Here is a 1,153,433-nt window from a genome sequence, read left to right on the forward strand (position 1 = left end):
AGTGCACTGTGTTTGCCATCTTTTGTTTTCTAAACAATGTGTGTTCCCAGTGCCTTAAGGAGAAGAGGTAACTTCCACAGTGTAGTGTTGTAAATGCATGCAGTGTCAGAAGCAGACTTTGTGAGTTAACTGGTCGGAATGCTCATTGCCATATTGATGTGCATCTGTTTTGAGAGTAAAACCAAGCCAATAGAAGAAAGTTTTGTGAAATAGAAAGAGTTTTACACAAAAAAAAATCTTTCTCTTACATTTGTTCTAGTCTTCTGTATTGTCAAATGAGGTTTGGTAAATTAAATCCAAGATTGAGATGGTTGACACTGTTATTTTTTCTGAAAATGGAATGAACTCGAACTTTTAACCTTAAGTCTTTGATGAACCCACACAGGACTCAAGAAAATCAAACATCATTGATTATCAATTCAGAAGAGCAGTATGACTAAAGAGAGGCATTTTTTACCAGGGACTTGCTGGATACAAATTTATCATATGGTCTTTTCCTTTCTAAAGAATTACATTCTTGTGAGCATTTCTTGACTGTTTATGGTTATGGAACTAAACTTTGAACCATTTTGGGTGTGGATCAAACCCACTTCAGTTGCAGCTGAACCCAGAATTCAGCTGGATGCACCTGCATGCTGCAGTTCCCAGGGTGCACAGCCAGGAGCTAGAAATGCCAGATGTCTGATCTCTCTGACTGAAAACACTTGAGATTACTGGCCACACTGCAGCAGTACCTGAATTCAGTAGACTGAGGCACCAAAGACAGTCTTTGTTCTGAAAAGTTTGCTTGTTAGCATCTGGCAATGTGCAATGAATAAATAATAAATGATTGAAGTGTGAACAACAAAAAGGGCAGCAGTAACCTGAGCAGACAGTTAGAGGTCCATGATGTGCACAATGTAAGATTTTTTAAGCAAGAATGAAGATAATTCTGCTAGAAATTAATGTCAATATCTGCAGAACATGCACTTAGAGAAAATGCAGAACCATCCATTTGATTTGGTCAGTCTTTCTATGATAAGCCTTTCAATTAAAAAAGTTGCATGGGCACAAATATGGGCACAGATTGGGAATGAGTAGTGAAGTTATGAGGGCTTTAACTCCCATATGTATATTTACCACAGATGTGGTAAACAATCCCATGTAGCCAGTGTAGACATGGTCCTTCCCACAGTGAACAGCTGGAGCCTCCTGTGCAGGGTGTGCTTTTTTCATAGAGGAGTCTGGACAACTACCTGGAGGGTGTGTGAGCTCCTGCTGATAGCCATTTTTGTAATCAAAGGAAAAAAAAATGCATACTTTGGTTTCAATTCTATGTCAATCCTGGGACATAGAAATCTCCTTGCTGCAAGGACTGTTAGCAGCTACCCTGGCTCTTAATGATGAGCAAGAGAGAGGGTCATGTTAGCTGACATCATACACATATATGAGAAAGACTGTACCAAAAGAGGAAAGGGCTGTAGCACTTGACAGGCCTGATTTCTTTTCTAGTTTTCAGTGTAGGGCTGGTGGAGATGATTGCTATTCTGTTAATTGAAGGTCAGAGTATAAGCCTGCATAGTATGCATGAACAGCTGAATGGGAAGAAGAAGATTGAGTCAAGGTGGTACAGACATTTAACTTTTCTCTTTTCTGTTTTCCAGAAAAGTGCATTTTACTTAGTTTTTGGGATATTGCAGTATTCTTCAAGTTAGCTTCAATTTTTCCTGAATGGAAAAAGAAATGTCATTTATAGTTATTCATTAGTATGAAAAACTGTAGTTTAATGCAGTTACTGTCATTTAACTGCAGTTAATGCAGTTTCTGCACATGTTAATCAAGCTCAGAGCTTGATTAACATGTGCAGAAAGAACAAAACCCATCAATGCCAATTCATCCCCTCTACCCCTAAATGGGAAGGCTCAGGGGCTTCTAGGCACCTCCATGGGCTTCTGCTTCTGCAGAGAGGGGTCTCAAGAGCAGTGGAGAGCAGTCAGAACTACTCAGAGCCATTCAGAGGAGCCACAAACTGGTTCAGGTTGGTGGGCACTGTGTAGTATTGGACTGAAAGCACTCTGATGCAGGCCTCTGGGAAAGTGGCAATCTGGAAGTAGATGGCCAAGGCTGGACCCATCAGGCACCCTCAAAAATCATCGGGTCCTGTTGTCACTTGGGGGTCATGAAAACCAGCCCTGGAAAGAGCAGAAGGGACAAGGCCTGATCTGACAGGGGTTGCTCCAGCTGGGGGCTTCCCATTGCAGTAGGATGAATAATATTTGGTGAATAGAGACCTATTTTTAGGGTGTGAGATATATGGGTATTGATGCTGTTCAGTAGTTCATAAAAATGTTTTAAATGTGCCTGTAAACATGGAATGTAAGAAAAACAGTTGTGCAAATGGGAAGACAGACTTGTGAATTTGGCTAAAAGCACATTGCGTACACACTGGCAGACACAATCATAAGAAGGATACTGTACCCTTTACCTTCCTGAATGGAAAAAGATTTCCTTAAAGAGACAATTTAATTAGTGCTCCAATTTGTTTTAATAGTTACTGTATTTAAGCCATTTCAGTAGCACCCTACGGGTCTATGAGGCTATAATCTGGTTCCTCAAAGGAAGAACTTTGAGGACAAATAAGACAGTGAAACAGGAGTACTATTCCTGGTGTGAAAAACTTCACATGAGTCTGTGCAAATAATTGACTTCTTGGTTTGCTCACTGAATTGGTGGGGACAGGGGAAAAGGTAGGCCAGCAACAGTGAGGAAAAAACCCCCAATTTACTTGGATCAACACATAGTGAGAGAACAGGGGAATGTAATTTCTTGGGTGAGCGTCCTCAAATGATGTTAAAAAAATTAAAACCCCCCTCTTTTTAGGTATTCCACACTATAGAAAAGATTTGACTAGACACTGAGTTGAGGGCATGGCACGGGTGGTTAGGACATTCACCTTGGATGTGAGCCATTTGAGCAGCTGTCTCTCTGCTAATGGGCCTTCAGTTACTGAAAGTACAATGTAACAACTTCAGAAAAACAAATTCTTCTGAGCTTCAAACCACTGGTCAGAATGAATACACTACCTACTTCTGGATTTTGCAAAGCTGGCGTTGAAATGGTTTCTATGTTTGGAGAATATCTGTGTGGGGCTTTATGTAGTGAAATTGTTTTTTGCTGAAAAAATATTTCCAGCATATTTCCTGTACACAGTAGTAAATACAATAGGGGAGAAAACTGTGAAGAAATAATTTTACTCCTGAATTTAGGGATTTCCTAGACTGTAGTCATACATTTAGAGGGAATGATAAATTCCCTCAAGAGGTTTATTTTTCAGAAAGTCCTTTGGTGCTTTGAACATTTTAATTCAGAGGTCTCATCTGGAAATACTCTGATTTGACCATAGTAAGATGCCTGTCTTTAACCTTTGAAATAAGACTTCTATGAATTCCTGCATTAACCTGAACTTTCTTTTTCAGCTGCTAAACTCAAAGTTAAACTATCTTGAACTTTTATTTACAACTCAATTTTTACAGATGTTCAAAGAATCCTGCATTTAATAAAGGTATTTTAGCTTTTCAAACACATTTTGAAGGGTTGCTCATTCTGCTTAAAGCAGAGTACAAAAGTATAAAACTGATAGCTAATTGAAAGATGTATATAATTAATTGCTTATGAAAAGGAAAAGCCTGCATAATGTTCTTGCCTAGAGATGGCTCCTCTCTCAGTCTGTTATTCCCATGCCATGTTCAAGTAAATCTTAAAATAGTCATGCTGGAAATAAGTAATTATCCAAACCAGTGGTGCACAGAGGGGGTTCACAGGTAATGTTTACCTTCTCAGGGAAACTGAGTTTATCTTTATGCTCGTTCTCCTCTTCTTTTCCTTTCCCTCTATTCCACATAGCACACCTGTGCACACCTGTGCAAAGGATTGATCCTTTCTCAGGGAGTCTTTTTTGAACCCAGACATTAAAGGAATGGAAAAATGTCCCAAGAAAATTCCATGTTCATAGGTTTGATTTTTTAGTGCAGTAGAGATCCAGAAAAGATGTAATTTCAAAACCTCTGCCCCTGTCATCTTAGACTTTGCTTTCCTCAATTCTAGCAGGTTCAGATTTGATCTACACTGGAAAATTTTGAATTTCATGATGAGGCACATGAGGGAGAAAGTCTTAATCCAATACCTTTTTACCCACCCACTCATGCGTGCACATGCATACACACACACACAAAATAGCCTCTTTTAATTTGCATAACTGCAATTTTGGGATTATGCCCTCGTCAATTCCTATTGATGAACGAATTTTCTGCTATTCTGAGGCTATGTATATTGATCTTGAAATAACCTACAAATCTAAGAGTATTTATTTGGGACCCAAGAACGTGAGAAGTCTGGTTTGCAGATAACAACAAGTAATTTATCCTGCTAAGTGTCTTCTTAAAGGTAATCTATAATGTCACTGGAATGAAGAATTACATTATTTTGAAAAGATCCTTCTGAACTGCTATGATTCATTGGTTGGTCCTGCTTTTTTTGAGTTGTATGGCACAACACTCTACAAGTCCTAGGACAGAGCTTACAAAAGGTTTCTTCCCAGCCTACACTTGACATGCATCACACCACTTCATTAAATTCAGTATTACTTTCCTTTTTCCAGAATAAGAGGTAGTTAAAAATAGATACTTGATTGAATTAGTTTGGTGTGTGAGGAGAAATGAGCACAGATTTTTGATCTTTGTGTGTTTGCTCTACATAAATGAGAAATCTTGTGTATTAAAGTAGTATTTGGACAGAATCATATCACGGACAAATGTATACATAGGTTAATATTCACACATCTCCTTCACAACAGGGTTACTAGCAGCCTTAAGAAGAAAGGCAGAAGACGAAGTGACAATGCTTTCACAGAGCTGGCTGCAAAATAGATTGTAAGCAGGCAAGCAGGGAATTTTAAAGACATTGAATGATACTGTGGAATGTGATGTGATATGGAAGATGTGATATGAAAACCTTAACATATGTCGGGATTTTTTCACAATAGTTACTGTAAAGACAGTTTCTCTTTTGGGAAAACTCACAACCCTGGAAGCATTTGTAACAGTATCAAGAACACTTTTTCTTAAGTAGTACTGTCTTGCAGCATAGATTCATCAGATCTTGTAAGACAGACAGGTTCAGGTTGTAAGATAGCCAGGTTCAGTATTTCACTGAGGAGACCCAGAAAGAACATTTATAGCTGAATGGATGTTAGAAATCTGTAGGTGGCATTTTTCTTCTGACACAGAACCAGCTGTGTGGTGGAAAAGTTATTGCACCTTAGCAAAGTATACAAGTGTTCTGGTTACAGGTAGTGTGCTTGATTTGTGGGGCGTTAATTGTACCATGCCAAAATTTGACTTCAGGAAATTCGGTTGCATCTATCCAGCTTTATTTGGCATTTTCAAAGCTCGTCTTTGCTCCCTTTTCTATGAAGCTTTCCAGCTTTCTGTTGTGTTTCTAAGGGCAGCCTCCAGCAGTGGCTTTGCTGTGGCAAACAAAATAATCTTAAGGTTGCACATCATTATATATGGTATTGAGTTTGTGAATCTAACCTAGGCACTGTGTAGACACTGCTGGTGTAAACCTAGCTTTGAAACAACTGCTTAAATTTAAACGGTGAGTTAAAGGAAAATCTCCCAGAAGGTGACAAAAGTCTTGCATTTTTCTGATAATGTTCCTTAAAGGGCATTACTCTCCTGTGGTTACAGGTACACACACATTGTATACACTGGTATATATATGCATATACAAATGCTAACACCAGATGATTATCATATGATTATAAGAAACTTTGGAAACCTGTTTGATTCATGTAGAATTTCTTTCCACTGTTTGATTCATAAAGAATTAGCTAAGCTGTCTCATGAGGATGAATAACAAAATTCATGTTTTGGGAACCAGTGTTTCATTAACTAAAAAATGATTTTGAAAGACACTCAGTGAAGAGTCAATGACTGGAAAATGGAAATCCAGGTGACAAAAACCATTCATGTGTGGAAGCTAGCTTCCTCTGCCTTCAGCTAAAGTTTTGGTGTTCAGACTTTGTTAAAAACTAGATTGCTTGCTCATAAGATGGAAGTTTTTCCCATTTCCCTCTCAGTGACACTTGAGTTTAGCACTCCCATCTAGTTAGCTAATTGCTTTTTTCGTAATAATAAAATATGCATTGGCCAAAGACAGGCTTTACTGGCAAAGAAGACAGGAAGAATGGGCTTGTTATTATAACTTCATATGAAAGCATTATAAAGAATATGTATAGTTTTATAACTTATTTGTATGTTTATTTCCAAGCTAAAGTATTGAAACTAACCTTTACTTGGATTTGGACTGGGAAAAAAATACTGATGCACTTTCTTTTTGAAAATCTTTGCATTCTCGTGGTAAGCATTTTTCTCCTTTTCTATATTCTTACATTTTTTCTCAAAACCAGAAGGTGCTTTCTTCAGTTCTCAAATAAAAAGTTTGAGCATTCCTTTTAACAAAACATCACTCAGTACACTTAGTAGGACTTTCACCGTAATTTCCACTGTGACTCGCTCTGTTCAGCTTTGCTAGACATAACCACCACAGTGACCCTGTGGCTGGAAATCATGTCCTAAGGCAGGGAGCTGGCTTTGATACCTCCAAGCTGCTCTGGCCCAGTCATTGTTGTTTAGACAGTCCCCTATGTAATCAGGTTCCACCTTAACCTGGAAATTAGGACTGATGGAAGCACATCTACTCCCAAGTCTCCATGCCTATATGGGTGATGTCTACTGGAGTTCAAATGTAATAAAGTCCTCAGTGCAGGGAGGATAGTGCTACCGGCTGCAAACTATTTAAACTGGAAATTCCTGTCCTTTTTAGGCTGTATCTTCTGTTTCACTGAGCAAACAGTAGAATTCACTCTGGTTCAGAAACCCAAAACATGATCTACGTCCCTTTTGAAGTCATTGGAACTAACTGCAAGGTAATATTTTGGCATTCTTTGGGTGTCTTAAGAATCTGGCACTTTGACATAAATGATATTTCTGTGGTTAAGGAAATATTCAGAATACATTCCCAAAGCAACAAGGCAATTTCCAAGCTCAACTTTGACAGAATATATCATATTCTATTCAGTTTTCATACACCTGTTAAATAGCATTCCCTTTAGATCTTCAAATTACTTATATGGCCTTCATCACTCTAGCATTTCATTACTATAAGATATAATATGAATAACTTTAATGACTGACTTCTTGGCTAGAGAATTCATGGAAATTCCAGACAGGTGAGATTAATAGTTCTTATAGGCTGAGTGGCTCAAGTGACTCTAAACAGGAGGTAAAGCTGGCTGCTGATTCAAATTCATCCTGGGTGAGTGGTTTCCAAAGTTCTCCTTTGACAAAAGAGGAACAGAATTCTCTACTGTGAAAGCAATAGTGATGAAGAGTCAAAAAGTTACTGGGAGCTGGCATGAAGAAGATGAGCTATAGCAAAAAAGGCTACAGGGAGTTTCAGAACAAACTGAGAATTATGGTGTGTATGGTAGAATCACTGGCGACCCTTTCACCTGGAGTAGCAAGGTGTTGTATAAGCCTCCTCTGAGACGTGCCAATAGGTCTGTGCCTGTAGGTGTAGCCAGAATGGATGTAGCAAGGGGCTGTGCAGGTCGATTTGAGCTGCACCAGCAGAGTGGTATGTGGGGAATTAATATAAAAACCTTCTCAACATGCTGCTGGCTTACTGCCAGCAATATTAAATCCTTGACTTTCTGCTCATGATATACACTCAGGATAAAATTTATGAACGCATTGCTGAGGAAAGAGTCCCTGATCCCCACACAAGCTGCACATTTCTTTTGGCATCTTAGTTTCTTTCAGTGCTTAATCCCTCCTCGCCTCCCTCCAGTGTTTATCTGCAGAGGCTTTTCAGCAGCTGAAAGAATATGGTTTCTGATAGTTTAAATTAAGTAGCACATTTACATTTTGGTAACTTTAGTTTTGTTTGGGTTTTTTTTCTGGTTTGGTTTTTTTTTTTTTTTGGGGGTACGGCTTTTTTCAGTGAGATGTCATCACCTCTTGGATTTTAGATTATGAAATGCAAGGGATTTTTTGCATGGATTGAGGAAGGATGAAATGTATGTTGACAAAACTGTACTGTGAAATTGGGGATTGTAAAGGTTTGTTTAACATTTATACTCATATTTTTTATGGCTTTTTGTATATTGGTTTCATATATATATATATTTATATATATATATATAATATATATATATAACCTTCATGCCTGTTATCATGCAAATTGTGACATTGTCAATTTCAAACCCCAGAAAATATATTTATGTTTTATAAAAATTTGAAATTGTCAAATTGTGCACAGTAAGTGCACACCTACATAATGAAGTGTTTTATGTGGACTTTTAAAGAACCTGGGAGAATTTTATTAACTCCAGTGCTGACTTCAGGATTACAAGGAATTTAAAAACAATATGCAGAAGCAAGCAACCCTATCTTTTCAAAAATCCCTGAGCTCAAAGGGAGACAGTAAGGGCTTAGCTGCACCTGTTGGATCTGGGACACCTCTCAGCTTCCATTGGGCACTCAGGAGCAGTGGATAGAGACTGCCGCACAGCTGGCCATGGGAATTTTTCACACACAGATAGACTCATAGGATCCAAGTGTGTTTTGCTTCCAAACTAGCTGTGAGGGAAGCCTGATGCATAGTGTGTGTTGTGGGAAGTGCAAAGAGGGATGGAGGAAAGATAGACAAAACTCTGTGTGTCTGTATAGGTGGACTCATAAGAGTTGACAGGTGGAAAATCAGCATTACAGCTGGCTACTCCCAGCTTTGATTATGTGCAGGTGGAACAGAGTTGGCTTCAGAAGGATTTTATTTTTCTAATTTCACATGGACAATAACAGGAATTTGAGCTTGCTGATAACCATAACTTTCTAATAAAAACCTGCATACAGAAAAGACAATATTATTTTGAGCTTGGTAAATGTTTGCCCAACCAACCAGCAGACCTTTAAGTTAGCTGAGTGTCCCAGAGATGTCATGAAGGTTCTTTATGGGTATCGGGTCCTTTTTCCATAGATGAGAAGGTAGGACTGGAACCTAAACCATTTCTTTTGAAATATTCGCCCTGTTCTGGTTGAGGCAAGCTGTGTAAGGAAGGCTTGCTCTGCTTCCATTCCAAAGTAGTAGTCTTTATCTTCACCCAGAACTGTCAGCCCTTATTATCCATGAATGTTATATGAGCTTAAAAAAGAACTTTTGAAGAATTTGTTTATTATTTTTTTATTTACAGAAATGTGTATTTTCCATCCCGTGAGAATGACTTTCAAATACCAAATCAAAGCATGAGAGCATGTTAGAGCATGTTTGAGCTGAAGTTCTGAGTATGCTTCAGACAGATGACAAAGTTTCTCATTTATGTAGTTCCTTTCATCACATAAAATGAATTATTAGCAGAGTTGATATTGATTTATACAAAAAACGGACTTTAAGCTTATTGTGATCATGTAAGACTGAGGTGTTTCACTCATGACAAAAAGTTACAGGAAAATTTTAGCAGTGCTCAGCAACAACCTAAACCAACATCTAGTTGTTAGGGCCAATTAAGTGAATGAAATAAGGAGCATCATTATACCATTCTAGAAACCCATGCTGCAGTTGTGTGGTGTGCAGCCCTATTCTGATCATCTCAAAAAGGATATAATAGAATTGGAAAAGATTCAGTAAATGGTCAGTAATTGTTTTCACATGAGGAGTGACTGTGAGTCCTAGGACTCTTGAGCTGGGAAAAGGCATGACTTGAGTTCATGAGTGTCACAGAGATAATGAACACAGGCCAGTTGTTTGCTGTGTCTTCCAAGAGATGATCTAAGAGTTGTCTAAGGACCTACAATCTGGCAGGCTTTAAACTTTCCAGTGAAGTGATTCTTAATGTGATGTAGGTGTAAACTTTGGAACTCATCTTTCAGAGTGCTGCAGATACTAAAACTTTATTCAGATGTGAGAAACAATCTTCCTTATTACTTCTACCTTTATCTACTCTGAAACTTTGGACATATTGTAAAAGACTAGGCATTGAACTGATAGCTCCCAGCTGGCTTGCTGGAGAGATTTGCCTGGAGCAGCAAGGACTCAGTAGTGAAAAAAAAAGATCAAACTAAAAACCAAAACAAACAAAAGCTCCTAAGTCTGTCAGACCACACTTCCCTTTGAAATGGACTGAAAGCAACCAAAGCAAATTGACTTGCCAGGGCGACTGGTGTTGGTGCTGAGTTCAGGAATGCTACTCAGGCACAGTTGATCTCATATTTGTCAGTCAAGGAAGACAAGAACAGGATGAATTCTTTGTAGCTATTGTTTCAGACACCACTCCTTAGGCAATGAGAGCGTTTTTGCTGACACTACTGACACTAGATCAGGTCCTTGGTAGGAAAAAAACAACATTTTATTTTGTGAATTATTATAGCTGTGGAATGAATAACTTCTGCTGTTTTGAGTAAGCTGGGGTTGACTAATGTCCACAGCCACAAGGTAGGAAGGTTTTGTAATCTATAGTCTCTCTCAGAAGATACAATTCCATCCACCATACTAAATCACAGGAAACCTTGCCTCTTGTTGAAAGTCTGAGATTAAGGCAACGACTGTTTCCCTTTCTTAACTCTGTTTCTTGTTCTTTGTGCATCTGTCTTTAAACAAACAAACAAACAACACCAAATAAAAATGAAGCAAAATAATAAAAGACCCTTTCTAGGACAACCTTCTCCAAAGCAATACTGTAATTCAGAGGTGTCTTTTTCTAGGATATTAAATGCAGTGAAACTTTACACAGAAAAACTTTATGCAAGAAATCTGTGTCTAATGGTTGTTGCTATTAGCCCATTTTTAAGGCACGGCTGAAGAGACTGGAATTTTACTGTTCAATAAACAGGACCACTGTTTTTAGCAGTTGTATAAAAGCGTCATTAGTTGCACAGAGAAGTAGAGTGCCAAGAGCTGATCCCAACCAATGGAGGGTGGCAGCAAGGAGCCCTCCCTTTCTCTGCTCTTGTAGCCTCAGTTAGCTTCAGCTGAGGGTTTTTTCCCTGAATTCCTGCCATCTTTCTTCAGGCATGAAGAGCTGTGTATTGCTTACCTTCTGTGGTGCACTTACAATCAGGGGTAAATTAGGCTTTCCACAGCAAATAAAATTAAATTGTTTCTCTCTGAAGAGCAAAACCAATGTATTTTCTTGAGTTATCATTTTTGTTACCTTAGAGTCTGCTTTCTGCCTGGTTTTCTTTCAATTGTGCACAGCAAACTGCTATGTTAGTCTGCAGCAGCATTTGGCCTTGACCACAACTATAACCCCTTTCCTTGAATTTTCACAGCCCATGATTACTGGTGCAAGTCTTGCCACAAGAGAAAAACTAGTCCAGTTTATTGTCAGTCTTTTAATCATAACACTTCCTGAATCAGATACTTCTCAGTAACACGAAGCCCATTCATGTTGCAATGGTAGAGTAGCACCAATGATGGCAATAGTATAACAAAGGCAACTTGTCTAGACAGGCACCTTCTCAGAGTACACTCCTGTTTTGCTTTGCTTTAACAGCCCTACATCCTAACTCTGAAACTGGTCACACCTTGATATATATAGTGGATTATCTTAAAGGGACCTAATAAAATCCCCTTTATGCCTGAAAACCTCTATATTTTTCAGGTTATGAACAGGTTTCCACCACTCTTCGGCCTGGAGGTCTTACAGAAGTTGAGGTCACATTTATATATATATATATATACATTTATATATATATATATGTATATATATATATATATACACACACACGCCTATGCTATATGGGTTGTGGTTTATGATTATAAAGAAGACTATAATTAAAGAGAGACTGTATTTTGTTAGGATCTACTGATAGCTAGAAAAATGAATAAGCTTACGATACACAAAACCTTTTGCTCATTAGAACAAAAGCAACAAACTTCAGAGTGTAAGCTGGGATCAGCGACTAACATAATTAAATTTTGCTAATCAGATTGAGAATTGGAGGGAAAAGGTGTCTGGTATCCATGGAAGGAAAGGTGCTAGCAAAAAGAGAAGTGAGAATGTTGTTAACCCTGTGGGGCAAAAAGAGAGAGGAAGATAATTATCCCCTCAGGAGATGTGTTATGGGAAAAACTGCAATGTGTACTACACAGCCATATATTTAAAACCAATAGCTACACAAAATATTTATAGTCAAACTAGGTTTAGGAAAACAAAGGTGCAAAGATGGGAAGTAACTCACTCTTTTTCTCTATCTTCTGCTATAACTTTCTGTGCAAATTGCTTCTCTCACAGATCCTCATGTACATCAATCTTCAACAGAGAAAGTGTGGCCTAATGAGATGAGGTTGCTTAACTCTGGCTGCCCCCTGAATAAATCAGCAACAGTTAGGAGCTGTAAACTCTCTCATCCTGGTGAACTTCCTTGACATAATTCCATACCCATGCTGGGGGCTGAAGTTGGATCTCAACTGAAGGGGGTTTTTTTCTTCTCTGTTATTGCATGTCTGAAAATGTTGTTTTATTAGACAGCTTTGCTTCTAAGAGAGAATAAAAAGCTGAAATAAAGGTCGAAGAATAAAATCCACCTCTGAACCTTGGAGCAGCATGAAAATGAAAGCTGTCATGAAGAATGTCTGTCTTTTAAATTACTTAAGCATCACTCAACTTGGACAATAAGCAAACATCTGGGTCTGGTGGAGCAGGTTCACTGTCTGGAGGAAAATGGTTTACATAGGGTGATTGTTTATATTTCCCATTTATTGTCTGACTGAACGTGTAATAAAAGACAGTCCAAGTGAGAGTGAGGTCATTAGCATCTGTTAATATGGGAGGATTTCACAATTTCACATATCCTGGCCAGAAGATGGGATGGAAAATTGGAGAGTGCGTAAAAAAGATAAATTAAAAATGACATCCACCCTAACTTTCATTACATTATTAAAGCTTTTTCCATCTGATCTCAAATGCCATGTAGATGGGTCAATTTGCAGATTGCTGTGGACATCCTAATGTTCATGTAGGCACTTCAAGACAAGCTGTCATAAATAGTTAAGTTGCCCTGGGAGCAGCGCCAAAATGCATTTCAGTGATGACTGCAGAGATGCCTGCTAAAAAGCAAACAGCACATTAGCAGCCCTCAGAGTTATTGTGCAAATGGAGTGTGAAATTCCAGTCCATTGCTCTGCACTATAACTTTTTGTCTCCTTGATGATGATTAAGAGAAGCTTTGCTTGATTTGATGGTGGGTGGAAAGAAGGGTGTGAAAAATGATAAAAAACTCCTTTGGATGTTTCACTTGACCTTCAGAAAACTCCAAGGGAGGGTTGATTGTCTGATCTACACACAGAGGAGTTAACTGGCTTTGTTTGTTCTAAAACCTGGTGCTGAATTTAGAAGCTCAGGGATGCATGGTGTGGAATTGCCATAAAATAAAATGTCCCAAGCAGTTATTAAATATTTAAAAAGCAATCTGAACATAACTGTTGGTTGAAATGAATGAAATGGGAAAGATCGTACTGTAGCCCTCGGGAAGAAATGCTATGCTTAAAACCCACAAGATTGGAACTGATCTGTAGTTCTGTGTTAATTTACTGGAAATTAGTCTTTTTACATTTTCATTATTATTATTAATGCTAACACTTCATACTTTTAGAACATCTCACATCTCAAAGTGTCTAAAATAATTAAGCCTCCTAGTCATAGACCGATTACTGCTGGTGGAGGATAAAGTGGAACCTTAAAAGGTGGGTAAGTATCATCCTGTTTTATCATCCACCACTGTGGTGGAGTGGGATGTAGTGATTGCATCAGTGGGATGAGCTTGCATCAATGAAAATGCAGGGTCAGAACATAAATTGTTTGACCTGTAGCTCCACATAACTGTGCTGCCTGTCCAAAGCATTAGTTTCATCTCCCTTCTGCTACCAACTGATAGGCACAGGAGTAATGGTCTGAGCAATTGACCCAAAGATTGCTGAAATCAGTGGCAGTACTTTGAAGGAGCTTTAGAGTAGCCTTAAAATTTGCTCTTTACCTGCATGTGCATTTTGTTTTCTGCTCACTAAACACAAGGACCCTCTATATTTTAAACAATAAACCCCTCCAAAATTTTAAACTACCTTTGAAAGCTCATTGACAGAACCAAACCAGAAAAAAACAGGGGTCTAGTCTTCTGCTTAAGCACTAGGCTAAACTTATTCCTGTAAATTGCTTTCAGTTTCACTCACTGGATAAAAGATATTACAGTGATCAAATGCATACACTAGGCCAAGCCAGATTTCTTCCAAAGAACAGAATTCAGGCAAAGCATTTGTGAATTTGTCTGTACCCCAATTTTTACAGAAAACAGGATGAACGTCTTTGATTTGCAGTGAAAAGCTTTTATCAGTCAACATTTCTTACTGAAAAAGAAAAATAAATAGAAAATAAGGGTCAATCAGTAACTGAAAAAGAGCAGGGAAAAGTTAACTGTGGATCTTATTACATCCTATGTAGTTTTTCAATAGTTGCTGCAAGTTTTGCTAGATTTAGAGGCTAGATTATCTGCCTCTGGAGAGAGAAGATAAGATTTTTTTTCTGCCAGTTGAACAGTTATGCTAAGTAGTATGGGAGAGGTCCATGAAGGGTTTAGTGAGGCTTTGAGAGTATGCTATGATCAATTAACTAGATCAGTCTAATACCAAAATTGAAGACATTATCCAGGGATCACAGAAGGCAAGGAAACTACCCCAAATGAGAGTCACATCCTATCTAAATGCAAAGAAACAAAGTAAGAAAAAGAAGACATGAATTATATTTTCACTGCTAAAGTTGAAGCAATACATTTCCAACTTAAAATTGGAACTCTATTGTATTGGAGAGCTTCATAGCTGTAAATAATAAAAATATTACCTTTCCTACTGCCTGCCGAGCATAAACAAAATGAAAAAAAAAGAAAAAGAAAAAAGAATGTTGAGTGTCATAGATTTTGTTTCACTGGCTTTGGGGATGAACTTAAAGGATACCCATGGCCTGTTTCTCTGCCTCAATTGACAGGTGGGAATAGGCTGATGGATACTTGCTTTCCTTCATAAGACGGTACATGGAGAAGCCAGTTTGAAATGTAGATGACTTTCACTGCACATTTTCATGCGTGTGGGACATAGCAGAGTATGAAGAGGGATTGTTTGGCTCGACTGACTGAGCATTGGGTCCAAGGGTCAGACATAATGAAATAGTCCCAGCCTTGCTCAGCCACAGAAGCTGAGATCCTCTTTGTTTCAGAGTGACTTTCCTTTGTTCCAGTTAAACTGTTCCTGTTGTATAAATAAAGGTGATAGACTGCAGAACCACCAGCATTTTGCCAGAGTCAAATCCATGTATAGATGCACAGAATCTTGGAGTAAACTTCTTTTCTCTAAAATTCATAACACCTTAATTATTCCCAGTATGGATTTTTTCGTATACTAAGTATATAAAGAAGACCAGCTGAGACTAACAGGCATTTGGAACAGGGAGTAGCTTTGGGCAAACACTGTAGAGTTAAGAATTTGTTTGACAAATTTAGCCTCCTTCTGTATTTGCAGATTATTCATGAACAGACTTTGATTTGTTCAAATCTGCAGAGCTGGTCAAACAGAATTTGCCAAATCCTACATTCTTTTAGCGGTGTCCTTGACCTGGTTTGGGAAATATATTTGTGCTTGAATATATCCAGCTAGTATCAGAAGTGAATATAGTTTAAAGGAGCATAATGAAATAAGATGGCTTTTGAATGAGTTTTCAATTCTGAACTTGACTTATCATCAAATACTTTTGTTGCTGATCACCTGACTGGATGAACAAGGTGTCTGCCTCACAGCAGGCTGGGTACTTACCTGAAATAAATATTTTGACTTTTCTACCTAGATAACCTTCAAAGTTTTATGAATATGAAAAGATATGAACACAGTTGAATACAACCAGAATTCTAATTGTTTTCAACATAGTTTCAGCTATGAACTGACTTTCAGCTTTGCTATATCTTGAAACAAATTCAGTGGTTTATTTGAACACAGTTTAGTCTCTTGGCTACTCAAGAGTGTCACTCACAGATACTGCTTGTTTTTTTCCACAAACTCACACAGGATTTTCAAGCCAGTTGCATAAATGGGATATAAATGTGTTCATGTCCCTTTCTTTCTATAAATGTTTTTGCAAGCATAAAAAAAATCTATGCACGTAATTACTAAATCCTATACAATTAGTCCATAGATCCTATAAAAGAGGATTCCTAAATTTTATTCAAGTAGTGTCTAAAAACTTTTAAAGTGTCTGTCTTGTTCTGTCTGTTCAGTGTATTTGTTTCATATGTGCTCTACGAATCAGAATAGAGATTTGAACTTAATATATAAACCTTTTAAATTATTACTACCTATGCTATGTGATTAGCATAAAAAATAATCAAGTTCTGTTGAACTTTTACCAGCTGGTGTGCTAAATCCCTGGGAATGATAAAGCTGCTACAAAGCACATTCAAATCCCAGCAAGGTCAGATCTTTTAACTTTCTGAGGTTCTGTTCCTAAAATGAACACTATAGTTTTATCCTACATGCTGTATGCTGTTTCATCAGGATAAGGTCTGGAGAAATGCTTTAAGAATGGGTTTCTGGCAGGTGTATATGACATTTAAAGAGGTATTTTCTATATTAGAAATTTACTGCATGTCTCTCCAAGTAAACTTTTTTAATAGAGCTTACTTTGTCTATGAACTTTGTCTATTTTAAACAATGAATCAAATTTACTAAGATAATTTCACAAGGTCCCTTTAAATCAATTTTGTTATTTCTCACACACAAATTCCTCACCCTCCATGACCCCCTCTAACTTCCATCCCGATTGAATAGAATGTGAGAAACTCTGCTGGAGGTTCAGAATTTCATAAATGCTCAGGATATAAGTAGGAAATGTGAAGACAGGTAACACTCTGGGTATTAGCGGCAATTGAATTTCCATGTGTTGCATTATTAGTTCTTTTGTAAACACTGTTTAATTAGAAAGTAAATCAGATGTGAATTGCAAATGATGGCTCTAAATACATCCCAGCAATAATTATTTAGAAGCTAATAATTTACAGCAGAAGTCTGAGAAATGTTTTAACTCTATGCGTTCAATATAATAATAGCCAATTTTGATTTATACTTGATGTTTATAAATGCATTAATACGTTGTTTAGGTGGCTTTTTATAGCTTTTTGGTTTTTTGGACTGTTTCAAATAAACTGTGCAGGAGAGTCCTTGATGGAAGAAAATCTTGGATAATAAAAACCAGAGCTGGAATTTCTTTGTCTTATAAACTGGACGGGTTATCCCCTGTACAGCTGGATGGACAATTACCAAGGATTTTGATTTTTAACACTATCATACATCATATAATGACAGTTTTTAGATTGATGAATATTATCGTGGTCTGGAACTCTCAAGATATTAAAGGAAAATACTGCGGATGGTGACATATCTCTCCAGCATGCTGTAACATAAGATAGCCTGAACCACTCAGAGAATTCATGAGTGGATTGCTACAAGGCGAGAAGAAAACAGGAAGAGTAGACCAGAGTGTTATCTTCTTGGTTATGGGACACAAACAGACATGTTGAGGAAAATGTTAGGTATGTAAGGTCTCACCTTTTTTAAGAGCTGAAGGAGTTGTAGATAACCCAGACAGGAGCACAGATCTTTCCTTACTGTGGAGTTTTATCTCTGAGCATGTTTCATTGCATACAAATCTTTCCAGCACACAATTTGTTTTTCTATAAGAGCTAGAAACAGAGCAAGTCTGTATAGAAGAAAATTAAAAATAAAATTTAAAAGTGATTCTGACATCAAATGAAACATCAAACTGGGCTTCCCCAGCATGATTCTTCTGACATGATACCTCAAAATTGGAATTTCTACCATCTTGCATTCTCCTGCAAGATGCGAGGACTGCTGGTCTCTTTTGTGATTTGCTTTTTAACCTCACCGAGGTTTGTCTCTGGCATGTTCTCTCTTTCTCTTGAATGGGAGAATTGATCTTAAGGGAAAGTTGGGCACAGCTGTGCAACTTGTGCTCTGGTCACCTGCTGACCCCGTGAGATGACCCACTGAGGCACGGTGGGCTCATCTGTAACATGCCTGCAACAAGAGAAGTCTCTTTTGGTCTCTCAGGTCTTGGCGTTGGTCCCCATGAGCAGTGTATGAAGGTCAGGGAACAAAACCTCTCCCATTGTTTTGGGACTGTATAATCTCTCCTCTTTATCATTTTGGCTCTTCCTCTTTCTGTGAAGAGGAGAGGAAAAGTGAAATATGCTTTGCAGCACAACTGTAATGGAGGCAGGAGGCTGAGGGTGTACCTCCAGTGGCTCTGACACTGACAGGAAAACAGGTGCTGACATGAAGACATGTCCCCTGTCTGGTTGCTGCCTTAAGAATACTGTAGGCTCCTTTCACAGCTTCTCAAACAGCATCTTTAGGACACATGTTCAAAGTGCTTCTTGCAAGAGTTGTAAGTATCAATTCGTTTCTGATGAGAGATTCTGTGTTTAGTCCCCATGTGGTTTTCCATAAGGTGTATAGCTGACTGATGTCAAGAACTATTACAATCACACACTCTAGAAGTGGTGTAATGAGATTTTCTTCCTTTATCTGCAGTGTTTCTCCTCAACATTTGCCATAAAGACACTGTTTATGATTAATTCATTCCTCTGATTATGATGTAATTTACATTTATATTATAAGTTAGAATTTTGAATAATAGATTCTAGGTTGTTTAAAACTTTGTGAGAAAATCTCACAAGTACGGATTAAAAAATTTGAAGAAGCCTTTTGTTTAACTAAGTAGGATTCTTTCTTATGCAGGTCAGTCCTTGGGTATCGTAAAAATTCTTAACTAAATCTAATATTTAGGTCACATTTTAAAACACAACTTTCCTGAAAGCTTAAAATAGACAAAAATTCATGTAAATACTGCTGCCCATGAATCTTGTAAAATATAAATGACTACAAGCATCTGTATTCTGAGAAGTAAGCAATATATTGGACTTGGTTATTTTCATTTTCTTTTCCCAAGTTCATTCATCATGCACCTGCCAGTGAAATCCATCTACTTTCCAGTCCATCAAAAAAACTTGTAATAGCATTTGGTTTTGACTGATTTTGAACAACTCTCAAAACAAGACGGAAATTTGGTAAACGTTATTTGTAAATCTGGTCCAAAACAGATGTTTACTATCAGGACAAAGCTGTTTTCAGTTCTTTTCTGCCCTTACCTAGTCATTCTTGCCCTGTGGTAGCAATGTCTTGCTTTTACACCCATCATTCTGATAGTAAAACTGTTATTTAGGGGTCCTCCATAAACCCGATGACTAAAATGTTCTGAGTTAAAAAAAAGTCAAACAGCAAAAGATTGTTTTAAAGACTTGAGTAATTTTGCAACCAATGCTAGCATTTCATGGAGCTATATTCTTAATATCCTGCAAGAATTGATTCATACGCAGGTAAACCCAGATGACCAAACCACGGCTAATGTATTAAGGAAAAGCTTATTCTGAAGTTGGAAACCCCAAATACACTGCTAAGTGAAAACTAAGCAGGGCCAAAAAGCAGCCCTGTGAGTCCTGTTCTGGTGCCTTTATAACAACACCTTTTGCATGTTCATAACTTCAAAGAAATAATCTCCTCTGTGTTTTATGGTTTCTTTCTCTCCCCGAGAGGCCTCCAACAAATGTGAGAACATTTATCTCTTCTTGCAATAGGGGACTTAACTTCTCAAAACAGACAGGCAAAAATAAGTAGTACTGTTCACAGGAAAGAATTTTCTCCCACAGTGGGTTTTTTCTAGGTCCAGTTTTCCAGCAGTGAAAACCTCCTTGAGCAAAATTCTTTTTCCTCCTCAAATAAATCTTCGGCTTTAACTTCCTTTCCCTACATATCCTGATTTTTAAATCAAGGGAACAGATGCCTTCGTGCTTAGAAGAAGGCATAAACTGATTATTAAATGACAGAATAAAAATTATGGCTGGGTTCCAAAAGTTAGACTTGGTGTTGCATGGTATTGTCTTAACATTAACCTTGATAGCCTGCAGGATGAAAGAGGGATTAATTTTTGCACACATAACAATTTCAGTGTTTCTTTCCTAAGAGTTACAGGTTGGTAAAGTAGCTTTGGAGTGGTAGACATTTGCCTCATAATGGAGGGTCAAACCCCACCAGTTCCTGCTACAAAGCAACAGTTATGCAACCATCAAGTAACAACTAGATGGTAAAATCCCTAATTTCATATGATTTGATTTCTACGATCCTCCATAGGTATGATCACAGAGGAATGGAAGACTCCTTGCCCCATTTCAAATAAAGTTGCCATGTAAAAGTGTGAAAGGACAGATCAGATTGTAGTCAGGTGGCAGACAATATCTTCCACACAGTAGTTCAGCCTAACAATCCTCAAAGCAACAGGTCAGGTTGCCTTGAACACAGTCTTCCTTCACTTTAGCACTCCCAACTCCATTACCTGTAATGCTGTAGTGACGGAAGACTGTTCAAGGGAACCTGACTTTTACCATTGACTAGGAAAACATAGATTGTTCTTGCAAGATTTGTTCTTTAGGATAACAGGCAATTTACAGCATGGATGCATTTAGCAGAAGGCATAATGGTCTTCCTTTTAAGGCTTTGACACTGCTGACCTGTGTACATTTTTATGCATACAAAACATACACTTTCAAGTCCAACCAGTCAGTTCTAAAAGCTGCTTTTCCATGTGCTTATTATTCATCTGTCAGGAAAAAATATATGTTTTGTAGATGAACTGAAAGGCCCGTTTTAAAACTGAGAAGCACGAGACTGTTTAAGATCAGTTTAATAAGTTAGCAGTATGAGTGCTGACATTTTAAATGACCTATAAATAAAATAGAGCTACAAGTTTGAAACTCATCTCCAGATGAACCCTTGAAGTCTTAACTTTGGGTAGAGCTGAGAATGCAGCCCAAAAAATTACCTGTAAACCCTGTGCTCAACTGCATTATTTTTATGGACATAAATGTCTTCAGATTCCCTAGCTTGTTTGTGCTTTTGTTTGGAAATAATTTAGGGTAAGGCAATTATCTCCTGAGTTGTCATAGAAAGAAATTCATGAACACTGGGCATGGTGTTTTCATATCTCTCCTCCTTAGGCTTTATAGTTTAAAGATCAGGAGGAAAGTCTGGAAAAGAAGCAGGACAGACAGGAACAACAGCCACATTGTGCACACACTGCTCAACAAGAGCAAGATGATGGATGAAAAAACAGCCCAATGCTGGGGGCATGGCAGGACCTTCCAGATGAGCATGGGGCATGGGCAGACAGAAAGAGCCTGAACAGTCAGAGGTACCCCAGATCTGAGGAGATGTGTAGGAAGGTGGCAACATGAAGGAGCAGAACCTGTAGGCTGCATCCAATGTCTGCATCTGAAAAATCAAACCTGTTTCTTATCAGCAGGCAGACCCTTGATGGTAGGAGGGTCTGAGAACTGGAGACCAGGACTGTCAATAAATGTACTAATAAGAGATGAGAAATATTGCACAGAGGATCCCACATTCCACACTAAACCCCATAGTTAAACTACTTGGCCAATGTGAAGGGTAAGGAAATTTTCTATGGATTAGAACAAACCTGCAGTTATACACTGAACAATGGAATTATTTTGTGAAAATGTAATGAAATAATGAATAATCATCCCTATAGGTACAATATGTCAGAATTAAATGCTTATTTATAAATATGTGGGTACTTATCTAAGAATAGAGTATTCTGTTAAGAAATAAAAAAAATATTATCCCTGTGTAAGTCCTTCTACCAGAGAAGACTGGCTTTGAAAAATGCTGTTGTTGAATCTTTTGGTCCACAATTAAAAAAAATAAATCTTTGTATTTATCTTACTCCACCAAAGTCTGGGAAGACTGCCTATGAAAATAAGACAGGCATTACTTTCACTTATTAATTCAGTGATGGACTCTCTGTCACATTTAATTTAGTTCCTCCAGTCCTTGAAGTATAACACTTCTCCTTTTTATTGAACTATAGCAAAAATGGAAATAAATAGGTATAGGAAGACATGTTTATCATCCAGCTGAAGCATTCAAATGTATTTACATTTGGCGAAACAAAAGTTTATACAGTAGGAAGTGTGGTATAGGAGTAGGGGGTGGACAAAGTTATAAGGCATGAAATCACATATTTACCTTTCAATTTCTTTTTAGAAAACATTCAAAAAATGTTACTCTACATTCCCCAGGTCTTGGCTTGAGAAGTGCAGATCCTGAAGACAGCACTGCCAAGTGCTGCAAGAAGTCAGGCGATGTTTTTGCAATGTCTGTGGATTGAAGCTGTTATACTGAGTGCCTGTAAATCAAACTCAGACTATGCCTTTTCATAAGGTCCTCTGATAGAAGAAAGTCAACAGGGCAGGCTTTGGCTTTGAATCTGCTTTGTTTTTTCTACAGTAAAGACTGTGTAGTTACCTAGTGCTTCTTTCAAAGTCAGCAGTGATATTTTGATGGAAAATGTGTTTCTCAGGACACTTGGCTGGCTTCTTACTCAGTCGATTTCTGTCTGCCCACCCGACTGTGTGTACCAGGGTCCTTACCGTGAGATCTTGAGTGCCAGCTCTATAGAAGAAAGTGACCTCTCCCCTTCACACCTCAGCACACAAATTGGCACTTGCTTAGGGCAAACACTCAGAAAGTATCACAACCTCATCAAAAGGAGTTTAACAACACAAGGATGGAAAAGGAAACAGAATTAATTTCTAGCAAACTGATTATTTAGGAGCTCATGATAATTCTCAGAAGAACAGAAAAGGAAAGGCAGACCAAGGAAATAGTTGAAGGGCATTTATTGTTTCAGAATGTTCCTATTCTTAAATGGAGTAATCCAGGATTTTGATTCATAATACACAAAACTCTGGAAGTAATAAATCGGAGTTCTATAACCTGAGAAAATTTCCAATTAATATAACAAGTAGATTGCTAGACATGCTTAATTCAAGAGCAAACAAACATTTAACATCAATATATGTTTTTCCTCTTCTGTAACTGACAGCCAGCTATACCATCCAGGCATCTTAAATACCCCTATCTTGTGAAGCAATAGCAGTGAGATCTTACTCAGATTAGAAAGTAAATGATTTTACCTGTCTTTATAAAATTTTAAATCACTACCAGACAGTGGAGCTAAAGAGCCACAGACAGCACAGAAATGGAGGTAAGTTTTCTTTTCTTTATACTTATGTGGAACATGTGAATTAACAAAAAGTCAAGCAGGTATAATTTATTTTTATATGCAAGTGTTAAATCATAATACATCTGATTGAATGCAAAGTAAGATATAAGTATGTTTTGGACTGAATTCAGTCCTGTCACAAAGGGAATAACTTCAGTGAATTCACAAGTGAATTTTGTCCATTGAAAGAAACACGGTAGCTATTCTTTCTGATTCCTTTGGAAAAGAAAAAGAAACTGCAGCTATAAAGTCTTCCCCATCCAATTTATTTCATGCTGCATACAAATGACTTAAGGCCAGTTCCTGATGAAATGGCAGTAAACTCGGCTCTGCAGCGCTTTTTGGGATGGGGAGAGGCGAAGTGGGGCAGGCTCATGCAGGAGAGGGGAGAAGCAGTAGTCTGTTCTGTCACATTTCTGAAAGCTTGAACAATTTCATAGAACATCTCCAGACTGTTATTTTAAAGGAAGTGACAGAGGGCTGCTGAGAGGAAATTGCACATGGACATGCTGTGTTGAGAAGCAGGAAAAAACCTATAATTTAAGGTCCACTCTTATTGTTCTGAAAGCCTTTTCTGGTATGAGGAACACAAAGTTTTCTGCCTTATTAGTGGAAAAATATGTGTTTGGAGATTTTTTTTTCTGTCCCAAAAGATGTTGGGCTCCTTTTTGGAGACTTGAGGATCTTTCTGGTCTGATCTGCAGCTTTTGTACTCTCTGGCTACATGTGTAGATCTCATAAATCAGTTCATCAACAGGCAAACTATCCTGCTGCTAAACTGCAGTCTTTGTCCACCATGTGAATTCAGATATGATGATGGTAAGTTTGGGAGGCACAGACAGAGATATCTGCACAAAACATGGATCGACTCTGCATTATTAGAGTTGATATCCTCTTTGTAGGGATTCAGCAACTATGGAGACAGAGTCACAAGCATGTGAGTAGTTTTGATTCACTGCCCTGCAGCTATTGTTGAATTGTAGCACATTCATTTTAAAAATCAATTGGTATCTAGTTCATGTTTGCAATAGTGAAACAAGATTGAGTTGGATGTTAAAACCCAGGGACATTGTACAGTTGGTGATTGAAAATTAAGAGATAATTGTCTTCACTTTGGCTGCCTTATACTGATACTATTCATATAAGTACAGGAATAAAAATGGTTGCTTTGGCCCCTCATTTCATTTACTAGACAAAATAGAAGCTTATTTCCTTTTCTCAATTGATAACAATTAATTGGTAAGCACTGTAGTCTGGTACAATATCTTGAGGAATAGTTGTTAACTGCACCTCTGAGTTAAATCCTTTGGCTCCTGAGCTTATTTAAGCAGATATCACTGAGAAGAATGCACCCTGAAATTATTTTCAAAATGGCTGCTACATGCACAAATCCCTTTTATCCTCTGCTCCATTATTTCTGTCTCTTACTGGAAAATATTCTTGGTATTGCTACATAGGTTTTGGAGCCATGCTTCCTACTATTTGTTCTGAAAAAAAATGCAATGTGTTTGCAAATGAGGTTTATCTGGAAACAATATGGTCTTGGGACAAACTCAGTGGTATAAAGCTTTGCTTAATTAGAGGCAGGCAGTATACAGGTAGCAGCATGCAGGCTTTCCTCTCACTCCAGTAGGTTTCTGTTGAGGACAGATGAGGCAGTTGTTCAAATCTGAGCATCCATGTTGTGTTTGGCTTCTCTACCATGACATCAAAATAGCACGTGTGACTACTAGTCTCACAGTGTTTCGCTCAAAGCACATTTTCCCTACAGGAGTGGGACAAATATGAGAACCACGTAAGCTTAATAGTATAATAATCATATAATCTTTACATTCATGGCTCCTTTCTGCCTAACTCGGTCAAAACTATCTGCTTGTCCTGCGGGCCCTCCACAGCTCATAGATAAGGTGATTTTCCTAGTTGTGCTCTCTTACTGCCTTCAGTTTATCAACGTGGTTAAGTTGGTTAGTGGCAACTGTGAAAACCTTGGTAAACATTAAATTGTTTCAGAATTTAATTAATGCTCAAAAAAGGTATATTAATCTCAATGAACATTGTGAGGATGAGCATGCAGGGCATTAAATTTAAAATGATACTGCTGTTCCTAAAACCACTAATAGTTTTTCCTATTATATCCACTGAAACACCTTGAAATTTTGTTGCATGAATATATGAGAACTTGAATAGTAATTGTACTCCTTAACACTGAGTATGGCATGTTCTGCCATTAAACTCTGAAAGCTTTTCTTGGTCCACAAAATACAAAGGAAAATGCCACTATTCCCACAATACAAAAGGTCTGTGGTTTATTTCTTAAGAGGGAAAAAGCAGTATGAATTAGTCACAATATATGAATGCAGATCAGGAGGATTCATCCTTGTGTTCTGGTTTATGTGTGCTAAGTGCTACAGGCCTCACTGGTAGTGAGACTATAAGGACACCAGCAGGGCATAATTGTTTGCTCTGCCTCTTCCTGCTGTCTTGTATCTGAAGAAGATGAACCAAGAAGAGCAAAAGGGTTTCCTCAGCTGCTAGCAAAAAAAGATTAAGTTTGTCAAGGTTACCTGACAACTTAGGTTCTTCATGTTAGAAAGGAGAAATTAATAAAAGCTACTTAACAATGACTGAGTGAGCATTCCATTTTACCACACTCCCTATCTGTGCTACACTCACCACACAGTTTGCACAGGCAGAGAAGGTAAATGTGCTGGCAATATTCTGTCTTGCAAAGCTGCAGGCTTCTGTGTTTTCAATGAACCTCACTGCAACTGTGCAACAAACTGTGAGTGAGATACAGGTTAGTGGTTTTGCAGTCCTTTGCCCAGTCACAACTTTCCTGAAAGCATGTCAAACCATCAGTGCTTTCTGTTCACAAATACCTCTTGGTTCCTGTTTGCAAAGGAATCAAAGAAGAAACCAAGGGCAATGTTAAAAGCCACATGGTGAGTCAACAATCACATGAGGAGAAGACCCTGATTTCTGATCTAACTGCTGCCCTGCCTTGCACCCACTTCGAGCAGTGATTGAGCACTGCCTGTCTAACAGATGAATCATCAGATACTCTGCTCTTGGACTATATAGATCAAACTGCCTGTTAATATTTCAGTACACCCTGTGGAATACAGGGCTGGCACAAATAAAAGATTTGTGGACAGATTTCTTCTTTCTCACAGAGCAACCTAGATCTGGGACACCATGCTCATTTCAGCTTTTTGTATGAGTGTAATAGCTCCTCGCTTTAGAAGTGGGGTAAGAATTGGCTGTGATGACAGACTGCCTCTGCACAGCTTCCACAAACAACTGACAGAGATTAGGAGGCTGATTTAAAGATGTGTAGGAATTACTGTCAGACCTGATAGTCTGAGTAGCTCACCTTGACAACTCCTTTATACTCTAGATTTATGGATTTTTAAAATGTACAGAGTTTTGTTTTCTGTGTTTATCCCCCTGATGAGTTGAGATGCTTCAGTAGGGGAATCTATATTACAGAAATTCGACAGCAGTTGTCTTGTGTTTTGTTCATTCTCTAGCTGGAGTTCCTTCCTCCTTCCCCCTTCTCTAGCATATTGGAAGCATAAATAGGGAAAAATCAATGCCTTGATCATACAGCAGTTATAGAAAAATTGTTTTAGGGAATACTCTCTTACATAATTTTCTATGCTCCTGACATGGAACAATGCTCTTAGACTTCTAATGAAGCAGCAGTTGCAATGTCCCTGAGCTATCTATTCAGGTACTTAACTTTTCTTAGGATTAGGAGGGTTTTCTCATCATCTAAGCAGAATTTTTTGGCTGAAATTTAGGTCTGGGACATCACCTCTTCCATCAAGAAAAAATGGGAATGGGGTCTTCTTTTCCTTTAGAGAACAGACATTTCTGTCTCTGGAGGCTATTAACAGGTCTTGCTCACTCTTCTCCTCAGGCTAAATAACTCCAACTCACTCAGTTTTTGCTCATAGATAATTTTTTTTCATATATTCATGGTTTGGGTTGGAAGGAACCTTCAAGATCATCTTCTTTCAACCCCCCTGCCATGGTCAGAGACAACTTCTACTAGACCAGATTGCTCAAAAGCCCTATCCAACCTGGCTTTGAACACTTCCAGGGGATGTGGCATCCACAGCTTCTCTGGACAACCTGTTTCAATGTCTCACCCGCCTCATAGTGAAGAATTTTTTCCTTATATTTAATCTAGACCTGTCCTTTTTCAGTTTTCCATTCCTTTTTTTTACTGCTTTCCTCTGGTTTATCTCCAATAGTCTACACTCTGCCAGAAGTATCAAGAGCTTACAGATATCTCCACATTGTGACAGGACAGAAATGGAACTGCAATGACATAAAAGTCTGCACTGAGTAACCAGGGACATGGCTAGTAAGCAGGGATTCAAGGTAACAGCCTCATGATGAAACATTTCTACATTCCTGAGGGTGACTAAAGAAGACAATGTGTGCCCACTTCCTCAGTGTGTCCCTAACCAGATCACCACTAAAGCTTTGCATTAATCAGCAATACATTTAGCACTAAAAACAGTAATAAGAGAGACATCATCTGGGTAATAGACTGATTCTGATCTCTTACCCTGTGGTTCCACAAACTTTTTGAAATCATACTTCATGGACAGAAAAGTAAGTGAAAGTGAGGTAAGACCAAAGCCCCAAGAAGGATAAAAGAAAGGTTAATTTTCTTATTCCTAGGCCTTGTCTACAAAATCATGTTGCATGAGTTTAATTCGAGTTATTTTTTAAATTGATGTAGTTAAAAGTAATCTAAATCCTTTACAGATCCAGTTAATTCAATAACTGAACTGAGAGAAATCCATATAAATAAGTTATAAACCAAACCAATTCATATGAGATACAAAGCAATTTAACTAAATCCATATCCATGTCTAGGTTGTAACCAAAACAATGTAAGTCTTCTGGGTCAGCAAGGTTGCAATAAGCCATTATCCTTTCAAATTTTTACAATCAAGCTCGAAGCTATTTTTGAAGCAAATCGGTATTAACGAAATGATTTTTTTAACTTAGAATGCTATTTTTTATGATGCATTTATTGTTTACATGAATAAAGAAAATATACAATTGAGATCTTTCTCAATGACATCTCAAAAAATGCAACAATTTTTTTAAACACAGTCCTTACAAACATCATGTTATGGACAATATTTTATCCATATTACAAAGTGGATATTGAAATACAGAAAAACTGCTACCAAATATTTCCAAAAGCACTTTTTTCTTATGTCCTGAAAGAGCTGTGTCATAGCAGGAGGCAAACTGAGAGCACAGACTCTTATACACCCTGAAATTCAACAGACCTGCACAACAGCAGCAGCAGGAGGCACTGCTACGACACAGAAAGGAACTGTGTTGCCAAGTGAATTAAGAGGGATAGGAGTTTTCTTTTGACCCTGCTCCTCAAGTATGAATTTCTGAGCTATTGCCTGTAAATTACAAAGCTTTGATTTTTCAGTGCACAATTTAATACACGCTTTGACCTTTCAACATGCCATATGAAGCTTTGATCCTTGCCAGCCAACTGTCAGGGTGAACTTTGCATAAGACGAAAACAATACGTTTCAAAATCACATCCCCCCTCCCTTTTAGAAAACCCATAAAATATTTCTGAGATGGAGAAAACTTACCTTTATACACTGATTTAGGGTATATTCTACAGAAGGTAGAATTAGACAGGTATGGTCAGAAGCCTTGATAATCACATCCTTTATGCAAGGATGATAAGAATCACAGATTGTCTAGGAAGAAGGTAGACTTCTAAGAAGAATGTAAATCAAGAAAGAAGATTCTTACATCAGCTTAGTCTTGGAAAGGGTGGGGAAAATGCTAACAGGGAAATTTACAGCTTAAAATGTCTTTGGAAGCAGGAGGTGGTGTACCACTTCATCCACTATGATAAGGGGAGTTCATAAAATCTAGCTTAGTTCAATTTAAGAAGAGCTGGGAGATATCTGAACTGCCTGCTTGAGAACAATAAAATTTCTTAAAAACAAAGTCCAGTGATATTTCTAGTCTTGTTAATGCTATGAAAGTGAACACCCCCCCCCCCCCAAATCCACAATATCCACCCAATGAAGAAAACTAACCCAAAAGCAAACAGAAAGAAAAACAACACACAAAAAAGGTGAAAATAAAAGTTTGTGGCAGAAAGTACTTCAATTGTTTTTCATTTCTATTGGGCTTTTTCTGTCTGGAAGTACAAAAAATCAAATTGCGATGTTTACAGACTAGATAATGTATTATGCAATTTGTCTTATGCATGGTAAAGCTACATAATTTTATATCACACCTATTTTCATCAATTTGAAAGACAGACAAAGTTCCAAACTTATCCTCAATAAAAATCTCTTTAGCATAGATGCATCCTATTTCTTTTTCTACTGAAGAATATCATAAAACCTCCCTATTTCAGAAATAAACCAAGATCATATATCCTATTCTATATATGATCTGCAACATTTACTCACAGAGTTGCTATGCTGCTGGTATTTAACTTCTTGTTTTACAGTGCACAGTGAAAACTTGCAATATCAATTCACACTCTTTTCTAAAATACCATTAAAAGAATATTTCAGACCTACAAACTTTGGATGTCTGTTTAAAGTTAGATTTTGTCAGTTTTAAGTGTCGTTTTTTTCCTAATCTGGAAAGTGACTCTAGAGGCAGCATCCCTGGTACCACAACTCTCCTCCTTCATCAGTGCTTTTTCTCAGAATTGTTGCTTTCCCAAGCCAAAAGTTTTCCTGACTTTCTTCTGACTGCTAGTAGGCATGTATTCCCCCACATTCACAGAAAGATCACTAGCATAAATCTCTTAGAAATCAGTACAAGTAATCCAAGAGCCTAGATTTCTCTGAGCCTTTTTTTTCTGTGGATATATGATGCCACTTAGATCACAGTTGACTTTCCTCCTGTATCATGATGTGGTCAATGGGACTGGAAAAATGTGCACAAATGAATTCAGCGACAGGACTGCACAGCCCAACAGGGGATTCCCCTTGTGCTTGTGCTCAGTGCAGACTGCAGATCCTGAAGGAGGGGACAGTATGCCCTTCTGATTCTAGACAGGCTGGGTGTGCAGCTTCTGGCATTAGGGCATAGTTGGCACGTATGAACACCCAAATCACACTAATTCCTGATTTTCATACTGTACAAAGGACTCCCAAGGAGGGGTGTTAAAACTGACTATACAGATTCTAAATCAGTCAGTATTGGCTTTTTGCCTCAGAGCATTCAAGCCTATTTTGCTACCAGTTTACACCAGCGCTGCTAGCTGACCTCCTCAACTGCTGGCATAAATTGCTGCAACACAACCCTAAATTTCCTCCACAGGGAGCAGATTTGTTGAATTAGAAGGTGCAGTCTTTAGATAGATACTTTTCTGGATGACATGCAGAGGCCAGGAAAGACAGAGAGTGCATCAGCTTGATCTGCGCTCAGTGAGGGACTGAAGTGTCACAGGAACCAGCCTGGCTGCTGCACTGTGGTGGCTGGGAGGAGAGCGGGAGGACTGCTTTGTAATTAATAAGGGGAGACAGACATGGGAAGGGAACAGAACTGTGATTACAGAAGAGAAATGAGAAGTTGCCTAAAAGTGTCACACTGGGAAAGAAAAGGGCAGGGAGGATTAAGGATCAGATCAGAAGATATGTCTTACTGCTCTGTGACTGCAGCGTGGCCCTGCTGGCAAATCAAGGGAGCGGGATGCAGTGAAAGAGTCCTGTCTTGGAAAGCAATGATGAGGGCCTCTGAATCACTTATGCTTTTATTTTGATTGCATTAGTTATATGTGGTGTTTCAGGACCTATTTTCAGTAAGGCATTTCCTTGGTAACTGCAATACATATAGTTTCAAATGCTTTTCATGTAAGACTTGGCAGTGCTAGAAACAGTCATCCGATATGTAAGCCTAGGATGAGGCCAGACAAATAAATGTAAGGCAAACTTCCCCTAACTCTTCTGTGCCATTATGAAAAGGTCACTAATTAGAGATACAGGATAATGCTCCTAGACTTTAGCCAGCCTCACTATAGTTGCAGTCGTATTATTTGGGAATGAAAGGGAGAAAGGATGAGATTATAAATGAGAGGGATCATAACACAGAGCTCCAACATCACCAGTTAAACTGTGCCTCAAGGACTATCTTCACATTTTCAGTCATTTGGAGACCTCATGATAACTTATAGGAATAAATCTCATGGCAAATCACGTGCTAACTCCCTTGTAACCTTAAGTGATTGAGACTCACTGGGATCAACTAAGGTCAGCTTAAGTAATTTTCACTTGGTTTCTAAACATGCATTAAAAATTAGCTTTGACTGAGCTGGAGAAAGCAAAGGAAAAAAACCACGGCTAAACAAACAAAACCCAACACATATATGTTCTCTCCAAGGTCTGTGTTTGCCTGACCCAGAGAGTTTACCCTGATTTTCAGTGTCTCCTCCAGTTTCTCTCTCACTGAAATTTGATAATTTTGCAACTTAATAATTATAATCCTGTCTTAAAAGATGGAATTTGTCTTGGCTAACAGAACTGGGGAGGATATATATACTTCCAATTCCAGCAAATATGACAACACAGTAAATGAGCATCTGCCACATCAGATAGGTCACATTTGAGTCATCTAAGTTCAAACACTGGAAGAACTTGGAATATTTGATCCAGGACCTGTGACATGAGGTTGGTAAGAGATGTTAGATAGCTAGGCGAATTTTATGTAGATGTCCAGACTTTCAAACTAGTTGCCTATAGAAAACTGTTTGGAGCAAATTTTGTAAACTTTATACATTACCTCATGTAGCTGCCTTGGCAGAAATTCTCCATCTTTTCTATTAGTACTATCCCCCTACACCATTAGCACAGTGAAATACTTACCTGTATGTAAAGGACTTCCTAGCGTGAATCACTATAGGCTACTCTCTTCTGATTGCTGAATCAAGTATGCATAAATAATTTTCTGAAGTTGCATTGTTGCACTTAGACAATTTTTGAAATTACCTCATGTAACTTCATTAAACTTCAAGTCTGGAACATTAATTCAAGAGAAGAAAAATAAGTACTTCTGTATTATTAGATCATTCAGGTAGTAAACGTATTCTCCAAAAAAGTAATCTGTTGAGTTTCAGTCAAAGGATTTAAATTGCAAATGGAATTGTTGTCTATGTATTATAAAAGCACATGCCATGTTTTGCTAACATAATCAGAAAAATGGAGCTGCCACAAACCCTTTCCCCATCTGCCAGTCACTGCATTAAATGTTTCTGCAATTTTATTTAAATTCTCTGTCTCTGCAGATCCTGCTCAACTGTGAAATTGGAATTGCAAACAGAAATATTATATTTCTACATATGGTAGTTGGTAAAAAGTCCAATTTTCATATGTAGAGAGAGAGAGGGGAAAGGTTTTTGTAAGATAGAAGAAGAAGGAATATCCCATCTCCCCCTCAGTAGGAGACAGAAGGTAAGAAAGCAGCTGTTTCCTTTTTATGTCATATTTTTATGACAGCAGGTAGAAACTGAGACATGCAGGAGCAGCTTTCTGGAGTAGTTTTAACTAAGAAAGGGCAAAAACTGCCTGTCCTCGTCCTTGGAATGGGACACCAGTTGAAGGTTAATAAGTCTGAGTTGTACTGGCTGCTGCAGTCACTTCCTCTTCTCAGACTGCAGAAGTGAGTGAGTAGATGTTGGAGAAGGAGTAGGCAAGTCCATCTGGTCTACAGGGAAAGTGTTTTTACATCTTTCTTAATAAAAAGTCTCAATATAAGATGTTACTCCAGTTCCTCACTCTCCTTTCTCCTTCTTCCCAGTTATAATTATATGTTATAATTTTTGAAGGGAATTTTATCAAGAGTCAAATACAAACACTTTTGCATTTTCAGTTTGCCTGCACAGCTCATTTACACCCCTTACGGAAAATGAGAAATATTAAAATGGAAAAAAGGACATGAAAAGACTCTCTCCTCGTTCAGCCCCTCTTGTAAGCACCTTGCCTCCACCATTCAAAACACAGGAGAGATAAGAAGAATGACCTTTGTGTTCTCTGGGAAAAAACAGCAGTGTATCTGTAGAATAGATTTTTTCTTTGTGTTGATTGCAGTGATCTCAGTCATGAAGTTTAATCAGTCCTGCATCAGCAATACTTGATTTTTCAGCTCTTTTCATTGATTGAAATTCACCTGCAAACAAAAGATAGGAATTATACACACTTAGTCCGGCATTCCTAAAAGACTCTGCTGTTTTCTTTCACAAGAATTAATGTCTTTGGTTTTTCTCTTAATATCATGTTCAAGAGCTGCTCAAAGATTTGTCTTTTTCCACAATTGTTTCTTCAGCAGTCTCTCTCCCTTCGATCAAGGTCTTGGTCTACTTTTCTTTCTCATCATGACTGGACTCTGGCATTAGGCATGGTTTCTTGATATTTCTATTTAGTCTATCTTACCGTAATAATCCATGGACAATGGCACTCAAAGGAGCAACTTTTTCACACTACCTGGCTGAGGACACAGAATGTGCAGCTGTCCTCAATCTCAGGTGTCCTTAGCAGGACTTCATAAATACTGCAAATCAGCCTGCTGCATTCATCTTTCTCCCCCTAATCACATTTATCCCCAATTATTTTTAAAGAAATCTCGAAACAGCTGCGTCCTCCTTCTATTTCTTCTGGCACTGAGCACAGCCCACAGGGTGCCTCTGTCCTCCCTGCTGCCAGCAGAGTCCTTACTCAAGACATGAGTAAAAGGCAGACTCCCTCCCTTCTCACCTCCTGGGCATCAGCACCTTTCACTTTGCTGCAGCCTGGGCCGACCCAACCCCTGCAGAACAAACTTGTTACGAAGCAGTGTCGCAGCTGGTTAGAGGACTCCTCTAGGCAGCCTCCATAAGTACTACCCCAGGTACTGTCTTATGAAGCTGCTTCTTTTTCTGTTTGCAATTTAAAGTATGCAGGTAGATGTTCGTGTGTTCACACATACAGAGATCGTCTCACAGCTAAACTCTTACAATTAAATATCACTACTCCATCTTGTAATAGATAACCTTAGGTACATCACTTTGTTGTGGCATCTTGAAGCAATGTAAGCTTGGTTCTTAATTATTTACCCTAGATTTAGTCTAGTGTTAGTAAGGTGCAACAACAACAATGCAAAACTTGTACAAACAGATAGGACAATAAGACCTCATGACACTCATTATAATTTGATTTGAATCAGCCTCCTCACAGGTTACTTAGAAAAATTTCTTCTTTTTCCCCCCTCTCATTTGTAGGTTCTACAAACTGTGATTTTGTAATGAGTCTTGTTTAATTAAGATTTTATTTTAGAATAAAGACATACTTCCATGAAAGGTTAGGGATGCATAGATTTTACACTCAGATGATTTTTTCAAATCAAATCCATCCAGGGATAAACAATGAATTCAGAAAAACTGTGTAATGTCCTTCTAAATGTCCCTGGATAGAAGCAGGGGCAACATATGAACAGCTTCAACATTTTGCAGTCACAATATAACACATAATCTAACAATTTTACAGAAGAGATTTTCATACCTCTGCAAACTTGTCTGGAATAATTTTAAAACCTGGACTTTCTTGACAAGACCTGCATTTCCTGAGTCCCATTTTCCATGTAAAAAGCAACTGGCACTTTCTGTATAAATAATTTCAATTTACATCAAAGAAAGTCAGGGAAAAATAAAAAGCAAACAAAAATTTGTTATGAGGGAGCATGACATAGGGATTTGTTTTTCAAGCTACCATCTTGAATCTCTTCACTGTAGCCATCAAGCAGAACTTCTTGCGTTTAAAACTGCTGCATAGAGAAAATAGTAATGAAAAACAGCATAACACTGTAATGAAGAAAGAGATTCTACCTTCACCTGCTTTTCCTTTCTTTCTGTGATGACCTTCTTTTTACTTGACAACCTGGAAGCAGGAAATGAAGCTTACCATGGTGTAAATTTACTGTTATGACCTTGATGCATAACTAAATCATAAAAATGGACGAAGCTAGAAGTTGTATAACAACAATAACAAATGAGAAAAGTCTTGAAGAGAAATTGAACTGATTTTCTGCAAATGTAGCTTGTTTCTTAGGATGTTGAACAGTATACCACAAAACAAAGTCAAAGAACCACAAACTGCAACTTGACAGATTTGACTGGAATTTACTGACTTTGAGTGAGGATGAAGATGTGGATGTTTCTGAGCTCAAATTGAACAAATTTGTTCAGTTTATAGTATCTGTATCTATCTAGATCTAGATCTATATCAACATTGACAGATAAACTATATTTTAGCTTGCAATCTTAATTCAGTATTTTCAAACTTTTTTATTAAGCTTAACAATTTAAAGATTTTATCTGTATCTGGAATAGTTACAACTTTGTAACAATCTTTTCCATTTTGTAAGAGATATGACCAATTACCACCCCTACAAACTGCTTTAGTCATTGTCATCTGCCTTGTCTCAAGCTGGTTTCCTAGTGGAATCCAAATACATACAACACTGCAGACTTCAAATCAGTCCATGACCAATTTACTCCAAGACCTCAAAATGACATGAAAATTTAACTTTTGCATCAGCTCTCGTTCCTTGCAAGGCTACCTGTTAGACACCCATTTAATACGGGTTTTTCTATATTTGTGGAAATACTATGAGATCTGTGAGAAGATGACTGTGGGTAAAATTGGAGAAAACTGGGAAGTTAAATTCACATCCTTGAGTCTCACAGGATGAAATAACTTGATCCAGAGAAGTCATAGATCTCTTGTTCCCACATTTCAGGTGCCAAACTGATGCCAAAAGTTGTAGAAAAATTCTCCAAACAATATTAGTATAGATAAGAGAGAGAACATCTCTTTAATGAAGGCCTTCAGGTGCACACAATACATAGGTGTCCAGGGGTTTTACAATTTTATTGTACTAATCCATCCAACCTGAGAACTATCCATCCCCAGATCTGCCCCCTGGCATGCCTCCCCAGAATTGAGTTGAAGGTCTCAAGACCTCTTTCTTCTTCATCTTCTTCCTCCTCACAGCATATGTTGTCTTTGGAGCTTTTCTAAGGTTTCTGGACCTTCAAGGTTGCTTTGGCTACAATGATATCTTATTGTTCCAGTCCAGGTGCATATGTCCTAAAGAAGATTTGTTTGCTAGAGTCCTTTCCCTTGAGAAGAACATTAAACAAACCTAAAGAATTTAGAAAATTTTATATGAAGAGTGAGAACTGGTTTTGGTAACTGCCAACTGCTATTCTAAAGTGTGAGATACTTTACAGCCACACTAAAAATCCATATTTGCTACAAATCTTAAAAACTCTTAAGGCATCATTCTAACAGAAGTAATTACGGAAATTATAGTGAAAAGTAGTTTCTACTTCCTGGATGGAATGCAGCTGGCGTGCACAAAATCTCTTCACCAATGATTCCCCACACAGACAGCCTGCAACCTTAAGCACGTGCTAAGAGGGATGAAACAGAGTGTGGAGTGGACTGGTGACACTGGGTACAGGCTCTGTTGTAATCCTTCCAGTGGTGGGAACTCAGTGGTACCATGTAGCTGATAAACCACACAGCACCTGTCAAGCAAGGGAGACAGGGGATGTCTTGCTGCTGAACCCACAACTGTGGCAAAATCACTCTCTTGGGACAAACATAGCCCATTATAATCTCATTGTAATACTAATGCACACCTTCATCCCAAAATTACCCACCTCCAAGATACAAATGTAAAGAAATAGTATAAAAGTGAGTTAAGGATGGGGAGAAATTAGGGAAGACTCCCTGATAACTTCTGGTATCAGTCGACAGGCTGAATGTATATTGTCCCCCACAGAGATGCTTATTGGGTAAGAACCTTACTTTGTGTACACTAAATGATTATCTCAAGCTAGCAAAATTTTGTATTGTCAGCATATTTATTAGAAAGGTGTGTTATTCTGTCCTTCAAGGATGCTAGCAGTTGCTGGCAGCAGATAACATACTCAGCTAAGAGTGGGGAGATCCAAGAAGTGGATGTCTCTTTCTAAATTGCAGTAAAGGATTTGCCTCTGATATGCTGTCAGTGCATGTTTCTGAACAAGTTTGTTGAACCACTCTCCGGTACAGCAAACTGTTCGTTGAAGTCCCAGTATCAGGACACTGACAGATTGATCAGCCACAAGGGTCTTGTCTTCCTTGGGATGGTGGCAGACTAGTCAAACACCAAGGGTTCAAGAAAAGCCCCTTTTCCTGTGACAAGATCCCAGCTGATTTTCTGCAGTCTATAAATCATTTATCAAATGGCAAGAACTGACATACCTTAATGCTGGTCTAATAACCTAACTATGAGATGAAAGGCTCCACAGTATTTTCCTCATGGTCTGAGCTCCCTTCTCTTCAAGCACAAAAAAATGAGTGTTTATGCACTGGAATTATTACCTATAGTGGTAACACAGTTATAATATAATATGACTTTGATTTGCACATATTTGTTTCTATGAAATCTAGCAATTCAAAAAATATCAACTAGGTAGCAAATATCCTTTTCTTAACTGATGGCAGATCAACTTGAATGCCACCTGGCTGAGGATCTAACACTGTCCAGGAATGCCGTACACATGTGCTCTCAGGTTTGCTATTTTGTTACTGTTTCACAGGTGGGCTCTGGATTGAGACACAGTAGGGCTGATTCAGCCTGCTCTGGCTTTGTACACCAGTCTCACTGTGAGATTGAATGCTGCTCTGGTATGAATAGGGGATGACTTTTTCGAAGTCAACAGAGCTGTACCCGCTTGTTCCAAATGAGAATCTGTCCCATATTGCTCTTTTAATTACAGTCATGTCAGAGCTGCTGTTTCATATGTATTGATTAATCAAAATGATACATGAAACATATGGCTACAGCAGGAGTAGGGTAAAGGACAACATCTTCCAGTAATCTTATCACATGAATATTAAGTCCTCATTGCTATCAGATAATACTTAATGCAAACATATTTCAATCAGGTGTATAAAACCGCAGGCTTATAGTCATCACTATTAGTTTGATGCAAACAGCTTTCCATATGGGCTAAATTTGATGACATACTCCAGATGCTGTTGAAAACTGGCTCCAGAAATCCAGCAACCTGCCACTACTCATCCTTCCAGATCCAAGCTCCCAGCTTCCAAAATGAGCTTTTCATCTTTTAACAGTGCTTAATGATTGTTGATCCATAAACAAATCAAGAGACATGGCCCAGGACCAAAATATTCTTTCCCTGGAGAGAAGTCTAGACACATTACAGCATTTTTTATTCTGCTGGCTATTTCTTTTAACACTGATTAATCCAACTACGCTGAATTTTGAAGCATCACCAGAGGCAATTTGCATAAGCTATTTTGTGTGCATGGTTTCTCTCCATCTTTTCAATGTCTTTGTATCAGAGGAATCACTCTGGTGATGTGGCACAAAGCAGCTGCTGCTCTGCCAGAGTTCCCATATTTCCAGAAGTATGCTACAAAAGTCCCAACCTTCTGTGATCATTAAAAGTAGTCCCGCATATGAATCAAGTTGTTTTGCTGGTATACCCTTGATAGAATGTGATCTCTGATAATGTGTCTGCCTTCATAAATTACTGTCTGCTTTTCAGTTTTACGCTGATTTTATGCTGACTCCATTGAAGCCCTTTGATGGTTTTGGCACTTCACTGCTCAGCTCAAGTGAAATCACTTTTTTAAATGACTAAGTTGCCACTTCTAGCATTGAATGTGGTAGCAACTTCAACACCATTCAAAGATGCTCAGTCTTTAAGAGAAGTAATGATGAAAAATGTGGAAAGTCCAGTGCAATTTACTCAATAAAAAATTATTGTGTATGTTGGAGTTTGGCCAGATTGGTTTAAATCCCTATTCCAACAAGGAGTGACAAGAAGGCTGCACTGGTGGAGGCTGGACTTGACACCAGGAGTTGTAACATGTAGGTAAGACTACTGATGTCCTGCAGTACAACTGCAGTGTATACTACACTTCTGCATGCAAAGCCAATTGCTTCCACCTTTTATCCTGATTCTTCTGCAAAATTACAAAGGAGGCAGCTTAAGTCCTGTTCTTCCTGAAGTAAATTTTCTGCCTGGGAAAGAACTTCTGAGTTTCATTCATGGCTTCATAAACCACAGTTTATGCAAGATAAACCATGAGTTGCAAGATAGAACTGCATCCTGTGCTCTTAGTTTTGCGTGTATTCCTGAATGATAATATATAGGATAGACATAACCTAAGAAAATGTCATATGCACTTTTTCTTTTTTTTTGCTGCATTTGCATAGGAAGAATAAACTGTTTACTCAGCATTTCAGACAGCATTATCACGAAATATCTCCACTTCCATTGAGGAGGCCCTCTGAACAAGATTTTCAAACTACAAAAAATAACATCTACATTATGAATCTGCATCTCAAGAGGATTTGGATCCAGAAACAAAATGTGTGTGTGATAAATGCCAAACGGAATGATTTATATTAGATACAGGAAATAACTGGCCTTAATAGACTGGACTGTGTTATCTGTATGACAACTGTATTTGTCTTATCATTTGAGAACAAGGACAACACAGGAAACTAGGCCCTAAACAGCAACTATTAATTAATTTCAGTATTATACTTCATCTGAAATGCTCAAGGTTCTTTTGTTAAGATATAAGCTGTTCATTTTATAATAAACTGAAAGGTATTTGTATCATTATGCTTACTTTCCTTTCCTGTCTCACAAGGAAATTATGCAATTTTCTGACTTTTCAAAAGATCCTCTAATCTTGGGCACCTTTTTTAAGACACTACAGACATTGATTTCATGGGCAGTTGCAGACATGCATCTGCTTAGGAAAATCTGGTCCCAAATCTGACCCTGCATACAGTGCTTGGAAAATATGTAACCAGGTGATTTTGTTGGATTGCCTTGAGAAGGGGTCAGACTTTTCAGTCACATACTTTTCCCATCAGCTGAGCACAGTAGAGAGGGAGAATCTTATTAAAATAATTCCTTCTAACCCTTTACTTATAGCCCTTTACTATTCACAGAAAAAATACATCTTTCTGTGAGTTATGTATCTTTCAATGTAGAAACATAATTTGCAATTAGTGAAATTAATAACCGGAAGACTTTACCACAGTACTGACACCTTTCAACAGCAATCTCCCGCAATCAGTGCTTCAAGCCTGATGAAGAAAACTGAGAGGGAAAAAACCCCAACACTCTGCCCCAGAAGTAATCACATACACCAATTAGAAAAGAAAGGCTGCCAAGGCTTCAGGAGCTCATCTACAATTTGTGAGCTCCAGTCACACCAGCCATGTCTGCGTTGTTTGAATTTCCACATCCTAGGAGAAAGGCAATTCAATATGTTACTGAATTCATATGCATGTATGCAAGGCCCTTCTACGCTTTCCTTAGATCCTCCCTGGAGAGATGTCTTAATACAGTGATAGCTTATCAAAACCTCTCACAATGTGATTTCAGAGAAGAGTTTTTGCAGACTAAATTGTGTTAAGGTAGGGCAGGCAAAGGGGATAAGAGAAAACAAGATACAACTGTTCACTCGTTATGTATTTTCTAATTTTTAAACATTATCTTGGGACTGGGTACCAGCAGCACTGAACAGTTTGACACAGGCTGTATGTTAGTTTCCATTCTTATACAGGGCAGGCTGACATCCTGGAAACTTGTCAAGGTTGCTACTGCCTTTTAGAAGCACGTCTATTAGCTGGGGATACAGCAAAGTGCTCACAAAAGTGTTTCAAAGGTATAGAAGTCTAATTGACATTTTTCCCATGACTTCAATGCATTCAACAAACTTTATCAAGCAATTTATAAAGTACAAAGCACAGTATGTATATACACAAGTCCAAGGTCATCTATGCATTATGTTTTTCTTGCATGGTAAGCACGTGAGCACTTTCATTCTGAATAAGCTCTCAGTTTAGTCATGGGAACAATGAAACCCAGAAAACAAGAAGTCAGCATACATCTCTTCCCTTTGCAATCATCTGCTTTGCACAGCTCAGTGCATAATGTGAGCTGTTACAGGCTCCCAGCCACTCATTATTGTTCTTCTGTTTCAGTGCAAAGTCAGCTGGCACAGTTTAGACAGCCTTCACTGGTGTTTTCAGCTAAAATGTTTTCCTTGCACTGTAGTACATGAGGATCATTCATAAAACAGGCTCTTTCCCTTCTTCTGGGTCTGCTGTGGGGTGGTCAACCCACAACAGAGATGTGGTACCAAACTAGACAAGGTTTAGTAGTGTCTCATACCTCTGCAGCTGAAACTGCAGGGAACATCTGAACACAGGCTAAATTGCTACATTAAGTGTCTCACAGAACAGCAGCTGCTCCTGTAGCTAGGATTACTTATGAAAATTTAAAGCTATGATAGAGGTAGCATTAGAGCCCTGCAGGGCAGAATTAAATCCAATAAAGAAAGTTCTGGGAATTTACACCCCAAGCAAAGGTGTGGATCTTTTGCTTGAAGGTTTATAGCTGCTTGAGAAGGGATACTTACAGTCTGTGAGTTGTTATTTTTCTGCTAATATAAAACTATGTTAAACTACTTTTTTTCACTTTTGAAATGATTAACTACTACTCCATTCTTTAACATGCGCCTGAGCAATTGAAAGCTCTATTTGTATTGATGCTGTGATTGTATCCTTAAATAATGACCATTACATGTTGATGAGGGATGGGCTTTAAAGCAGGTTAGATGTGATTAATTATTAGGTTTAACAGATGGAGGTACATATATTTGTTTCACTTTATATTTGTTTCATTTTATCTTTGTATGAGTGAAGTTGTGTTGAAAAATGGGTGGCTAGAGAAGCAGCTTTGTTGCCATTTGATGATAGAGAGAAGAAAAATATATTGACTGCTTCTTTGTAAGCACAGGAGAAGTGTCTTTCATTCCTCATCACAAAATGGCATTCTCTCTAGTCAGCAGTTACTTATGTCTCTGCAGTGAAGTTCGTGTTCATATGCTGTGAAAGGAAGGACTAGAAAAAAGGGTTTGACCAGAAAGGTCAGGCATTCACATAGAGAGAACTCTGAGCTTTGCTGCACTTATCTCAGTTAGCTGCAAATTCTTAACCACAAACTACACATGCCACTTCTTTTATACTCACTACTTTTAGGTTTCGATTCAAATGCAAACATAGGAAAACAAACTATTTCGTTTAGCTATACGTGAGTTTCTTCATGGAGACTTCTTGAGCCTTGCCTCTTTAAAGAATTGAGATTCGCATGTGAAAACAAAAAGAGAGGCAGATACTATTCTTCCCTGTAAAAGTAAAAATTAGAGGCCATTAAGAAGACTATAATCTGAATTGAAGGAGAAATAGACAGAACAAATGGTAGTAGGCAGACAGATATGACCTTATACTCAAGATATTGGGATCAAGGGGTAAGACATCTGAGTCCAATCAAAATCTGATGGAGTTTTACCCTAGACTTTCAAAAATAATTTTCAAATCACTTACATTTGATCTCTCTAACATCCCTCTCCTTTTTGGTGGGTCTTGCTTACTTGATTCAAAGTTGTTTTGCGTGAGCAGTGTTTCTTAATGTACTATTCTTAGATGTACTATCCTATATGTACTATTTCTAGACCTCAAGGCCTTTGGGATCACTTAGGGTGTCTCCTTTCAGTAGGGCCATAGGGAAGAAAGACAGGAAAAGCGACAAGACAAAGAATGGAATATATCGAGAAAGAAGGTTATACAGAAAAAATGGGGATGGGGACTTCAGAGATTGAGGTTACAGGACGGCAGAGCTGAGTACAGAGAGAAAAAAGAAGAGATAAAACAGAAAGAAAGCAAAGAGGAATAGGAAGGTGAGAAAGGACCTGGAAAAGAAAGAAGAATAAATGGAAGAGTGGAAAATCAATTAAATTTGGGACAAAATATTTAGAGGAAAAAAATACAGTACAGAGATAGGGAGAGGATAAAAGGAGGGAAAAGAAACATGGGGAAAAACAAGGAAACTCAGAGCACTCATAGCTTTGTTCTCAGGGATATGCATCCAGTGGATATAAGGGATATGGAAAGTCATTGTGGTCCATGATGTACTCTTTGATACTGTAGGATTATCATTAAATACCTGTGTACTCATTTGTGTGACTATCTCAGGCTAGAAACTACCTTATTTCATCACTGAAATAACAGGAGTTTTCACTGAAGTATTTGTCTTGGGCATTTACTAAATAAGAAGAGTATTTTAGCATTAAAAGGAAGGAAGAGTAGATGGAGGATGGCAAACTTGGAGAAGAAAGTGCAAGAGGCAGAAACTAAAAGAAAACCCAGGTTTAAAACTACTGTTGACATCTTGGGTAATTTTAAGGGTAGGATCATTCAGTCTCTGCTCTATTTCATTCAGCTGCCCTACCTCTTGACTTTTCCAGAATGTGTTCATAATGCTTACCTTGTTCCATCCTTCAGCAATGATTACTGAACAGTATTATTAGGATCAAGATAAATAAAGAAATATATCATTTTATCTTGTGTATTGTTTATAATCATTCAGATGCTCACTCTGACTACTCATTGCACTGGAATAAAGAATTGCAATCAATGAAGTGTTAGAAATTGCTCACATCTTTCCTTTCAAAACTGAGCATGCTGCCCTTTGGTTTTAATCTGCTAAATGACATTAAAACAGTCATTTGGAAAATGTTCTATGGGGCTTCTTTGTTCAAATGACTGTTCTTGATTAGACTTGTGTTAATAGCACTGAAAACCCCCTTTGTCATCTGGAAGCTGTATTAAGACTTGCTCTACTTTTATGTCATATTTTATATTTAACTATACTTAACATTATCATGAGCCTTAGAAAAGCTGTCCATATTATTTACTGCTGACTCTGAAGATTTACCAGTGCTCTGTGTTGAACAATAAAGCTTTAGGCGCAGGTTCTTTGTCTGAGCCTGTCTTTAGCTAAGTAATGTAGATAATTAAGGTATTTAGATAGATAATGGGCCGATAATATTGCTCATTCATTCAGTAACGAGTAGATCAGAGGATGCGTCTGGAATGGAATCAGAAATTATTAGTAGTAAGGTTCTAGATTGCTACTGGTTAAGGACATTCCTAAAATGGCAAAGGTTGATGACCCTTCTAACCTGAATTATTCTTTAATTATATGATAAAAGTGATGATATTCAGTAGCAAAGACTCTTAGAATATTTCCATCAGTTACATGAGACAATGATGTGTTTCTGAGGTCACAGGTGCAGAAAGGAGAGAAAACTAAACCTATCTGTAACTGCTCATGAAATAAGTGACTCCAGTCAGCTTCTGTTGTCCATGATGATACCTGTCTTTCTCTCCACAACAGGGATTTCCTAATTAAACTACATTAAGTCAAAAAACTTGACTGGGCTTCTCTTAAATTGACTTCCAGGTGTCTGCCATTTAAACCATGACTTCAGATAAAACACATCTACTTTTTTTGAAAAATAAGTTATGGGAGATGCCTATTGTGTAGTGCAAGAAACTTGCATGGTTTTGTTCCTTCTTTTGTTGTGCATTTTTAGAAGCTGCTTGGTTTCTGAGGCAGGAATTTTAAGAAGACAAAGTCTCACAGTTAAAACAGACATATGCTGAACTCAGGAAGTAGGTTTTATCCTCATTTTTCTGATGAATTCTTATGTGTTGCTTAGCAAGTGACTTAAAATCCAAGTGGGGTTTTCAGATGGGGTCATTAACAGTTTGTTCCTTGTTCCCAGGGTGCCCAGCATGAGACTCTTTTTCCTGATTGGCAGGAGTGTAAAATGTTCACAACTATAGATACAGTCAATCAGGGATGTGCTCTCAGCATACAAAATCAGATCGACTGCTAAATACTCTGAAAACTTAGGTCTACGCATTTCAGATAGTGTGCTTGATGGCAGTGGCTGTTTGACTTGAACTCCTCTGTGACTAAGTTTTAGGTCTACAATAAGACAATAATGACAGTCTTCACCTCACCTGGGTTTGAGAAGATAAATTCATTAGTATTTGCAGAGCACTTAGATACTAGTCAGCAACACCACAGAAAAGTCCATGAGGAAATGAACAGTTGTGTATTCAGAGCAGGGTTTGAAGGTAATGCAGTAAATAAGAACTGAGATCACACACTGAACAATAATAAGAAGAAAATCAAATATTAAAGAGCTGTTCATTAAGTGCACCCTGTCAATTCTGAGCACTGAATGAGACAACAGTTCTCTGTAAATAAATGCAGGTGATTATTGGATTAAGAGCTGTATCATAATGCATACATACTGGAGGCTAAACTAAATTTATATGCATTCCCTTAGTCCTGTCATTTCCTAATTATCAATGGTCGCCCTTGAAACTTTAATAAAATTCGTAAAATTGAACACATAATAATTTCATTTTGATGAACAATTATTAAAATATATACATATTCTTTCATAGACACACACAATCATGGAGCAGAATCTATCCGCTAAGTCAGCATAACTAAAGCAAAAGCCAATGCATTTTACTTTTCTATATCTTTCTGTCATTTTTCCACTTTCTTCTTATGCTATTTCTTCATCCAACTTGGTTTATAACTGTAAATATGGAAGTTGCATCTAATGACTTATATCTGAGTGTAAATCTGAAGGCTAAATAGTTAAAAATATTAATAGACAAAAGACTGAATTAATCTTTTAGGTGACCAAATACATTTCTCCAGACAACTTTTCATCCCAATATTCCAAATTATTAACCTGGCAGTTTCCCATATTTCTCCCTGATGTATACCTTTCATTGCTTTTTATGATAGAGCCAGGTTTACATTTGCAAATGAAAAGTGTTAGTTTTTTAAAAAAACTAATAATTTTTATTGCTGGACTGTAAAAGCACATTCAATGTAGGTAACAAAGACATTTTAAAAATACAGAGCTAAGAGAGCTGTTAGAGATGATGGATATTACAAAACTGCATTGTCATGACACAAAATGGAAAATTGAGAGTGAATCCCATTTATATATTAAGACAATGCTTATTTTGCATATACAAATAAGACAGAGATATAAGACATGATTTTTATTTAAAATAGATCTGAGTACTCCATGCTCTACCCAATATCTTAAGAAAGTCAATGACTTAGGACCAGTTTTAAGATGAGGTAATCTAAATTACCTCACTGCTGTTCGGATCTGATTTGTTCTGATTCCTGTTGAAGGGCAGCTTTTCAGGATGTCTTTTGGCATGTTCAGGTTTTCACGAGAACCAAAAAAGTGCAATTTTGCTGTGAAACTTAGACTGATGTGCCTAAGCTTTGACAAATGGGGGTCATCCATTGAATGCAGCTCTGAACAAATGCATAAAAATCTGTGGAAAAACTATATAAGTAAGAAACAGGGATCACACAGACCTAGCATGCATTCATTATTCTTTTAACCTATAATCTCATATGGTTCATAAGCAGGATGTAACATCTGTATAGAACATGAGGATGGGAGCATAGGTTGTGGGATAGATAATTTGAAAATGGTATGAAGTGCCCATTCTTCATATGCACAGCTAAAATGATAGCTGATGTTTCAACAACACTGAACATCAGTTGACTTAGCAAAGAGCTCATTTCACTAGAAATGCGAATCCTCCCACTATGCTGTGCAACAGCTATACAGAAGAAACAGTCCTGGGACCAGGCAAATCCTGGAAAGAGACTCAAGGATAAACATTTCAGTGTTGGTTTAATTTTGAGACTGATATAGTACAAGAGATGTAAAATAAATGTCAAGTTGTGATGAGTTCATCAGAAAGAATGTAATTAGAAAGTGCTGATTATGCAAACAACGTACCGTCTTTCTCTCTTGTATAGAAAAATTAATTCCACAGAATTAATTTTGAACAAGTGCTTCTCTCTCATAGGGATTTTTCCTCACATTTATAGCCAAAGGAAAAGTTGTTGAAATTTAATTTTCTGATACCCACATGACCAACCTTACTTTTTGACATTGAGGATTGCCCATGTATTCAGACTGGTACTGTTTGGATTTGTTTTTTGTTCAGAGTACACTCTACAGAAAATTTGTACATGAACCACAACTAACGAAAGCTAATTAGAAGTGGTCCAGTGTTCTGCTTAGAGAAGATATAGTGAATTACTTAATTCTAGGAAGTACAGATTTAAATGGAGTATTCCCTTTTATTTTCCAGCATTGATATTCAGGGCACAAGTGGAAAAAAAGGAACGCTTAGATGCTTAGATGCTGGACAATAACTCTTTTGGAAGGGCAAGAAATAATTTAGAGGTGGCTGAGAATTGCTGGGAAGAGTAATGGTGCTACTGTATGTACCATGGCTCTGTACCTGAAGAAATAATAGGACTTGATCAATGATAAGTTATGTAGAGGAGGGATGGGAGATGATGAAGAACCAGCAGAGGCATCTCTGAGAGAATAATGATATCTTCCCCCATGGTCCATATTGCTCTATGCAGCAGGTGTTTTTGGATTGATGAGAGCTGTGCCTAAGGCAGTCAGCAGTAATTTAGTGTGGTAGGCCATGCACAAACGACTTTCGTTACTGTCGACAGCTTCATTACAGCAGGCCCATCCTTCACTTATCGTAGACCTTCTTCCATCAAGCTGAAGACAAATGAAGGAATGACCGAGACCCTATATGTTTGCAATATTATCCTCTCCATTATTGTTCCCTGGCCTGTTTTTGTCTGTAAAATCTACAGTTGTATCTTTAAAATATACCACAAAGATTCAGAAATACCTCTACTGTTTCCATCTGCATGTATTTACGCGCTTACTGCATGTGCTCCAAAAGCTAAGGTAGGAGAAATTGAAAGAGGGGCTTTAACACAGCCAGAAGGTGCAGTCTTTTCTGACATATAGGAAATGATTTCCAAAGCATGCTGGGTTGCCATGGAGTCCTTTTCTTACTGGAATGGTATGAACTATCTTTCTCTAAAACTGAGTTTCCAAACACTTTTTCAATATTAATAGGTTTCTGTAAAGCAGTAAATGTATCCAGGCATGAGTCATCCTCCTTAGTCTTCTATGTGGGTGCTGTATGCCATGAGATGCAGCAAGGCTGTAGTCCAGTCTGGGAATTCCTTTTTCTCACAGCAAGTGACTCAAATTAAAAGAGAATTCATATCTCCTGTGAAAATAAACAGAGCAAAAAGGAAGCAAGGGGGCTGCTCATATGCCATCTACATACAAAGACTGCAGGAACAGAGAATGATGAAGTAAGGAATACACAAACTGAGTCTACGTAGAGCTAAATGTAAGAAATGAGAGGAATGAAAGTTTAAAGGATCTTGGACTGGAACATCATGTTATAGTCTTCCAATGCATGAGAGCAGGCATATTTTTTTTCCTGCTGATGAAAGAAATTTTACTAATGCTGCAGGTCTGATTGAATGGTTTATGTGTTTCTATAAGCTCTGTAAAATCACTCTTTATGATAGCATTTGCCTCTGGTTGTTGTCATCCCACTCAGAACTTCTGTCAATGCCAATGGAACAACTGAGATTTTTCCTGGGGTAAGTTCTAAATTACTTAATAAATTATACATTTAACCACATAAAAAAAGACCAAGATACAGTACATAAAACCATTAGACTCCACAATAATAACTAGAACACTGAATGAATATAAAGATCTATGTAAATGTCATATCTTAGATTCAGGTGTGTGCATTTATTATACTAAGGCTGTATACCAGATAAAAATATAAGTTTTTTATTGATTACAGTCTCTCCAACTACACTGTAGAAACTTTTATAGCTGTCCCTACTGGAGTCTTGGCATTGCATCATGCAAGCTCAGTACTTCTGTGTATGAATGATGCTCTGTGCATTTGTTGCACACAAACTACAAGTTCATTCTTACAAGGGGTATCTGTGTGTGTGTATGTCTGTAAAATCACAACACTCCCTGTCTGCTACAGGAGTTCCCTGTCTACTATGGGAACCCCCTGCTGACCAGGAATATGCTCATTCTGTTGTGAAGGGGGCCATCCATCTGGCACAGGCAGGCAGGATGAATGTGCAGCCTACGTAGAATTGGTAACTGTGGACTGTTACCATACTTTAATGGTAACTCAGGAAACACAGAATAAAAAGAAAACCTTCCTACTTTGTCCCAAAGACCTGCAGTGTGGCTATCAGACCAAAGGCAAGAGAATGGATGCACAAATGGGGTCAAATGCAAAGAAACCACTGGCACACTAGACTGGTATAAAGTGATCACATATTCACAGTTTAAAAATTGTTAACAATTATAAATATATGGCAAATAATATCTTCAAAGAAATACTTGTATGAAGATAATTAAGTAGCTTTGCAAATGTTCATGCTAGGGTTCTTGAGTCAGTACTCTTTGTTCCTTGTCTCTTAGGAAACAACTTATAAACACTCTCTGTAAGAAGAGTGTCTAGCAAAAAAAATCCCAAACAAACATTTCCTAATTTATTTACTTTTAAAACTATATGTTTTATTAAAAAAAAGCCCTCCACATTATCCATGATGACTTGTTTGCCAGGTGCAGAAGTGGCACATTTCATGAACCATCTGGACAAATATCTAGAGAATGTTTTTCTGGAGCTGTTGGTGAATGTTCATCTGGGTAACAGCAGCACTGGGAGAAGTAACAGTGAGGTTATGGGGAAAAACTGCAGCTATGAATGAGACAGTTGGTATAACATTAATTTCAAGTACTTCATGGAAGGTTAATAGATATTGGGGCAGTAGAAAATCAAGGAGCAAATTAGAGCCCACTACTTTATGCTGAAGAAAGCATAAGGGAGAGAAGGTCTGTGTGACTGGTGTGCGTGACTAATATAAATCTTTAAATTTGCATCACAGAAATTCTTCAGATTAAAATTTCATATTTAAATGCAGAAAACGTTATGAGTTGTCTTGACTACATGACCAGGAGGCAAATGTTGACTACGCAGTATTCTGAGTGATAAGAGAGCCTGTAAGGGCTGAAAACATAGCTGTAATGAGACCTCCCCTTTCCCCATGAATGTTAGCTAAGTGTCAAGGTAAAGCGCTGTGCAAAAATTACATTCTTAGAAGTCACTGATGAGTCTCCCTTGAAGCAACTATCTTCAAAAGGAAGAACAGTAACCACAGATTCAGACTAAACAACCTCACAGAAGTGAAAAAAAGTCACTACAGTAAAATTTTACTTCAAAACGGGAACTGTGGTAACCAGGAAACTATTTTAAAGGATGAAGGAGAGTCATCAAAAGGGTAAAACGTCTTCAAGAATATTTAAAGGCACCATATTGCAGCCTCAAAGTAAATGTTTATTCCTATTAAAAATAGTCTAAATGACCAAAAAAAGGAATGTGGTTAAACAGAGCAAATGAAACAATTGTAAATAAAATTACATACTTCAAAAAGCAGAATTTGTATACAAAGGTGCAAAACAGAAAATATATAAAAATTCTGATATGCAATTGTAAAAACATAATAACCTATATCAAAACTGATTCTGAGAAGCAAGCTGCTAAAGGGATGGAAATTGATAATACAGCCTCTCTAAAACACATGAAAACCAAGCATCCTTCCCAAGTCTGTAGGGCTGACAGATGGCTGAGCTATGGAAGCACTGGGGGATGCTGTGGTCATAGCAGAAAGGCTGAAAGAACTGCATACATTAGTGTTATCCACATGGGAGCTTAGAGACATTGTTGCCTTTACTTACAGGGGACGAGTCCGCAGAACTGTCTCAAAGTGAAGTGTCAGCAGAAGAGGTTTTAGAACAGATCAATAAAATGCATAATAAAAGCCACTGTAAGAAACAGATGGTATTAACCCAAGAGTTCTCAAAGTTGCTGCTGAACCACTAACTTCTCTGAGTGAACTATTGAATAAATAAGTCTTTATTCCAGAGAAAGAGCAGGTGGAAAGCCCAACGCTCATTTTTGAAGGACCCCCTGGGGTGTGTGCAGGTGGGGAATAAGCAGGCTGTGAGATCTATGAACAAATAAGTCTGATTTTCTTATCAATCAAATTGACCGAAGCTGTGATAAAGAATAAAAATAATAGATGTGGATATATATGACATTCTCAGGAAGAGTCAGTATATTTTACCGTTTTTTTCTTTAAAGAAACAGTAATCTTTGCTTGAGCTCTCTGGGCATCTCATCCCTTTGATATAGTGCATTTTGGTTTCCAAAACACTTTTTATCATGCTCTTGTCCAAAAGTTGGTTTTAAAAGAACACAGTCTCATAAAAAGAGAGACTGAGAGACTATGTCAAACACGTAAGATCACAAATAACTTGAAGTAGATAAATAGACCATGATTATGCACTGATTTTTATAACACAAGGAACTGTGATTATTAACCAAAATAGCATAACAATCCTGAAATAAAAGAAAACAATTTTTCACTCAATGTGCAATTAAACTGTTGAATTTGTAGCCATGGAATGAAGAGACCAAAATCATTACAAGGTTTAAAAAGTTACTGGAAAAGCTGATAGAGGATAGGCATACCATGAGCTATTAACCTAAAATGTGTATTCAAACAATGAGTTAATCTTTGGTCTATATACCACGGGCTGGGAAGGTATACAGTTGTCTACTTTTCATGTTCTTTCCATAAGCATCCTTTTCTGGTCAATGTCAGAGAGAAGACACTGTCAACTGCTGCTATTCTGATGCTCCTCAAAATATTTTTAAATGTCAATATGGAAAACAAGCTTTGTAAGGTGCAGTTTATGTCATAATATTAAATATTGCATGACTGAAAAAAGCAGATAAACTGAGAGAAACGCTATGGACAGAGACTACCACTAATTTTTTAGTTTAACTTATGTTAAAGCTTGAGAAATATGTTAATTCAAATGAGACACGGAACTGAGAGAAGTAGATTTAACATCAGAATCTCCAAAGGTAGGTTGGGAAGATTTGTCAGAAAGGATGGCCTTGTAACAGGGATATTAGATTGGATTTGAACTTTTACCAAAACCTTGGTTTATGCATTACAAAGATTTTTCAGGCTTCTGCTTCCCATCTGCAAAATTGGGTGATCTCCCACAGTAAGTCCTGATTTCCAGTGTTGCAAGGATAAGTACTTAATGTTTCAAGGCACCCAAAAAAGGCATTTGCGAAGGTTCCTAGCAAGTTGCAGTGCCATTAATCTTTGCAATTTGTTTATAAGCCTTCAGCCAGTTCTCAGTCCATGCAACAAAGGCTTACATCCAAGCCTATCTAAATTAATTCTGGTAAGACCTTTTGAGGCCTTGAATCAATATTGCATTTTCTGTTTAACTTACTCATTGAAGAATATTTTCTGTTAATATAGCTCTTCTCAAGCTGAATGGTCCTGAAGTGCTTCACAAACTATGTTAATGCAACTGCAGCACTAAAACGCTGCACTAGCAGAAAGTGTAGAGAGAAATAGAAGAAAATTACATCCAAGGACAACAGGACAAACTGTTGCTGCTATGGGAAACTGTTTCAAAATCTTTACTGGGCACTACCTGCAGCTTGTAGAGAGAAATTCTAGAATAGTCTGTTACTGATAATAGTGCTGCCAAAGCAAGGGAGAAACTGAAATATCATGGGGCACTCGGGAATTACGTGTGTCTCTTGGACTCCTTCCTACTACCATGGTGTCTATCACATGTTCTGCTCTCTTTTCTTCTCTACTTTCAGTGTGATGAAGGCTATGTAGCTATGAAACTACCCTGGTCACATCATCTCCAAATGCATTTCTCAGTTTTGTGCAGGTTAGATTTGCTTCAGAATCTCTGCCTTGCTGCAAAACTTTGGGGAATGGTTTAGCTTTCATTCAAAAGAGGGCTGATCCTTCTGCCAAGTAGGAAGCTGTGAGGCTAGAGGCAGGAGCGGTGCCTCTAACCACTAGTTTCAGTGCCTCATCATAAGTGCAAGTGTGTGAGAGTGAGATCTGGGATTTCTCCTATGTGCCACTAACTTCAGGACTGTTTCCATGCTTCTGTAACCTGTTCAGGCACTCTAGGAAAGTTTCAGATATTTGATTTTCAAACTCCCATTACCTGGGACTGCTGGGAGCTGTATTTTGTATCTTTCCCTCAAAGGGTCTTGGACTGAACTTCAGTATTTATCTACTTTTTTAGACACTCATAATCAGGTAGCTGGAACAAATGAAGGAGCTGGAGGTACAGACCAGCATACAGTGTGAAGTGAGGACTGAAGAAGGATAGACTGGATATGCATCTTGTCTCTGCTAAGATGAGAGATCAGCAACAGAATGAAACTTACTATTTCAAACCTGTCTGGGCAAGCAGAGAAGATCCAGGTCCTCAGGGTCACACTAATGGCATCTTCTCTGCTGCAGCCCAGGTGCCAGGGTTACATGGAGAGTGGATCCACAAGAACCTATCCATCATGAATTGTAATTGCTGAATTGTGTGTCTGTGGCTCTTCATTGAGAAGTGTCACCACAGTGGTGGGAGTATATAAGAAGAGCAGGAGTGAAGGCTATTTCAGAATTTGAGTTCTTACCCCAGACCTTGAGTCCTTGCTGCTGTTGAGTAGATGGCACTCATTTACCATAAAGTGAGACAAATGTCGTCTGGCATTCCAAGACTCTCTGGGTGCACCAATGCTACTAACTGTAGTGTGTTCTTTGATGGTCCCATTACTGAGACTGCAGTGGCTGCCAAATTGCATATCATTTTTCTTTATGCCATTTCATACCTACTAGAAAAATTCTTTCTCTCCCTTCAACACTGGATTTATATGACTGACTGGTGGGGGAAGACTGCTACTGACTCTGCTTTCTTCCTCCATTCCTTCCAGGGTTACTTGCAAAATTTTGTCTGATTTCAGAGAAACCAAAAATCTCAACCTGATTTTATCTCATGACAAAAAGAAATTTCCTTAGGTCCTGAAGTCAAGGATGGCTACACATGACCATTTTTTTTAAGGTTTAAGACAAATATAAAAGCCAGGTTATGAACATGCAACACCATCCAAAGTAATTTGATGCTTCATGGGTTGCCTGTCAGAAAGAAGCAAGTTGAGCTGTTTAGATTTTTTTTAATATGTAATTAGAATATTTTTTTTTGCTAAGATGAAGTTTGAGTCAGATTCCCAACAATAAATCTGATGGCATGTGAAGTCGTGAGAATTGCAATGCAAGCAGAAACAAGATGTAAATTGTAAGTAGGAATGTTTCACTTTTCTGGCCTCCAACAAACCTCACTGCTAACCTTTGCTGCCCATAAAAACCATGCCAACTCAGGTAGCTTACTTGGACAATAGGAATAAAGAAAAATAGCTGTAGTGTTTCACAATGGATAGTTATCATAAGCTCCTAAGAAAATAAGGATGTAACAAATAAGTTAGCAAAAGCTGCTTTTCCAAGCTAGATTCATTTTGCTATTGCCAAAATTTGACAGTGGTAATAAATTCCATGAGGTGCAGATCATCTTTTTGTTCTGTGCTTACAAAGTCCAACACGAGATCCTGAGCCACATCAGAAAGTCCTTGATCCTACCAAACTATAAATAAAATAATTATAAGCCTTTCCTTCTCCAGTTTCTTTGATATAAGCATAATGAACATGCTGTTCTGAATTCATTCACAAAGTAACTGCATGAGAGCTACTGAAAGAAAAGGCATTGTTATTTACTGAACTTATTACTGGACATTTCATTTTTGGATTTCACCTTTTTTTGTTACTTTTAAATAAAAATGTATTCCCTCTACCTTTTCTTTCTCTTTCTAAGAAAGATCCGAAACAGTGAAAGGAGAAGTGAGATGGGTAGAAAGAGAATGAAAAAAAAAGAAAGGGCTTATCAGACCTCCTGCTGAGATCAGAAGTGGAAAACCAGCCATGGTCATGTTACCTTCCAGCTATTCTTTGCTTGAGTTACTTAAATACTGGGCTGTCCACCTAGCACAGGCAGGGTGACTGTGTAACCCAGAGGCAGCTGCAAGAACAGGAACTGAGACGTGCTCTGTTCTGGTCACAAATTAGCATTTTAATTCATGTGGACATTGTGGCCAGTCCTAGATGACAGTGAGCATAGTTGCCTCTGTGCACATGAACAGTTGTGTCCTGTAAATAACCTCTCTTTAAATCAGCCTATTCATCTACTTGTTTCATGCTGTATTTTAAATATATATGGCTCTCAGCAGCTACTGTCTAATCTATAGGATCTGGGAGACCTTCAGATTTCTGCACCATCCAGATTTCCGGATCTAGAAATGTGTTCTAGCCACATTCAGACTCCATATGACACCTGGGATGCACTTTATTCTTTACCGTTGCCTTCTTACCCTGGGAAAGAAGCAGACCTGTAGAGCTCTCTTAGTTTCTCTCCTCAAACTGAATAATTAAGCATTTTTGTAAATATATCTACATATGTACAAGGATGCTTCTGCTTTTTCTTAGTACAAAGAAAGCTCATAACTAGAGCAAAAACACAGGTAATGTTTACATTGAATGCGAAACAATTCCACATAAAATTAGAAACAAATCACTTTTTCCTGCAGTTCAGCTTAAAAGGAAATTAACTTAATTGAATATGGACATCTCTATTTTGCAAAAATATTACAGCCAAAGGTAATTTGTTTTTTGAAAACATTTTGGTAGACTATTTCAATTTCAATGAGATTACTTACTAGAAAATTAAATACATTTTCGATTAAATGTAATAATGAATTCCATTGTCTGCATTGCTCAGGGAGAACTACAACACAATTAATGTCTTGTACCTAAGTTGCTCAGAAAATACATGTACATTATTACACCCTCATTTTGAACATTGCATCCTCACAGCTCTCCACACCACTATGTCTTGCTTTTACTAATTCTAGTGAAACCCTGTTGTTACCAGCTGGTAACAGACTTGCACAAAGTAAATTTAGTGCTTTTATCCCAGTTATTAGTGTATTCCAACCAACATGCTTTTCAAAGCTCTCGAAGTATTCCTCCTAAGTTTTTACCATTTCTCATGCCATTTAGCTAGAGATTTTATTGCTTAAGTATCTTTTAAAGTGCTCCAACAATCCTGAAAAGCTCCAAAGATCCCCCAGTGACAACTGTTATATACTCAGGTTAAAAAAGTATTTCTATTTTAAATTGCAACAATTTAAGTAATTTCTAATGAATGATAACAGAACCTGGGTGTTATACTAACTGATAAAGTAAGTTACACGTTTTGAGAAAGTAGTGCATGCTAAAAATTGTAGCGAGTTAACCATCAACATCTCAGTCACTCATAGCATCAGATCAATCTGTTGACCTGCTTGGCATCAATTCTTCTAGAAGCAGAACTAACCCTGTGCAAAAGAGCAAATCTAGTAAAACTGTTCTCTTATTTTACTTTGGTTGATCATCTAAATTGCATTTTTTTGTTCTTTCTGTTCATAAACATGAATCTTCTCTCATATGTCCACCAAACAACACAAGGAGAGAACTCCTTTTCCCTTTCCCTCCCTCTACTTTACTCCTGGTATATTCTTTTATCTCCAGAAGGCACTGAGGATCTCACTGGTGTAGAATCAATGTACGGCTGCATTGCTGTATCTTAGTTTCCAGCACAACTTTGACTAAATATGGAAAATTAAATTTTTTAACATTTTGAGTAACATTTTATCAATAAATAGAATTATTGCTAGTAATCCTTAGGCCTGGGTGGTGAAAAGAGCTTAAATGGAAGGGAAAATTTTTGATTCCAGGTATTTACTGCCTTAGTTTTGATTCCATGTCACAACTCTCTGCTTTTCATTGAACTTTTCCTCATACCTTTAGAGAATCAGCTTTTTTGGGGGTGGATGAAGGGTTTGTAAATTAGGGGTATAGAAACCTGCCAGAAGAAAGTACTTATGGATTTATATGGATTTTGACTAGTTCAATTTAGAAATTACACAAAACCTGAGAGAAGTGCCTACTGCAGTGTGGGCACCTCTCTGCTACTAGATCCATTCTAGCATTTCAATTTCAATTCGACACTCAGATTTTGTCCCATTGGAGATAATTACGGTTATTTTCATTACAATAATGCCTGGAGATTTCAAGCAAAATTAGAAAGCTTTTTCCAGGTAGTATTAAAATATATGGCAAGGCATAATTCCAACTCTCAGAAGTTTACAATTTAAATAGACAGGAAACAGGATGGGAGACTATTTGCATCTGCAGGCATCCAATCATTAGATCTTGAATACCAGACTGTAAGTGGCTTGCCCACATGTAAGTGGGATTTGATAATTCTTTTTTGAGTTCCTGGAAACTCTTTAAAAAAAAAATCTCTTGCAATAGCTGTATTGTGAACAATTATTTGCATTTTTCTGAAACTAAGTTTTGATCTCTAACTATTATTTCTCCTGTGTTGTGGAACTGGTTGTGTTCCAGCTCACTGCTGTACTCACTTTTAGGACTTACTGATGCAGCTGTTGTATTCACTTTGATAACACACCTCATTCCAGACCTGTGACTTTCACTGATATCCAAATACTCCCTATGTACTTAAACCTTCCAAAGTGTTATTAGCCTTACCTAAAAATTCTCATCTTCTAGGACTCCAAGGGATCTAAGGGTGATATTAGGATTGTGCAACTAATTCTCAGTGTGAATGAATAATGTTGATGTCATCTAATTCTTAATTTTGGTCATCAGCCTCAAGGTAAAACCAGCTACACAAATGTAAGACACTCAGTACCTTTTGCACAGCTCAGTTTTAGCAGCTTACTGCACTACAAGAGTTGTCTTACAAGAGTTTGAGGACTGAAAAAGACATGACAAAATAAGTATTTTAAGCCATACACCATTTCCAATTGGCTAAATCAGTCTAAGTGGAAATTTCATAGCCAATGGGGAAAAAAAATTAAAGAAATTCAAAGCCTTTTGCACTAGGCCTTAGTGTGTCCTTCTGTGCATCATAAAAGCAAAATGATTTTATTGCTGATTACTCACGAGGAGACTGAGACCAAACCATTTAACAACCTCTACTTATCTTAATCACAAGTCTTTCATATTTAGACTTCACAATGTGGCATGTATGTTTCTGTGTTTGTTTTTTTTGTGTGTGTGTGTTTTTTTTTTTTGTTTTGTTTTTTTGTTTTTGTTTGTGTGGGGATTTTTGGGGGGGAGTTTGTTGGTTTTTTTTGTTTGGTTGGTTGGTTTTTGTTTGGCTTGGTTGTTTGTGGTTTTGGTTTGTTTTTTTTTTTTTTTTTTTTTTTAAATTTGATGCAAGCATTTGCCTTTGAATGGAACAAGAGCAAAAACTGATTTCCTTACAAAATCTTTATGTTTTCGGGATGTCTACAGACATTGCCGGTAGAAATGAATTTTGTCTGTCTCTCCAAAGTCAATCTCTCCAAAATCTGAAATAAATCTGAGAACCTTTGAAAGGACAAAGTTACAAAAATCAGGGCTGTAAATAAAGAAGAGCCACCCAAACATCATCTGTTACAGACAATGTGTCCTAAATCATCATAGCGGTCTCTGGTAGTAACATAGAAGGAATGATTTTGGTGAGGCAAAAGTGGCTTTGCCTCTCTTTATAGTAGGTATTTATCTAGCCTTGTTACTACACCATCTGAGCACACAATAGTTGAAATACATTTATTCACCCAGTGCTACTGAAAATGGAAGTGTGATCTCTCAGGAAGCTCCGTGAATTGCAAGTAGACACAGTGCAAATGCAGATACTTGAAGACCCAGACCAATGCAGTAACTTTGAATAATCCTCTCTTTCTTGTGAGTGATCACAATTACCTCAGATCATGTCACTGTCCCTCTTATGAGGGAGAGGAGAACATTAAAGCAGTACTACTGTGGCTAATCCTACAGAGCCTGCCCCATTTCCTCACTAACCTTCCAATAACCAGGCTGTGGCCTGGTAAACATGATTTATTTGACTTCAGCAGATTTTTGACACTCACATCTCAAGAGTTAACTGAAACAAAGGACAACAATTGAGCAAAATTATGTGAGCTTGGCTTCCTAACATCAGCTATCCAGATGCTCCAAAAGTTCTGGATAGCCATCTGTTCCTTTGATCTCCTCTCAAACTGTAATAGTGGAGCATTAAAATAGCATCTGGTTTAACATAATGCAGTCACAAAAGTATTTTACTGAAAAATTACCTCTGAGACTGAAATTCTTCATATATATGAATGAGTTCAGGACTGTTTACAAGAACATTTTAGGATATGCTTCCTTGTATGCAGATCAAACTGGTAGATGAGAGAGGATGAGTATAAGCAAATAAGAATACCCAACATGGGTTTTCATTACTTTATATTTGTTATTTATTATTCATTCACTCATTAAAATACTTACAGCCACTCACTCAGAAACAGGTAACATTCCAGATGATTTAGATGGTAAAACCCAGTGCAATGACTGGACAGTGAACTCTTGCAGGGCATAGCTCTTGGGCTGTAGTTTGATTTACGGACCTTTTGCTGAATAGTCACTATTAGCAGAGACATTTAGGGATATTATATGCTTGCTTTGAAACATCAGTGAACAGAGCACAGGAAGAACACATTGAATTACTTGCTATGGGCACATTCACGAATCAAATTTGCTGGGGAGCCACGTTGCAGTTTTAGAGAGTGCTTTTTAGTGAGAATCTAGTGAAGCCACATTCCCCTACACAGATTCAGTTGCCCACTCCAGCAGAGCAAGGGACAATTTCTGATAAAGAGAAATACTTCTGCATTGGGAAGAAGAGTAAATTAGGTTGGAGTTTCTGTTTGATGTTGTTTCTTTGGACCTTTCTACCCCAACTTATAGGCTCATATGGTTTTCCAGGACTTCCCCTGGTCAAAATGCACTGATTGAAAAAAATTTCTTTCTCTAAATAGGCAGGAGCGAATGTGTGGTCTTAATGAAACAGGTCTAGTGAGTGATAGAAAACAAACTCTATATTAGATGCAGAGCCCAGATTCTGTTCTATAACCTCCTTTCAACTTGGTTCATGAGTAAGAGGTAGCAGGACTGAAGCAGAGAAGGTGGAAATCTCCTATTTGAAACAGATAGATATCAGTTACAAGGCAGAAGATTTGTACATCATCAGTGTTCATTTCAACATGAAGCCTTATTTGTTTCTCCTCAAGGAGCTTAGATCTTCTAGAAATAATCCAAATGCAGAATATTCCCATAAGTTAGCCTTGCCTTAGGTGCATATTTGTGCTGCTCTAGCTCAAGCCTGATTGCTCCTTGTTCAGTTAGTAACCAGAGAGATGAATTTCTGGTGAGTCTATTATACTAAACTGCCAGCAAAAGAAAAAGCTAAGTTTGGTCTTATAAGTCTTGGAACAGACCTCACTTAGAGTTTTGGCTTACCTATGTATTTCCTGATATGTGTATATTGGTGAAGATTTTTGGAGAGTAGGGATGTGGCAGACAGAGAAACAGCTGGTGAAAATTAAATAGATTTAGAAAGCAATAGAATAAACTCATGGAAGAAGAGTCCATCAAGGACCACTCAAAACAAGGAAGCCACCCCTAACTTTGCAAGTTTCTAAGCTGCAAACCCATGGATACTGCTCCCTTATTGCTGGTATGTATTACTTTGCACTTGCCCTGCTCTTCTATTCTGCCCTAGGCACCTGTCTGTGGCCCCATTGGAGATACTAGTCTGACTGGACTGTTGTTTTGAACTTCTATGGATATAGTAATTTTTGTGTGAAAAAATCTCAAATTTCAGTGGCATTACTGTGGACATCATTGCCTTGGAAACCAACTCTACTACAATTTACTTACTACACTTTTAAAATACATTAATGATGATGAATTTTCATCAAATCTTATGGAAATTGAGCAACACTTTTTGAATTTTTTTACACTTCTGTGTAATGGTCTTGCAATGAGAAGCTCTCAGGCTTGACTAGTGACTGACATAACATGCAGAAACATTATACAAACTCCATACTAACAAAGCTCTGATATCTGCATAGGGTCATAAGAGGAAGCAATTTGGTTTTTATAGTGTGAGACACAAGAGGGGAAAGCTCAGAGGGCTGTTTGGCCCAGAGCCTGTTTCCTTTCCCAAGGAGCCATCAGGAACAGACAGAACATGAATTCTCCAGAAGCTGCTGTTGCTACAACCACTGCGGCTCATCTACTGCTGTAACTGTGGTTTTGTTCTGGGAATTACACTGCTTGGAAGAAGTTCACATCTAACAATAATAGCTGCCTCTACAGTCCTTTGGTTCCACTGTTTCTAATGGGATTACAGGAGGGATCAATTTGTTCCATAGAGTTTATGCTGAAGGTACCATGAACTCAAAAATTTATTTCAGACACTCCTTCAGACTCTTCTGTGCCTGCTGACAACTGTCTCAGTGCTCAGGGTCAGTGCCTTTGTGCCTTGTAAGTCCTGATGGAGATACTTTAAGGCACTGAACTTTTTCCAGTGGGATTGCTGTGGTGTACCTACATCCTCCTACATACGTGAAAAAACAGGCATCACCTCTTCTCTCTCTAGCTGATTAATAGTGAGGATACATTATCAGAGCTAATAGGAGTCAAATGAAGAAAACTAGTCAAGTGAAACCCTGCAAATTGGTTCCTGTGCTTTCTCCATCTCTTCTAATACCTAATGCCAGGGATTTTCATTTGTGTCCAGCCAGAGCCAAAAGGGAAAGGATTAGAAAGTAAATAACTCCCACACCTGCAATAGGGGAGCAGTCAGCTGTTTCATTGGCCCATTTATTAGCAGGACAGAAATGTAAATCTACATCACAAATTTTTTTTTCTCCTGTACAGACTGTCATTCTTCTTGGAAAAGTAGATGTGCATACTAGCTTTCCACCTATATGTCCATGCCAGTATGTCTCTGCATCATTATTTTTCTCTTCCCTGAAATATATGACTTTTTAAGGTGGTGAAATGATCAGTTTTCCGTAGGAGTTTTGTTACCAGAAAACAGGCAAGATTTAAGCTATTCCTCTCAGATGTCCTATTTTAATATTTTGGGTTTAGTTTAAAATTCATTCTAGAACTCTCTCTGCTCTAGTGCCAGGTGACAAAAGAGTACTGCTAGCATAGACTAGGGGGTGGTGTTCTGAAGATCTAGTTTTAAGACCTACTGAGAAAACGCTGGGAGGTAACACTCTGTCTAGCTTTCCATCAGCCATTTTTAAGGACTAACAGTGGTGAGAAACCTTATAGGGGAAAGCTGCGTGGATAGGAGCAGTGTTCCTGGCTCTACTGATACTCAGATAATAGGCTGCTGTTATCACCTGTTTTCCTTGTTGCTTTCTGCTCGTCTCATTCTCCGTACCTCTACCACACAAATGAATTTGAAAAATCTGTAATTGCCATTAAATTTCTACCAAAAAAAAGGCAATAGCGACCAAGTGGAAACTATCGACCTGCTGTAACAGAGCAGGTAATGATACTGATCTTTGCATCTGTACTGCTTCCAAAGATAACATTGAGAAGTTGGAGAGATTTGCTGTACCAGTGAGCATTCTGAGTGCTCTCATATGTGTGTGCCTCTGAGACTCTTTTTGCACATTGGGTTGTTCCCACACTGTATTACCACAACACTTTCTGTAAGACATACTGCAGACCCTTAAGAATGCAGAATTGTTTCTCTGGACAAGAATAATGTCCTGGGAGATAAAGTGCAAACTCATTTCCTATGTGTAAAAAGATGAAATTTCTCTACATGCACATTGCTTATTGTCCTTGCTGTTGCTCTTTTCTCTCTTTGCTTCTGTCACCCTGGTGATGGTTATCTCCCAACACTGGTAGTCAAGGTAATCTCTCCACCTTGACGTAGACTTTGATTTGCTCAGCCTGTCTGTATAACAGCTATTGTGACAGAGCACACAGTTTCGAGCTTTTCTTACTGGATATTTCACTTAAAAGCTAAATTGTCTGTTTTCTTTATCTTCTTTTGTCTTTCTGTTTTAAAAACACTACATTAATAAAAAAAAAATAATGTAAAAAGTCCTATCTTCTCTCCCTTCTCCCCTCTCCTCTCAGTAGTGATTATTTGAAAGTAATGAAAAACCAATTTCCATGCATAATATTGTCATGTACATCTTTCCTTTTCCCCAGTTAAAGAATATTAAACTTAATATGTCAAGTGACAGGACATTATAACAAAACATCATAAATGCAATTGATTTTGTCTTCTAGTTTGACTAACATTTTTCTTGTTATTTTCCAGTTTGGATCCCTGGAAAACTGTAAAATTAGTTTCATTTTCTGTGTTCTATTTTTAAAGCTTTACTTACCTCCTTCTAAATAAAAAAAACCAGTGATGATATTTGAGCCACAACATCATGCTTTTCAACTAGCAAATAATTAGTGTGAAGCTCTGAATTAATAGGCAATATGAACATATTAAATCACTACATGTATCTAATTATGTATCTGACAAGCAAATATACCTCTTTCTGAACTGTAAACCTGACTAAGGCTGAATAGCAACAAGCGCAGTGGAACCTGACCCAGATTTATAGCTTTTGTTATTACAGCAGAAATTATATGCTAATTATAATATTATCAATGCACTCCCTTTCTCAGCAGTTCTGAGTATCCCAGATACACACTTGCATGCAAATGCCAAAAAGCAGCATCCTAATAACAAACTATTGTGTGTTCCACAACATTCCTGATTGCCTCTACTGTGATTTTATCTATATGTCTACTATTTGTAAATGATGGGGTAATGCATTGTTTTCATCTTATAAGCCACTAACAAACTTCATTATCTTCTACTAAGTAATAAAGGCAAATGTTTGCCACCTAAACATTTTTTTTTCTTGTCTGCGGTCCATGGTTGCAGGAATAACATACATCAGATTAAAAACAATGGCCAGTGATTACTGATGTTTGATGTCAATATAGATAATATACAGAACAACCAGTTTCCAAATTTTTTGTCAATATAAGAATTTTTTCCACATAAGATTTTGCAGCAATCACAAATATGATTCAGTTTAACAAACTGACTATTTTTAGAAAACAAAAGACTGTCTCAGTATGGTTCAGCTAGAATTGCTACATAACTTCCTCTAGAGCTGGAGTGGTAATGTTGTTCATTTACTGCTAATGACAGCCTGAGCGATCCAGTAAATACGGAAAATGAAACAGCCTGTATTTCCATGCCAGTATAATCCCATTCTTTCCTCTTCTATAATTCTATACCTCTTAGAACACTTTTTGTCCCCTCCAATAAAAGACCTAAAAGAAGGAAACAACAAAGGAAAAAAAATGCTGAAAATAATTTTGAATGCAACAACTCGGGAACTATAAAAACAACTGATCTCCCACAGGATGCTGCCATTACTTCTTTATTTGGGTCAGAACTGGACAGTCTTGACTGCTAAACACTAGCTCATTCATCCTTTATGGGGTTAAAATAATTTTTCACACAATACTTAGTAATTTCCATAAAAACGTGCTGCTCCTTCATGACCTAGCTGCTTTTTCTACTGTGAAGCTGCAATGTTGATACGAACAACAATGTGTAATGCTGATGTGAGCAACACTGTCTTTTCAAAAATTAACTAGTACTGGTCTAGTTGTCCATCAGTCATACAATTCTCAGTTTATTGCTGAGGAAAGTGCACCATAACAAATGGTGATGAGCAGATCAAAACCACAAAATGTCCAAGCTGAAGCTAGATTGGAAGAGATCCATCCTTACTGACTTGGGCTTATTTTTAAATACAAAGTTACCTCAAGCCTGGGACATGTATAGGAATACACAGATCTCCATGACTGAAGGCTGTAATGTCATGTGCATTACATGCAGAGTAATATCTTAATTTCAGTGTCAAAGGGGAAGTCAAGCTTTAAAATGTTTAGCAAAGATATGTCTCTGGACACAGTAAGAAATATTCCTCTAGCAGTCATTTCATTTTAGTCAAATGCTCCTTTTATTTAAAAAATTACTCAGATATGAAAGCCCTTCTTTGTTCTTTTGAGGATAACCTCTTAATGGCAATTCATCACAGCAGCCATGAAATCTTGATGATAAATCCACAAATTCTGAAAAAGATTGTAGGAGAAGTAATCTCCTAATTCAAGCATGAACTAGTCTTCTTAATATAAAAAAAACCCCAAGAAGCAATTTGCTCAGTAATGTGCACAGAGATTTAGTGCGGCTTGTAGTGTACAAATCTAAAACAAACTCCAAATCCTCAGCAGTTTAATTCCCCTGTGAAGCTGGCCCAGTCCTGTCTTGGATACTTCTGTGCCAGCTCAACCACCAGCCTGTATAGTCCTGCACATGTCAGGCTTAGAAGCAGGAACATTTCACAGAATCACAGAATATGCTGAGCTGGAAGGGACCCATAAGGATCATCAAGTCCAACCTTTAGCACTGCACAGGAACATCCCCAAGAGTCACACCAAGACTCTTGTATCATGGTGTATCATTATAATCCAAATGCTTCTTGAACTCTGTCAGGCTTGGTGCTGTGACCTCTTCCCTTGGGAGCATGTTCCAGTGCCCAGTCATCCTCCAGGTGAAGAATCCTTTTTGAATATCCAACCTAAACCTCCCCTGACACAACTTCAGGTCATTCCCACAGGTCCTGTCACTGGTCACCCCAGAGAAGAAACCAGTGCCTGCCCCTTTTGTTCCCCTCATGAGGGAGTTGTAACTGCAGTGAGGTCTCCCCTCAGTCTCCTCTTCTCCAGGCTGAACACACCAAGTGACTTTAGCCACTCCTCAAGGACCTTCACAATTTGTTACCCTCCTTTGGATGCTCTCTAATAGCTTAATACCTTTCTTAGATTGTGGTGACCAAAACCGCACAAAGTATTCAAGGTGAGGCTTCACCAGAGCAGAGCAGAGCAGAGTGGGACAATCCCCTCCCTCCAAACCAACGCAAAATCTGTTTCTATTAAACTAGTCAAATATCTCTCCTAAGATCTCATTAGGATCATTAAGTTCATTACTGAGCTTCCTCACAATGTCTGAAAGTGTTGGTCATCATAAATGAGAAGACTAGGAATAGGATCAAAGTTGATATCAAATTAAAACTGTATGGCCTCTCCATAAGATTGGCAAGGAGAGTCCTTTTCAAGTACATCATTTTTATGCATTTTTTTTCTTCTTATCACTGTATCATCATAGCACTTACTGGATAGAGTGAACTGTGAGCTGAATGCTCCTAACTGTGTTTGCAAATAGAAAGGCAGAGCTAGTATCTTAGAGAGGTTTTCCATTAAGTAGGTACTAATATGAGAAGGAAAATATCAAAAGATTAAAGTTTTAGATGCTTAATCTTCCCTTCTTTCCTAACATGTGACTCCAGGATAGTTCATATACACTGGGAAGATGCTGAGACCTAGAGTTGTAAATGGCTATATACGTACTTTGTTTCTGATTTGCAAAATTCAGTTCAAATATTGTAATTTCCTTTTGAAATTTATGAAATACATTAAAGTCTCAATGAGAAAATCACTTCAACAAAATGGATTATACGATTCATGCACAAGTCTAATTTTGTGGCTAATGCAGTCTCCATAGATGTATACATGTAATCTAATCGTCTTCTACACTATCTGTCCCCATGTGACATTTCAAAGTTTCTCAGTTTATACATCAATAAGCAGATAATATCAAAAGAAGAGACTCAAGAATGGGATCAACAAAGTTTGTCATTGTGCACTATTAACTACTGCCTATGGCAATACAGTTAGGTTAGGTTTAACAGGAGACAGTAATGTTTTTGAGTAAAAGCTTTGAGGTCAAAGCTAACAGGAAATCTCCACTTTTTCCTATTGAGTTAACTACTCTGGAAGTTCTTCAGTCAGTGGAGGATGACAGATACATATCTGTAATTAGTATTATTTTTTGTACTGAAGGAGGTAGCAGACACACAAATATACTGGTATTTTCTTGTTACATGAAGTTAATAATGCTAGCCTTTCTTGAAAGATTCACTCTCATTGCTCCAAAGGGGCTTTGGTTAAGGTCAAAGTAAATATATTTTGTTTAAATTTCCACATGATACTGAAATATGATTCTGAAAATAAAAGATCATTCTAATACAAATATGTGTTCAATTAACCCAATTGATACTAATGTAGCACAAAATTGTATCATCCTGTCAAATCTATATCTCTTGATCTTCTAATGTATTTAAGTATTCTTTTTCTTTTTTGTTTCCCCTTGCTTTTCATTCAAATTCATTTGTTGAGTGTTTCACATGGGTGATGTGCTCAGTCTTGAAGTCCCTAGGTGTGCACAGTCATGTGAACGTTTACAGAGAATACAATCAGCACTGTTGTACTGATTGTAGAGAAAAGACTGTTTTGTTACAGAACTGTGAGTTACGCATCATGGAGACATCTTTATCTCTGGGATGACAGGTTTCAGTGTGTTTGTGCAAAGCTGGAAATATGAAATGGAGGGATAAAGGAAAAGTGGAGCAGAGAAGAGGTGGTAGGTACTAAGACAAAAGCTACTTTCTTCTCTTAGTTCAGTATATTTGCCTCTGAGTTCTAAGGGTTACTGAAATATAACAATTTAAACGCATGAGTTCTTTACTGCGTTTAAGCTGTCTGACAGGTCCTGGCACTGGTGGAATTCACTGATATCTGAAAATCTATAAAGATTTAGTCCTGGTTGAAGCAATAGAGACCTGTTTTGTGATCTGGTGATAGATAGTGTGCTTAAGTGACCAACTAATAATGTTTTGTACAGGTGCCTTCTGAATGATTCACCTGTAACGTAATCTGAACAGGTCAGATCTGGGAGCACATGGATGTATGGAGCTGGCAGTGTACAAGGTCTACATAGAGAGCAAAAGTATACAAAGAAATTTGTCTCTGTGTTGCACGAGAATACCTGGGAAAGACAAACTTTAACATCACATTTTCCAGCAGTTCCAAATGATAGTAATGCACCTTTTACTACTAAGGTTCTTAATTCAAGTCTCAGTATATCTAGGAGTTTGAACACGTACATCACTTCTCCACTTGTGGGAACCACATTGCACTTTGCAGGACCACCTTGCAAAGACCTTTCACCAATCCTTTCCCTGCATCCTAGAAGACACCTGGAGGGGTGCAGGGGTATTATAGGGATCTTTAAGGTATAATAGGGAAAGCACGTGACCTGCAGCACTAAAACACTCAAGCTCCTGAAATGTCAATGCATATTTACTGGCATTTAAAAATGAACTATTTTATCATGGAGGGATCATTTTGAAACCACAGTGAAAAAAAGATGCTTTAGAGCTCTGGGGATATGGGAAGAATCCAGAAAGGAACATCTGCACTACCAATGACAGAACTCAGTGCAGTCATTTGGATGCAGTCTCCTCCTTTACATTATTTTTGTCCCTCTTTCTGTGCCACAAAAGCAGAGACAACAATAAATCTGGATCCTCTGCATTAGATTGTTTCATTGCTTTCTCCAAGAAATTTTCCTCTACAGTATAAATCTAGTATAATGTGTTCAGATTAGCGAAGTTACTTAAGAGAACAGACTGTACTAGTGGCACATTTATTAATACCATATATAACAAGGATTTAACTATGTAGTAACTTTAGTATCTTTATATTTACCATAGGAAAAAAAGGACTCCTCTCCCTAAAAAAACCACACAGCCACAAGTGAAGTTTAGAAGGTTGGCCTGCTGCCTTCAAAGATGAATATTATATCCAAATAGCTTTTAAACATATGCTGGAAGCTTATAAACCTCAGTTAACTGCACTCTGATTCATGGAATAAAAAACCCAGATCTATTTGTTTCAGATACAAGAGAATAATGAAAAAGAATTATAAAAGTCTACCTGCTACCTAGCAGAGAGGCAGAAGGATTCCTGCACTGATGCTAGGCAACACTGGAGAAAGAAAGCACTAACTTGGAACAGAGTCCTTGCAGAAATGATGTTACAGCAGAATCCCATCAGTACTTTCAAATCTGATGGAGCTTTCTAAAGCCACTGTGAGAATTGTCTATGACAGCACAAGAATAAGCAGTGACAGATATGAACTATTGATTTAGGATCACCAGGATATAATGACATTCTGAATGCTAGCAAACATGCAGTCAGTATGGAGAAGTTACTGTACCTTTGCTTATGAAGCTGTTCTGTAGGAATGCAATTGAAATTCTTTATTGGAAGAATCAGAAGAGTTATTTGGCACATGTTGTCAGGGAGAAATAGGATTCACCTACAGAGAGACTTATCTCAGATTTAGGAGATGATAAATTTTAGGGCAGATATGCAAACTTTCAGGGTGGTTTAGCATTTTTAAGGTATGTTTTCACAGAAGTCTTATAAGTGAATTATACTTAACTTTGGTTGGGTTGTTCGCTTGCTGCCATCACTGTGCTAGATGAAAGAGGAATTGCATTCTCTAAATTAAAGGGGGAAGTATTGAAATATTAGATATATGGGAAACTTTGGGCAGGGCCTTCTCCAGGAGTGGGACAATGACTTGGCTAAAGGGGAAAAAGATCACAGAGCATCTTTCACAGACATTACAGTCACCCAGGATATACTATATCCTCTCAGTTCTGGTTTCTTTTCTATTGGGATGATCCTTTGTTCTGAGGTGAAGAGTATATATTTCTGCACAGAACATACTTACAGTTTATACTTACAGTGTTTGCCACAATATCTGTTAATTTACAGGCTTTCATAAAAATATGTGCTGCTAGCTAACAGATTATACATTTAGAGACATAGTAATATCTAGTTTACTCCAGTATATATGCTAACAATATACTAGTTGGGTAAGGAAGATCAAAGGAAATTCTCCTTCCCTAGCATTTATGAAGATAACTTACAGTTTTCAGACTTTTAGTCTTTCAATATTTAAAATCTTCAAGAAAAAAACAACCAAACAAACATGATTTGTGACTCATCTGGAGTGCTTACAGGTCTAGAAATTTTTTTATGAAAGATTAATATATATGATTACACTTGTTGGTCGCTAGATGTAGTTCCCTTATGAAAGCTATAACTGCTAAGAGGCTCTTCAAAACCTCCATACACTGAAGGAAGCTGATTCAGTAGTTTTATTAAACATTGTCCTTAGAGACAATCTTCTGGTAAGTTTATACTCCCTTTCTCTGTTTTACACACTCATTGTCATGGTTTCTGACTACATTGCATTTCACTTATCATAGGTTATAAGTCTTTTTGTTTAATATAAAAGAAAAAAAAATCACTAACTTCTTCATGAATGTTACGTGATATTATAAATGGCTTGTAGAATACAAAAAATTTTAAGCAAGAGAGGTAGGGAGTTTTCTGTCATCTGACTCTGTCTTGAAAATTAATTCTAATCCCTTTTTTTTTTTAGAAAGGTCCTATGCTGATGTGTCACAGATGGGAAGGGAAATGCTTCATAAAATCAACGAGTTACTTCTGGTGTGTTGCCTACTCCTCTGCTAAGGTCACACCTGCCCAGCTCCTGCAGATCATCTGGTGGAGACAACACAATGTCAGTGGGTATCTCTAAGGGTAAAACAAAGAACCCTGCAACAGCTCACCTTTTTACTTGCTGTCTGTAAAAGGCATGATTTTTCCCTGGAAACTGGGGTAATTTTAGCCATGTCCTCAGGTTAACAGATACAATCTTGGAGGTCATTAGGCTGAATTTAGGTAAATAGCATCAGGGAGTATAAATGAGATGGAACTCCTTGTCACTGTTCTTTCTGGTAAAACTTTCTGATATGAGAAAAACCCACCAACTCTGTACCAACATTGCAGGGGATGTACACATTTAGTTGCTAAGAACTGATCCTAGACTGTTAATCCTGTATATTCCTGACAAATGTGCACTTTGGTGGTCAGATCCTTCCTGATCAGACGAAACAGCATACTTTCCCAAGCAAAGTCCTTTCTCAAAGTCCTTTTCCAACATAGTTGTTCATTCGTCATTGACACATCAAGTCGACGCAGCTTAAATAAATTCCAAAAAGACAGAAGCTACTTTTTAAACCTTTTGAGCCTGGGCTAATTTTAAACCTACTCCAGCTGAAATATTTACTGCATGTCTTCCTCACAAATTATGTCATATTCAAAAAGTGAAAATCCTCATTTCAGCATCATCATCTCAAGTGGAAAAACTGCAAATCCTCCAACAGAAAATTAGGGAACATTTGTTCTGTCTGTCACAGCTCAAGTGTGCAGTATTTTTTCCCTTGCACAGATGTATTTAGGTTTTTTAGCTGGTGAAACTATTGTAGCTGTTCTGCCATGTCCCTGAAGACAGGCTACATGGCTACAAATGACTGTATTATTTAATCATGAAAAGACAAGACTTTGAATAAGGGAAAGCATTTCTAAGAGAAAAGTTACCAAGAACTCTGGGATCTGACTGCATAATTCAATCTCATTCAATTTTTTGAATGAAAATGGAATGCTGCTGAAATGATGTACTTGTGCCTTGGGAGTACACTTAATGTACACTGAAATGCAATGATATATTTTTTTCCAGTCTCAGATAAAAATCAGCTTTGTAGATAGGAGAAAAGTAAAATATGTGCTCTGAGCATTTAACAAACTTTAATCGCTTCATTCTGCATTGGAAAAACATTTTCAAAGTAGGTAAGTGCTAACACTGTTTCAAGCTTTGGAGTGCATCTGCAATTCTTTCAAGAGGCTTGATTTTCAGTGAGTATTTGGTATTTTCTCCTGCAAAATACAGGGTTTTTTGGTAGTACCTCTATAGAAACTCAGTTTTGAGATCCAAAGAACATCAAATCATTAGGTATGTATGAATTTTCTTATTGAATGCTACCATTTTGGTCATGCAAATGCAAGACGCAGCTTCTGTAATTTACCCAGAAGTGACTTGGTAATAAAAACCCTGGAAAAACGCTTATGAAGCCTAAGCATCAAACACATATCATAACTAACTACTAGAAGGCACTTTGAGTGTACTTCATTTCTTCTTGCCCTTTACATTTTCTTTCATCTGTATCTGATTTTCTTTTACAGCAGTTTTAGCAAGTCCAGTTTTTACCTGTGCAGTTACTGAGATTTAAACCAGCTAAAAGTTGATACACTTTATAACAGTCTAAAAGAAGTAGCAGATTTAGGAAACGTGGCAAGCAAGGGAAAGTGATTTAAAAGTACATCAGCAATGCAAATATGGGAACCTTCCCAGAAATAAAGTAAAACTAAGTCCTACAGTTTTAAAACTGTAGAAAATTCTACCTTTTTGCTGTCCCTGAAAAGTGAAAATGTTCCTTTAAGTTGGAACAAGAAAAGAAGCTTCACTTCTACATTAATTTTTAAGATGTGAATAGATGTTTGTGAATGGATGGGGCTCTGTGGTGTTCCTAGCCTTGGTATACCTATATAAGTTCACACAAATGACTGGGTCTCTGCTATTGGGGATTAAAAGAACCTATGGTTAGCATTTAATCACCTTTCACTACACCTTTTAGTTAACACCTCTCTGTTGTTTTCCAGTCCCCTTGACAGTGGCTGTCATAGTTTGTTCATAGCTCAGACACAGAGACTAAATGTTGTACAAGAAAGTGGTAATTTCTACACTGGGGCCCAAGCAGATGACATTCAGTTTGGCATCCGACTTCAGGAGTTGATTCCAGAGCAAGTTGCATTTTGGTCTCTGTAGGTGTCACCAGTGTTTTAGAGGAAACTGTGCAGTGCAGTTAAGGGAAGATTCTCTCCAGGGGCGATGGACTCTCAGTACTAAATTGAACTGTTTACAAGTGGAGAGTTAAAATGTTCTGGCCCTCATCTTTTACAGCATTCCATATATAAAAACGGCACAAATATTTAGATTAACTGTTAATTTTGTCTATGACTTTTAAGACCAAGAACTCAAGTATAATGTATCTATGAATGAAATGGATACAAGAGGCCTGTAGTAATGTGTTGTCACATTTTGTGTACTACCACACTGATTTATATATGAACACAGAGAATTATAAATCCAGCTAGACCTGTGGCAAACAGCAAATAATATCATATAGTCTCATTTACAAATTATTGAAAAAAATCAGAAGTCAGCTGCTTTGAAGTTTTACTTTGATCTCACTGAGACCTACAACTTGGCTTGTAGCCAAAGAGACTCCACAAATGAAAAAGCTGAGCAGTAAAATTTTAGAGTTGTATCAAGAACACAGGCAGAGAGAAGACTGAGATTTCTAGGGAGTCAATTTTCATTTTATAATCACTAGACATTGGGTGGTACAACACAAGACAGATGAATAAATAAACCCCTTTGTGGTGCTGAATCCCATGTTATGCTTTGAACCTTCTATTAAGATTAGTCAACAATTATAAATAGCCTCCTGAGGTCACACCATTCACTGCACATTTCATGTCCAGAAGGAAAGATATGTAGATAGGCAGACTAGTCAGGAATGAACTCAGGTAAGCTTCAGCTTTAGACTGAAATTGTATGTAAAACAAGGACATTTTCCTCTCTCTCTTCAATTATGCATTTCAATGATGTTTAAAAAATAATCCTCAATTCACTATTACAATTGTCACTCTGATTTTCTTCATGAGGTGTCAGCTTTTTAACTCCTCATCTGAGGTCATTCTGTGTCCCAAGGGTGGAGGCGATGCACCACAAAACTTTCCCTCCCTTTTTGAAACCACTAGTATGTCATTTTACCGAACTACTTCAAAGAAAAATCAATAGTTCCTCGTGCCAACATGCTTGCAGTTTCATGATCTTGCTGGTACAAAATCCTCATCTCCTCATAGAAGGAAAATATTCTCATTTTTCTCATTGTATGCACACTACATGAAAACAAGTTTATGTACTTTTATAAAGTTACAGATTCTTTATCCTAAATTGAAATCCCTATGATAACATTCCTTTTTGTCCCTTTATAGGCTGGAAGATCTTTGTACAGAGCTTCCCGTTGCCCTTTCTTCTCATTGTCATAATTACCTCTGGGAAAGAGACTTCATTGTTAACAGGTCTGCTGGACCCTTAGTTCTTTAAAGTTACTCTCTCTTCCAGGTACACCCTTATTTGAAAGGTACTTAATTTAATACTTTAACTCTTTGCAAAGAGGTCGCAGAATATTCTGAGTTGGAAGGGGCCCACAAGGATCATTGAGTCCAACTCTAAAGCGTATAGTCTACGCAGGGATCTAACCCACAGCCTTGGTGTTATTAGCACCATGCTCTAACCAAGTGAGCTAACTGATTTGCTAAAGTGTGGATTACCAACAAATATAGCAAGTGTTAGTGACAAATAAACTGATATCAAACATTAAGTGTTCTGGAATACCACTTTGTATCTTGGGTTCAAGACCTAAGGCTAATTCAGAATAGCACTCCTGTGCCTTTTCTTTTCATGTGTAAAATGGAATTGTGACTCTCTTATAAATATATAAATATTAATGTCTTTGCTAAGAACTAAGACACAGCATTACGCATACAGTAGATTGGCCTTTAATTCTATGTTCAGTGAAAGTATTGGATGGCATTTAGTAGATAAAGCATGGGGGTCTGTGCATTAAATGGTGAAGATGAAAAGCACTATTGAACAGTTGCCATTCAGTAAGTACTATCCAACTGGTGCACTAAATGAGGCAGGGAACCTGTGGGAAACATTTGATTTTGTAATTAAAGACGATCATAAAGGCATATGCAGAGGGGATCTGGATAAAGCTTGCACTGGAAGTCTTAATTCTGGCATTTCCTAGCTTCAGAGTTTTAAATTTTGCAAACCCGATTTTTTTTTTTAATGTAATTTTCAAGAGATAGGTAACATATACTATACTTGCAGACTTTTATACTAAACTATGTTGCACTCACAGCTTTTGAGGGGAGGAATTTTATTGTCAAGGGCATCAGTGAATGGTAAAATATCTTTGAAATCACAAAGGAGAGTGACATACCCTAAGCAGGCATACTGAACATTGTCAGAATAGCGATAAGATGTAAGAGGGCCATGGCCTGTTCTGTAAGTGTAGCTGTTAAAAGAAAAGCTTCCTTCTGGTGAAAAGCCCCATTACGTAACAAATTTTAGGAGCAGGCACTGGAAAATATATGAACAAGAATGACCTTGCTTTGGCAGAGAAGGAGATAAGCCTCTGAAAGGTCTGTTTCTAGCATATCTCAGCACAGTTTCAATCCACTTCTGCCCTGGGGTAACTCACTGTTATATATGTTGCTGCTCTCTCTAGTATGGGGTTGAACTTTACCTTAAGTAAGTGTGGAAAGACTTATAACTAAGGGCTCTGATTCATAGCCAGGGAAGACTTTGCTTAGGATCACTGATGTGGCTCCTCTCAGAGGTTCTTTGAAGGTGATAGTTATTTGGTATAGCAGCTCTTGTGTCACAGCCTGAGGGTAACCTGTAGCTGGTTCAGCTTTACCCAAATGTTCAGGTCAGCTGCAGAGCTGGTTTAATAGGCTTCTGTTGTGTAAAATCTGGAAGTGGAATCTTAATGTGAATATTCATGTCTGAAATATGACACAAAAGCCTCATTTAGGATTGTGTCCTATTGGTTTCACAGCTATGCTTTTCCATGTTCCGAAGCCAGGTCTTGCCAGCAAGAACTCATCTCAAAATCTCAGAGTCAAATTGAAGAAACTATATACAGATGAAGCTATACCATTCCATATATTTAGGACTTGCCTACAAAGGCACCAGTGCAATCCGCATCATGTCCACTTCTCTTGGGACATTCACCTACAGTGAAGGAGGGTCATAGAATCACACATCACCATCCAAACATGCTAGAGAGAGCACTGAATTGCAGTAGACCTGTGTTGTTTCAGTGCTGGAACCATTATTTATCCAAAGATAGGCAAATTAGCTTCAGCGCAGTATTGTACTGATTGCTAATAGTACCTCAGAGTTAGTATCTTAGCTTAGGATTGTGCTGCATTATGTGGACACACCAATATATTTAGCAGTGGTTTGTCTCTAGAATGGTTTCTTGCTTCATGCAAGCACTTCATAAAAGTGCTTTTTTTTTCAGGCAGGCACACCTTCCATCACAAAAAGTCACTGAGCCAGCTGAAAATATGCCTTTAAGTAGTTGTGATTAATTAAGAAATTTTGTTCATAGTGTGTCTCTCAGCTGTTACTGTTAAATTGCAGTTCTACAAACCTATATAATATGATGTGCAAAATTTAAGGATTCATCATGTTCTTCCCATGCCAGACGTTGATATGTATCTACCAGGTACAACTGGCACAGCACATTGCAGAGCTGATCATTATATAAACAAACAAATTTTTGGGTCAGCAAATCAACACTTCTAGTCTCTATCTGAATGATACCATTTATTTCTTTAAACTTCTGCATTTAGTAATGAAAAGAAATATCCTGAACATTACAAATTCACAGGTATTTTAAAAACTTCACCATTTCTGCTTTGTACACATCATAGTTTATGACTTTGTCAGTTTGCTTTCCTTAAAGCCAACTAAAATGGCAAGAAATCTTGTCTGATCTTTCTAGTCAACATATCTTCAGACATAGGGAGACTTTTATAGTGTAAATAACAGCCAGGTTAAATTGCCACTATAAAAACTTTCTACTCATGATCAGTGCTTTCTACTTTTCGTAGAATGTATTTGCATTTTGACATTGCAAAAGCAGAATATATTTTTTTTTGTTCTTTTTGGTCTTGAATATATAAAGATCCCAGCCCAGTAACTAAATCAAGATAAAAGACATCACTATTCTCTTTTCCCTGGGATGTATCAACCATCATTAGGAATGCAGACAGTAAAAAGGCAATTTGGGACTCTGAGAGCAGGTTGCAAAAATAATTTACAGTTGTGTTCACTGTTGGCATAATGCTAAATCACGTCAAAACTCTTCATTTGTTCAGGCTGCATTCAGTGTGGTATTAAAAACAAGTCTTTCCATTGGTATTTTTATTGTTGTTTGTAAATAAGATATTTTCTCTAGATGTCTAATGTACCAATAGAGACATCTCTGCACAGATACCAATTAGTTACTTACATTGTAATGATAGACATTACAAAGCAGACATAGTGTGGAATGACTTATTAAGGCATTTGTCAGGCAAAGTTGCTTCTTTCTTTTCAATTATATGCTGGAGCAGTTCTATCAATGCTTATATAGTAAATATACTGCCAATTTTAATTACTGAAAATCTAGGACAAACACACTGAAGTAATGTATTTTACATTTTTTTCTTTCTGAAACATATTTCAACTGACTGCTGTCTTAAAGTGCTTTATCAGCTGTGAATTAATCAAGAGAACTCAGTGTAGCAACTAATACTATTGCCCCTTTCTATGAACAGTCTGTACTTAAATAAATAATTTTTACAACATCTCAGACTGAATCAGTGGAAAAACCAAAAACCCTCTCAGATTTTCATAATGACTCAGTTTGCTGTGTACCACGTAAAGCTACCTTCTGTTCCCTTCAACTATGATCTGACACAAAAGTAATTGTTTGAATGTAACTTCAAAATGCGATTACCTTTGATTTATGTTGTGATTCTCTTCTGTTTAGACAAATACTATCCTTTTATGCTAGACTCCCTAGTTTCTCCTTCCATGAGCCAGAGGCTGCTGCCATTGAGATTTTTGTCACTGCTGCTGCACTGCTATGCAAACACTCTCCTATCCCTTGAAAAGTAGTCTGTCTGAGCCCTTGTCCTGTCCTTGGCACAAATCTGATTTTTATATTGTGAAATATGTGTGCTAATACTGCTTATTTTCAAGGGAATTCTGTAATTCTGGGTTACGGACAAGAAGAAACCCAGTTAGTGCAGGCATGAGCCATTTCACCAAGATTTCAAGACTATCATTTCAGACTTCAGAGTAGTTTGGATCAGTAAATAACTCTCCCCTCTGAAAATGTTAAAAGAATGTCTTGTTTAGAAAATTTTAATATTCTTCTTCCTTATGCCTTTGAAAGGTTAATACTTTTAAAAAGAGAAAAAAAGGATTTAGCAAAAAAAGAATGTTTTAATCTAGATTCCAAAACATCTCTAATCCTCTGAATTTTCAGGTGCTTCTCTGAAGTGCCCTCAGATGCTGTCTGTGTCAAAGGCTGCCCTCACAGCTCTGAGACTCCCAGTTCTTTTCTCCAACATAAAAGCCTGCAGATTAATTCCACATTACTCATGCACTGTTGTGACATGCTTTTGTCCTTCCAAGCAAGGCTTTTACAGTGTGGTAACAGTGGTAAGAACCCATTTCCTCTGAACTTCAAATCAAAAAGAAGAGGCTAAGATGGCTTGTGGCACCCTGTCAAATACTGTAAATTGTTCTTGCAGCACCATATTTCAAAACTGATGGCAGTGTAAACTTATGGGTGGATATGGTTGGAAGGTAACACCCACAGTGAGACTGTGGGGTATCAAATCTACTCTCTGCCAAGGAGGTCATAACAAATTGGCTCACTTCAGGAGACAGAATATTTTTTCTGTCAGGTCTTCATAACCAGGCTAGATTCCAAATCCCATGTGTGTTACTTCCATTTCATGTATTAGTAACTGATGATATGTGAGAACAGAAGAAATATGAAAGAAGAAACATTTGAACTCCTATGTTTGTATTGTCTTTACAAGGAAAGTATAAGGAAGCTTTTGTCTCTATTAAATCTTATAAATGACTCTGACATCCAGCTTGTGTCATTCTTTGTGTGAACTATTCCCAGAGCTCCACCAAAAAAATCCAGTAGCACGGTAAGATAGACAGAATGTAACTATTAAAAAACTCTTAGATTAAAAAAGAAATCTACAACTATTTTTTATTTAATCATGAAGCTACGAAAACCTATAAAATGATTCAATTTATTGCTGTACTAAAAGCATATATATTAAATACTAATACAAAATGTAGTGTGCTTGCTGTCGTAGCGTTAATGCATATCAAACCACCAAGCCTGTAGAAGTAAATTGTCAAATTCCAAACATTCACTTTAATGACTTGCTAAGTCAATCAAACTGGTTGTAACCTCTACCTGTATTATAGAAAATAACTCATTATTCAAAAAGTATATTTCAATTACTGATTCCATTTAAGGGGAGAATTTTGGATAGACTTGATTAAAAGGTAAAAATTATGTTTCCTCTTCCAGCCCATGAAAAAAATCTGTGCATAAAAATGAGAAGATTAACTAGTTTTAGAAAGATAAAGGATCTGGTAATTAGGAACAATCTCTCCAATTCACTAATAATAGGTGCTGTTTTCTTCCCCTACTAAGAGATCTTTCTCAGTGGTTTGGAAAGACTTGCATGAGGTCAGACCTAAAGTAACTTTGCTTAGATTTAGAACAAAATGAAAAATAAACCCAAGATTTTAATGGCATTTCAATTTCCTTTCAAATGCAACTTGCCAAAATTTCTAAGGCAATCATTACATAATAAAAAAAATGTAGAATAATTTTCTAAAAGAAAAAATAAACGTTATCATTAAAGACTTTAATGACTATAGATTAAGCTTTCTAAATTATTTAAATCGATGCCCTTATTCTTACCATGTCCTCCTGCATCAGTAAAGACAAATGCCACATACAAGGAATGCCCTATAGAAAATAGGAAATTATATATATCATAGGAAAAATCTGGAATGCACCAATTGCAATAAAAGTTGAAAAGTTTAAAGTAAATTATCTACTGACTGATTTGAATAATGATGAAAATCCTGTACTTTTGATCTCTTTGAATCAAATCAGTCTGCATAAAGGCCACAACAAAGCAAAGAAAAGCATTGTTGTACAGATCACCTCAAGGACTCATAGCAGCTTATAGCATGTTAGCTATAAGCTTCGTAAGAAGTTTAGCAAGTGAATTTTGGGGAAGCCCTGAGTACCCCAGAGATTATTGGCCTGCGGCGATGAACCGATGATAAGAACACAAGGCATGCTAGCACTCCTGTTTTCTTCTCTGGCTGTGTGGATCTCAAAAGCTAGTTTATGATAATTCTTCTCTATGCCTCTTCCTCTTTCTCTTCCCATAAAATGCAGACCTAGTAGCAAATGTGAAAGGGTTCTTTGGCAGCAAACATGGCAAAATTAAACATGCCCAGCAGAGACAGGAGATTGGGCAGATGAGGAAAATAAATTTGTCAGTTCGTCCCATTGCCCATTGGTCCCACAATATGATTATTCGTTTTCTAAGGTAAGTGCAGTCATGCTAAACTACTGAACCTTTCGGTGAATAATGTTAGCTGAGTGTCAATACATGATTGTCTTTCATCTGCATGGAGAAATGGTAATTAGAATTTCCATTGAGTTTTCTGACAGAGGTAAAGCTGAATTAAAGCCTATTTATAAATGTTTTTATATCATAAAACAGCCTTAGAGCATTCAATTTGAGCAGCACTGTAAATACGCCCTTCCTTATGTAAAGGCTGGCTGTTTAATAACAAGATGCAAATTTCTTTGCAAGAGTACTTGCTTTTGTTTCTTCTCTTTCCTTTTAAGGCACAATGTTTCTCCCACTGGGGAAAGTGTGCAGACAACCCTACTATGACTTTCATTGTGTATTTGTATGTATAAGACTTATTTATGGTCTTCAGTTAAATCAAAAACTTATACTGCTGGCAGCTTTTTTCATTAGACCTTCTATTAAAACTTGCCTTAGTGCCAGGGGAATGTTCATTATTTACAAGTCAATGTCTAGTGGCAGAACCAGAAATTCAGACACTTTTCAGCCTCTATGAATTGTTGCAACTCCAATGCCTGCAGATGAGCATCTGTCCCATAAATCCAGATTCTAACTCACTCATCCATTTGGTCTGTTTCTAGACAAAGCTGATCATCTCCAAGGCTGAATTACTGCAGTCGTAAGTAAATGACTTTATTTTGAACTCAGATTTTCTGCCTAAAAAGTCAGAAAATAACTAGCTTATCCATGTGTTACATTTTCAACTCAGGAATTTTGCTAAAGTTAGAATGGCACAGAGACAGTAGAAGTGAAATCAGAGTTTGAATGAGTTTTAACACATCGACGTGGCTGAGATACCTAGTAAACCAGGCAACGTGAAAGGCAGAAAGCCGTCCTGACACACCAGGGAGGCAGATCCCAACAAGATAATATTCCTACTCACCTGCACAACCCCAACAGGGTTAAAGCCTATGCTCTGCAATGAAATAAAAAACATTCTGAAAATTTTACTGCTAGTAATTTATACAGTGTCAATTTTTTTTGTGTAGAATTGTCTTCTTACTCAGAAGAGAGCAATATTATGTGTTCTGCATATTTCCTCTCTTTTTTTTTTTTTTTTTTACAATGTAATTTCATCCTTAATTATCAACTTGTGGTGGTATCTTAGACTTTCAAAAAAATTAAATTCCTGTTTTAGCCATTATCAATACAATGCCTTTAACTCATCTTCCTGAATTTATACAACACTGACACCAATTTTTTCTTGTTCAGAAGTTTGTTGGATTGGCTGAAATCATACACAACAATTCATAGATCAATAAGTAATTTGTTTAGAATGCCAGGAATCATTTGTGATCTAATTTTTGTGGGGGGGTCAAAGTAAAACAAGCACAAAGCATATGTGTATGCTCTGAAAAATAAGCACAGACAATTCAGTTTGCAAAAGTTCTTGAGCAAGAATCACCTCAAGGAATCAGAGAGGAGAAATGGAAATGACAGACCAAAGTGAAGGTAATACAGAAATGTTCTTGATATCAAAATTGAATTTCCCAATGTGTCCATCACTGAAGAAAATTACAGAATGGTAGCTCAAAAATATTTGGAACTGTTAAACTACAAGAATACCACAAGGTACCACTTCAACATTAACTAGTGTAGCAGCAAAGCAATTTTGCACCTGAATTTTTAGTTACTGATTATGTAGTACTATGCTATTCTGGGTTACAGGGGAAAATCCTAGGTAGTCCAGTTCCTCTGTGTCAAGTGCACAGCTGTTTACCAGGGGAAAGTGAGACTTCACTTCTTGGGAGATTTGCAAATCTAGTACTTCGTAGAGTAACCTTTAGGATAGGTATAGCTTTACCTATCAGTGCTGTTAGGATGGGATCTGTTTTCTCCATTATTTCTATTTCAACTAGGCAGCTCTCTAGAAAATAAGGCAAGTTCACCAGCTTTATTAAAAACTTGGAAGTCACTAAATGTTTTGAAAATGCTGACACGTCTTCACCAGGGAACACCAAATGTGAAGCACAACTTATATCAGCAGTTTTGTGTGTCTGAACAAGACTTGGGATTGTATAAACATCTGCAAAAGAGCTGAAGTCAAATCTGGTACATATTGAGACAAATTCTCAAAATGAAAATATAGAAATCATTCTTTGAGGTAGATCTCCGTATTCTTCACCAAATACTCATCTTTATTATGAAGGTAATTTTAATAGGCTGTCTAGAATTGGTCAGCCATTCAAGGAAAAATGAAAAATACTCTTGGGTGGAATACTTTTAAGATTCTACTTACGGCTTACAGACATTTGCCTTCTGTCACATTTAAATGGTATTTCCCTTGGGAAAAAAATTTGCTTTTTATTTAATCTGAAGAAGGATACCGCTTACTGAATAGACAAGTTGTCTTCTAAGACTGCTTTGGCCTATCTGTGCTTACTTTATAAGAATTGACAACACTGAATTTCCAGTAAGCACACTTGGAAGAGACTATCCTTTATCCAAAAACCAAAAAGGAGGAGAACATTTAAACAGTTGTCATGCTATTAGAAGAACATAAGTTTAACTGCTCCAAGAAAATTATAATTTTTAAGATCACAAATTGTGACAGTATCAATTGAAGAACCAGGGAGGTTTCAAAGCTGTTTCTTTAGTTCTGGTCAGGATAAGGCTTTGATGTATATTTCCTGGGTGTCCCCACTTACTGCATTTTTGTCTATATCTTAGAGCTCATTAAGAGGCTTTCTGTCAGACTGAGGTAAACCAGACAACGTGCTCTAGCAAAGTGTTCTAGAAGAGAACCTACTGTGCTCCAGCTACTAATGGGTACTCAGGCTATCAGAAAAGACTAGATAACTAAGATTAGAAAAAACTGGTAAGTGAGTAGTGTGGATTCCAAGTCTTTGGCACCAGCTGTTCAATATCCACTCCTATTGAACCACACTATTTGCCAACACAGCTGTATCTAATTGTCTAACTGGCAGCTTTGCCAAGCGCTTTCTTCAGGTTGATCAAATGTACACAGGACACATTAAAAAAGAGTCTATGGTTTCATCCATAGGAATAGACTTTTCAAGTACTTAATTGAGGAATATGAAGATTTGGAAACATCTTTAAAACTGTTGGCACACTGAAAACTATTACAGGGAGTTACTTTCTATTTTAGTTCTCACAAGCAGGAGCAATAGAGAGAAAAATGCCAGCCATGTGCCACTTTCTTTCCACAACCAGGAAGAAAGAAGAGTTCTGAACACTATTGTCAATGTACATATAATTTGATGATTCTGTGCACTTATTATGTCATTTTTCATGAAAACAGATGCCCAAAAGGCTAGGTTTTGACTATAAGTAGATTTTTCAAAGATCAGTGGCTGTGCTCTGGGAAGACAGAAAGTATCTATCTTTCACTAAAATTCTGTAATAAAAATTTTCGTGTCAAGACTAACAGGGTTCAAAAGGCTAGATGTTAGTCCATTCTTATAATGATCACAAGACTACAAGGAGAGATGAGAACATCAGATCATTCCTACATGGATTTTTTATTCTTCCTGACTGAAGATGACAAGTAGACATGAGATTATTAGATGTGGGTCATTAAAGAGAACTAATGTACACCTGTAACAAAGGCTACTTAGTGATGGGACACCACACCTGAACACCAGGCTAAGTGCAATGCAAAACTGAACAACTCAACCTTGTCTCTACATACTCCACTATCATAATGCATGTAATTGCTAATGCACCATCACAACTATTAAAGCCTGTTCCAAATAATGCTTAATTGTCTTTTTGAGTCTACATAACACAATTTCTGGAATCTTAGATGAGTACTGAACAGATATTGTTAGGTTAACCTATGGTCTCAGAATTTATGATCAAGTCATAATTTATTAAATTATTTAACAGAAAATAAATTATGTACTCCTTGCACAGATATGCTGGACATTGCAAAGCCTTATATATGTGGATAGAGCATAGCAATTCTACTGGGCAAATTGTAGCATCAGTTCAGAATAAAACTTAATAGTACTTACTTGGAAATCAAAATCTTTATAATATTAACGAAAATTACCATTTTTTCAGGGGGAAAATATATAAATACAAACCAAATGTTTTACACTTGTTTGATGTTAAATCAAGCCAAAATAAGTACCCTTAGTTCCATATTTCAAGAGTTTTGCTTTCACTTCTTGCTGTTTTTTCCCCCTTGCCATTCTCCCTCAAGAGAAACCTTCTTTTGTTTCCTGTAGAATATTTTGTCTTTTTCTTCAAACATTCTGCAGTTTTCTGTGAGGTCTTTTATGTCAATTTCTCATAAAATTTCTTCCTGACTGTTAACCCGTAAGTAGCTTTTCCATATAAGCTTACCCTGAATTTCCCTGGGAGATGATCTTTATCCTATGCACATCTCAGAAGGACACACACATCTTGTCACATAATGGAACTCCAACGAATGTAGAACATTTTATGGACTTTCAGCCAAAACTCTAAAGGTGTAACCGTTGACCATAAAAATGCAACAGGTACCTTTAAGATGTTGTATCTATTGAAGACTCCACCAGCATGTCCTCCATCTCTGTGCTCCTGGACAGTGCTCTGCATCTAAGATTGAGAATTTGAGGAGGACCACATTGGCTCAGAATGCAGATCAGTTTTTTGTTTTGAAAACCGAGGTTTTATTGCAGTCTTTCAAATTAAATCAGGAGTTAGATTTCTTTAATTGTATTATTATAACTTCTTTCCTTTCACAAGATAAATTTGTAAATTGAAGTTGGAATCTTCATACTATTTAATAAGACCTGGAGGAGAGAAAACAATATTAAGAATACTATCCTCTACTGGTTGCATTAAAATCCTGTTAATGACAGTATTTTAAAAACACCCTAGATATTGTAGAGACCAGGATCTCTGTATGTTAATTGCCTTCGTGTAATAACAAAGGCATGAGAAATCTACAAAATATACCAAACAGGCAGGATAGATGAGTGTATGAGACAGAGGATTTGAGGAGGTATGGTTAAAAAGAAATATAATCAGAGAATATACTGAGTTGGAAAAGACCCATAAGGATCATCGAGTCCAACCCTTAGCCCTGCACAGGACCCTCCCCAAGAGTCACACCATGTGCCCCAGAATATTGTCCAAACTCTTCTTGAACTCTGTCAGGCTTGGTGCTGTGACCACTTACTTCCCTGGGGAGCCTGTTCCAGTGTCCAACCATCCTCTGGGTGAAGAACCTCTTTCTAATATCTAACCTAAACCTCCTCTGACACAACTTCAGGTCATTCCCTTGAGTTCTGTATACAGTCCTTAGATATTCAGCTGTAGCTGTAGCAACAGTTTTTCCAGGATCCTGAAGATCTGTCAACACAAGAGCTGCAATTTTCTGAACTGAAGCACAAGATGCCAAATTTTCCCATGAGAGGTATTTTACATATTGCAGTGACATAGTATAGGGAAGGTAACAGACTATATGACCTGAGAACTGTTTACTGTTTCTGAACCTTAGAAAATATCAGGTCTCCCTTTTCACTCAGGGGGAATTTTAATTTCAAAAATAAAAGTTAAAAGTATGTGAGAGTTTTGATTGGTGGCTGACTCAAAAAGTAGAAAAGATGCAGATGAAACAGAGTGATTCAGACAAGGGAAGAAGTCCTTAATATGGCTCGTCTAAAGACACACATTTCCTGAAGTAATAAATAAATAATAATAAAAAAATTACTCAGGACCAATCTCTCTTGCTGATTTTTGGAGGATAAACAAAGCGAAAACAGTGCAGCCACAGCAAAACCAGAAAAGTTTGGTCATCTCTGAAAAAGATCCCACCTGATCACCTCCTGTTTTCTTTTCCTGGGTGCTATAAAGCTTATTGTCTGCATTAGCTTGTGAAACCCAGAAGTGTTTTCAAGGTATGTATGACCTGTAAGTATTGGGTTGTGTTTGTGTCAAAAGAGAAGGGAAAGGGGAACTGACATATTTATTTTTTTTAATCAAAAGGTACAATAGCTTATGACAAGGTCTATTATCCCCTGGAAGGAAAAAATGAAATGCTTTTATGCTGTAACAAAAGGTAAATCACTTCAGATGACAGCCTCCATTAAGACACACCAAGCGGGGGCAGTGATTGCTAAGCCAATTTGTCCATCAGATTTTGAAAAGCACTAGCAAATATAAATAAAGAAACAGAAATTAATGCAAATCTATAGGCATTATTATGGCTGATTTCTGTAGACACAATCCACCCCTGCTGATAATTTCATGCCATTTAGGAGAGCAATGCTAAAATGTAGCTCCAGGATGCTGAGAAACATAAAATAGTATTGCTGTTTATGTTAATACATTCTGAAAAGTGTCCCTTCATCCCCAGAGGTTTATCCATCAAAGGACAACATCGGTCACTTTCATGAACCAATGTTTGATTTATGCATTGTCTATCATCTGTAAATTAGGCACCCTATATTAATGCAATTTCAAATATTGGTCATCTTACTGAATCCCACAAGTTCTCAAGGCAATTCAGAATGTTTCCATATAGTACTGAAGCAGTTTGCCTGCTTCTGGAAGAAAGTGGAAGCCAGCTACTAGACAGAATCACTTGGGCTGATGATTTGCCAGCAGGTTCTCAGCAAGTCCATCCATTTCCGAAACTCAGTCACTAGAATATATTCAATGTCCATGCTTCAGAGATTAGGTGTTAGCCAACCTGAGAATTTGTAAGGCTATATGGCATAGTGTGATGGTTTAGGCTGGGGGGGAGTTAATTTTCCTCACAGTGGCTGGTCTGGGGCTGTGTTTTGGATTTCTGCTGAAAACAGTGTTGATGTTTTTGTTATTGCTGAGCAGTGGTTACACAGACCCAAGGCCGTTTCTGCTTTTCATACTGCCACGCTGGTGAGGGGGCTTGGGAGATGAAGGAGGAATAGGGAGACATTTGGAGTGATGGTGTTTGTCTTCCCAAGTAACCATTCTGTGTGATAGGGCCCTACTTTCCTGGAGATGGCTGAACACCTGCCTGCCCATGGGAAGCAGTGAATTAATTGCTTTATTTGCTTTGCCTGTGTGCATGGGGGAATGACTGAGCATTTGTGTGGTGCCTGGTTGCCAGCTGGGGTTGAACCATGACACGTAGAAATCTAATCTGTTCCAAAAAGAGAGAGGGTGAATTTATTTTTTTTTCTAAGATGAAAATGTATGCTTTTTTGAAGGAGTAGATGGATTTTTATCTTACATTTACGTGTCTAGTCATTTGAGCTTTTATTAGAGCAGGTGGCATGGTTTGTTTGCCTGAGGTAGCTACAGATCATAGTATCTACCTATTCACCTTTCACCTTTATTTCTTTTTACCTACTTCACCAAGGTGGGTTAATATAGTTGCTTGAAACTGTCAAGATAATTTGAGTCTTTGAATTTTTCTCTTGGAAGTGTAGAGATGTATGGAGATGAAGAAACAGAGAAGAAAATATAACAAGAATGTTTTCCCAAATCTTGGAAAGAGGGATGGATGAGTGTAAGGGCTTGGCCCTGACAAAGAACAGAAAACTTTAGACAAGTTTAATGATACATTAGCTTGCTTAGTGCTAGGAGTAACAACTGGACACATAGTTTTTGCACAAGATGGCCAATACCCATGATACAAATATCAGAAAGTCCAAGCTCTCATCAAAGACCTGATAGATGTCAGTTAGCTCTCCAATCTATTTGTCTTTTAGTGTTATCTGTATGATGGGGATAATAAGTATAAATCCAATATAAACCCATGTTTGAAACTCCTATGGAGGAGTTTAAATCCTTTTGTTAATCACATTTTAGCATAGTCTTTTAATCAGAAATCTTATAATTGCTGTTTTTAGTTTTATGTTTGTTTCTGGTTTCATTAAAGGGATTTTTTTTCTTCAAACTTTTAGAAACTTAGTGTTAACAAGCAATAATAGCAGGACACAACTTTTAGTAATATTAATTAGCAGCACAAGGTTCACTGAAATCAATGGGAATTTAGTAATTGACTTCAAGAGTCCTAAAAGGACATCAAGGATGTTTTAGATGGAGAAATGTTACCTCTTGAAAGAAACCTGGAGAGATTTTCAGGCAAGGATTTTCTTTTGTTTGTAGCAACCTTACTGGTTTCCACAAGGATTTCTAATGTGGAGAAATAAAAAGGAAACTGCTCTAGCTGGGTCATCTACAGTATAAGACTGTATAATCCACTTTGAACAAATTAAAAATCAGGTGTTATCTATAACTGCCCTTCATTTTGACATGTAAAAGAGAATTTGGAGTCCTAAGAAAACTCAAAATACAATTAAAATTTATAGACGTAGGTTTTTAACATTACAAAAGCATTCATCATCTTTCAGAAGCATTTCAAAATCTAAAATCTACTCTGTATTACTATTCAGTTTGTATTTCTAGTTTCAGAGACTCATCTCCTCAATTTAGAACAAATTTGTATTCAGCTGTTTTTAAATCTTTGTACCTTCACAGAGCCACCATGACTGGCAGCTATGTAACTCTCAAAAGTAAGAAACTAGGGTAACTCTCAAAAGTAAGAAACCAGGGTGATATCTGTATAATCAGTTGTGAGGTCAAAAAACTCCTGATTATACCATATTCTACCAATTCAGAGCAACATGTATCTAAGTTTTGCTGCTCAGGGGATTTAATGAGAAAAGATCCTAGCATAAGCTTCTCTTCCTGCAAATTGGTGTTGTGAACTTGCATTATCAAGTGCCCAAATTGCGACTGATTAGCACTGCTAACATGAGCTCTTAGATGAATGACAACAGGCTCCTGCAAGAGCCTTCAGATGCAGACCTCCCTTCTTCAACTAAACCTAACAAAACAATGGTTATGTCCTAACCCTAGGGTTTGGTGTTCTCAGTCTTTATTGACTGATCCATTTCAGCTTTTCACTGCTGTGAATTTTGGACTTAGTGCCTTTAGCTTTGATGCTTATACATAACCATGCAAGGTGGCAATCTTACTGGATCACAGTCTGGATTCTTGTGACACTTGTACTATTTGTGACTATTTCCCACCAGAGAGGGGCACAGCAGAATGTCCCTGAGGTAATCGTAGTTTTCAAGACCCCAAATAATACTGAGGGTTTTTTTGTTTGTCTTCAGTGTTTCTGTATACTTCTATAAGTCTCCAAAGACTCTAGAATATATTTCTATCACTGAGGGAAGTCTTGTTTTCAGTTTTCTGTTCAATAAAAAGTCAGCAAGTCCCAGATGATGCTTTCTGATATAGAAATATTTTTGTTGTTCTTGTCTTTCACCCACTGTATTTTCTTACTTGGAAGTATATTCACTTCCATTCTTTGATCACTTTCCTCCTAGGAATGTGATATTTAGAACTTACTGCCCATATTTTAAAATTAATCCACATACGCAGTTTGTTTTAATGACATGTATGGAGAATGCCTAAAAGAAACTTCTCAAATTCTTAATTACTTCAAGTTAATTGACAAGATTTAATATGAAATAAAAAATTCTGGTGCAGATCAGTCCCAGAATTTATAAAATCTTGGGGAAAAAAGTCATGTAGCAAGCTCAGGGGCTTAGCATTTGCGAGAACCATTCTCAGCCCACGCTTTGGCAGCAAATTTTTCTTCCACACATCCACAATGTGCCGAGAACTTCTCTCTTGACTGTGACAGAACAGCATCTTGCAAACAGCATTTGACACTTCAGAGGCTCAGGATCAAGTGTTCCTCCCTGTATCTTTAGAAGTGGTTAGATTCACTGTCAAGAGGTGTCTTCACCTTCCCCCAGAGCATGATCCAGGCAGCTGACAGAGGAGTACACAGCAGTCTGCATAGGTCTGGAGCTATCAGATACTGTATGGAAAGTGAGAGGAAGAAGGATATTTCTGACATACTGAAACACTTCTATGGAACGGATCTGCTAAGACCTCCTGGGCACTGCTGCTATTATAATTACATGTTGATAATGGAGAAAATCCATATGTAAAGTAAAAATAATTGTATCATAACACCAGATACAAGAACCTGACAAGCCCCATTAATATAAGATAGCAGAAAAACATTTGTACTGAGAGGAGAGAATGCTTGACTTACATAATCACATTGTTCCTATTTTCCTCTGCATCCAAACTATAAAGAAGATTTTGTGGATATAAAAATTACACATACAGGCATGAAATTCCTTACCCAACTTTATAAGGTAAGTAACAATGCTGTATTTAGAGAAAGACTGTAGACAAACAAACAACATATATAGAGAGAGATTCTATAGGTGACTGGGTAGAAAGAAAGGTAAAAATTATTATGGAAATGTTTGGACATCTTAAAACAACAAACTGTTCAATAAGATTTATGTAGTCAGGGTAGACTAAAATTCACTGGTATAATAACAGAACCATTTGTCTTAGCAAGTATCTTGTTATTGGTTATCAATAATGTAGCTGAGATGAATGATGGCTTTGTTTTCCTGCAGTGCCTCAGCCAGTCTAAATTATTTATTTGACATTCTGCCTCTTGGCAAATGCTAGGAAACAGTGATAAGAAATTTGCACTCCTCAGATACATACCTTTGAATGAATATAAGATATTCCTTAAACTTTTGTTTAATGACATAAGGCTGTAGTTTGGGGACAGTTTTGTTGACCAGACATGCTTTTGTCTCCTGGCATGAATAGCAATGCAGACATCAGAACAAAAACCAAGGAGTTACCTTTTTTTGTTTTTTTTTTTTTGTTTTTTTGTGTTACACATGTCAGAGAAGGACATGATGGCGTTTTCAGAAATATCTAGAATTTGGATGCCTCTGAATACTCAAGTATCTTCCTCAGTTTGTCAGGATCTTTAAGTTGTTAGAGACAATTTTCATTAGTCTTGAGATGGGAAAAAAAGAAAAGAAATAAAAGACCATAAAAACTTTATAGCAGTACAGATAAAAAGTCTCCCAAGCTCACTAAGCTCGTTATACTGCCCCTGACAATGGCCAATGGGGGAAGTTGAGGTGAAGAATGAATATAAGGGTAGAACCAGTACAAAACAGTATGTCCCCTTTTATATCTTGCCATTTTTGCTCATCCATTCTCCATACTCAAGAGTTCTTTTATTAAATACATGCAATCCTTCAATAATTCTGGGCATTCTTGCTCTTCTTTGTGCGGCTTTAGCTGTGTTACAGTCTATTCAAGATATGGTAATCAAAACTGCACTCAAGGTATGTGTGGAAAAGGACTCACGCACATGTTACAATACTAATTTTTTATCTCTATTCTTTCTCAATAGATAAGTAATAATATTTTTTTTAATATTTAATTATATTTCATGGTTTATTTTAAGCTGTTATTGGGCATGAGGCTGATATTTTCAGATGCATAACCATAATAATTTCAGTGTCTCTTTCTTATGTGTTAAGAAAAATAATATAATTTAGAGATGGTCATTGTGCATTGATTTCTCCTTAAACATTACTTTGTTTTCTTTTATAAATTTAATTTAATTTGTTTTATAACCCAGTTGTTAGTATCACAAGACCCTTCTACAAAACTTCATTGTCTGGCAATCTCTTGAGTGGTTTTGTATTGTTTGCAGACTTTGTTTCCTCACTATTTACCTTCTTTAATAGGTCATTTAGGAATAATTTCAGCAGCACAGGTCTCAGAACAGAATCCTGTGCAGGACAAGAAAGTAACTCCAACCTTGTGTAAAGGTAGAATGAAAATACATTAATAAAGACAAAGATTAACCATGACAAGGCTGGAGAAACATGCCTATTTTTGATAGCTGTTCTGTAGCTCTCCTTGCCTTTGCCTTAACATCTCAGAAATGTCAAAGCTCTGCAGTCTAACTGTCCTACCAGAATGAATGTAATCTTCAATTCCACTATGAGCTCATGGGTGGTATTCTCACAGAGGCACTGCAAAGCACAAAATCTCTTCCATGCATGGAGCATTTCCAAAAAGTATTTCAGCCTCACACTGGCAGGTTGTCGACAACTCACACAGATTATGTTTCTTCATACCCCTTTCAGTGCAGAGCTGCATATTAACGAGCTCACGTCCCCTCCAAAAAGTGGCAGTTCTGGAACTGAACTTCCATAACACAAAAATGCCACTTGGCTATTCTGGTAATAGTGTTTTGAGATTTTTTTTTTGTCTGGGGCATATTATTAGAAATTATGCCAAATCTTTATATGAACATGACTGTTAATGCTATTTCACTGATGTTGGCAGTGAAATCCAAGGCAGGTATTTTCCTAATCAAAGGTCAGCTTCTATATACCTGCCATGTCAGAAGCTGGTCACTACAACTGGACAGAGTCGATGGAATTACAGTTTCCTCTGGGAAATTATAGAATCATAGAATGGTTTGGGTTGGAAGGGGCCTTAAAGATCCTCTAGTTCCAACCCCCATGCCATGAACACTAGATCAGGTTGTACAGAAATCCATTCATCCTGGCCTTAAACATTTCCAGGGATGGGGCATCCACAGCTTCTCTGGGGAACTTGTTCTAGTGCCTTACCACCCTTACAGTAAAGGATTTTTTCCTGATATCCAATCTAAACATCCTCTCAGTTTGAAGTAATTCCCCCTTGTCCTATGACTACATGCTCTTGTAAAAAGTCCTTCTCCATCTTTCTTGTAAGTCCTCTTCAGGTACTGGAAGACCACAATTAGGTCACCTCTAAGCCGTCTCTTTTCCAGGCTGAACCAACACAATTCTCTCAACCTTTCCTCTTAGGAGAGGTGCTTCATCCCTCTAAAATCTTGGTGGCTCTCCTCTGGACTTGCTCCAACAGGTCAATGTCCTTCCTGGGCTGGGGACCCAAGAGTTGGATGCAGCACTCCATATGGGGTCTTGTGAGAGTGGAGTAGAGGGGCAGAATCAGCTCCCTTGACCTGGTGACAAATGTAGACAGGAACCCATTTCAGGCTCAGGTAAATTAAAAATTCCCATTCTTGGTGCTGCTATGGTACTCTACCTGATGGGTTTTTTTTCTTCAGTGATAGAATGCTCGTTCCAGCCCAATACACTGATATCATCCTGGAAAATGTGCTCCTGGCACTATGGTTGTGCATTGCAGCCCTCAGGTCCTCCAGCATCCACAAACTGTGGCAAGACTTGTCATTTGCCTGGCTCTGCCAGGACATCTAGGGCTCAGTGCTGGAGGATGGCAGAGGGGTTTTGCTCTTTTGTAATTCACAACCAGAGACCACCACATTGACTTTCCACTGCAGTTTTTCCAGTATTAGAAACTAGCTTTGGTAGGTATGTTCATGTCTTGCTCATGACCAGTTTTGTGGTACATTACTTCCAATATCTTTGGTCTTGAGATCTGCAGCGTAGCAAGATGAATCTCTTGACTGCTGGAAAAACTATATAGTGTCTTGCTGTGAATCCTACACAGCAGTTAATAGCACTTTGAAACTTTTGTTTATTGTACCTATTCAAGGAAAATTAGTGCACTTTGAAGAGGTAAGGTAGAATGGGTGATTACTAATGCTACTGAAAATTATTAGTTCTCATTTGGTTAACACCATTTCCTAATGTGCGGCTCTAAAACTTTTCACAGGACCTTTAAAATACAATCAATTTTCCATGGCTATTTCCTAATAATTCAAACTGAGTGCAGAACCTGACATGCAATCAGGCTAATACAGGTCGATATTCATTTTCTTTCATTTAAATAGGAATTTTAACACAGTGACACCAACCATGGAATTGCAAATAGCTAGTGTATATCTATCTATCTGTCTGTTTGCTCAACATGCACAGTGAGGACATGACTCAGGTACCTTTAGTCATACTGAGTGAACCTCACCAGTATAGCTCATTAAGTAAAACAAAGAATATCACCACTCATTAAGCCAAAACTATCTGAGGACTATTCAAACTCAAACACATAATTTATATTTACATTTCATTTACAAAGATAAAACTCTTTACAAATTTGGTGTCTGATCTCACTCAGGAAAATGGGTTTGAGAAGACATTCTTCTCTAGCCAGAAGAGTTAAAACTGAATTTGTGAGATCAAAAACAACTCCAGGCATCCTTGCTCTTCTCTGTGCTGCTTTAGCTTACATAAAATATCCACAAAAAAGCCTGAAAAAAATTATACATTTGTCTGCAAAAGGACCTTCTGCTCTGTTTTTAGCACCACACAGTAATGAAAACTGATGGCTGGAATCTGCAGAACAATTCTACACACAACTGAAATTGCAACAAAGGCTTAGGATACCATGAGGGAAGGAACTGTCATCAGAAGCTTGCCTAAAGATCACAGCTAGCTATTTGTGAGTAGAAGTGTGAGATGTCCAGGATTTAATTTTACATGTCATCCAAAAAATGCCACATTCCCCCCAGATGACATAACAAATTATTCATGCATAAACTTAATTACCCATATGACATTTATCACAAACTTCTATCTGCATTGGCTGATTACGATAGTCTGAAGTCTGAGGTTTTAATGTTGCTCTGATGCAGTCATTAAAACAAATTAGGGACAGATAAAATTAATAATTGCTTCATCTTTTTGCAACTAAAATAGCTTTTGCTTTGGTAACTGTTTTCAAGGCTGAGTGACCGAGATTTTGCTGATGCATCACTCCACAGAAGTGTAATTTTCTACCTGAAAATGACTGGCTTAATTTTGCTGGATCACAGTTTACAGGATGCAACTAAAATGATTAAGTTCAATTTGTTGCTAGGTCTCAATATATCATTTGCTTGTGTTTGGAAAGAAGATGAGTGTTGGTGAGGGAAAAGGAGGAAAAGATGCATCGCAGAACAAAATTACTGAGGTGAATGGTGGACTATGTATAAAACTACACATACAGTTGCACGGAGAACAAGGAATCCAGAAAAATGGAACTGGGCAAAGATTTCCATTAGATCAGGATATGCTTTATTTTCACACACTCACCTGACTCCCTTTCTTCCTATTTCACTGAAAATCAATACAGGACTATTGCCAAAATAAGATGACTTTCACCAAATGTTTCCTTGAACTGATTCCTGAGGATGTCTTCCTCTATGACCTTATTTAATTCTTATTTTTCTGAAGTTTGAAATATGAATTAGTAAAGATGAAAGGGAAAGAGATATAGTGATAAAATAACATGAAAACCCTCCTTATTCTACATAGAGGAAAATTTAAAGTGCAAAGAGAGGCACAAAGACCTACCCTTTATTAATAGAAGATCTTTGGTGAAACTGCACAGATTTCTGTGGCTTGGTGATCTGTGCTGGCTACATTATCATTCTGACAAACTGGCCTCAGTGAACATCAATATTACAAACCACTCTGCATCTCGATTGTTCTCAGACTCAGTACATGAGTTAAGGACTTCAAAATTCATAGCAGGTGAGTGAAGGAGCTATGACAAAGTTGCATATAAAGAAATAATTGACTGTGAACACACAGACAGTTTTAAGTTCTGGGTATATTAAGCCAACACCTATGAAAATCCCATGAGACAACCCACGGTTGTCTAGAAGAGGGTGATGTCTAAACTAAGAGCTATGAACCCTAGTAAAATTTAACACTTGTGAAAGATAAAATCTGTATTTGCTCATGAGCCATGCTCATTTGATCCTTCCAAAAATACATTATCCATTTCTTCACCTAATAGGAACGAAGGCAAGGCTTTGACTTACATCTCTACTAGTAACTTAATGATTTTCATGTAATCTACCTTGCCAGGGTAGCTGGCATAGCTGCCTAAGCATGCACAGAATAATCCCAGATTCACACCAGGGCTGATTTGTAAGAACAGAGTGAGCCTGTAGTAGTTTCAGTATATATGAGATTCTTCCCATTTTCTTCATTAAAAATATTGACATGTATGTGAATTTGCAATGCTTGAAAGATTTAAATTCCTTCCTAGTGGTCTTGCATGGCTACAGTTATTTAAATATAAAAGCACTTATTTAAATATACATTTACCTACCACTGTTTGCCTCATGACACAAGAAATATGCTGGAAATGTAAAACATTAGTGTTTAAAGAACATTTCTCACTCCTGAGATGTGAGGCTTAGGGAGAGAGACAGACATGAAGCTTCCTGATCCTCCCAGTATATAAGAAACTGACTGCATCTCTCCCTTTTCCAGAAGACTCATGACAGTATACCTGATGCATTCAGACAAACTGGAAACATGATGGATTCGTACACATGCACAAGAACTACTTCTGCAAAACAGAATGCAAGAAGAAGGAACAGAGTCATAGAACCATGGAATCATAGAACAGCCTGGAACAAAATGGACCTCGAAAGATCACCTGGTCCAGCTGGGAAAGGTAGCATAACACCATTGAACAACAAGACTGTAAACTCTTTCCCTCAATCACACTCACAGCACACAGACACAATTAAGGGCCAGGAACAGCTACCCTTAGTGGTCATGATTTCCAAGGAACACATGTGAGGGACACGTTATTTACAAAGGGTAATTTGACCTTTAACCATAGACAGCATATGGTCATAGAGTATGATTCTATTAATCTGGATTCTACATTTTCTACATCCTCTTTAATTATGTTTATTTATTGTTTGAAAACAAACAAGGTCTGTTTTAGAGAAATTTTGCTTCCTCTTTATTGTTTTTATTTCTCTTGCTTTCATTGCTGTTATAATCCAAACCCCTTTTCTCCCAGTCTCTGAAGCAAAACTGAGGTTTTGTATTACACTCAACACAGTTTGCACAGAGAATGAGACTGACTGTCACCCATGGTTTGGGTCATCTGAAGGATACCATTTCTTGAAAGAGCTCTGTGAGCTTCACCCATGGAAGTAATGAGGGGGGAAAATTTAAAAGAGTTTAATTAATTTGCATCCCTAAAGGTGAGTTGTTAGCACTATTGAGAATTAGAGAGTTAATGTGATCATGAAAGCTACATGGGATGATTTGGTGTGTCATATTGAATTATGGCAGCCTGTGTCCATGTCAAACAATGTATCTCTGAGGGGAGGATGTGGAAAGTCAAGGATAATTTCTAGAGGTGCCCCAAATATCCCTGAAGTTCCTACTTCAGTGTTTGTTCAATATTCCAAGCAGATATGCAGTTGAGAGGGAACAATTTGAAGCCAAAACATTCAGGGACCCTGAAACAACAGAAAATTTATGTAAATTGTTAAAGGAGAGAGAGCGGAGACACCTCTATCACAAGTTTTTAATGGCTTAAAAACTGTTAAAATTACATTATTGCTTCATTTTACATTGCATAAAAGGTGGAAGATCAATGATGAGACAGATCAGCTACAACCTTAATGACTGACACAAATCTCTACAGCCAGGCACAGCTTCTTGCAAAGAATTTCTGGCTATTGAATATTCTGAAAATTATATATAGAGCATGAGTTCTTGCCCTCCCAGACATTATCGTGGAGTTAACACGCTCCTTTAAACAGACAATTTTCTGAGGATAGATAGATCATTAGACACATCTAATGATCTCATCTCAGCTGAACAATGAACCTAAAAAAAAAAAAAACACCCAAAATTCAGTATGCAGAAAAGAGCAGCAATGCTTGCCCCATGACATGCACCTGATGGATTGTTAAGGATCTAATAACTGTCCTGTCTGTCGTGATAAAGGTCTAACCAGAACTCCTCCTTCCTGCCCTCTGAGAACAACCTAGTTTTTGTGTTACTGCCATATACAGAAAGACCCATTATCCACCTGTTTGAGGACCATATCTGCTGACAGGGTAGAACAGTTCATTAATACTTCTAGTCTTGCATTTCCATTGTGCATGGATAACCTGAGAACCCAGTGTTTTGTAAGTGTTCAGCAGGTAATCTGGACTCGGCTGCAGTATGTTAAAAGATGTATTCAAGCTGCATCAGGAGAAAAAGTAGTCATCTTGTCCATCAACAGCACAGATAACTGTGCACTCACTTTCAAATCAGAAATGCAAAGCTGGAAGAAGGAATTCTCTTTGACTTTAGCAAGTCCATTCAACATATACAAGTATTTGATAGGACCCACTGGTAGACTTGTGAGCTTCATCAGAGTTTATTTTGGCATGAAAGATTAACTCAAGTGATAAAATCGTTTGGTGATAAAGGTGTTAAAAAACATGCTCACACATTATCTTAATTTTCTTTTAACTATTCAAGTAGTTTACTGGCAGCTGTCTTGCAGCCTCTACTATGACCTATTCTGCTCCAAAAGGACAGAGATTTTATAGACTACCATCCTTGTGCTGAGCGCAGCAGCTTAAATTCACTGGGTCTGCAGTAATCAGTAGTGAAAGCTTTAGTATTCCTCACAATATCATATCTAATCCAATTTAAGAGGTAACTTTGTCGTTTGCCTAAATACCTGATTCTTTTTGAATACTACACAATTGGATGAATATTCAGTGTCTTTGACTTCCCTTTGTGTTCTGGGTTAAAAGCAAATTTCTTCTTACTTCTTTTAAAATTGTTTTCTGAATTTTTATTCAGTTACTTTATTTTTTTTTTCTACAGAGCTGTGACAAAAAATAACTAGGAGCACTGGAATTGCCTCCTTTGCACAGCTCATTGCATCAGAATTTTTTCTTAATCTTTGCCTCTCCACTACAGTTTTGTTTGGCATCTTATGCGTGAAATGTGCACTTTGCATGAAATATATACTTGAAGTTTCTACTATTTTATTTTGTCCTTTGTGTTATTTTAGTGTTCACTGTGTCTTTGGTCTGTTTACGTAGATGGAAAAATACCTAGTGTATATTTTTAATAATTTTATCAAAGTTGCAGATATGATTAACCTGTCTAGGATTGGACTAGGGATCAAGATATTCTGAATTCAGTGATATTGGTTATTCAGACACTTAGTTCAGATACTGGCTTGTTTGCACCTGTAAAGCTCCATTTGCCTTGGAGGGGTGGCACTGAGGTTACCTGAGCTCTTCAAGTGCTCCAAGGTCCCACTGCCATGCATACTATGCAGCCATGGAGGTGGAGATTGAAAAAGTGACAATTACACTGTTTTGTGGGTTGTTAAAATCTGGTTTAGGGAAAGCTTCAGGAAAATCACTATCTCACTGATACTTCGACAAACTGTACTCCTGCTCTGGACTAGGAGAACTAGCAGTTCTACTCCTCCTGTGTTATTGGGTCCATGAGATCAGCCAGTGCATTTTGTTTTTGCCAGAGAACTCAGCCTCCATCATTCCCCTCTGAGACACTGAGAGGCTACATTTGTGATATTATGCTGAGGTTTTAAAAAAGAAGGTGCTAGATGAAGGGGCTAAAAGGGATCTCAGAAAGAGGATTCATTTGGGTCATTACACAGTGACAGGCACTGTGGGTCAAGCCAATGCCCTCAAAAGTGAAAAACAAATGGATTAGTCTAGTGCCTCTTGTCTGTACATCCATAACCATCATACCAGACATCAGCACCTCTACATTTAAGGTGAAGCATTATGGACACAGTTTCTTCCAGTTCCTGAAATGACATCTAGTGTCTTCTCTAGCGGTTTTTAACAAAAGCTCTTGGGACTCAGAGCATCTTTTTCTCCTTATGAAGCAGGGAACATTCATCCTACATCTTTCAAATCAATACCAAGGCAGTAGGGTGATCTGCATACAAATCAACTTGCGAATTTACACCCTGTCTGACTCTGCCAACAGGATTAAAAATCTTTCATGAAACAACAGCTCCCTGTAATCACATCCTGCCAGATTTCAATAATAACTCAGGCATATAAAAGCCTCTTGGTTTCATATGTATTAAAAATAGTTTCTTCTCATTTTCTACCTATTCCTTGGATAGTTACTTCCCATTTTCTTGAAAGCTTTCTACTCTGTAAGTATTTTATCATCCATGCTCCAAAAACCTCATCTACTTACTGACTGGAAAGATTTTTCCTGTTAACCAAAAGAAAAGGTGATTGTTTACGCCCCAATCTGATAGCAGACAGGACTCAAAGCCCTGAGTCATCATCACCACAGATCGCGGCCACTGCTGCCAAATTGTCACTAAATTTTGATGTACGATGAGCCTGGTAGTTATAACTCTGCTCTCTATGGACAGTTGTCTATTTCAGAAAATCCATCAGTATCCTCTTTAACATCTTACGAACAGTATTCAATCTTTAGTAAGCAAAGCAGTTAGACTTCTTCACTGGGCACCTTTGATTTCTGCTTCAGATTATGATGTGACTGTGTAATTAAATGTAGTGCCTGCTGTCTATTATTATGCTGCATTTGTTCTGCTTGACAGATCTATCTTGATACAATGTCATTTTCAGTTATTGTGAAAATAACCACAGCAGAGAAAAGGGGCATTTCTTGTAAATTGAAACAATACATAAATGCAAAAAAACATACTTCATCCTGCAGTTCCTTTTGTCCAGGACAGCTGAGACAGAACTTGGGAGCTGTGAACAATTTTTGTCTCTCAATAACAGGGCTGTGAAAGACTGATACCAGTGGGAGTTCTTGATCACCTCGTGGGGACGATCTGTCACCATTTGTCAAGGGCAATTTCTGCATTCACAGCTTTAGAAAGAGTAGTTACAGACTGCAGGTATAATAGGATGCATGAGTTTGGAGGGCAAAGCAAGGTTTTCGGCAAACATACTTAATAATCACTGCAGACTGAATTCAGTCTAAAGTGCCTGAAACCTATTTGTATCTTTATAGTCACTTAACCACTTCAGTGCTCAGAGCACAGATTTGAAACTTAGCCAAAATTGCCTCCAAAGTGATAGGATAAAAAAAAACTACAGTGTCTCTGTGTTATTTTTTATTACATTACTTTCTTTTATACAAACATAGTTATTAATTAAGTATTCTAGAAAAGCATTACTGTTAATTTTTATTTTATTCTCTTCATATTAGGAGGGCAATACACTAGCAATCACAGGACAAAGTATGCAAGAAGAGAGGAATAGACTGAGTTACTGAGAATGAGACAATACCTTCAATTAGTCACCTTCAGCAGGGGAGATCAGCACAGTCATTTGGTTTGCCTTGTGCAGATAGTAAAACTGGCCTTAGTACTCATGATATATAATGTGCAAAAGGCACAATGCTTGTGCTTCTTGAGTATTTTATGAAGAATATGTCTTGTAAACAACCAAATTCAAAGCAGTTTGAAACAGCAAAATGGATATGAAAGCAACCACCATGTGGTTGCTTTTTCATTACATATATTGCTGCCTGCTGGCAGGGAGGAAGAATTTCTCAGTCCTGCCATTACGTCCATTGCCATTACTTCATAATGCCACTATTTATATTTGCTGCTTCAACAGTGAGTAGTTGGGCTGCTGCAGGCAGGGGAAGAACAGATAGTGGGCTGTGCAGGTTAGGGCTGAGAACTGTAGTGAATGAGTTGCTCTTAGAGCTGCTGGAGTGATGGGTTCCAGAAAGAGCGTACAGAAATTACTGGTGCTGCTGGGAAGAAATACTCTATGCAACATCACCATCTCTAAACATCATCCAATCCTACTTCTGGCATCAGGAACCAATTCTGGGGCTGGCAAAGGCATTGCAAAGTAAATGGCTGGAATGTGATCATTTGCTGCTCTCAGTGTTGTGCTGTCCCCACCCACAGCCTACTTTTCTTTTATCTAAGGCCTTGGGCTCATCAGTCCCCATATGCTAGATCAACTCAGAGAATTAGCAGTGGTCAGGAAAAGCATCTGATTGACTTCATAGACAGTACATTGCTTTAGTCACTTAAAACTCTTGAAGAATGCTTTAGTGCTAAAATGAATCTGACTCAAGAGGCTATATCAGGAATAAGACCTCAGACTTTCAGGTCTTAGACCTGTCAGGATCTGGGGCGCAGAAGTCATAGAAAAGTTTCAATGCAGTTTGGCAGAAACATGAAAGAGATAAATCAGGCAGTACTAATTCAAGTGCTCACTTCCTGTATTTGAAGGAATAATAAAGTGATTTCTAGGTTAATATGTCCCACAACACCTTTAATTCTTTTGGTTTATACAATGACCTCTTAAACCATACCTATGCTGTCAGAATCAAAATAGAAAGCAGGTAGGTATGCTTAATGCATGACCCTAAAACTCACCTGAAAAGACTGCCAGTGCAGGCGATCAAAAACATCCAGTTAATGAGGCCATCATACCTCATTTTGATTTTCTGACTCTAGCTATTCATTCAAATGGGCTCCTTACACATCGAGCTCACTTAAAATGAAGACTTTCCCCTTCAAGGGCATTGAATTTATTTTTTTGCACCTAAGCAACTGCTTTTCATGTTTGCAACACATGCTCTTTACATACTCGCGTGGTCAAAATACACAAACCAGACTTACTCTCATGACCAAGCTATATTTGCTTAATATAATTTTTTCTTGTGGAAAAGGGCTATGACTGTGAGTATGTTATGGTAAACACAAACTCAATGTTGATAATGCTGTCTCATGTGCACTAGGAACACCTATGCAACACTCAATGTGGGACAAACCACAGATAGAGATTTCCTGTTTCTGCCCTGATATTGTTCGAAGATACTGAAGCAGAGAGATAATACAGAAATGCACAGTGCTGTACAGGTCTATGGATTTACATGACCACATCACTGGCCTTTAACTGAGATCAGCTTTTAATGGTAGAGCTGGAAGCAAAGCTATTGGGATGGTGAGGACGACAAGTTGTGAAATATCACAAGCTCTTCTCTGAAAACTGTCTCTACTAATAAATCCTAACATACTTGCTAAGTTCCAAGGACATTGAAACTTGATTGCTAGAGTGGCACCTGGCATTTGGCCCATGCCAAATAGCAGTTTCCCAAATTATTCCTGGGCTTTGCTTATTCTGAATAAGAACTTTGCATGCAGCACCCTCTTTCAGAAGCTAACAGAATAAACCAGCATAGGCATGGGAAATCCTTTGCCAGTTGGCATCAGTATCTGGGACCGTTCCTGCACACATTATATTTACTACCATGAGATGTAGCTAGAATGCCTGATGCATTGGGCGTGTTAATGAGGGACTGAAGTCCTCTTGGTCCCTTGGCACTTCTACACCTGTTTAAAACAAGCACTGTGTGTCATAAAAGAGAAACTGTAAAGAAAATAAGGAAGGGAAATGAAATTATTTCCAAACTATTTGGCTTGCACTATTTAATAAACTCAGTTTTGGAATATCTGCTTTGGTGTTCATTTTCTGGTCAGAGAGATATAAACATAAAATCCAGGCTCTTCAGGAAAACATGTCAAAAGACATTAAGGAGGCAACTGGACAAATGCCAAAAAATATCTACAGGACTTTGATAGGTATGCCAAATGGCAAACATCACACTCGCTAGTCATATTCCCTTGAGCCATCATGTAATTGGGCTGCGAAATTGTGTGCCAGTGCTAAAGGCTGTGCCCACCTCCTCAGCTATTACCAGGCAGGGAAAGGAGGGAAATTTGTCTTATGTTCTCCCCATACTGGACTATTGCTGAGCTCTAAACTATCACCTATTGAAAAGGTGGGCCATGTCTGAAAGCTACAGGGGCTGGTGCTCGATATTGGAAGCTCTGTCTCAATTAGGATTTATACTGAAATAGTGGTTACCACAGGAGGAAATGTTAATGCTGGACACACAGCTTTTCTCTTCCTCTGAGGAAAAGATGGGAGGCTGGATGGAGTATGCCAGGGGTGATATTTGATCTGCAGACAGCCAGCCTTACTGTACCTTTTTAGAAGATCCTGAGGGTTACTCCAAAATTCACTCCCATAAAAGGTCACATGTTGTTTAGGCCTAATTCTCATCAGTGCTGCAGCACAAAGATCCCAATTCCCCTTCACTTTAGCTTTATCAGACTATGGTCAAGAACCATCTACTTGATAACGACGAGGCACCATTTTCGTCATACCATAACTTCATCCCCTCCCCTGTTACAGCAGAAACTCTGAGATATGAATCTGGGAATGAAATACATTACTAAACAAGTAGAGAAAGTGAATGGAATATAATGTCTTCATTTCAGAGTTGCATTTACTTATGATGACACCTGTAGTGTACGTCAACAAACCATAGAAGAATGTTTTACAAGTATGATTAAGACTTGGTAATATGAGGTCACTAGACAATAACCACTGGGAAAGATGTGCGTAGAGCTGGGTTGAGTCTATGATGTATTTTCAGGGGACTAGAAAGCACTGATGTCATAGACTTAAGCATTAGAATCTCAATGGTTCTACTAATTCCCAAGAGAAAAAAAATTGATAAAATATTGCAACTAGAATGCTTTTCCCTAAGTGATATGCAAGACCACCATTTCGATATGACAGTTAAATGAGGAGACATTGATTTATACGGAGGTTTTATCACTTTGAGCTAGTTGTGCACAAACCACTATGGTTCTCCTATAAAATGCCAAAAGCTAGTACTATCTCTGGTGTAAAAGCTATTGTAATGTCATGTAAGAAACCAGGATAAATTTAGGTTTCTGAATACAACAGCAACTGGTATTAAGCATATAGGGAAATTTGTAAAGTACTTTTCTGATGGAGTGCTGGAAGTACTAATTCGTATGCAGACTATGCATTACTAATTTATGTGAAGATTATGTATAGGTCTCTATTCATTCTTTCTTTCTTGTAAGGCTAAGGCAAAACTTATAGTTGAAAAGATGCTTTCAAGAGAGTAAAGCAAAATCCTAGGTAAGGAAATTCCTCAAACATCACATGGTAAGTGTACTCTAACCTTGACAAATGGGTTTTTTAGACTCTTTTTACTGTTTTCATAGCACTGAAAATCTGAGATCTGATATTGTACCGTGTCTGTGTTACAGAGTGCTAGAGAAATTTATGTCTTGTTTTCCTGACAGATCAGATTGACAGAGCAGAAAAGGCAGAAGAAAACTGGTAAGGCAAGTATGGGCATGCCATAGCTGAAGTATCAGGTTTTGCCCCCCTGGATGTGGTAAGATAGCACACCTTCAAGCCTTCATGATTGTTTGAAATCTATGCCTTTAAATGCTATGTGCATTTAGGCAACGAGTTTGCCCTTGCCAGTGAATCCTATGCTATCTACAGAATTGTGAGAAAGAAACCCTGTGGGTGCAGAGCTCATTGGCACTTCTGAAAAAAGGCTGTTTTTGAACCCTACCTGCTGTAGGGTTTAAACTGGTGCAGTCTGGCCAGATGACTGCAGATGACAGACAGAACAGACTTTTTTTAATACTTCTTATAGTATCCACAACACTATCCTGGATAGAGACTATGCTATGGTAAGTGCAAAGTCACTCAATCCCATGCAAGACAGCAATCAGAGTGAGTGGAATAAGAGTACCTGAATTATGTTTTTCTTTGATGCTACATTGTGGAGTGGCAAATGGAGTAGTCATTTAATTTCATAAATCTCAGTTTCCCCTCATGTCACTGCACTATATTTTCCTTTGTAAAGCACTATGAGTCTTTAAATAAAAAGGACTACATAACAGTCATTTCCCCCACATAATGTCAGAAGCATGTCCAAGATAACCTGAGATTAGTAAGATTGTTGGGCTTTTCTCTGTACAATGAATGAATCACAGGTGAGTTTATATAAGTGTTTGATTATACCTAGAAGAGCATGATATGTATTTAGTCATCGTAGTTGGAATGGAATGCAAGCTGAAATATTGGGCACCTCTGTTTATGAGAAACGCAGACATTGCCACATGCATCCCTGAGCATAGTTATGTTTCTGTTACAGGAATATTGGGTCTGGGAGGAAGCATTGTCATAACATCGGCACTTTTAAAAGCTGAACTGAAAGCTCTGATTTATTCCAGCATTTACTTCTTTAACTTAGGCCATAATAAAACTGTGCTGGTTAGATTAAGAGGGTTTTATCTCTAAGATCTCTCTATAAATACTAAAGAAAAACCGAGTCCTATATAGGGTGATAGATAAAGTGATTTAGGCTACTTTTACCTTTCACTGACTGCAGAGGAAATCTATGGCTACCAAGGTTTTTACCAGGCTTTAATTCCATGATGATTTAAATTGAGATAAGTTGAAAACCCAGATTAATCGTTTCCTCCTCCTCCTATGTTCCAGCTATGATGCTCATCTGAGCCTATGGTGAACCTGTTCAATCAGTGAAACTGTCCGACAACTATCCTTACAGGAAAAAATAAAGAAAAATAGCAACCCAAAAGTAGCTTTCCATAAGTTTAATGAGCCCTATGTTGGCTCATTTTGTGATAGGAACTGATCTCTTAGGCTGCCCCAAGAGATGGAGCAAGAGTGCTTGTCTGGTGACAGGAAGACAGAGTTGGGATAAGGACAAAATCATGGCAACGTTAGCTTAGATCTGCATCCTGTTAGAAACATCTGGATTTAGCTAGAAAACAGAGATTATATACTGGAATTGAAAAAAAAAAAGGCAGAAATTCAGGAGCTGTAGATCTGTACAGAATTTCAGGCCTGTTTTTGGGCTTGGCTGAGATCTCTTTATGTGTTTACAGGCAAAGACAGACTTTATTCCATACCCAGTTACTTCTGTGTAAAGCAAGAGTAGAGTAAGTGCAAAACATTGTCATATCGGGATGGAAGCTGTGTCTAATAATTCCCTTGGTACTGTAGGATAATTTTCCATTGCATACTCAATAGTATTGTTTTCTATTGTGAATTTTAAATAATCTATCTCTTTGGGTGTCTGGTTTTTGTAAGAAAAGTATTCCACAGCTCCAAAACACTGCTGATGGCTATCCTTTGAATGACTCTTGATTTTCCTCAATTTATTCTTAGTTTCACTATTTACTACTGTATCAAAAGCAGCAGGCATATTGATGGGAAATAATGAACTTTTAGCAAGCCTTTATCTTGTCTAGAGGGAATGACAACATGCAAATCTAGCTAATTAATAAATCAAAGCAAACTACAGATCTGGGTTGGCCAACATAATGTTCCTTGGTAACCAGTTCTCAAGAGCAAACCAGCTCTGCAGCTGGAAAGGTGTGTAAGCTTCTCATAGCAGAGCTGCATGATTTTAGTAATGTGAGCTGTGCCTCAAATCCGGACTGCTTAGGGCTTCCATGCCAGCTGATGGCTGGAGGAGGTCAGATGGCTGGTAGGCTGAAGATGAGGCACAGCTTGAACTCTAACCTGGAGGCTTGAACTCCAACCCATGCAAGCAAGTTGAGTCACCTGGCACAGTGCATTGAAGCCGCAATCAGTCAGACATAAAAAGTAGAACTATACATGACTTCTGGATGAGAGGAAGAGGCTGAAAAGCTGTGTTACCTGCAAACTATCCTCGAGGGTAAGGACTGATAGACACTTGTAAGCTGCAACTGTGTCAATAAAGTATGTCTGTGGATAGTTCATCAGCTTCAACTTACTTAGCAGATAATAATTTAAAACTTTCTCTATTTGCAAGAATAAGAAGCACAGCCACTATCCCACTAAATTATGTTTTAACTGGATCACTCTCAGTTAACCCCTTTTTCAACAAGTCCATTCCATTTTTCAAGTGTCATTAACACTCCTTAGTGCACATGTTATGTAATGTGCGAGAAGAAACAGAACGAGCAGCTTCAATCCTCACCTCAGCAAAGCTTTGAGTAATTTCTAGTAGTGGCTTACACTGCTACAGTGTCTTTCATTTAAGAAAGCTGGGAGAGAAAATGACATCACCTTTCACCAAAATGCAGCCACTTCTGAGGAAAAACATTCAAGCTGTCAAGTGGCAAACAGAAGAATGATGGCAATCCCCATGAATAATGCTTTCTACTAGAAAAAGGACAAATTAATGGAAACTAAAATACAGCGTCCTGTCATAAACAGCATTTAAAACACCATTACTAGCATCTGTATATCTATGGGAAAAGTTCCATTAGTATTTAATAACAACAGAATGCTAAGGGGTTTTCTTGATTTTATTTTTAATTTGAAAAATGACATACCTAGCAGCATAATGTCTCATATCAAATACTGGAGACTTTTTATTATTAACTTGGAGTGAAAATTATTATTATTTAATACTGCAGAACTACATCATGCAAACCCCTTAAATTTCACTGGAAGTTTGCATCTAACTACTGACCCATGTTGTGACATCTGAAAAAAATCATAGACTGAGGCAACATAATAATAATGTTACTTGGCACTTTACATCTTTAAAGAACTATGGAAATGTTAATTAATTTCCACAACAGCCTAGGGAGTAAATATTTTCATACTGATTTTACAGATTAAGGGGATGAAACATAATGTGTGGACATGACTTCTCCAAGGCAATCTATCAAATAAGTGTCAGATGTGGGGCTGCAATGCAAAGATTTATCAAACCTTTAAACAACAGTTCCTGGGGCAGCCACTTATTCATTTATTAAAAGTAGCTTAAATCATTTATAGAGTCTCTTTCATATGTTATTGTAGTGTATTGATTATTTACAGTAGAAGCTGATGATGAGAATTTGTTTTGTTCCATTTTTACAACTAAATTCTTTATTTTTCATCCTCAACTTCAGTGTTATTTTCCATAAAATTAAGTACATTCTGATCCAGACATCAAGTAGGTTAAAAGATGCCCAGAGGAGATCAGGATAGCATCTTGGAGCAGAATGCATGTGTCAGAATTGGTGTGTAAAATTTGTCTTTCTTTCCACTGTTTAGCTGGTTCTATCTTTTTTAAAAAATGTATTATTATCATAAGTCCCCTGTACCCAAGAACTTTAGGATCTTTTGGAAAGCTTTTTAGTTCACAAAAACAAAGGCTCAGAAATTCAGATGTTGGTAACTTGTCCATCAGATCAACTGAATGGCCAAAATGCAAAGTGTCTGATCAAATAATAAACCTTATTCACCAAAGCAATACATCTGAAGGTTCATGTTAAATACAAGGACTAGAAAACAGATGAGGCAGTCATGCTACCTTAATGCGCAGAATATTTAGTCTGCTAAAAGGTATTAGTCTGGGACAGTCAAAGAACAAATCCCAAAGCTGAGGAGACCTCTTCCTCTGCTTGATCTTCTTTCCTAAGCATCTGAGGTCTGGTCTAACAGAACTAACAGATGATGTTTTCCTCATGCTACCTTACAGCATCACACTGCATATCTAGGAAAACACACTTTATAATACAAAAAGCCAAAGGATCCACTTCCAAAATAAACATGATTCTTTCCAGTCAGTGTCCCAGTTTTGTCAGTTTTAAGTCCCTGAATACACTTGAGAGCCAAGAGAGCAGAATTCTCCTGGCAGCGCTAGTCCCATACAAAATCAGCCTGTTTCATTTTCTCTTATTTAGAAAAGAAGCTTTTCGGCATCATCCTGCAGAGCATTCACCCGTCTGTGCCTAAATAATGCATTTCATTTCCAGATCACAAGAATTCATTTTTACCACTATTTGAAGACCGAGCCAATTGAATTGAAAGCTATATATTTTCCTATGTAAGAGAAATAAAGCATTTCTGTAAAATCCTTTGGAATGAATTCTGGTAGGAATCTGATTAGGAGTCCCACTCTACATTTTGTAGAACTCTGTGTATATTCTAATTCTGTTATAGCTCCAAACAGAGAGTAGTGTGGCAAATAATAACTTGTGGCAAATAATAGTGCCAGTTCCTTTGGTTTGTTGGCATGGTACTTGGGAAGGTGACCAGGACTCTAACATGCAACCAGACTTCAAAGGATGCTCCAGTGCAAAAAGGAGAAAGAAGTGATAAAAACAAAAAGGAGGGTAGCAAGAAGACTCTTTGTCACCGTTTGGGTTTACCCTTTTAAAAGCTGGTGAGCTCTTGAGTCTGAATGTAGTCAAGCCAGAGGGAAGAAATCATCTTCTAAATCCAACAGAACCCAGAAGAGAAACATTGGTAAGTGATTTAATTCATTTCAGCAACTGATCTCTTGATGTGTTATGTGATTTGCTCATTCTTTTCCCCCAGGAACATGTAGTAACTCTTGTCTTATAGGACTAGATGATTGGAATCTGAGACCAATCTAGAAATCCCATGCTCTGCAGGCTAGTGTTACTGCATGGGTGTAATAACTACTACCTAACAAATAGAGAGAACATGCAAGCACTCCTCTTGGAAGACATGTTGCTGGACCATCAAAACACTAAGCTGCTGCTAAGCCTGTGACAGATTACCTTCATCTTATTAAGATAATTAGCTGTATTGAATCTTTAATTGACATCCATATAAAAGCTTTTTTTTCTAAGAACAAACCCAAAATTTAGATCCTTATCTTCCTCAAACACTGCTGATGTTTACTATAACAACCTCCCACTGTGTGTTGAGCACATGAAATACTATCTGCACAATCTGTATGATTTCATAGCCACAATTCCAGAAGGATGAATATAGTGATAACATAGATCTGCTAGAGAAGCTTTCTGTGCCTTTAGCAGTCATTAAGTCAGTGGAGGAAGCTTTGCACTGACCTGTTTCTGCTTCCTTCTAGTAGGGTTCCTGCTTTTCAGCAGTCTTTATGCAAAGAACTTGTATTCTCCCCACTAATACTCACCCATACAGGAATATTGTCTCCTGTGTGCCTGTTCCTGCTGCACACGTATATAACCAGAAAGCTTATATAAGGCTCATAGCCCCATAATTCCCTGTAGTTAAAAGCCTGCAATTTGATCCATCCACTTGAAGTAACATAAAGAATTACACAGTGTCATTTTTATGCTTAGAGGAATTTTTACAATGCAACATTGCCTAAATTCTGGGCACTGCAAAGCTTTCTTCAAGCACTCTTGTACATGAAGGGACTGCAATACTGATTTCATGAGCTGTTGAGGGTCTATCTGGTTTTGTGAAAACTCTGAGCATCATGGAACTAGATAAATCTAGGGCTGGGGAAGCTGGCACAGCCTGCATTTGCTTGAACTATAGATCTTCTTAAAAATGGCTACCTAGAAATTACTCCAGCTGGTCACCAACTCTCTAGCACGATTCAAATCAATGCTGCTCACTGAGATTTCTGCGGGAAACTCACATCCTAAATAGGCCTATTCTTGTCTCCCTCTTAAAACACAGCTGTCCATTTTTCCTCTACCCTCACTGGAAGTGAGGATTACTGAGGCAGCAGCATTAAAATTTGGATTTTCTTTTCTACTCTGAATTTGCATGTCTCAAAGTCCATAATAAAAATTTTCTGGGAGAAGGAATCCAAGGTCTTAATCAACTATGGCTCCTCTGTTAACAAACACACAGCTGATAATGCTCTGAGATCCTCTAGAAATGCTCTCTTCTAAAGGTCTTCCCTTTGCAGTGTCTGGTCAGTTCAATACTCTTTTTCTCACCCTCCGCTATGGTGTGGGTGTGTACTCTTTCCTGTATAAAAAACCATCATTTTTTACCTTTGTGGTGGCTACTCTTCATAGCAATATCATGAAAAACTCTGCGAATCCAGGGGATAAGATTGTACAAAAGTATATCAGTCTCAGTACAGAGAACTGTCTCAATGTTCTTTGGATGCTTGAGGTTTTTATATTTAATCAAATGAATTCTTTAGAACTGGAAATAGGTGTTTTTTTTCATTGTTGTTTGCTTTGCTTTGTGCTTTTCTAAAGGTTTGTTTCAAAGAAAGTTAGAGCATTAGTCACTGCTGTCAGCTTCTGTCATTGTTCCCTTGTGACTGGATCTGAAGGCCTGTGTGCAGTGACATACCTATCTCTGTCCTAAACATGCATCAGTGGTTGCCTGAAAGGCTGTGGATGAGAAACTACCATCACCCCTTGAGTAATTGTAACAAGGAAGGAGGACACTGTGTGCACTGATTTGACAAAGGATTAACCTGTTTCCTCTACTGTAAAATTGTAATGGGCTCATTCATTACTCACAGAGTTTCATGACACGTCACATGTTAGGGAATGATGCCTCTGGTTCATTCCAGGAGGTGAATGGTTAGGAAAGAAGGGATGGGAGACAGACAGGAGCACTGCAGGAGGAGGGCTAAGTTAGGTAATGATATTAATACTGATTTAAAGTGTGATAACAGTTAACTGACTTGAAGCAGTGTTTTAGGGCTTTCAGAGTGCTATAAAAACATTATTAACCTTCACAATTACCATTCATTTGATGGCTAAATGTCCACCAGTACATTGTGATTTGCCTAAGATAACCACATACTTTAAGACAGTAAACAGGGGAAAAAAAATAAATCTCTGATTCTGATGTGTGTGTATATTGGAAAAATAAGGCTGTGCAAAAGTCATTCAACCCCATCCTATACATCTTCACCGTGCTGTAAACAGCTGTTGTTTTGGGGGCTGGCAGTCAGCACAGAATGGATATCACAAGTGGATGTGAGCTGATGCTGGCTTGGACAGTCAGTACTTGAATGCGTTGTCTCCCCTCTAGCACAGGCATCCAGCTCTCATAATTGCCCACACTCCACTCTGTCAGCCTCCCCATGTTAGGCGGCTGGCCCATTTCCCTCTGCTTAAAATTTAATCAGAGATTTTACTGCTCATCAACAGCTTAATGGGAGCAGTTAGAACTCTAAAACTTTGCATATTTTGGCTTAATTACCACTAACAGACAGATGCCACTTTCAAACACTCTCCTTCCCAGCCCTTCCTCCCTGAAGCTGCTCAAACCTGAAACATAAATTCATTGGTTAAATAACTGATAAGTGGCAAAATTATTAGGGATCAATGGAAAGACAGAAATCTTCTTATTTCTCTTTGATGTTTTAATTTTGGTTATCTCTGCTAAATTGCAGCCTGTACCTCCCATTTGGCAAGATAACAACTCCTCTTATCCCTGCTCTAAAGCAAGAATTAAATGGAGACAGTAGCACAGAACTGTATAGATTGTGAAGTGTCAGGGCCTACTCTTCCCGTGCGTGATTCATGTGCATAAATAGCAACCTATAACTAGAGAATTCAAATGTAATAAAGGAACAGCTCTGGTTGTCCTTTCTCTAGATAGACTGTTTCCATTAGTTTCTTTTTCAGGGTCTGAGTTTCTCGTTTGATGGGGGGGGAGAAGCAAATAATCGTTTTAAATACAGGAGAAAATGTCACAATGATCCAGGACCAGCAATTAAAATGCACATGAACGATGATGGCTGTTCCTGGGACAAAGGAGCTGTATTCATTTGGGCCAGACCTATTACCAATCTTCTACTCTAGTCACTTCCCATTGCCTCCAGGAAACCACATTTTAGGAGCACTTCAGTGGACTGAAGCAATAATGAAACCAGTATATTGAAAGAGAAGCCCAAGGCTCCACTTTTTTCAGTTCTTCCTGACTGGAATTCTGTCTACACTTCTTTTCAATTCATAGAACTATCCCTTGAAAAGGATGGAGAAGAAATTATCTTCCTTCAGATCTGAATACTCTGATTAAGGATTAAACCATTTGGAAGGCAGGAAGGACACTGTTTGTTGTCACTTATTTATAACATAACTTGTGAGGTTAAACTAGATCCCAGATTGAATGTATGCACTGATGTCTGCTTTTTCCAAAACAGCAGTCAATTTTGGATAGAGAAAATTCTGGTGAGCTTATAAGAAAAATACTAAGCAAAATACTAATTTCTATATTAGCACATGGTTGGATTCATGAGGAAACTGCAGACAAAGGATTTATCAGTGTCTACTGAAAGTTTGTCTTTGTTTTCTAGAAACCAAGGTTCAAATTTTCAATGATTTTTTAAGAAATAACAACAGTTAGATGAGCAGATTATTTTATGTCCATAAACTCCCCTGGGAAGTAAGGAAAAAACCCGTCAAAACCTAAATAAAAACCCAACCGTGAAACCCAGAAGAACTTTGAATGAAATCACACTCAAAACCTGATTCCCAATCCATGTGAGTTTGCAATCTTGCAAAATTTTGTCTTGCAACACTTTTTTTGTCTTGGCAGAAACTCTGAGAGGACAGAGAATGCGGCTTGTTCTGTCTCTTCTGCCTGACATTTTACGTATGCTGAAGAGAATAGACAACAGAAGTTCAGGATTAACAGCTCATGAAGAGCTCATTACTACATTGCCAGACAGATCCTGGATTCCACCATGCTACCTTTGTTTCACCTGACTGACTCAAGAGAGGATACTGCTTGTATCCTGCCAGTGCAGCAAAAGCAGCTTTCAGCACTTGTTCACCTGCCTGATTTAAGGGACACTTTGATGGCAGGACAGTCTCAAACAGGAATAGCCCTGATACTGTCCTCTGTTGACATATAAGCAATGAGTCAGCAAATAGAGGTCCAGTAGGTGGTGCTCAAGATTGCAGCAAAATCCTAGGTTTTGTAAGGTTAATAAATTTGTATACTTCAAATGGTTTTCACTGTGCAGCTCTTTAACCCACCTCTTATCCACTCCCCTCTCATTCCTAACTTTGACAGAGTCAGCCTAAATCTGACTAAAATTAAAAAAAACAACCATGTTTTTGGATGCTGTATTCCCAGGAAAGATTGAATATAGAAGAGGGTCTTAGTATTTTTAACTTCTAATAGAAATGCCTAAGGTTTACACCAACAATAGTTAAAAGCCATTTTGTCTCTGTTTTTCTACTTTTCTGGATTTCTTCCTGCCCATTGAAAACGTATTTTTAGAAACAGTAAGACAATCTTTATTCCTTACTCACCATGGCAACTGGTGGCTACAGAACATGTGCCTTTAAAGCTTTCTTTTCAAAACATGGTAAGGTTTAGTAGAAGTGTAGTAGGATTCTGCGGATTTCAGAGTACAACGTTTGTGTTGCATACTTATGGCTTCAGACTTGGCAAAGTATGTAATTTGTTGTTTTATATAGAAAAGAGATTGGGTTTTTTCTTTGAGTGATCGAGAAATTTGGGTTCATCTTGTATGGCCACAGACTTATTGCGTGACCTTGACCAAGTGGTTTAGTATACCACTCCTTCATCCCTGTTTGTAATGGGAGACACTTCTCTATCTTTCAGGTTGCTGAAAAGCTAGACTTGTTAATGAATGTGAATCCTTCTATAACTACAATATAAAAGCATTTAAAATGTCACAATATGTTTATTTATCTATCTAACTGACATCAGGTAAAAACATCCATTGATAGAATGGACATAGATAAGTCTGAGCATCTCAGCAGACTGTAACATCACAAACAGTTATTCATTTCCAAATATTTCATCTCCAGAATATTCTCCCTTCAACGAACAATAGAGCTTGTGAATTCTGCAGAAATTACTTGTTCTTTTGCAAAGCATTCTTGAGAGTTTTATTTTTAGATATGGGAATTAAATGACTCAATTTTCCCTCTTGTTGTCTCCTATCTCAGCAAGCAATAAAATGTCAGCACTGTGGTAGGTAATGGGAAGGAAAAACACCTCTATTGACCGAATAGAGTTATAGCTGAATATTTTCATGAACATTCTGCTAGTGCCTTAAGCACAACAAACGCTGCAGGTAAAAGATATCAGAGATAATAAAAAATGAACAGAATATAAATAAAATCATTCATCAGATGGTAAAATACTCCCTTTTAGAAGGGAGAGTTCTTTAGACTTCAGCCAGTTACCACACTTCTTTTTTTAATATTACTTTTGACAGGCTCAGATAGAAGACAAATGCAATGTCCAACAAAAAATAAGCAATCTACCTCTGCCACTGAACTTAAATCATGAAGCAAAGTGCGTGAAAGATTGTTATACTACAGGTTTCCCAATTTAGGTAAGGAACATAATTAGAATTAAAGAGATGAATTGCAGCTCATGTTCTGTGTTCTGCTTGGAGTACTGGAAAGATCATCAGAATATTTATGACTGTTTTAAATAAAGCCACAGTTTCCATAACCCAGTATTGTGGTGTAAACCCAGGTAGCAACTAAGCCCTACGCAGCTGCTTGCTCCCTCCCTCCTGGTGGGATGGAAGAGAGAATTGGAAGAGTAAAAGTGAAAAAACTCATGGGCTGAGATAAAGGAATTTCAGTAGGTAAAGCCAAACCATGCACACAAGCAAAGCAAAACAAGTAATTCATTCACTGCTTCCCATGGGCAGGCATGCTCAGGACAGCAGAGCTCCACCACTCGTAATGATTATTGAGAAAACAAACGCCATCACTCCGAAAGTTCCTTCCTTCTTCTTCTTCCCCCAGCTTCACATGCTGAGCATGATACTATGTGGTCTGTTGTGATCAACTGTCCTGTCTGTGTGCCCTCCCAACTCCTTGTGCACCCCCAACCTCCTCAATGGTGGGGTGAGGAGAAGAAAAGGCATTGACTCTGTGTAAGCACTGTTCATCAGTAACAAAAAATGTCCCTGTATTGTCAGCTCTATTTACAGCACAAATCAAAACCAGTTTCATAGCAGCTACTGTAAAGAAACTAACTCTACCCCAGCCAAACCAGCACACCAAGTCAGACCAATTGTGCCTCCAAGTAGCGTGGCCAGGATGAAAAGGTAGGTTCACCTTGCAATTGGAAAGAGGCCTCATTTAGGAACTCATGCATCTGGATCCAAATGCAAGTGCCTAATGGTAAAAAATCAAGAGTTGGCACCCACTACTTCTATTGTCCTTGTAAGTCTCTCACCCCAACCAACTTCTCACTGACCTATAGCTTCTTCTTTTTTATATATAAAGAATGCTAGACTTTTGTTATATGAAATTATCCCAATGCCCTGCTTTTGCTGAGTCTGGCTTCTCCCTAGGATCTTCTCATCTACTCTTTCTGATGCTCCTTTACAGCTGGCTGTGGAATTAGCAGCAAAGAAAGCAGCAAATCTCCCTCTAGCCTTTTCCCAGAGTGTTATGTAGGACATGTCCTTTCTTTGCCTGGTTTTCAGCTCTCAAACTGCTTCAGAGAACCCACAGCATCTTGCAGGAACTCCCAGCTATTCACCTATATTTTTCATCATATCTGCAAGCCCTTTAATTTGACCATATAGGTCAGAGGTTTAGTCTCCCTTTAAAAATTACCTAGATGTAGAGCAGATTCTGTCCTTAGAGTCTGAGGGTTGATGAGGTATGTCAACAGCTTTGAAATTTCTTGTCTAGAAACCTGACCTAACCTTTTCAATTTCTTTCATGTAGCAGCTGAGGTACACTTTAGAGATCAGAATAGAGCTTGCTGTATGCCTGATGGCATATATATTATACATATATTTAATATAGTATATATGTTATGTATATTTTATTTTTTATCAGTTTTTTTGATGAAGATGAGAAACAATTTATAAAGAAAATATAAAATGCAGGAATTTCCTATGGGGCATAGCTGTTGCTACTAACTTTTTTCCCCAAAGGCTGCTGGATGGCTCCATTGAACTCAGCTGGATTCTATGCTCATGATCAAAAGAGTAAGAAAAAATAGCTGGGAGGAATCAACAAAGATTGCCTGGTGAGTTAATAAGGATCCTGATCACACAGCAAGAATGATAGGGGGTAAGGGTGCTGTGCAAGTCTGCACAGCTTCTGCCTTCCAACTGAGTTGTACTCATGGAGTGTGTAATTAACTGTTACTGTTCATTTATTTGTGCAAATCAATGAATTTGCAAGTGTGTGCCACCCATTGACAATCTAACAATTGACACGAGACAGCAAAGACAAAGTTTCTTTCTGAATAGCAAAAGGAACTCCATCTCATTTTTCATTCTTTCAGCTCTGCCCACACTCACTTGCTCCAATCTTCCTAGACTGCACCGCCTTTCACTACATGCCTGGCTACTCAGGGACGTGCTTATTCAAGGAACTATATTCAAGCTTTCTTTGGTTTTGTTTTTGGGTTTTGTTTGTTGGTTGTGGGTGGTGGTTTTTGTTTGGTTGTTTTGGCTTTGGGGGTTTTTGTTGATGTTGTTTTTTTAAAGAAAGCAAAAGACTTCCTTAGTTTATTGAGGAGGATAACGGAAGAGATGTTGGACACAAAAAAATCTTTTCTTCATTTTTAGCAAAGATTATTGAATCTTGTTGCCATTGGCTTCTTACTGAGGCCTTCTTCTCAACCCGGGAGAGGAAGGAACACATGCTTAACCAGTGTTTAGATCTTTGAAGTTCAAAGCCAGTCAGTACTTTTCCACATATAAATTCTTTGACATCATCATCATGGCTCGGCTTCGCGAATGAAGATTTGGGAAGGACTCTACCCATATTTACTACAAGTGCGCTGGTGGCTAAAGAGGCCAATGCGAGACAAAGTCCGGTTGCAAAAGGCACAGTGGAAAGACTCCTTAGGTGGCATCGACAAGACACGGTTCTTTCTGCATTGTCTTTTCTCCTCCTCTCTTCTCTTCAGGGTTCATCTCTTGTGGCAGCCAGTGGCAAGTTCACCACAGAGCAAGATCTTAGGGAGACGGTGGTCCTTCATCCTTGAGACGTGCCCTGCCCAGAGCAGCTGTGTTCTCAGCAACATGGCCTCAATACTCGAAACTGCTGCCTGTTCTAAAACAGACATATTAGTCACATAATCTGACCAGTGGGTGTTTAGGACTGTACGAAGACAGTGTTGATGGAAGTGTTCTAAGAGTCGTAGGTGGTGGCAGTGACATACTGAAATATATACTGCCATTTCCACTATCAAGCATATTTGATGTGAAAATTTTTCCTAACATTTTGGGAATTTGGTTTTTTCAACTCTAATAAATGGGAAACATGGAATGAAAACACACTTGCAACAGACTGTTTTGGGGATTCTCTATAGGTAGCTGAGACTCCCTGAGTTGACCCAATTTCAATATTAACAACACAGAAAAGTTTTCCAGGGAATTAGAAAACATAAGGAAATATTAAGAAAAATGGAAAATTTTAAATTGAAAAAAATCAATTTAGCTAGAGCAATACTTGAGTATAATTGAAGCCTTGCTACTGAGTCACAAACTGCTCTTATTGAAAATGTTATATATCTCCATTTAAAATCCATAACTCTTATTAAGTTTAATTACTTTTCCCTGCAGTTAAAGGCTCTGTAGTTTCTGCTCCTGATTCACCAATGTATTAATCCAGTTTCATGCCAGCAAAACTGCATTGAAATTGATAATATTATAACAGCAATGAAACAACATAGTGTTGTCTGATAATCTGCCAATTCAAAAACTGCAGCAGCAATGATTTCTTTTGCTCTTATTTCTGGTAAACTAGGTAGTAGACACATGAACCTCCTCAAGCTTAGCCTGAGTCTCTGAAATAGCCACAAAAAGCTTATACAGATAAAATATCTTATGTAGACATATCTTATACAGATAAAATGCCTTACATCCAAAAGTAACTAAATGTACTAAGCAACTTTCCATGCTATCTAAAGGAAGAATTTTACCTGTCATTGAAGAAGAGTGTACAAAACCATCATTTTACAGCTTTGAATAAGAAGTTGAAATTCAGCCTAATGTTTGCAACTGGCATAAGGCCTACACACATCTGACATTTCCAGAATGGGGTCCCAGACCTTCTTCTTGCCTTCTGCAAAGGGCTACATTTCTCTTGGAGTAACACAGAGTATACATGAACTGAAAGGAGATAACATTTGGGTAAACTGGAGAAATACCTGAAATTATATTTGCCCAGATTGCCTGACTGAACAGATGGTGAAGTTTGAGATCCTTAGGGCACCAAGTAGAGTGCATAGCAAGCTCACTATCCTGAACTTCAGGAGACCATTGATGAGTGGCATTTTATAGGATTTGGTATTGGGACTGACACTGTTTATCATCTTGTGGCTTGGACAGTGGGACTGAGCACGGCCTCAGCAAGTTTGCTGAGGACACCAGGCTGTGTGGTATGATTGATGAGCAGCAGGGAAGGGATGCCATCCAGAGGGACCTTAACAGGCTTGAGAGGTGGGCCTGTGCAAACTTCATGAAGTTCCACAAGGCCAAGTGCAAGATCCTGCACATGGGTCAGGGCAATTCCAAGCCCAAATAGAGGCTGAGCAGAGAATGGATTGAGAACAGCCCCAAGGAGAAGAAATTGGTGATGTTGGCAGATGAGAAACTCAACATGAACAGTCAATGTACATTTGTAGCCCAGAAGACCAAATGCATGCTGGGCTGCATTGGAAGAAGAGTGATTGCAGGTAAAGCAAGGTGATTCCCTCCCTCTGCTTTCGTCAGACCCCACCTGGAATACTGTGCCCAGCTCTGGGGCTGGAGAAGAATGTTTTACAAGGGCATGTAGGACAAGGGTTAATGGTTTCAAACTGAAAGTGGGCAGGTTTAGATTAGATGTTAGGAAGAAATTCTTCACTGTGAGGCTGTTAAGGCCCTGGAACAGGTTGCCCAGAGGAGTTGTTTATGTCCCATTCCTGGAAGAGTTCAAGGCCATGTTGGATAGGGCTTTGAGCAATCTATCTAGTGGAAGGTGTCCTTGTCCATGGCAGGAGTGTTGGAATTAGATGTTCTTTAGGGTCCCTTCCAACCTAAACCATTCTGTGATTCTATGATTCTGTCCATGTAGAAGGGAATCACCTCACACTTTACCTATGGCTCAGGCTCAGCCTCAGGCCCTGGCTCCAGCCTTATTCCCAACTGCATCCCCTGCCCCCATGCTGCTGTCCTGGCTCTGATCCCTGCTCACATGGCCTCTGCCAGGGGCCTATCCCATTCCGCAACAGCGCCCACGGCTGCTACAGGGTCCCAGTGCTGTTTTTTCATTGAAAATTTCAGCCTCCATTACTGAAGAGAGCCACTTACCCAAGCTGATATAGATTTTAGCAGCTAGAGGACAAAAACAACAAACATATTTGGAGTACCTGGGCATAATATGAATAACAATAAGAAGGAAGTACTGAGTGAAGCTATGTGTTACGAAAGTAATGTTTTTGTTGACATATACAAGCCGAGGTGTTTATGATGCAAGTATTTTTAGTCCCTACTACAAGTGCTACTCTGGGAATTATATATTTCATTTTTTCTCAATAGAGCAAGCATAAAGTCTCCTCTGACTTTCTCTGCCTTCACATACATACTAATATGTAACTGTTGACTCTTAAATTTCCTGTTTTCTGGAGGTTGCTCCTGTCTTTCCCTGTTTCATAACAATTTGTTTCTTATTGGATTCACCTTTTCAACAACTTCATTTGGTCCTGTGCAATTTAATCCTGAATAATGATCTAAACCCACACCATGTGGAATATTTGTAGAAGAAAAAAATTAAATGATTGTATTCAAAATAGAAAGGATGCCCTCCAAACTAAGATTAGAAAATGTTTAAATATTAGAGGTAACAAAGAGATGAGCAAGGCTTCTGTGCATCTGTCTTACCAACTTTTCAAGTGGCAACTGGACACTGGTCCTGTGATAATTTCAGTTACAGTGCACTGGCATAAAGCCATTTGCTTCCTCTCTTGATCTTTTTCCATTACTATGCAGCTCTGAGAATAATTTTTAAAAGGTCACAGTCCAAGAAACATGTTGCAGTTTAGTCAAGTCAATATTTATGATCACTTTGATCTTGTCTGAGAGTGAACTTCTTGGCCCAAACACGGGAAAATGATTTTGCTATGTCCAGGGAAGCAACTTCATTATGAGAGCAATCTGAAAAGGCAGTTTTGTGGGGGAAAACTGCTTCCTGCATCCAATGAAACCAGTGTGGAAGTTTTTATGTCATGTTTTGATAACTATGTGTCAATGGTGAACTTTTAAGGTCTGTCATTTCAAATCCATGTACAGGGAGGGATCTACAGCAGTTAACTGAGGGTTGGGGGAAGGAAAAAGCTCAGCTGAAGGTGTATCTGAATCCAAGGACAAAGGTGTGTATTTCTCAGATGTAAGATCAATTAAAAATAGTGTGTAAATTCAAACACACATTGTTGATAAATCCTCTTTCCTGATTTGGACCTCAGGCTCTTTTTCCTTTATAAACCTTTCCTTTTCCTTACATTACTATCCTATCTTAATGAAGCATAGCCTTGACTTCACCTAGACCCAGACTTCTGGTGGATTATGTTTCCACTTCCCTAGGTATTTTTTTTAATGACCTTCAGTGAACTCCTAGATTAAATGAACCAGAATTCTCTTCCCCATCCTTAACATTTTAGTTATTTATCATACTATTTACAGTTGCTTTAAATATAGACTATGATCCAACTTAGAGGTCATTGTATAAATAAGGGGTGCTGTGTGTGTCAGTGTGCACACATTCATGCATACACCTAGGAAGCTGTTAAATCTCCATGACCCTCAGTGCAACTCACATGCTGAAGCAGTACTTGCTTTTCTGTGTCAGGCACTTGAGCATTTGGGTACGAATCAATCACCTAGCAGCTGGGAGTTGTTACTGAGATGTGATGGGCAACTGAGTAAGAGGGCAGATTAGTTCATGGGGCTGTTGGAAATGAAGGTCAAGATTTCTTTCCAAAGATGCACAATTAAACCCAACAATTTCTATGAAGAGAGAAATTGTTAAGGGAAGCACCTTTGACATATGCACAGAGAATACCACTTCCTAGAACATTGTATGACTCATGAGTCACTGTTGCAAGAAGCTTTACCCCCCTGCAGACCAATGAGTTTGTTATCAGCCAGCACATCTCTTAAAATGTATTATACTGTATAAAATTAATACATGCTGCCTTTTTTATTATGATTCACAATTGATTCTGGCTTATTTATGGCATCTGAAAGTAAAATGCTGTGGACTGTGTCCTAAATGTAATTACTTCCAAAGGCTTTTATCAGTGCACAGAAACTAGCTGTTAGAGAAATTGTGGGTACATTTCCTTCAGGGAAAATATAATCACTTTTTATTCCATTCTAAACCTAATTCTTGCACTATATCCTCACTGTAAATTGAGATGACAGACATGAGCTGAAAGGCTGTCAGAGCAGCTGCCATAATTTACTGACTTTTAGCAATAAATGTTCACCTGAAACGCAGTCCCCAGACTTAAACTGAAAGGGCCACATGAAAAAAAAAGGAGGAAACCTGCAGTGATGGCAGAGAGGAGCAATAAATCTCATGTGACACAGAAGCAGGAAAACAAAGTAATGACATTTTCTGTAGTGTTCACCCTTTGTTTTTCCTATTGATTATTAGGTCTCAACCTCTTATGTAAGTTCCTACAGTTTTACTGTCCTTAATGTGCTACTCATGAATTCGCTAAATTGGTTTTCTGGTTCACTTTCACCTCACATCACCTGTAACTAAGCAATAGCTAAACATTTGCAAAGATAACCCTGCTTTGCAAACCTTGTTGTGTTACTGGATTGCCACTAATCTGCAATTCTTTAGTATATCACATTGGATAATGAGTACGATCCAAACTCTGATTAAGTCATATAGAGATTACATCCATAAGAAGACAGGTTCTTCAAGGACAATCGATTCTACCTTGGGATGGGGCTACTGTTCTGAATTGGATTAAAGATGGCCTGGATACAATTTGGAGAAATTAAAGCTTTTTTCCTTCCCTTTTTTGGGAAGAGAGGGATCAAGATTTGTGCTTCTAATTAAGAGATTTAGAGCAAATTTTGCACTGTCAGTGTTCTATTTATTTTAATTTGTATATCTGCTGAAACTTACAGGGCAATCCTGACAGAGGAAAAAAAGCTCTGATTCAGGAGACAAGAATTACTAAAAAATAATTATGTTTTGATGCCAGCGTTGTTTATCATCTGCAACACAGCATAATCCTTTTGCTGTGTGTTCCCCACCACAGTGAGGACTATCATCTTGAACATACTGGAAATAATGCATTTTATTGGCTTCTCAGAGCAGATCATAGTTTTAATCTGATATCTATTTGAGATTAAAAATTACAAATTCCCACCTGAGAATTAACCGAAGTGCATGATCTACCCTGCATCGAGTAGCTTTGTCCAATGAATAAGTTCCATAATATGATGAATTAAGTTTTCCAGACACAGCTGGAAAAACGATGTAACATCAGATTATGCATTTGGTGCTGTGTAGAGAAACAAGAAAATGGTTGGAAGGCCCTTTAACAGGTGATGGTAAAGAAAGACACTCCAGTAAATACAGTCAGTACTGCTTTTAAAGTTATATAGTACATAAAGAAAGCAAGCCAAAATACATTTTGTGTCCCACATGACCACTGACTAGAGGGTCTAATAACTAAACTAACTTTATTTCCTTAGCACTAGAAAAAAACTTGGTGTTCTCTATAATTCCAAATCAAGTTCTTGCAAATACTGTTGGAAGCATCAGTTGCTACTTTAATTTGTCCTCTAAACTTTGGCTTTGCTGAATAAATTAGTAAAATTGGTATCTTCCTGTTTTTTTCTTGCTTGTTTGTTTAGGTTGGTTTTGTTTTCTTTTTTTTTGTTTTGCTTTATTAAAATGAATTAAACAAAATGGCACAATGAAGACCTTTTTCCCTCTCCCCCTCTCTACAGTTCTGTTGCTCTTGTATGTCTAACTCTACTCACATTTGCTATTAGCTGCAACTTTTAGACAACAGCATTCATGACATGTAGACCAAAAGTTTAATGAACTGAGCTATATCCTTTCTGCTATTATCAAAGACCTATAGAAATGGTAAGTCTGTTTTATAAGCAGACGAGTTCTGTATTTTACTTTGCAGACAAGAAATAGGAAGAGATAGAGGGACAGGTCAAAGTCCATTAACAGTACCACTAAATTCATGCTTTGAATTACAGTAAGACTACCCAACTCATTTAATTTGACAGCTAATATATATCTGTTTCTTCAAAGATAAAGCCTACATCTTTTTTTTAATATATATACTTTGCTACTAAGAAGCTTATGAAGTACCCTGAATGTCACAAACTACTGCAAGAAGTCTGTATTCTTTTATATTGGTTGCTTTTATAGAATTCCCTTCAAAAAGTGTGTATGGGCAAAATTCTTCTGTTTCCTGCTATTTCTCTGGCTTTTTATTACAAACACTGCTGGAAATGGATTCTTATTTACTGTGAACTTACACCAAGAAGAAAAAGAATCTACTTAATGCCATAAAATAGATCCTTTTCTATAAGGCTCTGACAATGTAAATAAAGCCATTTAAATTCTATCTTTGACAATTGTTAAGTTGTTTCTTCTATGGTTGAAGAATCCCTAGAGTGAATTATGTTTACAGTCATTGCTCCATTCTTACAGAGAAAGAACAACCCCAAACAAAAATCCTTGGGGGGAGGAAAAGAACCTTTTGTTTTCGTCATGCAGGAAAAATACATTAGATAGGAGCAGCTTTTCTTTTTTGAAAAACGAAAAACCAAAAGAAATGGAATGAAGTTTGCATTTACCAAGGTTTATACATCTTTCACAACCATGAATATAATTTTTTTCTATTGCATATCTCAGTGTGGTTCTAGTTGATTTTGATGAATCAGCATAATTGCCTCTGTTATTACCTAATATGAGCGCTGCTTCCCAATTTCCTTATATAACACCTTTGGGATACCATTATCTTACTTTACTTCAAAAGAACAACTAGTGAACAGCAACCCTTTGACAAATAAAGGACCACACATTTAGATAAAGGAAAGGTAAGTAAGATTAAAACACTAAGGGGTTAAACTTTTTTCATACAGTGAATGTATATGTATACATATTAAAAAACAAAACAAGACAAAATCAAACCCAATTTATAAAATGTCTTCTCACTTTATCTCTTTCCAGTAAAGGAAGATCTGCATTTAGAAAAGGATTATGTTTCAAAAGATCTATACTATATTGTCATCATGCCCAGCTTTCCCCTCCATATTTTATCTCCCATTAACTGGCATAGTTATGAAATTAGGATATTGAAATCAATGTAGTATTTTATGCATTTCAGTCTGTGCATACAAATCAACTCCTTTTCAACACTTATTCGCAATTTACCACCGCCACCACAATTTACAATCAAAATATGCCCTAATAGGGTTTCATTAGTACTCAACAGCTGTAACCAAGAGTAAAGTCAGATCCTAGCATAAATCATCCTTTGTTTGTCAGAATATGAATGATGTTAATAGTTGCCTTCTCCATAGGCATGTTTTAAACCTAAATTCCATTATATATATAGAAAAATATGAACTATTCATACTAAAATCTGAATTAGAAAGAAAAATATCATTGATCCACTAAAAAGGACCATACAGTAATATGGGGAAAACCTGTGACAGATGCCCACAAATGAAATGAAATGAAATGAAATCTGTGTTTGGGGAGACTAAGAATAAGTGCAGTTGCTGATAACAAATCATAGAACAGTAGGAGAAATTATGACTCAAAGATGTCTTCAGAAGATACAAAGGGCAAAGAATGTGTACGATCAATGCTACCACTTCCTTTAGGAAGAAGATATTTGACAGAATAATTGGCAAGTTGCAATATTAATGCAAAGATAATGGCTGATTAAGGGATGGATACAGAAAAGGAAGGAATTTTGCCTCGTACATGAAGGATGTTTGCTTGAGACATGATAAAAGCCTTCATGACATTAAAACAAAAGAGTCTTGCCACAGTGGAGCCTATAGATCAGTAAACCTAGATAATATTATAGGTGTGGCCTTTTGTGACTACTAACAAGTCATCTACAGTACAAGACTATATGATGACAAGGAGTTTCAAATACACGGATAAAGCCTGGGAAGGAAAAATGGCAGGATAGGGGGAGGTTATTTACCTAAATTGAATAAAAGAATTTCCCCAGGGCTATACAGAGCACCTCGGTTTGGAATATTCTATTGCTTTGTCCAGCCTTTTCACATACAAGTGATTCATCAAGTTCTTAAACTGTTCTAATAACTGTTTGTTGATAAAGGAAGATATATATGAAGGTGAGAATAAGCCCGACCGAAAAAGATAAAATGATTGCGTATTCCATCCACAAGGAAAGGATGAAAAAAAATACAGCAAACTTTAAGGAACTCAACGTGAGTCTGCATCACATCAGAGTGAAAGCTAAATGAAAGGTAAAATTCAGGCAATAGAATTTTATGTTTGGTGTTTTTCTACTTTCTCTTAGAGAGTTGACTCATGCTGTTGAGTTTCACAATAAATAACCTGGAGGCTGAAACAGCCTCAAAGTTTTAACTGTTATCTTTGCTAACTCATGCAAGACAGATAAAGCATCAGAAGCACAGAAAGGACACATCTTCAAGCAAGAAAAAAAAAAGCTCTGCAATGCAGCAAGCAGCTTACTCTCAGGTGCTTAAAGTACTTGAATGAATAATCAAAAAATAGTCTTCATTACATCAGAATTTTAGTCAGGAGATGAATGACAGCTAGTAAGCATGTAATTAATGCATTAAATCGCATCTACTTATGTATAATGTCTAACAAGGTAGTAGGCATTAAGAGAAAAGTATCAGAATTTGCACAGCTAGACTTCAGTGGTAGCTCTATCCCATATGGCTCTTAGTCTCAAAAACATGTTCTGTAGTGAACTGTTGTATGAGTGTATCACCTGATTAAAAAAAGCAGAGCTAGTGAGTGATCACTGAAGTCAGCTGCTCCTCAGGGTGTCAAACAGGATAGCACAGACAGCAGGGCAGGGGCCTCATCAGCCAGTCCTGGGACCAGCCCCAGAGCACCCAGGCAGGAGGGAGGCAGCAAGGGCAGCTAGACTCAGCCAAGGGCCTGGATCAGCAGCGATGCCTCTCAGGCAGGGCCTAAGGTCAAGCCAGGACATCAGTCGAGGGCCAGGGGCAATGAGGGTGACCAGGATCTGACCAGGACTCCTCTATCATAGCTCAGACAAGATCTGAAAGCCCTTGGATCTGTGGGCTGGAGTGGGGTGTAGGGAGGCCCCAGGTGAGGCTGGTCTCTCCAGTTAGTGTTGTTTGGCCTGTTGGTACCCTCACAGTTGAGATGTTTTCTGCCAAAATGTTAGGAAGCAGCATGTGACTGTATTCTGTCTTGCCTGGTATGTTGTACCTGAATGACTGACTAGAGAAAATCCTTATTTAAATTTGCACATAGTACTGTATCATGATGGTGATCAGATGAGAGTTCAAAACTTTCCTGACATACTGTGGGAATGGTTTGAAATAACAGAATGTAGTTTAACAAGGCCAAGTGTAAATTACTATGTTAATACACCTAATCTTCACCCTTGAGGAGAAAAGACAACACAGAAAGAACCATGCCTTGCTGAATATACCACCTAAGGAGTCTTTCTGCTGTGCCTTTTGCAACCGGTCATGCCTATCTCGTATTGGCCTTTTTAGCCACCAACGCACTTGGAACAAACGTGGGTAGAGCCCTTCCCAAATCTTCATTCACAAAGCCTAGCCATGAATGAGCACCTAATCTAAACACACAATCCTAGACTCTTGTTAAGGTCACCATAGGACAATGCATAGAAAACAGGGCTTGCAGTTGCTCGGTGTAATGAAGAGATATCACCCTGAGGTGCATCTTCTAGGAAGGCTAACTCCTTCAAATTTTTTAATGTAATGGCCATTTAATATTATTTAATATTCTGTGTCCAGAAAACCCTAATCTCAGATAACTCTTGTGGCTTTCAAAGAAATGTGTTAAAAAGAAATTGGATAATTTGCAATCAGGTAGTAAATATAAAAGTCTGGATTTGCAGTCTAATGACTGGACTTGTAGTCTAATGGTTGATGACTTGCAAACACCAGAAATACAAAAAGTGCTTAATTCTAGTCTGCCATAATTTCAGCTTCTTTTCTTTTGGTTGAAATATTTCTCTGAACAAAACCACTGAGGCCAACATTACTCCCTGTTTACCTCCCCATCAGTACTCTGCTTAAAAGGAATGCAAACATTTAAATTCCACTTCATTAGTCTTTTATCCCATTGTTCTATATTTTTCATTGTGCAGAATTTTCCATAGTGCTATCATGTCCCAGGCAGAGGTATATATAGGTGATGTTTTTCTGTGCCAGTGTTATGGCTGTGTGAAATGACAGGGACAGCCATGAATTGCATGCTGAATATTAGCAGTTGTAGACACCAATTGCTAGGGTTAGTTACACGGAAAATGCACATTTTTATTTTTGACACTGTTCCTGTTCTTAGAAGATGCCAAGACATGATGATACAAGGACAACACACTAGCTGAGCTACCAAGACTAGTTAGGATAAACTGTTGTGGAGGAAGGACTCTTATATCCTATAATGAAAAGCTAGTATCTTGTATGCTCTCATATTAATTTCTATTATCCAAGCTGGCATAAGTATTTTTAGTACACAGGAAACTTTCTCTCCATCTTTCTTAAAAAACAAACCAACCCTGAAAGCAGACTCTGTCTGGTCTTAAAATACCTCTGCAGTCACTAAGCAGTGGCCAGCATTTTGGATTCTTTTGCAGAGGCAAATCTGAAAACTCCAAATTTTTAATTTCAGACACCCCCATACACAGCACAATAATCACAACTCTGTCAGTCCATTTGCAATGTCTTGCTCTGAGGACATATAAAACTACATTCAAATAAAAGATCAGAAGATGAGTTCCAGGGATTCTTATGGTGAAAACAAGCTTTTAGTAGTATGAAAAATGACATATTGTGCATTGCTGTTTAATACACTCTCAGACTGCTTTTCAGAAAAAGCATGAAACAGACTACAAGCCAAGTAAAGTTCTATTAAAAATTGCCACATCACTTAAAACGAATTTAAATTTATTTCTATTTTTGCTATTGGACTGTACAATAAGCAACGTTCTTTCTAGATCCATACCTTCAGAGTCAGTGAGCACAGTTGGGGAACACGGCAAGGCTAAATGTCACACCATCTGGCACTTGCAAGTGACCTTGGCTACAAATTCAGATTTTTGTATCCTGTGTTCAAACCCAAAATCTCAGCAATGAATGCTTGAGAAACTTTTTACCCTTCTATTACTTTTATTTTATCAATACCCCAAATTCAACACAATTCAAGCAATAAAAAATCCAAGATAAATGAAAATTTATATTTCCACTTTGCATATCTATATTCTTTTTAGATAATATATATTATATGCAGCATTCAATTTGATACTATTACAAGGAAAATACAACCTTTTTTTAATATACGAGGAAACTACTTATTTTGTTCCTGCTGGTGTAAATGCATTGACTGTCATAGATTTAATACTGATCTATAGGAATTTATTGACTTGGGCATTTTATGTTAACACTGACAGGCTTCCAATACAAATCAAAGAAAGTCAGATGTCATACATTTCACTACAAACTTATTCATTACTTCACACTACTCTGAAGTCTAGTAATAGATTAAAATATTGGGGAAAGATGCTAATGCAAAATTCTTCTAGAAATGAAGACTGTTGTTTTATACCCAAGGCATTAGGGTTCTTAGGTTTGTAATTTACGCAACAAGAAGGGAGTCCTCATATGAAAGGCTAAACCTTACTCAGGGGCTTATTCTTTGTTTATGTCTTCCAGGACAAAATAACTGTACTGAAAAGCCATGCTATGAGTGGTGCACAATTTCACTGCCCTATGGGCTGAAAAAAAAAAAAAACCATGAAAAAAAGAGATCATTACCTCATTTTATTCCTTCTCAGGATGTTTCAGTGCTGCATACAAAGTACTTTATCCTAAATAAAGGAGTGTATTCAGTGATTCTTAAAAACACCACTGTAAAGCCAGTGCAAGCAAAATTTGCACATCTCCAGCTGTCTTACAACTTTACATATTTACAAGTATTATAGAAGGATTTCTCACCAAGTCCTAAAGGATAGCCAAGTAAAGACATCCCTGTTTTTGCAGTTGAAGAAACTATTTCCAGGAACTCAAGATTCATCATTTTAGAGTTTACTCCTACTTTTTGATTTCATCATTTCATAAATCGCTTCAAGGCACTCATTTTGCTGAAATGCAGAAAGCTGCTGAGCATTCAGAGTTCCCACTGAAGTCAGCGGGAAATGGACCTATTCAGGAAACCAGCAACTTTGGTCTAAAATTCTGCACCCAAAGCTAAAATCTGGCTCAGTAAGATAGGCCCTTTTTCTATTTTATACTCACCAGTAAAGCATTTTTTCCCATTTCTGGAAATTCATATTTCATATTAAGTAGACTATTCTGCCCATTGTATGTAGGTATAAACTTCCTTGGAGAGATTTTATAAACCATCTCACAGAAGAAGTTGTATGAGTCAAATTCAAATCTAAGATTTGTTAAAATTCCATATCTAATTGTTTTGGCTACCTTTTGGTAAAAAAGAATCCTAACACAAAATATATTTGTGGAGAAGAATAGTTAAATGCCATGGGAAGTTATGTGCTAACTGTATGCATCTTCATCATCTGCCAATTCATATTTTGAATGCCTCATCCGATTATTTCTTCTAGTGTCTTGATTATTATTAGAATGAAGATAAATATATTAAAAGGTAAAAAACCATACTGATACATGTCTTTACTTTTGCCACCAGTCTTCAAGTTAATATTGCTTATTCTTAGATTTTCCTTTCACTAATTTGCTTAGAATAGGTTTAACGTAAAAGCAGTGTGGTGTACAAGCATTTGATGGAGGACAGAGAGCAGGCTTTGTTGCCGCATGTTGAATGAAAAAGCAGGAGTAATATTTTCCAAGTCCCAGAGAGAAGTGAATTCAAACAAAGCTCTAATAGTCAACCAGTGTGAGAGCAAATGACTAATTTGCTGTTGATGATGGTGCATTGTTTGTCATTGTATCTCGCTCAGATTGCTGTAAGGCAATCATGGAGAATAGAGCCTATTGAAGCTGAGTTAAATCTAAAATTTACCTGCAACACTGTACAAAGCAGAATATACTCAACTGCTTTTTTACACTATGGAGATAATTCTATTCTTATAATTTCTTTCACTTAATAAAATAAACTGAGAGAAAATGCTGAGACTGCAGCACAGGCTGTAATACTGTTGTTAAGCTCTGTTAAAAAGATAGAATTTTTTTTTTCTTTGTTATCTGAATGAGAGTTAAGAGAAGTTTCTCTGTTTCAAACTAAACAGGAAGATTTATACAATTACCCATAAAATTTTCTTCACCTCTTGTCCACCTCTAAAACATCCACTTTCTGCAGCTATTCTCATGGTCTCTCAGTGACTTCAGGAGGTGGTCCTCTATTTGGTATTAGCCAGGGCTGTAGGAGGAAACCTCCAAACCCAATTTCCTGTTCTGTCATCAACTCCCTTAGTGCTTATGGCTAAATCCCCTGGAGTGTGCTTGCAACATATCAAGTACAGTAATGAATTTCTAAACTGATGAATTCACATGGCATTGCTTAGTAAAGAGCAGAGAATCATATGATCTGAAAGCAGTCTGGCCACATTTGACATTGCTATGCCAGACCTTGTAAGTTCAGTCTTTCATCATTACAGCGTATTTGTTCAGAGGCTGCACTGAAATTGTACTGCTTCTGGTTCTGAAGCGGTTGTGAGCATTGTTATCTCAAGGAGGTATGCTTCACACTCCATTGCACTGCACAGGCATGCCAGCAGTCTGCCTGAACCTTGAAATCCTACCTGTAACACAGGGAAAATGGTTTGACCTATAAAAGGTACAGATACAGTGAGTAATATATTTTGACAGTATTGTAAAGTTTCCCTAGAGCTCAGTGTAGTGATGAGGGCCAGATGAATAATGCAGATATTTGAGCACTCATGCAAAGCTGCACAACCCTTATATTTGTTTCCTCAGAGTTAGTGGATACTGATTTTCCCAATTTCTAAGGTGAGATAAGGGCACTGGTGTCATGTCCCAGAGGACACTCACAAGCCTTAATATCCCTGAAAGCTTTACCTGGGACCTCTATTCACCCTCTTCACCTGTTGCTGTCAGGATGAGAGGCTTTATTTCAGGTCAGGCTTGGATCTTCATCTCTTCCCTGGGCAGTGCTGTGGAGGTGCTTTTTTCCAGTTCCATCTGGGTCCCTCACCCTCACACTGCAGCTCTGTGTCCTGCAGCCTTTGCCAGCACTGCCCAGAGGAGGTGAAATCTTGGCCACTTGCTGGACCTGGAGCTGTTGAAGGGTCCTATCTCTGCCTGATTCAGCCCCTGTAGGACAATATCAGTTGGTGAGTGCACAATCTGTGCAGGGTTCACTTTGTCTCCTTCCCTGAATCCCTGGTCATAGGCAGCTAGCCCTTGCTGCTGCCTGCCAAGTACTAGACTAAGTACTAGACTGAAGAAATCTCGACCCTCCTGCTTCTTTTCTGATCAGGACAGGACATACCCTCACCAGGTGCCAAGCACAGCTACTGCTGGATTGTTCACAGTTGAGTTAGAAGTTAATGCTCTTATTCATAGTCTCAACTTTCTGAAAAGCCAGAATTATTCCTTTATTTAGTTGGAAATGTGGGACACTTGAGTGACTGATGACGTGGTGAGGAAGACAGCAACAGCCACCTGACTTTGGAGACAGGTAGAGATTTCACCAAAAGTAGTAGATGTTGAATTATGAGGCTACCGGGTGACAGAAACTTGGCATTAGCCTGCTCGGAGTATACGATACACTTGCAACCTCCATTTCAGCCGCAGGCTTCCAATGGTACTGTTGAATGCTTAACTGGGCTGATTCTGCTGTGTTCTAAATACTTAGCACTTGCACTGAGTTTTACATCTTCAAGGTGCTTTCTGGACATAAACTAATTGGTAGCATTTTGATAGTAAGAAAGAGGAAGAGAGAAAGATTAGAAAGATTAGAATTATATCAACAGCAGTGGATGAATGTGCCACATGTTTTTCTGATTTAGTCTCAAAGATGGCAAAAAAACAGGTAAAGCACAACACTGATAAGGAAAGTCTGTCAGTCTTTCAGGTTAGTTCTGGGTGATAGGATCTGAAGGAAGAAGGGTGAGAAGGAAATATAATGGAATTTCTACCCTACTCTCATGGAGCACTTTTTGAAAAAGAAGGCAAAGGACTTCTAACATTGATAAAGGTGCTGGGAATTTTATTCATGATGACTAAAGACCTCAAATTGCCCACAGAAAAATATAACATAGAATCACACCACACATTACTAAAAATTAGATTTCCTTTATGTGTTTTTCTTAGAAGTGATATGGCTTGAGATTAGATTGAAACTGTCTAAATAGTGTGCATAGTTCATCAGAAATATTTATGAAAATGTCTACTTCATCTGGTCAGAATTCCAAATCCATAATCAGGAAGTAAAATTTTGTGCCCATCTATTCATGCTATTCTGTATTGTTACATAATTTGTACTGTTGCAGGTGGGAGAAGATAACAGTGTTAGAAGATTTGCTTGCTAGTTGTTTTCCCATACCATGTATATAGTCACCTTCTCAAAGTGACTATTCCTTTGGTTTTAAGACTATTACCTGTATTTGCATGCACACATAAACTGTTCAATATGATAAATTTTACATCAAAAGCAGAGATTTTCACCTGTGTTTGAAGGAACTGTTTCTTAACAGGTTCTACTCTCAGTCTTACAGGTCAATTTGATCCATACTAATTGCACCAGTGATTTTAAGTGGAAGATACCCTGATGATGCTACTACTGTCACAGTCTGATAGAAAACCATTGCCATAAACTCCTAGGATTCCTATTTTCATATCTTTCTCTGCCTTGACTCTCATCTGCTTTATCACTAAAACCATACAGATTATTGCATACAGCTACTGCAAAGTTAACTCTTCCCACTGTTAGATTGTTTAGTTTCTCCATCTGGTGTTTTATGTCAATTAACAGATTAGAACACGAGTGACAGACACAGAGATAATAATTACATCCTATTTTCCTCTCCCTGGAAGGGCTCAATTAGTTTGTAATGAAAGTGCATACACTTTAAAAGCACTTTGATCGTGTTAGCTAGGTGATTCTTCCAGTATCTCAACAACTAATTTCACTATGATTTTCATTTTGCACATCAAAAGACTACCAAAATTGAATGTCTTTCCCATGGCCTCACACAGGATGAGGGTATGCCTTGGGGACCATGCTAAACATAGTAGTTAAATTTCCAGGATAGAGCCAGTGGCATTATAATGTAAGATTGACTCAAAAACATGTAATTCTTGCCCTTTCAAGAAAGATTTGCACTGTTTCTGCATAAAGTTGCTTACTCTGTGTATTGTTTTTCCTTTGCTAGTCTTTTACTTTGGCTACCTCAACATTTCTTCTGTTAAAACTCCTGGATTGCTTTAAAATGGAGAGGTTCAAAGTATGGTAAGTTCAGCAATAGTCCAGATCTTGTCTTCTCTGTTGTAAGACTCACTTTGTTTAAACTAACTCTCATTCAAAGGCAGCAATCTCATCCTCTCAATTAGGTAGACACTTCTCTGAAGGACTGTAGAATATATGCATCTTCTCTGAGCGAAGGTAAAGATCAGGACGGTATTTGGAAGATAAACCATGAGGACTAGATGTGTATTCATAGTTTCAGAGGAGAACTTCAAACTTGGTTTCTATCCTTCCATTAAACAATTAGGTTCCCAAATCCAGATGCCAAAAAAAGTTTTCCCTAGTTCATTTAAGAAGCTATGCACAGGGAACTGAATTATGGCCAGGGATTCACAAAAAGAAAGAGCTCTTTTTAACCCTCTGTAATGATCCAGTCCCTTTCCCTGTCTAGTTTCTCTTTCAGAGACATTAGTGCAACAAAGTTCAAATTCTCTGAGAAAAAACTAGGAATAAACCTTCCATTTTTTTGCATGATAGAATTACTCTGTTGTAAATGAGCTGTGAATAAATGTACTAAAGAAAAGCATCACTTTTTGTGGGTTCCTGTAGTATACAATAAAACTACATAGCTCCCCAGTTATAAAATCTATTGAAGTTTTTCAACAGCCCCATATTTTTAACATGCCTTCACAACTGCGAGCAGCTGCCTCTACATATGTTCCTTGATTTTATGCCCACATTACAATGGCATCAGAGCACTCCTAGTTGTGCAGACGCATTTTTTATCCACCTTCAGCCTTCTGTTGCTGCAAAGGTAAATGTGTTTGATAGAAGAGGGATGGAGGTGTGGGGATAATATAGAATATATGGCACAAAGTCTCTAATGGATGTAAGGAGAATTAAATCATAGATGTTTCCTACCTGAACTATGGCATGATATCCTGTAAGAAGCATTCAGTCAAATATATTCAATCTGTCAGGCCTGCTTTGTAAGAAAGCTCATTTATCTTTCATGATAGGACAACAATTTTATATAGAGGCTTTGATATGGAGCTCTCAAAATAATTAAATAGATTTTCTATAAATTAATGCTACTCTGGTCATAGCTGAAGCATAGCTACCCTCAGAAAAGAACTCTACAAATGCTTTGTAGTGGAGTATGTAGGGATACAGGGATATTTTTTCAATGCTGAGGAATCTGGGGACCTTTTAATGGTGTTTAGAGGGTCATTGCAAGAGCCATTAGAGTGAAAATAGTACTTTTCAGGTCTCATTCATACATCTTTTTAGTAAATTGACTTGGTACTGACTAGAGTGGTTTCTTCAGATTGTCGTGTAAAGAACAAAAGTTGCAGTAGTTTAGGACTGGAAGTGAAGGCATATTGTTATCTTCAGGAGAAAAGGCAAAATGCAATTAATTATTGAAATTTAATTTGCAGAGTTCTGTAACAATCTTCTCTTTCCTTTTTAAGGCAAAGTATCAAGTCATCAGCATAGTTTCACATGCAATGTTGACATAATAGAAAAATGCAACTATAAATTATTCTGTTTCATTTTTCCTAATGTTTTCAAGTTTCCTATTAACCAATCCTAGTTAAATTAAGAGAACAGAGTTGGCATACTGTGCCGTGCTGTGTCTGAACCTAATACCTGAAAAAAGGGAGACCTTCACTTAGGAAAATAATCAGTGTAATTATTTATTGTGTTATACAAAAACCTGGCAACAATTCCAATCCAATTTCAATTACTTATTCACATGTTTTTGTTGGCTCTAGAGAAAATTTGCTTATTAATACTTCTGAACCACCATAAACACATCTGGTCCCTCATGACTTAACAATATGAACTCCAGCAGGAGCCGAAGAACTTTTCCTGCAGGTGTCTCCCATGATGGCAAATTCAGAGCTTTGTCTAGTCTAAACAACTGAAGTAATGAAGTTTCACACATTTCTTCTTGAAGACAATTAGAACCTAATAAATATCTCTGATATGAAGTATCTTCTAGTCCAGCCCAAACTGTATAGGTACTATCTGTTGAGACAAAGAGAAAAAGAGGAGTGTTTTTATCTGTCTCTCCTCAAGCATCAGATAAGTAGATGTGCTTTCTTGCACTCTTAAAATTATTACAATGCTCTACCAATAGAATAAGCTCAACCCCTAACAGTTCCTATGGTGAGCATACAGTCATTCTCTTTTAGTTGAACAGACAACTTTTAGTAAGCTTATTCAGATGCAGGAAAAAATTAATTAGGGCAGATCATGTTGGTCACTGGATCCTATATGATACAGGGAATAAGAACTGTCGGGGAATTTATAATCCCCAAATCAGGAGAGCATGTATCCTGACACTTTGTATTGCTCCACTGAGTTGGGCTCCCATGTGAATTCAGAATTAAAAAAAGCCTGAGTTAAGAGTGAGGTGCGTCAGCATTTCTCTCCTATCCTGCCTTCCTTTGCTTAACCTTGTCTATGGATGAAACTTCAAAAGCTCATTTAAATTTCAAATGGTGACTTCCACTAGACTGAAATTACATCTTGTCATTGAGTATGGATGGATAGAGACACAGGGGGTGGTACAAAGCATGTACAGCAGTAGGAGTAAGCCAAAGCCAAAGAAATTTTCTGCTACAGTTCTGTGGCTGAGTGCCTGCCTTTTTAAGTTTGTAAAATAACAAAAAATAACCAAAGCCCAGCATAGGTAGTCTCTCGAAGGACTAAATTGGTTTTTGTCTAATAACAGAGTTCATCCCCTCTTGGAGTAGCCCTATTCAAGGTTTTAATCATGAAAACATATCCAGATATCTTTGCCAATATGTGCTGAATGTTTATCTTAAAACGAGTTAAGGATAAAATGAATTAAGGGAAGAAAAAGATTGGTACCACAAGAATCACATTTAAGTTACTGCAATTGAATCTCATCTGAGCTAAATAGTGCAGTAATTAAAGCAGTATTTACAATGCAATAAAGACAAAGCTAATTAATGACATGTATGAGCTAGATGATGCTTTTTCTTAGGGAAACTAGTGAAGAATTGAGCCAGAACAATAAATCCTTCAACAACCTTATTTGCTAATTATGGTCATAATCCTCTTGCTTGTAATGATTATCTAATTTATTACCACCAAACAGGAAAGCAACGTGAGGTGAAACAACTGAGGCAATCAAGTGAGTCAGAATTTGTAGGCCTAATTCTGCAAGCTATGTGCAGGAACCAGATCTGTGGGAAAGTGATTTTATATATTGACTAGTGCCATGGCAATTGAGACTGAGGCAGAATCTGTACAAAGGTAGAGGCTGCATATTTGATAGAGCTGTTAATTGCTGTTGCACAGCAGACATTCATGGAGATCTTCTTCTTAGAAGACCTTCCTACCACTATTTAAAATCTTAGGTTTCTTCACTCCTCTGAGTTTAAAGGCTTTCGGAGAAGACCAATAAACCAGATTATTCTATCAAGCAAACTGATAGAAACTATTTTAAGTACATAACTAGCCCCTAATTAAATATGGTACATTGCTTTTCAAAAACCACACTAAATAAACTCAGAGCTGGACTTGCTGTGGGTGAGAAAGAATAGTTGGTAAATTGACTCTTCTGATATACCTGTTTCTGAAAAATAAGTGAACAAGTTCCTTTGCCATGGGTTCTTAAATTAACAAGCCATAGGCAGAAGCAAAGGTCATCATAGTGTTGATTAACTGGTTCAAAAATAGAAAATGATGGGAAGAGATGGTCAGTGTGGAACAAGGTCACCCAAATGAATCTTTGCCATGTCTTGTATTCCTTGACAATTCAAATGCAAGAGGGAAGGTAGATTTTTCCCTCAGAGAGCCTGCAATTCTGATGTTGAGCCTTTATTGAGCAGGACAGTTCCCTGAGCTAACTCTTGAGTGAATATGGAGACTATTACTGTCCCACACAGATGTTATCTTAAATCCTGGAAGCAACTTTGTTGCATCAATGTGGCCTTGTATGTAGACCAATTTGTTCTGCCCATTGGCTGAAATTTATTTGTGGAGTTGTAATGCCATGGTGACACGGTTATATAGAATTAGATGATGATCTGTGGCAGCCACAGGACCCCTGTACCAATTCCCACTACATTTCAATCACACATGACTTAGGAGAACAGAAGGCAGAAATGCCCATGTCTGGGAACCAGTCTGACCACTTAAGAAATACTAGTATGTATATAAATCAGTAAAAATCTAAAATGTAAAAGTAAACACAGGGCAAACTAGGAAAATAATTACAAAGCAACCAAAAAATATCCTCGGAAAGACGGTATTGAGTCATGCTTTTGAAACTCCTGAACAAAGCATGGTATTGGTTTGTTATGAGTCACTGCACCTCAACACCAGTCATCCCAGGTACATGCTGTAGCTGTCAGTGACACTCCTGAGGAAAACTTGCAGTTGGTCAGAGTTGTCTGCAAATGTGAGTCTGAGTGGGACTTGCTGGTCACAGATGGTACCTGGCACAGTGCTTGGAGAAGAGGTAAGAGTGGGAACAAATAGAAAGAGAATTAAAATAATTTTTACAGGTCTGAGAGCTGTCTGACTGATATTTTACCTGAGCTGCTCAGACATACCATGGCAATAAAATATATTTTCTAGACAGGACATGCCAGGAGTGAATCACTGATGATGATGACTATTTTATCCTTTCTGCTTTCTAAGCCCCATAACATTATTACCCTTTTGCACTGTCAGATATTAAAATCATATTAACAATCAGGAACTGTATTAAACTGTCTGAAAATGAAATGTTATGGTAGCATATTTGAAGGTTAGAGACAGCCCTTGGGTGTAATTCACTAAACTGTAATCTACCTGCCTGGTACTCTGCAGATGAAGCAGCAAGTATTGTTTCTGGGAAACTAATTAGTGCCAAGATATACACTCCCCCGCTCCCAGACACGCACACAAACAGTATTCTGTACATCTCAAGCTGCTGTTTCAGCTAGAGAATTGGGAAAGGGTAGTCATCCACACACAAACCAGCTTAACAGACAATTTTCTTCATTGCACTGTCGCAGTCTTCCATACCATAGCCATAAGGAGAAATGTGTTGCTCCTATTACATGCAAAGGTATATGAGAAGGGGAAAAAAAATCCCCTAGGCAAACCATTGTCTAATGATCAGAGAAAGAATTAGAGATACAGTCCAATGCCACAGCAAAATAGACAGCTACCAAGAGTAGTTTAGGAGCTCTTTAAGAAGTGACTGAAATCCCCTAGAAGGAAATATTTTACTGAAGGTAACAAGACTCAGTCAATTCTGACTATTGATGTTTGTAGAAAGAGATTTCTGTGCCCCTGCTCTTACATTAACAAAACAATTATAATTATTGTTTATTCTTACTCCTCTCTATAACCTAGGTGAGCTATTAATCCAGATTCTAAAGAAAATATAACCCAATCAGTTCCTTATGGAAGTGTTGTACTGTGACAGATGCTCAAAACCTTTCTGAATTTTTATTGACTAATTTTATTGTCTCCAAAATGAAGAATGTCTTATCTGGCAGACAACAAAGCAAAGTCAACTTTACTAATTATGTTTATAACACAGCTGAAAGGAAAACATTTCTCCAGAATTTAAGTTTGTGCTAAAAGGGCCAAATAATTTTTTTTTTTTAATTTTGAGGGGACAGTAGAGGGAGAAGGAAGGGAAGGAAGAAAACTGTTGGAATATTTTTCCCCATAGCTTGAGGAGAATTTTTAAAGCTCTTGTTCCTTTGTGGTTCTGTAAAAATGAGCGACAAAATCTGTAAGAATGAAAGATTTTACAAATAAGGATATTTTACAAAAACCTTAATACTATCTACAGACTCTTTTTAGGTCTCCTTGTTGAACGAGATCACAAGTCCCACAGATGCTGCCTGCCAATGAGCTTGCTACTGAATTGATCATCTGGAATAATTACATGATGGTTTCTAAGTGACAGTTAAAATGACAGGAATATTCATTAGTATCTTATTTTTTTAAATGTGGAGGTATAAAGGTTGAAATACTTTGCTCTGCAATGAAGTCAAATGCATAAAAAGGACAGAGCATCAGAGGTTTATTGTAGGATTAAAAGGCAAAACACACAAACTTTAAGTGAGTACTCAGGACCCTCCCTATATTGCATATATATAAACTTTGACAGGACTGACTTCTATGCATTATTTGATGTAAATAATCTTGACAAAGAACATCTTTAACTGTCAGGACTACTTCCAGTTATGAAGTCAATGAATGTAATGTATAAGCATTTGAGATCAAAACTGAGAGCACAGTAACATGATTTCTTAGTTAATTGTGACAATTCTTTGTGTGTCAAAACAGGATTTTAATTTCACTTTTCTCTGTCCATCAGAGTGCCAGCCAGAGATGGTTTTCTTCAACTAAGTTACTCAGTTATTCATGGGTAAATACTACAATGGACAATACATCGGCCTCTGCATTTGCATTAATCTGTTTGGCAGTATTGATATCTCTTTGGTACTACAACTTACTGAGACAATATGTATTTCTCTGAGTAAAAGATGTCAGGAAATAGCTTTTTCAGGCTAAGTTGCTACCATCTTGTGTTGTTTCCTATGCCTGTCCAACTTTCAAATCCTCAATGCTTGTATCTTCTTTGGTTCTTTGCTACTATTGGCTCACAATGGCGAGAAAAAATGCAGAAAATCCTAGCAGCACTCTTTGTTTATCATTGAAGTCCTTGATTATTGTGTAGCTGCTATGGTGGGGGCCAGAACCCACTCATCTAGTCTTTCTTTCCTGGAAAAATCCCCATTTATCTACTACTTCCACCTCTTGAACCATGGGCAGCCTCTGCAAATCTGGAGTTATTAAATGACAGTCACACTTTCTCTGATAATAGAAAATTGTGGTATAATGGTCATGCTAAATAGAGGTGAAATTAAACATCTTAAAAAACTGAAGTGTATAACTTTTTAATAAGGAGGCATATGTGTCATTATATTGTGCTGGTGAGAGTAAACTGCAGGTAATGAAGTGGAAGGTTTATGTGCATTAGGATGAGGATCTCCATTGTTCTGTCCTCTACAGCAAACTTTATTTTAGGAAATCTCTCTGAGAGGACATATACTGCTTATTACATGTCAAATATATTTGCTTTCAGTAATCTCAAAATACATTCAAATACTTCTAAAAAATAGTCATTCTGATAGGTAAATTTTGTATTCCTATTTCAAAATTATACTTTTAAGTCCAGTTTCATTTGAACACTTAGAATGAGGAAAAAAATTACAGTGCTTTTCTATTTAATCCAGATAATTGGACTAAATAATGAAGTACTGCCTCAGATATTGTTGGGGTGTTAATTAGGTTAAGTTTTGACTGAATTCTATGGGAGATTCAGTTCTGAAAATATAATCTAATTGCATGTATACAGTAAATGGATAGTCTCAAAAGTATTTGTAAGATAGGTGCCAGAGATTCAGCTTATGTATTTGATTTCTGCTTCATTTCATGCTGTTGAATGTCATGCTTCAATTAAATATGGAAATATTATTAATATATGAAAACAGTTCATAAAGGATTATTGATAAGTCATTCCAAATCATGAAAAATCATTTGTGATACAACACCGTTTGCAGATTAGATTCAGGGACCTAAAACCCCTCATGTGATCTTTAGTACTGGGGGAGAATTATGGTGATTCAGCTCACTTTTGGCAAAAACCTGACATTTGAGTGCATGCTTTCCAGTCAGGATTACAGTCCTGGGAGAGACTTGGTTATACCATGTGAGAGAGCATCTCTGGTCAGTGGGGTCTTAGGCAGCAATGAACAGGCTTCAGGAGCATTTAGTTTCCCACTCTGCCACCAACAAATCCAACAGGTTGACGAAATAATACTGTGATGTATGCAGAGAAAAGTACAATTTAGTAGATCAAATATCCATTCTAACTAATAGCAGCCATGTCTCTTCTGCCTTTGAGGTCAGAATGTAATGCTGTTTTCTTCAATCTGCAACACTAGTTGGTATAAACTTTCCAATACTTCTGCTGCTTCAGAATTCTTTTTCCCTTTTTCATAACAATTGATTGGTAGACACTTCTCAACAGTTGCTGTATTGCACCCTGCAGTAGCTGCTTTTCAACAGTGTCTGTTCAGTATTACTTCAGACCTCTACATGCATCACTTACTTTGTTGTGAGCAATTGGTATTTTTTGGGATGACAGCAAAAAGATAACTCTGAGTTTTCACTATAGGGATATTTGAATGAGAAATGTTCTGTCTTTTGAAAATTTCATTTTGTGCTGCTTCACTTAAAATGATCAACCAATACTTTTCTAATTGCATTCTGCTTTTAATAAAAATTACTATAAAATAGTTTGAAATTATCCATGCCAAATGACTATTTTTCCTATGTGCTAGAGCTCTTCATAACTGTTTCCTCTGTGGGAACATAATTTGGAGGATTTTCATGTTGCTTTGAAAGTCTAGGTATTCCTAATTTGAAATTAAAAAATGGAAAGCTCCCATTCCTGTTTAGTTCAGTTTTGAGGTAGGCTCAAGGCTCTGTTGAGCTATTTGGTATTCAACCCTAGAATTCAGAAGGCTGGGGCTTTGGTGTAAAGGCTACTTCTAACATAAATGTCACTTCATCTCTCTGAAATCATACTTGCAAGCCATGAGTTATAACAAATGCATAATGTTATGTCTCTCTTGTGAGTCAGTGTTAATAGAGCATGATTTAAAAAAAAAAAAAAAAGAAATTTGCCTGTCAGATGCTTAGGACAGAAAGCAAAACTGCATCAAGAGAGGCCTAAACAGAGTCCTATTTGTCTGCTATCATGAATGTATTGTATTTACCAGCTGTCAAAGAAAGAGTGAAAAACAGTTATTGACTCTTCCTGCCAGTCAGCTAGTTTAGAGTTCATCCCAGTAGGAGATTGTGCTTCACAGATTTTACAGGCAGCATCTGCAAATGAAACCAGACACACAGAAAACTCCCCTCCACCTCTCTCTGAAGGAGATCCTGGGAGGCATTCACAGCCCAGTTGGCCATTCTGCAGCAGCATAGTCATCCCGGTGGTATGTGACCTGTAACATCTGTTCCTTCTCCAATTAGACCACTTCTTAAAGATAAATTAAAAACAATTCCAATTAAACACTATAATGGAACTATCAATCTGTGTTACTGAGGTAGAACAAGGATGTAATTAGTTATTGATACAAAAAGATTTGTTTAAACTGGTTTGTTGTCAGCCACCATAGGCTTTAAGTGAGCTTATACAGAACTTGAAAATAACCACAACTGTATATTTTTTTTAAGTTAAAGATACACATGATTCTTATAAACTACTCAGTTGTTCCATGTTCCTCATTATTTTAGGCAAGACATTTGCACATTTACTTGTAATATTATTTCTTTTGACTGATGTTTCTTTTGACAATGTATTGTCTCCACTATTCCAATGATCTATTTAACATATATTGTATTCACAACTTCACTGTATAAGCAGCCTTTTCTTTAATTATTTGAAAAGCTACAGAAGAACTGTTTATTTTTCAACATTTATCAACCACTGCTGTCTCTGTTACCAGAGAAATGGTATTTTAAATCCATACAAAGTCCTGAACATTCAGATTTAAAAGGAGAGTGTGGAGAAAACATGATGACACTATATGAAATGCAAGAGCATGTTTAGCTGAATGGAAAATGAATGCGAATGTCTCTTCCTTGTAACACAGAAGTCTGGTGTGTTTGTTTTTGTGGAGAGTCAAATGTGGAGAATGCACAATGTGGTGAATGGTTTTAATTAGTTTTCCTTCAGTATTGGCTCTGTAGATGTCCATGATGTTATGGTAAGACTAGTCCCTCTAGTTACCCACATTATATTGTTTGGGTTCTATCTTAAACAAAACGAATTATGCCTACTCCTCAGTTATTGTACCAATTCAGATATAGATAATTATAAAACTGCAAACGTGCACCATTTTTAAGTATGTGCCTTCTGCACACATCTACTGCACTCACAAAGGTTGGACTGTTCATCAAGGAAAGAAGCAGAGAAATTCTGGAAAGAGTTTGTAATCTCTGCTGTAATTTGCATCTTCTCATCCACTTTTTCTTCCCAGGCAATAGAAGTGAGGTTTTAATGGAAAAAAGATGTAAATATTGCAGTAGAGTGGTAACTTCATCTGAGTTCATCTAACCTGTGAACAGTACTTTTCCCCCAAATTAATTTTATCAGAGAATTAATTAAAAGGTGAGGGTAACCTGGTAGTAGTTTGTTTCTCAGTAAATAAATAAATCTAGAAAAAAATTATTAAAAACATATAATATTTTGCTTTTTGATGTGGGTTTTATGCAACCTTCAGTATGCCAGGTTGTCAATAAGAGATCTTATAAAAATTTGGACATTTAGAAAATAAGAATATAAAATTCTTTTTTAATAGATGGGGGAAGTGATTTGTTAAATGTAGGCAGATGGAGTTATTTTGTTCCAATATAAGTACACCTCTACTGAGACGAACACTATAGTCCTCAATCATGTCCTTAAGTGAAAACAAAGCCAGCACCAGACCACTGTTGTGTGGAATTTTTCATCTGTTACTTCTCTTCATACCACATGGAGGCTTATTATAAGACTTCCTTCCATCAACCTGTATTTGTTCCATTAAATCAAGACCAAACTGTTTTCTGCATGTTTCCCTCTGTCAATCTGAAGGAGAATTGCAACTAATGTGAGAGAACATTTCATTTCCAATCATAATTTAGGCACAGAGTCTTAGCTGTAATCCACATATAAGAAACCAGTGAATGACAGATGCATCATACTAAATTTATGGCATGGTCAAATCACCATTCTGTTTGCTGGTGTTCATCTATAAAGCTTTCAGATGGTGACCACTCTGGCTACAGACAACATAGACCTAATTTAAAAAAAAAAAATCCATCTACCAAGCAAGAGGCTCTTGTTCCTTTTTTTAAGTCAATTCCACTGCTCAAATATATTGGTTAACTCATAAGTGTTCCAGTCTGTGGGAACAATAGTAATTGCTAACACACTTTAAAAAGCAGCATGTCTCTGCTGCAAGGCTAACAAAGACCCTACATTACTGTATTTTTCATTTTGTTTTGCATTCCCCTTCCTTCAGTGAGGCTTAATTCAACCTGTGTAGAAAAAAATGGCATGAAAAAGATCTATATGGTTTAGATCGAAACAAAGATTTATGGCCTTATTGTTGCTTTTTACAATCTAATTATCTGAAGTTCATTCTTGCTTCTTTTAGGTCTCCTTTTTCAAGAATAAAGAGAAAATCTCGTAATTTTAGTCTGTCAGACTTTAATCCTTAGGCTATGTAAGAAGTGCTAAAGAATAACTAACCAGCTAATATATCTGAGATATCATTTGTTTTATTCATATGGATACATTTTCACAATAAGAACTGTGAGTTTTCCTGCCTATTGGAGAATAGTTGGTAGAGCATAATAGACTCTCATATTAACTCTGAAAACAGAGTCTAAGTTCTTTTCTTTTTTCTTTTTCAGCTTCTAGGTATAGTTTGCTATATGATTACTTTCAAATTTATAATTGTACTTGGAGACAAGAAAATAAGGAATCATCTTACAAATCACTACGAAGAGGGTTGCTTGATCGAACTAACACTCGTAGCGTCTTCATGCCATTCACATTGCATTTGAAGGCCCCAAAATCTCCAACAATCAGTTCTGGTGAGTAGTAAGCACTCCCTTACATCTATGGAGGTCATTTTGTAGGCCTTGGTACAATAGCACACTACATTTGTCACAATACACAAGAAACCGAGCACACAAAACATAGAAGCACGTTAGTCATGTAAATCACATAGGCACAGATGTGAAGCTAGTTAGCAGTGTCTTCATAGTGCCTAGACAGGTAGGATGAATCATAAACATTGTGAAAGATAAGTGAGAGAAGTTTATTCGGCTGTTCTTCATTGGGTCAGATTATATCTTAAAGCCTTCACCTTTCATATTGCATTTCACCAGCAAAAATTTCATGCATCCCACAAGCATTATGAATTTATAAGCAATTACTTCCAGGTCTTGTGCTGTTGCATGTCATTCATCATGAGTTTCATTAAAACCTACAGAAAGTGAATATTCAGAAGGTAAATGTTTTTGAGCAGATGTGGAATTCACAAGGATTAGGTTTTTTTGTTGAATGTGTAGATATAGCAAAAACAGCAACAGAAATCCTTAATAAATTAGAAATAGAATCTCCCCCACCACCAAAAAAACCCCCCAGTTTTGATTCAATAGGTAATTTAACAAAAAATGAAATTAAATCAATGCAATTATTAGTCCAGAAATATTATCTACACTGAGGTTTCTAACTTCATTACAAACATCTCAGAAAAGGGCTCATTTTCTAAATAGTAAATATGCCTTTGTGTCAATGGGTGCTATGGTGGCCTTAGCAGGAAAAAAACTACCCTGGCTAATTTATGTACTGGACCCTGTCCTAGTTTCAGCCAGGACCCAGATGTTATTCGATACCACCTCAGGTCATTTCCAGTGCCAGGGGAAAGGGATTCTCTCTGGCTACTGAGAAGAAGGGTCGAACTTCCAGTCGGAAAAATTGTGGTGGTATTGTCTGGCATTGTTCTTTGTCTCGGGGTTGGGGTGAGCATTTCTGCATATGAATCACCCTCTCTTTGGATATTTTTGTTATTGATATTGTTACTGTTACTGTTTGGGTTTTTTATCTCATTGCTGTTTCCAGTAAACTGTTCTTATCTCAACCCGTGATCTTCAACTTTTGTGCCTCCAATTCTCAACTCCATTCTGCCAGAGCAGGAAGGGAGAGAGGAAGTGGGGAGTGAGGAGAAGTGCATGTTTTGGGAGAGTCTTGGTGGGGGCACTGAATTGGAGAGTACCATTCCTAAACCACAACCCAAGTACAGGGCTTCTATATTTAGAAACACTGAGAATATACAGCCCTAGCAAAACAATCCTGCCCTTGTTAGAACAGGAAATAGCTTCCATATTTGAGTTGTGTTCCTCTGCTAACTTGTAGAACTGTAGGCTGTAGCATTATCACATTCTCTGCTAGTTTTGCCTCTACTGCAGTCTAAACTAGGAAAGACTAATATTTTAAAAAGTACCAATTCAACTAAAAAGCAAAATAAGAGAATAAGAAAGAGAAAATCACAGATTTGGAGCACTATTATGCTGGAGCTATTGTTGAATGTCCTGGATTCTCTGTAATGGATGGATAAATAAAGGTTTATTTCTATTGCTCAGTGACATTTTTTCGGGTGAGTTTTTTGTTTTAGTTTTGTTTGTTTGTTTGTTTGTTTTGTTTGGGGTTTTGTGGTTTTTTTTTGTTGGTTTGGTTTTTGTTGTTTTTCTTGGTTTTGGTTTGGATTTTGTTTGTTTGGTTTTGGTTTTGGGTGGTTTTTTTGTGATTTTTTTTGGTGTTGTTGTTGTGCCGGGCTATCTTTATTAGCCACAATGTGTGTGTAATTTCAAAATATGAACTATGAAATGGACTGGTGACACTGGGAATTATATATTGAGCCATACAAGCCATTGAAAATGGCACCATAGTGGACTGGTAAAGAGTGTACAATGAATCAGGGCCTATAGCAGTCCCATTAGGTGAGCTCTTGCACCTATTATTTGCTGCTAATCAAGAACATGGCTGGAACATTACAAAACATAGATGAAGTGATAACACTAGCTACAATGAGGTTAGAGTTGAAAAGACAACTGATTATGTTGCAGAACCACAGTGTAGGGGATAACTAAAAGAGAAACTTACTGTAGATTGATACCATTCTTTTTTCTGAGATACTGTCACAGTAGCGATTAGCTAGATAGGTAGAACTTAATTGTTTGGCTGTTAATTATAAGGGGACTGTACAGAGTAGTATTTTAAATAGGAGGTCAAATTCTGTATTAAAGGCCCTTTTTTAATGATTCTCTAACAATCAATAAATTATCAATAGATACAAAAACCAAGTCATAGACGGGAATATCAGTGCAATAGATTTCCAGCTAGAAATGAAACAGATTATTTTAAGCCATAGTTCTAAGCAGTGAGTTTGCTGTTTGGCTTTGGATCAACTGAATAAACATCCTGTTTGGTAAAGTACTGGAGTTTTGCTTTGGTAACTTTCTGTATACTTTCCATTGACTTTGTAATGACTTACAAGGGAAAGACAGCACATTTTGATCTATAAACCCTAGTGAGAATAGGGTAAAGTGGTGATTTGGACTGTTCAGAGACCTTCTTTATTAAGGTTCATTTACCAAGAACTGCAAGTGTAGCCTCTATTCTATTGTCTCCCCTGGAAAGAACACCCAAATATCCCAGAGCAAGGCTTGACTGCAAATCTACCAAGAGTAATGTATGCTAAATTATGATTCCCTTATGATACTTCCTCTGTCATTCTTTTGTGTAGAATACGTGGGAATTTATGTGATAAATCCATGGCAATTTGGCATTTGTTGTTCATTTGTGGTTTGGAAGTCTATTCTTTGAAGGTAGTTTGCTGTCATAAGGCAACTGTACACTCAGTTAAGTACAAGCTACTCCCACCTACTTAAGACTCAGTGAAGTGAGTGGATATATTTACATTATATTTAAAAAAAAATGGATTAGGTCCTCCTGTTCTTGCAAAATTCAGAACGTGAAGAGACTGAAAGGATTCTGATTTAATGTCACCTTAATTACTAAAGTCCTTGTGATAACAAATCCTTCTCTCCCATGACAAAGCAACCAGGAAGACATGAATTACGTACTTGAGTTCTCTGAAAAGAAGGATCAAGCCTATTAGTGCTTAGTTTGGAAATGACCTGGAAGACCATGTTTCCAGGTACTTTGGTGCTTCATTAACATTTTGGTTTATAGTCAGGAGTTTTTCAAGTGCATCATCCTGCTTCTATTATGTGGTGCCTTTGCTATATAGGGATATATGATTACAAAGGGAATTCTTGTAAAACATAACATATAATTTCATTAAGAGAAAACTTTTATAAATTTTTTTTCACTTTTCTTACAATTCTCAAAGAAAATGTGTCCTGGTTTTGTCTGGAACTGCAATTCTTTCTATATAAACTGGAGGCAGTTGGCCGGGAGGTACAAATTGCAGATCAGAGATAGGCTGGATGTCAGTCAGTGGTAGGTGAGCAATTGTATTGTGCACCACTTGTTTTTCTTGGGTTTTATTCCTCTCTCTCTTTTTCCTTTTTATTATTATCGAGTTTTATTTTATTTTAGTTATTAGACTGTTCTTAGCCCATGAGTTTCACCTTTTTCTGATTCTCTTGTCATCTCACTGCGGGTGGGAGTGAGTGAGCAGCTGTGTGGTACTCAATTGCCAGATGAGGTTAAGCCACAACAGAATGTTGTAACATTATTGCTAGTTATTGTGATTGTCAGAGTTAGATGCTTCACCTCAGATCTAGACCTCATTGTTTATGCACTGGGTTATTTTGCACTGATTACTGAGTGTTATTTTGCACTCCTTGTCTTAACTTGACATCTAGTACTGTGCCCATCATTTTATTTTCTTCATATATCATACCTGAAATAGCTCTTTTCTAATACTTTGAAAAGTAATTTCTGGATGTATCATTTGGAAATCCGTATGTATGCATTGTATAAATGGTATCATATAAATGACAGATTATAATGACATTGTTATAATTTTTTGATTTTTGGAGATGCTTTCCAGATTATTTATAAAACTACAGTCTAAAGTGTGTTGAATCACATCATTAGGTTCTTGTTGGTGTATCTACCTATTCCTAGTATGGAAGTAAATTAATTTTGTTCTAGTATACAGCTTTTAAAAAATCAAAATGCACGTCACACTGAAGAACACACCACTTCATCCAAGAGAGAAAAATAAATCTCTGCTTCTTTCAGTCTGATTACTTCTGATTGTCTCTTCAGTAAATATGGATAAGATCAGCTAGTTGCAGAGGATAAGGCACTAAGTTTCCTTTAATTCTTGTTTTAAATTAAATCTACTTCTGTGAAAAAATTACTTGCCCTCGAATGCATGTAAAGTAAAAAGCCAAATTTCTTTTTGAAAAATGCTACTTTCTTTGCTGTCACATTTCTCTTATGTAAAATACAACCCTGCAGGGCACAGAATAGAAGAGCCTGCGAAATACTCTGTAGGAGACTCTGTGCCAAGGGGTTTTTTTCTGTGCAGAGTCTGGTAGAAACTGTCTGGGGTAGATAAATATAAGTCGAAATCACGGGACATAACTGAGTTAACAAATATTTAGGATCAATAAAATATAAACAGTTTCTTAATTATATAGGATGGTGGGGTTATCACAAAGGGTTAGCATAAGGGTTCTCACAAAGAAAATGGCTTTGATCACAGATTCATTACTTGAATTATTTAACTGTTTTTGATTAACTTGTGGTAGCACACTGGAAATAAGCTGTGTATCTCCACAAATTTCTGAGAGGCCTAATTCTCACCTCTTCCAGTTGCTTACTTAGATGAGAGGAACCTTTTTTGTTTCATGGATGTTCCTAAAAGAAAGATTCTGTTCTCCTTTATTTATTTAAACTCTCTAACTCAGAGGAACTGAAGAAATGTATTAAATATAAATAGTTTGATGTAAATGCTTCTGTATTATCTGGAAATGAGAGGAAAAGCTAATTATTTTTAATGTGAAATTTCAAAGCAGAGCAATCTATCTCATTTCTTTTAAATTATATTAATACCTAAATCCCAAACAAAACAAGAAAATAAATCTAAGCAATAATATGATATAGTAAAATTGATATTGATTATTAGGAATAAATGTGCTGTATGAGAAATGATAACAACCTTTTAGGATCCCTCAGGAAAAAGCATTGTAATAAAACTAGAATAAATTACTACAATATAATCACCTTTTAAATAACTAGAATTCTTTAATGGAATTTACATTGTCAGAAGAACTGTTCTTTTTAAGCACAGAGCAAACAGCTGCTGCTGCTTCATGCAGTTACAGAGCATGCAGGACCTATGTCAACAATCTACCCTTCTGACTAACTATTCGTTGATTCATTATTTTTCTCTCTGAAGAATTTTTTCACACTTTTGCTTTGTCTTGAGTCTTCTACCTCTTTCTGTCCAACCCAATGGCACCTCTAAGGGCTCTGAGGAAAGTGGGAAAGTTCATGTGGATCAGCTCTCCCAGAAATGGCTTTTGGTACCACTTGTGCTAATAAATTAGGAGGATTAGGCAATACATTGCCCTTTTGTAATATGTATCTTTTCTCCTTGCCCCTCTTCTGTAGAAGGGAGCCTAGAGTGTCTTATCTTGAATGGTGTAATATTTTTCTTTAATATCTGTTAGAGAAGATAGATACATTAGAGAAGACAAATCAGAGAATTAAACCTTGTATTTGGGCTGGGAAAAGTAAGATTTGTGATGGCCATTTGTTCCTAGGACAGCTCAATGGCAGCTTTACACTAATTTCTAAGGCAGTTTAATCTACGCATATGAACTTTCCTGTCATTGGAAAGGGTACAAGGTCCTAGCTGTCATTCCTGCTCAAACTTCAGATATGCCAGGTCCAGAAGAACTGAATGCTTTTAGAGGAAGTTCTGACCTTGAACTCAATTCAGTATTTTATAGTAAAGAATTTTAGTGAGCAGAGGACAAATTTGATGTGCTTTCAGTAGCCTGTGTTGCCAGGGAGACGTGGCAACACAATACACTATTAGGAATCCAAGCGCACAAAGGCATTGTGCCTTGGTCATTCTGTCATGCGGTGAAGATGTGAGGAAGTTATGAACACGAAAATCCCATTTCTCAACCATTCTGATGTGACTATTTGAAATCTGTTTGGCAGATATGAGCCTTTTTGTTCCAGAGACATGTGATTAGTTGCTAATTAGAAGTTCCAAATATAACTCCAAATATAGCTCCAAAATAAGTTTTTCAGGATCAAGTACAAATTATTTTGTTCCCTCTGGTACTCATAACAGCTAGAGACAGGGGTTGGCTACTGTACAGTGTTAGGTCAGAGAGGTTCAGGCTGTCCCTGAATAAGTTCATCCAAAATGAGAGTTGGCAGTAAAGCACTTGAGTTAGTTAATGCCACTTCATCTGTCTTCACTTCTACCACTGAACCCCAAAGAAAGTGGTGTGGAGGGTGTCAATGTGATGTATGAAATACTGACATTGAAGAGCATTTTGCTTTGCATACTTTTGACAGCATTGCTGCAGTGATGAAATTCTGAAAGAGTAATCTGTATTATTTATAGCAAAAAAGATTTTTATTATTTTTACTGACATGTAGGATAAATTGAATACTCAGTAGATCTGCTGTTTACCTTCAGTTGTAGTCTCTGCTGAAAGGACCAAATACTTATCTGTGACTGAAAAAATGGTGCATTTCTTCTAGTTTGTTATCTGGTTATACTGTTTGTATATATACATGATTAGGTACACAAGTGAAAGGTGAGAGGACTAAATAAGTGTACCATATTGCACATTATTAGTATCAGGGACCTTCTTCCTGGCTTTCAAAGTCTCATATAAGAATAGCCTAGTCTCATGACCTGCTGCAAAGGAATATGTCCACAGTACGGAACCAAGCCTGAGGCATCATCTAGTGAGGAGGCCAAAGACTCATGAATTAGTACTGGGATTATACTTTTTCTTGTGTTGTACATCTACAGATTGGCTCGTGGCAGTCATGGGTCAACAGGAGGAACATCTGAAGCAGCAGAGAACATTTCCAGATTTTGAAGGATTTCTTGATTTTTCAGGTGTATAATTGAGTCCAGTTACATAAGAACTAAATAAAAATCAGAAAGCTAGTATTCTTTGAAAATGTCATCTTACTAAATTCAAAAAACTTTCAGAAACAAACAGATTTTTATGTGTTTGTAAATAAGAAAGTAGAAGATAATTTCTTCAGATTTTATTCTGGTTTTATACTACTAAAATTATTTAAAATTAATTCTGGAGTAATGTGCAGAGCTTAGTTTTAACTTCATGCTTTAGAAGTTCCTTTTGAATTTTTAATTATATTAAAATATTTATCTTAATTTTATAATATATATAATACATTATGTTAAATTACAATAGTCCTTATTTCTCTTAAAATGTTTCAACAAAGAAATAAAAATATATGACCGAACAATTTCAATTTTACTACAAATATTTTTTTAAATGTTGGCTTTCACTCCTGACACTGAATTACAAAAAGTTGGGACCATAGGAATTTCCTAGGAAGTGGAAATTACGTCTTCCAACCTGCTGATAAATAAGTGACAGATTTACATATGAATGGTCTAGTGGTAAAAAATGAAAGAAGGAACTGAGTGAATTAATATGAAGCTGCTTCAGTAAAGACCTTAAAAAATCAAAAAGAATGTTGAAATCCACAATAAATTTAAGGGAAATCTGGCACAAAAAGACTCAGTGTAAGTAATATTTATGCTCTACATATAGTTGACTCAGTTTTGTTTTCATAGAATCATAGAATCAACTGGGTTGGAAAAGACCTCTGAGATCAGCAAGTCCAACCCTTGATCCAACACCACTGGGGTTACTAGGCCATGGCACTAAGTGCCACATCCAGTCTCATCTTAAAAACCTCCAGGGACAGTGAATCCACCACCTCCCTGAGTAGCCCATTCCAATGTCTGATTACTCTCTCTGTAAAAAATGTCTTCCTAATATCCAACCTAAACCTCCCCTGGCAGAGCTCAAGACCATACCTGGGAGAAGAGACCGACTCTACCTGGCTGCAACCTCCTTTCAGGCAGTTGTAGAGAATGATGAGATCTCCCCTGAGCCTCCTCTTCTCCAGGCTAAACAGCCCCAGCTCCCTCAGCCTCTCTTCATAGGACTTGTGCTTGACTCCCTTCACCAGCCTCGTTGCCCTTCTCTGGACCTGTTCCATCACCTCAATATCCTCCCTCAACAAACTGAATCTGAACAGGCTGCATCACAAAGTCTCAATCTGTAATTCCCAGGTAATAATCCAACCTTGAAAAGAACAGGAAATATTCTTTACCATTGTCTTCAATTCATCTATTTACTTGAGCAGGTGGTCACAGACAAAAAGTACTTCTCAGATGCTACAGTCCAGATTCAGTGATGTTGTTTGGAGATAGGTCCAGAAATAGATCAGTGATATCACTATATGCAGACTCTTAATGTTTCAAGCTGCAGTCAAAACAACACTGCTGAATGGCATTGCCAAAGTTAGATCCATGACAAAAAGATAATTAGAGTAGGTAGTAACGTTTTGAGTTGGTTCAGATGATATTTTTGCAGTAAATACATATGATTTCATTCTTACGTATTTTGGATTGTTTGTTGCCTAAAATGGAAGAAAAGAACTTTCTAGACAATATTAATATAGATAAAGTGTAGAGCATTGTCTAATTAAAGAGCTATAAGGCTCATTAAATATGTAAGTGTACGATACAACATAGGAATACCACAATTTTATAACTAATTCATTATCATATCTAATGGATACATCCAACCTGAAAATTGCCCACTCCCAGAACCTCCCTCAGGTCCACCCCTTCCACGCTTTCCCAGAATTGAATTGTAGATCTCAAGACCCCTTTCTTCTTCACCATCATCTTCAGGTTACATGCCTTCTTTGGAGCTTCTCCAAGGTGTCTGGGACTTCTAGGTTGCTTTGACTACAATGATATCTTTCTAGATACATGTCTCAAACAAAATGTACTTGCTAAAATCTTTTTTAAATTTTTAATATTTTAAATTCCAAACTATATTTCCTACTTTTTAGAGTAAACAGACATTTGAAGAATGCACAATAGATTTTTTACCCATTATAACAGTGTCACCACTGACTGGTTGTATACAATAATTCTCAAATCAAGGTATTTGACTTGGATGAAAGTATAGTTTGGCATGAACATCATGTTTCATAATTCTATAAAAATCTCTTTTCTGGGCAATTGATTTGCTCTTGGAAGCTCCCAGGTCTACTTTTGAGTAAGAACTGGGTCTCATTTTGCTTACTTTCCTTCTTTTTCTGGGAAAGATTACAAAAGAGAAAATCAGTACCTTGAAGATACAATGACCTTCACACAAAAAATTACTTATAACAGAATTTAAATTGTTGATGACTTTCATAATTGCCTTTTTTATTTTATATCATTTTCAGTTACTTTATTATAAGACATTAATCCTTTCTTCACTTTAGATGCTTCATTATGCATAATGTCACACAGGAGTAAGACTTCAGTGACTCTCAAATACTACATTATTTCTGTGTAATTTTGATGCTCAGATTGGGTTTGCTGAGTTTGTAACTGCAGATTTCCTGCACACCATGAACACCTCCTGAACACCACCGTGCCAACTAAACCATAGCACTAAGTGCCATGACCAGTCATTTCTTGAACACTTCCAGGGATGGTGACTCCATCACCTCCCTGGGCAGCCCATTCCAATGCTGAATCGCCCTTTCAGAAAAAAAAATTCTTCCTGAGGTCCAGCCTGAACATCCCCTGGCACAGCTTGAGGCCGTTTCCTCTTGTCCTGTTGCTAGTTAGTTGCAAGGGAAAAAAGGCCAACACCCATCTCACTACAACCTCCTTTCAGGTAGTTGTAGAGAGCAATAAGGTCCCCCCTGAGCCTCCTTTTCTCCTAAACACCCTTAGCTCCCTCAGCCACTCTTCATAGGATTTGTGCTCCAGACCCTTCCCCAGCTCTGTTGCCCTTCTCTGGACTCACTCCAGCACCTCGATGTCTCTTGAAGTGAGGGGCTCAAAGCTGAACACAGCACTCATGGAACGGCCCTGTTAGTGCCGCGTACAGGACAGTCATCTCCTTCCCTAGTCCTGCTGGCCCCACTATTTCTGGTACAGGCCACCTGGGCTCACTGCCAGACCACGTTCAGCCAGCTGTCAGCTAGCACCCCCAGGGTCTTTTCTGCTGGGCAGTTTTCCAGAAACTCTTCTACAAGCCTGTAGCTTGAGAAAGCCTATGGCTGTTAGATCACTGTCTCCTGAGGATGACAGCAAGAAAGAAAGAATTTCACTGCATCAAGCAAAGGACAAGTAGCCCTGAAACTGGTGTTAGCATCCGATGGGAAGTGCTGTGCAAAAATTAAACCTGTTCTGAGTAATTCCCTCAGTTAAAGTTTACACCCTGATGCAAAAGATGAATGCATGTGTATTTCACATAACTGCTATGGTAATGTTATCTAGGTATCTTACTTCCAGCTAAACTTCACAGAACTATAATAATGTGGTGATTAGAAAATTGGATTTATGTTCTTCAGTACCACCAAAGTGCTGTAAGTCTGTTCAATCTGGCATCCTAAAGCAGTTTGTAAAGTGTGCACTACTTTGTTAAAAGGTTTACAACATCACTTTGTGCTTTCAACATGACAAATCTATGTCCTTGAAAAATTAGCAGGAACATTTATAATATGTACTGCTTTTTGTAAAAGAAAAGTCCACTGTCCAGTCATTGCTATGACTTCTTTATTATGGCCTTATCCACAGTGTTCATCAGGGGACAGTGCAATGCTTCTTACCTCTCAGAACTGGTGCACAGCTGTACAACTTGGGTATTCAAATTAGGTTGCATTGATTGTGTCTTTGACTCCTACATTAAAAATTATCTTGAGTGGTTTTAGCATAGTGACCCAGAAAGGTTTAAATTTAAAATGAATGACCGGGGGTTCAGCTTTAGTCCCTGTCATATTAGGAATTATACTGAAAAAGCTAACAGCCTCCCTGTGTGCTGGGAAAATCTGATGACACCTTGTCAAAATCCTCACTTTATTCTTACTAGTTTTACATTAAGTTGCTGTCTGCTGGAAACAAGTTTAATCACAGCTGGAGTTCAAACCAAGGTATATTTCAGAAACCCCAAGCAACCGTCCAGAGCTGTCATAATTACAGAGATGGGTACTCTTCTGCCTCTGCCCGGCATGGGTAGGGGGCAAGTTCCACATCCTACTGATTACAGGGGCTGGTAAGACATACTTTGAACTACAAGGCAGTCTGCATCAGTCTGCATGGGCTGTTGCAGTCAGAGTAGCTTCAGTGTCACAGACAGACTTGGTAACAACAGCATGTGGCTGACTTCTCTCTCTTTCCTTTTTTTCCATTTATTTTATTCCCAGTACACTGGTGAAAACTTTCTTGAAACTTTCTGAATTATATGCGCTTCTAAAGGTACATGATGTCCAGCAAAAAAACCCAGATTTGAAAAAATGTGTATATATAACATTATCTCATTTGAGGCTCTCAGGGAGAAGTAAGAAAAATTATCTAGAATAAGTACCGAGTTTTGTAGTTGACACAAACAAATTTATGCCTGCTTTGCTTCAGGAGGCATTTTTTTCATGTGAGAACAGTGTAGCTTTTCTGCTGTATTTTTGACATCTGTAATACACCAAACCATATGTAGTATTATTATTCATAAAAAGTTTCAGACCTTTTTTTTTTAGATTTTTTATTCCCTCAATGACCTACAAGATCCTTTTTCATTAGCTTGCTCCAATAAGTAATGTATCATGATCAAAGTAACATATCATATAGGGCTGGAACTTTGATTTGGGAAATGACCAACCAATTTGTGCTAATAGATTAAATTATTTCCTGGGGGTTTTCAACCTGAGCTGTTGTTTTGTAAGTCACAATGCAAACTGGCATCTTTCCACGTGGCTATTTTCAGTTAAGCATTAATTTCTCAACTCTCTTTCTTTTACTTGTTGGTGAGGATGGTATTCATGATCTCAAAATGATCAGGATTTGTCTGTGCAGCTCTCTACATTAACTCCAGGGTATACGTTTTCTTAGACTTTCCTCTCATTGGGGGTTGTTTGGGTTTTTTTAATCTTTAACCCTACAGCTCTTCCTCTCCCCCAAGTCCTGCCAGTATCCTCTAGATGTTGGCTTTCTCCCAAATAAAAATATCACTAACTCTTGTTAATCTCAATAACATAACAAATGTTTTATATTCTACAGAAACAGCTCACATCCCAAAACAAATCAAAATAGCAGTCTTCAGTAAACTTCTAAAGGTGTGCTAAATATTCTGAACATATACAGTGATGGTATGAGGGCAGAGGCTGATGTGTCTATTTTAAATAGCTGTTTGGCATCAGCCATATGGCCCAAATTTTATCCCTTGGTTGGTTGTTGAAACATGTTTTCTTTTTTACATCTTTATTTAATGCATTTGGGTTTCTGTACAAACAAAGCATTCTGTTAGTTTCTTCCTTTGTGTTAATCAATTCTCTGCTGGCTCCTATGTTTCCAAGTCAAGAAACCCTCAACTTGCAGGCAAAGAAAACTCAGGAGAGAAATTGCTGATTAATTGTGCTCTTCTGGATTTAATCTTTTACTCCATTGGAGCTTCTTTGTTCTTTGGAAGGTGACATCCAGCTCATCCACAATTGTACACAACTAAACTCTACTCTGTGTGCTTATTGCTTAACAGGGGTAAGCTGGCCTCTCTGTGACCTAAGTTTTTACTTTTATTTTCCTACTGCTGGGTTCTTTCAGAACCATCTTGCTCTGGCTACATACTGTGTGTGTTTTTAGGATCAAAACCTCCTGCAGGCTTAATTTTTGTGACGTATCACCCTGGTATTCAGTGTTAGGATGTGTGTGAGTGGTTCAAAGCTATACCATGGAAGGTTTAAACATGAGGAAACATTTTTTTACTGGGAAGATGGCCAAGCAGGCTTCCCAAAGAGGTGATCAGTGCCCCAAGCCTTTTAGAGTTTAAGAGGCATTTGGAAAGTGTCCTTAGCAACATCAACTTTTGGTCAGCCCTGAATTTCTCAGCCAGTTGAAGTAGATAATGTTTGTAGGTAACTTCCAACTAAAATTATTCTATTCTAAATTAAGAAGTAAATAAATACTCCTTAACAACTTATTCTCTGGAGCAACAAGAAAAAGTGAATACATTAAGTGAAGGTGTTAGCTAACAGCTGAGAGTCCACACAAATTACCTCAAAAGTCATTGCCAAAGTATTTATTGACCTGCTTTTTGCAATTGCTAACAAGGTAACCTTGTTATATTTTCATATAAGAAAGATGACACCTAAAATAACAGCTGGGTAACTGTGCAAGAGAACTTGCAAAACCATAATAGAATAAAATTTTAAAAAATTAACATGCTAGAAATACAGTCATACTAGTATACGAACAAAATAAGAAAATTAGATGAGAATAGAAAAAATTAAACAAAAACTGTCCATTGGAATTACTTGGGGCTGATAAAATATAGTTTTAAGATTCTTTAAAGACTTATCCTGAATAGAGATTCCTTAAAACCTACAGAAAGGACTCTGGGGGAAAACTCCAGCTTTTTAAAAATGGATCCATTCTATTTTTATTATTAATATTGGATTTTTAAAGATTTTTATTAACAATATTGATAAGAAATGCATTACCAGCAGTGATTACTGGGGGTTTAGATGAAGTGATTTTGTATTTATCATTGTTAACCCAACATGTTAAAAATGGTAAATCTTGCATCAATCATTTCAAATGAAAATGGGTCAAGAGATGAATTCTTTACATGACCTCATTTTACTACTCCACCTCTGAAGATAGAATCAATGAGAGCTTAAACATTCCTGAGCAGCAACCTGTCCAGTTTGCTCTTAAAAACCTTCAGTGGAGGAAAATCACAAGCTCTCTAGACAAACTGTCTTACTACTTAACTATGTTTAGAGCAGAACGGTTTCTTAATGTTTAACCTCAATCTCCCCTGCTGCAATTTTAATCCCATAAAACTGGTTTAAAAATCATGAGATTTTAAAAGTAATATCCCTTGGGATCTTTATATTATTTGCCTTCTAGTGTTTGATCCTTTCAGATTAACCTTTCGAAATATCTCTTAGCAGCCATGAGAACTTGAAGCTTATTTTCTGAAAACTGAAAGCTGAATTTCTTGTAATATAATATAACTCTGTAAAATGGGATTTCAACGGGGAAAAACCTACTGAAAATTGCAGGGCTCATAATAAATACACAAGAGCAAAAATGTGTCTGTGAGAGATATATGATGGGTGATGTGCCAGGTTCTGTTAGTCTACGTCATAATTAAGTATGCATTTATATAAATTAACACAAATTTAAGACCTATTTCAGAACTCCCTTAGACTGGTGAAGATAAGGAGAAGCATTGTTAAAGTCAGTGAAATGTAAACTGATGTAGACTAAGAATGGATCTCATCCTTAAAAGAGCAAAATTGTGGGCTTTTTTTTTTGTAAAAGAATAATTTTTAAGATGTTTTCTATTAACTGCATCCACTAAAAACATACCAGACAAAAATAAGCATGCTATGCATATTTAAGTATTATAAACCATATCAACTGGAACAAGCAAATTTGGAGCTAGATTAATTTTTGAAAGTATTTCTAATGTTAACTAATGTGTGTTCCTGAAACCTATTTATTAGACACTGTTATTGCAAAGAGATAACATAACTCTGCTATATCTCTGGGCAGTTAGACCTTTCTTAAGTTTTTTCTCAGTACAATTAGTTACAATTTTAACTGTTTTAGGTAAGGAAGAAAAAAAAATTCAAAAATCAAGTTTCAGTAACATTTTTAATATGCAATTTTTGACCTGATTAAAGGGCTATGTCTCTCAATCCTGCATTCGTTGTATTGTTAGGGAAAAAAATTATCAGTGTAATAGTGCATTTCTTTGCCTTTAGCAATCCTTCAGCTCAACACTGTTATGCACAATATTTTCTTTATCTGACATAGGACTGAAGATGAAGAGCTGTAAAATTCTTAGCTTCCTATGCCAAAATTACTTTCTTGTGTATTTTCAGATGCTAGTACAGTGCTGCTACCATCCATGCCTGAATTACTTGGGAATTGGATTACTGCAATACATTGTACATGGAAATAAAGCATAAATCAGATAAGAAGCAGAGCTGATGCAGGAGGCACTGAGCTGAAAAATGGGTGCTGTTTTTCAAGTGCAGTACAAATTATTGGTTTTGACCTATAAAGACTCTTCTAAATCTGAAGACCAGCAGGACTTTGCAATAATGTCACAGCTGCAATCAATGACCATGTTAAAGTACCCTGGTTTTAAAGGATCTTTGATCAACGCATCCTCAGGGAGTCATCCTGACTATCAGCTACCAATCCACTGATCTTCAGGACAGACTGCAAGCCATCTTTTCTGCCATATACTAGATGCCACTAGGGTATAGCAAATGTAGAATGTAAAAGGAGGTAATAGACTAGGAAGTGGAACTGTTTGTCTAGTTCTGTCACTGACATTCAGGGAGAAGTAATTTTCCTACCTCGTATCTCCATTTCCCTTCTTATCATTTGTCTGTGCAGCTAAAACAAAATCTATGAACATATTCAACTGTTAGTTTTACTTTTATATTGCCTACAACAAAAAGAATGAGAAGGGGACATACACAGACACTCTGTAGAGAAGTTTATCATTTATTGACTGAACCCTGATGCTCTTTTGCCCCATCATCTTTTCCTTGAAATATATCCTCCTCCACCTATAAAGCTGACACAGAAAGGGAGGACTGGGATACAGACTGACTTTATAAGCCTCAATATCCATGTTGGACTACTCCAATGAACAACTGGTCTGATGCACTTTCCAGGATATATCCTCTCAGCTTCTGACAGTCAATAGTCCAAGGAATCACACAATGTTTTGGGTTGGAATGGACCTTAAAGATCATGTAGTTCAAACTCCCCCAGACAGGAGCAGGGATAGAATCCCTGAGATCAGGTTGATCAAGTCCCATTCAGCCTGGCTTGACCACTTCTAGGGAACATCAACAGCTCTTCTGGGCAACATATTCCAGTGCCTCACCACCCTCACACTGATGAGTTTTTTCCTAATATCTAATCCAAACCTTTCCTCTTTCAATTTAAAGCCACTCCCCCTTGCCCATCACTATATGCCTGTATAAAACATCCCTCTTTGGTTTTCTTCTAAGCTCCCTTTATGTACTGGAAGGCTGCTCAAAGGTCTCCCTGGAGCCTTCTCTTCTCCAGACAGAACAACCCCAGTTCTCTCAGCCTGTCTTCATGGCTGCAGTGCTCTGACCTATTTTGTGGCCCTTCTCTGGACTCACTCCAACAGGTCCATGTCCTTCTTATATTGGGGACCCAAGAACAGGATGCAGTACTCCAGGTGAGGTGGATTTGAGGGGGAGAGTGCCAGAGTTTGTATCTAGATAGTTCTGTGGTTTTTGCCATTTGACTTACCCTAAATGCAGTTCTGTGATCCCTCTTTGGAAACATTCCTGCTTTTTGCTTCTGCTATGGTCTTAGAAAGAAAAACACAGTAGATATTAGAAACAGTACTGCTTTTTATTTGGTTTTGACTTCCTGCCTGGTTATTTCATTGGATTCCCTGTAGGTTTTTTTCTTTACATGAAAGATAAATTTTTGTCTTTTAACTTCTCTTGTACTTTCATGATTTAATAATTTATGATATTTCTCCTTCATTCATCTCTTCCTTTAGCTGAATATTCTTGTCTAACCTTTTTCTTCCATGAAAGCTGTACTTTTCTTTGTACCTGCTCAGACTTTAGCTGAACTCAGTTACGTACAATGGTTTTATGCAATAACATAGTCTCTTCCCTGTGAGAGCATTACAGAGATGGAGTGAAGGCCTGATTTTGAATTTGGTCTATGCACATTACAGTAACAAAATCAATTATGATAGTGGCTAGTGTATATATATATGCCAATTGATAAGAGTGACATGAATTAGACTTTGATTTCATTCAGATCATTTGTATTTAGTTTTCATCACATTAGTGCACACATTTTTAATACATAACAACATTGCTTCGAACTCTAGGTCTTTGCTTTAAAACTAGTGTTGATATAAATCAAAATAAATAAATGAATCAAGAAATAAATTAATTTCTTTCTTAGTCCTCAGCAAATGGCTCTGTTGTGCAAATTGCTAAAATACACTGATATCAAGATTTGATTATTCTGTGGAAGGATATTTATTCTATCTAATCCAAACCCTTGGAGGTGTGCCATGGAGCCTATACTGTGAGCATCACACACAAGATTCTTTTGGAAAGGAAAGTAGTGACCTGAAATTCATGCCAAATAGTCATTCAGATGAGACAGGAGTTGACTGTAAATTTTTGCACATTTTTGACCCTCTTGAAGCTTTCTCAATACGATTTTATACAACAGACTTTCAGAACTTCAGAGTTAAGAGAGAAAAGTGGAAGTTGTCTTTTTGCTTCATGCTCACCATGTTTAAAGAAATCAATCTGAACGAAGACCATAAGTGATGAAGATAAAGCCTATCAGGTGATCTCACTGTATGAAGATTCTAAATACATTGTAACACATGCACACAACACTGAAACAAATATTGTTACACTGTAACACTGCAACAAATGCCTCACACATACAGAGGCATTTGCATGAACACATATACATATATACCATGTGAACACATGGAGTTGGGGATGGGATTACAAAGTTGCACAGTCTCATTTTGTGTTATAAGAAACAGTCATTTTTCATGAGGACATACACCTCAGCCGTAGCTTCAACACAGACAGTTTGTAAAATGAACATCTGTGTTCCTTACCAGATGCTCAGCATAGGAACATGCTGCAAAGCAGATTTGATTGCTAGTACACTACTCTGTCTCTCACCTCTACCCAGGAGCCTATTTGAGAGTAAAGGCATTAAGGAATAAAGACAGGGCCTGATGTTCTCCCTGTGTGTCTGACTCTTCTTTAGCTGTGATTCAAGGAATCACCAGGAAAACATGACCCAAACAAAAGCAGATGCTCAAAGAGTAAGATTCTGATTGATTTTAATGAATCATTTTAAAGTTTTCTCTTCTGCCGGAGCACGCCTGTGAGCCATACCACATAGTAAACAAAGAAAAAACTGGCATCACAGATCACTAAAACAGTAGTCTTGCTATGCTGAATTTATTCGTTGACCATGATGCTTTAATTTTCTCTTTGCTGGAGATGTCCATTTTAAATCAGACATTAATAGATTGCAGAACTGTGTAATATTATTATTATATTATGTTATATTGTATTCTATTATTTTATTATACTAAATATTTACTATAATAATAATGAAGGACTACCAGGCTGGAATGTCTCCCAGGAATTGTGTTCTGATTTTGTGTTAAAATAAAATAAACCAAGATATTCTTGCAAGAAACTCACTTGTCTGGGCCACTATTGCCTAGTTAGTACAGGGAATTCAAATACGCGTAGCAGTACTTCTTTCTGGAATTTGCTTGTTCACCTTTTTTCCACAAAAGCAATGCAAAAATGGCCAGGACTTATACTTTATCACTCATAACAATATGACAGAGACCAACCTCTGTGTCATTAAACAAAAAGAAAAACATTAGTCTGGAAAGACCCCAACAGAGAAGTGAAACGCATTCCCTGCTGGAGCTATTAAAAATAGTGAGGCAAAACTTGATGTAGTCCAACCTCCTTCTGTACAGGCACACTCCATTTGTTATGAAAAATAGTCCAATTATGCTCCATTTCAGCATGCAGAAAAATGATCCAACCAGGTATAACCATAGATAATAAATCCAACATGTATAAATGGTCCCAGTGCCATTAATTGCTAGACTGAGGCAGTTTAGCCCAAAAGAAAACTAATAGTTTTAGCACTCACTGAGGAGAAATCCAAGACACTGTAGCATGACTATATCCCAGTTCAAACCCATTACTGAGATGAACAAAAGAAAAAGAATTGAATTTCTTGGTAAATATGTGGCACAAGCTGAAAAGCTCCTACGTAGCATAGCTAAACTGGAGAGAAACCTGTTTGCTTGACAGAGCTCAGAATCACAACTGGGCAAAGAGGTCAAAGTGAAGGCCTCCTGAAAGGGCTTCCACTTCTCACTTTTTCCAGGTACTAGCAGAAAGACAGGCTAGTAATCTGAGGTTATCCTAAAGCACATGTGGCAGTTGCACTTCTATAATCACAGAATATTCTGAGTTGGAAGGGTCCCACAAGGATCATCAAGTCCAGCTCTTAAGTGAATGGCTCATACAGGCATCAAACCCACAACCTGGGCGTTATTTGCACCAGGCTCTAACCAGCTGAGATAATCTCAGGATCATAAGTAGAAACTACCCTTCCAGTTCTTGATTTCAACAGCCATCCAGATCCCCACCATCAGCTAGGAACTGAAGTGTGAACTGGCTTCTCTTTAAGGATAAAAACTTAAACTGAATAGCGAAAGGAAGGAGGACAGAGTTTTTATGATATAGTGGAAGAAAGGCTATTACGGTACATTTCTAGCTTTCTTACACAGTTTTCCAGTCACCAATATGAGGTGTTCTCTCACCATTTTGAAGATGCTTTCCTGCCTAAAGATTCCTTTCTGAAAAGGAACATAATATGAAGTTTGAATCTGAAAATGCTTCATAGTCATATACCTTGTGATTTAAGATTGCCTTCACTTAGTGGAGAAGAAAGGAAAAGCCTTAAGAAATAATGGCTGCTGTGCTGTACAGTTGCATTGAACAAGACCCTGTGATTCCCAGTTCTGCTGCAAACTATGCTGAGCAGAGGTACACTGTAGACAGCATAAACACTGAAGAGATTCGAGTTTTGTTAAAGGAGCAGAGACATAATTCTCCATTACACCCCAGATTTTACATAAAGGAAATATGACCAAGTGATAGATTCTGGAAATATAGAAGAAAACTCTCAAGGCTTCTCCTGTCTGACATGGCTCTTGCCGCTGAGTTACAGAAGATGACCTAATCTATTGATGGCTGTGGACCTTTTGCCACATATCTGAGAAAGACAGAAGTAGAATAAGACAGAAAAAAAGCCTATCTGCTGCACATTGATCAGGTAGACAGAGGAGGACTGATATTTCTCTTTAAAGTCTAGTGCTTCTGAAGGGATACATTTAATTGTTCAGATCTACTATGACCCCCTGGAGAAACATTGGCATTTCTGGGTATGCACTCAGCCATGCCTTTTATGTTCTTAGCATAGCAATTACAGTAGTACACCAAATGCTACCAAGAACTTGGATTATCAGAGTGTTTGAAAAAATTTATAAACCTTACCATGTATGCCAGTAGTGGTGGACATGCACATGTATAGGGAATTGGAATGTCATAGAACCAGGTGTATTGGGGTCCTTTAGTTAGGCATATTTTGACCTTGAGGATTTAGTACAAAATTCTAATACCCTTCTGCTGTAAAGTACAACAAACTGCAGTCCAAGCTAATGGTACACATCTTTGAAATGTACTATATATTATAGACTAGCTGCATTGCTGCTGACCTCTCTCTGTAGCATTTCCACTACAGGCAGGAGAAAGTGCAATCTCCCTTTCTTTCAGTGTTATTTAAAAATGACATTAGAGGTTTTTTTTGACAGCTGCATTGAAAATGCCTCTTGATTATCCTATCATGATGCTGTTCTCATGGATGCTGTAGAAAATAATAACTTCTAAATTACTAAGTGTCTTAGTTCATAAAATTTCACTGTACAAGCATTCTGTATTCGTTATTACTCCTATTGGGAACTATATAGATTATTCTGATAAACTAAGTGGATGTCCTTATACATATTATGATAACATGTTACATCACTGTCACACAGTAGGTGCTGTTCTTCTGTTCCTATTTCAACTTTCAGAATCCTTAAGGGAATCATAGCTTGGTTTCTTTTTCTTCAGGAGTAGAAAAGCTCATTAGTCAAAGGAAGAGCAGCAACAATTAAGATAGTGCAGCCCACATGACAGGCCTACTTCCATTAGGGAGTATTTGTCTGATAAAAAAAAGGAGTATTTTCCATGTAGATCAGTACTCTTGCAGAAGCCCAAATAAACACCTTTCTTTCATCTTTGGTATTTCAGATCCAGGGATCCACTTTGGGGATAAGAATTAATTGATTGTAATAATGCAGCTTGACATAAAAAGCTGTCTTGAGAGATACCTCTGGCCTGTACATGACAGCTCCTGTTTTGGTCAGTTCATTCGGACTGAACCAATATTCAATCTTTCACAGATGTCTGAACCTCTACATATTGAACCACAGACAGAATTTAGTAGCAGAAACCAGAACAGGCTTTAATCTTTGCAGATGGCATTCAAGGCACCAATAAGCTACTTATATATATACTGCAGTGGTTTTCTTAGTGTAAGTGCTGCTACTGTTTGCATCTAACAGTGGCTCAACTGTATTGTTTGTTGGTGTTGGATGCTGGTTTCAATGTGATGTTACTAACATGAAACACTTTTGGACAGAATCCACTCACAGTATCTCTCATGCTCTTTTTTTGCCATTTGTTTTTGCTATGCTGCTGCTTTGGCCCTTTTCACATTAGTTATATCACATATTTCACTGAATTTATGTGGAGCTACCCAGTGACAAAACCAAACACAATACAGAATGTGTTCAATTCTCTAAGACTAACTAGATTATGTTTTGTTGTTTTGCTGTTCTACACACTGAAAAATTTTGGTAATGAGAAATATTGTTGAGATTTCCAGAAATATTATTATTTCAAGCAGATTTTAAAAATTATATAACTAAAGGAGTTATATTGTTTTGCACATATTTATCCTCTGGGTGCAGATCTTTGCTCACTACTTGCTTCAGGTGAACTTTAAAGTTCTTATCTTTGCAAAATGGGTTTCTTTAATTCATAGAACATGTATTTTCACTGGAATAGAACTTTATTCCACATGTAGTTTAAAACAACAAACTGCAAAACCTTCTTTTCCATTTGAATTTACAACAAAAAGTTTACAGTTTTCCACTGACTGACAGAAGAGTATTTAAGAAGAATCAAAACCAGGCTAAACCTCTTCAAAAATTAAATTTATTGTGTTTTCTAGTGATCTGTTGTGATTTTCAGGAGACTTTCAAATACCACCCTGGTGCCACTGTATATGTCTCTCTGAGGGGCACAGTTTATTCACTTCTGCTTATTCTAAAACCTTTTGATGTGAGCTGTGATAATTGGAATTGTTTGTGCTATATTAATCTAGGAGACTACAGATCAAAACTACCAGAGTGTGAGATTGAGCTGACTTGGAAGAAATGAACACTTAAAAGAGCAGCTGCCAAAATTGCCATAGAGACATTAGGAATAGAAGATATGCCCCATCTGATTTTTCTTCTCATGAGACAGAAACTGTCGTAGAGTTAGTCATGTTGATCCATGTCTCACCACTTAAGTGTTCTTTTTTCTCATAGTGTTTTGTTTACAAACTAACTGACACACTAGGACTACAGGCTCTTAAAGGCACTATTGTGGGGTTTGGCAGAACCTGCATACTGGTGAGGTAAAAAGCCTTCTATACTCTCCTGTGTCCTGGTAACACTTGGAGCCAAGCGATATTATTGTCACTTGGGTTGCAAAGCTCAGTTTTCCCTCTCGGGGAACCAAATACTGTCTAGCATCACAGTGTTAGAGAGAAGGAGAATCCATCTTCATTTCAGTGCTTACTGCCCCTAATGATAAGTGATTGCCTGAAGATGCAAGCAGCTTTTGGACAACTGAACTTGCAAAAGTTGCAGATGTAGTTAACCAGATTCCAACATTTCTACAGAAACACATGAAGACATGTGAATAGCTGGATCTCTGTAACTAAATTATTCCCTTTAGTTGTTAAAAATTTGGAAATTATACCTCTGATCAAAATGCTAAGCAAATTTTCCTGAAGTACATGGGAAACCAAAATATTTAGGTATACGTGGTTTTGAGTTTCCAAAGCATTCGGTAAAACAAAACAAAACAAAAAAAAAAGCTGTTTTGGACTAGAATAAACTTGAATAAAAAATTTTGAAAAAATTTTCAACATCAACTGAAAATTGAAAATTTAATATTTAATACTGAAAACCTGAACATCAATGCTCTGATTGGTTTTTCTTGTACCTACTTGATAAAAAAAACCCTGTATTTGATTTTTTCAGAGATGAAAGAACCAAGATTAGGTCTTTCAGCCAGGTACTCATCTAGTTTTACCAATCAAAGATGATATTATTAATTGGGCCCATCTAATCTCACAGTGAATCAGCCTTAAGAATTGCAGCTGTTTTAATATCCTGAGTTTTTAAAAATTGTTTAATGCCCCTTCCAAATGTCTCTTTCCATTTCTCTTACTTTTTCATGGTTTTAGTTCCTTTCATTGGTCCTCTACACTCCTTCTTCCTTTTTTGAAATAATAAAATGAAAAGACATCAAAATTGCAGGCATGCAATATAAATTGGGAACAGAATTGTAACAGAATTAAAATCAAGAAAACAAAATGATTTTTTGAGAGGAAGATGGATTGTAAAAGAATGTTCACACACAAATGTTTTCCTTTTTTTTTTTTTTTAGAAATCACACCAAGTTATCAGCTTTGCATTCAGACAACATGGCAGCTGTGAAATGTGACAGAATGAGTAAGAGGTAGGTGAGTTGGGGGAGCCTACATGAAATGTGGAGCTGGCTGCCTTTGTGAGAACAGCTATTTTACCATAAAAATATTTGGGTGATATTTTTGAAAATTGTTCTACTGAGGATCCTCCAGTGTATCACCAGAATTCCAAGAGGGATTAAATATGACCATGTGACCTGGAATATCTTCCCTATTGGTTGTCTAACTCCAGTACCTCTGCCCCAGAGTTCATGTGTTTTCTCATAGGTTTGAGCTCATGTGGGTAGCTAGTGCAGCTCAGAAGAGAGATTTAAACAAGCTCATTTCAAAAGGCAAAACCATAAAAAGTGGTAAAATATAATGTGGTACTTTTAATCACATTGATAGGACAGCACTACCTGAAGTTTGAGAAAGGAGAAAAATGGAGAGATTTCATTTGAATTTTTTACACTTTCTGGAAGTGGCCTTCCTGTGGATAAAGGATTTAATATTGTTAATGCTACACATTTTTATGTTCTACTCTACTCCTTGTCAATACAAAATTCTAATTCTCTTTATTCTCTCTCTCTCGTATGGGCCTAATTCATTTCCCCAGAAGAATGAAGTGCAGAACTTATTCTTTTTTCAAAACTGAAACTTGAAGGATTCATCAAACTGCATCTGGGTTTCTGTTTCTTGCCAAACCCCAGAATGTTTTTCTCTCTCTGGGAGCAACGCAGTGATAGTTATAGACCCAAAAATTGTGGTCTAAACTCTGAGTTTTATTTCTACATATCAATGTTTATTTAACCGTATAATTACGTGCAATAATGAATTAAGAAATATGCATTCCACCCTGAACAGAAAGCAGTGAATGAACTTTGTCAACAGGCTGTTTTAAAAGGGGGAAAAGCACTTGCCTGAATTTACACTCGGATAAAGTATTGCTTTAGTGTGATTTAATATTCTATTAATCAGAGTTATAACTTGTACAAGGAGTCCTCTTCCTCCTTTGACCTTTGGATTATTTAATATTGCTCTAACATGATAACCATTTGAAGTCAGCTCTTCTGGTTCCTCCATTGTACATCTTCTGGATAAATCTCCAGCCCAGTGTGGTACTCAAAAGGTTAATGCAGGTTAATTCAGAAGGGTTTAGTCAGAACAGAGCAGTTAGAGCACCTCTCCTTTTTTGTATTGCCTTATCTGTGAATGTCCAGCCTGCTCATCTTCTCTTTCATTATACAGCCTTGACCTGTCAATCTGTTATAATAATTTGCTTGGGCTGGAAGGTCAAAAGATATGTCTAGGTTGTAACTTCTACAGCGTTTGGCTAGTGGGGTGCCGAATATGGTTTCAAATCTGGGATATCTCACAAGACAGACCACTTTGTAATATCCAGCCTCCTTCAAATCTGGAACGTTAGACAATAGATGGCAGTGTTGTACTAAAAACTTTGGCTGGCAAGGGAAGGTGACTTCAGGGTCCTGCTGATGGCACCCTGTATCCCTGCCGCTAGAAGAGTGCGCCTCTTCCATGCTCAGTGCACACCCTTGCTGCGATCCCTACTCTGTCAGGGCTGGGAGGCTGCTCTGCGCCCCTCCCTGTGTTTATTGCCCTCCTCAATATCTGCCTCAAGGGAGAAATAGGCTCATCACTTCTCCTCTCTCCTTTTGGTCTTTTGTTTGTAGTCTGATGATTAATAGCTCCAGGTGAGTAATAACAAAAGAGAAAAGTTACTTGTGTGTGCTGCTGTTATTGAATAGCAGACAGATTAAATGCTGTATGATGCTGAGTTTTCTAAATGAGAGTATTTACTCAAATTTGCTTCCCTCTGTTGTGTGTGTATTTTTTTTATGCTGGTAGAGAGACTTCATTGATCAATAGGTTTTACAAGGGACTATGTATTTTAGCAGCAAATTGTCAGTTACAATTCTTTGCTACTCAGTTTGTCCTCCAGCACTGTTTCCTTCATTGTTCCCTATTAATCAATGCATCAGAGGCGAAGACAGCTAGGAAATCTTGTGCCGGATGTTTCTGTTCGTTCATTTATTCTTGTGATTTGTTAGTCTGCCCATCCCTAAGAGCCTTCCTGCACTTACTCAAGTGGATCTCCATCATCATCCCCAGGGATACACAAAGAAAGTGCTGATTTTTAATTTCTACTGAGTTGAAGTCTCAGTTATTTAATTACAACAATGAAAGCCTCTATTTTGCAGTTCTGAGTGGTTCTGTATCAAGATGTTAAAAATTGAAGCCCACAAACCCCTCAAAGGCAGGTCAGCCTTGTCTAATTTGGCAGTTGAAGCAATAAGTCATGGATATTAAGTGTCTCGTCCAAGGTCACCCAGTTGCTCAGTAGCAGAAGAGGGACTAGGACACAGAACCCTTACCTCTCCATTTTGTTTCTTCTCTTCTTCTTTATCCAGATTTAGTCACCAGACTGCAAAAAACCCCTGATTTTCAGGTACAATTAAATCTTAAAAGCTGCAGGCAGAACGCTGTTTCAAGTGCCAGTGATAAGGACAGTCATTGAGCAATGCTGATCGTTTTCCAGATGGAGAGACTGCATTTCCCTCATCAAAATTTCTTCCTTTATAAGGAAGTTTATGTGCAGACCTCAATGGTTTCTTTGTATTCTTATTGTCTTTCCAGATACTTTATTTCACTTTCAAATATGCATTTCCCTTTCAAATAATAAGTCTGTAGATGAAGAAGCTTCATTAGTGGAATATGGAGAAAGCTCAGATTCTTGAAACAGAACAGTCATACTAAAACTTCTAAGACTGTAGGGTTTAAGTATTATGGGATGCTGACAAAATGCCAGAATTTTTTATACAAAAAAAGAGGGACCAAATATTTTTGGTTTTATCAAGAATGCAATAATTGTGCAGTGATAATTTTGCTACATTGTTATTTCTTTCTTGACTTTGTACACTGGTCTCACTCCTTGAGGAAATATAACAGCACCCTGTAACTGTCCATTTTGAAATTGCTTCGATATGTAGCCTGTGAAAAATGTTGTCTGGCTTCTCCAATGTTATTGCTCTCCAAATCAACTAGAAACAGACTGAACAAGGATGACTGGTAGAAGGATTCAAATGCTTGACTGTGGAGAGAGACTAATGGTACAGCAAAAAAGCATTGTGCTGAAAGCTACCATAGATTAAAATTCCAATGAAGATGACTGTGGAAGGAATTAGAGTGACTGAGAGAAACATATGCCTGTGAATATATTGAGGTGTACAAACCAGTATTTTCACTCATATTTTAGCTTACTTTTTCTGCACCTGAGACCTCCACTTTTGCTGTATGAAATCATGTGAAGCAATCAGTGTTACATGACTTTTTTCAATCTCTCACAAATTAGGCAGGATAAATATTTGTGATCAAGCAGAGATTAACAGAATTTAAAATATATCAAAAGCATTCTGCTATCACATAAATTCAGTTCAAGATCTTCTTTCAAGTAATCCCCAAGAAGGGAAAAAAGCTTTGTTTGAGTGTATTAGTTATTGAAATTTACTTGCTTAGCTCTAAATGCCAGGTTGCAAAGCTACCAGCATGGCTTGATAAAGGAATGATTAGAAATGTTTGGGAAAGGGGAAAAAAGAAGGAAAGGAGAGGACTATGGAGTCAGTCAGCTTGTTGGGAAAATGACATCAAAAAAGAATTACCAAAATATTTTGTCTCTTTATAGAAGTTGGTGGCTTTGGTGAGTGTGTTGGGAAGGAAAAGGAGAGAAATGAAGAATATTCAAAAAGAGGATTAAATTAGTAAGGCTCTTCTCATGTCAGATCTACTGAGCTGACTTAGAAATTATATTTAATGATGCACCAAAGAAAATGAAAGAAGAATCAGAATCGGAAATTAAACGTCTGAGAGTTCTTTAGGAAAACTTTTACCTAAAAAGCCTGTCCACCTAAGTTTTGCAAGGCAATGGGTCTCTCTGAAACTACTTTTGTCTTTCTTCATGGCCAGAGTGGTCATTTAGATTTGAATTGTAAAACCTACTCAAAATATCCTTTGCCAATGAAGTGAGTAGCAGCATAGGAGCTACAATACTGGTTTTAATGTCAGATTCCAGTTTTTCTGTCTCCTTTTCCACAGTGATCAGTAACAGATGCATCAGAGAGACACAGGATCATAGAATGGTTTGGTTGGAAGGAAACTTAAAGATCATCTAGTTCCAAACCCTCTGACACGATCAAGGACACCTTCCACTAGACCAGGTTGCTCAGAGCCCCATCCAATCTGGCCTGGAACACTTCCAGGGATGGGGCATCCTCAGCTTCTCTGGACAACCTATTCCAGTTCCTGAACACCCTCATAGTGAAGAATACTTGTTCAAGCACCGCGCACTATAGTACCTGTATGCAGTGTAAAATTCTTTCCTAATCTGGGACTAGCTAAAGATAGACTTATATCCCAAGGAGTACAGCTTGAAATTTATAACTAGTAGCATGAAGATTTTACTCCATTTTTATCCCAGTAATTTTTTTGAAATGTAATGTTAAACAGGCCCTGATTCTCTATACTTGCAGTGGGGATATTCATTAAAAAATAATCAAATGCGTATGTTTGTAGGCTGGGCCTGAGGTCTTCAAGAGTTCAGAGCTTTGGAAAGCTTTCTGCCATAACTGAATTAGAGGCTAAGAATAATAAAATGGATATAAAGTTGCAGAGTGACATAGCAGTCAAGAAGAAAAATGGGATTTTGAACTGTATAGGTTCTGGCAGGATGTGGTAGCCTGAGCATGACTGTATTAAATTTCTTAGCAATATTCCAGAAGTTACTTTTTGTGTTTTGCATCAGGAACTATCTCAGCTTCCCCAACACTGAAATAAATAGCCACCTGTTCAATTAGTGAATTGCTTTCTGTAAAGAGTTCTGGTAAATGGGGAGTGCTTCATATTGGCAGTCAAGGCTATGGAATAATCATCTAGGAGGCTTTTCTGAAGGTCACATTGATTTAGTCATTTACAGCCAAATTGGACAAAGCAGAGGAGATTGTTTTGTCAGCAACAGTCCTGCACTAGAATGAAATTCAGCCATACATGGAGTATCAAAACAAAACTCAAGCAATCAAATCTTGTTTGGAGATGCTAAAGGGAATCTAAGTGAGGCATAGGAATTGAGTGGTACTTTTATAAAATTTACAAATATTATAGGGAAACACAGCCAACACCTACCTTATAACTGCTGAACGTTTTCTTTCTTCATCTCCATCCATTAATTATGGTAATATTAGAAGTTACAGTGATTAGACAACAGTTACTGCAGGAAGATAAAGAAACCTGGACCTACTATTGAGCAGGAAAGAAACCTTTACATTCATCTTACAATGCAACCAGTCAACATCTCCACTAAAAATAAATGCTTCTTTCTATTCCGTGTCTAGATATCTAGTCTTATGTTCCACTTTCTGTCTCTTAATTTAATATTTGATTCAAAAATTCCAAAGGAAAACTGAATGCTACTAGTTGTTATTAGGTGAAAAATGGCAGTAACTATTGACAGCCAAAAGTTAAATCCAGCTATTTTGACGAACCAGGAAATAATAACTATCCGAACCTCTTTATCCTGACATTAGAATAGGGCACTGGGCCTACAACCGTGTGTTGTAGGCATATATCTCACTTGGCTCTATGGTATGAGTTGAAAGACTTGGTACCCTCTACAGGTTCTGGCTTGATCCCAAACTTCATCAGTAAATTATACTATTTGTGCTTCTACCTTGCACCCACTGAAGGAGATGTGCTTTTTCCAAAGTTTATTTACTTCTAATAGGTACTTAAACGTACTAGAGCAGACTTGGTTTGTCCCTGGTCCATAAATATTCTAGTACCTTGAAGTCCAAAGCGAGTACTGAGTGACTCAAATCATAAGGCAGCTAGAAACTTCCCATAACGTTGTTTAATTTAAAATAGGGGCAATTTTTGGTCTGACGTAAATAATCATAAGAACTGTATCAGAAAGTATTGCATATTGCATATTACCATTGGTAAATGGTAATGTATTTTCCCACTAATAACATAGAGAATGAGGAGACTGTCTCTTTAAACGCAATGCTAATCCTTTTGCAGATCCAGCACTTTCTCCAAGAACAGAGACCAGAAGTTGAATTATCAGTATAGAAGAAACTAACATCTGTAAAATCAGCAGTTTTTAAAATAATGATACTTCTTTTCCTCTTTTGAAAAGTATTGATTTGAAAACATTAGTGGTCAATAGACTCCTATTTGATTAATAAGTATGTTTTTTTCTGGTTTAACACACAGAGAAACAAAAATCTTGACTTTCACTCATATCATAGGACAATGCTACTTTTTATGCAAAGAAGACCCCATCACTCTGCTACTTGACTGTGAAAAACTCAGTGGCACAGGGTCTCCTATGTGAGAAAAGAAATCTGTGTAATTCATATTTCATTGTGAAATTAACCTAACTATAACTTCTGACTTTTGGGTAAATCAGCTTCTGACAATATGTCATATTTCCACTGTCTCTTTGGTTGTAGGGCTCACCTTTGACAGCATTTTTGCCAACTAAAATACCAAGAGAGACAAAAAATGGGTCTGAAGCACCCCAGAAGTGTCTGCTTTCTCAGTAAGTTTAGAGGATTTTGTGTCATAAGCTGAGCCAGTGGGGTTTTCGTGATTGAGTAATCCTTCTTAGCCTTGTATCCTGCAGGGAAAGGGGCTTGGAACAACATCTAATAGCTCACAGAAATGAAAAGACTTAGTCAAAAGCAAAGTTGTTCACTCAAGTAGTTTTCTTCTCTAAAGTTCTACACTGGTTTTTAGGACTTTACTTTTAGAAGAACAGAAATGGTTGTATTAGGCCATCTATATCACATTCCTTCATGCTGAGAGTCTTCATCGAAAGAGGAAAGACTCTTAATGAAACATATAGTATTATAATGCACTATAATCCAAGAAAATAAAACCAATACAATGCAAACATGAACGGAGAGGAACATGAAGTGAAAATTTGAGCTAATTTTATTGTATTTGACAGGTCAGATTCAAAATCTATAGATTTCTGCAGATGAAGTGAATAGTTCCCATGTGCCCTTGAGAAACTATGCACTGGGATGTATGTACTTCTTTTTTCTCTTCCTCACCACGATTTCTTTTCTTAATTACATCCAATGTTTTCCTTTTTGGCATATGTAAGGATAAAAGAGGTTCTGTCTCAGGAGCTCCTTGTGTTTATTGGTGTTGCACTTCAGATTCAGGGATGGTCATGAGAAGAGGTAAGAACAAGTAATGAAATTCCTGATTAAAGGCAGTTTAAGAGTTTCGGAGGTGAGGTGTGAATTCAGTTTCTTTCTGTTTTCACACGATTACCCTAAAATGCATGGGGAATTCTTCTTCAGGAAATTTTTTACTGGTTATTAGTGCTCTAGTACAACAAAGGGATGCAATGAAGGAAATCCTCCTCCAGGGCTTGCTTGAAGTCTTTTGATCTTTTTTGAAAGAATATATTTTGCTCTCAAAAATACAATTTATCGACAGAATAACCATTAAATTTACACTTGGATAAAGACTTGCTGGTAAAACTTTTACATTAAAGATTATTTACTGATGCATGCCTCAGATTTCCATTAAAAAAATTGAAAAACCCAAAACAAAATATGCAACAACTCCAAAACCTAATGATTTATTGTCTAAATTGTTTATTGTCTTTATTGTCTATTTCTATTTTACAGTAATTTTTAACTGAAAATGAGTTTTACTATTGTATTTTGCAGCCAAAAAGCTAGCAAAAAGGCTTTCAGGATGCATAGGAGGATATTGTTTCAGATCATCTTCCTTAAAGAAGAGGAAATTGCTCCATATCATCTCTCCTTGCATAGGGTTATTTATCCATTTAAAAGATAATATTTTAACAGTATTATTAATATTAATATTAGTTGTCACAAGCCAGACTTATTTTCATTCTAAAGTGAGAATTTTTGAGAATTGCTGAAAGCAGCAAAACTAGCAACCTAACTTTTAGACTGCATAACAAACATGACTGTGATAAATATAGAGATATCCTAAAGTTTATCGATGCGATAGAAATGCAAGAGGAAACACCAGTAAAGAGAGAGCAGTAAAAGCCAAACAATTTGGAAAATATTCAGTGTGTGTTTCTTAGTATTAAAAGAATTAAGAGTAACTTTTTTTGTGTGTGTGTATGTTGTATTCAGGTATGTAGGACTTTTTAGCATGTTACAATTTACATAGTTTGCATCACAGAAACGCTTAACTGTCTCCTGTGTACTAAAGCACAGTATAACATCTCTGATATGTTTTTACGATTGTGTGAAAAAAATTTTGAGAACAGAATCCTAGGGCTGCTGAAATTGAAACACAAATGCTCTGAGCTTTGTCTCAGATATGTTAAAGTGTGCCTCTGGGCGAAACAGTATTGTGTATGTCCTTGAAGCATCAACTTTGGCTGTGTTCTTACAGGGCTCTTCTAAACACAGGAGGAGAATACAGTGGTGGCCAGCCAATAACGGCACTTGGTGCAAGAGACAAATTGAAAAGCTCAGGAAAGTACTCACTTCTTGTTGAATCCAAAGAAAAATTTAGAGAATGGAAATATTTGTGGAAAAAAAATCTACAAAATAAAGCAGAAAATTCTTGTCAGGTCAACTTTCTGACATTTGCCTTTTCCAACAAGAAATAGCTTGTGTGTTTGTATTCTAAATAACTTCTAAAATTCTTTTCGCAAAGAAAGAGTTCTTGAAATGTTTTATTATCAAATGACCATCAAAGCATTTCATTAATCGTTTAAAGAAAGTAATACTTTGACATTTTTAACATCTTTTCCCTATCTATTTGAGCAGGAAATATTTGTGGAAATTTACCTGAATTTTGTAGTTTCTGGGAGACTGAGACTTCATTTTTTTGCACTGCTTGTGCAAAAATGTCAACAAAACCTAGTCTTTAGCATTGCATTCTAAAAAGTGGTTGCAGCCTGTCCTCTGCTCGAAAAGCCTGATATATAGCTCTCATATCAAAGCAAAGGAAAGCAAAAAATTACTGAATTTGCTACTTGCAGTGTTCTAAGATTAAAGAAAGACTAGTTACTGAAACTAAGAACAAAACATATTCAGGAATAAATAAATGAGAAGTGTTTTTCTTAATTCTTCAAGATGCAACTAAAAGGGACTAAATTGTGTCTAAAACTACTCCACTGTCTGTTTCTGAGGTAAATGCAATTGCTTTTATTAGTTTTCTTAGCACTTTCTTCACAGTTTGTTGTATTTAATTACAATGTATGTAGAGGCTGACAGTAGGCAACAATCAACTAGTGAAATATCATTGGCTGATTTTTTTTTTTTCCAAATTGAAAATGTGTCAGCATTTCAATTACATCTACTGGGAAAAGAACTATCAAGTAAATTTTTGCAAATATGTTCTCATTTTTGTACATCCTGTTCTAGTAAATAAATGGTGTGAAATCCTGCCTGCTACACCTCAGCCCTTCTTGTTATAATCACAAGGTCATACTTCCTCCTGAACTTTGGGCCTTTCTTAAGCCTCATAAAAGTGGACATCTCAAACTAGTAGTCTGTTTTTGCAGGTGTAAGATCAAACTTCCACCAAAATTTGTAGAAAGTGTTGCTAAAAATACTATTCATTTAATAGCAAAATTGGCAATTCTATTAACCGCTGAGTTTCACTGGCAAAAATCAGGTGAAATAAAGCTTGAAAACATTGCATATATTGACAATAATGTCTTGTGATTGGAAATATGTGCTGAGGAAGTCTAGATTAAGTTGAAAATTCCTACATTTCTGCACAACCTTTGAAATTGCAGTGCTCCTATTATTCTGAATGTATCTGACTGGTTCATTTCCATTAAATCAGGCATTAAAAATATTAAAAATGTCTTGAAATTTAAATACAAATATTTTGATGCTCATTTGCAAGTAATGAGTATTTTGAGTGAAATTACCTATCACAAGCTAGTATGTGTTGGGTAGTGGCTGAAGTTCAGATCTCCTAATGGTTCTTTCCAAATCAAAAAATAGGACCCTGTCATTTGGCATAGCATGTGTTCCTATAGTAAAGAATGCAGTTTTAACTAAGAAGGAGCAAATAATTTATGAAGAAGATACAGTCTGGCCCTTATTAGTATCCCCAGAAACATACCACTGTGCCCAAGGGAACAACAAAAAATGTGTACCCCCATTAATAAAGTTCCTGATTAAGTACCGTGAATAAAATTAAGTATGCATATAATTTCTCTTTCTTTTATTTGTTTTGAAAATCCTCAAGATTTCCTACCAATGGCCAGAGGAAGTTTACATTTCATGTTTGGATAAAGTTTACACTTTATCTTTGTATAAAGAAGCTCTGATTTAAAACATATAAATAGAATTTTTGGTGTCTTTGTTTTAAAACAAAGTATATTTGGGAAGAAGGCTGAATCAGAGCACAAAAATGAGTAATTACTGTTGTGTTTACATTGATTCTTACAAATGACATTCTTTTCCACTGAACCTGGAGAAAGCATAATTCTCCTTCCATTGTGAAAATGAAAGTGGTGTCTCAGACGCCGAGAAATCTGTCCTAAATATATCTTGTGAGAACAGTGCATATTCGTCCTAGATGTGGGTGCATGTCTCTCTTGTCCTCTTAACATTCTTTGTAGTCTAGCATTTTTCTACAAAATTGATGTAGAAACTCCCTCTAAGTATTTACATCACCTTACTTTTATGGCAATATTTTTAATTGGGATCTTTCTCCACATAATTAATTAATAATTAAGCAAATAAACATTCCACAGGCCAACAATTAAGAAGTAGTTTGGATAGACTTACAAGTAAAAAGTAAATAGATTTTCTACTGGTGCACATTTGCAGCACAGCAGTCACTGAGATCCATTTGATCATATGAAATTTTGAAACCAACATCTACTAAAATGAGCTTAAATTTCAAGTAATGAAGATGTCTCTGTCTCAATGTCCTCTACAAAAAAAACTTAGTAATTTCACCAAGTTAGTCTAAGAGCTCTCTGGCAGCAAACTGATTTTTGCATGTCAAGTTTGGCTTCTCAAAGCACAAGAGAGTACTCCATCTACAAGTAGCACAATTGCAAATTTTACCCAGAAAAGAAGAATTTCGGATGATTCTTCTCCCTAATGAACACTTTCCCTGGGGTGGTGGGGATGGGGGAAGAGACAGGAGGAGTGAAGAGGGGAAATGAAATCATTAATTAGATTAACACACTTATAGATAGCTAGAACCTGGAATCAAACAATAGCCTTAAGTGTGACCACTTTGAAGTAATTTACTTGTCTTTAGTGTGTTTGTTAAAGGTTACAGGAATCTCCAGGGCACGGCTCTTCTTTTTTTTTTTAAGATGAGTTCAGTTCAGGGAATTAGCTAATAGGGGAGGACTAGTTCTGCTCCTCTTTTTCATCAACTGAGTATCACTGCATTCTGTGAAGTGTCAACGATGCATGATGTTTGAAATAAATGTCAGTTTGACTAAGGCCATATGTCTCAGGCTAGACGTTTGGAGATATAACCATCTTATTAACTTGTGTAGGAAAAAAAAGAAGATATCTAGACAGACATAAATGGCAGATTGATGTTAAAATATGAGTGCTGATTATGTTGGTCTTTATTGTCAAATTCCTAACTCATATGATGAATGAGAGGAGAGATAGGTTCAATTCCAAGCTTTTATATCGGTAAAGACTGTTTGTGGAATTTCAGCTGTCTAAATCTAGTGAGAGAACTATGTCTGTGTATACTTTAGTTATTTTGTATTTACTTCTATCAAGACTGTATTCTCAAACACATCACTGTTATCATGTTGATTTGCCACCAGATTAAATATTTTCTCTTCACTACAGTGCTTGAAGGAGGGAAGAGGTTAATTGATCCCTTCTTGAGAAAGAGAGCCCTGCATCATTTAAGACCATGATCCCTAGGAGATCCTGTCCCTTAGATTCAGAGGCTTTTTTTTTGTTCCTTTTGGTGGGCTCAGACATGCTCACTTAGCTCTGCAATATTTTCCTATTGAAAGTTGTTTTCCCAATACTCTGAGAGTCTGTGAGGAAAGAAGAGGTAGAGTTTGCTGAAGCCTGAGGAGGAGAGACTCAAGCTTCCCACTCTCCAGGGATGCCAGCTATAACAGACCTGGGCTCTGCAGCCCAGACTTCTGTGACCTTTTAGTTGTGCCTTCTGTGGCTGGGGACCTGAAAGCATCTTTAAATCATCCTGGAATCCAGATTGTGGTCATGGAGATGAACAGACCCCAAAGAAGGCCTTTGAAAACTTTCTGTGCCAACTTTTTTTATGCCCTTTAATCAGGTGCAGTGAGAAAATGTGAATTTATCCTTGATTTGCAGTCCTTGGATCCTCCTTTGGCAAATAAGACAATATTAAAGCTGTACTGATGACTGCACCCAGAAAGACTAGATACTTCACTGGCATAAGAATGAACACCTCTCACACCTTCTCACAGAAGGTCTACTGAGTGACAGACTAAGGACAATTTGCCCCAATTTGCCTCAGTCTACCACTAAATTTGTATGAAACACATTTCATGAAAATCCTTGTACTCACTGGATCATTCACTTTTACTTTTCTTATTTACTACATATTTCAGTGAGAGATAGACTTATTTTCAAGTGATACACTGACACAGCTACTCTATATAAATAAAGAGCCTTAACCTGAGCCTGCACAAACATGTCATCCACAGTTGCAGTAAATGTCTGTGAGGAGCTGTCATCCTGCAGCTCTGTTAAACTTTGTGCATGGACAAGTGTATACAAACACTGACCACCCTGCCCTGGTTTGTGAAGAGGTTTAGTCAGAAGACAGTATCTTATTCTGATGATGAATGGTAGAAGGACCAGTGGGAAAGAAATGGAGACATTTTTGCCTGACTTACTTTAAGGCTGACTTACTATCTGTAAATCTTATTGCTTTTATTCCTGACCATACCTGCCCACCACCATCAATATTAACCTAGTCCTCATTCTGCATTATATTTAATATATCTCAGGTATTATAGGGGTGCTTAGATATAACTACATAGCTTGAGAGACATATTGAACTGCTTTTTTTTTTTTATTTTTGAGTTGTTTAAGACAAATAGAACAGCATAGCTTTGGTGGCTTTTATTTTAGCAACCATAGGAGAGGAGAGAAAGGAAGAGTGATCCCTGATTATAGAAGATTTGGAAAGCCTTTAAACATTTCACTATGAGAGATCTAAACATTACTGTAAAAAGGGACTGCAGAGTTGCATTGCTATTTCTATATAAACATTATGTCAGTATTAATCACAAAGAGTAATAATTAATAGACTCATAAATGCTTTGTGAAAAACCACAAATCAGGAAAAAATATTATGCTCTGGTATTACTGTTTTAAACCTGTGTGAAGTTCCCTTTAAAATTGGGAGAATTTTCAATTTCTCTTTCTGTATAACAATGCTGCTTAAATGCCTGAGACTTGAAATAAGGACTTTGTTCCCAGTTCTGGCCATCAATAACACACAGTCTGTGCCCAAAATCACAGGCTGACATACTTGACTGGTATAAAAACCTATTACTGTTCGTCCTTGAAAGAAAAGAATTAATTTATCTGTCATCAGTCATGAACCCTGCACCAGAAACAGAACTTAAGTCTTAGTGTCGTGATTCATTTTTTCAGTCAGATAAAGAAAGAAATAAACCTGCAACTAAAAGCATGAAAATACTGAATTGTGTTACTTGGAGTAATCAGACTTCTTCTGAAGAAACTGGTAGAAGAATAAATTTCAGTATAACATCAAGGTCTATCTGAATTAACGGAATTTTTTTCCATTTAAAAATCAGGATCATTATGTGAGTGATTGAATATATGTATGGAAAGGAAAATATTGGGGCAAATGTTTGAGAATTTTTCAAGGTCTTCTTTTTTGTCTCTATTTCTTTGGGGCAAATTTTAGTGCTCAAAATTTCTTAACCACCTGGAAGTTGATTCTTTAATTTTTTTTTCCCATTTGTATATGTTAGCAGTACCATTGCCATCAATTGTTACCAGGTATGTGGAGTAAGATATATTTCCAGTGTTGTCCAGCGTGCTACAAAGGTTACTGTTAAAAAGCCAACATTGATCCACTGTAATTGAATCTCAGATAATATAGGCACTGGATCAATGGTTGACATTTTAGTGACAGCCATAAAATCTAGTACAGAGAAATACACTGAAAACCCCCTGCTCCAGACAAAGTGTATCTCATACACTACAGTACTTACCTTTAGATTACAAAGATTTTTTTTTTTCCATTCAATTACTATACAGACCTTTAGAAGTATTAATGTTATGTGCAAGAGTGGCATACAGTTTTACCACAACTCAGAACATCTGTGGTCTACCTAACTATGTTACTAAGAAAGATTTTTGGAACCAAAGAAAAAAATTCATGGTTTTAAGGGTGTTTGTGGGTGTTGGCTGATGGCTACCTGAACATGAGCCACAGTATGCTCAGATGGCCAAGAAGGCCAATGGTATCCTGACCTATATCAAAAATAGTGTGTCCAGAAGGATCAGGGCAGTAATCGCCTCCCTGTGCTCAGCACTGGTGAGCCAAACCTTGAATCTTGTGTTCAGTTTTGGACACCTCAGTGCAAGAAAGGCATTGAGATGCTGAAGCGTGTCCAGAGAAGGACAATGGAGTTGGTGAAGGGTCTGGAGCACAAGTCTTATGGGGATCAGCTGAGGGAGCTGAGTCTGGAGAAAAGAGGCTCAGGGGAGATGTTATTACTCTCTACAGCTATCTGAAAGCAGGTCGTAGCCAGGTGGGAGTTGGTTGCTTTTCCCAAGTAACAAGCAATAAGACAAGAAGAAATGTCCTCAAATTTCACCAGGGGAAGTTGAAATTAGATATTAGTAAAAATTTCTTCCATGAAAGGGATGTCTAGTGCTGGAACAGGCTGCCCAGGGAAATGATTGAGTCACTATCCCCTGGAGGTATTTAAAAGATATGTGGATGTGGCACTTGGGGACATGGTTTAGGGATGAATTTGGATGTGTTGGGTTGAGGGTTGGGCTTGATTATATTAAAGGTCTTTTCTAACCTAAACAATTCTATGATTCTATTGTAAAGAACCATAGCAGTTAACGAAGTCTCCCATTACTGAATTTAGAATAGGATCTTCACAATGAGCAAGTTGTCTCACAGATATTTGGACTTGCATAGTTTATGGCAACAGCACTGGAATCATCTAGGGATGGTAGGTATTGGAAATAAGAGAGCAAAAGAAGCATGCTTCAAACCAAAAAAACTTTTAATTTTTCTACCGTGATTATATTTTAAAGGGTACTCACTGATTTTACAGACATTAATTATTATGTCATTTATAATAGAACACCTAAAACAGCATGATAAAATCTCTTCTATCGCTGTATATTTACAGGGGAAGAGTGTTTAGTCAAAGACAAATGACCTTGCATTAGAACATAAGATAGCAACTATTGCTAGAGGCAATGAAAGAAACATAAAACTCGATAGTTCAGTGACATGATAAGGTACGAGAAATTATATATTCCAAGAATTTATTAAAGACTTAGATCTTTTCCTAATATGTCAAGCTTAGCCAGTGTTATGTTCTAGTGACTGGGAAAATGAAGAAGCAAATCAAGAGACTTTGTTGTACCTTATGTTGTACCTACATAATATTTAATTTCGTTTATGCTATCCCTTTATCACAGCAAGCAAAGAACCAAACAATCAGAAATGCCAGCAAGAATCATGAAATAATAAAAGAGTCACTCTGTAAGTATGTCATGTTTGTAATTGGGATAGTCCTTCCAATTCAACCAGCTGTTATTTGCTGGAATAGCAATTTCTTTTGGAATAAAAATTAAAGCTCCCTTAGGAAAGGCTGAAGCACTGCAGAGCAGAAAGAATTCTGGTGCTAAAGTGTGCCAGTGATCATTTTTCCTGTTTCCTATGGATAAATTTTCACTTCTGGTAATTGAAATAATGATACTGTCATTATGCTGACCCAGTTAACAAACCCTACATAAGATGGGAACTTATATGGTCATCTGTCTTGTTTTGTCAGAATGGATCACAAAATATTCTTCAAGGCTCAACTATTATCTAGGCTAGAAAGCAGAATGCAAAACATTTGTGTCTTTCGAGGTATCAACACTTGAACCCACTAAGGGCCAGAACTAAAATAAAGATTTAAAATTTAACATTTAAGTCTCCCTCTACTTCTGAAACTGTACTGTCTGATGAGATATGACACTAATGTCTCCCAATATTGACTGAAGAGCAACTTCCAGTAACAGTAATAGATTCATCTTGACAACATGTTATTCAGTGTCAAAAACATGCCCTTGACTCTGTCTGGAGGGATCTTTATGCTGTTTTGGGAAAACAGCACCAGAGAGAAAGTCAGGGTTAAAGTGGGTGTAAATTGTTTAGCAGGCTGCTCTGATGTTCTGCCTTGTTAAATGTCCCATTGCTTCAACAGGCTGGAACAGTTAGTCTCGTGTTGTGGAAAATCCCTGTGCATATGACATCCATTAAATATAGAGAAAAACTGGACCATGGTAACGAGAGTGTGGTCTCACATGTGCTGAATTGAAGGGAATAATCAAATAATCCTCAAACTACAGTCGTACTAATGCTGCTTGGTATGTGGCTGGCCTTCTTTGTCCAAGTTACTTGTAACTTACATTCAGTTTGTTCTTCATGAGCACCCCCCCTGCCCATTTCTGCACAACTTCTTTATAGTAACTTGTCACATAGCCTGTTGCTTAAAAATCCTGTAGGGGATTCTGCATTTGCCTTTTATGGACTTTATATGGCTCCTGTCAGTCCATGACTCCAGTCTATTGAGGTCTCCGAATAGCTACCACACACTCCAGTGTATTAACAGCTGCACACAGTTTATGGACATGCTGAAGGTACATCCATCTCATCACGAGGATGAGTAAAAAAGATGATAAACACTATCAGTTCCAGTAATGACCCCTGAGGAATGCCAATAGTAATGAGCTACCAGCTGGTAGGGGAAGTAGCTGGCATAACAAGCAGAGAATCAATCCATAATTCCTTCTAAAATGTGGATTGTGCCAATAGAAATCTCTTGATATTCAACAAGAAAAAGTGCAAAATTCTGTATTCAGGATAACCCTGTGCATCACTGTGGGCTGAGAACCAACTGGCTGATCATCAGCCCTGCCACAAAAGAACACGGAGCTGATGGTGGACATATCCTTAAATATCAGTCAACACAGCAGTCTCACTGTGAGTAAAGGAAACCACATACTAGACTGAGGGGACTATATGTGATTAGGGGACTTTGAGGGACAGTTTGGAACTATTAGGGACTATATGCCCATAATACATAGGCAGACCAGAGGAAAGTATTAGCCTTCTCCACTCAACATTGTTGATGCCATGTCTAAAATGCTGTGGCTATTTTTGGCCCTTCAATTCCAAAGGGATGTGGAGCTACAGGAGAGGTTAATTCAAAAGACAGTGAAGCCCAACCCTTCTCACTAAAGCCAGTATAAAAAGGTGAAAGAGCCACCAATTGTGTATGTATAATTAGAATGGACATCGGGGGAAAAAAGTCATCAGGAAGCTGGATTATGCTGGGCGAAATTACCCAGAGAGGTTGTGGAATTTCCATCCTTGAGATTTCAAGACCCTGCTGGACAAAGTCACTGCTAAAACTGATGTAGTGCTTTACCTGAGTAGTTTGACTCTATAAACTCAGATGTCACTTCTAAACAGAATTTCTGCAAGTCTTTGATTTACGTAACTCTATAATTATAAAAGTGTATTTTCTTTCTTAGTGTTCATTACTGTAAAATCAGCAAAACATAGTTTTCTAATGGAACTTTCTTGATCTCATACTAGTCGTGGAACTTTGCAAGGCATTGTGATTTAACTTCAGATTGCACCTAAGTACCACATAGCCACTCACTCACTGATAGACACACACATACACACCCTGGTGGGAAGGAGAGGATAATCAGAAAGAAGATAATATCTGTGAATTTTCATAAGAACTGTTTAATAACGGAAATATAGAATATAATAATAATGTGCTCACCTGGATAATGGCTGAAATCTTTTTACAGCTCACTCGGGGATAGAAATCAAGGTGTTACATCTTGTTCTACCTTATCCTCATTTTCTACTGATGGTCCTACTTCATCCTACTTTCGTGACCATTTCTTCTTGTATCAAGGCAACTGATACCGACTTGGGTTTGTTCTCTGGTTCAGCATAGTCCCTATTGCCATGATTGGAGTAGCCTCAGTGTCAGTCACAGAAACTGGAATACCTGCAGTGTCTCTCTTGTTGTTAGATCCAGAGACATTCTTTACCACTTGAGGGTATTGAACAGTGTTGAACAGAGCTCAGTGGGCATGCAATATATTGCAGTGATTTGTGTCTCTCTGAAATTTCCAGGATGACAGTATATTTTTTCCAAATATTTTACCAGTTTTTCAGATTTTGCACTTGTTAAGCAGTGAAGTTGCAAAAAATTGGAGGCATCCAGTCCCAGGCTTTTGCCTGTAGTATCCCTTGCACACTACCACTCATAGCTATCCAACCTACAGCAGATCTGTGGGTGATATTCTTAAATAGTTCTTTAACCTTAGACAAGATCTGAGACCCATTCAGCAACATGTTAGTTCCTAGCAATAGGACCATGCTGGATTCAACATCCCAAGCATATTCAAAATTTTCAAAGTTCTCAAATGCTACTGTAATTAGACTGGTGGGAAAGGGGAAGATGTGGTAAGATATCTCCTCCATAGTTTGGGCCTCTGAGGAGAAAAGGTTAAAGGTGTAATTATTAATAGTTTCTGATATATTGCTCCCAAAGTATGGAGATGACAGCAACGCAGAGTACAAATACCAGACTAGTTTCAAAACCATCAGTTGTATCATATCATAATCCCATGTTACAAAATACAACAACATGATAACCTTACCCCCATTCCCACAGGTAATAAACAGCACAATAGAGAGCTTATATGGTAAATAAGGTTTTATATGATGCAACACACAAACTTTGAGAGCAAACAAATCAACATTGTGATCAGGGACTACCATACTAATATAATGAATGCTTATAACAAATCCGTTCTAGTGTATTCCAGCAAAATTTGTCACTATCTCAACCCACTGTGCCTCACATTGTGTACCTAAAAGTACTGTCATGGTTTAACCCCAGCCATCAACTAAATACCATTGAGCAATTTGATCATCCTTCCTACTTCCACACCCTTCACCAATGGGGAGGCAAATCAGAAAGAAGGTAAACTCTACAGTTTGAGTTAAAAATGGTTTAATAATTGAAATAAAAAAGAACACAATAGTAAAAATAGCAATATGATAATACTACTAGGAGTAATGAAAAGGGAATAAACAAAAAGAGAGAAATAAAGCCAAAGGAAGAAAAATCCATGTGTGTGTATATATATATATATATGTAGCTATCTATACATATCTATATTATCTATAGATAGATTATCTATCTATCTATGTACACACACATATATATGCACAATACAACTGCTCACCACCCGTTGACTGATGCCCAGCCAGGCCCTGAGTAGCAATTGGCACCTCCCAGCCAACTGCCCTCAGTTTATAAACTAACCATGACATTCTGCGTTATGGAATATTCCTTTGTCCAGTTTGTGTAAGCTGTCCTGTTTGTGTAATATCCCAACTGCTTGTGCCTCTCTAGCCTTCTCACTGGCAGGGAGTGAGTAGCTAGCTGGAAAGTCCTTGACTTAGGATAAGTCTACTTAGTGCCAAGTAAAAACATTATAGTGTTATCAACATTATTCTTATACTAAATAAAAACCACAGCATTGTACCAGCTATTAGGAAGAAAATTAAATCTATCCCAGCTGCAACCAGGACACTAGACCAGATCAGCCTTCAGGGAATCCTCAAAATGGTAGAGGCAGTATCTGCTTCTTAGGAACATGAGAAAAAGACAGACTTCTTTGCTTATTATATCTAATCTTTACTATCATAGGCAACCATTTAATGACTATATATGACAGATTTGCTGCCTTTATTAACTGAATCATAGAATCATAGAATCAGCCAGGTTGGAAAGGAGATTACCTGAGATCATCAAGTCCAACTCTTGATCCACTACCACAGTGGTTACTAGATACTGTCTACACTAAAATTTTCACAGGTATAATATTGAAGTCCTCAGAATCATTGAGATGGAAGCACAGTTCACGTCAAGCAATACCCTGTTCTTGAGATTTTGCCTGCTTCCTAAATCTAGTGGATTTGTTTTTTGTTCCTACATGGATAGAAAGTATTCTAATTAAAGACTTTTGGGATAATTGTTAATTGGTTAATTTGTTGTGACCCTGGTTTCACAAAGATTTTGCCCAGTTTGTTCCAGGGAAGCAGATTCCCTTTGCAGATATACAGTGGTTACTTGCTCCTTCTTTGCTTTCTGAAGACATTTTTTAGTATCTTGTAAAGCCATTAATATTTCCAGCATCTCTAGACATTTCTAAAAACAGTCTCATAAGTGAATGTCTTATGCTAGAGCTCAACACGAACACTATTCCCAGATTCAAAACAATCTCACAGTTTAGAAGAATATGGATCTTGGTCCTGATTTGACCTTCACAAATGACTTTTTCATTTTAGTATTCAACAGCAACTGAGGCCCTATGCTGTATACCATTTACTTAGAGACAATTTAAGTTCTATATTTTTCATCTGATATTCAGTGTTGTGATATCTCATTTTACATGAAAATCTAGTAACTTAATGTGGTGGTAGATTTTCATGTAAAATGAGATATCACAACACTGAATGACTTAGTGCTACAAAGTAGGTCAGTATAAAAAGTTCATCTGTATACAAATGTAATTGGAGTTTTTACTACAGGGGCCAAAGAGTATATGATATTTGCCACAAAGCAATCCAGCAATTCCAGTTTCTTATTTAAATGAAAATAAAGACACAACATAAAAATTGAGTTTTGTATGACACTTAGGTTTTCCAGTGACAGATACAAAAAATTACACAGCCAGGTTTGTCATAGGAATATCAGGTTTACATACTTGGTTTAAGCTTAAAACAAAACAGGAAAAGAGGGAAGAATTTTTGCAAAATAAAATAAAAATAATATGTGGTTTTCTCTCTAATCTCTTGATGTGCACTTAGCCCCAAAACCTGCAAAAATACATAAGAAAAAAAAAGTCTATCAAAATGCAGGCAAAGAATCCCAAGAGAGTGACTAGTCACCTCTGTTGTGTCCTTCAGATACTTGCTACAGATAGGTGATTAGTAAGTAGAAAAGAAGGCTAATAAACCTGTGTTATTTATTCTGTAATGCAGTTCTTTCTAGGGCATGTTTTCTTAGAAGATTGATTAGTCTATGCATTGTGCAAACTTGAAAAATACAACATTTTTAGACACAGCAATTTTTTAAAATCCCATTCTTTACATCAACACTGCCATAGTCCTCTGGTATTGCCTATGCTAGTGTAAAAGTTAAAGTTGAGTCACCAGCATGGAAAAAAAACTTGAAGGGCAATTTGACTGCATTCTAATGAGGACTGGGAAAAAAAGTAAAGCTTTCTGCCTTCACAGTGACTCACAAAGTTTACAAAGAAAGTTCTACATGAGGGAAAAAAAGCTGCCTAATGCACAGAGTACTGCTAGTTACATCAACTACAGCTCCCATTGCTCCCCAGGCTGCTTAAACTAACGAGAGTGACAAAACTCTATTCAACTTCATAGTATTTAAGCATGAGCTCAAAAAAACTGCTAACACTGTACCTGTGTGAATGCTGTGTAGTGACTGCTATTGGGAGTGCACAGGAAATGTGTAAACTCCGTATCTGAGACTGAAATTTCTCTGAAGTAACTGTTTAAAATACTGGGGACTGCCTTCTTAAATTTTGCCCATTTTGATTTTCACAGGTACTTCTGTTGACTTATGTTGACTTAATCTGGAGTTCTGTTTTCCCCTCACACCTAAGGATCAGCTACCTATACTGAGTTTTTACCGTAAAGATCAGGGGTTTTTTTGCAAAGTAGGACTCCCGTATGACTGGTTTTTTGACAGTAGCTAGCAGAGCCATATCTAGAATAATAAGTCAAACTTATGCACTCCTGTCTGGAAACCATATTAAAATTCTCATCAATTCCCTTGGAAATCCTACAAGCACTGGTGATTTAGGACTTTATTCAGCAGTTGGTAAACCGAGAGATAATTGAAGTGCTTTTCATCCCTTTTGTTTCTTCCTTGGGCTAACTGGGAAATGAATTCTTAAAAATGCCTTAAGGGCAATCTGTTTTTCAGACCTGTCACTCCTTTCAAGACAGAAATTTCAGTACTAACAATATCTATGCAAGCAGAGTTTAGAAGCAAACCATTAGGTGATACTTCAAATGCAACTACTGAATGAACAGAATGTAACTTACTTTCTCTCAGGAAAATGTACTACCTGCACTTTCACTGATATGTTTTCTACCTGATACACAAGTATGGAGGAAATGAGAAATGAATCCTTTGCTCATTTCTGGAAGGCAGACTTACAGCAGTTGTGATGTGCACCATGCCTTAAAAATTATAACAATTACTTACCCCTAAGCATCCATTCCAAGCAGCAGAAATGACTGTGGTAGGGAAAGAGAAGGGACTTAATGAAAGGGACTTAACTAGGCCCTCTACAACACTCAGCTTTTCAGAGGACTGCTTGAGTTTATACCAGGAATGAATGGGCACAGTACAGAGGACTCCTTTCATAGATCTCTCAGTCAAAGGCATTGGAAATGTGTACAAGCTTATGAGATACATTCTGCTCCATCAGCTCTCAGCACAGAGAGATAAATTTTTCTCATTATCATTTGTACATATTTCTAGTATAAAGCATAGCAAAGTAGACTAGATCTCTGAGTACTAATTTTCCTTTAAAAGCATGAAAATATCTTACAGTAAGCAATAGCATACTCTGGCACTTTCCAGTGCTCCTTTTCAACTCCATTCAGTTTAATAGCTCTTGCTGATCAAATTATTCCCATAATGATACAAGGAGAGAAAGACGAGGAAATGCCATGACATGACTGAGTCTGATTCTACCAGTGTTATTGAAGACAGACTGATGCCTTAAGTGAGCTGACACAACACACAAATGGAGCTTTAATAATTTCTGATGAGTCAAGGTTGCAAGTATCTCACTTAACAATGGTGAAGATAGCAGGACCAAGTCCCCACTCACATCCCCAGCGTACTGTCCCCATTCATTTATACAACACCAGAATAGAAATCCATTGACATTGTAATGCACAGCCTGCTCAAAGGACCCACACCTTTGACATCTAATTCTGTGAGACTTTAGAGGGCAGGAGCACCGATTACTATTTAGCCCAAAAGTAAGATAATGAGCTCCGTGGTGATTTCACCTCTGCCACTCCCTTTGTACATTCTCTGACCCTGGACAAAGCATTCTATCCTTCTCTGTTGATATTTAGTTTTCACAGGTACAGTGAGAATGTTGTAAGAATGTAGCTTATTAATGAAAAAAAAATCTAATCTTCCTTTCAGGGATGGATAATAAAGTCAATTTATGACACTAAAACAAGCAAAATCCCTTGAAAGTACAATTTGATATGAATTTACATCTTGCTTGATGATTCATTTGAGAGATGAAAGCTTTTTTTTTATTATAGAAAAAAAGGAACTTAAAAGATAAAACTACTGAAAAATAAACCCTAAAAGCCTCAGTTTATGCCTTCCTCTTCTTGAGCTCTAGAAAATAAATATTCTGAACACTCCTTTTATCAGGGCCTCTTAAATGGAATAATTTAAGGGAAAAACAAACAGCAATTGTAAGATTGTAAAGAGAAATTAGCATTTTGCTCAAAAGGAATAGCAATTAGCAATGATGGCGTGATTTATACTAATTGAGATTAAGTCAGACAAAATGGCAACATTAGTAATCATTTGAAGTACTGTATTACTCATTATACTGTGCTTTGTAAACATCTCTCTTGAAATTAAAAAGTAATTAGTAGCATTTTAGTAATTTAATTCACTGTAATTAGGATTTTAGGGAAACTACAGTTCTGCTGTTGGGAGCCTTTAAGGTTTTGAATTGAGGGAATGGTGGGGTTTTTTAGATCAGCTTTTAGTGGTGGTTCATTTTCTGTGGTCCACAGAGGCAAAGGGTATCATTGAAAGTAATATGAAGGTATTCATCAGATATGTCTCAAAATGGACATATGCATCAATCTAAGTGCAGTGATGTGAACTCACTGGCTTAGAGAGATGTTAATAGGGTTACAAGGCCAAATCTAGATCTCAATTCAAAATCAGTCTGGACAATGAATAAGTAAAGTTGTTACTTTCAAGGGTATACTTTCAAGTACGTCCAGTGCAGAACAAGCTGTTATCTGAGCAGAATATGGGACATAAAATTGCCCTCTTTATATAAGATCCAGCAAAAGGAGACACCTGAGCTATATATCCACCAAATGTTTTAAACAAGCAAGCATTCACGTTTGAAGGTAAAGTGTGTCTGCAGAATTACCCTTCTCAGTGATAATAAGATAACTTGCAGAGTATGGTGTGTATTTAACACCCACTAGTGTGAGTGGTCAACTGGTTCAAGGAAGATGTGAAGCCCATATCCTTCTAAGGTTGGTATCCCACCAAGCTTCACAGAACTTCCTGTTGGTTGTGCTTAATAACAGTATATTAACAAACCGTGAAAGCAAAACAAAGTATCTAGTTTACCTTCAACATATCCATGCTATCCGTCTGTTCAAATAGGTATTTAGAACAATTCTGAAATTCCACCAAAATCTTTGTTGATGTCTGTATGACATTTTGATTATACACATCCATAATTAAAGTTTCTTTGCATTTGAACCACTAAGTTACAATTCAGAAAGACGTCTGAGGGAAAATTTTAGAGAATGTTTCAGGACAAAAGTCAGGACTATTCACTTATTTATCCTGCCTTTTTTAGAATACCTCTCATTTGCCATTGACACAGAACATTGCAGAGACTGTCTTGGAAAAATCTATGGTCTTCTGATATCACCTCAATGGCAAATGAGATCCCAGTATTTTGCACAGGGATGAAAGCTACCAAAATAAACTTAGCTGAAGCATCTGACATTGGTTGCTTCAGCCTCTTACTGGATGATAGCCCCTGTTACAACCTGCTCCTGAAGGTGAGGGTAACCCAGGCTCTTGTTAATAGATCCCTTGGGGCAGATTAGACTGAAACAACACTGAATGATCAGTGTTGAAAACGTATATATGTGTAGATATATAGGGTTTATTTTAGAACAATTTGGTTGCAATAGAAAGGATGTATGTAGCCATTTTGGTTATTATCTATAGAAATATAGCAATATAAAGATAACACTTAAGAAAATGTATAACAGAAAATAATGAAAGACAGAGAAAGAAAGGTTAAGGGTAGAAAGATTTCACCAGCCATGGACCCAGCAAAGAGACTTGACTTTTCTGATGTCCCTCAGTCAAAGTGATGGTTGCAGTCTTGATCTATCGGGGGAAGCTCATGAAACATAGAGTTCTGTGGGTTAATATATGCTTAGGTTTACATGGGAATACCCAAGCACCTCCCCTTGGGAGGCCCATCTTGTAGCCTCCAGTGGTGGGTGGTCATCTCCTCTGTCTTACTTGGATCAGAGGTTTCGCCAGCATACATCCAAAAATTCTTCTCCTCCCCTTTGGCTGTGTGTGCAAACTTGACCTCAGCAAAGCACCCTGTCACCATGGCCCATTGTTTTGAGTTGTTAACCATTAACATTTCAGTCTCTCACAGCACCCTAACCCCTCCTGTACAAAACTTCTAGAAGAAATTTGCTGGCACCACAATCTGATGGTTGGTTAGCTTCTTCCAGGATTTGTATGACCAGGACATATTCAGTCACTTCAAGTGAAAAGTTCGTCACATTTTGGGAAACACTGATTTATTTTGTACCGAAGCTTATTTCCACTGCAAGTTCCCAACAGGATTCTAGAGCCAGGGCTGTCCAGAGCAGGAAAGTTATGTTTTGTGAAAGAAATTTGGAAATTTGAAATCTGTTTATCTGTGTAATTGTCATGCACAAAACCAGCCTCATCCATATACAAAAGAAAGCAGGAAAACACAGAAAGACTAGTTACCAACAGCCCAGTGGCTACAGCAGTACTGGAATGCTGTTTAAGGAATCTAAAAGAGGACCTCGAAACCCAAGCAATGCACATCCAGCTCGGATTTAAGGAGATAAATGTTTTATTTCTCTGTGTGTCTCCCGTTGGTGCTATTTCAGTGGTACTAAATAATTTAGCACTTACTGGGGCATGAAACCAACTCACTGCTCTGAGTCATACACATGAGAAGGAAGGTGAGTTCAGGATTTGAACACTGAGACTTTAACAGGTCTCACTGTTGTGACTGAATACCTGAACAATAAACCTGTTGTTTAACAGGGTTGGCCTTCTTTCTGTCCCATTAAATATTATATAAGAAGCTCTAAATCAGTACGTTCTGTTTCTATTAAAAGAAAGAAATATATCATCGGAGTTTTGCTAAAAACATACTGTGATATCAATGTATATTAAATTATATTAGCAAAATAAAACCTAATTGTAGGACTGTAGAAAGCCAAAGGGGCTGAAAATTTAGTTTTGACTGTCCTCACGGGAGTGTTAAAGATGGCTCAAAAATGGAGATTCAGTTCTACTGTACTAATTACAAAATAATCACAATAAGGAAACTGAAGTGGTTAGTTTTCTGGTTTTAAATTCTGAAATTAAAATAGTGTTTGAGACACTGGTGTAAAGTATACTTGCCATATTTCCATTTGTTTACTTACTGAAGCACTGTAATTTCTTATAAATATACCAAAAAAAGCATCGTGGTAAGTGTTCTCTGACATATGTAAAAGACAAATTACCAATAAAAAAAAGACTTTTTTTTTCTGACAGATGGGTTGCAGTAAAGTAATGGCAGAACAGCATAAGACAGGGCGGGGGAAGAGGGGGAGTGCCTGTCAAGCTGGAGGGTGTTTATTTTGACATGACTTCTAAATGTAAAAAACAGATCTTATCAGATGATTCTTATAATATTTGAAGCTGTACAACTGAAGTAGTGGCAAGCACAGAAAATAATTTATACTAAGAATTGGAATTCCTTTTTTCTTTATCAACTGGATTGTTTTAATTTTCAAAAAGTCATCTACGAGGGTTACTCTACTGATCTACTTTTCATTACCTTTTTGTAAGCTTTAGTTTATTTCCTTTTTTCAAATCTCCATGGATTTGTTCTGCCTCTCAGACTCCATGCTCTCTTCATGCAATCCTTGCCCAATTTTCCTCCTTCTTAGATGTTTCTTCAGTGTACTTTTAGGTATGAGGCAGAGTGGAAGGAAAAGAGTCTAATCTGTGGGGCTTCCTAATACTGTCATCACAACCACATAGTGTTCTCATTTTACATGTGATCCCTTTTTACACTTATTATCTTTTTATTGTTTATTCACAATATATTTTTTTAAGTACCTAATTTGGCAGTTTGGCTCCACACTCTGAAATCCACTCTTGGATGTCTTGTCATCCATTTAAAATGTCATTTGCACAGAATCAGGCTCTTAAGTAATAATTGGTCAGAAATTTTAGTTATTTTATACCAAGAAAGAAAGTGGAAAAAGAAACAGTACCCTGGCATCTATTTTTATGCCTGAATTGATTCTGTAGAACAAAATGACCTGGTATATGTTAAAAACTACAGATTACCCAGCCTTCTTCTGGGATTATTTTGGTTATTATGGCTTTAAGACATGAAAGAATGTCCCTCTATCAAGGGGCTCTTCCTTTCATGGCAGATATCTACCTGATTTTGTTGCAGTCACTGGTAGAGGGGTGAGAAGTTAACCTAGAGTATTTTATACATATCTGCAGGATTCTGTAGGAAACAGGAAGACTGGGTAGCAGGCCAGGGCACTGCAGGCAAGCATATTTAAACAGGTTTCTGAATGAATTTAGTGCTAGAGGTTCCTTCTATCAATGTATTCTTCTGGTGCAAGGACTATCAGGACATGTTTCACCCACGCAGAGAAGGTAGACCTTGGGTGGGTTGACTATATATTAAACTTAGATAAACAGTTTTGTCCTCATTTTGATATTGTTGTATTACACTTAAAAGTATAGATTGATTTATGCATACCATCCACTCTATTATTTAGATTTCTTTTCTATCTCCTACTTCAAATTAATTTACTACCTTTTATTTCTTTAGATGTTTTGTTTTTACCTTTCCATTTTGTCCACTGTGTTCAGTTCCCATCCCATCATCTAATTCTACTAGATGGAACACAAGCTTTACAATTTGAAATCAAGCTACCACATTCAACACATTCAAGTACTTTCAGAATTAGATGAAATGAATCAATGTGTTTTCTCAATGTGAAAGGACTATTGAAATTTTTCCTGATTCTCCTGAAAGATAGTTGTTCCAAAGAAAAGTCACAAAACCTGTAGAAGTTTAGTCCTATGGATAGTAAATAAACAACTACACCACACAGTTGCAACCACCTTTGGAAAGACGATTCACTCAGTGACAGATGAAATCTCTTTCTGTTAATGTGTGCCTTATCCATCGGTGAGAATGTGCCTCTCTTTAGCTGGAGAGCTTTGTCTAAAAACATAATGTAAGGAAGACAAAACCTTATGATCCACCAGGGTCGTTCCATAGGATAAAGTATTTGGTAGTTAGCATATTGATAGTGCATTGGAATTAAGGAAGGCTTGTGTGCCACTTTAATTTACAGCATTGGTTTCTGTAATCACTAGTGATTCTACTGTCCAGATTGCTCTACTACTTCCTCAAGCTCCATTAAAAAACATCCTTTCTTCTGCACAGGAGGCTTCTTTTCTCCTTTTCCTTCTTCTTCTAAAGACAATAATAACTGACAACTTACTATCTAAATAATGAACATAGAGGAGGATGGGTCCCAGTTCACTCAGGGCTTTAATTGTCTTTAAATCAAACTATCTCTTTCCTCCAGAAAAGCAGCACTCTTATGATTGTCCCTATGCCCATTAACCAAGGGTTCAACTTTCCTCTGGTGCTTGTGGGTAAAAGGACCAAACTCATTTAGCAGCTGCCAAATATGCACAAACAGGGAACAAATAAATACAGAGGTCAGTGTATTTATGATACAGGAGTACTGGGAATTCATTTGAGAAGCTGCAGATCAATGGCATAATATGAGGGTCTGGGGGGTTGGGAATCTCTCTTTAAAAAAATGCTATTTCTGTTACTTTTTAAAAAAAATTAATAATTGATAATTGATGATGGTTTTATGAGGGGTGCTGATGTTCTCCTTACAGTTCACTCCTTTTTTACATATTTCCTCTTCCTTAGGGAAAGTTTTTTATATTACATCTGCCTCCCCTTATGTAAGAAGAGCTGAATACACCTCCTAATTCAGGGACATTTCTAGGTCAACTTTGCTTTACTTCTGTCAAGGAAAAAATTGTGCCATCTGTATTTCAGTCTGTACACTAGTCTTGTTTGGTTTGAAGTGAACGAGGTTCCCCAGGCAATAGTTATTAGAAAGAGACTGGGCACGTTACTTACAACATACACAAAAAAGTCAACCTGATCTTGAAAGAGGAACTCTAAATATGGCTTGAGAAGGTTATATATATGACAGGATTAAGGTTGTTAAGTAAAAATGAAGGAGTGGGCTGGATTTGAAAAATACTCCATCCAAAGTCCTAAACTACTATTTTAAGACTGTAGTTATTTAGAACAGCCAATTTAATGAGACTTCCATTATACTAAACTTTTATTTTTGTAACCTGTAAAATTTATTGTTAGTCTACTGAACACAGTGTAATTACTCTGCAATTACAGCGATGTTAAAAACTGTAAACCAGGCAATTAACCTTATGACTACAGGAGTGTTTTTGTCAGTAGAAGTAGCAAAACATGTTAGTTCAGAATAATGACGCTGCCATGTGCTGAATATGAAACTCATGAGATGATGAAGAATTCACTTCTACAGTTAACCTCCCTGTTACATGAATTAGCTGCAACTACTGCTATGAAACAAATTATTATTTGTAAATTATGTAATTGCATAGCGGTTCAGAAAAAGAAAAAGGTCTCTTAAGATTCAGGGACACAGTCTTGCAAACTGATTTACCTAGCAAAGCCAAATAATCTCGTTCCATAGGCAACATAAGAAGAAACCCCTTTCTGAAAAAATTTTTGAGACTGCCAGAGTTAAGAAGATTACAGTTCTCTGTTTCTGTCCTAAAATTTCAGAGCAGACAAATAGGTGGACACAATGTGTACTATTTGTATGGGAAGACCATCAGCCCAGATTACAATGTAGAGTCTGTTGATTCGGGGCATGCACAGTAGCTCTGTACTTCAATTTCTGAAGGACAGGTAGCTTAGTCAAAGCTCTATCTTGGTTTAGATGCCTGGCATGGAGACATCTCAGGGAAATGACAAATTTTCTTCCTTTCACAAAAATTCAAAGCAGAAAGAATGTATATGTCTAGAAATTCCAAATTGATAGTAGTACTGAAAGAGTTAGCTACTAACCCCTAGCTAAACTATATGTTTCAGGAGATTAAAAAAATATTAATTCTGTATTAATTCCTTCTATAATTTCAAATATTAATTCTGTATTAATTCCTTCTATCATTTCATATTAAAAAGCAACACAGAAAAGCTGAATGGATTTCTCCCGTGGCAGAGAAGTCAGATCTTGAAGTTTACAGTTGGATATGAGCCCTCTTGTAATGTGCAAGATCCAAGAAGTAACAGTAAAGAAATGCCAAGAGGTTCTGCAGGAAATCTGGCCCACGCATTGCAGAGTAACATTCTCTTATTATCTGTAAACTATATATGGTTCTTTACTCAAAAAAATCTCTCTCCACAGTTTGAATAGAACTACCAATACTACTACACCGCAACTGCAGCTGTTGTCATTTCTCCCCTTTCCCAAGTCAAGATCTTCCCATAGATTAGGAAGATGTGTTTCTATTATGTTTCGTGATAAGAAAGATACACTACAACAAGTAATTCTGTCTCCCTAAATTGCCTCTGTAGTTTAAATTCCTAGCTTGAAGTATTCATGATGTTTCTATGTACTGTTGCACAGCTTCATCCTTCACTTTATTAGCAAGTCCTTTCTAGTCATGAGTAAAATTCTACTTTGTATTATATAAGTAATAACTAATATGTTCCTTTAAATAAAGCACAAATAACACCAAGTACTCTTAATCAGTAGAACTCAAACTATTTTCCAAAAGAACTCACCTCTTTTGAGGAAACAGAGGTGCAGGCTTGTAAAATGAATTTCTAAGATTTTCAGGAATGGCAAAAATATCAAAGAAGAGAAATCCTCTCTCTTGAGTTCAAGGACAATACTGTGTTTAGTACTGTTCATTATAAAGGTATATTATAAAATATTCTGTTCAAAACCAGGAGTATGTGTATAAATACTTGTCAAGATAAAATATTCAAGAAAAATATAACTTTGCATGTTTCTACCATGGTTGATTCTGGGCTCATAGAGAAGGAAGATTAAGGATTTGGCAAAGACAGTTGCCAATTTTGCATTACATACTCCATGCTTTTGGCAGTAAATTTTATTTGAAAGAAGTATAATCCCTTAATAATCTAGGAACCTGAAGGAAATGAATGTTTAATGTAGTCTCTTTAATTCACAGTCAAGATCAGAGCAGGAAGAATCTCCTGGTTTTCACAGACAAAAGAAACTCCTCAATCTTAAAATCAAACTTTTTTTGCTAATCTGTACGAACCACAAAACAGATCACTGAAAACAACTTGCAGCCAAGGTATTTAGTCTCTTCATGTTATGGACTTCCAGCAGGTCTTGTTAAAATATGTAAATAAAAAATAAAATAGTCCATTATACACTAAATAACTGAAAATGGCAGAAAGCCCATGAGGTTTAATTAGTTAGGTGGATATGCAGGATTAAGCACAGACAGAATCAAAGAGCGGTAAACTCAAAAATGTAACCAAAGGTTTCATGAGGTGTACAGAGTTCCCTGGAAATAGAAGTTTATAGGAAAAAAAAAAGAAGGAAGTTTGGCTTGGGAATTAAAAGGGAAATGTAGGCCACAAACTCCTGAGCTACATAGGTGATTAAAACAATATTGTGAGAATTATATCAGAAGAAGCATGGTCCCAGAAACACACTGGTAAGAAGTAGTAAGACATTACTACTAACTACTAAGTACTAAGACATTGAAAGCCAAAGATTTAAGAGAATAAATGTAAAGAAGAAACCTTGCCAGGAGGGATTCTGGGAAACAAACAATTTCAGTTGAATGCAAAATCAGAAAATACATAACACTTATTTATCTCTTCTCCTGTTTGCTCAGGAATAAAAAAGGCAACTTCAGACTCTGATGAACAACTCCTTAGAAGTTCAATAGGAGGCACAGGAAAAGGTTAAACTAAGTTAAGAAGTCATCTTCATGTCTTTATTAGTGTGCTATGATAAAAAGATGCAGATACTGAAAAGAAGCTCTTTGAAGAGTCAATGGAAAGTCTATCAAACAAAAGAAAGTGAATTAAAAAGAAAATCAAACTTTTCATAGAGAAACTCTTTTCTTGAGAAAATACGGCAATTGGAAAGCATCAACCTTGTAATCTTCTCCTGAACACTGAATAACTTTCTTAGATCTAAGATTTAGTTGTTTGGAAGCTGTTTTCCCAGCCAGTTGGAAGGAACTAACGTACCCCTCTCCCTAGAGTCCCACTTCTTATTCACTTTTATTGTGTCAGCTTTGATTTACCATCTGCTAAAATGGAGAAAGAATGGAATGCAGCTCCTGAGGCCAGAATCAATACATGTTTCATGCTGAGTGGCAATAGAGTAAAACTTTGGGGAACAAATGTCACCAGAAATGTTTGTGTTGGAATTCATTGATTATTGTGAAGTGCATTTGCATCTTGAAAATGTGGTTTTGCTAAATGTATTTAAAAAAACTGCAGTAAAAATTTGTAAAATATAGCAAAACAATTTTTTAAATCAAGGAGGTTTTAAGAAACCCATAACATAGAAGGGAAATATTGTATGTGTGTATTTAGAAAATGTTTTAAAGTATTTTATTTGTATCTGTAGTTAAGCTATGAGAACCAATTTTTGCTGAAGACTTCACAGGACTGTGGCAAAAGTATCAAAAAAGTACAAAGTTAAAAATCCCTTTTCACTGATTTCCCCCCCATGACTTGCAATACCATGCCTTTTCTGGGCATGGCATCTACAAAATCTACAATGCCACCTACAGAGTTCCCACATTTTCCTGGACTTTCTCTCATATTTTACACTTTGAAAACACTTTGTAAAAACTACTCTTCTTTGATCATATCGGAGTCAGACTGGGGAATTATTTCAGTTTATCTGTCAGCTACATGGATTCTTTACTGGTTAACTCTCTTTCCCATCCAATTATTTACATATGAAATGAATAATGCCGTTCCAATTTTGTTCCCTTTTCTTCTTCTTATGTAGGTTACCTCCATTATGTATTTTCAGATCACAAAAATTTCAGAAGAGTGATCTCTGTATTTTTGTAAGTAGTACTGGACATACAAGAAACACTTATACATTAATAAAAGGAAACAGAATTTCACCCTTCTTACAAAACTGAGAATATATAACCACATGTTTTAATTCCTTGTCCAGAGAGATAGAAAGAAACCAGGATTGAACTGTCATTAAAGCCTCAGTGGATTAATTTACCAGAAAGTATCTGTGTCTGTGTGCATATATACACGTGTATGATCGCTATACATTTCCACGCAGAGGCAGTTTTTGAAGTGAAATAGAAATCCATATGGTATTTCTACATCACAAGAGGTTTCACAGATATCTAAAGTTCTCATAAAGGTGAAACATTATGATGTACACTCATAGAAGAACTCCAGAGGAGCTACAGTAGCAGTTTGTATTAGCTTTTCTGTGTGATATCCTATAGCATTTGACAGGCACAGAGAGCTTAAGACATTCCAAGATTAGAGGACAGACTGAAGCAGGGAACAAAATCTGTCCTGAAACTTTATTTCTTCTAGTTTTGAATAGAAAATCTTAGTGAGCTGAATATTATCTCTGTCAGAAAATCTGTGATGACTGCATTCTCATCCCTTGCACTCTCATCCACAGCATGAATGATTAAAATTGAAGAAAAAAATAGTCTTTACATTCAAGAAGCATAAAGAATGACTATTTTAATTTCTAAAGTAGAACTTAGAAAGAATCTTAACAAACAAGCCATAAAAGGTACTATCTATATAATTCAAAAGCTCTATACTAGGAAACTTATTTAACAATAAAGACTTGTAATAAGTAAGATCTTAGTGAAGTGTGCGAACTAACCATAACAAAGCTCAATGCGTTACAAGAGTTATTATTGTCTGCTGATATAGTCATGTTTCAGAGGCCATGCCACAATATTACTTCTCAATCAACTGGATATAGTATGTCTGATGAAGATTAAATGACAATTTAAGGTCTACAATAGTCTAACAGAGGTCAGAAATCTAGTCTTAAAACCTAACCTGCTTTGTATGGTTAATGGTGAAATGATTTTTTAAAATTCTTGAAAATAAAATCAAGTCCTTCAGTAGCATTTACTTCTCAATCCAAACCCCAAGTATGGCTTAATTTTCAGTTCTGTATTTTCAGGTAGGAAAAAAAATTCAGTCACCTCAAGAAATTATGTTAAAAATGTATTTTAACTAATGAATTTAGCTCTTACTTGGGAATTCAACATGATGAATGTATAAAAAGACTCACAGACTGGGTTGGAAGGGATCTGAAAGATCATTTAGTTCCATCCATCCTGTCCTTAAACACTTTCAGGGATGGGGCATTCACGACTTCTCTGGGCAACCTGTGCCAGTGTTTCATCACCCTCACAGTGAAGGATTTCTTCCTTATATCTGATCTAAAGGTATTCTTTTTCAGTTTGAAGCCATTCCCCCTTGTCCTATCACTACACGTTCTTGTAAAAGGTCCCTCTCCATCTTTCTTGTAGGCCCCCTTTAGGTACTGGAAAGCCACAATCAGGTCACCCCTAAGCCTTCCTTTTTCCAGACTGAACAAATCCAACTCTCTCAGCCTTTCCTCATAGGAGAGGTACTTCATGCCTCTTAGCTTTCGGAAGGATGTTTGGCTTTGGGACAGGAAAGCTCAGGACTGCATCATAAAACAGTTTATACAGAATATATATATAAAAAATCATTAGTAGAAATTAATACCATGTACAAATACTCAAAATCTGAAATAGTTAACAAGATAAAGACTTCGAGATAAGTGTGTGTGCCATAATGTGGATGGTAACACTGCGGTGATCAGGACTGCTGGGGTGCATTTGTTGCTACAGTTTGTCTGGGAAAATTGAACTCAGTTGTTTCATATTATTTTCCCTATTCTATACTTTTTGACAATTTCAACTAGTTCTCATCTTACTTATATACATAATAGACAAGCTTTTATGCACTACTTTTATTCTATGGTTTAATTAATTAAAATTTACTGGGGTCACCAAAACTCTTTGTTCTGAAAATTTATGGTACTTTATTCATTGTGTTGAAAGCACTCAGTCTTCCCAGTCTTTAAGTCAAAATACCTTAATTTCATGTAATTTATTCTTGCTTCATTTATGTTTTCTGGTATATTTTCCAGCTAAGATATTGCTGACAACACAATAATATGTGACCAGGTTTATTTATATATCCTCTTATCTCTGAGGATATAAAAAAGTTAATTCCTTTGACACTGCTAATAATGTATAAATCCTTGAGCATTGTTTCTAACTTGGTCATAAAATCTATGTATTGAGTAATATTCTGATGCAAATTCACAAAGCTAAGGAAAAATAGAACTGTAGAGTTCTCTGGGCATCCAAAGATCCAAAAGAATACTGAAATAGAATTATTCTTGATTCTCAGATAATTCTATACAGGTTATCTATCCAGAATGACGAAACTAGTCTGCTGAACCAATTCTGGGGGACCTTTGCCACATTTGTATCTCTTAAGTCTGATGCTTTACTTCAGTGATTGGATTTTAAAAAATAAATTTTTATAAAGATTTCATTGTATCTGACACACAACCACACAGCACTTCAATTTTAAATTAGATTAAATATCTTTAAAGATATCAAGGATTACAACAGAGGTTTCCATTTGGCAGTTCCAATATTTAGCCAAATATCCTCTGTTCTTTTCTTCATAATGGAAAAAAACACATACCTTTTAATTTACATGAAAATATCTATATTTTTAATATTCTACAAAACCTGGACATCTGAAAGCAATGATATATTTATAATGTTCTGGAAACAAAAAATAGTGTTTTGATCCACACTGTTAAAAATTAAAAATCTTGTTTCACCCCTCAGGTTTTTGATTTTTTTTTAATGTGTACATAGTAAAAATAAGAAAACCTTTTTTTTTACAAAAACAGGTAATTTTCAACTAGTTGAAAAAACAGTTTCTACCATCAAAACAAATTCTTTAGTAGAAATTTTTCAGTTAAAATAAAGACAGGATATTCTCCAGGTCTCTTACCCCACACTTACCAAATACACTGACTTGATTAAAATAATTCCAAGGAAAATAGAACAATGGCATTGATATTCAACATCTTTCTTCTTTAACTATAGCTGCCCACCCAGGAGCTGCTGCATTGATCTCTGAAGCTCAGGTAATTAGGAGAAAATTTTCAGTAAAAAACCTGTTCAGTGAGAGTCTCTCTCTCTCTCTCGGAGATTTACCAGGACTGAAGAGACATGACCACAAGTAATTGCTCTGTATACTGGAAAAAAAATTAAAAAAAAATATTCAGGGATCCTTTTGTTAAATTTGAGCTGGTCACTTACTACTGCTCTATTGATATGTTCTTAAGAGAATAATCTCAAGATATTCTCATTGGTAAGGGCAAACCTCCAGTTCTACCTTTCCTTTTCCTTCCCTTCTTGGCATTGATATTCTCATTAGTGCCTTTACTAAAAACTGAGATGAGTGTTAAATATGTTAATTGGTCTCAGTGAGTAAAGTCATGGTTTATAGAGATCACGTTTTTTGCTTCTCCATGTGATATTCAGGGATATGAAATATAGTCCTCAAATAAAATTGATTTAATTCTGAAAATGATAGTATATAATCCGAAATTTATTTTAATTTCAGTCTGGATTAAATATTTCACTGAAATTCAATGTGAAGTCATTAAAAGTCTTGATCATAATTTTGAAAGCAACTGTTGATATACTTGGAAAGAAGACATCCAAGTCAGGTTGACTTTTTTAACATTGACTCTAATATATTTTTATCTGAAATGGAATAAGAGAGGAAAAATGTTTAGATCCAATCTGGAGTTTGGATCGAAGTGTGCTCTTCAAAAAAATCCAAAGACATTTTTAGAAGACTTTCTAAAGATATTTTAGAGGATATGACATAAGTTAAGGAACAATCAATCTCAGCCTGGCACATAACTAAATGAAACAGTTTTGCATCCTTTAGGCTACATCTATACTTGTGATCTGCTTCAGGGAATAATTGCTGAATTACTGTTCCAAGTAATCTGGAGCAGTGTGCATCATCCCCATTCATGACTAGCCCCTTCTAAAACCAATTTGCTATATCTACACTGCATAGCACTTGGAGCATCGCCAGCTGAGAACATATTCCATAATCTGCTCTGCCAACTTAATGCAAGCACCCTTCAGCATGCCACGCTACCCATCTGTCTGTCCTCACGTGCCACATGCTTGCACCATCAAGTTTCAAGATTAGCCATATGAAACAAACCTCTGCTCGGAGGTCCTGGATACAATAGGCTGCACCTGCAGCTGCCACTGCTGCATCCCCAGTGTGATAAGTATTACCATCTTGTCAGGTCTGCCACTGGGTTGGCCTTGTCCTCCTATAACCAAGGTAAGCCTTAGGATATGATATAAATGATCCAAAAAATAGCTTTAAAGAAGAAATGATGTTGCACTGTGGCTCAAGGAGCCCAAACTTGGACATAGGACTTCAGGCATGGTCTTCTCAATTGTGGAGTGGAAGGATCACTTCCCTAGACTTGGTTTTCTTTGCTACCACCGTGCACTGCTGGCTCACATACAGATTGCTGCCTACTTAGACACTTAGGTCCTTTTCTTCGGAGCTGTTTTGAACAGACAGTTCCAGAATGCACAGTTGTGGTGGGTTATTTATCACCAACCACCACACCACCTGCCTCCCCCATGCACCATGTTTCCCATCAGATGCAGCTGCCTCATAACCTGCCATCAGTGTCCAGGAGGCAGCTTTCTTCTTCCGAGCCTACCCTCTCCCTGCTGAAAGCCACCCACGCCTTTCCTCCCCTGCCAGTGGTGGCTATCTGGAAGGGTCCAGGCCTGCCCAACCAGTTCCTAAATGACCATAGCCTGGGGAGAGCATGGAGGAGCCTCGTGAGGGAGCTTCCAGCAACACTGATGGGTATTGACCCCAATACTGGATGTGCAAGTCCCTGGGAGCCAGCCTCACAGAAGGTAGAGGCAGAGATGAGAGAGGGCTGGAGAAGGCAGACTGCTGTTGGTGGGTTTGTGAGGGACAGCTGGTTCTGGTTCCTGTCCCTCGTGTGCCTGTTGGATATGAGCAGGCTGTGGGATGTCCAGATGGCATTTCTTTCAACTACCTTGTGAGCCTGTCATATTTCTTCTGTGACAGGCAGGAGCTCCTGACATGCTGAGGAAACAATGCTTCCGTGGAACAGTGGTGTTGAACAAGGCTCATGGCTTTTTCCCACCTGGATCCTTGGCCCAGCTTAGTGTATGGGTGTAGCTGGCTCCTGTATGATCTATGTCCCCAATGGGGGTATGGAAGCCCACTCCCCTCCCTGTGGTGTACCATTGCGGGCAGCTGGATGACTCCAGTTATGACTTGGCAGCCTGTAAGCTGCTGGGAAGAGCCGCTCTGGTGGCATCTTCCCAGGTTTTCTGGGGAAAGGAAGATTTTTGTGAAAGAAACAAAACCTGTGAGAAGGTTTCTTGGAAGGGGATGTATAATTGCTGATTTACTAAGGGAGGTGCAGGAGCAGCAGCACTTTTTCTCCTGGTGCATATGCTTGTGTACGCTGAGGGGGAGTAGGGGTGAATGAAGTCTTTTTTGTCCCTCCTTGCAATGACATTTTGACAAGTCACTTATTTACTTCATTTGTAGCTGCCCTTATGAAATGGTGATTATTCTATTGTTGGATCTGACCACTTCAAATTTTACACATCCAGTTCAGGAAAAGATTTAATTTTTAAACAGAAATATCTATGCACTCAATGGTCTTACTTGTGTGTTTGTTGTTCAGTGTCTTACAGAGACAGGGACAGCAGCTATTTTGATTTGGTATATTTTTGACATTGCACACTTTCATTTTTCTGGCAGAATTTCAATCTTCTGGGCCCAATTAGGTTCTCACCTCTGGTGATGCTTACTTGAATCTCCAATCACTACTCTCTCAAGAACAAAGTGAAAGGAATATTGAAGTGACCTGACTTTGAGTATTTGTCAGCAGCTGAAAGGGATACCTGTTTTCTCAGGTCTTAGTCACTAACAGTGTCAAAGGCTAAAAACCTGTTTGAAACAACTATCTGGTTTTTATATACAGTATATTCTGTTTTGGATACGACTTTGTCATTTAACCGTACAAATTATGCTTTGCATTTCATTCTCTCACAGAGTTTTCAAGGTAGTTTCTGTGACACTAAAGATCAAATGCTATGAGTGACAGTGCTATTATAAGCTTTGCTATATTCAGGATGTATCTGCATATATATTCACTTACTATAACATCATTCCCTTTCTTTGAAAAACCTCAAAAAGTATATTTTTTCTTTACTAGTAAATATAATTGGTTTAGTTTATAAAAGCTTGCCAGTGAGTAGGTTGGGGGTGCACCAGAATCTGGGAGGAGATATAGCTGGGTCAGATGACCCCAACTGACCCAAGGGTTGTTCCATACCATATGATGGCATTCTTAGCAATAAAAGCTGAGGAAAAAAAAGAGGAAGGAAGAGACATTAGGAGTTATTGCTTTTGTCTTCCCAGGTAACCATTACACATTGATGAAGCCCCACTTTCTTGGAAATGGTTAAACATCTGCTTGCTGATAGGAAGTAGTGAATGAATCCCTTATTTTGCTTTGCTTTTTTTTGCAGCTTTAGCTTTGCCTATTACACTGTCCTTATCTCAGCACACAAGTTCTCTAAACTTTACCCTTCTGATTCTCTTTCCCTTCCCACTGTAGGGAGTGAGGGAGTGGCTGTGTGGAGCTTAGCTGCCTCCTGAGCTTAACCCGCAACAGAAGTTATTTTAAAAGGAGTGCAAGAGTTTAACATCTCAGTAAACTGCAAAATCAATACAGGATTGGACCTGAGTGTACTAAAGCAAGTTCTTCCTAAATCTGATCAGTAGTGAAATAATTCATATTAACTTATAAATGGTCATTTTTATGTTTCAATGTTAACAAGCAATAAAATGAATGAAGCAGTTTAACTCTGTTGTAGAGATTGCAGTGGATTAGCAGCAGAATTTGAATCAAAAAAAATCTATATATTAAAGTATGTAATACATCTATTATGCATTATGCAGTTCTTAAAAACAGAAAAGCTATCAACATGCTTGTTATGTTCTGAACGATTATTCTTACTGTGAATCATGAATACTCTGATTAGATGTCTTGCCAACAACTTGAAAAATATGCAGACTGTTTACATCTTAAAGACAGAGATCTTTTTTTCTTTCAGTGCCTCTCCTTATCAGTTGAGTTAAACAGTGAGGTTGGACTTCATGGGTCTGTAGTTTAAAGTATTATTAAGAATTTTGTTCTATTTTTGACAGTGTCTCTGGCTAAAGATCCATGTTATCTTCATTGGAATGCCTGGCAGGATTTCTTCATAAAATACTCCACAACAAGAAAATTTCAAAATGAAGTGTTCTTTGGAGACTTCACAGTCTCCAAGCCCTCATTACATTGCCATTTATACAATATGCTTCCTAATCACCAGGGTCACTTTGCTGTGAAGGTACATCACAAAGGGAAAGCAGTAAATCTCATCGAATATTTCACAACCCTCTCTGGCAATTAAAGTTTTAAATGGCATCTTCTCTGCATAGCCAGTAAAATGAGAATCAGAAGGTAACTGCAGGATTGCTCAGATAAAATGAGCCAACTACTCTCTCGTAATATTTCACATTGAGAGAAAGAACACACACTAAACTGAAAGACAATATACATTGTTATGGCGCCTCACTGCGCAGCAACAAAAGTTTCTATGGAGTTCTACTGGCTAATAGGACAAAATACTTTTAGGAGCTCATTTCAAATATACTGAATTTCTTTATCATCTAAGCATTCAGAGAATGAAAATACATTTTCTTTCTCTCTCTCTTTGAGAGATGCAGTATGTTACCAAGGATCACCCCTCTAACTGTGAAAGGTCTTCACTGAATTCAGTCTGGACAATCTCTCCAGTGCTCCCATTTTCCATTAAACTTGGAACAGGATTACAACGTATTTCCAGCCAATTTTAGAAGTTTTCAATCCACTGAGTATGCTAACACTTTTTGCAGGAACATCATAAATGAGGCTAGAGTCGTGGAAGCTAGAAGGTTGAGGATTTTCTTGAAAAGTACTTTTACTCCCTCTATTTTGCATTCTTCAAAATGCTACAGAAAACCATGTCAGTGCAGCTCTCTGTTTTAGCACAGAAACAAGACAGCCGAATATTGCAACTGAGACTTATGTTTCTAGATACTATTCAAATACTAGATACATGTACATAAAAAATGTTAAGAGTTGTTATATATTCTGTAGGGATTTTTTTCTGAGATAGCCCACTTAAAAATAGTGTGTCTCCCATAAGAAATTAATCTAGTTAAACAAAGCCATTAAATTCCCAAAGCATGTTAATTTTAAAATGTTAAATTAAAATTTTGTTCTTATCAATTATTTTTAATTGCAGTATTATATTCCAGAGTTTCCTAACCTTCTTTAATGTGTCACTTAATTTTGTAATGACACGTCACTTTTTGGCATGGCAAACAAATATTCCCTAACACTATCAAAGTTATGAAATAGTCAATAAAACTGCATCATTTTTAAGTATAGATAATAATAATGAATCTTGGGTCTTTGCATCTGTTACTATTGTAGGAAACTCCATGATGCATATGAAGAAGAGGAATAAGATGCTTTGTTGTACCACTGAACAGTTAGAAGTTACTCAAGACTTGAGCAAAGAGTAAGTCCTATAGAAACTTGTAGTTGGTAGAGAACTGATTTCAAGGTAAAAATGAAACACGAGGACTTTTCACATGACTCTAAAACACACTGCATGATATTAGCTTCACATGTATGATTTATTGGATACAGATGTTGTGGATGCCTCATCCCTGGAAGTGTTTAAGGCCAGGCTGGATGGAGCTCTGAGCAACCGGGTCTAGTGAAAGGTGTCCCTGTCCATGGCAGTGGAGTTGGAACTAGATGATCTTTAAGGTCCCTTCCGACCCAGTCCATTCTATGATATATAGCTATATATGCTCCTAGCAGTGATGATTAAAGCCATATTTTTCAAAAAGCAATCAAGCACTTACATTAAAAATCAAAAAACAATGTCATAAAGTTATGTTTTTCATTCAATATTTATGATCACGAGCACCTAGGACTCTTTAAATCCTTTGAAAAGCCATTTTAGAGTTAGCATACTCTTCCATTCCTCCTGCCACAAAATTTGAAAAAAAAGCTGAAGTAAAAGTGGATTGGCAGAAGAAAAGAAAGCACAAATTCTCATAAAAATATTCTAGTTTTTACAATCTTGTCTCGCAGGATTAATGACACATATTTTTAAGTGTAATACATATCTAAGTATCTTTGAAAACCAGAGATAACATACGCACTTGAACTTTGTGTTTCAAACTGTACTGCAAAGATATGCTACGGAGAATAGATGTGTGCTGAGTGCCAGCTGTGGTGGACACCAGTGTCATCAGTGTCATAGAGACTTAAGTGTCATGAAAAGTGGTACTTCACTGTAGTCTTTTTCTTCATCTGGTAAATCTGCAGAGAATGTTGAAAAACACTGTTCCAAAAATCTTGAAACAAATAAAAGATAAAAATGCTGAAACTGACAGGATATTTCACAGTAGAGATAATGAAGGATTTCTTTAAAAATTGTGCTTCATACAGTGAAGTTTCACTCATCTGCACACCAAGTCCTGCAGCCTCTGAACAGCCAACACATGCTGAACTACCAGACACAAGGAATACAGCAGACAAATTTCAATGAGATAGTCAAACCACGGTAGTTTAGCATTCTTTACTTGCAAAATTATTTCAACCGGCTTGACCCTTATCAAAAAACTTATTATACTTCTAGTTGAAAAAAAAATATTGGTAAAAATGAGGAAATTTAATTTTACTTCATTTTAACCCAAAAAGCATAGGTTTCAAAGGAATCTGCAAGCCAACTGACAGGCTGACATACATGCAGGGGCTATTCCTCAGTTGAGTTCCTTTGTGTTTTTCCTTTATGCTGTCTCTCTGACTACATGGGTGCTCCGCAGCAAAGTAGAAATTAATTAAAGGCTCATCAAATGTGTCTAGGGCAGGCCTTCTTTTTCCTCACTCCAGCAACATGTTGATGTGATGTATTAGAGGATAATAAATATGCTAGGGAACAGCATTACTTGGAAAGAATGCATCAAGTTTGTTATGGTGATGTTGCTTTGACACTTACAGCTTAACTTCCATATAAATAATCTAGTTTTTTTTTCTTGTGTACTGGACTTTTACAATATCCTCTTCATATACTTGATTCAGTATTCAGAGTTCTTAAAGCTTAGGAAAAGATGTCAAAAAAGATTCCTAGGGTTTAGTTCTTCTCTAGTTGTTGTTGTACAGAATATAGCATAAACTTTCTGGCAAAAATGATCTCCTCTTTGAAGGTGGAAAAACACAAACACTTAGTCTGACACTATAGGGTCCTGTGCTATTGCAATATCCCTCTGCTTCTTTGAAAAGTAAGAGTAGAATTTGCTCTACCTCTGAGTGGTAGCTCTTACGATAAATTTTGTTACTATAATGGTTATGACTGTGTTAAACACAGTGTCCAGTCTCACAGCCTGACACTTGGGGATCATAAATGTACCATCTCCAAGGAAAAAGCAAAGGCTATCATTGTCATTTAGCATGACATTAAGGTATCTGAAGTTACTCCTGTGTGAAAATGTTATCTTTTGGGAATACTCGGGAACGGTTGGAGAGAGAAGGAAGAATTTCTTTGTAAAATGGTTAATCATTACAGGTTTTGCTTGCCTTTGAGCATTTGCACTCATAATTTTGTAATTAGCAGATTTAATTGCTTTCTGACACTGAGGATTAAGTAGCCTACCCTGCTCTCTGCTCTCAGAGCCATTAGTGTGCCTGTTGCCAAGGTCAATTGAGTCCATTTCAGTACTATTTCTCATCTATTTCCCTCTCACTAAGTGAATACTCCAGGATGCCTAAGAACAGAGCATATATCAGGGCCCCATTTTGTCTGTACTGTCTACAGTAGACAATTTCAGGACAATCACACCCAGTTCTTTTACTCTGGAAGCTATTATTTATACTAAGATATCAACCAACAAAGGTTACAAATTTATCAGTGTTCAATACTTTTTTTCTGACACTGTGGCAATAAATAATAATTACAGAAGGCATGACAGAATCACTTGATCATAGAATCAGAAAGTAGAATTCAGCTGCAGAGTTAAATCCTATGTGGGTTGTTTAACTTTTCTTTAGTTTCCAATGTCAGGTATGATTAATTATATTTTCAATTTACCCTGATATTTACATCCATTTGCATGTTGTTTTCATTAGCCTTGAAGATGCTTGGAGCTGAGAGAAAAATTCTGGGGTTTAGTATGCTTTTTCTGAACTTCTTTGGTTAGCTTATTGAAATGAAATTCCTTATTACAGTGGCTCCCACATGTATGTCTCTGTGCCATGCTCTTTCGTATTGCCTAAGACATGCACTGGAGTTTAATACTGACTGTCTAAGTTTCTTACAATAAGAATGATGTCAAATTATACTATTACAAGGACTATTATCATTACCCTGAAACATATGGAGATATATCAAAACACAAAGTATTGAAATAAAAGCTTTCCACAGGAACAGCATGGCACAGATCATGATTTAATTTAACTCTCCAAAAATCAGTTCGAATTAGCACTAGGGAAAACTACAAAGGATTTATTATGCTAATGCATCACTTGAAGTGGCAAGACCAAAAGTAAAAACAAGAAAAATATTCTTTGCTCACAGGCAGAAAGGTAAAATTTGAGCCATTTTAATATATTTTTTTAAAAAACTTTCCTCAAATGTGGAGAAGTGCTCTGGGATTTTTAAGAAGTCTGTGGATTGTGAAAATTTACATGGATTTGGAAAGCAAACAAATTAATGGAAGAAAAATTCGTCTTGAACTCATGAATACAAAATCTTCACCTCTAATTGCAACAGTCCTCAAATGATAAACTGCTGGATTCTGGAAGAATATTCAGAGCATTCCTTCTCTTGTTGTTTTAATTTTATGCTCTTTCCACAATACTGTGGATTGTTTTGTTCAAAGAAAGTTTATTTAAATTGTGCCTGACACTATTTTCTTGCAAATTACCTGGAAAGGAGAATAAATCTTAAAATGATTAAGTTTGCTCATGACAATTTCAGAATAGTATAGATGTGGACCATTATCACAGAATGACAGACTTTATAAAACTCAGTGTGTAATAAAATGAAAAATCACGTTAAGTGTAGATGGACATAAAATACCATCAAAAAAAATAAAACTTATTTTCATATGTAAAATGATGGTTTCAGAGCTGGCCATTACCAGTCAGGACTGAGATCACAGTCTTATGAATCACAGCTTCATAAAAGCATCAGTTTAGTATTTGACAATTGTGAAAAAGCAATAAAATGTTAAACATTATTAGGAAAGAAATATATTACAAAATATGGTTTAACAACTTCTTGGATACTGCATGTATAATATAGGAAATAAAGCTCCGATTGACTTGTTCTTATACGGTCATGGAGAACAGCGCACATAATTAGATGATGCATTGATTTTTCCCAGTACTTCCCCATATTTATGATATTATCTTTGGATATTTAGATTAATGTATATACAGAATTATTTAAATTAAGTCCAATGAGCAATCAAGAAGAGCATAGGCAAAAGTCATCATAGTACTTATTAATGTAATCAAGAAATACTGAACCTCTTTTTTTAACAGTCAATAGAAATTTTGGCCCTGTGCATGGTGGCAGGTTGCTCTTGAGAGTTTGCCCAGTAGGTTCCATGAGGTTGCATTTTGACAGTTCTTTACCAGTGTTCAGGCTTTTTTAACTTTAATCCAGGTTTCAACCTAATATTGCAGTATAAATAGTTGGACAATAAAGACTTCTGTGCAAGCTTGATGGTGAGCTAACATGACAGCAAACCCACACTCTTTATAACAAGATTGTTTTTACATTGTTGAACTCATGCTTTAAACCACTTCAAATACAAACCTGGAGTTATATCCCAAAGAAGCACTCTATTGTTAATAACAGAATCTTTTATCTTTCATTTTAGACACTGTCAAAGACAAGTTGTAGCCATGACAGATATATGATCTGATTTAGGATATTCTTCTCTGGGAAATATTAGGACATATGCTTTCCCTATCCCAACCACCCACACACAATTGTCTCTAAAAGGAAAGAATAGCAGCAATGGAAGAAAAAGACTATTCAGAGCATTAGGAGATTCAGCTGATAGTAAACAGTAGTTTGCTTTGTTCCTACACTTATTTCATACACTAACATGTTTAAGGATATTGTTTTTGTCAATAAGTGGATGACTTGATACAATGTCTTTAAACATAACACCTATTTGTGTTTTGATCTAAAAGTTTATAGCAGCACAAGAACCCAAATGTAATATTTCAATCTCTTATATGGAACTGGGTTCATAATTCCTCCATTATTATTCTGATTATTATTTTCATCCTATTAGCTTCTTCACCTTTAGCTAGTGTGACACTTCCGTGCTATGGGAAATCAATGTGGTACAAATTTCTCATGCTGCCACAACAATGTTGATTAAGGTAAGAAGACTAAATATCAGATAGATAGAATGGAGAAAGAGATTAAAAGAAACAAAACTCATCTGGTTTTGGATGTCTACTCAGTTGTTTGTAAAAATGGGTGTGGTCTGTAGGATAGAAAAAGGCTTGTTTATTGAGTGCTTGTAACCTGAATATAGTTTTTTTTCAGCATAATTATCTGCAGCCCTGCATCTGACACTGGCTGCATAACTCAGGCTTTACCAAAGCTTTATATTGTCTTCACTTTAATATTTTTTGTCTCATTGTATATGTACATTTAAGTGTATGCTTCTGTACCTCAAATCCTTCCATTAATTTTTTTGTGTAACTTGTCACCCACTGACAGCAGATATCATATGCTACAAATAATATCTGCATTCTGATCATGAAGATAACCAGCACTTTTGCCTGAGGAAAGAAGATAGATATGAGGGAAGGAAACTCTTTAATCAGACTACTTTTCCAGTGCCCCTAGAGGAAATGGTGTAATTTTACTAAACAACATAAGATTTAAGGATGGCAAGGGTGTTAAGATGGATGAAATTGAATTTTGCAACTACATTTGGCAGTCCCTCTGTTGTTCGGGGTTTTTTTTGGTTGTATCAGAGTAAGTACTCTGAGGACCTTACATCTTCTGAGACGTCTGATTTATATTTAGTTTAGAAAATTAAGGTTATAAATTGACTTCAATGAGAATTCATGGGCTGCCATACACCTTTCTCATGGCTCTGGGTGTTTGAGACAGGCTGAGACAAAGCCATCCCCTAGCTTTATGGTAATTATCAGGATGACAACAAGCCCATGGCCCAGAACAAATTCTCATCTTTTGTTTCATGTTCAGAATACACTTTCCCTTGAGACCCTTCTTGCCACTCTGCTGCAACTGCAGTGCCAGCTTTTGTCTCCCTCCCAACCCTTGTCTAGTCCTAACCCAGTGCCCGTTGGCTGAGTACTAACCCAGTAACTCCCAACTACTGCTCAGAGGGAACTTTTCAAACATACCTGTCCTTTAGGACTATTGCTAATGGTGGCATTTATAGTTGGGGGTTTGAGGGACACGAAGTCTAGTGCATAAAGACTATGTTGGGGCTTAGTAGTATCCTTGAAGAAGTGACCTAAACTCTGTAAACTCACGTGATTAATTGTATATCTATCTGGATTATACTTTTCTTTCTTTTGCCCTGTAATTCCTGTCTTCATTTGTGCTTGTGGTGCAGACTGTTTAGCAGCTTCATCTTTCTGTTTGGGTACTTGAGAGAGAATCTGAGACATGGTAAATATGGAAAAACCTAGAGATTGTGCCTGAAATTAGATTTATTTGCATGTAACTGCATCCTAAATGAAAAAAAAATGTAATACCCTTTTTCTCTTACCAGCAGCCAGGAATGAAATTTTCTTCTACATTTTGCCATGCAAAATTCTTTTGCAAGGTCAGAAATAAGATTTGTCTAAACTTGACTTTAAGTTTCCAGAGTTCCTTTTTTCACTTGTTGAATGTGATCTTCTATGGATATCATTTGTTGACTATTATGTTGTAGATGGCCACAGTGGAATTGGCAGGGAAAATTCTCTCTCCTATTGCTCTACAACATTTACTAAGGTACAACTGATTTTTGCACACAAGTAATTTTCTGTATCAGTTGGATGTGATAGAATTTTATGCTAACACAAACTTATATGTATAATAAGCCTTCAGTACTTTAAATTTGAATAATTAATCATAGCTAGCAATTCTTTTCTATAGGACTGCAGGTAGTACAAGTGGCAGAAGTTTATATTGTTGAGGATTGATTTATGTGATAGAAACATATGAAAGGTAGCATGTTCCCTATGTACAAAGCAAAAGGAGTGTTTCCTTTCCTGAAGTACAGCTTTCTGATAAATTGATTTTTAGAATGTTATTTAGAAAAGACATCAGTTTTTTAAAATACTGCTGCCATGTTTTTTATTAGTCATTGATTTGGTGAATTGCCGTTACCTTCTACTCCCTTCTCTTACCTATCTATTTATTTTTTTTCCCTGTTGGAATGTTAAGAGAATGAATTTACATAGTTTGCCACCAAGAACCAGAGCAGTCCTCCTCATGACTAGGAAAGAGATTGTGTCAGCAACTTTTGACTTTTAAAATTTATTTTAGGTAGAGTTTGAACTACAATAAGAAGAGTTCTTGGACAGTAGAAAAATGTACATTCAATAGGATGTTTTGGATTGCTCTTTTGCAATTAATGAAACCTTTAATCTCATGTACAAAAGTTTATCATGGCAGGCAAATCAAAGAAGGAAAATAATGTAAAGGAAACAATAGGGCAAATCAAACCCTTAGTAAATATTAAGTCCCTGCAGACAAAATAGGCAGAGAAATTTAAAGATGCCATTTGTTTTGCTTTCTCCAAATGAGGCAGAGATAAGAATTACAGTAAATCAAGAAGCTGTACCAGCCTAGCTATAGAAAAAAAATTTTATTCATTCCTTGTTTGGTCTTGATTGTCTGCAAATTAAGGTTGGCTAATGCAAAAAAGTCTTCTCAAATGTGACCGGTACGCTCTATTTGGATAGATATCTTGATACATTTCAATCTCTTGCTCTGTTAAAAAAAAAAAAGAAAGAAAGGTAAGGAACAAAATCTGTTTCATAGGTTATCATCTCTCCTAGCTTCTCAGTACTACTATGGTCCCATAATATTGCAATTTTTCCCCTTTTTTCCCTTTAATTTAACATCTGTTTTTATTATGCGGGTAATTTCCTAATTAATATAACACTGTTCTCTAAATATTGTAGTCCATTTGAAAACACATCATAAAAAAGTGTTTACCAAGATGCATTTCATCCCACTTCAGATAAACTACTTACTTGTCAATCTTCCTTTCAGGTTTCCCAGCTTGATTTCAGCACCCCATATAAATGGATAACCTTAGCATGTTCTCAGTAGTTAAGCAATCAAAAGTGTTTTCCTTCTATCATTTTAGCAGCATATGCTACCTTTAAACCACGAGAAAATGAAGATTCAAACAATGGCATTAGAGATTTCTGTACTACAGGAGAGTTAAAGGACCCCAGAGTGAGGTATACTGAGAGGCAAGACTGAGACTGGGCTCAGAAATGACAGAGATGGGAAGGTTTATATTCATAATATGCACTCTATCAAAATTCTTCCTTCTAGACAGCCTCTAAATGACTATAAATCTATGATAAAATTATAACAAACCTTTGGTCTGTTCTAATGTACAGAAGTAGCTCCTGCAGGTGTAGGCCTATGAAAATTTAAACTACATAAATATAATCTGATGTTTCTTGTCATTCTGTGTTCTAAAATGATTCAGGTGGCAGGGATAAAAATAATATAGTTTCTAATATATATGTACTGAGTATGTTTCTACTCATCATTTTGCAACTGTTAAGGTGACAACAGTGAATTTTCTTTACTGACATTAAACATTCTCTTTTTGCCACAAATATTTGGAGAGCACAAATTCCTTCTTTGGCATTCTTACATTTTGATACTTGGGTTGGCCACATTATTAAATAACTGCTCATGTGTTTTGAGAATGGTGTGCATTCCTTCTTGCAAATCACAGGGAGCATTAAAACTTTAAGCTGTCACCTTAGAAACTCTCAAATGGGTTTTTAATCAGGGTAATTGCCAGCACATAGAAGCCGTCAGAAGAACTATGGCACCAAAGTGCTTTAAAATGGAGAGACGGGAAAACTGTCAGTCAGGAATTTGGCTGTAAAGATTTCTTAACTAATGCACTTGTTCAAATATGCAGGACTTGATCCACTGAATGCAAAGTTGCACCAAATGAAATCACTAAACACTTCCCTGGTTAAAAAAAAAAAAAAAAAAGAGAATATGTGATAGCCACTCTAAGTGTTTCATCTGAGCTACTTGCTTTTTTAGTCCCATTAAAATGTTAAAATATTAGTTGTAATATTTCCTGTTACATGATAAATCGTGAAATAGAAAAATTAAGAGATTACCAATATTTTCTCTCATGCTCATCTGTTTGTCTGACCTTCCCAGAACAGAAACAGCAGCACTTTTCTCCAGTAGCCCACATTCAAAGGTGGATTAGAGACAAAGCAACATAGTTAAGAACTCAAAGCATCAAAACAGAGCATTTATCAACCAAACATCCCTGTGACCTTGCACTTCAGAGAATGCAAGTCTGTTTGTTACATGTCTCAGATATGAACATAGAGTGTATACTCAAGATCAAAAGTGTGACCTGTGAAAACCAATTCTTTTATAATGGACCCAAAGGCATAGGGTTTTTTTAATATTTTCTAGTGAAATATCAAGGTTAAATTCACATCAAGATTAACATAGGGTTATGATCCTGTATCTCAGCAGCCACAAATCACTAGGATAGTTTTCTCTGCTAAGTAGCTGTCTGTCTCAAGAGATGAACAAAGTTGGAACAGCAAAGTATCTGCTAGATATGTTTCTGTCAGATATTTGTTAAACAACTAGAAATCAGTATAAATGGATAGTATTTATATCATCAACAATTTGATTTTCTTATTGCATAATGTACACTGCAGATGGGAGTATGAACAAGATGGCTTTTCTGTAGGACAAGAAATCAAGCCTTTCCAATTAATTAAAGTGTACACTAAGTCCTGCTGGTTATTTGAATGTTTCTTCCCTGCCAGGTAACTGCATGTTCTTAGGACTACATCTGCTATACAAAAGAACAGCTTTTTTGCCTCTGACAGTGGTGATCTCTTAGCTTTCTACCTTTCCACCCATTGCCAAATCCAAAGGCAATGACATGTAAGAGCTATCTGTTTTCACTAAAGGTACTTCGTAAGCAGCAGAGAAAGACATTTAACAGCTACGTTAGGAGTCTTGCCAAATAATTTTACTGCATCTCTGAGTGTAAATATTTCTCTCAGTGAATCTTAGTTTACTGAGAGTAGGAGAATCAGGGAGAGAAATCAGTGGGTGAAACTAAGAGTCTCCCTTTTCAGGCTTCCACTCGGTGAGTGATGACAATTTTGCAATGATATCTAGTATCATCTTTAAGTTGTAAACTGTCCGTGTAAAGGACATAATTTTGCAATGTTTCTGCAGCATTAACGAAAATTAATCAATAAAAACCGTAAGAGTTAAAGAGTTAAGACATTCAAAATTAGTACAGAGGCTAGTCTTGCAACCCAGGACTAGCTAGAGTCTGAACTAAAACCTATGTACATCCGTTATTTTTAGAAAGTTTCTGTAATGAGATTTCATTTGAGGAGATATCAATGTGTGTACTTGACCTTATTTGTTTCATATTGTGTGATCCTGTGTCTCAGCATAGATACCTCTAGCATTATCAGCCTTTCTTTATATTCTACACTACTTGAGGACACACACAAAGACCTCACGAAACTGCCTGATGTAAATGCTACTGAGCTGTCCTGATACTTGCATAGCTGGAGGCAGAGTTTGACGGTAACAGGCTAGATGACAAACGTTAATGCTTTCACTCTCATCCATGCTGCTGAAGGTGTTGAGCTCTTCTGGGATCTGTATTATATCATAACAGTCTATAAGGGCCACGTTAGAGGTGTACATGTTCTCTGTTGTCATGAGAGATGATTCTGGCTTTAGCAGTTTGCCAGTAATACCAATATGAACAGAAATACAAAACAGATGAGTGGAGGTTAGCAGACTAGACCTGTACATGCAGAGTAACACCACTGGCTTTCACATTATGCCTGAGGGAGCTGTTCAAGTGATTTGATTGGATCCTCGGATATGTCCAGAAGAATTAGATAAATCCATCCCATGTCTCCATTATACTCAAAAGTTATGCAGTCACTTAGAGGTAACATTTTTCTCTGCAATCATTTATGAGGTGATATCAGTGAATGAGATGGGTCAAAAGCATTTGTAACACCAGTAAAATAGTAAAAACCTCCTTTTTCATCCCCATTTGGACACTGTGTGGCAATATCAAATTTGCCCAATTTCCAGTGCTTGAGCTAAATAGCACAGTTTAGAGGTAAGATTGCTGCAGTGGAATCTGGAATTTTTTGAACTAGAAAATGCCAAATCAAATACATTCTTCAGAAACAACCAAGCTAAAATAAAACCCCTGTCACAGATATTCTCAAAAAAAGTGAGCAAAATGACAGAGCCAAATATTACTTTTCAGCTCTTATCTGTAGTTAGAACTGGTTTGTTGTTTAGGTAAGAGGGAAAGTATCTGTGAAAATATGAAGTAACACTTTCAGCATGATTAGCCCTGCTTGATAAGCAGGGCAAAAAGCAAGCTTCCTCTCACTCCATGGCTCCCATCAAATGCCTTTTAGCACTTCTGCTGCAGAAGAATTGCTTTTTTGGCAGACTTCTTATATTTTCTTGTCTGTACCAGCTGGCTCTAGTACCCAGGTAGACTGAACTGTGTGAACAGCCAGTACTTCTATATCTTTTTTTCCTAGGAGATCTTCTGTCCCTGGAGTCACCAGGGTGGTTTTGTTCTTCTAGAAGTCCATCGTATACTGCAAAAGAATGTAGGAGAAAAGTAGCCATATAATGAGAGAGCTGCATAACTCAGGCTTTCAATGCCTATTCAAGCAATCTATAGTTCTTGCTCTAATTCATGTCGTCTACAGAATGCTGACTTAACACCTGGTGATGAGAAAATGTTCTCTCTAACTGGCAGCTCTCCAGCTGCCTCTATAGGAGGTTAATGACAGAACAATAATCCTGCTTCTAGCACAAAGGGGACAGTACTTTTGATGATTATTCCAGGCATGAAGAGTTTCTGTCCCGCTGCATGGATCAGTCTAATTAATGTAGTTTTTTATTAGCTTCTATTTGTAGAAAGGTGATAGGGAAATTCAACATTGCTTCTCCCCTGATTATACATCTTCTGGTTTTGGCTGTAAAAATTCAGTAGTTTCCCTATCTAGGAATGCATTTGCCCTTACCTTTTTCCTCTCTTTGCATTACCAATCTCTCAGTATAAAACACTGTACTATCCTGGGTAAACCATTGTGGGCATTTACCAACCTCCTGGCAGTTTAACAAATAAATTATTGATTCAAAGACACTTAAATGGCATTAAACAAACACTTTGTTTGCCATTTTATTGTTTTTGTGAGGTTGAAATTCCAAGTCCACATAATCAAAGTCTCACAACAGTCTCAGCACATGGTAAGATTCATAGTGCATGCTAAGATGATCAATATAGCCTATAATTTGCCTAGAACATCTTAAAATAAACACACAGTTGTTAAAGTTGGCAATAGCTGGGCTCTAAGATTGGAAACTTCTTCTAACACAGGTGCAGAAGCATGGATATCTCAGCATTCATCCAACCTATTCACTAAGCTTCATCACTTAGCATCTTGTGCTTGCTAGAAGGCTGATGCTGTATGTTTACATCTGAATTAAGAATTATAGAAGGGAAATACATGTACGTGAAGGAAAGACTTTATTTGGGGAGCAGAAACCTCTATTTTATTTATATATAAGCTGTCTGATTGATTTTTCTAATCAAAGTCCTCACAGCAGCAGACTCCTTGACTATGTTTGACTTAATGTGACAACCATGGTCTGTTTTCATATTGCCAAGATTTTTCTGTGGTGTGGAATGGAAAAATCTCTCTAATCAAAAGGAATATATCCTTAATATACAGGCTTGAAAAATACAATTTCCTACTTCTACATGTCTAAGTGGCAGGATATTTCAGATAGACTAGTGAGATTGTAATGTTTGGTATTCCATGGCTAACCTTCCTGATATTAAGGTAAATATCTCTGTCATTATTACTCTGCCTAATTCTTAGTTCCTGAAGTTTTTACTCTATTAGGAATAGATTGTAAATACAGAACAAGAACCATAAGCAAGTAGAGAAAGTAAAGAATAATTTCATTTTGTACAGTGAACCCAAACAGAAAGATTCTCATTGTGGTCTCTTGAAACCATCAGCTTTTCTCTTTGCTTTTGTACTTCAGCTTTTCCTTTTCTGACGTGGTCTGAAGGGGGGACGGGATACGAGGAAGGGTGCAAGCAGAGTTCTTTATTCAGGCGTGCCCACTCTCCTTTTATCCACTCGGGAGCGGAACGGGCCAGAACATAGGGTGGAGTATGAGACCGACAAGCAGAGGGACAAATCAGCATAGGGACACCGGCAAAAGGGGGAGGAGTGGGGGCAAACTCATGGCAAGCCTGGGCTTGTCCAGGCTGTGCACTGTGCAGTGTGAACACAACGAAACCACATAATAACAGCAAAGTCCACATGACAAAGTCCCGCCAATCGCTGCACGCTTCTCTCCACGCCCGGAACTGTTCCCGTCCTGAATCGTGTTCCCTCACACTTCTCCTCTCACATTTCTATTCCCCAAGAGAGGAAAAAAACAGTTGTTTCTCCAAAGTGATTTTAATCTCTGTATCATCTCAGATGAATTACTAGAAGCAGGCGAAAGAGAAGTGTTATAAAATTATTTTCCCGTTTTTCATAATATAAAACTTGTTAGTGAGGTACATAATTAGAGACTACTCTGGAGTATTTTTCCCACCTGTTCTATTTTCACTCTCAGAGCCTCTCACATTTGTAGAAAACAAGGACTTGCCAGAGTGCTTTCAGGACTTTTACTCTTCTTTTCCACTCTGTTAGAAGAAAGACAGGATACTCTTGGGCAAGAGCTCTGGCCTTGTTGTGTGTTGTCCCCCTCTGTGTCCCTGACAGCTGGAGATAAAAATAGATCAAAACAATAAGGCTGACTAAATGCTCTTCTGTGGCTCAGTCCAATCAGGAGTTTTCTCAGCACTTCCAGTAATAGAAAAATCAACTCTTTGGCAAGGCATTTTGGAGACTATCCCTTCTTCCTCATTTATTTATGAATTTTGTGAATGAAAAGTGAACACTTCCAAGATAGCCAGGGTGCCTCTATCCTGTGCTTCAACAATTAATAAAACTGTCTGAATTCATTTACAATTTCTCTTTTAAGTGAAGCAGATAAAATGAGTTAAGTAGACCCCATATTCCCTTCTCCAATTCAAAATAAATATTTACAAGCATCAAAGATTTCTATCCTTACTTTAGCAAGTATATCTGTACATAAACAAGAGAGAGGAAGAGACAGAATAATTTGAATGAACACTGGTTATGCAAGACAAAATCAGGATTAGCTGTCATGAAGCTCATGCTTCCTCTACTTTAGATTTATAAGAAAGAAATAGGAAAAAGAAAAATAAACTTTGCAACCTTTTTAAGAACTTCATCTTTGAGGAGATATTTATTGAACATTTGGGAAGTCGGCATTTTGTAAGCCTGGTTTGGGTTAGCTAATCTATTATTTTAAGTATCTAATTTTCTTCTTATTTCTCAGCCATAACTTTAGTTGAGAGAGTTTTACCTCAATTGGGATTTACTTCCTTTTTTTACTAAAATAGTAGTAATCCTGGTAATAAAGGAAGAAATATAAACTGAGACAATGTCATCCTTCAGTAGTTAGTTTCAAATATTGAGATTTATATTCTATAAACAAGCATGTTTGTATTTCTCTGTACTGCAGCTTGCATCCCCTAAACTTCTGATTTTTGTAGTTGATTTTGTAGTTTAAGCACTCTGTGTGTTTGGAAACATGGTAGTTCTTTCCTGGTGTACACAGTAACATTCCAGCAATATTCAAAGCATCAATTTGACAGAAACAAGAGAAGAAGCAAAAAAGGAAAGGAAAATTATTATGCCTCCTGTTGGTGTGGTTTGCAACGTACTTTCCTTTAAAAAACCCACAACATTTTGTTTCTGAAAGATACCTTAAACAGAGTTGTATTATCTTATCACCTTAAAACACTATATAAACACACAGCTTGCATTAGATCTGTTGTACTGTTACCTGCAGTCTCATTTCCAAAGAGTGTTCAGTCTGTTGGAATAGAATCATGAGTGAGAATGAGCATTCTGTTCAAAAACAGAGGGAGAGGCTAACATCAAGGCTAACATCAAGGCTATCCCAACGGAACATAGGCTGGGGTAAATAAACAGGCTGACTTTTACTTCTTTTTCCTTAGCAACTGATTGATTTTATCTAGCATTTTACCTACTACTGAGTTGAACACAAATTTTTCATCCTGAAGACAGAGGCTTGTATATGAACTTCCTTACAAAAAGCACAGAAAGTCATGAAATATTTTTTTCTTGATATCACCTTGGAGACAGTTGGGGCCTAATGAAAATATATTTTAGGTCTTAATGTAGTAATCAGTATGAGCGAGTTGCACATTTTTAATCATTTAAAGATGTCATTTAAATATTATCTATCCTTTATGAATATTTGATGCTCATTAAATATTCCCTGGAAAAGTAAAAATAACACTTACATTTGTTAAAGGATTTTGGCAGCAGTAATATAACCAGAATGCTTTTCACTTCTAGAACTACTAATACATCCTCTTTCTGCAGGCTCACCTCACTCCTAAATATTAGAAAGATACATTCCCAAAGATGGAGGACAAACTATTTGGAAAAGGTCAGAGGAAGCAGAATCAGAAGATACAAGGGAGGAACCATATATTAATGTCCAATTTCTTCTATAAGAACAGTCTTTTGTGATACTTCACTTTAAGAAAATGTGTTCTGTATTCCAAAGAACTACAGTGCCTAAAAAAATCAACTCCTCTCTTCAGGTTGCAGAATATTTGAAAACTGAGATAGAGGAACATAACACAGTGGCAAAAATAATGTGTATTCCATTAATTCCACTCTCTTTCCTTTTCCTCATTCCACTATACACATGTGTGTTCAATCTGGGCAGGTACGAACGTACACACACAAACACCTGACTTTGTCTGAGTAGTTTAATTTACTTATATGTAGTAAGTCTATCCTAACAAAATCCTTTATTTAACAATTGCTATGTAAATCTGATTTGTATATATTTTAGGCCAGTTAACCTTTTGTCTTAACAAGTTTTGTAGCCCAAAACTTCACAGGATAACTGTCATCCAAAAAAGATTTTTAATCATTGTGAAATGTGTTGTATTTGTGTTCTAATGCTATGTCAAAACGTCTTCCATTTTAATTTATCTAAAACTGTTTATTATTTTGTGTAAGGCTGGTGTGACCTCTGTTCATTCCCCTCTAATTATAACAACCAAAAAGCAGTAGTTCTTCCACTGTCTGTTCACTTTACTGACATATTTTTAACTAAATAATTCATCTGCCCCCTACTTTTAAAATTGCTTTCTCATGATAGATTTCCATTCCAAGTAGAGTAGCACTGCTAAGAATTTCTTAGGTGCTCTATCAGTTAAGGATTTTCCCTGTTCAAATTCTCAAAAAAGCTGTAACAAGCTTTAATGCTCACAGTCATTAGCTCTGTGTCCTGTGTATGTGAATTCAGCAAGGCTTCCATTCGTCTCTTAACCTTTCCTGCAGAGTCTGTAGCATGAGTTAACACATAGTTATATTAGTGAAGTCAGGGAAATTATATGTTTACAACTGCAGCTCAGGAAGTGTATGGTTAAATGTCAGTTATTAGTATGGTCGTAAACCCCCTTTGCAGCATCAAAAATGGCATTTATCACCTTAGGAGAAGACTAATTAAGTTAGAGGACTTTGTTTAAATTCCCAAATAGCTTGCACTGTGTGAAGGTCCCTTGTGCATAATCCATTCTGATTCAAAATGCTACAGGAAAACAAGAACAAGATAGAAGCAGAATTGGAGGAGCAATGGGGCCATGGATTAAAGGCACATACATTATTCAAACTTTTCTCTGGTTGCAGTGGAGAATGGAATTAACTATTTTTGAGCTTTCATTGTTTAGATCTGAAACCTGGTTCTTCCTTCCCACGAGGTAAAAGCATCTTGTCAGAATGGCAACCTGCCAGTATGAGTGAGGTATATAAGAATTAAGTGAATATCAGCATTAGCTTGTTCTCCTTATAACTTGATACATAAACAGGTTGGGACCACATAAGGGTTTTTTTTTCCTGAAGGAACCTTTTATCAACCAGGTTTCTGAAAATCATAGCTCTGTTTGTTCTGTAGGTGTGGATATATGTGTAGTTGTGGCTCGTAACTTTCACCAGTGAGTGTAGCCATTCTGATGTGATGCTGGAATTGTAGCTGCAATGAGCTGTACAAGGGCTTACTTATGGATCTGGAAAAGACAGGGGCAGTCCCAGAGAGAAAACAGCAGCCCTATAGCAGTGAGAAGAATCAGAATCCATGCTGGGCCCAGTACCCAGAAAGGACAAGAGGTACCACAGTTTTTACAACAAGGACCTGCAGATAGAGAAGAAATTGGACATTAAAGATTTTGCTGATAACTCTATATGTTATAATAGCTTTAGTAAAAAAAAGCAAGCTAACTGTTTTACATGAAGTAAACCACCAGATTTTTAAAGGAGCTATAGAAATGACTGGGTTTCTGACAAGATGTGGGAACAAATTTAGCTACCACCTGTTTGAGAGGTTTTGAAACAATACAATTATGTTGAGAATATGCAGATTTATTTATAATAGCAAGAAGCAAATAATCCAGGGGATCCTGTTCTGAAAGCCAAACAATTATTCCCATTGGGAAGGATATATTTGCATACAAATGTGTACATATACACAGATGTGTACATGTAGATGATATATATTATTAGTAAGGGTTGAATAGTTGCCTAATTCAGATTTTTCTGCTTGTGAACTACTTTGTTCATTAATAGTTTATACACTATGCCAAGTGTATTGTGCCTGAGTTGGTAGCTGAATTGGTCAGTTTCCTGCATAACTGTTGATATATTTGGATTTTGTGCTTTTGTCAGCTAATCTGTTGAGGAGAACCCCGGCTTTGCATGCCCTCCTGTCTTTGCCCTTTATCCTTGAAGTTACACATACTTCCATCTTTCTTTACATAGAATTTAATTACTTTAGTCTCACACAATAATCTCTATTGATTTGTTTCTTTATGTTTTGATTGTGCTGAGAAAAATATCTTCTCTGCTTGACTGCTACTTTCATGGAAACTTAGCTACCAATTACTTTTCACATATTCCCCTTCATTGTTCTTAACAGCGATTGAGAACAAAACCTGTCTTCTTCAAACATGTATAATTATTTAGTTGGCTTTAGTTAGGGTCATACTGATGAACGTGCACCAATTCTTTGTTAAAAATTATTTCTGTTGAATTTAAAGGGATTTCAAGACATGCTTCCTTACTTTAGGGTCTTATTATTGTAAACGAGCCCACTGGAAGAGTGGCTCAGGTAATTCTATCATTGTATTCTAAATATAGCTGATGAAGAAATAGTTAATTACACAGGAATGCTGATCCAGCACTTTCACCAGGACTAAAACACACTAAACTAGTTTAACTTGAACTAAAAATCACTGATTGTCATGGTTTAGGAATGATATTCCCCAATTTAGTGCTTTCACCAAAACCGTGCTGCCCCTTGCTCCCCCCTCCAACTGAACGCACAAAAAGCCAATTTACTGGAAACAGCAATGAGACAAGAAAAAGAACACTAACAGCTAGAATACTAATAACAAAAGTGTACAAAGAGAGTATGATCTATATGCAAAATGCTCACCAAACCTAGGACAATGAAACAATGGTGGATGACTTCCCTCTACCTGTCATACTTTTGTTCCCCCAGAAAAAAACATGTCCTTCTTGAAAGTAAGAGTCCCTTTCCCTCACACCTGGCAATGACTTGAGATGATACAAAATAACATTAGGATCTTGACCAGGACCACACAGCTCTAGTCTCCGCCTCTCATGGCTACTGCAAAAAATTAACCCTGTCCCAGGACACATCTATGAACAGCTGGACTCCAGCACTTAGCAAGTATCTTCTAAAGGGCACGTATAGTTACAATTACTTTCAGCGCTCACAAGAAAAGAAGCTGAGTAACATTAATGCACATTCAGAAATGCAGTCTCTTGGACTAGGTTAAGGACAAAAACTGTTGGATCATTGATGCTTCAAGGCAATGTGTAAATATTTCAGTTAATACAATGATTCAACTATAATGAGCATTCTGTAGTATCACATCTCGGGTAAGGGAAAAAAGGCTGAAAGGTCCCAGTGTTTCAGAAATCAAGGCAATCTAGAGATAACTAAGAGAAACGAGAGGAGAAAAATGTAAAGGAAAAGGATAGAAATGAATTCTAAAGTTCAATAAGGCAGTGAAGTTTCCCATGTTTTGAAATAAGCTTTCAAATGTTTTCAAATACAAGTCTAGGCTGGGAATCCTTTCATTACTGTCACCTTTGCCCTCCTAACAGAGCTACCCTTCCTCCTTGGGAGAAAGATAACTTTCCTTAAGAGCAGCTGGAACTGTGACTGAAAATGCGTGTTTTTTTGATATCTTCTGAGATGACGGCAACTGTTCGCTCTTCTCTGTTATGCATTGTAAAAAAGTAACTCTTGGTAGTGAGATCTATAGTAGCTAGTAATTTAGTGCAGTAGCACTAAATCTGTAGGAAAAAAAGGTGTTGAGGCCCATACACCAACATTACAGGCAGCATGCGAATCTTAGCTGGGACTAGATCTATTCTTTTCTGCTGGATCAGTCATCTTCACCATTTAAAAGGATTGAAACTGTACAAAAGACAAGCCTTTGATTGCTACTCTGCTATCTCTGGGAAGGGCTGGAGACTGTGGTACATACTCAAATCAGAGACTTTGGTTTAAATTCCTTCCAAAAGAATCTATTTAATATGTACCAGAATTTCTTTCCAAAGAGAACAAACACAAGACAAACTGGGTTAAGTGAGGATTTTGCTTCAAAAGCACACTATCACTGCACTAAGGTACTTTCCATTCTGTCTCTGCATATGAAAGTAATGACAGTTTGTTGAAGGAGTGACTGAAAGAAGGGCTGATAATGGTAAACAAATATTACACGATTGTTTTCCCATTTTGACAATGTTTTTTCCAGCTTTGTGCTGTTGCTGACATTGAAGAAAATTAATTGCAAGCTGATTGAAGAAATCTTCTTCATAACCTTCTATAAATAACATGTTAAACAAATCCACTCCAAGCTTTAGTCTTCTGAAGAAAACTAGGAACATTACTGGGTGCTGTTTGGATGCCCATGCCATATAGGCAGGATCAATAATGGGGACAATTATTTTAATACTTAGCCATAAAATATTAACTCAGAGAGCAATTCTGTTGGGATAGAATTCCAAATTCCTTTTCCAAAGAATTATATTCTATTTTAGTTCATCCACAGTTTAACACATAACTACTGTAAGGAAATGAGCTGTAACATGCCTTCTTTCCCATTATGTGTCTCCAGAGACATTTCTGTTATCAAAAAGGTTTTCTTTACTGAGTATTACCACTAAGTGAATTTCATTTGGTCATAGTAACTTCTTCTGAGAAGATTGCGGGGTTTGTGTGGTTTTTTTTTCATTTGGATTGGAAATAAAGCATGTGTCTTCAATTATTTGAAATAGTTCATAGTATAGCATATATATCTATATATAGACAGCACCAAAGACACAGTAACGCTCTTCCAAAATGAAAAAGTCTTTATCCCCAATTGCTGCTAGAGGCTTTTGGTAGAAAATACCAAAAGAAACCAGCTGGAGCTACATATTAGAACATTTCTATTTGTCCTTCAACTACTTCATGTTCGTAATACTTAAGATTCTCTGACTGAAAAAAAATGCATTAACAAATTGAGCTATAGGGTTTTTATGAGGTCATGTTTTTCTATCATGGTTCTAGCATAGAAGAGAGAATCAGATGAGTGTTACATTTTTAATCAGAGTGCTATAGATTTCCTAAATACTTTTGAAAGATACTTTTAAAAAAGTTTATTTCACTTGCAAAGCTTAAAAGTTCTCTGCTGAAAAAAATGAGTACACTTCAGAATACCACATAAGTAAGTGGATGAATACAAAGTAAGCTGCTGCAAAGCAGCATGGCACCACTGCACTCCCTGGTGATATCACACTGCTGGTGTTCTCTCACCATAGGACAGGGGAGGGGAAGACACAACTCTATTATCTTAGCTGTTGTGATAGATTAAGCCTGACATGTTGCCAAATCTCATGTGTATTAATAAGTTTCTCCCACTGATCCCCAATGGCACTCAGATGGGTTCATTGGTAGATTGTGGCAGACATTTAAATGTTTGAGCTGGGCAATTTGAGATGAACTGTCATGATTCATTATCCCTATTGAGGGAACAGTGCCAGGAAGTATCTGGCTGATGACTCGAGAGACACCTAGTAAGCAGAATAAAACCCCAACTCACTCAGCAAATCTTGCAGCGTTGCTAAAGGGTCTAAACTCAATGACCAATACAAGACACTGCCACTGGTAATAAACCAGGAATTAAAAGCAGTTGTTATTAGGGATTTAAACTTAAAGGTTGGCAAACAATATGCTTCCAAATCACAGTCTATCAACAACAGACAACTACAGCCTGCCCTTTGCCTGCAGGGTGTATATGTGTGTGTGTAAACACAGATTGGAAGCCAATGAATTATTGGTTACAGGAATAAACGGTTCCTGATTTCTCTTAACACACAGGATTTTTTAAATGTCCTTGCCTCCTTGCTGATAGTTGACAGCAATGCAGAACTAATCCATTTTGCAGGACTAAGTAAAAACTTTTGACTAGAAGGTCAAGGTGACAATGGGAAGACTGACTAATTGCTTTTGAATCCAGCCTAAATTCTTTCTCCTTATATATTCCAAGTGAAGTTCAATTGTTTTACCTTCTTTAGTTTCTCTGGTAATACCCAGTATCTTCAGTGTGGTGATAATAAATCCTTATACAAATTTCTAGAGGATTTACTGTCCAGTAGGCTAACTATCATGGAATGTTGTGCTTCCATATTAAAAAAAAAAAAAAAAAAAGGCAAAATATCCCCAAAAGTTCTTTGATAGAACAAGAAGAATGTTAAATCTCTGGAGGATAGGAATCATATTTGATTTATAACCTAATATAAGGAGAAACAGATACATGCATTTTAACCCTACTGAAATATGATTTTTCTTTATTAATTAAGTACTTTCAAGAGACATTTTTTGTTTTTCATTGCCAGATAATCAAAGGTTTATTAGGTTAATAAGGTTTCTTCTCTAGACACACTCTTCTGTCATTGTAATTAAAAAAATGTTTGCATACTTTTGTGAAGAAATGAATGAACCATTTTCACCCAGTTTTATCTGAAGATCTGTGATTAACTATGCTTTAGCATCAGGACTGAATCTACTGGCAAAAGGTTAACCTTTAACCTTTAAATTTACAGTTGTTCCAATTGTATTTGAATGATCATTTTAGTCTCTACATGACGAAGTGCAAGCCACAGTGTCAATATCTAGACAAATACTTGAAGCTTTAGATGTGGGAGTTTTTAATAAACTGATAGATTCAAATGTTATCTTGTCAATTTATCATCATGTTCCCTGGTGCTTGGTGTTTTTTCTCGCAAGAAATGAGGCACAAGCAAGGACCTATGTTTTTATGGACTTTTCTTGAGTGCTGATTTCTTGAATATCAGCATACAGTCTATGTGGAAAAAAACCAAACCAAACCAACAGAACAAAACACGTGCCAAAAGTAGTGTTCTTCAAAGTATAAAAAGCTTGACTCTGAGGTGTGCTTCTTATTGATGTAATTAATACAGCAGCATATGATGTTAATGCAAGGTGGTACATTAAAATTTGTGTTTGATAAAACTGGTTATCTGCACTTTAATATCTTCTCTAAGGGTAGAGAACTTTATATATGTTATCAATTAGTGATATAAGCAGCAGGGAAATAGAAAGACTGACTTTCCTTTAACTTATTCTATAGAATCATGGAAAATTTTAGGTTGAGAAGGAAGGTATTTAGGTGCTGCCATAGCTGTGTTTAAATATAATTGTAACTTATCACATGTGTGTGAAAATCTGACATATATCAGAAATAAAAAATTCAATATAATAAGATTAACCCCGTTCCTTTATATCTGCAGTCAGCAGTGCAAAGCAGATTTCAGCTTGATCATCAATTTAAATCAGCTCAGATCAGAAAGAATAAGAAAGATGCCCCCAGATGGTTCCCTTAGGGCAGGATTTGCTAGTTTTGAAACCAGTTTCTGAGGAAAATATATTTGACTTTCAGACCACACCAGGGTAACTAAAACTGATTGTTACCCACTTTAGCATTACTGGGCAAAAGACTGGGGAGGAAAATAGCTTATAAAAGCAAGTAATCCTATATATATAACCTGCAGATGTCCTATTTTTAGACCATGGTACTTTCTAAGTAGCAACTTAGGAAAAAAAACTTGTAGTTATTCTGGATTTTGTACAGAGGATTCATTGTTTAGGATTGTCAGTTCAGAAGCACAAGAAACCATGATAAGAACTTACAATTTTAGCTGTAGACAGAAGCAGAAATGCTCCCTTTTGGGACAATGACACTCTTACAAAAGATTTTAAATGGAAAAATTTAGAATCTGTTCCTCATCTACAAGGTGGGTTAATGAATGTCATAGCATTCATTTAGACTCTGGGTTTAGATATGCTGTGACTAGGTCAAGTTTTATAACGTGTGTTGCACAGAATATAAACAGGATTGTTCAGGAGAAGAACAGATAAGACTGTACAGGAAAAATAAAAGAATGGGCTTTATTGTTTGCTAAATAAATGGAGTAGAAATTGGAGAATAGTTCTAACAAGTCAAAGGACTTCCTGTTTTATTGTCTTTCACCCACATGCATGAAATACAAATTCATGTATTTCAGAGGCTAGTTGTGGTTTTTTTCAAACGAACTTAGAGCATCCATCCATCCTAAATCTGCCCCCACTTCCATTATTCTGTAATCAATTTTGTCTTTTTTGCACCTGTTTCACGCACACAGTCATTTGGAATGGGCACCACTCCTCCATTCTGAGGGTTTTGTTGAGTTATATAGAAGTGGCTAGTACATAAAATGCATATTAAATTATAAAAGAAAGTAGGAATTTACATCAACAAACACAACAGGGTGTTTGTAATTTTGCAAGCAAATATAATGTGTCTTACGTCTTTTCTCATTCTTTTTTCTTTCTTACTTTCTGATCACCATTTGTATGAGTATAGAAGAAAGTTATCTGTGAACAACCAACTAATTCAAATTTGGTTTGCATGTAAACTTTTCTGATTTAATTTAAATCAATAGTTTCTTACCAGAAGGCTGACTACACATTACAAAATCTATTTGCAAAACAAAATTATATTTGACAATTTGAAGGTTCCTGACTGTCAGTCATTTTGTGGGGGTTTCCTACCTAGACACAAGAATGGTAAATCAAGAGTTTTTGACATGGCTGATTCCTTCTAGTAGAGTACTTAAATTACATCCTAACTCTGCAATAATATAGCTTTGGGCTGAAAGATGTAAATGTAAAATCCATTCAAATCCTTTTTGTAGGCTTCAGGATTGCTAAATACAAGACACATGGCATTTTAAGATCTCAGATCCTGTTACAATATTATCCTTAGTATATATAATTCTATTTCATTCAGTAATGAGTCTAGTTAGTGTAGGTACTCATTAACCATGAACTACTAAAATCTGTCACTGTTTTTTTGCTCCTATACTCATAACAGCACTAATGTTATGAGTATATGCGGTCACAATTATTTGTGATTTTAGAGCACAAGGATCTGGTTCATATTCCTATTAATGAAATTCTAGGTGACTATGAAGTGCTGCAGAGTGATAGCTGTGAAATCCTCGGTGGCCACAGATTTGTTAGAATGCAAAATAGTCAGAAATAGGGCACCTAGTGAGAATGGTCCTTTTCTTCTTAGATCTAGACACAACTCTTTCATCTACAATGTCAAGAAATAAAAGACGGAATTTTTAAAAATAGAATACTGTCATTTTCAAGATCCACTGAGAGCTGTTTCAGTTATGTTTCAAAATAAATATTTATTTTTTAAAAATCAGAAGTGTTAAACTGAAGTAAAAAATTACCTTAGATCTCCTATGAGTGAAAAGTGCTCAAGTTCTACACTGGGGGGAAATAAATACATTAAAATGTTTACCTTTGGCAAATCTTAGCTATCAATATAATGGTTAAGGCTGTAAGTCACTAGGTATTGTGTAAGTATGTATTTAGTCCATATAGCAAAGTTACATGCTAATAAAAAAATGTTGGAATATATTCCTGATTTCTCTCACTTAAGAGCCATAATCATAAAGAAGGTCCTCTTCCATTTTCCCTGTCATATTGCATAAATTTAAAAGAAATCTCTGTAATTACTCTTTTCCAAACAGATGAAACAGAAGGAGATGCCAAAAGATTTCCTAGGTTTTAATTTTAAAAACCCAAACAAACAAACAAAAAAACCCAACAAACCTTCTACTTAATATTTTTTTTTAAATCCTGTCTAGCTTTTAGGTGTTTCTTTAGTTTTCACAGCACAGCCCATCCCCACACTGGGGCTGTGTCTGACATATGTGTCTCTCACCAGGTCTGGTCCTGACCTGATGTGCAGGGCTGACGTCCTGGTCTGGCTTTGACCTGTCCTTGCTACTCTGACCTTGCCTGATGATCTGGGAGCCTGGCTGAGCCTGACTACAGTCAGACAGACACTGTGGGGTCAGGTCTCGGCTGGTGAGGTCCCTACCCCTCTGGGATCAGTTTACTCCAGTCCCTGCTTCCTGATCCATCAGAGGGCAGCTGGCCCTTGCCATGTCCTGGCAATAAAGCCAGTGGCATTTTATTCATCAGCTTTGCAGAACAGGTGATGTTTCAGTACTTTCTTAAAAAAAAAAAAATAAAAAAAATAAAGGCACATGTTTGAGTACATAATTACAACAAGGATGTTTTAATGTTGTTTACTTTATCAGGACTGTAAAGACACTCATAGCCAATCAAAGAAAAGTAATTCCTAAGAAAGCAGCTGATCATATTAAGAATACAAGAATAGTTATACAAGAAAAGATTTGTCTTAGACACTGTCTTTGAAGTATACTTACCTAATATATTATCATTCATTTATTAAGGTTTGACTAAAGAAGGGCCCACTGCTTGTTATTTCATCAATCTTAACAAATACATCCTTACCACTCCAGCAAAAAGGAGAACAGAATTGTTGTTCTTACATTTAAGTCTCGGGGACCGGGAGAGGCAAATGAGGTGTTGGAAGGTTGAACTAAACCTAAACTAGGGAATTTGAGAATGTTTCATCCCTAGACCAGTTAAGTTGTTCACTCTACTGACCGCCACTTTTATCTACCCACTGTCATGGGAGATGTGGGTTTCCACTGGAAGGAAACACAAGAGTGCAAGTGACTTCAAGAGTAATTTGACAACTAGGACAATGTACTAACTATGACATATAATCACTGATAGATACAACCACAAAGCCTTTGTTAAAGTCTGAAGTAGGTGGTTTTGAAGTCAGAAGATGTCTTCTCCTCTTACCACATTGTTGCTACTTTAACATTATGTTCAATCTCTTGTCACAAAAAAAAAATTAAGTGGTCGACTGGATTGTTTAAATTCCACTAAATGGTGTTTCTATGCTTACAGCATACTTATCTAGCATTGAAGAGCTCCACTGTAAAACTGAAGAAGCAGTACAAAATTCTACCTTGCACCACCTTGCCATTGCCAAGTCATCCTAAACTTTCATTTGATTTTCCTCTTCTGTCCCAATAAAAATGATACCTTCATACTCAGAAATTAATCCACCCCCCTCTCAGGGGCTACTGTCTCTGAGAGAAGCTACGCAACTCTTGAGGTGTGACAATTTCCACAAATTTCAAATCAGGGAGGAAAAAGGTGTAGGATGGTAATTTTTGTATTCTTATATTTGTATTTGCATTTGCAGTGATGCTGAGTGAAATTCTCCCTCTCACTCAGCATCTACATATTGTAAATTGTGTTTAAATACCAAAGTGGTATTTAATGTAGACAGAAGAAGAAAAAAAAAGAATTAATGGTAGCTCATCATTGCCCTGAGTTCAGGGTTATTCTTTTAGCCATGCCACAAGAATCACACAGGCACGACTAGTTTTTATAACCCCTTTAGGCAATGCTGAAACTATAAACATGATGCGAATGAAGTCTCGCCATGTGAATCTAATAGCACCAAGGAGGGTAACTACAATTGGTGCTGACACAGGATTTGGCTTCTATTAAAGGTTTAGCATAATACACAGATCCCCTTGGCTGCTTGGCTTTTAGATCTTTAGAAGAGGCTGTGGGAAGAGCCTCCCAAAATACATGCTAGTAAGGTGTCTACTAGTGCCATAAAAAAGCACATATACTGAGGTGCTTGTTAAGTTTGGACACAGATGTGGGCAAATAACACTGAGAAAATCCAGGTTTATCTATATGTCTAACTCCTGTTTATGTAGTAAATGGACAGCATGGAACAGTGAAATGCATATTACAGTAATGCACAACTATGTGAGATATAGACAGATAGATACATATGTAGATATATATATACATATATACAGATATGCAAATATCTGTGTAGATAATGTTGAAGTTTAATGAAACAAATGCACATTGACACACAGTTTCAGTCCCATTCAGAACTTTAGTTTCCTCCCTGTTAGCTGCTGTAAGAACAGAAAAACACCACTGAAATGAGAAGTTAAAGAGGGATATAATGAAATCAAGAGTATTAAAATTAGACCCTGAAAAATAGATGTAGTCATGCATCAGAACTTCTCTCTCTTATTTATTGTATTTAAAAATTCTGGTATAAGAAACACTTCATTACAAATGCAAAATATTCTAAGAATAGAATAATTTTCAAGTAAAAAAAATATTAAACTTATTCTAAGAATTGTCTGCAGACAGATCATTTCTCCTTGCAAATATTTCCAATGAACAATTTTGACTAGATTGTCTTTCTTCTTCAGATGTACACTACATGAGGAATTGGTTTTTTTCTTCGGTGAAATTTGTCTACCTTCTAAGAAATCTATTCGTTTGATAAATGCTCAGCAAAATTAGTCACTCAGACATTGAAATTACAAGAAAAGCAATTTATACACTAACAGACACAAAAAGTTTGACAATAACTTTTGTGTATATTTGTTCAGATTTAGTGCTCTTATTTCTTACTCTTCTGCTTTCCTATATGAGGATTTCTTTATTTCGACCTTTCTTGTGAAAAATTTCTCTTACTTTTTGACATTCCTCATTACTTTCAGTTTCTTTGCTTAGTTGCTATTTTATCTTTGCTATGAATTTTTGTTACTTGGGTTGCTTGGGCATTCAAGTAATAAGCCTCCCACTGGTTTTTTTAATGGCTTCTATAATTCATGATTTTAGGTAATATCAACAATGTCTCAGCTAACTATAAAAGTGAGTTCTTACTCCTCCCTGCTACCTTTGTTTAATAATGTAAAGCCTAAATTCAATGCAGCCCTAAATGATGAGTTCAGGTTTTGTCCCTAAAGTAAATCAGTTACCTTGCCAGCCAGACCAGAAAATTTCTCACATTGAATTATTAGTGAATTGAAGGTCAGCTGGGTTTATTACTTTATATTTATATTATCATGGGTACTGTTTAGTGATACTTAGCAAGCAACAGTTCCCCAGGCTTCAGTACATCCCACTTGACTCAGTTTGTATGTTTTCTTGTAGCCATTAAATGTTCTTAAGGATTAGTAATTAAAGTCTGTTTCCATATTACTGATAATATTTTATATAAAAGAAAGATATGATAATTCAGAGAATGAGTGTACAGTTGTGTACACTCTTAAATTCTCTAAGATATACCTAGGAGAAATTCAATAAAAGTGTATGTGAAAATTGCCCATCACATATGTAATTCCCTATTATACATCAGTGACCACATTTGCATGTACAACTGTAGCTATTTTTCAAAAAATATGTGCAGTATCATTTATATATGCAACTATATATAAAATGGTCTGAAAACAGTGCTTCTGGTGAACTGAGGCACCTTCCCTCTTTCCTGTGAAGGTTTCCTTATATCCTGTATGAGTACTCCTCTCTGGGAGTAAAAAGCATCTAGAAAGACAGATGGCTGATTGTGAATTTCGTGGGAATGGATGAATCCTCCGGAAGTTTGAACAGTCTGCGGCTCCCAGCAGAGGACATACCAGCTCATGTTGTAGTTCTTATGAACCAGAATATAAAGGCTACAACTTGGGTACAGGCAAGGGCAAGAATTTCAGACAAAAATTTCTTGTGTCATGGTATTGAAAACATCTAGAGTGTCCTAGCTTTCAGCTGAGACAGCTCTCTCAGAATCAGACTTCTCTGTAATGGCTGTAGCATATTCATTATGCATCCTGTCTATTCTGTGGATTAAATCAGGGCTGTTTAAAGTCTTATTTCTCTGTAATTGCTGCCAATATTTATTAAGTCTCATTGCAGACGCAGAGCAGGGTAGGGAAATCAGCCTCAATGGTGACAGTCTACATTAAATAGAAAGAGGTAATAGCCAGCATTACGCATATTTGCCATTTAAGACTAGGTTTTCATTTAAATGCTGCTGAACAATTTGGACGATCTCTAAAACAATGGCAACATAGCTGCTGTAAATTGAAATCTGGCACACAAATGTACGGGGTTTTTTTTGTTGTCCTAATTTGAACATCATAGCTCTGCCTCTACCTCTTCCCTCTGAGGGCTTGTAGAATCAGATCATACTGATAGAAAGATCCAAAGGTCTTTTTTTCTTTGCCTCTTTATAGCAACAGTGAGGGTTCTTCTCTTCCTCCTTTCTAAGGCTGTTCCCCATAGCAAGTTTCATTCATCAGTGACTAAATCTTAGATTATGCTTTTGTAAAGATGCTATGCTGTAGCATTAATGAAACAGTTATTAAGTTGTTAATGTCTCCCACCTCAACTGATTTACAATTGCATATGTACAGGGACAGTCATGGTCTTTAAAAATTCCTTCTTTTTAGTACAATATTGCTATGGTTTCCTGTTCAAAATTCCATTGTATTTTTATAGTTTTAAATTTCCAATTTCATTCAAACACTTCATCTTGAAATTTATATAAATTTTGGTCATTTTGGTCTAAAATTCTAGATGTTTCAAAGTAGATACTCTTTTGGAAAGCTCTTGAGTTCCTTAAACTTTTCAAGTGTCACAAATTGACAAACTTGCGCCAGAAATCTGATAATAACAATTCCTCTGTGAGAGCAAAGATACTTCTGAAAAGTCGTGTTCTTTCTGTCAACAGTGTGCTCTATCATGCTCATGAAATAATAAATGTCGATTGTATTTCCTGGGGAAACTGAGGAACTCAAAAAACTTAAGGGACTTTTTCAAGGATAAAAAATGTGTTTGTCCTAGTTTTAGAACTAGAAATAGACATGCGTATCTTGGTTCTATGTATTAAACCTTAGTTATAGCCCATCTGTGTGGAGTAGAGGGACTTAGAAAGCCACACCAGTGAGAACGTTTAAATTCAAACAGTAAAGAAGTGACCATCAATTCTCAGCTAAGATTCAAAATCAGAAGTTATATTGTCAATGCTGGCAATAAAGGAAAATACCTGCATTTTTGATCATAGGGGAAGTTTATAAATCTGGAAGTTAGAAAAGAACAGCTTTTGATTTTCATACAGTTTGGATGCACACTCTGATCACAGTGAGAGAACTAAAGCAGTTGGATGAGGTGATTATAGAAAGCTATTTATTTATTAAAGATAAAGGGTTCAAAAACAGGAATGGAAGGGACTTCAGGATGTCATTCAGTTCACCCAGCTTGAACAATGCAGAATAAATAAACCTGCACTATATAATCAACAGTCAAGTTTGTTCTTAAAGGCAGCTAGCAACAGAAATTTCACATCCTTTCTAATCCTTCTGGCCTGCTTTTCATTCTAATTCTTCACTGTTGTTACAATTAGAAAGGTTTTTCTAAATATTGCTTACCAAAAATTGAAGATATTTGTAGTCACAATCACACCATCAGGTCTTCAAGGGCCTTTAGCTAGAATCAAGAATAAAGAAGTAAAGGTCTTTTGAAAATGGAGGAGAGGTATTCAGTTAAATTTCATGCAAAATCACTAAGGAAAATTATGCTTCTTTGAACCTTGATGATGAAGTACAATGAGGGACAAGGTCACAGCGAAAACTGTAATTATTTCCTAAAGCTATTGATTTTATGCTAATGATTTTAAATAATGCCTATAGCTTGCATCTAATAATCTTACCTAGAATGTCAGGTGCTGTTTTGAGCTTTCTATGTCACTTGGGAGAAGGTTTGTTTGGACATATTTCATTGCATGTGTCTACATTGCTTAGTGCAAGGGTTGGTGCATGGTAGAGGAAGCTAAATACCAGGTCAAAGAAAAATTTTGACCTTTTGTTAGGGGAATTAAAAGATCCAAAACAAATGGAAAGAAGACAAGCAAAGAGAAGTGAAGAGAAGAAGGTAGTATGCAAAACAAGCCAGAATAGAGTATCTACGCCCACCCACTGAGTAGGACAGGTTTTTGAAATCAGGATTCTTGTGGATGAGACAGTTTCTCCTCGAGAACTCCCAATGTAGAGTTTCCCTGAGGTATCATATCTCAAGATTCCTTTCTTGTCTGTGTGTCTTCTAAAGGCTTAGCCTTTGAAAAATATGTTTATCTAAATCTTACAGTATATTTTATCTTCTTGATGTTTATCATCGTGGCTTTAAAACTGTCAGTTGTGCATATCTTCTCTAAAAATTGTGTATTTCACAGTCCTTAAGGTCCATGAAGAAGGTAAGAAGCCTATTCTATGTATTGTGAATGTGGTGATTTTGTGACTTTCATTCTTTTCAATTATCTGTAACTTAGATGAGCATCATCCTTACACTGTAAATTATTTTATGGCGTTAATGTTTATTGAAAAAATTATAAATTTGGGTATTCTGCTTTAGAGAAGCAACTCTTTTCTGAGAAGGGATCCAAAAGATTCTGTAGAAGTGTTCATGCTATTAGTTTGTGTATATCCTGGATCAAAGTTAAATTTTCATATAATCACATAAACTGCTATCATTATAGAATCTTTTACTGTGCCTGGGTAATAGCCACTAACGTGGGATCCTCTACAAGAAAAAAAAAGCAACCAAAACTGAACCAACCCCCACAAAACAAAATGTTCTTAATTTCACATTTACCAATCTGCACAAAAACAGAATAGGCAGTCTACTAATATTCAATCATTTATTGGCAGTCCTGGCTAACTGGGGAAGTTTCAGATGTCTGGAAGTCACCATCTACAAGCAGAGCTGGAAGGAGGATGCAGGGAACTACAGGTCTGTCAGCCTGACCTCACTGCCTGGGAAGGTTAAGGAACAGATTGTTGAGTACCATCACACAGCATGTGCAAGGCAACCAGGGGATCAGGTCCAGCCAGCATGGGTTTATGAAAGGCTGATCCTGCTTAAACAATCTGATCTCCTTCTATGGCAAGGTGACCTGTCTAGCAGATGAGGGAAAAGTTGTGGATGTTGTCTACTTACAGTTTAATAAGGCCTTTGAAACCATTTCCCACAGACTTATCCTGGAGAAGCTGGCTGCTCATGGCTGGGACAGTTGCACTGTTTGCTGGGTAGAAAACTGGCTGGATGCTGGGCCCAGAGAGTAGTAGTGAATGGATGTAAATCCAGCTAGTGGCCAGTCACAGGTGGTGTGTCAATCTCGTTTCATATCTTTATTGATGATCTGGATGTGGGGATCAAGTTCATATGCAGTTGGTTCTCAGATGACAACAAGTTGAACAGAAGTGTTGATCTGCTGGAGAGTAGGAAGGCTCTGCAGAGAGATCTGGGCAGGCTGAATCATGGGCCAAGGCCAATTGTGTGAGGTTCAACAAGTGCCGGGACCTGCCCTTGGGTCACAACAGCCTTGTGGAAGAGTGGCTGGAAAGATGCCCAGTGGAAAAGGACCCGGGGGGCCGGCTGACAGCGGCTTAGAATGAGACAGCGTGTGCCCAGGTGGCCAAGAAGGCCAATGGCACTCTGGCTTGTATCAGAAATAGTATGGCAAGCAGGACTAGGGAAGTGATTGTCCCTTTGCACTCAGCTCTGATGAGGTCACACCTTGAATCCCACTAGCACCTTTGGGCCCCTTACTACAAGAAAGACATTGAGGTGCTGGAATGTGTTCGGAGAAGGGCAATAGAGTGGTGAAGGACTTGTAGTACAAGTCTTTAGAGGAGTGTCTGAGGGAACTGGGTTTGTTTAGCCCGGAGAAAAGGAGACTCAAGGGAACCTCATTGCTCTGTACAACTACCTGAATGGAGGTTGTAGTGAGGTGGGAGTTGGTCTCTTCTTCCAAGTAACAAGTGACAGAAAGAGAGGAAATGACCCCATGTTGCACCAAGGGAGGTTTAGCATAATTTTTTAGCATAAATTTCTTCCCCCAAAGGGTTGTCAAGCACTGGAATAGACTGCCTGGGAAAGTGTTTGAGTCCCCATCCTGGGAGGTATTGAAAACATGTTTAGATGTGACACTTAGGGACATGGTTTAGTGGTGGACGTGATAGTGTTATGTTAAAGGTTGGACTTGATAGTCTTAGAGGTATTTTCCAACTTAAATGATTCTATGATTCCAGTATTAATAAAGATTGCTCATCATAGACCATCTTGCCATGTTCCAAAGGCACATAGGCACACATCAGGTTTTGCATTACATTCATCTTAATTCTGAAGATTGCATTTTAATTTGGAGGGATGGTAGTTGCCTGTATGCCTTTAGTCACATTCTGCATTGACCACATCTATCACCCTGATAACTCTCTTGATATTTAACTTTTATTTTGACTGAATCCAGAAAATGCTGATTATTACCATATTTACAGTAAATACTCTGCGTTCCTTAGTGGTGGTTGAAAGAATTAGCTAGGCCAATCAAGTAGAACTTTCTCACTTTCTGAGAGATTTGACTTGTCCACAACACAGGTGGACCAGGCTGACAGGCAGTACAAAGGAGAAAGTTTGTTTAGTTACTGCTCAGGTTGTGCCTATTGGAAAGACTAATGTGAACTTTAGTCACGGTATGTGTCGATTTCACACTTCCCACTGGCTCACAAATCAAAAGAAAGGAAGCAAGTAAATGAAACAGGTTCAAAGAAAACATTCTGGAAAATAGTGAAGATGTGAGAAGAAATTCCACTTATGCATAAGTGGAATAATGGAAATAATTCCAATACTCTGATTACTTAGTTGTCTGACAGAGTTTTACCCACATGGTGGTCTTCACATACAGATGTCATAGCTGAAAATATTTTTAGCATCACTTGGGCTTTCCTTGTTTTTTTATTTCTTACATTGCCCACATTTCAATGTCTGTATATCTCTCCATAATCACTCAGCACTTAGTGTCTCCTCTGCCATTTTCACTAATCATTACCTTTGATTACTAATGGCACCAAATCTCTCTGTGATTTGCCCTTTGTGGCCAGCTACTTTTAATTTGGTCTGCAGCAACAGCAAAAAATGGCAGAGGCCAATTACAGAGCAGAATGATGCTTGGCAATAGCTTTAGAGATGTATTTTTTTGGCAACTTTTAAAATAATGTTACTGCTATTATTTTTAAAACTATGTGACGCACTAAGATTTCCGGTTTGGGAAATAATTTAGAGATATTATAATTCCACTCTGATTTAAACTGCCATTAGAATGAAAGAAAAATACCCAACAAACCGAAAACATTTTATATAAAGCTTTTAAAGTTTTATGAAGTAGGAAATCCAATAGCCTGAATTGCAATTCTAGACATATATTAGACATGTTTTATGACAATTTATTTACATGAATAATACTGCTGCAGTGTTTATGTGAATAATTGTTAATCAAGAAGTAAAAAATGTTTTGAAATAAACTGTTCATAAAAATCATAAGGCTTTTGTTATAACACTCTTACTGGATTAGATTGCTACTAATCTTTGTTACACAGTGTCTGTAAAACCCCAGAATATAATCTTAGGAAATTATATGGTGTGAATAACTTATATTAGTTCTCATGAAAATTTAGCCATTTCTAATATATAATATAACTGTATTTAGTGGCTTAAAGAGCACAGCAATACTGTATTGTAATTTCACACAAGGTCAGAAAGAAACTTGTGTAAAATTCAAACTGCAGAGAAAATTGCTTTAGCTTTACCCCTGGTTTTTCGAAATGCCCTACATTAGTAAATATGCGGGTAGTAAAGAAAAGGGCGGATGATCTTTATTAAGCGGGAGTGGCTAGGTGGGTCAGTAATTCTTTATTTCACTGTTTTATTCCAAGTAGAACAACATCAACAACATAATGATTAATTTAGTACTGAGAAGGAGATGAGAATTAATTTAGTACTGAAAGAAGTAGTAGAAAAATATTACTTTAAATGATAGATCTTTCTTCACTCATTCCTCCATCAGCTTTGCATGAAAGCAAAAAACTCTGTTCTATTTTTGCTGTATAAGAGTTGGGTTTTGGTTTTGCTTCACAAGTGTAATCCTAGCATTTTACTCCCTTGCTTACATACACACACAATCTTCCTTTTTATGCTGTAAGAAGATGCCAAAATGAAGATGCTGAAATAATTTCTGTTCATTGTGCCATAGATATTTCTGTGGTATGGTATTTTCTAAGGCTAAGCCTGAAGGTCTTATAACCACCAACTCTACAACTAGTCAGTGAAACGCTGTCAGTCCCTTCCTTGCTTTTAGTGAAAATTATCTTTGATCCATCCTTTTACATTGCCTGCTATCTGTTACCACTACTGGTCAAGAGAATGACAAGCCTTCTCTCAGACACGGCTGTGCTATATCAAGACATAATGACAACTAATTCTGAAGAACATTTGTCAGCTGTGGAGGGAATGCAGAACCAGAAATAGTAGATAAGGTTACAGGATGAAGTTGAGATGCAGTAAAATGACTTTTGTATTGTGTTTACTGGCAAGGGGTTCTAATAGAGCACATGACAATTCAATGCTAGTGCTTGAAGAGAGAAATGTGCCTACATCTTTCCCTACATGATGCCTGCCTGAAGCTACAATTCTGAGTAAAATTCTAAATAAATTCTGAGTAATTCTAAATAAAATAAACAATCTCCTGGAAGGCAAGTCAAAAACATCAGAACAACAAAATTTTTATCAGTCTTTGCAAAAAACACCCAAAGGAGATCAATTAATTTTCTGTTTTCCAAGTATTGTCTGTAAGGCCTAGCATTTTTTGTTATTGCAAAAAGCTCTTACCAAGGAAACAAAGTCTCTGCCAGAATAGGAGACAAGTGTAAGTCTACAGCTATGACACTTCTAAGCTAAGATGACACTTTCACTAAGGATACTAAAATGCATCAATTGATGGTAGTAGATCATGTATGTATATGTTCTTGGCCACCCAATAAACCTCAAAGACACTGAGATGCTATCAAATAACCTTGTGAATGTGTCAGGTGATATTGATCCTCTCTTTACTTGAAATAATGATTGAAATTTTTAACATATATTTCATAAAGATTTAAAAAATCTGAAGCCTACTGAGAACATTTGTCATACCAACAGGACATTACAGTTGTGACTTCTAATGTATATAGGATGACGCTTTTTGATTCTGTCTTAATGGGGCCAAACTGATGACCTTGAAAACTCTGAGCTCTAAGCACTCCTTTGCTGAACACCACAGAACAGGCAGAATTTCTGAAGGCTTCATTTGAACTGCAGCACCATTTGTCTGAACTTTCAGCCTCCAGGGATCTGCTCTAAGTAGTAGTGGTGCACATTCATAAGGATGTCACTTTTGGTAGAAATTTTTATGAGAATGCCTGAGGAACTAGTTCATTTCATGTAAACTACTGAAAAGATCTCTGACAGATCTTTTCAAAAGATCTCTGACTACTTGTAGGGATTTGAATATATTAGCAGAGGCAGAGTCATGTTACCTAGAAGGACATCACATAGCACAGAAATACAGATTACTCAAGCAGCTCCTCTGTAAAAATTTCCAATACATTCTTGTAATATATGACCCATTGACTAATTTTTGAGTATTCAAGGCAGGACACTGATTCAGCTGGAGAATTCTCAGTGCACTAAAGTACATGAATCTTTAAAAGAACTCTGTCAAGAAATGTAACCACTAAAATTCTGACTCATGTTAAAAATAAATGAAGATGTGGTCCATTGCGCAGAAAGTCCATTATAAATTGAAATGCTTCCCACTTTGCTTGAACCATGAATAAAAGTAGGGAGATTTTTAACTTCCTGCTTCACTTTGAATCAAATTTTAGTAATGTTACAAACTTGTCTGAAAGTGAAACATAATATACATAGGATATTTGGCCAGCTTCATCTCACTGAATGTCTGCTTTACTCATTCTGGCATGTTATAAATAATAAAATATGAATAAGCATTTTGAAACTACTTTTGTTTCAAGAAATATTTTTATTGACAATTTTTTTAACACATCCGACCTTCTATTCATAAAATAAGTATAATTTAAATCAAGAAAATTGAAATTGAAGCTTCTGCTTTACCTAAAATTATTGCTTTGCATATTTGCCATAGGTTTTTCAATCAAATTGCTACAAAACTTGAGTGCTCCAGCTGAGACTCAAAAGACCAATTGAGTGTAACACAGAAGAGATAATTTACGCTTTTCCTGTAACTAAAATTTCAAGAAGATATAATGTAGATTCTATTTTTAAAAGTAAAAGCTCAATGGACATATTGAGATACTCCAACAGTCTATGGAACATTAACTTTCTACACTGTTAATGGCACTGGCAAGGAGTTGCTGATAGATTTAGAAACACTATGACTTTGACTCATAGATTATCGTTTGATCAAACTGAAGAGATTTTGTATATTTAGGAAGTAATCTGATGTAGAATACTTCTTTATTCCATTCAGTTAAGCGTGATTTCCCCTGTGATTTCCCCTTCATATACCCATGCTGACTGTATAAAAATTAAATCAACTAAATTTAATTTTTGATCCAGCTGGCCTACTGACCATATTTCCAGTGTGAATTGTCAGGAGAAACATTAAATATTTTGATGACTCATAAAAAAATACTCAGCTGGAGAACTTTTAAAAATGTGTTTCTCTTTTTATTTCTTCATTTTTTCTTGTTTAGGAGGTCTATAGCAGATATACATTATGACTGCACCCACTTTATTCTGCCTGCTAATCTTGATCTGTAAAATCTCTGTAATAAAACCTTGAGCTATCCAGCTTCACAGGAAAAACAGGTTTGGATTTCTTTCCTAGCTTGGATTTCTTTCTTCATTATTCCAGCAGTTTTGTTTATTAATGTGGTAGCTGACACAACATTAATAACTCACACTCATAGACAGATTTGCCAATAATGAAAGGATCAATGGTCTGAGGAAGCAGACTGGGTTGAGGTGTCAAACATTTTTAGTACTACTGATATTCTCCTGAAACCCTAAACTGTTTGGTCAAAGTTCAAAGATACCCAAAGAATTATAATTGAAGACAGTCTATTGGTAATAGAATTTCCCTCCCCTGGGCATTCTTAGAAGCTGACTACATGTTTTTTCAAAGTCAACAGCTGCACTTCAGTTGTTTCACCAAATCAATTAGGATGTTCAACAGAGTGTGGCTTAATATCTATGAGAAGAATATTAATATACCAACACATGTTTGGCATAAGAAGCCACTTTGGCTAAAAAAATGATAACATTTTAAGAACTAAATAGTCAAAATGTGCAAATAAAAAGTGGAGTATTAGTGCAGACGTGTAGAGAGTAAAGAAGTCTAATTCTCCATTAAAAGTGCCTTGTTAACATGTTACAGATTTTATAAGAGGCAGAGCTTGAAGCAGAACTAGATCAGCTCGTCTTCAAGACTCAGTTTACATGTCTAAGAGAGAGAAATAGTAGTGTGCATTGGGAACAAAATAGGCAGTGCTGCAGTGACCCAATATATTCCTTAGAATACAGATGAAACCAATGTAGTAAATAAGTTAAAATTAAATACACTAATAAATTAATAATTCATTCTATTAAAATTATCGAAATCATAGAAAAGAAAAATCATAGAAAATCATAGAAGAGCATCTTGGAAGACATTATTTCTTGTTATTGTCATAAGGCAGGGCCTATATCACTCCTGACAGACTTTTTCTTTGAGGCCTCTCATGGCCTTCAAGTAGACTAAACTAGTGCTCACTAACCTTACTGCTGGAACATATATCACTGACATAGCATCCATTGCTGTTTCTCTCTTTATGTACAGTCACCTCACACTCAGTGGTAGGCTCATATTTCATTTCTCTCATCACAGATTCAGCTACTGTACTTCTGATTATTTTCAATGACCTTTTATTTCTCCACATTTCTTTTCTTCTTAAAATCTATTCTGCAGAATTAGACAGGGGGCTTGGAAAGGGTGACTTTACAAGGGTAGAGACAGTTCAAATAATTACTTTATCGATGTAACATAGTGTCTCTGTATAAACTTCCTAGCAGGACTATTGGCCTTTCCAGTAGCATGGTATTGTTGGCTCATAGTCCACATCTGAACCAGTATAATCTTTAGATTGTTTTCTATGGAATTGCTGCCCACCTAGACACTCTGCAATAGCCATTGAAACACGCTGTACTACGTGTCGTACACTTCTGTTTTCAGAATAGCATTGTCACACTGCAAAAGAATCTTAACTACTTGCCCTTTGGTGAATACCTCAGTAATGTTTATGCTGGTAAGAAACATCAAATTGTTCTCCTTATGATAACTAGTCAAGATTTAACTCCTAAATACTTGTTGCTGATCCGTTTCCAAAGGATGTAATACATCACAGTATATATTGAAATTTAGCATCATATATGATGACAGAAGTAGTTTCAAGCGAAAAACCCAGGCTTACCAAGCAAGAAAGTTTATATTTACACAGAGAAAAAAAGAAGAGACTAAAAACACTACAGACATACAGGTAAAGGAAACTAACAGTAAAAAAATTCTACCTCCCTCATGGAACGGCATCTCAAACAGACGTAGCTCCCTACAGGGTCATACTGGAAGAAAGAAGAAGGGCCAAGTTAATTCTTCCTTCCGTCTTATAGTCAGACTGACATAACATGCTTTGGAATATCCTGTTCCTCCTGGAAAGAGGAAGAGTTATTTTACTACACAAACCCATTACCGCTTTCAAAAAAATATTTAGCTTCAGGAATTAACTAGTTTCTTCAAATTTTACTTTCATCATGATTTTTGTACACAAATGATGAGGATATAAAAAATCCTTTTGCACTGTCTGTACAGAAGCACTGTACAATTTGGAGAAACATGGAACTAGGAAGGCTGTACTTTAAAAACGATCTGATATAGAGGCATTGAGTTTTCAAGTTGCTAGAGTATGAATGAAATAGTAGGTATCTCCTATACACACAAGTGACATGGGGGACTCAGATCCTCTTTGATGAGCTATCCCAATCACTTCCTACTTGTGTTTAGTGTTCCTCCTGGCAGAGAAAGATATATTTGAAGAACCGATATTTTTCAATGTTGCATACTGTCAGTGTGAGAGGTCAGCTTTCTTAGATGCTGTGTTCCAGTTAGGAGTCTGGGAATCTTTCTCCCATGCTGGCTTGATTCTGTGATTGTCAATCAATCACCTTTTTTTATACTCAATAACATGTAGTAACGTAGCCAATAGACATGATGGTGGTTACAGTTAGCTGTAAAAGAGCAGAATGATAAATACATGGGACTTGCAGGAAAGTTAGTACTCAGAAGAGATTAACTGAAACATAAATTAACTGAAACATAAATGCTATATTGAGAAAAAACTAAGAGCTCGTTCAATAGTAGCTGATTTTAATGGACGTTTTGTATAAAACACAGAAATAAAGAAATAAGAAAGTGGAGGGTCATCCAGTGACTAGAAGGGGTATGAAACATGAAGAGGAGGGGGAAACACTATCAAGTTAAATTTGGGCCAAGAAAGCAGCTTTACCTTACAGATAACAATGTTGCTGGCTTTTTTCCTTAAGATATTTGGACTAAGTGTCATTGACTGCATCCAGCTTACTAGCTACTCTTTCTCAGAAACAATAAACTTCGAGTTATATATTGATTTGAATTTCCTTCAGTCTTGTCAAATCAAATAACTAATTTTTTCACCATTTCCTCATCAAAGATCTAGTACTATGAAAATATGAAGAAACAACAATATCAGCTTAAAATATATATAATTTTGAAAAATAAAAATCACACTTTTACATTTCTTTTTTGAACTAGAACATTACTCTGGATCTTAAAAAGAAAACTAAGATACTTCTTTGATCACTTTGTTGCAAAGTCTGTCTTAAAGACTTCTAGTAGAAATGTGAGATTTGTCAACACTTGCGTTGGTCTTTGTAGCAGCTTATTATTGCTACTGTTCATCTAAGCATTTTTAATGTTATCATCTTCCAAACATTTCTGAGCTTAAAAGTAAAGGTGATTTCCTAAATAAAGAAGTTTAGTAATTCCTTACTTGATTTTCTGCAGCAGCCTACTGAGAATGACAAGTCATTGACAGAGAAGACTCTTGCTGAGCAGAAACTGCTCCTTCTGTTAAATCTTGCTCGTGTCTGAGTCTAGACACAATATTTTAGATCTCCTTCACGATCAGCAGGGATAAAATGGCGATTGAGTTAAACAGAACAGCTGTGCAAGGGCCATGCACTTTTACAATGACAAGTATTTATTTGGCTGTCAATATAAAGTGCTGTTTTAATAGTTGTTCTCTGTCTTCTCTGAGGCTACAGCAGAATAGGTGCGGGACAGATGGAATGAGTCCATAGTCTGGGCATAATCTATTTTGACTAAATCAATGTAAGCAGTGGTAATAAATGGGAGGCAGGTGAGGGATGAATTAGCCTAAATAAAAATTAAAGTAGGATCAGTTTTTACAGCACCAAACTCTACTTTAGGAAAACAAAGCTAAATTTTCTGGTTTTGTAGTGGGTTAACCTTGGTTGGATGCCAGACACCCACCAATTCCCCCAAGAGGACAGGGGAAGAAAATAAGAAGAAAAAGTTCATCGGTCATGATAAGGACAGTGAGATCAGTTACCACCTACTATCCAAGGCTAAACAGAAATAACTTGGAGAAAATCAGTTTAATTTATTGACATTTAAAAATATAGTGGTATGGTGAAAAACAAAGACCAAACCAAACCCACTTTTCTCCCTAGGCTCCATTTCACTGTTTCATTCCTGACTCTTCCATTTCCTCACCCAAATGATCCAGTGGGATGGGGAATGGGATCTAGTCAGTTCATAACACTGTCTCTGATGCTCCCTTTTTCACATGCTTCACCTGCTTCATCATGGAGCCACTCCTACAGGATACAGACCTTCACAAACTGCTCCAATGTGGGTCCCTCTCCAAGAACTATTCTAGCATGAGACCGTTCCATGGAGTACTGTCTATTAATAATGGACTGCTCCAGCATGGGTCCTCTAAGCACCACAGTTACTGCCAGAAAATCTCCACCTGTGTGGTCTCCTCTCTATGGGCTGCAGTTGATTGCAGGAGCCTGTTTTGATGTGGGCTGCAGCTTCATTCAGGTCGTGTCCACCTGCTGCAGTGTGGCATCCTCCATGGCCTGCAGCGTGTTTATCTGCTCCACTGTGGAACTCCATGGGCTGCAGGGGTACACCATGATCTCCACAGGCTGCTCCAGCACCTGAAGCACCTCCTCCTTCTCCTTCTTCACTGACTTGGTGTCTCCAGGGCTATTCCTAGCATGTTTTTCTCACTTTCTCTCACAGCTGCTCTGCAGCATTTTTTACCCTTTCTTAAATACATTATCACAGAGATGCCACCAGCATCTCTGATAGGCTCAGCTTTGGGAACCTAAACGGAGAAACTGGCTCTAACTGACACAGGGACAGCACTGAAACCACTCCATCAACCCCCCTGCACCCCTGCTATCAAAACCTTGTTACATAAACCAGAGTCTTGAAAAAGTTTTTATACTTCAGTTCTTACTGAATTGACATTAAAAGTACTTCTCTGATTTTTAAGATATTTATGGAACCAGGAAAAAGAAATGCCCATATACTGAGAAGAAACAAGCTTCTTTTACAATGGCACAGAGACTAAAAAAGAACATGACTTATTTTTCTAGGGACTGTGGATAAATTGCTATGGCACTTAAACATTTTTGTTTAGAACACTTCTCAAATTATATTGCTATTTATATTCTGTTTTTTAGAACCATTTCAAGTATAAAATTGCAAAAAATTGGTTACTAAAGACAAAAATCCTACTAATCTAATATTTTTTCAAATTCAGATGTGGATAACACAAGGAATAAAAGCAGGTTATTCAATTAATATTATTGCTTAGAGTTTTTTGTTTTTTACAAAGTCTATAATTGAATTTTTTTTGACCCCTTTTTCATTTTACTTGCTTTAAAATTATAAAAAAAATACAAACCAAATACTACAGGATTTGTCATTTCTTCTGCCTGAATGATATAATCACTGTGTGCCACCCCAAGGTTTAAGGAAGCAGATGAAGCATTTTCCTTACTATGCTTGCATAGCTCTGAACCAGGAGGCAACACACAGTGTTGACAGGACAGGTCAAGTTTATGAAACATGTAAAACTTACCCTTGAGCATTGTAACCAAACATAGAAAGAACTTACATATTTGACAGCTTTTTTTAAAAATTCCTGTAAAGTGAGTCTCATTACCTTTGAAAGAAGATAAAAAACACAGACAGACATGGGCACACAAAATATTTCTTCCTCTGCAGGACTTCTAAAACTGACATCATGTTTTGCAAAAGACCAGTAGAACAACTGTTTGTGTGAATAATACTGATATAGAAAAAGTCAGCTGAGGTTGTTGAAGAAGGCTATGTCAGAGTCAGGGGATGAATCATTCCAGTTCTCTTAACATAAAGGATTGCAAAGAAATTCACCACATTACATGAGTTCCATAAATTTCTGCAAGATTGCTGTCAAGAGAAGTTGTGAATATCCAGGTCTATAACATCTTTTGTTTCTTATGCAAACTGAGGACAACACATCCTAGCAGTACATGTAAAAATAAGGACTCAGCCAGAGATGGAGTTTTGCAGACCTTACCCAGGGTCCACTGAGTGTGGCTTTCAGTCACAACTGCATAAGGGCGGGTTCCTGCAACACAGCAGCTCCCTGTCAGCATCCCGTAGAACCCAACTTTACAGTCTTGTTATTTACCATTGTAATCATGTTTTTCATTTGCTTAATATCTAAAGCTGTTTCTGCATTAATGTTGTATGGTTGTTTAACCATACTGGGAAAAGTCAGGCTTCTGAAACTTCAAGGTACTTTTTTTTTTTTTTACAGAGGTTCAAGTACCTCTCCCTGGCACTCACTGCATTTGTGTGCATTTGTTTCTTCCAATGTGAATTACTGAAAATCTCCAGGAGACAATTAAATATTCTCAAAATGTCTGTATAAATACAATGAGGGAAATGCTTGAGAAGAATTGTAACTTGTAATTTTTTTGAGATTTCTCCTGTACTAAGTATTTTACAGAATAAATAGAGACGTGGTTCTTGCCCCAAGGAACCCTGTATGTTTTACAGTCTTAATAAGAAATAAGGAAGGGATAGGATCAGCAAATTTAAATGATATTTTGCCTTCAACCCTGCTGTTCACTTAGTTAATTAAGTCAGTTTTATTTGAAGAAAATAAAAAACATTATACCAGTTATTTTTCTATCCTTAGCTAAGCAACAAACTCATGAGTATTTTAGGAACATCTATATGACAATAGCCTCCAGATACGAAGGCTGTTAACAAGCTGACATGGAACATTTCTGCTTCTACACGATACAAGTGGAAGTACTGCAGTGAAACTGCAATAATATAGATACATTTGGGAAAAATATGTTACAGAAGATGTAAGTATGACCAAAAAAAGAAGACACTAAAATGACAGTTAAACCAACTGAAACATCCTCTGAATTCATTAAGAATTTTATAATGGTGAAACCAGAATCTCTACATGATACTATCCTACTTTAGGTGTCACGTTGAAAAGAATGTGTTAAAGAAAACCAGTACGCACACTAAATTTTCAAGATGATGATGCTGGGTTAATTTTAAATATAGGTATATGGTAAATAGGCACTTTTAAATGCTCTTCTGATCAGAAGATTAATTATGTGAAAATTCCTTTTTCCAACAAAACGTGTTATACACTGTATTTAATCTGATCTATTTCCTTTTACATCTGAAGTATATTTTTAATAATATTTAATATTTAATAATAATAACATTTAGAGATTTATTTATAGATTTTATTTGATTTTCATCTAAGAAATACTCAACAAAACTTAGATTGAAATATAGCTGGAGTCATTCAGGATCTATTTTTATGACTACTAGAAAAAAAAATATAATCTTATTGTTTGAAAAACATGAAGAGATGGTGAAGTTGTTAAATTTCCAGATACTCTGTGGAGTAAACCTGAACTAATAATGAGCAATAAGCTCTACATGACAAAATGAACAATCCTCTCACTTCATGTGCCATGGAACCAAAGAAATACTGTACTGATTAGACTGACTCTTTAGCTATCGAAATACTTTGAAAGGTGTGTTATATTAGGACCTGAGTGGAAAGATCATGACCCTTGTATATCTGGACAGTTTCCAGGGGTTACTTTTTATGGAATTCTTATGAAATGTTTTAGCAGAAGTTGAATCTGTACTAAGAGCTACTGAGGGAACCATCCTCAGTAAATTTCTCTAATCCTGTCTTCAGCTCACATAGGTTTCTGGAACCTAAGAATCTAGGTGATGAGTTCCACAGATTAATACATATCACACAAGAAAGTACTTTTCTTTCTTGTCAGTAGTATTATTTCTGAACAACTTCCCTGACAGCTCTCTAGTTCCTGTACTGCTGTCTTCCTTTTCTGCTTTCCTTTTATGATTTGTAGACACCTAGGACATAGCCTATTCCAGCTATCTCTTTTCCAAACTGAAAGGTTTTATTTAGTCATTCCTTGTATGGTAGCTCTTTCCTACCAGAGTTATTCTTATTATCTTCACCTCTGTCACCTTTGATTTTACAATGATGTTTTTAAGATGACATACCAGAACTGAATGAATATTAAGCATGTGGGAAAATCTTACACAGAATTATCTAGTCAAATGTTCTGCTCTGTGAAAACTTCTGTCCTGAAAATACTACGGCTTGAAAAATCAAAGGACTGCATTTTTTCAGAATAAAAGCAACATGAAGAGTGATATTATGTTTGGTCACTTATTTTACAACTAGTCACTTTGCTAGGTACATGGGAACGTAAAAAACAAAGGCTTACTACTGAAAAAAATTTATTCTTTATTTTATTTGATTGCCCTCCTGAGTTTGTGTGAATAGCTCACAGACTTTTTGACTTTGTGAATGGCTGCTGTGGTATAATTGAGATATTAGGTCTCAACCTAATGGCAAAGTAAGTAAAACTGTTATACTATTCACAATATGTCATAGTAGCAGAAATACTGAGATGCTTTGGTAATATGAAAGAAGATAGTACACAAATCAATACTTTCTATTCCCCAAGGTCCATCTCAAGCTTAAGATTTTATACGGTATGTACTCCAGTGGTTTGTATTCCATTTAAAATGTCTATTTAAGAAATTGTGTGATTTATTTTTGATAGCCTAGATGGGTACTTGCTTCAGTTAATCTTTTGGCACTTGTTAGCATTTTGTTACCTTTTTCTCTAAGTGTGTGTTTTAATATCCGCATAGAAATCTCTGCTTTTCTTAAGTATTGTAATTGAAAATGTTCCTTAGTAAAGTCCTTCTGATAAAAGAAAACAAAGTATAAAAACAACGTTGGTGGGCTTTCTTCATACACGTCATGGACTGTAGTGATACAACAGTGATATCATATAAGAAGTGTACTGAGATTTGATTTATTCTATATTAGGGTCTTGGGTAGCAATTTTGTTCTGTCACCTAGTAGCTCAGCTACTAATGCATAAAATTAAAGTATATGCATATTGTTCTGATTTTGCTCTTCTTCTTTATTTTATAATCCCTTCATCTAATTCCAGGCATCTGTGACCAGTTTGCCTGTGTCAGAGAGGAATAGAAGGGAAAACATCTATTGGCATCACAACACTGTGAGCACTGAGAATGTGTTCTCTAATCAAAACACTGAAAGGCCATTTCACAGAGACAGTGCCAATGGATTTTGTATGCCACCATTGCTGCCAAAGTACACTGCAACCCATCAACTTCTTTCATATTGAGTTATCTGCAGAACCAGTGTGGTCTGTCAGCTATGATTCAGCTGACTATGTGTTCACATATTGTTCAATATGTTTGTTTCAGCAGAATAAAGTAAAAAATCAAGCTAATATTTCAAACACAAAATTTTCTCTTTTCAGTGGAAATCAATTTAAGCCATTAGGCTACCGCAAAAAAATTTCTTAGCTGAAATTTATTTATAATTGTTGGTCATGAACATAAAATATTTTACATGACTTTTGGAGCTAGTAAATTGAACCACTTCTGACACAATTTTGCAGGACAGCTGTGTATTCATATCTGTACTGAAAGGCAATCAATTAGGTTACAGAAAAAAACAGTCTTTGATTACATGTGTTAACTTTGATAAAAAAAGACCTGATAACTTGAAGTTTTCTTCCATTTGTTAAGATCAAAGGTGAACTGTACTACTGTGTTCAGTTGCACCCAATAATGCCTCTGCCACTGATGTCTCACTTAACTAAATGAAGATGGGCACTGACAGAAGATTCTAGTTTGGACAGAAAAGATTTCTTAAACTGCATTAGATTATTTTCATCCATCAGTCCAAGCTCTGGCCTTCCATGTCTCTATTGTCAGTCTAAGCTGACATGTTTGTCTGACCTCAGCAGATTGCCTGCTATCTGATTAGCAAAGTATTCCTAATACTCAGCCTTTCCTCTGCTTTTATTTCTCACATGCTTGTAGACTCCATGAGTGATCCTTCACCTCACGTGTTTTTCTTTTTTAAATTTCTTCTCATTATACTTTGCATGACAGAACTACTGTGCATTCTTTAATGAGTGCTTATTATGAAGTCCAGTGAATTTCTGTTATGAAGTAGTCTTTAACTAATCTTAGACTGAGACAGTTATCATGGGATGTTCTTGACCTTTCAATTTCAGAGAAAAATTCGCAGCTGGATACTTGGATTCAAGTGTTATTTAGCAGAAGAGGAATCAAAAAGTCATGAGTAGTTTCCTTGGCTTACAGTACCAAAATGTCAGTCAGCATTTTGTCCCAAAATCCATTTTAAGGGCTCTTTTCTTTTTTATTTGGGGCTTTTCTTTATTTTTGGGGTTTGTGCATTTGGTTTTTAGTGGTTTTTTGATGGGTTGGTTGGAAGGTTTTTTTTATCTTCCCTACAAAGTCATATGCACAGTTCAGGCTGGATTGAAACACTCTTTGTTTCTATGTGGTCCTTTCTCTTCTCATCCAGAGATAATGTTTCAGTAACATTCACCTTTTCCAAGTGTTCAAACCAAGTCCCCCTGTCTAGATTTTTGTTTCCTTGAGTATCCTTACATAAGGATATGGGCAGAAGTGTGTGTCTATTTCAAAAGAAAAGAAATATCTAAATGTAAGTGTCTATAAAATTCAAGGCCCTTCATTACTAATGGGTAATTAGAATCCAAAAAAGATCAACTGAAGTGAGGCACCAGGCTAATTGTGAAAAATCTCTCAAGCCCACAAGAATTGCAATAGCATATGCTTAAATCACTCACTAGAGATCTGCTAAGATAACTTTGAGAGAACATAGTTGTAGAAAATTCTTTGCAGAACTACACAGAGTGTGTGTTGCACATCTCACAGTTAAGAAAGTTATGATATAGAAGAAAGAAACCAATTATCTATTGTGAACACTGATCATTTTATAGAAACGGACTCAAAATCTTGTTTCTTTCTATACTATTTGGAGAAACTTTTGTCAGAATACTCCAGTCATGCAGTGGAATGTTGAAACAACCATGAAATTGCAGTTCACAAAATTTCTTTTTCTCAACTTCTGTAGGTAATACACCTTTTATTTCAAGATTTTCATATTCACAAACCAAGCTGTGAAATGCATAACCATTTACCCAGAACTTTCAGGGAGGTTTTCTTGCAACAACATCCACCCCAAATCAGAAATAAGCTTTTTTAATTCATAATTACATATTGAGCGGTAACTTTAAAAGTAATTAAAAAAAGGATGCAGAGGTAGAAGAAGATCTAAGTACGTCATCTGAAACCATTTTCTATATGTACCAATATTTATACATAGTCCTGTGTAATTCTAGAGTTTGCTACCAATGTAGTTGTAAGTATGGAATATAAAGGTTCAGAAAATTAGGGTTTCCAGTCTGCAAATTGGTGGAGCATGAGTGGTAAATAAATAGACAGGAATTTCTCTTCAGTTTAGTTGAAGGGGGGTGATAACCTGTGATTTAGAGTAAGGTGAAGGCACTTATCAAACCCTGTTAAGGAACTAGTTCCAGGTTTATTATCACACTATTCTACTTTCCTCTGTACATTTTGTGTCAGTCAATCTTTATTTCTACTATCTTGATCACCTTTCTCATCTCCTAATCTTCATTTTCCAGAACAATTACCTTTTAGTAGTATTTTTAGTACAATTAGAGCCTCTAAATATTGATTTTGTCTGAAAGAAACATCTTTTCATTTCTTATATTCCATATTAAGATAGTAGTTTTCAGTGTTTACTTTTAAAATAGAATAACATATTGATTGGAATTCTTTGGAGGGCTTTTCTAGATTTACTAGTCTTTCCTTATTTCATAAATGGTGCTATCACAGGTTCCTTAATGAACTTTTAAGCTCTTCCTGGGAAGAGCTGCAAGTAAATTGGGAAAGGGAGTACATGCAAATGATTTGCATCAGTTAGGGACTCTGAGAAAGAAAATAAGATCTCATGTAAAGAACAAGTCCTAAGATAGTCTAGAAGTAAAAAAGACAGCATATTGTAGTCAGAGAATGTTATAGGAGAAAAGAATCATTTGATGTATTTAAAAAATAGTTTTAAAAGAAAATAACAAAAGGTTTCTGACTGCTTAGCAATTTATTCCTCTAAGAAAAGAAACCAGATTTAATATTTATTATTTGCAGCGATATAGTGCCAACAAATAGGAACCAGAAACAGTGTCAGTTTAATGACTGTTACAAAGATAAATGTAAATGGAAAACTTCTTTCCACAACTGTCACCCCTAGAGGCAAATGCCTGTGAAATAGATGTCAGGCAGATATCAATATCAGTCATGATATTGATCACATTTTGTGTTTAAAGACAATAAAAAAGAAAGGTTTCACCTATTGAAGCATTCATGCTGAGATAGGTAAGCCTTAAAGCATGATAGACTTATAATTAGTACACCTTCTAGCTTTCTTTCTTATAGTCTAGAATTGTTTAATTCCAAACAGATCTATTTTGACTTTGGACAGGGTTTTTAGTTATACTCAAACATAAATATTTTAGGAAGTGGGTATTATTGTAGGAATTCAGCAGAGACAAAGGAAAGAGCAAGAGGATAGCACAATAAAGATCTTGATAGAGTTTCTATTGCCTCCACAAATTAATCATAAAGTTTCTATTGCCTCCACAAATTAATCATAACTACATTTGGGAATTCTTGTATTTCAAATTGCACAGTCTGTTTCATTATAAGTGAGTTAATTTTCAAAGAGGGTAAGCTTTTGATCAACCATCAAACGTCTGCTTAGCATTTTACCTGGGACTATTTGACTGTATTCAAACTAGAAAAAGTCGTATAGACCTAAAGAACAGAGTGTAGTCAAGAGCTGATAGAAAAAAACCAGAAGAGGTTATTCTGGTAAATATACTGATCTGCTTTCTCAGTGAACACTAACTAAATAAATAACATGTGGTCAGTGACAATACCACCGAATGAACAGCCTGAGGCTTGACCCCCGTGATCACAAAAATGGTTTTGCTGCATTTTCATGAATAGTACAAACCAATATGTCTTGGGAAAATAGAAAGCTAATTCTAAGAAATATTTCTTCTTCTCTTTAATTTTACTTGAAACTACTTCTGTCATCATATATGACACTAAATTTCAATATATATTGTGATGCAATAAACAGCTGCAGCACAGATGTGCTACAATTTACAGATGGAGGAATTGATTTTCTCACTTGATGGGAAAAATTTTACATTCATTAAGCAACCTCATGTTGCATCAGCCTCTAGGGAAACTTCATCAAAGCAGCCACTATGATGTTGCTATAATAAGTCATCATTTACAAATCTTGGGCAATAATAAATGATTCTTTTTTCAAGAGATTATTCTGTTCCTGTTTGTCTATAAATAATATTCACCGAGGACCTTGACATAACTGTGCAAAATAAAACTGAGATCCTTCAGCAAATTTTGGTCAAATAAGTCTTACCAAACCCACTCATCCTTTCCTTTAGCAAATGCATGAAATTATAGCATCACGAAAATGCCAAGTAATGGTATTTATAAGGATTGAACATGAAAACATATGCTAGTATTGGTTGTTTTTTTAAGCCTAATCACAACAAGAAATGTTTCAGCAGTAACTCCTTTTTGACAACTACTGAGGAAATTTTACACTAAAGCTCCCATATTTTCCGGGTATCAGATGAAATAAAGATGATTTCACAATAAACTTGAAGCCAGAGGTACCCAGATTAAAGGTTAATCTTTTTTTTAAAAGTTGACTAATAAGATATAACTTTCATATATGTTTTTTATGCTTATGCATATAGATATCATTTTAGAGATAAAGTTTGCAGGAGCATGTACATAAAGGATCTACAAATTATGACCAGTTCACAGGAATGATTTTGTGAAGCTGGTAGTGATAGTTGTTTGTCTTTCTGTACAGTCCTTAATTACTGCCAAATTTCTAATAAAACCAGTAGTTTCATACTCAAAAAAAAAAAAAAAAAGATAGAAATGAGAATTAACTATGGGCCTTATTTATCAAGGTTGACTCAGGGTATGGATCAAATTCCTATGAAAGAGTTTCAGATTTGATAATTAAAGTTGATCCCTGGGTGCATAAATTTACAACTATTGAATTTAAATTTATATAGGAAACATTAGCTTAGTTATTTCTGAAGTTCTGGGTGCTGTGCTTAGTAAAGAATATTTCCTTAAGGCTGATTTTAGAGTTCTGTTTTTCTTTTTTCTTATTCTGCCTATTTATATGTAGTATGCAATTAAAATTATTTAGAATTATAGACACCTGTACATGCACATCTAATATCTTCTAACAGGTAATAACTTCAAAGTAGTTCTTAGATTTCCTAGAGATTTACCACAGTTTGACTGAAGTGTAATTTATTTTTATGACATTGGTTTATGTTCAATCTAAAGTTATTCTCGGCTATCCTTCCCTTGCCACAAATGTTTCCTAATTAGAGTAGCATCACAAAGTAGAGATTTGAATGAAGAAATAGATTCCAAAGCATTTATTCAGAAATGAATATCTCATATAAAATTGAAAAGGAACAGGGCAATGAAAGATGGAAACATGCCTAGAGAAAAAAAATTAATTTTTCTTCCCAGACTCTGAGCTACTACTAATATATATAACTTCTGAGGTAGATTAATTATGGAAGAGAGTTTAAGGAAAGACCTCATTCCAGTACCTTTTGCCATCTAAGACTTAATATGCTCAGCTAAGAGGCCAATGGAAACTTTAAAATCACCAGGAACCCATTGTTGAATACATAATATTTTCATGCTTTTGGAAACATCCCCCATGAAGGGCATCTTATGTTATATTTTTATGTTGAATTATGAAATTTCCCTTATTCCTTGGAACTTTTCCTTTACCCTGCACATATGCTTAAAAAAAGAAAAATTTCTTATTCCCCATCTCTTCCTATCAACGTTCATCATTCTTATATGAGGACAAGAGGCTCTTGGTCTTTTGTCAGAATAAAAAAGATACTGTTTTTTATTCTCATCCTTCTTATACATATGCAATGTCTGTCAACATCTCTGTGCTGTGGCAGGGGTAACTGATGGTCATTTGTGTTTTACAGACAATACAATTCCATGACATTCATGGCACTCCAGAATCTATCCATACCATATCTCTGTCAAGGTATTCTAAATCTAAACTGACTTGCTCGCCAAAGGATAGATTCACTGATACTTACGAAAACCTACATCTTATACCTGTCTGATTTATCTGACACCACTCATAATGAAGGGCTTAACTATTGGAAAACATGTAACTATATTAAAGTAATGAGTTTGGTTCTAGTTGATAACACTTGAAACACAAGTTAAAAAAGAGAAAGCTCCAAAAAATACAATTATTTCTTTTCCTCCAGTCTCTTTGTAACTGGTGAACTGCAGAAGTTTTTGAGACTTCGTTCATTTAAAGATGCCATGCTCTGCTACATGGATGTTCTCCTTTTAAAATGACTTTCTTTATGCATCAGAATTGTCACAAATGTCTTGGAGTGTGTATATACCTGTGTGCTAGTCAAGGGTGAATGGGGGAAGGATGAATATTTTACTTGATACTTCCTACAGATGATATTTCAAAACTTGTTTCAGCTAATTCTTTCCTAATTTAGTATCTTTAGTTGCATTGCAGCTGTCATAATTTGCTCACTGCCTGAAAGAGCGAGCATTCTTACGTTTACCTGAAAATGTCTTTCCAGTGATGTGGGTATGAGTTGGACCAGCACTCAGGTTTACCTTTTTTTTTGGCTGGTTTTTGTTTTTCTTAAGGTATCAACTGACTTGTAATTTTGAAATTCCATGCAGTATTTCATATATGTGATACATTTGACTGTCTTACTGTGCAAAAGTTTCAATTTCACTTTGGCTTGGTGACTTTGTAGGGAGATCACATGTTGGTCTTGAAGAAAGTCCAATCACACTCACACAAATGTGCTGTTTTAGAATTTAAATCATGGCTACTGTTGTGCAAAATTAGAATTACTGTGGTGTGGTTAATACTTGGTTTAGACTATTACTCTGCTCTGAGTTTTTTGGTATAGCTGTCTGTGGTCCATAGTATCATTTGTGGATTCAACACCACTATTTTTCTTAGTTTTCCTACTGTCTTATCAGGCTTTGTGATAGATATCTCTGGCACAGAGGGAGAGATAACAGTCAGTAATTGCCAGTTGGAAGCCTGTGTGATTCACAGTTCTGTGTAAATCAATGTTTGTCAAATACGAACTTCAGGTACCTCAGATGCTGCCATTTATTACACTGTGTGTTCCTGGGGGCATTGTTATACCTGATCCTGTACAATGTCGGTTAATTTCAGCTTTCTGGGAGGGCAGTATAAGATTCTTCTCTGAGTCAGATTCGTGAGATGATACTGTCTCTGTAAATGTCCTTTTCACCTCTTATACAGTTATAACACCTTAGGTACACTTTGCTGCATCTAACATGTCGTGTGCTAAATGAGTGGTGGAGTGATATCTCATAAAAGATTGGGAAGAATTGATATAAGCTGTATATTTTATACTAGCATATAAAACAGATTAAAAAGATGTTTACAGATATATGTCAATACACTTTTATCTTTTCCTCACCAGTGATGAGTGGTCAATGTCATGAGAATGGAACAGTATGTTGTATATGCTCTCAGGAAAATATTATTCCATCATTCATGAATCTTAGATTCAGGCTCTGTAAATTTTTATGTCTAGAACATCTAAGAGCCAGAACTAAAACAGATTGTTTATTTCCTTTAATATATAACTTTTTTCCCTCTCTATATACCATATATATTTCACTGCAAATAATGCAAAATGCCACGTTTGAACAGGAAACAGAGAAAAATCACTACCTCACACAGGCAGATCATTCCATGGGATGCATTTTGACATTGTTTGAAAGTTCATCAAGCAAAGTTTAAAACAAAATATAATGCAGTATAGGTCCTTATTTCTTACAGCTGGAAGGGTGTAATGGTACAGCCAATAACGGTAGTTTTCTGTACTGTCTTGTTAAAATGTGCTTTACAAATACACTACTTTTAGTTATGTTTTACAACAGAGGCAATGTTATTGACATAAACCACATACTTTATGAAATGGAATTAATATTGGACAAAATAATTTTCTAATTGGATACAGCAAAATTCTCTTTATGACAGAATATAAGTTATCTGAACTTCCAGTTACTTGAAATATGTTTCCTTGTGATTTTTATGATGTTCCATATTAATAAACATATTTATCTTGTGAAAAAATATAAATCTGACTCTTGGCTAATCCTTTTAGCTATTTACCTCATGTAGAGATGAACGTATATGGAATTAGGAATGGTGGTGAAAATTGAACACTCTTTGTTTGTACTGAGGTGAAATTAGCCCATGAGCTGTGACTTGGCACAAGGTTTCTTTGGACACTTTAAGTCTGCTTTAAGCCTATACTTGAGTCTGTATCTCAGGACTTCAAATTTCAACTTTGTTGTAAATATTAATTGTATTCTGGCTTTGGCTTTCATTAAGTTGGTTTCCATTTGGTAAAGCAGGACAATAACAGTGGACGAAGTGGTCCAAAACTAATGAGAAGTTTAAATAAAATCTCTACCTCTAGTCTAAAATAAAAAATAAAAAAAGAAAAAAATCACTCTTATTTTAAGATATAAGCCCTAAAATATTTTTTATTCTGTTAATATAAACTGCTTGTTAGAGAATTAAGATGAAATACTTACTGTCTTAAAATCAGTGCTTGTATAGGTCTATTTAATTTGTAGGTCAGAATGGGTGAACCTTTATTTCAGAACTACCTGGGTATTGCAGTAACAGAAGCTATTCAAGCCCTAGTTATATTAATATCTTAAACACTGAGATTTTTTTGGTGTCCTTTTAAGTCAAAAAAATGGTGTAGATAAACTGCTTTTGACGAAATACTGTATTTTAATAGAATTCAGTTTGGTGAAAGGGCTAGGAAAGTAGAATGGAAGCCAGTAGATTTATACTGGGTAGCAGGGATTTTCTGTCTGTTTTCTCTGTCTTAAAAGTGTTGTAGTTCCATGATTCTTTGAAAAAGAAAGGCAACAGAAAACCTACACAAATTTAATCTAGCTAATTAAAAGTTAAACTGTATGCTATTTTGAAGAGTAACCAGAGAAAATTTATTTACCACCATGCTTTTCTTTTTTTCACCTTGAGCCCACTTTTCTTGTAGAAAATAGAGGGCTTTCTGAGGACAGAGCCCATACCTTCTTTGACAATAATGTAAATCATCTTTACTTTTTAAAGAAAATTACTTTTGACTTCAGATTTATGTAAGCATTTACATCACAAGTCTACTGGGCTTGTTTACACAGGCAGTGGGTGCTTAGAATCTGGCCTTTTGTGAATCGATGTGAGTATAACAACTTGAGTCTGCACAGCAGAATCTACTTCTGCAATGTTCTACTAAGAAAGTTGGTGGATAACGTTGTTCTGTATGTCACTTTACGTGTAACACCTCAACTGCAACTGCTTCTGTGCCTAAATGAAACTCTTATGGTTCTTTTCCAAAAGCACAGATATATATATATTATTGCCTGTTAGTCATGGGAAGTCCATAAACATGGTTAAGCAATCTTTCATCCTGAAGAAGTGTCGTGGTTTAGGAATGGTACTCTCCAGTTTTGTGTTCCCACTGAAACTCCAAATTACTCTGCTGCTCACTTGCTCCCTCACTCCTCATCCTCCTTTCCCCCTGTGGCTGGCTGGAGAGCAGAATTGCAGGCACAAAAGGTGAAGGTCATGGGTTGAGATAAAAACAATTTGCTGGAAACAGCAATGAGATAAAAATAATGAGCAGTAACAGCAACAATATTAATGATAGAAGGTACAAGAAAAGAAATTATTACTGTTCACTGCAGAACCCCCCGACAATAGATGACACCCGATCACTCCTTCTGTCGTGTTACCCCCAACTGCTCCCTCTCGCTCAGAACGGGGGCCACTCCACTGCTCCCTCTGCTTACTCCACCGGAAGGAACCCTTTCTCCCTGGTAGAGACTCCCTTCCCCCCACCACCAGCAATAAGGTGAGATGGTATAGTGTCCTGGCCATGCCCCCTCCTGGCTACTGCAAAAATTAACCCTGTCCTGGCCGGAACCAAGGCAAGAAGGTGGTAGTGCACGTAGTTAATATGAAAATGGTAAGACTCGTTTTGTTTGGGTTTTTTTGCAAGTAATATTCTGGGATGCATGGGGACACTGTGAGCATACATGCTATCTGAATACATGATATGTCTAAAAGAAATCAAATTAAGATAGTGGGAACTCTGGTGGTTGCTAGAACAGGGGAAAGGAGTCATCTATTTGCCATAGACCTAAGCCTTCTTATTCCTTTTATATGTGCATTAATTTACATCTGAAATAAATCATTGGGGAGTCTGATGCTTTCTGCCTAGACAGTAGATATTTTTAAATTCTGACTACTCTGAAATATCAGATTTTTGCTTGTTGCCCTCACTTTGAGTCTTCCCTGGAACACTTGTGACTTCTCAGCTTGGACAGTTTGGACTGCCCCTGGAATCCCAATTCATGATGATGGAACATGACAACAGTTTGTTCCCTAAATAATCCTATCATACTTAAGGAAAGTTCCTGGCGGTGGCTAATCTCTTAGTAATCCCATCATGGAGAAATTCTTGGCAGCCAGTCCTTAAAAGAAAAAAACAGAGAGACTTAGTTTAAAATATTAAACCAAATAAATAACGATCACATTTAAAAATAAAACAAGACAGGATTAAGTGAAGAGAGGGAAAAGACAGATCTGATTGGATTATTTCCATTGCAAATTAAAGTACAGCTGCTTGGGGTGGAGGCAAGATGCTGGGTTCTTTTTGCAGTAATTAGAAAGCCAGTGCTGCCAAAAACTGTTTTCCCATCTGCCACTCAGTTTGTGGGATGTTCTTAAAGCCTCTCTCAGAAGGCTGGTGTTCACTAATCCCAATCAGCCATGAAATGGAACCTGCACCACACATCAACAAAACAATCCGAGAAGAAATTGGGAGATTCACTCAGTAATCATGTCACAAAAATATTTGAAAATCTCAGAGAAAGCAAAGCCTTCATCTTGAAAAGAACAAAAACTTTGTCAATGTTAGCATTTCCCATGCAGAGGGAAGAATGGTTGCCCTTTCAAACAATCTTTAAAGTGTGAGGTGGCATGTTTTGATCTTTTTGTCTGTTTTGAGTTGCTTTAGAAACAGGCTTAGGATGTTTTGAAATCAGACAGAATTTGGGTTTGGAAAGATGTTTCTTGTTTTTATTTTAAAAAGGTCAAGATTCAGGATTATGAAGAAAAGGTACTTAGTAATTTCCATTTTTGTGATGAGGAAGTGATGGAGAATTAACTGAGTTTGGTATTGGTAGCAACAAAATGTTTGACTCTGTTCTGTAGCATGGACAAGTAAACTTGTCCTATACTCATGCCAAGGTGGTCTCTCAGTCTGCACGAGTATTCTGAATTTGCAGTGTGTGACAGTTAGACTCTTTGGAGCATTAAAGGAGAGAGATATTCTCACAGTTAGCTCCAAATATCTCAGCACTCTGCAAGTAAATAGCTAGCAGAACAAAATCCTTCAGCTGAATAGCTGATTGGACTCTTTAGTTCTGGCAAGACAGAAATCAGTTGCCGATACCTCAGATGGCAGAGAATTGCAGACCAGACCCTAACAGTAGACAACCATTGATCCTGAACCACACATTGGTTGAGCTGGCAGAGCTTCCTCTGACAGACAGAGGTCTTGGCACAGAGGTAGAGGTTGTTGCAGAGTATTCATAGTCATGGCTTGCTAGCCACTTTTGGAAACATTTCCTTAACATCTCTGCTGCTCAGAAGCATTATTTTTACCTGTTTCTGAGCCTTTTTGGATGTGCTAATGAGTCCAGCAACTCAAGAGTAGAAGAAATCCTATGACCTTCAGTGCATCATGGAATCACACGTCTAGCTAGTGCTCAGCATCATTAATATACAGAGGGAGAGAATAAACTTATTTCAAGCAGTGGCTTAAATCAGCTACACAGAATAACAAAAGTATATGTATTCCTTTGCCCTTTCTTTCTTTTTGCTCACATCAACGTTACAGTACAAATCACATGGTTAGACAGGGCACATCAACTATTGCTGTACTGTCTGGAAAATCATAGCCTCCACAGGTAAATACTTTTTGTGACTGAGTAAGTGGTTATAATAATTGAAAAAATAAATACTTGTAAAATGGAAGACACTTAATCATAATGAATAATTAGAATATATTAGTATAACCTGCTTAAATGTGTCATATACAGACAAGAGGTTTTGTTGGATGAAGTTAATAGCTGGAGTAACACTGTACAGATTAAGAATCTAAGTGATTTCACAATCAGAAGATACAGTGTATATCTGGGAGGATTTCCCAGTTATTTTAACAGATTTACTACTAGCTCACAACAGGATTCTTGGCAAATCATCCGGTATCATAGGCTGTTAGAGAGTTTGAATGGACCTTAAAGATCATCCAGGGGCAGAGACACCTCCCACTAGACTAGGTTGCTCAAGGCCTTATGCAACCTGGCTTTGAACACCACCAGGGTTGGAGCATCCACAGCATCCCTAGCCAACCCATTCCAATGTCTCACCACTCTCACAGTAAAGAATTTCTTCCTAATATCTATTTTAAATTTCTCCTCTTTCAATTTGTATCCATTACTCCTTGTCTTATCACTACAGTTCCTGATGAAGAGTCCCTCTCTGGCTTCCCTGTATGCCTCCTTCAGACCCTGGAATGTTGCTGTGAGGCCTCCACCCAACATTTTCTTCTTCAAGCTGAAGAACCCCAAGTTTCTCAGCCTGTCTTTATAGGGGAAGTCCCTTTATCAATTTTGTGTCTCTTCTCTGGACTTACTCCAACAGTTCCATGTCCTTCTTGTGTTGGGGGCACCAGAACTGTACATGATAGTCCAGGTGAGGTCTCACAAGAGCAGAATAGAGAAAAGAATCACCTCCCTCCACCTTCTGGCCATGCTCTTTTTGATGCAGCTCAGGATGTAGTTGGCTTTCTGGGCTGCAAGCGCACACTGCTGCCTCATGTTAAGTTTTTCATCAACCATCACCCCCAAAACTTTCTCTGCAGGGCTGCTCTCAATCATTTTGAGCTTCAGTTTACTCCCATGCTGATGATTGAAATCAGGCATATTTAAATGTTCTGAGAATCACATAGAGCTCTGATGTAAACTGAAGTAGCCGACATTAACTGCAAAGGAAAACATCTTTGGCTGTCCATATGGATGTTATACTGGCTGTTACAGAACTTACTGAATACTTTAAAGTGCTATAGAGTTACAGATAACAGTGCATGTAATAAAACTGAATTAAAAATGAGATACACCTCATAGCAGTGTTTTTAACCTTCATCTTAATGGATACATCATGAAAGAAGATGTTTACAGTACCTTGCAATAAGTATAATTTTGCCAAATCAGCAGAAAAATCAACTCAAAATTAATTTCCACTCATGATGCAGAAGCAATGGCATATGAATATATGTTGCAAAAAAGTAAGAATGCAATGGCAGCTTGATTTATGACATAAATAAATGTAAGGCATACTAGTAAAATTAGTGTATGCCTTGTTAGCATATGTATGCTAGGAGTGTTAGTACAAATCAAAATATACAGTACCAAATTCGATCGCTTGCTGCACAACAGAAATACAGTAGTCTAATAGAGAAGATATAGTATGTCATAAAAAACCAGAGTAGTTTCCAAGTATTAAATATATTAATGTTATTAAAAACAGGCTAGTGCAAGATCTTGAGCCTGTTCTTGTTAAATGTCCTCATTAATAATCTGAACCAAAGGGGTAGCATTATTAATGAAATTTGCTGCTACTGATGACTTTGTGAAATTGCTTACCCTCTCAAAGGATATTAAGACACCTGAAAAGCCTAGGAAAAGGAATAGAAATTTAATTTAGAATCAGTTTGGGAAATGTATGTGCTACAATTTTTCTATCTTCACTGCATACTTAACTGAAATTTAGGAATTCCTGAGACATACATAAATATAACTTGTGTATGAAAGGCATCCAAAAATGTGACTTCAATTGGAGAGGAAAGCTTGAGAAGCAGGAACCTGAAATTATAGGGTGTGATAGAAGAGCCTTTTGAAAAGTATTGTACAATAAAAAGGCAACATGGGTAGATTTCTGATGTATTTCGGTCTGCACATACGTATGTATCATATAACATATCTATCTACAAGCTTATGATGCTGCAAGACCCTTATCTTCAATATGTGTAAACCATCTCAGCCATGTGATCTTTAAGGTCCCTTCCAACCCAAACCATTCTATGATTCTATGATAAACAGATGTTTCTTACAGATCATAAACATCTCATGCTAAGCTGCTGCCGAAATAGTTTAACTGCTGTTAGTGTTTTAGGGCCAAGAGATGGGAAAGCACCCACTGGATTTTATTCTTATGTACTATCAAAAATAATTAACTGTAAGAGCCTGTTACTGGTTTTCACATAATATATTTTCTGAATGGGTTGAATGGTGTCTACAAACATGACAAATCCTTAAGTTGCCAGTTATGCTAATTTTACTGCAGTTCTGTTACTGGTTGCCTATGTCATCCTGACTTTTTTTCAGTTCTTTAGTGAAAAAGTGAAATTTTCCTTGTGCACGGTGAGCATTTCTGGTATCAAAATAAACTCTATATTGTAGAGTGAAGGGAAATAAATACTGTAATGCTAAGTTTAATATACAAGTATAAAAGGCATATATGCCAGTATTTCAAAACAGAGAGATGAAAAAGTAAATTGAGTTTGTTAAATGATCTTAAATATTTTCTGGCCTCTCAATTATGTTGCAGTAATAATGACTGCTCCATAAATCAACGATACCTTTCTCAGCAGATCAGAAACACAGGTGTGAATCAGCTAGTAACAGCTTGAACCTGGAAATTCAAAGGAAAGTAAAAGTAAAAGATTGTATGATATCATATTCAGTGTCCCACTGCACATAAAGACCAATATACTGTCATTCACACTAACAGCAACTACTGTAATATTTCATGTAAAAGAGTATATGTTTCTAAGGGATTGTACATTCAATTAATTAGGGATCAGAATCAGGAATAGGTTCTCAAATAATATCTGCTTTTCCCCACAAGATAATTTCAGAACTGTCAGTAATATAAATGAATAAAGGTAGCAGTGCTATCTGGCACTAATTATAGCACCTACCCCTACTGTGATAGTAAAGATTGCCTCTTGCAATGGTAATAGCTAACATTTGAATGGTGCCTTTCATCTCCAAAAATCCCCAAATACTCTTCAAATTAGAAATCTGATCTTTCTAGATGTATGCAAATCCTTAATGAAGGAGGTTTGAGACCGAAAAAGTATTACTTTTTTAACATCTACGTGTCTGATGACCCTGTAGTCTTTATCTAGAAGCGCACATTGATTTTTGGAGGTTAAATTACTCAAACAGAAAAAATCATTGAAACATCAGGAATAAAAACAAGTGTGCAAACCACACTTCCAAACCCCCAAACATTTCTCTATTGGCACAAAAATGTTCAAAGAATTGTACTTTGTAATAGCAGTTCTTTTCCTTCCTCCCTCTTTACATTTCTTTCATAAATGTAATTATTCTTTACTCAGTTACTCACATGTAAATACACAAAACACCTGCGGCATAGCTTACTATATATATTTGTTATACTTTTTACCAGTATTAATTCTACTGTTACTACTCAAGGATAACTCTCGTCAATTTATCTGAAACATTTAGAACTGGGAATTTGGTAAACAGACATTCTCCATTTGTCATGGAAATGTGGTAGCACTGAGCCAGTGTAGAAGTTAGGAAACTGTATAAACAAGCTATTTTTCCAGAATGAAATAATTGAAGAAATGAGCTATTCTATTTGGGCAAATGTGGCTACTGACAGTGACATCTGAGTGGGACATGTGACTCAGACATAGGCTCATATGAAAAGGTTGAGGGGCCCTTAAAGATCCCAAGAAGTGAGCAATCTGTTTGTAGGCTCAGTTGTGACTCAGTGGTAAGAATGCAAGTGCCTGTGTGTGTGCTGCATCTCTACACAACTGGTCTTCCTCACAAGCGTAGTTATTCACCCTGTTAGAGGAATGAAAGCTCATTTTACCCTAGCATTCTTTAATATGGGAGGCGTAAGACTTCTGATTTCTCTTTTTTAATGCTAAACTATATTTTCTTCATCAACCAATGAGATTTCATACGGAGGAAGAAAATGTTCTCATTCATTGCAGATGGATAACAACTAAGTTGGGGCTCCGAAATTCTCAAAGATCTTTAGAGAAAAGCCAGAAATGTGTTTGAAAATTTAGGCTTTATTCAAGGTGCTAGCCCATCTTTAAAAGAGCACTGAAGTACATTTTTGAGACTAGTTTACTTTGATGGAATATAAGCACCTGCTTTAACTGAAACACATATTTAAATAAGCATCTGCTTAAGTGATTTGCTGAAACCAAGTTTCCGCTGCTTTCTCTGGGAGAACCTTTATGCCCTTCTCAGCAGCAAGCATCAGTAAAGAGGCCTGATTACAGTATAAAGTCTCTAACAAACACTGTTTAATGCTGACTTTTTAGGTCATCACTACTGGGAATAGCAAATAGTTTTTTACTTTGCCAGGTGAGATTAATTTCTAAATAAATGAGGCTACAAAATACCCTACACAGCACTTGTGGGCTGTTCTGCTCCTGTAACTGGATAGAAAAAAAAATAATGATGCTTTTTAAAAGCTTACAGTTTGAAATATGTGGCAATATCTTTTGTTTATTCTTTCTCACTAAAAAAAAAATCCCAACTGGAAATATTATAGGTAAAATAATGGGCAACGAATTCTTCCTGCAGCTCTGCTTTGAAACAAAATGCTGATTTGTTTTTTCTGTCTGTAGTTTTAAAATATGCCAACAAGGATGTAAATGAAATGTACAAATAGAGGAAGATTGATCAGCTGTCTTGAGAGCAAGCTGCAAGTTTCCACTAAATATCTACAGGATTAGGACACTTGTTAAAAAAAAAAAAAAAAAGAAAACCAGAGTAAAGCTTCTGAGATGTATTCCAAATTGGGAGAAAACAAGAAGTCTATCAGCAAAACCTGACTGCTGTCAATACAGGTGAACTAAGGCTTACTAACGCTATTCAAATTCAATAGTCTAGTATGAATCTGCTCTACCAATCAGTTAATATTATTCAATTATAATTAAACAACAAATACTATATTTTGCTCTGGCGGTTTCTATGCATTTCCTCAGTACTGATATCACCTACTAATATGAATTTTTTTAGAAGATTCTGCTTTGAAATGAAAGGGTCATGATGAAAGAGGCTGGTAGTGGTCTGTCATTGATGGCCTGTGCAGACAGGCACATTATGAGATTGTACTGAAGTTCTCTGATTGAATGACAGGTACCCACTAAAGACGTTCTCTCACTCCCCTCTGCAACTGGACAAAGGAGAGAAGAAAACAGCAAAGGAGTCATGAGTTGATTGCTGGGAGAGGTCACTTACTAATCATCATCACAGGCAAAACAGACTCAAAGTGGGGATACTAGTTGAATTGATTACTAACAGAGTCAGATCAAAAGAGTGATAAGTAAAATAAACACATCTTCCGCCCACCCCTTCTTCCTTCCATGTTCTCCCTCCCCCCCCAGCAGTGCAGGGGGACGGGAAATGTGGGTTATGGTCAGTTGTTCTTTCTGCCCTGCTCAGGGAGAGGAGTCCTTTCCCTGCTCCCATGGGGGCACTCCTATGGGAGACAGTCCTTGATGGACCTCTCCAGTGTGAGTCCATCCCTTGGGCAATAGTTCTTCCCAAACTGCTGTCCCATGGGTCACTCCTCCATGAGGTGCAGTCTTTCATGAACTGTGGGTCCTCCACAGGGGCCACAAGTCCTACTCAGGAAAAACGTGCTCTAGCATGGCCCCTCTCTTCACGGGCTGCAGGTGTCTGACAGGATCCTGCTCCATCTTGGGCCTCCCATGGGGTCACAGCCTCCTTCAGATATCCACCTGCTCCAGTAGGGGCTCCTCCATGGGCTGCAGGTGGGTCTCTGCATTCTCTTGGTCCTCCATGGGCTGCAGAGGCCACAGCTCCAGCATCTGAGCACCTCTTCCTCCTCCTCCTCCTTCTTCACTGACCTTGGTGTGTGCATTGTTGTTCTCATGTTCTCACTACACTCTTCCCTGGCTGGAATTTTTTCAGTGCAATATCTTTCTGTTCTTAAATATGTTAAAACAGAGGCATTACTATTACTCTTGATTGGCTCGACCTTGTGGTAGGAAGCCCATTCCGAAGCTGGCTGGCTTTGGTTCCATGGGATAAGGGGAAGCTTCTAGCAGCTTCTAAGAGAAGCCACCTCTGTAACCCCCCTGCTACCAAAACCCAGCCACAGAAACCCATTACACAGAAACCCACTACACAGAATCCCCCTTTCCACTAAGAGGAAGTTACTCTGCCTCCTTGAATTATTGGGCTTTCATAAACCCATAAACACAAAGATGCTGTTCCCAAACCATTAAAAGGAAGCCTGATAGCAATAAGGAGGATAGAGAGGACTGAGTGCCTTTCCATGGGCTAAATACACATGAGAACAGAAAGGGTCTACTTAGGACAGATTAGTCTCTCCGTTTCTAATCCATCTCTAGAAAAATCTGTACTACTGGTGAAAGCAAAAGCTGTGTGACATAGGTAACTATTGTCAGCTTATTCAGACAGCCTTAGGTTAGTGTCACAGTTAGGATTTAATCGGGATTTCTGAGCTAAAATGCATTTAGGTCTGCCATACAAAATTTTAGTTTGTTGAAAAGGAATATGTTTAGCATTGCCCTAAAAACTTCAGTGATGTACACAAATACTGAAAAATTATAACCTTGTATAGGCTGGTGAAAGGTAATCTGGGGAACTGGTTGGTTTTGGAGGCCGCCTTATTGTGCAGATTCTAATATTCAGGGTTGTTTTTGTTGTTTGATTACAACAATGAAATCTCAAGGCTGCAGACTGCAAAAGAAAACCTTATTTTTGTAAGCCAGTTGTAACCTGCGGTAATGTCTTTCTCCCTGTTCAAGAGCCCAGAGAAATATAAATGCTTCAGCAGGGTGTTAACTTCTGAGCCAAAAAATAATGGTTAAATTGTCCAGTCATAATACTGTTACTTTCCTGCCAAAAAGGGAACTTATTTTTTGTTTCTATATGTAACTCTACTCAGCAGTGACAGGTAATTACCTCCATGTTAAAACTTCGAAAAAGGCAGATTAAAAATAAGAGGATGAGGCTAAGATGCAGAAGGATCTTATGTTCAACTGAAGGAATAATTTAATCCTCATAAATTCAGTGATAACAGAAAATATCAGACTATTTTCTTTTACATTTCCTAAATAGCTGTTGTAGGAAAATGAACCATATAAGACCATTTGTTTATGTATTTCCGTAGTCCACATCATCTCATTTTCATTTAAGAAAATACAAGCCTAGCATCTCACTTAGCCTCAAAATTAACTTCTAACTCAGAATCAAATTGCTCTACGCAGAAAAGCTACCAGCTATTTTTCTCTATTGAGAAAAAAACCCTCATCTATCCAGTATTTATGCAGCTGTATTTGTAACTTCATAGGTTGTATTGTTCATATAATAGAATTAATTTTTTTATCCAGAATATGTTATAAATCATTGAGTCTAAGACTTCAACTCTCAATTTTTCATGGAAATTAATAAACTATTTAGTTCAGAGTACTCATAGTTCATTCAGATAAGGGTCCCATGGGTTAGATCACTTTCTGTTGCCATTAGTATATATATGACATCTGTTGCCTTCCTACCTTTCTTTCTCTCTGTCTCCCTTTCACTTTTGTTATGGCAACAGGTAGGCTGTTTAAAGTATTCATGGCATATAAGGGCAACCCAATGGTATTTCAGATACAAGAGCACTCCACATTTGTAGATCTTGTCTCACAGTTCTGTGTCACAATAAAATACAAACTCTGCTTCATGTCTTTTGGCCACTAAATATATATGCTTTTCATATAAGGATAAAATTCTCAACAGATTTACTTTCTTGTGGAGCTAAACATCAAAACTCCACAATTACTGAAGGAAATAACAAGAGTTTGAGATTTCAGACTACTTCTTCAGTCTCAAATGTTCAGTTCAAATATTCATGAGTCTATGAGGCAGATAAGTTGTTCTGCTATGTTATAAAATTTGTCTCTGCTTTTCTTTATGTATGCATGCAAGAAACATTTACTGTGACCTAGGCAAAATTATTAATTTCCACTTGTACCAGCTGTTTCAAACTATTTCTGAACATTGCATTTACCAAAGCAAATACAAGAGTATATTTCTAAAAAATGTGTCATGGAGTGATTTTTACACTGATAACTTTTCCTTTGATTACTTGGATTTCATCACTTGAATGAAAGGCATGTGTTTTGAGTAGCATAAAAGTCCTTGACTCTATCTTTTTAAGCCCCGGTAAGAAGAAGTGTTGTTTGCCTTTTCCAATTGTTTGTTATTTCTTTGCTGTTTCTTTCTGCAGCATTTTGACTGGGGCTTCTGGGCTTTTGCCAAACCTCCAGCCCTCTTGTGACTTAAGCTGACATGAAATTGTCATTGCAATGCTTTCAGGTAAGAGCATGAATCAGTGTCTGAAACTCTCATGTTCTACTCTGAAAAAAACAATATGAACACTGTGATTCATGTTTCAGCACATGCCAAATAAAAATCAGATGCCTGTCACAATGCTGCATCTTGTGACTTTTCACTGTTCTGAAAAATCCCAAATCAACTCATGAGAATATGTGTTCCAATGACTTATCACCACAGCACTCCAAAAAGTGGCTATCATTCCTTGTGGCTTTCAGAAATAATTCCATCTTTCTTATAGGAAGATAATTTTGTGACAAAAAGAAGGTAGATCTTTTTTCCTTCACATAAAAAATTCAGCAGTTCACCTCTAAACTGATGCACAATTTCTTCTGTATCCTATCAGGCTTCCCTTTCCCTGTTTTAGAAACAGTAACTTACTATTTTGTTATATAATTCCATCCCATGTTTTACCAGAATAAAGGTCAAGGCCAAGTGTCTCTGGGTTGCATGCTAAAACCTCAGAAAATAAGACTGACCATGCCTGAGTCTGGTCTGTGCAATGGCATGTACTTGCTCCCTTCATCTCCAACAGCTGATACCCCTGATGGCCTATAAATATCCATTTGAGTGTTGTCATTGTTTATTTTTATTATTTTATAAACTCCCCTTGTCTTTTGTGCTTGACTTTACAAATGAGGCATAAAAGGTCAGGAGAGAAGTTCTTTCAGAGGAAGGGGAGTATTTTCCCACCTGGGAAATATTATTAACACAGTATCATGTAAAGCTGGAAAGCTGTTGAAAGATTGAAATATAGTTTAGAACAAAGCATACTTCTCATTCTTTGATGATAAATATTTTAAGAGTAATTTCAAACTGGAGGAGTTTTAGTTGAATCATTGTTTTTTTGCAAATTGGCTTCCCTACACAAGTAGAACATTTGCTCAGAAAATCTTGTTTCTTCAGAGAGTACATCACTTCTTTCACTCTGTACTGAACAAAAAGAAATCAAAACAAGGCAATGCACCCTTGGGCAGGTGATCTACTACTAAAGTCTTCAGAGAAATTTTAGTCATAAAAGCAAAAAGGAGCTTCTCTTCGCTTGAAGAAGAGCTGACCCTCACGTCGTTACAACCTCCTTTCAGGTTAGGCTTAAAAACATTCTGTACCTAAGGCTGTAACACAAATAGCCATATAACTGTCCTAGGAAAAAGAATAACCGGTGTCTTCCTCCAACACAGATAGTTTGCACTTCCAGCTATTCTCTGGCCCACAGGCAATTTGGAAGTCAGGCAGAAGAGTTGTTCATGAATTCATGGTTCTGACAGTGATAAGAGGCCTGTTCTCAGCCACCATTTTTTCCCAGACACTTATCAGAGCACTTGGAAGTGTGTAGCACATGAACAATGCAGCTCAGAATAATGGAAAAGGCAGCCAGGAACAGACTGTCACCATCAGAATAATTTATCTAGCCTAAAGTCTTTTGCCAGAAGGCCATCTCAAGAAAAATGGCATTCAAGGGCAGGTAGAGGGCCAGGTAAGTAGACCTAGTTGACCTCCTGTAACATCAGATAACTTATATAACTTATGACTTATAGGCTGATCTTGCCCAGTGTTAGAGAAGGTGCTTATTTTGCGGCCAGCACAGAACTTAATTCTAAATCATGTTTCCAAGTATTCCCTTCAGTTCATATTTAAGTCAACTAGGGATAGTTAAGAAATGAAATTTAAAATTCTCTCTCTCTGCCATGGCAAATTTTGATATTTTTACATTTCTTTTCATCCAAAATCAAGATGAAATACCTGGATTTCTTGTAAAACATAGTTATTTTTATATTTTGAATCAATAATATTAAATATATCCATATTCCATAACATTAAGCCGAGTTGTTGTTAATCTAACTGGAAGTCCTTCTTCAGGGAGGTGTGGAAATGTGATCAGAAACAGAGAGATTTCCCAGGGACACTGTGAGTACTTAGGTCAATAAACAGTCTAAAGGTAAATTACCCCCCAAAAAAACATTATGGTTTGCTTTTCTTGATAGAGAAGTGATCAGTTTGCAAATTTTGCTGAAAATGTTATCTTGTAGAGGCCTACATTTTACATGAAATCATCGTTATTATGGAAAAATGGCATTCCTTATATTTATAACAAATATCTGTTCTGACCTAAGGAAACCATCACTTCTATATGATCTCCTTACTAGTTTCTTCATAAGTTTACAATTGTATATCCATGCAACATACTACATGTTGATTTAGGAGCATCTAAATGGTCAGCAGATACATTTGAAAATGAGGTGCAGAGTTGGATGTCACTGAGAGATGATGCACAAGGGCAGATTAACTAACATCTGTAAGTACAAAAGTTCTCAATAAGCCCCGGTGTATGATAGGTACAGCAATAAGAAATGAGACGATCTCTCTCCTCATTCACCTCCTTTGAGGTGGTTGGACTTTTTTTTCTACAGACAATTTTCCAGGTGTCCCCACATTATTCTTATAGCCTCATATGAGGGAAAAACTTGGTAACCATCACCAACTAGCCACTATCTAATACTAATGTGAAAGTAGGTTAATTCTAGATCAGTCTCACTGAATACATGTTGCTTGATGTTAAGCAGCTGTATAAGTGCTTTGCAACTTAGGGCTCGTAAATAGATTTTTACTATTTATTCATTAGTAAAAAGAATCTTAAAGTCATTATTATGACAACTTATCATATATTCTCTGCAATACTTTGTTATTGTCATTTATCTCATTGCCTTAAATAACACTTATATGTATACAAAAGCACATACACATACAACCAAGGGGTTAAACTTCTGGGTTGGGAAACTGTTTAAAATCTCTGTCTGTAAAATGTCATTTTTTACTAAGGTATGTAGAAACTGTCTTTGAACAAATGAGCCTGTTGCTGAATATCAGAATCCAAATGGGAAATGCTATTTAGTGGTTAGAATAAAATGGTTTGTATGGTGAGGAATAGATTAGGTTGCCTCACAGTGACTGAGCAGAGATAATAAGAGATGATATGAATGTGGAAATAGTAATTTGCAATGGGCCTTGTAACACTCGTAGCAAGCATCTGAACAGTCAGAACATGGTAGAATGGTTCTACCTTTCATTGTTTAATAAAAAATATGCTCCAGACATTTGGCTCACTGAGCCCTTGAGCAACTATAAGTCTGCTGACTCTTCTGCTCTGCTGTTAGATTTAGGACAGACTATTTAAACAGTTGCATTAGACAGTGACAGTTTTCTTTTGAACAGAGAACAGGTATCTGTAGCCTCTCACTTTTGTGCCATCCTCTGCATTGTTTTATTTGACTCTTAAAAATAAAAAAAAAATTGAAATCTTTAAGTTTTTAAAAATACTCACTGTAGAATCATAGAAAATGCTGAGTTAGAAGGGACCCACAAGGAATCATAAAAATCCAGATCCTGGTCCTGCACACACCAGCTCCAAGAGTTACACCATGTGCCAGAGACTATTGTCCATACAATTCTTGGACTCTGTCAGGCTCCGTGCTGTGACCACTTCCCTGGGGATTCTGTTCCCAACCACCCTCTGGTTTAAGAACCTTTCCCATATATCCAGCCTAAACTTCCCCTGACACAACTTCATGCCATTCCTTTGGGTCCTGTCACTGGTCACCAGAGATCAGTGCCTGCCCCTCTGCTTCCTCCTGTTAGGAGGCTGTAGACTGCTATGGGATCTCCCCTCAGTCTCCTCCAGGCTGAACAAGCCAAGTGACCTCAGCCTCTCCTCATATGATTTTCCCTCAAGGCCCTTCACCATCTTGACTGCCTTCCTTTAGACACTCTCTAATAGCTTTATGTCCTTCTTATATTGTGGTGCCCAAAACTGCACACAGTATTCAAGGTGAGGCCTCACCACTGCAGAGCAGAGTGGACAATAATCTCCCTCAACCAGCCAGTGATGCTGTGCCTGATGTCCCCCAGGACACAGTTGACCCTTTTGGCTGGCAGGGCACACTGGCAATTTATTGTGTCTGTTCCATAGGTGAGCAAACTGAGATATGAGGATGACATTGCTAGAGAAAAACTTTTAGCATCTCTGCATGTTGAGCAGTTCACTTGAGGTTTTTCATGATGGACAAGAAAGAATGAGTGGTTACTTTTGAATATGCTGACTCATATTCAATTTGTCCCCAGGTCTCTTTCCACAGCACTGCTCTCTAGCCTCTTGTTCCCCAGTCTGTACATACATCCAGGTTTGCACCATTCCAGGTGCACAATCCGGCACTTGTGTTTGATAAAGTTCATATGGTTCTTGATTACCCAGCTCTCTGATTTGTCAAGGTCTCTCTGCAGGGTCTGTCTGCCTTTGAGGGAGTCAATATCTCATCCCAATTTATTTTCATTGGAAAACTTAGAATACCTTCAAGTCCTGTATCTGAATCATTTATCATCAATGTTCTGCAGGAAACTCCCGGACTGTGTGTGCCTGGCTGTGTTGTCTTTCCAGCAGAGATCAGTCTGCCTGAAGTTCACCATGAACACCAGAGCCTGTGACTGTTAGGCTCCTTCCAGCTGTCTCTAGAACTTTGTCTTCCTTATGGGGTGGCACATAGCAAACACCCACAGCAATGTCACCGTGTTAGTCTGTCCCCAAATTCTTACTCATAAATTTTCAACTTGTTCTTCATCCACCCCTCAACAGAGCATAATACATCCCAGTTACTCTCTCATGTAAGGAGCAACTCCACCCCCTCACATTGCTGGCTTGTCTTTACTAAAAAGTTCATAGCCATCCATGACAGCATTCCAGTCATGCAAGCTATCCCATCGTGTCTCTGTAACTGCAATGAGATCATGGCGTTGTGACCGCACAGAGATCTCTAATTCTTCCTGTTTATTTCCCATGCTGTGTGCATTTCAGAGAGGTAATCAAGTGTGCAGGTTTCCCAGTAAGGGTGCAAGAGGCTCCACCACAGCCATACACACTCTCGAGGTGGTTTGCCTTCTGGATCTCATTTTGGGAGGCAGATAAGGAACATTTGTCACTTCTCTGTTTGGCCTGGCTTGTTCCCCAGCCGGATTTGATGCTGTGAGCATTGCTACTTTGGACCCCACACCCTGAGTCCTTAGTTTAAAGCCTGCCTCACCAAGCTGGCCAACCTGTTGCCACAGATTCCCTTTCCTCTTTTAGACAGGTGGATGTATATTTGAAGTATGTTTGAAGGCATGATTCATAGGGTTGGAAGACTGTGTTCTAAGCTAGTTGCCAAAAATAGAAGTGAATGAAAGAGGTTTATCTGTCTTTGTCAATGCTACAATATTAACAAACTCAACAGCTTCCCTGGGGTACCCTGGGACTCTGAAGGACTGAGTTGTGTGAAGCTGCAAATTTTTCACAGTACTGCTAAGCACGCAACAGAGAAAGTCGCTCTGACAGCCAAGATTCTGTCTCCAGATATTTTTTTTAACAGATGATGGCCAGAGCAGCCAGCTGGACTTGAAGCTAAATCCAGATTTTCAAAATTCAAAAATCTGAAGATTAGTTATGGCATGTTATTGAAATAGTTTTATTGATGGGGTGATGCTCCAGATGCTTCAGAGACTGATTCCATTATTTTTTTCCAAAGAAAAAGAATCATAGAAAAATTAAACACATGGAATTATGACAATGACTCCATCAGGACCAAGGTGATTCCAGAAGTGCTCTCACAAAAAAAGTGAAAAAACCAAAACATGACAGAGGGCTCTCTGTCACTGTGGCCGCCTGCATACTTCTCTGCTTCTCTGACCTGCCTTTGGAGAAGGAGGCTTGACTTGTGGCACTTAATTGTCCATGATTCTTTCATGAATCTTGGACTTCTTTTAAAAAAAAGTTGCTTACAAGCTCTTCTGCTACAGCTTGAGTTTGGAAACAACAGAGAAACAAGCTACAAAATACTTTTCCTGTTATGGATTCATTCTTGATTTGGTGTATTAAGTACGAGAAGGATATTCAGTTTTATCTCTCTTAAAAATAATATTTCCACTTTCCATATATCTCAGAATGTTTAATAACCTGGATTCAGTATTGTCTAATTCCATGCTACTTTACACCAATGGAAAGGGAAACCATAATGCCACCAGATAAGAACAATAGTATTTCTCATATATATTTACACTCACTCTGTAGGAGAGTAAATGATAACATATTGAGGGTCTTGGTGAAAATTTCTTTCTAATCTTCTTATACTTTCTTAGGAACAAGCTATATTTAAAGCTGCATTAAATCTTAATTTCTGTGTGGCCTTTTCCTTCTATCAGCATTTTCCACCTGGTTTTAGTTAATGTTTGCACAGTTCTTTGGAAGAGCAAGCACCAAGTCTTGGTTTTTCTTTCCTTCTGTGTAAGAGGAAAAAACCTGACAGCCCTATACATAAAGATGAATGAATGACTTATAAATAATTTGAGCAATGACTGCTGCTACTTTATCATTCAGTTATATACTTTTCATTGACTAATGTGGAACTGCAGGGAGCCCTGTGTATAAAAAGAGCCATGTACTTTCATCTTCTTTAAGCAGCAGAGCACCTAACTGCTAAGTATATACGCATGCAGATACAAAAAATTATGTAAAGACATAGAACATGCCATAGATGACTTGTTTAGACTGATGGGCTTGTCATTTCTTTCAGGTGGGCTTGGCCTTGTCATTTCTTTCAAACAGGACGGAACAGTGTTGTGGAACAACAAACCCACTATCATTCAGATAGAGAGCTCACCAATCCTACTGACTGCAGTACACCCGTCAACTTATCGTGTCTGTTCCATTGGTGAACAAACTGAGATATGAGGACGACATTACTAGAGAAAAACTTTTAGCATCTCTGCATGTTGAGCAGTTCACTTGAGGTTTTTTATGATAGACAAGCAAGAATGAGTGGTTACTTTTGAAAATTAGATTAGCTCTTGCCCTAAGATTTTCTGACCTATCATCTCTTCCTCTTTCCTTAACTTCTGTACTATCATCTCATGTCTGAGATGTATTTTGGGGAGGCAGGACCTTAAAAAATACACATTGTATTATTAATAGTATCACCAAGTTTTCTCCCATAGGAGTAAATATTAGGTACTGAACATGAATGATGTCTAAGGAATTTTTATTGTGATTAATGATGTGACAAAGAATAACAAAATAGGCATTAATAGTTTGCCTCCTGTTATCAGAGATCGCTGCTTTCTTTGTACAGACTTTGCTTCATAATAATATATTTTGATTACATCTCTTGCCAAAACTAGCTTTCAGTGCTTTTGGATTTTAAAGGAAAACTTTTTAGGAATAGAACATACTTCCTGAATTCTACTTTGCCTCCTTTTTTTTTTTTTTCACAGCAAGTAGAATCTCTGTGGTAGATACAGTTCTTCCATGGAGAGTTTCACTGAAAATATAAGAACATTTCTAAGAAAAGTCTTGACAGCTATGTCATGAATAGAAGTGCATAGGACATTGGCTTCTTCAGTCTCAGTTAATAATGCCATATCCCTTAGAAATTTGCAACAGCCTGCTTTGATTGTTACTATAAGCCTTTAGGTGTCAGATGGCTCTCTCTTAGGAAGGTTGTACTTGCCAATTTTTTACAGAGTAGACTCAATTTCACTGTGTTGGAAAAGTCCACTCTCCCTCTCCTGGAGGCATTATTAATTGGCCAAACTTTGACATCACAGCACATGCACAGAGAAGAGAGAAGCTGCTAAGAAGCAAATGCACCTTGTACAAATAAATCCAACTTTATTGCCCCACAGGAAAGAAGAAAGTTGCGTTTTGTACACACAAATTACAGAGCTTTAGAGTAGCTTGGTAATATAGTTATAGTCAGTCCACCATAACTTTTTTTGCCTTCAATGAGTTAGAACCCATACAGACTATATGCCCTCTCTGCTCAAGTGTCTTCTGCCAGAAAGCAGTTGAACAGGTATGATAGCATACCAAGGCAAACAAAATGCTCAGTTTTCCCTGCCTGTGGCTTGGAAACAATTTTTACCATCAGAGGGAGAAGAAGGACGTCCACTGAGTTCTCTAAGACTCTCTGCCCCAGAGAGTCTTAAAGAACCTACTAAGGGAAAATAACATAATTATGGCTTGATTTGCTTACCTGGTCATGATTTAATCCTTGTGGATGTTTTATGGGAGTGGTTTTGTCTGTTTCTTTAGTCAGTCTCTAAGAAGTTGTGCTTACACTACACTGATTGCATATGTCGGATTATTCTGCTTTTAAAGATCACTGTTTTACTGGAAATCCCTTTCCAGGAATCAAGCAGTATAATTTTTACTCCTGTGAGATAAGTTACAATAGTGTGAATACCAAGCACATCCTTATGAATCTCAGAGCTCTGAAGGCACAGATATTGCAGCACGTGTCAGAACAAAATTATATTTACTATGTGTTCCAACATTTATTCCAGATCTAACCAGTATATGTCTTTTACTTCTTTAGGTCTGTGAAACTGCTCCAGTCTTAATAAAAAATTCCTCTTCTTGCTTTAGGACAGTGTCATTGTTTCATCCTGGCCAGCAAATACCACACAGCCTCTTGCTCGCTTCCCTCCTCACTCTTCCTCAGTGTAGAGAAAAACTGGAAAAAAAGAAGTCTTGTGCATTGAGATAAAAACAGTTTAATAACTGAAACAAATAAAATATTAAAATTACAATAATAATAATAATAATAATTTTTATTAAAAGAAGAGAACGGAATAACACCTCAGAAAAACAGGTGGTATACAATACAGTTGCTCACCACCTGCTGATTATTCCTAAGCAGTAATCAGCACCTTCTGAGCAACTCTCCCAGTTTATATACTGGGCATGACATTTTACGGTATGGAATAGCACTTTGGCCAGTTTGGGTCAGTTGTCCTGGCCATGCTCCCTCCCAGCTTCCTGTGCACGTGCTTGTTATCAGAGTCTGGAAAACTGAAAAGTCCTTGACTTTAAATAAGCACTACTCACAATAACTAAACTGTCAGTGGGTTGTCAACATTATTCTCATATTCAGTCCAAAATACAGCCCTGTACCAGCTACTAAAAAGAAAATCAACTCTATCCCAGCCAAAGCCAGGACAAGCAGTCAAATCACATGTTCTAAAATCGCAGATCCTTGCATGCAAATCTTCCTCAGCTACTCTGACTTAAAAATCTGGCATGAGAAATCTTTTCTGATATAAATTTATGAGACTTTAGTTCTAATATATTTTTTCTCATTCTATTTACATCCTCCTGTTTGTAGGAAGAGACAAGACTAAAAATAAAGTATAAGAGAAGTTAAATTAAATTTTTAAATATGCATAAGAATATCTAATGGGCTGAAGACAGCCTCAGGAAGTCATCAGAGCCCATATTTATCAAATTAGTTAGTGACTTTGACAGCTCAGCTGCAAGAGGGATGACCTTTTGCCTCATTTTCACAGATCTAATTTGTCATTTGGAGTTGATATGAAAGGAAGATGATTGAACCTATGTTAAATCTGTATATAGATTGCTTAGATTGTGTGTTCTTAAATGGAGGCAAAGTCTGTGCCCTAATTTTTGTCTATTAGTAATGACATTTTTGTTCTGCTAACCGTTGTCAAGAATTTGGAATTTGGATCCTCTGTTCTCTTGTATGAAATATGTTATATTGTCCATCTTGTTAATAAAATATAGCTGATGAACTCTATCAAAACTGAGTCTTGCAGATTAACAAAGCATAAAGTGCCATGCTCTGGTAAATTATAGTGATAAAATAGCTTTACTTTTTATTGATATTCCACTGTTCTGAAACAAAATAGCTATTAAGTAAGAAAATGAGAATGTTTTTCTCTCCTATAACTTACTCCACTGGGCAGACATCAAACAAGACCAATAGAGAAGGTCAGTTCATAAACTGAGGTTATGATGCTTTATTCACTGGCAAAAATTGCATGGTTTCTTGAGATCTTTTGATAATGTATATGCAGAAAGTGTCACTCTGCTTCTTAGAAACAATACCATACAGAGCACAGTACTGTGAGGAGTAGGTGAGGTCAAGAACAGTGTCTCTAGACTTGTGGCACAGAAGAGAGGGAAGAGGGAGAGTTAGCATATAGAGAACAAAAAAAGAATTGAAATAGTAGCAAAGTAAACAGTAACTGACTAATTTTTTCCCATCTCACATTTTCAGTTACCTAGTCTTGTAGACGTGACCTGACAGAAACAAATGTTTAGTTCGCTGTCCTGAATATTTTTTTCTTTGCTTTTCTGTCAGATGGGTACCAAATGAAGACATAGACAATAGATAACAATCCATCAAGACACAAAGGAACTTAGATGAAGATGCAGAGTGGAAACCTCCAGACAAAATCCTATTAAATACCACAGAGATTCAGTCTGATAATGCCTTAGTACAACTCAGGTTACTTTTCTCAGCTTGTGGATAACAGCTCCTATGGGAACTGTGAAGTAGAACCAGTTTTGAAAAAAGTGAATTGCTGAAAATTTTGCTAGAACTTACTATTTATAGTTCTGCTCTGCCCTTCAAGATTCAATTTTCTCTAATAATCCATTTTAAAATATAGACACATGGATTGTGCATTCTTGTCAATGACATTTCCTTCTTATTTAACAACTCAAGGGGGTTGCCAGCGAGAGAATGACGAAAAAAACTATCACCTCTACCTACTGATGAGAAGACATGAAGAAAGCGGCAGGAGAAAGACTGGGTGTTTCATTTACTACAAAGCTAGGCTTGAAAGTTTTCTCTAGCCTAGCCAAAAGACTGTCATTCTGTAACTTGTATTTCTCGTGAAAACAGAGAAACTGCAAAACTTTTCTTTTTCTGAAAGACTCTGCACAACATATTTGGCCTGTCAGCCAATGTTTTGAAACAGAAAATATGTCCTTAAGGACAAGGAAGATGCACCTTTCCTTGATTATATTTTGCCTCTGTCATTACAAAACAAGATTTTTACTGTTGAGTTACAAAATAAAGTAGGGTTTGAGGGAGCCATCTTAGTATATTTTGACAAATCCCTTCTTTCTTGTGCCAACTAAGGCATCACAATATAAATTAGTTTCTGCAAACTGCTTACTGCCGTAATTAACTCTGCTACGCTCCAGGGTCAGAAATAGCTGTTTTATAACTGTTGCAAATCAAACTGCTCTGCCATCAAAGTAGTCACTTGCCAAGAGACCATGACACCTCATCCTTTAGATGGATATGGCTTGAAAACACCCCATTTTATTTGTCCCTGTGAGACTGAATGGGCATCCACTATAAAATTGTAGTGAGGGAAATGGAAGTTGAATCAGTGACATGTTTAATGGTGCATAACCTTTATTATTCTGCTCCCAGGAGCATTGAAATTTGCACAGCTTAGCAAGTCACAGTCTGTAATGACAGCACTTAGTACAGACATCAGTAGCAGCAACAGAGATCCACTGAGAAGAGTAGACATAGCCCAGCTTCAGAACTTGTAGAGATAATGCAGAGTTGTTCAGCCCCTGGCTAATAGCCCCTAATTCCTCGGGAATTCTTTGTAAGACACCACTAACCACGCTGAGGGTCTTTGTTTTTAATATGGATATAATGCATAACACAATCAAGAAATCCAAGTGATCCAGCCATTGCATTTTCAATACTTTTTATCTTCATTACTATATTTCATCTAGTTGAAAGGTAAGAGAAAAACATACTGTATGATAATGTACCTACATCTGGAACAGCAAAAATGACTAGCTCTGGCATAGTGGCACAGCATGTCAGCAGGTATATTTCACATGAGCAGATGCATATAGAAAGATAAAGTCTAGCTACAGTTAAAATCAACCTAAAATATATGTGTTTTGCTCTAGCTAAAATACTTAGGTATTAATAATATACATAAATGAAATTTATTTCATATTGGTGTTCATTAGATGGTGAAATAGTATTTAACATATGGGAAATATATAACATATGAAATAAAAGTTCATTTTATTTTTTTCTGGCTCTATTAAAAAGATTTTGAAATTTGTTACAGCAATATATTCCATGAGAATATTTTGTATTTACCTGATAACTGAGCCCTTTTTGATTTCTCAGGGTGATTAGGGAAGGCAGATGTGTATGTGCAGGGTATTATTTTCACTTGATTGCTGGGCAGGATTGGTGGCACCACACACTATTTTAAACATTGGACTAGTTTTCCCCAATATTCTTTTCTGACACTGAAAAGTCATAGGAGCTGATCCTTGGGCTTTGCTTGAGGATAATAAAATACGAGATGTGCAACTGGTGATGGTACCTTCAAATACTGCATTCTTCCAGAAAAAGATGATTATGATCAATGGTATACCAGTTTTTTGCACCTAAACCTTACCAGAATATGGTAATATGGCAAAAAATCACTAATTGCACCTGGTACCAGAAAGGAGTTGGTGATTATAAAGGAGAAAGGAAGACAGGTAGAGGAAACAGGAGAAAAACTGGCTGAAGAGTAGAGATGTAATTCGCAGAAAAGCAGTGGGATGAGTGCACCCTGCCAACTACAATTGTAATCCTAAATCCAAATATAAACTCGAGTTATGAGACAAATTAAATAGATTATGTTTAGTATTCTTATAGCTGCCAGACGTTTGTACTGTCTCAGACGAAGAACATTGTGTTTTAATCCAAGGATTGACCTTTAAGTTTTAATCAAAGTTATTTTAATGGAGTATTGAGAGCAGAAGCAGACTAGTGATTTTACCAGGAAATATTAGAAATTTTCTAAGTAGTGGGAAAGCATAAAGAAAATATGTTTAGCTATTAACCTGTAACTTAACTCCTTTCGCTCTGTTAAAACATCAAGAAACAGATTCAGATTCTTCTACTTAGAACTATGGAGAAAAAAGGTCAATGAATTGAAAGTTACATGACGCACACTGTCCAGTAAAGATACGCCAGTACTTAAGTTAATACAATGAAATGCTGTTTTGCTAATATAAATTGCATTCAGTAGCAGAAGAAAGTAAATGATTTCAGTGTATCAGCCTCTGGAATACACCCAAATGTTCTTTAGCTGAGGCATTAATCACAATGAAAGGAAAATTCAAAGTAAGGTCCCTAAATATGTTCAGGTTGGGTTTTCATTGACCTCATCATCATTTATTATTAGGAGTTGTAATGAATTATTATATTTAGAATAGATATACAATGAGAAACTATATATAGACCAAGAATTCAGTTTGGGTTACTGGAAAATACTATAATAAATAAATTTTATTAATAAAAAGCAATGTGTAATAAATTAAGGTGGGTTGAAATGTAATTGTAGAGTTTTGTAGATATTGGGCTGTATTTAAAGTTACGTGTGGTGGAAATTTAATGACTCCTGGCTTTTGAACAGGGTTGTGCTAATTAATCAATTGGTAATTACAACTGTGATTAACAGCTGTGACCGTGATTGGTAACAAGTATTGATTAATTCCCCAATAATTCTGGTTCAGAATAAGAAGCACTTTGCAGGATGCAGGAAGCATGATTAACAAAAGCAATAATAAAAACACTTCACTCTCATTATAGGACTGTCTTGGTGGAACAAGATTTGTGAAAGTGGGAAACATAGGTAGATTCAGGAAGGTAAAACAGCCAAAATTGCCTTAATGAAAGAGAATTATTGCAAAAAATGGGTGAATTTTTTCATAATGACAAATTTGCTCCAGACTTACAGTCATTATGTCGCCACTTCTGAAGTCTTTTTTCATTACAATAGTGTGTTCATTTTGAACGGGACTCAGAAACTCTTTTTATTCCCATAACATTTACACACTTTCCACACTGCCATATGAATAGTGGCTCATTATCTGTTCCTGCAAAGGACTACTAATGATGGGCACAAGGAGATGAAATATACATCTGCTTATCAAAGCTGACAATTCCATTTTGTGACAATGCCTTCAGTTTTATTTTCTTTGTTCCACAGCAGAACTGAAAAGAAAGCTTTTGAGAATGTTTGCAAAAAGCGGGATTATGTTAACATATCTTTTCAGAACCAAAGTCTTAGTTTTATATTGTCAAAAATAGGTAGATATGTACGTTTTCTACTAGCTAGGACATTGGTATATACAGCAGAAAGCCAAGACTCCTATTCCTTTACAGTGGATACAAAGATTTTTATCTAAGACCACTGTGAACCAGGTGCAGAATGGACTTGAATCTGGATATATGTAATGCAAATCAGTTCCCTAACCATCAAAGCATAGAAAACCTTCTGTTTATAAAAACAAACAAAAAAAGTCAAACACCATCCCCCCACCCCCAACAAATAAAGCAACAAAAAAGGAGAATCAATACTACAGTTACTGTTAATGTTAAAAAGGATGTAGATGAAGAGATATTTTTGCCCAATTTGTCATTTATTGCATATCAACTTTAGCCACCATTCCTATGTACTGTGTATGAAAAGTGAGTATGAATGGTTACATTTCCCCTCTGAAAACCTATCAGTGACAGGTTGCTTTTTCCAGTGAGCTTCTATCACTAGGGAAAAGAAAAAATTATTTAAAATTAATTTTTAAATCCAGTTAGGAACAGAGACTTCTGAGTCAAAATAATTTCTATACCCTCAATTCTTACCATTTTATTATGATACTTGTGGTTTACTATGATATTAATGTTTTGGCTCTGAGAAGTTCAGTCAACTGAATATATGAGTACCTAACCATTAAAAAAGAAAAGTTATTATTTGATAAAAGCAAAAAGACCTTACTCATTCCCAGTAAAAAAGAAATTTACCTTGTTTTGAAATTGCTGGTCAAAAATTTTGGAATTGAAGCACCTGACTTTGGACAACATTATTGACTGCAATGAACCTTAACTCTTATGGAAATAAACCTTTTTAACAGAAGGTGTCTAGATCCTAGATTTTTTTGCCTTTTCTGCTCTCAGCACAAAACTACCAAGTGAGCAGCAAGTGGGCTGCCCCACAAGGAAAGGTGAGCTGACAGCAAGGCAGCACAGGGACCTCTCTTGGCAAGGGCTCAATCCCATGGGGTCCACAGTCAAAACATGGAGCGAAGTCAAAACAAGGTGAGAACTGGTAAGGTACATGGCCAGACATGACATACCTATGGTGTATCTCAGTCAAGGACCAGGGGCCAGGGCATAAGTTCAGGTGTCACTCTGGAGCCAAAGGATGGCCATGGTGATGGAGGCCTAAGGTGGAGCTTCTCTCAGTTTTTTTTCACAGCTTATCTTTTCACAGAAGCCTGGTTCAAGGTGTGCTGTAGCAGGGCAGATCCCAATTGTTGTGATGGGAGAGGGAAGAAGTTGCACAAGAAGACTGAAAAAGAAGGTGTGTACAGACTGGTCAGGGCAGTCAGACCCTGTTGGTGCACTCAGTGCTTGGATACCTCAAATGTATGCCAAAGTGTACTCAGTACTTACAAAGATGGGCAATAAACCTAAATCAGCAAATTCCGATACTTCATCTGTATATTTATCCCTAAAAATGAGGGAAAATAAAAGGAGCTGCTGTGACTTTTATTTCTGTAATAAATTTAAGCATTGCTTAAGATTCATTCAAGTCCCCATTTTAATTCTTTGGTGGCTATTTATAGTCTTCTTTCATGCATGAGCAGTTAGAGATATATGTCAGTGTTTAATTCTCCACGTGACTAAATCATTATAGTATAACTCATTCTCTATGATACTGTGGTATGTCCTAGTGAAACTGGAAAGCAAAATGCATGTCCACAGAGAAGGATTAAAGCTTCAGAATCACAGAACTGTTTAGTTTGGAAGGAATCTCTTGAGATCATCCACTCATGTCCATTCAGGAATCAAATACCTTACATTTGCTTTTGGATAGAATAACTCTTTAATCAATTACATTTTCCCTTAGGAATTCTTCTTGCTTGGTTACTTTTTGCCTCTGCAAGGTTCTTAGTTTTCTCTACTTTTACTTCTATTCTTAGTTTTATTATGTTCTCCATCCACTTACAACTGTTCCAAAGTTGTTTTCATCTATGCTAGTCACTCAAATGATGAACCATCCATCTGTCCACTGGGGTAGTTTTCTTTACATTTCTTTACATGGTTATGATGATTTTCTCAAGTTTTTGTAGCTCAATTTCATCTCATGAATTATAGTAGTTTTAAGGGGGAACATTTTGAAGTTATATTCTCTCTTCTCAGATGCTTCTGACATCTTATTCCCAGCATTCTAATATATCCAGGAAGACATTGAGTATAACAACCAGCTGAAAGTCTTCATAGTATTTCATTTATAAGTATGTCCAGCTGACAACTTCAAATAATGTTATCTCTATTTAACTAGGGATGCCTAACACCAAGCAGCATTAGGGCTCAAAATTTGGCCCTGTTATTGTTGTAAATTTTCTTCAGAAAAATCAGCTTTCCTATCCCCTCCAAATCACAATTGTTCTTAAAATTCTTTCTACTTTGCCTCATATTTATTACCTAAATAAATGTAAAAAAAGAGATGTAAAATAGGACTGATATCAAGCAGGGTATTATTTCAGGAAGAAAAATAATTCTTTTCACAAAACAGTGATTAGAAGTATTCAAGAATGACTTCTGTGATGAACAGAGCTGAGACAATAATGCATAAAAATTTCCCAGAAATTTTCATTCATATTTTCAAATGGATTCATATATTCATGTGCCTTCTCCTCTTGAGCTCACTTCTGCATGTATTTGTGTAATTAGACCGAAGTAATGTTAATTTCCAAGTTGTGCATATGACAATGCACAAAAGCAGAAGATTGCATTGACTGTGGAGGTACTGCTTGTACAAATGCTTTTATAATCTCTGAGAGGAAAAAGCCACCATATTGCAAAGAGCAATGAACATATCTTTGTTTTACATGTGAGTCAGTGTATACATACACCCTGTTGAACATTTGTTTGTAGGAAAATGAATTTTTATGAGTAATTTTAATAAGGAGTTCTTGCTCTATGATGCTGTCTTTATGCAAAAAGGCAAATGAGAGAAAAACAATGGAAAAGAAAAAGATATTGACAGCAGCTCAGAGATTAGCTCAGAGGGTTAGAACATGGTGCTAATAATGCCAAGGTATTGGATTCCATCCCTGTATGGGCCATTCACTTAAGAATTGGACTTGATGACCCTTGTGGGTTCCTACCAACTCAGAATATTCTGTAACTGAACCCAAGGTTTGTATTTATAAAACATAAAACTGGCATAAGTAAAAGTAAGAAATTAAAAAATGCCTTGACTGACTTTTTTCTGCTGGACTCAGAAATGAGTGTGAGGAGCTCCATTAAACCCCAGTGAGAGGCAGCTTTGAAATGCCTCCTTCTCCATCCTCGTTCTGGTCCTTCATCAAACCATTATTGCCTTCAAATCCACCATCTGTTTTATGGAAAGGGAGAGGACCACTGCTGGAATGGAGTTACCAGGCTCAGATGATGGCTCAGTACAGAAACATAGGTAAGGGAAAGATGTTCAGTCACAATTCAGACCAATGAAGTAAAACAGAAAGTGGCAAAATCACAAAAGACTCATGAGGTGATGGCACAGGACTTCTATTGTAGATACAAGTCTTGCATGTGTGATGGGGTGACTGATGTGATGATATCAGTAACTATTAACTATGGTGTAATTTCACATTGTATGTATTCAGAATCATGACTACACTGTAGTATTAGTGGCTCATTCACAGCTAGTTTTATTCTCTGTATAAGCACTTCAGTTTAGTTCAGCTAAGGATTCTCTCAAAGTAATGCAAATTAAACTAGAGAAAAAAAAACACATACAAGAAGAAGCGAGAGTTCTATCAAGATAACTCAAGGACTTCATTACCCCTCTGGTAAACTTTGGGCATTTTTAGGTTTGTATTGCTAATATAGAAGGTTGCAACAAAAAGCCCAAAAGTTTTCCAGTGGGTATATTTATTTGCATGCAGATCATCATTAACATCATAGAAAGTTCCCAGTAAACACACCAAGTATCCTACAGGGATTTTTGCATTTTTACATGAACAATTTAATGAATGATGTCATACAGCAGCGTTAACTAATTACATTTATATTTAGTCTCTGAAATTAAAGTGAGTTACATTTAGAACTTTTAACATAAAAGAGTCAAACTACTTTTAATCTGTAATGTAGATATTCTCAGAACTTTCCGCTCTTTGCTCCACCATAGGCATAATTAATAGGAAGGTTTTCAGTGCATTTTCAAGAAAAAAAGGCAAAATATCTTTTCCCTTTCTACTGATAACCAGCAACCTCAGCTCCCTGCACTTTTAAAGTGGGTAGGAAAGGAATGTTTATTATTCAGCACAATATGCCACAGTGACATTTCTTATCATTACAGCACGATAGGACCAGAGGGTGCATAAATAGTGTTTGCCTCCTGGTAAAATTTTTCCGTGATAATATCCTTTTGATGCTGGGGCTGTGCATAGCTAAAAGAACCCCTGGGCTACCTCTGTACTTCCAAAAGTTGGTATAATGCTTCCCGAAGAAAACAAACTAAATAAGAATTAATAAACAAACCGTGCAACAAAACAAAAATTAACATTAATTACCACACTCATTTGGCTGTAACAAAAGCAAAAAAGATAGCTTAGAGGTTAAAGAGAATCACAAAGGGAGAATACTAACCCACAGATTCTCTTCCAATTGTGTGTAATTATATTAAATCCCTGAAGATAACCAGGAACAGCATTTCAAAATTCAGGATTTATTATTCAAATAATATAAAGCCTGCTTTCATGAAATTCTGAATCCATATGGCTCTTTCTGAAGAGGTTTTGATTTACTTGACATCTTTGAAAATCAAAAATATTTTCTATAAAATCTTTTTTGCACTGCAAAGAGAGAGAGCTTTTAAAATCTGCCACTTGTCTTGACTTCAAAACTAATATTATTTATCACCATTTCCAGAAATGTTCAAACACCTGTTAGAGGAAAAAGGACAATTCACATCCAAAGGTGTTCTCAAAAAAACCAACAAGATTCAAGGTACTTTAAAATTACTAAGGTCTGCAATTATCTTGTGTGCAAGGGCATTCTATGCAAGGCTTTCTGGTGTGTGACCTCTACCTCCTGCTTACCTGTGCAGTCTCTGGCACTGGAATTCCTTTTGTAGAAACTAGGGCACAATAAAAGAGGAGAGTAGGTGGTATATTTCTGGCTCTCCTTCTGGTAAAGATTTCGGAAGTGGTTGAGACATGATCTCAGACTGCCTTACCATGAAGCACCCACAGAAACTCTGTAGTTGGAAAGACTGTTGTATACTTGGAGTGAATCAGAGTGTGAAAACCTAGTCCCCAAAGGCCACAATGCTACAACACTGCACTGGTCTAAATGGAGCCAGTGTTTTATATCTTTTGTAGAAGGCAGCTGCCAAGGTAAAACATTATGTGGTTACATGCAATTTAACAGATGCTACCCTCCAAGAAAGAAGTGCATATGCCCCCCTAAATGGTTATATAGTTCTTGGATATAGGAGGAAGTCTTTGTAACAAGAAAGACTACAGTGTGAAACTTAAGTGTGCGAAAGTCGCTTTACTGTAGCTTCTTGGAAGGCCTTGTAAACTGTAAGGTGTGGTGATGATCCCAAATGCATGGAAATTAACCCTATACAAGTAAATACTTCTGCTGTACTGCTGCTGATTTCAGAACCAAGTATTTACAGTATTTAAAAAATAATTTACACATAATTTACTTTTCTTCTCTTTTTTTCCCCACTTGAAAACTAGCAAGCAGCTGTTATTCATGCACATACACTCGTTTACAGGCAAGACAGGTTGCTTCAGCTGATGATTTAAAATAAAACCCTGCATCTTCTCACAATGTTCTCTTATTCTGTTAAATATAGAAATGGCAAGGGTTTATTTTCTCTTTTGTTTCTTTCTTTTGGCAGCGCTTTGTCCCCAGTTAATATTAAGGCATCTTCTCTCATGAAACAGAGGAGTAAATCAATGCAGTGCCTTCATTTTTTGTCTGCATTTGTGGCTATAGCAAACCTAAGAGTGTCTTGGGGCAGCCTCAAAGCTTGTTTTCTACTCAAAGAAAAATTGCACAAGACAAAAAAAATGCCACGGAGGTTTAATTATCCTTCTTGGTTACCTCTGACTAGAAAGAAATGTACTCTAGCTCTGAGTTCTTCCACGGTCAAGATACCCATACTTGTTGATTTTTTCGTTGCCAGTGGTAAATAGGTTTTTAAAAATTAGTTGTTCCTCCTTCATTTTTTTTGCCTATATTCTAAAGAGTTTCTCTCTTCTGCACAGATGTGCAAATTTGGTGATGAAACCTAGGAAAAAATTGATCTAATACTTTCTGTCTCTGTTTGTCAGTTGATGTATTCATATTTGATGCCTGATTTTTCTCTTACGGGGATAGAAGTCTCAATTATGGCATGGTTTTCCATCTTCTCATTTCCTGTGGAGTTGCCTGAGTCATTTTAGGAATAAAACTGCTAGAGGGACAGTTTAGAACAAGATATGTCTTAATTCTGTGATACTGTTGAGTGACTGGTACCTTCTGTTCCTTCTCCATCTGGTACTTTTAAAATTTTTACCAAATAGTCCTCATTTAACTACACAGGTCCCACAGAAAGACGTTTAGTTCACCTGCATAAATGAAAATGAAATATGAAAATCGACCTTGTCACATTGTGAGTGTCGGATGCAGGATGTTTCAGTCCCACTACATTTGTTATTCCAACTGACTGGAATCTTTACAATCATTCTGCACAATTTGAGGCTCCTGAAACTGCTATATACACAATTATATTTCCAGCAACATTATGCAAGGCCAGGACAGAGGCCTCATTAATGACCTGGAAAGGAGGTGTAGATCTTTGACCAGTTTTCCAGCTGCTAACATGGCTTGTGCTGTGGAGATGTAGACTGTTGCACAGCACATGCATTGTGAAATTGCAAAAGGACTGACCTGGCAACCTGGATTTACCAAACATAATTACCACATTTTTGCAAAATAGATTCTATACAGTTTTATGAGGCATAAATAATGGATATATTTTCTCCCACGGGTCTACTGAGATAGTAGTTAACTATGTGGTTTTTAGAAGGGTCCTCCTGTTATTATACACTAGAACTAGCAACCTTAAGTAATGTATCATACAGCCACAAGCAACAGAACTCATAATAAGTACCTTTCAGCCATGATTTTAATTTACACAGATAGTTTTAATGATAGATGTTAATTAACTTTATTCAGTAACAGTTTTGCTCATACACTTGACTTTCTTCACCTGTAATATTAAATATAGAAATATTTAAGGTTCTCAACCCACTAGAAAGATGATGAAAATCTGAAGCAAGTGTCAGTTCAGGTAGATTATAGCAGGAAAATTAAGGCCTGGGTTTTGAACCCCATTCTTACACCCCCCACTCTCCCTTTTTTTTCTCTTTTCTTCTTTTTGGCCAAGAGCTAGTGGGGTCCTCTCCAATTACTTTTGGTCTAATAGGTTTTTCCCTAGTTTTGGTATCATTCTGTTCTTTGCTTGAAGATTTCCAGCCTCTCCCACCAGAAATGGCTGAATTACATGTGCTTGGAGGGAGAAATGAAATGAAAATATCTAGCACTATAATAAAAAGACAGCATCATGAAGAAAGGAATATTACCCAGGTGTTTATTATCGTACAACACAGTACAGATAGTTTTTGGTTTGCTAATTAATGACAAGTACTTATTGGATTGGAATGTGATAATTAAAATTACTGAGCTGGTTCTGCCCGATTCTGAGGCTGTTTGACTGTCATTACCTGCTGGACAGGGGCATCAACGGGGGTAGGAACAAACAACAGAAGGCATCAGGGCCATGGGTGCTGTTGCTATCAGCCTGTGGCCCCACCTGAGCTGGGCCAAGGGCACTGTCACCTCACCTGGGGCTGTCCTGCTACCCCCTGTGGGGGACCAGAGTGGGTGAGGGTGAGGGCCCAGTGGGGCCAGGACCAGACCTGGGTCACTGTCTAAAGGGGCTTGCACAGGGGCCAGGGCAGTGAAGGGGCCAAGAGAAGCAGGGTGAAACTATGGCTTTTGGCAGCCGTGTTCATGGACAGCTCTTCTGGCCTACTTAACCAAACATTTCAGTGATGTTGGTTTTTAAGTGCTCCTCTCAGAGCAACAGATGTGTTCCAACAACACTTGGTATTTTATTGTTTCAGAGACAATACTTTTTTTTTTTTTTTCCTGAAGGGGAAGGGATAAACTGAAATTATTTCCAAGGTTTAATATGACATTTTGGTACTCAGTGGTTGCTTTCTCCATCTATACAGTGCCTGGATTTGCAGTTCAGGTACATATATCTAGCTGTATTGTTTTGATCTTGCCTCAGGAAAATGGCATTTAACAGTGAGTATCTATTTGCAAAAGTGTATTGTCTGCACTTCTTGAAGAGCAAAGCAAGATAGTAATTTTATTATTATTTTTTTAAACCAAGCATAAAGGTCTGAAATTTTTTTGAACATTAATTTCAATGACCTATCAGAGCCCAGTGGATTTAATTATGACGAAAAGAAGAATCATCCCATAAAGAACTTATTTTCTTGATGTCCTTTCCCATGTGTTCTTTGGTAAAGAACGATGATTTTGGGAGTCTTGGCTGCAAAATGGATTATGGTGACAGAAAAGAGTAGTTTTATATTTGCTGAGGAAGACCATGCACCTAAACTACATGCCAGTTGCATCAGTGGAAATACTTTTAAATTGTGGCCTGTTCTTTTGGTGTTGTATAGAGAATGTGAAAAGGTAGCATGAGATTGAGGAAGAAAGATAAAAGGAGACTATAACAGATGGATTAGTTAAAAGATAGGCTATGTATACCAACACTTTGTACACCAAAGTAGATGAAGAATTATCTGTGGTGGTTTAATGAGGTTTTGCTAGCAGTAATACATAGATAAAGATCTAGCTTGTGCATCAAATAATTTCCTAATCATAGGAATTTTTTTGGTTGTGGAAAACTTTAAGTTTTTTGTCTCTGTACATTTTAAAATCAGATAACAATAGACACTCCAATTTTTGGAACAATTTCTTCCTATGTTTAGGAAAAGTGCTATGTCCTTTAACAACTCTTTCTGCATTTAGTTTCTAGGTTATTTCTAAGCACATGGTAATTTTCAGGGAGCTGTTGGTGAGTGTACAGGATTGGGGATATTAGAGTGCTGTTAATGAGTGTACTAGTCTGCTGTAGCGAGTATGTAGCCATTCTGTTCAGCTGCACTGTATTCTAAGATTTTGTGTGTTCTGATACCTCTAACAACTTCAGAACATAATCATACTGTGAAAGTATTATTACATACTTTTACTGAGCTTGCAATAACTGGGAAAAAAGGAAGGGTTTGTGCTTAGGGAGCCCAGGTTAAGACATGAAAGGTAGAGTGTAGATGCCAGGGATCAACTGAACAGTCAGGGTTGCTTGTCAAATTCTGTGAAATATCAGGTGAAATATGGATCTAGTATTTGCTGTGATGGTGAAGAATCTGATCAAGCAGAATGCTTGTATGTTAGCTTCTCTCAAAAGCACTTGTAACTTTTGTTACACTTGGACATCGCGAGGAGATTATTCTTTAATTGCTGGTAGACACTGTTTCTCTTCAGTCCCTGTTGGTAAAGGCCTTCTGCTCATAAACACAGGCTAAGGTGAGGTAAACACAGGATGTTTAACAGTGGTGAGTTAAACACAGGATGTAAGTACCTATGGGAGACCTATTTCTGATAGAATTGCTTTTATTGTAACCAGCACAATAGTAAAGAACCTATGGCTTTAGGCTTTTAGTCACATTTGGTACAGTGTCAAAGTTTTTTAGGGAAGTAATATAGGAAATATTTCCCTTTATTTCTCTTTATTTAGACTAAAACTGGATAGTGTCCCAGAAAGACAAACAGTGAATAATGTAGTAAACACACACTAAAACTCTATTGTCTGGGTTATGCAGTCATATTAAAGGAACATAATGATTCTTTTAATTTGGTCCTATGAAACTCCATGCAGATTGACATTGACAAATGCACTTGCACTGGTTTGTTCTGCTCAAATGTCAAAGTGGGTAGGTGTAACCTAACTCTCATCCAGGAGTGTATGTAGTAGAGTGTCTGGGCAAATGTTTTATTTACTATCTTTAAGTACCCTATTAGAATGCAGCAGAGGAAATGCATATTCATTGTTCTGATAATACAGCTGTATATGGCTTCTGGACCAGAGTTAATTCACATTAGCAACTGGAAACGCAAACAGAAAGAATTCACACATGTGCACACACCTTACAAGCCCTCTGTCTTTAGCTGTGCTTGAAAGTCCCATCAGATTAGCGAATAGAGGTAACAATTCATGTATCAAATATTGATATCAAAACCACTGAATCCTAATTCTGTATTAGAGACTTATCTGTTTCACCTCCTGTTTTATGAGTCATCAACAAAATAGAATTCTGGTTTGCTATTACTTTCCTAAAGTGGGAAGGGATGATAGAAAAATAAAGCCAAATAATTATATAGAATTTGCAGCCCAGTTAGTTTTAGGATCTGTGTATGTGTGCATGTCTAGCACATCTTCTGACTTCTAAATTCAGTCAAACTGTACACAAACTCATTGGGGAAATAGAGCTCCATGTTATTTTTATGAACTGGGTTTTGTAACTGGGCTTGCACTTAAAAGTGCAAAGAGTACATAGGATTCACAGGATGCTGAAAAAGCATTAACTTTTGCAAAAACTTCCTTACCCATGTTAAACTTAGTTTAAATAATATTACCTTTAGTGTCATCGTTTAAAACTGATATAATTAAGTATTTTTTCAAAGAAAAATACATGCTGATGTCTCTGCATAGTGTTAAATATTTAAGTGAACATCATTTCTGAAAATTTTGTGATGGAAAATAACTTCACCAAAGCAGATCAAATGAGCACATCATATCTCCCTGGTACTAAGTGTATCCTGCTCTTTGAATTATTCACCACTATATATCTATATATATACATAAAATATACATGCAGTAACTGTACAAAGCAGAGCCTGGATGAGTCTGTTGAAAGTATGCCTTGAATATGCTCCGTAATATCTCAAACCTTAGATCAAGCAGAAAGCAATCTTAGCTCTGTGTCCTCCATGGTAAGCATTTTCCTGAAAATTACTAAGTGCTCCAAGCTGTGGTGAGAGGTATAACGACATGGTGTATGTGTCTGTCTCTTGGGGAGAGTTCAACTGATCGAGTATGAACCGAGCAAATAAATATTGTGCATTGTTCACCTTAGCCTTAATATAATGCCAAAATTTAGTTATGTAAAGCATTGAAATATAAAGCTGCTCTGAGTTTGATACTGTATGTTCTAGATGAGAACTCTGCATTCTACATAGGCATTAACCAGCTGGTTTGTTTTCAGCAGCCGTATACAGCCATAGCTTAAGCAGACAGTGCTGTCACAAAACAGCTCCTATGTTGATTTGCTGAAACAAGTGACAGTCTCTCCCTATTCATAGGATACATGTATTCTTGGCTTTGCCTACCAAAACTAATCTCTGAAAGAAAGATGGATAAATTCTCCTGGCTTGTGTAATCTCCTGTAAATATGCTTTAAACCGAGCAGATGTCAAACTGTCATGCTTGTAATGCCATACGTGTATGAAAGTTTATGACATGCATGGCAGTATGCTCCAGGAGCAGAGCTAATGCCATTAGTAACACAGTAGTCAAACAGCCCTGAAGTGGAAATAACAAAATTGGTAAGAGGGATGTGTAAGAGGTCAATCGTTTTAAATCAATCCCACCTCACATGGCAGAACAGGACTACATCGTTTTAGACCTCTTAATTTTCTGCTTTTCTAGGTCTTACCAGTAAAAGCATAAATCACAAGAAACAAGATGCCTTGAGGTCTTTTCTTAAGCAATGAAGTCTTATTCCCCCCAGACCTACAAGATAACAGGAAGATGCTGACCATCGTAGCTGTGAAAAGCAGTTTCAGTAATAGCCCAGTTTCTCTGTTTGAGCAATTCTGAACTAACACAGTATAAACTAGGACACTAGAGACCACAAATAGAACTATGATGGTCTGTCAGACATGGATACAGAGGTAAAAGTATCTTCTGTGCCATCTGATGGTGAAATGTGCTTTTTGTACTTAATTCTTGTAGGTTTTTTGGATTTGTATAAGTTTTGCAGACAGCTGGGATTGATGGCAGCAAACTGCAGGAATACCAAAGGAAATCAGAAAATGTCAATACCTTCTAAATGCAGACTATTAATTCTGACTCAGCAAGCTCAAAAGCAGCATAATTTTTGTTCCTGCCAACTCGCCCAATCTAGCCACAACGGTCAACATACTGACACAGTGAAGTGAATAGAGCTAATTTGTAAGGTTTTGTCAGCAACCTCTACAGATTTCTTTATCAGAAAGAAGGACAACAAGGTTTGTTTTTGATGTTTTTTCAGTACAAACCCTTTATTTAGTATGAATGTGCAAAGAGTTCAAAATCTTTCCCTGAAAACTTTCTACAGCCATATGGATAACGAGAAATGAAACTTGTCTCTGAGAAGATGTACTGGCAATTTCATTCCCTTCAGTCCATGCTTGATTCTGGCTGTCTGCTATGAGAGGTGTCAGACAGCAGAGCATCAAAAACATCTCATGCTGGCCGTACTCATGATAGGCAGGTACCACATGTCACCTTCACGTTCCCTAACACAAGGAGACAATGTCATGAGGAGCCTCAGTGAAGATTTACAGCCTGTTGAGATTCCTTTTTCTCTTCCCAGGAGCTAATATAAGTAATAAAGTACATAAGCTCATGGAGCTACATAACTCTTTTTGTCAGCTGTGTCATTTGGATTCAATATATCCCACACTAGGTGACAGGAGTGTCTGCTATTGTGTGGTGAATGTTCTGAAAAACCAAGCATAGCTCTCATCTCCTCTCTTACCACAACCCAACAAACCAAATCAAATCTTTAGACCATAGCAAGACAAGTCTTGCAGGTGCATTAATCTGTCTTACCTCCTGAATTCAGTGCTTTCCTAGCTAGATCTGCTTTTGCTTTCATGTGTGCATTCTATTCTCTCATTTCCCCCCTTTTCCTCTCTACAGATACAAAAGAGGCAAAGTGCTGTCACATCATCTGTAATTCTTGACAGCATAATTTTCCTAGGTCAAAAGCAAAGCAACATAACTGTGAGGAAAGAGGTATTCCCCTCCTTTCCATAAGGGCAAAGTGAAAGTTCCAAAGAGATTTGTCACTTTCAGGAAATAAAAACTTCTGATGAGTGTTTATATAACTTGATTTAACTTATGTCAGTGGTTTTTTGATATTTATCAGCACTATTGCTAGAATAAACAGCAAGCTGGGACAAACTGGCAAGTCTGTAAGCATTCTGCTACTTTTTCGCGAACTGAAGTGTGGTACTGCCTATCAAAAATCTGTTTCACTGAAAATTAGGACAGTCTCTTCACTTGTGGGGAGTTGTGAAGAAGGAGAATTATGCTGGCAAAAAAATAGCTAAAAATAGCTATGATGTGACAGGTGTCACATGCACTGCCATGGGTTTAGGAAAGGTAAATTTCTGTTGTAGTTGTTACTGCAGAGATTTGAGTTGCTACTTAGGTGACCAGAGCTTTGTCACAATATCATACAGGCTGACAAATGACTTTGTGCAAGAAAGGTTTTCTGCTTCCTTGGTGATATTTCAGGTGACATTTATTAGTTAACAATAATAAAATGCATTTATATATACCATCTGTAGGAACTTATTCACTGAGTTGCACATGAGAATCAGTGATCCATTCCAACAGAATCCATTTTCCGCAAGTTAGGCATCCTTGTTTATATCTAAAGGGAAAGAGGCAAAGCAAAATAGTATTTTGTTGGCCATAGTCAATGGATGAGGGAAGTATTTGGACAGATGTTATCCTAATTCAAGAGATTGATGTAACTGGTCATACCAGTTATCTGAAAAAAGTACCTATATTTGATCCCTGTTAACAATCTGAGCTTAAGAAATACAGTAAGAACAAGATGCTTCAAGGCTCTTTTCTCTTTATCTGGAAGACTTATCCAATTAGTCAAGTCTATTCTTTGTCCTTTTAAACTGTAGTCAACTAATAAACACTTGTGGAATATTTTAATCATGTGATATCTGCTCTTTCTCCATATGTATACAGGCCCTTTGCATCTCATTACTTTGTTTGCCTTGAAGAAAGACTGACATTTTTTGCAAGGGCTGAAATATGAGATTTTTTTGAGATAATGAAATCTGTGTCCAAAAAAAAAAATCCCAAAACCCAAAGCAACTAGGAAAGGCCTGAATTAGAAAAATTAATATGCTTTATGCCTAGTTAATAATGTCAGCATTTTTGTATGGTTTCTTTTTATTCAGGCACCAGCTAGAAAGCTGTGAGCTACTGCCTTATTTTTCCTTCTCCACTTAGCACTTGAAGGAAAGGAAATTATGGTTCTAATTTTGTTTTAATTTTATTGTTTTTGTTCTTGTACTCATAATTAATATGTTTTGTACTGCAGTAGGGTGAAATTATATTCTCATTATAGAATTAATTAAAGTCAGATTAAGACAATTGATTCCCCACAACCATCCCTGCTGTTATAACACTTCTGGGGGACTTTTGCCACTAAGGTATCATTATATTCTCTTATTTCCACTGGAACTAGGCAGGAACTTCTCCTTCATCCTAAAAGAAGGAATGCAATTGTACCCATTTGTTTTCAGTTCCATTAGATCTACTCAGTGTTTCAGTCTTGCTTAATATGTGAACAATTTTGAGTCAGTCTGAAGCCAACTTTTTACTTGTTTTTTTGTTGTCATTTTTTTTTTTTTTTTTAGTTTTTCCTGACAGATTCTTCCCAAGGGCTGTCTCAGAGTCTCTGATTCGACTGACAGGGATACCTATGTGTCGATAAATAAATCATGTAACTCAGTAGAGAGTTTCCTTAGTGACTCCATGGACTGTTCCCCCCAGCCTGTTTGTTCATCTCTCCCCTTTGTAATTCCTAGATGGAGTTCAAGAGCTTACATCAAAGAGATGACTATAGACATGTCATTGAACATTTGGACTATGGTCTCTAGGGAGATAACAGTCCTGATTTTGTTATTTTATTTCAAGCACAAACAGAATCTACTCTGAGTAACAAAATAATAATTTGTATTGTAGTAAATGTTTATGGTTTAAAAGATATCCAAATAAGAAAAAAAAGTTAAAGGATATTAACATTCCCTACAGAAATGTAATTGAAACACTGAAGTTCTTACTTGACTCCAAGACTGAGAAAAGCAAGGACTAAAACCAGAATGTGTAAGTAAGTGAGAAGTTCGAGCAAGTGAGCAAGCACTTCCCTTGATGGGATGCTGTAGGCAGAAAAAGTCTTAAAATTTGTGTGCCTTACACTGGCAGGCAAGTTCCATGCTTAAAAGAAGTCAGTGATCTGTGGCTACACTGGAATTGGAAGTGTTAAGTACATATGGAAAGCAGTACTTTCACGAGCAGTATGATGCTTCCAGTATGAAAAATCATAAGGAAAGATACTGAGTATAAAGATAAATTTTTAGAGAATTAAATGACATCCCCAATACAATTACCTGAAGTTCTTAGCAGGCGCAACACTTTTTCTTTTAATAGTGTTCTTTGCCATTTAAAATATCAAAATCCATCTTAAAAATGTTTAATGAAAAGGATGTAATCTGCTGCAACATTAGCAAGCACTTCCCAGCTGATGATCTGGAGAAAGTGTTTGTATCCTCAAATTTTCTCATTTGTACTGTATTCATCTTATAGTTTACTTGAGTATTTTGTTGAGGGTGAATGGCTTATGCTTTTTGTCTTTGTCTTTTTTGTGGTGAATTTTATATTCTTTTTAATAAGAAAGTTATTCTGCTCTGCATTTGCCAAGGGAGTCATGCGGGTTCATTCTGCTTTGTTGAAGTGTCTTTTCTGTTAGAACAGCAGATAGCTGTTCTAACCTACTAATTGAAGTAAATGGCACACATTTACTTCATGGTGCTTTGTTTATTTCAGATTGATATTTCTTGCGCAGCTATTAATTCCTTTGATAAGAAAGATACCTGTGCTCTTCATTTACTTGTGTAGCTTTGCAGCATTTACATTGTTTTATGAAATATAACTAGACTGTCATGAGATTAGTGATCTTTGAACTGTTTTCTCATTTCTAAAACCGGTTTTGTAAGTGATCTGTGCAAGTCAGTGACAAGTAATTGCTACTTGAATTGGTAGTTTTGGATATTCAGCATTGCTAAAGAAACTTGCTGAGATGGAAGTTCAAGATGTTTGCATATATTATTCCGCATCATACTAAAATCACTGGAATAGTTGAACATCCTACTTTAAGGTTGCTCAGATACCTCATAGAATAAACCCTCTTGGAAACAATGCCTTGGTGTTCCTTACCAATTACTGAATTTCAGAAATAGTCCTTCTTTTAAAAATGGTTTTCTCAGTGAGGTTACTAAGGTGATGAGCTACTTTGGAATAGCCAGTTTCATCTTCATAATTTTAATACTTGCTACACAGCTATTTCAGAGGCAAATATGATGGAAGATGTCATGAGTTTAATAGGCTTTTCATTGAAACTATTACTCAGAGTTGGAAAGGTAAGTGCATTATTAGTCTGTCAGTGCTACAGACTTATTAAAAAGTGAGCTTACTTCAAATATAAATTTAGTATTTGTTGCAGGACATTAAAGAAGTGTGATGAAACTGACATATTTGTGGAAAAGTAACTTAAGCCTATCATTCTAAAACTTATTCTGCATGATCATAGGAGATTCTTAACGACATAACCACAACTAGAATACTGGGATTTCTGATTTCTCTCTAGCCTTCAATGTCCTCGTTTTGTAGACAGGTAACTGAAGTTTAGTGATTTCCTCAGTCTTACAGGAAATCTGTGATGAACAAGGACTTCAACAGAGATTGCGTAATACTGCCTTACCTCAGTGAGCATCAGTAAGTGCACATGCCCTTAAGAAACTTGCCATTACCATTAAGTGTATTCCAATTTATTAGTCTACCTTTAATTAGATGTGATGCAAGTGATTAAGTTGTTTAATCCTACAGGATGAGCTTGGAAATGCTGGTGCTGATTTCTATTCCTAGCCATGTTTTTCAGAAAGGGAGGAAAACCTGGAGACTCACAAGATTCATGAATAACAGACTTTCTTGACTGATCCCAGCTCTGTCAGGTCCTATTTGCAACTCTTTATCTTCCATGTACTTGCATTTTTTATCCCTTTCTAGAATACTACTTTATTGTATCATATGAATCCCCTTTTTATCACTAGGCCAGAAGACACCTGACTGCAAAAAAACTTGGCTGGATTCCACAGCTGGCAAAAATAACTGCATGCCAGCTACTCATCACAGTGTAGAATGAAATGAAAGTAAAACACTTGTCAAGACATGAAAGTCTAATAAGTCTTCTAAACCTACATATTGAGATTTATATTCTCTTCTGAAGTGGATACAAATGTGTCTGACATGCTGTTCCTTGTTCAGGTGATCTTGATGAATGTGGCTAATTGTTCTACTGCTGTTATCTGTTGTAGGTTGCCTAATAAGTCTTCATAAAATGCCTGTGCTGTTACACTTTTAGTCTTTGAAAGGATGCTATAAAGTGGAACTATTAGAGTCACTCTTCGAGATGCCACACTAAAGACTGATAACTAACACTAACAGTAAGAGGTGAAAGAAGCATTAGAGTCACTAGCAGGAATGAACTCAGGAGCTTTTATTATTTATAATTTTAAAATTATCAAACTCTAATGGAAGTTGTCCCTACCCATGGCAGTGGAGGTGCAACTGGATGATCTTTAAGGTCCCTTCCAACACAAATCATTTAATGATGATTCTTAGGATCAAGAGGAAGGTAACAAAGCTTTTCTCCTTTCTTCCTTCTCTTCTAGCAGGATTTCTAGCTGACTTTGCAAAGCCTGGCAGGTTTAAATGGGAGGCAAAGGAAAATAGCCAAAAAAAGGCTGAGGACTAAAGGTAAGATTTGGGGTTTGTTTGTATTTCTATAATGCTGAGGCACAGCTGAAAGCCTTTGATTTTGATTTAGCCCTTTGGACAAAGTCAAAAAGTTCTCTGAATTAACGTGTACTAAAGAGATTACTATAGATCAATCCTGGGAGAGTTAAAAATAGTTCTCTAAGCGGATGCTGATACAGAAAATAAAGAAGTGGATCTCAGAAGAATTTAACTCTGCTCTTTAGAAAATTGATGATGCTTTATCTTCATAAAAAAAGACTCCTTTTTTTCAGAGGTTATAAGGCAGATGTGAATCAAGTCAACAGAAGACTGCAGAGGAAAATTAATGCTACTATGCTGGTCAATAGATTGGGAAACTAAAATATGCACAATAGTGAAATGGATTTTCCAAGGCCTTTGGTCTATAGGATTCAGGAGGCTTGATGCAGGTAATCAATGATCTGGAAAGGAAACTATCGACTACACAGATTCTATCAGTATATTTCAATGGGAAGCCAGGGCTTCCAAGTGAGCCCTAAAATTTTTCAAGGAAAAAGCACATAGGAACCTCATTTGACAGGTATGTTAAGACTACTCAAACCTGTCAATATTTCCTCAGAAAATTTAATGATAACAACAGTGATTAGCTCAGAGTAAGTCTTTTTTTTCCCCCAAGTTGTTCTATTACAACTAAATTTATCTCAAGCCATTGAAAGGATTGTTTTAAAAATTAATCATTATGTTTGGTCTTTCTAGATTTTCTGTAGCTAAAATGAACTTAGTTTTTAGACAGACATTTTGTGTGCATCCCTTCTGGGCATTAGCCTCTGGATGTACGTAGCTGAACAGTTAGTCAACATCTCTAAATAGTATAAATATTGACTCTTAAAGGTCATGATGAAGATATTTTCAATGGCATTACATTTCAGTGTAAAATTTTCTCAAATAAGAGGCTTAGAGCTTATCTTTTGTATTAATATAGTTTTTGGGTTTTTTTGGCCCTATCCATATGTTGACCTTGGTGATTTTACTTTCTGGGAGAACTGAAATATATTGTCTTTACCGCGTTTTTACCTCACATATGTCAGCTCCAGAGGCTCAAAAAACCAGCTATTTTTTAAAGTAACAAAGCTTTGCATTTGCTAAAGAAAAATCTTCAGGAGTAGTTCTTTCACTTCTGAAGGGTCTCACTGGCTTTGTAGAAGTCAAATGTGGACAGATTTTGGCTTCAGATACAGAAATCTCAGAACCTTTTAGATAAAGAAACATAAGAGTCTGCAGATATATATATATATTTATATGTAACTAACCATGTGGCTTTATCTAGATTGCAGCATCCCACATAATATTTGACATTTCCTTAGCACATTCTGGGTTTATAAAGCCTGAGAACACCTCAGGAAAGTGGGAGAATGTTAATCTCCCTGCTTTCATACACTTAGAAACTAGGTCATGTTATTCATTCATTTCATAAAAAGATTTTCCTTCTCTTTTGTTCCACAATGATGTACATTTTTTTTGAACTGTCAGTCAAAACAGAATGTAAAGACCACATTGCAGGACAAATGCTGTATAAATTAATTTTGTAAATTCTATCATATCTATGCAAACATAACAAAAAGTAAGTATCCAGGTGCGGATCGTTTAAACACAGTATGGTTCACAAGCTGATAGATCAATCTCTCAGTTGCAGTCATCTTCAGTATATTGCTTTTGAAAGTTAAAATACAGGAGAATTTTTCTTACACTAGATGTTAATCCCATTTCACTACAGAATGGACCAGAACTTGGAAGTATGGTAAGTTAAGATGTGCAAAAAGGTGCTTTTAGCACCTTTTTGCAGCTCAAATTCCAGTGTTGCTCTGTGCCAGAGAGTATAACTCTTATCCAAGCCCAAGGGCTGCCATGGTCACAGGAATGAATATGCGTCAGCTGGGTATGAAATAGCTGGGAAATTCTTATCTTGGCTCCATAAATGCAAAGTTTGTTCCTCTGGATGGATTAATATGTACATTTCTTTCCATTATAACCTATGTTTTTCATCAATAAAATACTTATGTGGGTATGCAACCATTTCTACTGGCTTTACAAGAAGCCAGCAAAAGTGTAGCAGAGTTATTTTGGATATTCTGGTCTTATGTCAGGTTGTCCTTAACAAATACCATCACCATCCCACTTTAACAAAATTCAAGCCATGTACATAGCACCTTTTACCATTAAAAGGACTTCCTTAACAATACAGTTACTGCCACTGTTTTGTCAGGCTTAGTTGCTGATTTAACATCAGCGTGGCCAACTGATCATGTTAGTAAGATTTATGCATACCTTGAAGAAATTGTCTTCTGTGTTCTCACTAAAGAGGATCCAAGCACAGGTGCCAATACAACAGCTTGTGACTTCCCTGCTCCACAGACTCAGATCCAGAATATTGGCATATTAAAAGAATCCTAATGTGCACAGTAAAACTGTTATAACATTGAGTTATACACAACTATCCTCTTTGTTCTTCCCTCTTTCACAGAGATTGAGTGAATAGATCCGAAGTGCTGGAGCATCTAGCTACAGAAATGTCAAGGACAGAAAAAGCCAGATTTATTTTTTTTTTAAATATTTAACTTTGAGAAATTCTATCATTTCAGAGTAAAAGATTAAAAAGGATATAAGCTAGTCGAGTTGATAAGATGCCTAATGGATATCCTAAGAGATAAACAGCTTTATTGTGCATTTATCTTGTAGAGCCTAAATTTTGTCCTTACTGTCTTCTCTTTCTACATTTATCTTGGAGTTTCTTTACAGGTCAAAATTTTATTGAAAGCTCCTTAAGAAGGCACAGTTCCATATCCTGCTGGGAACTTTTTCGGCATATCATTAAAACATGTTGATATACAAAGAACAGAGACAGGAACTGAACAAAATCAATGACATTCAGTCCAAGAGGAGACAGAGAACAATGCAGTTTCTAATATGTGAAAGAGGAATGACTTTGAGTGCCACAAGCTTTTCTCAATGGTGCTCCAGGAAAGGTATTTGAGCCCTGAAACAGTACTGCTTATGGTATAATGGACTGCAACCTACTACTGAGAGAAAGAGAGTCACCAAGGGACAAAAAAATCTTGTCTTTTTATAACCAACCTCAAGGTTTTGAGCAAGCTGAAAGCTACATAACCACGGTTTACATTCTGTCATATGACGCTATCATTAAAAGTGGAGGCAGGTTAATTGAAATGGCAAGTCAGTATATGGAGAAATCAAAAGCAACAATTAATGTGTCCTGAAGCAGCTGAGCATCAGAGAAAACTCTCTGGTAGTTGTTAGTTTATTGCTTTTTCACTCTCCTTTTGTTACAGGCACAGCTACCTTAGGCATCTCAGTGTATGACTACCTGTTCTAACATTGCTTGTATCATCATAATTCAGAGTCCCATGAATGCATGGAACCATTTCTTGTGATGTACTGTAGACTTGTGAAATCCACATTTAGGTGGCTCTGAGGGCTGAATCAGAGGTAATGAGACAAGGCGGGCTCATTTTTACCAGTGTTCAGGGAGTGGAAGATTAATTAGTTGGAATAGCATCCCCTTGATTGTGACTGTAAAAGGCAAAATATGTTGAAATAAAGTATCTCAATTCTACCCTTTTTTCTCAGTGACGCTTGGTAAGTGCCCTAAGACGTGCATGGGTGATGAGTGCTGTGTGGTCCCAGGCAATATGGCTGCACTCTTGCACCATCAGGATGTTGCTGACAGTCCTGCTCTTAAGCAAATAAGTATTATTTTCCTCAGTGATCAAATAAAACCAAAATATACAGATTATGTAGGGTTATATTATGTGTTTTGAAGGGATCAGGGTTTAGACTTACCATTGTGACTTATAATGACCCATATAACTTGTGTTGTTTCTGCCATAGCAAAATGACAACAGGGTGACACTGATGCCATGCTGACCACGCTATTCAAGTACCACAAGTATCTTGCTTGTTTTCCCAGTGGATGTAAAATTTTTCCAGCTACTGTCTCATGAAGACTTGGTCAGCAGCTACACTTCAGATCCAAGCTTAGTAGTGAAATTCTTGCCTGGTATGCAGAAAACTCAGTCAATGTTGTGCTATTAATATTTATACTTTGGGTTTTCTCTCTCTTACTATTTTTCCACCTCTGTTAAAGACCTGTCTTTTCACTATGCCAAGTGCAGCTCTGCTTTTCAGTTTGCAGTGCCTTCACACACCCTGGGGACAGCACAGATAGTGCTAACTGACAGTAAGCTGAACACAGTAACCACTTAAGGAGCTGAGATTCAGAGGCATCCTTTGTTCAGTTAAGTATTTCCTCTTGTTGGAGCTCTGTTGAATTTCTGAAAACTTATTTGCTTTCTCATTATTTTTTAAATTCGAATCCATAGTCTGAAATTTTCTTTTTTGGGAAGAGAAGGCTCTTCCTTACACTTCCTTGTGAGCTTTGGGGATTCTAGCAGTTTGTTTACTGCTGGTAGGTAAAAGCAGACAGCTTCACTTCTGTTCTTCCTAATTAAAATATACAATGCTTTTTCATTTCTTTCACTGCTCCATAGATATCTCTTCAAATTTTATTGATTCACATTTTTCTTATTAAATTTGCATTGCTCGCATGTTTTTCTTAAAAAAAAAATCCAGCAAATCACAGAAATTTTTAGGTTGGAAAAGACCTCTAAGATCATCAAGTCCAACCACTAACCCAGAACTGCCAAGTCCACCACTGAACCACGTCCCTAGGTACCACATCTATACAAATTTTAAACACTTCTTGGGATAGGGACTCAATCACTTCCCTGAGCAGCCTATACCACTACTTGATAACCCTTTCAGTGAAGCATTTTTTTCCTCATATCCAATCTAAACCTCCCTGGCACAACTTGAGGCCATTTTCTCTCCTCCTATCACTTGTTACATGGGAGAAAAGACCAGCCTCCACCTCACTACAATCTTCTTTGAGGTGGTCGTAGTGAGTGATATGTCTCCACTGAGACTCCTTTTCTCAGGCGAAACAAACCCAGCTCCCTGGTCCACTCCTCATAAAACTTGTGCTCTAGATCCTTCACCAGTTTATTGCTACAGCACCTCACCGTTCTTCTTGTCGTGGGGGGCCCAAAACTGGACACAGTATTTGAAGTGTGGCCTCACCAGTGCTGATCACTGCCCTGGGCCTGCTGGCCACACTGTTGCTGATACAAGCCAAGATGTATATGTTTAAGGTTCTGTGAATTCCATTTGTGGGATGGTTGATTGTTTTTCCTGGAACAGAAGAGATTTTGGCAGGAGATAAAATGAGAATATTTATCAGTTGTTCCTTCTGAAATCCTAAATTATGTGTACACTTAAATAAGCCGTTAAACTCCTTTGGGACTGCAATAGTATAATTTATCTCTGCAAATTTCTACTCTGTGTTTCTAAAGCAGTTTGATATTGTAACTGTTGGTCTGCTGTAAACATTCATGTAAATACCTTGAATGTGTTCTTATATGTAATTAGAATTTCAACAGGTAGCTCTTAGGGTGTTTTCCTGTTTTTCTGAGCTTAACATTGTCCTTTGCTATATTAAAGGGTGATAACCACAACTAAAAAGTGTAGGTGTCCTCTGCTGTTACTACACTCACAACAAACAGGAACGCTACTCGCATCCTGCCTGTTACATGGCATTGTCCAAAGAGTCTTGAAAGCAATCAAAAGTGCCAAAGTTGAACTGTTGCATGTTATCCCTCAGTATTCACATTCCATAGCACGTGGTAATCTTCAGAGATTTTGTTTGTTCTAAAGTCTTTCCATTAAGATAAATCAATTTCATATCTATGATCAATTCACAGTAAGTTTTTAAATTACTGGTGTTAAGAACACATATTTATTTTGCTTCTCTGGTGACTACTGCTCTGAAGTATTAAAAGAGTCTTCTATGCAAATTTATGTCTTTATCTTTTCAGTAGTCAAAACCACTCGTGTGGAATGCTTAAAAGAAAATTCACACAGTGGCATAGCATCTTTTATGAAATATTTTGCTCTTTCCTTGGCTTTTAGTACTTGATAGGGACTGCTGGATTTACATGCCGAGAAGTAAGTTCAAGAAGCAATGTGGTGGATCTCTTGAGCTCTTGCCATGAAAAATCAGTAATTGTGAGCTCCCTATAACATCTTCTTTAGTAATGAACTGTTTCTGATTTTATCCACCACATCACAGACTCTGTGCTCTATGGAATTAAATATTTCAGCCCATTAGCTGACACCCCTGAGCAAGTCAAGATGCCAAAAGGCATGTGTAATCCTTGATTTCCTATCATCTATATCCCAAGATTATTGAATCAGCAAGTAGATGAACTTTAGTTCATGGTGCTCTGGCATGATTCCAGATACTGTAATATCTGAGATAATTTGCAAGGCATTTGTACATTGAAAATTCTCTAAACAACTCCAAATTAGCTGAAGAACAGAAGGAAGAAAATCCATGAATTATTTACAAGAGAACACATGCTTCCTTCTATTCTTTTTTGCACATGACTTGTCAAACATATTTTTTTATATATTTGGAAACTCTAAGAAAAATAGTATTGCTGCAAATGTACATACATCTAGATGTATATAGGCAGTCAGGTGCAATAAAGCAAAACCTCTGATAAGATACATCACAGAGAGAATGTGCATATTATGATTACATGCTTAGTACTGATGTTTTTCTAATGCTACTTAGTCATGTGCCTGAACTGTGAGTGCATACTGAGGGAGCTGTACGTAAGATAAAGACTTGCATGTAAGGGTATGGTCAACAAAGTGCTAACCATCATAATTTCTGAATATTAAAGATTTTTTTTCCTTTTTCCATTTTCCATTCCATTTTGTGAGGGAAAAACATGTGGTTTCTTTTCTCATCTGGGTAAGAGTTTTAGATAAGTGTTGAATAACCTAAAGTTCTTTAGGGACTTAGGCCTAAAATTCAGTGCATTTTGACTAACATTTAAGCATTTAAAGGGATACTGTAAAAAACACCAAAGTTACAAATTCTCCTAAAGAACTGAAAGCATCACTTCCCCTTGCATAGACACTCCTGGCTTTTTTCCCCTGTTGTTGATGAACTTCATCTAAAAAGATGTATCTTAAAATGTGCCCACATAACACAATGCAGTACAATGGTCACCTGAATTATCTGTGGGACAGTCAGCATGAAACAAGCCACAACATGAGATCATACAGAGAAACTGCCCTGCAGCCTTGAAGCAGTATCACTCCATGTCAGTTAGCTCTGTATCCCAGCAGGGTGTTCTTGAGGCCCATACTAGTTAGAGTTCCCAAGCCAGTTCATTGGGCATCAATATAGATCCTCTGGTTGATGCTCAGCTCATGCTGTAAGTATTCCTGCTAAGTGTCTTTGAGAATTTTACTGTTAACCATTCTGCTGCAGGTCAGGTTACCTGTCTGTAAAACAGAAAAGGTAAAAATGCAATAGTACATCTTATCCTTTTGTTAACTATTCTATCATCTATTAATGAAGAATTTATGTAACTAAAAAAGCAACGTTAGAAACTACTCCCCAAAAAATTACAGTGTAGCAAATTTCTCCACAGAAGCCCAAGACCTATCCTCATCTTTCAGATTTACCTTCAGCAAAGCATTTAGATTTTTCTGCTTCTTTTTTTTTTTGTTGTGTGTGCCAGTGATTATGATTATTCTAGTAATGACACTATGTAAGTGACATCCTGGAGTTCTCAAAGCTTGCTATCATAGCCAACAGCCCAACAGCTATCATAGCAGAAGTGCCACATGTTAGCTTTCCTAAGGGAAATGTCAGTCAAGTTTCCTTCTTGCACTTTACTGTTTCACATTAGGTATGTGCATGCACACGTGCACACACAGCTTCTGGGAACTGAAAAAATAAACCCTTTGCGTTAGGTGCCCCAGAAGAATTTCACAGTAAAATTCCAGCACAGACACCAAAACAAGTCCCCTATTTCCCTCTCTCTGATGGCCACCTACCCCACCTGTTTACTGTTGCTTGCATCTGGCTCGGGGAGATGCAGGTACCTGGTTATCAGTCCAAACCATACATGCTGCAGCTGCCATCTGGTTTGCTAAAACTTGGAGAGCTGTTTCCCATATATTGGTAAGCATTTGTTATGATAGAAGTGCTGACATAATTACAACATGAAGCAAGTTAAAAGTGTCAATTTACATCAAGAACATGAGTCAAATGCTTTTGTAAAAAAAAAGAACAAAAAAATCTTTGTGATGCTTTGATTTTTTCCATCCTGTATTAAACAGAAACAGTAAGTGGTCCTTGGGAAAAGCAGATTTCAGATTCTGTTGCAGAGCAAAAATATTCTGTAATCTTTGCAGTTTCATAGAGTTTTGCAAAGTAAATATCAGAATAAAAAGTCATTAATTTTCATATTTCTGTGGATCACTATAAAGATAAAAAGTAATTACCACCCTTGTTCTGCAGAGGAGTTGGCAGAAATAATTATTTACTTTTTAAAAATAAGATTGTTTGTATGAAGTAATTGTTCTGCAGCAACCTGCTTCTGCATAAAAATAATTACCATCATATTAAAGTGTGAATAATTTCTATATTAAGTAAATAACCCAATGCTAGGAAAATTTTTTAGAATTGATCCATATTTGTGTAGAAAATTAGGATTGTTTTTAGTTTATCTACATCTTAGATGAATGTCAATGTTTTATGATCATACCTTTCACAGCTACTGAAGAAAATCGATATGTATTTTTACACTACTACATTTTTATAGAACACCTCCCACATAAAGGTTTTATGAATGTTTATTCATTTATTCACGACTTAGCAAATCTAGAAACAAATGGTTAAAGAAAACCTATTTGGAGGTTATGTGGCTGTTCATTTGGAGGAGAAATATTGGCAGCTGTAAGAGAACTTGAGCAAGTACTAAAAAATTTACTTCAAGATGTCTCAGGTTAAATACAGAAGAGACTGCCATATACTAGAAATGGTATAAGTGGCTTCTACAAAAAAAACCCAAGAAGATTTAAACTGAGAATAGTTTCTACATCCTCTGACTCAGTTTTGTATACCTTGAATGAAACCAGTTAGAATTTTATTTCTCCTGTCTTCCTGAACAACTTAATGAAGTAGAAGAAAGGAGAAGTGTATATTAACTGAGAAAAGAAGGAAGGCAAAGATTTACCAGTGAAGGCCACCTGCCATCATGATGCAGAGCATGAACTTAATGGGTGTTTTAATGTTCAGTGCTTCAATAAATGACATACCACTCCTAGCTCGCTTTTCTTACATTTTATCCTAATCTACATTGCTAGATTGCCAAGTTTTCCACCTGTGCTTTCAAACAGATCATATTTATTTCAGTTTCAGAACTGCAGGTGAGGCAATGATGAAAGTAAAATTCCTGTGAGAAAATGCAACACTGTTGTGTTGCTTCTGGAGGAGTGTGCAGCTTTCCTCAATTCAAAATTATATTCAGCTTTGGAGTAGAGCAAGGAGTTTCATAAGATCAAAACCGTACCAGTTTGCATAAGCTATATATGTGTCGCAGTTCAAGCCCAGCTGGCAACGAAGCCCCACACAGCCACTCACTCACTCTCCACCAGTAGGATCTAGGAGAGAATCAGAAAGGTAAACACTAGAGAAATTGTGGGTTGAGATAAAGACAGTTTATTAGGGAAAGCAAAAGTCATGCACACAAGCAAAACGAAACAAGGAATTAATTCACTGCTTCCCATGAGCAGGCAGGTGTTCGGTCATCTTCAGGAGAGCCAGGCCCCATCGCCAGCATTCCATCATGCATAAAGTTTACTTGGGAAGACAAACACCATCACTCCAAATGTCTCCTTCCTTCCTTGTCCCCAGCTTTATATACTGAGCATTATGTCACATGGTCTGGAATATTTCTTTGGTCAGTTGGGGTCAGCATTCCTGGCTGTGTCTCCTCCTAGTCTCCCATGCACTTCAGCCTCCTTGCCAGTGTGGCGGGACAAAAAGCAGGAAAAGCCTTGGCTCTGTGTAAGCACTGCTGAGCAATAACAAAAACCTCTCTATATTATCATCCCTGTGTTCAGCACAAATGCAAAACATATCTCCACATTAGCCATGGTGAAAAAAGTCAACTCTACCTCAGTCAAAACCAGAACAATATGCTTACCTTGGCCATGTGATGAGAATCACTCTAAGAATAAAATTAAGTAGAGGTATTGTGTCTACATCATAGAATCTGTTGAGGAAACTTCCCCTTCTGACCATTTGGGAGCACTCTGGCAGTCATATTCCCACCATTAGGGAATTTCAATGCTGAGACTGAAGCCCCTTCACAGTGGGTGGGTCCAGTGACAAAACGAGTGCCCTGCTTGATTCCCTGCACACCCCACTCTCATACAGTCATGGTATCCTCATCAGCTTGACTCTGGGTTTCCTATAGCAGAGTCTCAGACATCTCATTCCTTAAAGCAATTTAATCACAGTGTAGTACCACGGATCACATAACAAGGGTAGCTTTCTTCTAGCTTTTTTTCCATATGGGATCACTGAATATGAGCACATGAACACACAGGATGCTATTTTTTTTAATTTTCTGCAAGTCCGAATCATTCTTCCAACTTAAAATTAACAAAAAATTCAATGAATTCTGGAACGTCAAAATAATACATTTGAAATAATGTCTGAAAATATTAGCTTTGGGATGATCAAGGAAGAAATAGATGAAAGAAATGTGTTATGATTTCTCATGTAGTTTTTTTTTTAAAACATCAGTATTGTAAAACTAGTGTAGCAAACATCAGTATTAGACCCTAAGCTTGTAAACCTCATCCCTTTCGTCTTACACTGGTTTATGTATCATATTTTGGTTTTGATATTTCATTGAATGTTACATGAGCTTTAAAAACTTTTGAGTTATAAAAAAATGCAGCAGACAAACACTTCTCATTTAATTGTATCAATATTGAATGTCAATCATGGCTTCCCCCAGATAAGCCCACATGCTGCTTGTTTATCTGTGACTTTCCAAATACTAAAAATGTACCGTGAAGTAAAGCTTTATCTTCTGTGTTCATTTATTAAATTAGTTCATAGCATCTGTATTCATCTTTGATGCTTTAAGTGCAGTCAGATGAAGTTACCAGTTCAGTAAGTTTATCCAGAAGCAAGTTTTTACTGGAATAAACAGGAATGAGATAAAATGGAAAAGAAACATGTACTGGTGGTTCTTTTGTTTAGTTGTTTGTTTTGGGTGCTTTTTGTTTGTTTGTTTGTTTGGGGTTTTGTTTTGTTTTGTTTTGTTGTTTGTTTTTTTTTTAGTTGGTTGGGGGTTTTCTTGTTCGGTTGTTTGTTTTTGTGGAGACCAGAAACCTTAATATTCTATTTTAGTTTAAAATATTTTCTAATCTAATGACTATGACAGAAAACTTTTGAATTCTACAGTTATACCTGTACTGTTATCTGATGTGTTCTTTAAACTGCAGGAATCTTACACTGTCTGTGTCAGCCCCACTGAAGTCTGTCTCGGTTGCCTAAAAAAAAGCCTTTTTGGGTTTTATGCAATGAATAATTGCCAAAAGTAAGGAAGGACCATTTATATGAGCCTATTTTTATAAGAACAACCATATACAAACCATTTACATGACAAAGCACTTGTATTACAACATATACCTAAAAAATTGAACCTATTTCCAAAATCTGACCCTCTTGGGCAAATTTACCCATTCAACCAATCTTTTTGTGAATTTTGAGGTGGGTCAACATTTCTCTATAAAGATTTTATTTCCCCTCAAACAAAAGTACAAATATCAAGTGTATGCAAAATTTTAGTTTTTTTCAGAAGTCATTAGTGCCTGAAAATGAACATACAGACTGATACACAACAGTGAATATATATTCATAGGGAGAGAAAGGGATGGCAGGTTTCAGTTCTACTACCCACACTGTCAGCACTGGTTCTCTAAAAGAGTCTGGGCAGCTTCTCAGGCTAATATCAGGTCTTGATGATGGGTAGAGACTCACTTCTTTTCAGAGCACTAGATTAGCCTGACTTATAAAACAAATAGTTGATAAAAAATCCTGTTTCTTTCACATGCAAAGTTTCTCAAATGCTTGTACATTCTTCTTTTGCTGGTAGATCTAATCCAAAACCAAGTTGAAGGGTTTTAGCTCTGTAAAGCATATACAATAGAATCATGTTGATCATGGTACAGACACTGATGTAGTTAAGCATTATGCAAATTTCTGACTGTTATCACATGGTTCACGCAGCTATTTTCAGACATTAATGAACAACTAGGCACCTTATTTGTGCAACTGCTAACTAGCTAGGATTGTCTGTCTGTCTTCTATTGGAAGATACTAAACAAGGTAGCATTAAGTGTGCCTGCTGTCTGCTTTAACTTTCTCCAGGAGTTGGTTTGGGTTTTTTTTCTTGTCAATTTTGACAAAAATGCAAGAATTCTGATATTTTCATCCTTTTGGAAGTACATTTTATACTCAGCTCTTTCCCGGGTGATTTCATATCTACCCACTTGAAATGTTCTGTCCGGTAATACAGACTTCTGCTTGTGTATTTACCATGGCACCTTTAAGTGCAGTGTCTGTCAACTGGCTTTTTCTCTGCATTTTGCTAACAGTAGTCTTTTGAAATAGTGTCTGAAATTAACCTCTGTGTGTGGTGGGGTTTTTTGTTTTTGTTTTGGCCCTTCCGTTCATTGCAGACCTTCTGAATTTTTAAGTGAAGCACTTGATTGATCATTTGTTTGTTTATTTGCTGATCTAACAGGGCTAACAACTTCCTAAAAATTGGATATTGTACTTTCCCATTTGGTGTATTATTATTCTATATCACTTACTATTTGTCAGGTAATTAACTTCTAATTACATTGTTTAAAGCAAAAGACCTTGTTGTTTTTTCACTATTTTGTCAGCTCTATTAATTTGAAATAAAATCTTAAAATACCACTGTATAATACTTAACACATTTTTTCTGCTTGAGCACTTGAAAAGTCAGAAGGAAGGTCATCTTCATGGAATTAAAAAGAAAGCGAAACTTGGATTAAATTAAAATATGCCTTGCACCCTAGTCCTTGTGGAAGGGGAAATTGGGTGTCTGGTCTCCAACCAGGTAGCAAGAATTTCACTAAAGATCTAAACAGATAAAATAATTTCAGAAAAGTTACCAGATCAGTTTACAACAGTGTGTTTACCATTGTTTCTTATGTCTAAGAACAAATTGGTAGCTGAAACATAGGCAAGTCCAGCATCAACAAATGCTTACAGGTCAAAACTACTAAAACCTCTCTCTTTTTTCTGAAACCTGATGATAATAGCAAAAAATCCCATTACAGACCTGTCAGTCATAATAAGATGCATTATGCTGAAGCAATGTAAAACCACAAATAAACCCCCTCAATAATAGCTACAAAAAATGAAAGTATCTTCTGCCCACATAGAAGCCCTTTCTGTGTCACCCATGTCACTGCTAATGAAAACAGATTTAAGAGGTGGGATATTTATTATGGAAGCAAGTTAAAAAAAAGACTTGTCAGTTTGATGGAAGATGTTATTTCTGAAACAAAACCAGAACATGATATAAATTGCAAGTAAGACTAATTCAGGAAGGGTCAACCTTACATGAGTAATATTTATATTGTATATGCATAATAGTTATATTTGTTCTAGTTCTTGTAAATAACTTGTTATCATTCTGGACTAAAAGATAACAGAAGATTGAACCCAAAGAAAAGATTATGTGGAATATGTCTTGTACAATTCTTACAAAATACAACTTGCCATGAGTGAGAAATTAAATTGTTCCATACAGCTTAACTGATATAATCTTGGAAGAAAAAGATTTTTTCCTATGTGAAAATACTGTTGGGTTTATCCTAGTTTTACCACAGAAGGGCAAGTCATTCAGTCATTTGCTGGAGTGTTTGAACATTAGTTGTCTATTGCCTCTGATGTATGAAAGAGAGGTCAAGCTGGTCCTAAGTCTTGACTTTTGTGGTCTCTAGTAGTACTTAGATGGATTCTCAGACTTACTCCTTCTAAAAAAATGCATAACTCTGCAATACAAATGAGAACCAACTGTTTTAGAACCAATTTCCAGTTGGATGCAAGTCTGATATACTGATTCTTTGCTCATTTACAAGTTTATAGAGAACCTGCACCCTGATTAAAAATCTGAAGCCCTGCTGAGTAAATCTATCGATTTTATCACAAGGCTATCCTCTATATATGCTCTACATCTAATGGACTATCAAAATCAATCATATAGTCTTTGCCAGTATGAAAAAACTGTGTACAGAGAATAAAAGAAAGAAGAGAACCTATTGTTAACAGAACTCAGTTTAGAATGTATTTCAACGTAGCTGGGGAGAGTATTCACATGTTAATGAAAAAACTTATGAAGACAGATCATGCAGATGACTGACTGATATAAAGATACATCTCTGCTGGTTTTTTTCCTGCTAATCAATCAGGAGAAATATATGTAGAATTCAAAGTTTTACTACAGTCATAAAAATTTAGTATGTAATTTTCCAGACACTTCCTATCATTTTAAAAAGAAAAAAACCCCTAACAATCTAAATTGTTTTCTTTAAATGTAAACAATGAAAGGCACCTAAACTAACACAAAACTGTCAGTGTAAATAACCAGAAATAAACGTTAGTTAGGCATACCTGCGACTTGCTATGGAAGGTTTAGTTTTATATGTTTCAAAAACCAATAAAATCTTTACTGGGAAAAAAAAAATCTGTTTTTAAAATATGTACATTCAGCGTGTGTTTAATTATATTAATTACAAATGATCTTTCAGTAATTCTGCTAAAAAAAGCCACCATAAAATACAGGTAAACCAAATAAAAGACAGTAGTTCTCAAAGTCAATAAAAATTTCAAGGCAGTTGGCACAAGTACTTCAGTATAAAAGGAATGCCACTAGGCGACAGCAAGTTTTGTTCAGACAAATTCTGTAGTTTATCTTGGAAAAAACCCCATAATATTACTTTCCAAAGTTGTTATTCATCACATCAAAACCAACAATATTTTATATTTTCAGTGGGAATCTGGAGAACTCATGGGACATGATCCACAGTTCTTAAAAATCAGAGTAGTCAGACATTAACTTTCAGCTTTAAATTAGAGAAGTAAGTCTTCTGTTCACTTTGCACAGTCATGTAATGTTAACTGAAAATTTTAGGGCCTGCTTCTATTTTGTATTTGTATTGATTAACTCTGGCATAGAGCCTTAGCAGGTGTCATTAAAATTCTTTTCTGCACAGGAAATGAAGAGGAGGTCTGTGCAAATCATATTCCACCGACAATATACAAATATATTATATATCTTGTGTCTTTAAAAAAAAATAAAAAAAAAATCTGTTTATTGTATTCATGATTGACCCAGCAATTTCAACAAGAACTAATATGAGCAGGTGACAATTAGAAAATGAAAAACACCAAGGCTAAAATGTTATCTGAATACAGAAAAAAACCTGGGTTAATTTTTGAAAAAATACTTTCCAGGAGCCAGCTCCAGGGGCTGTGAGCAGAGTGTCAGTTACAGCCAAGCAAACACAAATAGTGTGCTAAGTAGAGATACAAATCTTGACAGTCAGAAGGAATGAAAAAAAATAATTTACTAAAATAACAACAATGTTTCCTGAGCACAATCCCGCAAAAATAGTTGTATTTCTAATTTCCACCTATTTTAAAATTAACAGAAGCATCACAAACATGTTTGACTTAAGCTTTCTCCCAGTGTTAGGGATTCATACCATCACACAGCGTACCTATGAACAGGCGTGGGCTGAAGAGCAAACCTACTTCGAATTTTTTCTGTCATTAAATATGTGAGGCAATCTTAAGTGAAATTAAAACAGCAAGAGTACAAATATGCCTCTGACCAGTCTCGCATGACCTGAAGTGAGAGGAGGGGACACTGTTTCATCACATAGCCAATCAAAGGGGTCAGCAGGCCCTCCCTCCACAAGTCTCCACTCTGGTACTTTCCCTGTGCAAAACTCCCTGTGGTCAGGGAGACATTAAGAGGTGAGCGACTAGATATCCAGTAATCAAATAAATATCTAGATAAATCAGAGAATTTTTTTTAAAGATTAAAAACATGTGACGGGATAGGGCTAGGAAGCTTGCTGAAGGAAGAAGAGCAGGTAAGGGAATTATGGGTAAGTCATATGGGAGAAGGAATGGACTTTCTGATAAATATTCCACGTAAGGAATGCCTAGCAGGTAAAGGTTGCCACATATATAGATCTACATTTCTTTATTTTAAAATATCCTATTGAGGAGGCTTGTGTTCTATGAGTTATACTTAAAAGATATTTGAAAACCTTTACTCCTGGATGTTAAAGGAAAAGATTAACAAATAACTTGAGACAAGGTAATAACCTTTTTCTCCTCTGCACTTCATTTATTCTGTTTGGGGTTTTTTATTAGATGAATACTACCACAAAAATAAAATAACATCAATAATTAAGAAACACCTGTGATATTTGTGAGTTTTAACTCAGTGAATAGTAGAAACATAGCAGCTAAATTCAAAGACAATACTAATACAGGGGAAATCTGTGTCCATTCCCCACAGAAGCAGCAATTCTGACCTCTCAAGAAACCTGTGTAATTGAAATCCACTTTTCATGAGGATTTTGTGTAGTTAAAACAAATGCTACATGAAGTGTTGGTTGATCTGGATTGAGTTTTGTCAAATGTATAATTTCCTTGGATGAATGTCAGTGAGAGATCAATGTACAAGGTGCATTGGGTTGAATATGATGAATATACCAACTTTAAATCAAAATGGAAGGCTGAAGCCTGGATTATGCTGTCACTTTAATGTTTTTCGCAAGATGAGGTAAGAGCATAAGCCTCACATCTCAGTTTAAAACTCTTTTTGGAGAACCTGCCTCTGACTTTCATAGGTAGGATATACAGATTCTAATAGCTATGTCACTTGCTAGAGCTCAAAATCCTTAGCTCACCTTTTCATTTTAAATATATAAACTTGTCCATTTTAACAAAGATTTTGTAAAGAAAACAGCATTCTGGCAATGTAAAGTATTTCTATCTTTCAAGAACCAAAAGTTCTCAATTTTATTCTGCCTGACAATTTGACATTAATAGGATGAAGATGCTACATAAGGTGATACAAAGAGTGATGAATTGTCTCCTACCTCTGGGTAGAAATCAATCATCACCACTAAACATTATACATCAATTAATTTCAGACACACATATTGCATGCTATGAATGGGTTCTCATTTAAAGAGATTTGATAGTCTGTGTTTATATTAAAAAGGAGAGTGTTTAACGTTGTTTGTGTTCCATCAATGCTGGCTTGGTGGATCAGAATTATTGCTCTCATTGATAAATCAACATCAGGTCAGCATTAATTTAAAATAAGGGCTATATTATAGAGGATTGACTTTTTCCAGAAATGCACCTGAAGGGCTGGGCCCTGAGCATATCCACCTTCTCCCAAGGTCCTGGCAGCAGGGAGGTCCAGAGGCCCAGAGCTGCTCCCTTCCTGCTGGTGGTCTTGGGGTGAGGCTCCACAGCAGCACTGTGAGGAGGCCTGGGACAGGGCTGACCCCCATCCCTTGGAAGCTGACCTAGGGTGAGGGTGCAGGATTAGACCCCTCTGGAACTCCTGTTCCTGTTGCCTCACAACTGGGCCACTGCAGGGTCCTGGCTCCTGGTCTGGACCCTTAATATATCTGAGATTTTCATTATCTTTTAAGATGAAGAGTAACAGAACTGCTCCCATAATATATGAGTATTCTTCTTTGGTAGATGAAAGAAATTAAGAAAGAACCTTTGTTCTCTCTCTCAAATACGTATTTTGATAACAGGTTTAAGTGTCTCTAGACATTTTACTACTCCTAGGTTTACTTAGACATACAGATACATTGCAAAAAGGGCTTTAAAGCATTCACTTCATACTCCTGATGTCTGTCTGTACATATAATGTGCATCAGGTTTCTTCATTTTGTCATCTCAGTTTTAATCCCAGTGCAACAATGAAAGTGGTGTGGGAAAATACTTTAGGATATGCGAATAGTTCTGAAAAGAAACCTAAAAACACCTGGTTGTTTTTTTCTATTGGAACTGGTCAGGACTAGTTGACCCACCAACTGTATGGCTATGAATCCCATGAACATGTCTGGAAATCCCAGATCAGCAGCTAAAAGAGGTCCTAATCTCCTGCCACAAACTGGGACTGAAAATTCCAAAGATGAGGAATGTATAGAGACTTTTAGCTCCAAACCTGTGCCTTGAATTTGATCAAGCAGTGGGAAGGGAGCAGCAGGTATTAGGAACCATTCTACAGCTATTCCTAACATGCATTGTGCAGCACTGTAAGCCATTATAGAAGTACAAGTATTAATTTCAGGTGTAGCTCGGGCAACTCAAAATTACATTTGTCATGATACATAAAAGGGGAAGGGAGAACTGAGATCTAACATAGCTGCAGTTTAAAAAGCAGATATGTCCCAGGAGATCTTTGCCATATGAGTATTAAGTTGACTTCTGTTTCCTAAAATGTCCTGTGTTTTCTTACTGACAAAGTCTATGCTAGCTGTCTTATATATGCACAGAAGCCAAGAACTGAAATATTATGAATTCAGAGATGGTTTACCCACACTGCCATCTACAGAATGTTACACAGATCAGCAAATGATGACAGGTGTTATGGTAACAGGTGCTTCTTTTTTATTTTCTCTTTCTCTTTTTTTTTTTTTTTAAGTGCATATAGTTCACTCACATAAGTATTTGCTTTTTACTTCGATTTACAATGGTACACTACAACGTTGTACTGTGAACACCTTTACAAGTGTTCCTGTCTAACAGTTCTACAGCTCGTTTCATCTTATTGAAGTCTATTTTGTGGCTGGTGTGCATTTTACTGCAATTTTCTCAGTTTACTTGTGTTACATCAGGTCATAGTGTGCTACCTTAACATATACTCTGTGAGGTCTGTTCCACAGTACTGTAGTTCAGAACATGCACAGCTCCAGGGTTCACTGGAGCTCACTCACTGCTGCCTATCTGGTTAGTTATTCTGTAAAGATCCCAAGGAACCTTGTTTTGGTTTAATTGTGATAATTCTGTACTGACATACGTAGCCAGTTTACTGAGCAAATGAGAAACACCAGTATCCAACTAAGTGCCTTTTTAGTGTTTGGCCAGTAGTCACAGCTCTGCTGCATTCAGGACCCAGGCAACATTTAGAGTAGAAGAAAAAGCTTCAAGCTGTTTTATTCAAAGTACTGCACTGGGGAAGGAATAGCAAAGCGTGCAATCTCATCAGCAAGACTTGGCAGTTATATGAGAGATAAAGGAGGCTGAAAAGCATTGTGTGTGTTCAAGAATTCTCTAAATATACTATAAAAATACACCATTTGTCATTCTTAATGATTCTCTGCTGCCACTTACTGTGATTGGAGTTCCATCTACAGTTTTTTTCATTTGAAAGCATTTCAGTCTTGGAACAAATTGAGTAGATCACAGAGAGTTCACATTTCAAAGTGCTGAACAGAAACTTTCCTGCTTTGGATGGTTTTTGTAATTCACTTCTGCCAAGATTTTTTCCCAGGCACATAATATGCTATATTGCTGGTATACAAAACTTCGACTTCTGTAAACAAACGAGCCACAGGAGGAACTGCTATATTCTCCTGTTTGAATGATTCATGCACATACAGCAGTAGGAAATAACATACTATACAAAATTGTATAGAAGTAACCAGTGTTGCTGGCAGAACAATGGGATGGGATGCCTAGCACTGAAAGATAATGAGATTTCCTATGAACTGAATATGTATAGTAAGTCCTTGGGATTCAGTCAAAGCATGAAAAATAGACAGCGCATTATGAGAAGAAAGAAAGATGAAGATAAACTTTTAAGATCATTCTTCAAAAAAGTGCTTAATTTTGAGCATTTACAATACATCCTCCAGAGAATTGTTCAAACATTGTTCTTCATATTCAGAAAGTATTACCTCAATCCTGATCCACCACTCTGCCCTGATCTTTTCAAAGGCTGCAAAATTTCTTTCTGTCCCTCAAGAATAAATAAAAGGAATGAAAATAAAATCTTCCCTGACTTTATTACAGTTCTTATATACTTTACCAGCAGTCATCTTTGGAAGCATATATTATTAGTCTCTTTCTTTAGAAATGAGGGAAGTTGTTCTCATGATGACTTCTGTATTTTGTCTTGCAAAGAATGTCAGCCTTCAAAGATTCTAACAAACCAGCTTTTTACAGGGATTTATAAGAAAACTCACTGCACTCAACAGGGAGCTTGACACTGACTTCAGAGGGGCCTCATGTGGACCAAGGCCAATAGTTGATCTGCTGTGAATGGGTGAGAGTGACTGGGAAACAGGAACTTGTTTGAATAGTCAATCAAAAGTTAAATCAAATTATTTTTAATTAAATGTAAAATAATGAAACAAATTTTTCTGTTCCCTATTTTTTCTCTCTCTTTAAAAGAAATAGTGCAGGAGTAAACTTTGAGAAGAGAGTGTTCTTCTCATGCTTTAAGCAGCTGGAGCACCTGTATCTACCTCCCAATATTTGCATCACAGTCATGCTTGTAGCTACATCTAACAGGACTGTGGAAAGATTCATGGGCTAAATTTTCTAAGTACTCTAATTTTACCAGCTGAAGTTTAGGGAAAAGAAAAAGAATAATTTATTTATCCAAATACTAATTCATCATAAAGAGATCTTTATGAAAACTGCTAGGAAAAATCTATGTTATTTCTATAATTTTTTTTTAAATATTCAAAACCAACTTTTTAAAAACTTAGGTTTTGGCCAACCCATAGAATCACAGAATATCCTGAATGGAAAGGGATCATCAAGTCCAGCTCTTAAGTTTGGTAGTTTTAAAATGAATGAAAGTGAAATATTTTATCAACTATACTGAACCAAATTCAGCTTGGGCCTTTCCAGGAGGGATTTCTTTTACTATTTTATTTATATTTATTTATATATATTTGAAAATAAAAAGTCAAAATATTCATATTTTGCAAGCAGCAGAGGAATCATAATATTAGAGTGCTCCTACAAAGTCACATGACAAAATTTGGATCCTCTGTAAAGGCAGTGAAGCCCTGAGATGAAATGAACAGCAAAAATGGGAACAGATCTCTCTCTTCTGTCATGTCTTTTAATTTTTACATGTGTTTTCAATCCCTCAATTTTTGAAATTTTTTTAAAAATCTCTTGTAAATATTGTTTCCCTGTGTCCCTTGATTTGAAGAATGATAACAGAAGTGTTGCTGGAAGCTTTTAGTGTTTTTTTTTTAAATGATTACTAGTAGTAATGTCTACAAATGGTAATCCTCTTATAAGCAAAAGTAGTTATGATTAATCATACGCTAAGACTGAAGCAGCAGGCAAGTGATTGAATTTCAGACTCATTCTCTAATTTCTGTGTTGCATTACATTGGAACACAATTTCTAAGAAAATTAAAAAAAAAAATCAGAAATCTCTAATGGGAAATGATGAACCAGCCTTTATTTCTGAATTCTGCTGCTTCACCTGTCATTTGTGTTTTACTTGGTTATGACTGCTACTTTCAGGGCATGCGGAAAGAGATTGATTACTGGAAATATTTTTTCCTTTTTTTTATGATAAACGAATAATTAATGAGTTATGTGGTAACTTAGCAATAAAAACGTATTATGAAGTAAATGATGCTAATTAACAGAGTAATTTTCATATTCTGGAAAGCTGCTCTTAGTCAAGGAGAAAAGATTCTGCAGAATGCGACACATGGATTTGCCAGGCTCATGGTTCCATCTTTCCAAGATAAAAATTTACACCAAAGGCAATACTGGAGAAAGGTATAGAATACACCCTTTTCCCCAAGGGTGTATTAGAATTTGTCATAGAATGAAAATGTAATTTTTCACAGAAAAAAAATCAATTAAGAAAACTTGACTTTTTTCTTTACATTAATTCAGAAGGGCTCAATGATTTTCTTTCATAAGAAATCTGTCATCAGACTACCAATATCTGTTAACTGAGAAAGGTGCTAGTACTTATAAAAGTGTAAGTGGTATTATGCACTCATTGGATCAAATTATTTTAATAGGATAAATTAAGGCAAAGGCAGAATTAGACCCCTGGTGTTCAGTCATGATTCTAAATTGTAACTCACCATTGCCTCTGATCTGTGTTGCACACTCCAGTCCTTCAACAACTACAATGACACTTGGTCAAATCCATCCCACAAACATCACTGACAAGAACATTACGTGTCAGAGTATTCTCCATAAGTAACAAGCAAAAAACACTGACTGTTACAGATGGAAGAGCAGAACCATTTCCAAGAACTGGGAAGTAGAAGCAGGACTTTGCTGTTAGTGCCTTTTCCATTTCTTCGTTCTGAACAAGCAAAAGGAACCACAATATGTCAGACTAATGGAGCTGATTTTCATCACTGTTTTTGCTCTGCTTAGTTCCTTGAAAACAAGGAGATTGCTGGCAGAAACTTTATTAAAATCACTGTGAGATTTTCTTCTGACTATTTTAACTTAAAAATGGTACTGAGATAGAGAAAACTTTAAAAAGATGGTTTACTCCCCCTTTTCCCATCATATGTATCCCCTGATGATTCAGATGTATTCTGTGTCTTCAGATCACAGAAGGAAGGAAGGAAAAGGATGCATATCTGGAGAATAGAATCAGCATTTTGATAGGGGCACACAGGGTAGGCATGTAGGCTCATCCCTGAGACTTATTTGCAGCTTCTGTCTTTTCCTCCTCTATACAGCAGAGGCATTTCGCAGATTCTACTCTAAAAAGAGCTAAGTGATTTGGGGGTTTGTTTGATCTTCTTTTTTTCTCTTTTTTTTTTTTGGAAATAGCAAACTTTCAGGACTCAGCATCCTCAGACTATTTGCAATGTCAAAATTAGTTTCCCATGTAATTTGATTTGATTACTAAATAATGCTAATGGAAGATATAGTAATGAAATTGGAAGTGTTTGGATTTTGGTTGTTTTGCCAACAGTAAATATAAAATATTTTTATTTTAAACTGACTGGAATTCATTACAGCAGGGAGGGCAGAAGCTGTCTAATGGAAAAAAAAAAAAAAGAAAAAGAAAACATGCCACATTTGGTTCAGATCAAAAGTTGTGGGGTTTTTTAAGTTTAGCTGCTGAACTAAAAAATCAATTATTTTCACAGTTCTTCCTGAAAAGCATTACCAAGCAGTACTTTTCTTCCTGAACTTCTCCCACCATGGAAAATCCTTAATAAATCCTAAACAAAGTATGGTCCAATATAACACCAAGACCATCCCCGGAGGATTTTTTGACAAGGCTGTGAAACTCAGTTCCCTGCCTGCTCTCTCAGTGTCCAAAGGTGGACTGTGGACTTTATAATTTTTCAGCTGCAACTGAAAGGATTTCCTGGCAGAGCTCAGCTAAGATAGTCACATGCCCAAGAGGGGGTCTGTGGTGGTAGTCACTTCAGACGTGGGCAGGGAATGGTGAGGAAATATTCTCGGGATGGAGAGGCAACCCTCAGATGTGTGTACAGAGAAACTGCTTGCTGTCTCTTGAACTCCCATCATCTAAGTCACAGTTTAGGACTAAGGAACAAACTGTCTTTTCCAACCTGTGCTTTGGTTGTGGCTATTGGCTATTTAATTTACGTGTTGAGCTACAAGCCATATGTAAGCTAGTGCTGCTTATAGATGTATGTTTCAGGAATGGACAAGACACGGACACCTGATTTCAAAACAGCCAGTTATAACTGTGGGGAGACTGGCAAGGAGACAAAAAAAGGAAGTGATTAAATTTGTGTAGTGAGCTTTATTTGGTTTATTTGGTCAATGACCAGCAGTTATCAATAATCAGCTCTTTGTATCAAATGTGCTTCAGTATGCACTTCACTTACACCTAAAAATATGGTGATTGAATGTTAAGCAAAGAGTGAACAACTATGAAAAATATGTAGAAAAGAATTTAGAATAATTTTACCAATTTGGAAACTGTCATGAAATTAGTTTGGAAACTCCTCACAGTCTTACTGTTTTGCAGTGTGCAATGCATGGCTGGAAGCTTTTTTCCTCTTGCTCCTTCAGTGAAAGAGGCATGAAGATAGTTGGTAGTGATCAACAAAACCACTACAGCACTTGCGGTGGAAAGCATGGTACAAATTTAAGTTGATGCTGTCCGCTGGCTATGTGCAGTGCAGACCTGGTAAGAATCTCAGCAGTATCAATCAGAGAAGTATCACTCTCCCATCTGGCAAAAGAGCATCCCCCTATTAAGACTATATTGAGTAGCAGAAGCTTCTTCCCAGAGAAATACTTCCAGGACTTTAGAAGGAACAAGTTCAGAGAGAGTGGAATGTAAAAGTGGGAGTGCTGTATCAAGTACTGAAGACACATCTAATCATCCTCTGTCCATGCCAGTAGCTACACTTGGACTGGTTCATGAGCTGCTAAACCCTTCCTGACTCATTGCCAATCTTTGCATATACTGATGCTGTTCACTTTCCTGTCTTGCGCTTGAAAAGGACCCCAGGTCAATGTATCTTCGGTTTGTGAATCTGCTGATTTAACACTAAGGTTATGTAAAAACTACAAGGTATATTTGGAACTGGTCCTTTTCTTAGTGTTAGGCAGTTAGCTTTAGGTGGATTATCCAAGTAGCAGTTAAGGCTGTTGCATAGTTTGCCCTAAGCAGGATCAGTGTGTTGATCTCGCACAATAGTCCAGGCACATGAGTGTTTCCAGGCAACAGCCCTCCCTGAAACGATGTCTCCAGCAGCACAGCAAGCATCTCTGACCTGCCTTGCCCAGCAACTGGCCAGGCAGGGTGGCCAAAGCCTTGTCCTCAGCGTGCACCTCAGTGTGGCTGAATCCAACGACAGTCACTATTACCCTCTATAACGACTGCATACAGCATGTGTATTAATACAGTATCTCAGAAGACATCTATTAAATAGAGCTGTTATCTTATTATTTTAACCATTAGGAAACCGTAACAGAGAAATTATTTGCCTTAGGTAATTCAGGAATTTTGTAGAGGAAACAGAAACTAATTTCATGTGTCTGGACTCAGAGTACTGTGCTTTACCTACAAGACCATACGTGGTTTTTTCAATCTCTTATAAAAAGAGCAGACTTTTTAAGAATATAGGCTGGTTTGCATATGGATCCCTAAGAACCACAAAGTTTGGATCTCAGATTTGGAGTCAGGGCTGTCTAGGGTTATTTAAATCATTTAGAAATGGACTGTTGCACATAGCTGTACATAGCTGCGCGTAGCTGCACATAGCACATAGCACTGCAGTGGCTATTAATCACAGCACTGTGTAAACATGTTTTCCATTCAGAATTTTCCATACACTTAATCCTTCAATTCTGAGAAATGCTGATAACAAAGAATTTTCATCTGGCAGATTAATTTCTCTTTTATTGCCTCTTCAGAAATCCTACACTGATATCTCATCTTCTCTCTGAATAAGAGAGTACAGGGAATTGGATATACCTATGGTCAACAGTTGCAGAAATCTAGTTTGTAGCTAACAGACAATCATCCACAAAAGTAACTGAAAATGTTTGTATAAGACATTGAGGAAAAAAGACATCAGAAAAAATAGAGTTGTAGGAAAGTCTTTTTACATCTTTAGGTCAAGGTGTTCCCCTTTGTGATGTTAAAAGACACTCCTAGCTTCTCATAAGCATTAAGGAATATTAATGTTGTTTGTGGCAGTTCATGAGGGCAGGACAGCAAGAACATGAAGCTAAATTTTACCAGAAATTATGAAGTTCTTCTTCAGATTGGTTTGTATTTCTACCCCTGAGGAATGGGCTGCCTCTGAACTGAGGAAGATGAAACTTTCATGAGTGTGTCTTCCGTGGATACTACTTAGTTTCCTAAACAGAAATAAACTATTGTATTAGTAGTACAGTCATCAATACAGTTGTACAGGCAATTAAAACCATCAACGCAGTATACAGATCTAGAGATAGCAACACTATAGCATACAAAATAGCATAGTCAGACCTCTTTTTTCTGACACAGAGTGTTATACGTCTGTGATTTGCCATACATACTGCATTATGTCTTTCCATTTCTTTTGCAGTGCAGTGTGGTGCTGTGAACTGTTAACTGTTGCCTTCATCTTCAAGGAAAAACTGTTTAGGTAGCAGATGAGGTAATACTTTTGCATAGCTTTGTCAGCAGTCTAGGAACCAACAGGAAAAAATATGCAGCTTATGAGACAAAGTACTTTTAAGAGCTTCTAAGTCTCTGGTTTCTACTACCACTTAGTGACGAAAACGGCCAGATTTCCATGACCATGACCCTAGACTGCACCAAAGCTTTTCACATGCAGTGCTGGACGCATAGAAAGTTCACACAGAAAGTTTCTAATGGACCTTCAGTGTTTGAAGTGCTGAAGCAGAGCAAAATCAGTGCCTAGGCAGCAATATCAATCCCCTGTGGCATGGCATGCACTCAAACACCAGCGTGGTGTTGTAGAGGAGAGAGAGAGAGCTAGAGAGAGGATAACAACTTTATTAAAAATGACTGCTCCTGCTAGAAGAGAAGGGAGATATTAGTGGAGCTGCTGACTGTGCACAGAGAGAACAGATGTTGGAGGTTAATGGAACATTAGCAAAAGAAAGAAAATCAAAGTCTCCTAATACCTGGTATGGTTATTTTAGTCAGAAGGTTCTTTACAGAAATGCACAAGGTTTAATTGTGGTTGAAATTTAAAGTAAGACACTGCATGGCCTTATTTAGCACAAAGGGTTTCAGCAGAGCTATACTTGGCTCCAGGATTGTCCTCTGTGATTTTCTCACTTCAGAAGTATTACCTGCTGCCATTGCTATCAAACTTATTTAACTGTAATCATCGCCTCTCCAAATACACATAAAGTTTGGAACATTCTTTCTAATTAATTATTTTGTATAATGAGGACAACTGATTAAAGAAAGAAAAAAGATACATTAAGGAAAAAATATTTGTGTAATACATAAGCATATGATTATTTATATTTTACAGTTACAAGACATATACATGAACAGCTTGTTTGCTGTTTTATCAGCAGAGTAAACTGCAGAGATAAGTGATTTCCAACTGATTTGTAATAATTACTTTTTCTGGTAATAGTAAAGACCCCATCTGACACTGTAAAAATATAATTTATAACTTCGGGATTCTATTTTCCTTTAACAGACAGACATTTAATCTCATGAGCTTCCAAACTTCTTATGAGAATAATTTAAAAATCTCTATGTGCATTTCATTGCTAACTAAAATAACTATGTGTTGATAAGACTTAAAAACTGAAATCAATAGTTTATTGAAAGAAGCCTTAAGGTAGTGGAAAAAGATGGAAAAGTATCTTCAGGCTACTCAACTTAAGTGTTTCAGAGTTCAGTCTAGCCACATAACCTGGCTTTTCAGATGATACTTATTTCTCCCAGGGACTGCTTTTGGTACTCTGGAAGTGTTCAGGATTCCAGTTCATTAGAAAGATGTTTTTGATTTGTAACCACAAACTATTTTCTTTTTGCTGTGCTGAAAATTACTTATTTTATTCAGTGTCTCATGACAAATTCATTCAGACAACAGGTTACTAGGAAAGTTCTGTATCTTGAGAAACATGAGTATATCACTGTTGAGATACTAGCTGACCATAGTGATGCTAAAGCATTTGTTTTAAAGATACTTCTACATGACTATTACATTTATTTGAAAATATCACCCAAAGTGAAGTGAGTAGTGTGTTCGTTTGTTTTAATAAAAATTTTTACTGAGTGATAGAAAAATGGAAAACAGGTCAGGCTTATTTTAATATACCTGTTCAATGATCTGTCTGCTTGTAACCATAAGGTTACAGCCTATACACTGAATGAATGAATGAAGCTGCAAGCCATGTATAGGCAATGGGCTGTTGGTCTTTAGTTAGCTTTAGAATTAATGTTTAGCTCGGATTATACTGTAATAAGCCCAGTGTAAAGTGGAAAGTGTGTTTGTGCTGTCAGTGTATTTCTTCTCCTTTCTCAGTCCAGAGCCTTGTTGCCCATACTGTCTCTTCTGTACACACCAGTCTGCTCCCAGGTTCCTTCTGGAGAGAGCCATCTTGGCTCCTGCTCAAGAAGAGGATGCACAACTTACAGGACTGTTTTCTCCTGTCTTGAGTCCAGATTATACAAACACAGACTGTATTGTCTTAATGTACCTCTATGAAGGACAGTCTTCCAGTGCCATCCCAGAGCACTTGCACATAACACACAGTCCCAACATGCTTTAAAATCACCACTTTGATGGCTGCAATTAAATCTTCTCTGTAATTCTGGTACTTGGCAATGGGAACACACAGATGGCAACCATTTTGCTTCAGGGCCATCAGAATTCCTGATAGGGCCAGAGTCTCCAGGGCTGAGTGTAAGTCTGTATGGATATGGGCACTCCACTGTCACTGCGAGAACAAGCCAGTCTGTACCAACCAGCCTTGTTTCAAGAGCTCACTTTCTGGCTAGATCAGCAAAGACAGTTTAGATGTGATATAAACAACTCTGTGCTTCTCAAGTCTCCTACATTAGCTAAGCCATCAGGTGTACATGTGTTTGCAAGTGATGTATATGTATATATAAAGTTACCAGTGTGAATTACTTAATATGCCATGCATGACAAATATTTTCTATAAACCTAGGCTTAAACCAGTAATATCAAACTAAATATCTTATGGTGCTGGTGAACTTCTTTTGGCTGTGAAAATCTCCCAGATATTTTCCCTTTTTTGTTCTGATGTTCCCTTCTGAGTCTTGAAGTGTTCTTCAGTCATGTATGCCTGTTTAAACACTTTAACTCTTAGCTAATTAGGATTCTAAGACCTTGAAAATTAATACAGAAGATTTTTTTTCCTTTTTCAGTCTTTGAATTGCAGTTGTATCTCAGTTTTATGGAAAGAGATAAATTTTTATAATATGTTGAAGTCTTAGCCCCAATAAGAAAGGAAGATGGCTACTCGGTATATATAAACTTCCAATTAAATTGTGATATGTGGTGAGGCACCAGTCCCGAAGTATTTTGATAGTATAAAGAACAACAAAGAAAATTAGTTATAAATGTCTGGGTGTATAAGTGCAGATATTAGACTGAGAAAAGAAAAATCTAAGCTGAATAGCTGAAGAGTTTTCCTGAAAGGGAAGCATTCTTGACTGTGAAGAGAAGAAGCAGAAGCCTCATCCCTTGGGGCTCTAAAAGCACACCAAAGTGGAAAAAATGTTCAGAAATACAGTTTTTGTGAAAGGCAGATGAATCTTATAGGATTATTTCAATGAGGAAAAACTTTGTGGAAAAACACAGTATTAGTAGTATAACAAATAGAATTATTTAGTAGTGTTTTCCACATGTAATTCATTAACAGACAGTGTTGTTAACTGCATGTTATAGTGTCCTCCCTAGAAAACCAACTTCTTTTTTTTTTCTCTCACACTCTCCATGATAATAATGGAGGTATTGTCAAACAAACTATTGGCTCCTGCTATTTCATTCTCTGCACTGACTAATGTCAAACCCTTCAGAAGAGCATAGACTGCCATACTGGGCCAGACCAGGGTACTCTCCCAGAGAAAGACCAGCAGAATGTTTGCTCCAGAATATTTATGAAGCAACGCACAGCACAACAGTATGAGCTGTCTGTTGGGACATGGCTCATGATCCCATTTCCTGATCTGGCAGCTGCCTCTAGACCAGAAGAAGAAGCAGGTAAAAGTAATCTTTTCACGTCCCTGCTCTGACATGAAGTTTTACAGTTGATAAGTATGAAAATTTTTATTCTGTTAATTATAATTGCAAATAGGAATTGTATTAATATTGAAAAGAAATTATCTGTGATCAAAACTTTAAGGTAATTTATCTGTAATTGTGTATTTTGTGCATTCTTCCTAATTTTAGTGCTCAATGCCATTCAAAATCTTAATTATCAGCTATAGCAGAAAAATATCTGTGTTTCTTGGTGTCAACAATATCTTTCTAAAGAACCATTATATATATAACAATATATACAGTGTATGTATGCAAACACATGATCAATAAATGAAGCAGAGCCAGGCAGACAGAATGTGAAATCATGGTAAATTTAAGAGTTTTATAACTCCTTCCTTTGTCAGATGTAAAAATTACAAAGAGACAAGATGAGAAAGTAAGTGGGAAATTACATAAATGATGGAGACAGTGTAATTTTTGTAACTCTCATTTCAATTCAGACTTTGGACTCACATATTTGTCTAGTTACTGGTGCTCTTGCCTCTATACCAACAATGGCATTGAATCATCAAACAGACAATCCCAGTTGTACAAAATTCCCCCAACTCTTTTTCATGCCATTTCTTTTACAGAAAAGTAGAACTGTTCAAAAGAAACTATGCCACCTAATATTATGCTAACCATTACAAACCCTAAAGTTACCTACAGCATATATAACTAATTAAATACTGCCATTTACTTGTAAATTAAACAGTGTCCTAGTTATCTTTGTAGGCATATCATGGCTGAAATATCAGTGTGTCAAGGTGGCAACATCTATGTGATGCAGATGACTTTTCAGTAAATTCTTCCAATTGCCTCAGCCATCACTACTTCCCATTCTTAGCAATGATCAATTTTTCATTGAAATCATAGCCTCAAGAATCAGTGTATAAGCTACTACTTACATTTTATAGGATTGGTAATGAAAAGCAACACCAACACTCTTGCTATACAAAAACTTTAAAGACAATAGGGGATTTTGTACACAAGTAGCAACGTTAGACCCTCATCTAGGCAACTGTTGGCAATTGTATTTTTTTTACATAAACCTTCATTTGGTCAGATACACAAGACTTGGTCACTCCCCATCCTAATCATCTGTTCAGAGTAGCTGCAAGAAATTAAACAGCTGATGTTTCCTACCTGCCATATTAAATAGCTGCATTGCATTAGTGAATGCAGTCATATGTTTCACCCACTCACTTTCTCCAGCTTTCTTTTTCATTGTCTGCTAAGGGAAATTTTCTCTGAGAACAACAGGGAAAGGTGCAAGTTTAATTTTCTGAAGTGTCAGGGTCCCACAACTCCAAAATGAAGTCCCTATAATTTTTTCGGTGTACTTTGGCTTCCTATCAAGATGGAAGATTGTGTAGAAGTGTGAAAGATCAATTTAGTATTGCATTTCTTTCAGCAAGAAAACAAATATTTTTTAGATGATCTGGGACATAGTCCTGGCAACTGAGAGGAAGTAGTGTAAGATACTGAGGAGTTCTCCATCTCTCTTAGTTTAAAATTACTTTTTAGAAAGAAAACTGCAGATTCAAGAAAAAAGTTTAAACTGACTGTTAGTTTTCTTGTATGAGCTCATACATCAATTGTGATGAAATGGAGCTGTCTTGGTGAAGTGTATCATTAAAAGAGTCCCTCACTTATATCTCACTCCTCCTAAATGCTCAGCTGATTTTCCACCTGGCACTGGAAAACCATCACATAGGGAGTGATTACCAAAAAAGAGTGAGAGAAAAAAAAGACATACTGCTTATTTAAATTTGCTAAGAACACCTGGTTTTTGATAGAGTGGTAGGAAATGACAATAGAAGGCAGTAAAATAGCATAAAAAATTAAGAAAGGTGAAGTGGCTCTGAAGAACAATTTGGATTAAAGAATATCTGAAAGCTAATTCGTGCATTGTCATTCCATCCATTTCACACAAAAGAGCTTCACAGAAGCCATGGTGTAGAGACACATTTGTTCTACATGTGATTGTCTCTAATGAAGATTATAGCTCAAAGCATATTTTATCACAATTCCTCCAAAGTCAAGAGATTTCGTTAAACTTCCTTACAGGGAACTATAGCCAAATTGCTGCTACTGTCCACATCAACAACAACATGGCTAGGCTTCGCGAACGAAGATTTAGGAAGGCTCTATCCACGTTTGTTACAGGCACACTGGTGACTTATGAGGCCAATACGAGACAGACATATCCGATTACAAAAGGCACAGCAGAAAGACTCCTTAGGTAGTGTATTCAGCAGGATACGATTCTTTCTGCGTTGTCTTTTCTCCTCGAGAGTGATCCTGCGTGTGTTCACAAAGGAAACGGCAGTGTTGTAGATGGTGTGTCTCCAGACCTCCCGATTTGAGGCCAGAGTAGACCAGTTATGGTGATCAATATGGCCAAGGCTGAGATGTTGTTTCAGGGAGTCCTTGTATCTTTTCTTTGGGGCTCCTCTGTTGCGGCAGCTGGAGGCCAGTTCACCGTAAAGCAAGATCTTAGGGAGGCGGTGGTCCTTCATCCTGGAGATGTGCCTTCCATCATCCCCATATCACCATTGGCCAGTCAGAGCTTAAATCAGTGCAGCAGTTTACTTACCTAGGTAGCCTCATCTCCTCAGATGGTAAGATTGATGGGGAGATAGACAACAGGTTAGCAAAGGCATATAGTGCTTTTGGAAAACTCTATAAAAGAGTACAGCGTAATAAACACTTGAAGAAAAGCACCAAGATCAGTGTTTACAGAGCCATAGTGCTGTCTACTTTCTTATGCAGTTCCAAATCATGGGTCATCTACCGCCACCACCTGCGTCTCCTAGAACGCTTCCATCAACGCTGCCTCCGTACAATCCTAAACATCTGCTGGTCAGATTATGTGACCAATACATCTGTTTTAGAACAAGCAGCAGTCACAAGTATTGAGGCCATGTTGCTGAGAATTCAGCTGCGCTGGACTGTCCACATACACCCTCTTGATATAAGTGTCATTAAAAGTAAAGAACAAACACAAATGTGGCTCATGCCAAAATAGGTGAACTTGACTGGTCACAGTCACCTCACCACAATCATCAATTATCAGTGTTGTGTGTTCCATGGTCATGCCTAGGACACCTTTGATCTTATGAAAATAAAATTTCCTCCATGAAGATCATTCTGGTAAATAATGCGACAAATGGCATAGCTTGGTACAGCTACTGTGGTTCTTTGGGGGAAATGTAAAGCCATGCTCACAATAGGGAAATCTTGCTGGAAGTATCTATTACAAGATGAGACTACACATCAGTGCCTGTAAGATGGATGGCATAATAAAAAAGCAAAAGAGGGCACTTCTCAATTCAAATTGACACAGCGAATCCCAGAAAACCTCTTTTAACAAGATTCAGTGACTCCAGGACACAATTGTTATTACTACATTTCTAACTTTTTCTCATTTTCCAACCAGTTATCAATACTGGCAGGACTTATATGCCTTTGCTGTGGGTAGGAGCTGATAACTTGGGAATTCAGCCCAATTTAGGGCTGTTGAAAGTCTATGTCTGTGATCTGAAACCTGTATTCAAATAAGGTGGCTTGTTTGGACACATGTTGCCTACAGCAAGCCCTGCTTTCCACATCAGAAATTAAAGCTTGCATGTATTTTAGACTCAACACTTGGAGCTGGCTGATTAAGCACCACTAAGTGAAAAACCATATAAGAGCAAAAAGTTGAGAGCAGTAGAAAGAACTTAGGGGCAGAGTCACAGGCAGAGACAAAGTGGCCATCAGCACAATTAAAATTGAATTTTTATTTAAGAAAACCCATAATATTGCAGAAGAGAGGAGTTTACTCCCACCTTCTACTTTGCTGCCCCTCCTATTATCTGCCCTCTATAAATCCCTTCTTGCAGACTCCAGTGAACAGGAACAGAAATCCCAGGAACAGACTCATTTTTGCTCAAGCCGTTTAGCAATAAGGCTAGCAATACGAATTGCCAGTCACATCAGGCTATTCTAGTAATCCTTTTTAAGAAGAAATTGGACCATTTTATAGGTCACATCACTTTTTAAAAAATGTAACCCCTGCAACACTGTTTTATACTAGTATGAAAACATAGATCTAAAGCCATTAAACCAAAATGACAATTTGGGGAATGGAACAGAGTCAGACAGGGGCTGGAAACAAAAGATTATTTCTCCTGTGTTTTCTTTAATTATGAAGCATAAGTAAAAAATCCGTTGTAGCAAGTTCAATAAGAAAATCTAGTGAGATTAGCAATTAGCAACATCAGGGTCCTTTTAAACACTGCATCGTCCACACAGAGCCTTTGGGGATCAGAGAGAGAAATCTGAGTTTCTGCTCATTGCTGGAGTCCCATGTGGGGAAATTAGCAAGTAACACATACTCATAGGCAGTACCAGCACTTCACAAGAGCCAGCCTAATAGCCCACTCACTGAGGCTGACATAATATGCCAGCAAGAGTCTGCTCCTGAAAGACACATTGCTGTGGCTGCTGCTGTTGCTGCTATCCAGTTAAAATAACATGCAAGGACAAGAAAGAGCAAACAATCCAACATGTACAAGAGTAAAGTGGGACAGAAGTTTACATCTTTAACAAGAGTTTTCTGGAACTTCTTCATTGGTAAAGGTTTTATCTTAAAATTAGAAAACAAAAGCTTTGGCTTGGCCAATCCATGCTGGTGTAAACAGGAAATTTTTAAAAATCAGATAACAGACATGCCATTTAGGATTGGCAAAGATCTAATATTTTTCTACATATCTAAGTGGGACTTATCAAAAGCTAAATTCTACTTAGTCCCTTTTTTCGGCTGAAGAATTTTTAAAGTAGTAAAGGTATTTCACAACTCTCAGTTTCTTGAGTGCAAAACTACTACATAGTGAGAGTCAGGTTTGCTGCATTTTCAGGAAAGAATACAGGAAGAATCAAGGGGATATTCTATTGTGGAGACCAGGGAAAGAAACAGATACAGTCTTGTTTCCCTCCAATTCTAGGGCTGCCAAGGACCAGTATGACACCTGTGATGATAGCATCTAAATTGGCTGGAGACTTTTGTAGTGCTGAATTGAGGAACTCCCTGCATGAAGTCTGTTCTCACTGTACAGGGTCCTTGTCCTGATTTACCCCATTTAGTCCCTTTCTACTCCACCTACCAAAGCAGTTTCTGGACCTTCTGGTTGGTCTTGGTAGGGAAGGGAGACACAGTATGATTCACATCATCTCAGCCACAAACGATAGGAAATTATCATATTCTCTATACAACTGTCATCTGTAAATACACTTAAAAATCTTAGACATCAGTTTCTGGGTATAGATTATCCTAAACTTTGAATCAAACATGTTAGAGATGGTAGAAATTGTTCCAGAACAAGTGCTAGTTCTTTGAAATGTCATTTTCAGCCATGACATTTGAGTTTGCTTTTGCTTTTAGATCATGATACATACTATGAAAACTTTTCCTGAAGAAAGAGATATGGGAAGACAGTGGGAAAATGACAGTTCTTCTGAGTCTATCTCTCTCCCAGGCATGCATATTAGAGGCATTTCTTCTTTTGTTTTTCAGAGACATTATCATGTTTTTCATAATTACCTGATTTTGTTTCCCAACTAAAACCACTCTGGTTGTAGCTACAAGACAATGGGATATGAGTATTAATTAATGAGGAAAGTGGTTGGTGGAGAATAAATTCAGTGACACTTAAACAGATGTAGGAAATGGAAAATATATTGTGAGTTAAAAGAACAGTAAATCTTGCATAGGAAGGGAGCAGGTCTATTATGAATGGGTCTGAATACTCCCTTACAACTTCTGTGACGACTGCAGATGGTGACAAGGTGACATTTTATGGTTGCTCTCCTGACCTAGACATAAACCAAACATTAAGAGGCTATTTGCAGAAATTGTCTTTCTCTTGAGGCTCTCAGCTGTCTTCGTGAATGTTTTGCCCCTTTCTCCTTCCTTCACTTTTTGTTCCTATAGGCAAAGATGATGAGTTTTATACCCTCCGATGTTCCTCTGTGGAATGTCAGCCTCAAAAATTCAGCTTGAAAGTTTCTTTCCTCCCCCATCTATCTTCTCTCTTCTGTCTCAGGGTGACATCTGGTGTATTGGCTGAGGTCTCCAGGCAACTTTGTATAGCTCCAGACTCGCCTAGGGCAGCTGGCTAGAGTGATCAAAGGGGACAACTGAGTTGTTTTGTCTTTGCTGAATGTCGGTTTCTTTAAGTCACATTTGGGTTCTGGAAATTTTCAGAGCAGCTTTTTATTTGTGAATCACTTTCACACAGTCTTAATGTTGGAGGAATGGAAGCAGATTTCAAAGAAACCTACAGTTCACCTTAGTTCTTGAATGTGCTCTGCTTCCCCATCCCCCAATAAACTAAATGGAAGACATTTTCACCTTTGGAAACAACAGTGCTTCTTTTTAATGGCATGTTCTGTTGTGTTCTGTTGTGTTCTGTTGTATATTCTCCACATTTGTTAAGGGGAAGTGTAAAACTGGCTTTATTCACAGCAAAGAGTATTTTCATCAGAAGTGAAGCAAATTTAATATGCTTCTTATGTGGAAGATCTTAGAAAGAAGAATGTGTGTAGCTTAATATTTTGTGATTATGAAGTTCCACTGTCTTGCCAGATCTTCCTCATCTTTTGTCCCATCTTACTATCAACTCCTTACCTGCTTGTTTCCTTGACATAAATACCAGTGACACCAGTCTTTCGAATACACAGTTTCTAAGATAACTTTTTTAGTTTCTGTTCTACCACTCTATTTCTTTGGGCTTTGTCCATGATATTCAAAAAGATGGTCCCTTTGTCTACTGCTTAATCCTGCCCTTTATGTCCCTTGTCTATTCCGTCTGAATTGACCTCTGAGGCTAATGTTCCTTGAGCCTTTGCTCTAACTGGACAGGAGGCAGAATGGTGACTGTTGTGAGCTAATTCTAGTGCCAAATAGCTCGAAGGCCAGGCAGTCAGCATTTGTGTTCTGCTAAATTCACAAAAAAAGACCTTTTCATGCAGAAAATCGAAGTACAGAATCATTCTGCTGACCATTTCATCTAATCTGAGGGGTAACTGGCATAAGAGATATTTTTGTCACCTCTGCCAGTTTTCCAGGAGCAAAGCATTTCCGTGCTGAGGGAAATGCTTTGGAAGTATACGCATATCAAAATGTTTGAATCTAAGGAGTGCAGTCTTATGACCCAGCTTAGGGTTTGTACCATTTTGTGGACTGGCTCATAGCAGAAAATCCACCAGCCATGGTGCTCAGTTTTACCTAAAATACAATTGTGCTTTAAGGAGATCCTGATCTAGTGGGTTGATTGTAAAGTTTCATGTTTCTAGCCATCACCTGTGGCTTGAATGCATACTTGCGCCCAATGGCAACAGCCTTCTTCGAGTAATAACAGGAGTAATTTGCCTTCATCTCAGAGGGTGCATGCTGAACTGCCCCCTGAACATGTCACCCAGTTACCTCACCTTTCAGCCTGGCAGTCTCCAAGGTTCCTCAGGACACTTTGGACATCCAATGTACACAAGAAAATAATTAGTTGTGAATGCATGAGCCTCAAGCTCCACTGAATATCACAGCTTGAAATGCAGGATATGCCTGCTAGTTGAATTCTTGCTTAAGAGCACAGTACAGTGTTACCATGTGTTCAGTGTGAGCAATCATTAGATGAGACATGACAGTCTGCTCAGTCATTCAGCTCCCTTCAGTATTAAGGGAGCTGGAGATAGTGTACTTCAAAAGAAGATAAAATCCTAGAGTGTCTAAGGCTATCTCTCTATTAACAAAGAAAACTCTTCAAAGGAGAAACTGGGGTCTTTGCACGGTCCGAAGGTGAAGGAAAAGAACATTGGTAAAGGCAGTAAAAATATTAACTGGGAATAGAAAGAGAGATTTAAATTGAACAAAAAGAAGATCCAGCAGTCAAGTTTATTGGTAACTTCTCTGGTAGTTGAGTTTATCAATGAAAACTAAGATCTGCAATCCTGTTGCCCTATTTCAGTCTAGTGAAAAGTCAGGCCTCTTGCTTCTACAGAGAGAAAATAATATTGCTGTTTAGGGAGTCTCGTTTTATTCACTCTTTTATGCTGTGGTTTTTAGAGCAAATTATATACTTTCAGTCAACAGAACAGCACCCAAAATCCCTGTTTGAAAGTGCAGCTGGAAGGATGATTTTTGTCCTAAAAGGTGATAAAATCTGAGTGAATCCCAAGGAGGTGGTTGTGCTTCCAGGGACAGGTTGAAGCCTGTTTTCACACATCATACAAAAAAATAAAATAATAAAGCAGACAGTTGGGGAAGGAAGAGCAAGGCTTACAAACATAAGATAATGTGATTTATCAAAGAAGACATGTGAAAAACAGAGTCATCTTTGCAAATTAAAAAAAAAAATCAGAATGACTGAATGTCTGACACATTGTCTTTATAAACAATATTCCCCAGAAAAAAAACAGTGTATGGTTGGTTTTTTTCCCCACACACATTAGTCAGTTATCTCTTGAGAGGCAAAACACAAATTTCTTTTCATTTCAGGTACTTCCCACATTAACATTACCATAGAAATTATGATTATTGGTTTTCCCCTGGCAAAGGCTGATTTATGAATATTTCTAAAGGACTCAAACATTTTTCTTGCCTTGGCAAAAACGCGGTTCTTTCCAGGTTTCACATTGTTGTCTGCAAATAATTCACAAATACTAGTTTTTCTGCCTGTTCTGGTTACAAGTAATTGAATTGAAAAAAGTCCTTATTGAACTATTTTAAGCTCTTTTTCAGCTTTTAGCAAGTCCATAAACATTTTGTTGAAATGCACTCCTTAAATGTGTTCTGTGGGCACCTCCACTATACTTCAAGTAGTCAATTCTTATCGTTAGGAAATGCTCTTTATTGAATCCACTCTCAGGCAGTAGGGAAGTAGAAGTGGAGAGAATTTTAGAATTACCTGAGTGAGAATTTCTCCATGTATTACTTTCCTTAAAACTAAGGGAATCCTACAGTTGTTTGGCAAGATATGCAGTCTCAGTTTCAGTCTCTAAGAATGTTATCAACTCAAAGTAATTGCCTGGACAGTAAAGTTCGTAGCTGAAATGTTTGCATTCAAATCCCTAATTTAATATTCCGTGGCCAGACTCAAGTGAGGTATGGATTTTTTGAGGGTTTGGGGTTTTGGGGTTTTTTTTGTTTGCTTGGTTGGTTGGTTTTTTTGTTAGTTTGGGGGTTTTGGGGTTTGTTGTTTTTCCAATGAGGAAAGACCCACTCTTACAGTTTTGCATAAGTTGCTAGGACTTTAATGTTCATTATTCGGTTTGGATTTTGATTTCACACATGCTTTTCTGAAAATCAGTTGCTCAGCTCTGCATAGATAGTGTTGACAAAAAAAATTTGTTCTGTGATATTTTTATGATTTTTTTTCATAAAGCATGATTACTCAAAAGTGTGATATATTTTAATCACCAGTTGATTAAATACGTATGAGACAGGAAACAGTACTGGGTTTTGTGCTCCAGGGCTTTCACCAAATGGGGAAAAGTAGATATTCATCAGCTCTCAGTACTGGTAAAAGTTTGCATCATCTCTGCAAGACTCAGGTTTCTCTAAGAAAAAAACACAGATAGCTAAGCAGAGCTATAGCCATGCTTAAGATGGCAGTATTGAATACAGACACCATCCAGCTCTGGGAATCTCACGGAAACTAAACATTTTTGATGGAAAGAGCAGTGGTGCATATTAGAGAAAAACGTCCAGAATGGCTTTAAAATGCTGCTAAACTGAAGATCTGACATGGGCTACATTCTGGCTGTGCTGAACTACTTCAGCAGTATTAATAAGGTCAAAGCAAACAGTGTGAGAAACTAATGCATGAGCTTCTCCAAAATGCCTTGCCTTGTAGAGGTAGAAATTACTTCACAAGATGTGAGAGGAATTTAACATGATTTCAATCCTAAATCATACTGGTGAATGATGTTAGAGAAGTCAAGTAATGCCAATTAAGACAAAGGCATCTCTAGTGTGAGTATTTGGATCCAGCACACTTTTGTCTAGATTTGTGAGAAGTAAACAGAGTGGTAAGGGCAACCACAAGCGTCAGTGGCTACTAAGGACTTCCTTGTGGCAAAAACATGATCCGTGTTGTGGATCCAGTTCAAATATGTGAGATTAAATACAGTTTTGCTTCTGACTACACTTCTGATAAGGTGTCAGAAGAGAACTCTGTGGTAAAGGTGGAAATAAGTGTTAAGAAATATATGTAACAGCATCATAAAACAGGGATATTAGCCAGTCTTGTGGAAAGTATGCCTCCATAAATTCAAGTTTTAGTGTGCTCTGGAAAGAACTGCTAAACATTTGGGCAAAAATCTGCATCTAAACCTATAAAACGAATCTACGTCAGTGGCCAGATTTGCCTGCAATAAATATGGAGCCATAACAGTTTGCAGAATTTCCAGTTAAAAGGATGCATTGTCATTACCCTGGTTTCGGCCAGGACAAGTTAGTTTTTGCAGTAACCAGAAGGGGGCACAGCCAGGACCCAGAGGTTATTCTATACCACCTCACCACATTGCCGGAGGCAGGGGGAAGGGACTCTTTTTATAGGGAGAAGGGGTGGGGGGGGGTGGTTGTGGCGGAGGTGGTGTGATGGGAAGTGGTGGTGGTGTGTGAGGGAGTGTGTTCCTTGTGAATCACTTTTTTCTTGTACCTTGTCATTAGTATTGTTGCTGTTACTGTTCATTTTCTTATCTCATTGCTGTTTGCAGTAAATTGTTCTTTGTCAGGGGTGACAGCGGGTCTGTCAGCACCTTGGCACATACTGACGAAGCAATAGATGTTGACCAAATCAAAGTATACCCCTGAGATGGACTGAAAGAGAGGACTGAAAATGGAGGCCCTGATCCTGACAACATACTGATGCATCCTGAAGAAGCTGTCCCATGGGAACAGAGAACACTGTCTCATGAAAACAGGAGCACTGTCTCATGAGAACAAGGATCTGTTTTGAATGAGAGTGGTTGGGAAAAACATCAACATGAGAGAAAAATAAGAACAGGTGCTCGGGACTGTTGTGGGAAAGAACTGGGTTGTTTTGAGAAAGAGCAAAGTTGTTGTGAGAAAGTAGAGTTTAGAAAATGCACCTATTAGCTGTAAGAATTCTGGTGTGAAAGTTTGAACTGTCCTATCCGTGTGCATTACGTGTGTTCAAAAACTGTACTTAAGGGGCTGCGCAGCAGCCCCGAGTGGCTGTCCCTGCTTTTTCCTTGGAATAAACTTTGCTGGAACCTTTTTTCGTGTGGCTTTGGCCGTTCTGACATTATCAGCGACAGATCTTATCTCAACCCATGCTCTTTACCTTTTGTGCCTCCAGTTCTCCCCTCCGGCCACCTGCAGGGAGAAGGGAAGGGGAAGCAAGTGTCTTGTGGTTTGCAGAGTTTCAGTGGAAGCACTAGATTGGAAGCACTAGTGGAAGCACCATTCCTAAACCATGACAGTCATTTGTAACAACTGAAATCATTTTGCTAGAACGCAGTTTTCAATACAGTTGCAAAAAGAAATGTAAAATCAAGATGTGGTTTTGGAAAGAATTGACAAACTTGGTCGCTGAAGATCTGAATTTGTCTCAGAGTTTTGAGGATATGTACATTACTAAAGCCAAAGGAGAAACCCACTTTCTTTCCACAAAAATTTGCCTTTTGTTCAGGAGCTCTACCAATTCCTTGATGAGACCTTGCTGTAAAATTTAGCTTTACTGTTTGTGGATGAGTATATTTGTGTTTAGGAAATACAGGGTTTTTCCTCCTTCAACTGTGCCTCAATATCAGGTACAATAGTAAAGATTCTTCATCAATAGGAAATTCATATATAAAGCAGGTTTATCAGTCAGTCAATTTTAAATTAAAGATGTAATAATCACATATTTCCAGTTTTAAAAACATCTTGTATTAATCAGCAGCAAGTAGAGCAGCAACTAATGAGCCAGAAGCACTTGAGCAAATGAAGACATTTAGAATCCAGTTCAGTGAAGATTTCATATAAAAAACCCTGTCTCAAAAAATCAAAATAACCACTGTCTGACCAGATAACTTTGAGGGATAAGAATTCCTATCCTCAATACTGTCTTATCTGTTTCAGAAGCAACAGATGCCTTAAAAGTTATTACCTGCTAAGTGGAAAATTACAGACCAGATGGAGGTAATTAATTTGCAATTAAAAAATTGTCACAAACCAAATTATATAATTAATTTTCTGCAAGATATGGTTACACAAAAGATTGGTCTGCTGCTTTTAAGACATCCAAAACATTCATAACAGTTATATAAGCTGATGGATGATAGGGAGTTGGATAAGCATCTACAAATTCCGATATGTAGCAAGCTTCAGCAGGGAATTGCAAACCTGGACAATAAACTTTCAGAGCTCTGAAACTTGGTGTTAATCTGGCAGCTTTTTGATTTCAGCTGAAACCTCTGGTTAGAAAGAAACAGAGAAAAAAAAAGTAAAAGTTTGTATAGCTACAAACCAAGTTACAGAACAATTTTTCCAAATTGGAATGTGCATTTCTACAACTGACGTGAAGCTCTGTACCATGTTGGAATCTGCGCTTCCCTGTAAGACTCCTGTACCTATGCTTTGACTCCCCAATATATTAAAAGAGCTTTCTTACTGCAGAGATGCATAGCAAATTATCAAGTGATTAGAGGACTCAACCTCCCAAAATTCACTAATAAACCTAGAGCTATCTGGAGCTTTTTTTATGTGTGTACAAGTGTGCATATATGTATGCATGAATATGTATTAAATAAAAGTTTCAGGATCAAGCTTTGCTAGATTGTTTTAAAAAAGAGATATTAATCCCCTTGATTTTTACTCAGTTTAGATATTTTTTATACATAAAAAAATTTAGTCATGTTTGTCAAGCCATATTAAAGCCTTCTAGCTAAACCCTATGGGATAGAGGGACAAAAGATTTAAGTTATTTCTCCTAAGAACAACATGCTCAGGACTCTCACCCTTTATTCAACAGCATCACCACTTCCTTAACATGAAACAGACAAGGAAACATTTCCAGCCAGCTAATGCACTTTGCACTTGCGGAAACCTCCTCTCAAAGGGATGTCAATGTAGAGAATTCCCACCGCTTCTCTCACCACTGTTCTGCACAGCTGTGGCAGCCACTTCACCACAGTGCACTGTGCTACTTCCTGGGCACTGGTGAGTCACACTGTCACACCAGGGCTCTCAAAACCTCTCCAGAGACTGGTCACAAGGCACCACACGCAGTAAGTTATCTAAGAGAGTAGAGGAAGAGATGTGAAAGGTTAACTTGGAAACTCCTCATGTTAACTAGGCTCCTTTTAAAAATTTATTTATTTTTATTTAAACATTTGTGTGGAAATCAATGAAATCAGGCAAAACCACTAGATGTCATGCAAAGTAGGAGATAATAGTGAAGAAACCAAAACAAACCCCAAATCCAAAACTGAAAGCAAAAGAACTTAAATTAGAAGAAATTCCTGAATTAGAGGTCCTATGTTAGCAAAATTTGCAAATCGACTGTCAAACTTATTCTTAAAGCTGCAAGAACCAGACTGGAACAAAACATAGAATAAAGCAGGTATGGCCACAATGTTATTGATTGTAATTTCTTCTGGAAATTTAAATAACTTAAGAGATAATTCAATTGCTTTCCACTTCTGTGTTCTGGGTAGTAGTATGAAGAGAGCCTTATAAATGCATAAATGCATATACAGGACACCCTTTAAAACTGCAGCAAGTATAATTTAATTTGTACTTTCTTTTCCTGGCACATGACACCACATTATAGCTAAGAATTCTGTATTTGGCTGCTTCAGGGATGTTACAGACTGATTCTAATGAAGAGAAAGATGTATAGGTGACTCCACTGCCCTGCATCCTTTGTAATGTTTTTTTTTCTAAAAAAATTGCATAGTTAACCTTCACCTTGATCTTTATTTACTTTAGTATCTTTGAGAAAAAGTAACTGTGAGATTCTATCACACTAAATCCTGACCACAGGCTGTGGTCTAAGGACAATCTAAATCTTCTTGGAAAATACCAAAGGGCATTTTGCAAGGGTGGAAAGAGACCTGACCCAGAGATTCATATATAGAATCATTCTATCACAGAAGTTTTTCCCCAGAAGATGTACTTGGGAGATTTTTCCAGCACTTCATTTCACATAACCTTGCTTACAGGAAAATGGCAAGAATAGCTAAGAGAAGATTTAGGGATTGCAGGATATCAGAATCATGGTAAAACTAGGCAGAAGATGCCCCCACAAAAAATCTCACATTTAAAATGTTGAAATTGTTGCTATGTTTGGAGTTCTCTCAGTCTGCTTGATCCTTTAATGAAATAATAGAATGTTTGCCTCACAGTGGTACACTCATACACTTAAATGCAGAATTAGTTACAGTGTAAGAAGAAAAACCTATGCAAATTTGCTGAGTTCTCTTTTTGGCTGTTCAAAAAATGCTTTTTTCTTTTATCTGATGTTTTCAAGAACATTTAAATGCATTAATAATTATTTTAGCCTTATAAATCAGGTACTGTAACTGTTAATTTTCTTATTTAAGCAAAAAGACAGCATCATAAGGCTTATTTCCAGGTGTTATCCAGTGAACAAAAGGAATAATCTCAGATGGAAACTGATGATTAAGTATCAAAATAAATAGAAAAATTGTCATTAATTTCAGTTATATATGCTCCTTCTCCAGCTTTAGGGTTTTGTGGTTGTTTTTTTTTTCCATTTAACTTCCTCAGCATATTTTGAATTAGTATGTTAAAAATGGAATAAGGAATACATTCAGTAACCAAACACAAGTAGAAAGTTTCATCTTACTCTGCTTTCACCCACACAACACTTCAGAAACTTCAAATGTATCTACATACCTAGAGTGGACTACAGGGATTACTTTTCCCCAAGTACCATTTAATAGGACAAGTGCAATGATATACACAGGAACCACCTGCAATGATTCTGAGGACAAACACGGACTATGCTCATGACAGCTAAACTTCATAAATGGGTGCATCACATTTTAAACTCAGAGCTATTAAACCCAAAAAATTAAGGATACACTTGAGTGAACAAATAAATTGCATTGTGGGAGGACTAAAGGTGTTCTAAATGTATCTTGGGCAAACATGACAAGAGCTAAAACGGCAGCTTATGACAAAATCAGACCTATTCTAACACACCCATCTCTGACCTTCAAGAACTCAATTATGCAAGAAAAATGACTGATCCCAGTCATTTTCACAGAAACATAGAAAAACCCTCACGATGGCACAAATCACAAAGCCAGAAGTTGATTTGCATTATGCGTCTGTTTCTGGCTGCACCCTTTTCTCTGACTGATAAAATAGAAGAAAAAATTACTTGGGCACCAGTATTTTTCACTTGCACCTCCAGGACTTTGTAGTCTTCCTTGATCCTGCCCAGGTTCTGACTTGCAGTGTCATTTGTGCCCCAAGGAAAGAGTATAGCAGTGGATAGTGTAACAGGATCACAGAATATGCTGAGTTGGAAGGCACACATAAGGGTCATCAGATCCAACTCTTAGCCCTGCACAGGACCATCCCCAAGAGTCACACCATGTGCCTCAGAGTATTGTCCAAACGCTTCTTGAACTCTGTCAGTCTTGGTGCTCTGACCACTTCTCTGGGGAGCCTGTTCCAGACTTCATCCTCTGGATGAAGAACCTTTTTCTAATATCTAACCTAAACCTCTCTTGACAGCAGTCTGTGCTCTTGACGAGTTGTGGCACCCTCTCTCAGCAACATCTCAGGCCTTAGCTCCCAAAAGGCAGCACATCTCACCTAACTCCCTGTCAGTCTGGCAGATGGGCACTTCAGTGCTCTTTAGCAGTGACCCACTGTGAGTACTCATCTCTTTTTGCAGTATCCACAGTGTGCTGCTTGTACAGTTTGTCCTTGCAGACCGTGTTTGTGGGTGTCTGTAGCTGTTAAAGCTTCAGATCTGGTTTTGGTTGTGATGCTGGAGGGTGAGGACTGAAGAACAGACCTGATTTTGTGGGTCACCAGGATCACCATTCTCTGTGGTTTCTGCCACAGAAGCAAAGTTCTGTAACCACTGATCTATCTCCTCAGCTGCTCTAATGCTCTGCAGCATTTAAACTGCTTCCTGCAACAGATCATCAACCTGTGCACATCTTTTGCAAGTACTGACATTTTCTCCAGGAAAAAGGACTGAAAACTCATTGGAACCTGCCGCGGTCCAAAAGGGGGATGGGGGCGTGGCACAGCATGGGTTCAGGAGACAAGGTAGGGTGTAGGTAGAATGCTTTATTGAAGTGTGCACGCAATTTTTTATCAGCCCCAGAGGGGAAAGGGCCAGAACATGGGGAGGAGCATGAGACAGACAAGCGGGGGAACAAATCAGGATAGGGACACAGGCAAAAGGGGCTGGAGTGTAGGAGGAACTGGGAAGGAAAGGGCAAATGGAGGCTGTCTCCTCTCTGCAGCTTCTCCAGCCAATCAGCCGGGAAGCTGGAAAGCAGGAAAGTGAACAAGCCTGGACATGCCTGGCAGATACAAATTCTGGGGAAACACAATGTGTATACACATAATAACTGTAAAGTGCATCATTAAGTTCTTTCAATCGCTGTACATTTTTCCACTTCTGAAATCGTTCCCATTCTGATTCTTGGTCCTCGACAGCAACCTACCAACTATACTGAAATATCCTTCCTTACCAGTTCAGTGTAGGTGGAAGCCTCAGACATCTCATGGGCTTTCTCCATAGAAACATTGTTTTCAACTCTGACAAAAATACCTACCATCCTGGCAGAGACCTAGACCACTTCCCTGAGCTGTAGATCTACAGTCAGGGAACACGGCCCTTCTTATGTGACCTTCTGTGCAAAATGCTGTGCAAACTACTGCTCCCTGTCTCTGAGCCCTCTCAATCCCTGTTTGCATGTCTTGCAGAGGATTAGAAGGTGATTTATCCTCTAACACACCCTCAGCTAACTGATCCATCAAGGATGGCCTCTGAGCCCATCATCAGGGAACTCAGTGGTAGAGCAAAATAAACACATCTGTACCCACCCTGATCTTTCTGGACTCAGAATAAGCACTTAATCCCAGTTTTCTAAAAGCTTTTAGAAAGTATTTTGACTATATGTATTCTTTTAAAAATATTTAGAAAAGTTTTGCTACAGCTAAGTCTTAATCGTGTTTCAAGATATCCATTGATGAAATTCTGCATCTCAATGAAGTTCTCTTATTTCTTCTTTTCATCTTGCAAGTGGTAACTTGCCAGCACTCTTTTTGCTGGTAGACCGTCATATGGTGATGATTAACTGACACTGATGATTTATTTCTATTAGTCCTTTTCCTCAGGACTTCCCAGCTTACAACTTTAAACAGAAGAGAAAGAAACAGGTGAATTATTTCAAGAAGTATGAAGAGAAAATACATTCCTGAGATTTTTGTTTGTGTTCTTCCTTTTGCAACAATTTTAGTAATGTAGTCCCATTAAATGCATATATAAGCATGTAAGCATTAAATACTAATACATATAAGCATTAAATATTAATGCATATAAGCCACACCTACTTACTTGTAATTTTGATAAGAAAATATATCCTGCAAAGTCAATGACAAAACCAGAATTACATCACAAGATCAGGGAAATACTTGTCAAAAGGGGTCTCTAGAGGTCAATTAATCCACTAACAACTCACTCAGGAACATAAGACCATCTTTCACAGGATCTCGGGATCTGAATTCTCACATTAGCAGTATATTCAAAATGGAAGAAATACAGGGGCTAAAAAAATGGGAAATTCTTCAGCATGTCTTTTTTTTTCCCATTCTGTGCTATTCATACATCTGCTCCTTACAGACCTAGCTAAAATTTGTAGACAGAAAGGTATAATTTGATAGTATTCCTGACAGAAGTGAAATAAAAATTGGGATGTGAAGTTTTGCAGCTGTCCACCATTAAAAACACAAGTTATAAATCATAGATACCTACAATGAAATTATCAGTTTGTGTTGCTTTGTGTTGCACTGCTTTTCTCAATACATATTCAGGTTCCATAAATTTCAAATTTCCAATGTGAGATGAGAAATGTCTTACATCTTCCCCCGATTTAAATTTTTTTAAACCATGTTTTGCTTTTATTTTTTCAAGACTGACCAGTTAATTTATAAAATGCATGTGTTTTCTGGCAGACTGCACCTGGGATATGACTAAAATATTATTACTGAGAAAGGTTGATAATCAATCATAGGAAAAATAAGGCTTACTGTACTATTCTACTTGATGATTTGTCCCTCTCTAGGGTTGAGATGAGTTCTAGATGCTCAGACATGTTCACTTTAATGGTATTATTAGTCAGGAATTGTCTGAAGAAAACAATATTTAACTTAAAGGTTAAAGTACTGGTTTCTTTCTCTAACTGGAAAAACAGTCAAATTGGATTTACATTTCAGAAATTGGCAAGAAGCAACAGAGGAATAGAACTGAGGCTAAGTAATAATGCATTTTTTTCCTGACTGGCACTGATTTCCCTTATGACTCTCCTCACTATGTTGTAATGATGAAATTAATGTGCACGTTCACTCTGTAAAAGGTCAGCGTGTCCAGAGAAAGAATGCCCTAAAGTGAAGCTGTTCTAGATTTATTATCAGGCTTCCTGAGGAGCTCACCCATAGAATCCAAGAATAATACTGAAGTCAAAAACAAACATGAGATGGCTATTTTCTCCTACACATTGCAGACTGTCACGGACTTGCACCTCTGACTGTTTTGTTCTCAGAATAAATTATTCAACATCTCCCTGAGTTACCCCAGTTCAGCTATAACTTTGTAGCGCTCCTTTGTAAGGACAGGCCACCCTAACTAGTTTGACAATGGGTAGACCTGAGCTCCTGAATTTGGTGATCCCTCCAGGCTCTGCAAAATAAACAGAAGCATTCACAGACATTTGGATATCATCTGGGTCTTTTATGCAAAGCAGCATTTATTGGTTGTCCGGACAGGGCTGAGCAAAAATGCCATTTTGCAGACTCCTGGCAGTCACACAGCACATTTACTGAAGTACTTTCCTAAATCTCTTTCTCAAGGTGCTGGTGTCTGCCTTCCTCTCCCTCTCTGACTCCCCTGCAGTTTTTCTCAATTGCTATGTTTCATGTGATTAATCTGATCTGCAGCACAAGGCAGGTAGATATTCAGTAATTTCTGGAAAGGTGCTTTCTTCAGGTTATTATTGTCTCAGTTTCTGAATGACCATTTGACTCTAGGTGAAACCTTTAAATGAAGAACCCAAAGCTATATTTTAACCCATTCTGCCTCTCAGAAATCGTCCTCTAGAGCAATTAGCTGATGAAAATATCTGTGGGAACTGCTCTACTCTACAATCAAACATCACAAAGGATTCTTAAAATAAACATTGACGTTCTCAATGTTAACAAGTAATAAACAATGCTTTTTATTTATTTTTTCAAGGTGTACAAATGAAGAAGTTTTCAGATATTGTGATTTCCAGAGAAGTGAGATTATTTTTTTAGGGAATGTGTATATAAATTCATATATCATTTAGTGATTAAAAAGAACTACGCATTTGAGTCTGGGACAGCATCAGTTGTCCTGGCTTTGCGTAGTTCAAATGGTTTTAAGAAAAACTTTTAAAGTTTATTAATGACCTTAAAAAAACTTAAGAAATAACTTTTCCTTGTAAAATGAACTTTTTTTGGTTTTGTAAATAAATTTTCTTCTGATGCTCAAACAAGTAGAAACTTTCAGAACTTGACTGTTACTCACTATTATGTTTTTGCAGTATCTTATAACTTCTTACAGAAGCATAAGAGGAAACCCAGTTAGGGAACAATGTGTTAGAGCAGAGATTTTTCAGCTGTAGAAATTATTGTAATAAGGATAATTCTTTACTCGTGGGATGGTGCAGAGTGAATTTTGATAGTATTGGAAAGCTTAATTGACTGGTTTTGGGCATATAGGCTTGTTGATTTGGGAGAAGGAAGAGAAAGAATCATTAATGTTATACAAAGTATTCCTATGATTTTTGTTGTAATTTATTATTTATTGCCTGCTATGTGCATAAAGGCTTTTTCCTACTCCACCTGCTTTTGTCCTGTAATAGTCATCAGCCTCCAAGCCTACTATTGTTCATGCAATATTAACATTTATGATCTTGCCAAAATGTTTAGAACAAGAAACCAGAATACACTTGCCTGCTTGCACATAACAGGGATGGCATATTTTCAGATCACAGAGGCAATATCCCAAGCATATGAATGCACTATGTAAGCAGAACTTGAGGGATTAGAAAAACTGGAGAACTTGGCTGCAATTGACTGTATGAGTAAAAGGTTAAGTAAAGCCTTTCCAGAAATTTTTCTCAGCATAATTACTCAATGAACTGCATTTCACAGGGTGGAATGACTGACTCTGAGCTAGACCTGTACTTGTAGTTCAAGGTGATTTTTCTTTTCATAGAAGCCAGTATATTTACAGAAGCCACAAGGATGGTGTATATAAATGTGTGTTTAAAATCTTATCTTCTATTTGGAGGTAGAAGCATGAGCCAGATATTTAGAGTAGGGAGAAACATATCTACTCTTTGTCTGAGAGCAAGCTATATGAGCATTACAATAATTTAACAAACATTATTTTTCTCATATTTTAATAGATACAATAGATGAATGAACAACCTCAGTTCAAGCAATCTCTGCTAACTGGTGAGAAATGTCAGTGCATACAACCTCATGGACCATATAAAAAGAGGTATCCTCATTAAAGTACAATGAGGTTGGATCTAATCCCTCAAGTGTCTCATGAGGCTACATCCATAACACTGAGCATTTCAAATTCATAGGAAACCAAAAAAAATCCAAAAGGCTTAGCACGAGAAAAGGTGTTTTATTTTCACTTCAAAAATCATTGGAAGTTCTAATTATACTTTTCACTTTTATAAAGTTATAAATCATATGATCTCAAAAGGCATTGCAATCCCTGATGAACTTAATCTCATAATGCCCAAGAAATAGAAAGCTTCTTTAAATTATATTTTATAGGGCTCATGGGAAACTGTTAGCTTAGCCAAGCATAAAACCAGATCTCCTTACCCCTTTATCTCTGCTTCAGTCATCAAAAAAACTGTCTAACTAATGGCTCTCACTTTGCATTTTATTTTCTTAATTTTCTTTTCAATGAGATAACTCTGGTCTTCTTAACAGGCCTCAAAAAACTGTGACCAAACAAAGTCTAATTTGCTGGAAAACCAGAGTACTTCTCAGCTAGATCTCACTTTTTCAAGTATCTTTATAAAAGGTTTATGCTTTAATTAAAATAAGTAACAACAAATTACAGGGAAGTGTTGTTTAAGAAGCCAAATATAATGAATTTCATCTCTATTTAGTGAAAATTTGCATTCAACTATGTCTTGGGTGACTTCACTGAATTTGATCAGTGGAACTTCTCTTCCCCCCCCCCCCCCTTTTTAATTTTCAACCTTCTCATCAGTCTCTGAAGCAAACTGTTCTTTTTTACCTTTCCTTTCTATATCACAGACAGAAACAGCAGAGATTATGCTTTTTTCTTTTTTAATGGTAGAAATAGATCTTCTTAAAGGCTTCTGAAATTTCTCCTTTGTATCTCAAATCAGCAGAATCTGAGAACTATAACGAGAAGGTGAAGCATAAAGAGAAATACTTTAGACATAGAAACACATGTCCCACCATCTAAAGATTTCCATTCCCTGAGCAGCAGCATGGAAGATGAACCCTGCTATGTTCTGGGCTGCAGTACAAATCCTTTGTGAAAAACGGGAGAGATCCAAGGAAAGAAAACATATAGACAGACCAGCTAGATTTAAAGAAAGAGGGAACCAGACTGTCCAAGTATAATGTTGAGAATCCCCAAAGAAGGAACAAACAATATCTTTTTCTTTGGTGTAAATTACCAAAATAATATGAATGAGTCAAGCAGTCTTTTGCCATTTACAAGTGAGATATGAATATGTATCAATAATAGAGATACAGTCAACCTGCTATCTAAATTACCCAAGTAATTGCTATTGATGGGCTGTAATGTAGGTGGTAGATGTGATTGTATGATGTAGCATGTTACTTTCATTACATTTTTCTTTTTTACATAGTGATAAAATCTGAAAACACATTTAACCAAAACACTTTTAAATCTTTTTGAACCTTAGTTGTTTGGGAGTGTCATGGTTTGAGATGGCCCCAAAATCCAATTCCCTAGCTCTATTCCCCCTCCCACATCTCAACTTGATGTGAGATGGGTCTTTCCAGACAAAACACACCAGACTCAAAGTGGGGGAAAGGGAATATATTACAATGACTGTACAAATAAATACCATATCACATTATACACATGATCACAAACTATCTCTACCATGACATATGTATTTACAGTGGATCAGATCTCTTCTCCCCTCCAAATAAAAGTCCAGGAGGGAAAGAAGGACAGATCCCTTTCAGTCTTTGAACAGCAGCATCTTCTGAGGCAGCAGTCTGTCTGTCTTCTCCACATGCAGCAGCTGATAGCTGGCTTTCTGCCAGCACTCACGAGGGAGGTATCCAAACCTCTCTCGGCCCCATCGCCTCCAACCGAGGGGTCTTCCGTGGGCTTCGTAACCCCAGACAAGGTCGTATCACCACGTCATATCACGAAGACACAGGGGGGTCTTCGTGACGGTCTGGTATCTCCAGGAGACTCAGCTCCTTTGCAGGGCCTCTGTGCCCTGTCTCTCAGGTTGCCACCGTGGCAGCAGTGCAAGGGGGGGGAGAGCCAAGGTCAACTCCCCCTGCATTCCATCTGGCTGTCCCGGTCCAGCTCCGGGACGTCTTTTGAGCTTCTTAGCTCCTCTCTCTCTCCAGTGCTGCATGTCTAAAACTCTTCTCCTTAATAGGAGTCCATCTCCCTCTTTTCTCAGAGGGATCTCAAAGGAGTTTTGGGGGGCTGGTACAGTCTTACCCCCAGAACTCTGTCTCTCAGCTGCTGGCTCTCTTTCTCCCAACTCTGTCTTCCAGGAGTCTTCTCTGCGGTGCTGCATGTTTCTGTTGCTTCTTGGTCTTATCTCTGGCTCTCTGCCACCGTTTCTCTGGTCAGTGCCTGCTGCTGCTCTGCGCCCATGGAGAAAACATCTCCCGGCATAACTACAGACACTTAGTCCAGTCTAGCACTGTTTCAAGTCTTTGCAGCCCACCCCAGCCAGGGCTGGGGGGCCCAGAGGGCCCAAGGGGCTCAGAGCCCCTTCCTCGTGGCTCTACAACATGGCCACCTCTCCAACAACAACCAAAACTACAACTCATCTCTTCTGGTGAGCTTGTGATATGTTTACTTCTTTGCAGGAGCGCCCATTGGCTAGAACTCCAAAACTTCCTGGCGTTTCCACCCCTTGGGGTCTACCACTTTTCTTAGCCTCTGGGGGAAAACAAAATTCAAACCACGACAGGGAGCAATGATTGCAATTTAGATTATATGTCTGAGTTCTGTAACCTTTGCAAAAATTCCAGGAATAACAAAGAGGTTTGAAAGTCCTAATGTCAGGAAAGTTTCATTTTTTCCCATGTGCTTGTTTCATGACTTTCTGCAAGTCATCCATATCACACTGAATATGAATTAAATGCCATAGATACAAAATCTGCGTTTTATCTGAAAACCGAACCCAAAATTAAAAACTAGTGTCATTTTGTTAAGCTAGAATAGGTAGCATTTAATAACGGAAAAGAATGTGCACACTCAAGGAGAGAAAATGGGTGTACCATGAAATCTGGACCATTTCTATTGGTATGTGCTACAGAGATGTTTGATTTCTGACAAATGCTCACTGAGAGATTGCAGCTCTTGGTGTCCACATCTTCACAAAACCAGAAACAGTCTGCTGCTTGACCATTTTTCAAAAGACCAAAAATGAATATATAATTTGGATCAAGTAAAACCCTGGCTATCAATAGAGATCAACATAGGAATATTAGCTTGAACTACTGGGTTGAATTTAAAAGGAATTAAAAATGGGGTGTATTTCATAAAAAAATTATACTCTAATAATGAAGTTTTCTTAGACTGTGGAATAATCCCGGGTGGCAGTTGTGGACCCAGGTCAGACAATCACAAGCAACCAGGATAAAGTAGCAGCTATAAAACTATAGGAAGTTTGTTGATTTCTGATTTCTACAAGTGCTTTCAAGATTTCTTGCATCTTGATCTTACAGAAAATCTTGTCCTATCCATTCTGTACTGCACATGTGGTATTCTTTTTGACTTCAGTCTTTCATATTAATCTAATCCTTAGCAACTCCTTTGCTTCCTATTGTTGCTGAGTTGTTGGCTTATTGTTTTCAACTGCTGCCCTTTCGCTATTGCAATTGCTCTCTTACCCTTATGACCTTGGCAGGCAGTGAACACTTTTAAGGAGTTAATCAGTATTGGAGTAGCACACATCAGGCAATGCTAAGTGGACAAACCTTACTATTTTATGATGCTTTTTCTACACTTGTTTTTATACACACAGATGTTTGTCCACGCAGCTGACATAGATACATACAAGTAAAAGTGATTTATGCTTAACTGTCTTCTACAGCTTGTCTGAGCATAAAAGTCTTTCAAAAATACAACCCCCAAACAAGGACTCTGGGGAAACATTTACAAAACGAGATAAAAATGTAAAAAGCACAACACAATTACTTAGCAAGCGAAGTTCCAATTTAATAATTCATGCCATTCCTCCATGCCATTAGTTGAGATGAGGAAGCAGGGATAGTGACAAAGTGTTTCGGAAAAGCCTTCTAAATGTACACTTTGGTCTTTCTGAATATTTAGCTTTTTGTGTGGGTCAACAGAATCAGTTCTTTGAGAAGTGCATACCCATCCTACAAATTATATTTTGATTTATTAACCATTTAAGCTAACTTCTAATTGTACGTGCTGTAATTCGTTAGAACTGCATTTTCTCCATGATTTGGCCCAATACCTACTTCAAAGTTTCACTCTTTCCCCCTTAATTCACACTCCATTGAAGAAAATTACCTTTTTTTTTCCCATTAAACCTTTACTTATATTTGTATGCTCATATAAACCAAGACAAAGACAGAGTATGAAAACATCATCTGAGTCTAATCACCGTCAATATACAAAATATATACACTACTTTATCCACATTTTCCCCATAATAAAAAGTAAAATATCTACTTTCTCTATTTCATAGTTGCAGAAGAAATTTTTCAGGTAACAATCAGGTAAGATCTCTTGGGGAGAGTCCCAATCTGCCCATTTTGACTAGTGAACAACACTACTTGTCTTTTAGTACTAAGTATACAGTGTCATGCTGTCCCCAACAGGCATTACAGATATGTCTTTCATTTGTTTTGAACAAGAGAAGCAATCTAGCTGGATAAAGGTCTGAGATCACTAGTCTACTATGTGTAATATTCTGGTACTGGAAATAGAGTTGGTTGATGTGTCCTGAATGACCCTTTATTCCTCATGATATAGTGGGTTAATCATGTGATGTTAAGGATGATGCTGGAGAAGAGGAAGAGTAGATTAAATTTTACTCCTCGTGGTATATTCTGACACTTCAAGGAGAAAACATAGCCCAAACTCATATAAGGGTTATACAACTATTCCTTCACAATCCAACTGCCTTTTCCCATCAAGGAACACTGAAAAGAAATGTGAAGTTCTCTCATGGTGCCATTATAATATGCACTTATATAAAACTGTAGACGGTTATAGGATTATACATTAAAAGTGTAAAAGCACATTTATTTTTTTAAAAATATGGTTTTTTTACACCATTCCACTGCAGTTAACTATACCCACAACTCACCTCTGAGTGGTAAGAGCTCAGTCAATTCGTATCTTGAGACTACGAGAGTTTGCACTCTTGAAATTGCAAGAGACTGCACCAAGCTTAGTGGCTCTGCCACAATACACCTCACTGTGTCCTAGTTTTCTGATTCACCTAAGGAAAACAGTTATTCCAAATGAAGATTAGGATGGATTGATGTCCGTTAAGAACTTTTCATCAGCCTTAACATGTCAGTGTGTGTTTCTGCTGCTCTTTGTCACTCCTTTCTGTTAACCTCCTGGCAGCAGGCTGTTCCCCAGCATGTTCTGAGGACACAGAGCATTAGGGTAAGAATGAATGGAGAATAGGAAAATCTGGGTTTGCAAAATGCTGAAGGAAACGGTGTGAGGGGAAGCTAATAAGAGTAGCAAATATTGATGGTACAGATATTAGCAGGTCATCAGAAGGCCAGCAGATGAGGAGAGGGGGCGGGGAAAGACAGGAAAAGAATACTGATGACTCACAGCAGTGGACAGGATAAAGAGACTAATGACTAGCTAATTAGGAAGTAATAATTTTTAAAAAAAAGTAGGAGAGATTCCTTTACTAGCTGTCATCCATTGTTGCTTGTTTTATACCAAGAAATGCTGTACAGATCACCTGGGTACAGTCTTGGTTTCATGATTGCTGGTCAGGCTATTTGGATACACATGTGTAGTGCTGGAGTATAAAGTATAAAGGTATCAATTTTAACTAGTGAAATCGGCTTTGATTCCAAATGACATTATCCTCTCCTGCTATGATATTGCTTATTGAACTTTGCTACCCTGTTGCTACAGTGCTGCATCAGTTTCTCACAAATCAATAGCTGTCAAAATACAGTAATACAGCCAGTCAGGGCTCATCACTGAAACAGAGGTCTGGGCAAAGAACTCTATCCCATAGAATTAAAGTAAATACAGGTAGCAAAGGTGCAAGTGCACCACTTATGCTGCAAGAGCATCAATAAAGCTGTTTCCTTTCTCTCCATGCTGAGCTTTCTTCTATTTTCCATTTTCTAGAAGATGAGTCACACTCAAGTTACATTTTGTGGCCAAATGCCAAACATGCTTTTTCTCCTAGAAGTAATGTGGAATAAGTTAAGAGTTTTAATCATCATTATATTAACATAAAAGCTTTTTCTTCCCATTAAGACTTCCTCCTCATTTTTCAAATGTCATTTACAACAATTGATTTGTATCTTGTTAATTTGAAATAATTCATTTGAGATTGAAAACAAGAATTAAAAATAGTTGCGTAAATGACACTTATTCTTTAATAGGATTATTATTTCAAGACATTTGTCTAAATGGGCTTCAATGTATTATTGATTTTTTTATAATTGCATTTTCTAAAAATAGAATGATTATTTCTTTCATTTTTGTCATCATCTCATCTTGTGTTATGGCTCTCTGAAATTGTCAGTGCATTATACTATGGATCTCTGTACTTCCTTATACTGCTGTGGTAGCATACAGCTTTCCTCTGTAGCTCAGACTTCTTGTCTTTTACTAAGCTGTATAGAAATGTTATATGTGCTGGCAGAGTCAAATAGCAGATCCAAGTCAGCTAGATGGAGGTTGAAACAAAGATGTAACAAGAAAAAACAGGCAGCAGGAGAAGACAAATAAAGGCTGAAGAAACATAACATCGCAGGGTAACTGATAGCTGGGAATTCAGACCTGAAATTTCTTATTCTACCATTGATTTTCTGTATACATGTCTTAGGCTCCAACTGGATGGTAGTGGAAAAGAATCCTAGATTTTCGTTTTACACCTCTTCCTTACAATTCATACTGGAGGAGAGGTGACCAAAATCCATGTCCCAAATGACACCTACATTAGCCAGCTACAGATAGCTTTGACTGTCTTAGTACGAAGAAACATATAAGCTAAACTTGATAGCCAAGAAGGTTGTAAACATGAATTGTTAAAATCTTGTTAACTTAGTAATTAAACAAGATGGGTCACTGGATCATCTACACTCAATAGATAGTTTTTAATATTAAAAATGTAGAAAACATTTACATCTAATTATACTTTCTAAAGTTTTCATAGATACCATAAACCAAGCTGCACATAATTATTTCTTGTTTTTTTAATTGCATGCATGTGAGTCTTCTCTGACTTTTCATCATCTTGGTTTCCCAGATTTATCTCAAAATGAGATCTTATTGTCATGCAAATTCAGTCAATAAATTGTGAAAACCTTTGACTGAGATTTACAACTGTCACAATCACCTTTCTAAATAAAATGTTGGGCAGAAGAAGACAGGAAAGCAAGGAATGAAAAATTTCCTGTTGAGATAGAGGAAGAACAAGTTAATCAGTCCCTTTGTATACTTTTCCTCAGGTCTAGTGCATACCACCATCTAGTGGCGTTGAGTATAACGTGGAAAATGACACCTATCTATAGTATAATTCTTTTTGATGTTTGAAACTGAAAATTCTCAACTAAACTTTTACAGGAACTATTATCAGTGATGTAACATTTCCTGCAGCATTACAATCCATCAGAATTACATGTGAGATTGCAAACTGTCTTGGCCTTGACTAGTACATAAGTGCCATGCCGGAATACAAGACAACAGAGGCAGGAGATAAATATCCCCTAATCTTGTTCTTCTCTCTTCTTGGCAGAGGGAGCATCTGGAAGAGAAGATATAATACTAATCTATAGAGGGGAGAAACTTCTGCCTTTAATAAGGAGGATTGCAAACACATAATCTGTAATATTGTGTGAGTAGTCAATTAAAAAACATGACTTTGCATCTACCTTGGAATTCTTTTTCAAAAGTGTTTCAGTGGTATTTAATAGTAGAACTTCCTGCTGCAGTATATATAAGGCAGTAGGTAAAAACAGTGCTATAACATAGGGTTTGTAATTATGGACTTCAAGACCTGAGGTAAATGGCAACTCTTTGGAATTATGTTAATCAAACCAGAATATTTTAGCATAATTTAAAGTGTATGAGCTGTGTAGATCCTGAAATTGTTTCATGATCAGTAAGGCTTTATATAACAGCAATAGATGTTTCTCTACATAGAGAATGGTCATCAAAATCTGATCTTGAATTCAACAATGCAAAAGTAGTCCCATTGGACCAGGTGATGAACTGTACATATGGAAGACATGGGATAGAAGATGGAGAGAAGAAAAGACTCACGGACTAGATGTTGCATTTTTATTTTATCAGTCAAGTGGTAAATTATAATTTCTTCTTGTCAGTTCAGACTACATTGGAACTAGGAATGACTCATTCAAGAGACCTGGCTAGAAGAGGGACTGGAGGCATTTTCCCATGTAGTTCAGAGACGGGAATTGTCTTGGCAGGTGAATTTCCCATACAAAGTGACAAATCATGAAGGTGGGCAGAACTCTGAACAATAAGTAGGAGCAGAAAATAAAGAAAATGGAAATGCTGTGGAAAGTATACAAAAATAAAATGAAGGTCAGATGGCCTCTCCCCTATTTATGCGCATATCTGTCAACAATTCATTAGGTTGTTCACAAAGCTTCCAACAAACTCAGATCCTCTTCCATAATACAGTGAAATCGCATAAGTTTATTCTGAGACAGATTTGTTAATAATTTTGCTCAAAAAAATGAGCAATACATTAAAATAAAAAACACAACTTTCTCTCCTAGCAGTATGTGTTGGGTTTTTTTCCTATGAATGTTAACACTTCTGACATATAACTCTTTGCTCATGGGAATCATAGGTTGTGACTGGACATACCAGATTTTCTTCCATTAGTGTTCCCTGTGGTGATAATGGAATCAAAGAAAACAAATCAACTTTATCAGTCAGCTTTTCAGAAAGCAATTTTGGAGAGAACATTCCTATCAGGATCACATGTAGGTTTGTGAAACAAGAATACTTTCCAGCAAAACTACTGTTATTCAATATATTTATCTCTTTTTTTTCCTTTTTTTTTCAGTATCTGCAGTAGAAACCATCAAAAATGCTTTGAGAAGTGCCAGATATCCTGCTGGTTACTCACAAAAAGCACAGTTTAGGAGAAACATTATAATGGCATTTTAGCCAAAATTCTCTTTCTTTAATTATTTTTGGTCCTTTTCTGCATAATCAAAAGAGTTTAATATGTGATGGAGAGTGTGACACTGTGTTTAGTATCTAAAATTGTTCATCCTATGTATCCAAGATCAACAATTTATATTTATTTGAACTCTTGGAAACTTCTTACTTTAAGGTTATTGCACAAAAGGGAACATAAACTTTGGATATGTAAGAAAGAGTAATTAATAAAGGAAATTAAATTATTTTACTACTGTGCTTATCACTCATGAATGTAATATTAAACACACCTTCTTAAAAGAAAGGCAGTTAAAAAGAGTGAAGGAAATACAGAAGTTGAAGAACAAAGAGAATAGATAGAGAATAAAAGTATTCACATGCTTAACTTATTAGAGAAAAAATGAGAATTGATAAAAAATTGTATAGCACCTTCACTGACAGAAAAGTATTAGATATTGAACAAGGTCCACAATATAGTGCAGGCATATGTAGCAAGGAATTATGTCTATAATTTTAGGAATTGGAGATGCAGCCCGTATCTTTAGCTGTGAGGGTAATTAACCATTACAAAACATTACTTAGGAAAATTGTCCATTCTTCACCTCTTCAATGAAAGCACAAATTATTGCACTGCAATCAAGATGACTAGATGGAATTCTATGGTCTGTTAGACAAGAGGTTCAATTCAGATGATAAAATTGTATTTTCCTGACCTTAAAAATCAATAAAAGGTTTGTAATTTTAAGCCCTAAGTATCATAAAGATAACTAATCAGGCAAATCTGATTTGTCTGTGTTGTAATGGATCTTCATACTGAGAAAAACTGTCAGAATAATGTAGTGCAAAAGGAACATTCTCTTCTGCTGCTTCTTCTGCCTGTCTCCATATGGTCACAACTTTGGGACTTGTCATCATATCCATTTCTTCATTACATGTAACAGTTCTGGATTGCTCCTGGAAATAGTTGTTTGCAGCCAAACCTAATGTACTGGAATTAAGTGCAGTGTTTTCAGTCACGAGATCCACAATTTGTGGGCAATAGTTCTTAGTTCACAGCTATACTCTGGCAACATTGAAGGGAGGGCGATGGGGAGGAAAGTGTTGAGTACTTCACTTCATGTGTGAAACTGTAATATTTGCTTCTAATAACATTGCTCCAGTCTGCATCAGCCCACAAAACACATGGAATTGTGGTGTATTTTCATGCCAGCTGATCTGTTAGATAACTGTATTTGCAATACAAAAGAACTCTCTGTTTTAAGTAGATATCATCTGTCTCCTCACCCTTTTTGTATGGCTTCTTTAGCAACAGTGTTAAAAGTTACACATGATGACACAGATTTAGGGTGGAAGGTGCTGTGTATGGGTGCAAATGATTGCTTCTGTTTAAGCCCCACGGAAATCTATCTGTGATGCTCATAAACAATTATAGGAGGAAAAAAAGACATTCCTAATTTCATTCCTCCGGAGAAGGGGAGAGAAATGACTTATAAAGATAATCAAATAGACAAAGATCAGCCAATATTAGCATCCTGAATAATTATAATACAGATATTGACCACAGAGATTTAAACACTTTAACACACCCTAGAAAAGAAAATCCATTTTTCTGATAAGTTATTGAAGCTGAGCTGTGGCAAAACATAGTTTACAAAATGAATGAGCAACTACAGCAGAGGAATAAAAAAATACCCTAATATACAATCTGGAATGATCCTTTTAGGGCAGACCTTGTTCAACCCATCAGTTCAATAGCTATCTGTAACACCCATCTTCATCACGAGAGCCAAGATTTGTTTCTAGCGTATTTGCCCTGATAGCCAATTCTTAATCTGTGGTTCCTTTTATACACTGTTTTGATCGATTCTAGGCATGAAACATGTTTGTTAAAGTCACATTATTCGCATTTGTTGTGCAGGTGCTTCATATAAATCTAGGGTCAAATCTAGGGTCTTTTATTGACATGAAGTTAGTTCTTCTTGTTTAGACTCAAGTTTACCACACCAAAGTCAAGTGGATTAGGTCAAGTTAGTGCACTCTGTACATCTTTTATTATTTTTTATTTTTTTTTTAGTCTCTGATAATTGCACTAAATTGTTGGCATAGACAAATGTGTCAAATGACCTTAAAAAAACCCAGACCACAGAAATGTTAGACATGAAATAACTTGGACTTCCCGTTGTTCATCGCACCCGTTTCTTGAGCCTTCATCCACTTGAAAAGCAAGGCACATAGCTAGTTTTGAATTTAAGCAGTACCTTCTTTGCTTTTGGCCCTACCTGCATGGCACAAAGTGAGTCAACTCACAAATTTAAATAAAGAGGGTTTTTCTCTGCAAAAAAATTATTCAAGCAAATGTTGTGGCAGTAAAAATGCTTTATCTTTAGTCAGGGCAGTGGGGACATAATTACTGAGCAGTCACTTAAATGTACTTTGAGTCTAATGGCTGATTTCCAGTTGCCAAACCTGTAATAATCTTGCCAATTTCTATTTGGTTTTTACTCATTATGAATATCACAAAACATCCCTGAAAATCCTAGCTTTTAATAAGTCAAAACTCACCTCATCAATAGCTTATTTGATATAATGCACTAGAATAATATGAATCATCCAGTTACAGACCGGTTTTTAATAGCACAAAGCCCCCTTGGCTAATCACATATGATTGGTTTGTTTGGATTAAACATTTTCCCCGCATTTATCCATAGTCAATCCCCACAAACAAATGCCTTTACAAAGATCCCTATTTAGGGGACACTTTTGCATAAGTTACTGATGTTTACTTTGGGGAAAATCTCATGTTTCTTTTGTTTCTATAACAACAAGGGCAGTGTTCATAAACACCTCAGGACTGAAGAGTGGTGTGGGGGTCCATTACCTCACTGTTCCTTTGTCTTGAGCCATACACAGTGAGGCAGGGAAAGTTTTACAGTGTTTTTCTGCTGCCTGCATCTCTTTCCTCCAACTCATTATCTTTGGTCTTGGTTCTAATATTACAGTGTCATTTTCAGCTAGTATCATTCAAGATTTTTTTCACCCTTGTAGAGTTTTATTGCCAAATTAATATAGCCTTATGATATCTTAGTATATTTTTGAATTTTACCACAGGTATATTAAAAGAGCTTAGGTTAGTTTTATACAAAATGTAATGATTCATAAAAACTACAAATTGCTGTATATGAAGTTTCATGTATAAAAATAGCTGAATAATTGATTAACGGAACTTTTGGAACAATATTATTTTGTTAGTTTCAGTGTGATCTGTCATTGTTCCAGTTGTTATCTGTCTGGTTACACATAAAAGAACAGGGATAACCCTGCCTTGTCAGGAGTTTAATTATTTTCTCATCCATACTTGGTTTTGAAGCTTTGAAGCTTACCAAAGCAAAGTATGTGGGCAGCGCAGCTGTCACCATTGTTGCTGTAGCTCCAAGTACCGTAGTCCTGATTCCCATTGTAATGCAATTAATCTTCTGCTTTGCACTACTGGATGAACAAGCATATTTACTACAGCATAAAATCCTAATTATTTCCTGAACAGATGAATAAAGGGAATTTAAATTAATGGCAAGTGACAAATGTGATAAATGTAGATAACATCTTTAAATACTAATATTCTGCATTGCAGACATTTTTTCAATACTCAGTTTCTAAACCTCCATAGGATATCTTCCCCTTTGTAATGAAGTTGTCTCACAGACAGATGGTTCAGGCAGACAGATGTTTCAGGCACCAGGTAACTCCCTCTGGGGACACCTCTGCCCAGCAGTCATGGTTGAGTTGTATCGGATTCACCAAGATTTCAGTAAGGTGTTCAGAGTCCTTTCATTTCAACTCCTTTGCTTTATAGTTCTGTAGTATTTCTGGTCACAAGCTTATGAGCAAGGTCTTCATCCTCATCTTGAACTGCCTTTAAGTTTAATGTATTACATAGAGATAGAACAGATTTGGGTTTATTTACAAAATTCTTTACAAAGTAAGTTTGCTAGATGACCACATGCAGCTGTCACATTAGCAATGTGAACTTCAATAGTGTAGCACCCAATATTTGCCGTGGTTCCAGAGAAGAATAACCTAAATTTTCATCTGCAAGGCTTCCAAGGACCGTCACTACATGACATACAACTCTGTCTCATTCACAGAGCACAGACATATTCTAGAATCTGCTTCTCCAGATGCATCAAGGTCTAACTTGACTTGACAAAGTACCTCTTATTTTTATGTCTTCTATGTTCTCAATTTTTGTCAAGGCAAACAAGTGTATTGATTTGCTACTTTACTTTAGCAATAGCAACAGCCCAAAGCCTGTTAATGAATGCATCCTGCAAGCTATATCCCTTGCTGAAACAAGGGTAGCATATGGCCTGTGTAGCCATACTAATGCTTTCATACAATAATATTTTTGGGAGGTAATGAACAGCTTTAAAGTTTTTCATATTGCCCCTGTTCAGATTTTTCTCTGCAGTTGTTCCCATCTTCTTTCATCTAGTCTAAGGTAACCTTTGACATATCTGTGACTTCAGAACTTCACATAGGTTTCCTTTTCCTCCAGTATCCATTCAATTTTTTCCCCACTCTTTTAGGTCCTCTTGTCCAAAAATGTCATATCTGTGCCATTTTTGTCGCTTTCCAATTCTGTCTTCTGGCTGGCCATGTTACTGTTCCATCTTGCCCACTGCTGTTCTCAGCTCCTCACAACTTCTTTCTCAAGTGTGCATTAGATTTAGATATCAGTATAATATACAGCAGAGACTCCAAAAGTGCCACAAATTAGATTTGAAAACATATATTAAAATGAGCTCTCTCTTTCTCTGCATACCAAGGGGGATATTAGGAGAAACTGGGAAAACTGAATATTTACTGCTCCCTGGAAATTAATGGCACAAGCAGAGTAAAAATGTAGACAAATACAAAGGAAAATCAGTGTAGATAAAAACCGTAACCTAGGTTTTAATCAGAATATATTTGTCATAGAACATTGTTAGAAGCATTCAGGTTGCTACCTTTTAACAGTTAACTTCTGCCCTTAGGTACGAAGGTTTACATTCTACATTTTTATCATGCCCAAGTTCTGATTATCCATGTAAATGTATAATTCTTTATTAATTCCATTTAAGCTCTTAACCTCAATTATTTCCTGTGGCAGCAAGTTCCACAGGTTAATGATGCATCATGTTTAAAAAATTTCACCTTTCATCAGCCTTATATTTATCTTTTAACAGTCCTTTCTTTATGACCCTATTACAATTTACGTAATTTCTTAGAAATTGCCTTTCTTGTACTCCAGCTCTGGGTTGTTTTTTTTTTGTTTCCTCAAGAGTAGAAAAGTTTGACAGCTTACCTTTTTTGTTATTTTAAACAAGGCAGCTCTAAAATAATTAAAATATGTGAGACCAATGTCAGAATTTTTTCTTTGACCTGGGGGTGACCTGGCAGAACCCCTTCCAATATTTTATTTGATAAATAGAACTAATCCAAAAAGTTATCAAACTCAGTTGGTTAGAGCATGGTGCTTTTAACACCAAGGTTGTGGACTTGATCCCCTTATGGGCCATTCACTTAAGAGTTAGACTCGATGATCCTTGTGGGTCCCTTCCAGCTTAGAATATTCTATGATTCTGTGATTCAACACGTAATTTCTGAAACCGATACTTTGTGTGGAAGAAATAACTCTTCACTCAAACTATTGTGCTTGTTAGCGAACTTGATACTGTGTTAATTAATTTTTTCAAACTGCATATCAGGAATAAAATAACAATAAAATCACCTTTTTTCTCAAAAGCCTAACCAAACCAAAGACTACAGATGTTATTAGATGAGAACTACGACAAACATTTAATTGTGCCATGGAAATGTGTTTCTCAGGTTATATTTTTCAAATACAGAAACACAATATGTGCAAAGATAAAATCTGTGGAGATAAGCTTTATGTAAGTAGCATCTTTTCTATCTTTTTAAGTGTTAGATATAGCCATATTCATAACCTGTTGTCTTACAGAGTCATTGACTGATATACTCAGTTTATTGGAAATCTATCTTCTAAATATGAGAAATCAATGTTGCTAAAATATGATTATATTTCTAGACCTCTGTTTCCTAACTCCCATTTTCAGAAGATCTTATCAAAGGAAACCTTATGACATATTTAATGATTTAACTCAATTTTATCAGATTAATGCATTCAGGTTTTTTGCGTCTCAGTTTTCCCATATTAATTCTGATATGTTATTGTTGTTTAAATTTTGTGATGAATCATTATGAGATTGGCTACAAAAACATTGTCTACAACAGGGTCTTACCTTGTGGTTCTTCAGGACATATGTACTTCTGATAGATAGAACAGAAAAGTTTTTAATATGTATTAGACATACAGATCCAATACAGATGTGCAAAAGATGTTAAGCTCTTCTTTGCTTTGTTTGCCCTAAACAGATAAAAGAAGTTCCATTTTGCTTGACTGAGTTCCTTCCTAGCACAAAAGTCTGTAAAAGGGCTTGTAGAAATTCACTTCACCAAGGAAAACAACAGATTTGCTGAATGATTTGGAGTGTGTCATCAGGATGACACTTCCTTCCAGCAAGCTCACCTCAATGTCTTTAGAGTACTCTGTAAACTTGAAGAGGTAAAGAGAGACAAGCAAGGAGAGGTTACTCTTGTGGCCATCTTCTATATACATAAGGGAATAACTCTTGACTTTTGAACTGGTTCCATTAATATGAAACTGTGGGAAGAATCAGCTTGGAAACTCACTGGCCCATATTTTCTGTGATTGACACTTAAAAGAAGAGTTCTTCACCCTTGTCAGTTCTACATTTACACAAATATAGAAAAATAAATCCTTAAAAATGAGCTGAGACTCAAATTTCATGAATCCATTTTTCTGGCACAAGTTCAATGGACTGAGTTTTATGAAAACTCCAGGAAGAATGAAAATAGAGATGAAGGTTAATTTTTAATGCATCTTTCTTTGTAACTTTCCCAGTTTCTGTAGACTCTGTTACATAAAAATCCCAAACAATTCTTAGGGTTTCTGAGTTGTGATGACCTTCTTTCTTTTGCATCTATTCTGTATAACTACGAGTGAATTACAGAATGTCATCAGCCCTGTAGCTTATAGGTATTTCAACACAAATTCTCAAAGAATAAGTATCATGCCTCTTGCTACAGTGCTTAATTGTGGAAACTTAACTAAATCACACTTGGTAAAATCATAGGAAGTCTAATGCATCTCATTTGATAAAATTTACAGTAGATTTATTAGAAATCTGACATATGTATAAAGTAAAAACATTTCCTAAAAGTAGAGTAATATCAGTAATTTTGTGTTAGATTTGTGGAACTGTAAGAATCATCTGTCCTCCCTATAGTCAGGCTCAGAGAAAATGACAGGCCTGGGAACAGAACCAAATTTTCCCATGTGTTATCCCTGTGACAATATTGCCTTTCCCTGCATGCTATGTAGTGCTCTCAGGTTTTGGTGTTCAAGGAATGGTGGGTGAGTCGTCTCAGACTGTAATTATACCTAGAGTAGAGTGCTGGTAATACATGATACATTTATTTTCTCTTTTGGTAATCTGTCTTCTATTAATAATTGTAAGAAACGGGACTGTATAGGAAAAAAAAAACCAATTAGAAAGACATTTTTCATTATAAAGTTTGTTTTATTTTTACTTCTCTTAACATAAACTTTAAAATGAAAGGTGACTTCAATATTAAAGAAAAAAGAGAAAACTCTTTCCCCAAAAAGATTAGAATTAAACAATTTCTCTTATGAAGAAGACTTTTTCGCTTTTCCTTAGGAAAGAGCCAATCAAATTGACATTTCCATATTAAAACTTGGTTTTTTTAACAAAAAAAAATATTTTATAGAAGAAAAGAAAATGGTTTCACTGTTTCGAATGAAGATTTTGTGTTTAAGACAGGATAGAAAATTCAATAATTCATGCAGTAAAATAAGACCCAGATAATTCTAGATTAGTTGTCCTGCCCTTCAAATCTAATAGAGGGAAACTTGTTCAGTCACAAAGTCAGAAGACAATTCAAAGATACTGTAGTGAATATTTACACAGATAAGGAGTAGCGGCTTTGTACGGGCATGTTTTCTGACCATAAATATACTTTAAAACTATTCTCCAGGGCACCTGAGTGTTATCAGTTACATCACTCTTATCAGTTCCAGCTGAGCACGTAAGGTTGGTATGGATTGGGGGTGTCAGAATAATCTCATTTCAGATGGTGATTTTTATACAATTCTCAGGTTGTACTACGTGACACTCTGCAGCATGACATAAAGGAACAAATGTAGAGTATTCATTACTTGTTATAACTGAGTGAAAATGACAGCAAGTTATAAATGGGCACATATAAAATCTTTACTGTAAGTAGAGATTGCCATGGCCCATTATGGACCCATGTGCATTGAGGGACAGCTGTTTATTATGGTACAGATCATAGTGTTGGGCCTTTGCTCATCCACAGCTGAATGGTCCTGGCTAGAGCATGCACAGGCTTTTTTTTTTCTTACCTAAATACAAAAACCTATTCTTTGGGAGAAGAGAAAGGGTTGTACTAGCACCATTTTGCATTTTGGATTTCGTGGTGCCACAGCATGGCTTTGGCAGACCAGGAGGATGGATTATTGCAAAAGGTCCATTGGTTTATATGTGGACAAAGACCACATTACTCTACTCAAGTAGCTCATGGATGACTTTATAGGCCTCAGGGCAGCCAGTACAGGAAAAAACCTTGTTCAGGGACATTTTTGGTGGCAGCCTTGCTTCAGGCAATTTCAGAACTTCTCATGAAATCTTACTGTGAAAAACTCTTTAGGGAACCGTAAGAACAGCAGCCCATGCAAAAGCTGCAGAACAAATCTAGCAGATCAAACTTTCTATCAGGTTGGCCAGCTGACCATCAGTTTTTATGGCTCCTACTGTCTGTCTTTTTCTATCAAAAATGATATGTGCTAGAGCAAAATTTCAGAACTGAAGACCCCACTGAAAAAAAGAGATTGTAAGGCCCCTAGTATCTTGTGAAACAACTCTTCTTTCTCAGAGACAAATGGTGTCCAATATGAGCACTTGTATTCATCCGCCCTATAATGACAGCTAAGAAAAAAGTCATATATGTAGAAAGATGATAGCACTTGACAAGCAAAATCTGTAGTTTATTAATAATTAACAATTATTCCCATGTTCTCTTACTGATTGAATATTTAATCATTTGTTCAGTCAATACCAATGTCTCATTTATTATTCATTAAAGATAAATACTGTGTAGTGCTTCTGGATTGAAATGTGCTATGCTAAGATTATTAAGAGCACCCAGAGTTGATTTATTATTTAGAAATCGATTAAACTTTTGTACAGAATTTAATGACTTAAATAACCTTTCAGTTTTTTAAAGTTAATAATAAGTTTTATTTAAAGATTGGTTATGTGAACATAAGCAGTGATAGTGAAAAAAGAAATTCTCAGACCTAAGTTTAACAATTAAAGCGAGATTGTTTCGGAGAGAAAAATGTCACTAATACCAGGCCTTCCTCACATATCCACAAGGACTTCCTTCTATTTTTAATGTGAAAGTACAACACTACATGCTGTGCCATGAGCTTGCCACAACCTAGTCCAGTCGTCAGAACTCCACTCCATCCCCTCACCTTCTATCTCCTTCACATTGTGTTACTTGGCTTTTTTGAAGAGACTCATGTATGATTTATGGCAGTCTTGTTGTACCCCTTCTTCTTAGTCTGTATTCTGAATAAAGCCAAAGATCAGGAAAGGAGAGTTTCGTCTCTTCACATCCTCTCAGTGGTAACTTACCACCTGAGGAGTATAAGGAGATGAGATGCTTCTTTCTTCTCTGCAAGTGGACAGTCAGACTAGCAACAAAAGGTCTGCTGGCTCTCTTTCTAAAAGGTTTTCTAACTTGACTTATGATGACTAACTACTGAGTGAAACCAGTCTCGAAAATGAAAAGTCTTTGATTTTTAACTCCCCAGCTGCTAGAGCAAATTGGAGGCTGCAGCCCAGGTCAAGGAATTGAATTTACTTGAGGAGAGTAAGAAGAAAATAAGTCGTACCTGAGTGATCAGACAACAACTGTGGTATTTATTATTTATACCTTCAGATTAGAGATCTCTGGATAGAGTATTTTATGCAAAAATTTTGGAAAAAATAAAAACTTCAGTTTACAAGTTTTTCGTTAAAAAAAACAAACAAACCCTTGAGGTATTAACATAAAAAGTGAAGGGTTTCCTGTTGTATTTTCTTTTCAAGTTCATTATTGGAGCTCTTTTTCCTTCCTTCAAATAATGCAGACTTTCCCAACCTCACTAAAAGAAATTTTTCTGGTCATTCTTTTCTCAAACATGGGGCACAGCTTCAAAGACTTTAGCTACCCAAAAATATGTATTGTGTGGACTTACTGATTGTAAGGGTAACTGATGTAGGTACCATATGTTTTCATTCTCCCTCCATCAATCTGTATTTCCTAAAGTACCTTTGCTCCCCCATGCTTCTCAGTTAAGCACATGCAGATATCAGTGTTGAACCGGGCACCAGAGGAAAGAACCCTGGTAAATCATAGCTGTCCCCTTCATCTCCCTCAGAGAAGGAATAACAATGCCAAAGAGACAATGTTTATTAAAATTCAGAGATATTCTCTCCCATTCTGGCTCATCCATACTCAAAAAGAATAGAGAGCACCTCTGCATCTCCTACATAAATTTACTCCTCTCAAAAGCTGATCTTCCTTTTTTTCTTGTATATACATTGCTGAGGTTACTGACGTGCATTTTCCATGCATGCATTTTTGGGAGAAGAAGGATATTTCTCTGCACGTATAAACCATGCTTTATTTCATAAAGAGTGCATGCAAATGTCAAACAGAAAAGGTAGAAACATTTAAAAATAATTGTTGAAAAAGCACCCAAGTTGTTAGTGCAGTAAAGAAAAGGGTCCCCTGTGTTCTGTGCAGAGGCAGTTGTAGCAGAGCACCAGGGCTGGCAGGAGTGATGGAGGCTGCTTTGTTATGGAAAGACTTGGTGGAGAAGAGAGGCTTGAGGAGATGGAATTGTTTGTTCAGAAAAAAATGTAGCCTTTGGCTACATCCTAACAAACTAGACAATTAACAGTTAGTGCCCTACCATGGAAAGGAGCAATATCTTCTCATCTGTGATATGAGAGGCAAGTTAAAATAACTCCTACTCGGTATGTGTCCACAAAGGCTTGTCACAGGCTTTACCCTGAGAGCATTCCCTCATTAACAGTGAAGGGTAGCGATAGCGTAAATACCACCACTTTTATGTAGTTCTACCTGATGTTGGTTTTATTGAATCACAGCCCTGCTTTTCTTTAAATTCAGATGGCTGTAAAGGGAGTATGTCTGGGTTGAGAAATGGTGCTTGGCATTGCTGTGAGACAGTGTGGGACTGGATAGAGCAGGGTGAAATTCAGGAAGAAATGTGATTTCGTGGTGAGCTGAGGATGAAAGTGCTGGTCTGGGAAGGACCTCAATAAAGACAAATTTGCTAATTTTTATAAATGCAAGGTATCTATCAGCATATTTCTAAACACACTGTAATTACGACTAGATTACATATACCAAGTGTTATAATTAATTTCTTCATGTTATAATTATAGAAACCAGAAGAAAATTAAGTGATTACAATATAATTAACATAAATAATCATTAGAAAATACACTAGAAAGACACTCTTGAATTCTTCAGGACAAATTTTGCTTTTAGGTAAAGAGTTTTGACTCTTCTTTAATTTCTGGTAAAAACTAGAACAGTGCCACTTAATACATTATATCAGAAAGAAAGAGTCACTAAAAAGACAGGACTTTGACGCTTTTAAGAATGACTTTTAAGTAGCTTTTAGTGAACAAGATTTAACCAGCTAGGAAGAAGGAAAAGAAGAATTTAAAATAAATAAATCTTTGGAAATGTGGAAAGGATTGTGTGCTGTAGAAAATTCTGGTAACTTGAAAGCTTTGCACTTACAGAGACCCATCTTAAAAACTAATCACATCAAGAGAAACACTTTCATCTGAAAATGACTTTGCTGGGCCTATTTATGACAGACTTCATGGATCAAATTCATTGAAAATATAGTTAATGAGATTTTTAGTGGAACTTGGAGCCAGGACCTGAAATTCATTTGAAATCTTTTACATGTTATAGCTGGAATATTTTTTCAATGTTTCAATGTTTCAAAAAGAGATGTGTTTCTATCAGTTTATAACTAATCGGATCATTAGCATGAAGACTTTAGGGCTTTGTACTGTTTGGGTATTTATTTTGCCTTTACATCTATTGGGAGGAGTGTAATTCCATCAACAGCAAAAACAAAATCCTGAAAAAACCAAAACTCAAAACTAAAAATGCATTTTTTTAAATTCCTCAAAATAAAAAAATAAAACCATGAATACATTCTTCTCTTAATAGGATGAACTTTTCAAATGCTTTGGTTTCAATGTGTGGGTACAGCAGAACCCAATATGTTATGATTTATATGTACATCTGAAAGATGCTCAGAATATATGAATATATGACATCAGACACTTATTGTGATTTCATCCAGATCTGTAAGCTACTAGTTCTGGGCATTGCAATTACACTTCCCACTGGTTCTACTGTCTCTAGGGAATATTTTTCTAGGTTGGAATCTTTATTTTGCTTATGAGTCTACAATGTTAAATTTTGTTAAATATATTTTTTAATAATTAGCATTATATCTTCAAACCTTACACTGTTACAAAATGTTAAAAAATATTAGAATTGTTTAAATATAAATAAATATTTCAATATAATACACATAAATGAGAAGGTAGCATGGAAATACTGCACTTTTCCCCTTCCCTCCTCCTCATTTCTAGATAAAGTCTTACTCAAGAATAAGGGAATGTGTGTAATATAAACAGATTTATTTCCATCCTGTCTTCATTTTGGTTGTAAAAAGCATCTTTCATTAACTGTGTGAGATTTCCAGTTTTCATCCCTAGAACTCTATTCATCCCTGTGCAGTTCAAAGTCTTAGGAATTATAAATTCCATGACAAAAACACTGGAGGCTGCCAGCACTTCCCTCCTATGGAGTAAAGACAAATGATCAGAAGGAACGCAAGGTTTGAGGTCTTGATATTTGGCAGGTTTCTTTTACTTGACTCTTTCCCGGCAAGGAAACTCCTATAAACAGAACTGTACAATGAAGCAAAGACTAAAGGAAATGGAGATTATTGCTGGCTTAGGCCATTAGAAGGTCTTTTTTGGTTCTGAGGCAGGGATTTTACTCTCCTAAAGGAGACAATTATTTAGATGCTCAGTTTATTCAAACATACTGAATGGTTTACACCAAATATTTTCAGTGTTGCCATCATATAAGTTATCATTTAGATTGGCTGTGTAACAGATCTGTGAAAACTAGTTTGTAGGGAATCTTCTTTCTGACGGATGATGGACAAAATGGACCTGGATCTGCTTCCAACTTTAGTTGTTGGGAATCTGTAAGAAGCCAAAAGACAACAGAGCATGCAGAGTTTCACAATTCTGCCTAAGGCAAGATGCTTCTTAATTAAAGTGTCATAATCCATCAGAAATTCTTGACCACTGTATGAAAGGGTCAGACAATAATCTTATGAAGGCAGGACAATTAAGACCTTTTGCAAATTCATTTAAAAAATATAATAAATTGTTTGTTTTCCTTTTCTGAATTTGATCATACACTGTTACACTGTAATCAAATTACCAGGAGACTATTCTTCACTGGGGAGTAAGCAGCTGACAGAGTTTTCTGCCTCTGAGATCATGGGAAGGCTTAAATAGGAAAGAGATGATCATATATTGTATATCTATATATATAAATAAAATCATATATAATATAATATAATGACTCATCCAGTACCAGACAATGCTGGAAAAGAGGAAATGGACTTTGAATATTACAATTGTGCCCATCTTCATACACTGGGTCCAAGGTATGAAGTCTCCCTTTTAAATGGATAGTTCTCCATTTTCCAAAGTTTATGAACAGTGTGGTGAGAGCGACAATTACATTTCAAGGATGTCAGAAGTGTAACAGTTGGATGAACAAACAGGTGGTATTACAACAGAAGTTTATCTTAGCAGGAACTGTATTTTGGTAACAAATCTTGATGCCCTGTTGCAAACCAAGGCCAGCTCTGGGTATGTCTACCTCAGTTATTATACACCAGTGTTTAGGGGATCTTGGGCAAAACAACATTTCTCTTCTCTGAATGCTTTCCACATGAGATTTTATGGTAAGGTGTTGCCAGTAGCCAGCCTTCCCAAACGCCCACAACAGTTTCAGACTGTGCTAACCACTGTGGGGTGATGGAAAGCCCATCTGTTCATTCAGTCTTTTGACTGTTGCACATTAGTTGTGATGAGGTTTTGTTTATAGTCTTCCTAATATAATAGGTTGGATGCTACCCTTGTGTTTACGTTTTTATAGCATGGACTTGCAGTTATAAATTTACATTCCCTTCCTTTGCAGGCAGTTCCTGGCAGTATGATGCTGAATGGAATCTAATTGCAAAATAAATTCACCCAGAGGGACATTTTTTTTTAACAAATTAAAGCATTCACTTAAAAATAAATCTTTGTAAAATGGCATTAGTTCACAGAATATCTGCCTCCTAAATGTTAAACGTGACTAAAAAACCTTATTCAACATAAGCACTTTAAGAACTAGATCTGATTTGATTCTAGATCAGCAATGGACATTCTGATGTTGCAAGATACTTACACTTTTTATTGTGTATTAGATCTTCTTTATAGGTGTCCAATCTGTTCTACTGCAATTTTGACATCAGCAGAAATCATGCAGACTCAAGAAGGTTACTTGTCATTTTCTGCTGTATGAAGTAAGAATTGTATCTTTACTGTTCAAAACATGTACAAGAGCCCTACCAAAATTATACCTGAAGGGCTGCTGTGAATATCAGAGAAGACAAATACACACCTCTTAGGAGAAATCCTGCAGTTATGAGAATCTCATGCCGATTTAATGAAGCTGCTGAGACATTCAGGTAAAGTTTGGAATACTTATCTTAAGCTGTTGTGGATTGTCTTATGCCTCTCTATTCATTGTTCATTTAAATGGACTTTATTCCAACTCCAGCTTTTGTTAAGAGTGATCTGAATAGTTGCTATTCTACTGCTCTAATATTTTTCTAATAAAAGAATTATTGTGGTTGAAATGTCTCTCTTGATATCAGGGAAGCCTTCCTTCACTTTTTTTGGCTTATCGCCACTGACAACATTTCAGATGATGGACCCCCTTTATAATTTTGCTAATGCTGCCAAAGTCCAGTGAATGCATTGGCTAAGTACCAATAGCCATATTTCTCTCACTAGGTGCTGACTTTAACAGTGAAATCCCTAACTGGTGCTCAACACAACCCTTCTGCTTCAAGTATGTTGGCACTTGTTAGGTGGATGAAGTGATGTAAAGGAGGATGGTGCAAGTCACAGGTAGCTTGAGGGATTTTCCTTTTTATTTGAAAATATTTTGGTTCTTTAAGAAGTAAAGCTCTGATCTATCAGTGTGAAGAAGACTAATTTTTGTCTTGCAAGTTCTTTCATTCATGAACTATCTCTGCCTGGCATTGTTGGGTCTCACTCAGCTCCTGTTTAAAATACCTCTCCAAAGGTGCTTATCACATCATGGGCTAGATTATGCTGAGGTAATTTCACTACCAGCTTGGGAGCTACTTTCTTATTACAATCCATCTGTACCCACTCTTGTACTAAAGATCTTATTGAAAGCTTACACTTGGTGGATTGCAGACTGCTGAATTAAATCAGAATGCAACAGGCATGTTCTGCATTTGTTTTTGAAAGGCTACACTCCACTGATTTTCACAGAATCATAGAATCAGGTTGTAAAAGACCTCCGAGATCATCAAGTCAATTTTGTGTGTGATGTTCATTTTTCTTCCTATACTGAAAATATGAAAAATTCCAAAATAACAGAAGCAGAGGTTTAGAATAAAGAGTTGCTGACAAGATCTACATTTTTGTAATGCTTTGAGACATAAGTCAACATAAATGAGCAAAAATTTTGTAACTGTGTCCAGGGTCTCTTGAAGATTACTCTGAAACGTGGCACTACTTCACCGTGGGGTCAGAGGTTTTGGCTACATGGGAAGCTTATTCAATCCACTCATGTGCTTTCTATGTTTCAGGCAAATTAATAAAAATGTTGTTGCAATGAAAGGATTGCCGAATTGCTGCAATGAAAGTGCAGACAAGTCAGACACTAAGATGTCACAACAGTTCCATTCTTTGAAACAGTTCATCTATGCAAGGTTTCACCACAGAAGGACCTCTTGGAGGAGTACTGGAGGAAACAGTGAGTTACACAAATTAATTCCACTAGGATTCTTAGTTAGGTCACATATAGTTTGTTTCTCTACTACTTTACAACTTGAACAATTAAACTTATCTGCAAAGAGCAAGTGAAAAGTAGATATAAAATACAGCTCTTCTACCTCTGGCAAAATTGTATACAGTCTGCATAGAGGCAGACTACAAATGGCAAAGCAGCAGATAATTTAGCCTGTGTGCTTCACAAAACTGTGTTTCAAACCGAATACAAGATAGAGGGGGCTTGCAAAATCTAGACAAAATCTCCTAAACAAACACATCAGATTTACAGGCAGGTTCCAGAGAATATAGTGAAGTACAGAAAAAAGTATGTTTGCCTAAAAAATCTTGATTGAATATTCATTCTATCATAGTTTTTCATTTATGTACCAGCAACTCGAAGTAACCTCAAAGAAGGTCTCAAAAAAAGTTTCCATATTAGAACTGCTGAGTAACCATACAGTTATTAGCATCAGCATGAATGCAAACTATTAAGCTTGTGCTGTTAAAATTTAAATTGATCTGAGATGGAATAGTTTTGAAATGACGGCTTGCTACAATAAGGAATGGATCTTTTTCATCATTTGCTATAAGTGATTTCAAATCCTGTTCACTGTGCTGCTATTAATTACACATTTTCCTGAGACATTCTAATGGAAGATTTTAAAAATAGAAATAGAAATTAGATTTACCCATATAATTAATTACTCACCCTTTCCAGGCTGTCACTGAAGCTGTCCCTGTCTTCCTCAAACTGTCAGTCTGAGTTCTTTTTCTGAGGCCAAGGAACAGCAGCATCAACAGTCTAGTGGTAAAAGAATATCTAAATGGAAAACATTTCTCTTCTTGATTGCTCAAAAATTTCTTATATCTGCCTTGTAGATTATTAGCAGAGGTGATTGTCAAGGCTGTGAAAATGGCTGCAAATGTGGAAGATATACATATGTATTAGTGACTGAATGAAAAAGATGGGTAAAAATGTGCTTTTATTCTGTCACTGATCAAAAAGTCCTGTTTGCAAAAATACTTCGAAACTTCACCTGCCTGGTGTTTCCAGAGCAGCATGCTCCTAGAAAAGCTGACCTGGCAGTGACATCCTCCCATGTCTCACATGGTGGAGCACTCTTGATTTTTCTTTGCAGAATTCGTGTTCTGCCAGTCTATCTCTGTCAAACAACTCTTCCATGATTAGACAGGCAGCATTGCTGAAACAGGAGAGGACGTATAATTGAATCCCTGGGCTGGAGAAAAAGGACATGATATTTGCATTAGATTTAGAATGAGCATGGACTGTCATGGTACCTAAAAGTTAGAGGAAATGGAAGAAATTTAGGAAAGTGGAGTAAGAAAATGAAAAAAAAAAACAAACCAACAACAACAACAACAGAAAACCAAATTATGCCATTGATTATGTCTATGACTGTGTTATTCTTGCAAACAAGGAATAAATTCTGGTACTGAGCGTTGCAAGCCATATTATTAATTCCTGTTCTGAACCGAACATGCCTTCTAAGTATTGCAAAAGACCTGAACTCCACCAAATAATCCATTTTCTTACCACGTGTGAATTTTGACCAGGAATAGAGCCTGGAATCGTTGCTTTATCTCTAGCATAGCCTGGAGGTGAAAGTGGCAGGAAAAGTGCTGGACTCTCAGAAAAACCTATAGATTCTGAGAAACTGCCTTCAGCTGTTAGACCCTAACTTTCTGTACTTTGTGCAAGGCTACCAGGACTTCAGAAACAAGTTCTTCATAGTCCCTTTTTTATATTTGGCGCATAACTTGGGATCAAAAATTGCCTACAAACAAATAGAGACAATCAGTAGTCTAAGACTATGGAATGTCAAAATCCATAGGGTATGTGAGCAAACCTTAAAACGAGCGATGTTATTTCAGAAATCAAGTTCTGTTAGGGGATATTTTCAAATAGAAAAAGCTGCAAATGAATAATTTCACTGAATTTATTACTTTCTCCTCTTTTTAAATAATATTCCCGGTAGAACCAATAAGACACAGTGTAAACATTTTCAAGAAAATAGACTTGACAGCTGATATGCAGTAATCTGGTAGCAGAAATAGGAACGGTCTTTAGAGATCTTTAGAGTCAGAGGTCTGAAGAGTTCCAGAAAAAAAAAAAAAGAGGAAAAAAATGCTTACAAGATTTTGGTGAGGTAAAACTAGAAACGCCATGGGACAAAAGAAAAAAAAAAAACAAACTTAGGGATAAAAAAGATTTTTCAAGGAAATTCTAACCATTCTGACCAGTGGAGAAGATGATGTCTGGAAACTTGTCCAGCTTCTGATGGTTTCTTCTGATTTGGAGGCATTTACTGTCAGCTGAAGGGATTACTGACCAGTTCCTGGTCATGAGAACATAGAAGAATGAGCAGGAAAAAAATTATCATCCTAAACTGTTGTGAACATTAGACTTCATTGTTAGCTTTGGTAGAAATTCTACTTGTCTGAAAGTTCTCACATTTTGAAAATAATTTTCATCTTCAATCAAGTGGAAAAACTGACATTTCAAAACATTTCATAGACATACATTTGGTTTCCTGATAAAAACAAAAAAAATCAAACATTGAAATACTTTTTTTTTTCAGTTGTTTCACAAATAATACGAACAAATGAGAAGTTAGCATAGAATGAAACAACACTGCATTCAATTCTGCATTACAACATTGAATTTTTTTTAGAAAATGTTTTATAATATTTCTAGAATGTGCTCACTCTTCTGAAATATTTTTTTTACATGAAACAGCATTGTCCAAACAGAATACTACTTTTTGTAACCTCTTTTTATAATTTTCCTTGCGACAGATGTACAATAAAAATAATATAATAGCTAAATAAAGAATGGTTGCCATCTCTCTTTTCATGGGTTGTTTTAAGAGATAGTGAAGTGACTAACTTTGTTTATCTGAATAAGTTTTTACAAGTTTTTCATGCTGGAAAATAATTTGCTTATTGATGTTCTCATAATTGCAAATAATATTTGCCAGATAATTTTGAATAAACAAACAATAAAGGAAAATGCCAGTGAAAATTATAAACTGAATTGGTAATGAATTATAGCTTATCTCTTGTTAAGTGTACCTATTTCAAAAATTCATCCAAGAAATATTATTTCTCTTTCTGGAATGAGTCAGACTGACATCCAGGTGTTCTTCAAGTTCTCATGCTTTGTTATTACAAATGTTATGAAAAAGATATTTGAGGCCTGAATAATTATATTTTGTTAAAGAAAAAGTGAGATTTTCATAAGCTCATTTTAAAAGTAGCAGTTCACGTACATTATCCTGGATATCTTTCTAGCATCATCTTTATCAAGAAATTGCACTCTAAAATCCCATATACAATGTGAAGACTAGAAATGCTGTAAAGATGATAGTTTTATAATGTGACATAACATCCCTTACTGATAATTCCTTCTATAAGCTTCATAATACAGTTACTTTTCAGATTCATAAATTGAATCTCAACATAGGACAAACATTTCCAAATTGAGGGATCTAAAGTTTTGGTGACTAAGTAGAGTTCTTTGTTTTCCCCATATCTCCACAGTCAGTGCTATGGAGCAGAATGTATTTCCTTTAAAGCTGAGTAGCTTAGTTCCAGCACTCTTTTGATGCATAGTGATGTTTAATATTTGGATATGAACAGCTTGACTTCGATGGTGAGAGCTTATCAAATCCTAACTCTGACATTAATCATAGGAATTTATGCCATTGATCTCAAGAGAGCCAGTCTTGACACTTTTCTTCATCCATTGACAAGAAAAATTTCAATTCTGTGTTCAAATCAGCTACTGTTGCATATATTTTTGTAGTATTTAAAAACAGAAAGTTAAGTGAATCCTTTTTTCTTTTTTTTCCCTTTTCTTTTTTTTTTTTTTTTTTTACTTTCAAAATTCTGAACATCAAACAAGAATCAGGCACTCCTTTGGGTTGGAAGGAACCTCCTGGGGTCTCAAGTAAAACTTCCTGTGCAGAGCAGAATTAATATGGCTTTATGTTTAATGTTGTTTAAGATTTTGTACATTTGGGTTTCATTTCACAGTGATTTTTGTTTTTTTTTTTTTTTTGAAGTAGTTATACAGGCATGTATCTATTCTACTTGACTGGCTGATGTGCTAAATCTTTCCCTTCTCTCATATCCACAGTATGATGCTATGGTAAGCCAAAATATCCCAGCATAAAGTTTTGTGAGAAGAGAAATACCACACATTGAAGCTGAACTAGAATAACTGGTCAGACTTTGACATTTTCATTGAGACTTGAAGTCTTACAGTTCCACTAATTAACAGGGGAAATGAGATTAGAAAAACTGAAAAATCCTTAGGATTCGAGACTTTATAAAATTTCTTGCAAGACTTCTTAGGGTTTCTAAAACTCTACCTGCTGAAGTTTACGGATAATATTTGTTAAACAAGGATAGTTGTTTTTTATTTTTACTCACTACATTAAAATATTTGTAATTCTCATGTCTTGTCTGAACAAAAAATTGACACCATTTATATGTCAAAACGAACACTGAATATTAGAACCGCTTGCTTCTGGACCATTTGCTTTCCATGCACTGTCAGTCAATGAATCTGAAACTGTTATCGGTCTAGCTCAGTAGCTTGGCTGTCTTCAGATAAGACTGCACAGAGGTTGATTGGTTATAGCAAGAGAACCCAATACTTCTCGTCTCTTGGAGTATAAAGTAAGTATTATCTCAGAATTTCTCTTGTTCTGTGTCAGATGTAGTATGAGGTGTAAGTTATATTTCTGAAATAACACATAAGAATGCCAGTGTAGGACACTGTTCTTTGACATCTTTATCTGGTACCAAAATAATATTTCCTAGATGTGTTATGATTCATGATACAGAAAGTGTCATAATTCAACATACAAGATGTTGGTTAAAGTGGAACATTCTTGTTAGAAGATGTCAGGTTGTACCATATTGATTTTCTGTGTGTGTGCTGTGTAAGACAATGTTTGGCTTGTTTTCTGTTGTATGGATTTGAGTTAGAACACATATGAATGCATATTCAGTGCTGTGTAAACCAATTTTTGGTTTGTTTTACATTATATTGATTTGAATTAGAACAGATGTGAATGCATATTCAGTTAAGGTTATTTCTCTCTATTTCACCTTCACAAAAACTGATGCTTCATCATTTAAACTGCTCAGAAGATCATTGAAATAATCTTTTTATGATGGCTAAGTTGTACACATTTTCTTTTGACTTCCCTATTCAAATGAAATGACTGACATGCTCCTGCTCATATATTTCTACTGTCACGTTGAATATCTAAAATCAGGAATATTTCAATCACTAGAATTTGCATTTGAGCAGTTTGAGTGGTTGAAGCATGGAGTTAGAAAGAAGCCCTTTTCATATATAATTTTGGTTGTCACTGCCCTCCTGTCTTTCACTCAGCCTGAAAATCTTCAGATTCAGATTTTAACTGTGAGCTTGGGATGTGTTAATATATGTACCTGTCACTGTCTCAGCGTGACTAGGTTTTATAGATATATTAGCCATCTAATGGTGGCTCACAGCTTTGTCTGTGGGCAAATCCACTCATCTTTACAGTGTGTTTGAATCACAGTTTGAATCGCCTCAGAATTTTATCTGAGGACAGGTTCCCATCTCATTTCCTGCAACTAAGGTAAACAACTGGCTGGGGCTGAATGCAGAAATCAACATCTTTAATGCCACCAGTGTAAAATAGGGGTCACATTTATTTACAGAAAGAAGGCTAAGTTAAATAAAGGAGAAGGATTTCAATTTCATGTTTATTTGTTATGGGCTTTTTTTCCTTCTTTTTCTTAGAAGACAACCAATCTTCAAGTAAAAAATAAAAGAAGCTCCATCTATACTTGCTTGTATATTCATAAGCAGATCTAAATAATTTAACAAGAGCTTAATCCTTTTCATTTTTAAATACATTATATTAATCCATTTGTATGAGATCATTATTTCTAGCTCTTTTGTGAGACAGAGACTCATTACCTAACATAGTCTTTTCAGTGAAAAAAAGAAGAGAGAAAAAGGTGGCAAACTTCCATGGATATCAACAAATACAAGGTTTGTTCCCATTACAGTTTTCATACTGGTAGCTTTTACCCTGCTCACAGATATTTAATACTAGTCCACAGTGTGAGGCCAAACTCAGTTTTGATTTTCACACATAACACTGCCGGCTCAGGTTCTACTTCCTGTGCTTTTCCCTCTGTTCAGCTCCAGGCATTCCCTTCTTTTGGTGGTTCTTCCCTTCACCAAGACTGTCTGTTAAGGAAGTACCTAAATCCAATACAGGAGCATATTTACATTCCACAGCTCTCATTTCAGGAACTTTGCAGATATCTAGCCCCAGATAACATACAAGATGGCATTTATAATCATTAAGAGCCCATTACAGTAAATTCATCCAAAATCCTTTCCAAAGGCCAGTCTATCTGTGAAATCTCTTAGGAGCTAAGTCTGCCCTTTGCAGATCAGACTTTCTGTGGTCCCACAATGCATAATTAAGCTGAAGCACTGCTTGCAACAGGGCGCTGTGGATGCTTAAACATTTACATAGTGTCAAAAAGCAATTAGACAAATTAGAATGGAAAATAGATCCATGAGGGTGTTATTAAATACAGGGATAATGTTTTTGGTTCAGGAAATCTCTAAGCCTCAAACCCTGGAGCTGGGAAAGTGTATCAGAGTCATCACTATGTGACCTTTAGATAGGCGCTCACATATGGCCATCTCTCATAGCAGGATGCCAGGCTAGATGAACTTTTATGCTGATCTGCTACAGTCACTTATCCAAAGTCTGAGGACTACAACATTTTGAACAGATGCTACAGAGAAAAGCCAATAAAACTTCCCTAATGGAAGGTTAGATCTGGGGGTTTTTTTAGTGATGACAGCTTTGCTGAAGTCAGTGAACCAATGAGGACATTTCATCTAAGGTGGTTCCAGGTCTGACAGGGATGAAGACACTTGTATGAATGTGGCTAATCTATGAGGAAAGGGGTGAGTGTGTAGTGGTGCTAATTTCTACAATATTGCCTGTATAAATGAAGACTGATTGAAAATTACTTAAATTTGGTTAACAAAAAAGGGCCATGGTTGGCTGATGCTCATATGCCTGACTAAAACACCTAGAAGGCTATGGACTGTTCAAAAGAGCTTTACAAAGAATAATTGATTTTCAAACATTTTTATTTTCTTTGTCACTCACATGAAGAGAAAAGAAAGTTTGCTAAGTTATAAAGTTTCTGGGATTTATTTTTGTCTCATAACAATAGCAATATGTGAAAGGAGGCTGAGTAGGATATAGGAAAATACTCACCTGTTCAGATATCTGTATTGTGATAAATGAATTAAATAAATGAGATTCACTGCATAAGCTCAATTTCTATAGCTCCTTTCATCCAAATGTGTATTCCCTAAGCACCATTCAGATTTACTGGATGGATATATAAACGACATACAGAAAATACTGGCATTTCTTTAGCAGTACAAAGCAATCCGACCTAAATCTGCATGACAGGAAGAGACTTGTTAATATTCATTATTCACACGTAGATATCTCCACTGAATCAAGTGCTGTCTCTGCACGTTCTTTGCAGTGAAATTTGGAGTTACATCATCAGCTAGTTCTGCCCACAGTCCCAAAAGCAGCACAGAAGTGTGAGCTGATGGAATAGTACAGGTGTTACTGATGCAAAATTTAAGGAATGATTAGAAGATTCCCAAATGACTGGGAAAACAATTACCAAGACCATCAGCCTGCATGCTTAAGGGCATTTAACTTGCCACCAAATAGCTCAGAAAAGATTTACATATGTTATGTTACAAGGCTACTCCAGTTGCATTTTCTTCTGCTTTCCAGTGAAGCATTGGATAAAGGACAAGCTGTCTGCCAAAACAGTTGAATAATTTATTTCACAGAAGCATTTGCTTACAGAATTCATTCACTATATTTGCATAGAATATTCTCATGGACTCATAGTGTCTAAGTTAATTGGTCTTTCTATATGTATACAAACCTAATAAACAGTACTAAAAATGCACAAAAATACAATCTGAAATTCTCCCCAGTAGCTAGTTATGCTGCATATTTTATTAAATCTCTGCAGGTTTTTTTTTTAACGTTGTTTTCCTAAAAGTGTCATAAAAGGACACTTTAAGACTGGTTATCCATGAAACAAATGTCATGGTAGTATCTGTAAAAAGTTTTACCCACCTAACAATGAATGGGGACATTGAAGAACAAAAGGTAGGCTCATGAATTAAAATTATGTATCTTATTTCATTATTTCCATAGCTGTTAGCATGATCACAGTTGGTGGTCCCAAAATTAAGATTTTTTGTGCATTTAATTTTAAAGGATGAAAACATTCTTTTTAGTTCCAGCAATGAAAACACATTTCAAAATTTAATGTTCTTTTATTATACTCTTTCATTTAAAAAATCTTATTTCTTTAAAGATTATTGTGAAGGATAATATGTTTTCTTACAATTCTAAGCTGATACTATTTGGAACTGTTGTATGAACACTGGCATAATAACATTTGTTTCACTTGCAGGGTTTAGCTAGAGAAAAAATTTACAATTGCTAGATGCTTTATATCAAGAAATAGGTATTACCAATATTTGCATACTGTATTCCACTAATTGCTCATGGTTGGTAGTTGGTCCCATTTACAGTAGAGATTATGTGCTGAAAGACAGGGAGCATTGATCCGTTTCAAAGATTGCTTACATTCCAGACTGTACCAGTCCGTCTCATTATGTTTCAGTTAAACTGATTTTCATGTTTTTCTGAGACTGAGTTGAAAATCAGTTGTTTTTTTGGTCTGGGGGTTTTGTTTGTTTTTGTTTTGGGGGGGAATTTGTTTGTTTTTAAGGTTTTAAATAACATAACAACTGTAATGTACAGAAACATTTCAAAATCTTAACTTTTATGCCTTTAAAAACTATGAAATATCCTATTTCTTTAAAGATTATGTGACAAATAATGAGTTTTAATGCAATTCTATATGCATGGTTTAAGTTAGAAGTACTGAGAGGGAAGAAACTAGGTCTTATCCATATTAGTTCATCACCTCTTCCCAACAGGAACCAGACAGGCCAGATGCCAATGAAAATGAAAGCCATTTCAATTTTTTAACCCTCATAGGCCAAGTCAGGTTATTATCTCCATCAAATCAGTTCAGTACATCCACTGGGTTAGATTCTGACTGTCTTTCTCCAGTTCTATTTGCATTGAAGTATTACAAAAGCATAATAATGTTGAGTATACTCAGACATGGGAGGTTGAAGTTAATTCTTTCCAGATTCAATTTACAAAGTGTCCCGTGTAAGGTGTGTCCACACCATGGCTTTTAGTTTGCCTTTAACATGTCTGCACTGTACCTGAAGAGAAACAAATTTTGACTTGCCTTTTGGACCCCATCACAAGGAGTTTTTTAGCACAAATACAGTGCCCTACCTCACCAGTCTCACAAGACCCTTCAACATTACATGAAGAAATATCTAACTGAGCATCCATGGTAGTATTTATACGATGTTGCTTGGTAATGTTCCTGCTGTTAGGCTGCACAATATCTGCAACACAATCAGGGAGACCCTTCATGGCTTTCTGTGGTGAAGCCACAGATACTAGGAGGTGGAAAGGTGCAGCCTTAAGGAGGAGAGTTGTTATATCTCCTGACTATAAAAATTATTCTAAGACCCCCTTGAAGGTGAACAGAACTGCTAGTGTGTAGTTTTTCTAAGACAGAGACAAAAGCTGCTGATGGGATCATATTAACTCTGTATACCTGGTATATCTCATAGCAGAAATAGGCTTTAGGAAGGTAAAATACAACTTTCACTACATTGCTGTGTTTACCTTTCTCCATTTATCTGTGATAAATTGTGCCCTGTTCTATATTCTCGCAACTGAGGACTTAGATTACTCTTTTTCAAGTAACCCAGCCTGATGACAGAGAAATTATTCAGGAAAAAGTTGGGATGATTTCATATGCCAAATGTTCAGTGAGCAGATTGGCGTAAGATAACCTAACACTTAAGGATATGACAAAGTGTAGAGGGATGCAAACCTAGAGAGATTTCGAGCATGATAGTGTGGGATGCTAGGCTTATCCTGCTGTATCCATACCATGAAAATGAATGGTAAAATGAGGTACTGAGAAAGGACAGTGACAAGATAACTTACCATTTGTATGCAAGCAGACTGAACAAACCAGAAGCTTTTCTATTTGTTTGTTTGTTTGTTTGTTTTACATACTACTAGAAGATACATATTTGTTCCTTATCATCTCTGCTCTACTGAGTGATCCAAGCTATCTGAAGATGCATACCAAAGGCTCTGCCTAGAGGCAACGGAATATACACATATACTTTTGGTTTTGTGTATTTGTGTTTTTATCAAGCACTCTGGATAAGATCTCCTATCTCATTAACAGAATCCCTTGTGCTGTGGTTATCTCCATTCCTCTTAGAGGTAGACCCTGTATGACAGAAACAGAGATATATGTAATAACATTGAGAATACTGAGAGGCAGTAATGTTTATGAGCACTGATGGCTTTGTGTGACTGCATCAGTGAAGGAAGTTACTGTATATTGTATATTCTATGTCTGTTTATTTGCCTCTCCCTTTGAGAGGCTATGAGAAGTCAGAATGGCCACAATTGTACCCTCCAACCTCCAGTGAAAATGCCATTGCTTTCCAATCCTTTCCAAGTCTGAGAATAGCTCTCTGTGGAATGCTAAAGAGCCACAAACCTTTTGAAATGAGGTGAGATATTATATATTGTCTGAAAAACATGCTAACCAAAACAAATTTTGTAGAGAAAGTCTGAAGAATTTCAGACTACTTGTATCCCAAGGATGGTACTTTTCACAATCTAGACAGTCTATTGCAGTGAGTTTTGTCTTTTATCCCCAGAAATACTTTTGTTCTAAGCAAAAAATATTTTATTTAGGGCAGAGACAATTTAGCCACTGTGATTGCATGGTCCTGAAGGGAAGAGGTTTGCAGGGCACAAATAGAATCAGACCTACTGAGCTTGATATGAACTGGTATCACAGGACTCTACCCCAATGACTCAATTAAGAAAGGAAGAATCTTGTGATTAAACCCCCAGATACAAGTGCTAATTAGTAAATGAAGAAACAGACTCCATCAAAAAATTAGATGAGGTTTTGTTAGACTAGGAGAAAGACAAAACTATTGCCAGCTTAGCTGATCAGTATTTTTAAGAATAAACTGTTTCTGTCCTGTACATTTTCATTTGTCTTTAACTTAGAAGAGAGTATATGTTTTTCTCTCTCCCTCTCATTCTGTTTTGGGAACTAACTTCATCATGTAAAAAGTGTGTATACTCATATGAATGTTGGGAAGATAATAGGTGTTACCATATGTGACAATTGCCTTTTGTCAGTATGAGGTCTTGAACTTGTTTCAAGAATAGTAGGAGTTCTGGGGAGCCAATTTACCTTTCAGGATTCCTGGAGTGAACTCTGCTGAAAACATTAGGAGTGGCTGACTTTTCAGTCTGTGAGGTGTCATGTGCATGTATGCATTTAAAGTTTACCAGGAGACCAGATACAGCAGCTAGAATTTCTTTATGTGTTCAGACAGGTATTACTTGGTTATCAGCAGTGAAATATTTTCTTTAGTTTGGATGATACAGAATGTCTCAATACCTAAGAAACATTAAAAATCATGGCACATTTTCAGTCATCTGACTTTAAGTCTTCAAAGTGAATGTGAATATGATATTTTTAATCTTGTCACAGGTTAGGATTTTAATGCATTGACCTTGTCACAGGTCAGGATTTCAATGCATTAACACAGGTGTGTTTAGGAGAGCTTATTGAAAGCATATGGTCCATGGCTCTCTAAATACAGTCTTATCAGGCTCTGGTTCCTGAAGCACAAATGTTGCATCATGTATTGTATTTGGAATAACCTTTTGTGCTTTTTCAGGGAGGGGAAATGGAACAGTGGAAATTTTGTTACAATATTTCATATTCAGAGTTAAATCACGGCACAGAGAAAACAATATAATTGTGATTGAGCAAAAAGAAAAAATGAAAATATTAATTAAGAATTTAAGGGCACTTTATTTATCTTGAATATTAAACTAATGCAGTTATTACAGACCTGGAATCAGGTACGTACTTTTCCTCTACTATTCAGAACTGATAAATAGTTAAGGAAAATTCCCTGAATAATTCCTCTGGAAGCACAGGCCTCACTATGTGCTGAGAATAGACTTTGGGAATTTAAAACCTAAATAACAATGCTTGGTAAAGGGATTAGAAGAATTAGAGTCAGTTGGTGAGGTGAGTGGTGACAGCAGTGACAGAAGTGCCAGCAGTGACAGCAGCAACAGCAGTGGCGGCGATGTGAGTTCTGGGGGCTGAGCATTAGAACGAGCTGGACGGGGGTCCTAGAGGCAGAGAAGCCCAAGCAACAGCTGAGGACCTGCTAGGAACCCGCCAGGAACTGGCAGCCGTCTGAGCGAGGCTGATGTGGTGATAATCATTGCCAGGGGCAGCTGTAGCAGATTTAAATGGCTTCTTTACTGTACAGTGACTGCGCACTGGGACAGATTGCCCAGAGAGGTTGTGGAGTCTCCCTCACTGGATACATTCAAGAACCATCTGGATGCGATCCTGTGCCATGTGCTCTAGGATGACTCTGCTTGAGCAAGGAAGGTGGACCAGATGACCCACTGAGATCGCTTCCAACCTGACCCATTCTGTGATTCTGTGACTAATACCTTGAGGTTTACTGGGCCTGGGAAGTAAGGAAGGGCTACTGAAGGACTAATGGATTTGAAAGGAAGAAAATACAAAAGCAATGGATATTATGATTTGACCAGGGTGCAGAAAGACTGTAGACTAAGACTAAGGACTTCATATACATTATGCAAGAGAATTTTAATTTGAAATGAGACAAACAAAAAATTTGGAAGCATGCCGTCAGGCAAAAATACATACATGGATAAAGTACTTGTGCACAGCTCAGTAGAACTGGGTGATTGTTCAGTATTCACAAGCAATTCATTTCTGCTAGTAGCTTTAAAATGCTTCTTTCATGTTCATAGACATATATGCCTATTTCTCAGTTCTGTGTATACTTGACCAAAATTATAACATTTTCCTTTCAGCTAAGACCAATTATATATGTAAAAATGCAAATGTAAGAATTTTATGCCCCTGGCCTGAATTTTTATTCTAACCAACCCTTTTCTCCTCCTTCACAGCACATCACACTAGATTTTATATGCAAATGTATTGAAACTGTGCAGCTTCAGTCCCTCCTCTGGTGGGAATGGGTAGAACTGCAGATGCTACAAAAGTGTTTTGTAGCACATACTGGTCACCTCAATTGCCCTGGAAACACACCTTTTTGTTTCTTTTCTGAGTTCTTGTCTCATGCATTTTGTTTTGTGTTAGCTATGCTTTTTCTTTATTCCCAGTGTTATAAAGTTGCTTTGCAAGCTAGTGACAACAAATTAAAAAAGGCCTGTGGTGTGTAACAAGGATAGAACACTTGTATTCTTATGTTGTTATTCCAATGACCTATATAAAGTAGTAAAGAACTCTTTCTTTTCTAATTCTTAAATTCAATGGACAGTGTTAGTGAAATTTTCACCAAGAAACCAAGTCAACAGTAAGGTCAAGCCCAGAACATGGCAGCAGGCAGGTAGTAAGGGCAAGCTGTCTTCCTATCTGCTACTTCCATCATCAATTCCCTTCTGAGAACAGTGTGTAGTGTATTCACTCCATTTTAAGATAAAGTGAAGAGAACTGTCCTGAGGTTAAGCAACAATCATTTACTAAATTAACTGGCTGTGAGAGACTGGACTGTTAATGGTTAATGGCTCAAAACAATTGTGGAGACACCAGTGTGCTTTGCTGAGGCCAGATTTGCAGCCCTCAAGGAGGGGAAGGCTACCAGCTGGGCTTTGGGGCTGAGAATAAGCAGATCCTGCAAGGCAGGATGGTGTTTTTTATCATGCTAATCGCTCTCCCTAAAACAGCTTGTTCAGTTGTAAAACTTCACCCCTTCCTCTGAGGAAGGTCTAATGGGGCATAATTGACTCAACTACATTGACAGAGAGGGAGCTGTCACGTCTTACAAGGTATCATTAGCCATCAAAGACCCCCAAAGCCCTCCCAGACTCCCAGGCCTTCCATCAGAGGACTGAAAGCTCACCCCCCCAGGGGAGGTGTCTCTGTGTTCCTACCTGGCCTGAGTGTATTAACCCACCTGACTTTGTGTTGAGTGGGCTTTCTCTCCCACCCCCTGTGGATCAAGACTTTTATGTTTTCATATTGCCATATTACTATAGATAATAACTGAAACGGCTACATGCCTGCTTTCCATTGCAGTCAAATTGTTCCAAAATAAATGCTACATTTACCAACACCAATCATTACATGTTTCATTCTAATCCACCCCAAGGGATCTACTAACAAGAACCTGGGTTACCCTCGACTTCTAGGGCAGGTTATATACTGGCTTCCAACAACTGCCCTAGCAACAGCTGACAAAAAGGAACTTCAGCTGAGGCTCCTAAAATTCTCACATGTCCCAGATCCTTTTGTTGAGCCTCAAAATCTTGCATTGAACCGCACAGGGAGCTCTTTCTCAATCTTGTGGCTGTTCTGTAACACTCAGGCACCTGTCAATCTTGAGAAAACAAGAAAGGAGGTCAAACAAAGTAGTATCTTTGCAATAATAAGGAACACGAGTTATGTTACCTGCTTCAGATGGTTTTAAGTACTTCCAACAGATATGAACTAGTTATCTTATGGTTTCATGAGTCCTAGTAACATGCAAGAATGAGTACTCCTAGGTTTAATCCTGTTTTAATAGGAGTCCCCTTTACCATCTCAATGTATAAGATGATATCCCTGACCTTTACCATAAAAAGACTGGTAGAAATTTACGTATTTGGCTGTAGTAAGTGTACATATGGATCTGTTTAAAAAATACAGCAAATTCTTTTTCCTTTTTTAAGTTTTCACAAGGAGGTAAAATTAGGGTAATGTAATAAGACTCAATTAAAGTTTGCAAATAATAAAAGATGTTCCAGAAAAGAGTAGATAAAGTTCTGCTTTTATTTTGCGACAATCAAGATTTTAAAGAATTAGGAGGTAGACATCAGAAACACTTGTTCAGCTGGATATTATATAAATTAATACTACAATAATAGCTCTTGGGTTCTTTTGTGTTTTTTTTTTTTTCTTTTACAGGACCCATATTCCTTAATAGTTAAAAATGATATGTAATACAAGAGAAACATTTACATGGAAAGCGAATTTGCAATTACTGTATTATGTAGAGGTTATGCTGAAATTAATGTCTACCTTATTCTTGAATTATCAAAGTATGTTAGCTTCCCTGTGTCTAGAAATAAACATTTTAATGTAATGTGAAGCTAATGTTATGATTTAATTTCCTCTTTTTTTTCCTGAAAATTAGACCAGAGCTCTAATCCAGAGTCTTGACAGTGAATAATGCTCCACGAGATGCCCCACTTATATTGTAGACTTCTGAAACTCAGTGACAGAGACAGACTTATGAAAAAACAAACAACCCACCCCCTCAAATTCAAACTTAATACTTTTTCTGCTATTAAAGTGTCTTTTCAATGTTGTAAACTTACAACATCCCTTTGACAAAAAATTTCAGACTACTGTTGAATCTCAAAAATATTTCTGGCTGCCTTTGCCTATCTCTGTAGCACTCTGCAATATTACCTGTACCTGTAGTTATTTAAAACTGATCTTAAAAATGGAGGCAGTGTTTATCCAACTGTGTGTTGGGCATTTTGTCCAGAAGGATCCTGGAGAGACAGTATAGAAAGCTTTATTGAAATCCAAAAAAGATTACATCAACTGGCTTCCCTTGACTAGGGAAGGTTACTTGACTAGGTGGGTTACCTTGTCATAAAAGGAAATCAGGCTGGATAAGCAGGACTCTCCTCTCCTGAAGCCATTCTGGCTCAATACATTCCAATTGCACTCTCACATAAAGAGCAGCTCCACCACTTTACCTTGCTGTCTTGTCTCTCCTAAAATGTACATAGCCATCCATAACAGCATTCCAGTCATGTGAGCTATCTCACCATGTCCCTGTAATTGCAACGAGATCATGGCCCTGTAACCACAGATGTCTAATTCTTCCTATTTACTCCCCATGCTGAGTGTGTAAAGCTGCGGGTGGGGATTCGACTCAATGTCCTTCAAACGAGCATCCTACGACCTGGCCTCTTGTCTGAGGGAGGCCTCTGAGGCTAGGCTGTGCTTGATGATATTATGAAAATATTGGTTTTAAAGAACTCCTATATATAAATTATTCTTAGTTATATTTATCCATGTGTCAGTTTCACCACTGCAAATGCTGCATTATGAAAGTCCCAAGAAGAATGATTGTTTTGGGAATTATTCATTTCAGACTACATCTTACCATACAAGACAGAATGCTTTTCCCCAAATATTTTCCCAGTGTTGTCTAATTATGATATAACAAATGTTATTCTGACCTAGCTAAATATTTAATTAATATTCAAGTAAATATTAGTGTAGGTCATGGACAATGCAAAGATAGCTGTCAAACTATTGAAATATTTGGTGTGTAAAGAACCAGGATCTGTTCTTTGCTAACATAATTGCTATATTTCTTCTGTGATTTAATGCTGACATATATAGAGAAAGCAATAGATTCTAGTCTGGTGCTTGTGGTTTTTTTAAAATTTATTTTCCTTTGTTGTGCGAGTTCATTCTCAGATATATAGCATGAAACATCAATAACAAAGAGAAAACAAATAAATTAAAACACTTTTTGTTTAACTATCACCTGTCAACTAGAGGATCACAACACACTTTTTTAAAAGTATTGTGTCTACTGAATACACACTGGAGTCTTTTCACAGACTTCCCTGTGCTTTGGATCAAGGCTTAAAGAATTAACCCTATTAGCAATCCAGTGAAGTAAAATATGCTTGGGGAAACTCAAAAGTAGAAGAGATACTTAAGTTATACACGCTGAATTAATAATATTGTGAATAGAACTGAAAATTATTTTCAGTCTTATGTCATGTACCTCAGACACATTGCTAGTCATCAATTGCAATCATTTTAAGACTTATAGGTTCTATGCAGAAATACATACTTCTAGTATTGTAAGAGTAATGAGAGTACTAAATGCAGCAGAATAGAGCAAAGTTAACCTGTTGGACTTCTGTTTGCACAACAGTATAAGAGAAATAGCAAAGACTCCACCTCTTCCCCTAAATGAAACTTATAACCTTTTATTTATCACCTTGTAGAAGAAAAATCACAGTTCCTCTTGGGGAAAATACATTTGGTAATTTAAAACAATTTACTTGGAAATATCTGTGAAACATTAAGGACAACCTGAAAAAGAAAGCTTTCTACTCAACATCCTGTCAGAATTATCTGATTCAGTGGTCAAATGAGCTTAAAATAATGGCCTTCAGAAACATTTTATTTAATTTACAGTAATTTTCTTCTCTTTTCACTCTTTAAAAAAAAATAGCATATTGACACAGTTTAACATTCTGTGGTTCAAAACAGTTCCAGACATTCTATGAAACAGTCCAAATCTATAAAATATGGTCTTCTCTAAACAAATCATTACATCCATGAGTAACTTTATGTCCATGAGTTATTCCAGGGATTTGCAGGGACTGTTTACACCTCCTTCCTTAATCATTCACAAAGTGTGCACATTAAAGGCGCACAGGTAAATGCTTGTCTGAATACTGCATCAAATCAACAGGCTAGGAGTGACAGGGTGTTTCAAATTCACCTGTAATTTTCATCAAGGTACTGTGACTTCTTAAAATCACACCCATGATAATGGTCACAGGATGCAATAGAATGTGTAGCAAGTAGAAGTCTGTACTGAAGACAAAGCATGGAGAAACATGTCTGGAAGTTATGGTTTGTTAAACTGTGTGCATGATATTTCACACCAACAGTATGAGAGATGCGGAAATCAATTGTATAGTACCAGGACTATGAAGAGTAAGGAGGACAGCTGGAAGTGACATGCAGGAGTTGCTTAGAAAGAGAAGAAAGGGGGTTATTTAGTAAAGCATTTGACTGTAAGAGGTGGTTCCCCATGTCAGTGCTGTAAACTGGGCCGTAGATAGCTGATGCAGTGATGCTGAACTATGACAGTGACTATGGAGTTATACTTTGGAGTGATTGATGTGGGAGCTCTTGGCACCACTGACAGATAATTAGGGAAATTGGCAGGGCTAGAGGGAAGAAAACTGAAATCTACTGTGAACATAAAGAAGATGAAAACCTGTTGTTGGGAGGAATATAAGGGCTTTTATCTCCAGTAAGTAAGGAGGGAATTGAAAGCTCTCTGATGAAGGTAGGAACTTAGTGTCAGACAGTGGAGGATAACCTGAAGGATGATAATTTGCCAAGCTTGAGCCTGCTGCCTTGTTGAGAGCTTGCCATTTGTAAATGAGAAGCTTTTGACGTGAGAGAAATATAGAGACAAAAGTACTATCTGCAAAGGTGGATGTTACAGAGATTCATGGAAAACATTGACAAAAAATGCAGTGTAAGGCTGAATGCTGTGATCTTTTTTAAGATGACTTGGAACTTAATTGAAGTTAACTACAACAGTTCAGTGTTAGCTGTAATAATAACAAGCAAGGCAATGTACCTTAGAGTCTTTCAGTCAGCTTCTGGAAATCTCATGCCCTAGATGCCTGTCACTGCTGAAATCTGCATTAAGCAAACTCTCCTTTGGACTCTATATTCTTTCACTCCAGTGAAAGTGCATAGGAGTGCTCATGTAGATTGGAGTGTCAAATACTGAAAAAAACACAGAACCCGAGAATAGCTGTGCTTGGTCAGACTAAAGGATCCTTCTAGTCCGGTATTGTGCCTCTGATGAGTGGAGATAGGGACAGGGTTGCTGGCAGGCATAGGAGAACCTAGAGATAATCGGTTACTATTATGGCGTTAAATCAGGTTACTTTCAGTCAGAGATTAAAAAGTTTTTATAAGTGTAGCCAGGCTTTATGGCAACAGATGTGCATTTTCTTCACTCACATAAAGTATACTTAAGGGACTTCATTTACCCCCTATTTCTTACCTGGGCATTCATTGTTTGACTGATAATTATAATGACTGCTCTTTGTACTTGGATTCTTTAGAGAGTGGGCTGTAGATAAAGTACCTTATACTCTTTAGTTGTTTATATCCTATTAATTTCATTGAGAGTTAGGCAACTAATTAGAAGGTACATGCCTGAAAACCTTTGATAAGGTAGGTCTTTGTCTCTGCAAACAGATGCTATACTGCTGATAGTATTGCAACAGTGTAAAGCTACAATGTGGATGGCTTTGTACATAAGCAAGGAACTGGACCTTAGAAAATCCAAGACTCTTTTTTTTCTGAATGATCTACAAAGTACTCTGCAGTTTAGAGAAAGTTGTTCAAGCTCAGCAGATCCTAGTTCTTCTGTAGCCACTTTCAGTCACCAAGATCTTTCTTTTTTCAAGACACAATTAGGACAATGTTTTCAAGACATTTATGGGAATACAGGACCAGATAATTAAAAATTAATAGAAAGGTAAAAAATCGATTTCTGTACAGTCTACCTATACATTCTTCTTGGCTAGGTAGGGAAACAAAACACTTTCTTGGGATAACGTGCAGTAAAGATCTGTTTTCATGACTATCTAAATGTCTTTGTCTCAGTAATATAGATCTCCTCTACACTGTATTATGGTATTATGGTATTCCACAAGTCCAGACTGAAAATGAATCTCTTTGTCATTTTGTTTTTGTGTCTTATTTCTGGCTTCAGATAGCAAGAAGTGTATTTTAAGGGAGATTTTGGTTCTTTTGGGGTGTTTAAATATACAGGTCAGCCAAAACATGCTTGATCTAAACAGTAATCCCCCAGGAAGTCTGTGAGACTTTGAATTTTATTATCGAAGTGAGTCTACAGCTAAAATGGTCTCCTTCCTTCTTATGTGCTATTTTCTCACAGTTACACTGGGGAGCAGAACCTGATTGTATAATAAAATTTACTTAGTATGCAAAATTCCAGATGTGGAATCAATGAAGTGCTCAAACAGAATTTAATGATGATGATGAGTGACAGATGAAAAATGAGCTCTGTCTTCTAAACCTGGACTAACTCAATGAAGCCATTGAATTGTAGGTGTTCACTAATTTCAGAAATGCCAGTAATTGCTTAATTTTAGTAAATTCAGTAAAAATCCAGTAAATGCAGCTTTAAAAAATGCAAATCATGAGCTTTCTCAGGAAGAACTGCCTCAATGTTTCTTTTTCAAAGAATATATTGTCTGTACTATTTATGCAGTCGATACTACACAGTGTGACCTATGACCCCAGTGGCCGACTAACAGCAAGGTGCCGGTGGGTTAGTATGAATTAATTGATAGTGAGGTACATACAGTGTTCTGGATTCTCTCAAGGGCAAAACACAATCAACTTAAAGAATTTTTACTGTATCTTTTACCAACTAAAACTAGCTTCTAGTTGCTGATTTGAGTATTCAGAGAGAAGGAAAATGTGCACAACAAGACAAACCCTAAGGAAAAGACTTGTCCCCTTTCTCCCAGATACAGTTTAAGTGCAATACCTCTCCACCCCATTTCCTAGGCTCAACTTCCCTCACTTTTCTTTGCCTGTAGCACCCAGTCCTTCCCAGTTCCTTTGCAGAGGTGATGGGTAGCACAGGGGGCCAGAGTTAGTGCAGAACCATTTATATCTGCTTCTTCTCAGGTCACCCATGTCTGTAGTCATTTGGAGGTGCCACTGCCCCAATTCATGTCCTCCCCTGGGCACTGCAGCTCCTACTAAAACTTGTTCAGGCCAAATACACTCTTCTAAACTTTAACAGAAACTGACAACTTCTTCAGAGGTTCTTTTTTTTTGTTTGTTTGTTTTTGTTATTTTTTTTTTTGTTGTTGTTTTTGTTTGTTTTGTTTTTTGTTTTGTTTTTGTGGGTTTTTTTGTGTTTTTTTTTTGTTTTGGTTTGGTTTGGTTTTTTTTGTTTGGGTTTTTTACAACCATCTGGCAGAATTTCAGAAAATTAGGAAATTAAATCCTTGCTACATATGGTAGCCAAACAACAGCTACATTAAGAAGTGATAATGTCGTGTCTTAAAAGATGACTGTCGTACGTGAGATAGGAGGGTCAGTGGCTCTGAGCTGGTATGAGAGCTCTTCACACAACATGTGAATACAGCAGCAAGAAGTTTCAGTCACTTTCTAATAGTGAGATTCTCTTTGTATCAGTGCATGGAAAGGCCTTTAGGTGTGCAATGGGACGTCCAACCTCTGGGTGGATATAGGTCATGACAGAAAATATACTGTTAGAGATCTCGTTTCAATATTTTTTTTTTTTTTTTGAGACTGAGAATGGTAGAAGTGATAGCTGCAGATCAGGTGGCAGTGATTACTCTGAATATTTGGTTCTGGTTAGTTCTTCCTCAGTTCTTTTTCAAAACTGCTACTTGGGCTGCACTGTCCATCGCTAAAGTAAATTTGCACATAAAATTGAAATTCTAATGAAGACAAAGTGATACAGTGATACCAAAAAGTGGCAGAAACAAACTTCTTAACACCAATTGGGAGATGTTAAAAAGGGCATTCTTCTTTATTCAACCTGATGGACGTTTACAGGATAGCTCCTTTAATCAAACATGCCAAATGACAGATGGACAGGGTTTTTTATTACACATATGTTTACATATTCATTAAATATTATCATTTATTTAATACATATTCATTAGTTTGTTTACATAGTCACACCGTTACTGGAAGTCCTTTTTTCATTTTTCTATGTCTTTGTCGTCTTGACGTCAGTTCTTGAGTAGGCACACCATCATTGTGTTCCACCAAAAACTGTTAGGTTTGTTCTTTATTTATCTTATTTGGGTACACAGAGCTTAGTTTACATCCTCTTTGTTTGAGTACATCCTTATCTAATTCTCTAGGACTTCTCTAAGATTATATTGTTCCTTATTTGGAGATTCTGGGATGCTGTGAGTAAAGTTTCTATTTCTTCTATCAACAGAGTATATATATCACTGTAGTCAGTTTAGGTAGATAAGAGGCTATGTGGGGATGAACATTATTTTTATTAGTCAACTTTTGAGTAAAGTCTGCACCAGGTACAATTCCAAAAAGTTCACTGCATCAGTCAATATATGACAGATATTTTTTTCCACTTAAAACATAGTTATTATTGTGTCTGCTTAAACAATAGCAGCTTTTCTCTCTTTTGAGGGCTGCTTTTTCTTTATACTAAGAAAAATAATCTGTCACCCTAACTCTCATTTAAAGTTCAGCCTGTTGATTACTCATAAAGAGCTTGGAGATGCTAGGATCAGGATCAAGGTCAGTATGTGTGTGACAACAGCTTGCAGAAATGGTTATTTTAAAAGCCTGAGGTGAAATACATATAACCAGTATTTTTCTTCTGTGAAATGATAAGCATATTTCTCCAGTTAATGAGAAACACAATCTTTCTGAACTTGAATTTTATCAACTGGATATGTAGGGTTTTCTCCCCACCCTCCAGTTGCTATCCTTCTTTTAGACAGTTATGCAAAGATTTTCCTTTCATTTTGCAACATGTGGTAATGAATAAATACCTTTCTTTGGCTAATTATCAAAAGTTACACTAACACTTATGCATTCAGGAATATTGTTCCATAAAATCCTTTGATTTATTTAACTAAATATGCTCTTTCCCTTACTATCTGTATAAAACCCTCCAATAGTCCTAAGTTTTTATAGATTACACTGATTTCTACAGTGACATTTTGATTATGAAACCTTTTCTGAAGAGAACTCTTGAACTAAGACTACATCTTTTCAAAGATAATTTGCTCTCAGTGCTGTACAGACAGCTGAGATACAGGAGTCATCTATACACAGCTGTATTGTGGCTTAGCAGATGACTATGGATGCAAAACAAGTTCTCTTGGTACAACTCAGTAGAAGATATTTAGGCTGAGGTATTTTATCTTTCATTTGTAAAGGGTTAAAATATTTCTTCTCAGCTGCACTCAGTAACTCATTAAAATGTTGTAAAACCTTCACAAGTCTGAGCCCTCTGTGACATCTTACTCTGAGCACCTCAGTCCAGGCGCTTGTATGTACAGGATAACAATCAAGCCAATGAAGTCACAGGCTTAGTCTTACGTGGCTCCTGCTATGTGGGAATGAAGGTGCTTATATGTAGGCTCACAGAATTAGCTGATAAACATAATTTTATATTGGTGAGTATTAGAGGCCAAAAGAAAAGCTTATCAGTATGGCTTTCTTGCAGCAGTACATGCTGCATACAGGGAACCAGTGCGAGTTTGTGTGTGCACAGACAGCACAAACACGCAAGTTTCACTGCGAAATCCCTTAAGGTCAGTAGTGAGAAGATCATTCAAACACTGATTTCCTAAAAGAACAGGAATGCGAGTAAGTCCTAAGAATGCCTCATTAGAACCAGGTAACACATGCATAACTGAAGCACATAAAAGTTTTAATGACTTTCCTAATGGGTGGAAGCAGCAGGTGCAGAAAACTTGCCTATTAGGCCACAAGCGATGAGTAGCTCTAATGCCCCAGACCTTTAGAGGTTTCGTTGTGTCTTGAAGCTGTAGGAATAACCTTTGTGTGTTTTTATGCCAGTGACTGCATCACTCTGTATGCTGTTAAACTTGTGGTTTTGCTGTGCATGACCTTGCGCCTTATTTGCTGAAAGTGTTTTGAGTGCTTTCATGGGAACAGAATTATTAAGCAATAGGCTTTTCCACGGAGTTTATCCTTAAACCATCTGAGAGTTTAATGAATATTAATATTCTACTGTTTTTTCTTCTGTTCTTCTTTAATAAGGAGGTAATATAATCCCCATTTTACATATGGAAGAGAAGTTCAGAACATTTCACATTAAAAAATGAGAGCCACAGTACAAGGAGACCAGGATTTTGGATTTCATGCTATTTGGTACATGCTGATTGCCAGCAGCTGTGAGGAGCTGGTGCCAGGCTGGTGGGGCACAGTTGTTTGGGGGTACTTGTGGCAATCAGTGTTCAGCTGGGTGGGGCAGGTGGAGCTTTTCAGGTGCAACCTGGGAGGAGCTTTAGGAGGCGGTAGTAAAAGGGGTTTGAGGTAACAGAGAATGTTTGGGTTTTTTTCTCTTCTGTGGAGCTCTCTCTTGTTCAGGAGTGCTAGTTGGGTTATGGGGAAAGACTCCTGATTCTGAGTAAGGGAAAACTGCTGAGAAGTGCCTGAGGAGTCTGAATGCAGGACTAGGGGGGAATGCATATGTGATGTTATGTTTAACTTGCCTTTAGCTAGCTGATGGGGAATACTGATTATGGGATAATGTACAGAAACAAAAAAAGATGAGTGTATAAAATCTTCCATTTCTTTAGGATTCCTAAGCTTCTAAACTCAGGGAACCTTTACATGGTTTGGAGCCCTCTTCTGAAGGTAAGTGTCCAATGTTCAGAGAATGTGCAAAACTTTATTGTATTTGCTATAATGTACAAAAATAACTGTGTGGAAAGACCACGTGAGAAAATGTTTGCTCTTTCTGTGTAAGGACACTGTTTGGGTTAAACATTTGATAATGGGGACCCTGGCTTCTTTCTTTCTGTAAGTTTTTGTCTGCTTCTAGTTCTTAGTGGAGTAGCCTGGTCTCTTGGACGTGTGATGTTTGCTATTTCTTTCCTTTCAGCACTTAGTGCAAATTAAGCTCTATACTCCTGCAGTTTTTGGTTCTTCTTGCCTCCCTGTATCTTCAGCCAGGCTGACCTATGCCCTTTATTAGCCCAGCTGCCAGCTCATAGTAACTCTCTATTGTATGAGTGTATTTAGGTCTTGCATGCTTGTCTTACAAGTTCACAATGCTTTCAAAATATGGATAACAGAAATTTTATGATGCTGGTGAGAGCTGCCTGTGAAATTAAAAGTCTGATTCCAAAGTCCAAGTATGCTAGAAAAATTCAGTGGATTAGCTATTACACTGTGCTTAGCAAATCAAAGTATTTTTTACTGGAATTTTTGCTTTCTGAAGTTCTGGAATTAATTTTTCTGAAACATGTAGCCTGAAGGAGCTACTCGACAGATGTATAATCTACAGGTGCTACAGTTCTGCAAAATTCTAAACTGTCAATGAGAAAGTATTTTTAAGGTTTTTTTTTTTTGCTTTTGCTTAGAGTGGCTGGCATAATCAAGTAACCTTGATTATGCATGATAAAATCAACACCTTTTTAATAGTTTGGTGCACAGTCCTTTGGAAAAGGCAAAGAAAAACGAACATTTTCTTGTTGGAGTCTTTCTAATACTCCACATGGAAACAAACGCCCTTGTTTTTCTTCTCTATTCATGTCTTTATGAGGAACTCAATCAGCTGTTTGGGTTTTCTTTGTTGGAAGTTAGCAATGGAAAAGAATTCCTTCATTAGGTGACTTAATGCCCCTCACCCTCAGTATAAGATTATTCTCTGTTGTACACTTATTTTGTCTAGTCTTATTTAAAGTGAGAGCTATGCTAGGACTTATGCTCTTTCCTCTGAATGACATTTCTGAAGCTGAAAATGATTAGATTATCAGGCATGGTTTTCTGCTTTACAAACTAAATTTTTATTTACCTTAATTTCATCTAACAATTCTTTGTGAGAACTTCTTTATTATGTAAAATAACTTTCAGCTCCTGAATAAAAGTTAGTCTGTTTTGTTTCCATATGTTTACATATGTCTCCAAGAGCTACATTTTCTATCAGTCTTTTGTTTCCATCTAATGGACCTAAGTCAATTTAAAATTTAAGGTTTTCTCTTCTTACTCCTGAATTAGTCCAGGAAACTTAGCAAATGTTCTTCTTCCCCCACAAAGTATTTGCAGATGGAGTTAACTTGTGAGTAGCTTGTATTTATTAGTTCTTGAACCAAAGTCCTGTAACAAACTGTCAGTGATAGCAACTGGCAACAAGTGGATCCCAGTGAGTCTTAGAATGTACGTGACTTATTTTTGATGAATGTTATTATATGGAGTAGTGTGCTACTGAAGAGGGTGAGTTTTGGTTGGATTGTTTTGAGTTATTCTAAACAAGGGTGTGCTTCTGGAAGTTTTCTGGAAGGTATTTACTTCCTTTCCTGTACTGTAGCTTAAAACTCTTCAGTTGTACTGTCTCTTGCTTAATCCTTCAGCTTTCTGTTCATCCGAAACCTGGAGTTGTTTTTTTCTCGAAGTTTTCTTCTCAGTTACAATTTTTCAAGCTTGCCCTATGTCTCCCTGACACAGTGTTCATTTAAAGATATTATTACTCTTATTTCAAATGATCTGTGGAGAAGCTTTTCTTAATTGATACTTTCTTCCCATCCCTTGCTCTCTTTTCATTCTTTCTCCCACTCATGGCAGAAAGAACAGGATCACCACAATGGCAGCTAATAGAGGTAGCTCATACCCGATTCCCTCAGTTTTCATTACACCTCCAAAACGTATTTGATGGACCTTTTCAGGCTCTCTTAACTGTGTTTTAGTAATTGCAGCAGACTCTAAGGCATGCAGGTGATTGAGGCAGAAATGGAATGTGAGTCTGCATATTGACTGCAGTGCAGAGAAACTTTTATCTCTGAATCATCCAGGCCAAGTAGGTATAGAATGAAAATTTTCAAGCAGAAGATGACATGTTCTTGCTCTAGGACTACGGAGTATATGGAAGTAACATTAAAAGAAGTTTTTAAAACACATCTCTCTAGAGTTAGACTTCAAAGAAATATTTATTTCTTATGGTTGGCACCAACAGGTCGTTGGACTTTTCAGTGTTGAGATGGAGCTTATCCATTTACAAATCAATGTACATGCAGGATATTTTCTGTAATGTGATTGCAGATTAATCCTTGGTAACAATCTGCTAACAGAAAATAAAAGCACCTCCATGAATGTTATCTATGTCTGAGCTGCTCACTCAAGCACTTCTGGGCCTTGGAGGGTTTGGTCTCCTACTCCCAAATGTAGATGCCTAAAATGAACTAAATTATAGTGCCCTGAGGTATGAACTTTTGCTAGCAGTGACTATAAAGGGAGTCTGAAAGAACAAACTTGCATAGAGGTGTAAAATCATAAGTAAAAGGACTGCTGTTTTAAGAATAGGTAGATACTATTTTTACTGAGATCAATAAGAAAGATGCATCTGTATGTATCATAATATTATTAAAATTAATATTGCTAAAGCATATACTTAGAAATGCTGCACTGATTTGAGTGAGGAGGAAAAAACCACAAAACCACAACCTTAACTTTAAGTCGAAAATTATCTGCTCTTATCTGTCATCTGTAAGCTTAAAATTTAACACAAGAAAAGCTATCTTTTGCTGTCTGTTGCCCATGGTGATACGTAGGTGCTAGTAAGAAGAATAAAGGAAAATCTTGTGGAAAAATATGTTTCACTGCACGTGTGGAGCATGGCTGTAATGGCTGACAGAAATTGTTTAATAGGAAAATGAGTCATCTAAGCCTGTAACAGCCTCTATCAGCATATGCATTTCTGAGGTAATAGAACTTGGTGCTCATGCAGTGGCTTTTTACAGCATTAACTTTGAGACCTATTAGGCTCTGGAACAGTCTCCCATGGAAAGTGATAGAAACCCTATTGTTCAAACTTTAAAATGAGACTGCAAGGTGGTGAATGTATGTTAGAGAGCAGTAACTCAGAGATTAACTTGGTTGAAAGAGATGGACATAATAAATCGAATTCTTTGGTCAGGCTAAACATGTAACTTTTTCTTCTTTAGGTTTTCCACATTAATGGACCAGCTTTGTTTGTCATGGAGTGCGCTACTCTAGCCCTTAAAGTCTTAAAAGTACAGTTGTGTACAGGGTTTTATTAATTTCTATACCAATAGTTTTAGCTGCTCTGTTTTGAAGCTAAAGTAGTTTTTATTTTGCAAATTTTGCAGTAGCCGTGACCTCTTAAACACTTACAAGCTTTTGTCTCCATTGTGAAGTCCACTGCACAGTCATAAACATAGAAAAGGCTTTACGAACTCTCCTGATAATCTTGGTAGTCAACTAGAGTCAGTCTACGATGTTCAGATAAACATATACACCTTTTTGATGAAAGAAAACTAATTTTACGCTCATCCTGATATTTTGCCTTATTTAGCAATGCCTGTCCCACTATTGCTCAAGCTGGTTTGCTGAATTCCTGTGCTGACAAGCGAGACTTGAAAGGAAACCTGGAGCTGGGGCTAGAGGGAAAATGGCAGTCTCTTGAGAGAAAGAATATTGACAAAACCATACCTTAAGCATTCTTAATTGTAGTCAGTAAAACTTGAGTCAGTGTAAATAATAAACTGCTGATGGGCATAAAGGCTACAGAGAGGTTAGTCAAAGCTCCTGGAGAATTAAAGCATTTGAGAATTGAAATACTGATTCAAGATATATGTGGTAATCACAGCTTCTAATTTTTCTTTCTGTTTTAATTTTTTTTACCTGAATGTATGTTAAATTAAAGGTCATTAAAAGATTTATGACCAACTAAAAAAAAACGAAGTAAAACCGTCTTGCTACTTAGAAAAGAAAAATCTTCTAGGGAACGGAAATGTAACAGTGTAATGCCCTGATCATTTTGGTATCAGATAAAGAAGTCCAAGGTGTTTAGTTTTAGTTTAGTAACTTTCATCTTGTTTCTTAAACAGTGATGCAGTATTTAAGGCTACCTGTATACTCCAACAATTCAGATGTTTTTAGTAAGTGCTTAATGATGTGAAAATAGAATCCAGACAATTTTTTAAATCTTTTTGGTAAAAGGCATACTGTACCCTTTAATTCTTGCAACCCATCTCTCTAGAGAGAGGAAGAAAGATAATGACTGTCACAGATAAATGCAAGCAAATGTAAAAAGCATGCTCATATTAGCTCAAGCTGAGGTTCTGTGTATTGGAGTATCCTGCTTGCAGCAGTGGCTACTGAAAGCTGAAAGAAGAAAGTACTTCCTCTGCTCTTTTGACCAGAAAGGCAAGAACTGTCATATCCTTTTGGGGGGGGGGGGGGTGTGTGCAGGAACAAGTATATATCAGAATATAACACCTATGTAGGATTTTATGGGTTGGAGTCTGTGGGCATGTTTTTTTTATTTTATTTTTTTTTTTAAATTTTTGTGATAATGAGTTGAACTTCTAAAATAACCTTTCTTTTTAGTGCTTTCAAACAAGCCTTTAAACCTTTTTCTTTTCTGGTAAGAAAACATGTACTTATTTTTTACTTCTGATTTTTATCAAATTGTGTTTTCTGCCTAAATCAGGTATAAGGTTTGAAAATCTGCCTTCACATAATAGCATCCAAATAGCAGAAATCAAGGTGATTTTGACTTGTATTTCAGCATTGCAGGATTAATTTGAAATCACAGCCTTGAGGTAAAAAATTAGAATAAATTTTTTAGGCAGAAGTTTGGAATCTGATGGTAGATCTCTATTGGAACTAAAAATACCTACAATGTAAACTGCTCAATTTTCCAAAGTAGTTGGTTCAAAAAACAGGCTACCACTATGTGAAATGCCTATCATTATTTTAGGGCAATAAATATAATACCAAAATATAATAGTGTGTTTCTCAAACTCTGAGTTTTAAGATATAAAGAACATGAAAAATCTCTGCTGCAGTTATGTGGTTGTGGTTTTTTGCTGGAGGAGAGGTTTAGCATGAAAGAATTATTACTATTATTCATATGTCTGCTGCAACAGTACTGGATAGACCTTGACCCTATAATTTTTACACCATGCTCAGAACAGTAGAGATCTGTTAACCCCTGTCTTGAATATAAACTTTGCAAATATTTCATGAGTTAGCCAGCAATTAATTTTTCTTTCAGATAATGTGTTCTCTTTTTGCTTGCTTTTCTACTTTCTTTCACTGTTTGTCTCCTGAAAATCTTTGTGGTTAACAATAGGCTTCACAGCTCCTTGGAGGAAGAATACTGTGATCACTTTGCAAAGAACCTTCATATTGTACAGTTCAGCTCTGAGGGTGTCTCAAGTCAAACAGTGGCAGTGGGTGCTGTGTTTCCTCAGGAACTGCCACTGCCCTCTAACAGAGGCAGCAGAAGCCACATGTGTTGCTTCACAGTCCCTGTAGTTTTGAGGCCAGTGTATAAATTTACACCACCTGTTGATCCTGGCTTGAAGTAAGGACTGGACCAAAGAAAGTCATGGCTGAGAAACTGGCGTGTATTTGCTTCTGATGATTACTAGGGTGCTCGTCAAGGTAGTGTATGCCCTGCTAGTAGTACATTCTGGCAGTAGTAACTCCTCAAACTTCATCAGCCAGAGGCACCTGGTCATACTGGGTCACAGCCTTAACCTGTCTATATAAGCCTTTCAGGTCTTCTTTCACCCCTGCTATAGTCTTGCCAATAGTTTTCTCAGTGTGGAAATTATAGTCTTAAATATGACTATTACTTCATAAAGAAACTGAAAATTAAGAGGAAGAAAGGGAACTTGTTGCAAATAGCATATGGATTTGGGGTTCACTAAATCAAATGATGTTGACATAAAAGTGAAACACTGCAGAAATATTTGATGGACTTAGGAGGCTTTTTGTGTTGGGTCAGTACTTTCTCTACTGAGGGCTTTGCTGAGAAATAAGCTTGTGTGCTTCACTTGTGCTGAATTTAAGTTTTTAGAGGTGTGATATTGATATTATCTGACAGGTCATCAAGTTCAGCTGAATGAGGTGAGGGCCAGAGTGAGAGGGACTTTAAAGTTCCATTTTTACTTTTTTGTTTGTTGGGTTTGTTTTTGTGGTTTTGGTTTGAGTTTTTTTGTAGGGGTGCGGGGGGAACAGGGGGAGTCATGGGAAGGGAGTGATATATCTGCCAAGTTTATGTTTTTGTAACCTGCCTTTTTTTTAAGCATAATGTAGGAACATGAACAAAGATGATTGCAAGACTGTAGTTGTCAGGGAAGTGATGAGATGTTTGGTCTGAAGTGCAGCACGTGCTGCCCCCTGGGGGAAAAACCAAAATCAAAAAGCAACAAACTCCTGGAAGTGCAAAGGATGTATTTTCCTTTTGATTAATGAGAAAGTAATTAGCAGGTAGTATGGTTTTAAAAAATTATGTAAGGACAGATAACAGATGAAAAATGTCCTTGCATGTACCTTTGGGATTATGACGAACCATATTTGGAAGATACCATTAACAATAAATTATTCTTACACAACACAATATTTTTCCTTTTCTTTAACATGTATTCTGTGTCATGGAAATGAAAACTAAAATGCAAGTCAGTTTATTTATTTTCCTGTTGTTCCAGTTCCGTAGAATATAAATATTAGGTGTATGAATAGATTTAATTACCTTTGGAGTAACCTTTTTTATGTACTCAAGAAATTCTGACTGCAGCTTGAAAAAGGTGGTGGAAAAAGCTGTCCACAGTGGACATGAGTCTAGACATGAGGTCTTCCTTGCAAAACCTTAACTGACTAGTTAGAACTATAAATGTTATGCCATTGATGAAGTTAATATTCTGAGAGTAGCCAAATTACTCATGCCACAATCTTAGAAAGCAGAACGTGCCACTAGCTTCATTAGTACATGCTCTAGGATGACATGTTCTCAAAGTAGAAAGTATCAGTGAAGTGCTATAAGCTTGTGGCATGCCTGTGGCATTTTGGTCACTGTACAAGGTGAAAAAGGTTAGTGACAAGTGTTCAAGCGAATAGAGCAAAGTCAATATGAAGGGCAGTTAAATACATCAGGGCTTGTCAGTGTGAAGAAAGGAGTCCAGACTGCATATAATAGAAGACTTTGAATCTGTGAGTGGCATACTAAAGTGCACAGAGTGTTCCTGTCGCTGACTTTGCAACTCCTCGTGGTAGATAATTAAAGGTTGGCACAGTGTACTTGGGAAATACCACCATTTGCTTCCCTTGATCTGATGGTGATCAACACAGGCAAAATTCTGGCTAGATGGATCTTCATTCCAAGCTACTGTATCTGCTCACATTCCTATGTGGATAGGCATGGTTATGTTTGCGGATGAACAAGAATTCTACTTAAGGTCCATAAGTCAGAAAAACAGAAATGCAAGGTCTAATGCAGTGTTGGGAGTAGGGTTGGGGAGAAGCAAAATAATTTCAGCAGAGAAAAACAGTTACCATTTACAATGTCTTCTGTTAGTTCAGTAGACTTTCATATAAATAAATAATTTTAGGTTTAAATTATAATGCAATTCAAGCTGAAAAAGTGAACAAAAGCCCAAGTGACTGTGTGATTTGTGAAACAGTACAGGTCTTCCATCTTTTGAAACAGTCTCCTACAGTGCCCTACATTTCTCTTTCCAGATACCACAACCTTCTCATGCTGTGTGATTTTGCAGGTTCACTGGCTGTTGAAACTGCAGGATTTTCTTAAAAGTAGAAGAGTTTTACTCAATGTCAGTGTTGTGGCCACAGTTCTTATGGACAGTGCTGTGTTACATTACAGTCCTCTGTGCTACATGAACACTGTCACGGTCAGCTGGCTGGGAAGCCGGGATGCACTATCCTATGGCTGGAGTATCTAAAACTCCAGAAGCATTTCCACCTTGTTAATCACACTTTGGTTGCTGGAACTTGTGGTGGTAGCTCTTTCTGTTACATAAAGCATCAAACCAATGCCATATAGCTCTTTCTATTGGCAGCTCTGTCAAGTGTGTTTGGTTGCTCTGACCTATGAACTGGTTCCTTAACAGTCACATGTAGTTAGAGTTTAATGTACAAATCCTGGAACTGCTTCTGAGGAATAGTTTATTTTTGCTTTCCAGTTCCTAAAGGAGTCTCAACCTCCAGTCTCCTGAAGGAGTCTGAAGTGTCATCTGCTGCAAAAAGTTGAAATTATGAATGACAAGTGGGGCAGCAGTGTTTGCATCCTGAACCTGATGGGGAGGGTCTGAATTACCTGTGGGAAAGCAAAGGCAGTATGACTGCTTTCAAATTTCATGAGTGAATTACAGCTAGGACTTATACTTGCTACAGCAGAATACCTAGGTTCATGCACCAGTGCAGGTCCGCTCTTTAGATGTTACATGGAAAATCTGGTTTGGTTGTCAGACTGCAAATTCTAAACTCATTTCACAAGTGAAAGGTTTCAGCAGAGTGATTCTCAGTAAAGGAGGGAATTTTGAGCACCTTCATAAATGCAGCGCTGGATGTCTGCCTCCACTGATGTTCTAAATTTTTCTTTTCCTGCCAGAAATCCTTTCTTTTCTAAAAATATTTACTTGACTCTGCATACTGCTGTCTAATCTAGAGATGGATAATATAGTGCTGATTTGAAAATCCCGACTGGTATAGGACATAAGAATGACCTTTTAAAACATGGCTAAAACGAGTTGCTTTGAAACAAATTTTCAAATTGAATATACTCCTCTGGGTATAGTGTGGTTTCTATACCACCAACCCCTACTCCTTCCCCCCTGCCCCCCTTCCCCTAACCACTACTGCTGTCCTAATCTTCTAGACCATTTTGTACCCTCCTCTTATCCTAAGTAAAATACAATTGCTGGCTCTGATATTCATTAAGTGATAATCCAGATTAATTCAGACTTTGATGTAGAAACAAGTCCTATTTCAGCTGCCAAGAAATCCAGATCACCCCATGGAAAATGCACGCACAGATGCACGTACACATACACGCACACACAGTATGTAGAATGCCTTAAAGAAACTGTAGCTAACCACCTTATTAGTATTCCTCCCTCCTCTGTGTTTCACTTGCAGCAACAGAGGGCTGAGCAAAATGCAGTAGAACAGGGACAGAGACAGAGCTGGCAATCATCTCGGTGCAGGCTGCTGAATGTAGGGGGGTGGGGGGGATGCAGCAAAGCAAGATTAATAACCTTACCATAATCCTGTGCACCCTGGAAGGAGATACCTCCGGTGACTGAGCTGTTCTTGTCTTGATTAATTGGACTGAGTGAATGAGTGGCTGGCAATCCACCTGGTTTGAAGGCGACCCCCTGGATTTGCTGATCTCTGAATCCTCTACCCATCTGGGAAGGTAACAGTGAGACATACCATCTGCAGCACACAGAGCAGCTATTGGAGGCTACTACTGACAGTTTGCACTACAGTTTTTTGGTGAGCAAGAAGCCAGGTACATTGTACAGTAGGATATTTCTGTGCTGAAGCTACTGAATTTCACAATCTGGTCTTTCAGCAACCCCCTACGCTCCGTTTTCCAATTGCCTTTGAGTTCTGGGCTTACTTTTGGCATCGTCTCCTGGACGCATTTTGCTGGGGATGGAAGAGCAGTAAATGGAACCTTTGAAAACTAATTGTTTTGCTTCTGTGTGACTCGAAAAAAGCTGAAAGAATCAAATCCAGCTAGAGGAATTTAAATTTCTTTGTGAGAAGTTTACAGAGGGACTGTATAAAAGGTAAGTCCAGGGGGTTGTCTACCCCTTCTGTTTTCTTGTTTGTTTCCTGCTTGTCTGCTTGAAGTGGGGGAAAAAGGCAAAAACATTAGTACTAGGTGCATAGGAGTGTGGTGTTTGTAAAGTCTTCTTGTAATTTGTATCTCCTTTTTATATCCTTTTCTGTTCCTCCCCCCCCAGCCCTGCCTTCTCCCCTTGCCATTTCCACAGTAAAAATGCTCGCAAAATAATGATCTATAGGGCTGCTGGAAAATGTTAATTAAGTAGCACTAGAAAGCTCCTTTCATTTCAAAGGTATTACAATTTCTAGGAAGAGAAATCTTTTGTATTGAACAAGCTAAAATATTTGGAAAGTATTTAGAATGGGCAAGAAATATAGCTCATACAATATCTTCAGTAGAAGCCTCCATATTTTCATAAATCTTGTCTAGTTTTTTTCTTTGCATTTCAGTCAGCTCTGGAATGATGAATATGTAAGCAAAAAGCTGCTTCTGCTGCTGTTAGCCGAAGTAGAAGGTGGCAGAACAGAAATTTTAGGATTTGTGCATGACTTATGTGAAGTTCATCTGTTTGCTTCTCATTATCCTTTTGAATCCTTCTTCCTTTTCCTTTTTTTTGACTACAGAATTTATGAAATATGTAGAACCAAACAGTAACTCATACAGAACAAAGTGCCAATCTCAGATGAGTTCTTGTAGGCCATTAATTTTTGGGATGGAGGTGCTTCTAAGCACTCAGGTGACCAAAGTAAATTACTTATCTAGCATTGCTCATGGCACTCCAGATTTTCTGGAGATCTATCAGTCATATTGCTCTGGTGCTACTCAGTGTTTAAACCTGGCACTTATCCTCCCACCCGCACCCCTTTCCACCAATGCAGTTTCTGCAGGACCAGTATGACTGTTGTAGCCTTTCCCATCTTTCCATTGAATAATAGAAATAAAATACCATTGTATTTCAATAGAATCAGAGCTCTTGTGCTTTGTTTTCTGTTTTTTTTTTATTACTGCACTGATAGTACTTAGCATTCCCAATGAGGTAAGAAAACCATCTGTAAATACATTTTGAAGGTGCTTCATTCTCCAAATGGAGTTACTAGGTACTCACACCTCCTCAATTACATGAATATGAATGACTAATATTGAAGGATATGGTATCTCTTTTAAATATGGCATAGCTGGATATTTAGTGTAAAAAGATGTGGATCAAAATGCAGTTCTACTGAATAAGCAGATGATGAGGGGCTTCTATGTGTAAGTATACATATGTAATGTATGTAAAGAAATGGGGAATTACGTCATATTTATAAATACAAGGACACATCAAATAGGATGATCCATTTGGTACAAAGAAGTATAATGACCCTTCTTGTAATAGATCCTGTGCTGTAAAGCTTAAAACTTAATGAAAAGGCTCTGCTTCAGAGTAATCAAATCACTTTATGTTATTGCATCCTGTCAGTCAGTCCCTCTATTTCCCACTGGTTTTGCATAATAACTTTAAAGATAGATTAAGGAAGAAAAGAGAACTGGTCATAGGTGTGTTTCTCCTCATTTTCTGGAAGTGATGTTTCTGTGTTGCATGTGCATTTACTGGATTATGATTATGACAAGCAAATCTTTCTGAGCAGGATGCAGTTTGCCATAGTTTTCCCTCACTGTACTTTCCTCAAGCCCCCATTGCATGTAGAACAGCAATCTCTTTCATCAGGCAATGAGCTATGCTCTCTTTTAACTATGGGGAACAATCTACATGTAATGAGAGCTAAAAAAAAAAAGCGGGTGTGTGTGAAGAAATGACAACTCGTGATTTTTGAAGCCTTATCCTGGTTTTAGATTTGAAGTATGGAACGAGACCATCAAAGCAGAGATGTTGACTGGATGAAAGCATGGGAGAAATGTTCTGCCTGGAGATGAAACTTTCATGTTCTGGTGCAAAAGACAACACATTTGCTCCACTAGTACTTCTATGTATTCTGATGTGTGAAATATAATTTTAGAAGTGATGCCCTAAACCAAGTAGAAGGGCAGTCACTTGTATGCTAGAAAACTGTTAGCACTCTCTTCATGATGTCCAGATGTTATTAATCATCTATCTCTGGTTTTGCATGTAGTATTATCTCCTTATATATTGCAGACTAAAACAAATGGTGGTTATTTGGCATTTTAACAGATTCACTGAAGAGGAAACTTTGTGCTTTTCTCCCCCTGCTTCCCCAGTTTTGTTGGTTTATTGGATTTTACTTAGAATTTTTCCTGAAATTCAATTCTGATTTCCTAATTAAACTGTCACATTTGAAATTTTTTGACTTTGTTTGTACATTGTGTACATGACCTTAATATATAACATAATATGTTATTACAGGATCAGTTTTGATTTCTAATACCATTGTTATTTTTATGGTAAGAATGGAAATGAATACTCAGTGCTAGCAGGTTTTATGTGGGAACAGGCTTTAGCACCAATTGGACTGTGTGGTTTGTTGTTTTTGTTTGTTTGTTTTTGTTTTGTTTTGGTTTTTTGTTGTCGTTTTTTTAGAGAAAAACACCAGTAGTTAAACTGTTAAAAGAATGTCAAGTGTTTCATCTTAGTGGTCCTTCAATTTCAATTGCATTTCATAGTGTAATGCCCCATATACCTTTAATCTCACCTAATGTGGAAACTGCTTTCTCCTCTGTGCTCTTTGGTTGCTTATATGAGCTCAATCCACTACTCAAATATCTTGTTGAAATGTGAAGGGATGGCCTGCACAGATCTAGTAGTGTATTGTAGGTAAAGTCTCTCAGTAGGAATGCAGGTACAATGACATTCATATGAGCTGAATTGTCTAAATGTTCTTTTAAGAATAAGTGGAAGATATAGAAAACCGAAATTTCTTTTTCACTTAGTTCCAGTTAATTGAACATCTTCCTTTCCTTGTTGCTGAAGTCAGCCAACCAGGCACTAACCTTCTCCAGCACATGTTTCTGTGTTTCTAAGACCCAGGGTACTTTACACATGAATTCCTTCTTCTTTCTGAAACAAGCTGGGCTGACAACTGGTAAGTAAATCTTGAAGCAGTGTAGTGGCATGCAAGCAAGAGGAGGATGGGAGAGAGGAGATGTACCAGCAATTCCATGATTTAAACCAAAAGAACAAGCTCTGTGGGATTGCAGAACATGTCGTTTTGATTGCTGACTCATTGTATTGGTCCGCAACATTGTCTTACACTAATGTAATGACACTGGGCCTGGTTTTGAAATAATGAGGAGGAAAAGAATAGTAAACACACATTGCTTATGGTTGTGTACTTCTTTGACAAACAGTATGATTGTTGGAAATTCGTGTACGTGGAGTTAGGGTTCTTAAATCTTTAAAAGAATTAATAAGTAAAATTTAGTTTTTGCCATTTGAGGAAAAAAATGAAGTTACAAATATATCTTTTCAATAGACAAGTTAGTCGGCTGCAATAAATTACACTTTTCTTGTATTACTTTCCTTCTAATTTCTTCTGATTCTGTGTCAAAGGATAAAAGTTTAGGATCGAAGGAGTCCAAAATTCCAGTTCCTGGGCTAGCAAACATGGTAGATAATCTGCTGCTTCAGAGTTTTGAGTTTAAAGCCAATTAATTTTCAACTTTCAGTATTCCTAGTTGGAAGTGTGAAAATTAACTTTGTTTGGGAGATTGTTTAATCTCTTAGTTTTTCAAACAGATAGGTTGTTTAGGGGAGACACCCATTGTGGTGCTACCTGTTATTTGGCCTTTCACAGATTGAGGTAGCCAAGAAAGCATCTTTTGATAGGTAAGAGTTCCTTATATTTTTATCAAATTAGCACAAAAAACTCATGTACCTTTGAGGTGTATAACAAAAAAAATAAATATTTAAACAATGTAGCTTCCAGGAGTGGTCTGAAAGAGTTGTGTTGATAGCATGGTATACATGCGTAGGTATTTGCTTCTAGAGGCTGTTACTTTTCATGCTGCTGATGGGATGGAGTTCTCAAAGTTAAGATTCAAATGACCCAGTAGTATGCTCAGTTCTCTACAGCCATTTCATATTGCGAAGGAGGAAACTTACTGCTTCTATGTGCTCAGAATCTGCAAGATGCTGCCATGAAAGAATGCTGGCTGCCAAACTTAGAGTAGTTATGTAAGGTAGAATCCTATTGATCCTGGAGGAGGGTGGTGGGCAGAGGTTTCTTCAGAACCTGGAGACTTTCTCAGAACATGTACTGCTAAGGCAGAATTGTAGCAAGAAATCTAGGTCTCTTCCCAGTGTATATTGAATAAACTTTTTGTACAGACAGCCACTATTCTGTAATTTGCCAAAGTTTCTTTACTCAGTTGACCATCGATGGTAAGTATTCTTTTGTATTTTACGCATTGCAAAGGTTAACAAATTTTTAAAGCAAAAGTGTGTTTAAATGAAGCTCATAACTGCAGACATGAAGGACTTCTCTTGCTGCATTTTTGACGTATCTTTGAGTTTGTGAACTCTGGCCAGGAAATTTTCCATGAAACCCATTCTAACCTCTTTGATAATTTAAGATGTTGTTTTGGTAGGTTAAATTTGTCAAGGGCTCGTGAAGTCCAGCACGTACTAGTAATTAGAGAATCAGTTCCAGTCCTGTTGTTTGTCCTGTTTTTAAGAGTAAGAACAGGATTATATAATTCTTTGTTTAGCTTCTCTGAAATTGCTGAGTTAGTGTGAAGTAAGGGTACAGACAGAGGTGGGAGGACAGTAATTTTTATGGAAATGTTTGCTTAATTTTATTTAACTCCCTGTGGGAGCAACCCCTCCCCCTTCTCTTGTTTATTTGTAGGAGAAAATACTGGAGCTATCAAGCAGTGCACTTATTTTTCATAGAATCCTGGCTTGCTTTTTTTGAATTTGTTTACCAGTATATAATCTTTACTGTTTTTTCTGCTGTCTCAGGAAGAAATTGGTTAAACGAGAAAGAAAAGCAACACTTCTGCACTAGAAATGTGATGGTTCATCAGCTTATTAAACTAATAAGACATTTTGGTATTATTAGGTAAACCTAGGGATGGCACTTCTCTGGGTGATTTCCATTCCCCCCTTACTGTTCTTCAGTTAAGCATTGTTGAAAGCTTCACTAGGAGCTTCTAGTTGAAGGAGCAAAGACAGTGAATGTTCTGAGGTTAGGCCTTTCTACAGAGGCTCTCACACTAAGGCTGCATTTGTTTCAACCTATTTTTTCATGTTCTGGGGAGCTACTCATGATAATAACTGTGAATTTCACATATACCTTTAAATCTTCACTATACCCTCAGTTATTTCAGGAAAAAATTTATGTACTTTGAAGCTAAATGATCTACCTACTTAACCTGGAAGAGTAGCTTGCTTCTGAAAAGCAGAAAATTCAGTAGTAGAAACTGGAAAGAAAAGGGTGGAATGGGTGAACTCAAAGAAAGAAGGAAAAACACTGCAGTGATTACCCCAAAGACAAAAGTAGCTTCATATTCTTGAAAAGCATAGGCAGTGATTGCATCACACAGACTGCACGTGGAAGAAAATTTTAATTTTGCATGCAACCAAAGTGTATTTTAGCAGTTTGATTGGGGGGGGGGGAAATGGGTTGTAGAATGTTCTTTTTAAGCACCTCAAGCGTATGTTTCAGAAATAACACTTAGTCAGGATTCAAGTCCACATTTTTATTTTAAATGGGAATGGAGAGATTTGGCAAGGCTAATAACAGGAGTGGCATTATTAAAACTCCATAAAGGATTTGGAGATCTCTCAGAAAAAGCTTTGAAAACTTAAACCTTGGACTTGGCTAGTTGCTATCTATTTCTGAAAACAAATGAGCAGAGAGATTAATTTGGAACATGTTTGAGTGAAAGGAATGTGTGGACTAGAGAAGAGTGCAGACCCAGAAAAGCAAGATGCCTTGTGTGGTTAGAAATTTTTATAGGTATGAGCTAAAATTGAGATTAGATAGGATTTTGGGGAGAATTCTAGTGGTGGTAGGTTAACAATAGTTAATGCTAGGATCAGTTTAATTCAGGAAGCCTGAAGCAAACTAAGACATCCAGAAGAGATAATTTAAGTGTAGGTATGGAAGAGCCTCAGTATCCAGAGATAAGATTCAAATAAAGTGATTAATGCATTGAAAATTTGTATCATAAATTATGAAGTAATATAACTGAATGGGAAAGTATTTTAACTTCTGGAAAAGAAAGTATGATTTCTGGGGTTCATGAGTTCAACCTTAAAAATTGCCACAGTCTATGTAATCACCCCTGTCTTCCAGTGAAAAATGTAAGCCAAAACTGTTAGTTGTGACAATCTTTAGTGACTAAAAAAGTCATGAATGACTTTATATTTTTAGCTCTAGAATATGCAGAGGAATTTGGCTGAGTTAATGTATAGTTGGATTAACGTAACCTGGCTGTCAGGTGGTAAATACTTTTCTTTCTCCTCTTTAAGTTGCATGTCACACCGGATCCACATGGGGGTTTTGCCACTGAAATTTCGGTGGATGCTTGTAGTGGAGTGGGCTGTGTATGGCAGCGCTGCTCAGAAGCACCTCTTGTTTTCCTGTGACCTGTGGGAGAGTATCTGTGCTATTTACTGGAGAGTGAAGAGGCCTCAGGGAGCAAGGACTGCCCTAGCCCTCCTTGGCTCTGTCCTGCCTTGCAACTACCCTGTAATTTAGATGAGTGGTAGGGGAGAGACAGTACAGCCTGACTCGTTAGCTTTTCTTTTTCTCCATTGTCAATGACAGTCAGGGCTAGCTACAGTAACCTGATGCCCTCCTTTTACAGAAGTCACAACCCTTTCAGGCCGCAAAAGATCCCTTCAGACTGGGATTCCCTTGACAATCAGCTTTATAGTTTAAGCAGCTTTATGCAATACTGAAAACAGTGACAGTTGAGAGAGGTAACTAGGAGACTTCTTGTATTATAAATACTTGTCTTGGGAATGTGTACTTAAGGGTATTAAGCTGCCTGAAAGAGTCGCTTAATCTGCCTTAATTCTTCTTATTATATTCTTTTTCTGAAGTAGGCGGAGATGCAAGATCTTTTTCATTTAGGTGAATAGAGAACTTCCACACCTGTGGAACACACATATGTATGTTTCTACTAGACATGTTTACAGAATGTAGAAAGACAGGAGAAACTGAGTAAAATGTCTGCCCAAAATACTTACTTATGTAATTTCCCATTTGAAATCAGAGCTTTACTGTGAATCATGAACATTTCAACAATTTTTCCATCTGGAATGTAATAGAAGATTTTTGAGGTCTAGCAGTGGAGAAGCCTAACTTTTTTCATTACCTTTTATTTGTCAGTGACATAAACTTACAACTTTGTCTCTGTCTAGGAATGAGCCAGTTTGTAATGTTTATGGTGGTATCAGCAGGAAATATTCTTCCCCAACACCACCTTTCTCTTCACCCTTTTGGATACTGAAAGGGAAACTTCAGAAGGAGAATGTTATAAAGTGATGGCCTTGAGGATGCAGATGAAGTAGAGATGGATAAAACTACTGCTCTGATATTCATAAATGTTTAATTTGCTAGTGGAAGTGCATTTTTTGTTATTATCAAGGGAGGAGAAAGTGCATTTTGGCAAGTCATGATTTTTCTAAATCTATGAATATTTGGAAAATACCACACATTTCCAAATATAACAAAAGTAATTATTTTCTAAGGTTATTTTGTCCAGGTTTAGTATCTATTGTACAATGAGAGTCCTCTCCTATTTTTTGTCAGAAACCATGCCTGAGCTTTTAATACTTAAATTCTTTTACTTCTGAATTTTGCTGATAATTGTCTCTTTCTTCCTTTCTTTCTGTATTGTTTAACTGTAATTGGTGTACTAGAAGGCTGCTTTCATGATCTTGTCCAGGCCCTCAGGCAATGGAAATGAGTAGGTAGTTCCAATAGGGTTGTCAGTTTATGAGAATAAACATTTGGCCTCCAGTTGTTCTACAAATTATTGTCTAAATAGTACTTTTCAAATGTAGGTACATTTCTGCAATCACTTCAGGCTTAGGCTTTTTTAGTTATTTAAGCCCAGTGGTAAGCACTACAAGAGGCAGTGGAGAAAAGGTCACCAGAGCAAGAAGATCATGTCTTCTACAAAAGGCCCTGATGTTCCATTTGATTTTAGTAGGATAATGCAGAGAGTAGAAAACATTAAGATTTTAAGGTTACATGGGCTTTTTACCATTGTTAGTAATACGACTGGTAAATGCCCTTTGTAACTGTAATACTCTGTTTGAATTTTTAATATGACAAAGGAAAAGAAACGCTTTGTTTTGTTTTCTAAAACAAATTATGAACATGCTCATACACTAAAAATATTTTGAGCAAGACTACTAGTGTCATACTGTGGTGGTTTGGTTTTCTTTAAAGATCTCATCTCAAGGTCTGCTGCTTGAGCTGTTGGGTTTTTTTCTCAGATCTCTAGAGCCTCAATTTTACTTTAAAACTTGAGGTTATTGAGAAGTTGATGTGTGGGTGATATGAGATGAAACTAATGATTTTTGTCCTTGCTTTTGTCCCAAATGGGAAATCTTTGTTGAATTCCATTGTTTATGTAGACAAAAGAAAATAATATACCTAATCAATGCTCTTTTTGCCCTATTCATTAGACATACTAATCCTGAATAGCACTGGGATTATGTACTGCATTTAAATCGAGGGTCATGATCTGGCCCTTTTAGAGGGAGCAGGCTCTTTTTCTGTGGCTGTTGACATAAACAAAGTTCAAGTAGGTATGGTCAGAACAACAGTCTTATATTTGATATACTATAACCTTATGCAGCTACTTTGTGATCTGTTTTAGTTGCTTTTTGCTTTCTCTATGACCAGTTTTCCTGTAGGGTAAAAAGTGTATAGATTTATATACTGTATAGACTACTAAAACTGTTATTGAGCTATTGCATTAAGCTGGTAAATTGTTACCCCAGTGCATGGCTACTACCCCTCAGAACAAAAATGAGAAGCTTTCCTGTTACCACCTTGTGTACTTCTGACATTTCTACTATTTCTGATTAACTTGCTTTCTCTATATTATAGTAACAAATATCTTTAATGGCATTTCATTATATATGTGATGCCCTGAGTTTCATGAGATGAAGAAATACTTTTGCTTGCTTGAGGCTTTCAGTTTCTACTTGCAGGCACTCAGCAAGCAGTAATTTTTTGGAATTTGTTGTTGAATGGTCATTAAATGCAGTCATTTTGTGAGACAAAGCAATACCTCCCTTTAGAGATCATGCTATTTAAATTGGCAGAACTGGAACAAAATAGGATGCACAATCAACACAATGCTGTAAGGGTCAAAGCTGTGGTTCAGATATTTGGTGTTTTACTGCCTGTGACCTTTAAAGCCAAAATTGTTTTATTAAGCTGCTCCTCCACAGGCAGGAGTGAGGATCAGAACGCTAGAATTGCCTTGCTGCTGCCTTTTGCATTATGTTCATTGGATGAATAGGCTTAAAACTACACTGCAGTAGTGCAGGATGGATGGGGAAATGGATCATGTTGGAGATGCCTAACTCTGAACTATGTGCAATGGAACCTGTCTAGAACTGATGCAACTGGTATTCATATTGGAGAGGGCAAAAAAAATTGGTCACTATGTCAGGATAATGGGCAGCTTTTGTGCCATTTTAGGGTGTAAGGAGGAACTAGACTATTAGCAAGGCTAGTTTTGGTTTTGTTTCTAAATATTGCTGTTGTTAATTATTTTTCTTTGGTTGTTTGCATGGCCTGTGCTGATAAGTATGGAGATGAAATACAGAAGCAACTTCTGACTCATTCTCTTCCACAAAGGCTAGTTCAAGAATAATTTGAGAAGCATTAGGCAAGAGTTGAGTCACTGAATCAACTATGAAGTTCTACTTGCTGTATTGGAGGCTATGTCTTCCTTTCCATTGTTTTGCATAGCTCCTGGTTCAGTAGTGGGTGTGAAGATCCAACCATAGTCTGTACAGCAGTGTATGCTAATATGTCGTGTTACAGATCTTGCTCTGGGATTGCAACGTTGATTGTGTTTCCGTCAAGGGTAGAAACAACGCAAGTAGAACTCTGGGTTCAGTTTGAACAATAAAGATGAATATTACAAAACCCACCCAGGTTTTGAACTGCTTTAATTGCCTTGTAGAGGTATAGGGAAACCTGAGGACAGACACCTCTTTCTGAGAACACTGACTGGTAAAACGGAATAGTCAGACTGTGCAGCAGCTTTGGGGCTTAGAGATCCTGCAGCAGTCCAGTCAACTGATCCCAGCAAAGCATCTAATTGCAGTGTTTGGTAAAGTAAGTCCTGTAGCAAGAGTTTTAAAGAAGGTAAGTCTGTGATGCTTGAACCTGTAGTCACAGATTTAGAGGAACCTCTGCCCCCTGAGGATGATCCATATGGCATTTGAGTATCAATATTATAGGCTTCCATCAAAAAAGTAATAAGACTCCATGGTGGTCACTCTTAAATTTGCAGAGTATAATAAAACATTAATAGAGCATATTTCTGTTGTACTTGTTGAACCATTCCATAGCATTTAATGTTTGGGTATAATTTTCTACTGAACTTGATTGGAGGATCCAAAATTAGGAAACTATGATTAAAAAACAGATTTCCACAGCTACCTGACTTAGTATATATTCATTTACAGGGCAAATACATTTAAATTTAGGATTTTATCTAGATTTGAAGCACAGAAAAACAGTGAAACATTTTACCCTATCACACCTGTTGTGGTATAGAAGATGTGTTTAAAATGTTACTTAAACTTGCTGTTAACATTATTTCTATATTTGATACTTTATCTATATTAGGTAAAACTAATATCACAGCATTGTAATCAGCAGAGGATTTTTGTGTGTGAAATAGGGAAGAAAGGTGCACAAAGATGGTGGCTTTGACTCCTGTTTTTGGAAATTAATGCATTAAGAACTTAAAAATTGGTAAGAGGTGATGAAACTGTGTGGGGCTTGAAGTTTTCAGTTCTCGAATATGGCAGAGGCAAAATTGAAACAAAGCATATGCGTTCATTAGTATATACATATTCTTCCTCTAGAAAGTGTAAACATAAAATAAAAACAATTCCAAATCTGAATAAGATGAAACACTGAGTTCAAGACAGTCCCTACCATCCTCTGCATAAATATGGTTTAAATAGTACAATTAATAACACTTCAGTCTTGTTATCATATGCTGTCCCTGCCAGAATGAGGTTGTGTCTGTATCGAAATACTTGGGCTACTTTCTTTCATGAAATAATTTGAATTAACTTTGTGTTTCAACCTCAAACCTTCATAAATATGGATACCCCTCTGTCTCTGCTGCTTTTCTTGTTTTCTTAACACTGCATGATTACAACTTTTTCAGACTTTATTCAGAGTAGCAAAGTATTTCTTTAGAAGCGCATTCCTGTTCTTTATATATACAGCTAGAAGTTATATGTGTATATATACACACACACAGAGCTATTTCTTCAGAAGGTTCAAGTGCTTCTGTCATAATCACTTCTGCTACAACAGAAGCTGATTTTCTGTTCAAAACATTAAAATCTCTTGTACCTGTGGGGTGAACAACAGCTTTTTGGATGACCTTTTTGCTTTTACTTCAGTCGGTGGAAAGAAGGTCAAGTTTCATCTTTAGTTGGAACCAGTCTTCCTTACCCTGCCTTGTCTCCAAACATTAGTCTCATGTTTGCCAAACCATAGCCATTTCCCTCCTCTCCCATAGAATTGTGTTTTCTCTGTAAGTCTTTTAGGAAGACTGCATCTCGAACCCAGCATTAAAAGACCATTTAAGTGAACCCTATCTCTATTTCAAATCCTTTAATCTTTTCTGTTTGTTCCTTTTTTTTTTGTTCTGGGCTTCTTACTGAGTTTTATCGTGACTGAAAATAGACAGTTTAAAAATTGGTTTGTTTCCTTGGTGACCCGGAACTGCATGAATCATAGAATCAATCAGTCATAGAATCATTTGGGTTGGAAGGGGACCTTGAAGATCATCTAATTCTAACCCCCCTGCAGAGACACCTTCAAGTAGACCATAAGTTCTTAAAGAAGTGCCACTTCTGAATTCAATTTATCATGGTGCAGTGTGAGCCTTGGGAACACCGAGTTGCCAGCAGGGCTCCTGAAGCACCAGTTCAGCTGGTTTCTCTCACCTAAATGCAACACGAAAGGGGACAACGGGGTGGGGAGGCAGCCTCAAGGTACTGCTGCAGGGTCATGCTCACGCTGGGCAGGGCAGGGCCCCTGCGGAAAGAACCGTGATCCCCGCCTGGCTGAGCTTGTTAAAGCAGCTGGTAAGCAAATATACAGTGGTGGTGCTAACAACTCATTATTTCATTAGCTGTGTGTGTTGTCATGGCTTAGTGGGCTTACAGGCAAGCACATAAGTTCAATAAAAATTAGGTAAATTGCGCTTATTACCTCTCCCAATCTCCCCCATCCCTTTTTCTATAACTGTAACTTCTTTTATACAGAAATATAATTTATTTTTTGCCCACTGTTGATCTAAAAAGCCAGTTGAAGTTTAGGGTATTAAGTACTGCGTTAAGAAGAGATGATGATGACTAATTTTGCTGAATCAGTTCACTGAGTAGGGAAGGAACCGAGCAGTAGAACAATGACCTAAGCTTACTTCAGACACTGATCAACCAAAAAAGAGAAGGCCTTCCTATTTAGAGAAAGTGTTGTGAGGCTGCTGTTTGTGGTGTATTAGTTTCGATCACTCCTGCTGATCATTTTGTTTATTTGTATGGAACTGGACTGGCTAATGTAACTACCTCTGCCCCTGTCTGTTAGAGGTGCAGAGGTTGATGTTTAAGTTACTTGGTTTGATAGAGACTAAAACAAGCCTGTAACTATCATGAATAATGGTTATTTTCACCATGGAACAATTGAAGTTTTATAAAACCCATTTCTTTCCTAGATGAAAGAGCACAGATGCTCCATACCTGTCCCCTTCATATTTTTTAATTATTTTTTTTCTGCACTGTTTTCTTCACCACAGGGTTCTTTTGCTAGGTTGGATTTAGTTAGTGTGGAGTGTCAGAAAAGAAATGGCAGTACTTTGGGTCTACCAAGTGCTTCTTGAATTTCTAAATGAACAAACAATATTTCCTCTTGAAAGAGAGAGACTGTTTATATGCTAGAATAGCTGGTAGGGTTAGAGTTATCCTCAGGAATCAGAGTAAAATCCCATTGAGACAAATGTCAAATGTTCAGAACTCTTGTTTCAGGTTTCATGTAGATTTAGGTGTGTATAAGCACATTACTTTTACTTGGGTCATGTTTTAAGGTACTTAAGTCATAGGGTCTTAAACTTGGAAGAGCTGAAGTATTCAGTTCTATCCTAAATGAAAGCTCTTTAGCAAAGTGCTCTGGCCAGGAGCTAAACCTTGTGAAAATTCCACAACTGTGAAGTATTGAAATTTTCTGTAATTATCTCAATTTGAAATTGGCCCAAATAGAAGTCATGACTGTAAAAATTAAGCCCATGTTTTTATCAGGAAACCAGTCATGTCCAGATTCTAATGGTTTGGAAAGTGATCACAAATCTGAAGTGTACCTCACCAACAGTATAACAGAGTATATAGTGAATTGGAATAACATTTTCCATTTTTGTGTTAATCCACTCAACTCTTGAAGTACAAATCTTATTCTTGCTTGCCATATAGAACTAGCCTTGCAGTAGGAAATTCAGCACCTTAATTTACAGATGGGCTAAGTGATTTCATAAGTCATTAATACTTATGAATCCATAAGTGGGGAAAAAAGCTCACTATTCTACTTACTCCAAGTGTGTGTGCATGATTAATTTTAGATTCAACCTGGAAATACGAAGTGGTCTCTTTTTCTTTTCCCTGCATTAAAAAAAAATAAATCTGCATTTGTTAAATGGAAGTGTCTATGAAGTTTTCTAAGCTTAGAGTAGGAATAGTCCTTTCAGGACTATCTTGAAAAAAATTATGGAAATAGATCTATTTTTCTTGTGGATTTCTTTCAACCATCAGATTTTCTTTGAGAACCACCACCAGTCTTTGCTTTTTCTACAAGCATTAGTCCTTGTGGCAGCTCATTAAATGGCAGTTGATGCTAAGACTACATGTAAGTGAAAGGTGCAAATCAAACCTATATGCATAGAGGACTGTAATGCAACTGTTACCGGTAATAAGATACATTGAGATGATGGAAGTGATCTGAATTCTGATATACAAGTGGAGAAGATGGATGCTCATAGTAAGGCACACTAGAGATTTATATTTTTAAAACACTCTATAACCATTTAAAAATATTTCTCTCAGCACCTTTGTTATAAAAAAACAGTAAACGGTCACTTTCCAAACAGAAAATAATTCTGAAATATTGGTAATTTTGGTGTGTTTTTGTTGGGGTAACACTTCTAGAGCATCTTGCTACTAAGCTAACTCTCACTCATCCACTAAGTTTTCATATGGGTGAGCCTTTTGGACATACAGTGTATTCTGGGGGCTTGAAACCCTGTGCAACATTGGGTATTTCAATCAACAAAATATTACAAATGCTCCTTCAGAAAAATCCATCTGCATATTTAAATTGTGCAAATAAAATAAACTTGCAATGAAATGTGCTATGCTGTACTCTGTGACACAAATAAAGGTATTTTTTTGTTTAGGATGTTAAAGAATGAATGAACAGTTCAACACATGGCAAGCTACTTCTGTGTAACTCTTCAAAGGATTAGAATAGAGGTGTGAAGTAGAAAAAAATAATTACTGTTTTCTTGGTTCCTTCTTTAGCTATAGAGTAATATCAGTGTCCAAAAGATGCAATTTACAGCATTGTAACTGATTCCTTCTCCTGCTTAGAACTGGACCCTTATTAATAATTTGTACAGTTGACAGTAGTTTTAGAGCTTTTTTGAAAACAGTTATTTGCTTCCACTTCTATCTCACTTTCTTTTCTTATCTGTGTAAACTTTGTCCTTTTCTGGGAAGAAAGGCATTTTTCTTTCCCTCTGGAAATCTCACTTGACATTTAGCAAGGGATGTTTGTAAGAATGTCAGACTGATGAGAGCTGTTTGCTGAAGTCTCATCATGTTCATTCAGCTGAACAATATCTGTTGTTAACAGCCATAATTATTATGAACAGGTTTAAAAGGACAAGCTTATTGTTGTACTTTGGCAACATGCTTTTGAGCTGCTGGTTACTCAATAGTAATACTTGGCACATGACATCGCTTTTTATCATCAAAGTGCTTACAGATATTGACTAATTAAATGCATTAGAGTCTATCTGTATGTCCCTTGGTTGTGAGGAAGTAAATAACTGCTTCTTCATTTATATTGTACAATTTGTGAGTGTTTGGGTTCATAATGGCAAGTACTAAACAGAGATATGACACTTGTGGTTGAATTATGACTCTCTTGTTGAAGTTTTGCTTGAAATTTTCAGCCATCATTTCCATTACTGTATATGCTATGGGATTGCAATCATAGAATCATTAAGAGTTGTAGAATCATTGAGTTTGGAAAAGACTTCTAATATCATTGAGTCCAACCATATAAACCTTTTCATCTCTGGTAAGGCAAGACAGTATAGGTGTGGCTATGCAATCAAGATGAGGCAGCGCGGTCACCTTACTGAAGGTGCTGGAAGCTGCAAAGAGTAAGAACTTCCTTGAACCTTAGGAAAAGCAAATAAGTTGAGCTTTGGAGTTGTAGATGTGCAGTATTTGCAATACAAGCGATATGACCCACTGGTTGCATTACTGAATCTTACCAGTCCGTTGGTTTTTACCTGGGATGTCTTTCATCATGCAAGTTGTTAGCGAGGGCTGTTCTGCAGTGAAAAATGAAACTAAGGCAGCTTACTGGGCATAACAGAATTGTCATGTGTCTTCTAATGTTTACTAGCTAGCCAAGCATGAGATGTGTAATAAATAAGAGATTCTTGCACTTGATTGAGTATATTTTACTTTATTATGCAGACAGCTCTGGGAAGATATGTAATCAGATAAGTACTTGAGCTCAGACTCTGGTGACTATTTGTGCTAATTGATAAAAAGGTTGCTGCATAGTAGCCTAAGTGGTAATTGGGCCATATGTTAGGAAAAGGAAGCACACATTTGGCCCGCTGACTCTCAGTATTGAATCTGCCTGACAGAATGAGACAACGTCTTACTTATGTATTTCATGTATATGACACATGAAACTAGAAATCATAATGTAGCTAAATAGCTACTGCAAATGCAAAACTCTTTTCCCTATGGTTTTGAGAAAGCATTGCATTTGTGGAAGTATCTTTGTATTGGTCATCCTGTCAGTTTGTGGTAGAGAAAAATATCTACTTTCCTTAAATTTCTTTTACGATTTGGAGAAAGGTGATTGCAAGTGATTTTCAACACGTGAATTCATCATAAACTGTGTGATTTGCTGTTGGGGCATTATATACATCATTGCAAAGAAATAAGAAATGATGTTTAGCCTATTAATAGTCCTAGTTAACTGAAGTGTTCTCAAAAAAACTGTACTAAGCTTGAAACTGTGACACGTTTGAGCTTTTTAGACTTGAGAGCAGTTATCAAGAGATCTCAAAGATGGATTTTCTTAGACCTTGTGTGCCCTTTCTGCATAAGCAAGCAGAATTCACTTTGAAAAGTCCTGCATGGTTACTAATTCTTATTGTGGCATTAATAGCTATATTTGTTAAGAAGGCTTGCATGTATAGTAGTTGACTCTTTGTAATCTGACATTTGGACACGTGAATCAGGATTGAGCTTTTAAAAATTCAGGCCTTGGTTCCCTCTGCTGTTGTTTAGATTCAGTTATCATATTTTAGCTTTAAGCCCTCTCATTCCCCACTTTATATATCTGCAGTTTTGAACAAAGTGATCATGAGACTCTGGTTGCTTGCTGACATTGCTGGGAAATTGTAGTCTCTGTCTCTCTGGGCTGATTTTTTTAGCTGGCCAGGTGTTGTTTTTCAAGTCCTGAGGCACTGATATATAATTATGGAGAAGATCATTCACCTTTCTGTTGGCTTGCTAGCTTCCTGTGAACCTTAGTTCCCACTTTACAGTTTCTCTTTTGGAGAAATGGTCTGAACTGCCCCGGAATAGCAGTGTTGACTTTGTCTCTCAATTAAAGATATGCAGTTTGGGAGAGTAGAGTGATTCACAAACCTTAAATACACAGAGCTTCTGGGTGCACTTTTTAGAATTTCTGTCTACTTACCTATTTAGTAAGGTCTCATATTGAGAATTATTTCTGGTGTAATGGAGCTTATGGAGGGAGAGACCAACACACTTTGAGGCTAAAAGTTAAGTAGTTCAAAGGACAACTTGTGTGGATTTGGAAGGATGTCAGAATGGTTTTTGTCCACAGAATGATCAGCTGTGTACCTGTATAATTTTTGGCAGATGTCTAATTTATTTTTTTAAAGGCCTCCAATGATGAAGATTACAGGGACTTCCTAGGTGAATTTGTCCTTTACACAAAGCTAGTGAGCTGTCATTGAGAAGTTGGCTGTAGAGCTACTATAGATACAACTGATAGTATTAATGCTGTTAGTGCCCTCATCCATGTACCAATATACTCTTTCTTATTCCTATTAGAATGTGCCTGATGACTTCACAGATTATGGTCCTTTAATTAGAGCATGGCAGATTCTACCAGAGATTGACATTTTGAGGCTCAGTTTGGTTTTGTGTATTCTGCCAGCCTATTGCTGGGAGACCTGGGGGTTTGGTTTTCCTTGGGACTGGTTCTGGGTAGATTTCAGGCATTTCTTCTGGAACTTGATTCAGTAAACAACCAGCTGCTAAGGACAATCATGTGAAGAAGTTGTATGTAGGGTTTAGTTTTTTCCTAGTATCTTGTGGTTTGCCGTCTAAAGTCACTTTCCTTGTAACCATGTGATCTTCCCTCCAGCAAATATGTTTTCATAAACAGAACATAATTGATTTGATAATGGTTTATGTGAGTAGGGATCTTTCTGTACCCAAAAGGTAGGGATACCAGATAAATGATAAGAGCAGATGGCAATGTCATTATCAGAGGAAAACAGCTAAAGAAGTTCTTGAGACAGGGAAATTAATCAAAGAATACTGTGCATAAGCATGCTCTCAGCTGTCTTTGCATAGTTACCATTTTAGATTCAGCTCATTTTGCTTTTGCCACTTTGCTCTGTTTTCAGTTAAAGGGAGGTCCTCTCTGCGCTCTGTAGACAAAGAACTGTGGCAGAGCTGTTGACCTGGGAAGCAACTGGATGCAGGGACATAAGACAAAACTGGTCTCCCATGGCTAGAGTCAGTCTCAAAGTGACCAAGAGGAGGAACAGAGATAGGACAAGATGGGAATCATGCCAGTTCTTGAAAACAAGCCTTGCACAAGCACCTGAAGCTAAGCAATCTCTTTGTTTATTTTTCCAAGTGCTCAGTCTGGTTTGATCTGCCAATTGAGTTCAGTTGCTTGCAGTGCTTGCTTGTTGAGATTGATGAAGTCTCCATAATGTGGCTGCATGTTGATCATCTTCCCTTCTTAGAGCATCGAATTCGTGTAACTGCCTATAAGATGAACCAAGTCAGCATTGAAACTTTGGCTGTGGGGAGAAATGCAGTCCAGTGGTCTCGTCTTGGGGCTAGAAACTGAAATTTGTGTGTTACTTCCCAATTTGTAAGTTTTTGTCACAAACCCTGCCCCCAGCAACAGGAAAAAAAATCCAAACCCAAAACAACTTTCTGTAAAGCTGGGTCTGGGAATGAAGCATTCTCATGTCTTGAGAGATGTTTGCTGGTTGGAGACCTTGGTACACAACTGTAGTGCAAAATATTTTGTCATAGTGTCTACTTTGCATGTCACTCTTAAAATTTTTATTTTATTTCTGATTATCATCCAGGTGTGGATTTTTTTTTTTTTCTGGTGTGAATCCTAGACAATAGAAATGCTTCCCTCAGACTTTTTTGTTTGAATTTTTAAAAATATAATTGAAAATATTAATTTCCCCTCTCATGAATCCTTATTTTTGTTTTGTGGGTGTTGAGTTGCCTATTTCATATATCATGTGTTACTGCTTTTCTAGTTATTTTGTACATTAGTTTTTAGGCTCTCCAGAAAGTAATTCTATTGTGCTATATTCTGTGCAAATGTAGGAGAAAAATGATTTCTCTCTGCGAGATTCTGTGCTTTGATGTGTGAGATGGTGACCAAAGATTGTTTAGACACAGAGAGAAAAAAATGTAGTGTGCGAAGGGTTCTTAGTATATTAAGTATGATGTAGGTAAAGAAAAAAAAATCTCTTTTAGTAGTTAGGTTCTCTATTTATAGTCCTTTGCACACCTTTCCAAGAGATACATTAAAACTACATCACCTGACATGATCTAGCAATCAGATCTCTGAGAAAGTGCTCTTTGAATGAAAAAGCATGGAGAGGCTATGGAAAACCGAAGACCAGGTTCCTTAGTGGCACCTTATTGTGCTAATTAAAGTCAAACCCCTTTCCTGCCTTGCTGTTCAGCTCGCAGAGGCAGAACGGTGCTGTTTGCCCTTCGGATGCCGCTCACCGCTCCCGCCGAGGTGGATGCCCCGCGGCGACGCTCCCGGCGCGCTGCCGCACTCGCTCCTCGGCAGCGGGCCCTCTCCCGGGCAGTCAGCTTCCAGGATGCTGCCGGTAGCTTGAGAGGAGCTATGGAGTCCCTAGTGGCAACGGGAGGGAAACAAACAGCTCGTTCTTCCCTTTTTATCCCTGGCAAAGAATGAGACAGGCGCCGCAGCTGCACCGCGGTGAACATTATCCGGCGGCTGCTACGGCATCACTAGCTTTCCTTGGTGCCCTCTGCTGACCTCCTTTTTTTTTTTTTTTTTTTGGCATGCTGCCTTTACCTCTTTAGTCGTGTGATTGCTGTTTTGTGTTAAGCTTGCAGTAAGTTCTTAGTAGGACTTCTCTGTACCCCCAGTTTACTTGTATAATTGTATTGCAGTGCCTTCGTCCCGAGGGAACTGCTGTAAGAACAATGGGAGTAAGTAAGTTGCATCCCGTGGCTTGCTTGTTTTCCTTTTGCCTTTGGGCCGAGTTCTTAATAGTGCAAAATGGAAAGTTTTCCTCTATAGTCTGGCAGAATCCGTGAGCACTATTTTTTTATGCTAATTTTAGTCATATTTAGTGCTAATTTTAGTGTTATTACCGGTAAGACTTCTGACTTGATACTATCAACCTGTGTACCTTCTGGGAAAAATGCTTATGAAATGTTGTTGTGGATGTGCTGGAATATTTATTGTAAAGATGACAATATGCCAGCAGTACTGTGGGATGCTAGGTACTGCATATCTCCTCTGTGGTTTTCCACCTTTAAGCTGAAGTATCTTGTCTCTTATCTACTTCTCACTTTATACTGATGCTTTTATGGAATCTCTTGCAGTTCTGTAGGTGTTTGATCATTGGTTTGGTCTGAAATACATTCTGCTATTTCAATATACACCACCTCTTGCCCCTTGCTTGTGACTTTATACAGAGCAAAGAACAGTTTTGCAATCTGGTGTACGCCAGTGGCACAAAGCCTGGTTGAAACCGCTCCAGTGACAATTACTGACTTGATTTATCTTGAGTATTGAATGGGCAGAGTAAAAGTGTATGTGTTTCACCAAGTGTGAAGTAGGACATAGCAGATTGTCAGAATCTGCAGCAAAGGACAAATGTAACCTTAAGTGGGACTTATATCTGTGTATCCGGGTTGCTTTCTGTCATCATGTAACCAAGGGCTCAGAAGTCACGTGTCCCTTTCTGCAGTGTTGTTGCTGTAAGTAGAGTTGCTTAAGGCTGTATATAAAACCTCACTAAGGTATAATTTAACTATTCCCCCTTCAATTGTGGAAGAGTGAAGAGCACTGTCTCTGTACCTTGTCATCCTGCATGTGCTGCAAAAGATTTTTCTGTCGTATCTATACCCACATGTATTGCCTTCCTCTTGCATAATTCATAGCTGAAGAATTTGCATTTCCCTGAAGTTGAAAGTTCCGAGAGTGCATTGTAATGATGAGAGAAATGGGGGCAGAAGGAGCTGACTGGGTTTGTTTTTTTTTTTTTTTTTTGACCTAGCACTTTTACAAATTTATTTATTGTACAAAAACCTCTTAACTAAGAAGCAGCTGAACTGGTGCCAGTGGAATGTTTCAGACTTAAAAAGTGACAAGATCCATTTATATTTTTACTTGAAAAAGCATTTTCTGAGCTGCCTCAGCACAAGGTGACCATCTGTCTGTGTCCCTTGCTGACCTAACAGTGAGGGAAAGATAAACCTTTGACTATCTCTAGATACAGAAAAAATCAGTAGTTTGCTCCATCTTTGGTATGGGGAATAGTCATGGGCAAATGGGCAACTGTTGTGGGCAGATATATAACAGCAGGTTTTTCTTGCTGTACCAGGTATGGAGCTGTTGTCACAAGTGTAATAATATATGAGTAGCTTATACTGAGAAACAGTCTCTAGTAGATGGGCATCTGATAAATGCATAGAACATAGGTTGGGAAAGCTACAGCAAGTTGAAAGAGCTCACTATTCTTGAATAAGAGCTGAACATGTATGCTAAAGTATACATGTGGCTTTCTTCACAGATCACCATGTGAGTATCTTTCATGTGGGAATCTTTCCTCTTGAAGCAGATGAGCAAAGGACACTTCCAAGATACCCTCTTAATGACATTTTAGTAACTTAGTTTATGTTGTGGGCTTGTTTGATTTATTTATATTTTTTAATGTATGTAACAGAGCATATATTAATAAGGTTTTAAAGCACATAATAAAAGGAACTTGGTGAGAGAGCAGTTAGATGTCATTAGGGGTACTCTTTGTTATGCCACATCATCAGGTCATGGGAATACCAACCTTTGTGCTAGTTGTCCCCAGTACCATCTTTTCCTTTCCAGAATGTCACTCTTAAGGTTTCAAGCTCTATTGTGATTTAGGACCTTGAATGTGTGATGGAGGCCATATCAGATTGGGATGTGGATCATCACCATACCAATAATTTTATTGATGCCACATGCACTACTGCTTGACGGAATGATGCAAACGTAAAAGACAAAGTAATCAATTGTAGCTGAGAAGTACTTAGCTGGGAGAGAGAGGGCATGCTGAAAGGCTGGTATGACCTTTCCAGATCATTGCTCTATTTAGTATAATTAATGAAAAGCTTCCTGATGAAATAAAATGTGTAGGTGCTTTTTTTGGGCAGGGGAAGGGAGCTTAGGAAAAGATGAAGATATAGCTTTTGAAGAGCCCAAATGACAAAATCTTGTTGTGGAAGAAGGAAGATTGTAAAGAATTAGGCAGCTCAGGTATGCACTGTTTCACTGTCAGATTTCTGAAATTAATGCCTGTGTCACTGCATCACTCCAACATGTCTTCAGACACCTCTGGCAATTTCCCTCTTGACTGAGAATCATTTTTTATCTTCATGATGCACCAGGCATCTTTTATCAGTGCTCCAGAAGTGCTGTATAGCTTGGGTTTGAAAGAAAAGCTTTTACAATGGGTTAAGAGCTCAGGCAACCATAATTTCCCTTTTGGCAATACTCTGTTTGATCCTCTTTTACAGATCAAAAAAGTACACTGGAAGTCAGGGGAAGTGCTTAGTGTAACAAACCCAAACCACTGAGTGACACAGCCTAAAAGCACCCTATGTTAGTTGAAACTTGTATTCAGCTAATGTTGCCACTGGTTCCCTGTTTAAAAAGAAAAATGTCTTCAGGTTTCTGCCAACAACAAAAGCTGTCCAATTTAAATTTAATCAATTATTTGTCACTGTCTGGCATACTTTGTCTGAATGGTTATTATACATTTTTTGGCTTTTTTTCCCTCCCGTGTTTTGCTGGAGCAACAATAGCATGGAGACATTTGTCTTGCAGAAAAAGAATCTCTCAGAATCACTCAAACCTGTTTCATTTGTCATAAAAAGTTTGTATGCCTGGGAGGTAAAAGAGACTGGTCACTTGCTGTATTTTCCTCTTCTGCTCCTTCTCAATGGTTAGTTACAACCTCAAACTGCTTCCTTTGAGAAAAAACTAATGTTAGTATGATATTTATTCCTTCCACAACCAGAAACAACCAGAGTTAATGTAAAATTTATGTAAAATAGCTTTTGTTCAAAAATATTCTGTTCTTGTTGCATGGTGAATAAATTCTTCTATTTAAGACCAAAGTGATTTTAAATTTTAGAAATAACTCTATGGGTTTTTTGGGGGGTTAGCATTTTTTTTATTGCTTTTGAGACTGCAAAACTGCCAGGACTCTTATATAAAAGTTTATTTTTAAAAACTCCATCTAGTACACTGGGAACTGCAGAGATCACTCCTGTAAGGGCTAGACACTCTGTAGAGCAGAGTGATTATGAAGTGAATTTCTTAGGAAAGAAAACTGCTTTCCAGTTATCCAGACCTGTAGTCAACACATCCATTTCTTCTCATTTCAAGAACATGGTTTCCATAGTTAAATACTTGGGACAAGTATCAACAGGTTGTCTTTAACATGCGGCAGAAAGAGGGCTTTCTGGCAGTAGTTGCTTTGAAATATTGAGTTACTTTTATTATGGGTTGTGTTGTTAGTGCAGTGCTTCCTGTGTACCTACTGCAGCGTGACTCTGAAAAATTGAAAAGTATTCAAAAATGGCTCACTTGGTTGCTTTCAAAAGTCACAACCACCTTCACATCTTATGATGAAGACAAATCTGGATGCAAACTGCTGAACAGTTTCCCACAGGCTGTGTCACACCAGTGTCTTAGTAGACAGGTCCCATGGCATTTAGAGAGTTTGGAAGGAAAGCTAGAGAGATCCAAGGGTTTCGTTTTAGGAAAATGCTGTTCTAATTTCAGTAAAATAAACCATTTATGAATGGCTGGCTTTTTCAAAACACTTCCAAAAGCAATAAACAGAGAAGAATATACAGAAAAGATTTTTATCAGTCTTTTTTTTCTTTCAATAGCTACAGCTATGAAAGCTGATGACATTTTTTTACAGGAGAAAAATCTTGTTTTGTTCTGAATGTTTATTCTTACATACAAAGGGGAAGGACCGATGCCACTGTGAAGTCTTCATGAAATTTTGGAGAAAGACATAGTGATAACTTCTGGAAGAGGAATATTAACAGTAGTCATCTTGCACAATATTTTTAGTCTTAAGCCTCAGTACTTAAGTGATTTCTCACAACTCATGAAAACTGATGTAAATGAAACACTTCTGCGGTTAATGTGAATCCCATAGCATTTTGCAAACTTTTAATTGTGTAAAGAACTGGAGCAAAACCATTATTCTTTAATTTGACAAGGGAGACTTGCCTTGTTTTTGAGCAGGATGTGGGGCCTCCTTTAACCTTTCCACCTGTAAGGATATCAACACATGGAAACAAGCGGATTTTTTAAAGACATATTGTGGTCTGTTTCTTCCATTTGCTGCTTGCCTGTGTTACTCAGATCCAGTTCAGAGATGGAAATCTGCCTCTTGAATTTGGAAATATGCACTTTTTGCCTTTATGGCTAGTGGTGGAGTAGACGCAACTTTTTGGAAGCCAATAGGTAGCACACTTGTTTAATTGATTCTGATCCTTCACTCTTATCTGCCCAGTGGGATGTTTGCAAAGGAGCTTGTTCTTCCGCATGGTTTGTGTTGAACAGTGAAGTTTTGCTTGATGCAAAAAACTATTCACTGCATGTCAGCCATCTGTTCTCTCAGTCTTTCAGTGGTTTATCTGATCAGTAGAGCTCCTTAATTTTTCTAGTGAAAAAACCTCGAGTGAGAAAATGGCATTAGTGTTTTATGCCACCTTCTTTTGGCACAATAAACAATAGTGAAACATACGAAGGATTAATAGATCCCTCCTGTTCAGCCTAAGCTATCTTATCTAGAGGAATTTTGTCTGCTAAAATATGAGCAGAGTAACTCTACTGGCATAAATTATTTGACTTTTCTTCTTGAAGTATAGCCTGTCACCCTAAAGGCAATTTTAAAAAAATTTACAGTGTACTGCAACTTTCATGTTCTTTCCAGTATGTGCCCCCATATGCAGCATGTTAGCTTCCTACATGCATTCATGTTGGTACATTAAAGAAACAAATCCATGCTTTTCTGTAGATGACAGAAGGCTGGTATTGTGTAGAGCTGACAAACAGAAAATATAAAACATAGTAATTTACAACAAAACCCAAGACCTACCATGAAATGTTTGTGCCTTTTTCTTGCTCTCCATGTGAGATGAGGGTATTGCTGTAGAGTATGGGAGCTTGGGGTTCAGGTTCCTGTTTTGACTCCTGGAGAGTGATTTGACAGATGAAAGCTGTTGGACTCAATTAGGCAAAACAAGGACCCAAATCTGAATGTTGTGCCATGAATCTCACTAGTGGCCTCTTGCTGAGAGGGCTGTACTTTTGTGTTTTCCTTTTTCCAACGATCAGAATTGCCAATCAAAGTTGATTTAACACTTTTCAAATGTAATTTTGTCTGAAATTGCAGTAGGGCAGAGTGCATATTGAAATCTTCTTTTCCTACTTCTAGGCATTGCAAAAGCTAAAAAGCTTCACTTCTGCTGTTTCCCTTCTAACACTGACAATTATATTTACTTTTGTATACGGTAGATTCAATCCCACTTGAGTACTATGAATGTGTGTATGTATGAATGCCTTTGCAGGGTTGTCTTCTGATCAAGACCTAAGTGACTCTAAGGTAGGCTTGATGCTGGCTCACTCCATAGGATTCTGTTTTATTGCATAGAAAAGTCAAAGTGCGCAGAAGTTTCAAACAAGTTAAATCTACACGAGCCTCAAAATAGCATGTGTTCATGGTGTTATATATGCTAACCAGATGTTAAAAAGTTGTTGATTTATCAGACAGCTGCCTATTTCTTCAGTATGCTGAAGAATTTGTAGCTTGTTCCTCAAACCTAATCTTGGAGCTAGGACTCCTGTGGCATTGGTCTTGCCTATCATACATTAGCTTGTTGTTTTTTTCAGATCTGTGTTTGCACTTCTAGATTGTTTTATAGTCTATGAGTTTATAAAGCCTCTGAGGTTTTAGTGTCGAAAGTATTGGTTAAAATTTCTATGGATAATTTCAGACTATGTTCTTACTTTTGTAAAGATTTCACAATTCTAACGGTTTTTTCTCTCTTAATCTTTCTTTTTTGTTGCTGTGATGCCTTATCTCTAAATATGAAAATGTGACTTCTGTGTACAACTGGATTTGTGTGCTTAAGGTCAGCAAAGTTTGTAGAAGTCTCCTCTAGTACAATAGAAAAACAAAGCACAATTTATTTATTGCTCAGAGGGCACTGTTACACTCGTTAACCACCAATACCTGTTGTAAACCTTTGGGGAAAGAAGCTGTTGTATTAATTTAACATGATCCAGATGAACTAGCATGGTTTGTATTAAGAAAAATATTTTAACCAACCCATTATAATGTTTCTATCAGAATCAATACACTAAAGAAAGCAGAGTTGGGTATTATATTTTGGACTAAACTTCTTTAAAGTATGCTTTCTATAAAGGCTTATTAGGGGAAATAAATTGCTTGTATTGAAGATTTGTTGATTAGAGCTGGTTGAGAGACAGAATAGTGTTTGCACTTGATCAGTTTTCCATAAACCAAGAAAAAAGCTGCTAGCAGAATCTTGTCTTAGAATTGTATAATATGGTGAGGTGCATGCTACTGAAGTCATAGAATCATCAGGTTTGGAAAATAACAAACATTCAGTCCAACCATTAACCCAACACCACTGTGTTCACTGTTAAACCATGTTCTCAAGTGCCACAGCCACACATTTTTGTTGTTGTTGTTGTTCACTTCCAGGGATAGTGACTTAACCACTTCCCTGGGCAGCCTTTTCCCTGCTTGATAGCCCTTTCAGTGAATAAATTTATGCTAATATACAATCTAAACCTCCCTTGGCACAACTCAAGATTATTTCCTCTCATCCTGTCACTTATTTCCTGGGAGAAGAGACTGACCTCCACCTGGCTACAACCTCCTCTCAGGTATTTGTAGGGAGTGATAAGGTTTCCTCCAGGCTTCCTTTTCTCCAGGCTGAATAACCCAGCTCTCTCAGACACTCCTGATAAGACCTGTGCTCCAGACCCTTCACCACCTCTATTGCCCTTCTCTGGATATGCTCCAGCACCTCAAAATCCTTTCTGAAGTGAGGGGTCCAGAAATGAACACAGGGTTTCAAGGTGTCTTCACCAGTGCTGAGAACAGGTAAATGACACTGCCCTAGTCCTGCTGGCCACATTATTTCTGATAGACCAGTATGCTGTTGGCCTTCTTGGCCACCTGGACACACTGATGGCTCGTGTTCAGCTGGCTGTTGACTAGCACCCTCAGGTCCTTTCCAACCAGGCAACTTTCCAGCCACTCTTCACCCAGCCTCTACCACTGAATGTGGTAGAGCTGCTGTGACCTAAGCGCAGGAATTGGCACTTCACCTTGTTGAACCTCCTACCATTGACCTCAGCCCACTGATCCAACCTGTCCAGATGTCTCTGTAGAGCCTTCCTGCCCTCCAGTTTGACACTCCTATCCAACTTGGTGTCATCTGCAAACCGACAGAAGGTGCACTCAATCTCCTCATCCATACCATTGAAAAAGATATTATACAGGACTGAGCCCTCGGAAACACCACTTCTGACTGGCTGCCAGTTGGTTTTAAGGCCACGCACAGCCTCTCTCTGGGCCCAGCTGTTCAACTACTTTTCTACCCAGCAAAGAGTATACACCTCCACACCATCGGAAGCCAGCTTCTCCAGAAGAATGGTGTGGGAAAATGTTTCAAAGGCTTTACTTAAGTGCAGGTAGACAACATTCATAGTATTTCCATCACCTGCTAAGTGTGTCACCTTTTCATAGAAGGAGATCAAGTCAGTCAAACAGGACCTGCCTTCACAAACCCATGCTGGGCCTGATCCCCTGGTTGTCCTGCATGTACTGTGTGATAGCACTTAAGATGATCTACTCTAAGACTTTTCCTGGCACTGAGGCCAGGCTGAAAGGCCTTAAAAAAACCCCTGGGCTCATTCAGGATTTGAATCTGAGACCTCTTCCCTTAGTGAGAATCATATCCCTAGATCAACAAGGTACCATGGATGTTAACACTTATTTCTAATTATTTTTCTCATTCCTGAATATTTGAAAATAGGAAAAAAAACTAAAATCGAGACTTTCATTTTCAGTAAGAAAACCTACAAACCCCTGGAAAGCAAAACCAAACTTTTCTCCTGTTATTTCATTGAGATATTCTGAAAGAAGAAAATGGAGGAAAGGACACAGGTGACAAAAGGCATCTGAATTGGCAAAAAATTGAAGGATAAAAAAATTGTTACATTCAAATCTCTTTTTAAACTTCCAAATGGCTTTTAAAGAGCTTATGGAGTTGTTACGAAGCTAATTCGGTAAGGGCAAGGTAATGAACTTTAGAAAGAGCAGTTTAAAATGATCAAACCCATTGATAGATTCAAGGTTAAATGCTACTTTTCTCTCACACAAAATCTTGGGCTTTGTTATTGGATTATTGAAAATATCTGCCTAGTAGTCAGCTGTGGTCAAAATAATGTCAAAATTACACTTGGCAGTAGTCTTTTAATAAGAAAGGAATGAGAATATACCAGAAACATGCTGTTGCTGTTTCAACAGAGGATAAGTAAAAATATTTCCTTATTTTTTTTTGTTTGTTCACTTTTCATTTTAGAGAAGAAAGAACACAGGCAGGGCTAGGAGGAAAAAGTTAGAAAGCAGTAAAAGCCCCTGGATTTTCCTCTAGTCTTAGTGAAAAAGCTTCTATTAGCTTCAGGGGTATAGTAGCAAGGCTTTTGTGTGGAAATTGTGATGAACCTCTTAAGTAGGAAAGAATAAAGACAAGAAGAACACTGAACTCCTAAGTGTTCATAAGATATTACAAAATGACGAGAAGTTAAACAAATAATATAGACTGTGTCATGTGGATTTATTAATTTCTGCACTTGGATAAGTAGGGGTAACATGCTTATTTAATGAGCAGAGTGAAAAAATAGTCTTTTCAAGCAACACATGAAAAAATTAATTTATTTGCTCCTGAAGCATAACTAGTGAGAATCTAATGGATTTTTTTGGAACCTTTTACTAAGAATGACAAAAAGAAAATAAAGAAAATAAAGAAAATGTGTGGGAAAGACATGTCTTGTTTCTCTCTCCCTCACCCCTCTCCCTAAGAAGAATAAATGTGATTAAGATAATTTTTTTGAAATTGGAAAACTAGAGAAAATCAAGAGATTTGTGCTGTGGTGGGTTTTTTTTTTTTTTTTTGGTGGGCTTTTAAGGCAGTCTGTAACAGCACTACAAGAGGATGAAATAGCTTTGATATTAAAACACAAGAAACTAAACAGGATTTGATTGAAGAAACATTTCCTTAAAGAGAAACTTTATACCAAAATGCACTGATTTTAAAATGAAGATAGGACTATAAGCAAACTGTAGCATACTAACTTTTGTTCTTTCAAACATGTACCCACTGCCGGCCATTGGATTTAGGAAGATACCTTTCCTAAATGAAGGCACTTTGAGCTCTGCAACCTTCCTCTGCTTTAATCTAGAACCCTATTGCTTGTTGCGCTCAGATCAGGTGAAGCCTGGGTCAGTAAGCCACATCTTGCACATCAATACTTATGGTGGTGATTGCCTGTATCACATATATGATTTTTGTCTAATATTATTTGGCTGATCTGTATCCCTTTAACTGTTGTGTCATGAGCTAAAAAAAAATTGCCTTGTACATAAAAATACTGAAGAAAACATCCTACAGAATATAGTGGCATATCTTAGAACTGCACTGCTTTTTAAAAGATTGAGAAGTGAAGAGAGGCTCCTGAGACGTGTTACTTGTACATTCTTAAAATATGCATAAATTATGTCTTGAATTCTGTTACAGGAATCAGTGACACAACTCCTGTGGTTTATGATATGACTGGCCTAAGGCAACAGAATTTAAGAAATAATGTGTTCCATTATTGTCTGCAGTGAATTTAGCACACAACAGGAGTGTGTACTAGCTGTTTGCTAGGACTGTGGTCTTCAGGGTACTGGGTAACTATGCACTGAGGAATTCTATGAATTTCAGCTGTGAGCATTATTAGGCATTGAAATGACTGAAAATAGACTGTGTCAGCAGTATAAATCTCTGTTAACATTTTCTTGAATATGAAGTGTGAGAATACTTATTTATTTGCTTTCCAGTGTTAGCAGTATGCTTTCAACCAGTGCTTTGGGGTTTTTTATTGCCAGTGGCAGAGTTGGTTTCATTTATGGGTACGGTAACTCTTACACATACTTGCACGCATCTTTATCCTTAGGATTTTTTAGATAAAATATTCTCATTTGTCTCTTAGGATTTTTTCTCTCCTTTTTTTTGGAGAAAAGTTAAGTTGTCCTGAAAATGTTAAAACTCCTGAATCTTGAACCCTTCTCTTTTTTTCCCCCCCCCCCTCCTTTTTTTTGTGTTTGTTTGGTTTTTTTTTTTGTTTGTTTTTTGTTTTACAAAACCTGATCTGCCAAAGCAATGGTAGCTTAAGCTGAATTCACCTAGTTTATCTACAGGTTGTCCTGGAAAGGCTCTCTGGGAACAATTTCACTAGTTCAGTGCTGAGATGAAAAAAGTATTGTAAACTTTTCTGTTAGGACTACTGAATATAATAGTAGACCTTTGGATGGGAACAGGTTTAGTCTTACTTGGTTTTTAGTACTTGGCACAAACTATATAGAGGATAAGCACTAGACAGTTGTAAGAAAAGGTCACTAGAATAGATTATATTTGCAAGAAGACTATCACTTTCATTAGAATGACTGATGTCTTTGATTCTGCCCACTCCATCAATTCTTTTGCTCAGCTTGTTGGAAAATATTTCTTACCCAAATAAATAGTGTAAAGATGATGTAATAATCATAGTAGAGATGAGGTAGTTGTTAAATTAACCTGAAATATTTTGTTGATTGAGAATTTGTTTTCATTTAGAATGTGTTGATATTTTTATGCCAAATATTATAATGGTAAATTCCAGTTTGTTTTCAGGTGTCACTTTACACTTCTTGAAAGCCATGGGTGCCGTATATTACTAGAGACAAAGGGATTCCATGTAGGGCTAGTATAACATTTTTTCATTCTTTCCTGCTATATGAATTTTTCTGCCATAACTCCACTCTGGGGAGTGCTTTCTGTACCAATGACTATTTAGAAGGTATTTTCACTTCTGTTATTCACACCTGGGCAGGACAGGGAAATTCAGAGAGAACACAATAGATCAGAGTACTAAAGGAAATCTGATGGAATAAGATGGTATTTTTCTATGTGTTACTTTGTTTTCTGTGAAGAAAATTATTATTAGGCAACTTAGGTGTACAGCATCGAGGAATCTAAACCCAGAAATTCTGTATAGCTCCCTAATACCATGTTTAGAAAAATGCAATTTCAAAATGCATCAGTTCTTAAGCATGTAGAAAAGCAAGTTTATTCACTGTTTATTAATTCTGCACGTTTGCTGAACTCGGTAGTTTTTATTTTGAACACATTGAAGTTTCTGGTTATGAATATAATATAACATATGACATGTATATGCTAATTTAAAAATATATTTTAGCTGATTGAAGTATTTATGTTAGTACTTAGCACAATTAGAGATGTTCGAAATAGAACTCAGTGTTAACTGTTGTACTGTAGCAAATTAATATTGCCAATTAATTGCCCCTCTGCATGCGTGACTGCAGCATATGCCTGCTCAGGGTTCAACATCCTGAACAGTATTACTTCAACATGGGTAATTGTTAGAGAAAAGTAATTATTTAAACTTTCCAGTGCATGTTTGGATTCTAGTTGTTTCACTGTTGTTCCTCTGCTCCAATTGTCTGTCACTAAATTTTTATTTATGTTTATTTTTCCTACTAAGTTAGTAATTCTTTGAACTTTTATTTTTTCAAAGTCTTGGTGGAGTTAGGCACATAGCATACCATTCATAAAAGCATGTCTCCACAGGCACTTGATCCACCCAATATTGTTATTTACTGCACCTAAATATGCTAAAAAAACATATTTCCACTGAATGATTTATAAAGGGAACTGCCTGTAAATCCTATCAAATTTTGACATAATTTTATCTATATCTAGATCTTTTCTGTATAATCACAATTCCACGATTGTATTCTGAAACTTATTTGCTGTGTCTGTCAATGAGCAAATGGTGTGTTGATCACTGTGAAATATACAGTGATACATACAGTCACTTGAGATTTTAGAATATTTTTTGCTCATTGCAGTTAGCAGTTGTATATATTCTGCATATGACTTTATGGATAAGAAATTAGCATAGAGATTAACACAGATGGTGGCAAATGGTATTTACATTTAATATATTATTTACACTTATAGTCCATAAATACATTATGTGAAGACAATGCCAGAGCTTAAGAAGTAAAGATCTCATAACACTGTAATTATTGGAGTTTTTGAAATGTGTCTTTAACCTTCTTGGATCTGGGGCCTGAAACTTAAGATTCACTAGCACATATGTGGTGGTATGCTCTTTGTATGTGCTTTTCCTAAATCATACTTGGTTTAAGTCTGAACCAAACTGTAAGATGATCTTGAAACCCATAATTTTTAACTCTGAGAGCAATCATTTACCTGGCATAATTCTCCTGGGCTTATTCTGTTACCCTGCCTGGTACCTACTCAAAAGGAAAGTGTAAGTATGTACATAGGAGTAGGATGAAATTGCAATTTCTCCATAACCATAGCCAGAGAAATTCTTAGTGAAATCTATTTATGATGTTTGCGTCAGGATGATCATGTTGTACTTCTAACAGGTGCTGAGAAGTAGCTTTTCCACCCATTCAGACTTAAGAGTTACACTTCTCAACAAGGGAAACCACGAGTTCGTACACAATGTGAGGTGTCTGCAGCTGCCTAACGTGGGTGACCCCTTGCAGCAGCTGCAATTTGAAGGTCATGGTAGTTACTAAGTGTCAGTAATGCCAATCATAGAATCATCAAGGTTGGAAGAGACTTTAAAGATCAGTACTACCACTCTAATCCTTAAACCACTCAACCATATCATTCAGCGCCAGATCCAGATGGCTCTTAAACACCTTTGGGGATAGTGACTCCACCATCTTGGGTGACCTGTTCTGATGCCTAACCAGCCTAACAGTGTAAAATATTTTTAATATCTAATCTGAATTTCCCCTGTCTCAGCTTAAAGGCCATTTCTTCTAGTCCTCTCACTGCAGGCACAGTAGAAGACACCAGTCCCCACCTCGCTACAACCTCCTTTCAGGTAGTTCTAGAGAGTGATGAGGCACCCCCTGAGCCTTCTCTTCTTGAGACTAAACAAACCTACCTCCTTCAGCCATTCCTCATGATGTGTGTTTTTAGATCTTTCATGAGCTTTGTCGCCCTTTGCTGGACTCACTTCCCTAGTCCTGCTGTCCATGCTGTTTTTGGTACAGACCAAGATGCCATTGGCCTTCTTGGCTACCTGGGCACACTGCTGGCTCATGTTCAGCTGCTGTCAACCAGCACCCCAGGTCCTTTTCTGCTGAACAGCTCTCAAGCCACTGAGATGCATGGGGTTGCTGTGACCCAAGTGCAGGACCCAGCACTTATTGAACCTCATGCAGTTGTCATTTGCCTATTGATTGAGACTGTCCAGGTCTCTCTGTAGAGTTTTCCTACCCTCCAGCCAATCAACACTCTCACCCAACTTTGTGTCGTCTGCATATTTACCGTGTATGCTCTCAATCCCCATGTCCAGATCATCAAAAAAGATGTTAAACAAATACGGACCCAAATGGAGCCCTGGGGAACACCACTAGTGACTGGCTGCCAACTGGATTTAGGTCCATTCACCACAACTCTCTGGGTCCAGCCATCCAGCCATTATTTTACCCATCTAAGAATCCACCCATTCAAGCAGCGAGCTTCCAGTTTTTCTAGGAGAAAGCTGTGGGAAATGGTGTCATATGCTTTGCTGAAGTCTAGTTAGACTCCATCCACAGCCTTTCTCTCATTTACTAAGTGGGTCACTTTGTCATAGAAGATCAGCTTGTTCAAGCAGGACCTGCTTTCATAAATCCATGGTGATTGGGCTTGATCCCCTGGTTGCCATTACACAGCACATGCAGGACATTCAGGGTGATCTCTTCTATAACCTTGCCCAGAACCAAGGTTAGGCTGACAAGCCTGCTGTTCCCCAGATCATCCTGCCTTCCAACCCTTCTTGTAGATTGGCATAACATTTGCTAATTTCCAGTCAGCTAGAACTTCTCCAGTAAACCTCAGGACTACTGGTAGAAGATTGAAAGTGGTTTGACAAGTTCTTTTGTCAGTTCCCTCATTGCTCTGGGGTGGATCCCATCAGGGCCCATAGACTTGTGAGTGTCTGATTGGCATAGCAGGTCACTAACCATCTCCTCCTGATTATGGGGACTTCACTCACCTTCCTATCACCAAATTTCAGCTCAGAGAGCTGGGTATCCAGAGGACAACTGGTCTTGATATTGAAGACTGAGACAAAGAAGGCATTAAGTACCTCTGCCTTTTCCTCATCCCCTGTTTTAAACTGTAATGGCCAAATCAAGTTCTAATTGGACTTATTATAACCCTTATTATCTTCTCCCAACATGACCTCATGACATCCTTATAGTCCTCCCAGGATACCTGACCCTCCTTCCAGAGGTGATTAGATTCTCATTTTTTTCCTTACGTTCTAGTCTAAGTTCTGTTTAATCAGTCTGGTCTTTTTCCTTGTGTGGTGGTTTGGGCTAGGCCTTCCTTGGTGACTAGTTTGTAACCAAGGAAGGGTCCAGATTTACCCAGTATTCCCTACGATTTTTACGTAAGCTGGGCTATAAGAAGAAAGGAGGGAAGGCCTTCGTCCTTACCACCTTGACAGCTTATCTCTCTACACATGGGGACAACCTTCTCCTGAATAATTAACAAGTCTTTTTTAGAGCACATCCAGCCTTCCTGGACCCCTTTGCCCTTCAGGAGTGACTCCCAAGGGACTCCCAAGGTACTCTGTCAGTTAGTGTCCTAAAACAGACCAAAGTCTGCCCACTGGAAGGCCAAGGTAGAAGTTATGCTGGTGCCTCTCCTTACTTCGCGCAGTATAGAAAACACTAACATTTTTTAGTCACTATGCCAAGACAGCCCCCAGTCACCACATCACCACTGTTCACAAACAACAGTGCACCTCCCCGGTAGGCTCATTTGCCAGTTCTGTTAGGAAGTTGTCTTCCACGTACTCCCGGAACCTTGTAGACTGCTTCCTCTCTGCTGTGTTGTATTTGCAGTAGATATCTGGCAGGTGAAATCTCCCACAAGTACAATGTGTTTTTCGATGATATTCAGAGATATTAGTGCTGGATGCTTAAATGGCTCCTCTCTCACAGTCAACTTTGCTTTAGCTGTTGTTCAGGGTTCAGCCTGAGAAGTGACATCAGTAATCCCTCCAAGTCTTGTTCAATTCGTTTGATTTTGTTAGATTAAAACTTTAGGCTTATAAAGCTCAGGTGTTGGAATTGTATACTTAAGGGTTTGAACTTTTATAGATGTTTTTGTGTGGTGCTAAGACTTCTTGTCTGAAATACTTTTCCTAATGCACGATCTGTGATCTGAACCCGATCAAAGTACAAAACAAAGGATGAGACTGGATCTGCAGGCTACCAAATTGATTTATGGTGACCTTGATTCCTCAGATTTATTTGTTTTTTTAGAGTAATTCTTGAAATTAGTTTGCAAGAAAGATTCATGGACAGACAGCAGGGAGCAACTTGTACCATAGTAGCTGCAATCACTTATCAAATGTATTGTGCTTATTTGGAGAGGATAAATTTACTATTTTACCTCTTAAAATGCCATCACTGTGTTATAGGAATTAAAAACTGTCTACTTTTTTAAAAGTGCCTAAGAAGTTAAGCATCTCTGTGGGCCTCTGCCTGAAAGCTGAAGGCAATACTTTCAGAAAAGCTCAAGCCTCTTAAATAATTGTATCAAACTAAAATAGAAATGGATCCATATTGTTGTAACAGTCATTATATTCTTGAACAAACCGTTATATTGGGCAGCACTGGAGGCAGTATAGGTCCTTCATATCCTGTATTTACCTGCTCATGATAATGTTTGAATTATTCAATGTCTCTTCATTAACACTTTGTAGTTCAGGGAGAATATCTAGCCCCAATACTCTTTTGGCAGAACCAAACGAAATTGTAGAGCTAAGTGATAAACCATGGATTTATCAATAGCAGATGTAGGGAATATATACTTAATTTAGTGAAAATAATACACTTCAAATATTTGTATTACCGGAGAAGTTAACTTCAGAGAACTAAATTACTGAAAGTTGTAAATCATGCAAGTCCAGATAAAGTTTCTCAGCTCAGGATCTCTAGTTTCTATTTTGGAAGTTTCTGTAGATTTTTTGGGGGAGAGGGCAAATAATACAAGCTAATGTATGAATTGGAAAGTCTTGTGTACATTTTTAGAGGAAAGTTGTAATGGTAAAATAAATGCAGCCTACTTACAGAATAGGGGATGGTGGTTTACACTAATAATATATGTGACCATTTATTAAGGTAAGGAGTTCTCTTTCTGGGCCTTTATCCTTATTATTTTCATTAAATCCTCTTCTACTAAGGATATAGTTAATTGGAGTTCCATATAATTTTTTTGTGAACTTAATATTTCTTGCACCATCAAAAACATGCTGAGCAGAGCATTGATATATGAGCCAAGAATATCCACTTCCATTGGAAATTCTCTTTTTTTTTTTTTTATCACCTTCCCCTGTTTTTTTTGTCCTCTACATATCTTTTTCTGAGTTCCATTCCAGTTACAGCCTGTTACAATTCCTCAAACATTTGTTTCTCATTTGTTTCTTGTTTGTGTGATTTGGATCCGTATCTCCTCCGACCCTGCTCCATGTTGTTTTACTTTGTGAGAAAAGTGGAGCAAGGAACTGATTGCTCTGTTTTCTCCTTGTGGTTAAGTGGTCCTTTGTTGCCACTAGTCAGAGCTGGATTGCTAAAACATAACGTGGTTCAACTTTGTTTCATTGAACTTATTAAAAAAGAATCTACTGTTGTTTTTTTTTTTCTTAAGCCTGGTTTCTTACAGTAAGCACACAAACTTCCTTCTCCTATCGACTGGTCTGTACCTCTTGGTCATTCAGTTGGTTATCACTGGTCTTAACTGAATAGAGAACATAAGTGAAATCAAAGGTACTAGTTAACAGAAGTTTGGGGTTTTTTGTTTTGTTTTGTTTTTTTTTTTTTTAAATTAGAATGTATACGTAAATTCAGACTAAAGAAAAACTTGAGTATTGATGGAAGTACTACATAGAAGAAATCCAACAACAAAAGGTATTTCTATATTTCTGGGAGGGGAAACTCTGATCAAAGCTTGGGAGTTATTAGAGACAGGCATCATGATATCCTATACTTTTTTTCTGTGTATTGATCTGTTTTGAATGTGTAAGAGAGCACTGTCACAGAATATTTTGTTAAATCCATTAATGTGTCAGTTTGCTTGCCTTGGTGACTTCAGTCTTCTCTATTCTCTAGTTGTCTTATTTCTTTGCTAAGCTTTTGCTATGTATAGTTTTGCTGTGCTCATCGTCACAAAGTGCTGCAGGTAATCCTTCAAAATCATTTTTTAGACTCACAGGAGGCAAAGTACATGCCTTGTGACTTCTCCCTTTGTGACCAAAGGTATCCTCCTGTTCAGTGACCCAGTGAATGAGAAAGAGAAACAAAAGGGGACTTTAGTTTTCATATTCTACTCTGCTGGAATGAAGGAAGCCCAGCTGCTTTTAGACAGCAAGACTGAGGAGAGAACCAGATTACACACTGAGAATAATTAGAACAACATGGATTTAATATCATTATTGCCAGGCATTATTGTAGTCACTGCATTGCAACTACTTTCTTCCTGGTTTCCATATATAACACAAGGTCCTAGTTTTCATAAATAACACCAGGCTCAGGGCAATCAGAGAAAACAAATTCAGATTCTGTTACCTAAGTTATTGCTCGTATACTTCTCTAGCTTCTCTTCTGCCTCTTCAATATAACGTTTTTCTTTGACCTAGATAACTTCTCATTTGCTTCCTTGAACATAATAACAGAAATGTTGAGAATTTTCTCCTTTCATTTTAGATGACTTTGAGAATCCTTTATGGATCGTCTTTCCTCATACTTGTCATTTCAACAGCCTTGTGGCACGTATGATAGATACTACCTTCTGAAGGGCGAAAAATAAGAATCAGGAGGAAGTATGGGGGGAAGAGCAGAGGGAGAAGAGGCTGTACGCTTATAAAATCAGAGGTGGTGTTCGTGACTGCAGTAACTCTGGAGGTAAACTCAGGAGTTTTAAATGTGAAATTCTGGCTTCTGTGGGATGTGACAAATGAAAAATTTGAAAGACTGTAATCTGTGACATTCACTGAGAAGCCATAGGGCTGTGTGCACTGAGTAGTGGAGGTGTCTTCTGGAAAATAGAATAATGGAATTTAAGGTGTGTAATTAAGAAGTCCAGAATAGAAAATTGGGACATAGCTTTATAGAAAAAAATATTGAGCTAATAAAAAGCTTCCTGGTTATATTGTGGACTTTGAGATTTTTTTTCCGGGGAAAAAAACCCCATGGAAAACTAACTTTATAAAGGCAATTTCACTATGGAAGTGGTCACTACATGTATTAGCACAGCTGAGTCAGATTTACTTATTCATTTATCCCTAAAGCAGACCATACCTGTGTAATTTGACATTCTACAATGGATGACGAATATGAGATACTGCCAGTAACTTGCATATGCAAGCCATTGGCTTTGGAAAACATCCATTTTGTGATGCTCTGACTTCTAGTCCCACATAAGCTGGCCAGATGTCAGTCAGAACCTGTGTCCATGTCTTCTGCAAGGGATGTGATTATACTAGTTAGCTGATTTACATCAGGACTGTGATTTTGATATTGGTGCCCCAGTCTTTGTCACCTGCCTTACTTTGGCTTATCTCATAAATCGGTCATGGAGCATAAAATCTGACTTTTTGATGACTCTGTCCAAGGCAAGCATGTCTCCTGTGTTTAAGCACTGAATATGTGCTCAGTTCATGGGATCAGACTGGGGATAGTCAGAAGTACATGTTAAGCACACGTACCATTTGAATGCTGAGTTGCTCCTACTGGGCTGTAGCTCCTACTTGGCAGAACTACTCACCAGTGCAGCCGTAGCTTTTGGCACAAAAGCTGTAGGTTACTGACTTCTGTAGCAACAAATACGATGATCACTAGGAGCGAGTTAGATTTGAACAGACAATCTTAATAGTGTCTCTGTCTGACTTGAGTGCTTGACCTAATGATCACTTCACATCTGTTTTTGTAATGTATGGATGGAAGGTGTTTTTCTCCAAGACGTGTAATGCTTTGGATTTACTTATTTTTTAGGTGACAAGGATCTGATTTTTCACTTCAATTTTCTTTTTATTGTAAGTTCCTTATTGCTGAATTGCTGCATATGTTTCCTTTTGTACCACAACACATTTTCTGTTATTTTTCAGTGTTTCTTTTGTGTAATTTTAATTGACTATTTCCCTCTTAATTAGATGTGTGGCTGCAACTTCGAGGAAAAGGTCCTGGCAATTGTTTTCTCTCTCTAAATTCAGGTTTTGTTTTTGTTTTTTTAAATTGATACAGTGCTATTAAAACATAGCAGAGAACTTTAATATCAACCTAGCTTACTTAGGTGACTTTAAGATAGCAATTTTTTTTTCTGGTATACTTTCTAATACTTTGGTCAATGGGTAGAATAATCCCCCAAGCCCATCTGCTTCTAGTATGTGAGTGAAAATAGATCTGGGTTTACATAGAATTTGCAGATGGATAATCCCTGATGGTTGCTGTATTCTCTTAGGGTATCAGCACCAGAAAAAGTCATAAAACCAGCTGAGCTAGGAAGGTTAAGGAAGGAGCTACTCTCTATCTATGTAGTAATCCCATGGAAGTGAGACTGCTGGAGAATCAGAAACATTTAGGGTGAGGGAATCAAATGGAATAAGCTTTTTAAAAAAAAATACTTTGACTTCAGCAGCCACAGTACTGTGTGCTATTTCCATAAATTCTTGCAAACTAAGCAGGAATTGGTCAAGTTAGTGTAAAACATTGTAAAATATTTTTTCATGCAAGACCTGTTTTCCAGAATTCTTCAGGGTTGAACAATATGGTGTTATTCTGGCACTGAAATTTGTTACACTGATGGAGGTGAGGAAAGCAGAAGGTATTGCACGGCGGGGGAGGGAAGACGGGCTTGCAGGTGAAATTATTTTTTTTTTCTCTAATGAGAAGGAAAATTGATGAATCAAATAGATACTTTGGTACTTTTGGGGGAATTAATATGGACAGGAGATATCAAGGTGCTAAGATGACTCTTCTGTACATGTGAGAGGCAGGTAATACATAAAAAAAGGAAAAAGAGGAAGAGGATATTATGCCTCTGGACAAGGATGAAGGCAGTGCTAGCAGAGACTGCAAAAGCGCATTCTAACTTTGAGTATACATTGAATGAAATATTTTATTTACAGGGAACATCTGTTATGAGCAGAATCACAGAATTTTTAGGGTTTAAATGGACGTCTGGAGAATATCTAGTCCAACTCCTCTGCCAAGCTAGGGTCATCTAGAGCAGGTGACACAGGAACTTTTCCAGGTGAGTTTTGAATGCCCCCAGAGAGGAAGACTCCATGATATCCCTGGGCAGCCTGTTCCAGTGCTCTGCCACCCTGAAAGTGAAGTAGTTCTTCCTCATGTTGAGGTGGAACTTCTTGTGTTTTAGTTTATGGCCATTACTCTTCATCCTGTCACTGGGCATCAATGAAAAGAATCTGGCACCATCCTCTTGGCATCTGCTTTTACATATTTATATGCATTAATGAGATGCCCTCTCGGTCTTCTCTAGACTAAACAGGCCCAGCTCCTGCAGTCTCTCCTCATAAGAGAGATGCTCCACACTCCTGATCATCTTTGTGGCTTTCTGCTGGGCCCTCTCCCATAGCTCCTTATCTTTCTTGTACTGAGGAACCCAGAACTGGACACAGTACTCCAGATGCAGCCTCACTAGGGGTGAGTAGAGGGGCAAGATCACCTCCTTCAACCTGCTGGCAATGTTCTTCCTATTGCACCCCAGGACACCGTTGACTCTCCTGGCCATGAGGGCACACTGCTGGCTCATGGACAACCTGTCATCCACTCCCAGGTACTCCTCTGCAGAGCTACTTTCTAGTAGGTCAGCCCCCAACCTGTATTGGTACTTGGAATTATTCCTTCCCAAGTGCAGTACCCTACACTCCCCCCTATCGCACCTCATTAGGTTTTCTCTGCCGAACTCCCCAGCCCATCAAGGTCCTTCTGAATGGCAGCACAGCTTCCTGATACATCAACCACTCCTCCCAGTTTTGTATCATCAACAGACCTGCTTAGGCTGCATTCTATTCCTTTGTCCAGGTCATTAATAAACAAGTTGAGTAAGGCTGGACCCAGTATTGATCTCTGGGGAACACCACTAACTACAAGCCTCCAATTGGAATCTGCTCTGTTGATCATGAGCCTCTGAGCTCTGCCATTTAGCCAGTTCTTGATCCACTTTACTGTCCATTCATCTAACCCACATTTCCTGAGCTTACCTAGAAGGATGTTATGAGAGACTGTCAAAAGCCTTGTTGAAGTCAAGGTAGATAACATCCGCTGCTCTCCCCTTGTTGACCCATCCTGCCATGTCATCATAGAAGATTTTCAGAATGGTCAAGCATGATTTCTCCTTCGTGAATCTATGCTGACTATTCCTGATGACCTTCCTTTCTTCTACATGTTTGGTAATGACCTCCAGCATGACCTGTTGTGTCATCTTCCCAGGGGTGGTATTTTCCTGGGTCCTCCTTCTTTTCCTTTTTGATAGGATGGTACTAAATGCATTTCTCCTTCTGTGACAACACTATCTTCAAAGTAGCCTTCAGTACAAGTGCTTTCTATGTTAGAAAGTAGAGCAAACATGACAAACTAATGCGCTACTATTGAACATCCCTTTTTGTACATAATGGTTTTAACTGGTTTTGTTAAATAGTTACTTCAAAATAACAACTAAAAAAAATTTCATGGCATCTGATTTCAGTGTTCTCTTTTTATATGAAACATCCTGATTTCTTTTAATCCTTCTTGGAAAAACCGGAAGATCTTACATTTTTAAAGGTTAAATTATGTTTCATCTCATGTTGAGAAAAAATTAATTTGATATGAAACTATTTGCTTGTTTTTTGGAATGACTTAAAAGGGCTCTTTCTTGTATATGATACACCTTTTTATTTTAGGTGGTCAACATGTGATTGAATTTTGATCTTGAATGCCTTGATCCTTTCACTTTAAATTTTCCCATATAATGCCCATATATTATTTTTTTTAATTTACTTGTAATCTTGAGTACTTGTGTACTCTAAATATTTTCAGGTTTTCTTCTTCAAATTGATCATATTTAGTGCACGGGTGAAATCTCTTTGTGTCCCTGTATAAATATTTTGCCATGTTTGGGATATTTCTGATGGAAACCCAGGTTGCTAGCAGTGTATTCCTTAGTAAGGTATTCGGGATACAATGAAATAGCAAAATCCCCCTCAAAACACAGTTCTTCTTATATTGGGACAGCTTCTGTATAGCTTTCAAGGCCAAAATGGTGGATCTTTACATAAAGAATGCAAAGATAGTTGCAGCACCGTTTTCAACTGTCCTGAAACAAAATGAAATGCCTTGGGGCAACGTCTCTAGTTACATGTATTTTAAATCTTCCGGTAAAGACATGCATGATTATGTAACTAATATTAACTTTTTCTGACCCTTTTGTTGCACCAAAGTGAAATTATACCAGTCCTTGGAGCTTTCTGTACCTACCGAGTTGAGAAACATAGCACAACCTATGTTAGTGGGTTGTAGATGGTATGGTTTAAACTTGTCTCACAGCTCCACTAGGTTTTGATATGCTTTTCTGCCCTCATAAATATTTACACCCATCCATGCTTAAACAACTGAGAAAAGTCTTTCCAAGCAAACCTTTTGGCCTTATCAATGCAACCTTATAGAAATTCTCTTTTGCAGTGCTAAAGGCAGAGAAAACATCTGGAACTCTGACTGTGGAGGTCTGAGACTTAGCCATGTGTGTCAGCAGCAAACTGACTCTCGTGATATGGGAAGTGAGAGTGGGTCAACATTCCTAATAGTCTGAATGAACTAAATGTTTATAGTACAAAAAAACTTCTCTGATATGTTTCCTGCCATTCATTGTTAAAACTTTGAGGATTTAAAACTGTAAAGATGTACCAAATTCGTGAATTGGAATAGCAGATCTTGACTGTGCTCACTCCTCTTCATCTGTGGAGCAGTATCTTTTAGCTCTTTCCCATGTTATACTGTTGGTGAGAAAATATATGAGTTCTTATGGAAACTGTAATATAAAAAAAAAAAAGAAAATCTTGCTTTCTATTCTGGGGAGACACAGTGAATGACTAGGAAACCCTGAATTTTAATGGTGTGAAAACAGTAGAAGTTGCCTTATAATAGATTAAGGGAAACTAAGGAGAGGAACTTAGTTTTGGATAGCATATAGCTTACTTGCAGGATTGTGTTTGAACGATATCTAGTCCTTTTTAGGGTTTTAAGGATATCCAATTATTGCAGGCTCTACAGATAATGGTAAAGGTGGTATAAGCTCTCAAGGATTCTTGCTGCAAGAAAATGAGATTGTGTGAGAATATGGGTAGCAGACTCCTATAACTTCTAGCTCTTTTTGCATCTCATAATGAGGATCCAATGTCTGTTGGAAGTCAATGAGTTTTGAATGTCTTTCTGTTTGCAGCAACTTGAACTGAATTTTCTCTGATTAAATGTGTTGTTCAGATGTGGAAGTTGCCCTCTGGGTGCTTGAGTGCTGGTGAGAGGAGTAGAGGTAGGAGCAGCTGGAGACATTAGGCTAGCTGCAGGTTTTGCAGATGCGGGAAAAGAGACTGCATGTCAGTGAGCATGTAAGAGCCCTCCCCTCTGGCAAGCTGTCAGGATCCATTTGGCAAACTGATGCTCAGCCTGAGCGAGGGCTGAGCCTGCCCTGGAGAGCCCAGCTGAGGCAGGTGCTTGTGCACTTGGCAGCAGTTTGGGCTCTGGGCTTTGCTGTCTTGGGAAGGAGGGGTCTACTGCAAGCTGATAAATTGCTATGACAAAGAGATTCTTGTGCCTGGTGATGATGTTATGTAGTAACTACAGTGTAAGTGATTGATTTCAGTGTATATTCAGCACAGCTAGTGTAGTGCATAACAAGGGTTTTTCTAAATTACTTATGGGAGAGAATGTGTTAATGTCCCTCACTGTTTTTTTCTTAAAGCAGTTAGGCATAAAACTTTGAAATAAGTGTTTTAAGCTGTTTACTTCAGTCAGGTTCGCTTCAGACTTGCTATGCCTTGTTTATATGGCTGTACTACTTTAACCCTGCAGAGAATATTGCACATATATAACATGGTGGCTGTGATGCAGATGATCTGAATATGGAAACTGCCAATCAATACTGAAATCATTACTTTATGGGATATGATCTATGCCATGTAAATATGTCTAGCTCAAAGTTGAGCATTTGACCTAAACTACAGTGCCATCCCTCCTTTTATTCTTATAGAGTCAAGGTAGGGAAAAGACTTTTTCTCTCAAATAATTATTCTATCTAGATCTTTTAAGCAAATAATTTTAGGGTGTGTGAATTATATTTGTGGCAGTAGATATTTATTACTTAAAGTACCTTCCAAATTTACTTGTCAAACCTAATAAAGTTAAATGAGTTGGATTCTAAATTGTTGTTTATATCCAGGTCAACTGATGTCTTACAATTGGTTTCTTAAAGATGTGAACATAAATACCTAGTACGGCTCCTATTAACTGTTTGATGTTAACCTCCTCCCTTTTTCTTTCAAAAATACATAAAAAATAATTCTAATATTAATTTGCTAATTTTCACTGGGTGATTTCAGAAGCCAAAACAAATCTGAAAAGTTGAAAATAAGAATTCAAGAATTCCAGTCTCTAAGTCTATTCTTTTCTAATTGTGGCCTAGACAACTGAAGAAAAACAAGGAAAAAATTTTATCTTAGTAAATGTTGCTTCTGTAGTACGCTTAAATATTATTGAAATGGTAATCTTACAGTTAAAAACAAATTGAAAGAGGAAAAAAAAGCAGAAAAACAAGCCTGTGAGCTATGGATGTTTTGCCTTTGTAGACTGGGTACATTGGTTGAAGTTCTCGTTAGATAATATTAGCTATAGAACATTTTTTGCGTTTTTTACACATATTTTGTGGTGCGTTTTGGCATGTGACCAGACAAAATAAGACTTCCATTTAGAAGTTTGGAATAAAATCCATTTGGAATAAAATCTCTTTGGCAACGCTTGTTTGCACAAATTCTCCATTGGATTTAGCCAATTGAGTGATGTGGCTATAATCATTTTGCTTGCTTAAGCATGTGTGCTATAAAAATAGTGTTTATAATGCAGTTGTCATGTTGATGCAAAAGGATATGCTAGCTCAGGGAGTCCATTGCTGCCATCTGTGGAGATGTCTGCATGGTTTCGTAGCTGTATTTGTTGAGGGGATATATTGTTAGTTAAGATTTTTCCCAGAGAATTAATGTTTAGAATCTTTAGCAATATTTGGGAAAGTCTGAACTCCATTCCTGTCCATTTGGTATTTCAAATGGCCAGGAACCACCAACTTTGTGCATTTAAATGGTGTGGGGGAATGGCAAGCTTACAAGTCTACTAATATAATAGCATGGCAATGGGATTAGTGTTGATCACTCTATTCAGGACAGAGGCTTGATTGAGGGTGATGTCTGGTAATATTACGTTAGGTTTCTGTGTAATCCACTCTGTAATAGCTACTGTCAGCTTTGACTTTGGACATTAATCACAGTTTGTCCTCCACACGTACTCAGCAGGGGTTGAACACCGTGAGCCTTCCCTGTACAGCTATCTGTGATTCAATATCAAATTCTAGTCACAGTGTGTCCCCCTCTGTATCAGCAGTCAGGCTACATCAGACTGTCTTCAATCACAGAGAAATGTGGAGCTAGAAAGGACCTCTATTCCTATCTGTTTTCAAGTACTTTTCCAACTCTTAACCTTGACCTAGATTTGTCTAGCTCTCCCAAGAATATATTGTTCATCCAGAACAATATCTTATACACAAACATTCCTCATATGTGCTATACCTATCTAAAATTAATGGCAAATGAGAATCTCACTCTGAAAGGTTATTTTGCTATATATTACCTTACTGCTGATCAATTATAATCTGCGAATTTGACATGAGGGTATTTTTTTTAAATTGGAAACCAGTTTATTTCTAAAAGTGATCATGTTTCTTGTAACTTGCTCTAATAATCCATTCTAATCAGATATAATAACAACATCTGATACCTCTTCTACCAGGGGCAGCTTATCTTCATCACAACTTTGCATTTACACAAAGATAATTCCCTAAGATTTAAGTTAGTTAATTTGTGTCTCGTTTATGTGAGGCTGTCTGAAGACCTGAGTGTACTTATTCGCCGGTTCTTTCCCTTTCCCAAAAATTATTAGTCAGAAGGAAAGATAATTACAATGTTGAAGATGAATGGTCTAATCCCCCTCTAGAACTTTCTCATTTTCCTGCATTACTCGTATTTTTTGGCTGGATGTAGGAGGTACAAGCTGAATGCTGATGCCCATGCTGGCTGCTGTCTGTCCACTGCCACCTGTTTCTTTACAGGAGAATACCTCAGGTGAGCACCTGTTCTCCAGCTCATGATTTTGGGGATTTGCATTTTTGAGTCTCCAGTATCTTTTAATTGTCTACATACTGTGTGCTTTTCAAAAACTGTAGAGCAAAGAAGTTTTCCAACTGTGAATGAACATAGGCAGCTCTATTGCCTGGTGTCTTGAAACACTAGGGAACCTGAGGAGTTTAATCTCCTCTGCCCAGAAATGAACTACTTTTGTCTGTTACCTCTTGACTCTTAATGCTAAAGCATTCCTGCTTGGCAAAACTGCTCATTCCCCTCACACTCCAGATCTTCTGAAGAAAACCAGCTTTCTTAGCATTTGAAACTCTGTGTTTTCTCTTATTGCTGCTTCTGAGTTAGCAGCCCTTCAGACTTAGCTCTGTATTGGTTCCTCTGGTCAGAAAATCACTCTTTCACTTCTGGGGCTTGGGTGAAAAAGGACGGGTCCAACTGAGAAACTATTTGCTATAAAAGTGGCCTCAGTAAAAGGCCCTTATAGCCCCTAAGTTGATGAGAAAGGCTAGGGTTCAATGCAATGAAAAATATGAAAATTTAAAGCCAGCCTTTTGGAGATCTGAAAAAGTTGTCTCTGTTAGTACCTCAGTGATAAAAGTTGATGGGACTTTCACTCCTGGCTCCACCCAATATTTTTTGTAAATCTAGATCTGAATTATTTGAAGTGATTTTACAACCTTTGCTTTGCCATTTATGATTTTTTTTCTTTTGAAAGTAATTATTTTTAAAAGCAAAACATACTTTTGTAATGTGGATAAGAATCACCAACATTGCTCTGGGATTTATTCTATTATTTTATTGAACATAGGTCGGAATTTAGTTACATTTGTGAGATTAAATTCCCTCTGGAAGAAAACTTCAAGTTACAAAATAACATAATGATGCTCTGGGACACTCAATACAAAGGTTAATGTAGCAAGTGTCCTAATCGTTAATGCTCTTTCATGCAATTTATGGTTTTATTGTATGATCAGGAAAATGTATGCCAAAAAAGACAAGGACATCCATTGCCTAATTTGTAGTGACCTGTGTGTATTTATTTTGTATCTATCTTAGTTAGTTCCTCTGGTAGCTGCACCAGTTGGTACCTAAACCAAATGTAGTTTCAAATGTAATCCTAGAGAAAATATTAAAAAGGTAACATGAAGTGAATTCTGATCTGTGCCGTGCTAGAAGATATTTTCGCTTAAATAAATAAATTGCCATTTAGATTGACTCAGTTTAGAACGTCTTCTGCTGTTTCCGGTCTGTAAGTCTATGAAGCCTCTGCAATGCTCTGAGAAACAGGACTGGGATTATGAAGACTTTTTAACAGAGAAGTTTCCAAGATAGACTAAAATAGGGGATATTAATTGCAGGATGAAACCACAATCTTTTCATCTGTATGCCTGCTCCACTGGGGAGAATCTTCGCCATGTAAAAGATGTCAGAGAGAGAAAGAAGAACATACAGCAAGCAGATAAGGACCTACAGCTCCAGTCTCATTCTTTCCACAAAGTACAAAGTAGATGGGAAGAGATAAGAGTTAAGCAGGTATGAAATCAGATGCCTGAGTCTGTTTTTGCAGGATCATGTAGTCAGAATGATGAAGTTATTTAAAATACCAGTGCAGGAGTAATGGAATAGGGACAAAGGCAAAGAATTTTTCTATGGAAAGGGAGGTTGTCCAGGAGGTGATGATGAATAATCATTGGTCAGTGCTCAGAGGCTACATCAGAGCTGTAATTGCAATCTGAAAGTGAAGCTGGATTTTCATGACTGTCACTTTACCAAGTGTTAGAGGAACTGTAATTGGGGATTTCCTCACTAGCTTTGGTGAGCAGGAAGAGAACAAAATGCTGGTTTAAGTGACTTTACTGTATCTGATTTTAGTTTTGAAAATTAATCTAGATCAGTGTGAGTATCTTTATCTGTCATACCCTTTGTAGTGACTGTGCTGCTGCAGCCATCCTCTGGAATCACTAGAGAAATGATACAAGTTTATATCATCTGTGCTAATGCTGCAAAAGTTCTGCTGGCTGCTGGACACTTGCTTTTCCCTGTATTTTAATTCCATTCTCTTATAGTGGCAGTTTGAAGCTGTTTCTGTGCTAGGAAATGGAAATTTCAGAGTTGTCATGTTCATTGACTTGTTTACATTTGCCAAACACTGATTATGTTGGGTTTTCTCCATATGATACTTTCCTTCCATGCACGGGCAGTTTCATATTCTGTTCTGCTCCTGTAATAAGTTGATTTGTCCTTTGCACTGTTTGTTATCTCCCAGGTCCAATTTCACCTGTTTAATTCTATTTATTGTTGAGTGGGTTTTCTTTAACTTTTTTTTTGTTGGGGGGACTTGTTAGGTTTTTTGTTGTCAGGGACAGTTTCTTATGGTTTGGTTTTTCTGCTTGTTTTTGTTTAGAAAGCCACCTGTTTGTCAGTTTGAATTCAGTTTGCTTAACGAAAAGAATTTTTTGGAACAAAGTTCTGAATGATCTTTGCCTCCTCTGCTCTGCGACTTTGTCATGAGGAAGAACTGCTGTTAGTAGTCCATTAAATATTAATGGCTCTCGTTGCAATTTCTCTCTAATGTACTTTATTTTGGTACTAGTCCAAGCTGTGGAAATGAAAACCCCCTCGGGACCTTACGTAGAATGTAATTTGCTCTGCAGTTTTGGCTGTAAACATGATAATAAATTAGAGGATGTAATGAATATTCATTGAAGCGCACAGGGGTTTTCTTCACCAATGTCTGCTTCTTGGTTTTCCTCCGAACTAAACCTGATAAGAGGTTTGTATGGATGTTGGCAGCCTCAGTGGTTTGATATGTTCACTGTGTTAGGAATGTTTTTGCATTAGAAAAGTATTTACTAAAAAGAGGCCAAAAGTGTTTGTCCTCGTAAAATCCATAGGAAAAAAAAAAAATCCCTCGGTCTTCCAGTCTGTTTAATAGGGGTTAATAAGTTTAGAGTCATAAATTGTCCTTTAACTGTATGTGGATGAAGCTTCACTGCCTTAGTTATCCTTGTGTTGGGATTCAGATCAGCTCCTCACTGGAGCTACTTGATCAGCTTTGTCAAGTTCTACTGCTCAGCAGGATTAGGCCAGGTCAGTTCATATAATTCAGTCATAGAAAAAAAATATTTTTTTGCACATTTCAATGTTATTTCATCCTTTACAAGTAAACTTGTTCCACTCTTAGTAGTAATTCTCATTTTATTCCTTTGCAATATTGATTCTCTTTTGAACTATTTGGAAATTTATTGTGTGTGGGAAGGATTAGGAAGAGTTTGTAACATTAAAGTTACTTAATTTGTGGAGTTGTCATGAGAGCTTGTCACATTGTAACTTCTAAAAAAAAAAAAATCTGAGTAAACTGTTCCCCTAATTATCTCTCAGTATATAACTATTTATAGAATATACACTCAGTATCAAGCATGCTAAATATACTACAGAACCTTTGGATGAGGAAAGCTGCAGTTTAGGAAAATTCATACTGTTAAGTGGTCTGAAACCTTTTCTATTTATCCATCAGCATTGAACAACCATTATGAATCAGTTACCTTTTTCTTTAGCGGAGAGTACCTAATGCTTCAGCATTCATTTAGAAATTGCATAAATTTTCCTATAAAACATTTTGGTTAAGTAACAAGTTTTAATGGAGACTTTTTTTTTAATTTTGTCAGCAGCTTTGAGAGGAATACAAAGTCATGGTTTCATAGTGTATTGGGTACTTTATTGACTTGGATTTTCTGAGAGAATCCAGGTGATCTGTGGTCTGATTGAGACAAAGCAGCATGTTGAATCTGGATCTGTTACAGCCTGACCATGGACTTTAACACCTGTTAGGCAGTTGAGTGTATATTTTTTCTATATGCTGGATCATTTTGGAGTATGAATAAAGATGAATGTTATTCCATCCAGAATAAGTAATTTCTTAACTCTCTTTGCTCACGCCTTTTTTTTTTTTTCATTCAGTTTGATGCTTTTTGTTGCTGTTTGTGTTTCTTCATGAAGAAATTCAAATTTGATCAGGAATTTCTGTGGTAAAACAGTTCTGGTGTCAAGAGTGTACATGCAGTGGGAATGGTCAGGAAAACCAGTGGACTAGTTTCAACACCACTTTATTTACTGCTGTTAATAATATGCATTACCAATGGCTACCTCTTAAGCATTACCACTACATAATCAAGTATTTAGTCTATATCACTGGATTACCAGCTATGAGTATACAGTCAAGCAGAAACGATGACACTTAGTTGGCACTGATAGCTGCAAGTACTTGACTGTCTTATTTGAAGGTGGCAGTGATCTTCTTAGATGTTCTTTTGAAGAAGGAAAGGTTGAATGGAAACTAATGTAATGTTGTCTTTCTTCACATCCTTTCTTGTTCATTACTGGTATCTTATCTTTCTCTTCCCTAAATAAGAGTGTGGTCCCATTGGCTAGCTTCACTAAACAACTTTCCCATCTGTATGGTAAAGGCAAAATAGTCCAGCAAAACATCTTTCATGTCTGTTTGACATCTTTTTTGCAGATTTTACTATTTGCACATCTTACTGTAGCTCATTCGTGCAACTCCATAATAATTCTGTTTGTCCCATTGCAATTAATTTTATTTATGTTTAACTTGATTAGAAGTGCTGGGTGCTGGTTATATGATTAGTGATATAACAATGTCACACAGTACTTATCTGTTCTTCCTGGTTGTGCTGTTTTAGTTTGCTTATGCTTGTGCTCGAGGCAGTTGAATGTTAATTATGTCTTGCTGAATATGATTTTACTTAAAGTGCAACAGGTGTCTCTGCTTCAGAAGCACCAATTCTCTGCTGGTGCTGACAAAACCAGTCTTTTGAAATGTTTATGTTTGTGACACAGATGCCAAAGTTGCTCATTTATTCTTTAGTCCCACTTGGTGGTGTAAACAGAAAAAAGAGAGTATTGTGGGACTCCTCATTTGGAATGTTGACTCTGATTATCAGAAATTATTTAAGATACTTTCATTAGGGATACACTATTGCCTTCCTAAAAGAAACTCATCTAATGATTTTTAATGTCTGATCACTTAGTGAATAACTCATCTTAGCATCCGTTCTCTCATCAGTAGCTTATGTAACCGGTCATTGCTGTTATCATATGGATAACTGACTTGTTACCATCCAAAATGATATGAAATATGAGCTGAATTATTATTCTACGGTTTCTGAAATGCGGAATCCCCAACAACAATGGCTAATGCAGAATATTTGGCTAAAATCTGACTTTCAACACTATGGGATTGCAACTTCAACAACTCATTGAAATCCCTCCTTGAAATATACCCACTGCTGGTAATTCTGTTCATTGGCCTGTAATGACTTTGAAGGAATTGCTTCAGCCTCAGCTGGTCAGCTACTTTGTTTACTTGATTAAGTAGGAATAAACTTTGGAATACTGGACTAAAGACTGAAACTAAGTGCCAGTGTTTTCTGACTATTGTAATGTAATGAGCTAGTAAGGAATCTGGCCTTACTCAGAGGATATCATGGCTGGTGCTTCTGATGGGCCCTGTTCTGGCAGTGCCTTTGAGTAATGCTTCCCCCTTTTTTGGCATACATGTCTCTTGAAACATGTGCACACCAGAGCCTTGTGTGTTCTGCTGTTGACCATGCCCAGGTCCCTTCCCAGGTCCCTTAACTTCTAGCTTTGATGTGGCTAAGACAAATTCCCAAGCTGCAGCTGTTGAACTCTTCAACCTGCTTCATTCCGGGATGTGTTGAAGGAGCCTATGGAGCTCTTACAGCTGTTTGGACTGTACACAGTCCTTTCCTGAGAGTTCTGTGCAACAAGAGTATTCCTGGACCATCCTTGATGTCAGTGATTCTATCTTAGAAATAATTTCTCAAAGTTTGAACTGTCGGTACGTGGCGAAATTATCTTCAAAGCAGCTGTGTCATTAAATAGTGATCTTCGTAGTCACTATCATCTAATTAGATCATCTTCTTTCATTTCTGTAGCTAATAATCTATTGCTAACATTTCCCAGTATATATATTTCTCATCCTCATACCTGTACTGTAGTATGTTTTCTAATATTTGTTGTCATAGTATATGATTTAAGATTTGTTCAACATTGTATTTAAATAAAAAAAGTAAGCTCCTAATAGTATTCACGGCTTAAATATACATTCAAGAAAAGGGTATTTTTCTAATATCCTACCTTGTAGAGGACGAAGATCCTGTAATAAAAGTAAAACAGAAAAATCATGAAACAGAAAGGAGAAACTTCTTCAGAGACATGAGAGAAGCAAAATAAATTGATGCTCATACAAACAGCTCTGAAATTGTAAAACGTTTTTAGTGCCTCTGGATATTTCTTATCACTAAAACATAAAATGTAGCTGCTTATTTGAAGTATTAAAGTGGGTACTTCATCTAATTAGTCTCCATCAAACAGTGGGAATTTATTAAGACCAAAGAGGGACATGTTACCTTCAGAAGAAATTATGTGCAATGGCAATAATAGTATTAATTAAAATAAAAATCTATAAAACCCAGACGATGAACCTCAGATTCCTGATTCAGTTCATACTCCTTGCATGAAGATATATCATACCATGACTCATCTAAAACATATCAAAAGAAATCATTAATATATTTGGATGTAGTATTTGCACTTGTTCATATGTGAGTCATAAGACGTAGCTTTTATATCAATCTCCTCTATATTTTAGTGAGTGTTTGTGTTACTTGGAACTGTTTGAAAAAAGGTCATAAAGAATGTGTGATTATATTGGCTGGTCTTTCAGCTCAGTCGGATTTGTGTGTTGTCATTAATCTGTGATTGATTAGCAGATGACTTTAATGTCTATATATAGCCTGGGATGTAAAAGGATTATGCTGTTAATGTGTAAAGAATATGATTTTGAGATATTAAGTCCTCCTTATTACCACAAATTATATTTGATCTTCAGCTAATATTCTGGAAGAAATTAAAAATAATAATAAAGAAGCCTATTCTTTGCCAAAATTCTTTCAAATATCTATAGATATATTTTTTTATTATTAGCCACTTCATTATCTTTAGGAAAGGACAGCAAGATTAACCAACATGTGGTAAGGGGTATGTGAACATTGGATCTCTGAAGTTTTGTAGATTAATATGTCTTCACAATAGTTGTGCTTGAGTGTAGGCACTTTTATTTTGAAAATGGCAAAACTAAAAGAAGTGAAATGTTTTACCTGTGCAAAACTTCATCAGCAAGGACATTGGAAGGATCAAAATTTAGCAATTACTCTTACAATTTTTTAAATGCCATTGAAGATTATTAAAAATCAAATTCTTTTACAGTTGACTTTAGTTAAATTTTTTGAAGACAAAAGATTTTAGAACAGGCTTTGAGTTAAATACTGTAGTGAACCTGTTTTTTTTTCTTGTTGTGGATTTTTGGTTTTATTTGTTTTGTTGTTTTTTTTTTTTTAATTTGGGATATTTCTAGAAACTTGAGAACTCTCGAGTTTTTCATCATTTTCCCATGAAGTATTGAAAATAACGGCACACACAGGGATTGTGAATAACTTGATAAAATTTACTAAAAAAATGTAAGATCTATTTGGCTGTTTACCATTTCTTATCATTTACCTCTTTTCTTTCTATGTCTAAGATAGATGTTAGAACTAATTTATTTTTACATAAAATAATGTGCACATTTAACCACCAGTTATTTTTCTACTGTTTCCTGGTTAAGAAATCCAGGAGTGAGAATTAATAAGTTAGCAAGTGTCATTTTATTATTGTGATTATCACTCACTTATTTGAAAAAATAGGCTTTTTTTACTAGAAATATATTTATAGTTTGCTTGTGGTCACAAATAGACAATTAAAGTTTCCAGTTAGAATTTAAAACTAGTTTTCCATTATTGACTCCAGAAATATAAGTGAAAGCTGATTTGTGCAAACAGATTATGGTGCAAATATAGGTAAATTTTTGCCTTTTTATTTCTGGTCAATTGAGAACTAGGACCTTTTCTCAACATTTCAGAAAATGGATGCATGTTTACCTTGTCCGTTAATGGCTTCCATTAACTCTTCAAATATCAGTATAACAGCTGTTGAATATGTAAAGCAAGGGCCAACTATAGTGCCAAAATAAATATCTTGGAAAGAGTTATATAGGAGCTATATTGTTATTAAGGAATAATTCAGATCACAGAATGATTGTGTTGAATGACCTAGCATTGTATATTTGCTTTGAAAAGTGACAATAAAAGTAGGTATTTTTCTTTATCACACATACCGGTAAAACATTTTTTTGAAAGTCAGTGACTCTGTCTTCAGCAAGGTTATAACCCCTGGAGGAGTTTGATTCTATAAATGAAACTTAATTAGAGATGAAGCTACATGAGTCAGAACAGAGTCCAGCTGGCTCACTTGACTTTAGAACTAACAGCAGTGAAACCAATGGAAGCTTTTGTCAACAAATTCATTAGTGGAGACTGTGATGGCTAAAACCATCCATTTTTAATATATTTTTTATTAAAACCTCCTCTTGGACTTTGAATTAATGTGAAGAATAGATCATAGTGTTTGATACAGTACTGTTTAAAGGATATTATGAACCCTAATGAGTTGCTCATTGACTTCTTATCACTTGTGTTTCTCCAGTGAGGACAGAAAAATGCTTGTTTTGCATGAATAGTACAGGACAACATATAACTGTTCACACTCTTTCCAGATCATCACTTGACTGTCTTTTCTCAATTATCTCAGCAGTTTGATGAATAGGATCGAAGGTCCGGTTTCCCTATTTTGTATTAAGTACAAAAAAGATACCCAGCAAAAGTTTGGATAGGAGAAGGATAGCTCCTGTATACTGCAGTCAAACCAGGGAAGGACTTTGGCATAGGTATGTTTCATTCAGACCTGTATGTTTAGGCCAGTCTTTAAAGGTAGAACTTAGTGTTTTAGCCCTACTTCTGTCCCTTTGCCTGACAAGGCACTTAATTTTACTGCGAGTGTTCAATTGTATTGAAGATTATTTTTTTCTCTGTTTTGTTCCTCCCCCCCCCACGATGGTTAATACAAAGTAGAAACCCGCTGCTGTGTCACTGTCTACTAAAGATTTTAAAATAGAAGAGGCCAAATCCAATGACATGAGTGTTTTGGAGAGGGAGAGAAGGAGAGGGATCTTTCCTCTGGAGAAATTTTTGTGGGGAAGCTTTGCAGAATGGATTTCTTCTGTCTTTTTAGTGGGATGGGCAAAAATGTTGGGGGAAAACTAAAAAGATAATTTAAAGCGAGGCAGAAAATCTCCAGTCCAGAAATAAAATCTTCTGCCTTGATTAAAAAAAAAAAAAAATTATGTTCCTTGGTTCTTGTTCCTGCGATGCCAAACTCGCTGTAAGGTTAGCATCTCCCTCACTCTTTCTAAGAATCAGTGAGAAATCTGAATGTGATGTTTGTGATGGTGGTACCAAGAGTAATACATAAACTATAGGCTGTTATTATAGCCTTACTTGGGAAAATGGGGAATAATTTGTGAATGTAGGAATTGGAAATGATAGGCATCACTCTTCGTCTGAATTCATATTGACATTTTTTTTTTTTGCAACTGCTATTAAGAAGGGGGCACAGAGACCAGAACAGGGATCAGGTATATTCTACATTTTGCATTTAAAAATTCTGTATGCTAGAGTTGGGGTGGGCAGGACTTGCTGGCTCCACTGTTCAGGAGGACCAAAAATTAGGACAGTGGAAATATGAGGAAGGGGAAGCTCATATGGACTGAGACTTCATGCTGGGACTGATTTGGTGTGGTTCTGTTTTGTTTTGAGGCATGTCGGATAGAGGCACCTTGTGTAATGTAACTACTGATTTATTGGAAAAAATTGTAACGTTTAGCTCAATTTTTAAAAAAATAAAATATGACTGGTGCGTATACCATGAAGTGAACATACTGTGCCCTCCCAGAATATGCCTTCATGAAAAAGAATCAGCAAGGAGTGGGGAGACGAAAAGGTGGTCCTGTGTGTGTGTCTGTGTAATTGAATGTCTGTTGCTTTTGACCTGATTAAATAGTCTACTTTATCTCCTTCCGCTCTTGGCATCTGCAGTCATAAATAATCCTTGGGATCTGCACAATGACAAGGCTGCTGTATGCAGTGGGTTTCATGCCCTTGCTATTATGCTTGGGGATGTAACCTGTGATGTCATGCTGCTGGTATGTGGGTAGATATGTAGGAAATTTGAAGATAGGCTACTGATTGTTGATATGCCAAATATAAGCAGAGTAGTCAGATTTTTAGTTCACCATTTGCAAAGTCTTGACTGTTATCTCTATTAGAGCTTAAGCAAGATTTAGTAAATAGCTTGAACAGCACATAAAGAGGGCAAATTTTTGGCTTTTTTTTTTTTTAAGCTGTATTTAAACCCATGTTTAAAAACCCTTGTGCAATTGCAATTATACTACAGAATTGACACTGAAGGCTGGTCTTCTGCTGTTGAATGCAATCCTCCACCATGGGCAGTGAAGAAGAGAGAGAATTTCTGTGTGCTTTTTGCAGACTAGCTTTTGCAGGGTAAAATTTGAATTGACAAATTATGTTCCTCTCCCAGGTAGCAAGCACTTAGACAGCAAATGTTCCAAACCTAGAATAATATTCTCTTTCAAAGTCTTTGCTATAATGTATCTTCCACCTTGATAACCTGCTTAATCTCTCCTGCCCAAAGTGCTATGTTCTTCTCTAGTCCAGTGTTTGTCCTGTCCAACTTAAATAGATGGGCAAGTGACATATTAGACTTGTATTGAGAGCTTTAAAGGAATTTTTCTGTGTGTCAGGCTGTGTTTGTTTAGGCTATATCTGTGACACAGTAATTGGATAGACATGGGAAGCTTTTTTTGGTAGATGCTTGGGGGGGATTCAAAATTTAATGTAAAAGTCCTTTCAGATCAAGGATTAATTTCTAAAAGGCAGCTGTAATTTCAGCTTCTACCACGTCAGTTACCCTGTAACTCACCTGACTACATCTCATGTATGTACTTAACAGATCTGCAAGTCCTGATACACTACATTTTGATTAATCTTTCTTTTTCAGTCATGCTGGTAGTTCTGAATTTTTACCAATGACAGTGTAACTTATTTTAAGTTACAAAACCATTCCTTTAATTATGCTTTGGATTTTTTTTAAAGTACTATTAACTAACTGTAAAGGACTTTATAAATGGTCGTATTAACAGCTGGAGTAAGCTTCCATTGCTGCTTTGAGCAAGTAATTGCTTTGACTTAGTTGGACTTACTGCAGTTTGCATCAGTTGAGAATCTTGCTGAAGCTGGAAGCAGCAGTTCTAGTGATTGCTTTCCTGCTTGTTCCTGTACGTAAATGAAGCACAAGCTTGTATGCATTCTTTTTCTGAAATTTATTCCGCTTATATTTTTTAGGGTTGGTCTTCCTGGATGCTGATGGAAGCCACACCTGTCTGCTAAATTTAGAACAAAGAATGAAGTTTATTTCCAATTCATCAAAATTGGTGTTTGCTTTGGATGAAAGCTTGTGTCTATCTGTGCCAAAGGGAGCCACCTGCGTATGTCTAACAGCGTAATGTAGACATTGGTAATATGCTGCAGAATAGGAAAGGGATAGGAATTGCTGTATACCAGGTGGAATAAAATCAGAAAAACAGTAGCGTTAATGAGGCAGATGACCCTGTATGATGAAATTACTTTTTCTTCCACTTGCTGAATGTGGTGTAATGTAGTAATTTCCAAGTCCTTGTATACATTGCCACTTCTGCTTATTCAACAGTAAATGCTACAAAGAATCATAGAACAGTGTTAAAACATTCTAACCTTCATCTCTTTCCTTAGAATTGTTCTTTAAAATATAGTAATTTAAGCAGAAAAGGAATAGCTTGAATTTAATAATGATGTTTTGGTTATTGCAGAATGTGCCACAAATTTCTTAACTTAAGCTGTAAGTTTAAGTATAAAAAGACTTAGAAACCTAAACAGGTAAAAAAACATTGGTTGCCATCTTTTATTATATACAAGTCTCAGCATTACTATTCTTTATGAGTGCTAGTAAAGTGGCGATTTCCATTAATAAGAAACTTACCACTTGCAGCATAACAGTGTAATGTTGCAGATAACTTCTTTCTTGACAAAATTGCTGTGGCTGAATTTGCAATTGATTGGTCTCGGTGATATCAAGTGGTGTACTCGTGGTAGTGAAGTTAAGATGAAGAGCTTAGAGAATCAGCTGCCTTGAATCACTAGCAAATAAGAATTCAAAGCAAATTTCAGAGCAAAGAGCTCATATTTAAAAAGGTGATTTTTTTTCCCCAGTTGTTAGTTTGGCTATTAAAATGTTTTCAGGTTTGTCAGTCAGGTATACAGAAATATGTTGTATATTCCTATGAATGAGGCTCTTTGGTTCAAAATAGAAAAAATGAAATAAAAGGCTGCATAGTTTCTTGTCTTAAATCTAACTCCATCATCATGATGATGATATATGTTTAGGAGAACTCAGCTTACTTTGTGCTTTCATGTGCAATACTCGTGTCTGGCTCTATTTTTATCCTCTGAAGTGGCTTGTTACATTAGCTGCAATGATTCTTATATACCGTCAAAGACAAATTCTGAAACAACACTCTGAAACAAATTATAAAAATGTGATGGAAAAAATTTATATGGAGAGATGACTGTTTTTTCAGTTACTAAGATAGACTTTTATTGTCCTGAACAGCAATAGGCTTCTTTGCCACAAGCAATGATTGATCCTGTATAGTGAAAATGTAATCGAGGTTAATTGTAGGGAGGTCATGGAAATTATGATAAACCACAGTACTTATAACACTAAAACTATTCCTTTCAAAAGACAAATATATTATAAATATTTAGGATGGAAGTCATAAAAGAAGTGTAGTTGTTTTGTGTTGGTTTTGTGGTGTGTTTATAGTTATTTTTAAAACTATGATAGTGTATTTATGGCAAACTCAATGTAGTGACTCCCCATAGGAACCATCAGGATGGCTTGATGCTAGAGCTTTTCAGTGCTGTCTGAGTTTCTTTTGTGTTCATGTAGTACAAGGGAAGGGAAAAAGAAGCAGTGAGTGGAAAACGAATGCATCCTTGTGAGCACCTCTGCTAGCAAGGAAGGGGAGTTTTGTGTCCACTTGTTGAACAAGATTAGGGAACTGATGTGGCATGTTAAACATTTTGTTTTGCTTTGTTAACTCTCAGGTGGATTTGTTCCAGAGTCTGAAAGATGCACAGGAATTGGTAGGGTAGAAGCAATAGGTTGATTGCTAGTTGACAGGTTTTATGTCAGCTTAATGCAACAAACTACAGTGTTTGCACACTTGAGTTAAGACTGACATGCAACTGAAAGGTGGGCTTGCTTTTTCCTTTGCTTGTAGCTCTTTCTACTGATGCTTTTTTGTGTATGTGTGGAGCGGTGTTTAGTTTTTTTAGTTTATGTAGCTGCATAAAAATATTTAAACTAATTTGCTAATCCAGTAATGGATTCATTTATTTAATACTTTGCAACAAACTGAACTTGCATGTCTTTACATTGCTAGTATATAGCTTGCAGCTAAGTACTAACCTACTAAACCTATGGTTTGTTGATCTAAGGCAATCATGACCTCATTTTTAAAGACAATGTGCATGCAACTCCTGTATTTATTTTGAGATGCTGGCTTTGTAAGAGATGGATACACCTAGGTGTAGGTGATAGCTTTTGACCTGTAAACTGATGGAGAGCTGTTGTTTGACTGCTGCCTTGCTACACTCACCTAATATCAGGTACTTCATCTCAGAGAATGACTGATAATCACCAATATGATTAGTGCCTGGTGCAATAACATGCATTCTAATAAAGTTCTGATTTAAATCTCTTATCTACTTCTTATGTAAATGACATATGATGCTGTACAAACAGATGGCAGACTTGGTAACAAAGTCCTTTCTATTTTCTGTCACCTACTGTCAAGTTTAAGGTTCCGGAGTGTCACTTCCATATACTTGTTATTAACTCATGTGAAGAGGAGCTCCACATACTCTTGTGCTGTTGGATCTTTACAGTTTAGTTTAGCTGCTTGTTAATCTGACAGAGCACTCAACATTTGATTTAATAATTCAATCTCTCTTTTTCTGAACTGCTTCCTGTGTTTCTGAGGTGGGAGGCATACTTTAAGGATCTTATGCATATTCAAGGTTTTAAGATAATTCAGGTTCTTTTACATTCCGGACCGTGCATAGTAATGAAATAGAACTTTTCACTTAAGCTGTAGCATCAAACAAATAATTTTTAGTGAATTCCTGACTGCAGAGGTTATGGATGTAGGGTGCGTATGTGTCTACATGAGTCGAAGGAGCAAAATACAATATGTGAGTGGTGTCTGTCTGAGATACATAATATTTCAACAGCAAGCAAAACAGGGCTATTTATGAGCTTGGAACTGCAGAGCTTAGAAGTGCTGACATGTGTTTTAGCTTTATGATTTTGTCCAGCAAATTTTTATCAGATACTGATTTGGATATTAAAATATTACATCTGGTTTACAAAGTGTTAAATATTCACTGTTTGAAGTTAGACCTTGCTGAAGGCTTACTGACCTTGAAGAGTACAGAGAAAACAGTACTGTTTGCATCTTGGTGCCAGCAGTGTTGGCTGAAACTAGGTGTACTGAAGTGGTTGTTTTTTGAAAGCAGCTTCCGGATGAATGAAGCTAGCCAACAGGATTGTCAGGGAAGCAGGTTGAAGGATGTTTGGAAGAGGAGTTTGAGAGGCTTGTGTGGGTACAGGTTTGTGCTCAGTGTAGTTGTAGCATAAATAAAGATCATGACTTCTGTTTGATATTTGTGCCATATTTCCTCTTGTTTTGTGGGGAAGGGGGGTAGTGGTGGCAGGTTTTGTTTGGTTTTTTTTCCGGGATGCTGGTTACTGTAACAATTGATGTACTGTGTAGTAGTATTGCACACAGTCTTCCAATTTAAGACATATTGTGCCAGTATATGTACCCAGAAGACAAATAGTCCTCACCTGAATTATTATATTTAAGTAAATAAAAGAAATATTTTCTAAGACAGAACAGGAGAAATTGTTGTCTGGTAGATGTGAAACAGCTTTCTCAAAGAACAGAGGTTGCTTGTGACTTGTTGGTGAGATTTGATGAACAGTGATAAAAAGCAAAAAACCAGCCACAAACATTTATGGACAAACGGATCACTTAAGAGATCCCAGAGGAAACAGGAGAAAATTGTCCCAAATATTCTGGATCTCTTTTCTGTTCAATGAATAGAGGATGATATTTAATGTAAATCACTAAGCAAGTACACACAGGGTACCAGTGTGTTTTGCTTCATCTTTAGTGGAAGGATGGCGCTGTACAACTTGTGATTTTTGCCCAGCATAGAGGGAAATTGTGTTCAAAGAGTGAGACTTCTAAATACATCAAAATCTCTTTAAACTCATGAGTGAAATGCTCAGGGAGTATGGAATGGGCTAGAGCATAGAGTCAAAATGGAGAAAGACAATAATCAGGCTACCAGAATACGAAAAGAAATCATGAAACAGTCAAACTCGGAGTTAGGATCTCAATTATTGTTATTTTTAAGATTAATTGGAATTGTTCATTTTCAGATTTGAACTTGACAATGTGGTAGCTAAAATATGGATATTTCAGTCCCTGGAATTGAAATGTTAAAATAAATATTTAAGACCTTATTAAGAATGACTAAGTGGGTGAAAAAAAAGTTGCACTCACATAAAATGGTGTCACTTCTTTCCAAATTTCTGGTAACTCAGAGTAAATGATCTAGAACACTTGCATGCCTGGGATATAAAATGTAAACATAGTAGTTATCATTCTCCTATTAATTACCACATCACACAAGAAAATAGAACATTCAGTTCATGGCCATTTATAAAATGATGGGAGAAAAATGCTTTAAAGTAGATGATTTCGACTTGGATGGCATCTGCTGGAGATGTTGCCAGTAATGCATGCTGTCCCCTGCCCTCACAACCCAAACAACTTGAGCACTTGTATAGACTACAATTCAAAAAACCTTAAATACAATGTAGAGTTTTACAGTGGGCATAAACCAGGTAGAATAAAACATGACAGAACTAAAAAGTATATCATATAATAGGATTATGACAAATGTGCAAAAAGAAAGTTCCAAGTCAGTAGAATCCATGCCAGGTTCTCAGTGCAGCTAGGCAGAGTCAAAAACAGATGAGATTCCTGAACTAAGAGATTGGGTTTGGAGAGAAGACTAACTGATGCTTAGGAGCTGTTTTCAGAATGTTTTATAAAGCATGCTCCGTGGGTCAAAACAGTTTGTAGAGAAAATGAAATTAAAAAAAAAAATCAAAAGATTGATCTTAAAGTACTTTTTTTTTTTTTTTTTTTTTTTAGAAACTACAGATGATAATACAAAATGACACAATGGGGTGTCATTGTGTAATAGACAAGAGTAATAGACATAAGCATGATGCATAAAAATTGTGTTTAAAATATGTGTATTAATAATAAAATACATTACATATTTTTATAAACAAGTATGTATGTCTTAGGGACAAAAGGAAATAAGAAGATATGAAGGTATAACAACATGGATCCAGTGGTACTACCAACAATTCAGAAAGATTAGCATGCCCTATTTTTGTTTTGCGAAAGTACCAATTTATATAGCTAACTGACAGTTCTTTTCCAGTTTCCTAGTAGTATTAATTGAAGCAAAATATTTTTAACCTCTGATTTCCATCAAGTTATTTGGATTGAACCTCTGACAGATATTTTAAAACTTATCTGGACAAGTCATCTGTAACATAGAGATATCTTAAACCTTGGAGCATTAGGGAAAATCCAGAAGAAGGCTAATAGCATTGTATCAATAATTAAAACCAACAAAGAATGGACGCATGTCCAATCTAATACTTGTGTCTTAAATGTAAAAAGTAGTGCAATTATTTCTAATCAGTAAAATAAATTTTAAAAAGCATAATCAAGCTAGCTTTGTATTTTTAATTAAATTCCAAATGCATCTGATAGTGCTTTAACTTAGAACCTTCTCAGTTCAAATAATCTCTCTGGAATGCATGACAATCAACAGCAAATGAGATTCATAATTAACACAAAGTTAAGAGATCTGCAAGATATGCAGAACTATGTCTGAATCCTGGCTTTTCAGAGACCCTAAATTGGATGAGTTTGGGATTCCCATTCTGTGCTCCCTTCCTGACTTGAAGTTTGGGTTAGAACTTTGAGTTTAATGACTTAGTTGGTTCTTCTAATGAAAGTAAAAGTTCTGTAAAGTGTTCAGACTTATTGTATTGGTGTGCTGATGTAGTAATGATGGTATATTCAGTGCTATAATGGCGGTTGCTCAGGTGTCTTGATATTACAGATGTATTTCTACTAAAGTCCACTGGGAATCAGTTCCACCTGGAGGAAAGCTAAACATCAGTTAAGATCTCTGGTGACATACAGTAAAATAAGCACTTTTCAAAAATCAAGTGAAGGTAATGATATTTTTAGGAAAAGGAGATACAGTTTGTGAGCTGAAAATTAGCAGAATTAAGCATTTCTATTGTAAATAGAAAGAAAATGCAAAATTAAATGTTGAGATACTGTAATGGTAGATAATCCAGAAAATTCATTACAAAAATACTGCTTAAGCATGTTTCATTGTAAAACAAAAGCAGGAGGAAGACAACAGAATGGCAAAGAAATGTTTTTAAATAAGATTTAAAGTGCCTTTTCAGTCAGGAAAATATGGATAAAAGCTGCCACCAGGCAACAGGAGAAAAAACTGATGAAGCAGCTGTGGCAGAATACTATCCGAGAGTATTTACAGAGAAAAAGGTTGTGACAGGAAGATAATATTTTCCATGCAGTGTCTTTGAAGCATCTGTAGCTTCTGGTTTTGTTCTTGTTTGTGTAAACTTTTGGCATTAGGGCATGTTGTTGCATCCTACTTTAGAAAAGATAAAAAGAAGAGTAATGTTTAATTACTTACCTAAAGGATGGAAGCTAAAAAATGCTATATTTTAAGTTGACATCCTTACATCCTATTGGTAAGGTGCCTCAGTTTCCTCATTTGAATGAAAGGCTATGATGGTGCTTCTGTAAGAGATTGAGTTTTAAAATACTTAAATCCTGTGAGATACTTGTAGGCAGAGTATTTCTAGATCTAAATTAGTAGTATAATGATGAAAGACAAGCATGTATAATCTGAGATGTATCACCATTGTATATTTTTCAAGGTAATTGATTTTTAAAGAGAAGAATCAGGGGAAAATCCATCTTTTATTGGGTAAACTTCATTAAAGATGTGCACACAGTTCATTAATAATGAGATTCTTCGTCTCCATGAGCTTCCTTGTCTATTCATTTTTCTTTCCCACCTGCACTGACAATGGTGGCTGTTTGTTCCCACATACATTCAACAATGCATCATTTGTAAACTGGCCCTCATTCATTTCATCCCTGTTTGAAAGGCCTGACAGAAAGCCCTGTGAAAAGCCTTTCAATGCAAATGCCAGTTTAATGACTTGGTTCATTCAGCAGAGGGGAATCTGAGATAACTTGACTTCTTCTCACTGCAAATACAAGAAAATGTTTTCATAAAGCCTTGGACGTGTCATGCTTTTTAACAAGATGCTTTCAGTTTGCAACCAGAATCTGATGGGTTTAGTTTTTAGTTAAATAAAATCTCAGAATTTTTCTGCAATGTCAACCTCCCACACCTCTGCTTGCATTGAGGTGTCATGAGAGTGCAAACTGCCCTTGCTCTGCACCCTCAAAAATGCATCTGCCTTTGAGAGCTTTGATTTGCTTGATTTCCTTGGCAGAGCAGTGTTCTCCTTAAGGATAAACCCTTGTTTAATTAGCTCTTTCTGAACATGTTCAAATATCAAATTCTTGGGAAATTACAAGTGTAGTTACTTTTGTTAAAGCCAAAGAACAAACACATTTAGTCTGTTTCATCAGCCTGCATTGCATTTTGGTCTTGGGCCACATATTCTTCTTAAATTAATTCTCATTCATTTCTAAATCATTTGTTTACTGTTTTTTCTCACAGAAAGAGGAAATTAGAGTAATGATAACAAAACAGTGTACCTCTCTAGGCAGCCTGTGTGTATTTGGTACAGAACTTGAAGACAGTGGTTGTAGCATTGACATTGTAAAAGAAATTAATGACTTTATTTTCTGTTTAAGTTTACAAACCCACATTACTTATTGGAAAGCTGTGAGGATCTGACCAGGGATAGAACTAACAGGGTTTACACAGACTATGATAAAGTTTTATCAAAATTAATCATGACAGAGAAACTAATAGTGACTGTCTTTTCTGTAGATTGGCTGTAGGATTTTGAATATAGTAGTGGTATGTCTTTTATGTGACAAACTTCTATGAAGTAAGAACATAAATTTCTCATTTCAAGTTGGATCACCATTAACAGTGTTGCAAAAATGATTCCAGTAAAATACTCATTTCAATTGCCTCCTCCACTTGCACATTAACCTTCCATAAAGAGTATTAAAATATTTTGAATGGTATTCTGTTTTAATATTATTTTTAAAAAGAGATGCATAACTAATGGTTTCAACTTCATGGATGTTCTCAAATCTGCAACAGAATATGCCACAGAAGTGCTGACTTAGCAGTTTCTTGTCCCTGCTGAGCAATATTAGACACAAACCACTCATCCTGACAGTAGCTCCTCTGACTAACCACTTAGAAATCAGGTTGGAAAAGTGGAAGGTAAGACTGAATATTCTAGGAAGGAGGAGAAGAGTGAAGAAAAGAAAACTACTCTAGTGTTATCAAGTTCCATGTAACTCTTTGACGTCTCATTCTCCACTGATAGCTCTTAAAATCACAGAAGCCACAATATTATAGGTGTCATTCAACTAGGAATATTTCTCAGCATCATAATACGTGGTAATTAGGTAATTACACTTTCTATGTTCACAGTGCTTTGGAAATATATGCTGGTTACTGATTCATAACAAGATTATATTCAGTTTTGTCCCTCTTTTACAGACAAGAAGACTGAATCAAAGAGCCAAATCTCCAGAGTGAGTTGGTTTTGGAACCAGTAGTGGTTCATGCTTCTGTGGCCGGAGAACTAAACCTATCTGATGAGTCTGCCTGCCATTAAAAACTTGGGGGAGGCACTCCCCATCTCTCCTAAGTGCAGCAACTTCAAACCCCTTCCCTTGAATATCTTCAGTTATGTGTTTCTCATAAAGATTCAAATATGAACCTCTTGAGTGAGCTATTCATTGTTTCAAATACCCTTTTAAAATTAGTACATAATGACATATCAGCTCAATTAACTTCAACCTCGTTGATAGTATTCTGTGCTGTAGTAATTTAATTAGGATAAATAACCATGTACCATAATAAATACCCATGGATCGTACTGCGCTTTTGTGTGTTGTATTTGGTTGCCCTTGACACACACACACGGGCAAATGAAGAATGAAACACTGTAGCCTCTACTATTAAAAGATGTGGAGGAGAGGTGTTTTAGGAAATAACATTCATATGATTAAGAGCAGAAGCATTTTACAAAATATATTACATATAACAGAAAAAAGTACGGATATTGAAAGTGACAAACTATGTCAGTTTTTCCTTGAGTCTAAACTTGATCATTTCAGTATGAGTGTACCTTTTTTGTGGGTGGTAGTTTGTTTTGGGTGGTTTTTTTGTGTTTGTTTTTAGTTTTTTGTGGGTTCATTTTACTTCATGCACAATGTGTTTCATTGTTTTTCCGCTGGACCAAAGGAGGTCTTATGTGACTTTCATTAACAAGTGATCAGATTGGTGAATGGTGTATTGGTCTAGTCTCATTTGTGTTATTAAATGTCTTGAGTAATTTACAAAAATCCAGGGCTTTTTTTGCAGCAGGAATTATATTGCCATGTGTGGGAGGAGAAATAGCTGCTGCAAATATTTCATATACTGTACAGCTAAATTTGTGCTCACTTGCCCAAAGTGAGAAAGCAGGCTACAGTGATAGGACCACGAGTAGTGATTCTTGAGCTTATAACTTTAACTTGGTGTTGGAATTTGATCTCTTTTTCAGTGTACACTACTGAGATTGCTCTTGTGGAAGGGAAGAATGACTCCTGTGATGGAGCTATTGCTGATGTGAAATGTAATGGATCTGAATACCTGAAGTCTGTCTGACCTTCCCTAAAGCACATCTTGTGTGATTTGAATAAGCAGCAGACAGCTACAAGAGCATGTATAACTTCTGTCATTTTGCTGCTTCCTGCTTAATGACTCTAAGGCAAGGCAGATTTGAATTGGGCAGCTGGCAGTTTATCCAAAAGTATGTGGCTATATGTATCTCTCCATTTGTGAGAGAGGAGTATGTGCCTAAATGAAAGTTCAGTGGGAATACTGTGAATTTTTCCTTGTTTGGCACAAATGAGAAATTCCTGGGGTAGGTGTCTCTGTCCTTGTTGTTGTTTTTTTTTTTTTGTTCTCTGAATAATATCTGCTACTAAGAACAAAACAAACTCCGATATTAAACTAAATAAAATTATGATAAAGCTAAAAGATTCATTAGGTGAATCTTTTAACTCCCCAGAAATGGGAGGATAAGTAAAGATCTAAAGAACTTGTCATTATCTGGCTATTATAAATTGATTTTAATTGAAAAGTATATTAGATTCTAGTAATAGTTCTGAGGCATGTTGCATTTTCAGTTGGTTTTGTTTTGCTAAGGGGATGCTATGATAGTGTATTTCAGAAATATAAACTCACTTGAGCACTCATTACAGGATTATCCAAATGTTGGACTTGTGTCTGGACCACAAGTAAACTTGTTGCTAGTCCTTACCAGTTTCTAGGTGTTCTGTTCTTGTGTGACAACCTGTATTATTATTTTCCTGTCTTAAAATCCCAGAATCACAGAATATGCTGAGTTGGAAGGGACCCATCAGGATTATTGAGTCCAACTCCTGACCCTGCACAGAGCCATCCCCAAGAATCACACCATGTGCCTGAGAGTGTTGTCCAAATGTTTCTTTAGTTCAGACACGCTTGGTGCTCTCACCACTTGCTGGGGAGCCTGTTCCAGTGCTCAGTCACTCAAAACCTTTTCCTGATATTCAACCTAAACCTCCCCTGTCTCAGCTTCATGCCTTTTCCTTGAACCCTGTCACTGGTCATGAGAGTGAAGAGATCTGTACCTGCTCTTCTTCCTCTTGTGAGGATGATGTAGACTGCAATGAGGTCTCCCACTGTCTCCTCCACGCTGAACAAACTAAGTGACCTCAGCTGCTTCTCATCAGGCTTCCCTCCAGACCCTTCACCATCCTTGTGACCCTCCTTTGAACACTAATAGCTTAATGTCTTTTTTTATATTGTGGTCCGCAAAACTGCTCACAGGACTTGAGGTGAGGCTGTGCCAGCACGGAGTAGAGTGGGAGAATCACCTGCCTTGACTGGCTGGTGATGCTTTGCCTGATGCACTCTTGGACAGAGTTGGCCCTCCTGGCTGCCAGGGCACTGACGACTCATATTCAATTTGCCATTGACCAGGTCCCTTTCCACAGTGCTGCTCTCCATTTCCCGTTTCCCTAGTCTATACATACAATCAGGTTTGCCCCATCCCAGCTGCAGAATCTGGCACTTGCCCTTGTTAAACTTCATACTGTTGGTGATTGATCATCTCTCTGATTTGTCAAGGCCTCTGCAGGGCCTCCCTGCCCTAGAGAGAGTCAACAACCCCTCCCAATTTATTGTCATTGGCAAAGTTACTTAGTATTCCTTTAAGTCCTGTGTCCAGGTCGTTAATGAAGATGTTGAAGAGAACTGGGCTGAGAATGGAACCCTGTGTGACTGGATGCCAGTCTGATGTTACCCCATTCACTACAACTCTTTATGCCCGACCTGTGAGTTAGTTGCTCACCCATCACATAACATGGTTATCCAGCTGTGTGCTGGACATTTTGTCCAGAAGGATACTGTGAGAGACAGTATGAAAAACTTTGCTGAAGTCCAAAAAGATTACATCTACTGTTTTCCCCTGATCAGTTAGGTGGATTAACCTGCCATAGAAGGAAATCAGGTTTGATAAGCAGGACTTCCCCCTCATTAAGCCCTGCTGGCTGTAGCCAGTGGCTATGTTATTCTCCAGGTCTTTTTCAATGCTTCACAGAATAATCTTTGCCATGATTTTACTGGGCACTGAAATCAGACTGACAGGCCTACAGTTTCCAGGGTCCTCCTTCCTACCTTTCTTGAAAACTGGGACAACATCACCGGCTTCCAGTCAGCTGGGACCTCTCTGGATTCCCAAAACCAATTAAAAATCATCAAGAGAGGCTTTGTGATGACATCAGCTGGCTCCTTGAGGATTCTTGGATGAATCCCATCAGATCCTGTAGATTTGTAGAGATCCCTCTGGAGCAGCAGATCCCGCACAAGTTTGGGGTCATCTGGGAGATGATCAATCTCACAGTCATGATCCTCCAACTCAGGGCACTGAGACCCCCTTGGTCCCTCATTGATGTTATTCTTATCTTAGGGTACAGCTAGGTTTCATTCTTTGGGTTACTTGTAAAGATGGTATACCAACACCAGAAGGCACAGAGATGGTTTGTTGTTCCTTCCTAGGGATCTGTAGCAAAATTACTTTGCAGGCTTTGGAAAAGTAGTTGAATTGCTATTGTACAGTGGAAAAAAGGTTTGCGTATATTTTATCTGGGGGAAATAAAATAAAGGTCTTATAAACACCTAGTATGAAATTCATGCAGAAAGGAAATAATATAACTGAGGAGAAATGGAGTATGCAGGTAGAAATGCTTGAGTCTCAGTAATACAATCAATTTAACTTATTTGTCTCTGCTCAAAGTGTGCGTGCTCATAGCATAAAAAAGTGAGTCTCTATGACAGAGCAAAGGAAGTAATAGTCTGCTTACTTTCTTAACAGGCACGTTATGTATATATATTTATATATACCTAGACACTCATGCCTATCTTTCTATTAAAATAGGAAAAGAAATGCAGACATTTGTATACAAACCATGAAAAAATCAGTTTTGCAGACGGGACTGTCATACCAAATGCTGATCCTGTATATATCACTGAGTAAAAGGAGTCACACTTCTGCACACATAGCTCTGAAAAGCCTAATGAAAAGACCCCACAACATCTCAAACGCATTTTTGTAACAGAGACTAAAATATACTAGTATAAGAACATTTAATATAACCCATTTAATTTAACCCTGCCTTTAACAAATTTATAACATTTTGCACCTTTGGTTTTAATTCTGAAGGGATTTCTTACTACAGAGTTATTTCAATTACAAGATATGTTGAACTCTTAAGCCATCAGCTAAAGGCTTGGAACAGTAGTTGCAGGAAGGAAACAGTCTGAAAATAATGTAAATGGAAAGAGACAGGAAATGAAGAACAAGCTGTTAAGCAAAGAAGCTGAGGGGAACAGGTTGGTGAATGTCTCAGTAGATGTGAAAGGGAAAAGGGGAAATATTTTTATCTAATGAAGAAGCAAAAGTAAATAGTCAAGAAAAACAATACTGTCACTTGTGGTGTGCAGTTGTTTTATCAATGTCTTAAACTACAGAATAAAATCAGTGAGTGTTTATTTCTGAAAGATTTTTGAGTGGCCTTTACCTCATATCTTAGTGATAGGAGGTAATATAAGGAAGCCAGAGAGTTTTTCTGAGTTTTCGTTTTCAAATTCCTGATTTCTTCCAAATACTTCTTTACTGGGAGCTTGTCAGATGTGTAATGCATCATTAGACACAATCCTTCTTACTGTGTAAGACTTTAAGAAATAGTTTGCCCTGCAATAGAGAGATTTGAGTTTTTATGTATGTTCCTCAATGAAAGTGATTATGTTTGATAAGGTCCCAAGAATGGTTTTTAGGATGTTTGGATAAGCCAGGCACAAGGCTGCTTCTCATGTAGTTTGGTTAAGAAATATTTTTATTTGACTCTCAAGACTATACACTGAGTCTGAACGCATTTAATCAAGTCCTCCCCCCCCCAAGCAGGTTCTTTGATTCTGTATATGTGATTCAACATTCTTGAGTGAATCTTGGGTTTGATTCCTTTTCCAACAGGCTTGATGGTAAATTCACCAAAGCTATGTAATATCTTTATGGAAAAGATCTGGAATGTTTTATTTCGACAAGTTCTAATTTTTTTTCTTGATATACTTAAAAAAATCAAATGAAAAAACCCCAACAGCCCCCCCTCCCCCCAAAACCAATGAACCAAAGAAACCCCAAACACACAAACAAAATATTTTTTTTTAAATTAGTCAGTGAAACTGGATGCAGCAGTCAAGAACTTGAGTACTGTGTGTGAATGCTGGTCACTAGTGCGAGATAGAGACCCAAAGAGAACCTTGAAAGTCTGAAGTTCTGGAGTACAGACAAAAGAGAATTTTCGAGAAAAGTTAAGTTTAGGCAAGTCAATCTAATTTTGTTTAGAGTGGACAAAAGCTGTTGTTACAGAATGAGATTCTTTTTCAATTCTCAGGCCAGGCTAGAGGAAAGACTTTGTGCTAGAAATTTTTGAACGGTTTCAAATACTGTCAAATTCGGATAAGCATGTAAACACTGAATTGTGATCACTGCTATACTTCCATTTCAAGTATCTGCATAAGCGAGACCTCCATTGAAAGCTCAAGATGCATTTTTAGGTTTTTATGATACCTTCCCCCTAATATTGCAGGCCTTCTAGCAAAGTTTTCTGAAGTCAGAAAAGATATTTATTAGCTATCCAATTCGTCAAAGCTAATGGTAGTTGTTAAGAAACATAGAGATCTTGACATTGTTCATTGTTATTCTACAGAAGACATACGTAATATCCAACTCCTTACCACATATGATTTTGCAACTTCCCAGAATCTGGTCCTGTGAAGAGTTTAGCTGCTGTTACGATTAGTAATGTTATTTATCCTTCCCAAATGTAAAGTTTTTAAAGGTATTTATTGAAGTGATTTTTTCCTGTTTTGTTTCTGTACAAGTCATGCACTTTATTTCCAGGATTTAATTGCACCACTCTTTAATTTAGTCTTCACTGGCATGTCAAGTGTATAATTTTCTTCACCCAGGGGGTGGTTGGGTACTGGAACAGGTGCCCCAGGGAAGTGGTCACAGCAACAAGCCTGACAGAGTTCAAGAAGTGTTTGGATGATACTCTCATGCACATGGTGTGACTTTTAGGGATGGTCCTGTGCAGGGCCAGGAGTTGGATTTGCTGATCCTTGTGGGTCCCTTCCAGCCTGACAGATTCTGTGATTTTCAAAACTTGCCTGTAGCACTATTTCACATTTGATACTTTCCTTACTAAGAAGGAAAGCTGTATGGTTTTCTTTCATATCTGACATGAATATTTATACTTTGTCCGCATCTTTATAAATTTGAAAGTGGCGAGATGAATGAAAGTAGTGAATCAGAGAAGACAATGTGTGTGATACTAGCAGAAAATTACTATTCAGTTTTTTCTTAAGACCTGATGACTTAGAGGAGGCAGTCTACATTCACTTCTGTCAGATCTGTAATGCTCTACAACATTGGAGGTTTAAGTTTTACCATTTTGTTGGAAGCCTTTTGGTTTATTCCCAGGCTCGTGTATAAAACCTGTAAGAAAACTTATAAATACAACTGTCTTATTCTGATCTTTCCCTTTTTTTTTTGTTCCAATAATGCCTCTCTGGCAATAAATTGCACTATTTCCAGAAATTGTATTTTTCTTTTAGATATGTCTGGAAAAGTTCAGCTTTTTGTACAACTTTCTAGACTACAGTACAATAAAGACCAAGCTATGTGTCTGGTTTAGAAATTACATCATGATGATGAATTCAAACTCTTATCCGTATTCTCTCTGCCCTGTCGTAGCTCTGATTCCATTTTACAATTTTTTCTCTACTTTTGCTTTATTGCAGTGACTCCTCATGTCCTGCCTAGTGCTCCCTGAAGCTTAAAACTTGGTGCCCAATTGATTTATCACAATCATGCATTTCTAAAAACTAGGTTCTGATGGTTAGTCAATAGAAGAAAAGCTAAAGAAAAAATGTTGACAAATGAGAACAGTTTTGCATGACCACTGCTGTCTTTGAGAATCATCTTGGTATCGTCACTTTGATCTCTCTCTCTCTGTCTTTTTACACAACAGACCATCATTAAGAAATGTCAGCTCAAGATATGTGATAATGTATCTTGACTCTTATTAGTTTCTTGGAACATTTTGCCTAATTATAAAAGTGCTGACGAATAGCTTACATTAAAAATGTAGGGAGATCCCATGGCTGTAGGAAACCTTCTCCGATAATTTTGGTATTTAATTTAAGATACAATAAAGAAAATGTCTTGAAGGTAATGTTACATATAACAAGCAAACAGGGTCAGCATTTCTACATGTTGTGAAATGGCAAGATGAACACAAGTAAAGTACTACATGAGAAAAAAATTCTTTAATATTGTCTTTTATATTGATCTCATGAATGAAAAACACTGAACCTTAGAAATAAAGTCAACCATGACCTAACATTTAACAGATCAGAAACCAGGGTATTGAATAGACTTCTTCCTCTCCATCCCCATGATTGAAATTTTTTTTAACTGCTTAATTCACTCATCTGGAGCATTACATATACCTTAGCTATTACTTTATTGAGCAGTATATGCTATGTCCAGGTAGTATACTGAAGAACTAAAGAGGTTTTACATGTCTTTGATCTTAATGTAACCCTTTATTTGCACAGACTGAAAAAAATATTATATTTTCAAATCACTGTATCACATTAAAGATTTTTTGTTAATAAAATCTATCCAAAATTTCTTATACTTTTTCTGAATTCACCAGAAGGCAAATTGGATCATGCTGAAAAGGCACAGGTCTTCAGCAGCGTAATGTTCATTATTGCCATCAGCCTCTTAGTATCAGCTAGACTAGTGGATTCTGTAGTTGGTCACTAGTGCTTCCTTTCCCACTAGATCCCTCTTTTGAGGTTGAGTAAGTATTTTAGGATTATATTATAAATCTGCCAGTCTTCTTTATGAAGTGGGATTGGAAAGCAGAGAGAAGGACTATGGAATCCAAGTAAACCAGGAATATAGTGTACAGTTACAGAATGTGTTCTTTATGTGGAAGGAAAGACTTGCGTGCTGCCTCCTGGAGGAGCCCTTATTTTTGAGAAGGATGTATTTCTTTAAAAAGATCTGTCTCAAAAAGTAGTTTTCAAACTATATTCAAATATTATCTAAAGGTGTAACTTCTCTCCTTGTTTTGTACTGCCCTCATTTGTGGCTTTCAAATATTGTGGATTTAGCAGTTTAGTTTATTATTATGCAGAAAAAAACTTTGCAAAATGTTAATAGCTTATCCGGCATATAAGATATGGTGACTTTTACTACCCAGATCTGCAGAGAGTTGAGTCAAATTTTGTTAATCTGTGGACACTTATGTGTTTTGTATTTCATATAACTCATGGTCGGTAATGGGGAAACAATAATACTGCTAGTTTCTGTCTGGAAGACAGAGGCCCAAGGACAGTTCAAAAAACCTCACTTGACTTTCATGAAAAGAGGCACCTTTAAAATCTGAAAATCATTAGAAATCAATAGATCCTTTTCCAACATTTGCATTTCCATTCCAAGGCAAACATTTTGCAAGGTTGCAGTAAAATTAGATCATTGCTCTCTTTTTGTCTGTGGTCAGTTTCATCTGGTTTGTGATCTTATAATAATATAACAAAATTCAGTAGTAGAGTTCATGGAAGATAGTTAAATGAAGGCTGCTTAATGTATTGGAAGTATATTCATTTCGGTAACTGTCTGAGGTGAAAATAGTTCAGAGTTGGGAGCATATTGACTGGAAATATGATCTATGCATTCGTTGAACTTGTTTTTTCCACAGGCAAGTGTGCAGCCACTGCTGGAGATTGCTGCATCCTGTTGCCTTAGTATCGCTTAGAATCACTAATTGACCATTAATAAAAATGGTCAATAATCCACGATGTGGAAGAATAGTTTCTCAAGATAGTCAAGTAAACAAAAATCTCTGAAACTATGAAATCTTGGATTTGTGAAATCATGGCTGCTAAGACTGAGTGAATAAATCTAATGAGGTTTTCAGTGTTACTGTCTTAGTAACTTTCACTGTCCATGAAATGTCCATGTTGCACTGAAGGTATGCCTAAAGCAGCATTCAGAGCAGACAGTTTTGGGGTTTTGGGTGTCTTGCAATTTTAAACTCCTAGGCTGACCAATACGTGAGTTATTTAAAAATGCCATATTCTCTGGAGCTAGCTCCAGCACTGTCCAGACCATGAGACATTATTGGAAATCCCTGCAATATCAACCGTTAGAGAAAATATTTATCATCATCATATAACCATAGAATAGTTACCATAGTTTGAGTTGGAAGGGGCTTTACTCGCCCCACCCCAGGCAGGGAATAACTAGAGGAATAAATTTGCTAATAACTGATGTTACAGGGCCCTTTGTCTTGCTTAAACTTTTCATCATTTATTTTTATGTTCTTATGCATATGTCAGTAGGGAAAGGAGAAAGGAAGACTTAATGGCAAAATCATTTCTTATCAAACAAAGATAGGCAATCCTAGCTTTGTGAATTCAGGATGACAAAACTTGGTTTTCATGTAGCAATCAAGAAATGTGTGCTTAGACACACAAAAGTTTGCGATTGAAGCTAGAACTGAATTTATGGCATTACTGTTTATTCCAAAGATGATAAAATATAAATCAAGATTTGTATCTTGCTAGGGGGATGTCTTATGAAGATATGTTCTTCTGTGTTCTTTGCAGTATTCAATGGATCATTCCTATTAAAACCTTTTCTGGCTAAAGTTCTGTAGAGCTTTTCACTCTCATTTAAAGAGTTTCTATTCTTTGACTAGCCAAGGATTTCTCAGTAGGATTGGGAGCAGTGGGTCCACTTTCTACTTAGATTTTTTTTTTTTTTAATGTAGGGTAAGAGGTGCACATGAATGCATCTATTGCTCGAGCTTTATAGAATTATCTTTTTCCTTCAAAAATACTGCATCTTTCCTAAGAATTTTAAATTCCACATTCATATGGCACAATCTGAGAGGAGCATGAATATACCTTTAGGTTGGCTTTTATGTAGAGCCAGCACAAGGCACATGCAGTGGCTTTTGAGAGCAAGTTTGGGCCTATGTTACATCTGGTTAAAAAAACTCCAGATATGTTCTGCATGAAATTTCAAAGAAAAAGAGCTCTCTTTCTCTTGTGGTCTATAATAGAGAACCATGTTTTGTATCTATAATTAGAATCATTAACAATATAAATCATATAGGGAAGTTTGTATGAAATGCTTTCATGGGAGGAATAAAAGGTATCACACAGAGCATTGACTCAATTGTAAGCAGTACCTACTGTAGACAGAGGTTTTTTTTTTTTTGCCTTTGTGGCTAGAATATGATTGGTTAATGCTACTACAGTGAATGCAGCTGCTTCGAGAAAAGCAAATAGAGACCACAATAACTCTTCATATCGATATAAAATGCAAAGCACTGTGCCAAAAGAGGCCATTTTTATTTCTCTGCAACTGCTCTCAACTTTCAGTAACTCTTTTAAATTTAAAGGAGTTGCAAGCAGCATAGCATTCCCAAGATATCTGATGGGTACTACAGTTGACTCCAGACTTTTTGTATGTTACATTTACATAGGCTGAGCAGGGCCTGCGGGGACCGAGTGGGACATCAGCCTTACTTTTGCTGGTTTTCTTTGTGGAGTCTGAATGCAACAGTTGGTGTCATCTCACACCCTGGTCTTGCATCAGACAGCAATCACTGTTTTCTCTCTCTTCCATTTCACAGAAATAAACACTCGTTTTATCCTTTCAAATTCCCATTGTTTGCAATTTAATGTTCAGTACTGATTCTTTGCTCTATCTGCCAGGTAATTGAGTATACCGCACAACGGTTACTGACAGAAATGATTGGTTTGAATGAGCAGCCTATGAAATTTGTTCTTAGACAATGTAATGCTTATACTGCAAGGAAAAAAGGCTCCCTGATGTCAGCCAGATGTAAATTCTAAATTTCCATAAGAAAGGTAAATATCTCTGTTTTCACAAATAGGTAGAATTTTCATAAATTGATAAAGAACATTAGTATACTCCTGCTGTGACAAGTATCATTTTTTTGTACTTTGTGAGTATGTTTCTAATTTTAGATCATTAAATATGATCTTAATGTTATTTTTTAATTTTGATTTTTAAAGATAGGCTCTAATTTCAGGGATTAATATTGGTAATTAGATATAAAAGCAAACAACTTTTCTCTTAACATAGCATTTTGCATCTTCTTTGCACAGAAGAATTGTATGGGCTGAATCTATGAATTTACAAATAAGGAAAATGTAGAAAAAGAATAGGAATGAAAATAATCCCTGATAGCAGAACTGCAAAGCTGGAGTGACTATCTAGGATGCCCTGTCTTTTCAGAATGTCCATTTAATCCACTCTGTGCTTTCAAAATGTCCATTCCTTCTTTTCAACATTTTATTTTTTTGTCTCTCATGGTTGTTTTTACAGTTCAAATAATCTGGGATAAATACATGCTTCAGTTTACAGGTGATTGAATAATCCAATGAATGATACTTAATAAAATGTTCATTTTGAGCTTAAGGTACAGAAGGCTTGATATTTGGTAAGCAAGAATGTGCCTATTTCTAACAGCAGAATATTTTTCTCTTTTCTGTCCTGGTTATATTCAGTAGATATACTTCTAGTACAATAAGAAGTACCTTTGGGGAATTTAGCTTCCCCCATTTTTCAGATATAACCATTACTTGTAGATATAAGCATTATCCCTAACCTTTAATTTTTGTAAATGAATGGTTTGCTAAGTATAATTTCAAGGACACAGTACATGAACTTCTGATTAACAGTTGGTTAATTAGTTCAAGGATATCTAAGGTGTGAGTTAGCTTACGTGCAAAACTATTCCATTATCAGAAGTCAGACACTTTTTATTTTTCTCCCTCCTGTCTAAGGCATACTTTTGCTGAGAGAAGTCAAAGACAAAATTAGCATCTGTAAATTGAGAATGCTGGCATTAAATTTAAACAAGCAGAGTACAAAGAAAGTTTTTGGTTTTGAAAACCTTACAAAAGCAGTTGCCTATGATTACTGCAGCTGAGAAGCAGCAGCTGTACTGACTTTATGAATTTAAAGAACTAAACTGCTGTCAGCATGTTCTCAAAAAACCATAAGGACTCAGTGAATGTTGACTTTTTTGTATGCTTATAAAGTGCCTAGTTACTTCTGATAGGTCCATGTTTGTTACATCACTAGTTGACCTGTGGAATGGAATAATGGCTTAGAGCAATTACACTTGATTCACATTTTGATGTCTAATTGATATTCCTAAATTATTCTTAGATTTCCGAATTAAAGAGTCTATGGTAATTAATTTTTATTATGTGAAAGAACTACTGAAGTGCCAGAGGTAAATAAGACTGCCAATGCAATGATGGGATGTCATTCTAAGAGCTGAGTGTTATTGCAGTTCTGTTTTGTCTGCATCTCAGCTCAACTCCATGAAGAGAAAGCCTGAACTCTGCCTGTTAGGGAGTTATCAAGAACATTAAACTAATATTATTGTATATGCAGTCTTGAAAAATAGGTGACGATAGTTACTAACCATCATTAAAGACTGGTGTGGGGTACCTGTGAATAGGCATCTAGGCATAGATGGAAGGAGTACAAAATGGAGACTCTTACTATTTTGTAGGACAGACACTTAAAACATAATTTGTCTCTGATCTATTGCATGCTGACTTTTTCTGGAAAGAAGATATGCCCCGAGAGGCAGTTTGCTTGAGAGAAGGTTTAAGCACCTGGAGCCTCTGAAGCCCTTCTGAAAGAGTTGTTTTTGGCTGTTGCTTGCAAATGTGCAAAGATGTGGACCACTTAAGCAGACCTCTGTCCTCCTTACCTATGGCCTACTTTTTTCTCTTTGTATTGAATCCTTCCAAATTCTGCAGCATGAAATGAGAATTAACAGATATATCTGGAATTATATATTAATGATTCCAAGTATAAGCTTCTCATACTAAGACTTGACTTGCTTTTGCGCATGTATTTGAATTTCACTCTAAACATGATAGCTTTTCTGATTTTATGTACATGCATTCAGGTATTATAGTCTTTATTCTTTGAATGAATACTGAGAATGAGGACATGTCAACTGTCTTCCAGAGGTCAAATACTCAAATCTTGTTAATCACAGTTTAAGTGAGAAAATACACAGTAAGAAATGTCATGCTTTGATCTCAAGAATGTCATCATTTAACTGTTGAATAGTTTAAATAATTCAGTTTCAAAAATTTTCCTACCATAATTTCTTTCATATTCTCTCACTAGAGGCTTTTGTTTGGATGTCTAATAGAATAATTTTGTAAAGCTATTTTGTACTGAGACTGGTACTCATATGTGTCCTGTGGAGGGCAACAAGAAATTGCAGCTCATACAGGCACATCCATATGACCTTTAAAATGTCAGTGTATCCTGTTCATATCAAGCTTGTTTGTATCCTTTTTACGAATGAGAAAGGAGAAGGATATATAAAGTGTCAGCAATTATGTACTGGTTAATAAGAACAATAAATAGGTAGCATTATCAAATTTACTAACCCTGATGGGGCAGCTGATAAGTCTCTGCTGGTCAGCAGTCCTCAGGGATGTGAAGAAGCCAAGCTTTATTTTTCTTTGAATTAGGCAAATCTTTTATCATTTTTGCTTTGACTTTTTAAAGTCTTTTGTGGTCTTAGCTCCTGCACTTCCTCATATCTTGAAATGACATTTTCAGCAAGAATGAGCCAAGGTCATATCTTAGTAGTGCACACAGTAGGGCAAGGCCTGAGTTTTATGGTCAGGCACAGAAGGGATCTCCAGGTATAGTTTTGGAGTGCTAGTAGAGCTGTTGAACATACTGTTGAACCAGCTGCTCTCTGGCTACTTTGTCAGTTATACCAAAAGTACATTAAAACATCTTTGGTATTTCTGTGTGGGCTAAAATGCATACTTGGTAGATTAGAAGCCATTATGTAAATATGAACATCACTCTAAAAGAATAGGTTTAAAAATTTAATGCCTTAACAAGGGATAAACAGTGTGATTAAAATTAAGAAATTTTAATGATATTTCATAAAAAAACAGATGTGTTTTTAGTATCAAAAATATAATTAGCAAATTGCAAAATATGGAAATGCAAGTTTTTATTGATGCAGTTTGTGGAATTTAGGTTTACAGTCTTAAAGTCTGCTTTTATTGCTTCTGAAAAGTTTGCAGCTAGGAGTTAACATTAATTTAAATTAAGTTAGTACATAGTACTAATTTTCACTTATTTTTTGTATACCTCAAAATGGTGGCCGAGATAAAGCTAGTCTCTTTAAATAGCTTTCAAACATATCTGCGAAATAAATTTTGCCTTGGTGGTCTCTAAGTGTCCTGTTCAATTGTAATGTATTCTGGGATGGGGGGTGTCTCAGGAAGGATACTTAGCAAGAAAAGCAGAATTTTAAGAATAAACTTAAGAAAGTCAACAGCAAACAGGTTCTGAACAATAATGAGTAGAATGCTTCTATCTATTTGATCTGATTGCACAGAATGAAGGTCTGGGCTACTGTGTGTAGTGGATCATTAAACCCAATGGAATGGACTGTCTTAAGTCAATACTGGTGTTAGGTCATTCTCGTTATTGAAACATCAAATATTTCATGGTGTCCTTTAAAATTAGAACACTTTGACTGTAATTTTCCCCCCTTCATTTCTTTATTGATAATCAGGAACATGTTTGTCATAATGTCCCAGAGCTTTCTTCAATTTGTTCTTTAGATTTTCTTTAGAAATTCTGCTTTAGACTGACATTTTAGTGTCAGAGCGAAAAAAGATATTTATGGAAATGGGTTGGGAGACTTATTTACTTGCATACATGTGGTGAAGCAAAGAATCCAAGAGGGGTTTTGGTTTCCATAAACTAATTTTTTTTCTTAGGTGTCAGTAAATCAAGTACTACAACTGGAGACTAGTTCAAGTAGAACACTGAATTTATTAATTTTAAGAATTTCTAACAACTTTGCTTAAGACAGTAAGTATATATTAAACAGACTTATCATAAACCTTTCCATAGTTTTCCAAGTCACTTATATATCTTACCTACATCTGGAAAGAATGTTTTTATAATTTTAAATTTATATTTTAATAACACTGCACATCAGCTATATTTGCTTTCTGCTATTTCATTTCTTCTTGTGTTTTGTTTATATTGTTTCGATTTGTTTAGATTGTTAGAAATTTTGGTTAAAAGTTATCTCTCTCAGTCTAAGTCTGTGAGGGTGGATGTTTCAGCAGCTGCCCCTGGGCAGCCCCACCCGCCTGATTAACTTGTCCCTAATGTCTATTCAAAACCTTCCCAGCTGTGAGCAGTGACGACAGGTTATAGTTGTAGCATCATGAAGTATGGAGAGAAGCATCTCTGACTGACGTAAATTCTAACTCCCATTGAAATAGTTGTAGGCTGGTATTAAATTTCTGCTCAGCTTCCCTTTAGCCCAGCTAAACCAGTTCAGCTCAGGTTTTATGCCCAAAGCATTTAAACTATTTTAAGATGCTTATGTTTCCTGCAAATGAATATCCTTCTTCATCTGTGCCTTGTTTTGTTTTCTGTTTTTTTACAGGCTCTTGCGTCTCTTCCTTCCAACCTTTTCAGACAAAGTTGAACCATAATTCTGTACTTATATCATTTAGTCTGGCATGTCTTTGAAAATTGGTTGTAATCTTTAGGGAGGTAACTCTTATGGTAGTCTTGATCAACTATAAACCATCCTTTTGACAGAATAGATATTTTGTCTGTAATGTTACCTTCATGGGTAGGTATTAATGCAGAATATTTAGTGGATTGTGGGAAATGTTTTTAAGTGAGCTATTTTGGATGTTTTAAATTATCATAGCTTGCTACTAATGAGCACATCTAATAAATTGGCAGATAAACAGCAGCTAGATATTTTTCGATGTGTATTTAAAAACCTTCCTTATAAATGTCATAAAGATTTTCACAACAGTGTCTCAAGTGCACTGGCATATTTGTTACGCAGAGTCAGTAGCTGTCAGATTGTTTTCTTCCAGCACTTACTTTTCATTGGTTGGGCATGAGCTTTCTTGGGAGATAAAAATCTTCTTTAGGAAATATTTCTGTTGTCCCTTTTATGTTTGCTATGAGATAATGCAGTGAAACATTACCACATAAAATTCTCTAGCCTATGCTTCAGATATTGATGGTGGAACTAGGTTTCAGCTGACCTCTAGTTCTGTGGAATAAATATGAATATAACATTTTGTTTATGCAAGATGCCATTTAAGGAAAGATGTAGTATGCCAGGAAGAACTGAGAATATACAGCAAATGAGCTCACAAGAGGTCATTTTTTTACAGGCTCTTAAGTCACAAGAGCTCTCATTTTAACTGCAATGAATATGTTTACAAACTCAATGGCAGTGATTAGGAATTTTCAGTTCCAGTCAAACTCTGTTTGGTACACCTTAGGTACTAGCATAACAAGAACTGGCTGACAGCAATGTTTCCCACTACCTGTACTATAGGCAGCCAGTTCATGTCATTAGCAAACAGTTTAAAAAGGGGCCCTAAAGAATAGTACTGTATGTTAAGATAAGGGAATAAAAAATAATCAAAACAGAAAGCTGATGATGGAGTATGTGTAGTGGGCACATCCCAGAGGGAATATTTGAAGTTCTTAAAAATCTCGGTGTGTTTTTCCTGGGCAAATGTCTGGAATGTCTTTGCCGTGTCTGTTAGGTCTGAGTGATGAATATCTAGAGTAAAATCTTTTAAGGAACACAGACATACAATTCGCTTTGGGCTTCCACGTTATCTTTTCCTGCTATAATGCTGTATTTGTTGTTTAATCACCAGTGTAAGAAGACCAGTAATTTCAGTTAGCCATAGCAGAAGAAAGACTACTTTAAACACACCAGGCTGCTTTGTAGTAGATTTAGCTCTAAAAACAGTTTGTGCTTTTTGCTTCACTCCAACATTCATTGTATTATCTATTGTAATGCTTTTTTAGTAGGATATCACTGATGTAACTTTATGCACTTTGGTGAGATTTTTAGCTACTAGATATATATTAGAATAAAATTTTGTATGTACTTTTTAATCTGTTTCTTTCATGGTAAGAGATTCAGGCTGTTTTATCTGCTTAGAGTGGCTTGGAAAAATTAAAAACCATAGCTTCAAATTTCAAGGTTGATGACAACATTATAGATAATTGCTTGGCATTTAAATATAGTTGGTCAGCTTTTCCATGCTGAAGATGGAGGTGCATTCCAGTGGCACTATTGAGGTGAACAGCTGCAGCTAGCCTCCACTCTACTTACAAAAAAAAATTGAATTTTATGCATTAGGTAAAAGATTTACTTAAGAAATAAGTAAATTCTCCGGAAGTAAAAAATACAATGTCTTAAAACGTAGGCAGTGCTTTACCTAATTTGACTGTTTACAAGTTATTTAGTTTACACACTTGCCCTTGTAAACCTGATCCACACATATTTTGACAAAAATATGTGTTTTGCCGAAAATATGTTTCAGGACAGATCCAGTATACTTGAATATCAGATGCTGCTCAAGGTTCCTATTACAATATCTATGGCTCCACAAATATTGAATGAAAATATTAAGTTGTTGAATTACTGCTTAGCTTTTCAGTCTGAAAGCTTTATCAGTGATTTGATGTGTTCTGTTTCTTTAAATGTTAGAAATAAGTTAGTAAACTTCCTTTCCTCCTCCAGTGAGAGAAATTAAAAGCAATTATGAGTATAGTAGACCTGAATCATAACATTTAAATATAATTGAATTTGAATCAGTTTGGTTGGTTCACTGATTTGTTTCCACAAAACTTAAAGAAATACGTGCCAGAACTATATGCAACAGTTAAGCCTTTGGATGAACTACTCTGTCATATTTTAGGACAAATGGCTCAAAGGCAGGATGGGCAGCAGAGGACTGGCCCAATTCATAGGGCACTACGGAGACTTAAGCAGATTCCATATAGTCCAAAGTCAGGCTCACACAGGTGGTGTTTCTTGGGAATGGGAAAATCTTCATTTTTATACCAAAATCTTTGTTCTGGCATTTTTGGTTTTCTTATCCTTTTGAGTCTGTATGTAAATGGTAATTCTTATGGAAAATAAAAATGTAATTTGATATGTATTTTCTCAAAGAATAGGAATTATTATTTTTCACCTTTTTTTTTTTTTTGGTCAGTTGTTGGACTTTTCTGGATAATTTGGAGAATTATTATCCCAAGAAAGTAAGAGCTGAGAAAAGTAATTCTCACACCATGCTAATTACTTAACTTTTTTGTTATTTTGTACCTTCAAAAATAATGAGCATGTATTACAGCTATTTGGAAGTCTTAGCTGATGTTTTGAGGTGAGAAAATTTCAGATTAAATGTAACACTTTAGTTTCATTTATTTTTATGATTGGATAGCTGTAAATTAGAAAAAAGAAAGAATGGGATTGGAGCAATCGTTTAGGAAATGTGGTCACATCATGTGTTCAAAACATAAAGACTTGGTAAACCTGGGTTAAATTTCACCCAGGAGAAGAATTTTGTTAACAGATTTGAGTTTACACCCTTATAGGAAACAGACATAATTGGCAGTGGCAGCTGCAATGCAGTTTTGCTGGCGGGGATCCCCTGTGCGAGGGCTGCTGCACAGATGAAGTGCATGTCCAGCTCCTGCCTGTGCTGCCTCCTCCGGCATTGCTGCAGGGCTGTACCTGGTGATAAGGTCTGTATTATCCATGCTTGGTGCAGGAGGGAAATAAAAGAAAGAGTTGAAGACATAAAATTTATGGTGGAAGTAACATGGTAACAACATCCCTGGTTATTAATGGTTTTGTAGTGAATTGTCTCATGAGAAGTGTTGATGATAACCGTTCTCCCTGCATATGAGAAAAGACCATTCAAATAGGAAGAAGAAATGGAAGGTTGTGCTTTCTTAGCCCTCATATAATTTTTATTTTCCTTACTTGTAAGGTTATTTAATGATGCTATTATAGAATTTATTTAGTATTTATTCCCATCCTAATCAAGTTATTGCCTATCTGTACTCCATTTTTAGTTGCATGTAGTGACAGATAGCTCCACTCCGCAGAGTATTGGTGGAGGTGATTATTACAGATAATTTTCCAAAGCCACAAACTCAGAATGAATAAATAGATGAGGAGGGAACTGCAATCTGAAAGGTTTTTCTGCAAACCAGTCTCTGAATTCTATCATAACAATTCCTTATGTTTGTTTCAATTTCTGGTGGAAAACCTATGCACATATGGCAGTCATGTACAACTTAGCCTAATATGTAGAGTATGCTGATTATTTTTGTATGTTAGTACTTTACCAGGGGACTTGGGCAAGCCTTTTGATCACTAGTGTGGGGGAGGAAAAAAGGAATCCTTCCTCAGAAGCACAATACAGGGAAATTTTGTCCTCTCTTATTGTTTATGCATTTCTTGTTTTTCCATTTCACAACTGCACATATCAGTATTGGCCAATTACCTTGTACTTCGATTCATAGTTTGAACACAAGATGTTACTTTTGCTTCATGTGATCAATAGTTAATTGTTCTTGATAGGTATCTAAGATGGATATCAGACATTCTTAGTTTTTATAAATTGCTTCTTTAAACAAATTGTTTATTTGTGTGGTGTGATTTAAAATAATCTATTCCCTGCTTACTTATGCTGGGCTATGCCATAGCTAAGGCATTTTGAGTCTTGCTTCATGCTAATGTTATTTAGTATAGTCTCTTTTATTATGTGTGTTATAGCAAAGTTAAATCCCTCTGCTTTTCTTGCAGCAAAAGAAAAATTAATTGAATTAATTGAACTCTACTGAATAAGGTGTCTCTATGTTAAAGATTTAAATCAGGTATGGTGGAAAGTGGAAGAATTCTCTTAATTAGGAACTGCTTTAAATACTTTCTCACAGGGATTATCAGCATTTTAATGGGGTAGTTTTTTCATTTCCTTACCAATACCTGGATTTGTATATCTGCCTGAAGTTTTTATGACTATTAGTTCCTGTGACAGTGTCTGTGAAATACAGTATTTGGTTTATATGACTCACTACCTTTGAATAATTCATTTCTTCATTGTTTACATATATTCTCATAGTACTTTAAAGATTTTTGTCTTCCTAATGTTGATTAATTCATTACCTTCCTTATTTTGAGACAGTGAGAAACCAGAGAATTTAATCTATGTATGAGGTTGTTTTTTTTTTTTTTTGTTAAGTTCAGGTAATAAAGAGAAGAAGGAAGAAGGTGATATAATTCATGGTACCTTAGTTCACAGATAGGAAACAAATACATGGAGCAATTCACATATAATGACTTACAGTGCAGGTACTTGGTTGTACCTGCTATGTATGTATGTATCTCCTAAAATAAGAGTAAGATGCTCTCCATGAGGGTTGTGCAGGATGTCTCCTGTGAGCTGCTCTGAATATGAAGGTTACCATGTGTTATCCTGTCGAGTAGGAGCTGCTTGTGAAACAAACATGCAAAACTTCAGATAATGTTTGGATCAGCATGGCTGTGGGTGGTAGAATCAGGAACCCTGATACATACTGAAAAAAGAGCTATAAAAAACCCTGTCAGCTGAGGAAATTGAGACAAGTCGTATAACATTTAAAAGAACTTACTGAACTGTGATGACTGATATTTGCATCATAAAATCAGGCTTTGTTTAACTAAGTTAATGCACTTGAAGCTTGCTCTGTCTTTTGGCTTAATAAATAGGAGCAATGAATGATTCCAGAATTAAAAACTTGTTGGCTCCCATTTTTTAAGCCATGTCAGGTTTAATTTAGTAGATATATTAATTTTGCCTTTTTTAATAATTGAAAGCAATGAAAGGCTTTCATGAACAATCTGAGTTTTGCTGTGCTTACGCATGGCACCAAGTTTGACCTTCAAATGCAAGTAAATCGAATTGTACGTTTCCTACAAAGCAATTCTGGGATCCTGAATGGAGTGTCCCTTTCTTCCTACCTCCTTTCCTTCTACAAAACTAAGGAGACCTTTCCTCCCACCATTTCAAACTAGTGGTTTACACTGTTGCTATGAAATTACTGAATAGCTTGGGCGATGAGAACAATACCAAATTCCTCTTGTGCTTTCTCCTCTCCCACTAGTTCCTCCATCTCAGCAGCAGCCATTTCACTACCCTATTTATGCTCCCTAAACATCTGCTGTGATATAGCTCGTTTGCATGAAAAGTCATGTGGATTCTTTTTTTTTTTTCATTTAGGTAAAATTTTTTTCTAAACTAGATTATGTTCGTGATTCATTAGGTGGGGTTTCCATGGTGTCTCTGTTTCACTGACATAATACCTCTCAGGTGATGAGAAAATGAAGATGCTTAAAGCAGCTAATACTTCAGTTGACTGATTTCCACATAATCAGACAACAGTTACCTGCAACTTACTTGATGCTTATATCTGCATCCATGATCCTGTTCTAGTCCCCAGCCCCTGTTTTTTTCTATTCTTTACTATCCTTTTGTGCAAGTGCAATTGCTTGTTTTGGCTGCACAGTGAATTAGATCAGGGAACTAATAGGTTAGAAAAAAATACTTGGAAAAAAAAAATTACTTTCCAAATGAATCAGTGAATAGGAAAGCACATCTGGAATAGGTGTGGATAAAGTGTATAGGTAGGGTTGCACCTGCATAGGGTGCAGTTCCTGTTTCTTAAAGGTATAGAAGAAGTTTTAAAATTTTAGAGTCAGTCAGGCCAGGATTAATTATAGTACATTTTAAACAAGTCTCCTAAAAATTAACATCTGTACATATAATTATCATTTTTTGCAAATATAAGTCTAATTTCATGTTTTTAACATGATGATTAGGAAGTTAGGGATAGAATGAATTTACTTGGGTAGTTCTAGAGCTACTGAATGATGGAATAGTTGCATATTAGGGACTTTTTTCTTCTTTTTAATGTATAGTTTTAGGTTTTAAGTTAGTCTGAGGTTATATTGCTATATTCTGCCAATAAAACCTATAAACAACACTTTGGTATTACTAAAGTTACAATCAGTGATAGTGCTTGAACTTATATAAGGCAAGTCTTATCTAAACCTTGATCTCCTTTTTGCTGTTTCTTATCACATGTACTGTACAAGAATGTCTGCAGAACATAGGCTTAATAGGGTGTAATTGATTTAATGATGCAGAACTGTGACTCCAAGGACAGACCAATACATACCAGCCCAAATCTAGAATTAAATACTTTTAATATTGGGAAAAACATATTGAATTTGACGAAAAACATTTTTATGAGCAAAGCAGTGAATTTGGATTAAATTCAGTGGAAAGTTTAGATGCTGGCCTTTTGCTTTCTTCTTTTGAAGTTTTTCTGTGAGACAATTTACTTGATTGAGGGTGGGGCAAAGGCTACTTATGCAAGGCTACTCATGCTTCCACTCTGTATATGGCTTTGGGATGAACAAAGTATGTTTTTCCATTATGAAAAATTTAATTTCTTTTTTGTTTAATTTTATAAAAATAGCTTCATACATCTGCACCTTATTTTCCTGTCCCCGCTTTGGTCATCAAATGAAAAAAAAAAAAGTTTTATGAGGAGCTCTAATTTATATTTCACTTAAAATGTTGCACTGAATATGCACAATGCATTCACATGACACTGCTTGCTCTAAAGCCACTTTGCTCACTGCTGGCAGACACCAACCATGTTACCTGTCTTTCACCACCTGCAGCTAAATGCAGTTGTTCTTTATCTTAACTGGTGGATGCTACAGGGTCAGTAAGGAGCACACAGTCACCACAAGCATCTCTGTTGCAGGGACGTTTAGTGACTATTGTGGCATTAAATTATATTATATTAGTAATTATATTATATTAGCAATTTTGTTTATAATGGTAACAAGCAAATCTAAGCCTCCAAGGACAGAGAATATTTAGGAAACTTCAGCAAAATAATTGAAAAGATATCTTGTGGGGCAAAATAAAATGACCAAAAATATATTTTATTTTCTCCTTAACACCAGTATTTTGTGGCTGTATCCATTACAGATCAGAAGCCTCTCTTTGGCTTCAAGATTGGCTAAAACCCCCTATGGATCAAATCAACAAAATGTCCAAATGATCACACTGGCTAAATTATGGTGATTGCCAAATGCTTAGAATGCAGCTTCAAAAGTTCTTAAACTTGCTTTGTTAGGGGTTGCCAAAGTTTAGAGGCGTAGATTGACACCAGAATTTTCTGCTGACCCCATTAGTATAGCCACTCGGCCTATTTTGTCCTAGAGTAGGTTTGTTACAGGTGGTTAATTTTGATAATTGTGGTGTAGTGTTTACGTTATTTAAGAATTGTGTAATATTTAATTAACTTAAGTAATTATTGAAAAGATACTAATTAAAACACCTTTTTCTTTTAATGTATGTGAGTATGTAGAAGTATGTGGATATTTAATTTTAATGATTATAAATATAAAGCTTTTGGCTACCGGGGTAAAAACGATTGTGATAGAATCCTCATAATGTGGGTTACCTCTGAGACCGCAGGACCAGAAGTACTCTACCCTCATGTAATCACTGTTGAATTTTCAGTAGGCAAGTTGGAGTTGCAGTGCTTAAATTGGTTTAGGTCACTGGGGAAGACCTTTTAAACATTTTAATAAATAGGAAGAACTTTAATTCTGTTTTATACCTATACCGAAAGATAAATTTCCCAGTGAAATTACTTTCTCTTATGAAGTGGAGAACACCATGTTCATCTTTGCATGGCTTCTCAAAATTGATTTTAACCTTCCATCTGCCTTGCATAGCAGTCCACCAAATTGTGCTTTGCCCAGCTTACCTATTTCAGCAAGACAAATACCTGAGACAGTATTGGCTGTGTTTTTCACAGCTTTTTGATTTAACCTAGGTTTTCCTACTAAACTGTAGTTTTAGGGAAAAATCAGCACTTAATGTCCATTTTCTGTACTTCTTTTAAATATTTAACATCTTCACCACTTTTTTTTCTTTCTAGTTATTTTTCCCCAGCAGCTTCCTTTCCTCCTCAGCAGGTGCCAACTTGGCACCATGCGGACTTCCTCTGAACTTGGTGCTGTGGCTGTTTCCAAGGCTGTTTAACAGGGAGCTCTTATGTGAGCAAGTGCAGCTGGAATTTTGCTCTTCCTCCTCCTCTCCGCAGTGCTCCCCCCGCTTTCCCCCGGCTCACTCAGTGGCAGCAGTGCCCTCGCAGCCTGGTGAGCTGGAGAGTGAGAGCATTTTGTCTCCTACCAGGAGCAAGCCTCACACACGGCTAGGCAGCCTGCCACAGCGAGCTTGGATAGATGCTTGGTTCAATTAGGATAACATGCACCACACGGGTCTGTAGCTGCGCATAGCTGCCATGCATCTTTTCTAGCTGAAATGGCATACAGAACAGCCACTAGTCTGCCCACTCACTTGGATTTCCTTATGCAGGAGCTTTAAAATAAAATCCAACCTTTTTCATGAACTACACAGGGACATTTTTTCTACCTTTCGTGCTTTAAAAGGAATAAACTTCTGCCATAGTTGATGGGGCAACTGAGATAATTAATCTGTTCAAGAAGAAATAACAACAGTGATCTTGGAATGGATTACTACTTCAGTGTTAAAATGTAGTAAAATTGCACTACTGCCTGTTGTTAATTTTATTGTTCTCTTATGGTATCTGAACTATAAAAAAACCGGCACTGTGAAGTTTATCTTATTAAGGAAATAGGCTGTTCAAGCACAAGAAAGATAATGAAAGGCAGATATATTATCACTTGTTGCAAATTGTCTCTGTTTTAGAGCAAAATTTTGTTGTGCCTTAATCATTTTTAACTAAAGTATCTTCACAGTAGATCAGTAAAAGTTTATTAGAAAACTGTAAATATTAACGTTAATGTAAGCACTAATATTAGTATGAATTGAGGATAAGCATTTGATATTAACATTAATATAAGCTTTAACATGGAGTTCTGGAGATGATAGAAGTCATAGGGATGTAAATTACTTACCCAAGATTTTATAGTAAGTTGGTGGTAGAGAAAGAACAGATGAGCATCCAGATACTGTCGATACTTTGTATAGAGATGCTGGAGAATGTCTGGAAAGCCAGTCCTTAAACAACCTGTTTTTTGTAATCTCTGGATCTTCTTTTCTTTCCCACACAGTAATTCTGTGAGAAAAAGAAAGGTTTAGCAACCTCAAAATTTACTCAGACTGCACTGGTGCTGGTGCTATGCTTACATAGACGTAACATGGGGAACCAGTGCAGTCTCAGTGAGAAAATATGCAACATCATAAGAAACCCCAATACCAACTAAAGTGTATGTTAAAATGCAGCTCATGTATATTGTGTGTCTCTGTATGTAAACGTGTGTGTGTTGTTGTCAGTGATAGAGAAGGACAAGGATATGCAGAACCTCAGCACACTGTCTCCTGCTCTGCAAAAGTGGTTGTACTGGAGGTGTCTGGCCTAGACTTAGCTTCCTGGGGTGGCACTGAGTGTCAGAAACCCACAGACGCATCCTGTTGAAACACAACACAACTTTGCCCTCAAAACAAGTAACATGCTGATGCGGTCAGTCTACCAGCTGAAGCATTCTGCTTTAGACATGCTCACACTTTCCTAAGGAACAGAATCACTATAGCACTCATTTATTATTGCTTCCTTGGCTGCACATGCAAATTTAATCCTCTGAATTTCTAAGTGGACAGAGTGAGCAGGGAATCATAGGGTGCTTGGGCTTGCCAGTTTACTCCCTCAGACTGCATCTCCCTCACTGTCACTCTTCACCACTGCTCTATTTAATTTTCTAGTTTTCTTTTCTGCACCTGATTAAGTAGAGAATTTGCAACGCTGTATTTTAGTCTTAGTGTTGTCTGAACTGACTGTTTAGAATGTGTGGGAAGTTAGTTAGGGGTTTGCATCACATGCTGTACTGTTTTGACTATGTGGTATTTCAAAGAAGTTACACAGTTTAAAGTAGGAAGTGATTAGGATCAGCAGGATTGACCAAGAAGGCCAAAGGTATTCTGGGCTGCATTAGAAGATCACTTCCCTTATTTCTAAGAAATAGAAATTTGCTTCAAGACTTAATTTTTTCAGTTATGCTTTACTACTAAGAACAGAAAACCTCCATATGACTGTGTGTTTTCCATTTATAAGTCTGTCTACAGACCCATGAAACTACTTCTTAGCTTGCTTTTGGTTCAAATGGAGTGAATACAAGCAGTGCTGGTCAAAACACCGGTACACTGTAGTACAAAGATCACTTCCACATTTAGTAGTCTCCTTTTACACAAGATATGGTGACTCTAAATGCCTAAGTCTGCAACTTCAAGGCAAACTACAATTACCAGATACTTGAAGCCATTGTCTTATGCTAGGTTGTATTAAAGTATGAGGGGGTAGGGTGGTGGAGACTGTTTACTGAATTTTTGTATTCTAATCCCTGTGTAAAAGTAACTATTCTCATCATTAGTATCCTGTTGGTCTCTATGTTGTTCTGAGAATGTACTTGAAAATATTTTTCGTCGTAGGTTCAATAATCAAAATACCATACCCTGTTTGGAATAACACAAGAATATCTGCCCACTAATAGGTACCTTATAAGACATCTGTTAATCTGCATTTAATCTGTCTACTCAGAGAGAAGAATTGCATAGGTTTTCAGCAGTTTTACAGTCATCATGAAGCATATACAAGTTATGCATATTCCATGAAGGAACAGAGAGAGGATAAATGACTACAAGGTACTATTATGGTATAATACAATGGTATTTCTCCTAGGCTTTATACCAGATGTACTACTTGGTTAAACTTTCATGCTCTGTTGAAGTAGTTGTGGCAAAGAATCTGTTTTAACAGCTCTCCTGGAATTTTCTGAGAGCCAGAAAATACTGCACTCCTTTATCACTGCTGCCAAAGAAAGAATAGATGTCACTGATCTTGATAGTGGGCATCACTTACTTGAAAAGTTAACAGATTTTCCCAGTTCTTTCAACACCTGTCAGGAGGACTGTCTAAATCAATTCCTAATAGGCAGAACGTAACCAACAAGTTAAAATTATAGCTTATTTGGTTGTTCTTGATGTATTCCTTTTTTATCTTTTATATGTTTCACTGCTTTTCTTTCTGAAATTCATTACAACCGTAGCAGCAAAGGGTCTGAATGAAAGGACAGTTCACTCTGATTTAATTTCTAGAGAGTTGTGTATTTGTGTTTTCCGTTTCACAAAGCAAAATAAATAATAAAAAATACATTATAATGTGTTTGCAATAGATTGAATCTCCACTGTAAGAGCCAACCTTATTTCGCAACAGAAGTCTAACCTATTCTCCTGATAGACATTGTGGAAGTAGATAGTATTGTTGTTGTTATTGTTGCTATTATTATTATTATTTTATTAGATGTTTTGTGCCTTAGGGACAAGACGACGAGGTGGCAGTTGCTACGGAAACTAGTTTGAAAAAATGTTATCGAAAATCCATGAATCTGCTTCTAAGATAACTGTCAATGTGGATGTAAATTAGATCTATCCTCATTAGTTAGGTGCTCTCTTTCAGGGGTGGTGGTTGTTAATCTGACTTTTTTTGTATTTGAGAGAAATATTTTCTTATACAATTCTCCTTATTTACAAGAACACTATGGCTGTTAATGGAGTCAATGTTTTCATTAATTTCGTCTTGTTATATATCCTAATGCTGAGTCAAGATGCTTCTTTTCCCAAGATGTTACTAAGGAAAAGAAGCTACTTGTTTGTTTTTAATTCTGCAGATACTGGTGGCATATATTATACAAATACAAGGTTGTAAAATCATATGACTGAATACAGACTTTTTAGTGTGACTAAACACTTCTTCCTTATAGGTTGGTCCTTGGGGTTATAATTCAGCTATACGGTTTTTTCATAGCTATAGCTATTCTGCCCCATTGGTCTTATACTCCAATCTACTCTTCCTGTAGCTCCTCTATGCATAAAATAGAGAATCCATTTTAATCAACTAGTGTCATCTTAGCCAATTGCTGCCTTTGGGGAACTAAATGCAGACTTAACTCTGCTTTTTTCAGCAGTTACTTGCAAGGCATTTCAGCAAGTATACAGTTTTCTTCCTAGGGAAGTGGTGGTTATTTTGTCTTTATGTCCTCTTGTGGTCTGAAACTTCTTATTCATATGCTGCTTATTTTTTATTTTCCAAACACTCTCTTAAGGGGCATTTTTTTAGGACTGAACCCATATCATGTAACTTATAGATGCTGTTTCCTCTATATCTGCTCATTCCAAGAAGAGTTTATTTGGTTAGTAGTTTATGATCTTGGCTAGACGGACAAGTATTTTCTGTGTGATATCTGGGTGTATTTTGAGTCCTTCATTCTTCATTCTTTTCGTCATTTCATTATACTTGAACCTTCTGGTTAATAGAATCAACATGTTGATAGTCAGAAATTTTCACTGTGAAGGAATGGAATACTGAACTACTCTTTAGTTGGAAGGGTCTTGTTACAAAATACTGTAGGGCTTTCTAATCAAGCTGGGAAAGAGAGTAACTGCTTTCTCCTTTTCTGTGGAGATAAAAGGAGATAATTACCTTAGAAAGTTGAGGCCAGCCAAATTTAAATTAGAAATGGGTACTTTTTAACATGATGAACTGCTAAAACAAACTGTCATAGAAGTTGTATTTTTTTATCTTTTGATTTAATTTCTATCACTTTTAGAAAATATGCCTTAGCAAAATACAAATTAAACTTTCATTAAATGCAAATTAATGAGCTCAGTGTAAAGGCAAATTAGTGACAGATAGAAGTTGAATTAGACAGAATGCTCACGACATTCTCAACTTAAATCAATCAATAACTGTACAGTTTTCCGTTATTTCTATTTTATTTATTACATAATTCACGATATGAAACTGACCATAAATAGTATTTTTGTATAATAGTTTTTTATTGCTAGCTTGTGTAAAAATTCATGAGAACTGAGAGAAAAGTGCTATAGCAACTCCTTAGTGCAAATCTGTAGGCTACGAACAAAGACCATTGTAGCTTTACTGCCATGCTGTCACTTCATTAGGCCTATGTATGTCCTGTTTTCACTTAATCTTATCATGCCATTTGAGATCTCATTCCCATAAGCAGGATCTGGTGTTGCATATGATGATATTTTTCAGGATGCAAATACCTGCTTACTTGAAGTAACCAGATCTGGCAAAGTAATTTCATTATGAACAAGCTAATAGTAATGAGATTCCTAAAATACTTCATTGCTTGGTAAAGTATTGGACTAGGTTAACTCAACCTGAACTGCTCTCTCTCTCTTTCTAATACTTTCTACTAATGCAGTCATTTTGTTTTGGTTTTACTTGCCTGCACAAATAAATGTACAAGTCTTCCTACCCTGTTACATTTTTTTTCTGTGTTGATAAGGTTGCAAGAGAAAAACATTCTAATTTGCAAAGGGTGGAATTGTATAATGGGATTAAGTGGTTTGTGACATTTGCATTTTAGACCGTTATGTTTAATGACTTTATGAGTAGGTTCAATTTAACTTTCATTCAAGATGAAACTTACTCATTATGATTGTTCAAATGTCATTTCTCTACACCTGTGTATGTATAATGTTAGCTGATTATAGTTGTTGGCTGAAATTTGATCATCAGACACCCATTTCATCTATGCTGTTTTTCATTTTGGAAATTGATTGGAATGATTCAGACTTGGGGGATTTGTTTGTTAAGCGTAGTTTGGGTCATTCAGTTCTTGGACTACATTATGTCGAAGGTTCCTAGGGCTGCATACCACAGCTAGAAATCTGTATCTGATTGCAGCACATTTCTGATGCTTGTTCCAACACTTCAGTGCAATGTATGTTATTAGGAGATTAGCAAGTAAGTGAAAAGAGAGTTTTGTTCATTATATTATATTTTGTAAAATAATTTTATGGGATTTCCATGTCTATAGTTTTTTTTAAGAGCAATAGAATCAAAATAAGGAACACTACTGATTTGACAGATAAATGCAAACACTAAATAAAACTTTTCTCTGGTAACATTAAAATCTATATAGGCAATTGCTTTCAGTTGGTATTTGCAGAGGAGCCTGAGATCTTAATGAGTCTTTTAATACAAATTTATTTATAGACATACACGCATACACATATGCACATACAAATATGATTTTTAAGTTAATACCTTTTTTGAATACTGCATACTGAATAGTGGCTTAGTTATGTATATGTTTTGAGGAAAATTACATTTAGGAGTATTTTTGTGAGAAAAAACATCTACTGTTTTGCTTAAAATGCTTCCTCAAATTGATTACAAAGGACAGGCAATATTTATCTCTAGATTTTATTCAAATTCTTTGGCTCAGGCTTTTTATTATCTGTTTAACTAGTGATTAATGGTCCTTGATATGTTTTGTGACTTATCTCAAAATCATCCACATTTTTATCTGGAACATGAGGCTAGAAAACCCACGAATACAACCTTTCATCTACTCTGTGCTTCCTATTAATAAAATTATTAGGAACAACGTTTACTCCTATTGTAGTCATGGGCTTAAAGCACTGCAGAGACTTCCTACATAATTCTATTTATGCAGGGATTTCTGATGGATTCTTGAGGGCTTATAAACCCAAATGTCACTGGAATTCTGTGGAAGCTTCTGAGAATCTCAGATAACTCAGTATGTCCCACTTTACTGTCAGTTTAAAAGGTAAAAAAAAAAATAAATAAAAAAGAAGAGGGATACAGAAAACCCCTCTCACTTGGTGACTTGTGCTTGGTTACTATAGTGATGAATTCTGTATGAAAACCCACACAGTTCTGACTGGAATCCAGACATGCAGATACTTGTCAGAAAAGAAAACAAAGGAAGAATAAATTCAATAGTATAATATTGAATTCTGGTGTGAACCAAATTTTTTTGGATGAAATTATTACCTTAATTTTAATCTGGTTCTTATTGTTTTAGGCAGTGATGTTAGATAATTCTTTCAGACTGATTTTAAGCACAGAAAGTGTTGGCACTTAGTGGGGCATGGTGAAAGTAGGCTAAAATTAAATTCGAAGTATAGTCCTGGCTGACATTCCAGGGTAGTATAACACCTTCAATATTTAATATTTTCTCTTATATGTCCTTTATTTAAGTGTAGGGACCATAACAATTAAATATTTTCACAACAGACTCCCTTGTGTCTTCAGAATTCTAAGACATTTATCTTCTTGGATTTTTGGTTTCCTTTTCTTTCTAGTAAAATTAGGTCACCTTCTCTTAAAGTAGTTTCTGCATAGGCTCTGAGATTGGCTTTTGCTTCCAGACTTGACCACCCTGTAGCTTCCAGGTCCCCATCTGTAGACTTGGGGTACTTCCACACCGTCTTCCAGCTGGGAGAATTCCTGTAACTTATGTCCAGAGCATTTTGTCCCTGAGGCAGTGACGGGAACCGGATGTTCCTTTAGCTTCCCCTCCAAAGGTATCCTGTTCACATTCTTTTTGTTCTTATTCAGTTGAGTTGGGAAATCCACTGCAAATTTCATTTTTACAGATCCTTGTATTCATGTTTCATAGAAATACAAGGATTTTGTTGAATTTATGATTAAAATTATGCCACAATAGCTTATCTCTTTCTTTTCCTCCCGGTAAACAGAAGCTGCAGACAGGCCTACTGCCTTGACTGATTCCAACTCTGGAATGTGCCAGACCAGTATTTTTGAGTTGGAGAGAGCACTCAACCTCAAACAAAGAAATTCTTTAGTTTGTTGAGATGTCAGGACTCTTTAGTCTGGAAATCCATGTATGGTCTTTTAAGGCTTTTAAGCCCCCAGATTGACGCTAGGACTTCTAGGACACTACTAGTGAGAAAACTATAAAGGAGATCCCTTAATTTAGTGTTGTGTGTGTTTTCTCATTTCTTATTATCAAAACTTTTCTGATCTGGGAACTGTTGCACCGGCGGGAACTATTGCACCCAGAGATCTCAGAGTCAGCCTGTGAGCAAGAATCCTGGATCCTCGCTCTGCAGCAAATCCTTGGCAGTCCTGACTCTGGGTCCTCCTGCCAGTCATCTGGCAGGACTACAAGCAAGGAGAGACTCACCAAAGCCTAGGATCTCAGTTCTGGGCTCTCAGGTCACCTTCTCTTTAAGGAGTGCTAAGGGTGTGATACACCAACGATTTCACTATCTTATTCATGAGCTCCAATTTTTTACTCTCTCTACAGCTCTGAGATCATCCCAGTTCTGGGTTTAATATATATAATATTCTCTGTTTTCAATAAATAGTAAAATCAAAGAGGATATTGATCTTGAAATTTCAGATTAAATTTTACAACTAGCCCAATTTTCTCATATTCACACTCACTCTAATTCTCCACTGTGCAGTTGTCATATCTGAACTTTTTAACACAGGTTTACACTACTGCATCTTCACAGCATATGCTATTCAAACTTAATAAACTTCCTGCTCTGAGTGACTGACCATAGTGAAGCAAAAGTCACCTTTGGAGTGTTTTAATGTATATCTGTTTTCACAAGTCAGAAAAATAATCTCATTAAAGATGCTAATAAATTAAGCTAATTACTGCATTCCTATCTATTAATGACTACTATATTACATGGATCAGAAGGTTGACTTCAAAATGTTTATATCTCATTATTAATAATTACTTTTATTAAATTTTTACCTTTAATGTTGTCTCAGTGCCTTATCTGAGCAATGAAAATGCTTTAAAAAAAATGGTAATTTCATTGTTGCTATCTACAAATACAGAAAATACCAGTTTGGCTTTTAACAGTATTTGCAAAGCTTGACTGTTACTGGTAACAGCCATGTATTGAAAAACATGCAGAACTTTAATAGATGACTTATACAATGTCACATGCAAATGATCCAGACCTGCATTTCCTGTGTGTTAACATGTACTTGTACAAAGTCACCTCAGTGGGATTTGGTGATGAATCTTTTATCTTGAAGCCAGTTTTACCAGGATTATAACAATTCAGTCTTCCGTTGTCACTATGCTGAGAGTGTCCTTCTCCACGATCTGAAAGGTCACTCATAAATGAGATCAGCAATTTCTGTCTACTGAAGCTCTAACTATGGTAACAACAGCGGTTACAGTGAAATTTGATTGAAACAAGCTTACCTCAAAAAACCCTAATCAATAACTCCTCCCCCAGTTCCCCCGTGCCCTAGGCAAGTGAGAGGAACAGCAAGTCCCCTCCTTTATGGTCACTCAACCAGATTTAAGTTAGGAGCATATCTAGGAGCTGCCCTATCTTGTCAGACTACTGACACACGTACCTATTTTGTCTTGAGGCCAAACAATGTTTGTTGTTTTTCAAAGTGTACAGACCACTCCAAGCTAGGGAGGTATTGATCTTTGAAAAATTTCCTTCTGTAGCCCACATTTAGTTTCTGCTGTGAAACATAAATATTGAACTGCATTATGCCTATAGTAAGTATACTGAAATAATTAATTTGATTGTCTCTTAAACCTTTTTACCCCTGCCCCTAGATGGTATATAAAAGTAAATAAAATTGAATTTTTTGACTCAGTTCTTAGGCTGGAAATGAAAGATTGTATTCTTTGGCACCTAAAATACATTTTTGGTATGTTACTTAATGGAATAAGTCTTACCAGTGCTGGGGGAAGCCAGTTGTTTTGGTGTAGGTTCACTCTGCCACGGCTGGAGCAGGGGCTGTTAGAGCCCCTCACTATCCCTTCTGAAATTCTGATAGGTGCTGTACCTACAGTCAGCAGAACATCACTCAGATGAGGGCTCCTTATCCGCTGAACTGAAAGTCAGTCATTTTAGCTTAAATAATCAAGTAATATGGGCTGGAGCGTTACATATCTGAAGCAGTTAAAATGTTGTCCTGTTGTATTTAACTGGCTGAGTTGTAAAACTGCTGGGTTCTGACTAATGGCTGGCTGATGGTAAGGGAGACTAATGGAATCCTCAGAAAGTGTGAGTCCAGAGAGGTTGGAGAGAAGTCTGTTGGTTTGTTTTAAGAACATGAGGTTTTTTTTAGTTGTTGTGACACAGGTGAATGATGGTAGTTCATTAAGCTTACTATACTTAGTCTAAATGCCTACGCTTTTAAACTGCACTTAAATGCAGTGAACAGTGCCTTCTGAAAGTGGGACTTACTGCTCATATCTTGCTTAGAGACTTGTGAAAAATTGACTTTTACTTATTTTCCTCCTCAAGAAATTCTTCATGTGACACCAGTTAAGTATTTTGGTCGTGGTGACTCATTTGATAGAGGTGAAGTCCAGATGGTAAAATCACTTGGCATTAATTTGAAGTAAAAGGAATTGATCTGGAATAGGTATCTCTTGACAGGTCAGCAGTTTGCTAAAATTATAATTTAAAAATAGACAATTAGGGAAATTAGGTGAGCTTATTAGAGAGTTAACCAGCTCATATATTGAACTAAAAATAGTCGTAAATGGTGTTAATAGTCAATTTCTTGAAGATTATTGTTTCATTAACTATCCTATATCAGCATTTTTGTCTTACCAGAATTAAAGTATTCTGTATGAGACTTTTCCTACAGATATATACTTGTTCTTTTATAAAAAAATCCCAAAATACATTGTACACCATGCAGATTTTGTTTTTTAAAGGTTGGATCAGAAATGAAAAGGTTTGGGTTCTGCTTCTAACTTCTCTTTTCTCTGTTGGAGGTAATGAACATTCAGGGGAAGAATGATTCAAGTTGTCTTTTTTTTTCTTCAGACATCAGTATTTGGTCACTGTTCAGAGATAGGACAGAAAGTTATATAGCTATTTGCATGTTCTTTTGCATGCAAATATATAGCATATTTGCCTGCATATGTGACCTGAAGCAAAACATTTTTATTGCTGTTGTGTGATCCTGGTTTATGTTTCTCTTCTCTCAGTTCCTGCTAATTAATTTTTTTTCTTTTAGACAGTATGTATACTTTCAAGGCAGATGCTGCTTGTGAAGAGTATTTGACATGTGGGATTTTGAGACTTCTCGGAGCCTCAATAAATTTTTTCAATATCCATAACAATAGTAGAATTATTCCTTCCTAATAATTACAGTTTTTTGTAATTTCTCAAGGAAAATAAATTAATAAATTTAAAATCATTGGTATATTACAAGAAGGGGATTCTTTGGAGTCAGGAAGATCAGGTCTTACTCTTGGATAACAAGCTTGCTTGAAAATAATTTTCATATCTGTGTCAAATATAAAGAAGGGGAGGCATCAGTCCTACTGGAAGTCTGTTTTAGAATATAATTTCTCTCATTATTAAAAAACCTTTTTAATATTTATCCTCTTTGCAGTTTATAGAATTTCTTAGTGATTGTAATTTGTATGCCTAACCTTTGTAGCAACTTATTTAGAAAGGCAGCCAATCTTCCTTTAAAGACTCATTGTGAAGGATCTATTATTTCCCCAGTAATCCAGATCAATGTAGTTTCACTTGCTGCTACTATCTATTTGCATTGTTGCTTTTTTTAACGTTAGAATGTTACTGACTACTACTTCCAGCTGTTGAAGTTTTTATGCCTTTCTTTGTCAGACTGAAAAGTCTTTATAATATCAAGTATTTTCTGGTTTTGTACATCACAAGACCATTAACGAATTGACTGTGTTCTTGCTTTTCTTAAGCCTTCCTCGAAGACTGGAGAAAGGTGTCCCTCACTACCTAGGCAATGAAGCCACATGAACTCCAGAATGCAAGCAGTCTGATGAGGCACAGGGTTCCTCTGAACCTGTTACTACTGCATGTCACAAATTAGGATAAAAAAGGCTGATGGACACAATTTTGTGTAAATATTTTTTAGAGATTTGTAATTCTTACGTTTGAAGAAAACCCCCACCCACCCCTTCACGTACCTGCCCCCTTCCCGCAACAAGCAAAAAAACCTCTCACTTGGTTTATTTTGTGCATTTAGTGCTCGGGGGTGGTAAAGAAAAATGAAGAAAATACCAAAGTGCTGATTTTTAAGACATTTTTAGTTTATTTTTTCTTTCTACTCTGTAAGCATATTTGCATATATTAATAGGGAACGTTGAGCCTCAAGGACATAACTGCAATCTAAAAATGCATTTCCTCAAATTTGAAAATGTGTTGTTTGAAATTGTTTTTCTATATTAAGTCCTGACCTGGTGTAGAGAGAGTGATATTTTGAGATCCTCTTCTTACCTGGAAATTTAGTGAAATTAATGAGTCTTGTTTTAGTGCTGATGTGATTTTTGTTGTTGTTGTTGTTGTTGTTGTTGTTTGTTGTTGCCTTTTTTTTTTTTTTTTTAATTTTATCTCTGCAACAGCCTTTTGCTTATCCATATAGCTGATAGGAGCAATATGGTATCTAATAGAAATGTGGTGTATTGACCATAGCAGAACACCAGGTGCCCTCAAACCTACTCTATCATTCCCCTCTTCAGATGTTCAGGACTGAGGAAATATAATGAAAGGCTCTTGGGTTGAGATAAGAACAGGGAGAGATCACTCACAAATTACCATCACAGGCAGAACAAACTCGACTCAGGGAAATGAATTGAATTTATTGCCAATCAAAATCAGAGTGGGGTAATGAGAAATAAATTCAAATCTTAAAACACCTTTCCCCCACCTATCCTTTGTTCCTGGCCTTAGCTTTATTCTCAGACTCTCTGCCCCCTCCCACCAGCACTACAGGGAGACTTGGAGTGGGGACTGCAGTCAGTTCATCACACATTATCTCTGCTTCCATTTCCTCCTCAAAGGGAAGACTCTTCCCACTCTTCCCGTGCTCCAGCCTGGGGTCTCTCCCACAGGAGGCAGTCCTCCATGAACTTCTCCAACATGAGTCCTAGCCACGGCCTGCTGTTCTTCATGAACTCCAGCAGTCTTTCAGGAACAGGCTTCTCCACCTTGGGTCCCCGCAGGTCACAGCACAGGCTTCCCACAGCCTTTTCTGGGGATCCACCCGCTCCCATGGACCTCCATGGGCTGCAGGGGCACAGCCTGCTGCACCAGGGGCTGCAGGGGAATCTCTGCTCCAGCACCTGGAACACCTCCTGCCCCTCCTTATTCACTACCCTGGGTGTCTGCAGAGCTCTTTGTCTCACATATTTTCACTTATCTCTATGCTGCTGCTTTTGCTCCCCCTTCTTTAAATGTGTTATCGCAGTGGTGCTACCAGCATTGCTGATGGGCTCAGCCTTGGCCAGCAGCAGGTCTGGAGTCAGCTCTGTCAGACATAAGGGAAGCATCTTGCAGCTTCCCACAGAAACCACTCCTGTAGGCCTCTCACTAACAAAACCTTGCCATGCAAATCCAATAAAACAGACAACACAATTATTATTTCATGTCAAATAATAATGGCCTGACATTTTAGGGTACAAACTTTCTGTCTCTTCTTATCATTTGTGGTCATTCTGAATTTGTATTAATCTTAGAGATGATCACCATCATATGAGTTCTATGAATTATTTTTCAACAACAGGATTAAAAATTAGTATCAAAATACCAGTTGGGGAGCAGAGTAGATATTGGACCATATGAGACAATATTATTATTGTTGTTTAAAAGATTACAACCTTGAGAGTGTATGTATGATCTGGCCATTATCACTAATCTCTCTAACATATATGTTCGAGGTAACACCTGTAACACCCATCTGTATAAATTATGGTTTACATACATATATCAGTGTGCTATATTTCATACTGCACATCAGGATCTCCTGACTTAGTGAGACAGTGGGAATTGCCTAAATATTTTCATAGATCTCAAGTTATGGAAGCAAAGCAGTATTTAGAAAATCTGCATGTACTATTAAACCTCAGCATGAAGAGAGTATTACAGCCTCATTAAGGCCATTTAGTTGAGCAATTCCTGCTACTGAGAATGTTATCAGAAGCAGAATTTAAAAAGTTATGAAGAAAAAATAGATATTTGATTGTCACTCATTAATATTTTAGAAAGACTCCTGATATGTCTCAGCTATTTCTGTCCAAGAGGGGAGAAAACAAAGCAAATCTATGATTTTAAGAATACCTAGGCTTTTAATTCTCTTGTGAATTCAAGATGTTGTGTGTAAGTTAGAACAAACTTAAAAATAGGTGTGAATCTTTTGGAAGCAGTAAATAACCTTCTGAAAAGGCACTGACGGGGTTAAAAATGCTGCTGCCACTAGGTGTCATGCTGGGATCATCTCTCGAAGCATGAGTGATTACCAGAGGTGATGGATGAAGGAACGGGATCTCCTTTATGTATTTGAGTATCTAAAATGGTTAATTTTGCAGGCTTTAATTGATACATGTACCTACACAGTGTATGTGGAACGTTCACACATCGCTGGGTGAGAAGGGGTCGGTGCCACACAGCCTAAAGCAATACAGGTGCCGGATGTTTGCTCTTTCTTTTCAGATGATAGAGATCTATCACAGAGATCTCAAGTCACACAGACCTCTTAAAATTGCTTCACATGGGCGTACTTTGTAATATGGGGAAAAAAACTTAGGATTTTTTTTTTTTAATCCTGCTGCAAGTTCACATAATGGATTCTCTGGAGTTTCTGTTCTGTACGTGTCAATTCTATCAGACTATGATGTGCTGAAATACAAAAAAATTGAAATTTACCTTCAAATATATTTTTTTGACTGTTGATCTGTATCCATTTGTTGTCTTGATGCTTTTGAGCTTCTGGTTTGTTGCATAGTGTTTAGCACAGTGAGACCTTAATCTGTATTCTTTATGCCTAGTCAACATGGTGGTGAAAAATATATTACTGGTAATTAAAGAAGCTGAAAGGTTTCTTATTCCTTTGATTTGGTATTTTCATTAAGAACATGTGTGAAGTAATAATGAATAAACTTGTATATTACATCATCTTGGGAGGAAGGCCTGGGAAACCAGTATTTGAAAGTAACATTTTTACAACATTTATGGGGAGAAATGACCTAAAAAAAATCCATCCAAAATTGTGTGAAGATAAATTGAAAGTGCTACAAGTAAAGGAAAAAATGTGCGTAGGTACCAAATATATAATTGATTAAGCAGTACAGTGTTTAGAAGCACATTCAGAGTTACAGGAGACAAGATCCTATAGATAAACAAGAAATATTTTGCTGTTGCAGGATAGTCAGATCTGTTGCTGTTTATGGAACAATTATGGAGTGGTTTGGCTTCATCTGGTAGTGATGAGAATGAGGACTCATGGAGTACTATATGCAGTGTAGATTTGGCAGTGCAGTAGGGAGATGCAGGCAACTTGGAGAGGGCTGTATTTGGAATATGATGAATTCATAGCAAAGCTTGTTGATTGTATCTTGGAGATAAAGAAGGAACTGTTAGACCTGAATGAAAAAGAAAACAGGGGAGAGGCTAAGACTTTAAAATATTTTCAAGACTTACAAAGTATTTTTTTGATATAGGACAAGTATGCAGCATTTTAATTCTGGTTAGGTAAAAATGTTGAAATGTAATAATGAAAAAAAATCTCAAAAATTTTGCCCTTACCACCATTTAAGACTATTTTTAGTTCCAACAATATCTCAAAATACGGAGATAAAAGAATAGCCCCTTGAGCAGTTTGGTGACTGGACACCTATCTTGATCACTGGGTGTCTGCCAGCCTGGGCTTCAGTTTCGGTCAATCTAGTCTGTCAGAGAGTTCTCATTAGTAAAAATAAATACCTCTTAGATATTATTATTCTGAACCTTGAAATTTAGGGTGGTGATGTAAATAATGTTTGTTTCATCTAGACTGTTTTTAGACTCTTTTATACTATTATTTAGACTTACACAATCTAATTAATAATTGATAAGGTCTTTTCCCTCTTTGAACTTTCACAGTAGAGTAAAAAACGTATTCCACCTATCCCCAAGGCTGTGTATGTAGTGTATGGGATTGTGGTTGATAGCACTTTAAACTACTATTTGTTTGTTCCTTCTCATAACTTTAGCAAAGATGGGTATTGACAGTTGATCATACATTCACATAGTTTGTGTTCTTCCACGTGTTCAGATTTGTATTCATTTTCCTTTGGGCAGATGACTAATGTTGGGCAAGAGTGGTTAATTCATTTTCTAGTTTAATGAAGAATATCTGTGCAAGTGGGTAGTAATTAATGGTATTGCAATGTGACAAAGATTTTAAAAATAGTTGCCTAATATCCCTTTTTGGACAGGTATGTACTTGGCTAGCATTTAAAACTTCTTAATAGCTACTACTATAGTAGACTTAATATTCCTTATTATTATGAAACATTTTTAGGTATCTTAACTGTGAATTTCAGAACTTAACCTTTTTTGGTATTAAAGTTGCTGTCTAGAATTTTTCCACCATAGAATTTAACTTGCTTAAAAAAAACCCCCAAAAGCCAAAACCAAACCATAAACATTTAGTGAAGAAAATCTGATTTATGCCATAGGCCCTATTACACAAATACAGTATGTATCTTTTCTAATGAAGAGTTAAATATTATACCACTATCCATATTAATAGAGGATAAAAAAAGCTGCTTATCAGTACGTTTTGTCTTAGCTTAATGAATGATGAGACAGACTGAGTAATGGTTCACTTAACTAATTTTCTATTAACTAATTTTTTAGCTCTCGGTCATTGGAAAGGCCTCATTATTGCGTATTCTGGCTGCTTGTGGATTGTCCTAACAAACTGGAAGCAAGTTTTGTAAAAGGTAAATGTTGTATATTAACCCAGCTTCAACCTTTTGAAAAAGAGACAACTCAGGAACTGAAAAAATGTAGTAAATAATTTATGTTTTCCAGAATAATACTGATTAAAGGCATTATATTGACCACAATGTTCTCTCTTTAGACAGGGACAGTACCAAACATCTCTTGCTACTGAGTTTCCAGGGGAATTGACTAGGTATTCATTAAAGATTCCTTCCAACCCAAACCTTTCTATGATTCTGTCATAATAGTTCTAAAACAGACAAAACCCAAGCATTGCATTTCTAGTAAATAAATTCTAATATATTTAGTTGGGTCCCAGAGTGTGTGTCATTTTATTCAGCCATATTGGATGATGTTCACATGGGCCCTTGTTAACTAATCAAATCTGCTTGCTCACCCCCAACCGCTCAGTGGGATAAGGAGGAGAATTTGTGAAAGGTAAAACCTGTGGGATAAGAAGCATTTTAAGAATTGAAATACAATAATATTAATCCTAGTGATGAAAAGAGAGACAACAAAAAAGAGAGAGGAAAATAAAACCCAAGAAGGACAAGCGATGCACAGTACAATTGCTCACCACCCAGTGACCCTGCCCAGCTCATCCCTGAGCAGCAATCAGCATCTCCTGGCCAGCTCCCCTAAGTTTATGTACTGAGCATGACGTTCTATGTTATGGAATATCCCTTTGGGTAGTTCAACTCACCTGTCCTGACTATGCTCCCTCTCAGTTTGTTGCACATGTCCTCACTGGCAGAGCATGGGAAATTAAAAAGTCCTTGACTTACAGTGGGTACTCTTTGGCAATAACTAGGACATCAGTGTGTTATTGGCATTATACTAACTGCAAAACACAGCACTGTACCAGCCACTGGGAAGAAAATTGCGTCTATTCCAGCCAAAACCAGGAGAGGTATGATCCTCTATGTAAAAAAAATAAAATAAATAAAAAAATAAATTATTTCACAGTTCTGATTTGGGTGGCTCTCCAGCTAAAGGTAAAAATGAGTTAGGCGGAATTTCTTGCTTTGAGAGTCTGTGTTTAGTTAGAAAAGTTATTTTTAGCTAACACTACTTTACTCATACTAACGTGTAATCCTGACATGCCTCGAGCTCTTAATTCTCTTTACCAGCCAGTACAGGTTGTTATACTCCACTGAGCAATGCAACTGCTTTTAGACCTATGTTCTAAAGTAGGAAAAAATTTAACTTTGGAAAAAAAAACTTTTGAAAAAAATCTTTTATGAGAGGAATTTTCTTTTTTCTTTCATATCTTTCCTTCAGAACTCCATGATTAGTGCAAGTCCTCTGAATTTTGAAAGTGCTCACTGTAATTTATTTGCTACTAAAATATAATTAATTGTAGACAAAGAAAATGGAAGGTCTTGTTTACTAGACACCTTGTCTGTGGTGTGGTTCACTTTGGAACAAACTGTTTAAATAGAAGGGGTTTGCATAGTCTGAATGAACTTTGAGAAGACATTCAAATGTCACATTTCTCTGAGTCTTGTCACAGTGCTCATCCCTTCAGAGACTTATCTTCTGCTAGCTATTTACTCAGAAAAGTGTGTAAGAAGCTGCATTTTAACAATCTTTTTCTTGGGGATTTTCTGACATTGGTGTGTCCTTGTTTCACAGGGCATGTCTTCATTGAATGGAATTAATGAGTTTTATCATAGGCTATGCACTGCAAACATCTAAGGACGATTGCCTGTAAAGCCAATTATTAGGAGTTTACTTCTCTCTTAGTGTTTGGTTGATCTGGAATAGATTGAATGATCATAATATTGTTTACACTGTAAGGTACAAAAGACCACTGGTGTCACATATATATCACACTGCATATATAACAGTGTATATGTATCATAAATTGTGTTTAGAACCAGGGGTCTTGGTTTTCCCTGCCAAATCCATTGTACTTTGTGTGGCCAAGGGACTTACCCACAGACATGTGGTCCTCATTGAGGGCATTGAATTCAGTTACTGAATTATTTCATCAAGTCTAGAAAAAGAGCAATAACGTGTTCCTTCTTAAAGTCTTAGTACCTGCTAGAAAATTTACTGTTTTTTTTCCAGTTTTGGTTTAGAAGCCAACCTTTCAAACAGAGTAAGTGTATCTATGATTTTCTAGTGGACTTCAAGAGGGGTAGGAGTGAATGATCTGAACGTGGAAACTGGCAGTCCCATTTACTTTTACTAAAATATGAGTAGCTGGACTAGGGCAAAAACAACAGAGTGGGAAAAGTGGGGAAACAGTGATTTCTGTAACTTAAAATTTAGTACACCTGGGAGTGATAAGGCATGAAAACTGAATACAAGCAGAGAAAATGTACATCAGGTTTTGATGCTGGCATGTAGAAAGCATGGATTATTTACGTTTCTCTCTCTCAAAGAGGGAAAACATTTTCAAAGTTTCTTATGCAGGGCCTCTAATTTTTTCCTTAGAAATGTACTATATGAGACATTAGACTATTTTGAAGAATTTTAATTACAGGTGGGTTTTGGGAATGACTTTATATGAACAGTATTTATATGAACTTACTATATGCTTTTGTGTGTTTGGAGTTCTATTTTTTTAATATTCTTAGACTGATTGATATTAATTTTGGATGTCCATAATTTCAGTTTTCCTTAGTATATATGTTCAGAAACTAAAGCAACACAGAAGAATATGATACTTTTACCAGGATATTGCAATAAAAATTGCAGTGGTGACTGAGGGAAGGAATTGTCATAATTCTTTTTTTTTTTTCTTTTTAAGTAAAGAAATTGAAATAAAGAGGAAAAGGACTGTTTCATACTAGTTTAAATATTCTTATGAATTAAAGCTGGTTTTGGGTTGGGGACAAGGCATACTTAAGAGAAGTTCAAAAATGTTACAAACATGTTTGTCCTGTTCAGTAAATCATTGAGTAGAAGGATATTATGTATTTTAGGACATTTTGCTCTATCCCCTGAGACTGCAAGGTTGTTTTATCATGAAGAAAAACACTTTGAAAAACCACTGACTCCAGAATTTTTTAAAACAATGTTTTTATATAAAGAAATTTTAAGCAAGAATGTTTCACTTTAAAACCTTCATCTCTTTTGGGGTCAAGTCAATAAGGTATTTGTGGAGAGCCCCAGAAAAGGACTTTTCACCATATCCAGAAAGCATTCAGTGATGTGTTGTACCCTTGCTAGGGGGAACAAGAGCTCTTCCCTTATTTTTTCCAGACCAAAGCTTTATGTCACCTTTCTGCTGGACATCTGTACAGCATGTTTGGATTTTTTTCTTAAAAATATGGTAAGTACCAAGCTGTAGCACAGTATTTTTCAAATTGTGAATTTCTTCCTGCTTTGTCAAGTTGATTGGTTTCCATGACTTCACTCAATGTTTTGAGCACACACTGGAGCTGAGGTCTCACTTATTTTATAAAGGTGACAAGCATGATAATGACCTATTACAAAGTAGATCTTGGTTGCATAGTGTTAACCTTAAACACAATAAAAAATATTTTGTGTATTTGGCTGACAATTGGTCCTTGTGCAGTTAGCAACTACAACATAATACGAACAATTTCCCATTTGTGGGGAATTGTGTTAGTGGAAATTACTGAAAAGATGCAGTCCAAGAGAAAATTAAACACAGTATATTTACCATAAAATGATTCAGACTCATTAAGTAGATAAGATATATTTTTGAGCGTGACTGTCAGCAACACTGAGATAAAGATGAGAAAACAGATTTAGAGGAGGAGGTAGATATTCCTTGGAAGATCGATGAAAAGAGGTATGATGACACATGCTGGCTTAGGGCTCTTATGTCTAAGTGATGGGGGTAGGAGTAATGTTTATCAAGCACAAGGTGAGTGGGTTGTCTGCTTTTGTACAGAAAAGCATTTGTTTTGTTGGCATTGTCACATAATGTGTAGTTACACGTGCTGTTTGTGTGGACTTTGACTTCTGGGCTTCACAAATTTTCTGTCTGTGTGTTTTTCTTGCATCGTTTTGAAATCTCTATCATGACAGATTGTAATCTACTCTGTGTAAGTTACAGTTGGAACTGTGTCATTTCCCTGCTTAGCAGATTCCTATTGGTTTGTTGATGGCTTATTCTGTATTTTTCAACAGTTTCTTTCAGAGTTTTTATTCTCAGACTGCAGTTACAACCTAGTGTGTTATGCTAATCTCAGCTTCTGAAAATAGTAGGAAAGGTCTTTAGCCTTATATAATTTACATTTATCTTTTTTATTCTCTCATATAAACCTCATATTCCCTTTCCTGCTTTTTACATTAAGTGCACAGCTCAGAATTTGTTTTCATAGTCCGTTTTGCCCGGCTTTAGCACTTTCTATGTTCTTCAGCTGTCCTGACCATACAGAAGCTTTATTGTATGTCGGGACTATTAAGCATTCCAGACTCTCTTTCAGGCAGTCCTTTAACTTGATTTGCTCTTGGTATTGTGGTAAGGTAATGAGAATGACCAAAGTGTATGACTTTGGTTCTAATTAACTGGTGCTGTAGAACACATATACCACAATCATTCTGGATGATGTCTAACAAATCCTACTAAAGGTGCGATTCATAAGCAACACTACCAGGTGCCTGGGTTTCATATATAATAGTCTGCTACTGTTTCTGAAAATAATTTCTGATTGTGTATGTATGCAAATCAACTCTACCATGTGTGCACAGTGATTTCAGTGCGTTGAAAATATGTCAAGCTTATTAAAACTCTTCTCTACAGGAAATCTGCATGAGGAATGTGGTGTAACCACTCATTCCTGACCAGGAAATCTGATGACTGAAGTAAAGGGCATCTGCTACTGTGTTTAGATACAATAGAGGTAGATTTCAAAGTAGGTGTAGCATTCCCATTGTTGTCTGATAGAGATAATTACATTTAAAAAAGTATTGATACGAAATTTTAAAAGCCCTGGTCAGGGATAACAGAACATAATTCTGTTGTGTCTGATGTTATTTCAGCTTTTTGCTGTTTTCTTCTCTTTGCCTAATAGCTTGCTCAAATAAATATTTTCTGTGTAGCTCCCCCTGCTGCAGTTTGGAAAATCTGATAAACATGATATAGTAGAAGAGGAAGAAAGAAATACATTCAGTTTGAAGACAGAACTGAAAAATAATGGAAAGAAAAAGATTGTCTCAGGATCAGCCAAAACAGTTCCTCCATCACACCTGAAATGAGACATGTAGTGTCAAGTCATTCTTTTAAATATTTTTGACTACTCGATTTAACCATTTTTCCTCATAACTCAGGTAATTTTAAAAAAAGTTATGAATGAAATACATGATTTAAAAACTCTCTTAATGCAAAATATTGGGGTGTCTGAAAGCCTCTTTTGTAAAGAAGACGATCAGTATTTGAAATGCTCCCTTTTATCTCAAAATATTACTTTAATTGTTTTGAATTGAATATTTATAAATTGAATTAAAATTAACTTTTTTTTTTTCTCCAAGAATTAATTTTAATAAATGTGCTGCTTATCAGCAAATTTCTAGCGTACAGGGTGATGATGAAAATGAGAAAAGGAGGGCAAGGAGGAAATCTGTTTCTGTTACGGAGAGTATAGAAAAAAAATAAAATTTTCATGTCAGAATTTCTTTACAAATCAAGCTGAAGACAGAGGAATTGCATCTGTGAAAATTACTTGTAACAGCAGTAAACATGATGCCTCACAGTGGTTTAAATTGCAGGAGTATGTAGCACAGTGGCCTCTGACATTTCAGATTGTCCTTCCATCATCCAGGCTGTGCCTGCCATAGGTTATCAAATTTTTTAATGCTACCAACCCATATATTTTGTTGAATACCTGGAATTATCATGGAATGAATAAGAAAGCCCTTTTTTATTTACAGTTGGTATTTACAATTACTGTGGCTTGTGCTGTTCAGGCTCACTGAGTGATTTCGTTTACACCCACTTACCCCACCCCAGTGGAAGGACATCACTTTTCTGTATGCACCATTTGTGTATTAATGACAGAAGTTAATCTGTTCAACTTCTGCAATTAGCTTCCTTCCAAAAGTCATCCTCTTTCTCCTTGTTTTCTTTTTGCTATTTCTCTTTTTTGCTTCATCTTTGCTCAAGACTTTGTTCCTATTGGCTGAATATATGCCTCCATGTCAGAGAATTGACTCTTAAAGGTACCATACTTTTGTCCTTCCTTTTTCCGTCTTCTAGATACAATTTTTCCTATGACACTTGTTGCTGGACTATTTCAGATCTTATTAAGAACAAAAGAGAGTCAAGAATCCAGAATTTTTGAGCATCATAACTTTTGTTGTGTTCAACTGGAGCTGCTGTGTATCCTTGTGCCAAAACATTAAAAATTTATGTTTATGGACTTTGCAAACAGTTGTGCACTCAGTCCACAGCACAGACAGAAATACAATTGTTTGGTACGTCCTTACATTTCTTTCTACAAAGCTTTCTTTCCTTACATAAATTTACAAAAAGTTATGTTCTACTTTAGAAAGATTGAGTTTAGGAACTGATTAGGAATCCATCTGTGTTGTTCACACAGAGGCAGACTAATTTTCAATTACCACTAAATACATTGCCTTTTTAAAGTGCTGAATTTTCAAAAGTTCTGCTGAAATTAATTGAACCACAAAATGCCCTGGAACGTGGAAGACAGCTATTATTTCCAATTTCTTATTTTTCCTTCACTTTGTTTCATCTCCTCTGTATGTTCTGTGATTTACATTAATACTTGATAACTCCAAAATTTGAATACACACATGACAAACAAGACAAGACCACTTGTCTTCACTGGCTGGATGGCTTTTAAGCTAAGAAAGCCTTTCCCTTGGCTCTGGGAAGTCTGAAATGGGTTTGCTTGTTCTGGGGCTGAAGCTAGAAGCAAAAGAATGCAAAATGCACAAGAGAGAAAATAGATACTCAAATGATGGTGCTGAACCAGAATGGTTAAGTACTTCCCAACAACTCCACAAGTCGGGGAAAACTCCATTATTTCTGTGCACTTGGTAATGAACTGTTAATGATAAAGTAACACATGGTTTTGAAAATTATGTTCTTGACTCTTTCATCATTGCTGTACTCACAGGATGGGTTTTGATGGGACAGTTTTAGGATCTGCCATCAGATCTGGGAAGGCAACGTGAAACACATAGTGGAGGCTGCAGTCAAGCCTGAAACTCAAGTGGCTGTTTTCACTCTGTGAAAGGTGAGGGGTCACAAGACCTGAGCAGGATTATAATGGGTCTAAGCCATCCTGTAAACATGTTAACTTATTTAGTTGTCTTTCCTGAGTCTTTGTCCATGTTGTGCTATTTACCTTAACCTACAGTCTTGTGATTTCTGTTTTGCTCTTGCCCTATCCTTCAAGAATTTCACACACACAGAAAATTGCAAATAAGAAAGTGTTACTCACAAATAATAACACTGTTTATCTTGTTTAATAAATAAAACTACTTGAGGAAAAAACTACCACTCAACACAGGTAACAGTATAGATGTGACCCTTGAAATTTTCCCATTTTGGTGAAAAAGCAAAGACAGTTTAATATTTTGAGATAGGAAAGACAATAAGCCACCAATTCAATGTGTGAGCTCTCTGTAGTGTAAATTGTGAGCAAGATGAGCAAAACTTCTACTGTGAGAAGGAGACAGAAACTGCATATTTCAGATGATGTTATTAATATTTCATAAACTGATAAAACCCAACTCTGGATCAGTTTCAGTTTCTCAACTCATTAATAGATATGCTGCTTATCAGCAAATCTCTAGCATATAGTTTAATAAAGAATAAAGGAAATGCCATAATGACAGGACTGTAGCAGAGTTTAAGTTACTTGACCATTGGGGTTAAGAGCTAAAGCTACATTTGATGTGTGGTTTATGTGGCTAGGTATTTATGAAGGCCAGGAAGCAGGTAGAAAGAAATAATTTAATAGTGTCACCTCTTTCAGCTCAGTGCTTATTTGAGTAAAGTCAGGGGCAATGTAAACTGCAAAGGTTTTAAAAACAAATTAAAACTGAACAATTGGATTATGTAGAGACCAAAATAATGGCATACAATTATTTCTATCAGGTACAGGAAATCTTTTAATAATGATAATACCTTTAAAATATTAATCTCTGATATATTCTTCTGTGAAATACCTAATCTATCTCGCATGTAAGTCTAAAGGGCCCAATTACATATCCCCTTTACAAAATAGCCCATTACAAAATCAGTTTGTTCTTAGCATAAACATTTTATACTACAAATTTATTTGCTTGTGATGACAAGCAGAGAAAGTACAGATTGCTGTTGGTCTCTCTGTTATGTGATACAAGCATACCGTGTCCTGCTATCATAGAATGGCCTGGGTTGGAAGTGTAAAGTGTCTACAAAAATCCCAGTGAACACTGGGTAGGCGAGTGACAGCTTGCTGAAGAAATGAATGGAAAAATGTAAAAGGAGAAAAGGAATTCAGAAACACATGGTCTAGAAGAAAGAAGGATGCAAAATTTTGGACAAGAAGAGTTTAAGAGGCTGGCAGACTAAGCAGGATTAGAGTCTAAACTTTGAGCAGGAAAAGATTGTTCAGAAACATAGCTGGAAAATTGCCTGTATCTATGCCACACAGATGTTTTGTGTTGACCTAGAAAGGAACTGGTACCACACACCAGTGGTGAATGGAGTCCTTGGGCTCACTGCTGAAATCACCAGTGGGGAATGTATTTAAATGTTATGAACTGGTCTAAAGCCCCTCATTCATCTCTTAGAAGTCATCAGATAATCTTTAGTAATTGTAGTGTCTGTAATAAGTAATATAAATCTTGAATGGTTCCTGCTAGAAGGCAGGCTTGATTCAAATCTATTTCAAAAATATATATTAGAGGGAAAAAAATTATAAGCCTTTGTTTCTGACATATCTAAATATCTTCTGTCGATCTTTGGCACTGAAAAATCCCTGCCAATTTAGATAAAAGGTTTATGATTTTTTTTTCCTTCAGATGCTTTTAAGAAAATCAAATACTTTTTTGGGCACTGGAACTTTTTTTGAGGCTTTCAGAACACATCTACCAGTAAAAAAAAAACCAACAACAAAAATGATTGATAGCTATTGTAGAGCCTTTAAAGATGTTTGGTTCTGTTCCTGCAGATATAACTAGAACTTTCTCAGTGTTCATCAGGGAAGAATGTTTGAGAAACAGTCTGAATATTTCACCACAATTTGACTCCAAGAGTAGAGCTTTGAGGAAAACATTAAGGTACATTTTCAGAGCTCAAGGGGAATAGTTTGACCCTGTCATAGCCTCAGCAGAGTTTTCTCATGAAAAATTCATTCTCCATTCCTAGCACTTTGTCACTGACAGAGAATATATTTAATGAAAAAAAGTATAAACTTTTCTACACATCTAGAGAGCAGAATAAATATAGTATAAAATGCAGTGGAAATACATTATCCTGTAAAAATTTTGCACTTTAAACATCTTTGTTTTTTCTGATGGTTGTAGTTCTCTAAAGTTATTTTTTTCTTAAATATAAAACTTTTACAAAACCATCTCCAAAAATAATTGCACATTTTTGCCTGAAATATTCATAACAAAATTTTTCTTCTATTGAAATATAGAGGGTATATCAACCATATCTACTAGCCTGACTTTTGAAGAATTTCTTTTGATTGGAGCACTGTTTGGTGATTTTCAAAACTATTTTGTTCTTCACAGAGGAAAGCCTGAGGCTGATTTTTCAACCTTACGAGGAATTCCTATTGTGTTTTTGGGATGGAGGGAATAACAGCCTATTTAAAGAATTGGATTAGGCTTACAGACAGCAAGACCATATAAACTCTGCCTGACAGCTTCATTAGTCTTAATAATTCTGGTTTTAATCCAGTAAGGTCAGTATTCTAGCTTGGTAAATATTTGAGTCATTTGCTAAAACTATCACCTCTATTCATTGAGAAGAATCTACTTTCTGTTTGTAAGTATTGCCATAGAGATGTGGGGCTGCATAAGACCTCAATATACAGCAACTCATACAGATTTACTTCAATGCAAAATTGGGTGAAACTTATCCATGAGAATAAGGAGGCTCAGAAATTCTAGGAGAAATCCCTGTAGACCCTTTCCAAAATTAAGTGTAAGTAGGATGAGGGAACCTAGAGCCATAAAAAAGAAAAGGAAGGGAAAAACAATATTTTTCAACTTGTGGAAAATGTAACATACTTCTTATGCCAAGTATGCTGTTAGTACTGACTCATGTTGACAGTCATCGATAGATCAGAATTTGTAGATGCCTTCAGGGTCAATTGTTGTTATATTAACATTTGTATGTCAGATTATAATTCTGTGTGACATTTGGTATTAAAGCTACAAATCCTGATCTAAGGAGCTTACAAACTAACTTAAATCATTAGGAAAAAATAGCATAAAGTGACAACAGTCCAATATTTTGTGTCTCTTCCATGAAAGTTGAAAGACTTTCTTTGCCAGCAAGTAAAGTGTCTGCTTTGATTCTAATGACTGAGAGAACCTGAGTATGTGAATACTGGTTCAGGTAGGTAGTGGCCTTACTGTCTGCCTGCTTAAATATATCACACAGCCCTCTTGTCTGTAAAGGTAGTCACTGGAGGCATATGAAGATTAAGAGACTCTTGTTATGGGGACTGCTGTCTTCCAGGAAGCAGAGGTGACTGTGATATAATCTGAGAGAATTTATTCTGTGAAAAGGTCTGGTTGCCTCAATAACTTGAAATTGAAAATTATTTTGGAATTTTTTCAGTCAAGCACATTATATTCCCATTGCACATGCATTAGTATATTATCATGGGATTTTACATTAAAACCCAGAGGATGCCTAAATAATTGCTAATTCAGGAAGATCTTCTGCTAATACCTTCACTTGCTGAGTAAACTACTCTCCTGCCAACCTGACCTGCAACAGAGAGGGGGATCGCAGCCAACAGCAAGGCTTCCTGAGCTGGGAAGCCCTCAGGGAACACTGAGACTTGCAGGGAGCTGCAGCTGCCAGGGGGCAGCTGCAGAAGCACAGGTGGAGCCGGGTGGGACAGCAGCCACTCCCACTCCCACAGGAAGGGCATGGTGCTGAAGTCCTGCTAGCTTGACTGGTTTGGATATTAAGAAAACATTGTTTATTGGAAAGTGTTGTCAGCCATTGGAACAGGCTGCCCAGGGAAGTAAGTGAATCACCACCCCTAAAGGTACTTATTAGCCTCAGTGTTTCAATGATTCTATGATAATGCCCTGAAGAGCACCCATGACTTGAAAAAAAATTAATGTTGGGTGAAATATCCTTGAAGCTTCATGGCTATGAACATGGTTATTAAAATGAGGGATATTTTTTGAGGAGGTAGGAGGGTGAAATGTGAAAACAATCACTAACTCAGAAGTAACTTTATAATCAAGTAAACAAATACTGCAGTATCCGCATCTCAATATTTGAGTAGGTGGAATAAGCAATTTCTAAAGTAATTTTTCTGAATCTTCAAGTTTGTCTCTCTTATACATTGTTTTCCCAACTTAAGGCTAGTCTAAACTTAGTATATGATGCCCTTGACATCAGAAGAGAGTATTGTATCCAGGGGGGAAACTGTTTTCACCAGTTTCTTCAATGTGTTTTATTTCAGAAAGGTTCCCTTTAGATTATCCCAGTTGTGATCCCCTGTCAGAGACCAATGAATCATACTATGATTTATTTTACCAGGAATACTGTCTAAGCTAACCAGGTGGTAGTCTGTAGTCAAGATAGGCAACCTTATTTGATTTCCTTGGTAGTTCTAGAAGTCTTATCCTGGAAAGGAGTTCTTATCATTAGCCTACCTGACTATCCTATCAAGTGCTATGGAACGTAATGTCTGAGCTTTGTGGAGAGAAAGGATGAGTTGTGGTGTGTCCTTGACAAAAACACATCATCCTTCCCTGGAATATTGCATAATATTAAAACAAACACAAAAGTGTGTACCTACCTCTCTCTCTATGAACTGCAGACTCTACATTTCTCATTTTACTAGCACAATTGCCAGTGACAGCCTTCCTGCAGGGTGGTACTCTGTGAAAGATATAGATGCCAGTGTAAGGCATCCTGAACTTTGGAAGTTTCTTTGTTCACTCTTTAAAATTTCACATGGTTTTCAGTAGAGCTTCGTGCTCTAAGCAAATATGTCACAGGTAGTAATTGGTGCAGTGTGGTCTTAAAAACAGAGAGAAAAAACCTCTAGTATACTGATAAATATTTTAAGATATTTCCCTAAGTAGAAACTGGTTATTGAGAAAATAATGTCTTGTTGAGTTGCCAGAAATCCTGCTCTCTTGGCAATAGCTTTATATTCATTGGAAATTAAATGCAGATGCTAATGCTCCATAGCTTTAAATGAAATGCAGATAAAAGATGCAAATTATAGAAATATAATGTTCTTGTCTTCATGTCTCTTTATACATTTAGAATCCAGTATTGCTCATGTCAAAAACCAATAAAAATAAAAATTAAAAGAACTGAGACACATGGGTATCACTTGGATGAAATGTTCTTCTTAGAAAACTTGAACGTGAAAAGAATGATTAAGAACCAGGGATTCTGAGAAGACTGAATTAGAGTTAGAATAACTGCAGGGAAAATAACCTACACTTGTACATACATAAGAAGTATGGAAAGTGAATGCTTATTTCACAGTTTGTTCTCATTGTCCATTTTAATGTATCCAGGGTATTTAATTAGAAAAAAAAAAAAGGTAATTTAAATTAAAATAGTTACATAACAGTTTTATTGGTTTTATAAGTGGATCTGTTTGCTGGTTTGGGAGGCTGAGAGAAGAAAACAGAAATAGGGAAGATGAGGGAAAGTTCATATTAAAAAGAAATATAGTATGTGAGGAAAGGAGCAGTTTCTCCACAATAGTTTCAGTTCAGGGAGGTGTGTCAGAATTTGAATTTATATATGAACACATTTCTTACACTGAAGAAGAGTACTTCCTCTGCTTTTCTCCATTTGGATGTATGAACTCTGACAACCACATTTCCATTTTATAAATAAATTTATGTAACAAAGCTCTGAAAAAAAATACTTGTGCTTTTGTCCTGTTTCTTGAAGAAAAGAAAGAAGGTAACAGAGCGTGTTATGAACAGTGGCGTTTAAGTAGCAACTTCATGTTTTGACTGCTTTACAATTTATAAGTGAATCCTGTACACTCTTGAGTGCTCATCCCTAACTACCTAAAAAGAAAGCTGAATAGTCCAGTTAAAGGGAATAACGTACTCCTTTGATCATTAAAGACTCAGGCATTTGAACAGCAGTCTGACCATCACTATTTCTTCCAGCCATTCTGGTTATCAAATTGGAAATGGTTCATTGCTTCATTTTGCATCACTTCACAATTCATAATGATAAATGTTTTTTAATGGTCAAAGATGTCAGGCCATAATAATAAAGTGGAAATATAATGAATTGGGCAATGAGCTTCTAGGCTAGGACTCCTAAGATAAAGGCAAAACAGAAACACTATTAAGCAAGATCTCCCCTCATTCTCTCTGTCAAATGAAACTTCCTGCACGCCCTTCCCATTTTACCTTGATTGCCAATTGATTTCCAAAATTTACTTCTTTGAGCAGAGTTAGTTCTGAATTGAACCACCAAATCCAGGCATGTCTGAATTTCGTCTTCTAGGCAGCATGATTGAACTCTGTGCCTAGGCTGTTTCCAAAAGCAGTATGAAAGACAGGTTATTTACTCTGTGGCATGCTTCAGCCTTAGCATACTAAAATGCCAACTATGGAAGCAGTTTCCATTGTGTTTTTTAGGTGGCTACCTTCCTCAAAATAGCAAGCTTAGTTCAGTATTCAAAGTCACTCCTGACATTCAAATACTAAAAGCACAGGCAACTAATTTAGAGGCAAACTAATTGTCAAACTGGTTAGAAATGTAAATGTCTACCCTTGGGCAATCCTGGAAGTCATACTGAATTCCTTGACTGATTGTAATTCCAAATACTTTTACTTAACATATTCTTCTTTTTCAACCCAATAATTAGATTTTTCTCTCTCTACTGAATTCTTGACTGCCATTTAATTTTTGGAGCTAAATTTTGAAACAGAACAAAATGAAACATCCTAACTACTGGTGTGCTGATCAGTTCAAGATTGAATCCTCGGTTTTATGACTGCTGTATTCTAATTTCTTATAGGTAGATTAAAATATTAGTGCTAGAATTAGTCTTACTTTTGACCCTTTAATCTAAAAACTACTTGGTTCTAGAGAGCTAGTATTGAATCCTACAGAATTTTTCTCCCAAGACTAAGTTGTGTCTAAATTTCCGTTTGGTCATTAACTGTGTTTCAGGTTGTAGTGGTTACTGAATAAGTCCTGTTAGAATCATGGCCTACCAGTGGTGGCAGGTTCCAGGAGAATAATAACACCCTACTGTTCTCTAACCATTGCAGTTATGTTTCAAAGTTCCCATTAATCATAAAGTCAGAATAAGTATGCTGGACTGTCCATACTATTTGAATATTCACAAGCAGTATCCTTTTTTCAGGAAACTTTTTCAACTAGTTACCCTTTTATTTCTCCCCTTCTTCTTATGTAACTCATGAAGCAAGAGTAGAAGAACAGAATACCAAAGAGTATGGCAAATAAAATATACCTATCATTTCTTTTTTTCTTTTTGAACCTCTTTTCGTAGTGCCTATAGCAAAATTACAGTGCCCCAGAATCAGATAATATAAAAGGAAAATGTGTGGACAAGTAAAATTTTGTAAGATCTATAGCAGTGACTTCACTACAAATTGATGAGCAGATCATTGGCTTACCAGACTATTACTTGATTTGTTGCTGTTATTTTTATCTTTCGACAGGTCAAAAGATGTTGACCACTCACTGCTCCTGTGAAATTAGTGGAAGCTACAGATATTTATCAACTAGAAAAGTCTCTATGGTTCTTAGTATATGAAACTTTTTATTGAAAACAAAATTTCCTTATATTGTGCATTTGATAATAAAAATGTGGTAATTACGGTAAATGGATTACAGAGCTCAAATCACAAAACTGTTCATTTAGCTTAGTTGATGCTTTTCCCTTTGAAACTGTACATGAATGAACAGATGGCCAACAATCCAAATCCCTGACTGTTCATGGAGTACTGTCATTTCAGATCAAGATTGAAGTTCATTAGCACAGAAGAAATAATATGTGCTTTCTGTAATGGGACATCTTAGTATCAGGCTTGATCAGAAAGATTCATTTAATAGGTAAAGTAGCAAAGGAGCTTCTGTTGTTACTAACTGTTGATATTGAAGTGTATGACCTAATGGATATAGTAAAGATGGGTCATCTTCTTGAATTTACCACTGAATTACTTTGGACAAGTGACTCAATCATTCATTCTTGATTTCTGTATCTGTGAAATGTGAAATTCTTCTCCAGGGTAGCATAAAATCTGATGAATACTTTAAAAGCACTGGTAGTTTCTTAGGCACAAAATGCTTGCCCATTGATATGTGTTGTGTTCTATCTACTAATCTGGGAAAATAGAGAAGGAGCCTTATAGCCAAAACCGAGTATGCTTTCTTTTCAACAGTGGAAAAAGATAGGCAATGATATCTGACAACAATAAATCTTTCAAAACCCATTTTCCTTTATGTGTGCAGGGAAAGGAGTGACATAAACAGAGCAGTGACTCTGCATGGACAGAGGCAAGAGATTAACTACTTTTTTCAAACCCACTAATAGGTTCAAATTCTGCTCCTTTGAGTAGTCCTGATTCTGTGAAAGACAAGATGACACAGGAAGTAGTAGGCAGCAGAAAACAGGATCTCTATTAAGTGGACTGTTTCTCAGATTCCATAGATGTTAAAATAATCACAGGACAGCTATGAATCATGTATAATAACTGCATTATGAGATGGAGAAAATGACATAGGCAGGATGGGAGAGGAGGATATTTTTCAGCTGATATCTAGAAAAGGTTTTGTAATGAGGAGGTTATTATAATTGGAAGTTGAATGTAGAAGAAAGGTAAAGCAAGTGCTTCTTCCTTCACACTGACTTTTTCTTTTCTTTCAGTGTGATGGGTGAAGGCTTCATGAAAACTCTAGTAATTATGAGGATGGTACTTTTTTAATGCAAACTTATTTTCATTACAGACTTGAAAAAAAGTTAAGTCGAATGGATGCTTTGGCAAAGATTTTCTGTCCTTTAACTTTGATTATTCATATTCCCAGGAAGAGAACTATGAATTAATTTTTCGCTGGTGCCAAGAGGCATAGGAGAAAGATCCTTAGTCCTTAGATATTTCAGCTGAACTTATTTGCAACCACTGCAGTGCTTCAGTTCAGTGCAGTATTCAGTTCCAAAGCTGCTCTCCTTTAGCAAGTTAAGTAGTACTTCAGAGGTAAAGTTTTAGAGTTGTTACATGTAGGAGCTTTTGGTGAAGTAGAGGACAAAGTGAAAGAACAATGTTGTGTAGGACACATTCTTGGTGGACATAACTGGGTCCAGAGTTTCTGAAATAAGCAGAAATATGACGGTTTTTCAAACTGAATTTTGAGATCCTCCTTGACTAGTAAGCATGAACTGACAGGAGTTTTTCATACTTGTACTCATAGAGGATTCAGAAAAAAAAAATCTATGTTTTATGGCATATGGCACACCTGATATGGTGTGCTTTTGGGGTTTACAGCTACCTCTCAGCATCTGTTGCAAGTCTTACTGTTATCAAGGAATTTGTGTTGGGTGAGTCACTGATACTTTTGGAATGGATACTACCTTGTTTCTTAGTGGAACTGTTGGAGTTACCGTTTTAAGGTCTTCATCTCCACAGCTTTCCAAATGATCCCTGTTGTTGCAGGTATGGGCTTTGACAAGTTATGCTTGATCCTGAACTTTACAATGTATTTGTTTTTATTAATGATGTCTTGTGTTTGTTGATGCTTGTGTAATTCTCTCACATATCCCCATGTCTCATATGGAGTGAAACCATATGGTGGCTTCTAAAAATTTTACATTTTTTTTAAAATCTCTGCGTAAATGTGATTTGAGAGTTAGTACGCCTATTAGCAGTACAGAGATTTTCACCTTTTTCTCCCTAGTATACTGGAATCAACCTTGAATTCACATTGATTTGCAACAAATAATTAAAATTCATTTCCTAACAAATTGATTTGGGCTGAACAGCTCCTGAACTGCTACAAATTCAGTGAAAAAAGTGAAGACACAATGAGTTCAGCTATCAAGCTTTTGTCATTCATCAACAGGCTAATCTGAGACATCATTTTTTGCTCAGCAATAATTGTTCTCATTCATCCTTTGTTCTGCCTTTATTGTTTTTCTATTTCACTTCTTGTAAACCCTTCTCATCAAGAGAAATAGTTGGTATTTGAATGTTGAAAATGTGCCTTGGAGCAACCCATGAGCGATGCTATAGCACAGCATATACTGCGGTCCTTGCTTGGTAGAGTGTTCTCTGGAGGCATCTATCAGAGCTACTCTGTCTTAGCTTGCAGCAAGTGATTAACATGCTACCTGTGGAGCACAGACAATTGATTTGTTCTTTCTGCGAAGAAGCTTCAGTAAAGCTTTTCTCACGACATGTGTCTCCTTCGTTGAGGTGCAGAAGAACTGTAAGACTGTCATACTTCTCTGACATGAATGTAACTTTTTCCCTAATGAAAGATTAGTGCATATTCACAGTACATTTTTTTACCCTGATAAGAAAAATGATTTTCTACTATTGCTTGTTCCATACACATCATTTAAAAAGCATACCACCACAAAATGCTGACTTCTATGTTTTTTGTGACTTGTATCATCTTTCCACCAAGAAAGGAAATGATAAACCTATAGTGTGTGTGCGTGCGTAGTGTGCTTATTGTGACTCCCATAAAGTAGTAGAATTATTTTACATATTTCTTTTTGTTAATTGTCAGAATATAGGCACCATACATGCACATATGCAGTACATTTACTCTCATGATTGCCTTTTGGCAGATATGTGTATGTTCTTGCTTTAGGAAGATTTTTGAGTTCATTTCATAAAGAGAGGGTTCATTCAGATCATTAAATCCTACACAGTTCTAGTTAATAAAACAAAATCTGCCCTCACAGTGTTAAATTCTCCCTGTGACTCAGACAACTTCACCTTCCCCCAGCTTGTTGAGTCACTCAGCAGATTGTGTTTTTAACATTAAATTTATTTGAATAGCCTTGATTGTATACAGTATAGATCGTACATGGGATATAGGTGGTGCATTCCTGTAGAACCCTTTATTTCAGGATGATGTCAGGATGTTGTATTTCTGGGAAATGTAAAGTTGCTTAATAATTAGATCATTATTTGTGTAAATAATAAAAAAACCTTTCTGGTGATCAGTTTTGAGGACTTCAGAGTGCCTGGCTATATGAGGAAACACTGTTCATAGGAGGAAGCTATATCTTTTCTGTACTCATTTTTGCCCTACATGATTTTTTTGTCTTTGTCTGATATCAAGGAAGCTTCTGTCTGTGCTTTCTTTCAGCTTTTTTTCCTCCTTATCTGGGTGTTATCATGTTATGCAAAGTCACGAATCCTGAGATACTCTAAAAAAATTATTTAATGTGCTGATCAATTAATTTGACGTTTCTTTTTTATAGACCATTTAGGGGGTCTGTGTCATTGATTTCAAAGGTTCCCCTTTCAGTTATTTCATTCATTAATAATGTTAATTAATGATGTTCTGCCTCCAGTTGTAAGCAACGGGGAAAAAGGTAGGTCTTCTTTTTAATATTAAGTATTAAAATAATGAAAAAGATTGTACATTTTTTCTGACCCTTGTTTAATTCCCAACTGCTTCTTCAGCACAGTTTGAACTGATTTAACTTGTTACTATGGCCCACAGTAATGCTTATAGAAGTAGTATTTTAAGCTACAAAATATGATCTGAATTTTTTTTCACTCCAATCTTCCATGGATTTTGTCTTAGTGAGAAAGAAATTTTTAAAAATAGAGAGCTTTTCTGGCATATTTAATTCTTTTTCTAATGCTGCAGTTTCTTTTCATCTGGCCCCTATTTCCCTGTTTTACATGTGATATAGAGCACTAAACAAAGAAATCAGAAACATATGAAGGAAAATTAAAGTAAAATAGACAAAAATGTTATGTTTTTCCAATAAAACAGCCAGTGTAGTTTTGGGATAAATGTTTATCTTTTTATGCTACAAAGCATTGATTTAAAATGAACAGTATAATAGATTTGGGTATTTAATAACACTGTTATATTGTTTTCAAAACAGGACTGTGTTCCCAGAAATACTTTATTCTTTGAAAAGGTGTTTGAAGATTTGATGGAGTAAGCAATCTTTCAATCTCATAAGAGAGAGAAATAAAAATGGACATGTTGGGTTTATTACATTTCACTGAAAGATCTTCTGGTAAATACCATATGCAAACAAATCCCTGTCTATGTGCATTGATCTTTGAACAGCTTTGTATTGTTCTGCCTTTTCACCTGTTATGGGTATAGAAGCACAAACCTGTCAATCTGCAAGCATTTTTTGACTTTTGGACAGAATGTGCTCCAAAATCACTATCTGGCATCATAGAAGGCTTGGATCGAGCTGTTGCTTAAATATAGTTGCTTTGCCAAGTGAGACCTGATAAAGGGGTAGGCCTGTTCTGTGAATAATATTGAGATAATGGAAAGTGATACATAAATTTCTGGTTTCTTTTCTAAGTGAATTGGAATTGTTCAAAATTTAATGAATTATCTGAAAGTCCAAATGAGTAGAGATGTATTAAAGGATGACTTGAGACCAGTATTAGATTTACAATTTTTCTTTACTAGATGCTTTTCTTATCCCTTATGTGATCTGGACGTGCCTGTGTTTATCTTGTAGCATTTGCTTTCTATTGTTTTCCCTTGTGGAGTTATTCTTACCAAAGTAGCCAGAGAAAATACATTGCTGATAAAGTATCCCTTTTTTTTTCTTTAAATGATCAATGAACCTAAAATTTTTCCTTTCTCTTCCACTGAAAACATACCAAAAATGCCTCTTTTCAGACAATTAGACAATCGGTTCCTAGATTTTGGTGGAAATTCCCTTGCTAATTATACAGATGTCTGGAGAACAACACAGGTCCCTGTGCTTGGTCTTTAAGGCAGTGGCCCATGGCATTGCCATCTGTTGTACAGGTGCATGATATAAGCTAAGGCTATAGGGAGAACCAAAAAAAGCTCACAAGTTAGAGCAGCACTGATAGATTAATGTGTTGGACTTTCGTGAGACTGTAGATCTCTGCATTTCAATCCTGCCTTTTGCTTTGATGCCTACTGAGTGAGTTTAATACTTATTTTTCCATTTCTTCTACCCTATGTGGAAAAGGTGATTTTTTGTTTGTTTGTTTAATAGATGCAAGAAATGCTGTTCTGAAAAACAGAAGTATTCTCACATTGGGGTGTATGTATTTTGGTATATGATTTAAAAAAATATTTTCACTAAGCTATTCATGCATTCTGATTAACAGACTTCGTATGTCACTGTAAGAAAATGTTACTGTAAAGAGACTCATATCTTGGTAAGAAAACTGGCATATGCATCTGTGTTCCACTGCTCATGTCTATGACTAGTGCACGGTTAGCTTTTCTGTTGTTTTTCTGTAATGAGTAGCAATTGCATCAGTATTGAAATACATTAACAAAAATGAAGCTAAATTTTGAAATTAAAATCAGAAACTTTCAAAGAAAAGCAATTCAAGATTTCTTTTTAAAAAGTTACTGAAAGGAATAATCCTGACACAGTCTGACATTTGCTTCAAACTTCTATCATATATTTCTGGATCAGTCAAGACTGGTTTAAAATTTAAAACCATTTTCTGTGTTCATAAGGTTTAGAATCTGTGTTAACAAAAACCACATGAACTCAAAAGTGGTACGTTTATGGGCACTAATTAAGCCAAAGGTCTGCTGTACTTTGTAGTAAATCAAAATGAACTATTTCAAATGCTAATTCTAGAACTTTTTTGGTTGGGGGAAAATAGTACAAATTTTAGGTGAAACATTTATAACTGAAATAAGGTTTTGAGGTTTGATGAGAGGATGTATTTTTATCCATATTCTTCCATCACAACATAAGTTTGCTATTGTTGTCAGAGCAGTTTCTTCCCTTTTGCCCCACTTTTTTGCAGCTAGAGGAACAGTAAGGAAGATTCACTGAAACTATCAATTTTTGAGTGCTTCTGCAATCTGTAAGGGAGAATTTTGTCTTGCTTTAATTTCTTCTGCTGAAATGGTTAGTTCTTTCTGTGTGTGTGTCTGGAACAAGAGAGTAGAGTGAGAAAAGAAAGTTTCCCATATGTGTTTAAACTCCTTATTCTTCCTTTCTTTGTTTTCTCATCTCTGCTCTACTGTTTCTTCAGAATCAGAAAAAATTTGTTTCCTAACAGGATTGTTCATTTATTTTAGCTACAAGCAATTTCAAGTCAAATCCCAAAGTACTCACTAGTCTCTCTTTCATTTGCACACTGTCACTTTTTGCAGTGAAGTTCATTTCCTGAAGTATTTTTCTTTTTTGAGGTAATTTTTCTTCTTAAGAAAATCTTTCACTTACTTTAAATTACTCTGGAAACCAATAATATAATGTTCTTGCTTACAGTAATCATATTTCCTATGTGGGAATATATGGTGACTTATAAGGAAAGTTTTGCTCTTTAGTAGCTTACAGTTTTTAAAAGTTGTATTTTAGGTCTTGGCTCCTTTAGGAACTCTTCTAGATTCTGTATGGTCAATATTTGCCACTTAGAAGCAAATTCTAAGTGTTTGAATTCCACATACAGATTTAGATTTCAGTGAATTTTTTTTCTAGTTTTTAACTTTGAAAAGTTTCCTTTCACTTGTTGTTGTGGTAGTGATAGCAGAAGTTATTTTTGTTCACTATTTTTTTTCTGGATGCCTTATTTTACTGGACTTGCTGAATTTCAGAGTCTCTCAATGGAGTATATAAAGTGAATATTTGGATATTTATGTAATTCTTGGAGAGCATTGTTTGGGATGGCAGCTGGATATATCTAGCCTATGATGTCTTGTGTGTGTGTCTGTGGGATGCTTATGTTCATGTAGGTATTGCACAGATTGGATTAATTCTCTCTTAACCGAGAATGGGAGATTTAGGCTGAAATTTTCAAAGATGCCAGGTGAATCCAGAAAGACCTTGCAATAGTGGCTTCACTGAATGTCAGATTAATGTTTTTTTCATATCATGACCAAACTGAATCTAATTCTTATTAGCTATCCAACTAGGTCTTCAAACCACTATTCATATGCCATCTTGAAATACAATTTCACAAATGACATTTTTGTTCCAAGTTTTGTGCTGATGTTGAGTCTGAACACAAAATATTTGGGTTTAAGCATTTTCTCTTTTCTCCTTGAGACTTTTAATGCATGAATAATTGTCTTTCTTTGTAATGTTAATTTTTTTAATTGAGTTTTCATATGCTAATGAGAAATTATTTTGTCTTTCACTGCTTTTCCTTTATTTCTCAGGTAGCTTTTTTTCTGCTGACTTTATATGAATTAAATAAATTCTTTCACTTTGACTAGACCTTAACAGAAGATTGGAACAAAAGTGCCTGGTATCCCACTTTTCATATTTCTTCTTAACTAGATCATTATAATACAACAGGCAGAACCACCCACAAATCATTCTCCATCCAATCATTTCTCATTTAAACCACTACTAATTCCCTGATGAGACCTTCAGAAGTGAAATGGTAACTATAGCTAGTGCTTTCTTTTTGCTGTCTTTTGGCAGTTTATTGTCTCTCACATCTGGCTCAAGTTCAAGTACTGAGCATTAAATCATGTTTGCTTCCTCTCCTTTAGATTAATCTTTCTGCTTTTTCCCATTCTTTCCCTTAAGTTTGAAAAAGATCTTCTCTAACTCTTTCTCACTGATTCAAAGCTTTTTTTTCATCTATTTCATCTGAGTGTTCCTCTTCTGTCTGTTTTCCTTTGTGCAGAAAGTTGCTCCATCCATGAAATGAATTTTTGAGTCTTGCTTTGGAACAAGTTTTCAAATATTTGTGCATTGAAAATAGTGGAAAAAAAATCAGAAATTCTAGATATACTTTTTACCCCTCCAAAACAGATTCAGAGGGAGTTCTGATAAATTTAGGAAAAAGAATTTGGAATGTCAGGATTGTTTGATAATTTTCTGAATTTGCATGTTGCACACAATGAATTATGAGTTTATGGAAGCATTATTCTTAGAAATATTAATATTAATTTATTCTTATAAATATTAATATTAATTATTAATATTAACAATATCTTCTGAGAAGAGGTTCACAAAAACTGCTATGTAGAAGAAAGAGAAGTTTGATGTATTGTTTCACTGTTTTTGCTATCAGCCTCATTGATACTACCCAAATAAGGTTTTTCACCTTTTCTTTACCTTTACCTTTCTTGTGGACAGCTGAACGAAGGAAAGAAGGTCGTTCATGTGAGTGAGAGCAAAAACCCACATCATTTCTAACATGGACAGTGCTTTAGCTTTTGTTTGTCCTATTACACCATCTTTTTTTTTCTGGAAAGGAGGAACCAAGATATTTCTCTGCTTTTCAACAAAGCAAAATGTTATAAATGTTTGCTAAATCTTACATCACTATTAGGATAGAAAACTCTTCTGAGAGCTTTAGAAGTCTCTCTTCTAGGAAGTCTTTTGTTTCAGTTTCAAATAAAGTTTAATTACAAAGGAAAGCTTGACTTCTCCCATGAGCATTTTCTTGTAATAATCTATCTAATGTAGTTATCCTCTTACAAATAAGAAATGTGGAACACATGGATATTTATTGAAATGTGCACACTCCCACTGAGCTGTAAAATACTTGTTCAGGGATAAAAATTGATATATTCATGATGTCTGGCATCTGTTACAACTGGATATTTACAGTTTGTGTTCCCTTGATAGCCTTCAAGAGATAATGGAGAGGACTACTTTTCCCTTTTTGTTTCTATGCATCTGTAGATGGATAGCACATTACAAATACATTATTGTTAATAGTCATTGTTTTGCTGTCTTCAAAATTCTTGCAGTCATTAAAAATGTAATGAATGGCAGTTTAGTAGTTACACTTTATATTTTTGCTTCAATATTCCTTGTACTTGGTAGTACTTACACTAGCTGGTATCTATTCCGTACTGAATAGTATCTGTGTTCCTCTGGAAAGGCAGAGCTTCAGTGGGTGTGCTGCCTACATAGCTGTGAACTTTGGGCTATAAGAAATAGTACTATTTTCAGAACCACTTGGAGAGATCAGTTATCCTCATGGTTAAATGTTGTATCAATTCACCACTAGAAGCAGTTCAGTCCTACTATACCACTAGTAGCTGTTCATGTTGTGCTCAGTAGCCTTTAGTCCCTATTTTTGGCCATGTTGCCATGCTCTACATAGTCTTCTCAGCCTTGGATCAATAATGCTAACAAAAGACTGAACCTGAAAGATTTAACAAACCAGTCACTATACTCTAGTGCATACCTAATCATCTTTGCTCTGGAAAACAAGGTACAGATAAAATGTTTGAATGGTAAATCTGTCAATCATCACTTGATACTTAGCTTCAGCTTTCAGAAGAATCCAATATGTGAAGACCGGGTAAATGGTAAGGAATATCATGGCATATTTCATTGAATTAAAGTGGAAAGCACAACTCTTGTCAGAAGGTGGATAAGATCTTTGAAGTTAGCAATGCACTTCTGTGATGTTGTGTAGTTTGCTTTTCTTGACTGACCTGGAAGATAGATGAAAAGAGAAATTCAATTTTCAGGAGAGACTGGTTATGAATTTGAGATGGTCCTTCCTCTTTTTTTTTTTTTTTTCTAGTAGGAATTAACTTTCACTTTCTCCCTTTTCCTGGTCTTATTCTCTAGGGTGAGGTCATGCTGTTCCCCTGACAACATATAAATAGTTATAGTTATGAAAAAATGAAAGGACATTTCCATTTTTGGATCTGAGAGAGAAATTAATTTTTTTACTTTATTATTCTCTGAAGTCCTGTAAAATTACACCTTTATTAAAGTTTATGAGTGGAGTCCCTGTTGTTATGCCAAATGCCAGAGATGCTTCAAAAATGTATAACACTTGATCATTTTATTGACCTTGAAATGTGTGTTGAAAGGAGTCTGCTAAGCTATATTCCCAAAGTAATTTACATATTAAAAAGAACATGTTAGTTCTCACATTAGTATGTACAAATGGCTACTTAAGGGCACAGGTGACCTCCTCCATCCCAATTCAGCACTATCTGAAGAACTGTGTATCTTTTGGTCTGCCTAGTAGGTGATATTTTTACTTGAGGATTTTCTGTGGACATTTGATTTATGGGTACTACACATACCCCGTGAAAAATCATTGTGGATCATTAAGTGGATAAGTGAATATGTAATTACGGTTTGCTTCAGGGACAAAATACTTTGCAAGATATTTTAATAGTAGAAGTTTCTTGTATTTTTCATTTGAGTGGTTAAGATAAACACTCTTTGACAATTATAATAAATCATGGAATTGATTAAGGTTGTACAAAAAGATTTGAAATCGTGATTGGAATGTCGGTGGAAGATTAGAAATTGTTCATACATATTAGATGGAGAAATGAAATTTTGTTAAAATTCCCTGTTTCTGCAATGTTTTGAGTTTACATCACTTTTCTGGAACAAGCTCTCCTCACTTTAATAACTTTTCCACTATAAAAAAAAAATCTAGTAACTTATCCACTAATCTAGTAGTGTTGGTGAAACAATTTTGTCTGTTTCATGACATAGTCTACATAGTAATGGTTTTACACTGGTAAAGAGAACATGAGTGTGTCTCTTTAGCCCAGGAAATAAACAAACAAATAAAAAAAATAAATTACACCAGTCTGTAATTTTCTATCAGTGAAATTTCCAATTAAAAAAGTAATTTACTCCATTTAATTTTCCTTTCAGTGAAGAATTACCTTTTAAAAATCCCAACCTTTCCTCCACACATAATACAGTTACTCTCTGATCTAGGTGTATAAATGTGATATTAATTCCCAGAGAGTAGGATTTGCATTTAAAGGTAATATTCTGTATTGAGTCTTATAATAAAATGTCCAATTATAAGAAGGTAAATGCTTCTGAAAAAAGGCCTTGCCTGCCGAGAACTAAACCTCCAATGTTTTCACATCTCCCTAGTGAATGTTTAAAAGCATGAAACAAATGAACAAATTGATTTAAGTTTAGATGTAGGAAACGTTATGTATGTGGTAGGGGATTAAATCATTTGGTATGAAGGCATAAAGCATCCATTTTTAATATTGCTTACTGTGTAAAATATGGCTTTTAAAACACCTTTTGATTTCAGATCTAAATAACTACATTTAACAGAATCACGGGATGGTTGAAGTTGAAAAAGGGAAATTCCATAGTTGAATGTACATTTTACATATATTCAGGACTGAAAGACAGCATGAGTTTAATGTACACAGGGGACAGGTAGCATGTGTTTATAAGACTGTGTATCTTTCATGATTGTAAAAAATTTGTATTGAATTAATGCATGTGGTTTAAAAACCTCTAAACATTCTTAGGCTTTTAAAGTTAGCTATACTGTAACTTTGTCTTCTTTTCCTCGGATAAAGTATTTACCAAATTTTTTTGCCTCATTGTTGAGGAACTATTTCAAAAGACAGTTTTTATAGTCACCAAGATGATGGTTTATTATATATTTAGTACTATATGAAATTCAAAAGTGAGGAAATCAAGTGCAGAAATGGGATGGTATTAGATGCAATACAGGGGTAGAGTTCGTAAAATGTTAAATGGGAGGACAAATGAGTAGGAAGAATATGAGAAAGAAATGAAAATGTTATGTGCAGTCACAGATGGAGGGCGTGGGGGAAGGAACAGAGCATAATGAAAGTTTGATAATGAGGACTGAGTAACAAAGGGACCAGGTTTTAAACGGGAGGTTAGGAAAGCCCCATATGAGGTAGAAATTCAGGGTAAAAGTGCAGATTTCTTTGTGAGGATTCTGTCCAGGAAGTATAAACACAGCTATCTGAAAGACTCCTTGCCTGCTAAGAAACAAGAAAAGAAAACAAGTAATGCCACTTTAATTCCTAGGCAGACTGTGCTCTTCAAATGCCATGAGGTTCAAATCAAAATGAACAGTGGGAGGATCAGTCCCAGCACCTGGCTTCTTTAACACTTAACAGTTTAATACAGGTGAGATCTGTAATTTCAGAGAATTGAGTCCAGCTATCTTCAGAGTGTAAATTGCATGCTCTTTTCTAGACTGTAGCTCTCAACCTTTGATGCTGTCAATTTAGTCCATGTCACATTTTCTGTGTTAATTTAGAAAGGCCCACTGAACTCTTAAATTATAACAGTGTATTTCAGAAAAATAAACCATTTCTACAATTATTTTTCAATAATTTTAACTTTAGCAAGGGCATTCCTTGGGAATTCATTATCATAGTGAATTCTTTCTGTAAAAGGAAGAAAATCAATTATCTCTGTTAAGATAACAGTCTTAAGCTTGGATGAAGTCTTAATACTTTGAAGATGAACTTTGACTTGCGTATGAAAAAAACAGAGGTCTTTAAATCCGTGTACAAAAGGAGGTATTCCTCAACTGACATAGTAATTAAGCTAGTGGTAGTAGTGCTAGTAGTGTAGTGTTTATTTATGTAGTTTCTAAGCAAAAATATAGCACTTGTGGGAAATTAGACCTTATTTGAAGCTCATCGAGATCAGTGAGAGAAATCTCCTTCAACTGACAAATGAGTAAGTTCATATTTTTGCAGATTTGACACAATACTTTAATACCATAGCATGTCTCTGCTTATAGATCTTAGAGCAGTTTACAAACTTTAACTAAACAAATTCAAACATAATTTTGGCAAAAGTTTTCAGGAATAAACTGACTCAGTAGAATACCTAACCAGAAAGAAATGTAGGGACAGCAAACATTGGGTTGTGTTTTTGAATAAGAGTTAAGCCACGTTTGTAATTAGTGTTATTTGCTCATTTCTGCTGGCAGAGTGTTCTACTGTACTTAGAATTTTCCTGGTATATTTTTATTAGAATAGTAGTAGTTCACCAGAATCTCAGAAATTGCTTGTTTCCCCATTGTCAAATTCAGTGGAATTCCGATCTCGTGCATCCTCTCATTTCCACAACATTTTGCGCATTTTTACAATCAAGCAATTTCTGAAATTCTTTTTAAAGTATATTCCTATGAATATTTGCCTAAGAGTTTATTCATCAGGATTAAAATATCAGAGTGGCTGGAACTGACTCGAAATCTCTTAAACTGAATTTGTCAACTATGAGATTGCGGAAGTTCTGATTGAGCAGGACACAACTTATTTCTGCTCTGGGTTGTGCCTAATCTAAATAAATAGCAGATCAATATCACTGAGCTTGAGAACACAACATTAAAATAATACTGGTTGATTTGATGGGAATACTAGTTTGAACGCAGTGACAGCAGACTGACTATTAACAGAAATTAGTGATTCAGGAAGCCCTGAAATGAACACAATCAAAGAAAGGGAGATGGTAACATAATGTGCATTATCTCTTTCCAGAAGCTTATTGCTATGCTATACCCACACTACCCACTGCTTTTCTTAGACAAGAGGAGCTTATGTGTGTGTTACTTTGATAAACTATGGAAAACTGTCCAGATGATTTTTAATGTTCTAAGTCTGAAAGTCTTGAACCACGTACACCAAGTTCTCAGTTATTAGTAATTTACTGACGTGTATCAGTATCCATATTGTTTTTTATCAGATAGTTGGGTTGTAGTGGTTTTGTTTTTGATAAAGGTTGAACTTGTAAGCTTAACCTTTCATTCTTATAAGATAAATGAACTAAGCCCCAGATAGCTACTTTTTTTTGCATGTTTTTTTCCTAATGAAAACTTTAAAACTTCCTTTGGCTTTACTACGTATGGAAAGGAAAACCAGATAGCTCAGGAACACAGGCAAAAGATTAAGTAGGGAGTGTTGCAGCAGTGTTGCATTTTGCATTCTGTGATACATTCCTAATATAGTTAGCTCTTACCTTGAAAATTTTAGCATTAATTCATGCAGCAGTAATTCATCACACCTTTCACACACCATATACTATGCAATATTCAAGGCATTACACTTCTCAACACACTTACTTGTTTTGAAAGGATCTAAGTTCCAGAGCAAACAGACCCTAAATGTTTCCATCTTCAGAACAATATTTCTAACTGTTTCTTCTTTTTCCAGAAGTTTTGGACGTATTTTCTCCTGAGGGATTAGTGCTCTTTATTATTCTGATATTAGAGGGATGAAAATGCAAAGCTAACTCTGGTGCAGAACAATGATCCCATCTTTGGTTTTATCAAAACAATAACTTGATTACAGTCAGCCATAATCAATTACATGTAATTTCCAGTATGTGCCCTTTAAACAATATAATGTCTAGAATCAAGCCGGATATGATAAATTAAATGAGAGCTATTCTCTGTGGTTTGCTAGTAAGGATTATTTCAGAAAAGAGAATAGCAAAGAATGTTCTTACTGGCAGAGCCCTATATAAAAACAAAAAGTATAACTTTGCTAGTATTATGTTTTCCTAACAGTAAGCTATTCAAACAAAGTGGATTTTTAAAATGACATCAAGCTAAGAAATTTATGAAAAGCACTATCAAATAGAGAATTGGAAACTCACACCATGGTTGAACATTAGGAAGACATATAACCTTATTTTTGAAGACTTGACTGGAATTTGATACAAATCTTACGCTAGATTTCATGATGGTGCACTGTAGAGAGGTGAATATCATCACCTTCCTCAGTGATGGGGTAGTTTCCAGCTGCATGAGGTTTTCAAACATATGGAGCAGGTAGGCAGTTGAAATTAAATTTATAGCACACCTGAGGAAGGCTAAAGAGGAATTATTTCTCAATTCTTTCTTCCATAAACACAAGTGTTTCTGATGGGGAAGTGCACGAGAGTGCAGTACCTACAGAAGGCACCTTATTAGCTCAAACCCATGAACAGGTCAGACAAGACGTGTTGTATCACAGAAACCAGGTAAGTTTTCCTTGAAATTATATATTGTCTCCATCCTGAGGCTGGAAGAGTTTTCTGCAATTGCATAACAGGAAGGTGAAAGGTCCTTATGGGAGAATCATGGCACGTGCACCTCTGGGCCAGAAAAGCAATGGTCAATCTGGATCAATATTATGTCTCTGAAAGGATTCATGGGAGCCCTGAGGATGGGGAGAGCTACAGGAAGAGCATGCCCAAACCTGGTCCCTTCTCCTCTACTTCCCTCTCATTTAGAATTTGGGGTGTTAGAATGTACATTTCTCCCATTCCTAGGCATATCAGTGCCTACTAATTGTTGGTCTTTCCTAAATTTATGATCATATCAGAGCTATGGCATCAATATACTTTCTGAGTTGGCAAATATAGTCTTTTCTTAGAGGTGAACAATACTTAAAATAGATGTGGTATATTTAATAATTCAGTTCTGTGGTGCTAAATATGACTTTCACTTAAAGAATCAGTTATAAAAATATTTTTGTAGAAATACATTCAGCATTCCCATCTACTCCAATATTGTTTTTCATTAGGAGAAATAAGATCTTTAATATAATCAGAATTTTCAGTTGTGTCTCATGTATTCTAAATGTTTGACACTGTAAGGGCAAATTCTCTCTCTAAAAACAAGTGAGTCTTTTTTCTCCCTCCTATATTCAGGTACTTTTTTTATCCTTCATATGTCCTGGTTTCAGATTTCACTCTATTCTAGTCTTTGTGTTGGAATTTATTTCACACAGTTTTCTCACCATAATTGAAAATGGCTTCACTTTGAGACCTGAGGAGTAGTATGTCATCACCTTTAGGTAATGGATATAAGATTGTAATTTTTTATTTCCCTTACTTTAATGCCTTCTTAAAGACTGATATGATCTATTTTTGAAGCAGCAGCTTATTGCACTGACCCATTACCAGGTGTTCCTGGATCAAGATGCTGCTAGAGAGGCACGTCAGGGAAATATGCAAGCTGTAGCTTCTCTCACTGAATAATAATAATAATTTTGAATTTGTATCTTGGTAAGTAATAATAGAAAAAAAAAAAGAGAGAGATTATCTTTTGCAGTGTTGATTCTTAAGTGATTTTCGGAAGCCTCTTCTGCCTCTGGCAATGTATATTAAAACCATTATCCTACCGTACAGTGTAATAATGACAGAACACATGCTGTGTAATGTAAACTTATAATCCAGTTCTAGGCAAATCTTATTAGACTGTCATCTCTCCAAGTATCAGTAGTGGAATTAAAAAAAAATAAAACAAAAGAACCACAGAAACAAAACACTCATACCCCCTCCAAAAAACCCTAAAAACTAACAACACAAAAAAACCCCAAATACCCTTCTCTCCCTCCCACTCCATCCATTCCAATAGCAATGTCTGCCAAGTGATTTTGCATTGATCAAGGTTTTCCTCCTTTAACAGATTCCTTTCTATTTAGTTTTGTTTTGCTTGCCTCACGAATGAAGGCAAATTCAATCCAGACCATATGTAATCTAGTGAATGATGTGACATCACTATATTTTTCCTTTGAGGAGGGAATTTGTTTTCTTTCAAAACAGTCCATCTTAAGGAATATATGAGAGTCTCTGGAATAGAGATATTAGGAATGAAACATATGCCATAATCATTCTGTGCGTCTGTGTCTGATTTCATAAAAAGGAGTGAACCTGCCTTTCATTTGGTCTGTTTTAAACTAGGACTACATTCAAAGACTTGGTGCCTAAATATTTCTCAGCCTCTAGCAGTTTTTTCTTCTATGGATGTTTGTGAGTTAGGGAAGCATTCTCATGGCAGCCATGCAGATAATTAAGTTCTCTGTAAAAAACTATTCCAGGCAGTGGGGAAGTATACGCAGCATTTTTTCAGCACTGACCTGAACCTCAAAGTTTTTACAGCTTTCACTGACACAACCTTGTGGTGACAGAGGAGGGCACCCTAAGGGGGTGCTTCTTGCAAGACCTTACTATTACAATGAATTTCTTTTTCCTTGGCGGTTCAGATTCCCTTCATTTAAAAACTCAATTATGAAGCTACATTGACAGAAAACTGTCTGTTTCTTGGTGGTTCTGTGTAATATTGTGCTTTGTGGTAAGAAAACAAAGAAACAATGTACATTTCTGAGCTGATCTCTATTCTGTGATTATCACGACACTGAGCTTTCTCTCAGCTTTGCCCTGCAGACAAAAGAAATCTGGGGCATCAGAAAGGGGCATTATGCCTGCTTTAATGCATGTTCAGGTGACAGTCTATACCTAGGGTGCTGCTTGCTATAATTACCCCTTGAGATCCTCATTAGCAGTCTTTATGATGAAACAGTAGATGGAAACAAGCATTTCAGTTTCTTCTTGCTACAAGACAGTGATGTGACCCTTTGGTTACAGCAGCATCACACTTTTATTACTTTATTTTACACACAACTTTATGGGTTTTTTTTCATCTTTCCTGAAATATCACCTAGCTCATTAAGGAGCAAAGACAAAAACTCCCTTTCTTCAAATTTCTCTTTATGCAGCTTGTTTTTGATAATAATTTGCTATAAAATTTGCATCTGGTACTTTCTTTAGTCATAAACAGAGAAATAAAAGAAAAAATTAATTAACATGAAATAATGAATAAAACATCACTCATAATGATGAGTTTTCTCTTATACACCAGTTTGGTTCCTCCCCACACCCCCAGGGAAGGACTTGTGGATCTTGCCATCTTGAGTGTTTGGTAGGTACCTTGCACTACAGAAATAAATAAATCCAGCAGCTTGGTTTAATGTGTACCCATCAGCTGAGACACAAGGAAATGTGTTGGATATGTAAATAGTTGAATAGTGATTTTATACTGTTCCTTAAATTGCCATTATGTGTACCTCAACATTTTGAAGAAAATTTTCTGATGCAATATATTTATGAATAATAATGTGAAAAATCTGAAGGTTAATTAATCATTCACAGGAAATCCTCCATCTTTCATGTGAATGGTGTGTACCTTAGATGTTTCCATTGAATTATATGAGCAGAGTTCTCATGCTGAGTGCTTTTCCTAGTCTCATAAAACTGAATTCTCAGACCCACAAGGATCATTGGCTGAAAATCATATCCAAATATCTTAAGAATGCGTACACCTGAAGGATTTGATTTTTCAAATCAATTTTTGATTTTGATCTTCCTGTGACTAACTGCTAGAAGAGAAAGTTTGGATTTCGACTCTTCCCTGCCACAGTCTTGTTTACAGGTACCTTTTGCCTGCATGTTTCTGCCATGAGCAGGGTTACATGCAGCTTCCCTACATAAAAGTGATGTGCTGCAAGTGCACTGCTCAAGGCTGAGCTCTTTATTGGATTATGTGGCCAACTGAGCAACCTGATGGACCAACAGTTGTTGGTACTTTACAAAGAATGCTTTATCAGGAATTGAATCTTAGAAATCAAAGATGAACATACTGGGAATGAAACAAGCAAATTAGTGCTGCCAAGAGAATATTTGGTAGTCTGTGGGATTTGTCAATAACTTTCAATATCTTGCCCAGTAGCAGGGAGGAATCAGACAATTTAAAATTAGGAAATCCTCTGGCACAGAAACAGGAAGAAGTTCCAATATTCTGTTCTGAAACAGCCAAATATCAACAGTGTTAGAGTGAAGGAAAAATGTTTATTATAAGTTGTTTATTGCCAAATGATTATTTAATGTTCTAAATATCCTGAAGAAATAGGCCAGGACTTAAATCTCTGTGATAAAATATTTACAGTTGTCAGACCAGTTGAGGTGTATGGGGGAGTAGATGGAGTGTTGTATGCGACCTAGATATATCTGAAATCTTGCTAGGTGGCAGAATATGATCTGAGAGGGATGATCCCTGAAGATTTCTATCACATGTCAAAACCAGGGTGGTTGTGAAATTTTTCTCTTGCTGAGATGATCGCACCTGAAAAACCTGTTCTCAAGCTATTCACAAATTATTTCCTACATCTAAAGTACTTTGAATGGACTTGCTTCTGGTGTATATCACCTAATATTCTATAAACTGCAATAGTACAATCTTCTCTAGTTTATCAGTTAGAGAGTTGAATTTTCTGTGTGCTGTGCAAGTGAAAAGAACACAAGGAAGTGGGAGGGCCTGTGAGACATAATATAATTGAGGTTTACAAAAAATTACTGATTTTTCTCTCTTCTTGGGAGATGTGACTCTTTGGATTTTCAAAATCCAAAAAAGGTTCTCTTTGGGCAAGATGATTACACAGTGGCTAATTTTGAATGGGATGTTAAATGGTAAAGGGCTTGTGACCTGCCAGTTTTAGCTAAGATAACTGGTTTATAATTTAAAATACCCCTACATTATAATGTAAAATTATATTTTAAAATAGCCCTACAGCTCCTCTCCTCCTTTTTCAGCAAGTCACTCATATCCTGCTGGGGGTGAGGTTTCCACTACATGATTTTCTATGTCCTAATATGTTGCAATCTTGTAAACTGATCACTTTGCACATCTGAAGAAATGGAAGGCTTTGCAGGGGGATAATAGGGATATGCAACTGGCTGGTGGGGGAAGGAGGAACTTACCACAGTGACCAGTAGAGTTGATGGAGTAGAAAATTTTGGTTAAAATAAACTGTATTAGTGGAGGGGTTTTTTCTGCTTCTTGTCTTCAATGATGCTGAGAAGGTTATAATTCCACTGGGAATGAAGCACATACACCCTTCATTGCTCCAAAAGTAACTGCTAACTGTGTGTAAAACTGTAAATGAAGATTTTCTAATATTGCAAACATTATTTTCAGAAGACAGGACTATAATCAGCTCTCATGAGGAGTTTTTCAATCAATATTTATTTTACTGCAAATATTAATGTGAACATCTTTTTAATGCAAGAATCTTATTTTAATTATTTCATACTTTTGAAAAGGTATGATCTTATGTTATGTAGTTTAAATAAATTTACACTAGAAAAAAACCTGAGAAATGGGAGAAAAGATATAAAAATAAAATACTGAAGTTGTACGATTTTCCAACTGGCTTTTTGGACCATTAGTAATGGATAATATTATGTTTTATTTCATTAGTAATAGATAATATTGTGTTTTATTTTTTTTCCCCACAAAATAAGTTGGACTTCTTTTGTCTTTAAGAATTTCAGCATGTAGAAGAAGTTTACTTTATCCTTTCCTTATGGATGGGAGTGACCTAGTTCAACTTATTGAGTCCCTACAAGACCAAATATGGTTCCTAAGGGGAAGTAAAGAACCAATTTTTTTTTTAATTATTTTGAGGTGAAATGGAAGATACAGTAAGAGATTCCACATTTTTTCAAGTGAGAACTGGGTTGATTTGATGAAATTTGGTAGTCAGTGCTTTCTAAAATTTAGTTCCTTAGAGATTCTGAATACCAACTCCAGTAGTGTCCCAAGTCACAGAAGTGTTGCAAATTGACTTAACCTGGAATCTGACGTAAGTGTGCGCTTTCCAACAACTTCACCCAGCAGTAGTTCACCAATATGGTTGAAAAATTATAACTATTCTTAGGCTATTTTACGTTAACCAGGGATGCTTACTTAGGTATCTATTTTAGTGCTAAGTGTTTAGGAATGTTTCTTCATTATTAACTTTTCAGTCACTTGTTGTGCTTGAGTTCTTCCATCATAAGAGTAGTTTAAACTTACACTGGCCTTTGCCTTTGCAATTTAGTTAAAACACAAAAAGAAGTTTTAACTTTAACCAGCAAGAGTTTAAAATGTATTTATTTTTTTCTTGAATAAGGATATCAGATATATATAATAATATTGGTTTGTTTCATGGTTTTCATTTCTGTATATCTAAGTAGGTGACATTAAAAAATATACCGGAAATACATCTACAGTGTAACCATAGATGATATTCTGTATCCTGATCTTTTCAGTTGCTGTTGAACTCTAACATACCAAATGTCAGTAATATATACTTTTGGATTTTGATCAGTTTTCATCTTTTATGTTTGGAATCAATTAATGGACAGAGTTTAAATTAATTAAATTGAATTGGTGTTCTAGACATTAAGCCAACTTATAAGTTCCAACCGATAGTCAACAAAGTAAAATGAAAATGTTAGCCTCTTGGTTTGTAAAAACTCTGCTGGTATTTGTGGTTCTGACCATTTTACTAAAGATGCAGATATTACAATGTCAGCTGTTGACTTTTGAATAACCCAGAGGAAAAAAACCCGAAGTACTTATTATGCAAAAACTGTCAGGAAAAACAAAGAGGCATCTGAATTCTGCTCAGTTATTTCAGATAAAATTTCAGGCTCCAGTGAAAAGTAAATCTCCAGACTATTTGTTTCAACTTTTTACCTCCACATACTACTGAGTGATAATGTTTTCAGAGCTGATGCAAAACTGATCCATATGACAGAACTTTACATGTCTGTCACATCTCCCTAGTCTTCTGGGATGGGGAGCATTTGAGCCAAAAGAGCATCAGGGATCAGATGAAGGCTCAAGGGGCAATGGGATTGTTGGGGATAATGTGAATAATGGGATTATGTGTCTCAGTACTTAGAAATTCATGCTAGGATACCCAAAGTATGCTGTGTATCCTGGGCCAAGAACAGCATGTGGATTTCAACCACATGTTGGGGACCAAAGGTCGGAACTCATCCTGAAAGCCTGCCCCCAAAAAGGGCACATAACCAGATCTCTGAAAGCAGCATTGTTTGTCTTAAAGCATTTTTGGCATTTTTCTTTCTACTTCACTGGAGGAAGATGGGTATAATATCCCTTACTCTCCCTCTGGTCTTACAGGAAAAGCTAAAGATAAACAAGAGAAATGGCTCAATTGTCTGTAATGAAAAAAACACGCTCAGTGGACACTTTCATTTTACAGCTATTACCCTTAGGGCCTTCCTTGTTCTCTCAACTAGCTTTTGCTGATGATTAAAGTCTTGACTGATCATTATTCTCTGAGGTACTTTGGTAGGATTTATGGCTTTGAAGTGGTTGTCACATGTGCCACTGAAGTACTTCACTCTTTTTTTCCCCATCCTGACACCTACTACAACTAAAAAGGTTTGGCTGGACTGGAGCTTTAATAAAACTGAAATCATAGCAGCATTGCTAGTTATAAAGGGTTTGAGATCAATTTAGTACAAAGAAAAACTGTTAGAAACAAAATCACAGTGTTTCAGATGAGTATTTGTGGGTAAAATTTAATATTGCTCTTTGTGAAAGTATTTTCTGTTTTTTGTGTTACTGTTCAGTTGATTAAATCTTGGTCAAATATGTAAAAGAAGCTATGTTTGTGTTTTGTGTGGACAGCATAAGAAGGGAAAGATTTTTTTATTGGTTTGCTTTAAGGAAAACAGTAAACCTGAGTATTAAACTGTTCATTTGTAGAGTTGTTATGTACAGAAAACAATATTACAGGTACTACACCAGTTCAGTGGAAGATACACCATTTGGGAACCTGCGCATATGGTTAAACCAGAACAACTCAGATGTGAAGCCAATAAACTGAATCACAGAGTTTATAGAGCTGAGGCAAATCCTTAGTGGAAGAACTATGCAGATCCTCATCAAAATGATTACTTCGGAAATGTCGAACAATGAAGTATAAGGCCATCATTGAGTCAATACCCACTGTATGAACTGCGATTGGTAAAATGCTAAAAGTACTGCGAAAATTCAGATCTCTAAGTAAGAAAAGCTCAGGCAGTATGAAATAACTGATCTGGAAAAGCAACTATTGCTTAGAAGAAAAATTTTACTGTACTCTAATTTCAAGTTTTTCATGTGGAAAACAGTTGAAATACAGGCTTTATCTCCTCAGCAAGTGGAAGAGAAAAAATATGTAGGCTGTAGGACAAATAAGAGTCTGTTGAGGTCAGGGCAGAAACTGGCATTTTCAAACTCATTGACAGAGTACTGTGTATATATCTGTGTGGTAGTTTAGCTAGATCTGAGCTCCAGAAGTGCCTGATGTTACCATTTGAGGAAGGACTATGCTCGTGATCTTACTTTACTCTTGTGATAGTCACTCAAGAAAGCAAATGCCAGTGTTATTTCTCAGTGTAGTTGTGTGATGTTTCTCTAGTGGTTGCTCAGTAGTTTCTCATCTGAGTTGTCAGAACTGTTTTTTCATGGACTCTGTTGTATGGTGTTGCATGATCTAAGTTAAACCAAAAACTTCTTTCAGAGGCAGTAGGGCTGATTCTCCTTACAGAATATAGTTCTACCACTATAGGTGTGTATTATTAGCTCAAGTAGTAGAGGTGAGGTGATCTCTGTTGGCTCACCCCCGTGGGACACCAGTGAGCAGTGTTACCGGTTTACTTTCACTGTATGCATGGGAAACAGGGTTGCTTTCTTAAAAGTAAGAAGTAATACTTAATATCACAAATCCTTAAAAATGAAAGTAAAGAATATTTTAAGGATTTAGTCATCAAATGTGCAAAACATGAATCTCATGGCTACAGCTGCTTGTGATCTTGGAGGTGAAACAGTAGACAGGATAAGATTTCCCTACACGATATCTATTTATCACACATTTTTTTGCAAGCCACCAGAGTACATTTTGTATCAGTCACAGGCCCTTAAATTAGTTTCCAAGATTATCTAGTCATCTGATTCTCCACTGAGACTGCAACTGTGAACTGGAAAGAAAAATCATGTCCAGATCTGATACTAGGAAACCTTTTAAAAAAAAATCTTGTTTTTCTGACTGCTTAGGAATGACAACTTTAGTTCTGACAGTTTCAGGGAAAGGACAGGAGAGAGAATTATCTGTTTCCTTGTCAAGTGTCTTACTCTAAATGTACTTGATGCAACCATTAAAAGCTGTAATGTCCATATAGCTTCTTTTGTTGTCAAAGTTTCCAACTCAAATGCAAAGGTGAACTGTTAAAAACTCCAACAGATCTAGGCTTTAGCTTTCTCCTGTAGTACATCCCCCCTCTCCTTTCTTCTTATCTTCTTAACTGTATCAAATTGTGTCTTTTTTTCTTTTCCCTCAGCATGCTCTCTGCCATTGACTGTCCCTCAAATGAGGCAAGGCTCCAAGACAGAATCCCACAACTAACCTGCAGGCCAGCATATCTACTGCAGGGATAGAAGTACCATGGGGTGTCCAGCTAAGAGGCAGCCAGCCACTTGGACTAGGTGGATGCCATCTGGCTTCCCTGTCAGCACCTACCTATTTGCTGGCCAAAATACATGATCTATCTGACTGCTTAGCTGTGCACCCAGAAGGTACCTACTGCTTTTTTAGCTCTCATGGGAAGCTAAATGTCTCAAGAAGTATATCTGATTTGGATTGTATTTTTTCGAAGTGGATTTGAGGAGGGTCATTCATTAGATGAAAAAGAAATATATTTCTGTGTTGCTATTTTACTATTAATTTAATAACTCTGAACAGATTTAATAGGATACAAAGTGAAGACAGATGACAGTGAGACACTGAGAGAGAACATGAAGCCAGCACTTTAAATCTTGTCTACCTCTTTTAACATTAAAAGATGGAGTTTGTTAATATGGTTCTGAATTACAACAGAAAAAGAACTGATGTAAACCCTGTGCCATAAACTGTGTTGTTCTGCTGTTAAGACATCCCCTTGTCCTCTTGTTGTCTTGTTGCTGCTCACAACTAACTTTCCTTTACAGAGAATGTGTCTCCTAACAGTTTCCTTCTGTGGAGGAAAAGGAAATAGATCTTTTGCCAGTAGACTGAAGCTTTTCCCTTTTTTTTTTTTTTTTTGAGGGTCTTGTTTATATTAGAAAGGTTGTTTGTTATGTGCTAGGTTCAGTTTTAATAAATTTATGGTCCCCTGCCATGACCCCTTTTTAACCCATGAAAAACTTTCCAGGCTCCTTCAGCATCTTGATGTTAATTTTTGTTGTGTCTTTTGGAGAAAATTGTAAACAATTGTAAACAAAAAAATTGTGAACAAATTTACTGATCTTTTATCAATGGAATATATTTCCTTATGTCAGAAATCGAAAAATTTCATGTTTCCTCATATCCAATATTTGAAATAACTACAAACCTAGGAAATTAAGTCAGAGAATACAGGAGAGAAATTACTGTCATCATAGCAGACATCTGCTAAATCACCTTAGTAATTGCTTGCAGTTGGACTTACTCAGTTCTCAGTGACCATTACAACATTCCCATTAATTAATTGTTTCTGTTTATTCTCTTAAACTTTTGTTTGACAGCTGGATGTTTTAGTTTCATGACAGCTAATAATAAGAACTAGAAAAGAGAGGATGGGCATTGTGCTCAGAAAGTCTTGCAGAACAGCAGTGGTGAATCTGTCATGGGGAATACAGACTCTGCTTCTGAGATGCTTAAGAGACTCTAACGGTAGTGAAGGAAAAGGAAACCAAAGGGACCCCTATAAGGGACTTGGAATGAGTTAATGGGAAGACAAAGATGAAGACTGAAATGATACAATAGCAAACAGTATGAAGATTGTGTGGTGGGAAATGAAAAATGGAAGTGAGAAGTGCAGCAGAGGGCAAACTGAGAAACTGATACTTCTGTTTGCATTTTGATGATAGAGGTTATTCCTACTTGGGGAAAAAAGGACATAAATGGGATCAGCAGTGCTGTGACGGCTAGGAGTAAAAATAAATAGGATATGGAGGGAGTCTTCAGAGAAATACAGGGCTTGTAGAAGTTGGGGACTCTATCCATCATGACCAAAAGGCCAGGAAGTTTTGATAGCTAGTAAGTATACAGGTGGTATAAACATACGCACAGAATACAAAAAAAGGAAATTGATGATTGACTGGATAGAGTCAGGGCCTTTTCATTTCTTTCATATGGGCCCACACTGCTTATCCTGTACCACTTGGGAAGGGAGGTTCTGGGGCTTCTGACATGGAAAAGGCCAGGACAGAGAGCTGAAGTGCTGGAATAGCAGAGATCATGGCATGCAATCACTGTGTGTTAAATGAACTTGACTTTCACAAATACTGAATGTTTCATTTCTCTGAAAATGTTTGTCAAGTATATAATTTTTGAGCATCTCTCAAACAAAAATTGATTTATTCTAAATGATACAGAGTTGGTACGTTTCATCACTACTTTGATGCAAAGATGGCATTTGTTTTACTCTTGTTGTGTTCGCTGTCCTATTTATTCGACCAAAAAGTCTTTAGTGATGTCCAGGCTTTTAAAAATTCAAGGAGACATCTGGAAAGACTGGTTAGAACAGTCATTTCTACTTTGAAAGTCTCAGCAGGATGATTAGCCAAGGGGTGAGATTAAATCCATTTGTGTTTGTGAATTTGAATTTCTAGTGAAGCACAGTTGTAAATTGCATAGGCCTGTGGTCATATCAATGTTTTGATTTGTATATTATGGCTACCATAAAAGTTTCATATGGCTAGTGGTAGAGTAATATTTTGTGCCTTTTGTCAACATTTGCCATCCAAAAGACTAAGGAGACACAATCCAAGTGCAGAAGTATTTTAATCTTAATGCTTTGCGTGTTTTACATATTCCAAAGTGGAAAAATAGTTCAGTTCCCACGGTAGAAGCTTTGGGTTTGGAAGCCCACTTTAAAAGAGTAAATTTGGAAGGCTTTCTGAATGGCATTTTTATTTATACATTACCTGATGCCAATGATGTGTGTGGTACTGACTGTTACCAAGCTCTGTTAAGACCAGAAACTTGGATAGCACATTTCTATTGACGTTTTAGTGACCTTTTTTTTAAACATCTTTGAGTCTGTCTGACAAGGCTGAACATTCAAAATTCCAGCCATACATAATGAGTGTTGCTTTTGCAACCCTTTTCAAAGCTGAGCTCTTAACTGCATATACAGGTTGCATTTATCATATCATCTTATATTCAGAGTCAATTTTTTAACTTTCTTATTTTTTTTAAGTCTACAATATCTCATTTGGAGGTGGTGTCACTCCCTTTTTGTAGTATGCAAATAACATTGAAATCTTTCCTGTGAATCTGTGTGTGGAATAAGGGAGTATTTCATCTAAACGTGAAAGAGAGAACATATATGCAGTAAATGCAGGCTGGAGTGTGACAGATGAGAAGCTGTGATACTGTGGGGAGGTTTAAATTATTATTAGCAAAAACGTGCTAATCTTCATGAGAAGAAAATTATTACAGGCAGAGATTCTGGAGACTGCCAGGATGGCAGTTTCATCTGAACTGCCTCTAAAATCCCGTGGGAAATGAGATAGCCAGCAAGGACTTCAAGTTGGCTTATTCTCCAGCATTCCTAATCTGCTTACTTTATGATGGGGTTTGATGCAATAATGTACTTTTCCTCTGCATTGCAAGCTGCTCAATTTGAGTCCTTAAATTTATATTTTGGCATGAGAAAATAGAAGAATGCTGTCTCAGCTGTCCCATCACAGTGACTTTGCCTCTCTGTGACAAAAAATAGAGGTAATAGAGGTCTGCTGAGAAGGTTTGACAGTAAGATACTGGCAAGGGTTATATTACTCATAGAAAGAACAGCATGGTAAAAAAAATAAAAAAAGGAAAAAATAATATAGAGAATAAACTTTTCCCCATCCTTTAAGAATATCTTTAGCAAACCCAAATTTGTTGACTCTTTCAAGAAAGCCTGGAGCACTAGAAGAGTGGAGTTCATTGCCCTTTGACAGGTCATTAACCCATCCTGACAGTGAAAGGCAGACAGAGGTAGAGGCATTAGGATGAGAACAGATTTTTAAGAGTTGAAGTGCAGAGTCCTGTTTTGAAGAAAAATGAAGGAGGGGTGTTCTGTCCTTTTCTCCACAGATTTTGTGACAGGAATTTCACAGATAGCAGTAGTTATTCCTTCAAATATATGTGTCCTGTAGGAGTAAACAATGATAAGTATGGTTGAATAATGGAGAAATGACCAGGAATACTTGTAACCGAGAAGTAGGTGAAAATCGGGTATCTTTCTCACAACTCTACATCGGGTAGGTTTATGTCAAAACAAAAAGAAACAGAGGCTTGTTGTTATCTTCTGTCAATCTATTTATTGCTTTTACTAAGTTCAAAAGTAGTGGCCCACATAAGTCTGAAGACATTTGAATTCTGATTTAAATCTGTTCCCTTTCTTTGCAGAACCAATTCAAAGGGCTATTTTTGGTTAATTTGCATTTATTCTAAATTACTTGTGAGCTACCTGGTCTTGAAAGCCTGTATAGAAATCTAGTTATTTGTACAATTTGGCCAATTTGCAATTGTATTTTATATAATTCCTGCCCACATACTTCCTGCCCAAACTTGTCTGCTTCTGTATTACTATGCATTAACAGTTTTGATGTAGTGCCCTTGAATATGGCCTTGAACATATATACTTTCAAATATTCACTCACATCTGCTAGTCTTTGAAATCTTTAGGTGCTCCTCTTCTCTCGTTTCCCACAAGGAGGCCTCTTGAATGCCGTTGTATTAAATCTAATTTTAAAAACAACCAATAGACTTTGCCACATGTTAAGCCATTATGCTTCTTTCTGACCTTAGTTTGCAAGAGCAAGCATCATATAGGATTTATGCTAGTTAGTTGGTATTGCTCTCTGCTACGGTGTCAGAGTGGGCTGGAAAGCAGGTTTTTGCAGGTGGTAGCAAAACTTATTAGGTTTACATTCAAGGGAGTTTCCAAAATTCAGGAAAAAGAGATTTATCAATTGGTTGGTTATGACTCACAGTGATCTGGAATAAACTCTTGGTTAAAAAATCAAGCTCAGCTCTTTTCATTTGTTAAAGCCTTGTCTTTTGTGAAACCACCTTGTGAAAAGATGTGTTGACTAATTCCTGCATGAATTCATTGTGGAGCATCATGTAACTTTCTGTGAAATTCAGTGAGGGGGAAGGTGTTGGAGATATTTCATACATACTCTTTCCTTATTTAGGAGTGTTCAAAGTTGGTGTCAGTTGCATAGTAGATTTACATGTCAGCTTGCTTGTTTAATTTGTGGTTGATTATATTTTAAATCAAAAAATGAGTTTGAGTGGCTGCTTACATTTACCATACAGGAAGAAATGAGTGCCACACATATAAAATGAAATCTGGGAACTTCTTTCCTGCCTCTGAGTCATGGAGCACATATAAGACAACCTTCTGTCGAAAAGGCTGAGTACACATTATAAATAAGTACTACCCTAAACAGTCATAAATAACATTCTTAGCTTTTAATGTATAATTAATATTGAGTACTAACTAGTAACACAGCTGAATAATTATGCTACATTTTAAGACTGTTTCTGTCTGCTTCAGCCACACAGTCAAGCAGTTAAAATATGGCCAGTTCTTTGGTGTTTGACACAGTAATTTTTAGCTACAAATTCCCAGTGAGCTCTTTAAAATTCTAATTAGTAACAATCATTAGTGTTGGCTTATTGCTCTGTTGTAGAGACTAAATAAGCAGCCTGCTTTAGTAGGGTAAAGTCCTACAGTGTACTCAGAGTACCGACTGCAATGGTTCATTTTCTCCTTCCTCCTAAATCAGAGCACCTAAAGTTATCCAGTGGTCCGAGTGGCTGAACTCAATAATGCGTCACTCTCAGTTGGGTACCAGACCAGATTCATGTCCTGATCCTTGTGACCATGGCACCCTATCCTGCAGTAGGAGTTGAAAGCCCACCCTAGCTCACATATTCAGTGTGGACCTGTGCTAGGTGGTCTGCTTCGAATAAATACACAGAAGAGAATGATTAGCTGAGCTGCCCATATGAAATCTGACTGAGGTTAAGTGAGAAGACTGATTAGGGAGGTTGGACAGTCCAGTTACTTTCATGAGTTTCTTCTCAGTCCTCTACTTCAGGATTTCATTAGGTCACAACATGCAACCTGGCCTGATTCAAAGGAGCAGACTACTAGCTGCAGTATGACGTAATGTATGCAAATATATCATCATAAAGCTGAATTTTAAATAAAAAACCTACACCTTTATTTCTGTTATTTAGCATGTAAGGTGACTAAATGTTTAATGTGCTGTCAAAATTTAAAAACCATTGTGTGCCTTTGTTTCCTCAATTGCAGCAAGTGTTACCTCATGTGACTGTAGTGGGGTTGACCTGAGTTAATATTACAGAGTTCTTAGAGATACTTTGAAGAGAAAGTTTCAGTAAAAGCAGAACAAGAGCAAGATGCATGTCTTTACAATTATTTAATACAGGAACTATGCAACAAAAGAATGTTGCATGTACTGGAGAACCATAGTTGTACAGTGAATTGTTTGTAAAGCCCACTTTATGCTTAATACCTGCATTTTGTCAATACTTTATGAGTAGCTGTTACAATTTATATTATATACATATATTGATAGTATATTTCACATTGAGTTTACAAATTGTGCATGGATTATGCAGTGTAAGGCCATGGATATCAGTGCAGTTCTTGGAAAAAGGAAATATTTCAAATGCTAATTATCTTATTTTTAAAGTAGTTTTATGTAATGCAGTCAAAAAAGGGCATAGAACTTTCAGTGCTAAGTAAAAGTATAATGCTTTCAAGGCTACTTAGGACTTCTGCCTGCCTGCTGCTTCTGCCTATAGTAAGTGTTATTAAAAGTGATTATTTTGTCTTTTAGGGGTTTATCCTTTAGTCTCTTTAATCTGTGAGGTTTTAGATTTATTGAAAATAGTGGTTGTCTATTTTGATGATCTCTGTTTCTTTACTGAAGAGCTGATTTCCAAGATAATTAGAACTTGTTCTGATTGGATTTCATGTAGGATTTGATGGCTATTGAGTTACCCTTCCTCTATGTAAACATTTCCTTGAGATTTTATTCCACTCAAATCACTATCTAATGTCTATATGCTTTCAAGGTTATCAGAGTACGTATAACGATTTGTTACTGTGTAACAAATGCTATTGGATTCTTAAAAATGATTATGATAAATCATACTTTTCAATGTAGTTGCATTCTTACTATGTAGCTGAACTTTATATATTCATATAGGTGATGTAGTTACTGTTGGGCATACTGGGACATTGCAGGAAAGAATACATACTGAGTTTTCATGATTTTTTGGAATTTCCTTATTCTCCCTTGAATGTGACAATTCACCTGCTTCTCACCACATCCTGGTATAACTAGAGAGAAGGGTAATGTGTTTGCATGAGTTTTTAACTGATCTACTGGCTCTCAGATTGTCTAACTAGGAGTTCTCAATTTTTTCCTCCGTCTCTCTTAATTCTATCACTTAATCTCTTTATAGGACACTTTGTCCTTTCCCTTGCTTTGTTTACCCAGACAGGTGATGGGAGTGACTCCAGCAGGGACACTGAAGGCATAATATATCCCAAATTCATTGCAGAAGGCTGAGGCAGTGGCCTTGAAAGACATCTACTTCATTTCTGTTCTCTGCTATGGATCCAAGCAATTTTCACTGCTGTAAAACTGTTTGCTAATGCAATCCAATAACTGATATTTCTGGCATGAATTAATCCTTGCTGGAAATAGCCCCTTTGCTTTCAGTAGAGCTATTTTAGGGATGGATTTAGTCATCTAGCTTGTTAAATTATGCTCCTTTCTTTTCCTTGATTTCCTCCGTTCCTACAATGTGAAATCTATAGTCTTCTCTCTTGGGTCAGCATTTTATCTTCAATGTGAAATATATATCCTGGCTTCGAGGCCATAAACTATTCAAAGAGATTCTATTTCATTAAGGAGTAATATGAAGTATTTATTCTACCACTGAGTAGAAGGAGCTGAATACTGGAAGGTCTACTATTTTTGCAAAATGCATTTTTTTACAAGAAAGTGCCGGGCTAATAATGTGTAAGATTGCATTTATACTATGCTGTACTTTGAATTTCAAAAGGAAATAGAAAATCAGGTGGGGAAAAAGGTGATAAGATGAATGTGGATTATGCAGCTGACATCCAACAGACCTGAGAGCATCTGAGTAGTAACAGGGAACTGACTTACCGTGAGTGATTTTTGTCCGTGTAAATTCTTGACCTTTCACATCTGCAAAGCTGTTTTGCAAGTTCTACTTATGATTTAGTGTAGTTTTTGTTGAGTTTCTTTTTGATTAGGTCCATTCTATTGTAGCTCTGAAATGTACTCTCTAAAGGAATGGGTATAATTATGAATCTGTACTTTTATTAGTCCTTCAAAGACTAACAGGCTGTTCAGTGCACGTCAGAACACCCTTTCTGCATCTACCTCAAAAGAATTTAAATTCAAGAAGATGTTTTATGTTCTGTGCCTGAATTTCCCATTGATTAAAACAGTTATACCATCTATCCAGAAAAATATCCAGACCGATGAAATACTTTCTTGGGTATCTGAGGCATCTCTTTAATCAATTTGAGTTTTTTTCCCCCCACTTCTGAACAATGCATACCTAAGACTGAGTCACACATTTGTAAATATATTAAATGTTAAATCTAAATTACACGAAAACTACATTATTATATTGAATATTAAAATAAGTAGTTAAATGTATTATGGAAGTGGTACAGAAGAAAAAGATTGGTTATGTTGGTGGTGGGGTTTTTGGGTTTTTTTTTTGTCCTGTCCGTAAAAGTTTGCTGTGACTGATTGTGTATCTGGATTTGTTTCTGGCTTCATTAGCAACAGTATTGTCTGCACAAAACATAATTGAAGATCTTTGGCACATGAAGCTAAAAGGAGAAACACCAATTAGTGATACTCAGTCTCTATGGATAAGCTTTTGTTCAGGTTTCAGGGCATATTGTGATCAGTACAAAATGCTTATGATAAAGCAATCTAAAAATGGGGTTACTGAAGGACAGGCTGTATTTCCTTCCTTGGTCTTCCCATGTTAGTGACAGATTTTGAGGTCTTAAAGTGGATGAATGCACTGAAATGTCCTTGCAGAGACTAAACATCATCAGCAGTAACGACTGTGCAACTGAGAGTTGAAATGGACAGGCCAGGACCAGAAAATAATTCAGAAGGAAAGTAAGGATGTATTAGTCAAACTGCACTACACATGACCAACAAACGTGGTTTGTGTGCTCTTGCTTCCTGCTGCCTAGGTATTTGAAGGCTGTGAAGTGCCTGTGGGTTGAGGTTCCTAAGCAGAGTTCCAGGAAGATCTGAAGAACTGTACATGGGGAATTGCTAGAGTATGTACAAAAAGCAAATGGCCTTGTGGATAAATACACTGACAAAGGGTCAACATAACTTCTGTACAGTGAATCACTCTGAACAAATGTACAAAACAATGAGCAGAGAAGTCCTTGAAAGGGTAAATCAGTGATTTAAACATGGGAAACACATGGACGGAACAAATGATTGATTCCCTAAGTCACCAGTGGAGCTCAAAAGTATTTGTGCAGGGACCTGGGCTGTCTAGCATATGTAACAATGTGCAACTGGTAGAGTAAGAAAGCTTATTGATGGCTTTAAATGGAAATACTTCAATAAGTTGAAGAACTAAAGGAGGATCCTATGCAACTCAGTAGCTGCATAATAAAATGACAGATGAAATTTGGTGAAGGTTAAATTTTCCACATGGAAAAAGTAAATTTTGATGTTATATATGAAATTATGAATGCTGAGATGATTTTTAGTAGTCATAATCATGATTGGTGAGGTTATACAGCAAAAAATTCATAGAAGTATCAGTTTAGTATCTGCTAGCAAAAAAAAAGAAATAGAAAAACAAATTAACTGAAAGGAATTATTAGAAAACAGACAATTTGTGTCACTGCATAAATCCAGAGATCACCCATCCCTTGGATATTTTATATTCCCCTAATTAATTAAATCAATATCTGCATATGCAGATATGAATAGCTAGAAGTTGGGAGATAGTAGGGAAAACATGACATGATTGCTTATGACTTGTATTCTGATGAGGCCAGCTTTTGGCCACTGAACAGGGATGGAGTATTTGGAATGAACCAGTATGACAAATCATACGCTTTTTTCTTATGGTACAGTGGAATAAATAAAACATCATCTGACTTCTGTTTCTACAGTCCTTCATTTTATTCTTAAAATGAGAAAATTGCCTTCTCATTAGTATATGTGCTGAGTCCATTCTTTGGCACTTCACATTCACACAATAGCATTTAGCATCTTGGATTTTTTCTAAATTTTAAAAGTTTAAAAACGTTTCTAAAAAGTTGCCATATCTAACAAAATACCACATTTTACTCATGTATTCTTTCCTCACATTTAGAACTATTTGATTCTAGTTTGCGAGAATAACTACACCATTCATGCAGATTTTTTTAAAAAACTATTTTTCTTCTTATTTTCCTGTTTTTATTCATCTCTTCTTTAGCATCATGCTTTTGGTATCTCAATCACACCATGAGAAAACTTCCTTTGAAGTGCTCAGCACTTTAAAAGCAGGATAGGAGAGAAGAAGGTCAGAAGTTTCCTCAGGTATCTGCTGAGACTTGCTTGTTCAGAAACTGAGAAGTACTGACCAAAAACTGAGACTTTTCCAGAAGGTGTTTTTAGATCCAGTGTGCACTGGGTTTGCTGACAGGCGTGAACAAAACAACACGTAGTGGTAACATCAGGTTTAGAGCAACAACACTTCTTTTAGCTATACTTGGTGTGTGAAAAAAGGAATGGAGAAGTCAAGTGTAGCACAGGCAACAAAAGGACTGAGACTCATGTCACCTCTGCACACTTTTCATTTAGGTGGTTGAAAACACTAGAACCTTCTGAATGCTTTGTAAAAGCTGTTGCTGTTTCCTTATCTGTTTTCCATTTGTACCGTTAGACGTGAAATTGTAACTTCAGGTAATTTCAGACTCAGCAATCTGGTCACTTGGAATAAAATGCATTACAGATCAGACTAGTTAAACTATTAATTACCAGTGCTATTAATTACAAATGCAGTATCTTCTTTCCCTTACCTTTGAATACATCCCTATTTCTGTGATTGTCATAATCATTCATAAATATCTACTATTTTTAGCAAACAATTTTCAACTAGTGGCATGAAATGAACCACTGAAAATGAGCAATTTATTTGCTTCAGTTATTTGTTATTCACTGCTTGGGGTATAGCTGGTCTGTACATGATTTGTTATTATTTTTTAATAGATGACTGAAAATTTTTAATCTGGCAAATGATGAATGCAGTGATGGAGAGTTAAGTCTTGTTCTGATTTTAAGCATTTTTCACTTATTGAAGTTCTTAACATATGAAATTAACTAACTAATACTGTTTAACTATAAATGTAAAAAACCTGGAGGTGCACAGTTCTTCTACCAGTGATGGATAAGTAGATAAGTGGTAGGGAAGATCACTCCTGAGGAGAAAAGGAGGATTTATGAATTGGAGAAGTGTATGCAAGACAGCCCCTTCACCAGGGGATACAGTGTATACAGTGACAAGATGCAAGAATGCATGTTTTGTACTATAGAGATTTACTTTAACAGCTGAGTTTGTATTTAGTGGATTTACACTAGTCCCTGCAGTGCTGCTAAGTCATACCAAGAATACCTATACAAAATACTGTGTTTGATCTCTTTTACTTTTACTTTCCCTGTCTTACGTTTTCTTTTCCGTGCTGCTGTTATTTAATATACATTTGCTAAGAGAACAAGGGTTAGATTTACTTACTAGTTCCCTGTTCCCTAAATCTGATAATTTACTTTACCTGGCTTTTTTTTTTTTCTTCTGCTGGCACTAAGGTGTATAACAGAGAGCACTGCTTCTATAGGCCACTTGGAAAACTAACTTAAGGCATAATGGCTTTTTGGTGATTTGAGAGACATTATGTTAAAGGCAAAATAATAAACAATTCCATATACTCCAATTCTCCAATACTCTGGAGAAAAGATAGGAAATAGAAATGAGAATGGCATCATCAGATGCATTTTGAGAAAAAAATCAGTGACTGTATAAAAAAAAGGAAACAAAAACCCATGACATTCAGAGGCAAACTATGGAAATGAGATCTAAATAAAATCACTACTATGCAAGTAATGACTATACATAATTTATAGACAACCTAGAAAGCAGAAAAATTATGTTCTGTAGGTGCCATGTTAATTGACACTTTAGAAAGGTGGCTTTGATCTGCATCTTCCATTCATATTCTTACTATTTTGATAGATAGTAATGTTAAGGGTGATAGTCGTAGTGAGATTTCATTTGCATTTGAAGCAGTCTTGCATTTTTGTCTCTTGACTTTCCCACATCCCAGCAATCTATTTTTTTTTTAAATGTTAATTTATGTGTGCAAAAGCTAATGGGATATTAGACCATTTTTAAAGCTCTGGAATGTGAATAGAGAAGATTTTAAATGTTAATTAAAACTGGTAAGTGTGGTTGAATACCAGAAAGCTATTGTTAAAATTAAAAGGTCTAATTTAGAAAGAATACTTCTGATAACAAGATGAGTTTGTGCATAGCTACATTCTATTGAGTGTTGTACAGACCACTGGCTTGTGGAGAGGAAGCCATATGAAGAGATGTGTAAGGATCTTCTGTTAATTCTGTTGAGATGTACCATGTTGTAACTGTGAATCTGGGATTATTTGAGGAAGGAGCTTCCACCTTTCTAGCAGAGTGAGGAAGTTCTTTCCCCTCCTGTTAGACCTCTAGCCATGTGCTAATTTGCAAAAGGAACTGTGAACCCCCAGTCATGTCTTTAGCTGGATGTTTACATGATGCTCAGTCCTTGGAAATAGGAGGGAATAAAACGACTGGATCAAACAGAAAATTCAGTGCTAATCTTTTCCTTTATTAGCTCAATATTTTTTTTTCTTCTGTTTTTGTTGGAACTGCTGTGCTGTGACTTCCAATATCTCTGTAGGGAGGAGTCTGAAACAGGTGTCAGAAGCTCATTGCAGTGCAAAAGGGTTCAAACCCCTCTACGTGTAGTTTATAAGTAATTGTATCAAGCTCACAGAAAATTACCAATTCATGCCAAATTAGCAAAAGATTGATTTTTTTTTTTTAAATTTTTATTGTGTTTCTTTTTATAGCTTTGGAAGCACTAGAAGAGGCAGCAGCAAAATTTACTATTTGTTATGTACAGATTCTCATTAAAATATAGGTCAGCATGCAATTTTTGGTACCATTGTGTTCTCCATTTGCAAACTGGAGGCTTCATTTATGCACTGAAAAACACAACAATAAATTAGGTGGGTGACTTTACAGAAATATTAGAGTGAAAAGATGGGTGAATCTGGGAGGTGCAATGGGGAAATACATATTATAAAATAAATGTCTCCATTTTAATATTTCCACCTACTCTCCTTATGGTGATACCATGTGGCTCTTCTCAATTTTGTCTGCCTTCATAGTTTCAAACTTTTGAGAGAAGGAATATTTGGGACAATGAAACTGTGAAAGAAAGGAATTTGTCTGGTTTTTCTCCACAAGCTGTAGTTCCTGCAAATATTTTGGGTGGAAGGTTAACTTTCAAATCTTTCTGTCCTTGAGCTTTGCATCTTTTTTTTTATGTCCATAAAAGCACAGCTACATTTTATATCCCTTCCTGGTCCAGTTCATCAGAAATGGTAATGAAGTAGTAAAAACATGTTGGAATGGCCTACAAGCTGTAAACAAAGAGCAACTTTTACCAAAGCATTCTCTTGTGTAAAAGAAACAGTGGGCTCTGAAATTACTAACAATGACTGTAATGGAGACAGGTATTAACCTCTTGCCTAAAGGACACATTGCCTTCCTTTCATTCATGTGCAACTTTGAGCACTCTATCTGCATCTTTGAATGTTTGTACAAAGGAGTTTCAGAATACTTTCTAGGATTTTCTAGTGTTTCTACATCCTTCCAAAAGTTTGTGGGAGATAGTTTCAGCAACCTTTTGCTTTCTTCATGTACTGACTGCTAGTAAAAGACCATCGCTACTAAACCACTTCAAACTGCCCTCTGTCTTTTATACTGTTAACTGAAATATTTTGGTTGTAAAGCTACAATCTGACTCACAGAATCCAATATAAAAATATCAGCAAAAGAAACAGAACAATATTGAGGAAAATGTTAGGAGGGAAAGAAAAAGAAAATTCTGGGGGAGGGGAGAAGAGAAAACCAAAGGAACACAAATTAAAATAACCCATCAAGAAAAGGAGTCAAAAATTATGCATTCCTGGAATGAAGCAATTTTGAATGAAACCAGCAATGAGCTGAAGTAATTAAAACCCCAGCAGATAGAGATGCCTGTGTTTTATTTACCAGAATTATTTTTCTATAGTAAAACGATAGCAGGAGAGGTGAATTACTGAAACCGTATTGTCAGGTTTCCTTCTTTTTTTCTTTCCACCTCCAACTAGTTTTTTCTCTTCTCACCTCTTCTATGGAGGTGAATGGGTCATGACTTCTCTGCTGCAACTCCTCTCCTTCTGTTTTTTATTATCAAAGAAACCTAAACAAACTGTCATTTTGTGTTGACAATATCTCAGCAGAACTTTGGGATGTTAATAATAGGAAGAAAAGGAAAATATGTAACATTAATGTTCATATATACATAATGAGCATAGTGTAAAGTTAATTGTAATATTAATCTAAATGAAAACTGCAGACTTCAAACCTAAGCATCAGACCTCTGGATTTTGGCCATATAGACCATATAGATATGGTTTGGAGTATGAATAGTGGTCTATGTCTAAAGTCAAGATTCAATAACAACTATATCAGAAATGTGTTTTTTATTGTAACACAAAGCAAGTAAAAGTAGACTGTAGAAAAGTCAATTTGAGCCCATCTCAAATTTGAACCCAACTCAGCAGTTATTCAGTTTAACATTTTGAAAGGGGAAGAAACCTCTGTCTGTTCCTCTTCTCTGATATCTGCTGTTTTATAGTCTGTTTTTGAAAACCTTTCAGTTCTGTCAGATTTATGGGTTCCATGACTGCTCTTTCTATTTGTGTTATGGTTGTTCCTCTCCCTCTCCACAAATTATTCTTGTCTTATTTCAGATGAAGTGCCTGAAACTGTGGGCCTCCGTTGAGAAGTGCTCTTCATAAGAATCTACATATTAACAGTTTTATATGCTATTGTAATGATAATTGAGAGGGACAACTAATGCCATATTACTGCAAAGAAAAACTTAGAGAAAATTAAGGGAAGAATGAAAACATTTACAGTGCTCTTAAACCAACTGTGGATCTCAGGAGAAATAGCTTAATATTTTTATATTTAATGAAAACCTAAATAAACTGTAGGTAGCAAAATAACTGTGCATTCAGGCAGAAACTGCTATTGGCTCTATAGAAACACAACCTATTCATTGCTGGATTTTAAGTATTGGACTACTGAAACCTATTGGTATAGTTCCTTGAATTATATGGAATTTGGCCTCTGTAGGGATTGGATCAGTTGAACTCTTAGTACTGTTAAGAAGTTTACACTCAGCATTTTTGCCGATGCCACAAATGATTGCTGTCTTGAAACAATATGATAGAAGAAGAATGGTTTGGGTTGGAAAGGCCCTTAAACATCATTAAGTTCCAAGCCCCCTGACATGGGCAGGGAACCTTCCACTAGACCAGGTTGCTCCAAGCCTTGTCCCACCTGTCCTTGAACACTTCCAGGGATGGGACATCCACAGCTTCTCTGAGCAACCTGTTCCAGTGCCTCACCATCTTCATAGTAAAGAATTTTTTCCAAATATTTAATCTAAACCTCTTTTAGTTCAAAGCCATTCCCCCTTGTACTGTCACTACATGCCCTTGCAAAATGTCCCTCTCCAACTTTCTCTTTTTAGTTATTGGAAGGCTGCTATAAGGTCTCCCAGGAGCTTTCTCTACTCCAGGCTAAAAAAACCTATTTCTCTCAGCCTTTTTTCACAGGGAAGATTCTCTGTTCCCCTGTTTCTTTTTGTGGCTCTCATTCCTTACTATGTGTAATGAAAACATAAATTAAAAAATTGAATTCTGGTCAGTTCCTTCAGTGACTTTCTTCCATGCTCTTTATTGACTAATGGCATTACTATTAAGAAGTTACGCTCCACTGAAGTTGGTGAAACCACCAACTTTCCTTAAATCTGCTAATAGTATAATCTTTTATATTTTATTTTTTTTGCATTACAGTAAGACTACTTCCACTTTGTCAAGTATGAAATGTGATCTTACTAGCATGTACCACAACACTATTTAAGTGGCATTACAAGGCTTCATGATGTAGAAAAGATGTGAGAATCCTCTAACACTCTGCTAAGGAAAATACCTGGAACTGCCAGAACCTACTGGGAAATTCACATACAAAATGTAAATGATGCTGGAGGATCGAAGCTGGATTAGCAGACTTAAGGGGATTTATAATGAAATAAAGGAAAAGAAAGCTAACACCTTAGCTTTTTTCCCCCTAAAAATCATTGCAACCATGTTTTAATTTTACTGATGCTCCTCATTTGAACATTTCAGTGTTTAGTAAAATATTTTTAATAATATTGAAAAGTAACCTTTTTTTCAGAAGATGCATCCAAATAAAATTAATGGCATGGTTATAGTAATGTTTCTTTGAAACGTTAATTTAATCTATATCATAATTTGAAGTGTTAATGTTCACAATTTCTTGGCCAAAATCCAATCATAGCAATTACAGTTAGTGGTTCAAATTTCACCTGGTAGTTTCCAGCAAAGAGAATTGTTTTATTTCTTTCCTGCAGCATTACCAGGGTCTCTTAAGAGCTGTCATGTAAAACCCTGGAGAATTAGTAATCAGAAAGAATCTTAGTAATATACTGAAGTGGAAAGTGTAATTCAAGGATTCAAATTTTAATTTTCAGATTATTTTTTAGATTAATGTTATGAATAGGAAAAAATAGACCTTTCGGTAATAACTTATTCTGGTTTTCAGTTGGTAAGGCAAAGAATTTCTGCATTTTTTTACTAACATACTCTAGACAGTGGGTTTATATTAGACATTCATTTTGCAAGGTAGTATGTGGCTTACTTCAGGGAGTCTGTTTACAAATTTATCTTTCTGGGCTTGTGTCTGGGTCTTTTTAACCATGCAGCCCAATGCAGTTTCAGAAGCTATATCACTAGAATAAGGATTTCACTTCTGAGATAAGATCTGGTATATAATCTGTGGCATAAATGTTTTTTTTTCAGTCTTCTGCTATTTGACTCTTTCTGCTCTTTCTTTTGGTTATTTCTTTTTAAAATACAGATGCACAAACTGAGGTGTAAGGCATGGGCAATTTATTCTCAGTGATTCCATATTATGGTTTTATAGGATAGGAAAGTAAATTAATATTTTTTCTTAGGAGAACCCATACAGTTGTTTCCAAAAATGCAAAAGATCTCCATCTTGTCAGAAATATTAAATACTAATCACATAAATTAAGGCCTCATTCAGGACAGTTGTACAATATATGACAAGAACCTGTGTTTCTTAAGAAACATTACAGTTTGCTGTTAGTGAATCACAGTGGCTTTTTGGAGACACTAGAAGGCTGAGGTTACGCTACTGCTTTGTTTTTCTTTTCATGATGCACTCTGAGTGTAATTGAGACTATTTACGGGAAAATCACTTTGTTGCAGCATCCATGATAGAGTCAGTGCATAGTGAAAAGCATGGTGGTTTCCTGCCCTCCGTTTAATACAACTTGGTAACATTTAAAAACAAGACAAAACAACAAAAACAAAACAAAACAACCCCAAAAATCCCAAAACAAAACCCCAAAAAATCAAATTAGAAAAACTGGAGTGGTTTTCTTTTTTTGTTTGGTTTGGGATTTTTGTAGCAAATATTTATATATATTTGTATGATACAAATATATATATTTGTATGATGGAAAACATGACTTGGTAAATGCAGAAGATCTCAAATAGTATCTTTGGAGGAAGAACTGTGCCACTTCATCCTCTTGAGCAGGACTTAACTGGTACATAGTAAAGGAGGCAGTACTATTAGCTCTCAAAACCTTTTTTTTGTGACTAACAGTATTTAGGGTGTTTCTTCAAATGCCAAGTTCTAAATCTCTTCAATTGCATGAGAATCAAAACAGGAAGTTGAAATAGAAGCAAGTTTCTGATTCTCTTGATTGCAGACATGAGCTTGATAGCTGAAAGGGAGTAAGCCCAGACTTTAGCCATAAAAAAAAAAACCTCTTGATTATTTTAAACAATTCATTATTATTTTAGAATTTGAGTGATGAACTCAGAATTTCTCGACAGAGTGCATGTGCTTCTTTTCCTGTCCTATGTGCTGCCTGAAGCCACTGTCTGCCAAGGTACTGTTTATATAGACCTTTGGTCTAACTCAGCACTTAGAAAACATATTACCAGATCTATTTAAAGTATCTTTTTCTCTTTAAATAAACAAACAACTTCAAGAAAAATATGGTTCCTCTCTTTTGCACCTTTCTGCCCCAGCTGCATTGTGACCTTCTTCCTAATGCTTGCAATGTAGTGAGTGTACAAGAACTTATTATTTCATAACCGTACTGAGTACTGAGTTTTGGATTGTTTTTTAATTAACATTTTAATTGCTCATCAAAGTAAATTAAAAGCTATGTTGGAAAAATTGTTCATTTACTTATCCCTTTGGTACCAGTCAATACTAAGCTTTTCTCAAGGTCAAATGTGTGTTTGTGATGGTGGGATTTTTTTTTGCTGATGTAATGGCAAACACTTGGTGGGTAGAGATGTTTTTACCATGCCTTGCAGTCTGTCTCTCTGTGGTGGGGGAACAAAGAGGTATTACTCTGTGCATAGTTACTTAAGAAAACTTGCTCTGAGAAGATGTATTACCTTACTGCTTATCAAAACCAGCCTTCAGTTGTAAACATACAAGATGTGTCTTAAGTGATTAATGCTGGTAGGCAAACTTTCGTTTATGACTGCTCTTGGACAGTGTGTGCACTCAGGGATGCTCCTCCCACTGCTGAAATATGATCACTGGAATCTAAGCTAAGGCTCAGTTCCTGGAACTGTCTAGGGAAGACATTGAACAGGCAAAGATTTAAGTATTAAATCCATATTAAGCTGGAAGCTGTACTTAAAAGGGTATGAAATAATTATTTAGATATTGTTTAAACAAGCTGTATAAGTCCTCACTAATTTTTACAGGAAACAGTGAAATGACCTCACTAATCCGTTTGTCTTACCTTAATTTGAATGTGCTTTGGAAAATCCTGCTCATTGTCTTCTCTCCTCAGTCTCATGTTTTACCTTGCAATGAACTTACCCTTCTTCAGCTACAAGATACCTGCTGAGAGGATTCCAGCAGACTTTCAACAGGGGGCTCAGAAAGAATATTGAAATATTAGGTTTATCTACTTTTGCTTTAAATCTGTAGTTTCAAATGATTAATGTGATGTACTGGGAATTATTTTGCCATCCCACTTGTGCAAAGGCAACACTGTTGAATGGTCTAAAAATTGGTGTGTGAAAAATAAGAAATGTGATATGAAGCCATCTCTTCTGTTCATGTATTTTTTCCACACAATTTCCTCAAACTTCCCTTTTGTTTGTTCCTTTTAAAAAGGATTTGGGCATCATAGTCTTCATAAACTGTATTATATATCTTTATGCAATACAAGGCAGTGCAATTCACAAGTCTTCTCATTGGTTTTGTAGGATTATTTTCTAATTTTTTACTAAAAATATTTTGTTTTGAAATGTGTCTCAATACACTCCTCTGAGAAATAAAAATGCAATGAAATGGAGAAAAAACTTTTTCTTTCAGAATTAGATTTTTGTTCAAATGTGTGGTTATATTTTTACAGTATTTGTGGTTTCTTGCATAGCAGAGTTGCATACTTATATTGTAAATCACCTCTGGAACAAATTTTGGGTCTAGACAAACTCAGGTTGCTTTCCTCCAATCCAGACCCTCTGCATGAACTTAAAATGGACTATTTGTTATTTAATCTGTAGAATTTTTAACATATGAAAAATTGCTTAGATAAATTCTGCACTTGAAAGTATTGTCCTTTTAGTGAAAATTTATTCTAATTTTTCAGAGCAGTGAAATGGTCACAATACTTGGTAAAGTTAGCCTTTGTTGTTTTAAACCCACATAAACCCATGTTAAGAATTTATTTTTACATCTGTGCTAAAATGTAGGCCTTCATATTTTCAGTGAACCAGTTTCTGAAGCAGAGGTATATTGGAAATTGAGGAAGAAGAAAAAATAAATAAATCATTGAACTAACTGATGAGCCTTCAAAGCTCTATTGGGTATCATAATGGTCACAGAACATTTGAAGTCTTAGAAAAAGCCTATTTTACTTTGTGCTCATTGGTAAATTAGGATAAATTGCTAGCTGAGCTTGCAGTTGAAATGTAATTGGCTCATTGTCACTGGAAAGGCTTAAGACAGGAAAGTACACTGCTTATTGCTTTGGATGTTATAAAAAAGGAAGTCTCTACTATGTTTGAAATAAAAATAAAACAGCTAGAGATTGACCCATTGAAACACTTCATACTTTTCATTGCTAGCAGGAGATCCTCAGTGAGGCAGATCAAATGTAATTATTGAGAGAACATAAAGAAAACATCTTTGTTTGCCCTGTTGTAATGAGGACAGCTCAGCAGGATTGGTCCTGAGTGTGCTGGCTTCTGACTGGTGTACAGGCTTGTACGCTGCAGAATTAGCAGGGGTCTTAGTTGTTTAATTACACAGAGATATTTTTGCTTTTGCAAGCACTAGTAACTTTCTTTTGAAAAGAGGTAGGAGCTTGCAATACTTAATATGCACTTCATATCCTAAAGGTGCTTTACAGTTACGAAGCAATTAGTGTGAATGCCACTTGGGTGTACTTCTATCCCTCCATATGTATGTTGTAGTGATGGATATAACCTAACCCCAAATATGTCCATTTACAGAGGGAGAAACAAACCAAAAACGAGTTTTTTGTTATGTCTGAAATCAGGTTCAGAGAGTTAAAGTTGTTTTCCATGTGATAACTAATTAATGATCCATTTGGAAATATGGTTGATCATCTTGTACTAGATAAGTGTTTCTTAACTCTAGTACTGGTGTCTGAGCCTTGGCTTCCAGTTCTTGTATCCATCTTTTTCTTTTATGCGTGTGAATTTTAACATCTTTTAAACTGGGAGAAAGGAAAGGATATCTGTACTTCTTTGGTTTAGGTGAGAAAGTTCATTTCTTGAAGGTATGTTAGTTTCATCTCCGAGAATTCTCCTGTATATAATGAGGACAAAGAGGATCTTTCATCAGGTGACTATGAACAGAAACCTGATCGAAGAGGTGTGAGTTATTCTCTGAAGAATTCTCTTGCTCACTATGCACTACACAGAGCCTCAACAGAGACAAGTCTCTTACCTTCACTATCTGATATTAGGCAGTTAATATGCTCTTCTGTCTTCTGAAGTCCAGTTGTGAGTTTCTTATAAGGAATGAACACCTATATACGTAAAAGGATAAGGCTTTTAAATATAAAATTAGTGAGTGATATATGTGGAGAATATATAAATAACATATCTAAAAAGTAAGTCATCTTACACTGCAGTTGATAACATTTTTAGTGATCACATCTTGATCTTTAATTCTTTGCGTGTTGACCACCACTGAAGCTGCAAACATTTTATTAGTGGCTACAAAAGTAGTGAGACACCCATGTTTTATGTTTATATATGCTCAAAGTCATAATTTTCTTAGGTTTCTCAATGTGTAGTATATTTAGTCACAAACAACCCCTTGAACAACCTTGAATTATCTTTCCAATGGGAAATCCCACAAATTGGCATTGTTTTGTTTCATTTCCAAATTGAAATGGAAAACTGAATTTCTTGTTTCTTAAAGAATTGGTTTTGATAATATCAAGAAATGTTACTTAGTGCATACAGTTTTCAAATAACACCTATAATGTCATAGTTTAAAACAAAAGATATATTAAGGATTAATATTTACCTCATTAAAGCAATATTTTAAGATTATTTAAATTCAATGGAAATGTGTAGTGAATGATTTTGACAATGCTTTCTATGAAATTCTGTCCACAACAATGCATTCCTGCAAAATGCTGAATTTTCTGATGGAAAATCACTTTCTTAGTTTTTACCAATCCTTACAGGAAAGTAGTATTCTCAGGCATGAACCCCTGGGGCATTCCATATTAAAATATGTCTTTGATTGCAATCTTAATTTTTCTCCCTTTGCATTAAAAAACATTTTGGATCAAATGTGGCTGAAACTAGGAAAAAAAAGTAGGGAAAATTGGATGGCATCTCATTTCATCACATTAATCTGAAATACTAAAATAATGCTTCACTCATTAAGTAAAATCACTTTTCGCTGTGATAAGATAGATTGCAAGTGGGTCATTTATTGAACTGAAACTTTTAAAAATTGTGTCTTGTGTCTGAACCTGGCTCTTGTGTAGCACGTATGCTACAGGTTCACTGGTGTGCTCTTTCAAGTTCTTTTGAACTCCCTCGAAAAGAGCAACGGATGACTGAGTCCTTATGTCCCAGATGGTCAGTATTAGTTTATAGGTCTTAAGCATTTGGTCTTCCTAATTTATTCTTCTCCTTCTAGGTTTTTTCCTTGTGATTACAAGTACGAGTCAGAATCTTTAATCCCTCTGGAATGATTATGTGCTCTGCATTTTCAGTTTTAATAAGCATGGGATCAAGTCCTTTTGAAAGAAGAATATTTTTGCAGAACTGTCTTTCTGCATGCAAATCATGCTGTTTCTTCCTTTGGTTTACATTCTTCAGAGATGTAGTTTTCTCACCAGATTGATCTGTGTGTGCAAAAAAAAAAAAAAATATACAGCAATCTGTTTTTTTTTTCCCAGTTGTATTACTATTGTTTTCCTCTGATCTACTCACCTGGAATAGGAAGGAAAATCTTACAAGAACTTAGCAGTAACAACTATTGTATTAAGAAACAAAAATATCAACATGAAGATAAAATATTAAAATTATTTTTTTCTGTAAGGAAAACATGAAGAAGATTAATAGTTCTGTGTTACGATACATAAAAAGATTGTGTCTTGGCTGACCGTGAGTACAAGTTCCTGCTTTTGAGAGTGTGATAATGGGGGCTGAGCTGTCTTAATATAAAATTCCAAAGCATATAGAAACATTTATTTCCTAAGATTTTATTTTCTTTGTCTCTGAGTTTAATTTGAGTGTTTAGGGTTTTATTGACCAATCCAGAAAATTGACCTTTTCCTTCTGATAGAATATTCTCTCCTAAACTGCATAATCTATATATGTCACTGCAATACATGTGTGCAGTAGGGATTAACATTTTACACATGCCTGGCACACACATCCTCAGATAGAGAAGGATGAAAAATCTTTTTTGTGGGTTATTTCCCCTCTTGTTGTCCTCTCTTATTTTGCTAATAAGCAGAATACAGGACACACCTATGAGTTGTGACGTTTCATAGCATGTGAGCTTTTTACTAATATTTTGTGGATGTGGAGTGTTAGAGACCCTAGGTTTATTTGGTTTTTTTTTTTAATATACATAATAAGTAATGAGATTTCCATGGAAAGGAAAGTTCAAGAAAAGAATACAAATGTTGCAGTACTTTAATTACTTTACATACTTTAATTACTTTGCGTATTTTAATTACTACTCTAATCACAGGATTATTGCCTATTCTGGAGTAAAAATTATCTTTTTTTCCCCTCAAAAGAACCCCCAAAATATGGCACTATTTCAGCAGAGTCTGATTTTTTTTGTTGCTGTTTGTTTTTTGTTTAATTTTCCGGTTTTTAGGATGGAAAACAGGTGGATCTGCTTACTCAGACCTCAAGTGCTCCAGTATTCAGCTGGTAAAAGCATTGCTTTGATGGTTAAATCAATCTCACTGAACTTTAAACCAACTATACATGCTTTGCTTTCATATATACTCTCTTCCTTGAAGGATGAGAAGGATAGGGAAGGGCTGGGTGAAGTACCTCTCCTGACAGGTAGTAGAAATTAGCATTTGACTGTTAGAGTAATGGTTACTTCATGCATTGGAGCTAAAATTATGGGGAGACCTTTTAATTACTTGATGTCCCTCAAAACCAAGAATGACTTTTGAGAGAAAATATGTGGGACACTATATATGGTATGTGTAAAATATGACAATAGAATTAAATAAATAAAAAAACCGTCAAGTGAGGAATATTTTTTATATTAAATTTCATAGACTCATTAAGGATGAAAAATACCTCTAAGATCATCCATTAACCATTGACTACATCATCCTACCACTAACCTAACACTGCCAGGTCCACCATTAAACCATGTCCCTAAGCACCACATTGACACATTTTTTATGTACTTCCAAGGACAGTGATTCCACCACTTCCCTGGGAAGCCTGTTCCAATGCTTGATAATCCTTTCAGTAAAGACTTTTTTCTTCATGTCCAATCTATACCTTCCCTAGCAAAACTTGAGATTGTTTCCTCTTGTCCTGTCACTTTTTGCCTGAGAAGAGACTGATCCCTGTCTTGCAACAACCTTGTTTCAAGTAGTTGTAGAGAATAAGGTCTCTGTTAAGGAAACTTCCCTGTCTGATCATCCAGGAGCCACTCTGGCAGTCACTCTCACACCTGAGCTGGGACCAAGGCCCCTTCACAGCTACACAGCTCACACTCACACAGTCAGGCCAGGTTTCCTTACTGACTTGACCCGAGGTCTCTCATAGCAGAGTGTCAGATGCAGATGCCATTCTCATAACTTAGGGTGATATGTGCATGAGCAGTTGCTTCCTTTCCCACAGTTTGCTACAGTAGGAATTTTTGTCTGGAGGTAGTAACAAGGATGTGCTAACCAGATCTTACCTCAGTCAGACCTGTAACTAGTGCCTTCCTGTTGCACATTCCTTCTTTCTGTGCTTATCTCAATTTCCTGCTTATGGTTTTGGCTTATCTTAAGGCAAGTTGCTTCTGTGGCCTTGACAGAGTTTTGAGATAGGCAACTGTATTCTTTAAGTCCTTACAACAGGCCAGGATGCCATTGGCCTTCTTGGCCACCTGGGCACACTGTGATGCTCATGTTCAGCCAGCTGTCAATTTATTATTTCTTTATATATTATTATTATTATATATAGTGCTGTATATATTTGTATGAGTATATTTGTTTATATACCTTTAGAAGGGGTCAGTTATGTGATCATTTGATCTGGCCTGTTAGTACTTATAGCAATGGGTCTATTTCTGGCAGTTATATGAGTAATTAGAGTCAGTGCCTGCAAGACAGGGTCACCTACTGGCAGCAATGATATTAGAGAAAGTATGAGCTGCTGCTGTCCATGATGTAGTTGTATTGCATAGTTTTAGTTTTCAACTTTCTTGCATTCCCTCACCCTCAAAACAGTTAATTTCTTGATTCTGTGTATTTTTCTGGCTTTTGATTTATGCTATTTATTAAATGCTTTGTAGTTACTAACTACTTGATGCTTTGATTTTTCCTTATAATATTGTTTGACAGTCTTTTTATTGAAGGAGAAGATGAAGTGATATAATGTAGGGATAAAATAAATGCATTGAGATTTCTCAGGTTCATTTTATCATCTGATGACTCCAGAACATGGTTTCAGCAATGGGGAGGTGACTGAATTTGCCTCCATCCTGTCCTCATCTGGATTGTAAAAGGAGACTAGTGTGTTGATTTTCCATCAGGAGGTAGTAGAGTGTAGGCACAAAAAGAGCAGCAGGATTCTCCAGTGGTGTTCAATACAGCTAGGGAAGCAGAATTTCAGGGTATTAGAGCACATTCAGCAGGCAGTGTAGGCAAAGCCTTTATGTGCTTCAGCCTCTAGACATAGTAAAGGATAACTAAAACAATTCAATATATAAAACAGTATCTTTTCAAATATTGTCTCATCCTTAATGTCTTTGTTGTAAGTATACCATAATAACCTTAGAGAAAATGAAAGGTATTGAAGGAAAAAAGAGAAGATATATTCTAGAAAATAGCCATTTTGTCTGTATGTGTGTCCTTCTCTTGGACAGCTAATAGGAAGGGAGGAAGTTAAAAAAACATTTTACTTTTCAACAATAATCAAGAAATAGGAAATTTTGTATTTTCTTTTTTGTTGACTTGGTTTTCTGCAAAATGAAGCAGTTTCCTTTTCCAGAGGCTGGGAGAAACAAGCACTTCACCAGTTTTACACGATTTTGCATTTCCTCCTGGCTGATCTTTTATAGTTTTTTTTCTCTGACTCATGCCAAGAGCTATTTCAGCTTGACATGCTGTAAGTGCATTTTCTGTCTATAATGAAATGGAGAAATGTGAATGATGGATGTGCAGTAGGCTTACTCAATCCTGTATGCCTTGCTATTGATAAGTAAACTGGGGTAGCCAGAAATGAACTTGTATTTACTTCAAAGCCATCTGGACTCTCTTCATTCAGGTTGTCTGTGGCACTGTGGGTGTCCTCTTGTCCTTGCATTGATTCATACCTTGGCTACAGAAGATTTCCACTTTCTTCTTTACCTCAGTCCTTGTAAAAAAGTCAAATAAAATAGGCCACTTCTTTACATGGCATCTTTTAAATGTATGATCTTTCCTCTTCCACAGACAGCTAGAACACTCTTTGGTAGCTCTATTAACTTTAGAAGTATGTATTTTCATTTGATTTCTGTAGTGTATACATACTGATATTACTATAGCCAGATGCTAACCTGTTGTGCCTCAGTTTTACAAGCGTAAAATAGTGTTTCCTTACACCATAAAGACTGTTTTGTAACCTTGCTAATTAACATCAGTAACATTTCACATAGTGAGGGTCAGTTGCTGACAGCAATAGTCAAGCTTGCTGGCTTCTCCATGAATAATACCTTTTTGATTTTACATTGTGCGTTTCAGATGTCCACACTGATTCACTGGATTTTGCATTCCCAGTTGTGCCCTCTGCCACTGTTATATGGCATTCTAACTCCTCATTATCTGGCTCCTGTGAGGAGAGGCTGATAAGAAGATTATGAGTGCTGTAATCCCACATCTAACTGATGCCAGTTCAGTTTGGGTGGCAGGTTTGTCATTTCATACCAATTGGGTGTTGATCCCTCATTCAACTTTCAGATACACATGAAATTCTTATTTCACAAAATGAAGATGAAGTTGTCTTAAGAGTTCCTATATCTTACTTCTCCCTTTGCTTCAGCAAATAAATTTCAAGGCATTTTGAGATCTGACTCAACTTCTAAATGCCTGAATTAGGCAAATCTGTAATATTTTTTTTTCCTCTATTTGAGATAAATTTTTTATCTGTGAAAGCAGTCAGTACAATTAAATCTCAGTCATGTCAAGGAAATGGGTAGGGAAAGCAGGTCAAAGTTCTTAGTCTTTTCTTTATCAGTGTAGGAAGCTAAAAGTTGTGCTGGTGCATCAAACAGAACATTGGGAAATCACAATAACTTGTGAAACCCATGGATTCTGTGGCATGTAAATGGAAACCCCCAGTCACATTTCCATGCATTCAACAGAAATTTAAAAAAAACCAAAACAACAAAACACAAGAAACAAACAAACAAATAAATAAATTCCCAGACAGTTACTGTTTTGGCCACCTGGAGATGTTGCTACTTCAACCTTGGTTCACGCATTAGTATTCATTTCAGCAATCGTTAGATTTGAAAAAATATCTTGAACAAGATAACCAGAAGTTCTCCATGTATCCAGCCACACTCAGTCTTCAAATTGACAATACTAGTTATTTTATATAGCTGCTGGATTTTTAGGAGAAATGAGCAATCTACCATTTCCAGCAGGAGTAATGAAGACTTTTGATTTATAGTCCTTTCTTATATTCCTCTACTCCTTCTGCAGTAGCTTCCGTAATTTGAGATATTTTAAAGGATCTAATTGCTTTGTGCTTTTACTTTCTATTACAGATAATTTTAAAAGAATGATGGCTAGAAAATTAACCTTCAGAAGCTGAATAGTGGAAATTTAATGGGCACACAGATATAGGCTACCTAGTACCCAGTAAATTCTTAGTTCCTAATTTTTACCCTTGTCAGTGTTTTCAGCACCAACTGTGGAAAGAACATAGTAAATCTAAAGTTGTATAATTCATTCTTTTTGTTACATTATTTACTATTTTTTAAACCTACAAGCAATTTGAATCTTGATCATCAAGATTATCTTTTTTCTCTGCAGTAATTAACAGTATCTTCTCAATTCAGCTGTGAGATATGAACTGCTTAGGAATGATCTTATCATGTGGAAAACTTCAAATATTTAAAATCAAATATACGAATGTCCATAATGTAATTCTAGGAGGGAAAAATAATTTTGAAGTAAGTCCTAGCTTAAATTGAACACGCTGATTATTCATAGGTTTAAAACAGACTTAAGTTATTAATGTAAAATTTCAGGTCATTAAATGTGCATTTTTCCTTACTCTGATCTTTAAAGTGGATTGTTGCTTTTCTTCTTTCTTGCTGATAATCTTAGAATTCAACAAAAAACATTCTATCAAGACTCTTTAAATATAAAAAATCTGACCATGTTTACATTGGGTTGGTTTGTGGCATTCTCTAATATCATTTACACATAACTATTTCTGAGGAGAGACCTTATTGCAGTCTACAGCTTCCTCAAGAGGGGAAGTGGAGGGGCAGGCACTGATCTCTTCTTTCTCATGACTGGTGACAGGACCCAAGGGAATGGCACAAAGCACTATGAGGAAAGCTTTAGGTTGGATATCAGAAAAAGGGTGTTCACCCAAAGGGTGGTTGGGCACTGGAAAAGGGTCTCCAGGGAAGTGGCCACAGCACCAAGCCTGACAGAGTTCGAGAAGCATTTGAATGATACTCTCAGGTACATGGTGTGACTCTTGGGGCTGTCCTGTGCAGGGCCAGGAGTTGGACTTGATGATCCTTGTGGATCCCTTCCACCTCAGGATATTCTGTGATTCTCTCTTATTAGATGATAGGGATCTCTTAATTGACATGAGTCTTAAAGACCTCCTTGTCACTTTCAAGTGAACTTTAAGGTTATAAAAATTCAATAGCTTGAACAGATGCTCCAGTAAACATCTGAACTTGAATATTAGGTAACCACATTTTGATGAAGTGATGAGATGAATAATTTATTTAGTGTTTTCCAAAAGAGGGTACTTCAGTTCTGCAAGTCTTACTTTTCAACACTGCTGATAATTAATGAAAAAGTACCACTTTGGATTAAAACCATCTTTTTTTGTTGTTGTTGCTGATTTGGATTTGAATTACAGTAGAGATGCCTGTGGTGGATTTTACTGGGGAAGTTTTGTATCTGGGAACAAGGGAAGTGAATTCCAGCTCCATGCCACATTTCTTTTATATATCATTTTCTTGTCCTGGACAATGTCATTCAAAATTGGCACAGTAGTTCTACTGCTATAGTGTAGACTTTAATGTGATTGCACATTAGAATATGTAACTTAAAAAAATTGTATGGGTTAGAATCACAAAATAAATCTCTTTTGTGTTTATAAGAGCATGTATTTATCCACTAGGCTTTTCAGTGAAATCCTAATTTTGAGCTACTTCTTGCAACATGCTTCGTGTCTGCAAGTAATTGTCTGCTTATCCTTTCAGTGGAAGAGCTATGAGTGGCCCAATGAATAGACAGTTTGCTCGTCTTGCTTCCTTCTTTTTATGAATGGGTTGGTACTTGGGTGCCCCACTTGCTGAATATGTCCGTGTTGTTTTTTAGTTTATTGCATTGCCATTTACAGTATGCTTGTAGAGCAGCCCAAAAAGATATTGTTCTTGATGCCTGAATATAACAACATACCTTAGAAATGGGAATAGTTTATTTTGCTGCTTGATTTAAATATGTATTATTAAATGACTTTTAAGCTAAAATTTTCTGAAGAGCTATTAAATGGTGTAGCTGCATGATGAATTTTCAAAGCACAAGACTCTCTTCAGCTTAATCACAGGATCTCTGATATTTTAATTATGTTTTAAGACCTCTCGAAGTGACAAGGTTGATATGAAAAAATAACATGCAATCACAAAATAACTGCATGTTATGTTTTGCAAAACACTGAGGTAGCTACACAATAATTAGTTTTGAAGCTATTAAATGAAAACGCGCAGCAGTATTCAGGAATATGTGATTACTCAGAGGATTTCTTTATTAAATCTTTAACTTGTATTAAACAATAGGTGTCCCCCTTGCTCCCTTTATGCAACACCTTATGCTTGATGATGTTAAAGTATTTTCTAAATTTGGTTAAATTAATTTATGGGGCAAATCTGCTGAAAGCAAAGGCATATCAGTGACTAAGCATGGACATTACTTACAACTGAGTGATGCTGTATAATTGGAGGAGGATGGATGAAAGAAGGTGTAATACTCTTTTTTGAAATGGAGATTTTCAGTGCAAAGAGAGAAGCACTTCAACAATGACATTGTCAGTTCTGAATCACATATTTGAACCTTGTGGTCTGAAATTAAGCAAGCCAGTTTTCTCTCTTTTGCAAATGTTAAGTAATTTTTATAGGTTATTAATTCTTTAGAGATAAAATAGTGTTTTCTTGAACAGACATTAAAAAGTAACACTTCATTCTAATTTATAATTCCTGATTAAGTTTCTTATTTGCATTTCTTCGTGGTAGACCAGCACATTAAGAGTCACTACACACTCCTTTTCTCCCCTGCTTCCCTCCCCACAAAGAGTAATCAAAACCCAAAGTAGGACACTTAGTTGCTGAAGGACAAACACATTGGTGGAAATTTCAAATGCCAAGCAGCAAGTCTGAAAGAAGGATGTTTGTTTCCAGACAGATTCAACATCTGTGTAGCAATGGTTTGTAGTAAAGCCTATAGAAAAGCAAGAAAGAGATATGTTTGCATCTAAAACCTCAGCTTTTACATCAATACTTCCTTCTCTTTATTATTACTGTAATAATAATAACAGCAACAGCAATAATAATAATAATAATAACAATAATAATAATAATAGTGATGATGACGATGATGTCTTCTAGCATCTGTTTTACAAAACAGTTGAATGACCTGTGGGAACTACAAGGACAATAATGGATTGAATATATCTGGATGTGCATAATAATATGTAGTAGAGATGGAGTGCATGCAAAACAGGCACAAACAGACAGAAATCTAAGGCAATTGTGCTTTACCATGAGAGGTGCAGAAGAGGTGTTTAATAATGAATAATATCAGAAGGCAAAAGAGGAAAATTCACAACAAAGTAAATTTTAAAAAGGCAAACTTTGAAACAGTGTGTGTGGTTAGGGTTACTGAGAAGAAAATTGTAGCTAGGGTGCTTAAAGTTTAGAAAGGAACTAAATCAAATTACCAGACATACCAGGTGGAAGTAATAATTGATGGCAAACATGACACAGGATTGCATTTGCTCTGGGTAATGTTTTGCGGACTGCACTGTATTCTGGCAAGCATAGTTAAATGACCAAGCTCAAGTGCACTGAAACCTGCTTATATAAACATCTTTTGAACACACAGCTCTGAGAAATTCTTTCTGTGGCTGAATTGCCCATTTTCATCAAACCTTTCAGGTGTAGAAGGCCTTGTTCTTTGAGTAGGAAAAATGATGGGAATTATTTATCTTGAGGGAAACAATGCACTAGAAAAGGTTCAAGTAAACAGATATTCTGGAGAGCATTGTTAACAAGGACCATATAATGTATTACCATAGTGGCTGACAGCCTGAAAGTGAAAGATAATTAAAAATGCTTCTTGAATTACAGGTTTTATTATAAGTGGCAGAGTTAGCAGGAAGATTAATCACTTTTGGCAGCAGCCAGTTTTCTATCCATTTTTGAAAGAATCATGAAAGTATTTCCACTCTTATATATTACTATAACTATTAAGAAGGTTTTTACCATTCTCTGAGCCTGAGAAAATGGGCACAGCATATACATGAGTTTCTAAGGTGACAGTAAGCCATAGATGTAATTTTTGAAGGTATATATATTTGCTATGAACTTTAAAAGCTTCATTCTGAATTTAGAAAAAATACTCTGATTAATAATTGAAGTCTTAAAAAAAATCCATCCTTTTCCATTAGTTCAGGAATTGAGACACATGGTGCACTATATTTTTATTTCAGCTTGAAATAATTTCTTTTCAAAACCTTTTGTCGGTTAAAGTAAGTAAAAAAAATAATTCCCCTCGCCCCTCCTTCTGCTCCCCTCATTGTTCCTGCACATTTTTACTTGTGGCAGATGAAGGCAGTCACTGCCTGTATCTGTTAGGTCAGTAGAATTCCAATAAGATTTTCCTTGTATTTTGTAATGTATAGAATAATAGAGGGTAGAGCATGGTCTCTGTATTTTGGTACAGGAAAATCTCAATCTCTAATAAATGATGTGTTAATGGAAGTGAAGACTTGAGAGTTTGGATTCTTTTGTTCCTTTCCCTCTCAATGATCTTTTTTTTTTCTTTGTTTTTCATTCCAAATGTTGAATAAGATTATTTGGTCATTTCACTGCTGACAGAGAACAGTACCATGTCTCTCAGATATTTTTAAGAACATTTAGTTCTTCATTCATTGGCATAGAGAAAAAGTAACAATGAGACTGTTCTCACTTGAGGTACACTGATTTTTTTACAAGATTTTTTTTAGGACCATGAGTGAATTTTCATGATACTGCTTTTGCTGGCCTGCACTTTGGCAAATTGGTGCTTTGTGGCAGCAGAAGTGGACTAAAACATCCATAAAACTGAGTGGCATTGACTGGTCTGACAGTATGATTAGTCTATAAAAGAGAAATGTCAGAGTATGTAATTGTTCATTCTAGATCCAGTCAGGATAATATCCTAACATTTCTAGCTTTTAAAAAAGCTCCTTAATGACCAGCACCTCCATTTCTATATTCTATTCTGTATACAAAATAAAACACGTGAATAAGACATCAACCTTGTCCTTAGTATGCAGATATAGATGCAATCCTTGCAGCTTATTGTGAGGTGACAGGTGCTTGATAGAGCAAGCAGCACAAAGGTAGCTGGAGCTGTTACTGCATATGGAGCTGTCTGCTAACTGTTCAGAATTAGAATTCTCTGTTTATGAGTCTGGCCTCCCTTGAGGTTTTTTCTAATTTTAACAGGAGCTGCTCAGCTGAGGCTGACAGAATTTAGCCATAGATACAGTAGCAAGACAGATAACATGTAATCAGAGAGTAACACTTAGGGAGAACCTGTGGTGTCCTCATGCCAGCATAATGACCTTGTGTTTATTAAAATAAATATCCTCGAGCAAGACAGTGCCAAGGAGTTCAATAACAGAAACATTTGCCTCTCCTCCTGCTGCTGAGTGAACATGGTCTGAAGGTGCCACCTCTAATTGAAAGCAGTCTGCATGATCATAACAGTTAAGGCTAATTTATTTGTTTATGACGAATAACTGCATACAGAGTACATGGGAAAGGGGTGGTGTAAGGCAAAATTGAGTTAAATTTTCCAGCTGTGCTGAGGAAAGATAGCAAAATCCCTGCACTATTATTATAAGTGATGATGATAATGATCGTAAAAATAAGAAAATAAAAATGTGTCAAGGCTGCTGCAAGCATTTTTCTGATTTATAGGTAGGTTCATTGTTCCAGCAACACTTTTATCTCTGTGGGTCGAGTAGAAATATGTGCCATGAAAACTTGACTTGCTGTGTGAGACCTGAACTTGTAAAACAGGAAGGTAGGCTCCTCACCAGCAGTCTTCTGTACTTGATATTATCTCCATCCAGATCTATATGGTCCTGATTGAACTGCTCTAGTTGACTGAGTTTTGAGACCAAGATTGGGCTTGGATGATCTTCAGAAGACCCTTCCAGCTTTAACTATTCTATCATTCTGTGAAATTGTCTGCTGATAGATCCTGTGTTGTCAACTGACATATCCTCAAAATACCCCTGCAAGATGGAAAATTCTAGAATTATAGAACTGACATAATTGCTCAAGGTGATGCAGTCATCCTTGTGATATAGGATGCAATCAAGCATGCTTATGTCGTTCCTGATACTGCTTTATCAGGAGGATATGATTTCATGGAATAACCTGACAGCAGCTGTGGAACTCATGTAGTGCAGCTGATAGTGTATGGCCAGCTAAGATCAGATAGTTGAGGACTTTGCTCATCCAGGTTTTTTATGTCTCCAAAGATGGACATATCACGTCTTTCTGGGAAATCAGCTGATTATTTGACAACCTTCATGGTGATTTTTTTTTCTTGCTTGCATCTAAGCATATTACCCTTGTTGCAGTTTGTGTTAATCTCCTTCCATGTATCTCTGGCACTGTTAAAGAGTGTTTAATGCTCTCTCTGTTCTTGACAGCTTCCCGTTAGGCAGTTAAGTAAGATGACCCATGAAATTTCTCTTCTGGACTGAACAACCCTGTTTTTTCACTGCCTCCTTGTACATCATGTCCTCCAGACTCTAAATCATACTGCGCTTCAGTACATCATGTCTTGTAATCTGTGTTTTGTACAAGGAGTACACATGGACCACAGTTGAGTCTCACAACTGCTGTAGTGGGAAATAATCACTTTCTTCAATCTGCTGGCTGTCACTTTGCTAATGTAGCCCCGTGTGCAGTTGGCATGGGTTACTCCATCCCAGCGGCAGGACTTTGCATTTGCCCTTGTCAAACTTCATTAGGTCTCTGTCAGCCCAAGCCTGTGGAAGGCCAAAGTCTCTCTGAAGGGATTGATTGTGGGGACAGAGGCATCACAATGTCCATATTATATTTTATTGTATTATTTTTCACATGGATAGATATTTTTCCCTAGGACTAACTTGGTTTTTCCTTTTGATGCAGTTTAAATCTGTTACTTTGGTCATGTAATCCCTAGGCATTGAAAATTAATTCATGCTATCCACTTTGCACCAGCTCTTTAGATATTTGGAAACTCATCATAACCTTCTATTACTCTTTTATAGTTTTCTCTCCTCCTCCCTTTTTCACAACTCATAATCTCTTTGTAATTTTTTTGTTTCCCCTGGACTATCTGCAGTTGACCCTAATCTTCACTGAAATGCCTGAAATTTGAGGTGATAGTCTGTGTGAGTCTTTATCCTTGAAAGAGGATAATTTCCTACCTTTTCAAGGCTGTGTATTAGCAGGTACATCCCAAATACAATTTACTGCTTTTACAACAGCATAAAATTACATTTAGCTCATGAACCACAAAACTCTCCAAATCCTTTTCTGTGAAACCATTTTTCCACACTTCTACGCTACTTGGGTAGCAGGTTGCTGACCCTAGTTTCAAAATATTCTCCATGTTTTTAAGAATAATTTGACTTGGTTCAGTTTGTTTTTTCAATGCATAGTTCCACATTGTCAAGATAACTTTCAGTTCTAGGCTTGTCCTTCCAACTGGAAGGTTTTAGCTTTCAGTATCCTTATCATTACGGAAAACACTGAGTAGGCCTGAATAAATAGTAAACATCAATAGATGTATTTGTTTCATTTGATGAAATGGCATTGATAATACCTTTTGAGAATTCTCTCTAAGCAACTGTGCCTCTGTGATAATCTGTTTTTATCTAGGTTGTGCTTTTTCCATTGTTTATGAGCATGTCAGATGTGGCAGTGCCAAAATCCTGAATTCAAGTACTGGTATATGAAACCGTCATAAAAACTTTTATATTGTTGTAGAAAAAAATTACTCATTTAATTGTTTTGATGCTTATTTTTTTCTCCTAGTATTTTTCTGAGAACTTAAATTTAGTTAAGAACCTGAAACTCCCCAGCTGTGTTTTGTTCCAAGTATAGAAACAGTTTTTGCCCTCCTCTGTTTCCACCACCACTCTGTGTAGAAAAACTGTCATAAAATAACATATCGAGTGTCAGAAAATTGCCACAGGACACTGCATATGATGCTGAGCAGTCTGCTTCACACAGAATTCCTTTCCCAATAGGCAGCTTTTTAGTTAAATTTCTTAATTATCGTGAGGCCAAATTCTTTCTGTTCACCTAATTTTCTTAGTTTTGTGATGTATACTAGGTGACTAGGTCCTACTATAGCCTGGTACACCTTTATGATACTTGGATTATTATGTGATCAACTTAGAGGCTTGGCATGCCTATTCAGTGTCCCTCTTTTCTTCCTTGCTGCAATTATTCCACTTCCTAAACTTTTAGGGTTAGTCATAATTTTTCTACCTCTCTATGCATTTCTGTTACTGTCTCCTCTAATTATGAGGAGACTTATAATTTGGTAAGCAAAATATTTTTTAATCTCTCTGGGCTGTATTATGTTGCCATGAAGCACATCCTACAGTCAAAGGAGCCAGAGCCTTTCTGGACCCTCCTCTTCCCAAGCACACGTCATCTTCAGGATGCACCAGCTTTCACCCTGAGCCCTGTACTTTTGCCTGAAGGTACTGGAAACCCAAAAGTTAATTATGTCAACCCTTACACCACTAATTTGCTTTATAGGCACCTATAATTTTCTTAGAGAAGTCCCTGTCAGTATCAGTGTCTGCATGATTTGTTTATGTTCAACAAAACAAGTCAGTAGCTTTAGGGAAAATTTTCGAATACAGTTTCTAAATGATGGAATATTTCCCAGAGCTGTGTATGGGTTGTATTAAGAATATTTTGAAATGAGGTTTAAGAATTAAAGTATCCTAATTTCCAAAAGAACTGGAAAGCAAATTTCAATCTGATTTCTTCTCCCCCCCAGATTCTATATGGCTCCATATTGACTGTGGATACCTGCCAAGCTAACTTTGATTAGGTCATCTCATCAATAAGCAATGTCCTTCCAGGAAACCACTTTAATTCAATTAATGTGGCAAGTCAAGCTAGGTCAGAATTGAAATTCAGTAGATATTTGTATTGCAGAGACATTTGTTAATTACATACAATTTTACATAAGGGACCTCATCAGATAAAGGCCTTAAAGAGCAAAACAGAAGTGTCCAATTGTAATCAATACATCAGTGCACATTCTGTAGAGGTAGAGGTAATTAATAGTACATGTGTCAGATACTCCACTGGAAATTTAAAAAATTTTACCAGAGAGGGAGGGGGGGAGGTGGAGGGAAACAGTCAAGTGGATGGTATTTATGTGGAACCTCATAGATGAATACAAACCCCAAAGAGCAAATGTAGTTGAAACACTCATACCTTCAATGAAATAGGATCAAGATAAAACTCTGTGTATGATTACATGCAGTAATTGCTGAGGAAATACTAGAATTTAATGCAAGTCACTTAACAACAGTATTCGTGAGACTATCTCTACATGTCTTCTACTCTTCATATTTAATATATGGAAAACAGGCAGGCAACAACATTGTACTTGATCACAATTTTACTTTAATAGCAAACTCCTGACATGACATTTTAAAGTCTGTCAAATTTAAACAAAAAGATAATGGAGAAGATGATAATGTACATCATGTACTTTTGTTAATTGACAGTATAAATAGAGTTAGATCATCCCTGGTAGAGACAATCACAGATTGCTGAAGTGAATGGTTAGTTTTGTATGTTCCAACACTAAAAGAAAAAAGCAGAAACTATAAAACATGCTAATGTCTGAATTATTGATTTTTGCAAGAAATATGTTTTACTTTCTGTGATTTTGTGCTGGTTTCTCAAGAGCATTGTAGATATCCTCTATCCCAAATGTATCATGGCACAATTGTTGAGTTAGAAGGTAAACATCAAGCAAGATCCTGAAGGGTGGTACTGCTCTTCTGTACATCAGTGTAACTGTTCCATATATTAATGTCCAGATTAGCTATGCTTTTATGAAAATGTGCAGTGCTGAGATGAATTCAGAGAAGAGTTTCAAGAAAGGCCTGGGAACCATTACCAGCGAGAGACTTTAGAAATTCAGTCTGTTAAATTTGTCAAAGTGTTGATTGACAGATGATCTCATATTAACTTTCAAGTGTGTTCTTAAGGAAGAGATCGCATGTAGATTGTTCTTTATCAAAAAGTTGCAAATGTGACCTCACCTTTCATATATGAAATGAACTGATGCTATAAAAAAACAGTGTATAGTGGCACAGTAGAATTTCTCCTTCACTAGTGGTGTTCACTTTAAGGTCTCAAGACTTTGCATGGGAGGAAGACCCACTGATTCCAGTCTCCCAGTGATGGCAGTTATTATATTTTGAGGAAGTCAATAACCTTACTAAGCGTAAAGTAGCACTTTCAAGAAGACAACTGTCTCTAATCTTTTTCAGCCCCTGATTTGTTAGCCTTGCTGTTTCTATACATCTTCAACTGAAGACGCAACTCTTTGAAACATACAGCATTAAATCAGTAACAGACATTTGCTAAAATGAAATTGGAGTGGTTGGTAATAACAACAGGCAGGTGCTCAGGCAGATTTATTGATGTGTTATAATGATGTGAAGTGAAGAAACCACAGCGGGAGAGCAGAGACCTGCTTCTTCTGTTTACTTAATGCAGTCTTCTAAGGAAAACATCACATTCCTAAATTTGGGTGGTTTTATTGACACAGTTGCTACCTGAATGAAGTTGGAATTGCAGCCACCAATCTGATTTTTTTTGTCAGATTTTGAAGCTCCAGTCTTTTTTAACAAATAAAACACAAAATAGAAGGGGGAGGCACTGGTAATCTTACTGCTCTGTTCAACCACTACTGCTGTGAAGAGATGAGAAAAACCAATATCCAGGTAGGTGGCTGGTTTGCCTAAATCACATTTAGAAGCATGGTATATACAACCAACAAAAGATTTGATCACACTGTGTTTTGTGAATCCTACATGGTAGTGGGAAAATAGTTGGTTGTCATCATTACATGTCCACCCTACCAATGGCAGAGCTGTCATCCAGAGACATTACCCTAATGCAACAGAAACTGCAGCAGAAGTGTCAAAGTAATTTCAGTAGCTAGAACAGAAGAGTAACTTTGTTTAGGAAGTTTATGACTGATTTAGTAAGCTAGCATTAAGTGTGGGGCAATAAAGATTTTCCACATAGGACTTTTTTTTTGGTAATAATATGTGCTGATGAAAATTTTTGTCTAAATACATTATTGGGTTTTTTTCAGAATATTATTTAACAAAAAGTTTTAATCAATTTTTAACACATTTTAAAACAATATATTCTTAATTCAAAAACAGGGGTTTGAATCCGATTCAAACAAGGTGTCACAGTTTTTTTTGTCTGAAAAGAGAAACAATTGAGATGATTTGTGATGTAACCAATGTGGTTTCTGAGCGAATATAATACTTGGTCCCATGTTTCTGCATGTGAATTCTAATAGCTCCTTGACACATAAGCCCATTTTATCACCAAAATCTTACTTTATTTGTTGTTGTAAATGGACTGTTGCAATGGACACAGTTTCAAAAATGAAAAGAGATTTGGACCTTGAAATATGTTCTTTTAATGTCATATACTATTTAGTAAGTCTGTGAAACTAATGAGAATATTACTGTGGAATAAAGCTCTTCTTAGGTCTCAGGTTCATGGATTTTATGGAAGAATAACCACATCCTAGATATTGTGAGATTTCCATACCTATGCTGCATTATTTCTAAGTAGATGTGTTCATAGCTGCTAATTTGCAATGCAGATGAAAGAGTGCTCCAGCAGCAAGATTTCAGTCTTTTGCCAACAGCTTAAATTTTCATTTAAGACAATGTTTAAGAGGTACAGAAGATAATATAGCAGAACTCATTAAGAGAAGACAGCAGTGTAATACACAAGATCTTCTAATTACTGCTACTAACTACAAAGAGAAGTTAAAAAAAAAAGTATTTTCAGAAATGTCTTAAATCAACTGGTGTAGGACTAATAATACTAAGTGGGAAGATTCTAGCTTCTCAGAACTAAGATAGGCTTTAAAGGATTGGTAGAATCTTCTAGAAAGAATTTTACATATTATGGTATTATGAAAAAGAAAGAAATTTTAAGAAAGGAAATCATATTGGCCTGTAGCTGTAAGTTGAAAGTGTGGTGCTTGCATTTAGAGAAAACTAGCAGTTCTTTAGGTTTGAAATAGAATATGATCTCACATAAACTAAACATTTGTAATGTCATTTTTACAGGATAAAATTTTAGATCAGACCTTTTTCTTTAAGGAGATAAGAAAAAATAATCTATAAGTAGTGAATCTGTCTCCAAAGAGTAAATAATCTTTCTCCACAAAGAATCCTTCATCCTAGCTTCAGATCTGTTTACTTCTGATCATAGAAAAGGGACAATTGCTCTCAGATTGTTTCAGCTAAACCATTAAGGAGATGGAATTTTATAATTTATAATATGCACATATTAATATAATGTATTTAATATAAAAAAATTCCATATATATAAGGCATTAGAGGGTAGTTGAGGTTGGAAGGGAGTACTGGAGGTCAAGGCTCCTACTCAAAGCCAGAGTACCTATAGAGTTGGACAAGGTTGCTCATGGCTTTACCTAGCTGAGTCTTAAAAACCTCTGAGTACTCCAAGACTGTAGTTTCTGCGGGCAACCTGATCTCATGCTTGGTTTTCTCACGATCAAGAAGTCAGAACCTCTCTTACTTCAACTTATGTCTGTTCTTTCTTGACTTTCTTCCTTGTACTGTGGTGAAGATATCCTCCTGTGGAAACTACCCCTGCCACCTCTCAATCCCTCCCAGTCATTTGTTTTCAACAAACCCAGCTCCCTCCCTTTCTCCTCACAGGGCAAGTGAATCCAACCCTGACCATCTCAGTGCCTCTTCGCTGGAGTTCCTTCTGTTTATTCTTGTCCTTTTTTTGTATTGGGAAAAAAATAATGTAGTTTTTTTCAGTGATTAAAAACTAACAAATTTGCTTTTGTGTAACATTTTCTTACAACTGTATTTTGAGATATTTGTCCCCCGGTTCTTTGGGGGCACACTGTTTCTCAGTAAAGTCATAAGGCTTCCTGCCAGACTTGGTAGTTTGTCTTTTAGATTTCACAGGAGATCCCAAAATGGAATATAAAAAGGAACAACAGAGAAAAGACCTCACCCTTCTCTCTACTGGAAATCCCACCATGTGGTACAATACTTCTTTTTCTTTAAGGTAAAGAAATATTTCTTTAGAGGTTATTTGGATCAAAATTTTTATTAACTCAAGACTGCAGAAACACATTGTTCTGTGACCCAATCAGCTGCTGTGCTGCTACCCTGGGAATGCTTAAAATCTACTTAGTTCCAAGCAAATTTATTTTGATGTGATTGCAGCCCTTTTTTTCCTCTTCTTCATGGCAAGTTGTTGATACATAGGAGAGAAAGGTTGCTTGTCCAGTCTGAAAACTTAAAGCCTGCCATTTGTATGGTATGACAGAAGAAATTAGAAAATTTATATTTGTTACCATAGCAACAATAAAACTCTTCCTCTAAATGCATTCAAAACCAACATCTCTCTGTCCTCTCCTCCTAAACTCTTTAGAAATTAAAACCGAAGCATTAGCTGTGGGATATTCTACACTGAACTGAAAAACATGTTAGTTTATGAAACTGAGACCTCCACCCACAATAAATCCTCATATTCATGCAAGGATATGACAAAATTCCATTTAGTTTCCACTGGAACCTTCTCTAAATTGAATTTTATTAACAGTGTTTTAGACAGAAAAATATGATAAAAATCCTCACTGTGCATTGTATTCCACTGTATTTTTTGTCCTTGTTCTGTTTCTGAAAGCCTAGTACGGAGATAGTGAAGTTTTTGCAAAACTGAACAAAAGTCATCCCTGGTACAGTGGTATTTAGTTTCCTAATGAAGAATGTCCGTTGTCAAAGGGACTAATACATTATCATCATAATCATCATCATCAATAATAAGAAGAATAAATCCCATACTTTTTGATATCTTGAAATTTTCCCCTTATGTGAATCATTTTGATATTACAGACAGTACTGCTTTTGAATTTGATATTTTATGCTTTTGTTATTCTACTTCATTTTTTTGCCAGTTTATACTGTGCGTTTCAAGTTTGCTCCAATATATTATGAAATATATTGTGGCTTGGGTAATGATGCAGTGGCACATCCTTTTAGATAAAATTCTTTTAGCTGCTCTAATTTCAGGGACCGAGCTTGATGGTCCACTCCTTAAAGATGATCACTTTCAGCCACCTGCCTTAATACTTCCAGCACATCTGACAGTCTTAGCAAAAAGTATTTTGAGTTCAGGAGGCTCCTGCATTACTTTATACAGTCTTCAGCAGAAGTATTTAATTTTATTCCTGTTTCACATGTAACACAAAGAGCTTTATAGTCAGTCAAACTGAGGTAACATGAATTAAACAACTTGTGAAGGAAGATGTTTGTTAGGTTTGGTTTGGGTTTTTTTCTTCCCTAGATCAAACTTTTCTTTTTATTCGTAGATTCCTGTGGCAGAACAATTTTCTCTTGAAATACTAAGTGCCATTCAAATAAAATTGAGTCAATTTTGGTTTGTTTTTTTTTTTTTTTCTAGAAAAAAGGGGTTGGTAAGCATCAAAGTGAAGTTTCTGTTTATTTTTCCTTTTTTCCTCTTTTAAATTTCAAAATGTGCTTATTTGACTTCAGAATATTTTGCATTAAAAACCACTGAAGTTCCTAATTCCCTTGGCTACTTTAAAAAAAAAATCTTTCTAATGTTCTCTTTGTCTTTTGAGGACAGAGAATTACTGTGCATGGTAAATACATACTAGAGTCAAGAATAAAACTTTTTGAAATATCAGACTTGCATTTTAATCATTGTACACTGTGATGTGTCACAATATTTCACCTTTAAATAGTGTCTGTAGTTAAAAATCCAATCTTTGAACAGATTGTTCTCATTATTATCTTATATTGATATTTAATTCCTAATGCTGTATTTTTGAATACTGTTTGTGTTCCATTTTTAGTAGGCTGACATTGTGACATCCACCACAAATCTACACATTTTAGTGACATCATTGTGCCTTCTAAAACAATTCTCTACTCTCATTTAAGGAAATTGGCTGGCACTCCTGTGCTTGAGTGACACCTTCTGCTAGAGTTAATTTCCGTTCTCCATACATGTGGTAGTACTGACTTGGGGTTATATAGTCATGTTCAAGTTAGTGAAACAACTTAGCCTGTCTCAAAGCTGCACAGAAAAATGGTTGATAAAGGAAACAGAAATGTATTTTCTTTTATTTCCCATGACTGGACTGTTGTAATTATTTAGCAGGCGAGTAGGGTCCAGAGTGGATCTGCTGAGCAGCTTATATAAAGTGAGTGAAAAAGCAGTTCAGTGCCACAACTGTAATACCTAAATAAATGTACCTGTTTGCTGAAAAATGACTTTGCCACTGTGTTCCACAGACACAGAGTGCTGTTTTCTTCCACTACTTCTTGCTTTAACCGCTTTTTCTTACATATCCAGAAACTGTCATGCATTTTGATTAGCTTCTGCTTCTGTTCTGTAATTTTTTGAGCATTCTTACTTAACCTATAAGGTTTTAAGAAAAAATATTATTTATCTATGTTAATTATGGAAAAATAAGCAGAAATGTTTCCTCTACATATTTGTTGCTTTGAACTGTATAGTTTGGACCTATGCTGTGGAATGAAAAATGTGGGTTTAGACAGTAGACATGAAGTATTTAGTGTACAACCTAGAAGTGGCATAATCATTCTTCAGAATATAAGAAATAGTACACCTTTCAGCAGCTGCTGGTCTCTTTCTTGATAAGCTTCTTTTGCATATTACTTAGAGATTTTTTTCTGTTCTTGTATTAAGATTTTGCTGTCAGCAGTGACTGTCTGCTCTTCTTTGCTGACCCAACAGCAAAGTGACCCTCAGCCGGACATTCACCTCTGAGGCTCTCTGTATGCCAGGTCTACTGTGTCTTTGTTATTCAAGACATCTTCAAAGCATCAAAATTCACCACCATTCTGGAAACATTTCCTCTCCTACGTCTCACACTGTGGCTTTCTTCCCCTTTTCGCTTTTGGTGTAGTCCTCATCTTTTTTTCTGATTAAAATCCTTTTTATGGATTCCCTTAGAGATATGGCATGTTCAGAAACTTTCCTAATAATAATACTCTTCCCACAACATTATGTTAATTCTAAATCATATGTATTTGGGTGGGATTCTTTCAAATTCTCTGACAAAATAGTTTTGACTAGAACTAAAATGGTATACCCAGAGATGTTTCTGCTCCAACTATTCTTTAGAAGGTGTTTCACAGAGCTGCAGAAGTGAAAATTCATCTTTCTGAAAATTGCCAATATCCATCAACATCGTAGCTGGCTAGCAAACTGTTACCAGGGCATATAAAATTAAACAGAAAGAATCTTTTTCCTGACCTTCAAAGAGGTTAGTGTTACTAGCTTCCAGTGAAAACACAGTCGATGTATTTTATAGAAATATATTTAAAAATTATATATTTAGGCAAACAATATTAGCAATGCTGAGAGTTATTAGGGTCCAGGACATTGAAATTTCTCATAACTTTTATATTTATCCTATCACTCCACCAGTTAACAAACAAGAAAATATATTCTTAGAGACAGCATTGACCAAAAAGATAGAATTACAGAAGCTGAATTAGTCTGACCTTGTGTATACATACCCTAATCTTCTGTTGCTGTACTGCTCAGGCCAGCAGTGTACAGTCATCTTATGTGTGGGATCTCTGAATACTGGAGAAGTTCAGTCAATTTACAAGAGTAATAACCTCCACACTGTGCCATACAGCCCATCCATTTTTCTGCATGCTGTACTGCTTTGATTTCTTAATAAATAATCTCTCCCAAAAATGAAATATTTCCATTTACTGCTTCTGCTACCAGTTGTGTTGATTAAATAGAATGGAGTATTTGTGGTCTTTGGTGGTTTTGTTTTGATTCTGCTTAAGGACTTTACTATCATCATTGAAATTGAAACCATGGTAAATGAAGTATTCTGATATAAAGATGCAGTTAGTTTTAATATTTATCTAAAAAATCTCAGAAACTTTTTATTTTGACTAATGCATATTTATGATGCCTAAAAATAATTATTCAGAATATTGCCTTGTTCATTTATTCAGTACAGCATCCATCAGAGCTTTGAAAGTGACCAGGTAAAGGTTCTTGAAAATAACATTCAAGAAATGCTATTAATGGTATGCACTTTCCCAGAGACCTTCTCTGTCTCCCTTGCTCTTAAAAATTAGATATTAGATACAGTCTTGAAACATGAAGTTTTTGGTCTCTTATTAAACACTCCGATACTTGCCACAAGATTTTAATACAACTTTATAAAGAGTTATTTCTATAAATCTCCAGTTTATATTAAGGTTCTTAGTGTGAGAACATAAGCACATGTCTACTGAAAGTGAGGGCACATTATTTGGCTCTTATTTGCTTCCAAAGCATCTAGTGACCATATTCCACTGGCTGTGTTGGAGACCGTTTTCTTCTCAATGTTTTATACTTTTTATTGCTGAAATAAGTCATGTGTCAGGCAGGAGAAGAAAAGGGAGTTATACTCCTCTGATCACTTCAATGTTTAAATGCCTTCTCTATGTAGTCTTTACTATTTGATTAAGCGTTCATCAGTTCTGTGTGTCCTTGACTGAAGTTTCAAATTATATGTCTTTAGGAAGGAACTTCTTTATACTTCACTGTTTTCAGGTCTGACTGTTTAGGTATAAAAGTTGTTTTCTGTCTTTGCAGGAATAAATGAGATCCTGAACGTTTGAGTTTTTCTTCAAAAGAAATACATTCCGTTACAAAGTATTCTTAGTAAAAGTCTGACAATGAAGGGACCCTGTGATGTAATCAGATAAGATGACTAAAATACTGTCTTCTGGCCTGGAATTTAGGGTAACATGAGAAGTTAGAAATGAAAAGTGCTGGGAATTTGAGGTAGTTGTTATATAATGTATTTGCTACGTGTGAATCATATATTCCGTCTATAATTGACAAATAGATATAAATGTGGATACAGGAGCCCAACGGAATGGAATGGCAGTAAATGTCATCAATGCTGGAATCAAACATAGATATAGAGAATCCAACAAAAGACCAGCCTTCCAAAATAGTTTCTCAGGAGCTGATGGTTTGATCTGGATTGGATTTGCAGCTATGCCCCAGCAGAGGTTCCAGTACCAGAACTGTCAGAAATATCCTAATGGTCCAAGAGTGCAGCAATACTTCTTGAGACCACACAGTACCTGTCATCCATGCACATCTTTGTTGTTATTCTCAGTATCTAAAACCTTCAGATTTCATGCTGGAGCAGATAGAACTTTTGTGATGAGCAGTAGAGAGACAAGAGCAGGGCATTAGGCTTCTGAGTAAGCTTTTAAAAGGCTAACTTGAAGGATGAGGGGGAAATTAAAGTGTTGAGATTGACTGTGTTGTATTTACCCACTGGTTATTGGACATTTGGAGCTCTGGTGTGCATGGGAAGTTAGTCACATATGTGTTTAAAGCCTTTGTGTCATGCCACAGTACCTGAGCTTTGAATCAGGATGCTCCTGATCAAGGTGCTTTTACTGATTACTTCTACTCAAGAAGTTTGACTGAGCATGACTCAGGAAATCACAGTTTTCTTTTGTGGGTTGCTACTGTCAGGAATTCAGGTTAGTTACTGCAAAAATATTGCTGAAAATTTGCAATTTATACCCTTGCGATGTTGACATTGATAATTACTGGCATACTGTAACTTTAAAACTGTGCAGAGTTTAGCACATTTGTCTGTCTGACTCCTTGTGTTGCAATTACTGCACTGTAAGTAGATTCCTGGCCTGACACTGGCTGCTGTTGTAATAACAACCATTGTCATAAGAAAGCAATATTCAAACCTGAATTGGTTCAATGCCTGACTTCTGAGAAAACACAACTGACACTAATTCTACAGTCTCAAAATATACTGGCAATTCCCATTATTTTACCTAATGTTTCTCCAGTCTGTCCCCTTGAGGCAGTAAGAAGGGAAAAAATGGTGTAGAGAAACTGATATGTCTTGAGGAGATACAGTTATTTCCTAAAAATTTTCTTAGAGAGGCCGCTCATCTTTCAGATGTTCACAACTGAATGCAGTAGGCGTGAAGAGACCAGAGCTCTGTTCCACCAATTTACTTTTTCCTGTAATTTTCAGTATGTCAAAATTATTTAATTTTCATTCCCTTCTTCACCCACCATAAGAAATTAATCAACACTAATAATTGTAAACCGTTCTGATTTAGGTGCTTCTTTAGTTTTAAACCAATTGCTAAATAATATCTACTAATTTCTATTTTCCTACCTTAAGTTATCAGCATTATTTGAGCCCTTCATTTGAGTTGTTCTTCCATTTAATCATTATAATTCTTGAATCTATATCTTACTTTCCCTTTGTAAAATATGTCCATTATATGTATTTTGAAAGTATCATATTTGTCTGAAAGTTTTTCTCAACTCCCTCAAAGGACAGAGGAAAATAGAACATAAATAAGTCTCAGATATTGATGTGAAATAGTTTTCTGGGCTGGTATCACTTCAACTTGAGACGGATGTTGCCTGGGAACTGAGAACCAGGAGAAAGATTCTCACTTACTAATGACATAATCTTCTTATCTTCCACCCTTGCCTTCAGGTGTTCTCTGCATCTAGAGAAGCTGGTCTGAAAATTCATAATCCTAGTTGTGATATCAGAGTTAATAAATATTTTCATAGGAATGTTTAAGCAGAAAAGATAAAGGTGGCCAGGATTTGGCGATATTAGTAAAGGACAACAAATAGATAAAGTAAGAGTCATTAAATTACTTTGACGTGACAGTTAACTTAGAAAGTATAAAAGCAGAAAAAATTGAGTATGACTGTAACTAGATCTTGTACTAAAGGCCTACATTTCTCTGCAACCAGAGCAACCTGCTTCAAATAGTATGAGATTTCAACCATGATCAAATATTGCATTTTTACATTAAATCAACTACACTAAAAAACCATTCCCAAGTTTTTTCAAATATTCTAACACTATTGAAAATTCACAAAGTTCAGTTTGTTTAAATTCAAAGGTCGTTCAGGTTTTTTAATTCTTTTTTCTGTCATTACATTTGTCAAAATGTGACTCTGAAATAGAAGATTAACAGAGTTGAAAAATACAGAAGGTTTTGCTTTGTATTCTATCCTCATAGAATTTGAATATGAATACAGAAATGAACTATGAAGGTCAACTCTGTGTTGATGAAAGTATATAACAAGTGTCATATTTAGTTTTGCATTTGGTATCAGTCTGAGTTACCAAATTTTTGCAATTTATATACTTTTTTTTTTAATTTTACATTTTTACTTCATTCTTAATCAGAGAAAGACAAGGAAAAATCTGTGTAAAAGGCAATAAGTCATTAGCAGTATACTGATTTCTAATGTGGGAGTTTCAGGTTTGAGATGCTGTTCACTTGTTCCCAGATTCCAGGCAAAAATGTTTAAATTAATTAGGATGTTGAATATTTGTCTGTCTGGTGTTGAACAAAAAATATATCATTAATATTAATAATTTGTCATTCTAAAAGTTTTCTTTGAAAACTGTTTTCTTTCCTCTAAAAATCAAAGGAATGGAAGATACAATGATAATTATAAACTAGATTCTTTACTGAAATATCTTTGAATTTGATAATGTAAGATCCTAATCTGTGGCCATTTTATTCTTTCTATTGTTAGGAAAGAAACTGAGAACATACAACCTGGGACATACAAATAATGATAATTATAATTATTAGCTTTAATTAGATTCTTCACTGAAATGTCTCTGAATTTGATAACATAAGGTCCTAATCTGTGGCCATTTTATTCTTTCTGCTGTTAGGAAAGAAACTGAGAGAGAAGTCAGTGCTATCTTATCCTGTAAATGAGAAACGGGTGAAAAAAAACCTTGTTAAGTTCTTTCTGCCTATTTGATGATGATGTTGGATTGTTCCATAGCAGTAAAATCTATATGGATGAGGTTGTTTCTGCTTTCTTTTATACAAATATATGGCAAGTTTTTACTGAAAACCACACTTTCATTATTATACTTTCATGCTAGCCAAACTAATTTTTGTTCATTTTCAGATTAAATTTTTAGGATAATGATTTTCTAAAATCCTGCTGTATTAGAACCTTTCTTTCTCTCCTTCCACTGATTTTAAAATGCAGTCAAAAAGGACTATCTTTCAGAATCTTTCCTGTAATATGTATACAAATTGTTTGTAGCTGTGCAATTTACTGAAATTGTGGAGCTTTTTTAATTCAGCCTTACTGTTTGCTCCATAGTCTTCTAGGAATAGAGAGCGGTCTTACACATTTGGAATTGCTGTTGTGTTTTGTTCTAATTACTGTTAATTTATTCTTATTTTCTAAAGTTTGGAATCGATATCAACAGTCTTTTCCAACCTAAGCAATTCTATAAAATGCCTTCTCTGCATCTGCAGAAGTTATTTCCTTGTACTAGAGCACCTGAGAAAATGTAGTTTATATAAAATTCTGTAGAATTCTGTAGAATTTTATATGGGTATATTCCTAAAGTCACTTTAACACCATGTTATGTGGATGGGAGAATGGACTATGCTATTCACAATGAGATCATGACTCAGAAAAGATAATATAAAACCAGAATGGCCATTATGCCCTTGGAGTGGAGCAGAGAGAAGGGTGAGAGGACTTCTAAGTGAATCTGAATTGCAAAAAGACTGATGTGTAAGAATTATGGACAAAAATTCAAAACAAACAGCAAGTTGTCTTCTCCATAGATCAGCTGTATCCTATAAAAATAATAATGTTAATTGATATTCTCCTAGTGTAATTCTAGCTACTTCCCTTCATGGCCAGTAGATCTCTCAGCAGGTACATGCCAGAATCAATTCCCTTATTGTTTGCCTAAATTCACCTCACAGCATCTGTCTCAAATCCCATCTGATCTCTAGCCTTATACAACCTGAAGTTCACCTTCAGAGTTCTTTGCAGTTCTTAACTTCCCTTGTGTTTCAGTGCTCAGGTCTCTTAGGTCTTATCCTCTGAAGTATTTGTACCCATTTTGGATGGAATAGCATTAATTTTCCTCAGAGCAGCTTGTACAGATCTGTGCTGAAAACAGTGTAGATAACACAGGGATATTTTTGTTATTCCTGAGCAGTACTTACACAGATTCAAGACCTGCTCTTCATCTCACACTGTCCCATCAGAGAGTAGGTTGAAGGTGCACAAGAATTTCAGTGGGAACACAGCTGTAACAGCTGACCCCAAGTATCCAAAGGGATATTCCACACCATATGGTGTCATGCTCAGCAGTGAAAACTCTGAGGGTGGAGAAGGTTTGCAGGGACTGCTGTTGCTTGGGACTGGCTGAACATTGGTCAGCTGGTGGTGAGCAGCTGGGTTTGGTTAGATTTTTTTATCACTTGTTTTTCTTGGGTTTATTTTATTATATTTTTTAGGACCTGGGGGAGGGTTCTCCCCTTTTTTTTTTATTAGCCAACTCAACATATGAGTTTTTACAGTTCTCTTGTTGCAATTCTCTCTCCCATCTCACTTCAGGGTGAAAAGTGAGCAAGTATTTGCGTGTGCTTAGCTGCTTACTGTTTTTAAAACACAGTATTAATTCCATTATACATGTAAGTTTCTTTCACTTTCAGCTCTATACATTCTCTCCTTCTTCTTTTAGCACCTGACTGCATTAAGTTTCCTTTTTTCTGATCATCTTTCAAACTTTCCTTGCATACCCTTCTGCAGAGACTTCCATTGTGGATTGTTCTCCAGCTGTTGTGACTTAAAATCAGTTAGCAAAAAAATTATTCCTATTTAAACTCTAAATTAAAAGAAGATGACACAAAAATATAATGGTAACCATAATTTTATTTTGTAGAATTGCTTTATTTGTTTGACTGTTAGTCTGGATTACTAAAGCTTCTGCTCACATGCTGCTACAAGGTTTCCTGCAGTGCTTTATAATTAATGTGCTGATAATACAGTGTAGTATTCTGAATCTATAGATGAATAACTAGCTCTTTTTAAATGTGTAATCTAGGCCAACAAATGGGAACACATTTTTTATTAACAAGTTGATAATTTCTTAATAATAATATTCTATTACATATTTGTTAATTTCATATTCATAACAGTTAATCTATAGATAATTCACAGATACTTTCAAACTCATAGCTAACAGTTAAAATTTGATTAGTTTCAATTATCGCCATAGTTTTATATCTGCATGAAGAGGTTATACAACAGTCAATGCAACCGAAAATTTTGATCTGTGTATTTTAGGAGATGAGTAGGCCTCACTTAAATTCTTTATATTTTCCATGTGGTCTTCAATTTACTTCAGTATGTATTCTAGTATTTGCTTTTAGATTTATTCATGGTGGCTAGTTTCTTCCCTGATAATACTGATCTGAAGCACCCTCAAAAATTTTATTCTCAAATGTAACCCCTTTCTGCTTTAGAAAGCCACATAGGATTCATATTTCAGTACAGTACTATGCCTTTTCTCTAGCTTTTTTTACATAACTGGTATACAAAGCTCTTATGCCTACTCATAAGACCATTTCTATTCTTAACAAAATGTGAAGGTTTGATTCTGTTTAAAAACAGTCATTATAAGCAAAATTTTAATTATATTTAAAGATAAATTTTAACTTCAGCAAATCTTTAAGTTTTATTATGAATATAATCATCATATGTGCAAGCAGAAGCATGAGTATAATGGTTGCAAAAATGGTTTAATTGAACATAATTACTATTTGCTTATTGTTTTCATGAATGTTATAACCTTTTAGATACTATTGTAAAAAGCATCTATCTCAACAACTGTCAGGAACTTTTGAAAATATTCTGTATTTTTTTTATCAGTGTGTTTAACAGTAGTCATATGGGAACCACCACCCCATGTGATCCGAAGAACTGATCACTGTATGGCCTGCTGCCTCACGTAGGTCTTCTGCTTTTCTTATAACTGACAGTTCATTGTTACTTTCTTGCAGTCACGTTTCTTGTTTTTTTTTTTAAGTACTCCATCAAATTTATGTGAATGACATTGGGTTCCCATGGCATTATCTGGACTGCTTTTAAGTTTTCTACTGTTTTAATGCTGTTTATAGCTTCATGCAAGTATTTTGATATTAAGGAAGTAATCCGTGTCTGAAGACCTGTTGGAAAGGAAGCACTTTGCCGCATTCACAAAATTCTAAGAAATTGTCAATGACTAGATTACATGTTTATAAAGACAACAAAGAGAGTTAAATAACATCTTGCATTTTAATTATGAGACAGTCTCAGAATTGAAATGTAACATGTATTGATTCCTCAATTCTGTTTTAACTGATACGGTGGGACTCCCCTTTCTACTTGATTTTGAGAGTGTAGAAATACTGCAACGAAACTGGCTTCAGTTTCTTTACATGTAGAGCTACAATTTCAGGCCTGAAAGCATGAAAAGGCTGTTTAAACTTATTCTCCGACTTAATTCTTTCTGAGCTGTGTACCTATTTTCCATCACTCATCCCAAAAAACTTTTATTTTCTCCTCACTAAGTTGGAAGATTAAGTAACGTGACAAAGTTCACGATGGAGATAGAGGAAATGAAGCAAATCTTGCATGTATTAACCTGTAAATTTTGAGTGTTCCTTGTAAGGGTACCTTAAAAGTCACTGATTTAAAATAGGTCTCATTTCTGTGAGTGACCAGGATTCACAAATACCCAGCCTGATTCTCTGTTATTTTTTCCCCAGTAACACACATACTGCCAGAAATGAAGAAGAATTTGCTTTCTGTGTCTTCTTTTTATCTCCAGAGATTTGATCCTCCACTTTTGAAACATGAGAAATAGAGGAATAATGTTCAAAATAGAATAGTAAAGCATTTAGCTAAAATAGAGAAAACATTATCTAATGTCTACAACATATTTCCTCAACAGCCAGGGTGCCAGCTTGAGATAGCTCTTACTGGGAGGCAGCAGAACTACTCTGGGCTCTGAAAAGATTCTGCATTTTTTCATAATGTTAATAAATTCTGGAAATAGATTGATTACAACAGTGTCTTGTCTGGGCAGTACTTGGCTTTGTTCAAAGCATTTATTTTAGGAAGGAAGGAGAGGGGGAGGTTGTATTAGGAAAGAGTAAGTGTCTAGTGGTGTTACAAAAGAAAAATTCCAAAGCCTTTGTAATTTAGTTGGGAGATACAGTGCAACTGTTAAACCCCAAAGCAACATCACCTGATGTCATGAAGATCCCTGCAGCCACAGCATTTCTTGCAATAATTTGAGTAATTACTCACAAGCTCTATACACACCTGGAAACTCAAAGTGCTACTCAATTCACTTCCCATGAGCAGCCTTCACTGACTATTCCTTATGCTGCAGTTGTAAAACAAACAAACAAAATGTGTAAGGAGATAAGCTTGTGAACTGTAGCCACTACTGTAACTTAATGGCTCTGTGTTGAATCAGTGCCTTAGAAAGAGAGTTTGAAGCTATCACCTTCTCTTCTGGATAAACCATAAAACTAAACCTAAATAAAACTGAACTAATTACCATAAAACTAAACTAATTACATTATCTGTTCCTTGGTTTTTGAGCAGTAGAAACTGATCAAAACCTGAGCTCTTACAGTTAATTCTGCATAGCTGTATAAATTGTGAAATTTCTGGTTTAATACCAACAGCACTCAAATTGTTTTGTACTGCACTTGTTTTGCCTCTTAGATAGTTGCGTTCTGAATTCTCAGAGGGATTTTTGATTGAGTGCTTGTCCATGACAATTTGCATTCTAATGTTTTTAAGGGAAAGAAATAATTTGAAATGTAAGAGTGATGTTATATAACGTTCAGGTATGCTAACCCATTTTCAAGATGAAAATTGAACCTGAAGTAAAGTCCTTAATTGGCCCTTCTGTTTACCCAGTACTACTGAAATTAGGCATAGTTCAGTCTTTTTTTTTCTTTTCATTTTTTTCAGCAAAGAAAGCTCTCTTGTTACATTTTCTTCCTATTTTCTCATTATAAGCATTGTTTTAGTCTCCTCTACACTATTACTTTATGCTCCTGTAAGTTAATTTGGGGGACTGACTAGCACTGAACACATTTTGTTGTGGGATAATTGGCTGGCCTTGCATCAACTCTGCTATTCTTTCTGTCATCCAGAAAACTTCATTTACTTTGCATGGCTGTGCTAAGGGTTGCCTTTGTGACCAAAAAAAAAATAAAATTAAAAAAATTAAAAGGGTGTGGTAGAAACACATAGAGATGTAGTTTTGTATAAAAAAATGCCTTTGTAAGGATAAATTTGGAAAGACTGGGTCAAAATGTGACTTATAAGTACAAAAAAGGTTATAAGACTTTGTAAGGCAAAGGTTTTGGAAAAAATATTAGATTTAAGAAAATATTTAATGTCTTGTGTGATATTATTGAGGTGAACATGTAACAAGTGCCTGAAAAGAAATGTATTCAGTGATCTATTAATCTTCACCAAAAAAATTAATTAGAAGCCTATATTTAATAATAACAAAGAAAAATAAAGGTAAGAATAATTGAAAATGAATTAACACAAATGTAAGTTTTATATTTATTGTATCCTGATATCCTGGGAGTAGTTAAGTAACTTGGAACTGTTAATGTTGGAGAACTTGCAGGGTAGATGGCTTGAAAAGGGTCAACATTGCACCTAGCTGGGGCTTAGAGCAGACTATAAAGTAAGTACATTTGATACATTATCCTGGTGTTGAAGCAGCAAGTCAAAATAAAAAAATGTACAAATGCAATAGGAACGTATGTATGACATAATAATATTTCCACTCCACTTAATTGTGGATGGGGCATTTTGTTTGCATTTGGATGCTGGAGAAGTTTTGATCAATATGAAAGTTCTGATAATACGAAAAAAATGCCGGTGAAATTCCCGAAGGTTTATAGTGTTGGTTGTAACACTAAAGGCTGAGATCAGTGGTTTTCATTCTCACTGTAGGTGAGACAAGAAGTTGTGGTTTCTATTTCCTGCTTTAGAACACTGTGAATATGATATTAAGAGTAATAGAACAATGGAAAAATAATGCCATGGATGCTTTTTGCTAATATTTTCTAGAAGTAACTAGAGGGTAAGCAGGCAGAGCAATGTCTGAAGATCCTTGATTCTATTTCAGTAAATTAGTGTGTGTGCTAGATGATTAGTTGAATTCTCCTGAAATACTGTATTTGTAGGATATTAATAAAGAAATGTAAATGGCATAACTTTGGGGATGTGGATGTTGAAAAAACCTTACATTCTGCTGTCTCTAAACTTGCCATATATAATCATTATCATTTTCTTAGCTACCATATTTCAAGCAAGTCCCTCTGTGCTGTAGGCAAGACTAATTATATAGTATTGACTAATGTTTGTGTAAAATGTATTAGTACAATAGCAGCACAAAAATTTAATAATTACAGCAATATTGCATCATGGTGAATAAATGTGTTTTCATCTTTAGATTATCTCACTTTAATTTTCTTTCTTCCTTTACTACTTTTGCTACCTTTAACTCATAGTACCAAACTTTTTAAAATAGAAAAATATCATAATATAAAATGTTTTTAAAAAGAAGATAATTAAGTTTAGCTCTTTATGTTTATTAGTGATAGTTTTGGTCACTACTGGAGACTGGGCTAGGATATAAAATATTTTGGAAGACTTCATATTTTTACTGCAGATGTGTTTCTTAAAACCATTACACTCTCCTTCTTCCCTGAACTGCTTTCTATGATGTCTCATACAGATGTCTTCTTAAATGTCAGTAAATGGATTTTTTTCCCAAAATTTTGCATATCTCTGGTTTAATTTAATTTTTTTTCTCTTTCAAATTTGTAATATTTTTATTCTAGTCATCTTTGCTTCCATATATTGTATATTCATAATATGCAGATGATACCAGCAGCCAGGTATTTCTATGTGGTCACTGCAGGCATTGACCATGCCTATACTCTTAGGTGGCAGTCCTAATACTGTGTAGCCACATACATGTGTGTGAAAGAAAGCTGCACTATACTATCCAAGGCAGAGAGACTGCACTGAACTGCTGCATTCTTAGGCAGGAATAAATTGTCTTTTGCCTGATCCTGTGGAGACGTCTATGAGAGTCAGAGCAGGTAAGCTGCATATGAATGAATCTTTGGAAATTTTTTTTATAGGAGACCTAGTTTGGTGAGGGAAAGGCTACAGTTACCTTAGAAGCGTAAAGATCCTTTTACTGTGTTTCATATGATGCGTTCATCTACTCTCTGTGAACCCACACATGACTTTTGAACAACTGGAAGTCATCGAACCAGGCAAGGGGTTATTGAGAATAACAGAATTAACTCAACTAGGTTGAGTCAGAAGGGACCTTTTACAGGTCTAGTTCAATCCCTCTGCTATGGGGAGGGACACCTTCCATTAGATCAAGATGCTCAAAGCCCCATCCAATCTGGCCTGTAACACTTTCAGGGCTGGGGCATTCACAACTTCATAAGAGATGTACTTCAACTCTGATTATCTTCTGACCCTCCTTTGGTCTTTCTTCAGCATGTCCAGGTCTTTCTTATGTTGGGGACCCCAGAGTAATATCCTAAACAGAAGACTTAAACTGTATGTCTATTTTTCCCCTCTCATATACTAAGACTTAACTACTGCTAGATGTTTCTAATACTGTCAATTGTACTGTTTCTATATCTGTATTTGCAACATTATAAGCCAAACTAAACTTCACTTTGTGTGCTTATAGCCAGTCTGTATTCCTTTATGGCTTGATAAATGCAGTATATCAGAATCACTGTTCCATGAAAAGCTGACAAAACTGGAAAGCTGTATCATGTTACCAGCACTCGTTCCACGAGCACCTGCATCCCATCACTTGTTTCTTTGTAGGAATTTGATAATGAGTGGATCACTTATCAGACAACCTATTGTATTCTCTCACTTCAGCTCACCCTCAGCAACATTTTCAATCTTGAAAGGTTAGAAGTTATAAAAGCTTCTAAGTAATTTTGTTCTCAGTGTTCAACATCCTTATCTGTAGGATGGCTGAGGACTGGTTCACAAAGGGGCACAAAGAGTAAAGAGAAAACCTCTAATAATTTAGTTGTTTAGTTAAAAAAAAGCAACCTAATAATTCAGAAATCTGCAGGAATAGTCATTTATGAAAAATGTTTGAAATTTTCTGTTGACAGCAAGGAACATTCCACAATGCTGATGGAAATCTTACCAGGTTTTGTTATTTTAGGTTAAGTAAGAAACAAAACTTACTAACTAGAAGGTGTTTGTTTACAGGTGCAAGAGACAAACATTATTAAAATCAGTTTGATTTTCTACTAGAGGGAATATTATCCTCTCTTAAACTTCTCTCAGAACAGTAGAAATGAACTGGTTCTCATAAATTGTCCTATATTAATCTATAGAGTAGTCTTCATTTACTTGCAAGTCTACTTCACTGTTAAATTGATTTCACTATAAGAGTATTTTTCAGTCTACCTGTTTCTTTTCTTCATGTGTTCTCATTAATACATATTGAAAAGGGATAAAGGGAGGTACTCTGGGATATAATATACAGGATTTTCTTCAAATCCTTCTCACATTAATATTCAAGGGAAATGTTATTTTTTTTTTACATAAGAAAAATGTCAGGTTTTTTTGGACAAGATTCCATTTTCTGTTAGTCTATTTCTGAAAGGTATTTTTGGTTGCTGTGGTAATACATTTTCATGTATTACCACAACGCAACTACTAAAAAAAACCTGTAAGTAATTTAACCTCGTGTTTTGTTTTGTTTGGGTTTTTTTTTGTCTTTCCAGAAATGAATTTCTTTTTTGCAAGAAATCATGATTATTTATTGATGCTGAAAGAAAATGTGCTGATGTTCTTCAGGGTGTTCTGAATAACATGTAAGTGTAATATGTTTACTGTAACACTGATTATGTGTTCAATTTAGGTAGTAATTATGATTTGATTTTAACGAAGAAACCATTGGTTAGAGATGTTTCTTTGTTTTTTCACAACAGTAGATAAGCTATGGTGACAGATTGTCTGAGATAATACCTTTCAGAAGGTATTCTAATCCCCTTGTTTTACTTGGAACATTAATATTTATCAGAATCTACTGATCATTCATAAGCTTCACGGAGGAAAGTTCATAGCAACAAAAGTCAAAATAATGGTAATTGATAAGCAAAACTCTAAAAAAATTATACAGGGCCTACCTGGTCAGCAAAATGACCAGATATTAGATAAAGGTCTTTATTTGTTAGCCTCTCCCAAAACAGCAGTATCGTGACCTTTTCCAGTAGAAACTGTGAAAACACAACTATACAATGGCTGACAGAAGTGTAAACTCTGATTAAAATCTCCAGTTTGGAGGAGACACTAAGTAATATTAATGACCTTCTCAGATTTAATGTACTAGTACAGAAGAGAAGGCAAAAAGGCCATTCGTTCTTTCCCACAGCAATGTGTGCCGAGCACTGTCGGTGTTCAGTAACAATATTGTTTTGGATATTGCTAGTGGCATGACATCCCTAACTTTTTTTCTCTTTCTGTTTGATTTCATTGCCATAAACATTTCTTGCCCCATGAAAGCACAGTTCTTGAGACTGATGTTGGATCTCCGAGCATCCATTCTACTTTTGAAAGGCTTATTGATTCAGCTTTGTTCATGATGTTGTTTCAGTCTTTTCTATGCACAGACATTTGTGGGGACAATTTATGGGTGCCAGTGTTTGAACACCTGTCATTCAAACAGTCATGCACTCACACAGAAAAAAGGATTTTGAGCATCCTGTTATTCAGTGTTTTCAGTAGGATTCCTGTCACTGTTTTTAGAAAAGCTCCAGTCCATGGGTAGTAATTATATCAGTGCGTGAGGTGGTGTGTCATATATAGTGACTAGTCAGAGCCTAAATGGGAGGTTTGACACACAGCCAGTCAACTTGGCTTGGTTCAGGTGAACTTTCCAACAAGTCTAAAAAATAAATTATTTAATAAAAGATGGTATTTTTTGCAAATAAGCTATCAATTGAAGGAAAGAGGGGTTTGAATCTGTCTATTGAACTGAAGAGTAAGGCAGTGGTTCTCAAACTGGGATATAAATGCTATACAATGGGAACTGCAGAGTGTATGTGTTCTCTGCTGAAAGACTGACTACAAAAACCTGTAAAAATGGACCTCTAGTGGAAAAAATCAGAGGTATGGTGTTAAAATTCTTGTTCTGTCTGGGAAGTTGACACAGATGTTTCTAATACTCTATTCAGGATTAGACTGGGGGGGAAATAAAATCACCAGGCATCCTTTACCAACACCTATATAGGTTTTTTTTGTTCACAAATACTTTCAGTGTCATGATCATAGGATTTAAGATCAAATTCTTCATTGTTAGGGAAAGAAAATAGATTCTTCATTACTGCATTGTGAAGATGAATTCTTTTACTTGATGTGCTCATTAGATTTTGTGATAGAAGAGATCAATTTGAAATAAAAATTGAATGTCTTAGTACCATTTTATTATCCAGATTAAAAGTTAGATTGCAGTTGACTTAGTATGAATGTGTGCCTATTGGCTAGAGCTGATAAGGAAGCTTCAGCTTTCTGTATGTGACATCCTATCATTTACATTTTCTGCTATTAGAACCCTTATAATTTTATGATACCCAGTTCTTCTCCATGCTTTTTGGAAGGGACTCCTAGTCCCTGTTGCTGTAAAAGGGAAAGATATGCTACCCACAGTGCTTATTTATTTATACATGTCCCGGACTAGTACCTAACAAGGTAACTAAACACATCTACAGCATGTGTTTGATATTCAGCACATTCAACAAGCAAAGGTATTTTGGCAGTAGTAGGATGGTGTTGGTACTGATGAGAACTGATCTGCATTTTTCTGGAATTTTTTTTCACATCAGAAGATGCAGATTGGTGGAAAATAAAATATCAGTCCTCAGTCTTTCCTCCCAACTGGCCCCCCTGAGAATTTTTAGGAATACCAGTGCTTTTCCGCTAAGGGACAAGCTAATTAAACACAGTTCTATTACGGAAGTTGTCTGCCACAAAGTCTAGAGAGTAGAAATTGAACTGTGCTCCTAGTTGTGGTGTTTTGGTGCTAGGAGTAGCCCTGGGACAGGGAGGCCTGAAGGCCTGAAAGATGGGATTGGGGTTGGAGCTGGAATTTATTGCTGTGTGATTTGTGTGTGGGGAAATTAATTATGTGAGTTGCGCTGATAATAATCCAGGTATATATTATTTTAAAGGGATTTTATGTGGATATTATTCTTCAGCTGAAAACACTTTTTGGGAATGATTGATTTAATTATTTCTCTCATTAGAGAATTGGCTTCTAACAAAGCATTTTATACTGTGTAGTTACTTGAGGCACTGCTATTTTCAATTCAACAGAAAATGGCTCTAAGTAAGAACATAGAAATGACTGACATTGTGTTAGGGGACTGTGTATCACAAAATGCACAGCTTCAGCTTGCATGCAAAAACACCATTTAGCTGTGATAATAGAAATTAGATTTCAATCAGTATGCTCTTTGTTATTAATCCATTTTTCTCCTTTCATGTGAAGAGGTCCTAATAACACGTTAGACAAATCATACTCTTTAAAAACTGATTTGAAATAAAAACACTTTTGAAGCCTTGTAATTTTGGGCATGCATTTTGTAATAATAATATGTTTCCTTGCTGCTAATGTATTGATGCGTACTTGTAAGTGTGCACAATGTTGTTCTTTTATTTTTGGTCCAAGCTTATTATTAGGAACGAAATCGTTCTTCCAATTTAAGCAAATTTGTGAGGAAACTGTGGCAGGTACACTAAGAACACTAAATTTGAAGACCTAATAAAGACCTTAAATTATAAGTGGTGATTATTAATATTGTAGAGTTGAAGTACTAAGAGTAACCTTTTCCTTTGGGGTAAAAGTGGTGGTTTTTCTAGTAGTTGTAAACTTTTAATGTTTCATAAGTTTCAATTACTGTCTGAAGTTGAGGAATTTGTAGTGTGTGCACCTAAGCAACACTTCTGTGCTATGCATTTGCATAGCAGAACTCTCATATTGATTAGGTTGCTATTAGAGTCTCAACTGTACATCTTTATGAAGCTTCATTCTAGCAGGCATTTTTTGTGATACACAGAAAGACACTGATATACGAGGGCTTCTGATCAGCTACTGTGATTAACTTTTTGGTTTCTAGGGCCAGCTTAAAGAACAAAAGACTTATTGTCAAGATGCTGAGAAATTACTGCTAATTTAGTAACATTTCTTAGTTTCTTCTGCTGCTTTTGGTCTAGTAATTTTTATCTATATACCTTTATAATACACCCTTTTAGAGGGAAGGAGAAAAAACAACCTTATTGTTTTTACAGTAGTTTATCTTGTTGAGTCAGAGATCCATTACTTTATAGTCTGGAAACTCCAGCGCTATTCTTGTTTCATAAAGGAGCATCAGTTTGGTTTGGTGGCAGTGACTCCTCCACAGTTAGTGTCTGTCTACATCTAATGCTCATAGCTTCTGTGTGGGCTACTTGGATTAATGCTTTTATCAACTGCATTTGTCTAATACTGGAGCACTTTATCTAGTTCTGGGCTATCCAGTTCAAGAAAGATGACAAACTACTTAAGAGGGTTCAGTGGAAGGCTCAAAGATGATGAGGGGACTGGAACATCTCTCTATTGAGGAAAGGGTGGGGGAGTTTGGCCTGTTTAGCATGGAGAAGAGAAAACTGAGAGGGAATCATATCAATTCATTCAAATATCTTCAGGGCAGGTGTCAAGAGGATGCAGCCAGAACCTTCTCAGTGGTGCCCTGTGACAGGGTAAATGGCAACAGCACAAACTGAAATACAAGAAGTTCCATCTGAATATGAGGGAAATTTCTTCATGTTGAGGGTGACTGAGCACCAGAACAGGCTGCCCAGAGAAGTAGTTGAGTCTCCTTCTTTGGAGATATTTAAAACCCACCTGGATGCATTCCTGTGCAACCTGCTTCAGGTAAACCTACTTTAGCAGGGGAGTTTGACTAGATGATCTCCAGAGGTCCCTTTCAACCCTAAACAGTCTGGGATGCTATGATACTAGATTCTAAAACAATTATTCAGTAAAACCTATAGCCACTAAAATGTTACCCAAAAATGCACTAAAAATTGATTGAGGGCAAAGTGTATTGCTTTCAGTGGATTCTGTGAAGTTTATAAAAATGTCAAAAATAATAGCATTGTATTTTGAGATTGAAAATTTTGTTTTTTGAAATTGATTTTTTTTTTTATTTTCTGTTTGTTTTGTTTTTCTCATCCAAAATAAACAGGACAACATTACTGATGAGCACCACAAAAGAAATTACACAGATTACAATTGTTTACATTGTGATGATCTCTGTGGAGTATTGAGAGTGAAAACATTAATTTTTCAAGCAGAGGTACAGTTTCTTTTTCAAGAATGTTACTAAAGGAATCTATCTGAAGAAGGGGAACTTTTCCACCTCGTCAAGCATTATTAATATCTTGCTTTTGTCTTACCACTGTAACTGCTCATCTTGGCCTCCTCATCATAGGAGACCTCAGCTGGAGCTGCATGGTCTTTGCTGTCCACTGACTCTGTTTTCTGATAAAACTTTATTCATGTATTTTGTGATTTTACATAAAAACTTTTATATTTATGCAAAGATAGAGCGGCTTCTTTCAGACATTTATAGGGTTTTACATAAAACACTTCTAATTTCTTTTCCTTCCCCCAAACGGCACGTTTCTCTCCAGTCATCTTACCATCATGCATTGCCAAGGAGGGTGCCAAAGGAACAGCTTCACTTTCTTTTACAGTCTTAGCCATGACTGAGCTTAGTCAGGACTCAGTGAAGAGAACATGAGATTCATGCAGGAGACTCAGTTAGGTACTATCCTTCTTTATGAGAGGACAGAAGTTGACTTCTCTAGAAGCTCTTTCCAAATGAGTTTTTAAGACAAATAAGATGAATTGTCTCATAGAACTCAATATTTTTTTCCCATTAATTTTAAGGAAAGTTGACATGACTTTTTCAGACTTATGCAACATACTTGAGATATTTAAATTTAAACTAGAAATCCCATTCTTTGTGGAATGCAAATTTACCTTGATGGACTGACAATACTTAAGTCAGTCAGTATAAGAAATCTTTCCTACCTTGTGATGTTCTACCAGAACACTTAGTTTTCCAAATTTTGCCTATGGTGTTAAGTATTTTGCCATCTTGTATACAGCATGGGAAAGAATTTTGAGAGATGGTTTTTCCTTTGTCCTTCAAGGTATAAACTATGAAAAAATCATCACATTCTATCATGACATGATAATTATTCCCAGAGAGTGGCAGTACTAGTTATGCAGAGCTAGTTTGAAATTGAATCTCTTCAAATGTGTGCTGTCAGTTAGGTGCCTGTAATGCTGTGTGACATCATCTCTGTGTTACTTCAATCAGGTAGTTTTTTTGTTTTTTGTTTTTCCCCATAATCTTTCACTTTCTTGTAGAGTGATATCAATGATCTTCTTGATAGTCGGCCTCTTGGTCTACTAATTCTCTTGCTCTGAATTTGTATGCAAAGTCTGATCCGGGAGCATGCAATTACCAGTGGCAATGTATAAAGCTTTTGGAGGCATTTTACTGGTATTACTGCTATAGAAAAAAAATATACTTCATTTTCTCAGCCCTTTATGCAGGTCACTTAAAATATATAATTTTCAGCAGCTTGCTGAGGGAATTTACAAATTTTTCCAGTTGTTTTTCCCCATCCACCATTTAAACTGAATCCTTTTAAACTTAATACAGCAAAACTAATGGTTGGAATATTTTATTCCTCTTGTACGCTCACCATGATCTAATCTAGTTATGTCTATGGGTAAAAGAAAAGCATTCAGGTGATGGAAAAATGTGACACTTTAAGCATGTTCTCTGTATGGTTCTGTTAAATTACTCAGTGGCTTTCTGACAAAACCCCCCCATGCTTTCCAGATTACAAGAGTGCCTGGATATGTCTGTTGATGTATGGGGCTTATAAAAATGGATTTGAAATGTTTCAAACATTAATGTCCCCAGAAAAATATAGTTAATATTATTAGGTATCTGAGCTCCTTCCACACACCCAGAGCAGAAATTGAAAGAATAAAAAAGAAGTATTTGATTAGAGTATGTCAAGACCACATTCAATTCCATCTAGGTGTTATAAACATACATGTATATTAAACACAGCTATTTATGTCTTTAAATTACATTAACTTTAATTCTATTAGTTAAAAATATTTAAATTTCTTAGATACTGTCATCCTCAGCAACCCTGTACACGGTGTATTATGTATACCATGAATCACATGTTAAATACAACCCTAATCACAAAAATATAAGGTCTACCGACTCATTTGTATACTTTCAATTATCAGACTATGACAAAAATTATCAGCAACAAAGGTTGCTTTGTTGTCAATTTGAAGGTCCCTTTGGAACAGAAATCAGATTATGTCCTGTGCATCACCAGTTTATGGTCTTGGAATTTAAAATGTTTCTGGTAGATATGGCATGGTTGATGCTGATCAAACTAAAGCTTCTTAAGTTATACCCTAAATGTTGACAAATACCAAGTTTTTTTGCAGTGTCCATAGAGCTTTGATAAACTTACATATAGCCACTTCCTGAAGATGAAAAATAAAAAACATGTGATCCAATGTTATTCTCCATTACTGCCCTTTAAAATGCCAGAACAATAATTCTAGGTTTGAATTTACTCAAATTGGAGTGTCCTTGGTTTTGCAGAAAGGCTTGAAGGAATATTTAACTGTTAACTCTTTTCATTATACGGTCCTGTTTTGGACCAAAGAATTAAAAACTTTCATGGGTGACTGAAAAATAGGAAAATACTGTTTTTGTATGTAATTGTTATGGGCTCTTTTTCTGGTAAACAGAGAGGTTTCCTTGGTGCAGACTCAGATGTGCTTTGCTAGAGAATTTACCATACTTCCCTTGTGTTTAGAGTTGTTATTTGCCCTGGCTAGAGCAGAGGTGCAGCTGGCAGCTTGGCCCTAACACAGGTAGCAGCTGTCCATGCACAGTGTGTTAGCTGAGAGGTTACAGTTTGTTTTGGAGGTGAGGTGTGTGCCAACACAACACACATGATGAAATGATCTTATTTTGAAGGAAAATTTTGGTAGAAAGTGTTACAGTACTTTGAACTTTCTGCACCAAAGGAGCGTGAGAGAGTTGCATTTCTCTCCAGTACTAAAAAGTGATGTTTGAAATTCCCCAGTTTTGAGGTATTGATATCAAAACAACTGCTGCATGCTTTTTTGTTGCTGCTGTTTTACTGGCATCCTGCCATTCCTTATCTTTGTTGAAGTTTCAACCTGCTGCAATTCTTCTGTTTGATAAATGTTCCAAACTGCTTTATTAAAAGAAAAACCTGATACTCTTGTGAATCTTATGAACCATATCCTGCATTTGTTGAAAGTTGACCAAAGGGGCAGGATTTATATGGTAAAATTGTATCTATGGTGTGAAAAATGGATACCAAGATTTTCGACCATGGTTTTCTTCTCTAGGAAGCTGCATTATGCCTGAGAATAAATTCCAGCTCTACTTTATGCATTTATTTTGTGACCATAGTAACTATTCCTAATGTTTTTCTCATAAAAATGAAGGTAAATATATGATAGTAGAGTTTGACACTTGCTATGCAGTTATTTTTCTAGTAGATCTGCTTTCCTTAAGGATAAGATGCCAGGCTGTGATTTATCTATATGTTTGTCTACATGACCTAAATATTGATGTCATAGAGTTCTGGTACTCATTCCCAGTTTTGTTAGAGAACTGTCAGTTCTGTAAATGGAAATATTTCAAATATAAGGAAAGAGTAATTAAACTTGGATAATGCTGTTTGACTAAAATAAAACTAAGCTAATTTTTTCACTGAACTCAATTCCAAATCTATTCAGAGTTCTGAAATGTTAATTTACCGATATCCTAACCATCATACACATACTCAGTCCTGTTTGATACTCAATTCTGTTTTGCTTTGTAGGATAGATACTGCCTGCAATCAAAAGTATCTGTCTCTCTTTTTTCATTCTCAGTTCTGGTGGTCTGTATGTGTATATTTGATCTTATTATTTAAGGCAGCATGTCTTGTGATTTGAGAAAATAAAAGTTTTAATTATGGTGTTGGCATGACCACATACTTCTACCTGAAGAAGCCATATGCTTTCCTTGCATTGACTTCCACTGTAATGAAGATTGTAGGATAGGAAAATAAGAGCTAGTAAAAATGCATGTTATGAGAAATATCACCTACATAACTTCATTTGTAATAGTAAAATAAATTCTAGTGAAGAAGTTTTCTTACTAGGTGATGTTGTTAAAAATACATGGTAAATCACAGATAGTTGGGTAATGAATAGAGCATATGACATAAATAAAACACATAGTTCTCTAACTTATCTTCTTGCATTTATGTCCATAAATATATGGTTTAAATATACAGAGAAAGACGAATGTGCATTAAAATAGGAAATACCTGACATTTCACAAGGTGATTAGCACAAAAGAATTAAGTACTATAAATTGCTTTAATAAGCACACATTTTTTGTAGAAAGTCACCCCAATTTGGTTGCTGGCACCTATGTAAGCTTAGAGTGCATTAGGCTCTGCATTGGTATCTACTGTATATGCTATGGATCTGAAGTCATGGTGGGACCTGTGACTAGAGTAGTCTGTGGGTGCTCTATCAGGTAGTATGAAGGATACAATTATTGCCACCCTGTGCACATTTGAGATGAGTCAGAGCAGCAGTGTGTCTTTAGACATCTCTGCTGTTGCACCATGAACCTGACAATGGATCACTTGCATTCTCCAAAACACAATCAAAATGCTCTCGACGAGAGAATGGGAGAGCTATCGCAAGCTCTCTCAAGGTACTAAAGGAAACCAATTCTTGGAAACCTCCTTGGCTGAGCCCAGAGTAGAAAACCTTAGTAGAATTTTTGATAGGAGTCTGCAGAAGTCCTTTTCAAAAAGCCTGTGATTTTGGAGTGAGTCAGTAATAATGGAGGGACAGAATGTGTTTTTACAGTTTAAGGGACAGTTGGCAAGGACACCTTTTTGGGCACAGAGAGCTGCATTAGGTGAAGGAGCTGATCAAAACCAGGTAACAGTTCCAGAGATACAGAGTGATCTGTTCTACCATTCAGATCTGAATTGTGGGAGGCAGACATCTGAATGCAGGTGTAATCCTCCATGATATCTGCTAGATATTCCTATACCCTTCTCTTGTTTTTTCTCAACCTAAGTTCCATTTTCTGTATTAAAAATGTTTCACAAAAATGCTATTTTTCTGTGAGTTTTGAGTGATTTGATTGGGGAAAAAAAAGGTCAAAAATTTTAAATAACCTGAGAAAAATGGATGTTGAAGTAATCCTTTTGAGAATGCTGTGATTTTTCCTAAGGTAATAATTGTGTTTCATAGTCCTATAAGACAAAACTATCACTTAGCAAAAGATGGGATTTTATACAAGCTTCATGGTCATGGCATCTCTATTAGAAAGTACTTAGATTATTTTCTATTTCAAATGCTCTTAACTTGGATAAATGCCCATGTTTCATGCTCCAATTACTGTATGTCTTTTAATGTTAATATCTTAGTAAAAAAATTCGTAAAAATACTGGTGTAAAACTGGTGAATGTGCTACTTAATTTATATTTCCTAAATGAAAAATAGAAAATATAAAAGAAAACACCTCTTGTTTTCCTGTCACTGTATTAGTACCATTTGAAGCCACTTTTCAAGCTTCCACAGAAGCATTAAGCCAGAGACATGGAAAAGGGATCAGAATTACGAGCAGCAAGCCCCGACTTCCTGCACTTTCTGTGCCCTTTCTGCCAAGCCAGAGCAAATGTTTATTTGTTACTCCTCAATGCACGTTATGAATCAGCAGCAAAAAGGAGGACAGATACAGAAAGATGTCATTCAGGGTGAACCAGAGTGATATTTTTGTAGTCCTTGCATTATGCCTTCTACTTTCTTGATGTTATTGTCCTCATAGGTCCTAAAGCGCTTTAAGGAACAAGACAAAATAGCTTTGGTAGCATACTGAATTAATTTTAATGTCATTAACTCCTCTTCCATCTCCTAGTAATTCTCACATGGTATTCTGAACATAATTTCTTCAATTCTATTTCATTTTTGTAAGCAGCTATCTTAAAGGCCAACAAAGTGCAAAAGTCTCTCTTTCTAATAGGTAGAGCCAGAAGACACATACGACATAAAATGGACTGAAAAAGTCTATCCAGTGACACTAAGTGGCAGTCGTCCATTTAGAAAGATAAAACTCTGTTGATACAGTAATGATGGAGATGTATTTCATGATATAACCAAAATGAAATCTGTTTATCTTCACTTCCTTTACTCCTTATTCATAGTTTATGTTGTGTTTTCACTAATGGAAAGGCTTTGTAACCTTTTGCTCTGTTTGAACAGGGTAATTGATGTTGAGATCTGTGATATATTTACCCTCTTTAAAAAAAAACAAACAACAGACACTTCCCTGAAAATATTTAAGATTTGCAGAACTAAGACATGCTTTACAGAGTGTAAGCTCCTTATCTTTACTGACAATTTGTCTATATTCCTGGTTTGTGTAATACTTCCCAGATGATAATTCTTTGTCAAACCCTATCAGTTGGCTTGATATTATCCAAAGAAGACTTTATGTTTCTTGCCGTGATGGCATTTTAAGATCTATCTTTTGATATATTTTGTTCTATCCATTCTTTTGCTGCTAGAACACAGGAAGTGTTTCCTTCACATAGAAAAAATCCCAAAAAACACCTTTAAAAGCATTCATGTTCTTTTTGAACGTGAATGTTCATGCGTGCTTCCCCACAATCGGAACCAGCATTTCTTGAGTTTAAACGTAGCTTTTTGGGTTTGTGGTTGGACTTTTCCAGTCTAAATGATTCTATGATTGTTCAGCTTACAGTTGTCAGTTCTGTCAGAGTCAAGTGGTGTTTTAAGGTAAAGAAGGATTGCAGATGAAACCCATGATTTTGTGTTGGGGATACTATCCCCCCCCAGTGTCCTGACTTCTGCTGGCAGCACAGCTGTACTAACTGCCCCAAGAATTTGCTTGTATACAGCATAGGAAGAGAGATGCATCATCAGTCATGTGTGTAATATTCCTTAACATGTGAAAAAACTTTCTTTATTAAAAGAAGTCTTCATACCTGCTTAAATATACTGCATCAAGGTAACCTGGTGGACCGAAACACGGATGTTATTTCCCAGAAAAAGAAAAAGAAAAGAAAAAGCAGCAGTATAGTTAGAAAGTCAAAGTTAATGGAAGATTCTGTGAATCCAGAGAACTTTGTCACAGGTACAAAAAGATTCAAAGAAACCTGATAAAGAGATGGTAGAAGTAATTAAATATATTTAAGGGAAAGAATTGGTATCTGTCAATATATTGACAAATTGGCACACTAATTTATCCATAAAGTGATAGAGGAATGGTGGGATGATCATATGTACTAATAGATTAGATTGTCCCACCTCTTAAATTTTCAGCACTGGATATATGCAAAGGACCTTCACTGAAAAATAAGCTTACAGAAATAAATCTTACAGAAACTTACAGAAATAAAACTCCAAATGAAAGCTTGAAGTATACAACAAGAAAAGAAATAACAACAAAGAATTTTTGTAGAACATGGTATCTGGCTCTGAAGAAATAGTGTAAGATAAATAAATTGCAGTTTTTACCAAGAGGGATATTACTTTTGAAATGAAAAATTAAAGGAAGAGCTGACAGCAGCATTTCTTTCCTGGTAAGGCTTGCTGGGCTCCAGAGCCCTACCCTTAGGAGAACTTTGGTTTTACATACAGAGGCTATTGAATGAGAGCCTGATTTTTCACAGGACAGATGTAAGGCTTGTCTGCTACTGTAGGGAAAAATCCATAAAACTCAATTTTTCCCTCTTGAGGGGTTTTCTTCTGTGCTGCCTTGTGTATAGCTTCTGAGAAAATCAGAACAACTACTTTAGTGAATACAAATGTTCCAACAAGCTTCATTGGTGTTACTTTTTAGGTCAAGGAGAATAAAATGAAAAGGGGTACTAACAGTAAAAGTCTCACTGAAAGATCACAGAGAATGAGGGAATGTAGTCTGAATACTAAAAAAGTAAAAAGCTAGGTACCATTTGCAAATCACAGTTGTTTAATTACAAAATTAATCAGCCTATTGTCTTTGCACATACTCAGTAAACTTTGCAGTGTATCAAGAAAGCTACACCACCTTCACATCAAGCACTTATAAAGGGGAAAAATTGTCTGACGTTCTGATAAGGTAGCCTGCATATATTCTTATGAACCAAAAAAAAAAAAAAAAAAAGGATGTGTGCTTCTTTAGAAAGAGAGAGAGATCTAGATGCAGCAAAAAGTAACTATTAGAATACTGGTAGGTGGCAAGACATAGGAACAAGTCACGATGTAAACTTATATTTTTTTCTTTTATTTCTTAATTTAGCTTTTTATGCAAAGTTATGAGATAGTGACAGTTAATTTCAGAAGTCTTTTTCATTTCATCTTTGAAATGTTCGTGTTTTGCTAATGTAATGAAAAAAGAAATTGTGAAGTTTGCAAATGAATAATTCTACTTAAATTTCTTCAGTGGTGCAAAAAGTTGTCAAACACAGACCTTTCAAGATTATTGTGCTGAAAACCAAACAGCATTCAGCAGTTATATCATGGCTTCAAAGATTTTCTCTTTTAAAAAGCCTGCATGTATTTTGTGTATATGCAAATAACAAATTTCTCACATGCCAGATTTATTTTAGAAATACAAAATTCTTGGTCTGTCCATTATTTGAATTAACCATCATTTTAAAATCCCAGATAACAGATGCCTAAGTCAAGAAAAAAACCAAATAAACCAGAAAACAAGAAATGAGAGCACTTGATCAGCTTTAGGTGGCAGAAATCAACTAAGCTGATAAACTGAATTCAGCTCCAGTCTGAAGGAAGTGATGAATCATTAACTGATAGCCTAGGCACAAACAATCTAAATAAAAGGCATAGTCCACTCTCATACTGTGAGCTAGAAAAACATAATACGTTCTCAACTCACTAGTGGATTTCATTAGTGGGTTTGTGATTTGTTATCTTCCATGTTCTTTCTTTCCTTCAACTTTAAAAATGAATACTATAATTACTGTTTATTTATTAGATACTTTAAGATGAAGAATTTTAGGGAAGAATGAAAACTTGATATGTATGTTTCAAGTAATTCTCTACCTTTGCTCCTCTTTGGTCCCTCTACAAACCAGTTATGAATATAAATAAGTTTTTCTTATTGTTTATTATATATTTTAAGAGACCTAAAATTCAGCAAATCATTATTTTCCAGTGAGACTTCATTTCACTGGAAAATTTCTGGGCAACTATAATTTAAAGTGTTAGTTTATAAAATTGTTCATATTTTAACTGAGAGAGCAAAACTATTTCTTTTTTACTTTGTCTCCTTGTTATATTTATCCAATTGCATGGTACAGGTTATGATCAATCATGATTCAAATATAAATTTAGGCTGTTTTCTGAATCCTGTTGCCTTCAGTCTGACAGCTGTTCCCTTGACATCTCCCCAAACTAGTCAGACCTTAGAAGTAAATAATGACAGGCAAACTAAGAACTGTCTCTCATGCTGACAGTCATTTTTCATTACTGTAAGATACTGTCAGTTTCTTGGATGACTGGTTGTGCTTCTTGGGCTGCAGCCACATTTGTTTTTATTTTTGAGAAGTTCAAGAGATAGCAATGTGAAATGAGTGACCCTTTTCATCCTTCATCTTGAAAAAAAAAAAAAAAAGAGAAGAAAATGACCAAGTTGTTTCTATTTCAGCACAAACTTAACTTTTTCTCTTCCTTTCTTCAGACAAATTGAAAGAGTTATTCCAATTAAAATGTTTTGAGCAACTCAATCCACTGATTTTTTGCAGTATTCAAACTGGGTAAACATGTCACCAAAAGTATTTATTCTTGTACATGCAGTTTGTTAATGTGTTTGACTGGTATATCAGACCCCTTCAAATAAGCACTGTTGTGAAAAAAAAGAAACACAGGAAAACCAATTTTTTGTTAACAAAGTAGTCATGGGATGTTAATGAATAATTTCTGAACTAAGGCCAGATTTTTTTCTGCTCTTATTATTTCAATGAGAATGCAGTGCCGTAAGAGCTATGGAGTCAGTCACGTGTACATGAGGAGAAACTCACAAATACCGGGAATAGAAAATGCCGACTGACCCATTAGTTGAAAATTGTTCATCAAATCTGTAAACAAAATAGATACACTAAATAGTGTCCTTTTTCTTTTCCAGTCCTAGAGGGCAATGTGTACTTTTCCAGTGAAAATGGAATGAATGAAAGGCAATGAAATGTTCAGTAACATTCTTCACAGAGGGGCTGGAAATTAAAATATAAATAAAGCCCTTTCATGATGACAATGCATCCAAAAAACCCTTTGAATTTAGGCCAAACAACTCTAGAGAAAATGAGAAATTCCTAATGCTTCCTGCCAAACAAAACCAAATATGTTTTCAAATTAAAACCTATGAGGACAGTTGTATACTTGGGCTTATGTTATACAGTAGAAGTGTTGTTTATTGTTTGAATACATAAATACCAATTGTAGGTCATGGGTTTTAACCCTCAATACAAACAGAAGTTATGATATTGATCTTCTAGCCTCACTTCATAATAGAGTTTTCCAAAAACCTGACAAATTGCATCGCATTTCATTTAATAAACATACATAAGAATTAGTGTGGCGATACATCTAAGTATGATTTCATCTTTTGTTGCTTTCTGAAAACTCTCCTTTGGAGAGTTAGACTATATATTTTATCTCTTTTCAGATGTAAAGTATACATAGGTACAGGTATTTAACATAGAACAGGTATAGCAAGCTAATTTGTAAGTGTCTTTGTCATTATATGGAAAACCTTGATAGTATGTCTGGTTTTTCCTCAAAGGAAGGTATTTGAAATGTTTCTCCAAAATTTCATATCAGAAGAAATAAATGTGGCATGTTAATAAAGTGAATGTAGAAATAGCAGCAAGAAGGAAATACCATTATATTTTGTGCATAACTAACCTGAATAATCTATATAATTACAGAAATTATGGAAGTCAGGTATTCAGAAAGAGATTAGACATGTAGAGATAATATCTGTAATGGTGTTAGTGAAAGGCATATCTGTAAAGATTATAATATTTATTATTTCAGGACATAAATTAAACAAATCCCAGGTATTAGAGATAAATGTGCTCCTTTGGTTAGAATATAATTGTAAAAGAGTCTCATTTCACAGTTCTAGTAAAGTTAAAATAATGGACCAATTCAGATTTAAAATGGCATTCAAAATCTGTAACTCCAAATTCTTTTGGAGTTACATTACAGAAGTACTGTAATGTTGAAGGCAGCAGAAATAGAATGGGGGGAAATTCTAAATACAGGAGGAAGAAACTTCAGTGACAGATGTCTTTGTCTTGGCAGCACAAATCGCTGTACAAATTTTATGGTATATAATTATCATTAATTATAGAGGTATACAACCATTATTACGCTGAAAGGAAGATGATAGTTGTGCACAGTCAAACAACCTTCCACTGTATCTTTTTATTTTCTAGAAGAGATATAGGTTTATAATACTCATAGGTGTTTCTTCTGTCAGTTTTGGAACAGTATACATAACAATTATTTCTATTATCAACTTTCATCACTCATTAAACAGCTTTGAAGAACTGGGAGAAATATCCTGCCTTGGAATTACTTGTCAGTAGCTGGCAAAGTAAAGTTGTAGAATGGCAGCAGGAAAAAAGATGAGGCTATAACTGTATTGGTGTTTCACATTCTCCAAATGATCCGAGGCACTGGTCTGTGCTGGGGAAGGGTATTCCTCTGTCACCCAAAATTTACCATCATTGCCCCCCAGTCAGGAGTGACTGAGTGGTTTCAAGGTCAGGAAGGAAATACTGTTAACCCTTGAAAGATCCAAAACAGGCTTTGGATAGCAAGTAATCTGGAAATGTGTCTGCATACTGCTTTAATGTAAATTTGCTGCTCCCTGAAGGAAAGAAACTTCTCTGTCCCTCTTAGACCATATTGAGACTATTCAGTGCTGTGAAAGTACTCGATTACACAACTGGAAATGAGTTGCAAAAGGAAAAACAGTACATCTCTTTTTGAAAATTTAAGTGAGATATAGGTTTGCTTCTGAACAAGCAGGAATACATCATGGACTATATTTCTCTCTGTCAAAATTGGTAATGTAGTTCCAGATCATACTCTTGGGTATTATTTGTCAGATTAAGCTTTTTTCTGGAGTCAGGACTCCTTAATTTATCAAACATCAGGGAAAGAAACATATCAGTGATATATAATCAGATGATGAATTGCAGTTTTAATAAATGCACATTTTGCTGATATTTCTTTTTACTGAAGGAGGAGACAAAGTAAGGGGAGTATTGGAAATTATATATTATTATGATTGATTGTATATTCTTTGAAATATCTTTATTATATAACAGATATGATTTCTTTAGGATTGAAGTCTGCATGTCTTTTAAGAGCTGTTAAACTAAAAGGAAACAGAGGACAGAAGTGTAGAGAGATTTGCACGTTTGTATCGCTTGCTGTAATATAGCATGTAAGTGTAAAGGCCAAACAGAATGGTACAGGGTAGATGGATGAACACTGAAGAGAAGGTAATCTCTAAACAACAATTTTCCATAAAGTTAGTTATTGGTTACCTTGTATATGTAGAGAGTTATTAGAAAACTAGAGTATGAGTGGGCACTGTGTTTATAAGAAGATTTTAATTTCACATACAGAGGTCACTGAAAAAGTACTAGTAGTGGTAAGGCCAAGGTGTGAAAATCAAGAGCTGTGTTCTCCAAAAGTCACTAAGTTAGAAATTATGCAGTTCTGTCATTCATTTTGATGTTTAAAAAAATATTTTAAAAGCGGTGGGCATAGTATATAATACCTCAGACTGAACAGCAATTTGTTGTTTCACCTTATATTGAACAGAAGAAATTCAAGGATGACAAGGACTGGGATTTGTTACATGAAAGTATAAATTGAGGCAAGTTACAGTTTGGGCTCCTCAAAATTAGTCTTTGAGTGTATTTATATCTGACATTATCAATAGCTCTGTCATAAAAATGTTAGTCAGTGTGCTAATGATGTGATGATGATATAAAATTAGAAAAAAAAGTAAGTCCATCTAGTCAGCAGAATACTGATTTAATATAGAGAAATAATCCAGTGATTTTACGAACTGGAGAGACATAAATGGGATGCAATTCATTAACTTTAAAAGCAAGTCCTACACTAGGATCAAAGCGAATAACATTTTTTGCTAAAGCTTTTAGTCTGTTGTGACAGAGAAAGATCTGGGTCCATATGATCAATCCAGTATAAGGAAGACTTTCATAGGACATTGGTGAGATTGTATATATGGAATATTGTACAGTTGTGCATATTATGAGCAATAAAACCTAACTATATTGTTAGAAAACTGTTAGAAATGGGGCAGGTTTTTGTAGTGTCAATGAAAAGTAATAGCCAAGTTCAAAACATAGGAGTGCTGAAATTTTAAAGGAAAAAGTCCCATGATGACTCTTTAGATGAAATTACAGCTACTCAGTTGTATCTTCTTTGAGTACAATTGAAGTGATATCCATTGATTTTGGATTGGAGGGTTGGTCCAGAATTTGAAGCTGCCTTCTGCAGATTTTTTGACCGAAGAAGCATGTGACTTTTATTTATATGCATCTTTTGCAGGTGGAGGTAGGTTAACACTACCTGCTTCTGAAACTATCAGCAAATATTTGTGCCATCTGATTGTGACAAACTATTTAAATACCAGAAAGAGTGAGAAAAAAAAAAGAGAGCAGAAAGTAAAGTCGGAATACTAAATGAAATCACATAATGCAAGTTACTTAATAATTATTTGGGGTGGATGGTGTCATTTTAGTTTCCATTCATATTAATAATAGTAATATTAAGACTTAAGAATGAAGAAAATAAGACTTAAGTCTTAAGACCTTGAGATCTAAAGAGCAGCAGTCTAGTGAAAACGGTTTTAGTGCCAACATACTAATATCCCCAGGAAAGATGAAATACAGTGGGACTGCTGTCCTGGCTTCTTTTAAAATGGAACTGGACAAAGCCTTTCAGAATACATAACAGTGAATACTGGTTTTTTAAATGAACTAGTTCTTTTCCTGTAATTGATGTCTAGGCAGAATTAACACTTCCAGAAAGTGAGAGGTTGGTATAAAAGAACAGAAGCTTGCTTTATTAGGAAATTATGCCCCTTTTCCAGAGCTGTTTAGGCTGAAGAAGTGCGTATTTCTTAATACTCTGTCCCATTATAACAGTTGGAAAAAACACATCTGCAAAAGAATAGGTCTTGTTGTTAAATTATTAAAACTAATAGAGAAATATTCAATGCAACCAAGATAAAGAGACTTATGGGTACCCACTGCATCTTTTTACAAATAGAGCAATGGTTTGTCATCACTTAAATAATGATCTTCAAGCAGAAAATAAGGAAGAAATTTTATTTTATAGAAACTGTAACATTCATAAGAAAATATACTAAAAATTACACATCAAGAGCTTCATATAATGGAGGTCTTTAAACCATCCAGTTTCTCAGGAAACTTATTCCTAAGGCATTTTGGAGTAGTAGATAGGTTACTTGCCCATCCAGCATTTATCTTGTGTTTATTGTGCAGAAGACACAGATACGATGTTCACCAAGTGCTCAATGTTTTTGCAAGGGTTATTGACAAGAACTGTAGAAAAAAACACCTTAACTGTGCTGAACCTGAGGAAAACTTGATTTAATCAATTGAGAAATCCTAACAAAAATATTATCAAATCGTAGTTTACATTTCTTTTTAAATATATACTTATTCAATAATATTTTGTAAAAATATAAATAAACAATAATATTTGTAGAGATACAGGACTTGTTAAATGATAGAGGTTAATGTGACAAATTTCTCTTTCTTTGAAAGTTACTAATTATTATTAGTCACTAATGATATTTCTGACATGGAATAAAACAGTATACTAAATCCTCAAAAAGTCTTTTGCAGCAGTTGATTTAAGATTTGTAATGTCTAAAACTGTTATATTTCACATAGCTTTTGTAGCTCTGAAAACAAATAGTAGAGTTGTAAGACCTTGTGGATAGATAAGATGGCAAAAATGGAACCACTGACAGTCAGGTCCTTTGCTTTTAACCACAGAACACTAAATGGCAGTTATTTTTGTTTCATTTTATAGGTCAAGGAAGAGCATTCCCCTTACTTTCATTCTCAGATCACCAGCACCCTTCTTCTGCCATCCCACTTTGTCATCTGAAAGATCTGATCAGAGAAATACTCATGATATCTTCCCTTTTCAGGCAAAACTGTGACATATTAAAAACATTATGTTCATTCTGAGGAAAATTGCTGCTATAATGGCACAGATCTGGCAGCTTCCCAGTGGCTTCCTACACCTTACTGCTTGCTGTCTCCCATGTGGACTACAGGGGAGTGACTGCCCTGTCATAGTAATATGTGTGAGGTGTGCAAAGACCAGATACACAGTCAGGTACTTGAATGGTGACAGGTTTCTACATGATTAGATTTAAGTTCTATCTAAATACTTGTCGGGTTGGATTTAAATCTGCTTTCAGTTTCACCTGTTAATGCTACTCACACAGTTCTGTATAAAACTTGACTTAACGTTGTTAACAAAACAGTGAACTTATGAAGTAGAGGGATAAAAACCCCACACTATTAATAAATTTGAGAAAGGAATTTCTCAAATAGCTTAAGTATTCTCTACTTTCATCACAATTACATTATTTACCTGAGATTACATGTGCTTTTTCCTTTGAGGGGCTACTTTTGTTTGTTTTTAAATTGTTGTATTACAAGCCCTGGAGTCATGCATAGCATGACTTCATGCTTACCCAAACACTTTGTGTCAGAGATACTTAACTGTGGTTGAGGTTTTGTAAGTAGAGGAAATTTTACACAAACGTATTTCTGGTTTTTGGTTTTGTTTTTTGTTGGTTTTTTTTTTTGTCTGCACAGACAACAAAGGAACTTTGTGCTGTTTGTGATATGCTTCATTGGTGATCTTCTTATTCAAATATCTGCCCAATAGGGAAATCCTTGCTACCCTAAAAGGCATTTCAAAGAAACAGCTGAAAATGCATAAAAATACTTTCCCTTAGCCAAAATAGACCTAAAGAGCAGCAGCCTAGGTGATTCCCATTTCTCTTCCTAATTCCTGAATAGGTTATTTTTGATCTTGTAATCTTTATTGCCTGTAGTTAATAGTAGCTGACCAACTTTCATATCTTGGCTGAATAGAACTTTTACTTCATAATACAGTACAATTTTAATAGAGCAGTTTAAAAGAATCCTGATTTAGAGATACTTTTTACATTCTTAGAAAGAGTCATCTTTTGAATATTAACTATACCAGGTAATTGTTATTCAGTATTTCTTTTTCATTTATGGGATCATTATTCACTTACTGTCGAGGCAGGCAAAGATTACCATCTGAAGCATGTATATATTGCTTGATATGCAGAAAAGTCCAACCATACTTTTCAAGAAATCAGCATTAAAGACATATAATTCAGTATGGCTATGTATGGTTCATGGGAGTATAAATGTTTAGAGATTCTACTGGTTTATTATAGTGTGATTTGTCTGCCTTTTTTTTTTTTTTTGCTTTTCTTTGTTGCTCCTTTTTTTCTCAGCTAATATCAGCATGTATAATAGGGCAGCAACTTGGAAAATTGTCACTTTGTTGAGTGGCACTTAGGTGATTACAAGATCACCCAAGGCAAATTGAATCTTAAAATATTCTGGGCAGTGAAGGAGAAATTCCCAGTGGGGATAAGAAAATACAAATTCAGTAGTAAATTTATACTGTAAAGGTTTATTTTAAGTGTTCCATATTCAGGTGATGATTTCAAATTACAGTAAACAATAGCATCTACAATACTCAGAGGAATAAAGGCTTCTGTTATGAGAGAGACCTGGAAGAGGATTACATTTTTAATGTAGAAAAAGGAGAAGTGAGAGGGTACCATGCTTATTTTCTCTAAATACATGAAGACAAAAGCCAGAGCAGGAAGAATCTATTAAAACCCAGCACTGGCAGATAAATAAATGGAGAAATTAAGCATGAATATATTTTAGTGAAATATTTTTAAAAGGAATTGTATAGTCTAGTTTGAGAAGAACTAACTTTCTGGGAGAAGGAAGAATTCTTTTCACAATTCTTGACAACTTCTGATAATTATGACTGTGGTTGCTTGACAGCAAGAAGTTGGATCTAGTGACCTCTGAATTTTCAGGTATATTTCTGTTGTCTACTTGCCTCCCTTCCTCCAGCCCCTGGCATCTCAATATGCAGAATCCCCTGGCATCTCAATATGCAGAATCCCTTGTCCTCTGTCTTTGGATGCCTGTCTACTTTTCTGAGAGAAAAGATTTGTCATCTTTTTTTCTCTTCAGCCAGCAGGTCTTACTTAGGAGAACTACTGAAGGAAGGCTACAAACATGAGTAAAAACAGTTGTTCTGCTGAGTGCTTTCATGGAGAATATCAGAGCAGTTGGGACCAACTTCAAAGTGTTTCTGTCAGATTCAGAACTTCTTGGTAGACAGACCATAGGAAAGTGTAAATGGTCTATATAGTCCTCTGTGGGTTTGCCTGACAGAGAATGATTTGAAAAGGGAATATGGGGAAGTCTGTGGAGCAGTGGATCTTTATTCCATGTAGGGACCACCCACTGAGTATGGCATTTTAATAACTTTCTTTTAGTCTTGATGTTCAAGTCACATAAAATAAAATTATTAAATTAAAGAGCTTTATAGTAGAAATGGATGTAACAATCTGATACCATGTAACTGTCTTGAATTTCAGGAGGAGTCAGTCTTTAAAGCCTTTGCTGATAATGTAAATCACTGTAAAAAACCTAATATGCTACAGCAAATCCATTATCCAAAACTGAAACACAACCATTCCTCTGGGGTGATGTATGGCAGCTCTTCAATAACACATACAAACACTGAAGACTAAAAAGAGATTAAAAGGACAGGATTGTAACCATATGGTCAGCACTGCTGTAAGTACATAAAAGGGAAAAACTGTTTCAGATGAGTACTGGAAATTTTTTTTCTTTACTTCTACTTGCAGAGGTTAATAAGGAAAACTGAAGAAGGTAGTTCTCCTCAGAGAACCCATTGTTCACAGGGTTGAATTATTTTACAAATACTGAAATTCAAATTTCTTCTGTTAATAATTCACTTCAGAATGCATTTGAAAAGGCATAATGGGGTGAACTTTTACATCTAATTTTAGTCTTCAGTTATAACTTTTTTGAGAACTATTGAATTGTTGGAATTTTCAGAGAGGAAAAGGAAATTTTTAAGTGTCAACAGTGTATATTATGGTTATTCTCCTTGGTGTTTCCCTTGGAATACTGGAATATTGGAGGCTTGGTATATGAGCAGATCCTGTATGGTCAAGATTTCATATACTGCCTTGCTCATGTTTAGCATACTTCTGCTAATTTGAAATCTGGTGAAAAGGTTCTTGGATTCAGTAATACCTGAGAATTAATTTTTTTATTGATTTTAACTAATTTGGGAAGGCAGAAGCAAATATAGACCAAACAGATGTCATATATCAGACAAAGGTCTTTCCATATAGTTTATCTGCCATTGAAAAAGAAAAAAAAAAGCCTCTGTTTAGGTTCTTTAAATACTGGAGCATGCAGAAGAGGCTGCTTGGTGCAGAGAAAGGAGATGATCATGGAAGTTCATGCTCACAACATGAACAAGTGATGCTTACATTAATCACAGTCACAGAAGGGTATGCTTTATAGTTTTATCTCTTTCATTAGGCTCAGTAGTTCTGTAATTATCCTTCCTTTCTTTTATGATGACTTTTGTGCTGGTGAAGGCTATCAGTTGACAACCCTGAAGACAGTAATCTTTTATTGGCAGATTAGATATAAGGTATACATACTCAGTGCAAGTTTTTTTAAACTGTTAGTGCCCCTCAAACCTCACCCATTGAAACCCTTTTTATAAACTGAGGAAGCTTTGTCTCCACAACCGATTTACTGAAGAGTTTATAGGCATTCTTCATCCTTCTGGTTTTTCTATTTAGGCAGCACTGCAATCACCAGATGGATACATTAGCTTGTACCATACAAATGAAGAAACTAAGAGGTTGATAGACTGACTAGAGCTCTTCAGTGAATTGATTATACTCTTCTAATGCTACTATACTGTGTTTCATAATTTGCACTGTTCTTTTTCAGGCTTGAATTTGAACTAAGTTTAACTTTTAGGTTTCCACCGTATCTAACTTTGTTGTGGACTTTATTTATTGATTTAAACAACACACACAAGTACACACATCCTTGATCCTAGCAAATTTTTGCTATTCCCAACCATTCAAAATTTCATGATTCAAATTAAAAAACATACCTCTTGTTTGTCTACAATGTTTATATATGCATTGTACTGGTTTTGCATCTGGTATTTGAATTTGTTGCTTATGTTATTTGAGTTCAAATAGGAACAGCACAGTTTCTGGCACTGTAAGTGTTGCAAGTTATTTACAGATACCAAAGTCAGTCATAGTGGCTGACTGCTGCATTTCAAGTAATTTTTTAGTTACTTTGAATGCTCACAAAGTTAATAAAAATAATTATTACAAAGCCAGTCAAGGCCCAGTGTAGAAAGAATCATACTTAAAGATATTTTACCCAGCTTTGCTAAAAGAGGTGTGCTTTGACTTAAATTTTTTATATAAATTCTGGCATAGTTTATTAAGTCACTGTGACTTTAAAATGCTCACATTGAAGAAAAAAAAAGATGAAAAAATGAAGTTTGTTGTTCTAATTCTGGAATGTACTTTAGACCTTGAAAATAGTTTATACACAAAGCAGTACTTTCTTTCCTGCATTAATACTGTAGGGAGAAGGAAAGGCCATGCAAATTAATACTAATAAACCCACAACATTCAATTCCTTTACAAAAAAAGTAAAAGCAGCACAGCTTAAATAGTTTATAGAGCAAATAATCTAACAGTCCATACACTATTCTAGGAAAAAAGAATAAGTTTCTAAAGGGAAAATATTTTCAGTGGACTTGATATTTACCTGAAGACAAACTGCAATAAGCAATTAAAAAGCAACACTAAGTTTTGATTAGAAGCCATTTAATCCTTCTAGAATTGTTGTAGAATAATGGAAGGGTTACTCTGTGTGTGTCTGTGCTTGTGCAGAAGATAAAATTACAAACACAGGTTTTCAATTCCTAGGGATGCAGAGAGGCTTCATGGCCCCACTGAACAGTACACACCGCACTGAGGGGCACTAGTGAATGAAAGAATGAGCTCTCTTTCTGCTCTCCCACAGCAGGTCTTTACTGAAAAAATTTGCCGTGCATTGGGGACTTTTTATAGTGCTCTGTGTTGTGCACTCTGCTGGTGTCTGGCTGCAGCACTGAGATATCTCCTAATTAAAAATTTCCCCAAAGCAAAAACTTGTCCTTGGTGGTAGGTTGTTGTTTTGTTTTACTTACCTATATGCTACTTTATACTCTACACTACTTCAAATTTATCCTGAGTTTCTGTGTTCAGTATTAAAGAGTATGATGCAACACATTTCTGAAAGGGAAAATTACCACTCTGGGTAATTTTTGAGTTTGTGGTGTGTTACTCCCTAAAGACAACCTTCTACAAAAAGCAGCCGAGGTACTTAGGTTACTTGTACAAACATGTTGCTAGAATCAAGAACAGGAGATATTGAGCAACATAACAGGTAATGTACTCAGCAGTACATAGTTGCTGCATTACCTTTGTGATCAATTTGCAATATTTTGCATTTAAAATAATAACTAAGGAGAGTAAGGTAGCTAAGCATCATTGTTCTTTTCATTTTCAAATAGCACAGTTGAGATGCTGTGATGTTGAGGTACTGGATAAAAGTTTACATAGAGAATGAGTATCATCTTTGGTTGCTAATACCCTCATATTACTGGAAAAATAGTGGGCAATATTTTTATTAAGCACAGATATAATCTTTAAAGAAATAGCTTTTTTAAAAGTTTCTTTTACAACTACAATCACTTAACATGGCCTATGAAAACCAGTTGTTTCAGGACTTCTCCACAAATAAAAAGAGAACCTTAGAGTTTAGGTAAAGTAGTTTGATTGCCTAAAGATTGATGGATATGTGCATATTTTACAACAACTTTTGAATGAAGGCAACTTCAGCTTTATCATCTTTTATCCAGCCCTTGAATTCATTTCAAAGGTAAGACAGATTATTGCTAAATCTATTTCTTCATCTCTCTAATTTTAAATTATAAGAATTATTTTAACACAGTTAAAAATTATGAAAATTTTTCATACTCATTTTAAAAAAACATCTAAAGTTTGACACACTAAAAGAGGTTTTTATAGATCGAGTTCATATGACACACAGTATACTGAGGCTATGGGAAGAAGTTTTTATTGTGTCATTTGTCCTTTCTGTAACATTATTTTCTTATACATATTTACACAGGAGCTGGAGGCAGGTCTCCTCACCTTCTTATCAGTATGACGAGATTCGTGAAATACTTGCTGAAATTAGGGAAAAGATAGGGAGATAAAAAGGAAATAATAGGAGAAAATTTGGTGTTGAATGACTCAGACAAATTAGCGCTTCTAAGGTGTTGAAAAGGAAGCAAAATAAAAAAGAAAAATCCTAAGTAGCAAGGTAAATTAAACCTAAACCACTTTTTCTTTAATTCTTCACACAATATTTAACCTAAGGACCTAGGCTCCATGGCTGAACAATGGACTGCTAGTACTTCTGCAGTACTTATTGTATTTAGAATAGAAACATTTAACTCTTAAACCTCTTAAACTGTCCAAAATAGGAGAATATTAATTGTATTTCTTCTATTTGTTACAGTAGTCTTCAACTGTCTTTACAAAATTATGAAATTGAAATATTCATCCTTGTGACTACAATCAAATATGTCTTCAGCGTAGTTGCACTCAATTTTGAACAAATACTGACCAAATTATCTTATCAGCTAATGCATGTAATGTCTCTTACGTGACAAATATAGGTACAATATTAAACTATTCCTACTAATTATAAATGTCTGGCTAATTATAATGCAACCTCAGATTCTGATGATGTAATTTGTCAAGGGCACACTTTCCAACCAGAACCAGACTCACTTTCTTCGCCAGTGAAATCTATAACTTTTAACGGACACACTTGTAGGAAATCCTTCCAGTTTCTAAAAACAAGAGAAATTTCTATGTTAGCACTTTGATAAGAATTTGTATCACTAGATAAGATAGGAAGAAATTGTAGGAAAGAAGTGGTGTATGTAGCACCAGCTTGCTGCTTTTAAATTTGCAGTGGAAGCTTGATTTAGTTGCCTAAATCTAGCCTCCAGCTGCTTTTCCAGATGGGTATGAGTCTCCCATAGATCCTGTTGTATCTGCCAGACTCCTGACAATGTCTCACATAATCCTGGAGCATGGCAAATAGCATTAGACATTTATATTTAAGCAACAGATTGAGCCCTCTATGTTTAAATACCAAGAGTATGTGTCACTTAAGCTTCACTGAGGGACATCAAGAAGCACTGTAGAAAAGTAGAGCATTTCTGAGCCGGGATCAGAACAAATTCAGTAGTTTACTTCATTGTGAATCAGGATTTAATTGCAGACCATCAAAGGAGACAGTAGTATGAGTTCAGTAGATGGAATTAATTTTGTCTAAATGCAAATCAAATTCAGTATTCATTTGAAATAATGCTTTCTAATGATTCCACATTAAAAACAAAACAAACAAAAACCCCAACAGCAACAAAACAAACAAACAAAATACACAAAAAGAAAAAGAGGAATACACCTTCAAAAGAACAGGAACATTATTTCTGGTTTCTTTTCTATTTAGAGTTTTGGCTAATATTACTCTGTCTCAAAGCACCCTATGGTTTTTAAATGGACAAGATATTTACATCTACCTACTAATCTAAAGGGCTGACAGTGTTCATCTGTGCTGTTAAACCACTGCTGTGTTCTGTCTCATAGTTGGCTGCACTTCAGTAGTAAATGGAATTAGTCTATTATTATAGAGTTGTGAAGTGCTTTGAGGTCCGTCAGGATGTATGATATTTTGTGGCTGCTAGCCAAATAGGAAAATATCTCAATCATTTTATACTCTTAAAAAAAAGAAAAAAGTTAAACTATATATTTTCATTTTCATTAGCATTATGAGTTCTTTTTAGCTCCACAGGAAACAGAAATCCTGAGGAAGAAGTGTTACACTGAGAATTATCCAGTCACTTTTTTTTTTTTTTTTTTCAGAAATATATAGTAGGTGTTTGAATAGCAAGGAAATATATTTGCTTGGATTTTTGGGGAGGTTTTGGCTCCTAATTGCTAAAATGTTGTAGGTTGCTACTAAGACGTTGCAGTATCATCGATGATACTGTAGGTCAGTACTGGAGATCTGTTTGGAGATCTGTGTGTAGTGTGTGTTCTGCCAGAATCTTGATTACCACTAAGATTTTTTTTTAACTAAAGTTTCTTTTGTTTGTTTGTTTTTTTGTTTATTAAAAATGTAAAAATATAGGATAAATGAGAAGAGAGGTATTTTAGGAGGGCTAGCCCCAAGTACATAACCTTGAAATGTTGTCACAAACTGCTTTGGAAACCCCATTAGGTAAATAAAGGGGAGAAGGAAAAACCCCACAAGACCCCCTACCCAAACCATTAAGGGAATATACCAGGCCAAAAAATCCTGTACTTGCTTCAAGATGGATGACCAAGAAACACCAATTACATTTTGTTAATTCTTCATGAAGAAACAGAGGATAGAATTGTCAGGATTTTAAATTTCTTTTCAAGGCAAACCAGTAGCACAGAGACAGCATAAAAAATACAAGCAAATTACAGACAGAATGATTAAAAAACTTAACATAAAAAGGATATAAAAGATTTATTTTTGAACAGTAGGAGTGAAGGTATTTTCATTGCTTGGACACTTACATTATTCTAAATATTTGGTGATTTTTAAATAAAACTACTTAATGATCTGAAAAAACAATTGGCTACAGAAAGGTGGGCTGATAGAATATTGTAGTATGGTCTTTACAATGCCACAGCATTGGAAAAGAGTCAGATTATTTTCCGTTGTAAAATGAAGGGCAAATATGAATCACCAGATGATAAATGGATTACTGTTGCTTCTAATGATGTACATTATATTCAGCTCTATGCAATTTTTTTTAGTATTTAGCTTTCAAAGAATGATTTTATTCATGTGAAGAATCTACTGTGAACTCATTTAAAATATTTCTTTTGATGTTCAAATCCTAGCAGAAGGAATCTATATGAGCTGCCAAAGACTTGCATTGAGGTGCACAGATTTTAAATACCTTCTGTCAAGTAATTGTAGAAAAAAGCCCCTTTTATGTCAGATCTTTTGGGTTTTTTCCTGGGAGTGCACTGATGAGGAAGTGATTGGAGAACACTGAAACTAAATGGAAAACAAAACAATAAATGTGCTCAGCAATAATAAAATTTGGCTTCCAATACTGACAGTGCCTAATCCTTTTCACCATTGCTGTCATTTATGAAACAAACATAAAGAAATACAAAATAAAAGCAAGAGTACTGTTCAAATTGGTAGAGAAACTCCAGAAGAATGACACTGGGAGTTCATGAATTTTCAGTTCTTTTTCCACAGTGTATGTAACTTATTGACAAAGAAGTAAATAGGCTTCTCTACAGCCCAGAAATTATGATTCATGGTAATGGCAAGGCTAAGTTTTATTACAGTCTAAAAAGAGAAGGCAGCACCGGGTGTGTTTGAATAAATAGATTCCAAGTGGTATAGTCTCCAAATATTGGATGCCACATGGAAGATAAATTTTTCATGAACTGTATCCCAGTATACAAGATAATCTAAGAGATGAAACATTTGTACTGAGGTTACAAATACTAAAGAATAAGTGAAATGTCAAGTACATTTCTAGCTGTTATTTCAGTTAGCAAAAGCCATTTCCAAATCTCTTGACAAACATAAAGAAAAACATGTGTGCATGAATTCTGAATAGGTCCCCTCTTCCCTGATTCCATTTTAAAATCCTGAGAACTGCTGGTTATGAATGGTTTTTAACAGCACACACAGTATGGATCACAGTTTAGCTGAAATCCCAAGATTAATGCAAAAAAAAACCCCAAAGGCATCGCTAGCTACAAAGTCCCCTGGTTGGTGATTACATATGCACATTTTTGATTACATAATGCACATATAGCACTCAATATGCATCTGTATAGATTTTGTTCCCCTCGATCTGGAAATGACTAAATACACAGTGTCTTTTCAAAGTGACAACTTGGAAAAAATGAATAGGTTTTAATGTCTTAAAATTCTTTTTTTTTTCTGTAAATTTGGACTTAGATTCTGTTTGAAGCTGGCAATAACCCTACTGAGTGAAAACTAATGTGGGATCATATTCCTTTCTCTCAATCTTGTTGCTGAACCATATGGACTTTGGATTCCCTTTAGCTCTGAAAAGTGTCTTTCTGTCACCACTTTGGTTTCGCTTGCAGAACTCTATTTTGAAATTATTTATGTTGAGTTATTTTTTTGTGGTTCTTCAGTGCAAAGCATCACAATCAACATGGATATGGTCATTCTACCAGCCTCTCATCATTCCTGGTAGTAGCAACAGGTGCAACGTATCACTGACACAACAGAACACAGGATTTCTCGTGCTCTTGTATGTAAATTTTGTCTTGGTGAACAAAAGTAACCACAATGTTATCTGTTATGCTGTCATTACTACAAAAACATGTTTAAGAAAGAAACAGGCAGCTGAGGGTGTGGAAACACCTGTCTACAGAAATGCTCTTGGAGGGAGACACAAGGAACAGCCTTGAAGGACTGTGGCCCACAGGTGAACCATGCTGCAGCAAGGATGCTAAGAAAAAGAGCTGAAGAAAAGCCTGAAGAAGCAAAGAACACCTGAGAAAAGAAGCAAAATATGGGAGAGTAAAACAGGAAGAAGCAGAAAGCATTTGAGAGAAACCATTGTGTACATGACCCTGACATCCTCTACTGCTTATTGCCTGCTGGGGGAATTGGGGTGAATTTGGTAACCTTCAGTGAAAACAAGGTAAGTTTAAACTAGAAAGTAGAGACGAGGTGGGTTTGAGTTAAGTTGAACCTGGGGAAGGAAAGCTGTTTATTAAGTGTTTGCTTGACTGTGTTTTGTTTTTTGCTCTGTAACTGACTTGGTGATCCAAAGTAAGTGTTAATTAGCAACAAATTAAATCAAGTAAAAGTTCCCCAAGTTGAACTTGTTGTTTGTTGCATATACACATAAGGCTGAAAAAGGAGGTTGCATATGTAGCACTAAAATAAACCAACAGTGACTGAAAGCCTGTACGGCCTAAATTCTAAAACTAGATCTGATATTAGGCATCCATATTTTTATTAGAACATCTGTATTTTAGCTTTTCAGCCTGGGAAAGCAAATATTTACATATAACCACATTTATGGTAATTGTTTCTACTACCTGCCTAGTACAAGGTTAAATACTCTCACATAATAGGCTTTTCATGTAAAGGATAACCAGGAGGTAGTGCTTACACTACTCTCTTGTGATTTAATATAGTCCTAAGCATTTGCTTCATTTAAAAGAATTAGAAATTATGAAAAACATTTCCAAAAGCATGTGTAAATGTTTTTGCTACATTTTCCCTGTCAGCGTGCATTTAAATAAAACACCCTTCCCCCCCCACACACCCACATACAGAAACTACAGGAACACCCTTATGAATTTCCACCCTCTGCAAACATCCCTTCATCCTTAACTTTTATGTTTAGTGCTAGGAACACTGGTTTTAATAGTGCCACTCAAATGCATAGTTATGTTTACATGTACTTTGAGGCTTTTAGCCCCAGGGTTTTCTTTCTTTGTGGAATTTAGTGAACACAGATCACTGAAGTAAATCCATTTTAGTAGGTATTTGAGGAGAGTAATCTGTTGTTATGTCTTCAAATGTCAAAGGAAATATATGCCCCACTCCCACCCCACCCCATGCTCAACTTCTGCAAACAAGATTGGAGATACACATTCTTCCTTCAATGTGATTTAAGATCTGTGAGCTCAGCCACCAGGAATGATAAAATTTGGTGTTGACATTTTCTTTTTCCAGGTGAACATGTTCTATAGAAATGTCCTGTGAATGGAATTATGGCATCTAAATATCATTGTATCTGTCTCAAAAAAAAAAATAAATCATGAGACATATGGAATGGTTTGGGTTGGACCTTATAGATCATATAGTAAAGATGATCTCTAGAAGATAAAGAAAAGCACATATGTAGAATCAATTTAGAGTCACCAAGCTAAAATATTATTATGCCTTCCCTTGGTATACTTTAGGGTAGTATTAATTTTCCTAACAGACAACTTGACAGATAAAAAATACTAAAAAAAGGCAATTATTTCCTCTCCCTTAGCCTATTTTCTATGGCTTTTAAACAAACTTTATAAGAAAGATCCCTTATTTCAAACTCAAAACCTGTGTTTTCTATGCAAAATGCATACCAGTTACCTCTAAAATTTCATTTACTCTATGTAATTGCACAGAAATTATCTCTTTACCTCATATTTTCCTCATGCTTTTATTATAGGACATAGAATATGAGGTCAAAGCAGTGAAAATCTTACTGCTTCCTATGCTGTCACTAACATTTTTATCACCAACTTCTCTGACATCTTAGTAACAATCTTCTGTGTGATGCTAGGAGTGACAAAAGCAAGCATCTAGTGAGCAAAGGTCAACAGAAATCCTTGGGTTGTGTGGAGGGACTAGGAGGTGAAAAGTGTCCAGCAGTAAAAAATTGTGATTCTGGGATTTCTTTCTCTGACCATCATCTCCACTGTTCTTTACAGTCTCCTCTAATTAGTACTGTTCTTCTAATGTTCAGTCTGGAGGTCTAAGCCACTGAAGAAGACTGTTGGGTTGTGTCTGAAATAAAAGCATGCACTGTATATTGGAATGGTTTAAAATATAGGTCACAAGATATCAAGCTGAAGGTTAGGAAATGCTGTACAAGAAGTCTGGCATGCTGAATGTGACTGCGTTATAGAATATGACTTAGAGATGCAAGCTACATTTTAAACTTAGCAGATAGTGCAAAGAATATCTAGAAATAAGCTATCTGTTTTTGTTGAAGATCTTTATCTTTTGTGATTGTTATAATTGTTTTTAAAAAATTATTTCTATAATAGATGTTGAAATATGTATAAAAGAACATTGTAAACACAGTATTTCTTTTTTTCTTTACCACTAGATTTGTAGATGTATCATAACTTGGTGTTGGTTATTGGTCTTCCTTCATTATACTCATTTACTAAAGTTCCCAATAGAGCTCTTCAAATTTGTTGTCTGAAAGTTATTTTTCTAGTAAACTTATTAATACAGCTTTACAGGGAGTTAACCTATTATTTTAGCCATCCGTTAACTACTGTGAAAAATACGGCAATAATATGAATGTTTTCTTAATGTTTCCTTTTGAATTAAATGATATATATGTCATAAATTTATCAAACTAAGTTGACACTGCTTAGATGCACCTCTTAAGCCTTATACTGCTAGTAACTAACGGGGATTTTTATTGGAAATAATTTTTTAGGGAAAAGGAATTTGAGGTCTGTTTGTACATTCACCCTAAAGTTCCTGAATGAGTGTATATTTGTTTTTCCTTATTTTGGCAACGACTTAGTTTTTCTTTCAAGGGAAAAAAACCCCAAGCACATAGTAGCGTATCAGGTAAAACAGAAACTCTAATCAGTGATTCTTTGGACATTGCATATATTGCAGATGTGTGATTTTGGAGGAGTTCAGCAATCCAGATGAAATGGGCAGCAGGTGTTGGAAATTTGGCTGCTGTTTCATTTCCTACTGTTTAATCTGTATGTTTTAGTGTCAAAAGGAATTACAAGATAGACCAATCACCTCAGTGACATTAAGAAAATCTGTTTTTTGTTGCTCTGCCTGATGATTTATCAGGTGAATTGTGGCAAATATTATTGCATCAACTAGAGTAAGCATTAGGGTCACTGGAGGGTCAAGTTTTCCTTCTTTGACTGAATGTGCTATACTGCTTTCTGACCCTCCAAATGGCCTAACATCTCCCTCACTTATCTCTTACGATAAAGGCATTTTTGACAGAAAATGAAATCTCTGCTTCTTTCTGGAAGGACACACTAAAGATACAAAGGAGCACACGCCTGTCATTCTGTTGAAGTACCCCGTTTGTGAAGAAGGTGATAATGTCTTTAAGTGGCTTCAATTACCTAGTTCTCCTAACTCTCCCTGGCAAAACCGTTTGAAATTATTCTGCTCTGGAAGAGAGCTGAAACAGCTAGAGCTTGAAATAGCTCTAAAGTGTTGTAGTTTAGTTACATAAATCCTATAGAAACAAAATGCATACTGATATTTTAGGTTTACTGAATCTGCAAAACTGGATGTGGAGACAGCAACTCAAGTATATCTTGAATTTAGGACTTTGTTTACATTTGAAACAAATGTAGAAGATTGGTCTGTGGGAGAAAGATGTTAATGAGAAAATTCAGAATAGGATTTGGTCTAATTGCTTTATTTTAAATGATTTTTAGTAGTATAATAGCATATAATATATAGTAATATAGTAATTATTTTGTAAAATCTTACCTCCAGTTTAGCCAACAAATGAAGGATTAGTAAAAAGATAAGTGAAGATATTGAACTTCCACCACAGCTTTAAGGCATAGCAAGTTAAGGCTAGTTCACAAGTTGTAGAAATGGGAGTTGAAAGATTAGGGCCCCATTTTTGACTGCTGTAAATCAAACTCACTTCACTGCTTCATCATATCTGTCCTTGGCCAAATCACTTAGCCTTCTACTTCCTCCTTTTTGCCATATATCTCACTGCTTAAGGATCTCAATTTTCATACATTAACACAGACAATCACTGACAGTGATAACATCTGAAGCTATCTGTTATTTCACTTACACAAGCATGTGAGAAATTATGTGTTTACAGTTTGTGTACAGTCACACACAGTTCATCAGGAAACTAAAAGCTGGGTAGTCAGCACAGATGTAATATATTTATGAAAATACAACTTTATGAGCTTGATATTTTCAGTAGTCAAACCGTACTGAGAAAACCAAGTAGGAGAGAATTTAGCCTCAGAATTTAGATGTGGGAGAGGTTTATGGAGAAGTTGATATGGTTCCATTTCTTCAAGGAGGAAGAGAAGATTTTAGAGAGGTAAAGGGTTTTAAGCCATGAATTTCAGGCTAGAGTACTTTTGATGAGTTCATCACCTGAAAATTTTTATTTTTGGTCCCCATGAGCATTTGAAAAAGATAATTTGCAATAAAAAGTCCCTTCTATGTGAGATATATAAAATGCTTCATCTTAGATGCCATGGATCTGTGTGTCCTCTAGTTATTAGCTTTTACCTTCAACCCCTTTATATCTACTAAATCATATATTGAAATAAAATATAGATTGCTATATTTTCTAATTGTTACTTTCCTTTTGAAAAAATGTATATGTTAAAAAATGTTCAATCTCTATATATATTTAATGGTGTGAAATATGATGATAAAATGCCGAGACTGTTGATTTTGATTACATTACAGTTCTTTGTCTCTATAATAATCTCTAATCTAACAAACTTTTCTAATATTACTGGTAATATACTTTTAGATATTTCTTATCTTTTTGTGTCTTTGTAACAGTTTCTGATATCCCTTTCATCAGAATCTGTACCATTCTTAGCAGTAGAATTTTGACACCTCTGTCCACTGTAATATCTCATTTTTCTTGTATTTATCAAAAGTGAAAATTGTCAAAAAAATGTTAGTAGTTTTCACTGTCTCTTTGAGAGGTGTTATGTGCTCTGTGGAGACTAGCTCAGAGATGGAAAAAAAATGTTCAAGGTTTTGCTGCTATTCTTAGAAAGTTTTCTTCTTAGAAGTATGATAGCAGGAAGTTATGCAACTGATGTTTTGAAATGTACTGATAAGATGTTATCAGTAATGGCACCATGATATCCACCAAAAATTAGTAAATAATACTATTCAAAGGTAAAAATGTGGAGCCATGGGAAAACCACAGTAAAAACCAAACCAAACCAAAACAAATACATGGAATTTATCTACAATGTGCTTTACTTGTTTTATGAAACTTGTCTATTTTCAAGGGTATTTAGTTTCAATGACAAAACAGTGAATAGTGGTAGCATACAGAATCAACAGCTGCTTCTTGTTGAGTGCTAAAGTAGGTATTATTGAATCTTCATTTAACTACAGTGAAAGAAAAGCAACTTTTACTCCCCTGAGAAGACCTTGATAGGAAACAACCTGTCAACAAACACCAGACTGTACCTGGCAGAGACACAGGCATTTTTCATGGTGGCTATAGAGGCCCTCTTTGCCATAGCTGGCTTTCAGTTATGAACAACAGTATGTTTGGTGTGAATACTGAAATACTGACATACTACATTTGTCACGCTTGTTCTAATGTTTCTCTGTTGTAAGGTAAGTTTTAAGAAAAGAGTGTTTTCTAAGTATAATGAAAATATTCTATGGACATACATTCATGAATTCTGTGACAGAAACTGATAGTTTCCTATTGAATGTATCTCATAAATGAAAGTAACTCATTACTTTAAATAACACGTGAATCTGCTTAGAAAATGTAAATAGTCATGGAAGAATTGTACCAATACAATACCTTTTGTGCCCTGAAACTGCTCTGTAGGAAGGTTTAAAAGTTGCTCAACACTGAACACTGATAGTAATGATACAGTACTTAGGCCTATGGCTTATTTTCAGAACTAACTGTAGTACAACAAGAGCTTATGGTTTGCCTGAAGGTCTTGCAATTTGAATTATTTGCTACTCTTCTGTCTTTCAGTGAATGTGTTAAAGAATAGAATGTACATGGGGAAAATAGATGTCACCTCCTTCATGGTCTCGTTGGCTAATGTGGTAGAGATTAAAGATGAGACTTGTTGTATTGGGTTTGAGTGGAAAGGTTTTGGTAGTTGGAGCATACAGGGGAGGCTTCTGCAAGAAGCTATTACAACCTTCCCATATATCTGAAAGAGCCACTGGCCGTAGCTGAGCCCCTGTGATACCATACTCAAGAACAGGGGGGAAATCCTTCCTAGAGAAGAGCAGCCAGAGAGGAGTGTGAATATGTGAAACAGCCCTGCAGACACTAAGGTCAGTGAAGAAGGAGGAGCAGGAGGTGCTCCAGGTGCCAGAGCAGAGACTCCCCTGCAGTCCATGTTGAAGACCATGGTGAGGCAGCTATGCCCCTGCAGCCCCTGCAGGTGTGCCCCTGCAGCCCACAGACATCCCTAGCGGGGCAAATATCCTTTTTGAGGATGTGGGAGGATCCACATCCACTTTCAGTGTGGGAGGACCCCATACTGGAGCAGATGGATGTCCAAAGGAGGCTGTGACCCTGTGAGAAGCCTGTAGTTGTGCAGTCTCCTGGCAGGACCTGTGGCCCATGGGGGACCCACACTGGAGCAGGATCATGGCAGATGTGTGACTCCACCGGGTGCTCAGGCTGGAGCAGCCTGCTTCTGAAGGACTGCATCCAGTGGAAGAAACCCATGTTGGAGCAGTTCATGGAGAACTGCAGCCTGTGGGAAGGAGTCATTTTGGAGAAGTTCATGGAGAACTGTCTCTTGTGGGGGGTACCCCATGCTGTAGCAGAGGAAGAGTGTGAGGAGTCCTTCCTCTGGGGAAGAAGGAACCAGGGAGATGTGATGAACTGATCATAATCGTCATTGCCTGTTCCCCTGTGCCACTGGCAGGGAATGGTGTAGAGAAAATTGAGAGTAAGATTGAGCCTAGGAACAAGGAAGGGGTGACAGGAAGGTGTTTTAAGATTCAGTTTTTATTTCTCATAATCCTACACTGATTTAATTGGTAATAAGTTAAATTAATTTCCTGAGCTGAGTCTTGTCCGTGACTGTAATTGGTGAGTGATCTTTCCCTGTCCTTATCATGAATCTTTTGCTATACTTACTCTCTCCTGTCCAGATGAGGAAGGGAGGGTGATAGAACAGCCTGCTGGGCACCTGTCATCCAGTCAGGGTCACCCCACTGCAGTCGTGTAGAGTTTACAAATAGGTAAAGTAGATGAGCTCACCCTTCTGCCCATGTGTTCTGCCATGGTAAACATAAGTGTGAATTCCCAAGGTTCCTTTAAAGAATTACTGTTTTGTAGTTATCCTACTCATGCATCCTAACTCATTACACGAAAGGAAACCTTGGTGATGAAAGATGACCCCTCACAACAAATCATAGCTGAAAAGCCAGACCAAACACTGAAATGTGAGTTCCCACAAGTCACTACTCTAAACAGCAATTGAAATACTTCAGGGACCTGTATCTGACAACCTAATGTTCAAGAAAGATGATGAATGAAAAGATAGATAATTGCAAGGAAGACATTTTACATTTTCATTTAGTTAGGATTCTAACTGCAGTTATTTGTAAAGGCCACAGGTTTGTTTTCTTTGCAAGGGGTCACTTGTAGTGCAGGATGTAACTCAGTAAAAAAATGCCTAGTTTAACCTGTGATATTGACAACACCATATATTTTACCAAGAAACATGAGTATACTAGCTGTGTATCACAATTGTTAGCTTTACTGAAGGTTGATTTTGAATTTGGATTTGATTTTTATTTTTACAGTGAATACGATTCTCTATTGTCTTCTTGATATGTTTGTAGATCTGGACTTCCCTAAAATAAATCAAAATGCAAGTATGAATTCACATAACTCTTCACCTCTCTGTTCTAGAACTGATGGAATCATTCTAACTAGTCTGAATCAGTTTGAACTAGTATCTTTGTTTAACATAGTAAATTCTGCCATTTCTTGAGGGATTGTCTGTGAACTTTCCTATTGTGTGTTCTGCTGTATGCAGTCTAGTGTTATGTTACTCTCAGAGAGGGATCACTCTTTGAAATGGTGCTGGTTTTGCTGTATGTTGTATTTTATCCTGTGTAAAGCATTATTCTGAGCTACAGGCATGTGAGCATCCAGCTGTTTCACAGGGCACAACTTTTTTGGGACAGTTCAGTGATAGGGATAGGTTTCACCCTGACTGCTTTTGAAAGTAGTATTACTGCTCTTCATTACTATGGGTGTATTATTGTTTTCATTACTTATGGAAGAAGCTATGTTTCTTTCCTCTTGTAATGCTATCAAATACTTAGCAGGGATATTACTGAATATAAATCAATAGCAGTAGTGCATTAATGTAAGTGCTTCTTTTTTTTCTGAGAAATAGAGACTGGCAACGTTATCAGGGAAGGATACAGGAGTCACATCTTGTACATATCTCACTGGATGTTGTACTCAAGAAATGCATTTAACACTTCTACCCATTTATTGTTATAAATGAGAATTGTTGCACTGTACTAAGTAAATCTAAATATGAGATAAAGCTGAAATGCAATAAGAAACTCTGAATTTCTTACACTGTTTTCAGAGAGTGAAAAAGCGAAACATTACTTAAAAACCCTATTTTTTAAGGGGCTAAGTTGTTAAATGAAATATATACATTTCAGAATTAATAGTATAATTGCGTCAAAAATGAAGACCTTTTTTAACAGAGTATAGTAACAAGGAAGGAGAGAGAGGAAAAAAATCTGCACTGTTGATCATTCCAAATTTCACTTTCTGAGACTCTTAAAATTATATATAGTCAAACAAAAATTATCATTTAAATAAGATTTTAAACATCAGAAAATGCTCTCTGTTGCATAAAAAGGTACAAAAGGATACCAGAAGGTCCTCCTGCCCGTCTCCGGACATCTCCCTATCCTCCTCCTCTAGAAGAGTACACCTGCAATACTTCCTGAAACATGATAATCTAACCAAATTTCAGAACATTAGTGATCCAGAGTTGTGTATGTGTTCTGGTGCTTACTTACAGAAATTATCCTAAAATGTGTCAATTATGTAATATTTCTTTCTGAGCTACCCAAAATGCTTAGTAGAAAATAGTTTAATCTCTTTGCAATGGTCTTTTACAGTCCTCAGTCTTTTTTAAACTGAGTAACAGCTATTTGTTTCATCTGCTGTCACAGAGTACAGATTCTAGACCAATGTTCACTGTCTAGCAGTGAGACTTCCCATTACAGAGATAATTCTGAATTGAAGCCATTTTCCAGAGCAAAGTAGACTAAAAATGCAATTTTGCTTGTCTCACAGACAATTTCTAGTCTACGCTTCAAGGTTTCATAATTACTTTTTTCATTAAGCCTGCTTATTTTGACTTGAGGTCAGTTTCTGACCTGCAGTATTCCATTTGCAGCTGACTTTTACAGGTCAGTGCTTTCTGAGAAGACTTCAGTCTGAATTATTTAATCATAACAAATAGTCTTTTTTATCTGTTGGTACATCTTGATAAGATTAGTTTTTATGCTCAGAAATGTGATGAAAGTCTTAACAGTTCTTCTGCATGTGAGAGTTTAAGCTTACTATTCATGAAGTATTTCCATTACCAGGAACTGCTTTACTTAAAGTACCGCATTGGCTGCTGCACAAATGCTGGTTTTGTGCTGAGCCCTTTCGAGGCAGTCTGCTAGGACATAGTCTTACATCATAGAATCATAGAATCATAGAATCATAGAATCAGCTGGGTTGGAAGGGACCTCTGAGATCATCAGGTCCAACCCTTGATCCACTACCGCTGTGGTTACTAGACCATGGCACTAAGTGCCACATCTAGCCTCATCTTAAAAACCTCCAGGAATGAGAATCCACCACTTCCCTGGGCAGCCCATTTCAATGTCTGATTACCCTTTCTGTAAAGAATTTCTTCCTAATATCTGACCTAAAGCTCCCCTAGCACGGCTTAAGACCCTGCCCTCTTGCTGATAGTTGCCTAAGAGACCAACCCCCACCTGGCTACAACCTCCTTTCAGGGAGTTGTAGAGAGTGATGAGGTCTCCCCTGAGCCTCCTCCAGGCTCAACAACCCCAGCTCCCTCAGTCTCTCCTCATAGGACTTGTGCTCGAGTACCTTCACCAGCCTTGTTGCTCTTCTCTGGAGCTGCTCCAGCACCTCAATATCCTTCCTGAACTGAGGGGCCCAGAACTGGACACAGCACCCCAGGTGTGGCCTCACCAGTGCTGAGTACAGGGGAAGAATCACTTCCCTGGACCTGTTCACCACACTGTTCCTGATCCAGGCCAGGATGCCATTGGCCTCCTTGGCCACCTGGGCACACTGCTGGCTCATGTTCAACTTCCTGTCAATCCAAACCCCCAGGTCGCTTTCTGCCTGGCTGCTCTCCAGCCACTCTGTGCCCAGCATGTAGCGCTGCAGGGGGTTGTTGTGGCCAAAGTGCAGGACCCGGCACTTGGCCTTGTTGAACCTCATCCCGTTGGAATCAGCCCAACTCTCCAGACTGTCCAGGTCCCTCTGCAGAGCCCTCCTGCCTTCCAGCTGATCGACACTCCTCCCCCAACTTAGTGTCATCTGCAAATTTGCTGATGATGGACTCACTCCCCTCATCTAAATCATCATTAAAGTTATTAAATAGAACTGGCCCCAACACTGACCCCTGGGGGACACCATTGGTGACCGACCGCCAATTGGATGCAGCACCGTTCACCAGCCCTCTCTGGGCCCGACCATCAGCCAGTTCCTAACCCAGCACAGAGTGCCCCTGTCCAAGCTGTGGGCTGCCAGTTTTTTCAGGAGTATGCGATGGGAGACGGTGTCAAAGCCTTTGCTGAAGTCCAGATAGACGCATCCACAGCCTTCCCCTCATCCACCAGGCGGGTCACCTGGTCATAAAAGGAGATCAGGTTGGTCAGACAGGACCTGCCCTTCCTAAACCCGTGCTGGCTGGGTCTGATCCCTTGTCCATCCTGTAGGTGTTGTATGATTTCACTTAGGATGATCTGCTCCATAACCTTGCCAGGCACTGAGGTCAGGCTGACAGGCCTGTAGTGGCATGACATTTGCCAACTTCCAATCATCTGGGACCTCCCAGTGAGCCAGGAGTGTTGGTAGATGATGGAGAGTGGCTTGGAGAGCTCTTCTGCCAGCTCCCTCATCACCCTAGGATGGATCCCATCTGGTCCCATAGACTCGTGGGGATCCAAGTGGCTCAGCAGGTCGCTGTTTCCTCCTGGATTACAGGGGGGCTATTCAGATTCTTATCTCTTTCTACAAGTTCCAGAAGCCAGCTGTCGTCAGGACAACTTGTCTTCCTGTTGAAAAATGAGGTAAAGAAGGTGTTAAATACCTCAGCCTTTTCCTCATCTTTGATAACTGTATTCCCACCCATGTCCAATAAAGAATGGAGGTTTTCCTTGCCCCTCCTTTTGTTATTGATGTATCTGGACTTTTTGTTATCCTTCACAGAAGTCGCGAGATTAAGTTCAAGTTGTGCTTTCATCTCTCTAATTTTCTTTCTACATGACCTAACATCATTTCAGTTGCAATAGCTTCACTCACTGACTTATGCATGTTTTTCCTAGAACATTCTGAGAGTATCTGGTAGTGTACCAACCTGCCCCTGACTTTTCATAACATGTCTCTTTTGGTTGTCTTGATCTCATCATCGCCTTTCATGTAGTGTCTCAGTAAATGGATATGGAATTCAAACTCTTTTTCTTTGAAATTTGTTGACTTTTAGTATCCTCAATTAACACTAAGAATAAAACTAAGGCCTGTTTGGAATGAGAACTTCAGGTTATTAGCCATCTATACTAGAGACATTAGTTTTTGGTTTGCTCTGTCAGCTAACCTGTGGAAAAGAAAAGAAACCCAAAGTGTAATCACTATATATACACATAATTGGATTTCATTAACTTATGCTTGTGATTACATTTTTTGTGTATTTATATTCTTGTTCTTTAGGGAAAGATCTGCTTTTCCTCTAGTTGGAAACTCTTATATACATAATGCAGGTCCCCCGCATATCATCTATAACCAACAGCAGAGATTTTCAGTTTTAGGATGAGTTTGCTCATTCATTTTGCTTTGTGTGTGTCTGTGAATAGATTATTGACCCAGCATGGCATTTTAGGGATTTATCAAACTCTACTGAATTTGGTAAACTAAGTCAATTTTGAGAGTTTATATTTCTTTTCTCATATTTGAAATTGGAACACCAGGAGTTTTGCAATATTTTACATTTTCTTTTTCTTAATTTTGTTCATTGATAGTTATTTTAAGGAATAGAAACACTTCATTTTCTCACATTTTCCTCCATTTCAGTGAAATTCATATTCATTTAGAGGTTTGATTTTTTTATGTTAGTTGCTTTGTCAGTTCAAACAGATGCATAAACACAGATTAATACCTAAAACCATCACTGAATCACATGTGTAATTTTTTTTTTTGCATATGCACTGACATAAGTAAGAGGCAACCAGAACTTGTAGAATACCTGCTACCTTTATTTGTTTGTTTGTTTACTGATCTAAATGTTTAACTGTACATCCACAAGAAAAATAGACATTTTTTCTTAGGGCTAACATATTATCATTTTGGACTTCTCAAGTTCCTTCAGAACTCCATTCAATTTTTAGAAATGGCAAGAGGACAAAAATAGCTTACTGTTCTGTTAGAGAAACTTTAATCATAGTGGTTGCAGGGGGGAAGAGAGACAGTAGGTCATGTCTTTATTAAAACATATCTAATTAGATAGTGTAGATAAAGCTGTCCCTTCTTACAGTGTATCTCATTTTTGATAAAAACCCAACAGCTCATTGGGCTGGAGTTAAAGAGTAAGTTTCAGGTCAACCTGTGCACTCAGATGTTGCTTTCCCATTGGAACCACACTCAGTCAAGGCAACAGGAGTCAGTTTTAATGAGGCTGGAGCTGCCTGTGAAGGAGATAGATCATAAATTAGTCATACAAGAAAAAAAAGGCATAAAAGGACATACAGATGAGATAAAGTAGTTTTGGCAGACAAAGAAACGTGATTTCCTACAGATGGCACTCACAAGTCCTTCAAAATGAAAGTAGTAGATGGCAGGGGTATTGTCACTAAGTTGGGATGACAATTCTTTAGAAACTAAATACTGCGAAAGATATTTCTCTGATGAAGAATCAGAGATGGGATTTTCTGAATTTTGGTTGCCATCTCCTATTTGCCCCCATGCAAGACAGACCACTTTGGACTGTGTCAAGGTTTGCCTCATCCCATAACAGTGATGGACATTTTGTGTTTACAACTACATGAGCAAATGATAACGTCAAAGTTGTGAATTTTGATGGAAAACCTGAAGCCTGGATTTATGGTAAATTAAGTTAAACCCTGAAAGAAAATCTATTCAGAGAATCTGGCTTCTTATATGTGAAGGGCCTATAGTTTTCTTTCCTACTTCATCCTGGAGTGTGTCTCCCAAAAGTTAGTAAATATATCCTTTATGAAATGATAATTTAATAAAACATGGTTAAGTCTGTTTACCCACAAATAACTGAGACAAAATTTGAGTAGACAGGCCTTAATGATTGTATATTCCTTTTATTTTATTATTTATAATTATTTATTATTTATTACATTTTAACCACTAGCTTCTTAGACCTTTTAAAAACCCAGTTGTGTATTTAGAGTATGTATATTGAGCAGCTGTGTTATATTGATGTTATTTTGTAGTGTTCAGGCATGCAAAACCAGCAAAATTCTTGTAGAAGCAAATTACAGATTTTGCATGGACAAGATCGGAGGAAACTGAGGCCCCTATAAAGAAGCCACTTGCCTAAGGTTGCATGAGTAGTCTGAAGTAGAGTATAGATGTGGAGGAGTTTTATGACTGCACCACAAGCACAAGACCATTCTTTTTCCTTGTAAGTAGTGTCTCTGGGCAGAAATATATCTGTTTCGTTGGTGGTTTTAGATAAGAAAATGGAAGTGTCATGAATACACTTACTATTTTTTTCAGCAAAGTTCAGAAAATATGTCTTGATATTCTTTATATGTACAAACTGTCATTATAAAAGGTATGCCAATATTGGCTTTTCAGCCAATTTATTGGTTGGATACATCATGAATCAAACAACCTACTAGGTTTATTCACTATAGGTAGAAATACTCAACTCTTCCAGTACAGCTAATTCTTGCAATTCTGCAAACCTTAACTGCTGTGAGTGGTTCCAGCTAAGTCAATTAGTTTAATGAAGCTTACTTAGAGGAATAAGAATTAAGTCACTGTTGAAAAATAAGCTACTACAAACTATGTTCTTTGCGATAATTTATGCAAAAAACACTGTTGATTCTAAGGATACAGTGGCAAAATATTTCAGTAATTAAACATGTCAGAAAAAGCCATATTAAACTGCTTAAATGAAGAACACTTTCCTGGCACAAGATAATATTTTACTCTTTAGGTTTTATTTGAGCATGGAGAAGCTGTTTGCAATCTGTGCTCAACTGAATCAGCACAATTGAACGTTCTCACTGTTTGGAGCACTTAAAACCCTGAATCAGATCCTGAAAACCTCTATTCCCTTGTTTTCTGAATCTCTAAGTGTTTGGAGAATATTTGAAGTTTTGTGGTTTGCTTTGGTTGTTTGGCTGTTTGGTTTTTTCGGGGCGGTGGGTATCTTTGGGGATTTTGGTGGGCTTTTTTTCTTTCTCCTTTTTATATGTGTAATATTAGAATCTGGTTACTGAGAAAAGCATGCAAATTAACATTTTGCAAAATAGATTAGTTCTTGAGTAGTACTTTAAAGAGAAACCTAGCATAACAAAATATCTGCTGAAACACTAGAACCTGTCAGCATTACTAATGATGTAAGGCTTTTTTCAGGCAATCTGCTTTCTACAAAATGATTGGTATATTTGGTCATGATATGTAATTAATTGTCATTTGAATGAAAGACAAATGATATATTAGATAGTCTTTCTGTGCCAGTGTGAATTTTAAGAAAGGAGTCTCAAAGCACTTTTCTAATAAAATTTGTATAGACTGACAGCACATCAGGAATGGCAGAAACTGGTTTCTTAAGGGATCAGGGCTCAGAGGCTGCAGACCTCCAAAAGACACCTGAATATTTCCTTTCCATACTACTGTTCTGCTTTACTTAAAAACTTAACAATATATCAGAATGTCTTGACTTTTCTTCTGGCTATCAAAAAAGAAGTCCATAGAGATAATCCCCCCTCCTTTTTTACGAGAAATACACGCTCACCAAAAAAACCCAGGATATACTGTCGTATTTATTTATTTATTCAGTTTTTGATGTCTTTCTCTTTATGTTGATGGTGTCTCAGAGATGATAACTTCACTGTTAGGATCAGTGAGCTATGAAACTGTACTGTATATTTCTAGGCTTTCCTCTGACTAGCAAAAAGCTTAGAGGATTGTAATTTCCTTTCTACTCTGAAAAGTTTTCTTTACAATTGGAAAATGACCTTTAATTGTTTAGGAGGAAAACAACATGTTTACTGGAAGAAAGTAAGGTTCCACAAACTTTTCAGACCTTTTCCCTTATGTTTTCTTTCAATGTCTGATTATTTGATACAATTTTTTAAAGGTACTAATTTAACATTGGAATCCAAATTTCAGGGGAGGAGCATAGAAACAGGAAGAGTAAAATACCTGTTCTGCCTAGCCATAGAGCTGAGCTTCAGTTCATTGCAGCATGTTCTGTGCCATCTGCACACACTGTTCTGATTGTGTCAGTCAGGACAACTGACTGCTTCCCCAGTTTGGCAGATTTCAATAAGGCTCCTATTCAGAGATGTGTGGGGGGATAAAAATTGAAGACTTCAGTATACCCATAGGTACATTTGGAATCCAAGAGGATGATTCTTGAAAACACCATCCTGGGTGGCTTTGGTTTTGTTCCTGACACTTCCCTGAACAAAACTTTGTGTGCTCAAACTTCTAGGTTGTTGATAGGACTAAATAGTGTCAGTTTTGTCCTAGGTGCTGATAGTAAAGACTTTTTTTATTTTTATTTTATTTTATTTTTTTTGTTAAGGGGTGGTGTGAAAAAAAGATTAATTTTTCTACAGGAAGGCCTGCATTTATTAAAGAAGCATTCTAGTTCTCATCGTGTCTTCCTAACACCACAATCTCAAACATATGGATACATTTTAAATGTTTTAAACAAAGAGCTAGAGATCTAAAACTTAGATTGATCTGAAAATGTTGTTGAACCAAGGTTCCTTATTTCCTGGAGGGCACTAAGGTCATATTAAACAATACCTATCAGGAATATTTTAAGAATAAACATACCTCATGAAGATGGACTAGGTGATTTTTTTCTCCCTCCTGGACTTGTATTCTGTGTCTAATAAACTATTTCACTTCCAAAAATAAAAAGTCTTTTAGAAATCTTAGAAATCTTCAGGTATGCTCTCCAATTATGCTGTCAGACAGCTTTCCTGGTTTAGCTGTTTCTCCAAATGTTTTCTCTTCCTAGACTTTCAAACAGGCCTGAATATCTTATGTTAAAACATACCAACTTTATCTTTTAAATGCTCAGGAATTTAAAAACTATGTAGGAGTTTAGGTCCTGCTTGATTGTCCTAATAAAGCACTTAAAAACCTCTTGATCAGCTGTTAACTAATGTCTAAAAACCCACAGAAATTCAAGATGACTTGAAGTGAAAACTGACAAAAAAGTAGTAAGTTTTGCTTTGAGTTTACCAAATATGAAACAAGGAACACAATTTCTTCAGTTTGGTAAAGACAGATTTACGTCATTGTAAAGAAACAAGGCTGTCTTTGTGTAGCATTTAGGTTATTTTCAGATGTTTTTGTTTGGCTTACTTCTTGTACTCTGTTCTGTGGAGAACCATATTCTGAGTATTCCTCGACTACTTCACAGCTGTGTTCACAAAAAAAACCCACTGCAAAAACCTTGGTTAACTTGACTGAGAGTCTTCTATGTACTTTTGCAGTTTCCTATTGATTTGATCTTATTTTTACTTGATTATCAAATGTATAAATCAATGATTATTCCAAACAGAAAAATAAAACTCTTTTATTTGCCATATTGAACATCTGCTGGTGAAGATGACCTATGTGATCAAATGAAAAGAACTAAAATATATGCACTGGTCTGATTGGACAACAAGCTTATAAGCTATAATGATGCTTATATTTCATTTCTTGGTGATTGAAGTTAAATCTTGTTGATTAAAATTTTTACGGGGTCAGGGGAGCAAAAATAATTAAGAGAAAATTACATTGGAAAGGCTGATATTTCAATAACAATCAATACCCTTAGCACATCAGAACAATATACCTGCTTGGACAGTATGCCAGAGTCTATGTGGATATAGTGTTTTTTTGTAAGCCAGACTAGGCAAGTCTCTTAAAATAGTTAATCTGCTCTCCAAAACACTCTGAAGCACTACTGAAATAGGGCTGAACTCAGTTATGTTTCCTCAGTACTTTCCTATACAAAATTTATTCAACTCGAGGCAGGCTGCCTTTACAACCCTCATCATTTGAAGTTGCAGACAATGCAATACTTTCTGTGCAAACGAGCTTCAGTGGATTCTGCAAGGTTCTTATTCTTAGTAGCAGTGAAGTGTGAAGATAGGCTTGTGACTTTCGCATCATATTTCTCAAGTAACTTATTAAAACTGACTCATGTTTTAGTGATGATTGTTAATGTGAACAGCTCCATTGAAATGAATGGGGAAAACATCTTTTCTCTGAGGTATTTTTGCTGTCTTTTCAGACCATCTATTTGCAGCACAACCTGTTATGAAGTTTGCATACAAAAAGTTGTTTTTGCAGTCACAAGTTCCAGCTATATTTTCTTGACTTCTACCTTTGCTGAAGTTACAGATCCAATACTTCAAAGACTGATAAATTTGACTGGAATCAACAAAAAAAGTCTTTTTTTTTTTTTCAGTTCTTATCCTTATTTTCAAAAGGTAACAACAATCATTTAACTTGTTAATCTGTTAGTTTATTAGTCAAAATTTGAAGTAGACTAGCTTTTCTTCCAAATACTTACAATCACTTGTAAGCTTGAAAGATTCTAAAGGGGTAACCTAGCTAGAATATAAACCTGCTTTGTTTGCTATCAAGCAGCAAACTACTTGTTTGTTCATTTTGATTACTTATTATCAAAGTTGATTATTTATTATCAGATAGCTATTACCTGCTCTTGAAAAAAACCCCAACTCCTGGTTTATTCAGATCAAGTGAAATGACACTCCCTCCTGCCCCTCAAATTCTCTACATATTGTCTCAATAACATGTTGAGTTAGGCAGATAATTCATTCACAGAATGTAATTCTTTGTTCAGTAGCCAAGTTGAAATTAAACATAAATTAAATGTATTTCAGTTTTCCAGCATGAAGATTTTCCATTTGTGATGTGAGGTTGAATGGATGCATCAGAAATTTTGAATTTCAGAGGCAGGTTTTTTTGCACAAAAGCTGTGGAATTGTTGAAATTAATTCCTAAATTGCATGAAGAATTGAAATAGAGCAAGAAGTAATGGTTGTGCTGATGACACACCTACTATATTCCCAGAAAATGGTATTTAGAAAGCTCAGCTGAAACAGGTGAAATAGTATGATTTAGCCTTCTACTTCTTAATATAAGTTTATATGGGTATCCCACTTCCGTAAACAGCACTCTTTACCTTGTATGGCATGCTGTAGTTCCCCAAGCTGAGGGATAGTTTAAGTTACTCTAAAATTTAATCACTGTAAAAATGTGTTACACAACATTAATTATTTTTAACAATAAACATGAAAAACTTTTCCTGAAACCAAGATTATGATTTAAATGGAACTTTTGGCTATCACTAACCATAAATTTATGGGAATATCTTTACCTAGAGCCAGTTACTACTCATATATATTCACGTATCCAGTATATTTCTTTAAATGCTTGAAATAAAGTATCCATGCCATATAAATGTGACAAATATATCTGGGAGACTGAACGAACTGGTGCAGAGGATGAGGTAAAAGCATGACTCGGTTAAATATTAAGGTCTCATGATTTTACTTGTAGCTTAATTTTACACTGTTAATAAGAGAAACACACGTATTGTTTACATTTTAAATTAGAAAAATTAAGGAGACTTCTAAACAACTTCCTGAAACTGAAACAAAATAATTTACAGGACACATGCATTAAAGAAAGTAGACAAGTCCTAATTACTTGTTTTAGTTAAAAATGTTTTGAATGTAGTTATAGAAAATTCACTTTTAAGGACAATCTAGGCCAAGCAAGGAACAGTAATTAGATAAACAGCAAAGCTTTCTAATCCTAAAATACATTTCAGCCTCTTTTATGTGCAAACCACAAAAGAGCAGGCTGTAATAGCTGCTAAGAGTCCATCTCATTAGCATTTCTGCTTTTTAAAAGAACTCTTTTCTCTATCAGATCAGTACCTAAGGAAGAAGTTTGTACAGTACTGAGGTAGTTGAATAGACGTGAGAAATTAAGCTGAACAGATTAAGCCAGTGCCCTTCTTACACCTAACACGCAGTCTTTCCTAGAATGCTAAGTTCAGACAAAACTAATATATCTTTTTAAAGCAGGCAAGTGAGCTGTGAATTTGACTTACAGCCTGTGCTTTCTGCCTTCTCTGTGTTTGTCAGTACAAGAGTTACAGTGTCATAAAGAGAAATTTCCATTCTGGTTCTAGAATTATTACCAGAAAGGGAAGTCAAAGGAAGTGAAAGCTGCTTGGTTTGTTGCTATTGTAGAAATTCTTCATTTAGTAAGGAACAAGAAAACATAAGCAACTGCCAGAATAGTTGGTTTGTGTGTCTGTGTTAGTTCTGCATTACTCTTTTCTGCAGTGAACAATATCCTTGTAGTGTACATTTTCTGAACAATGAAAAGAATATTTGTCAGTGGTGTCTAGAGCTCACTTGCTACATATAGCCATTAAACATATTTCTCATTTTATGGGCTTCTACCCCCAAAACAAGCTTTTTAAAAAAATTTGGAATGAGCTGTGTATTCCAGTGAATTCAGGTAAGAATGCGGGGATGAATTCTACCATAGGTTGGAAGGACAAATAATGCAGCTGAGGAAATCAGATTCGCTATCATCAAATACGCTCCATGAAAGCACACTTATGCACACAGAACCAAAAGGGAATATAATGCAGTTGACTATAGCTATACAATAAAATCTATTTAGGTACTGACAGTATTTAGAAATTTGTAAAACTTTTGTGGAAAACAGACGTCAACTATTGACATGCTTTCTAAAAATCTTTTCTGTACACCTAAGCATCTGGTGTCAACTGCTTTATAGTATCAAGTCTAAATGAAGTGAAATGCATAATATCCTGGGCACTAAGAGCAAGTAGCAACTTGTATTTAAATGCAAGTTGAAAACAAGTGGTTTAAGTTTAACTTAATTTTATGCCATCAGCTAAGAAAATGTGGTTGTCGTCTATGTGGTAGAAAAGCCTGGGGAACAAAAAGTGGTTCCCTAAAGTGCAGAAACTATAATGTTTCATAAAATTAAGCTCTCTAATGAGCCTGTATGAGTTTTTGTTTCTGGCCTATATCTTCGAAGGTGTTTGATGGTGTTGCCCTAACTATAGAATCAAAATTTCAGATAGACTATAGAATCAATAATTCAGAGTCTCTCATGTTTTGGGGGGAAGAATTCTGTGTCTCCAGTCCATGCTGAACTTAATGTTGTGTAAGTCCAGGACTACCCAAGTATTTGAGGGATTTGAAAGAATATTTTTAATTTACTACAGTATTTTAGAAGGCAATTAATAGATTTGCTAAGTATCATTTAGTGATTTGCAGAGAATGTGTGTCTGGGAAATGTGTTTGTGATATTAAGGGCAGAAAGTGTGAGGAGATTGAGAAGAAAATGTGTGCACTGGAAACCATTACAGAGAGTCAGGGGATATATTTGATAAGCGGTGAATGCAAAAGAGTTGCTGAACTGTACCATTGTACATAGCCAGGTAACTTCTTAAAACTATATCTTATGCTCTGGAATGTGCTTTAAAACACTGTTGTCATAGAAAGGAAAAGGTATCTTAAAATCTTCAGTATACGTAGGCATAAATTACTCAGTTAACACTTACTTATTTTTTTTAAACTCTATTAGATTTGAATTGAATCATTGAGGCCTGAGATTTTTACCAGTTTTGTCATTTGATTCATCTTCAGTTTTCTGATAAAGTGAGATACAAAACATTTTCTATGTCTGGGGTTTTAAACTAATACTCAAGAGAGAAAAAAGTACATTCAGGAGAAATTGAGACATCTTGCTTGCTTTATTGTACCTTTGTAATTTTTGGTATAAGTGAATTCAATTTCCAGATTTGAAGAAAGCCAGGAAATGCTTTGAGACAGTTTTTTTTTTTTTAATTTTAATCTTTGTATGCTTTTTAGGAAGTCAGAGGGTAATATGCATAATTTTCTAAAATAATTCTTTGTATCATGCATTTCACCTCATTGGCTTAGTTGTTTATAAAATGTGCATTCCTAATGATTGTTTTTAATCTAGGATTCCTTTTGTTTGGGGTTTAGATCAGTTTAAAGGAAGTACTGAAAATGAAAGACAGAAAAAATAATTTATCAAATGAATCATATGAGAAAATTCTGTGCAAAAATTCAGCAGTCCTCATTTAACTCCTAATTGGAATATTTTCATGAAAGATTGTCTGCCTCAATTATTCTAGTTTACTAGAGAACAAATACAAAGAAAACTTACGTGGCTGATTGTGTTTGATCTGCTGTCATTAAAATATCTGTACCCAAATGTAGTTCCTCATGTGAAAATACAGATTACAGTGAAGCTGGAGAGAGCATGAAGAAAGTAAACATAATGAGAGGATCCTTTGTTAAGGTCTGAAGATCTAAAATTGGCTAGAGTTTATACAGAGTTAATTTTCATCTCTGCTAAAGAAATTGAAATAATGCAGTCATCCCGAGCCCTAAAAATCATTGGAAATTGGTTACAACTAGAAAATAAAAAGTATACTGTAGAATAATGAGTTATATTTCAGCAGGGAAATGTTACTCATTTGACTTTTTTTTTTTCTTTTTTACAAAATCACATAGTCTTTAGAAGAATGACTATTACCTTTTTTTAGGGGAACATTTAATGTTATGTTTCTTTGGGAGAATAAATTTTATAAAATTGCCTTTTGAGATGTTCTGCTGAAGTATCTCCTGTGGATTATAAAGCAAACCTGAATATTCATGTTGCAGTTAAGTGTCTAAGTCAAAAGATAGGACTACAGTGAAATATTTAAATCTGAAAGTGTATTAAAATGAGTTTTCTGGAATCCTAGAATTAGAATGGTTTGGGTTTGAAAGGATCTTTAAAGTTCATCTGGCCCAACCCTCCTGCAGTGAGCAGGGGCATCTTCAACCAGAGCATATGGCTCAGAGCCCCGCTCAATCTGACTTTGAACACTGCCAGGATTGGGAAGTTTTATGGCATTACTGTTCAGGGTCAGGAATCCAGAAATTCTGTCTAAACTAGATCTTTTGCTTGTCGTCAGCACCAGCTTTAAGGTAATTTTTAAGTTTCATGTTGCATCTATGTTATCAACATAAACGTTGTGTCTTGGAAGTACACGGATTCCAGAATTTGCAAATCAACTGAGATATCTGCAAAGGAAGTATTTTACTTTTTTTGACAGGAATTTCTCTATCCAAGTACTTTCAGCTGTGGAAACACAGTACAAGAGAACTTAGGAAGAAAAACCAAACTGTTCTGCTTGACTGTGAATGTTAGGCAATGATAAATTAAAAGCTGGTGCTGCAGGCACCATTATTCTGATGATCCCTCACAGAAAGAGCTACAATATCTCAAAATGCTTTGAGGTTTTGGTCTGTTAGTTTAGCTTTAAAAGAAGTAGATGCATGTATCACTGTATTATAAAATATATTTACAAGTCAAGGAAACATAATTTAATATTATGAAAGTTGAGAGTAGCCTTGGCTGTAGAGACCACAGAGTTGTGGACTTCAGTATAGGGTGAGGAGGAAGCAGGGCACCAAGTAAGATTACAACCATGGATTTCAGGAGAGCTAACTTTCCCTTCTTCAGGGATCATCTGGGAAGAATCCCATAGGAACAGCTTGTGCAGGGAAGAGGTGTCCAAGAGAGTTGGTTGATATTCAAAGATCACTTCCTCCAGCCTCAAGAACAATGTATCCTAATGAGCAAGAAATTGGGCAAAGGGGGCAAGAGACCTGCATGGATTAATAAAGAACTCTGGTCATTACTCAAATGTGAGCAGGAAATACACAGGAGATGGAAACAGGGTCAGGCCACTCGGAATGAGTACAGAGAGATTGTCAGAGTAAGTGGAAATGAGACAAGAAAGGCCAAGGTGCACCTGGAATTAAATCAAGATAAGGATGTCAACAACAGCAAAAAGGGCTGCTTCAAATACATCAGTAACAAAAGAAAAACTGAGGATAATGTGGACCCATTGCTAAATGGAGGGGGGACCCTGGTGACAGAAGATGAAGAGAAGGCAGAGTTAATACACACCTTCTTTGCATTAGTCTTCACTGACAAGACCAGCCCTTGGGAATCTCTAACACATAAGACCAGCATGAAGTAATGTTGGAAGAAAGACTTTCTCTTGGTCAAGGAGGATTTGGTTAGAGAACACCTAGGCAAACTTGACACCAACAAGTCTATGGGCCCTGATTCAACGTATGCCCAAGTGCTGACAGAGCTGGTGGACATCATAGTAAGGCCATTCACGATCATCTTTGAAAGGTCATGGTGATCAGGAGAGGTGTCTGAGGACTAAAAGAAAGGAAACATTACCCCAGTCTTCAAAAAGGGCAAGAAAGAGGACCCAGGAAACTACCGGCCAGTCAGCCTTACCCCAATTCCTGGACCAAATGATGAAGCACCTCATTCTGGAGACCACCTCTAACCACATGGATGTGAAGAAGGTGATCAGGAGTAGCCAGCATGGATTCTCCAAAGCTAAATTTATTCACTAAAGCTAAATCATGGTTGACCAACTTGATTGACTTCTACGAAGAAACAACTACCAGGGTAGATGAGGGGAGAGCAGTGGATATTGTCTACCTCAGCTTCAGCAAGGCTTTTGACACCATCTCTCACAACATCCTCAGACAAACTCAGGAAGTGTGGGTGATAAGGTGGATTGAGAATTGGCTGAATGGCAGATCCCAGAGGGTCATAATCAGCAGCACAGCATTTAGTTGGAGGTCTGTCACTAGTGTAGTTCTCAGGGTTCAATACTGAGGCCAGTCTTGTTTCAATTATTAAAAATGACTTGGATGAAGGGGCAGATGCCTCCTCAGCCAGTTCACTGATGACACAAAGCTGGAAGGAGTGGCTGATGCCCCCAGAGGGCTGTGCTGCCATTCAGAAGGACCTGGATAGGTTGGAGAGATGGGCAGTGAGGGACCTTCTGAAATTCAACAAGGGCAAGTGCAGGGTCCTGCTCCTGGGGAAGAATAACCCCAGGCACCAGGACAGACTGGGGGTTGACGTGCTGGGAAGTAGCTCTGTGGAGAAAGACCTGGGAGTCCTGGTGGACAACAAGCTGTCCACAAGCCAGAAGTGTGTCCTTGTGGCCAAGAAGGCCAATGGTATCCTGGGATGCATTAGGAAAAGCATTGACAGTAGGTCGAGGAAGATAATCCTGCCCCTCTACTCAGCCCCGGTGAGGCCACATCTGGAGTGCTGTGTCCAGTTCTGGGCTCCTCAGTACAAGAGAGACATGGAGCTCCTGGGGTGGGTCCAGTGGAGTGCAACAAAGATGATTAAGGGACTGGAGCATCTCTCTTAGGAGGAAAGACTGAGGGAACTGGACCTGTTCAGCCTCAAGAAGAGAAAACTGAGAGGGGACGGCATCGGTGTCTATAAGTATCTGAATGGAGGTTGTCAAGAGGATGGAGCCAGGCCCTTCTTGGTGGTGCTAAGCAACAGGACAAGAGGCAATGGGTAGAAACTGATGCACAGGAAGTCCCATCTAAACATGATGAAGAACTTCTTTACTGTGCAGGCAGCCACACACCGGAACAGATTGCCCAGAGAGATTGTGGAGTCTCCCTCACTGGAGAAATTCAGGATCTATCTGAATGCAATCCAGTGCATTGTGCTCTATGATGACCCTACCTGAGCAGGGAGGTTGGACCAGGTGACCCACAGTGGTCCCTTCCAACATTGCCCATTCCATGATTCTGTGATTATATTAGTATTATTCTACTATTATTAAGACTAGTGAATCATCATTCTCCATCTAAAATGTCCGTATTTTCTGCTAGTGCTCTGAAAAGTTGAATAATTTAATATATTGCAAAAATGCAAGAACCCCAAGACAGAATCATAGTATCTGTTTAAAATGATGGATTATATATCAGAGAAGGTGTATGAACTTCAGTATAAACTTTTACCATGTTTAATACCAGTGAGACTGATGCACAAGTACAGTTTTTACATACAATGGAAAGTGTTAGATTGAGTAGGAATAATATCTATTTGCAACAGGTGTGGCAGTCTTAGAAAAGAAGACTGTAGTTACTTAAACTCGATTTAACCAAATTGTGAAAAGCAACACATACTGCCTCGTAAAATGATGTACTTTTTACATCAAAGTGGTGTCTTTTGTTCCAGTAAATAACTATCTAATTCTCTGCTCCATCCCATGATGAAGCAGAAGATTTACTCAAGTTAGTGAAGTTGAAAATGGCAAAGAAAGATTGTGGAGACAGGAGGCTGTTAAAACCCGTCCCAGAAGGCAAGGGTAATCCAGGTTCTTGCTAATAGATCCCTTGGGGTGGATTAGAGTGAAACAACACTGAATGATCAGTGTTTGCAAATATATATATATATGTAGGGTTTATTTTAGAATAATTTGGTTGCAATGGAAAGGAGGTATGTAGCCATTTTGGTTGTTATCTATTGTAGTATAGCAATAGGAAAGCATAAAGATATCACTAAGGAAAATGTATAAGGGAAAACAAAGAAAGAAAGAGAAGGAAAAGAGTAGAAAGATATCACTACTCCTGGATCCTGTGATGAGACTTGATTATTGCAGTTCTAGGTTTAGTCCACTGGTCTAAGTGATAGTCACAGTCTTGCTCTGTTGTGGGTGGGTGAAGCCCACTAAACAGAAAGTCCGATGCGTTAATATACACTCAGGGGGAAACTTTCAATCCTCTGGTGGAAGGCCTCAGAAATGAGTCTGAGGGCGCTCTGTGGGTCTTTTACGGTTTATGACTCCTTCTAAGATGTGACAGCTTCCTCTCACATCAGCTTAATTAGACCAGTTATGCCCCATCAGAAGGGATGAATATCCTCAGGCTGCATGTGAAAGTGAATAGGAATATCCCATGGGAATGTGACGTTCTTTGGGGGGTGAGATGAGGAGTGGTGTAAGAAAGGACAATTGGCATGATAAAAAACACTATCCTGTCTCCACATGATCTGCTTCTTATCTGGCTCAGGGCCCAGCTTGTATCTGGTGGTAGGTGTTCAGCCCCACTGCCTTATGCAGATCAGAGGCTTTACCATCACACATCCAAAAGCTCACCTCCTGCCCCCTGAGGGGTGCAAATCTATCCTCAGCAAAGCTCCCTGCCTCCTCCACAAATGGGTGCAGGGCTAAGGGTTGGACTCAGTGATTCTTGTGGGTCCCTTCCAACTTAACATATTCTGTGATTCTGTGGATTGGGATGAAAATACTCATTGCTTTATGAACTGTCTGCACTGAGGTAAAGGTGTCAATCAAATATCAGTGTTACATCTGTATGGTAGGTTCCTGTGTAAATGTAATTCAGTATGATATTTGGCTCAGATTATTGACATAGTTTGGATATTTGGGGCTTGCAATTTTGGAATTCCTCTGCCACTTCTAATTGTATTGTTTTGAATAGTTCCTCCATTACCAAGGGGAAAGGTAGATGATTTCTTTGCCACTTAAATTAGATGAGAGAATGGCAGGTTGTTTGGATTTTTTTATTAAGTATGAATAAATGTGTCCATGCACTTTAGCTCCCTACCCACACACACTACTTTAGGAAGAGAAGTAATTGTTCAGGGCCACTCTGACTTAACCAGAGGATGTGACAAAATGCTACTGTAGTAAGGTGAGACGTGGCTAAAAGCAAATCTGCCAAAACTATAATTAAGGTAGATGGAAACCTATATTAATGAAACTCATTAAGAAGCTGATGCAGGAAGAAAATGTGGTTTGAGAATAATTATTTGAAAGCAAAATCATCAAGGCTTATTCTGTGAAGTAAAAAACAGTTATGCATTTCATGACAGTTTGAAATTAAAAGAATGTAAAGGATTGCAAATCAATAACAATAAAAAGTGCACTAAGCTAATGGATCCCTTGTTTCAAATTGAAAGTGACAGTTTTGAATTCTAGAGTAAATCCTTAGTGATGGCCCTTTTCATTACCACACAGCAGCCCTTGCCATTTCAGCTTCCACAGCTGTACTCACTCAGCTACGTGCTGCTTTGATCTATGACTCTATTTGCCATGCCTTTCAGGGATAGGGAAGTGGGAACTCATTACTGAAAAACACCCGAGTGATTTGGAAGATAGATTTTCGTGTCACCAGCTGATCCCTGAGGCTCAACATCCACCCTTTGAACAGAAAGTTAAGTAAAACCTGAGAAGATGTTTTCCATGTTGTGCTTTCAAAAGAGACCTTGCTGACTAACTGATTTAATGGGCATATCTGTTTACAGGCACTTCTCTGTTTTCCAGTAGAGTAAATGCTTTTCCTTGTAGCAAAGAAATAGGTTGGTGGGTTTCTTTGGTCCTGTCTCCTGCTTTTAGCTGTGTGCTATTCCAATTATACTCTGGATTGCTGATGCTTGGCATATAGGAGTTGAAATAATCAGAACTGATTGGAATAATCAAGAGGAAATAATGCAGTATTATACCATAGGAAAATATTCTGTAGATAGAGGTGCTTTTGCCTCCCCCTGTCTCCTGAATTTTCTTAATGCTGCAATCATCCTTTCCTGTAAGACATTTTGATAGTTTTTCCTCTTAATTACTTTTTAAATATTTTATTCAGGAAAAAAATCAGAAGTACCCCATGTTTACTGGTATATTAATGAGTGTGCTTCAAGACAGCAGCTGGGTTGTATGAATAATTAGTTTTGTTTCTCAAGATAAATAAAGGATTACTCCAACAAAAATCACATAAGGCTTCCTTTTTAATATTATTGAAAATATTCTTATTTTATTTATGTTTTTAACAAGAACATTTTAACATCTAACATTTTTGGAGTGAACACATCTGGAGAAAATATAGTTGCAAAAAGACAGAAACAAGTTTGTACTAGTAAAATATTAAAAGCCTTTGAACTAAATATTTCTGTGATCATTTTTCCAGAGTGGCTATAAAATAATAATAATCCATTCCATATTCCAAACAGGATAAATCTTCTTTTTAATATGTGGTAGACAGCTGTTCTGCTATCATGTAAAATATTGGAGGAAGTGTTAATTTAATGATTAGTGAAAATTGTCAGAGTCATTTTGATATTGTCCAAATTGCATTCAGATAATTGGAATTGTTTGGACATTTAATAATTGCTAGAATATATTTTATGCCTAATTTCTTCCTCCTCAGATTTGGTGTCTAATCCTCTGCCTTTGTAATTAACAGAAAAAAAATTCTTAGCTTCAGTTTTTAGTTTTAGATTATTCACACATCAATTTTCTCAGAAAAACAAACGGTAAAAATGATCCAAGGCCAAGAGAGTTGGGACTGTTTAGCCTGGAGCACAAGGCTCAGGAGGCATACTTATTAATGTCTATAAATACCTGAAGGGAGGGGTGTAAATAAGACAGAGCCATGGTCTTTTCAGGGTGCACAGTGACAAGACCCGAGGCAATGGGCACAAACTGAAGCACAGGAAGTGGCCTTAGAATATCAGAAACACTTTTTTCACTGTGAGGGTCACTGAGCACTGGAATAGATTGGACAACTGGAAAAGAAGTTTGAGTCTCCCTCTTTAGAGATTTTCTGGGGCCACCTGGAGATTGTCCACTTATGTGTTAAGATGTTAGTATAGTTTTGGAATAGTTTAGTGATACACTTGAACTTCCACCAATGAAATCAGCAGTATTGCTATTGATTTCAATGACAGAAGTACTGTTTTTTGTTAGAAGTATTCATTAATATTAATGTTATGCATATAGGATTAAAGAAGAAGAATTAAAACTGGTAACTTCAAGTTGAAAGTTGTATTTCTGGTTTAGTTGGTGGCTTGCTCTCTGACCTGGGGCAAGCTCTTTTAATTATCTGTGCCTTCATTTTCCAATTTGTAGAACCCAGAAAATAAAATGTAACCACCTCGCAGGGATTTTTTTTCAATTAGTGCTTGTAAAGTGCTCTGAGCTCCACAGATAAAAGACCCCATAGCAGTAAGAACTATTTTTATTTTTATATCATTATAATACATGTTAACTCTATGACATTAATCTTCATTTATCAAGAGACTTATAACTAATTCCTGGCTAGCTCTCTTGTGGATTATAATTTTCTCTAAATACTGAAGATTTATGTCACATTGGTATATAATGATGCTAAATTTTATATCTGTATGCACTGTATATTCATGAGATAATAGATATTTTTTAAGGCTGCTGGAAATAATTTTTGCATATTGACTGTAGTGATTTTACACTTGACTGATGTTATATTTTTACTTGTTCTTATAATATATTGTAATTAATTAATACATATTTTTTAAGTGGGACTAAAATGCAGTGTTGTGTCGTGTGGCATTATTGCACTTTTTTGAAGTGTACCAGTATGAAAATCATTACGTGCATTTGTGCACTTGCTTTGGTAACTGCATTATTGCATACCAAACCTCAGGACAAGGATAACACATTACCCTGAAGGATGAAACTTTTTTACTGCACACAATGTCTAATATATTACCTGAAATCGAGAACCTATAGTATCAGGGTTTGTTACATGACATTTGCTTGCAGAGCTGTATCCCTCAACTAGTAATCAAACATATTGCATAATGCCAAAAGAGTTTTAAAGGGAAAGAGCTATGTAAAGAAATATTAATAGGTGATGTGGTATCAACTAACTGATGTTCTTACCTTATGCATCAGAGAAAACATGGTAACATGGTGAATTATGGTAGAAGGGCCTGGAGGGGAAACCATATGAAGAGATTGAGGTAATTTGATCTGTTCGGTCTGGAGGAGACTGAGGGGAGAGAACTCATTACAGTCTACAACTTCCTTGTTGTAGAAGAGAAGAGGAGGGGCAGGCACTGATCTCTTCTCTGTGGTGACCAGTGATAGGACCTGAGGGAATGTCATGAAACTGTGTCAGGGGAGGTTTAGGTTGGATATTAGAAAAAAATTCTTCACCCAGAGGGTGGTTGAGCACCGGAACAGGCTCCCCAGGGAAATGGTCACAGCACCAAGCCTGACAGAGTTCAAGCCATGTTTAGACAATGCTCTCAGGCACATGGTGTGATTCTTGGGGCTGTCCTGTGCACAGCTAAGGTTTGGACTCAATGATCTTTGTGGTTCCCTTCCAACTCAGTATCTTCTGTGATTCTATGGATCTCTCCATCATGTGTAAATAATTAGGTTTAAATAAGCAGTATCTTCAATGTTTTTTCACTTTATTTCTGTTTGTTTTACATGCTTTATAGGTAATTTTTTGCTAATGCCCTCCTATTGTTTTCAGTTACTTGACATTTTGAGAAAGTTGAAGGGTAATTTTTGTCTATTAGTATTGTTTCAGATACCTTACTGATATAAGTGAATATGAATATAAAAAGATAATGTATATAAATATTATCAATAAGTTTTATCAATTAATATTAATTATGTTAATTAACTAATATTAATGGTATTATTAATTATTTAAATAGTTTCATGTAAAATTATATTATTAATCAATAAATATTGTTATTTAGATAACATAAACAAGTGAATATGTAAATTATATATTTGATTGTAAAATCTAGTACAGTTTTTGTTGTTTTGTTGTATATGGTTATCACATGGTATATAATGGTCAACAAAAGTTATTATTAGGTCATAAGGACAAGTAGATGATGGTCGAGGGGTTGCTGTAGAAACTGACAGTGATGTTTAAAGTGTTCTTGCTTTAAACTGTATTTTTAAGGACTCAGTCCTCTCATCTCTTGGACCATAGGACAGATTATTCAGTTAATGTCAGAAGCAGTTCAATGTAGTTGGTGTGGTTTTGAGTTTAAACACACTATATGCTTTCACAGAGTAGTTTGCACTGACAAAAGAGGAGTGTTACTTCTCTTGTGAGGAAGAAGGCTGTAGGAAGGAGATTGTTAGGGTGAAAAATAGAAATAGACAGCCATAGAGGCTTTTGCAATTGTTTGACCAAAGGTACACTTCAGCCCATTTGCTTTAAAATAAAAAGTCTAGGTTCATACTTAAGTACAGTGACATGTTTAGGTAATTATATGTGTAAATTTAGGCATCTATAAAACTATTTGCACTATTAAGATTGGATCCTGAGTTGAATATTTACAGACTGAAGCGACTTTTTCTGATCTAGATTAATTATTATGCTATTTCACTTTTAAGAGTATGATTTTTCATCAAAACCTGTGTCATTTTACAGACATGTTAAACTGGTAATAGTGAGTAAGAGGAGATTAATTAAGTATCATTTCTGTCACAAACAAATATTATACCATATGTTTTTCATTAGTACTTCAATTCCTTCTTTTGCATTTATTGATTTTACATATTAACACAAAAGAAACCTTAAATAAAAGGAGTCTCTAATTGTATTAGTGTTGCCAATTTTATTTAGAATAGATGTTTTGCAACCATTTTAACTCCAAGCAAAGAAGCTATTGCCCCAACCAGTCTAATTTAATTGATGTCACAACTGAATAGAAGGGATTCATCCCCAGCAATTCTAATGTTTTCATGAATTAAGGTACATAATGAGATAAAGGGTACATTCATGTCATGCAGAGTATTTAATCTGGAAGTTAAAGTGTCTATTCACAAAATAAGACTTTTAGCAACTTGATTTGATTTTGATCTTAAGCACTCTTTCTTCCTAGTTACAGAAACATTGAAACATTTTAATGTTCTGTAGTTATATTTTTCAAGACTTCCTTTAAAAGAGAATCTTTAGTCTATATGTAAGAAAACCAGATTGTGAATGCTCTGAAGTAAAAAAAAGTTTGATTAATGTCTTCCAGAATACACTTGACAGAAATATTATTCTCAGTAGAAGTTTTGCCTTGGATTGAAATGGAGTTGGAGTTCAACCTCTTAAGTCTCAATACTTCTTTGCACTTTATCTGGATGGAGAAATTCTGAGGTTAACAAGTCAGACATTGAATTTGTAGTTTTGCTTTTTCTTCTAGCATGGGAAACAGTCTTTATTAACCACATTTCTTCATTGATTTTTCTGGTATAGTTTTAAAATCCTTCCCTAATCATCATTGCGTGTCTTTTCATTAAAATAGTTGACCTTCACAAAAATGAGTTGCTTCTTTCTTTCCCTCTTTCTCTCTTCCCCTCTTTCCTTCTTTTCCCTTTCTGTTGCCAATCATATGTCAAACTGGTGAGTATCATGTCACATGTAATGTATGAATAGTTTGGCACAGTTGTCCTGCAGCCTTTTATCAGTGTTTGCTTCCAAGTCAATATTTTTCATTGGATGACACTAATAAGAATGCTATTCATTGCTGAGCTCCATGTACCATGTATGTGGCTTGCTGTCCTTTTTCTTTCTCCCTCCTAACTATATTCAATTGAAAAAAAAAAAGTTTTTTTTAGCAAGTTATTTGATTGATTTTAAACCAATAATATGGAAGACAACTTGTCAAGCTTAGCAGGTTTCTGAAAGTACTTTGTGGTTGAGTTGTATTTGTGAAAACAAAACTATCGAGAGAATAACTATTATTATTCAATAATAATGAAATTATCTATTTTAGTTGTGAATTGTTCATTAAAGAAAAGTCACTTTGCTGCTGCTAAATCTTATTTTGAGGCACACTGTTTTAATAATTCTTCCTAGGGATGTTTTTTGTTGAGATGTTATTAAGCCAGAGATGCAGTTTTGATAAGAGACAATTGTCTGTCTGTGCAGAGTTAGACTGTCAGCTTCCCCAGGTTGTGAGAGATACTGAAATCATGCTCAAGTGGGACTGTGTTTGAGCTCCGCTAAAGAAGGCTAGAAAAGATACTGCATGCAAACTGAAAAACAAATTTGGGAAATATTAAAGGAAGAAAGAAGGGAGAACATAAATGGAATGTATGCAAAGTTATTTGATAGAAAGGACAGAGAAAGGTCAACTTGAAAAATTAGATCTTGTAAGATCTTTACATGCGTTAATGTTAGTGAATTACTATCTGATAGTACACATGGATGTTGAGCCACAAACAGGATGATGAACCAGATTTCAAAATACTGAGTAAACTTTTTAGTATAGCTAACTTTATCATGCTGTTGGCACACTAATTTATACAGAGCTGGTGATTATTAAAATGATAATCAAACTTTTGAATCATATATGCTTGCTGAAACATTTGGTGTGAGAAGCAAGTTTGTATTGAAATGAAAGTCGACATTGCAGAGTGAAGGGAGTAGCCCACCATCCCCACATTTCTGAGAATACGAGTTAAAGAAAGAAACTCACAATTCTGAACATACGTGGTATGGTCTTGCTTGTTGTAATTGAGATCATTGTTACCTTGGAAGGAAGACAAGAAAATCTGTATAAGTGTTTATGTGGCCAAGAGAAAGTACTGCAACTCTCATGTTAAAAGCATTAAATTAAAATTAATCCTGGATTAATTTCATGATTGTGTTATTGGGAAAACATCATGTTGTTTATGGTCACAGAAACATGGTCATACTGTTCTTCAAAGAATACATTTGTTCACATTCATGAATAAATTTCTAGTCTTCTTTAGCAGGATATTTGATCCTGATCCTAAAAACTGCTGATCTGCTGAAAAATTCAAATTATTTTACTGAATTTTGATAATCTAAATTCATGTCAAGATTAAGCTTTTTTGGATGGTTAAATGCCCTTTCTCTAGAGTATGTACATCTAAATCACTCAACACACACAAAAAAAATCCCTATGGAGTACAGAATTTTTCTTATGGAATATTTTTTTGCCAGTATTACATGAGAGAGGCAACTAAGAGACTACCTCTTCCTTTGAATGATGGAGTATTTTGGTTTCCCTATTAAAGAGAGGCTATCCATTAGAGTACAGTCTGGGCCACCCATTGTGCATAAAAATAGTCACATAATTATTGTTCCTAGAGCAAAATTAGAGTTGGATCCTGACAGAAAGGAAGTAGATTTTCAGTTTTCAAGTTATTATTGACAAATGATTTACATAGGCTGAAAAACAGGATTACTGATTTCAGTAAAAATTGCTGTAGGGAGTTTTCAGATCATCTTGAGGTATGCTGCTCTGTGAAAGTACTAAGTACGTTATCATACTTATTCTACTTGTGATTTCTGTGACATTACATCATATAATCAGGGATACTGCTGATTTTTCTCTCATTATATTTAATAAAATCTGAAATCTCCAGCATAAAAACAATGCATTCCTTAAATAGCAGATTCGTTTAGAAGTATGAATGCTTGTAGTTGTGGTCATTGGTCATTAACAGCAGGCAACGGCAATTCATTCGTGCTTCTTTGTTTTTGTTTTGGGTTTTCTTGGTTGGGTTTTTGTTGTTGGTGCTGTTGTTTTGGGTTTTTAGATTGATTGTGTCGTGCTTTAACCTCAGCTGGCAACTAAGCCCCACACAGCTGCTCGCTCACTCGCCCCTGGTGGATAGGGGAAAGAATTGGAAGAGTAAAGGTGAAAAAACTTGTGGGTTGAGATAAAGACAGTTTGATAGGTAAAGCAAAAGCCATCTGCACAAGCAAAGAAAAACAAGGAATTAATTCACTGATTCCCATGGGCAGGCAGGTGTTCAGCCAAGGTTCAGGTGTTTTCTAGGAAAGCAGGGCCCCATCACACAGAACAGTTACTGGGGATAACAAATACCATCACTCCGAACACACCTCCACTTCCTTCTTTCCTCAGATTTATATGCTGAGCATGAAACCGTGTGATCTGGAATATCCTTGTGGTCCACTGGAGTCAGCTGGCCCAGCTGTGTCCCCTCCCACCTTCTTATGCACCCTCAGCCTCCTCGCTGGGGTGCGGTGGGGTGAGAAGCAGAAAAGGCCTTGGCAATGTGCAAATGCCACTCAGCAATAACAAAAGCATCACTATATTATTAACCCTGTGTTCAGCACAAATCCCAAACACAGCCCTATACTAGCCACTGTGAAGAAAATTAACCTTACTCCAGCCAAAATCAGCACAGTTTGCTTTTTCTCTGTATTGGTTTTAAATGGTGACCAAGAGCTACACTGACGAATTGGCTATACTTCTGTCATTTGTAGAATTGGTTAACACTTGTGAACACCCCCATGCATTGCTAATTTAGGTTGTAATTTGAAGCTGGGGCAAAAAAAAAGAGGTAGTTTAAGGTTAGACAGAACCTCTGTGAAATATTACTAAACAGTTTCATATATTTAGATTGAAGTTTTAAATGAGTGTTCAAAATTCAGGAATCATTGTCCAGTTCTTATTTCTGATAGAGGTATTGTAGAAGTACAAATGTTTCATCAGTTGGAGTTATCAGATAATGTTTCCTCATGTTCACTGCTCCCTGCAAGCCCCTATTTCACTATTCTGCTCACAGAACTGCTTTCATAACTTAGCTGACAACAGTGTGGATGATTTCAGGAGAGGAAGCTTGGTACAACACACTTTACTCTCCAGTAGTGATATTTACTGTGCAAAGTTCAGAGAATCAGAAAATTACTGTTAAAAGTGGTTGAGATATTCCTCTGAAGATAGGAAGGGAGCAATTGTATTAAATGTCATATTTTCCATTATTGCTTTTCTGAATATGGCAGCACCATAAAATGCTGCTAACATTTGCATGGTACCCTATAATGTATCTAACAACTGGCCTTCATCTTCTCTTATAACAATACATGAATTAAGTATGTTTACAGTTGGTAGCAATCCATTTCAGTGCTGGGATCTAACACTGGAGTTGTGTGTTTCTCTCCAGCCCTTTCTCTTCTGCCCTTTAAAGAGCATGATGACATTCTCACAGTTTAAAAGGTATTATACAGAAGAAAATTTTAAGCTTTTGTCTTCTGACAGTTGAAGAGAATTAGTGACCATTTAAATATGTGCTTTGTCCAAATAAGTGATTTATATTTGAGTTTTCATGTCTTTTGTTAGTTTCAGTGAAAGTGAAGAACAGCATGCAAAATACAGAGAATCACATTTTTAAAAATTATTATTCAATTATATGCTTTAGAGTAAAAGCAAACATCCATCTTTGTTCCTCCTTTCCTACAGTGTTTCTCTAGTAATTCAAGCCCAAAAAAAAAATAAACAAAGGAGTAGTAGGCAAAGTCTTAGATTTTTACATTGTTATTCTTGTACATTTAGTGTGGCAACATTGAGCTGCTGTTGGTTCAAATAGTGAGATTCATAGTTTTTTTAGATATTTATACAACTTAATTAATATGCAAAAATTATGCTAAAATTTTCATCAAATACTGTGCAGTTGCTGTAAAAAATTGGAATGCAATTATGGTGTTATGAATGATTAAAGTGTTTGCCACATGAGGCATACCATGAAGAGACTAGTATAATTTGTGACAAGAGAGCAGGAAAAGGTCCTCTGGAGACAGTGTCACACTCTCTGGACCAATCTGGGTGACTTACGCTACACACAAAGAGGCAGCAAGCAGGATATGCTCCATTTAAAGGTAAAAAGCAGTAATTTAGTGACTGAGACACAAAGGAATTAACTAGAACTAGGGATAAACTAGGCTAACCACTAATATGCTTCATCACTCTTGATGAGACACTTGGGGATGAAAAAGGGTCAGCTGCTACTGCTCTTTGGAACCGGGTGATCTGTGATGTTCCTGTATTGCCATGTTCCAGCTCTGTTTTTCCCTGTAGAATTTTTATACCTTTTATCACATCCATGTTTTTTTCTCTTGAATCCTCAAGCTGCTTGACAGTACTTATCTCCTCTATTTTACCTCTGCAGTTTTACCTTTTACGTCTTGCATAGCTGTAGGCTGTGTAGTTTGTCACAGCTCTTTCTTGTAACCTAGTGGGTTTCTAAAAAGTCCTAGCCAATGTTATACACCTGCTTTGTGTCAATACTAGGGTGGAGTGGCAGAAAACTGAATCTCTACAGAGAGAAATAGAGATCTTTTTATTTTAGGTGCTGATGTGCAGCTCAAACCTGAAGCGATCTTCGTTCCATTAAGTCAATACTCGTGTTACTTTTGAATTAAGGAGGCCTAAAATTTCCTCTTCAGTCTCTAGATGCTCAGTCCTGAGACTTTTCAGCAATTACTCTGCTTAACTACATTTTAAATCAATAATGGTGATTTTATTTTGATATTTATTTCATACATAATCCTGCTTGTTCAAAGATGACGTACATATATTTTTTTTAGATGTACTCATTTGACCAAGAAAAAAGATGAACTTTTGTCCCAAGAGCTAACCTGATTTTTAGAGGAAGGATTCCATAAATATTTTAAATTCTTCGGGAATCAGAGGAAAGTAACATAGAAAAACTTAGGTTATAGAAAAAATTCATTGATACATTTATAAATGAAGGTTTGCAGTAGGGTTGACAAGGATGAAACACAAGACTTCTGTTTTGCATATTTGCCTTCTGATTTCTGGAGTACTATAACAGATGAATGATAAGGTTGCCAAATGGATCACTTTTCCTTGTCTTTCATTTTCAACACTATACATCTCATTAATTGAGTGTTTCTTCAAAATTTCTTATCATACCCTTCCTTCTCAACTTTGAAACAGTACCAGGAACAGAAATAAGTGGTTGAAGAAGACAAATGATTGGAAAATTACCAACAGAGTTTATTAGGAGGATGAAAAACTTGTCAGGCTCTTATCCAGCCATGACCTGCTTGTCACAGTGTAAAGTTCTTCCTTCTAATGTGCTGACTCTAGTGTGTATGCATAAGAAAAAAATAATTAAAAAAATACTTTAGCTCTACTTCTAGAATCTATCCAGAAATATTTTCCCCTAAGCTTCTAACAAACAGCTGCCAGGACTCCATGAGTCCCTAAACATACAGTAGTGAGTACTCCTCATGAACACTGCATTAATAATGTGCTTGGTCACCAGTTTCATCGAGGACTGATGCAAAGATATACAAAGAAGAAACAAGGGCTATAGTGACATTGCTCTACTTTCTGCCAAAAAAAAAAGAAAAAAGAAAAAAAAGAAAAAAAAAGAGAGGAAAAACATAAAAAATGTCTTTGTTATGCTTCATTTCCACGGCTTATTCAACTGAACAGTTGTGAAAGTGGAATATGCTGTAGATATCTCGTTTCCCTTGTCTTTCCTTTTAATATGTTGATAACTTTGTTTGCAAGTCTGAGCTTTACCCCTCTGTTATAAACTCATGGTCCCAAATCTTCGTTCGCGAAGCCCAGTTATAATGATAAACTCATGGCTGGACAAGCCCAGTCTCTAGACTTATACTTCAGATGCATATTTCTAAAAAGTTTAAAGTTATCATATTGACTTTTAAAACTCAATAAAACTCAATAAAAGTTATACCAGTATCCATGGTATCTGAATTTTCATCCATGAAAGAATGGTTAACCGAATGCAGGAAGAATTAGGACACAAGGAGGAAGTAAAAGGGTTATAAAGAAAATTATGTGGTCTTAATTGTCTGACCTGAACCAAGTCAACTTTCATGTGTGTTTTGGAACAGAATAAATTGTGTATTAATAGCTTGTAAAAAAACCACAAACCCCATTGGATGGTGAAACTTTAAAGAGAACTAAAATTTACTTATTAGTGGCATATATGATTCAGTAGGTGGTGCTCTTCCCTACTGGGGTTCATATCATTTATGAATGGTTCATATCATTTATGAACCAAACATTGAGGCTGTGATAGAAGACTGCCTCATACACTTTGACCCTAGAGATCTATGGTTATTTGGTTATTGTTGAGAACATGTCACAATAATAAGGACAGTAAACATTAAGATCACGTTTCAGATGAAGTTTCCCTGTTTTCCCTCTCCTTTTGCTCCTTCCCCTGAACTGTAAGTGTGGACTGGGGCCTGAATATTCTCATAGTTCTGTGACCAAAAGCAGTATTCAGCATTTCTGACTGAAGTAACTATGTTGACATGTTTCCATCTCATTTGCCCAGTAAGTTTCTTAATCATAATTAGTCATATTTCTTATATGTTCTTCACTGGGGGATCAGCCCTTCCATTGCTAACAGCTAATAAACACCCCTGCCCCGTCCCATCACCCCCACCAGAAAAACAAACAAACAAACAAAAAAGGTGTGGAAAACCAGAAACTGTCATAACTGTCCCAGGTATGGATAACAGACAATCTCATGGGTATTTTCAAGTGGTAACTCCTTGTCCTTACCTTCTTTGCAATGTTTTACCAGTAATATCCCTCCAGCACACCATTCAGAACTCAGGAAGGTAAGACACTGCTGGAGTCTCAGCTCTTCCTATACCATTAATGCATTAAAAGAAATTCCAGATACTGGGCTATTAAATATTCATTCCGTCAGTCCTTTCTCAGGCACCTCAACTTCTTGCTGTAATGCACGGGACACTATGGACTGTTTCAAGTAGTTGGGGAAGAGACATCAGAAGACAAATCACAGTGCAAAACTGCGCATGAGAAATTTGTTCGTTCCTGTTGATACTCTTTTGAGTGCTATCACAAAGCAACCAGTGAGCTGTACTTGGCTTCTGGAATCTAAAAGCAATGATGTTGCACTTCCAACTTGCAATTTGGAGGTGCCAAACAGGTACCACTGAGTTGTCAGACCTTGTCTGACCTTACCAAGCTATGTATCAACATATAATATTGACTCAAGTTTTTCTGTGTCAAAGTGTAACTTTAAATAAAAACATATGGCAGTATTTGGTGAGTTAATAATATTCCATTCTCATGTCCTTTTCATTTCTACTTCAGAGTCTCTGCCATTGTGAAAAGACAAGTTGCTTCTGTTTTTCAACCATTAGAAGTGATCAAGATCTTGTGATCAAGTGATCAAGGCTTGTCTGTCAGTGTAATGCAAACTTTTACACATGAAACCATATTTCTGTAGGCCTATGAACATGAGCTTCTATGGACATAATTACTATAGGAAGACTGAAATTTTTTTTCTATGAAGAATATGAGCCTATCTTAAAGTCTCATATAAATTTAGGTTGCTAAAGTACTTTAATATTAAATGAATCCTGTTTGTTTACAGTGGTCATTATAAAAATGTGAACTCTTCCCAGAAAATCATTATAGATTCAATTTTTTTTTGTAGGAAAATTCTGCTGGATTGTTGACATCCATATGTCTGTTGGTGGTGTTTGCTTTTTAGTAATTATTGCATGTTTCTACTTTTTATCATAAGTTCTTTTGTTTTGAATCTAGTTAAGACATCATGTTTCCATTAATGTTTGTTTTAATTGAGACTAAATGTCTAAAAACATGGTAAAAGGTAAGTAGGTCTTTGAGATTATTCTAAGCTCTTCTTTTGTATGATATATGATATTAATAATGCCCTACAGGAAAATAATCTAAGAACTTTATTATAATAGTGTGGTTCAGAAAGGAAGCATGACAGCTGTACATTACTGATAATTGAATTTACTGAGCTTCTTAGCACTATGCAGGTGAGTCTTTGAAACAGAAACTATTCAATTTAGATCATTTGGATTATAATTAAATCATTTCGCATTTACCACAGGAGATGTCAGAATTTTAATTAGACTTTTTTACAGAAAGGTAATAACATTTATCTTTGCATCTATCTGTCTATCTATCTATCTATCTATATCTATATATATATTCTATTAATCTAAGTTTAATCTTAAAATAGATAAATATGGCAGCATTTTCTCTACGTAAATTTTACTAGTTATGCACTTCCTGGTTTTGAGATACAGATATTTTTCTTCCAAATATTTTTATGTCCACAGTTTTAAGAGAGTGATACCAGATCATTTGCCTAACTGAATGGTACTTTGACTTGAACATTCTTGCAAGAGAGTGGAAGCTTCAGTATGTATTGTTAAAATTACAGGAAACTTGTGATTTTTTATTGCATTAGGTGATTGAAGTGAAGTTGGGATTGCAGTTGCTTTCACTGTTATTTTCTTATTTCCTTTTGATCTCACTGAAATCTTCCATAAAGTTTTTATCCACTGTGTCTTATTCACTTAACAGTGAGAAAGAAATTGCCAACGTGTTAAAAAATCAATCTAGGTGATTTGTTAGTTGAACCAACACTGATAAAATTTATATTCTGTTTTTTAAGTGTTCTTCCACACAGTTACAAAATTTATAAAATCAGTTTCTTTTATTATAATATGTTTTCAAAAATCTTATGTTTTCCCCCAAGTTTCAAGTATTAAGTATTTAATAGCAATTATTTGAATGACTTTGTTTTGTTGTTATATTTAAGAAACATAGAATTTCTTTTTAGTTACAAGATGACTGCTAATTTAAGATCCTAGAATATGAGGTGCCTCACCAGTACAACAGGGACTTGTCTTTCCTCTTTCCATGGATTCAAGTTGTTCTTAATTTTTTTGAAAGTCAGTTTGAAATGCAGGTGCCTATCAACCCTTTAAAAGAGGCAACAGATGGCTCAAGGCTGTAGGCATTATTGTGTAAAATTAAGAAATATTTTACCTTTAACAATAGTCTCTCTGAGTGGGTGGATATGAGAAAGAGCTAGTAATACAGCTACTTACACTGTTTCTGCACTGTGGATGAGAAGAAAAATTAAGTCTCCAGGGCTGTAAATCCAGCATGAAATTCAGATATTTTTAAAATTATTATTTTAGCTCTGTGAGTCATTCTGTGATACATAAGGATATGTGCAATAAATAGATAATGGGTTGGATATAGCCAAAGTGTTTCAGTGTAACACTGGAGATGCACTTGTTATGCTTCTTTGTCTTTGTGTCATTTTTTAGCAATATTTCTAGGTACGTAAAAGCAATGATTCAAGGTGAGGTAAATTCTGCTCATTATCTTCATAATAAAAAAAAAACAACAAAGAAAATATTGCAGAAGTGTGTGACTGTAATTTCAGACACATAGATTCACGTCTCAATCTCTGATTCAGTTCCAGTCATCGTATCTGATCTCTCAAAACAAGTCCTGCAACAGAGCTGATAACACATAATGTTGTATGAAAACAGAAGAACTTGTGAAGATCTAAAATTCTCCATAATTCTAGTAGCAGTTAGTTTGCTGCACAAACAACAATTTTGATCATCATTGCTTTAGCCTTAATGAACACAGATGCATTTAGTCATGCAGTTATTCAGCATTTAGATATCTAGCCATAATATTTGACTCAGTGTCAGCATCGATGCTGGAATTTAAAATGCTAAACACTGATCAGTGTACTCAGTAGTGTGTGGAAAAGTTTGTTACCAATTGGTTGGTGTTTTTTTCCCCCAGTGGAATGTGTTAAAGAACTATAAGGGAGAATAAACTATATTCAGGGCTTCTCTGTTTAAAACCAATTAAGACTATGATTTTGTAGTTGTAATACACTTTACTGACTCTGGTTCCCTCTTCTACGAGACCACCATATCATGTATTTCCTTTCTTTCAACTTGTCTTAAGAAACAAAAAACTCCCTGAATTTAGTTGACTGTAGATTAGAAAGGACAGTTGTCCCACTTCTCTCAGTGTACTACAGAACCCCCACAATTTTAATGTTCAGAAGCCTTCTGTTTTTATTAAGAAATGCATCATGGTATGCACATTTGATTTTATGACACTGTCCTTTACATTAAAAGTTTCCTCTGTCTTTCTACTTTTAACCAGCCAATATATTTACAGACTGTAATCATACCTTCTCTTAACCTTCATTTTTCTAGAGTAAATGAGCTAAGCATTTTCCAGTTGCTCTATAATCTATAAGATTGGATTCTGTTCTTTTGATGATGATCCTATTATCTTCTACAGCTTGAATTAATATTCCTTGAACATGGATTGTCATCTGCTGAAGCCCACATTAGGTTTTGTGCAGTTGCATTAAAAGAGGAATAATACTACCTGATGCATTATGGGGATGTTCTCTTGGTTATCCAACTGTCTAGTAGCATTAAACTTTTCACCTTAGTCCTCCCATATTTGATGTAAATCATTTTTACTCAGTGAGTGAAAGACCTTGGATGTACAGTTAAATGTCATCCTACTTATTTTCTCCATTTTCAGATGCTTCAGTGAAGACAGATAAAATAATCAGACTTTATATGCATGGAAAAAAACCAGCTGTTTTCTTACTACAAATATCTGCCAGGTTAGGGATGGACAATGTACCTTCAGTCAAACTACATGGCATTGTATTACATTACATTGTATCTCCATCTTGTATAACTTTACTCTTATGATTTTTCTCTGAAAATTCGCAGAGCTGCAGCTCTTGGGAGCATTGCTCCCACTGTTTTTGGGTAACTTTAATATTTATTCATCTATAATCAAATATGTATATATACATATGTCTGTGATAATAGATTTTATAAAAATTTTTGATCTTCCTTTTTCTCTTTCTTTTTTCTCTGAGACCTTGGCTTTTGCTATGTTCAAATCAGAAATCATAGTAATTATCATGAAAAAAGTTATTGTTTTCCAGCTGAATCTACTTAAATTCCTAAAAAGTCTGAATTAAGAGGAGATAATAATCTTTCTTGGCATCAAAAGATAATGCTCCCTGTATGGATATCCAGACTGCACAGTCCAGCCGCTTCACCATTGAATATCCCTGCCATCTACATGCCTGATTAATGGACTCTATGCAAAGAAGCAATGTATAGTTAAAATTTTTATCCCCCTACAGGGCTGTCTTGCTTTCTATGGTTGTAAACACATCTCCACACAGGTTTTTTCAATACGCCAGTGATATAAGATCATGCCACTGCATTATTGGTTGACTGTTATAAAAAATAATAAAATTGGCTGCTTTCAGAATTGCTGTGTTTTAACACAGTTCATAAAATTTCTAATGTCCTGCCAAGGTTAACTTTAAGGTTAATTCAAGTTTGCTTACACAGGAAAAAGTGTATCTTTGACTTTTATTCCATCTAGACTCTGGATGTATTTGTAATACTTTCTCATTTTTGTTTCTTTGCATCCATCTCAGATAGTGATTTATTCTTCTTTTGTTTTCCTTCTTATGCAATGTATGCAGTTAGAAAAGTCGTGTGCTACTGGCATATCAGTGATTATATAATACTCATGGGACCTTACAATATTTGCAAGTACAAATTTTGACCATAAAACCACTGTGGATTTGCTGACTTCTTCTGAATTTAATTAAGAGAGCAAGAAGGGTGACTATTATTACAATAAGCTATTATAGCATTTTACAAAGTAGAAGTGTTTTTCTGATTAATGGAGTATTTTCATATTATCTGTGGACAGAAGGTCAAAGAAACTACTGTGATCAGAAGTGACATACCATCCTTGATCTCTGGCCGTCTGGACATGTATGTGACTAACGGGGGGTGATCATTAAAGCAGCAAACAGAGGTGATAGAGAGATGATTTTTTATCGTAACTCTCTCTCTTATCTCTCTATCCACTTAGTTGCAAAAGTTGAATCTCAGATTGTCAACAAAGCCATTATTCCACCCATTGGTCAATGTGTGTTCATTTACTGCTGACTGCTGCAGGGATTGATGTACTGTATGCCGATATTTTTCTCAGATTCATTTTTCCAAGAGCAGTTATGTGTAATCCTCACAGATTCACAAAATATTCTGAGTTGGAAGGGACCCACAAGGATCATCAAGTCCAACTGTTAGTGACCCATAAGGGACCCACAGGAATCATCAAGTCCAACCATTAGTAAATGACCCTCACAGGCATCAAATCCGCAACCTTGGCATTGCTAGCACCAGGCTCTAACCAACTGAGCTAATCTCAGGGTCATACTCATATTGTGGTTTAACCCCAGCCAGCAACCAAGTACCACAAAGCTGGTCACTCAGTCACCCACCACTCCATGGTGGTATGGGAAAGAGAATCACAATAGAGAGGGTTGAGATAAAGACAGTTTAATAGATAGAGCAAAAGCCATGCATGCAAGTAAACCAAAATAAGGAATTCATTCACTTCTCTGGATTTTATTGTGCATAAAGGTTACTTGGGAAGACAAATGCCCTCACTCTGATCGTGTTTCTCCCTTGCCTCTTCCTTCTTCTACCCTCAGATTTGTATACTGAGCATGATGCCATATGGTATGGAATGTCCCTTTGGTCAGTTGAGGTCAGCTGTCCTGGCTGTGTCCTCTCCCAGCCTCCTTGCTGCTGGAGTGGGGTGGGGTGAGGAGCAGAAAAGCCCTTGATTTTGTGTAAGTGCTGCTCAGCAGTAATGAAAACATCATTGTGTTATCAACACCGTTTCCAGAAAAAATGCAAATACAACCCCTTCATAGCTGCTGTGAAAACTCTATCCCAGCCAAAACTATCACACCTCAGTTCATCTGTGTCATAATAACAAGTCATAACTTATGATTATTAGGTGAAAAATTACTTAAATAATAATTCACACATGGGGGAAATCAAGGACAAAGGAGTGATGAAAATTTACATTTCTTCTATATGAAACTATTGTAGTGGTTGTTATGGTTTGTGTGCTAATTTTTGCTTTATTTTTATTGGTCTGGTAACTTTATTTTTTCTTTTTAATTTGTTAAAAGAGGTCATATGTGTGTTTTCACACACTTTGGGGGAGGTTCTGTTCATAGATGGATCTAGGAAGAGATGGAAGAAAAAGTAAATCAGTAGGTTCTCAGGAAAAAAGTCAAACTTTTGTCTCCCATTTACCTTAATATGTAGCCTAGAGGGATGCCTTATTGCTGAAATATATAACTGCTACTAAAAAACATCTCGGGTCTTTCACCAAAAATGTTTGCTGTTATTTTATGATGTGAAAAATGTCTTTTAATTGAAATTAGTCTCTGGAGGGTGAAATGACCTATGGCAGTATTTGGAAGAAGTACCTTGATATGGCACTCTGAACCGCATATAATGAAATAAATCAAACCATACTGAATATAAACAGAACCACATGGCAACTTTCTGTATATTGCTGTTTGTGAAAGGCCCATATAGAAGATATGTTGGCTCTATCTAGTTAGGGATCTCTGTTTGGATCAAAAGTTTTTGTGGACACTGAGGTTTAGACTGATGTTTACTTGTTGTATACTATTTCTAGTAAATATGGATTGGTTTCACTAGGAAATATCAAGAACTAAATCTGTAAATCTGCAAAGGACAGTAAGGAATATATATTTCTATAAAAGTTTAGATTACAGTTTTTTTCAGGTGTTTTTCTCTTTGTTTGCTTATTTCATTTTTAATTTCAGTCATATTTAAGTTATAATGATGGCATGATTTCTTTTGACTCTCTGAGGGATAGGAACCTGTCATATTCATAAATTGCAGAATGTGTATCAGCTTATCTTTAATTCTGAGCAAACACGAAGGGTAGTATGATGCTTTTTACAATATTATCCTACTATGAGGCTCAAATTCTGTTTCTAAGACATTTGTAAAATATAATAGCAATTCCATAGACTCAGGCTAGTCTGATTGTAGGATGTTATTTATTTCAATAGTATTTATCCATATCCATATATTAATGAGAATAGTATGATTCTTTTTTTATATGAATTAGGTATGGACTAAGGTTTTAAGATGTCTATGAATTCTAAGTGTATAAGAATAAATTCCATGACTTAAATTGTTCAATTGCTAATGAATAAATATTAAGTTTATTTTTTAAAACAGCATAAATATGAAATCTTTCTGGTTTAATGATCTTTACTTTTCTGATTAAAGCTAAATATTGTCCTGTCTTGATAAATTAAATCGTTGGAATTTGCGGATCACAGTGTGGAAAATAGTTTCATTTTCTGCACATGTAAATAGTAATTATAATAAGTCTATTCACTGTGTGCAGAAGCTACTTTCCCTTTCTGTGGTAAGGGAATTCTATATCGACCTTCTTAAGTGAATAGCATCTGTCACAGGGTATATTAAGATAACTTAAGTCCAGACATAAATCTGTACTGAAACCCTGTAATGACTCATAGCTTCAGTTCTTTCACTGTAAGCCCCAGTGTAGACATCTATGTTCCAGGATGTGTCATATCTTGATTTAGTTTAAGCCAGCTAAAAATGACTAAGATCAGTATAATGCAATGTTAAAGTTAGGAATGTTTACACAAAGGCTTAAATATATGAGTAGTCTTTACATTGAAATTTTGTGCCAAAAAAAGGCTTTACAACCAGTAAAAATTTCTGCTGCACTGTCCTGTTTCCTAGTCTATCTCAAAGCTATCACATCTCAAGCTGTTTCTGTTACGTTTAGGAGGTGAAGGGACAGATTTGAACATGAAGCGAGAAGGGTTTCCTCTCAGGAAACCTTTTGTGCCTGAGAGAAGGCACATTGAATCAGCTGATGGTGCTCCTTCCCACTTTTTTTGGACCACGCCGCTTCCCTTACAAGGATGAGGGGGAGGTGTTCCTGCTCCTGATGTCTTTTGGAAGCAAATGCATCTGGAAGCAAATACATCCTGGGCATCCCATAATTAAATAAAACTATTTTCATTTTGCTTTGCAATACATGTAATCTTTTACACCTGTGTGAGACAGGTATGAAACATTCCTATTCTGATTTGCTTGCAGCGTGTGCTTTTGTAGTGTTCATCCTGGACAGGTGTTACTGATTCCATCAAAAGCCAGACAGTAAAGAATGAGTTGCAAAAGGGTGGCTCATGGCAGGGAAAGTTATTTACCATTGTGTTGACAGTATTTTTTCTTTTTTTAGGACTGGAGAAATAGTGAAGATTTTATAGAGAAGGGAAATGAAATTATCATTAAGAATGGAGAAATACACCCTCAAAATAAATCAGGTAGTTGAAAGCAATAACAGAATAAGAAAACATCTTTTTAAAAAGTTCTTTAAGTGTGACCTATAGCCCATGCAGTGGTAAAGAAATAGTTTATCAATCTCTTTAATTAATCAATCCATTTTACATGGCTGGAAAAAATGTACAGTAGTTCATTCATTCAAAGCATTTTTTATGTGTGATACGTGAATGTTGTTTAAGAATGAAAACAATAATCTTAATTTAAAGCATTTTTTAAAATTCTATAGTTGAATGCTGAGTCAATTTACTTCACTGAGGCTACTAGAAGTCCCTTTCAGAATTGGAATACAGGAAACATTTTAGTCTGTTTTTTTCCCCAGGTGATAAGTAAGAGAAATAGGTGTGCCTGTTTTATGCCACATCCTGTGACTATGACTACACCAAAAAATTGCATGATTTATTGGCTTAGTAAGAAAAATCGAGTTCCATAAAATCTCAAGTGTAAATCCAACCAAAGACTCCTACAATGTGGTACTTTGATCTAATCTATCATCATAAAACTATCTATCATCATAAACCAAAAAAATTCTTCTGAATGAGGTATTGAAAATTTACATAATTTAGGAAATTCTGGATAACTATATGAGCTTGCAGAATAAATTTTTTTTCATAACATTATACAAGAGCAAAGCAAATCCATATAATTAATTCTCAGTCACCACTCATCAGGATAGGATAATACAATGGATTTTTTCCTAATTTTTCACGTTTGTAATGCGAAATAATTTGACCTTGATATTTCTGTGAGGGATGAGAAGGATTGTGAAAATAAGGTCTTATTTAAATACAACATGACAACAGATGAGAGAATTTGTCCTTTCCCAACCATATAGTCTTTGCTGTGGAAACAGAGAAATCACATCAGACTGAGAAATAGTACTTTTTAAGGAGAAAATGCAATGTAGTGATACGTGCACTGTCAAACTAACAGAAAGCAGAACCCAATCTGAATTGAAATTAAAGGGTCAAAAAATGCATTTAAAGTTTTGAGTCACCAACAGGTTTTTGAAATACAATAGCACGTGGTGTTTTAGCAAGAAAATATTGTGCTGCTAGTAGATGAAAGATCAGTCTTTTCTTCCGTGGCCATTGTATTATAGGAATGTGTTCAGGAAATAGGATTCTGAGATGTTAGGGTCAGTATGAGAAACAAACAAACTAATGCTCGCTTTAGCACATCTGTAAAACATTATAGATGTCTTTGAAACATTGCAGTAGATGGCCTCACAGGTCCCTTCCAACCTCAGAGATTCTGTTAGTAATTCCCAAATACAGAACAAAAATATTTCAATAATTACTCATATGTGTAATTGTATTTATAGTCCAGGCAGTTCCTCAATTGCAATTATTATGTAATACTTGTTTAACTGTAAAAAGATTATTGATAACTGTTGTTATTACTTTTATTATGAAAACGTCAGCATCAGGTTATCACTGTTATATACATTTTATAAATAGTTCTGTCTATTGCTTACAGATAAAAATATAAAGTGTATGATGAATTACTGTTGCCACTCTAGAGATAGAAACACAGGCCAAAAGATAAAATGCTTATGTTCAATGCTTTTTTAAGCATAATGCCCATTACCACCATTGATGACCCATTTCAAATATATGGCTGAATTAGAAACTGAATCTCACTAGTCAGAATTCCTTTGTTATCAGTATCTCTTCTGTCATCCATTTCCCTGAATTGTGTTTGAAAGCAGAAGAGGAACTCAATGGTGATAGTTACCACTGTGCACAGTGCATATGTGAGTATGAACTCTGTGTTGTTGTTGAAATACCTCAACTAACTACTGGTAAAACTGGATTATTGTTAGGTGCTAATTGATTCCGTGATATATTCAAAAAGACAGGACAGATTAAGAAAGCTTTTCATTGAAGAAATACCTTAACACTTTAATACAAAGTGGCAGTTATTTCTGTAATTACTGAATGATATTCACTGTCTTGTACAAAGGAGAAAAGTATGTGATCTAGTTTGCAGACTGGAATGCCCTCTGATCCATTCATCTACTGCTGCCAGTGGTAGTTCATGTCATCCTTGTGAAGGATAAACTATTGATGGCAGCCAAAATATCTGAGGTTCATTCAAAATTCAGTAATTTATAAATTGTAATAGTAATTTGTAAAATGAAATGTACCTCCTGTTCTCCTTTGACAGAGTGGCTCTCATAGTTTTAATGGTACAATTAGGCCAAATTCTGGTCTTCATGCAACACAGGAGGAAAATCACTTTCTATAGGGGAGTTTTCAAATGATCCTGGTGATTAAGTTTCAGAAGAGCTGTAGTCTTTTTAGCTTTCCTTTATATAATAGTAAATTAAGCTGTAGTATAATCTGTGACTGTGAATGTGTCTGATGCATTTTTCTCTCGAGTGTCTATTTTTGTCCCCTGATTATTCTCATTTATTATGGAAGATGAATAATATATCAGTGGCGTAGGTGTATGTATAAAGCTTTTTTTTCCTGTTTTAAAAAATAACACTTTTTTACTTTTATATTCTATTTCCTATAAATTGTATTAATATATTTTTCTGTAAGATTCAGTATGTTTCTATTTCTATTTTTATATTCCATAAATTTGAGGAAGAATATATTTTTAACAACTGTGCCCAAATGGAAATTCTGATGGTAAGAAACTATTAGACCCCTCTAGTTAAGTTTTAAATAATTGTTTATTGCTTTTCTAGATACTGAAGCTAATCTTTCTTCTATACGTAGAAAGCAGTCAGCAGAGACAAGAAGATGACAATAGAGTAATTTAATTACAGTTAATTAATAAATCCACTGGGTCACAAAAAGCTAATGAAATAGCTTATGAAATAGCGATAATGTATCCTTGGGATAGGAAATCGCTGTTTGGGGAAAACAAGATGGAAGTGATCAAAATATTCCTTTCATTTCCATACTGCCTATTAACTAGATAAATCTTTTTTAGTAATTCAGAATTATTATATATGTAACTGATGAGATATGATACACAAGAGAAACTGTAAATATTACAATATCTCAAATTCAGCTCAGTATTAGTTATAATGTGATGTTACCACACTTTTTTCCCTGAGTTTTCCTTCACACATTACTTTCAAACATAGAAATGAGCCTTTTGGAATTCAAGTGACTTCATATTTTCTGTGCACCTATTTGGTGTGTGGCATGAACTTGTCAGATACCATACATCTGTGATCTGTTGATTAATTAGGGATCACCGTATTTACTACCAGATGTTTTTCAATTCAAAAGAGAAATTACATGTCCAGGTATTTGAACAGCTACATCATGTGCAAAACTAGCATGGTACACACCTGCCCTAGAATTTTGGTGTTCTTCAGTGGAATAATATGAAGTAGTTCCAGATGAATAAAATGTATAAGTAACCATTAATGTCTGTCACACATATATAAAACTACAATGAAAACAGACAGGTGAAAAGCTTATCTTAAGAGATAAAAAAGCCCCATACTGTTCCAATCTACAGTTAGTAGGGAAGATTTATGTATGTCATGGTGGTACTTGGCATTTAATTCATGTCAGGAGGTAGCTCTACTGTGACAGACAGTTTGTGAGTAAAGAATACCCAAGTTCCCAGGTGCTGCCTAGCATTGTACATTTGGCATTGCTGAATGTATAGTTCCTACCAAATGCTATAAAATGCTATAAACATTGAAAAAAACCCAAACAACAAAATAACCAGCTGCATTTCAATGTATGCAGTTCAGAAAAGGATGCCGACTTTTCTTTGCCATTGAGTTATGGTGTGAATTGGTGAATTGTCCAGTAAATGGGATAATGGCTGTAACACAGATTACCCACAGTGTGGTGTCTCAAGAACAAGTTTCACATTATTATTAAAGTTGTTGTTGATTAAGATAAAGAGAACAGAATACAATCTCTAGTCAAAACCAGATGAATTCTTTCCTTTTCTATGTTTATAGATTGTATGTTTTCAATGGTCTGCCTAAGAAATTTTAACTGCTTATACTTTAGAGGTTATTTCATTATTAATTGTGAGATTTCTCAGTATGTTCATTCTAAAGTACATGATAATCTCATGGTCTGTCAGTGTTAGACACACCACACCATGAAATGTTATCTTTTTTCCCCTCAACACAAATAGGTTGCCAGAAAAAAGGAATGTGAAATGGAGACTGTTAATATGGACATATCCTAAGATACAGCATACCATTTGAGAAAGTAAATACACTACACTTTGGCATGAAGGAAAATTAACTCTGCCATGAATTAGTGAAAACAGGTAAACTGAAAATTACTTTCCTTCCAGTCTTTCATTCATTAATATTGTGTGTCTACTAAGGTGTGTTATTACCTTCATTCAAAACTTTATTCTTGGCTATTCATATATAACATTTTTTATATTCACATATGGTTGTATGAGAAAAAAGTGTTTAAATGTATGATTGGTGAACAATATTTAGGACAGATCTCAAACTGACTTTTAAGATGGTAACTCTAGGCTCTCTATATACAGCAGAAGCAAATAGGGTATGAATTTCTTGTGACTCATCTATGTCAGTCTTGTAGTCATGTTTGTTTGTGCTTAAAGCATAAAGCAAAACTAAGAATTATTAATTAATAGTTTAAAAAGTCTGCATGCCATCCAAGGCATGTGGGATGCAGCAACCGTAAAGCCTTTTATTCTTGATGTGAGCACAGTCTTGTATTTTTATTTGTACAGAGGAATACTGAATCACAAGAGAAATTTAGGGTATAGAAGACTTTTCAGTCTGATTTTTCACTTTGTTACATTTTTTGTACAGTCATGATTGCGAAAAAAGAATTCTAATGGCTATGAGCACTAGAATGGGAATTTTACATTTTCACTTTTCATATAATTAAATAGGTTTTGGAACTTTTTGGTGGTGAAGGAACAGTTTTGATTTTTTTTCTTGTATTAGCATTTTCTGAGACTTTTTCCTACAGGCAAGTATGCTATTAGGTGAGAATTATTTTGAGTTGTGAGTTTTATAACCATCTAGGTCTTAAAGAAAGCTTTTGAGATGAAAAAAACCTGACAAAATTAGAAATAATGATATTATAAGAATATCAAGACCATTTTTTCTGTTATCTTTTCTCCCCCCACCAAAAAACAGTCTTTATAAATCAAGGAAGAACGTTATTTTCTTCTAAAGAATAATTTGTTTTCTTTTTGGTATTTCAAATGTATAGAAAATCATTTTACTGAAGAGCAGTTTTTAGTATGCCTTATAGTAGAATGTTACTATATTCTTTGATAGCACTATTAGAAATTTATGGGCAATGATGAATGTCATGTTTTGAAAACCGCTAAGGGGTGTTTTGTAAAAGTTTTTGGTGTGTTGATGCAATATAATTGGAGAACTTGCAGTAATGGTGATTAACTAATTTTGAATACATTTGCATTAGTTGGTATTAATTGAGAGGCAAACTGAAGATAGATAGAAATTCTAAATTTTCTAAGTATCATAAATGTGAAAATGTGATGGATGTAGACCTGCCTGAATTGATATTTAGTCTTTATTTCTCTTCCTCATAGAAAAAAAAAAGAGTAAAAACTAACTTTGTACTATAGATATTTATTCTGTTACTGCCACTTGTCTTTGAGACTTCCTATCTCCAATCTGTGTACCACCTGTAGGGTGGAATTCTGCTCATTTATTTATATATGTCTTAGAGCTTCAGGGTTTTGGAGTTTTTGGCGTACTATTGGCTGAATGGTAATATCAGGGAGTTTTTTGGTTAATATGTAATATTCCTCAAGTCATATGTCTAGGTACAGATAGTACCACTGTCAGTCTTATAGTTACAGAAATATTTTTTAAATATATTTTGGAATTACTTTTTTATTGCAGAAGAGATTTTTTGTGTATGAAAAAATTTCATTCCATAAATGTCTGCTTGAAATCAAAGTTTTTCATAATGCTTGAGGAAGCACAAATGGCATATATGGTGTTTATATTATCTAACTACTCATACTATTATCTTCTGAATAAAATTAGAAATTCACAGGCTTGTATATTCAGTTTGCATGGCAAGGGTTTGGTAGTGGGAGCGCTACAAGGGTGGCTTCTGTGAGAAGTTGCCAGAAGCTTCCCCCATGTCTGATGGAGTCAATGCCAGCTGGCTCCAAGATGGACCCACCACTGACCCCTCAGTGATAGTGGCAGCGCTGCTGCCTGCACAACAGCAGCAACAGTGAGAAGAGGGAAGTGAGAGTGTATGAAGGAAGCATCTCTGCACACCACAAAGTCAGGAAAGAAGGAGACGGATGAGGTGCTCTGGGCAGCCCATGGTGCAACCATGTTGAGGCTGGCTGTGCCTCTGCAGCCCACAGTGAAGCAGAGATCCACCTGCCCAACTGAGGAGAGGAGTGACAGAAAGGTATAGGGGTATCTGGCATCAAGCCAGCATCAACCCACCACAGCTTGTCGTGATGATGCAGGTGTGTAGTACAGCAGTTAAACTTTTCTTTTCCTCTTCAGCTCAAGTGGTAGGTTTGCAGGTTTTTCAGGATCAACAGGACCTCATTATCTAATATTGAACGTGCATTGGACCTATAGCATTTAAAGTACTGTGTACTAAATACACTTGTTATGATGTTGCCATTTTTTCATGGGTAACTTGGCTTTAAACAATATCATAGTATCTAAACACATTTTGTTGTAATGGACAGAGAAATTGGAGTTTGTGACAGACTTTAATGCAAAAAAAATTTCAGATGCATTACAAGTAATTTAGCAACAATCCCTTCATAAAAGCCTTAACAGCAAAAAGTAACTTTATCTTCCTCAACTGGTGTAGTTTAAGCAAATGTAAGGTTGTAGACTCGAAAATTTTCACATCTTTTGAACAGGAAGGGACTTGTATAAAATGTAACTCCCTTCTGAAAGAGTTGACCCATCTAAAATTTAATTACAACAGAGCAAATCTTTTCAAATACGTCTCAGAAAATCCTTAGACTGAGCTATTCCTTCCATTACTTAAGGAGACAAATAGATGTGCTTTAGTCATTTTGCTGTTGCAGGTCAAATTCTGCATTGCATCTCAAAGTTTAGGCAACCAACCTTTTTTGAGGAAAGAGAAGACAAACATTCCAAATAATAGCTGTTATAAACCACCAACAGGTGATATATCAATAGCATTTATTTTCAAAATTTTATACTCACCTTGGGTAATGATTTGGACCTACTGAACCTTTGTCCTCTCACAATTTGTCATCTGCATCAGCAAAAATTCCTTGGAGCTTTTCCCAAGGACCATGATGAGAACCAATGCACTGCGAGAAAAGCATATACTATGCTTGCAGGTTCTCCAGGCTTTAAGTACAAAACCACAATTGAAAGTAATGGCACAATATTTTGTATCTTTTTGACTTTGTAATCCAGATTGTATGGTCCTCAAAATCCACTACTATAAAATAATGAAAAATATTGTCAATATTTAGGCTTTAATGTACTCCAGAAGGAAAAGATTGATGATGTACTATGCTGAAAGTTGCTTGAAAAATCTATGAAAATGGTAGCCTTGAAGTCATAAATCCATTTATCCTGAACTTCTTGGAAAACTGTCATTCCTGCATAAGGTTTTCTAACTGACCAATGAAATTTCAAAGCAACAGGTGTTTTAGTAACAGCTTTCATTCTTAGGTGAGAAATGTTGAAAACTTCAGTATTAGTGGTTACTGATACTCTTTTACTTCTCGTACTAGATGCAGAGAGAGATTAATTACTGTGAGACTAACAGGGGAGGGCAAAAAAAGCAAAGAACGGAAGTCCAAATGACAAAAACTAGAAAATATATTTTTAAATATTTGAAACCCTTTTGGATTTAAGAGTTTTTATGTGACCTGATGTGACATTCAGGAGGAGCAGTTGTTACTCCAGAATGACGAAGAACTGTTTGAAAGTGCTCAGAGTTAGTCCTCAAGGAACTGACCTGCCATCAACAGGTAAAGGTATTTTGGAAGATAATATAAACTCTTGCAGCCAGTAGCTAATGACAACTGCTTCTTACTGTTCATCTGCAGAAAGATGGATCTGCTTTGTACTTGGGGACTAGTTCACTGCTTTTACTGGCACATTTCACTTCATCTCATTTTAAATTAAAAATGAGGCTACAATAATTGTGGTTAAAAGATGACAGAAATTCCTCTCAGTATGTAAAATTATGTTGGATTAAAGGATGTCTTATAAAGACTGAAATTAATTATTTTGGAAGAAAATAATTAAGGTGACACATCTATTGTAAACATCAGTTTTTTTCAACCATCTTCTTTTCTTTATATCCTATTTTTAATGTAGGCACAGAGTACATTTTCACAAGTAAAAATTTGAGCACAATTCCAATTGAAATACATAAGAATAATTTTTCTCATTTCCCACAGTGTCTGAAATATTTAGCATAAATCTGTGAGTATTGTGTCTTCCCTAAGGCATAGGAAGTTTATGGACAGCTCTACTTCTAATTCAAAGTGTACACTGTATGACCTGGATTATACTGTGAACTGTATTGCCTATACTGCCTAAGCAAACAACTTTGTGACTCCAATGACTGTTTCTCTTCACCCTTCCTGCTGCCACCACAGGTAGTTTCCATGTGGAGCTACATCATTATGTTGCTGATCAAACATTGCACCGAAAATCTCCAACAGTTTTAAATTCCCTATAGGATATGTCACTGTTATTATGGAAGAATCCTCTCAAGCCTGCTTTTACTAGGAGACAAATAACATTGCTTAGGAAAATGATCAGTACTGAAAAAGCTATTGAATATACTGATATGAGTCAGAACTTGTACAGTTCTTAATAATTTCTTTAATTTCCAACTCTCTCCTCACAATTTCAAAAAAAACCATCAAAAAACTTAATCATGTGATTCAACATAGATTCAACCAGGCATCCTCTTAGAATGTAACACATCAAGTAACAAAATTATTTTATGACTACTGTTTCTCTTATCCATCTGCATATAGATGTTTTACCATTCAAGATCCCTAATAAATCAGTTGAAATGGATAACTTCTTTCTCTTTTGCATATGATCTCTTTTTTTTTTTTTTTTACCCACAAAGCTTCATATATTAGTGCCATGGTCTAGTAACCCTGGCGGTAGTGGATCAAGGCTTGGACTTGATGATCTCAGAAGCCTTTTCCAACCCGGTTGATTCTATGATTCTATGATTATGGGATACCAAAACTTAGAGATTCAGGACTGAGTATTTCCCACATCTTGGGACAGAGGATGAGGCTCCGTCTCCATTTCTTACTGAAACAAAAATAATGAATATGAGACACTGCAGGGGCTTCTGAGACATTCGTATAGACTGTGAAGATGAATTAATGAGCAAAGTGGAGAGCATAAATGAAGATCAAAGTTTCATGGTTAAGTGCATTATCATAGGAACATCACACAAAATGGTATATAATCACATGAGTAGTTGCAAGGCTAGAAAGGTCTCTAAAAAGTATTATCTCTTACTGTCTTGATTCACATATCTGGCTAAATGTGTGATTTAATGAAAATTAAGCACTCTTAAGTTACTGATACCATCAAGCCTCTGTATTTTATATATTATTGTGTGTTTAACTGCATGTTAGAAGTCCACATTTAATTAAAAAAATAGGAATTAATACAGAAAGAAATGTTCATAATTTTCAGTAAACACCAGAAATATGTGTAGAATTGCTCGAGCCATGCATGAGAACCCCCTGAGCAAGGCTGACATATGGCTGGTGATATCCTATAGGGAAATGTAGAGTGGAAGGAGGTAATAATAATCCTTCTTAGAAAATAAAGGTCGCAAGTGATAGTAAATGCCAAGAAATCATCAGGGATATTTTTATAGCCTATTGGGTCAGTAAAACCTCAGTAGGCCCATATATTTCTTTAACTGTAAAAAAAAGATTCAGTTTGGATTAGGGAATATAAGGGCTTGTAAATGAAGTAGAAAAACTGCATTAAGGGGAATTTGATGACTCCATGATAGATAAACTTGTCCATACTTTAATTTCAAAATGGACTCTGTATATATAGTTTAACTTACTTTAACTAGCTTTAATTCACTAAACTACAGTTCGGCTATCCAGTTTAACTCACCCATCCATTTAGGCCAGGCTTTATAGTGAATTTTTGTGTTATAGGAGTCATCATACAGGAAAATTACAAGGTTTTCTAGTAGACATATAGATAACAATAACAAACTGAATTACAAAATAAATTACTGATTTAAATTCAGTGAAATTTATATGTCTGTAAAAATACTGAACTTTATCAAAATATTTTATTGTCTACTAATCTATTTGTCGTTTCCAGATGTAAGACTTTAATCCAGTATGCTTTTTACATCTAAGCAAGCTGTTACCAGATTACTTGAGAAACCCTACGAATATAGTTTTGCATTTCATGCTAATATCAAAATACAGTGCTGCATTATATTTTAGTATTATTATTAATCTGATTCCTTCTAGTCATTGGCAAATGAGAGTTAGTTCTCAATATGGTTGGGATTCTGTGTTAACAATAGTTGATAGCATTAGATAAGTGCATGATTCTTTAGCAATTGCATTAATAGGAAATTCTCAGATGCTTGTAGCTTTGCATATTTGGGCCATAGGAACTTTGGCTTTGTAAACATGTTTGTAAAAATAAATAGGGAAGCTAAAACCATAATGATGCTGTAGTGTGTTTTTTGGATTACTGCCACTATGACTGGGAAAATCATTCATGAGATTATTCTGGCATTATACAGGACTATAGATCCAGTAAAGTGCATACCTTATATTGTGAAACAATAAAAAACCAAAATAGCAGAGTGAAGAGCAAGGGAAAGTCATTTCACTGTGGTTTTGTCAAATGCAGCACTGTATTCACTCATTTGATATGGCATCCAGCTCCTTGGTCTCTTTGTCATCTGTCCTTCACACTAGATATATAAGTTGTACAAAGAGAGTGTGTGGACTTAGTTGAAGTCAGTATTCTTTAACTATTAGCATTTTAGTGCTTTGAGGAATTGCCCTTTCATTGAATTCGACTACCTTCTGCCCTTTAACCTCCAGTGATGCAAGGAAATAAGGAGTAACTGTGAAACTGAGTGTAATTACTGGGGGACTGTATGCAGTTTTTTAACATTAGAACTCTTTTTAGAGTAACAAGCAGGTATAATGATGAGGAAGAAATAAATGCTTTTGTTTAGCTTTTTGCATTTGCATTGGCTTTATGGAACCTGTAGATATAGCTTAATAAACAAGTTGTACTTCCTAAATGATTTTACAAAGTAAGATTTAGGACCATTACACTTCCCTAAAACAGCAAGCTTTGCCTTTTTCTTTTTTCCTTTTTTTTTTTTTAATCATAGATGCATGTCAGATCTCCTATCCAGGCCCAAGGTTAGTCAAGTGTCATTGGATTTTTATGCAATTAACTGACAATGAGAGGTTCCTATACTTAGAATGATAGGGAATCAGGGTGTTCTAAAAGAAAAGACAAAGAATGAGAGAAAGATAACAAAACTACAAATTTTGTCATGGTGTGGACTGTGAGAATGGCTCTTATATGTCATGCTGTCAAAATGGATCCAAATGCAAGGAGGAAGGAGGCAAGAGTAGTAGCATCTTGTCTGGGGCTGATCAGTCTGTCTGTTTCATTTGTGTCTGTTTTGTTTGCCCAAGGAGTCTTCAGTCCTGTTCCCACTTCTGTCATTTCAGAAAGAACTTAGATTTCTTTCTTCCAGCTTCATGCTGCAAATGTAAAGTATTTTACACTTACTGTTCCTGTATACAGATAAAGAAAAATGAATGATGATTTTAGAAACTCCTAAATTCTGCACATGAGAAAAAGTAGTTTCTGCCCTCTCTCCAACGCTGCTCTGTAGAAAGATGGAAGGGTGATCAGCTTTGAGAAGTAAAATTGCTTTAACACTACTGGATTTATGAAAGGTTTACATCACATTAAAACTTTCATGTTTTTACTGAGTTTTTTGAAGAGTGTGGAGAGTAAAACTGTATAATACTTTTTTCTACCTTTGTCTTCAGATATAAGGAGGAGCTTTCATACAGCCAATTGTGCTACTCAGTTATTTTGTGGTGGAAGATAGTGGTAACATAAAATGTATATTTTGAAAAACTCTTTCTATAGAAGGGATCGCAAATTTTCTGATTCTGTGACCTCCAGTGCCAAAATCTTCATATGTCTGAGAGGTGCAAGATGTATGCTGCATACCTCAGAAAAGTAACACTAGCGAGTAGTTCATAGATGGGGACAATAGCAGCTTCTTAGGGGTTCTCAGTTCCCTGTTAAGTGATGGGGCTCAGCCTGCAGATGCAACTGGACTCTTAAGCTACCCTGTGGTGTTAACTTGCAGTTCCTTCCACAGAGATTCACATAGCTCAGCAACACCTACACCGTGATTGTTTTGCTGTCTGGATGCTCTCTCTGCACAGGAGAGAAATAGTGGCTTTGATGGATTCAGTGGCCCTCTGGAGAGGTACTTTTGCTTGCCAAACAAGTGTTAAGGCTGCTCAGGTATGTAGTTTAGACCAGCTATCTGATTTTTAGTTAAAATAAATCCCATTGTGGGTGACCCAAATAAAATTTTGTACCCACTTCCAGCTCAGTTTGCTGGATGAATCTTTTCTATTGCCAACTCTGAGGAAAAAACACCATGCAATTGGCATAACCATACAGGAACAAATAAAACACTAAGGTGGTTAGTAACTACAAGTGTTTTTTGAGGGATATTATGGAAAGTTTGAAAAACTTCTGGAAATTAGCACAGCTTTCCTGAAGTCAATAGATTTAAGCGATCTGAAAATTTGTTCCATACCTTTTAAATACTAAAATTATGTGTCATTAAGGATGTTGGCTTGACCATGTTTTTGTTGTACAGATGGGATGACATCAAATTTCCCAGGTCACTTTCCCCTCAGCAAATGCATTGGAAACCTGTTATGATCTTACTGTGCCCATTTAATCATTATTTTTTGCTGCTATTGCAAAGAATGGTGCCCATTTTAGTTTGACTGGTGATTTTTCTGAACATCAGTCTGCTATGCGCTGTACTGAGATCCACCAAACTTATTTCAAATTACAAGTGAGAACATCCCACCTTTTACTCCTCCACACACTGCTCTTAATATAGGGATTGTATTCACATCAAAGCTGTCAGAATGTTTCTGTGATCTCATTAGCTATACTTATTTCTACCTACAGAATAAATGAATCATCAACTGAAACAGCACTAAAGACCAACTGCTAAAACTCACATGGCTATATGTATATCCATGCTGAGAATAGATATCTTCTCAAGTCTGTAGATTCAAGTTGTTAAAACTGCCTGTTTTGCAGACCTAAAAAGGGTTAAGTCATTTTTGAGACGGATTTGAGTCTAGAGTCTTTAACATGGAAACAAAATCATTAAGCTCATTAAAAAGTAGTTTTATAATTTCATATAGCATATGAATAAAAATCATTTCTGTTTATAGAACACTGAAGGAAGTGAACCAAAAATATGTTTTAATGTTTGTGGATTTTTTTTCTCTGTTTTTGTTTATGTAGTTAAAATTCAGAGTCATTTCATTTTATGACTGTGTGAGGTAAATTACATAGGTGGTACCAAACAGAAATTAGCTGAGTGAGTTCAGCCAATTTAAATGCTTCTGAATATAAGCATTCACTGTAGGGAAGTGAGATCATGTTAAATGAGAAAATGAAGAGAAATTGGATTTAGATAGAAGCTAGGTGTTAAACAGGCGAGGTAGGTGTGTTGGTGGTGGATGACAGCAGGTATAGAACCCTCATAGTGAAAAACTAAAAGGAATCTAATGTCCAGCTACTAATTACTTACATACTATTTGAGGATAGTTTTAACAGCTCAATTGGGAAGTGTGGTGACTGGAAACTAAAATCTGTAACAACCAGCAGCCATTTGCCTAGAGAGGCTGGGCAATACAGAGTGTGTCTGTCAGCAAGTTGAGGCAGGTACCTCTCTGAAAGTTGGAGACTCTCACTCACTCTTCATGGACAAGAGAGAGAAATAGGTCTAGCAGAGAAAAGAGAGAGTTCAGTCTTGGTTTGTTGGACATGGAATTCTTCTCATTCTGTATGCTCTTTCTTTACATCTACAGACTTGACAAAGTGAGATTTACTCTGCTGACAGGGAATGTAAAGTGAAGGAAAACATAAAACATTACATTTTCTCTTTCTTCTTTGGTGAAACAGAGATATGCAGTCTGAAAGAATTTTTTGTACAGAGGCACTCCATGTATCACTGCCACACACAGCTCCTCTCTGTCTGTGCAGAACCAATCTAGTGGAATAAGTGAATGTCTGACCAACGAAAACAAATCTTGCACTAGTACACACACACACTAATATTCTGACTTGCAGGAGAAACAGCTTTTCCCTGTAGAGCTTTGACAGGAGTTTGTGTCTGCATCTGTCTCATTTCCAGACGCAAGAACAATAAATCTGAACTAGAATTAGGAATTCCTACCTGTGCAACTGAAACTCCATATTTCCAGAATTCAATACCATATAGTTTTTGAGTTATAAAATTCTTACAAATGAAGGAATGAGTTTTGTAAAGAGTCATGAGTAGAGAATAGTGTCCTTTGTGAAGGGGAGGAATGTCCCAAACTATCAGTTTGAGATCGAAGTACACTGCATCAAAATTGCATGTCCTTAATAGTCTTCTGCAATCATTCAATCATGTCACCTTATTATCAAATGCTGGAAAACCTCTGTAGAAATCCAATTCCACATCATGCTATATTGTTCTAAGACAAATTTTCATAGGCCAAAATGTAAACCTAAGTACCGATAAGCTGTATAACTCCAAAAGCAAAAGATTACTGTGTAGATTCAGACCTCGTCAGACAGGGAAACATTCTTCTCAGGTAAATTGGCTGAATGTTATGAAGTTTTACATGAACAGTGACCTTCAAAAATCTGGTATTTCAGTATTATGTAGTCAAGTAATAAATAATGTGATACAGTATAGCTGATTTAACTGATTCTGTTCACTGCCAGTCTGCATATCTGTATGTCTAGATCAAGGAACTAAGAATTTCACTGCAAAGGCTTTGAATGTCCTGCAGTCAGCTTGTGTCCAGTCAGGCTGACTGCATTTGGAAACCAGGGAGTAAGAAGGAGTTGGCAGTGGCATCCTGCCAAAGGCAAATGAAGAAGGCAGCATGAAGAATGAAGCATGAGCTACAGGAGAGGACGGAAAGGAGTATATGGGAGGGAGAAGTCTGTGACAGTCTAATTTGTCTATTTTAATCTATTGTCCAATTTATCTCATTCATCTATTTTATCTCTATATTTTTTATTTATCTTACTTCTAACTGTTTTAGTGTAAGCAGAGAGGCTGTAGAATCTGGAAACACAGCGTGAGAGACACAGCCTCAGCCAATATAAATCAGGGTACTTCCTTTGAAGACTGAGAATCTAGCCATTAATATCATGTAAAGTTACTGGGGTTTGATTTCTAGAAGAGTTGACAGAGCACACACATCTCAGGGTGAAGTAAATGGAAAAGACAGGCTCAGTATCTCTGAAAATCAGGCCTATGATTTCTAATAGGTCATAGGAATTTATAAACAAAAGATTAAATTATTCTGCTATATTTTACAGCCTGCAAGCCCACCACCCTAGCCATAGTTACACAACTCTGTGTGGTAAACAAGTATAATTCAGTTTATGAAGAATCCTGGTTTTGTTTTTTTGTGTGTGGGTTGGTTTTGGTTTTTTTCACTCTAGTTTAATTCTGAAAATACTTTTGCTTCCAGATATATTTTCTGTGTTATGAACCACCATTTTGTTTACAGATTCCAGTTTTTTAAATTATGTTAATAGGTCTCATAAAGAAACATAGTACACTAGGGCAGATGGGAGAGGCTGGGTAATACCTATGAAACATTTGAGGAAACTGAGTACAGGCTTTGCTACAGGGATCCACTGAAGCTTTAAATACAAATTCTCTTTCAGTAGGGAGTAGGCAAAGTCTAGAAAACTACTTTGGAATTCACCCCCTTTCTAGTTCAGGCAAGTAGCATTAACAAATATCAGGTTCAATTGAATTTTGCCTGTGCTATGATCTGTCCATCCTTGAGGCAGCATGCTGCCCATGAAGGTGACAGAATAAGAATTATTTTCTCCAAGGAGTTTTCACACACATTGGGAATCCTGATGATTCACTGTACAGATGATCATTACCCACAAAGTGCTATGCTAAAACCAGATTTTAAACTGTGTGACTGTGTATGTTTGTATGGATAAAAAGAAAGGAAGCATGGGGCATAAGTCAAAAACCTGAAGTAATGTAAACTTCTGTTACACTTGACATTTGAGCTTTTCCAGTGAGTTCTTTGTGTAAAAGTCCATTCCTGGGCATTACTGTCACTTCTGCTTTCTCTATGGAACATTAACTCTGTTTTCATTGCTCACATCTAGCAATGATCAGATGAAGCGTGGCATATTCAAGCTGATAACCTATGATTTGCTTTCTTTATATACAGGCATATACACATATTTCAGTACCATCCTTTTCCTGCTGGCTTCTTTTGTTACTATGCTAGCTCTTCCATATAGAAAATAAACCCCAAAACCAAAACCCAAACAACAAAAATCTCACTTTTTTTTTTTTCCTTTGCTGATGAAACATTTAAAAATGTACTTATGAAATGATACAACCTACCCATCAGGTTGGATCTTAACAGGCTATAAGGTATAAATAAGGCTCTAGCATCATACCTGCTATGCAAGTTGATTAATCTTTCAGGATTGTTTTGTTTAGAATGAAAAGAATTACAGGAGGGACGTAACTCTGCTACGCATCTAGTTCTGTCTTGGGGAGTTGCTAGTGAAAAGCCTTGCTTTGGAAACTAAGACTGATGAAACAAGCTACTTCTCTGATCTTCCATTTCTGGTGATATTAGTGTAGTCTGAGATACCCAGTGAAAAGTGTGGAGATAAACTGTTTTGCAAAACTGTTGGTGTAGTGGCTTGAAAGGAATATGCATAGCACAACTGTCTGGTGTAGGCAGAGGTGGTGTGTTAACAGGAAAACTGGAGACTGAAACAATAGGAAAGTTGTTAATCTGGGATGTAGTGCAATAATTTATTTACAGAAGCCTACAAGATTTAGTTTTACATGGCTTTCTAGTTATCATCTGTTATTACATCCACTGACCTGTTAATAACTCTTATTAACTTTAGGATGATCTGAGCTAGGGTGAAAGTTTGGTTCTCTATGCATTTTAAGTGTTATGGTATTTTCTATAGCACAGGGCTATCATGTAACTTGTAACATAGGTGATAGCCTAGCTATGCTAGAGAGAAATGAGGAATTCTAGTAGGCAAAGTAAAGAAGAATATGATGGGGGCAGAAGTATAGAAAGAAAAGTATGGTGATTATATAACGAAAGTGATTGCAACCATATGTTGTATTAAACCTTTTGAAGTGTTAATTTTCCCTTACCCCTGCAGGGTCTCCTAGTCTCCATAACAAGAGAGGACAAAGATGAAACAGATCATACAGAGACTTACAAAGGCAAGTGAGAGTTAAGCCATTGTCCACAAGGCTTAATATTCCAGTGGTCAGTATGTTGAAAAACAGTGGATTAAGTAAGAGAAGGTGGAAGAATCTTGCATTTGTATTTATACTATATTTCTTCTCTTGAGCATTGGTTGTTAGGTAACTTTGAAAAGTAAAAATGCCAGTATCCTGCAAATTTAAACATCTCCTGTACCTAAAGTCTCTAACCTGAAGTCACTAACTCACTAGGAATATCTTATATCCATATGTGACGGTCATTAATTTTCAGAATTGCTCAATTCTTCGTGCAGATCTGTGACATTTTCAGATTTAGAGGCAGACAAGTGCATGAACTTTGCTAATTTCCATATTGTGTGTGGAAAATTATCCAGAATTTTTTACATTAAAATTCAAAGTTCATACAGCACACCTTCCATATAGCATTGCTGCAGATTAAATTCACTTATGCATTAGGAAAGGTGCCAATGCAATTATAATAGAAGGCTGAAGTGCTGAAATGATAAAGTAGTTCTTTTGCTGCCTTGGCACATGTTCAACACCCCACTTTGATTCAGACATCATTCCCCATTTGGTAAGACTCTTGAGAGTAATAATAAATTATGTATTATGAACCTGATTTGTTAGGAGAGGATGTGAAGCACACTGGAAATCTAGTACTAAATAGCTGCAGGTTTTTCAGATCATGCATATAACAGTTCTGGAAATTTGGTTCTTATGCCTGTGCACTTCTGAATTAAGGACTTCCTCACAGTGACTCTTCAGTAAATGTCATAGGAATGTAATCCTTGTTTGGACAAATGCCAGACAGAACAGCAGCCACTCCTCCAGTCTCATCAGCTGGACTAAGTGCATTGAATTGTTTTGTTCCTGAAGCAACGTCATCTGTGTCAAAATCATACAGCATGTCATTTTCCTGTGCACTCAGACTGATTGATTAGTTCCCAGTCATTCTAAATGTATTTCTGTTAAATAGTTTGTAGAGCTAATAGCTTTTGAAAGGATTCTTTTTCATAGAAAAAGGTCATTAGTCCCAATAACACTTTTGAAAGGAGCTGCTGGTTTTGACATTTTATTTTTGTTTCAGCATTTTCCATAGGTATGCTGTTTGCATTCATTTTTATTGGAAATGTTATGAAAATATTTATTGACATTTCTAACTTGAGGCTGATCTGATAATCAGTGAATGATAAAGATCATTTTGATGACTTCCTAATAATTCCCCAAATACTCAAAAGGACAAAAAAGACATTTCTTAAAAACACATTAATATGAAAACAATATTTTATACTGCTTAAAAAATGTTTTATGCATTTTTACTTGTTTAAATTTCTAATGTATTTTAATGCTTGAAAACATGTTTTCGTCTCCAGTAATTTCAATTTTAAGTTACCATTCGGAGACACTCCTTTTAAGTTTCATAGGAAGGCATTAAACAGATACTGTGTTCCACCTTCAAGTTGTAAGGATTGTGTCTGTTGATGTGGCAGGCCTTTTGAAATATATATTCGTATAGGCAAATACATATATATGGGTGCTCAAGTAGTTCTATTAAGAATGAGTCATGATTTGTTATTGAAGGACAGATAAATAATGGTAATAACATAAAACCTTCGCTTTTTCTTTCTGGTTCAGAAGTGTAGGCAAAAATATGACTGAATATCTTTTTTAATAAGATAAATTGTTTCTTAGACAAGGCTGCATTCAGAAGGGCAAGAGCTGTAATTAGGCACAGATTGATTGTATCATTCAACGGTGAAAACCAGGGGGAGATCTTGTTCTGAATAATTGCTCTAGATTAAAATCCAGTAGTAAAGTCTGGCATGAACAGACCTCTACTAGGAATTTAGGTATAATCTGGGGATTTACCATCTGGAGGTGGTGGGAGAATCTGAACATATTGGTCAGAGAATGACTATCTGCTGACAGTGTTAGGTAGCAGGGAAATGACAAAGCAGGTTCTAGAAGGCATTAAGTGAGAATTATTAGCAGCCTTAGAGGAACACTACTGCCATTGCTACATAAGCCATATGTACTGTGACATATCAGATACTATTCTAAGAAATAATGTGATTTCAAATATACTTAGTCAGGAGAGCTGTAGTGTTGTTTAGAGAATATGAAAAGACATGGCCTGTGTAGTGTAACCCAGCTGAAGTTGAGAGGTGATTTTCTATAAACATACTGGAGAGGGAGAATAATTATGTTATAAGTAAAAATTAGGACCACATAAATTATTATTAACCAGTCATAAATAAACTGAGAATAGATTTGAAGAAGGTCTGCAATAAGATGTGAAGTGAGATTCTAAAATGATTTCTAAGTAGATTGGAGTCAGAGCAACTAAATGGTTTTAAGGTAAAGCTTGAAATAAACCTATGAAACAGGTTATGTAAATATGTCCAAAAAATTCCTAGCTTAAGATATCTGATGTTCGGTATATCTAAAGAGTGTTGGAAGAAGTCTTTTCAGCCTCTAATTTGCACTGTTATTCGTGTTAATTTTAATCTTCAAAGCTTTCCTGGTCATTTAATCTGGTCAGGAAAGCTTTTTCTTCTCTTCTTTCTCTTCTGTAGTTGTAGAATTCAGTGTTTAAATGACTAGAATTAAAACCCAAGGGGAGATGATATGGTAGCAAGTTGCATTGGAATTAAATTCTCCTAAATATTTCGTTGGCATATCCTAATAATATACTTAGGTTTAAGTATATGATCTTCTTCTCCATATTTAAGATCAGAATGAAATTTAATCATTTCAGTTCAAGTTAGTACGACTATCAAGTTAGTATGTTAGTAAAGCTGTCTTTCTTTTTGGTGATCTGGAAATTGTGTGTAAGAAATTCCTTTCTGTAATTTTTATATAAGATATGTATGATAGTACAATCATCTTTGATCCCTTCAGTTCTCTTTCTATGGCTCATTATCTCTTTTTATCTCTTACTGTGTTACATACACATGGATAACCAAACAACCTTAGCAAAGAATTGCAGAAGTCATCAAAAAATAATTTTGACAAAAACATCCTTTTTTTCCAGTAAAGAGTTGATTTTTTAGTGTATGTGGAGTATATGTGGACTAAAAGTCGCTGAAGGAATTTTCTAGAGTATTAATTCTTCAATGGGAGAAAGATAATTGGATGAAGACACATTAGATTCTCTCCATTTTGTTTGTACAAACTAATATGGCTGTTGTATGAGCCCACATAAAGTGACAGCTTGAAAGGTAGAACTTCGATATGTAAAAAAATTACTTTCAAGCACCATAAACATAATTCTTATTTAGAATTATTTAGAATTTACATATACATTATTGAGAATTTACATATAGAATTAATAACAGCTGCTTGTATGTGCAAAGTTTTGTACTTCTAGAATTACATAGATATTCATAGTTTTCAATCTTATCTGCATGTCACAACTGAATTTTCCTTCTCCCTAAGAATTTTTCCTGCTCAAATGGAAAAATATTAGGCAGGTAGAAAACTAAAAATCTCATTAAAGTCTGTGCCTGGCTGCTCAGAAGTGCTGGTAATAACATAACAACAATTACTGTTATTTCACAAAAGAAATACAACGAACACTGTCTGGATCCACAAGGTTTTGTAATCTGGGAGGCAGCAGTTGTTTTAACTTAGAAGTGTCTCCACGAGATTCTGATAGGGTCATGTAAGGAGTGGGAATGGCCTGGAGTAAAAGCTGTGCATGAAATCCTTGCACTGTACCCTGACTGGAAGATGTACTAGAGTTTTAACAGAGTTACAGTAACCTGAAGTGGACAGTGGACCTAGCATTTAAGTAGTATGATCAGACAAGCTTAAAATGAGTAGTCTTGAAACTAAAAATGGTAATCTTGTAGTCAGGAAGGGATGAGTAGATGAGTGAAGGACGGGAGTGTCAACTGAATGTTCCAACCAAAATTAAATCTGTGGGTTACTTAAGCAGAGAAAACAATTTGTCAAGCTGAATAGATGTAGTGGGAGTGGAGGGCTTCAGTCTGCATGGGTGATGATCATTGTAGCTACAGAGCTTTTGGATTTTACCATCAAATTGTTAATTTCATTGCTCACCTAAAAGGTGGAGATTTAATTCGATTTAATGCAAAAAAAGAGAGCATTTATCTACATCCCCTTTATGTTCATAAAAGGTGTCAGGAGCACCTGGTGTGTAGGTACTGAAGTGTGCAGACTGCAGTGAGCCAATGGGTAGCAGTGCAGGGCAACACTGGTGTATGGGGCAGGGCAGGAGTGGGGACATTGTGGCAGCATCTGCTTTACAGGTTTTTCTAACTGTGTATATGCTTTTCTCGCTTTTCACTACTTAGGGGATATAAGGCTACAGAAAATCTACTCTAGACAGGATAGTCATTTGCTTTGTGGCAGTCGTGCTGTACCTTATGAAATCTCTCCTCTTGAAAATCTTGGGGTATTTATTGATATTCTTTTGTGTTGCAATCATGGGAGTGAATGCAAGTCTTCCATCTGCTAAAAACAACCAGTAATTAGGAATGTAGAGTAAAATATGCAGAGTACACCAGATATGCAGAGAAGAACAGCTGAATATAAAAAATCCTCTCATCACACAAGAAATCAAATATATTAATATTTTCTAGAAATTTTCAAGTTTATATGACTAAAATTTATTATATAGAACTGGTCTAGAATATTTTATAGGTAAAACAATTTTTTTTGTTTTAGTTTGAACTCGACATTGGATCCCCCTCAAAATTCCATCTTTAATTTCTATCTTCAATGAGTAATGGAGAACTTTTTGAAATATAACAAAGGTAAGGTGGATATCTATGTATTAAAATAGTGTTTGGTTGGCTCGCTATAATCTTGAACTTCAAATATCAGATTATTTGAATTTTCCAGGGATACAAAACTTTTATAGTGACAATGACAGATCCATCCAATGTATTTAAAACATAGCATGTGTGTGTATGCATAGAAGTGAAAAAATTATATGTGCAAATATGTGTGTATGAATGTGTCTTCTCATTCTGTTCTACTGTGGTCTTAAGTTGCTAACGCTATGCAAGAGGCATTATGATTTTCCAGGTGTTCATATTTTTGTAGCATCAACTATTAAATGTGGTAAGGTGTTACAGTAGTTGGACAAATAAATACTGATTTCAGTTACCTATTATCGGTGAAAATTTTCAGTCATGGTTTTGAAGTGACAATTATTTGGGTTAGATTTAGCATGTAAGGACAATAATTTCTGTCAATTTTTTGACAAATTCATATATGTTTTCATTCTTTAGAGGTATTTTGGGTGAGGTGCAACAGGATACATATAAAAGTGTTGGTAAAAAAGAAGATAAAATTATATTTAATACATTAAATAAACAAGTGGTCATTAAGAGAATGAAAGTTAATTATAATTAAGAAACTGTAGGAATTTAATCAGATGTTCATAATAATTTTGGATTTTAATATAATCCTGTGTTTATTTTTATTTTTAAACTTAATAACAAATATTTGTGTGTGCAAACACAGGCCTTAAAAACCTTTATTTTAACAATTTTAGATAAATAAGAACTTGCCCAGGACCAACCCTCCCAATCAGGATCAGCAAGCTGAGGTGGACAATGTTTGGAATAGAGTATCTAAAATTTACCAGAATGAAAACTACTGGGCGTAAACAAAGAGATATTTTCCTGTTGTTTTTTACCTCATTGTCATTCAAGTAAACAGCTGCTAAATTTTGTGTTATTCTAGATTCTTTAGTGCTAGATATTATACTTTCTGTGCCCTAATTAATATTAATGATGATAATTTTTGAATGTTAAAGATGTTAATTTAACTCACTAGGTCTGCTGCTTCGTTGATGTCTTCCATACTCTAATTTAGAAGAAAATGCTTCATCAAACATTAGTGCTTCAATCATAAAAAGATGTAATAGCAGAAGCATCAGAACTCATGTGATCCAGAACCTATCAGTTTTTCTCATTTTCTAAATGGAACCAGTCATTATTTTTCTTATCTCATTTCTGACAAGCTAAACAATCCTTTTCTTTCACACAGAATCTTTTATTGCTTGAGGATACCTAAAGGTTGTTGTGTACAAAATTTATAATTTTACCTTCAAATATGCATTCAACTTTAGGCTGGAACAGTCGAATGCTTAAAGGCTCAAAATTTTCTGCTCTTTCAGGATGACAGTGGTTCTTTAGATTGCCTCTGTAATGAGAAAGCAAATGGTGCAACCTGTTCTAAAAGCCACCCACAAATTATGCCAACAATGGGATCTGCAGACTCAGCATCTCTTGGGGTATTTTATAGAATATAACTTTTTGTTCTCTTGTTGCAACTTTCAGCTCAGGACTTTCTCATGTCTCTTTTTGTCTTCAAAAAGTTATCTTCAAAAGTCTGCTAACAATGCATAATTTTTTTTTTTTACTTTGCTTGATTAACAGATGTATCTGAGGGATATCAAACTATTAAACTATACATGGCTATAGGATAATTCTGGATACTCTCAAATTATATGTTGTGTTCTCTTTTATAAATTTACATGTATAATTGTCCAACTTGTGAAAAAGGTTGAAACATTATCCAGGAGTTCTCATTTCCAGCTTTCTTGTCAACTGATGAGTTCATATTCTCCAGCTTCTCTCTTAATTATATAGTGAGCACTCTGAATGAAGGCTTAAAAAGGCACCCACATTCAATTTTTATAAGGTATAACAGTACTGCCAGGCAATCTCCTTCTAGGTTTATGATCAGGGAATATAGAGGGAAAAGCAGGTCCTCTCTGCGTGGTTTGGATAAACCTTTTTTATTCACCTTCCTGCCTCTTCCCCCATGCAGATTAAACCAGCTCAGAGCTGTGTAAACTGTTCATTTACAGACTATTTCAGCTTAATTTCAAATCCCACTTTCACTGGGCATCCTGTGTTTTACACTCACAAGTGCTACAGGTGCTACAGGTGCTAGGGGATAAATTCGACTGGAGTGTATTCTTAGGCAAATCAAACCATTCTTTTATGTGTACTTTCTAACATTTGGGTCATATAAACATCTGACAATCTTCCTAATACTAGTCAGCTGCATTTGTGCGCCAGTGTATGGACAGCAATTTGGAATTTATTCCTATCTATAACGCTTTTGATTTGCCACCTCCACTCTTCTCTCTAATTTTTCTGCCCACCATGTAAAATGTCTATCTTTTCTATATCATTAGAAACAGTTTACATAAAAACCTGATTGCTAATATTTCTGGAGTGAGTGGTATTTGATTCCATTATAGGACTAAGCATCTCCTCTGGGGAGGGTATATAATAACTCGAACACTATTTTCTGAGAGGCTTGAAATTTGATAAAGTCTGACTGAGTCCCGCCATGTAACCTTACCATAAATGCAACAATTTTCAAAAATCTGAAGTTAATTTTCCTTGGTTTTTTGTTTGTTTTTCTTTATGCAAAAACATAAAAATATAGTAATGTTTTTGTCTACATCCTTCTTTTTCTCTATTGAGGTATAGACTGGGGAATCAATCTGTGAACAACCTGTGAATTACCTCTGATATTGTATGTCAATCCACTATTATTATTTGGTCATATTCTTGCCCCTTATGCCTTGTATTCAGAAGAGAGGAAACAGGTTACATGGTATGGAGTTTGGAAGACTGTTGAAACCCAAAGAGCTGTTGCCGAAAAGGAACAATGTCATGGCTATATGCCAACTATTTTTATTCAGACTAAAAGCAGAAAATTACTGTTTTACAGAGGTAGGAAAGTCTTCCAAAAAATGGATACCGGAATAGTTGATGTAAGAAGTTAGAAGTCCAACAGAGAAAGTTTGCTGAGAAAGCCAAGTGAAAAAAAAATGAAAAAAGAAAACAGAGGGAAGGAGGTGTGTTTAGAAAGGACTAAATACAGCTAAAAGTGAAGGCTACAAATTTTACAGAAGACTTCTCAGTCTGAAGATGTGTGATTGAAGTAAGGCTAACTACCATAATACTGTAAATAGCTAAAGGGCAGTGGGGAGTCTAACAGAAGAAACAGTAGAAGAGAAGTTGTATTTCATTTGATTGAGTAGAAGTTCTATGTGTTTTAAAGGTGCTTAGTGTTAGAAAATGTTTACAAAGTGTATTCCACTTTCCTTAAACTAACATTTCTATATGAAATTTTATACTGTGAACCAGCATCCATGGACCTAGAACTCATGTAAATCTGTGTGTTTAAACTAGTGGCATTTGTTATTTCATTGTCCAGTCTTCTGTCATCACTTTCTGTTGGGAACCACTGTAGACTGAAATTGAAACTGTATCATGAAATTACCTTGCGGTCAATGAACTTTCAAGAAATCACAGCCAAACCTTTCTGTGACTTTTCTCGGGGACCATGTTTCCTGGGTGCACAGTTCTGGGTAGCCAGTTCTCCATGTTCTCCCAGGAGTGTGGGAGAAAGACTCTGTTGCACTAGAGTGGGAAGCTATGCAGTTGTCTAGGAGTCCTGCCTCATCTGCTCCTTGACTAAAGTCAGGAATGAAGCTTGCTAAAGTTTTCCACTTCGATAGAGGCTTTCTTGAGCCTAGATTTCCTAGGCTTTCAGGAAATCTATTGTTCTTCAACAGTAGACTTCATGTCTAAATTATTTATTCTTGATTTAATTTTTTCCTAGTTGAATCTTGAATATAAACCTATAGGTCACTTGCACATACATGTACACGCACACACTAATATAATTTTTATATCTCTATACATTCTTGTCAGATAAAACAATTCCTTATTCCTTTTAAGGAAAGTTGCATTTTTGATGGAATGTGAAACTGATGGTTATGTTCAAAAGGAAAGAAATAATGCATTTCTAAAAAATTTTGCCTGGCAATTTTTTTTTCAATAGCAATAAATACGGATAGAATTCTAATTTTTTTAATGGTTACTACTCATTCAAATCTATCAATTTCCCTGAGGTTAAGGATCCACTTAACTAAAATATTATGTAAACTTTTATTCTCCTTCTTTGTCTCCTTTTTTTGGTCATTTTTGCTTTTTGCTTCTTTTTTCTTCTTTTTCCCTCTTATTACATTTTTCCTTTTTTTTTTTCCATTTCTTTTTTTAAGGCATTATTTTACCTTTTTAATAGTGATGACTAGTCTGCTCAGTAGAAGTGGTGTGGACCCTTAATCATAGAGTCACAGAATATACTGAGTTGGAAGGGACAATTCTAATTTTTTAACTTTTCAAAGTCATTACAGGCACACTGTGAACTAAATCACAGCAAAATGTATAGAACTTTAGATTTTACTCATCTGCATGTGAACAGGTCCATTTAGTTACTACTGGGTCTGAATAAAATAACATCCTATTTTATATCAGTGATATAACTTTTTTATACAGTTATGCAATTTTAGATCCTGTTCTTCATACCTTAAAAAAAGAAATGAAGCCTGAAATTTGTGAAAAATGTATTCTCATTTCAAGGCTGTTCTTTCATCTGACTTATTATGCTGCCATCATCTTCAAATCATGCAAAAGCTGCCCTTTTCATACTGAAGTATGATGAGTAGATATTTAATGAAGGCTTATAAAACAATTGTACCAGAATGCAGTAATATCAGCAAAATATTAGTGTGCCAATATCTGGTGCATATACTAGCACAGTAGATGCTCTATATGGACATAATTAGTATAGTCTTTCAGCATATGGACTGACTTTTTAGAGGAAATGCAACCCCGTTCCTAGAATTATATATTCAGTAACATGCTAGTCACGTTCAAGGGGGACATGCTGCAGTTTTCGGAGCTGAAGTAGATGTGATGTTTTGTTGTACCTGATATTGAAGCAGCTGTGTTCTGAGATAAAGTATGGAGTATGTTCAGCATCACAGCTGCTGTGCTGTGCTTAATTTGACAGTGAGAAGGGGCTTCACAGTAATCCTAACTGTTTGCCATAAAGATAGTGTACATGGAAACCATGGGCAATAAGACTTTACATTGACATCCTAGCCTTTACTATTCATAGCTACATTTATCATTTATCATTACATTTATCATTACAATTCTCATCTGGAGTTAGATCTGATTTTCAGCAATAGCATTAGAATTCTGCTATTTGGTGAGTTTTGGTTGGGATCTCCACCTGATAGCAAACTTAAATAACAGTTTTCTGGTTATAAGAGTTTTCTACCATGTAAGAAATTACTTTTGCTCTCTGACAGTATTTGGAGGAGCTGAGCTGGAATTATCTTAGCATCTCACTGTCCTTATCGCTCAAGAAATACTTAACATAAAGCTTCTAGCTCCTTATCCATTTAGTACATTATATCTTCTAGCATTATATTATAACCTAAAGAAGAAAAGGTTGTTTGGAAAAAGGGTTTTAGAAATTTCAAATTGCCTTTTTTCATCTACTTTATAAACTTTAATTAATATTCACCCATCTGTCTCCTTCCACTTCCTGCTTCTCTACTTATGCAAATAAGACTATCAGTTTAGTGTGGTGGCTGGCAGGCCATTAAGGGGAGTGCAGATGCATTGGAAAAGCAGAGTTTTCTTGTTTCTTATAGTTAAGAGGCTGGCTTTGAGAAACCATTACTCCAAGTATGGATCATAAATAAAATCTAATGCCACTTCATCAGAAGTTTCTATTTCAACAGTTTATGGGAGGTGTGCCAGGGAAGAATGAGGTGTATTTCTGCAGAAGTCTGCATCATGAAGTGAGTCAAGGAACTGACTAAAAGTCAAATCATGTAGGCTGTTGATGAAGCCAACACAGGATCAAGACCAGTTTCTTAAGGCACTTTGCAGCCCAATCACATATAGAATCACACAGCATCATTTAGGTTGGAAAAAACCTCTGAGATTGAGTCCCAGCTGTCAACTAGACCACATCACTAAAACCCATATCCAGTCATTTCTTGAACACTTCCAGAAATGGTGAGTCCACCACCTCCCTGGGCAGTTTGTTCCAATGCTTAACCACCCTTTCTGTGAAAAAATTATTCCTGATGGCCAGCCCTGCTGCAGTTTGAAGCTATGACCTCTTGTCCTGTTGCTAGTTGCCTCGGAGAAGAGGCTGACATCCACCTTACTATAACATCCTTTCAGGTAGTTGTAGAGAGTGATAAGGTCTCCCCTGAACCTACTTTTCTTCAGGCAAAACAACCCCAGCTCCCTCAGCCCCTCCTTGTTAAGACTTGTGCTTCAGACTCTCCACCAGCTCCATTGTCCTTCTCTGGACACACTTCAGCGCCTCAAATGTCCTTCTTGTAGTGAGGGGCCCAGAACTGAACACAGGTTTCAAGATGCAACCACGCCAGTGCCGAGTACAGGAGGACAATCACTTCCGTGGTCCTGCTGGCACCACTATTACTGATATAGGCCAGGATGACATTGGTCTTCTTGGCCACCTGGGCACACTGCTGGCTCGTGTTCAGCCAGTCGTGGACCAGCACCCTTGGATCCTTTTCTGCTGGACACTTTCCAGCCACTCTTCCCCCAGTCTGTAGCGCTGCTTGGGGTTGTTGTGACTGAAGTGCAGCGCCCGGCACTTTGCCTTGTTGAACCTCATATCACTGATCTTGGCACATGATCCAGCTTGTCCAGATCCCTCTGCAGAGCCTTCCTATGCTACAGCAGATCAACGCTCCCACTCAACCTAGTGTCATCCAGGCAACTGTATCTTCCTAAGGTTGCACTTTTCATGATTTCCTGATCTTAATCCCCTTTATAAGATTTTTTTGTTTTGTAGGTAGGAAGGGGAGGATGATGGTTGAAAATTGGTCATTGGAGGTCTGCATGTGCTTTGCTGAATCCTAATGCAAGCCTTATTTGTCATCTGCCATGATATCTTTAATATCTCCATCCATCATAATTGTTAATATATTCATTATACAGTGAACAGATATTATACAGATGTTATTAATGCTATTGCACAAATGAGCAAATAAGACACAGACTGAATGCTAGATCCACAAAGAGAAATTCCTGACTCTTGGTCTAGCAATTAAATTGGGCTTCTGAACTGTAGGGTTTATGCACTATCCAAAGAGTTATGATGAGACTAAGTAGGAAAGGGGGGCTATAAATACCCTCCAGTATGAGAACAGTTTTTATTGCAAATACTGTTCCTTTTACAAACTGAAGAGGGCTCTTTTTTCTCTCTTTATTTTTCAAGTGTTCATTTCTGACCATACCTACTCTGAAAAGTAGATCATAATGGAACGAACTTTTTAGCTTCTCTCATTTCCTGGTTGATATATGGCTTGGAGCTTGAGGTCTTATAACTCTCAAAAGTTGTTCTATTTCACATGTTCTTATTAAGCCTATTAAGTTCTGTTTTCTGTGCTATCTTAGCACAGCTAAAACTACACACTGAAGGTGCTTTACATTTTAAACTAAAAAAAAAAAAAATCTTTTCTAAAAAAACCCCTACTTTTGGCTATAATTGCCCTGACTGTGTTCTTCTTTGAGTGGTAAAGATAAGAAACTCCAGGGAATTTCTCCCAGTGAGGGTCTGGAGAATCTCTTTTGCGTTGGCAGTATAACTACTTGATAAGCACGGATTTTTTAGATTATCTCCAAATCATGAGCAAGTGGCCAAGATCCATGTCATTGCACTCTTGGTTGAACCTGGCCTTGATCTCTGGATCTGCTCCACCTCTGTAGGGGTCCTGCCCTGCTAACCTTTTTATCTCATTTGACTTCTGTCTCCTCATCATTTAGGGAGCAGCTAACCCTTGCTATGCCTTGATGATCATTATGGGTTCAGACATGTGATGAGGAATGATAGATTTACTATCTGTAGAATCTAACTCATCATACTTTGTGACATGATGATCAAATAGAGACTGAGGAAGCAAAGAGTTTAAAGTACAGGCATCTTTCTGAACCCTCCTTAGAATATTCTGAAACCATTCTTCATGTTTAAGTGGTGTCCTCTCTTGCACGATACATAAGCAGAAAAGTGCAGTTCTGAAAGCTGGTGGAAGGACTTGCTGGGATTTCCTTGCTCTTGTCAGAGCAGATCTCATGGTAAGGCCTTTGAGTATTCTGCAGACAGGCCTTGCTGTTCCTTTCCACTGTAAGTTCATCATATGAGTATCAACTTACTTGAGATCTCTTTGTTCCTGGTACATGGTTTCTAATAGGTAGTATAATATTAGTGTCTAATACATAGTCCTAAATATCTATAGATAGTATCTAAAAGATAACCTTAAAAAATAAAGGGTACTACTCTTGCTAATAGGTGTTGTAGTTGTTGACCTTTGCAATGACTGTCAACCAAAAAATTTTCTGGTACTAGAAAAACAGACTTTGATTAAAAATATGTATGTGGAATATATTCGTGGTATAGTATCTGTGGTAAAATATTACTTAAAGATTCATACCTTTGTAAATGGGAGAAGATCTTAAAATTTCTAAGTTGTCCAGTAGGTGTTCTGGCAGGCACAGAGCTGCTGTCTTCACTTGGTCATACAAATACATCTCAAAGCTATTTACAGTGCCTTCATATCCTGAGTTTTTTAAAAAGTCTTATCTTTACAAAAGAAGTGAGATTATCACTGAGGATCCTTTCTAATGTCATACAATGAAGATAGTTTTACTTTCTGATATGTTCAATACTAAATTTGGAAGGATAGCTCTGAGGTTTTGCATCATCAAATGTTAGGTTACGGTGTGTCCAGAAGTTGAAAGCATTGTAGAGGAGGCAATACTGGTATTCAGATTGCATGGTATGTCATTTAAATATGGTTTGGATTTTAAAATGCTTTCAGAAGAAGGACAGAGATTCTTGTCCTTCCTTTTTCTCTTTCAAATGGTTTGTCCTAAAGTGCTTCTGAAGCTCCTCTGATACAGCTAATACCTGAGACAGTCTTAAAATGTTCAGTGATGCAATGAGCAAAACAAAACATTTTGTTGGAAATTAAAGATCAGGTAGTGCAGATACTGATCTTCATTAGATAGCTACAGGTTTAAGTAATTAAGTAAACATATCTGAAAGCAGCTCAGACATGCATGTTTCTTCATTACTCAGGTATCGACTTACTCATCAGAATGGTATCATGCCTGTGCTATATTTGAGAGAGCTGGTACTGTAAGCTGATAGAAGCATATTGCACAATGTATTAGCTGAATTTTTTGACTGCGTGGTTCTAGGATATAAAATTCCAAAGCTTAAGGGTGCAATTTTCTCAGTTTAACTTTTACACTTCTATTTCCTACATTTATTTTTAGTAACTGAAATGTTCCCCTAGAAAATACCATAAGAAGACAAATGAGAATGTTGAGATTGGAACATGAGTTGTAAAATTATGCAGCCCATTTTAGGACTTGCATCTCAATTTTCTGAACTATAGAGCCACTCACCTTCATGGTTTTTAGTCCATGTATATATGTCTCTTTTTTCCAGATGTAACAAGAAAAAAAGTCAGCGTCAGCTTTTCATTTTTTCTAGCATTCAAAATGAAACCTCTATAAGTCTCAAGCTAAAAAAACTAATGGATTTTCAGTTAGCGCAAAAAACTACTTCAAATGAGCATTTAAAAAAAAGGGTCCTTAACAAAATGTTTTGGTAACAGTAACATTTCTTTTAAATTTAGTTACCAAAATGGAGGACAGATCTAGACTAGGCTTTTGAAATTTATTTGAAATAGAAGAAAATTTTATGAAGTGGAGTTTATTCATTGCTTATCTGAAAAGCTTGTTTTACATAGAAATGCCTCTAAAAGAAGTTTCCACTTGTAAACAAGCATCTTTGCTCCTGAAGTAGTTATCTCCAAAGACAGGTTATATGTTTTAACACAGGATTTAGACCCACTTGACAGCTCCATCAAAGGGCACTTTTCTTTGCTCCATAGATAAAAAAGTTTTGTGTTGCTAGTAGAGAGCTAGCAGACAGTTCTTTTTTCACTTCATTTTTGGTCATTTTTTTGAGTATGTACAAGAAAAGGAGACAGTTGGAATATTAATGCAATATAATATTTTCCAAATAAAAACAACATTGAACTGTGTCAGGCATTAGTGCCCTTAGTGCAAAACACTGATGCTTAAGTTAAAAGTTTGAGCACCATTCAGGAAAGCTGACATGGTGTATTGTACGAAGTACTCTGCATACATTGGGTACACAGACTAGCATTCAGTTGAATCTCTAGTTCAGGGACTGAGGCCAAATGTGAAAAAAAATAGATTGGAGTTTTTTCCTGTTGTTTTGTTACCTGCTGTCCCTTATAGTTCCAGAACAGCCTATTAACCTGAAAATAATCATTCTTCTCTTTGTATTTTATATAGCTTAGCATTTTGGCTTACCTTTACCTGAGGATTTGGAAGACTTTCTTCCATATTTCTGACAGCAGACAGTCCAGTCAATATTTAAACTTACTTGACTGTAATAACTTGATATTCCAGTGTTTAAAGTAATATATCTATTAGGAACTATCCTCTGGTGGTCTAAAAATTGTCTTGAGTGTACAGGTAGCTATGAATCATAGTTACTGTGTTGTTCTAATTCCTACTCTGGAGGAAGCTTTTAAGGAGTTATAGATCAAGTCCACAAGTGTTAATGGGCTCATTCACTGCAGCAAACACTATAGCTTACATGAATCTTAAGCTGCACAGAATTTTTGAAAGCTAACCTTTCATGTTATTGGATAAAAAGTGTAAACAAATACCAATAGCTTATATGGCAAAATGAAAGAAAAGTGCTAGCTTTCTAACCCAAAAGTCACACCATGTGCCTGAGAGTATCATTCAAACATGTCCCGAACTCTGTCAGGCTTGGTGCTGTAACCAATTCCCTGGGGAACCTGTTCCGGTGCCCAACCACGCTCTGGGTGGAGAACCTTTTTCTAATATCCAACCTGAACCTCCCATGACACAACTTCAGGCCATTCCCTCGAGTCCTGTCACTGGTCACCACAGAGAAGAGATCAGTGCCTGCCCTTCCTCTTCCCCTCACAAGGAAGTTGTGGACTTGAGTGAGGTCTCCCCTCAGTCTCCTCTTCTCCAGGCTGAACAGACCAAGTGCCCACAGCTGCTCCTCATATGGTCTCCCCTCAAGACTCTTCACCGTCTTCGTTGCCCTCCTTTAGACTCTCTCTAATAGCTTAATACCTTTCTTATATTACAGTGACCAAAACTGCACACAATATTCAAGATGAGGCCACACCAGTGCAGAATAGAGCGGGTCAATCATCTCCCTCAACTGACTGGTGATGCTGTGCCTGATGCCCCCAGGACATGGTTGTCCTTCCTGGCTACCAGGGCACTGCTGACTCATATTCAACTTTCCCTAAATCAGGACCCCAGGGTCCCTTTCTGTGGCACTGCTTTCCAGCATCTCATTCCCAGTCTGTCTGTACATCCAGGATTGCCAGGTACAGAACCCGGCACTTCCCATTGTTGAACTTCATTTGGTTGGTGATTGCCCAGCCCTGTAGTTTGTCGAGGTCTCTCTGTACGGTCTCCCTGCTTCTGAAGGAGTCAACAGCTCCTTCCAGTTTTGTTTTGTCTGTAAACTTGCTCAGTATCCCTTCCAGTCCTGCATCCAAGTCATTTATGAAGATGTTGAAGAGCACAGGGCCCAAGATGAAGCCCTGTGGAACCCCACTAGTGACAGGTCACCAGTCTGATGTCACCTCATTCACTGTTACCCCTGTGTGCTTAACTCGTGAGTCACCACATGATGTGTTTATCCAGCTGTGTGCTGGACATTTTATCCAGAAGGGTCCTGGGAAAGACAGTATTGAAAACCTTACTGAAATCCAAAAAGATTTCATCAACTAGCTTCTCTTGATCAACTAGGTGTGTTACCTTGTCCTAAAAGGAAATCAGGTTTGATAAGCAAGACTTTACTCTCCTGAAGCCATGCTGCATGTGACCGATGACAACATTGTCTTTCAGGTGTTTTTCAATGCTCCCCAGAATAATCTTCCCCATAACTTTACCAGGCACTGAAGGGAGACTGACAGGCCTGTAGTTTCCAGAGTTCTTAGTCTTGTACTTTTTTAAAACTGGGACAATGTTTGCCAACTTCCAGTCAGCTGGGACCTCTCTTGTGTTCCCAAGACTGTTCGAAAAGCATCGAGAGAGGTTTTTCAAAGACATCAGCCAGCTCTTCAAGGTTTCTGGGATGAATTCCATCAGGCCTTATAGATTTGTAGGGATCCAGCTTGAGCAGCAAATCCCGCACAATTTCAGGGTTGACTGGGAGTTGATTATTCTTGTAGTCATGCTTGATCAGCTCAGGGCACTGAGACTCCCTTGGTCCATCATCCATGTTAAAGACAGAGGCAAAGAAAGCGTTGACAACCTCTACCTTGTCTCTGTCCCTGTTTGTCAGGTGACCATCCTCATCCTGTAATGGTGATGATTTTTCTATACTGCTTATTACCATTAATGTATTTGAAAAAATCATTTGTATTGACCCCCACATTTCTGGCCAGCTTCAACTCCAGTTGAGCTTTGGCTGTGCAAATTTTCTGGTCTGTCATCTGACCCTATGGAACCCCTGTCCTGGCTTTTTCCTGCTTGCTCTGTGGGATGGGCAGTGGGGGGCCAGGACAACCCATGATTTCTGCAGGATGCAGACAGACTGCATCTCGTGACACTGTAAGGCAGCCTTTCACATCTGAGGTAAACACCCTAATGTTTTCTGGCCAGTTTGTTTTTCTTGGTTTTTCCTTCTGAAGTTGTTTTACTCTGTTTCTTCTTTGATAAATAGTTATTTTTAGTGAGTCTAGGAATTATGCATCTGATCTGGATAGTATACATTTTGATCTGTTTGTTCTGGAAAGCCTTTAGATATTTTGATGATTAAATCACATGCATATTCTGGAAGACTCTTTGAATATATATTGAAATGAGATACTTGGATCAGCCAAGGTAGGAGAAAACACTGAATGAACTATTTCACATGTAGGTTATATGAATATAATACATCGGGTTTATAAATCTGGAAGACGGCATTGGTGGTAATCTAGTGTTTTCTGAAAGTGCTTGAGACTTTTCACTGAAGGGCAAAAATTATTATTATTGTGTGTGTATATTTATTTTAGACTTTACAACACAAGTAGTTTCAAACTTCAGTTGGGTAGTCCAGAGCTGAACGAGATGTTTCTTCTAATGAAGTAACTGAAACTCTTTTCAAGGTAGTATAGTTTACTCACACCCTCCAAAGATCAACTCAAAAGGCTATGAAGACTGATTTTATCAGTCTGACTTTACCTCTGAATCAAAAGGACCTTTTACTTAGCACTTTAAGAAATACTAAAGGCACTTTTATATTTACAGTTTTTGACAATGCAGGCAGCCTCACAGGCCTTTCCTCCTAAATTAAATAAAATCTACAGTGCAAACTATGCAAATGTATTTTGTCATTCTCTCCCCAGAGTTGCCTCCTGGTATTTTATCACAGTGAGCATGATTAGGTTAGAATAGCAGTTTTCCTACAAACACCTGTTGTACATCTAAAGGGAGAAAAAAAAAACTGAAAAAAAAAAAAAAAACCAACAAAAAAGGAGGGACCAAAAACCCTAACCCATGGCCTTATGTCAGGGAAAGTGGTGTCTATTTTCTCCTCAGAAAATGAGATTAATGCTGACAGCTATAAATGTGAAATCCAACATTAAAAGAGTGTTTCTGATCACTTCATGTGTGTGGTTTCTCTAGCATAGCCTAGATTTCTTTTTCTGGGTAGATATAAAAGTTAAGATTGTCAACACTTGAACTGACTAGATCAGTAATCCGTGTAGCTCAGATAGAACTTTTTCCAGATGAAGTCTAGGGCTGAGGGTTAGAAATTCAGAAATGTCTTTCTTTGGTTTCATCATTCACTAGCATAGAAGTTAATTGTGGAAAGGGTGATGCCAATTCCCATCAGCAGGGCCTGAATCTAATTAGCAAAAGGAATTAATGTTACAGTCTGTGAATTTTTGATTACTAGACGAAGTGTAGTAAGGAGGAAGAATGGGTTACATCCTTTACAGATAGCAGATGTGTACAGAGTGATTAGTGCCCTTGTCAGGTAATGGTGTTTGTCATTGCCACAGATGCCAGTCATGGCATTCACTTTATGTGCTTTCCTTTCTCCATGCTAGCAAAAATACCCCAATTATTTTGTTTTAACTTTAATCTGTCATCTATGAAGGTGTCAAGTCATTCTATATCAGGACTTGTGTTGCATTTTAAGTTTTTACATAGCTTAACACCTTGTAATTTTGGGGCTATCTAAATCTAACTCAGCTAGAGCAAGTGAAGGTAATAATGAAGTGACTGACACTACTGAAGCCTTTCAGGTAGCATTTTTATTTAATCAGTCCTCAACAGTCTGACTACTCTTCAACCAAAACCACTCAGCACTCTCTCAGAACCATTAGAAGTAAGGCAATCCATTTCCTTAGCAGAAGCAATAATCTGTCATTTAGAGACTGTCATACCACAGTCAAACAAGTATTGCAGAAATAGAAAATAGGAAAATACAGCCACATATTAGATTCAGCTCTGAAAATAATGAGAAATACCATCTTAGATGATGTACAGACTTTCCTAACAGTAATGTAAATGTGTATGAGTATTGCTTAATAGATAAAGATGTATTATTTAAAATGGAATTGTCTAAATTGAAATTCAGGAAAGAAAGAAAAGAATGAACCTTAAAGTTGTTCTGGTGGAATAAGTGGCTGGAGACACAGTAGGTGTCTTGTCTGTTTGTCTCCTACAAAGCCTGATTGTTTTTTCCTACATTTTCTTTTAATTTCCATAGGTAGTTGTCCAAACAAATCAACCATGAAAGGTGTATGAGTTCAGTGAACAAGCAAAAAGCTTGAGCTAGTAAATGCACAGCCTCAAGCAATGCTTCTGGGCCTTTTTCTTTAGTTGTCTTAGTAGCTTTATGTATCTGTGATGAATGATGTGATACAGCATACCGACAAAACTCTGGGTGTGAGATGTTCAGACATCTCCAAGACTGTAAAAGCTGTATATGTTTGTGAGTACACTTGCATTAAAATTAATATTCCCTGAGGAGCATTTTAATGGTTGTATAAGTCGGACCTGCAACAGTGTAGGGGTCTAACTTTACTTATGATAAGATTATCTATATATACATGTGTAAGATATGAGTCTCAGGTGGTTTTAATGCCAACAATACTTCTCTTGTATAGCGTTTTCTAAAAATACTGGGGAAAATCTACATGTATAAGACAAAATATATGTCAAGGTTCTGAGAAACCTAAACTAAGGTAAAAAGTAAGAGTAAAGTACTAGTACAGTAGTACAATAAAACATGTAGTTATCCATGTCTGCTTATTCTAGAGCAGTTGCCATAGCTTCTTTGAGAATCAAACCACAGTAGAATATCTCCTATTAAGAAACTGAGATGTTAAGTAAGCAGTTACAATTAAAGAAATAGTTGAACTATTCTTTCAGGTTACTGGTTTGTCACCTTGGCATTCAAATATTCCATGAGTAACTAAGCTGAATAACTCTGTTACAGAGTAGGTATTTGTATTTCCACTGTAGAGGTATAGAAACTAAAATAACTTTATTGGCTGCAGAGGAATTTTTCTCTTTTGAACCAGTTAAGGCAGAGCAACATGGATTTCAAGTGCAATGGCAATGCCTTTTAAAAGAGGATGAGAAGCTGACGAAAGATTTCAGAGCTGTATGTTCTGCAGTTAACGGGCAATTGCACATCTTTGCTGATATTTTCCTGAAACCTTCCCTATGTTTTCTTAAGAGAAAAGGAGGGTTGGATCTTTTTCTCTAAAACTAAATAACAAATGATGTTTTCTCTGAGGTACACAACTAGGAGCTGTGGAAACCTTTATATATATATATGTATATATATATGCATGTGTGTTTTTATATCTGTGTGTACATAAAGAGAGAGTCAAACATGGGGGTGTTTGACTGGCGGTCTCCAGCATCCCTTCCACTCTCAATAATACTTTGACAGATACAATCTGAAGATGAGGGAACATTTGCTGAAGGTAGATAACACATTGGAGTGCAGTACTTCAAAAGATGGTGCAGTATTTAGACAATTCTGGAATTTTTGGCTCAGTTCTTTACTGGGAATTCAACAGTCTCTCCATAGAGAAATAGGCTACATCTCCATGCAAAGTAGTACTGAGCTTCTCATTAAATATTGGGACTTCATTCTGCTCTCATGAAAGAAGTCAGAATAGCTCCATTGAAATGTTTTGAGTTCCTTATTTACACTGACTATAGGACCTCACTGAGACAGGCTGTTCCTAGAAAATTGAGTAACTTTGAAGTGCTGAGTACTCAGCTTACAGTAATTGAGCATTCCTGAAAGTGTTATCAGTACAGTTTTTATCTGCAAGTAAATTCCTAAAATATCTGCATATATTTGTTCTTCTTACACTCTGATTTATATAATTTTCTTGTTTTCTCTAATTGCGTAATAGCCAGTAGAAATTTTTATCATTGGGGTATCACTGTTCAATTAGTTTTATTGGTGTGTGGTATTTTTTTAAGTGTGACCTTGATAAGAACAAATAACATGTAAGAGGTAATTTATTATCTTTTTAAATGAGGGTTAAACAAGAAAACTAAAATTTTATTTTGTCATGTTAATTCAATCTTAAAAGACAGGTCTGTACACTGCAGAACTCAGATAAAACCAAAGGACCACCCCGAAATTAATGTTAGTGTTCTTTTTCAAAATATAAAATAATAATATTATAATTTAAAAGTATATTCATGACTGTGATATAGTCCATAAAAATTATCAGTAGATTGATCTGAAATACTGGCTGCCTTGGGAGACTTATTGTGTGCAGTGGTCAGTGGTTTTGTTTAAGCTTCAACATTATTTGTTTGCAGGAAGAAACACAGATTTCTCAAGATATCATTACCATCCTGGGAAGAAATTTATTTTGTAACTTACTTTTTTCCTCATCCAAAGAAAAACTAATATTTATATTTCTTGTTCATTGTTTTTCTGAAGCATTTTTCCTTTTTTTTTTTTTTTTTTTGTTTTGGGGTGGTTTTTTTTTACTTACTTGAAATAATTATAACTAGTTCTGTGTGACTATACCTTTCAATACAAGGTTTACATTCCCAAAATCTTCTTTCATATCAAAATGATTTAACTTGTGCATGTGACATTGATTTAATCAGAACTGAATAAAAATATTGTGGTCTGATGCATTTGGAGTTTTTTAGAATTGTTATCAAAAAGATCTTTATTGCTATCAAAATCTTTATTGACGAGATTTATTTACAAAATATTCACTTAAGCCTAACACAAAGATCAGTGTGGCACTGAGATGATAGTAATTTACAAAGCAAACATGTTGTACCTAAAGAAAGTTAAAACACTTGTCATCATGCACTTCAATGACATCGAACTTATTTAAACAATAATTTTATGGTTCATGCTGGCATAAAAGCTTTGTGCAAGTTGATTCAGTTCAGCAGTGGCTTCAAGGTCGGTGTGTTTCTGATCTATACGAATAGAAGCACAAGTAGAAAATTCTTGCCCTGGTTTTAGAATTAAAATATTCTTATATATTCAGATTGTATATGTTACACTTGAAGGCATACTTGCCAAAATGTGTAAATGATTTCTGAAGAAGTTTACAAGGAAATTACGAGTAAATCAATGATAAGGCTGATTGCAAAGACATGTGGGATGACAAAGTTGCTGTTTTTTCCCTGCATCTGTCTTGTGCCTCTGGTGCAGAAAAACTGAAATGTAAACAGTAAACACTCTCTACATGGATCCAGATCATCTCTGGTATTTTTGCAGTCCAGCCTCTGGATTTGGAAAGTTACTGCTCCCAACATAAACCATAATTTCAAATGATTTACTAAGTTTATGTAAGGGCAGCTCTTTATACATGCCTTTCTTTTTTACTAATGAAATCTGAGGGTTCTATTGAGACAATGGCCTTTCGTATCCTATCCTTCTCTCAAAAAAGCAGTGTAAAACTGTCAGAGACCATTTCTGTGCAAGATAACTGTTAGTTTATAAATAATTTGAGTTGAGGTAAAAAAAAAACAACAGAAATTAAACTACTTCAATCTAGTTCAGGCAAATAAATACAGATGTGTTTGGTTCCTTCTTTGATTTTTTAAATGAGCTATCTTATTGGCTGCTCAAAGCCAATGGAATAATCTGAACCCAAAACAAAGGACAGTTGATGTGACAGAAAATTGAGAAAAGTGTGTAAAAGGGAGGAGTCCTGAGGCCTTTCTTTTTTTTGCCTTCCTTTCATTCATGGGTTCAGCAGCCATGTAGTGAATGCATAGAATCATACAGACTTATTTCACTTAGTTTTTCCTGGGATTGCTAAGTTCATAGACCAGATACAATCTTGAATAGATATTGTCATTATATCTATATCGATCTCAGGTTCAGCACTCTGATGATGTCTGCTCTGTGTGATGGAAACAGTTCACAGAATGCAGTTGTGTTTTTCAGCTTAGATCATTCAGCAGGTCTAATTTGAGTTCTCACTGTTTAACTCTCCACTCCCTGGAATTATGACCATGATAGTGCATAATAAAATATTTTTTTCAAGACAAAGCTATATTTGTTTACTATGAAAATATTTTGGAAAAGCATATCTTAAACAACTACGTTATACTCTGTTTGCCTGTAGGTATCTTACCCTTTATATGAGGACCTTAGACTAACCTTCTAAAGAGATGCTTCCATGCTTTACTCTCTCTGCTTGTCTTCATGGCAGAGCTCAATGATATCGTATCTCACAGACCCTGACAAATCTTACTGGAGATGAAATATCTTTTTAACTATTTTCATGCTTTGCTCTTCTCTAGTAAAAGACAGCTTTTCTATTCTGTGTATTAATGATTTTAAAACTTAATAACTTTCTTATTTTTAAACAACTCCCAAGGTTGCGTACTCTTGTACAGGAAGTATTTATCTTCCTCTTCTTTTAACTCCAAACCCTAGTAAAGCTAAGGTACGAAGAAATAAAAGAAGCAAATGGACATAACTTTACAATACCTTCTACTTCCTGGTCCAACCATATATGATGTTTGTAAATTTATTGTGTCATTGTATTTAGTATTATATATAAATTATCAACTTGAGAAATGGATTCCACACTACTGACACGTAGCATCTCTACTGCTTTATTGCTGTACGACAACCTATCATAGTTTGTAATTGTGTGTAGCAGAAGGAAGTCATTAATATATGAGAGAACATGGTATTTTTGAAAGACCTTTCCTCTTAAGATGAAAGAGTAAAACAGAAGTTAATGCTCCCTTTGGCCATGTTGCTGCTGACTGCCAAAGCAGACAGTCTAGACTCAAACAACTTGTCGCTGTAGTTACTTATATTCATTAGTGAGTGGTTCAGCAATCACTGGGAATTTGCATGGAGTGAAGTTGGCTAATTTAGTTACATAAACCTGAAATTTTTTTTCCTATGTCCTGCTCTCTTATATTTTAAGGTAAAACTCAGATGAAAGGCAGACATACACAAAACCTTCATGCTTCTAGAAGCTTGATTTATCATGAAAAGATTAGTCTAGTAAGGAATCCTACCCTATTTATTCAGAATCCTACTGTGAGATAGCATTCAGAATAGCATAATAATAGGGATTAGTGTCTCAGGGAATTGCAAAAGTGACTATTTTTTAGTCACTAGCATAAATCTATTCTAGTTGAATAACTGACAGAATATATTCTAGCAGGTTGTCTCAGTCCATTTGCTCAGTAGACACAGACATCATGGATACTGCCAGTTGTCAGTTACACAGGCAGCTAAGTCATCTGGAAGCCACAAAAGAGTGTAATAAAGACCAAACTATGCTTTAATTTCTAAAAACAGGCTCTGATATTCTCAAAGTGCAGGTGGTACGGGGCAGTTTTGCAGATGCAGCACTATTTCTATTGCTAAGCATGGTGTCTGTACTCTCAAATGCTAAAAACTCCCTCATAATCTTGTGTCTATGCATTCTAAGTTTCAAAATCACTTAAAACTTTAGAACAGTTCTTGAGTGTGGCTATCTGCAGTATGGGTTAGTGTGAGAGTTTAATCTTCGTTCTTCATACAGTGCATGGAGATTTCTAAAGTAGTATTTATATCCTAAGAAACAATCCCTGATCTTGCTGGCTTCATATGGGCAAGCAGGTTCTATATATTATTTTCTCAGAGGAGAAAAGTTTATTCTTAAAAGCAGAAAATTACTCTAATTTTGAATCTCCGCCAAAGCTGTTTATTTGCTGAAACTAAATTATTCACAGTAGAAGTAGTTTTGATGAATCAATCAACTTGAAACAATATATATAGTGGAAAGGAGAAAATTTCTACAAGTGTTGAAATGTCATCTTTCAAAATAATATTTTTTTTAATAGCAGTTTTTTTTAGTTTGAAATAGTGGTAAATTTAGCTTAAGAAAATAAAAAAAATAAGATCAAGACTGTAAAATTAAATATTTTACCTAGCCTTAGCTGAACCTGTTGAGAAATTCTTGACTGTGTGTTTAAAATTCTTTTGAAATAAGAAAAGTAATATATTAGTAGGGAAAAAAGTATTCTCATTCAGTTTTTGCAGTTCCTCTGTAACAAGATGATCTAGTACTTTTTCAGGAGATGGACTGAAACCCAAGGGAAGGAAATGGCCGCTTGGGTCTGGAAAGTGAAGCGACTACCTGTTACAGGGTTAGCAAACATTGGTGCATTCATTTAGCTATAGATTATGTAAAAAGTACATGACATAATTTAGGCAAAGTGATATCCTGAAGTACACATTTAAAACAACTTTCAAGTGTTCGTGTGAAACACTGATTTGATATTTTAAGTGCATGACACAATGTTCTTGTAGGAAATTCTGGCAATAAAAGGGTCTGCACTTTGCAGCATATAGCATCTAAATGAAATTGCAGATCAGAATTACTTAGTAGTCCTGCTTTTGGCCATCTTTGCAAACAGAAAATCAAAGTAAAAATAGCCTTGACTGACCTTTTGCACTTTGTTTCCCAGAAGTTTCTTATATTTTCAGAACTTAAATCTAGACAAACTTCTACAGAAAATAATTTCAAAATAAGAACCATTTATAATCTCAATCTGAAAAATACTTATGGTTTTCAAACATTTGTGGATTTTTTCCAATTAAAAATTAACAGCTGACTTCCACATGAATACACCCCTTCTCTCCTGCCAAATTAATATACTGTCCAACTAAGAAAAAAATTACAAGATCTTCTCATGTCCATCCTCTTTCCTTCTAAGAATGTACTGTAGATTTAAAGTTACTCATCATAGAGGAATTGCTTAACATAACTCACCATGCTTCCTGTATTGAACATAATGGAGACATTAGTGTGTTGACTGACCCTATAACAATCTGCATCCTGGCAAAAAAAAAACGTGGTACAGGTGTACAAGCTAAGCATAAATAATTCTGCAATAATTTGGACATCTAAATATGGCATTTATTAATTTATTAAGTGTGGAAAATGTTTTGAAGTAAGGGGAAATATTTTCTTTGTCTGTTCATCCTTTGATGTTGGCTTAAAATATCTTTCATGAAATACAAACTTATCTTGGTAGAACTTTTTTTAGGAGGCTAGAAATACATTTAATGCTCAGAGACACAAAATAGGATGAAACCTTAAACGCCTTATGATCAGCTGTTATGAAATTTTAATAGAACATCATATGTTCAATTGGCTCAAAAAAGTTGCAGCAAACTATTCTTTACTCTGACTTAAGTTTGGATCATAGATTCTGCAAAAATTGAATTTAATGGTAAACAAGAAATCTTAACCGTATGTTTTCCATAGTGCACATTTTTGTCAGGAGATTCTTATCTGAAGATGAGACAACCATAGTGAGATGCCCCAGTTGCATGTGGAGCTTTGACAGCATATTTCTTGGGACCGTAGGACAAGAAAGTGCTATTAACATAAATGCTGTCAGATGCTGCACCGAATCTGTATTGACTGTGTTGATTGCTGACATCTCATTTTCTCCATCTCTCGTGGGGGGAAGAGGAAGTGTTGTTGTCTTGAGCATTGAGGCTGCTTAAAAAGAGCTTCTGAAATGACCATTTTGCAGCGTAACTTTTCTGACAGGTGTCATGGTTTGCTGTGGCTAGGTTCCAGTGCCACAATTTATTCTAATACTGGTTCTTCATATGCAGGCATTCAGAATTCATATATACCACAGTTTTGCACTGCTGCTTTATTTAGAATCTTAGAATAATAGAATCATAGAATTGTTTGGTTTGTAAGGGACCTTTTAAAGATCATCTAGTTCCATTCTCCCTGCCATGGGCAAGGACACCTTCCACTACATCAAAGGTTGTTCAAAGCTTGGTCTTGAAGACTTCCAGGGATGGGGCATCCACAGCTTCTCCGGGCAACCTGTTCCAGTGCCTCACCACCCTCCCAGTAAAGAATTTTTTCCTCATATCTAATCTAAATCTGCTGTCTTTCAGTTTACAGTCATTCCTCCTTGTCCTATCACTATCACTACACTCCCTTGTAAAAAGTCCCTCTCTAGCTTTCTTGTAGGCTTCCTCCACCATAACTTGGAAATAAAATAATATTATAAAGTACTTTTAGGATATTGTTAAAAAAACCCAGCTCTAGAATTCATAGCTGGTGACATGTTTAGCAATAATGTTAGAAGAATGTTATAAGGGATTTAAGAAAAGGGTGAAACAGATTGACTTGAGGGAAACTTTGTGACACACAGAATAAATAAAGAATTCGGAAAAGTGAGAAAAGAATTGCTTCAAACCAGTGGTCTTCAAGAATATGCTGTAGTTCACTGAACTGGACCAAATTATCCAACAAATTGTTGTGACTAAGGGCAAAACAGAATGTTTACAAGAAGTGAGCTTCTTGAAGAGTAACAAGAGTTGACTTAAATTGAGGAAACAAGTAAGGTGCTGGTAAAAAACAGAAAACACAAATAAGAAGACAAGTTGTTGTCCCTAGCTTTCACAAAAGCCAGAATCCCCCTTAATTGAAGTCATTGGAACTCAAGCTTCCTGCTTGATTCCTTGGTAAGCTTAGACGTAAGCTTTAGTGCACCATCAATTATGGTAGCTTTCATGCTTTATTTCATGCTTTTAAAAAGTTTTGACCTCTCCTCTGGGGCAAGATAAAGACTCCAGTAAGCAATATCCATCATATTTTTTATTTGGTCGAAGATTAAGTTTGGTGCTGTAGGTTTCTCTGTGGTGCCCCTGTGAACCACGATGGAAGAGGTATTCTTAGTCAGAGGTTTGGCTTCCACTGGAGTCCAGACAAATCTAGTATTATAATTATAATTAGGAAAAACTGATTCTCATCCTTTCTATTCTAAGTTATCCACCCAGCATTGCTGACAATGGCAAAGGAAAAAAAACCCCCGCCATTTTTACTTCAACCTCACTGCATTATCCCTTCCAGCTTTTAACCTACAGCAAGATAAACAATATCATAGCCATGGTGAGATTTTGCTGTAGCTATTGATTTTTCTGTTTAAAGCCCTTGGTGGTAAAATTGTGACAATATAAAACACCAAAATAGTTGTATAAGAATAACGTTTTGTCCTTGGTGGATTTAATACATTATCTTGATTAATGAAATTTCTTTTTGGTGTTTCATGGGACATCTGAACCTGAGGGAATAGAGTGAAATATGTTTAATTTCAAAGGCAAACACAGTGGTAAATCAGAGATTAGTCCCTAGGTGGTGTTTAAATAGGGTGAAAATAATCCCACTGTAAAGTTTTAAGTTATTATGGAAAGTACTGGCTACTTCTTTCCTGCCATCTGTAAGTGAGAATTGTTTCATCAGGTTTCTGAGTGTATGTTGCTATTGGCCAAAGCACATGTATATTTTTAGCAATTTGCTTTCTGTCTGTAAACTACATTTACCAAGATTATTTTTCTAGAATAACAGAAAATCATAAAAAGGACTATTTACAATGACTACCTATATTTCTTGAGGCTTTTATACTCATTTCAACAGAACCATCTGAAGTATTCCTTGCATGAAGAAATGACATCCAGACACCCCTACTATTATCACATCCTCATGATGAATACTGTCCTTGTCACAACAAGCCAAGCTGGTATGTCAAGAGAGATTTTTCACCTTTTTTTAACTATAAAACAACAACATCACTGACAGTGATGGCCTCTACCTCATCCTTCTGTGTACAGTCTGTAAAAATTTTCAAACTGTTTTTCTTGTTTTCTGTCTTGCAGTTGTTTCTTGGAAATGGGAGTGGGAACTATTTCTTCTCTCCAGAGTCAATCTTATTTTTAATGAACTCTGATGGGTTTTTTTGAACTCCATCATTATGCAGATGTATAAATAGTAAAAAAAAAAATAAAATTCCAGGACACCTGGAATTATTTAAGAATGGTGGACTATAAGTAATCCAGGTGACACAAAAGCGACTTTTCTGACAGGCTTTCAACAGCATGCTTTGAACTTTCCTTTCATTATCATCTGCAGTGCAGTTGATTATAAGTTCATAATTTGATACAAATTTATCTTACTCAGTCAATAAACCTTTCAAAAAGGCTTATTTATGTGGCCTGGTGAAAGAGAAATTGTTACAATTCAGTGTCTTCTACTTACTTTTTCTTGCATTGATGTAACTCATCTACTGTATGGATCCTATCTGCCATTGCTAGACAAAAGTGTGTTCTTAATTTTTTAAGAATTCATGAGGAAGGGAATAAAATTTCTTTATTTCCCCTCATAAATTAAAAAAACCTAACAACTACACTCATTGACCACAGGAAAAAAAGATTGACTGACTGTTACGTTCTCATGTGAGATTGCAGATGTGAGTCTATTGCTGTCAAGCGCTAGAGGAAGAGATAGTAGTGTTGAAGAAATGGCACTAACAGTTTACTTTGGAGATGAAATGGAGGAAACAAGGATATTCAGTATTAGCTGTATAGAATGTCTGGGTGAGGAATATTGAACAGGATGGAAAAAAGGATATACAGCTCACATACATCAAAAAGAGGGTCATGCTACAGGTTGTTCTGGAGACAATCGTAATTGCATTAGCAGTGCTGAGTTTGACATTAAGTGTCATGTTCAATTCCAGCTTATTTAAGGTGATGTCTCTGGCTGTAAGAGTGGTGAAAAGGCAGATGAATGTTTTATCTAATAATAACTGGGAGATCGATGGGAGTTTGGCCTAACACTGATGAAAGGAATAGAGAAAAATGTATCTACAGTGTTGTGTTATTAAGCAGTACTTTTCTATGTGAATCTTTAATTTAGTTTCGCTCTCTTTGCCCTTATCTTATTGTAACAGAAATACCTATGTTTACAACTGCTATTTCCAGTCAAAAGATTCTTTCTGTGCCTGTTTCAGCAGAATTTAGGTGTGGTCTGTATCACTGGACACTGCAAAATCAGTGCTAACATGTAATTTGATACTCCCTATCTTTTTCATTGGCTTATGGTTTTTAACCACTCCAGATTGTTTAAAAAAAGCATTATTTTCTTTAATAGGTCCAAGACAGAAATAAATGTAATACTCTGATTTTCCAGTTAACATTAGAAGTGAATTGTGGGCTAGATAACTTACATGTACAGTAGATGTCTTCAGAATGTCCAGAAGTCTCTTAGGGGTTTCTGATACAAAATTTGACATGTAGAAATCATGGATAAACACAAAATATTCTTTGTATTATACTTGGAGTAATATTGCAATAGAAATAGAAAAATATTTCTGTAAGCAAGACATATAGACTAGCCCTAAAAGAAGGTCTGAAATATGGTTCCATGCTTGATGCTCATCTACTTTCATGACAAGCTAAAGTAAGATATCTCATTGTTTTTCTCCAATTCCCACTGAAATAGAGAATAAATGGCAGTGTAATGTGTGAATGCATTCTGAAACTTCTTCAGAGATCTGTCTTGAATAGTCATTTTTAAGTTTATGGTGCTGGTGGTCAGGCATAATCGTGGCATTTTATGTCATCCCACCTTAGACTATATTATTGGCTTGTGTGATCAGGCACCTTCATGAGTCCCTGAATATGATTTGGAATTAGGCAATAATCCATCACCAGAATGAAATTTCTATTTCTGCTGAAGTATTGACTGAAGAGTCAAATTCCAAAAAGGGCTTCATTATACTATGTACTGGATAGGAAGAGAACAAAGATGTTCCCTCCAAAAAAGAGCTCCTAGTCAGAGCTTTAGTTAAAATATGATGTTTGCTCCATCCCTGGAAGTGTTCAAGACCAAGTTGGATGGGTCTCTGAGCAACCTGGTCTAGTGAAAGGTGTCTCTGTCCATGGCAGGGGGGTTGGAATGAGATGGCCTTTAAGGTCCCTTCTAACCCAAATTATTTTGTGGTTATGATTCTTGTCTTAGTTGCACTAATCACATCCTAATGTTATTCTTCCAATAGCAGAGTAATTAAGTGTGAAATTCATGATGATTTATATTTACTTATAGGAGATTTTGTCTTATATTGTATTTATATTGAATATCAGAATGCTTAGCTGAAATGTACTTTGAGTGATATTTTTTTGGCCTCAGTGAGTTAGAGAAGCAACTATTAGTTGCAACTGTTTCAACTATTAGTACTGATTTCAGTGTGGAAAAATGTGAGCTAAGTAAGTATGTTTTGTGTCACTAAATGCTGAATACCCTTACCTACAGAATTACTCGAATTTGTAGTCTAGAGAGTTAGTTTTTTAAGCTACATTAAATATATTATTGCTTCCTTTTATTAGTGTAAGTCCTCATTTCATAAAAGTGCATTTTTGCTTAATTCCTGCGTAATATATTAATTGCCTTTTTATGTGTGATAGTATATTTCAGACTTTCAGGTTTTAACTTCTTTTCTTTTATTCAGCAAACTAAAAAAAAAACAAACAAAAAAAATAATTTTTCATTTCTTTATGTTGAGAGAAATTGATATTCAAGGGTATATCCTTGCTATCAATTTTAGGTTACTCAGGCATCTAATTAATAGACTCTAATGTGACTCAAAGCATTAAAATTTAAACCCTAATGTAGTCCCTGAAATCAGTTAGGTGTATCCAAAAGTTGATTTAGAGCATTTAAATTATGTCAGAAAAAAAAATACCATATCTGACTTACATAAGACTAAATAATTTTATGTGAAAATACACTTTAAAACTGGGCAGTTTTTTACTTATTTGCTTAAGCCAATTCTTAATGCCAATCTTAAGCAACCAAACACATTGTACTATGAAGAAGTGATTCTGTTCTTTGAGTCTGAGGAACCAATAAAGTAGCAGTTTCTACAGCAATGTAAAATATTTGCATTTCAATGTATTTTTTGGTATTTTGAAACCAGTAAATGATCTTGATTTTACATTCTTAGTTTTTATCTATGGGAAGAGTTTAATAATATGTGATGCATTAGCAAGTTTTTTAAAAAGCAAAAATACTGCATTAATCCAAGTACATTATTAAGAATCTTCTAGAAAACTATCTAGTAAGTACAACTATGTAAAAAAAAAAAAAGACCTTTTTTTATCCTGATTTGAGAGTTATGTTATTAAAAAGAAAAAAGAATGTAGGTAGTCTCCAATATCTTTTACAGAACACTTAATAACCATCAATGTTTTATTGAAATATAAAGGCCTGAAGGAGACTAAAGAAAAGTGGTTTTCAGTTGAAAATATTTTGCATTTCTGACTGTGTTTAAGTTGGACAAAAGAGAATAAGTGGACAAGTAAAAGCAGATAACAATTATAAAAAATTCATTATTTAAGATTCTGTGTTATTAAAAAATATGCATATTTTAGCCAACAGTCATTTTTTGACACTTCATATTTCCCAGTAGGTGGCAGAAAACAAAACCCTCTTGGGGTCTCTTAAAGGAAACAAGTTATCTCAACAATAGAAATAAACTAATAAAGAAAACCACATCCCTCTAAGAAAGCATTTCACAATTGCATAATTAATCGTATGCTAACAAGGATAGTGAAAATAATTTGTAGTGAGCTAATGTAACAGAAATAAATCCACAGTTCTTTGAACAATAAATACCTTAATGAAATCTTGGGTTTCCTTCCAAATAGTTTTTGGACATAGTAAGTTTTTGTAGATAGTTTGTTATTTTGGTTGTGTTTCTCCATTTCTTGGAAATTTTGATTGATGGATCATCAACTGATGATTGAGGGAAACATCAGTGTTAATGTCATCACAGTGTCACCCTCTGACATGAAGCATTGAATTAGTACCGAGAATGAAAATATTACTGCTATTGTTGTTTTCAACCTAAGCTAAAATAGTCTAAAAATACTTTGGAAATGTTGACAGAAAGTGATGGCAACAAACTTCTGATTTCTTAATCCATTGCAATACTTAAAATAGTATAGATATGATATAGATATATGATATAGATAGATATGTGTGACATTTTGGGCAGACAAAAGTAAGCTCATTTCATTTGTATTAATTGGAAACCACGTGAACTTAGTGTGCTGTTGAGCCCAAACTGCTGCAATGTATGTTGACTCTCAGAAGGGCTTACTGTCTTAGAATGAGTATCACATTAATTCCATTTTCATGTGTGGGAAGAATGAGACACTTTTTTATAATCGTCGGTGTTTCTAGAAAGAGTTTTATAATACTGATGACATTCATGTGTGAAAAACAATGCCTAGAACAGGGTTGTAAGTGGGAGGAAGGGGGTTGAAGTGAAAGAAATGTGAACACAGTGTTATGCTCTTGGGTCTGCTGTCTTATAGATGATGTAGCCTCTGTAAGAAGGGGAGATACTCTGGGTCAGATAGCACGCCTGATCTAACCTACCCCAGAGTTCTCTCAGGAACAAAAAAGGAATGTCTTGCCTTCTTTTAGTGAGTTCACATGAACATACTCAAAACAACAATTTTTAGGTTTTTTTCTCTTACTGTGGTTTTGTTTTGTTTTGTTACAAGATGCAGGAGTTATGATTGTTTACTGCTCATCAATCCAATTGATGTTCTGGATATATAGAGAAGAAACCTCTTTAGCCCACAGCTATGTCTGTGAATCATTCATATTTGATGGTATAACCTTTGTCTCTAGTTGCACTTATTCCTAAAATGGTGATTGTAAGACTTCAAATTTTTTTTTGACTGTAAGGCACTGGAAAATGAGAATCCTCCTGACACTTCTAGTGTGTTTTAATATAGTCTGAGATGCTTACCTACCACCATGTCAGCCTCCAGCTGAGTCACTAAACAGAATGATCTAAGATTCTATGACTTCTTTGCAAGCTTCCAGTCACTTACACTTAAATCACGGTTTGTAGTGAGACCAAGAATCCCCTAGATGTCTTGATTTAGATTTTAAGTTCTCGATACTGAACTGTCATTGTTTCCTTAAATAACAAGGCTTGACAGCTATGGAAATCATACTACATACATGTAGGTACCAGAGCATTTAGATAATCTGAATTCAGGACAATTTTTTTAATGCAAGTTGGTAAAAAACACTGAGAGGTACCTACAGATATGGTGATTATCAATCACTTCTTAAATGAAAATATTAAAATATAAACTACAGCTGAAATAGAACTACAAAGACACTGGGTGAAATACATCAAGATATTTTGTCTAAGATGTCCTGGTACATAAAAACAGTATCACCTGCTCATAAAGTCTTTGCTCATGTGGTCAGCACTTTCATATCTGCATGTTTAATCTTTATCAGTAGATCTTGTCAGTGAAGGGCTCACAAGATTTCAAGTAAGAACTTTTTTTTCTTCCTTTTGTTGTTGGCTAAATCAATTAATTAATTAGTTATGTGGATTGAGGAGGATTCTTAATTCATGATTTAGTAAATTTTTTCTTTGTTTCTTTGCTCTGGTTTGAACAGCACCTTGTTCTGCAATATTTATGTGTTTGGAAGGAGGTCACACAATATATTTCCTCCCATTGCACTCAAGAAGTGGTTACATGACTAAGAACCACTAGGCTGATTCTGCTTGATTCAGGTCAGGGAGGGGGTGGGCACCTGTGTTTCCTATCTCAGCAGCATGACTGGAACACACGTTATACAATACAATTTGTGAACATTTATAGGATCTATACACATATCTCATGTATACAGAAATAATAGTACTAAAATCAAGATGGATGCATAATCTGAGCTCCAGACAGTTCCTAGCACCAAAATCTGTCCTTTCAGGATGCCTGTGCTTGAGACTGAAATTAGATTACTACAAACCTGATCATTACTTGTATTTGGGGACATAGGTCTTCCTTCAGAAATCAGTGTAAGGAAGGCCTTTGAAGAGAAGAACCAGTCTTTTTTTTTTTTTTTCATCTCGTTTTTTTTGCTTTTAGTGCAAAAGCAGTGGGCTTTGCAAGAGGATGTATAGCATTTGGTTTGTGAACTCTGGGGTGAGCATTTGGAATAACCACTGTTTCTTCTTTTAAATATAAAAATGTGTATGCCAGATCAGCCCTGTAGATTTTACTTGAGTGAGCAATGCTGGCAGGTGACTTCTTTGCCCTTCAGGCTGCACTCTGGACCTCCCTGCACAATGCATTCATATATTCTGTGATGTCTCTGATATTTAAAATTAAGTACATATTTAAGCATGATGCTGGATCAGAGCTACAGTGCAGTGCCAGCACTCTGTACAGCACAGCACAGTGAAATACTCTGCTGCAGAGCATGCTGAGAGGAAGAGAGGTGTGGTAAGCACAGTAAAAAGGATATTATTCTTTGGTTCTGTTTACCTCACCTGGGCTGAATGACTTGATGGCAGTACACCTGTGTGTACCTCCTGGAATGCGGGCATGAACATGTTATCAAAGGTCCAGATCATGATTAGACCATATTCAGATGTGTTGTAACATTAAGAAAATTTTGTTTGGGACTTCAGTAATTTTAATTACCTATTAAAAATTTGCATATTGTATTTGTTTTTTGTCTTGGATGGTTGTATTCCATTCCTTTCTCATCCATGTTCCAGATTCCATCAAAACTGTGTGTATGAGGCAGGGAGATTAATACATTTTTGAAAGTAATTAAGAGGGGGAGGTAGGTAGGGAGAAGTAATATGTAAACAGGGTTTATTGTTTTGAGTTGAATTCTTTTTTTTCCACAAGCAGAACTGAACTAGGTAATCTCTATTTAGCATCCAGATAATTCAACTGGCTGTAGTTAACTCACACCACTTGCTGTCTTCAGACACAAAGACACATTGTGATTCTGATGAAGACTCTACGCCTTTAGTTGTGGTATTTATTTGGTACAAGCTAAGCCTCAGTGAGGGAGTTCTAAACATTTCCTTGTGCCTAGGATGAAATAAAAGTTAAAGGCAAGTGATGCAGAAAGGCTTATGTTCATGTAATAGCCAGATGATAACTGAAAGGAATGTGAGGGTGATTTAGAAAAAAACTTTACTAGATAAAAGCACCTTTGGGGTAGTTTCCATGCTACAGGGAATGCAAGGAGAAGTATGGCATGAGGAGATGTCTGAGAAAGCAGAGTTCCCCTAAATATGCAATTGCAATTTGAGAATGCACATCTTTTCTGGACTAGCTGCTCCTCCGTGTATTTGATTCTTGCCTAATAAAGCCCTATAAGCATAGGACTAAGGCATAGCTGTGAAGTGTGTAAAAACATAGATGAAAGCCATGATGATGTGGGAGTAGAACTTAAAGATTGTAGGGACTGAAAGTAATAAGTGAAGTTTCAGGAACCTCCTTCTCCAGCTCTGGACTATTTTTGTGATTCTCTTCTGTGGTGATGCATTTGTATTTTGTTTAAGCTCCATATATCAAAGACTGTGGGTAATAAAAAGAAGAGAAGAGAAAAGAAAAGGTTAATGTTCCCTTTCATTCTTGTAAACCTGATAACTAGTTTGTATTTAGTGTGTGAATGTTAGAGGTCAGATGTATTCAAAACAAAATTGACAAATTCTGCAGCCACACACTGTGGTCATTAGATTAAGAAGAAATTAACTACTTCTTTTCCCTGAATTGCATGGTGGCAGAATTAGTTGATTGTCTCTGTTATGTAGCACGTACCATTTACTGTTTTAAGTTGCTTCAATGTGTGACTAAAAAATGGAAGGTCTTCATAAATAACAAATAATGTGCTAGCTATGTGCACTATCCTGTAGCTTAAAATCCTGGCCCAAATGCTACAGGATTAAAGGATTACTTGTTTTTCAAGAATATAATTAGCTCCTACACAAAAGCGTTTTGCTTGGAAATACAAATTATTGACAGGAAAATGTATATATAAAACAATCAGTAATGTTTATTTGGCAAATTTTGTTTTTATAATTAAGCCATCTGGTGTATCTAGTAAGGTTATATAAATATCAGTGTATAGGTGTCCTAGAAACACGTTTACAGAATACCTGTTGTGCTTATTAGTAGAAAGTTCTCAAGAAATAAAGAGAAATCTAGCAGAGAGAGTCTAGAAGGAATGATTTCCAGAGTAGGTAGAGCTCTCCAAAATTAATAGTTGAGAAAAAGTATCTCTGCAGTGGGATATCTACAGGTAGTTTGACTATTGGTCACCTCATCAAAAACCAGTCACAGGAATAAAGGAAGGTAGGCAGTGAATGACAACATCTCTGTGAATGACTTGTAAATTATTCAGTTACATATAGTTGGCTAAAACACCGTAGTTGTCCCCTTCAGGTATTTGCGTCAGTGCCAATTGTTTTGATAAAAAAGAATAGTTTTGGTATGATATTGAATTCTAATGCAATGGTGAAACTAGCAAGCAGCAAACCATAAGTCATACAGACAAGTCTAGGGTGCCAGTTAAATGGTACAATGAGAACAGAGATAATTTATACATGCTCAATAATTTCAATGTTTAAAAATTATTACTGAAACCTTGTAACATTCAAGTAAAGTAGATACTATTACTCATTTCATTCTTTTCTATATGAAAAACTTCTGATCTTGCGACCTGGAAGTTCTGGTATCTTTGGGAACTGGACTCTGGATTTCTCACTCAGCAGTAAGTTTTAGATCACACTTTATCCAGCTTTGCTTTCCCTTGAATCTTTTGCTATAATGCATACGAAGAAAAATGAATGCAAATTGAGTATATAATACTGCAAAAATAAATTCTTTACTACCTTGTGTTTGTAATTGAACTTGCACATAAGTTTTGTTCTTACTGACTCTAGGGGTTATTACAGATTTTAAAAAAGGGGCATAAAATTTTTGTGGTGAATAATCAGACTTTATTTATTCATTGATAGTTTGAAGATGAGGTCCAAAACTCATGAGGTCTAAACAAAGCTGTTTGTATCTGTGGTATTTAATTAAGGATGATAATTATTCCCACATTCTATATAATAATACAAAATCTTGAGGAATTTATGTGCATGCTCTTAAATTACTGACATTCTACAGAAGCTCATTATTTGAATAACCGTTCTGAACAGGACCACTGTGCTCTCACAACACCTTTTGTACCTAATATTGAACTTAGAACCTGTTCTAAAGAGAAATAATATGAAGCAGTTGAAAATAAATTACTTTTTTTTAATCTAATATTTAAGAAACATAAGGTTCACTTTTCGTCTTAGAAATCATAGAACCATATAATCATAAAATGGTTTGGGTTGGAAGAATCATAAAATGGTTTGGGTTGGAAGGGATCTTAAAGATCATCTTGTTCCAACTCCTCTGCCATTGGCAGAGACATCTTCCACTAGACCAGGTTGCTGAAAGCCCCATCCAACCTGACCTTGAACTCTTCCAAGGATGAGGCATCCGCAGCTTCACTGGGCAACCTGTTTTGTACCTGACCACCCTCACAGTAAAAAATTTCTTTCTAATATCTCATCTAAATCTACTCTCCTTCAATTTAAAACTATCCTCCCTTGTCCTATCACTACATGTCCTTGTGAAAAGTCACTCTCCAGCTCTCTTGTTGGCCCTCTTTAGGTACAGGCTGTAGGCCCTCTTTAGGCACAGGAAGGCCACAAAGAGGTCTCCTAAGAGCCTCTTCTCCAGGCTGAACAACTTCGACTCTCTCAAGCTGTCTTCACAGGAGAGGTGCTCCAGCCCTCTGATAATCTTCAGTGTGTCCTCTGGACACACTCCAATAAGTCCATGCCCTTCTTATGTTGGGGGCCCCAGAGCTGGACAGGTGGGGTCTCACAAGAGCAGAGTAGAAGGAGAGAATCACCTCCCTCGACCTGCTGGCCACACTTTTAATCTAGCCCAGAATATGTTTGGCTTTCTGGGCTGCAAGCACACACTGCCAGGTCATGTCTAACCTCTTGTCCACCAGCACCCCCAAGTTCTCAAGGCTGCTCTCAATCCATTCTTGGCTTAGCCTATACTTGTGATTGGGATTGTCTTGACCCAGGTGCAGGATCTTGCACTTGGCCTTGTTGAACTTCATGAGATTCACATGGGCCCACCTCTCAAGTTTGGTGTCCTTTCCTTCCAGCATGTCAACTGCATCACACAGCTTGGTGTCATTGGCATACTTGCTGAGGATGCTCTCAGTCTCACTGTCCATGTCACTGACAAAGATGTTAAACAGTACCAGTCCCAATATCAAGCCCTGAGGAACACTTCAGGAACACCTGAGCACCATTACTGTCCAGAAGGGTCTTGGGAGAGATGGTATTGAAAACGTTACTGAAATCCAAAAAGATTACATCAACTGGCTTCCCTTGATCAACTAGATGTGTTACCTTGTCCTAAAAGGAAATCAGGTTTGATAAGCAGGACTTTGCTCTCATGAAGTCCTGCTGGCTGTGACGAATTACTGCATTGTCTTTCAGTGCTTTTCAATAATCTTCCCCATAACTTTCCCAGGTACTTAAGTGAGACTGACAGACCTCTAGTTTCTGGGGTCGTCTTTGAAAATCAGGAAAACATTCACCAGCTTCCAGTCAACTGTGACCTCTCTGGATGTCTTGAACCACAAGAATCACTCGTGCATCATGTTCCTGATCTTTGCATGTGTAGCATGTCCACTTATTGTGGGACCTGCCATGATGATTGGGAACATACTTTGATTTTTGCTTCCTGACTTCCTTATCCTTTTGAGGATATGTGTTTGAAAAGGTATCAGCTTTTCCATATGTTAATGCAGCAGTAGTACTGATCTACTTTCCTCTGAGTAGAGATATTAAAGAACTTTGCAGAGAAAATTATACCTCATGCAGTACTTTGTCATTTACTGTACATTTGGAGCCAAGTAAATGAGTTCAGATAAAGAATTAAAATCTTCCCCACGGCACTTTATGTTGATGTTTAATTTTGGAATGTGGCTTGTAAAACTGGGATTAGAATCAGCTTTCTGCAGTAGTAGCAGGACCACTCTTTGCATTAGAATTACCACACGGTTTTATTTACCACTTAATGGCCAGTGGAGCTTCTTGTGTATGCCACAAAGGACCATTTGGACAGCAGCCATCTTCAGCAGAGCATGTTGACTGTCAGGGCTGTAACAGCTGCAATATTTCTTGAGTTGCCAGAAAACCCTTCAGCTCTGCGCTCTTGATCATAACTTCTTTCCAGATCAAGCCACACTATTAGTATTAGTTATGTATCCATTTTTCCACTGGTCCATTAGTGTCATCTGTATGTCCCAAGATGAATTCACACCACCTCAATGAAAATAACTTTTTGCTAGTTAGAAGAGTTCTGTGGTCCTCTACGTGATGTCTCATATTTCAGTGACCTTTTGCTTTAGGAAGTGTACCAGCTTGGACTGTTGCTGGAATATGAGATACTGATCTTGTTTTAACTCTTTAGTTAAAGGTAGGGAGAGAGAACATTTAGGATGTTTGGCCCCAAGGAGACAAAAAGGCTTGTTCCAAATGCTAAGGTTCTTATCAGTGTAACTGACAGTAGAACTCAACTAAAAAAAAAAGAATTTTAAAAAATATTCTTTTTTTTGTTCACACTTTGAGCTCCAGAGCAAGGTCCAGATGATTTTCTTCCTCAGAGAATTGTGCAGAGAGAATATGAAACATATACTGACAGAAATTATAATAGTGCATATAATAGTTGAAAGTAAGGCAAGGGAATGCAGAGAAAACAACAGCAAAAGTTAACATCTTAAAGAGTAGACAGAGAAAGAGGAGAAAATAAAGGTAGTCATAAATGAAAGCACATGCACTTATTGTGAAGATTCAAGTCTTTGATAAAAGTTCTGAATATTTCTACAATAATAACCTTAAAAGAAAAAATACCCTGAAAAGTCTCACTCACATATTTCCCTTTGATATTTTTTATTATATTGTTCAGTGGGTTTTGATTACTGAAGCAGGACATGAAAAACAACAAATCATCAGCAAAGGGTGTTTTCATGTTTGTTTTTTTTTTAGTGTTCATAAGAAGTACCTTAATGTTTCTGTAGGAAAGACCTTTTGTGCAACTTCGGGTTCATATTACTTGATTTAAGCACTTTAGCTAAACATCTGCACTTTTGCAACCTCATCTGGAATAACTGTCTATGGACAATCAAAATTATTACATTAATGACTGTAACTAATATAAATACATAAAGAAATAAAATGCCCATTATACAGATCCCACTGGGTATACCTTCTCTATCACCAAGAACAGAAATTTAAAATGGTTACTATTTGAAGAATTTCTTGGAAAAAGAAATTAAGAAAATCAGTCAAGTTAAATTTGAGGGGTTTTTTCCATCATTGTCCCGTGAAAGACTACAAACAAAACCACCCTTCAAAATACTAAAAAGCTACAAGTTATTTAGAAGCTACAAGAGATAATATTTCATTTTTTATGAACTTATTTATCCAAGTAAACTAGAGAGTTCTATCATAAAGCAGAAATTGTGTGTCTCCGCCCTTTGGACAAGCTTTGCTCTTAAAAGTGCTATCATTTACCTCAACATGTGCAAATTTAGGATGTCTTCTCACTGAAAGCAAATTGAAAATGAAGAATCTAGTTGAACATCAAGCAACAGGACAGACATAAATTATCATAGGTTCATAAAGTAAATTAAAAATTACACCTTCAGGGCTGTGACTTGAAAGTTCTATAATGCAAATGAAATAAAGAAAATTAGTGTGAGAAAATCAACAAATGCTCTACCCAGAAAAAAGTTAACCCTGTCACGTGATGCAGAAGGTAGATGACTTCCCAAATTCTGTTTGAATCCTGTCTGCCTCTTCAGAAATAAAAAGAATTTTAAAATGATGCTTCACCTAACTGGCGAATAAGCATGAAGACTATTCCAAACTTTTGTTTAGAAAAACTTTGGTTATTCTTTCAGATCTGCAGTTTGTTTTCTGAACTGTTATGTAAAAAAAACAATCACACAAGTTTTGGATAGAGCACTTTTTAGTAAAAATGTAAATGCAATAGCAATTTCACAAACTCTGGAGGGATTTGTCTCTGAGAGGTAATAAAAAAACCCCAAACCATATAGCCATTGCATAAGAAGAAAATTAAAAAACTTGGGGAAAATCAACTTCCCTTCTTTTAAAATAACCATTTTAAAGAGTTTTGCCAGCCCCTCCAATTATATTTCCTGTCTAGTCTTCAGATTTACTACCTGAAATTACTTTAAAATTTTAATTTGATTAACATACAAACAAGCAAACAAACAAAAACCAATAACCAACTCTAAAAGGTACATTTCTGGATTTATGGTTGCACAGATATGAAAAGTTGCCATCTGGTAAAGAGATGAAAGTATTTATTGCTTTCAACTTGTGTTGTCCCTATACTTTTCAGAGTAATGCCATATGCTTGTTTGCTTTTTAATGTATAGGGCAATATATAAAAAATATACAACAAAATGGAAAGGAAGTTCCTTTTGCTAAAGCCTCAATGAGAATGAAAGTGCCCCAGAAATAACTGGGTTAATGCTGTCTTAGTTCAAGAACCTAAGTCTATGTGTCTGCATGGCCAAGGTTCCACACCTAAATTTACCTTTCTAACTAAGATTTTGCACACTTGATTGGCATGATAGTAGTGTGTATATACTTTTGAGACCTAAGGTAGGATTTCCCAGTAAATCCTATTTTACCAACTGTTTAAATCTTGCTCAAAAGTTTTTTACACAGATTATGTGCTTAAAAGCACAACTTGCCATTGGAGTACAATGAGTCATAAAACATCACCTGCAATTTTAAGCAGTCAAATCAAATAATCACTTTCATAAATATTGTGTGTATGGGAAAGGGTAGATTTATGAGAAGTCGATGCATGAGTGGAGTGATTAACTCGACTTGCAGCCAGTTGTCCTATGGAGCTGGTAAGAAAATTGGATATCAAAACTTGGATGTTTTCCTTTAATTGTCATATTAATGTGTCGGAATTTTCTAACAATGCTAGGAAATTACTGGGTCAATGCTGTTGGGGAGGCAATTATTATACTGTGTTTTGTAATGGGAATCTAGATATGCTTTCTGAGATATTTTTATGAATTTCTGCTTCTTTTATAAATTTTTTCTTAGTGTGCTATCAGCTCCTCAAAGTCCTTGCTCACTTAAGGCCTAACCACAAAACAAGCACTCAAGTCCACTGTTAGATGTATCTGACAGGAATTTGACTAATTTTAGTTAGGATACATATAAGCAGAGATGTCATACTATGTAGAGTCACTTTTACACCAACAGCCTTTTAGACCATACTCCTGTGCACGAGAATTCAGAAATTTAGTTACTGTCTCCCTGAGTGTCTGTAAAAATAATGAACTTTAGATTCTATAAAACAGAAAGGATTTTGAAAAGCCATGGGAGGTTATTAGCCAGTGTTATTTTAAAATTAATTTCTCTTTGAGTTTGGGATGAAGGTTCTATTTGTATTGTAATTTAACAAGGCATAGTGCTTTCTTTTTGACACATGGCGACAGAATATGGGAAATTGAACAAGATTGGCAGATCCCTGAGAAATGACAATAGGGATTTGTGTAAATGAAGACTATTATGGTGCAAACTTGTTTCAATGAAAACAAGATATATTTTAGATTTCCAAGGGACATAACCGGTTCTTTTATCTGAAAAAGATCTTATTTTTGAGTAGAAGATTAGCTTACCATAAAAATATATGTTAAATTATAGCATAAAAAATATGGAGAAATTATTATTGTTTTTTCTTTTAAAGATAGACTGGCTATTTCTGAATTCATATGACATTTCTATATTAAGATCCTGGATATCACTTTGAACTTACTGAACACATCATAGCTAAAATTTTGCATTCTTTATTATACGTGGATTTGAAAACTTTCGTTAGAAATTATGAGTATTTTCCAAGATTGATATGGATTTGATCACCAACTGCTAAGTTTACTGTTGTCTTTGTGTCTTTCTATATTTATTATATATATGTATATTTCAGACAAATCACTCTTGCTTTGCCTGTACCTCAGTAAAAAGAAGTTTTGTAACTAGTGTGCTCAAGCTAAAGCCAGGTTAATAAAACTTTCTGCATATATGAATCTATAGAGGTTGCAACGTGGATAAGCTACAGCTGCCTTCTTTTCAAAATGTGGCTGTGGAAAAAGGTAATGCAGCCGTTGCCTTTCAAAGTACAGATGGATAGCTAAGACACTCAGTTCAGATAAAGAACACCAGGGCCTGTGCCTGTTGGATTTTAGATCTATTTGCATTTTTCTGGAGAGAGAGGTTACATGGCAGCTGAAAGTCATATTAATATGTCATAACTGTTACAGTTTAGGGTGATATCTCTTTGTGCTTGCTATTAAATTCTCACATTCATTTTCATCATTTACCCTATGCATAATAACAAACCAGATTCAGTTAGTAATTCTTTGCAGACGACATTGAAATATGAAGCTATCATCTTCATCTGCTTGAAATTATTCCAGAGCACATCCTCAAGGTTTATATGGATTAAGAAGATCCTGGAATGTCTGGAGCTATAAGAACTTGATGTGCTTATCTTTTTCTTTTCTTCTAAAGGAAAAACCTGTGATGCAGAGTACTGCAGAACAAAACATGGTATAGTTTCCCAAACAGATGGGGGATAGCAGTTGATCATGCATTTCTATTTAAACTTTCTCACAAGACTTTTGATGATTATATAAAATCATGGTCTTTGAGATAGTATAGATCATGGCTTCTTTTAAGTAAAAGTTAAAACACTTCTTACCAAAATGCATTTAGTATTTCCTGTTAGGAAATTCATTAAATAATACAGTGTAATGTATTATTGCTTCATAATAGTTTCTTATGTAATGTCATGAATGAGTAGTTAAGGTCAGTTAAAGATGCACTAGCAAAGGTAAGTTTAATGTAGCAAGAGCCAGTTTAATGTAAATTTGCAAAAGCAAAAATTGGAGATAACCAACTTATGGAGTTCATGAGAGACACAAAATTTTTGAACAATTTCAGTTACAGGGAAAAACCTCTACATAACAACTAGAACATACTAATGATTGACATTATCCTGTTGCTATCCCCACGTATGTTCAGCCCAATAACATCTTGTAACAGAACAGGAAGACCATTGTTATAGGCTGCTTATCAACTGCTCCCAAAGCTCCCCAGCTACTTGGTAAATCTTTGGAGTCATCATCAGACTATGAACACCATATAAGTGAGATTCTTCTGAAATGTAGTTAACCCAAACCCAGGGCCTCCAGATTCTGTTGCTCTTTAGGAAGGTACTCCACTCTTCCCTTTCCATTCCCACGCCTGAAAATGGATTATATTAAGAACTAAATTAAATTGATTGTTTCCAGGATAGGAATTTAGTTTGTGGGATATTGTTTTTGTAGACAATGCTCAAGTTTTACCTTGTCTATCCCTCAGCTTGAGAGACACACTATGGCACCATCTCGTTCTACCAGTACTACCATTTTTAAGGAAATAGTGATGACCTCTGAAGGTATTTCTTTCTAGAGGAGTATAGCAAAATGCATTTGATACAGCTATCATGTGAGTGCAAAATTTAACTGCTTGCTTGACATCAAACAGAATATTCTTATTCCATACCTAGAGACTTTCTGTAAATTAAAATTTGGATTAATCCACTGTAATGGATATGGGGTATGGAGATACCATGAAGGAGTTGTTCAGCAACAATATGACACACTCGTTGTTCTGTTCCTTTTGCACAGATGATTAGCAAGAAGGTTTTTGTTCACTAACATTTCCACTGAAAATCTATACTTCAAAACCTGAAAAAGCAAACTTCCCATATCTTTTCATTTTAATGTGGTGACATGTAACACAGAGTTGTTGCTGAACTTGTTATTGATTCAGTGTTGTCCTTGAATCAGATATTTTCACAGTGCTGAAGAAGCAGAAAATATATTATTTGGCTAGGAAAATACATTTCTGTAGAAATAACAGTGTTCAAAAAATTTGAGGTTAGTTAAAAGGGATGTAAGTTGACTATAAACCCAGGTTCCAAAGTACTATATTTTGTCTTACCACAAGACTGAATCTATTAAAGGAATAGAATTGTCTTTTCATAAAAAGACATCTTATACACTTCTTATTATATTAAGGGTTAAAGAATAAATTAAGAGTTAGGCTTTTGATCGCTCTCTTCTCTTTTCTCTTTTTTTTTTTCATAAAAGACGGTAAAAAGTAGCAACAAATATTTAGATTCAGTTTCATAAAATTGATGTACTTGTTTTTTAGGATATCCTGTTGTTGCCCACATTGATCTTTAGATCAGACACAGCTTGCATGTGTGTATGCATGCTGCTTCCTATAATGGCATGAAGGTGGTAGCAGTTGGGTGGCATATGTTGTTAGTCTCTGCATTGTTACACTGAATTTGCCCATCAAAGCTATGTGCAAGTAAAACTCTATGATGATTGATAAGGCTGGACATTTTCATACAACATATGGCTATGGATTTCCAGGTATTTTGATGCCTTTTTTTTTTTTGTCTGTTGAGAAAGTTAATCTATTTCTGATTCAATTCATCCTGTTACCATAGAAGATGCTGTGAAAGATTCAGAATCTTCTGCAGGGTTAACCATTTTGATACTTGAGATACCATATGACTGAGTAAATACCTATCTGGTGTTTTTCTGAAATAGCCTTTAAAAATAATAGGAAACATGATATTTATTCTAAATTAAATTGAAAGCCCAGCCTTTGTAAGGAGTAGGAGTTGCTTGTGTTCATTGATACTTTCACATAATTTTTGTATTGTTTTTGTTGTTATAAATTATAGTATGAATTCTGTTCAAATTCTAGTGTGGCTAATAACTATTCTTTTTTTCTAAGTACTTTTACTTGTATTTTTTCCAATTACAGGGTTTCTTCTTAATTTTTGACTTGTAATTGTTTTGCAATGTTTTCACGAGTACTTTACTCAAATTTTGCCTTTATTTCATGACCAATACAACAATTTTTGATGTCTTGCTCTGCACTTTATGAAGTCATTTGAAGCTGGTTAAAATGAAAACAAAAAAGAGTCTGGAAATGAGCCATAGTAATATAATATAATTTTTATTTTATTTTGTATCTACTTTGATTCACTTAACTTCCACTTTGTCATTAATAATTTTTGAATGATAGCACTGTCTCATTTTGAAGTATTCACTTTTCTAGCTGACTGTGAGGGCAGATTTAAATTGTGGGGGTTCCAGACAAGAGAGAACAATATATGCTCCCTGACAAGTTCTGACTGTGACAGTGCAAATGGGTTTTTAACTCTTCTTCACCCCTTTACAGAACTGTACAAACCATAGGGGGTCGGTGCACAACAATCATGAAAAATGTAGGACAAGAGGAGCATCAGAGACAAGTATGCAGTCAACCATAACAAAGGCCATTTACTTAAATTGTAACATATTGTCTGAATAGGTGGAAATTAATTTATTGACTATAACTAAAGTTTATCCTACTGCCTAGATTTTATGCTGATTAGAAACTTAGTGGTCATTTCTTTTAAATTACTGATCATCTAGAAGACCAATGATTCAGTCTCTGATAGGGACAAAACTAGCCTGCCCAGCAATGCTTATCCCTCTTAATAGAGTATGGATTATTTTTATGGGTGCTACAGTTTCAAGTCAGTATCCATAAGGCATAGCTAGAAGCCAGATTCTATTACTTTAGCTCTTTTAATTGCCTGTGTGATCTGTCTGCATTTTCTTTTTCTAGTTGTGGTGACTGTGTCAGAGCAGCCCCTTCAAAACCCTGAATTCGTTCCAAAATACTGCAGAGCCCTATAGTTTAGTACTCGTGCCCATGCTAGAAATGGGGGGTTGGAAAAGGATGGCTAAGGAAGAAGAAAAGCACTACTCCTTCTACTACCTAAAAGACAGTACACCTTCATTAGGTAATGAGAAAGCTTTTTTTATTGTCAATATGTTGAGTAAAAGGGAGATGTCTGCATCATGCAATTGATTTTTTGGATTTATTTGAGGGAAATTGTGGGGAGAAACTACTGAGACAGCCAATGTCATTTCAGGTGTTTTAAATATCAATTTGTCTTTACAGAAGGGAAAAAGATATAATACAATGTATTGTAACACAGTAATACTTTGTTATTTGCATAACACCTTGGAAAATGAGAACTGAAATGGCCTGTTAAGCCTGTGGTAGGATAGGTGAGGCCAGAGAACTCTGAGTCAGTGTTGTTTCTGACTGGATATAGTACAGAAGACAAATAGCAGCAATACCATTACAAAGCAGAGTGCTTACCAGGCTGTATGTGCATGGTGATTTACATTCATGCAGAACCATTGATCTGTGGTGATCCATGCAAATGTCCATCCTGTGGCCAAAGGTGCTGCCTGAGGTCAGGAACCATAGGGCAGCTGTGTGCAAGAACCAGCAGCGTTGTTAGGTTTGAATAGCTTGAGTTCAGCTCCTGCCTTTGGAACAAGTTCTCTGTGTAGTTTGAGACAGGTAATTTAGACTTGTTTGCCTTTTTTGGGGGTGACATTTTGTCTACTCCAAATAGACAAAATACATTTAGGGGCTAGAATATATTGTCGTACTAGCATAATTGTAGAATCATAGAATCATTTAGATTGGAAAAGACCTTTCAGATCATCAAGTCCAACCCTTAACCTAACACTGTCAAGTCCACAACTAAACCATGCCCCTCAATGTCATGTCTACACATCTTTTAAATATCTCCGGGGTGGTGACTCAACCACTTCCCTGGACAGACTGTTGCAATGTTTTACTACCCTTTTGGTGAAGAAATGTTTCCTAATATCCAATCTAAACCTCCCCTGGCACAACTTGAAGCCTTTTCCTTTAATCCTATCACTTTTTATTTGGAAAAGAGACTAACACCCACCATAATAAATGGACACCATGCAAGATGATTTTTATGAGCTATAGGTATCATATGGAAGCCATCTAGCTGCAGCCTCTAAAATGCCTGCTGTGGTGTTTGGGACTGTCTAACTACAGAAGAACCATGGCTATGCTAGATGAGATGTGGTCACTTGATTACTAAATAATTTATTTTAAATGTAATCTGGTTTTCCCAAGCTGTGTTCAGATGAAGTTCTGTGTTCATCATTCCTGCACAGTTAATCAGCCACCATATTTTAGTGTGCAACATGGATTGGGATGTAAATAACATGAATACATTCTTCAGTTGAGAAAGGTAAGTTAAGGGAACCTGACTAGGGAATTCAAAAGTTTGGCAGAACATCAAGAGTGAAATCTATCTGCTCATGAATGGCATCATGAAATTCTTAAAAACGAATGGTTGTGAAACCTAATTTTACAGTTCATGCTATAAGATCAACTGCCATGTAAAAGTGTAGCAGGTTAAGGAGCAAAATACCATATGATTTATAGAAGTAATCTAACTGCAGATGTTTGATAATTTGATTTCATAGTTGTATTTTAGAAACATTCTACAAAGTGAAGTATCAACTCTTTCTTTATATTTCTTTTGTAAAAAAACCCTGATTTAAACTGTTATTCTGTATAACAGACAGTGACTGGATTCAAGTATCCATTACAGGATATCAGCAAGCATTCATCTTATTTTCGTGTTCCTTCTATAGGGCTACCTCCCATACCAGAGAGGATGCTATCACGTTGGGTCACAACAACAAACCCACCACACTATCAAGCCAGAAAGTGGAGTTCAGGAATCTAAGAAATCTTTCATTCCTTACATGGCATGCATCTAAAGCTGAGACTCATAGAAACTTAGTTTGATGTTAACTCTACAGGTTCCTTTATAATTTTACAGCTCTTAGTTTGATCAGTAGTATTTCACTATCTTTACACATTTTACTGAATTACCCTTAATAGTGTCTTACAGCTGCATCCAAACAGTTTCCAAGGCTTTAATGATCTGGCAAGAAGATGTGAGTTGTTCAGCATTAGAGTAGTTGCCTAAATGAAATATATAAACAGTATGTCCTACTCACAAGATTTTTGTACTCAAAATTGTCTGACTTGTATTTTTGAAAGTGCTATATTCAGTTTAAAAACCTGACATGTTGAAAGAAAATCTGCTAATGCAGGAGGTAGTGTTTATCACAGTGAATTCAATATTACTTGAAGTATTTTGATAAAATAATATTTTTATATATACATACACACTGTTAACATGATTGAAAAATCTCTAGACTGTTATCTAAAAGTGATTTTATCACTTTATCCCAGCTGCCCTCATCTGACCTTGAAAGAAGCCCAAAAATGAACTTTCAGTGACTGTATAAAAGCAGATCCCTCTTTCCATTGTATCTGCCATTTAAGAAGAAAGTCAAATATTTACTGTTTGTCATTAGGGTGAATATCTAATCTAGTAGCTGAGAAACTCAAAGGTGAAAAGAATGGGTTTTTTCTAGGTTTCCATGACTTAGTATTATCACTCTACTCTGAACTGGAAATGAAGGGTGTACACACCTTCACTGCATAATGCAAGCAGACTCTCCTCTTTTGTAGCTGCTGCTTCTTTGGAGGTGACAAAATAATATTTCAATTTCTAAAGGTTCCCAATTTTTAAAAGCAACAGGCCAGATACATAAAGGTATTTTGGCATCCAGGAAAACAGTTGGTAAGAATCAATCTTATTTATTTCATCAAGGTCTTAGAGATGTTAGTTGTTTTGGATCTTTTATAAACCTCACTGGGTTCCTGTCTTGTTTTAGCTGACTAAATAAATTTGATAATATGATCTTCATGTAGTAAAAATCAGAAATTTTTACTGATCCCCTGCCATGAAGTTGAACTAGAATGAACTTAAGGAAACAATTAGCTTTAAGGAAATGAGATGTTTAAATATTGCTACATTCAGATTATGAAGAATACATTGAACATATATATTGTTTTAGCAGTTACAGTAATGTCTAATATATGAATCTGAAACATTTTTAATTATTCTCTCTTTTATAGTTATTTTTCAGATGCAAGAAAGTATTTTTTATATTTTTATGATGGCTTATGCCTTTCAAAACCAATTAATTTCTTTTTTAAAGATGATTTTTATGTTAAATATTTTCTTAATATAGAAAAGAGTTAATTTTACCCTCTCTGTTAAATTGTAAAAAGAAACTCTAAAAGTCTAAAAAAATAGCAAGCAGAACAGAAAAGATCAGCAAAACTGATATAAAAGAAAGGAAAAGGGTAAGTTGGTTGTAAAAAGATCACTACATTTTTTAAGATTGATTATTTAGTGCTGGTTAAATAATAGATTTTTTCCAGATGTGATTTTTAAAAAAAGTTATTTTTGTTACAATTGATTGGAAAATTTCAAAAATAGAAGGAAAAAAAAAAGCTAATCAATTGCCATTATATGGCAGATATTTTACCATCAATATGCTTGATTTTGTGATATACTCCACAGTTCCAGTACATTTAACATATTTTATTCCTCCCTGCACACCTTGTCAGTTTTATTTTAAAGGTGTCAAATAAAATGAAAACGTAGTTGTCTGGAAAAAGCATATATATACCCTTTGGGTATTCTAGAATGTCTTACCTTTCTGACCAAACAGAGGATGCCTGGTCAAAAGTGAAGAGTAATGGTGGGTGCAGCAACAACTAACTTATTTGCACCAACTGACATCTGAGTGACTCTGAGGGAGTTCTCTCTTCCTTTTTTACTTCTAAAATTTTCATCTAATAGTTTTGACATTTTAAGAAAATTATCATTTCTGTCTTTTTTTTTTTCCTGATAAGGCACTTTTGATACAGATCAGTGCATCTGAATGTCCCTTTATTTTTAATGGTGCGGCAATGTTAGATGCTGACAGCTGGAAACCTTAATTGAGCAGATGACAGGAAAGTAATGGGCATTTGCAATCACTTATTCTGTCTGACCTTGTATTTCATATCAAAGGGTAAATGTTCATTTTTCTTGGAAACCTTGAAGAAATTGAGGGAATACAGAGGCAGGTGAGAATCTGATTTTTCTTAGAGATACAGTAATATTGTTACAGGAAATATGCATGTCACATTTCACCTTGTCTTTTATAAAAATAAGGATCCTTCTTTGTTTGTGGTGATTATACATAACATTTTTTTATGGATGCCTATCCATAATTATTTTAACCCCATAAAATACTTTAACAAAAATGAGGACAAAATAAAAATCGCTCATGAAATTTTCCTGGATGGAAATTGGTGATGTAACTACAAATAATTCATTATTAGATTTCTGATCAGTCTAATGACAAACATAATATCTAAAAAGAAACTCAAAGCATTTTGCATTTTGGAGGGGTTTGGGTTTTAGGGTTCTGGGTGTTTTTTGGGGGGGGTTGGTTTTGTTTTTTTTTTCAGGCGAAGGTAAGATTCAAGCAATCCAGCACCTATCCCTGCAAGTTGTGTACTTCTAATCCCCACTGATGCTCTAAAAAATAATCTTCTTTGTGACCAGCAGATATTAGCAATTTGTATTCCTGAAGTATGAGGGATCATTACTCCAACTCACACGACTACAAGAATGCTCTGAAAATCAACTTCAGTAATTAGGTTCTATAGGTTGACTATACACAGGATATTTAAGTATTTTCTTCTCTCTTATAGTGCAGTGTATGCAGTAAAATTAATAAAACCAAACTTGCATTTTCAAATCTTAAACAGATCTTTAAGATTCTGGTGCTGCTATGATGATAGTTTCCTACTTTGTTTATATTTTTGTAGACTAAATCTGGATTTATTCTAATGATACATAGAGGCAGTTTTCATTCTATATTAATGCTAATGTCTCTGATGTCTGTTCATAGATGCATGAATATTTAACAGAGAAAAAGCTTTCGCTTTCTTTTATTTGGGTAAAACCACTTGTCTTTCAGTCCAGTATTCACATATTCATTGTACCTGCATATATTATCTCCTTTATTTCAGTGAGAGTAGAGTTAGGAACTTGTTCCATGAAGGAGTTTTTAAAAAGGCTTATCTGTCAAAAGAAAGCACTGGAACTGTGAAGGAAGCTAATGATTTACCATTTGGTATGATCTCAACAAATATTCTCAGGAGTTCTCTTGCTTGACATCAGAGATATTGCCTAGAATCTCAGTTATCTGTTGTGCAAAAAACCCCAAAAATCAAACATAGGTCTACAAAAACTGGTCTATAAAAACTGATCAGCAAAAACTGATGTTATTTTTTCTTAGTTCATATGACTTTTACAGAGTCAACTACAATGATTTCTCTACCAGCAAGGATGGCCTAATGAGAACATGAAGCTGAGCAGGCAAAACTTGGACAGTAAGTGAAAGAGACATGGGGTGACAGGGAAAGGGGACGGGAGGGAACCCAGACTTCTGGAAGTTATAAGGATATTTCTTGGAATATTGCTGAAGATAGTTCTGAAATATTTCCAGAAAGTTGTATTTTGTGCTTCTAGAGATACAGATAGAGAAGATCTTTACCATGTTCTTTTAAAGCTCTGAAAAAGACTCTGATACTGTGAACGTCAGGTTGGTAACCTTCATGTCATAGTCAAATAGGATTTGGTTAATCATATTTCACCTCTGCGATTTTATTCTTCTCTTTCCATTGGTTACAATGAGTGACGTCTTTCTTCTTTTGCATTCTTCCCTTCCAAGCAGTCTGCTTGGTCAATGCAAAGTGAGTCTAAAAGACTCCCAGTCAGAGAAGTAGTTTTCCCCTTGTGTTGCTCTGTCTGGTAGAAATGTCTATGTCGGGTAAAAGCTAGTGAAGAATGGCTGAACATTAAAGGTATTTACATGCTTCTACCATGTCCAGAGCCTTAGTTGGAAAAAGGGTACATTTTGATAGCTTGTACTCATCAGTGCTTATTACCACAATTTAGGCACATGGTGTGTTGTCTTACACCACCTCTATGATGTAGGGCACACCTTGCTGTATAGAGAGTTTTGTATCTTCCTAAAGTGTTGGCATAGGAAAACACACCCTTCCAGCTGTGGTTTTTGCCTGTTCCTATAGAAACTGAAAAATGTGTGGTTCTAGGAGCTCTAATAATCCTGTGCTCAGCTTAACTTCCAGTCAGCTTCACTGCCAGTCCGTGTTTCACTGGGACAACTGAACCCTTAGAAAATTAAGTACCGTCCCCAGAGTTCCCTAAAAGTTCTTCTTATAAGGGAAGTATGTGTTAAGCAACTACTTTCTACATCTCCATTCTTATTGTTTCCTGCATCTGTGACTGTAAGGACAAATTTGGCCAATGGTCTGACAAGCTTTGAGAAACTTTTTGGAAGTTGGGTAACTATATAATGTGAGATGTTGTTATTATTGCAGTTGATTTTCCTGTGCAAATATGTGTTTGTTTTATGCTTGTATCTACAAAGTTTGAACAGAACCTGTTTGTAAAGTTCTAAAGAAGTCGCTAATTCTCTGGGGAAGCAGGGAGAAGAACGTTACATTGCACTTCTCTTCTGAAATGCATCACTGACATGCAGTGGAGGGAATAAGAAGTAAATTTAATTAATAATGGATTTTTTCACCTTTCAGCTTCCAAAAGAGAATGTTTCTTGCATTCTGTAGAGTTTTATTTTATTAGCCACACAAAGAGAAATAATGCTTCATTTAACTATGTCAAAACCAATCTAAACTCTCTGCTATTTACTTTCCTTTCTATAAATTTTAATGCATTTTTAATTCCACACCACTGGTTGGCAAACCAACCATTGAAGTTATTGCTGCCCTGTAATGTATTTCAGTCATTTCTAATAAACCTGGACTTTAGGATGATTTATTATTATCTCTGTACACTATGAAAATGGATTTGGTGCCTATGCTGGTTTTCAGCCCTTTCATTACTATGGGTAGATATAAATAAGATTGAAGAAACAAACAGAAATAACTAATTGGAATACAGACAATTTCTAATCTTGGCTTCTTTTGTGAGGAAAAAACATGTTTGAGGGAGTAAATACAGAAAATGGATTAGTATTTTATGCGTTTAAAGGAAATTATCTTGAAATTAGAGCAGCAAATGAATTAAAAGCTATTTCAACAGAAGTTTTTTTCTTCTCTTTGATATTAACCTTGACATATTCTGTAGCTCCCCTCTTAAGCTATTATGGAAATATATAAATTTATGTTGTAAAAATCTGTATCTTAAATATTGATTTAAGATTTCATCAAGAAAGTTGGAAAAATATTCAAAAATAAAATTACTGAAGTATTCAAAAATAAAATTAAAATATCCTATCAAAATTCTGTATCATAAGCCAACATTTTCCTTGGAATTTGTTTGTTCAAATAAAATATTTATTAACAGTTCTAATTTTCTGGAAGTCACATCAAAATTGCCTTTATCACATCTATTACAGGAAACTAACTACTATAAAATCAAAGCATACTTATTTGTGTTAAGTTTTGTACAAGTCAGAGTGATATACAATTGAGTTCAGATTATTCTCATCCTTACTTTCTTAAGAGTTTTCTATGTGTCCTTAAAAGTTTTTCTGGTTTTAGACTTGTTCTGTTCCTTTGTGTGACTGTTCCTCGTAATCCAGCATTTACATACTGGGTGTTTTTCATGGGTGAGGAAAAAGATTTTCAGCTACTGTTATGACTGGCAGCTGAGCAGTTTTTTCAATTGCTCTCCTTCAAGTTGAGTTTACTTTATTCAGAAATTGTCCAGGGAATGTCAGGTGAAAGTGAACAAATTTATCTATTCCTTCTTTTTTCTTGCTTGTGGCTAGAGGCTCTCAGTTTCTAGAGCAGATAGTATTGCAAATTCCTGCCAGGTCTTTTATAATGATTCACCTTTCTAAAAGAGCTTACAAAACCTTTAAAATTACTTTCAGCATATAAGGGAGGAGCTATTTCAGGAAATGATGTCTTGCAAAATTTCCTTGAAACATTCACTTTCTACCTGTACTCGGCTAAACTAATCATGTTTGTCTTTAATAACTACACTGTATGGCCTATTTACTGGAATTTTGACCTGCTGAAATATGTCATTAGGCAAGTTTGATTGCTTCTTAATAGCTCACATATTTAAAAAAAATTCTACTTTATCTTTACCATGTTGCTTTGTAAGTCGTCACAGCCTGCACACAGCCAGCTGACACTAAGGACAGTTTTTGTAGGGACTATCGTATCTTTATGTATCTTCATCTATGTGGTAAGTCTCATTTGTGCAGGATTTGAGTGTAAAGTACCCACATGGTACCTTAGAGCAAATCTGTTTCATTTTGGTAATGTAAAAATACACTTGACACTTTGTGAATCAATTTATCTATTTTTAAAAAGTAGATGATGACAAGATATGTTAATCATTATTTTATGCTTCTACTGTTACTAACAATAATTCTACTAGATAGGTATTTAAATATATCAACTCTTGTGAGAAATTCACGATCTAATAGATGCAAATGTGCTAAGGTTTATAAAACATCTTGAAAGGTCATGTATTGATATTAGATTAGTCCCTCCTCATGATAGTCTGCGACTTCTAATCAGTGGAGATACAAGATAGATTGCAGATGGAATGCGATTATAAACTAGATCATAGAGGAAAGGGATCTCGTAGATTTTATTGGCATATGTCAGATGGCTTTTTCATAGCAACTTTAAAAGTCAAATGAAAATTCATACTTTCTACAGCAAATTAAAGAATTCATAAAGGGCTAATTTGTTCATTTTTTAATTCTAACTTCTTATTGTTCTGTTTGATTTTCTGTGTCTTTATGATTAGGTGTCATTTTCAAAGCAGATGACAGTAGTTGGTAAGAGGGAATCTCTGCCTGCATTTATGCAATTTTTTAGTGTTCTTCTTCACACTGGTGACATACTTCCCCATATGTTGAACTTTATCAGTACTTGACCGTAAAATCTCAGAAGAGCAGAGAATAAGACATGGATAAGATGACAAGAATGAATAGAAGTCAGAGGATTAATTTAAAAATAAAGTTTAATTGAGCTTAATTTGTAGTATATAGTTTAGCGGAATTAATTGAGTTTTGGATGGATCAAAGGGACAGTGATATAACTATCATAATGTCTCTAGAGGATATAAACTGCAATGGCTGAAATGTGGCTGGAACTCAATCTGGACAGTGCAGAGAATTATTTTCAGAACTCAGGGAATAGAAAGAAAAAAGTTATGGTGTCTTTTAGTAAATAGAGGGCAGGTCTGTTTACCTTGGCATCAAAAAACAAGTAATTTTTTGATTTATATCAGACCTTTCACACTGGCTAACTTGAATACAGACAGCTATTTTGCCTTCTGTATTATGAGTCAGGCACAGTCGTGCCCAAATACCAAAACAGTTTAACATGAAAATTTTATGTAAGTACCACTGCTAAATAGACTGATAGTGGAGCATAATTGTGATTAACTGGTTTATTGGATCCTTTGGAACTGGACATAACTGAGTCAAGGTCCAAATCTTAATTCAATACTCCAGATTTTTTTGTGCAGAAATTTTATGTCAACTTTCAGGTTCAAAACTTTTCCCACACCTACTAGAAGACTATTCAAACACCATTCTTCTAAATATCCCCTAAAAATGTCAAATTTTCTTCTCAGATTTGATTACTCTTTGAGCTCGACATTTAATCTTCTTTCTTCACATTTTCTGAAGCACTTGGAAGCCATTTAGGGCACTTTTCTTCCTCTTTCTGCCCTACAGCATTTTTTTTGCTCTGCAAAATGTTGTTTAAACATTGGAAAGATAAAAATCCTACTGTCAGGATCGTGAAACAGTGGAACAGGTTGCCCAGAGAGGTTGTGGTGTGTCTATCCTGGGCAATCTGCTCTGCTTGACCCTGCTTTGAGCAGAGAGCCTGGATGAGATGATCTCCAGAGGTCCCTTTCATCAAGTATTTTGTGATTGCACTTTGGTTTCCCTAACTGAGTAATGATTAGAAACTTATATCATGTTTTGCAATATAAATTTTTTATCTAAAGAACATTTTTTGCAATAAATCCATTGCAACCTTTGCTTGAAATTATTTTTTTTTAATATTTTACTATTAATTCTCAGGGCTGAGTAAACTTCAGCATATATACTTTAAACATTAATTGGACAGTCCTATCTTTTTAAACCCTGTTGAACTGTAACACAATCATCATTCTTATTTTGTCTGGCTAATAAATTGGTCTGTTTTGTTACTGGATTCTCTGTAGTAACCGAGTTTATAAATTGGAAATGTTCTTGTGCGTCAAAGTAAAATTATAAAAGTACTACTTACTAATAGTTTTATTTTAATTGTATTCTTTATGTAAATAATCTACATACTTTTAGTTGCTAATAAGATTGAACTAGTTTCTGACATTCCTGACTCTCCACCTGTTTTTTTCTCCTTTTCCCCTCCCCACTAGTGAAAGTGTGTAGAAATACTTTTTGCAGTGAATCTCTAGTACTGGTATTTATTTTGGTAGAAAGAAAAGAAATCTAATAAAAATGGATGACCAGTTTTCCCTAAATTGATGACTTATAGAGGTTTCCTTCAATCTAGCACACTGAAATGGTTGATTCCTGAAGAATTAGTTTAGCTATAAGAAATCCAGAAATTAATGCTGCACACCTCAATCAATCAAAAGAATTTAAATACCTGAAGGGAAAGCTGAAATGAAAATAGATAGACTGTTTCTAAATGCTGACAAACAGGAAAATCAATATGACAGGCTTGGGCTTTGCCTCCAAGGTAGTGGATTGACCCTGGCCAGATATCAGGTACCCACTAAAGCCGCTCTCTCACTCTCCCCTCTACAACTGGACAGAGGAGAGAGAAAAAAAACCCTAAGAATTCATGAGTAGAGATAAGAGCTGGGAGAGGTCAGTGACTGATTGCCTTCATGGGCAAAACAAGACTCAAAGTGGGGATAATACTTATATTTACTACTCACAGGATAAGAGCCAAAGAGTAAGAAATAAAACCATATTAAAGACACCTTCACCCCACCCCTCCTTCCTTCCATGTTTTCCCTCCTCAACTCAAGAGGGTTGAATTTTATATTTATGGAGATTAAGAATTAGTCAAAGTATATATCACTGCATAACTCAGATTTTCCACCAAATTAATTTATGATTGGAATACTCAGACTCACCTGCTGACATAAACATTGTTGTTTTTTTTTCACAAGCCACAACAATAATTCTCTTCATAGAGATCTTATTTATGTTTTGCCTCTGTAATTTTCTCTGCACACTTATAATAAAAAGATAAAATGTGATTACACTGAGTCGGTAAGTCATACTTTATTTTCAACATATTTTCACTAATCTGAAATCAGACTGGTATCTTCTTCAATGTATTGATTATTTGCAAATATTTGATGTTTAAATTACATTAATAATTCTTCTGTAGTCCAACAGGCAGCAACTTACTGTGAATTTTTGAATTTTAAAATATGAAAGAAATTAGTTTTTTCTGATACAGTGCAGAGATAATCCTCTCCTGTCTTATAGTCTCTGACTTCAGCTTCTGCTCTGAATATATACAATGAATTGAAAATATTCTACTGCAGATACCTACGATCTACCAGTAATTTTTGAGAAAGATCTCCCTTAGTAAACAAAATTACTATACTATATCCAGAGAAAAAAAAAAAACAAAACCAGAAATGATATGAGTTAAAAACAAACAAACAAACAAAACAATTGGTGGGTGAGCACTGATAATTCCTAAGGCACAAATATTTGCCTAACATTAGTAATGGTATGATGTTGTATTAACAGCCAAGCAAATACGCGGATTTTTTTTTTCCCTTGAAACACCTTGGTCTGTACTAAAGAAAAGTATAACTCTACAGAGTTAATTTTGCTTACTTTATTAAAAAAAAAGTTTACAGTCCCCTATACAGTGGATAAAACTATTTCAGAGACCAAGATTCAAGTCCTCCCTTGTGTTTGGAGAGGTACCTTCATCAGTTCCTGTCTTAAGTAGAAGAAATAAGGAGAAAAGTCTTTCTCAAAAATTCTGTCCTTCTTGGAGGGAGGGAGCCATCTGTCAAAGAGCTGACTTACTGAGTGTAGTTTCCATGAATGTTATGCTACTGAGCAATAGGCTTGCATCTGTTAATTATAATGACCAAGATGAATGGCCTTTGCCTTTCTTTAAACCTACTTTTTCTAAAACCAAGATCTCTGAGGATGTAGATAATCTTAGTGCTTTAAGTAATGTCCGTTGAAGCAACCTGCTAGAAGATTTCATTCAGTTCAGACTGAGTTAAGCAAATGGAAAAATATACAAAACACTGGTCTTGGTCTTTTTGTTGGAAGAACAATATTTTATATAAATTATTGGATCAATCAACTGTCCTGCTTTTAGGGAACCTATTATTCAATTTATGAGACGAAGGACTGCAGCTGACCACTGTAAATTCCTGAAGTGGAAGGAAAAGTGGTTAACTGAGAATATTTAAATTGCCTTTTGGCTCAGTTCACTCTTTTCAACATCCAGTCAATTATGTCTTATGATATTGTTAATTTCATTCTGTCTTTCTTCCTGAGAAACTGTATAAATACCTTTCTTCATATTGACAGTGTTTACAGTAAATAAAAAGTCTTAAGCAATTTTGGAGTAGTTTTAGAGGTCTTGTTGTGAGTGTAGAACAGAATTAATCAAAGGGCTACTGATGAACATAGAATATAAAAAATGAAAGAATTAAGAAGTTACATAGATTGATCTTGGTTAAAATGTCTTAACATTAAACAGTCTTTTTTTAAGAATATCAACACAATAATCTCTGTGGTCTCAAGAACTTCAATGCATCAGGGCATACATCTTCAAAAAACATTTCTACATGCAGATGGTACACAAGAGTGTAATGAATGTAACTAGAGAATGAACTTCTTACAAAAGTATTTTCCATGTATAAGAATTATTTGTATGGACTCTCTCTATACACATACACATAACATTAATTTTTTCAATATATAATATTCTAACAATTTTGGATTATGAGTTTTGAGCTAAAAAAATCTACAAGCTCTCACCTAATGGCCCTGACATTTATTTTTATACTGTAGATATGCAGTTAATCAAGATACACAGTCCCTGATAAAAATATTTCTTCTCAGGATGTAAAGATTGCACATCCATTATTATCTTCCTAAGGAGAAAAAAGCCCAAAGTTTTCTGTTGCTAGGGAAGGTTGCAATACATATGTCTGGTTTCTTATGTGATCTTCATTATTATAGTATCATAGCATTCTTAAAACAGATGGGGAGTTGTATGGTGAAATTAAATTCAAAATTACACAGGAAGTCAATAGCAGAGTTAGAAACTTAAATGAGTCTCCTAGTTTGTTTAATATAAAATTGCCCATTCATTGTAAGAAAGATGCATTATCTGAAGTAAGAAACTTCTACATACTTTCCAGAAATCATAACAAGCTGTTGATACATGGAAAAATAAAGGTCTTATGTAATTATCAGGTTCCCTGCTTGATGATTAGGTCATTATAGTTCTCCTAAAGCTTCCTTTTCAAATTCTTTTAATAATTATTAACCAGGAACTTTTTTAGCTTATTTCTTTTTTTTCAAAAAATACGGAGTTTTTTTAATCATGTTGAGAAACGACACTGAAATTTGCTACCCCCTAAGTCTTCTATTTCCTAACACTGTTCTTGCTAGCCATGTTAGGTATTTAAGTCCATGATGTAGGTTGTATCTGGTATTTCATTATATACTGGAAGGTGCTTTTCAGCATTCTTATATTTTTTCCCCTATGGTTAATGCAGGCCTTGGTTTGTAATAACAGATGAAAAACTACAGTTTTAATAACCCATATGTATCCTCATTTTCATTTCTATTTCTCCTTTACCTTTAGGCTATACTGTTTTATAGACAGTAGCCATGATTTTGTGGGTTTTTTTGTTTGTCTGTTTGTTGGTTTTTGTTTTTTTTTTTTTTTTTATGCAACCTTTTACTTTCAAAAAAGCTTTGTATACATTTGGACTGGAGATATATTGGAGCCAAAATGGGGACCCCTCTGGATCATACAGAAATAGTGAAGTATATCCCAAGAACTGGATTTTATGCATCAAATTTAGTAAAAGAAGGTAGTTGTATTCTGCAGCCAAAATGCTATTAGGGCAAATACTTTTGAATTTAAGGTACCAAATCCTTAATCAGCATAAAACATTGCCCCTTCAGGCTGCAACTAATTGGAGCTATTTATCATTTGCTTAGCAGTTAAATGAACTATTTCTGTGTTGGAATGCTACAGCTGTTTCTTAACACTGAACAATACTTCAAAATAGTTTAAGAGAGGAAACAGAGAAAAACCTGCTGAAAATGTAGTCAGTTTCCTCAGACTATAATGTTCTGAAGACTCTAGAACTAATAATAGCCATATTTTCTCCAAAGGCATCCCATTTCAATAACTACATGTGGTTAATGATGAACCTGAGGTGAAAGGGTTGTGTTCACCAGAGGTTTTAAGTGCCAATCTTAGATGCTGGCTTAGATTGTTTCTCTGAAAAAAAGGATTCCAACCTGGCTAGTATGTTGCTGACACTGCATTCAGAAATAAACCATGTTTTCTCTGAATTTTCTATCCAAGTACAGCTAATCCTGCTCTAACATTTTTTCTACAATTAGAGCCTGAGACTGTATTGTAATATGATGACAGCATTCTGCAGTAGAGGTAGCATATTGTTTTTACAAAATTGCTTAAACTTTAAGTCATAGTGCAAGCTAAAGACACTATTATAACATATCTAATTATCCTTTTCTTTTTTCCCCCCTCTTTCTGTTTATTACATTAACTTAATTTCTTTAATCTGCATGCCAATTACACTTTCAGTGGCATACTTCTTTGTTTCCTAGACCTTTAACCTGGTTGATAAGCTTTAATTGTAGTGTTTCCTGGATTAATTTTTGGCATCACGGTTTTGTCCTATCTCCAGTTCTGATGTTTAATCTGATATGGTAATGTATTTTTGCAAAGCGAGGAGACTCGTGTGTTAGTGGGCAGCAACAGGCACTTCAGAATTTGGAAGCGATTTCTAGAATCTCCACCTTACGTTGTCTAAAATGGAAATTACTTTATTAAAAATAACTTGTTTCGCCTCAGTGCACCTGTTTCTATGCAACAGCAAAGGCACCTGTGTCCTATTAATACTTACATTATGCAGCACATTTGGAAATGTTATAACTCAGGTGGATTATCCTCCTGGGAACCACATATACTGTTCTTGCCTCAGCTCTTTCTCTCTGTACATGTCAAGTTGTTAAATGATTTTCGGGTTACTTCAGTGTGTTTGATGCTTGAATTCTTAAAAATGATACTCAGGCTAGTAAGACGAAACTGATTCCAGATGGCTGTTAGCAGATTTCCATGTTTTTCTATATTCTGGTTGTCCAATATTGATTTTGAATCTATCCATTCTTTTATACTGCCTTTTAAAAAGAAAGAGGTACATAGCTGGTAGGTTGTTTACATTTGCTTGTCTCTAGCTCTGTCTGTTGTTCATCTAGAGACAATAAAGTCTCTCATGATGCTTCTTGTCTAGGTCACTTATTTTTGCTATATCAAAGATTTTGGACATATATTTGAGAGGATTTGCTATTTCATTACTGTAGCAATGTTAATTTAATATTCACATTAACATACGGCAATTGGAACTCAAGCTTCAGGTGACTCCCATGGAAAAGATGAAGAAGAAATTTTACTTCTTTTACCCTAAATCTTATCCAATTTGCTCTAATACCAGTAGTGTAAGTTGACATCAAGATTATGGAAGCAGGTTGCATATTACTTTGTTAGTTAAATAGGCTGTGAAACTTTTTATTTTCTGCCATGGCATCACTATGCATGACTAGAAGTGGTATACTAGGAAATGCCCAATCCTATGTTATATTTCATATCTAGTAACCAAAAACTGACTGAATAAAATATGAATCCTAAATTATGGAACTTGACAATGATTATCCAAGACTTTTATTTCCATTGATTTAGAATAACACCTTCCCTTAGCTACTTCATAATTTTCCTTAAATCAGTATTTTAAAAGACAATAACAATTTCTAAACAGGTTTTTGCTGTATTATACAGCAAGGAAGTCTGCTATGAGTAGTAAAGCAATCAATTCAGATGGGTGGAGCTCTACTGAAAGAGACCTAAAGAGGTCAACTAGGGTATCTCTATCTTCAAAACTAAGATGAAATATAACTAGTTTCTGACATGTATTTATCTATTCCATTCTTAAAACCCTCACCTAGATTTCACAGAATCCCTTGACTGGCAAATAAGTCTTATGAAACTTCACTGAACCTGATTCTGACAGCCTTTTTTTAAACATGTTTGGGCCTTTTTTTCAGCTGTAGCTTTTTCATTCGCTCCTATCTTCTAATGACCCGGCAAACTGATGAAAGTTTGATCCGCTTATACCCTCGAGAAGACATGATCATTGTCTAAGTAGAGTGTCTTCACTGTATTTATTTGATCCACAGCATAAATTATACATATTACATCCCTACGGACATGCTTTTTAACCTGGTATCTTAGGTGGGAGGAACACAGTGGCTAGTGTCTTTTCTTTTCTTTTAAATTTAAAAAAATGACTGGAATAATATGTATGGAAAAAGTAGAGCATGCGATATTTAAAAATCTGAGATCAGTTGTGTCAGAACTATCATCAATCATTAGTTAGTGCTTGAGGTTAGTAAGGAATTTTTACCCACTATTAGAATAGTAGGGACCTTTTTAGTTGGTTGGTTGTTCTGCTTTGTGTCATATTCTATATTATAGAGCCTGGGCCAGTCTCTGGGGTCGTGCAGTAAAATGCTTACAAGTGGTTGCAAGTGACTGTTGGGAGAACTGTGCAAATAAGAGGACTAATGTAAAAGGTCTGTTGTAGCTCACACAATAAAAATCTCGTTAATATAGTGTTCTTCCTAACAGTCTTTTCAAGGGCTTTTTAATTAATTAATGTCCTGTCATCACTTTAAATGGTTCTTACATGCTTTAGTTCATTGGAAAGCTTGTGAGACATTCTGTTTGCATTTTGGCTAAAGAAAATTATATCAGTCTCCAGGGCAGCCAGTTTAGATAGCATTAAATATGCTATCCACCACTTCTGCAGAAGTCAAGCTTATTAATTATTATATTTTTATTTTTATTTCATTTTAAATATACATTTTCACCTATTTGCTTTTTACTCTGTGTGAAATGGAAACTGATACTGTCTCTGTAGTGCAGATTCCTTCATTTCTCAGTGCCATGTTTCAGTTGAGTTCCAGATGTCAAGTGCTTACATGGAACAAATAATTAATTTTTTTTTCTGATGCTTTCCTAGATAATCCCCTTGTCAAATCCTGACAACTTGTGAAGATTTTAGATTTTGGGACAGAAGGTATAGCCCTGATTTCGTGAAAGTGAAAATGTGTGACTACTGCAGCATACGATTTATGAAATGATTGTGTTACTCTGTTAACCATTACGTCATATCTTCTTCTACCATGTTTCTGATGATACTTATTTTTCTGCTAGAAATAGAGAAATTGTACACATTGCTAAAAAGTATGAAGTTAATTTTGATTAAATATTTCTTATGAGATGAAAAATATTTAAGAAAGGATTATGGTTTGTTTGTAGAATAAATCTCTTTAAAGGACTAAAGGATTATTCTTGTAATTGTCAATATACAAGCTTCCAGTGTTTTAGGAAACAGGATTTGTAAATGGACCAAGGCAGCACTACGGGTACAGGATTTTAAAATCTCAGTAATATGTTCTTATTATTGAATAGTAACCGAAGCAGAAAACTTCTCTTACTGCTTCTATATACATTCATACATGAGATTACACGATTACTGGTCTTCTTGAGTGAATCAATGACACTGATCTTAATTGTAAAATTAACAGTTTGAATGTTGGTTACTTCCTTTGAAATTTGGCCTGAGACAACTCTTTCAGTTTTTTATTTTGTTATTTAGGATTCTTGTCGTATCACTATGCTGATTCAAGTCTGTAGCACATTACAGCATTCTAAGTTGACATTTGGTTCTGCCATATGTCATTCTGTGCTGTGGCACACTAGAGTAATATCATGTTTTATCAAGTTTATCAATACTTAATTTATTCTTAACATAGTTTTATCTAGTCCACCTATTCATTTGACTTATATTCTTAGTCACTAAATGCCAAAGCACAAACACATAGTTTCTCCTGGAAGATGGTATTTTGGTGCTGTAGTATAGGAGGAGTTTAGTACTGGTTTAGTTAAAGGGCAATTCTGTTGCATTATAGCATTTCTCAGGTAAATTTTCAAATGGGTTGATTTGGAGATTCTACCAACAAGATATAAGAATTTATCAAGTTGATTAAAAGACTAAGGCTCAAATGTGTGAATTAAAAGAGTGAGTTTCTTGAGCCTAGTTAGTTGTTCACTATCAGTAATACTTAATTATGCCATTAAGGCTGTTTTTGTCCATTTGGAGTGTAACAAAGTCAGGGCAGGGAATCAGAATATAATTCATCAAGAAAAATGAAGAGGTTTGACTGGTTAACAGTGTCTGTTATTTTATATGACACAGCAAAACAGTTTTCAAAAAATGCATTGCTGAATAAAGGTAAAGGGAGCAGATAGACAACAACTATAACAGATAAAACAGTGTTCTGGAGACATTCTGGTTTTATTATTATAATTATATTTTCCTTTATTTTTTACAAAATTAATAAATAGATGTTAAAATGGCTAATTAGGATCTGGGTATGTGAAAGAACATTTCTGTGCTGCAGTGATTTTGTCCATTCAATGATGCTGTACAAAACACTAAGCATAAGAGCTCAAATAAGGTAGAAAATTTCTAAGGCAAAAAGAAATTATTCCATGGAAATGAGGTTGATTTCACACATATTTGTCTGAAGGTTGGTTGTTCACTTTGTTTTACTGCTGCATTGCCCATAATAAGTCATAACAACAAAAAAAATGAAAGTTTGCAAATACTGAAATTATTTTACTAGAAACCAAATTATCTTGAAAATGAAAGGTAAATTCATAGAAGGGAGAATATGTAAAAGGAGAGGAATTTTAACCTATGTAATTATTATTGTGACCTCTAGGAATGTCATTAATAATTTGCTTCTGCTGTGCCTTTCGTTTGCCTTTTGCATAGAACGATAGTCCTACTGAATGCTGTAGATTGTGGAGGGAGTTCAGTGTTTCCTTAGAAAAATATAGTTAAGAATTCTTTTCTGTCTTGTCTGTGTTTTCTATCTAATGTAACCCTTTAAAATGTACATTTGTACATGTACTTTGAAGTGAACTATAAAGAAGGAAGTCTTGCAAATACCATAAGAATATATTTTCACACTGAATAATTGTTGCAGGAGCCTGAATTGTTAACATAATTCATTCTATTCTTTCTCTGATCAGTTGGTCACTAAAAACTTAACCTAAAGTTCAGTGAAGTGAGTTGAAAGTATCTACTACTGCAGCGTTAAATGTAGTAATGGGGGCAGGATTTCCCTAATGTTTTCCCTTTTGTCTTCCCTCCCACGTTACAATCAGTTATGCAATGGAAAACAATTAGACTTTTTATGTAAGCAGCGCAAATCTAGTGATTAAAATATTTCACCTGTTGATTGGGGTTCTCGCTGTATATTTTGATACTTATGGATCCTAGCAGATGTTAAATTTCTAGTTTCCTTCATTGAAACTGCCCTATCTGTATCCTCTTTTTCCCCTCCAAGAAAAGCCCTAATGATAGCAGATAGTCTTAAATTCCATTGATATGATAAATTAATATTTATTCCTAGAAAGGTTAATACTTGGGAATATTTTTTTTGAAAGTGATAGTTCAGAGACCACTAAGGAAATGCATGAGCAGACCACTACAAGCAATCCTTGCTAATAATTTTTCATCCCTCAGTGTATCTACCACATAATTGTTCATTTAATCTTTGCGAATTTCATTATTCATTAACAGAAACTTATTAATGGTTGTTATGTGACTTAGGAGCCTGTCTTATAATCATAAATTAATTACATAAGTAGAAACCAGAAACCCATTGAAAACCACCAATTAGTTTTAGGTTTGTAAGTGCCACTGACACTATGGAAAGCAGAACTTAGGTTTATGAATAATTTAAGAACTTGAATATTTTTATGTTATGTTGTTGCTACAAAACAGGCACAAAATTTTCAGGTATCAGCTATTGAATATGCGATAAAGATGTATGTGTAAATATTTTTTTTAAAAAAGCTTTATACACATGAAAAAAACAACCATTATACTCAGTAAATTTTGATCCAACAGGAGTAAACAGTTGAGTAAATTCCTCTGTTCAAATTCAAGATACTTCATCACAAGAACCTTCTGATTAGAGGGCAGAGACCTCCAAGCCTCAAAAGCCTTACACAGTGTTGGGTATTTAGTGTTCCTAAAATGAACATGACCAATATGTCAATTCTGAGTTCTGTTTACAAGTAAAGGAAGAGAATATACCAAAGAGGAGTAAACTAGTAAAGAAGCTCCTGCAAATGCCTGAACATGAATTCCTACCAGTTTTAATAATGATCTGATTAGCAGTGTGTTTTCTGGAACCTTGCACATTGCTCTTGTGATTTCTTCTGTTCTTGGATTTCTTGGTGGTAAAGCTTCAGATGTCACCAACAACAAACAGCAGGACTGCACATCTGCTGCCCTCATAAACTTTCATTAGATATCTTCCCTGAGGTCTCTGAGTGCAAGCCTGAGTATGGTCTTGGAGATGTAGTATATGGAAGTGTTTTCTAGGGCAGATGGCCAAATTAAAATTATTTATTTATATAGCAGAGGTACACTATTAAATCTACATAAATTAGTCCAATAATGTACATACTATAGAGGAAGGAGAAGAGAACTATGGTTTGATGTATAAAAATATGATTTGAGTTAACTTAAAAAAAAATTTAGATGGGAATATCTGAGCATGGTAAACTTTAATATTAGCACGCTAAAATAAGTAGTCATATCTGCTATTTTTTGCATAAATGGAAGACTAATGTATTATGCTGTCAACTCTGTATAGGCATCACAATATATAGTGAATATATATCTGTACACATACACAGAGTCTGTGTGTGAATTACAACATATGGGCTACAGGTAATGATGGAGGAATTAAAAAAAACAACTGTGTATGTTTCAATGTTTTGTTCTAGAGGGTTTTTGCTTTCAGAAGTGAATCTGTTTCCCTCAGTCATAAATACAACTGAAGTTTTATTGCGCAATTTTAAATCTTAATCAGAGTATTAAGCTAATATAGAGCCCATTATGAAAAATAAAATGAAAATACCTTGTAAGTAATATTCTTGACTAATTCTTGATACAAAAAGTATATGGGGGGAGATTAAATAAATAGCTATGTATTTCTTTAATTATCTACACACTGTCTTAATCCAAAAATAGGAATTACTATAACTTTAACCAAAATAATATTTTCAAAGAAGGTTTTACACAAGCAATCTGAAAAGTTGGATTTTTTTCCCCCTAAGAACAAAAGATGAGATTTTGATCTTTTTTTAACATTTCAGAATTTCGTATCTATATAACAGATGAGCAGGGAGGATTGCCATTGATTTTTAAAATTTAAATCAATTTATTTTGAAATGGGATAAATATCAGTGCATTCAATGTGGTATTTTTCACCCTTGCTATGAAACTTCCTGTCTAGTAAGAAGAATGGTGAGGGAGGGCAGGGTGACCCTCAATGAAAGGCTGCTGAAGGATCCTATTCTATCTGCATTGAGGATGACAGTATCTCAAATGAATAAATTCAGGTAGTCCAAGAATTTGAATCTATTTGAAATTAATCCAGTTTTGATCTACAAATGTCACAGATTTCGTTGTTTGTCTGACTTGATCTGAACAAAATTGTGCTTGGAACAAGACAAAGCACAGCATACAAATATTCCAGAACTTCTTAGTCTGTACTTCTTTAGCTAATTAATCAAATACTGTCTTTTGCAGAGCATATAAATGAAGTCCTCAGAGAAATTTCTTTTCTGTTTCACAAAGTACTTTCCCTGACTAAAACTACACATGAAACTATTTAATGTTCGTAGACAACAGTCACTCTGCGCAGAGACAAAGTCTCCAGTGCTTATGCAAAAAATCCTCCCACTCCAAAGTGGTTTACTGTGTCATTTCAGAAATCTGTCTCTAGTCTATGTATTTTAATGTCAATAGAATATGCTTCTGTTTTTTATCCCTTAACATTTTGGCAAATGTGAAAGTGATCAATTGACCATCTGATCGGCTCAGTCAAGTTGCCTGTCAGACTTCTCAAGTTGCTGACTCCATCTGGTATGAAGTCAGGAAAACTGACTGAAAACAAGTTCTAAATTTATTTTTTGACTCCTTAACCTTTTCAGTGAGTTCCACCCATGAATTCAAACTGGCATAAGAAAGGCCAGGTAATTACTTTGTGATAAGAAGAGCAGCACTGAAGGATTTGCCTGGGGCTCAGAACACTGATGGCTGGATAAAACTCAGCAAAGTCCATGGCCCCAAAAGACTGCTGAGGCTGGATCTGCTGTAGGCTAATATGCTTAGAGGAAAGGTCAGGCAGTTGTGGAAGCCTGAACAGCAGACTGTCTCTCAGCTCTGTGGCTGGCAGTGTTCAGGAGCTGAGTGGGTAGCACAAAGGGATTGATTTAAATGAGTTGACTGATTCCTCTTTTCTTTAGGCCTATATTCCCTCGACATGTGAGCAGGTGTCTGTACTGTCACTACAAACAAATGTGAACCTCCTGCATAATTGCACTGGGAATATGAGAGGTCTCTGGCCTTGGGTCTAAAACTTTGCTCCCATCCTTGCATTTATGTTAGAATGAGTGTTCAGAGCAGAAAGAAATTATTTCTTCTTTTCTGGATACCAGCATATTTCTAGGGAAAATATTATTCTTGATTACATCTTATTACATGTGAGCCTCCCACCTTGATATAAGTGGATAACTGTTTCTATTGGTAACCACTGAAACAAAAGAGGAGCTTTTTATCTTTGATTTATGACAGAAACCAGAATAACACTCCGGAAGAACATAGTAGTGGTTTCACTTTCGGTAATTCTCATCTCTGCCTTGTTTCATCTGAGTGCAATTAGGAACACAGCCAGGTGCCTTCAGCACAGACACAGCCTGCAGTAGTTGTTTCCGCAAGTAGTGATTACACACAAAATGATGGAGGACTGCCCGCATTCCTCTTGAACTTGCTGTTAATACAGTAACTTTTGTTTACTTGAACATCCTGCCTCTAAGATTGTGTAAGAAGGATAGACTAATTAGAAAGACTGCAAAAATTCAGTTATCTTTTAAAACTTCTCTCTACTTAGTAACCTTCCTTTGTTACTAGTGTGGGGGTTTTTTCCAAGAGATATGTGCACATTTTTCACCTGGGAATAAATTTGTCTTCTATATAAAATAAATCTATTGACTAGGATGCTCTCATAGTCTGAAATTGCGTATTCTTAATCCTCTTAATCATGTTTTTAAATATGAATTGTGCAGCTAGCCATTACAGAAAAATAGTTAGAGGATGTTTGTCTGTTGTCAGGGAAATTCTATAAAATTTTCAGTATGCTATTTGAATATGACAGTTGGTAAGAATTTTCTATGATAACCTTATTAATTCCACTGCAATCATAAAAGCATTTTTCCTGAAAGAAAGATGAAAAGAGAAAGGGATTTCTACACTACTATTTTCCCTTTCAATATTCTCTGTTTTCAGGTTTGCATCTTTTGTTATTGTTCTTGTCAATGTCCTCTTTATATGAATCATAGGAGATATTTTAGAACCTGTTGGACTAAAAAACTACAAACTAAAGAAAACTTCCATTTCTACTGAAATAACTGAGTCAGAAGGAATTCCTTTCAGGGGGTGAGTTGTGACCCAACCTGTCACTGCCTTTTTTTGGGAATCATCTAAATAGCACTTGGAAATCATGACATTGAGATCACAACCTGTTCTGATGTAAACTGCTAAACAGTCAACATCAGATAGTAATTTAACTTCCAACTTGATTGATGGTTATAAATGTAACTGGGAAAACACCTTCAAGTCGGTTAGGCAAATGAATGTTTATATTATTTACATCTAATGGTTAGTCCCACTCTGCCTTTATTTCTTGATTAGGTTTTGAGGGATAAAATGTTTATGGTAGTTTGTTATTTCTTTGCCTTTAATTAAAGACTGAATTATAACTTCTGTTGTCAATTAATAGTTTCAGTATCAAAAATATGAAAATGATTTAGCTCAGTGTAAAGATTTGACATTCACGTAAATTTCAAACCTTTATTCTCATTACCTTGCCCTGACTCAGAAAACTTGTAATTAAGTAACATTATTAGATAGGTTTTAGTTGTATGTTCATGGGAAATCTCACTGCCCAAGTGGAGCATATGACTTCTTCATTCTCTTTTAAACTACTATAGTGTGTATATATATATATGGAAAAAAACCCCAGACTTAGAAGGAAAAGTGTGTCTTGTGTAAAATATAAACATATCCAGAGGTGCTCTGTCAACAGAATTGTAACCAAAAACAGCTATGGGCATTGTTTCATTTCTGTTGTCACCTCCAGGTTAGTGTATGGAGGCCATTAGTAAACTTTTCTGTGTGCAGGTACTTGTAGACTCTGGTGTTCAAGCATAAGCAGAAGAGGTTTATAAAAGCACTCTGGTGCCTTGAAATGACTTCTTCTCGGAATGAGTGTCTGTGGCAGTGCTAAATGTTTCCTAACAGAGCAGTGCCATAGGCACTTTTAGTAGAATTTAGAAGCTGATAGAAAGAGGCAAACTCTATGCTGAAATTCTGCTGTCCGTCTGCAGCACAAGTCTAGCAGACAGGAACAGCAAAATCTTCTGACATTCAGTAAACCCCATAAGAGGTCTCCAGAGGGACTGCTTCTAGGAGTTGAACCATAACCTTTTTCTCTGTGGGCGTCTCAGTCTTTGTGTCGCTGCAAAAAAAATGCTAGCCAGTGCTCTAAACTTGATGTTGCCTATGACACTGGCATCTTTACCCTTGAGAGGTAAGATAAACATGATAATCTATTTCATATAGATGATAAAGAATGCTGTCTTCTTGCTGGTATAGATATAACCCACTGGCTTAATAGTAGAGGGTTTTCTATACTGTTACCACTATAGGGATGCATGTAATGCACCCCCATCTATCAAGACACAATTGTTTCCCTGCCAGTCTGTATTGTAACTTGCCTGGGAGAAAAGCACTAGTGGTGCTGTGATTCTAAGGGGGAAAATGAGTGCTGTCCTATTTGATGCAGGTGACTTAAGAAAATAATAGAATAATGTATAGGTCTTTGTCTGCAGGCAGTTTTCAGTTCCCTGAAATTTTGTTAAAGGTATTGGGCATGTTCTTCCAGGAATAATTTTTGTGGATTTGCTGTTGATTAAATTCCACACAGATAAACAAAATAATCAGCAGTATTTACCAGATGCTAGAGGGGAGACTTTTCAAATCAGACTTTTGAAATTTTAAAAATATAGCTGGCTGAAATTTTCTGCACCTGAAAATGAAGAAGGATGTATTTTTACAGGCTGCACTGTTGAGTACAAAATGAAATATTTTGATGAAGGAAATCAGGACATTATTCGTGTCACTTATCCATAGAGAAGATGCATCCAGAAAGTTACTTTGCAATGAAAAATAAAATATTTTTATGTTATCTGCAAAGTTTATGTAACAACATTTGAGAAATAATTTCTCTGTTCATATCCTGAAGCCACTGCCCCTGGAAATCTAGAGAGACCCTTCTCTCCGAGGTATTATTATTCATTAGAATTCATAAAAATAGAATGTTTTGCATTAAATGTTATAATTTTGACAAGTTTATTAACACTGGTAATAGTTTGGACCATCTTTGTGTTACTGCTTGAATCAAACCAGTCTATGAGAATAGAAGAATCAGTTTCTACACTTAGAGTACTTTACAGTAAAATTGTAAAGCTTTGTTCTTGGCTCATCAAGAGAGATCTCAAGATTTTCAGAACAAGGAGTAATGAATCTTCCTAAGTGCAGAAGACTACTTTCCTGACTACACTGGTATAACTTTGAATAATTGGAAGTAGAATAGCTGGATATTAGAGTAACCCATATAGTATAAATGTCCATGTACCAGTTGGTATTTACTTCTGCTTTAAGCCACACACTACTCAATTAAAATTTTTTTACCTATACATTCTACTGTTTTGATTATAAGGGTTGGGAACATTTGCAGTCTCTTCTGTTTTCTTCAAAGTCAGTAACTTTATCAACTACCTATGCCAAATACTGCTCTGCAGCATCTGGCTGTTAAGCTGTTTAATCTCCCTAGGACAATCTTGATTTAAATCCATGACTAACAGTCATATAAAGATATGTCCAAGACAGATGCCTTTCAACTTTTGTAACATTTGATATTGGTATGTATAATAAAGGCAGTCTACTTCACAGACATTTCCAAGTAATTTTTTTTCCCCCTGAAACTCACCTGGAAACAAGGTTGTGGTTTAAATATGTAAAATATTTAGTTGTCTTTCTGAGCTAGGAGAGTTTGAAGACATTACTTATTTCTGTGTTTCATCTTGAGATCTTCAAGACACAAGATTTACGGCATCATTTTTTTCACATTTGAGTCTTGCTGCTTCAACACTTGTAGTTGTGGAGACCAAAATTATACATGTGTCTTGAAAGGATAGTTCAAAACAGTAAAAAAAAGCTAGTATATATACATGTACTTGGCTAAATCCAGTGAACATATTTCTAATAAGAAATTATATGAACATTAGAAAAAAAAATAGGCACTATCTAGTATTATTGTTAATTTTCTAATGATAGTTCTTAGAAAAAAATATTGAAGCAGAAACATTTACCTTATTTCTAGATTCAAGTATTTCCCTTTTTCTTTTTAGAATAATTATTGTTTTCCTACTTATGTTCCAAAAGGGCTCCTACCTCATTGAAAATAACCTAACTGGGAATGACAGGAAAATTCATCTATTTTACACTTAAAGCAATTATAGATCTTAATTGATGTGCTAATGAATACTTTTTTATATATATAAGAAATGGAGGTTTGCTTAAAATTTTTTGAATTTTAATTATAACAATTATTTAATTTGAAAATTTAAATTTCATATTTATTTTTTTACATCGGTAATTTTTTTTTTTAATATGTTGATCTCCATTTATAAATGTGTCCCCCAGGGCTCAGTTTTGGGGCCAGTCCTGCTTAATGTCTTCTTGATGATCTGGATGTGGAGATTGAGTGCACCCTCAGTAAATTTGCAGATGACACAAAGTTCGGTGAGAGTGTTGATCTGCTTGAGGGTAGGAAGGTTCTACAGAGGCATCTGGGCTAAGGACAACTGTGTGAGGTTCAATAAGGCAAAGTGCCAGGTCCTACACTTGTGTCACAACAATCCCAGGCAGTGCTACAGGCTGGCGGAAGAGCAGCTTGAGAGCTGTTCAGTGGAAAGGGACTTTGGGGTGCAGTGTGGCCAAGTGACCAAGAAGCCAATGGCATCTTGGCCTGTACCCAGAATAATGTGGCCAATGGGACCAGGGGAATGATTGTCCCCCTGTACTTGGCATTAGTGAGGCTGCACCTTGAGTACTGTGTTCAGTTCTGTGCCCCTCATATTAAAAATTACACTGAGCTGCTGGAGCATGTCCAGCAAAGAGGGGAAAGATGTGAAAGGTCTAGAAAAATATGTCTTATGAGGAATGACTGTGGAAGCTGGGTTTGTTTAGTCTCAAGAAGAGGAGCCTTGGGGGACCTCATCGCTCTCTAGAACTGCATGGAAGGAGGTTGTAGAGAGGTGGGGATCAGTCTACTGTGCCTGCAGTGAGAGGACTAGAGGAAATGGACTTAAGCTGAGACAGGGAAGATTCAGAGTGGGTATTAGAAAAAGATTTTTCACTGTTAGGGTGGCCAAGCAATGGAATAGGTTGTCTAGGGTGGTAGTGGAGTCACCCTCTCTGCAGGTGTTTGAGGCATCTGAATCTAGCACTGGGTGATATGATGTAGTGGTTTAGGGGTTACAGGAATAGTGCTGGGTGAGCAGTTGGACTTGATGATCTTAAAGGCCCCTTCCAATCTTGATGATTCAATGATTCTAAAACCATGCAGCTTTTAGGTTTTTTTTCATTGAATAATTCTCTGCCTTTTTTTTCCCTGTCCCTCAAAGGAAAAGCTTTGCTAAAGCATTTCTTTTGCAAAATTGATTTTCAGTTTTTGAAAAAAAAAAATCAAAACTGACTTTTTTTCATTTAAGACATTGAAACTCCCTATTTTTCCCTTATAGAGGAAACCTCTTTCCTACAAATGTGAACAAATATCCATTGAATAAACAAGTAATTTAGACATCAGTAGCTATGTGATACAAACAAGGAAAGATAAGTTCCAGATAATTATATCTGGAACCTCACAGTTAGTTCTTTGCAACAGCTTTGCAGATCTACCTGTAGACTACCATGTCTGTCTTTAATGTATTTTTGACAGTGCTCCTGTATACACAAATCAATAGCAAGTAAATACCAAGGGGTGCAACAATAAAGTGATATAGAACACTGGGACATTTGAAATATATGTGGGTTTAGATTAAATTAAACAAGGATGTATGATTCCAATACATTCTATTGCTTATATGCTAAAGATCTGAATCCTTTAGTATTTCTGTACTCACCTATTATACATAAGATGCACAGACTTACGTCTCTTGAAGATGTAATAGCCAAAGCCAGATTCTAATGGCTATAAATATCAATCATTGCATTCTATCTGTTTCATTTTGTAAAAATTGGTGTAATGGGAAAAAAAAAAAAGGTGGCGTAGCCTAGTACAAATTTTTGGTGGCATATAACTACCCAAAATGGCAATGTGACCATGCAACGAACATTAACACTTTTTCTTGTAAAAGGAACTGCAGTTTCTAAAGCAACTTTTTATTAGTAAGCACTTTGAATACTGGAATACAGATCAAGCAAGCACTTAAAAGACAACCTGCTTATTACCCTCTCATTACAACACACTATGTAATATTCATGACTTTGAAAATTATTTGGGTTTTGTATCATTCCATTTCAGGATGGGGGGGTTGGACAATGATACACAGAAAGTGTTTCTGTTGTACCAAAAAATTTTGAACAGAATCTTCACCTGGGAACTACTCAGACCACATAATATATTGCTGATGAATGATAATCACAGCTGTTAATTTTTTGTGAACATTTATCTTCCATTTATATAAATTAAGAACATTTTTTAAAAACACAAATATTCTTCATATTTCCATTTTTCCTATTAGCCATTTCATATTTCAGTTGTTTGTTTTCATCATGTCATTGCTGCTTCATGTGTCCACTCAACATTACCAGGGTATCCTCTTAAAATGAGCAAAGAAAAGAGTAAAGGTGCAGGAGAAGAACGGACAAAGAACTCTTACACACTGACAGCTTTTTTTTGGTTATTTGATGCTTTTTCTAAAAAAAGTTGTGTGTTCCACCAAGAGCTTTAGAGAAAACGAGACATTTCAATACTCTTGTAAAATGTTGTTACTCAGTTCTCACTCTTATTCAATATTTTTTAATATTTTATATACACTAACAAGGAGATATGTATTTTTTACAGTCACTTGAAGTAAAATTATCTCATAATAATTGTTATATCCATTTTTTTATCATATTAGGCATCATCTTTATTGAGTACGCTGTAAACATTTTTAATTCACTGAATGCCAGTTAAAACTAAAGCAGTTTTTCTTTTTTTTCTCTTTTTATGTATCTCTATGATCTTTTTGTTGGTTTATCTATTCTTATATTTCCTGTCAGTCATAGTAGATGTTACAGATTTGTGCTGTGGGTTTCAGTAGAAGTCTTACAAGGCTTATGCTAATGCTGCCTAGACTGTTTCTATTTAAATTGTGAGAATGTGACCTACTTTCATCTCTGTCACTGCATCTGCAGATTCTCCTATTCATGTCATATTAATTCATCCAAGTTTAATGATTGTCCTGCCTCATTAGCTGGACTTACAGGACACATATGGGAGACCTCAACCAGGTCAAAACTCATTTTTCTGTCATACCAAGAAAGCTGTCACCATGTTTATCATGCCCTTTGTGACCCAGTGATCTCAAGTAAATATTTCTACTAGTTATTATTAATGGTTGCTGAGATACATTTCACAAAGTTTAACAAAATCACTTTGTGATGGTTTATCTGTATTTTAATGATGTGGCTAATATTCATTCTTATGCCTGCAGATGCAACAGCAAGAATTGAATTTTAATACTGACTCATTTTTTCCTTGAGTACTGAATAGAAAAAAATATCTTTCACTTTCAATTTGTGTCTTGATGCTACATTTCATTACAGCTTTTGCCAAAGTTTGATACTTTTTGCTCCTTTGTAAATGTAGAAATTTCTTGAGTCTCTTTCACTGGTATTTGCTGTTTTTCCTACCATCCATTAGCTGATTAGTAGAATAGAAAGCATGTAAACATATTTTACTAAAGAAAACTGGAGTGGACATAAGATATTTCACATAGCTGTCCTTGAAAGCAACTGGATTTGTCAACTCAGTATTTAGATTTTCTGGAATATCTCAGCAGTTTCATAGGGAAATTGCCTCAAACTCTTCTTAAAACAATGCAGCTTCATTTCTCCTATTATTTTCATAAGCAATACTGCTTTAATTATTAATGTCAGCATGGTATGGAATATAATATTTCTTAATTATAGAAGAAGATAAAAGCGCCTCAAGTTCATAATAGTTTTATGAGCAACTGCTTATTTGATCTTTCTGACCCCAGACTTATCAGTTCTTATTTTGTCTACTTAGGCGTGGTTTGCAAGGGGTTAAAGAGTGTAATTATCACATGTTAGGATGGTAAATTTGGCTTTCTGACTTAGTTGTTGAAACTCTGCATGCTGAGTGGAGACTATGGTTCCATAGTATTTAGTTGACATTTATTCATGGTTATTCTTGCCACACTACAGTGCAGTTGAAATACAAATATCCTAAAACTACAGAATTAGTAAATTCTCATACAAATTTTTTTAGAACTTGAGAATCTCAGTGCTTTTCACTGAGATTATTAATTATCCTCCTAAGGAGATAATTTGTTTGTTTGGTTTTTTTGTTGTTGTGGTGTTTGGGTTTTTTGGGAGGGGTGTTTGTTTTTTGTGCATTTGTTGGTTTGTTGTTTTGTGGGTTGGTTTAGTTTGGTTTTTTGGTTGTGGTTTGTTTGTTTGTTTGTTTTTTGTAAGACAAAGTACTGTGCTTAATACAGAAGCTTCAAATGAGAAAAAATAATGGAAATCAAACAAAGAAAAGCTAGATGGAAAATCGTAATGTTAAGCATAGACAGAACCATCTGAATAACAAAATAATAGCTGTGTTATTAGAATGATTTGAGAGTTACTTAACACTGAACCTGACAAAGCATTGCAGAATATGAGGTAGAAAATAATCCAGAAGTACTTGAGGTTATGGACAAAACATTTATAAACTGATTGACATTTTCAAAAGGAGTTTCTAAACATGTACATGGCAATATTGGCAAAACAATTTTTTTATGAATAAGTTATCTTTTAAGGGCAGATTGTGAATCTGTTAATAATTAGGATTTTGAGGTTGTTGAAAATCTTTACATTTTAACCTTTGAGTTTGTGTAAAGCTTTCTTTTTGAAAGACACAAAGCATGAATGCATGTATGCTTTATGATATTCCAGCTAATCCATTTAAATACAAAATCAAAAAGCAAAAGTATACTAGGGTCAAATTAAAATAAAATTTTCTCTTTTTTCTTCCTACCAAAACCATTTTTTGAAAAAATATTTTCAGACCAAAAGCCACAGGTTTTTTTGGTCTCATATGCAATGTTATATTTTGCTCTGTATTTCTGAGGTTTTTAATGTCTTTTTTATTGGTGTTCAAAATACAAACCTATTCTTAGTTTTGAAATGATGAATAGACTGGTTTGTGCTAGTTTTCTCATTTGAAAATATTTATAATATATTTCTACTATTTACAGCCTCTCTTCAGAGTCTCAGAATATAAAACAGCAGTGATTTTCCCCTGGATTGCAAGAATTACTTGTTTTCCTCAAACGGCAACTGTAATAAAATAAATTAATTAAACAGGTGGCTTAAAGTAATGATGGTGATTTTCAAGAGACAGAGAAACTGTTTACGCTTATTCGGGAGCAAGTTCATGAGACTTCAGTACAAGAATATCACAAAAACTCTCTGAGCTAAATATTCTGAAATTTTTGCTAAGGGAAATGAATTGATTTTCCCCCTTGGTACTTAGTTCATACAGATCATTAGAACATGGCAAATCCAACATGTAGATGTGTGCAAATTCTCCAATTCTAGTGGCAAGGTGGCTGTTTCTAAATTCAAAGTCAGGTTACTTTTTTACACAGAGGAAAACAGTTTCATTTGAGTGGCAGCTGAAGTTCATAGTAATATACTGAATTAATTGTCTTGCTTCATTTAACAATGAACCGTTCTTTCCAAGACAATGAAGACACCAAGTATGGTTTAGGACAGCTGGATCTTGACCTTTTTTTGTTTGTGAGTCAAAACAGGAGAGGGAAGTGTGATCATGAAAGGTTTATCTCTGCTCCTTTTTACAGCAACTTGAGCTCATGTTATACAAATTCATGTAACTTGCATGTCTTTGAAATATCTTCATTTCCCATTAGGAAATTCTGGGGAACCTAGGAAGAAAGGAAATATTCTTCCCTGCCTTGCCATCTTGTTACTGAGATAGCTACGACAGCTGTTATATGCCATACTTCCTGTTTTGATGTAAATTTCAGACTTTCTCATATAGTAAACTCCAACAGAATCTGACATAGACGAAAGATTTTTAGTAAAGTGCAAATTTCCTGGGCTTGATCCCACAAGTAAAATTGTGCTGCCTTTACTGCTGCAAAGAATCACACAATCACAGAATGGGTAAAGTTGGAAGGGATCACTGGAGGTCAGCTAGTCCAAATTCCCTGCTCAGAGAGCCTGCATTTGTCTTTGCTGAGTTTCAGAAGGTCCCTCTCTGCCCATCTCTCCAACCTGTCAAGGTCCTTCTAAATGGCAGCACCGCTCTCTAGGTTATCAGCCACTCCTCCCAGCTTTGTGTTGTCAGTACACTTGCTGAGGAGGCATCTGCCCCCTCATCCAAGTCATTAATGGATAAGTTAAACAAGAGTGGTCCCAGTATTGAACCTTGGGGACACCCCTAGTGACAGGCCTCAAACTAGACCCTCTGTCACTCATCAAAACCCTCTGAGCTCTGCCATTTAACCAATTCCCAGTGCACCTTACCATCCACTCATCCAGCCTACGCTTCTTGAGCTTACCTATGAAGATACCGTGGGAGACAATGTTGAAAGCGCTGCTGAAGTACAGGTAGGAAATATTCACTGCTCTCCCCTCATCTATCCAGCCAGTTGTCTCATCACAGAAGGCTATCAGGTTGGTTAATCATGATTTCTCTTTGGTTAATGCATGCTGACTACTCCTGATCACCTTCTTATCTTCCACATTATTTTTTCCAGAACTAGGTGGGACTTTACTTAAATGTTTCAGAGGAAGTATATACATTCCAGGGATGGCAATAATTCAGCTCGTAAAGTTTTACAGCTTTCATTTGTCAATTGCAGATTCTTACATCTGGTAGAAAGGCTAGTCTTTGTGGAAGATTACTAGGCATGGAACTGGGGTCTTAAAAAGGTTTTTTTCATACTAACAGAATGCCTGAATTTATTTTGATACACTGTGACTGAGACTCTGTTGCAAAGTATCTGTATGGCTCAACATTGTTAATCAAATAGTTTTGTTTTCAGCGTCTGAATTTGTGGCAAATTCAAGTGACATTTGAATGTTTTCATTTTCTCTTGTACTTTTCTAGTAACTTGAGAATTATTCAAGGATGAATTGATTTGGATGTATCAGGATTTAAGATAAGGCTGGAAAATGTAGGAAATGCAGGCATAAAATGTGTGCTTTGTAATTTCAGGTCATACAAATACAAATGTTTGGAAAAGTCTGTGTGCAATCACTTTCTCCTGTAACGTGACAGTACATAGCAACAGATTTCAGTGTCATTAGAGTGGTTATTGAAGGCAAGGAGGAAATCAGGGGCTGACTCATTTTTTGCTGAGTTTACCTGGAATGGGGGACTTAGAAGTTCATTTATTTCTGTTAGGTGATTTGAACATTTTGGGATTGGAATAACAATCAAGATTGCAGTTTGAAAAAGTTTGCGGTTACCTATTCTTAAAGCTAGAAAGTTTTTTCCTCCACTCTTCCACTTTTCTTCTGTTGCTGTGAACTAAACTCAATTTTTGCTTTAACTCATGCAGGTGCCAGTTTATAATATATGCATACAAGTTAATCTTGCTTATTTTATCCTACTGGCTGTGTTCTGGAGTAGGTACAGGACTGTAGAGTTATGATTTTTTTTTTCTGTTAGGAGTCATTAGAAATCAGTCTTGCTAAGGCTTTCTGTGAAATTTTTATTATCATTAATGCATATTTTAGGATTTGATGGCAACACATCCTAGCTCTTGAAATAACCCATTTAGTATAAATCGTGTGCAACCCAGTAGATATAAGTTAAAACAGTGGTCCACAATTTAACAGCTAGCCTTTCACAGCTCTGTGGTCAAGTCTTATATACATGGGAAAAAATGGCATATGTAGCCAGAACTGTATTCTGCTGCATTTTCCGTCAGTCTCACCCTTACTGAAACCTGTACAGAGTAAGTTTCTTGATGAAACAGCATTAAATAAAAGATCCTTTAGGAGATCTTTACAATACACAGTTGTTTTTATAAACAGGTAATAGGAAAGAAAACCATTTGGTCTCCTTTTATTCTAGTTTTTTAATCAGCTGGTTTTGTTTCAGATTCCTGGATGCTCTGATAGTGCTGGCAGGCAGCATAGGAGACTGAGTGAGACATCTCTATTGCTTGTCTGAACTTTGGCACAATAATGACAGTTGTCAGGAAATACTTCAATTTATATGCTGATCCCTAATAGATTTTTCATGTCTTCTGATAATTTAGTTTTCTCTTTCCTCATATGATACCTGTTAAAGTCTATCAGTATCTCCAGGTTATTTTCTGTAGGTTAATATTTTAGAGCTATATTTACACAGAAAATTATTTTTATTCTGCTTGTAAAGAGCAGACAAAGTCAGTGTATGCATATACACATGTATGTATGCATAAAACAAGTACAGCTGACTCATTTTGTATAAGTGAACAAATAATCATAGAATTGTAGAATATTCTGAGTTGGAAGGGACCCCCAAGGATCATCAAAGTCCAACTCCTGGCCCTTCGGCTTTTCTTATAAAAGTACTATGACAAAGTCATTGTGTGTACTTGCTTGAGCAAGTGCAGTAGGAACTGGTTGGTAATCTTTAGAAATATCTGAGAATAAATCTTTAGTAGCCATTTGGCCTCCCATTTCAATGCACTTGCACCATGTTTGATCACAGACTATCTTATACTTTCTCAGTTTTTTCAAGTATCATTTAAAAGCAGAATTTTTTATAACTTCAGTTATTCTGTGTCATAATCTATTCATAATCTAAAATTAAATATTGTATTTTGTATAATTTTATTTGTATTAATATTTTACTTTCTGTAATCTTAAATATCAGTATATTAGAAAAATCTTTACATAATTTTAATCAAGATTTTTTAAAAAATTGCTTCATGTTATCATTCATGAAACTTTTTTTAGCCTGACTTCTAATAGTGCAGAAACATATATAATAGCTAATAACAGCATAAATGTATGTAGACTAAATTAGGACGGTTTTGTCTGGAATGATTCAGTGTAATCTGAAATGAAAAACACAGCTGCTTCTGACGCATTCAGGTAATAGTTATACTGTAACAGTTATATTTATGTATATTTAAAAGACTGGAATTTGAGCTAAACATTTCTCTGTTGGATAATTTCATTCCTTCTAGCTTGGTTTTCAATAGTGCATATATCCAGGGTGCCAGAGTATCACAGGGAACAGCAGGATGTCATTAAAACTCACAGAACAAAACTGGATGTCTCACAGTGCCCAGTTGATAATTTTGTGCAATTGTCATAACTTCTGTAGCTAATCTTGCTGAGATACTGGAGATACAGATGTTCTCTGTTCATTCGTAATTCCTTAATCCCACCTTTTCTGTTTTTAGAGGTACCTTCTCTGTATTTTCATTCTACATTTAAAAGTCTATTTTGTTCCTCAGGAAACATTTCTAGTGCATAGACTGGCATAGCTGATGCTGTTTATCTGTCTGACATCATGTAGTAGGCTGCCAATCGATTGACATTGGTTACCATCATTGCAATGGCAAATTCAGCTCCCAGGGCAGCAAAGGCAGCATTCCTAAGCCATTTCTCTCTCCCAGTACCTCTCAGCTTTCACATTAATTATAGGGGAAGAAAACCCCAAAACTCTGGGTTGGTAAAAAATCAGATAAGGTTGTCAAGAGAGATTGTAGGCTCTTGCAGGTGTTGTAGGTGTTGTAAGTCTCCACTGGACGTGCCCTGAGATATCTGCTCTGATCAGATCTATTTTGAGCAGGAGATTAGACTGGATGCCCCCTTCCCTTCCAAAATTATGACTCCATAATTTAATTTTTCCCTTGTAAATATTAATGAAAAACCACAAAAAACCAAACCCCAACAAAACGTAAAATGAGTATCTTTAGAGAGAGCATCACATACTGCAATAGTATATCTTCTCTCTCCTTTATTTGTTTTCAACTTGCTTGTTTGTTCCATAAAAAGCATAAAGATTCTTTTTATACCAAGTTTTCTAGAAGTCATTGGATAACAATTCTGAATGTCATGAAAAATTAATCATACATGGTGCAGTGCTTATTGAAAGACATTGACTTTTTAATGAAGATATGAATTTATAAATCCTTTCTTGTTTTCAGTTTGATATTCATCCTGACCTTCCCATATCACGTTTCCCATCAACCATGTTGTCTTAAATTGCTAGCTTACTGTTGTGCTCAAATTGTTCAGTGAGTTAAGAAATGGTCACATTATGTGAACGTGTTTTGTACTGCTTAGACCATTAAATTCCCGATCAAGTTAGACAGTTTTGTTCAGGTCCTTTGATATCAGTATCTTTTGAATAATCATAAAAAATTATGATGATACTTATATGGTTGCATTTTGCCTACTAAAATTTTAAAAGAAATGGAACAAGAAACCAAATTCTCCTTCTTAATGTGAAAATTCTGTGTGGTACTACTGTGAATCATTTACCAGAATGAGGCTGGTACATTTTGTTGGTCTGTAAGATGGTTCCTATGCAATAATTTTAGACCCACTGAGGAAAAGACCTGCATCAATACAACCTAATATGTGGGTGTTTTGCTAATTTAAAGGTAATAAGCTTATAGGGTCTTTTATATATATTGTAATATTACTAATAAATTCATATTCTTGATGGAGGAGCATATCATTAGCTCCTCTTAGTAGTTTCCTAGGAAATGCTCTGCAACTCAATCATAATTGCTCAAACTCTTGGTCTAACATGGAATATTACAGTGTGATTTGTATCTTATTATCCAATGTATTCTAAAAGAAACCTATTAGCATGAGTGAAGTATAGATAAGGTTTGAAAGTGCTGATACCAGCTGCTAGAAGGTCTCATGCAGGGCTTGTTGTAATGGTACTACAGTAATGCTTTCTGACCTGCCAAGCATGTTTGAGAATTTTTTCTCTGAATTGCTGCTGAAGTTTGACCTCAAGTTTTTTATTCTTGACTCGTGGTCAGAAGTTTATTAAAAAAACAAAGAAAACCAAACCAAACAACCAACCAAAAAAAAAGGAAACCCCAAATGCCTTAAAAAGAGAGTGCTGCTGTATGTGGGGAAAGAAAACAGAGGGCAGCAGAAACATTGAAGAAGTTATCCTAATATTGCAATTGTTTTACAGATGGGGGACGGAAAATGGATTTTTCCATTTTGATTTCATTTTCTGCAAATGCTCAAGGAAGCATATTCTTATTGGAAGTAGCACAAAACTTTTTGTTCATATAAGCTAATTTTCAAATATATAAAAGCTAGTTTTATTTTTTTTATAGCTACAACTTGAGATTTTCTTATTCAAGAACTTCAGACTGCCTTCTTTACCTAATTGACTCATCTTGTATGTGTGTTTAAATCTGATGCTTATATCTGATTTCCTTACTTTGCTGCCTTATTTCCCTTCGTTCTTCCTGGGTGATTTTAGATTTTTGTATTTGTGCATTCTCTGACCCTACAGATTCTACTTCCTCTTGATTATCCTTTTTCCTCAGCAAAGCATTGTACTAACACCCATACCTATATGACTGTTTACACGTTTGACCTGTTCTTTGTTCAGATCACTTTCTGTAAGACCAATATATGGGGTTGAATAATATTTAGTGAGTACTTTGCATACAGAATTCTGACTTCATCTCAGGAAGCCTTTTCAAATGTCTTCATTTGTAATGGGTGAATTCTGTTGGTTGTTAGTAACCAGGTGTGCTGCCAGATCTGTTTCACAAAGAGCAGCAAACCTGTGCTTGGATTGTTACTGAGGTATTTCCCCCAAATGACCTGTGCCTCTGCAGTCCCTCTCAGTGCTGTTCAGCACTGATAATGTGCATGCTCTCCGCTGTGCATTATGACAGTCTGAGTGACACACCATGCAATGAATAATAATGTGTCATAGCTGCAAGTAGTTAGAGCTTCCCTCACTTCTAGCACCTTGCCTAATGTGCCTTTCCCACACAGTTTTGTGACAAAGGGCTGAGATATATTTATATACTTGCTCTCATTTAACCAAAGCAGAAATTCTTGTCATTCTAGAGCTTAGCATACAAGGTCTTCATCAGCATGGTTGCCCTATAAATATCCCACTTAACTATCTTACAGGATCAAATCCCAAAGGTGGGCATGGGTATAATACAGAACTAGTCCAGAGAAAACATTTCTGAAGTAGGAATGTATAAAATGCAGATGTTTGAAGTTTTCTGCAGCAAGGTAGGGAAGAAGTATCTCAAATGTTTTCTCTGTCTTAGTATTAGCATGTTCTGGAAATAAATTTGTATCTCTGAATAAATTGTCTAATGCATTTTCTCTCTGCATAGAATCATCCTAGTCATGACAAGTTTTAGTTTGTTTTGAGTTTTTGAGGTTTTTTTTACTGACCAGCAGGCTTAATGACTGACTCATATCCTGCCATGTACTGCCTCCCACCTAATACCATACTGACAAGCTGCTGGTTTTCTTCTGTTCAAAAGAAATAAGAAATAGAAATTAAGTCTTTCAAAAAATGCAATAGCCACCAATATCTTGGTATGATTAAGCTGACATGAATGGTGCTGACTCCCTGTAAGATATACTCCCTAACCCTGCAAGGTCACATATGGACCTTAAACACTTCTGTTATATTAGCAAGCAAACAAATAGTGTTCTCATTGGAAAGGCTTTTAGAGATTAAAACATATGGCAGTTAGCTGATTAATACACTTAGACAAAATCTGTAAATCACAGAAAGTTCCAAATCCACGTTTAAGCACCTGAATACCTTTTGAAATCTATCCTAGAGTCTATGCTTGTAGAAGTAAGTCAGGTTTTGTGACATTTTGGTGTTGTTCAGAAAAGTTTAAATTGAAAAATTTCAGCAAGTTCAAATTCTTATGTGAACAAGGAGAATTTCTTTTCTTAAACACAGTATTTTAATGGGAAAAATGCCAATGCCACTCTGCCTACAAACAAGCAGAAAATCCTAGACTATCAAGTTCAACGACCAAACTGCATCTGTCTCTCTAAAAGTATATGGTTCCCGATATCTAAAAGCTAGTTTATTGCAGAATAAATATATAAATTTTCTCAATTCTTTTAGTCACAGATTTTTGAAAACTTTTTTTTTTTTTTAAATATCCATTCTTAATATGTTTTTGACCATAGAAAACCCATGCCAATTACATTTAAACACTGCCATTTGTCATGAGAAACCTGCATGCACACAGATATATGTATCTGTATAAAAATTCTAGTAAAGTGTACTATATGTACTTAAGGACCACAGATGGTTAACTCCTGCTTCCAGACATATGCCTTCATATATGGAGTTATTAAATGTGTTTTCCAAAAGTGATGATTCATTTTCAGTTGGTTCATCTTTGGAAAATGCATTTTAAATGGAGCTGGATTTAACAAATATTGCTATGCCTGCTTCTGAAAATAAGGCCCACTTGTAATATTTTAAATGAAAGTCCATATCCCCTGACCTCCTGATTTTTATAAAATATATGTGTGAATAAGCTATGGAAAAATTTTTGGAAAATTTGTAAACTTCAGCCTCCTATTCTAATTTTCTTAATATTAACCCTTCTTATTGTTCAAAGACTGTAAGTACTGTAATCTTTGGTGCTAAAACTACTTCTATCTCTTAAATTATAGATTTATTTACATTTTCACCTAACACACAAAGGAGTGTAAAGCAAATACTGTTTCAAGGAAATGCAGGCTCAATGTAAGTGAGTGGAAAAGTGCAAAGGAAGAGAAATAGAATGTCTGAAAAACCAAAAAAACATTTGGTACAAGTGTGGATAAAATCCAGACTTCTGTGCATTACCTCTTGTGTTTTTTTCCCTGATCCCAAACTATCCTATAATCATGATGTGCAGCTTCTTAAAACCATGTTTCATCCCTTACAGGTTTTCTATCCTGTTCATCACCAGAAATAATCCCTTAACAAGAAACTCTTCCGTAGATTGTGAAGATCAGATCTGATTCAGAAAGGTGAGTTTTGATTTAAAACTGTACCATACCACCTGGGAATGAAGTTTGGAGAGATGGTAGGAAAACTGAGACTAAAGTATCATTGATTAAAAAAAAGAAATACACTTCAAATAATCATTATTTATGCCGTCATTTTCACCACTTGTGACTGACAGGATTTCCTAACTCCTTATCAGGATTTCTAACATATGGTCAATAAAAAATGAGAGAAGTTCTCAATCACAATTTCCTTCTAGAACTTTTCAAAGTTCTAATGGAGACAAAGAGGTTTCTTTGCATTAAACCTGTTTCCTCTTATTGTCTCCGAAATACAGAGTTACCGTTTCTACTTGCAACCTTTCCAGGGCTTACGTGAAAATCCAGTGCAAATGGGTTTTGGCTATTCTTCCACTTACACCACTTTATGAAGTGAAAGTTATGGAATAATATTGTATTCTTTTTAGAAATGACACCACACTGGTCTAGACAGACTGTTGGTCTGTTCTGCAGTGGCAGTAGCCAAATAAATTCCAAAAGAATTTCAAGAGGCTCATTATTGTCTTGTAATTTTTCATCCATCTCTTTAAGATTATACTGAAAGATGGTTTGATATTTCACATTTCATATACTCTTTAAATGATGTACAGTTTTAAGGGCATGTGGAGACAGAAGGGAGAGCTGAGCACTTGGTGAGAAAATCTAGACAACCCAAGGCTGAAGAATCATTTTTTAACTAACCTATACCATATTTCAGAACATTTGTGAATATAAATATGGTACTTCCTGCCTTCATTCATTACTACGTCCTAAGTTGTTTCCTGACTTTTTATCTGCCTAGTTTAAGTCAACATCTGTTAAAGTACACTTGTATTACAACACATTCAGGGATCTTAAATTATTTAATATCGGATATTTGCTGCTAAGGTACAGAAAAGAATGATAATTATTTAGAAGGGTGGGGTTTTACCCTATTTGCTTCCTTGTATTTTTCCTATTTGCCTTACCTAGTGTAGTGCACATCATACTGTGGTTATGGTGCTATATCATGCACTGATACTACTGTAAAACTTTACTCGCCCCAGTCCAAATAACAGCAAATCCATCCTGTTTAACACACTCAATAAGTATTATTTCTGTTTTACAGGCAGGGTGGCAGGTATGCAGAGAATCATATAATCTATCTTGATGATACAATTCCACTGAGTCCTGGCTATAACACTTTCGATGTCCACATCACTAGTTGCAGTCTTACAAGCACGGAAGGTAAGAAAGTAGGTTCTTACATGTATTATATGCATTAGAGTATTTCAATTCATTTGAATTTAGATAAACCTGAAAAAAAAGTTTATGTTGTTTTCTGTTAGGCAAGGATAAGCCATTAGTGATTTAAGAAAAAAAAATAGAAAAGAGAAAGGAGTTAAAAAAAAAAATCACTGTGAAACTTCATGGGTTTTTTTTCACATTGACCAATAAGTGCTAAGTGGAAATTTGTATGATGTGTAAAATTGGTGCCTCAATGTTGGCCATAGAAGATGCTGAAGATATTTAGTTGAAGTAATTTATTTTAGAAGTACCTGAAAACAGATCTTGAAAATTATGGTTATCTCCTTGAGTAATATTATTTTTGCCAAGAAATTTTCTTTTTTTATTTTTTTCCGTTTTGACAATTTGGTCTTTGTATGCAACATTTCTTTTCTGCCCCAAAGGGGCAAATCTTGCAATTTGCTTTTCACTTTGTCTAAGCAAAGTCGTCTGGTTTCACTCTTTTCCTTAAAATTGGGCTATGCTTATTCAATTACAATGTTTTTCTACTTTTTTATGTACAGGTCAGAATCTCCTTTCGTTAAGTTTTAGCCATGTTTCTCTTCCATCAAATGTCTGAAAATTTTGAATATCTAGTCTTTTCCACTAGTGGCTTCCAGTGCTAATCACACAGAACTACAGAATTTGCCCTATCTGTCAGGAAGGAAAAGGTCCTTTATAATGGTCTATTGTCCATGTTTATTATGTGAAGATTTGCCAGTACATACATTTGAGTTTTGTTATCCTCTCATACTCAGGATTGGGCAATCTTGTTACACTACACCAAAAACAAAGTTCCTTTGCCAGTCTGTGTTCTCTTCACAGTTCACTGTTTTGACTCATGGTGATCTTGGTCCATAAGAGGAACCAGAACTCAGTGGCCTCTGGTGTGTGCTTGGGATTTTGTACCACAGCAGCAGTGGCTATTCTGCATGCTGTATGGTAGCACTGCCAGGGCAGCTTACCCAGACCAGGTAACAGCTGCTCTTAACAGTTGCTGTCCACCTGAGTGTGCTCAGAGGTGGGCAATGAGCATGAAGAATAGTAACTCCCTAGTTTAGGAACTGAACAGAATGCCCTAGGGTATTTCTTCTGTTTCACCTTGTCAGGGCTTGTAAAACATTGCATCGTGTCTATGATCCAATGTTTTCCATGGCACTTTTGAGTATCAGCTCACCATGTTGGATGACTTTTGTGAACTGATATGTAGGGAATTGATATTGTTGGCTGGAAAATCTGCAAAATAAGAGATTTAAGACAATATACAAACAGTATTGTTTGGAGGCAACAACATATGTACTGCAGGAAAAACATAACACAAGTCTCTCCAGAGTTAAGGACAGTCTTTTAACGTTTGATTAATGAATGAGTTATTGTGATAATACCAGAATATTTGTTTTAAGTAGGTTTCACACATAGGTAGTGTGCATGCTTGTAAAACAGATAATGCAATTTATTTTTTTTTCTTTAGTATAAGGACATTTACTTTTTCATGTAGCATGACATGTCATCTTGTAAATATCACAAATTAGGTGACTTTAAATTTATTTTCTAAGGAGCTAATCATGTTATCTCCTGTGTTTACTAGGTGATAAAGCCTAATCGATGTATTAAAAATAACAAACTTTAAGATAGAAGATCATATCATAGCTTAGAGCATATTTTTCAGTCTTGATACTGGATTTGTATTTAGTCAGATCTATGCTAGCAAATATATTATTGTCTATTTAAGTACTGTTATCTGTTAAAAATGTGTATTTTGATGTCGTTTGAATAATATCAAAATTAGAAAATGTACACATTTCTACTGAAAGTAAAATATTAGCTTGTATCAACAGGGATACTGTAGCTATTGCAGATGCTTTTATTAGATGCCCAAAAGTTGTGTCTTCTATACCTGATGCCCATATATTTGTTTAATTTGGTTATAGAAACCTTCATTTTCACTCACAGGCTCTTTAATATTAGCAGGAAAATTTTTAAACAAACAGTAGAGAAAACATATTAGGCAGTGATGTTTTTATTCTTCTGGGAAAAGGAACAAGTTTGTGGTTTTTTGGATTTTGAGTAGTAAGAAGAAAAAGACTCTCATAAGACGTTTGTAGGCCCAAAATACACCAGCAGCATCAATGAATAAGACAGGAATAAAATAAGCTCACCAACTGAGAAAAAGATTGTTACTTGTCAGCAACTTCCTCTCCTATCACACTCACAGCCTTCTCCAAAAATTCCCAAAGACTTTTTTAGCATTCCTGAAAGACTGTTAGTTTTGGGTTATTAATTATTACTACACACTCAGCCTTTCACCCATTGTAGGTAATTTATGTTTGCCATTGATTTCAGTGATAGTAAGATTAGATGCTAAATAATATAACTGATTTAGGGCCTGGTTCCACTTGCTTAACTTATATCTGGTAGAACTTTTCTCGCCAGCAAGCTTGTTGAGTCAGTAGAATAAATCTGAAAGTCAGTGTTAATGATTCAGTAAGTGTTACTTGACTGAACTCAGCTAGCTTATGGATTTTGTAATTCTGGAAAAAACTAATACGACATATAATTTAAAAATTTGTTTTATTTTCAAGATGCCAGTTTCACACTGAAGCTGAAGCCTAAGTAAGCACACCAAACATAATTTGACTATTTGAGAGAGGACCGAACAAAGAGATAGTTATATTATTATATGCATGGAATAACTCAGAGTTATTGCTTAATATTTAAAGTTTGCTATAATTACCATGAAAGCACCTGTCATTCTCTTTTTGGGGCTTGTGCGGAGGAGTTAGATCTATAAATAATTTATTCTTGATTTTGAGAGAGACAAATGCCAGCACATACATCATCTATATTCTGTTTCCATGAAGTGGATAGCATATCTGACCTTATACATGCAAAGTTTTCTGTAAAATTTTTATTGAATTTTGATCTCTGAAAAAAACCAAGACACAAGCCCAATTCTGAGCATTTTAGGTAACATAAATAAGTACATCTAACATAAGTAGATAAGTACATAGTGAACATGGCAGCAATTCAGTACAAATTACAGAACCAGTTTAGAAAACTCTAAAGTGCTGGTCAGACGTCATTCTAATCTAACTGTGTCAGATTTGATAGATGAGCCTAGACATTGTACTCTTGTGTTGCTGTCACTTAACAGCTCACTGGAGCCATGACTTAAACTCACTGAAATCTTGAAGCACTTCAAAGGCCTTTTGCCCTGGAACAACTGCTAAAATGGAGTTTTAGGTAATTTATATGTGTATACAAGTTTTGAACACATACTTATTTCTGTAATTAGAAAATAGATTGTCTTTCCATGCAAATTATTTACATTGCTATATTTTTTGCAGAGGTAATTTTATACCTTGTTTCATATTATTGTCACGCCTCTGCAGTTGTGGCTGGAGTTGATACCTGTGAATACTGCTTGCTCTGTACTTCTTTTGCAAAGGCTTTATACCTCATTTCATTTTGCTGTCATTTCCTCTGCCTCAGAGGCTAGGCTGGTACCTGTGAATGCTGGCTGAACTGTCAGAATCAGGCAGGCTTTTAAGAAAATGAGTTTTGACATTCCTTTCTTTAAGATGATCCCTTGTTTTTCAATTACTGTTTTCTGACTTGGAGATTTCTTAAGGTAACCCTAAGTTTGTTCCCAAACTGTCAAGCAGGTGGCAGCAATGCCACACCAGAGCAGCTCCCAGCCCTTTTCCCTGACATCAAGTGTTAATGCAATTGACCAATCAGTGCTAAGATGATGGGAGGTAATTGGGTAATTGTATTTTACTGATCCCAAGCAGAGAAAAGAAGGGGGGGAGGGAGGGGGGCAGGGGGCGAAGAAGAGGTGGGGGAAAACAAACAAAAAAAAAGAAAACAAAAAGAAAAAAAAAAAGAAAGAGAGAGAGAGAAAGAGGGGAGAACAGAAGGGGAGAAGGAGGAGTGTAGCCAGAGAGAATGGCCCTGGGACATTTGCAAATCCTAGGGTGCCACTGAAAGGAGGGGAGTAACTGAAAGCCAGAGCGACTGAAAAGCGGAGCTCCTCGCAGCAACAACAGCAGCTGTCAGGAACTGGATATATACATACATGCGTACGTACGTGCACACACGGGGAGAATTCAAGCCGAAGCTAATAGGAGGGAGGAAGCGGTTCGACTGTGCGAAGGGCTATGCATATCAGGGATGAAACGAAAAGCTGAAAGAAGCGGCTGCGCTCCTGGGACTGTGTCATCTTGGAAGGGAGGGAGGCAGGAAGGAAGGAAGAAAAGGGGGAAGATAACTGGCGTGTGGAAGAAGATGGGAGACTAACTCACTGCTGTGCAGAAGGGAAATCCAACTTATACATCTGAAATACACCAGGCTGAGCTTGGAAATGAGACCAGATCTGCATTGAAACAGAGAAAAGGAGGAAAAGGGAGGTTGAGATGGGAGAGCTTTTATCCTTCCTGTCTCTCCTTCCATCTCTCTCCTCAAAGAAGAAATAGAAGTTTATCCGTCTCAGTGCTGCTGGATCTGTATAGCTGCTGGACAAAAGATGGAGAGGAAGCTGAAATGAAAAGCAAAGGGTGCTTCTGAAATTTACAGCTAAGAGGACGAATCACGTCTTCCCGAGCGTCTTTGTGCCCCATCGGGGGAGTTTTAACATCAGAAGGATTTTGAGAAGGGGGGGGGGGGAGGGGGCAAAGGCGAGAGTGGGCGCTAAAAACACCCGTCCCAAGTGCTTAAAAAATAACGAGATGATGGATTTCTTCTTGACAGCTGGTGGGAACCTTGAATTTTTCTCTACTCCCTCTCTCCTTCATATAATTTAATGTGAAATTATGAAAATGCAGAGGAGTTGGAGGATAGGCAAAAGGATATATCGTGGAGTTTGAAACAAGGAGAGGGTGCTGATGCTGTGGATTGCTGGCTTCTTGCCGAAATCAAAAATCCAATTGCGCACTGGGTTGTGATTGGAAATCTAATCAGATCTTTGGAGAGGGGGGAGAGAGACTAAAAGTTTATTGTTTTGGCAGAGAGAAATAAAAATTTAAATACAAAAGGAGATTTTTTTTTTCTAAAGGAGTGTGGGGGAATAGAGAAAAAGAAGAATGGGAATCCCCATTCTAATGTGGAGACACATGGATTGGATAATTAATAGTGCAGCAAAGAAGGGGGAAAAAGAAAATTGCCTGGCAAGACCTGGATCTTAAGTGTCACAACAAAATTACATTAAAAGAATACAGATGGAGGATTGCTTAAAAAGAAATACAGCCCATTCTGCTCTCCAGAGAAAAAAAAAAAAAACAAATAAAGAGCAATGGGGAGCAGTGGAGCCAGAGAGGCAGAAAACCTTAGGAAAAGGAAACTAAGCAAAGGATCCACAGTGGAATGAAAAGTTTCAGAAAGGAGAAGGACCATTCCTCCTCTGCAAGGATTTTTTTTTTTTCCTGTTATTTGAAACCACTATTCTCCAGTGAAGGCAAACATCAACATTACCACTACGGCAATTTTAAGCAGAAAAGTTGAAAGCCACAGAAATAAAGGACAGAGAAGAAGAAAGTAAAATTGCCAGTGGGGGAGAGTTCAGCAGTGTTGGGTTGGATTGGCACCTGTGTGGACTGAAATTTCTGGGAAATTGCAATTGGATATCCTTTATTTTTATTTTCTTTCTTGTTTTTAGTTTTAGTTTCATTGCTGAAATGAAATAGTTTTCTAACCCCTCCCCCACCCGGGTTTTTCATAATCACTCGGATTTCCAGCTGGATAGTCTTTGAGGATACAGTGAGTACACTTTCCTTTTTATTATTTTTTGGAAAAGGAAATATGCTCCATTGCCTCTCTTCTTTCATCCTTATTCCTCTTTTCTCGGTCTTTTCTCCCACCTGAATAAAGAACCTGACTGTATTTTGATAATGGCTGGAGGGGGGTGGTTTGGAAGAGAGAAGGGAAGGAACGAGGATAGAACTGAATTCTCACAGTAGCTCAGATTCCTGTTAGTAAAATTCAAGCCCTTGTAGGGTGTTGCAGGCACCTGCCAGTGTGTCCTTATAGCATGTGTAAGTGTTCACTAGCAAAGAAATCTTTTGAGAAAGCCCTTGCAGTGAATGGGGGGTGCTGCCTGATTGCCAAGTCTCTACAAGCGGATGCAAGTTGCATAGAATTGGATGCACAGAGGGGGTTTATTTATTTAGGGATTGTTTGAAATAGTTGAAGGTTCTAATTAAAATGCTGGTACCCAGTCTAACATTGCAGATCAATATGGAGTATTAACAGGAAAATTTTATAATCAAGCAGGGTGGTGAAGGATGGCTTTTGTCAGGATTGTGGGGGGGTGTAAGGCAGGGGCTTTTAATGGATTTTGAGGAGACAGCTCTGAGAGAAATGGTACATTTTACTCTCCATTGCTAAGAAAGGACAGTAACAGGCAGAGAGAGGACATTCTTCTATTAAAGGGGAGTTTTGGAAACTGCTGTTTTAGCCACTTGTCCCTCCAGATCTCTTAGGAAATTCTTTGTGATTTTTTGGTGAATCCTTCGGGTCCCCTAGGACTCTCATGGCAGTTGAAGGAGACTGATTGTAAAGCAGTGAGAGGACATTGAGGTGTTAGAAGATTTTTGTTACTGGGCTGATAATGAAAATAGTTAAAAAGTGGCTGGTAGATGGTGGGGTTCACAGATTAGCAATGATGTGTAACAGACCAGTAAATATCTCCCTTCCTGGAGAAATGTAGTGTGGGGGTGTGGAATAAAGAGAGGATAACATGGTGTTTAAAATAGAGATCCATGTTTTCCTGTGGGGAAGTGATACTTCCGTCCCCTCTCCTGGCATGACTGCGTAGTCTGTGGGTAGGGACTTTTCTTTCCCTTTCTTCCCCTTCTATCCTCCCTCACCTCTGTCCTCTTCAACCTTGGCCTTCACAAGTAAAGGCTCCAGCTGAAAGTATTAGGCCAAAACTGGTGGAGAATGAAAGGGAGAAAGCTAATTAAATGAGCCATTGAACAGAAATAGATTTATTTTTTTTTTGGCAGGCAGGGTGCAGAACTACCTTTGCCACTCATTTTGCTTTTCTCTAGCTACAATATTCTGGAGAAGGGGAGAGAAAGCAGGAGTGAAAGAAGTGATGGTAGAGCCAGATTTTAGTGCTTTTTTTTTTTTCTGGCAGCATTTCTCGCTTCACAAGCTTCCTGCAAACCAGAGCTCTAACTTCCCTGGATAAATGCACAAATTAATATTAGCCTCCTCCTTTCCCCCCCAGCCTTTCTCTATTCACTTACATCACTACTGTTACTTCATGTAAATGTCCTGAATCTTTTGGCATAGTGGAAATGAGAACTTCTGCCTCTCAAAGGTGTGCCATGTGCTTCTGTTTGGAGGTCATGCCTCTTAAATGTTGGCTACTTGAAAAAGATTAAGATTTAGGGTTCAATTCTGCTCATAAGGAAATCTCTTGGAGTTTTTGTTTGGACATATGAACAAATCAGACCCTTTGTACTGTAGTGTTCAGAAAAAGAAGGAAACAGGCACAGCAAAAATTTTTCCTTCCAGCTCCAATTACTCTCATCTTTCTCAGTATAGCTAAATCCCTTTAGTATGAAGTGGTTTAGCCTCATTTATTTCTCTGGGCACATGTTTCCTGGTGGGACACTAAATGGGTAATAAGTTTTTTAGCATCTGAAAATGAATGCAAGACTCTCTTGTCCATTCCTTCATGTATCATTATAAGTCTGTGCCCTATTGTGGGCTATACTTACATCAGCAGTTGCAGTAATAGAACAGCTAAATTTATGTTAAGCTGCTGCTCAGTAATTACTGAAGGAAAAAGAAGCTGGCTAAGGAAAAGGCATTTCCAAGCTTTTCCCTGGATTGCTGTCAAGTGAACACATAAACAGAAAATTTGATAGCGCAACTCCAGTTTTTGACAATAGAAAGCTGACATAGGTACCCCATTCATTTTGTTGAGTAACTAGGCAGAATTATTTTCTTGATATGATAAGAAAGCACTGGGAAAATTTAGTCACCAGTTTGGGCTGAAATAGGCAAACCTTGTCAGCATTAAAAAGCTAGGGATGCATGTCTGCTTCCAAAGAGGCAACAGCTTCACACTTCAGTGAATCATTCACTTAATACACTAGCCAAAAGATACATGGAACAACCCAGATTTTAACTCATTCGATGTCAAGTGGGAATGAGTATAACATTTCTCAGGATTTTTGCTGGGGCTTATCCAGAGCCCAAAGGGCTGATCATAAAATATACAGCCAAAAACATAAATCCAAGTATCCACCTAAATGAGGAGCAGTAAATCTCAAGCAGAGGCAAGAGCTGGCTGTCTCTGCTACTTCCCTCACACGTGTTTGAGCACAGATGTATCAGTCAGTAGTACATGCTGGTCCTGTGGGCTGTCTCCTCTGCAAACCATGGACCTTTTTGGTAGTGACCACAGGCAGCTGGGATTTTGACACTGTACCAGGAAAAATTATGTGTGTATTTAGGCTCTAAATTCTTGTACAGAAAGAAAGATAAAGCTATATTGGAGGGTCCTGCTCTGTTTGTTCTAATTGTTCTCCAGGTCAAAGATCACATATGTAAACTTCAGGTATTCTTGGCAAACTGTAAGTTAGTGCAAGGGGGTGGCTACTCTGTGTCTTTTCTCATATCAGGTGTGATTTGCTCTGATCTGGAATTGAAGCAGGTTCAGTTTGCTGGAGTGGCAAATTTTGTGTCATAATATCTCCTAGCCTGATACCATTGACAAGTGAAAAATGGACTTTAAGATTAGGTGAGACCCAAGAAAAAAGGCTGTAGATGTGAGCCAATACAAGCAAGTGTGGGACTGGTGAAAACCAAAGGGATTCCAGAGGTGTTGCTATGGCTTCCTATATATAGGCTTTAAAATTATTTGCCTGTGACCTAAAAAGCTGTCTCCCATTTGGCATGAAGATTGTTGCTGTTGCAGTATGTGGCAGGAAGGTTTTGAATGGGGCTTGGGACAGGATTTTAGCACATTTTGAGAGAGCTTGGTGCTGGTGGACACTCACAAGCCAGGCTATCCAAGTTGCAATATATTCACTGAAGGACTGCACTTTGCACAGCAGCAGTGTGCAAGAGCTTCCATCTTGGTCTTGCCAGAGTGGCTTCATGTTGGTTTGGAGCTATGTCTTTGTCTGTGACGGCTAGTGAGGGAATGAGGAGAGAAGGAAGGGTGCTGGAGTTAGTGTTGTTTTCATTCTGGGATGAGAATTACTCCGAAGACATGCAATTAGCACCCACTAAGTAACTTCTATAGTGGACAAGCTGACTGGGCTTCAAGATACTATTATCAGGGGGCTTTTATCCCCGTTGCCAGCTGCTCTATGGAAAACAAGCCTCCTTCAGCCCACCCAGCCGGAGCCATGCTTGTCTGGAAGGCAGCCATGCAGCATGCTTGAGTCTAGCAGATTGGACAAGGAGCTGCCATTGGAAAGGGTCCTACCTCTATTTCTTGTAATGGCAGAAGACTTGGGGATTAGCTTGTGACATGTTAGAGTGGTTTATTTAATGATGCAATTCAGAGGAAAAAAAAAAAAGGTACCTGTACTATCACAGTCATTTTTTTTCTCCTAAGAGGTAGAAATGGGGAAACAAGAGGGGAGATGAGTATGCTAGTGGTGCGTTTTAATTGCATATTCACAAGCTGCAATACATAGAAGTGAATTAATGCGTAGTTCCTGGTAGGGGGCCTGGATACTTTGCTATCTGTTAGCGGAAAAGGCAAAAATCAGACGCTTGTGCATGCACACAATAAAAGAGAAACAGGATTTACATTTGGTATCCAAGGAAGCAAGAGCAGAATCCTGCAGAGCTTTCTGTTCATTGTTTAAATGTTACCATAGCAATATCTCAGGGCACAAGTTATATGTTTTCCACTTCTGCAGTTGAGCTTTCCTTTTCTCTCTCTCTCTTTCTCTGTACCTCTCTCTCTCTCTCTGTGTCTCTCTGTTTCTCTGGATATTCTAAACAACTAGGAGTATCTCCACAGAACTTTGCACAGCAATAGAGAATGGTGGTTGAAGGCTGTATTATCTGATGGTATATGTCTGTCTGTCTGTTCTTCACTAACATTTGCTAATATGTTCAAAATCCAATTGGGGTGAAATTGTTGGATAGAAGTGGAGTGTGAGACTTGTTAAGAGATCGAGCATATTACAGTATTTTGTGTAGTGGTGATATGTTAATTGGATAGCTGCAGGCAAGCAAAGTGTAGCAGTTGCTGACAATTAGAAACAACAATGAACTTTCCAGGACAAAATCTGTTCCTCGGGCAGATTAAAATGCATTTCAGGTATATATCAGAGCTTATGTAAATTTAAATACTAACACCTCTGTAATAAGTCTTGAAATTCTGTTTTCACAGTGCTGAGACAAGATTTACCCTTGCTGCTTGTGAAAGGGAGAGAGGCAGCATCAGACCACTGAATAAAATCTATCATAGTGTTTGCTGCAGAGCTTGTACTTGTTATGTCAGGACTGTGGGGGAGCAATATAACCAGGAACAGGGAGAATTAAAAAGGAAACCAACTAACCCCCCAAAAAAGCAAAAAACTCCAGCAACAATTATTGCAGTAGCTAAAGCTTACTCAGAAATATTACAGCAAGAGAAGTTAAATAAATTACATTTTGTCTGCAAACCAGAAGCAAATCACAGCATCTAGTAATGCTTTTTGTATTTGAGGAATCAGTTATTTGACAGCTATGGGATTCATACATTTCTGTGCATTAAAATAATCCTCGGAAATATGGATGTGATTTCCTTTCATTTTTGTATGGACACTATAGTATGAACTGACTTCTAGAAAGCCTGGGAGTTGGCGATTTTTCTTCGCTATTCATATAAGAATGATTACTCTAAGGGTCAGACCTGATCCTGAAAACCAGTGGTAGTAATTTGTAGAAAGTGTTAGTGTTGTTCAGATCTGCAGCATATTTTAATTTTGCTTACAAACCTTTCTTCACTTTCATGTCCATAATCTCTTCATTCACATGCCATGTTTCATGGGAAATAAAGCCAAGCACATAAAGAGCCTTTTTAACCAATGTGAGGGGTGCACCATGAGTCATAACAGTGTACTTTATTCATGATCTTAAGCAAAACACTGTCTTAAGACCTTAACCAGGCACTAACTCTGTTCATGTGCTTTGAACTTACCTCAGAATCTTTGAGATGGCAAAAAAGGCAATTGGATCTTTAGTAATTATTTCAGGAGGACTGATGATGCTCTGGTTTTTTTGTGTTTTGTTTTTTCTTTATTTCCAGAAATAAACAATAGAGTAAGTATTTATATTTACAGACATAAAAGGTGATCCAAATACCATTTTGGATTAATATGCTATGAACTTCAAAATTTCCAAAGGTTCCATGTTCCTTTGCCACTCCAGCTGACATTCCAGGTGTTAGTACTTCTTTTTCATAAGTGTGTAATGTAATAATTGATTAATTAACCTTACTGCCACAGCAAATCCTCAAACTATATTAACAAAACCAACTAGTTTATAAAGTTACATAGTTTAAGGATGAATTCTCAGTCATAGCTAGGATGGTGTAATCTCTGTGTATTGACTATTCACATCAATAACTGAATATTGTGATATTATAATTAACAAAAATGCTATAGTTTACCTTTTAAAAGCTAGAAGAGGCTCTATGGGGACAAAAAAGGGTTAAGTTTTCCCTTCCTCAATGCATGCAAGTTTCAAATGAAGTGTGCAAAAATGTATTCAATTCCATGAGCTTCTTTGCTGAAGGGCATATATGTTGTGTTGAGGGTTCTTTACTTAGCTGTTTGGTTTAACAAGAATTTTCTTTGCCACTACTCCATTTGTGAGCCCTTATTGGAAGGGGAAGGTTCTTCTACAGGTGGTTATTTATTATTTGCCAGGGGAAAGCTTTTGTATTTGTTACATCCTTTAAAGAACTGAGGTTCATTTTTGTTAAGTTTGTTGATGACACGGCTACTAAAGGGGATGGTGACCCCATTAGCCTTTCAGGTTGCTCATATGCAGTGCACAGTCTACTACTTCAATAAGAGTTTTATTGCATTTAACGCCCTTGTGAATTTTGACTGTATATGGTGCAGGGAATTAAAACCATAATGGATTTCTCCTTTGAACTGGAAAGAGGTCGAAAAACCTCCCCTTCAGTGACTGTTCATATTGATATCCCTCTTTCTGTAATGTACATTTTACTGAGTAGTCTGGCCCTGAAGATTGAGTTACATACATTAAGTAAAGGCCTGGAGGTATCTGTTAAAGACTACTGAATCAAACCAAAGCAGAGGATGGCTTAGTCCTTAGGTAACTTTCCATAATATGTGGAAAAAATAATTGTATTTTTTAATGGGAAATTTCAGGTTTGGGGATATGTATGAAAATGTCATGCAGCAGTAGTAGAATGTTATTAAAAGTTGCAGAGCAATATAGATAATAAATTCCTATTACAAAAGATATTGCATCTAATTTAAAGTATCACCCAGATAAGATTTTTTTGTGGCAAAGAAAGATAAAGTTGATAATTGCCTATGGCAAATGAAAGATAAAAAGCAGCTGATGATGCTGCTTCAGAAACCTATCTTCTAAACCTGAGGAAAATTATGAGGAAAATTGATTGGAAAGGACATATAAGCAGAAGGCTGTGTTAATATAAACTGGACAGTTTCTAGGAATATGTTGTTTTGCCATAGAAAAAATGAAATCATAAAAGAATTCACATTTGACCATGAGTTTGTCTTTGACACAAGGGAAAATGAAGTAAAAATTTAATAATTAGACCAATCAAAATAAACTAGTATATACTAGGGAAAGAAGAGGAACTCATATAACAACCCCTGTAAAGAATAAGGTTTAAAATGAGTAAAATTGATCTGATAGGAGGGAAACATTGTGGTTCTGTGGTAATCTTAGATTACACCAGAAATAAGGGACTATTACTGTTCCTTTTGCTGCTTTTACTGACCACATCTTGTGAAGCGCTACTGGCAGTAGTAAGGCATAACTGTCAAAATAATTAATTTATTTATCTATTCTGTATTATATCCATTCTATGTTTATTATATCTAATCTGGAAAAATTATGATTAAAATTTTTGTCATGAAAAGAAAAAATAAGTCAAAGGATATTGGGAAATATCTATTAGGGACAAATATTTTTAAATTAACAGTCCTGTTATACTTTTTCAAAGAGTCATCCAGAGTATATATCTAGAAAACATTGCAATTATACAAGTGTGATGAACCACTGACCATTTAGCCTGACATAAACTTTAGGCAATGTAACAGAAAATACACCACAGGATTTAACCAATAGAGACTTAAGGCAGGGAAGAGTTAAAAGGCAATAGTATGGTATTATGGGAAGCATTTTCTTTCAAGCAAACAATTTGACCCTTTCATACTGCAAGGCTGGTAGATAGAAGTCATCATGGAAATAAAGTGCCCTCAAACTTTAAAGAACATAGGATACTTAAGTAGCTTAGAAGCACTGGTCAGATATTCCAAGGTAAGTATTGTGATGAAATGGATTGGTTCAAATGGATTATACAGATATCATAGCTATTTATATAATAGTTGTGTCCATGTTCTAAACAGATCACTGACAGAAAATTACTTAATGTATGTCTAGAGCCCACAGTTAGCAGAATGACCTAGGTAAGAACTGGTTAAGATGAGTATGCGTGAATAACATAACTGAGCTAACTGAGAGGAAATTTCATGAAACTGATAATGCTAAAGAGGAGAATTGAACCAAAAAAAATGCTCCAAAACTCCAAACTAAAAAAAAAAAAACACAAAACACCAAAAACCCTCAAAACAACCTCCCCCACTCTGCCCCAGTAGGCAAAAATAAAACCAAAAAATTTCTGAAACAAAGCTTGAAAAAGTGTATAAATGAAGCATGAAGCTTTTTAAGTGTGAATGGCTGGGCAGGTTAGAGAAACAGAGCAAATAAATTTGTTTGATACTGCCAGACCCATTTCACTGCAACAACCTTTGGCTTGGTCTGACCAAACTGCCTCTGTACTGGATGCTGCCAGAAACCAGCATCCAGCTCGTGGAGTCACTGCACAGGGTGCAACACGTAAGGACCCACACCTTGTAAGAGCATGCATGAACTGTGTATGGTTTCTTCCCAGCCTGTCCATTAGGAGAAGGCATGGGACCACACAGAGCTGGACCACCCATGTCTGGAGAGGTGGAATAGGAGCAAGTAGAGGCATCTGCACTCCCAGAAGTGTGGATGTGCTTGTAACCAACGTGGCCTGTGAGGATATCCGAATGATATTACTTTGGGAGGTTAATTATATAAAGGTGTTCAAAAGTTTTTGGTGTTTATTGCCATTTTGTAAGTATGGTGGTTTATTTGTTGTATTGTTGATCCTGAGCTGACAGTGAGTGCCGGTTAATTAAATGTTGTTGGCTATAGTGACATGATTTAAATCACATGAATTGAGAAGATTTTCCTTGAGACTAAGTGTTGGCAGCTTGATAAATATGACAGGCATACTGAGTGATATTGGATGCAAAAACTTAGGTTCAAGAAGGACAGATTCAGAATGATGGACACTCATCTGTAAAAACAAGCTGAAAAGTATTTGAGATTACAACAAGCAAGGATTTCCATATGAGCTCCCACAGTGATAGTGTTAAAAAACACTGTCATGCAAGAGAAACAGAAGAGTGATTTTAATAATGTCAGTGGGAAAACTGGAATGCTGTTTTCATTTGAATTTGTTGAATAAAAAGGAAAAAATCAGTACCCTAACATTATTCTGTTAATTAAGAAACCCCAGAACTGATGTGGTTAGTTTTTGAGGAAAAAAACAGATGTTTAAATTTTTTGTAATTTAGAAAAAAAATTCTAAGAAAAAGCAATAGGTAGAAGCTGAGGTCTTGTGAATTCAGATTTGAGATTAAGGGCAGAATTTTAATGTTGAAAATAATTTTCCATTTTTAAACTCATGGAGAAGTTGTATTTTCTCTCTCTTTTCTCTCTCTTTTGGAGTCCTTGTATACAAATGTCTTTGTGGAAGACTGTTGTAGTGAAGTATGTATTATTGTGTTTCATATATTTTGATATTCAGAAAGGCAGAGTAGATGATTCTGAGATTCCTGTACCCTCAACCTGTAATTCTGCAGGTAGAAGAAATGTAGCCTGGGCTTCTATAACCAAGCTTCCATTTCTATCATCAACAAATATGTCTAGCTTGAAATGTGCACAACACCCCAAAGGATTTTGTTATGGAGTCCATCATTCCCTCTCTGCTGAGATTGCTATCAGAACATCAAAGAAGTTTTTAGGTGATCTGCTGCTTTATGACAGTACTCTGACTCAGTCTCAGTCCTCAGATTTCTGCTTAGTTGGTAAAATGTCTTTTGAAATCTGTGAATTTGTCAAATCTGAAATGTTTTATAGAGATTAATTTTGAAGGCTGTGCTGACGGTAAACAAATATCATGCGTATTTACTTTTCCACTCAGTACTCAATCCACTAATTTATCTATGTGACCAAGCTTCTACCTCCTTCATAGTTGTCTTCACAGTGTAGAGATTAGCAAGCTTTAGGTGCTGTACTTCTGAAACACTCTCTTTTCAGTAATCTGGGTCAACAGCCTAAAGAAGTCCATTTGTTTAAGATGACACAGGAGTTCAACAAATCAAACCTAAACAAAATTATTGTCTCCAAGCTTTTATCTGGTTTAGGCTTCGAATATGAACCGAGGTATGATCTTTTGCAATAGTTGGTCTTGGTGTCAGACTACTATCCAAGTCTGAGATGGACTAAATATAGAGGTGTCAAAGTTGGTATATCCATTTCTCTCTGCTTACTGGACACTGACGATTGCTCTGTCTACATTTTTTCTTGCTGTGAATGGTTGCTAAGCATTTCAGACTAGAAATGTGTTTTTCTCTCTTCCTAAAACAACTCCATTTGTGGACCTGATTTTACTTGTTTACTTCTTTTGCTAATTCATGTCCTTGGTTTGGGAAGACAGAGAAAGAACGAAGTCAACTTACCCCCTACATCTCTGCATAATAATTTTTGGTAGTGTAGGTTGAAATTATATGCAGTCTCAGTGGGCTGTCTTCTCATATTTCTAGTTACTCTCCACCTTTCTTGAACACTGTTCTAAACTCTTCTGAAAAAAATTTCTGATGGAAATCTAAAACAAATATGCATATTTCATACTTACTGGTGAGGTAGGTAGGTGTTCACTTCCTCTGTTTAGAGTTTTATAGTCCAAGTCAATTTTTTCATATAAATTGTGTTTCCTGCATTCATGAGCATTCCTGGAGCATTGGGCAACTTCATTGTTACAGTTGAGTGTAGTTAGCCTGAGAGATCATGGAGTCTGGGAAAGTATTCTCTGAGGTAGAGAAGGGCATTCCTAATGTTAGGAAGCTAAGGGTGAGGTTAGAGACAAAGTTATACTTCTAACCTTGCTATTCTTTTCTATATTGTTTTACTTTATGCATCCTTTACTGCACTGTGGCTTTGGATAGATTACCTTACTTTTGCAGGATTTATAAAAATGAATTAAGTGATCTCACGTGCTTGCTTATGGGAGAAAACAATGTGGATGACGTGATTATAACAGGCCAACATGCACTAAGATTGCTGGCATAGCTACTGCATGTTAGGTAACATTATAAAAAAGATGTTAATACTAAGAATGTCTGTCTAGAGAACCAGTGTAGTAATCAGTATTTTGAAAATTCATACTCTATCTCAATTCTCACGCATTATTCTGCATGTATATTCCATACAATGTAGATCTGGATTTTCAAGAAAGGAGGTTACATATCCCTTACTACTTCCACAGAAATCAGTAAATTCCCCTACTATTGAAATCCTACCAAACTGATCATCTAGGATAATTTTCTTATAATCCTATTTGTAGTCTGAGCTCCCTCAGCATTTTGTAATTTCATAATGTACCCTTCTCTTACATAGCCCTAATTTTCTCTTGCACACTTTATGCAATGTTTCATCCCTTGTATTTTAAATAAAATAAGAAATCAATTAAGTATAGATAAAATTTGGTATCATCGTTCCATTAACTTATTACAGTAGGTGAACATTTGGGATTTGGAAAAACAAGGCCTAAATCTATCAAACACTATTTTTGATGGTCCTTTACTCTTACCTTTCTCCCAGTCCCTTCTCCAAATTCTCTTGTCAAAGGTTCATATAACTGCTTCTAAAACCATTGACCAACCCTGGGACCAGCCAAATGACTACAGAGACCAACATGGACTTGTTTTGTTTACTAGGAAAACTAACTTTGACTGGGCTACTCCTCACTCATGGATATTGTCTGTCAGTAGCTCATGTCCTCCAAGTGGCAGCAGAGTTCTCGAGGTCTTTTTCTCTTCTCTTCCGAAGAGTACTTTGCTGTCAGAGGTCTCTCGAAGACTAGGACTATCATTGAATGGTCATGGCAAATGGGAGAGGTGTCTGAGGAGACTGGAGGAAAGCTAACAGTTGCCTGTTTCTGATCACTTCTATAGCTCTTTTTAATGAAATGTTAAAAACTAAGATACAAGTGCATTCTTGCCAGCTTTTCCATGCAGATGGAGCTATGGACCAAAATGAAGCCTCGCTGAAACTAAAGCAAATTCTATATTCAGGAAAAAATGTACTAGAGAAGCTGTCAGTTTAATTTTACTGGTATGAGCTGAACTACTTTCACTGCTAAAGCTATATATTCATGTAGGTATATGTATATTTGTTTAAGTGGATAGATTGCTCTTGAAAGTTTTGGCGTGTCTTTGGCCTTATGACATATTAAAATGATGTTTCATTGCGCAGGTGGTTGTATTGTATAAAAGTAACAGGGAAATAGTATTTTCTATATATTTATATATATATATTTAGCAAAGTGCCTGCTTCTGAGTGGGGTATAAATCTCCACACATTAGTCATGTAGCTCTCAGATGAATTATAACTTTAACTACTTGGTAAAAATTAACTGCTTTCAGAAATGTTTAAGAATAAATAATTTTTTTTCCAAAACAAGTAAAAATATCACCCACCTCTAAGCAAGAAAAAATATCAGATCTTGCTTCACATCTTTCCCGCCCTCTATCATTTCAAATAATACCTTTTAAAGAGAAAATTCAATTTAAATACAGTAGAATGGACAGTCTTGTGTACAGTAGTGGTCATATCTAGACATTCCTGTGGCCTCTTACTCATTTTCTGAAGCAAACCTCACAGACGCTGTATGTTCCTTTTTTTTGTCTCTTTAACTTAAGAGAAATTACTTCTGCATATTACAGGACAGATCTTTCCATAAATTATGCAGCCAGCACTCTCTATTTATAAGAGTTCAGACATCAAAACCAACTTCATATAATTTTAGAAGTGGGAATGAGATTTAAGAAGAGGTTTTGTGAACTTAAGTTGTGTGAAAGGTCCTTGAACACAAGGCATTTTGTAGGCACAATTTTTATTGCAATCTGTATCATCATACATAAAACATTTTAGTGCAGAGTAAGAGATGAAAACAAAAATCCATGTACATCTTTTATCTTAAATATTCCATTCGTGATGTAATTCTGGAGTCGTAAGTCAAAAATTTCTTTCTTATCTTTTCATTGTTAAAAAAGGTCTTTCCTGATCTGCCAGCAATTTCATGCCGCTAACTATTTTATATCCAGACTCTTAGTGACCTTTTTCCTACCGAATTATCTTATTTCAGGCATAAATTGAATTGAACAAACAAGCAAACAAAAAATTTCTTCCTTAGAGTTAAGCAAGATCACAAGCCTACCAATTCTTACTTTAAGAGTAGATAATTACAAACATAGGCTTATTTTCATATTACTTTGATATTCTAGCTCAAAACCTTGTCAGGCTTTCTATGTATTATACACCAAAATTATTATTCATTTGTTTTCAATTCATACACTAGAATGATTGGAAAGTATAGTGACCAAACTCTTTTCCTTGGACACTGACTTTATACCTTTACATACATATTTGCTATGACATTGTTATTGAAATGGTAATGATATTCAGTCACCTCCTTTCAGCCTACTCTCTAGTTATGCAGACACTCATCCCCTCCCTTTGCTGCAAATAAGCAGGTGGAGAGTATATGGACTTTGAAATGTGACTCAGAGGTCAAGAGATTTAGAGTCTCAGGAGGAAAGTGAAATTCACAGCTAAGGACAATTTATCGTGACCAACCTGCCCCTGGGAACCTCCCAGCACAACCAAAGGGCTTGGTGATGCTTCGATTTCTCACTTTCTCAGTTGCCATGAGATTGCATAGGAAGGCATGTCTGCCACTGAGTTAGAAGTACTCCCATGAGTAAAAACTGTTTTATTTGAGAAAGGGTTTTCAAGATCAGATCTTTGGCTGAATGTAAGGTTTTCAGTGGACTATACCTAGACATGAATCACTGCTTATAATTTTTTTACTGGAAATTCAGAAAAATAAAATTATATCAGACATTGGGTAGGGGAAAAACACAGTGTTGGGTTCCTTCCTTTTTTTCCCCCACTTTTATTTTAATTTTAGTTTTGTTTTTATCTTTCTTTATGACTCTCTGTGGAGGTAATAACACAACTAAAACACTGAAATCAATATCACCTAAATGCTTGCCTTTGCTTGGCACATTAAATATCTTTTATGAATTGAGTTAAACATGGAGTCTTTGTCTTTTAGTGCTTTGGTGAATTGCTTAATTGTTTATTGATCTCATAATTATTCCATTCTTTATTCCTCCCTCCTCCCTCCGAACCCCCTCTCCCCCCCACTTTAACTTTACTTCATCCTCTCTTAAAGGTTCTGGAAAAACTTTACATTGATTCAGAATTCCTTATCAAAGTTTTATGCGTTGCTTAAATTTCATGTCACTAGAATGATTTAGAATAGAACTCACACAGAGGTACCTCAACAGTTAATTAACCAAATGAAGGAGAAATTGTCCACATATTCAGAATTCATTTCTCACATTGGAGGCAGAAGATAGTTGTGGTAAATTTTGCAACAGGCTACACCCCCGGGGTCATATTTTATTAAACTGAGAAAATTGGATGAGTCAGAGCCACGACTGTATAGGAATTTAAAGAAAATAATTGACACTGTCTCCCAAACATACAGTATTTTTCTTTACTTTTGTGGTGGGCGTTCAGTTAAGAGGAGTCTTGTCTGTATAAGTTTCAGTTGATGAAGAGAACAAGATGGTACTCTCTTTTTTTTTTTGCATTTTGCTTTGGTTTGCATTCCACAAAGCAGATCTGCTTCATACATGACTTTTGTACACGTTGTACTCCACTCCTTTACTCTTCATCAAAAAATTCCTGACAATGTTCATCTAGTTTTCAAATCCACCCAATTTGTCTCCTCTATAATAGCAGAGTTGTTCCACTATTATGGTAATTGTGTATGTGCAACAGTGGTCTGAAAGTAAAAAGCTAAAAGACTGCTTCAAATTTTAGTATGGCAAGTTACCCTCCACCCTCTGTGTTCATAAATGAAAATAACTGGGCTGCAATGCCAAGAAATTAGTATCCTAACACAACTCCATAACGCTGTGAAAACAGCATTGCATAACTGTGGTTCCACTGAATGGTATCATTATGACTAAAATTATCTAACATTGTGTTGCCTTTTTGTTCAAATCTGGCAAGAATCAGACTATCTCACCATGGTACACAATACATTTTCTAAATATGGGTGAAAACCTAGAACATTCTTTGGAACAAGTATTCCCTAAATACAGCAGAAGTGAATGGAAAATACTGGCCTTATTTGGTGAGACATTGAGATATGATCAGCACATCAGTTATCTTTAGAAGGAAGTAAATGCCTGTTACCAGATTGAAAATAAATTAAATTGGACATTTCTCATTCTTCAGACAGTAGGTTCAAAAGTAAAAATGTATACATATTTTTAAAATCTTAATGTGCAATATTTTAAAAGAGCTGAAATTAAACAAAATTACTATTTTTTAAAATGGAAATTTTCTTTTAAAGCTCATTGTATTTTGCCTCATGCTACCAATAAACTTACCCAAACAGTGTAAATAGCTAACTAGATAGTTCTAATTATTCCTAGTCATTCCTCTTGAATAAATGTGAATGAGATGTGAGTAAATGAGTCAGTTGTTATGCACCATGACTAAAAGCAAGAAGTGATGGTCTGGGGCGAATCCTCTTCAAAGAACAAGCATACACAATATTAATGCTCTGGGACAAAGAATCCCCAGTTTAAATTTTACGGATTTGTGTTTCTAGTTTCTTTATCATCAGTATTCCAGACAGCATGGGAATAAGTTACCACCTTTATCTTTGATAGCAGAGGGTATAAGTTGAAGCCCTCAAACTTCAGTTCTTTTGGTAAGACAACTAAACCTATATCTGAACACTTTACATACATAGCTTGCCTGTGTCAAAGAATCTCAAAAGCTGCAGTTCTCATGGATTTCAGCTCCTAGAGCACCGCTAAAAAATGTTTATTTCTGACATAAAGTAAATCATGTATTTAATCAGATCTGTCTTTCAAATAAAAAAGAATTAGTGTAGTTTGGTTTTATGTTTGTCTTTTCAAAGATTATGTTGTGAGATTATATGGTAGTGTACTTGAATAAACTAGAAGATGAATAATCAAGTCCTATGGTACAGGCTATGCAGTACTTACTAAATAGAACTGATAACTGTAGTTTAGCTTAACTGTGCAATCACATTTATTGCTAGGTCCAATCTGTATATATACAACACATGCAGCTTAAGTCCACTCCATCAGAGTGGCATATACAGCATTTCCAAAGTGTGCTTTATTCCTTACCTGATTCTTTTATAAAATCTGTTTTCATTTTGCTAAGAACAGAGTGTTACAGAGAACATACACAGTAACTGACTTACTCTGTTAGTAACTCCCTGCTTTGCACTGAGGAAAATATAACACTATTTAATATCAAATGTGCAATCAAGGAACAGCTGGGTTTCTTTTGCAGGGTCCCAGGGCTGGCCAAGAAAATTAAATCAAGACACTGAATAATTGCATCATTGCATCATTGTTCATACTGATGCATTAGATCCTATCTAAGACCAAATAGGGTGCCACAATACATTAAAGGAACCATTTCCTCCTTTCATCCCTTGTCCTCCAAAGTCATTTAATACAGTGGTAATTCTTAAAAAAAAAATTGTCATTTGCTGTAAATTTTTTCTCCATAGCTTCTACCACTATTCTGTGTTGTTGTACAGTTAAAATGGACTGAAGGAATTCCAGAGTCATCAAGATGCAGTAACCCAGAGATACTAATGTTAAATGGAGCCCTTTGCCTCAAAGGCAAACATTTCATGCTTGCTTCTGTGTCATGGCCAGTCTTCGCGAACGAAGATTTGGGAAAGGTCTTTACCCTTTGAGCCTGCGCAGTGGATTTTTTAGGTGAGACACAGTGTGCGCTGAACTGAGCCCGCCCTTTAATCCTAAGGTTCATCTGCCAGGACCAAGCGAGCTGGGACAGTGGCAGCGAGGTCCTCAGGACGTAGGTTTGTTTAGAGTGACCTTCTCTTAGATGGATGGCCTTACAGGGCTGACGAGCTCCATCTGCCCGGGGAAGTCCCCTGACGAGCTCCCCCCTGCCCGGGCCGTGGCGGTGAGAGTGCTGCATCCTAACCACTAGACCACCAGGGGACCCTTGCTTCTGTGTAGGGCAGAGTAAATACAGCAAAATTTAGCAGCACTGTTATGTGTAAATATTATATATCATTATTTGGTTAGAAACATCTTGTTAATTCATAACAAATGGAGTAACAAAAAAAAAACTTAAAGTAATGGTAACTTAAATATATTTATAAAAGCAAAGAAGCATTTCGAAAAGTATAATTAGTCCATGACCACAAAAGTCATACCTATATGAAAAACCCAGCTTGAAAATTCATATTTTTTTATTGTGCATGAGACGACAATACAGATGGGAGTAAATGAAAAGTTAGACTGAACAGCTGTTCAACTCCTTCAGTAGGGGAAAGAATATCCACGAAGAATCTCAGGAAGGGAATTGTGATTTAGTTACAGTTCCAAATCAGACAATGCCTTGATCCATAAAGAAAACAATTTTTTGCAATCTGTTCATTTTACTACCTTCTTTACATAAGCCCTTTTCAACTTACTTTTATGTTATAAAAGCAGTGCTAAGACACTTTTTCTTCTACTTCTTCTATCATCCTTCCTGAAAAAGAAATATTGAGACTGGGTGATCCTGCAAGAATCGGGATGGTTTACTGGATCAGGATGGTTTACTGGATCAGGATTAGATCTCTCTACCATGCAGGATTGAGCTATAGAAGAGAAATGCAAGTGCAAATTTGGATTACAAAGTCATTAGGGGCTGTAATTGTTCAGCACATTTTAGGCCCTTGGGAAAGATTATTAAACAAATGAAAGTGGTTTTAAAATGAAGCATTCTGTTCTTTCAAAATAGTGGTTATTAATTTTAACTTCTAATTATTGTGCATAATATTGGATTATATCACATATAAAATTTAGTTTATGACACCTATAAAAGTAGATCTGTGCCTATGTAAAACCATGATTTTTTCCCTATGTCTGTTTCTGTAAGTTGGAAATTTAGAAAACAAAAAGCTTTTTTTCCTACTTTTTTTTATAAGATTTTGGCCTCTTTTTTTTTAAACTACACTACCTGAAAAACCGTTTGAACTACCTAAAAATTCTTACACCTCAACATACTTAATTTTTGTATATTTAAGTTGTTAGTTGATTTTATTGTGTATTTAAGAGAAAATACTTGTGAATATGTCTGTGCAAGTGTTGCTACTTTTATAACTTAATAAAATCAGGAAATGATTGTATGGAAATACTAATGGAAATCATCTTTTGTTCTCCCAAAGCAGGGCTATCACTAGCACTGCTTCAAATTAGGCCCTGATTTGGCTAGTTTAGTTTTAAAATCTTCCAGTAACAGCGGTACCAGAAGAACGCCCCTCTTGCTCCTGTGTTGTAGCACCCTCCTAATGGAGAAGTTTTTTACTTATGTCTGGTCTTGAATACTATCCTGCAATTTTTGGCTGTTGTCCCTTCTTTTGATCTGTCACTTCTGAAAAGAGTTTGCTGTAGTCATCTTTGTAAATCTGCCAACAGAGCAGCACCCCCTAACCTCCTCTCTGCCAGACAAAACCAACCGTACTCCTTTAACCTCTCTTCCTAGGAACATACTCTAGATCCTGATGCTCTTGGTACTCTTCCTCTGATCCCTCTTCAGTTTCTCTACATCCTTCTTGAAATCCAGGGCCCAAAACTGTATCCAGTGTTTTAGTAGCAGGTTGAGAAGGACAACTGATAACTTCCCTTGACATGCTGGCCCTTGTGCTTCTAACAATCCACTATGTGGTTTGGCAAGCTTGCAGTGACAGTGCACAGTGCTCAGTGGAAATACTCGTGTTCAACCTGCCATCCAGTATGACCTCCAAATTCTTTCCCTCAGAGTTTCTACTTGAACTGTCAGTATGCCTGTGTCGACACGTGTTGGTTACAGACATTTGCACTTGTTGCAACATATTTCTGTTGACTCAGCCCTTAAGTTTCCCAAAATCCCCTTCTTTCAAGAAATGGACTATGTAATGGAACTTGAAAATATGGTTCTGGGTTTAGATTGCTTGTTTCTAAATTCAATAGTTTACTTCCCTTTTTCGCTAAAATAAAAAAAAAAAAAAACTGTTTTTTTAATACATTATTTTTCTCTATATTTCTTGATAGAATCACATAGTTTCTCTGTTTTGCAGATGTATGATAAAGACAAATATACCCAGTATTTTGATATGACTGACCATTCTACAAGTAAGCATACCATCAATGGCAAATACTGTTGATACCCTTCCATTCTCAGCCAGAGCCGAGTGCCTGGCACAGGACAAGGGAGCAGAAGGATCCACGTGTTGCTGTGGTTATTTGGCTCTGCATGTCTATTAGAGCAAGGCTAGATTTCAGTCATAACTCCAGTTTTGCCTCCCATATTTTGCTCAGAGAACTGGCTCTTGGATGCCAGAACATGCTGAGAATCCACTGATCAAAAAAACCCCCCAAAATCCAAAACTGTCAAGCAACAAAATTTATCACACAATAAACTGTCAAATAGTTCATCTAGCCTAGTATGTCTGAATGTATTTTTTAAATAATAAGTGAATGGTTCTGCTTTGTTTACGATATCATTAGCAGGTACATGCTAATTTGACAATATTATTTGACTGTTTCTTTGTCTCCCTTCCTCATGAACAGAAAAAAGTAACAGAGAAAAACTGAATAAAACGTTTATCAATTACATGCCAAATTCTGTGAGTAGTTTAAATTCTTAAGAAACATTTTTTTGTATTAATCAGAAATAAATACAAATATTGTGGTTGGGTTAGCTTTTTGTTTGGTTGGTTTTTTCCTCATGAAATGACTTAATTTCAAAGTTTCATTGTATTACAAACAAAATTGCATTGTATTATAAACAAAAGGTCTAAAATCTCCTTGGAATTCAAACAAGATTAGTGTTTAGTGGGGACTAGCAATACTTTGATAATATTCTGTGTGATTTTTCTCCCAAGCTTAGCTCACTACATATAGATTTTCAGGGATTCACAAATAACTTTGATTCCAAGAACTTTTTGTATGTTCTCCTGTCTAGAGTTCCTGTCCTGTGCAGGTTCTTATGATACACAAAGTGTCAGTGGACCATGAGATTGTTTGTTATTTGTGTTTTACTTTCCTATTCCAGTAAACTCTTTCCCACACAGACACCATGCAGCTCAGTGTCAGATATGCAGAATCCCTGCTATTCCATTCTCATGTGTGTCTACAGTCAAGTCTACCAATTGTTGAATTTCACCAGCATTTAAGATGAATTTAATAGGGAGAGAGAGCAAGTATGTCAAATAGATCAGTTTAAATCATACTTTCAGACTATCAATCAAAAAATATTATTTTTCCAGGGTTTGGAATGGAAAGCTGATAAGAACTGCTGAGAATTTAAAAAAAAAACATCAATTTTAAATTATACCTTTTTACTGTGTATGAAGAAACAAGTGCAGATAGATTTACGTCCTTTATAAGATCCTGCTCTTACACACCAAAAACCAAGTCCATTAAACAATTGGGTATATAGAGATATTTCTGTCGCATGTACCCCACCAAAAGGCAGTAGAAGCATTTAGATAATCTCCCAATTACAGACCACAAGTAAAAATAGTCAACCTGAATAAAATGTAAAAATAATTTTTAATATTGTTTGTTTTTTTATTTCTATCATTGGGACCAAAACCTTTGGCATTTTGTCGAATGACATGAAAATTTCATTTGTTAACATTGAGTATAATAGTAAGAATGCTGAGGGTATTGAGATACAAGAATCTTACAATTCAGATACTTGTTACAAGAGACTCAAAGTAGACAAGGATTTTTGTATTGAAAAAATGATAATATAAGCATTCTATAAGAGTTTCAAGGGGCATATAATTCTGGAAGAATTTAAATGTTAGCAGCTATTGGCAGAAAATATGCTATTAAGATACTAGTAACTATCTTTGTACTTTTCTTCCCTTTGCCTTTGACATTTGAAAGTGTTTGAAAAAAATCTTGGAAAAAATGTGGATATGACTAAAAACACCCTAGAAATTCATTACACTTCCCCTTTAGCAGATATAGAGAATTTCAACAAAGATATAAAGATAACAGATATTTCTTGCATTAAAAATACAGTTTCCCAGTAAAGCCAAAACCAGTGTGATTTTTTTTTTTAACAAGAAGAGATAAGTATTTATTTTCTTCTGTAATCAAAAACTTTTGAATCCTACTTTCTAGACTTGTATTAACATTAAATCTTTTCTCTAAAATACTTGCAGGTTTCTAAGCTTTTTGTTCTCTTAATCTACTTTTTGAGTGAACTCTGTATGTGGATTTAGGCATGTGGTAAAGAGTCATGATACTTAACATTTTCTCCAGCCCAAATCTTTCCTCACCCATTCATCTGTTTTTTTTATAAGGTCACTGACTTTTGTTATAGGTGACCTTATAAAAATCATGTGGGTACAGAAAGCTACATTATAAGGGAGGAATGTTGAACGCTGTGTCCAGGTGTTGCTTAAAATAGGTTTTCAGATATAAAGAACCAAATATGAAAACATTTGGGTAAACATAGTGATTATACAGATTGTTCCTTTAAAGCAGAAGGAAAAAGAAGGGAAATGAGGTCACATCTGTTTTGATAGTGCTTTCAAAAGGAAGAGGAAGGGAGAAAGAAAATGAAAGAAAGAGATATTAAAGTGTAGTGGTACTCCAGAATGATTGACTGGAAGAAGTAATCTCAAAGACAATAAGGCAAATATAGATGATTTACCCTTCTGTGTCATCAGTACACAATTGTTTCGTGCTGTCTCATGCTTTGTCTACTCTATTTCCAAATGTTCTTGCCTTACAGAATTGTGTCTCTATTGGATAGATTTCAGTCTCATGAAGTGTTTTGCTACTATTCAGCTTATTACCTTCATTTCAGACTATTGTTGTTTTCTTGGCATTTCATTCTCCCTGTATCACACTATATTTTCATCTTGAAGATCTGTAACCTTCATATATTTATAAAATCATATTTTTTTATTTAGGCATATTGGACTAATCCGTCCTCCTAAAAATAAGTTTTTCTTATCACTCTTCCATCTCTGAATATTTTGTTTGTCATCATCATTTTGCTTACAAGATGGCTATATTGAGGGTGACTTTGCATCTGTGATTGCATTAGATTCATGTAAGGCATATGATGGAGATGATGGACTGGGTTAATATGAAATTTCTTGGTCATCCAATAATACTTTGAATCCAATATTCCTTCAGATGCAGGAAATATACATGATCAAGGCTGTGGTGACTGACAGTATCACCTCCTCAGAGACAACGATTCCTTGTCAGAGGAAAAGATTAGGGGCAAAGGACAGTTATTTGGTCTCCCTCTGCCATGAAGGCAAAAAGTTTCTGAATTTGAGAGAAAATTTTTATTTCTGTCAATTAGCTTTCAGACATTCTTCTACAGAATTTCTTTCCACTGAGGCTTCTGTAAATACAGCATAAATGAGATTCAGTATATCTGTATTAGGAATGCATATTTATTTTGAAGTTAAAAATTTCAAACTTATTCAAAGCTTCATACAGGCTTTATTTAATTTTGATTCATTTAAATACAAAATAATGTAATAGCATAATAAAACTTAGCAGTTATGTAGAATTCCATTTATGAAATATTTTATTGATTTTCACTAATTACAATCATTCCATTTCTTAGAAGTTGGTTAAAATTGCGTAGTCCTTTTTCAGAGGAGTGAATTTCCAACATTTTTTGATTTTGTTGTATGTGTTGGTATACAAGTAACCAAGTTTAAATGTCTGCAAAGTCTGAATTTACAAAATGCTGATGATACCTAACTTTGAATTCACTGGGATTTTGGTAACCCTGAAGTTCAGGCCATAAGATTTCCATCACTGGGTATCCAAAATCAGAATTTTAAAAAGTGCCTTGATCTTTTCTTTTTTAAAAAATTCCGACTAACCAACCAAAACAAACACAAAATCCCTTTGACTATAATTCAACCCTTTAGAACCCTAGACTTACAGTAGAGCACCAAGTTAAAATTACAGATATTTCATTTATTATATCACATTTTTTTAATATAAACATGATTTAATGTATTCAGAATAAGAGTATTCATTGTGAGACTAATGGGTCCAAGCTGCAGTGTTTTTTCTTGTAGTAGTATTTGTAATGTGATACTTCCTAGAACATAAGAACAAATTCAGTCTCTGCTAAAAAAAATCATATAATATATATATTATCTATTCAGTAAATTACAAAAGAAGAACGGGAAAGTGTTAATATTTTTTATATTTCACCAGAAGGAAAAAAAGAAAAAAAAAGAGAAGTAGCAAAATTAGTAGTGTATTAAACAAGTAACCCAAGAACAAGTTATGTATGCATGTTCAGAGTGCTGAGCTCCTATCCAAAGGGACCTGGAAAGGCTGGAGAAATGGGCTGACAAGAACCTCATGAAGTTCAACACAGAGAGGTGCAAAGTCCTGCATCTGGGGAGGAACAACCACTTGCACCACTGCAGGGCCAAAAGCCACTCAATCTGGGGTCCTAAGCATGGGTTTTGTACCAGATGACTTCCAGAGGTCCCTTCCAACCTCAGCCATTCTGTGATTCTGTGATATTCCAATACACTGCGTTGTGTAAATGCTATATTAATGAAATTACTATTTCACTATTTTCTTTATGGAACTCTCAGTGACTATTATCTTCAGGTCAGGCATTTCATGGCAGCTGATGACCATCTGTAATAGCTGAAGCCAATTGTAGTGTAGAATAGCCAATCTACAACTCTTTATTGGTGTTAGAAACTGTCATAATTAATTGAAATTTACAAAATACTCCTTTATTTCTGGTTGTTTTTTTTTTCTTTCTTTTAAATATTCTGTATCTCGCAGCTTTAACTTGCTGTTGGTATTGTAAGGTTTAGTTTATATACATATATGGCATATACAAAAATAAAGAGAATAATAGAAAAGCCTATTCTGTGTGTTCAGCATACCAATGCATTTGCAATGGTTTATGTTCTATGAAGCATCATTACCACAGAAAGTAGAATGTAATATGTAACTAACATTATCTATATATATATAATATATATGTAACCCAAGGATGGTAATTATTCCATTAGTATTACAGTTCAAATTAATACCTCTTCAGCAGACCAATAATGAGAAGGTAAAAACAGTTGTCACAGGTGCAATTGTACACATCATACTATTTTTCGTGAAAGAGTTTCTTCTTATTAGAGAAAAAGTAAATGTTTGCTGGTTTTGGATAGCAGATGACTTCTGTTGAGAACAAATAATTTTTTTTGAGTGCAATCAGGACGCTTGGCCCATCACTGTATTATTTCTCTAGGCTTTATGTCCTTTGTCTTTATCTTACTTTATATCAAAGGATCAAGAAATCCAAGAGGATGTTTTTTACCCAAATTTATTGTTGCATTTTCATGTCCTTAAAATGATGGATGACATTACTTACTGGATTACTAAGTGGCCTATTGCTTTTATCATACCCTTCTGAGGCAGGGAAAAGGGTAAATTCTCAAAAGCTACCTTTGCAGTGAGAGAGGGATCTTTTCCTGTTCTGCTATTAATCAAACTACCAGTTGTCCTCATATATTGCTTAGTTCTTAGTGGCTACTTGGTAGTACTTGAGTGCTGTTTTGCTTCTTTTTTATCAATTGGCATGTTTCTTTGTCATACAGACCTAGTTTTAGCTGATACATAGTTCCCAATATGTTCTAATGAGAGTCACTGGAAGTCCTTGTGTTTAACTTTTGCATCCAACTTTCTGTGATTTTATATTCCTAGTGGGAATAACATAGATGTCATTAACTTACTGAAATTTGGTTTTCAATTTTTGTTTTGTTTCAAACTCCAATGATTAGGTTGCCTGTTGTACTAATAATTTATATTGTATATGTGTTGAAAATATATCTGAATTGGATGTAAATATAAAGAATTGATATAGGTACTTGTATATAGATATAATATAGTTCAAATATCAGAAAGGCATGATGAAATTCAGAACTTTGGTCTTATGATTCTGTTTGTTGACCAGTCCACTGGAACATCTAAAAAACTGTCATTATTTTTGAATGCAGAGATTTCTTTTTTAAATTAAATTGTGTTTGATGCTGTGATTGCAGTAACTAATGACTTGTTCTCATACTAAGTGTGCTTTCCTCTACATGATTTTAAGGACTGTTGAGGGTTGCTAGGATGGATCCTGAGTAAACAGTTTTATTAGCAATTTAATTCTGTTGGGTGCTGAAAATCTTCTCTTCCCACTGAATGCTACTGAAGGTTGCTAGGCACCTCAAAGGGTTAGTGACTATCGCAGCTTGCTTAGCACATGGTGCTACATATGCCACTTGCAATCTCTGAGTAGAGCATACTTCTACTGCTGTCACTATAGATTATTCTCTGTGGTTTTGGGGTTGTTTTTCTGTGCTTAGAATGTGAGTCCATCCCTTATAAAATGGTAACATTCTGTGTATGGGGAATGCTGGATCCAGCAAAAATAAGTCACTGAAGATGTGAGAACAGGAAAGACTTGAGATTTTTGTATGACAGCAATGAAAATAATTAGTCTCCCGAACATTTAACAAAAAACCTCTCCAGAATGTCAAACCAACCAGTGATTGAGGCAGTGTGACAGTAATAATAAATCTTTATTTTCTTACAATATTTTTTAGGTCCTGGTTCTTTTAGTATTGTTTTTTGTGACATGTGTGTTCCCACATACTCTATCTATGTAATGCCAGCAATATACAGGATGCACATACCATAGAACAAACAGATTCCCAAAGCCTCAGGGCATTGAACTGCCCTTTTATTTCATGTATCCTCTTGCAGAGCTACTCACAGAATGACATGCTTTCCTGCGTGTCACCTTATTGCTTTATTATTAGCCTTCGTAAAGGTCAGATGGGCCTGACTCAAATTCAGGAGGAAACAATGCTGTACAAAGTTGGTTTTCCTCATTTTGCCTCTGCTGAAGGACCTGCATATTTTTCTGAGGTCTGCAACAGTATTTTTAATATCATGTCGAAAGCAGAGAACCATTTTCAATTCCCATTGCGGTAATCAATGAGATGTAAAATTGCAGCAGTTCCATGCTGCCTAGAGCCTCTCCTGACAGACCTCGTTTGGTTTGTCAGAATGCATAAAGCACTCATAAGACCGTAGCATTAGCTCTATTTCTCTCTGATGCGAATGAGCACAGAAAGAAACCAGCTCTTAAGGAGACATTTTCATTTGCTTAAACAACCCTGCCATGGCTGCAGTACAGCACAATCTTTCTGTGCTATGCATATTTCTTAGGATGGGAATAAGAACCATTAGCTGTATGTGTGATACAAAAAAGCAATAAACCCATGGACTAGCTTAACAATTATTTAATTTCTGAAAAAATCATTCACACATAGAAAGTCAGTCAACATAACAATCCAGGTATGCTGTATTTTTTAGCATACTTGTGATTACTCAGGAAGGTTACATTTGTTGCTGTGCTGCTGTCTATGACCATCTGGAACTTAATAAGATAAATGTAGAATTTGCATCCTCCTTTTACAAAGACAGAGAAATCTTTCAACTGAAGTAAAATAAATTTTCTAGGTACTAGCTCTAAGCTACTAACTTTAAGCCATTGGAAGAAGTCAGCAGTCAGGAATTCACTGAATTATGAATATATAAATTCATTTCATAGTTCCTTAGAAACTATTTTAAAATCTATATTTAGGAGGAAGAAATGTTCAATGTGGTATATTTCAGAAGTATGTGGAGTATGGTCCCAAATATTTTCCTGTGAGTGTCATTATAGATGGAGCGATTGGGTAGCTTATGGCATTAGCAACACGAGATGCTTCTTGTCTATGCCTCTGATGCCGATAACTGCAGTCATCCCTTATCAATTCCTTGGAGGTGTTTATAAAGTGTTCTGTTCTCATTCCCTTTGCTACTGAAGCAAACATCATTTTTGTATAATGACATTTCTCTTGACTATCTTAGCTGATAAACAAAGAATTGAATGAATGTTTGTAAATTAGGTATTCTTACTCTGCACTATTCTTTTAGCATAGAAATTAAGGGGATTGCAAGGTTCCATCTCATTCTAGAGCTAACTTTTAGAACTATATGTCAGTTTCTTTACTTTGCTTAATGTTGATTTTTCTAATGAATAAATATGACTAGAAATGCAATAGCTAGCATTTCTAAGCTTTCATAAATTGTGTTAAACTTCTTGCAAGTGAAAAAAAAATCCTGAATATACTTTAAGATTGGGATTTTGTCCTATTTTAGGGATATGTGTTTCAAGTATTCCAGCTACTCTCTTAAGTGTCAAGTCAGCAAAATATGTTTTCAACTCATGACTGGATTGCATAATCTGAATTTAAGAAAGTGCAGATTTTGGAGATAATAACATGTAACACCAGACAAGAGAATAGAGGGAGAGCTGGATATGTTGGAATCACACTCCACATGTGTTTATGTCAGGAGCTCAGTTGCTGTACTCACCAGCTGTGAGATCTGGGCCGCAGGTTGGGGGAAATCAGGGAAAATGCAGAGAATGATCCAAGAAAAGGAAGTCTGAAATTATTAATGAGAGAATTTAATATTTCTCTTAACCATTAAAACCAGTCTTAGGCAAGGATATGTCGCAAACATGATGGTCCGATTTCTGAAGCCTAATAGCAACACAATTTGCTGGGCTTGTGGGTTTTCTTTGAGATTTTTAATTGCTTAGGTACAACAACTGCTTCTCAAGTTGAAACTTGGACTCAATATGCCATATCTCAGCCAAGGATTAGATTTTATTTCTGAAAAGCATTTGAAGAAAGGGGGAAAATCATGGGAATTTTGGTTTTAAGTTTTAAATTTATAAAGATATTTTTATAGCAAAAATTACGTTCCTTCTTTAATACTTTGATACGTGCTGAAATTGTCATGTAGATTGTCATTTCAATTAGTGTTTTGAAAGGTTTGGAAATTCCATAAGCATTTGTTCCTAGATATGTTCTTTTATTCTTTTTTTAGCACTCAGGACTTCAATACAGCTATTCTGGATTTCCTTATGTTACTGAATACAGGAGTAAAATATGGTCTAGGGGTTTTTTTTATACCTTATCTTCTGAACTCAGTCTGTCCTGTGTGCATTGCTGCTAGACAGGTTAAGCAGTTCTACAGCACAATTACCCAATCTATAGAGAGATTGCTTCATGAGTTCCTGTACAGTCCAGCCCTGGACAATTGCAGTCACACAAAGTGTGGTTATTTTTCCTTTCTTTTTTACTTTCCCTAATCTTGGATAAAAATAGCCTTCCATAGGAAATGTTATGAATATTCAGACAGAAATTCAAAAAGTGATGAAGCTTTTAGCCTATAGTCCTTTAGGTAATATTTTTAACAGTCTTTTCAGGAGGTTAAAGCTCTGAACATATGGTAGCGCTCAGTGAGGTTTCTTCATCCTTCTTGAAGTATGAAGCATAAAAAGCAGAAGTTTTGTGTACTGTAGGTTTATTTGAGCTTAAATCTCTTCTTGAACTCTGTTGAAAAGGTATTCATGCTTTGAGTGTGCTGTTAAGGAGAATATAGTTGTTGGTTTGGGGGATGTATTCTAGGATATTGATTGATATATTGTATATAATATATATAATATCCATACCTACTTTCAGGTCTTTGAAATACTCTCGTGAACAATGTCTAACATAGACTGTAAAGACTACAATTGATTTCTGGACCAGCTTTGGATTATCAATCTTAAAGGACTGGCACCCTTTATATGGTCTAGTTGCAATAGTATTAATCCCAAATAAAGGAATCAGAACACAGTACTACCTTTTCATATCCAGACTGCCACCTTGTCTGTTCCTTCTTTTCCTTCTAGCCCCAGAAATTTTACATAGCTAGCAAGCTTGCTCTGCTTTGGGCCCATGAAGTTTAGTCTTATCGCTTTTCACAATTACCTGAAGGGAGATTGTAGTGAGGTGGGGGTCACGTTCTTCTCCCAGATAACAAGTGACAGGATGACTAGAAATGGCCTCAAGTTGCACCAGGGAAGGTTTAGATTGGATAGTAGGAAAAATTTCTTCACAAAAGGGGTTGTCAAATATTAGACCAGGCTGCCCAGGGAAGTGGTTGAGTCACCATCCCTGGAAGTGTTTTTTGAACACTTTGTGGATGTGACACTTGAGGACATGGTTTAATGGTGAGCACTGTGATTGTTATGGTTGGCAGTTAGACTTGGTGATCATAGAGGTCTTTTCCAACCTTAATTATTCTATGAAATAGACTTCTTTTCTGGAAGAGCTCAAGTTTAGCCCCCCTAGCTGAAGCAGGAATTGAACTGAGAATCCCTCTTTCCTTGCAAGTACTCTAGCTTTTAGATTATATGCAAAAGAAGAAAGTTTGCACTCCTCATCTTTAAATAAACAACTTTTTCCCCCTAGGATGTGTGGGTACTCCAGACTCTTAATTATATTAAACAGAATTTTCATGGGTTATTACACATGCATTGCACCGGAACAAAAAAAAATAGACTAAATATAAGTGTAGAATTGAAAAAGGGGGGTGGGGAGAAGGACATTTCTGCAAATATCGCAGTTCTTTATTTGCAATCAAAAATGGGGGCATTAAAATATAGATAATTTCAGGTACAGCTGTGATTCACAGCCCATATAAATTAATACTCAAGATGCTAAAATTCTGCTTGCAAATATTTTTAAAATGCTGAACCAGATAGCATTCTTGCAAAGTCTAAGTTTGCTATGAGACTTTATAAGGCCTACTAGATGATAACTTTACTACAATCAGAAAATCAGAACTGCATTTTTGGGGAGAAGAATTTACAAGTTGAGTCCATATCTTAATAAGGACTCATATGAAAATGTCAGCTCTTCCTATGGTTATGTTTGTGCCATTTTTTATCAGTTTGTTTCATTATGCTTGTGTGCATACTTTTTTTGCATGAATATGGTGTGGCAATTTTGGAAAACTGGGATGTTAAGCTGGAACTGATAACATTTTTCACATCATGGTAATCAGTGTAACAGGAAGAAAAATGTTCCTGGTAGACATGTGGTAACTATTCCTTTTTCACTCTTCGGAGGGAAAAGAATTAGTTTTAAATTGGAGGTAATTTCCAAATAGTCTTCTTTTAAAAGGAGATAAAAGGATTTTTATGTCCTTTTCATGTCTAAAGCCCCAGTTTCTTTTCCCAATGATGTTCAGAGACTTTCCTGCTTGTTTCCATCTGTTAAAGTTGGATCATCCAGTCCAAACCATCAACATTGTACTATATGTCCTATATGACCAATCACACATAATCAATCTGTTGATTTATAGGTTTTCATTGGTTTTAGCTATATTTATTTTTTGAAATTTGTCAAAAACATCATTATTAACAGGGAAATGCATCATTATTTTATGAACAATTTTCAGATAGGAAAGCAACTGATATTTTTAACTGCTTTGCAGTATGATAGTTGACTGCACTGTTTTAATAGCACTCAAAATCTTTCAGTCTTTAATCTCTAATGGCTTTACACTGATTGTTTTGTGATTTTTTCAGTTTTCAATAACAATTTTGGTATTTTTTCCTGTTCATTTGCAAGTAGCACTGCATATCACCTTCCAGTAATGCAAACCTCATCAATTTCTATTCAATATGTTGCAGGAAATAATATTAGCTATCCTTCAGTCCCTACTTGTCAGTCTCCACCTTATATTCACCTCAACAATGCTATGTGACTATGCACATACACTATAAAACAAATCATATTCTTCATTAGTATAAGACAAATCATGCACTTCAAAAACTTATGAAAGAAATTCTTTGGCCACAAAGCAGACATCTTTGAAAATCTTTCTTTTTGATACATCAGGGATTTTTTTTCCTATGTATAACACCAGCAAGTGGTGTTACCTTCTTTTGCAATACCTTGACAGTACAAAGGGCAGAAAATAATGGAGTAGGTCTTTCGTGTTATTAATATATTTGAAACTTTCTGTATTTAGAAGCTGTCTGACTTTTGTCCAATTAAACTAGTGAGTAGGAGCATCATGCAACTCCTTTCATATGACAGAATTTTAGAATAGTTTGGATCAGAAGGGACCTTAAAGGTCACCTAGTGCCAACCCCTTGTCTTCAGTGCTTTGTTTTTGAAGCTGATTTTCATAAATTCCCCTATAATTAGTGGTTGAAAACTCCAGCAACTGGGTATTGAGTAGGTAAAAGATTCCTAAAATTATGAGCTCAGCAACATATACACCATCAGGGGAACAGTGTTTCATAGGAAAAAGGAATAATGATAATGATAATAGCTAATAATAATTAAGAGAATTTTAGTTTTAGTTTTGAAAAGAAAAGCCAATGGTTTTAGCGGCTTTAAAAAAAAAAATTACTTTCTGTAATCAAAAAAGGTCTCTAACTCAAAATTGCTTTCTGAATTTTTCTGTGACTTTCAATCTTTTAAGACCATAATCTTCCTTTTTTGTAGAGATAATGATCCTTGCAGACTCTTTGACGATCTTTCATTATGGCATGGCAAAATGCCTTATAATTATTGCCAAACTAGAGTTGCTTCAGATATCCTAGTAGGGAGGGTGAAATAAGTTTAAAATTAAGAATTCAGTAGAATTCAGTAGCACTGAATTCTATAGCATTCTATTGCTTTGTTGACAACGAGTTGTTTTTTCACATAAGATTAATTTTTTTCTCTCTGGCCCACTCTCTGTTTCATTTCAACCACACTGAATTTAGCAGTTGATGAAGTGGGCACTAATTTATTTATTTTGCTGTGTTTAAAATGCTAGGTGACACTATCAAATGTTCTTCACTTCAATCTCCTTTCTGTTTATGAATATCACACTGTGTTGTACAAACACAGCAGGAATGAAAGCTAACACAATGCATATTTGTGTCTACAGCACAAAAATGTGTATTTATAGATGAACAAAACAGGTCAAATCTTTCATAGTAAAAAATAAATTAAACAACCATTTGTCAGACAAGTATCTGGAGACTATTATTACTAGTCAATAGAACGGATCTTAAAATGGGGAAGAATACTGTCGGGGAAAAACATTTTTAATGACATTTTGTGTTTATAAACACACACAGACACTCACATTAAAAAGACCCCAGTCTGCCTTTCAGTCTATACTGCTGCTCTGAAATGAATCACTCACCACTTTGTATGAGTTAGACTGAGCAAGACAAATAGTCTAGAGGATTGGTTTAACACATATTAACTCGTTTATTGATTGGATGTACAAAAACATTTCCAATCAATATTATATGAGTGAATAGTTTTACTGCAGCAGATCACATGGAAAAGGTGAGAAAATTGTTTTAGAATTTAGAATTTATATCTTATCTCAACTTGTTTTGGAGAGAGAGCCGTGCAGAATTGCCTAATCCCCATCTGTTTAGCTCAAATACAGAAGTATAAAAATATTAGCGTACCAGACATGCAGCTATTCTTTGTTTTGCTTTTATCTGGCATTCTTGAAAGAAGAAAAATGAAAAGTGCAGTATACACAGAAATTATAGGTCTTATGCAGGAGAATAATCCTTACTCAAGATTTAATGAAGCTAAAAGATCAGGAAAAAATGTAGTTACAACCTTCACAAGAAATAATCAAGGTTTATGGGGGTTTGGGCATTTCTGAAGCGTAAAAAAGTTCTATTCTGATAAGTACATAAAATAAAAGAGAGCTCTGAAACAGTAGAATACGTCAAAAACTGAAGGAATAAACCCCAATAAGAATACCTTTTCAAACCACCAAGAAATCACCAGTAGCTAGTTTTACTGCACAGTGAGTCAGCAGTTATTCAGAGGTGAGATTTAACTTAACTTCCTCATATTTACTAGTAGTAATGAATTTGTATCAAATACCTTTCTTTAAGGAACTGTCTTGAGTAGTATTTTGTCTGTGTACCCTCTGTCGAAATTCTTATGTGGGCATATCACACTATGATTTTCCTGTTTTATTAACTTTACTCTTGCTTGTTATCTAACATGTAAATACCCAGAGCTCACACACATTTTCACTAGCAGCTTGCAAGTGATTCAGATTCATAAATAACAGAGTCTAATGCTATTTCACATATCCTAAAATACCCAAGATTTCAGGATCAGGCAGATAAGATATTGAATATGCAAGAAAACTGTGTTCTTCTGGAAAGACAACTGAGTAGTAGCCAGCAGTAAATAAGTATAACAACCTCCTTTCTTTTGTCATTTGAATACTACCCTGTTAGTGATATTTATTAAAAATAATAGGAACTGTGTAGTTTGTTCTCATCTACTTATTTGTTTTCTTCACTATGTCATCGTAACACATGCTACTGTGTTTAGTTTTTCTTTAATAAATCTTCCTTTTACTGCAGCTCTTTTCATCCCTTTGCAATCTATAAAAATATAACTACTTTGAAAGCAGTTACTGAAGCCTGATCATAACTTCAGTGAGTTTTTCTTACTTATTGCCCTAATAAATTTTTAGAAAATATTTAAAGATTTTAGACCAAATTTTGAACATTTACTGTCATAAGTCTGAAGTAAAATCAGTGCAGTTGAAATGAGGAGCTGAGCACTGGAATATTGATTGCTTTCAAAAGATTTCTTGCAATTCTCCTTGGTGAGTTAGATATTCAAGCAAAGATTATACTTTTATATTGATGATAATTTTCTTTTACTCTTTTTCCAACTAAAACTTTATTTTCTATATCATGACCTTTTCCCAGTCCTTCTTTAATATTTCATTTTGCTATAGTCCCTATCCAGAAAACTAAGGCATTTTGCATCTCTCTCTTTTGACAAACAGAGGGAGGAAGGAAGAAAGATAGGCAAAATTTGTCTTTTTTGTATAACTCTTCTTTTATGAGCATAAGTGCATGGCAGAGGAGATTTTCTAGTCTAAATGTAGTGGATTAAGTACCTAATTTTAGTATTTGAAATTTAGGATGGGACCGCTTGCAACTTATTTTTCCATGTATCTTGAGAGACTTCATTTTCTCTGGTTGAATCTTCTTTGCTAGCTGCTTTGACACAGTTAAATTTTATTCATTCTGTAGAAAACCCTAATATAACAACTTTTTATAAAAGTGCATGGAAGAAGATTATTCTCTCTGTTGTCTATTTACATGTCCTTCAACTTATTAAAAACAGACTTCTCACAAAAGTACGTGAGAAAACAGATATGTAAGTCCATGGTTCTAGTACTCTTCATTAGGTTTATTTTAGAAAGTTTTACTTAACATTTAAAAGCATATGAAATTGTGTTCATACTTAGCAAGGGGAAGAAACACCACAATCTCAAGTTTTGCTGCAATAATCATAGGCTGTGAAAAATTAACATATGTATGGAAACTCATTCTCAATAAGCAACTACTTAATTTTGGATTACATTTGGAATTTATTTGTATTACAATAACTCTGAGGAGTACAAATCGAGATGTCTGCTGGGAACTACAAACTTGTATTACTGTTTAGAGTGACAGAGGGAAAGGAACTTAGAAAATTGTTTATCATGAGCCCACAAATAGAAAAAGAAATCCCAGATCTCTGTTTACTTCCAGTAACTTTCTCCCTCCTGTTTATTGAATAATTTTACACATTTTAGTTTCCATGGATATTTTCACTGTTCATAAGTAGCTGTAAAAAAATTATGCTCTTTTAACCAGCAGCTTATTTTTGAATAATTTCTATGATTCATGTTTTTCTTCTGTTTTATTTCACTGGACACTGATATACCATTCAACATCTATGTTTGTTACCTGTTACAGTATTGAGGAGATTTTTTAAATATACTTATTTCCTACTATTAAATTTGGAGTAAATTATTATTGATACCTGCATATACATAAACACCAAGATTTACAAATGCTTCCATAATCCTACAGGTGTTGTCATGTTTAAAACAACCTAATTTTTATGTATATGTCTCTGTTAGTAAGAAATTGAGAGTGGAAGTTAGAAGATCTGGTTTCAGGTTCATGTTCTGTCACAGATTCTCTTCATGTCTCTTAATGGCAAAACACAGCTTCAGGACAGCTTAATCAGAAAAAAATGTAATGAAGTGATTAAGGCATATTGAGATATCTCAAGACATATTGGTCTTTTATTTTTCAGGCTTCTGTTTGATCCGAAAGTAAATGCAAACTTTTCCATTTGAGTTCAGGGTTAGAAATAATGAGACATAAAATCCACACCACCATCATGTGACTACAAGCTATGAATATTTGGCATGCCTTTACCACTTCATTTGAAAGAGCCTGTTAGGCTCTTCAGGGCACATATTTGACCATCTTTTTCTCTCTCTCTCTTTTTATTCCCCCTTTTTTTTCTGATTGTAGGAGATGGCTGTGTTGATCAGAGCATAAAATATTTGCAAAGTGCTGGTTGAATAGAATTGGCAAGAAAATAAGTATTTTTTAATGTAGCATAGGGATATTTTCTGTGGCATCCTCAATTTTGCACTACTAATGAAGGAAAACAAAAACAACCCAAACAAACAAAAAACGCACACACCAATAAAACCCAACAACAAATAAAAACCAACCAAAATCCAAAAATCCCCAAAACAAACCTGAGGAAATAGGCTTTTCTGTGAAAACCTAATGGCTGGTTCAGGGACAGATAGCCCATATCCAGTTTCAAACTACTTATAAGCAGTCCCCTGCCCAACTTCCAGATTGTCCTACTTTGAGTCATGGACACAGCAGATCAGCTTTAATCTCCATTTCCTGCCAGTGCTTGGTTGATACAGGAACTGTTGGTGACCCAGTATGGTAGCACAAACTCTGTCTTCATGTTATGTAAAAGCTCCAATCTGCATGAGAACAGTAATCTTACACAGGCACCTAGTATTTCAGTGTGAAAAAGCTTATCAATGAATCAAATCAACAGTGAGGGAGAGAAATTATTAGTGCCTATTACATCAGTAGCTTCTGACACAGACTAAGCTTTTGTCTACTGGAAACTGGGATTTGCTTAGTTTCCAAGCAATATCAAGGTAGATAACTCTCTTTTCAAAACCAAGGACTGTGTCCTTCACTGAGACACTGAGGTGACATGTTTGGAATTCAGTGTTAGAAGGAAGGAACAAACAACTCTTTGTTTCTGTATCCTCCTTATAGACATTCTCATAAATAAATATATAAATGAAAACTCTCCAGAATTAGTATAGACTAAGAAAGCTCTGTGAAGGTTGCTAGGCAGCCAAGGCCAAAAGAATAAAAAGCAAGCAGGTCTTTGAAAAACAAAGTCAGTGACTTATGGGTTATCTGAAGTCATGATTTGCTCAATTTTCTCTTGTCATAAACAAGAGACAGTAGATTTTTTTTTTCCTTTAGTAAATGAGCAGTGGTTTTAAAATATTTGAAACAAAAGACCAGTTTCATATCTCATTCCTATCAGTGTTTTCAAGCTATGAAATATTAGATACCATTGTTATTTCTAATCTTTATTTATTTGATGACTGAATCAGAAATTTGGTGCATTATATCCAGGCTATAACTTCAAAATTATTTAGCAGAGCAATTAATTTTTAAACTTCTGTCCAATTTAAATTTTTACCATGATGTGCATGTAAGACTCTAGATGAAGGAAGTTTCCAGTGCTGGAAGGCATATCTTGCCATCACGAGATATACACAGATATGTTTCACTGTCACTAATGACAGGAAAACACCTAATTTCTACCACTATGCCCTGCATGGATCTATGATGAAGCTACTCATTACAGAGATATATTGGTAACTACCCCCTTCCTATTACTGCTAAGCATGCAAAAATAATGCATTTCTAATAGGCAAGGTTGTTATCTGTAAGATTAGGTGATCACATTATTGACTAAGTGCCTTTGAAATCTCTGTTTATGTTTGTGCCTTAAAGTCTTCTTGCAATTAACTGTGCCTTCAGTAGCTCTATCATACATACAATTACATTGAGGGGGCACTGTAATACTACAATTCTCCTCCCTTCTCAGATAGTGTAATGACAGCTTTAGATCATGTTTTAGTCTACCTGAGTTATTCTCTCCCAATGTCTTCAATATATGTCTTAAGAAGATTTAACTGCTGCATCACAGTTTTTCAATATGTGTTTCTTCCACAGGGTGGATGCTGTGGGGGGGTCCAGGCAGCTCTGTGGAACAGTCTCCAATGGGCTAGTAGGATGAGAAGGTCCAGGGGTAGTTTGGGAATCGAGGAGAAACATCACCTCTCAAGACGGTAAACCTACTGAAAAGGTAATTCATGCTAGGACGTTGTTATGCAGTCGGCTTTTCAGGCTCCACAGATGTGCTGAATTTCACGGCAGAAAACTGGTAGATAAGACGAGCACAAACCTTTGCTGTTGTCTGTGTGCTCATACGAAGTCTTCTGAATATCTTCCAGAGCTTCTTAAACTGTGCTGAGTTTCAGTTCCCATTCATGTGTGAGGGAGAATTTGGACACTATATCTTAGAGAGTTTTTCTTGTCTTCCTATGGAACTGTTAGAGAACACAAATCACAAGTTTACAGTAACTTTCCAAGAAATCCCTTATAGGAATTAAAACTCCTGGAAATGACAGTTTATCATCCATTTAACAGTTTAGCATAGTAAAATGTTGCTTCACAGGGAGAGTTAATAGTTTTATCTTTAAATGCACATAATCTTGTTTTATTGGGTTCTTTCAATCTCACCTTCCAGGTTTAGCGTTGTGTTTGTGGAAACTCTTTTTCTCCCCTGAAGCCTTAAATATGGATGTTTCTGTTGCTAGCATTTCAGAATTCTGAGAGAATGTGCGAAGATCTGTCAACCATCAGAGTAACTGTAGTGCTTCTTCCTTCCTGTTAAAAGGTAGAGTTTGGCCATGAAGCACCAGAACACTTAAGTTTCTCTGCTGTCCCAAAAGCCCAGCTATATGGTGTATTTTTGAGCCCAGCTAATTTACGATATGTTCATGTTGTACACACATTTCTTGGTTCTCAGCTAAAATTAAGTTTGCTGAACAAACTGATTTTGTCCAGTCATCCTAAACCAATCATTTCCCATGGCCCATTTTGAAATATCTGACAGGCTGACTTGCTGCTTTCCTTTATTAATGTGCCTTAATGTATGCAGTGTGTAAGAAATATAACAATGGAAAATCACAGTGGTAGAAAATACAATGGGATTTTTGATGCAGAAGTTTTCATAAGAATCTATTCCCACATCTCATGAGGCACTGAAAAAACACAAAAAATCATTTAGCTAGGAAAGGTTTTCTCTTTGCTCAGGAGTATAGATGTTTTGGTTGGTTGAGTACTAGGTTAGGCTTTCAAATGTGTCTGGGACATACCCTCCTTTTTTTTTTGGTGGTGAGCTCCCTCCAGCTCCCTGACATTCATTAATTAAAACCATTCAGAGAATCCACTGTGGCAATTCACAAATTATTTCCATACTTCACCATGCCTCGCTAGGCTTGGCAGCTACCAGAATACTGACCAATCTGTACTCATGTAACACACTGAGAGTTCTGTATAACCTGTAGCTGTGGTAGAGAGTCTGAAGCCTTTCCCTCTGAAAAGAACAGAAACTACTTCATTAGTTGGGTGAAGTTATAAATGGATTTGTGATAGAAGAAAGGTTTGATACAGGAAAGTGAGAGTAAACATAGGTCTTGCCTTCTGCACTCATACAAATGGTGATAGTTTTTATCTTATTATATGCTTTTCAAGAATCTTCCACTCAAAATTGTTGCTAATCAATTTGAACTAGCTTAATTCGATTTTCTATTATCTAGAAGAAATGAGTTTGCATGGTTTTTTGTTAATGAGGGCCCACTAGACTTTACAAAAAATTGCATCAATTGATTTTAGATAATTTACTGTAAACAAAAGACAAGAAAAGCTTCCTTATGGTTGGAACTGTTCTGAGATCCAGAGGATCTGGCATCAGTCCGTATCTGCCTTTCATGTGTCTTCTGAGGTGCATTTTCTACCTATAATATTGGTAGACTCTCATGGAACTTCTGTAATGTTCCTTTGCTGATGCTTTAGTGATAATTCTGTCTCAAAGGGGGAAAAGGATCTTTGCGTGGGAGTCAATAGGTCTCATAGAAAGAGCTTTAAACTAAATTTGAAGGGGGAAAGGGATGAAAGGAGGCTCACTAGAGAAAAACCTGGGTGTGGCATGCCAATATTTGTGGGACAGTGTGCCAGAGATCACTCACCAAATACCATCATAGGCAAAACAGACTCCAGTTGTGGATATCAATTGACTGTATCACTAAAAAATTCAGAGCGGGATAATGAGAAGGAACATAAATCTTAAAAGGACATTCCCCCTACCCCCCTCCTTCCTGAGCTCTACTGCATCCCTGCCAGCAGCACAGGGAGATGGGAAGTGAGGGTGATGGTCAGTTCATCACACGTTGTTCCTGCCACTACTCAGGGAGAGGAGTCCTTCCCCTGCTCCAGCATGGTGTCTCACCCATAGGAGACAGTCCTTCATTAATTTCTCCAATGTGAGTCCATACTACTGGCAACAGTTCTCCATGAACTGCTGCAACATGAGTCATTCTTCCACAGGGTGTAGTCCATCTGGCACAGCCTGCTCCAACGTGGGTCCCCCACAGGCTCACAAGTCCTGCCTGCTCCAGCATGGGCTCCTCTCTCCATAGGTCTGCAAGTTCCTGCCAGGAGCCTGCTCCAGCATGTTTCCCATGGGTTCACAACCCTCTTTTGAGCATCCACTTGCTCCAGTGTGGGTCTCTTCCATGAGCTGCAAGTGGATATCTGCATCCCTGTGGTCCTCCATGGGCTCTTCTCTGGCTGCAATTACATCTGTACAATAACTTTTTTCCTTCTTAAATATGGTATCACAAAGTCATTACCACCATTGCTAATTGGCTCAGCCTTGGACAACAGCAAGTCCATCCTGAAGCTGGTTGGTATTGGCTCTGCCAGACATGCAAGAAGCTTCTTTCAGCTTCTCACAGAAGCCACCTCTGTAGCACCCCCCACTAAAAAATCTGGCCACAGAATTTGTATTGGGCTTAAACAAGAGGAGCTAGAAGCTAAATAAACAAGAGGAGCTAGAAGCTTTGCCTCAGTCCCAGAGCTGCGATATCATTGGCATAAGCAAAACCTGTTGGGATGAGTCCTGTGACTAGTGTGTCATGATGGACAGTTATAGGCTCTTCAGGAGGAAAGGCAAGGCAGATGAGGTGGAGATGTGGCACTGCATATAAGGGAGGGATTGGATTGTGTGATACAGTTCACAGCAACATGGTTGAGAGCCTCTGAGTAAAGACAAAGGGGAAAGCAAATAAAGAGATATTGTTTTGGGTGTCTGCTATCAACCAGGACAACATCACAAATGAGCTATTTTATAAGGAATTGATCAATTGCCCTTGTCCTTATGGGTAATTTTAACCTTCCAGTCATCAACTGGAAATATTATAGAGTGGACACAAACAGGTCCAGAAAATTTGTGGAGCACATTGAAGAGAATTTCTTGGTGCAAGTACAAAGGAAGACAACTAGGAAAGCTACCCTCCTAGATTTGTTGTTTGTAAACAGAGATGAACTCATGAGAGAAGTGATGATTGGTAACTGTCTTGGTCACAGTGACCATGAGATAGTAGAGTTTCAAATCATTGGTATCAGGAGAAAAACTGCCAGCAAATCTTCAGCCCTGTATAGGAGGAGAGCCGACTGCGGGCTGCTGAAGCAATTAGTTGGTAAGGCACCCTGAAAGTCTACTTTTGTAGGTGCTGGTGTCCGTTAATACTGGTCATTTTTTAAGAGCCATCTCTTAAGAGAATAGGAGCAGGCAACTCCAAAGTGTCAGAAATATGGCAGAAGATTAGCTTGGCTGAGCAGGGATCTTCCAAAAGTTGGGTAGAAAAGGAAAGCGTATGGAGATTGGCAGCAAGGACAAGTGACAGGGAAGGACTACAGATATGCTGTTTGCCACTGTAGGGTGAAAATTAGTGCAGCCAAAACTCAATTAGAGTTCAAGCTGACCAGCACTGTGTACAACAACAAAAATATGTTAGCAGCATAAGGAGGATATGGGATAACATTGATCCATTACCTGATGAGGTCAGTCATCTCACAAATAAGGATGAAGAAAAAGCAGAAGGCCTTCTTTGTCTTATTATTTGACACTAATAATGGGCCCTGGAACACCCAGAGATCTATGCTGGAAGACTGTGACTGGAGGGGTGATAACCTCCCAGCTGACCCTTAACTTGCTGCTCCAGCTAGATGCACATAAATTTATGGACCCCAATGAGATTCATCCCAGGATACTGAAAGAGCTGGCCAATGTTACCGTGGGGCCTCTATCCATTATTTTTCAATGGTCTTGGGAGTCTGGAGGGGTCTCAGTTGAATGGAATCTGGCAAATGTCCCAATTTTCAAAATAGTATGAAGAAAGACTGGTAATTACAGGACTGTCATTCTTACTTCAGTGCCTGGTAAAATTATGGAGAAGGTTATTCTGGGAGTTATTGAAAAAACCCTGAGAGATCACACATTCATTGGTCACAGCCAGCATGGGTTCATGAGGGGAAAGTCCTTCCTAATTAACTTAATTTCCTTTTATGAAAGGGTTGCCTGTCTAGTTGACCAAGGATAACCAGTAGATGTGGTAGTTTGGGATTTTAGCAAAGTTTTTGATACTCTCTCACACAGTATCCTTCTGGACAAAATGTCCAACGCAGCTAGACAAGTCTATAATATACTGGGTGAACAATTGGCTGCTGGGTTGGGCTCAAAGGATTATATAAAATGTAGAGAGGCTTTACAGTGAGATCTGGATAGACTAGAGACCTGAACAATCACCAGTCATGAAATTTAAAAAGAGCAAGTGCAGGATTCTCCACCTGGGACAGGATAATATGCTTATATGTACAAATCAGAGGAAGAGAGTCTGGAAAGCAGCCCTGCAGAATGAGATCTGGGGAACTGGGTTGACAGCAAGTTCAACATGAGTCAGCAGTGTCTGGGCAGCCAGAAAGGCCAACTGTGTCCTAGAGTGCCTCCGGCACAGCATTGATGGTTGGTTGAGGGAGGTGATTGTCCCACTCTACACTGCACTGGTGCAGCCCCACCTTGAGTACTGGTTGCAGTTTTGGAGACCTCAACATAAAGAAGTACATCTACCTATTAGACTGTGTCCAGAGGAGAGTGACCAACATGGTTAAAGGTCTTGAGGGCAAGACTTATGAGGAGCATCTAGGGTCACTTGGTTTGCTCAACTTGGAGAACACTAGTCTGTAGTCTCAGTCTACAGCATCTTCAATAAGGGCTGCAAAGGAGAAGGTGCTGGTCTCCTCTCTCTGGTGATCAGCAACAGGACACAAGGAAATGGAATGAAGCTGCACCAGGGGAAGTTCAAATTGGGGGTCCTCACTGAGTGGGTGGTTGGTCACTGGAAGAGACTCCTCAGGGAAGTGATCATGGCACTAAGCCTGGCAGAGTTCAAGGAGCATCTGGACAACACTCTTAGTCACATGATTTACTTTTAGGTAGTCCTGTGAGAAGCAGGGAGTTGAACTTGATAATCTTTATGGGTCCCTTCCAACTTGAGATATTATAGAAGTCTATGAATCTAACCTTAATGCCATAGAGAATGGTTTGAATTCCAGGCTTTACAGTGGGAAAAGAAGTTACACATCCTCAGGAAAAATATGGAAAGAAACTGAAATTAGAGGAGATGACATTGTGATATCTTCATCTGCAACATACTAAATGAAGTTTGAACTTCTCCACTCTTAAGCTTTCTGAGAAATATGAAGCTTAATGGATTGATGTTTCAGTCTCTAATTCACTGTTTAAATTGTGTTTCATGTGAACTGTTCTGGAAATGCCATTTTGACTGAAGGCAAAGGAAAATAAGAGTGCTGTTTTAATATAACTTGAAATCTTGATGGTAAAAGGTAATTTATATTTTCAGTAAAAGGCTTTTATCTTCAGTGGAATCTAATGATAATTGTACTGATCTGACATCAGTACTGAATCTGACCAGATTCTGCTTCTGGTGGGAACCACAAATGTTTCACGTTGTTCCGGCAAATAGAGTTCTTTCTGTCCATTTCTTTGGCTGGTCAGTTTACAAGTGGTTGCATTTTGCTGGTCTGTTTGATAGATACTTTCTTTTGGTCTATTTTAAGATGAATGACTCAGAATTTTCAGTCACTGTGCCCCTTTCACAGTATTTATAGTAGAGTCCTAGTAGTCAATGCTGGGTTTGGTTTTGTTGCTTGTTTTGTAACAGCTAAGAAACCAGCTGTGTTCCATGATTTATGGGAAAGTCCAAACCTTTCAAATTAAGTGAAGAGTATACAGCTTCAGAATTAATTATGTTCTTAAACATAATGAAAATCTCCATTTGAGAATGAGGCATATCCCAGAGTTTGGAACAGATGAAATGAGCTATTCAACTCAAACCTGAGGTTTCTTTTCACCTAACAACAATTCTGATAGCCATGCTTAGAATAAAGCTTGTGTTTTGAATGACTGTGTGTGCACAACTAGCTCTACATAGCTGGAGATTGATAAGACTACAGTCACAAAGCATGTGCATGCAAAATTGGCAATGCCCATTGCTAGCAGGCAAGAGAGCACCAGGAGATCTCTAATGTTTTTTCGTAGAAGAAAGAACCCTTAGGCAGAACCAAAGTCAATAACCCTCAAGAGTCAAATAGAGACAGGAGAACTTAGCAGCAATTCCTTCAATATATCACAAAAAAACTAGACTGTGACATGACAAGAATAGACCATTGGATCTCTGAAATGGTCCAAGAAATCAAACATGAAAGAGGCAGCCTTCAATGCAGGCAGCCTTCACCTGCATTGCTGAATGCAATTTAAGTTTCTCTCTCCAACACCTGATAACACTGTATATAATACATTTGGTATGTTTTATATTCTTTTTGTTTAAACTTACTATGTGAAATTTTGCCTTCATAAAAACTGATCAAAAAGCTGGTCCTCTTAGTGTGTCAGAACGCCAATGATTCAGTCTTTTGATTTACTTCTTTCTTTTATTCCTCTCAGTAGGTTGGTCTTTGTTCATCTGCCATTTTTTTCTTTTTTTTTTTCTGTTATTATTTAATTTCTTTCCAATTATGCTCCTCTTATTACGGTAAATTATGATTTCCCATTTAATTCCTCAAATGGTTATGACAGGTGGCAGAAAACTGGTCAACTGATACTGAACAAGAACAGTTTCTAGCATTTACCCTTTGTAGGACTGGATGTTCAATTACCTTCCTCTGAGTGTTCTGGTCCCTGTACTGTTCCAGGATCATGTCCTGCAATTTTTAACACTTCCTTTGGTGGAAATTTTGCTTTGACTACAGTAGAATAAAACTAGGAATAGAAGAGTTGATCTGACAAAATAGTAATTTTTTTCCTCAATTCCCTTGACATCTTAGGGAATTGCAAATGATGAGTTATTGATTTGGCAACATAAAATTGATAGATAAAAAAAAATCGGCTCCAAACTACTTTAAATTTCTTCTGGCAAAAGAGAACATGTTAAAACACGGTAAAGGGAAGGGAAAGAATTTACTCCTAGATATATCAAGCAAGCAGACCAGTTTTTATTGAGGTGACATTTGTATCTGTCATAGAGGGTGAGGTCTCTGTGAAAAGTAAATATACCAGAAATCAGATGCATAGCAACTTTTATTTATAGCCAATGTCTGGTATAACATTTATCATGAAGTTATTGAAATCTGTAAGAAGAACTGAAGATTGACCAGTCTGATTAGGCAATATGATTACTGCAGAAGCAAAATGAATACAGCTTACATATACAAGGTGTCTGACTGCAGCTAGAACTCCCCAGGATGTTTAAACCCCTATCAAATAGCTGGAAATGGAAGTTATTCTTATGGATCCTCATGAAATGAGGGGAAGGGGATGAATTCATGTCTATGTGGCCTTTGAGCAAGAGCAGGCTGAAGGAAATTTGAATGAGTGAATGAAACGTATGTGTAATTAGAGCAATAGGGTTTGTTTGGGTTTTATTTTTTCCTTGTAACGCTCTGTTTGCTTGCATTTTGTAAAACCTTAATTTCAAGTTTTGATAGGTATAACTCTCTTTTGTATTGAAACCTGCCTTGTGTTGGGGAGCAAGATGCATCATGGGGAAACAGTAGGGCTGTCTACAATGCTAGAGGTAAAAAGTCAGAAGAATGTGTATGCGGGTAGTGGAAATGGAGCGCACCTTGAGACACAAGTGCTGAGAGTGCTTCCTCCTGCTCTGTTAAGCATCATTATGGGAACTGTGAATGCCAAATAACAGCTTTTGGGAAGGAATTCCCTCTGGCAGAACAGTCCTCTGTTCTTCCTGCTTAGAAACAGATGGCAAAGTTAGCCCACATCACCAGGCAGACCTGGATTTTCTGTGCCTCTTTAGGCTGAAGATTACTTTAATCCAGTAAGTCATTGTTCATTTTGGTCATACAGATGTTTGAACTGACTTAAAATGAAATAAAAATTATTTTGGGAGTAATCCCTGCACTTTTTATATAAAGCAAATGAGCAGTACATGCAAGGCTGATTTTATACAACATGGACCATAGTAGCTAACAGAGGTGAACTAAACTGTGAATATATTTCTGATATATTACAACATTTGTTTATCTTGGCCAAGTAGGCTCTTTATATTGTCATAATGTTATTTCCAATAGTTTTCTAACGTTTTTTTGTTATTGTAATGCCTTTCATAATTTATGAAAAGAGCTATATGAGCACAGAATAAAAGAGAGCTCTGTATCATTCAGATGCTACAATATCTTCATTTAATCCTCTTGATTTATAGCTGTGACTTTTTTCTTTTTTCGACTGGGCTCATTACAAGAGCCCACAGTCATTCACTCCTTTAATTGCATAAAGTAACACTAAACACAGTGAACCTCTGATCAATAAGAAAAATACAGTACATCAGAATGGAAATAGCAGCACATTGGCTAATGTATTAAAGAACCAAGCAGCACAGAAGTCCTCAACTTTTCTGAGTATTACATGTATACAAAATGTATTTCTTTAGCAAGATTTCATGTTTAGAAGCTGTAGAAGTGAAATTGAGTAGGTAATTTCTTTATCTTTGCAACTTCTGTTGTTTGATCATTACTCCAATTTTACAAAGACAGAGATGAAGCATTAAGAAAGTTAGGGGGTAGAACCTCTTTCTTACTGTCTTTGATCTGGAAATCTGAGCCATTTTCATCAAAGAAAGCACCACTTAGTCTATTTAAATTCATTATTGCATATCTTTATAGTTCTTTGAGGATTTGAGATAGTAGAATTGAAAATTATCTTAAAATGTCTAAACTGAGAAAAGCTGTCTTAGTCATAGGAGTTACAGAGACAGAGGCTGGAATAGTCATCTCTTCAGTCCTTACACTGTCTTAAAAACAAAGCAGCACTTTTTATAGCAAGGGGTTAATAGCTAAACTAGACAATATTGTCCAGTTGCACAAATATCTCTATTTAGTTTTTCTAGGAATACTAATGTTTTGGCACCATACAGTTTCCTCTAGGCTTTGATTTGTAAGTAAGAGATCTTCCTATTTCTCCTGTCCTGGTCACTTTTAAGTATATATTAAGCATTGCAACTAGTTGCTGAGTTCCACAATAATTATTAACGTTGGCAAATATCCACTGGTGGCAAATCTGCGAGCCACCATAATCCATTCCTTTACTGCAGCTAAAAGTTGTATTTAAAATCACCAATATTAAAAATAAGTACTCTATATGTAGAAATTGTCACTTGATACTGAATTGCTGATCATTTAAAAATGGAGTTTCAAAAAGAAAAAAGTGGAAAATGAGGCTTGCACACTGAATTGGATTGATTTGTGTTAGTAATAACAAATTCAAGTTGCATATAAACTTTATACATCCTGGATGGTTGCAGAGTGAAGTCAATGATTATTCATTTGCTTAAATCAAAAGTCTTATTAACATGATTAGCAGCAAAAGGGTAAAAAGTATATCCTGTGTTTAGGAATTTGTGCAAAGCAATAACACCATTCCTGTGCCTCTGCTGTGTCAGAGTCAGGGGACCAGACAGTGCTAGCTAATGAATCTCTTGAACAGTAATTCAAGGTCAAATGATGATGATTTTCATCTTTTCTTAACTCCATATTTGGGAAATTTGGCTTCCTTGCTATTTTCTTCTGCAATATTCTGAGGGGCTTTTTTTCTTCTTTTTTTTCTTCAGACAGAATGCCACCAGAAATGTTTTTCTAATGACCTTTCCACTGTCCCAGCATAACATGCTGATGAGATTCAAATAACAACTGAGGACTAATAAAAAAGTCTGAGTAAACCAAATGTACAGCCATTTATGATAGTTTTATTTTTTATCTTTTTATCTCCTATTTTTACTTGATTAAAAACATAATATGAATAATGTTTTAGAAGGTGAAAAATGAAATTGGATTTTCATGGGATTTAATCTGATGTGTGAGAAATACAAAACTAATCTACTTAGGAATGCTTTACTTGAACTTTTTGGCATGCATAGAATCATAGAATCATCGAATCATCTGGGTTGGAAGGGACCTCTGAGATCATCAAGTCCAACCCTTGATCCACTGCAACTGTGGTTACTAGACCATGGCACTAAGTGCCACATCCAGTCTCATCTTAAAAACCTCCAGGGACAGAGAATCCACCACTTCCCCGGGCAGCCCATTCCAATGTCTGATTACCCTCTCTGTAAAGAATTTCTTCCTAATATCCAACCTAAACCTCCCCTGGCAGAGCTTAAGACCATACCCTCTTGTCTTACTGATAGTTGCCTGGGAGAAGAGACCAACCTCCACCTGGCTACAACCTCCTTTCAGGGAGTTGTAGAGAGTGATGAGGTCTCCCCTGAGCTTCCTCTTCTCCAGGCTGAACAACCCCAGCTCCCTCAGACTCTCCTCATAAGACTTGTGCTCAAGTCCCTTCACCAGCCTTGTTGCTCTTCTCTGGACCTGCTCCAGCACCTCAATATCCTTCCTGAACTGAGAGGCCCAGAACTGGACACAGCACCCCAGGTGTGGCCTCACCAGCACTGAGTACAGGGGAAGAATCACTTCCCTGATCCTGCTGGCCAGGGAAGACCAGGATGCCATTGGCCTTCTTGCCACCTGGGCACACTGCTGGCTCATGTTCAGCTTCCTGTCAATCCAAACCCCCAGGTCCCTTTCTGCCTGGCTGCTCTCCAGCCACTCTGTGCCCAGCATGTAGCGCTGCAGGGGGTTGTTGTGATCTAAGTGCAGGACCCGGCACTTGGCCTTGTTGAACCTCATCCTATTGGAATTAGCCTGTCCAGGTCCCTCTGCAGAGCCCTCCTGCCTTCCAACTGATTGACACTCCCCCCCAGCTTAGTGTCATCTGCAAATTTGCTGATGGTGGACTCAATCCACTTATCTAAATCATCGATAAAGATATTAAATAGAATTGAGCCCAACACTGATCCCTGAGGGACACCACTAGTGACCAGCTGCCAACTGGATGCAGCACCATTCACCACCACTCTCTGGGCTCGGCCATCAGCCAGTTCCTAACCCCTGTCCAAGCCATGAGCTGCCAGCTTTTTCAGGAGTATGCAATGGGAGACGGTGTCAAAGGCTTTGCTGAAGTCCAGGAAGAAGACTGTATCCACAGCATCTTCAGTTCCATTTTGCTGAATGTGTTCTTCAGCTTCCTTCATTTATGGGTGTGGAATATTAGACATTACTTATCTTATTTGCCAAAGTTTCATATTTTTCTGAGCCAAGTGTGAACAGAGGATTTCCTGTAGTAGATTCTAATGTGGAGTTTGATGAGAATTTCAGAATTAAAACTGTAAGCTATGCTGTTTACAGAATAAAATAACAAGGAGTCTTTATTCCATCAAGCTTTGAACTGACTTTCTAAAAAAAGTATTCTAGGTTCTCATAGAATATCACATTATTCATGCCTCTATTTTCAACTTAGTAGTATAATCAAAGAACTTGTAAAAACTAAATTAGGGATCACCCAGATGAGAAAATTTTATTAATATCTTTATAGTGAAGGATAAAGCCTCCATTTTTGTTCTTAGAAGATTTCAGTGTGTTTTCCAGTCATTTTCTACTCTTAATCTCTGAAGTGATCATAGAACAAACAAGAGAAATAGGAAAAAAATAGCATTTTCATAAAACAAAGGACCTCTGTAAATATAACCTGATTTGAAACCTCTTAATTCGGATGCAAATTCTGATGCAAATTCTGATGCAAATTCTGATGCAAATTATGACTTTCATGAGGGATTTTGGAGCTTTGCCTTTATAACAGGTTGCCTGTCCATTCAGCTATATGGAGGTATATATACTTGAATTTTTGTTTCTTTCATTTTCGTTTTCATACTAGCTTTGACAGAAAATTTTTGAGTGTTGATTAACTTGTATGTATGCATTTTGATGATTTACACATTACTACAGATAAAGCATAAGTGTTGTAAACAAGTGAAATAAAAGAGAAAAAGGACTGATTTAGAATGCAGAAGAGCTATTTCTTGACTATAATAGTTAAGTTTTATTTGGAAAAAAATAGGTAAATTATGTTGGTTCAGAGGGAGGTTTCAGAGCATTGATGTATGGTGCTCAGAACCATGCCTGCCACACTGTCATACAAAAGACACCACAGTTATTATCTCCAGTACCTTCCAGATCAAAAGGACAAATTCAGTCTCATTATAATACACTATGTTCTTCACTTGAAGAGGCTCTGTATTCCCTAGTCACACCTATGAATTTAGTGCAGTTAAGGAATTATATTGAACTGGATATGTAGACAACTGTGTTGACCCTTATACTTCTCTATATATACACCTTTATTGATTATAATGAGCACTAAAAAGAAAGTAAATTTATGAGGTCTGTAAAACCTGTTAATGGTAAATTAATTTGGAACTTCTTAGATTTATTATTTTATTCCCATTTTAATCATAGTTTTATGATTTTTATGATTTTTACTGCATTACTCCTATGAAAATTGCAATACAAATATGCATGCACAATCTATTAACACCTCTACTTTTTAATTCCTTCATTTTCTTTGAAATCTTACTGAAAAACAAATTTGCCATATTTCTTCACCCCCTTCTTTTCCCCCCTTCCAAAGGAGTGTAGTTCATCTGAAGGATTGCTATGATAGAAAATTTTTTATGTTTCCAGTAAAATGTGGGAGGGATAGAATGGTTATACTGTATACATCTACATAAATATTATTATATTATCCTCAAGTGCACTATCATGTTTTAGTCATTTCTTTCCTTATCTTCACCATCCACTGAGACCTTGCTTCATTCATTGCACAGGAAAACTTAAAAAAGGAACTGCAGACAAAGAGATTTTGTGATAATTTTTGAATGCTTGTTTTTGCAACTGAAAGAACTGCCTTTTTTTTTTTTTTAGTTAAAACAAATTTCTTGTGTTTCAGATAAAATATAATTTTTTCTTATTATTACTAGGAATTTTAATATTTTTCAGTGCATACTCAGAAATTCCTGTATAAACAGCCAGAGATCTGTACATGGAGGGGAAGCAGACTATTGAGTTGAGCTCAGCAGTGCATCTGAGAAAGGAGGGTTCATCCCTAAACCTGATTTTTTTCATCTGGTAGTAGGTAGAATAAATCAGTTTCTCTCTGAAAGAAAGAGGGATGCATTTATAATATGACTTTGGTTTGGTTAGGTTTATCTTGGTATTGTTTATATAACTTTAAAAGAAAATTGATTAACTTTCCAATTTTTTCCTCCCACAACTCTGAAGAGATGTTTTTGGTCTCCTTTGATGTACTCTTATTCTGCATTTAATCAATGCCTCTGTATTTGCTTAGTCTTGTAGTTCAATCCTTGAGATCTTCAGTACCCTCATCATATTCAATTCTTTTAAAGACCTCATGAAAACACTGAAAAAATTCTTCTTGGAAACAATTCTGCCATCATCTCATTGATTTTGTTTGCATCAAATCATGATTTTTTTTGTTTCTTATGTTGCTGACTCACCCTGTCCTTTTGTACTCCAGATACGTACAGTGGTTTTCACACACCCTCCGTCATTCTGTCTTCCAGATTGGTGTTCTAGTTAGTAATTAGCCTTGTCCTTGTGTCCCCTGTCTCTATTTCCACTCTGTCCTGATACAGTAGCTCATTTTTCTTAAGTTTATTCTGTCCCTGTTGCTTACCCTATGACTGTTTATGGGGTTGCATGATGAAAGAGAAAGACCTATTTTAAAAATATTCTGCCTTTACAGGGAGGCTTGTTATTAACCTGGAAGTTATAACCTGGTTCCCCAGAAATCTCTGCAGTGAGTGGAATTGTACCAGCACAACCAAATGCATGTTCAGGGGATGGAAAAATGCCTGGGGATACAGGAGGCAGGATCTTCCTGAGAAAGACAGTTGCCAAAAGAGTTGTGAAAAAATGGTCTATTTCCTTACCATCTCTCCCCAGATCGTTTACTTTAGTGATTACATTTAGCTAACTTTCTGAAAGGTAAAGGCCGTCTCAGCTCATCTGTTTTGGAGTGATCTCCACCAGTCAGTATTAACAAGTCCCCCCCAGGACAGGAGAGTGAAAAACAACTGTGCTTATTGACTTTCTCATTTTGGAGGAGCTAAACTGTTTCCAGCAATTAAAGGTAATTTGAAGCTTTCTGGGAAGTGTAGAAATTGAAGTTAGTAAAAATAGTGTCTCTTATTTCCCAGCCCTGCAGGAACTGAGTGTTGGTCACTGATAGCTCTCTTTTTTAACCTTTGTACGACCTCCAAGGGATTTATGACCCACAGTTATAGAAAACAGTACTAATAAGTGCCCTTCTTGGTTTCAGATGCCACCCTTCTGTGCATAAAATGTGTCATCTGCTCTTCTCTTATGACTCTGCTCTCCTTTGGAACACTATCATTCTCAAGAGGAATGAAACATGCAATATTGATATTACCAGGAGATTTATGGCAGGAATGTGAAGCCATGCATAAAGCTTTTTAAGCAGTTCAAGTTAACTAGGCACAAGTAGATGGAAGCCAAGATCCCATTAGACAGAACCTCATGCAAGGGATGACAAGCAATGACATAAAGATGGCACCTTCTTACATAGTATTTGCTCTTAGTTATCTTTGTAGTGTATTTTACTGACAGAAGTACATGTTTTATACAACTACATCAAACCACTGTTGCTATAGAAGGAGCTGGCTCCCGTTCCACTGTAAGGACTGTGACTTGTTAGGGATTTTATATTTGGTGGGGATGATGTAAGGTGTTGAAAACTTTGGCCTGGGTTTCCAGCCTAGAGTTTGTGATCACATCACTTACAAAGAATGGGTATTCTTCCCCATCAGCGGACAAACAAGACTACAGATTTTCTCTTTTTTTTTTTTTTTCTTTTGTTTGTTTGGTTTAGTTTTCTTGGTTTTGTTTGGGGTTTTTTTGATTGTTTGGTTGTTTTTTTGGTGGGTTGGTTTTGATTGATTGGTTGACTGGTTTAGTTTTGTTTGGTTTTACTTTTATTACCCATTGAGGCATATAGACCTAAAATGCATGCTTAAATTCTTTCTCAGCATTTCTCTGGAGCTGATTCCAAACTGGCTCCGTCTCAAATGTTCTTGCTGTTATTGCTTATCACAGTAAATGATTCCCATCAGAAATTCTAAGCTCTTTCCAGTGCTGCAAGACATCCCTCAATATCAGAGTGTGGTCTTGGTATGCTGAAATAAAATGAGATATATTCACTAATTTCTTTTTTCAAGTTAATAGCAAGGTAAAATTTGATACTTACATAATATGACTATGATTTGAAATGAGCCATTAAATGGCTGGTTCAGTCGTGCAGTATTTGCCTTCACCTTTCTGGAGAATACAAGGGATTTTTCTTCTCTTATGTTTTACTCCCTGGTTTCTTTTCTGTCAGTGTGTCGAGTTACATAATATGTTCAAATAACAAATGAATTTGACAATTTCTGCTACTACAATCCATATGATATGGAAGGTGTTCAGATATAACTTGGAAAAAACAGGAGAAACCCCCAAGAAAATCAGTCAGAAAGGTTAAACCTTAGACCAAACTCAACTCCTGTAGGGTGTTGTACCACTCTAACACATCCCTGCTGTTTGAACAGCAATTCATTTGCTTTTTCATTAAATATTTGCTTTTTATGAGCCCCAGGGCTTTCACAGAAATTTTGTTGTAGCACTTCAAGTAATAAGACTATCTGATACTGTGAGGGTCTAAGTACTCTCATGCTCAGTTTCAAGTTGTGGGGCTTTTGGGTGACCAGTGCTTTCCAAAATCCAGATCTCTAGCTTAGTGCTGAATCCATAACTTTTTATGTCTGAAGGCCCAGCTATTCGGCATAATGTATATCTAAGAGGAGAAATTGGCTGCATTTTGAAACCAAGATTGTAGAAAATTATTTTTAAATAATCTTCCCATATGCATTTCATTTTCTCTGGTTACAGTGCCTTTTACACTCTGAGCTCATAAAGCACCTGGACATGTACTTAACTGACAAGTGAATGACCAGTGTTGCTTTACTCATGACTCTCACATGCAAAAAGCTGGCCACAGGGAAACTAGAGCCTCTAAAACAAATGATGACAAAATAAGAGGGAATATTAAAAATATAGTGTTTTACCTTTTTCCTTTTGGATGAAACAAGAAAAATAAATATAGAAACTGATTTGATGTTGGTGGCTTAACAATAGCTTGCCTTAATGCATGTCTTCAAAAAGTGTGTGTGTTGTTCTGAAGGGGAACTATGAAGGTGGTGACAAGAGTTATACGGACAGCAAGCAGCAACTTATCAGTGGTTAATATCTAGAATTCAATAGAATGGGAAAGATGGCGAGTAGTAAAAAACAAGATGAGCTTCTATATGAGTTTCTTAAAAAGCTCTATGGTAATCAAGTTTTAGAGATTTGGAATTTTAAAATTTTAACTGCTTTCTGAAGTGATATATGTAGTGTGGGAGATGCAATTACATTGCTGCAAGCGTAGCTGCAGCAAAAATATATGCTGTGGACAAGTATTTAAAATTACAGTGGTGCATAGAAGAAACCTGACAAGTTGTGAAAATTGGAACTGTATCGCTTCTTGCATGACATTCTGGGAACTATGTTAAAAAGAAACAGAACTAATCCTAATAAAACATGACCTCTCCACTGTACCAAACTACTATAAACTGAACCTGACTGGCTGCTTCAATGGTGATATTTTTTAATCCAATTTAATGGATTCCAGCACTTATCTGGGCAGCCGTTGAAACCTCCTATTGATTGCAATCTCTGTCATCTTTTCCTCTGCCTCTTTTGTATTTCAATTATCATTCCACCTCATTTGCCTCTTCCGATCAGGTGGGTATCTAGTAAATGTCTACCATGAAAATAATCCCAATATTGTATGTGATTTCCTGTGCTGATTCTATGCCACCTCCATTTCATATTATGTTCCTGTCTCAGTTAATAACTGAATCACACTTCAGATATAGAACTTGTTCTTTACATTCCATGTTTTCCAGGCTCAGTAAGCTCATTGCTCCTCACTGAGTTTTGATTCTTTACTGCACTTACTTTTAAATCTATGATGGTCAAAACCCTCTTTCATGCATAAAACCTATATTTTTCCTTACTGTATTCCTCATAAAAGAAAGTTGGTCTCAGCTCTTAGTTTTAAAGAGAACCAAGCAGCCCATTTTTTTTTCACCACTGTTTTGTATTATACACTCTTGGATATGTCATATAAGCTGTCCATGCCTAAGTTTAATGGTCTTTAAAATGAATTCTACAATACTTAATTCACTGGATTATTGTGATCGAATTAATGAATCCTTTGAAAAATCCTTTGAAGTTCCCATTTGTAAGGTGTTTTATAAATATGCAATAGTCATAGCAATAAATTTATTTTATTTCCCGGGTTTCAGCCCAATATCATATGGATTTGGGAATGCTACTTTGTTTTATTTTCCCCAAACATAGTGCTTCATTCTGTGGGTCATGACTAAATTCTTTCATATCTCAGTTCCTCCTTTAAGTAATGATTGTTTCTTGTGCATAGATGTATCAAAGAGAATTTTAAAGATCTTTTATTCATTTTCCATATGAACTACTGGAGTCCTTAATTATAAAATAGGCCTCTTGAAAAATGCAGATTATTTTCCTTTCAACCTTGTGTGCAGTTTAGAAGCATGCAGTGAAAATATGCTATTTACAGGTGAGGCATACTTCCTGAACATGTGGAGATTTATTAATACTTTTTGGTACCATGAAATATTCCCACATTACTCCAGGTGGAATCTCTTGAGAGTGGAGTAGAGGGGGAGAATCACCTCTCCTGGACTGCTGGCCATGCTGCTTTTGATGAAGCCCAGGATGCAGTGGTCTTTCTGGTCTGCAAGCATCCACTACTGGCTCTTGTTCAGTTTTCATCCACCAGAACACCTAGCCCTTCTCTACAGGGCTACTCTCAATCCTTTCATCCCTGAGCATGGATTGACACAAGGGGTTGCCCTGACCCAGGTGCAGGAGCTTCCACTTGGCCTTGTTGAACTTCATGTAGTTCATATGGCCCGCTTCTCCAGCAAATTATCCATTTCAATTTCCTTTCTTTATTAAAATTTACTCCAGTTCTGTATGTGACAAGAATCTAGCCTCACAATGTAAGTACATCTCATACATACAAATGAAAGCATGGCTGTTGTAAGTACTTTTAAGATCAGGACCCAAGAATGGCATCCTCCTTCTGTGTTATAGCAAAATACTCCATTTTATTTTATACTTTTAGCTTGCCTTAATTTCAAATTATTCATTAGGCAGTTCAAGGAAATTAAGAAATAGGACTATTTAAGAGCTGAAGTGGCTTTCCAGAAAATTACCAAGTTTTTGGCATTACTGACAATTTGCCTGGCACTACCATATCTAGTGTAAGATGGCTAACTTCATTAGAGCTGAAATGTTAGCTGTAGGAGAGGCAGACAACTGGCACTATAGTTCTCTGCCCAACTACTTCTTAATCATTTCTATTTATCAGTCAAGAAAGGATTAATGAAAATTTACTTATCTATACAAATATAGACATCACCAATTGCTGTGAAGAAGAGGCAGAACCTTTTTAATATACCTGAGAACAATATTAGACTTATTTGAGTTTAGGGAATAAAATGGGGTAAATATCAATAGACTGTCAAAGAATAACACTTGTAATACTGTAATAAGAATTATTCTGTATCGTTCATACACCTTTACAAATATTGGAAACACAACAGCTGCAAATTTTAATTATACCCTTGCTGCTCCATTGAGGGTTAGCATTTTTAACCCTGCTGTGAACTACAAACTGTCTCCTAATCTTGGGGGGAAAAAAAAAGCAACACAGTCTTTTTACTCTATTTATATTTAATTTGCAGTAGTCCCTCAGGCATTTTAAACATTTATTTATGTAACCACATAAGTCAGTGAGATAAATTTATATCATGATAAAAATACTTATGAATTCATGAAATCTAAAATTTAGGAATTATTTTATAAAAGATGATAATAAATTTTCAAATATAACTTTTTATCCTTCAGATATAAAGTTTGAAGTCAGAAATGGCTGCTTGCAGGTGTAATTCAGGTTTTTAAAGGAATATAATTATTTTTTACAAGCAGATCACATGATAATTTCACATATTATTGCCTTTATTGTTAGAGGAATATACGTGATATTAAAGTTTTGAATATTTTTCTCAGTTTCCTGTGATTTGGGAAGAAACCAAAGAATAAACAAGAGATTGATATTATTTTATCAAGGCTTTGATTTCTGAAAGCTTTTTTATAGCAACATTTTAATGAGTGCTGATGTCTGGACCTAGACAAAAGCATCTGTTTTCAAAATTCTGACCCTGGTTAATTCTGTAAAAGCCCATACAGATTCAGAGACATTAGAGATATTGTAGCTTGAACCTTGATCTTTTGCATTTCTTTCTTCTAACAGCTCTACATTTAACACAAAGGATTTTTTTTTAAAATAGAAAAATACTGTTGAAGAGATGATAGATATTAAAAAATAGAGAACATGAGGAAACACCATGCAAGTGATAGTTTAATTTCTAAGTCTTTTTGCTCTATTTTTATTATTCTCTTTAGTTAAATATTAATAGAGTCAGTGCTACTTAACCAAAGTCATTCCTATCATCTCACTAGCCTACATCGAATTAAGAGAGAATGAACTTCAGCTCTTTAAGTGAGCGGGAGATAACAATGCAGCATGACACAGAAATGATTGAATTTGCCAGCAGTGTTTGTGCAATGCTTGCTAATTTACAAGGGCTATTTCAAGTGAGTCAGTGGCTGGGATTCCTTGGGGGCAGTTCTCTTGGGCACTGAAACTGAATCAACGTTTAAATGGTTTTACTTTTAGACTAGCTTAGAAAAATCATAAGTAAATAGATTTTTTTCATAATTAATACAGCATCTGCAAATCATGCAAGGATCATTTGCTTTTCAAAAGGAGAGAAAACTGTTCTCGTTTGTTGGGGCATTTTGCACTGTGTTAAAACTGTGAAGTAATGAAAAATGCAGGTTGCTGGACTAAGACTAGTCCAAGTACTCACTGATCTGGATGAATCCACTCCCCCCTTTAGTAGATAATGAATCTGCTATGAAGGAAATAAACTGAGCTGTAAGTCAGAGATATGAATTCTCTCTGTTCTGCCACTGATGTACCTGCGCCAAGGCATCCCACCTTTCCCTGCTTTAGGTCCTCTTTGGTTAGAGACAGGAGAGGTAATGTCCTCTTTCAAAAGAACATCCAAGTAATTAAATCATGATTATATAATGAAATATTCACAATGTGTTATTTCCAACCCTTAAGTTATAGTTCCAAACTATTGGAATTCCAATTGTTATTTTCCTTTGTAATATCCTCAATATGTTTTAAAATATGACTGTTAATGTTTTGCTGCAGTGCCCACATTTCAGTACAATAGCATAAGGGAGATTGCTTTGCTTCTGTGTTTGTACTGTGTATTTGCAAAGGGGAACAGCAGCCTAGACATTTGCCATGTTGGTGCAATAAATACCTGTGCTCACTTCAATGCTGTAAAATCTAATAAAGTAGGAATTTGAGGGCTGGATGTCTCTTTTCATAACAGAAAGGAAGGTGACATTTTGGCAAAGGCATAGAGTGGGAGCAAGAGACAAGTCTTCTGTTCTTGCCTTTTTGATGTCATGTATATTAGCGGAAGTCTAGATAAAATCAAATCAAAAATCCTTTTTTAATTAGGCAGTGGCTTTTCTTTTGTAAACTATTGACTTCAGTGAAACTGCTCAGGCTTCATCGTTGAGGGTTGCTACCTGTGCACCTATACTAATTCTTTTTTTTAAAATCTTTCTCGCTCTATATAAGATAATTTAATTAAACAAATCATCTTGCATCTGTCCTCACTTTTAAGGTCAATTTTGGCGTAAAATTCTTACAGCGTTGCCATCATGATTTGGACTTCCATATGTTACTGCAATATATTCAGTAACTGTAATGAATTATGAAGTACTCGAGGATTTAAACATTTTTCTCTTATAAAACCTCTGGAGGGAAAGTTATAAAATGAAATTCTAAAAACATCTAGGGAGATGGTAACCCCAAAATGGCAATCCTTTGTCATCAACATGAGGAAAATAGATTTTTCTCTTCAGCTTGTTTCTAAAGAGCTCCTAAGATTTTCAACATTGCAAAAGGGTTTCCTGGTATAAGCAAAGTTGGCAGCTCCCCAAAGAAACACCTTGGAGAATACAGAAAAACAGTGATACTTCCTCTGTCTCGTACATAGCCAAACATTATTAAGTGAAGGCATTGTTCTTGCTAAAGAAATAGTTCAGGTACTATGATATGAAGACTGTTGCTTGACTCTTAAAATTGCTGGTGTTGCCTATTTTACATGCCCTTCCAATTCCTTGAATTTTCCTTGACTTCCCTAGTTGTGAAGTAAAGAAAACTTCTTACAGAGTCCTTTGGCTAAATCTGCATAAGGCCTCTCAGCTTCTGCCAATTTTAATACTTTAAAACTTTATAGATTTACCAGATGAAGCTCCTTCCCGAAATCTGTGTCCTTGAGTTCTAAATTTTTGGAACAACAGACAGCTTCTGTTTCTGAACTAATGCTTCTTTTTGCTAGACTTATAATACCTAAAGAAAAACTGCAAGATTTATTTTTTTTTAGTTTTTTTGCACATACTTATTAAGATATGTTTTATTTTTCTTTTTTGCTTTTAGACAAAGTAATTCGGTTCATTTCCTTGTAAAAATAACTCAAAAGTAAAAGTAAAGAACTGAAAAGACTGCTGGGAATTGAGTAGCATGGATGATTAATGGCCTGCTGCTTCTGAAAACTGCAAGTCAGATATGAAATTTCTTTGATAGCAAAATTGGAATTTCATATTTTAGTTCATATACCTATTGAAACGTATATTACTCTATGTGCATGCTTTCTTCCTGATGTACAAGTGAACTTTCCATGGAAATTTGTGTTGAATTAAAAGGGTTATGTTGTAATTTCTGTTAATGTAACAGCCTTTGGAGTTTGTGAAATGACACTGAATTTGACAGGAGTCTCAGATCCAGTGACTGGATATAGCCAAAATGGTTGAGATTCAAATTTCAGTCAAGTTTGGGGAGCTAGTAGTAGACATATTGAACTAATCTCCAAAGGAAGTTACAGCCAGCTGATGTTTCCTGTGAGGAACAATTACCATGTTTGAGAACACAATTAGAAGGGTAGAGCTTCTTAAGTCTGGCTTCACTTCACAGTCTCCATAAAAACATAGGCTTTAAATTTTTTTATTTTCTTATTCTTACCTCCTATTCTATTCACATTGAAGTGAATTTGATTAGATCTTTACTCTGGAACCTACTTTTATTTATTTAAAGTTTATAAAACCATTTTATCTATTTCATTTCTGTTTTGAGACGCACAGTGTGAGAACCATCATATTTTGAATTATGGAAATACTTCCATATGAATTACAACTGGAGATCTTTACTGTAGCTAGACAAATGACTGCAAATGTCCTCTCTGCAGAAGATGCTTCTCCCTGTTGGAGGTTATTGCTATGTATCTTTGATAGCAGTGAGAAGTTTGAAAATACTCAGCCAATTAGGTGATATGCGGCAACTGTACATGACCATCATTAGTGGCAAATTTCTTGTATTTTGAAGATGCCGCTCTATAAAATAATGGGGAAGCCATGCTGGTTCCAGGGCAATCTACACTGAAGCAATGTACAATTCATCACTAACCAAGAGTGACACCAGGCAGAGTCATGCCTTAGAGTTTTTATCCACATCATTAAACAACTGGAGTTTTGCCCACAAGTTAGAGCAGAAGACTGATGCCGCAGACTTTGGGTCATAGCTGTGCTTCTGATTTTTTCATGGGATTAAACAAATCATCTTACGTCTGTCTTCACTTTTAAGGTCAATTTTGGGGTAAGATTCTTACAGCGTTACCATCATGATTTGGACTTCCACATGTTACTGCAATATACTCAGTAACTGTAATGAAAAATAATGAAGTTCACCTTTGCATAAGAGACATTTGAATGTAAAGTATACATTAGCCTTAGTTGAATAGATTAGTCTTCAATAACTAAGATCAATCTATTATTATTCAGATAGACCTAAGAATATATTTTATCTGGTTCCAACCCCTGTTATCGATCTAGACTGTTAAATCTTTTTTCAATGGATACAGTTGCTTTGTATAAGTCTTTGTGTTATCATTGGAAAAAGTTCTATTCAAGTGGAGAATGCAGTAGTTGCAGTAGTTTCACCCCTATCTTCTTTTCTTTTTATACGAGTCATTAACATTATTAGATGTATAGAGGTTAGTCAGCTATTTGTTTGTATTTTCAGAATGGGACTAGGCCTTAATGGAAAAGAAAATGCTACTGCTTTAGAGTTAAGAGAGAGCATAAGGCAGTTTGTGTTGCAGTTTGTTGCAGCTCATTACTTTTAAACAATAGAAACAAGAGGGTTTTTTATTTAACACTAGAAATATACTATATTTATATGTCTGGCTTTGACTGTGAAACCATGAAGAAGACCATTCACTTAGAAAATTCAGCCCAGATTTTACACTGGTCTCAAATGTGCTGAGTCAAGACTGTGGTCAAGTCTTACATATCCAGAGCAACTTAGGATACACAGTCAAGTGTCCCTGCTAGGCTTCTTTGAAAATCTTAGTTTAAATGTAATTAAGCAACATAATGAGTTCCAGTCGCCTTGATGGTTTGAGTTTCACGCACCTAGCTGACAGTTTCACTGTGTTGCTGCATTATGTCTCTACTTTGATTAGGCCCACATACATTTAATTAGCAGGTTGTTTGATCAATTAGATAATGAACTCTAAAGTCACCCTCTTGCTTAAATGTGCTTTGAAAAACAATTTTAATCTTAGGTACAGATCCTCTAGAAAGAAAGAGAACAAACCAATATAATTAAGATATGAGCGCATGAAAATGTCTATATGACTCTGGAGCATGAAACTAAAAATACTCTGAACTCTAGAACATAAAAGACACAGAGTTCTATGAATGTAAACTCTGAGATTTTCAACTGAGTTATCAGTTGGTTACGTCTATGATGAACAGGCGAAAGATGTTTGAAACTGTCTTTGCTCCCACTTCACTGATTTCTCTAGATCTAGGCTAATACTAAGCCAAAATTTAAAGTTATTTAGTGCCTATGCAACACTCTCAGAAAATGCTCCCAAGTCTGTAATGAAAAACAGCATGTAAAAAAACAATAAACAAGAAAAAAAACCACAAAAAAATCCGAACAACCCAAAAACAATCCTCATGACCGCTTACTAGAAAACACTTACTAGCAAAATTCTGACACATTGAAGTGAAAATAAGTGGAAGTTCCCCTTCAGCCAATCAGAAAAATGAATTCTAGGAAAATAAAAAAATAGTAAGCTGTTTTGAGGGTCTGGCTTATCTCCCTGCTTTTAGGTTTTGCTCTGCTTCTGTATTTGTATTCTGCAATTTCAGTTTAGGCATCTAGAAGATGTTCTCCTATATTAAATCTTGGGGATATAAGTAAAGAATTAGTAGTTGATGCAAAATAAGTTGCAGTGACCATTAACATGTCAATTTTTTAATAGCTACAGTAGCTATATTAAGGATTCAAACACTGATCGAATTCCCTTCTGACATCAAAACTTTGGCCATATACACAAATAAGGAAGAAAGGAAGCATTTTTTCAGCTGTTCAAAGTAATTTAAGAGGTAGAAACTTAGTCTAGAAGGTGTGGCAATGAGAAACAAGAATTTGTATACGTGCATACCAAGCAGAGTTGCATATGCGTGCCCATGTTTGAATACATATGTCTATAGCACTCATGTCAAATATTTCTGTTCATTGTGTTTTCCTGTCATGAAGGTTAACTTTGAAACGTGCTTTGCAGGAAGAGGAATAAACTGTTTTCTAGTTGTCTTATTTTACTGTGTAACATTGGCAGTATGTAAACTGTTCCAAAAACAGGAAAATAAATTATTTCTGCATTATGTCTGCATTAGTGGTGAATAGTGTGGAATCCTACTATTACTTAGGTATTTGTTTGTACTATGGTAGTGCAAGGTGTCTGTTAGAGTGCCAGTGGGCATATTTGATAGAGTTTTTATTTCAGGATTCTAGACCATCTGTAGAATTGTTTATTATTTTGTAATGTTATTGGAAAACAACTCCACTGACTCAACAACTTTATGCACCACTTGAATTAAGAGAGATTCCTTGAAGTTTGGGTTTGTTGTCTGTTTTGGGGTGTTTTTTAACTATTAGATTTGATAAACAGAAATTATTAATGTAACTATCTGTGTAACTATCTGGAACCAGCAAAATTAAAATATCCCACTCGGTATGCAGATATCAATCCAATTAGGACAGAGTTAATTATGTTCTCTTAACTCCACCACCATCAATGTTGAGTATTTAAGAGTTTGTCTTGAACATTACTCATGCTTTGTGGGATGGATTCTCCATTTCTTTTTTGTGCTTTATTCAATCACTTTTTTTTATATTTAACTCACAAATTCTTGCAGAAAAGCAAAGAAACCTCTTCATGTCTAACAAAGTCAGTTTTGTGTTTGTTCTTTCCATTTTCTTTTCATATCAATGTGCTATCATTTGAGCTGTCAATGTGCTATCATAATGTTTTTCATTTCACTTGGAAGTGTCTCACTTAGGACAATTAGTCCTTTGGAAGATCTGGTCAACATATTCCCTATAATGTATGATATTGCTAATGTTTCTCGTCCCTACAACCTGACAGAAACATAAGAATGGTCATTTTAAGTAAACCATGGATCCATATACTTCAGTATCTTTTTACTACAGTAGCAGAGAGTAGATATATAGGAAAAAATATAGGCAAAGAACGAAAGCATAATAATAATAATGCATTTATTTACATTCTAGTATTTTCAACTTAAGACTTCGTTGGGATGTTATTTTTGTGATACTCTTGATAATTTTTCATTCTGCTAGATTGTCTCCTCAGTTTTTGATACAAGGTTACCCAGGTAACTGCTTTTATCATGATGAATGGTTCAGCATAAGGATGGTGATACTGGCTCAGATATTCTTTTTTTCTAGAAGGAATTATATGAACACAACAAAGAACTAGAGCTTGTCAACTGTTTATGCTTCTTCCATAGCTGGGTTCAGTCTCTGACTGTTTTCAGTTCAGATAAATTTCTGAGCCTGAAGTAGATTTATATTTAATACATCTTATTGGTTTACTCTTCCAAATACTTGTCTAGCATCCATTTGTATAACCATGTGCTTTCTGAAAAAGTATTTACTTTTGTGTCCTGATACCCACACTTTTTACTTTCTAATGTTTGTGTAGAGAGACACACCAAAATCTGATCAATTCCTATTCATTATTTCTATAACATGTGTTTTTTTATAAACTTCCATTATTTTGCCCTCCTTTGTCTCTTTTACAGAATTCTAGTCCATTTTGCCATGTCTCACATAGAATCTGTTCCATGTCTTTCATCACCTCAAAAACTGTTCTTTAAACTTTCTTCAGTTCCACTATATCCTTTTTAAAATGTGGCACAGTTCTAGAAGCAGGACTGTCACAAAATCACAAAATGGGTAAAGTTGGGAGGGACTTAAACTCTGCCAGAGAAGGTTTAGGTTGGATATTAGGAAGAAATTCTTTACAGAGAGGGTAATCAGGCATTGGAATGGACTGCCCAGGGAAGTGGTGGATTCTCTGTCCCTGGAGGTTTTTAAGATGAGACTGGATGTGGCACTTAGTGCCATGCTCTAGTAACCACAGTTGCAGTGGATCAAGGGTTGGACTTGATGATCTCGGAGGTCCTTTCGAACCCGGCTGATTCTATGATTCTATTATTCTATGATTCTATGACCACAGTGTGTCATCTGGTCTAACCTTCCTGCTCAAGCAGGGTCATCCTAGAGCACATTCCATAAGATTCCAGTGCTTGGTCAACCACACAGTAAAGAAGTTCTTCCTCATATTCATGTGGAACTTCCTGTACATCAGTTTCTGCCTGTTGCCTCTTGTCTTACTGCTTGGCACCACTGAGAAGACACTGGATCCATCCTCTTGACACTGCCCCTTCAGATACTTATAGGCATTGATGAGGTCTCATCTCAACTGTCTCTTCTCCAAGCTAAACAGACTCAGCTTCCTCAGCCTGTTCTTGTAAGAGATGTTTAAGTGCCCTAATCATCTTTGTCCCTCTCTGCTGGACCTGCTCCAGGATCTCTATATTTTTCTGGTACTGGAGAGCCCAGAACTGGACACAATATTCCAGATACGGCCTTACCAGGCTGAGCAGAGGGGCAGGATCACCTCCCTCAACCTGCTGGCAATGCTTTTCCTAAGGCACCCCAGGATCCTGTTGGTTTTCTGGGTCACAAGGCACCCTGCTGGCTCATGGACAGCTTGTTGTCCACTTGGATCCCCAGCTCCTTCTCCATTGAGCTGCTTTCCAGCAGGTTGGCCCCCAGCCTGTGCTGGTGCCTGGGGTTATTCTTCCCCAGGAGCAGGACCCTGCATTTGCCTTTGTTGAATTTCAGAAGGTCCCTCTCTGCCCATCTCTCCAACCTGTCAAGGTCCTTCTAAATGGCAGCACAGCTCTCTGGGTTATCAGCCACTCCTCCCAGCTTTGTGTTGTCAGTACACTTGCTGAGGAGGCATCTGCCCCCTCATCCAAGTCATTAATGGAAAAGTTAAACAAGAGTGGTCCCAGTATTGAACCTTGGGGACACCCCTAGTGACAGGCCTCAAACTAGAGCCTCTGTCACTGATCAAAACACTCTGAGCTATGCTGTTCAGCCAGTTCCCAATCCATCTCACCGTTTACACTTCCTCAGTTTGCCTCTGAGGATGTTGTGAGAGACAATGTTGAAAGCCTTGCTGAAGTCAAGCATTTCAAGAGGGAATGGTAATGCTTTTATTTTCTATTATTTCCCTAATAATTCCTGATGTTAATGTGCTTTTTTGACTGCTATAAAACTGTTTGTGTATTCATTATTCCATCACAATGCTCCTCTACACAGCTTTTTCCCAGCATTACAGAATGCATTTTTCTCCATTGTCCTTGCCATCCTGCTGACCATCCCATTCTTCCTACATGTGCTTAACCCTTTATGCAGTAAAACTTTATGGATGATGAAACTCATTACTGCACAAATAAATAATAAAAGAAAAAAAATATGAATTACAAAATGAGCTTCACAAATTCTATGTGACCTAGGAAATCTGAGATTTCAAGCAAACTGGAGTGAGGGGGAAAAAAAAGTTTCCTGAGCTGCTGAGGAAACTGCACTCCTTACATTAACCTAGGTATGAAGATGGGCAATAAGAATCTCTTGGAAAATTAGCTTAAGCCAGACTAAGAGAGATTCAAAGGGACATAATCCAGGACCATCAGGTCCTTCGCTCTGCAGCAGGCAGAAAGATCGTCTCAGATAATGCTTCTAAATAGGGCTGACACACTTTCTGAGCTTCTCACTCCAATGAAAGCTCTGATAAATTTGTCTTATTGCCAAGGATTTTGTGAAAAAAATAACATCTTGTAAAATTCCTGACCAGTCTTATTATTCAGCTCACTAAGCATAAAATCAAATCTAGGAGGTGGCCATTAACTCTTCAGGAAAGCCTGGCTTTATTTTATTAAAAACAGAAAAAAGCAGTGGGTATTTACACATGGACTGTAGCTGCTTCTGCAGCAAATCCAAGTACAGAAATGTGGACAGTGGTCATTTCAAAGTGCAGAAAGTATCATGTCTGACTGCAGAATGGTAAGATAATTTGACACTTAAAAATAATACTTCATTATAAATCATGAGGATTGTCAATAGCAGCACAATGACTCACCAGAGCAGGTAACTCATTATGACCTAAATATAAAGTAAGCAGGAATGCTCTGTTGAAGAGAAAAGATTAAGGCATTCTGAGAAAGGTAAAATACTAGCAAGTAAGTTTGAGGAGGTCTATATAGAAACACTAATATTTTTAAATGTTAAGCTAATTTGTTGCTTTCATGCAAAGATTAACCACAGAAAATACATTAATTTTGGACTCTACCTTGTTTATAAAGAATCCTGGGAAACATGCCTGCTCAAACAGTGTTACTAATAATAGCATAAATTATTAAAGCTGACGGAATTTTTATAGCTAATGCATGTGCTTTTTGCACTCTACATTTTCTTCAGCTTGGACAATGAATAAACACCAATCAAGTTTTGTTTCTGCAGTTCTTATGCCAAGACAGTGCTGTTATTTGTGATCACAATACCACAGGAAAATGTTAAAATATGAAGAAAAGGTGAAAAAGTGGCAAATAGTCCCTTGGGTTTAAATTAAATTTTCTGTTGGCAGTACATTCTTGCAATATTCCTTTCTTTAATGGAAAATATAAATAACTAAAGAATGCAAATTTAAATATGTGTCCAATGGCTTTGATAATCTAATTATTAAGACTGACATTGCTCTTCACGATCTTTCTAACAAAAAAAAGTAATTTTTGTTCTTGGGAAAAAGCTATATTTAAAAAAAATATAAGCTTTAAAGAGATTTATGAACAAGAGATTAAAAAAATGGTTTGTCTTTGAGCTCAAAAGAAAGGGAATTAGCAAATACAAAAATAATGTCAATAATTTCTGTACCTTTCTATATTTTGGAATACTCACATTTTACTTATAACCACCATCAATAAACAACTTTAAAATATATTTTGAGCATGCTTCGTTCAGGCACTTGAGTTTGCTTTCTAAGAGTTTACTTTCTTTCAAACAATTAATCAAATAGTATTTGGGAGCTGGGCATTGATTTTAATGAAGTCAAGCTGGCTGGGATAAGTGTATATTTTTAGAAATGCTAGGTAACTTGGAAAACACAGAGACAGACTTTGCCAGCTGTGGTCTAGAGAAATTAGTTATATTTTTTGCAATTCTTTTATATCATATTTTGCTGAATATTTCTAATAGTTTTTAGAAGATATACCCAATGCAAATGAAGTTGCAATGTATTCACACATTGATCAGTGTCGTATATAATTTATCATTATAAATATATATACTTCTTTCTAAATGTGAAGAAAGATATGCTGTAGATTTATTTTTGAACTATGGTCATGAGAGTTGGAATTGCTTTTGTACGTGAAAAGCTTTTTGACAAAAACTCTGGAACATGCCTTTTCCTCTAATTACTCTTTTTTGTGAAAGTTGTCCGTGCTCAGAGTTTCTCTGACTGCCTTATTCCTCATTACTCTCTGCCCACTTTTAGGGTATGAATAGCTATCAGTATGTGATTTCTCTTTCATATCTTGCCAAGGGAGATCTCTACTGTGCACAGCAATATGTCGGTGATTTAAAAGAATCCTTCTCTGCAGGAAGCAATAACACTAGAAATGATTTAAACAAAACCTAAAATGTCACCTTAGACTAATGAAATTCCTTCATCAAGCAGTACAGAGTTGACACTTCTGTGAGATCCCTTAAAACACAGATTAAGAAGAGAAAATTAAACTTGAAATGACAGGAAACAAAACCAGCTCTCTTTTCCCTGGAAATAGTTGAGTACAGTATGTTGATTATTCTCAGAAAAACTGATCTCACAGTCACCCTACATCAGCACAAAGAACAGCTAACAACATGGCTTTAGATGGCTGGCAATGTTTTCTATTGTTCATCATTTAAAAAATGAAATAGTTGTCTGTCTTTGAGCTAGCCCATCTGTAGCTTCACTCATATGTCCCCTCATATGCAGGGAGACAGTTGAGGAACTGCCTTACTGGCTCAACCTAGAGATTATTTTAATCCATTTTCCCATCTCCGAGAGTGGGCAGTAAAAGTACTATAGTGGAAAATATAGAATTCCTTCACAGATGGCAGTTATAAAATAACCTGTAAGTAAGGGAATTTTAATTTAAATTCATCTCATTGTATATATCAATGCCTGTTTGGAATTGAATGGCTTTATAACTTTTTTATTCAGTTCAATAAAGTTGTGGTTTTAAAGTCACTTGAGATTTTCACAATACCAACAAACATCCCTTGATCCCCACATTTAAATCTAGATAAGCCTCTACCCCTGGAGGTACCTCTTAGTGGTGAATAGCCGAGACTAGCTGCTTTTTTGGGGAGGACATCAGTGTTTATAGAGATTCCTTGGTTTTAGTGGAGCACAGATGTGAGAGCATAGCACTGGGGAACTGTTTCTGTGAGCTGCAGCTTTCCTGAATAAGGACTTTTACATGTCCTATAGGGATGCTCTGGTATCACTTAACACCACTACATTTGGCTGCACAAGACTGCAAAAAATAGACATTTATAACATTTAGCTGAATCCTGAGGTTGGAATCTTCAGCTTCTTTTAGGATCAATTAGAAATGGGATCTTAACTCAGATAGTCCCTGCACACAGCACCATTTCCCTCTCAGCTGCTCAGCTGCGTGTAAGAGTTGAAATGTAATTTTGCCTTGGGCACAGAGCCAGTCCCTGAAACACTGAAAGAAGTGATAGTTCAAGGCTGCTCTTTTACTTCTTTTCATCACTGCTGAGTGTTGTTTTACTTTCCTCATTTCAGAAAGAAACCGATCTTCCGGTGTGTGGGCTGTCAACAGCTCACTCGCACTCATTTTTTTCTGCGGTACAGCCCAACAGGGATTGCCGGCCATCCACAATATTTCCTCACCCTGGCTGCTCTGCCCCCAGCCATGCAGCCTTCTTTGCCTGCAGTGTATTCCCATAAATTCCCTCGGGCAGACACGCCACTGCAGACACTGTGATCACTAAGGCAGCAGCTGTGGTTGGATAGAGAGGTCTAGCAGTCTGCTTCCTGCAGGGAGAGATTTTACCATATTGGATCAGGTCACAAAACCGTGACATCTAGCATCTTGCTTTAAGCAATGAGCAATACCTGATGTTTCAAATGAAGCTGAAAGCACCTAGCAATGTAACTGGAGAATTGTGTCTGGCAGAAAAAAGAGTTTATTTTACTGGCTCTGGGTGCCTATGGAATGAAAACCTAGCTATTTCTATGATAGACCATAATGCCACGAGTCCTTTCTGTGTCTGGAGCTGGACTTGGGAACACTTTAGCTATAATAACAGTCTGTTTTCAATTGGTCTGGGAAAAAAACATGATAAGAGCCAGAGATGACATGACTTAGTGAAAAAGGTCTTTTCTATCTTTTTATCTGAATTTGGAGGCAAGTTGGAATTTTCCTGGCCAAACTAACAAAACTCATTGAATTACATGCTGCTAAACCTAACACAGTGTGCTGTTAACATTGGTACATTATATTTTATTACTGATTGCAGTGCCACTGGTATGGAACACTGTGTTCTGTTAAAGCTCCTCTGAAGCACCAATTTGTAGAAATAGGGGAACCCTGATTATGATGTACAAATTAAGATACCTTTAATGGCTTATAAAAACGCTATCCATCCATAGCTCTTTTTAGAAACTGATAATGATGTCCTTGTTCTAGTGATCAAGTAATTTTAAAATCAGTGATCTTTGCTGATTTTTATTGGCTATAATAATTTCGATTGAATTGTATATGCTGATAATAGGAGTAAAATGTTCTGATTAATGTAATTTGATTTTCAAGGTTTCAGAAGGACCAAAACTATGGGTGAGAGATTTTTAGATGAAATCACTGATAATGCAGAGTTTCAGGAGGTCATCTTAGTGCATGCTGAATCCCAGCTGCAGTACACTGTACATCTCTGTTATGTTGCTGGATATGTTTTTAAATGGAACACCTAATCCATAACCCAAAGAATTTTATGGATATAGGGATATCAATTATACCATAAGAACTGTTTTTAAAAGAAACTGGTCTTCAAAACAGAAAGATTTTCCAAGTGATGCAATCTTAGAAAAGTCAGGGTGAATTTTAGATAGACTATACACGTCTGTTCCTGTGATAGTAGACTTGTTTCCCTATACTGTTAAGTCCAAAGAATGAACTAGAACTGAAAATTTAATGTAATTTAAACATTAAGCTAGTAACTTCTTTTTTTAAAAAAGTGAATTTTTTATTCATATAGGAAAATATATTTGCCAGTTCACAATTTGAGTGATTCTGGGGACTAGAATGTAATTCTCTCATGTTTGTGTCTAGCCCAATACAGACAACACTAATTAGGAGAATGCTCTTTTAGTTCACTGTGCAGAGATTACCTTCATTTCAGTGAAGGCAAAATCTTGGGTCCTGATTTAAAAATAGGTATTGCAGACATTCCACAGAGGAAAGCTCTTTGAAATGTCTCCTTGGGTACATGCAGTTCCCTGCATTTGTGCTTAGTAGTAGAGTATAATTAGATTTCATATTACTGGATCATGTGACTACCATCAAACAAGGCTAGGCTAGGGTGAGTCAGTAGGCAAGTGAGTTAATTTACTCTTTTGAGACCATAATTCCAATTCAAGTGTGTGTCTTTGTGAAATATATATGTTTTGGTATGTTTATACATATATGTGTTTACCTCTCAGCTGACAGCAGTTGGGCTAACGTCCTTGGCAGGATGAAATAGCATTTGTAAATGTCATTATTTGTCTGGAACCCCACACTGCAAACGAGTATCTGAGGAACTGGTCTTAGCAGCTTTAAGGCATGATTATTCTCTGAAATAGGAAATGGTAACAAAGACACTCATCTTCCCATTTCACTACCTCTCCCCAGAAGCAATTCAGTTTCATTTGCATGGCACAATATTCAAGTTGTTGAATCCTAGTCTCTCAGGATTGTCTCAAAGGACTGGGAATGGTTTCAGATCCTCTGCATAAACATCCATGGCACACTGTAATTCTGCATATTCTCGGCTCCATCATTTTTCTTATTTCTATCTGGACTGCAGCACTAGTAAGAACTTATTAAGGGATAACACTAAATTGAGGAGAGAAGACATCAAAAAATGGTGCTCTTTCTAACTTAGAAATAGGTGATCTATACATTACTTAACTGAACTGAATATAAGAAAACTTTTTAAACTCCAGGAAAATTACAACAAACAATGCCAAAACAAGCCACGAAGAGTAGCTCTGGCTCAGGTCCTCAACACTAGGGTGTTGTGTTGTGTTGCTGTTCCTACTTCAGGAATTAAGGATTTTATTACTGTGAAACATACTGGCTTCAGTCCCTTAAATTTCCAAGTATTTATGCTTATCTGTAGCTGACCCACAAAACAATACATATGAGTGAGAAAGGACTAGGATGTAGCTTTTGACAGGGATGAAAATAATAGAGATTTTCTAAAAATTGAACAGGACTGCATTTCTTTTCTTCTAAAAATGTACGGAGTGAAATGAACCTCTTGCAGAAAGAAAGTGTTTTTTATTTATTTTACTGGGGCCAGCATTTCCTCCTTAGAACCTAATTAAAATTATTTCTTTTAGATAGTGGTTTGGGGATATCTTGTAGGATGGATAAAACTCTCTTATAAACTCTGTAGAAATTAAATTCTTTAGATTTTTATCCCCAGGCTCTGCAAAAAGTATTTTCAGGCTTCTGAATAGTTTATTATGATCAAAACCACTGTGTATATTTCAGTGTATTGCATAACAGGCTATTGTTCAGTAAGTTCTGTTGGCAGTGGTTTTGGAAGGGGGGAGGAGAGGAAGAAAAAATGAAAAAAATTAAAAAGAGAGCAACTTATTAAGAAAATACGTTTTCTAATTATTTTTTTTTCTGTCAAGGCCTATGTTTTTTCCATTATTTACTTATTTACCACCTAAATTACAGATATATCAGATGGTCAGAGGAATAATTCACCATAAATCTATTCAATTTATAATTACAAAAGAGCATTTTTCATGCTTAGTTTGCTGATGTGCAACCTTTTCAGTTGGTTTTTCACACCACATGAGTCAGTGGCAATAATGAGCCAAATATGTATGTAGTAATTAGCTGAGTTTCTTGATTTCCCCACCCCCCCGTTGTTTTTTTTTTTTCCAGTCTGACCCTTTATTGAGACTATATAGCTCTATGATCTTAAGTCAGGAAGCTACTCTGCTGAGTTTCAAGATCAAATCAGCTTTAGCTCAGATTGAGTAATGACACCAACAGCATCTTTCAGCAGCAGAGTGTAAATTTATAATCTTCAGTATTGCAGCACTAAGGTTCTGCTACATGTATTACAGAACTAACTGCATTAGCTGTGGCATAAGACAGTTTTCTTCAACTAAGAGTTGCAACTAATGGCAAATGTCACATAGACCACTCAGTTTCATTGTGATTGAACAAGGGACAGGGTAAAAACCCCTAAACTGCTTTCAAAAGCCAAGTTTTAATTCTATTTCTCCATAACAGGTTTAATTTAACTTGTGAAGATTGATCTTTTACCATTGTGCAGATACAACAGGTATCTGATACTGTATGCGGGCAAGTTAGTATAGGAGGGAAAAAATCCCTAAAAGACTGGCTTTGTTTGGACAAATGTTGCCTCAATGTCCAGCAAACCTAGAGTACTACCCTCTTACATGAGTAGGAATAATTTTCTTCCTATACCAAAATTTTGAGTAATACTGTACAGTATATCAAAATTGCACTTTTAAATGCATTTTGGACAATAAACTACAGATCTTCATTCAAGTATAGAACAATTTTTGAAGTGCAATCTCTTGGCAAAGCCTTTTTGCATTTTTCATATTTTGCAACCAGCTGCTTTTATTAACAAGAAAAAATTTAGCAGCTCATACTTGCGAGTAAGAAAGGAATCAACATCAAAGATTATGGGTACTTTTTTTCTAATGCAGTCCTGAGAGTTTTATACATTTTGTTCTAACTCATCTAAAGTTCTGTCAGGCCTCATTAAGATCAAACATTCAAAATAATGGAAGGCTGTGATCTTCTCCAATATACATTTTTAACTCATTTTTAGATCTTTAGCTTTAAACAGAAAGGTGTTATTTCTGCATATTGCATAAGAGAATTTGATACTGGTAAGGGGTATGACATTTGCCTGAAAGGACAAGTGGCAAACAGCAATGTCATAGAAATATGCAGAAGCAATAATCCCAACTTCTCTTCTGAAATCCTCATAATCATTTCACTGGTCAATGGCACATGAGTTATCCTTGAGTGAGCTGACAGGGCAAACAGGGGAGATAATGTGATTCATTTAATTTCTTCAGTTCAAAATTACTGATTACTTAGTACCTTGTCATGAAAGTATACCTAAGGTGGATTTAATAGTACTGACAAAAAAAGAAAGCTTGAATTTGGAAACTTTGATCCTAAATTTGTTTGTTAATTTTGGCATGGCTTTGGCAAGTCATAATTCACCAGGAGAGGAGTGAAAATGGAATTTAAATACTTATAATCTAAATCTTTTAATATCTTTTAAAAACTTGTAATATCTGTTAAAAACCTGTTAATTCCAGAGGGAAGACTCTCATGCACATCAAATACTGAATTCCTCATAACCATCATCCACACCTACTGAAAACCTCCCCTTGTTTATTCCTTGTGACAGAAATCCAATTGTCTTTGTAAAGGACAGAGACACAAGCTGTTGTAGAGGATATTTTTGACCCTGCTGTAGATTAAGTTGAAATATTTTTGAGAAATAATACATTAAATATAATTTTCATAAGAACATAATGAACTAATTACCAAATATTAAAAAACTAATCTTCATTCTTGCTCATTAACAGTGCACAAAGAGGTGTTGGTTTTGCTTTTCTTAAGTGTACATACTTTTGCCCTCAATTTCCTGACAACAGCACTCAGATAAAAATGTTGGATCAGGAGTTTGAGAAACTATTTAAATGGATGCAGTGAGACAGACCCTGTACCAGTGAAGCTACACTGATTTATACAAGCTGTGGATCTGACCAGTGAATTTCATTTTTGACAGTAACCACTATTACAGCATAGTCAGGATTTTCTACAGGAATTCTTCATGACATAGAGCACTGGCTCAGCATTCATAACTAATTTTGTGTTGAATGAAGTGATCTTTATGCACTGAATTGAAATTGAAACTTCCCATTGAAAGAACATTCCAAAAATACCAAAATTCAGCATGTGTTCAGAACAGACAACCTTCAGGGGAATGAAAAGTCAGGTCACTTTAGTTGAAGTATGAAGCCTGGATTTTGAATGTTATTCGTGTTATTGATGATTGAGCCACCATGTGATGGGCAGAGTGGCATGGCCATTGGATTGTAAATGGAATTGACCATTATTCCTTGCAGTTTGCAAGGAAGGTGAAGCAAACCCTCGTTCAAAATCCTTGAATCAACAGTTTGAAAATCAGAATTTCAAGAAGACGATAGTAGCTCTATACAAGCTTCCAGGTATACTATCTTCTGTGTCTGCATTGTCTGTTCATATTGTTCAGCAATCACTAATGAAATTATTCCTCTCGTTTCCTAGTATATTCTTACTTTGCCTTTTAGTAAAAATTGGGAGATAGTAAAAGCAAAGAGCAATTGAATATGGTCTAGTAAATGCCTTGTTCACTCTTAAGTACTGCTTGTTAAATTTCATTTTGAAAAATTAACCTGCGTTTAGTATAAATGTGAGGGATCCTGATGAGAAGAAAAGCACCCCAAACCATTAAAAGAAAAAAAATAATTTCTTTTTGCTGCTGTATAATTTTGAATTTACTTATCAATTTGTACTACACTTAAGGAAAAAAAAAAAGAAATTGCTGACAATTTGGACACCAGACTGCAGGTAAATGAAATTTTAAAAGGAGGATTTAGTGTTCTTTAAGAAGGAAAAATTAATGTTGTCAGTTCTTTGATGACCCTTAATTAAATTGAAAGGTGACCTGTTATGCTACTTTTGTAAATTAAGGAGAAACTCTTAAGCTGTTTTGCTGATTTCAGTATACCACAGTCTTGCAGGTTACATTGCTGGGAGCTTTGTGGAGCTGCAGAAAACTTCCTCTCTTTAAACAGCTGTAAAGTATTATGAAAAGATTTTAATATAGCTTTGCTCTCTTCTAGGGGTTGCCTATACAGTAGACTTTAAATCCCAGTATTTGCCTGTGAGCGTTAATTTGCTACCTGTTTCAAGTAAGAAAAGGAACAGCTGTTGCTCAAGGCAGTCTGAACAGCAGATACTAAATGTTAATAGATCCCACCAAATGATGGCTACTGTCTTAGGGGAAGGTAAGATAACTCGTGGTTAACTGTTTCCCAGGTAACCTCTCATGCCCTGTCTCACTAAGGACAAATGTCAGGGATAAGAGAGGCTGCCTAGTACATACTTCTGCAAATACTGAAAGATTTTCAGTATGCTTAACTTACTGTTGACTAAATGCCGTAGGGTACTAGTCTACTTATATTGGATACGTAGCTCTCTCCTGAAAAAGAGCCATTGCATCTGCTGAACAAAATGGAGAGTTGCAAGAAGCTATTTTGCCAAATTCTTAAAAGTAGATTGTTCTCCCAACCTAGTTCTACAGCAGTGCTCTAGTGCTGTTCTGACAGAAGTACTTGACATGATACAGGCAAATGAGAAGTCTACTCCACTTGGAGTCAGATCCTTTTTTGAAAATGGACTTTCCAAAACAATAGGGAATTTTACACTAATTGTGGTTGTTGAATTTGAGCGTAGATTTATAGCCCACATTTCTAAACTTTGCCTTTGATTTCAGTTGAAGATAGCAGTCTTCAGTATTTCTTGATGGTAAACTGTAAACACTATAAAAAAATTGCTATGCCTCCAGAAATACCAGTGGGGAATAAGATAATCATGATAAATGTTATATACGTCGTTTGTCAGTGTAGGATTTAAGTCTCACAGGGAAACTTCTAGATAAAAGTCAATACATAACTCTAAGCTATTACCATCTATTAGTCAATGTAAAACCTCTTAAAACCCATGTACACCAGGCATAACACATTATAAAGGAGGAGATAAGGACATCATTCATTGTGGATTATGTCTGGTGTTACCGTTGCAACTCGATGGTACCAAGGAAGAAAAAAAGAGAAAAAGAAAGCAAATAACTTATTATTCAGAAAAAGGAAAGTTTATTTTTTTGAAAACTAAAACTAAGTCCACTCTTGAGGTATGATTACTGTTCTTTCAGCATTTCAGCAATCAGATGAGACTTCTTTATTACATAGTTAAAACAAAACTATTTGTGTTATCTTTACCATTTTAAGCTTACTTTATAAAACCTGCATTTTCATAGCAGTTGGCTGCCTGAACCTCCTGATATTCATAAAACCATAAAATCATAGAATGGTTTGGGTTGGAAGGGACAATAAAGATCATCCAGCCCAACCCCCCTGCCATGGGCAGAAACACCTTCCACTAGACCAGGTCACTCAAAGCCCCATCCAATCCTGCCTTGAACACCTCTGGGGATGGGGCATCCACAACTTCTCTGGGAAACTTGTCCACTATCTCACCATCCTCACAGTAAAGAACTTCTTTCTAATATCTGATCTAAACCTGCTTTCTTTCAATTTAAAGCCATTTTCTCTTGTCCTATCACTACATGCCCTTATAAAAAGTCCCTCTCCAGCTTTCTTGTATGCCCCCTTTAGGTGCTGGAAAGCCATTCAAAGGTCTCCCCAGAGACCTTATTCTTGAAGAATGGATCAGTGTAGTTTAGAGGGTAACAAGGATCACAGACTTCAACTGGAATAACAATCATTTGATTTCATTTACTTGAATGGAACAATGCCAGTTTGTCCCATCTGAGAATTAGACTAAATTCAGACAATTTCTTAGAATTACAGAGAAAAACATTGCCTTCACACTGCTGGAAAGGAAAAAAAAACTAAAGAAAAGAAGCCACAAGAATATGTTATGTATAGCATTTTCTTTTCACCTATACAAAAAAAAAATGTTTTTTTCATCATCCCCTCCCCGATAGTAATAACTGCAGTGTTAGAGGAAGTTCTTAAATCTGTGCATGTTCCTTATCTCTGAGACGCAGCAGCTCTCCTGTCTTTCATGAAATCCTTCTGAGATTTAGATCCCAGTTCAGAAGTCAGGTCTAGTGAAGGAAATTTCTATGCTTCTATGTTTCTGTGTGAAGAATGTGAAACAAAACTCCCCATTGTCTTTGCTGGTTCTAATTGCTGTGATTACATCTTGTCACTTCCTGAGCTTTCTTAAGTATTGAGCTTATGAACAGCAATATGAATAAAGAAATTAAGGTGTTTTTCCCCAAGATGCTTGAACCCAGGTTTTAAAAGCATTCTTAAAGGGCAGTCATTGACAGACAGTTACTTGGCAATAGCTGCCATTAGGCATGCTTGCATAAGTGGATACAGCTAGAAATAGGCAAATAACTGTATTTGCCTATGGGCAAATAGCAAAATCCACTCTACAATTAATTGTGTAATCTTCCAGGCTAAAAAGTCCACTATGTGATACGGGTCTGCAAGGCAGCACAGTGCTGGGGACATACGTGCTATATAGCATTGATATTTAAATGCAACATTAGCACTTACATTTATCATTGTTTTTAGCAGCTCACAATCACATGCGACTGATGTGAAATACTCTGGTAAGAGGGTGCCTGATGATGCCAAAAGTCTTCAGATGCATACTTCATGGAATGACTGCCCTATCAATGCCCACTTCAACTGCACATGGGTGCCTGCTAATGACTCCTTGAAAATATTTCATATACTTATCCACGTGCATCTTTCTGGAGTAGAGAGTACAAACAAGAATCCAGGAAACAGTTCTCAGCCAGTGATAACTAGACACATTAGCACTTTTGTCATTCAACAATTTTGTCATATTTTTCATGTTCTCAGACTAGAGCAATAGTTAGAATTCAAAAATTCAGAAAGTATTTTCTTGATAGGAAACAAAAAAATAGCTTTTTTTAAATAGTTGATCTGTATTTAAGTGTATTAGGTATACCTATGCATGCAGAAATGCATGTGTTTGAATGAAAGCTTCGTTGACTATGTTGTGTTTTATTACTATCTTTAACTACTTAACAGATCATACTTTTCTTATAGTTAACTCTGTGTCTTTCAATGTACAGAATGAAAAAAATAACCTGAATTCAGTACTTGAGCCTTTACCAGTAAAGTTCTCCTTTTCTTGAAGTTATTTGTTACCATAAGGTATGACAGCTGCTTTAAATCTGTGTTGAGTGTCTACACAACTTTCAGTGACTATACTGTAGGTATATACCTAATATGGAACATTTAATCTGCAAATGGTTAAAATTTTACAAAGCTGTAAGAAACTGAAAACAACATTTCCCAACGGCAGATGTTGGACACCCTGGTGGTATCTGTGTTATCTGTGATAAATGTTTTTATTGCTATGCAGGCCAACATAGTAATGGAAAGCTTTACTGCAAGCAGCCATATTTATATCCTTGAATAACATCAAATATCAAATTTATTCTACTTTGGACAGATAATTTTCAAATTTGTTTTGAACCCTGAATTCATTCTTGCTATGCATTTTTAAAATAGTTGTGTACTTTCTGGGAATCTTTTAAGAATCCATGATAACATATTGACATTTTAAAATATTATATTACTTTTTTTATATAGCCCACTTTCATATATACGAACTCTCTTTTAGCTGTCTCGGTTACTATTTTTTCCTTTTGTGTTCTCTGACAGTTTTAATTAAATGAAAATTACATTTCCATCTCCCTGAAAACTGTCCTAAAAGAATGGCATCAAAGCCCTAGTGCTTACATCAGCAATAATCTGCTGGCTCTATACAGCAAATTCTTATTGATATATGACATGGAGTCCTGACTCCACTGAAATCGAAGGCAAAATTCCCATTGGGTTCTGTAGGAGTAAATTTTTACCTATGATTTTCTCTAGTTACAAATGCAAGTCTAATGGTGGGCTTATGAACACAGAATACTGTATCAGCACTTAAGAGTCTGAAGAGCTGAACAAGCAGGCTGATACTGGGCATTGTATCCTGTTGGTAACTTGAAGTAGATAAATAATACTTCAGTGAAAATGATCATTTACTAAAGAAGTATGGGCTAGCTTTCATGAATTTCACTTTGATGCAATAGTGCTTTGAATTTGGCCAGTGATTTAAACAAGCAGGCTATAGGCAGCCTACATAGAGAAGACATTCCATCAAATAAATGTATATTTATCATGACTAAACCCATGTCGATGTGAAAATGTAAAGTAATCTATTATTTTTCTCTATAAGCATTATTGCAGGGTAAAGTTTCAGAGAGATAACATCTATCCTATCCCTATAGTTTATGATTCTTGAATTTAAAGATGGTCTGGACAGAAAGAGAATAACTCACATAATTGACCATTGTTTCCACAAATTCCTTTAAAGCTTTGATTTTCACAAAGCTGCTTTCCAAACTTTCTTTATTAACAATGACTCTTCCAGGCTGATATACATTATCAGTACCTGAATCAGTTGATATATTCTGCAAAGATTTGCACTATGTTTTGGATATCTCAGGAAAACACATTGGGATGGATGATATGGGATTGCGCTAGTGTCACATTTCAGCACATATGGAAAAAGAATGCTCCAGTATTCAGTTACTTTAGTTGCTTCAGAATTAATTTAACATTTTAATAAAATGAAAACAGGTAAAAATAAAAATAAAAATGCATAATTGTTTTTGTTTGCCACATTAAAGAAGTCAGCACAGTTATAAAATTGTACCTAGTTCTATCTCTTTAATTTTGCTTCCAGTGCTTGACTAAGCACGAAAAGGGAAAGGATGTTTATTAAGGTAAAATCCAAATGTCGTCTTATATATATGTGTGGTCACACATATATATGACTATGCTTTATACAAAGATATTTGGGAGTTAGAATCTAGTCGTTAAAACATTAGTAATTAGTCATTTTAGAGTGAAACTGGTTTTGGAACATGCTATCTTTCTACAGTACTGTGGTCCATGAAAACAACATCCATCCCTTACTAGGTCAGATACATGTTTGTTGCAGAAGAACTGACATTGAGAGAAACTGCAAATGAGATTTGAAGAGCTCATATCAGGCTGATCTCATTTCAGGGAAGGTCATGGAGATACGGCACTTAGGGACATGGTTTAGCTGGATAATTGGCAGTGTCAGATTACTAGTTGGACTTAATGTTGTTAGAGGTCTTTTACAACTGAAAAACTTCTATGATTCTGTGGTTCTATGTTGTCCTAGAGTGGTGCAGTGACATCAGAAGATACTTTGCCTACTTGCATAAAAACCAGTTATAAATCTCTTAGCTATTACACTCTTCCCTTTCCTTCTCCAGCTAGTGAAGCTAGTTCCCTGAAGATGAACTGCTGTCCTTTTTCAAGCTATTTAAATCTTAGTTGGATGGCCCCAAAAGATAATGAATGTGAAATGTCACGTTTTGCCACTTGTACATTCCTATGGAAGGAATTTTCTTTCAGATCTTTTTAAACACTTATATTTAAAAAGCAGTTTACAGCTTGCTGAGACCTGTCTGACATGAGGGTTATACAAAAGCTTTTCTGTGGCCAAGGATCAGAAGAGCATTGCACATATATTGGAGAGCCTGTCCAAGAGGAATTTTTGAGAACAGTTCACAAGGAAAAGATTATAGTAGGTCCCTAGGAGTCTCTACCCATTATCAATGTAGCAAGGATTGGACTGGGCTGAGGTGATCCACTTCAATGTCTGTGATCTGTTCTATGGGTAGAAGAGACATCCAATGATTTCTGAGGAGGAATACCATAGCAAGCATTATAAATTCTAATTTCAACCTCTCAATGTACTTCTTCAGACTTGCCATCTATAGTGTCAACAGCTTGTGGCAAATGCTTGTTAATGCCTCAGAACCAAAACGGCATCTGAAAGAATGTAGAAAGGGGAAGGAATGAGAGAAAGAATATGTACATGAAATGACAAATTCAGGATTTTTAATGCATTTCTGGAATGTGTACAAATACTTTGACAAGAATAATAATACAGGAATCTTTAGAATAGGACAGAGCATTTTTTAATATTTAATAAAATTTATTTTTAAATGTCATGACATGTTAGTCACACCCTTTAACACATAGATTAAATCCGCATTCTGCTGGAAATGTGTTTTGGTATGTCTGGGCCCCTGTTCTGCCTCTGCTGCTGACACCACTCCCTATAGCACATCCACTTTGACTCTTGTGGTTTGCTGGAACAAGATTCATCCATACTTTGCATTGAAGCAGACTCAGTCTTTGTACTCTTAGGGCCAGACTGAAACAGTGCACTAAGACACATTATCTTGAGGTCAGCAACAAGTTGATGTTTGCTATATGGCTGTCATTTGGAGCAACACACATTGTATTTAGTCAGCATGGAATGTGAACCTCACGTTTCCCAAGTATCATGTAGAGATGTGCTGAGTTTTGGCAATTGATTTAATCCATTATTGCCTCAGTTTCTTCAGACATAAACAAGAATAAAATTACCTGTCTCTTTTACAGAGGACCTGTGAGGATGTGTTTATACCTCACATCTTATTAAGGCAATCAAATGAAGGATGGATTGTTGCCAAAAGCTCCCACTGTATGCAAAGGGCCCTGAGGCCACTACGTTCATGCAAATCCGAACAACAGAACTATCAGGTCAAAGTTTGTTGTTCAGATCCAGGAAAATACTTGTAAGTAGATGCTGTAGTCCCCCTGAGTCATCACATAGTTTCACTCTTAATTTTATTTCATTAGCTGCCTCCTAAATTGAATTGAAACATTCTCCCACTAGTAATATTTAAAGGTGTACAAATACTGTATGCAAGAGCACCTGTGACCAACTCATTGCCCAGCAGTGATAGATCTGGTAATAATGTACATGCTATTCTGGCTGTACTGCACTTTGGTAACACCTAGGGTTTAATTGAAATACACCGTGACCTTGGTTTTGTTCATGAAGCATAGAATGGACATAATTACTATGAATCTACTGAGGGATATTATGGCAAAATGTCATATTACTAATTTTGGCTCCTCATACCCTTTGGGGGAAAAAAAATAGTCACAGATTTCAGTAAAAAACAATGTATTGCAGTTTCATAGAAGTCCTAAAACAAGTAATTTTCAAAAAAATTAAGTTCTTATATTTCTCTGTACCTATTTTTCTTTCAAAACACTATCACAGTAGGATAATTGCATTGCCCCTAATAGTTTCATATTCCTTCATAATTAAATAAACAGCTTGTAAATTGCAGACCACAAAGTGCCTGTGTTCCACTCTTACCTTAAGGGGTTTCCATAGCTACCAAGGACAAGAAGTTTAACCATCATTTACCAGACTCGAGGCTATTTGCAGCCTTAACTTTTTAACGCATGTCTCTTTTTCTCTTTGTTGCTTTATTTATTAGCAGAATGAGGGAGTAATTTGGACTCAGTTAGCCACTACAAATGCAGTGATGCAAAATGGACTCTGGTGCTTTAGTGTGTTATTAGTTGGATGTGTTTCCCCCAGAAGGTATTTTGAAATATTACATACTAACAATACAGACTATAGTTACCAACGTTATGAAATAACTACCAAGCACTTTTCCAACTCAGCATCAAATAATTCAGATCTTAAAAGAGGAAAACAGGAAAACACCTTTCTTGGCACAGCATCATGCCATAGAAGTATTTAGACAAATATCTATTTTAATTCATATCCCAAAAAGCATTGATGCAGATTTTACATGGTTGCTTTACTATAATTTCCTTTAATCTCCTCTGTTTTGCATACTAAAAAATGCATTTGGAAAAACTGCACTTGTTAAGGGACAAACTTTATTTTTTATGCCTCTGAAATGGACAATTCTCCAATTTGCTAATATGAAAATAATCTTCAAATATTTTAAAATAACTTCAGATTTTACTAGAGCATCTGTGTTGCCAAAGTGTAGAAAAGTATAGAAAACTGCTACTGATCCACAACTCTATTAAGTGCTCATCAAACTAAAATATTTATGTTTTCTAGTTTATGTTATCTGCTGAGGTTAAGAGCTCAGGAAGGCTCAAAGCATGATGTGTATGGGTAACAAGAAAATTTAGCATTAGCACATTCAGTAGATGAGCAAATTCTGTAATTTAGGAAATTATGTTTTGTACTTTAAAAACTAGATTCCAACTTTCTTAATGGCGACTTTCTTACTCTAATTGCCTTTTTTGTTGTTATTGTTTCTCTTCATTGTACTGACTACATTTGTATATTCTTAGACTGTGGTGTTCTGACCCAACATTTCCCACATCGTTTTTATAGTCTGTGAGTAGGGAGAAAATTCTGGAAGGAACGAGGGCTAACATCTTGGATTCCATCAGCCTTGCACATTTTTGCCTTTCCATCTTTTGAAAGACACAAATTTTAATGTTTCGTATACTTAAATTGCAGATTTTTGCCTACCACTTTGAAATGCCGTATTATGTTGTTGAAAAGTATGTTAATTTATACAATTTAATTTTTCCATGTATAAAAATTGAAATATTCTACCAGACCAAAACTAGTTTGTTTGAGTTAAAGCATCACTGTGTTATGTCTAAGAAGATGTTGTTAAATCACTGCTAGTCTACTAAAAACAAAGAAATACTAATGTTTCAAAAAATGACCCAGTGTGACAGGATTGAAAATTGCTCTGAAAATTGTTTTGGAGCAGTGCTTTAGAACAGCATATAACTTTTTATTAAGGGTTGGTTTTATACTAATTTTGTTGTGGTTCATAGGTGCCTTCCTAATGTGGATCTGTGATTTTACTGTGATAATAAATGAAAAAAGAATTTAAAAAGCATAGTTATAGAAATAGTGCAGTTTAATTGATGCTCACTGAGGTGTTTGTGGCATAAGACAGAGAAATTCTGAAGGTTCTCGTATGACTTCCCCTTATATCATGGTTGGCACATGAGATGTAGTGGCATGCATCTGTAATTCAGAGAATTTTCTTATAAGGCTATTGTAAAATTCCTACTGTCCAGATATCTGTTTCTCCCTACATAAATATCTCTCCAGAAAAATATATAAGAGGAAAAAAACAACAAAACTTCTGAGAAGCTGTTTTATCAACTGAATTAATGAAGCAAAATGTAACTTGAGTAACCCAGGGGATCAGTGATGAGGTAGAAAACCTTTTTACCTTTACGTAATTGGTTTGAATCAAGCCCAAGTCAATATAGAACAAAAGTTCCTAATGTCTACATGGGGTCTCAAGAAAATGAACCTAAATTAACTTTGAAAAGGGACTAGCTAAACTACATTACATCCTTTTCTGAACATTCTTAATTGAAATTACAGTGGCCTTGATTCAATTTAGCTTAAATTAAATTTGAAATAAGAATGTCCACACAAAGATTTAATGTAATATAATTAACCCACTTAAAAGTTAATTCCAATTAAAATTCTAGAACGTTTCTAGGTGCACTAGTACCAAGCTGTATTGTTGTGGCTTTTATGAAAGAATTTAAGTTAGTTCATCATGAATAATTCATAGATTGCTCCTATTCATACCACTGTGAGTAGTCTGAACAGATAAGTTAGGTCTGTTTTGTCCTCTTTGCCCTTTGAGTGACATCCAGGGAAAGGACAATAAAGAAGTCAAATAATTCCTCTTAATAAAACTAAATCTTCCTAAAGAAATATTCATTACATATCATCTGATTTTTTCTATGGTTTTCCTATGAAATTAGCAAATATTATGAGTTATACTGAGGATAGAACTGCAAATGATGCTTAAGAGTAAAATAATATTTATAAATAGAGGGGAAATACGAGACTGATACAGATTCAAACACTGTAAATTATCTTAATTTCCAGCTAAAATGCAAATATTTTTTCTTGGACCAATGTACACTCAAATCCTCCTTTTTAAAATGTTTATTTCATGTTCATTTCTGTTACCTGAAGTTAAAGTGAAAGTTTTAAACCTTAGAAGAACATGAGAGAGGAAACATGAAATCATGCTGGAAAATGAGGCATGTGAAATAAAGCCGTTTTCTGTATAACAAAATGAAAGAAAAGAAGAAAAAGGCAGACTGGGTCGAACTCATCCTTGATTGAACTCCCCTGAAATCAGTGGTGATTTAGGAGGATTGAATGTGTCCAATCACATTTAAGTCTTTCAGGTATGTGTCTTAGTGATTCAGCTGAATCTTGAAAGGCTTGCAGAAGAGAACTGGGAGGTATCTGGGGTACAGCAATACCCACTTTGCCTCCTACACTTACATGCTTGAACGGGCCACAAAAAATCCCAACTACGTCCCAGAGCAAAACAGTGAAACATGCAAAGAGGAGAATAATTTGCATTGGGAGTGTTTTGATTTGTCTGGTCTCACAAGTAATCAGTTTGCATTGCAGGGCTGTCTATCTATCCCTCTTTGGCCTCGACCATATTTAACTAAAAATAAAATAAAAAGCAAATATATGAAAACTGCTAGCCTTTAAAACATCCCAGGTTTTAGACATTATTGCAATGGCTCCCTTAACTGTTGTAGAGACATTTAAAATCCTATAGCACTGAAAAGGGAAAAGTGATTTTTAAGAATGAAGGAAAAGATACACAGCTATATAGTTGCAGTCATGGGTTTTCATTGTAAAACAATCTGTTTAAAAAACCCGAAACACTTCAGACAGGAGTCAGTCCATGAGGAAAATGAAAAGTAAGATTAGGAAGAGGAAGATATGAGATCTACTGTAAACCAGTTCACTGATTTTGCATGATGATTATTTCAATGCTCTGTTAAGAACATAGTATGTCTTCCTTTGTTAGTGGCAAAGGCATTCAGTGGAGAAAGACAATGGTGTCATTGTACTGTATAGGGGCAGGGAACAGCATGCAAAGTGTTTGTACTGCTCTTGAACTGAAAGCTCTAGTCCTCGGGGGTTCAACCAGGTGGAAAGGTATTTCAGGACAGAAAAGCGGGGGAGGTGAGGTAGGTGGAAGGGTATGGTGAGTGAATCCCTAGCAGTGTGGTTCCATCAGCCCAACCCTTTACAGCCACCTGGGGACACACATGTGAGGCTGCAGGACCATTTGCAGAGCAGATGTTGGTAGAGGATTTCTGACCCCAGTGGAGCTGCCTGCCCACAGCTCAGTCTCTGTTCTGGGACAAGGATTAACCCTCATGTGTTTCAGTATTTTGTGAAGCTAAAGCATATCGTGTGCTTGTCGGCTTGTATCTACGCTGAAATTCCTTTGGCTTCCTCTGCTGACATTGCTGCCAAAAGGGGATCAGTCTCAGGCTCTGAGAGCATTCAGAGCTCCTGAAAAGAGAGTCAAAAGAGTCACTTCTGCATAAGGTCTTCCTGGGATTTGGACTTATTTTTATTGCTGTATTCCATGTTCTGTCCACACAGAAACTATTTTCAATTCTCTGGTGCTGATGCTACCAGAAGAGACATCCCAGAATAATTAGCTGCTTGACACACCTAACTCCTCTTCACATGTTTGAAATCTGCAGTTTAATTTGCAACTGTAGAGTGGCTTGTTTTCTGAATAAAATGCAGATATCATTGCAAAGGGTTTTTCTCTCAAAAAGGGTGTGATGTACAGCATACATAACAGTGCTATATGAAGTGAAGGAAAGATGCATTTTCTGAGTGCATTCACGTATTTGTCAACTTGAAAGGGATTTGAATGCTCCTCATCCTGAAATTTTCTGGGACATGGCTGAGGGAGAGTTTTGATTACCTTAACTGTGCTTCAGTTGAGACTTAACTGTGATGTACTTGTGATGATTTAATTTTACTGAGATAGTTTAAACACCTGATATCTGATAAATTTGTCTACATAGTCAGTGACACCTAGCATCACATCTCAGGATTTCATGGCAGATATACAGCACAAACCAAAATGTGCTAGATCACACTGTATCTTAAACCATGTATTGGGATAAAGCCATGGCCTTTGTGCTGCACAGCTCTGCTGCTGAGATTCATAGACCCACAGACTAGATGGAAAGCTAAGTATGAGTTGCCAAGAGCAACTAAACTGCCAGTGATCCAGCTAAGGATCACTGGAGCTTGGGGAAATATCTTTGCCACCTCATTAGGCAGATCTTTGGAAATGGTGTAGAAGTTCTTTTTTTGTAATCAAAGCCCACCATTACAGGAAAATCCTTCAGTGATCAGAATAATCATAATCACTTTCTCCTGGTAATATAACAAAGGGAGAAGAAAGCACATCAGTCTCAAGACCTAATTACCAAAAAGAAAAAGAAAAGAAAAATTAATTTGGGATACTATTACAATGTACATAAGAAGACATTTCTGGCAAAGTGGCAAAGTTAGATTTCAGCAGCATAACTACCGCATCCTTCAAGCTGCCCCTAAGGAAAGCTGCACTGTGCATGTCTGTAGAGGTAGATTAGCTCTGTCATTCCTTGCTTCATCTTCTGCATTGGATCTTAAGAGGGTAATGCTTTTTGCTCAGAGGAAAATGTGTAGTACATCAAGACTAACAAAGTGTCAGATAAGCAATAGAGAGGAGAACATGCATATCAAATGCCAATTTCAGAAAGATTTTTTTTTTCCCTGTGGAAATAGAAAACAAACCAAACAACTCTCCATATATGTCTAGGAATGTCTCCAAGGCCATAAAGAGAATATACATTCCTGTATTAAAATAACAGATGATAATTAGAACAGTGCCACAGATAGACTTAAGGTCATGTTTGGAAACACATTTGATAATTGCACTGTGTCTGGGCAACTCACTGCGTATTAAGGAAATTCTCAGCATTTTAAACTACATTTTAAGTCTATACAGCAGAGGGCACTAGTGTTACTGTATTGACCATGAAGTTACTATTTTGGTACCAGAAAAATGAAAAAAAAAAAAAATACTTAGAAGACAAAGAGTTGTCAACAAAGACTAAAGCTGGTTGATGGTCTATGTTCCATGTGTGGGTTTGTTAAGCTAAATCTTCATGTGTCTCTGGCATAATAGGTATTGAATAGCAAATTACTCTAGTACAGAGTTCCAGATGGATCTTTATGTAAAGCCCATTAAAATATTTCCATAATGTTCTTTAAGGGTTTAAATTAATTTTAGAGTGTGTTTTTGTGTTGGATAATTTTTTTCCAGGGTATTTCCAAGGTATTTATGATTTAAAATTACCCTGATGTGAAATACCTGCACCAAGACTTCCTGAATATTTAAGTTCTGAGCTGTGGAAGACCGCTAGTATAAAAGAAAGGGCCTTTTTAATACATTCCACTACCACTAGGTCTCTTACTGCAGTATTAGCCTCATGCAAAGCTCACTAGTTGGAAGGGAGGACTTGCAAGGCATATACTTGCCTAGCATATTTTCTGCTAGTCATAATTGCTTTTTTGGATCATCAACTGCCCTGTACTTCAGCAGAACCAAGTTCAATACCAAGTGTGGTCTTATGCTAAAAACTGCATTTTGTTTCCTATATTGCCAACAAAGAGGGAAAAAAGTTGAGTTGTGTAAATAAATCCAATGTTAAATCAAATGGTGGCTACAAAAGCTAAGATTTGCTCCCACTGCCTCCCTGAATATGTTGCAGAGGGGTGACAATATAGATCTTCTGTACTTATATATTAAAAAAGATCCAGCTTAGACACAGAAAGATCAAACATACCAACACATATGAAAACATATCTCGAACTTTGTATCCCCATCTCACAAAATGGTGATCCTGTCTTCTTCAGAGAAGCTAACAATTAGTGAGTAACCAAGTTTGTATTTGAATTTGAATCTTGCAGAAACCCGATGGTGTCAGACTTCCCTGGAGGTCTTTGATAGATTGTAGTACTGAGGCACATGTTTGATTGAGACATCACTAGCACATGACTAGGGAAATCAGTAAATGTAAAAGCCATGGGCAATTTTTGCCTTCAGCATACGGAAAGAGCTGTTTTATGTGAATGATTCATTGTTTGAGTCAATAACCGAAGATAGAAAGGATATAGGGAATTTATTTTAAGAACATAAAACAAAAGCATTTCTTTCAAAAATCTTTTTGCAATTGAGACATGGAAACATTTTAGTTTAGGTTGAGCAATATTTGCTAGTCAGTCTCATAACTGAATAATTTATATGTTATGATGAAGTACTGTATTCAAGTAAAATGGTTTTAGCTTTTTTAATTTTTTTTTCTTTTTACACCCAATGAGAGTATGTGTAGTGATGAAAAGGGAAGATTTGCTGGATAAAAGACTAGGTGAAGGCAATGGGGTAATACCATTAGGCTCAAGGAGTTGGAATGGGAGGAAAGTGCCTCGGAGTGCTTGCAGCATAGTTTGGGATCATCAGCTTCATGGAGGTTAGCAAAGAGCAACTGAAGGAACTTTATGCATTATCTGATGCTGGGGGCTTGCTCTCTCATGACCTTTCTTATTTCTCTATACTTTCTTGTTCTACAAGTGCTATAGTTTTCCTGGTCCTTCAGGGTATCCAGGATACTGGAATGAGAGCAGAAAGTAACAAAAAGAAAGGTAGAGAAACCATAGGACATCTTGTAGAGCTGGCCTTTAATAGTGAATAGGTCTGAGATAGAACACAGAAGATTCCCATGCCTCTACAAGCCGCATGTGCTGCCTATGCCACACCAGTCTTATACAACTGGCATCTCTGAAGCTGACATAACATTGCACCAGTTCAATGGTAAAATAATTGGTTTGATGTGTTTCTGTGACTGTTTTATTACCTGTTAATGGAATTCATTATTCAGTCCAAGTCCTTAGGGGATAAGTTTTAGAAGAATTTTAAAAATGAGAATAGAAAAAAAAATTACTGAAAAAAACCCAAACGGAAACAAACAAAGCCACCCCTCCCCTCCAAAAAAGACAAAAACACTAATTCAATCACATTAACTATCACAGAAAATGGTTAATTACTATCCAACAGCAAAATCCATGGGTCACAGATCTTAACTAACAACCCTAAAATTGATATTAGATTCTAATATAATTCTTTTGGACAGAAGGGGCAGATTTTTCTTCATAACAGTGTAAGAAGGATGGGAACTATGTGCTTTTCACCCCCTATTTGTGGATAGTTTTACTACAGCTGGATTTTTGATGTAACCGAACTTGAATTTTAATGATTAGAGTGTTTCTCCATATGTTCTGTTCAGTACCTGTGAAGAGATAAGTGACCTTGTAAGCCTACAGTAAAAACAAAGGTGTGTACAGCAGCTGCCCCTCCCCTAATCTAGTACATTGTCCCAAACCCATGAAGCTGATGCTCGGACGTACAGTTGTTGGCAGAGGGAAGGGATAGAGAGATGGGAGTGGTACCATCTAACGCTGCAGCCACAGGGTTCTCCAGTGTCACATGACAGTAGTGTAAGCTGCAGAGAGAGAAGTTGAATGACTTGCTCAAGGTTGCAAAACACGTTAGTTTCATGAATCTTTCATGACAAGAATTACGTTTTATAAATAGCACATGCAGAGCATATCAAACAAACAGAAATGGCTCAGACTTCTCAGTTCCCTTCACTAGTTTTTAACCATTATACTGGTTTTCTCTGAAGTATATTATTAAAAGTGAGATGAAAACACTTTCTAACTCTGAACCACTGTGACAAGTTTTATAAAAAAGCAGAAATTAATTCTCAAAAACTCATTGTCCTAATATATAATTAGAAAAAAAAATCATTAAATGAATTGCTGTTTTTTTTGTTTTTTTTTTTTAATTTTGTTGCTTTGTTTTTTACACAAAATGAAACTATTTGGATCTTGGAGTGGAAAACCATTGCCTTATGGTATTTTGTTTTACTGAATATATGTATTATCCATCTGGATACTCTAGGTTATAAATATGCTTTAAGCTTGCTGTAATTTATAAGACTTCACTTTTGGTTGATTTATAGGAAATTTCATTAATCTCGACAACAGAGGGACCTTGAACTGAGCAGCAGATTGAAAATGAACTGAGGGTTGGGGACTTTAAAAACTGCCACAAATGAATCAGTACTGAAATTCTTAAAATGGTAATGATCATTTGTAGTGTAAAGGTCTGATTTCCCCTTACAGTAAGATCTGTAGAATTTTTTTAGAGTTTTTTCTAAATGCCAGTGAAACTGCCAACCCTTAAGCTACAGAGATATTTTTCAACATTTAAATGGCTATTCTTATTTTTGTGTTCAGTACACATTTACTAATGAGTGTTTCTCTGCTACTGGTGCCAAACAAAAGAATTGAGGAGGAAATATTATGAAATTGGACGATGCTGTTTAACAGTAGGGAAAAACTGATGCTCAGCATGTTTCTTTTCTTTTCTTTTTTTTTCAATTTGTAATAGGCAAGATCTTGCCCTGTCATTTACATGACCTGCTATATTCAGAATTAGAGACTTCTAATTAAACTCTGATTCCAGAATCACATTTGCATAGACAAAGTTTTTTACCCATACCAAACAGGTCTCCACTTGCTCTTCATATTATATGATGTCTTGTCTTATAATGTGTAAAAAATGTTAACACCTTGAATATTTTGAAGATTCCCATTTTATTAAATTCCTATCTTACTAATTTTTGCCTTTTGAGACCCTTGTAATTTCTTTCATCTCTTTCTTTTAGGTATCCACTGTGGTTGGACTTCTTATGTACCATCCAGCTATGCACATTATACATTGTGCAGGAAAAGCTAGTCTCTGACATTTTCTTATCTTATTGCCAATTGCAGTTGATATACATATATGTACAGAAAAATGATATTAGACATTCTAAAGACTTGAGAAGCCTTTGTTTAGAGGACACACTTAAGTATTTGATATTAATTTAATGTTCTCATTCTCCCTTCTTCCTTTCTTTCAGACTATTTGAACTCCAGAAGGACCAACACCAAATAAATTATGAATGTTGAACAAGATGACCTTACATCCACAGCAGATAATGATAGGTCCTAGGTTTAACAGGGCCCTATTTGACCCCCTGCTTGTGGTGCTGTTGGCTCTTCAGCTTCTTGTGGTGGCTGGTCTAGTGAGGGCTCAAACTTGCCCTTCTGTCTGCTCCTGCAGCAACCAGTTCAGTAAAGTGATCTGTGTCCGGAAAAATCTGAGAGACGTGCCAGACGGCATCTCCACCAACACCCGGTTACTCAATCTCCATGAGAACCAGATCCAAATCATTAAGGTTAATAGCTTCAAGCATCTGAGGCACCTAGAAATCCTGCAGCTCAGCAGGAATCACATCAGAACAATTGAAATAGGGGCTTTCAATGGTCTGGCCAATCTCAATACTTTGGAACTCTTTGACAATCGTCTGACCACTATCCCAAATGGGGCTTTTGTATACCTGTCAAAACTGAAGGAATTGTGGTTGAGAAACAACCCCATTGAGAGCATCCCTTCTTATGCTTTTAACAGAATCCCTTCTCTTCGGAGGCTGGATTTGGGGGAATTGAAAAGGCTTTCATACATCTCAGAAGGTGCCTTTGAAGGTCTGTCCAACTTGAGATATTTGAACCTTGCCATGTGCAATCTTCGAGAGATTCCTAACCTTACGCCGCTTGTAAAATTGGATGAGTTAGATCTTTCTGGGAATCACCTGACTGCCATCCGGCCAGGTTCTTTCCAAGGGTTGATGCATCTTCAGAAATTGTGGATGATACAGTCCCAGATTCAAGTGATAGAAAGGAATGCTTTTGATAACCTTCAGTCACTTGTAGAGATCAACCTGGCACACAACAATCTAACGCTACTGCCTCATGACCTGTTCACACCGCTTCGCCTCGAAAGGATCCACTTGCATCACAATCCTTGGAACTGCAACTGTGATATCCTTTGGCTCAGCTGGTGGATTAAAGACAAGGCACCCTCCAATACTGCATGCTGTGCCCGTTGCCACACACCTCCCAGTTTAAAAGGAAGGTACATTGGTGAGCTGGACCTGAATTACTTCACATGTTATGCTCCAGTAATAGTGGAGCCACCAGCAGACCTCAACGTCACAGAAGGCATGGCTGCAGAGATGAAATGCCGGGCATCAACCTCCTTGACCTCTGTATCTTGGATTACTCCAAATGGATCTGTTATGACACATGGGGCATACAGAGTTCGGATTGCTGTGCTCAGTGATGGCACATTAAATTTTACAAAGGTAACTCTGCAAGACACGGGTTTGTATACATGCATGGTGAGTAACTCTGTTGGGAATACCACAGCTTCTGCCACACTGAATGTAACCGCCCTGGATAACCCTGGTTACACATACTTTTCAACTGTCACGGTAGAGACTGTGGAACCTTCTCAGGATGAGGCACAGACCACAGAGCAGGTTGGGCCCACGCCAGTTACCAACTGGGAAACCACTAACATGACAACCTCACTCACTCCACAGAGCACAAGATCTACAGAAAAAACTTTCACCATTCCTGTGACGGACGCAAACAATGGGATCCCGGGAATAGATGAGGTTATGAAGACTACCAAAATCATAATTGGTTGTTTTGTGGCTATCACTCTCATGGCTGCTGTGATGCTGGTAATTTTCTACAAAATGAGGAAGCAGCATCACCGGCAGAACCATCATGCTCCAACACGGACTGTAGAGATCATTAATGTGGATGATGAGCTTACAGGTGACACACCCATAGAGAGTCATTTGCCCATGCCAGCAATAGAGCATGAGCACCTAAATCACTATAACTCTTATAAATCTCCTTTCAACCACACAACAACAGTTAACACAATAAATTCAATACACAGTTCAGTGCATGAACCGTTATTGATCCGAATGAACTCAAAAGACAATGTACAAGAGACTCAAATCTGAAACATTTATGACATTATGGGGGGCGGGGGGTGGGAACAACGAAAGATGGTTTATAAAACAAATTACACAAATGACTGGGCTAAATCTACTGTTTCAAAAGTGTCTTTACAAAGAAAAAGAAATTTATTTATTAAAAATTCTATTGTGATCTAAAGCAGACAAAATTATGTGTATTCCTCAGAACCTGTTTTTGCTGCAGTTATTTACCCTTCCCGTTCCCGTTTTCCTGCCCAACCTACCCTGACTCCCATTTGCCATATTTTTCATAGGAGATCTTGATTCCCCAAAAGAACTGATCTAGGAAATTTTGTAAGAATTCTGTTACACTTTGGGAATTTTTATGGTGAATTCTAGTGGTGAGATTCAGTCTATTTTGTCACTTTCTCTTTTTTTCTTTTGTTTTCTCATGCCCTCTTTGAAATTATTCATCAGAGAATGGAATAATAAGAGTAACTCCGCAAGTGAAAAAAAAACAAACAAGCAAACCTTTTTTTTCCATGTAATGATTTGCTCTGTATTTAGTGAAAGCACCATTCTGTGAAAAAAATGGAAAAAACAGAAAAAAAAAACAACCAAAAAATTAATTTACTTGTGAAAACCTATAAACCCCATGATCTTTTAAGCAATTCTAGAACCAGAATTTGTAGTTCAAACACTAAACTAAGATTATAAATAAAATATTGGTTTTTTTCTGTACTTGGATATAGCTCATTTTTAGTGTGGCTTTAAACATCAAGTTTGTTAAAAATCTTATGATAATCTGCTGTTATGGTCCAAAATACAATCACTTTAAAGAGAATAATTAAACCATTTTGGATCATTACTGAAGAACAGCATAGTTTTCATTTTAGTTTATGTAAGCAGCGTACTGGCAAAACAAGGTTGTTTGATTTCTAATGCAGGATTGAGATAATTCCATCTAGTGGTGTTTGCAATTACCTCTACTATACCACAAGATACATTTCACAATTCCAGAAAAGTTTTGCAAGGAGTTTCAGCTATCACTGAATTTATTTGGCAAAGCTGAAAATTTTGTTCTGTTTTTTAACTGTCAAGAAGAAAATTCATCTTTATATCCAAGCTAGTCGTTTCCAGTTCAGTTGTTCTGGGGCTTCTAGGCACAAATATGAAAAAGGTTTAGCTGCCTATAATACCAATGTCAGGTAATCAAAGGTGTATCTCTAGGAGCAAAATCGAATCAAAATGCTGTCAATGGAGTAAGTCACAGGAAGAACTCTGAGGATTTTGGTTTAAAAAATAGAAAGAACAAAGACAAATCAGAGGACCCTATAAGTTACTCTCATTTGCATGACAATTAGACTCCCCATAGAATAACCAGTTTACATTAATTTAAAATCAGTTTACCAATAGGAAATGTACGCCCTTTGGCTTTCTTTTTATATACATTCTCTGGATTTAGATTATTGGTATAGGAATGGTGTATACTGTGCATGCTGAAAACTAAAAGGAAGACTTTGCATTAGAAAACCCAACTTCAGGACTCTGTGTTCTTCCAAGTAGAAGTTCTGCCAAATTAAAGTACTTTATGCATTGGGAACTGAATAGAAGCATTTTAAGATTATTTAAATTAGGAAAAAAGAATCTTATGTATCATCTCTGAATGTCTTTTCACCTATTTTCTCTCCTAACTACCCTTACTGAGAGTTTTTAGAGTCCTATGCCAGGTAAATAATGTTCTTATCACAATCTCTTCAGGCCTTTCTAGTATGTAATAGCATGCAGGATGAAGACTCTACTGAATGATATACTTCTATTCTGTAAATTTAAGATGGAATTCTGATAGGTTGTGGGGCTAAACATCTCTCATTGGATGCACAGTTGTCAAGGTTGCAAGTGAATATTGTAGTATGAAGGCCTGATTTAAAGAGGACACAGTGTAGATAGGTGACAATGAATCACACTCTGCAAGGCGTCTGATAAGTATAATACAGGATGAAACCCAAAGATCTATAATAATCTTCAAGAAACATTTGGCAAGACATTATCCTTTGATGTACAACATGAAAAATAATATCTACTCTAAGGGAATTTTAATAGAGGACAAAGATGGACCTGAATGTAAAATGTTACAGTTGTGATTCCTAGCTCTGACTATTTCTATGAAGCACAGTAGAGCATTTCATTGGTGATTTCTTTTAAGCACTAGGATAGAGTCCATACAAAACCACTGCATTTACACATTCCTATGTGTTCTTTGCCCATCTGGCTAGTAACATTGTGTCCATGACCAATACTTGTATGAAAATTCAAAAAATTCTGTCCAGGAAGCCTAAATCTGGACCATCTGTGATTAATGGGTTTATGATAAAAGATTATAGCTACTCTCTAACCAATACTTGTGAAAGCAGTTATGGTCAACATGGTTTTATAAACAGGAAGTTTTTGATTAACTCCTAAAGGTTAATAGCAAAGGTCTATAAGAAAAAGGCCTATAAGAAAAGGTACAGCCATTGTCAAATGGGAAACTGGATCATTGACAACCTTTGATCCTCTTTGGTGTAATACAAAATAATATCGGTGACTGTTTTCAATTTTATATACATTAATCCAGTTTTATCAGCTAATCAAAAAAATCAGATGTTCCTGGTTGCTCATAATAAGCATAAAGGAAAAACATTTGTGTGTATTTGGTTGGGTAAGTATATATGTGTTATATGTCAAACCATTTTCCCACCCTCTTCCCTATCCTTCTTGGAACTACAGATATTATTTCTGACTTCTTCTTACTTCTATAAAACACCCATTACCTTTGCAGATTAATTAAATACCAGAGTTAAAGAAGATCACAGTTTAAATGCTGAACTGAGCTCTGCAATAAAGTGAGAGGAATGCTGTTCTCTGTTGTTTTGATTCTCAAATCACATGCCAATGCATCTGGTTGCTGCTTCAGAGATGACAATGTTAAGAACCAAGCCTGTATCGCCTGCATGACAGAGCATAACTGATAGAAAGCTCTAATGAAATTTCTCTTGCAGGTGACTGCATTGTGCGTGATGCAAAAAAATCATGGAGAAAAAAGTTGTGATCTTGATTAGGATCTATCACTTCTAGTAGGCGCATGAGAAAGGACGAATTATTCTTCAGTTGACCTGATGGAGTTTGAAGATTTTTGTCTGCTGTCGTGTACAAATAGAAACTGCAAACCATTTTCTTTCTGGAATTTTCATCGAGTCTTACAAATCTTGCCAAATGCAGAGATTACACGTGAAAAGCGAAGTGAGTTCCATTCAATTCACCATAGAAAATGGGCATTTTATTCCTTCAGAGGGCTAAATCTGTGAAAATTATTACAGTAATTGTATTTTTTTGCTAAAATACTCTAACATATTAAAAATTATATGTAATCATTCAAAGATTCCCTGTCCCCACTGTTTACAGGTTGATCACAGAATTAGAGAGAAGACACATAAATTAATATTCTACTTTATTATACCAGCATCACAGTCTTATGAAAATATTTAATAACAACTTTTATATGTAAGATATGACAATTAGTGTAGTCTTTTCAATGAGGAGTATCAAAAATATTTTCAAATTTTTCACTCTCTCTAAAGTTTATATCCCAACCTTTACACGAGCCAATTACATAATTTTTGAAATTTTCACTTTTTTTCTAAGTCCAGGAGGTGAAGGTCTAGGAAATGTTAGGAGCTACCTTGCAATATCATACCAAAAGAAATAAATGAAGAAATAATTATCCTTATCTTCAAGATATAATAAAAACAGTTAGACTTCAGTGCCTGGATTTCTGTTTTTCTTAGTAGAACTATTTAGTTTATTTTTTCTCATTTGTGCAGGTGTTGCCAAGAAAAATCTCATTTCTAAAATTCAATATACAGTTTGTCTGAAGATAATGTTGAACATTTTATTGTGGAAATGGTAATATATATTAGTATCATAACTAACTAACACACAGAGTCATCACTACTGACATAGCAAAGGTTCATGAGCAGGGGATGGGCTTAGGGAGATTCTGGGAAACCTACCAGGTAAATCTGCAATTCCTGTTGGCTGAGCAGCCTCACTTTGTATTGGTGTCCCATGAAAACATGGTGGTTTTGTCTGGTTTCCAGCTGGAAGAGCATAGCAGGGCAGAAGATCTTTGGGTTGGGAATAACTTAATTGACTGCTCCCCACTTAAGAACATAGACACAGAAGTAATCAGGATGTAATAGCTCGGGTCCAGAAATGCAGTGGATGACTAGAAATGAGGGAATTATTTTTTGCTTGTTTCTTTATCACATTTAATCACAAGTAGTTTGTAAGACTTAGTGCACACCTAAACAATGGAAAACTTGAAGAACAAAAGAAGTCACAAACCTACAGTGTTTTATACAAATGGCAAAGTCATGCTTTGAAAAAATGCTAATGCTGGTTTGAATTATTAAGACACATACTTTAATAGTTAAGTGTTATTTATTTCAATAAGAATAAACCATGATTTTCTTAGATAAGAGATTCTAAAGAAATATTTAATTAATTTGTCTTGGTTTTACTCCTTGCTTTTGTATGTTTATAATGTACATCTAGACTATCTGTTAACCAGAATGCTGTCTAAAGGACTAAATCAGTGAACCCTGACTGACTTTCATAAGAGAGAAATCTTTCCTGTACTGTAACTGCAGTGACGTATAGAATTTTGGAATGAGGAAGAGACACTGAAATGATGACATCATCAGATGATTTTATGGTCATCTTTTGTAAAATAAGAAAGAGGAAAATTGTCTGTCACTTTTGAGAACTTTGAAAAGCAAATCCTATGTTAAAGTAGGTAACCTTAGCAGAATTAAACAAAACAACCAAACCAAACAACAGAATAAATCAGAATACTATTGGACTTGAAAGGAACAGTGAGATGTAATGCTTAAAGCAAGAAGTGGGAGTTATATATCCCAGATAATATTTACATATTTTCTAAAACACAATTTGCAAACTTAAAAATTAAGGTTACTTTTCTACATGTGATTCAGCTTCTGCAAGGAGTCTGACTGTCTTATCCATATTTTTCTGTTTTCTTCTTACATTTTGCAGTGTATGTACTATATAATCTGGGCTTTCAGCTCTGGAACAGTTTCCCACACAGAACATGTAAGGGAATTCTCTGTTAAGTCATTTAAATGCCACTCATTAGAGGTTCACGTCTAGTAGTCTCTGAGGCTTTTTTCAATCTACTTGAAATGGCTTGCACAGTGAAAGATTCCTTGATTTCTTTGATCCTCTGCTACCATACCATATCAAAATATGATTAATATCCTAGTTTGGAAAAGATGGTTATGCATGGATTGTATTTTCATGAAATTTAAAATATAAACTGCAATTTTATTTTATTTTAGTAAAAAATTTTGAACTCTCTTGACTTGAAAAAGTACTTCTGTTCCTTTCACAGTAGCTCAGTTAAATGCAAATAAATTACAAAAAAAAATTAAAAAGAGAAACTACATCTTGGAATGCTATGCATGCTTGGAATGCTATGTCTGTACTGTCTGTATATGTGTATTATTTAAGAAGGGATTCTACAGGTGAGGTTAAAGGAATAAAGGAAGGAATGTATAAAAAAGAGAAAGATGAAATAACTGAGTTGAGAGAATCTAGTAAAAGAGGACTGGAGTTAGTGGACCACAGAATTAATCCAACCCCTAAAAGTAATTTAATTCCATAAGATGTAATTCAATTTGATTTAATTTGCTCATTTAACTCCTCAAAAGAACAGTTAGTTGTCTGAGAAAGGAGGTGGAAAACAGATTTCTGGTTTTGTCAGTACCCACATGATATCAAGCAGGTTTTCCTTTTCCTTGTCCTCCTTGGCTTTCCATTTCTGTCTGGCTGTTCAATTACCATCTTCTGAAACTGTCTTCCTGAGGCACCCGCCTGTCCAGTCTGTCTTGGGAGTGAATTCCAGTGGTCAGTGAGACAGAAGACAGGTCAGTGGTGTGTTACTAAGCAAAGCCTCTGCAGATTTGGGTACTAGGTGTTTAAGTTCACTAACTTTTTATCAGCTGGTTCCTATTTGACACAGAAAGTTAGTTTCATAAATAATTTATGTTTTTTTAATATTGTATATAAGATTAGGGTTGTTGATCATCTGCCATGAGTTAATTAACAATCTTCCACATTGAAACGCTCTTTTTTCTTTTTTCCTTGTTGGGTCATACATTTCTTCGTGATGAAAAAAGATCGAAATCAAGAATTTCATCAAATTCAAAGGACTTGGAAAATAAATATCAACATCTTTGAAAATTCAGACTATAAAATGATTGCAAATTGTATAAAACTACACATAAAAAAAAAGACAATAAGTAGCAATGCTCTAAGATTCCTAGAAAGCAAATGCCTAAAGAAACAATCATCGAGGCCTTAACAGACTGAATAAAACAGAGGAATTGACAACTTCCATGGCTTTTGCTGAGACTTCGATGTCAGAGATTGTTCTGTTCTCCTAATTTATTTTTTTTAATAAATTCTATTGCCTATGTCAGCAACATTTCCATCAAGATGGACATGAATAAGTATTGTTGGAAATATTGTCACTTCCTGTTTCTATCTGGAGAAACACTGGCTGTGGATGTTTATCTTTTCAACTCTCTGCTGATTTCTGACACTTCTGTGGGGAAGCAATCAATTCTGTACTGAAAAGAAAGCTTTTGTCCACCTAGCACAACAATAAAATAATAAAAGGTTGAAGCAGGCAAGGAAGAATGAAATAAAATGCAGTGGTAATGGTTAGGGAAGAGTCCTAACGAAAAAATATTGCAGGGAGAGAAAAAAATATATTACAAAGATGAATGAAGTTGAAAGGAGTGCAAAGCTATTTTTCCTTCTCATTTCATGCATTTTGTTTCATGGTATATCTGGATAATGGTTGAACTCACTGATGAATGCATTCTAAATAAATCACACTGGAAACTCTCTGAGGGATTATTTTAAAAATTACAAAAGCAACAGTCCTTAGACTTGTATGGGTCAAAAAAATCTCAGGACTATTTGTGTTGCTATGAAATTCTACTAGGACACTAAGAGATTACTGTAGCAAGAGATATAAGTTGGAACTCTGAAAATAAACTATTCACACTTTACAAGTAGAAAACAGTTTCCCAGAAGTAGAAATTTGCATTCTGTGAGAAACCAGGTGAAATTTCTACATGCAAATATCACTTTTACATTAACTTCTGGTGATTTTAAAATTGGATTAATGAAAATTAATCTGGAAGAAGCACTAAAATGATCAAGGATGGTAGTAGTGAATTGATTGATTTAGTAGAACTTTCCATTTTTATCCTCTGCAGCTATCATCAGTAATACAATATTTTTCATTAGGAAATAAGAAAAACTTTGTACATTTTTTGTACTTTTTTTTCCTCTTTTATCTCCTCAAGTGGGGATAACATTTTAGGCTGTCTAACACAACTGGTTTTAGAATTTTGGAAAAAAAAAAGAAAGATACCTTGTGAAACACCTTCATTTGTAATTTTGTAACATGCTTTTGCTTTTTGTTTTGTTTTTTCTTGCCTTTACAAAATAATAGAAGGAAATTATAAGGTATAAAAGTTGACTCTATGATGAAATTTGTGAAGGTTAAAAATGTCCTTACTATTTTCATGCAAGATTTTTATGTCCTTCCTATTTTCTTAATTTCATTCTCATTTGGTAACACAAAAGGGTAGGAAGCCCAAATAAGTCTTCCTTATAATTATTTTCATGATTCTTTAGGGTTTTGGATATGCTGTTTTCCTTCACTAGTCAAATGAATATTCAATGAATTTTATTACATTTCAGATTAAAAGCCTTTTCCCTTGTCTCTATTTACAACTTCAGCTTTTTTCTGTACCTTCAGTTTTTCCTCAACATATTTTCTCAAAATTTGGGTCTTTTTAAATTATGTATCTTCTCCATGATGCATGTTGTAGGATCTAAATCTGCATTGCTATGCTATGTATCCTCCTGAATTTCATGGTGGTATTTGCTCTCATTCAGGACGTTCGTAGCATTGCTTGCTTGTATCACTCTGTGTCTAATTGAGAATCAGTCTGTAGAGTCATAAGGAATTTTTCCTTCACAAAAAGCATTGATAGTAAATGAAAGTGTGGAACAGTATGGCTGTCCAGCACTCCTTTCAAGGCTTAGCAGCAAAACAGAATAAATTCAAACTTTTCAGGCTTCTATGGCACTTGTGATTTGGCTGCAGAAAGTCAGTAGAGCAGCCTGGCTGGTATGAGGTTATTAATCTCTTGTGCATATTTTAACATAGGAAGATGATACCTCTGAAGAGGAGAAGAATACTCTGTCTTCTCTAAAGTCTGTTTGACAACCTTAGTAAAAAAAAAAAGCTGTTTTTTTTAGTAAGCTGGTTTCTTATTTAAAATTTCTGTAACCTACTGGTGGTTTAGATATCTGCAATCGTATTTCATACATGGTTGATAGAAGACTGTCATTCAGTCGGCTTCACTGAATGATTGGATCAGCCTGTTTCTAAATGTATTTTTGTTCTGCTGACCACAGATAATTACGGCTCTTTTTTAAAATGACTTCTAAGCACTGCTAGCATGGTTATGGAAGCACATTTCTTGAAATGATGTCAAAATTTTACAGTTATGTATCTAATCGATTGGTAGTGGTCTGTTGCTTTAGTTCAAAGTTGTGATCTGACACGTTGCTATACTGGTTCAGTAGGGGAAATAATTTTGTTCTTTTAAAGTTAATTAAGTCCTAAAAGAATCGATGGGCGAGAACCAAGTCCTTCACACTGCTTTGCTGTGACAGTGTTGCAGCTTTGACCTTAGAGTGTACCAGAAATGTATGAGAAGTGTTCGTCTCTTCCAATCAGCCTTCCATGAAAAATGCAGTTCTCTGTATGAACATTTACTCTAAGTTTTAAACTCTATCAGACACTTACTAGATACATTATCAATAGGCCACAGTATATTCATCATGGAGTAATAAATATAACACCTCTTCCTCCTGAGTTCAGCCTTGGCCTAAACTTCTGTTTTTTCATTTAAGTTTCCAACAAGTGCTCTATGTTAGTGCAGCTGCGAAGTGTTTGATAGCTAAGAGCCTGTCTTTGCAGTTTAAGTTATGCAAAAGTAAATGTGTCATCACTCTATGTCTGTTGTTCAGGTACAAACTGCTCTCTATCCACCCCTTGCTTTTTTGCAATCCTACTTGATACAATTAATTCTTTTTATTCCATTTCATTTCTCAGGGTGTTTCCAAGGAATGGCACAAGTAATACCAAGAAGAAAGAAGTTGGTGATTTTACTTACAAAACATACATGCATCCAGAAAATCACAGAATGGCTTGGATTGGAAGGGAACTTACAGATCACTAGTTCTGACCCCCCTGCCATGGGCAGAGACAATGTTTGAGTAAAGAGCCTATGAAAAAAATACTAGAAGAAATAGATTAGTCAAGGCACAAAAGATTAGAAACAAATATAAATTCCATTATTTTCTCTCTTGTAGTCTCACACACACACACACATATATGTAGAGAGAGAGAGAGAGAGAGATAAATACATCCACTCTTTTGTGACACTGTTGCTTTCAGCAGGTATCTAGAGAGCAGTGCAGATGCAGTGAAGATGCAGTGTACTTCTTGTTGAGTGATTAGCTGCCCACTGGCATGCATAGCAGAGGAGGGAAGTAAGACAGTTTTCACCAAAGGTAAAAGTTCTGGTCTGGGCAGAGTTCCTCTATGCCTGAGGTAAGAGTTGCCCCCATGCATACAGTGCAGTGAGTCTGAAGGATCTGTTCTATTATAGGAAACTATGGTTCCTTATGTATAAATAGGGGGAAAGAGTACTCTAGTTTATGTATCTGAAAGTGGGAGAAAGTGATCATAGTAATCCTGATTTTGCCATTGGTCTATGTAGTCACCATGTAAAAACTCTTTATATCACTTTTTGAAGCAGTTTCCCCATTTGCAAAATGTGTTTGGTAAAACAAACCTAAAAAGCAGTGTGAATGTTGCTGTTGCTCTTTTTGCTGAGGTTGGACTTTGTTTTTTTTTCTTTTGTGTTTCTCAAGCATTCAACACTGTTTGAGAATTTCAAATGAAGAGTCAATGAGCCATGGTCTCCAAGTAAAATTAATATGTGATTTTATAGTATTATTTGATGGATATACCATCTTTTGTGCCTGTTAGGCATCTGTGACAGCACTGCCAAAGCCAGTGACAGTACATTCAGATGGTGTGAGGTGTGACCAAATAGCACAACACCCTAATTTCTCTTGTAGCTTTCTCAAATATTAGCTTTGGGACAAAGGGCAAAGCAAACAGCAGTGCCATCCTCTAGGAAGAAAATGAAGGGATGCAAGAAAGGTACAGGGACAGATGCATGAAACAATCAGAAGAGACACAGAGATGTGGGACATACTTCACTCGGGAAAAGTTGTAGAAAATGTCTTCCCTCTTCATCCCAGAGAAAGGCTTGTCTTGAGCAAGAAAGCTTTTGCAGATTCTTGTGGGTATTTTTTTCCCTTTTAGGAGCACATTCAGTCTTATATGTTTCAATCTTATCTTAAATACAGAGGACTGTGGAGTGTTCCATCTTCAGGAAGGTTGATTCAACTAAAGGGTAGAAAGCCCTTAAAGAAAAGAAAGGACATAGTAAAGAACTTAACTCTGTTGTAAACAAAGTGAATATTCGTGCTGATAGGAGTAAGAAGGAATTGCTGTCATTCATTGCTCCACAAAATCTTTCCAGGGGAGTCTTTCAAGGAGATTACAAATGCTTATTCACAATCTCCTTCCTCCTCAGCTGTTTGAGGGAAGTTGTGATAAAGTTGTATCAGTTGTTTCTTCCCAATGTGAAATAAGAGCCCTGAGTCCTGAGGCAGCCAGGCTTCCTCTGCCAGGGCCAAGGCCGGGGCCAGGGTTTTTACCCAGAACACATCTGGGCACGTTTGGGGAGGGGAGGGTTGTGCGCAGCTTCTGCATGAAAAGAGAAGCTTGCTGAGACTGTTCCAGGGATGTAGCCCTGAGCTTTGTCCTTTTGTGATGGAAAACCAGTTTTGCTAGGAACTCAGAGGTGCTGCAGAGTTTGCAGCTAGCAGTGAGTTGAGTGAAGGGCACGGTGAGGGGAGTTTCAATTCTATTTCCTTTCATCTGCTTAGAAGACATTATTTTAGCATATATGCATATATATTTAAAAGTCTCTGTCTTTTGTGTTTAAATTTTTTTATCATTTTTGAGCTCAGAGTGTGAAGTGGTCTTCTTATATTCATGTTGAAGTTCAGATTGCCTTTGGTTCCCATTAATGAAACATGATATCTGTTATAGATCAGTTAACTCTCAGTGTATCACAAGTAGGAAGTTATCTTTCTTCTTTTCCTTCTCATTTTGGGAATGCTGAACTTATGTCCTTCTGGGCTGTAGTATATATGATATAAGTGTCCTACAATGTATGATTATTGTTGCATTAACATTAATGTTTTTTCTAAGAAATAGTCGGAAAGATCAATATCCAAGCTTGTGCCTTTATTCTTCGCACTAAATCTCCATGCTCTCAATATTGATAAATTATGTCACCAAAAAGGTGAGTTTATTGTTTATTTATTATTCTATTTTACTTTCCAAGGCTGAACATAATTCTTTGAATGCCTAGTGTTCAACTCCTTTAATCAGATTTGAATACATTTCTAAAATAAATTTATTTAAGCAGCCTGCTTCCTCGACATGTTGTAGCATAGCACATAGCAGCAGTATGCTGTGGAATCAGTACTTTTAAAATTCAGTGCTGTTCTGTCAATTAATAAAGAGCACAGAAGCAAAATAAATATTTCCTAACTCTAGCATTCAGATGCAAAGGTGTATTCTTTTGCCAAATGTTGCTCCATTCTTCCAATTTATGAGAACTGAAGAGCAAAGCTAACAAGAAACTGTTTTCTTATTTACCAGAATAGAAAGGCTAAGTATAAAAGAGCAGTATAAACACCAAAGAGTATGACTGATTATGAAGAGTATATGTATTTAAAATATTTTAAAATGTTTAATTTATTAATAAATAATTATCAGGAATAACGTGACTGAGTAAATCTTGCATAGCCAGCATAGCTTAAGCATTTTAAACACATTTCTTTACCTGATGATTAAACTTGTCACATTGCTACTACTAGCAAATTGTTCTAATATCAAGAAAGTATAATGAGGCAAACTTACACATGAAAACAGTAAAATAATTTATTCTTTATGACCAGCCTATGATAAACATCTTATGTAGATACCAGTGAGAAATTTGACTTACTGTCTTCTAATTTTACCACAGTTGTTAATTTTCTGGAGCATACGGAAGGGGAAATTCTATTTTGTAGCTCCTTATTTCACTAAAAAAAAAAAAAAAAGAAAAACTAACCCAGGGAAAAATCTGGGGGAAAGTGATGTTCTTCAAGGTGCCACAAGGTTTTCTGAATCTAAAATTATTTTCCCAAGGCAAAGTATAAAAGTTTCTGGACAATTTCATAGAAGAAAAATAATTTTGGAACAGATCAAACCACTACTAATGTATTTGCATCCGTGTTCTAACTCTTAAGTTAGGAGAAGTGGGTTGTAGAGCAGCTGTCAGAGGTCCATGATTACTGAACTGTGAGAAAAGGGACCTTCAGCGGTAAAATATGGGGAGAAAGCCTTAGCTTGGAGCCAGCTACAGAGAATAGGCTATAAAAGGATTTGAGAGCAAGTCGTGCAGTTGGTATGATGCAAAGAAGAGAGCTGTCACAGTGCTGCAGGCAGTAGGCATACTGGGATACGTGATCTCATTAAGCACCAGTCTGATGTAATCATGTTGTTCATGCTGGTTTACTGTTCGATGCTGGACAATGCATTTGTACTTTAATAGAATCACAGTTTGAGATTCACGACTTGTAACAATATCAAAGCTGTTCACTGTATATTTCAGATTCTCTTTTTTTCCTTTCATTGGTTGTTGCCCAGTCCTGTGATGCTGGGTCACATTGCTTTTGCCCTCAAATGAAGCTCTGCTTGTCCTGAGACATGAATGGTGCCAGTGTGGAGTACTGAAAGGGCAGATTCTGTGGCTAAGGGAAGGAGAGAAGAGCAGGTCCTGGAACAGAGTGGGTTACACATCTTAGAAAGCTGAAAAATATGGCTCTCCACAGCGTGAAGGCCTGCAGGAAATCAGACTTGGTGGTCAAAAAGAAATTAGTAAGGGAGAAGGAAGAGATCTACCCCTTCTGCTTTCTTCTTATGGGTCTTGTGTTCTGAAAAACTCACTAGAATTGTGCTACCTGATATGATATTGTTAGTTCATTTAAAAGAGTCCAGTTCAAAATATCACTTGTTAACTGCTACAGCTGGCTCCGGCTTAAACCCTATGAGAAGACTAAGTCAAGTCTTAACCAAAGAACCTCAGGTAATTACTAGATGAAGTTGGTATATGTGACATCAGTCAATTTCATTTGAATTCAGTGCCCTAGGACTGGCAGGAAAGGCTATATAAATAAGTTTTATGCTTATACCAAGATCATGCTTCTCTTTATATAACTATCATCTGTCTTCGAGCCTTCTCTAACTGCTTTCTTGTCTGTACAATTTAACTGTTTTGCATAGTTCTCACAGTATCATAGTAAATTAACACAATGTCCACAGCTTGAGATCTTAGATTTTAAAAAAAAAAGAAAAATAAAAAAAACTTGTGTGTATGTGAAAAGCAGACAGAAAAGTGTGTGTGGGAAGCAAAACACAGAAGTTTTCTAAATGCCTAAAATTTAATTAAGGAACTTCTCATGCTGTTATAACCAGAGAGCAACAAGATGTTTGTAAAAACAATAGTCTGCTAAAACAATAATGTTTTATACCTCCCCCCCCCCCATGCCCCCAAGTAATATTTGTTTTGTGAAAGGATTTTCCCTTAAAAAGCATTACATTCTCAGGGTTATGTAGCTAGGTCTTTTGAAATCAGAATCTGGCTGCTCAGGCAACCATGACATTTTAAATTGCTTGATTATTTGTCTGTGGGGGATGACCATTTTATTGCCTGAAATAACACAATTATGTCGCATCCCTCAATGCAATGGCTGTCAGAAAGAGTAGATAAAGAAACAAACTGAGCTTGTTTCAAGTATATTTTGGATGGTAATTATTTGAGGATACAAACAGGAATTGTGAAGCAGTACCCAAGAGACTGGAAATCTCACTTCTGAATAAACAGTAAGCACTTGTAATGCATTCAGCCTTCTAAGATTATTAACCCTCTTTTGTTCTGTAAGCCATGTAGACTAGAAGTGATTAAATTGCACTTGTTTGTCAATGAATCAATCTCGTTGCAATGTGGAAGAGCATATCTCACCCATCAAAGAACGTTTGTAACCAAAAAGAGTTGAATTATGCTGTGACTGAGTTGTGCTGCAAAGAGCCACTTTCACTTTCAGATTGAAATCCCATAAATTAAATCTGTACATTTATTTGATTATGTAAGTGTGTTATACCTTTTCTTTTGTAAGGGTTGTACAATGATTTCCAGTAATGCGGAAACCAGGGTGACCCTTTAGTCCAGATAGCAAGATATAAGAACTGTATTAGTTATGCATGCCTTGTATATTGGAAATGGTTCTCCTTCATCTTTCTAAGAGCCTTCAATTTACTTTTCTTCACAGTGCTGCAAGGAGTTTGCAATTGAATTTTGAAGGAAAGTAGCACCAGACTAGGTCTGTGATGAGGGTTGCTCTGCAATTTTATGGGTGCTACATAATCTATAGGAAGGTTACAAATGTTCAACTTGGCATGGCAATTCTACCTCCAAAAAAATTAGAAAAATTCACCTTTAAGGGCATATAATAAACTTTATTGAGGGATGTGGACTTTTCAAAGCTAAAAATGAAAATTCCCACTCTTTGCAGGAAATGCGTTACAGTTTTGTGTCTATTAGTTTGATTTGTTAATTTTAAAATATTCCCTGCAAATAAGGAATTACAGAAGAGAAATAGAGCAGTTCCACACAGCATATAGCTTTGATCTGCACAAAGCCTTACAGTTACTGGCTTTTTTTCCCCCATGCATCCCACTCTTAAATCCCTGTTTAGCTGTGTATATGTATCTATAATGTATATATTTTTGTATATTTATATATGCCTTTGTGCATCTTTAGTTTCCTGAAGCTACTACAGCTTGATCTGTTTATGATTAGAGTTGCCCAGATCAGAAAACTCACTGCAGAGCAGATTTTCCAATATATATATGAGAACAAATAAAGGTATGATAAATTAAATAGAAAAACAACATAAAATTGGGAAGTAACTATCAAATGGAATAAGAAACAGCAACCAAATGGAAAAAAAACCTCCTAGTACTACTGCATTGAGATGGTTAGTACAGGCAGATTCTTAAATTAACCTTGAAATTCCTAAAAGGTATGCAATTTGTTAATTCCATTTTCTTAAATATGAAGTTAGGATATGGGAGAGGGTAGATAGAATTCTCGAGAAAGTGATGAGATCCAGCAGCATAATATTGTGTCAGTTGTCCCACTTCTTCCAGGAAGCAAGCAACTAAAACATGGAGATGCATAAAAGACACACAGAAGCCAATGATCTCCAGAGGAGTTAGGTACCTTTTACACAACTCATTAAGACTGAAAGAGTGGGTTTAAAACCATTATTTTTTGGTTTAACATAATATTAATAACTTATTAGGAAGTTTGCCTTCATAAGGAAATTAAATGATGGGGTGATTTTCATTGCCAGTGTAAATATGCTTCTCACAATACTGGACCTTAAAAAACTTTTTTCAAAATGTTTGTTCTCGGTTGTCAGTTTTTGAGTAAAATTATTAATATTAGAGACTTTTAACGAAGCACACTAGCATGAAGAGCACTCATAGAAATTTCATTTATCATAATATGTGTTTATTTTGTTTGAGATTGATAATTGAGCCTCTTTGGGAGGAGGCTGAGTGTGAGTATGCACATGTGTGTAAGAAACTTCATTCATAAATTACTTCAATGAAACTGAAAACGGTCTTATCAACTTCTTCTCTCTCATATGCAACACATGCACTGGAAAACACTTTCCATTTAATAAGCTTCCAAAGCTCTTGGGGCAAATCTGTAGGCCTTTATCACTAAGTGAGCTCAAACTTTTAAGTGTAAACAATAAAAAAAAAAAGCTTGGGCTTATTTATTTGTTCTTTTTAAAAGAATACCCTTGGGAGAAAGCAAGTACCTTCAAATACCATTAGAGAAGCAATGAAATAGATGTAATATTTATATATCCTAATGGCTTGATGAGAGAGCTGAATCATGCTGAAGGATATGCTAGCCCTTTCATATATCATAAAGCAAGACATTAAGCCTCATGCAAAATTCATCCCATGTTGACTCCTTTAAAGCTTATCAGGAATTTTAGTGGTATGCTTGTTTTGTTTGTTTTTAATTTGTTTTGCTTTAATTTCTTTATTGTAAATGGAATGCAATTTTTCTTATAGTTTTTCAGTGGAGCCAGCAGCAGAAAAGAGTAAACAAAGGCATATGAAATTGTCTTCCTAGGATATTTACTTCTGATGGTAAATTTTACTACTACTTAAAGTTACTTCCACTGGGCTCCAAATAAGTATCCAGCTTTGAACAATCCACTGAACTGTTTTCAAGCTTTTTCTATTAGGAGTCATTAAATCAAATCCTATATTTTCTTCTGCAGAATTCTACCAGATAATTACTTCAGTTTAGAAGAACGTAGTGTTTGGGCTTAACCCTTAATGTGAAATGTGAAATATTGCCTCTCTCATAAATGCATTTTCAGAACACGTAATTGAGTATGCAGTATTTTTCAAACTTGACTCCTAACTATGACAGATACTGCCAGTGTTTTACTGGAACTTGCTGTAAGTTTTTTTATTGACTATAGTGGGCTTTGACCGTTTTATAGGTTTTACAATTTTTTACCATGTAAATAAAATGCAGCTCTCTTTCGATTTAATAAACTTACTCTTTGAGGTTATTTCTGTTCTCTAAGACTTTTGTTATCATTTAAAAGCAGTGACTTCTGTATTTTATGTGAAATTTACCCCTTAAATATCTTCCAGTATATAATGGTGAATTCCACCTCCTGAATGCATCCATGTAAGTACATGAACATAACAATGTTCCTGCATCACATATGATGTATGGTTTAAATATAGTGATTAATACTTTAGCTCCAAAAATCTGTTAAGGGGAATAGCATACAGATATGATGTTTTAGAGATTAAGTGATGGGATAAAAAAGGGTCAAAGAGATGCAGGCTTTTTTTAGCTGATCCAAATATGCAATATTCAGTGTCTTTCTCATCATATGTTTTGGAAGAACCCTGGGCTGAGATGTACATTCATTCACATTACTTTATGGATTTTCTGGAAACAAGAATCAATGACATATTGTTTGGATTTGTTTTTCTTAGTTTAAAGGACAAGTTTAAGTGGAAACTCAAATTATGATGAAATCACCATGTTGACAGACTGCTTCTCATATCCTCTTGACAGATTTCTGTGGTTTCTGCACTAGAGTTAGAAACACCTGTGCCAGTGTGAGTCCCAAACACAAGAGCACTTAGTTACTTATTATGTTAGATCATATTATATTATATATTATACTTATTGTTATTTTTTAAAAATACTACTTCCATATTTACGTAGCTCTCCACATCGTCATTTGAGCAAAAGCTTCCCCTGGGGATCACTGAGGCTGTGTTTGGTACTTGGTCACTTGTCTGTGCTAAGTGAGATTGGCAATGCTAGAAGATGACCAAGTCTGCTCACAAAGAAGCAGCAGGATGCAATTCTTCCATGTTTTGGCACAAGGACTTTCTAAACATCATGCTATTGCTCTCTATTTGATTTTTTGATAGTGATACAGTTTTCTGCGTGCAAATTCTCAGAAAATGCGAGTTGAGTATGTCTACTGACCTTGCAGGAGCTATACTACTTGAGGATCTAATCCAAATATCTCATCTGTGACTCTAGATAAATTACCATCCACTGTCCCCACTGTGCATTTGCATTTTAAATTTTGCTCTGTTGCTCTTTTTCTGTGAGATAATAAAGCAGATCATGGAGCATCATCAAAAGCTGGATAGGCATTTATATCTATTCTGAGTACCTGCAATTATACACCTCCAGGGTAAGAGAACTCTGCATCACAATCCCCTTGGAAACTGCGATCGTCCAGACAGTGCATAGTTTACATTATTCCCAGATCAGCATTTGCTACTCACAGAGAAGCACAGAAGCACATATAAACTATTTAAATGATATTCAAGGATGGGAGATACCAGAAATTATAGAGTGGCTTTTTTGGCTTTTGTTGGTTGATTGGTTGGGTTTCTTAGGTAAATGGATTATTTTGTTCCTGATTTTAATTTAGACATTGAAGATTTCAAGATGGTAGGGTCAATAAAATCAAACATGTCATGACATATTTAAAATGTAATATATCGAATAGTAAGTTCTTATGCTATATCATGTGTGATCAGATTTCTGGGATTTGAAAATGTTTGTTGTTATCAGTTGTGCAGGAAGGTTATTTTAGCTCCTTATAGGGATTTCAACAGCTAGGAAGCAAGCACATCATCCTGAGCACAAGACTTACATAACACTCTCTTACCGTTTGGCATAATTACTAATTACAAGGTACAAACAATGCAGAGGACTCAGGAGGAGCATCATATTCTTTTCTTTTTTTTTTTTCCCCTAGTTCCTGATTACTGTGTCACATGTTGAGTCCTTGGAAGAATTCTGTCACTGCTGGCCTTCTCAGTGAACAAAGAAAAAAAATCTAATGGAGTCAAAGGGAATTTCGTATAAAGAGATGAGATGTTTTAGAGGTAAAATGATGGAATGTAACAAAAGCCAGGTGACTAAGTGAACAGTGCTATTTTATCATCTCTTAGAAAATCTGTGATTTGCAGGCAGCTGTCTAATTTGCACTGTCATATGATTTTCTAATGTTTCTCTATGAAAGAACAAGGGGGTAACCTTGAGCTATTAGTCTTTTAGAAAATTTATCTTTTAAAGGAGATGTCTGCAGTAGATCATGGAAGACTTGAGGCAGAATCTAAGGTCTCCAGGCTTTCAGATGCTGTTGATTAGAAAGTTCAATGGAAAGTGCTGTAGTAGGAAAGTCAGAAATCAGTTTTGAAGGGACTATTTCTGTGGAAAGGAAGTAGAATTTAGTGAACACGACCCATGTATACCTTCTCCAATTGATATAAAATAAACTGTAACTATAGAAAGGGTAGTAGAAAGATTAATAACCTCTGACATCACCATTATAAACCCTTGGCAAAAATATGCCGTGATCAGATTTGTTGTGGGAGGGTGATTTACAGGTGTACATCTTTTTCTTTTCTCAAAGGTGCTTCTGAATGCTGCTAGAAGTGAAAAACTACATACACATGCATGATTTCTCTATTTCCACAATAATTTGAGATACTATTAAATGAAATGATGATGAGGATATGTACACAAACCTATGTACTTTATCTGTGTTTTATTACTACATCTGAAGTTTTAAAGCATGTTTGACAAATCAGTTATTGAATAGCACATTGTTCGTAATGGCCTCTTGAAATTCTGAGTGAGTACATCTTGTTCAGATAGGAGATAATGCAATTTTTTAGCAGATGGCTATATTTGATATCCCTGTGGAATATGTGGAAAAAGCACCATGGCTTTGTTCTGACAAAAAGACTGCTGCAGTGGCCAGCAACGTGTACACACATACACACATCCTAGAGATGTAATTTTGCCATGAATTTTGATTTCTGTATTTGCTAGTTAACAAATTTCCGAAGTTCATGCCCAAATCCAAAAGCCTGGGCAGGCTTACAAAATTACTTTGGGCTGGCTTACAAAATTTTTCTGGTTACCTAGCAACAAGCAGGAAGAATGTGGGGGAGCAGAAGTGCTCTGAGGCAATACATGGCAGCAATAGTGTCAGTTCAGCAAAGTAGACTTTATATAGGTCGCTATATTTATATAGGTATCTCTGTTAAATTAATATGGTTACTGAAATGCAATAACTACAAGTGTTGCAGTTTGACACTAGTGTTGCTGGTTTGACACTAGCATCTCCTCACACAAACCTACCAGAGTGGCAGCTTCTATGCCCAATATATTCTCAGATCTTTAGAAAAAGAATAAAATAGCAGAAGAGGAGGGTGGCAAGGCAAAGCAGAACAGAACAGGGCATTTGATTGGAGATTAATTGACTCTTATCAAATATATAAAGTTCTATTTTTTTCATGCTTTTTAAAGGTAACATCTTGTACAGAGGAAGAAAATTCCTTTTACAGTTTCTGTCTGCACTAGAAATATCAAGTATATTTCCCAAGATTTCAGTATGCATTCATCCATTCAAATATTTCTGACTTCTGTGTCCAAAAGCGAAAAAAACCCAATCAAACCACAAAATACTAATTCAGTTGTTGTTTATGAAATAAATTCTGATGTTAGTATGTCCAATAAAATTATTTTCCAATGTGAATTTGAGTATATCCATCTGAAAGGGGAGAGGGAAACAATTATGGAACAATCTGGGGGAAAAAAGGATCCAATTCTCAATTAAATAAAAGTTTGTAAGAATTGAGTACTAGGAAGAATGTAATTATTTTAGTTTAAAAATAAAATACTAATTTTATTTAAAAATAGACACTTGATAGTTTCAATATAATGCACTTGAAGTGCTGATTCTGAAAAAATTATTAATTCACTGACATTGATCAGAGATTTTCTTAGGATTAAGTGCAAAGAAGAAACTGAACCAATAAAGTCATTACCCACAGCCAGAAAAAAGGTAATTTCTTGATTGCACTTGGAATGCCTTAAAATGGGCATAGGGTGTTTGGTGGTTTTTTTTGTTGTGGTGGTGTTTTTTTGGTTTTGTTTGTTTGCTTGCTTGCTTGTTTGGGGGTTTTGGGGTGGTTTTGGTTGTTTTTTTTTCATTTTTGTTTTTTTTCTATAAACAAGGAAACAAGCATAGATTTCATTATGAATAGCACCTATGATGATGTGTGGATTTCTATGGAAATTCTGTAGTCTGATGTCTACAAAATTGTATCAGGATGCCTTATTCTCCACTTCTTAAGAGCAACTCTGTTATAAGCATAGGACACTTTAGCATAGGACAGTGAGACCAGCAGGGAGCTGGTATGGCACTATTGTCACAGTGTTACCAGTCAACCATAAGAGTGCATGCAAAACACTTGAAAAAATGGCCAGATGTGATGCCTGTCCCAGGTGATGCAGCTGGTGCCTGAATATGGTCCTGACTTGTTATTACTGTCTTCCACATGCTGGAGATACATCTTTGAGTCTTTGCTTTCTGTACAACCTCAGCCCCATCTCTCTTCTTCCTCTTTTCCCACACATGAATCCATATGAGAGAAATTCCTCTTCTTGACTGCAATTAATGGATCCTACTGCTTAAACATTTACAACTTCTCCAATATAAAATGTTTGATGGGTTATTATAAATTATTTAATGAGATGTCATAAACTAAAGATACAAGTGATCCCCTCTAATCCTCCTCAGTACCATCCTCCTTGGCCTGCTGCTGTAAAACATTAAAAGCCTTCTTTGTTATGTGTTAATTGGTATTAATGGGGTTAATCTTTGCGAAGTGGAGATTATGTTGCTTTAGTCAGACATTCAAGGGAGAACTTAATTAACTGAAGGCAAAAAGATACGGCAATATAGAAAGACTTGCATACTGATGGGGCCTGTTCCATAGTCACACATGCAGGTGTGGGGCTGCACTGTTCATTTTCAGAAGCATGTCTCAAAACCAGGGATGCACTGCTATCATAGAATGGAGAATGGTTTGGGTTGGAAAGGACTTTAAAGATCATTTAGTTCCAAACCCTCTGTCATGGGCAGTGACACCTTCCACTAAAACAGGTTGCTCTAAGCCCATCCAACCTGGTCTTGAACACTTCTAGTCCAAATCTACCATCTAATCTCTCAGTTTAAAGCCATTCCCCCTTGTCCCCCCTCTTGACTGAGTGTCCATGCACCCCAGTAAGAGGATAAATTGAGTGGAACACTGATGTTTATATGTATTTTATTTTGATATCTTTATAATTTCTTAAAATCTATGAACTGAGTTTTTCTGTCTTACAAAAAACTAAGGAAGAGAAAAAAGAGAAAATAAGGTGCTTTATTTATGTGAATTATTCAGCTAGTCTGTTAAGTAAATATAATCATAATAGAAGACTCAGAAAATTTTCTCCTATCACAAGTGAAAATACAATATTATTGAATGCAAGTAATTAAAGAATGGGATTTGTTTTCAAATATAGATATATTCACTGGAGAGAGACAGCATGGTCACAAAAGAAGAAGTATTGATTGCAGAATATTCCCTAGTTAAAAAACATTCCACACAGGCTTGTGCCTTTTTTGAGTCTTTTAATGTACAGTCTTCATAGTCTCAGTGCTCACTATCTGTTGTTTGAAATTATCTGTAATCTTCACATCATTAATATCCGCATTCTCTTTTCTAAGATCTGCAGCCTCTGGAGACTGAAGTTTCAAAGAGCATTTCTGTAGAAGTTAACTTTCACACTCTACTCAAGCTGATTGGATCTTTTTCCTCGATGATTGCAGAAAATTTTCAAGTATATCTTATAATTTTCTAAAACAATTTAATCTCAGTACCTATTTGAGAGCATAACTGAAGCTATATGCGTATTTTAGAAGGAGAAGTACTGTTTAGCTATTCTCTAAATATGTTGGTATTTGCTCATTGAGCGATTTGGGGTCAGCAGGAGGTTCTTACCTTCTTCCCTTGAGGTAGGACTTCAGTACCCACTGTGAAAGCTTCAGACTCCTTTGTCAGTTGTTGGTGGCTTCCTATTGGGGAATTATGGGAAGAGCCTTCAGTTTGGTACTCAACCTCTGCTTTTTCAGGGCCTTCATAAATATGGTTAAGCTCCCTTGTTTCTTGACAGCTACACAATTTAAAAGCTCTGTGTTAGCTTAAAATTTTACCAGGAATGTATTTAAAAATTATTTCATCTTATTTCAATAGCCTTGATGAATTCAGATTTCAGGTTCAAAAATCTTTTCTTATGGTGTGTAACAGTACTTCAAATCAAATAGAAAGAAATAACACTTAAAAAAAATTTCCATCTGTAGCGTGTGATAGCGATCCAGATATTCAAATTTGATTTTCACAACAATGGCAAGTTCTAATGATGTAATTAGTGCCTTCATGTAAAACTGCTATATTTTTTTCTTCTTTTCCTTTGAAAATGTTGGTTATATAAAGTTAAATATTCCACTGTGACAGTTCAATGTGAACTGTTATTTTATATTTTTTAAGATTTTGAGAAAAAATGCAGGTGATATATATGAATGTTAATAGCCTTCATGCAGAAGGGTGCTGAAGAATTGATTGAATTACAAAGCTGGTCCGGTTTCTCCTGCAGCTGTTTTCTTGACCTATACACAACTCCTATTTGTCCTTTTTGTGGAAGCAAAATGCTTTCATGTCCGATGCTTGAAAACTCTCTGAAAACAAAACCTATTGATTTAAAAGAAGAAAATGCTATGTGGTTATATATGATAGACACATGTGGAAGAGCACGCAAAAAAATAAAATTGACTGTTGGGGTTTTTTATACTGAAAAATTAAAAAGTCCAGGGGAAGTAAGTACAGAAGGAATATACAACATGTATGTACATAGCTGGTTCCACTGAGTCAGAATATGGCAAATTCCTCTATAACAAATATGGGCAACAAATCTCAGTTTGAAAATGTAGTGTAGGGAAAAAAATTATAATACACAGTTCCAATTTATATCAAAATCTCAGTGTGAATAGAACTTCATATCCATCTCTAGATTACAATATACTGTATACCACAGGAGATAATTTGAACCTTACATTCTTTAGAATTCTATAAAACATCAGCATTCATAAAGTTACATTAGAAACAAAAATTTTTTTATGAAGGACAAAGTTGCTGAAGACTATTTTCTTTTTTTTCTGAAGTATTAAATGCATTTTCCTCTGAACTCAATGTTATTGCTGTAGTAAATTCACTAAGTATTTCTTTGTTTCCACGTTCAGAGATCATAATACTTTTGAATTAATGATGAAAAAGCAGCTGCATTCAGCACCCACACCCCAACCAACAAAAAATAAATTCTCTAAGAAATATTTTGCTCCTGAAGAATAATTTGCTTTCTATGCTCATTTTTATCAGATGCTGGATACTTTTTAAATGCAGTTGCCATGATAAACGATTGATTCTTTGCTTTGAATATAGTCACAAAAACAATGAACTTTTTAGACTGTTGTAGAAACAGCCACACTGTTCAACCTAGTAGTCTCTCTTGGTAGAGCTAATAGTAGGGGACTGGGAGAAATATATTGTTGGAAATGATAAATATAAAATGGTAGCATAGAAGTACACTTCCCCAGGCTTATATTCTAAGCTTCTGGTAATCAGCAGCTTAGGTATCCCAGTACAAGAGGTTACAAGTGCATTATGTTAGTTATTGTTGATGGGCCTTACTTCCATGAACATCTCTAGCCACTTTGTAAACACGTTTGAATTTTGTAACACACGTGGCAATGGGTTCCATAATTTAATTACGTATAGCACGAAAATGTGCATCTGTTTATTTTATACCTTCCATCTAATTATTTCATTTAATGCCTCCTAGTTTTTCTCTTATGTGGAAAAACTGAATAAACATGCCAATTCTCCCTCTTAATGCCATTCATTATTTCACTGTTTTTTCATATGTCTTGTTCACTGACCGTCCTCCAAACTGAGGAATTGTCTAATTAATCTTTCTCTATTTTCAATCAGAACCATACTTCAGATTATCATTGCTGTCTTTTATTTTCTAGAAACGTTTTTAGGAACCATACCAGATCATCAGTATTTTTAAGATGAGGCAATGAAAAACAAAATCAATATTCCAGGTGTGGATCTAACATCATTGGTACAATGGTGCTTCCTGTTCTCTCTGTATATATCCTAGTAACTTTGAACATCTGTTTGTCTTTCTGATTGTTGTTGAGCTGCTGATTTCAAAGAACTGTCAGTGCTGTTATCAAGATTTTTCTCCCGAATAGCAGCAGATCCTTTGGAGTCTGTTATTGTGTATGTTTAGTTATAGTTCCTTTCCCATGTGGATTACTTTACATACCTCTGCTAGTTCATCTGTGCATATTCATAATTCAGGCTGACTACTGATTAATGTTGGTTTCTAAAAAGCAGCTGTGTGACCCCAAGGAGATGCATGCATTAAACCCCAGCAATTCATTTTGTGTAGGCTGCTGAAGAGACATTAGATGAAAATGACTCCTGCTCTCTGTTCACCTGGGCTAATTTCAAACCAATGTCATAGGAGTGAAATGCTCTGTATTCTTATTACAAGTCTCTGGAGTTTACCCAGTCAAATCCATTTGTGATTCAAAATTTGTTTATCTTGAAAGATGTGCTCTGCTCCTGATAGAGCTGAAAACAAATAAGAGATTCATACATTTTTTCCACACGAGTTCCAAAGGATGATAAATAAATTTTAAAAAAAAACCCAGAAATCCTGCTGTCAAGAAACAAACCCATTTGTTATTTACAGATACCAAAGTGTCAAGTGAAACTGTACTCATTTCTCACCACAACTTCATGTACATATGTAAATAAGCATTAAAATAAAGGTTAAGTTGATGATCTATTGATGAAACCCTGTTGCCAACAGTGCCCTGGGTATTATTCAAGCCCCTGAGCACAGCACAGTAAGTCTTTGAAATGATTTTTACTCTCTGAATGAGGCAAAGCAGCATTATTTGACCCGAATTTATGAGTGTTGCTTATCAATGTTAGCATTAATTTTCTGAGACTAAACAAAGCTGCAAGTAGCACACAATCACGTTCCCAAAGGTGTACTGGCATGTTATGTCACTTTCTATTATGTGCATTTAGGGTGCATTGCTTTAATTATAAAAAGTAGGATCAAAATCTTTAAAAATATATAAATCGAAAGAATTTATAAATTCAAAGCTATGTTTCAGAATAATATACTGCCACTGTTTAACATGTAAGTACCGCTTAAAATGCATTATGCATTTCCTCCTTCTTTATCTACTTTTAAAGTGCACATGTCAGAATTCTAAAGTCCTTCTGCACTAGACACCATTCTCCAGAGTAGAGTTCACCCTTTAACAAAAATAACTCTGCTGCCTGCTTCTTGATGTAATACTATCTTTCTGGTATTAATCATTATAGCAACCAAATATACCACAACATCTAGTGTCTGTGGCAGGGAAGTATTATCTTCTCCCACTTCACAAACGTTAATCTGAAGAAGTATAAAATATCAAGAAGCATAACTGTGGCCTCAGACTGCTGCTGTGACTGCCCATAGCTTCTGAAATCACCGCTGTGAGATGACTGTCCTCCAGTCCAGCCTCAAAGCAAGGAAGAACCAAGCATACATCCCAGGAAAGCACAAGATAATTAATTAACTTGGTCTTACTGGCCGGACATCCTTCAGTCAGTAGAACTGTAACTTTAAGCAACAGTAAACATTCTCACTGAAGCTGATGTGAGTTAATGTAAATTGGAACTGACAATGAGATCAGAATTGGTAACTGATACTACAGGTATCATTAATAGTAAAGATTAGATCAAGCAAGTAGTTCAGTCTTGAAGGTACTTCTGTAAGTGATTGGTTGTCTTTTTATTGTGAATGGTATCTGTAAAGCTCAAAGGCTTCTTTGGATGAATTCAGACATCCTACTGTACAGGGAGTGGACTTGTCTTCTAATCTTCACCATTTTTGATTGAAAAAAATTCTCTTTCCCTTTCTTTTCTCTCACAAAGTTTCTATTTCTATAGATTTCATATTATACACACTCAGATTAATGGGGTTTATTGTACCAAAAGCACTTTTAAATTGCATAAGGAAATTCATACACAAGGAGGAAGGAAATTATTAGGAAGCATGTACCTAGAAAGAGGAAAAGGTAAAATGTGTGTTTAAAATAAAACCACTGTAGTTTATGTTATAGTTTCAGGATTATCTATTTGTAACCAACCATTTCCAAAGTAAATGCATCACACTGATAAATGGGAAGTAGGGCAACTTAATTCATTCCAAACCTTTATATAATGACTGCTTCATAATTGATGGGAAAAAGTAGAAGAAAACAGGCACAGTCTAATACTTTTAAGAAATGGCATCAGGACTTTTCTTTCTTTTTAACATTTTAATCAAGATTTATGATGAATTAACCAGCCCATTTTTACACATAGAGGCTTCACTGTGGGTGTAGAGTTAGAGACAGTGGTGCAGTGTAGCACATGGTAGTGGCAAGCACTGGAGATATGCTATGGAAAGCTACATTCTGAACAAACCATGCCAGCTTTTTCTTCTTCCCATGCTCCAAGTAAGAGTCTGTTAACTTAATTGAGCACTAAGGTTTTACTATAATTTCCCCATCTGGGAGGGAATAAAGCCTTGGAAAAAATACTGGAATTCCTTTTATTGTTGGCATCTTTCAGTTATCATGGGGATATCAGCAGTGATAATTTGCGCTATAGTTGGAATCTACAAATTCATTCTGTATTAACACAGTGTCTTAAACTACTTTGGTTTTGCCAACACTATTAAAAAAATCTTTGCCTTTAACTGCTTGAGCCCACTAATAATCAGCGTCCCTGTAACTCAAGCTTCCTGTGGCACTTCATTATTTTGCACTGTATTTTCTGGCAATCATCAAAGATTCTTCTTAATAGGTGTTAAAACTAGGAGGCTGTAACAATATGCCATTTCACTACTCAGCTATGTTTTTATTACAGTTAACGTATCACTCCAATTTGGTAAATCTTTTCTCCCCCAAAAGCATGTCCTCAAATGTATGTACTAAGTTTTATAGGTAGTAATACATAGATTCTAAAATAGATCTCAAGTGCTCCAGAAGTTGTTATGGAAAGACAATGTCTACCTTCAATGCAGTTTTACAGACAGACAAACTGAGACTTGGGAGGTGAAATGAAATGTAAGTCAGTAACTAGACAACACATGTTCTTAGATCAAGCTGAAATAAGGTTAAAAAAAATTATTTTGAGTTCCTTGACATAATTTGACATTCCAGATGTGTGTGTTTATATATATAACACACTCACATATATATATATACACACATATATAATCACACACATGCACTAAAAGTATGTACACACATAAATACTAAAGGTACACACACCCATATGAATCTATATATAAGACAGTCTCTCCTGAGACAAGAACCATTCTATGAAAAAGTCCCAGGTTCCTCTACATTCTATGAAAAAGAAAACTCCCAGGTTCCTCTATTATGTAATCTTTTAATAAATTAGGTACAGTGCAATTAAACACCACAATCTGTTTGTGTAGGTACAAATAAACAAAATGCTGGTGTAGTGATAATTAACCTGACTTTCACCCCAGATTTACATTAAGGAAATGCTTTGTAAGGGCAAGCCTGTCTCCTGGCTTGCCTGCTTTAAGGCTCCCTAGGAATGTCTGTTTTCTTCTGCAGTTGTAAGGCAAAATGATATAGACCCTGATCTGTTTGAGTCAGTGGCATGTTTAATCAATTCAACAAAAGTTATACAAATGTTTCTGCCATATATATAGTAGATGCCTTAACTAACAGTTATGGCAGTCTATCACTACTCAACATCAAAGTTTCACTAGGGCTTATGTCATGGAGAAACAACTGCAGGTTTTCTTATACAGCTTATTGAGGTCATAGAATGACAGAATCATCAAGATTGGAAAAGACCTCCAAGATCATCAAGTCCAACCACTAACCTATCTCCACCGTATTCACCACTAAACCATGTCCCTAAGTTCCACATCTACATGTATTTTTAATACCTCTCCAGGAACAGTGATTCTAACATTTCCCTGGACAGCCCATTCCACTGCCTCACCATCCTTTCAGTGAAGCAATTTTTTCCTAATATCTAATATAAACCTCCCCTTGTGCAACTTGAGGCCATTTCCTCCTATCCTATTACTTCTTACTTGGCAGAAGAGACAAACCCCCACCTGCCTACAACCTCCTTTCAGGAAGTTATAGAGAGTGATAAGGTATCCTCTGAGCTTCCTTTTCTCCACACAAAACCTCATCTCCTCAGCCTCTCCTCATATGACTTGTGTTCCACACTCTTCATCAGTTCTGTTGCCCTTCTCTGGACATGCTTCAGCATTTCAATGTCTTTCTTGCTGTGAGGGGCCCAAAACTGAACACAGGGTTCGAGGTGTGGCCTCACCAGTGCCAAATAAGAGAGAACAACCACTGCCCTGGTCCTGCTGGCCAGGCTATCTCTGATACAGGCCAGGGTGTCATTGGCCTTCTTGGCCACCTAAGAACACTGCTGGCCACTGTCAACCAGCACCTGAAGATTCTTTTCCATCAAGCAGAAACTGGTCCCAACACTGAGCCCTGGCAAACACCACTAGTGACTGGCTGCCAGCTGGATGTAACTCCATTCATCTTGCCTCTCTGGGCCTAGCCCTCCAGCCAGTTCTTTATATACTGGCAAGTGCACAGAAACCAGTTTCTCCAGGAGAATGCTGTGGGCAACAGTGTCAAAGGCTTTACTAATGTGCAGGTAGAAAATATCCACAGCCTTTCCCTCATCCACTAAGCAGGTCACCTTGCTATAGAAGGAAATCAGGTCAGTCAAGAAGGACCTGCCTTTCACAAACCCGTGCTGGCTAGGCCTGATCCTCTGGTTGTCCTGCATGTGCCATGTAATGGCACTCAAGATGAACTGCTTCATGACCTTCCCCAGCACTGGTGTCAGGTAGACAGGCCTGTAGTTCCTTGGATCCTCTTTCCAATCCCTCCTGTATATTGGCATCATGTTTGTTGACTTCCAGTCAACTTGGACCTCTCCTGTGAGCCAGGATTGCCGGTAAATATTTAAAGTGGCTTAGTAAACTCTTTGCTAAGCTCTCTCAGTACCTCTGGGTGCATCCCATGTGGCCCCATAGACTTGTGCACGTCTAAGTGGATCAGCAGGTCAATGACGATTTTCTCCTGGATTATAGAGGCTTCATTCTGTTCCCCCTTTCTGTCTTTCAGCCCAGGGTGCTGGGCTACCCTGAGAACAACTGGTTTTGCTATTAAAAACTGAGTCACAGAAGGCATTTGTATCAGTTTGGCCTGACTTTCTTGCCAAGTCCAAGCTATCCCCTCCCCCCTCCCGCTCTTTCAAGTGAGGGGAAAAAAAATGAACCACAGAAAATCCAAAAGAAGCCCGAACGAAATGGGATTATATCAAAGATATATATTTACAATTATATGTAAAATTTGAATATATTGTACATACAATAGGGAGCTCCCAAGGGGAAAAAAGGGAAAAGAGAGGGGGGAAACAGGGATAAAAAAAACTAAAACAAATATCTTCCAAACATACACCATTATTAGAGAGTTAGTGAATAAATAAAAAAAAATGAATTAAATACTTCCCTGAACGAGACAGCAGAACTGTATGAAGCACCAACCAAGTCCCCCACACCTCCCGGAGGGACAGGAGATAACAGCAGGTTGGAGCAGACAGGCCTCCGCCCATACAAGCAAAGATCGTCTGTGGAGAGACCTGTCGTCTTCAGCCACCGGAAGAGAGAAGAGCACAAGCTCTCTTACCTGCACCTTATTTATATGTTGTTACACTAAAGGATGATATGGAATACTTCCTTAGATTTCTGACCCCCGTTGCTAAGGAAGGCCTAAAAGATCCAAAAGCCAACCCACTACACATTAAGTACCTCAATCTTTTCCTCATCCTTTGTCACTGTTTTCCCTACATCCAATAAAGGATGGAAATTCTCTCTAGAACTCCTTTTGTTGCTGACGTACTTGTAACAAAGTTTTTGTTGTCTTTTACAGCACTGGCCAGATTAAGTTCTAGGCCAGGTTTTAGCCAAGCATAACCTCATGACATCCTTGTACTCTTCCTGAGTTGCCTACCCCTTCTTCCAAGTTTTATAAACCCTCTTTTTCCTGAGTTCCAGTCAAAGTTCTTTGTTCAGCCAGACTGGTCTTCTCCACTGGCTTATCTTTTGGCATGTGGGGACAGTCTGATCCTGTACCTTTAGGATCTCCTTCTTGAAGCACGTCCAGCCTTCCTGGACTCCTTTGCCCTTTAGGACTGCCTTCCAAGGGACTCTCTCAGACAGTCTCATAAACAGGACAATGTCTGCTCTCCAGAAGGCTAGGGTGGTAGTTCTGCTGACCCTCTCCTTACTTCTTCAAGAATTGAAAACTCTATCAATTTGTGATCTCTGTGACCAAGGCAGCCTCCGACTGTCACATCACCACCAGTCCTTCCCTGTTCACAAAAGACAGGTCCAGCAGGGCACCCTCCCTAGTTGGTTCACTCACCAGAAAGTGTCAGGTGCCACACACTCCAAGAACCACCTAGAATGCTTCCTCTTTGCTGTATTGTACTTCCAGCAGACATCTGGTAAGCTGAAGTCCCCCATGAGAACAAGGCCTAGTGATTTGTGAGACTTGTACTAGCTGCTTATAAAATATTTCATCTGTCTTCTCATCCTGGTTGGGCAACCTATAACAGATGCCTACCAGGATATCTGCCTTGGTGGCCTTTCCCCTGATTCTTACCCATAAAACCTCAATGCTTTCATCACCATCATTAAGCTCTAGACAACTAAAACACTCCGTAATGTGCAGGGCTACCCCACCACCTCGCCTTCCTTGCCTTTCCCTTCTGAAGAGTTTATAGCCACCCATTACAGCACTCCAGTTGTGCAAGTTGTCTGACCATGTTTCCATAATGCCAACTATGCCATAGTTTTCCTGCAGTGGAACGACTTCCAGCTCCTCCTGTTTGTTACCCATGCTGCGTGCATTGGTATAGGTGCACTTCAGCTCAGTTATGGATCCCACTACCTTTTCAGGGAGAGAAGCTCTGATTCCTGCTTGACCATCCTCAGGTGCTTTTGTGGTTCCTAACACATCAATAACCCTTACATCCTTGCTGCTTCATGAATCTCCATCCCCTACCTCTACTGAGACAGCAGACTGAAGGACCTCGCTAGCCCACCATCCGTCAAACAGTGGCATGGTGTCCCTAGGCTTACCTCTAATGAGGTTTTATTTATTACCTGGTTTTATTCCCTTTCCCTTTCCAACCTAGATTAAAGTTATCCTGTGTGCAAAGATCCTTTTCTTGCTTTGAGACAGGGATACTCCATCTGTTGTCAGAAGGCTTAGCATAGTGTAAACTGACCTGTGATCAAGAAAAAGCAAAATTCTACTGATCACACCAGGCTCAGAGCCAGGTGCATGCATGATTTTCCTCTTTCTACCCCCATCCCCTCTATTCCTCTCTACAGGGAGTCACTGAAGACATCTACCCTTCTTTTTTTCTTAACCAAGGCAGTTGCAGGGGGGTAGGCTGACTCACCCTAGACAATTCCTCCCACCTGGATAGACCTTCATTCACATTGCCATTTGCCTGACCCTCAAGTTCCAGTGCCTCATACCTACTGTGTAAGGGCATCTGGGAAGGTGATGTACGATGGAAGGGAATTCACCTTCCACTCCAAGGCAGAAATCTGTTTCTGTTCCGCCAGTCTCTTTGGTCCCCTCCTCCTGCCTGGTGCAAGGAGGTAGGAGATCCTTTGTTTCTTGTGATGTGGCTGCCTAGTGCATTTGTCTCAGGGATCAAAGAGAGTGGCTCTACCAGTCCATCTCCTCCTCAGACTCCCTGATGCTCTTTAACCTTTTGACTTCCTCTCTTATCTCCACCACCAGGCTGAGAAGATTGTCCACTTGGTCATAGCTCACAGCGCTCTTGTTTCTACTGCCATCTCATAACCGGTGACAGGCTCTGGGTCTCCCTGCAGATCTGAATGGCTTCATGTTTTCGTGGGAGCTCTGCCTGGGTCACCACCTCCTTTCTTGCGTGCGCAGAGGATGTGGCTTTCAGCCGAGTAGATATTCTGCTTGCGCTCCCTCCGAGAGGGTGCTGGCCACTGACTGAGCTCACCTCTGCAGCTGCAGCGGGACCGTGCCCACCCTGCGCCCGCCCCGCCCTGTCCGTCTGCCCCGGCCCTGCCCGTGCGGGGCAGCAGCTGCCCCACCCGGCCCCTCCTGTCCCCGCCAGCGCTGCCCTGCCGCTGTGTTCGTGCTCCCCGCGGGGACCGGAGGTGGCTCTCCGTTCTCACTGCTGTGTCTGGCTGGTTTATGAAAACTCCCCATGGTCTGCCCCGGCGTGACCCTCGGCTCCAGAGCACGCCTGCAGGAGTAGTTCGCCTTGGCGACTTCACTTGAAATGACTTCATTCTTGTTTGCCTGTTAACCCCTGTGACAGCAGAGTATTAAAGCTGTCCCAAGAGTGGCAGGCCTTTTTCAGCACTTCGTGCTCTTTTGAGTATGTGCTTGTGTTTCAAAGGTATCCTAAGATAATATGATTTGAAGCGACAGATAAGGTGGGAACAATCCTTAGTGGAAATTTCTTACTGGAAACCAAAGGATTTATACTGCTAAAACTGGTAGCATGCTTGACGTGGTAAAGAATATGCATACAATTCCTGTTTAGGAAGGATTTAAATTTTGCTATTATGTCCTGAGACACTGCGGGTATGATTGACTTGGATGCTGGAAGTAACTCCTTAACTCTTGCAATTTCATTTACCTTAGGAAGGTAGGTGAAATTCCAGCTGAAATTTCAACTTAAAATGTATTGTTAATAAACTCTGTGTGCTCTTTCTTTGGCTTTTGATACATATTTTTTCTTCTGTGCTGAAGATAACTGATAGTAATGTATTCTTAGAGGACAGAATGTTATGCTTGCAAAGTGTCAAGCTCTCTTGTTTTACACATCCTTTATAGCAGCATATTCATCATTTTGTTGCACAATGCAATCTGGACATCACTTTATATCCAACCCTTTTAGTAGAAGTAGGTAGTGCCTTTGTTACATGGAGATCTCAGATACAGACAGCTTAGAGTGTGTCAATCCTGTCATTTCAATTTGGATCATGAATGTGATTTTGAAACAGTTCCTTAGTCTCAATTTCAGAGTACATTCAAATCACAAGATGTTCTCCAGGAGGAAACTAGTAATTCCAGCTGCTGATGAATGCACAGTCTCTGGGTCAAGACTAGAGCCAGTCCAAAGTAAACTCTATTTGTGATGTCACTGTGGATGCTGAGTCCTCAGCACGAAGTGTTTTGCTCTGTAGAATCTGCTCCTCTTGCCAGCTTAGCCTAAGAGCCCTAGCGAGATCACACAGCATTAACACAGAATTTTAAACTGACTTTAAAAGAGTGATAAAAATGTTGTAACATCAACAATACTTGTGAAATGTGAATCACCAGGATTTCTCAAGCTTCTTTTAAAGATAACAGTTCATTATTAAAAAGTGTTGCAGTATTTTGATCCAAAGCACTGTAGCTAACAGAAGTGCTGAAACTATATGGAAAAGAGAAATATAATAAAATATTTTTTCAAAAATATTAAACAAATCCATTCAAAGTTTTGTCTGAGGTTGGACACTGCATGCTATGCCAAATTTGTTGAACAAATTTTCCTCAATGATGTTAAACACCATAATTTAGGTATATTATTGTTCTACTGAAAAGAATCTGTTTAACAGTTTCATATACTATGTAAGTTTAAACACATGCTAATACAGTTTCAGACCTATTATTTTTTAATCACAGTCAGATTAGATTGTTCCACAAAGTGTATTCCAACATGGGGGAATGCAGCTAGAAAAGACTGTAACCTGTCAAGGTGAACTGGCTTTCAAAAACTCACATACAATTTCAGACTGTAGCAGGCAAAATAGTTTCAGAATCAGTAAAGAAGTATTTATACCACTGTACAAATCACTAACAAGAATGCATCCAGAGCAAATGTCCATGACTGTTAAATTCAAAGAGCAGGTAAAGAAAAGAGTAAATAAAATAATTAAGAGAACAGAAAACCTGTTTTATGGACAAGAAGAACATGATGTTTTATGTGATAAAACTAAGACTGAGAGGGAAGATGATTGTTCACTATGAATGTCTCAGAAGATAAACATCAGAAATGAAGAAAGCTGCTTAAGTTGCAGGACAATGTAAGCATTGGAATAAATGGAGATAGACTAGGAGTCAATTTAGCCCATAAGGAAGTTGGAATGAGGCTTTCTCATGTTTGGAAAAGAGGAGAGAAAATTATGTAGCTGATTTAAAGAAGAAACTTAAATTATTTATGAATGAGAACCCCTAGGAAATCACCATTCAAAGGAGTCCAAGAGAAATGACCACCCAGAGATCGTCATGTTTCCATCTTCATAGTTTAGATGATGGCAGCCTCGATCTTCACAGAATTTTCCTCGAAAAAATGTGTTTTTTTTCTGTAAACATCTGCACCAGATTGCTTGCAACCTCAAAGAGCAGTAAAGGATTTATTCAGAATTCACAAAGATTCTGAAAGCTACGTATAACCTGGAAAATAATATGATTGAACTTATATGTGTCATGTATTTTGACAATAAATTATAAATGACATTGAACTTTTTAGGGGCTTAAATATTTCCATCTCATTATAAAGAAATTTAATTCAACCATGATATTCATCTGGAACACTCAGCACAGATAATTAAATATGTAATAATAAAAAGAAGGTGATGAACATCTTCCTAACATCTCATCTCTGCATGTAAATGACATCCAAACATTAAATGGGGAATGATTGGCAGCAAATGTAGAGGAAGTTTCTCTTAATAACAACTTCATAAATTTGATGCTGACTTCTCTAAAGTTGATCTTGGTATTGAATTCTCCAAAGTTGATCAGTGTAGTGAAGACCAAAATGTGTTTAAGAGTCACATATGTAAGTTCAATACACCTTAGGTCAGTGAAAAATTATGTAAAAGTCTCCTGAATAACATGTGGTATGGGCACGGGAACGGTCACCATATTGCCTTTGTCTGGAGACTACGTGGGCGTGATCCTTGGAAAGTGTCTGCCATCTCGTGTTTTTTTGTTCCCAGTGGTGAATACATTCTCTTCGGTATACTTTTGCTATTAATACTGTTGTTGTTATCGTACATGTCTCATTCCATTGCTTTGTGCTTTTAGTAAACTGTTGTTTCAATCCATAGTCTCTCCTTTATTGTCCTTCTCATACTGGAAGAGGTAGGGTAAAGGGAGTGGCTTATTTGGAGTTTAGTTTCCTGATGGTGTTAAAACCAACACACTATTGATTTTAAAAATATCTAGGATTCATAAATTTTCATTATCATTGGTAGTCAAACGCTTTTTTTTGGATATGCAGTTTCATTTTTTTAATTTTTTTTCTGGAAAGTCTGCATCATAAGATCAAACTTCTGAAAAAGAAACTATGTAATATCTCTGGTTGGAGAGATCCTTTCTCACCTTTACCTCTAGATAGTTAAAGTACATTCCATGTGTCTTCTTCCTTTCATTTTTACCACTCTATTAAGATCACTTGTGAACATTTCTTTATTTTGCTTCTGGTGGGGTAGAACACACATTGGAATGACCAGTTAGCTAAAAATTGGAAACATAGCAGTTAACCAAAAGATTAGATATGATTTGCCCTGAAATGGTAATGGAGTCTTGTATGGATTGATTTATTTTCCATTAGAAAGTTGTGTGGTTTTAGCAATTTAAAAAAAAATCAAATAATTGCCTTTCATGTTTAGTGAATATTGAAGTTAGTTCAGTCTTACAAACTGATATAGTTCTTAAAAGTTGAGCAATTTCCAGTAATTTCTTCTTGATTGTCAAGGACTTTATGCCTGCGAAATAAAAAATAGACTGTGAACCTCTGTTCTTGCATTCAGTGATAAACTACAAAAACAAATCCAGCTTTATAGTTCATTGATTTTATACTAGTTATGCTCTTCTGCGGGAAATTTTTTTTCCACACACATAAAGTGAGGTGGAATAAAAAAGAATTATTATTTGCACAGAATTATTGACACTGTTCATTGCAAGGATTATTTTTCGCCTTGAGAAAAAGGTATCTGTTTTGAAAATATCAAGGACAAGGAAGAATCAAGGAAATATGTTTCTGTATTTCATGTATGACTACTAGAGTATACTCATAATTTCTATTTGTATTAATCCTTGTGGTTCCAAGCACTTTCTAAGGCCAAACACTGAACTCACTGAATCTCTTGACAAGCACGACAAATAATTTCCATAGCTGAATAAGAGGAAATAAAATTATTGAAGCACATGAAGGAAATTATAGCAATGATGCAGCAGCATTACACTTCAGGCTGTTGTTTCTGAGTAAGGAAGTACCTACTACAAAGTAGTGTTCTACTAATGTCTGTTTGCTTATAAGTAATGCTTTGGAAACAAAAAAAAAATCAAAGTGCCTTTAATTTTGTCATTGTGGAGAAAAAAAAAATTCCTCATCATTTTCTGGAACAATGACTTTGTGATGAGTGCAGAGTAGATGGCTTCAAGCACGATTTTCTATTTATTTCTATCTATTCATTTGGTATTGTAGATAGTGTGATTCTAGTACATATCATATATTACCTAAACTTAAAATTTGTTTATCTTGAATGACTTTTGGGGATGTGTGTTTATTCATTATTTCTGTCTCCTTTGGTGTCCACTACAAAGGTTATTCTGCATGTCATTTTAAAGGCAACTTTTAAGGCTCTTATTTCCCAGTAGAAGTTCTCTGATGTTTACAATTTAACTTGTAAAGGGAGAAAACTGCATTTTGGTCCTTTAGCTTCCTAAAACTATCTGAATGTTTTCCCCTGTTTCAGCATCATAGGTGCATGTGTGCACACATGTGCATGTTCCTGACTCATTGCAAATGTGTTCAATGTTCTGAGACATTAGTTGATGGCTAGTAGTGTTCATAGAGGGAAATCTGAAGTGAAGGCTGCTGCTTGCCATTGTTAGATATCAATGTGAATGTAAATTCCATTAACACTCACATGCTGGGGATGTGAGTTAAATCGATTTGTAACCTGATATATAACAAATTATATCAGTTTTTTGTGTGATAGTAGAAGAGGAAAATATACCTCCACTAGAAAAAGAGAATAAGTTCTTTTATTTTTTTTTTCAAAAATAAAGCAAGAAAGACTGAGTTATTAGTGAATTATTTGATATTTTTTCATACTTTAATATCAGTTAAGAGTTTTAAACTCTTGTTTTAGAACTGTTAATTGTACTTCATTTGGAAAAAAAGTGGAGGAGAAAAATTAATGGTTTCAAGAGGCTTAATATCACCTGGGTTTAATATTAAAATAGTTGTGATGAGAGACTACATATGTGGAGGAAAATTATTTTTGAGGTTACTCTTCCTAAAATAGTAGATCTTATATTTTCTGAGGAAACTTCATTCCTTGTTCACAGTTAGGAGCTCAGCTGACCACACAGGAGTGTCTCAGTTTCATCATTACCTGCTTTTTGCAGTTTATTCCCATTCCTCACAGCATTACCAGCAATTATAGAACATTAAAAATAAATAAATAAAACTCATATGGTATGACAAGGCCAAATTATACCACTGTTTTCTTTATCAACTTCTCTCTCAGGATTTCAAGATGTTTAAAAAAAACACCAAAATCAATTTATTTTAACACCACCCTTTTGTTCTCATGATCTGTTTAAAACCTCATGGAAAGTGAGGCAACACATATCTTTTAGTATTTCCAGGTGAAGGCTGGACAGACTTATTAAACATAATAAATGTCAAAAATATTTATGTGGATTAGTGAGAATAACTTGGATTAAAAACCAATTTTTAAATTTTGTCATTTATCTTGGAAGTTGTACATATGATCAGCCTGGTTTTAAGTTGTTCTGTAAAAACATTCCTCGTAAGCTACCTTCTTGTTTTTATTGGATTAGTGGGACTCCTTGTAATAAAATATTTGACCATAATAACACCAGGTACTTTCAACTGACACTTTGCAATACAAAGTAAATTTTAAAAAGATATCTTGAAGCCTGGGCAATAAGCTGGTGCATTAGGCAGAGGGATGTTACCAGAACTAATTTAATAATAAAGAAGGAAGTTTTGGAATTGTTTAGGTTTTACATGCTTTTTCTCCACATGAAAGAGACCTTGCACTAATTTTAACCATTTTATTTGTGACAGTTGAAAGCTCTGGCTATTTTAACATAAAAATCCCCACTGAAAATGGAACACAGCTGATGATTCAATAGGGTCAAAATGCCAAACTTTCATAAAATGCTGTCTCTTTGTCTTCATTAGCCATAATTATGGCTTTCAGTTAAACTTTTGGACAAATACTGTATGTTTTCCTCTTGTTTTGAAAATAAAGTTGTTTGTGCAGAGTAATTTTTATCCTTTTAGTTCATGTTAGAGATACAATGCTACTTTTGACAGACTGCTGTGTAGTCTTGTGCATTCTCAGATGTCAAAAAAACTACAAGGTCAAAAATATTGTTTGTGATGACCTATATATTTTAATAGAAATATTGTCCAAGGGAATTATAATCAGATTTTGACACTTGTCCTGAAAGTGTCAAAGTCCCCATAACATATAACACCTCAGAAACATCAGGCAAAAAACCATAAGCATAACTCATTCAATAATTCTGTAAGGTATAGATCATCTCACAGTGATAAGTTTCAGGAGAAATCTGAGTTTCAGGAGTATCTGAGAAATAAGTATCAGCCTCTTAACAACCTTTGCTACAAGTTTCAGGAGATTTTCTTTAAAAAAAAGGGTGCAAAACCCCCCCCAAATCAACAAAAAAAGCCTAACCAAAAAACCCCAAACTATTTCTAGCCATCAGTGAAGAGTTTTACTGTCAACAGAAACTAGGGCTAGAGGGAACCTCAAGCACAAGACTGCACTCTGCAGGTTTTTTTCCTGCAGCAGGAGGCCTCAATGAACACAGTATTCATCACTGTACCAAGTGGTGACAACTCCAAGTAGCATGCTGATTTAGAGTAGTTCCCAAGCATATTTGCAGATTCAATATGTATATGGGCCTTTGGGATGGGTAAGAGATCTAGTATGTTCCAAAAGTGCCTGAAAGAATCACAGAATCAACTGGGTTGGAAAAGACCTCTGAGATCATCAAGTCCAACCTTTGATCCAACCCCACCATGGTTCCCAGCCCATGGCACTGATGCCACATCCAGTCTCATCTTAAAAACCTCCAGGGATGGAGAATCCACCACCTCCCTGGGTTATGGGCTGGTTATGTATTCTTAGATTTCATCCCAAACAAATGGCAAAAGACACAAAAAAACCTTGATAAAACTCATCAAAAGGGAAGACTTAACAATTACTGTGGAGCCTAAATGGAGGAGAGGATTTTGCAAATGAATTAGATTCTGCAGTGGTCCTTTTCCTTCAAAATGATCTATTTTTCTAACCCATCAGTTCCAGACTGTATGTGCTATAGTGCCAGCTATTTTAAATGAGCAGTAGCATATTGAGCTCGCTGGATTAACAAGCTAACAGTTAAGCATATGATATCTCCACAGTAGGATTACATCTGTAATCTCTCAGAGAGTTAAATTAGGCCTATTTTCTATAAATTAATTGTATTAATTTAATTCTTTATCACTGAAATCGTTTGCCTTTTTCCTCTATTTCACCTGGATCATATCAAGTTAACAGGCCCTTTAACTACAAGTCCTTCAAAAATACTCCTAAATTATCCACAGGTTTCATGCTTCTGTAATTTCCTGAGAATTCCAAAATTCATGTCAAAAGCTGGTTAGTGTGTGTGAAGTGCCTCAGCCAAATGTGGGGCTTTTTAAGGACTTTCAGGTGTGAATGATCCCAACTTGATCATTTGAAAAAAAAATTATTCCAGGAAAATGGGTGCCACCTGTGTCCCTGAGGGACAAGCGGGAAAAGCAGCGCAGCCTCGGCGACCGCCCTGCCTTGCCCTTCAGCCCCCTCAGTGCCCTCAGCCGCAGTGTCCCGCCACTCCCCGGGCCGTGAGGGGGGCGCAGGTAAAAGGTGCTTTGGAGAAGCTCGATAAAAGGTTGTGGAGTCACCCTAGAGAAGATTTTGGGCTGTTAAAGACGTAATACAGTGTTGAGCAGCAGCGTCAGAAGGGCAGCACGGTCTTTCAGTGGAGTTACTGAGGAAAAAGCTTCTAGAACTCCGTCACCCTTTGTGAGGTAACACAGAGGGGACTAAGTTTCACAGAGGTAAAGCTGAGGGAACTTGGAAAGCACATGCAGGGGATGTTTTGAGGGAAGATGTCAGGTAAAGTGTGAGGGACAGACTGAAAATCTTGGAGGGAAAAGCTGAGTAGGGGATATTTTGGGGATTGAAATATGTGGTGTTCTGAGTGTCACTGAGGGGTTTTGAGGGTCACAAGAGAAGGAGGCTGGTGCCCCCGGTATCACTGAGGGGAAGGAGGATGTGCTACGTGTCCCTGAGGGGCAGGCAGGTTTCCCGCATGTTGCTGAGGGGAGAGGCAGGTGCCTGATGCATCCCTGAGGATCTCTGAGGGGAAAGAGGGTGCCCCGAGGGCTATGCTGGTGTCTCCTGTGTCCCTTTAGGGACACAGGGCGAAAAGGGTGCTCTGAAGGTCCCCGAGGATCCCTGAGGGTGCCCTGAGGGAGACGAGACGGGGCAGGGCGGTCGCTGCTGCTGCGCTGCTTTTCCCGCCCTCAGCGCCCTCAGCGCCCTCAGCGCCCTCAGCGCCCTCAGCGCCCTCAGCCGCAGTGTCCCGCCACTCCCCGGGCCGTGAGGCGGGCGCAGGGGAAAGGCGCTTTAGCGAAGCTCGATAAAAGGTTGTGGAGTCGCGCTAAGGCAGATTTTGAGCTGTTACAGAGGTAATACAGAGTGCTGGGCAGCAGGGTGTTTCAGTAGAGTTACTGAGGGAAAAGCTTCTTGAACTCCGTCACCCTTTGTGAGGTAGCACAGAGGGGACTAAGAGTTTCACAGAGGTAAAGCTGAGGGAACTTGGAAAGTACATGCAGGGGATGTTTTGAGGGAAGATGTCAGGTAAAGTGTGAGGGACAGACTGAAAATCTTGGAGGGAAAAGCTGAGTAGGGGACATTTTGGGGGTTGAAATATGTGGTGTTCTGAGTGTCACTGAGGGGTTTTGAGGGTCACAAGAGAAGGAGGCTGGTGCCCCCGGTATCACTGAGGGGAAGGAGGATGTGCTACGTGTCCCTGAGGGGCAGGCAGGTTTCCCGCATGTTGCTGAGGGGAGAGGCAGGTGCCCGATGCGTCCCTGAGGGTCTCTGAGGGGAAAGAGGGTGCCCCGAGGGCTACGCTGGTGTCTCCTGTGTCCCTTTAGGGGCTGTGAGGGACACAGCACGAAAAGGGTGCTCTGAAGGGTCACCGAGGATCCCTGAGGGTGCCCTGAGGGAGACGAGACTGGGTGGGGCAGAGCAGGGCAGGTTGGTCGCTGCTGCTGCGCTGCTTTTCCCCCCTCCCCTCAGTCTCGGCGTCCCGCTCCTCCCCCGGTCTGTGAGGCGGGCGCAAGCGAAAGGCGCTTTAGAGAAGCTCGATAAAAGGTTGTGGAGTCGCCCTAGAGCAGATTTTGGGCTATTACAGAGGTAATACAGAGTGTTGAGCAACGGTGTCAGAGGGGCAGCAGGGTGTTTCAGTGGAGTTACTGAGCGAAAAGCTTCTTGAACTCTGTCATCCTAGGTGAGGTAACACAGAGGGGACTGAGAGTTTCAGAGAGGTAAAGCTGAGGGAACTTGGAAAGCACATGCAGGGGATGTCTTGAGGGAAGATCTCAGGTGAAGTGTGAGTAAGGTGGTGAATAAGACACAAACCCCGCTGGTGCCACAATCAAGTGCCAGGGCAGAATTAAGGTTTATTACAAAACAATTTGGTTTAAATACCGCGCTTAAACATGTCACATGATCTTCCAAACAATAACAATCAAGTATTGATTGAGCATGCGTCAGAACGTGGAAAACTACAACTCCCATAATTCCTTGCCACATCTCCCCTTCTCAATAATTAACAAGTTGTAAAACAATACATTTTTTAAACATCCTTAATGTAACCAGTCTTATCTTAACTGTTTATAAAAACCAGGGCCTATCATCACAAGGCCTTTATTGAGCTGTTTACAACTTTATTGGTTTGTGCAATATTCAAGCAACCTTGAATTAGCCAGGGTTTGTAGATGTGTAGAATCTTTTATCTGAGGGTAATTTTGTGTGGCTGGGTAAAGGCATCATCTTTATTTGAAAGGGAAATGTGTGGGATTGTAGATGTGTTTGAAGTAGTGTTGTTTGAGGTAGTGTTGTTGAATGAGTGTTTAAGATCTCTTCCTGTAAAGTGTATTTGCATTCTCACACACATACATATCTGTTTCATTCTCTCCTAACACATGCATTCTTAAACCCTTTATTGTGTTTGAATCATGGAGTTCTGGTTTTGTATTGGTTACTGTTTGTGTGTTTCTTTTGGTTCTGTTTATTTATTGCTTCTTTGTGATTGTTCCTGTTTTGAAGAAGTGTTAATGTAGATTTACACATATAGGGACCAGACCCATATCTCTTTCCCTCCCTTTTTTGTATTTTTATAGCATGTTTCTCAATGTGTGATGTGTTCCTTTTACTATTGTTGGTTATGTTTCTTCAAATCCAGTTTATTCAGTCATTATTTCTGGTGATTCTGTTGTGAGGGAGGGCTAATATAAGGCCTGACACATTTAGAAGAGATCCTTTGTAATTTGGTACCCTTGGATACACAGGTATCTATCCTCCCTCAAGTTCTGAGATCTACTGGTCCTGCCCATTGCCTAGATATTAGATTTTTAATCATAACTGGTGCTTTGGAAGATGAAAGTATTTGAGTTTTATGTTGGTATTCATACCTGCTATGGTTTGTATCATCACAGTTTAAGAAATTTAGAACATATGATGCTTTCCATAAGCGTTCCTGGGGGCTATATACCAGCTATCCTCTTTTTTGCCTTTGAAGCATTTCTTTTAGTGTGCAGTGTGCTCTTTTTACAATTGTTCTGTGGGTGAGTGCGGCATGTTTGTGGAATAAATATTTTCTGATTTGTGAGATGTGTTTTAGCTTTTGTTGAATAACATACAGGATCATTGTTGGTGTTTATGGTTTTTGGAATGTTTGAAATTGCAAAACAAATTAGTACTTGGTAGTATCTTTTGCCTTTTTCTAGTGTATGTTGTATTATTCTATCTGGAATGTGTGTGAATGGATGTGTCTTATATAAGAGTTAGATTTTGTGTGATTAACAAGGAATTATGTGGTGTGTATTTATCCAGGTAAATGAGGGTTAGTGAAATCTCAAAGGAAGGAGGCTTCGAGATGTGAAAGTAGCATAGCATGAATCAGTTATAACATTCAAAGGTTAATTACAAAACAATTTAAATGTCTTGTGTATATGAGTAACTTGTAAAACTTATATAGAGTCCTGGTCCACGGTTTGTACCTTATTGTTCTGTTGTCTTCTTTAGTTTGTCCAGATGTAGATGGTCTTAGTGTCCCATTTCCTTACTACATCTTTTGTTGTGTAGTTTTCTTTGTATTGGAGATTCCATTGTTGGTCCTGTTAAAATTTTTTTTGGAATGTTTTCCAGTCCAGTCTAATATCAGTTAGAGCACTGTAACCAGGTTTAATTCAGTCTCTCAGGTAGTTGCAATTTACAAGCAGCTGTTTTGCACTCTTGTTGACATTATGTATGTTGTTCTGTGATTGCAAAATGTTTTGAGAATGTTTCAATGTTACAAATATGGGGATGTTTAAGATTCTATACTTATTATTTGAATAACATTGTTATGATAATTGCATGTATGTGGATGTATTTGAGAATTTAATAACTTCTAATAACTTCTATTTTTAATAATTCAAATAAAGCTACTGGGAAATTAATGAAAAAATAGGGAAAAAAATTTTAAAACTGTAGTGTTTTGGTTTTGTGGAAATAAACTTAAATGTTTTTCGTTAAAATGACACCAATTTACATAGTGAAAGGCAATAGCAAGAACTTTTAGGCAACAAAGAGAATTTTTCTCTCTCTTTACACTGAGAAGGTTTCAAATCTTCTTTTTCATCTTGAGTCCAGCAATTTATTGGTAATCAGCATGCAATCTATGCTGAAACAATCTGTGGGTAAATTTATTTAGTTCAAATTTATCTCCCTAGTAAATTGCTTATATTGCTCCAGTTTTTATAATATGCGTAGCAATTTTGTTTGCTGATTGATAAAAGTTTATCTTGCATTCTTTAGCATAGCTAGAAGAATATGAAACTGCTAAACCTAATGAAAGTTTTGTATCAACCAGTTTTATATTTAAAAAATATGAATTAATGAATATATTGGGCTTTAAAATGGTGAGATGCTAAATGTTATTCCATGTGTAAATATTTTTAAACTATTTTCTACCCTTTATTTCTATTGTTAAGAAAACAATTTACAGTACTTTTAAGAAAACTGATTTGAAAACAAAAAAGAAAAAACCACAAATGTTAGAAGTAAAATTTATATTTTCTTGAAAATGTAAAATGCAGTGGTATGAGTGAATAGTTAAAAAAGTTTTAGTTAGCTATGTTTTGCTTTCTTTTTCCCATATTATGTAAGAAAGGAGATTTTGAGTGAGAGATGAGAAGGGTTTACTTGTCGTTTTCCTCACCAAAAGGCAAGTCACTTGTTTGTTTAGTGAAAGAGTTAGTAGGAAAGTTTTTATAGGAACAGGAATAGTGGTAGAAGATGACAAAATCTAATTCCAGCCAGTTGTTAAGCAGTAAACCATTGTTATGTTTGAGGGGCAACACATTATTTCTTGTTTTGCAAAGGCAATTATGCAAGAAGTGTTTTTTATCCTTTTCTTTAACTAAAAAAACATTTCTAAAATCTTGGTTTTCAAAAATTCTAATCTTTTTGCACTCTGAGACAGGGGTAGAAAGTATGAAAATCCATTTTTCTCTACTTTGAGAGATTGATAGATTTGTGAAAGGGTTTTTGTACGTAGCAAGGCTGTGTTTATATGGTTTTCTAGTGTTGTGTGTAAATGCCTCACCTCTGTTTTAAGGAAAGGCCACTGTACCATGGATTTAGGGCTATTTGTTTCTTGGGCCACTTGTGGGTTTAGCTGCAACGAAACTGCCTCTGGGACAAATCCACTGTTAATTGAATTCCTCTTTGACTGAGGCAGCCTCTGTTCTACAGAATGAGTGATTTCAGTGGGGCCAATGGAAACAGGGTTAATGTCTGGGCTATTGCTGGTTATGATGTCTCTGTTTTGTTTTGGGGGTGCTAGTTTAAGATAACTTGTTAAACAGGTTTGGATGTTTTTTAAGAGTCATGGTAAGGTTACATCTGTTCTCTTGTTAAAAATGTTTGATACTGCTGTCTTTGCCTGCCATTCTAATTGTTTAATTTGAGTATAGGCCAATTTATGCATGTTTGTGTTTTGAATGGATTTGGAGGTGTGTATTGCTGTATGTTGCAGCCTTGTGAGGCATCTTTGGGCTTGTGTTGTATGAGGGATTTGCTTGTTTTGCTTTATCAAGGCTTTTGCAGTGACTGTGTGTAAAGGGTTATGTGTTTCTGCAGTTGAAATTGTAATTGGTTGTTTCTTTGCTACTTGTTTAGGTTTGGCTTTCCATGTTCTGTATGGCATATTGTCTACAACAGCATTTTAAAATAATGAGAAGTAAATACTCGATTTAGGGTCCCTCCTAGTATTTCTATTCTCCCCTGTAACACAAAAGAACCTTTTATAATAGTAGATAATTTGTCAGTTAGTAAAGTTCGCCTTTTGTGACCCAGTAAGTTAAATATGGTAGCTGATAGTTGAATGTCTGTTGTGTTTTGCAATGTTACCTTTAGATTGTTGGTTGTGTCAGTAGGTGGATTGTGTTGTTCCAGCTGAAATTCTCACAGCATAAAACCAACAGCTGCTATTGTTAGCAACGTAGACAATGTATATATTGTCCATTTTAACACTGGTAACTTTGACTTCACTGATGGTCTCAGCTTGGGCAGGAATATGTTTTGTGTGCTTTCCCAGTCTGTATTCTCTTGTTCGAGCTGAAGTAGTAGCTATAGCCATGTTTGCTGTACTTCCTCTTCTGAAGGATCCAAAACTGCTTGTCTTCTTTCTGGTTCTCTCATCTCGCTGAGTTCGGTTTGCCGAATCAATTTCTAATCTTTCTCCTCCATCAGGCCGTCTTCAGCATAGAAGCTGTTCTGAGGCTGGCGAGGGCTGTGGTTTGGTTTCTTGGTAGGAGTGCCACGGTGGTGTTTTAACTGTTGTGCAGTTAGTTGAACTGGAGGTGACGGAAGAGGCACTTTAACTTCCGCCTCATGACAGGAGTAAGCTGGCTGTGTCCATTGTTCTGCAGAAGTCTCATGGCCACTGCGCAGCAAAAGAGAGTTACAGGACCCCCCTAACTCCGCAACAGCAGTCCATCCGTTGCCCCATAGTTGCAGCCCCTGCAGCAGACACTGCTGCAGGTGCCCTAACCCAAGTGAAGTTTGGAGAGACTTGTGGAGGTGGGGAGGCCTGTGGGTAAGTGGGTGTGTGGGTAGTGGCTTGGAGATCTCCCTCTGGGGGTGTAGGGACCAGGTTTCGTTCTTGGGGAGGAGCTGGTGTTTCTCAGGCTCAACTGTGTCCTCCTGCCTTGGCAGAAGCCGTCGGAGAAGAAAGAAGAGACAGCAGTGGAACTTTGAGGCAAGAGCGAAGAAGAGGAGCAGCAGCGTTGACCTCAAGAGTGGAGCAGCGAGGCAAGAGCCAAGGAGAGGAGCAGCAGCGTCGAGCTCAAGAGGGAGCAGGACAGAGACCCTCTGGGCAAATGCACCTCCCTGGCCCCCCCCGGGCAGGGATCCGTAAGAGTCCGGCGGGCAGCTTCAGGCTGCCCCACCTGGTTTTGTGCTGGGCGACCTCCCTGTAAACAGGGCTGGGTCTTTGCTTTGCTTTGCTGGCCTTTGACCATGGCGCTCCTTTGGCTGCCCGGAGAGAGGGGCAACCCTGTAAGGAGGGTGAGAGCCCCCATCTCCTCACCCGAGGGGGGAAACGGAGCTCTCCCGACCCCCAGCCCGCCCTGTAAGCAGGGCAGGGCTTTTCCTGCCCCCCAGCCCGCCCTGTAAGCAGGGCAGGGCTTTTCCTGCCCCCCAGCCCGCCCTGTAAGCAGGGCAGGGCTTTTCCTGCCCCCCAGCCCGCCCTGTAAGCAGGGCAGGGCTTTTCCTGCCCCCCAGCCCGCCCTGTAAGCAGGGCAGGGCTTTTCCTGCCCCCCATCCCGCCCTGTAAGCAGGGCAGGGCTTTTCCTGCCCCCCAGCCCGCCCTGTAAGCAGGGCAGGGCTTTTCCTGCCCCCCAGCCCGCCCTGTAAGCAGGGCAGGGCTTTTCCTGCCCCCCAGCCCGCCCTGTAAGCAGGGCAGGGCTTTTCCCTCTGGCACCTTTGTGCCTGCTTATGGCCCCTGGCCCGAGTGACCCCCTGTAGCTGGGGCGTGTCACGGCCTTGGTCCCTGGGCCAGTTGTGAAGCCCCTCAGTGTGCTGAGGCCCCTCTGGCCTCTGCAGAGCCCGGGGCAGGGCTGAGGCTCTGCTCTCCTGCCCAGAGGGAGGGATGGCTCCCCGCGCGTTGGCTGCACAGAGCCTGCTCCCTCTTCTGGGACGTTCCCCCTTTGTGTTTTTGTCTTTGTCGGTGTGAGTGTGCAAGTGAGCTTGTGTTTTATCCCCCGTAGCAAAAGTGAGGCTAGTGTAACTTAGACTTCCCAGGAGGGAAAGAGGGGCTCTGTGCAGCAACCGGGGGGTGCCCTCTGAACCCACGGGTGGAGACAGGGCCCAGCCTTGCCCCTTCTTCCCCAGGACAGAGCGAAGCCCGTTAGTGGTGGTGCAGGCACCGTGACCCGCCTGTAGCCAGGGCCTGGGCGTGTGCCTGCACTGCGGGGCTGCCTGTCCTGCTGGTGATGTGCCAGCGTGATCCCCCCCCGGCCTTAGGCCGTCAGGCCACTGTTGGGAGTGCCGGGCCTCGGGGGCGGCCCTGTAAGTGGGGCTTTGTGCGTCCCCCGTGCCCGGCGGGCGGTTGGAGGGACCCTCTGTAACCAGATGGGTGTCCCGTGGGGTCCCCACCCTTTCACAGGCGTGGGGCTGGGCGTGTGCCCTCCCTGTCCTCGGGGGAAGGCCGAGCTCCGTGGCTCCCTGGGTGTGAACCCGCCTGTAAGCAGGGTCCGGGTCTGGGAGCCTTTGTGCTCCCTCAGCTGGCAGCCTGTGCGGGGCGACCGCCCCGTTAGCGGGGAGCGGGTCAGGTGCCCCCGAAGCGGAGAGAAGGAGCCTCCGCGGGCCTTTGGGCCCAGGGCTGCCCTGTAAGTCGGGGCCAGTGCCCTGGAGTCCTGGGTACTTTGTGCTCCAGGCAGCGGCCGGAGCCCCCTGTAAGCAGGGGTGCAGCCTCTTTGGCCACTGCTTTGCATGCCCAGCTGCCTTTGCCCAGAGGGCCTGGCTCCCAGCAGCGGATGGGACCGCGTCGCTCTGGTGAGACCAAGTGAAGTTTGGAGGGGTTTGTGGAGCTGGGGGGGCCTGTGGGTGGGTAGTGGCTTGGAGATCTCCCTCTGGGGGTGTAGGGACCCGGTTTCCTTCTTGGGGAGGAGCTGGTGTTTCTCAGGCTCAACTGTGTCCTCCTGCCTTGGCAGAAGCCGTCGGAGAAGAAAGAAGAGACAGCAGTGGAACATTGAGGCAAGAGCGAAGAAGAGGAGCAGCAGCGTTGACCTCAAGAGTGGAGCAGCGAGGCAAGAGCCAAGGAGAGGAGCAGCAGCGTCGAGCTCAAGAGGGAGCAGGACAGAGACCCTCTGGGCAAATGCACCTCCCTGGCCCCCCCCGGGCAGGGATCCGTAAGAGTCCGGCGGGCAGCTTCAGGCTGCCCCACCTGGTTTTGTGCTGGGCGACCTCCCTGTAAACAGGGCTAGGTCTTTGCTTTGCTTTGCTGGCCTTTGGCCATGGCGCTCCTTTGGCTGCCCGGAGAGAGGGGCAACCCTGTAAGGAGGGTGAGAGCCCCCATCTCCTCACCCGAGGGGGGAAACGGAGCTCTCCCGACCCCCAGCCCGCCCTGTAAGCAGGGCAGGGCTTTTCCTGCCCCCCAGCCCGCCCTGTAAGCAGGGCAGGGCTTTTCCTGCCCCCCAGCCCGCCCTGTAAGCAGGGCAGGGCTTTTCCTGCCCCCCAGCCCGCCCTGTAAGCAGGGCAGGGCTTTTCCTGCCCCCCAGCCCGCCCTGTAAGCAGGGCAGGGCTTTTCCTGCCCCCCAGCCCGCCCTGTAAGCAGGGCAGGGCTTTTCCTGCCCCCCATCCCGCCCTGTAAGCAGGGCAGGGCTTTTCCTGCCCCCCAGCCCGCCCTGTAAGCAGGGCAGGGCTTTTCCTGCCCCCCAGCCCGCCCTGTAAGCAGGGCAGGGCTTTTCCTGCCCCCCAGCCCGCCCTGTAAGCAGGGCAGGGCTTTTCCTGCCCCCCAGCCCGCCCTGTAAGCAGGGCAGGGCTTTTCCTGCCCCCCAGCCCGCCCTGTAAGCAGGGCAGGGCTTTTCCTGCCCCCCAGCCCGCCCTGTAAGCAGGGCAGGGCTTTTCCTGCCCCCCAGCCCGCCCTGTAAGCAGGGCAGGGCTTTTCCTGCCCCCCAGCCCGCCCTGTAAGCAGGGCAGGGCTTTTCCCTCTGGCACCTTTGTGCCTGCTTATGGCCCCTGGCCCGAGTGACCCCCTGTAGCTGGGGCGTGTCACGGCCTTGGTCCCTGGGCCAGTTGTGAAGCCCCTCAGTGTGCTGAGGCCCCTCTGGCCTCTGCAGAGCCCGGGGCAGGGCTGAGGCTCTGCTCTCCTGCCCAGAGGGAGGGATGGCTCCCCACGCGTTGGCTGCACAGAGCCTGCTCCCTCTTCTGGGACGTTCCCCCTTTGTGTTTTTGTCTTTGTCGGTGTGAGTGTGCAAGTGAGCTTGTGTTTTATCCCCCGTAGCAAAAGTGAGGCTAGTGTAACTTAGACTTCCCAGGAGGGAAAGAGGGGCTCTGTGCAGCAACCGGGGGGTGCCCTCTGAACCCACGGGTGGAGACAGGGCCCAGCCTTGCCCCTTCTTCCCCAGGACAGAGCGAAGCCCGTTAGTGGTGGTGCAGGCACCGTGACCCGCCTGTAGCCAGGGCCTGGACGTGTGCCTGCACTGCGGGGCTGCCTGTCCTGCTGGTGATGTGCCAGCGTGATCCCCCCCCGGCCTTAGGCCATCAGGCCACTGTTGGGAGTGCCGGGCCTCGGGGGCGGCCCTGTAAGTGGGGCTTTGTGCGTCCCCCGTGCCCGGCGGGCGGTTGGAGGGACCCTCTGTAACCAGATGGGTGTCCCGTGGGGTCCCCACCCTTTCACAGGCGTGGGGCTGGGCGTGTGCCCTCCCTGTCCTCGGGGGAAGGCCGAGCTCCGTGGCTCCCTGGGTGTGAACCCGCCTGTAAGCAGGGTCCGGGTCTGGGAGCCTTTGTGCTCCCTCAGCTGGCAGCCTGTGCGGGGCGACCGCCCCGTTAGCGGGGAGCGGGTCAGGTGCCCCCGAAGCGGAGAAAAGGAGCCTCCGCGGGCCTTTGGGCCCAGGGCTGCCCTGTAAGTCGGGGCCAGTGCCCTGGAGTCCTGGGTACTTTGTGCTCCAGGCAGCGGCCGGAGCCCCCTGTAAGCAGGGGTGCAGCCTCTTTGGCCACTGCTTTGCATGCCCAGCTGCCTTTGCCCAGAGGGCCTGGCTCCCAGCAGCGGATGGGACCGCGTCGCTCTGGTGAGACCAAGTGAAGTTTGGAGGGGTTTGTGGAGCTGGGGGGGCCTGTGGGTGGGTAGTGGCTTGGAGATCTCCCTCTGGGGGTGTAGGGACCGGGTTTCCTTCTTGGGGAGGAGCTGGTGTTTCTCAGGCTCAACTGTGTCCTCCTGCCTTGGCAGAAGCCGTCGGAGAAGAAAGAAGAGACAGCAGTGGAACATTGAGGCAAGAGCGAAGAAGGAGGAGCAGCAGCGTTGACCTCAAGAGTGGAGCAGCGAGGCAAGAGCCAAGGAGAGGAGCAGCAGCGTCGAGCTCAAGAGGGAGCAGGACAGAGACCCTCTGGGCAAATGCACCTCCCTGGCCCCCCCCGGGCAGGGATCCGTAAGAGTCCGGCGGGCAGCTTCAGGCTGCCCCACCTGGTTTTGTGCTGGGCGACCTCCCTGTAAACAGGGCTAGGTCTTTGCTTTGCTTTGCTGGCCTTTGGCCATGGCGCTCCTTTGGCTGCCCGGAGAGAGGGGCAACCCTGTAAGGAGGGTGAGAGCCCCCATCTCCTCACCCGAGGGGGGAAACGGAGCTCTCCCGACCCCCAGCCCGCCCTGTAAGCAGGGCAGGGCTTTTCCTGCCCCCCAGCCCGCCCTGTAAGCAGGGCAGGGCTTTTCCTGCCCCCCAGCCCGCCCTGTAAGCAGGGCAGGGCTTTTCCTGCCCCCCAGCCCGCCCTGTAAGCAGGGCAGGGCTTTTCCTGCCCCCCAGCCCGCCCTGTAAGCAGGGCAGGGCTTTTCCTGCCCCCCAGCCCGCCCTGTAAGCAGGGCAGGGCTTTTCCTGCCCCCCAGCCCGCCCTGTAAGCAGGGCAGGGCTTTTCCTGCCCCCCAGCCCGCCCTGTAAGCAGGGCAGGGCTTTTCCTGCCCCCCAGCCCGCCCTGTAAGCAGGGCAGGGCTTTTCCTGCCCCCCAGCCCGCCCTGTAAGCAGGGCAGGGCTTTTCCTGCCCCCCAGCCCGCCCTGTAAGCAGGGCAGGGCTTTTCCTGCCCCCCAGCCCGCCCTGTAAGCAGGGCAGGGCTTTTCCCTCTGGCACCTTTGTGCCTGCTTATGGCCCCTGGCCCGAGTGACCCCCTGTAGCTGGGGCGTGTCACGGCCTTGGTCCCTGGGCCAGTTGTGAAGCCCCTCAGTGTGCTGAGGCCCCTCTGGCCTCTGCAGAGCCCGGGGCAGGGCTGAGGCTCTGCTCTCCTGCCCAGAGGGAGGGATGGCTCCCCACGCGTTGGCTGCACAGAGCCTGCTCCCTCTTCTGGGACGTTCCCCCTTTGTGTTTTTGTCTTTGTCGGTGTGAGTGTGCAAGTGAGCTTGTGTTTTATCCCCCGTAGCAAAAGTGAGGCTAGTGTAACTTAGACTTCCCAGGAGGGAAAGAGGGGCTCTGTGCAGCAACCGGGGGGTGCCCTCTGAACCCACGGGTGGAGACAGGGCCCAGCCTTGCCCCTTCTTCCCCAGGACAGAGCGAAGCCCGTTAGTGGTGGTGCAGGCACCGTGACCCGCCTGTAGCCAGGGCCTGGGCGTGTGCCTGCACTGCGGGGCTACCTGTCCTGCTGGTGATGTGCCAGCGTGATCCCCCCCCGGCCTTAGGCCGTCAGGCCACTGTTGGGAGTGCCGGGCCTCGGGGGCGGCCCTGTAAGTGGGGCTTTGTGCGTCCCCCGTGCCCGGCGGGCGGTTGGAGGGACCCTCTGTAACCAGATGGGTGTCCCGTGGGGTCCCCACCCTTTCACAGGCGTGGGGCTGGGCGTGTGCCCTCCCTGTCCTCGGGGGAAGGCCGAGCTCCGTGGCTCCCTGGGTGTGAACCCGCCTGTAAGCAGGGTCCGGGTCTGGGAGCCTTTGTGCTCCCTCAGCTGGCAGCCTGTGCGGGGCGACCGCCCCGTTAGCGGGGAGCGGGTCAGGTGCCCCCGAAGCGGAGAGAAGGAGCCTCCGCGGGCCTTTGGGCCCAGGGCTGCCCTGTAAGTCGGGGCCAGTGCCCTGGAGTCCTGGGTACTTTGTGCTCCAGGCAGCGGCCGGAGCCCCCTGTAAGCAGGGGTGCAGCCTCTTTGGCCACTGCTTTGCATGCCCAGCTGCCTTTGCCCAGAGGGCCTGGCTCCCAGCAGCGGATGGGACCGCGTCGCTCTGGTGAGACCAAGTGAAGTTTGGAGGGGTTTGTGGAGCTGGGGGGGCCTGTGGGTGGGTAGTGGCTTGGAGATCTCCCTCTGGGGGTGTAGGGACCCGGTTTCCTTCTTGGGGAGGAGCTGGTGTTTCTCAGGCTCAACTGTGTCCTCCTGCCTTGGCAGAAGCCGTCGGAGAAGAAAGAAGAGACAGCAGTGGAACATTGAGGCAAGAGCGAAGAAGGAGGAGCAGCAGCGTTGACCTCAAGAGTGGAGCAGCGAGGCAAGAGCCAAGGAGAGGAGCAGCAGCGTCGAGCTCAAGAGGGAGCAGGACAGAGACCCTCTGGGCAAATGCACCTCCCTGGCCCCCCCCGGGCAGGGATCCGTAAGAGTCCGGCGGGCAGCTTCAGGCTGCCCCACCTGGTTTTGTGCTGGGCGACCTCCCTGTAAACAGGGCTAGGTCTTTGCTTTGCTTTGCTGGCCTTTGGCCATGGCGCTCCTTTGGCTGCCCGGAGAGAGGGGCAACCCTGTAAGGAGGGTGAGAGCCCCCATCTCCTCACCCGAGGGGGGAAACGGAGCTCTCCCGACCCCCAGCCCGCCCTGTAAACAGGGCAGGGCTTTTCCTGCCCCCCAGCCCGCCCTGTAAGCAGGGCAGGGCTTTTCCTGCCCCCCAGCCCGCCCTGTAAGCAGGGCAGGGCTTTTCCCTCTGGCACCTTTGTGCCTGCTTATGGCCCCTGGCCCGAGTGACCCCCTGTAGCTGGGGCGTGTCACGGCCTTGGTCCCTGGGCCAGTTGTGAAGCCCCTCAGTGTGCTGAGGCCCCTCTGGCCTCTGCAGAGCCCGGGGCAGGGCTGAGGCTCTGCTCTCCTGCCCAGAGGGAGGGATGGCTCCCCACGCGTTGGCTGCACAGAGCCTGCTCCCTCTTCTGGGACGTTCCCCCTTTGTGTTTTTGTCTTTGTCGGTGTGAGTGTGCAAGTGAGCTTGTGTTTTATCCCCCGTAGCAAAAGTGAGGCTAGTGTAACTTAGACTTCCCAGGAGGGAAAGAGGGGCTCTGTGCAGCAACCGGGGGGTGCCCTCTGAACCCACGGGTGGAGACAGGGCCCAGCCTTGCCCCTTCTTCCCCAGGACAGAGCGAAGCCCGTTAGTGGTGGTGCAGGCACCGTGACCCGCCTGTAGCCAGGGCCTGGGCGTGTGCCTGCACTGCGGGGCTACCTGTCCTGCTGGTGATGTGCCAGCGTGATCCCCCCCCGGCCTTAGGCCGTCAGGCCACTGTTGGGAGTGCCGGGCCTCGGGGGCGGCCCTGTAAGTGGGGCTTTGTGCGTCCCCCGTGCCCGGCGGGCGGTTGGAGGGACCCTCTGTAACCAGATGGGTGTCCCGTGGGGTCCCCACCCTTTCACAGGCGTGGGGCTGGGCGTGTGCCCTCCCTGTCCTCGGGGGAAGGCCGAGCTCCGTGGCTCCCTGGGTGTGAACCCGCCTGTAAGCAGGGTCCGGGTCTGGGAGCCTTTGTGCTCCCTCAGCTGGCAGCCTGTGCGGGGCGACCGCCCCGTTAGCGGGGAGCGGGTCAGGTGCCCCCGAAGCGGAGAGAAGGAGCCTCCGCGGGCCTTTGGGCCCAGGGCTGCCCTGTAAGTCGGGGCCAGTGCCCTGGAGTCCTGGGTACTTTGTGCTCCAGGCAGCGGCCGGAGCCCCCTGTAAGCAGGGGTGCAGCCTCTTTGGCCACTGCTTTGCATGCCCAGCTGCCTTTGCCCAGAGGGCCTGGCTCCCAGCAGCGGATGGGACCGCGTCGCTCTGGTGAGACCAAGTGAAGTTTGGAGGGGTTTGTGGAGCTGGGGGGGCCTGTGGGTGGGTAGTGGCTTGGAGATCTCCCTCTGGGGGTGTAGGGACCCGGTTTCCTTCTTGGGGAGGAGCTGGTGTTTCTCAGGCTCAACTGTGTCCTCCTGCCTTGGCAGAAGCCGTCGGAGAAGAAAGAAGAGACAGCAGTGGAACATTGAGGCAAGAGCGAAGAAGGAGGAGCAGCAGCGTTGACCTCAAGAGTGGAGCAGCGAGGCAAGAGCCAAGGAGAGGAGCAGCAGCGTCGAGCTCAAGAGGGAGCAGGACAGAGACCCTCTGGGCAAATGCACCTCCCTGGCCCCCCCCGGGCAGGGATCCGTAAGAGTCCGGCGGGCAGCTTCAGGCTGCCCCACCTGGTTTTGTGCTGGGCGACCTCCCTGTAAACAGGGCTAGGTCTTTGCTTTGCTTTGCTGGCCTTTGGCCATGGCGCTCCTTTGGCTGCCCGGAGAGAGGGGCAACCCTGTAAGGAGGGTGAGAGCCCCCATCTCCTCACCCGAGGGGGGAAACGGAGCTCTCCCGACCCCCAGCCCGCCCTGTAAGCAGGACAGGGCTTTTCCTGCCCCCCAGCCCGCCCTGTAAGCAGGGCAGGGCTTTTCCTGCCCCCCAGCCCGCCCTGTAAGCAGGGCAGGGCTTTTCCTGCCCCCCAGCCCGCCCTGTAAGCAGGGCAGGGCTTTTCCTGCCCCCCAGCCCGCCCTGTAAGCAGGGCAGGGCTTTTCCTGCCCCCCAGCCCCGCCCTGTAAGCAGGGCAGGGCTTTTCCTGCCCCCCAGCCCGCCCTGTAAGCAGGGCAGGGCTTTTCCTGCCCCCCAGCCCGCCCTGTAAGCAGGGCAGGGCTTTTCCTGCCCCCCAGCCCGCCCTGTAAGCAGGGCAGGGCTTTTCCCTCTGGCACCTTTGTGCCTGCTTATGGCCCCTGGCCCGAGTGACCCCCTGTAGCTGGGGCGTGTCACGGCCTTGGTCCCTGGGCCAGTTGTGAAGCCCCTCAGTGTGCTGAGGCCCCTCTGGCCTCTGCAGAGCCCGGGGCAGGGCTGAGGCTCTGCTCTCCTGCCCAGAGGGAGGGATGGCTCCCCACGCGTTGGCTGCACAGAGCCTGCTCCCTCTTCTGGGACGTTCCCCCTTTGTGTTTTTGTCTTTGTCGGTGTGAGTGTGCAAGTGAGCTTGTGTTTTATCCCCCGTAGCAAAAGTGAGGCTAGTGTAACTTAGACTTCCCAGGAGGGAAAGAGGGGCTCTGTGCAGCAACCGGGGGGTGCCCTCTGAACCCACGGGTGGAGACAGGGCCCAGCCTTGCCCCTTCTTCCCCAGGACAGAGCGAAGCCCGTTAGTGGTGGTGCAGGCACCGTGACCCGCCTGTAGCCAGGGCCTGGGCGTGTGCCTGCACTGCGGGGCTACCTGTCCTGCTGGTGATGTGCCAGCGTGATCCCCCCCCGGCCTTAGGCCGTCAGGCCACTGTTGGGAGTGCCGGGCCTCGGGGGCGGCCCTGTAAGTGGGGCTTTGTGCGTCCCCCGTGCCCGGCGGGCGGTTGGAGGGACCCTCTGTAACCAGATGGGTGTCCCGTGGGGTCCCCACCCTTTCACAGGCGTGGGGCTGGGCGTGTGCCCTCCCTGTCCTCGGGGGAAGGCCGAGCTCCGTGGCTCCCTGGGTGTGAACCCGCCTGTAAGCAGGGTCCGGGTCTGGGAGCCTTTGTGCTCCCTCAGCTGGCAGCCTGTGCGGGGCGACCGCCCCGTTAGCGGGGAGCGGGTCAGGTGCCCCCGAAGCGGAGAGAAGGAGCCTCCGCGGGCCTTTGGGCCCAGGGCTGCCCTGTAAGTCGGGGCCAGTGCCCTGGAGTCCTGGGTACTTTGTGCTCCAGGCAGCGGCCGGAGCCCCCTGTAAGCAGGGGTGCAGCCTCTTTGGCCACTGCTTTGCATGCCCAGCTGCCTTTGCCCAGAGGGCCTGGCTCCCAGCAGCGGATGGGACCGCGTCGCTCTGGTGAGACCAAGTGAAGTTTGGAGGGGTTTGTGGAGCTGGGGGGGCCTGTGGGTGGGTAGTGGCTTGGAGATCTCCCTCTGGGGGTGTAGGGACCCGGTTTCCTTCTTGGGGAGGAGCTGGTGTTTCTCAGGCTCAACTGTGTCCTCCTGCCTTGGCAGAAGCCGTCGGAGAAGAAAGAAGAGACAGCAGTGGAACATTGAGGCAAGAGCGAAGAAGGAGGAGCAGCAGCGTTGACCTCAAGAGTGGAGCAGCGAGGCAAGAGCCAAGGAGAGGAGCAGCAGCGTCGAGCTCAAGAGGGAGCAGGACAGAGACCCTCTGGGCAAATGCACCTCCCTGGCCCCCCCCGGGCAGGGATCCGTAAGAGTCCGGCGGGCAGCTTCAGGCTGCCCCACCTGGTTTTGTGCTGGGCGACCTCCCTGTAAACAGGGCTAGGTCTTTGCTTTGCTTTGCTGGCCTTTGGCCATGGCGCTCCTTTGGCTGCCCGGAGAGAGGGGCAACCCTGTAAGGAGGGTGAGAGCCCCCATCTCCTCACCCGAGGGGGGAAACGGAGCTCTCCCGACCCCCAGCCCGCCCTGTAAGCAGGGCAGGGCTTTTCCTGCCCCCCAGCCCGCCCTGTAAGCAGGGCAGGGCTTTTCCTGCCCCCCAGCCCGCCCTGTAAGCAGGGCAGGGCTTTTCCTGCCCCCCATCCTGCCCTGTAAGCAGGGCAGGGCTTTTCCTGCCCCCCAGCCCGCCCTGTAAGCAGGGCAGGGCTTTTCCTGCCCCCCAGCCCGCCCTGTAAGCAGGGCAGGGCTTTTCCTGCCCCCCAGCCCGCCCTGTAAGCAGGGCAGGGCTTTTCCTGCCCCCCAGCCCGCCCTGTAAGCAGGGCAGGGCTTTTCCTGCCCCCCAGCCCGCCCTGTAAGCAGGGCAGGGCTTTTCCTGCCCCCCAGCCCGCCCTGTAAGCAGGGCAGGGCTTTTCCTGCCCCCCAGCCCACCCTGTAAGCAGGGCAGGGCTTTTCCCTCTGGCACCTTTGTGCCTGCTTATGGCCCCTGGCCCGAGTGACCCCCTGTAGCTGGGGCGTGTCACGGCCTTGGTCCCTGGGCCAGTTGTGAAGCCCCTCAGTGTGCTGAGGCCCCTCTGGCCTCTGCAGAGCCCGGGGCAGGGCTGAGGCTCTGCTCTCCTGCCCAGAGGGAGGGATGGCTCCCCACGCGTTGGCTGCACAGAGCCTGCTCCCTCTTCTGGGACGTTCCCCCTTTGTGTTTTTGTCTTTGTCGGTGTGAGTGTGCAAGTGAGCTTGTGTTTTATCCCCCGTAGCAAAAGTGAGGCTAGTGTAACTTAGACTTCCCAGGAGGGAAAGAGGGGCTCTGTGCAGCAACCGGGGGGTGCCCTCTGAACCCACGGGTGGAGACAGGGCCCAGCCTTGCCCCTTCTTCCCCAGGACAGAGCGAAGCCCGTTAGTGGTGGTGCAGGCACCGTGACCCGCCTGTAGCCAGGGCCTGGGCGTGTGCCTGCACTGCGGGGCTGCCTGTCCTGCTGGTGATGTGCCAGCGTGATCCCCCCCCGGCCTTAGGCCGTCAGGCCACTGTTGGGAGTGCCGGGCCTCGGGGGCGGCCCTGTAAGTGGGGCTTTGTGCGTCCCCCGTGCCCGGCGGGCGGTTGGAGGGACCCTCTGTAACCAGATGGGTGTCCCGTGGGGTCCCCACCCTTTCACAGGCGTGGGGCTGGGCGTGTGCCCTCCCTGTCCTCGGGGGAAGGCCGAGCTCCGTGGCTCCCTGGGTGTGAACCCGCCTGTTAGCAGGGTCCGGGTCTGGGAGCCTTTGTGCTCCCTCAGCTGGCAGCCTGTGCGAGGCGACCGCCCCGTTAGCGGGGAGCGGGTCAGGTGCCCCCGAAGCGGAGAGAAGGAGCCTTCGCGGGCCTTTGGGCCCAGGGCTGCCCTGTAAGTCGGGACCAGTGCCCTGGAGTCCTGGGTACTTTGTGCTCCAGGCAGCGGCCGGAGCCCCCTGTAAGCAGGGGTGCAGCCTCTTTGGCCACTGCTTTGCATGCCCAGCTGCCTTTGCCCAGAGGGCCTGGCTCCCAGCAGCGGATGGGACCGCGTCGCTCTGGTGAGACCAAGTGAAGTTTGGAGGGGTTTGTGGAGCTGGGGGGGCCTGTGGGTGGGTAGTGGCTTGGAGATCTCCCTCTGGGGGTGTAGGGACCGGGTTTCCTTCTTGGGGAGGAGCTGGTGTTTCTCAGGCTCAACTGTGTCCTCCTGCCTTGGCAGAAGCCGTCGGAGAAGAAAGAAGAGACAGCAGTGGAACACTGAGGCAAGAGCGAAGAAGAGGAGCAGCAGCGTTGACCTCAAGAGTGGAGCAGCGAGGCAAGAGCCAAGGAGAGGAGCAGCAGCGTCGAGCTCAAGAGGGAGCAGGACAGAGACCCTCTGGGCAAATGCACCTCCCTGGCCCCCCCCGGGCAGGGATCCGTAAGAGTCCGGCGGGCAGCTTCAGGCTGCCCCACCTGGTTTTGTGCTGGGCGACCTCCCTGTAAACAGGGCTAGGTCTTTGCTTTGCTTTGCTGGCCTTTGGCCATGGCGCTCCTTTGGCTGCCCGGAGAGAGGGGCAACCCTGTAAGGAGGGTGAGAGCCCCCATCTCCTCACCCGAGGGGGGAAACGGAGCTCTCCCGACCCCCAGCCCGCCCTGTAAACAGGGCAGGGCTTTTCCTGCCCCCCAGCCCGCCCTGTAAGCAGGGCAGGGCTTTTCCTGCCCCCCAGCCCGCCCTGTAAGCAGGGCAGGGCTTTTCCTGCCCCCCAGCCCGCCCTGTAAGCAGGGCAGGGCTTTTCCTGCCCCCCAGCCCGCCCTGTAAGCAGGGCAGGGCTTTTCCTGCCCCCCAGCCCGCCCTGTAAGCAGGGCAGGGCTTTTCCTGCCCCCCAGCCCGCCCTGTAAGCAGGGCAGGGCTTTTCCTGCCCCCCAGCCCGCCCTGTAAGCAGGGCAGGGCTTTTCCTGCCCCCCAGCCCGCCCTGTAAGCAGGGCAGGGCTTTTCCTGCCCCCCAGCCTGCCCTGTAAGCAGGGCAGGGCTTTTCCTGCCCCCCAGCCCGCCCTGTAAGCAGGGCAGGGCTTTTCCCTCTGGCACCTTTGTGCCTGCTTATGGCCCCTGGCCCGAGTGACCCCCTGTAGCTGGGGCGTGTCACGGCCTTGGTCCCTGGGCCAGTTGTGAAGCCCCTCAGTGTGCTGAGGCCCCTCTGGCCTCTGCAGAGCCCGGGGCAGGGCTGAGGCTCTGCTCTCCTGCCCAGAGGGAGGGATGGCTCCCCACGCGTTGGCTGCACAGAGCCTGCTCCCTCTTCTGGGACGTTCCCCCTTTGTGTTTTTGTCTTTGTCGGTGTGAGTGTGCAAGTGAGCTTGTGTTTTATCCCCCGTAGCAAAAGTGAGGCTAGTGTAACTTAGACTTCCCAGGAGGGAAAGAGGGGCTCTGTGCAGCAACCGGGGGGTGCCCTCTGAACCCACGGGTGGAGACAGGGCCCAGCCTTGCCCCTTCTTCCCCAGGACAGAGCGAAGCCCGTTAGTGGTGGTGCAGGCACCGTGACCCGCCTGTAGCCAGGGCCTGGGCGTGTGCCTGCACTGCGGGGCTGCCTGTCCTGCTGGTGATGTGCCAGCGTGATCCCCCCCCGGCCTTAGGCCGTCAGGCCACTGTTGGGAGTGCCGGGCCTCGGGGGCGGCCCTGTAAGTGGGGCTTTGTGCGTCCCCCGTGCCCGGCGGGCGGTTGGAGGGACCCTCTGTAACCAGATGGGTGTCCCGTGGGGTCCCCACCCTTTCACAGGCGTGGGGCTGGGCGTGTGCCCTCCCTGTCCTCGGGGGAAGGCCGAGCTCCGTGGCTCCCTGGGTGTGAACCCGCCTGTTAGCAGGGTCCGGGTCTGGGAGCCTTTGTGCTCCCTCAGCTGGCAGCCTGTGCGAGGCGACCGCCCCGTTAGCGGGGAGCGGGTCAGGTGCCCCCGAAGCGGAGAGAAGGAGCCTCCGCGGGCCTTTGGGCCCAGGGCTGCCCTGTAAGTCGGGACCAGTGCCCTGGAGTCCTGGGTACTTTGTGCTCCAGGCAGCGGCCGGAGCCCCCTGTAAGCAGGGGTGCAGCCTCTTTGGCCACTGCTTTGCATGCCCAGCTGCCTTTGCCCAGAGGGCCTGGCTCCCAGCAGCGGATGGGACCGCGTCGCTCTGGTGAGACCAAGTGAAGTTTGGAGGGGTTTGTGGAGCTGGGGGGGCCTGTGGGTGGGTAGTGGCTTGGAGATCTCCCTCTGGGGGTGTAGGGACCGGGTTTCCTTCTTGGGGAGGAGCTGGTGTTTCTCAGGCTCAACTGTGTCCTCCTGCCTTGGCAGAAGCCGTCGGAGAAGAAAGAAGAGACAGCAGTGGAACACTGAGGCAAGAGCGAAGAAGAGGAGCAGCAGCGTTGACCTCAAGAGTGGAGCAGCGAGGCAAGAGCCAAGGAGAGGAGCAGCAGCGTCGAGCTCAAGAGGGAGCAGGACAGAGACCCTCTGGGCAAATGCACCTCCCTGGCCCCCCCCGGGCAGGGATCCGTAAGAGTCCGGCGGGCAGCTTCAGGCTGCCCCACCTGGTTTTGTGCTGGGCGACCTCCCTGTAAACAGGGCTAGGTCTTTGCTTTGCTTTGCTGGCCTTTGGCCATGGCGCTCCTTTGGCTGCCCGGAGAGAGGGGCAACCCTGTAAGGAGGGTGAGAGCCCCCATCTCCTCACCCGAGGGGGGAAACGGAGCTCTCCCGACCCCCAGCCCGCCCTGTAAACAGGGCAGGGCTTTTCCTGCCCCCCAGCCCGCCCTGTAAGCAGGGCAGGGCTTTTCCTGCCCCCCAGCCCGCCCTGTAAGCAGGGCAGGGCTTTTCCTGCCCCCCAGCCCGCCCTGTAAGCAGGGCAGGGCTTTTCCTGCCCCCCAGCCCGCCCTGTAAGCAGGGCAGGGCTTTTCCTGCCCCCCAGCCCGCCCTGTAAGCAGGGCAGGGCTTTTCCTGCCCCCCAGCCCGCCCTGTAAGCAGGGCAGGGCTTTTCCTGCCCCCCATCCCGCCCTGTAAGCAGGGCAGGGCTTTTCCTGCCCCCCAGCCCGCCCTGTAAGCAGGGCAGGGCTTTTCCTGCCCCCCAGCCCGCCCTGTAAGCAGGGCAGGGCTTTTCCTGCCCCCCAGCCCGCCCTGTAAGCAGGGCAGGGCTTTTCCTGCCCCCCAGCCCGCCCTGTAAGCAGGGCAGGGCTTTTCCTGCCCCCCAGCCCGCCCTGTAAGCAGGGCAGGGCTTTTCCTGCCCCCCAGCCCGCCCTGTAAGCAGGGCAGGGCTTTTCCTGCCCCCCAGCCCGCCCTGTAAGCAGGGCAGGGCTTTTCCCTCTGGCACCTTTGTGCCTGCTTATGGCCCCTGGCCCGAGTGACCCCCTGTAGCTGGGGCGTGTCACGGCCTTGGTCCCTGGGCCAGTTGTGAAGCCCCTCAGTGTGCTGAGGCCCCTCTGGCCTCTGCAGAGCCCGGGGCAGGGCTGAGACTCTGCTCTCCTGCCCAGAGGGAGGGATGGCTCCCCACGCGTTGGCTGCACAGAGCCTGCTCCCTCTTCTGGGACGTTCCCCCTTTGTGTTTTTGTCTTTGTCGGTGTGAGTGTGCAAGTGAGCTTGTGTTTTATCCCCCGTAGCAAAAGTGAGGCTAGTGTAACTTAGACTTCCCAGGAGGGAAAGAGGGGCTCTGTGCAGCAACCGGGGGGTGCCCTCTGAACCCACGGGTGGAGACAGGGCCCAGCCTTGCCCCTTCTTCCCCAGGACAGAGCGAAGCCCGTTAGTGGTGGTGCAGGCACCGTGACCCGCCTGTAGCCAGGGCCTGGGCGTGTGCCTGCACTGCGGGGCTGCCTGTCCTGCTGGTGATGTGCCAGCGTGATCCCCCCCCGGCCTTAGGCCGTCAGGCCACTGTTGGGAGTGCCGGGCCTCGGGGGCGGCCCTGTAAGTGGGGCTTTGTGCGTCCCCCGTGCCCGGCGGGCGGTTGGAGGGACCCTCTGTAACTAGATGGGTGTCCCGTGGGGTCCCCACCCTTTCACAGGCGTGGGGCTGGGCGTGTGCCCTCCCTGTCCTCGGGGGAAGGCCGAGCTCCATGGCTCCTTGGGTGTGAACCCGCCTGTAAGCAGGGTCCGGGTCTGGGAGCCTTTGTGCTCCCTCAGCTGGCAGCCTGTGCGGGGCGACCGCCCCGTTAGCGGGGAGCGGGTCAGGTGCCCCCGAAGCGGAGAGAAGGAGCCTCCGCGGGCCTTTGGGCCCAGGGCTGCCCTGTAAGTCGGGACCAGTGCCCTGGAGTCCTGGGTACTTTGTGCTCCAGGCAGCGGCCGGAGCCCCCTGTAAGCAGGGGTGCAGCCTCTTTGGCCACTGCTTTGCATGCCCAGCTGCCTTTGCCCAGAGGGCCTGGCTCCCAGCAGCGGATGGGACCGCGTCGCTCTGGTGAGACCAAGTGAAGTTTGGAGGGGTTTGTGGAGCTGGGGGGCCCTGTGGGTGGGTAGTGGCTTGGAGATCTCCCTCTGGGGGTGTAGGGACCGGGTTTCCTTCTTGGGGAGGAGCTGGTGTTTCTCAGGCTCAACTGTGTCCTCCTGCCTTGGCAGAAGCCGTCGGAGAAGAAAGAAGAGACAGCAGTGGAACATTGAGGCAAGAGCGAAGAAGGAGGAGCAGCAGCGTTGACCTCAAGAGTGGAGCAGCGAGGCAAGAGCCAAGGAGAGGAGTAGCAGCGTCGAGCTCAAGAGGGAGCAGGACAGAGACCCTCTGGGCAAATGCACCTCCCTGGCCCCCCCCGGGCAGGGATCCGTAAGAGTCCGGCGGGCAGCTTCAGGCTACCCCACCTGGTTTTGTGCTGGGCGACCTCCCTGTAAACAGGGCTGGGTCTTGGCTTTGCTTTGCTTTGCTGGCCTTTGGCCATGGCGCTCCTTTGGCTACCCGGAGAGAGGGGCAACCCTGTAAGGAGGGTGAGAGCCCCCATCTCCTCACCCGAGGGGGGAAACGGAGCTCTCCTGACCCCCAGCCCGCCCTGTAAGCAGGGCAGGGCTTTTCCTGCCCCTCAGCCCGCCCTGTAAGCAGGTTATGGTATGACAAGGCCAAATGATACCCCTGTTTTTTTTGTCAACTTCTCTCTCAGGATTTCAAGATGTGTAAAAAAACCACCAAAATCAATTTATTTTAACAACACCCTTTTGTTCTCATGCTCTGTTTAAAACCCCATGGAAAGTACGAGGTATCTAAGAAAAAATGTCTAAAGTTTCACTTTCACTTTTGCACATGTGCTTCTGTATTCAGTAACCATAATTTTTTGAATTTTACTTAAATTAGGATTTAAGAATTTATTTTATTATTACCTTATGTTAAGTAAAATTTTTAATGTTATGAATTTTAATTAGAAATCTTTGTGTTTTACAATGGAGCACTGATGTGAAAGTCATTATCCAGCATGGACAGTTTTATAAAACAAAGAGCATTCTTCAGTTTCTTGCTTCAGAAGTTATAGAAGATTTAAATTGACATTTCATAACTGTGAAATTCAGGTGCTTTTAAACTGGTTAAGCCATCAGAAATTAACCTTTCAATGACTCTTGCTAATTATAGGCAATTAAGCCAGAAGTTTAATCAAAATGCACTTGTCATCAGAAGATATCATAGGTGTTTATTTGTAAGGCTGTAACAAGATAGATATTAAATCACAACTTTGAAGAGAATACAAGTAGATTGCACTGAAATGGAAAGAAACTAATTAAGAAGACTCAAGCCTGAATCCATTTATTTTGCTTTAGTAATCTGGTATCACTACTTTTTTATAGCTTTTTCCCTTCCAAAAGTTATTTTAAGTACCACTATTTTAAATACACCTAATTTTGATTTCCATGTTTGCAGCAAGCATATGTGTCTCACAAAGTATAGGAAAAAAAAATACAGAAAATAAAATAATATATTTTATATAGTAGTCTTAGTCATTCAATTTCTGTTTTGCTTGTATGTATTCTCAAGTTCTCTTCAACTACTATATAAAGTGAACATAAAAAAACATTTTTCATGCTGATTTCAATGGGTGTCAAAGGGATCCTTCAACTTACTGCATTTAGTAGATATGCACTGAAGAACTGAACTGTTTGTTGCTCTATTTGGAAGTATTACTAGCACTGTGTATAATTTTTGAACTATTTTTAACACCTCCTAATTCTCAAATGACTTTTTTTTTAAATAAACCTATCATTATTTGTGTGAAGAAATTGTATTTAGGGTATTCACAATTATAGTACGAGGTAAAAAACATAAACCACATCAAAAACAAACAAGCAAAATAATCTGATATTTATGTATTTTATGTATTTTTCAGTCTGTGATCAATTTTGTGATGTGAGTCTATGGACTTGGATCAACAGAGAGTAATACTATGTTTTTGTCTTCCCCATTAACTGTTTCATGTGATGGGTCCCCGCTTTCCTGGGGATGGCTGAACATCTGCCTGCCCGTGGGAATTCATGAGTGAGTTCCTTCTTTTGCTTTACTTTCACATGTGGCTTTTCCTTTACCTATTACACTATTTTTATCTTAATCTATAAGTTTTTTCACTTTTACTCTTCCAATTCTCTCCTTCTTTGCACTGGAAAGGGGCAGGAAGGGACGAGCAGCTGCGTGAGGCTCAGTTGCTCACTGGAGCTAAGTGGTGACAGCATGACTGTATTTCTGTATTGCTGTTTTGCCTTGCCTATTAGTTAGTTTATTGGTCTCAACAGCAGAAGAATATCAGACATTTCTCCAATAGCCATAAGACTGTTTTATGAGAAAGATTGATTAAAGTAAGAAGTTCAGAGCTACCCACTCTCATGAAAGTTCCTTGTTCCTCAGGTGTAGGCCTGGACATACATCATATCTCATTTGCTAAGTCTCAGTGGACAGTGAAATTTTAGTCATCCCATTCATCCTTGCAACAGCTTCCAGAAGAGGGGCAGTGATGGTGTGCTCCTCTGCCTTTCACTGCCCTGCTTAAGCCATAGCAACCAGTGGGGGTTGTGATTGCTGCATCCAGCTTACTCTGGACATTGGGGGGAACAGATGGTATCATGGTAGCCAAGGGCTGTCTGGAACAGTGACTCAGATGTCTCGCCTGTCTACAACTATAAATTAATCATCTTACTTTACAAACACTGGACAGCCCAGGGCCTGTTGAGCTCTCTTTCACAGCAGTAGGATGCATGCCAGGATCTCCCTTTGAGTAGGGGCACTTCTCAAGATGACTCCTTGAGGTTGAGAGATTTCTTTGCCACAACAGATCCTCAGTAAGTCATTGATAGCATGCTAAACTTTGAAATCATGTCTAAGTAACAAAGTATTGATTGTGCGCACATAATCCTTTAGACATAAACTATTAACCAGGTTTGGGACGAGGACTGGATCCATCTGCACCTGGACTGCTCTCTGAGAAGGAGGTTAGAAAGCAAGAGTGTCCTTTCTGAACATTGTCACTCAATTGGATGATCTCCCTGACAGCTTTATTTGACCCTTTCCTCTGTGCAGTGCATGCTCAGGTTCACCTTGCCATTGGATATTGTTAAACCACTGTCACGTTTACCATTAAATTTTGTTAACTCGCTGTTTTGTATCAATAAGTATATTGCTGCTTCTGTTCTATGGATGAAGCACATCACTCCATTTGTGACAGGGACTGAGAGAACTTGACCAGAACTTATTGTCTGGGGGAGTGCTAGTCAGGGTAAAAAGTGTGTGAGAAAACAGTCTCAGAAAACATTTTACCAGATGATCATGATCCAGTTCTTGGTTGACCTTTCTAGCATAGATCTGTGTCTGAGGACCTCAGTGATGGGAATTTACAAGGCTGAAGGACTGTGAGTGCTTCTAGACAACAACTAAACACAGACCTTCAAGATAAATGTGGTGGAAAGGCATTCGTTTATATACAGAACTGTATATAAAACTAGCCCCTGTGCTCCTATAGTTGTCTTTGACTTAAATAGTATTTTCTGACTGCATGATTAAGATGGAATAAATATTACTACTAATAAATGAGTACTAATTATAAACAATAAAACTACTGAATGTCACAAAATTACATAAAACCTGGCACAACATTTGCTGCAAGTGCTGGTGACTTGTCAGAACTGCAGCATAGCAAGTGCTGATTACGTCATTTATGAACTAGAACAGACAGTAAATTAGAGAATTTACGGTAGATTCATGAGATCAGAATGGTTTTACATATTCCATTAGGGATGCTTTTTTACCACAGTTTATCAGGTGTTGACACTGGTAGAAGTGGCCTTTGAAAGAGCAAACTTGTCCAGCTTTTGTTTTTGAGCTATATTGTTGATGTCTTTGTTCTTTGATATCATGTATGTGCTATTAAGTCTGATTCTTAGCTCCAGGTTTGAATGCCTAGAGTGGTGGATGATGACTTTTACTACAGGTTTTGGGGATAGACTCACATTTACATCAAAACTAGCTTTGTGTTTACATTTTGTATTATGCACCCTCATATCTTTGATATCCTCAGGTGCAAGCCAGTGTCTTGTTCTAATTTACAATTTAAAAAAGCATTGAACCTTTAATGGCCCCATAAATGAGGCTGTGGAAATATTCAGGACTTCTTAGACAGGTTCCCTGTTAGCCTCTTCAAGTTGGGTATGATGAATTCCAAATGTAACTTTCATTCTGATTCCCCGACTCTGTTTTCTTTCTACACTCTATAGCATTTTTTGTTTTCTCTTCTTACCCCTAAGTCCTAGAATTGTTCCAGCACTGCAACAATTCTCTACAGGCTGGCACCAATATACCATGACTGCTACAACTACTGTTTGTTTCAACAAAACCTGCAACTTATTTCTGATTTTTGGTCGTAAGTCACTCAACATTTCCACTTTGTATTCCAAGAGCAATTTTGGTGACAAAAATCTAAAGAATGAGGAAATTGGAGTTTACGTACCTTTCCTAAGGTACTTAATAGAAACCAAAACGTAGATGAATGCAAGTAGAAAAAGACAATGTGTTTCACATGCAACTCAGGGGTAGCAGACTTACAATTATAAGAAAATTACTTTGGTAGTTATTTGAAATCTTTCATTTGAGCACAGTACTATATCATGCTATGAAACTACATAGCCAGAAAAAAATAATTACATTTGGGAAAAATATTCTCCAGAAACAAAGGAACAATTGTGGGACAATATATGATTTTTCACTTTAGTCTACCGTGAAGATTAGAGACTGTTATTTTCGTGTAAGCTCTTGCAAGAATTTTCCCCTTGAAAATCTTTTAGCTGAGATGTACTCACAGAGGGCTCTATGTCTGGACATCAAGCTAAATATTAAGTTATCCAAGCTTTCGCTCACCTTCCTTGCTTCTTCATTCTACATTTTTTCAAAGGTGGTGTTACATCTCCTGAATCATCCTTTTCTGAAAGTCTGGTCATATGCCTGGGGCAGCTTTCATCACCTTATCATACAAAGTAGAGCAGTGAGAAAGTGTCAGAGCTGTTTATAAGTGCTCACTGTCTTGGAAAGGGTAAAGAGACATTGAGGGCTAGAAGCAGGGCTGACAGGAGTGAAACTGAATGGTGCTGAGGATGCCAGTACAACCAAAAGACAGAAAGCTGACGATACTCGAGTACCAGAGGTAAAAGAATTATTTTCTTTTTCATATGAGTAATTATATTATGCAACATTTTATTGCCTTGGCTGTACAGATCTCCTGAGTACTTCAGGGAATTAGGAAGACTGCAGGTTACAAATTTTTTTTTCCCTTCATGTGAGTTGTACAGAGCCCCTAGTAAAAAGTAGGGGCTTTAAGTATTGCTGTAAGTATTTAAGCAATAGGAAGTTTAAAAACAATTATTTACATTAGATTCAAGAAAACACAGTTGGCTTACATAAAAACAAGTTGTTATTAATTCTATAGTCACCACTAAAACCTCTGCATTAGTCCTGCACAGTAATATGTTACTGCAACAGCTTCATATTTTGAGTATGCCAGTTATTAATGCCACTGTTATTGCATACCTGGAAAGGAAAATGCAGGGGTTTTTTTTGTCTTCCCTCATGTACCTGACTTCAGTCTATGCTCATATCAGAGCATATATAAAGTGACCTACTTAACTTCAATCCTGTAGTAAGCTATTCTTTTTTCTGATCTATTAAACCCACTTTTTATTTTATTGTAAGTTTTGAAACTTTGAAATCTGGAATGCTGGTAATCACTAGGAAGTTTGCATGGTTAATATGTCATACTTTCTTCCTCCTCTTTGACCTGCAGGATTAGATTTCTATTTGGATCTTCAAAATTCATTAGCTTTCAAATTTTTTCTAGATTCAGATTAAACCAATCTTTACTCTCCTCTATTTGTAATGTTTCCAGCTGCAGCTCATGCTAGCTTGGGATTCCCATATGCATGATAATTTGATATGCTGGTATATACATATCTCCTTTAAATCCAGGCTTACAAGTAATTTATAAAAATAATTCATAATTAATTGAGTTTCTAATTTGCCTTTTGGTGCAGCACCCCTGGATACACAGCATTAAAGGTTCTATTGAAGTGTGACCTGATTAACTGATTAATAGATTTTGCTTTTTACAGGAGCCTCTTACATATGCGAGCATAATTATATTCTATCACTTTCAAGGAAAAATGGAGTAATTCAGGCAGAGAAATGCTTTGGTCTTGTTATTTAATTAGTTTCATGTTCTGTGAAAAGGCCAGATTGACAATTCTGAAAAATCAAGTTCTCTTTACTCATAGCACTGTTCAGTATTGAACCCACCTGGTACTCGTAACTCCCTTATGCTTACCAGTGTGCTCCAATCTCAAGCAGAATTAAGGTAAAAGGATCAATTTATTGCAGAACTCTTAATTGTCTTGAATTTAATTATTGAAATTCATGCAACTAACATTCTTCTTATTTTTTAGCTCTTTTTTCCCTTTCAAAGTCTTTTCCTGTGGTATTTGGATAGGATTTCACTTTCCACAACATCTCTGGAAGCTTCGAGTCTCAACTCCTTTGCAAGAATAATGGTGCTCTTGGAGTGCAGGAAGGTACTACTCAACCCTTGTGTCTAAGATAGAAAAGGCCATGATGGCTCTATCTTCTTTGTAGGAAAGGAGACTAAAAAATCTCTTTTAACATGCATTTGCTAAAAAGGTGGGTATATTTTTAGAAAATATTTGGAAGTGCATTCACCTGCATATTCTGTGTTGTTCCTTGGAATCTTCCAAAATCTATACACAAATAATCTGAGCACTTATAGGGATATTTCATGTATTGCTAGTGATAACTATTTGTAGGAGTGACAGATTTGTGTCTATCAATGCTTTTGACCCACAAATAGAGTGTCATTTGTAAAGCATCTGCAAGAAAAAATTTCATCTACTTCAGATGAACAAGAAAAAGTATTTCAAACTGGGATGAAAATTACAGTTGCTTTACAGAAAGAAGCACATATCACTTCCTATACAGTAGCATTTGAAATTAAGAAGATAAATGATAAAACTAAGTCATTCATTATCATAAGTAATGAAGACTGACTGGGTTTGACAGGAAAAGCCTCATTGCCAGTACAGCAACAAGCTGATGTATAGCAACTAACTAGTGTCACTAAGCCTGAAAGAAAAAAACAGGTGCAACTTCTAATGAAAATTGCTTATGCGCACTTGTTTGCTATTTCATGACATGAGCTGCAGCCTTGTGCACATTGATTTATCTCTGGCTTTTGAAAGTATTTAAGGGTAGACATTTCTACATTTTGTGGCATACCTTGGGGTTTTTTTTTTTTGTATTCAACTCCTTTCTAACACTGGATTTTGTTGTTGACTTGAAACACTTTCTGAAATTTTATTTCTGTGCCTTTGGGACAAATTGTTGATGCATGTGACTCCTTCACTTTTTCTTTTCTTTACTGGGACTTTCTTCAACAGAGATGCATATAAGTAAAGCTGGTATTAGTATTAAGGTTTCAGGTTTCACTTCTGCTGGAGGTCCACATATCACTCAATCCCAGTTTACAATGACTTTTCTGTTCTTCAGTGGTTATATTTTCTCTGGTTACTCTCATATCATGAAGGCTGTGTTTGTGTATGCTGACTACAGTGTGAAGGGGGTACATCTAGAGTGAAATGTCGCTGTAGTAGCATTTCCTTGCTCTACTATCCTTGCCTGGGAATTCCCTGAAACACTGTAGACAGTTAAGGTGGTTTTCATTACAATAAACAGTATAACTCATTAGCCAGGGAGTATTCACAGCCTAAAATTGTCACCTTGGAAAATGAACTTTGGGACTTCTTTCTTCTGTTTTGATTGAAGTTCTTGCTGACTAACTGCTATAGTCAACTGATATTGATCAATACTAATATTGATGCCAACTTGAGTACACACTTAGAAAATAAAGCTAATCCAATCATCTGTATGCAACAGGGATGATATTTGGGAGTTTTTGTTTGTTTTTTTCCTAGGGATAAGAAGAAATATGTTTACTAGCTTGAAAATCTTTCATTGTTGAGCTGCATTGCTGCATTGTACAGCTGAAAATGCCTCTAGCGTTTGCAGCCAGTATGAATAAATCTCTTCTATATGGTGCAAAATACCTCTTACCAAGAAAACAAGCCTGTCTCCTCTGTATTCTTGAGTGAAAGATTTGGAGTTAATTGAGCAAGCAGCAAATTTTTAATCCTATATAGTGTTTACTTCTAAAATGGTATCTTTCAACCATGATATTTGAGTTCTGGAAATGCCTTTGTAGCAGAAAATCGTGAGGAGGGTCCTTCAGCTGTTACTGTGATTCATTGCAGTCCTAACACTTCATGTATTTGCAGTGTTGGGACTCACACTGCTTCACCTTTCATGTGTACCACAAGCAGTAGTAATTATTTTCTGTAGTTCTCTACTATTTCAACATAGCATTTTGATCTTGGCTCGCGCAAGTTTCTAAAGTAACTTTCCTATACTCCTGAGGCAGCTTTGTCAGAACACGTCAGTCCTGACGTTTCATATTCCCAGGATCTGGATCTTCCTTGCACAGAAATACACAGAACTTGAAAAGTTTCTATGTGCTTTTGAAATGTGCAAAAGTGTGAAAGTAATATGAACATTCTAACAATTTAAAGAATACTGTCTTTAAATTCTTTTTGTTGTTGTTAATGATGAGTGCTACATCAAGTCAACTTTTTCTCGTTGTAATATCCACCTCAATGTTGTATGTTTCGGGTTGGAGAGTTAATGTTTTTTGGAGTCAGGGTAATCAAACTGGTGTGTCAGCCTCACCATTTTAAGCAATTTTGAAATACAAAGTGGGATAGTAAGTAATGTTACAAAAAGAGAAGTCCAAGTACTTTGAATCTAAAATGTTCTCACACACTCTTTTTTCACCCCCAAGAAGATTAAATTAGTTCAGTACAGCTCTGGTTATAATGATCTGATTCTTGATGCTACTGTGATTAAACCAGGTGCATTAAAATAAGCAATGATAAATTAAAAGCACAGTAGAAATCTTAGTGGGTGTGAACAGATGAGTAATCTTAATTGGAAATAAAATATGCCCATTATTATGTGCTATAAATGGACTTCTATATTATGAATTGAAGAGATAAAAACTTGATGTGTGGTGCAGTGCCATATTAGAGACAATTCTGTACAAGTGTATGTAGTAAAGCCTTTTCTTAGTTCATTAAGAACAAACACAAGTTTTCAAGGTGCCTCAAGGTATGTCAGTAGAATTTCTCTACATGTGCAAAACCAGATGCAAGCAGTGACCTTTCTGTTAAACATTCAGATTTTCATAATTCTTTTAGAAAATGCCTTGTAAGTACTTTTCTTAAAAGTAATTGCACAGTATATTCACATTAATTTTTCTTCCCAGCACTTCCCAGACTACATAACGCAACTAGTACTGTTTTGAAATCCATATAAAATGGCAAAAATCTGAAGTTGAATAGTGATTACTTAAAACACAAGGAATCTAAGAAAAATCTGTTTCTTTCAGTTTAATGGCTCTACATGATCAACATATATGATGGAATTCTCCACACAAAGTACATGAATATAATTGACTTTTGTGAGAATTTGTTTTTTATTCCAAAGTAACACTCACTATTATCTTGCTTCAGTAGTAGAGTCTCTTGTGAAATTTCCATTGCTTCTCAGTAGGAACAGAAAAATGGTCTGTATTGGTTGGGTTGCCTATTGATAACACAAAATCACATTTGAGCCATTGAGTCAAAGCTTTCTGATCCTTGCCAAATTTCAAAAACCTATTACATACTATTCCAGTTGTGAACAAATTCTTAAAGAAATGTTTGAGGCTGTCCCTTTTGTGATTTCTGTGTGTGGAGCTACATAGATCCTACACTTAAAAAAGCAATTGCAAAATATGTCTCTTCCCAGGACCTAAGTATTTCAGAGCATTTGAAGATCTAGGAGGTAGTCTCAGGTATAATTTTCACTTCTGCCACATATGACATCGTTAACCTGAAACTAAGTGATAGTCTTAAGATTGTAAAGCCCAAAAACTTTTTCCATTACAATTATTAACAAAAATGAGAAAATTAATCCCAGTGCTTATCTCTGTAACCTAGAGCTCCAAATTTATAGCAATAAGAAAATTTTGGTTTTGAAACTAGGATTTGTCCCATAGAGCCAAAGGCTCAGTGAAAGAAGTAATCATACTTCTACTATAATTAGTCTGCAATATAACAATAAACCAACTTAGATAATTAGCTGAACAAAGAGTAACCATGTCACCTCTGAGTGCTAACAGCTAGTACTCTGTGTTTGCCAGCATTCCCTGTTGTGTTAAATTTAGTTATGCTAAAATATTCTGCGTGTACTGTACTTGTATTAAAAGATCTTGGTTTGCCTTATTACAACATTGTTCTTCATGCAGCTCAGCAATCTGAGGACTGAAGGTTACAGGGACAGAGAACTCACTAAGTTGGAGACTATGATCTAATAACTTTGTTCTACTTTACACCTCTGACCCTCATTTTAAAAATTATTCACATGCGGGTGACTGCCAAATTCTTGCTGTCTGCTTTCTACAACATTTCCACTGATCCTAAACTGCATAGGATCTGAGGCAGCCACCTTATGAGCTCATATATCACATTTATAAGCATCTCTAGAGACAGGTACTGCAGAGATACAGATAATGCAGAAAGATATTCCGTGGACTGCAAAGTTTGAGGGCTTGTAGTCTTGAATTGCAAGTGGAAAACAAGGTATGTTCTGGCTCTTGCTCATGTTTTGCTTATACCATCCCAATTTCTCTGAAGTATAACTTATTTGCTTCTTTCCTGTGTGATGACTGAATGAATCTATGAGTTAATTCTGAGAAAGCATGCGAAATTGGTAATTATCTTGCTTTAGACTCACTAATGCTGGAAGTAGCTTTTCTAGTTGGTCCAAGGAAGATGGAGTGTGTTAATCCTTACATTCAATACATGCTGTAAATCACATATATTTTCCGATTTTATCCAATACCAGAGGTAACATGATGAGAGGATAAGGCTTAGAGGGGTCTTTATACTAAGTTTGTTTTGCTTTTAATAAATTATGTCATTGAGTCGTGTGTGTCTTTTATAAATCTAAAATTAATACATTTCTACCACTCTCCAAAATTAAACTAATAATAAAGAAAGCCTCAAAGTATGATATTCATTTTTTTCCCTGTTAAATCTGCCTTTTTCTTTTTTTTTTTTTAACAGAAGAATTATGCTGGCTGCAAAATAAGCGAATTTGAATAAGTCAATTCCTACGCAAAGTCAAAGCTAGCCCCGTATTTAGTAAAGATTCAATGCATTTGCAAGACTTTGGACTAGACTCTCAGTAAAACAGTACTCAGACCTACACTCTCCTAGGGATTTTTTGGAGTACAAAGGTAGTACAGCATAGCACTCCATTCCCAGTACAGTACATGGAGAGATGTAAGTGCCTCTGTATATACTGGTACTAAAACCTAACTTTGAGCAAGATGCCTCATAACCCTTTGACCATATTAAACCTCCCCTTTTCCTTGTGCCCTGGAGCCCAGGAATTTGCAAGAAAATGCTATTCTGCTTCTGGTGTGCAGGAAACATTTATACCTAGATACAACCTAATCTAGGTGGTGATGATGTTCTCTTACCTTTCTTACTATAATAGTAATTGTAACAATTGTTAAACAAAAGGATCAAAATTCAGTTATTCAGCCTAATGGAGCTAAAATCTATCTTCTAGAAGATAATGTTAATCACAAGCCTATAGATTTGAAGATGTTTCTTGAACTTGGTCCATAGTGTTTGCTGGCCCTGAGCTGAATGGCATGGCTCATCTTATCTACATTCTTAAATTTCTTGTTTTTCCGAAAATGATGTTTCTGCTATGCAAAGTGCCAACTGGGAACAGATCTTAACACATCCTCTGAGTGGAGTTTGATCTGTACCAGCAAGGTCAAACATTTCTTGGGAATGAACAGGAGAGAGCATTAACTAACACATAAGTAGATCTTTCTAGATTTAGGTGTGAGCTATTTAGCTTGGACCCTTTCTTTGCATGCTCAGAAATTTAACTTGAAGGAAAATGGACCTTTGAAACTGAACACAGGCAGAGGCTGCTGAGGTACACTAGGTTAAGTACACACATATGAATGATTTTCACTGATGTGGGCTCAGCAGTTTATGAAATGCCCAATCAATATGCCATTTCCACATAAGTTTTGAAGTTATAATTTTAATAGCAGAATCCTTAAATCTTTTGTAATATTTACTAGTAGATGTGTGCATGCCTTTGGTGTTGTGGTCTTAATAATAAATTGACAAGGATAATATGCTCTGACAGGGATTACATACTGAACATTCAACTTTCGATTGATTCTCAGAGAGGGTTTTTCAACATATAGTTGAGGAATTCATCATTCTTTATTTGGATTTTTTACTTTGCTTTCTCTTTTCACTTATGCTGTCTTTAGTGGAGAGCTTCAGTCCAGGAACTTGGCATGAGGCTGTCAGGCTTCCTCACTGCATTTATCAAAGACAGCCACACAAATGAAGAAAGTTCAAACTGACATTCTTTGAGGTAATAGAATTTAAACAAATTCACATTGGTCCTTTTTCAGCAGTAACTCTCCTTACACACCTTGCACTGCCCTATTTTTTTATGCTCACCTCAGACTAATTGCCACCCTTTAACCTGCGGTGACTTTAACATCAAATCGCTGTTCTGCAGCTATTAGCTGTGCACACTGAAGTAGATGGCTCAAAGAGTTTGGGACTGTGGTAGAATTGGAAGATGATAAATAGGGTTTTCTTCCTATGTTTTATTGTCTGACACTGCCATCCTGTGAATTTATGTCCTTCTTCCCAAATAGATATACATATGTCCATTTGGAAATTGTACCCTCTGTGTTTTTCTCTCTTGGCACTGAAAATAATGAGCTGAAATTTAAGTGAGCCTTTTATTTTGTATACATGGTTTTATTTCAGTTTGTGCTCCCTAAGATGACATAGAAAAAAAAGTAAATGTAAGAAATACAAACTATCTAGCATCAGATTTTGCATATAACAACCCAACAAATGATTCAGTAATTATAGGTTTCCAAGAAGGCTGACTAATATATCTTGAAATAGATTTGATTTGATCAACTATTGGAAATTGCATCCTTTTCAAGGAGCTAAGTATAGAAGATTTTTCTCATATCAATATAATGCATTTTCCCCTATAAACATTTTTCCATCTTGGTATTAGCAGTTCCTCAATCTTAAAGAAGTATTTCTTACATATAAAGACTTTAATTTTTAAAATAAGCCATCTAACTGCATGACAGTATTCTGTATAGCTCACGCTAACAGCTCATAGCTGCCTGTTATGCAACCAAAGCTGTAAGACACCCTTGGCATATTGCAGGTTTTTCATAAACACTGGAATAAGATCCATTATCATATCTGTCAAAGCATAGTGTAAGTGAAAAATGTAAGCTCTGCCTCCTTACTTACTGTAACAAGAGAGTCCTGGAAAGGCATCTTTGTGGCTGTCAGTGCAGTGTGAATATATTTCTGGGGTAGTTAAATTCTTTTATAACTCTCCAGAATTTTATGTGACAGTATTGCAGGAAAGACCAAGTCTGTATTTGGTTGGATAGTTTCTCAGGTTCTTGTGAAAATCAGTGTCAGAGGTAATCAGTAGTTTTCTACACTAAGGAAGAATAATTCTAAAAGGCAAAACCAGTTACTGTAGTCATATGGTGTTTTACAGTTTGTTCCAAACCTTGCATATCAAACATCTTCAATTTGTAAGTGAAAAAATATTTAGGGAAGAAGGGGGATCTGCTCTTCTTTTAGTTTAGTTCTTGAGTAATTATAGTTGGGTTTTTCCCTTGAGTCTTAAGTTCACAAGTGTAATTTGTGGTCTGCTAGTCATACTGAACATTTTGTGTTTCGGACTCATTGGTTAGAAAGATGGAAGTGGGGGGAAATCACAAATGTCCTTTATGGACTACAGTAGTATTCATGAGGGGCAGTAAGGATGAAGTGTTTCAATTGCTGATACTTATAGCATTCTTCTTGCCAATTAGAAAAAAAAAAAAAGACTTTGATCTCGAAACAGTCAAATACTTTTCTCAATAGTTAAATTCAGATAAAAATAGAGGTAAAATAATATTCCTCTAGAAGAATGAATGTTTGATGAATTTAAGGTACTAATTCTAAAACCTTCAATTGTGATCTTGAAAAAAATCAGGCAATACTGAATACATAGCTGGAAATTTTCTTCTAAAATACCTTTTTTTGTTAATGAAGTCAAAATTCACACAGAAATGTTTCTCTTCTGAGCTCCTGAAATGTAACAAAAAGTTCAGTAAGTATCCTCATCTATTAACCTCTTAAAACAATATAGCAATCTATTAAAACAAGGATTCTGAGCAGGGCTTTATGTGAAAGTTCACATTGAAATGCAGAGGGCATTGCAGAGCCACTTGCCTGGTGTCAGTTAAGATAAAGCAGACAAACTGGTAAAAAAGAGAAGTTCCATATTTCTGCTGTGCATTTCTGAAAACAAAACTTGTATGAGTCATTTTACCTTCATTTAACCTGTAACACATTTTGATAGATTCCAGTGACCCATCACCCTCTAGGTGAAGTGCCCTTTTCTAATATCAAACCTAAACCTCCCCTGACACAACTTAAGGTCATTCCCTTATGTCCTGTTACTGGTCACCAGAGAGAAGACATCAATGCCTGCCTCTCCACCTCCCCTTGTAAGGTAGCTGTAGGGTGCTGTGGGGTCTCCCCTCAGTTTCCTCTTCTCCAGGCTAAACAAGCCAAGTGACTTTAGATGCTCCCTGTATGGTTTCCCCTCCAGACACTTCATCATCTTCATAGCTCTTCTTTGGATGCTCTCTAATATCCTTCTTATATGGTGGCACTCAAAACTGCACAGAGGACTTGAGCTGAGCCCCCCCAGTGCAGAGCAGAGCAGGACAATCACTTGCCTTGACTGGCTGGTGACACTTTGCCTGATGCACCCCAGGACATAGTTGGCCCTCCTGGCTGCCAGGGCACTGCTGATTCATATTAAACTTGTCATTGACAGTTGACTTGTCATTTTGCTATATAAATACCCTGATTTTCCTCATCCCTGATGACTGTGTTATATATTAAAAAATTGAAGGACACTTGTTTCCACCTCTCTAATCAAAGTCAAAACAATTAATTTTTTTTCAGCTCTTGTGAATCCCAAATAAATACAGCATTTTCTTCTAGTCTCAGTTGCAGATTCTCAGTGGTTTTGACAGGATAGACCTGAGCATATCCCAAACCTTAGTATTTCCTATAAAGTTGCTCAATTTGCTATTTTTGGGGAATAGCTTTTTTATTTATTTTATGCTTGATTGTTGTTCCTAATTGTTGTGTTTTGATCAAGATCCTGCTGCTCCTCTGGACATCTGATGGCTAAATTTTACATTGTGTTTAAGTTCTAATGGTGATTAGATACTCAGTTTTCATACTGAGTGTCTGTTAGAATGCTTCCACTCAAATCTCAGTCTTTAAATAGTTACATGAATGCACATTCTCAAAAAATATCTGATGTGAAAACTGAACTGCTCTTAATATGTACTGAACTGTAATGAGGGGCAAATGTAATGAAATGAAAAAGTTCTTATTGTATGTGGATACTAGATGCTATTTTTTTCAGGTGTTTAGGTAGACAGGCATCAAACTATCTCTAATCTCTAGATGATATTAGAAATCATAAAAATACATGAAGAAACTTCTAAACAGTGATAAAACAGTAAAACTGTGTTGGATCAGTTATTGTGTTCCAACTTATTTGACTGTAATAGGAAATACATAGATATATCCAAGGACAAAACCTTACATTTGAGGTCTGAAAGCTTGATGATGCTGTACTTTTTTGGACACAAAAAGTGTTAAATAGTTTCAGAGACCTGAATGGACCTTTAATGAATCTCAGTAATGGAGAAGTTACACAGAATGAATGGAGATAATTAACAGTTTGAAGTTCTGCAAGCAACAAGTAATTAGATTATTGGTGGATAATTTGTTTCCACAGATATTTTTACTATCTGGTCATATGCAAAATTTTGTTCTTCTCTTTTTATTCAAAAGAAAATTGTCTTCAAACCTTGGATTATCCCCAGTATGATCTTGGATATTAAGTTACTGGAAGAGAAAGGTACCATTTCAAAATATTTTTTTCACTGATTGTCCACAAGTCTCATTTTAATTTTAAATAGTATTTATTTTATTTCGTTATGATAGTTGTACTGTCAGGATCCCATAAGTGTTGACAGAAGGATTGTCTCTTTTTCAGACACTGCACATACTATTAGTAGTGATGCTCTTAAGGAAGGTAAATTCATTAAGCAAGGTAATAAGGAAATTGTATAGAGCTTCCTAGGATCAAACAAAACCAATGGAGAAATGATAGGTTTGAAATCTGAAATGGCTTCTTGAACCTGCATTTGTGCATGTTGCTGGACTCTGATAATCCTGGATCACGGACAGTCTGATACAAACCTGTCCTCTATTTCCTTCCTTCATACAGGGTAGAATTGTTTTCTCTTTCAGTCCTATAATCTTACCCTATAAAATGGCTTTTGTTCCCCTCTGCAGAAGAGTTGAAATCGCTGCTACTTCCCTTCCCTTTATATTTGGCTCCTATATGAATAGCATAACTATTCCACAGTAGTTTTATGCTCTACCAAATAAAGTAGATGTTCTTCTGCATTCCAACATTCACACAAACATTTTTTTTTCTTGCCTTTCTTCCTATCTGGGTGATTTTTAAATAGTCCAAGAACTACTCCTAATGAGTTTTTACAAAACAGGTAGTCAGTGTCTCTGTCCAGTTTAATTTGGTGGGTTTTTTTTCAAAGTTAATGTTAGTGTCAATTGTATTCTCTTCTCTTTAGGAATTGTTTTAATGACTCTGCTGCTCAGTAATCCATGGTCCTTGAAAGCAAACCAAAGTACATTGCTTTTCTGTGCACTAACTCAACAATCCAGTCAGCTAGAACAGGCAAAATGGAACACAAAACGTAATAAAATTTACACTGATTGGATGTGAACTTCAGTTATTGCAATCTAGCTGTCTAGATGGATTGGGAATTTGGTGGCTATTCATTTCTGGTTTTATTTTAGTAGAGAGAGAAAATGAAGATTGTGTGGTCTTGTCGTGACAGCAGGTACTTAGAGTAAGCTTCTCTGATTTCTTCTCCAGGGATGCTTAAAATTTCCCTATCTTGGCAGAATAAATACAGTTCCATTAGAAATGGGATAATAGAAATTTCCTACTAATTTGATGAAGACAATTTGATGTATTTTTATATTATGAAGAACTGTGTGATCTCTGACAACATGTCACATAACCTGACTGCCACTTACTGACTGGAAAAGTTTGTTCTATTTCATCTCTTATCATCTCCAAATGAGAGAATTAGACAGACTTATATGAAAAATAAACATTTTTCATCATTGTATGAAGTTTCTTTTTAACCACAAAAATCCAAATAAGCTCACACAATCATGTCCTCCAACATAAAAAAAATAAACATAGTCAGAGATAACACCAGTTAAACCTTTGGTGTGCTTAATCAGAATCTGAAAGGATCTTGTTAGATTAAGACCTGACTTGTTAAAGTTTGGTGCTATGCTTGTCAGTAAGAACAGTGATTTGTTTGTGTGTTTTATGGTTCATTTACTACAGGTTATTACAAATCCGTGGTGTTTTTTTGCTGGTATCATCAGAAGTACATATCTTCTCTGACAATGATGGCTGGAAGCATTCTGTGATCTTGAAAACCATTTTCTATACTAATCCATATTACTGCAATGTCAGGCTCCAATGTGCATGTTCTCTATATCTTAATAACAATTCATCAAATTTTCTTTCTTTACAGTTTTGGAGGCTTTTTTTTCCCCTCCACAAACTGTTTCCATAATTTACTAAAGAATTTCTAAGAGACAGACGTTGATTGAAAAATTCTGGTAAAAAAAAACTGCAAAAGTTAGTGACTTAATAACTGATATCCCACTTTTTGCATCAGGTCATGATGTCAAGTCATCCATTTCACATATCACTGCTGCTACAGAGGACAGAGTGTTAGAACTATATTATCACCAAAGATATTTGATATTTTAAACGGTGATATTGTACCAGGAGTATTCTCCATGCCTTAAGTATGAACAGATTCCATATAATATTACTTAATTGAAAAAGGTAATAGAATTCAGCACTGAGCAAGTAGGCAATCAACAGAGGTTCCACCATCATCCTAAGGAGAATTACTAGTTATAAATATAATAGAGGTGGCGAATTTGTTTTTGAATTAATTGTTGTATAAGTACATTGATAATTATTATACCATATATAAGTGGATAAATAAAAAGAACATATTGTGTCATTATCTGAGGCTTCATGATTAAGTTCATAAGATAGCTTGGCAAGGTACATAAAAAAGTTATTATTGCGTTCACTTCTAGTCAACAGTTTATCTAATGAATATCCATGTTCAAGATGATTTAATTGGTTCATTGAATTTTCTTCTACTTTGATTGAAAACTGTCACTCTCATTTCACAAAGCCTACAGGATAGAGTGCAACTGCTAAGCAAGTGTCTTTTTGGTTGGATCCATTCAGAAAAGTAAAAATAGGCTGCAAATAGTCTGATTTGGCCTATGAAAATGAATGTATAGGTGTTCAATGTATGGTATGAAAGAGTTAAACTTTCAGCTTCAAAACAAATATGAAAGCAAGGAAAGGTACTTTTGGAGAAAATGAACTGACGAAAATATGGTTTTAAACTCTGCTTACGTTCCCTTAGCACAGTTTCTGATGCTTTTTGCACTTTTAGCATTGAGTTGTGTAGGTGTCATAGCAAAAAAAAAAAAACCAGAAACCAAACATGATTAATATGACTGTCAGTCTTGAAATGACATATGGCTTTAGGGTAGCAGAGAGAAAGCAGAGTCTTGGGCTTAGTGTACTGGGCAAGCCCACTGAGAAGTCCATTATCACATGGGAAGACTGAAAAACATTGCTTAAACTACATCAAAAAAGAATGGCACAGTGTTACTGCCCAGGGCCTTCTTTTTAACCAGTTGTGGTTTCATATTGAAGTGCTTTATTGAGACAGAAGACATTGAAACAAAATGAACAAAAGATTTAGTTCAAAATTTTGACATAGGGATTATATGACCTGGAACCATAATTCATTGTTGGAATTCCTGGGGTGACTATAATCCGAAGCCTAAGAAATTACTCATTTATGAGCACATATATGAGAAATCTGACATTAATAAAGTTTGATGGTGTGATTCATATGACTAGAATGCTAGAATCAGTGGTAATGGGCTATGTAAGTGGATGAAAACAAAGTGAGGAGACATTTTATGCAAAAGGTCTATTTCTGTGTGAGGCTGAAAGACGACAGTTGACTCCCTAAGGATATAGTTGTTATTTTAGAAAAAAAGAAAATAAAACACCTTCATTATCATAGTAGACTTTAATCTGAGACACTTGCTGGAATATTTACCAATTGTTAAATATTGCTAGACTTTCTAAAAATTATAGATTGCATCTTCATGAGTCAAAAGAAGCTGTCTGAGGGATAGGAAAATAAATTTTATTAGGTATGATTTTATTATGAAAAAGAACTGTGAGCTGAATAATATAGAGGAAAAGTACGAAAGAGAAAAATGCAAATGGCTTCTGGGAGTCATATTAAGACCATTTTACAGTATAAAAGGAGAAGTTGACAACACTCATATTTTTTAAACTATACACTGGTTAAGAGTAGAAATGGAAAGAAATTGATAACAAACCAAGAAAAAAAGGAAAATTATAACATTTAATGCAGTAGAACTACTTTATAGAAAATGGAAGGAAAAATCCTCCTTCAATAAGAGATCTTTGAAAAACTGGTAAAGAGTAAAGAATTTTCGTAATAGTACAAGTATAGTATAATGCTATTGTAATATAGCGCTGAATGGAAATAGAAAAAGTGTCAGTAACAACATACAAGCTAAAATATTAAAAAACTATACATTGTATTTGGGAGAAAGGTATGTCAGAATCAATCCTAACAGAAAGATGACTGCTTCCATAGGCGTTTGTAAAGAACAAGAATGTGAGCTGTGTTTTCCAAGCAGAGGACACCAAACTGAGACTCCCAGGTCTTCCTCCAAAACTGTACTTGGAAGGTGATATCAGTATGTTTAGATAAAGTAAGTATAAGAGATTTATATTTGTGCATGTTGCTGCCATGACTACTATTGACATACTTCATCCAAGTCTTGTGATCACAGATGAGAACAATAAAGAAAAATGGAAAAGGTCCAAATAAAACTTACATGTTACATTACTGCTGGTAAGAAAATGTTCTTTAGGATTTGGTATTGATTTCCTTCTTATTTTACTTAGTCTGTTTTCTCAGTCATTATAGTCCTGCATTGGAGACCAGAGATGTCTACAGACAGTCATGGGAACATAGAACATATGGTTAAAGTATGGCAGGGGGAATAGGTTAGAATTTGAATAAATCATTAGCTTTGATTGCTAATTTGACTATTTTTCATTGTGTCTGCTCTCTGCCTTTGAGCATGTCTAAGTAACACACATGCGTTTAATGGTATGCATTTCTCCTTGTTTTACCACATTAAGTAGAAAATTTTCCGTTTTTTAGATTCTTAGTGAGAAAAAAGTAAGAACATAATAAATGCTCTATTAGTTGGGACTAAAGGTCCACCTGGCCTATGGCAGGGGGTGTTGGGACTGGTTGATCTTTAGAGTCCCTTCCAATCCCTTAACATTCTATTATTTTTTGATTCTATGATACTTAGGGATAAACAAAAATCAATGTAGTAAATGCAGTAGAAAGCTTAAAAGTACCATTCAAATGCAAAGAATAATCACTTATTATTTGAAATTGATATGGAAATTCCAGATCATGAACATGTGGAAGAAATTTCAAATTTTAATGGTGTGGTTGAACTGTGAGATGAGGTAAGAAAGTAGAATAACAGTGTGGATGCTAAGTCCCTTGACTGCCTCCAAACTTGTGGCTGTGCCACGCTTGCCTCAGGAGAGGAAGCAGAATTGGAGCCAACCCTAATATGGGCTGCAGTTTCACAGAATCACAGAATATGCTGAATTGGAAGGGACCCCCAAGGATCATCGAGTTCAACTCCTGGCCCTGCATAGGACCATTCCCAAGAGTCACACCATGTGCCTGAGAGTATCATCCAAATGCTTCTTTCTGTCCCTGCTTCTTCCTGCCCAAGCCGAGGTAGGGAGCTGTGCTCCAGAGTTAGTGTTCTGGAGGTGACAGCCCCTATGGTCCTGGCCCACCTCTTACCCTTCTCTGAAGAAATTTTGACTGAGTATTTTCCTACCTGTCCTGCAGCAGGGCTGCACAGAGTTGTACAAAGAGAGAAAGGGGTTCCAGAAAAAAAAGAGGGGGTGGGCTGTTTGACCAAGAGGAATGAGTGACCAAGGAGAGGAGGAAAAGAATATTTACTAAAGAGAGAAAAGCCCTTCCCATATGATTTTCCTCATGACCTCTCCCTGTTACCTCACACTTTACTTACCTCTCTCAGTTCTCCTCCTAATCTGTCTTAATCACAAAATTTTGCAACACAAAATTTTCAATATGTTGAAAAATTTAATTTTGCTCTTAGTCCTATTAGCATTTTTGAGCTGTCTCATTATGAATATGTGAGAAACTGATGCTTAAAATACTAAACTGTTTATTAAAATAACAAGATACTTTGATAAACAGAAATGAATCCCCAAAGTGAGCCTGATATATGCTGTTTTGATGTAAATCCCAAAAGCAAGCCTGATATAGTTGGTTTTGATGGCTCTTTCCATTGCAATGACACATAAAAAGGAGAGACGCTTTTTCCAAATGAAGCATTGTTGACTAAAAGGTAGAAGTATGGAGAAAAACAAAACACAACTCAAATCCACCTAGGACATCTGCAGCGGTGTAATTAAAGAGTTCATTTCTTCTCCGATATTTAAAATAGAACAAGTAATTTCTTCAGATTATATGACATCAAATACTTCCTTGAAAGAAAGCAGAAAAGCAAAACTGCATAACTAGGATTTGAGTTAATCAGGATAATACCACATCAAGATGTAATCTACTGCTGACTCAAAATTGGGCAGTAATGACTAGTGCTGGACAAATAGAGCAGTATTTGGGAACATTCATTCCCAGTTAAAGGATTAATTCACTTGGTAAATCTCTCTTTAATTTCATAGTCATTTCTGTAAGGCAAGTTTATAATTCTACAAGTATGCACATGGGTTTATATTTATATTTGAATGATGTGCATTTTTGTTTTTCATAAAACTTGCTAGACCACATTACAATTTCTTGGAGGAAAACACATCTTGAGAAATTATGGCCATCACTTATTGGTTCAATGCCTCTTTAAAAACCTTTCAGACATTTGGTAAAATGCTTATTTTTATGGAGTCAGAATTCTGATTCTGTCACAAAGTACTCTATATGTGATGATAATGTAACATCAGTTTGGTGTGTATATGAGCAGTTACAGAAAGTTTTGAATTCTGGAAAGTGTGAAGAAGATCTTTTCTATTTATCTAAAATAAAGTCAAAGTGATCAGAAAGAACTGTCTAATAATTCACAGAATATTCTGTGTTGGAAGAGACCCACAAAGATCATCAAGTCCAACACTTAAGTGAATGGCCTGTATGTGAATTGAACCCACAACCTTGGCATTATTAGCACCATGGTCTAACCAAATGAGGCAATTCCTGGCTTTCTAACACACCAAAAAAAGGCCCCTCCAGAGAGTGAAGCCTAAACACTATAAATTTAGACTTGAAGTGAGGTCTGTATTTTCTAACTTGCAGTAAAAGGATGTAAACTTGTATTCTTCACTCAAGGCCTGGTGTTTCATGCCTCATGAAGGAATTGTTGAGTGAGCCTCATTGACTTTGTGATATGTATTATGGCGGTAGATCTAAGCCTTCATATCATAGAAGCAACAAAACAGTCACTCAATCCACCAAAATCTCACAAGTCATTTAGACTACGCATGTAAGGCCAAGGCTTCATTGTGCTGCTTTTTAATTCCTCAGGCTCAACTGTTCTGTAATCTCAAGACAGTACTCTTAGTCTTTGCTCAAGATCAGTGAGCAACCTTTCCCAAGCTGGCAACTGGATTTTTTTCATTTTTGTTTGTAAATGATAGTAGAAGCCACAGGTAACACAGAAGTGGTAAGCCAAATGAACATGATGTTGTTTTTAACTGGGGTAATAATGTTCACACGGTAGGATAAAAAATGTGAAATACACAGAAGTTGCAGTAAACACTTATCAAATAGGTAGCCAAAAGGAAAACTTCCTTTATTTGTCATAGCTTGCTTGCACTTCTAGGCTGCTTCATTTCTGATGTTGAAGAGAATCTGTCTTCAAAGATACTTAAGAATAAACTTTCCAACATCTAAGGAATGTAAAAAAAAAAGTGAATAATGAGGACATATCTGTGTTGTTCCTCAAATCAAAGGGAAATTTGAAAGCATTAATAGAAAAAGGCACCCTGAGTAGCTAAAACTGTATTAATACCACAGGGATGACAGGATGACTTAAAATATAGTTCCAATTCATTTTAAAGTGTTGAAAGGGGTAATATCTACAATTGGATATTATCCTTACTGAATTTTTACATCCTTTATATTTGTCTTTTTCAGGGTCACAAGAATGTGATTTTCTCTTTCAAATTAAAATCAGTATATGCAGACCTAAAAGACTTGCCTACAGAGAATCTGGTTTTCATGACAACACACAACATTTTTAACTACCATGAAGCAACCAAAAGGGTGGTCCTACCAGGTCAGTAGATATTGAAATTGATCCTTTTTCAACTGAAGTTTACAATCCAGTAAAGAGTTTAAGAATGTATTTTATTTTTATCATATGCATAGTTGCATTGACTGTAGTGGACTGTAGTTACTGTACTCAAACATGGTGTGCTCAACTGTGTTGCTGCACAAATGACCACTTCCGGGTCACTAGCACTGAACACCTCTTCTTCAGATCTCTTGAAAATGTCATGGATGATCCTTATATAAGCTCTAACTATCTAACTAGATCAATGGGTGAATTTTGGTATATTCACAATGTCTACAAATACAAGATGGAGGTCACGAATCCTGATAAACAGGCCTAAGAAACAGACATATCTTGAGTAACATTAGTATGAATTTACCTTCTCTTTGTGATCTTAGAAAACAGATGAAAAATTCTAATCACTTGTTTCTTTGAAAGAAGGAATAAGTTTGGGAAAAAGTATAGGACAGTATTCCTATTTTTACACTAGATTTATCAATCATGGTAAAGAGCTTCAGCCTGTTGGATTCCAATCACAGATGTTGATTTCATTGCAAAAAACCCCAAATAGGTAATGGTATGTGTTCTGCAAAAACAATGTTGGAATGACTTGTTAACTAAATTTCCTAGGAGACAAAAGTTTGTTACACGTTAGTATTTACTTCTCCACCAGTCACAAAGCAGTCATCCAGCTACATTTCCCAGACTTTCCAGCCTGTCTCCTCCCTTCTGTCCTCCCTTTTCATCATATATGAATGGGTTTCATGTTTCAGATCTGAATGTTAATGAATTATTAAAAATGTAATTAGGGGTACATATTTACACTTCAAAGTTTAAATGTGAGCTGTTTACTGTTCACAAATACGAGCAGTTTAGAAAAAAACTTAAACCAATTTTTCTGCCTCTTTGCAGGAATCTTTCTGCTATCAATCTTTGTAAATCTCATATACAAATGTAAAAATAGATGAAATGATAAGAAGGGAAGAAATCATGGAAATTATTTCACTCCACTTGGTTTTTTTGGTGGTTTCAGAGGTGGCTACTCTGATTCAAATTCATTCTTTTTCCCCAGATGTTTAAAGTGTCTTTACACTGTAGATTCCTTATGCATTATATACCATGTTAAATGTTGTTTAATTTCCAAGGTGTTTAATTTCCACTTTTTGTAAGGGTTTTCATGGTTTTAATCTCTGTCTCTGTAAAACACATATAAAACTGGAGCTTGGATTTTAGGGAGAATTAAATCCTTAACTTCTATATATTGCCTTGAAAATCAATCTCTCATACTCTCACCCTACCTCCCTTCCTTCTAAAATTTTTATTAAAAGTATGTAAACCTTCAATCTTTAATCTTTTCTTAAAGCCTGAATTTTGGCCTTAATGATATCTTTTAGGAATGACTACTGGATGTGGACTAGACATTCTATATGACCTTTTTATGTGTTTTTGTCTCATACTTACAACACTCAAAACGAAGACCTTGAAAGCTGCCTACTTTAATACTATTTTACAGCATATTTATTCTTCAGAAACAGACAAGAAGTTTATTTTTTTTTTTTTAAAATATTCTACCAGGAATTTGTATTTCGGAAACACATACCAAGAAATAACATCAGTCATGCACATGGTTCAATTAAATAGATCTTACTATCAGGGGTATTTCATACTTCCTCATCAGGAATATTATTTAATACTCCTGTTATCAGGTTTTTTTCTGTTAAATCAATACTCTTGTGTGACTTAGATGTCACAAAAAACATCGATGATGCAAATAATTGAAATTTCTTGCTTCAGTAATAATTCTTTTCAATATGTTTATACTGTTAGCACTTGAAACCTTAAGATATTTATCAAGCCATGTTGGCGAAGCCTTTTGTAGAGAACATCTCCAGGTTTATCTTAGCCAACAGTAATCCCTTTTGGAGTATTTTGCAGAGAAGAACATCTTTAAATGTCATCTTGGCCAATAATAATCCTCTTGAGTCTGAAGCCCAGAATGTAGCAGGCTGTACTATTGCTTCTTCAGACCCCAAAACCACTTCACAGGAAGTCAAACAAGCAATCATGAGTTTCTTCTCAGAGGACAAACAGTAGATTTTGAAGGCACTGAATTGTCATGATAGTTCCTCTTTTCCCCGTTCATGATATGCCTACACAAGATACACAAAAGTTTCTACTTCTTTCAGATGTTTGTTGGTGGTTATATGAAACGACAAATACAGGTATTTCATTTTATAGACATGAAAAGTTTTGAGGAAGAAAATGATAATGAAAGAGATGAAGAATATCAAACCCCAAAATTAAAATATATGATAGGAGATTAACATATACAAACCACAATTTTACATACTTCTTGTCTTAACTAGGTATAACAGCCTCTGAGATCAAACCAGTGTAACATCAAATTGCTTTTTTACACATGGCTGATTCCATTTTACTTTTATTGTTTTTCAGAAAAAAAAATATTTCTCTACCTCAAGTTTTAGTGATGTGTTTCAATTCTGTATTTGAAGAAATACATTTCTTTCCTCAATGCCAAAGGAAAGAAAGTCAGTCTGTAACTCTAGAGAAGGGCAAAGTATAAATGTGTGTACCCTGAGAAAACATTAGAATCAATGTTATTCAGAATTTCAACACGAAATAGTAAATAATGATGTCTGCCTGAAAATATCACTACTTAGTGTGAGTGGAATTCAATTCTTTGTTTTGTGATAACAGTTCATATAACAATGACCTTCTTAAAATAAGAGAAAACATCATGTTTTTTGAATACACTGTGCAATGATTGAAGTTCAGACTAATTCATGCCCAGGTATTTTTGAAAGAAAATTTTTCATCATGAAGTAGTAGTTAAGTTTTCTGGTTTGAAACCCTCTTGGCAATTAAAACGAGATCATTTCCCCTCTGTGCATTCCAAACAGATAGCAAGTAATTTATTTCTGACATAATCCAGTGTTGCAAGGATGGCACTACTATTGATGAGTGGATTTATATATTATGCTAAATATTGTTCTGAAACTGTGATCATGAGCAGATGTGTTACCTATACAAGTTGCAAGCCTGCAGAAACAAATCTTGCTCTTTGGAAGCCACCCAGATCTTCTAGATTAACATAGAACCAACTAGTTCTGGATCATTCATCTCATTATGTGATGTTATCTTAAATATTTGATATAAGTAAGCATCAATGATTAGACCATCATTTCTCAATGCTAGACCCCTTTGCCCTTAACAGCTGTCCTGTCTTGGGAAAAGCTGCAACTAGCACCCATGGGCTAAGAAAAGACTTATTCTGATAAGACTTTTAAGGAAGAAACTCTCTGGTATTAAGTTAGAAGATTAATTCACTAGATTTCAGAAAGTGTAGGTTACTTTCCTGCCTCAGGCACCAAAAGGGTGTATGACCACACACAGGTAACCTACCTCGGTATATTATTTGTTTCTGTTTCTTATACAGTAGGTGAAAATGTGTGGCCAGGTTCCTGGTTTTTTTTTCTAATTTCTGGTCACATGAAATTATCTCTGCAGTAAAATGGGTGTTCATATTAAGGAAGAATTTTGCAGAAGTTTTTCAAGGATTTATTTTTAATTGCTAGCTCATCTGACTTTCTGAAAATAAAATGTGGACTTTTTGTATCTCTATGTAGCAACATAGTAGCTACATGTGACACAATTTATAAAACTGATATATGTTAATGATAAATATCTGATTTGGGACTTGGAACAGACCTTTGAATGTTCTGTATTAGGTGTTTAGTATAGGATTGTGGTCTTCTTAACATCTGGAAAATTATTCTGTAAAAAATAACTAATAAAATTTAGTTTTGTCATAGAAATACCTTGTACTGTGTTTATTTATTCTGGAAAGCTGTTGAGTAACACAAGCAATCCTGATAAGTTTTGTACTTATCAAAAGTAAATGAAAAAGGCCTGGAATGGTCCATTTGGGTTGTAAAAGAGAAAAAGAAAGTTGCTTAATTGTAATAAACGTTCATCTGTGAAAAAAGCAATTTGAGAACAGCACAGGGATTATGTTATACTTAGATACTCTCTGATGCAGGGAGCAGACAAAGTCTTCCAAGCATGATGCTTCATTGGCTGAGAGTCATTTCCCCATTCTCCTTGGGTCAGTGATTACTTAAATATTTTCTAGAAAGTAGAAGAGTTTCAATGGAAGTGACACTTCTCAGTAATTGTAATGCCTTGTATCTGCTAATGTTCTGACCTAGTTGAGCATTTAGGAAGCAGCAGTGTTACTGTCTTTTTATAGGTTATGTATAGCTTAGATTTCTAGCTCCAGTAAAAAGGCATGACCATGAGTAATAACTGTCAGAATCCTCAGTGGCTGAGAAAGTGACGCAAAGCATTGTCCTTTTTGTTGGTATTTGTGCTAGAGAAATATTTCTGTGACTTCCTGGCTTGTAGAAATCCTTTTCTTTGGGGGGATCTAGAGGGCTCACCTTGGAAGTGTGAATACCCTGACAGGACAAGGCTGGTGAGAAATAGGAAGTAAAAGTTGTTTATATCCTACTTTGATGTGACAGGATAGAATGTTCTTTTGAGCTTGAAATGTCCTTCCACAAACACATAATGTACACCTAAGCACATCATAAATTGTAAAAATTGAAGAAAATGTAAACACTGTAAGACATGGGGACACAGACTCTCATCAGAACTCAATGCAAATAAAGATCTGCCCACAATGCTGTGCACATTGTTGATGAATCAATTATAAACGGTAGGAGCCTATTCTTCTCTCAAGGCACAGATGTAATTCCTTCTGATTCTAAATGATTTTTCAAATTGTAAGTCATTTACATATCTAAAGTAAATAAAAGATAATGTGAAAAAATCAAATTAAGTAGGACTCTTACAGGTAATCTATTTCTTTCCCTTTTCTGTTCCTTTGAGTCATAAAAGTGCTATCTTCCATTTTACTGTGCACAAATGGTATTGAAAAACAATAGAAGCTCACTGTTTTCAGGAAAGATACCCAGTGTTGACTACATGTGTCACATTCTATATGAGGTTGCTTTTTCCATTATTGTTTGAGATGAGATTCCATTAAGGACTTGCAATAGAAGACCAAGTGTTTGATATTGAAAAGGGGTCAGACCAATATATTTTAGACAGGAGCTAGCTAAATAGTTGTAGTGAATATTCATCATAATGTGAGCATTTTTTTTAATCTTCTTTGAGAACATACTTATTCACTAGTTTTTTGTCAATGTAGCAATTTACACTTGTACAAAAAGGAGGACAAATTTGAGATGTAAGTTATTTCCATACTAAGCTGTTTCCTGGCACTTCTACATGTCTGAAAGTATCTTCAAACTATAAGTAGGTGGACATTCAGATCATCTGTTATCTGGAACCTAGACGTGTGACATATGTTCTCCTCTAGAAATGCTTGTTAAAGATTGTGGGCTCTTTTCTGCTTCTTCTCCTAGTTGATTGTATATTATGGTTGTTGACTGTACAGATAACTGAGTATCTTTAATAAACAGAAGGATTTTTGTTCCACAGATGCCTTTTGTCACCTATGAATATAAGACCTTATATACTGGACAACCTTTCATCAAAATTTAGGAGAATTAAAACTTCCCTGCACAAACATACATGAATGAGACTTAATAAGAAGGCATCTAGTTGAACCAGATAGAAATTCAGTATTAAATAAATATACATAAACTATGTTTTACAGTGTTCAATCATCTCTAGCAATCAGGTCCCCTGCCAAAGTTATCTGCTGCACTGTCATGTACTCATCATACTGAATATGCCGTTTGATCGATCTCACTGCACATAACACATAACTTACTAGATTTGTACTTAGTGCTCCCAGCATGGATACAGCTGGGTCAAGACAGAATTTCTCTGGAGAAAAGATGTGTTGGTAGGTGAAACATAATACTAACTTGGATGGATGTTAGATAAAAAGAGGCTTATTTTACTACTCTTACAAAAAGAAAAAGAATCAGGATTCTTGTATAGCATATTCATGAAGTACTGCAGAGACCCAAAGTTGATGTTCTTTTTATGGACCAGAAAGACAGGCACAATATTGCAGGTATTCAGAGTCATCAAGGAAGATGGTGACAAGTAATGTTTAATGGAAGGGAGGAATCAGAGAATTCCTTCAGCTGTGTTCAAATAGATGTCTGTGAGGAAATCTTATGATTACAGTCTGAAGATATTTTTGGACAGAAAAAACAAGACTGGGACACCTGGGAATACCTCATATAGAAACAAAAGATAAATTTGTGTCAATAAATGACACAGACCCAGACTGAATAAAGAACAGACCATGTGGTGGGTTGACCCTTGTCAACAGCTAAACTCCCACCCTGCCTTTTGGTCACTCCTCTATCCCAGGAGATGGGAAGAAAAAAAATGAAGGAAGGCAAAGAGAATTGCAGGTTGAGACAATGACACTTTAATAAGAAAAGCAAAAGCAATTCCACCTACAATGTTTTTTTTATCGTTTCTAAACATAAGAAAGACAAAGAAAGGCACAGAGATAGAGAGACACAAACGTTAAAATGTGTTGTCAAACTATATTTGTATGTTATTATTTCCTATTAGCCTGAGAGGAGGGTATAGACCCTAAATGTTCAGTTCATAAGCTTATATAAGTACAAACATACAAAAGAACTTTTGTTCTTACAATGAAAACAGTCCTCAAATTCTTAGTGTTTAATTTTCCTCTTCTGAACTGCAGTTTCCTTAATGTTTCCTACATGGTTCTTTTTTGTCTCAGACTTTAGATAAAATCTGTTTATCCAATTTATTTAACTGCTAAAAGAGCTGAAGTTTGATAAAACATGTTAATTACATTCTGTTTCAAAATTTTATCCATTAGTTACTTTCTATTTAATTGTAGCAAAGCTAAACCAATTTAGGACGAGAGTTTTCTTCAATCTTTAATACTCGAATAGCCACCACAAATGCATTATGGATGTAAATACTGTGTTGGTTGGATAAAAACTTTAATTACTTTAAAGTGATATGTAATTTCTTTTAAAAGTTTATGTGCATACTAAGCTTTAAAACATTTTTAATAAAAGAATTTTATGATATATGACTACTAGTTAAGGGAATACTGTCAAGTATGAATGTAAAATATTAGGTTTCAAGTCTTTACATATTAGAGCAATAATTTTTTTGAAATATAATATTCTTATTAATTTTGAAAGGATGTGCCCAGAAGCAAGTTTATGATTTTCATGCTGCATTTAAAGAAGGAACTTTCATTTATCTTGAACCCTTACCTCTAAGATGTAAGTACATACACATTCAACAAAAGCTGGAAATACCAATATATTTGGTATTTGAGGTTTGAGTATGAGCAGTGTAAGATTGTTGTTTCATCTGAAGTTCTCTGTATATTCATAAAGTTTGTATTAGAGCCTAAATTAATTGGATTTTGCCTCCTTTTCAACCATCTTTGAAAAAACAGGATAAATTCTCATTTCAACCCACTATAATTTACTAACTTCATAATCTAGTGGGGTAAATGAAAAAAAATATATATTTGATTCCTGTGATTTATGGTAGCATAGACCATTCAGGAGAAAACAAGGTCTCTGGAATCATTAAACTAAAACTGATTTCAGCTGCTAGTAGAATCATTTTATATATCTCATCAGGTACAGCAAAACTAGGTTCTTTCCTAATCAGGACATCCAAGTGTGTGGACACTTGCAACATTTAGAAACTGAAGCTTTCTGGTGGATAGAGACCTCTCAAAACCTGCTTTAAATATTGATTAGTTACTCTAAAGTAATCTAAGGTGGAATATGGATTGGACAGTGGGGATAATAGGAAGATAATATAATAAACAATGCTGCTTAGTAGATCTTCTGAACAAATGAGGACATTTAAAATATCGGTATTTCCCAAGACAGAGGAATGAGTTTTATGGGTAGAAAATATAAATAGCAAATCAGTGAAGCATTTTCATTAGTGGGGACTAGTGTATTGGGAATGTAAGCCATAAATGATCTCAGCTGGCAGAGGCAGCTTGAACAGTCTTACTATCAGTGATATACTTACATGTATAATTAAAAATGTGAAACTAAAATGCATTTAACACATTGTGCAGACTGAGCCAATATTTATAATTGATCAGAATACAAAATCATGACATGTTGATAAGAAACATTACAGTCTGGGAACTGGAATATATTTATATGTGGATTAGTCACTGCTTGTATTTCAATCTCTCTTTTAGTCATAGAATCACAAAATCACCAAATATTTTGAGCTGAAAGGGACCCACAAAGATCATCAAGTGCAGCTATTAAGCGAATGGTCCACACAGGGATTAAACCCACAACCTTGACATTAGTAGTACCATGCTCTAGTTCCCTGCCTGATAATATTCTACTTCATTTAGTCTTTGTGAGATACCTTAAGCCCCTAATGGTTTTTTTTTATTTTTCTAATATTTGTAAAATTTGTAAATTTTATAGGTAGGTTTTAGAAGCAGAAACCCCTTTTTGCCTTGTTCCTTTCCCTTGTTTACACATTCCCTAACCCTCTTACCCCATTCTATGCCTCCCATATCAAACCTACCCCTGAATTCAGTAGCAGTGTTTAGTCTTTTGTCAAGGCAAAGGCCCAGACTGTTTGGAGAACAGCATATCAGAGCCTAAACCACAGAATACGGTCAAAAATTGGGTAGCTATGTGTCCTTTGTGCTCTGAAGATGGTGAAGATGAGGAAGTAGGGGGTCCCAAAAAGACCCCAGACCCAATTCTCAGGGGGAGGGCCCGGGGCGGACCAGGGGAAGGGTCAAAGGGTGGACACATCTGGGATTGGATGGATAATTTTATAAAATGTAACCTCTCAGGCACGGCCTGCGCGCATGTCGTATACCATCTTAGCCTTGGCAAATAAACCCTTTCTTATCTCACCCCTAATTAACTGCTCCGGAGATTTTTTTTCAGCACCAAAATCCACAGGCAACAATATATGTCTATGTAATTATTAATATGTGCATATGAAGACGCATACAGTCTTGGCATAGAAAATTACTGAAATTGTTTCTGCAAAAATTAATCTTACTTGGTGACTTATGTTTGATTGCTCTACTTTGGTGAAGGTATTCACCAGTTTTTTTTAAAGAGACAAGGCTTTTAAAGGTGATTCACACAGAAATAAAGATTCCAGTTTACATAGATCCTAGTGAAAACTGACATCAGGACACATCCAAGTTTTTGCCTTAATCTGGTATATTGTGTGCTTTAATACTTGTAAATACTTAAAAATGTAGCACACAGTGCAGAGAATTCCATAAGCAACACCAGGGAGTACAACAAGGGATAAACCATTAGAACCCAGAGAACTTCCAATATATAAAATTGTTGATGTTGCATTGTACATCTGCTTCATGTTTATACTTTGTGCTTCTCATACACAGGGTTTAAATGCAAGGGAATCTAAAGCTCCATCAGAAACACTGAATAGCATTGCAACATTTTTAACTACTGTTTAGGACCTCAGTGTAGGTCTTTATGAGGCAATATAGTCATAAACTGTCTTGCATTTTTTGTCACTAGCCTGATAAGTCTTATATCCTTATGGGAAAGTGTATTAACTAAAGCAGGAGGAGAGCATCTTGCATAAACGTTCGTGGTTAGAGCATCTGCAAACAAAATAAAATAAGTGAGCTGGATACTGTTCGGTCTAAGAAAATAATTAAACTCATTCTTCCAATCCCTGGATGAGTATCCTACATATAAAGTAATATAATTTCCAGCACACTCTTCTCCATCAGCAGTATAATGAGCAATGTCCTGACAGCTATTGTGTATTCTGTGAATGTATGCTCGTATTGCACAGAGCAGCAGACTTGTGCACTCCCAGGATGTCTTGACTTTCACAGTTGTTCAACAGCTCTGAAATGTAAGTCTCTACTTTTGCATTTAGCAAAGACTGAAAATTTCAACTTTGATCAACTATTTATTTTCAAAACATAACTAAGGACTTCTGACGTATACAATTCTGTAGAAATACACATGCATTGCACATTAAAATAGATGTCTGATCTTTGCTAAGCTTCCAGAATGTAGCTTGTCAACAAGTTCCTCCTCCCATACATCTTGTGTGGTAGGCTTTTTAGCTAGTAGATATAATTTTTATCCTCCCTTAAAAGTAGAAAAACTGACAGGAGAAAATGAAGTCATTCTTGTCTTATTTTTGGGGATGCCCTGACAACAGAAAATGTACTAGGTTTATGTAAGAATATTGGATGCAGAGCTTATGAAAGGATAAGCCTACCTGAAAATTGTCAAGAGCTACCCACTTTCAATCATTCCTTCTTTCTTAAGTATATAACAAATGACAGGAAAAAAACCTTCCTACCCAGTATTAAAGGGCAATACGGTACTCAAAAAAAAAAATACAAAATTTATTCAGTTTTGTCATTTTTGCTTTAACCAGTATAGTTCCTGAAGGACAGAATAATTATACCCATAAGACTCACAGAAAATAGCAGTGGTGGAAATGTGCTGTAGTGGAATCAAATCAATAACTCTGAGACTACTTGGAGCTCATTTTAAATATTACTCTCTGCTCTCCCTAGATTTGAGCTATTGATTTAAAAATTTCTCTCAAGTCTTCTTTTCTGCACAATTATATCCTATACTTGTTTCTGTTGTTTGTTTGTTTGTTTTATAATGAAACTGGAAAACATGACATTTGGACAAATACGTTATTGAATATGAAAAGGTTCAAGTCTGATGCTGGGCTTTCCCACTTTTTCCAGGTAATTTTTGGTTTCATAAACATGAATATAACTTAGAAATCTATATGCAATATCGTAAATTAATTGTAGTTTTTTCAAATAAAAGCAAGTGAGGTACATTTATCTTTGAATAAATGAAGAACTTAATATAAATATTTGCAATAGACCATCAACTCAGTGTTTTCTTAAAGAATTTCTTTCTGTTTTATCTAAAGAATTACATTGAAATGTAAGCAGAAATGGCTGATCAACTGTACTAGCTTAAGGCTCATTCTCTGAGGTGCTGAGTATCCTTCATTTTCATGGACGGGAGGTGAGGCAGCATAGCATTTCACAGATATTTGCACTGAGTGGTTAGATAAATACCTTTTTTAAGAAACAGATATATTTGCAGAATTTTATCTTTACCACAGATATTGCTCAACCATAGGGATATAGTTTTAAATCCTGAAAAATTTAGTTAAATCTGCTGAAAACATTAAAATAAAGGTTTGCATTCCTCATCTCATTCTCCCCCTTCCCCTGACTTCCCTTGGAATATGAAACAGCATGATTATCTTCTATGGTTAAATGCTCCTGTTAACTGGCTAAAGTGCATTGAATGTTTGCTTTGCATTTATTTGGAATAAACTCCAATCTATCAAATTTTATTTCTGAAAAAAGAGAAACATAAACATTACATAAATACTCATATTAACACATTTATATGCTACATCCTTCAATTACTAATTAGTATTGGACTAAAACATGGATAGTGCATGACCTGTGAATGCAAAGAGAATAGTTTTGTCCTTCTAGGGTTGTGTGATGTGGTTTGAAACCCAACACTGCCATTTGCTGTGGCTTTCACTGTTGCAATATTTGACTGTTACAGTCCAAAACACAGTGAAAGCTATGGTTAAAAAAATGAGCTTTTAAAGTGCTTCTCTGTGGATTGTCTGAATGAGGGAGCAAATCACAGAATCATCTAGGTTGGAAAACACCCTTAAGATCATCAGTCCAACTGTAAACCTACCACTGTTAAGTCCAACAGGTATAAATTGTGCCTCAAGCACCACATCTACACATCTTTTAAGTACCTTCAGGAATGGTGACTCAGCTACTTACCTGGACAACCTATTTCAATGCTTAACAATCCTTTTCATTAAGATTTTTTTTTCCTAATATCCAGTCTAAACCTCTTCTGGTTCATCTTGAGACTGTTTCCTCTTGTCCTATTATTTGTTCTTGGGAAAAGAGACCCACCTTGCTACAATCTCCACAACATACATTGCCTTTCCCTCATCCACTAAGCAGGGTCACCTTGTCATAAAAGGAGACCAGGCTGGTCAAGCAGGACCAATTTCATAAACCAATGCTGGCTGGGCCTGATCCCCTGGTTGTTCTGCCGTGTGATGGCACTCAGGATGATTTGCTTCATGATTTTTCTCAGCACCAAAGTCAGACCGACAGACCTATAGTTCCCCAGATCCTGCTTCTGGCACTTCTTGTAGATGAACATGAATGATGATAATGATCTGCTGTATTTTATAATCTCTTTTTAAAGCTTTGAATCATAAAATGCTCTGCATATTTCACTGATTTATAAACTATGTACCTGATCTTTCTGTCCTTGCAAAAGAGAGAGCTTTTGTTTTCCACTGAAATAGACCTGATTCTTGATGAGTCATAATCTACTGATTTTTTGTGCTTTAGACAGTATATATAAATATGTATATATATGTATGTATATGTATAAATAAATAAATACCTTACTGGTATCACTGGTTGTATTTAACGTTTATAAGAAACCACAGTCATTTGGAAGCTAATATATGACAACAGAGACAAGAGTTTTTAAAATGCTTTTAAGAAAGGCAGACATATTTAAAGTCATATGGAATTTGCACAAATGGCAGGAGATGTGAAGAAAATGATGCATCACATAATTGTGCAATTTTCTATATTACTATTACCAACGTGTAGGCTGTAGATATCTGTTCATATAATAAAAGATGGTAAAGTGCGTTGTCAAATTTAGCTAGACAACTGAAGTCCGAAAACTAATGTTTTAGCACTATGTAAATTTAATTGGACTAAACTGGACCAAAAGGTCATAGATGTTTATGCAATGCTGTTACTGGTCAGTGCAGAAAACGAGGTCAAGGTTTCAAGCAAAACAAGGAGGAAAACAGAATTCCTGATTTTATGGTATACTAATAAATCCTGTATAGAAGCTCTGAACTGCAAAACTAAATGAGTACATCTTTACACAGCAACAGTATATCTACTGAGAGTATAGTGTAACACCGTAAGTGCTAAGCTTTGTTTTACTGTCAAATTAAAGAAATACAGCATTAAAACAAAGTTGATCTCAGATCTTTGAAAAAGTTAAATCTGCATGCACTTGTTAAAAGATTATAATGATGCTCTTTAATATCCAAGTTAATTATAATTTTCTTCAAAATGCAGATAATAATATTTTTAGTTGGGGAAAAAGGAAAAAGAAAATATAAAAACCATAGGGAGTACTTTACAAACAATAATGTAAATCAGTTCATTCTGATATGACCTCAGTGGTTAACCAGAAGCATCTGGAAATCTTTATTGATGGTGAGGAGTTGTGCTGGGCATTTGGCTCTATTGCACTGCTGATCTGTTCTAAGCTGCCAGTAAGATTTCAGAGTGCATCCTTGGAACTTCTGGTGGAGCTGGAAAGAGATGTGAGTTTCTTATTGCCTACATGAGGAATTTGTGGAAAGAAGTAAACTTTAAAAATGTTTTTATAAAATCTGAGTAGTATTGTCATCAGATCTTACCACTGACACAATCCTAGAGAACCACAATGATTCAAAGAACTGGGAACAGGTTAAAGAAGTTTTTTGGATTGTCACTTGCCTGAAGTCTGAAAATGTAATTGGTCTTAAAAATATTCTGGTGTAGATTGTAGGAATAGAATTCTTCAAAAATATTCAGTATTAAAAATGAGACAATTTAGAAATCTAGAAGATGTGATGACCAAAGCAGAAGTAACAAAAAATTATTGCAATTTTGTCAGACGTCATCCATTTAGATCTCTTGATTTGCATTTTTCTAGCATCTTGGTACTACTTTGTAATACAATGATTTTGTGACTTTCCAGTGAAACATAAATCTTTCATTTAGTGAAGAAAATTGTTAATGGTTTGCTTGGGGGAGGGGGTGTGTGGTTTTGGGTTGATTTTTATTCTTAAAATTGTTTCTAATTTTAAAAGGAATGCGTTTTGTGTGCAAGTACTCCCCCTTCAAGCCATGGAAATAGCATGTTTTCAACAGGCTCTTGTTGCCAGTTATGAAAAAGAAACAATCCATTGTCTGTTCATGTAATTTCAAATCAGAAATGAAACTGCTTTAAAAACATGAATTGCTGTCAAATGGTTTGAAAATTGACAGTGAATCACCATATGAATCTGCTAATGGTATTTCTAACTTCAGGCAATACCACTCTTTGCATCGCAAGGAGAAAAGAAAATTAATGTTTTCTCCTACCTAAATGTCCAGTTAACATGTTCTGCAACAGAACAAAGCACAGTACACATAATTATGACGTGACTCTCCTGGCTGCTTAGCTAACATTCTCAAACACATTTTGTCTGTCTAAAAGTTATCTCACAATGTCCAAAAATTGTCCTTTAATATAACTTTAGCTAAACCAATCTAACTGTGTATGAGTACACTTAATGACATGCTTAAGCATAGAATGCATTCATTAAAGCTACTTTTTCAAAACAGGATACCACAAATTCTTTCTTATGAAATTATTTTAAAGATAATAATGCTAAACAAAGTAAACCAATCTTTTTAAGTGTTATATGCATGAATTGAATTATGGACTTTTTTATGGAAAAAAGAAAAATTATGAGTTTTTTTTCAGGAGCATTCTGTTTTATTCAGAGATTAAATTTTGATAAAGATTGGATAATGTGAGTTATTTGCATAATGAACTGTTTAATCAGTTAATATAATACATAAATCTCTGGAAGTGTTCAAGACCAGATTGGATGGAGCTGTGAAAAACCTGGCTTAGTGGAAGATGTCCCTGCCCATGGCAGGGGGGTTGAAATGAGATGATCTTTAAAGTCCCTTCCAAACTAAATTCTTCTACAATTCTACGACTCTTTGGGAGTTGTATGTTAAGATCCAATGTCTTATAATCCAATTTGGGACATCTTTGCAAAATATCTTATTTTCTGTTTTTCAGGCTTTTTAGTCTCAAAATGAAGACTGTGAATTAATAGATTGTGCTCTTTGTTTTGATTTTGACAAAATTTCAAAGCCATTTTCGTATAATTCTTTTACTGTACCTTTGTGTTTTCTACTAGTTATTATTCTCATCACACTTCCCAAACTGAAGTCAAATTCTATTAGTTTTAACTAATTTTGTATTCATTTTCTAAGATCCCTGTCTGTCAGTGCTTGTATTTCTATGTTCACTTCATGAACTTTACTGAAGTATGATAAAATATTTGCTCATGGTAGATGGATATAAAGAATAATGATCTTATTAATTGTTCTTCCTCAAAAGAAGCATAATGTTGGAAAACTTCACAATTTTGAATTTAAAATTAAAGAGGGCTTGGTTCAAGATAAAAATAAAGACTCAATACTGTAAATATTGCAGTCACCTATTTGAAAAACTGCTGTGCCTCTTTAGTTTTTGGAATAAGCTAGGAATCAATGTGTGAGACAATATAGTTGTTGACAAGACCAGCAGGTCCCATTCATATTCCAGGTTTTCTGAAAATCCACAGTATGGTGTCATTTCATAGGGCGGGCAAGATTTATGCCACTGTAACGTAGAGAATCATGTCAGGTTTTATATTTGATTTTGCACTTTACAACTTAGAACTAGATTTTCTCTGGTTTAACCTAAAGCATAGTCTAGACAGAAGGCATCTTGAGGGCATTTACTGATGGCATTTTGAAATACAGTAGTGGTTTTTATTGACTGCTCTCTACTTGGTCTCTAGTCTGTCATCTGTACTGCTGTGCCCTAATGAAATGCCACTGAGGCTGCAGCGAAGCACAACCACCCTTTTGCTGCCACAGCACCAGATTTGCATTTTTTTGTAGCATATAGGGTCATAGCTGAAAAGCATAACCAGTGAAAGAAATACATTTCTGTAAGGCAATTGCAAAGAAAGAAAGAAAAATCAAACAAAGAGAAAATTCTCATACAGAAAAGAAACACAACAGTGGTGCAGTATGGTTTCTTCAGGTTTGTTTCTCATTTAGTTCAAATATTTGATGCATACTTAAATTAGTATTAATATCATTTATTTGTTGACAGTGAAGTTGAAATTTTCTTTACAGAACTGGAAATGAAAATGGAAATGAAATTGAAAACCACTAAATGACGTAAAGACTTCTCAGTGGTCCTCTTGTCAAGGAAGAAAGGTATGGTTGCACACTAAATTGAAAAATACTTGGAAATGTGGCTGAATGATTGTTTTGTTCCTCTATATTCAGAACTGTGAAAATTCCATCTATTTTTCACTACCTACAAAGTTTCCATGTCTTCTGTTTTAAGTCTCAACTGAGTGAGAAAATGTCTATCCCACTACGGAAAATGGAATGTTCCTATGTAGTACATTTTTTCTTGGATAATTAATTTTCTATGAAAGCCCCTGAACGCCACAACCAAGCTGGAAGAGATCTAAGCTGGCAGAGATCTTATCTCTAAAATGACTTTCAGACCCCTTTCAGTGTATCCAATGAGTTTAGCTGTTGGTAAGGTGTTGGAAAGTACTGTCTTAAGTAGTGCATTGTTGCTTCATTATATTGCTTGGTATGGACTGAAAACCTATTTTATTCCCATTAAATTAAATAATTGCTAAAGAGTCCACTTTCCAAAGCAGCCATCCTAGTTCAATGATTGATTCACCTATTGCTGGTTGAATTCAAAACATTGAAAGTTTACTGAAAGTAAGTAAGGGCTAGAAGAAAATCAACTGAAGCTGAAACTGTGTGACAGACCTAGACAAATACAGGAGTGACTGATATTTGAGGGTTTTTGTCTTGTACGTAAAGATATCCACATAGTCCCAGCTTGGTTTTTTGTTGAAGGATTATTTAGCTGATTTCATTGCATTTTTTGAAACAAGGCATACAGCATTCATGTAAATGACAGAGTGAAGACAGTGGTTATTCTGGGCTCTCAGGAGAGTCTGCCTATTTAGATAGTCATATGGCTTAGACCATTGAGGAGGAGCTATATGATGGGATTGAGCAGTGGAATTCAAGACTGGATTATCACGAGAATTGCAGGATATCACGGAGGTTTTACTGTATTCTTTGTAAAATGATTAAATCTTCTTGTTTTCAATCCTGTCAAGATAGTGTGATCAATTTTTCTCTAGTACACACTAAATTCTCACATACATATGTGAAAACACAATTTGGTTTTACTGACTCTGAACAAAGAGCCTTAAATGTTGGTATTCTAATCAGGGCTTTCACTGATGTGATGCATAATGTTTTGACCAGCTCAAGACTTACTTTGCATTGTTGTTACCATCTTTTCTTAATTATTAAAGTTCAGCTGTCAGGAAGATAGAAAGTTTATCATATTTTTTTCTTCCTCTTTTTAGCTAGTAAATTCAATAATAAATTAGCTAGTTAATTCAATAACAGGTGCTATTTCAAATCTCCCACAGGAATGGAAGAATGCATATAATATCCTCAGGTACATGTCTACAGTGGTCTCGCCAAGAGTAAGCAATGGGTTTAAATGGGGAACGTTAACCTCAAGCTTACTCTAAAATGTAATGTTTTAGAGGAGTCATTGGACCAAAGAAATCAGACTGAAATTTTCACCTCTTTTGCAGAATTGTAATATAGACACTTGGTATTAGTGGAAACTCCAATATTTCATCCTTTTTTCTGTAATTCAGGATTTCCTATAGTCATATTCCAAAATGCAGAAACTTTGATAAAAGAAAATTGTCATTCAGCATTCAAGTTACTGGCAAAACAGGCAGCAAGAGTTCGTCCTACTTCTATTGAAATCAGTGACAACCTCATTGAATGCAATGACTCTGGATCGAAAGCCTGATTTGCTGTGAACAGAGTTTGCTGAGCTGATCTGGCTGGCTCCTCTGTTTTTTTCTCATCTGTTGTTGCTTGTCTGTATGAGAAAGTGAGAGACCCTACCAGAAGACAAGACATTTAATTAAACCAATGTAGTTTAACACAGTGATATATTAATAGGTCTTTTTGGTAAAAAAACAAACAAAAACACCCCCCCAAAACTCCCAAACTTTTCCTTATTATTTTATATTGCCTGGGAAGTAGTTTCAGCTAAGCTCATGTAGTCATTTACCTTCCAAAAGGATAGTCACTAAAGGGATATATTAGGGGAATGCAAGTGATGAACTTTTCCATGGTACTGAGGAATTAGATGGTAAGCCTTAAGACAGAGAGAGAATGTATCTTTGTTGTGCATGTACAGCTGCTATAACAAATATGTCTCTAATCCTGAGACACATCTTTGCCGACTACAGTGCTACATGTAATAGACAGTTAAGGGTTGCATTTGCCAGTTTGTAAGTGATGATCACAGAATGCTGTTCTGTTCTGCTCTCTTCTATTTCTGTTAATAGAGCAGCTAGGAAAAAAAATGAGCGTACAAGTCAATTTATAAAACAATTCTTTCGGCAATGAAATGCAGAAAATATAATGAAAAATTCATTCTTAGCTCATCCACATATCCTAATAATTTTAATATGGTCTCTTTTTTTATACAAACAGGACATAATCTGTGAACTTTAGCATTCCTTAAAAATTTGTAGTGTTTTTACTTCAATATAAGTAAGTGTTGTAGTTTCTGAACAATCAAGCACTATTTTGCACAGGTAGAAATGCTGATACAAGCTCAGGCAACAAAAAATCAGACCTTAAATATCCATTTTGAGCTTTCTTTTCCTTTGTGCCCCTTAAACATGACTCACTCTTGGCAGGAATAGCCAGACTTTCACGTGCACACAAATGGTATTCTGTTTTGACTGGCTATGCTTCAGTAAATGATTTATATATTAACAAAGAGCCAATGACAGCCTGATTTTGGATCTGAAGCCCTGGACTGAATCCATTGCAGGCTCTGGCACTGATGATTCTTGATTGCTAATGTTCACAATGGTAGCATTGGCAGGGTATTAAAAAAAACCTTATTTCTGTCTTCTGAATTGCTGTTTTGAACAGATCATGATTTTATTCTTCAGCTGACCCCTAAATGTAGCAGATAATAACACAGAAATTGGGGATGAATTTAAGTCAAATTATCCGAAAAATCTTTCTGTACACTTACTAAACAGTTAAAAGTGCAAGACTCGCTATTGTTCTTGGAAACAACAGAATAACAATATACTGTTTACATTCCAATTATATTTTAATTAAGGTTTGTAACTGAGCTAAAATAAGTAGTTCATAGACCTTAAGCAGCCTGTTTATACAGATATGAATTTCACTTTGAGATAGATGATTCTCTGGAAAATAAGAACTGTATATGCTGGGACCTCATAGAAACCTTTTAAAGGTGTATTTTTGATTGTTGTTTATCTGTTGCATAATATGCTTCATTTATATTATTGAAAACTAGAACATTTTGATAGCATTTTTGATATCAGCTGTCATTCATTATTAGTGTTTAACTGGAGTCTAATATAAGTCATGTATAGTCAGTGCATAAATTTTCAGATTTTCTTTATGAGTTATGTTGGCAATACATTGTATATGTTAAAACAGGAAGAATTACAAGAAATATATGATAGTTCTGAAGACAATAATAGTCTCTGATACCTCAAAAATTAGATCTATGAAAGTGTTTCAAAACATTAAATACTGTATCACCTTCTTTTCAGTATACACTCATAATAGTGAAACCACATGTGTTATGGTACATATCTAAGCATAAGAATCACAAAAATAGTAGACAGCAGAAGAAGAAAATATCAACAAGAATCTTTTTTCTTAAATACATGTCTTTCTCTGGGAAATGCAAGTCAGTTGTTAGTTCCACTAATGAACTTTTGTATAGAGAGCACGTTCTTTCTTTTATGGAAGAAGGCAGAAGCTGTGTGGGTAGAACACTTATGCATAGGCCAAGAAAACCATATTCTGCTCTCTCTCTGAAAGAATTTGAATGTCCAAATTTCAATAGTCAGCTGTAGCTTTAAGTTGTAAGGAAATCCGAAATAGAAGATGTTGTTGAAGGTGATACACCGTGTATGTATTATTTATGTATTATTATAACAGGTGGACCCCTTGGATGAGGGGTACAAATTCCCAAGTAATTAATATAACAGAGCAAGCAATTATGTTGAAATTTGGATTTCTTTTTTCAAGTGCTCATGAGTCTTGTAAAATATATAATCATACTGCTTTTCTTATTTAATGAGCTGATGAATAGTATAAGTTTCTTTAGCTGGGAGAGCGGCAGATGTGTTCTGCCTCAGAACACCCTGGATGTTTACAAATTTTGAGTAATCATCTGAGCTATGAATCGATGACTTCAAGCAGCCAAAGCAATGGAACATAAGTCTGCATCCCAAGTAAATTATTTTCCTGTGCTAGATTTAGGAAATAGATTTTAAAAATCCTTTTGGTGCAAAGATCAGTCAATGTATTAGATGCAATTGTATGACATAGAGTTATGTTACTTTGTTTTGATATTCTACTCCTTCAACTGTCCCTACTGTCTACATATTGGTATAAATGTTGAGGTTCTCCCTGATACATAGGTAGTCCTTTTGGTGAAAGAAGTAAAAAGGCAACTGTGTGAGTGTAGAATAGTGTATTTAACCAAAAATTTAATTCAAACCAAAGAAGCTATACAGCTTAGATACAGCTTGTTTTCACCACTGAATTCCGATCTATGAAGTGCAAGTATGTACTTCTTCCACAAAAAGTAGTACTAAAGCCTTTGGAAAGGACTGTAAGAGCTAGCTCTGGAGAAGAGAAATCATGAAAAGGTTACATAAGAACAGGCCTAGAATGCATCAGCCTAGAATGTCAACTAGGGAATTTTAATTATAAGAATGAATGAAGGCTGTGCAAAGGAATACTGTACAGAAAGCCCAATGTTAGTGAAGATTTAAGTCACTTAGTTCATATGACAAGGCACTTTACCAGGCTCAGCTTATATATGGAGAAAATGCAGTCATCTTCTAACTTAATAACCATTATATCTCCAAGTGGAATATATGAAGAGATCAACAATTCAGAAGTCCTTAACTGCTGGGGAAGGAGGAGGTGCTACTTAGTTTGCTTTGTTAAATAACAGTTTTCTATTATTTTCAACAAATAAGGTAGTTCTGTTATTTAAATGTTCTACAATACCAGATAAGATTGCAGAGAGATACACAGACTGTCTCAATACTTTGTCATCTTCAGTAAATAACTGCGACAGGAAAACTCAGTGTCATGAGCTTTTGCTTATGAAATAAAAGCAATTTTCTATTTCCCATGTCAATCAATTATCATTTTATAGGGACACTGAATTGTTCATTGTCATTGACCTAGAAGACTTGTGTCCCAAATTGTACAGATATATCAAGATATGGTAATTTTTACATTTGAAAAAATCATACCTACACATTTTTTGTCCTGACATTGGTTAAAATTTTTTCATGAGAGCTTTCTGAAAATACAGATTTCAATTAGAGCAGTATGAACCGAAACTAACATATTTTTTGGAACACAATTGAGTCAGTTCACCTTATCTTGCAGTTTCAAATTTCAAACCTGCAGCAGGCTCCCAGTTTTCTCAGACAAGTGTGGATCTGTCACATGTGCCTGGCCTGGGGCTAATGATTCTGGATTTTTCATCTGTCCCATTCCTGGGATGGGTCAGTTCTAGGTTCTAGGACAGCTCACCTGGATATTAAGGCAGGATTCCTTCAACGGAGTTTGCAAAAATAAAATAATTGTTTCCTTCAAGGAAGTTTTTGGGCATTTCAGACCTGTTGTTTTAAGAGCTTTATTCCTATTTATTTTAAAGGGTGAAATGGTGCAACAGAGACAAGTTTCTTGCCAAATGTCATTCCAACAGCCAGTGGCAGAGGCTTTAGTCATATAGTAGTGAAGTGGTGGTTTTGTAAATTGGGTATCTTAATACTAGGGACTATGTAAGATACAGCTACTTCTACTCTTCAGTAAGTATAAATGCAGTAAAATGTAGTCATCAAGCTCTGGATTTAATTCTTCAAATGGAAATAACCAATATCTCAGGAAAATGTGAACTCATCCTTCTCATTATTATTCATATCTTCTCCTCACAGAGGTGGTAGAACTTTCAGAAGTGTAGGTGTTTGTAAGTACTGTAAACATTTATGTTTTTTTTTTCTCCAATGTGGACTGCTATGAATTTTTATTAAATAAAATGGCTATGCTGACTGCCATAGGCTACTTCTTAGGCTCAGATCATCAATGTGTTACTTAGGTCAAAACAGGATTCTGCTTTGGAAGATAGAGCTCTATACCTACTCTTTTTTTTTTTTTTAATTTGTTATTCACTCATTGGAAAAAAGGTTTCTTTGCCACTGTTAGCTTTTTCACTTCATGCTGTTTAGTATTTCCAGATTCACGTATTGTTTTAGCACTAGCTCAGAAGACTTAAAAACTGAAGCAAGCTTTGAATTAGCCTAGTAAATGTAGGTGAAAAGAAAGTAAAAGTGATGACATTGCTGGCAACAGAAGGATTTTGTAGTAAATCAGTTTCATAACATTTTATTCCTATTATAGTTGAGCCCCCACTAAAAGGCAAATGCTCAATCATAAATTTGCAAAACTAGTTCAGTGTTTTCAGGGTGAAAACTACTGTAGTGTACCAAGGCAAACAGATGTTTGTCTTGATCTGAGGCTGAAGAAAGTAACAAAACTCTAAGCATAAGTAGCAAGAATTCTCAAGGTCTTTTTTTGTTTGCTTGTTTGTTTGTTTTTGTTCTGGTTTTGGTTTTGGTTTTTGGTTTGGTTTGTTTGTTGTTTTGTTTTTTTTTTTTTCTCTATCAAGGATAATGGAAGGGACTGCTAAAGTTCTGCAATTTTCACCCTTAGGAAAAATTTGAAAATTTAAGCTGCATAAAGCAGAACTCTTCTGGTGGAATAAACAGTCAATTTACATAAGGCTCATATTCACACAGAACCTTAAAGTCAGGACTTTGTTGGCATTTGACTGTAACACTCACAAGAAAAATCAAGGAACTGCAGGAAGCAATATCAAAGAGTTAGTCAGTGGGTTTGGTGAATTAATGGCCTCAGTTAAAGCAAAAAATCTTCCAACTGTGTTCTACTCTAAGTGCTACAACGTGGGTCCTTTTAAAAAAAAAAAAGTAAAAAAGGGTGCTGAGCAGTTTGTGTTGCTGTTTATTGTGCTGTAGGAACAAAGCACAACCTTTACATTGTGCATCTGCTCTTAATGTTAACCATCACATAAACAAGCAGCAGAGGATACAATCATGAAGGCTAACAATCTATGTGTCAGACAGGTTTTGAGAAGCAGAGGAAAAAGACCATTTAAGTATCTTTAGTGAGCAGAAGTAGCAATCTTCTTTCTTTTTACCTTGACTGTTGCATTTTTTTCCCTTTCCTTTTAAACGTAGTAGTGAAATGAGAGTCTGAAAGCAGCAGAAGCTTTCTAAAGACTCAGTAATTTTTGTGGAGGATTTTTCTTATGCTTTAAAGGTGGCTAATGGAAAGAATTTTGATGTTGTAAGTATCTTAATTTTCCCACAAAGTTATTCACATATTTTTAAAAGGTAATGGATTTAGACTCAATGTTATACATAGATAAACTTTGTATCTTTAGTTGGTTAACATGAGTTTCTACATTTTATTTGTTTCCCAAAATGTGCTTTAAACCAATTAAAGGAATTACTGTTTTTCACCTTACATGAACTTTTACTTCACTTGAGGGAAAATCTAAACTTGAATGTTTAGGAATTCTTCAGGGTGAAATGTATTATATCAATGTAAAGTAGAATAAGACTCTAACACTGCCTCATAAGGTCAAATCAGAATAATTAATAAACTGAAGGGCAACAGAAGTCTTTGGAAATTTTAACTGAGCAATAGATATTCATGACATGAAATCAAGAACAGTTAATAAAATCAAGTACAGTAATTCCTTATTGATATTTACTTTCCCTCTATTCTCAAAGGTTATCAATTCAGTACAGGTATCTTATGAATTTAATTGAAACACATTCATTGAGATGACCCTAAATCAGCTCTTCTTTTTTTTTTCTTAATTTCTTTTTTTTTTTTTAATTTTAAAAAGTAGCTGTGGGGAACTGAATTAGGTATCACTGAGGTGCCTTAATGTTGTGGAAAAAGAGGTGGATTCTGGCTCAGAGGTTGTTTTTTCAAGATAATACAAAATTGGGGTACTGTAATTTTCAAAATCAAAATACACAGCATTTCTTAGATCTGTCCTTTAAAAAGGTCTAGTCCTTAGGTGAGTTATGAATAGTTTAACAATTTCCTTAAACTGACTCTTATTCACACATTTTTTTAACAAAATCTCAAGTGTTTGCGACCAGAAAACTTATTTGAGCAAAGTATCTGTTGATATGGAAGATCGAATCTGACTTGAAAGGACTCTCATGACTTAAAGCTGTGTAAAGTTGAAGAAAATTACTTGACTAACATGTATTTCTTATGTTGCTTGCATGTAACTAGTATCAGAATTGGATCCATATTTCCAAGTATAAAGAACATCAAGAGGATTAACTTCTCTAGAAAGCAAAGGCCATCTTTCAGTCAAACAGTAAAAATGTGCAATTATTAACATTTTGTAAGGCGGCTCACATGCCTCACTGGAAAGTGTCATGGTTTTTGGGATGGCTGTGCAGTGCACTGTGCAACTCTGCTCAGTTTTACACTTCCCTCTGTTTGGATTGGCTTTGTCTGACAGTGTATTCCTGGGTTTTGAGTACAAAAGGAAAAGAAATAGGATTGTTGTGTGTTTTTTAAGCATAAATGCATCCCCACAAAGACTTGATTTTGCAGCTTACAAATATTAAGCGGTTGAGACAATGCCTCCTGTCAACTCCAGGTATTTGCAGCTTGGGTTCAAATAGGTCCAATCAATTTCTAGTTTTTTGCGGTTTTGCAAAAAACCAACTGCTCACGTGGCTGCTTCTGAAAAACACTTAAAGGATTCAGTAATTCATCTCTTAATTAGAAGAAACTTCCCAAGAAACCTGTTTCTCTTAAATTTTTGAACTTAGAGCTTGAATTGAAGTATGAAATCTATTTAAAAATCCTTGTGGCTTTCTTCTCAACTTAAGACTACTTAGTTGTTTGGGGATTTTTAAGTTACCTGAAGGAAAAAATAAATTTACTCCTCAATGAGAGATTACAAGCACCAATTTATAGGTTAAATCTTCAGTTATTCTCTTTTTATTGAGACTAGAATTTTACTAAATATGAATAGCATTTGTCTACACATAAGACCTAGTTCAGTCCTAGCAGTTACCCCACAGGAAAATGCAAGCTGAGGGAAAAAGGATTAACTATATTATTATTAACTATAGATATTGGAGCCTGATAATTCTTAAGTCTTAGTTTTTTTCTTCAAACTTCATGTACTAAAATAACAGAAAAATCAAGATATGGCTGTATTCAGTTCTCACATAATAACATAATAAGGAACATAATACATCATGGAAGTGCTAGGACAAAATATACAAGACCACATAAGGCTGTTACACATTTTCTTATTTTCTTGAAGTATGATTGGACTTCATTAATGCTGCACCATTTTTAGTTAATATACTGGATCTTATGGCTCCTTGGAGTCCTGAACCCCCTTGGTTCCAGAGAACACAGATAGCTTTGATTTGGTTAGGCACCGTACGTCAATTCAGTAAAAACATTAAAGCTGAACATTTTAGAATGCATTCAGGATAGAATTTAGCATCCAACTAACTTACTGTCTTAGTGGAGCCTCAAAAGATTTTTTTGTTATACTTTTTTACCAAATACCTCATGAATTAACAAAACATGCATTATTTTACCTCAGTTGTCTCTGAAACAAAAGTAATGTTTTATATTCAGACTTTAAATAATTTAATTTTACCCATTTTTGAAAATAGATATACAGAGGTTGTGCTGGAATGCCTGCATTTTTCAAATTCACATTTCTGTCCAATCAAAATCAATGGTGCATTGCTAGCATAAAACTACAGGCAGTGGGAACCAATTGAGCAGTTCCTACTGCATGGGGACATTTTCAAGAGAGCTACTGAAGATTTCTCGGAATAAATGTGTACTGAAACACTGAGGTCAACAATAATCATTGCCTTTTACACTGTAGAAACTGAAGTTAAGCACTCACATAAGGAGTTCAGCAGATGTCACATTTTTAGACCTTTTTTCTTTTTTTTTTTTTTTTGGTCAGGAAATGACCTTTTTGCAAACTTGACCTTCATATTATTTGAATAAAATATGGGAATTTCAATCTTTATGGGGCATTGGGATAACAACAAATTTATTTTATTCATTCCTGTGGGCATATATCTTCACTTATTTCTTCCTCTACTAGTCAAAATGTCAGGTGTTTTATCAGGAGCAGATTTCTATTTTTCGCAGAAAAGAAATGAATGTTGGAGGATGGCTTTAAATGGTTTCAATCATGTCAAAAACATGAAGACGCTTATTAATCTACCGTTGTCTCATAAAAAAGAAGGAGAAAAGCTTTTAAGGATTTTTTTTTTATTTATTTCTTAAATAACATTTATTTACTTGGAAGAATTTTTAAAAACTCGGGGGAAGGAGGCTGTACTTTTAGCTGAAATATTTCTTCGCCTGAGTGAACAGAAACAAATGCCTGCCTTTGATAACTGTGCAGACATTAGACTCTGAATATTAAAGAGGGTTGGCAGCTACAGTATAAACTGGGGCACTTGCCATTTCTGGACAAACTGTGTCATTCTTACTGGAAAGTCAGATAGTAAATGCACCAGCACTTTGTCTGCTGTGTTTCTTTTTTGGCAAAATACAAAATGAAGAATAAATGAACTAAACTGGGAATTCTTTAATCTAGTTATTTTCAAGAGATGAGTTTCCAATTTAGCTTTAAATGTGCTGTTATTTAGTGGAATACCAGAGCTCAGACGGAGGTAGTTTGCTGCATGTATAGCAAAATGCTAGATAAAACACAGATAGTAGACAAAAAAAGATTGCTCTGGTCGTTATAAGGCCTCTAAATATTTGGACAAGCAGAAAGGTAAATCAATCTTCAGTATCTCCCTGATAATCCATATAAAACCAGCCAGTGTTCTGTAATGTGATATGTTGCAAAACACTGCTTGTATGACTTCTGTTAGGATAGGCACCATTATGTTCCTGAAGAAGCTGCATGCCTGTGATTGGTGAGATTAGTGCCTGCTGTTCGTTTAGATAGTGCACATTTTAATCCTCAGAAGAGCTGTGGTTGTTTGAAGGCAGTGTCTCTCTGTTGTTGATTGAAGTTGTCATGGAGATGGTAAATACTTGTTGTATCTAGGGCCAAAACTTGAGCCTTTTCTCACTGGTGTCAGATAGAAAAGATAATTGACTCTGATACTTTGAGAATGAGGCTGTTAGTCTGGAAATGCTGGTAGCTCTTACCACCAGTCCACTTCCATTGACAAAAGGAACCTGTGTTTAGTTTCTCATCCTACTAGTGTTTTGTACACCTGCAAAGCAGTAATTTTGCCAGTCCTAGGAGGTTTGTAGTTTTTATGGTTTTTTAGTGCAACATCTTTGTGATCTGATGGTGTATGAGGGAGTACCTTACAATTTTGTCTTTACTGGCTCAGTTTAATGCCTATGATATAAGTAAACTTTTACTCAGGTCAAGTACTTAGCACAAAGAATTTCTCTAGAGTAAGAAATGACCTGTCTATATGAAATTACTAGACATGTTCTAGTTTAGTGAGAATTAATATTTCGCACATGGGAAATCCACATATGCCATTAACAGTTGTTTGAGACGTTAGTTTATGTGATATTGGAAACAATGGGGTTTGTAACACCTGATTGATCTTTTTAAATTACATTGCATGTGTTTACCAGAGTTGTTTGTATTTGGATTTTGAAATGTGTAGTCATTCTGACCATGTTTTCTTTCTGTCCTGCTGAGCATGATGGGTAAAATTTCTGCCTTATGAACAAACCTACTTCAAGACTCTACTTTTACCTTCTCCTGTCTCCTCGTTTTGCTTCAAGATTTAATTAACGTATTCAGAGCGATTTGCACTTCTATAGCTAAGCTCTCAAAGTGCTGATCAAACATTAATAAAGCTTCACAGTGGAGCTGCTCAATATTTTCATCACCTTTTTCATGGAACACACATTTTCATCAAAACCAAGAACCTGTTTTGATAAATTTTCTATTTAGAAAGCATTCTGTCAGAGTTCTGAAGCACATAAACTTCACATATTTCAACAAGAGTTCCACATATCTTGGAAATAGCTTTTCCTTTGGGTGATAGTTAATAATTGAAAAAAGCAAAACCAAATTAAGCATCTTAAAAGCATAAAAATAAAACATTTAAATTGATAAGGTGTGAATTATCTAATGTTTGCTTTCCAAATGTCTGCAAAATTTCAATTCAGTGTCCCATTTGAGATCAAGGAAAGAAATGTAAAAGGAAATTGAAGCACATAAATAAATCACTGAACTAGATTGCACTTGGTATCTATTGCACTAGATACCAAGTTTTGTCCTAAAAAAGTGCCAAGAAAGAAGATGGTTTGTATAATCTAATGTATAACTAGTAAAATCTCATGTCACTTACAGGTAGCACTGTTTTTCTGACTATTCACAGGAACACACTCTGGAGTAAGCAAAATCAGACAATTCCAAGAGCAGCGTTCACTTTTCTGTTTTCTTCTTGCTGGACTAAACTATAGCTGACATTACGTCACACCAATTAATGCTTTTAATGAATTTTAGGCTAAGAATATGGGAATCTGTAATTTTCATTGGTAAAATTAATGTTCAGGGAAATTTAATATTCAATTGACTCACTAACCCTGTAGATTTTTTTTTCAGATTTTTAACAAATTCATATATATATTAACACCAGTGCTACTGTACCATATTATATAGTATATATAGTGCACTATATATATAATATACTATATTATACTATTTCAGAAGCAGCATATATGAGCATGTAAACAAAGGCTGATTTAACCTGTATATGCATTTGCATCACACTGCATATAAGCCAAATGACATACAGGTTTTATACACATGAGGAATTTAAGGTAGCAGTACAAAGAAATCATTTAGAGCTTGTTTTTGTCAGGGTCTTGGTTTGAAATTGATCTGATCTGTTTATGGACAGATGACATCAATGCTAAATGCTAAGGAAGGAGACAATACACAGTAATTAGTCCCAAAGCTATTTTCTAAGTCGTGGATAGGAAGCTCCATTCTGCAGGGTCCTGGGTCTATGGAAGGATGCTGGAGGCTCTCAACCCCCTGCTGGAAGATGCACACAATTCATGCTGTACAGCAGCACTCAGTATCTTCCAGGATGAATCCAATCAAAGTCAGTAAGCACACTGATCTGAGAGCAGCCTGATCCAAGGTTTTAATTTAATTTCTGCTCTCCAGAATCAGGAAGTTCATCAGTAAGATCCGTTGTCATTTGGCACAATAGGATTATAGGGTCAGCAGTTAGATGCTGTCATGAAGACAATATGCTTACCACTGGCATTTCTTATTCCTTTCTCATTTAAAAATTATGTTAGCTAATTTTTCTCAGCAATCAAATGCATAGGCTTTAAATACTTAGGCTTTCTTAGCTACCTCAGTGTTACAGTAATAAACTTCATTCAACTGATAACCCTTTGTGGAGCTGGAATTACAGTGAGGAACTTAAGGAAATATACTGTTGTAGTAAGTAGTCTGTGCCTGTAGCTCTGTCTGTTGGATTTTTTGTTTGTTTGTTTTCTGAATATTATATTCAAGTATTGCAAGAGGTATATTAATAGGACTTGTTTGTGCCAAGGCACAGTGAATTGGTCAGTTTTCTTAATCCCACAGATTTTTCCCAAGTTAATTAATATTAACTTGATGCTATTCTTCTGTTTTGGAGGTTTGCCACTCTATACTCTCTGTGTTGTGCTAACCAAAACAACGTAATATTCAAAGAATACTCAGCAATGGCAGACTTATTTAAGTCTCTTGCTGAAGTGGTGTCACCAGTGGGAGAACAATGTACAAAATTTTGTTTCTAAGAATTACTCAGCAAAGTTTTGCACAAAACCAGTTTTACATGGATGTGAATTACAGAATCAAGCCTAGGAATGTGGGCTAAAAATCAGTACTTGATTGTGTTCTCTCTGCTTTTCTCTCAGCCTTTGCTGTATGCCTCAAATACCAAGAATCATTTTCATATTTCTTTGAAAGGTTTTAGCTTTAGAAGGCACTTCTCTGGGGAGGAATGTCAGGTGGGTTTTGTTTTTCAAAGTAACATTGCTCAGTTTTTACTCAGCTAGCTCTAAATGTGTCTCCTTTCAGTATCTGATTGCTTTTTGATTTTGTTTTGGGGCGTCTTGCATAATGTAGGGAGAATTACCTGCCTGACATAGCTTTCTATGCTCCACTTCAGAGGGTAATGTGGGAGGGAGTGAGAAGTTCTCAAAAGCTACCAGGATCTACCTTTACCTTTCAAAATTCCTTACGTCTTGCCTAAGGACAAACACAAAAATCTGTGTTGTGCTGAGAACTGAATTTTTTTGAGATGTTTTTTTCCTCAAGCACGTATCTATTCTTCCTAAGTGCTAACCTAGCATAACTTAATTTATGAAATCTGATGAGAATGCAATCCTTTTTTATATAAGTTCAGGCTAATTTACTTTTTGTGTTATTATAAAAGTTCCAAGAATTAGTCAACATGTAATTCTGCAATTTCAAATTTTGCACTGAAATATATGAGAGTACCTACGGGCAAAGGTGTTCCATATAGAAGGGCAAAGTATTCAATGGCCCAATTCAATGCATGGGATGTATAGGCTTCCCTGGGCTATCCTAGCAACACGAGAATTCTGTCAGGGCTAATCTATGCCCATCATACTTGCACAACTTTAGAACACTTTTGAGTTTCTATCTTCTGAATATATTGCATTCCATCATGAACTTGCACCCCTGCCATTTTTGAAGTTTAAAAAACTGGCACCAGTAATGCAACACTCAAAAATCTGCTACATAGAAGTTGAAAGGTGAAAACAATTGTCTGCCAAAATCTATCTACATATGATTTTTTTTTCATTCACTGAAATGAAAATGGTTCAGTACCATCCCAAGTTATTATTGCTGCAAACGAGTTATTCTAGCATCTGGTTATTAGTACATAGAAAGGAGACTTTTGAGAGTGGTTTCTTGGGTTTTTTTATGAAGCATTACAACTACTGTGTTTATGAGCATTTAAAGATTCTCCAGTGTTCAATGTTTTATATTTACAGTGCTCTAGATGTGAGAGAATTCCAGATCAGTGAAGAACAGTAAAATGCTTGATTAAAAATAAACCACTTAAAACCAAAACAGTTTCTGGCTTTTCTTCCTCTGCAGTTTCCATGGAATTCTTACAGCAGTTTTCTAGAAAATATGATTTGCTTTTATGACTTTTTTAAAGTCATAGTTTTAAGTTTAAAATAACTCCACTTTAATGCTGGAATTAGTTTTATACTAGCAAAGGACAAAATGGTTGGGAGATTTTATGATCTACAGATGAAATGGAAACCTTGATCAAAATTATGTTTGCAAGGAAGCAGAGAAATTGCAATCTTTAATGACTACAGTCTTTTGAACATTGAAAGTTTTAAAAGAGAAACAATTCTAGAAACACCTTCTATACCCCATAGCTCTGTAGTTCCAAAAGATATATTTTCTTTTTTTAGATCCAACTAAAGATAGCCTAAATTACTAGCTGTGGTCCCCCTTAGTTTTTCCTGGGACTTTCTCAAACTTTTAAAATACTGAGTTTGTGTTATTTTTTTACATAAATCTCCACAGAAGTAGCAAACTGGACTAGCTCATCATTTACCAGTTTTTGAGAAGAAAACAGTATAAATTTTATGAATCTGGCTTTTGCCTATGCTGCCAGCTGGAAGTGTGGTAAGCAGGAAAATATAGACCTAGCAGCCTATGCTTTAGCTATAAGCTGTCACAGTTCTGGCACCAAACTTTTCCTGTAAGAATGGATCCTAGTCAATAAGACTCTCTTGAGGCAGTTATGCTACAGTGTCTGGATCTGAAAAGATATTTGTATATAAATTACAATATAACCTGACAGTGAGGTCTCTCTTATATTCTGTCTTCATTGGTAGGTTCTGAAAACTCCAGTTCTACCTGTTGATTTGGGTTCTCGTTTGTGTTCTTCTTGATATCACCTTGTCTATATGGAAAACAGTATCAGTAAGAAGCCAAAGCTACAGGCTTATATGTAGGAAAAATACATAAAAGCAGAAGAGTTTCATGTCAGACACACAGAAAGCTTCCTGAATTAAGTACATCGATCTCCAATAAAGCTTAAATTGATAAAAATGAAGGAAAAATTCAAAAAAGGAATTGTATTACTCATGAGATTAGGTGAAACTACTGAAAAAATTAAGCGTGTAATTTTGCCTTCCTAATATTTGGGTGATGAAAACCCTAGTATTTTTAATAGCTGAGGAGAAAGAAAAGACTAGTTATCAAACTCATACACAGAATTTTGGAAAACATCACAATTCCAGATAGAGTCTCATTTTTAAGATATCAGCTTCATATCAGTAATACGAAAGAAGGCATCTTGTTGGAATGTTTTTCATAATTTTGTGATCGTTAATCTGGAGGATTTAAGACTAGATTATGATTGAAGGGCTGCAGCAGCCATAAGATTTTACTGAAGTTACTGGTCTCGAACTTTAAATGGCAGTTTTTTGAAATGTTCCAAGATGGAACATTTTAGATGGAAAATTGCACAATATTACAGTGCATTCACTTAGCAAATTAATAATTGTTCCTGTTCATGAAGATATTCCCTTAGTAATTTCAAAATGTTACAAAAGGTGAGAGGGGAGAATCAATAACTAAGCAATTCCAGGTATGGGGTAGAAACTGGAATACCTTATTGAGCACGCAAACACAATTTAAGGGCCTTAGAGGCTGGATATGTTAATGAGGAGGATGAGCTACATTAATTAGGGAATTACACAAGTTTTTACCACAGTAACCCAATGGGTTAATATTTCCCTCAACCAGGATTACATGATGGGGAAAGGGTTAAGGGGTTTAGACATGGTCTGATACAATCATCTCAAAGGTCCTTTCTTATTTTTCTGCAGGAACCAAGTTAATCCATAAGGTTGAACTTTACCAGGTCTTATGAGGAGGATCCAGTCCTGCAGGTCACGGGATTCCTCTCAGGCCCTGTTTTCCAAGGTTGATGGCTCAGGCCCTCTAAGCTCCTTTCTGTAGATATTATATTTTGGGATCCAACAGCTGAGAAAAGCGGAACCGTCATTATAGCGTGGAGGGAGGTTAATCACATCAAGTTTTGGTGTCTCCCTGAGGACTAGGTAAGTTGTTTCTAGGCTACACTGACTGTATTAGGTTGGCATTGACTACAGTGACAGATTGGACAACTGTTTTGTAGAGAAGGACTTACATTGTAAACATCAAGACTGGGTGAAACCATCCTCTGATATTCAACACATGAAGAAAGGTAGTAAGAGGAGAATACAACTCTTAATTATAGAGGCTGAACTTCCTAGAACTGTGGGAAGCAATGGAAAATGTTCAAACAAATTTTTTATGTCTTCATGAAGCCTAAATAATAATGTTCTGCCTTTGTACAAAGTTGGTGTGCTTGTTAGAAGGGAAAATATTTTACAACATACAGAAAGAAGAAAATAAAACAACAGAAGAGAAGAGTACATGAGGAGAAGAGCAAGAGGAATTATTTTCAGGAATATGTAACTACTAGAAATTGTTCAAGAGGCAGCTTGTGAGTGGAATCCGACCACACTGAACAGAACATTCAGTCAGGACACTATCTATGCACAAGACAGCATGATAAATACCTGAGTTAAAATAATGAGCAGAAAATAGAAATAGAACATAGTCAAAGGGAACTGACTATGTACTGGGCAAATAATTTTTTACTATATTGCGGAAACTGAATGTTTAAGTGAAACAACCTTTAGAAAGTTTGTTATTGTTTTAAAAAATAAGGATGTGAGCTAAGGGGGGATATCAGCTAATGTATCTTTTGAGAAACAGATAATGATGAAGAACTTGAGCCCATGAAAATGTGTGTTTTAAAGTAACTAGAGTAGCTAATAAAACAAAAGTAAACCCAAGAATGTGTGTTTCCTCTGTATTATTATCCCATTAGACAGAAATAACATTATTAAAAAACACAGTTACAGAATATGTCTCAGATATAAGAATTGTGGGAAGTCAACTGTAGTAATGGTAGACAATCATAATTTGATTTTGTGCATTTATGTGTTTTTTTGAACAGTATAAATCTAACCACAAAACTCTAAGCCCAGGGTAATCACATTCTAATGGTATCAATGAAAAAAATATTTAAAAATATTAAACATTTACTGAATAATTGGCACCAAAAAAAATAGTAGCAATTTTTTAGACTTTGAGATTGTCACTGGCTAGCATATTGTTTGACATGAAGTTTAAAAGAAGACTACCTGACTGTGTAACCACCAAGTAATATAAACAGAGACTCTAAAGTCTAATAAATAGTAGAAAAAGGTCAAAAAGAAAATATAATGTGATAGAACACCATGTGTGACCCTTTGCAGGAGCAAGATAATGTTGTGTGCAAGATGGCTTCCAGTGGAAAAAGTTTCATGTGAATTTATTCTTGGCTTCTCAAACATGACTGTTAAGTGAGAACAGATCCAGAAAGGAGCTGAAATCTTCTTCTACAGTAGAAAGATGAAAAAAAACCCCAAAACAACAAAAAAAACCAAAAAAACACATAAAGCCCTGAAATACTTAAACTAAACAGGAGAAGAAAGATTAGATAGCACAATCTAAAAACAAACTGTCAGACAATCATAACATTTGAGTAACACAAAATGCTGATCCCATAAGTTGAATCAGAGACCAGTTCAGAGACTTCTTGTGAATTAGATATTATAAATATATTTTGCAATTATTTTCCTTCAGAAAATAAAGGATGCCAAGTACTCACCATCAGACTCCTCAGGGAAGTGATCACAGCACCAAGTTCTGCCAGAGTTCAAGAAATGTTTGGACGATTCTCTCAGGCACATGGTGTCACTCTTGGGGATGGTCCCGTGCAGGGCCAGGAGTTGGACTCGATGATCCTTCTGGGTCCCTTCCAACTCAGTATATTCTGTGATTCTGTGATTCTGTGAACGGTTCTGAGTAAGACTAATGGTATGAACACCTTGAGCTCATATGTCCCTAACACAAATCCTCGAAAACAATTTTTGGTTATACTAAAGACTCCTCATAAATATAAGAGCACATCAAATACACATTAATCACACCACCTGTGAATACTGCCTAATGTCTGCTTCTTGTCCTTTTCCCACTCTCTCCTCACTGCTTATTCCCCTTTGTCTGAAATGTATTTAACAATTTCTTACATTCCATTTCTAATGTTGCGATTGAAATTCTTTTAAAGATTCACTTTTTCCTCAATGCCAGCAAATATAGTCCTACTATGTTCTCTGTGATGATGTTTTGACAGAGGAGAAAAAGAGGTATGTCAAAGAAGCAGAAAACATCTTCAAATATCCACTTTCCTGTTACATCCATCTTTTTATTTCTTTCTTGTAGTGTTTTATAAGCAGAAGACTATTTTGCGTTTGAACTTCCTTAGCCAAAGCTTTCATCATTGTTGTCACCTAAAAAAGAGACAAAATTTTAGTTAATAACTTGGAGGCACATTTTATAGTTTATTGCTGCAAAAAACAGCAATAATTTCAGTTATTATTATAATATACAATAATAATATATTATAATATATTAGATTATTCTCTATTCACATAGAGCTCTAGTGTATTGGTTCCACTAGCAATTGAATTAATTGCAGATTTAAATGTTGTAGATGAAGGAAGAATCAAATCTGGAGAAATTATAAGAATTAGGATACTGATGAGCTATGAGCTATAATCTATGAGACCAGATTCTATCTGGCTGTTATCTGCTTCATTGCTTTCAGGTATCATTAGTACTGTGTGCTGGCATGTGCTCCAGGAGGACAGAAGGAAACACAATCCGCCAGCAGGGAAGGATCACAGACTATTTAGCATCTCACTTTCCAAAGTGTAGTTCTCATTCACCTCTTTGGATACAATACAAGCCCTAGTTCTTATGCTGATCCTTAAACTGACACTGATGTCGCTCTGATATAAATGTCTACATTATAACTCTAGGAGGTACTTGGGGTATTCAGTAAATCACTGAGTTTGACCTTACAACAATGGAAGGTATAGGGCCTTTACAGTACTTCTTTTCTGTGAATTGGAATCCGAGGTGGACAAAAAGTAAGACTCATTCTCAGAAGCATATATATAGCTGGTATTTTTTTTGGTCCATCCTTCTGTCTTTTGTTGTTTGATTTCTCTAAATTATGCAATGTATCCCAGAAATCTGAGTTCTTGAAACATGTTCTCACACAGTGCAAAAGAAAATTCTTTGACACTTCTTGAAAAATTGCTGGTTTGCTCTCAGAGGACATCAAAGAGTGGCTATGTATCACCATACCATCTTTAAAAAAAAAATTCCCTCTTCTACAGAATGTGTTAAGGTGTTGATCATCAATTAGTATTCCATGGATGTGAGAATATAAACATATACAATTTCCTAACTTCTTCCTACTTTGGTGAGCAGAATATGGGTCAAAAGAAGAGGGAATTCACAATGGAGATGTGAATTTTGGGTTAAAGTTTTGTAAATTTCAGGATGAAATAATGCTCTCGTATAGCCTTACTCCTTGTATGGGCCCTAGCTTCCAACTTCCCTTGTGTAAGTCACTGAAGCTTTAAAGTCAGAGTAAAAATGCCACTTTCTAATAAAGTGAAAAGCAGTTTTCTATATGTTTGGGGTTTTCTCTTTTCCAAGACTTCTATTTACTTGGTTTTACTATTGAAATCTCAGTATTTTTCCCTTTCAAATGAAATAATGAAATTTTGTTGACTCATGTTTTTGGTGATCAGTTAGTAACACAGTAAAGGAGTATGATTTGAGAAAAGTACTTATCATCAACTCTCCAGAAGTCCACGACCTGTAAGGCACTTTCCCAAATAGTAAAGAAGGTAAGCCACAAGTATTTTTTTTTTTTATTGCAGTTTTTGTTCTCTGCTCTTCTTAGTACCCTGTTCATCTACAGATTATGTATTGGTGTGCCTTATGTAATTACTGGCAAATACATAGTGATAGTAATATGTATGTGAAAAAAAATATGAATCATATAACTTTTTTTGGTATTTATTGGCTTGACAAAGCAACCCAAACTAGGAAAAAGTTGCACTAAAAATAGGCAAGTATTAATTGCTTTCATTCTATACAGTTATATATAAAACCGATAAATGAAAAGGAACTTTTATATGTATGACATGCTAAACCAAATTGGGCAGAGTATCAAAGTGTGTGCTGTGAAGAAAAGTGCTCTGAAAAATCATGCTGAAAGCATGTGAAAAAGTATTCTCAAAATAAACTCTAATCTTTTCTAACAGAAAAAAAACTTTGGATCTGAAATGCATGAGTTTTTTCTCTAAAAGCTGAGACTTGGTTTTCTGTACTGATCTCCTGCATAAATAGTCATCTCAAAAATAGTAATAGGACAAAATCCAAAAATGCAAACAATTGAGGAAAAATAAGCTGTAGAAAGAAAATTTTGGAAAAAATCTGGAAAGAAGCTCTAGGTAAAATTCTTAGACTAATTTCTGCTCTCCTTTGCTAAGTAAAAAGCAGTAACAGAAGAAAAAAAATAATCAAAATATCACTATTTATTCCTCCTTTGTTCTGAAAATGTTCCATTTTTTTAAAAGGAAGATTTGCTGATTCATGTGTCATGGAGAGCAGAAATGTCCTCGATTTCTGCAGAGTGAAAGCATCAGCAATTTTTCAGCATGAGGTCACAGAAAGCTTGACTAAAAGTACATAAAAGCACATTTGAAATATGGAGAAAGAAGCTAAAAATATCACTTGGATGAGCATAACCTATTTAGGTGTTGTAAAACCACTGACAGATTATGGGAGTCCCATATTTCCAGAGCTCTTACAAGGTCATCCATTAACCCTGATTTCTTTTCAAATGTTTCATTTCAACTATATTTAGCAGAGTTGTTGTCTAGTTGCATACATCTACTTCTAGCTCTTCAGTTCAGTTCATCCCTTGATTATAACCCTTCTACCAAATGAGTGAAGCATCAATGGTGATTTAAATTGCCAGTCTGGGAATAGAATCAAATTCAGAGTAAACATTTGAGTTAACTTGAGAGAAATCATGCTGAATTTTTTTAATCCCTTCCTTACATAGTAAGGAAAATGTGGACTTAAATGTACGTGAGCACTGAGAGACTAAGATCAGTTTTCATTATTGGGGATCCATATTATGTGAATGAATGAATAGAGTTATATGGATTTTCACATATTCCTTCTTTCCACCATCTCTAATACCAACAGGCACCTGTTTTACAAATATAGCTGATACAGTGTTGTGGAGGAAAATAACTATATTCTTTGTGTTTGATTTTTACAATAAGAAATAAGCCCCATCACAGCTGGTATCATTTCTAATCTACTGCTGCATTATAGTGAGTTACATAAACCTCCTGGGCTGCACAAAGCTTCAGAATGCTTCTAGGATATCCAGAAAAATGAAGAACAAGATAAGGTAAGGATTCTGGAAATCCAAGTCAGGAAGTCCTAGAAAGCCAAGTGAATTTCTGTGAGGGAGAGGAATTCTTGAAGCTCTGAGTCTGTCCTTCTGAGTTGAAGGTGCAGTAGCACCACGACCCTTGAAAGCACCTGATCAGACACTCACATGCAGAAAGATGCCTGTTCCTTGTCTGTCTCCAAGGAAGAAGGCTACTATTGTGAATTAGTTCTTGCCCAGGCAGCTGTTAAACATCATCTAGTCCCTGGTACCCTTCTCGATGTTACTGTCCCAGAAGATGGTAGAATCCCATGCTTCCTAGAAGTCTATCATTTGAGACTAGGCCTGAAAGCATGAAGATTTAAAGTAGTGTTCAGAGGCAAATCATCAAATATTAGATATTTTTAACAAAAGGGATTGTATATTAAAGTAATTTCTAATTTAAAAAAATCTTATTTCCACCCAAAGTTGCAACATCTATCCTCTTGCCAGGTGGTGCTTCTGCTGGATGCTGTGTACAAACAGTCTAGGAAGAAGGACCACTAATGAATAGTGACACACAGAGGCAATACTCAATCATTTGGGGTACATTTACCAGTTTTCTCCTTCTTAATTTATCTCTGCTTATTAGGATGATACAGCTTTTTGTTTGGAAAGGGAAACAAAAAGGAGCAAACCAGGTCATTTGTGTCCAAGAGGAGGAGTGGATTCTAGAAAGACCTTTTATTATTAAGAATAGTGAAGCTTAACCCCACATTAACCCCACATTAGTGATTAACCCCACATTGTTGTAGTCTGGTTCTAAACTGAGGGAAAAAAATCACAAGCATTAAAAAAAAAAAAAAGTAAAATCTTCTTTCTTTCTCAGGGCTTTTTTTTTTTTTAAGTATGAAAATGCAGAATTTTCTTATCTAAGAAGGGAAATTAGGAAAGATGTCAAAATCACAATAGATAAATGCATTTCATCCCTTCAAGCACTTAATAGTTCCTGTCTTACTGTGATAGGTCCAACTGTAGAGACACACTTTCAATGTTCATACAGTGACAAGTAACAAAGAGCTTGAGATTTTTGCTGAGAGATTTCCAGCTCCTCAAGGAAAGGATTATTTTGCAGAATAGATGGAACAAGCTACCTTTGTGGTGGTGAGGTAAACTATTCGAAAAGCAAGAGAAACTTTCAGAATTTACAAAGGCTTGAAACAAATGCTACTGTGGAGTCATTTGGTTTATTTTTTTTTCCAAAATGTTCAGCCAGAAGGAACTGTACAATTTCCACTGAGCTTATTTTACTGAGCATCCAAAAACCCAGCTCTCCAGCCTTCATCTTGGGAGTATGGAGCCTTCATAAAGGCTGGGGTCCTCATTCAATCATGAGGGAATGTATTTTCCCACCACAAGATCAGAATGGATTCCATTTTGTATAGAATATGATCTGGAGAAAAAGGTCCTTCACAGAGTCTGAACTATATCAATCCAAAGCATTTATGCTTTTTTCTGATTTGTTGTGGAAGTAACAGTATCTTAGAAAGTGCAGAGACCATTCTTCCTCCTTTATTGCTCTCAGAAGAGAAGGAGGACAGTATTAAAAAAAAAACCAAAACTCCAAACCAAAACCAAGCAAACAAACCAAAGCAACAAAAACAACAAAACAAACTGCTTTAAGCATTTGCCCCTAATAAACCAGTTCTAGATGCAATAGTGGCCATAATGATTAGCCATGGCAAATTTCAGAAATTTAAGTGAAACTCTAACTCGCAAAACCCAATCTATTGTCCAGAGCAGGTCAGTCCTAAGAGAATATCTGTTAGACAGCCTCCTGTGAGAGTTAAATCTCTACATATTCAAGATGAAAAAAAAAGAAAAAAAAGCTAAAGTAAGATATGAAGCAGTAAAACTGGTGCACACTGACCCCTCTGAGAGGGGTCAGCTACAAAGTAATACCCAGGACATAGCATTCCCAGGGGCTTTTGGGACTATGGCATCAAATAAAGTTCCCCTGACATGTTTCTGGGTTGCCAGTTTTTTTGCTAAAAATATGTGTCAAAGTTTTATGCCTGAGTCTCCTGACACAAACAGAAACACGAAGGAAAGCAAACAGAACTGAAGCAAGAGACAGCTGAGAAATTCTCAGAGTAAATGTTATCTTCATGATGAAATCCTGGCTTACAGGATTTGGACAGTAATTTTAAGTGGCAAACCGTGATGGCTGAATCCGCTTCTGATTGTCAGTTGCCAACACATTTGTTGATGACAAGAGGAATTCAGTCTGACACTTCCAGAAGCATGACTGCCAATTTGTGAAAAGTGTGTTTTTCCCTCCTTATCCACTGTTCTTCCCAGACAGGCCAGTTTCAATAAAAAGATGGGAAGATCTCCTTCACTGGCCTGGTGATATTCACTTGTAATCCCCAGCAGGTTTTTCTGGTCTTGCTGGATATATGTCTATAAACGTGAAACAGATTGCACTTACATTTTACTCTCAGAAGTATTAGGAGTCTAGGAGTGGTTTGTAGGATATTCTCTTGCCACTCTTAGGTAAAATCAGTGGAGCAGGTCAAGAGGTTACTTTCTGTACCTGCAATACCAAAGCTGAAGGGAGGTATTCCAAAGCACATGTACAAACCTATAATAATAAACAGTAAGACAGCTATATTTTAGATTTTGATTGTTAATAATACACATTCCTGTCATACACTTTTCCCCAAATCATATGTTTTCTTCATGTCACCTACACTGTCTGGAAATCCTGAAAGTGGAAGATGGATGGGTCAAAATACATTCACAGATTTACATCTAGGAGCCTACTTAGTCGATATTCAGCTTCCACTGATATAAGAAATTCTAAAATTGTAACGTTTCATGCCAAACCATTGACACAAGGGATTCTTACCAGTGGCAAATTTCCTGATACCTCATTTTAATTGTGGCGTCTGTTAAGGTTTTTCTTTTTAAAAATATCAGAGCATCTCTGGATGCTGTTGGATAGATATTTTCAAGATTCAACTGGTATGTATTTTTACTGGAAGTGCTAATAGGAAGAGTAATGAAAACACATGAACATATCTTTCTTCATGTTTAACTTAAAATGTTATCTTGTTACACAATCACAGATTGAAAATTATCAAATGGTCCACACGTTTTATTTATCATTATTCTAAAACCAATTTAAAATTCTTTCCCTTCTTTAGACTGTGTCATATGCAAAGTAAATTTCATCTGCATTTTTTAGATGCTTAAATGTGTAGAATGACTAGGAGAAAGAAAAAATCTTTTAAGATTGCCAAAAGCTATCAAGTCTTGATATTTTAAAAGAATTATGTCTGCAAAAAATAACACATAAGATTGTGTGTAGGTCTATTCGTGGGCAAAATCTGAAAACTATCATAAGCCAAACTTTTTTCTGAGGTTTTATGGGGATAGAGGGCTTGGAGGAAGATATGAGAGAGAAGGTTGTGGAGATAGTCTGTTATTTGAAAAGATGAAAATATACCAGGTCTAAAATGTTTTAAAATATGACACCACTTTTTCCTAATTTGAAATTTAGACAGAATATTGACATTAAATTAATTTGGTAATATGAAAGGGCTTCACTTAAGAAAGGATCAGAGAAATCTAAACTGATATTGACATCTTCCTAGGCCCCATCTTGCTTTATTCTCAATAACAACAATGTCAAAAATACTATTATGATTAAAATCCCAGAAGGGAGTAATTTTTTTTCTTTGAAAATTTTTATACTTATGAAGACATAGTCTGTGTTTCTGCCTTTAGAATATTAACTCAGCTTTGTTTAGGAGTCTCTTTAGTCATGGAATTTGTTCTGAGTTTTAAGGATGTGTGAACTTGAAGAAACTTACCTGCTATGGTCAAACTCAGAGGGAGGTGAAGTACTGCGTTCTCAGCCTCACAGCAAACGCTGACAAGTGGAAATAGTTTATGAATAATAGCTAGTACAGTATGCTCAGCTCTCTTATTTCATCTCCCTCCTTGTGTTATAAATCCACACTGGCATGAATATAATTTTTACTTGCTAAGACCCCGGGGAGGGGAAATAAATAAAAATTAGCATTTGAACAAAAGAATCGATTTGAGATTTGCATTAAATGCTTTGTATTCACTGTATGATGGATGTACTCCCTCTTTCTTGCTGCATAGAAGTTATTTAAAGGTCCAGCTGAAATGAGTTTCATAACGAAGGAATACATGAAAACAAATGCTGCAAAGACCTGTTGTGCTGTCTATCTATCTGACTTACAGGAGTAAATGTAGTAATGGAAATATGAGATGGAGGATGCTACTGAAACTTTGATGGTAGGAGTAAGAAATAAAACAAGACTGTCAATAGATTCTTAAGAAAACAATGACAGCACGATAAGCAGCAGCACAGATGCTTTACATAGCACTTTTTTTCCCCCAGCAGGAGTTTTACATACTTGTAGGATTTTGAGTATCTGAAATGCTGATCATTCATACCTTATAAAAAGCAAGTTCAAATATGAGTTTTGTTCATTGCATTAAAAAGTAAGAAAATATCTGTTACAATTTTTTGTATATTTTCCTAAAGTAACTGCAGGTTTATTTTTTCCAAGGTACTTTCTAATTTTCACAGCTAAGGTTCAGTTCTACATGATCTTCATCTGTGTTCTTGGAGTTACCATAGCCATACTAGATGAGAGATCTCAAAAAGGATAAAGATATTAAAATCATGAAATACCTAGAGAGAAAAACAATCTAGTTGCAAATAAGACAAATTAATTCTTCACTTATATTTCCTATAAGAAAGATGCGAAATTCCCTAGAAAGTATCCAGGAAAGTGCAATGACCCTAAAAAGTATTTATCAAACAAATTACTCAATCTCCCATCAGTCTTACCATCAAAAAAGAATTGTAAAATAAAAAATGAAGAAGCAAAATGTATTAAATATTTAAAGAAATTGATTATTTTCATCTTTCTTTCCCTACATTAAGAGAAGCTTGAGGAAAGAAATAATGATGAAATGGTGACTAACAACCCTGAACTTCACAGAAAAAATAAAGTTTAGTCAGAATAAAATTGTGTAAATTGATTATACAAATTGCTACATAGATCTGTTCCCACTCAAATGCACTACATGTGCAAAAGACAATTAATGGACCATCATTAGAGAAAGATATAATTTCCATAGGTATTGGCAGGAAAATAAGGAAGACTAACCAAACAGGCAAGTAGAGAAAGCAAGGATTTATTGGAGTAAGAAAGACCGAAGGCAGACCCAGTGAGGAGCTGTTCAATAACCCCCAGCTCTCTGGACCCACAGGTACAAGGGGCAGCTGCCCCCCTTCAGGACAGCTTTACATAGAATTGTCCAGGGACATTCTCAAGACTGGATGATTTCAGGAGTACCTAACCACCCTGTGCTCTAATGTTGCTGAATGTCCCTGTCATGTCACGTAGTGGGGAAGGAGGCTCATTCCTGACTTGTGTTCTAGTCCATGGTGAAAAGAAGAACAACAGAAACTAAAAGAAAGATGATTATTAAAATAAGTATGGATCTCTGAGAGCTGAAAGTGGTAATGCAAGAGAAAGTGGAAGAGAAAAAATAGGTACTATCTTCCACATCTATTTGTTTCATTTGGAAACAGCTGTATTGAGAATACTCTTTAAAGATTTTGTAGTGTGCCTTTAAGAAAGCGTTTCTGGTCTCTTTCCTTAGTGTTGTGATCAGTTCATTCCCTTTCACCAGACATGCAAGACAGAGGGCAAAGAGCAAGATCACATTATTCTGAGAGGGCCATTGTAATTTTTTCCAGCACATTAGGCACAAATATTATATTGGCAGATGATTACATAATTGCAGAATATCACTGAGACTTTCACTAATTAATGGAAAACCAAAACCATGCTTTATTAATACTGTGCAAGTTGTAAAGATCTCTTTAATCAAAGATGGAAAACCACTTGCAAGTTTTTATTTATAACTATGATAAAATTTTGCAGTATAAGGTTCTATTGCTCTATGTAAGATGTATAGGGACGGAAAAAAAACCCCAAACAATACCAAACCAAAGAATGAAGTACCTTTGTCATTCCTGTTAGAGAATTTTCTGATAGAGGTAAATATTGACACAGTAGTGCCAGGAACTGAATATGATAAAACTGTTGTCCTGGTGAGTTTGCTGTAACACACACATCCCCAATTCCATGAGAAACTTCGCGTCCCATATTAACTTTTGTGTCCAAGACCATATTTAGACATTGACATGGTTTATCCTCTATAGCCTGCCTTAGTAAATCTGTGTTAGGCATAAACTATGAATCAATTTGTTCCTAACACGCAATCTTGAAAGGCTGCACAAGGACCAGTATTTTAGAATCACTATTTTTCAGGTGCAAAAATAATCTATTAGCTTTATATAAATACTTGCAGATTGCTTTCAAAATTACAGTTAGTTTATGGATATCAGTTTACAATTGCTATTATAAATCATTATTTTAAAAAATCACATTAAAATGCACCCTACCAGTGCAGAAGCCATAGCAGAAAGAAATACATATTAAATGGAGAAAATTAAAGCTTTATTTAAAGACAAAAAAGGACATAGTACTTAGTTGCTGCTATGGTATCAGAGTATTCATGTTGATCAGCGAGTTATGATCTTTACTTCCTCTGCCCAGGTCATATACTATATGATGTATGATGCTTATGGAATTGTGCATGACAGTTCTATCAGGTCCAAAGCATTTGTTTCTGCTTAACCTAATTCCATCAAAGGAATTAATAATTATTTATCACTTACTGTAAGGAATGATGCCTTCAATATAAGTGAAAAGAGACAACTTGAATATGAATCACACATATTCCTCATCTAGAATTTTTTAACAATTACTTTTCATTCTGCTGAGTTTGACATTTTTTCTTCAATTTTTCTCTGCTACTGGTTTCATTTGGGTGATATCAATATATCTTTTGTCTGAGTACTGTATATCCATACTGAAATTATAAATTTGGTTGTTTTTCCTTTTTCTTCCATTATTAGTTCAAGGATGTGCAAAACTGGGGATTGGTAAATACTTCAATGAAGCTGATCAGACATTAAGAGGTCCTGTCCTTTCCTCTAGCACTCTTGCTGGAGGGTGTGACTTTTGTGTTTCTGTGACACTTTTAATATCTTTCTTTCCAAGCTTGCAAGCTCTAAATTTATCAGTGTATACAACAGATTCAAACCAGTTCTTTGATATTACATTAGTTTTACAAGTAAAAGAAAAGCAGATTCCAACAATCTTGCTGAAAAATAGGTGATGAAAGTGGATATGTAGCAACTGTTAAACCTTTTGGAGTTCAAATAAAGTTAGAATCCTAAAGACAAAACTTCAAGTAGCAACAGTCTTCTTTAGTGGGCAGCTTTCTACTGCCAGTGAACTCGTCTTTGTGTATTTGAGGTATTTGGATTTATGGTGAGAGCTGTGAAGCCACAGGCTCTGCAGACAGAACATATATTTAAAGTTTAAATCAGTCCTGTCCTCACTAGGTTGCATTACTCTTATGACTGTAGCATTGTTTTTGAATGATTCTCATTGTTGCAGCACTTGCTGAACATATATGCCTTATATGGACTTATCCTAAAAACGGAGTTGTAAGTGAACAACATTACAGCTGTATCTTCAGCTGTACTCCTATGATGTTTCCCTTCAGTTCATCTAGGTCTTGGCATTCTTCTTCTGTCTTTGAATTTATGCTTTAATTTTAAGCCCCGTGGAGCTGGAACAACATTTATTATATGTTTACATGCGAGAAATTAAATCAGGTCTTATGATGTGATCTTGTAGCCAACACTACATCATAGAAATATGAAAAAAGAAATAGTAATCATAATAAATAACCAGACTGATTAAATTGTAATTCTACTCCACGGCTGCTTGACAAGCATTTTGTAAGTTGATTGTGGCATTTTCTAAAGAAATAACAGATGCCACATGTATATAATGATGTGTGCCTCCGAATGCTACAAATTAATGTGAGAAAAATTGTCCCCAAAAGCTCATTGGGAGAAACACCACTTGCACAAAAACTCATAAGTCAGTAAATACATAAACAATAATCAAGGAGATTTCAGAGCAAGAATTTGTAATCCTTAATTGTTTTATATACCTTTAGCATTATTGTATGATAACTTACAAAATATATTTTTCTCAGGCATCTTTAAGTGTTCTATAGACATTAAAGCATTGATTGTCTAAGATGTTGTGCAAGGCTGAGAATCATTGCCATTTCAATTAACCCACTTGCTTATTTTACACTTGTACAGTTTTCACAGAAAATCTGTAACATGTTTACACTGGAATCTAATGATGTAAACTGTTAATCTTAAACTCCTCTTCAATAAAATGTAAGTTTTAATCATAATTTATGTAATGGAGCATTAGAAGAAAATTAATGCATGAACATTAACTTGATTTTGGAATGAGAGATATTCTTTAGTCATTGAACTGTATTAACTTTTAACAGTTTATATAGCTGCATGCTTTTGTAGAGCTGTTTCATTTTTGGCTTATTGTTAATGAATATCAAGCAAGCCTTTTAGATACATATTCTGTCATATTACATTTTCATTTAAAGACAGTAGTAGAAAGTAGAGTGATATTGAGAAAAAAAAATACTTGAGTTTGATTAGTGTATTAAGAAATAAATATGGTTATCTAATCTTTTATGTCTAAGATGGAAAACATAGAATCATTTTCAATCATGAAAGTGATTTCAGTGAAATAATATGAAATAGCACCTGCTTATCATAAGACTTTTCTTCTGACTTTTAATTTCTTTTTGTTCTTTGCCTTTTATGCATTTAAAATATTTTGCTTTGCTTATTCAGTTTAATCCTACCTTCAGATCTACCAGTAAGGAATGCACTTGCTAAAGAACAGTTATATATCAGAAAGTTTTCTTCCAAGACTGGGATCTGACTTACTGGTATTTTGAAAACAGCAAGATCTGCCATAATATGTGGTTCGGCCCCCTGACTCTAACCAGTGCTGTAAGCTTCCACCAAGGGTAATCATATAGACCCCTCTATTTTCTAAAATTGCAAGTCTTATGTTAATCATTTCTTATCTTGTCTGAAAATTATGAGTCTTTTCCTATTCTACTGAAGAAAACAGGACTGTAAAAGAATTCAAGTGGCCTCAGTGCATACTGTGAGAGCAAAAAGTCCTGATTGCTGGTGAATGCAACATGTGCCTGCTAATGACAGCTAAATTTAAATACTCTCTCCCTTTCTGAATACCAGCCTTAACTCCCTTACTCAGCTTGAAATCATTAAATTCATTAACTTCAGAACATTAATTCGTAATTTACTGCCGACTTACTGTGACATGAGTGAAGCCTGGATTCCTCCTCACTAGACAGTATCTCCATGTTAACAGCCTTGGTCTTCTGAGACACCTTGTGCCTGACTGATTTGCTGTGCTTTGGGGCTTGTTGATGTTTCATTCATTTTCATTTTCAAGCTCAAATGCTCAAAGGTCCTGATCCTGCAATACTTACACCTTTGGCTTTTAAGGGATTTAAAGGACTGTGAGCTTAAGTAAGATTTGAAAAACTTTGGGACATGCTGCCAAAGCAGGGCTAGACTGCAGCAGGGAAGGCACCTTGGCATGGTAGTTGATGTCTGCACTGCTCCATCCGTTTCTAAAAGTCTAATAACAAGTGCAAAGTTATGTCGGGGCAGCATGACCTTTCCTGGCTATTAGAGTCCAAGTAGCAATATCTGCAGCAGCTGGCAAAAATATGGACTCTGAGAGCCTTTGTAATAAAAAACTATGTTGAAAAACCACAAATCAGCATCTTGGGACTGTTTACTATCAGCTACTTTTACTCTTTCCAAAGCTGTTTGTTGAGTTTCCTTCCTGATATGAGCCACCAACTATTTTTACTTTGTTTGTCCCGAGACAGTCGTTAAGAGACATGCTGAATTCATTTTTTTGTGTCTAATTTTTACATTGTCCTAGAACTTCATTTATGCATATGCAAAAAAATACAGAACAAAAATTTGTGTATTATTGTAATAAAATTTCAATTCATTCTGAAAAATCTGTATATAGGCAGATCCACATAGGACATCTGTCAAAAGGGTGTTAAAATGTTTAAAGTCTTAATGTTTGTGTAGTCTTTGGAAGAAGAGTTATGTTTTATATGTTTATATGTGTTTATATATGTTTATATATGTTTATATATGTTATATGTTTATATATTATGGTTATGTGTTTATATGTTTTGTATGTTTTAATCTTATGAGGAAAGTGAGTGCTGTCATTGTTTTTAATGCTTTAATCTCAGGAAGCTAAAATAGCAGTTTCCAAACTTGAGAATTTTTTTTAAATAATGTCTTGCATTTGTTCTGTAACTATATATTAGCAATCTAAGGACCAGAGGCTGGAACAGCAACTGTGTCTTTTCTTTTCATAGTTGTCGCAGAGGTTTAGTCAGCGTTGTTTGTGCCAGTGCACTGTGACTGCCTAGTAATGACTGCTGAAGCATCTGAAGTAATGAATGCTGAGATGCTGAAGCATTTCAGAGAGTTCTAGATATGCTTCTCAACTATTTCTAATTTGGTAGTTCATGTATTTACTGCAGCTTCTATCTTATGTGTGTGAAGGATCATACAGGCAGGTATACAAACATTCATTCCTGTTTTTACTGGTGGGAGAAGTCAACAGGCTCAGAATCCGGGCTGTAGCCAAAATGTTCTTTGATATGAAAAATTTTAGTGATTGGCTTTAAGCTTCTTCAAGTGGTCTCATCCTGAAGCTTTACTGGCTCCCACTCAGCCTTGATTCAGTTTCCATCTGGTTCCCAGGTTGCCTACAATTTTGCATAATACAGCAGAAGCTTTCATCATTCCAAGGGACCTAAGGATCATCAGTATGCAGGATCTTTCTGTTCTTATCTTCTTTTATCTGAAAACCGCCTAGAATGCCATCTTGAAGGAGATGCCATCACACCCACTATTGTGATCCTGTGACATCTATTGATTCCCTGTTACCAGTTAAGAGAGCCTTTAAATACCTGTGAGTACAACAGATCTGCAACCCTGCATTATGCAACAAAAGATCTCACCTTCAGGTTACAAGCCAGATAGGGATCACGGACATGGAAAAAATGTAATCAAATTACTAACGAAGCGAACAAAATTTGTTTGTAAAAACATTTGTAAATCCAGAGGAGAAATTCCAATATAATTTATGTACTTGTAACACAGCATAATTAAAATAAGAAATAGATTTTTGGCTAATTTCTATAAAATATTTGAGTGATTTGAGATCTGTCTCCACTTTATATTCAAACATTGTTCTGTGATCTAGTTGCAGGTATATAATTTTTTTTTCCAAGACATTATAATTATTATCCAAATCCAACAACTGATATTCACCTGAGCATTTATTTGCATGAAAATTATTTGGTAAAGACAGTAATAGATATTTTTTTGCATTTATATTAAGGAGACATTTGATGGAAAAAATCTTGTAGCTGTAAGCCCAAATGTACAACTAGATGAACAATATGTCCATTAAAATATTTGGTAGTTTGAATGCAGATGTTTAGAGTAGCCATGTGTCACTTTGTGCAAATTCATATATGTTGTTAAAATTCTTCAGAATAGCCATATTTTAAAGGCTCTTTATGGGAAACAGTTAATTTTAAATAATCATTGTATTTCTTGTACATATCTAGTCTAACGTAAGGTCAGGATATAGACATATATTTATATAAAATGTAAGTAAGACTAGAACACAGTACTAGCAAGCTATTCCTACTGTTTACTAGTGTCTTCTCTATTTAGCTTTGCTGTGTGTGAAATGGCAGTACCTTTGTATGGCTGACAGGATAAAGCACTCTGAACAGGCAGTATGAACAGGAGTACTGCAAGTTTTGTTCAATGTCTTATTAATTTGCTTACATTTTATTCAATGTTATTGGAAATTTTCCCTCAGCTAACATTATAAGCCTTCACACCACAGCCATTGCCAAGCAGCATTTACCCTTAGGTTCATGTTATTAAAAAAAATGTTAATGCACAGTGACAGTGCCCTCATATCGCTACACCTACAGGACTAGAAGAGTAAGATGGAACTAAGCCACAGCAGACCCAGGGATAACTTCTGTCATGCACAGATACAGCCTGTGCTACCTGGACATAGAGACAGCAAATAATGCCTGACCCTGTTTTATTTGTTACTGTAGATATATTCTCACATATAAACTATGAACCCCATACTTAAAGGATTGTGGTTACTTGTGGACTAAAGTTTGCTGGTCTGCATAGCAGAGAAATAGGAAGCAGACTCTTGAAATGAATACGCAGCTCTTATCTCAGGAAAAAAGCATGAATGCTCCATCTACTTTTTATTATGGTTGTTAAAAAAAATCATTTGCTCTCTCATGAAAACCTTGGAAAACTATGGTCTGTTAAGGGAAATAAATATATACAGTCAATTTTACGTCTCAGCCAAATAGGGTAATTCCAGGTAACCTTGAGGTACATGTTGCATGGAGCAATTAGGAAAAAAACTTTAATTGATTTTTTAAAATTTATTTTCTATATATTTATTTTTATGACAAGAGGAAAATCATATAAATCCATTTTTCCTGTAAATTTTCTTTTCCCCTCAAATTATTTAGTGTTCTGCATTTCAAATAAAGCCATAATTTATGTCCAAATATTCTACTAAAGGTAAGTGCTGCTTTCCAAGCAGATACTTAGTAGCTGAAATAAAAATTCAGACTCTTAAACAACCACTTTCACATTTGGGGTTTCATTACACCTAGGTGGTGACCTAGTTCAACCCTACTTCATTTTTAATATCTCATGAAAACACTGCACAGGGTGTATGGCTGAATGCACAGTGAATGGCTGAGTTGGTACATGATTTGTGATTAAAGTTATATTTAATGGAAACAAACAAGTACAGAGGAATTTGATCAGAAAAGAAGAATTAATGGATCAGTCTTTAGTCAGTACCTGAAGGGAGAGAACGCTTCCAGTTACTCATCATGCTCTCTGGGCTTAATCGAGTTTCTGACCAAGTTACCCCCACTTTTAATTGTAGCAAAATGTACTATTCCAAAATTCTTATTTAGTGCCTTATTCTGAAAATAATACTACTGATTTCCATGAGATTGTACGTAGTGTAGGAAATTATAAATCAGAAGCTGTTATAACTGCTATGGTACATGTATCAGAAACTACTATATCGTGTAATTTTTGAGATAGCCTTCCTTTTGTTAAGCTGCCAGAAATTTTACTCTAACTCCCTTATCTTTCCTTTTCATAGAATATTTTGAATGCAATGGCTTAAAGTTAGTACCATCTTCAGAGTTTGATGATCCTTTGTGAGTTCCTTCCAGCTCAGGATGTCCTATGATTCAATAATAACACTATGTGTTACTACACGGTTATTGTCCAGAATAGATAACTACAATTTGGTCCATAATGACATTATGAGGCAGGTAATCATTTTGTTGGAGGTGGATCAAGAAAGGCTTAGGAGAGGGAATTGCATGGGAATCCAGATTTTGTTTGCACAGCTATTTTAAAGGCCCAGTATATATCTCCTCTAATGATGTAAGTGCAGGCAAACGACCGCTTATTGTTATACTCCACCACCAATCCTCCCTTCTGCCCCACTGAAAAAAATCACCCCAAAAACCAACAACCTTATTTCTCATAAGTAAATTGGAAAGATGAATCAATTATTATCAATAGTCTTTAACTCTCTTGGATTTACATGGCTTATTAAGGTCTTCCCTATCAGCAACTTCCTTTCGCTATATTGGATGAGAGACAGGATGAAAGAAAAGCAAACAAGCAAAAACACTCCACGCTAGCCTGAGGCTGAAGTAAATGTACTTTAAAACTATGCCCAACCACTGTGACAAGAACAGTGTACTGTAAAGGGGTTGGCAGCATCCAGCTGGAGGAATTAAATCTTGCTTGTATGGCAAACACTTAATAACTTTTTGCTGTGTTGATGGAAATGATTAATCCAGATCTGCCTGTAGGGTATCTGTAACCAAGAAAGGCATATTTAGGGAGTGTCTTTTTGTCTCCAAACCACTAGAATATGTCCTGACTGCAAAGTAATAGAACTGCAAAATGCAGTGAAATACAAGTTCTCCAGTTTTGTCATAAAACTGATGTCTGCAAACTGAGATACTATACAGTGCTAAAACTGAGTATCTTTCACTGAAAAGAGCACTCAGGGATCAGAGTTCACATCACTGTATCCTAAGCACTATCTTAATTGCATTAGAAAATGAAATTCTCTCTACAACCCTTAATATGTAATGTGATTTCTCTTCCTGTACGAATCTTAAGTAACTCTAACAAAAATGCTCACACACACATCATAAACCCCGAAAGCGAAAAACAGTTCCTCCAGCTTGTGTGGATAAGACCTTTCCCTTCAGAGTAGATGACTTTCCTAATACACCATCAGCGTTAAAGTCATATTCTAAACACTGAGGGGACACAGCAAAGCGTCAAAAAATATCTGTGAAGTATTTCTGATATTTTTATCACAACACTACTGTGCTGCAAGTACTTAGCTTTAAAATAGGTGTCTTCGATTTTCTTTCTATTAGAGCTGTGGGCATTTGGGAAAGCAAGCTTGGTGGGGTGGTTACTTTTATTATATAAATAAATACCTTAATTAATTTAATTAAATGAAGCTCATAAAACCTAGCAGCAACTTAAATAGAATTGATGGAGAAATAAAAAAATATTTAAAATGAGGTCAATGTGAAAATGAATTAGAAGAAATACACTACAGGAAATAAAAACAAACATCCTGACAATAATCCAAATTTTAGGCTGATTGTAGCTAGTGCCAGTCAGAACACGCAACACTTCACATGAGTTTGAAGTTTAGAGCTCGTAATGGTAAGGTGGACCAGCCATACAACAAAGAGCAGTATTTGTGCTGAGCTTTGGGATACATATTTAAACAAATATAAATATGGATTTTTCTTTCTTGAGACATTCCTTATGACAGTGATTTATCATAGACTTTATTTCGTACAAAGAGTTTCACTGGAAACTGTACATAGATTCAGATCTAGATCCTCAGGGTAGAAAGGAGAGCTCAGTTGTCCATACTGATGCAAAACAATTTACCAAAAATTTTGCAGCATTTCTTTTCAGAGGTATTTAGTTAAGTAGGAAAGTGGAGCTTAGGACTCCAGAGTTTCATTGACAGATCTGCCAGTGGGAGGCCAACTTATTTTCTGGGAGTGCTAGTCATGTGGAATTTAATTGCTTGTTTTAAAAAAAAGGGCTTTGGAAGCAAAGTTCTCAAGACTGGTTGATTATTTCTGGTCATCCAGTACAATTTGCAGCCTATTATAGTTGTGTCAGTGTAACTGACAATAAAGTGATACTGAGATAGGATTGAACAGTTAAGGGTAAGATTATTGGGAATTGGTAAAGCTTACTTTACTACCAAAATGTTTTGAATAGATATACAGGAGTGTCTTGCAAAGTTGTAGGAAGGGATTTCACTATCTTCCACTCATCTTCCGTCAGGCTGCCACTTGTAATGTTAAATTTTTTTGCATTATTACTGAGTGCACCACTTTCTGTGAAAGAAAAGAAAAACCAAACCAACCAACCAACCAAAACCAACCAACCAACCAAAAATCACCCAAAAGCATAATATTTTGTTTTTCCTACCTTCAGATACATTTTGAACTGATTGATGCCATTTTTAAAAATCAAAGACTTGATTTGATTGGAGCTTTCAGTGTCTCTAAAATACATACAGTTCTAAAATTTTTGGCTCTTTAAAATGAATAAACAAACTGATAAGTAAATTGTTACTCTTGAATGTGTTTTTTTGTAGCAGTGTTTTTCTTCCAGACAGACCCATGGGGATGTAGAACTGCTGAATTGTTATATTGCATCAGAACATCATCACATTCAAAAATAAAAATAAAAAATACTACTATTTCAGAAGTCATGGAAATACCTAGAACTTTGCTATGAGTTTTTTTATTTTGCTTTTTTTTTTTCCTAAATGGGATTCTTGGAAGTACTAGGGCTTAGGCAACAGGGGGATTAGCAGAGAACATCCCTGGATAAAGCTGTGCGTCCTCTAGGGCAAGGAAGTAGCAAATGAGAATAAAGAAAGGAAACACAACCTAGACATGGAATGGAGGGACAGCAGGTACATTGCTGAAGCTGGTAGAGAACAACCAATAAAAATGTCATCTTTTGGCACCAGTGCCCCAAAGGTTTTTTTATAATTTCTCTGGAGGACCAAATTGTTGAGCCATGATACAGTATTTGTTCAATTAAAACTAATAGTAAGAGGCATCTATGATGATATAAAAGCACATTGAGATCTGATGACATTAGTGCCAAAGGAGACATATGGATACTAATGGTAGAGCTTCTCTTTTCCCAAGGTAGTGTTTAACATGGCCACCAAGGGATTCTTAAGAATCTTTCCCACTAGGCAGCATAGAAGACACTCCTCATAATACTCTTAGCAGAAATGAGTTAAGCATGGAAAATAAATCTAGAAGTAGGGTTTTGGGGTTTTTTGTTTCTATTTCTGTTAGTTCCTTTCTTGTAGTGCTAATCTGAATTTCAAGTTTGAATTAGAGCAAGATCTCAATCAGATTTCATCTGAAACTGCTCTGCTGCAAAGCAGAAACCGAAAATTGTGTATTTTTTGTCTGGACTGACAAATCCCTTTAGGTTGTCCAAAGCTTAAGGTGAGTGATTTGGCACGCAATATCTGTATACTTCCGGTCTGCTTTTTCAGACCAGGGTTAAGATCGGGTTTGTGCCTGAATTTACTACCCGTTTGCACAGCGAAAGCACAAATCCTGTTGTCTTATCCTTCTTACCTCTGCAGTGCTTAGGTCAGTGAAAGGCTGGGATGTGGGTGCAGGAGTAATAATTCTGGTGTCTGCAAGAGTGAAGTGATACTGTGTAGATGCATCCCTGTTAAGACCGTTGACAGATATTTGCCCTTCTGTTCGCTCCAGGATAAAGGAAAACAAGTCGGGTTAAACTATGGGTGAAGAGCAGTAGGAAAGTGTTCACATACAAATGTGTTGCCCTGGCTGGCAAATGATGCTACCAAAGAACTTTTTCTCCTCTGTTTCTCTTTGGAATAAAGAATTTTAAACTAATCATCTGTGATTTATATTGATCTGGCTGATTGTACTGGAACAGAAAGGAGGATAGGGCCTCTAGCTGGGAGACTAATATAGTGCCCTTCACCTCTCCTCCAAGGCTCTATTTGTGTCCTAATCTCAACAAAGTAAGGCTAGGACTACAGGATCAAAGTGCAGGTATCAAACCCTAATTGTGCATGTTGGCAAGATCTCAATTTCAGATGATGTGTGTTGCAGAGAAATGCATAGCTATTGGTTCTTTGAAAACCAACTTTTTACTCTGGTGTAAATGTGACCTTTGTCACATTTATCTGTCACTTCCCATGATAGAATCCCAGATGTTGAACACCAGCTTCCTGATTTAAAAGAAATCAAATACGGATTCTGGCTATGTTGAAGTGTCCATATGCATGAGATAATTTTCAGTCTAATCCCTAAACTCTGCATTATATAACTAATGCAGTATTGCTGTAGTTTAAAATGCAAATGAATTAAGTTTAGAAATAAAACTAAGCAGGGAATTACATTTGTGTAACGGTACCAGTCCAATTATGATGGTATATTTCCCCATATAAGCCCTAAGTATTACTTTTTAAATTTACATATATAAACAAGTTCTAGACCAAATTAACTTGAAAGCAACACTTGAACAATATGCCTTTCCAGGAGTCTCATACCACATACACAGATGCCCAGATCCCAGATTACTTCATTTTATGTTCAAATTGTCTCTAAACATGAAGAATGAAAGCCAATTTTCAGTTCTGTAATTTGGTATGGTTTCTTTCTCAGAGCTATTACTAGTAAAACCCTTTCTTCAAAGGTTTGGGGCAAAATCATTTCACATTAAAATCAATACAAATTATAACATTGAACTGTAATGAGGAAAACTCTCTTAAACCTTTAAATTCTAAGGTCTTTCATCTGCTTCTAATAGTGTTGATAGTAATTATCTAAATAATGAATTCTTTCTCATGAAGGGTGAATCCTTAAGGTCTAGTGTGTGTTTTCAGAGCTACAACAGTTAAAAAAAAATTGTAAGTTTATATGTTTGTGTTTTGAGGTAAAAAGCTCTGGAAGATAAAATTTTATATTCCTATACTTTTTGATGTTAAAATTGCAACAAAGAATAGTGGAATTGGGCATGGGAGGATGGATGTGAATTGACAGATCAAACTGACCATGAATTGTTTACCCTAAAAAATGAAGTGATGACTTTTAATTACATGCTGCTTACAGTTCAGTCTTGTCAAAATTGGGTTTGGGGGGATTTTTTTGTTTTGGACTTTTTTATTGGTTTTGGTTTTTTTTGTTTTGTTTTGTTTTGGGTTTTTTTTGTTGTTTTGGAGTTTTTTTGTGTGAAACTTGGAAAATCAGAAATGGCCCACACTTCTTTATGTTTTTTTACAACCAGTAAAGTGATGTTATCAACATAATATCTTTGGACTTTAAATCTACTCAGTCACTATATAAGTGGATTTCATGTGTGCAAAGTCTGCTATTGAGATTTATGGTGGACATTTATTAAAGTATTAGGGAGTAATGAAGCTGTTCATGGTTTTGCTACTATATATTTTGCTTCATATTTACCAATAAGGAATGCATAAACATAGTAAGGTTTTCAGCAACTAAAAGTAAGAATACTTTTTTTTCCCTAATCGTTGTTTCGCTTTGGAAATTCTTACATGACCAGACTGGCGGTAGGTGGGAGAGGAGGAGGGGGAAAGAAGCACATTCTACTATGCTAGAATTTAAATTGAATATAAGTGGATTAAAATATTTGCTTTGATATGGCTACCTTCAATATCCAAGGCATCTAATATCTTGAAATAATCTATGGATTAAATATTCTGAGCTATGCCCACAAAAAGATTTAGGCACCTAAGCCTGAGATATTGGTCAGTTTTCAGCTTAGCTACTGTGTGGCCCTTGCAAGTGCCTATATTCCAATATTCCAACAGTATCTCATTTCCTTGTTGTTAAAGTTCCATGAGCACCTAAAAATCTGCTTCTGAATGCTCCCAAGAGTAACTCAGTCTGCACCATACTAAGCACCTAAGAATGAATTCATGCTTACACATTTTCTTGTATAGGACAGTAATTCTGTTTTATTTAGGGGTTACTCACTCTGTCTTCAGCTGTGACTGTTCATTGATGACTAGGACAGCCTGCAAGCATTAGAGAAGTGGACATTACCATCTACTTTCCTGAAAGATTCCCCAGTTCCCCAGCAATTTGACATTCAGAGAGTTCCTGAATTAAATTGTGTCTTGTATTTAATAGTTCTTGATGGATATGTTTTTCTTCCAGTCTTTTTTAAAAAGCCTTTGAAGAGTTTCAGCACTCAAAATAGTATTGTTAAACTATTTCATAGATTAAAATGGTATTTTATCAAGGAGCATTTCCATTCCTTCATTTTGAACCTTATGTGATGTTTTCTACTTTTTTTCTTTTGGAGGAGAATCCTATTTACTGTTTCCATGCCACCTTCAATTTTACAGACCTTCATCATATTCCCTGCTCATCTTTCTCTTCCAGGTTGAAAACTATTAAATTACCTATTTTTTCGTCATACAAAAGCCATATCATTTCTTTGAACATCACTTCCAGCCTTCTCTGCATTGCTTCCATTTTGTGACATTATTTTTGAAATAGAAAGGCCAGAACTGAATAAGTGTTCAAGATTCAGATGCATCATGGATTTAACTATGGCATAAAAAGGCTTCGTTTTTTGATTTCTATTACTTTTGAAATAGTTCCTAGCCTTCTATTTGCTTTCTCAATAATTGTTGATAATTAGCTTGATACTTCTGGAATTTATGATTATAAATCATATTCCAATCATGACTGATAATAATTAGTTTAGATGTCTTTTATATATAAGTAAACTAAGAATATACTTTTCTCTATATGCATTGCTTAACGTATATTCATATTTAATTTTGTCTCTTATGATGGAGTTAGTTTTTTTAACTCCTTCTTTGCTGCAGACAATCATCTTTCTTACCTGTAGTAATTTATTTGTTACCATAGCTTGGCCACCTCTCCCATTTCGTCTCCTTTCTGATTAATTTGTGATTATGTGACAACACAGATACTAATGCAGGACCACATGTGAGACATTCCTCTGCTTCATAAGCTGACTGGTCTTACCATATTTCCTTTATGTTACAGATTTCCTTCTCCATGTAAAAATATTCCTTTTTATTCTGAGAGCTTAATTTCTTTAAGAGGCTTTGGTGAAAGACTTTGCAAAATGTTATTTGAAAATCAAAGCAGACTACACTAGCTAGATGTCTCTTGCTGGTATGATTGTCAACTTTTTCAATGAATTTCATTGGATTTGTATGACGTGACTCATGCTGATTCTTCACCAATATATAATTTTTAACCCATATGGCTCCTAAATTTCATTTTTAGAAAGCATTCTATCAATTTATGTGGTAAAGATATCAGATTTACTCATCTGTAGATGAGTTAAGGAGCCTAGGACGCCAGGGTGGGACTTAAAAGCATGGTGATGCTAAAGCCTTTTGTGAAATTAAACCATATTTGCAGGAAACGAAATTCATACAGAATATACAGATATTTTGAACCTGAAAGAAAGTTTTGATGCTGATCTCTTGGAATAATTCATGATTCAGACTTTTCATGCTAGGGCCTTAACTGGTTATTAATATTCTAACTGCCTAAATTTTCATTCTCTTTCATCCCTGTATGAAAGCTAAGTATTATCTTGTCTCCTTGGCTGCTAAGCAACCATAATAATGCCTCTCACAGTCAGCCTAACAGATAACCGTGACTGCTGTTTACTTTGTCTATTGGTAGTAATAATATATGAATGTAAATAGAAGATGGCAGGCAATGGCAATAACAGAGCAAATGTCACTGAAACTTATGAGAACTATGAAGTTAACACTCAGGCTATATAGGTGGTTGAGAGAGTTTCATGACAGGGTCCAAAACTGAAGGAAGAGAAGCAATCACTGTTGTGGGAGTGAGTTGGAAACTCATTAACTGTAAATTAATTTCTGTATTTAACAACTTAGGAACAGTGTTAATCGTATTAGTGTCTGAGTTCTTATAATCAGCAGTGGATTTATTCTCAGATCACCTGAGTTACATTAGAAGCAGTTTTGCTTTTACTGGGGCACAAAAAAGACATGTAGGTCATGTTTAATTTAGCACCCATGTAAACTTCTATGGGTGAAGAATTAAGATCTTAAAATCCATTGCCACCAAAAATAATTTAAAATGTTAAATATTAGTATTGTGCATAAAGATATTTCTTTATAGAGACCAAATGATATGGATTTTTTTTTCATTCATCTCATGCAATCAACCTTTAATCTCATGACATTTTGATTTTGCAGTCTATTTCTAAAACAGTAATTACATTTTTTCTTATTAACCATTTCTTTATTTTAATCACCAAAGCTTTTCTTCAATGTGAGGCAGAGTTAACAGAACTTCAGCATTACCTTTTGCTTTGTTAAAACACAAACCCCCAGATGTACACAAAAATTCGAATAAATTTTGATCTTGTAGAAGTTATTAAGATCTTAAAACTGTAAACTATTCCTCTTATAGTTTCCCTGCAAAAGGGAAAATGACTGTGTCCACACAGAAATTGTGCAGGCCACCTGCAATCCACATGAGGAGATCAACACCAAAGAGCAAGAGTCATACTCGTGTATAATGCTTGCTCAGCAGCTGACCAATATCCAGACTGCCAGTTACTGTGATAGTTCTTGTTATCTTACCTACTTCTTACGACCGAAATTAATCCACTCATTTATAAACTGAAAACCTATCAGATGATAACAAATTTTGTCTATTAATATAGTACTTAGCATGTTATAATAACAGTTTTCCTTTACTGAGTGATTTACCAGCTTTACCAGAAGAGGTTAGAACTGAACCAATAACCTCAAGGTCAAATGTTCTTTTCACTGAAAATAAATTCTCAAAAGGAAAGTCAAGAGGCGCTAAAATCAATTAAGAAAATGCAAGGTGCTATTGGAACAAAGGTAAAATTTCTTTCTACAGAATATAAACTAAACATGGCAAAAGAGATCAAAAACAAGTGCTTAAAGGTGAGAACACACTATTGAAATACCTTGCATCTTACTTGTGTTTTATTTGCTACATTATTGTCTGATTTTAAACAAAAATTTTATCACATTTCTGTCTTACACTTCTACGTATCTTGCGGCAGAAAGATCTTGCCATCTTCACGTTTGCAGAAGGGAACATGATCTGTCTGTCTTTTATTTACAGTTATGCAAGAATTTCTTTTTAAATAGGCCATGTTAAAATAAAATTTGATATCAGTTCTCCAAACAAAAATAACAGCATAGTAAAAATCTTTCTGTTTCAAAATGTTATTTCTGATTAATAGTCATGAAATGCAAATAATACTTTTTAAAAGAAGTTACATTCTACTTATACACAGTAATTATATAATAATAAGTATACCAAAACATTTAAAAATTAATTACAGTGCAGGATTTTTAATTGCAGGACAATTGCACAGATGCAATATCACTTTCAACAAAACTCTTTGGCAGAGCCGTTTGTTATTTTCTTCACGTCATAACATCTGACATGCTATTTTACATGTTCTGGGAAGTGGGAATTTCTGGAGATAGAATATGGGAGAGCAATTTGTCATTGAAAGTAATTAGAAAGTCCATACAACATGACCATTTCCCAGGTGCAAAACCTGATAGAAGTATATAAAATCTTTTTAAAAGGTACTGCTAATATTCAACAGAGTTGCAGAGTTGTTAAGGAAGTCCATTAGAGAGCATGGTTGGGAATACATAAGGAGAGAAATTTGGAACATTTTTCATATACAATGTTGTTTTCAGCAATGAAGTCTAGGATAGTTGAAAATGTCATTGAAGCTTACAGGAAATTGAATATATTTGAGTGAATGAGCTTTTAATAGGACAGACAATTGTAATTCTCATACACATAATGGTCCACTTGTTGCATAAATGACATTGGGGAAAAAAAGAGGGCAATCCAGCAACTAAATAAATAAATCAATAATTGGAGAATTCACCTTATGGAGAAAGTGCTAGGGAGCTTACTTTAAATGCAAAGAAGACATAAAGTTTGTTTTCTGTAAGGTGCTGGATTTGTCTAGAGCAATATTAAATGCAGGAAACTCAACAGAATCTGAGGTGCTGAGAAGCTGGAGAGAAAAAATCTGTCTGACTTCATCTGACAGCGATGAAAAGGTGGTATATGCTGGATGGTGTATAGCCTTACTGTGCATATCAAGTCCTCTTATTCCAACCACATATTGGGAATATAGTATATATTAAAAATATAGTATAAGATACTACATGGCTCAACACTGGTCCCTAATATTGCTACAAGATTCAATCTATTTTCCATCTATGCAAACTATGAAAGATGTTTATTCCCTCCTAAACTACTCAGGTATTCTGTCTAAGACTCGGTGCCTAATGCAAAAATATATTGGATAGAACTCACTGAAAATTTGTCTTTAGAATATTTTTTCTAGAAAAGAATAGGTTCAACAAAGGAACCAAAGTTTTCATGGGAATGTTTTGTAGAATTGAGATTCAAAATGGATTTGTGATTATAGCACTCAATTGAATTCAAAGCTGTCCTTTGCCTCACCCCAAGTCTCCATGGCTCAGCTAACAGTCACAGTCCGTGTTTCAAATCATTCCTGGCAGATGCCCTAAAACCTCTCTTCTTCCAGTCCAGTTTATCAGCAATTCTAAGATGCTTATTCTTTTTGTAAGATAAACAATTTCTTAAACCTAAGGTTTGCACAAATTAAACTCCTGCCTTAACTTTTTGCTGGCTTATCACTAGATCCAAGTGAAGAAAGGTGTTTCTGGGTGTATTTAGTCTCCATACCTTTCACCAGGGCCCTGAGTGCTCATCTGCAACATTTCTTTCTATTGCTGTGTTTGTCTATAGAAGTGAGAGAAAACTTCAGAATTAATTTAGGAGTATTTATGTTTAGGCAGACAAAGATGCCCAAGTAAAATAGCAGGCTTCTTACTAAACAGTGAAAAGTAAGAATTGGAACAGTTAAATTACAAAACAAAAACCCAAAATGCTCACACACTATAGGAAAGAAATGAAACCAAGAAATGTTTTATTTTTTCTACTTTTTTAAAAAGAAGAGCTGATGCAACATATCATGTTCTAGTGCACTTTGCTCAGTGCCAGAGCTACAAAAAATAAAATGGAATCATGCTAATTTTAAGCCTCCAGGTTCTCACTCCTGGGGTACTACACTCACCAATGATTAGTTCAGAAGCTTGGCAGACAGTAGTGTTTTGCCTGCAACTGTGCCAATGGGAATTACTCAAGCATAGAGACTAATCTCAGACAAAGCAGCTGTGAGGAAAAGTCACAGACAGAAGGCCTTTTAGGGACATACAGGCAAATTCTTAGTTCTTGTCACTTAGCTAAAACATCACAACATGAGTAAAGAACATATATATATATACATATATATATATGTATATATACAGACCATAATATTGATGTTGGGCTTTTTTATTGTTAAAAATGTGTAAGTTATATTTCTATTCAGCATACTGTCATCAAAGAAGTCTATTTTTGAGTTATATCCTCAGTAATGGAAATTGGTATTTTCTATGCACCTATCATGACAATTTTTGTTCATAACTTGGTTTCTTTTTTTTAAAGCTTGTACTCAAATAGTCAAAATAATATAAGCATTATATGAGGTGTTTCCTAACAGAGGGTAGACAGAGTTCAAGCTGATTGTGGTGCATTCACTCCATCTGGAAAATGTTTCCTCTAGCTGTTCTTAAAAAAAGAGATTGACAGAGTCAGAACTCAGCATGAGAGAGAAATTTTTGAATTCTCTTGCATTCTGGAGAGCATGTAGGTTAATCACTATCTTAAGATGTTGTGAAGGTAGCGGAAACAGAGTGTGAAGCAAAGAGATCAGAGGTGACTTCACCCCATGTGAGCTGAATGTAAAGGAAAGCAGAAATTACATCTGAAAACTTAGGTTAAAATGCTCAGTTATTGTATGCACTGCTACAATTTTAAGGAGGAAGGAAAGTTAGAGAAATGGATATGCTACTAACTGCTTGTCTCTTCATGTGTTTTCAAAGACTGTATGCTCTTATGCAGTTAAAGACAGCTTCCTAACAGTGTTACTATCAAGGTGACTTTGATTCTAGTTGCCCCAATCCTCTGTGGTTGCTTTCCGTAGCATTTTAAACCAATAGGGGTTTGTGACATTGTTTATTAGAGAAACTGCTGGTTTTTGTATTCTTTTTACCTGCTTTAGATCTTTAGGAAGATAGTTCAAAGCTGTCAATCCCTTCAAGGGAGAAATTTAGAAAGGTAAAAGGAAAAAACAACATTCCCAGGGAGGTAGAAAAAGAAAGTAGATGTCAGGAGTCTTCCTTGAATCATACACACATGCTGTTTACTGCAAAATAAGACAAGCAATTAGGTACATATCCATGTGTAATTTTGAAATGTAGGAATCTACTCACTGCTTCTTTGGGACTTCTAAAAACACCATGAAAGCTTCTCATGCTTGTCGACAGTACTTCTCCCCCCTATTCAGAGGCCATTGAACTGTCTGTAGATTTTGTCATTCTATCAATAAGGAAGCCTTTGCACACAAAATTTTGCTAAGAACTCTGGGACCTCTTAAGTAAGGTTTCAGTGTTTACTGGAATATCCTATTCCCATAATTGTCTGTTCTCACTTAGCCTATTTTACATGATTCCATTAATTACCAAATATCTTTGACAAGGCATAATGAAACAGTTTATTTTCACAAAGGTCAGAAGAACAATATTGATATATTGATAAAATAGTCAGTAAATATGTCTTTTCTCTGCAGTAATATTTAGCATGTGAGGAGACGGATGTAATGCTTCAATAAATAAAAACTTATTTTTCAAAGCATGACATTTTCCCTTTGCTTGCTTTCCAACTACTTCTCACTAAAAAGTGCCAGTGACCTAAGCACACTACTTCATAACTTTTTAATACTTCCTTAGGGTCATACAGCATTTAATGATTGAAAGTAATTTTTAAAGAGTGGCTTTATAAACTGTTTGATGAAAGGAGAGAAAGGATAGCATTCCTTGTTTCTACCTAAAATGATTAGGATCAAAACTACTTTTCAGAATCCATAATGCTCGTAATTCAATATATACAGACTATTTTTGGATTAATACAATTTAAAAATGTTAATAGGACATAACTGTAGCTTTGCCAGATATTATTATGCTAAAGATGCTCCAGTTCTGATTCTCTATAGCACATTGAGTACCTACTGGCATGCCTTGCTCTTTTGCATAAGCATAAAGCTTAGCCTACAGCACTTTTATTTCCTTTTACCATCATCACAAGACTGGAGCTATAAATATTAACTTTCATGAAGTACGTTTGTTGCAGAAACAAGACTGAAAAACTTCCTTGTCATCTCGGGTTAAATTATTACTCGCTTTCTATATCAGATGTTCTTCTGCCTGTAAGACTGTTCTTGTTTGGGGAAACATTTAGGACCTCATAGAGTCTGACAAAAAGGTGATCATAAATAGCAGTGAAGGGAGCAGAGGGATATTAAAGAGTTTCAAGATAGTCAGAGACCAAGACAAAAATATTTTCTCTCTTTTTAGAAAGAGGCTTATTTTATTCTACATATACAATGAAGCTACTGTGGTAAGTGCAAGAATAATGAATGTTAAATTACAGACGGCAACTTCAAGATATCTATTAAATATCACTCAGTTTGTATAAACCTCTTCAAGGGTTTCAAAAGAACATAGCTATAGGATCTTCAATTATCTTGCTTAGGGAGACTTTTTCACTTTTCTGTACAAAGTGCCTGGTTAGGCATATTTAAGGCAATAGTGACAAGTTAAATATCATATAATGTGTCACAGCTGTGTTGTCTTATATAAGATCATCAAGGATTGAATCACTGCAATGTCTGGTAAAGACAAAGGTGTATTTTGAGAGCATTTTGAGAGCAAAGGCTCAATACAGTGGAGCAAAGACAGTGTTGTTTTGGCAGCACTTTCTGCGGGAAACCAGTTGGGTGCTTGCCAGCTTGTGCACTTGCATGCAAACGCCATCTTCTTCCTGTAGCATTTTAGGGATAGCACAACATGGAATAGCATAACACAGTATAGCCCAAGGTCAGGTAGTACCTTAAAAGCAGTGAAAAGGCCTGAATAGATGGATTGTTGAATCTGAAGGCTTAATCAGGAGAAGCCAGGGATCTGAATACTCTTGAGTGCAGAAATTAGATGGAAAGGAAAGGGACAGTCTTCTGGTACAACGGTTCCTAATCCTAAGCTTGAGTAAAAACTAGCCCTTCAGCCCCACCCACCCTGGCTAAAGTAGCTCCCAAGAAAATGGGTGAGTGCTTAGCAGTCAAGTATTGACAGGTTTTTTGGCAGGCAAGATTTATTCAGAGCCTTCCTAACTTTCTGTCAGGACTTTGGGAATGTTGAAATACAGTTTTGTAAATATTTGATTTTGAGGGATCTACATTCTCCAATAGAAGATTTTTCAGCTGAAGAATTTCTGTCAGGTTCCATCAAACTTTTCTGTACTTGGCATATTTGACCTTTCAGCAGCTCTCCTACTAGTTCTGACACATATGGCTCAACTCAGTGCCATGAAGTGCTTCATTTTTACCAGCAAGAAATTTGTTCCTTAGTGAGAGATGGTGACATGACATTTAAAGTCACAGTCTTCTCTAACTCAGTGTACCTCTGTTCAGTTTAAGTGTATATCATTCCATTTTCACCATTACCCGTCAGAAGTGGAGTGGAACATCAATCACAATTATTGAATTTTCTCAGATGACAAAAGCCAGGCAGACATATTTCCTTGCAAAATATAAATATTATCCACAACTGTTCATCTTGTTTGTTAATGCGGTTTGAAAAAAACAGCAGTGACAACTTGGCATTGAAATAAATTTAATTTTGTTTCTAATTAAGCAGAAATGAGTACAGAAATTCAATAAAAGCGAGCAGCAACTAGGGGATTGAGTCAGTTACCTTTTTCTGTTATACTATAATCATGTTATATAGAGAGGCTTTCATGACCTTTAGAGCCGCTTGAGAATCTAACAAACAGCATCAGGTCCCACTCTGTCAACAGCAAAGATTTTTATCAATGTAGTACTGTCACTGCCAGTAAAATTTTGTGCTTTTATATGTCATTTTGCTTTAATCTAGAATTTTAAAATGTTCTAACATTTATTTTTATACCATACATTAAGCTGTTGCTTAGTGAAGTAACTGCAACATTCAATATATATATAGTGCATGGACTTATGCCACTAACCTCATCTTGTTTCCATGGTTTTCTCTTGTTCTCCACACATCTAGTCTGTTTTTAAATCAGGTGTTATACATAACTTTGGGAGGAGGAATTATCAGGCAATCATAAACAGAAACTGAGAGAGTTGGGACCTTAAGATTATATTGCTTCCTGTTTACCTGGGAACAGTTAGTTAAAACAAAAGACTAAGAAGATGGATACTAGGAGTCTATTTATGCTTCTGTCACCAGTGCATTCTATGAACTGAGGCAAATCACTTAACCTCATTAAAAAATGGCATAGTAAAATTTGTCTCCAAAGACTTGTGCAGAGCCACCAGCAAAACTCTATTTCTTCATGTCTATTTCAGGTGAATTATTTCCTTTCTTGTAGAAACTCTTCTTTGAAAATAGTTGGTTTTCATTTGTTTGGTAAAAACAAAATCCGGATGGCTTTTAATGTCAAAAAATTGGTTTGAAACTGAAAAAGTCCTTGGGGTGTTTTTCCCAGTAAAAAGGACACTTGTAGGAAAAAAAAAAAAAAGGTATTGAATGAACCACTGTCTAGCGGGGAAAAGATGCTTTGAAATGGAAATTTTTTTATCAGTTCTGGTACTGTATGTCTGAGATATATTACCAAAACAGGCAGTCTAAAATAAAACTTAAGCAAGTGGGAGATGGGACAACCCATCCTAATAAATTTTGCTGGAGGCGAATTTGAGTGCTGTTGGACTATTTTTACCTTAGTTCAAAGCTTAGGGAAAGAAAAGTGTTAATGATCCATATGATCTCTAAGGTTCTCTCTACTCACTTTCAAAATTGTCATAATATTTATGCACTATAATATTTATGTCCAGCTTACACAAATGTGAAAACAATCAACAAGCATTTGTATAAATTGTATTATAAGAATTCAGAAAAATAATTTACATTTGGGCAAACTGTTTTCAAATATCAGAAACACTGAGAACATGACAAAGAAATCTGCTAAAATAAGCAATCAATTGTTCAGGAGTTTTCATGTTTATCATCTTTTAAAGTAAAACCCTAAGGGGAAAAATTCTCATATATTTCTATATCTGTGCCTGTAATTCTGGCCTACACCATTGGGACAGATATCTGTGCATGACATCTAGTGGTAGATTAAAGAGATCCATTGATCTGTGCTATCAAGGAAAGATTCTTAAATTACTGCATTCACATGTACCCAGTAAAAAGGAGAATTATTCTTATCTAAAATCAGGTGATCGTATAGGAAAAATTTCTTATTTAAACATCCCTAACAATACATCCAGACTTCATTAGAGAATGTTGGTCAGCATTCTCAAAAGAGAGAAATGTTTTAGCTTTCTGAATTCCCTTCATTACCTTTTTTTTTTGTTTTTCCCTCCCCTTCACCTTCCTTTTACCTCCTGGTTAACAAAAAAGGTTTCTAAAAATGGTTTGATGTTTCTTTTCAGAATTACTTTTTCTGAGAAATTGATGCTTTACTAAGAGCTGTTTTGTCAGGTGTATTCATAATTTTTCTAAAGTTAAAAATCATCCATGAAAAAAAAAACCAGCCATAAAAACAAAACCAAAACCAAAAAATCCCAGCAGCAACTACAACAAAAAAATCCAAAAAAGAACACCAACCCCAAACAAAACTTCTTTCTCAAGTCTACAGCAAGACACTACAAGTTCAAAGTGGGGAAGATGTTTTATCTGGACAAAACAAGATATATGCTTGTAAAACATCAGACTATCTTATTTCAAGTGAGATTCCAGATGAGTTGACCTGATAACAGGTCAACTGATAACAGAATGTTAAATGGAAACTGTCAACCCAAAATATTAAAATCAGCAAAAGCATTGACGACTGAAAACAGGACTCTTGTAAAATAAATTAATGAGCAGCTATGACTGGATGTTGCCAACCGTGCCATTCTAAGTCAGCAAGTATACCAGTTTTCCATGTATTTCTCTAATATAAAATGCATCTAAGTTCTTTCAAAGTTAGAATATTTGAAAAATAATATGTCAGCAACTGGGGTGGGAATGATTTTTTTTCCTTTGGAAAATCTTGATTAAATTTGACATATTAAACAACCATAACATGGATAATATTTATGACAGAATGTCCAGCCCTGGAAATGTATTGGTTGCTTTCCACGAAGGACAATAAAGCCAAAACCATGGAAGGTTTAGCGGGTACAAAAGGCATGTGGTATTGTAGCCCTGTGTATGAACAAGCTTGGAAAAATCAGGGCTTCAGGTGGGTTGGCAGAGGGAGGCAGTTGAGACTCAGCTATTATTCAGACAAATGTCTACATAAATAGGTATGGGCATGAATCTGAATTATCATCCTGAACTCTACCTCCTGGACCATATAGCAGTAATAATCATTAACCTTTTCTAAGGTCTGAATACAAAGATCATCCTTTTAACATAATGGCAAAGACATCACAGGGACAGAATGCAGCACATAAAGAACAGAAATGGTCTGTGAAAGGACAGTGCAGAAAGGAATTTCTACTGAGTCTCCTTCAATAACAATGACCTTTGCAGAGTCCTTAGTTTCACTGAGAGTTTATACAGCTGCTAAAGAAATGTTATGGAAATATTTGTTATATAATGTGAATCAATAATACAGAATTAGTTACTTTTGGTAACAGAATGTCCAATTAGGCTGCAATCAGTGTGTCTTTTGAATCATGCTTTTTTTGGTATCTCTGCAAGACCAGACACTAAAAACTCCTTATGATGATCTCTTCTGAAAGGGGCAAATGCAATAAAATGGCCAAAAGATGCCTGACCTTTTGTATGGAACTACTGTTGGAATTGTTGCCATTACCCATTTGTAAAATGGGGAATTGCAGCAAGACTGGGTAAAAATGAACAAAGCGGTCACTTTGCATGTAAAATAGGCCAGAAAACACTTGTCCCTGTAGATCCTCACAATTTTCCTTCCTTGATCCACCCCCAAAAGATGCCTGACCTTTTGTATGGAACTACTGTTGGAATTGTTGCCATTACCCATTTGTAAAATGGGGAATTGCAGCAAGACTGGGTAAAAATGAACAAAGCGGTCACTTTGCATGTAAAATAGGCCAGAAAACACTTGTCCCTGTAGATCCTCACAATTTTCCTTCCTTGATCCACCCCCTCACACAAACACACACAGATATTTGCATGGTCTCTTCCCCTTTCTCTGTCTCTCCTCTCTCTCTCTCTCTGTGTCACGCTCGCTCTCTCTTTCTGTCACTGTCTCCACGGTAACAGCAGCATCAGGATTTTGCTACTGCTGCATGTTTAGATGCTGCCTTTGCACAGGGAACCACTCACCCAGCCCTGTTGGGGCTTGGGTGATGCAGCATCATCCACCAGTAACTCTCCATGTGTCTGAAGGGCCACTTGCTGTTAGACACACTGGGCTGCAACACCCCATGGATGCTGCTATTCCTTTTGGCTGTGGGTGGTTTATGCTGACAGAGGCTAAAGCACTCTCTAACATTCATACATTAGGCAGAGGGATTAAGTACGTATAGATTCATTTGTACAGGGAGTTAGAAACTCAAGACAAGAAGTGCATGGCATAATGAATCCCTAGAAACAGAAATGTCCTCTTTTTGGAACTTGGAGAAGAGGTACATTGCTACTGAAGATGTTGCAGTTTGCAGTGACTCCAGGCAGTAGTCATACTACTTACTACAACAGCACAAATCCCCAAAGGAACAAAAGTCAACTCTTTCATGTACCATGAAAGTCAAGAGTACAGAGGTAAGATAGAATCTTGCCGACTTTAGGCTTTTGATGGAAGAGGAAGGAACTAAACATGTGCAGAGGAGTTAAAAGTCCTCTATTCCACCAAATCTCATGGAAACTTATGAGAACCTTTTTTACTACCTGTTGATAAGCACCTTTCTGAGTTGGTAAGTGGAAGTTAGTGATAGGTGCCATGTTTATAAAAGATCATGGTTAAAGTCCATCATAGAAGATACCTGAAGAAAGAAACCCATTGTGTTCCATATTTTTTAATAACACTGAGGAAAAATGTGTACCTGATGGTCAATAATTTTTGTGCCAGGAATTTCTCTTACACAGTGAAATTTTGCTCAGTAGTGGTGTATTACCTATTATGTTATGTTGTCTAAACAAGGTTATAAGACTAGCATTAGCCCAATGCTGTTCTACTACATTTAATTAAAAAAATCTTTTTTTTCTTTTTAATGTTCTACTTTCTAAAGAGGGGAAAAATCAGAACCATTGCACAATGGAAAGCTGGCCATGTATCCAGAAATAGGAAAGCTTTGACTGTTTCCGAGGAGGGTGGTTTGTAACTTTAAGAAGCAGAAAAAGAGCACTAAATCTCAAACACTGGATCTTAGAACTTGAGTGATGCTATCCAAATTCTGTGTTTATGACTTAATAATAGCAATAATAATAACATTTTTCATTCATAACTTCTGTATAACATTTTGTCCTACAGCGCTGTATCCGCAGTCATCACTGAAATAAATTAAGCTCTGCGATAGATGTTGGCAAACAAACAGATCAGGGAAAATCAGCATGCAGCACAGCAAGAGAAACAAAGACAAATTTTGGTCAAGGACTCAGGGACAAATCCTGCTGACAGTGAAATTGCCGTAGGCTCCTAAATGACCATGCAGCATAGAAAGACCAATGCATAGTAAATGCCATGGCATTCCATTTATTTGCTCTCTATATTCTATTTAAATCCCTCCCATGAAACACAATCTTTCCAACAGTGCTCTTCTTCATTCACCATTCTAGTGCAGAGATTCTTTTTTTTCCTGATTTTCATGTCAACTGTCCACATCATTGTTTTGCCCATTTCTTTCACATATATCTTTAGAATTTTTTACTGTTTTCTTATAAAAGAAGTCCAATCAGTTAGCAAAGGTCACTAATTAGCCTATCCACTACCTCTGATCCTCTTTCTTTCTCCTATTTCTACCATGATACTTATTACTGAAAGCAAGCTAGGAAACACTTGTCTTGTGCTTAAAGAGCTAGGTTAATATTTCAAACACGTGTTCAAAATAAGATTTGTTCTCAAAATCTTCAAATGATAGCTATTAATTTAATCGTACGTTTCTGTTAGTGTTGAATCTCTCTTGCATGTTTTATCCACTTATTCACATTACACTCTTGAGTTGCATGTTATCATCAGGGTTAAATAATCTCCCTGAGTCAAGTGATGTTCTTTAATAAGTTTACATTTCTATTGAGCCCCAATCTTCATAAAGAGGTTAGGGTACAAGTACATTTTAAAAATCCTCATCATGGTTAAATAAATGCACGGGTAGCAAGGGATTTTTTTGTCACCTTTTTTTCTTTATTTATTTTTTAAACTTAGGGCTTTTTTTTGTGAATGAGATCATTAGAGAAGTATATCTCTCAGCCTTAAATCCCGTATAGCAAAAGCAGCTGAGTTTTGAGGAAATTAATTCAAACAAAAAACAGAGAACAAGAGAGACAGACTTCACTGATGTGTGCCCACTGAGAAGTGACTGGACTGTGAACAGGAATGTAGTGAGCCTGGATTGTGGCATGAAATACAGAAGTAAAATCTAAAAGAAAAGAAAAGAGAATGAAAAAAAAAAAAGCAAGAACCCCTGCAGCCATTGCATTTGACTTTCTAATAATGTCAGTCTCAGAGGAGAGGAGAGATGGAAATGAGAAAAGGTGCACTTGTGATGCATTCATTCTTGCTGTCATTGCCTTTATGGTTTTTCAGCAGGCCACAAAAGGCCAGCCCACTAGAATATGAATGAGATACAGTCATGGCCTCACCAAGTAAGTAAGGGGCATCAGACCTCCTGTTTGGGTCCTAATAGCTTTTCCTAGCTTGGTAATCTCTCACTGCAAAGGAGAAACAAGACAAGACAAACGAAAAAAAATGATCCTCACTCTCCATACCCTGTCCCTGCTCACTTTTCTTTGATCATTGTTCTGAAGGACTTCAGAGAACTGGAAGATTTAATAGTCATCAGGGATTTGGTGAAGCAAAGCCCTTTTGGAGTGAGTTTTACACCCATCGACTAGTCTTCTGAATTAAATATGCAATATTGAATTATGTGTGGAAAGATTTGACAGATAGGTATGTGGGGGGAAAAAAGTATTCACAGGACAGAGAATTTAAACAGTTGATGTTTTCCACTAATTATGTATCTGAAATTCCTTAGGAGATAGGAGAGGTGCTCTAGGAGGACACGTTTGACACCACCAATGCATCGAAGCTGTATCTACTCTCCCTTTCCTAACAATTGTACTGAAGACAGCTTTCACTGAATTCAGTTGGGATTTAGGCACACTCTCAGACTCATATTTAAGACTCTGATAATTGTTCTGCCCCTTTATGAGCTGAACAGAGTTCAGAAATAGTAAACCACAACAACAGAAAATTTCAGATTACAGAGGAGAGCTTTGTGTTATTCGGCAGATTGCTGTGCGGAACACCTCAAGCAAACTCATTCTGGAACCAGTAGTGTATCCACATGCTGAAATAATCTCACTTATGAAGACTATGCTATTTTGATTGAGTTAGAGAAAGGTCTTCCTGTTTAAATGTATAATTTACCACACAGATAGGCCTGCTCAGTTGAAAGTAGCTCAGGGATACATACAGGCTCCATGCTCCGTTGTCTGGTGTAGTATGAAGATATTCAGTGTTTGCTCTGTAGACAACCAAGGATCCTCTGCTGGCAGCGCTAATGCAGGAAGCATGGGAGAAAGCTTTGTTCCAGCCCACATGCTCCTCTTGACAATAAGATAATTGTATACTAATTGCAACTTCAGCTAATTAATTCTGTCATATAAGTAGCCAAATATTACTAGTCCCATTAAGATCAAGAGAAAATTTGTAGAACAAGATTAGGTAATTTGGACCAAGGCCATTTCAGAATGTCAGGGTAACATTTATAACACAAAATACTTTGCTAGATCATGTTAGCTCTTAGTCTCTACTCTTGACAGCCTTATGAATTAATTGGAAGTAGAAGTGTCAGAGCTGTAGACTAGAATGAATTGTGTATACAAAACCTAGCTCTTAACTGTGTTTGAGATACATGTGATTTAAACATTGTACATACTTCAGTGATTACACAAAATCTTTGTTCCCATGAAAGGCAGAAATATTCCTTGACATAGGACTTCAGTTAATATTATTGTCAGAGAATGAGTTAATATTTTTTGATACAGTTTATTTTGTATCTCTAAATTATTTGAAATAAGATTGTTGAATAAAACTTTTTTGGGGTATTTGTTTTACTTGATTTATCAAGAATATAGTGGTGCTGGAAAAAAGTGAGTGTTTGGCAATGTAGTTACCCTTGGGGTTTTGAATATTATAGATTTCGACAAGGAGGATTAAGTTGTTTGACAAAATGTTTTTCTCAGACAATGTGAATTTTATTAAGGTAATCCCTGCAGGATGAGAGTCAAATCAGTTTAACTTAGTTCTAGAGAAAATAAACTGAGAAGATTGATCTATATTTTAATAAAAAGCATTCTGTAGTGCTATTTCTTATGTTCAGCAGCTGAAAGTAAGAGGACTTACTACTTCCTACATGGTACAACTGTAGCCCAAAAAAATATGACTTTTGCATTTAAAATATGGGTCTTCTGTTCAGTCTAAACCTTACACAGGACCTATTAATTTTGTTAAATATGAAAATAAGTTCTTTATCACTTTCAATTTCTGATGCATCCAGTTTTTAGCAGAAAAAGAAGTAGCATATTTTTCCTGATGCACTCAGTGTAAGGCAGAGATGGGAACAGAAACTACTAAGTCACTCTTTTAACAATAATTGTGTCATCAACAACATTGAAAACCATAATTTGATTCTTAAGTCATCTTTAATGAGGTTGTATATATGTATCACTGTGTTCTAGGAAAATATGCTTTGAACCACTGACTTTGCCTGTCTTCACCACCATCTGTTTATACTTTCCTTTATTTGTTGTTTTTCTTCCTGTTTCTTCTCCTCATTTCTGATAAAAATTAGATTACTAAAAGCTTTCTTTTCTTTTCTTTTCTTTTCTTTTCTTTTCTTTTCTTTTCTTTTCTTTTCTTTTCTTTTCTTTTCTTTTCTTTTCTTTTCTTTTCTTTTCTTTTCTTTTCTTTTCTTTTCTTTTCTTTTCTTTTCTTTTCTTTTCTTTTCTTTTCTTTTCTTTTCTTTTCTTTTCTTTTCTTTTCTTTTCTTTTCTTTTCTTTTCTTTCCTTTATTTATTTTTTTATTCTTTCTTTCTTTTTTCTTTCTTTTTCTTTCTCTTTTTTCTTTCTTCCTTACTTCCTTTCTTTTTTCCTTCCATTCTTTCTTCCTTTCTTCCTCTTTCTTCCTTTCTTTCTTTCCTGCCTTCCTTTTCTCCCTTCTCATAGGTAAAGCTATCCATATTGTAAGAAAGAATTACAAGAGCATTTTCTTGTCCAGAGTTTAGATGCTTCAATACATCACTTTAATCTCTTATCACCTTTCCTCATATTTCAAGAAACTAAATTTGTAAAGACTGAAAAAGAGGCAATAAAATTATAAATTATTCTAGAGCTCATATCTCCCACCCACACCTGTTCTACATTAATATCTGCCCTCCAACACTGTTAGGGCAAGATTGAGTCATGGAAAACAACTGTAGTAGTATGAGAACTACATGATAGAAGTTGTTAAGTTACTTGATTTAGTCTCTAGCAATCTTTTCAAGTTTAAAAGAAGTGTCTTCCTCATTTGCATGATGCCATTGAGAAGTTTCACATGCAACTTCAATGTACAGAATGTCCATTTTGCAGCACTAACATCTCATATCCACACCTGCTTGCTTTTCTGTTCTTGAGTTGCCATGGAGAACTTATGTAGTCCCATCTTTTGTCTTGCTGGATTGTGGAATTTGCAAGATACCTTTAGTGTCCATTCATGCTCTCCCAATATACGGAAATTCAGGCAACTTATGGAAATTCTAACAACTTAACGGTACGTACGTAGCTGTCCTAGTTTCAGCCTGGACAGGGTGAATTTTTACAGTAGCCAGAAAGGGGGTGTGCCCAGGCCCTAACGTTATTCAATACCATCTCACATCATTTGCAAGGTGTGGGAGTAAGGGACTTACTCTCTTGTTTCTGGGCAGGGTGAAAGCATGGCATGGTGGGGAAGAGCCAGGCAGTATTTTGTCTTGGTTTTTCTGTGTCCTGTAAACAAATCTATCAATCCCAGGATCTCTAAGAAAAGCTTTTCTCCCTCAAACCAGATTCTTGACCCATGAAGATTTGGCCTTTTGTAGAGATATGTTCAGTGTATTTCAGAGTGAGGATTAAAAAAAGAAAGAAGACATATAAAAATAAATAAAATTTAATAAGAAACAACTTTCACTATTGAAATCAGTTATAATTTCTGAACCAGAAAATAGAAAACAATTATGTTGAAGCAAAGTAATCTGGATTTGTAGCATGTTCACGTGGTTCAAATATATAAGTAATGTATGAACAAACACTTTATGTGTATGTATATATATATTATGTGTATGAACACAGTATGAACAATGTATGAACACAGTGCACTTTATAATGAGGTGGAAAAAAATATTTGAAGTATTGTGTTCATAAAAGACCTCAAGTTTTTCCATAGAGAAATTCAATTCTTCAGTTTGACAGAAATACTAAATATGGATGGGTTTGAGATAACCTCACACTTTGTCCTTAACCAATTTTATTTTAACATTAAAGGTACAAATCCTGAGTTGCAATGTAGGGAAAAAACTGCTAAGTGGACATTTCTGAGTAAAACTACTAAATTCAGTGATGTTTGGGTTCATTTTATAATAATAATAATAATTTGTTACTGAAAAGAGTTTGGATAAGGTCTAGAAAAATACATACAGTGAAACTATAAGCTTTGTTCTTTTACCTTAGAATTTCTCTCTGAAATGTAATACTTGACATTCATCATTCAGTATTCACTTGTTCTGAGTATCCAAAATAAAGATACGTAACCCAAGTAGCCAAGCAAGTCTGAAATGCTGAATACTACATTGCTAATGAGCATTCAGCAAAGTATTTCACAGTTTTTCATGAACAACTCTCAATCAACTTATTGATTACATACAGATATACAAGAAACGAGCTAAACAAGGCTGGTTTTCAAACAATTTATTCATCAAAACAGGGTTGTTACACTCATAGCATTATTCATTAAGATCAGCTTGAATAATTTGACCTGAAATACATTATTTAACAGGAATAAATATTTTAAACCAATATATCTAATCAAAGGTGATTTAACTACTGCTTGTCACCAAATAATCCATCAACAATTGTCCTTTCCTGTTGAATGAATCAACATAATGAACAACTGCTGAAGCAAAAGGAAGTATCATTTATCATTAGAACAATATACTGTATATGTGAGAATGATAACTTAATCCTAGAACCATCTCGGTTTTACAAAACCGGTGCATTAAAGAAAATGAAGAAATGATTGTAGCAATAGAAAGAACAATCATTTAAATGTTATTAAAACAATGATTAATCATGGAAAAACTACTAGATCAACAAGTCTTTACTCACATCAGGCATTTCTTACCAACTGTTCCTTTTAGGCAATTGAAGGCAGTGCAGAACTAGAGAAATAAAATAAAGAAGGTGGAAAATTGTTTTTAAAAAATAGTAAGTGGCAAAAGAATAGAAAATCAAGATTTAAGTCTGTTTTTCCATGCATTTCAGTTAGTCTCTGGTCAGATTCGTATACTCTAAGGAAGAAAAAACAAATATCCAACTCACACAAATTTATAGCTTTTTAGTTAAAAAGAATGAACTTGAAGTTTGGTGCACTGAAAAAAAAGATGATGAAATTTATTTTAGCCATTTCCATTATATAACCTATATACATGCAGTATATACGTATACAGGTCATATTGGACCTATGTGTACTCACTACAGAAGTGTGTGTGTGTGTCCAGTGTGTGTGAAAGAAAAATTAAAAAAATCTAAAATACGCAATAGGATTTTTTTCTGAAATAAGTAGAAAGCTAGTTAAATCAACAGTGGCAATTTGCACAAGCCTGTGGTAATCATTTCAGGAAATGATTGTTTCTAGGATTCTGGGTGTTTTGTTCTGTTTGTCTTCCTGACTACATTCCCTTCTTTTCTTCTTTAAAATGGCTGGCAAACTTGCAGTTGAAACCCTTGCTATTTGCTCAGACTGTTAACTTTCTAAAATTTTGTGGTAATTTGGGAAGTAAATGTGACTTCCTTGTGACAGGTGTAGCAGACATAAAAAGAAATCATGTCAGAGAAAGAGCTATATTAGCTAATTAGATATCTGTGAAGTGGTTTAAATATACATGAGTTGGATAGTTATGTATACAATTTGCCTTTTCTATTTACCTTACTTTTTTTCCCTTTTCTATGTATATCTGTGAAAAGACTGGAAAATGGTAAAGGAAAGGTATATAATTTACTGATAAGAAGGCCTCAGTGTAATCACAGTGTCAGAGGAATGAGAAACAATGAAACTAACTCTTTAAACATTTTAAGAAGAAAAAAAATCTTGTAAGTGCCTTCTGGTACTTGAGACTGAAAAAACACATGGACAGTAATTTGAGAAAAGCAGAAATGTCAAATGCACCCCTGTTCTGCAGCTGAATAGGATATTGGATACTATTCTGTGGGAAGGAAGTGGGCAAGGAAAATTAACTACAGCAAAAGAGCCAGCAACATATACTAAATTTAAAGAATTTAAAATCTGCAGGCATGAATTATTCGTAACTGAAGAGATGGAATTAACTACACAAAAAGTCTATGAAACTTTAATATTTATAGCTAGTAAGTATTGAAAACCAGAAAAAAATAGAACAAGAACTAGAGGACTGCCATTTCTATTTCACTAACAGTTTTTTAAAAAATGGTAATCTTCAGGCTGATTAGGCTAGAAACGTAGTTGGATAGGCAATAATTCACGACTCTGTTGCGATTTTTGTGCACATAGCACTTGCAAATTTTTTTAATTTTCAAAAAACTTTTAGGAGGTAATGTCATGTTTATCAAAACACAGTCCACCAGTGATACAGTCATATAATGGCTTTTCTGTGGAGTTAAAAATTAGAGTACCAAACAAGGTGTTTATTTATGGGACGTTTTGCAGATGTTTTTTCTTGACAGGTTGAGTCTTGGTCCATGAAGATAGAATGGATTCAGAATAAAAAAATAAAACCTCCATAGAGTTTTGTTGTTCAAAGTTATCTTTTTATTTTTTTTTCCTAATCAATTCCGAATGAGTAGACCAAATATATACTGTATTAGTGATTTGCATCAGAAAACCTTGAGTGGTGGCTATGTAGCCATGAGCTATGAGACAACAACTATGATGAAATAAGTGAAGTTGTATTGACAATATTGTTGTATTGTGGTTTGAAGTATTAGACAGTGGATGCAGCAAATCAGAGAAGGAAAGACAATGTTATGGTAGAAATGTTTATAGATGTGATATGAGAATCTCTCTATAGTCTTTGGTTGATTTGCCTTGCTTATATACTCAGGATCATATTGTTCACTTAATTTAGAGGTAATAATGTCATAGCTGTTCCATGTGTTTACTTCACATTTTTTTCTAGTGCAAATCTAGCTTGATTAAAAATTTTAGACTTAATAAAGTCACTACATATGCTAAGTGATCATTTATGGTGAAACTAAGTGATCTAATTGTACCTCCTGGCCCTAAACACATCTGAATGAGGAATGTGATATGCTGCTTGAATAAGGGAAGAACAGCTCATTTCTTTTACATATAGCAGCAGGGTTTAGATGATAAATAAATATCTGACCTGAGACATATTCTTAAAGCATCTAAGGTCTTTGTTTCTTTGCTATCTAAATTTGGAATACCTTGTATACTTTTATCATCAAGAAATTTATATTGTCATTTGCTTATCAAACATTTCAGCTCCCTTTTTTTTCCCCTTTTCAATCTTTATTCTGCTAAAATTGTGTATTATTTCATGCAGGCAAACTTAAAAACCTGTCCTAAATGGAAATCTTTTCTTCCATATGAACCAAGACAGAGTTACGTGCCTCTGGAACATTTTATTACCACTAAGATGCCTTAATCATCACAGAGGAATATTTACCCAATCCAGCTTTACACACTTAATTCAGTGGGCTGCAATGGTTGACTAAAGTCAGAACATATAAACACCTGCTTCCCTTCTTCCTAGATGAGCATATATAATGCAGTACCTGACATCTGATGAGTTCAATCAGTGGTAGATATTTCATTGTTGCAATAAAGATGTGTGTGGTACAGCTGTACAGAATTACAAGAGTATGCGACAAAAGAAGGGAATCTGTTTGTAGTTAATAATCTAGCTGCTAAAACCTTCTTTTCTGAATTTCCTGGCATAAATTAATTTATTTCCCAACAAGAACAAAAAAGACATTAAAAAAACCCTAAAGTGTACTTCAATTATGCCTGCACACATTTCACAAATCAAATAGCCATCAAAACAGCTGTGATCCTTTTGTCCTTGGCCATTATCAGAGAGTTTGTCTGAAAATTTTTATTGTTTTCATTGTTTCTACACAAATTTGGCTATACTACTGAATTCATATCATACATGAAAGCCACTGACCTACAACAGAGCCTTTCAGTTCTGTGGAAATATAGCACTTGCAGGAAATACTTGCAAACAAGGCTTAGAAGTCGTTCTAGAGAATCAATAGATCTCTGTAAAAGGTAATAGAGATGCTTTTTACTTTCTTTCTGATATGTACTTTTGTTCATTAAGCTAGGACTTGAAAAGGAATAAACCTGAATATTATAGGTGGGGCTAGAGCAAGAGGGTTCCCACAACAAAATGATGAACACGTTAAGGTTCTTTTCTCTCTCTGATCTTTAATCTCTGCACACTGAAGTCCCTTCCTACAAATCAGCTGCATGCAAAAGAAAGCCCTTTTATTGATTTCATCAATTTTAAAAAGTCATAAGAGATGATTTAATGCTGTCATACATTAATTAAATAATCTGGTTTTTCAAAGGCGATTCTTCACATGAAATAAAATTTATATAATATATAAGTACTAGATGATTTACACTGAAGAACATTGTAATGTAAATTGTATTAATGATAAATTTATTGCAGAGTGGCTGAGCTCAATCTAATTCTTTCTGACTCCTGATCTCTCTGTCAATTATCTGAAATATAACTTCAACACAAATTTGAATCTATTTTTGACATAGAGATTAGTTAGAATCCCTGCCCTCCCTCACCCAGTCTACATTTCTAAATTTTTAGTTGTATTTCTAATACAGCTATCACTATCATCAATTAAAATGAAAGAACAATTGACTTGCTCAAAATTATATTCATAATTCTACATAAGTCTAGCATTTAAAAGTATCTGAAAAATATCATTAAGGTAAGGTAGTTTTCCTTGATATGCAGCCTCTAGAACCTCACAGGTGTTTTATTTTGGGTCAGCTCATAATATAAACCCAGTTGTAAGTTGAGTCTTTAAACGACAACTTAAATTTTTATTTTTCATTTCTGATGTTTCTATTCCATTGTGAGGTTTTGAGTGTGGTGGGTAGTTGATTTTGGTGCAGCTTTAGAACAACTTCATTAATATAATTTTATTTTTTTAAAATGTAAAGGATCAAAAATAAATTTATTGACAAAAGAAAATAGGTAATTAAGGATTTTAGGTGCTTTCTCTTATTTTTATGAGCATATAATTATAATAAGCATTGCCACTTAAGTGAATACTAATTCCTCAGAGAAACTTGATGGCTTTGTTCTTCAAAGATAAGCCACATAGTGAGGGAATAAAGTGTTGCCATGCCCTTCATGTGAGGAACACAGAAAGTTGTAAAAAGCCAAGGGAGCATATATGCCAGTTTTTAAGTAATTAGGTGGAATTTCCCAATTCTAGTTGAAAGAAAAGCATCTTTTTTCATACAGGCTTTGTGAAACAAAATTTCAGCCTGAATATTCCTAGTCATTAGCATTTATAATCAGTATCTTCTAAATCAACATGTTGCACTTTGTTTTACACAATCGTTGAAACAATAAAATTCTTTTGATATGAATATAAAATTACTTAGGATAGAAAAGGTGTAACCAGCATGTTTACAGTCCTTATAAATTGAAAGAACCATTTATAAACTTAAACTTGTATTTTTGTTTTTAAAATTTTAAATTAATTTACCGTAAATGGAAAAGAAATTTTGTCAGGAGGGTACTTATTCTCAAAATCAGTAACAATGGAAGTGCTTCTTTTCTAATAATTGGAAGAGAAATTTTAAGACCTAATTTAGGAATCTGAATTGAATTTTTATCTCTTTTATTATTAGTCATTCTTTATCAATTTGCTTTATCAAGAAGTACTTCAAGAGGACCAAATTTCTGTGATGAAGAAATTATCATTTCACGTGACTGTGAAGAAATGATTCACCTGTTTATAGCTGGATGATTACATGTAATTAGGTTTAACACAGACAGAGTTAATTCCTATAGTGAATTATTTCTTAAATGGAAAAGATATTAGCAAAACAGTCTCAGTTCTACTGAAGAGCACAAGCACATTGCTCCTTTCAGAGATGACAGATCTGTGATGGAAATGTCGGTCCACTGATGGTGCTTTGGACTGCAGTAAACCTTAAGATGAAAGATTTTGTCTGAAATGGAGTCTTGATCTGCCTGATGCTTGCCTGTTTTAAAAATATATATACAAGCATACAGGTTTTAAATTATGATTATTTTTTCTTCAGTATTGAGTGCTTTAAGGCATTACTATGGAAACTGTTTGCATCAGAGTACTACTTTTCTCTCCAGTTATTTCAGTTTCATTAAATCCTTGCTAATACTTTATTATTCACTATCTTTTAAACCCACATGCATTTCAGTATCTAATTTACTTAACAAATTGTGTCTGACAAAAGAGAAAAACTTATAGTACAATAAACAGCACTATTAATTACTCTGTGGAGCAGTGAGACACTGTGTTTGTCAGCAACATTACACCTTCAAAATAATGGCGCCCAGTAATTAAGTATGAACATATTCTATTATTAGAGCATGTATCCTTTTTTCTTACATTTATTTATAATACAGAAAAGTGAAGTTGCATTTATTATAGCTGTAGCCTTTATCCCACTAAAACAACGCAAGAGGAAAAGAAAAACACATTCAGTCTGAAAACATATAAGAAAAATTATGTCACTATGGCAACCAAAATGTCATTTGCTATACTTTACTCATTAAATTGGAGATTATTAAAAGATAAAGAAAGTCCTCTAAATTTAGAAGGGCCATCAGTTACAAAGTATTTATTTCTGGAAGACCAGGTGGTTACAGTTTGGGGACTGTATCTTAAACCTCTTATTTACCTAATTAAATCCTCATTCATGTAGAAATTTTCATATCTTATGAAATCTTCTTGCTTAAACAGTTCCTACACAGAAGATATTAAGATGACATTCCTATCTTGAAAATACTAATTTATGTAAAATTTAACCTAGCTGTAATTGTCTTCAGCATCACACCAAAGTAACTGAGATGTTGACCTCTACTCAGAGAAAGCTGAAATGTGCTATAAGTTCACTACATAGTGAAAATTAGATATAATAAGAAGAGTGATGATTCCTTAACTACTTTTCTAAAGGCTGTGAAATACACCTCTCTGAAACTACAACATTTACTTCGGGACCAAGTTGGACTGTGTGTTCCGGGATCTGGCTGTGCAGCTAAAGAAATTGGAAGGAGAAATCCTTGGCAAGATAAAGAAAAAAATCGCATTCAAATTTGCTTTTGGGAGTTGTGAGTCATTTTGCTTTTCGAGACCTTGCGAGTTTAATGTGCCAGCTCTATTCTGCTCTAGCAGGTACCTGAGCGATGACGGAGTTGAAGTGTCATGACGTTGGACTGGTTCACATGATTCATGGCCATTTTATTCAGGTTGTTGAATTTCCTTTAAATTACTGCCATGGCTCCTGTATGGGTCAGCACTGTATTCTTCAGCTTGTCCTTTTAAACCATGCAGGCAGATATAAAAACAGCCTTATATGATTAAAGTATAACTCATAATATTTTCTTCTTCCTTCAAACCACCCAAAACAAGAAAGAACGATTGATGATTTCCTTACATAAGGAATCTTTTTAGTTTAATTATTTCTGCCTATTTCTTTAAGGGCTTCCTTGGAACATATGAACCAAGCAAATATTTATACTTTGATAATTTAACTAGTCCTAATGCATATTGGATATAGCACGTCATAAGGTGGTTTTGATATTTTTTTAACCAATGAGACAGTAACTAGCTAACCAAGATAATTTTGGTGATACAAGCACCTCTTAATCCTTATATTTTTAAGGAAATCTGTATGCACTGCTAATCATCATGTGTTACAGAAACATCTGATCACATGCTTGTGATCAGTTACTGTTCTCCAGATGCCTTTGCTGTACTGCATACAGACTTATGCAATTATTGCTATCATATTGTTTTTTCAGCTTCTCTATTCATTATCACTATGATAATTTCTATCTCCTGAGTTAGATACTTCATATGTCATGATATTTTTGCTTCCTTTGGAAAAAGATTATTTTAGCATTTTTTTCAAAATTAACAAGAATAAAAAGTAAATAAATGTATAGGTTTGTATCGTGAACCCTGGTATTGCTGAGAGCAATTCTGCTGGCAGCTTTATTCAGGCCTCATGAGAGACCCTCCTACCTTTAGTGAGCCACTTGAGAAAACCAGGTAAGTTGGTTTCAATGTAAATGCATTTTCCTGGATTTCATTGATAGCAACACTGTTAAATGCATATTCCAAACCTTTTCAGAAAATAAAAAAATACCATCAGTGTGCTAGTATTGTGTGATCTTGGAATGCAACTGTTCATGAGATATGAACAATTTAATGTAGAATTTTCTTAAGAGCCTTGTTTGTTCCTTTTTTGTACCTGTTTGGTTAAGTCTTTGTGTATATTGCCACCTGGCCACCAGTAACCCCAAGAAGCAGGAAGTGTAATTTAATAAATTCATGCAGCTTGTATTGTGCTCTGACAACACAGAATACAAAAGATGATGACAAGGAAGTTGTCACAAGTTAATTTTCTGAAGATGTTATGTTTCTAAGTGCTTAGCCACCTCTCATGATAGTCCTAATCAGCTAATTACTAAAATAGATGTAATTTTTTTAGAAAGATGAGCCCAAAGCTCAGAAGCAATGCTGGTGCTCCATGAGAGAGCAGTCCAGAGCACTGCAATCTAATTGTCGGATTTTTTGTCCTGTGAAAAATAATGTGAGATGTGAAAGCTCATGTCCTTAAGGGAAAATGCATTTTTCCAGATCCTAAAGGTTTGCCTTAAGTATTGACAATTTTGCCATCTCTATTATTGTAGTATTTTCTGACATAAAAGAGATCTTTGAAGTGCTGAGGTGCTAGCTTGTTGAATACTTTAAGAAAACCACCTGATTCCTCTACTTTATTTCAATGCCAAAAGCACTAAGTTGGCCCTGAAGTTGCTGTATCTGGTCTGGATGATTGTCCAAGATGAACTCCAAATTTTGGTAGCTGTGATTGTTCACAACAACAGAAATTACAGAGAAAATTGCATAAGTACCATGTGGCCATCTGTTCACCATCATTTGTATTGCTGCTGATCCTTTCACGTTTTGCTTCCAGACTTTGGGATATTGTTTTGGAGGCAGAGGTAGATGTCACTGGAAAAGCAATAATGTCAACACTTTCCATCATTTTTGTGCATGGCAGACAATAGGACTTTACACTTGAAAGCTGATTTTACTTTCTCCTTTCTGCCCTGGGCATCTCTGTATCAGCAGCCTTGCAGAACACTTCGTATATGAGAAATTAGGGATCTAAGGCAAACTGTCTGGCCTATTGGGTATCCCACATGGATATTGAAAAGCTCTTATGTAGAAAGTATTATTATCCTTGTAATCTGCATATATATCCCTCTGGTCCAATTACTGTTATAGGTAGAAATGGACTTTTAAATAAGAATTCAGTTCTTTGATGTCTCAAAATGGCCACAGGTGGACTACTGCCACCAGCAGTACTTTTCTCCAGATGCTTTTGAAGACATGTAAGCTCTCTCTCACCCCTATGGTAAATAATGTCAGCAGACAGACATAAAAAAGAGCCCAGATTTTCAGAAACACATAGCTCACATACTTCTGATCAGTGCTGGTTAAAATCATCTTGAAAATTCAGCACTATACTAGATATACACATTGTTCTTTCAAAATACCATCCCTGTTTCTACAGTAGACTGCCACATATATATAAAATGCTTTGACTGTATCATGAATTGTCATGAGAATAATGATATATGAACAAATAGAATGTTATTTTGAAAGAATTGATCAATCAGCTATAACAAAATGATGACCTGAAATAAGAAAGTAATTATAGTAAACACTAGATTTGGATCAAATTTTCCTTTGAAGTTTTTATCAGATCCACATAAAATATGAATCCATGGTCTTTTTCATGAAATTAGTTTGACTATAAAATAAAGATTTTTTCAACTTCCGCTTTTTTAATTAAATAGTATTTTATTTAGAAATATAAATGTTTTAACCATGGCCACAGGTAGGCATTTAAAGTGGGATTCTCTGCATTTAAAATGGCTAAATACATAGTACTATTCAGATAAGCAGTGGTATCTAGTCTATCTCCATCGCTAGGAGAACTTCTTTTTATTTCTAGCCCTGAAGCTACTGAAAAGAAAACAGGAGTGAGAGACTTATTTCTAAATATTTTTCATCTTTATATAGCTTTCATAGAAGCTGGATGAATCATCTGCTGAATAAACCTGTCTCCATTGATTATACATGGAGCACATGTTGCTATGTCTAAGCATTTCAGTCTCAGGTTGTGTTGTTTTACCTGAAACCCCTCCAACTCCCATTCACTTCCCTTTTTTCTTTTTCTTTTTTTTGTTTTGCTTGTTCAGTCAGCAAGCCGGAAAAAAATGAAAATCAGCTTTTTCTACAGTCCTACAAATGTTAAATATGCTGAATATTCCCATCACAGTAATACTAGTGGTCACGATCAATTCCAGGCGTGTTGTGTAGAGCTATGTACAAATTGGTTGAGAACAACAGTCCATTCCCCAAACTGTTTATTGACTATTTGCTAAGACATAACTCATGGATAAAATAAAACAAGGCATAGGAAGGAGTCAATGTCAGTAATAACAACTGAGTCTTTTAGTATCAGCAATAACAGTAATCACTAAAGAAATAAAAGCAAATTGACTGATCAGATCTTTGTTCAACAGAATGCAGGGGGAAAAGAGAGGAAAATAGGAAAAGCAAATAATGTAATACATATGTAAGATAAATGATGACACAATTTATAATTAAAAAATGAGATGCTCATACTGCAGACAGGCAACATTTTTGCAACATCTGGCCTAGCCTGTCACCTACACTCATGAGTGTAGCGGGCTAGTAATCTTGAAATACATAGTTTTGACTTTAAAAGTTGCCAGATTTCCTAGCACCAGAGTATTAGAACAATAGAGGTATATTTCAGATCAATCTGAATCTGAACTTTTGACAACACAGAGACTGAGAAACTAGAATCAAATATCCTCTAAAAAGCCCATTAAATAAAAACTCTTTAATTGGGTACAGCTTTAGACACAGGAGGACAATGCAGATAATCTCATGAGATGGTCCCACCCATGACTATATGATAGAAGTTGTTAGATAAACCAAATGTCAACAGCACAACAAATGAGAAAGTTCTCATCCACTTATCAGAAATGTGTTGAATTTTCTCCTTCTGACAGTTTGAATAGATGATGCTGTCATCCAGCTTCACCTCAGGGGATTATTAAAAACCACAGCAATAGATGCCATCTGTGAGAAAAACATGAAAGATACCATGTGCAATTGCCCTTGGGATATTAAGGATATACTACAATCCTCTGGTGGTATGTTTTTCCCTGGCAACCTTGAAACAGGGCAACATGAAATGAATGAAATATGATTTCAACAAGAAAGTTTGTGTGGAAAGGCTTTTTTTTTAACACCCCACAGTGCTTTCCTATACACAGGTTATTTCACTGAGGTAATTCCTCTTTCTTCGTGTTCCACTCCCAAAAGAATATTACGTACAACCAAAAAAAAATATAATATCCTCCATGTGAAGAGAAGGATGTTGCCATAGGGCAAACACCGTGACCATGGGTCACCCAGTGTATCCATAGGGTGGCCATGACCATGGCTGTGGGTCCCCTAGCATGCTTATAGGGCACTTGGCATGGCCATGGGGCATCCAATATAGTGATAAGGTAAATGGTGCTTCCATGGGGCACCTGGAATGATGGTGGGACACCGGTGGAGTCATGGGGCACCCGATGTGGTCTTAAGGTTAGGGTTGTGGGGTTTTTTTGCAGGGAGTAACTTCAGGGCCTTACCAGAAAGGACAGTACATATAAGAAACTATCAGTTTTGCATAGTGTTTGTACCTAATGATCGAGATGTTTTCATGTTTGATTGCCAGGAACAGATTCCATCATCATGCAGACATAATCTTCATAACTTCATTCTATATCTGAGCCATCCACTTTCTACTGGACTTCTAGAAGTAGGAACCAGTAGGCTGCACTGTCCTCTCTGTTCTGAGTCTGCTCTGATAGTCTGAGCTTCCTAGTATGATGTTAATCTGGTCAGATAAAAACTGAATCTAATACACCAATGGCTTGGCAAAGTATGTAAACTTCCACATTACTTGTAATAACTAAATCAACCTAATTACTACACCATAAGGACTGGGTGCAGAATACAAACTTATGTAGTCTTGGTTTCATTATTATTAATGAAGTACTTTGTGTTTGCAGCTAAATAGTAAAAGTACTGCTATAGACCACAGAGCACAGAAGAGAAAGTTGGTTCTAGTTCTACCATTTCTGACTTTTGATCAGTTAAATGGCTCACAAATAAACTAAAATAAACTGCTCAACTTCATTAAACTTATAAAGAGACACTGTTGGTATACATAATTGATATTTTCTGTTGAATTCTAACCCAATTTCATCCCATCTTTTCCACTCCCCTATAACCCTGAAACATTCATAAGGGATAGTTACACCAGTTTTTTATAAGCTACCACTCACAATCTAGAGCTACCAATGTAAAGCCTTTCTGATACACTGTTATCAGACTGAATGTCTGTATATTCAGTGGAATCTGGTTTAAAGGAATATGAAAATAAATTAACTATTAAATTTATTAATTAAAATAGTCATTCTGGTGGAAAATCAGAAGGTTCTAATGTGAAACTCTTAATTTAGCTAGTCTATGTAGCTTGTTAAGTGCTGTGTGTTTCCTCTACAGCAGTCAGATCTCTCCAGAAAATTAGTTACTTCAAATTTGAGCTCAAAAGAATTTCTCATTTTTATTCACTACAGAGATTACATATGTAGATTAATCTCCCAATTTAGGTACTTAAATGACATATTTAGCATAAGAATAGTCCACAGCATGTGATTTTTACCTGTAGCCACACACCAAGATCAGTTATGCAATCAGGACCAACCTGTAGATCCAGAGACAAAAATAATACACTACTGCCTCACATACATGTGTAAGGGGCACTGGAGTCCTAAACCGTATTTCAGCCCTGACTGAAGCACTGTGTTGCTAATTAAAAAAATAGTAATTCTTTCTGGGCTTCTTCTTTGGTCCTTGGTCTCTCTTCTGAGACTGCCAAATGCAGGCTGTTGGAAAATTCTATAGCAGGCTTTTTCCTTATGGATGCTCGTCATTTAAAATGTAGGTTGAAATGCAAGTGGTTTTGCACATTTCATCTGGTGGTCGCTTAATAACACCTAGACTTAGTCACTGGGACCTGCCCTACATTAGAACTGATGACCTCAGTGTGACCACTCTACATCTTGTCAGCCATCCAGTCTGACATGGGCGTATTTTTCCATATTAAAATACAGCAGAAAGTTCTCTACTTTTAAAACTGTATTTCACCACTGGTCACCTCAAAGAATGAGTCAGTGATGTGTAAGAACTGTTCTCCCTGGTCTGAAAAGCCAAGCACACTAGTGGCTGTATTAATGCATAGAAAATAAATTGGTTTTCACATTTTGATGAAAACACCTTATTTTTCACCTATGGAAATTTAACTTCCTTTTGATGTATATATGGTCTCAAGTATTACTAGATTTTACACAGAAAATTTTCAGCCTAAAAGACAAAAATAAATAAAATGTGATCACAGAGACATTTGTCAACGTGGAGTTGAAAATTAATAATACTAATTTTTCTTATAAAATGTCCACATGCAGAAAACTTCTCTTCGACATAGAGTTTGGGTCTCTGTGCAATGACTGAATTTTATGAATTGTTTTCTATAAATGGAATGGCATGGTAGAAAGCCTGAAAATAAGAATAGGAGTATCGACATCAGTAACTATAGCAGCACAAACAAAATGAGGAGGGATGTACTGAGATCTGAGATATAAGGTCACATAATATTCTGCAGAGATTTGGAGGTGAGAATGAGAACTTTAATATGATGGCAAAGAAGGAAATGAAGAAGGGAATTACAAGAATGAATTTAAAGATTATGACTGATAGGACAAGAAAATTATTACAAATAACAAGAACAGAAGTTTTATTTTCAAATATTTGCCTCCTATTTTTAGCATACAGGTTTTTATTGTAAATATGTGTACTAACTTTCCAGTATTTTTCACATGCACATTAGAATTATGCCCAATATAGAAAAGATCATATGAAATGTGTTCTGATCTGTACATTCAAACAGTGTTTCTTAATTTGCATACAGATGTGACACAAAAAAATAGCTTTTCAGAACTTGTGAAAGGAGAGCCTTAAAATAAAAAACAACATGAAGAACTACACTCTTCATAAATGAAAGACTCTCTGGTTTGTACTGTAATTGTTTGTTTTGAACCTTTTTAATGATGTGTACCTTGTTTAGCACAAATTACCCAACGTGTATGTTGTGAACTGTGAACAGTCTTGTATATGGTCTGACATGGTGTTCCTGCTTTTGTCCTGTTTTACCCTACTAATGTTAAGGTCCAAGACAAGAACAACCAGGTTCTGGACTATAGGTCCTGGTTGGAATCAAGTTAATTTCAGTTGCAGATGTCCTCTGTGATCTTTTTGTCATGAAAAAATCTCAACACATTTCTTTAATTTCTTTTAAAAGCACCACACCTCTGTTAGTTTACCAGGGCAAGGAAAAGTAGCCACAGTGTACAAGTGTGTCTAATTTCTGTGATTTTGAAAAAATGAAGTCTTTTTTCAATTATATCTTTTAATATTTTGTCTATGCAGTGAAAGAGTAGCAGCTAAAATTCATGGAAAAGCTCAGTCATATTGTGATTTCCATACACACAGACATGAAGGAATCAGAAGTTATTATGTAGACTCCTTAAAGAGTAACATCTTTCTGTGTATTAGCACATTATTTGCAACAGTGATTTAACCACACGACTGTCATTTTTATCCTAGCCAAACCTACAGAATCATTCTGACTCAAATATCTGCATCTATTGTAATGGATATGGTTTAAACATGAAGACAATAAAAAATACTGGTGTGAAAACTTAATCAGCACCAGGGCCTGGTGGCTGAGAACTGCTGGTGACCTGATTCCAGTTAGAGGTTAGCAAAAATCTTCTGCTTTAAAATAGAGAAAAAATACAATTTGGAAACTTTGATAAAGCTGTCAGGCTCTGAAAGTCAGAGACTACCCTGGGGACAAAGATAATATTACTGGGTAGAACAAGCACTTTTGGTAAAGAAAGATTCATTCTCTTAGAGGTGTGGGTGGAGAATAAAAAGTCTTTTAAGCTATTTTCTGATGGAATTATGTTGTCAGAGGTTTTGTCTTTCTGGCTTTTAAAATGTACACAGAACAAGGACATCATCAATATGACAATTTCATAATGAACTTTTTAACTGTGTCTCATTCTCAGCTGAAGAAGGACAAAACCTGTTGCTTAACTTACTTTCAAATACACTCTTAATTGAATGGGTGGTAACTCTACTTCTTATTTAAATAGACTATTTTTTCTCCTTTGGAACATCCAAGAGAATAAAAAAAGCAGGTATATAGAACACTTACAGAGAGGTCTTAGATGAACAGATCAGAGAAAAAATTTTAAAGTAGATCAATCATAGAAAATAAGTTTGGAAGAAACTTTAGTAGATCATCTAGTTCATTTTATATTTTTACCTCTAAACTGGACAGATAAGTAGTCTAAATATGAATTACAACATTACCTATGATTTGATGTTGCAAGGCAGTATTTCTTTCTTTCTTTCCCTTTCACACAAATGCACAAGCTGTCATGTAACCAAATCTTCATCTGTGATACCTATCATTTTACGAATGTTTCTAATCTACACTTGCTGTACATATTTGAAATTCATCTGTATTGTAACTATTTGTTGTAAGAAATAAACTAAAATCAGAATCTTCTTCTCAGTTTCCCAAACTGCAGTGGCTGAGATAAACCATGGAAACTTATGAAATTTTCTTAGACTGAATAGATTCATGTGATGTCAGAATTGCTCAGCCTGACAGGAAAGGTATTTGTTACTACGGAAATACTGAAGAACAGGATTTGGCCGAGTTTTAGAAAATGTTTTGATAAAAACAAATTAAATATCAGGCTTACTAGAAAATACATTTTGACTACATTTTTTTCTTGAAAAAAGGAAAGGAAAAAACCCAAAATCCCTATTCTTGTGATTAATAGCTGGTTAACACTGACTTTTTTTTCAATACCTGATATCTCTTTTTTATGTCAGAAGAGATATGAGACTAATGAAAACAAAGTATTTATTAAATATATTTCTCAAATCTAGGAAACAATATTAACAAGATTATACCTAGATTAAGATTAACAGATGAAAACTGAAAAAGAGTATAGCAAACATACTCATACAATTTTCAAATGACAATAAGAGTTTACTTCTTTAAACTTCTGTGCTAGTTTAAAGGTAAACTGGCAGGGGAAATGAACTCAACTCAAAAGAGAGATTATAAATCAGAATAACAATTTAATAAAATAATACAATAAGTACGATTATACAGACAAACAATTGGTTTAACCCACAAAACCCAAATGTATAACCCAGCACCCTCGGGCATGAACAGAGTGGTGTTCGTTGGGCTCCCTGAGTCCAAAGTAAAAGGAAAGGGGAAAATCTGTTGGTGAGAGTGCTGTTGCAGTCCGGTCGAGAGTGGTGGTCTGCAGTCTGGTTGAAAAGTGGTGGTTGCAGTCCAGTCGAGAGTGGTGGTTGCAGTCTGATTGAGAGTGGTGATCTGCAGTCTTCCTCTGGATCCCAGAGGAAGTGGTTAAAAAAGTCCCAAGACTCCAAGATTATATATCCTCCGTTTCAGACAGGAATGCCCAGTACCTCCCTCAGGGCGGGGAGTTCCACAAAGAGTGTGAGGACACAAGCATCGTCCTATCTCACAGGCCTCTTAACACCTAGTTTATAGCCTGAGGAGTCAGGCCTGCTCTGGGCAGAGGGTATAAATGGTCTATTGATAACAGTTTCTGGGAAATGGCATGGAAGGCTATAGAATACACAGTTTTGGGTTACACCCATACGGTGATGAACTGGTCCCAGCTGTTCTAACTAGGACAGCTTCAAAAGGTGGTACCTGAAGAGCAAACAGTCATTTCTTAATGTGGTAGCCACATTTCATTGCTCACACTCAACTTATCAAAAACTTGGAACTAGAGCATGCAGTCTGTATCTGCATGCCAAACATCTTTTCTTACCAGTGGGGCAAAGACTGTAATTCTTTTGGGTTTTAATTAAAAATTTTCACATGAGATCCTCACTTTGTCCAGTTCAAGCAGAACTTCTGCCTAGTATACTGTGAACTATGCAGCTCCACAATTTAAATCATTATGAGAAGTAAATATTGACTTAAATTCAATAAAGACTCATACTGAAGCCCATACGCAGACCAAGTTCATTAAGATTGTTGCATGTTAAAGAGACATCACTATATTTTAAGTGCTATACCATATGTAATATGTGACAATGATTTGGGGATTGACTGAGGCCTAGATTTCTAGCACCTGTCTAGTAGCCTGCCAATCCTTATTTTTAAAAAAAGTCACTGGGTTATTTTAGAACCATTGACTAGGTAAAATAACCAACACTTTCTCTGAGGTTGTAACAAGGTAGCTTGTTTTCTTTATTTCTTTTTTTTTCTCCTTTCTTTTCTTTTTTTTAAATTACCTAGTATGCTTGGTTGTTCAGTACACGCTAATAGTAAATCTCAGCTTATTTCTCTTGATATAGTACTGAGGAGACAATAATCTTTTTAAACTAAAATTGATATGTAAAGAGCCTTGGCTAGAGTTAAAAATTATATATTTTAAAGATTCTAACAGACTCCTGAGGTTTGAGCAATTTTTGTTGCCATGGTAACTGTATGTAATAGTTTCAGAAAGTTTTTTTATTTCTTTCTTTTGGGTTTTTTTACATGAGAAAATGAAATCACTAAGAACATTTACTTAATGACTAAATAGCAGAGAATTTTTTATGTTTTGAACTGTTCAGATGTAAGAATTTTGGCGTAAGATGAAAGTCTTAACTGTGTCATGCGTTATATCAGCAGAAAGCCTAACTAACTGTTTCAATAGAGATAGCTGATCTCTTCAGTTTAATTTGAACCCATCTAGCAGCATACTTACTTGGTTATACTCTTCCAAGGACTCCCAAGTATTTGTTATATACACTATTCCAAATTTATTTGCAGCCTTATTAAAGCGTGAACCTGAATTGTAATCAACAGGTTCTATAACAGTAGTTGTATAGCCCAATACGAAGCTAAACTACTTGACTTTTCATCATTGTCCACTTCTGCTACAGAATACCATTATTTCTCAACACTGAACAATATCTTTTTTTCTCTAAATAGAATGAATATTCATGTCACTATAAAGTAGGCCATTAGTGATTTAGTGTTTGGCAGTTCAGCCACTTAATTCAAGTGAAATTAAGTGGCTGATTTATACACTTGAAACCACCACGCTAATTCCACCATATGCTTTTGCCCTGAACAAAAAGACAAAGCTGAATTTGCATTTGTCAGCTATGTGTGCATAGTGTTAATTTTGCTGGTTCTTTTCAATCGAGATAAAAAGACTTTACACCATGCATTGCAATGAAAGTAAAAAATTGTGAAAAATTCTAATGCAGTTATATTACTTTAAAACTGCTTTCAGGACTTTCAACTTGGCCATATACTTAAACTACAGAATTTGAGGCAGTTTGGATAATTATACAGCATAGATATAATAATAATTATATAGATGATTTGGTCATTATTAATTCCTGAAATGTCATAGGTAATATAGTTAATTATACAGATAAAAAAGTTGATAAGATTTATTTTATGTTTAAATTTGATTTTAATTTTGCTTGTCCGAAATTAGTGTAACCCTTACCTGACTATAAATAATTCATATGGAATGAGAAATAACACTGTGACCTAAAAAAAAAGAAAAAAAAAAGAAAAAGAAACCCAAAATGTTTATTAAACTTTCAGAGAGAAAACTCTTAGGTGGACACTCCTATTCTTTAGATCTCTGCATCCTTAGAAGCTGCCTGTGGATGCCCTGTACACCCTAATGCCCTATAGGCCTGTGTGCCATCAAAGCCTTCTGACATTTCTCCTTGAGCTTTTATGGGCTGTTATTCCAATTTATTCTCTGTTCATAGTGTCCCTAATGTTTATATACAAATCTCTATACCAATATGAGTTAAAAGGCTAAAATTTATATCAAGAATAAATACCTTGTTATCCTAAAGAAATTCTCATCATCATGTAGGGAAGTCATCACACTTGATCATCAAATGCCTGCTAAGCTCTATACAATTCACAAACCAGATTCAGTGGAGACTCTCACGCACTGAGAATTTGCTACCAGAAAAAGTAAAACAGAACTGAAACTCAAAAATGTCAAACTGTTGTGAAGAAATGAAGAATTCTGTCTTGTTTGAAACCACAAGCAGCGTGGAACTGGCAACTTGTAATACTTTTACAGAGTAGCACCTAAAGATCCCTCACTTGTCTCACCTGGAAAACACCCATGTTATCATATGAAAGGACTGTAGTCAGACAGAGAGAGTAAAGAGAAACTGAATAACTGAAGTTTTACCATTATCCCCAAAGAGCAAAATTAGAAGATATTTGCTTTTCTTTCTGATAAGTTATGCTGATAGCTGAATGCAATATGAAATGTGGTATAATATAGGATTTGTGATGCAGTAGTTGAACTACAGAACTGCATGATAGATAATAGAACCCACAAGTTTTTCTTATTGGAGTTTTAAAAGATGATAATAGAATAAGTACTTTTATCCTGATACAGCATGAGTCATCTGTCTTAGGCTACATTGGATATTATTAATACATTTATTTTCTATTACCTACTGTGCAACGTTAGCAACATTTCATGGTAATCATTAAGTGTAAAAGATCCCCTGTGCTACCTTTTCTAAATGTTTCAGTTTATCCAAGATACCAGCAGATGTAGGAACAGTGGTGCAGGAAAGCAGAAAATGAACCAATCATTTTCAGTCTCTCCATTAGTGTAAAATTTGAATCAGTTTGATAGTATTTCCCTTTTTACCCAGCTAGTTGTCTGTACCTTCTGTAAGGGTTAATTATTGATCCATTTTATAGGCTCTAAAAAGCAGTATCATTCATCTGCTTCTTGCAATAACATAGCAGTTAATATATTCAGAGCAAAAATGAAAATTGAGCATTAGCACATACTGAATGATAGAGAATGATATACCTCAAAGTCTAATTTTATATATACTTTTGTTTGCTTGGGAAAGTGTAGAAACCTTATAAATTCCCTTTTATGGATAGTTATGCCTTTTTTATCAAATTTAGATTTAATTTTTTACAGCTGAAGTACTAGTTACTTGTGATGAAGCCCACCTACTTGAGACATCTATTCTAGGACGAGATGAATCACTTCTCATTGTGCCTCTCTTTCTCTTGACTATGGATGAAGCCTGAGGGAGTAATCATCTAAAAATAAGACATCTAATCTAAGCTAAAGGTAGGCCAGAGGAATCCTAGGATAACTAACTAAATATGTAGTATTGTTTAGTGCATAAAAAAAAAGAAGCCATATTCGAAAAGCTGGGCACAAGAGACATGTTTTTTTAAAATACATATGTCAGCAGATATTAGGCATCTTAACACCTTTTGAAATGAAAATGCATCAAAAGCTGACTTCTGACACCTATAGATTTTAAAGTGCATTAGGTAGGATGCAGTTGGTGCTACTAAGCCTTGAACCCAAAGATAATTGTATATTGTGAATAAATCTATATAGGTATTTTACATGGCTGTGATGACATAGCCACCTGTAATCTATTAACATTTTACATAACTATGAGCATATGTGACCAACAAACCGGCAAAGAAAGACAAGTGTATTTGTACACAGAAGGCATACAAGTGACAAAAGTTGCCAAACAAAGGAAAAGATAATGACAATGGATTGTAGACTGGTGGGACATCTACCTGAGGAAACAAGAAGGGTGATAAGTGGTGTTGGGAGAAGAAGAGAATCCACCTTTTGGTAGCAGAGACCAAATAGCATAAAAATGTCAGGCATTTCCAAGTGAGGAAAATCAGAGGAGAAAGAATAAATTGCCTGTCACTCTTTCCTTTTTTTTTTTTTTTGAAACTTAGAAAGCAACATTTCTGAAAAATAGATTATTGCATATTGAATAATAGCAAACTTACTTCATAGAGACTAGGCTTAAAGTGACAATAAGCTGTGGTCATAGAGAAGCATGTGGAAAAATGTGTTTAACAGGATGGTCATACTGTTCAATAACAGGTAATGAGATACAGAGACATACATATATTTTGAGGAATACAAAGAGGCACATAAAATAGTGCATTTTAGTTTTATATAACTCTTCTAAAATGACTGAGGTCTTAGTTAAGGAGCTGAACATACAGCTCAGTGACTTGAATCTTTGCTGTTGAGTTGTGCCTTAAAATTGTAGTCAGTTTAAAAATGTGTGAGGCTTTATTAAACACATTTTTCAAACAGTTGCAGCTCTAGAGGGAGAGTGTTCCACACCCCTAGTGTTTATAAAATAGCCACTTTCCTATTTATTGGTCTTCATACTTTGTGATCATTCATGGCTGCTAACATAGAGATGCAAGAAACAGTCATATTCCTTGCCATGCACAGGAGTAAAAGCTCTTCCTTTACTCAAAGTTAGCCTTTCTTAAAGAAATCTGACCAAAACACTATCCTGACCTGGATGATCTGTGACTGAAGAGTTACTAATTAACAATTTTTTCCATCTTTCTTATTATGACCATACTACAGAATAGATAAGAGACCACAATTTTTGCTGCAGTTCTCTGCCTTTGGTAGAACCTATTATTTTAGTTAACTGTTACTGCAAGGGACGGATATGTCCATTTGCCATTCCTGAGGAGGAACACCACTAATAAAGAAACAGGAAGGCCAGGAAAAAAGGTCACAACTGTAGGTTGGGTTCATATTAATGTGAAAATAAGGATAACTGATTCATGTAGTTAAGTGGCTTAAACAAGAAACAGGGAACCAGAGAACAAAATGTCTCGTGTCATTCTTGTTGCAAGCAAACATATTGGGTAATTTATGCATCAGGGAATTAGATATCACTGTGAAGGAAGTGTAGAGGACTGACACCACATTATTAACATATTTTAAAACAAAATTTACAAAGTTCATTCATTACAAAACATTTATATGCTAAATTAGTGGCAAGTATAGAATACTATATGACCAGATGTGTGATCCTTGATGATTCACACTTGACAGGGTTTACCTTGCTCATACACTTACTTAAAATATTTATCCATTGTATCTGGCTATGTTATGACCTCTTTATGAAGTACTTGTATATTGTTGTTAGCAATACTACTTTAGTATGTTTATATTTAAGGCACATTAATATTAATTATCTCTTAGTGTACTTCCTATTGATAGATGTCACAGGCCTCTTTGTCTGCATTGCAATTCAAATTGTGCAAATAAAAACTCCAAGTTTTTTGAGGTAGGACAGCAGTTCAGTTGACTCCTCAAAGCTGTTTTCTGGTAGTAAGCAAGGACTTGGTTTTCTGGTCACTGTGTTAAATTCTGAAGATTTAATGCTGATAATATTTTTACCCTGTAGCTGGCTGCTGCCTGGATATGGTAAATGTAAAACTGCCTTGCACTTGTGGTCATACATTCTTTATCAGTGCTAAAACTCAAAAAAAAAAAAAAAAAGAAGCACCAATTTAAATCATAAATCACCAGAATCAATCTTATTTTAATTTTTTATTACTGTAAGTACAGTCCACAGAGAAAGCAAGGTTGATCTGTAATTAATTTTTTGTATATATGCTGCTTCACTGCTCTTAGCTCAGCTCCCTTAATCCCATGGAAAAGCAGTTTACTGAATCACAGGTTGGCGTCTACTGCAAATTCTGAGGTTGTTGGGTTGTTTTTAGCAGATGGTACAAACAGAAATTTGCTCATGTGTTAAATCTTTCTGTTTGGTATTCTCAGTCATTCCTCTTAGAATTTTCCTTATGTCGTGCTCTAAACCCAGACAGCAACTAAGTACTAGGCAGCTGCTCACGCACTCCCCTCACCTCACCCTATTGGGGAGGAGGATTGGAAAGAAAAAGTAAACCTCATGGGTTAAGAGAAGACAATAATTAAAACAAAATATAATAACAATTAATAACAATGCGATCACACCAATAACAACAATAATAATAGTAATGGTGAGGGGAGAGAGAGTAACAGAACCCAAGAGAAACAAGTGATGCACAATACAGTTACTCACCACCCACTGACCGATACTCAGCCTGTTCCCAAGCAGCAATAATATCCTTTTTGGGTAACTCCCCGCAGTTTATATACTATGCATGACATTCTATGGCATGGAATATCCCTTTATCTTATTTGTGTCACCAGTCCTGGTTATGGTTCCTCCCAGCTTTTTGTGCAGCTCCTCACTACCAGAGCATGAGACATCAAAAAGTCCTTGACTTAGGATAAGCACTACTTAGCAGTAACCAAAACATCAGTGTGTAATCAGCATTATTTTCATACCAAATCCAAAAAACACAGCACTATACCAGCTACTAAGGATAAAATGAACTCTCTCCCAGTTGAAACCAGGACACCTGAGGCTGACGTGGAGCAAATTGGCCACAGAATACTGCTTAGAAGTGTATGATTCTAGGCCTGGGATAAAGATTTTTTTCAAATCTGATGGCTTTTTTGTTAGAGAATACATCTAGATATGACTAGAGCATAGTTCTTCAGCATTTCTAACAAGCAATTGGCCCTGTTAAAGAAATCAAACAAGTCCTGAGTCAATAACCAATAAACCTACCTAAGAAAGAAGCGGTAGGTGGTCCATCCTGTCACAGCGTCTCCCATCTAACTGAGTACAAGAGGTTTTCATTAGATATAGACCTGTAAACATTCAGGAAGAAAGAAAGTAGATTGAGAAAGAGCAATAAAAGAATTCTATTCGGAGCTCTCACAGATCCATTAATGTTGGTTTTGATCTTCCTATTCTGGAGCTAGTTTGGCATTTTTATTTTATTTTCAAGCTTTGCTGCCCTCAGCATTCATACTAGGAGTAGCATTTTGTGACATAATTTAAAAAAGGCTTATAGTTAATAAAATAATGTAAAAATTATAACAATTTTGAATTTTATCTACATGCCTTGGTGAGGTATTTGTAGCAGTAAGCCTGGGAAGCTAATATGCCTGGAGCGATTCTATAGCCGTATAAAAGATGCATATGGAGTGTTCCAGACTAGGAGTTTTGAGAACTTGCTAAGTGCCTCCACTCTGTATGGAGTATATTCTGAATTTTTTCATGAAGGGTTTGGCACCTAGACTACTTTTCACTTGTTCTTATCACCACTCACTTTATGTCAAACACAGACTACATATACTGTACCCACCTTTCACTGGTATGGCTACGGATTGTCATAAAAGCCAACTGTGCTTCTGAAAACTTACATTAGTATTTCAATAAACAATAAAAATAAAATCAATCAAGTAGAAATGGGTCAAACCTTAGAATTTGCCCAAGCTCAGTTTGGCTCTGCAAGTGTCCAAAAAATACACTGATCCAGCAGCAGGGTTGAGATCAGAGATTTTCTACAGTATTCAGTAGGAATGCTTATGGGACTCAATGTCTGTAATATTAAATTTGTTGAGAACACATCCCTGCCATAATACAGAAAACAAACAACTCCCTCAACCCAAAATTTCATTTGAAACACATTCTAAAATGAAATTGATTTACATTCAAAATACTGGAAAATATTATATTTTTCTTTCTACAGTTACTAATTCTGTTTGCTCCAATCAATCAGACTAAGTTGAAATGGGATACTTAATTACCCCAGTACAACATGGCAACTTTAAAGAATGAGTGTGCCAAGCAATTATTCATAAAACATTTTTCTGTGCAGTCCAGATAGGAAACATCTCTTCATCACTGAAGAGAGAATGCCAGAGGCTCATAAGGTCAGTGCCAGTTTTTTTCTTTTTTTTTTTTTAAAGATATTCTCTTGTATATAAAGCTTGCTGGTTTGGCACTAATACAACGTGTGCACTTATGATATAGAGAGGAAATCTGTCTGCTTGTCTCACTGTTTATATTTATATAGTCACTGCTCAGCCCTAAAGCTGTTCTTCAGATCTCTAGCTAAAATAAATGTCACACACTGCTGAATTATTACAAAAATAATTCTGTTTATTTACAAATGTGACAACAAGCTGGTAACTTACTGAGATTCTTGAAAGGATTTTCAGTCTTTCTCTTTATAGAGATACTTTCCAGCCAGCCTATTTGCACTCTCCCTGAACATCATATTCTAAATCCAGTTATTAACCACTTGCCAAAAGATGCATCCAGTCTTAGTAGCTATATGTTATGATGAATATAAAGGATATTATCAAGTAGTGAGAAAATGGTCTTTATGAAAGATAAAATTGCTCACCTCCCTTTCACTTTTTATGACTGTATTTGACAGCAACTTTTATCTCTTCTAGAGTGCAGTAGGATTTAAACATGAGGAGATGAGAATAAAACTTGAGAATGAGATTTAAAATTAAATAGTATATGTTGATAATCTAATAATGATGACAACGAAATGTGGGATTTTTTTGATTAATGCCAGTATTTTATTAGGTAATATATATTTTTTGCACATGTAGCAAAGAGGATCCATCTCTCAATGTACACATTTTTCCTTTTAAAATCTGCAAAACCAGCAAAATGTTTATCAGCTCTACTATCAATACACAAATAAATACAAAAATGACCTATTGGAATATTCAGTATGACTTTGACTACAGATGACTTGTTCTGAAATATTTTAGCCAGTGAAATAATTTCATTAAAATTTCCTCATGGTGATCCCAACCAGTATATGGATAAAGCTAGACTAAATAATTTTAACATATCAGCCAATATTGATGAATCTCTTTTACAGCAATTGGCATATAATATTCATAAACTGGTGAAGTAAGGGGCTGAGAGAGTAAGGTAAGTGAAAAAGAAGAAAGGGAACATAGTTCTGACAGCTTCCTTTACCGGCTTTTCTATCCAACTGTTATGATTTATCCACGCATGGACATTGTCTGAAAAATATATGAACTGTAATTAACACGAACCTACATAAATCTATATACATAATATCTATGTTGAGTAAAGGCCCATTTACAAAAGCTTTGCTCAGTGTCAGTGCTTCAAAAGATAGAACTCATTAAGGGATTTGAAAATCTATTCAGTATGAAAGTTCTTCAAGAGTTCAAAACATTTGGCCTTAAAGAAAGTGAGGGTAGCTGATTACGGTGTATATGTATTCAAAAAGATATACAGAATTCATGAAAGTTTACTCTCCCTTTACAGTAAGATAGCAAAAAGCATAAGGTATGTTCTCAATTTATAATTCAGTGGGTATCAAGGAAGGCCTTTTCCTCCAAAAACAATTATTAGCTTGAAGAATTCACATAGGAGTAGTGACTACATTGCCTGGGGTATTCTTATTTAGAACAAGTAACCAGGATCAATTCAAAAAGGTGAGGAATACATATTTAACATCAGTCTAGTGTTGAACTCTTTCTGGTGTTATAAATAAGGACTTTATATTGCACTGTCAAATAATATTAGTAAAGCTGTTTGATGAAAACTAGAGATTTCTATCTCATGGTAAGGAATTTTAGTAGATAAGAATTTATCACCTCCTTCTCTCTTTAATGAACTCATTATCATAATACCTGATAACCATATTAAAAAACACAGAAGTTGGAAATAGCAAAAATCCTGAAGTGAGATGAGTATCCCTTCAGCTGGTAGGATCCCTTCACTGGTTGCTGGCTTGAAGAATCCAGGGAGCAAGAATTGATTTATTCGTGTAGATTGATTTAGATTTTCTACTTTTAATAAATGAATACTAGCCTATGGGTTAGTCCACGGAAGAAAAACTTAAGCAGACAGGCCCAAGTCATGTAGAAGAGAGAGGTATGGGAACAATGCTAGCAGGAAATGGGAGATGGAGAACATCCATCTGAGTCTTCAGTCCCTTGGGAAAGTCAGCAGTAGAGCATGGCTCCACTTCTGGGGCAGCAGTACTGAGCAGGAATGTGACCAAACAGGAGGCAGAAGGCAGGGAATATGCCTAGCAGTTTAGGTATTGGTACCCAATGATATCAAGCCCCTCAAGATTTGAACCCCTCAAGATTTGAATAGGAGTTTGAGCCAAACTTTGCAATTTTTTTGTGGTTAATCAGTAGCTACAGCTAGACAGTTGTGATAAAGCAATTGCATTGTCAATGTCACATATTTGGCTAATCTTTTGTTTCAAGGAAAAGGAAAGACAAGATGAATGGGCTGATCTGGATGATAGCCACCAGGAGTGAAGTCAGCAGAACTGAGCACTAACTGGGAGGAAAGGTAATTCTGGCAGTGGAAGATCATGACTACTAACTCATTGACCACCTACTTAAAACAGACCTCAGACTCAAACAGAGGGAAGGACTGCACCAGTGGACTAATTAACATGAGAAGCAAAAGACAAAACTGGAAAACAGGGATTGAGTACTAATTAATAAAAAGGTTTTGCAATCTGTAACCTATGAATGCTGATGGCCTTGTTTGTTAAAATGTACAAGCGATGTAAAGTTTTGATGATCAGTGAGCCAGCCTTTTGTGGGTTACCACCTAGCTCCCTACTTTGCTCAAATTGGAATTAAAAATAGCAATACCTCACCTCAGTTTGTGACTTGGAGCTCACAGCAGTAACAAGCCCATGTTTGGGACAACACCAACAGTTGCAGAGATTTTGGTAACTTCTGCAGATAGAATTCTTGCATTTTGTCTTCCAAACTTAGTGGATTGCTACAGATCTCAAGTCTGTAAACTAATAAGCAGCTCGTATCTCTCCATAATTCAGCTCTACCAGTGCAAGTGTGGAATTGTTGTGTATTTATCCTCTAATGTTGAAACACAACATAAGAAATCATTCCCTGCAGAATTTAGATAAGTGTTGATTAATTTCTGTGAGATGTAGTTGAGAAAAAACTAAAGAATAGTCTAGTTACTAAACTGAACTCTGGAATGGAGGTGGTGGGGAAAGAGATATCATATGCATTTTTAATTAGATTCCATGTAATCAAATAATTAAACAGTCCAACAATACAATTACACTCCAGTCTGACAAAACAAAACAAAAGCTTTTTTCTAGGCCGGCAGAATCTTCTTAGTATTCAACACCATAACTAGGTGTCAACATTTTAACCATCTTGTTAAGGAACTTTGAATGTGTTGTCCAGATTACAGTCTTCTGGCAAATTTGTCTAAAATGTATGATGACAACTGCTACCTGCTACTCCATTAAAAATGAAAAAAGACAATGTGTTGTAAATATATTTTTCTCTCCAGGAAAAGGGAACTGAGGGTAGTAGTAACTTAGATTTGCTTTTTCTTCCTATAAAAAGGCTACAGTTTTCTATAGCTTGGCAAATAATAATGTCTAAAATAAAATATGAGAAAGGACAGAAAGAAATCACAGAAACAGTGATTGGGCATTGGAATGGGCTCCCCAGGGAGGTGGTGGAGCCACCATCTCTGGAGCTGTTTTAAGGAAAGACTGGATGTGGCACTTAGTGACAGGGTCTAGTTGAGAAGGTGGTGTTTGGTCATAGGTTGGACTTGGTGATCTCAGAGGTCTTTTCCAACCTAACTGATTCTGTGATTCTATAACAATGCGTTTCATTTGTTTCAACTTTTTTCAGAGAATGAAGAGAAAACAATTGTTCTTGTGTGGAGAAAGGAGAAAGAAAAAAACCCTTTTGACTACACTAGAGTACAGAAAGTTCATGTACAGTTAGAAATCAAGAAGACTATTTTCTTGATGCCAGAGATGGTAGTGGAAAAACAGATGCCCTGGGATCTGCCCACACAGCAGCAAAAACATCAGGCTTTCAGCCATAATAAATTACTGGTGTTAGAACAGCTTGAGGAAAAAAAAATCAAAAAGAAACAAACAAAAAATAATATCACTAGTCTGTACTTTTAAGTTTCAAACTGGATTTTCTAAAGCAGTAGAAAAAGTCATTAGCACAATGAGGCAGAGTCAGAAAGTTCAAGGATAAGTGCTTGCCCCAATGTGTCATTAGAAGAAGTTTACATACATCTTCTCCCATTTAGACCAACTTTTCGGCTCTGAGGTTGAAATTTTTGATGGTATAAAAGAGATCAGGCTATATAACTGTTTCTTTGGCTATAAACATATGAAATATAACCTGTAGAAGTGTTCAGAATTATAATAACAAGGGAGAAAAGAAATATAAAATACAGTAAAATTGTATATTTTTATAAAAATTGGCACCTTGGTAGTATTAACTGAAAAAAAGATTTAACCAGTATAACATTTTAATTTTTCTTCTGTTAGCATTATAAAATGTAAAATCATTTGAAACAATTCTGTGACACAACAATTATGAGAAAGAGGCACATGGGAAAAAGTGAGAAGTTCATTTGATTTCTGTACCTGGACTTGCCATTCCTTGACTAAATTTAGAACACAAACAGTAGAAAAAACCATTATGGGCAAGTTTTAGTCTGAGATTTTAATAAAGAAATCTGTGGATGGAATTCAGATACAGACTATTGAGAGAGAAATAGTAATTCGTGTCAAAGCTGAAAAAATTTTGGTGGGTTTTTTTTTGACTTTCTAAACTCTCTAACTTTTTATAACTTAGGACTTTTATGTCTTTACAGATGACACCAATTGGAATTTACAAAGAATTATGGGAATTTCAGAGCCAAAACTAAAATTTCCATTTCAGAGCTGATGGAGCCTACAGATACAGAAACCCAGAGATTTGTTTGTACTCTCTGTACTTTTCTTATATAATTCTGGGCAAAGAATCCAGTCCAGCAGATTTTTGATTCCGTAAACTGCATAAGAGGTTTCATTCTTACAGTTCAGAAGCCACATTGATATTCGTACAAGTTACTAAAACAGTTCCTTTTAATTGAATCAGACCCTGCTGAAAAGAGAAAGACAAAACAGGTTGGAGTGGTGCAAGATAAACAGAAGCTCTCAGAAATACAAGCTTTTTAAAGAAATTCACTGTTATTGCCTCAACTCCTTTAAAAATAGACAAGTGCACGAAGAATTAACATATGTAAAATCTTACATTAAAGTGAGATTTAGAAGCAGTAATACAGCAGGAAAGCAGCCTACAGCCAACAAAAGTTTGGCACAGTGGGAGGCTTATCCCAGTAAACAACAATTCACACCTGTTAATTACTCTGAATAGGCTTGCACACAATGCTAGTCAAGGCATTTATCCATTGTTTAGAAGCAATACTAATGTAATCTCTTACGCTATTGTTAAGTGAAATGAAAGATTAATATGAGTCATTTCCTTGCAAATCATCAATTTACTCATCATAGCATTTGTCAGAGGACCCATAAAAGTCCACAATGCTAAAGTTATGTAAATAATATGTATTTCAACTTTGCTGACAATTATGGTAAAGTTATTGATGGTGAGATTACACAAACTATATTTCAGGTAAACTTCTATTTAAACCATAATTTGTAATTTGGTAAACTTCTATTTAAACCATAATTTGTAATTTAAAATCTAAAATACATATTCATATTAAAAAAAAAAAAAACACAAAAAAACCCCCAAAAACCCAAAAAAACCAACAAAAAACCAAACCAAGCCAACCAAACAAAAAAACAAACAAACCCCCCCCCCCAAAAAACCCTCACAGAAGTTTCACTTACAATTCCAACAGTTTCTAATTAGAAAACATGTCAATAAAATTTGAAAGTTCTAAAACAATATTTAAGTAATTTGAACAGTAGTCAAAATCTAACCATTTAACTTGGCACACTTGAATTACTTAAAACTTGTCATTTCTTCCTATTTTTTTCATGTTAATGCTTGAATGAATGCAAACTGAAGACATGAAATATTGTTAAAATTCCTCCCTGTAGCCCTCTAAGTTATATTCTAAAAAACTGAAACAATTTTTGGGGAGATCCTTAACTAAAGAGAAAATGAAGATATTTTAATCAATGGTAGCCACCTTATAAATTAGAGGATCTGGAAAATAGGTCATTGCAGTTTAACATTATTTCACGGTTGATGTTTTATCACCAGCTGGGTGAATGTGATGAGGTTTCTTATGTTGATGCTCTTATGACACTGTATAGAGATGCAAATACTAAGAAAAAGTGTAAATTGGGAGGAGACATGCTTTTGTCATGTATTGAGAAGAAAGAGGAAAACAAGAGATTGTATGTTGTGGAGGGGATGAACAGGACAATATACAAGTGTTAGCCCCCTCCTTTCCACACCCATTTAAGACTGAATCAGGGTTGGATAAAGAGGATACAGATCAAAATAACAAAAAAAGGGAAATGAGGATTATAGTTCTACTGCAGGACAGACTTGAGGACATACCCAGCCAGCGATACAGGTACCTTTGAGACAACCAGTGAGATCAGAGGGTCGACCAGTTTTTGTACATGTTCCATTTACTATTTGTTGAATTGGACATGATCTGTTGGGTCATACCGAGAATGTATCTGAAGGAATATATCAACTTTTGGAAACTATTATGCTGCCTCATAACCCTAATTGGGGGGATGTGCAGGCTATATTGAATGCCTTTTTACTGCAGAAGGAAAAATATGGTACTAGATTAGGTGAAAGGATAGACAGAGGTTTTGGGGTCTGAAGGGTACCTGCTCTTGGACCCGAATCAATGTGATTGATGAATGGATTAATGAATCCAAGGACATTAGAGAAATTAATACCCTAGCAGGGAAGGGAAGGGTCAATCAGAGGAAGTTAACATTATGGTACTGGAGGATTCTGACAATGAGTGAAGGGGGGGAAATATGAAGGCATCCTCAGCAGATCCTCTAATTCCAATAAAGCTGGGGAATGAACAATAGTTATTTCTTTTTTTATAGATAGCAGAGCCACACATTCAGTAACAACTAGTTGTAAAGGACCAACTAAGTAAAGTCACAATACCAATTGTTGTGATAATAGGAAAAAGAACTTTGAGTCCATTCTGACCACCTATCAAACATACAATTGGAGATATTAAACTGATTCATGTGTTTCTACATATGCCAGAATGTCCCCTTCCATTGTTAGGATAAAAATATTATGCAAGTGATATGCTCATATAATTTTTTGGAAAAATCTGTACAGCTATATGTCCAAAAGAATGAAATAGAAGGTTCAAATCTACTTATTAATGGACTCAACCTTGGAAGAACCTGAGAATGACATCCCTAATGTGGTACTGAGTCTGGTAGGTCTTCTGGTATGGGGTTCAAAGAAACCAGGTAAGCAAAGAATGTGACTCCACTTAAAAAAGAAAACAACAAACAAATCAGTAGCAAATGTGGTGAAGATAAATCAATACTTTATTAGACCGGAAGCGTGTAAAGGATTGGAGTCCTTGATAAATAGTTGCATGCAGTACGGATTGCTTAGAGTGTAAATCTGAATTTAATACTCCTATTTTACCAGCAAAGAAGCCTCATTCTCAGAAGTACAGACTAATACAAGATTTCAGAGCAATAAACCAAATAAACATGTACGTACACTCTATCACACCAAACTCTGGGTGTTGTCTCACAAGGATGGAATAAAGGAGAAGAATCACCTCCCTCAACATGCTGATCATGCTTCTTATTTGATGTAGCCCAGGATATGATTGGCTGAGCTGCAAGCACAGATTGTTAGGTCAAGTCCAGCTTCTCTTCCACCAGAAATCCAAATCCTTTTCCTCAGGAGTCCTCTCAATCTATTCTTGGCCCAACCTTTATTGGTATTTGGGATTGCCCCACTCCATTGTTAGAAGCAGTTTGTTAAATCAGAGTCCAAATTTGATCCACATAAACTCACTATTGTTACTGGGTTTTCTTTCTGTCATCCCTTTGTCTTCCACTTTCATCTCTTCTGCTAAGGTGGCTAGGACAAAGCCCCAGTAGCTTTCAGGGTTTTTTCCACATATGGTCTAAGAAAATATAATGCTATCTTTAAAAAAATGTCTGATGAAGAACCCTTGAATAGGTGAATTCACAAACACTTCACGATGTCCAGTATCACTCTCATGTCAATGACCAGAATGCCCTTGCAGCATTTTCACAGCAGTTTGCTATCTTTGTGCTTGGACCATAATGGGCTGCATTTGTGTGAGGAGAACTGAGATCTTTATGTCAAAGAACACCGCATCAAAAAGCACAAAATCTGCCTACACATCACCAAAGAAACCTAAGAGGCTCTTGGGTTTCCTGAGGTTAAACCAGTTTACATTAGTTCTGAGTATTTTGCAGATTGTCACTTATTCATCTCAATAGGGTGCAAATAGAGCTGGATGGCCATCTGTCCCTTGTTTCAGCTGCCAGCAATCAGCCACTTGGCAGGGTTAAACAAAGAATATCTCCATTATATTTAAAGACATACTGGACATTTTGCCATGAGATTCGTGCCAGCAGTTCTATATTTAGGAAGCATTTTGGTAAAAGGAAGATGCAAAACTGAAAGCAGGTGGAGTGCTTCATCTGAAGAATAAGTTGAAACAAACATTGAAGCTTTTCAAGAATTTTAAAAGTTTAGTAAATTTATATACGATATATTTTTGTCCTTGCATTTTACAAATCAAGCCAAATGTAGAAGATTATTACTGAATGAGCGTGTTTTCCCACCTTATCCTCAAAAGAGACTGAATGGGAGCGACATGTATCTTCAGGTATCTTCATCTTCTGACTCAGTAAATATCCTTTGCAGAATGAAGTGGGGGTAAATCCGAACCAAATAAAACACTAACCTAACAGTACAGTTGATACAAATTTTTGTTTCCAAACATGAAAAAGAAATAAACAAGCAAGCTTCTCCCCACACATGCACACGCGCACACACGCACACACACAAAATCTCCAAAATACTAGTGGACATTGCTGAAATTTTGATATCTACTTGACCATCAGGACATAATCCCAAAAAGCAACATTTGCCTGTCAGAATTAAAGAGAAATGTATTCCTCATTGTCCCTCCAAGTTTCAAAACCAGAAACAAATTCTATATATGTATAACCAAACATAACCATGCATTGTGTGGGATTTGCTACTCAAAATGGACCCCTACAAATTGATGGGACCTGCTGGGATTCATCCAAGTATCCTCAAAGAACTGGTTGATGTCATCACAAAACCTCTCTCAATGCTTTTGAGCCATCTTGGAAATCTGGAGAGGTCCCAGCTGACTGGAAGCTGATGGACTTCGTCTGGATTTTCGAGAAAGGCAAGAAGGAGGACCCTGGAAACTACAGGCCAGTCTCACTTCAGTGCCTGGTAAAGTTATGGAGAAGATTATTCTGGGAAGAATTGAAAAACAGCTGAAAGACAATGCTGTCATCAGTCATAGCCAGCAGGGTTTCATGAGAAGAAAGTCCTGCTTATCAAACCCGATTTCCTTTTATGACAAGTTAACAGACTTAGTTCATCAAGGGAAGCCAGTTGATATAATCTTTTTGGATTTCAGTAAAGCTTTTGATACTGTCTCTCATAGGATCCTTCTGGACAAAAAGTCCAGCACACAGCTGGATAAATACATCATGTATTTGCATGATGGGTGAGCAATTGGCTCATGGCTCATGGATGGAGCACAGAGGGTAATAGTGAATGGGGGAACACCAGATCTGTCACTTGTAGGGTTCCACAGGGCTCAATCTTACGCCCTGTGCTCTTCAACATCTTCATAAATGACTTGGATGCAGGACTGGAAGGGATACTAGGCAAGTTTGCAGATGACTCAAAACTGGGAGGAGGTATTGGCTCCCTCAAAGGCAGGGAGGTCTTACAGAGAGACCTTGGCAAAGTAGAGGACTGGGCAATCACCAACCACATGGATTCGATAAAGGGAAGTGCCAGGTTTTGCACTTAGGATGGGGCAACCCTGAATGTTAGTACAGACTGGGGAATGAGATGCTGGAAAGCAGTGCTGCAGAAAGGTACCTGGGGATCCTGGTAAATGGCAAGTTGAATATGAGTAAGCAGTGCCCTGGCAGCCAGGAGGGACAATTGTGTCCTTGAGGGCATCAGGCACAGCATCACCAGCCAGTTGAGGGAGGTGATTGTCCTCTGCTCTGCACTTGGGCAGTTTCACCTTGAGTATTATGTACAGTTTTGGGCACCACAATATAAGAAAGATATTGTTATTAGAGAGCATCCAAAGGAAGGCAATGAAGATGATGAAGGGTTTTGAGGGGAAGCCGTATGAGGAGCAGCAGACGGTACTTGATCTGTTTAGCCTGGAGAAGAGGAGACTGAGGGGAGACCTCATGGCAGCTACAACTTCCTTGTGAGGGGAAGAGGAGGGGCAGGCACTGATCTCTTCTCTATAGTGACCAGTGACAGAACCTGAGGGAATGGCCTGAAGTTGTGTCAGGGGAGGTTTAGATTGGATATTCAAAAAGAATTCTTCATCCAGAGAGTGGTTGGGCACTGGAACAGGCTCCCCAGGGAAGTAGTCACAGCACCAAGCCTGCCAGAGTTCAAGACTCATTTGGATGATACTCTCGGGCACATGGTGTGACTCTTGGGGATGGGCCTGTGCAAGGCTAAGGTTTGGACTCAGGATCCTTGTGGCTCCCTTCCAACTCAGCATATTCTGGGATTCTGTGGTTAATGAAAGATGTAAAACCTTGTGGTAGCTGGCAAGGAACACAAAGCAAACACACAGGAGACTCACCATCCACTGAACATTTACCAGTAGAGGCTTTAAGGGACTGTTATGTTGGGTTTAGCCATTTAAGTCACTCCGGTCTTGAATAGACTTCAGCAGCATTTCCCATGGCTTATCCAAAGGATTTCTTAAACAAATGCTGCCTATGACTCATTGAAAAAAAAAAAAAAAGGTCCATCCAAGAGTTGCTCTTTCCGCAATATTACAGATATTTAAATACGTTTTCCATAAAGTTCCAATCTAGTTTAAATTTCTTTCCCCACACATGTATGGCATCTGATAAGCATAACACACTATATTACAGCAAAAATTTTTTGTCTTCAAAACGAAACACACATATGACTCTTTGTAGCTTAAATTTTCTTAGTAATCCCGGACATTTCTGAGAATTTTTTCCTGTTTGTTTTTTGGCTGTTGTTGTTTGTTTGTTTGTTTGTTTGTTCCTATCTGGTTTTAAAGAGATTGTGTAAAGCTATCCCTGTTGTTTTTTTTTTTTTTTTTTTAAGTTACAGCAAACTATGTTAGAGGCTTTCACAGGCATATGATTATGTTATCAAAGTTACCAAGGAAATGAACCACTGCTTGGTCACTGAAAAGCATTAACTCAAAGGAACTAAAATTCCTGTTCATCAGTTCAACTCATGTACTACCCTATTTCTTTTAAGTTGTGAACACAGACATGTGCCAATCATCATTGGCTAACTTATCACATTTATTGTTTTACTAGATTTATGAATGAAAAAAATTTAATTAAATTAATCTGCTCAACAGATTACACTTATATTTAACAGCGTCAGAATGATTATGCTGGTTGATGGTCTTAAGAACATAAATTGAAGCTTTAAGCAAGACTAGTGAACAACAAGTTTCAAGCCAGTTTTGATAAAGTAATGCATCATTAATGTATATTTGCTGAATATAATCTTGTGAGAAGATTTAGAATTTGGATGACAAAATCTGGAATCTTCAGACAATTTTAAGCTCATGAAAGATGAAATTAGCATTAGAAGTAGGCAGATTTCAGATTCTTTTGAGTGATGACTGCGTCAATTAAAAACACCACTAATAATTGTGTAATCTTATTAAAAAAATGCAAACATTTTTTAGATATGAAAACTAAATGCTGAATCTTAAGCTAACAGACAGTACTGGAAACTTAGTTTCATGTGACCCATAGCTTTAGCTAAGTTAAAGACCTATTTCTTATTTGGAATAATTTTTTTTCTTGCATCATTGTAGATTAGTTGAACAGTCTTTTAAATTAAATTATAAGGTATGCTTTGCTACCAGCATAAAATGGGCTTTGTTAGAATTAAAGTCCATTTAAAATAGGGTGGTTCAGACATGAAGTTTTCCAAAACACCTTCAATAGTAAATACAAGCAATAAATCTTATATTGTGAAATCTAATGGAACAATGCAACTAACCTATAGCTCTTAAGATTCACTGTCACTGCTTAGACCTCCATGTACCATACAGCTTTGGTTTATGTATTGCAAGCATCAAGAACAGATTTTAACAAAAATGCTCAAAGTATGATGCAAATAGCTTCAGCAGGTAGTGTGTAAAGTTTTCATGATATTGTTTCATATGTTATTGAAACCAAAAATACAGACTTCATTTCTTGAACTTTTTGGACAGGGAAAAAATCACAGTAGAGTTGAATGGATTTTTCACAACAATTCTTAGAATTAGTCAGCAGAAGAAAACAAAATCGAGATCTTTCAAATAAGACAGAAAATGAGAACATTTTATGATAGGACCACAGCTCAATTTTAGAAATTTAGTATTCAACAACATAAAGGGAAATAAAGGGCCTCCTTCTTTTGAATATATGCAATCCACACTTGTAATACATCAGATTTATTTTACTTATTTAAAACAAATGCCAAGAGATTTAAAAAAAAATCAGATCTCCTCTGCACTGATATCTGTTCTTGTGGCATTGTCAGTAGCTAATTATTGCTCTCTAGGATTTTCCAGCTAATCTATATAAGTCACAGGAGACCGCATATCAACAGTGGTATGTCAGAGGTTCTTGGCCTTCAGTCACCCATCGTGCCCCAGCTGTTCAGCAATCTTTGCTCTGAGAATGGATCGTAGGTGAACACGTAGTTTGATGTGATGAGTGAACAGTGATAGCATTTACTGCATGAATAAATAACACAGGTCAAACTCATGCCTTGTCTAATTCCATTAGAATGAATATGCTTACACCAAGGATCAAAGTAGTTTGTTGGTTGGTAAGCGTTCACAAGGGCAGTAAATTATTGTGGTACCTTTCTTCCCAGAAATTGTCCGGTGCTCAAAAATATAACAATAATTTCATTCTTGAAGCAACAAAGGAGCAATAAACCCATAATCACAGGCACTATCTCCATCATATTATTATTTTCTTTGTATGTTCTTTATTGGGTTTACCTGCTTATCAGTCCATTTTGATATTAGACTCACACAACCTATCCAAAATATAATGTGTAATGTCAAATGTCAAAAGGCAAGCAACTTTCCCTGAAACTTAGGTTTTTAACGTAGTTAATAATTCTACAAATCCATGCAGCCTTTGATGCAGTTCTCATTCCAGGAACTTTCTCTCAGATATATCTATGTAGGAAATACTGTTGGAGCATTTTATTAACAATGTAGCAAATATCAAGGTACTACTTTAAAGAAAACAACAGTGATTTTATTTAAAATTAAAACTGGAATAAACCAGGTTTCCCTTACTCTCCCTCTCCCTCACTGTTTCATACTCATTAACATCAGAAGTTTGTGTAGTGTCCAAAAAGCCTGTCCTATTGCCAGGTGCCACAGCAGGAGTGTTCAGTCTTTCCAGCCACAGCCAGGCACCATGATGTTAATGTCCATATGTGGGATCCAGGATCTGTTGAAATGACAAAAAGGACAAAGAATATCAGCTGTTTCATCCTCATATGTCCTATGTATTTCCTAGTTTGGTGATTATGCACAGGTATGGAATATGTCTTTGTACCATTTTTGAGCTGATGGTGATCCATCCAGCAGCAGTCCATACTGTTATTTATCTCTACAACTGGATGTCTTGTAAAGCTTCAGGTATATGTGCTGGAGTCTTGACAGCGCCCTGTGGCCATCTGTTACCTTCTAGGTGAAGTCTAACCTCTGCTTGCTTCTGTATTTATCTTGATCCAAAATGCATTGGACTCATGGGAGAACTGTCATATAATGAAAGAATGAATCAGACCCACACTTACTTGTGAAAAGCTGCTACTCATTACTTGACTGGGACTAATTAGACAACTGATCAGTGCCACAGAGCAGAAACATTCCATAACCCTTTAAACAGGCTCTGAAGAGTTATTATAAAGCCAAGTTTAGGCTTTGACATTTTCACTTCATGTAACCTTAATTTAATTAATAACAAACAAAAAACCTTTTGATTTCTTTCTCACCTGAGCTTCTGATCTACTGTGGTTTAAAGATATAAGATCTGTCCTTCTGTCCTTTTGTTTCCATCAGTCACTACCAGCTTAGGATCATTACCTTTTTTTTCACTGGTTGACTATTCTAAGGATTATGTACTGGAGGACAGAGAGAAGGATACAGGCTCATTTTCACAAGATAAAACATCAGAAGCTGAAAAGAAATAGTTTTATTTTGTATTAAAGTTATGATAAATTGACATAGGAAAAATAAAGTATATGAAACTTCAAAGATTACTCTTCAGAATTCCTTTCTGAAGAGAAAAAGGGAAAAAGAGTAGAGATTTAGCTTGATGTTGAAAGTATGAAAGGGCCAAATATTTTATTGGTGTAACTAAGCATAACTCAACTGAGTTTCAGTAGAACTCTCTGTATCCATTAATAGTAGCTACATTTCAGACACACTAAATGCTTTGTTTATTCTGCTTTAAATTCGTAGGACTAGATATAGTACACAGTCTACACCAGACATAGGCAGAAGTGATAAAAAAGTTTGAAGAGATACAAAGGTTATATAGCAGTAAAGGGCCATAAACTCTCTTTATATTAGAGGCTGGAAAGGAGAATAGAACTACTAGTGTGCCAGTGCCCCATGAAAAATGGATTATTGTCAGTGGGAATGAAACAAGGCCATGATCTCCACTAATTCAAAGTTCCTTCCAAACTTTTTTTCTTCTGTCTAATCTGCCAGTCTAAAATTTTATACCACTTTCAGTCCTCTGAATTTTGTTTAGCTAGTTTTTAGAACAACATAACTTTGGATCACATGATCATTAAATAAATTTCTACTTCATGGTAATATGCTTATTACAGATGGTTGAAAATTTCTATTGCAAGCATTTTGGGTTGAAAATTATTTTTACATTCATATATATATATATATATGTAAAAAGCAGTGTTTTATATATATATATATAAATTACAAATTTATCGAATATAAACCATCTGGTTTTAGACTGAAACAAAGCTGACATCTTAAATGACTAGCGATCACCTGTGTCCATGCTGCTTCTCTGTTCCACCATTTGAGATAGTAATTGAAAGGCATAGTAGGTAACTCAGAAAAACAATCTTTTTTTTTTTATTTTTGGGAAACTACTGATCTTAATGCATTGACACTTATTTAGAAGGCATAGGGGGTCTGAAAAATAGCTTTCAGACTAGTTGTGGTCAGGACCTGGCTGGTAATTAAAAGGTCTTATAGTTGGTGAGTTCAGGTAGCTCTTTCCTGGAAGACATGCATTTGTATCCAAAGGAAATTCGGAAATTCTTATTGAACATTCATTTCGGATGTCATTGCTTTTTAAAACTTTTACTGAGAGGCGTCTAACATTAGTGTGCCTTTTAGCTCAGTCTCATTCTTTCTCTTCAATTTAATACAGTTTTATGGAAATTACAAATGAGCTGTGAGAAGAAAGGGAGAAGTGATTTTTTTGGCAAGCTTTAATATCCTGTCAGTAAGCTCTCCAGAAAGAGTTAAGAAATTCTGATAGGATGAATTCTTTTTTCCTTTCCTCCATGTTCTTGCTTACTAAAAATAAAATGTTCAAAGATACACACTTTCATAGAAAATAACTGCAATAAAAAGTCCCCATTATAGAGTGTCAATGGATGTGATAACATGCATAATTTACCTTGGGGGAGTATGTAATTAGAAAATTAACCTTTTACATTTCTCTCCTTAATCAGCTGCAACAAATGACTAGAGAATAACACATTAGCAGCTGTATTTACTGTATTTACATGATATTAACGAGAAACTGACTATGCTTGAAGAGAGGAGAATTGAGTCTGGGTATGAAAAATACAGTGTTCGAGCCGGCATGGGGGCTCTTTGTACTCTTTTTTCTTCTCCTTGCATTCTGGTAAAGGCGCATTACCAACTCCAGGTATCCTAAGGACATGTAAAAACATCTCAACTTTTCCTGTTTCCAGGAACAAGTGTATTTGTCATGTCTTTCTACCATGGTGATCTCAGCTTTGAAAAGATTTAACGAAAAAAGGCTTTTTAATATCAATCCTAATGACTCTTTTTAAAATGAGATTAATATTTTTCTATTAAGAAATGGATAGACACCAATTTCATTATGAAAGAGCTGTCTACAAGTAATAATGAATTTTAATCACTATGAATTTTATCTGAAATTATTCATGTAACAAAATTAAAGTCTCCATATCTGACTACCAATATACAGAATATTTCTGTTCCTGTATTGTCAGCTATACAAAACCTCATGTCTGTGGTGGTCTCAGAGGAATTTAGGATGACGGCAAGAGTTATAAAAGCCAGTAGTGGATTTTTCTCTTTCAGGGTTTTATATATTGTGTTATCTGTCAGAAATGACAAGGGGTATGAGAGGACCTTCTCCCTTTTCCCAAGTACTGAAACAAGGTGATAACTGTCATTCTGAAGATTATTGCCCTTTAGCAATAAATATACATATAGACTTCTCAGGGAATGTAATAGAGTTTCACTAGTAAGTGGAAAAAAGTTAGAATAACAAGGAGAAGTCAGGTTCTGCTCCAGAAGACATAAGGATTACCATAACTGCAATTGACACAAGCCCTTCACAGTAAAGAAAAACGAATATTTAGGAAAAATGCTTTAACTGTGACTTTTCAGAAGATCTAACATCTCACTAGTGATCCTTTCTTTATCAGGAAAATTTGGAAGATGGTAACAAGCCAAACTCAAGATCTGTGCCTCTCTGCTGGGGTTATGTAAGCTCGGACAAAACGTTTGTCCTCTCTGAGCTTCAATTTCCTTGTCTGTCAATTTAAGACAGTAATAATCCCTTACCTCAGATTTGTTGATTGTTGATTGACCGAATGTGATAATGTTTAAAATTTGTGCAGGTGTAATTGGGATCTGCATCATGAGTGTCTTAAAAAACTTTAATAAATTTTCTGTTCCATATTCTGTAGTTTTATTCAGGTTTGGTTTTGGGTTTTTTTTCTCCCTTGCTATTCCTGAAGAATACTCCATGTAAATAACTCTTTATAAAGTTATCTGGGACACCTTATTCTGATTTTGTACTTCCCTCATGCTACTTCAGAGATTAGAAACATAAGCAGAATCTGACAAGTTGGGTTTGATCAACAGAAAGACTGAAATGTACATATTGAAACTAGCTCACAAAGGTGTTCCACTGTGACTAGGAAGAGAGGGCTCAAGTGGCCCCTTTTTAGAGCAAAGTTCCCTTGAGGAGAGGAGTCCCAGCCCACAATTTTAGGATTTTATCAAATTGTTAATCAGTGAGGCTTAACATACGGTAAATTAACAGGAGTGACAGACTGGACTGATTGCTAGAATCTCTAGAAGAAGCAGAGGGGTGAAGCACCACTACCTTTTCCTTCTCCAGTGAAACAATTTCAAATATCAAGCAGCTACATTTGTGCTTTTCAAGGTTTTATACCAATGCATGCAGATGTTTCCTGATGGGAACTAGATCTGGCTCCTCAAGCAGCTTCATGTGAAAGAAGTGAAAACTTGGTCTGCTTTCTACCCTGATGGAGGTGAGCTCTCCAAAGCGGAGCTGTACAGAAAGGCTAAGGTAGATCTTAAGCAGAGCATTTGCTGGTACCTTGACTTTTATCGCAATTCTGAGGTAATGCTGGTACATATTCACCTAAGTGCTGTACTAATAGGCTTGTAAGTACACTACATGCACACAGAAGTACGTGCAGCATCATACAGTGTCTTAGGCACATGTTTTGTGACGTATACATAGGTGTGATATTATGTACATATATGCATGTATATAGGTATTTTTGTTATTATTTCTATGTAAATTCAAAAATCTCCCTGTGCAAACATGAGATATATTCTACCAGATTACAGCAATTTAACATTGATCAGGATGTTGGTTTCACCTACTTGACAGGTCACACCCCAAATATAGTATGACAGTGTTAAAATAAATCTGTTTAGTTCCATTGCAGAATGTTATTTCCCTTGGAATCTTTAAAATGAATTGTCAGAATTGTATTCAATTATGGTCAGGTTGTTTTCCTGTAGAGTATAGGAATGCTTAAAAGGGCATCTTGTGGACTGTATTTTATAATCTTCATGGGTTATTATGAATTCTTACATTTTTCATCAATAGAACTATAGAGGAGTCACTTCATTGCTTTGGGTGAAAACATAGCTTGTACGATTTGATTTAGTATGTTGTACTGATACATATTTTTAAACTTAAACAAGTGCTTCAGCTGTAGTTATTAAAGCAGTTGAGCAGATGCTGACCTGTTTTTTGCTTTACAACTGCATAACAGAGAATATTAGCCACTCTGTATAATTTTTGAAATGACAATGGGTGCAATCTATTTTGTCATATAACCTTAAGATCAGTCCTGATAAACTGCTGTCTGCAAGGTTCTGAAAAAAATATAATAGGAATTCCTAACCTTCAGTATCTAAAAAATGCAAATACCTCCAGAGTCTTGTATTGTAAATTTCATTTTTATATAATTAACCAAACCAAAGTAACAATCTGCCTTATTGAGATGTCACACTGATGGTCATCATAGCTGGTAACTTATTTGGTAGCTTGTTAACAAATGATCTATTCTGAGTGCCATTACTACACTTCAATTAATTGAAATATGCAATAAGTGCACAGTTCATACACAAGAACACTATTTTTAATCTTCTAATACTGCATGCATCAAGTTTCCCATCATTATATCAAAGTGCTATGCCTTTTTATAGCAGTAAAATAAATAACCTTGATGATAATTGATGAATGTTAAACATTTCAGAAGTTCATAGAAGTCCTTCAGCTTGTGATACCTTCATTTAGTTTATTTGGCTTATTTTCTTTTCAGAGAAAGATGACAAATTGATGAAAACAAGACATATCATTGGATATTAATTCAGTCCTGTCCAGACCAAAGAACAGAAATATCAATGTAAAAAATGACAGAAGAGTTTGAAAGTCTCCTAAAACTTTAAAGTTTTAATACCTCCAGTATCATTAATCTAATTATGATTAACCATTTTGTCAGACCTAGAAGTACTATTTTTAATTTAATATCTGTTGGCAGCAGCTGCAAAAACATGAAAGATCCTAGAAAGCTCAGTGTAAAGAACAGACTCGCAGGACATATATTTGCAATATAGTTTGTAGTGTATTTGAAAATGAAAGTCATAGAATCATAAAATCTTTGGGTTGGAGGGAACATTTAAGATCATCCAGTTACAACCCCCTGCCATGAGCAGAGGCATCTTCCACATCAGGCTCCTCAAAGCTCTATCCAATCTGATCTTCAACACTTTCAGAGATGGTGCATTTACAAATTTGGCAGCAGGGGTAGTGCCAAGAGCAAATGGGGGTAGATTTAAAGGGCTCCAGGGAGCACGAGTGACCGACAGCGTGGCAAACAGGAGCAGACAAACAGGGGTGTGGCACAGCAGTGAGGGTATGGCACAGCAGTTTGCACAGGCAGGGTGAGCAGGAGGAACTTCTCTCTCACCATGCAGGCACAGCCAATACAGGCAGAAAGCCGAAGTCTTATCAGCATACTAGTTTTAGCTTCCTCAGTCATAGTGTTGACACACTGTAAAGGTCAGTCCCTTGTATCTGGGGGAGTCACTGAACCAGCCGTGTCAGAGGCCTCCAGTGAGACAGACCTGCTGATGGCAGATGCAGCTCTCCAGGTCACAAGTTGCCAGGACTGCCTGATGCCTCTTCATGAGGCTGGGGCAGACATACAGGTTTTTTTGCAGAAGGTGTACCATGGTTGAGGAGCTGGTTGAAAGTGAAGGAGTTAAAGAAAGAACTGAACAATCTTTGTAGTATACAGGCAAATGAGCAAGAGAGAGACTGATTATTTTCAGACATGCTACAGTCTCAAAACTCTTGGGAGTCTTGAACCTCCATTGTAATAGAGAAGCAGGTGGATTCAGAGAGTAATTAGTCAAAGGACTGTTGGTCAAGGGTCTGTTAAAGACGAAGGCTGGAACCAGCTCACTGCATGTACCAGGAGGAAGGTTCTTCCTCCTCCTCAAAGTTTGACGGGTAGGACTGGTACCTTCTGCAACATGTATGAGGCTCTGGCACTAGAAGGCCGGACAACTGATGAGGTGGACAAAGGTTCTTCTGAGGTATTGGGGCCTCCTAAAACAACACCACCTGTATGGTGCATCAAGACCTCCTCTGTTAAGAGGAAAAGAAGGGTAGTTGTAATAGGAGACCCTGTTCTAACGGGAGCGGTGGGCCCAGTATGCAGACTGGACCCAACTCCCAGGGAAGTCTGCTGTATTAGTATTATTAGTCCCTGTTACTGGACCACTGGATAAAACTGATTTGACCTTGAATCTGAAATCATGAAGTACTTCTGTCAAATGCAAACTCTAAACCAATGCATGTGGTTTAGAGTTTATTCTCACCAGAAGGTGGTAGTTGATGCCTGAAAAGTTACAGTAATGTAAACATAGGTCTATAGAAATCCTGTTAAAATAAAAACAATGAGTCAAGAGGTTGGTTTTCATTTTGTTTTGCTTGCATTTGATTTTTTTGTTTGTTGGTTTTGTTTTGGGTGTTTGTTTTTTTTTAAACAACATTTGAAATTCGAGTTCAGCAGCCCTTTGCAACAGCTCTGTGAGTTCTATCAGTCTTCAGTATTTCCTGTACGCATCCCAAAGTGCATGTTCTATCAGAGATAATTGTTAGCCTTTCCCAAAATTGCCTCATCCTGGCAGTGGATGAGCAACACTACTTCAATATTGCTCACAAGGATATTACCTCGATTATAACATCTTGGAGGAGAAATATTTAAAGCTTACAACACTGAGAGAAAATAATGAATTTTTGGTTAATGGTTTCTTCTATGGATGTATACCATAAATTTCACAAGAAAAACAAGGTGTGAACTTTAAAAGCCGTATATAACAAGGTGATTTGTAGGTGACTGAAAGCTAAGATTAAGTGTGAGTGGGTGGTAAATAATAAACCAGTAAGGCAGTTTTGATCTATTCAGTATTATAACAACTCTGAGCCAAACGGGGTCTAATCATCAAGAAAATATGACAGTATTCTTATAATATTCGAAATTTATTTATATTTACATAAGTTATTTCTCTACAATATGGCTTAAGGACACTGAATACAAACTCAGGCAAAATACTCCTTTTGTACCAAACCATCAATAAGACTTTTTTTTTTTAATTCTAAAAATTAATTTTGAAGAAATGCAGGGGGAGGTAGGTCTGTCTCAGGAAATGTAGACTGTTTTTGTTGGAAATCTGGTATTCTAAGTAATACTCCAATGCCTCATAAACCAGAATGCTTCAGGGCACTTTGTGTTGGATCCATCTCAGTAAACATCAGACAACTAAAAGTTGTCATCTAAACTAGTAATCTAGTCTTCCTTTATAGTCAGTGGAGAGAAATAAACACCTTCAGGGAGTGATTCGTCTCATTGAAGATGAGCATCTAAGACAGCTTAGACGAATTGTCTGACTACAATGTCTAGTTCTCTCAATAAAGAGAGCTTATACAACTAGCTTAGACTGAGACAATCTTTAAGACATTTGAAATTAGGCAAGACAAATCCCATGTTACATGCCTGTTCAGAATCAAAGAACAGAGAAGAGAAAGATAACAATAGTTTAAGATTAAATTGTTTCAAGACTAAGTTAACACACTTAACAAATATTTTCAAATTATCTCTTTCAGCTGTTTTTTTTTAAGTGCTTGACTAGTGAACAGAAATGGTGTTCAGAAGTACACTCTGCAGCTGTTCTTAACCAAAATCTCTTGAAAGATCTTGTGATATCTACATTTCAAAGTATAAGCTTTCTGTTATTTACAGGAATGAAAATTATGTCTTTACTTTTTGAAAGGGGAAAAGTATAGATTATAGTGTGCATTTTGAGAAGCAGAACAGTTAGGATAAAACAATAAGGGTGCTCCAGCAGAGTTTTTGAAACACAAATCATCAAATCATAAAACCAAAGCCAAAAAATAAAAACAATCTATCTCCTTATGAATCCATATGCTTGTACTACAGTAAAAGATAATCACAATTATATTATGACTGCATAAGATTTGCAGTGATAATGAACATAGAATAAGTCTTAGAAGATCAGTAAAGAAGTAAAATCTCATTACAGTGCAGATTACCATGTCAGGAGGTCTGAGTCAATTAGAAAAGAAGTTTGGACTTGGTAAAGCTTAAGCAGTTGAATAGTGGAAACTGATTTGTAAAGCATCATCATCAGTGGTAAATTCAGTGGCATTTCCAGTTTTTATTAAAGTGTTTTCACCTGTAGTGGGTTGACCCTGGCTGGATGTCCTGTACTCATTACAGCCACTCTCTCACTCCCCTCTGCAGCTGGACAGAGGAGAGAAAGAAACAATGAAGGATTCGTGAGTTAAGATGTGGGAGAGGTCACTTATCAACATCATGGGCAAAACAGACTCAAAGTGGGGATGTTGATTAAATTTATTACTAACAGGGTCAGAACAAAAGAGTGAGAGGTAAAATAATCTTAAAAACACCAGCCCCCCATCCCTCCTTCCTTCCAAGTTCTCCCTCCTGGCCTCCAGCAGTGCAGGGGGACGGGGACTGGGGGTTATGGTCAGTTGTTGTTTCTGCCACTGCTCAGGGAGAGGAGTCCTTCCCCTGCTCCCGTGGGGTCCCTCCCATGGAAGACAGTACTTGATGGACCTCTCCCGTGTGAGTCCATCCCTCAGGTAGGTTCTTCATGAAACTGCTGTCCCGTGGGTCACTCCTCCATGGGGTGCAGTCCTTCACAAATGAGCTGTACTGACGTGGGTCCCCCACAGGGGCCACGAGTCCTACCCGGGAAAAACCTGCTCCATGTGGGCCCCTCTCTTCACAGGCTGCAGGTCCCCAGCAGGACCCTGCTCCATCTTGGGCCTCCCATGGGGTCACAGCCTCCTTCATGCATCCACCTGCTCCACAGGGGTTCCTCCATGGGCTGCAAGTGGGTTTCTGCATCCTGGTGGTGCTCCATAGGCTGCAGGGGCACAGCTGCTCCACCATGGTCTGCACCATGGGCTGCAGGGGCTTCAGCTCCAGTGCCTGAAGCACCTCCTGCTCCTCCTTCTGCACTGACCTTGGTGTGTGCATTTTTGTTCACATGTTCTCACTCCACTCTTCCTTGGCTGGAATTTTCATCTGCACAACAACCTTCAGTTCTTAAATATGTTATTACAGAGGTATTACTATCACTCTTGATTGGCTCGGCCTTGGCCAGCGGCAGGAAGTCCATCCTGGAGCCTGCTGGCATTGGCTCCACAAGACAGAGGAAGCTTCTAGCAGCTTCTAAGAGAAACCAGCCCTGTAGCCCCAATTCCACTACCAAAACCCAGCCACAGAAACCCAATGCATCACCATAGTCTTTCACTATACAAATGACAGAGTGAAAGTGATCAACTATTTTACTCAGTTTAAATTTGTTTAATTCACATTATTTGATACTTAGGATCCCATTTATCCAATGTATAGCTGATAACGGTCTGGTCTGCAATGATATCTCAATATTACTAGAACACTGAAGGCATAACTGAGTTTTTTATTTCATGTGGCTTTGGTTTCGCCAATTGAATCTCTGTTGTTTGTTAATCCAGAAGTTGAATAGTACCTAGAAGTCAGTGAGACAATCCATACAAATCTTAAATGACGTTTGTGAAAAATTTGCAAAGAAAGAGAATTTTGTATTAACAACAGATAAAATGTTTGCTGGGAATGGGGAACAAAACTACAGCTTGCTACAGCAGTATTTAGGGCTTAGTAAACACTTTCTAATGTGCCACAGGATGTTCGCATAAATACATACCTAAGAATCTATACCCTTCAACTCCTATTCCAAAACCTCCTCTATATGATTCAATTCTAAGCATTGATAAATACTTCACAGCAGATATAGTCAGAGTATTGCTTTTATAGGGTATGCAGAAAATCACAGCAAGTCTACAAGAACTGTGTGCTCACTGGGATGCTCACATTTGGCAGAGATGCAAGGTTTAATGTAAAGGGAAATAATATAAACAGTTTGGAGGTCTGTGTCCTCTGAATGGTGACTGGCCCTAGGACCTTCCCATGCTGCAGAGAGCTGACCTCTGGCAGCTGTTTATGCTCTACTGGCAGACTGCATTACTGCAGTGAGCAGCTGCAGGGAATGAGGTGATAAAGTAAAGAATTATGGTCTAATGATTAGGTCATTAGGTCTTCCTGACAAATGGTTAGCATATTAATTGGTGGTTAAAATTAATATCTTTATTTTGGCTTCTGATGAAGCTAAAGAGAACCATCTCATTTTCATTAGAGTAGACCATCTTTTGATTTAGATACACACACATAAAATTTTGGAAGGCAATCTAACAGGCACATAGAATCCGTAATTCCTTGTGGTGATTTTTGCTGTAGTATTGTCTTTCAGTGAATCAATGGAAACCTCATTCATTGAAATTTGTGAGGCTCATCTCGGAAAGATTTTGGAATGTAACTTTATCTAAACTGGCTTCCATATCTAACATTCTCATTCTGTGATATATAGCTCTGTTGAAAAAAAGTAAATTAAGATTTCAGTTCTACTGTGTCAGTACAGGGGAGGTCCATGTGCAAGAAGACATCTGTATATGGTTAAATGCAGAAGGAGTTGCTCTCTACAGAAGTTAAAGTGGTAAAAAGGTGATCACTGTAAATGATACTGTTCCTTGAAAAATTAGAATCAGTATAAATAGTAGTACATATAACAGGATAAGATATAGTATGGAATTCAATTACACCACATTGAATCAAATTAAATAATATAGACTAGAATGTTTCAGTTGTAAGGGACCTTCAACTATCATCTAGTTTGACTGCCTGACCACTTCATGGCTGAGCAAAATTTAATCACATTACTAAGAGCATTGTTCAAATGCCTTTTAAACAGTGTCAGGTGACTCCTTTTCATTTACAGAGAGCATTTGTGAAAATATTGTAGTTGACAAATTATTCTCCATTTGTTATTTCTTTGATTATTTGTTATTAGCTTTTCTAGGAATCAATATCTTCCCTAAATGACTTTTATTCTGTTTCTGTGAGATATTCCTAAACGCCAGTGAGAACTAAAACCTTTTCCGTCTTCTGTTGTGAGAAGACTAACTTTAAAAAACACGTAGGCATCCTAGTCTTCCAGAATTCTTGGATGGAAGAGTGTGGACCATTTCCAATTCCAGTCCAATGTGTTCCAAGCTGGACACAATGGAATAGCCACAGCTAATTTGCTTCCTTGGAAATGCCAGAATATTTACTAAGAACCTCGTCAACACTTCTTATTTTTGTTGCATTTATTGTAATTATTATTTCAAGCTAGTATCTTGTAACTGTGATGATTAACTGATTTGATATTGAGATTTACATAAAAAAATTAGGAAACAACCTAGCATACCATCAATTTAAATCTGTCAGCTGAAGGAAATTCAAATAGAAAAATAATTTTCAAAGTAGGACACTAGGACTTTCAAACACGAGTATCACGAAAAGCCTACCTTCTGTTATCAGCAAGCACACTGACAGCTCTGTATCTATTTACAGGACAAATTTTGACCTTGACACCTCTATTCATGTGTGTGAGAATTCTGGGGGTCTTCATAGCAGAGGTAGAGCAACAGCTTCATACAAAATAGATATCAGAACATGGGAAAACCAAGCCCAAAACTATTTTATCAAATCTCCTGTGCTTTACAGAGGTAGAAGCCAACAGGTTTACATCCCCTATACTGCTGTATGCTGCACTCAAGGGTCTCCCAGTGGCCCAACAAGTTTGTGATTACTACATAGATTTAGTCACTAGTGGGACTGTGACTGTGCAGCCAGGTGTGCTTATGCTCAGTCTTCCTTCCCTTTAGCAACCCATATGAGAAGACATCTGATCTCAATGCAGATACTTAAATTTTGCATTAAAGAGACCTTTTTCATTATACTATATCATTAATACCTGAAATGTTAGGAACGTGCTGAGGAAGCTACAAGGAGCTAAGACTTTTTAAGAAGATCTTCTAGGATTTATGGTATTCTATCTTTTAAGAATTGCCTACACTGAAGAAACTATATTTCAGTAGTGTTTTTTAGTGTATACTGGTTACATCTTCTATTTTTTTATACTGCTGGTGATCAACTAGGAAAACCAGAACTGACTGCATATTTATGTCTTACAGATGTTATCAGAGGAGACAACAAGTCAAATTATTTAAATCATTTTATAATCAACAGAAGTATGCAAAAAATATTTTCTCATCAGCATTGTTCAGAAAAAAAAAACACGCAAAAGAAAGAAAATAAACTACTTGTAATAACATAGGTGAAAATTCTCTTCTCTTATGAAAACAGCTCGCAAAGTTTAGTTCAGGGTTTTAAACTCTGGGTAGGTTAAGAACAATTTTTTTAATCCAGATACTTAGTTTATGAATAACATAGAGATTCCAAAGCTCTGTTCTGTTTTTTTTATGAGATATAATCTCCATCAATAAATGACATTTACTGAGAAGTATATTTTTTTTCTTGTGAAATGAAGATTTCTAATTATATTCTGATAGTGAATGCTTTTTTAATGAAAAACAATTTCTAAATAAAAACTTACAATTTTTTTCTAGAAAATTTCTGAATATAGCAACATTTTTTTCCCTTAACCTTTGTGAACTGCACTTTTTTTCAGGAAAAAACCCATATCAAATACTGTAATACATCAGGGTAAAAATGAGGTAAAACTATTTGACACTTTCTCTGCTGCAGAAATGTTATCTGTAAAATTTCTGGCATAAAAACTTCCATTCACTGATCCATCATCCATTTATTAATATCTCTTATATGTCCTTTTTGAGATAAATAAAATCTCACTTTTATTTATGCTTCGGTAATAAACAGCGGTAAAGAAATTAGGTTTATGTCAGACCTTACCTGGCTTGCTAAGGGTCAGGGATACCTCAGATGGGCATAGACCCAAGTAAGTCAGTGACTCTGTCATTCCTATTGGCACATCTTTGTTACACAAAGAGTTTGCTTCATTGTTTTCAAGACTTAATTCTTGGAGAAGGATAAAGGTGGGGTAATTTCTCAGCTCTTAAAAGTGTTTAGGATATAAAAATTGAAGATATAAAAAACTGAAGATATAAATTAATTCCTACTGTTACAAAACCAAATTAAGAATCCCTAGTTTCAGACCTTTATGAATTGTGATGTTGTTACCTACTTGTGATCATACTTTATCTAGTGCTTTTTTTGTCAGTTTTACTCTGCCTTTCAGACTTTTGCTTAATTGCCATAAAAAAAAGGTATTCAAATACACTGGTTAAGTGGATGTACCTTCAGTGGAGGTCAAACATTTAGTTCAGATTGGAAGAAATAGCCTTTATTTAGGTTTTGAAAGTTTTCCTATGTTTATAACCCCTAAGGTTTGACACAAGTGTGGATATACATAATGATAAACAGTCTTTTACCGGTTCTCAGTTGAGACCGTAGTTAATTTTTCAAGCTCTTTTTTTCAACTCAAATATTTTCTAAATCTCTGAATTTAAGTGAAACATTTTTAATTTCTTCCACAAACATTATAAAAATTAAAAGGAGTGAATAACCAGCTTTCAAATACACAATAGGAGGTTTCTATCTCTTTGAGGAATCAATTACATCATTAGATAGTCACAAATATTTTTTTTCAGAATGTTTAAAGAAATCTTTCCTTCCTTCCTTTCTGTCTTCAGTTGTGTCTGTCTTCCTTTTAGCAAGTAGTGGTTTGGCAGAGAAATTATATAATTGACATATACATGAACTCAAATTGACTGAGTCAACACTGATTTCAATTACATTTTTTTAAAAAAATATATCTCCATAACAACTGGTGTTATTTTAATACTGTATAAAAAGAAGGGTGTTTTTAAATAAGTGCATGCAAACAAGAGATGGCATTATTAAGCAAAATGCTATGCTACAAATTTTGGGGCCAATTACTCATTTCATAACCCCTAGTAATAGATAGCAGCATTGTTTTATCTATTTTAAACAGTAGAGATTACTCTTCCTCCTTCTGTAAAATATCTTTCTCAGACCCATTTTTATTGAGCAAAAATCACTTGGCATTCTTTTCCTCTCATTTATTCCAGGGATTATAATTGTTATTGGGGGACGGTTGTTCTGAATTACCTTTATATCCCTATCGCTTTTTCACTTTTTTTTCTAAGCTTTCTATTAAAAAAAAATGAAAACATTAGATTTAATCAGAAATTCTGGTGCCTCATCAGTATGGTTCAAATCTTGACTCTAGATTAGAGGAATAAAATACATATGTATCTAAATGTAATAGGATTCATATTGCTTATTTTCATGTATTAACTTCTACAACGTTTTACAATGTCAATACAAAAGTTACGTAGAATAAAAGCTGAATAATAACCTTTTACATATCCCTCGCCCCACAATAAATGCTGACAGTAGGTGAATGCAACAGTGGTGGTATAGACATTTGATTGAATCCGTAAATTAGATTTTGTCCCAAAGTAAGCTTTAGGAACCATATCCAAGGGAGTTCTGAGCTCCATTGTATTTGTACTACTTTATATTCAAAAAATGTATATTATATATAAAAGTACAAAATTCATACTTTTGTATTCTTTTCCAGTAGAGAAAGGGAAAAAAAAAACAGATAACAATCCTTCCTCCATCAAAAAATAAGCCACTTCTTCAAACAAGTACTTTAAAGAATAGATAAGTGTTTTGCTGTGTCGTAAAAGGTCAAAAGATAGCCTCTCCCAATTCATACAGGAAATATTAATTCCATTATTTCTGGTTAAGGAGTTCTCACTATACTTTCTTGGTTTCTGTATTTAATTTTCATCATTTGTGCTTATATGTTGTATGACCTGCAGAAAGTCATGTTTGATAAAAACATATCCAGTCAATTTTTTTTCATCACATTAAAATCTATTTTTATTTTTTTTTACTATTCATATTTTGCAAGAATTTATTCTTATGAAAACTTTTCTTCCTTTCAGATTTTAATTTTTTAAGGGACTGAAAACTCATTTGATAAAAAATCTATCCATGTCAATATTTCTACAACCTCTTGCTTACTTTGCCAAAATGATTTGACATTAACTTAACCTAAGACTGTTAAACTGAATCATTTATGTAAATCACATATCAAAACATGGAAAGCATAGGAAACACAGAGGAAACAACTCTGAGCCCCGGAATTCACAAGACTGAAAATCTGCAAGCTCAAATAAATTTTAAGGTAATTTTTTCTCATGAGAAGATCAAGGAAGTGGTAACAGTTTAACTTCAAAGTCTTGAAGTACTACTTTTAAAAACAGAAGCACTAAACACAAATAGAGATCTCATCTGTCTCTAAATAAATTTTTACACTATATAAATGCTATAAAAAACCCTAAAGCTTTCTAAATAAATAATTTTAATAAAACAAACAAAAAATCAGAGGAAAACAGAGTAGAATCTTCAACAAGCAAGAGAAACACACATTAAAATGAGGTGCTAAAACCGATCATTGTCACATTATTGTGAACTGTAAACTCATCAAAATGCCCTTCACTGCAACAGTAAATTGAATACCAAGGAAAGTTTTCTTCATCATCTTTCTATTTTAAAAGAGCAATTGAAATATATACAGAAAGGGAAAGCTGCCAAATTAGGGTGTAGCATGTCATTAGCTCAGCCTCTCATGCAAGTGAACAATTGCTTGCAGGTGGAAAGAGGCAAATGCTAGTGTTGAACTCTCTTTATGGAATACACCGAATGCTATTGGTTTCCTGTATCCATTTGCTCCCTGTTGAACTTTTTAACTTGCTTTGGGACATCAAATTAATATTTTAATGCCCACCAAAAGATCACTGTGTACATAGCCAGTCTCCAGATACGTCACCTGATTTCTGTGATCCTCTAATTTAAACCACACAGATCATGATTTTTAAGGAATGTATAATGTTTCATAAAAAATGTGGTATGAAATAAACTGTATTGGCTGCGCTGTTTCCTTTCCTATAGCAGCCCTCCTAGTGCTTTGGTTTGTATTGGTAACTAGAAAGGCACTGGTGACAAAACAGTGTTTTGGCTACTGCTGAGCAGTCTTCAAACAACATTAAGGCTCTTTGCTGTTTCTTCAACTTCTTACTCCCCACCCCCATCCCACCCTGACTCCAAAGGTCAGGAGACTGAGGGTGGGTAAGAGTTTGGGAGGGGGCATAGCCAGCACAGCTGATCTGAACTAACCAAAATAATATTCCATGCTATATAATGTGCTCATCAATAAAAGCTAAGAGAAAGGAGGAGGAGAGGGGGCATTTGTTATTAAGACATTTGTATTCCAGAGCAACAGCTACATATACTGAGGCCTTACTTCCCAGGAAGTGGCTGGACATTGCCTGCCAATGGGAAGTTCAGAATAAATCCTTTTTTCCCCCTTTACTTCCATATGCAGCCTTGCTTTTTCTTTATTAAATTGCCTTTATCTTGACCTGTGAGTTCATTTTCATTTCATTTTCTTCTCCCTTGTCCTGCTGTGGAAGGGGGAATAGTAGAGTGGCTTGGTGGGCATATGGCAGCCAGTGAAGGTTGACCCACCACAAAAACCCATTATATGTTTTGTAGGAAGTATCTATTCAACAAGCAGCTTCCTATTTAAACTTCATCCAGTTTAACAGTCTTTGAAACTATAAGGAAAATTAATCTCTACTGTACATCATTAAATTTGAATTTTACCAGTCATAGATTTAGTCCACTGAATATAATACTTGTCTGAAGTATATAATGAACTTTCTTCATTGGAGTTTACAGGGTTTATGTTTCCTATTTATCATTGACAAATGGAAGGTTGTAACTTAGTGAAGAAAATCTAATATTCACAATTTGGAAAAACTAGTTGTAGAAAGTCCAATACACTAGTTTTGAAAAAAATTAAAGTGTTCTCTGCTCTCTCCCCACTCCCATTTTTGGATCTTTTTTATTAAACGACCTGTCTGGATCCAATACACAAGATACAGAATAATATTTTTTAATATCCTGTGTACCATATTCATTTCCTGTGCCGCACTGACTTAAGTTCTGTAGCATTTCTCTGTTCCCTCTGGTTGTACTGATCATATAAGTTGTATACATCTGATACTCCTGTCAGATACTTTAATTATATTTATATGTTTATGAGTTGCTGTTTTATCTATGACTTTTAAAAAAGTAAATATTTAACAATAAATATTTCAAAGGAAATGTGTTTAGTAATTCAAGTTGTTTTCTGAGATATATCAGCTTAGACATATCTTGGCAATTTTGTCGTGACCTTTTGACATTTGTTGTTTGAAACTGTTGAAGAACTGTGATTATGAGAATCATAGCATAAACTGAGTGGGTAGGCTCCTGGTTACACACCTGTTTCTCCTATTCAGAAACAAATGGTTTTGTCTTCACTGACAGAATTGTATTGCGTATGTGTATATATGCATCTGAACACACAAGTATACATTTGCACACACACATATAGACTATTTCAATGTGAATATGTAATTCTGAGGAATAATACCAAACGTAACGTGATACTTTTCAGTTTTATCACAAGCAAACTAGAAAGGTTTGGAAATTTCTACCTTTATTCAGGTTCTGCCTCGAGGATGTGATTCATATAAGTTAATTAGCTATAGAATAAAAGGTGATTTTTTTTTTTAAAGCTCCCAGAAAAAGATCAATGCCATGTATTATCAAGCATCAGTAAGACAATGAAGTTTCTACAGCTAGGATAATAGTTTGAAATTAAAAAATACTTTCTGTGAAATAATAGGTATGTAGTAACTTTAGGGCTAGACTATCACTTCTGTGGCTCTAGGTTGATTCTATAAATGTGAAATTTTAATGTACCTTCCTTTTATGATTGACTTAGAAACAAACAAAAAAACCCCTCTTCAACAAATAGGCAAATGAATAAGTAGAACAGAATTCGAAACAGGTGCAAGCCAGATAGTTTTAGAGATGTTTTTTTATCTCCAGAAAATTTTTGTCAAGAATGTTTCAAAAGCAACTTTGCTGAGCTTTGCAAGACATATTCAAATCTTTGATAAATTCTTGTTAACTGAGCTTTGATAACAATAACGGTGCTATTTTTGTGGAGTACATAATTAAATGTGCACTTCAGGATACATTCCTTCATTCACAGAGATATTACTCTTTCTCTCTTCTTTTGAAGCAGGCATCTATAATTAATGGTTTTTTGAGTTTGGTTTGTTGGGGTATTTTTGCCAGAAGGTTACATGAACCCAGTTTAAAGCAAATTAAATGCAAAACACTGAAAAATCATATAATTATTTGCTCTATCATTAAAAGCTTTGAAAAGTTTTAAGTTGGAGATTTAGCTCATTACTGGTCTTCAGAGATGGATAGTTTTGAAAAACCAGGGCTAACTGTGGCTTCCTTCAGCCTTTTAAAATAAATAATCCATGGCATTTTCATAGAAAGCTAGTAGTGCACAGATTAGATCTTTAAACCACAAGGTGGTGTCAGCTATTAAAGGTTACTTCAAGCAGTAGTAAATTCAACTACTCCTATCAGCTCAAGGTGTGACTCAAAACGTCTAGCTATTGTAGTCAAAATCAGCAAATCTGTAAGAATACAAAATAGAAGCAAAGCAAACCTATGGTTTGTGTTGTCAAGTGAATTGTCAGCCGAGACTGTTCTAAATGCCTGTTACCCCTAACAGTTCAAATGTGTGCCATATACTTAAAAGTTAGTATTAAGTTTACTTTTCTCACAATGACCTTGAAACAGTGTCCCTCTCATCTTAGTAGTTTTCCATCACACTGCGAAAACAGAAATAAGAAAAAAAAATCAGTCAGCCTCTCAGAAGTAGCCTCTGGTCAAAATAAATCCCTTTCTACTTATTCATGCCACTGGATTTAGACAATTCCCCCTTATCACTGAATGTGAAAAAAAATTCCTTTATATTAGCACTAGATAAGTAAAGAATAGAAGTTATCCAATTGCAGTATAACATATATGCACAGTGATATATACTATTATTTACATTAGTGTATACACAAAGTATTTCTATTTCAGAACCACATAAAGCTTCTGTAGGAAAAATAAATAAGTAATTAAACAAAAAAACCCAAGCCTCCTAATGATATTCAAAATAATCCATGACAGGCCCAGAGGTCCTGTCATCAAGAGCAGACATAGATGTATCACAACTAGTCCCTAAGGACTTTGTCTGCCAAAGGAATCCTTACACATCTAGCATCACTGTAGCCACTCATTTGCCATCATTTCTGGCCTCAGTTATGGGGGTTATTGCTTCAAGAAACAGCCATACAGAAATACCTTTCTGGAACAGAGTGCTGAGGTCAGAGACAGGCAGATACCATCTGGTTCAGCCCTCAGATGGTCCCAGGGTCCACTGACAGGGACCCTGAGGTTTCACTGTATCCCTCTCCTACTAGTTTGATGCCAGGGCCAGCAAGACATTCCAAAAGCCTGAAAAGGAGTTGCAGGAGAGTATCTGAAGAGCAGCAGAAGGGAATTCCAGTCACTCCAGCCAGTAAGTCTTCTTCATTGGGGATCTAACTTAATGTCTCTATGAAAATGCACATAGAATGGGAAAAAAAATTGGAGGAGTTAGCAATGTGTATGCCTACGTGGCTACAACCACATATGACTGGAGTGCTGGAATGAAAGGATACAAGCTCCTCAAGAAGGACAGGCAGGGGAGACAAGGAGAGAATGTCACTTTCTATGTCAACGACCAGCTGCAGTGCAAGGAGTTGCAGCTGGGGATAGAGGAGGAGCTGACCGAGAGTTTATGGGTTAGGATTAAAGGTAGGTCAGGGAGAGATGACCTTATAGTGGGGGTTTGCTACAGGCTGCCAACAAAGAAGGATGAGTGAATGAAGTCCTCTAACAGACAGATAGGAGCAACCTCTTGCTCACAAGACCTAGTCCTCATGTGAGATTTCAACCATCCTGTTATCTGTTCAAGGAACCACACAGAATTAAATCAGGCCAAGAACATCAAGAACAACAAAAATAGTTTCTATAGGTACATTGGTGATGAAAGAAAGACTAGGGAAAATGTGAGACCTCTGCATAAGAAAACAGGAGACCTCATTACCCAGGACATGGAGAAGGCTGAGGTACTTGATGACTTTTTTGTCTTGATCTTCATGGACAAGCGCTCCAGTCACACTGATTGAGTCACAGGAGGCAAAGTTTTGAGCAACCTGGTCTAGTGGAAGGTGTCTCTGCACACAGCAGGGGGCTTGGAACTAGGTGACCTTTAATTTTTTTTCCAACAAAACCATTCTATGATTTTGTGGTTCAGTGTAAGGTGCTGGGGCAGCACAAGCAGATGTCTCCACTGGGGATCTGAGGCTGATGGCAAGCAGGGTGGGCAAGACAATAGCCTCACCAGCAAGGATACTAACCTACAATAAGTGAGCAAACCAAGTGAGAATGGTCCAGAGATGCTGACTAGGGCCAGATAGCTGTTGTTGAAGAAATCTGCAGGGATGAACCAGGTGCAAGGTCTGCCTGGAGAGCCAGGTCAGTAGGTTTAGTCAGGACTAGCAAGAGCCACAGCGAGGCCCAACAAATCTGCTATGAAACTCAGGGGGGGAACTAAATGTTGCTCTGGAGGAGAGGGGATGGGAGGTAGCCCCCAAGAAGTCTCCCCACAGCTTTCCCTCAGTCAGGTCATCACAGAGGTTTGTCTGATGCTGATTACTGAGCTGTTTTGGATTAGAGCTGGGGGAGCACCGGCAGCTCAAGGAGAGAGGCTGCAGGCACTGCTGGTGTCCTTTGGGCCACCTGGAAAAACCACCTTAGTCTGCACCCAGCTCTGCAGCTTAAGCTTTCCTTGGGCAGTGTGATGGCAACATCTTTCTGTTCCTTTCCCTTTCTTTAAAGCTTGAAGTGGAGAAAAATCCAAAATGGATTGTCAAGGACTTATTTAAAATGAATAAAGATGACTTCTATATATTGAAAACTGGTCACATATCTCTGATGTCACAAATAATAGGCAGAAAAAACTACAGTGAGTAAAATAAATTTGATAACACTTTAAGTAGATTAGTCCAAGCAGAACGTATTGTGTGCTTGCAAGAATGAGAGTAAGAAGGCAGAGAGAGAGAAGGGAAAAGTCTGCAACTGTTCAGAGTAACAGAGGCAGAACGCTAGCGCTTGGAAAATCCACATTTGTCTGTTTTCTTTAACACATTTATCTTAAGTTTTCAAGGATATTATGCATCATGAAATTGAGCTGGATTTTGTAATATCCAGTTCATGTCTGATGATATAAGAAAAGAAGGAGAAGTTCAAAGCATTATGAAAGAAAAATCATTGCCTCAATGTCTCTGGACAAGGAGGCAACAACATCCCATCACTGTCTAACATCTAATGCATGAAAGCTGTTGTAAAGGCATAGTTGGTGCTCTCTTTGCCTACATCTAACTGCAATGCCAGCAGATGGAAAAACTTATTTATTTATTATATACTTTTTTTTTGATCACTGGAATAAAAAAGACTCTATGGGAAATGATAATTCTGTTCTTTTCTGCATATTTCTGACATGTGGATAAATAATTAAGAAAGTGTTTTCTTTTATCAATGTCAAAAAGTTAGGAACGTTGCAGGACTGCAGCTTTGTAAGAGATTTTTACGTGAGAGTTTGTGAAGGTGCCAGACTGAAAAGTTTCTCTCCACAGGGAAGAAGTAGAAAATGAAAAGTCAGTTTCTACCATTTCTCTCCAAGCTTCTTTAAATCTATCTTCAGAATAAACTCAACAATTTAAAGCTCATCTGTCATTAATCACTCAGGTTTTTCAGTTCTTTGCAGAGTCTGCCAGCCCAGTTTCTAGTCATTTAAAAATATTGTATTTTCCACCATTAGCTGAATTTGGAATACCAACTAATTTTATCCTACATCTATGACAGGAGAGCAACACTTGATACTTCTAGAATTTAGTCATCATATGAATCATCAACCCTGTGGTCTTCCATTCCAAGTCTGAGATAAAGGCCATCTAAAGTGCAGGTATATGTCAACTTATATAATAAAGTTACCATACAGGTTCTTCTACTCAGTAAATATCATCAGTGATAGTCAAAGTAGCTATCTGTTTCTGCTGGTTGCTTTCTGACCTCTGCTCCTTAACTTTGCAAGATGAAAATGTCACCTTAGGAAAAGTCCCAGGATTGTTAACACTGATACAGCTGTACTGCCAACAGGAACAGTACTCTTGGATCAAAAAGTCACTGCAGGTAAGATTTTACTAGTCTCTTCCAAAAGATTTACTCTTGGAAGCTGTGTTTCCAATATGCAGTTACACCTCTTCAGTATACTTAAAAGAAAATAGAAATCCAATGAGACCAAAACAGTTCAGTCTTACCCTTTTGCCCAGGATATGCAAAACCTTTCTACCTGTCAGACAGACAGTGGAAGACTTTAACTCTACAGTGGGTAGTGTCAACATGACATGTGCCCTACAGTATAACTGAGCCAGTGATTATACCACCGAAAAATTTTGGTTATCTTACAGAGGCCAGAACACTGGACATTCCCCTAAGTGTTTGAGAGGGGAAAAGGAAGGATAATTCTCATACTGGACAAAGCAGCAGACCCTTTCATGCTTACCTGCTACCCAAAATTTCAGCTGTTGCCTATATCAGTTGAAATCTGTCGAAAAACTTGTGTTTCTGTCTTCTTTCTGTCAGAAAACTTCAGACCAATTTGAATACTTGCAACTGCTCACATTAGAAACTGCAACAGATAAAATCGGAAACACTTAAACACATTGTATAAACACTTAAGCAAATTAAAATTAAACACACAGATGCTTCTTGATGTTTCTGCCTAGCACTAAGTACTTTCCCAGCTAGTTCAGCAAGATAGGTCATCCCTCTTAGCTAACAAAGCATTTAAATTAATGAATCTAAACAAAATGCAGAAGGTGCCTCTGGTTTGCTCTGTGTTTTTCACTCCAAAATGTTCTCTAACATTGAAACTCTAGCAGACAGTGCTGCAGCACCAGGAACTTGTTTGTGTAGTGTTTATGCTCATCAATCCTCACAGCTCCGTTGGCCTTCAGGTTAAGCAGAGAAGGTAATGATTTTTACTGGTTTTAATTTCTAAGAGTTACGTTTTGGCTTCTTGTTTTTAGTTGGATTGCTTATTCTCCTGATGAAAAGCTGATTTAACAAGCACAGTAAATATCAGATAGTATTGGAGAACCGATTCACAACAGAAATATATATATTGTTCAGATATACCTGGAAAACAGTTTCTTGCCCAAAATTTGCAAAGTTAAGGAACTATTTCCTTTACCTTAATGCTAAAGGATTAGAGTGCCAAATCAAGGTGGCAGCCCTGCAGTAATGTCTGAAAGAGTAGTACACATTCAGAAATGAGTCATCATTTAGCAAAGACTTCCAGTAAAATAAACTGTGGGATCCTCTAACTCCCAGGAACTCCCTTTGCTAAAGGAAAAGGATCAAGTTAGAAAATAGCCAGGAGGACCAGACTATTTTGTTTTCTTTTAAAAGGTTGTTATGTCTTAAGGGTTAAATGTGCACAACTGATTAAACAAATATTATTTATCACATGTCCATTGGTGTCACTCATTAAAAACTCCTTTCATGTGACAGGATAAAACAGGCATAAAGACACTCCCCACCAATCACTCAAACCAATGTCGTATGGTATTGGTGATTTTTTTTGCCTTTTCTAATAAATTAAATGTTTGTATTTGAAGAGCTTTTCCTTTTCTAGATGAGCCAAATCCTGTTTGTTTGTTCTGCATTAATAGTACTTAATTAATTAATATTATTAATATTAATTAATTAATAAGTAATAGTAATTAATATTATTAATGCAAAGAAGAGGATTATCAATAGTGTCAAATCTAACTTTTCTCTTTAGAAAACTGAGGTTTCTAGTCTGTTGCTGTCAAATCCAGAACTGACATAGGATATTTTGTTTTTAAATGTCAACAGATAATAGTGGCAACTTCAACACATTTCCAAAAGTTCACACAGAGAGTCCAAAGTCTTAAAGGAACACACCACAAAATGTAAGGTAACTGAACTAGTTGTGGTTTGGCTTTTATCAGACACTAGTGGTGTCCCATTTGATTAATTTTTTATGCATTTCCATAAATAATAATATCTTGTGGATTCCACAGCTCAAAGGAAAAAACTAGAGGCACTTTTCTGACAGCTATTTATCTATCTCCCTTCTGAAATAAATATTATTTATTTTGTTCTTTTCTTCATCCTTTCTTACTCTGTCCAAAAAACCATTCTGTCTCCTGAAAACATATATTACCCTATAATATAGGGTAATAGGTTTACTATACCTTTGGCCTCTTGCAATACTGTGTATACTGCCTTGGAATGTCTCTGCTGTTCCTAGACACACCTCTTGTTTGTAATGTCTCCCTTCCCTAGATCTCTGATTTCATCTGACCACATAGGGCTCTATATAGATTTTAAAAACACCTGATTTACTAGAAACATCAGAACCCCCAGGAGTATTTACAACAGTGTGGACCTGAAAAAATTTAGTATTTGTAGGTCTTCCACATTCTGTATCAGAGTGTGCAGAAGTCCTTCAAGGTCTGGATTTCCTAATTCTAAGTCACACTATATGAATAGTGACCTTGAATTCCAGTGCTTAGGGATGGCCTAAAGCACGCTCTCAGCACTGCCTGGCCATTTACCTCTCTGGGACTGCAGATTATGAGTGTTGGGGATTTGTCAGGCTGACGTACATAGTAAAGAAGCCACAGGAATTTCAAAAAGAAGCCCCCTTTACTGCTGTCAGAAACCCAAAACCAAACAAAACCAACACAAAACAAAAACCCAAAACCAAACAAACAACCTCACTCCCCAAAGAAAACCCAGACCCAAACCATCAGTACACTCCCACAAATATTTTGATTTTTTTTTGTTTTGTTTGCAAATCAGCATTTTTCAGTACAAACTGTCTCCTATATGAAAACTGTATTAAGTCAACTAAACAACAAATAAGGGCTATGGACTCAGTTCCATCATCAAAACAGATTTCTTTTGACAAATGTGATTCAGTAGGACATTTCTTTTTCAACTTCACTATATTCTATTCTGTTGAGTATTCAGTGTAATGAAATACTCAACCTTGTGATGAAAACACAGATTACGACACTTAAAAAACACATGGATCAAACAAACACTGGTGCTTCAGAAAGGCTTTATAAATTAATAGTCCCAATGACATCTCTGTCAGTCTGCACATAAAGATGTCTTTCACAGGTATTTGTACATATGAGAGTATTTGAGAATCTCAAATAGTATGAGCCTGTCCATTTTCACTTCACGTTTTAAAAAGTTAATTCCATTTAGGGCTGATCAAAAAGAAGTTTTCAGTTAAACATTTAACGACAGAGTGAAAAATATTTATGAAAAACATTTACAAATATGATATTTATCTATTAGTTTCAGCAAACTCTTCCTTTCTTTTTGCTTTCCTTTTTCTTCCATCTTTTTATTTCCTTTTCCTATCCAAGAATAAAGGTGAAAGCAGGATGAAACCAAAATTTAAACATATTAATTAAACATATTGAACATTAAACATATTGATTTTTTTCCCTCAGTTTTTTATTTTCTGCTAAAAATCAGATGGTAGAAAAGAATCCATCTGCTCTGAGCAGTTTGTAAGGTAATACTTACATTTTTCTGCATTATTCAGTAATTACCCTAAAAAGAGAGACACAGTCAATATTTATTTAATTCACTAAGTGCACTGGAAGGATCAGCATTGCTCAGTATGACACAATGGTTTCCCCTGGCTTGTACCTGAGCTTGTTAAATGTTCCCATGTTTCTTCACAACTTCAAATGGTATTTTTCAGATTGCAGAAAAATGGTAAATGAAATAAAACTTATATTGAAATAGAAGTGAAACTAAATTAACGATAAAACAAAGTGTGTTGAAAATTTAGGTTTTTGACAGGTATCGATAAATGTTAGAGATTTGGGAGCTCATCTGAAATGTATCTAGACTGTGCAAACAACCACATCTAAAACAGAGAAATGATGTGTTGAAGCTTTCATTAATTTTCAGAATCAGAGGAGTTGAAGCTTAGATGTTTTCCCTTTCAGCTGGCACCATTAAGGTGCTTCTCTATTTAATAAAAAAATCTAAATATACAAACAAACAAGCTAAAACTCAGCAGTCTTTTCCAAATCTCAGTAAAATTTGTCTAGATGATGACTGCTTCTTCCCCCTTTCACACACTCAGGTTATGTAATTTCTGTAAAATTCAAGGTTTAACTTGAGTTTTACAAAATTGCACTATTTTAAGTCAATAAGTTCCTGAACTTCCGAATTGTTTACACAGGTCAAAACATATTTGAAGGCAACAAGGAAAACAGATAAACAGACTTTGTACAGCAGTCCTGAAAGGAGCATTTCATTATAGCCTTTCCAATCAAAAAGAAAAAAATATTTCCACATAGTACCATTTAATCATTGGTTATATTACATGAAAACTATTTCTGTAGAAATTAGTTTTCTGTCACATATAAATTAAATTTGTAATTTTCTGTATTATCTTGCCCTGCAGCACCTCAATGCTTCCTTGGCAAGAAAAGCTGACATAGTGAAGTCTGACAGAGCTTCCCTGCTAGGAGAGAAAGTCTTAATGTGGTTACACGAGGCCTAGTGTTTCCTTTCCAAATCAAAATCAGAGTATGTTAGTTACTTGTAATGGTGTGTCATACTCTGAGAGACTAAAAGAAATTAAAAAATGAATAAAGGTGATCTTAAGGAGTATAAAAGAACATTTGAACTTATCAAGTCTAAGACCGTGTAACACTGTCACCTTTTTGGAAAACCAAACTTGTTACAAGGGACTCAGAACAAAACAACTTCTTTAGAATTTTTTTCCAAATTTCTTCATTATACATCTCCTATAGTGAAACAATCACCATGCACTTTTTAAATTTTTATCAAGCAAAGGCCAAATTAGAATATGAAAAGGGTCAGAGGTCTCACACAATTTTTGGTTTGCCTATTATGAACAGTTTTAGTACCATTTATTACTCCATTCCCCTTCAGGGAAATGTAACATTTATTAATACTGGAAATCAGATCGATGAATAATAGGTTTAGGTGTTGGAATAATTTTTTCTTAACAGCATCAACACAAAAAAATTGAAACATATTGCAAACATACAGTGTGGCAGCTACTTTAACCTGCCTTACTTCTCAGTGAGCTTGCACAATGTGCATCAGTAATAAAGCTAAGAGTTAAAAGAGAATCGGGTCTGAAATACTGAAATAATTATGGCAGATAAATTCAAGTTCAGTAGGCATACATCAGGTGATTGCATCTGGGTCCTGTAGGGTCTGAAGACCACAAAATTCAAACACAGCTTTTACTTCATTTCTGCTGTCATCTACTAATGAGAAGACTATCTATCTTAACCTTGTCTCCAAAACAACAGTAATATTGTTTATTTTTTTCAGTTTCTTTTTCTTCATTATTTACAGTCAAGTGAGCTCCTTGAGGTGAAGATTGGTATTCCTTACAGGTTTACATGCCTTTAATAGAATTATGGTATTAGACTTTAACCTTTGATGTAAGAAAATAGACATCTTCCAAAACACTAGATGGTCCTTGCAGGATTTGAAATCAGACATTTCTCTAAGTCTGTGTTTGTCTTTTCTCCTGAAAGATGATTCTATCAGTGTCAGAAGCTGGTTTGAAATTGATTCAAGAACAATCATTTTTTGCTTCTATAAAAGTACAAAAAAAAGGTAAGAAAGCAAATCTCAAAGGCCAAGCAGAAAAGCAGGTATGCATTCCCTTTGGCATTCTTTTGCCAAATTATTCATGATGTAAGATACCTCCTATGCACCTACAAACATTAAATTATGAAGAAGAAAAAAGCAATAAGCATAGGCAGAAACTCCACAAGAATCGTTTGAAGCAGTAGGAAGAAAACATGGTTCAAACAAACAAGCTTGGAAGAAAACCTGCAGTGTAAGCACTTGGACTCCACAAGTGTGAACGCATGTTCTTAGTTACAGTTGTATATCTTTACTTAAAGAATAAAAAAAAGTGCAGTATAATAAAAAGATTTAAACAGATTGTCAGATAAAGCATTATAAAGCACATGAAGAGGGCAAGCCTAAAAATATAACAGTAACTTTCTACCAAATATGACCACGAAAAAAATTTAGAAAATTATATACACACTGAAAATACTATTTAATTTTCATATCTCTATAAACAGGTTCTGTTCATTCAGTCATAACTTCTAGGAAGAGACACTTCTGACTTTGAAACTGTAACTTCTCCCCATTTCTTTTGTTAATATCTAACAAACCTTCAGGGAGAAAAAAAATAGAGTGTTGCTTGAAGTTTATGGTCACATGATCTTTTCATAAATTCAAGCAAACTGAGGCAAAAACGCAGACCTATTTTGTTTTTTAGTATAAATTCACTAAAAATCTCATCCCTTCCAAACTTATTCATCAAATGTCAATAGTCTAAATAATTTGTGAAGAAATGGACAGAAGAGACTCTTCTGCTGCTCAGTCTCTTTCAATGACATATTCATCTCCTCTTTCAAAGAATACCCCATAGGGCCTCAATAGATAATGACAAAAGCCAACTGAACTTTCCCATATCAACAGATGCAACTAAATATTTGCCAAATCTCAGATTTCTGAAGTGAGAAACTGGAGTGCTAAGTAGAAGTGACTACCTTTTCTGACAGTCTAGATCTTTACTTCTTGCCTGTATTGAATGTACCAAAACCAAGCGTTTCCTTCTGGGTTGATTTAATTGCATTCTAAAAAATGTTCTTTGTTTCTGTGGAGGGAAAAAAAAAAAGTTAAACCTGAACTGATTTTTTTCACAATTTTTTTTACAAGAAAATGTAAAAGTTGGTTATTTGAAAAGTCACAGTGATTAACTTATTAAATCTTGTCCCAGACATCCTTATATCATTACGTAAAATATTGTTTTTCTTCTTTAGTTCAGTGTACTCTTGAATTTGGACTTTACATATACAGAGGATGAAGCAAAATTTTAATGCTAATTTTCATTTACTAGAGTTAAAAATCATATTCATTTGAAGCTTCTTAGAATTTTGAAACATTTGTAGTGGTCAAAGTGAAGGTAGATTAGAGAACAGACTTTTAGTGATGTGAAAAAGGCAAATGACAAATGCAGTTTACCTATCAAATTCCTTACATGCCTAAAAACACAGCATCTGTATGACTCCTAGAGACAGCCAGAAAATCTTTTATTCAGATTCTTAACAGTATTACATTTCTATTGAGCAATATTGTGAGCACAAAGATCAAACTGAGCAGTCAATAGTTTCAAACTATGCTAGCTTTGGTAGAAAAGCCATTTTAAGGCTCTAAACATCTCTCAACTGTTTGAATGTCAAGGCATGTTGCAGATTCCTGTTTGCAGTTGTAAGCTGGATCTGTGAAAAGACATAGGTAAAAAATAACCTTCTGAAGAAATTAAAAGCCAGAGGACAAAGTACAAGTATTTTATTGTGTTATTGGCTGTAGCACGTTGCCATATATCACTGCATCATAACAACTGGAGGGACGCAGAACTGAAAGGCAAGCAGAAATTAACAGCCTCAAGTGAAAACTTCTGACCCAAGGTTTACCAGTGAAGGCTATGTACTCAGAAACTTTATTGTACAGCATTTAAGTTCAAGAGCAATGCGAGAAAGTAAAAAAAAAAACAACAAACCAAAACCAACCAACCAAACCAAACCAAAAAGAAAAAAAAACAAACAAAACCCACCACAACAGACAACACCCCCCCACAAGAAAAACCCAACCCCCCTCCAAAACCTAACCATCTAAAAGAAACAAAAACACCCCCCCAAAACTCTGCACACTAGCTAACCTAAGCAGCGTAATATTTCCCAACATATTTTTATTTGCGGGTAGTATTAGGTTAGGTTGAAGTAGTTTAAGAAAGTCACATATATAAGACATTAATTAATTTTCCAAAGTATTATAATTATAGTACATTTGCTGCCTTGTTCAATTTTAAACATCAGCAGAACCTTTGAATTTCACGTTGTGGAACAACTCTATACATCAAAATCTGTTTTCATTCCTATTTAAAATAAAAATTAATGATCCCACTTTAAGTGTGCAGGTAAAAAGGAAACTCCACAGATATCTGCTTCCATGGCTTAATTTCCCTAGTATGAGCTTTCTGGCCCACTGACGTGATATAGATTTGAAAAGTAAAAACGTAGTTCCACATCTATATAGTGATCAAATTTATATTTAGTGTCCCCTTGGTAAGGTAAGTAGTTTTTATATTGCTTGTTATAATCTACCTGGGTCATGTAAATTGAGTAAAAACTCAGTTGCAGTATTTTTATATATGTCAGAGAAGAAGTCTCTGATGGAAATTAGAAAGAGACCAATGCAAGTGCTCTGAATTAGACTTCTGATGAACTTATTTGACCTTATATAGAGAGATTAGATTCATCAAGCAAAAGAAAAGTGCCACATCTTTTACACATTCTTTTGCTTTATGTAAAAGCAGAACTGAAGAGCAGACTAGATTTGATATGTACTCAAGGAGAAAAGAAACAAGTAAAATTTGCCAGGAAAGATCAGCAGACAAACAAAATTTCAGGTGTCCTGAAATTTTAAACTTTCAAGCAATTATTCAAAAAGTAATGACAACCACTTCATGATTCTTTATTCTTGAAGAATGAATTGTATAACTTAATCTGAAACAAAAAAAAGTTCAAGAGATACTACCAAGCCTCTTTGCTGTAGACAAACTTGTATAAAAGACAAATTTTTGCTGAACTTTTAGTCAATTATTTATTCATTTATCTTGAAAAGCCTCCAATAAAACACAGCTTCACTCAGACGTACTACCTGTCATGTTTTTCATTTTTCATTTCTTAGAACAATGATATCAATCATATTATTATGATTTTTTTTTTTAATACAAACAGGTTTTTTCCCTGGTAACACAGATGACTAATGGATTCTTCAAGAAAAATGTGTCTGAAATGCCTACAATATATAAATTCTAGAAGTATTCAAAGAGGGAATCTCATTAGAGTCCTGATCTGTTAATATCTCACTCTGCATATGACAATACATTTAGGAAAATTGGTTATATGTGTATGTTCAATTGAAAACACTACCCTAGCAACTTGGTTCTTGCTTAGAATAAGTTTTAATTTGACCCATTGCAAGTGTGAAATGGAAATCTGAAGCAGGCTGAATTATATATTTTCACTGAAATTTACAGTTCATCTTGCAGGTACATCTTTGTGCTAGTTGTGAGCACATCATGTGGGCCTCTGGGGTAGAGAGAAAAAAAAAAGCTGACAAAATGATTTGGTGCTATAAAAGATTTTCTTCTTTTCAGAACTGTAACCCGTGCCACAGGACAATGATTTACCTGAATGCATTAATTGATTTGTCTAGCTTGCTGGTCAGGTGTGGATAATTTTTATTTGTTTTAAGTGGGTTGCCTGACCTGGAATGGAAGGAGGAAGGAAAAGTTTCTATTTCTAAATAGAAATATTTAGAAAATATTTCTACCCGTATTTTCTAATTAAGTTATGAACTTCCCCGTTCTGTCTTTCTATTTATTTACCTGTAATAATACTTCTGAAGAGATCAATTGTTTTTCTTCTGTAAAGCAGAACTATACGGGAGGTCATAGTAAGGAGCTTTATTGTAGGAACATGAAGGCTGCAAAGACTGGAGTAACACAAGATTATCATCTTTATAAGTGTGCTCATTTTGACTGGGGAAGAGTTAATTTTCTTCACAGTGGCTGTTATGGGGCTGTATTTTGCATTTGTGCTGAATATAGGGTTGATAATACGGAGAGGTTTTTGTTATTGCTGAACAGGGCTTACACAGAGCCAAGGCCTTTTCTGATTTTCCTACTGTCACACTGTTGAGGAGGCTGGGGATGCATGAGAGGTTGAGAGGGGAGACAGCAGGGATAGGCCACCCCAACTGACCAAAGGGATATTCCAGACCATATGACATCATACTCAGTATATAAATGTGGGGGGGGAAAAACAGGAGATGTTTGGAGTGATAGCATTTGTCTTCCCAAGTAACTGTCATGTGTGAAGAGGTCCTGCTTTTGGGAAGCAGTGCTTGGCTTTTGCTTTACTTATTAAACTGTCTTTATTTCAATCCACAAGTTTTCTGGCTTTTACCTTCTGATTCTCTCCATGATTCCACAGGCGGGGGAGGGACTGAGTAGCTCCATTGCTGACTGGGGTTAAACTATGACAATAAGGAAAAAGCAAAAGTATAATTTTAAAGGTTTGGCCAAAAAAGACATCAGCATCCTTATGACTAGTAGTTTTATAAATATTTTGTGATAGCTGTCACTGTGTGCTCAGCTTTAAAAGTTTCTATAGGTTAACTCAAGCATCCTTTTTATTATATCATCAAATATCACCATAATTCTTGCATAATAAGGATAGAAAAGCATAATAAGAATAGAAAACTTTTACAAAAGTACTACTTTGCTTTCCTGTAGCAATATTCCACTGAAGTAGTGAAGGACTGAGCTGACAGTAACACGACAACATTACATGAGAAAAAGTTACATAGGTTAACTGCATTGTTATTCTTACTTTCTCTGTAACAAATACATCTGGTTTATGATTTATTAGAATTTTAAGATTTTGGCTACATTAATAATCAGTTCTTGGTTATCACTGTATATTAAGCATGCTTCCTCTTTATCCATAAACAAGACTGAGTGTAAAAACATCCAGAATAGATCTTGAACTGTAATACAAAAATACTGAAATCTTTGAAGTGGTGATCTGTGGTTTTATGACTTCAGTTAAGTGTCATTTATGCTGTCTGCAGTCGTACTGTCTAGTGACTGGGAAAATTAAATGCAGTGCCTCGTTGAAGTAGTCAGCTGGGGGAAGATGTTATGCCTTTTTCTTTTCTTTTCTTTTTTTAAATTTTTTTAATTGACTTTTTTCTTGATTGTTACAATATTTTCAATAGAGGTAATTAATTTTATTTCATTATTTCTGCAGTGTAGTAATTACTAGCACGTTATTGCTTTGACTTAAAGGAGAAATTCCTTTGGTTGATCTGAGCCAGTGTCAGAGCAAAACGTTAATGGTCTGATTTCACAGAGAGCAGAAGAGGGGTATTCTGTGATTTACAGAGTAGTACTGACATTTACATACCTTTTGCTTCTGAACAACAGCTTCTCTTTAAAAGACATCTCTGAAGGTGTCTGCCTGGCTTGTTTCTTCTCTATATCTTCTCAAGAGTCTCCCAATAATTTATGACAGACAACTGCTTCTGAGCTCCTGTCAGGAGGTGTGCTATAAATAAATGGACAATTAAATGGTGCCTGAAGAAGAGGAGAAACTGGTTAGGAGGATTTCAAAGCTTTGGAATAACCTCAGAGATCCAAGAAAGTCTGTGATTTTGGACACCTCTAAGTAGATTGTTTTCAGATTCCAAGGAATGAAAATAATGGAGAGAGGAACCTTCTCTACCTGTCTGACTAAAGCCTAGGAATTCCAGACTGTGAGGTATTATTGTAACGATGATCTTGGAAAGGGAAAGAAATAGGTACTAAATATATTGAATTCAGATTACGCTGTAAGACACTTTACAAAAAGAAAGAAGAAAAAACACAAACAAAATCTTGGAAATTTTCTTATAAAAACTACATTTACTGGATAAATATATTAATATGGTTGCATGTATGAAATCATAATGGCCTTGTTTTCATTCAGCTTCAGCCAAAATGCCCTTATCCTTGGGTGTCAATGGATATTGAAGTTTCCAGACATGTCCAAGAGGCATATAAACATTGCTGTTCAAAGAGAGTCAGAACCTATTAGTCTATGTCTTGTTTCACATCAAATATTGATGCTTCAGATGTTTTGGCTCTTAAAAACTTTGGGTTTGATTTATTTAGGAATAAATAATATATATAAAAATCTTAGAAGAAAATTAAATTCTGGTCATGCTATTCATTAAAATTTTAGTGACTACAAATTCAGCAAGTTTGTAGAGTTATTTTCCTTGAGAATTTCTAATTCCTGCTGAGCTTGTGATGCAGGGAACAAAACTGAATTTGGAACAGCAGTAGGATTTTAAATAGCAGTATAGCAAATCTTTAACAAATGTTGTTCTAGAAATATGGTGACTTCAGCTTCATGGAGGCTAGAGTGCTGTCAGAATTTCATCAATGATTCCATTTAGGCTACGAAATGTGGCAATGAAAACTTTGTATGATATAACACGAGAGAGATTTTCTGCCAAAAAAACTGGAAGAAATTCCTGAATCACCTGCTGGAGACTCTTCTACTACACAAATCAATATTTTTTTACATTACTGTCCCCAACACTGAAACTTTTAGAAAAGTATCCAGGCTTGAGAAAATTTGAAAAGATGCTGAATACACTATTTCTTTTTGTAGATATTCTAAAATTTAATTGCCAACGTTGTGAAAAGTGCATTCACTAATTTTGAATTTGTTTATCTCAATAATTGGAAGTGTTGGTTCCTGTAGTGGCTTTCTTTTCTAAACAAACACTGATTCATGCAGTGTAAAGACAACATGAAAAAATGAATGAGCATATCCTGAGGGAAAGATGATTATTATTCATTAGTACTCAGAGCTGTTGATTAATATTTCATGGGTATCACACAGATTATAGAAATGAAGAAAGTTATAACCAGTATCAGACATATTGGTCAGAAAAAACAGGACTATTATTATTATTCTTTTAAACATTACATTTTTCTCATGCTACTTAGAACTACTCAGAAAGATATATATTTTTTTTTGATTTTATAGTAAAAATGAGGTAAAAAAATATAGCTGTACAATGTTTACAGGCAGAAGAGAGAGAAAACCAAACCATGAAGATAAATAATAATTAAAAAAAAACAAAACAGAAAGATTTTTCAGCAGATTTCCACCTCTTATTGTGACTCAAACAAATGTTTGTTTGTTTGTTTGTTTGTTTTCAAAAAGATGTTAAAATGTTTCCAGTTGATAATTAATTTTTGGTTTGATTCTCTAAGAAACTATGACTAATTGAGTTGTAATGAAAAGCAAACATCTGGGACTAAAGAATGGTTATGTTCTAGACTGCTTAAAATTCGAAATAGTACTTGTGTGGTAAAAGTATTTGAATTTTGGTCTAGTTCTATCAAATGTATTACAGGCACATCTCAGTAGAACACTTAGGCACAGCCATCCAAGCTTTGGGAACAATAGCATCCCATAACAGCTAAATTTGAGGGTACACATTAACTATCCATTTTGAAGAGTAAAACCATCTCCTCTGGTTTATTGTTTATTTTATTTGAATTGAGTTACTAAAGCTTTGATTTCAGGAAAACATTCCAAGAATGAAAGACAATGGTATACAACTTGTTTAAGAAACAAATCACATATATTTAGAGGCTTGCTTGTGAGAAATTTTGTTATTGATTAATTGAAGAAATATACAAATGAACCTTTTAGTCCAAGACTTGAGCAATTCTTCAAAGCCTTGAGGACACTGTACTTTAATGAACATTAAACATATTTTTTAAAAAAACACAAATTCTGCCAAAAATGTGTAAAAATTTTAATTATTTTTCCCCTGAGGGACTGGAGTCAAATTTTTAAGGTGAATGAGCAGAATAACAGAACAGGCAAATATCCAGTTCTGTTCAATTTTTTATTACATGTCCAAAGTAAGTTCCTGAATAAAAGTTAATGCTAAAAGACAGAAAGTTAAATAAACATAAAAATTAAGGGATATTAGAGATGAAGGCTTTCATGGTCACAAAAAATATTTGTGACAATAAATGAAGTTTTCAGAGAAGTGGTTTTACTGGAACACAAAATTTGACATCCAAAGAGTATGCAAAATACTAACATATTTTAAAGTTGCAGATTGTTATTGAAGAAAGATCAAAAAGTCTAGCAAAACCAGATATCATGGGTAAAGTTTCCTTTGCTTTCAGCTATTTAGTTTTGCTTTTGTTTGAAACAAAAAAAAAAAATATGCCAAATACTTTTAGATAATCACTGAATAGTTTAGATTGGAAGGGATCTTAAAGATCATCTAGTTCCAACTCACCTGCCATAAGCAGAGACACCTTCTACTAGAGCAGGTTGCTCAGAGCCCCATTTAACCTTTAGCACTTCCAGGGATGAGGCATCCACAACTTCTCTGGGCAACTTATGCCAGTACCTCAACACATAAGTACTATTATAGAGAGAAATTATTTCCAAACGAAACAATGTTTTGAGATTTGGGTTTTTTTGTTTGGTTGGTTTCAGGGGGGAGTAATTTTTTTTTCTTTCTTTTTTTTAAGGTAAAAGCATGCAATTTATTAGGTTAGGAATTAAGAAGTAGCTATTAACCTAAGGAAAAATGTGGGAAGAAAAACATTTCTAGACAACCAAAATCCAACGTCAAAAGATATATTTTCTGGTTTATAGATGAAAGACAGAATAAGAAGAGCAGAAAGAAATTAGACATCTCACTTTCTTGTCCATTCTGTTAAGAACAGTAAAATACATTATATTTTATGTAAAGAAAAAAATCTATAAAAATTTAGCTTTAGGAGAAACTTTCACAAGTTATTAAATGTATTAGCTCATTCTAGAGAAAAAAATTAACACTCAGAACCTCATTCACAGCCTCATTTCTTCCC

General features: G+C 36.7%; 1 protein-coding gene and 1 long non-coding RNA gene across 10 annotated transcripts; one reads left to right on the forward strand and one right to left on the reverse strand.

The window, feature by feature from the left end:
* The first annotated feature begins 422,059 nt into the window (after window positions 1–422,059).
* On the forward strand, window positions 422,060–915,829 carry LRRC4C (leucine rich repeat containing 4C). 9 transcript variants are annotated; one of them, XM_051791728.1, is made up of 9 exons: window positions 422,060–422,685; window positions 626,806–626,895; window positions 705,141–705,225; window positions 709,367–709,504; window positions 727,489–727,577; window positions 811,707–811,791; window positions 812,915–813,033; window positions 855,796–855,928; window positions 910,887–915,829. In XM_051791728.1, exon 9 carries the CDS (start codon window positions 910,929–910,931, stop codon window positions 912,843–912,845), a length of 1,917 nt encoding a protein of 638 aa, XP_051647688.1. In that variant the 5' UTR covers window positions 422,060–422,685; window positions 626,806–626,895; window positions 705,141–705,225; window positions 709,367–709,504; window positions 727,489–727,577; window positions 811,707–811,791; window positions 812,915–813,033; window positions 855,796–855,928; window positions 910,887–910,928; the 3' UTR covers window positions 912,846–915,829. The 9 variants fall into 9 exon arrangements, with proteins under 9 accessions (XP_051647688.1, XP_051647687.1, XP_051647690.1 ...); XM_051791727.1 differs by lacking the exon at window positions 705,141–705,225; XM_051791730.1 differs by lacking the exons at window positions 705,141–705,225; window positions 709,367–709,504.
* Window positions 658,393–667,296, reverse strand: LOC127472882 (uncharacterized). Its single transcript, XR_007905193.1, has 3 exons — window positions 666,714–667,296; window positions 659,071–659,170; window positions 658,393–658,942 (listed from the first exon to the last, which is right to left on the reverse strand). It is a non-coding gene; the product is annotated as an uncharacterized LOC127472882 (long non-coding RNA).
* Window positions 915,830–1,153,433: the final 237,604 nt, after the last annotated feature.

The sequence above is a fragment of the Manacus candei genome, unplaced genomic scaffold (assembly GCF_025592945.1).
Source record: "Manacus candei isolate 608988 ecotype Guabito, Panama unplaced genomic scaffold, ASM2559294v1 h1tg000033l, whole genome shotgun sequence".
Lineage (NCBI taxonomy): Eukaryota > Metazoa > Chordata > Aves > Passeriformes > Pipridae > Manacus > Manacus candei.

Bases quoted from the DNA above. Each gene is read 5' to 3' on its own strand.
- LRRC4C (XM_051791728.1), top strand. From the start codon at position 910,929: ATGTTGAACAAGATGACCTTACATCCACAGCAGATAATGATAGGTCCT.